At 44.0% G+C, this 1,117,834-nt stretch overlaps 1 protein-coding gene across 3 annotated transcripts; it reads right to left on the bottom strand.

Moving 5' to 3' along the window:
* Nucleotides 1-144,839: 144,839 nt before the first annotated feature.
* Nucleotides 144,840-933,934, bottom strand: AUH (AU RNA binding methylglutaconyl-CoA hydratase). 3 transcript variants are annotated; one of them, XM_078675624.1, is made up of 10 exons: nt 933,796-933,934; nt 791,337-791,404; nt 791,154-791,241; nt 649,204-649,290; nt 560,765-560,857; nt 541,078-541,134; nt 231,260-231,447; nt 186,875-186,925; nt 181,651-181,698; nt 144,840-145,326 (listed from the first exon to the last, which is right to left on the bottom strand). In XM_078675624.1, the coding sequence occupies exons 3-10, from the start codon at nt 791,239-791,241 to the stop codon at nt 145,249-145,251; spliced, it is 690 nt and encodes a 229-aa protein (XP_078531750.1). In that variant the 5' UTR covers nt 791,337-791,404; nt 933,796-933,934; the 3' UTR covers nt 144,840-145,248. The 3 variants fall into 3 exon arrangements, with proteins under 3 accessions (XP_078531750.1, XP_078531748.1, XP_078531749.1); XM_078675622.1 differs by lacking the exon at nt 933,796-933,934 and adding an exon at nt 924,854-925,151; XM_078675623.1 differs by lacking the exons at nt 649,204-649,290; nt 933,796-933,934 and adding an exon at nt 924,854-925,149.
* Nucleotides 933,935-1,117,834: the final 183,900 nt, after the last annotated feature.

Below are 1,117,834 nucleotides of genomic sequence, written 5' to 3'. Positions count from 1 at the left end.
ATATCTAAGGGCCATATACTTTCCTGAATTGCATGCCAGAAATGATATTCAAATATGAAATTTCTTGCCATCAGCATATTCAGCCCAAGAGGAAAGGAGATAATAGAGATACAGTTTTATGCACCAGTGAAGAAGCCTGTGTTAATTGCTGACCTGCAGAATTTCTGTGAATCACTGCATTATTTTGCAATATTTGCGAGTTAAGATAGCTCCAATATTTCCAATTAAAATAGCATTATATTTCAAATATTATATCCTATACAAACGGCTAATGTATGCTTTCGTATGTTGCATTTGAGCAGTGGAACTGCTCTGGGATGGTATTGTGCTCATAGAGAACACTACCAGATATTGTTTTCATTTATTTCCTCATCAGCAAGCTCTGTTTTTTGACACAATGTGAAGATATGTTATTGTTGGTAGTTGCATGGATTTTTCTCATTTTACAGCTTCAAATATAACTCTTGGTCTTTTTTAAATTGTTGTTTTTATCAAAGACCAAACATAATGATCTTTCATGGACTAACATCTCTAGCATAGCATCATGGTTCATACCACAATCTTGGCACAAACTACCAGATTTGAATCTCTTACATTGTACCCTAATTTTCCACATTTTAACACTATGTTGAATTATGATTATTTCTGCATTATTATTGCACTACTTCAGAATAATACATTTCTTAACATTAAGATACAAGTATCTATTCTCGATCTATCATGCCTTACTCGATTACCTTATCTAAACCACCTCTGGGTTAGAGTGGGCTAGATTGACAATTTGACATGCTCAAACACTCCGGAATATAAAGAGTACAATGAAACTAGGCTTCCTGATGAACATGCCAAATTGCATTCTGGCAAAATTACACATTTCAAGTCCAATATATTTTTATAGTAGACTAGAAATTTACATTGATAAAACGACACATTTTTTTAACCTCCTCTCATTTTAGTACCTTTTCAAGAATTTACCATAATGTAAAAAGGGACTACTTTATCACTGTCATTCATGAAGTTGAAATCACATTCTGGAATCTAACATATGTTTGATGATTGAAATCAAGACCAATGGGCCTAAGGGGTATCTTTATCAAATTAAAGACATTTATAATAAAGGGAATCATCACAGTGTTGGAACGCATTCACCATATGTAACTATGTAGATATAAAGAGAATTCCAGAGTGATTAAGGGTGACTTTTCTTACAAGTGAACTTAGATGCATAACATGTGGTAAAGTAAAGTAAAGTAAGTTTACAAAATATAATTTCTGATAAGATGTGTCTCTTATTTGAGCAGGCTGTCTTTCAAACACCTGAAGATACTGAAAGAGCTTGAGTTTGTTAAAAATAAATTGGAGTTCAGAATATAGTTAGAGTCACCAATAAAAAAATATGCAGTTTGACTGATGTGTAAAACATATATTGAGTTCTTACATGATGAAAAAGTTTGTGTTTCCAGTCGTACCTATTCCTAAGTGCACAGATATAAAGACCACTAAAGGGAAGACATATAGTCCATACTTAATCAAATGCAGATTCCAGCACCATTGCTAGTAAAACAGCTAAAGAATTAACATTCAGGAATACCTTTTTAGTTTGAACTATTTTTATTAGTATTATTAGCTGTTTCATTGTACATACTTATGAGGTTCTTACATGTATTGCCTTATAAACCAGGACACTTAAGAAAAATGCTGGTGATTGCTGCTCTTGAATGTCTCGTTTTTCCTTGCTATGGGGCTCTTGGCCTGTGAGTCTGTGCTTCAATGGGATACAAACCAACTCAAGAAGGTGAAAACTCCCCTCTTTTATCTGTGAACAATGACCCCCCCATTACCTCCCCAGGAATACATTTTTAAACAAATTGAAACATATATCTTATAGCAGTATGTTCTCCAATTTGTAAGAATAGCCTCTTGAATCATGACCACAATGTAGAGTACTGTCCACCGACTCAAGTGGCAGAGGCGGAATCCAAGAGTAAGACCCAGAGCGTTCCTCTATTCCCAAACCCGAAACAGATATGTCAGGAAGGAACTCAAACTCATATCTGACTGAAACAGGTCTTTATATGCATACTGGCAGAGTAACCTTGTAGGCCCTCCGGTGGGATCGTTAAGAACCAGACACCAAGGACAATTTCAGCTTCCATGGCAAGGTCACCCACGTGCAACTAGAGGGCAGAAAGTTGACCTCCGGCACTTACCTCTTTGCTACCCTAAGAAATATGGATCCTGTCTTTCAGACACAGTAGGGGGTGATAAACACAACAGCTCCCATCAGGAGTGAAGTTGAATTTCCTTTCAAAATGCAGTGCCCCAGTGAAGATGGATGATGGGGAGGTGCAATAGGGTGAAGCCCTCACTCCAAGGCATCAAGCCAGAGAATATGAATTGGGGTGAGAGTATGGCACCTCACTTTCAAGTCTCTACATACAGAGAGCATAGAACTGGGTGCCAAACAGGTCTGGAGCTGCCTTCTTCTTTACTCAGGCATGTAACAAGAAACACTCCACAGATTATCACACTGAAGCAACCAGCCTATTAGGCAAAAGTGAAAATTATGAGAGGGTACTTTATCACTTCTTCTTATGAACCAAATGTAATAAATGACTGCACAAATCCCTTCATCTCTAAGTGCTTTGAGAAGATGCATTGAGTAACCTCAAAACGTAATTTTCTGATGCTCTTTTTGTTTCGTTCTTGCCAACATTTCGTAACTCAGCACCCCTTCCCTCTTGCAAATATATAATTTGACAAATAGGCCAATTGACGGAAAAGATTGATAATCACATTGATCATTATGTGGATCCCATTGAGACAGCCTCCTCGTCCTACATACAGCACACCAAAGATCAGTTGAAACTGATTGACAGTATTCATTGGAATATTAGACATGTTTTAGTCACTATGTAGGTGTGCAATTTGCCCACATTGAATAGTAAAAATAAGTGACTCATGAAAATAGCGAAACATTTAAATACATACTTAGCCTGTTCCCTGAGATATTCTTTAGTGATTCGCTGAATGTTTTTATTTATTTATTCTCCAAAGTTTCCTGTAACAAAATAATTTTTTTTAACAGAAACAGTGTACCATCATAGGTTCCAGATTTGCTTCCTCTTATGCTAACCTATACATGAGGACACTTGAGTGGGTGTGAGCCTTGAGAGACAATGATAAGGTATAGTATCATGATATAGTTCTATTTTGCCACTAAATAAATGCAACTTTACTGATACAGCAGGGTTCCAATGACAAACTCAAACAGTAACTCATTGATAGTGACATGTATATATCTCTTACATTGGAGTATAATATTGCTAACATATATGGATATTGAGCTTTACATTAGAGAGAACACATTACCTACAAAGTTAGTGGAAGCAGTGAAATGCACGTTGCATGAGAAATCAGGATATCCACATGTGCAAAAGAATAATATTTGATTTGGAGAAACATGAAGGGACAAGCACCTTTGTGGGCAACAGATAGCTACAATACAAAAAAGATGAATCAGAAAGGGGCCTTTTCTGACTAGAGGTTACACAACTATAATGGACACAGCTATAAAAAACAGGGAAGTACTGATATATAGACAAAACAAAGAAAATGAATAGATCTGCACTGCTTAAAGTGGAACCGGGTAACATACTCTCATATACATTACTTATTATGGAATTACTTCTATCCAGGAGGAGTGAGTGTGCATGATAGCACTACTAAGATTTGCAGCAGATATAAGGAAATCAATACCTTGGAGTTTGTATATTGTCCAGCTTTATTTTAGAAAAGCCACATAACACAAAAAACATCCTTGATTACAATAAACCCTCTGGTATAGGAACTGCACATTTGGTTTCTATTCAATTTAAATGTTTTAAGAAAAAATTCCGGTTACATAGAATTATAAATAATTAATCAGTCCTTCAAATGCAGGGGTTGATTTTCTGGGACCCTCCTTAAGTGCTGGTCTCCTACATCAGGACCAACGTAAATGTGGCTAGGAAAAGTGGATAGTGGAAAATCTCAAGATCTATATTGTTCCAGTTATCGGCGTTGTATACAAATGCACATTCTTTATGGCAAACGTCGATGCCTACTCTTGAAGGATTGATTTATTATTGACATTCCCATATAGTCTGACTTTTGTTCTTCAAAAATTGAAGAAAGGCTCTAGGAACCTATAGAATGTGCAGGACCTATACCATGGGTGTCATGCTCTTCAAGAGATCTGGTATGTGGCTTAAAAAAATATCTGATTCGAGCAATTCAATCCATCTATGAGGTAGCTGCATGCATATTTCATAATGTTTTAATTCTGATAATTTACTAATATCTGCTGCAAATCATAGCAGTACTATCATGCCACTCACCCTTCCTGGTTATGAGTAGCCCCTTGGATGAATTTAGATTAAAAAAAGAAAAGGTAAAAAAAGAAATTTCAAGTGTTTCAACTGACCTGGTTCAAAACAAACCCTGAAGACAAAATACAGCTACTCAAGAATAATCTACAATGCAAAATGCCCAATAAGGATTGAACATTCCTAGGCAAACTTATAGACAGAGCAGCCTTAGCCGAAATGTCACAATTCATTGAAGAACACTCCCTATTTTCTGGCATCCAAACAGGATTCCGTCCACAAAGAGACACTGAATTAGCCGTAATCTCCAACTGAGAGGAACTTAAAACATAGTACACCATAAAGTGGTTTTGTACTACTTCTCTTGGACATTGTGGCTGCCTTTAGCACAGCGGATCATGCCACACTAATCCTAAACCTCACGGAAGCCAGCATTAGGGATACTACTCTCACTTGGATCTCATTTTACCTAGACAATAGAACAATTGTGATCCACTCCTCCTTTCTCATCAAAATCCTACAGCATAAAAGAAGTCCCTCAAGTCTCTATGATCGAACCCCTGCTTTTTTAACCTACAAGAAATCCTTACCAAAACTGATCAATGTTATTGAGTTCACCTGCTATGACTATGCAGATGACACACATATTCTTCTTAAATTGGAAAGCTCCAAAGACATTGGAAACTCCAAAATCTTCAGTTGCCTCCATAGAGTGCTCTGATTGGCCCAGGGGGCTTTTCCTCTTGGACTGATTCAATCCCAGAGGAGACACACTCCAGCAGGAGTGAGCACTCTTGCTGCTTGCAACATGAAGAAACAATTTGCAGGCAGCCATTACTGGACTCAGGGACTTAACCCCTGTCCTGAGTTAAAAAAAACATAAGGGTGCAAGGTAGGAATGCCCTGCCTCCCTAGCCCTTGTGGGTAGTCCCAAAGACCCAGGGCCAAAATAAATCTATAAAAAACAAAGGAAATTCCACCGGAATTTTCATTGTAAAACAGTGACCTCCAGGGTGGGTCTGGGGGTCTTTGCTATTAATATTACGGGCAGGAGGCATCATTGGAGCCCCACTACCCAAGCCAGTCTGGGCACCGGGGACCCCATCACCTGGGGCTGATTTGTAATTAAAGGGGATGAGTGCGCCCAGCCCTCCTCCCAAACCTGAAAAGGACCCAGGGACCTCATACCCTGGGGCCCAATGATAAAAAAGGGGTGGAAATGTGGCCCCTTCTCCTTGAGCCTCAGTTAGGCTCCGGTGACCCTCTGCCCAGGGCTGAATTAAAATTAAAGGAGAGTGGGTGCACAGACCCCCTCCCTAAATTATAATAGGCTCCGGGGACTCCATTACACGGGGATGGGGGCTCCCTGGGACACTTACTGTGTCCCGGGGAGCCCTCACCAAGGACCCAGTAGTTTTCCTACCCACAAAAGTGCAGGCAGAGAAATATACGTGTGGTCCCACACCGGCAGTACATGAAAAACAGAAAAAGATGGGATGGGACGCTGCTTGCAATAAGTCTAGCCACTAGTTTAGTTTAGTTTAGGGCATTTGTAAAGCGCCTGGTGACGCCAGAAGGCGTGTCCCCGCGCTATGATAAGTGAGCAGTTGCCATCCCCCCCTCCCTCAGGAGCTACCTGCTAAAAAGGTGAGTTTTCAGTTTTTTCCTGAACAGGATTTCTGATGGTTCAAGACGCAGGTCTGGAGGCAAGACATTCCAGCATTTGGGAGCAAGATATCTGAAAGATCTCCCCCCCATCCGTGCCTTCCTAACTCTGGGAACCACCAGTAGCCCCGTCTGAGAGGACCGTAAATTGCGGGTAGGCTCATAGTGGGACACCAGACTCTGGAGTGGCACAGGGGCTTTGCCGCTCAGAATGCGGTGGCACGTTGAGAGGGCCTTAAACTCAACTCTCTTCTCCATCGGGAGCCAATGGAGGGCGGGTTTAGAAGGTGACCTCCTCGGGAGTCTAAGCACGAGCCGTGCTGCGGCATTTTGAAGCACCTGGAGGCGACCCATGACCCTGCCTGAGGCCCCCAGATAGAGCAGATTCCCATAGTCTAAGCGCGAGGTGACCAGGGCGTGCACCGGGGTCCTACGAGCCGAGATGGGAGGCAGATCCAGCAGACTAGCAATAGCCCATCCTTCTTTTGCGACGATGCAATCTCAATTTGGACCCAGCCATATGCATATCAGTCTTAACCCTGTTCCTCATGGGAACTGTCTAGCCCGAACTGCCAAGCCAGGTCCTCCCTGAACCGGCACACATGAAACTCAGGACTGGTTTTGCCCTAGTTATGGGCTCATCAGCCAGGAACTGCTTGGTTCCAGTGACACAGTGAGCATGGGACCAACGTCTGAGCATACCCATGCCACTTAGGGCAGTACATGAAACACTCAAAAGATGATGGGAGGCTTCTTGCAATAAGCCTGAACACATTTGTAAAACATGGAAGGCATGTCTACTCCCACTCTGCAGGAGCTTTAAAAATGCTCCATGTCGTTAGGAGTAGACTTTTGTTTCAATGCCCACTCCCTATGGATAGGGAATCATACATTGCTCCTGCCCCGCGGGAGCAAATAAAACAGCTGCTCCCACTGAGTGGGACCAATACCAGCTCCCGCTGCACCCAGGATAGGTGAGTTGGGGAGTAGGCTGAGCCCGTAGGGATTGGGGCTCCCCTGCGGCCTCCAAGGTATTGTTTCGTAGGTGCAGGGGTGGGCACTCGGGCACCTACCCACAAGGTCAACAGGCTACGGGAGATGGGTTACCTGGGGCAATAATGGCCCAGGGAGGGGGAGACATGCATCCCTGTCCCCTTCATTTTAAAAAAAGGCCCCATGCATGGGGTCCAAGGATCCCCCTCGATTTATTAGAAACAAGGCTCCAAATATTTGGGCACCTTGGGCCGTTAGTGCCTCTGGGAGTGGAACTGCGGGTCCCCTCCCCTTAATAAATATTCCTCGGGATGGGGTTCCCAGGGCTCTAAGTCGCTCAGGGAGGGGGATGCTTGCCCACTCCATTTAATAGAAACACAAAGGCCCTTGGGCGGGGTCTTCAGAGCCTGAAGTGGCTTTGGCAGGGGGCTGCATCAATGGGTTGAGTGCAGGGCCTGGCCGCAAGCAGGGAGTTGACTGCCCATGGGTGTCCGTGAAGGCAGTGTACAGCGGGGGTTGGCTGCCTGGAGGGGGTTGGCCCACCTTCTTACCAAACCCCACCTCACAGCCGAAAGCTGTTGGGTTTACGTATGGTAATAAAATATTACTTTTCATAAAAAAAAACCTCAAAAAACAAAATATTTTTATTTTAAAAAAACACCGGTTAAATTGACGTTATAGTTGGGTGAAAATGTCAGTGACAACATAGTGTTTTAAACCAAAACAAATACTGAAATTCACCAGTTCTAGTTATCTCTCGTAACTATAACTCATGCCCTAAGGTAACTACATCTCACGCCCTGGCCATGCACAGCTAATTTCTCCTCATATTACATCAATCATGACATGTTCTATAACTTATTTAAACACGACTGCAGCATTTGAAATAACATCATTAATGAGAAGACCGTGGATGGCAGGGGCACAGTACAACAAATTCTACAAGGAAAAGGAATAGCTCATTACAAATCTACAGGCTATTTACCTATAAACCTGGGTTCTGGAGCAAAGTGCATCAATGCCTCGACATGGGAAATAAGCACTTTATAAATACAATTTAGAATTACAATAATACTAAAGACAAAACGAAAGAAGTTTCCATCGCTAACGATTTTTGGCAAGATTCATGTGTTTGTTAACTGCCGTATAAATTGATAAAATGTAAATTGATACTTGTATAGTGCACTACTCACCCGCAAGGGTCTCAAGGCGCTTGTACGAATACCGCTGTGGAACCCATCCTGGCTTTCCCTGTGAGGTGTCCACTCCTGGCACCCCCAAGGTGGAGGCCAGGCGTGGGGGCCGTTGTGAAGATTAAGCAAGCTATTGCCCAGAGTTGCAGAGTGGGACTCCATGATTGGAATAGGCACCGAGGCGAGAATTATCAGGTCCGTGGAATTTTTGAGCCCAAGACCCACAGAGGCGGGGAATTGAACCCTGGTCCCGGGCTAGACCTCTGCATCAGGGTCTGCCGCTCTAACCATTGAGCTAAATCACATATTTGCACGTTCTACACTGTATGTAGGTTCCACTAAACAGAGCCTTAAAGAAGTTGAAAGGAACAATGAAGAGCTGAAAACATATGGAAGATAAATATTCAATGACAATATATTTCTGTCAAGGAAGCCAGCATGTCACTAATTCTATTACTAAAATATATTTTTTGGGCATCATGTGCTTCCACCCAATAGGAGAGTTTAAATAGATAAATTCAGTGAAAGATTCTAAATGAATTTCTTACAAACTGTAATGACAGTATTAAAAAAAAATAATACATTGTAGATTTTTCTGGGAAATCTATTTGTGGTTTGTGTGAACCGCGAAAGCTCAAATTATTTCAATTAAAATAACATTATGTTCCTGGCATTCATTTTGTCTTTACCAGGCCAAAAGCAATGCGTACTAATTAGCTAACTTGTGTGCTAACATATTTTCCATTTTGGCCAATAGAGCACCTCTGGGGATTGTATTGAGCTCCTGGAAAACAGTGGCATTTTTTTTCACATGTTCTTTTGCTACAAGTATCTATGTTTCAACATAGTATGAAGATTCATTATGGTTTATAGTTGTATGGGATTCTCATCATATACCAAATTTCAATTCTTACACTCTTTTGTTTTATCAAACAATCCAACAAGTTAATACCAAATAGTTTACAGTACGGGCTCCCACAATTTGGTTTTAGAAATAGAAGAAGACAGGGGTTCACCTCCCACTCCTTGTTTCGCAAACATGTTCTTACTGCAAATGTCCACATTTTAAAACACTGTGTAGTCTTGATTCATCACTGCACTATTAAAGACTTTCAGAGAAACACTGTGGGCCTGATTACGATGTCAGTCGGAGTTGCTTTCGACCGACACCGTTTCGTTGAAGGAACCGAGCGACCATAGGTCAGAGGTTTATGACTGCGCAATTAAGATGCGACCGCACATGGTGTGGTCGCAAACTTCCCTTTTTTCAATGGTAGCTTGAGCGGCGGTACATGACCATCCGCAGCACAAGCTCCCATTGAAAAAGGGAAGTTTTTAAACATCATTGCACCGATGTTTAGGGGGTGCCATAGGTGCCCCCAGGGCCAATTGCAGAGGGCCAAGGGGGAGGAGGCCCTGCGAGGGGCCCCTAAAGTCACTTTCCGACTGTTGGAAACCAAAGTCATAATCCTGACGGTGGAAACTCCGTCCCTAAGGGACTATGAGTGCATTCCGACTGGCAGATGGGCTCTTTGAGCCTGTTAGTACCTCGTCGGATTCCCTGGCCAGTTTAAACTCTGACCACCGTCATCATAATATGGCAGTCAAACTTTAAACCTACCATGTCAGTTGGAGGCTTTCCGACCGACATTGCAATCAGGCCCTATGTGATAGCGCCCAACCCATCTCCTTACTTACTATGGGGCCATGACATCCGTTCTCTTGTCATGACAAGCGGGGAAAGTGGAAAAACCTAGAAAGGAATGAAGGACCATTACTAAAAGGGAGGGCAGAAACCACTAATACATCGAAAGTAACAAAGGACTTGTCCCAGCAGGGAATGAGGGGCAGGACAGATAGCCTCTTAAGACCAGCCAATTGGACTGGAGGGAGGAGAGCAAGTGACGCAGAGCTAGAAGAAGGAGGAGGAAAAAACACTGATATTGCGGAGAGTTGCAAGGACGCCGGTGAAGAGGAGAAACTGGCAGATGAGTGGTTTGATGCTGCCAGGGGGAAAACCACCAAAGACAGTGCAGCAGCCCGCCTCAGCTTTCCTGAGGTAGTGCGGTGAGTGCGAGAAGCTGGGTGGAGAAACCAAATGCCTAAATTGAAAAAGAATGGGGTGGGGGAGCACTAGAGAGACCAGCTTTTGGAAAAGAAAAACGATCCACCAAACTGGAGGGTTATAAAGAAACCCCATTTCCACCCCAGAAACACAGTTGAGAGAAGAGTTATTTATTTTCTTTTTTTCCCTTTTTCCTTTCAATTTTGATTCCTTCATTTATTAATTTATTTTATTTTACTTACCTGAACACTCAAAGTATGAGCTGAGCACCTACTCCATCTCGACGTCACTATAGCAAAAAAGAAACATAGAGAAAGTAAGTCTCACACACACCTCAGGAGACCTGGTGATGGAGAACTAGTTAGAGAGAAAGAACATTGTTCTTCTTACCGTACTCTTTGTATTTTCTTTTGAGGGCTCTGGCGGTAAATCTCACACCTTAGAATGCTGTGAAAAAGGAAGAGACAAAAATAAATTAATCCTGCGCCTGTCAAGAGAAGTAATGCCACACTAGGCCCACCTGGAATCGGACTATCTTGATGAAAGTTTGACCGCCTTGTATTTAATTATTATATTAATATTCAATAAAAAGGCACATTTCACCATACTACCAAGCCTCCATAGTCATATTTACGGCCGTTTGACACACACACTATTAGAATGAAGGTGTAAATCAGTAACTGGGAATACAGTGTGATATATTTTGTGTAACCTCATACTACAAATTGTTAAGCCACCTCTAATAGTGTGTTTTGCTATAGCAAAAGTGATTGCAGTGAGAAGCACCCTGCAAAGATGCTACCAGCACTACCTGAGCTTCAGCCGAATATATGCTTCATCTATTCTCTCCATTTTCCCTGAACTACTGTTCCTCGTAGTACTGTTATAGTCCGCCAGAGATGGGGAGCTGAGGTGGTGTGTCTTCTCATCAAGGCCACCTCCAGGGTGCATTGTGAGCTTGACACACAGTGGTCCGATAACATGTATTGTTGTTTGTGTGTCTGGAGAAATGAGCCTTCAGACTTCTATGCTTGGTCTCACATTTCATTATGGTGATGCTTGGCCACTGTCTTGCAAGTTATGTTTGGACTGTGATGTCAGAGACCAGATCATTCCATATATAATGTTGTTGGTGCTGTGTTTTTGTAGGAATGTGTGATATGTTCATTCTCAGGTGTATTGTTGGCTTTGCAATGATTTACCATTTGCTTTTTAAATTCACATGGGTGGCCTTTGTTTACTACCTGCTAATAATTTCAGGCATGTCTGTGGTGCATTACTCTGAACTCCCAATAAATGCACTGCTCCTGAGCTCGGCATCTCCTCCCTGGCCTTGCCTCAATGAGTGCTGTCAGGAATCAGTGCTGTTTATGTGCAGGGCTTGAGCAGACATCCAAGGCTTTTCTGTGGATGCTTCATCTTCTTGATCTCTCACATCATTCAGTTCTACTGCATAAATTGCCGGGTTGTGCTGAGTGCAGTATGTGCATTTCCCTTGCCGAGAGGGGCTGCCCAGTACTGCACTGCTGCTGCCTTGGTTTTAACTTGTTTATGTGATGGGAGCTACCTAACTACTGAACCGTTATATTTGGGAGGGAGGGCGAGGGGGGGGTTAAAGCAGACCAGAAACTGAAGTGTGGAAAAGGCCGCTTTATTAGGAACAGGTGCACATTACAAATCATAAACCTCGGCAACGCCTTCCAAAACTAGACCTCACTAAATAAATAAATAAACCTGACCCCCGCTGCCACCCCCTCCCCTAAAATCTTTATGTCCCCACCCCCACCCCTGCAATACAACATTTCAAACATTATAACAACATTATAAAATATTACATCATCATTAATAAACATAACGTCATCATATCAATCCCGAACTTAATCATACCAGGCCCATCCTCAACCAATCACCTGCCTGCCCCTTCATCTCTGTCAAACCCTCAAAACATATGATCATCCAACCAATGACCAACTTCTCCATTCCCTGTCGCTAACACAAACCTGAACAGCAATCAACCAAAATCTGACACCAACTGCCCAGAAACAACTAGACCCCGCACTGCACCTGCTCCCAGCGACAAATTACAATTATAAAAACCCCCTGCACCCCTGTTCCAAACAAAAACGCCTCGAGAAAAAGCTAATAAAGAAAAAGAATGGAAACTATACCAACAAGATAATAGGGAGGGAGGGAGGGACAAAAACTAATCTAAGCCTCCAGCCACCAGGTCACCAAACCTAAAATGGTGCTGGAGGGGAGGAGTCAGGGAGTCTTATATGTTGGGCTACCAGAAACCTACTAAAAAGCAGCCCAACAGAAACTTATAGAAGTCTCTGGAAAGGAAGGGAACCCCCACCCCCCCCGAAGCCCTCCCAAACAGCCCGGGGGGGAGACCTCCCAGTGGTCGGCACCCCCCTAAGCCCCCCTTGGGAGGGAGGGCGAGGGGGGGGGGTTAAAGCAGACCAGAAACTGAAGTGTGGAAAAGGCCGCTTTATTAGGAACAGGTGCACATTACAAATCATAAACCTCGGCAACGCCTTCCAAAACTAGACCTCACTAAATAAATAAATAAACCTGACACCCGCTGCCACCCCCTCCCCTAAAATCGTTATGTCCCCACCCCCACCCCTGCAATACAACATTTCAAACATTATAACAACATTATAAAATATTACATCATCATTAATAAACATAACGTCATCATATCAATCCCGAACTTAATCATACCAGGCCCCTCCTCAACCAATCACCTGCCTGCCCCTTCATCTCTGTCAAACCCTCAAAACATATGATCATCCAACCAATGACCAACTTATCCATTCCCTGTCGCTAATACAAACCTGAACAGCAATCAACCAAAATCTGACACCAACTGCCCAGAAACAACTAGACCCCGCCACCCAGGAAGGAGGGGGGGGGGCAAAACCAGCCACCCCCCCTTTCTGCCCCCCAACAGGAAACAAAGGGAATATGAAACCAAAAAACTTTCAACGCTGAAAAGACAAGGCCCTTGCCAAAACCTCTCGCAATTCTAACAAATACAAGTCCATGCCTATTCTGGAAAGATGGACACCATCATCCCTAAAAAACTCTACCGACTCAAAACCAATCTCTCTGTGGGAAAGTCTCCGAAAACCCATCTGACGGCAAAAACGAGAAACCTCGGTATTCACCTTCTTTCTCGCCCTGTCAACTGCTCTCGGATTCACCGCACCACGCCAAATCCTGCGGGGTATCAGTTCAGTCCAAAAAACATGGCAACCAGCCCAACGATCCTTAATGAAACTTAAATCCCTCTTCATGGCCCTCAACAGAACAACCCCTTTTGTCGCACAAAGATAATTTTCGCCTAAGTGGATTACTAAAATATCTGGACAACAATTTCCAACCAAACTTTTGTTAAGACATGTAATTAATTCATTCCAAAGCATCCCCCCTTTACCCTTCCAAACAACATTAAACATTTTATTATTAAATCCCAACAATTCTCCAAAATAACTTTGGGCAGCCTGAACCCGGGCCTACTTGACGAACGAATGGCCCACAATCCACACCGTCACCGCTTGGGATCGAGGCCCAGCCACAGAACCTGTAAAAGAGAAAACAATGAATGCTCAAGAAAAAGAGGATGACGCATGCGCCTCCCCCGCATCTCCCCGCACATAACGCTGAAAGCACTTAGATGACCAGCGGCCCAATTTCATGATGTCCCCTTCGGACCATCCCCTGTTATGCGCTTCTGTTGCCGCACCAATACGAAATGAGTGCGTCCCGAATCGGTCCCCATCCAGACCAATGTGCTGCAGCGCTTTACGCAGAACCATGCGCAGTTGGTATGCTGTAACCGGAGCTTTGGTAATGTGCTGGAAAACAAGATCACCGCCAGAACCCCTAGATAAATTGCGCCAGCGGCGAGCCAACCGCAACGGACATGTAATCTTAGGGGAACGAGCTTCCAACCACAACCCTTTTCCCAATTTCCTTTGATCAGTCTTGGAACAAGAAAGCCACACATGAACTTTCTCTTCAGAGCAAAAAACATCTCTCCAACATATACCAACCTTAGCCTTAGACCTCAACAATTCTGAAACCCGGAAAGCCCCAAAGAACATAAAGGCCATTAACATGGAAAACAAACAAGCTTCGAAATCATCACTACAAACAGAAGGCAGGACAGCTAATACCCGAGCCAATGTCTGCCAAGATAAAGCGGCCCTAGACATTGTGGAACCTCCCCGTTCCCTGGCCCAACCCTCCAGCATTCTCTTGCCAATCTCACCAGCTGAAGGAGAATATCCCCAAAAAAGTTTACCCATGAAGGATATCCCTGCCAACTTGCCTGCGATGGTGACTCTAGACAAACCTTTATCCATGAGGTGTAAAATAAAGTGGATCACATCCTCCGAACGGCGCCAAACCTCTTCACGCCTGGCCGCCCCTGATTCCAGGTACTCCTTCCAAGCTAAAGAATAAGCTGAACGCGTGTACATAGACAAAGAACCTACCACCAGTTGTAATACCCGCTGTTGCCTACGTGCCACAGATGAATCGGCATTGAGGTCGGTGATCTGTCCGCCTCCCTGGCCAGTCCACGGAATCTCCCCCACTGCGAACGAGACAAAGCATCCGCTATGTCATTGTCCACACAAGGAATGTGTAAGGCTCGAAATGCAATATCATGCTTCAAACAACCCAACACAAGGACTCTCATTAGCTTCAGAACCTGCTCGTCTCTGGCTGACTGCCGGTTGACAATTTCGACCACTGCCATGTTGTCCACACGAAAAAGTACTTTTTTGTGTGCCAAGTCCTCACCCCACAGAGTCAAAGCCACCAGCAAAGAAAAAAGCTCAAGAAATGTTATACTCCTTCCCCCATTCAACCAGTCTTCCGGCCATCTCTTTGCACACAATCTCCCATTCCAATACAGGCCAAAACCCTCACTGCCCGCAGCATCAGAAAACATCTGCACATCCCACTGAAAATCTAGGTCTCTAACCAAAGGCACACCATGAAAAGAAGTAAGGAAAAATCTCCACATCCTCAGATCTTCCTTGACCCCTGCCGACAGACGCACACGATGGTGCGGCAAGTGTCGTCCAGCTAGAGCCCTGCCCAACCGCCGACAAAAAGTCCTCCCCGCTCTCACCACTCTGCACGCAAAATTAAGGTGCCCCAACAACACTTGAATCTCTTTCACCTGCACCTTCTGTTTCAACAACATACCACTCAATAGTTCCAGCATTTTCGTCTTCTTATCCTCCGGCAGGCGAGCCTGCATCATCACAGAATCAATTTCAATGCCTAAAAATGATAAAATTGTGGCAGGACCCATAGTCTTCTCAGGAGCCAGAGGCACGCCTAATTCCTCCATGAGCCCATGAAACGTGTCCAGAGCTGCCTGGCACTCCCCGGAGCCCGGGGAACCCACAAAGAAGAAATCATCTAAGTAGTGCATAACCAGGGAGTGACCAGAATGGTGTGTGAAATGCCACTGCAAAAAAGTGCTGAAACATTCAAAAAGAGCACAGGACATGGAACAACCCATCGGCAATGCTTTGTCCACGTACCATTTTCCTTCAAAATGGATACCCAGAAGACACCAATCATCTGGATGGACTGGAAGCAGCCGGAATGCAGACTTAATGTCACACCTAGCCATCTCAGCAGCTGCGCCCGCGGTCACAACAAGTGACATGGCCACGTCAACTGAGGAATATGACACCGAAGCAGCCTCCTCATCAATGAAATCATTCACAGAAGACCCCTCTGGCCATGATAAATGCTGAATAAGTCTGAACTGTCCCTGCTCCTTTTTAGGGACCACACCACTTGGTGACACAATCAAATTCTGGATCGGCCAGTCATGAAAAGGGCCTGCCATCCGACCTTCACGCACTTCTTTAATTAATTTGTCTCGCACCACTGCCTTATGCTCGAAAGCTGACTTTAAATTGTCTGCCCATCGCCTCTCCCTTGGCCCCAAGTAGCCCAAACGAAAACCAAATTGAAAGCCCTCCAATAAATTCTGTTTAACAGCTGTGTTCTCATATTCCTGAAGGGCCCGTTGTAACTGAGGCAGCTTAACTGGTGTATGAGCCCTTTGGCCCAGGACCCTGCGCACCCCTACCTCCCCGGCCCCCTCTAAACTGCTGCAATGATCCTGCTGCACCTGAGCTTGTCTGATTCCCCTGAAGTGCACCTCCCGGCTTGGGCCCCCAGCATTTAGACAAGGGGTGACGTCTTCCACAGCCCGAGCACTCATGCCTATATTTGCAGTACTCTCTGGTGCACAACCCCTTATTGAAATCCCAGCAAGCACCATTTCCTGAGTGTGAACCTGAACCACTCCCCCCCCCCCCCGGGTGGGCTTCCCCTGAAAGGGCTGATAAATTAAAGGAAGACCACTGGCCGTAAAAATGGTCCTGCCCCCAGAGGCGGCCCCCATCGTATGTTGCCATAAATCAGTGTCCAACTCTCCCCACTTTGCTTCCGAGTCCCATGCCATCCTTGCCCTGAATTCCTCATCATACTGGGCCCAAGCGTATCCCCCACCAGTAAGATGCGCTTTCCGAATCACATCCATGTATTTAAATATCGAAACGCTGCGCTCTGGGAATTTCTCACAATAAACACTTGCATAAATGAGAAAAGCCGCTGTCCAATTCTCAATCGTTAGTGGTACCTTTGGGCGTTTTGCCAGCTCATACTCCTCCTCCTTTGAGCCCTCCTTAGACCTAACTTCACGGTGGAGGAGCTTCAATATCTCCACATACTCACCCTTCCAAATGCGCTCTTTCGTTGCCAACATAAGATGAGCGCCCAAAGGTTTAGTGACTCCCATATATGGCAGTTTTTTAATTTTCAACTCTTTACTGTGTAGTGAGTCGATTTCGATTTCAAAACTTCATTCGAATTTTTTGCAAATTCATAAAAGGAATACAGACAATCCCAAATAAAATACCATTATTACAATAGTTAAAAACAACAATATAAGAACAATTACAAATATAATTCTCAGATTTACTAGGGGTTCTCCATTGTTTTACGAACATGGGTAATAACTCTTAGAAAAGTGCTAGTGCGGAATATCAGCTCTTCATTATTCAAAGTCAATAACATCAAATTGGATTCCACTAAAGAAAGTGGTCTGTGCTTTTTAAAATATGGTGCTAAAATCCATTTAAAATATTTTTGATAAAATTTACAAAAGAAAAAGAAATGTAAGTCAGTTTGTGGGCTGGTATCATCACATGGGCACAAGTTATTACCAGATTTAAAAAAAGTATAGCCTAGTGGAAAATATAATAAAAATCTTACAGTACCTGCCCTAAGGCGAAAAAGCAAAGATCTTTCCCACTTAGACATTGGAAGCGTGAGGTACAGAGGAATTGGTTGTATATACAGATCTTTACTCACATAGGCCTGGATTGTCGGTTTAGTGAGCTCCCTAGCCAATCTTTCTTCTCTGTAAAGTGCGTATAATGCAGATTTTAAATCACTTTTATCCTTGAGTGTGATTTTGCTAGGATCATAGAAAAGATGGCCTTTACATACGCTGCTTAATTTTTTAAACACTCCAGAGAGCCAGGGGATTAACATCCCTTTATCACAATTAAGACAATCTCTTATGATATCCTGGGTTAGACCAGCCTTGTCATTTTGCCATATAGCAAGCCAGAACATTGCCGGTCTGGAGGCGATAAAATCTGATATATAATACAAATTTAATTCACAGTGGCAAATGTATTCTGAGGAGGAAATAGGTGCTCCGAGAATTTTTCTACAGAAGCGGTTTTCCTCTGTCTGGATGCTTGGAGTTTTTCCCAGGACCCAAATCTCTGCCCCATAAGTAGCTACAGGTACACATTGTGATTTAAAAATGTTTAAAATAGCTTTTATAGCGTCCACTTTCTTGGGCCGTGGGAGACTGAGAATGGAGTTAATGGATTTTGAGAGCTTGCTCGTGGCGTGGGCTAAATGTCCACTCCACGAGCCGCTCGCAGCAAAAACCATTCCTAAGTAGGGAAAGGTGTTGGTGCAATAAAGTTTATCGACACCCACTGAAATAGCACTCAATTGTCTCTTACCCGGGCCACAGGACATAATGAAAGATTTTTTTAAATTTACTTTAAGATCAAGTTTTTCCATGTATTGCACAAATTCTTTTACCAGGCTACGTAGGGCATTCGGGGTGAGACCCAGGAGCACCGCATCATCTGCATAAAGCAGAGTCAGTAACAATCTCCCCCCTATTTTCGGGACATCTGGGGTTGTTGATTTTATGGATTTATTTAGTCCATTTATGTAGATAATAAATAACAGGGGTGCTAAAACACACCCCTGCCTGACTCCTCTCTCTACTTTTATGGGGTCTGACAATTCCCCCCCCATCCCGATCTTTATTTGTGCCCTTGTGTCAGTGTGCAAATATGCAAGAAAATAAACAAGTGATTCATCCAGACCATATTCTAAAAGAATCGCCCACAATTTAGACCTATTTACTAGGTCAAACGCGGACGATAAATCCATAAAAGCTAAATAGATTGGTACAGACCGTGCAATTGTATATTTACCAATTACTAGATTTAAGTTCAAACACTGCTCGGTTGTTCCAACCCCGCTCCTGAACCCCATTTGGCAGGAATCTACGATCCCTATTTCATCTGCCCACTCATTAATTCTGTTATATAATACTCTTCCCAAAATTTTAAGAGTATTATCTAGGAGAGAGATCGGTCTGTAATTCTTTGGATCTGTTCTCTCTCCTTTTTTATATATAGGCACTATTATGCTTGTAGACCATGTATCAGGTATGGGCGCTAAAGGTAGGCTATTGAATACATTTGTCAGAATGGGTGCCCACAATTCTGGTTTCCATTTAATGATATCAATTGGGAGGCCGTCCGGCCCTGGGGCTTTATTGCCGAGGCTTTGTTTAATTCCGGCAATGACCTCTCCCAGGCTAATCTCTAAAGGGCGCAAATCGCCTAATACAAAATTGTTGTTAACATTTAATGGTGTTGCATATACTTTAGAGAAATGATTTTCCCACTGATTGCTGGAGATGGTGCAACTTATTGCTGACATTTGTCTACCTAAATTCCGCAAATTTTTTACTTCGGCCCAGAAAATGGTGCCCTTCTTTTCAGAGGCTGAGTCTGATAGCTCCTCCCAACGTTCAGACAAAATAATTGCCTTACGTTTCCTTATTTCGGCTTTATAACATTTCCTTAACTCCCTAACCTGAGTTTGACATCTAGGCTTAGCATTCAATGCATTACGTAGGGCCCTATTTGCAGCAGAGCAATTGTTATCGAACCACTTAGGGTCCGTATGAGTTTTGCCATTAGGGGCGGTTAAAATTGTTTTTATGACTAAGCATAAATTAGTAAAATCTGAGATCACTCTATCGTGGTTCCCATCGACGATAATACAAGAATCTATTAGTTTTTGATGTTTGGTAGTAAGTTGGTTAGTTATATTACCGTAATCCACTTTCCTCCATTTCAATCTTAAATTATTTGTAGTGGGCGTTATATCTCTTGCCCCCGCAGTGGTTTTAAATACTGGCGTGGGCCCTAGTCTTATATTCGCAACCAGTGCATTGTGATCCCCGAATGCAGTCTCAATGGTCTTAGCCATCGTTAGACAGTCAATAAGTTCGGGTGACATAAAAATAAAATCTATAGTTGAGGAGTAATCTCTACCTCTAAATGTGGGGACATAATTATCATTAGGAGTTGGGCTTGCATCCATGATGTTAACTAACAGGTGTTCACGGGTAAGCAAGTCCAATTCTTGCCCCCTTTTGTCTACTTGATCATTACGAGTATTGGCCCCTAGTCCATCTAGATTAGGTATTTTGGCGCTAAAACCCCCAGCTAGAATAATCCTTTTTCTTGTAGCATTTTCTACGGGTTCAGTTAGACTTCTCAAGATTTTGGCTAATTCAGTAAGATTAATATTTGGGATTGAACAAAAATCATTTTTATAAAAATTAATAATATAAAAGGGGACCTTTCTTTTGTATTCAATAATCTGAATATTAGGGCTTTTAGTTGGTATTACCTTAATATTCCCACCTGCAGTAATCCTAATGCCAATTAACAGTCCGCCCACCGGTCTACCAAAGTCAGGTTTGCCCGCAGTTACACTATTGCAGTGAAAGCCCTCTATGTGCAGGTTAGTAGTGGCCCATGTTTCCTGGAACATAATTATGTCTATGTTAGAGAAAATCTCTAACCAATTTGGATCAGACAATCTTGGCTCCAAGCCGGCCACATTCCAACTAAGGATCGCTAGGTCAGAGTTGGGCTTAAGTTTATTGGTACTAGCATCTGTGGTGCTTTCAACGATTGCGAGTCTTTCAGGCGGAATTTCCCTGGCGGGTGACATGCTATCTATATCCTCACTCTTGCTTGGCATTGTTATTTCCTTTTTTTCATTGCTAATCTTCCTAAGGGTGGGGCTATAGGTCTGGTCAACATTAAGCAGCTGATCGTTACTGCTGTAGTTTATGTTGTGGCCACCCTGTTCCTCATTTGGGTTGATAGTTGGTGTCAGTCAATCCACCATCTCTAAACAGCTATATCTGTTGTAAGTAGGAAGCCCCATGAAATTATCCATAGGGCCGGCATCTCTCCCTGTATTCCATCCCCAGTTACCCAGATTCCCTCCCCAGCTTCCCCATTCTTCACCCCAGTCTTGGTCTTGGTAGCCTGATCTGCTCCAGTTTCTATCATTACTCGGCCACGTACGACCCCTGGGAGGATAGAAAAAAGAGAGTCGCTTTGTTTCTATGTGTTTGTAGGAGCCCTGTGTATTCCATGAACATATATAGTCTACAGTGCGTGGATCCTCAAAATTAATAATAACACAGTCACCCTGGGTAGTTTTACGCTCTTTTCCAATCCAAGGTACTCTACGGACTGTTAGAATCCTACTAGTGTAGTGTTGGGGTAGCGGTCGGTTGGCATTAAGCCAATATTGTACTTTGTTTTTTAGAGACCAAGTAGTTTCAGTAATGTGATCAGCTACCTCCGGGACCCCAGTCATTACTACTACCAATGAGCTTGCCTCTGGAGGCAGGTGAACTGTACGTCTATACTCTTTTTCTCCCTTCTTGTGGTCCTTTTCCAAGGGCGGGGGTATTGACTTTGTTTGACTCTCTACTTGTTTAGTAGGTTGGGGAGGTGCAGAATCATTTGTTAATTTCGCTTGGTTTTTGTCTACTTGGGCTATTGGAGTCCTAGTTGTTGTTGCAGTAGTGCTCAACACTTGTGCTATGGTCTTCTTGGGCCCTGTACCTGCGGTGTTCTTGTTATTTCCATTTTTGGTCCCACCTGCTAAAGAGGGCTCCAGATTAGGTGTGTTTATTGCAATCATAGGGGTAGTTTGTGGTGGAGCGTGCAACCCAGCTAGTTGTTTTTCAATAGATAAAAGTCTGGTCTCTATTGGGGCAAAATGAGATCTAAAAAGTTCCCCAATTTTTGCTAGGAGGGTGCCAGTTGCCTCACAACAATTGTGTGTATCCTTCCCTACTACAAGTGTCACCATACTTCCTAATTCCAGGTCCTCGGCGGTCTCAACAGTGGTTATTCTGCTATCCATGTTTGATATTTGGCAATTTTTTACTTTGCTACTTTTTTTGGATGGTGCATTTGTCTCCTTAACCAATGCCACTTTATCTGGATTCTTTTGCTTTGATATTGCACCCTCTCTATTGCCACGTGACTGTGTGTTCCCTACTTCGTCTGGCGTATGATTAATAAGTACATTCGGTGATTTTTCTAAAGCCAGACTCAGTTGGGAGTCTGATAAGAGTTGGGATGCGGACAAGTCAACTATATTTGGCAAACTGTACCTTTCTATTCTAACGTCATTTGAGGCACCCAAATCCTGGGATTGTACTGGGGTTCTTGCTAGTGCGAGGGGTCCCAAGGATGAGCGCCTAGCTATTTCTAGGTCATGGGATACTCTACGTTCAAGGAGAACTATGCTCTGGTCTATAGTTTCATTCACCCTTGTTATAAAGGTATCCAATGGTCCAATTTTCTGACCCCCCCCCCCCGCCGCAGTTTTACTTCTGCTTCCCCTTGTTGACATGTTATCAACTAGGTCCTTCTAAGTACAATAATAATAGCGTACAGGCGTCAAATCTCAGGGGGTGAAAAACAGTGCAAACAAACAAGCAAATAAGCAAATACCGGAAAACCAAGGGAGGGGGCCCGGTCCGGTCTCAATCGGTCTCAAACGGGCCCGCCCTTGGCCCGGGCTTCGCCTGGCGCTCCCGCGCAGCGTGGAAATGAGTTCCTGATATAGATGGGAGAGAGCGACCAGGAGGCGGGGCAGTCAGGGTGCGCAGACCAATGTCAAAGGACAGGCAGGGACTCCTGGGAATGGGAGTCCCTGCAGCGCTCCACCCCTGATTGCTCACGCCTCTCTCCCCTCAAGCAGTGCTGCAATTAGCAAGGCGATGGCCCCGGGCGGCGTCACACGCCGAGCAGCGGCACCCGCGAAGCGGGTGCGGCAAGATGTGGCGAAGGGGCTCCTGCCCGGAAAACAGAAAACAGCAGCGTCCAGGTACAGTCCCCCACAGAAGAATACAGGCGTCCAGGCGTCCAAGGTTCAAAAGTTCCCGCCGGTGCGTGGGGAGCCGATTTGTTTTAAAGGGGGTTTGCCGTCCAAGAGGCGGGGCAGTCAGGGTGCACAGACCAGATGTCAAAGGTCAGGCAGGGACTCCTGGGAATGCGCGTCCCTGCAGCGCTCCACCCCTGATTGCCTCACGCCTCTCTCCCCTCAAACAGTGCTGCAATTAGCAAGGCGATGGCCCCGGGCGGTGTCACACGCCGCGAAGCGGGTGCGGCAAGATGTTGCGAAGGGGCTCCCGCCCGGAAAACAGAAAACAGCAGCGTCCAGGTACAGTCCCCCACAGAAGAATACAGGCGTCCAGGCGTCCAAGGTTCAAAAGTCTTTAACTCCCTCTACAGCATCCGTATTTGTACCACTTTCTGTCTTACCGTCAACTGCACCAAAACTGGCCTCCGTACCCACACCTGTATCCTTAACATATCTTCCTTTCCACAATCTCCCTTCCCCAACCCCCCCAACCCCTTCCACTCCCGTCCCCACAGACACCATGTTTGGTTTGGCCTGTGTAAGTGCTCTCTCACCTGGCTCTAAAGGAATTGTCTTTGCCGCCTCCTTCCGTGGCGCACAAAAACTTAACATGGTCCTTCCTCGAGGAGCCCTACTGGCTGTGCCATGCTCTCGCCTCTTTTCGGCAACTGACGACACCTGGAAAACACTATGGGACACATGAGAGGACTCCCCCTCCGCCCCTTCACACAATTCTCCTTCCTCAGGAGTGTCATTATCATAGTCCAAAACCACTGGCTCCATCTCCAGAAGCCCTACATTTTCATGTGCCATAACACCTCGGGTCTTACCCAACCCGTCATTAGAAACATTAGGCTTAGACTGAATAGCACTTTCTTCTGTAGGGGGAGCAGACTGTACACGCCTGTACCTTCCCCCGCGCTGACTCTGTAGCTCCATAGCCGACGGCAAGGTCGGCCACCTATACCTGCTATTCGTTGGGGCCAGCGAGGTTGCGCAATCCCTTCGTGTGCTGACCGTGACGGGATCCCTCGGTGGAATAGAGATCGCCGCGCTAGGCTCTCTCCTCACTTCACCTCGGCGAAATTGGACTGGACCGCGCCCTACTGAGTCTGGACCGCCGAAACGATCTACAACCTGAAAAGAGAAAGTTTGGACTGGTGTGCTGGGGCCCCTCATAACAAAACCTGTGCCAGCCCTAGGCTGCTGCAATACATCTGGATTAACCGACCTCGCCTGTAACCTATCAAGAGACAAAACCCTACCAGCACTCCTCAAAGGTACCCCCCTCACCGGAGAAGCACCCACCACATCCTCATCGTCACTAGAAACCCCCACAGAAGGCGCGACCACCGCCGGCACCCTCCCACACCTCCTCTGAGCTAACTTCTGGACCCCCCCCCTCTCTGTGTAGGCCACCCCTATCAATGCCCACCTTCTCAAAACACTCCCCCCCAGAAGGTAGATACTCAAAATGAGAAACATCCCTGCCCTCTGCAAAACCAGCCACAGCATCTGAAACCCCACAGACTGACACATGACCCCCTCGACCAAAATCCCTACCATATTGAGAGAATGTAGAAGGAACCAAAGTGCCAAAACCAACATCTGAAACATTGTGCCTGGACTGGGAAATATTCCCTAGTGCCGACCCCCCAGCACGTACGGAAGCCACCTCCACCCCGGGGAAACCGGATGCAGCAGCAAACCTATCACCCACAAAGACTACATCGCCCCCAACCCGTGTACCCACAAACCCCCCAACAGGTAAAACATCACTGGTCCCAAAATTACTGCCAACACGAGAATAAGGTACACCCTGCGCCGCCCCACCCTCCAACTCTTGTAATAAAACATTTTGAGAAAAACCTACAACTCGAACATCAGCCCTTGACCTGGTAGCCCCCCATCCAGAGTTACAGCACTGACGCCCCCCTCTCCAACCTGAGCCCACTCTCCCTCACCTCTAGAGCTTCCCAATACCGACAAAGACTCCTAATGTTCCGAAGGCGGATTCGAAAATAACAAAGGGCTATGCGCCAAACCTGCCCCCTCATCTACCCCCTCCTTCTGTGTAATAACCATATCCAAAGAAGCCTGGCCTACATCGACATTAGGCACCTCATAGACTGCCATATTCACAGCCTCAACCAATTGCTGGTCAAACTGAACCCGACCAGGAGCTGCGTGAGCAAAAGAAAAAACTTCCCTGCCCTCCACCAAAACACCCCTCCCTTCACCCAACGCAATGGACCCTCTACACGCACCGCGCTGAGGAGCACCGGCTCCCAACCCCTCCTGCCGCTCCAGCCTCGACAATGATGAGGAGCGCTTCGCGCTCATTTCACCGCCTCCACGGCCATGAACGGCCGCCGATGAAGCCTCCAGATGGACAACACTCGCATCGCCACAGGCGCCTTCTAAAGCGCGCCCGGTCACCTGCGTCACACGCGCGACCTCCGCTCCTGCACACGGAGGGTCGCGCGAAACACCCGACACCTCCGCTTTCCCCGCACGCGCCTTTGAAGGCGGGGCCGCCTTCCGAGTACGTGAGCGGCCCCGCTCACTTACCGCCTGAGACCGGCGCTTCTTCGGCGACGAGCAGGCCGCCTCCACCGCCGCTACGCCAGGAGATGCCTGGCGCGGAGGACGCGCTGGGCCTCCCCCAATCACCAAGTCCATCCGACCGGCTTCGGACAGCAAGCGCAGAGCCTCCAACACACGGTGATCTTCCATCGCCGCAATAAAACAAGAGTAGAATATACTAGCCCTAAATTTTATTCGAAATGTAAAAAGATTAAGTCACCAAATCCCTGACACAAAAACTAATCTAAGCCTCCAGCCACCAGGTCACCAAACCTAAAAAGGTGCCGGAGGGGAGGAGTCAGGGAGTCTTATATGTTGGGCTACCAGAAACCTACTAAAAAGCAGCCCAACAGAAACTTCTAGAAGTCTCTGGAAAGGAAGGGAACCCCCCCCCCCCCCCCCCGAAGCCCTCCCAAACAGCCCGGGGGGAGACCTCCCGGTGGTCGGCACCCCCCAAGCCCCCCTTGGAGAAAACGTGCATTGCTAGTGCTTGTTCTGTATCAGCTCTATAATCTAGATATATATGAGAGAAGCTGCTTTATTGCCACACCTGCTGTCCTATTCTTTGAGGGGGTACTGCTGCTGCCTTGTTAGAACAGCTTAGTAAAAATCGAATCATTCTTTTAAAAAAACACAGCAGTCTGAATGCTTGTTTAAAGATGGTACGAAGGTAATTATTGGTAACGGACATTCTGACGTCAGACCGGGTCTATTTTATTTTACAGCACTTGACAAGGTACAGAGAGTACGTTTTCCGTGTTATAACAATCTAATGATGACTAGACTATTTGCTGAGTTTTTTTATGACATGGCTGTTAATTATGTTTAACAGATTGCCTGTGAAAGAACAAACCTCTTCTTCAAACAGAAGATTTCCAAGGACCTTTCTTTTGTATTCAATAATCTGAATATTAGGGCTTTTAGTTGGTATTACCTTAATATTCCCACCTGCAGTAATCCTAATGCCAATTAACAGTCCGCCCACCGGTCTACCAAAGTCAGGTTTGCCCGCAGTTACACTATTGCAGTGAAAGCCCTCTATGTGCAGGTTAGTAGTGGCCCATGTTTCCTGGAACATAATTATGTCTATGTTAGAGAAAATCTCTAACCAATTTGGATCAGACAATCTTGGCTCCAAGCCGGCCACATTCCAACTAAGGATCGCTGGGTCAGAGTTGGGCTTAAGTGTATTGGTACTAGCATCTGTGGTGCTTTCAACGATTGCGAGTCTTTCAGGCGGAATTTCCCTGGCGGGTGACATGCTATCTATATCCTCACTCTTGCTTGGCATTGTTTTTTTCTTTTTTTCATTGCTAATCTTCCTAAGGGTGGGGCTATAGGTCTGGTCAACATTAAGCAGCTGATCGTTACTGCTGTAGTTTATGTTGTGGCCACCCTGTTCCTCATTTGGGTTGATAGTTGGTGTCAGTCAATCCACCATCTCTAAACAGCTATATCTGTTGTAAGTAGGAAGCCCCATGAAATTATCCATAGGGCCGGCATCTCTCCCTGTATTCCATCCCCAGTTACCCAGATTCCCTCCCCAGCTTCCCCATTCTTCACCCCAGTCTTGGTCTTGGTAGCCTGATCTGCTCCAGTTTCTATCATTACTCGGCCACGTACGACCCCTGGGAGGATAGAAAAAAGAGAGTCGCTTTGTTTCTATGTGTTTGTAGGAGCCCTGTGTATTCCATGAACATATATAGTCTACAGTGCGTGGATCCTCAAAATTAATTATAACACAGTCACCCTGGGTAGTTTTACGCTCTTTTCCAATCCAAGGTACTCTACGGACTGTTAGAATCCTACTAGTGTAGTGTTGGGGTAGCGGTCGGTTGGCATTAAGCCAATATTGTACTTTGTTTTTTAGAGACCAAGTAGTTTCAGTAATGTGATCAGCTACCTCCGGGACCGCAGTCATTACTACTACCAATGAGCTTGCCTCTGGAGGCAGGTGAACTGTACGTCTATACTCTTTTTCTCCCTTCTTGTGGTCCTTTTCCAAGGGCGGGGGTATTGACTTTGTTTGACTCTCTACTTGTTTAGTAGGTTGGGGAGGTGCAGAATCATTTGTTAATTTCGCTTGGTTTTTGTCTACTTGGGCTATTGGAGTCCTAGTTGTTGTTGCAGTAGTGCTCAACACTTGTGCTATGGTCTTCTTGGGCCCTGTACCTGCGGTGTTCTTGTTATTTCCATTTTTGGTCCCACCTGCTAAAGAGGGCTCCAGATTAGGTGTGTTCATTGCAATCATAGGGGTAGTTTGTGGTGGAGCGTGCAACCCAGCTAGTTGTTTTTCAATAGATAAAAGTCTGGTCTCTATTGGGGCAAAATGAGATCTAAAAAGTTCCCCAATTTTTGCTAGGAGGGTGCCAGTTGCCTCACAACAATTGTGTGTATCCTTCCCTACTACAAGTGTCACCATACTTCCTAATTCCAGGTCCTCGGCGGTCTCAACAGTGGTTATTCTGCTATCCATGTTTGATATTTGGCAATTTTTTACTTTGCTACTTTTTTTGGATGGTGCATTTGTCTCCTTAACCAATGCCACTTTATCTGGATTCTTTTGCTTTGATATTGCACCCTCTCTATTGCCACGTGACTGTGTGTTCCCTACTTCGTCTGGCGTATGATTAATAAGTAAATTCGGTGATTTTTCTAAAGCCAGACTCAGTTGGGAGTCTGATAAGAGTTGGGATGCGGACAAGTCAACTATATTTGGCAAACTGTACCTTTCTATTCTAACGTCATTTGAGGCACCCAAATCCTGGGATTGTACTGGGGTTCTTGCTAGTGCGAGGGGTCCCAAGGATGAGCGCCTAGCTATTTCTAGGTCATGGGATACTCTACGTTCAAGGAGAACTATGCTCTGGTCTATAGTTTCATTCACCCTTGTTATAAAGGTATCCAATGGTCCAATTTTCTGACCCCCCCCCCCCGCCGCAGTTTTACTTCTGCTTCCCCTTGTTGACATGTTATCAACTAGGTCCTTCTAAGTACAATAATAATAGCGTACAGGCGTCAAATCTCAGGGGGTGAAAAACAGTGCAAACAAACAAGCAAATAAGCAAATACCGGAAAACCAAGGGAGGGGGCCCGGTCCGGTCTCAATCGGTCTCAAACGGGCCCGCCCTTGGCACGGGCTTCGCCCAGCGCTCCCGCGCAGCGTGGAAATGAGTTCCTGATATAGATGGGAGAGAGCGACCAGGAGGCGGGGCAGTCAGGGTGCGCAGACCAATGTCAAAGGTCAGGCAGGGACTCCTGGGAATGGGAGTCCCTGCAGCGCTCCACCCCTGATTGCTCACGCCTCTCTCCCCTCAAGCAGTGCTGCAATTAGCAAGGCGATGGCCCCGGGCGGCGTCACACGCCGAGCAGCGGCACCCGCGAAGCGGGTGCGGCAAGATGTGGCGAAGGGGCTCCTGCCCGGAAAACAGAAAACAGCAGCGTCCAGGTACAGTCCCCCACAGAAGAATACAGGCGTCCAGGCGTCCAAGGTTCAAAAGTTCCCACCGGTGCGTGGGGAGCCGATTTGTTTTAAAGGGGGTTTGCCGTCCAAGAGGCGGGGCAGTCAGGGTGCACAGACCAGATGTCAAAGGTCAGGCAGGGACTCCTGGGAATGCGAGTCCCTGCAGCGCTCCACCCCTGATTGCCTCACGCCTCTCTCCCCTCAAGCAGTGCTGCAATTAGCAAGGCGATGGCCCCGGGCGGCGTCACACGCCGCGAAGCGGGTGCGGCAAGATGTTGCGAAGGGGCTCCCGCCCGGAAAACAGAAAACAGCAGCGTCCAGGTACAGTCCCCCACAGAAGAATACAGGCGTCCAGGCGTCCAAGGTTCAAAAGTCTTTAACTCCCTCTACAGCATCCGTATTTGTACCACTTTCTGTCTTACCGTCAACTGCACCAAAACTGGCCTCCGTACCCACACCTGTATCCTTAACATATCTTCCTTTCCACAATCTCCCTTCCCCAACCCCCCCAACCCCTTCCACTCCCGTCCCCACAGACACCATGTTTGGTTTGGCCTGTGTAAGTGCTCTCTCACCTGGCTCTAAAGGAATTGTCTTTGCCGCCTCCTTCCGTGGCGCACAAAAACTTAACATGGTCCTTCCTCGAGGAGCCCTACTGGCTGTGCCATGCTCTCGCCTCTTTTCGGCAACTGACGACACCTGGAAAACACTATGGGACACATGAGAGGACTCCCCCTCCGCCCCTTCACACAATTCTCCTTCCTCAGGAGTGTCATTATCATAGTCCAAAACCACTGGCTCCATCTCCAGAAGCCCTACATTTTCATGTGCCATAACACCTCGGGTCTTACCCAACCCGTCATTAGAAACATTAGGCTTAGACTGAATAGCACTTTCTTCTGTAGGGGGAGCAGACTGTACACGCCTGTACCTTCCCCCGCGCTGACTCTGTAGCTCCATAGCCGACGGCAAGGTCGGCCACCTATACCTGCTATTCGTTGGGGCCAGCGAGGTTGCGCAATCCCTTCGTGTGCTGACCGTGACGGGATCCCTCGGTGGAATAGAGATCGCCGCGCTAGGCTCTCTCCTCACTTCACCTCGGCGAAATTGGACTGGACCGCGTCCTACTGAGTCTGGACCGCCGAAACGATCTACAACCTGAAAAGAGAAAGTTTGGACTGGTGTGCTGGGGCCCCTCATAACAAAACCTGTGCCAGCCCTAGGCTGCTGCAATACATCTGGATTAACCGACCTCGCCTGTAACCTATCAAGAGACAAAACCCTACCAGCACTCCTCAAAGGTACCCCCCTCACCGGAGAAGCACCCACCACATCCTCATCGTCACTAGAAACCCCCATAGAAGGCGCGACCACCGCCGGCACCCTCCCACACCTACTCTGAGCTAACTTCTGGACCCCCCCTCTCTGTGTAGGCCACCCCTATCAATGCCCACCTTCTCAAAACACTCCCCCCCAGAAGGTAGATACTCAAAATGAGAAACATCCCTGCCCTCTGCAAAACCAGCCACAGCATCTGAAACCCCACAGACTGACACACGACCCCCTCGACCAAAATCCCTACCATATTGAGAGAATGTAGAAGGAACCAAAGTGCCAAAACCAACATCTGAAACATTGTGCCTGGACTGGGAAATATTCCCTAGTGCCGACCCCCCAGCACGTACGGAAGCCACCTCCACCCCGGGGAAACCGGATGCAGCAGCAAACCTATCACCCACAAAGACTACATCGCCCCCAACCCGTGTACCCACAAACCCCCCAACAGGTAAAACATCACTGGTCCCAAAATTACTGCCAACACGAGAATAAGGTACACCCTGCGCCGCCCCACCCTCCAACTCTTGTAATAAAACATTTTGAGAAAAACCTACAACTCGAACATCAGCCCTTGACCTGGTAGCCCCCCATCCAGAGTTACAGCACTGACGCCCCCCTCTCCAACCTGAGCCCACTCTCCCTCACCTCTAGAGCTTCCCAATACCGACAAAGACTCCTAATGTTCCGAAGGCGGATTCGAAAATAACAAAGGGCTATGCGCCAAACCTGCCCCCTCATCTACCCCCTCCTTCTGTGTAATAACCATATCCAAAGAAGCCTGGCCTACATCGACATTAGGCACCTCATAGACTGCCATATTCACAGCCTCAACCAATTGCTGGTCAAACTGAACCCGACCAGGAGCTGCGTGAGCAAAAGAAAAAACTTCCCTGCCCTCCACCAAAACACCCCTCCCTTCACCCAACGCAATGGACCCTCTACACGCACCGCGCTGAGGAGCACCGGCTCCCAACCCCTCCTGCCGCTCCAGCCTCGACAATGATGAGGAGCGCTTCGCGCTCATTTCACCGCCTCCACGGCCATGAACGGCCGCCGATGAAGCCTCCAGATGGACAACACTCGCATCGCCACGGGCGCCTTCTAAAGCGCGCCCGGTCACCTGCGTCACACGCGCGACCTCCGCTCCTGCACACGGAGGGTCGCGCGAAACACCCGACACCTCCGCTTTCCCCGCACGCGCCTTTGAAGGCGTGGCCGCCTTCCGAGTACGTGAGCGGCCCCGCTCACTTACCGCCTGAGACCGGCGCTTCTTCGGCGACGAGCAGGCCGCCTCCACCGCCGCTACGCCAGGAGATGCCTGGCGCGGAGGACGCGCTGGGCCTCCCCCAATCACCAAGTCCATCCGACCGGCTTCGGACAGCAAGCGCAGAGCCTCCAACACACGGTGATCTTCCATCGCCGCAGTAAAACAAGAGTAGAATATACTAGCCCTAAATTTTATTCGAAATGTAAAAAGATTAAGTCACCAAATCCCTGACACAAAAACTAATCTAAGCCTCCAGCCACCAGGTCACCAAACCTAAAATGGTGCCGGAGGGGAGGAGTCAGGGAGTCTTATATGTTGGGCTACCAGAAACCTACTAAAAAGCAGCCCAACAGAAACTTCTAGAAGTCTCTGGAAAGGAAGGGAACCCCCCCCCCCCCCCCCCCGAAGCCCTCCCAAACAGCCCGGGGGGAGACCTCCCGGTGGTCGGCACCCCCCAAGCCCCCCTTGGAGAAAATGTGCAGTGCTAGTGCTTGTTCTGTATCAGCTCTATAATCTAGATATATATGAGAGAAGCTGCTTTATTGCCACACCTGCTGTCCTATTCTTTGAGGGGGTACTGCTGCTGCCTTGTTAGAACAGCTTAGTAAAAATCGAATCATTCTTTTAAAAAAACACAGCAGTCTGAATGCTTGTTTAAAGATGGTACGAAGGTAATTATTGGTAACGGACATTCTGACGTCAGACCGGGCCTATTTTATTTTACAGCACTTGACAAGGTACAGAGAGTATGTTTTCCGTGTTATAACAATCTAATGATGACTAGACTATTTGCTGAGTTTTTTTATGACATGGCTGTTAATTATGTTTAACAGATTGCCTGTGAAAGAACAAACCTCTTCTTCAAACAGAAGATTTCCAAGGAACTCAGTTGCATAACTCATTCCGCATTAGATAGAAAAAGATACGATCTTAACTCCGAAAAGAACAAACTGAGTACTCCTGCGTAAAGTAACCCTCTTAATATTCATGGGCACAATTCACATTATTTGTCCCAGGTCTTCACCTGACGCTGTATAGTAGTGATAAAGCAATAGTACATTGGCTGCTTGCGACATTTATTCTGCATAGCATACTTTACATAACAAGCAGTACAGTAAGATGTAATATGGAAGAAAAGTCAGACGCTGCTATGGAGTTAAATACATTATTTATTTGCAAGTAGAAGTACGTAGGAGCAGCACAGGACACCACAAACAACCTTTCAACCAAAAACACCTATACATCAACCACAAGTTTCTTTCATGCCTCATCTACATCCCACAGGAAAAAGCCTTTACAAAGCAGCATTTGCCACGCAATTCTTTCACCACGCATCCTTTACCACGCATCACCCTACCACACAGGTCGGTCCAAGAAAGAGTCCTCATGTTACTTGGTGTAAATCTGTTAAGTAGTTTTAAAGATATTAACCAAAATCCAAATTTGTATATCTGGGGATGCGACGGAACCGTGAACACTCCTGATCCCTGAGATCTGATTGGCTGGCAACACTTCAAACCAGGAAGTGCTGGTAGCCATCTTGTGACTCGGCTTGTGCCAAGAAACAGATTAAAACATTTTTTTTTTTAAAGGGGGCCAAGGCAGAAACACCCTGACTCCATAGGCCTTTTTGAGTGGGTGGAGGTTAGGGGATCCCACAGGATCCCAGCAGGGCCCCAACATTTTTAAAAAAAATATGTTAGACACGGTCTGTGGAACCCACCAAAAATGTTTTAAAAACCAAAGTTCCAGCTCCGACACTTCATCACTAATTGGCCCCCCTGGTGGGCAGGTCCGAAGGGCATTTTAATTATAAGGGAGGGGGTGCACAGGCCCACCCTCCTGGGGCCTATTGATGCCCCGGGGACCACCACCTCCCCGTGGTTTGTTTCCAAATATATGTGGGGGACCACCAGTTCACCGGGGCTTATTTATTTATATATGGGGGATCTCTTGGACTGCCCCCTACCTAGGGCTTTAACTGACCACCCTGTAGCCCCAGGGGCCACCACCTCCCCAGGGCTTTAATTTTAATTAATGCGGGGGGCCAAGTAGACCTCCCGCAGCCCTGGGGGCCACCACCTCAGCAGGGAAATATTGAGGAAAGGAGTGGCCCCTTCTGGAGCCGATAATGGGACCACCACCCACCAGGGCCAGCTCCTGCTATGTCCTGGGGTTCCCAGCCCCAGGGACATAGCTGTTTGCTATGGATTGGGGGAGCTTTATTACTCCTGCCAAGGCATAGCTGTAGGAGAGTAGGGTCTGCTTTCCTATGGTCACCCCATTTTTTGCTTTTTGCTTCACTGGTTTTCGACTTAATGTGGCTCTGGGCCTGCTAATCAGACCCACAGCCCGACTGTTCTCTCTCTAAATTTCACACCATGTACTTTAGGTACATCACCAATTGGGATTTGGGTCACTCTTATGAGTCCCAGTACAGTGTACTATAGGTACCCAGGGCATAGGTGCACCCAAGGCCTACCAGGGGCTGCAGCATATCTTATGCCACCCCTGGCTGGCCATCCAAACTGACACAACTGGCTGACCACTCAGCTGGGGCAAGGTCGTGTAATCACCCCTTGCTTAGGTGTAGTATTCCTATACCTACCATTATATATAGAGACATATGCACCTATAAGTCACTCCTATGGCAGGCCTTAACAATCCTGAAGGCAGAGTGCTAGGTTTTATGTGAGATGGTGCTCTAGCATGAGCTGAGCCTGACTGCAGCTTTCGGAACCATGTCCTTATAGCTGTTCTATGATATAGCCATACCATATACTCTTAAGTGCATTATGAACCTCGCGGTTAAATGCTAACTTTGGTTTGTCTTGTTTAAAACATGTCGTGTAAGGTGTCATACGCTTTGGAATACTACCCCCTCGCCAGTTCTGGCAACGGGGGTAGCATTCCGCCCTTCTAGAGGGAGAAGACATGTTGTTCCTACTAATCCCGGTTTAAGTTAACCAGAGCCTCAGCATCACAAAATGACCTCCTGCTGCTGGGAGTCCTTCCAGCGAGGGAGGCTTGGACAATAGGTTTCCTGTCTTGGGAGGTGCAAGCATCACCCCAGACAGGCTATAGTGTATTGGGGCAGGGAGGGCTGAATGAAATGAGACACTGCCTGGGGCACACAAGGTGTCCCATGCATAGTCCAGTTCAAACCGGTGCTGGGGCATTCCAGCCGCAGCTCTGGCGCGAAACTGGACAAAGGGAAAGGGGTGTAACCACCCCCTTCCTGGGTCCCACCCATAGGAGGGACCTAGCAGGTAATCCAGCCCCTAAATTTGGTATATAGGTAGGAGCTGAGTCCCAAGACTTTAGATTTATCCTGACTGAAACTCTGATACGAAACTCTGGACCTTCGACATCCTACTCGATGTAGAAGACTGAAGAATCTCCCTTGAACCAGAGCTGTGGTTCGGGCAAAGCTTAGACCCGCCCAGTTCACCGCCGTGGAAAAGCATACGGATCTTCACTCTGGGGGCCCGTTGCGGGCCCCCTGGGTGAAGAGAGGTGGGGGGTGCACATGGGGGGTACCTATGGTACCCCCCTGCATTTACATGCAGAAAGCGGCAGGCACCGCGCGGTGCCTGCCGCTTTGTGCATGTAAATGCACGGCATGTGTTTTTAACATTGCGGCGGGTGCAGCTTGAAGCCGCACCCGCCGCAAAGTTAAATATAGAGGATGTGACCGCCAGGGTGGCGGTCACATCCTAATTGCACAGGAGGGAACGCCGCAGCACATGCGGACGTTCCCTCCTACACAGGGATTGCGGAGGGACGCAAGTCCGTCCGCGATCGTAATGGGCCCCTTAGTCTTTTTGTAATAGCTAATTTCTAAGAGTTTAACCAGAGATTGGGAAACCTCCTCACCTAATAGTATTTCATAGATTGAGGGATGGATCGCTTCGTCGATAATAATATTAGGAAATATTAGTATGCCCATATATTTTAATAAAATAAGCAAATAATATAACGGAAAGTTAGGGACCCCCCAGCCGCCTTTCATTCTCGGAAGGGAGCACCATTTCATGGCTCGTCTGGTCCGATGATAACTCCATAAGAATCTCGATGCCATTCTATCCAATTGTGAAAAGTAGGATGACGGAAACAGTAAAGGAATTGTGCGAAATAAATATAAGAATTTGGGAAAGATCAACATGTTCAAAATATTAGCCCGACCATAAAGGGAGAAATGGAGGTTATTAAGCCTTTCCAGCGTAGCATTCGAGGATTTTAATATAGGCTCTATATTTAGACGTACAATATCTTCGACCTTGGGGGATATTGTAATCCCTAAATATTGTGCCTCAGATACAAACACCATGTCCTTAGGACGGTCATTTTCAGAATGAATTACCTGCGTTTTTGTAAGATTTAGTTTATAGCCTGATAGCTCACCAAATTCTTCCGCTAAATCAATTATTTTCGGCAATACACTTTTAATGTCTGAAGTAGTGATAGCGACATCGTCAGCATATGCAAATATTTTAAATTCATTTCCTCTAATCACGACCGGAACAATTCCCTCCTCAATTACTAATTTACGGAGGTAAGGTTCCACATACATAGCGAACAACAAGGGGGAGCAGGGGCAACCCTGTCTTGTTCCCCTTGTTATCCCAAAAAATTCAGAGACTGTATCAGTAATCCTAATAGCAGCTTTAGGCTGAAAATATGGTGCTCTGATTGCATCCATAAATTCGCCAGGCAGTCCCATCCAAGACATAACAGCCCAGAGAAACCCCCATGTGATCCTGTCGAACGCTTTTTCAGCGTCCAACATGGCCACAGCTACCGGGGACCCTGATGCCTGCGCCCAATCCAACAATGTTATAATTTTTTTGATATGGTCCGTAGTATCTCTTTTAGAGATAAATCCATGCTGCCTTGTAGATACAAGATGCAGCATCAGATTATTTAGTCTATTAGCTAAAATTCTAGAATTTTTTTTGCTGTCAGCTGAGATAAGAGATACGGGCCTATAAGACCCAAGCTCTTCACTGGGCTTTTCTTTCTTTTTTGAAAATAACAATAGTAGCAAACGACCATGAATCTGGAGGGGTGCCTGAGAATGCCAATTGAAACAGCTTTATCAGTTCTTTTTCTAGCTTTATCAGTTCTAGTATTCCAAGATATCAGCATACTCTTTCTTTCACATAAAGAAAACTCTGACATTCTAAAAGTATTACTTCTTGTACGTGTGCAAATTTCTGAATATTAAAACAGATATTATATACAGTATTTTATATCAGAGAGACCTGATCCAGCGGCCTATAGGAAATATGCCATAACCAACGCTACCCAACTCAATAACCTGTTACCTAAAATACTACTCTAACTTATGGACCCATTAATCAAACATGACATATTTGACCTACTGAATCAGGTGATCAAATTAAATCTATATACACCTTATTCACAACCTATATACATTTTATATACAACCACGATGAATGTTGACGTCATTTGAATAAAACCTAACTATTTAAATGACCACCATGGCAATGGCATCTAGCTAATAGTAACCTACGCTTCTGAATAACCAAGACCAGCTTGTTTCAAAAGTAAGATTTTATTAACTAATTGTAGATAAATCAAAATATAAATTTATAAATGTAATTTTATTAGCAATATAGTAAGCATGTTTGCAAAGTATCATGAGAAAATACAGTTTTAAGCAAGGAAATATAAGTTTAACATTTCTAAAACCTAAGTCCCTAACTGAGCTAAATAAATTGGAAATAAAGTAAAGTTCTTTGAGGATTCTTACGTGCTCCACGCAAAGTCCATCAGCACGACACCCTCATCGGAAAGTCAGAAAGCAGCAGCCAGCCCAACCCCAGGGCATGGACTTTTTATACCTTTCTATGCTAGCTAATCTAAGTAAAGGAAAATTTTCTGCAAATGACGAGATCTTATTGGACGGAGGGTGACAAGTGACATGTCACCTACATTTCAAAACTTCCATTCGGTCATATTCTTTGGGACCATTGTCTTTCTTGTACGAGTTCCAACACATCCTTGGTTTGCAACAAATTAGAACAAGAGTTCATACTGACTCCATTGCACTTCCGCGGATGCCAACATAGCAAAGTTCTTTTCTACCGGTTTCTGACCTTGGCCACGTCCGCCAGAATAATGACAGCACATCATCTTTGCTGAATGAATGCAACTTTGATGGAAAGCTTTTTCTTTCTCAGAGACATCTCGTGCTCCTTGCAGAATTAAATTCATCGTTTAGCAAACTCGAGCAAACTAGGCCCAAAAGCAGCCAACTTATTTTTCTAGTATAAAACAAACACAAGGAAAGTATTAATGTAAGAATTGTCATTTATTCTGTATCCACCCTTCATTTATTAATTGATTAACCCACCCAATTAGTCTAACGTTACCTAGCATCAAGCAACATATAAGCAGCATTTTATATCTACCAGTCTTCATGAATCCATGAAACCTTATGTGCACCTAGAATAGTAGAAATGACATCACATAGACAAGGAAAGCAAAATAAGCACATGCTCTTTAAAATCTGCTGCAGATTAGTATTGACAAAAACGAAAACGACAAATTATTTTATTATTCTTGCACGAACAAAAAGATGCAACGTTTATGCACGTTTATGAGCACGCATGTTACCAACCCCATGTGTATAGTTTAATCTAGGTTGTGTTAGCAAAACAAACCACAAAACGTTAATATTATTATTTATGTTATGGAAATGTGACTTCACGAGTTTAAACAGAATTCTGTTTTCTATCTCGCTCCATCAGACCCCCCTGGGGCCAAATTCTGAAACATTTTCAGGCCCACAGGAGTACAGGGGCCGCATTGACTCCCGCAAGACTCCAGCAGGATGGGAAAAATATTATAAAACAAGAATTTGCAATGCAATAGGTCACACATTTACGACGAGTTTGAGCTACTGGTATTGTAAATGACAATGCCTTTTATTTATGTGTTGACTTTTCCTTCAGGCATTTGCCAGTTGTCTGGTGCTCATTGGATGCTGGGCGGGAGGTGTGTATTCAAGCTGGTGTGCTAATAAGAAAGATAACACGGGCATCCGGGTACTGCAAGGTGTCCTGCTAATTGCACAGTGTGTGATATGGCTTCTGTCTCAGTGATCGCGGCGTGGCTATGGCTACCTGTGAGTGGGGGAACTCACTGTCCATCCTTAAAAACACTGGAGGCGGGCTGGGGCCACTGGGCGGTAAACTCCTATTCCAGTGGCCCACAGTGGTTCGTGCCCTGATCTTGCCAGTGCCTGCGGCCTCCTGGGTGGACGTGGCAGAGTCTGTATCACTGCCGCCAATGGCAATGGAGAGGCATAACCACCGCAACCGGACTCCCATATGCAGCTGAAATATGTTAAATTTACCAGCCTGTGTATCGCACCGCGCGATCAGGTGCTAGCTGGTAGTAATGCTCAGAAGGTGTAATAGGTGGCTGGACCGGCGCCGTGTGAGGTATCTAACTGCATGTTTCATGTTGTAGGGCCTCTCTGACATCGGTTCCCTCTTGGGCCGGGTCACTCACGTGACATCAGAGAGAGTCCCAGACCCTATGTTTTCCTGATTTTATGGGAAGGAGGGGCCCACGACAAAGGCTGGCAATCTGTGTTTGGCAAAGGCTGGTAGCAAAAGCCTCCAAACAACGTACAACCGAAAAAACCCAGCTCCTAGGCTAATGTACAGAGTCTTGATTTAATATATTGCAAATGAGGTTTCTGATATTGGTATGACTCCAAGTGTATGACTTAGACATGAGTAGCACGCAGTCTGGGTAAGTAGGCGCTTGGGTACCCCACATTGGGGGGGGGTGAGAGGGACTAAGTGCTATACAAATACTACAGTGCAATGCGAAATACCATATGCAAATAGCATAATTATTTTTAGAATTTAACATCTTCTGATTGCATGCTCTCAAAAGGCCTCCTCTGTATTCCTAAAACTATGCATCCCTATAGCTTTTACCGAGGGGCAGCAGTAGTACGTCACGTCCTGCTGGCTGACACTGCCAGAGCGGGTAGTTTGGTTGCGAGGAACTTAGGCCGTCCAGAATCATGCTGCAGCTCGGTCTACAATGCTACTGTTTCCACATGACCAGCCGGGCCGCCGGTGCTCTGCTCTGTTTATGATCAGCGGCATTCAATTATAATTTCTGAGCCGGCCGAGGACAACCAGCAACCTGGACCAAAGTCTAAGAACAAGGCAGATTTCCGCGGGGTGTGTGACTCGCGGCCTGAGTACACAGCTGCATTGTTGCAGTGTGACTCGCTGACGGGCCAATCTGACTAAAGATCCGTAGTAGACAGTGTTTTACCAGTTGCCAGCCCTGGGTTTTTGTCATTGTTAACACAAATGTACTGAGATGGCAGGGTCTGGAATCTGAGGTCCTTGTGCTGGTGTTGGGTCCCTTACCATCACCTTTGCCTGCAGTGTCGGCCGGATCCAACAGCAACTCCAGAGCTGAGCCGGAGGTCACTGTCAGAAGCGCCTGTAGCTCAGTGTCAGGCTGCCTGCAGCAGCTAATGTGATCTGGTGCCTGCTGCTGGGCAGGTAGGGGCACTGCTCACCGATTGGGGTCGGCCACCCAGCTCGGGGTAATGATTTTTATTGGGATTGAGGCTCCTAAACTAGTCTTTACATAATGAAATACAGCCTAACTGTTATCTGTGCGTGCCTCAGCCTCACTCTCCGTTGTAATTTCTAATATTTTAATGTTTCCCGTGTCTTCATTGCTTGATTTTCCTCACGAGAAATTGTCACTCATAGTCCTTGAAATGTCACTCATAATTGCACTGAAATTATGAAACTGTCACACATGGGAATCTTAAACCTTGGCAGCTATCCCCCTCCCGCTCCGGCCTCTCTTCCCCTGCTCGGATCCGCCGCCCTCTTCCTCTCCGAGCCTCTGTCTGACAGGCGCCTCCTCCCTTTCTCTTCAGCGTCTGTATTCATATTAATTGCAGCGCACACGGGCTGCAATTAATATGAATACTAACTCAATGGCCCACAATCAGCCCCGCATCTGTGCACTGTTAAGAAAAGAAAATCACAGTGTCAAACACCGCATGTGCTAAATCACACATCGTGTTTGAAACTCAGTTTTTCTTTTCTTAACAGTGCACCGCTGCGGGGCTGATTGAGGGCCATTGAGGTAGTATTCATATTAATTGCAGCCCGTGTGCGCTGCAATTAATATGAATACTAACTCAATGGCCCACAATCAGCCCCGCAGCGGTGCACTGGCAGGAAAGGAATAGAGCAAGTGCAGAGGCCATTTGCACGTGAACACGAACAGAAAATTACGGGTTTTCGTGCCGCTCGCATGTTAAAAGCGGCAGGGCGAACAGTCTCAGAATGCGCGCGCTAAATAATCAGCACTGCGCGCTTGGGATGCCTTCAATGCGCGCGGGCGCGCACGTTATTGGGAACAGTGGTTCTGACTTCTACATCTGCCGTATTATTAGGTTGACAATATAGAGCCTGATAAAATTCGCCGAAAGCGGCTAATATATCCTTTTTAGACATTCTGACAGTCCCTCTGAGGTCTCGAATTTTAAGAATTTCATTTGCTGTTGTTTTTTGACGTAATCTCTGAGCCAGTATTTTGCCTGTTTGTTCACTTAGCTTGTAACTTTCAGTTCTATGTTGTCTATACTGAGAAACCACTCGTTCTGCCACATGGGAATATACTTTGCTGCATTTAGTAGAAAGATCAATTTGAGATTCTTCAATATGAATATTAGATTTGATACTTTCGGCTAGCTTTCTTTCTGCCTTCAAGACCATTTCACAATCTTTTATAAATTTACCCCGTTTGTTCTTACATTGAAAGTTCGAGTACTTTAGAGTTTCTCCCCTTACTACAGATTTGAATGTGTCCCATATGATTGGGATAGATGCACTATCATTATTGATGTAAAAGAATTCATAGATAACTTTGGTCATGAATTGTATATATTCCTCGCGAGTAATAAACTCCTCTGAAATGACCAAGTTGTTTTAGGCCCTTCCCAGACTGATGGTAATTTAACATAGATTACTAATGGATTGTGATCCGATAATAATCTAGGGAGAATCTCCATTTTTACTTTATCGAAGAAAAATTGGGATACACAGAAGTAATCAAGACGAACATGCTTCCGGTGTGGGGCAGAAAGGAAACTATAGCCAAGGTCATTACTATGAAGGAAACACCAGACATCCATAAAACAGTTGTCAATTTATAAATTCCTCAGGGCTCTGAAGGTCCGAGGCTTGAGGCCTTTGTATTTATCATGTCTAATATCAAAGTTGGCTTCTAAATGAATGTTTAAATCCCCGGAAAAGATAATGGGAGAAGTACAAACAGAAAGCTCCAAATTTAGAGAGTTAAACAACTCAGCATCATCCAGATTAGGACCATAAACCGTGTATATTACAACCTTCTGTTGAGATAATATAAGCTCTGCAGAAGCCCAACTTCCCCATTTATCCGCAGTTGTTTTTATACAAGACCCAAGATTACGTCGCATGAAGATCGCCACCCCCCGCTTAATTCCCGTCTGTTTAGAGCAAACCAATAAATCTAATCCTAAATTATTAAAAAGCCCCCTTTTCTCCCATGCAATATGGGTTTCTTGCAGACATAGGATGTCTATTCGCAACAATTGTATCATTTTAGCCAAGGTCCCCTTTTGTTTGCTATCATTGAGACCATTAATATTCAAAGAGCATATTTTTATTTTTATTTTCATTTATGAATAAAGAAAGAAAAAGAGAAAAGGAAAAATCCGTTAGATTCAGGACATAATTTCTTATAGATATTTTCAAGCATCAATGTCAGAACACAGCTGCATCTACATTCCTTGTGCCATTGATTCATATGGTAATTGAGAGTGCTCATATCTAAACCAGACCACATACTGACTGTTGCTGATTTATCCCCCCACCACCAACACTACCCCACTCACCCAAGCCACAACCCCCAAAAACCACCATCACCCATCCAGCCCCTCTTCCCCCCACCCAAACCCACCTTATGAGGCACAGGGACTACCAGTCCCTAGGAACACCGAGTGCCACCCCTCCCTCCCCTCCAAGTTCTGAAGAAGAAATCCAAAATTACTTCCGACCAAAATATACTAGCATAAACACAATTAACGAATTTTAACTAGTATACAAGAGAAAAAAAAAAGAACAAAATGTGTTATACATTTTTTGCGGCTTCAACAAGGTATACCAGTATTCATATAGAGGCTAAATAATCCTTGGCAACTATTTCGGAAAAAATAAATTTTGTTTGACCTTTTGCGATAACCTTTAGTTTGGCTGGACTTTGCAAAAACACTGTAGCACCCTTCTGCTGAAATCCGGCAATCAATTGCCTAAGATGCCAGCGCTTTGATACAGTCGCCTGACAATAATCAGGTCTGACAAAGAAGCTGCAACCATTACCAGTACGTTTTTTATCTGGTCTAGCCAGATCAAAAACAGCTTCTCTGGCTAAAAAATTATTGGATTTAACCAAAATAGCTCTGGGATAGGCAAAATCTTTCTGCTTAGTTCTGATTACAAATGGGAAACGATGAGCACGTTTGATTACCACCGACCAGTCCCACATTCCTAGTTCTGGGAATGCAACAGAAATGAGCTCACAAATAAACTTCCGGACATCAGAGCCACCCATATTTTCTGGCACCCCCAAAACCCGCAAATTATTCCGGCAAGCTTGGTTTTCCAATTCCGTTAGTTTAGCACTAATGTCATCTCGTTGATCTTTCACCAAAGAGAGTTCTTTTTTCTGAGACACGACTTCATCTTCAAGTACTGATATCCTGGTCTCAGCTTCCGAGACTCTTGCAGCCATGTCAGTGCATATTTTTGTAATACGTCGAGTAGCGTTCTGTACTTTCCGAAATGTGGCTTGAGTTCGTGCAATCTCAACTTTTGTGTCAGACCTATGTGTTAGCAGAGTTTGATATATCGTCATCAATGTCACCTCCGAGTCAGAGACCGCTTCAGAATCAAATGCTGCAGCTTGTTCTCCTAGCTGACTTGAGTTTCCCAGTTCATTGCTTGAGTCTCTTACAAGCTGTGATTTCCTAATCGTCTGTTTCTTCACTGTAATATCTGACACAGGTGAGGCTTCACCCATACCCGTTTCTTCCTCTATACTGGTATCGTCAGCCGGATAATCAGCCCAGTCTTTATCCAAGCTTTCTTCAGACGTCAGGTCGGACATTGAATAAAATTGATCATTAGCGTCTTGCATTGTATCTTGACAATAGATTTCAGAAAGTACTGTTCTCAGGTTGCCTCCCGTATCAGGGATTTCATTTGTTCCATTAGTTCCTGCGTCTGGTTGACACACAGTTGATGCTGTAGCAAGGACTTAATCTCCCATAGTCCCATTCTCGTCGATCTCACGTTCAGATTCAAAGTCAGGAATCAGCACTGGTTCTGACTCTGGATTTATAGCAGATGATTCAGGCGCTTCAGATATTTTTTGCGCGTTATTATTGTCCTGAGTCTGTGCCGCTAAAGCTATATTATTTCCATTTTTGGTTAAGATAATCTGATCTTCCTGAGGAGTGGGCGTTATTGTCCCCCCACGCTGTGTTCGCGCATCTTTGGCTGATTGCTTCTCAAATAGTGCCGGTACAGTTTGTGCAGAGATATTATTCTTACAGGCACGTTCACCCCCTTTCTTGAGAATTTGAACATTCTGGTTAGTGGTTGACTCACCAATTTTTGTGGCCATTAAGTCCTCTTGTCCGTCAGCCACAGTGGATTGCTTGTTTCTTCCACTCCACGTAGAAGGCGCTTTAGGATGCGAGCTCATATTTTTAGGAGGCATACCAGCACTGTTCCTCCCAGCTGCCCGAAATGCCTGTCCGAGCCAAAACGACGAGACACGCCAAGCCCGAATAGAGTACTGGAGTGCACGGACAAGCAACAACGCCGCATACACCATTAAGGGCGGAGTCTCCTGGCCAGTTAAGCCGTTGATCCGTTTAAACCGCCGAAGGTTATACCGCTATACCACGATGACCAAAACACCAAAACGCCACATAAACTCAGAGCGGTTTTTTAGACCATATCAGCTCGTTTCGGTTATCGCCATATATTCCAACGTCTCTTCCATTCATATAGAGCATAAGAGTTGATTTCTGCCACTTTTCATCTCCTTCAGAACAGGAGTGGAGGAGCCGGCAACTCACACCGCCAGCATAGCGGTCGCCATCTTGCCCCACCAGCCTCCCTTTCCCTAACTATAAATTAAAAAAATTCACCGTAGGCCCTGCCCCCTTCCACCGCTACTCTGCAAACATGCCTCTTAGTTTGGGGATGTAAGTCCCAAACAGCGGGACTGCGATGAGGACATTGGAGGCCATGCCCTTTTTCTCCACCACTCTGCAAACATACCTCCTGGTGCGCTGCTGGTTGGGGGATGAAGTCTCCTTGGATGCTGATGGTCCATGGGGCCAACAAGTCTGCCTGTTACCTCCGGTAAGTTCCACACAGCATAATTGCTGAGATTACTTTGAAGGCCACGCCCCTTTTCTCCACCACTCTGCAAATGCGCCTCCTGGCACACTGTTGGCTGGAAGATGAATTCTCCTTGGATGCTGATGGTCCATGATGGCCAACAAGACCTCTTGTTACCTCCAGTAAGTCCCACACTGCAGGATTGCTGAGAGGTCTTTGAAGGCCACGCCTCCTTTCTCCACCACTCAGCAAACACGTCTCCTGGCACACTACTTGTCAGGGGATGAAGTCCCCTTGCCTCCTGGGGGTTCTTGAGGGCCAGAAACCCTTCCTGTTACCTCATGCAAGTCCCACACAGCGGGATTGCTGAGAGGTGGTCGGAACCCACAACTCCTTTTTCCACCACTCTGCAAATGCACCTTCTGATGCACTACTAGTTGGGGGATAATGTTCTGTTAATAGCTGAGGGTCCTCGGGGCTTAGATGCCCCTCTGTTACCTCTAGTATGTGTGACTCAGTGGAATTTGTGAGAGCTGGTCGGAGGCCCGCCCTCTTTCTCCAGCACTCTACAAATGTGACTATTGGTTAAAAAAACATAGAAATTCACTTAAAACCAAAGGTTACAGGGACGATATTTAGGCTGACATTTGAATCGTACAAAGAGAGAGAAATTCAGCAGTTATAGTTAGCTGAGCTAACTGTAACTAATGCCCCCACAATGCACTGCTTAGGACTTCACATATTACAATGCTCATGACACTGTCAGTGACACCACTTATTACATCACTGATGGTATCTCAAATGAATGAGAATCCGAAACCGGTCCCAGGATGCTTGTTTTCGGTCCAGGGAAGACATGGCTTGGCAGTTCGGGCTGGACTGTTCCCATAAGGCACAGGGTCAGACTGATTTGCATATAGCCATGTCTGAACTGGGGTGGCTGAGTGAACTAAAGAATGGTGATGGATTATACCCAGATCAGTTGACTGGGGGTGAGTGTTTGATTTATATAAACGCTCCGTCCATCATCCCCTTTTGTATCGCTCTGTTCACCCTAAGTGTTGCAGGGTATGCTCAGACGTGAGTCCCTTGTTCACTTGGCCACTGGATTCAAGATAGCCTGGCTGATGAGGATTATGAATCCGAAACCGGTCCCAGGATGCTTGTTTTTGGTCCAGGGAAGACATGGCTTGGCAGTTCGGGCTGGACTGTTCCCATAAGGCACAGGGTCAGACTGATTTGCATATAGCCATGTCTGAACTGGGGTGGCTGAGTGAACTAAAGAATGGTGATGGATTAAACCCAGATCAGTTGACTGGGGGTGAGTGTTTGATTTATACAAACGCTCCGTCCATCATCCCCTTTTGTGTCGCTTTGTTCGCCCTAAGTGTGGCAGGGTATGCTCAGACGGGAGTGCCTTGTTCACTTGGCCACTGGATTCAAGATAGCCTGACTGATGAGGATTATGAATCCGAAACCGGTCCCAGGATGCTTGTTTTCGGTCCAGGGAAGACATGGCTTGGCAGTTCGGGCTGGACTGTTCCCATAAGGCACAGGGTCAGACTGATTTGCATATAGCCATGTCTGAACTGGGGTGGCTGAGTGAACTAAAGAATGGTGATGGATTAAACCCAGATCAGTTGACTGGGGGTGAGTGTTTGATTTATACAAACGCTCCGTCCATCATCCCCTTTTGTATCGCTTTGGTATCTCAAATGACATCATTGATGACATCTCAAATGAAACCACTGATGACATTACTGATGACATCATCCACACTCACACATCTACTCACTGATTTATAGAGCCACTGACACATCAACTCACCCATACAGTCAATAACACAACCACTAACACACATTCACAGTCACTAATGCACCTACTCACTGACCAATACAGCCGCTGGCACATCCAGTTATGCAGATATACAGACACTTACACACCCACTCATACACCCATACAGCTAATATCATACTCAATCAGTCACCTACACAAATACTCACATGCCTACTCACTCACCCATACAGTTACTCACACATCCACTCACTTACTCATCGATATACTAACACATCTACTCAGCTATACAGTGACTGAGACACGTACATACTCTCCCATACAACCTCTCTCACACTCACGTACTCACCAATACAGCCACTAACACACCCATACAACTACTCACACACCCACTTACTCACCCATACACCCACTTACACACTGAATCATTCACCCATACAGTCACTTATGTATATGTACCCTGTCACTCACCCATACCGACATTTATGTACCTGCTTAGTCATCCATTCAGCCACTCATGCACACACTAATGCACCATTTACAGCCACTAACACACACACACCCTTATCCATACAGCCACTCATTCATCCTCTAATTCATCATTACAGCCACTTACACACCAACTCACTCACCCATGGAGATACTCACACAGCCACTTACTCATACACCCAGTGACACACACCCTTGCTCGCCCACACAAAATCTTACACACCCACTCACTCATGTATACAGTCTCTCACATATCTACTCACTCTTGTATATACCACTTAGACATCCACTCACTCACCATATAGGAACTCCCACAGCCACTTACCTTAGTATATATGTTTAACACTCCGTAACTTTTAAACAACACTCACAATCACTGTTGAATTAAAGTGATGTAATTAGTGATGTCAATCTCTCCAATTGGACATTGGAAAACCAGAGAGACGCGTTTCGGCAGTCACACTGCCTTTATCAATCTAAAGTGCGCTTAGAGACCTTGGGGTGATAATGCGCTATATAAATTGAAATAAATAAATAAATAAATAAATATTGGAGCTCTTCTTTAGGCATTTGAGTCCAAAGAGTGGGAAACAAAACATGTAACAATTCCAGCAATAGAGAATAATTATAGCCTGTCAGTGTTGGTAACAACAAAATACAAAATATATTTTCTAAATGAGTTTACTTCAAAACTATTTCCAGCCTGTGTGGCACTGAGTGTTATGCTTGTAATTTAAAAGTTCATCTTGTTCTAAAGTCCCATCATGCATCATAATAACATGTGTACAAACCAGACTGCATTACAGTTTGAGTCCTCAGCTGCAATAAAGGAATCCCAACAGTGTCTTTATATAAACCAAATGACACACACTCAAAATAACTTTATATATTTAGAGTTTCACATACCTGATATATATACTCACCATTTTGTTGTAAAGGCATGCGTGGAAAAGGCATATGTGTTGTAAAGATTGCATGATAAAGGCAATGTGCGATAAAGGATGTGTGTTAAAGGAATGTATGGTAAAGGCATTTGTTGTAATGTCATTCAGCTACATTCCACAAGTAACAGGCCAATATGTCACACACCCTCCCTCTTACACACCAACAACACACACAAGGAATTACACTACCCTATAGCAAAATCTTTAAACTGTTCGGAAATTGTAAGCACCCTAACATGTTTTTTTCTGGACTCACTGCCAAATCATTTGTCTGCAACACCCGCAAACTGAAGAACCTCCAGAACTCTCAACAACTTCATTCAATTCAGAATCCAAAATCACATTACCATCCCTGTTTCCTGCACCAGACTCCTTGTATCCAACCATGGCACAGATAGTCCTTACAAATATTCCACAGGCGTCCATCCCAAACTTCAGAGTCAAATTCAGAACTTCAACAACCTTTTGTTGGTCAGACCATTTGGTGCAACGCTCTCTTACAAAGTCAATTTTCTTTGAGGCACATGCATCAAAACTAAAATTTGCGATTTCCAAATAGCGATTATGACCGAATCTCAATGTTGTAATCACAAATCTCAATGCATCAAATAAATCGCACATTTTTTTGCGAATCAGTATAATTCACAATCGCTATTAGCAATTTCATATTGCGAGTCGGTCCAAGCACTAGTACTACCAAGACTGGACTACGGAAGCACCACTCTTTGCGGTCTTCCTAAATACAAACTAGCACCGCTCAAGGCATCACTTAATGTGGCGGCCAGGCTGGTCTCCGGAATAAAAAGAAATAACCACATCACCACGGCCCTTAAGGCTTTGAACTGGCTACCTTACGAGTCGAGGATACAACTAAAGATCGCCTGCATGACACATAAAGCCTTACACAGCAACACTCCCAGCTATTCAGCACAAAAGCTAGAACGGTCGGGAGGTGGCAGACAATTGCGAAGCGCAAGCTCACTTCTAAAACCTCAATCCTTCCACAAAAAGAGAACTGGATGCAGAGCTTTCTCAAGCATCACACCGAAGATCTGGAACAACCTTCCCCCAGATTTACGCAGAATCCCTTCCTTTATCACCTTCAAAAAGGAAGCGAAAATGTTTCTCATGAACAAATTGTCATCCTAAACCTTTAACTCCTAGAAGCCTACTTGCCTTTGCTTGTATTCAAACAGCAATGTCTACCTCACCTATATTGTATTATATGCGATTCCCGATTGTATGTACAACTTTTGATAATTATGTCCTGTAAAGCGCCCTGACATCCCCATGGGCTTTGTCTGCGCTTTGCCTCTGCTTTTAATAAAATAGCAATCTCTACCTCATTTGTATTGCAATATATGCGATTCACGATTGTACGTATAACTTGTGACAATCAGGTACTGTAAAGCGCTCTGATACCCCCGTGGGTCATGTCCGCGCTGTATAAAACTTTATAAATAAATAAATAAGATGCAGGATGATTATGTCACAATCAGGAAGTAAGCCATCCCATGCTGATATCTGTGTACTGAGAGGGAGAAGGAGAAGGAGGCAGACTGCAGGAGAACAGCACTAGGAAGCAAGTTGAGACAACTGAACCTGTGCAATTATCCAGCATGGCATCAGACACAACCCAGAAGGAGCACAAAAGAAAGCTGAAGTTCAGAGAATAGGAGCTGGAAATCCTCATAGAGGAAGTTGTGAGCGCTAAGAGAAACTTTTTTCAAACAGTGACTGCAAGTCACAGAGTCCGAAAAAATAAAATTATGTCTGGGAATACAATAGAAAATCAGCGCAGTGGGGGTCACTCTGCACTCTATTACGGATCTGCACAAGCGGTGGTATGACCTGTGGACCAGGGCCAAGGAAAGAGTTGCTGCAAGGCTAGCTGATGCAAAAAGAACTGGAGGAGGACAATCCACAGAAACAGCCCCCACAGCCTTAAAGGACCTGGTGGAGTCCACCCTGCAGCTTGAGGCTTTTGTTGGAGTGACGTCGAGTGATTCCTCCGCACCGCCCAGTATTTCCCAAGGTAAGATGCATGCAAATGACCATACAATGCTAGATTTACTAAACAAAATCCATAAGTCATATCCAGGTTAGTGTAGCAAATAGTACTCCAGACCATATTTTACTTGTAACACTCAAATGCATTATGGGAATAGCAGTCAGCAACTCCAATTTGAAAGGCAAGTGGGAAGCAAACTATTATAGGTGTAATCAATTGTGACAAGCAACTTCAATCTCTACTCACATTGTGTTGAGTAATTGCTAAATATGACCATGCTAAGTGCAAGATGAAATACATGTCACAGATGCACATGCGCAGGAGTCAGATGACAGTGAAGGCCATGTACTCCTGGAGAGCGAGCCACAGTCCAGAGAAGACCGATGTCACCATCACCCACAACACCTGCACCCACAAGACGCAGGATCACAGTGCCACCATTGTGTGCATTCGAAATGGAAGAGGAGAGCTAACCTGACCCTCCAACAGCACAGGCAGGGCAGACACCCACATCACGACCACGTGTTCAAGGTCGACATAATAATATCCACATCAGGAGGCGCAGGGCAGGTGCACAATTGAGAGCTGTGGTAGGTGAGAGTTCAATATCCTTTGGTGGTCTGGAGAATGCAATGTTGGGGGTACAGCACCTGCAATGCAAACACATTTGTTCAATGCAGGCACACCTTTCCTCTCTTACAAGGAACATGGGGTAGATGAGTGACAGCATTAAACAGCTCACAACAGCTGTGCAGGAAGGTTAGAGGGATACTAATCAACACTTTGGTGACATGACATTAGCACTCAAGGAGTTATGCAAAGTGATGCACGAAGACCAGGTGACCCACCGCAAAAAACACCATCAATTCCTTGGCCGCATGGATGGCTACACCAGGGCCATCAACCGCCTGAGCTCCACAACAGCACAACTGTCCCGAAGTGCTGTAGGCATGCAGGTTGAAATGACACATTGCTGTGGTGGTGTGGCCATGGGACTGATACAGGTCACCAACAATGTGGAGCGAAAGCAAACTACTAAAGTTGCTGCCAGTAGTGTCATGGGTGGAGGGGATAGTGAGGATGCCTCCAGCCTCAGTAGCAACATGGCTCCAGTGACAGAATGCATGAGGAGCAGCACAAGGAATACTCCAGCATCAGGGTGCTTAGACAGGGATATGTCAGAGCACCCTGTATGGGCAATGGGAGCACGTTGCCGCCGTAAATAGTGTGGACCTTAGCACAGGATTTCATTTGGTGAGGTAACCATAATCCAAATTTGTCTGGGCTGATGTACAAGTGTAATAGCAAAGTCATCCTATTGTGTGCAGACTTACATTTTGCACATTTTCTGCTTGGCATGTGTGCATCAAAACAGCCTGAGCTAATTATTTTTAGAATAAATCAAAATGGCAATGGAACCATGTAGTGTCTTGTTTCATCATTACCCACCTTAAAATAATGCTGTATTATTTCTGCACGTCTCTCCTCCCCTCAGCTGTGCTCGTCCTGCGTGCTGCTTGTGGTGGTTGGCCTGGCTGGTTATCTTCCTCAGGCTTTCTGACCGTTCCAGGGGTATGCCTCTCGAAGTTGCAATGATGTGTAACATGGCACAAGTGGTCACAATTTTGCAGCAGGTATCTGGTCGGTATTGCAATGCACCGCCAGTTATGTGGAGGCAGCGGAACCTACTTTTTTTAGTAGGTCAAAGGTGCCATCTATGATGTTGCGGGTGGTGATATGTGCTGCATTGTAATGCTGCTCACTTGGGGTACTTGGGTTGAGGTATGACATCAGAGTGTAAGAGTGCACAGCATATGTACAAACATTTCACAAGAAAGAAGGTCCAAGAATATAAGGGTGGAGTGCCAGGAGGTGCCGGGTGGATAGCATCTGGTCAGTCCGAGGTGTAGTAGTAATAGAATAAACACAAGGTCTCTGAAGGTGACTGCAATGCAAGAATTAGTAGAGAAATTTGCCCATTAGGAATGTTTTGGCTTCCTTTTTAAAAAGTGACAGAGACGGAATTCTTCTAATGGCGGGTGGTAATGAGTTCCATATTCTTGATGCCGCCCCAGAGAATGCACGATTATAGGTTTTTTTCTTTCGAAAGCGCGGAGGCTGGAGCAAATGCTTTCTGGAGGACTGGGAGTTTCTGGCTCCTCCGGACACCACGAGCTTCTGGGCAAGAAATGCAGGGGATTTAGTGTATAGGGCCCTGTGAGTGATACATGCCAGTTCAAGTTGGATTCTAGCTTCAAAAGGAAGCCAGTTCAGAGCTTTCAGATGTGGTGCAATGTGGTTGAATTTTTAAGAACCTTCTAGGAGTCTGGCAGCGGCGTTGGGGCAGGCTTTTTAGGGGGGCCAGGGAGATCTTGGGTAGGCCAGAATGGGTGGAGCATCCATATTTGAGTCTGGACTGCCATTTTTAGGTCCGGAGTGTCAAGGAAAGGTTTTAGTTTTCTTAGATAGCTCAGGTGAAACCTGGCAGTTTTGGCCATAGAGTTGGTGTGGTCACGCATATTCAAACTGCTGTCCAGGGTTATCCCAAGGGATTTGGCAGAGTCCACTTTGGTTGGTGGGCAGTTAGGGTTGTGATCGACTTAGTCCATTCCCGAATGTCAAGGTTGGTTTTGGGTGGTGAGATTAGAAGGAATTCTGTTTTTTGTGCATTTAGTTTGAGCTGGTTGGAGGTGAGCCATTGGACGGTCAACTTCAAGGCCTCATTCAGGGAAAAAATCTCCTCCGGAGAAGAGATTTTGTTGTAGATCTGGGTGTCATCGGCATACATGTGGTAGGAGATATTGGGGGTGCGTAGTACTTCTGCTTGCGGTTCGACGTAAAGATTGAAGAGGGTAGGGGAAAGGGTTGATCCATGGGGGACTTCGACCATAATCGGAGTGGAAGCTGATCAAGAATCTCTGGATGCGGTTCTGGAGGAAGGATCTAAACCATTCGAGCCCAGAGCCATCCAGTCCCATCCTGAGTTTGAGTCGTTCGAGAAGTTTCTCGTGGTTGACCGTATCGAAAGCAGAGGATAGATCTAAAAGGATTAGGAGACAGGTTTTGCCTTGTTCAAGGGCTTGGAGAGCATCATCCACGATATGGAGAATGCTGGCCTTCTCAGCATTAAATAAAATAAAAAAAACAGCAGCAGGAACATGATTTGCTGATAAATATTCAAGAGCCTCTGTTAAAACCTGCAAATTTTTTCCTAAATGTCACCCAGCAATAAAGCCATTCTGATGAAGGTGTATCAATTTAGAGGTTATCTCATTAACCCCTTCCGTGCGCGGCACATTCCCCCGCTGTGCTGGGGGGCGAGGGGGCGCGTACAGTGCCCCAGTGCTCATGACGAGGTCAGCTCGTCATGAGCCACGGCGCTCCGGTGCTCATGATGAGCTGAGCTCGTCATGGCCACACCTGTTCCCATGGAACACTCAGCACACAGGGGAATCAGCCCAGCTTGCGAGCGTTCCAAGGAACGGGCGCGGTCATGACGAGCTCGGCTCGTCATGAGCACCCGAGCGCCGTGGCTCATGACGAGCTGACCTCGTCATGAGCACCCAAGGGGTTAAATCTGTTTGCCAATAATGGCATAATCATTTTTATAATTCAAACTTAACAATGTTAAAGGGATATATAAATTTGGAACCTCCACATTATTCTCTTTAAAAAAAAAAAGCTAACCATATTTTCTAGTTCAAGGGAAAAAGGTATAGGCCCTCCGCCTAGAATAAAATTGGCTAACAAAAGCAGATATTCTATCAAAACATCAGAGAATGCTTTATAAAACTCTGATGGAAAACAATTGGACCGCAAACCTTGCAAATTGGAAAACTGCAAACCACCTCTTCCTTACTAAAGGGGCTAACAATCTTTTGTCTGTCTGCTTCCGAGAGTGCTGGCATGTCTACTTCTCCCAGAAACATCTCTAATGCCTCTTTGTCAACTCTCTGGCTATAGCTATATATCTGGTTGTAACATTCAAGAAAGATCTAATTTATTTTTCGTGTCCCCTTGCAACGCTACCCAATTTCAGTTACGGGGCATTTTAGAGTATTTTTGGTGCTTTTTGCTATTTTTTCTCGAGCTTTCCAGACTATAAATTTCCCAGCATCATTGCTCTTTTCATATGTTTTTTGCATACAAGCAGTGTTATTTGCATAGCTCTTAGCAGAAAAATAATCACTTAATGCATTCTTTTTCTCAAGCAACATTTTATCTGATAAAAAAAGAAATAAAACAAAATCTATCTGCTTGCACATTTAGGGGTCTATTATGATGGCTATCGTATCTGCAAATGGGACCACCCGATATGTGTGCGGCGGTCCCCCAAATCCAATTAGGATGTGCCTGGCACACTGGTGGGTGCATCCCGCATTTTTTACATTGCAGCGGGCAGTGCTTTCAGCAGCATCCGCCGCAATGTAAAAAAGGCATTTGTGCATTTGCATGCACAACATGGCAGGCACCGCGCGGTGCCTGTCACTTTGTGCATGCAAATGCAGGGGGGTACTATAGGTACCCCAGTGTGCACCCAACACCCTGGGGTCCTGCAGGTACATCACCGCCTGCATCTTGATATGGATGGCGGTGTCTTGCAGACACCGCCACCATATCAAGCCCCTTTTCCACCCGGCCACCTGTTTGACCGGTGGAAAAACGGTGGACGGTCTTTCCGTCCGCCAGGGTCTCCCCCGGCATCCTAGTATGGCGGGGGAAAATGGGAGCCGGGCGGTGAATAATGGCGGGTGGATCACCACCGCCATACGGGCAGTGGTGATCTACCCACCATTATAATAGGCCCCTAAGTCTCTTTTAAACATATTAAATAAAATACTGATGAACTTGCAATTTTAAATGACAATCTTGTTAACCGAGGCATGTCACTCCTACTACCATCTGGAGGGAACATATTCATCAGCAGTTTTTGATCCATGCAAATTACACATGTTGTACTCTGCAAGTACATCCTGAAATGCTCAGCAGCCCGTGTGCAAGCTAAACGTTCCAGCTCAATTACTGAGTAACTTTGTTCTGCAGGATGCCAAGCACAGAATCCGTTGGTTACCATTTGTTCTTCTTCCTTTAGCATAAGGGCCACCCCTAACCCATAGCTACAATCATTCACCTATAAACCACACTCCTTCCTGCCACTAAGCATTTCAAACAAGGTGATTTCACAAATCCCATTTACATTTTTCAAAACTTTCCTCCTGTTCATGCCACCTTAAGAATGTATTTTGTCTTCAACAGTCTGAGCACTCGTTCCAGTTGAATATTTATACTTGCAAAATGACAAATAAATCTGAAATAAAATTTGGTCAAGCTTAACAATGACATCAATTATTCATTGCATACAGGAGCGAGGTCCATAGTAAATACATATACATGGTTTACTTTAGGCCTACTCATCATCTGTAATTTTGTGGACTAAATATTCCACATTGCTTTGTCCAGATCTACATTTATTACATTTCATTGTTAGCCCACTTTTTTTCTGGACTAGTAAAATGTTCCTCAAATTGGTATCATATTCCTTTTTGTCTTTTTCAAACACTAAAATGTCATATTAGAACATGTGCACTATGCACTGAAGAGCAAACACAGCAATCGTTAGCCAAAATGTATCGTTTTATACTGCAAAGACCTTTGTTGACCACTGTTAATTGTCTTGATTCCTCTTCCAATTCAACTTCATAATATGCATTGGTAATATCGTTTGATGAAAAGAACTTAGCTCCTTAAACTGATGATAAAAATCTTTAAAGAGATTACCTCTGAAGATAAACAATTAGAACTTTCAAAAGGCTCAACAGTATTTGACCTATATTTGAATGGTATATACCTTACCTTTTGCCTTATAGGAAGCATGCCTTCTTCGAAAACAATGTAATGTTTAACATTTTAAGTTCTGATCCTTAAACACCGCTCCAAATTCATTTTCCATCCTTACTCCAATTGACTCTCACAGTTCACCAGAGTACCTGCTCTCAAATTCACCCTCATGCCAAAATCTTCTTTTTGAGGTCTACCCAGAATCATCTGCCCTTTCACGGCCCCCTCCTTATTCATCTGCTCTAAAAAACTGAAATAGGCAACAAAAAACTGTCAATCTCAACTTAGTGGCCTATGTAGCTCCTCGGTTCGACATCTGTCTGCAACAGTTCTTTGCACTGCCAAACTACCACTCCACCCAATATGATATAACAGCGCACAAAACATACCATCACATTCACACTTCTGCGAGCAAGTCAAACATCACATTTTGGTATTTTGTTCCTTTTATCTTAGTATCAGTCTCACCCAGACAAAATCATGATTTCCTTTTAGACTTCACCTTCCTGTTCTCCTCCAGAAAATTTACAACCTCATATTTTTCCACATCACGAAACACTCTGCCAAAATGACCATTTCTCTTGCACCGAGTACACACTTTGCCCAAATTAGGCAATTTTTAGCATTAGCCATGTGATTAAAATTCCCAAACCTGTCACAACTATCCTTCTTCTTCCCATAGTAATTAATGTGTGCTTTTTTCACTTCTTATACCTTTCTTCCTTTCCTCAACTTGTCCATTATTCACAACATTAATACTACCACTCATTTCCTTCTGGACAACTTGGATGGATGTCTCTGAAAATCAATACTTCATGTATTTACAGTGCCTTTTACATTTTGCAAATCTTTTTATTGAAGGTTATAGTCTCATACTACATTGTTAAATGTATGACAGGCAGCTGATATTGATAGTCAGGTCTTATACACATTTGGCTTACATTGAAAGCAATTATCCTCTTGTGTTGCACATCCAGAAACATACCAACTGTAGGAAAAGCTGTATCCTGCCAGAAAGGCAGTATCTATGGCAAAAAGGGGGTAGAAAACCAAGAACTGAAAGGGAAAACTAAGAGGGGGAGGGTGGTGGAAACAGGGGAAGGGGAAGGAGAGAGGGGAGAAAGAGAGAAGGGGTACAGGCTAACCGGGGAAGAACCCGCCAAAGCTTTTGCTAGGAGTCAAGGGGTGGGCATCTGGCTTTCAATGGTACCAGCTTGGGCTTTCATCTGGGTGGTTGCAACTACACTGGTTAGGGAGACATCTTCAAACAATTAGAGGAGTAAAGCAAGTGCATTCTAGTTTAAAGAAGTGCTCAAGTAGTGGTTGCCAGACACAGGTGAATTTGGGTTCCATGTGTGTCACCCGGCATGATAAGAGCTCCATCACCATGACGTGCCAGAGGTGGGTGAACCATGAAGCAATAGGTGGTGCAGAAGGCTTTTTCCAGTGAAGGACCGATAATTGCTTGGCCGCACCTAGAATTTGTGCATTGAGATGCCATTCGGCGTGGGTCACTGCGGTAAGTGTCAGGGGTCAATTGACCAATATGGCTATGGTGTGTGTGTTCAAGACAGGAAAGCTGATATTGTCTTTAATGTGGCTCAGGATTTCCTTCTAGTATAGGGTAAGTAGAGGGTAGGACCACCAGATATGAATGAAGTTGTAGATCACTGATTGACAACGCCAACAGCTTGGGGAGCAAGTGGGAAACATTTTTTGTAAACTCAGCGGAGTGTATTAACCATCTAGTCATGATTTTGTAAGTGATTTCACGTTGGAGTATGCTCCTATATATTTTGGGTTTATCACACCATAGCTGGTCCCATTGTTTTGGAGAGATTTCATGTGAAGTATCCATGTGTCAGTGCGTTTGGTAGGTGTGGGGTTGGGCAGAGGTGGAGTGTTGCAACAATTGATATGTGCGGGATATCAGACCCAGTGTGCCATCAAAGGCGCGTACCAAAGTCTCGAAAGGAGTGAGTGTTCGGGTTGCCCCTTGTGTGTTTGACGGTGCAATCAGCAAGTGTTGAGGTTGATAATTTTGTAGTCGGGAGGCTTCCATGATACGAAAGTCTCTTTTGCATTGGTTGAAAGTTTGTCCCCTCACAAAGAAGTCTAGGATCGTGTGGCACTCTTCCTCCCTCCATGCCTAGAATGATTTTGGTTGAAAAGCGGCGGGTGGAGTCAGGGTTTCAAGCCAAAGGAGTGTTAGGGAAAGGAAGGATGTGAGGCCCCTAGAGAGAGCAATCTTGTCCCAGATGTAAGGACCATTTATGTGGGGGTGGCTATGTAAGCACTACGGGGTCGGAGATGCTTCAGGAACCAAGCGAAATCCCAGAGTGGTCTGCTTGCCACCACGCAATCCATATGAAACTAGTGTTTTTCACTTTCACAAACAACCCATTCTGAGATATATCTAAGGTGCGACGCCCAGTTATATTTCAGTAGTTTGGGGCACGCCAAACTTCCCCTGTCTATAGGCAGCATGAGGAGTTTGTTAGAGAATCTTGGGCATTTCCCGCCCAGATAAAAGCAGTCACATCCCGTTGGAGGCATAGGATAAAAATAATAATAAATATTAATAATAGAGGTATAGGATAGCGGCCTGCAGGATAGGAAGAGGCAACACTTGAAAAAGGTATAGGATAGGATTTTGGGGAGGAGGGACATCTTGACTGAGTTGAGGCGGCCCAACCACGACAGTGGGAGCGATTTCCAGGTACTTAGGTCCTCTAAAATGGATTTATCACACTCCAACCAGTCAGACTAGGTCCACGTTGCCAATGAGGTAGTTAGATTCAAGACTAGGTAACACAGGGAATGTGGAGCCCATTGGAAGGGAGCAAGTGATTGTAATTCGGGTATATCTTGGACAGGAATCACCAAATTTAACACCTGAGATTTGGCCATATTATTCTTAAATTCCGAGATTCTCTCAAAAGATTGGAGAAGGGCTACTAGGGTAGGTAGGGAGGTTTTAGGGTTTGTCAAGATAAGTAGGAGGTCATCAGCAAATAAGTCAACCTTGTGATCCAGGCTGCCAAAAGGGGCGCTCTTGATATCTACAGTTTGGCTTATTGAAATTGCCAGTGGTTCTACCACCAATGCAAAAAGTTGGGGTGATAGCAGGTAGCCCTGCCTAGTGTCTCTTTGTATGTATATAGGTGGGGAGATCTGGCCATTAACCCGGATCTGGGCTATAGGGGAGGAGTAGGATGCCATGATACAGGAGATCATAGTCAGGCACAGCCCTACTTTCCGCAGGACTGCGCGCAAAAAGGTCCAGCGGATGTGGTTGAATGCTTCTTCAGCATCCAAGCAAAGCAAACATGCTGGGATGTCCCGTCCGTGGACCTTTTTCGACTAGGTAGGCTACCCGACATATGTTATCCGCGCCCTGACACTGATGTATAAATCCAACCTGGTCTGGTCCAAACAGGCCGTGTAAATAGGGTTCCAGGTGATTCACTAGGATTTTGATGTAAATCTTAGCAACTGTGTTTAGGAGGGCAAAGGAGTGGTATGATGCGTACAGGTAGGGGATGAGAGCTATTTCGGCCATGGACATAGTAGGAGTGAGACCCTCGTTGTCCGAAAATGAATTAAAAAGATGTAACAGGTGATCTTGAATCTGGGGTAGGAACGTGCGATAGGATGAAACCGGGAGGCCATCTGTGCCAGGGATTTTTCCGATTGCTACGTCTTTGAGAGACCGTTGCAACTCTGCCAGAGTAATCAAGCCTCTAAGAGTTGTGACTAATGAGTATCAAGGGGAGTCCAAGGGCAAGAGGACAGGAAAGAGTTAAAGTCCTCCTGGGAGGTATATTCCTATTTATAGAGAGTGGTATAGAAGGCCTAGAACGCATGCTGCTTATCCTGCTAGGGTGTGCCTGTTCTGTTCCATTGAAATTCTATCCAATTGTTAATGTTCTTTACATTTAATAGTTTTTATTATTATTATTATTATTGAAAGCATATAGGCACTATGTTTTGGCAGCAGCATTTTTTTGCTATTTTTCTTTTTAGTTTGGGAGTATATGCTTGCAATAAAAATAAATAAAAAATGAAGAATTATCAATCACACCAGGTAGGCAAGACCAGGCCTTTTGGTTTTGCCAGCGCTTATTTTCCTCTGTGCTGCACTCTTCTCACAATTATATTTGTAGCATGCATGTTATATTTCTATAGCCCTGTTTTGCCTATTTGAGGTAGTTCACGCTTACGGATCTATAACTTTTTGTCCATATAAGGTATAGACACCAAATGTACTCCATTTTTTCCCAACATCGTATGTATTCTAAAAGTACAGAGGGTTTGTTGATTGCCCTGGAGGGGACTAAGGAAATAGGCAAAATATAGCTAAAATTTGAGTTTTTGAGAAAAACTAAGACAAAAATGCTTTGGATAAAAGTGAAAACATACAAAAGAGCCCAATGGGCTGCGAAGAAAGAGTGGGATGAGCACCACTGGTCTGAGCTTCTCTTGGCGTGTCAATCATCTAACCAAATTAAGTTCTGGGAAATTGTAAAGTGGGGTATGAACCCTGACTCTCGAATTCCAGTTAATCATGTCTCCCCTGACGACTGGGTGGCCTTTTACTCATCTCAGTTCAGGGTTTTAAATGTAGTTTATCACACTGAGCAGAGGAAGGGAGTATACTCACCCTCTAACTCTTGCCCCACGCTTGTTTTTACCCCTTCTGATACAGAGCAGGCACTTAGAGTAGTACAATCTGGGAAAGCCCCAGGAATGGATGCAATACCGGCAGACCTTTTTAAAATTAACACTCACATCTGGGTTCCTCACATAACCATGCTTATTAATGTCATTGCTAAAGGGGCAAGGATCCCGGATTCTTGGAAAGGGGAGGAAATTTTACCAATTTTTAAAAAAGGAGACCGATCAGTCCCGGCGAATTACCGCCCGATAAGTTTAATCGACTCAATCCAAAAAATAGCCGCTAGGATGGTCCTTGCAAGAATTCAGGGGTGGATGTAACAGGAGAACGTTCTCTCCCCAATGCAAGCCGGATTTAGATCGGGCACCAGTACAATAGATCAGGTCTTTAGATTAACCATGTTGTACTGGAAGGTTGTCCTGGTAGGAGGAGGTGCAATCTATGCCGTCTTTGTGGATCTCAAGTCGGCTTTCGATCTTGTGCCCAGGGAGAAAATGTGGGATGCTTTTAGATCTATGGGCCTGCCGCCAGAACTGCTAGACATGGTGGTTAGGCTACATGAGGATAATTTTGCCAGGGTGAGATGGGGAAAACAAGGGCAGGTGACGGACAGCTTTCCAGTAACACGCGGCGTCCGTCAGGGGTGTGTGTTGGCCCCTACCCTTTTCCTTTTGTTTATTAATCAGGTAGTTAAGTTTTTTGCAGATACCCCGACGGATGCCCCAATCCTGGGTGGGACAAAGTATCCGCTGTTAATTTTTGCGGACGATACCTTGCTTCTCTCAAAAACTCGGAGGGGGCTACAGTTAGCACTCAACAGATTTGATGAGTTTTGCAGGGTAAACGATCTGCAAATTAATATTGGTAAGACTACATTTATGGTCTTCAGCTAAAACCGCCCCATTAAAAGCTCGGTTGGTTTAAACGGTGCCTGTATTGAACAAGTGGAGGTTATGACTTATTTGGGCGTGACATTAGACTACCGCCTTGGCTGGAAACCCCAGGTTGAGGCATTATATCTTAAATTTGCACGCCTCACGGGTTGTTTAATCCAGGATCACAAGAAGTCCTTCACCAAACGTATTGCCCCAGCACTTAAGATCTATGAAGCTAAAATAAATGCAACCATTCTGTATGGTGCCGACCTTTGGGGTTTTAAAGATCTAACCTCTTTGGTCAAAGCCCAAAACAAATTCTTGCGGAATTTGATAGGTCTTCCTCAGTCCTCACCTATCAAACCTCTGTTGTTAGACTTGGGTTGTAAGCCCATCAATGAGTTGGCTCGGTATCGCTTGGTGGCGCTGTGGCGACGGATCTGGACTTGTACAGAACTTAGCCTCTTTGCCAACGAACTAGCTGAGGTAAAATCATTATGGGGCACTTCAAATATTGCATGGCTGAGGGAAGTGAAATTGGTGTTGGAAGAGATGGGTCTAAACCAGCTTTGGGTCTCCCCGGGGACTTCCACATTCCCCTCCAAACAGGACCTTAAAGATCTGTATTGGGCTTCAGTCAAATACTCAGCTGTTGCTCAGTCAGATGCTATTAGTCTAACAGGTCTTTTTCTGGCCCACAAAGTGACCCCTTCCCTAGAGATCTACTGGGATGTGATCACGAAGACTCTTGACCGGAAATTATACCACCAGTTCCGAGTTGGGTCTTTACCCATTAACTCTTTTACAAAAAAGTGGTCTGCTAATTCAAATGATATTTGCCCCTTCTGTTCAGACTATTCGGAGAGTGTGGGTCATTTCCTTTTCGCCTGCCCTGCATATCATGTCCCAAGATTGAAATGGATTAGGCCTATTTGCCGTAGGCTAGAAATCAAAGGGAGCACTGAAGCCATGAAGATATTTCGCACCAATACTTCTGAGTTGGTAGTGGTTGGGGTTGCAAAATTCCTTGGGTGGGCATGGATTATTCGCACCAGGAACCCAAATGTATTTTAATATGGAAATGCTTTATGTGGTATTCTATTTATAAAGTCTTATTATATTGTTTAATATATTTTTTAGAGATGATTGTAAAGATGGTTTTTATCAAATTTTCTTCTTCCATGTCCTTGATATTTCTGTCTTTTATGATTTTATTATCGAAATAAAGACTTTTGAACTTGAACTTGGATAAAAGTGCTTGTGTTGTTTCCCTCAAAATGGCATCAACGGATGGTTTGCTGTTCTAAAGTCACCAGCTTCCCAGCTTTAAAGAACATGCAGAGCGGAATAAAAAAAAACTAAAAACTTTTTTACCACAGTTTTGGCATTATAAAAAAAAATGCCAATTTTTACTATTTTTTGTGCTCACAACCTTCTTCCAGTTTGTGGTGGAAATTAGTGTGAAACTAATAGTTAATCCAGGACAGCTATATATTTCTGAAAAGTAGATACAATTCTGAATCCAGCAAGGGGTCATATGTGTAGATCCCTCAAGGTTCTCCCCCAAAAACGAACTGTTGAAATAAAATAAATATTTAAATGAGCAGGAATAACTAGCTATTTGTGACAACATTTTCATCTGTAACTTTTTGCGACTGTGTCCAATTTACAAACAAAATGTACCATTACGTCTGCTAGACCCTGTTAGTTGCGATGATATATAAGGTTTGTAGGTTCTCCAAGAGCCCAAGGTACGCAGAGCCAACAACTGAGCTGCACTATAAAATGTAGACAAATTCATATGGTGAAATAGGAAGGGGTGGCTCCTACACTAGGGCGGAGGAGCGTCACCCCACTGTTTTCTCACAGTGCGAGAAGCAGAAATATAAAATGGTAATAACTTTCAGGTATTACCATTTTATGTTTGGTTGTGGGCGGGCGGGTGGGCGTAAGTTTAATATTTAAAAAATTATTATTAAATTAACCCCCCCCCCCCGCTCGACCTCCCCGTGTGACCCACAGCCCACCCACCCACGAGCGACTGGAAAAATGTAGAGTGAAAAATTGGAATTAAGTAAACCTATGTATATCTGAAATAGGCATAAGGTGTAGAGTTTAAGAGCAGAGTACATCTCTGAATTTGTGGGTACCCGTCCTAGCATAAGATTTAGAGGGTCATTTTAAAAATGTCTTGTTTCTTACAGACTGGCTTACATTTGGAAGGCACAAATGCAGTGAAATGCAATTGGTAATAACAAATGTTCTACTATTCTATGCTTTCACATGTCTTCCGATAAATATGGTACTTCACTTGTGTGGGTAGGCCTAGTGCCCGCGACAAGAAATGGGCCAGAAAACAACATGGATGCATCACATTGTTCCACTCAAAACTCACCTTTTTTCCAATGTGAGTAACTGCGTATTTTTTGCTCTAGCTCACCCAGCACCCAGAGAAAACTATCAAACCTGCACATTTTCTAAAGCTAGACACCAAGGGGAATCCAGGGTGGGGTGACTTGTGGCTCTCACCATTTTTTTTGTTACCCAGAAACTCTTGCAAACCTTACTAAAAAATATTTCTTCCTCACAGTTCTGTGATGGAAAGTTCTGGAATCTGTGGGGAGCAACAAATTTCCTTCTACCCAGCATTCCCACAAGTCTTCCGATAAAAATTGTACCTCACTTGTGTGGTTAGGCCTAGGACCCACGACAGAAAACATCTCAAAATACAACAAGGATTCATCACATTTAGCCAATGACACTGCACCCTTTTTCACAAGGTGGATAGCTGTGTAGTTAGGGCCCTACCTCAGTCGATGTCCAGAGAAAACAAGCAAGCCTTACCATTTTTGAAAACTGGACACCTAGGGAAATTCAGGGTGGGGAGACTAGTGTGGCTTTCACCAGGTTTTGTTATCCAGAATTCCTTTCAAACCTTAAACTTTAACTAAAAAACATATTTTCTTCACATTTCTGTGATCAAAAGTTTTAGGATCCGGAGGGAGGTGCCTGTCTCCTTCCACCTAGCATTCCACTAAGTCACCTGATAAAAATGGTACCTTATTTGTGTGGGTATGACTAGTAATTGCAAGAGGAAATGGCCCATAATGCAACATGGATACATCACATTTTCCCACTCACAACTGACCATTCCCTGTACATTTTTGAAAACTAGTTACCCAGGGTGGGGTGACTTGTGTGGCTTTCACCAGGTTTTATTACCCAGATTTCCTTGCAAACCTCAAACTTTGACTAAAAACATATTTTCCTCACATTTCTGTGATGGAAAGGCTAGAACCTGCATACAGCCACCAACTTCTTTCTACCTAGCATTCCCCTAAGTCTCCTGATAAAGATTCTACCATACTTCTTTGGTAAGGATTAGTGCAGAGCACACAACATGAATACATCACATTTTTCCACTCAAAACTGATCCTTTTCTTTCATTGTGGGTGGCTGTGTATCTTTGGCCTTCAGCTCAGTCGGAACTTAGGGAAACCTAGAACCCCTGCACCTTTTTTAAAACTAGACTGGGGATTCCAGGGTTTTATGTCTTGTTATGTAATGTTATGTTATGTTATGTTATAGAGTGTTTTGTAGCGCGCTCTATTACTCGCGAGTATCCTGGCGCGTGAAGGTATGTAAGGAGAGCAGAGGCAGAAGGCGGTGGGAGCAGTTAGGTAGTTAAGTTAAACAAATGAGTTTTTAGGCCTTTCTTGAATTGGGCAATGAACCCCACAAGGTTTTCTTACCCTTTACCCGATTCATTCATTTTCCTTACATTTCTGTGATGTAAACTTTCGGAAGCCGCAAGAATACTCAAATTTCCTACCACCTAGTGTTACCCCATTTGTGTGGCTTGGCCTACTGCCTGCAACAGGAACAGATCAAACCAAGGTCAATGGGAGCCATTGCGATGGGACTCCTAATAACCTTAGTTTGATCCATTCCTGTCATGGGCACTAGGCCCAACCACACAAGTGCACAGTGTTTTTATCCGCACAAGTGTGGTAATGCTTGGTGGTAGGAATTTTGCAGATTCCTTCCGGAAGTTTCCATCACAGAAATGTAAGAAAAATGTGTGATGCCAGGCAAAATTTGAGGTTTACAGAGTATTGTGGGTAAGAAAACCTTGTGAGATTCATGCAAGGCACACCACCCTGGAATCCCCTGGTTGTCTAGTTTTAACAATGTCTGTGGTTGGTAGGTTTACATTGGTAACTGCCAAACACAGTCTCAAATCCCACATCTACCCCTATGGCTGATCTCTCCTTGCAGCAATCTAGGGCTTTTTGTGTCAGGGTCTCTTGGTTCATGCACAGAAGTGAGGAACCATTTTTATTGGGGGCTTCGGGAGACTGCTGTGTTTTAGGAAATGTGTGGCTCTCTACAGATTCCAGAATTTGTCCTCACAGAAATGTGAGGAAAATGTGTGTTTTACTCATAGTTTGAAGGACACAACAGGTGAGAAAATAGTGTGGGATGCATGTAAAGTGCACTACCCGAGACTCTTCTAGATGTCTAGTTTTCAAAACTGTCTGGGTCTGGTAGGTTTTTCCAAGTGGCAGGCTACCCAAACTCAAAAAGTGCTGCGTTCACTACGCATATGTAACGATACCAGGAGTTAGCCTCACGCACCTGCCCCATATGAAATGCTAAATCCCCTCCCCTCCCACTCCACTGCGGGGTGCCACAGGGCTCATCCCTTAGCCCCACGTTATTTAACGTGTATATGGCACCCCTGGAGGGTGTGGTGTGTCCGTTTGGCTTTAAGACCATAAGCTATGCGGATGACACCCAGCTAGTGGTGAGTCTTACACAGCTGGAGAAACAGCCTGAGACACTCCATGCATGCCTGAGAGATGTGTTTCATTGGATGTCCAGGTCATCGCTCAAACTGAACGGGTCAAAAACTGAGCTGATGATCTTGGGCCAGTCAAGTTTTGCCCTCTCGCCAAGCAGCTGGCCCAACTGCATGGGCACCCCGCCCGACCCAAAAAAGGAGATTAAGAGCCTGGGGGTCTGGCTGGAGCCGGACTTGTCCTTTAGGACACACGCCAAGAAGATCGCGGGCGTTTGTTATGGAATGCTCTGGTCGGCCCGTAAGGTTCTCCCCCTGTTACCAGAACTCTCCCGGAAGCTGTTAGTCCAAGGCTTAATCATCTCACGCCTGGACTACAGTAACGCGCTCTTTCTTGGAGCGCCAGAGTCAACGTTTAAGATCCTGCAACAAGTGCAGAACGGAATGTTCCGGCCAGGCAGTCATCCAGGCCTGCTCTAAAAGCACTCCATTGGCTCCCTGTCAAAGAGAGAGTTACCTTCAAGGCCCTGTGTATCGCCCACAAGAGCATACAGGGGAAAGGACCAGCTATTCTGAAGGACATGATTCGCCCCTATAAGCCCACAAGAGCCTTACGCTCTGACAATAAACATTTCCTTCAGACTAAGAGAATCAGGAGAGCCCGCTCAGGGGGCAGGAGTTTTTCTATCCATACAGCGCTCGCCTGGAACTCCCTCCCATTCTCGCTGCGGTCCGAACCAAACCTTCTCAGATTCCGGAAACATCTGAAAACGTATCTTTTCCCAGAATAACTGCAGCTCCTCTGTTTCCTATTAGTAAGCCTGCTCTTGGTTTCTTTAAGCGCTGGGATGCCCTAGGGTAACCGTGCGCGGTACAAAATTCAATAATAATAATAATAATAATAATATGTAAAAACAACACCCAAAAGAACCAAATGTCCTCTCGCTTGTCATTAGAAGAGGATGCTTTAGTCTGCAGGAGAGCAGAAAGACTGTTGAGGTTTATCGGGGTGAGGGTGGGGACTGATGTTAGGATGGGGAAGACCCACCCCCTTGTTTTATTTAATAAACATATATTTCTGTCACACAGTGGCCTTTCTGCCTCACCGCAGTGGCAAATTGGGGCACATCCCATGTCTGCTGCTGAGGGGGGAAATAGACTGGTTTATCCATTTTGGGGAGGGGTGAGGCCAATGCCAGAGTGCAACACCCGCACCACATGCTTTTGCCTCAAAGGCAGAATCCCTGGTGTCGGGTGCATTTTCTACCCCACCGGGGGCAAGAGTGGGGCAACCTCCCTAATTAGGACAAGCCTTGTATCTGCCCCCATAGGGTGCAGAAATAAACTATTGACCCCATTGGTGCAGAGGTATGGCTTGATGCCAGGGTAAGCTGCCCTATCCTTTTGTTTGTTTTGGTGCCATTTTGAAATCCCGGGTGTCTAGTAGGGTTTCTGCCCCCCCAGGAGGGGGGTGGCAGATTGGGGTGAATATATCCACCACCAAGGAGGGGCAGAAATCCTATTTGGCCCTGGGGTGAGGGGGGAACACAGGGTGCGCATTTCCCCATAAAAAATATTGCATGAATTGAGTCCCTAGTGTCTAGTGGGCTTTTTGCCACCTCCCGGCGAGCAGTAATACTATTGCCACATTTAGGGGTCCATTAGAATCCCGGGCGGATCGCCACCGCCCGCATGGCGGTGGCGATCCGCCCAAGATCCGTCCCCACCCACCACCCATTTCCCCCTGCCATATTATTATGGCGGAGTGGACCGCGGCAGACGGAAAGATCCTCTGCCGCTTTTCCGCCCAGTCAACAAGTCAACGGGCAGAAAGAGTTTAATATGGTGGTGGTGTCTGTTAGACACCTGCAGCAATATTACCATGGGGACGGAAACATGCCTGGTGAAAAGTGTTTGTACTGTACCATTACAAGTAAAGGAGCCCAGGTGGGAAGAGCAGCCCTAGTAAAAAGTGCTGGTACTGTACCATTAAATCCCTGCCTAGAAGTCTGTACGGTGCCATTAAAGGATAGAAGCCCTGGCAAGAAGTGCTGGCACTGTAACATTCAAAGGCTAGTAGCCCTGATTGGAAGTGCAACCCTGGTGAAAAGTGCAACCCTGGTGAGAAGTGCTCGTACTGTACTGTTACAAGTATAGCAGACCAGGTGGTATTGCCGTTCGCTGTCCCAGTTGGGTAACAAAATTCCGACTTCATAAGCATCATTACCCTTGGCATGGATATTACAGAAAAGCACAGCGACGCATTGAACTGTATTTTGGAATCAAAGAAAAGTTAGCCCTCCATAAGTGCCAGAGTTGAAGCCCAGATGTGGTGACCAGATGGCTGTATGTCACCAGCACATCCCATTTCCATCCCCCAAGCTGTAATTCACATGTAGCTCGAGATCAGCTGCATTGGCCCCATTGGTTATATCGCAGGAAGGCAAGGTCACATCTCCCAGAATGCAATGTGTGCTTAGACGTATGCCATCGGACTGGAATAACAGCGCATAGCACCCAATCAAGTAGGTTATAGTTTGGAACTAAAGGTCGCCCTCACTATCTCGCTGAGTCGATATCCCACAACTAGTAGACGTTTCACTTTGTTTCCTTTACTTGGGCAAAAGAATCTCCTCATTGCTGTATAATATTCCAGAACTTTCTTCCTTCCACTCTTGTCTATATCCCCCCTCCCGAATCTGGCTATGAGGACTTCCTTTATGGCTCTCATCCGCGTCCTTCTACCATGGGGGTGTTCGTTGTACCCCTGCCTCAAATGCTCAACTCCGCTTCTCGCTGCTCACTCTGATCTTCCTCTTCTAATCACACGTGCCCTTTTAACCTTTGTTCTTCCTTCCCTCCCCCTCTCAACATGTCTTCCTTCCCTCGCCTGCCTCAACTTCCCCACCCCCTGCTCATTATCCCTTCCAAAATGCCACAGGCTGCCCTGACCAGCCAGCCAGGGCTCATTTGCCAAGCTCATTTTGGGGTGACAGCAGGTAGGACTTCACTTTTAAAAAGTGCTGGTCACACAGGGAGCGTGCATATTGCCCACATGAAATTGAGATGAATGGGCTGCTCACAGGGTTTAACTATATTACAGGGTTAGTTTTAAAGTTTATTTTATGTTTACAAATATTTCCGCACTCAACTATAAACTACGGTTAGTTTGGACCAATGGATGGAGGGTATTCATTTCTAAGGGGAGACCCAGCGCGATTGGTCACTAAGGACGCTGTGCTACAATCCAGTGCATTCGGAGAGTAAAAGTCCAAGGCATTACAGTTAATATAACTGACCTAAAGCACAGGAAAACATGATTTATAAAAGAACATAGTTGTCAAGTTCTTAGTTTGCTTATGTGACATTTCCCTGTTCACAGGGCTTTACTTGGGATAAAAAACTGGGTGGGGGGTCACTCAAAGGGGCGTGGTCGATATCATTAAGGGCATGGCTTAAAAACACCTAAGCTAAAAATCGGTGCCATAGCATAGTGTGCCACCCCACTGGTATTTTGCTGCTTCTATCATTGCATCTAGATATATCATACAATCAATCAATCAATCAATCATAACACTTGTATAGCGCACTACTCACCCGGAAGGATCTCAAGGCGCTTGGGGGAAGGGGTCCGCTACTGCTCGAACAGCCAGGTCTTGAGTTGTCTTCTGAAGGCGAGATGGTCCTGGGTCAGCCGAAGGTGGATGGGGAGGGAGTTCCATGTCTTGGCCGCCAGGTAGGAGAAGGATCTGCCTCCGGCGGTGGCTCTTCGGATGCGAGGTACGGTGGCGAGGGCGAGGCTAGTAGATCGTAGCTGGCGGGTGGGCGTGTAGAAGGTCAGGCGGTCGTTGAGGTACTTTGGGCCCAGGTCGTGGAGAGACTTGTGTGCGTGGGTGAGGAGCCTGAACGTGATCCTCTTGTTGACGGGGAGCCAGTGCAGGTCCCTCAGGTGGCCGGAGATGTGGCTGTGTCGGGGGATGTCCAGGATGCGTCGGGCGGAGGCGTTCTGGATGCGTTGGAGTCTTTTCTGTAGCTTGGCTGTGGTTCCTGCGTAGAGGGTGTTTCCATAGTCCAGTCGGCTGGTGGCGAGTGCCTGGGTGACCGTCTTCCTGGTTTCGGTCGGGATCCATCGGAAGATCTTGCGGAGCATGCGAAGGGTGTGAAAGCATGATGAGGAGACGGCGTTGAATTGTCTGGTCATCGAGAGGGAGGAGTCCAGGATGAAGCCCAGGTTGCGTGCGTGGTCTGTTGGCTCGGGAGCGGTGCCCAGGGCGGGGGGCCACCAGGAGTCATCCCAGGCAGATGGCGATGGTCCCAGGATGAGGACTTCCGTCTTGTTTGAGTTCAGTTTCAGGCGGCTGTTCTTCATCCACTCGGCGACGTCTTTCATCCCTTCGTGTAGGCTGGTTCTGGCGGTGTCGGGGTCTCTGGTGAGGGAGAGGATCAGCTGGGTGTCGTCGGCGTAGGAGATGATGTTGAGGTTGTGTTGGCGTGCGATGGCTGCAAGTGGTCTCATGTAGACGTTGAAGAGGGTGGGGCTGAGTGATGATCCTTGCGGTATGCCGCAGATGACTTCGGTGGCCTCGGATCGAAACGGAGGGAGGCGGACTCTCTGTGTTCTTCCGGCGAGGAACGAGATGATCCACTCCAGTGCCTTCTCTTGGATGCCGATGTTGCTGAGGCGTTGAACTAGGGTGCGGTGGCAGACAGTGTTGAACGCTGCAGAGAGGTCCAGGAGGATGAGTGCCGCTGTTTCCCCGTTGTCGAGCAGGGCTCGGATGTCGTCGGTGGCTGCGATGAGGGCGGTCTCGGTGCTGTGGTTGGCTCTGAAACCGGACTGCAACAAGTAACGTTACACATAGAACAATCCAGGACTATTGGCTTTGTCAGTGGGTATTAGTTGCATAAGATAAACAAGCATTAAAAATGCAATAGGTCTGGCCTATCATCAAATTCAAGCCATTTGCTTTGCTATACCATACCATTAGCAAAGGAAATGGCTTTAATTTAATCAAAGGCGAGACTTATTGCATTTCTATTGCTTGTTATTTTTGGCATACCCCAGTGGGGGTCAAGACCATTTAAATCAAGGGATCCATCCCTTGAAGAAGGCCTCGTTGACCAATTGGGGTTTTTGCTAGAGGCCTAATCGTTGGTTTTTGCAGCTGGGATGTAGGGCTGCTATATACACACGAAAGGCATGCGGGAATTGCTTGCGGGGGCCCGTTGCAGGCCCCCAGGGACTCTCAGGGGTGGGGGGTGCACATGGGGGGGGGTACCTATGGTACCCTCTGCAGTTCCATGCACAACATGGCAGGCACCACGCGGTGCCTGCCATGTTGTGCATAAAAGTGCACGACATGCCTTCCTGGCATTGTGGCGGGCGGTGCTGAGTGCACCGCTCGCCACAATGTCAGGAGTACAGGATGCGCCCGCCACTGTGGTGGGCGCATCCTAATGGCCCCCACGGGACCCCCGCCTTTATGGCGTGTGGTACCATTTCACGATAGGACCGCCTGCCATCCTAATGACCCCAAAGTTGGAGTGGGGGAATAACCATGCCCATGGTGTGCAGTTATCACACCTAGACACGATAGTTTTTACCCCTGAGGCGGAAAGCCGGGGGCATTCTAAGCTCTTCTCTGTCGCCCACGGGCACGTTAGAAATTATTGGAAGACCTCTTTTTAAAAATTGTATATATTTTAATTGTTGCTCTCTTACTTGTTCAACATAAATTGTATGCATTATTGGCCCCTCGGCGTGAGAATCACGTCGCTCTGAGGCCCCTCATAGGCTTCCTTGACCGGCTCAGCCGATTCAGGGCTGACGCCGGTAGACTACGAGTGGGGACGCCATCTTGGGGGGACGAAGAGGGTAGCGGTCCAGTAGTTGGACGCTTCCCGCCCGCCCAGCCTACAAAAGGAGCACTTTCATTGCCTGCAGTCAGACACGATAGTTTTTACCCCTGAGGCGGAAAGCAGGGGCATTCTAAGCTCTTCTCTGTCGCCCACGGGCACGTTAGAAATTATTGGAAGACCTCTTTTTAAAAATTGTATATATTTTAATTGTTGCTCTCTTACTTGTTCAACATAAATTGTATGCATTATTGGCCCCTCGGCACGAGAATGACGTCGCTCTGAGGCCCCTCATAGGCTTCCTTGACCGGCTCAGCCGATTCAGGGCTGACGCCGGTAGACTACGAGTGGGGACGCCATCTTGGGGGGACGAAGAGGGTAGCGGTCCAGTAGTTGGACGCTTCACGCCCTCCTCCACCCTGGATAAAAAGAAGGCGTCCTCCCGTCCGCGCAGCGGGCGGGTGCAGCGGGCGCGCCGACGGCGCGCCAAAGGCGCGCCAAAGGCAAGCCCGTCTGCGCCCGTCAGCGACAGTTCAGCGCCAAGCGCCATAACCCCTGGCCATTTTTATCCCATTCACCACCCCAGGAGGGTATATAGCCGCAACCATCTTATGAGCTTGAACCAAACGGGAGGATTAGACTGCAGATGCATATTTCCGGGCAAAAAGATGCCTGATACGCCCAAGGTGTGTTCAACATGTCATGGCCGCCCACCTGCTATTTTATGGACACCTATTAAGGATCTAAGTAGCCCCCACCAGATAAATAACGATAGAGAAAAAAACACAACTAACTGCCTTCTCATCAATGCCAGATCACTGGTTAAACACAGTACTGAATGTGCAGATCTGATCTTTGAGAAAAAAGCTAAAATCGTATTCATTACTGAGACCTGGACTGATGCGGCTTCAGGACCGGACTTAGTTATCGCCACTCCTACAGGCTACTGTTGTCGGGTCCAGGACAGACCTGGTCAAAGGGGAGGCGGGATAGCTATTATCTACCACGCCTCGATCCAAGGCACCTTTCAGATAGTGACCTCCCAATCAACGGAGGCATTAGGATTTAAGCTTACCATCTCTAACCACTGTACATTCCAAGGTTGCCTCTTATGCAGACCACCTGGTCCCAAAGCCCAATTTCTCGACGAAATCGGTACTTACCTGGAAGAAGCCCTTTGTGCCAAATCATTCACTATGCTTGGTGATTTTAACTTTCACTTAGAGGAAAACTCAGACCCTCAGACGGCAATTTTAATGGACACCATGCTGGCGGCAGGTCTAACTCAGATGGTAAGGGGTACCACACATGTAAAGGTACATACGCTAGACTGTATCTTTACAAATAACCCTGACCTTCAGTTCAACCACTCGGAGCCTTTGGCTTGGACAGATCACTCAGTGGTCCTCTTTAAAATTCATCCGCCTGAGTCAGTTAGAGCAAGGAAGGACAGGAAACCTGCCAAGCTCTATATGCCATGGAAGGAATTGGATGGTAAAGCATTGGAGGACTGTCTAGTAGCCTCTACTTTTACCCCATCGGCAGATGTAAATGAGGCTGCTGAAAGATACACTAACTGGATAAATGATGCATGCACTTCTCTAATCAAGCCCAAACTATCTCGCCCGACGCGCACAGTTCCATCAGCCCCCTGGTTCACCCGGGAACTAAGAGACTATAAGGTGTCTTGTAAAAAACTCGAACGCCAATGGCGCACTGAATATTCACAGGCAGATAAACAAAAACTTAAAGCCAGCCAAAAGATATATAAAGAAATGATCAAAAAAGCAAAAAGTGTATATTTCTCTGCCAGAATTGAGGGAGTAAAGAACTCCTCCAAAGAACTTTTTCAGACTGTGACCATTTTGTCCACTCCAAATTCAGTCACTATCCCTCCCAGTCTGGAGCTTTGCGAGACTCTCGCTAAGTTCTTCCTAAGCAAAGTGGAGCAAATCTTTACAGCCCTAGAACCTCAAGTGGGGCCCACTCTCATCGAGGGATCACATAAGACCACACAAATGAACCCACAAAATATGGAACTTGGGGAGTTCCGGCCAGTAACAATAGAAGAAATAAAAAAGCTACTACTGAGAACCAAATCTGGCTCCCCCCGGGATCCCTGCCCAGTCTCAGTGGCCCAATTGGCAGTCGCCCCTATATCCGCCATGTTGGCAGATTTATTCAATAAAATGTTTAAAGAGGGACAATACCCACTATGCTGGAAACAAGTCTCAATAGCTCCTCTGCTCAAAAAACCAAATTTAGACATCTCAGACCCTAGTAGCTATCGGCCCATAGCTAGACTTCCACTACCGGCTAAACTTATCGAGAGGGTCATGAATGCTCAGCTTTGTGACTTCCTCCGATCCTCTGGTTGTCTGGACTCTGCTCAACACGGGTTTAGGGAAGGTCATAGCACCGAGACCGCCCTCATTAAGTCCACTGAGGAAATCAGGAAAGCTATGGATGCTGGAGGACGGGCGGTCCTGGTGCTCCTGGACTTGTCCGCGGCCTTCGATACGGTCCACCATAACATTCTATTGGACCGTCTTGAGGGCAGCGGAATCCGAGGAGTTGCACTGAGCATGCTGAAATCCTTTCTATCAGACAGGATCCAGGTGGTGGCCATGGGAGACTTTGAATCTAGCCCTTTTATACTCCCAGCAGGGGTTCCTCAGGGCTCCTCCCTGAGCCCTACCCTATTCAATGTTTATGTTACCTCCCTCGCCCCGGTGATTCGTTCTTTTGGCTTTGAATTAACATCTTATGCAGATGATACTCAAATTGTGGTATCTCTGCTCCCGGGGCGAGAGGAAGGAATTGCGGCAAGATTCCAGGACTGCATGATTGCAGTAAGCTCATGGATGGCCAGGAACTGCCTCAAATTAAACTCCTCAAAAACAGAGGTTCTTCTTTTTGGGAATGTGACCATTCTCTGGACCCCCAATTGGTGGCCTCATGAAATGGGAGCCCCACCCATTCCAGCCACTACAGTAAAAAACCTGGGGGTGATTATCGACAACCAACTCTCGTTTAAAGCACAAGCTAATGCCCTATCTTCCTCCATTCACTGGATAATAAAAACCATTAGGAAAATTCTTCCTTTTCTTTCCAGTAACAGCAGGAAAATGGTGGTGACAGCACTTGTGCTGTCCCGCCTTGACTACTGCAATAGTATATATCTGCAAGCCCAGCAAGGAGTTTTGAACAAAATGCAAACGCTACAAAATGCTGCTGCCCGGCTGATTACTGGGCTACCTAAGTTTACATCGGTCACTCAGGAACTAAGAAATCTACACTGGCTTCCAATACGGAAACGTATTATGTTCAAAGCTCTCTGTATGGTATTCAAGGCAGTGAATGGAATAGGTCCGTCCTTCCTTCAAGAACACTTTCAACTGTACAAACCAGGACGACAATTAAGATCTGCTAATAAAAGCCTGGTTATGACTGACCGTATTAGGAAAGCCCGATGGGGAGGACGCAGTTTCTTCCATGGAGCATCCACCATCTGGAATGAAATGCCCCTCTCCCTAAAACAAAGCAATGACCTTATGACCTTCAGGAAAAATATCAAAACATGGCTTTTTAACCTCTAGGGATTCTTTTGCCTCTCGGAGAAAATGTATCGTTTCAGCGCCAGGACACCGCCCGGTAACAGTGCGCTTAACAAATGGTAAAAATAAATAAATAAATAAATAAATATATTTAAAAAAAAAATCCCTGGTGTCTAGTGGGATTTCTGACCTTCCCCCATGTGGGGCAGATTGGGGGTAATTAACCCATTGACCCCCTGGTGGGCAGAAAGACTGTTGACCCATTTAGTTATAGTGGGGGCATTGGCATGCACCATCAGTATTTTTTTTTTAAAAAAGCTTTCCTGGCATTTAGTGGGCTTTCTGCCTGTGGGGGTGGGGAAAGAGCAGAGAGACTGTTAAAATATGCATTTGGGATGGGGGCATTGCCATGCCCTGGTGGTCAGACCCACCCCAATATTTTTATAAACAGAAAAACATCACTGGTGTCTAGTGGGCTCTCTGTCCCCCAGTGGGGCAGATCAGAGATAATTAACACCCTAAGCCGCCCAGGGGGCAGAACAACTGACAATTTTAAGGGAGTTGGGGGAGCATAACCCCTTTCCTAAGGGGCTACTCCCCCTATACCTGGTGTCTAGTGGGTGGATCCCTGCTTTGGGATTGCTCTCCTACGGTGAATCACAAGCAGGGAACCAATGTGCAGAGGGACCATTGGAAAGGAGAGATTCTCTCCTTAAAGAATCAGAGCTCAGGGACTGAGATATGACCTCGAGCACTGATTCAGTTAAAGTGAAATGAGCCCATCTACTCATTTCACTTTTACTTACAAGAGTAATAGTGAGCTGATCGTCATTACAATGATTTCAAATACACACCCAGGCTGCTTGGTAAGCTTTTCCTGAACAGCCCGATCTGAAGAAAAAGATAAAAGCACCAGAGGGACCTTTTTAACCCTCCTCAGTGTCAGACATTGTCTGACAGCCTCATTGGAGAGGGTAAACGGCCAACAGCCATCGGCCACTGGCCAACGGACTCATTTAAGAGGTTAATAAACAAGGATGATTGTGGTCTAACTTACATCTTTGTGTATCTCATTCACTAACGTCTAATCAAATTATATCCATTTTACCTATCAAAATATTTTATTTGCTATCTCCTTAATGCAACACTGTTGAAAAGTAAGACAATAAAAATATCAAAAGTGAAAGAAACCCCATGGTTTCAATTTCAAGTAACAGCAAAAGTGGAGAGATAACACCCACACAGAGCTACAGGGAACAACCTCTATAAACAAACCAGGCCCTCTGATAAACCTTCCAATGCACCACAATTAATGTTTTTTTTTATTTAACAAGAGCAAAATGTAAGACCTTGGGGTCTGGTGTAAGAAACATTTTTGAAGTTGCCAATGGTCTAATTTGATAAATCGGACTGTTTGTGAAGGCACAAAGTAGTTTGTAGCATTACTAAAGACATTAAATTCGATATTTTAGCAAGCCGAAAGAATTTCCAAATTGCGAGTCACTGTGGTATGCTGGGTAATGGAATTACTGTGTAGTTTAGTTCAGTCATGATGTAAGTAGGAATAGAATGGGCAATACGTTTAGAATATGCAGAGCAAAAGGATCCAGTAACTTGTGCGTAGCTGGAGCTGTGGCTGGCGCACTGTGAGAAATAAACTTTATTTTTGTGTCTTCAGATTTGCCTGTTATTTCCTTTTCAATTAGTGGATTCGGAACTTTCACAATGGGGACGAGTTTAACTAAGGAGTGGTGAGTTAAATGCAGCACTTCAATACAAGCTGTTTGGCGGGCAGTTAACATTAGTGATTTTTATTTTTCCCTTGTGGTAAATCTTTCCTGTATCAAGCAGTTTCACTTAATGAACTCTGTGGTAGGACTTATTCATGGTGTTCACAAATTGGTGAATGTGATCAGGGCCGGACTGTGAACAGAAACCGGCCCTGGCAAACTACTCAGTACCCTCAGCACTCAGCACACACCCTTACCCCGGGGCAAGGGTGTGTGCAGGCGAGCAGTTTGCGAGGGCCAGTTTTGGACGATTTTGTTACTGGGGGCCGATAATGCTGACCCCCGGTACAAAAACGGCCCCCAGGGGCCCAACACTGGCCCCCACCCTAGCAGCCTACTGGGGAAACGCCCGGTGCCCCCTATGGCCAGTCGGGGCCTGAATGTGATGCGGACAGTTTGTAAATGATGGTTTAATTAAAATAAAGAGTTTTCATTGAGAGACGTATGTAAGCTACTAGTTTTTGTGGCTTAAGTATGAATCTATACTTTCCGATCAACGCAAATTGAGGTTTGTAAGAAGTGACTTCGTCATTCAACGACTACCAGTAAACCAAGACATGTACAAGTGTCTCCTGTGAATGGTTCCTAACGCGATTGATTGTCCCGTGCATTCTATTGGCCGTGCAAGGATTCTGACTCGTAATCAGACAGCATTGTGTGAACACTGCTGGTACTACGGTTTCACGTTGGGTAGAAATGAAGGGTGCAGTACAGGTGCCGTCAGCAATGCTGTAAGCCGTTCTCCTGGCGATCGAAAGAGAAATTCTTGCAAAGAAGAGATGGCATTTATTGATGAAGGACGTAACCAGGTTCAGTCTTGTTTTTTTATTACTGAGGGGTTTCTCATTTTTCATGCGTTTGACATCGCTCAGGCAGAGAACTCAAAAAAGGACTTTGTCTCCTTTTTACATGAACAGTGGAAGCACGGTATTTTTGTTGATCTATTTGTTCTTCTGCACAAGCGGTGAAATTGGAAAAGGAATTTGCTAATTCTAAGAACAGAGTATGTTAATATTTCAGTTTTTTAAATTGTACTATTATTATTTTTTTATTATTTTACACAGCTCGTATTTTAGTTTGTTGTGTAGTATAATCTTTCTTTTTTAATTCACAGGAACTCAGACATTACATAAAATGTCCTTGAAGAAGAATTAGTAACAAGGGTTATATTTTACAACTTGATTTTACAGTTTTGTTTTAGGGGCTCCTCGTACCTTGAAGGCCGGGCTAATCATCCTAAGAGTGGTAATTTGATAATATGCAAATCATACCTCTGATTTGCCTGCATTTCCTTTTCAATTAGTGAATTCTGAACTTTCACAGTCGCATTTGGTAATTTCTTATTACTGAATCTCAATATAAATACACCAAGCATTTGCTAATTTTAACTAGTCACAGAATGATCATTTTGCACCTTAAATTTCATTACAAGAACGGAGGCTACATTATAGCCTTATAGCCCGCCGTAGCCTATTAAAAGCCCGCTGCAGCGTAAAAGACCCGAGCCGAAGGCGAGGGGCTTTAACAAGGCAGCTGGACTTTAATAGCCGGTATAGCCCTGCTACGAAGGGCTAAAAGGCTATTAGAACATTCTGCCACTAGAGGGCAGAATGTTCTAAAAATTAAACAAAGCCTTCAGGGAGCGTGAAGGGATTGAAATCCCCTCAGGCTCCTTGAAGCCTTTGTTCACAGCCAGAGCTTATACCAGCCATTATAAGCTTCCAACGTTCCAATGTTCTAATTTGTATTATTCCTTTATTGCAGTCCAAGCAGCTTCTTACATCACAATATTAAAAGGTTCCAGAATAGAAAAATAGTAACACATGAAAGGCATGAGCTATCAACAATCTGCCTCTTTTCAATGCGGCTCCAAGCAGATATGTTCATTGTCCTTCATTACCATTATTCATTTTTATCTCTATTTTGAAGTTCCCTTGTGTGTAGCTTAACCCAAACCCCACTTCCTACTGCCCCTATACCGATCTCCAATTTACGGAGATCTCCCTACAACCCCTTCCCTAGTCCCATTCTTTTTTTTTTATTTCAAAATATTTTTATTGAAAGTAAATTTTACATATCCATAGAAAAGACATTCTTAATACTTGTACTGGTCTTGCAAGATTGCGGCCTGGCGGGGCCTGAGAGAGGAAAAGGAAAAGAGAAAGAAAAGAGAGAAGGGGGGGGGGGGGGGGGGGTTATCGTTCCAAGTATGCGTCGAGAGCTTCCCACATATTCTCCTTGGCCGTATGATTTGCCGCCTTTTGCTTGGCGGTGATATTGTCTGCCCCCCGGAGGAATGTTACCCAGTTGAACCAGCGCTTGAAAGTGGCTTTGCTGGTGTCCTTCCAGTTACCCAGAATCGTTTTCACTGCAGCCGTTAGAAGTACATCAACCAGGTCTCGTACTTCTTTGGACTGGAGTTCTGTTGCTAGGAAGGCGGTGGCTGCCCCGGCTAGTCCTCTTTGTATCTTACTTCCCGTTATTGTGTCTATGACGTTATAGACCTTGCCCCAGAAAGCTTTGACTTTGGTGCACTCGAATAGCATGTGAGATAGATCTCCCGTGGCCCTCTGGCAGTTCCAACATGTGCTGTTCTCACTGGCTCCAACCCTCCCTAGTTTCGCTGGTGTCCAGTGCAACCTGTGAAGTAGCCAATATTTGGTTTGTGCTAGCTGTGGTGTGATTTTGTTTTTGGACGCTGTCATCCATAGTTTGGCTCTTTCTACTTCGTTCAGCTGTCTCTGTATGGTCTCCTCCCAGAATGCCAGCGTCTTGTTGTTTAGGGTTGTGGTGCGTGGTGTGATTAGCTTGTAGATTTGTGCTGTTTGGTGGCCCGTCTTGTTTAAGTTTTGCGCGTATTGTATGATGGTGGGTGTTTGTTTCGTTAGTCCTGCTTTGGTGACAGCTGCTTTTATTTTGAGGAATTCGTAGAACTCCTTGTTAGGTAGGGAGGTTGTCTGCTGTAGTGCCGTGTAAGTGAGTGGGGTGTTCCCTGCCTCTAGTTGCGAAGGCGTAGTGATGCCTCTGCTTCGCCATACCTTGCTATCTAGTGTTTTCCCTTTGTATGTGACTTTGGTGTTATGCCACAGAGATTCCCATTTGGTGCCTTTGATACTCACTGCCATTTCTTGCGTGACTGACCAGATTAACCTGCCTTTTCTTTCAGCTTATGTACTATTTCTAATGTTTGAATATATTTAAAGATTGTTAGATGTTTAATCAAACCTTAATAATTTATTTTTTGTGTAAACGATTATTCTTTAATTTCATCCTTGTTCTACTTCCTCATGCCATAATGTGCTTACCTAATGTCTTCGTTTAACTCCCGTTTTTCACTTCTTTCCACCGATACAGGCCTCGCACTCTAACGCGGCTCTGCATCACTACCTTTTATTATTTCAGATTTAATCTTAGCAACAGCAGCTGATCGCAAGAGTGTCAGTTACTTGGCGCTAACATGATCAGCTGCTGCTCTTCGTATCACCTCAAGTAGTTATTGTTTTACAACCTTATTCATAAAAAAAATAGGAGTTTTAGCAGGAAATCCTCATTTAACATTCTATAACAACATTAATTATAATAAGAGAGGAATTATTCTCTTGACATTCCTTCATGTATAAATCTTGTCGCCATTATTAAGGAAAAATCCTCCCTAACTATCTGTCATTAAAGGGCGTTACCACTTTTTACAAGTTAACATTTCCTATATACCATGTCTGACTCTGACTCAGACGAGGCTTCTGCCCCTACTCCTAAAATAGACAACGAAGCCCTGCAAGAAGTCTTTCATAAGGAATTGAAGTCCTGCATGTTTGAGACCTTAAGTCAGATCATGTCCCCTAAAAGGTCAATCCCTGATGAGGACGAAATATCAGAAATTCCAAACCCCTACTCTGACAAGGTCACTGAATTAAGGGGCAAAAGACTTTTAGAAAAGTAAAAACATTGATAACAGCAATATAGGAGATCCAAGCACCTCATCATTTCAGGGAGGTCTTAGCATCTCAACTTTTAAGGGAGGTCCTCGCATCTCAAACTCCCAAGGTGTCCCTAGCAGCACGACTTATCTGGGTGTCCTCAGCGGCACGAAACATCTTGGTGTCCCTAGCGGATCAGTGACAGAATATCGAGGGACATAATATCGACTGCACACAATATCGACGCCAGAATATCGACAGACAAAATATAGTCTACATATCTACAAACAGGTAAGTGCCAAAATATCGATTCCAAAATATACGGGCCGATTCTGATCTCGGTCGGAAGGGCACCGAATCGGGTTTGGCATTAGCGTACCCGATTCGGAGGCTGAATTTCCGTCCGAGTCGTACACGGGTCCGGACGTCGAAGTACGATGCGAAAATCGCGAAACCGCTCCATACGACTCGGTCACAAGCAAACCGTGGCACGCAATGGAGACGTTTCACGATCGAGCTAGTGCGATGCTCGATTTGGACAGCCAGATCGAGTCGGAGCGTCTGGCTCACAATAGCTCCCGGAGTTGGACTTCGGGATCCGCGTCTGACCCCCTGTTACCTGCAGCCTTACGTCTCGGACACAGGGGGAGACCCATGGGTCTTCCCAACACAAGCATGTACGGTACGGATGGCACCAATGCGTACCCACTGTAGGGGGCGCACTTGTCCGCGACATACCCATTCAGTCAATGGGAGCCCATGTATGCGTTTTACGACCGACTCCCATTAACTTCTATGGGAGTCCGACCGAACTGAGTCCGACAGCATACGGCCGCATCGTACTTGCAGGAGTCCGGATAGGTCGGAAAACACCCCGGATCCGGCTTGGTCGGAGTGCTTTCCGACCCAGATCGGAATCAGCCCCATAGTTGTTAAAAATATAGTTTACTAAAATATTGAATTTTTAAAATGTCTTAAAATTAATATTAAATTAATTAAATGGGGAGCTACCGGAAACTGATCTTGAAGCAAGATGGATTGGTGATACTAGTATGAGACTAGTAGAGGTTCCTGTTTAAAAAGGAGGAAAGAGTTAAGCACAGTATGAAGAGATTGATCCCGTGATGGCTACCATCCCCTCCTAAAGTAGAGAGTGCGGGTATCATCTCGGTTGGGTAGTGAGAAAAATATGACAGCTAAACTCTTCTTTCTCTACTCTTATACTGATCAAGTATATGAGGATACAAAAAAAAAACATGCATTGTTTTTAAAGGAGGGAGAAGCGTGGCATATATAACATGCTATGTTTATTACTCACAGAGTACACTGTCCGTGGTATGGAAACTTAGAATGTGCTGAGGTAATGGAATAAGAATGTGGGGAGCTGTGAGGGATAGTTGATGAGAAGCTGTTGGTGAGAGATGGCTGAGATGCCTGCAAATATATATTTGTCTTACCTCAACCTTCCTCCTGTAGTCTTTGTGGAGGAAGATCACATGGAACCATTCTAATCCTAATTTTAGGAACTGCAGTGTTTTCTAAGGTGATTTTAACCTCTTAATAATACTGATCCTCTGCTTGGATTTGGAACCACGTCTGAGAGAAAACTGTATCTTTCGTGATTTTCTCATAGAGGTTATGGAAAGTGCGCTAGAAGCTACAATGAGAGCATATATTCTATATATTCATACTATATACCTATCAGTCTCACTCCTTCCACTCACAAACCGCCACCGACCCCTGCCTCCACAGACATCAACCTCAGGAGACAAGATCAGCCACAAATTCACCACCATCCTCAATGCTTTGATAACAACAGCCACCTTTCCCAATGCCTGGAAACATGCTGACCCCAGCGAGCTCCAGAAGTACCATCCTATCTCACTGCTTCCATTCCCAGCCAAAGTCCTGGAGAAAGCCATCAACCTCCAACTCACCGAACACCTGGAGAGAAACAATCTACTGGACCATTCCCAATCAGGCTACAGAACCAACCACTGCACTGAGACCGCTCTGACTGCCGCAACAGATGACATCCGCACCCTACTCGGCAGAGGAGAATAAGCATCCCTGATCCTGTTTGACTTCTCCGCCAGATTGGCATCACAGAAGATGCACTCAGATGGATGGCATCCTTTCTCATGGGATGCACCAAGAAAGTACACCTCCCTCCCTTCACATCGCAAGCCAAGCACACTATCTGCAGCATCCCCCAAAGGTTCATACCTCAGCCCCACCCTCTTCAAACTTTACATGACACCATTTGCAGACAACATCAAATCGCATAATATCAAAAGAATTTCACACCAATGACTCTCAGCTCGTCCTCGTACTCTCAGCTGATCCCACCTCATGAAGACCAACTTCCACAACTGTATGAAGAACATCTCAGCCTGGATGAAGGACAACTGCCTAAAGCTCAACACAGATAAAACTGAAGTCCTGATCTTAGGCAAACACACTCGGACCCACCCTCACGCCAAAAGACCATGCCCGCAACCTCAGCATCATCCTCAACAGCAAACTCTCCATGAAATGTCAGGTCAACACCATCTCCTCAGCCTGCTTCCACAAGTTCAACTAAATGTTCAAGTGGCTCCCCTCCAGCACCAAGAAAACGGTGTACATGCCCTTGATCCAGCGGCTCACCAGCAACAGTTACTCCAATGCCATATACTAACCTGGGCCCATAAGCACACTCACACAACCTTACAATAAACCACTGGAGTCAAAGTTTATGATTTCCTATCATTTCAAGATTAGTCACCTCTTATTCTCAACTAACCTTTCACTAATCAAAAAGTTTGTTCCTCTGGTCAATGGACCATTAGTTGATGGTGAAGTTACATAAAATAATCTTCTTCCCTTTATAAATGACCATAGACTTAGGAAGTATTTTAAATCTTTATCTAAATTAATTTCATGTGAACCACTTACAAAGTACAGTACAGTCTCCGTCACGTATAGGAAGGAAAATTCAATGAATCAATCATCAAACACATACTTTATATCTTGCAATGATGTATGCTCAGAAAGGAGAGGATAGAGAGAAAAGTACATCTGCACATTCACGGAAATTATAGTTACCTAGGATGGTGTGAAAACCAACTCCCAGGCCAAGGAGCTGGGAAGGGTCCCCCAGGAATGTTCGGGCCACAAAGGCTTCAGGACAGGACAGATGACTTCTCTAACACCGTCGCTTGCGTAGCACCCCTCTCTGACACTCTCTTCCTCCTCAGGATTCTTCTGTGATCTTCTACGTAAAGTAATTTAAAATAGATGGTTCTGCATTCGATTCTTCATCAGCATCTCTTGTCACTCCAACAGCATCCTGAGCTCTGCAGCATTCAGCAAATCTCCGACTTCCCAACTAACTAAGACTACCTCAATTACCTTTTGGTATTCATGTACCACCCATTAATGTTTCAATATCGTAAAGAAAAATTCTAATTCTGATTGGACAGGCTAGGGGGCAAGATCATCACACCAGGCTTATTTTTCAATTTAGTGCATCAGTCCCTTAATTTTTATTCATAAATCTTTATTCCCACCCATGTTCACATCAAATTAGCAACAAATGTAACATTTTCCATGCATGTCCATTCATTCAGGAGTCTGAGATTCTGGTTCCCAGGGTATGTATCTTTTGATTCCTTGGATAGCGTTCAAGAGTCTCGTCACTCTTTCGGCTCAATCTCATTAGACATGCACGGAGGTCAGGTGGTTAACAGACTCTGGACTCATACGAAAGGCCCAAATATGCACTAATAAAAGAGTCTACAAAACAAATGTTGCTTTAAAAAATAAATGGTTTCACTGTATACCACCTATCTCTACTCTAACCCCAATCATTTATTATTGCTTTCCCCGCATAAGCATGAGTAAAATAGCTTGAATTAGTATTAGCAAAGCAGATGCCAAGCATGTGAGCCTTCAAGCTGCCATTTTAATAGCGTTTGCTCATGCGCAAGAAATTCGCTCCAAGCGACAGCTCGTCATGCTGCATAGATGCAGCTGACGCATGCGTAGTAAAGACTACCCGTTAGCAGCCATTTTTGAATTTCACTCGAGTTACTTATTAATAAACACGGAGGCAAGCTTCTCAGTCTTTTATGTTCAATGTGGTGCGTATTCATTTTACATGATACGTAATTAATACACTATTACAAGTTAAATGAGAAGATTGCTTACAAGCAAGTCTCTTTTCTACGAGTCCTTGCTCCATCAATCCTCTCTCTGATGGCATTTTTGAGCCAACACAAAAATCACCCATCCCAAGTCAGATGCCAACTTTAACATATCTCATCTTCTTTCCCTTTTTAGTTCTTGTTCTCATCTTTATTCTTCAAATCTGTCATTCTTTTATATAATTTTGCCTTCAATTCTTCTAACTGTATCTCTTCATACTTTCTTTTCTTTCTCTTTCCGTTTACTTCATATCCTCTTCTTCTGAATTTATTTGTGAACACTTACACCATATTACTGTTGTTAAAACTATTATTGTTATACCAGTTAATGGAAAAATTACTTGACCTATAATACCTTTACCAAGATTAGTAAACCAATTCCCTATTGATGAAATGCTCTTTGTTAGTCTTTCCCATACATTGTCAGCCTCCAGTGGTTTAAATTTTTCTTGAAGTTTTGTAATATTCTAGTATATCCTTTAATTTGTTTAATTTTATCAGGACTTTCAACATTTTCCAGACTCCGCCTTCTTTTGCCAATAATATATCAAGCACAAGTCGATTCTACAAAACCATAGATCCAATTGCAGCCATTTCTGTATTAATCATCAAGAAACCTCCAGCAGTATCAGTCAAAAGACGATTAAGTACTGTTGACAATTGACAGATTCGATGTGAATTTAGTACGACTCCCACTGAAGGTATCAATGCACTAAATATGTCACCTCTTATTTGTGAAAAACTAGCTCTCTTTCTTTGTGTTAGTTCATTGGTGTTTTCATTGCTTCCAGTCATTTTCTTTATATGATATATCTTTGGAAGTACTATTCCAAAGTATCAACTCCCGAAAGGTAGCTTATAATAAGCTTTATATTCACACACGTAGTAAACTCTAGGCAATACTGGATCTGTTCCCCCTTTTAATCTCCAACCTCCCAAAATCAGTAAGTTACGTTCACATTCACTGGAACCAATAAATATATTGTTAGCCTCTGTCTTTAATCTATGGAGGCAGGTTTTCACTGCCTTTTCAAAGTTTAGAGACATCGCAGTATGAGCTTTGCCAGCTGTATAAATTCCCTCTTTCTCCGCCCAGGGTGGTATATGGGCTTTCTGTTCAGCAGCTTTTCTTTGCAAATCCTGTCTCCTTTCTTCAACTAAATTTAAAAACACTTTCTCTTCTTCATGTAATGAGCCGGTTAGATTAATTTTATGTGCCTTTGCTATATCTATTAACTTCATTGATAAGAAAAATTCATCCATACACTGTGCATCTGGACTACTAAGCACTGGAGTCATATTCTTTCTAATAGAAATTTCTGAAAATACTACATCTCGGTATGAATAATAATATTGAAGTTTTCCTGTTCTATGAAATAAACTTGACAATATGCTACATGAAATACCATACGTTAAAGGCAAATGTTGGTATGTGACTCCTTCTGCTTCTGAAGCTGGTAATTTCATACAAACACAACAATCACTAATCTCCATTGTCTCTACCCACTGAAACAATAATTTTGTGAATACGTTTAAAGAAGTATCTTTATCTGTTACTGTGTGATGTAAGTCTACCTCATCTGTTGCTTCTAATTCTATTCTATCTCCTCTCATAGTAGCTGTCTTTTCATTAGTGTCTGTGTCATTCTTCTTGTCTGTTATCATAAGATAAGGTACTGCTATTGTTAAAAATAGCCATACTAGAATCCCTAATAAAATACGACATATGCAAGTCCTGCAGCATTTCTTTATAGAGCTTTGTTTTGGACTTTCAGCAACTCTGTCTTTAGCCATTTTGTACTTAAGAAGATTCCTCTTCTTTTCTTTAGTTATGTATCAGAATTTTTAGTTCTTCAAGGAGGCCTCACTTCCTCTTTGTCAATCTGTTCTGCAATTACTTCTTCATCTGTCTCTTCATTTAAATCTAGATTCTCCAATTCTTCTTGTATCACATAGGTCCATTCAGGACCCTTGAACTTATTTTTCAAAACTTTCAGCCTTGAACTTCTTTGAATGCTTTTAGCAATTAACTGTTCAGACTGAGTTTGACCGGTAACCTCATTCACTTGTTCTGGGTTTTCATTGAACTTCCTCAAATGGTATTTTAGTCTTTTAACTCCACCTGGCCAATCATCACCTTTTCTGACCCTTTTAACTTCCTCTTCACTTTCACCTTCTTTATCTTTCTCAAGAGCTCTTTTATTCTCGTTATGTTGTGGCACATTCTGATTTTTCCTTTTCTCAGTAGGTCTCTCTATCTGTCCTTGTTCAGGTTTTTTTATTGTGGTTTCTTCTGCCTGAACTTGTTCTTCTTCCTCTAACTGTTCCTGTCCGGGTAGCCCTTCAGACTGTTCTTCTTCAGCCCAAACTTGTTCTTCTCCTAAATGGTCATGTTCAGGTCTTACTACAATTGTTTGTTGTGCTACCTGAACGTGTTCTTCTTTACCTATCTGTCCCTGATCAGGTCTTTTGATTGATATGCTTGCCTGAGTATGTTCTTCTGTCTCTGTCTGGTCCCGCTCAGGGTCTACCGTGGCTCTGTTCGCTTCTTCCTGAGTATGTTCTTCTACACCTATCTGGTCCTCACTAGCTTCCTGTTTTTGTAATCTTGTTCTACTTCTAGTTTTAATACCCACCTCAGGTATGTCAACCACTGGTATCCAGTCCTACTGACTTGTGCTCAGTTGATCTTTATCAGCCCCTTCAGAATCTGTCACTCTAGATTCTTCAACTGTACAACCTTCAGCAGCCTCAACTGTTCTAGTCAGTTGTGGACCCTTTTCAGCAGGACCTGAAACCCTTTTCGTGTGGCTGGCATGGATCCAATTGGGCAAACCTGCACACTTTACTGCTGTAGTAGTGACCAGTATGACTTGCCGTGGATCATCTCACCTGGGTGCTAGGCACGACTTTCTGGTGTGCTTCTTCAATACGACCCAGTCTCCAGTATTCCAATCATGCGCCTGAGTCAGCTGCCTGGCAACTGCGTCTTCTCCAACCTGGTGAGAGACAGAACACACTAGGTCAGCCAACCCTTTGCAATAGTCCAATACCAGATCATCAGATATATTCAGCAGTTTATGTCCTGGTATAAATGCTTGCCTCATTGCCCTTTCCATGATAATCTCATGGGGACTCAATCCTGTGTTTCTGTCAGGAATACTTCTGAGTCTCATCAATACAAGAGGCATTGCATCTTGCCAACTCAGTGATGTGGATGCACACACCTTTGCCAATCTTGACTTGATTGTGCTATTCAGTGGCACGACCACTCCAGAAGTCTTTTGGCGGTATGCACAGTGCAGTTTTTGTTCAATTTGGAATGCTTCACAGATCAATCTAATTATTTCATTATTAAAATGAGGTCCTCTATCTGATTCCAAAGTTACTGGAAAACCAAAACATGGTATTAACTCTATCAACAACAACTTGGCAACTGTTATACTGTCATTTCTCTTAGTGGGGTATGCCTCCACCCATCGTTAAAACAAACACAATATGACAAGGATAAACTTTATTCCCCTGCATTGTGGTAACTCTATAAAGTCAAGCTGGAATCTTATGGATGGTCCTTCTGCCTTTCCGATTTTTCCCCAACTGACCACTGTCTTCCTGCCTGGATTTATTTGTTGGCATACTAAACATCTCTGGCAAATACTCTCTGCGACTACCCTAAACCTTGGTTTATACCAATCTTGTCTAAATAGTCTGATCATAGTGTCCCTGCCTACATGAGTGTCTACATGATGCATTCTTGCCATTTAAGAGAGCAAGCAGTCTGACATGACTGCTCTTCCATCAGGGCACACCCACACGTCATATTCTGCCATTCTTTCACAACCTGATTTTATCCAGTTTTCCTTTTCACTCACTTCTCCCTCATCCTTCAACTGTCTCACCTCATCCCATGTTTCGAAAGCTGAGAATAGCGTAAGTTGGCAGCTGATTCCACTTGTTTCCATTAATTGTTTAATTACATATTATTTCCAGCACAGTATTGAGCAACCTGGCCAGCAACTCATTTACTGGTCTCTACATAGTCATCTCCTGACTGGTGAGAAGCACATTTGACCACTGCTATTTCCTTTTGCAATTGTATTGCTTCCAACTGTTCTTTCACAAATTTCCCATTTCAAATAGGAGATCCCAGATATTTTGCAAACAACATAAACTGCACTTAGTTCTCCACTTGCAAGCATTAAGCAAGAACCATTAACAAATAATTCATGGTCTGGCTCTTTCACAGGCTCTTCCTGTATGTCGGGCGTGGCTTAGTATACATTTCAGTCACATCCAAGCAATCATGTTCTACCTCATCTTTCACTTCTTCGCAACGTGAGTATGGCAATAGAGTAGCAGGGTTCACCATGGTACACCTAATCACTGTTACATTTTCTGCTCCCAAAATTATTCTTTCATACTTAGTCATTCGACTAGGAGTAAGATGCTGTGTCCGAGTTCTTGTTAAAAGAATCTCAACAGAATGTGGAACATAAACGTTCCCTGGATGTCCCATCCAAATTCATCTCACTTTGTTCTAGGCTCATACAGGTAGCAGCTACTGCTTTTAAGCAGTCAGGTAATGCTGAAACCACAGGATCCAAAGTAGCAGAAAAATATGCAACTGGACGTAGGCTTAATCCATGTCTTTGGGTTAGAACGGAGAGTGCACAACCTTTTCTTTCACAACAGAACAGTGCAAATTTCTTCGAATAATCAGGCATACCTAATGCAGGGGCCTCACATAAACAGTTTCACAATTTTACAAATGCCTGCACATTTTCATCATCCCAAAGTATTGGATCTTTCACTCTCTTCCGTGTCATCTGGATCAAGGGTTTCACTAGTAAAGTAAAACCTACAATCCATTGTGTACAATACATCACCACTCCGAGAAACATTCTGATTTCTCTTTGTGTCTGTGGTAACTGCATTTGCTTGATTATTTTAATTCTCTCTGTGGTTACTTTCCTCACTCCCCTTTCTATTTGGTGACCCAGGTATTTGACTCTTGTTCGGCAAAATTGTACTTTTTTCTGGAGACACTTTGTGTCCTCCCTCAGCCAAATGGTTCAGTAAGGCAATGGAATCAGCAACACAGTCTTCTCTGGATTTTGATGCCACAAGTAAGTCATTGATATACTGCACTAAAACAGAATCTCTGGGCATAACAACATTCTCTAAACACTTTTTCAGTATTTGATTAAAAATTGAGGGACTTTCTGTATACCCTTGAGAAACTCGGTTCCATGCCAAGATACGGTCCTCAAACTTTAGCGAAAAAAGATACTGGCTGTCTGGATGTAAGGAAATTGAGAAAAGGCCTGGCATAAATCAATTACTGTAAACCTGCCTGCATTCCAAGGAATCTTATAAAGAATCACTGCTGGATTTGGCACTACAGGACAACAAGGCACTACTATTTTATACATTTTTATCAAATCCTGTACTATCCTGTACTTTACACTAGGCTTTTTGAGTTCTATTATAGGCGAATTACATAGACTACTCATTATTTCTTTTAAAATGCCCTGTTTAATCATTAGGGTCAATTTCTGAAGCCACTCCTGCTCTCACTTCTGGACTCATTTTGTATTGTCTGGTGTTGGGGTAAACTGCACCTTCTTTCACTGTCACTTTCACTGGATCTACGTTTGCCATTAGCCCTATTTCCTTTCCCATGAAATCCCATACTTCTGGATTTACAGTTGTTTTCAGCTCCTCTTTTAAGTCATGTCTTGTCATCAAATAATACATTTCATCTATTTCTGTGCCTTGTTTAGCTAACATTATCTTATATACCATATCTTCATCAGGGGTTTGAAGAGCGACACCATCCGGTGTGTAATAAATGGTACAATTCATTTTGTACAGTAAATCTCCTCCCAATAAATTCACTGGACTAGAATCGCAGACTAGGAATCTATGCATGTCTTTAGAATTTCCAATATGCACCTCTATAGATTCTGTGATTGGGGTTCTAATCTGTTGATTTGAAACTCCTACTACTTGGATTGCTTCTCCCAAGAGTGGTAGGATTGGGATGTCTGCTGTTCTCACAGTAGAATGGGTAGCACCAGTATCCAACAGAAAAGTGATATCATTGCCTTCCACTTTCCCATCAATAAATGGACCTGACTGATCTACCGGCAAGGATGTGCCAAGAACGCACTCCTCTTACTCCCCCCTCAGGCACCGTCATTGCTCGTTTTCACTATCATTATTATTCAGCAAAAGATATTGTGAAATCACAGAATTGTTCTTACCAATTCCTCCTTGAAATCTCACACTGTACTTTGGCTGTTTCACATAATTTGGCATAGGGGCAGGTGGCACCTGACACTGCTGATTAACTACCTGCTGCAGTTGGTTCATAAGCACCTCATTCTGCATCTGTGGATTTAAATTTTGGTTTGGCCCATTATCATTCTGAATATTCTTACACTTGTTTTTCCAATGTCCACGCTTTCCGCAACTATGACATGGAAACTTCTTCTTTGCATCCTCTCTATTCATTCGTACTCTTGATTTACCACCATTCACCACATGATCACTCTCACTCTGTTCTTTCAACCTATCATCTGCCTGAGTATTTAATTTAATTTCCTGTTGTTCTGCTAATATCACTTGTGCCCATTTAATTTTCTCTTTTAACCTCTTATGCCTTGCCTCAATGTCATCCCCACAATATTTAGCATATTTTAGAATGTCGTCAATGGATTTTCCCTGCCAACACAACATGTGCTGTTGAATCATCTGACTAATTTCTGGCTTTAAACTGTACACAAATCGATACACAAAATGACCCATATCCTTATCTCCGATGTTCTTAAACACTTGCAGTATTCGCTCATAATATGCATAAACTGAATAATTTGGCTCTTGTATTGTTCTATCTATCTTTTCCCAATCTGTTTCTCTAGGAGGAATTTTTCCTTTTAAGAAAGTAATTACTTGGTGATATTTCTTCATCACGTCATCTAAGGGTGCTCCTGTTTTCGCATCCCTGGGATACTCTTCACTTGGTCAATGAACTGTGATCTTACATTCTGTCCATTAATCAGCAGGTACCACTATATCAAACAGTCCATCCAAGTCTTTCAACAAAACCTTCGAAACCTTCACAAACCTCTCAACCTTTTTGTACCATTCAACTGGTTTCTCTCTCAATTTAGGGAAATCGTATGTAAATGACAAAATATCTTGTCGACTCCATGGAACATGAACATATCCACCACCAAGTACCTCTCACATAGGACACAATCTTTCCACTTTTCCTGATTCTTTTAACATATATGCAGTAGATGCCTCCTTTGCCTGTGCTTCCTCCTTTTTCCTTGTCCACCTTACTCTCCACTTGTCAATGTCTCCCCACTTCTGCAAAATATTCATCAACTCCTTTACTTGAAACTTCTTTCCTGACACATTCATATTTTCTAAATCTTTGTCTGTAAATTCCACTCGATATGGTTTCTGTAGCACTTCTGATCTCCCTATTTCTATTTCCATCTCAGAGGCCAGTTCTGTCAATTTCTCATGGAATAATCTTGCATTCCTGGTTATAATCCTGCAAAAAAAAAAACTCTTCCTCATTATAAGTGTTTAACCTTTCTATTCCCACATTTCCAGCTATCATCTCTTCCAATTCTACTTTGTTTTCTATTCCCTGTGCCCATCTCTCCAAATCTTCTGGAGTTACTGCTGTTGCACTTCAGATTACAGAGGAGACCACTGATCTTCCTTCTTTAGTACCACCAGCTGTAGCTCTTTTTGGGGGTTCACTTACTGAGTCTCTTATCTGTAGATCCATTCATGAAATTACTGAATCAGACTCACTGGCTTGATCGTCTATTATCAAAATTTCCTTTCTGGGGTTACTTAATGGAGCTGTTACAGTTGGTGGTTTAAGGCAATTTGCTTTGTCTCCATACAATGGTACAACAGAACATATAGTTACTGGTACTGTCAATGCTTTAGGGTTCAAATTCAATTGACCTATCTTCTGTATTAATTCTTCTCTATTTTTATTTAACGCTTCCTTTTCCCTATCTTGAAGTACCGTATTAACTGTTGGATCATGTAAAATTTGTGGAATCAAAGGTGTTCCTAGTACTGGTGCACTTGGTGTGATTCTACTTTCTCCTTCTTGGTACGGTGGAGGGATTTTAGTTAAAATATCCTCTAGCCACTCATCTTCTGATTCACCATATCCTGTCGCGTTCATGTGTTTCACTTTTTCTTTACACTTACTCCCTGACTGTTCCTCAGCCACTAATACTGGGTATGAACCTTCTGATACCATTGCGTTTCTCCATTGCTTCATCTGACCTTCACATGTCTTCCGCAAGTACCTTGGAAAATAACCCATATATCTCCTCTCTGATTTTTCTCTCGCTCATATGATTCGGTTTCCCATTCTTCTAATGCCTCACAATGCTTTAACCTAGGTCTCGGACCAAAATCATTCATCCGCATGCTCAAATTCTGCAAAATTCTTCCTTCAAATGCGCAATGTTCAGGAAAAGCTAAAACACCATCATCTGTTGTGTACTTTATCCAATTCTCCATCTATACACATGTATGATATCCTCTCTCCATCATCATAAATGAAGCAGGCATTTTAGGTGGCGGAATAGGAATTCCTTCTCTAGTCAATACAGGTTTATCTTTCTTAAAGAAATTCTTTATTTTCTATATAAATGAAATTTTTCTCTTTTCTCCAAGCATACTTGACATTTGATACATGAAACAATAATCCGCAAATCCTTGAGCTTTTCTGTCCGGGCAACTCACACAAAAAGGCAAATGGGAATCAAGCATACAATTTTCGTCAACCAATCCAAAGACAGTTTTTACTCAATCATCCAATCAGATTGCGGCTTAAGCTCGTGATCTGACCAATGCTAGAGCGGCCTTTCTGATGTCAACAGTTCTGCTCCTTACTACTGACCCCTACTGTTCAATTCACATCAGTCACACGCACGTTGTTTCAACCTATCCCAGCGTGGCTCTCTGTGACATCAGTGCAACTCCGGCAACTGACCATGCCTTTACAAGGTAATACGAAAACCTTTTTTTTTTTACTTTTCTTTAACTGAATTCCGTTTGAAACAACATTAAAACATTCGCTACTCTGCCTGTAACTAAACAAAGGATAGATTTCTGATTTATTCTGCAGTCTAGGAATTGCTCCTCTTCTACTGTGAGTAAACCCTTCCGTTTACTCTTCATTCAAACTCAAGAGAACCTGTTACTCCTTCGGTGTTACCCTTTCTAGGTGATATAAGACCAAAGTTTCACCAGCGAACCTTTTGCTTTCATTCGCACTCAACTTTTATACAAAATAGTCCCTAATTTAACACTGCCAGCCCTGAGTAGCTTCTCAGTGCTATTCCAACAGACGAGTAACCTCACTCCGGTATGACTTCTATCACCTCCCCCTATTCATTCCCCCGGGGAATTTTTTCCAGACAATATAAAATGGGACACTAACTTTTTTTGTTAAACATAAATCAATATTCAAAAATCTATATTTATCACCAAACTAGTCAATAATAACCATAGCTCTGCTACCAGAAAACTGATCCAGCGGCTCACCAGCAACAGGTACTCCAATACCATATACTCACCTGGACCCATAAACACACACAACCTGGCAGTAAACCCCTGGAGTCAAAGTTTATGCTTTTCCATCATTCCAAGATTAGTCACCTCTCATTCTCAACTAATCTTTCACTGATCAAAAAGTTCTTTCCTCTGGTCAATGGACCATTAGTTGAACTAGTTGATGGTGAAATGACATAAAATAATCTTCTTACCTTTATAAATGACCACAGACTCAGGAAGTATTTTAAACCTTTATCTAAATTAATTTCATGTGAACCACTTACAAAGTACAGTACAGTCTCCGACACTCATAGGAAGGAAAATTCAATGAATCAATCATCAAACACATACTTTAGACCTTGCAGTGACTTATGCTCAGAAAGGAGAGGATAGAGAGAAAAGTACATCTGCACATTCACGGAAAATATATTTACCTAGGATGGTCTGAAAACCAACCCCCTGGCCAATAAGCTGGGAAGGGTCCCCCGGGAAAGTTCAGGTGACAAAGGCTTCTGGACAGGAATCAGGACAGGACAGATGACCTCTCTATCACCGACGCTTGCGTAGCCCCCCTCTCTGACATTCTCTTCCTCCTCTTCTGTGATCTTCTTCTAAGTAAATTAATTTAGGATAGATGGCTCTGCATTCGATTCGTCATCAGCATCTCTCATCACTCCAACAGCATCCAGAGCTCTGTAGCATTCAGCAAATCTCTGACTTCCTAACTAAGACTACCTCAATTATACCCTTTGGTATTCATGTACCACCCATTAATGTTTCAATATCGTAAAAATACTAACTCTGATTGGAGGCTAGGGGGGGAGATCATCACACCATGCTTATTTTTCAATTTAGTCTATCAGTCTATTGTTCAAGGATTGTTCAAAGATCAAACCCCTTAATTTGTATTCATAAACCTTTATTCCCACCCGTGTTTACATTATATTAGCAACAAATGTAAAATGTTCCATGCATGTCTATTTATTCAGGAGTCTGAGATTCTGGTTCCCAGGGTATGTATCTTTTGCGTCCTTGGATGGCATTCAAGAGTCTCATCACTCTTCCAGCTCAATCTCACTAGACATGCGTGGAGGTCAGGTGGTTAACAAACTCTGGACTCATATGAAAGGCCCAAATATGCACCAATAAATGAGTCAACAAAACAAATGTTACTTTAAAAAATAAATGGTTTCACTGTATACCACCTATCTCTACTCTAACCCCATTAATTTATTAATGCTTTCCCCGCATTAGCATTAGTAAAATAGCTTGAGTTAGTATTAGCAAAGCAGATGCCAAGCAAGTGAACCTTCAAGCCACCATCTTAATAGCGTTTGCTCATGCGCAAGAAATTCCCTCCAAGCGACAGCTCGTCATGCTGCGTAGATGCAGCTGACGCATGCGCAGTAAAGATTTCCCTTTAGCAGCCATTTTAGAATTTCACTCGAGTTACTTATTAATAAACACAGAGGCAAGCTTCTCGGTCTTTTATGATCAATGTGGTGCGTATTAGTTTTACACGATACGTAATTAATACACTACTAGAAGTTAAATGAGAGGATTGCTTTCGAGCAAGTCTCTTTTCTACGAGTCCTTGCTCCATCACCATCCGACTGGACTACGGAAATGCACTCTAAGCAGGCACCACCAACAAACTCATACAAAGAAGCCACACTATCCAGAAAGCAGACGCCTGACTGATCCTCAACCAGTGCAAGAGAACCCACATCACCCAGCACCTGAAGGACCTTCACTGTTTCCTGGTCCAGAAGAGATGCCATGTCAAGCTCCTGACCCACACCTACAAGGCCCTCCATGACCAAGGACCCATCTACATGAACCACCGTCTGCACTTTCACCCCCCCACCCACCAGGAACCTTCACTCCGCACACCTTGGCCTCACACAGATCCCTCGTATATGCCTGCGCCACACTGTGGGCGCACTTTCTACCATCTCACCACCAAAGCCTGGAACACCCTCCATCTCCACACTTCCCCCTTGCTGATCCACTACTGGAAGTGGCTTAAGACCTAGCTCTTCAACTAAGACCTGCGGCCAGCATCTGGATACCCTCTCAGGTAACACACCGCACTTTACTAAGTACAACATGATGGTTTGATAAAGACTGATATTCCGAGTATAACCTGCACCTTTAATTGTAACAACAGCCTGCCAATTGATTTCCAAGTGTTTTACTGCAGCCGACACAGAGTTCTAATGAGCTAGAGTCTTATGTTTTACGCATCTCAGGTTGTTTCTGCTTGAGACTGTCACCTGGCAACCAGGCTTTGTAGTGAGAGTGCTGATGGGCTGCAAATTCTGTTCTCGAGCTGAACTGTCACTTCAACAGTAGCTTGCCAGAGGCTGCTTATTTACTGAGCTTCTCAAATAAAACAAGTGTTAGCATTACATTTGTGGGGTTCCTACTTCCCAAAATAAAGCACTAATATTTCTGTACATATGACAAAACTTTGGCATACCTGTAGCCATACTGATGGAATCAAAGCTGTAAAAACTAAAGTATTTCCTTTTTAAATGAACACATTGATTGTTTTGTCATAGAAGTTGTAGTTATTGTTCTAGAATGAGGACACATTTTCTATGAATTTTCATGTATGTTTCTCATCCAGGTTAGTAAACGTTCTGACATGAAAACTGAAATGTACTTTCTCAACACCAGCAGCAGTCTGTCTGGTAACTACCCAGTTTTCTACTGCAGCTTTCCACAGTATTCTAATGCACATCTAGAGCACTAACATTATGTATTTATGAAGGAACTGTGGCACACCTAAAGCAATCCTGATAAAGCTGTAAAACAAAAGAAATATGCTTGAAAAGCATGATTTATTTTGTCATATAAATTGTGGTTAGTGGTCTACAAAGCTAAAATGAGGAAACATTTTCCATGAGTTCTCAAATATCTCCCTTATCCATTTCAGGAAATCATTGTGACATGCTGCGTCAAACATGTACTTTGAATACCAGTAACGGTCTGTCAGTTAACTCCCTAATAATCTACTGCAATGGCATCACAGAGTTCTAATAAACAACTAGAGAACTAACAGTTATATTCAAGACAAAAGTGAGTCACTACCAAACACTATTTTGTTGGAACAGGAGTTGTTAAATGAAAGGCAAGGTAAAGTAAAAGAGCAATACATCCAGAGAGGTACAAATGTGAGGGGGACCTGTGCGTTTTTAGTTATTTGATGCATAATGTAATTGTGAAGGGCAAAAGAGAAACATTGGCACAAATAAGTAAATCATATAAATACATTTTATTGTTTCAGTTTATAAATAGAAGCCATAAAATATAAAAAGGACAGTTAATAATCCATGAAATTGATACATTTAAGCCCCCCCCCAAAAAAAAATTAATAACTGCCAGTTAAAATGCAAGCGTAGTACAATCTCTTCCAAATTACATGATTTCCTTGAGTTCCTACTAAAGGGCTATGGGGCACATGCATCAATTAAGGAATTGTGATTCCTAAATAGAGATTTTTAAGGAATCGCTATTTAGGAATCGCAATTCCTCATGCATGTAGGAATCGCATAAAATTGTGTGATTCCCAGATATTACCTAATAGCGATTGGCAAACTGAGAATCGCTATTAGGTAGTGTCACTCCATTACTTCCTGAATGAATGGGAATGCATCCGCTAATTGCGATTACCACATTGGTAATCTCAAATTGCGAGGGCAATTCAAAGGCTGCCATGGGGCCTAAGGCCTCCCTGATACACCCCCCAAAAGGTAAGTGTGCACATGTGGCATGTGTGTACACCACATGTCACTTTGAAAAATGCCCTGTTATGCATTTTTCAAAGAATGCGCAAATTACCATCAACTTCAAGTTGATGGTAATTAGCGTTTCCTAAATACACAGTTTGCATTTAGGAAAGGCTTGATGCATCGTATGTAGGGAATCGCAAGTTGCAATTCCCTAAATGCATTTGCAATTTAGGTAATAGAAAAAATTGCAAGGGCAAAAATGCTTGCTGGGTGTGGCCCTAAGCGCATAAATACAGTGCTTTGATCAACAATTTATCGGATCTGATTAAAATAATTAATAGCAAAAAGCTTTGAAATAAATACGAAAATACTTACATGAAGACATTTGAAACCCACAAATGTAATAAATGTAGGATCAGCAAGATTGATACATTGAGGCTTCACTATACAATATGTCAAGGCAAGTGTACAGCATAACTGAATATATATAAATCGCTAACTGCCAGGCAAACATAGTACACTCACGTCCAGATCGTGTATGAGCTGCCCTGAGTTTCTGATAAAGTGCCAAGTGTATGAATATAGTGGTGGGATTAACAATTGATCACATCTAAATAAAATTACTGATAGCAAAAGCTTTGAAATGAATACTTACATACTAGTAAACCTTTGGCAATCTTGACCATATCAGCCTAAAGTGTGCCATATAACCGATCTGGAAATCTCAATGTCTTTTGATAATACTTCTAAAAGAGTCCCATATCAACGAGTGATATCTGCTAAAATGTTATGCACAAAATTTCCATGAGAATCACCTTCCGCACAAGGCCTCCTTTTGTCCCTCTCTTTTCCTACTTGATGTGCATACTTTATAGGACGTAGTTGATCCAGGTTGTCCGCTTTAAATAGTGCCCCTTGCTCCAACCTGCATAAATATATTCGGCTACCGACCTATAGATAGACTTGCTATCGACCTGCAGACAAATTGTCATGTCTGTTTTACAATGTCTTATGTTGTTCTTAATTCATAGCCCCCTAAGATATTACTTCTTTGCAGATAAAGATTTGGCACAAAACAACACAAAATGGAGCAGGTTTTCTTCTTGTTTGTAATCACCTTTAATTGACGCTGCCTTGTGCCTTTGCCATTTTTTGGTAATTGTTTTAACCCTTAAGATACCCATATGAAATGTAATATAGAGTGATCTTTTCATAACTGGAAATAAATTATCCATATAAAATCTGAGTAACGCAGTTTATTTAATTGTTCCAAATTGAGTAAGCAAATGGCCTCCTGAAGCTGATGTATGCCCAATCCTTATCTTTGAGTAACTGCGTTGCTGTCGGAGTAATTGTCTCTGTGCTGTTCCAATAATCGTAATATCCTAAAGTCAGAAGAGTCTTAAAAAACATGTTTGTACCAGGATAGGCAATTCACTCTATGGTACTTTTACAATTCAGGAAATGGCTTTTCGATAAGTTTTCAAATCGAAATCGGGCTTTGTCCAGATTTCCATCCAATATAAAATTGGTTTAAGAGCAGGAGTGATTTGATTGACTTCATGCCCTGTTCGAGCCTGAACTGGGCATTTGCAGAAGGACAGCATCATCTTCCTATATATTTTCACTCAGCCTAGCCATTTCATCAGTCACTTAACAGCACTCTAAGCTTTCCAAAAGCATTTATTCTTTTTTAATTTCCAGTCAGCAGAATTGGCTGGAAAATAATTCAGGTTTACCTTCCTTGTGGAGGCCTGTTTAATCAGGCTCTCTGGTGTAGGGTGTTTAGTTGGAAAGCCAGGACCACCAGCAGCAGGTCTATGTCGTCTTATCACAGGTTAACTGATCGGCAGACCTAAACATGGTTTGGCCCAGGCCATCAAGGCACGCGGAAGGGCTTCATTTACTGCAATAATGGCTTAAATGAAGAGGGCTCTGATTGTAGAATTACATTCAGAGCTTTTTCCCCATCAGCGGTTTTCAAATGCAATTATTATGCAACAGCTGCCCTCCAAACCACAACCAAAAATTAAGTGTTTTATAAGTCTGTTATGGAGATGTATTTGGTTCACAAAAAAATTTGCAGGTCTAGGTACAAAGTGAAGTGTCTAGATTGGCCACAGGCACCGCCTGTACTGGGTCAGAATCAGAGCTAAAATGAGAATAGAGCCTCTACTGGCAGCGGTGTTGAGGCAGGGGTCTCAGTCAGGCAATATGACAACCAGTTGCACTTCAGTGATTTCATAGCACAACATTGGTCTAGATCATGCCGATGTCTGCTTGAGGTTCTCTGTGAGTCAAGCAGAGAGCTCAAGTGCATAAGACAACCATGTGCAAATCCGTGACTGACATCTGCTTTCTGCAGTCTCAGCACAGCTTCAAATCGGTTTGTTTTTAACTGGAATATCATTCCCTAGCGCACTGTTGTCGAGAATTAAAATAGTATCAGAAGATCGACAAAGCTGGGGGCTAAGCTCTGGATCCACATTAGAATATGAGGAAAGAAAGGAACTGGTGTCAGGATACAGAATGATGCATATATGCAGCTCTGCTCCACAACTTCCAGTGCGGTGCAGAGTCACTGCAGTGCGGCATGACATAACCTACTCGCATGTGGGAGCACTTTTAAGGAAAAAGGCAAGATTCTGTGTAGCACCTAGGGATATTGTAAAGATGAGGAATCTTTTGTTAGAAGTATCCATAAGAAAGAAAGAAATTCAGTATACAGCCTCAATCAGGTAGTCTACATTCCCATAGCGAGGCAGAGCTGAAACGGACAATGTTAATTTTAATACACCTATCAAGGAACATCACTGCTGGAATGCTACATTCAGCAGAACCTAATAAGACCCATTAAGATTATGATAATCCTGGCATTATGTGCAAAGCACTTTGGGATTAATCGGTCCACTCACAAACCAGATGACACTTTTACATGAAACAGCAGATTACCCAGAGGTTGCACACCAAATGGCATGGTGGTTCATGACTGCTTTGGTAACTGCTAAGCTCTATATACTCCAGCTATAGAAAACACCACGTAGCGCTGACATATAAGCGTGGGTACAGGAAATGTATTAAGTTGTCACATATGAACAGGCAATCTACAGACTAAACAACCAATTAGACAGATTTGAACATAGCTGTGGCAGCTCTATTGCAGCTCTATTGCAGCTCAGTCGGATTAAGAGGGTAGGAAGGGTAGCTATGAACACATATATACCTGGACATGATATAGGAAATCTCACAAGGTATCAAGAGGAAAAAAAGATATGGTCTATACATGCTCTATATGTAAGAGATATGACAGTAATCTGTGCAGTTCTTAGTGTTACCCTTTTGTTCAAATTCATTTTTGGACACTCCTTAAGAAGACTAAACGCAGCAATGAATATTTATCTTCATGTCAGAGGGATACTTAAATCTATAAACAGCGCAACAAAGGGAGACAATGTTAAGCATACACGTTTTAAGGTCTCACTGAGCCAGTGCGCATGCGCTGTCAGCAAGACATTTAGTAAGTGGGTTTCAAAATTGCTACCCACAACAGGCTTGCAGGCGACGAGCTTGCTAGAACGCGCACACTCGAGTTCGACGTGCACACCACTTTTTCCCATTGCGCGCGCGTGTGTGTACACAACTCGCGTCACCACTTGCGTTTTTTAGGTCTCGCCTCGCTCCGCCTCTCCCCCTCATCAGCTTCATGTTAGTTTAACTTTCGCGCTGCGCGTGTCACTCCCTCTCGCCATTTCCCACTGTCTTCCTTCATCACAGCCCCTTTGTCTGTCATGTCTGTTTTTTCGATGAAAATTCCTCTCTCTAGGTCTCTTGATCCGTATTTCACCTCGCACCCGGTCTCTCCGCCGTCTTTCCCCGTCACGCTCTTTCCTTGTGCCCTCCTAGTCCCATTCGGCTTCATGTTAGTTTCACTTTCGCGCCACGCGTGTCACTCCTTCTGGCCGCGTGTCACTCCCTCTGGCCATTTCCCACTGTCTTCCTTCATCACCTTCCCAGATATGGGCAAACAAAGCCCTGTCCACAATTCCGTGCTCACTGCAGGATGTGCTAGTGATTTGGAGCGGCTTTCCTACACCTAACATGGCCGTCTATTAGATATACTTTCTAGCCAGAGAACGCATGTTGTGACGCAGGTCGCGGTCGCTGGGCAGCCGGAGCCCACAGTGAGTCTGTGTGCTACCCGTGCCTACACCAAGCCCGTGAGCTGCCCCTGACCACAGGTCTCTGCGTAGTCCCCACACAGCTCTTGCTCTCGTTGTATACGCCGGAGGAGCTGACAGCATGTTTGACAAGAGCAGGCTACCCTTTGTGCTGCTGGATGTGGTCTGTCTGGTACTGGGTGAGTATGTTCCGAACTTTTTCTAATGCACGTCATTTCCACAGCATGCTCCTTTGATAAGGCTGTACGGTTTACCTCACATGCGTCTCTTACCTTACACCGTACGCATACTGTCTCTGCTGGATGTAATTAAATGGATTACAAACTCTCCAGCCTTTAGCCCCAAACCCCTTCTCGCAGCTCCTTCCCAAACTATTTTATTGGATCTCGTCTGCCTTTTCCGCCCGCCCTTTCCTCCTGCCTTGCTTCCTCCCTTGTTTGTTTTACATTTATTTACGAGTCACTGCAAAGCACAGGTAAGTGTATGTACATGGTGTAAAGGACTTTTGTAGCATGTACTCTGTGAGTCAGTAAACTTTTTTTCTCGCATACCACTTTTGCTTCACTGTGGTAATAAACTGGAATTTGATTCTTGCATTGTAGTAATGTCCAAGTGTGTTTATTACTACAGTTTGTCTAATGATGTACGGGCATCATTTACTTTCACTGTCATGTCTCAACATTAGTTTTCACACAACACTGCTCAATCTTGCAAGTTACATTATCATACCACTTAGTCAACGAAAAACAATCAGTTCAGAGTACGAAACATTAGTTGCACAATGTTCGCACTCACAACTCAATTACTGCACCACATATTTGCCCACGGCAATTCCTACCTCAATTCAGTTTTTTGGAACGTAACTCTGCAATATCAAATACTCACACATGCATCACTCACCAGCCACTCAAAACTCCTCAGTTGTAAATACCAATATAGTTTACAATATAACTGGTCCATATAATTCCCGTTCACCCCAAGCTGTTCACACCAGACACACTCACTCAGCTGCATGCACCTGTTCAGCCACCCTCTTAAAGCACAAATTGCATAACTCACATTAATCACTCATTCACTGTATAGTCACCCCTTTTACCAGTCATTCTCTGACCACACTACTTGGTCTCGCACAACACCACTCAGCCACCTTTAAAATTAGACACTTATCACAACAAATGATAACATAACCCACAACCCTTAATTGTTTACACCATTCACTCACCATCATTCACATGCATAACTCTGTTACAATACCAAACACACAGAGCAGATGCAATAACACTCACCCATGTCATCACCCCTTCACTCGCACCCACACATTCAGCCGCATTCAACACTGGTCATCCTCTGAGCAAACCACTATTCAACACACACAAAGAGCACCACTTAAACCAACAATCGATCGTCCTCAGATTGTTAAAATAACTTTACTTATACAATATGTAGATCCTGAAATAATGGAATATTCTCATTGATATGCGTCAAATGTGAATTGTTACTAAAATACGACGTTAATGTCAAAAAGGGATGTTTATAATGGAAATTGGGATGTTTATAATGGAAATTGGAACTGGATACGATAGGACAGCTACAGATAATATGTATACCGTGTGAACCACAATGTTGGATTGGTCATTGAAATATTAATAAAGATTGTTTAAAAAAAACTTTACTTTTAATACTAATCATTCAGTCATGTCTCACCCACAGCTACATGCTACCCCTTTGCACCGGGTTTGGACAAGCTTCCCGGGGACCTGTTTAAGTACCATCCCGATATCTGGGCCCCGTACCTTCTCATTTTATTTAACGCTATACTAGGAGGTATGGCGGTTCCTTCCTCCTGGTTAGGGGCCGAAATTGTCCCAATCCATAAGAAAGGTTCCCCTCTAAATCCAACTAACTATAGGCCAATTAGTCTTATAGATGTCCCCCAAAAGCTCTTTGCGCGTCTTATTCTGAACCATCTACAAGACTGGGTAGAGGACAATGACATCTTGAGTCCTCTGCAGGCTGGCTTCAGGAAGAACACGTCGACCATGGACCAGATCTTCCGCCTCGTCCTCCTTTATTGGAAGACTGTGATCATCGAGGGGGGAAGACTGCACATGGTCTTCGTGGACCTGAGGTCAGCCTTTGACCTAGTCCCGCGCAGAAAGCTCTGGGAGGTGCTGGAAAAGCTGGGAGTTCCCCCCCAGCTACTTAACATCGTAGTCAGGCTCCATGAAAACAACTATGCGCAGGTCAGGTGTGGGAAAGATGGCAAATTGTCATCAAGGTTCCCCGTTTCTCGAGGGGTGAGGCAGGGTTGTGTCCTGGCACCAACCCTGTTCTGTTTGTATATCAACCATGTCATCTCCCACCTGGAAAATGTCAATAACAACGATGCGCCCTGCCTGGCAGGAAGGAGGGTACCGGCAATTATGTTTGCCGACGATACCCTCCTTCTTTCCAAATCCCCCATGGGGATTCAGAGGATCCTGGATGGATTTGGACTTTTTTGTGCTCAGCACGGGTTGGAGATAAACACAGAAAAGACAAAATATATGATTTTTAATCCACCCACTAAAACAAGACCTAATCCTACCCTGGGGACGGCCAGTCTCGAGAGGGTGTCCACCTTCATATATTTGGGGGTAACATTACAGGAACACTTATCTTGGGACCACCAGATAGCACGCTCAAGGGTAAAACTGTCTCAACTGTCTGGTGCAATTCTGAAGGTGGCCAATTCTTCGTCCTTTAAGCCTGTGAGCCCGGCCCTCGAAACTTACAGGTCCCAGGCCAAGGCAGCGGCCATTTATGGTTGTGAACTCTGGGGGCATAAAGCGGCGAGGGATCTGTCTACAGTTGAAAACAGTTTTTTGAGGCGTTTATTGACCCTTCCGCGTGCAACGCCACTTTTGCCCTTGAGAATGGACTTGGGGCTACCCCCTATTGCAGAGGAGCTTGTGTCCAAACCAGTGAAGTTTTGGCACAGGCTTTGGTCCACGAACGAACTGCACCATTATAGGGAGGACCTCACTCACGTCATGAGTCTTAACTGTGGTGGAAAAATTCCTTGGCTTGTCTCTGTCAAAAATGAACTGATTTCGATGAATCTTCGTGTCCTTTGGGAGGACCCAGCGCGAGGTTGCCAAGCAATCTCGCGTAAAGCACTGTCAAAAATTTTCAAGGACAGGTCACTTGCACTTTTGGTAAATGCGCAACACAGCGGCACCCTTACTCTGCAATTTTTAGAATCCAAAAATTCATACATTTTCGAACCCTTTATGGATTTTATTTTTCCCATCCTGGCCAGAAAACTTTTTGTCCAGTGGAGGCTTGGCACACTGCCTACCAAAACCTTCACATCCAAGTGGTCCAGTACGGCCGACAAAGCTTGCCCATGCTGCAAAATCCACTTGGAAGATGATCTTCATATTTTATTTGTGTGCCCCGCCTACCAAAGGCCTAGGAAACGCTGGATAGCACCACTTTGTAAAAACCTAGGGTTTAGAGAGTATGCACAGGCATATAGGATCTTGAAAACCAGCACCCTGGGTCACATCGTGTTTGCTGTCTCAAAATTTCTTATGGCTGTATGGTTGATCAGAAAAAACAAAGGATCTGCTGAACCCTCTTGAACTTTAGTGTCTTAATTATTCCCATGCCGGGATGGAGTATTTTATAATATGCAATTCTTTTAAACATGATGTGTATTTAAATGTATGTGTGTTTTCTATTGTCTCTTTTATGGTCTATATGACCGAAATAAAGAATTTTTGGATTGGATTGGCTACCCCTTTTAATCTTTTACAGCATAGCCCTGTTGCTCACTTCTCAAACTTGCTGTAGCTTTAAACACTTACCTCAGCTACTTGCGCTGTTCATTCACCACGTCAGTTACTGAAGCAGCCCACTCCAAACGAAGCACAGCAGTTTACAGCTCTAACCCAAAGCCATTTGGTAACACCTGTCCCATATATCTTCTCAAACACCTGTAATGTTCTCAATGGACAGTCGCAACACCGCTCACTCACAAAACCCTTTTCACAATACTCTTAAACACCCTCTTCTGTTTGGTAATACTTATATCACTGCCATGTACATTATCTACACCATTCACTCACACTAGCAAGAAGCACAAGCATTGCCAATAGGTCTCGCCTTTGGGACCTTATAAGTGTTTAGTTATCCAGCCCAATATCCTTGGTGCAACATCAACTGTTGCATGGCTAAACACTTATAAGGTCCCATAGGCGAGACCTATTGGCTATGCCAATGCTTGTTTCATTTGATGAGTGGATGGTAGTCCAAATCCACGGAAAGGCCTGCTTAAATGTATACTCACCTTACTGTCGATTTACCTGAATGGCAGTTTTTCTATATCGTTATGCAACTGAATATTCAATAAACAATGGGTAAAACAAAATAAAAAGACTATGAGAGTCCTGAAGGCAGAACTGGTTTACTACCAGGGACCACCTCAAATCACTGAATTTAAATATCTATTTGCTGTTACCTCCCCTTCCTTTTAAATTGCATAATTGTTTACTTTTGTTAACTTCTCTATATATTGAGTCTCGTTTCCCATGCAGCAATATAGTTAGTAGGGTCACTGATCATTTGTTTTTTCTTACTGCTGATTGTGCTCACCAGATGGAAAGCGCAATTTTGATTCTAGTCATGTCTCGTGGTATATCCACTGCCATATCCACTTACGGTCCCTAAAGTAAATGTTTAATTATTTGTGTTTATTGCTGTAAATTATTCACAATGTTACAGCATGTTCCCGGTTATTTGTATTCCCTTAATAAAAAGCACCAGCAACATAATGGTATGTACACACCCCCTATAAACGAGAGGACCCAAACAGGTCATTTTGTTGATTAGGTGCTATCAGCACTGTACCTTGCATTTGATAGAAGTGAGAAGGGCATTCTTTATTCACGCTTGCCCAGCTTTGTGCTGGGGCAAATGTAAACTTCATGTTTTTAGGGAGCAGCTGAAGAGTGCATCATCACGATTCAGAAGCTCATAATTCATTCATGTGAGGGTGCATAATCATTAAGGGTGTGGCGGTGCATCTGAAAGCACATTATTCAGTAATTTGCTGGTCCCTTCAGGGAATACAGAGATTTGCATTTCTATCCTTGGCACAGGTTTTACATGCCCACATATGCACTCGTACAACTCTGCCTCCATTTTAGTGGCGTCCATTTTTGTCTTACCTTTCACATAAAAATATGGCAACAAACGATTTTAAAACAAACCGATCCAATTTCAATCTCAATTGAGGGTATAGGTAAGCATAATTGATCAAAAAACATATTGAATTCAATGGCATTCTGGATGTTTAGTAACTGGACCGGGGGCCACAAGAAACAGTTAAAAACGTCTAGCAATCGTTTCTTTTTTTTTTTTGCACACATAGATTTGTAGTAACGTAAAAGCAGACATATCATTTTACGACAATAAAAAATGAATGTGACATCAATACCACATACGAAATCGAATGCTAAGTAAATATAATGATTTTGGGAAAATATAGTGCAAGCATCTTAAAAGAGTGCTTAAAGTTCTAGAAATGGAAAAAATCTATATATTGTGTGATGAACATGTTTAATATTTTACTATTCTGTTGACTTAATAATGAAATGAAAATTCATAAAAAGTGTTGTTCCTTATAATGCAAACTAATGTACACTAAAATGACAAGTTATGTATACATGCATAAATGAGTCTCAATTTCAATGGGGCAAATATTTATAATGAATGTAAAGCCATGTATCATTCCTTCCAGTGTAATACTCCATAGAGATCAAAAAGCTGGTGCAATATTCTTATGATCGGACTCACATGGATGAAACTTGCTGTGTAAATACTTCATATTAATAGAGTCTTAGATTTCCTAAAACAACTTCTCTAAATTATATTTTAGGAATACTTTACATGAAGGTACTTTGAAAATTGTAGCAGTAGGCCATATTGAAGGATGAATATCTCTATGCAATTACGTAATAAACTCGACTATTTGATACTAATGATTGATTTTTACTATGCTGAAGTCTAATTGCATATTCACTTATTAATTGAGATACATCGAATTATTATGTATTAAGTGAATTTTCCTTACGTTTGCATTTTTCATTTCATGGATTGATGAGAAAATAATTTGTTTGCCTCTAAAACATGTACCTATTGTGTATTTTCACATGGCATTCCTGATTTTAGGATACCTTTTAGATGCTCCAACATGGACTATGATGTGAAACCCTAAACTTCTGAACCTAGCACACTGAAAGCTACATTTATAAATCATTATTTATGGACAATCCTGTGTGCCCACAACTAACGATCGATTCACATGACTCGTTTGGGAAAATTCTCTAAAGTATCTACTTTTGCACCTTGTGAGAGGATGACACTCATGTGAAACGGACCATGGTGGGGTGATGACTGATGTCATCGCCAGACTGCCAAATCTATTTGATCACTTTCCCCCAGAAGACTGAGGGAGATGAGAGATAGAGAGGAATCTGGAGAAGAGCTGAGACAAGGCAGAACTTTGAAATACCCAATCATTCCTGCAGACTGAACGCCCTCTCAGAGTGAAGATTTCTTTAATCCTGTCGATGCCAGGCTCATGTCAGTGCGCTTGCTGACACTCCTGGTTTACCAACCCTTCCCTCCTTTCTTATCTTAAACTTTGACCAAAATCTATGCCTATGCTAAGAGAACCTTCCCTGAACTTACCCCCTGTCCTGTTTGATGGCAGGAATTCTCTTGCCTAGTGAATTTTCTGTGGGTGTGTGGGCCGAACCTTAAGATTCACAATCTCTTGTAAGATTGTCTTATCTAACTCTGCTAATGTGTGGTTTTATACAACAAGTTGTAAAGGCTTATTGAAACTCATGACTTGTTGCTTAAATGTTAATTACCGATTTGAATTCTGAATCTGTCTAATACAAATAACTAAATTCAATCTATATTCGCGGAGTCTTCTTTTAAGTTTGTATTTCTTAAAATGTTCTTTCTATTGAGTTTGTGCATACAACAATCGTCTTCTAATGCATAACGAAGATAGTCATAGATTATCCTCAGCAGATCAGATTCTCTTCTTATTGTTTTGCACAGCAATGGCAGAGTTATTATTTTGTATGATGTTTGGCCCAATTGAACTTCTTTAGGAAGTTCGGGTTTCCCACTGCTGTTCAATAATTTTATTGTATGGTATTGAGAGTAGTATATTTGAAATTGATTTCCAACCTCTGTGTAGGCTACCAATTAACTGGTCCTCACTGGGTAGACAACTGGTGTGACCCTAGTTCCTCACCCTTCAAAGCAATGAGCAAGGTCCATAGGAGGACCAATGCCTCAATGGGTTTTGGTAGACAAAGTGAATAAATAACAATAAAATATAACAGAGAAATTGGGACTAGGTGTTTCCTCTGCAATTAAACTTAGTAGCATGACGGATGGTTTTGTCCATTGAGGTGAGGATTTATGGTGCACAAGTTAGAAATTGCCCTTGCCCAGCCAAGTCTCAAAAATTCCCATGGTTAGGCCAAAGGATTGATGGAGTATCAGCAGTTGAGATGACTTGTAGCAGCAAAGTAGTGCAAGTATTAACAGGGAATGCACATTATGATTCCATTTGTATAGATTGCAGTGTTTTGAAATGGCTGTGGGATGGTATGCGAAGTTGAAAAGGTTGTGTGAATGTGGCGCTTAACATGAAGAATTTAAAGTTGTTGTTTTCGGGTCTGTAGTGGCCTCCCGGGATATACGACAAAAAGTTGGGTCTCAGTGTAGAAGACACTGAGTAAAATTGTCTACGGTGTTGTGGTGTTCGTCTTGAGATGTCCTCGCCAACATCTTATGGATAAGGAACTTTACCTCGTATGATAGTGAGAAGTGATTGGTACAGTTGATCTCGGTGCACAGGGAATACCTACAACAGTCTAAGTGAGATTCCACTGGTCGAGGTTTTACTTGTAGTGAATGGTAATGATTGGTATAGAAATAAGATTATTTCGTATTACCTTTTGAGTGAGAGAGGTATTCTTAAATTCTTTTAGGGAAGCAGACAGATTTAGTTGTTGAAATAGCTTGTATATTGTTGTGTATTTTGCTTTAGAAACATGTGCTGAGAAAATTGTAAAGGAGGGTGAACTACTGCAAGGAGTAAGAAGTAAGAGTGACTCACAGTGTAATGTGCTGGGATTGGTTGATTGGTGTACAGGTTAAATTGGTTGAACACATCATAAGAATCAGGAATTGGTTGTGATTGCGGAACACAAGATTCATTTCCTGTTTTTACGGAAGAACAATTTGGAAAAACAAAATTAAAACAAATATGAAATTCTTCAAAGCAGTGTGAGGTTTTATACAAAGAGATGTGACTATACCCATTAGGGAGGAAGAAGAACCACCTGAGGGTACGCCAGGGAACACGGTCCTGATGAACAAAGGGCTACATATGTGTATTTGGCTCAAATATTGGAACAAAATAACTGAGGCAGATGAGGCTTTAAGGTTTCCTCATTATAGGCCATTTAATGTTAAGTTTATTGAGAATTCAAGGAGGAAATTATATGAATTGAGACCACCTCCTAGAACTGCAAAATGTGAAGCACTTAATATGTGGAAATACAAAGCCCATCAGAGAGAGAAATCCAGGGAACATGCAGGACAGCTATCTGTACATATGCAGATGCTAGATGGGATGTACAACAGAAAGCTTTGAGAGCTAACATTACCGCAGGAACATGAATGTATCCAGTAAGAACAGTAGGAGAAGAAGTTAGGGGTAAATGGAAAGTGAAGAAAAAGAATTTAGAGACAGACAGACTGACACAATGACTGACGTTGAAGATAGTTACATGAATGATGATTTTCTGAATTATTTTTTTGTTGAATTGTTCACCACTATACAATGAATCACAACCCAAGGAACTGAAAAATGCTTGTTTCTCCCTTGGTAGGAGTTACAAGAATTACAGCCCCTTGCAATCGTAGTGATTTAGATGCTCCAGGTGCTTTAACTGTTCAAGTTACCATTGGTCGTGGTGTACCTCTATATCAATCTGGGTTGCAGGGTAATACTATCCATACATTGGTTGTTCCTATTTGGAATGACCAGCTGAATCACCCCTGTGGATTCAGCTGAGAGACCAATACTTCAAACTTCTATGGTACCAACTCGACAAAACACAGAGAGTATGGGAAGTAAAAATTGGTGCAATTAATGAGGGATTCATGGCAAAAAGAAAATTGGTTCCCTTATCTGGATATCTTACCAAATTACTGGTATAGACAGGATATCTTAAGACTGAGAATAGGTATAAACCCCTGGCTAGTAAATTAACAATTAAAAAGAAAAATGTTACACTGTGATGGTTAATGTAAGTGTAGTTTGGACACTAAAGGTGATATATTGCACATTTTGTTAGACTGTGTAAAACTATTAGAGCAGCGCAAACGTTATCCACGCCTGATATTTTTAAAATATGATATAAGGCAACAGATTAAGGCAGCAGAACTACTAACAGAAATGCCAAATCTTGACATAGCGATTGCAGTGGGTAACTATATGAAAGAAATTAAAAGTTTCCTTAGAGAGAATTAACCGATACGTTTAGTGATTTTAAATTATCTTAACTTTTGTACTAGGTTACCAAATTTTTTTTACAAAAGGACTTGTATTTTAAAGAACATTTTATACAGTATATAATTTTATAATGTGCTGAGTCTCCCCGAGCAGGAACTTCGAATTGTGCACCACTCATTGAAAAGTTACCAAATCTTTAACACTGAGAATGTACAAACTGTGATGTTTTAATCTGTTCAAATTGGTTTTATATCTGTTTAAAGACTAAGGTCTAAATACACATTGCTTTGACAGTAACAGTATGGAAAGTGCAAATCCTAATTTAATTCAGATGCACTTCAATGCAACTAGCAGAATGGGTCAGAGTCCACCATCATTTTACATTCCTAGAACGAGTGAACTTCAACAAGTACATACTTCAACTTCAGAAATGACAGTGCCAGTGAGAACCTCAAATTATGATGTGACATACAAAAAATACCTCCTTAGAAAGGAATAGAAATACACACAAAAGGAAATCAAATCAAATTACTCCATTGGAAAAATTGGGTTTACTCCAGGAGAACTTTAAGATTGGCTTAAGGATCTGAATACTCCAGTTGCCAGTAAAAACCCAGTGAACGCTCAAGTCTTTGATAAAGAAAAAGAACTGGACATTGCTAAATACAAATAAATAAACATCCACACCAATTGCTGTATCAGTACCAGTTAAGATAGGCTACTTTGAGAATCAACATTTATTTGTGGTGAGTCATTCAAGTCCAGTGAATCTGCTTGGACAAGATTTGTTATGTAAACTGAATTGGTTCATTTATTTTACCCCAAGAGGTATTGAGGTTCACACAAATGATGAATATGTTGTCTTTAAGCTTGCAAGACAAATATCAGATATTGGAATGTATCCTATGTTAGCAAAAGATAGTCTACCTGCAGAATTGAGCTGCACCCGTAATCCCGAACGTTTGGGATTTTTATGGGTAAAGACATTGGACTAATTAAAGGTGTAGAAACAGTCTGTATCACAGTAAAGCCGAATGCTGAATTTCAGAGAATCCCACAGTACAATTTGACTCCAGATACTGCTGCTGGAATTACTCCTATTATCGACTCAATGACTGCACAAGGGATCTTGAAGGAGACAACGGGAAGTCCATGTAACTCACCCATTATGGACTTGCAGAAGCCGAAAGGCAAGTATCATATTGTGCATGATTTGAGGAAATAGAATTCTATTGTTATCCCTTGTTGTCCTGTGGTACCGAATCCAGCTGTGATATTGTATCAGATTCCATGTAAAGCTGAATCGTTTTCAGTCATGCCTTCGGCTCCATCTCCTTGCACAAGAATAGTCAATACCTTTTCGCTTTCCATTTCAGAAGTCATGTTTTGGCATGGTGCAGAGTCCCACAAGGGTATACAAAAAGCCCCTTGATATTCAGATACTCAAAACGAATCTTCTGTCTTTGATGATGCCTTATTACTCAGTTCTAGTGCAGTATATTGACAACCTACTAGTGGTGTTGAGCACCCGAGAAGCCTGCAAAAGTGATACTATTGCGTTACTGAATCATTTGACCAGAAATAGACGTAAAGTGTCTCCAACAAAGTTACTGTTCTGCCAAACTGAATCCTGTACTTAGGTCACCACATTGAGAAAGAAGCAAGGAAAGAGTCACAGGAAAGAATTGCTACAATTCTTAACATGTGTCTGCCTACCACACAAAATGAAGTCTGCATGTTTTTGGGAATGGTGGGCTACTGTCAACAGTGGATTTCCAACTTTTCCCTGCCAGCATAACTTATTCAGAGGTTGACACACAAAGACGTGTACAGTTGCAAGTATGGTGGAAACTTTTTTGGCTTCAAGGAGTGTATTCTGTGCAAGTTGCAGAGCTGTTTGCCTTGACAAGGGCTTGCAGCACTTCAGAAAAACTCAGGGTGACAATTTTCACAGATATGCAATACGGCTTTTGAGTCATACACAAATTCGACTAATTGAGGTTGCAACTTGGGTTTATACTCCTCCAGTTCGACTAGAAGCAACTGAGAAAGTGTAAGAAGCCTTTTGCGATCTCTACAGCCTGACCAAAGTACGTTACCCATAGGCAAGGTACTGACTACGTGACAGGTGGAAATAAATATGCTGACAGGATAGCCAAGTATTGTGCATTAAATGCAAGCACATTTAATGGGGATCCACTCAACAAAACATCAGATGTCACAGACTGTAACCTATTATTGACTGCTGATGATATGTGTGAGGAAGTTCAAACACTACAGGAAGAAGTACCTGAAGCTGAACAGAAGGTTTGGATTAGAGCTGGTTGCACAAAAATAAAAGATGCTGTGTGGACTTATACTGATTGTACACCTATGTTACCGGATAGTTTATTAACACATATGGCTAGACATTACCATGGTCCCGCGCCTGTTGTGTGCGATATAATGATGCGTCTCGTCAGACAACTGTAGTTTAATCCCAAATTCAGATTGATCACTGAGAGTTTGTGCCAGAGATGTGTAATATGTCACCAGCAAAATGTTGGAAGGAAAAAGTAGTTTATAATGAGTCACATAGGAAAATTGGATGGGTTCCTTCAACCAGATGCAAATGGTATTTATTGAAATGCCCATTTGCAACGGGCTGAGATACATTTTCGTAACAATTAGCATTTCCTCAAAATGGTTGAAGCTTATTCAACTAGAAGAAATGACAATCTCACAGTGGCCAAATTAGTGTTGATTCTACGGTTTGGCTTCCCACCTTCTCTTGAGTCAGAACTAGGGACGCATTTTAACAATGAGGTCCTGAAAATGTTATGTGCAGCATTACAAGTTGAGCCAAATCTTTATTGCAGTTACCGTCCACAGACTTCTGGATTGGTGGAACAGATTACCAGTAAAATAAAAACCAGTTTGGCGAAGGAGTGCGCTTTGACATTGTTGAAGTGGCCCAATGTATTGTATTGCCTTCGGTGTTGATGAGTTTGAGAAGCACTCCAGACAGGAGAACAGAATTGTTGCCCCATGAGATAAATATGAGCAGAGTGACTTTTTTAAATGGGGTAGGGATGGACAACATGAGACCCCCCCCAAAATAATGTTGCCCAAAGTGCATGGGTTGATTATTTTAAGCCACAATACGCCGCTAATGAAGCAGGTTGTACAGAGGGAACGCGGGTCCACGTTTTCTATAATGAAGTAGTATTCACGGTAGGAGATGTGGACAGAGCATTAGATCTGGTGACCGCGGGCCGTGCACCTGGAATGGATTGTGTCCCCGCTGACTTGTTTTTACACAATATGGGAAGATGGCGGTTGTATATTATGCATTTGGCAAATGCCATCGCCCAGGGGATGGAAGTCCCACAATCATGGAAATGCGCGGAAATAGTTCCGGTATTTAAAAAAGGGGACAAGTCGTTAGCAGGCAATTACAGGCCCATCAGCCTGATCGACTCTGTCCAAAAAATCATGGGACGGCTGGTTTTGGGAAAAATCCAGACGTGGATGGATGATGATAACATCTTGAGTCACCTCCAGGCTGGGTTTCGACCCAAGACCAGCACCATAGACCAGGTCTTCCGATTCATTATTTTATTTTGGCGCACTGTGGTTTTGGATAAAGGTACTCTTTATGCCGTCTTTGTAGACTTAAGGGCGGCCTTTGACTTGGTGCCCCACAACAAATTGTGGCAAGTGCTGGAGGAACTAGGGATGCCCCCTGAGTTGCTGTGTTTGGTCATTCGGTTACATGAGGGTACGTTTGCTCGGATACGGTGGGGGGGCCAGGGAGATGTTACGGAACCCTTCCCTGTTGAACGAGGGGTGAGGCAGGGTTGCGTCATGGCGCCTACCCTGTTCTCTCTCTTTGTGAACGGGGTAGCGAGTTTTCTCTCCTTGGTCCCGACTGATGCCCCTGTGATGTGTGGTGAGCGAGTCCCGATCCTCATGTTCGCAGACGACACCTTAATAATTTCAAAAACTCCCAGTGGCCTTCAGCATGCCCTTAAGCGCTTTGAGGACTTTTGCCTAGAACGGGGCTTGGAAATAAATATAGCCACAACCAAGTATATGGTCCTTACTGACCGTAAATTTACTGGGTGTACCAAACCCTATAGAGGGAGGATATACATGAACAACTCCCCGCTTGAGCAGGTTGAAGCTTTTACCTACCTGGGGGTTACCCTTTAGAAAGATCTGGGATGGACTAGCCAACTAGAACTAGCAGTCCTTGAGCATCGCCAGCAGGCAGGTATCCTTCTTAAAAGGATTAAGTCTTCTGAATCAAAACCCATTAGCCCACTGCTAGAAATATATGGGATGAAGGTACTTAGTTCGGCTCTTTATGGAGCTGAACTATGGGGTTTTGAAAAATTGGGGAGTCTGACACTAGCAGAAAATGAATTCCTAAGAAAAGCGACTAGTGTACCGGCAAGTATCCCGCTGTTACCTTTAATGTGGGACCTTGGGAAAAAATCTGTCCAAGATCTTGCTTTCCTACGCCCGCTCTTGTACTGGCGTAGGATATGGACCACAGAAGAGCTTCAGCATTATGCAGAGGGCCTAAAAGAAATAATAGCAAAAGATTCCTCACAAAAAATACATTGGCTAAAGGCTATAAAGTCTCTGCTAATTAGCCTGGGAATGAGGGAACTTTGGGATGACCCGGTAAATGCTGTTTTTCCCTCTAAAAAAGTTCTGAAGATCAAATATTGGGAGAGGGTTACATTAAATGCAAGAATGAAGGGCCTCTCTCTGCACCTTACAGGTCGCTTCCTGGAATTCAAGGTCTACCCTAAGCTGGAATCATATTGGGATGCCATCGAAAAGCAGTTTGACCGTAAACTCTATTTTCAAATCAGAGTAGGCTCCCTTCCAACAAGGTCATTCACAGCTAATTGGGTAGGCGAAAACTATCATGACAAATGCCCTAGGTGCAGGGAAGAACAAGAGACGATAAGTCACCTCCTTTTTTTTTGTCCCCTCTATGTGGCCCCTAGAGAGATGTGGATTAAACCAATATGTAAACTAATTGGTATCCGCAGACATGAGGAGGCGTTAAGAATCTTGTGTACAGACCCCAAACCCCCAATTGCCATAGCAGTGGCAACATTTTTAAAATGGGCATGGATAATTCGGGCAAGAGCACTATGAAAATAGATTGAGAATATTATTTAACCTGTTAATTTGCACTGTAAACGTTGGGATGTAGCTGGGACATGAGCCTTGCAATATAGCACCAGACCCACATAACTGATGAGTTTTATAAATTTTAAGGATGTGTTTTTAGCTATGTGATATTCGGCAATTGTCTTTTGGAGTTTAATTCTTTTATAAAAAATATTTATTGTATAATCTTCTTAATGACCCTTTTAAATCATTGGGAAATGTTATTTTCTGGTTTACTTTTATGACTTAATTGTCGAATAAAGTTTATGAAATTTGACTGTGACATCCAGCTGTGCCTGCCAATAACCTCATGTATATGGCAGATTACCTAATGTTGGACTATTACAAATGTTTGACTAATGTGGTATGTTCTGTGTCTCACCGGGTTGTAGAGGCTGCAACTAAAAAAAGCAGTGCCATGACCTCAGCCCCAGTGTTGTGTAATGGTGAAGAAGCACATGCGGAAGTCTTGTTCGGAACCTCATTGGTGTGGGGCTCATCAGGTGATCCTAGTAACCACTACTGCTGTGAAGTGAGGAGATCTCCCAAATTGGGTACACGCTGCTAATACGTGCAGAGTCCTGGGACCCATTTACGATATAACTGCACCTGTTCCTGGTGTGCTGGTGGTAACAGTGAGATAGAGGGAGCAGGTTAGTCAAGCTGTTGGAGACCAGCAAGTAGCTGGGAGAGCAAATGTTTGGCCTGAGGGAGGTCCGAGAGAATACTGTAGGTATAGAAGGGTCGCCGCTTGCAGAGTTGACTGTGAGAGAAACTGACCATAACGAACGGGCTAGCGCAGCAAGAGGGGTAGCACCTGCAGACTGTTGCCCAAGAAGACAAGAGATACTCGTTGTCTAACAGAAATACAAGTGCCTCCAATGATTTCTGAAGTTTCCGAGCAGTCTGACCTGAGTGACTGTGATGAACGACCAGCTGTAAGGAGATCAAAAAGAGCAAGTGTACACAACCAAAAGTACTCAACTTATTTAATCTTTATTCAGCAGATCAAAAAACAGCCATAAAAGTGCATGCAGTGTCATATACAAATAGAATTAAAATAAAACAAAAGAAATTACATAAAATGCACAAATTACATGAAAATCTAAAATGTAAACAGAAGACATCCCTTGGCCACAGCTAGCACCCAATACTTTTTCTGAGATGTAGGGCCCCTCTTATATAAAGCAAAAGAGTAAACAAAACATGGAGGTCTTGAAATGCAAACAAATAGCTCAGTGCAGTTTTATGATCTCTGCTATTCTGAGCAAGGACAAATGGTTTAAGGTAAGTCACATTTTTTGTCTGTTTCAATTATTAACATTGTTACAAAACCATACACAATTCATCCTATCAATGCTTAACATATTTCTTAAAATGTCAACTTTTCAATTCATTTGTTTAATTTCATACTAATACAATCAAAAGGTTTCAAAAGTCAAACCGTTAAAAAATTGGGTTTATATATCATCCTAAAACAACAGTTAAATTTAAGGATTAAGGTAATAACTCATTAAGTACTTATAAAAATCACAGAAGATCATAAAGTGCTGGTTGCTTTGCTTAGACCGACCATCATAGGGCCAAGGAAATGAGTCCAGCAAGCATACCCTCATTTCAGGAAAGGCAACTACATGGTGTACTATGCCTGCATGTAACCTTCTGAGAACAAATCAGTGCAGAGTGTTGTTAACAAGGGACAAATAATATTGACAACATTCCTGAGGATTGATTGACATGTAAAAAGCAACAGTTGATTTCCTCGGGTCTTCACTCATCCTAGGGTCATGCCTATACTTGAAAAAGGTTGCTTTGAAAAGGTCCTTGTTAAGAGATGTAACCTTCGTTGGGTTTTGCAGTTCAGGTATATCAAATAAAGTACCAAAAGAAGTAGATATATAAGTAAGCCAAAAGTCCTCATCTCATGAATGGACTTAAGTGGCAGTCAATGACTAGTAGAGAGCCTTTTATTCCTTTTACTATAACAGTACGAGCCCATCTGAACCTCCTTGAATCGAACTATGTTTTGGAGCTGAGGTTCAAGCTAGCTGTGCCTTGACCTGAACTAATTCAGTTTTTCCTGAATATACTCTTCAACTAAGCTGATCTACAACTTTATTCCATTTGAACTGTGCCTTGGTGTCTGTGACGAAACTGTGCTCAGCTGCTCAAACTAATTGCTGCAAGTCTTTTAAAGTTAAATGGTCTGAGTTTTGAGAACTCATGGAGCCTAACAACGTAATCTCTCTTAGACGCAAACGTATGTATGAAGAAGTATTTGTATTATCATTTTAATGCTAGTTTCTTTGTTCATATTTTTTATTTTACTTCATTACATAGCTATTTTAGATTCTAAGCTTCCAAATCCTTTTAAATATTTTCTGTTTACTAGCACAAGTTTTACTGTTTTAAATGATGGGACTTTGCATTTAGAAAAGTCAACTAGTCACCAAATGTATATACTCGATTATTAAACAAATATGTAGATATAATGGATGCTAATAACTGCTACTTATATATAGGCAATTTCCTGCGTCATTAGCTGAGGGTATTACTTACTATAGCATTATTTTAATGTACTGTGTTTCTTTTTAACACATTTGTTTTATGGTACTGATCAATTTCAATATTACTATTCCAACTATGATCTGATCTTTTCTGAACTTCTATGCTAAAACGCTCAAACCTCATCCTGGAGCTTCACTAGCTGAGACAATGGACTATTTATTTAGGCCAACCCAACAATTAGAACTAAGTTATGCACCTAGAAATAATTTAACATGTATTTTAAAAGAATCAGAAAAGAAATTCATAAACGTAGTAGAAGGGAGAAGTAGCATGCAGCTAATAAAACTATTACTCATTCAAAACTAAACTCTTGGACTTTACCAGAAGAAGAATATAGAAAAGGACAAAATATGGCTGCTATAGCTTTAGACTAGCAACATAAAGAGAAACTTTGTAAATTAAGACAAATGACTACTACTAACATGAAATTTGTAGGTATTAGTGAATGTGAACATACGTTCAAAATTTATGAAATCTGGGGGCTATATTTGAAAGGTGTAGATCCTGTGTTCCCTGGAGGGTATTATATCGGTGGGAAATATGCTTTTTATAGGTTGCCTGAAGGATGGTGTGAAACCTGTAATGTGGGAGTTGTTTTTCCCAAAAAAACATCATGTAGAACGGATTGAGGAAATAATTTAAGAGCAGCCTGAGAGAATGAAGAGAAGTGTTAGTGAAAGTAAAATAGTGGAAGATATTTTTGATGCTTTAATTACATTTGTAGGAGTAGCATTATACTCTCAAAATATTAGAATACTTTCTACAGTAGTGGACAGACTAGCTACTAGTACAGCTGGATGGTTTTCTGTTACAGAAAATATATCAATAAGATCTATGCTGATGCAGAATTGACATGCCTTGGCTACCCTTCTTACGAAGGAGGGCAACGTCTGTTGATTATTAAAGGTCCAACAATGTTGCACCTACATACCTGATAAGAGTAAGGACTTAAAAGGTTACAACAAAAACATCACTGATTTAAACAAAGACCTGGAAGGGTTAAAGACTGTTGGTGCCTGGAAAACGATAGGGAAAGGATTGTCAATGGTTAGCAACTGGTTGGACAACATAGGAAGGAGGTTAGTGAAAAAACTCTTAAGAACCTGAGAGGCAATTACTTTGTGCATATTGCTGGTGTTGGTGACTCTCACATTTTGTAAGCATAAGAGACATAAACGAGGAGTTAAAGGATCAAGATCTGAAGTTGAACTAAAAGACAGAGTCAATATTATGATGAAATGAAAGTTCTGGAGAATTCCAGATGCAAGAGACAGAAAACAACCAAACTGTGATATGTGACCTTTGATTGAAAAGTTGATGTGATGGCTTGACTTACCTTCAAAGGGAGGATTGTAGCAGTGTAAAGGCGGACTATAATTTTACAAAAATACAAACTGAATGGGACAACAAAACCACACATGAAAATGAATATGCACATGGCACACGTTAAGTAAATGACAATGATTTTGAGAAAATATCGGGCAGTTACCAGAAAACAGTCCTTAGAGTTGTAAAAATAGAAAGTATATTGTGTTCTTAAAATGTCCAATATTTGACTATTCTGATGGCTTAAACAAAGTCAAAATGAAAATCCATAAAAGTGTTCTTCGCTATTATGCAAACTAATGTATACTAAAATGATAAGTTATGTATACATGCATACGAGTCTCAATTTCAATTGTGCAAATATTTATGATGAATGTAGAGCTATCTATCATTTCTTCCAATGTAATGCACCATAGAGATCAAAAAGCTGGTGTAATATTCTTATGCTTTGACTCACATGAATTAATCTTGCTATGTAGATACTTTATATTAATAGATTCTTAGATTCCCTAAAACGATTTATCTGAATTATATTGTAAGAATATTTTACATGTAGGTACTTTGAAAATCATAGAAACAGGCCATAATGAAGGATGAACATTTCAATGCAATAATCTTCAACAAACTAATTACACTCAACTATTTGATATGAATGATTAATTGATTCTGACTTTACTCAAGTCTAATTGCATATTGTCTTATTAATTGCGATACATTGCATTTTTATCCATTTAGTGACTTTTCCTTACGTTTGCATTTTTAATTTAATGTATTAATGAGAAAAGAAGATGCTTGGCTCTAATTAATGTAACTATTGTGCACTTTCACATGGCAATCCTGATGTTAAAGGATGCCTTTTAGATACTTCAACATGGACTATAATGTGAGGACTTAAACTTCTGAATCTAGCACACTGAGAGCAACATTTATGAATCGTTCTTTGTTGAATAACCCATGTGCCCAGAACCAACCATCGATTCCCATGACTCACATGGTAAACTTTTCTACAGTATTTACTTTTGCAACTTGTGGGAGATGACACTCATGTGAAACGAACCATAATGGGGTGACGACAGATGTCATTTCTGGACTGCCAAATCCATATTATCACTTTCCCCATGAGGACTGAGGGAGATCGAGAGACTAAGAGAGATCAAGATACAGAGGAATATGATGAAGAGCTGAGACATAGCAGAACTTTGATGTACCTATTCTTTACTGCAGACTGAATTCACTCTGGGAGCGAAGATTTCTTTAATCCTATTGATGGAAAGCTCATGTCAGTGGGCGTGCTGACACTCCTAGTTTGCCAGTCCCTGCCTCCTTTCGTATCCCAATCTCTGACCAAACTCTATGTCCATGTTAAGAGAACTGTTCCCCTGTCCTCCCTGGTGGCAGGAACTCTCTTGCCTAGTGAATTTTCTATGGATGTTTGGGCTGAACCTTAAGATTCCCAATCTCTCGTAAGATTGTCTTATCTGACTCTGTGAATGTGTGGTTTTATACTACATTTTGTAATGGCTTATTGCGACTCCTGTCTTGTTGCTTAAATGCTGATTATTAAGTTGAAATCTGAATCTGTCTAATACAAATAACTAAATTCATTCAGATTTGTATTTCTTAAAATGTTCTTTCTACAGAGATTGTGCAAACAATTGTGTTTTAAGGCATAATGGAGATAGTCATTGATTATTCTCATAACATCAGATTCTCTTGTTATTGTTTTGCACAGCAGCAGCAGAGTTATCAGTTGTTTATGATTTTGGCTTGACTGAACTTCTTTAGGAGGTTCTGGTATCATGCTGCTATTCGATACATTTATAGCATGGTATTGAGAGTCGGATTTTGAAACTGATTCCCAATCTGTGAGTTGGCTACCAATGAATTGGTGGTCACTGGGGAGTCAACAGGTATCCCCCTAGTTCCTTACCCCTCAATGTGATGAGCAAGATCCATGGGAGGACCAATGCCTCAATGGGTGTGGGTAGACAAAGTGAATAAATAAAAATAAAATATAAAAAACAAATTGGGCCTAGGCGTTTCAACAGCAATAAAGTGAAGATGATTTTCTTTGAATCAACATTCATCTATGGATCTAATGAACTCAATGTGGTAAATACCCGCAAGTCCTCTTGTTGGGAATGTGCCTAGAACGACTGTTTATTCCTTCAATGCCCAGGGCCCACAATCAGAACATATAAGCTATCCATCATATACATCTTTCACGTTGTGAATGGGTTTTGCCCCACTTCTTATGTTGTTAGCCAATCAATAATCACCTAATATTGATACATCGGCTTGCAATTTAGTAGGAAAGGAGGGTGCCTCTTTTTCACACTGGATCATTGTAAAGACATTTCAAGCTGCCCATCCATTTGAAAAACATAAGGTACTTGCAGTGCATTCTGACTATGGGCTTTATAGTAAAGTCTACAATTTTGTGCACAAAGGCTTTTGCAAGAGCAAAACCCTCCTCTACATGAGACCCTTAGCCTTACACCAAGGAGATGTCACAGGAGATGTCATTCTGTTCTTCCCTTGCCAGCTCTTTTTTGCTACCACCAAGCATTCCACATTCAACAGCAAGTAGAACACATCACATCTCTCTTCTTAACAATGATAACAAAATAAAATACAAAAAAACTATTGCCATAGAAAAAACAACAAAACAAAAATGCAGGAAATAACAAACATATGAAAAGACACAATGGAGGAATCTTTTTATTTAATTTTATCATATATTTTTATTGAGTATACGACAACAGAGAAATAACAGTCCAATCAGTAGTATCAGGCTATTATAAACATACATAGTAGAAACATAATATCCCATTTCCCACAAGATGAAAACTCGACAGCATCATAAGTCTACATCAGTACATTCAATTGCGGCTACACTCCCACCCGTGACAATTGAAATGGACCTCATCCCTGACTTGGAGCACAATCCACCCCTGTATTCATTCCAGTGGCCCCAAATCTTTTCCCACTTAAGGGGACAACAATGACTCTCATAGATTACCCTTTCCGCCACTATACACCAGTCCATATCTCGTTTCTAATTGTTGAGCTGTGGTGGCGATTCTGCTTCCTACAATCTCACAATGTTCCTCTTGACCACCATGAGGCTTAGGGTGACCCATATTTGCTCCATGTGGCACATATCTGTTGCCTCTCACACATTCAAAATACACCACCTTGCTAAGGGAGATGCACCACCTCCACCCACAATGTTTATACAAGAAAGCACTGAGGTCAAATAAGTCTGTATTATGGGACTGTCCCAAAGTATGTGGTAGAAGGTGCCCTCTCTCCCACACCTCCTCAATCAAGCCGACCCAAGCCTCCTTCCTATCTTTACTAATGTATTACAAGAGACATAGGTCCAGTGCAGTATCTTGAGTTGCACCAGGCGAAATCCTAATCTGATCACCACCGCTTTAGGAGAGGCTAGAGCTGAATGTCAGCCTTCATCCTCTATGTCTCCAAGATCAGTTTCCCAACATTGCCGGAGCTGAAGCAATGAGGTGCATTGTTGATCAGTTGTTTATACGTTAAGGAGATCGATTTACATACCATGTAGTCATTCAACAGTATGGCTTCTAACGGGAATGCTTTAAGGACCACTGTCATTAAGGCATGGCAGATCTGAAGGTATCTAAAGGTTTCTGAGGCAGCTAGGTCATATTCACGCTGCAAATTGGGAAACTGCAACACTGTTCCACCTCTCCAGAGATGTACATCAGTTGTGGTGTCAGTACATAATTGAGCCCCTAGAGCAATGACGTCGTTCTCTAGTTTTTCAACCACCGCCCTCATTTCCTTTTTTTGCACCACTGCCAGTGAGAGTACTTCACCCTTGATTACAGTCTTTTATGCTTCCCAAAGGGTCTGAGAGGATTCCACTGAGAGTCTGTTTTCCTTGAAATAATCATCTGAAGCCTTCTGCAGGCCTGTTCTAATGCTTGGGAACTTCAAGTACCACAGGTTTAAGGTGATGCCTTTGCTGGTCCCCTGTTGTCAACACTATATATAGCCCACATGAGGGAGAGGGTTGATATCCCTCTGGCCAAATGGTGCACCTCTCCAAAACGCACAACTCTGTGGGCCAAAGTAAGCAGGAGGTTGATAATGGGCAAGACTCCCCTTGGCCCCCTAGTGAAATGTAAAATTCTGAGCAGTGGTGTTATGTGTGCGCCATATATCTATCAGCCCCATAGCTGCACAAAAGTCCATCAATTGTGTGAGGGGTCACGTTGCATGGGGGTAAACAGTCAAACAAATCACACATGTTCATATTAAAGTTACCCCATACTAGGAGTTTACCTGTGGGTAGTTCGAGGAGGAGTCTACCCTGGTCTGGTAGAGTGACATTGTGTAAGGCCGGAGGGATATACACTAACAGGATATTAATTGTTTCTCCCTCCTATATCCCAAAGAGGGCTACATATCTACCTAGGGGGTTGGCCCAGGAGTGCTTCACTGTCAACAGCAATTGTTTATTAAGTAAAATGCCTACCACTCTAGAGCTTGTCCTGGAGCCTGCATGTAACACCATTTTGTAACCCCAGCGGTCTAGGGCTTTGAAAGTGTTACCCATCAAGTGCGTTTCATGCGGGAGTACCACCTCAGGTGAGTGTCATTTAATATATTGTAACACTACCCCACACTTTATTTTGTTGCCCAGTCCGTTCATATTCCAGAACAGGGCGTGGATATCAGAGACTATTCGCACTCTCATTCCAGGGGCTTAGTATGGTTGGTAACCACGTGGGAATGGGACCGCCTGCATCTACATTACAGAATAGGCCTTACTTTTCTAGATGTGTGAAGCTCTGTTGTCAAGAAAAATAACAAAAAATTCAACACGACCCTCTCCCTTCCATACACCCCCTCCATACTGTAAACCCCACCGCCCACCCCACCTCCCTGCACCGCGAATCCAGACTGTCCACCCCACAAACTATGCAGAGTGCCCATCACCCCACACCAACATGAAACCAGTGAAGGAACTGAGGATCACCTAATGAACTGTACCCTCAACCTAACCTATAGCTTGTACTGAAGAGCATATCCAAATCTCACAGCAGTGCGAAATATCTGACTAGAAATTGTAACAATTCTATACTCATTGCATGTATATACTTCACTCATCTCCGTAGGTTCGCCGCCACCCTTGGTAGTCTGGGATTAGCGCTTCCACCATGGTCTGCGTCGTACACAGCGCCTTATGACCGTGTGAGATGTCCCACGGTTCACAAACAGTTCAAAACAGTGTTTTGCATTCTGTTCATGGATCGTGTTCAGTGGATTCCCTTGTCTCCTCTTCATGGGTGTACTCAGTATTTTGTCCTGATGATTCCCTTGAGCGGCGGCGCCTTCATCGTCACTGTTGGTTTGGAGTTTCCTGCTTCCAATGGTTCTCCAGCTGTCCAACCACTCCCATGCCTACCCAGGGACGCGAAAAACCATGTTTTTCCCTCCACTTTCACTCGTAATTGAGCCAGGAAGAGCATTGCATATTTTAGTGCCTTACCCCTCAATGCTTTTTTAACCTCTAGGAAGCTGCAACATTATCTCTGCACCTTGAGCATAAAACCCAGAATAAATGTTATTTGGGCATTTTCATAAGTCACTGGGGTGCACTGTGAGCTGCGTGTAGTATCAGATCCCAGTCTCTAAAAATGAAAAATCGGGCTATGATAGGTCGTGGGGACAGTGCCACCTTAAAGGATTTGAAGAGGCCACGAGGCTGCAGCTTCTTGGTTACTGAAACTTCAACTAAGAGGTCTACTGTAGCAACCTCCGCGCTTTCCGGTACACCCAGTATTTGTATGTTGTTACACCACGCTCTACTTTCAAAGTCTTCCAGTCAGGGCTCCATCGCGACATTGGCCTCCCGTGGACCATGAACTTGGCTCTGGAGGGTCTTAGTGTCAAGGCCAAGAGAGGTAGTAGTGACTTCGATCTCCTTCACTAGGGGGCTCATGTTACATAAATCTGCCCTCATCAGAGACACTGGAGTCGTGACCAAATCCATTTGTGTTTCCAGTGAAGACTTGATCCTCAGGATCGCCACCATAATATCCTGTAGCATCAAGGATTCCCCTCCCGACAGAGGAGGCTTCACAGGCGACGTCTGGTCTCGGACATTACCACCTGTGTTAAGATGAAATGGCCCAGTTTCATTTGATGAGCACCTCTCTGGATCTTACCTCCCACCATAGTGTCTCCTTCAAGGTGGTGGAGAAGAGGCCCTGCACGATATTATCGGATGGGGGAGGAGGAGAGTACTCACTGCTGTCTGCCTGTGGGGCAGAAGTACACCACACGGCCTGTCGTTTTTTCCACGGTGCCGAAGATAGGCACCTACCCCCACTCATAGGTGCCTCCACTATAGGCCCAGGAGCTACTCTTGTCGATGCTCACGGTCCTCGTGGAGGTAGAGGTAGGCTGTCTGAAAGGGCCCGGGTGCAGATGCTGCATCCAAGGCCAGTGTGACAAGTTGGAGCTATCCAAGTACTTTGTCAGTAGTATGGGGCTGAGACTCCAATTGAATCAGTGTCTTGAGGGGAGAGGCACTGTGCTGCACTTACCAGTGCTTGTTGAGATCATGGCAGGCTGGTCTGGTTCCCCCGATTTGAATTTGAAAGTAATACATAAAGCGTGAAACTCAGTCTCGAGGGCGTCTTGGCGCTATAGGATCAGGGTGTAGGTGCAAATCTTTTGGAAGAAAGCTTTCTTGCAGGGAATCGAGTGCCTCTTAGTCTTGTGAAAAAAGCAAGGTCTTCAAAGACTTTCTAAAGACCAGTAAGGAGGTGATAGTTTTAGTGTCAGTGGTAGACTATTCCAGATCCTGAAAAAGCTTTTTCCACCCCAGGTGATCTTCCTAAAAAGGGAGACAGTCAAGTTCTTAGGAGAACTTGAACGGTGAATCCTCCCTAGGGCATACCATGTGAGCTTGTCCTTGAAGCAACCTGGTCCCGGTCCATATAGTGATTTGTAAGCCAAGCAGAGGGCCTTGAACTTACACCATTATCTGACTGGTAGCCAGTGGAGTTTTCAGATGGCTTCTTTAGCAGATTCATATTTTGGTATTTTGAAAAGCAAGCGTGCAGTTGCATTCTGCAGAGTCTGTAGATGTGGGACCTACTGCATGGTTAAGATAAAGGCTTTTGCAGTAGTCAATCCTCGAGAGTTCCAGGGCGATGATCACGGTTTTTAGGAGGTAAGAATTTTTTTATCTCTCTAACAATTCTCTGGGAGCAGAATGAGATAGAGGTGATTCTGTTCACCTGAACTTTAAGCTTCAACTCATTATCTAAGAGGAAACCGAGATTCTTCACTTTATTGGTGGGTTCGGGAACTGGGCCCAACTCGAGTTGCCACCAGGCTGTCGTCCAAAATGAGGGATTGTTGCCGAAAATTATGACCTCAGTCGTTATGGCATTCAGTTTAAGGAAGTTACTGTCCATCCAATTGCTCACGTTGCTCATGCAGGCAGTGCTTGTCTTCACTTCGGCTTTTGTTAGTGACACCACGATTTGGGTGTCGTCGGCGTATGATGCCAGGGAGACACCTGAATTTTAAAGTCTCTAATGGTGTAACATAATGATTATATAGTGTTGGGCTTAGGGCCAAGCCCTGACGGACTCCCAGGGCAGGAAAAACAACCTTGATGTAAAATTACCCAGCAACACATTTTGATATCTATTTACCAGAAAAGATGGAAGAAGCTCTAATGCCATAGCCTCTATCCCCAGGCTCTGCATACCGTCAACCAGAATGTCATGGTTGACCACATCAAATGCCGTGGAGAGATCCAGCAGGATCAAAGTCGCTGGTTCTCCATTATCCAACATTTCTCGGATAGCCTCCATGGCTTCTATCAGAGCAGATTCTGTACTCCAATTTTTTCTAAACCCATGCTGTGTGTCATCCAGAAGGGAATTTCCCTCAATATAGTCTGAGAGTTGTTTGTTCATCTCTTTCTCCTCCAATTTGGTGGCGAAGGGGAGTCTTGATATGGGGCTATAGTTATTTGGATCAATGCATTCAAGTTAGCGAGCGCTGAACAGATGCACGTTTCCATTGTGTAGGAAAAATTCCCTCGCTGAACATTTTGTTAAAAATTTGTCCCAGGTTTTGTACCACTTGTGCAGGCATCAGGTGCATAACTTTGGGATGCAGGGGTCTTGCTGGGCACCAGATTTAATTGATCGGAGGGATTAGGTTTATAAATTGTTCTCCCGATATGGCCTTAAATTGAGAGAATCTGGCTTCCAATGATGAAGAAATTAAGGGTTGTCTATCCTTTTGGATGCTAGTCCTGCCTATATTGAAATTGTTAAAAATTATGGTGACCTTTTCTTGAAAGAAGTTAGCCAAAGTGTCACCGAAATTTTGACTATTTACTGCAGTATCGGGGCTTGCTGGTGTCACCAATTTTTTTATTACTTGAAAAAGGGTTTTATTCGCATCATGAGCTAGTTTTATCTGCTCTGAATAATAAGAGGATTTTGCAGCGATAATAATTTTTTTATGTACTGCAAGTGTATTCTTGTAGATGATTTTCTCCTCATCTTCATATTTTTTTCTCCATTTCTGTTCTTGGCTATGGCAATCTTGTCTAGATGTCCTAAGAGTTTCGTTATGCCAGGGCTGGGAAGCTTTTCTTTTTGCTATGGTTCTTTGTTTAACAGGGGCTACAATGTCTAGTGCCGAGTTTAACCATAGCGAGTGGTTTTCAGCACTCTGTTCCAGGTTGTCAGCTGGTTGCCAGCATCCCAAAGTTAGGGTATTTTTCAGTTCAATGAGGTCCTAGGAGCGACCGGGAGCCCTGGATGGGTCAGTTCTTTGGGCCTCAGGCACAGCAAGTTGCCGCAGTCCCGCCTCGGCCTCTGAAGCCAGTAACTGTGCTTCCGCCGACTGCAGCTTTCTCAAGATCCGTAGCATAAAGGTGGAGGACATAACTCGAGAGTGCTGCTCTGCTCTGTCGAAGCCAACTCCCAATTCCTGTTACACGGTCAGGGCTGTTAGGGTAAAGACGCGACTGCTGCCATTGCACACATATTCCCTCGGCAGCCACGAGTAATGTGAGGGCGGTGTCACTCGCTACCAGCCAGGCCATGACGGCTCCAAGCCCTACGCTGCTGTCTCTTCCTGCACTGCTGGGCTCATTCAGCTCCCCTCAGCCACGTGATAAAACCACCACCATTCAATCACTTCAAGGGTACGGATCTGTGACGGATCTGTGCCGCGGGCCGGGTAAATCATCGCCGCCATCATCCACGAGCCCATAGGCCACGCCCCTTTAAAAAAATCCACAAATAGCCGCGCTGAAGACAAGCTCGCGCTAGAGGAATAGACACTCCTGAGGCAGAAGCCGGGAGAGACGCTCATTATTTTAAAAACTGTACTTTGCACTTTGTGTTTTTAACTATTTGTTGTCACCTGGCTGCTTACTTGTTTATGGTCTCCATTTACCCAGGGTCTTGTTCGACACTCCCGCGCAGCGGATCTTAGCGCTGCCGCGGGCCGGGTAAATCGTCGCCGCCATCATCCACGAGCCCATAGGCCACGCCCACTGACGTGAGGACACGCCCCTCCTCTCACCCTATATCAATGTGCATTCCTCGGAAGCGCAGCGGACGAGTGCAGCGGGCGCGCCGTCAGCGCGCCTAAGGCAAGCCCGTCTGCGCCCGTCATCACCTGTACATCGCCTCTCGCCAAGACCCCTGGTCGATGTCATTTGGGCACTATCCGCTTTGGCAGGGAGGAGCTCCTGGCATTCAACCTCGACCCTCCTTTTTGCTCAACCAACCCTCCTACTTTAGGAGACTCTCCATGGGACTGCCCTGCCTGTGGCTCCTTTACTATCCCGACCCCCACACTTCCGAAATGCGTTCATCAGTCCAAATCCCAGACACAGCTTAAAATACTACAGCTCAATGTCAGATCTTTGGCAAAACATCACGCCGAAGTTCTTGATCTTATCTCCGTAGAACGCCCTGATATATTGTTTATGTGTGAAACCTGGTTAAATGATGACCTGGTAACGGTCATCAACCTAGCTTTACCTTCTGGTTACTCCATATGCACATTAAACAGGGCCTCCAGGGGAGGTGGGATAGCGATCGTTTTTAGATCACACTATTCTTGCCTATTTAATAAAGTGCAGGTGGCAGACTGCGAAGCGGCGCATTTCCAGGTAGCTGTGAGTGCACAGTACTCACTATCAGGCCTCCTTATATACCGTCCTCCGGGAACTGCAACCACATTCAAAAACATGCTCCCCGAGGTTGCTAGTGAGCTTGCAGCAGGTTCCGCTAATTTTAGCATTTGTGGTGATCTCAATCTCCACCTGGACCAGGCTCAAGATAACGCCATCTTTGTAGCAGACCTTGCTGCTCTTGAGCTGGACCAATTAGTCCCTGGAGCTACACACTCAGCAGGACACCTGCTGGATCCATTATTTACCAACCTTCACTCTGTTACTATGGATCAACCAACTCCCATGGGTTGGACAGACCACTACCTGGTCAGATGGTCTGTCCCTCTTATTGAACCCCATAACAACGGAACCCCTCGGTCGATCTTTAAACGACCTTGGCATAAGCTGAAGCTGGACGACTTCCATCACTTTCTAAATACCAACTCTCTCGGTAACCACCAAGACTACGATCGCTTTTGCGAATGGATCCTGCGAGGTCTGGATGCCCTTATTCCAGCAAAATGGGTGAAAGGTCGTAGCTCTACCTCCAATCCTTGGTACAACAACTCTTTAACCATTCTGCGGAAAGCCTGTAAAAAAGCTGAACGCGACTGGAGGAAAGATTACCTACCAGAAAAAAAGGCATTACTTGACAAAGATAAAATCCTATCATAAAGCGGTCTGTAAAACACGTGCATCATTCTATGCTATGGAGATTAGCTCCAGTCCTAATCCCACTAAATGCATTTTTAAAATCCTTAAAGACCTCAGGACAAGAAAAGCTGGTACCTCAGTGGTAGCTTCCACGACCTTATGCGACGAATTGGCTAATTTTTTTGTCAAGAAAGTGCGCACTATTTGCTTATCTTTTCCTGCCCCTGCACCCTCAACTTATGTCAGACCCAGAGTGGTCTCCCTGACATCCATCCCGCCCCTTTCGGAGGACAAACTTACCCGGCTTAGTGGCAAAATTAAGTCAGGCTCCCCCTTGGACCCCTTACAACCATCTCAATTTAAGAACTCCCTCTCAGTCTTTAAGGGGCCCCTCTGTAACATAATTAACAGTTCCCTATCAACTGGAACTGTACCGACCTGGAAGCACGCTTGGGTGTCTCCAATTTGAAAAAAACCCAATGCAGACCCCAACAAACCTGAACATTTCCGACCAATATCCCTTTTGCCCTGGGTGGCAAAAATTACGGAGGCTCATGTTAACAATGTACTGACCCAGTTTGTGAACAAAAACTGTATTCTAGACCCTTCTCAGAATGGGTTTCGAACGTGTCATAGTACAGAAACGGCCCTTCTGGCCACTACGGAGCAGATCCGGTCTCTTGTGGACAAAGGTCAAAGTGCGGCGCTGATTTTATTAGATCTCAGTGCCGCCTTTGACACGGTGTCCCACAAGATTTTACTTCAGAGACTCGAGGAAGCAGGGATAGAAGGCTTAGCCTTGGATTGGCTTGGCTCATTCCTGACCAATAGATCATTCCGAGTCTCATTACCCCCATACACATCTCAGACCCATGCCATTGGTCAAGGGGTGCCCCAGGGCTCGGCCTTGAGCCCACTGCTCTTTAACATATACGTCCAGCCTCTAGCTGCGGTCGCCAAGCGATGGGACCTTACGATCGTCTCTTATGCTGACGATACGCAGCTAGTGGTCACCTTGGCGGACGGTACCTCACCCTCGGCCTCCAAATTCAAAGACGGCATGACGGCAGTGGCCAATTGGACGGCAGCCAATTGTCTACAGCTAAATGCCGGAAAAACGGAGGTTCTGTTGGTGGGTAAGCACGTCAATCTATGGAATGATCAGTGGTGGCCGGCAGCCCTGGGATCAATTCCCACCCCAAAAAATGAAGTGAAGAACCTGGGGGTCATGATGGATTCTTCACTTTCCTTTCAGGCCCATACCAAGCAGTTAGCCGCATCGTGTTTTGGCACCTTGCGAAGCTTAAGACCCACTCTAAAATACTTTGCCCCCTTGGTTCGTCAACTCATCGTGCAAGCTACCATCATTTCACGTCTGGACTATTCAAATTCTCTTCTCCTGGGGGCAAACAAAGCAGAGATAACAAGAATGCAACGCATTCAAAATGCGGCAGCCAGAGTCTTGGTGGGTCTGCCACGTTTCTGCTCAGCTTCCAGCACTATCCGTAAATTGCATTGGCTCCCCATTGACAGACGCATTCAATACAAAACACTTTGTATCTCTTTTAAAATTCTGAAAAGCGCTAGCCCAGCTTTGCTGAGCAACTTGATCTCGCACTATGTTCCGTCACGCCACCTTCGCTCAGCAGAGCTTCACTTAGCAACGGTGCCTAGAATTAGGCTTTCCAGGACAGGTGGTCGGGCTTTCCGATATCTTCTGATATCTTGCGCCTAAGCTATGGAATTCTCTTCCGGTTCACATCCGCGCTATTGATTGTTTGACTTCCTTCAGAAAGGCTATTAAGACCTTTTTGTTTCCATCACCTTAGTCTCTTCTGGTAATTCCTTTGGCTGGCCCATACTGTTATCGTCTCCTCATGTGGCAGCGCCGGGACGCCCCTTAGCTGGGGCAGCTGTGCGCTTTACAAAATGGATAACAATAACAATAACAATAACAATAAAGTGTGGAGATTGTGGCCTGGTGTCGGAGCCGCTCTACGAAGCGGCCATCTTCATTACTGGCTGGACACGCCCTCACAATGGAAGATTCTTAATGAACAATCTCTTACATAATCGAAAAACCGAAATGGTCTATAACTTATATATTCTTGGAGTTTTGCAGGCATGCTCATAGATTGTGCATCTTAACTCAATTAACGGTGTACGGTTAAAACCGCTCTGCCAGGGAACTTTGCAGAGTTTTAGAACTCCACACTCCGTCTGGAGTGCGAACTTTTCAAAAACTCGGCACTCGCAGTGGAGCGGAGTTTACCGGTGTCACTTAGGACTGAGAGGGGTTTAGGAGGACTTACCTCCCAAATGGTGGCTATCCACGGCGGTGCAGCCCAGCCGCTAGTCTGTCCTAGATACCACTACTTGCTTCCTGCTCCTCCTGCTGGCTGCACTCCACTTAGAAGAAGCCTGAGCCTCCGCTGCTCCATTTCAGAAGGAATTCACACTCAGCCAGATTAGTGAGTGCAGCAGCTAACCCCCAACTCAAAGGCCAGCAGGAACTGCAGTGTGCATGTGCGTGACATGCGCACTGCAATTCTTGATGGCCTTTGAGTTGGGGTTAGCTGATACACTCATACAGTCCATTTCCATTTCCTTCCTATTCGGACACCTCAGGCTCTACCTCTCAGCACCTACCCTATTTCTCCCACCATGGAATCAACTTTGACCCTGGTTTTCGACCTCTTAATAATTCTAAAGGAGAGTAACCCCCCTCTGAATTAGGTACAATTCTGTAACATAATAAAGTAGCCTGAGGATCTTTCCTCCATGATAATCCATTCTTCACTGCTAGTTGTATTGAACCTCTAACCACATGGTTAAACTTCTATAACGGTTCGTTGGTTTAGGAATAATAATTAGTGTATCTCTTGTGTTTTATGCCACTATTTATAAGATAATCCTCAAATGCCTTGTTTACAAACAGTGGCTCTCTGTCATGAACCCTTTCCTCTGGAAAACCGTTCCCTACAGAACATATATTCAAGAAAATGTATAACAGCTTCAGAATTGACATTTTCGAGTATTCTCACCTCAGACCACATGGAAAACTAATCAAACATTACTAAAGCAAATTATTCTTTTCTAGGTAAAATGTTAAAGAGGCCAAGAATGTCGATATCAGTTTTTCTCCAAGGTCCTGAAGCACATCAAATGGGATAACTGTCAGTACCACAAGGCTTTCGAGACTTATTAATGAGCGCAGATACCTTACAATTGCGTACCGAAAAATCGATTAATCAGTTCATTCCTGGCCAACAATAAAATTCCCTAATCCGTATCTAAGTAGCTGGCACACCAATGTGCCCTTGATGGCCCATATTGAAAAATAATTTCCTTAATCCAAGAAGGGGAATGAGTTTATCCCCTATTATTAATATATGTTGCCAAACATTAACTCATCCTTTCTCTTTAAGAACTCATATCCTCACTTAGCTTTCTCTTAGGTGTTCATTTCTTTCTTAAATAACCACATATATTCATAATTTCAACATCCTTATTTATTTCCGACTCCCATAACAACTTAGAAATAATGGACACTCAAAGCATTTACATCCTGTAAAGTGAACACCACTTCACAATCAACATCCATCTCATTCCCACCTGGTGTCAGTGCTTTGACCGACGGTTTATAATAATAATAATAATAATAATAATAAAGAGTTTTCTAAAGCGCGAACAGCTACCTCAACCAGGAGGTGTCCCGGCGCTACAGAGCACATTTTGACCGTGAGGACTGAAGAGAGTAAGTGACTAGCGTGGTTGAGCAAAGAGCCATGTTTTCAGCATACGTTTAAAGCAAGCCTCAGAGGGGGCCTGCTGGAGGGCTGGGGGCAGGGAGTTCCAAAGTTTAGCCGCATTGGCTGAGAACGTCCGGCCGCCTAGCCGAGCTCTTTTTGCTCGCGGGACAGCAATCTGAGCACGACTGTTAGATCGGAGGGAGCGGGCTTGACTGTATCTCGGTAGACGTGTTTTTAGATAGTTTGGACATGTGCCATACAACGCTCTGTATGCCAATGTGAGTGCCTTGAACATAATTCGGCTGGCTACCGGAAGCCAGTGAAGAAGTTGGAGATGCGGAGAGACTGATTGCTTGAAAGGAATACGCAATAACAGTCTCGCAGCCGCATTTTGGACCAATTGTAATCGCTGTACCTGGTATTTGGGAAGGCCCAGGTACAAGCCGTTGGCGTAGTCCAATCTTGATGTTACTGTGGCATGGATTACAGTTTTTCGGCAGTTTACCGGTAGGAGTCTCAGAATCTTACGTAGATTCCTCAGCTTGCATAGGCAATTGCCAGCTGTTTGCTGGATGTGGGATGTAAAAGATAGCTTGTCATCCCAGCGTGTTCCCAGGTTTTTTGCCGCCCGGCTGGGTGAGGGAGCTTCTCCCATCTCCGTCGGCCACCAAAGATCAGAAGGAGGGGGAGGGCCCTTTCCAAAGAAGATTACTTCTGTCTTATTGGCGTTAAGCTTCAGTTTGTTTGTGTTCATCCAGAAGGCTATATCTTGGAGGCACCCTTTAAAGCGCAAGAATGATGCCTCCGACACCTCTGAGTACGGGAACACCAACTGGGTGTCATCGGCATAGGACATTGCTTTGACTCCCCAGTTGGCTATCAGCGTGAATAGAGGGGCAAGATATAAGTTAAATAGCAAAGGGCTGAGAGCCGACCCCTGAGGAACGCCACAACTTAGGGGCTTTGGTGTTGAGGAGGATGTCCCCAATGCAACCTTCTGTGTTCTCTGGGTCAGATAGGATTGAAGCCAGCTCAAAGCCCGGCCCTGGATGCCCATCTCAGCCAGACGTAATAGCAATCTCTCGTGGTCGACCGTGTCGAAGGCGGCCGACAGATCCAGGAGCACCAGCATCGCTGAGCTACCTGAATCCATCGACCATCTCAACGACTCTGCCACCTCGATTAGTGCTGTTTCTGTACTAAAGCCGGGCCTGAAACCCGATTGTGTCTCATGCAGAATTTCATTCTCTTCAACAAAGTTGTTAAGTTGGCGCTGGATTGCCTTCTCCAGCATTTTGCCTGGAGCAGCCAGTAAAGAAATTGGGCGCAGATTGCTCAGATCCAGGGGATCCCCGTTAGGTTTTTTCTTTAGTGGGAGAAGGGTGGCCTGTTTCCATACATTCGGGAAGATTCCGGAGGAGATGGACGTGTTCCATATGTGCTGGATTGTGGGGGCTACAAAGACAGCTATGGTGCTCCAAATTTTTGGCGGGCACGGATCATCAGGTGAGCCTAATTTACAACGGTTTAATTCTTGCAAGACCGTGTCCAGGGTTAAGGGCTGAAATTCTGACAAGGTCCTGCAGTCTGATATTGGTATAGCTAAATCAGTTTTTTGAGTTTGCTTATCAGGCCCAAAGGACTCATAGACAAGTTTGATTTTTGAGTCAAAAAAGTCTGAGATCCTGTTACACATCATGGTTGATGGTTGAATCTCCCTTTCGATACAACGGGGTTTGAGAAAGGATTGTACTATTTTAAACGTTTCTTTACTTGAGTGTTCTGCTTTCAGAATCGAATCCGCGTAGAACAGCTTTTTTGCATTTCTGATCGCTTTCTGTAACTTTTTGGTGGCTTCCTTATATCTGGTTTTATTTAGAGGATCGTAGTTTAACCTCCAAAGCCTCTCCCGCCTTTTACATTCGGATTTCTGAGCTCTAAGGTCCTGCGAGAACCAGGGAGCCGAGGGCGAGCTACGTTTAGAAATCGCTAGTACAGCCGGCGCGATTGAGGACACCATATTCCCGACCCAGTCATTGAGCAACCGGGCATCCACGTTGGCGCTACAGGTAAGGGTGGGCGTATTCTGGGCTAGAGCTGGGCCCATGGAGGCAGGGGTTAGTTTCTTCCACTGTCTTTTCATAAAAGAGCGTTTACTAGACCCCGGTTTGTCTGTCGCTAATTTTAGTTGAAAAGGAATCAGGGAGTGGTCTGACCATATCAGTGGTAGCGGCGAGTCTGTGGTGGCCTTGTCGATGTTAGAGAAGATTAGGTCTAGCGTGTGGCCTGCTCTGTGCGTGGGGCCTGCGTTTAGGAGACATAAATTGGCTGTGCTTAAGGTTGACCTCAATATATCGGCGGGGGCACAGTCCTCCTTGTCCATATGTATATTGAAGTCTCCAACCACAAGGAATTGTGGGTGCAGGAGGGAGCTTTGGATAATAGTGTCCAGTATCGCGGTCAGATTGTGATCTTCCCTTCCTGGAGGGCGATAAATTACTAATCCCGCTAGGGATAGTTGATGGCCCACCTGGAAGCAAAAATGGAGACCCTCGAATTCCGGATTCGGGGTGGGGGCTGAGGAACTGAGTGTGAGCTGTTCTTTAAAAATAACAGCCACCCCTCCCCCTCTTTTATCGCCCATCCGGTTAGCTTGGCAGATTTTATACCCGGAGGGTACTGCCAGAGCGATAGAGGACATATTGTCCTCGTTTAGCCACGTTTCTGTTAGAAACAGTGCATCCCATTGATGCTCTTCCAGAAGCAGCCAAATTTCATCTGCGTGTTTTGCAAGAGATCTGCAGTTTAGCAGGCCTGCTCTGAAATCCCTGCTTGTCTCTGGTTCTGGATTAGTGTGGTCTTTTACTCTAGCATCATCCAACGCTCCGAGTAATGTCCCGCATACTCCACAAGTGTGAGGGAGGGTGGTGGTATCAAGGTGGATCCTATGCGTGCAGGCAGCTTTCCCCTTGTTAAGAGACCTAAGATTGTCCCGTGACCACACGATCCTTCCCCTATGTGCCTCCTTGCCGGCAGCATGACTGGCCGCGGCCGCGGTCTGGTCGCGGACGGGCGCAGACGGGCTTGCCTTAGGCGCGACTTTGGCGCGCAAACGGCGCCCCCGCTGCGCCCGTCCGCTGCGCGTCTGGTGTAAGCACATGTGAAATAGCAGGGGGGAAGGGGCGTGGCCTGCCTGGTGGTGGGCGTGGCCTGTGTGCCCCAGGGGGGTGGCGGCAACACAGGGGAGTATCCCTAGGCAGCTTTCGAACCGCTGCGCGGGAATGCCCAGGGAGAAAGAGGTAAGTTTTGTTGTCAGTCACAAAGATACACTCAAAGGTTAAAACGCAGTCTAAAAACACAATATGCAGTTATTTAAAATCACAAAAGCGACTCTCCCGGCTGCGCCTCAGGAGGTCAAAGTGTTCTGACTCGAGCAGGGCTCAGCGCGCTTATTTAACTGCTCGGTCAAAAAGGGGCGTGGCCTGCCTGGTGGTGGGCGTGGCCTGTGTGTCCCAGGGGGGTGGCGGCAACACAGGAGAGTATCCCTCGGCAGCTTTCGAACCGCTGCGCGGGAATGCCCAGGGAGAAAGAGGTAAGTTTTGTTGTCAGTCACAAAGATACACTCAAAGGTTAAAACGCAGTCTAAAAACACAACATGCAGTTATTTAAAATCACAAAAGCGACTCTCCTGGCTGCGCCTCAGGAGGTCAAAGTGTTCTGACTCGAGCAGGGCTCAGCACGCTTATTTAACTGCTCGGTCAAAAAGGGGCGTGGCCTGCCTGGTGGTGGGCGTGGCCTGGGTGTCCCAGGGGGGTGGCGGCAACACAGGGGAGTATCCCTCGGCAGCTTTCGAACCGCTGCGCGGGAATGCCCAGGGAGAAAGAGGTAAGTTTTGTTGTCAGTCACAAAGATACACTCAAAGGTAAAAACGCAGTCTAAAAACACAATATGCAGTTATTTAAAATCACAAAAGCGACTCTCCCGGCTGCGCCTCAGGAGGTCAAAGTGTTCTGACTCTAGCAGGGCTCAGCGCGCTTATTTAACTGCTCGGTCAAAAAGGGGCGTGGCCTGCCTGGTGGTGGGCGTGGCCTGTGTTTCCCCGGGGGGGTGGCGGCAACACAGGGGAGTATCCCTCGGCAGCTTTCGAACTGCTGCGCGGGAATGCCCAGGGAGAAAGAGGTAAGTTTTGTTGTCAGTCACAAAGATACACTCAAAGGTTAAAACGCAGTCTAAAAACACAATATGCAGTTATTTAAAATCACAAAAGCGACTCTCCCGGCTGCGCCTCAGGAGGTCAAAGTGTTCTGACTCGAGCAGGGCTCAGCGTGCTTATTTAACTGCTCGGTCAAAAAGGGGCGTGGCCTGCCTGGTGGTGGGTGTGGCCTGTGTGTCCCAGGGGGGTGGCGGCAACACAGGGGAGTATCCCTGGCCAGCTTTCGAACCGCTGCGCGGGAATGCCCAGGGAGAAAGAGGTAAGTTTTGTTGTCAGTCACAAAGATACACTCAAAGGTAAAAGCGCAGTCTAAAAACACAATATGCAGTTATTTAAAATCACAAAAGCGACTCTCCCGGCTGCGCCTCAGGAGGTCAAAGTGTTCTGACTCGAGCAGGGCTCAGCGCGCTTATTTAACTGCTCGGTCAAAAAGGGGCGTGGCCTGCCGGGTGGTGGGCGTGGCCTGTTTGTCCCAAGGGGGTGACGGCAACACAGGGGAGTATCCCTCGGCAGTTTATGATCAATAGGAAAAGTAAATCAGCCAACCCAAAGAAATTGTCTAAAATGATCTAAAGCCTATGAACAAGCTAGTAATTCTCTCTCTAGTACAGAGTAATTTCTTTCAGATGTGTTTAAGGCACTAGAAGCATATAACACAAATTTCTTTGTACCACAACATTACAACAATACAACTCCAAGTAACCATGTGCTTGCATCAACCGCAACTTTACACTAATCATCAATCTTAAATGATTTTTAAGGGCATTAACTAAGTCAGGCTTAGGATTCTCAAAATGTTCTGCCAGTTTCCAGGTAAATGATGCATTTCTTTCATTAGAAAAATTAAGCGATTCCACTTTTGGGGCAACATTTTCCACAAATTTAGAATAAAACTCGGTCAATCCGAGAAAATATACAAGTTGATATTTAGATTGAGTGAAGGTGCATCTAAAATGGCATCAATATGATACTGCTTAGGTTTTATGCCAATTTTGGTAATTAAATGTCCTAGATATCAGCATTTGAATATTTTTATTCACTCACTTTGAGAGTTAGACACATGCTCTCCAAATGGGATTAAACAACATTCAAATTAGCATCATGTTATACTGCATTTCCAAAAAACAAAACATCATCCTGGAGAGCAATTGTACCCTTTGCCCCATCCAACATTTCCTTCATCAAGCATTGAACGATAGATGCAGCACTTGCCAAACCAAAAGTCATGCTGCGAAATTGTAACATCCTTCAGGTGCTACAAATGCGCCCATTGTTTTGAGTCGTCTTCCATCTCTAACTCGTGATCTGCACTAGCTAAATCAAGCATGGAAAAGATTGATGCACCACCCAAAGTTGACACTAACATGTGCAAGTTGTGTAAAGAATGACTATTGATCCCAATCTCCCCATTCAGACTCCTCAAATGTACACACAATCTAAGTTCTCCTGAGCCCTTCAGTGACACTTAGGGATAATCCCAGGGAGAAGACTCAATTGGTTCAATAACATCTTTGCTACATAGAAGATTCAAAATGGAGTTTAACTAGGATCTGTTATTTAATGGTACATTATGAACCTTATGACATACAGGAGTAGCATCACGTTTCATTATGCTCCTGGGCTTGTAAGGCAATAAATCTTCCCAATTTGTCACTGAACACGTTTTAAAACTGTCCCTGCCATGTATGCTTTGTTATCACTCTCCTTATCACTGAATAAACTGGTGGTACAGCATTAGGATCAAGTCGAATTCCTAATTTCTGTAGATGTGGACACCCCGAATAGGATCACCATTTTGTGCAACATAGACCTTTCGTTTAGTTTCTCTACCAGCAAATAATATTTAGTCAAACCATAAAAATTCCCTTGCCACCCAAAAACCCATATCCACCCGTGAACCCTAAGAAAGCCCTTACCACCTTAAAACCCACACCCACCCTAGACCCTAAAAAATCCATTGCCACCCAAAAACCCATACACAAACTAAACCCTAAAAAATCTTTTGCCACACAAAAAAACATACAAATGCTAAACCCTAAAAAAATGTATTACCACCCATACCCACCTTGCACCCTAAAGGTTTCCTTGCCACCCAAAACCCATACCCACCGTAAACCATAAGAGTTCCCTAGCCCCAAAAAACCCACACCCACCCTACACCTTAACAATTCCCTTGCTACCCAAAAACCCATACACACCCTAAACCCTAAAAAATCTCTTACCACCCACATACCCACCATAAACCCTAAATGTTCCCTTGCTACCCAAAAACCCCTATCCACCCTAAACCCTAAGAAAACCCTTAACACCTAAAAAAACCACACCCACCCTAAACCCAAAAAAATCCATTGCCACCCAATAACCCATACCCACCCTAACAAATGCCTTGCCACCCAAAAACCCATACAAACGCTAAACCCTAAGAAATTCATTACCACCCAAAAACCCATACCCACTCTATACCGAAAAACGTACCTGGCCACCCTAAACCCATACCCAGCTTAAAGCCTAAAAAAACCCTGACTCCCAAAAACCCATCCTCACCGTAAATCCTACAAAATCCCTTGCCGCCAAAAGTCTTACACCGACCCTAAACGCTAAAAATTCTCTTGCCACCCATACAACTCATACCCACTCTAAACCTTTAAAAATTCATTACCATCCAAAAATCCATATACCCACCCTAAACACTAAAAATTCACTTGCCACCCAAAAAACATACTCACTCTAACCCCTAAAAAATCCCTTGCTACCCAAAACCCCTATACCCATGCTAAACCCTAAAAAATCCCTTCCCACACAAAAACCAAAACCCACCAGTTACCCTAAAAATTCCCTTGCCATCCAAAAACCCACCCTCAATCCTAAAGGTTCCCTTTGAACCCAAAATGCATATCCACCCTAAAACCTAAAAAAATCCCCTACCACCCAAAAACCTATATACATCATAAACCCTAAAAATTCCCTAGCCACCCAAATACCCATACCCACCCTAAACCCTAAAAAATTCATTACCATTCAATAACCCATGCCCACTCTAAACCCTAAAAAAATGTCTTGTCACCTAAAAACCCATTTCCACCCTAAACCCTATTATATGGCAGTCACCAGTGGGTAGTTATAGTTAGGACCAACATTTTCATAGGAGAATCATTCTTTGTTTTGCCAATAATTTTGGCACTGTTTGACGAATCTCCACCAAATTTGAAAACAAAATCATCTTTTTCGTTCAGCTGCTGTGTTGAACATCATGCGGGAATGAGGAAAAAGGGGGTCCCAAAACACATTATCCCCATTTTAATTCTAAGGGGAATTTTCATTTTTTGAAAACGACTACAGGCCAATCTCGATGAACGGTTACACCAATTTTGGAAGAAAGCTGGATGTTCATCCAGAAAGCGTGCTTTTTGTGATTTGGTGTAAATCTCTTCAGTAGTTGGAGAGATATTTAAGTTAAAAAAAAACCATATCTTGTAGCCCAAAAAACCTACTGCAATGCTACTGAAATTTGACTGGCTGACAAAACTTTAACCAAGAAGTGTTGGCAGCCATCTTGGAACTTGGTTGAACCAAGACCCACAAAAAAGGGACAGGATAGAAACATCGTGACCCCCCAGGCCTCTTGGACTGGTCCGACTGGGACCACCCCCCTAGTGCCAAAAAAAGGTTTAAAAAAAAAAAAAAGGTTTCAGGTGGGTCTGCAGATTCAAAACGAAGCATAGGCTCTCGCACTAATTTCATTATACCCTCCCGGGTAGGCCAGGTCCTGGGGGCATTTATTGTTTGATAGTGAAGGTGAAGGGGCATACAGCCCCCCTGCCCCCCCCCCCCTCTCCCCGAGGCTCAGTATTGCCCCTGGGACCACCATCTACACGGGGTTGATCCACAATGATACAACAGTACATTTCCTATTACATTTGTTTCCCTTAATCATCTTCACAGATCTCAAATTTCAACTATCTTACCAAACAGCGTTCTATGTTATTATAGGAGCCTCCTCCAAAGAGGGAAAGACAAAATAAACACAGAGAACAAGTATGCACAAAAAGTCATTTTGTACTTGGTTTAATATTCCTTTTCCTTTTGGTATACAATTGTCTTGTTAAACAGGTACATCAGACAGACATTCAACGTTCCTTTATAGGCCTTGTGTTAAAATAGATTGTTTGAGTGAAATAGAGTCGGATGCATTTCAAAAACAAATAAAAAATAAACAGCTTACAGTGAACCCGTGACCTAGCACGTACACAAAGCTCCCTTAATGACGCAGCATGGAACAATGCAACATGTATATGCAGGAGTCAGGTACATGTATGGGCACATTCCGGATGGGGTAATGCTTGTTTTCTAAGTTTGGTGATTATGAAACTGCAGGTGCTGAGGCAAACTGAAGCAGAACGTCCGGCTAACAAGCAATATCTGTCTACTGCCCGGGTTTTAACAGGCAGGCGTCCCTCCTTATTCCCCCTTGTATCTTGGAGGCCGCTTCTCTTTGAATGCAAGGAGTCCTTCAATTCTGTCTTTTGTTGGAATAACCTAGGATGGAGAAAAAAAACGCTCAGTAACGTTTACTGTAAATCAGATACTGAAAGACCTTTCCTTGGCTGTTAAGAGCAACAAGTAAACAAATGCACGCAGGGCAGAGCCTTTGATTAGATTATGGAAAGAGCTGTTACATAAAATTGATTTACAGTTACTTTAGTTGTGTTATCTCATCAACACTGACCTTCATCCATCCTTCCTTTACCCAGAATCATGTTACAGTTTTGCTTGGAGTTGGCTCAGTACAATCACAAGGACATTCGTTTTCGCCAAGAAACAAAATCAGCATATTTTATAACCAACATACAATACATAAAAATCTACAAAATGTTAAACTGTAATACTGCCCCAGGTAGGTCACTCTCACCACAGAGTACCACGACTGCAGTACTACCCTCATATGAATTATTTCAGCAACCACTTCTTAAAGCATTGGAAGTTCATGCTGAGCACAGGTCAGTTTGCACAATAGCTGAATATCATTGAGGGACAGTAGTATAGGTGTGAATGGAAGCTTCAGAAAGAGTGAAGTATATATGGGGCTGTTATGGAAAGCAGGCATTCAGACCCCCCAACCCCCATCTCCCCCAAGATATCAACAGTATCTCCGGGGGGTGGAAACACAGTCCATTTGCAAGAAGGACACTGAGGGTACATTTAAGATGGGGAATAACCAGGAATTGGATTAAAGCTTTCTGATTCCGTGTGTTATTCCCCATTCTGGGCAGGTTTTTTTGTTTGAAAATCAGCTGCTTTCGATAGCTGGAGTCCTAGGGGGAAAAGTCCCTTCCTGCATGACTACCGCCTTACTCTCAATCCCAGGGGCTATACAGCTTCTGTTGCAGGGCCTATCAGAGATTTCGAGCAATGTGAAATGAGGGCCTTAGCAGCAACACACAGAGATAGAGGAGCTTTGAGAACAACTTTCCGGCAAAATGACTGTTAAAGCAAACCACGTTTTGCCACTGAATTTGCATTTAGGCTGCGACACTTGCAGAATGTTTTCTCATTGTACCAGCATTTCTTAGACACATGCAACAGAAGATAAGGTTGAACGAGTAGACTGTTCAAAACAGGGCATTTAGTAGAGCATCTTCCATTATGTGGCGTTATGTACATAGTAATCATTTCACAGCTTTTGCTTGCAACCTTTGCAGATAAACACGTTAGTTTTAATCGCCAGTAGCAATGACATACAGACTTGCTCACATTTGTTGATTGAGCTTGGCTGCCTGCATATTTTGCAACAGGTGTTGTGTGGTATTGTAAGGTATAGCAAATAATGCAATACATGTTTCCTCATCACTACTCTAGTTTTTATACCATCTCTTCCCATACATTTTTTTATTTCTCTTGTTTCTCTCCTCAAATTGTTGGAAGTGGTCAGGAAAGTTTACATTTGAAAAAGGATTATGTGTAGATACTTAACTCTGTCAAAACTGTACCTTCTTTCAATTCTGTGGTGCCCGATATGTCTAGCTTTTTGCTACTGTATCATTGTGTGAAAACCATGCAAATCTTAATATAAATATAATAAAAAATAAACAGTATGCGTGCATATAAACAATTCCATACCGCAATCCAGCTCATGTAGGTCAATGGTGTCTAGAAGATCCGAGTTAAAATCCTCTGTGGCTAGTTGCTTTTCCTGGCATTTGTGGCCAGGGAGGCCAGAGGATCTGGGCTTTTCTACGTTATCACCATACCAAGTGGCCCATGTGGCACAGTTAGGGTTTATACTCACTACAGACCCGATTCTGCTTTTCTACATTCAGCTGTGCAGTGATTATGCACGTTGCAGCTTCTCCATTCCCGAAGGCAGGGAAGGTGAAGTATACCTACATAGAAGTTGATCCTTACATTACCTCATCTCCGAAAACCAAGAGTGACATTTATTTGGTACATTACTGTGTTTCTGGATGATGTGTCTGAAAGAATAGCTTACAAGACAGTAAGATATTTTCTGGAGGCTGGGTTTAACATGTGGGCAAAGGCGTATTGGAAATATCCCAAGCCAATCCTGAAAAACACAAACCTGGGTCTACGTCAATACAGGAGGAGCTCTATAGACTTATGTCACTTCCGATCTTTATCCTTGAATCATGTGAACCACACCAGGATGATCTTATTTCCAACATATCAGGATGATGTCTAAAATTGGGCATGCTAGACATAGATTGTTAAATACACCTGTACTGACCACTTACACAACTTTTAGATTCACCAGCTATAAATGCTTCAAAACTCTTCATTACAGGAGAATGTAATATTTTGACAGTTTCTTACATGAGGCCATTGGAGAGTCTATTTGTGGAACATATGGATGCCTACAACTTGTCATATTTACCTAATGCCCTGTCACATATAAAAGGACACAGCCTTAATCTCATCTTGGCTGGAGACTTGAAGCTTAGTATCTTAAGTTCACCCCTCTTAGGAGGTTCAACCACTTTCTTGTACAAATTAAACAAAAAACTGTGAGTAAAAGTCAGCAGGGCACATCTACCACCAGACATTAATGGAATTTTCAGAAATACAGAAGAATTGGCAAAAGCTAATGACAGCCTCCATAATTAATTCATATCTACCAAAATGTTTTAACAATTTAGTTCCCATAGGCTGAGTGGTATATAATAAAGTCGACCTAAAGTAGGCAATCAATCAATCAAACAGCATTTGTATAGCGCAGCATTGTCACCCCTACAGGTATCTGGGTGTTGTGTCTCCATCAAAGATCCAGGTTTTGAGTCTCCTTCTGAAATTTGCCAGTGAGGGGGCTGTATGAAGCTGGAGGGGAAGATCGATCCAGTTCTTGGCTGAGATGTAGGAGAAGATACAGCCACCACTGCAGCTGCAACGGATGTGGGGGGTGTGTGCGAGGGTGAATGAAGAGGAGCACAGGTGTCCAGAGGGCTGGTGGAAGTTCAGTCGATGGTTGACGTAGGCAGGTCCTAGGTCGTGGGGGGCTTTGTAGATGTGCGTGAGGATCTTGAGCTGGTATCTCTTTCGGATGGTGAGCCATTGGAGTTCTCTCAGGTGGGGGGAGATCTGGGTTCGTTTGGAGAGGACCAGGATGAGTCTGGCTGCAGCTTTCTGTATGGTCTGGAGTCTTTTGAGGAGCTGGGTGTAGCCATAATCGAGGCGGCTGGTGAGGAGGTCCTGAGTGACTGTCTTTCTGGTGTTGTTTGGAATCCATCTGAAGATTCTACAGAGCATGCAAAGTGTGTGGAAGCAGGAGGAGGCGACTGCATTGAGTTTTAGTTTCATGGCCAGTTGGTTGTCAAGGATGATTCAGAGGTTGGGTGCATGGTCGTTCGATGTGGGTGTAGGTCCAAGGTCTATAGGTCAACAGCTGTGGTCCCATGCAGAGGTGGTCTTTCAGAAGATCAGTACATCAGTTCTGTCAGAGTTGAGTTGGAGACAGTTGTAGCTCATCCATTTGGCTAGGTTGGCCATGGCGTTGCAGAAGCTGGTTTTGGCGTGGAGGGATCCTCAGTAAACAGGGTGGGGCTGAGGGATGATCTTAGTGGTACGCCACATTTTATGAGGAGCTGAAGGGAGGCAGTCGGATGGTCTGTGTGCGTCCTGTAAGGAAGGAGGCAATCTACTTGAGGGCGTTTTGCTGTATGCCTATGTTGTGGAGTCTGTTGATGAGGGTGTTGCGGGAGACGGTGTTGAACACCGCAGAGAGGTCGAGAAGGATAAGGGCCACAGGTTCTCCTTGGTTGAGGAGTGTTCTGATGTCATCTGTCGTTGCAATCAGTACGGTCTCATTGTTGGGGTTGGCGCGGATTCCTGATTGTGAGGGGCCTAGTAGGTGGTTTTATTCCAGGAATCTGGTGAGCTGCTGGTTGATGGCTTTCTCAAGTACTTTGGCCGGGTAGGTAAGCAGGGAGATCGGACGATAATTTGTGAGATTGCTGCGGTCAGCGGAGGCTTTTTTTTTTAGAAGGGGTTAGAAAGTCTTTCCCGCCTTGGTTTACCTTTATCCTTACTGATCTTGAAATGGGGGGGGGGGGGGGGGGGAATCACAAGCTGAACATTTGAAAATTAAATCAGCCTTTATTTTTCTTATTTTTTAAAGAACCATATGAGTTGAAATGCAAATTATCAACAGGAAGGACTGCCTTGCATCTTCAATCATTTATTACTCTGCCATGTATGATACATGTCCTGATTCATCAATGGGAAGGCCAGAAAAAATCAGTGCCCTTTTTAGGTCTCGGCTATAACGCGCTGAAAAGCGATTTCTCGCCAGAGAACTATTGTCGGTGTCTCAGCAGTCTGAGAACACCGAAGTGAGACAAGACCTGGCCGCGCGCAGCGTTTTCCCATAGGATAACATTGTGCGCGCGGCCATGTCTTGTCTCCACAGAATTGCATTCCAGACCGGATCGCGTCGCGCGCCTCTCTGGAATGCAGGGGGAGTCTGCAGAGGGGCGCGCGGCGCTCTTCACGAGGCGCGCGGCGCTGATAGTGCTGGCTGCAGTTAGCATAGTGTGCCGCCTGACGTGTTTGTCATTCTAACCTCCTGTTTAAATGCGCACGTCGGAATCTGATCTCGCAGTCCCGCCCCTTCTCGCCGGACCTCTGGGCCTCAGATTCGGCATCTGAAATATTAGCTTTGCCTATAATAATTCTATCTATGCACCATGTGCCATCTACTGGGCATTCACTTGCACTGCAGGCCAAGAACACCACAAGGAAGTGCGTCGCCTAGCCATGCCATGGAAGGGAGCTGTGCTGCTGCGGTAAGCAGAGGGGCGATGTCGGAGGCGCTATAAACTGACAGGAAGGCGTGAGAAGCTAATAAAGAAATATGCCCCCAACTTAAAATACAATTCGATAGAAGCATCAACATCTGCACTTATATGCAGCGTCCACGGAGAGTCCATGTGATCTTCCGTGTGGCTTAGGAGTGCAGAGGTCAGACAACAGCTACAAGCGCATCTCTTGCAGCCAGGATAAGGCTAGACCAGGCAGACTCCGCGGCGTCGCAGGTACAGCTGCTGAAACCCTCACTGTCCTGTCACATGACAGCCTCATCGCGGTGATGCAGGTGCAGACAAGCTGCACCCCTTCACTGTCCTTTCACCGCAGCCTTTTCGCGGTGATGCGGGTCAGAACCCCTCACTGTTCTGTCACATGACAGCCTCATCGCGGTGATGCAGGTGCAGAAACGTTGCACCCCTCACTGTCCTTTCACCGCAGCTTTTTCGCGGAGATGCGGGTCAGAATGTCCTGTCACATGACAGCCTCATTGCGGTGATGCAGGTACACGCGCGCTACACTCCCCACTGTCCTTTCACATAACTTCAGAATGGATCTGAATCTATAGCCGGTTCTCCCACTCTCACGGTACACAAACATCCTACTCGGCGTCACTCCCGGCATAGTGTATATAACGCCTCAGCAATGAGTCTGAAAAACTGCGATCTGTTGCAAAACAGGCCATCCCGAGACTCTGCTCCTGCGTCACGTTAAACACGTGCATGAATTGTCTACCGTGTGCAAACTATGACGCGGGCAATGGATTGTGGGTATGCAGTAGCCATGTTCTAGTGCGGTTTGCAGCGTCGGTCATCAACACATTTGCTAATATGCAATACATTTCAAGACTTTACTGGAAAAATAAGACATACAAGTGAACCCCTCTGTATTCCCTTCAATACCTATTGTTTTGGAAAGCCCACAATTCCAGGCTATCTAATAGCATGCCAATCTGCTGCTGAGGGCCATAACAGTAATTAAAGGCCCTGAACCTGAATGATAGGCTTGATAGGGAGACAGACGGTCTATGCTCTTCTTTTGTTTTTCCAAACACACAACCACACACACACACAACCACACACACACACAACCACACACACACACACAACCACACAACCACACAACAACACACACACACACACACAACCACACACACACAACCGCACACCACCACACCACCACACACCACCACACCATCAGTGCACACTTTCACCAGACACAAACACCATCCGTCGTCAGTGTACGCTTTCACCGGGCACAAACACCACCAGCCGTCAGTGCACGCTTTCACCAGACACAAACACCACCAGCCATCAGTGCATGCTTCCACCAGGCACACACCACCAGACGCCAGTGCACACTTTTACCAGTCATCAACACACCACCAGCCGTCAGTGCACGCTTTCACCAGGCACACATACACCACCAGCCGTCAGTGCATGCTTTCACCAGGCACACACACACCACCAGCTGTCAGTGCACACTTTCACCAGTCACACACACCACCAGCTGTCAGTGCACGCTTGCACCAGGCACACACACCGCCAGCCAGCAGTGCACACTTCCACCAGCCATCAGTGCACAATTTCTACAGGCACACACACCACTAGCCATCACTGCACACATCAATTGTTAACGCATCCACAATTAACTATTGCAGCAATCGCAGTATGGCACACTTTACTTTTAAACATATTCATCTAAAGTGCAGCATGCCACCATTGCTACAAAAATAAATACACATTTTTTTGGCCTACAATTTATTGACTTTTGTTGCAATTAGTGTTGCAATATTTAGCAATGCCAAAAGCTCAAACTTAATTACTGCGAGACCTATTGCATTGCAAATGCTTGTTATTTCTAAAATCAAGGACATACAGTTTTTCCTAGGAGAAAGAATGACAGGTCATAACAGAAAGAGAAAATAGTATTATTGAAAGTATACATAGATTACATTCAGCAAAACGGAATGCAGAAAATGAAAAATGCTGCCTCTTCCCTACTATGAGTACAGTGCCCTTCCAGAACTGGCAGACAATCACATGACCACCATTCTGGCTCCTTATGCCATGAAGATGGTAAACAAATCTTTGCAGTTAGGGTTGGTATCACCTAGTTGTAAAAAATGTGTATTAAATACTTCAATAAAATGACATGCTTTGATTCCAAAGTTCTGCAAAACGATTGCCCTATTTCTAAGTTACCACACATCTCCAGGGTCACAGAAAGTATTGTTGCAGCTCAGTTTGAAGTCTATTTCGAAATCCATCAGCAGCAAGTCACAAGTCTAGCTTCCACCAACATGGAAAATGAGGTTTTGGTATCACTTCTACAGGACATCCTGGTAGCATCAGATTATATAGAGTAACCATGCTTACATTACTGGATCTCTCAGTGGCATTTGACATGGTGAACCTTGGCTCTTGCTGCTTGAGGTCCAAAACCAGCATGTCAGAAATGGCAAGCAAAATTGTATCATATACCTTTCTCAGCTTGCTCATCTATTCTGAGCTAGACCTTTCAAATGTATGTCCGGGCTGTCCTTCACAAAATCAGCTATTTAGCAGCGTGAAAAAAACAATTAGCAGCAAGACAACAGTAAATCTTGCTAAATTAGAGGGTTTCCACAGGATTAAAACTCACAAAAATGCTACCACTTTTAAAAAAAAGTTCACCTTTAAATTAACCTGTCTGATATGGAGGTGCGATGAAGGTAAAATTCCGGCCTATCTTCAAGTGAACGCCACCAAATACCATTTACTGCATACCTTCAGAACAAGTAAAAAGCTCTCCTTGTTAGACTGTGGTATCTCTTCTATTGGAAACGAGTCATATGATCATACGTATAAATCTGGAACACTTGCTAGAAGATGTTTCAAACAAAATTTCACTAATGAGTTTCATGAAGTCATAAAACTGTTCTAATAAAAAACATGTGTTGATGTTGGCTCTTCTCTTCATTATCTTGGGTCTTTGCTGTATAACCGAGACAATTTAAGCTTGATATTAAGATTCTGGTTCCAAGCGGCAACTAGGTTTCTACAGTTCTTATAAATAGAGAAATAAACAAAAGAATCCTGGCCTTGGGGGATATTTCCCCAACCATTTGCTTTACCAACATATTTTCTGGATCAAGATTATAGGGGTTCTGTCACCATTACTCTTACACAGTCTTTGTCGTAGCATTTTGTTATCTCCTTGTGGCTACGTAGCTCTGCATGAAAAATCAGATAAAGGAAGGACTAATCTAGTGACAGTCTCATCTTCATAGTGTGGGAACCACAGGCAATGTTAGTTGCTACTTGTCGCTTGTATTAGGGAATATGGAAGAGGAAATATCAAGGTCACACAACATCATGACCAGAATATGTACAGACAAAAGTTTGCTGATGAGCTGGTGATTAGACGTGGAGAAAGACATGATGCTCTGGTGTGTTGCTTCAGAAATAAAAGTATTTTACAAAAATATCCCTTAACTCATTGAGCTTGGAACAAAAAGTTGTTATTAAGGGTCCTGTAGTTGCAGGCTTCCTCTACAAAGAACCCTACAACCAAAAGAATAGCAGGTGTCCAAATTAAAAAACAGTGTTTCTAACTTTGAAGCAGGCCTTCAAAAGTAATGAGAATATTAAAGACAATAGCGTGAAGACTGATGTTAGGAATACTTTTAATTGTTCTAATTGCAATATATATATTTTTTTAAATGTGTTCTCAGGACTAAATATTACTTGATTAAATAAACTGCTGCAACTAGGATGAACAATTCCAGAACTTTAAAGTTCACCCTCCTCTACTACCTGTTCACCCACAACAGTAACAGGGATCTTCAGCAGCCACACTGACCTTGCAAAAGAGAAATGTTTAAGGTCACTAGAGATAAACAAAAACTGCCAACAACAGCACAAGGCTGAACAAAAGCTTCTAGCAGAGGAATGGTAGCTACAAAGTGATTTTGTTTACTGACTTACCTTCAGTAACAATATTTCTGGTGGGTGGTATATTTTTCCACCAATTCCTCACCTTATGAATATTATATTAACGATGTACTATATTTGTGACCCACTGATGTTTGGGAAAAAGTAGTACATCGACATAGAGATCTCGAGATCTCGAGATGTAAATATGCATAAGATAAAGGTACATGATGTGATGTGATGCAATGCTATCAATAAAAACAGTTTTAAAAAACTATATACTATATAACTATTATGAATAGGAAACAGTCTGGATCTGGAAACTTTACAGCAGCAATCACTTACCTGTGTCACCATGCAGCTTTCGACATGATTAACTCTGCTTAGGAACTAACAACAAGTCCACACTTAAAGCCCCAACTTTTGTGGTGGCATCAGTCCTTGGTAGTTTTGTCTATGCCCTATCAAGGCATACAAATTAGAACTGAGAAACTCTCAATAACAGTGACAATACAGTATGTGATAAGCTTTCACACCTTGGGGTCTTATTAATAACAGTAATAACTCATCAGGAGAGGAGAGACTGTGGTGAGGAATTTGCAGTAAGATATACTATCATCCAGAAATAGCATTACTGAAGGTGTCTGTATTTTTCTTATAATGAATACTTCTTCCTGCAAATTCTTCATCATATGAAAGAGTCCCACAGTAGCAACTACTGGGGAATTATGGTTAGAGTAGTGCCCAATCCGCAAAAAAACATCTAGCACACAATCCTGTCAAAGTGTCTGCCATTGTGTGTCTGACATGTGAGGCTATAATGCTTAACAAAAGTGTGCAGGGAAGATCTTCACAAAAGTGTTTAAGGAAGACCAACTGGCAGCCGGGAAGATCTCTGAAGAGAGTTATGGAAGTATCATTAGGCTTTGTGAAGTGTGCGCAAAGGCCAGCTGAAGCATCCTTCTTAACCATGGCATAGCAGATCTATATGAATTGTGTCACCCAGTCCAAATTTTTTTTACTTGTTTTCCGCCTTGTCAATTCTTGCTCAAGCAAAGCCCAGGCACAGCTGATTTTCCACTCTGTCCTGATGCTAGTGGTCAATGTAATAAGAAATCACAAGCAAGGGATCCAATCTATGGAGTCCCTCCTCCACTTTAGTAAGATGCAGAGGTGGGAAGAAGGATGAAAGAGTGGTTTACTGGCTTATGTAAGAGGCAGATACTATTTTCATTAGGAGGGAAAGGAAGGTGGAAAGAACCTGAATGAGAGAGCTTGGACTTCCCCAACTTTATGGTCCGACAGGGAAAAAGGATTTTAGGGTCAGAAGTCGAACTGGGTACCTGCGCATTACATTGAAAGGAGAACAGTGGTGGGTCCTCAGATAAGACGGAGGAGCATCCCCCCACTGAGAAGGTCAATAAGGTAAAACTAAAATGATAATAACTCATTGTTATTAACGTTTTATTTTTACATCCTTGCTTAGCTGTGGCAGGGGTTGGCTGCCCTGCTCTAGAAGCAGGGCGGGGGAGGAGAATTTTGCCCACTCCTAGTGCGCATGACGCTCTGGCCGCCCTTTCGTACCCGTCAAACCGTCATGCGCACTTTACATGTTCTCCATGCATGCTGCATTACAGCCTTAATGGAGAACATGCCCAGCCTCCAATTCTCTGGCTGAGGGACAATCCACGGCACTCAGACGAATCACAAAGCTGCATTGCAGCATTGTGATTGGCTATCAGGAGGCTGGGAGCCAGGTGCTTCCTGCCCTGCAGGCAAAGAGGACCGAGAGGAGGGGGAGGCGGCAGCAGCAGCAGACAGGTAAGTGTATTTTATTTCATTTTTTCACTCCATAACCCCTCTGCGACACCCTCACTACTGGTAAATACCAGCCGCCACTGAAGGAGACGTTATGTGTAATCATAACACAATATTCAAATACCACTGTGGTGGCTAAATGAAATGGAATTAAACTAAAAGAGCAAATCTTTAAGAGGCAACTTAAATAAAGAAGGCTGGACAGGCAGACAAATAAAGGTGAACAGGACAGTCAAAAAAACTATTTATAGAAGCCTATGATAGACTATGCTGGTGAAGTGCAGAAAACCTAAAAGGGACTCAGGTTTCAGATTCACACCACTGAACAATGTTATTCCAGTGGCCCAAACAGGTGGATGTCGTGATGGGCTTCCTGGCAGCCAAGAATTGCCCACAATGTCTGGAGGCACGGGGAAGGTCTCTAGTTGGCACCCCTCAATCTTCAGGTGTGTATCGTAGAGGACCAGATCACCATGCTTAGACAGCAGGTCCAACCTGTGTGGAAGAGGAAGTTTGAGCTGGGTTACGAGTTACAAACAATCAGCCTGCAAAACCCTGTTTGCCATGTCAGGGGAAGCAGTTGTGCTCAGTCCTTTCATAATTCTGTAGGACCTTCGATATAAGTGAAATCAGAGAGAAGGCATAAAGCAAGCCCTAAAACCAACTGAACCTAAAAGCATCCGCCAGGAAACTATTCAGAGTTAAGTGATAGATAATACTTGTTCTGACCCGTGGTGTGAAGATCCATCTTGAGAAGATTATTTATGTTACTTCAGGGTAAAGCTAACACCCATTGTCCTCTATGGAGCAATACCTCTGAGAAATTGCTCTGACATTGAGGGTGCTTGTGAGGGGCTCCACCACTGGGAAGATGCCATGTTGCTGGGGCTACCAGTACACCCGTATTATTAATCACCCACAACAGAGGGTCAAGACCTCACATCACTTTGTCTTTTGATAAAATGGACAGTTGTGGTGGTGTCGATCAGAGCATGAATGACACTCGCTGAAACGAAAGAAACAAAAGACTTCATGGTAAGAAGGGCTGATTGCAGCAAAAGCACATTTAACCAGGTGTTGCTCTAACATGGACCATATGCCCCATACCATGATGTTACCAAGATGAGCACCCCAGCCCAAAGAGGAAGGGTCCATAACTACTGTAGTAAGTAACTATGGAGGACAGAATGATAACCCACCAGCAGACTGGAGGGGCACATGCCTAGAGCAAATTCACAGGATGGTAGCTCTGCATCTGAGCCAAGAAGCTCCCCTGATGCTGGAGCAATGGTTTCCTCTGGCACTACTTAAGGTCTCTTATTTGCCATTCAGGATGCGGCACCAACAGGATGCATGAGGCAGTCAGGCCTAACAGTTGTAGGACTAAAGAAGTGAGATCAGGTCCAGATCCAGAAATATCAAAATGATGTTCTGAATATCTAAAAACCTCTTCTTTAGTGTAAAAGTCTTCAAAAAGGTAAGGCCTAGCATCGCATCAATGATGGTCCATCTCTGTGTTGGGACTAGATTGGACCTTTGAGCATCAATCATGAAGCCCAAGTAGTTGGAACAGGTGATGATGTGCTAAAGATGTTTCATGACCAGTTGTGGAGACCCTACCTTCATCAGCCAGTCTTCCAAGTACAGAAATACATGAATTCCTGACCTCCACAGTGAAGCTGTCACCCTAGCCATCACTTAAAAATAGACGCCCTGTAGGTCAAGGGATATCAGTCAATTCATAGACTGAGGGCTGAGAGAATGAGAACCTGTTCAGGAACAGCATTTTGAATTTGTCCTGTCAAATGAACAGATTCAAGAGACACATTAAGTATGATAGGTCCAGGATGGGCCTCAGGCTCCTGCCATTCTTGAGAAATAAAAGGAGTAACATACCATGCCATTTCCTATAACTATACAACCTCTTTGACCCCAGGAAGTCAATAAATAGTCTCCACCTTCAAGACCAAGGTGAATGCTGAAGAGCATATCCTGGTAGAAGTAGGGAAGTACACAGGGGAACAAAAATAGGACAGAACCCTTGCTGATGAGATGCATGACCAAGCGATCTGTTGGGAATATCTACCAAGAAATCAGTGCAGCACATCCAAGCCTAGTGGTACAGAGTGAAAGCCATGGCCATCAATCAAGTCACTGTGTTTGCAGAATACAAGCATCACTTGAGGATCCCTTTAGAAGTGTCCAAATCATGGCTGACCAGATAAAATAAAGGGATTTTTCATGTGGTCAGGCAGATGGATAAGAGTCATTGTTGCCACAGAGCGTAAACGTACAGACAATGTGGCATTTGCATTGGGAAGGGCGAGGTTGCCAGAGGTATAAATGTTTAGTCTCGAAGAGTTCAGCCTCTTAGATTCTTGATCTGGAGGGGCAGTAAGAAACAAATTAGGTTTCAGCTTCACATAAGAGGTGTAGACTACTACCCCCTTCGGAGAAGGGTCTGATGATAAAATCTTCGGGATCACAAGTTAAAGGTCTGTTTTGTCATGTAATTTGCCTGTGGACAGCCAGAACCAAGAAGGGATTCTCTCAGGCAACCAAGATGGTTTCCAATTGTGCCTTATTAAATGGTGGCAGAAGTTCTAAGACAGCAGATGAGTGTTTCAGTATTGTAGTTACAATGTTAGATGTACTCTCCTGGATCGGAAAGGTAATTACAGTGCCACAGTTGCCTTTCCTTCCACAAAAAACAAATGAAGAAATTTCCTCAGAAGGCCCAGAATGATAAGGCATTTCCCCTTCTGGGGATGTGTCAAGGCCATGTGCATTTTGTAATTCCAGATGTAGGCCATCAACTGCATTGTAAGAGGGGACGAGGTTGTCAGCCTCAGACATATTATGCTCTATGCAGTTAGTTTACCGCCATGGCAAGAGCACCCATATCAGATTGGAAAATGCTTCCACCTGGACAAATCTTTAGGCCCAAGTTGTCAACAAAGCAAGCACTGACCTTTTCTCTTTGCCACTTGAATAATGTCTGCTGGCTTCAAGGGTGGAAGTAGTGCCGAAATCAGCTCAAAGTGGAGCGCTCGGGACAGCATCATGGGTAGAAGCTAATGCACAAGGGTGGAGGGCACATTCGTCATTAGAATCAGCACCAAAAGACGGAGCATGTGGAGGCACCATGTCAAGCGGCATCCGAGCAATGATATTGTCAAACACACTGGAGTGGGCCAAGCTACTGTGAGTGCTCCACAGTCTAAAGGGTCATCCTGAACATAACTAGCATAGCATGTCACAATGCTTCGGCCTGCGCAGGGTCAGCAGGTGGAGTCGAGAAATTCTGGCTTCATTTTTTTCAAAGTTGGAATTAGCTCCAATGATGAAAAGGAGATCGGTATCAGGCAACAGTGTAGAGACTATGAATGGTCCCATGAGCAGGCACCTTTCTTCAAGATAAAAGAGAAGTTCTCCTTCCTGTGTTTTCTTGTGCGAAGTCCTGTTGGAAGATCACTCTCAATTGGGAGACATACCTAAGAGAGCTGCTTTGTTGTATTAAGAACAAAAGACGCATGCAGAGGGGTCATGTTCAGATCTTAGATACTACATACAGATGTCAGATGCGTCCGATAAGGATTTCAACTTATGGCACTTGCAACAGAATTTGAAGCAAGAAATGTTAGGAGGAAACATTTGACATAGTCAGTGTAGAAAGCTTTGGAGTTTCAGGAGGGAAAATCTGTGAAAAGCTCCAGACCTACTTTGTTAAGGTGTGTAAAAACAAACAGACGCCAGCCTTCCAGTTAGGGCCTTATATGTCTGAATGTCATCACATCCGTGCCAGGCAATCATGGCTGAGGCGAATGGAGCCACATGCAGTGCTGGTGAACATTCATCTGGAAAACGTTTCCTGGTGCAGTCTGGCGCCTAGGAATATTCATATTTGAGAAAAATGCTCGAAGATGCACTTGTCAGAAACAGGAAGTGTCAAGGCAGCGGCTGTGAGAAGTCCAGCTGAGTTCCAAGTTCTACCATCGTGCCGCAAATCCACTAAAATGTATGTGCAACATTTAGAGAGGTAGATGATATGCTCCAGAGAGTTAAAAACAAATTTAAGTTTAAAATAAAAAAGGTTTAATTAAAACACATCATATCACTATGCAGATCTTTAAAATCATTTACAAACAAAAGAACAGGCTAAGGCTTGTAAATGCGTTGATGCGTTGGATTCTAAATAAAAAGCTGTCAAATTTTCTTCGCCACATTCTACACTTGCAAAGCCTTGTAAGCAAGGTTACAAACATTTACTGCACAATTTTCCAAAGCATTACAACCGATTCGATATTATTTGCACAATAATGACTTGTCTGTTCAGTGGCAGGAATATGCATACATCTATCAAGAACTTCCTATGTTGGTATGCACTGTGGTATAAGAGTTCGAGATTGCTTGTGGACCAAAAACATCTTCTGCGAGCTGAGATTTATCACTACTCACACTGCTCACATGAAAAGAACAGACACAGAAATTTCGCCTCCCTTTATGAGACTCTACGAATCTCTTATTCTCTGCATATAATACAGTGGACCACAAATATAAATGGGACTTTTAGAGAAATTGAAACAAAGGACGAGGATGGTGCTTCAATTGTGCCAATCATTCTTAACAAGCTGTATTAAGCAAATTAAGTTTCGATCCTTCACATCATCAATAAAATGCAGCATGTGGGGTCCTGTAGGGATCTCCGCTGCCCCCTTCTATTAAACATTTACATGAGAACATTGAAACATGTTTTCTCACAATAAAAATAATAATAATTGTTGATCACCGTCAAGTAGACATTTATCAGGCTTATCAGGCCAACCTAGAATTTCAGAGTAATAACAGGTGCATCTCTGGATGAAGGAGAAATACCTACATCTGACCGGCACGAAGATGGGAGTCCGCAGATTCAGACCTCCACAAGGATGACAAGCTAAAGTTCATGTTGCAACTGAATTAAAAGATGCTCATGCAGTAGTTCACCCTGCAGTATGAGCTACCACATCAACATGGTGATCCCAAATACCAACTTATTCCTCAATGCTGCTCCTTTGACTATCTTACCATAATAGCTTTACACAGTGGTCGAAGTGGGCGGGATCGGAAGGGCACAGCGTGCCCCAACTTTTTAAATTTAACTAAGTCCGTTCCCCTACTTCTTCATTTAAAAAATGCATCCTAGGACGGCAGGAATGCTCCGAACATAAAAAATATTACAGGACCCTTCAGCCCGGTGTGGTGCATATCGAGGAAGGCCTCTGCAGTTGCCAGGCCTTCCTCCCCCTTCCCCTCTGTATCTGTGGGCAGGGGCCTGCCCAGCAACACTGTAGGAGCAGTATTGCACTGGAGGAGCAATCAATGCGCACGGGAAAACGGCGACCTCTGATGGCCCGGCTGCTGCAGTGATTTATGACTCATTTAGTGAGTAGGCCACCTACCTTCCCCCACTGTGACCAATAGAATGGTCACATCAGGACACATTGTCAGCCCCGCCCTTGACCCCATCTGCCCATTATTTTCGGGCTCACCCAGACGGACGCTGCCACAAGGAAAGGAAGAGGACTTCATGTGTAATTCGTGGCAGACTGTGCCCAAACCTTGGCGCTTTTTTTTTTAAAATAGCTGTGGAAAATGTTCAATGTCTTATTAGCTGTTTTCCTTATTATATTTCATAAAACGTGTGCTGCTCATCTGTCTATGTTCAGGGATGTGGTCTTTATAAAAATACTGTTTACCCTTTTCTAAAGATATAACATAAAAGCAGCCCGAGGTGTCCAGTTATGTGACACCAGAGCACCTTGTGGACCCCATAAAGTGTCTGACTGTGAAAACAAATAAGCCCAGGCACGAAGGCCGGGCTGGTGTACTGGGCATAGGACGGAGGCTGGAGTGGTGGGAGGCTGGTTTTATTAGTGGAGGCTGCAAAACCAACCCGCAGTAGCATAACCTGCAGGGCTGTCCAGCACAATGACTCACTTCTCACTCTCAAAAACTCAAAATTCACTACAGAATTACTTGTAAGCCCAGCAGATTTCAGGCAACAATAAAAGAGTCCAGATTTATATCTCTGGTGGTTGATCTTCCTGTTGTAGAGAGATTGGAGTATTGTCTATTAACAGTTTTGACTCATCCATTGTAGCGGGTTAAGATGCCTGCTGCAAAGAACCTGTACCATACAGATCACAGAACTATATTTAATGGGCATAGGTCAGTGGGTTACTACTTTTAATACAGAGATCCTTTAGTTACTTGCAGTGCATAACCTACAATCGTAATAAATCAAGCACCTTGAGCTATGACCTCCATCAAAGACCTGCATGCAAACTGCATGGTGCAGGTTTGTAAGTTATGTTTTTTTCTCCATTCATTATCCTAATACTGCTAAAATTGGTTTGTATGAGTTGACATACATTCTTATTATAAAATCCAACCACTGTTTTACGTTTTGCATCCTCAGGCTGTGCTTCTCCAGATTTAAAAAAATGCCAACAAGAATTGATGGCATGTAAATCCTAACACCTAGTAGCCCCTTTTGTCTTATAAACATTTGCTAAACATTGATTTACACATGTATGATTCATTTTCTCTGTATGTGTGCATGATGTAAAGTGCTCCAAGTCCCTCACTGGTATGAGAGGCACTATAAAAAATGTTTTAATACATGTGAGAGAGGGGCTATGGAGAGATGTGGGGTAGTGTTGGAGGGTGATAGTGATGGAATCCTTGAAGGCCCCAAGAAGAATGTCGTATCCTGGTGCACCGTAAGGTCATCATTTACTGTGCTCTAAAAGCTAATACAATGGAATATATAATACAATATGTTGTAGAATGCACCATTCGTATAATTTTATTCCAGAATTTTCTTGGGAAGAGAACACCCTATCCCCGTATCCCCTTTGCAGTCGTCAGGCTTGCTTGCTGCGTTCGCTCGCTTCACACCGTGCAGGGGATAGACACAAATTTGCCTGGGCTGCTTTGGGTTCCCAGTTCGGCCCTGTCTAGCACCAAATTAAAAAGTGCCCTATTTAGCAAATGAGATATCTAAACAAGCATTGGCAAAGCCAATAGGTCTCGCCTTTGGGACCTCTTAAGTTTGTGATTTCTTTTAGTGACGCTTTACAGCATAACTAATGTACTATTGTGTCACCACAATAATTAAGTTAGATGTATCCTTCACTTCCCGAATGAAAATATAATTTTGCCTATTACTCTCAAGAGCTCTTTCAAGTTTTTTGTGGGTAGGAGAGTTAGCAAGCCATACAGTTTAAAAGGTATCGTAAGCAGGACACTTAAATCCATAAAGTTGATGTTTGAGCAGCTAGCTGGCTGACATGAATGTGGAGGAGCCCTTGTGGGGTTCTGTGAGTTACATCAGATTTTCCTGAAGAATTCCTTAACCTTCTGAGCCCTGCTTATCCCCTTCCTTGCTGTCCACGAGTACATCAAAGGCACACTTGTGTACACAAGGAGCACTGTTTTCATGTCCTAAACGTTTGAGGCAAAACACACTCATTGATTTCCAAACAAGGAGTGTAAAAGTTAAGGTAACCATGTGTTCCTTCTTATATTTTGCATGTTTTACATAATCTAGCATTGCCTATGAGTGTTTGCTTTTTCCAGGATGATGTTACTTTTTTTCAAGCAGTGCATAATTTGAATTGAAACACATTAAGGTGTTTATAAAGGGGCAACATCGGGTTGCAGCTGAAGGCAGGGCAAGTGTCTCTCAGTGGGGTAGAAAGGTGCTCAGGGGGGAGAGGATGTGGCACTATGGCCAGAGCTATCAAATCTCCTGGTGGACTGTTCATGAAGCCTGATTCCCCAGTTCCAGATTTGGTTTCTCTGGCCATAGTGCCACCCCCCCCCCGAGCACCTTTCTACCCCACTGAGAGACACTTGCACAATCCTGCATGCAATGGAGGCACCCTTGCAGCATGGTGCAAGGGTGCTTGCTTTGGCTCTACGCTGACGAAATGGCACCAGTGCACTTGGATAAATGTGTATCTATTGGCTGCATTGAATTACGTTATAAGCTGTAACTCATCAGTGAAATGCCAAACATAGTAAAAATTGGGAGGTTTTGCTCTTTCTAGCCACACCTCTGACTCCACCCACTGACCCAATCCTCATATTATTCCTGCCCCCTGATGCTCCTCCCACAGTTCCCCTACTTTTTCGCCCCACTTTGACCACTGGGTTTACACCAGAACCACACAGAAAGATATAGTGAAGCTAAGCAGATGATAAAACCACGCGGCCAGATTCTGCAGAAAAAGTTTAACTTCAGGCTGACTCTCCACCAGCCACACTAGCTTCCAGTGGCACATTTAGTCTTTGTATTGTAATCAAATATGTGCCTAAAATACTTATTTTGTAACTATATACCCAGTCACAACTTAAGAACCAACAAAAAAAACCTGATTCCGCAAGCCACATTTCAGTATCAGTCTCATGGGGTAGAGTGATCGCAGTTCTAGCCCACACCTTTGTGCCCAAACCTCTGATATCGCCAAATCTGGCAGCTTCTAAGAAAAAGGTCAAGCCAATCATCTTTACTAACGCATTCTCACTCACCTATGAAACACACCTGGTATAACCTTCACACCCCTGATGGACAGAAACCCAGTGAGAGCAGAAAATGAACATGCAATATCTGATCAAGTGGATTTTCGTATGCAAAGCACCAAACTCTGCATGTTATGAAACATTTTGTACAGCTTAATCCTGTGCATCAGATTTTATCAGGTGTGATACATATCACACTCAACAGCGGGGCACTGGTAAATGGGATTTAAAAATTCAATCCTAACCTGAAAGCATTGAGGCAGACCAATAGTTCCACTCTTTCTGGAAATGTATCCCTTGTGTTTCATCTGATTTCAGAGTCTCTCTGATCTAGGGCTCAATCACTGTACACTTTGCACAACCTACCTTGTACTGGCAGGGTAGTCAGAGAAACAAGTGAAGGATGACGTCGCATCTGCAATGACCTGTAGTGCTTTAAATTAGAGAGGTTCTTCGAGGCCTGGATACATTGCAAGGAGACTGATCACTTATGTAGTGCACTCTCAGATGAGGCTTTAAATTTGTCACCTCTAAAATAGAGACTGTACATTATTGTAAATAAAAAACATATATTCAGTGAAAGTGCAATTATCCAAAAATAACACATAGTCCACAGTAATAAAGAAATTGAAAACCCATCTGTGGTCCTATTTGGTATTCTAGACACCAGCTTGTGCTTCCTTCATTTCCGTTTAAAATTTACAAGGTTATTTTCTAGTATTGGGTCTCTGGAAGAATGCCCGAACGCTTTGATATGGTCACACTTACTGTTTTACGACCAAATGTGTACATATGAGATTTTTTATTCAGAGGAGTAACTGAATATAAAAGAAGTTTGACCATTATCTAGGTAGCTTATATTGATAATTACCCAAATCAAACAGAGGGCCTTGTGTTACTATTGATGTTCCATGGCCATTCAAGTCAACTGGCTTTTCATGGTTCACATATGGGGATTTTTACTCACACTGACAATAATGGGAATGCCTTTGGTCTATACACTTTGTAGCATGTGGGGACCTTTTTTGTGAGAATAAAATAAATGGGCAAATAGTTTTGAAATGCGGACATCACCATTGAATGAATTAGTGGTTAAAGATGATTCACTCTTAACACTGGACAGATTATACCCGAGGCATCTACCTGAAAGTGAGGCAAAATTACAGTGACCCGGGTGTGAAGGTAGGTAAAAGGATATACGAGAATCAAAGAGTGAACCAAAGTTAAGATCCAGCAAATCCGTGGCTTGTCATTGGCCTATCTGATAGTACCAGCATCTAGATAATGAGGTAATATAATTATTGTCCAAAAGAATCTCATTTGTGTCATAGTTCAGACACATACCATTCAGCCTGTTCCAGTTTTGTATTGGTATGTCAGTCTGGCATTATGGTTTCTTTCATTAGAATTACTACTTCCATCAGGTAGCAAAATGAAATTATCAAAACCTCATATGAATGGATAATGCACAACATCATGCACCACCCAAAGAGGACTCGAAGATGCACATCCACCATTGCAACACTCCTGCCAGGCTGGATTGCTTGAGAAAATATTAAAAAGACCGAATCACACACAATTATTACAAGAAACCTTTTGTTTTGCCGTTGGCTTTGTTTTGAAATGTACATGTGTCCACGCCGACACACCTTTCTAGACTCTATTGTTGTGTGCATGGGTATCTAGTTGCAAACCTTCAACTCTGGGCAGAACCCCCTTGTGCAGCTATGAGCAGCAATTTGAGAAAGGAATGTGGGCCTTAACGCTTAAAAGGCCAGACCGATGTTGTGCAGTCAGAATTAGTGCGCTTTTAAATACTTTCAGGCCACCTAAGTCAGTTAATGGGCCCCAGCACTGCAATGCCTCTCTAAGCGAGTACGGGCCGTGATTGTTACCTAGGGGGAAGGAAGACCCGCTTGGAGCTAAGAGCCCCACAAAGGTCTCCGGTCCGCAAGCTATCAGGTGCAGTGCCGGCAGGCCCGCTCTTCAGAGTTACTGCCCACAGGGCGTGGTAAGCCCACAACCCGCCCTGTACTTGAAGACCCACGGCAACTTAGCGCCCACTGCTAAGTCTTACCTGGAATTGGGGGCGAGGCTGACACCGGCGTGAAGCCCCTCTATTCCTCGGGACACTTGAGTCTTGACGCGTCTGCATTGGGGGAGCAGGAGGGCTCTCCCGGAGTCAGGCGCAGCTCCTCTCCTCGATGCAACGCTGATGCCCTGCTGGGCTGCTCGTATGTCAGCGGGGGCGCGCCTTCGGCAGAGTCCTGGTTGCTGGCTGACGCCTGGCCTCCGCACGGCTTCCTCACTGGAAACGAAAGTGTGGATGTTGACTCAGGGCCGGCGACGGTGATTTGGCGGGTGATTTTAAATCTGCCTCACATGCTCCCAGCGCTGTTTATAGAGGTAATAAAACATTGTTTCCCTTATGATTCGCACACTAAGCAGGGGAACTGTCAGCAGCAGATTGTGGAGACACTCTGGAGATGTTGCTTAAGTCTCCCAGGCAGGGCAAGATCAACAGGCAGTGGGGCAGCTCAGCAAGTTGGGGCAGCAGTTCCTGGGTGCAGTCAGCCTCAGCAGTGTGGCAATCCTCCTGGCACAACAGTCTTCACTCCAGCAGAGATCCTTCCTGGTTCAGTAGTGTAACAAGGATGTGTGGCCAGGACCCTCCCTTTCATACTCTGGAGCCCAGTCACTAGATGGGGGTAGAAGCTTCTGGAAGGGTCTATGGGTTTCTGGGGTGTTCCCTTTCTTCCCTGACCTGGCTCTTGGCTAGTGACAAAGGCAGAGTTGTTAAGCTTATTGTGGGGCAGTCGTGCCTAGCCTATTCATGTGTAAAGGTGTGAATCACCACTCCCTCCTCACAGCCCATGAAGGCTATCAGCATGCAGATGTGGGTGGGGAATCTGCAGTGCACAAACTAAGTGCAGGCAGGAAAATGTTCACTTTCTAAAAGTGGGTTTTCTAAATTAGTAGTGGCCAAACCCCATATGTCACCAGAAAGGGTTCCCCGCTACGATTCTAACTATACCAAACATGACCTACCTATTAGGTCCCAGTCTGAAGTTATCCCATAGGGGGGTTCCTAATGTTAGCCTATGGAGGGGTAGGCCTCACTGCAGTAGCAGGGGCCTGTGGCAGGTATGCCTGTGTCACCATGCTTTTAGGGGAGAGCACCTGCACCTTAGTACTGTTTAGCAATGGTAAGGTGCCCAGAGTCCTAAATCCAACACAAATATGCGGTCAAGTGGGAGGCAGAAAGGGTAAAAATGTAGCCCTAAGTCTGAAGAGTTAAATAATTGAGTAAGACCCTGGGACTACTTTGAAATAATGCAGCTAGTCTGTTCATAGTGCCAAGTGCCTTATAATTTAGCAGGCTTTCTACAGTTGAGTAAGGACCGTCAAGAGAACTAATACTGTGATAAAACATGTGACAACATCATTTTATCTTCAACAAGTGACTGCGTTTTGTAATTTATTTTCCCTTTCTGTATGGATGGTCGAAGTGCAAGCCAGGGTTAGTCCCAAGAAAACAGTTTCTACTCCTGTGACCATGGCCATCTAGGAGGCATGAGTGAAAGCCCTATTTGGCAACTATATTCTCCAGTATTCTGGAATGTTGCAGCTGAGACTGGACAAATGTGGATACCAAATTGGTATGTATGCCACAGATCTGGGCTCTGGAGTTCCCAGAACCAGATGGGGGATCCAGTGATGAAGCATGGCACATTACATAGATGAGGATTCATATTCCCATGTGACTTCACAAAAAGGTGGTATTTCCATTAGAGTGTAGGTCTTTTTAGGCGGGGTGTAAGGGGGAACAGCATAGTTTGCTTCATCATGTTGGGACCCTGTTAAGTCTGGAGTGAGAGACAGTGTAAGAGTTTCTACAACTGAATAGTATAATCAAATAGGTAGAATATAGGGGATCAGTGCTAATGATTATATGTATGAAGAGTCTTACTAGACGGCGGAATACATTTAACATATACCCAGTCAATTAGCAGCTACATTTGCATATAGAAGGAACAGGCTTAAAGCATCATGTTGGCCATAGCAGCTCTAGGAAGGCCCTATGGGGTATAAAGCTTGACTCCTAATTTTTGTCAGCACAAAAAGGTCCCTAAAAGACCCACCCCTTGGTGTGCTGTGAGGCAGGACATGGGGCTGGAAAATCCATGGAACTGAACAAAAAATGTGCAGTTTTCTTAGTAATACATGCATAGATCTATCTTTCTAGTAAAAACACGTCTCTATTCTAAAGATTGTAAATACCATGACAAAATGAATAGTCAATGGTTTACTTTATTTGCTGTTTTTGTAAATCACACCTAACCAGCCTACAGCGGCTTCAGAGCACTTTTCCTAGCATAATGTCTTTGGGAAAGTGATCAGTGAAATAGGTATACTCAACTATAATGAACAACATCTGCTACTGTGACTTAATGATTGCACTCCCCCAATTACAAACAATTACTTTAGTGACCCTTAAATGATGTATAGGCACTTCTCTTTAAACATCCTTACCACAGAGCCTGTATATTTAGCTTGTACAGGACTTCCAGCTCTATGTAAAAAAAAATCAACTTTGTTTATTTTTAAGATCCTCTCAATTCAGCAATTCAACAAAAGCCTTTGGTTTACCAGAATTAATCTGGGATGAAATCCCTTCTTCATTCAGAAATAGAATACCCTGTTAAAGTTTGGCATACACTTGTATTTCCAGGAAAATATGTGCTTTGCACTCAGATCTGCACTACAGTGAAGGGTAGCACTGTGAAAGTAGGAAAATATGACTTACTTGTAGCCTTCACTTTTCAGTTTCTTCTGTTACAGATTCACAAGCTAGTGACTCTCCTCCCATTTACTTGTGAGTCAGAAACAAAACAGCATGTGTTTTTTCAAGCTGTGCCTCAAAAGACTCACAATCCTCTAAAGTATACAATTAACTAGGAGGTGTTCCATACCTCAGATTACTGATTTTTCCTCATCATGTTGCCTGCCCTGTACCAGAAACCTCCTTTAACTTCAACTACCCTAGGGAATGCCAAAGAATAACATGTAAATCTGCAGCAGAACAGTTTGTAAACTGGTTTATACATGAACGCCAAATTTTCTGTTCGCAGTATGGGCATTGAAATGTTTTGCAAATTCTGTAAAGCACTATCCTCACCCTTTAAAAAAATGTTGTGGGTGAAGTCTGCTCAAAACTTTGACCAAGCAAAGCCTCAGTCCTGGTATGTATGACAAAATAAAGTTTTGTGAATGTGTGAGCAGCAGAGTCGGACGGGCCTATACGGTAATCAGGCAGTGCCTGATGGGCTGGTCTGAAAGTGTGTGGGCCGTTTTTTGGCTGTTTGTGGGTCTGTTTTATGGTCTGCTGGGCCATTTTTATGGCCTGGCATGACAGCACAGCTATCACCAGACAATTATGTGAGCATCACTACAGATGGGCTTTGACTGAGTTCACAAGCTCGGAGCCAGGAGAACATATTTTGATTGGGTAGAAGTTGTCTGCTTCTAAACAAAAAAAGCTTGTCCTCCATGCAGCTCTGATTATTTTGATTATTTATCTGCCTGCCTAAGCCTGAACTTTTAGGGGAATACATGTGATATTGGAATGCTATTAAAGTGTATTAGATTACTAGATAATGTATGTTGTTTTTCACTGGCAGCAGCAGCAGATAGGAGGAGGGCAGTCGTTAACCTAGATCGATTTTTAGATCTGACTTGACAGTACAATTGTCGCCTGACCTTTTACCCTACAACAATATTATTCTACAGTTCTTTCCTTCCACAACAATGCATAACTATTCCTGTTCTATTTACTTGCAATGCTTCACATTACCATACAATATTCCTTTAAAGCCAGTCCTAGTGTCACTGTCAATGCTTGTTTACTGTTCACTTCCCTGATATTAAAACAAGCATTGTTTGCAGCAAGGTCAAATCTGTGAAGACTTCCATACCTTGCAAAAAACTTATACTGCGTGTTTTTATATGATCAAAATCACCCCAATTTGAAAATATGGGCCACTTGTTTTAGCTATTTAATTCACTAATAGGGGCATAATTTATTTTGGTGCCTATTTTCTGTCCCAGTCTGACCCAGGTGAACAGGCAACTATGTAGCACCTTTACAAATGCCATCTATGGGTATGCTCCTTAACATAGTCCTTGTCGCTTCTTTCTTCTGAGCAGAATAGGAGCAGGGCAAGTATGAAGTGTTTGATTGCCCTGTATATAAAAGAATTCTCTGCACTTTACAATTTATTGCTTATGCCAGACTAAGTCATCTCATGCCCAATGCTATGGGTGAGCAAATGTGTCACGCAGTGTACTTGTTTTATGAAAGAGGTATATATAATTCATGACTAGTTTCTAACCTATAGTGTGCAGTGAAGAGGCTCTGATGTATATTGAGGGATAATCAAAAATAATGTTAAAATTGGTTCACATGGAATGACAACACAGCTTAGGTAATAAATGTATGTGTGTATATAAATGTTTGTTGTGAACTTTCTTTAATGCCTTTCTTTTTCTTCCTCTCTGAAGGGTGCAAGTACATCTGGCCAGCTTCTTTAGAATTGAGCAAGACATTTCGTATTGGTACCTGTTTTAGGCATCACCCAATTATGTATCCATCCAGTCGATGATGGTGGTGTGATTTTTGGGGAAGGCTGTTCTTATCATCCCTACTCAAAAGAAAATAAAAAAAGGTAAGGGTAGTGCAACCCAAAATCAACACGAACTAGTGTGCTGTCTTTAACACAGTCAGGCAGTGATTTGTTTTTTTCTGCACAAATATGTATTTCTCTGATGGAACTGTGTTTTTCCTCATCCACTTCTTCCTCCTCCATGTTGATCCCATGATGCAATTCTGCCCGCAATAGGAAAGTTTGCTAATCAGAGGTTTTAGGTGATGATTCCAAATACCCTATATTTCTCCCTGCTACTTGTACTTGTTATATGTCCTAATCCATCAGCTCTTCTTCTCAGAATCAAGGGGCATTTGTAATGCTGGTGACGTGGGAACCAACCAATAATTTCCATTGTAGGTAGTTATAAAGCCACCTTCCTGTTCTTAGATATTTCGAAAGTTCATTGTTTGTGCAATTTGGCCTTTTCAGTGTGAGGTTTCTGACTATTTTACTTTTTTTTGGTGCAGAAGTACCATGGATTTCAAGGATGGTAAGCTGTGACATAGCCTGTTTCTGCATTAAGGTGAGTCATTGGTTGCTGTATCTCTATGAAACTGGGCTGTCTCTTCACCTTCTCCTTAGGGCCATGCGATCAATGCCTAACTTTGGGTCTAGAGTGATCTGTTAATTGAATCTTTTGGCCTTTAAGGAATATTTCATATTTCGATGACACACAGCTCCTTCACAGAGCAGTTGCCTCTTCTCCTTTTCCAGTAGAGGCACTGAAATCTCGCTTTACTGCCATCTTGCATTGGCTGAGAGAGAACCATCTGTTATGCAATGTGGATTAAATGGAGATTCTCTTGTTTGTCCAAATAAAAAACAAATAGTTGCTTAACTGCTGATGCCAGGATCTGCCACCCCCTCAAAAGCCTGATACTTGAGTGAGGAATTTAGGAGTAAATGTAGATGACAGACTGTCTATTGTTCCACAAAAAAATTCTGATGTTGCCTCCTGCCTTTTCTTCTTTATATCACTGCAGAGCTTTCTGTATCAATTGCCATTACATCACGTAAAACTGTGGTGCACACACTGATGATGCCAAGCTTGGACTATGCCAATGGCTGTATCCCCACATTCCTGATGGGGCAAAATGCATCTGCATGCCTGCATGCCAAGGGTAGGTTGCTCCCCCTGCCTCGTGCAGCGCCACCAGTGCTCTCCGCCATCTGCCCCCAGTCTTTCACTATTTTTCTCCCCACAGATTCCCCTTCGTTTTTTTGCTATCCTTGTCTGTCTCTGTTCACTGTTTTTTCTCCCCACAGATTCCCCTTCGTTTTTTTGCCATCTTTGTCTGTCTCTGTTCACTGTTTTTTCTCCCCACAGATTCCCCTTCGTTTTTTGCCATCTTTGTCTGTCTCTGTTCACTGTTTTTTCTCCCCAGATTCCCCTTCGTTTTTTGCCATCTTTGTTTGTCTCTGTTCACTGTTTTTTCTCCCCACAGATTACCCATCGTTCTGTTTCCGTCCCTCCCGCCAGCCTTTTCCCGCCGTTTTTTTGACCGCAAATCGGTCTTTTCCCCGCCTACCCTCCCGCCGCCCATCCCCCAGCTGACCCCTCCTCCCCCAGCTACCCCATAAACGGCGGCCGTTGCAAGGCCGCGCAGTGCACGCGCGCAGCGGGCGCGCCTAAGGCAAGCCCGTCTGCGCCCGTCCGCGCCTGGACCGCGCCCAGCACCACAACCCCTGGGCCCCGTGACCCCCACCCCCCCACCGGACCTACGACACCACCATCCTCACTGCCCTCAACCGCGGACGCACACCGGGTTGCTGCCGCGCCACCCCGAAGCGAGCCCACGGACCTTTCTCCTGCCGCAACTGCCATTTCACCTGCCTACGAACACCCAACAAGAACAACTCCCCCGGAAACAAACTCGAATGCATCCTGATCAACACCCGATCCGTCCACAGGCACGCCATCGAAATATGGAACCTCATCGACTCCACAACCCCGGACATCGCTTTCCTCACCGAGACCTGGATGAACCCCTCCTCGGCACCGACACCGCCATTGCCATCCCCGACGGCTACAAAATCATCAGGAGAGACCGCACTAACCACACCAGAGGAGGCATCGCCATCGTCCACAAGAGCTCCATCCGCATAACGACCAACACCGACAACGCGCTCCCCGACGCCGAACACCTCCACTTCTCAATCCACAGCGACCCCAAGACCACCCTTAGAGGCACCCTCATCTACAGACCACCGGGACCTCGCACAAAATTCAGCGAAGACATCGCAGACTTCATCAGCCCACATGCACTCCTCTCCACCAACTACATACTCCTAGGGGACCTCAACTTCCACCTGGAGAACCACGCCGACAACAATAGCACCACCCTACTGGACAACCTCGCCAACCTCGGACTGAAACAGCTGGTCAACACCCCCACTCACTACGCCGGACACACACTCGACCCGATCTTCTCCTCCAGCAAACACATCTCCTTCAGCCACACCACCAAACTATCCTGGATGGACCACAGCTGTGTCCACTTCAGCTTAAAAAAAAACGCCGTACAGCACCACGCCCAACAACCACCAAGAAGACAATGGAACCGCGTCACCACCGAACAACTCACCACAGCCCTCTCCCAGAACCCACCCACCAGCACCGCAGACCCCAACGAAGCAGCCTCCAACCTCACGAACTGGATCTCAGACTGCGCCAACCTCCTGGCCCCCCTGAAGACCCAGGTACACAAAGACAACCACAAGAAAAACTCCTGGTTCACCCCCACCCTCAAGGACTCCAAAAAAGAATGGCGCACCCACGAAAAAACCTGGCGCCTCAACCAGACCGACGAGAACATGTCTGCTCTCAAGAACACCACCCGCAAACACCACCAACTCCTCCGCGCAGCAAGAAAATCATCCTTCAAAGACAGGCTCGAAAACAACGCCCAAAATAGCAAGGAAATATTCGGCATCGTCAGGGAACTCTCTAACCCCGATGCTGAAAACAACGCCATCCCCCACTCTCAGGATCTCTGCGACTCCCTCGCGGCTTTCTTTCACCACAAGGTCACTGATATTTACAACAGCCTCTCCACATCCAACACAAACCCACCTCCGGAATCCGACACTGACAACACCACCATCCACACCTGGAACCCAACCACCACCGAGGAAACCACCCACATCATGAACTCCATCCACTCAGGATCCCCGTCCGACCCATGCCCGCACCACATTTTCAACAAAGCCAACAACCTCATCGCACCCCACCTACGAGATGTCATCAATGCATCACTCACCACCGCCACCTTCCCCGAAAACTGGAAACACGCCGAACTCAACACCCTCCTAAAGAAAGCTACAGCAGACCCCACTGAACTCAAAAACTTCTGGCCCATCTCGCTCCTCCCATTCCCCGCCAAAGTGATTGAGAAGATCATCAACACTCAACTCACCACCGCCCTAGAATCCAACGACTCACTCGACCCCTCACAGTTCGGTTTCAGAGCTAACCACAGCACCGAGACCGCCCTGATCGCAGCCACAGACGACATCAGATCCCTGACAGACAAGGGAGAGACCGTGGCAATCATACTCCTGGACCTCTCCGCAGCCTTCGACATGGTATGCCACCATACTCTAATACGGCGCCTCAACAACGCCGGCATCCGAGGCAAGGCCCTGGAATGGATCACCTCCTTCCTCTCCGGAAGAACACAGAGAGTCCGACTCCCCCCCTTCAGATCTACAGCTACTGAAGTCATCTGCGGCGTCCCACAAGGATCCTCCCTCAGCCCCACCCTCTTCAACATTTACATGACCCCCCTGACGAACATCGCACGCAAACACGGACTCAACGTCATATCCTACGCCGACGACACTCAGCTCATCCTCTCCCTCGCCAACAACCACCCCTCAGTAAGAACCAGACTACACGAAGGCATGAAGGAAGTAGCGGACTGGATGACAGACAGCCGGCTTAAACTCAACACCGATAAGACGGAGGTCCTAATCCTCTTCCCTACTCCCACCGCCTGGGACGAATCTTGGTGGGCAGCACTCCCCAACCCACCGACCACGCCCGCAACCTCGGCTTCATCCTGGACTCGTCCCTCTCCATGAACAGACAGGTCAACGCGGTGACATCGGCATGCTCCGCAAAATCTTCCGCTGGATCCCCACCGACACCAGGAAGACCGTCACCCACGCCCTCGTCACCAGCCGCATGGACAATGGGAACACTCTGTACGCCGGCATCACTACCAAGCTACAGAAGAAACTTAAACGAATCCAGAACGCAGCCGCACGACTCATCCTGAACATCCCCCGCCACCACCACATCTCCGTACACCTGAAGAAACTTCACTGGCTCCCAGTCAGCAAGAGGATCACCTTCAGGCTCCTCACCCACGCACACAAAGCCCTTCACAACCGCGGACCAAAACTCATCAACCACCGCCTCTCCTTCTACTGTCCTCCTCGCACCCTGCGCTCGACAGGACAAGCCCTGGCAGCCGTGCCCCGCATCCGCAGGGCCACCGCCGGAGGCAGGTCCTTCTCCTACCTGGCAGCGAAGACCTGGAACTCTCTTCCCAGCCACCTGCGCGCCACACAGGACCACCTCTCCTTCAGAAGGCAGCTCAAGACCTGGCTTTTTGAGCCCCCCTCCCCCCCCCCCCCAGCGCCTTGAGACCCCCACGGGTGAGTAGCGCGCTTTACAAATGCAAATGATTGATTGATTGATTGAATCTTGGTATTCCTTCCGGATCCAATATCTCTCATCTGCTACGGGAGCTACATTTTCTCTCAATGAAGAGGATTCTGTTTAAAGCTCAGAAACATCCATTATCTGGCCTTTCATCAACAGGGCCTATGATACCTGTTTTATAGATTTAAGAACAATGTGCCTCTGAGAAACTTGCGCTATGCCTACGTTTTGCAGGTTACCATCCCCAGATTTCACTGAGTAATATTTGAAGGACTCTCTTTTATGGTGTTAGCCAGTAGTGTGAGAAATGGGCTCCCTCTTTCGCTTCATTGGATTCCACAGGAACTGTCTTTTCACAGGGCTCTTAAAACCCACCTTTTTACTTGTTAGCTGGCAGCCATCCTAGTGAGACCATTCTCCTAACCTTCTAATTCTCTGTGCCGGGACACTTTTCCGAGAAGCCATGCACATTATATCCTCCATCATTTATTCATATGCATTTTGAAGTTGATTTACACTTCGAAGCTGATACTACTTTTGAGACAGATCTTGTTATTGTACCTGATTCTCTATTACAATGCAAATCTGTTATCTCTGTCCATTTGGGAATTTTGAGAATAGAACCTTTCGAGATTGCATTTTGGTCCAACCAGCAGTCACCATGTGAGACTTGTGTTCTGTGGAGTATACATGTTTTTTCTTTTTTACTGGTTATGTCACTGAAACCTGAAGTTACCATAATGTGGATGGTTTCCAACTAGATTAGAAATTAGGCACTAATGTACAGTTTCAGGGTGGACTCAATTAAGTACACTTTGTGCGTAGATGGGTGTTCCACTGCACATAGTACCAAAGGATCAGGCCTTCTAAAGAGGGCAGATGGAGATTGATTCCGATGATTTCCTATCTTCCAAATCCTCTTGAAATGCTTTTTCAGGTGACTCAATAGAGTTGGAATGTAATACTATGTTTTTATGAGCATACAGTTGCTCTCTGAATCATTCAATCAGTTTGTTGTGCTCATAACCACTGCAAGTTATCATGATCCCTGGGAAAACAAAGTTTGCAAATGGAATGCAATTCTTTCCAATGATTACCTCTGTTACATTCAGGACATTATTTAAAATGGTTTGCCTCGAGAACTACCCACCAACGCTGGAGTCATTCTCACATGATGGCATCTGAATGTTGTTGAATACAGAAAAAAAAAATCACCTCTCAAATTAAGTGTTTCTCTTAAATTTGAGGAGGTCCTGAAGGTGTTTTCAATATTTTGGTGCCCAAGCAAACAGCTTTCTGCAATGAAACCAGACCTGATCTTGAATAAAAACAATCTGAGGTGGAATCATAGTATATTTTCAAAAGCACATTGAAAGCATGACTGACTGCAAAACAAAGAGTTTTAAAAAATACATGTTGTAATATTCTGGACCCAGCACTAGTCAGCAAGAGAATGCTCATCAATTGAATCTACAATAGATGTATCTTTGCTGCAAACCAAACATCTAGCGATCAATAGCCTATTTTAAAATGTTCCCACCAAGATAAACACCTTTGCTGGAGGCTTTATTTTGATGATAGATGTGACTAAACTACTGTAATAGTTACCCCACAATCGCAATGAAAATATTAAGTCAAAATTAGAATATGTACATTCAGTGGCACTGGGTGGATGAGAGAAAATCTGCCTCACCTTTTTTGGTATGCAACTCTATCTCATGTTAATTTTTTCCCCAGGTATTATTTGATCCAAGGAAGCATTGGTGATAAATTCAATAATGATGTATACAATGCAGACTAAGATTATGCTAGTTACATGTTTCCAAAAGGTAGAAAACCTCTCTGCACTGTTTCAAGTTAGGCGTCCAAAGCGCATTAAAGTAAACTCAATACTATTGTTCTATGGTGATATTCCCTTGTGCAGGACAGGGGTTTTGGACAGTAACCCCAGCATTTGATTCTGACCTAGGTCTAATCTCAAAACACCAGCTAAACTTTCTTCCCTCTTACATAAAATTGTATGCTTTCTTTCTATTCATTATCATGATGTCCAAAAGGCAACCTGGCAGTCTAAACCTATTTAAGGAGTAACTCATAGTCCTTTTCTCTACACCCATCATTTATCAAAGATTATACTGAGCTCTCCTGTAAGTTGTGCAGGTATTTATCTAGTCAGTCCTTTTCAAATCAGGTAATGTACGCAAATGGACACTTCATCTGTGGATTAATTATGTCACAGTGCACCTCATACTGCTTCTACAACTTTTACTGTAGGAAGCATGTTATGGGCAAGATAGCTACTCTTGGGTTAATGCAGGTAACCCACTTCAATCATCAAGTGGACCCAATACACAAAGATAACACTATACACTCTGAGGAAGTCTATCAAAATTAAATCATTCCACTTCTAAAACCAGAGTCACTTGTACAAGAGCATGAAACACATTACGCTTCTTTGGGGAGGTTTATTACACACCTATCAGAATCAAATAAAACAAAGGTGCTGGGCTTTGAAAAGACAGATTCTAAAACTGTTACTGTTCTTATTGCCAAATGCACAAATCAAAATAATAGAGCACACCTCTGCAATAAGACAAACCTAAAACAGTAGCCCATATGGTTTATTGAAAAAGATATGCTGTGGATATTTTAGTGCCTATGCTCCATGATATCAGCATGTCCTGGATATGTCTGACAGTAAGTGAAACCATTTCCATAACTGGAAGAAATAGATGGAGAATGATTATTATTGGGGCAGTAAAGGTTTCTGGTACACACAACAACTGCAGTTAGTGGGTCTACGTGCAAATGTAATAAATCTTAGATCACTTGTGGTTTTTTGCAATGATTGTGAAGAACATGTGAGCAATGGGGAAATCAGCTTACTGCACCCATGATGGAATTTCCAACCAATCATAAAGTTGAAAAATACACAAATTCATTTAAGTGAGAAAGGAAATAATATATATATTTTATTTTTTTATAAATGATTGACTGTATGAGGTTCTTGTACATGAAAAATGTAGAAATGCACGCACGTCTAGATCTAAACAGTAAGCAACAGAGACTACAGTGTTTTTCTATAACTGTGAAACCACTGCTTGATGTTAATCCATAACATGTAAAATGTACATCTTGAAAAGAAGGACTAAGGTCAGTTCCTGTACTTTTATTAGCTAAAAAGAAGATGGATGTGTTACACACTCAGTCACAATATCAAAAATACGTAGAAGGGATTATGAACAGGTACATTTCCCTTCTGAATTATAGAGAAACCAAACATTTTATCAAAACTGCATTTCTTCAACAAAATGTACGATTGGCAAAAAAATTACAACTTTACTCATTTAATGTGCAGATTGTGAGAAAATGTTTCTAAAGTCATCAGTGAGGACACCTTTCATAGATATACAATGATGGTTGCCATCATCCAAAAACACATAATATTTTCCTATAGTAGAGTAGGTATGAAAAAAATGTATTTTGAAACAAATTGTATCATCATAATAATTACTATGATTTGAAATTAAATTAGAGGAAAAATAAGAATAAGATCAGATCAGAAATGGAGCAGCATCCACATCCAAATAAAAAAAATATAATGTACAGCTGGGTCCGTTATCTAATATCAGTTGTGGTGAACAGTTGTTTATAACCAAAAAATGAGTGACCAAAGAGATTCTGGATGAAAGCAAATCAATCAATCAACGTGATGCTGGTATTGATTGGGATATAAGAATTGCTGCATTGACCAAGAGAAACAATTAGGTAAAATAATGCAGAGGAAAAAAATCTGTCAAAATGAGCTCGTCGCTAATCTATCAATGACCACTTTTTAATCAAATAAAAAGACACACTAGATCAACAATCTTGCAATTTGTTCGCTTTTGTTTTTAAAATTCTATATGTTGAGGTTTCTACTTAAACCCACTTGGAATACTGACCATTAAATTGAAGCATGAGATATATTGGACAAATATAAGGTTCTGATGAAAGCAAGAAGGCAACTAACAGTAGTGGTCACAACAACAGTGTAACAACAGTGTTTTCTTGACTACGAGAGATGATTGTTTATGACAACACTAGTGATTTATAAACCTGATTGATTTATAATCCTGATATGAGAAAAAGGAAACAAAAATGTGGGAATTTAGGCAAAATCAGAAAAACAAATTGATGCATCCGTCAACAAATATGAAAACAAGAGAATGAAAATGAGAATAAATAGAGTGCATAGTAACTCTGTAAATAGTACAAGATATATACTTAGTGGGGTCTACTCATGGCTTAAGAATAAAAGAGTTACTAGTAAATCTGCAGACCCACTGCTAGTATTAGCAAAACAACTAATAGCGATGAGCTGGAAAAAAAGGGTGGACCAAACATGAAGCCATGGTGAAGAGAGGTAATAAAATAAACTGAGTAATGAAGCATGCTACTACACATGGAAGTCAAAAAAGGGAAAAAAGGGAACAAGGACAGGCAAGAGAGAGGGACACAGTTATTTCTGAGTCTGTGAAAGATTTAGAAGAAGCAAACCAATGCTCCAGAGATTGATGACAGTGGGAATAAGCATGCAAGCTGAGGCCTGAGAAAATTAGGAAAGAAGACAACTATTAAATAGAAAGTCTGGGAATAATACATCATCCCCCATAAAGACACTAGAACCTCAGAGACAGATATAAAAAGTAAATTGAGAAAATCAACACAATTGAAGGGATTTGACCACATAGGCCACAAATACTGCTTTGATTTGTTTATTAAAAGTGGTTTTGATCTCTTCTGAGATTGTAAAGAGCAGAGCTTGTGCACCAAATTATTATGCTTAAGATAAAGGATAATTTGGGCTGCATTTTCTTATTCATTTTCACCACTCCTGATAACAGTGAGTAGTCATAGAATGTAAGGGACATTGTAATGATTTGTGTATTGTAAATAAATAAATATAAAGCAATATAAAAGGTTGCTTAAAAGAAGAGTGTTTAGGCATACAAAGTAATCACAAGTCTAAAGAAATTATGTGCATAATGGATTTAAATAAAATAAGTAGAACCATATTTTTAATAGAATACATTAGATTGATTTAGGTTAATGACAGGGGGGAATTCCACCGGTTACTTTGATTTATTGATAAAAGAAGAAAGGCTTTCATTTATGCAGATATTATTAGTCACATCTCCAAACAGGAAACTGAATTAAACAATAATCTTGACAAAAAAGGATGGACCAACAGTGCTGAAAGAGGAAACATCACATCCAACATTCTAATACTGGAAAAACTGTGAAGGATCAGCTTTTAAATCCCAATGAGTCACAGCCTCCTAGTCAGATATATATTTGCATGGATGTGATGGAGGGACTGTGTCACATGCCTGAGTTAGGACATGCTGGAACAGCCCTCAACACAGTACTCTCTATTGTTATGGCATATTACACATTACCTTGCTAAAGTCTACTTACACAGTAGCTTTTGGCTGTTGAAGATGTCTTACTCAGAAACCTTGCACACCTTCCATGCTGCAAGGTTACTGTGTTTGCCACTTATTGCTTCTGAGTCATGCTGTCAGGGTAATTTTGTGGTAACCTACTTACCTTTGGACTGACTGCGAAATAGCCTATGTTCAGCTCCTTAATGAACCGGGTCCAACTTCTATGCCTTCTGGACAGTTGGACATCATCTATTTTTCTTGGTATAATGATAATGATGGTACTAACTGCAGATACTATACCATTTAGTACACTTTTACAAAGTTCTACATAGTGTTTTGTAGAGATAGGTGCAGGTCACAAAAAAAGAGAATGAGTAAAACTGAAATAATGCTATCAAGAAAGGCGAAACCAAGTATTACATGGAGAAAATTGAGATACACACCTGACCATAGCATGCCTCTTCTATTGCTAAGCCAGTTGCTAAATCTACCTGCAAATTAAAAACAAATATATTTTTTAAAGCAGTATATAGGTCACAAATTAAGCATCTGAAATGAGGATATAACATTTTGTAAATAACCTGCATCTTCATCTTACAATGTCATTCCACAATGTCTATCCAGTGAGCTTGACAGCCATTTTAAGAGGGCGAAGATCAGAATGAATTGCTACTTTTATTTGGTTAAATTCACAAACTTCTATCTGTTTACTTTGTCGCTGTAGAAATATGTGCATTGTTTAGTGGCTCTACAAAGTGAAGTTACCTATTCAGTGTGAGCTACCTGGCAAGAACAAAGCAATGTGACCTTAAACTGGCACAGAAGTGCAGAGTCAGTATCTACTCAATTTCAAAATAATGCAAAGTTATGAAAAACAAACACTGACGACAAGTATATCATCAAATTAACCAAAAAGTTTTTTCTTGTAAATAGGCATATCTCTATTATAAGAAAAGAAACATAAGAGTACTGCAGGTGCACATGGTGAATAAGGACTAAGAAAACATATTCAACAAGAATAAAGCTATGTTTCAATTCAAGCTTCATTTGATACAAGAAACCGTACAACTCACTTCCTTTGGCACTAACTTTATACAAGTTAGGTTTCATGTAAAATATTTTTCCTTGCCAGGCTGACAGGTAGTGTTCAGTACTATGAAATACTTGCTTTGTTAGTGCACATTTATTTATTTGGTCGTTTGGGTGAAGTGTATATCAAGTTGAGAGTTGAATAATGATGTGTGACGGGGTACAAGTAAAATATTCATATAGTTATTAAACACAGAGTAGATCATATTACAATTGATTGCTGACTACTAATCCTTTTCCACCTAGAATACCAAATCCTTTTTATTGAAATTTACGATTGTTGACCTTCATCACTTATTTTCCGCAATCTATATCCTGGGCAACTTTTCATTACTTTCCGCCACAAGTTGGATATTGTATAGAGAACCAGGGTTTATGAATTACTGTGGAGCAGTTTGAGAAATAATCAAAAGGTGGCAAAACATAGTTTTGTTTGAGAGAGTGCAATATTTATAATGTGAGAGAAATCACAGAGAGTAGATACTGATTAATGCTCTCTCTGTAGTCTGGAATTTCCAGCTTTCCTATATTTATGCGCTGGTTTTGTTTTTCCCTGCAAACTGTCAATGTTTTCTTATGAACAAGTAGCTGAAAGATGGCTCGCCTTTCGAGATAACTTAATTTCTCAAAATATTTCAAAAATATTTTCAATTACCAAATTTTAACATGACCACCCACATAAGGCAAACATCACAAACTGTACCTTGTGACTACTGTATTCACTAGAATTAAAGAAATGTTATGATGAAAAATCTTTGCAACTTTCAACACCCCAGTAAAAAAAAAAATATTGAAGGGACTAACTGTTGTGAAAGAGTATGACTTCCATTAACTCAGATCAAAATAAGAATTACTATGCTAAATTTGCTTTATCATGTAGATTCAGACGCAAAAAGAAAAATATGCACCACTATTTCAAGACTTGGCTAAGCAGTGTTCAATATTTCATATTTTGGCTGTTTCTATAAGTTTGGAGTTTGTACTGAAAATATGTCAGAAAACATTTGAATGAATACACAGCACTGTATGTTTCTGAAAACTGGACAACAACTAATTAATTGTTTACATTGGTCAGTGCATCCTAAAGGAAAATCGTCAATGAATTCACAAAATAGTGAACACAAGTATGAAAATAAGAGAAATTCCTGAAAAAAGTTGCATATGTAACTTTTTGAGTAGAAGGTCGATGGATGAAAAGAGTATCCATTATGATTCCTAGACTCCTCAAATCATAGAGATAAGAACTTTCAATGTCTGTCTGACTCTGGATTACACACAATATGCTTTCGCTGTCAGGGGACTGTGAAAGACATGAAACTAAATTTAAAATATCTGGAAATTAGGTACATTGGTTGGATATATATTTTGAACTGTACGCAAGTATCTGATTTAGGGATAGCTTACAATTATACCAGCCGAAAACTTACAATATGTATAATGCCATGGTGGGAGATTTGTTAGCAAAAAATGTTTTTATTCACACTTGCGACTTGTAATTCATAAATTGTACATGCATCAAGTGATAATCACAAAGATTATATCATCCTACATTGCTACTAACCTCTCAATAAAAAGTGTCCCTCACATATGCAGATGGGCATTGGGTACAAAAATGCACGTTATAACAGTAGACTGGACAGTGAATCATTTTTAATTATTGTTTTACACAGAAACTTGGCATGTGTGAAAGTTGGATAATTAGGGAACCCTGTTAATCTCAAACATTTTTCAAAACTGGAGACCAAGAGGAATCCCCATACCTGTGACTTGGGAGCAGAGCATATTTTTTTAGTCCAAAGACACAAAACCTTCAAACAGTGTCTACAAATATTATTACCTCAAATTTGTTTTGGGCCGAGGATTTGCTGTGCAAATACTGGGTTCGCACAATTAAAACATTTCCCCAGAAATGAAGATGGGAATAATACCTGGCAGGAGACTGACACCTAAATGTGGGAATGGCAGCTGTTTTTCTGGGTTTTTCTCTTTACATAGATTAGGATATAGGGATTGCTGCAGGTTTTGGGTCATGGGTTACCCACAACAAACAAAACCTACAAACCCCATACATTTTCTGAAAACTGAAGACCTTCAAAAGTCCATGGAGGAGTGACTTGGATAGGCTTTATCATACTCATAATGCCCTGTCATGCCACACTACAGCTAAAATATAGAATATACTCATATTTATGTATTGGATAACAACATTTTTGGGCAATGGCAAATATCCTAATATGTAAATCTCTCACCATTCTGCTCATAAAAGCAGTAAATGAGTGGCTAAGTATAACATATGGCAGAGACTCAGACCAAAACTGCAACCATGGCAATGCCATTTGGAGCAACTTTTGCTGAGATGTTTGGCTTATGAATTTTACCCAGTTCTAAGGACTCCCCACCCCAGCTAGGTGAATACTCCTCACTTATCTCTTGCATTCACTAATAAAGCTTGGTCATGGGGCAAACATTATTCAATTGTCCATTAGAAATTAACACAACACTACCATTCCACAAGTGAAAATAAATAAAGAAGAAAAAAAAAGACTAAACATGGAATTAACTTAAATAAAAAGGAGAAACACACTCAAAAGTTCAAAACCACAAACAAATAAGGTAAAGTAAATCAGTCCAATATAAGATCTTACTTTGAGGTATCACCTACAAAAATTGCTTTATCATCCTTCTAAATGCAGAGTGACCCAAAGTACAAACACACAATAGTGCTTCTGAAATAATATTATAAAGATCACTAAGCAGTGTCTTGGCTTTTCGCTCATCCATTATGAGTCTACCTGGATAGTCCAGCAATTTGAAAAGGTAAAAAAGAAAAAAACATTTTAAGCCTAAGCCTCCAATAACAAATTAACAAAAGTTTCCTGGAGACAAATAGATGATCCAAAAGGGAAAGTGGCAACTAGCTAGTGAGTTCATTTTTATTCTGAAAGAACTCTTTTTTCATTAAGATTGTTCAAATTGATCTTTTCAAAGTAACTGCAAGGATTTAGAGTAACTTTCTTTGTCAAATACTCTGTAATGGTGTAAAAGTTAGGAGTTCAATTTACCCGCAGGAGGGCAAGAGCCACACTATACCTTTGGAATATCCACATGATATACGTTTACATAAAATTAAGTTAAGTGGAATGCATTTATGTAGTCAGTGATTATAGAAAGTGTCCACTATGTATGTGGACCACGTGGTTTAGTGGTGCTCACCTATTGTGTAGAATATACCCAAATAATATATTGTTTATACGACCACAAAGAATTCAAAGGTTTGTTTGGTTTCACAGTTCTGGTTAAGGCTGAAACTGAACTTTATTTAAGAACTAGCTTACCCGTCACGCGTTGCTGCGATCTCCTTAGAAAGTAAATTCAAGGTAACTCGTTATGATAACATTCAATTTACATTTTGTAATTTTTTATTGAAACGTATTCATTTTAATATGGAAAACATTTCAAAGTGTTGTTTTAATTCTATTTATTTATTCGAGTGCTTGTGGATACACAATTGTTTTTTTTCCGTCTGGTGCGTACATCAGTATTTGAAAGATTATGAGGGCCCTCGGGGGCCGATAGTTAAAAAAAGGTTATGCCAGAAACCTTTGCGGGAGTGTACTCAACAACTTCCCAAAGTTTCCTGGCAATCGGATGAATGCTGTTTTAATTCTATTTATTTATTCGAGTGCTTGTGGATACAAGATTTTTTGTTTTTACGTCTTGTGCATACATCAGTATTCGCAAGATTATGAGGTCCCTGGGGGCCGTTATTTAAAAAATTGTTATGCCAGAAACCTTCGCGGGAGTGTACTCAACAACTTCCCAAAGTTTCATGGCGATCGGATGAATGGTGTTTTAATTCTATTTATTTATTCGAGTAATTGTGGATACAGAATTTGTTGTTTTTCCGTCTGGTGCGTACATCAGTATTCGAAAGATTATGAGGGCCCTGGGGGGCCGATATTTAAAAAACAATTATGCCAGAAACCTTTGCGGGAGTGTACTCAACAATTTCCCAAAGTTTCATGGCGATCGGATGAAAGGTGTAGTAATGCATAAAGGACAAACAGACAGACAGACAGACAGACAGACAGACAGACATACATTCTTTTTTATATATATAGATGAAGACTCACTATATTAATAAAATAATTTGCAGGCCAAAAGTTTACAACTTAGGTTTAAACATGAATGCACTTGAAACCAAAGTGCTTTCATTTTTTCACAGCTGATAATCCAATCATAAAAGAAGGAATACCATGATTTGATTCCAGCGACTATTTACCTATTGAGTGAGAAGCATCTATGTTAAAAAAATATGTAAAAAACTGCATGGACAAAATTCAAATGATCTTATGGTTGAAAGTGATGTTTATTTATTAGAGGCAGTTCTCTTCATAGACATGAACCATAATGTAATTTTAAGATCATACACAATCACAACAAACTATCTTTTTCTTATCCTCAACCAATAATATATTGATGGTTTTGTACTGGACCTCAATTTCCAGTCTAAATAATAATATTTCACATTTATCTTTTTATGATTTCGATTTCATAAAGTCACATGTGGATACTTACTTCAATCCCTTGGTTGATAGCTAATTTCGCCATTCTAATAGCTACAGGCCCCTACAAAAATACAAAAAATAAGTGTAAATGGCAACAATAAAGTTATATTGGAGATATGAAAATAGTAGCAACAAACATTTATAATCCTAATGTTAAGTATTATTGGTTTTGAAGTATATTAATGGTTTAAAGAGAGCTCTCTGATCCTTTTTGTTTACACTGTGGAGTGAGGCAAGAATGTGTTTTAGCTCCATTATTGTTTCTAATTTATATTAATAAGCTTAGTGATTTTTTGTGTATTGTAACTCAAGATGTTCCCCATGTCAGCTGTGTCCCCATACCCATACTTTTATATGCTGATGCCGCTGCACTTCTTGCCTGCACTCCAAATGCCTTACGCTGTTTGATTCACGCCTTATCTGACTTTATGGCTGATTTAGACCTTTCAACCAATTTTTCTAAATCCCACACCATGGCATGTGTCCTACACATTGTATGTTGCAAACCCTTTATGTAGATCAGAATAGCTTAGGAAGTGTAAGTAGATTTCCACACCTAGGCCTTGTTTTTGATTATAATGGATCCTGGGTAGAAAACTATAGGTATAGGAACACTAAGTTCAATCAAGCTATGGGCTCACTGTTTAATGTTGGCAAAGCAGGGGTGGGCAACTGATTCCCTCTTTTAGAAATATATACCAAGCAATGTACTATGGCAGTGGAGACGGGTTATAGAAAGTGCCAAGTAGAGGGGAATCGCTTTTGTAGGCACCTCCACTCACTTGCCCAATTGACCCTCACTATTTTTGTCATGAGGAACTGGTTTTGCCTGATCTTGAAGATCTTATTATGTTGGGACCTCTTTTGTTGAGGCTGTCTGTGTGGAGTAATACGGAGGTCTTTTTTAGTCATGACATAATCAACAACTGTGTTTGTTGTGATTGGGGTTTGAGTAATCCCTGGTTTGAATATGTGAAACAAAGCTTGGTGGATTTAGGAAAATCTACTCCATTTGATAATCCTATGTTAATAAGTAAAAATAATAAGCACTTTGTGAAGCGTTTATTCATGAAGTGACGCCGTGCCGAAAGGGAAAATAAGGTCTGGTCAGAAATTATGTTATTTTAAGACCTAACCAAGGCACTGGACCATATTTATTTTATGTGTGCAATAACTGGGGAACAGCCTTGTTGTGGAGGTTTAGAGCTGGTACTATTTGCCATCTGTTATGTTTCCCACAAGGTTATTTTGGGAAGGTGGAAGGGGTTAAACGTGCCTGTGATAACACTTCATCCTCACTGCACTTTAATTTGTTTTGTGAGTTTTATGAACCTCTTAGAGCTTTGTATTTATGACCTCTTTTTAGGGCATACACTTTTAAACAATGCAGACTCCCTCTTTGTTTTCTACAATTGCTTCCCAGTATAGATATATGTTTAAGACAGAGTTGTTTTTGTAAATGAGCTGTTACTATATGAGTTTAGATTTTTAGAGTGGGAGATAATTGCATTCAATGATTATTATTGTATGATTTTGCACAGATTGTATGTGTTATGTTATCTTTTATGATTGTCTTTGACAGTAGAATAAAAAAAGGATGGGTTGAGGAATGTAAAGGAGTTGATAGACATTTATTAATCAATCAGTTAGTATGAAAATCCATGCAAAGTTTCCTATCATGTCAAATTTCCTATTGGGTGCAAACCAAAATATCTGAAGCACAACAAAAGGTGTATAAGAGAGCTGCAAGTTATTGTGTGCAGTAACATGTACCAGAAGTGCATAATTAGTTCTATTGCAATCACAGAATTTTAATAAACGTTTGTAATTTTGGCATACGTGTACATTTAGGTGTCTTGAAATAAATGAACACAGGTCTGAATTGGAGTATAATCTTTCTTTCCATCTTGCGGACTAATTCACATGGGATACTTGTAATCGTAACATTACACCTAAAACTGCAAAAAGTTGGATTTCTGTTTGGAGTTCTAAAATCCTGATTTTCAGAATATATTTTGGAAACACATTAACCCCTTAATCCTACTTATGAGTGTGTCAAATCTGCAATCATTCCTTGGATTTCTTTGTGATATATAGTTATGAACCCCAAAGAAGAGCAACTTTACTCAACTAAAGTTATTTGGCAACAGATTTACTCATTTTTGTGTTATACACCCTTTAAGATTGGTTATATTTCGGTTGTATTTTAGTGCTCAAATACTCTCTTTTTCCCATTCTTACAGTTCCCAAAAACCTATGACGGATACCATGGCAGTGCTGGTTCTCTATTGTTTGAATAGAAGAATGAAGTAAATTCAAGAAAGTATTTTTCACACTTTGTTTTAAGATGGCTACTTCATATAATTAATTCGGTAATTTGTTAGTAGTTTACATGAAAAAATTTAACAATCCCATTTCAGCAAATCCATTTAGGCTCATGTGAGCTGACATGCAACAGTCTCTTGCGCAAAGTAGTCAGCAAACAGGTGTTTTTTTTCTTCTTCCTTCTTCTTCCTTCATAAACCATTAATCACAGTTAGATCATTTCTGTATAGTTTATGGCATAGTAGAAGGTCTCATGAATCACTCTTCTAGAAAAGGTTTGTCAACGGATTTTTCTCAACCCCAAACTTCTTTATCTCCACCATTGAAGGGCTTTGTGTCCATAGGCTGTGCTCCACCGTTTCGTTTTTCAATAAACCAACTTTTGGGAATTATTCTTGAAGCTACTTCATGTTCTACTAGGCCTGTGAAAGAGGGAACCAACACTCCTGCTGCCTGTCATAGAGCGTCTCCAATGAGCTACCTACTTACTCCCCTAGGTACATCCCCTCCCAAAGACCCTTCTTTGTCTGTGGGAAAAAGAGGGAAAGATGACTCCTTTTGCCATTCCTGGAGTCCATTGTATCCTAAATGAAGAGGGCCCTTTTTAAAGAAATGGTCACAGGGTGGTCCCCTCTCCAAGGTGTTTCCAGGCTTGAAAACTCCACTACAAAATGGATATTCCACACCTCCCAATAAAACATGGATGCAATCAGTCGTGGTGCTTGTGTGTGACAGCTAGTATCACCAACCACTCTTGAACATACATTCAGATGCTGAAATGGTTGATCTCAGCTTGCAATGTCCAAACTTGCACTGGAGCTCATAACAACCACATTTAAATCTGGCATTCACCATTAAACAAACGTTGTTCTTTATTGATTCATAACATTAAAATTATTTAGTAGAAAATCCTTCCCGGCACGTGTTTCTCACCCTAGAGCGATCCTCTCTCAGGTGTTCAGTGGCTTGACTCATATAAAAACAAAAATGGGTCTTCGTAATTGAATACATCTTGTGATTCCCAATTCCATGGAAGAACAAGAAACCAGATAATAGAGGACTTCAATGAAAGTGAAGTTAAAATGATCATGCAGAGTAGACAATTTAACATAGAAGTAATTGGTTGAGGTGATATCAAAGATTCGGCACTGTTGAACCCTAAACACGTACTGTAAAGAAAGAATGTCTTTCTTAATGATTGAAACAGGAATCCATAGGAAACTCTGACCTTTTAAAAGTGTAAAGATTTTATTAAACTCTCTCAATTCCAGCAGTTGTTACGTTCTTTACTTTCTTGTAGACTACTTTCTCAATCCCAGCTGTATATTACAATCAAAAGAATGGACAATATGTATGCACTTTCAGCTCAGGGGCTGCTTCCTCCCACTTGTGGATTCTACTGCAATTTGGGACAATTACATTTAATTAGTAGTCATTGATCAAAAGCAAAACTCTGTAGAAGGTACATCTCAACAGAAGAGTGACTTTTCTATAAAAAACCTTTCCCAACACTGTCACAACATTTTGCACAAATAAGGAAGGCTTTCTAATCTGTAATTAAAGACCCAGAAGAGCACATCAGCAGTTTAGTTTCCATTGTTGAACACTGGCCAGGAGCTAAATGTAAACCAAGCTATGCCTTGGTCAAAAAGACAACACCCTTGTCCTCATGAAAGAGTATTGGTGTAGGCACTGATAAAGGAGGCCCATGAAGCTTGAAAATCTGAGCATACAATCATGGGTAGAAAATAAATTCGGATCACATAAATAAGTTGGGGTGGAGTGGGGTAGACAAGTAAGTGTCTTATTGTTCGACTAGAGGCTAGGGCACCAGGAAGGTTCATTATAAATGCTAGTTTAGTTACTCTTTCCATGAGTTATTTTTAGCTCCCATCTGCACTGCAGAACTTAAGATGCAAATCTGGTATGTGGAGAGATAATGTTCTGATCTGGGGTGTATAGTTTGAAAAGGCTGTTTGTTTTCTTTTTCAGCATTTTAAGCCAGACATTGTGGCATTTTGTGCTTTTTTTCTCTCTTGGGAAGGTTATATGTCAGGTAGTAAGTACAATGTTCAGGGTGCTACTGCTTTATAGATGATGCAACACATCTTAAAGTTGAATCAGACCTGGAGAGGAAGCCAGTGGAGGCCCACCCGAGGATGTTGACCAAACTCCAATATTCTGACTGGGTTAATATAATTTGTTTTATTTTTTGTATATTTATTTATCATTTTCGAAAAGGTACAAAATATACAAAAAACAACCCACAGTATAGGCATATTTGGTGGAACAGCAGTACATAACAAAGTTGCTGCAAAGGCCATTCAGAAAGGTAGACACATTAGCATACACATGACAGCAGGATACGGGATGCAGCCATCAGTAAAAGGGATGACAGTTGAGCTCAGCATAGGGCATTACAACTGTGGCTAATTATTAAGGGAGTCAATAAGGAATAAAAGATAGTAGAAGTAACATGTGCAGTACAATCCCGGTCAGTCTGAATCCCAGCATTCCTGTAATAAAAGATATTCATGGAGTGGTTGCCAGACATCTTTAGGCCTGGATGTGGGGGGTGGGGGAGGGGTTTGTACCATGGCATACATCTCGCTGGTGGTATCGCATTATGTCAAACTTTTCAGTCAGTAGGGACAGAAGGGCATTGTTGATACCCCAGTGCAGGGTGATCCCAAGCTTCATTAGAAGCAGTGCTATAGCTGTGAATCTACCGACCCGACGTGGTACATTTTCCACATACGTAGCAAGGCAAGAAGTGTGCCAGGTGCTAGGTCGTCCCAAACCATTAAGGAGAGTTGAGTGAAAACTGCATTCCAAAAGCATTCCACAGGACCATGACAAATGTGCGAGTTCGGCGCCAGCAGCATGACACTTTGGGCAAATGGAGGACCTTGATGGGTCTGTTAGCCACGGCACTGGGTTTGGTGTGTGCATGGCATAGGAATGTGCAATGTATGCGTCTGTGTCTTTGGTTCGGTGATTATGAGGTTGGTTTGGGTGCAGCAGTAGTACCAGATTGTATTAGCTAGCGGTCAGCCCTGTTTGTGATACCAGACCTCCCTGAACCTTGCATCTCAGGTCGACAATAATAAACGGATTATAACAAAACTATAGCAACAAGAAATATCCTTTAGAAACACTGCAGCTATTTAGAATGCAGAATATATTGTATCAATCTACCAATCACACTTTTCAGAAGATTTGATCAGATCAAGGACAAACTGTTGTGCATCAAAGAGTATCTAGCTTTTAGTTACCCCTATTTCTCATTGTGAACTATATTACCAATACCAGTAAAAAACTGTTTAGATTTCAAGCTTTGTGGCCCTGATAATCAGGGTCGCCAAAAAGGCCATGTATTTACCAAATAAAGGGGCAAACCACCAAATACCTAACTCCTAACTCCAATGCTGATCCTTGAATAGGCGCACTTAAGGGGGTAGCCTAATTTGGCCAGAGATTATAATTTCGATGTAAGTGACTTGACGTGGTTTATGCAGTACTTTCATTGTACCTAAAGTCTGTGTACTTGTCTGCATGCATTCTACAACCATAATGCAAAAAATGTGGATACACTTACAGTTATTGTTAATCAGTTAAGTATTTGTATTTCCCATAGTTCTGAGTACAGCTTGTTCTCACCTTTCACTCCTTCCATCCACTTAATGTCCTATGTTCTGGGACAATCCAGTTTGTTTGACAGCGTGACTAGAAAGGTTCCATGCAATAAGTCTGGTTGCCAAATTGCCTCCTCACTCAAGATGGCTAGTTAAAGAAACTTTTGTGACAGCATCATAGAAGGCGGCATGACTGACGTGCACACTACAAAGATAGTAATGGTTTTGAAGCAGGGATCTAGATCAAATTACCACTACTGAATAAATTCATACCTCAGCTGGCCAATGTAGAGTATGTCTAGAGCTATGAAAATAGCACATGGAAATGTGATTTTTAAAAAGAAATACACATGTGGAGAGGTATACCTGGGTGAAGGACTCTTTAGAACATGGCTACTCACAAACTTTCTCTCGGGGGCCAAATTTACAGTGTGGTTTGTGGCCGAGGGCCGCACAGGTGGAGGCGGCGTCAGTGGGGGAGGGGCTAGAAGAAAAGAAACTGTGACCATGATGTTGAACACAAGCCCCTGCAGCGGATGCCTTCGTCCACTGAGCCAACAGACTCTTTCTCTCTCTTTCTTTCTTTCTCTCTCGCTCTCTCTCTCTCTCTCTCTCTCGCTCCCTCCTTCTCTCTCTCCCCCTCCTTCTCTCTCTCTCCCTCCCCCTCTCTCTCTCCCTCCTTGTCTCTGTCTCTTTCTCTCTCCTTGTCTCTTTCTCTCTCCCTCCTTCCCTCTCTCTCTGTCTCCCTCTCTTTATCTATCTGTCTCCCTCCCGCTGTCCATCTCCCTCTGTCTCCCTCCCTCTCTCCCTCGGTCTGTCTCCCTCGGTCTGTCTCCCTCGGTCTCTCACCCTCTGTCTGTCTCCCTCCATCTGTCTCCCTCCGTCTGTCTCCCTCCGTCTGTCTCCCTCCCCCTCTCTCTTTTCGTCCCCCCTCCCTCTGTCTCCCTCCCTCCCTTTGTCTGTCTCCCCCCTCCCTCTGTCTGTCTCCCCCTCCCTCTGTCTGTCTCCCCCCTCTGTCTGTCTCCCTCCCTCTACCTGTCTCCCTCCCTCTATCTGTCTCCCTCCCTCTGCATGTCTCCCTCGGTCTGTCTCCCTCCCTCTGCATGTCTCCCTCGGTCTGTCTCCCTCCCTCTCTCCCACTGTCTGTCTCCCTCTGTCTCCCCCTCCCTCTGTCGGTCTCCCTCCCTCTGTCTGTCTCCCTCCCTCTGTCTGTCTGTCTCCCTCCCTCCCTCTGTCTGTCTCCCCCTCCCTCTGTCTGTTTCCCCCCTCCCTCTTTCTCCCTCTGTCTGTCTCCCTCCCTCTCTCCCTATGCCTGTCTCCCTCTGTCTCCCCCTCTCTCTGTCTGTCTCCCTCCCTCTGTCTGTCTCCCTCTGTCTGTCTGTCTCCATCTCTCTCTGTCTCCCCCTCTCTGTCTCGCCCTCTCTCTGTCTCCCCCTCTCTGTCTCCCTCTCTCTGTCTCCCTCTCTCTGTCTCCCTCTCTCGGTTTCCCTCTCCCTCTCTCTCTCTCTCTCTCTGTCTCCCTCCCTCTCTCCCTCTGTCTGTCTGTCTCCCGCTGTCTGTCTTCCTCCCTCTCTCCCTCTGTCGGTCTCCCTCTGTCTGTCTCCCTCTGTCTGTCTCCCTCTGTATGTCTCCCTCTGGCTGTCTCCCTCTGGCTGTCTCCCTCTGGCTGTCTCCCTCTGGCTGTCTCCCTCTCTCTCTGTCTCCCTCCCTCTGTCTGTCTCCCTCTCTCCCTCTGGCTGTCACCCTCTGTCTCTCACCCTCAGTCTCCCTTCCTCTCGCCCTCTGTCCGTCTCCCACTCCCTCTGTCCGTCTCCCCCTCCCTCTGTCTGTCTCCCTCCCTCTGTCTGTCTCCCTCTCCCTCACTCTGTCTCCCTCTGACTCCCTCTGTCTCCCTCTGTCCCTCTCCGTCTCCTTCTCTCTGTCACTCTAACTCTGTCTGTTCCTGTCCCTGCCTCTATCTGTCTGTCCCTGTCTGCCTCCCTCCGTCTGTCTCCCTCCCTCTGTCTGTTTCCCTCCCTCCCTCTGTCTGTCTCCCTCCCTCTCTCCCTGCCTCTGGCTGTCTGTCTCTCTCTGTCTGTCTCCCTCTGTCTGTCTCCTTCTGTCTGTCTCCCCCTCTCTGTCTCCCTCTCTTTCTGTCTCCCTCTCTCTCTGTCTCCCTCTCTCTCTGTCTCCCTCCCTCTGTCTCCCGCTTAGTCTCTCTGTCTCTGCCTGTCTCAGTCTGTCTCTACCTCTATATGTCCCTGTCTGTGTCTCTCTGTCTCTACCTCTATCTCTATCTCTATCTCTCTTTGTCTCTATGTCTGTCTGTCTCTGCCTCTGTATCTGTCTCAATCTGTCCCTGCCTCTATCTCTGTCTCTCTCTCTCTCTGTCTCTATCGCTGTCTGTCTCTGCCTCTATCTATCTGTCTCTGCCTCTATCTGTCTCTACCCCTATCTGTCTCTGTCTGTCCCTGTCTCTGACCCTATCTACCTCTGTCTGCCCCAGTCTCTATCTGTCTCTGTCTCTATCTGTCTCTGTCTCTATATGTCTTTATCTGTCTCTATCTCTATCTGTCTCACCTCAGCCGGCTCTCACTCCCTGCTGCCCTCCGTCACCTCACCGGGCTCTCACTCCCTGCTGCCCTCCCCCCTCACCCGGGCTCTCACTCCCTCCTGCCCTCCCCCCTCACTCGGGCTCTCACCTCCCTGCTGCCCTCCCACCTCACCCGGGCTCTCACTCCCTGCTGCCCTCCCCCTCACCCGGGCTCTCACTCCCTGCTGCCCTCCCACCTCACCCAGGCTCTCAGTCTCTACTCTGCCCTCCCACTTCACCGGGCTCTCACTCCCTGCTCTGCCCTCCCACCTCACCCAGGTTCTCAGTCCCTGCTGTCCTCTCCCACCCCCACCCCTGTGTGTGTCAGCCCGGGCTGACACAGCCTCCCGGGCACACACACAGCAGCCGCACCACAGTACTTCACAGGTGTTTAAAAGACTATTTACATGTAAATGAGGCTTTGTTCACCTCTTCTTAGACCCCTTGCAGCTCCACTCTGACTGTGGCTGGAATCGCCCGGCACCCACAGAGCAGTCTCCCCGAGTCTGCACTGCTGCTAGCAGTTGTGTTTGCTGACGCTTAAAAAAAAAAGGACACAGATATTATGTCTGTAAGGTCCGCGGGACGCCAAGGAAGCCTTGCTGGGCCGCGGCCGGCCCGCGGGCAGAACTTTGAGTACCCGTGCTTTAGAACAAGTGAGACCAAGAAAAACTATGCAAATTGTTAGGTACCTGTCCTAAAACATGAACGTAAAAGAAAAACATTCGCTTTAAACACACAGTTCCAATTAACAATCTCAACTATTTCATTAAATGAAGGCACCAAATTAAAGCAGTAGTTATCAAAACATGAAGATCCATGTTTCCATATTATCATGTACCACATTTCTAATTGGGTCTAGGTCACTGTCCACTATTCAGCAGTTGTAACTGCGGGAACCTACTAAGAGGCTATTGGGTACCTTGCCAGTTATATATATTACATATATCAAACATTTAAGTTTCTATCTTAATGTATGACAGGATGTTCTCCTTGCATTCTATTTAGCATCTCAAAATGTTGCCTGCATACCAAGAGATCTCATTCTAGTTCTCATATGCTCCCACTAATAAATACCCCTTGGTGAGTAGTAATGAGCCCTAGGAGCTATATTGGTCTCTCATCAGTCTACTTGATATTCAGTAACGATAATAAGTCTTATCAGTCCATCTGTCTATTACTTTATTATTATTTTGTTATCTCTTTATTGCATTTTGTTACTTGTATGGTTCGTTGACAACTTCTAAAACAAGAATGGTTGACTTGTCGCACAGCAAAGTTTTATCTTTAGTTCAGCATATATTAATAACAGGCTAATCTAGGTAAATGAGGTCTGCAGCCCAGGTGTCGTCTCTTGTCTAGGACGACCAGTTAAATGAAACAAAAACAAGTGCCTCCAATATCTATCAGAGGCATCCCTTGGCGCTCCACTCTCAGAACAAGTTTGAAAAAATTCCAAAATAAATCTCCAAGTAATATTTTGATTTAATGTTTTTGTATTCGCGTATTTGTTATTTCGTCAAATTTCATTCATCACAAATAAACAGTTCATTAGACGGTATCGTCATACACAAATCATAGTCCAATGCATTTCGGGCTATGTGCCCTTCATCCGGGACAATCGCTAGAAGCAAGACGAAATAAAATCTATGAGTTTCCCACATTATATAAACAAACTATATACAAAATAATCACAAATCATAGCGTCATTGGTAGTACTTGTAATACACGTGCAGTGCTCCCCTTAACAGTGTATACATGCAATGAAAAGAATAAATAAATCTCACATGTTGTGCGTGAAATCCTATCGCCAGAACATTTTTCTGTAAAAAGTTAGACAGACATGAAAGCACTATTCAGCAATTAGCAATATATCTGGCGCTGTAGTTTACTGTTTAAACTTACTTGCAATACGCAAAATGCGTTTGTATGCTGTTCGATAGAAAGTTAGCTCTCGGCTCTGGCGCGAAAAACGTTCAGAAGTGTGTAAGCCAATCACGCTAGGTTTAATATAGACCAGTCTAGATCCCATAGTGTGACTGATTTCAATACGTTCCATGCTCGTGTCACGTGCTTGCCAGCCGGCCAATCAGTGACAGGCATGGATTGTTTACAAATCTCATGGCGAAGGCATATCTTACCTGTGATGTTGCAAACCATGTGGGTTTTGAGCTTAAATATTGTAAAATCATAAATACGGAAAGCATGACCCTGGCAAATTATCCAATATGACTGAGTAACATTTCAGAGATAACATAAAAATTCAATGCGCTCGTTAAGCCCAAAGGGCTTGCTTGAGTTCAATAGGTAAATCCAGTGATTTTCTCTTTGTAGAAGAAAGCGATTGTTGTTTCTGCCTTCGATTTTTTCTACAGTTTCAAGTACCACAAATTGTAATTGAGAGATATTGTGGTTGGCCTCTATAAAGTGAGTGGCAACAGTAGACTTTAAGTTCTTAGTACGAATGCTTGATTTATGTTCGTTCAGTCTCGTTTTAATTTTACGTTCAGTTTTTCCAACGTATGTTTTGCCACATGGACACTTCAGCATGTAGATCAAATTCATACTATCACATGTAGCATTCACTTTGAGTCTGATTTTGTTTCCTTTCATGGGATGGGTTATATGATTGCCTCTTATGATGCTATTGCAATTCCCACATTGTAGACAAGGGCGGGTGCCTCTGTATTGTTTCTGATCCATTGTAGTGTGTTTCAGTATTTCGCCAAAGTTTTTATGTCTAGTAAATGCAAAGATGGGCGGATTTTGAAAAGATTGTTGGAAGTCAGGTTCTGCTTTTAGTATGTTCCAATGATTCTTAATGATCTTTTTGAACCTAAAGCTTGAAGTGGAGTATTTAGAGACGATTGTCATTCTGTCTTGCACTATTTTCTGTTTGACTGTTAGCAGGTCTTTCCTGTGCATGGTCTCCACTTTGTGTTCAGCTTGCTGTATCAAAGGTTCCGGGTAATTCCTGCTGCGAAATCTCTCTCCCATATCTTTGATGTTCACTGTGGCTTTTAACGGATCTGAAGTGATGCGTTTAGCTCGCATCATTTGTGATACAGGTAAGTTCCTTTTCAGTGATTCCTGATGAAAACTGTGATAGTGAAGGGTGTTGTTCTTGTCTGTTTTTTTCCGGTACATTTCAGTTTCAAGTTTCCCTTCATTCAAAATAATTCGGACATCCAGAAAGGTCACCGATTTGGTTGAAATCTCCCAGGTGAATTGGATTCTTTCTTCTTGTCTATTCAGATCATTCAAAGCTAGTTCTAATGATTCTGAACTGGCCTTCCATAGAATGAAAACGTCATCAATATAACGTACAAACAACTTCAGGTTGTCCTGCCATTGTGCTTTGCTCAAGATATGTTGAATTTCAAACGCTCTCATAAACAGATTCGCGTAGACCGGGGCTGCGCTGTTTCCCATGCTCGTTCCGATCAGCTGTTGATACCATGTGTTCTCATATTTAAAGTAACTGTGATAGAGCGTAAAAATAACGAGTTCCATAAGAAAAGATTGAAGTTTCAAATCATATTCAGTGGATAAGATGGCTTCTTCCATCGCCTCAATGCCTGAATTGTGCGGGATAGACGTATACAGTGATTTGACATCTGCTGTGCATAATATCAGGGATTCTTGATCATCAAGATCTAGAGCACTCAATTTGGACAAAAAGTCCGTGGTGTCCCGGATATATGTGACCATTTTTTGAACTGTAGGTTGCATTAGTCTATCAATAAACTTACCAATAGGTTCATGGAGACTTTGTCTAGTCGATACAATAGGACGTAGTGGAGGATCAAGTGGGTTCTTATGTATTTTAGGCGTCATGTAAAATGATGGACTTTTTGGATAAGTAGTTTTCAAGAATTTGCTTGTTCTGTCATTGATCGTGCCTTCATTGTGAGCTTTGTCAATTAGTTTTGTGAGTATCATCTGATATTCATTGGTGGGATTATATTCAAGTAGTGCATACGTATTAGAATCGCTGATGTGTTCCTGCACTTTTTGTTTGTACATAGATGTGTTCATAATGACTATTCCTCCTCCTTTATCAGCTTTTGTAAGCATGATGTCTTTATTCATTGACAGTTTTTTCAGAGTATTCAGATCTTTTTTGGTCACATTATTCTTTTGTTTTGTCTGACAATTAATCTTAGATAAATCTTGTCTCACTAAAGTCTCGAACAGATCAAGTGCTTTGTGGCTCGTAGGTGCCATGAAAGTACTTCTAGGTCTCAAACCTTTTAGTTGGTCTTCCTCTTCATTTGATGGTTTATTCGGTATTTGACTGAAAAAGTGTCGTAATCTTAACTTACGCATTAGTTTAAAAAAACTAATTTCCAATTCTAGAGCATTGGTTCTGGTGGTCGGAACGTAGGAACGTAGGAAGTACCCTTCTGTAGTAACTTGAGTTCGTGTTCTGTCAAGGTGTAGTCAGAGATATTTATGACTAGTTGGTTTTCGGTTGTTTCTTCTTCTCCTTTTCTTTCGTGATCGCTTTCCCCTGCTCTTTGGAGGTCACGCTTCTGGTGAGAGGTCCTTCTTTTTCCCCTCCTGAGTCTTCGAACTCTTGGTGACCTTGTTCTAAAAAAGGAACTTCCGAAACATTGGGTGTTGTTGATGTCGACGGTTCACCCTCTCTCGGGGGTTCAGTTTGGAGGTTCGGTTGTCTCTTCATGCCTTGCTTACTTGTAAAACTTGGTCTGTTAGACATATCGCTCCCTGATGAGGAAGTATCTGTGTGTGACGCATATGGACGATTTCTTCTTCGTTGGGCGTACACATCTGCCCATGTGTACACCTCTCCAAGCTTGTAGTCAAGCGTATCACGTCTGAATTTGCGAATCTTCCTTTCGTTTATCTCTTGAGTATGTCTTTCAATTTGATCTTTTACATCTTGTAGGAGAGTGTCTAACTCTTCTTTTGCGAGCATGGATGATAACTCTTCTGTAGTCTCATCTATTTCCTTTTGTAGTTCATTGAGGATCTCTGATAATTCTACTATGATTAGTAGAATTAAGTCCAGCGAGCACTTATTAAGAATAGCGTACCATTTGTCTCTAAACTTTTGAGAATTCTTGCACAAAGAAGGTTTCAAAGCAATGCGTAGTCCCCTTGGTATACGCTGAAGTCTGTGGTACTTGATCAACGTGTTGGCATGTAGTTTCTGGTTAACATGTCTCTTAGACAAATATAAAAGTTGTTTCAGATTCTGTTCTTTAGTCTTATTGGATGATGTCGGGTCAACCTGTTCACCTATGAGAGAATAGATTTTAGATGCTTCATCTTCTTTGAAGGCGAATGTTTCTGCCCTTGCTTCCATGCTTTTGGCTATTTCATCATATTGCATTGTGAGAGTTTATCAGATGTGAATTCTTCAAATGAAAAAATAGTGTGTACTTTTAATCAGTGTGGCGTGCCGACTAGTCCATGACAAGAAGGAAGGTATACCAAGAATGGTTGACTTGTCGCACAGCAAAGTTTTATCTTTAGTTCAGCATATATTAATAACAGGCTAATCTAGGTAAATGAGGTCTGCAGCCCAGGTGTCGTCTCTTGTCTAGGACGACCAGTTAAATGAAACAAAAACAAGTGCCTCCAATATCTATCAGAGGCATCCCTTGGCGCTCCACTCTCAGAACAAGTTTGAAAAAATTCCAAAATAAATCTCCAAGTAATATTTTGATTTAATGTTTTTGTATTTGCGTATTTGTTATTTCGTCAAATTTCATTCATCACAAATAAACAGTTCATTAGACGGTATCGTCATACACAAATCATAGTCCAATGCATTTCGGGCTATGTGCGCTTCATCCGGGACAATCGTTAGAAGCAAGACGAAATAAAATCTATGAGTTTCCCACATTATATAAACAAACTATATACAAAATAATCACAAATCATAGCGTCATTGGTAGTACTTGTAATACACGTGCAGTGCTCCCCTTAACAGTGTATACATGCAATGAAAAGAATAAATAAATCTCACATGTTGTGCGTGAAATCCTATCGCCAGAACATTTTTCTGTAAAAAGTTAGACAGACATGAAAGCACTATTCAGCAATTAGCAATATATCTGGCGCTGTAGTTTACTGTTTAAACTTACTTGCAATACGCAAAATGCGTTTGTATGCTGTTCGATAGAAAGTTAGCTCTCGGCTCTGGTGCGAAAAACGTTCAGAAGTGTGTAAGCCAATCACGCTAGGTTTAATATAGACCAGTCTAGATCCCATAGTGTGACTGATTTCAATACGTTCCGTGCTCGTGTCACGTGCTTGCCAGCCGGCCAATCAGTGACAGGCATGGATTGTTTAATTTTAAAGGTGAAGCAGCATCTGTGGCGATCCGCCAAAAAAGAGAATTTTATGTAACTGAGCAACCATATGAACTGGCTAGAATAATTGAAAAGTCCTATGAAGAACTAGGTAGAGACAATTTGGGTGGTAAACCAGTAAAACCCCAGCTGACTGAAATTCCTGAAAACGTCTTTATTAAAAACACTCTCACTGTTCGTAAAAAGAAGTGGGAGAGCACTAAACAACCTTCTAAAGAGAAGCGTTCTCAATCCCGAGGTAGGTCTCCTCAAAAGGAGCCCTCTGAAAGGAGGTATAACCTCAGGAATAGGGATAATTTGAAAAAACCTAATAGATATCAAGATACTGATACACGTTCGTCTCGTACCTTTCAGACTTCATCAAAGAAATCCGAAAGAAGAGGACGATCAGAACACAAAGGAGAACGCGTGAAGTCCAAAGACGATCAGCACGTTCCAAAAAATAAGAAAACCCAATTTACCAAAAAGAAGGTAGCAGGCCTAAAAATTAGACATGCTGAGGATCTTGATGACACAACTCAAGAGCAGGGAATGGGCTCAGACAATGTTGGACAGCGCAGCAGAAGTAACCGTAGCTCGCAAGATCTTGAAGGATCATCTGGAGACAGTGGACTTGAAAGAGTACATCCAAGTTGAAACTGCTGATACCAGGGTTAGTGTCCCACACAAGTTATATGAAGTAACACTCCGGATGGAGGGGGATATAACTAGAAAAATAAGAGCACTCTTTTGGGAGAAGCTCTCTAAGGGTTATGACATTCTTCTAGCTGAACAAGACTGGCCACCTGAATTTGTCAGGGAGTGCCCACATGGCGAAGACATCATTATGCCAGCCTTCTCAAACCATATTCCAATTCATAAAAAATAAACATATGCCAGGAAATGTGCATTCGCCCAGGCACTTGCATTATATAAAAATCATGTACGGATGGGATGAGAATTCTCTTCAACATAAAATCCAGTTAAAAACTCAACCAACTGCACAAAGGCAGTATCCTGTTAAGCAAGAAGCTAAAAAACAAGTCAGGGAGATCTTAGATCAACTTGAATACTAAGGGGTGATTGAAACATGCACAACATCCATGAACAATCTTTGTTTCCTATCTCCAAACCAGACAATAGATATCGTCTAGTTTTGGATTACAGACATTTAAACTCATGTTGCAAAACTTTTGCAGTACAAAATGCACACAGTGCAGCACTTACGAATAACATTGTGCGTAAAAAATATAAAACTACATTAGATATTTCTAATGGTTTCTTCTGTCAAAATATTGCACAGGAAAGCAGGTATTTGACCGCTTTCTCAATCATGGGGACACAGAGTCAATTCTGTCGTCTCCCCCAGGGATTTAATAATAGTCTAGGGTTATTTTCAGCCAGAGTAACGGAGTTACTACAAACATATGATGATGCATTATCATATGTCGATGACATCTATCTAACAGACGATGGCTTGGACAAGCACTTGAACAGGAGGAACACCATAATATTGGGCTTCGCCTCTGAGGGGTATAAATTCAATTTAAAAAAAATCACGAATTGCCCCCCTCAACGTCCTGTTTCTAGAATATGAATTATCAAGTGAAGGCAAAAGCCTGGCAGCACAATTTCTAGAGAAATCTGCGCTGCTCTAACCTCCAAAAAAGCTGAAAAACTTACAGTCGATTCTAGGTTTCCTAAATTTCAGAAGAGATTACATTCTAAATTACGCAGAAATGGTTACACCTATCTACGAGTTAATCAAACCTGATTTCAAAACAGTTAATTGGACTCAAAAACATACAGGGATTTTTACGTTCAGTACAGACAGACATGTTAACAACAACACATTTACAAACACGCGTAAACGTACGCAACCTAGTGATCCGAATCATTCCAGGAAGATGCAGATTCACGTACTTAACCTTTAATGAAGGGCAAAAAGTACCAATTGGTTATAAATCACACTTGTACACAGAAGCAGAAATGAAATTCCCTTCTACAGCGGTTCAAACTGCAGTAGCAAAAGTGAGAGCCCTCACACAGGGAAAACGCATAATGGTTGTTACTCCTGTACTTGCTTTAGAAGCAGTGACAAAAGCGAGCATTCCAAATGCAAAGGCTTTACAATCAAGGTGGAGACAATGGGTTAATTCTCTTGCTGCAACAGATGTTGAATTCGTTTTTGACCCCTATTTGAAAACACAAGAATTTCTACAATACAAACAAGAATGTCCTCTACCCACTGAGATTCTGCCTCTAGAACAATATGAATGTATAATTTATACTGACGAATCAGCTCAACCCGCAATTGGGGGTAAACAAGCTTATAGTGCTGCGTGTGCGATTGTTAAAGGTCAGCTGGCACGATGGTAAATTCCTCCCTATGGTCACAAAAACACAATCTCTTGGAGATTGTACAGCTCAGCGAGCTGAACTACAGGCATTCAAGATGGCGCTCGAAAATATAGTTCACGAATTCCCCACACTCATAGTATGGGATTCCTATTATTGCGTTCAATCTTATAATGACGACTTGCAGAACTAGATTGAAAACGGTTTCAAAGATTTGAAAGGTGGCACAATCAAGCATAAATTGCTTTGGGAACACGTAGTTCAGTTACGAAAAGAACTACAAAAAGCTCACGTGATCCATACACTTGATGGCGTTCACGTTGCAGGGAATACATTGGCTGATGAAGCCGCGAAGGCAGCTGTACAAACGGCTTCTGTAGCTGCATTCACGCGTTCAAAAGCGAAAATAGACAGCAAAATAATGCAAGCTGTCAATGCTTCAAGCAAAGACAGTGGTAAAACATTACCAAAAGTCTTTCCACTAAAATACTCGTATATAATTGATGCAAATAATGTTAAGTTTGCAAGAATCCCTGGAGTGGGCGATAGAGTAATTCCAAACACGGAACATAGATTAGGACTAATCTTAGCAGCACATGAAGGGCTCGCCTCTGCACATGCAGGTGTTTATGCCACAGTATCATTATTAAAACAGCGATACTGGGGGCCGCAAATGAGGAAACAAACCAGAAACTATGTTTTGGAATGTGAAATCTGCCAAAAGATGAAAGTCTCTACAGTGAAACGCCCGGCGAAGACGCCCCTGTTAATTTCAGATAAACCATTACCTTGCGTTTACCTGGATCACTGCAATCCCTTACAGAGGGATGGTAACTATAAATATATCATGGTCACAGTGGATTCGTACTCGAGATTCATTTGGATGTAGCCCCAGCGTTTGGCTGACGCCCGAACTGTTATAAAAGATTTGCGAGTCTTTATCGGCACATACACAGTCGGCACGCTACATTCTGACCAGGGTCCGGCGTTTAGCTCAAAAGCTTCCAAGGAGGCCATGGGCAATCTGGGCATTGCATTGCGGTATTCTAGTCCATTCCATCCTGAGGGAAATTCGGTTGTAGAGAAAATAAAACGGGACATATAACAGCTAGGGTACTAGGCTCGAGTGACGGGTGAGCCAAACATCTAATAAGTGTCCAACGTAGTCTTAATAATCCGCCAAGAAGTTCTCTAGGGGAATAACTCCATATGAAATCCTTTTTAGAACTAGAATGATTGTCCAGGACCTTGATTGTCACACTTCAGTGGTAGAACAAAAACCTTTTGATATAAAAGACCGTTTGGCTGTTTTACAGGACTTAAATGAAACAAGAAAAAGACAAAGCAACGTATTCCTGAAGCCAACGACCACTGAAGAAAAACCACCCGTCCCAGCAAGGCCTGCCTGGATTCTAAAGATTGGGGATCTAGTCAGAGAAAAGATCGAGGACAAGATGGAATTTGGGCCTACATACATGCAACCAGTACCTATTTAATCAATCCACGGATTAAGAACAGTATTACTACCGCCCCTTGCTGGAAGAAAGGAGAACAGGTTTCGTAACCATCGACCTGGTCAGACCACATCATGTGGCCCATCATAAGTAGTAGGCCAAGTGGTCTCCAAAGATGAGGCAGATGCCCAAATCTGGCTACAATACAAGCGGTTCAAACTGAGAGACTGATAACATTTGAAGACTCTACAGCACAGAACAAAGGACTATGTAACAAAGCCATGGAACTTGTGCCTCTTGAAACCCACATAACAGTTTGTTAAGAAAGACCGGTCTACAATGATATAGCATCCTAATATGACAAGTGATCAAGTGGTTCCAGCGATTTCATCAAATCCAGAAGCAATACCTACAATTGACAGAACTGCATCTGGCTATTTTATTAACTTTGACACCTTTTCAGAGGATCCAAGTGAACCTGAAACACAGCCAGCTATAAAAACCTTCAAAGAACAAATAACAGATCTCTTTCAACAACGGGAAAAGACATATATGGTTTCACCATGGGTTGAAGTATGGATCGTCTTAGGTGTACTTTTTCTCCTACTTTGGTTGACTATGGTATTTACCCTAGGAATGCTGATCAATGGGAAATTTAGTACGAAGGACACAGTGAGAAAGAACATCAACTTACTCCTCAAGCCGCATAAACCATCCCATTGTGAACAGAGAGACTTGTCAGCAGTGAACATCACAGACATTCCTATACCAGGGGGTATAGCTTGGGACAGAACTGAATATGACATTCATGGTCCGGTGGAGCTGTTGAAGATTCCACACCAATTCAAGGTTTCTTTGAGTGATTTTGTTTCACCCAGCACGTTTTCTGACGATTGGGATTTTGAGACTATTAATAATATGATGTCAGACTTAGAAATGTCTGCAAAATGTACAAATCATGAATACTTAGAAGGTTCATCTGATTATGAACAAATTTACTGTTATAATCACTATGGTCATCATTTCTTACATAGATCTGCAAACCCTAGAAATGTTTTTACTTATAACCAATGGGAACATTGTTCAACGCCACCAAAAGGTAGCTCAAAAACATTAAATGATAAATTTCCGTACTTTCAGGCTTTAACATTTCCAATCCAGAATCATTTTACTTTAAAAATGTTAACAGGACAGGAATGAAAAGTATGTTGATAAATACAAAGCCAATTTATTCTGCAGCCTTTTATGCTCAGCTGTCTACATTAGGTTTTGACTTTCGGAAAGGCACCATCGAGACAAAAACTGTCTGGGGCACAAAAGACTGGCAGGTGCAAGGCTTGAAAGCTTTATTTAGAGCCTGCACCATCCCTGAACAAATGATGTTTTTAAATTACACTGTTCAGCAGACATCATGTCTTGGATTAGCTAAGATAAAAGATTTAAACAAACCGTAAGTACCTACAACTACGCCTGACAGCAGTAACTCTTCAGAGGGAGTAATTGACTATTTTACTTAACAACAGAACAGATTCTGATTGGAAAAATTGGTTAATCTGGCCCACAGACACTAACAACTGTCAAGATAGATTCCTGAATAAAACACAAGAGTTCACATTCACTAGGCCAGATCCAAGATTTGTCCATCGACAACATCCAGGGACAACATCCAGGGATAGTAACATCATACAGTGTGGGAAAACCTTGCCTTGAGTGGCTACAAAATTCTACACTAAAGGAAACAAAACAACACTTATCTTTACTTAAAGATGCCGTTGATTTAGGGGACTTCTTGCAAGGACCTGCAAAACCGTGTCATAAACTTTCTATATACGCCGGTATCTATGCCATGTATAATGAAGCATGGAAAACGACTCAAGCAGAGACTGCAGAACAGAAAGGAGAAATTGATCTATTAATATAGAGAAATCTATCTCTGTAGTTGACAATGGGTAACGACTCTGTCATCCAGAATTTATCCTTTGGACAGCATAGTATCCTCTGCCATTGACATAATGGAACAGGACTTGGTCATGTTACAGCATGGTCGGTCACAATTGCGTTCTATAATGCTTTTGGGCTGGACGTTGCAAAACCTTCGTTCTTGCTATGTGCCATGGCGTTTAATCAACACCACGTCATTGTTTTCTGAATTTAACCTTACAGATAAACAAATCACTTTGGCACAGAGAGGAGCAGACTATACGGTGCTGAGCATTGAAAAAGTGGAAAAATTACCATTAACTGGGTCTGAAAAGCCAGCGACAGAATGGATAATACATGGGACAATCACTCTGCCTATGATGATTTTCCATTTTCAGTATTGTTTAAAACATATACCAGCGGGCGTATATGAAAGGTTGGGAAAGAATACATCAAGACATCAAGACATCCTGGGATTTACCTTATACACACAAATGTTGGAGTGGGGGAAAAGAAGTGTTTCTTAGTGGTACAAATTGTGAAAGCTCACTAAGTGGTACACTCTTATGTCAGGGTATTAGGCAGCTTTCTAATGGAAGTTACATTATGTTGAATGATCACAGCTGTTGTGGCATGTTGCCAGGAATCCCCTACCTCGTAAGCGTGTCAGCCAGGGTCACTTGCTGTATGCAAGTATTGTTTCCAAAAACTAAGACAGACGGGGAGTCGCCATTATGGCCTTCACTGAACATCTCTTCTATTCGAATTGATACTTTAAGCAGACTGAACGCCATTCTTTTGCAAAAAGCTGTACCACTGACCTCGGCCAAAGAGACGTATGATCTGCAAGTTGCAAGGACTTCTGCGGAGATACATGCGCTTTTATCGACAAACTGCCCCATACATTTCCCAGAAAAGTTAGGTCGTATCTTAAACATATCTGATACCAGTGGTATTGTACAGGTATTTAAGACTGTTTTTTCGGGGCTGTTAGCACCCTTTGAAGCAGTCCTTGGCATATTTCCAAACTTCGTGCACTCTGTGTTTGACGGCCTGCCTCTCGTTTTGGGTCTCATAGCAGGAATACTATTTTTATTCATTCTGCTCCGATATGGCAAGTCAAGTCACCAACGACACCCTGATTACCTTAGAGAACATTCTCCTGGCAATGAAATTTTGTGAGCTCATGATACAGATTCTGTGCTTGGCTCGTTTAAGAGATCTAAATACCACGTGGTTTCTATCATTCCGACCAATCTGGCAAGATTGTATCTTACCTGTTCAACGATACCTGCTATGTGGTGAAGAATGCGTGCTACACATCTGTCTGACACTCCCATCAGTCCTGCCAAAGGATGTTGATACTTTGCTCGGACCGGTAACGGCTCATGCACTGTGTTGTCCCCAGCGGCTACCAATCTTGATGACGGCATTCATTGAGATCTCACAGACGCAAACCGCAGACAGGTAGATACGTGGAGCAACAGGCACACAGGTACCATCTACTTCGAACATTGCTAATGCGGCTGGCGCTGACGGTCATGCTTCTCATCTTTGTGCAATCGATCTACTTAACGAGGTAGTCCAACTTTCACCTACAATAGTAGACAAATTCTTTACCAGCTTCGAAGATTTAATGTTTTCTCCAAACAATGAGAATTACTTTTGAAGTTAGCACACAGTGTTCTGTGGGACTCTGTATTCGACCATCACTTTCCAAAACAAACTTCTAACTTTGGAACTCTGTTTTTCTATAATTTGACTTTTTTCAAGATTGCCTTTTTTTGAGGGGCTCAAAGTAATCTGCTTAAAGTAGAAATATTCCTAGAGAACAAGAATTATTTGAATGCTTCCAAGAGCCAATATTTGACCTTGTCCACAACCACAAAAATGCTATATTATGTCATAGGAGGGTCTCGACCTTTTTCTCTGTATTTAAGAGCCATTTCATAAATGTAAATTCATGATTCATTCGGATAGCGTTTTTTAAATGTCAACTATATGCTTTGAATGAAACATTGCTTTTAAATGCGTACAGCACAAATGCTCTTTTCGTGTACAACCATTTTGAATGCATTTTTATGTATTTAGGGTGGGGGTTTTAACACATCATGTTTTAGATATGTTTTATGTGCTTAGAACTTAGTAATGTCATACATAATAAAGTGGAGTGGGTGTTGTATGGCGCTTTGGGGTCTGAAGTGAATTTTCCTGATTTATGCCCTCATATAGGTACAATTCACATTGCCCTAATATAGGCATATAAATCATTCCCTTATTTAGACATAGCCCATGCAGTCCAAATACAGGCATGGATACTTCCACACGTACCAAAACGTCACAACGATTTCTTGGAAAATCGGCTTAGGCAATCAGAGACCTTCCCCTTGCTTGACTATTGATTTGTCCAAGAACTCATGTACTTTACCAAGAACTACTATTCCCTTGGGCTTCTTTACTGACGTTATTATGCCAGACTTTACGTCAAACTAGGCACCTTTATGGTATAAAAATGCCTTCACTTGCTCTAGCAAGACACGGTGGTTCGGAGCAGTTCGACTATCTACTTGTCCGACGCAGCTCGCTACAGCAAGTACTGAAGGAAGCCGACCCTCCAGCTGACGCACTGATCGAGAGGCTGCATTTCTCTCGGCGAGAATCCAGCTCCAATGTTTCCAAGCTCCCCTTGCGGGGTGTTGGGAAATCGAGTCCCGAGACCGAGATACCAGACCTCCTTCATTCTAAACTAAGGTATGGAGCTGATTAGAACCTAGAGAAACCTTGGATAGATTCTTGGCAAAGAAAAACTAAACCTATGCACACCACACTTACTCCTTCCCGCGTACTAGACTTAGGTTAGGTACATTGGGGTAAGCGTATTTTAGAAGCACCAGTTGAGTACTTTTAGCCATTGTTATTTATGTATGTATTTATATATGGTTTAGAAACCATACAATGCTCTTACAGTATTATTTTATAATATTGTTCTCGCTGTACGCATTATACTTTGCAGTCTGCATTACGATAGTAGCAGTTCACTTTACTTGCATGAGAAAGAAGACTGTTCGATAAAACCTTTTATTGAAAACGCCCGTCTCTCTATTTCTCTGCACCTCTGTAGAAACGAAGCATGAACAATTGACTGAGTGAAATACTTATCTATTGTTTCCGCGACTCTAGAGATACATTTCTTATTCTTGGGAAACAAAGTTGTCATGTTTATGCGGTTGTCAGAAACTAATCCCTTCTTGTGAATTCGAGAAAGTTTCTAGTGACCTCTGAGCTTGCTGGCACTCACTATTAAGTTTAGCATATTCGATAGAAACCTAGTCGACCTCAGTCCTACATCTAAACTATAGGATATACTATTCCAATGCTCAGAGCCTATTGGGAATATAGGAACTACACTACATTCCAGTCCTCTTATCTTTCCATGGGCAAGTAGTGATTTTGGATAATAGGAAAACCATTTGCACTACATTTTGTTTTATTTGCTCTGCTAAGACACAGATAGAGATGGAACATTAGACACATAGAGGCAGTCAGGAGATATGACCCCTTTACATCCTGGTGAGAGAGGAAATGCAAATCAAATTAAGTCATGTTTTTAATCTACAGATCAGATTAAAAATCAGATAACAGAACAATTCACCAGTGAACTACTTCAGGGAGGGATCCACAAAGTGCATACTTATTTGGAAAATGCCATGCATATAGAAAGATTGCTTGTTGAATGATTGCCTTTCCTATGGGATGATCACTGCCGCTCCTGGCAGGACTCTGCAGAGCAAATATGGTGGCAGATTTCATAATGGTTACTCATTTGCCGCTCATGATTAAACTCTGCAGAGCACATACTATGGCTGTTGTAAAGGGCAATGTATAATGCCTATTCCTTTTGCTTGCTCACTTTCACTTCAAAGTCCACACCTTAGGGCAATTACTATGGCTAGTTGTATAATGTCTATTCTTATGGGTTGCTCCTGGCCACTCCAGAGTGGACTCAGGGTTTGCCAGTTGGTGTTTGATGTGGGCTTGTGGAAGGTGCACCCTATCCAGCCCCAGAGTATTTCCATAATTACTTTATGAGCACAGAGTTGAAAAGTCTGCTGCCGTAGGTCTTTGTTTCTGATGGTGTTTGGCCATTGCAGTTGAAGGCAGGTGCTGATGAAGGTCTGGACTTTGTTGGAGGTGGTCACAGCTGTCCTCCAAGTTTCTACTTCATACAGAAGGACCGATCTTATGTTGGTGTTAAAAAGCCTGATCCTGGTTTGCAGTGTTAGGTCCCTGGAATGTCATACCATCTTTAGTTGAATGAGCATAGCCCTTGCTCTTCTGATTCCTGCCTTGACGTTGGCGTCTGTAACGTTCTGCTGGTCTATGACGATGCCCAGGTAGGTGAATGCCTTAATCTCTTCCAGTGCATCGCCTGCAACAGAGTGACTGAAGCTGTGCTGGCCAGGTTAGCCTTCAGAATCTTGTTTTTTCCCCTGTGAATGTTGAGGCCAAGTTGTACTGATGTGGCTGCCAGCTTGTCTGTCTCCTCTTTCATCTGAAGATAGGTATGGGAGAGTAGGGTCAGGTAGTCTGTTAAGTCCTGGTCATCAAGCTGCGTCCAAGTCGCCCATTGGATCCCATTTCTTCAACTTGATGTTGATGTCTTCCTGACCCAGTCTATGGTCCACAGGAAGCAAAAAGGAGAGAGCAAATAACATGGGCAGACTCCGACACTCAACTTGAATGCTTCCGTGACCTGTACTCCATGGACTATCTTGCAGAACTCATAGTCATATACTATGGTTGTTTGTATATTTGTTGCACCTCTGCTCCAAGGTGAAACATCAGCAGATCTAATGCGGGTGTTTTTACAATAACAATTCCTCATCGGTTACTCCATACTGCTTCTGGGTAGACTCATCAGAGGATATACTATGGCTGGGTAAATAATGCCTATTTTATATGGGATGTTAATATTGAAAGGATATTAAGCATTTTGACACATGCAGTACATACCAATATCATATTTTGTTTCTATAGAGCATTAGCAGTTTCAGGTAGAATACTGTGAGGGATTGTGTGGATGGTCGTGTTGAACAATAATACAACAATACATAAAGTTATCATATTGCTTCTACGTCAAATCTGTTGAATTCATTCAACTAAGGATACAATATTGTGTACCTTTCATGGGAAGAACCCATTCCATCCGAGCAGTTTCTGATGCCACACATGCAATGTAGCTTAAATTGTAGGCTATATACCACTCCAAAGATTTTGTATCTATTCAAGCACATTTCTGAACTGCAGTCCTGCCGACACAAAGCACGATCAGATAACTATACTGTTTCATCTATTGCTTAAGCATCCTAACTTTAAGCACAATAAGAGTACCAATCTAGTACTCCAATACAACATATAGAGGTGAAATAAACATCTAAGCAATTCCATGGACCAGGATGTTACCTATCACAAATACGTTTCCACTCCTCGCCAGAGGTATGAAGCACTGCATAAATGCATTAGCCAATACAATATATTCTTCTACGAATAGTAGCAAGCAAACGTATATTGATTAAAACCAAGGGTTTCCAACCTTTTTTGTAATAGAAGCTACTTTTGTTCAAGGAAACTCATCAAGAGCTACTAATATTACAAGTATTGTAATTGTGACCACATTATACAAGATTAGAGTAGTGGCCACCATATGCAGAATTGCTACAAGCTACCAACTCAGTGCATCAGGCATGGTTGTTAGCAATAATGTAAACAAGCAAAGCCAATAGATCAGGCTCGATCTCAAATTACGTCTAAGTTGGGCCTATTTTAGACAGTGTTTAAATTTCCCAAAAGTGCTATGGAACATTTGAAAATAAATAAATAAACAAATAGCAGTGGGCTATGCAAGTAACATAATGTAGGAGAAGCGTAGGTAAAGAAACCACGAACAGCGTGAGGAGGATGGGGTGGGGAAAAACAACACAAGGCGGAGTCATAGCGGGGAGATGGACTGCAGAGACATACATGCACTCTATAAGAGGGCATGTTAAAAAGTGAAAGAGTACCCACAGGAGTCTGTGGCCAGTGGGAGGACACTGGCGATAAATAGGAAGATGTACTTCATCTATGCTCCATAGCAGGGCACACACTAAATCCGATGAGGAAGCAGTGTCAACCAGAAGGTTAAGCCACATTTAAGATTTTTTTTCCCCAGAAGAGATTTTGCAAGCACAGCCCAAGTGCGGTACAGGCGAGACCTAAAAAGGGTTTATCAAAATGGAGTGCCTCTGCATGGGTAATATTTAACAGCCACAGCTGCAATGCCTCTGGTGCCAAGGTAATAACATTTATAAAACTTCTCCCCAGGGCCACATGATTTATCACGTACATATCCGATTTATATGTATTTAGGAAATTCTGTTATTTTTCGCCAAATAACAGCTAATGAGTTCTGCAAATAAGCACATCTTGATCTCAAATATACACTCTCCATTTTAGTACTTGTAAATTAATTCATATTTATTTTAGTTTTTTTCACTTTCTCAGCAACTCTCGGGGTATGATGCGACATAGGATTTGACTTGTCCAACTGTGCATTCAGGTAGGTATTCAGATCGCCTCCCCAGAGTATTGGTGCGGTCGGCCACTCTCGCAACTTACCACTCACTCGGTCTACACATTTGGGGTCATCCGCTATTGATCCATACATGTTAACAATCGTGATCAACGAACCTCGCAACTTTCCACACACCATTGCGCACCTCCCCACCTCGTCTGTGTATGTGTGCAGCTCTTGGAAATCGACCCCTTTCCTGACCAGTATCATCACACCTCTTGCATACGACGAGAACGTGGCAGCCAGACAGAATCCCGCCCATCTTCCGAACATGCCGCGCGCAGTTAGTGGAGTCAAATGTGTTTCGTGCAGCAGGGCAAGCTGTATCTTATGCCTATTTAGGTACGCAATTACCTGTCTCACCTTCCTCGGGGAATTGAGGCCGCGCACATTCCAGGTCAACATTATACATTTATCTGCCATCAATCAGTTACGGAACCAGGCATTACTGCATACAACACCGAGCCCTGAGGGGGCGCAGCACAAGCAGCCGCGCAGCGACACAAGTGACACTAAGACATTTTGCCTTGACATGCACATATTGCCAGACTCAATACCTAGAAAAAACCGAACAAACAAAAACCTCCCAAACCCTGCCCCCCACTCCCACCTCCCACTCCAACCTCCCAATCAGGTCGAGAACAATACCCCCCATCCTCCCTCCATACTGCTACCAATTGGGTGATGCCCACTCGGGGAAGAGGAACAGCAGCGTATACACACACCGAGGTGTGGCCGCCGGAACTATTACCACCAGACCCCCATCAGGACCCGTGCCAAAAATCATTATTCTCAACAGTTTTCAATCACCCCTTGGGAACTCAGAGGAAGCATTCAGATTAGTCCAGTATTTGCCCCCCCCGACCATTCCACTCAACTACAACAGAGAAAAGAGAAAGAACATGGCGGCTGAGGCAGAGCCCTCAAGTACACATCGACTCGAGCTGCAAGCAATTAACCGTGTTGTACTGTCTCTAGTCAGTTTCTTCCAGGCCTGAGGCTGCCAGTTCGTCTTCCGCCCGCTGCCACCTTGGCTTCTGCTTGCAGATATGTTTCGCAAATTTCATTGCAGACTTCGCGTCTGTGAAGAAGTGCGGTTGCTCCTCATGGGTCACTTTTAGCTTTGCCGGTTAAAGCATGGCATATGGCACCGTCGCCTCCCTCAGCAGATTTTTCACTGGCACAAACTCGCGGCGCGCAGATTGCACAGCCGGCGTGTAGTCCGGAAAGAATGATAGAGTGTCCCCCTTGTACACCACCGGCTCCTTTGCTCTTGCCTCTCTCAGGATAGCGTCCCTGTCGGCATAATTAAGTAAGCGCGCAATTATTGGATGTGGCGCTGCTCCTGGTTTAGGTCTAGGACCCAGTGACATATGTGGCCTTTCCACGATTATGACGCTTGACAGGGCGGGTCGAAAAGCTCACGTAACATTCCGTCAATGAAGGGCTCCATTTTGGAGATCGGAGTAGTCTCCGATAGGCCAATAATTCTAACGTTGTTGCGCCTAGAGTGCGCCTCTAAATCCTCATTTTTGACACTTATCATCTCAAGGATTTTTTTCATTTGGAGTATCTGCGTGCGCGCCTCTGCCTGCGCATCATGCTCGTCAGACACCCAGTTCTCCAGTACATCTAGGCAGTGTTCATGCTTGTCCACTTTCCTCTTCACGACATCCAGCCCGGTCGCTAGTGCATCAATTTTACTGTCGATAGATTTCATACCGACTCTAAGCTCGAGCAGTATCGTTCTGGTGCCATCTGCAGCATCATCCTGACTACTCTGTGCCCCACGCTGGTCTCCATGCTCACTGGACCCGTCTGCAATACGCGTCTGCCTTTTATTCTCGAATGTCAGTTTCACCTGCTTGGGCTCCGACTGCAGATCCCCATTGCAGATCACCTTGGATGCCGTCAATCTGAACACTCCTACATTGCAGCTTGGGAAGGTTATGTGCGCCGTTGTAAACAGGGAGGGGACTCGTTTTATCAGGTGCCTTGTGATATCTGCGTTCCCGCGTCTCGTCTTCAGATGCAACGTCGCTGTCCCTGATGGTCCGTCATGCACTCAGCGGGGTGCCTCTGTGAATCAGCGAGCCACGAAACCAGCCGGCCTTCCAGTGACCAACTCCAGCGTCATCGCCCAGCAATCCAGAGGGAGAACGCCCGGTTACACGCGAGGGCGCCGCAATCGTGGCAAGGCCCCGTTCATCGCACCACTGCGAACAAGCACAGCCATGTCAGGAGAAGGGCCAGTCCAGTATTATGAGTGTCGCCACTGCCCTTTGCGACCTGTGACCTGCGGAGCCAGTCGGCGTCTGTGTCCTCGCCTGGTGTCCGGGCAGTCTGCTCGAGTCCAGGTCAGGCCGCAACGCCAGCCTCGGACGCCTCAGTGCCCACCTGCCGCCCCTCAGTCGCCCCCAGCCGACTAAGGCTCGGGAACCAACCCAGACAGCCGACAGAGATGGCCCCTCCGGCCCCCTAGAGCAGCCCTGTGCCTGGCTGGAGGATGAGGAATGCCGCCGAGGCAGTGACCCACCTAGGCCCAGCCGCACAGGCCCTGCAGGGCACCGCCACTTCCAGTGTGCGACTCACCCTGCCAGTCCCACGCCGCTCTGCCCACTGAGCCCGACCCCCCCCTCAGCGCCGCACTCACCCCTCAGCTCCATGCGTACCAGGTTCGCGCCTCTCGCCCACTCTCCAGGACCACAGATCAGGCAGCCCACTCCTTGCAGCTCTCCAGCCTGGGCGATGTCTCACTGACTCCCTCGTCGGTCGCCTCCGGCGCGCCTGCAGCAGCAGCACGACAGGCCCGCACGTAGGCAGTCCGGGCCCACCAGTGTCATCAGCACCTTCTGCATGTCTGAGCGTCGGACCTCCACTTCCCTCGCAGCCTCGCACAGCCTTGTTCAGGGGAGATGCCCACGCAGTCAGTCCGATCTCGCCCGCAGGTCCCAGCAACGCAGGGAGCCCTTGCTGGCAGCCGATATTCAGGCCGCTCGTCCGTGTCGAGTCAGAGGGGAAGCGCCGCTCTCCAGTTCCCAGCGCCGGTTGAAAACTTGCCCCGGGCCTCCTGAGTTCTGTCGAGGCGCCTATATTTCGGTCCCGTCAGGAGTAGGATGGTATTTGCCCAGTGTTTCGGTTCCGGCGTGTGGTGCTCCAGTTACAAGGCAGCCATTCCGCTACGCGCCGTTGCCACATCCCCTACTTGTAATTTAATTCAACGAAGCAAAAAGTCCTTACTTGGAGGGAGATGGAGAGCTACCAGCAGCTCATGAGCTACAAGTTGAAGACGTCTGATTTGAATGCTATAGAAAAAACCTCCCATTGCTGATAATTGACAGCAAATACTAGCATTGCAGCACAAACAGATATAGCATCTCATTGTAATACAGAAAAATGACTAAATGTGACTATTTATTAAAATATATGCATAAAACGAGCATTCTAGCCAACCGACTGCGAAAAGTAGTGGTGAGTTGGCACAATACTAGAAGGAGTTTTAGCAGGAATGTATCTGAGGGAGTTAACGCATTACTTGATCAGCACCATTGATTTAGCAACTGCACATTCCCTCCCATTAGCCATTCTTACTTTAGATGCAGCTAAGGCTTTCGACCAGGTTAATTGGGAATATCTTATGTTGGGATGCCCCCTATTTCCACGATTGTTCAATTTATATATAGAACCAGTGCCCCAAAGCCTAAGGTTGAATAAAGATATTGTTACTTTTTATGGGGGGAGGTTACAGAGAAAAAAGCTCTCTACTCAGACAGTTTGATGATATATACCTAAGACATTAATAAAGTCCTTCCACTTATGCAGGTCAGAACATAGAACCCAGTGTGGGTGGGTGGTGTTAGCAAAGAAGAAATATGCTAACTGGGGATAAACATAATCCAGGATTTGGACAGGCGTGCCAAATAAAATCTAGAGAACGTGAGCAAGGAAATAGACAGAGTGCTGAGAAGGTGGGAGACTCTGCCCTTATCTATCTACAGTAGAGTGAATCTGGCAACGATGTAATTCCAGACTCAACTCACCTAGTTATACGACAATAGCCCCCTTACTTTTGTTAATAAAACTCTAGTTAAGATTCAAGGGAGAGTAACCACTTTCATATGGCCACCAAGGGAATACGACTATCATGGAAGAAGCTCAGAAAGAGATTAGATAAGGGTGGCTTAGCTCTCCCCAAAGTCCACCTTTATTGCTGGGTGTTTTAAATGAAGAACTGGAGTATGTTGTTTTCTCGTCCAGATGAGACGTGTGTGGAGACTATATAGGAAAAAATGTTAGAAACCTCAATAAAAGAGGGTTTTCTTTATAAATTTGGGGCCCATCATTTTCTCAAAAAAGTGAGGATGAAATGTTTAGGGTGTGCTGCCAGGTTATGGTTTGAATGTAGGGTGTTATTACATACTTTAACAAAATGTCTCCAATCTGGGACTCCCCAGGAGTCCCAAAGTGTTTGAAAGACTGCTTAGCCGGCCAATGAGAGATACTGGGATGGCAAGATGGGGCAGAAAATGGAGGGGATAAGAGAATGCTTGTAAGATCCAGCATGTTAAGACCTGAATACTATCAGCTGTCCACATGGTTTAAAACCAAAGACTGGACTAACAGTGAGCCTAGCATCATAGAAATGGGGTTGCAAGATGCCCAAATAAGGTAGCAGCTAAGTGGTATTGCCACCAGCTGGAGGATAAGAAGTGAGTATGAGCCCAGCGTACCATTTGTGGGAAGGATACTTGCCCCAGGAGGATAAGGAGAAACACTGGCAAGTTTCTTAGAACATGTTATATTCTGTAGTTGAATCCACCCCATTTAGAAGGAATCATCTGTTCACTCTCCACAGAATCTACTTGACCCCTAACACGATCGCAAAGTTCAGAAAGGACAAGGACTCCAAGTGTAAAAAATGCAAGAGTCAGGAAGTGGATGACATTTATACGATTTTTAGTTGTCCATGATTGGCTCAGTATTGGCAAAAAGATGGTAGGATGATGTCTGACATTTTGCTATTGGCTGAAAAGGTAAGCCCAACTTTGGTATTTTTCGGGACGCTGGGGGAAATGGATGGGAGTAACATGTATTATCTGGAGCATGACACATTGCAGTTTTATTTGATTCTGTTGGCAGTAAGGGAAATATGCAGGAGGTGGTCACAGAGGGAGCCTTCTAAAGGGGCTGATTGGTGGAGGTCGATAAAATATGTACACGAGTTGGATAAAAAGTAAATGAGCAAAAGAGACAAATTTTTGCAGCCCTCTATATCCAAGGATTGTGCAACCACTGTTAGTGCCAGTACAATGGCTCTCCCTCCAGTAAAGAATGTACTGGTTCCTGACACTAAATGGTCAGTGAGCATGAGAGCTGGAAACAGTTACGGTCAGACTGGCCTATAAAATTAGAATTCAAAAATGACAAAGTTTTTGTGTTTTACATTTGGCAAGTGGCCTAAAGCCATTTAGACAAAATGGGTATAACAGACATCTTCATAAACAATGGGAACTGTTTCGGTAAATTGGACATAAACCCACATGTTTTTCTGCCTAATCTAGTTTGTAAATCTCCCACTTACGAGGACTGCAAAGTGGCCAGAACACCAGCCCCATGAAAATTCTCTTGAATTATACAATAAAGAATTGGATGAGCTTGGAATGATTTTTCTCATTTTTGAATTTATTTTCTGCAAGATATTGAAATTTAATGAAAGCCGCCCTTTGGAAAATAAAATGAAGGATAGATTGAAACATCAGTAAACCCCATGACTCTGGAAATTGCTGATAAGCAAACTCTTCATTTCACTTACTGCAAGCAAAATGACACTAAAGAACATTCTATACATCTTGTGGACAGAACTTTCAATAAAGTTTTGGTTGTTAGATTGCGGTCAGAAGTTGATGTTAGCCAAAAGAGTGGGAGAATTCGTTTTTTCATCTTCTGTAAGTGACTTTGGGCAGTTGCACCTGATTCTGTGTGTTTCATATACATCTGCCAAATGACAGAATGATGGTAGAATGCCCAAAGGCACAGAAGTCCTTCTTCCATGCAGGGAGGAACGCGGAAGACTTGTACTATCCAGCACTGTCAGGATCTGGACAATGTAGTAACCTTGACAGGAATTAAAATAAGTAAATTACACTGCCCGCGCCCCCTGAAAGCAGTTGTCCAGCAAAGATATTTTTAGGAACACTGGCATGGATCCATGTAATGTATTTACCATAATGCCCTTATTGTTTTAGCTAAATACACTGATCAGCACTTCACAATGATCCTAAATGCAATTAAGTTGGGCTTTAGTATTTGTTTCCACCAGTGCAACAACCCTACTTCCACTCCGCAGGGGAGGGAAAGCAGTGAATAGTATCTATTTTGAAATCTACCTGAATATTTTACCCACCCCTACCTATAAGTTTCACCTATAGACAAAGGCACTCAATGTACTAGATAGATTATTTATCATTTGGAATGATGAGGTGTACTTAAAGACAATATGTAACATTTTGAGGGCGGTCAATTTATGCTGCCTAGAAAAATATAACAATATTAGAATTACTAATTGCAAAAGTGGCTACTGTTATAGAAATATTAGAAAAACAAGAGAAATTCAATCTCAGGCTATGGAGAATAGAAGCAAGGCAATTTCAATAAAGGATGGGATCAGTGTCTAGAGCAAGATTACTGGGTGTACTTACAAACACAGACATCATGGTGAATAAAATGTCAAATAATATTTACAAAAGGATCACTTCAAATCGCCAAACTCAAAAGCTTGAATTTATTTTTTGGGGAGACTCGTTTAACTTTCAATCCCAAGAGAAGTAAGCTAATTTTTTGGACTCAACTGCAAGTCTCTCTTCAGTGCTTAATTTGTAAAAGAATGATTGGAGGTGCCCAAAGCTATATTCAGATGCTCGAGACCAAAGCAATTAAAAGATGGAGCGTCAAAGGATATTCTTCAAAACACCTCATGCCTCAATAATCCAGTACCTAACACCCTTTCCCCTTTATCCCACTCTTACAAGCTCCACTTTCCCCTTTTGTGGCATTTTCTGCCTTTTTTTCCTACTTCTTTTCCCCTTCATTGGTTTTTCCCTCGCTTGCTGTAGGGAAATTTCTGATCATGAAAAATAAGTGCAGGTCCCCAAAAATGAGTGCCGTTGGCCGCCACCAGCAACCACTGGCTCAAATTAAGCTTGGCGTCTCTGACTATTTCTATCTGGTTCTGACAACCACATAACTGTTTTAGTGACCATCCTAAATGTTGTATTGACTAAGAAATACATCTCAATTGCTGAAACAAATGCAGACTCATTATATGCTGTAGGCTAATTCCATGGTAAAAAAAGAGCTCTGTCTGGTTTCACCCTAAAATATGCCCATTAAAAAAGCTCATATATCTGTATTTTGTTAGCCTTACGGCAGGCTATGATTTAGCTAACAGCAAAAAAGTTGTGGGTGTCATTAGACATTTAGGAGACGATCTCCAACTTTACTGAATAATGATTCCACTCTTATTTAATCTCTAACTTTCCTCCTTGGTGTATCTCATCGAATCTTGGGGTGTCAAGGTAGTGTTGTTAGCCAACCACACTCAATTGCTTTTATGCCTTCTAGGATAAAACAGAGACAGCTATTTTTAAGTTTAAAGAGTGCAATGGAGGAGTTGCGGCTTGGATCGATGTGAATTGCATGAAAACGAATGCCAATAAAACCAAAGTTTTGTTTTTTAGGCATACTGATCCACTACGGCCTTACATTGGGTGGCTGTGGAACTCAATGCTCCTCCTAATCCAACCTCTTCAGCCAGAAATGTGGTTATCATCTTTGATGTCACACTTTTCTTTGCATCGCAAATTAAATATATTTTGTCGGTCTGGTTTAGGAAGATAAAAATCTTAAAGAAGTTTCTTTATCTGGTTCCTGAAGTGATGAGAAAAACAGTAATTTACTCTTTAGTCACCTCTCGCCTGGACTTTTCTAATAGTCTTTATCTTGGTCTCCCTAATTATTTGATCCGCAGACTTCAGTTAATCCAGACCACTGCGGCCACACTAGTCAGGAGAGTTCCGCCGCGCCATCATATCTCTCTACATCTAAGGCACTTACACTGGCTACTGGTAAAACACGGTACTCAGGTCCAACAACAGCGGCCTCCTTCACATCCCAATATTTAGGAAGTCTTGCCGTGGAGGTAGCTCTTTTACTGTCCTCACAGCAAAATTATGGAACAGTCTCCCACCTAAATGGCGTAGAGTTGAGTCTTTGACTTCCTTCAATAAGCAACTCAAAACTTGGTTATTTGACACTGTTAAGCCCCTTTGTTATTTCGCCCCACCATACACTGTCTGCTAGAGTGACGAGACATTTCTGGTGAAGCAGCTGCGTACTTTATCGAGTGTTATTTGATTGACTCTTAAAGAAATAAAAAGGCTTCTGTTTCCTTGGTGAGAAGGTTCACTCGTATTTCTTAAAAGTGCATTGGAAATGTTTTCTCCACATGGAATATTATTTTACATGTAGAGGGCAAAATTAAAAACTATTCTTTCAAGTGCACTTTTATAGAGGTGGAATCCTCCATATGGGGACAATTCTGCATTTTGCATACTGAAGTATTCCTGGAAATCTAGAAAAATTGCAGTTTTCCAGAATTAGCCCCGGCTTCTCTGTGATTAAACTGAACAAAAATGTAACATGTACCATCTCGTGTAGGAGTAACCCTCTTAGAGTAGATGTGCAACTTTGAAAACGCGGGATTGCTGTATTTGCCTCATTGTTGTAAATCAAAATCTTCGTCCTGGTGACTTTGCGTGCCAATGATAGCATAAACTGCAATAATTGCCAACAAGTCTGGAAAGTTTAATGAGAATATCTAGAATATTTATTATCTCGAAAACGACTGGTGATAAAAATGCCCAATCCTAACCATGACAGTACTTAATTGAAAACAGAATATGAATGGCAGTGAACACACTAAAGTGTATGCTTGGGTATTTTGTAATATGTTTAATTGTCCAGTGTATTCACAAAACAAGGATGGCCGAGGTAGTTTATGGCTAACAGGTGTCCGGTTTGCAATTTGGCAACGACAGCTATCAGCGACCTTGGTACAAAAAAATTAAAAAATAAAAATGATGCTGGCAACACCCTCCTTGTCATCTGGCTTAGCAGGGAGGCGCTGGAATGTAGGCACCAGCAGCATGACTTCTACTGCAGACTTTCACAAAAAATATTTTTGGGGGATTTTTGCTCCTAGAATGCATTACAACCGATTGTTTTTAAAATGCAAGCGAAATGCCTTTCCAATTTAAAAACCTCTCTTGATATTCAAAACGATTAATAGTTACAAACTATGGAGTTCTCCGAATTGCGGCACTGGAGCTGGCTGTAGTTTGATATATTTTATATCATTTGTTTTTAAATCTCTCTCTGTTTGCGAGCACCGATTGAGCTAAATTGAAACCGCTCTTGTTTATGTTCAGGGGCGGCTGGTGACATTTGAAAGTGGTGTGGCGTAAACTAATTTGCATATTGCACCGCAGCGAGCGAGCGAGCCCGAACCACCTTGCATCCATCCATACATTATTCATGCATCCACCCATCCATCCATCCACCCACCCATCCTGCATCCATACATCATTCATTCATGCATCCACCCATCCATCCACCCATCCATTCTGCATCCATCATTCATTCATGCATCCACCCACCCATCCATCCTGCATCCATCATTCATTCATCCACCCATCCATCCACCCATCATCCATCCTGCATCCATTCCTGCATCCATTCACCCATCCATTCATCCATCCATCCATCCTGCATCCATCATTCATTCATGCACCCATCCATCCATCCACCCACCCACCCACCCATCCTGCATCCATACATCATTCATTCATGCATCCACCCATCCATCCATCCATCCTGCATCCATCATTCATTCATTCATCCACCCATCCATCCATCCACCCATCCATCATCTATCCTGCATCCATTCCTGCATCCATTCATCCATTCACCTATCCATCCATCCACCCATCCATCCTGCATCCCTCATTCATTCATCCACCCATCCATCCATCCACCCACCCATCCTGCATCCATACATCATTCATTCATGCATCCACCCATCCATCCACCATCCATCATTCATTCATCCACCCATCCATCCTCCATCCATTCCTGCATCCATCATTCATTCATGCATCCACCCATCCATCCACCCATCCATCCTGCATCCATTATTCATTCATCCACCCATCCATCCTCCATCCTGCATCCATTCCTGCATCCATTCATCCATCACCCATCCATTCATCGATCCATCCATCCTGCATCCATCATTCATTCATGCATCCACCCATCCATCCACCCATCCATCCTGCATCCATCATTGGAACACTCATACCGTGTAGATTTTTCTGCGTGCTGAGCCAGAGCCAATGATAGTGAACCAGACACAAAATATAATTGTTGATCCGTTTTTTTTAAATTAGTTTGTATACCCATCTTGATTGAATGTAAAGCGCTCTGATATCTGCAAGATCTTGTTTACGACTTTTAGTATGCACCTGCACCTCTGCTCTGCGTGGTGCAGCATTAGCCCATTCAACCACCTTGGCCTCGAGCTTGCTTTGTCGCCCCACCTGCTTACCCCTCACTCAGATGTACGATCTCGTTCAGTGTGGAATCGTCTGGCGACAGATGCCTCTCCTCGTGGCCTGCATGACTCGTGGATACTGGGTTCGCGGGGGGGAGGCGGTGTGGGGATTAATTTAATGAATACAACAAAAAAATAAATTTACCAGGCATCTCCATTCTCCTCCAGTCCCGCGTCGCACTAACTTCTGCCCGCTCTTTTCTTTTGCAATGCTAACTGCCAAATCAGGAGACTGGATGCGCAGGGTGTCGGCTAACCCTTGTTTACTTACTCTATATCCTGCTACTTGATAGGGCACGGGGCGACTTTGCAAAAAACGCGCCACCGCCCGAGCAGGATCCTATCTCCAGACGCTTGCACCACATTAGGCATGCGGAGCATGCCTAATGGTTTGTGAATGTGAGTGAGGGGCGACGCTCCTCACTCACATGCGCAGACGGACCATCTTCTGGACTCCTCGCCTGCGTGTGCTGTGCCTTGACACATGCGCAATTTCACCCGTGACTCACAGGCCGGTCGGAAATGTAAACAGACAAATTCGTCTGCTTACATTCCTGTTGCCCAAACTGCAGTGAGCCGCTTCTTTTGTAGGGCGCTGCCCCGTTGCCCCTATGGACCAGCCGCTATAATTTACATCTTTGTATTTAAGAATTAATACAACTACCTATGACACAACCCAGGGGAAGAACATTACAATATAAAAAATAAAGACCAACTGAGAACATACATGTAATACTTACCAACTTCACCACTTCCCTTTCCCCATTTTAACTCCTACCACTATACCCACACTTCCCACCTGGGTTAAGTACCAAAGTTTGTGCGTGTTTGGTCTGTGCGAAGAGTGTGCGCGGACACATGAATCCTCCTTTATTTTGTTTCACCGCGTGCTTGGGTATCTGGGACAGGAGAGTTCTTTGAATGCAGATGTGAGGAATACCACGAAGGGCTCCCGGAGCGTGGCAACGTTGCTCGCCTCAATCGTTAATGAGAGGGCTATATTTTCCATACCCAAAATGTACCAGAGTTTGTGTAACCAATACTGTATCATTGGTCTTTCTGTTTTCCTCATTCAAGCCAAATTTGCTTGCTTGGATGCAATTAGGGTGGCCAGATATGTTTGCTTTTTAGAGAGTGCAGCCTTTTGAGTGATCATAATATTGAATGGGTAGGAAACCGGGGGATCTCTATGTGGACCATGGTGGTTGTCTATTGCATCCAGAATTTCTTTCCAGTACTCCACCCTGTTAATGCTGTGGGTGGAGTGGAAGCCTCATGCAGCAATTATTTTTGTTAACGTCTATATCCTAAATCTTGCTCCTGCAGGCTAATTTTCAGCCACTCTCCCACCACAGAAGTTCATTAATCCACGTGGCCATTAAAGCTCGACGTGCAGGGCCACTAAGGCTCAATACGACTAAGACCATTAATGCTCATTAATACCTTGGGCCATTTAGTCTCATCACAGTCTGGGACTTGTGGTGCTCTGTGGTGCTCTGAAGGCACTGAGGCTAATTACTAAATAGGGCCACTCAAGTATATTAATGTTTGGGACACTGAAGCTCATCACTGAATGGGAGTACTTTTCTTTACTACTAATAGAGACCATTGAGGCTCGTTATTGAAGCTGGTCCGTTGATGATGATCATTAATTCCTGGGGTTCTTCAGACTCTTTACCTCCTGAAACTATTGACTCTCATTGTTACCTGTAGGTATTTAGGCTCAATACTGGAAATAATAACTGCAATGTGCCTTTAATGCACCCACTTTGCCTAATCGCGTGATCTTCGGTCTACTTTATCCCGGCAACAGCTAGAGTTTGATGCACTGCAAAATGCCTGAAATAACGTCTGGGAAACCTATTCTGGTGGGCGGTTCTCCTAGTATTACTAGTGTTTTACATACTGCTAATTTACATTGACACTCATTATCTGCTGCGGGTCTCGGAAGCTCATTAACAATAGGGCACATTGATGTTCAGTGATATGTGGGAAAATTGACCCATATTACTAGTTTGGGCCATGAATTTTCATTACTGACTAGTGCCAGTGATGCTCGTTATTGCTTTCAGACACCGATGCCCCATTTGCGCTGTGGCCATTCAGGCTTCATTTTCATTATTGCCTGGGGCTACTGATGAGCTCTGAGGCAAGGGAAAATATTTCAACAAGAGACACTTCCTTACCAAATAGGCAAGTCCTAATCATGGCTTTTATATTAAACAACCCCAATCCCGGGCACTGGCCAAGGCTGGATCGTGGTATATGGATTTTAATGCCACATGCTGACTGTTACTCACTGCGCCCTCACAATGGCAACTAACGAGAAGCCCCTCATTGCAACAGCCCTTATGACTAAGCATTCTGCTGCACCCCATCACATTTTGTGTTGTTCCTAGCTAAATTGTAATCATTTTGGGCTCGAGTGAATTAGGATTTAAATAAAAAATAATCGATATACACAAAAAAACACTTTAGTGAATGTTTAGCTACGAATTAAGGGGGAACTCAAATCTTTAGAACAAAAAGCTCAAAAAGACAGAAACTAACGAGTTATGCTAGTAATGTATTAGAGTATTTGCTGGGGTGGAATGTTACCTGAATGCTAATAGGGTGCTAGCCCTGAGTGTCCTGTCCGACCCTGAGTGACTCAACTGCATGTGAAACCGGTATCATGACTTGTTCTTGGCCTGTCAATAGTGAATCCGAGGTCCAGAACCTGTTTGGTGACCTGGAGATGCACACACCCTTTCCTCACATGATACTATTGTCCCGGTCTTTGTTTGTTGACATAAAGCGGTGGTGGCAGCAGACTACTTTAAGTGGATGAATGGAGTGGCGGCTGGCACTGATCGGGGTGGGGAGGTGGAGGGTAAATAAAAAATACAATTTTACTAAACTCCTGACTGCATATTCCTTGCTGGGTCCTCCTCGTCATGCCGGCCTGAATAACAGTAGGCACCCAGGCTGAGGTTTCCCAGACCAATCACAATGCTGCATTGCAAAGTTGTGATTGGTCTGAGCGTTGACGTTTGGTACTCAGCCAGGGAATAGGGGCCTGGGCATGTTCTTCACACAGGCTGTAATGGAGCCTGCGTGGTGAACAGGGAAAGTGTGTATGAATGTTTAGATGGCCTTAGAGTGCCCGTCAAACATTCATGCGCACTTAAAGGGAGTGGAAACCACTCCTCAACTCCCCTACTCTGTCAGCAGAGCAGCCCCGCCCGCACTGCCTGGCAAAGCTGCCATGTCCACAAACAAGAAAAAATAAAATGATAACTTTCAGTTAATATTTTATTTTTCCTTACACTGCTGAAAAGCAGTGGGGCGACGCTCCTCCGCTTGAGTGGAAGAGGCGCCACTGGAGTAATGGCCCTAAACAGATTTTTTTATCCGTTTGAGGAGTAAGGTCTACCGGATGTAATCTTACTCAATAGTTCCCCTTTAATATGACATCTAGTACCTTGCGCTGATGTTCCGTGTGCAAGTTGATTGCAAGTATGTACGGTGTAGATGGTAGCAAGACTGTTTTATGGTTAGTTAGAGTCTGATTGCAGGGAAAAGTTAGATCTATTTTGGAAATAAATCTCCCTCGACGGTGAAAGCATACTGTCTGCATTCCTGAAACTGCAGGATAGAGATGTTTAAAATACATGGATCAAAGAACCCAGTGCCCATTATAGAATTCAAATACAGTGGCAGAAGGTCCCCTGCCACGAAAGAGACAGAACCTTGGGCAAACGGCCCACTAAGGCAGCAAGATAGTAATTCCTAAAATCAGGAAAAGCCTACCAGCTTCTATGTAGTGGCAGTTTCATGAATCCAATGGTCCTACATGCACGTTTATACCCCCATTTAAAGTGGTCCCAAATTGTAGCTAGTTTACTAAACAAAATATCAGTGTAACATAGAAGAGTTTTGCTCTAAACAGGTGCCAAAAATGGGGTAATATAACCTTTTTAATAAGATTACACTTGCTAGTGAGACCAAGGAGTGCTCTATTCATAATTTCCAAGATTGCTTTAGTTTTATTAACCAGAATATCATAATTAAGTGATACAGTACTCTAGGGTGCAATTCGTACTCCCAAATATGATGTTGATGATATAGATGTAATGTCATCTTGTGGATTTGGAAGGATATATATGAATTGAGTTTTACTGGAATTCATGAAATATCCAGAAACCAGTTAAAGGTCAAATGGCTTCTCTCTCAGTAATAGGCATTGTTAGATTGGGATTAAATGAAAATATTGCAATGTCATCCGCATAAATTCACTTTAAGTGACAAGGGACAAATAGCACTTTTGAAACAGTGCAGAAAGGACTTCAGAAATAACCAAATAATTGTGGGGAAAGTGGGCACCCCTGACGTGTCCCTCTGTTAATCTGTATACCCTCAGAAATTCTGACCAACATACAACCTTAGCAGACATACCTATATATAATGCTTGGATTTGAGCAAGGAATTAGGGATTACATGTTTAGAGTAAATGTTTCCCAAATATATTACCAGGAGATCCTATTGGATGCCTTCTCAGTTTCTACAAGGATCAAGCTGGCAGGGATATTTAATTTGTGAACAAAAGTGAATGGAAATATATGTCTGACTGCAGGAGAGAATTGCTATATGATATTGTTCCATGCTCTGGAACAAGGAAGTCAAATATTAATAAAGTAGGCAGCATTCCCTAATGATAAGATAATAATGATAAAGAATAGTACCTTGGATTTCCCCCGGGGTTACCCCTGACAAGGTAATCATTTAGTGAACTCGCACCTGCGCCTAAAAATGACCTAAAACCGTTTATATCTGCTAAATCACCGAAGCTATTTAGGGCATCAAGGGCCAGATGTAGGTGTCAAAATACCAGTCGGAATCGGCCGAAAATACCGATTTTCGGCCGTTTCCGACCGGTATTTTGACATTGGTATGTAGGGGCACTGAAAACTTACAGATTCGTAATTTTACCGATTCGGTAATTTTACCAAATCGGTAAAAATACAGATTCTGTAAACTTACAGAATCGGTAAATGTTACCGATTCGGTAAATTTACCGATCGGTAAAATTACCGAATCTGTATTTTCCTATGTAGGTAGCACTTCTAACAGTGCTACAGGGCCTTTAGAATTCATTATTTACCATGCAATACAATTGCATGGTAAATTACGAATTCTTGTGGACATGCACATCTGTGCATGTACACCTGTGCCATGTGGCACACAGACATGCCCTAAGGGCATGTCTGTGTGCCACATGGTGCACAAGCCAGTTACAGGGGTGCAACAGGGTGTCAAAGTGACACCCTGTCCCCCTTTGCAATTCGGTATTTGTACCGAATCGGTAAATACCGAATCGGTATTTGCTATTGAATGCTATGGGTTCAAGGCCCATAGGATTCAATAGCAAACACCGATTCGGTAATCGGTAATTACCAAATATTACCGATTCGGTATTTTTACCGATTTTTTTACCTACATAGCAATTACCGAATTGTAAATACCGAATCGGTAAAATTCGGTATTTACCATTCGGTAATTTGCTATTACCTACATCTGGGCCCTACATCGCTGTAGATGATCAGGAGCATGACTAATGCATGCAGGTGGGACTGTGGAACCCTGTAGTTGAACAATCATTAATATGTGTAGCGTTTCGTACCATTAAAATAGGGCTATGAATATTTACTGCGACATTCTATATTTTCATAATGGATTTGTGAATTTATAAAACAAACGCATAAATACGTCAGGTACTGCTACCTTTTAACGAGCATACTAGTTAACAGCCACTGTCCTCACAGCACGCTGATGGGTCTACTCAGAAAATGTTGTCAGTCTGCAACTCTTGCCGTTCTACCGCACAGTACTATTGATTTCAAAGTTGATACAACATTGTTTTGATCTAGGAATTCTTAATCAATCAGCTCGGAGGGGTGTACTCCAAAAGGACAATTCTTACAGGTTGGAGTTGAAATATATGCAGGACCACCAACAAAGTCTTTGTTCTGTAAGAGACTTTCTGACAGAGATACACAGTTACACAATGTAAATCTTTCAACCAACACTAGCAATAAAATTGGATGAAACCACGGATTAATCATGATAAAAATATGCAGGAACTCTAAATATGCTCCTAGCTGTCTCACAACTTCATTGCAGTGTGTAGAATGAGATCTACATCTCACAGAGATACATACAAATGTTTCAATCGTGTTTGAGAGCCACAGTAAGAATATACAGTGCAGCAAAAATAATAGCAATGTAGCAAAAGGGCACTTCACTCCTAAATAAATATATCTAGCATCATTAGCTGCTGTTTAGAATCTCTAACGGACAGACTACATTTACTTCAATTTTCAACAATCTGCTGCCTAGTGCAGCTAATGAAATCTCTGAATGACAACATTCCATACTGTAAAAAGTGCATACTACTGCAAATACATTTGAGAAACTGATTTTAGAGAATCTGTCATTCAAAAGTACTGAAATAAAATGTTAAAACTGTGAAGAAAGCGATCTTCAGAACCTGAGGTATGAATTCCCTTGCTAAAGATACAGCTTTTCTGTATGCAGCGTCACCAGCATCGTTTTGTTCAACAACATGGCTGACCAGTCCAACAGCCTTTGCTTCTTCCCCATCTAGTACACGCGCAGAGAAGATGAGCTCTTTTGCCAAAGCAACGCCAATGGCACGAGGCAGCCGCTGCGTACCGCCTGCAGTGAGCAGAATGTGAAACAAAAGCATTTATTACATTAGGATTCAACATTAAGTTCTACAAAGTATATACTTATGTAAGTATACTTACATATAATATACGTGTTCATATTACGAAGCAAACCTTGCCATGACGCAAGTACAAACGCATGCAAATACAGTAAATGATCACAATTTGCGAAAAATGAATGTGTTTTGTTTACAGAATCTTATGACAGACATCATTAGGATCAAATACAGATTTTCTTTTTCAGACTTTCGGACAAACAAAATACAAATCTAAATTTCCTAGTTGTGTCATTTCTGATGCCCTCCGTTGTCACACAGTTTTTCGTATAACAACAAAGGAAAGACTGAATTACGTACATGGAAGGCAACAAATGAGCTGCAGCCTTGGATACAAATTTAACCTGTAAGGCAAAATTTTTGATGTGGCTCTAGTTAGAAGACATTTAAGAGTCTTGGGTGTACATCAACGGTCTTGTAATTTGACATTAAAGTGAGGCGGGTCCTGGGATGTCTGGGGCATCTTTGAGATGCTATGGAAAAACATACCTATTGAAATTCACGATAAATCTGGTTGGTGGAACATAGAACTTGCTCCACTAACCTCAAGACTTGATTCAATGCAAGTCTTGGCGAATATGAGACAAGAGTCTGATTCACAAAGCTATTACTTTTCCACTGGCATAATGTTTATCGACGTGCCACTGTCTATGATAAAAGGTATGGAGCACCCATTCACCATCAGTGTACTTTTTGGACAATATCCAAATGAACTTTGCACTTTCACTTGTCGATCTCATTTCGACCGGCATTCTTCCTTGCAAGAAGCTAATCCTACAGGCACACGTTGGCCAGTGATCACCATCTTCCTCACAATTGACATCATTATTTTTCTGCTTACCTTAACTGATGTTACCACTTATCCTTGTGGGTTTGGTTGGAATGTCTCTGGAACTTTCTGGCATTCTTTTTTTTCTCGATGTGATGAACTTGATATTTCCTTCGCTCTGCAAACCATTACAAAATGGTTCTCTTTCCAGCAGCCTTTGAGAATTTGTCCGATGGCAGGACATTTACCTTCATGTGAGAAGGAAAATCCACAACGAAAACATAACTTCTTTTTCTTTGGAGACATTACTTTGAGGCCTTTTACCCTGGGTCTCGCTAACTTCTCACACTGAGCTCTGATTCATTTTGGGCCGTTCCAGCCTCCATTATAGTGGCTTGTCTGTCAGCTATTTCTTCCGCTCTCAGCCTTCGTCATCTGAAGGAATCAGAGAGACAACCATCGATTAATCTGAGACACATGGCTTCTTCATCGTTGTACTCATTAAATTTGCAATGCTTGATGAGCGAATCAAGCTTTCTACAAACTCATCCATCGTTTTATCAGCTTTCTGCCGTTCTTGAGTGAAAAGGTACCTTGCAGAGTTGACATTTAGCGCTGGATTGAACTTGATGCTTAACGCCTCTTTGCTTTGATGATCTGTCACTTCATCACCATGTGGTATTTTCTTTATCACTTCTTTTACTCTTTCAAGTGCCAAATTAATTTAGAGATTTAATTATATTTTTATCATTTGCCACTTCCAGTGTGTCAATGAAATAACTACATTTTCAATCCGGAAGTCCATCGGTTACCAACATACTGCTTTTTGGCGGCAGCGAAAGGAGGCGGTGGTTTTAAGAAGGCATCAGCACCATATTTGACGCTCTTTTTAGCACCCATTGAAAAGCTTCACTATTCCGACCGCCACCCACAGCCTTTCAGTCGGTCTGAGTTGATTCACCAGCCTCATAAGCACAAACCGCATGCATCTGCTTGGGTTGTGGTGCATGGTGTTGAGGTAACATGGCCCTCTTTGATATGGTTCTGGTAAGCGTATTCTCTACATATGTGGTTATCGCCGCCTTCAATATTTTTCTGCGTTTCTCTGCTTTGACTCATAGCATTCTCTTGCACCTGGCTATGACTGCTCTGTGCACTTTACATACCAAGTTGTCACAGCCCTTAGTGTTTCTTAATTTCCTCTTTTAGCACTTTTTTTAGCACTTCTCTGTACCTGGTTGTCTCTGGCTTTAGTATTGTCATACTGTATGAATGTCTGCTCTGTGTTAGACTGTGGCACAGTATCTCTTGTCAAAACTTTACCAGAAAATTTCTAGCTGACATCAAAAAGACTTTCTGTAAGGGCTTCGCTTTCTTCACAGGCCTTGCACTGGCTGGAGCAACGGTTTGACTGCACATATGCCAACCGCTGATTTTTTCACTTTAACTGAGGGGCACGTGGCATGCACGAGCAGTTTACTGAACCACGGCAAACTCTCCAAAAGAGTACTCTTGGTTCTTTGGGTTGCAGGGTTTACGCAATCCCCTATCTCGTCGCCAGTTGTAACGTCTTCAGAGCTCAGGTACATGTAAATGATTATGCCACACACGGAGCTCTGTATTACACATCTTTATTCTTCAGAGTTTAACCGTTAGCTGCCCATACTACTTCATTAATTTCCTTAACCTCACCCAACCACATACGTCACTATTCCATGGAGTCGGTCAGGGACAAAAGGAGTCCTGCTATCTATAACACACACTACACTACAACTAGCGCTTAATGATCTAGAGTAAACTGAATGTTTCTCCATCATTAAATTAACACTGTTCTCATAATGTGTGACCAGCAGACAGAGTTATTTGATACAAGTCTTCAATTTAATGGATTTCAGCATTCACCACTTACTGAATAGAGTCATATTATAGTGATACTCTTCTCCCAGTCAAAAATAATGCCTCCTTCCATACCTAATACCCTGGCAACCCAATGTTCTTAAATAATTATCTAAAGTTGGCCACATTTTCTACCATTAAATACGAGTCACCTGGAAAAAATTGAGGTGCTGCAGTACTCTACGTGATGAATAACTATTTGATTAAAAAACACCACAGTATTTTCCAGCCTCTAACCTCAACCTCAAGGAGAAGTGTGGCTCACTGGTTAGAGCGGCAGACTCTAGCAGAGATCAGGCCCGGGACCAGGGTTCAAGTCCCGATGCGGCAGGGTCTTGAGCTCAATGTCCGTGGACTCTATAATTCTCGCTTCGACGCCTACTCTAATCATGGGTCCCACGCTGCAACTCTGGGCAATAGCTTGCTTAATCTCCACAACGGCCCCTACAACACTGGGATGCCTGGCTTCACCTTGGGGGTGCCCAGGAGGGGCATCTCACAGGGAGAGCCAGGAAGGGTTCCACAGCGTTATACAGCGCCGGGACGCCCCGTTGGGGCAGCTGTGCGCTTTACAAAATACACATCATACAAGTGTTGAAACGTTATATCATGGCCTGTCTGCAGTGCCATCCCACAGAAAGTAAATTTTCATTTTAAAATGCGTACCTCTAATCGGCTGCCTAACTGCACAATTGTGCATTTGGCCTTTGCACTGACATGCTCACAAAGCCACTATGACATTAGTACTGTTTTCTTCGTGCCAAGCTACACACTCACAATAATATGATGTGAGGGATTGGTTACATGTTAGTATGTGCTATCCCAACGTTGTCTTTGGTACATACACATGCATTGAGGAGCTATTATGTGCCTGTATCTTAAACTACCATTACTCTAAATTCTCAGTTAAACTTGGTATCCAATTAATATGTTATGCCCAAACAACATTTATGTTCTCCACGCAGCTGTTCCACTTCACTACCTGTTACCTTCACTTCATGCTCCTCCCTTTTACTGGCCTCCACTCAGCAGAAACTCATTGATAATCTGTGGAGGGAGATTGTCCTCATAATGGAGAGCAGAGGTTCAATAATTCTTCTTTATTAGGCTAGAACACTAAATCAGCAAAGCAAACAACATCACCTGATCTGCTCTGCTCTTTAAAGGATAAACTCTCTATTCTTCGACCATGGCACTCTTACACTACTACCATGACAAGTACCTTTACAGAAGCCCACAGCGATATATTCCTGTGTCTTACCATGCAATGTTTACTTTCTGCAGTCGAAAGTTGAGAAAGGGGTAGCTAGAGCTGACCTGCTAAGATGTGCAGAGCTGTGTGTGTGTAGCATTTTGCATATTTATTACAAATAAGTACTTGTTCCTCGACTTGCATGTGAACCATCATTTTTTCAAAGTCCTGTATTTCTGATATTTCTGCTTTGACCGCGCCTCCGGCCTGGTTGCCCCCTCGCTCCTCCACGCTCCTGCTTCAGAGACCCATGCAGTGCCAGACCTTTCCTACGCCGAGAGCAGCGCCCCAGCCGCCGCAGGGCCGCCCGCTCCAACCGATCCCGTTTCCCGCCGCTTCCTGCCGGCGCCCTTGCCCCCTCACCACACGATTGGTGGACGCGACACCGCCTCCCAGCTGACCCGCCCTCCCGGCTCCCCTCTTATGTCGCCCCCTCAGCGACCGCGCAGCGGACGCGCGCAGCGGGAGCACCGATTGAGCGCCGAAGGTGCGCCAAAGGTAAGCCCGTCTGCGCCCGTCCGCGCCTGGCCCGCGCCCAGCGCCAGGACCCCTGGCCCCCACCGCCGGAAGCCGACCAGACGGACCTACGATGCCACCGAACTCATCGCTCTCAACACCGGCCGAACCCCGGGTTGCTACCGAGCCACACCGAGACGCACCCACGGACCCTTCATCTGCAACGCCTGCAAGTTCACCTGCAACCGGACCGGCTCCACTCCGCCAGCGCTCAAGACCTCGACGAGCAGCAACAGCAACCACCTGAAGGGCATCCTGCTCAACACCCGCTCCGTCCACAGACACGCCGTCGAGCTCTGGAACCTGCTCGACACCACAGACCCAGACGTCGCCTTCCTCACGGAAACCTGGATGAACGACTCCTCAGCGCCCGACATCGCCATCGCCATCCCGGACGGCTACAAGATCATTCCGAGGGACCGCATCAACCAGACTGGAGGAGGCATCGCCATCATCCACAGGAACACCATCCGCATCACGACCGACACCGACGACACCCTCGCACCCGCCGAACACCTGCACTTCCAGATCCACGTCAACCCCAAGACCACCCTCAGGGGCACCCTGATCTACCGTCCCCCGGGACCCCGCACACAATTCAGCGAAGACATCGCCGACTTCATCAGCCCGCACGCCCTCCCCTCCGCTGACTACATCCTCCTCGGGGACCTCAACTTCCACCTGGAGAACAACAACTATCGCAACACCACCACCCTGCTGGACAACCTCGCCAACCTCGGACTCAAGCAACTGGTGACCACCCCCACCCACTACGCCGGACACACACTCGACCCGATCTTCTCTTCCAGCAAAGACATCGCCTTCAGCCACGCCACGGAACTCAACTGGACGGACCACAGCTGCGTCCACTTCAGCTACAGAAAAACCACGCTCCACCATCACCAGCAACAGGCTCCCCGCAGAAGCTGGAACAAGATCACTGCAGACCAGCTCGCCACTTCCCTGAACAAGAACCATCCCACCAGCACAACGAACCCCAGCCAAGCGGCCACCAACCTCACGAAATGGATCAGCGACTGCGCAGACGACCTCGCCCCGCTGAAGACCCCGCCGAGTAGACCCGGAAGCAAGAAAGCCCCATGGTTCAACGACGAACTCAAGAGCTCCAAGAAGAACTGCAGAGCACTCGAGAAAACCTGGCGCAGAGACCCAACACCGGACAACATGACTGCCCTCAAGCTCGCCACCCGAAAACACGACCAGATGATCCACGCCACCAAGAAAACCGCATTCAAGGAACGTCTGGACAACAACGCACACAACAGCAAGGAACTCTTCAACATCGTGAAAGAGCTCTCCAACCCCAACGCCGGAAACAACGACATCACCCCTTCGCAAGACCTCTGCAACTCCCTCACCTCCTACTTCCACAACAAGATCGCGGACATACACAACAGCTTCAGCACTCACCCGACGCACGCCACGACCGAACCACCGCCCCCCACCACCACCCTCCGCGCCTGGACCCCGATCAGCACCGAAGACACCATCCGCACGATGAACTCCATCCACTCCGGATCTCCGACCGACCCCTGCCCCCACCACGTCTTCAACAAGGCCGACGCTGTCATCGCACCCCACCTGCGGGACATCATCAACACCTCCTTCGACACCGCTACCTTCCCGGAGAGCTGGAAGCATGCCGAACTCAGCGCTCTACTCAAGAAACCATCAGCCGACCCCACCGACCTCAAGAACTACCGCCCCATCTCGCTGCTCCCGTTCCCGGCTAAAGTCATCGAGAAGACCGTCAACAAGCAACTGGCCGCCTTCCTCGCGACAAACGGCTCCCTCGACCTCTCACAGTCTGGCTTCCGGGCCAACCACAGCACCGAGACCGCCTTGATCGCAGCTACAGATGACATCCGAGCCCTGCTTGACAACGGAGAAACAGCGGCCCTCATCCTCCTGGACCTCTCCGCGGCCTTCGACACTGTCTGCCACCGTACCCTAGTACAGCGCCTCAGCAACGTCGGAATCCAGGAGAAGGCACTGGAGTGGATCACCTCCTTCCTCGCCGGAAGGACACAGAGAGTCCGCCTCCCTCCGTTCAGATCGGAAGCCACCGAAGTCATCTGCGGCGTCCCTCAAGGCTCCTCGCTCAGCCCAACACTCTTCAACGTCTACATGAGCCCCCTGGCAGCCATCGCACGCCAGCACAACCTGAACATCATCTCCTACGCCGACGACACCCAGCTGATCCTCTCCCTCACTAACGACCCCGCCACCGCCAGAGCCAACCTGCACGAAGGGATGACAGACGTAGCCAAATGGATGTCAAACAGCCGCCTGAAACTGAACTCAGACAAGACGGAAGTCCTCATCCTGGGATCCTCACCCTCCGCCTGGGACGACTCCTGGTGGCCCCCCGCCCTGGGTAGCGCACCCAAACCAACTGACCACGCACGCAACCTGGGCTTCATCCTGGACTCCTCCCTCTCCATGACCAGACAAGTCAACGCCGTCTCCTCGTCGTGCTTCAACATCCTGCGCATGCTACGCAAGATCTTCCGATGGATCCCCACCGAGACCAGGAAGACGGTCACCCAGGCCCTCCTCACCAGCCGACTGGACTACGGCAACTCCCTCTACGCCGGAACCACCGCCAAACTCCAGAAAAGACTCCAGCGGATCCAGAACACCTCAGCACGACTCATCCTGGACATCCCCCGCCGCAGCCACATCTCCGGACACCTGAGAGACCTGCACTGGCTCCCGGTCAACAAGAGAATCACCTTCCGGCTCCTCACCCACGCACACAAAGCCCTACACAACCAAGGACCAGGATACCTCAACAGCCGCCTCAACTTCTATGCTCCCAAACGCCAGCTTTGATCGACCAGCCACGCCCTCGCCACCGTCCCCCGCATCCGAAGAGCCACCACTGGAGGAAGGTCCTTCTCCTACCTGGCCGCCAAGACTTGGAACTCCCTTCCGATCCACCTCCGCCTGACCCAGGACCACCTCGCCTTCAGGAAACAGCTCAAGACCTGGCTGTTCGAGCAGTAGCGGACCCCCTCCCCCCAGCGCCTTGAGACCCTCCGGGTGAGTAGTGCGCTATACAAATGCGGTGATTGATTGATTGATTGAAGAAAGAAAGGGCTCAGAAAAAGGAACCAATCAATGAATGCAATATCTCTGTTCGCATATCTGAAAATCCTACAAGCTTTGAACACGAATGTTTGTATTTTCGTCTACTTCTATTTATGCAATTTTGAAATTTGTTCTAAGCCAAATCTTGGCATAGTAATAAAATGATATGGGTTCTGCCAAGTAATCCCTTTTGAGATTTTAACATAACATAGAGCAATACTATTTGACACAGCGAAAAGTAGATCTTAGAGATAATGTTTGCTATTGCAAATGTGCTCAATCACATTTTTGATAAATGGATGAATGGAAGTGCTAAGCTTAAAACAAGCATTGGCAAAACCAATAGCTCTCACTTATGTGAGAGCTATTGGCTTTGGAAATATGTTTAACACCTTCCGCGCTCATGACGAGCTCAGCTCGTCATGAGGCACGGTTGGCTGTGCTCATGACGAGCTGAGCTTGTCAAAACCGCCGCAACGCTCGTACGCGGGGATCATTTCCCTGCTGTGCTGCTGATCGCTCGAAAACGGGCTCCGCTCGTCATGAGCACAGCGCCACCGTGCAGCGTGATGAGCCGAGCTCGCCACAAACAAGGTGGCGTCGCGCGCAGCCCCCCCCAGCACTGCAGGGGAATTAGCCCCGCAGCGAAGGGGTTAAGCCATGTTGTACACCAGTGTGGCTGCAATTCAGCATGACTAAAAGTTAGTGGTATGGGGTAGATTGGGGTAAATCCAAGTGGGGTAGAATGGGGTAGATTGGAGTAGAGTGGAGAGGCGTAGATTGGGGCAGAGTGGAGTAGGGTAGATTGGGATAAAGTGGGCTAGAAATGGTAGATTTTAGTGGGTTAGAGTGGAGCAGACCGAAGTGGGGTAGATTGTAGTGGAGCAGAGGTAGATTGTACTGGAGTAGAGTGGGGTACATTGGAGAGCAGTGGAGTGGAGCAGAGTTGGATGGAGTGAAGTGAGTGACTTTGGGGTTGAGTGGTGTGGGGTAGATTGAAGCGGGAGGGGTAGATTGGGTTGGAGAGGGTCAATTGGGGTAGATTGGAGTGGGGTCGATAGGGGTTGGGTAAATAGGACTGGAGTAGATCGATGTAGAGTAGAGTGGGGTCAACTGGAGTGGAGTGGGGCAGATTAGAGTAGAGTGGGGTAGATTGGATTGGAGTAAAGTGGATTGGAGTGCGGTGGATTGGAGAAGAGTGGGGTAAATTGGAGTGAAGTGGGGATGATTGAAGTGGAGTAGATTGGAGTGGAATTGGGTAGATTGAAGTGGATAGATTGGAGTGGAGAGGGGAATAGTGGGGCAGATTGGAGTGGGGTAGATTGGGTGGTTTGGGGTGGTGTATATTAGGTGGTTTGGAGTGGGGTAGATTGGTTGAGTTGGAGTGGGGTAGATTGGTGAGTTGGAGTGGAATAGATTGGTGTGGAGTGGGGCATATTGTGGTAGATTGGAGTGGAAGACTGGGATAGAGTGCAGTGGGATAGATAGGAGCGGAATGCAGACTGGAGTGGAGAGGGGAAGATTGGACTGGGGTTGTTTGGAGTGGGGTACATTAGAGTGGATTGTGGAAGATTGGAGTGAAGTGAGGCTGACTGGAGTGGGGTAGGTTGGGTGGGTTAGAGTGGGTAGATTGGAGTGGAGTGGGGTACATTGGAGAGGAGTAGAATGGGGAAGGGTCGTTTGGAGTGGGGCAGACTGGAGAGGAGAGGGGTAGATTGGGGTGAGGTTGATAAGAGTGGAGTAAATCAGGGTAGATTAGGGTAGAGTAGAGAGGAGTATATTGTGGTAAACTGGGGTAGATTAGGGAAGAGTTGAATGTGGTGGATTGGGGTAGATTGTAGTGGAGTAGAGTAAATTGGAATAGAGTGGGGTAGATTGGAATGGGGTAGACTTGGTGGATTAGAGTAGGGTAGATTGGAATGGAGTGGGTAGATTGGGGTAAATTGGAGTAGGTTAGTTTGGAGCAGGCAAGTTTGGGGTTTGAGTGGAGTGGGGTATAGAGTGAGGTAGAGTAGAATAAATTGTGGAAGAGTCGGGTAGGGTAGATTGTGGTGGGGTACATTAGAGTACGGTGGAGTGGGGTAGATTGAGTAGGGTGGAGTGGGGTAGATTGGGTGGTCTGGAATGGGGTAGATTTTGTGGGTCTAGGGCGGAGCAGCGTCACGCCACTGCTTTCTCGCACTGAGAGAAGCAGAAACATAAAATGGTAATACATTTCCGTTATTACCATTTTATGTTTAGTTGCGGGCAAGCAGGTGGACGAGACTGCTCTGCGAGCAGGGGAGAAGTGGTGTGCCCACTCCTGAGAGCGCAATGACTGTTTGGTCAACCTTCTGGGGCCACCCAAACCAGTCATGCGCACTCTGCCCTTTCTACATGCAGGCTGCAATGCAACCTACATGGAGAACATGGCCTTCCCGTAAGCTCCTGGCTGGGCGGCGTCTCCACCAATCACAATGGTGCCATTGCAGCTTTCTGATTGACTTAGGGGAGGGGAGGGAGGCTGCCTGCTTCCTGTTCCTGTCTGAGGGAGGAGAGCAGGAGCCAAGAAAACACAGGACCCGGCCGGTGGGTAGGTATGCTTTTTATTTAATATTAAATTGACCACCACACCCCACACGATCCTCCGCCCCCCACCCACGATTAATTGCGCGACTGGTGGTTAGAAGTGGGGTAGATTAGGGTAGAGTGGGGTAGATTGGACTGGGGTAGATTAGAGGGGATTGGGGTACATTAGAGTGGAGTGGGGTAGATTGGAGTGAAGTGAGGTAGATTGAAGTGGGGTAGGTTGGGAGGGTTAGAGTAGGGTAGATTTGGGTAAATTGGGGTGTAGTTGGGTAGACTGGAGTTGAGTGGGGTAGATTGGAAGGGTGTGGGGTAGACTGGGGGAGTGCTGTAGATTGGAGTGGACAGATTGGATTAGGGTAGATTGGAGTGGGTGTAGATTGGGGTAGGGTAGTTTGGAAGGGGGGAGATAGGAGTTGAGTGGGATAGATCGGAGTGGGATCGAGTGGATTGGGGTAGAATAGAGTGGGGTAGATTGGGGCGGGGTAGAGTGGGGTGGGGCTGATTGCGGTAGACTGAAATTGAGTGGGGTAGAGTGGCATAAAATAGATTGGAGTGAAATGGGGTAGATTGGAGTGAAGTACGGTAGACTGGAGTGGTGTGGGTTAAGTGGCGTGGAGTGGAGCAGCCTGACATATCATAGAGTGTCTTAGACTGGAGTGTTGTAGAATTGCGAGCCATGGCGTTAAGTGGAAGGGCATAGAGTGAAGCAGAGTGTTGGAGTGGAGTAGTGTAAATTGGAGTGTCGCAGTGTGGAGTATGCATGGTCCAGTAGTGCACTGCCATTACAGACAACACATTTCCAATTGAAATGACCATTACGTTTGCAGACATACAGTTTTACTGTGCACAAACAATAATGTGCGGAAATGTCATCACCTAGTGCATTGATATGTTTTGATTGTATTCAAATACTTGCTTCCACCACTGTGAGAAAATGGAGTTCTGTTGCCTGGCTTTTGATGCAACTTTGACTGTAGAGTACTCGGTCCCTGCTGTTCAGGTTCCCAGTACCAGTGTTCTTTCCCAAAAAACATGTCCACAATTGGCACTTCTGCCCCCCTGTAAGCCCCTAGTAAGTGGTACGGTGGGGGCCTAGGGCTCGAGGCTGAAGAGTGTTCCCTAGAACCCTCTCACTAGAACCAAGCCAATGCCCCTGCAGCTAGCATGCCCCTGTGAGGTGAATGAATGACCAACATGACATGGCACACTGCTTGTATGCCATACCAGCTAGCACTGCCTAAGATATAGGTAAGTCACCCCACTAGCAAGCCTTACCAGTCCTAAGGCACCATATCCCAGGTGTGGGCATATCTGCCTGAGAAGATATGCCCCTACAGTATTAGGGTATTCCCCAAATATTGTAAGTGCCATGAAAGCCATAGAGAGTACATGGTTTGGGAACTTGGCAACTTGAGTCCCACAGCACCATGATAGCTTCACTCAACCCAGGAGTATTTGGTATCAAACAGCTCCTTGTAATAAATCCACACTGATACCAGTGTGAGATTTATTAAAACACGTACTCAGAGGGCACCTCAGAGATGCCCCAGAAAACCAGCCAACTCTGCTGTGGACACTAACTGGCTTTAGGCATCCTGCCACCCACAGACATGTTTCTGGACCCCTGGGTGGAGAGGCTCTGTTCTCTGGGACGAGAAAGAATGTATACCCTGGGCAGAGATATCATGCCTCCTCCTCCAGGATGGGCCAATTTTACAGTAACACCGGCATTCTCCCCTGCCAAAAGCAGGGTGGCCAAGAAGACAGTTTTGAGGGCCAAACCTGTACAGCATGGATTATGGGAGGAATCAGGCAGCTGTGGCTATTTTACTAGGAGAAGAAAAGAGGAAGGATTCCCCCAACATTAAACGTTCTGTGAACAACGGCCTACTTTATAGCAGCCATAATCACATTTATAGACACCAAATCACAAAATACCAGTTAGACGTTGTCGCTCTGTCTGTCAGCAGGAGAGTCTCCAGTGTGAGGCCCTTCTTTATGCTTCTTCCCCCCACCATGTTTCACAAATTGCAATGCGGATTTTCCGTCCGTGAAAAAATGTGCAGTACTGACGTGCGTTACCTTGAGCTTTGCGGGATACAACAGAGAATAGGGAATCTGGGCTTGAAGCAGAATTTGTTTCACAGGCAGGAATTCCCTGCGTGCCGCCTGCACCGCCGGCTTGAAATCAGGGTAAAAGGAGATTGAGTTCCCTTTATGCGTTATGGTCCCACACTCACGGGCAAGTCGAAGGATGAGGTCTCGATCCTGGTAATTTAAAATTATAGCCAAGATGGGCCTGGTTGTAGCCCCCACCGGAGGTTTAGGGCCCAGGGCACCGTGAGCACGCTCAACCACGAACACGATAGATAGATAAGGGTCAAACAGTTTGCGTAGCAGGTCGGTTAAGTAGACCTTTATCTTAGTGATGGCTGTCGTCTCCGGAATCCCCATGATCCTCATATTGTTGCGGCAGGACCTGGCTTCCAAGTCCTCATTCTTTGCCCTGATCAGGTCCAACACTCTGTCCATGTATAATAGCTGCTCCTTAGTTTCAACCTGAAAATCATGGAAGTCTGAGTTGTGATTCTCGAGCACATCCAGCCGTATCTCGTGTTTCCCCACCTGCTTTTTAACTGCTTCAAGCTGGGTAGTTAGCACATCCAACTTAGTATCTATAGTGCGAAGACTGGATCTCATCTCCAACATTAAGGTGTGTAGATCCTCTCCTCACTCCTCCATATGAGAATTGGGCAGTTGTTCAGAGCTGGCCTCCGAGTTAGGCTCGGTGAATCTTGTGGTGCGCCTGCTGTCGAAGTTCAACTGCAGCTGTTTAGCATCTTGTTTACCCATGGCGGCTGGGCTGCATAAATTCAAATTAGCCACCAAGGCTCCCTTTCAGAGCAACAGCACACACATACCGCACCGGTGCACACTCAGCAGTAAGTATATTGTAATGGTGCCACAGTTCCTCATATACTGCGAGTGGGGGGGGGGGTTAATGAGCGCCTGGTAGACGTAAACCTTTTACAATCTACTGCGGAGCATGTAGCCTTGTTGCTAAGTGACTATGCCAACCTGTACAGTGACAGAAGCAACTGCCCCTTTTAAACTCGCTCCTCCAGGTAGGCCTCCAGAGATGTAAGCAACGGGAAATACATCGGGTCTCACAGCCGCCTGGTCCGGGTCGCCGTTACTCGCTCTGCTGAGATGCTCGTCGTCCCTCCACAGGCAAATACATCAAAATGCAGCAGCAGGCAGTGGGGCAACACATTCCTATAGTCCCTGAGGGACCACATAGCACCACCAGATCGGTGCACAGGCCCTCCGACCACTGGGGCCTGAGGCGCCTGACCTAAAAATGGCGGCTCGCCCTTTGCACTGCGGGCCCTCCGCCGCGCCTCTTTAGAGTGTCCTGTGCCCAGTGAGTCCCAGTGGGAGCCCAGCGATCCCCGTGCAGTGCAGACGCACCCCAGCAGCACCACAGGAACTCAGACCATGTCACCCGGGCTTCACAGGTGAGCGCAAGGAGCATCTGGGGCGGGCCAATTTAGCCGGCTACCACAGGCCTCTAACACTGTACCGCACTGCCCAGCACGGCATTCTTTTTCCTTCTCGCCGGGGCACCACCACAAGCACACCCAGGGGGAGCGGAGCAACCCCACCAGCTCACAATACCTTCCAGGCGGCCGATTCAGAGGATTATGACAATCTGGGTAGCTCCGCAGCAGCGATCCATTCAGGGATGCCCAGTGCGCACAGATAGGCCACTTTAGATAGGCGCTGTCTGTCTGTGTCCGCCGCTCACCGCAGGGGCGGCTGACAGCCACAGCGGTCGTCCCCCCTCGATGCGTATCTGTCCAGGCAGTGTTTAGAGGCACCTCATATGCGGCGATGACCCTCCTGTTATGCGGATAATTCAAGGATCAGTTCTTGGCCGGCAGAGCATGCTCAGCAAGCGGCCATTTTGCAGCGCGGCAGACCACGCACCCCTAGGATGGGTCATTTTTGAAGAGGGAAACTGCAAAGGGCTGCAACGTTAGTAATGCGACCGCCCCAGCCTCTGCTGCTAGCTGCAGATGGCAGCCCCCTGTCTGTCTACACCCCCACTTTGGGTGGGAAAATTCAAAAAGGTAGGATGTGTGCCCACCTCTGCCAACCCCACCCCTAAGGAGGGAGGCAGCAATGGGAAACACCACTTTCAGTCCCTGCCATCTTGAAAAAGGAAGCCTGTACCCTCCTGCTAGTGGCTCTGCCGGTCGCCTCCTGCACGCCAACCCGATCGCGGTCCCCCTTCTGAATTACAGCCATCGACCGCGACAGTAACTGTGTTGGCTGCCTGATGAAACCTATCCCGCTCCTTGCCTCCGCCGACCGCGAGGGCAAAGAACATTGCAGATGTCGACCACCTCAGTGAAGGTACTGAGATCCGCACCGTACAGGTGCCCTAGTCCCACACAACTGACCTTGCACACCGTATGCGCCTGCCCACCTGAGGACTAGAACTGTAAGTTGTATATTCACTCAATACACCCGTCAAATGATCCCCTCCACATGAATCTTGAACTATTTATTATTGCACTGTTGATTTTTGACCATGAAAATTAGTTTTACTTGAAACGTACTTATCTTATCACGAAGTCTAGGTCTTAAAAAAATAAAATAGAAACAAAGTATAATTTTATAAAATTGATCTGGATATCGTTCTTCAGTTGTGTGTTCATTATTGATCATCCTGGGCCGAGCTGTCATGACTCCTCCCCCAGGATGGGTCAGTGTTCACAGAGGGAAGTTTCAACGGCTTGACGCCTTTGTAAGGTGACCCACCAGCCTCTGCTGCTAGCAGCTGATGGCAGCACCTGCTTTATACCTCCAATTTGGGCGGGAAAGCTGGCAGGAAAATTCTAAAATGTAGGAGGTGTGCCCACCTCTGCCAATCCCAACCCTGAGCTGGGAGGAAGCGAGGTGAAGCACAAGTTTCAGTTCCCGCCATCTTGAAAATGGGGGACCCCTCCAATCAATGGAGGGTGACATAATAGGGGGTGGAGCCTCCTCAGGTCAGACACTCATTGGCCCTACCTGCTACTCCCCTAAAACGCCTCCTAAATTTAGTATTTAGGGGGCACCCCCAGACCTGACCCTCAGATCTGCGATGACCTATGAAGCAAGAAGACGACTAATGCCTTGGCCTCAGCCCTACTGGCCTGTCTCTAGCTTCGATGGAACCTGTGACCTGTCTTGCAGCACAACCTCCAAAACCCTTGGGAGGACTGTTGCCATTAATAAAGACTTCAAACTCCCGAGAACAGCGAACCTGTCCATGAAAACCCAAACTCCAAGAACCGCCACAGGGAGGACCATCCCTTTTCAACGCGACTCCCTGCTACACAAAAGCCCCCAAAACTGCCACAGTTGAGGACCAACACTAGTTTCAAAGTGACACACTGGGACAATCGATCTCCTAAAGCACACAGTTGTAGAGAACCGGCACTTGTGTCGACGCGACTCTGCACTGCCCACAGAATGCCCACAGTAGCACTGGACAATCTCCACAACCTTGAGGTATCCTCGTGGCCCCATGACCCGAGCTGCCCACAGCTTCGGGACCGAGAGCCTGTACCCTCCTGCTAGTGGCTCTGCTGGTCTCCTCCTGCACCACTGACCTGACCAGGATCTCTCTTAGATGATCCAATGACGGCAGACCCTCATCTGAACTACAGCCATAGACCACCAGCTACAGTAACTGTGTTTGCCGCCTGCTTAAACCTATCCCGCTCCTTGCCTCCACCGACCACGAGGGCAAAGAACATTGCTGGTATCAACTGCCTCGGGAAAGGTACTGAAATCTGCACTGTATGTGTGTCCTAGTCTCCCACAGCTGCCCCTGCACACTGTGTGGGTCTGACCACCTGAGGACTTGCACAATACACCCCTCAATTGATTCCCTCCACAGTAATCTTGAACTATTTGAATATTGCACTGTTGATTTTTTAACGTGAAAACTAGTTTTACTTGAAACATACTTACCTTATTACGAAGTCTTGGTCTTAAAAAATAAAATAGAAACGAAGTATATTTTTAGAAAATGTATCTGGCTCTCCTTCTTGATTCATGTGTCCATTATCGATCATGTGTGTGCAATAAATGTCTTACACTCCTCTGTGTTAGTCCTAAGGCGGCTCGCCCACACTACCAATAATAGAGCACTGTGGGTTTTACATTGAACCCTGTACACTTCGGGGGAATCCCTGGCTTCTGTGCATGGTTTTACCACCTAGTGATAATATTACATACAGCCCAGGCTTCCTGCAACCACATTTCAGACTGTAAATCTAATGTATTCTGGAATATCAGCTAATTTTTGTGTGTGCTAGAAAAAATAGCATCCTAGATCCTGTTCTCTCACATGGGTACTCAGCAGGATGAATTGTCACATAAATCCTCTCACTCTGAAGTCAGCGAAAGAAAAATTAACATTAAGCCCCTTTGAAACAAAGAGCTTGATATTTGACCTTTGTCTTTGATTGCACAGCAAGTGTGACAAGATAAGAAAAAGATGTAAAGGCCTGTTTGCTGAAAAAGAGTACTTGGAAGGATACAGTAGGGGGTGTGGTCAAGAGGCAGATGGGAACGGACGCGTGAGCATGGAGCTCCGCACCGACCTCGACCCTGATCCTGATCCTGTAGAGGTACTGTACGAGAAGCCCCCCAATGACTGCTGGAGAGTGGTGAAGGTGCCTGGAAACTCTGGCACTGAAAATTTGGCGGCTGCAGGACGGGCCACGGAACGGACCCAGGATGATGGCATGAGGGCTTCAAGCTCCAGGTGGTTGTAGGAGCTGTGCGGCCCGTGACGCTTCGTGGGGAGCGTAGCGCTGCGGGGCTCGCCTAGCGCTGACGAGGATCGTGCCTGACAGCGGGAGTGAGGAGGCACGAAGGACCCGGCGTCCAGACGGCTCTGGCGGCCACCTACACATAAAATGGCGGCAGCACCGACTAGATTGAAGTTTACAGCGGCTAAGACCTGAGGCAGACAGAGGGGCTGGAGGACTCACCTACCGCTGAGGCGCCCGGGCGGTTGGCAGGAAGATTGCGTGGGTTGAGCGATTGTGGAGGTGAGAGGAGCTAAGCAGTGGGCGTCCCCCCTTCCCCCTTACTATACGCACTGAGAACGGCAGTGGAGGTCCTAAGAGAGTCCGGGAGGCGCCGTGGGCGCGACCGGGTGCTGCCAGTGCACACAAGGGGGCAGGGATCAGCGCGGATCAAGTCATGGATCCCCCGAGGACGCTGCCTGCATTGCGGGGGGCCCTCCAGAGTAGAGGACGTTAGTGGCCATTGGGGGAACTGCCGGGAGCTGAACCCTGGGGCCTGCGGCGGTGCTGGATAGCCGCAGGCATTGTGGAGACCCCCTGCTCGCAGGGACACAGAGCAGCCAGGAGAAGGCAGAGCACGGGAGGCAGCTGAGCTGGAGCTGGGAGCGCCTGGTGCCACCCCTGTAGAGTTGGGGGCCTGGGAAGGTGCATACCTGCGGAATCAACAGGGTGCTTAGGCCGCAGCAAGCAGAACCTGGGTGCGGACTTGGCGCTAGGACTCAAGAGTGGCGCCAACCCTGAGTGCGGGGGGGACTAATGGGCTGCATGTGATGAAGCCTGCTCACTGGACAATGGGACTCTAGAGGGCACCTCAGCCACAGCGGGAATTTTGAGAAATGCAGTGACTGGAGAGCTGGGCGAAGTTGGCTGCTACTGCTGGAATGTGCCCGTGCCCTCCCCATCTTGGAGCCTTACCAGATAGCAGCCTTGAGCAGGGCGAGAGGAGGAAGTGAAGGTATTTGGCGAGTCGGCGGGGCACTGCGGAAGGGCGCAGCGGACCTATAGCCTGGAGAAGATGAGAGGGCGACCATCAGTGAGGTACCTTGGCGGGGAGTGGACCAAGTGGCGCCGCAGAAGGGGACATGGGCTGGAGCAGGCAGTGAAAGGAACGGCTCGGGGGATCACACAGGTGCGGGGTGATGCTGCATCTCTGGCAAGCGGGTATGACGCACGAGGAAAGAGCCCGACCACTGCTGATTTATGAGGCGGAGCCTCGCGGGACCCCACCACGAAGGGGAAGCAGTGGCCATGGACGGCAGGCCTTGAGTGAGCCGCACTTCTGGGCAGAGCCCTTGGAGGCCCGGCAGGAAACCGGCTTGAGCTGAGAGCTGGATCGGGGGCAGTGACGTAGACCGGCAGAGAGTAGAGTGCGACTCTGACTGGGGTGTGAATGCAAGTGCAACCGGAGGGGATGCTCCAGCAGCAGGTCGATCAAATACTAAAGGCCATAATGGATACCAGGGAGGCACTGCAGTTGGACATTATGCATGTGACGCAGGGATTGGGGCTGCTTCGGGAGGACCATGCCAAACTGGCAGACAGGGTAAAACAAATGGAGGCGGTCGTGGAAAACCTCGGGCCTGCTCAGAAGTCGATGGATGCGCAGATGACGGACTTTTAGACCCGGCTGCAGACGCTGAAGAGGCGGGCAAAGGACGCAGAAGGACAGAACTGAAGAAACAATATTCGTGTGGTGGGGCTGCCTTAAGGAGCAAAGGGAACCAACATGGTGGACTTCCTAAAGGAGTGGCTAAGGAGAACTGTTGCGCCGGAGGGTCTGTCATCTTTCTTTACATTAGAGAGGGCCCACACAGTGCCGGCCAAGCCCTTGTCCCCCGGGAGAGCGCCGAGGCCGGTGGTGGCCAGACTGCTCCATTATAAGGACAGGGATCTCCTTCTGAACAGAGCAAGGATGGCGGGCCACTACACTTTGGACAACAGCAAGGTGACACTGTTCCCTGACTACACGCTCGAAGTTCAGTGCCGGAGGGTGTCCTTTGTGGCACTTAAGAGAGCGTTGCGGGATGAAGGTATTCAATACTCTCTGATGCATCTGGCCCGTTTGAAGATAATGGTGGATGGCAAGATGTCCTTTCATGACAGCCCGGAGGGAGCCTGGGACTGGCTGGAGTTGTACAAGATGGGTATCGGAGAACCAGGAAGCGGCGTGGGAGCGGGGAAGAAAGGACCTCGTCCTCGCAGACTGCGGCTCAACCAGAGACGTCAGCCAGCAGCCCAGAGGCCGACAGAGACACAAACGGAGAGGGAGAGGGTGGCGGCGCTGCATGCTGAACTCTGCCCCTACACACCATGCTGGTCATTTATTAGATCCCATCTTGTCAAATATGCAGTTGGTCTGTTCTCAGAAAGCACGTCCAATAGAATGGTCTGACCACTTTGCTGTTCCTTTTTCATTAGATACTACCAGGATAGTATCACAGATCGGAAAGGGTACAGATAAACGGACACGCAGTTGGGGGAAAATTAATATGCCAGAACTTAATAAACAATTATTGAGGACACTTCCTAACACTGACCTACCTCTCTCTTCACTAAACTGCGCAGTTGGCCAGTGGTTAAATAATGCTGTTGATCTTACGCTTCCTTTGACATCTAAGAAAACTATGCCTCATCACCCTCCTGCACCATGGTTTTCCGACAAGCTTAAGTGCCTTCGCACTCAATGTAAGACTCTAGAAAGAAAGTGGAGGTATAATTATTCCCCTACTCGCAAAGTAGCATATAGAGAAGCTCTGAAGGGCTATCATAAAAGCTGCAAAACAGCCAGAGCAGACTTTACTAAAAAAATAGTTGCAGATGCACAAAACTGCCCTAAGGTGCTCTTCTCAGTTGTAAAAAAAACTGACAGGAGCAGACTCTATTCCTGCGCCCCCCGCGCTTGACGCGGTTCAATGTCAATCCTGACTTTTTCATCAAGAAAGTCGACATGATTTATGATCTTTTCACCCCGTCACCGGTGGTAACATCTTCTGCATCTGGCTCTGTTCAGTCATCTGCTAGTGTCGATGACGGCGCCAAACTCTCTGTATGGCAGCCACTAGACAATGTTTCTTTTTCTTCTTGTCTAAATAGTGTGCGCTCTGGTTCTCCGTGGATGCACTTCCAGTGAAAATACTGAAACAACTAGATTCCTCCATCCATCAGATCTTTGTTAAATTGTTAAATACCTCACTTACTGAGGCATATGTCCCCCAGCCATGGAAACACGCTATGGTAGTGCCCCTGTTAAAAAAGACTGGTGCTGATATTTTGAATCCTGCTAACTTTCGCCCCATATCCTTGTTACCCATCTTTTCTAAAGTGTTCGAGAGACACATTAATACCCAGCTTACTGAACTGGTGGAAAGTTCTGGCTTCTTACACTCATCCCAGTCGGGTTTCCGGTCCCGCCACTCGACCGAGACTGCCCTTCTTGGGGTAACAGAGAGTCTCCGACACGGTGTCGATCAGGGTGAAACTATGGCGCTCATCCTGTTGGATTTGAGCGCAGCTTTCGACACCGTGTCACATTCCATCCTTCTCGACTCTCTGCGGTCTCTTGGTGTGACTGGTATGGCCTTAGCCTGGGTGGCCTCCTTCCTTGGTGAGCGAACCTTTCAAGTGTTCTCCCCTAAGGCTGCATCAGCGGTCTGTCCATCAGCACGGGGTGTCCCCCAAGGGTCAATACTCAGCCCCCTATTGTTCAATCTTTATGTAAAACCCTTGGCTAACATCGTAGAGCAGGCGGGGCTGACTCTGTTCTCTTACGCGGATGACACCCAGATCGTCTTTTCCCTATCAGGGCGAGACGAGAATAACCCCTCTGCACTAAAGTCGGGCCTCACTCTTGTGGCTGACTGGATGCAGAGGAACTGTCTCAAACTGAATGGGGAGAAGACAGAGGTGGTCATTCTGGGTAACAATAAGAACCTCTGGGGCCCTCAGCACTGGCCAAATGAGATGGGTTCACTTCCTGTACCCACACATGCTGTACGTAATTTGGGCGTCCAAATTGACGACAAGCTAACAATGAAGCAGCAAGCCACTAAGGTCGCAGCAACCTGTTTTTCTACTCTTAGGTGGCTACAAAAGATCTTATGGATGCTTCCCATTCCCTCCCGTAGAACGGTTGTCCAGGCATTGATAACATCTCGCCTGGACTATGGCAATATACTATATTTGGGCGCTGATGTAGCCACTGTTAAAGTATTGCAGGTTGTACAAAATGCAGCCGCGCGACTTCTAAAGAATGTTCCTAGAAGAACTTCGGCATTATCTGCCTTGCATGATCTTCATTGGCTTAAGATCTCTAGCAGCATAAAGTTTAAGACATTGTGCTACATGTTTAGAATCAAGCAAGGCATTGCACCTACATACCTACAAAAGCTGGTGCAACCTTACAGGCCCAAACGTACCTTAAGATCTTCGGAAATTGGGAATTTCACCATACCAAGATTTAAGCTGGTAAGGATGGGGGGACGTTCTTTTTCCTACCTTGGTCCCAAATATTGGAATGCCCTGCCCACAGCCATTAAATTAGAGACCAGTCTTCTTCGCTTTCGTAGAGCATTGAAAACGCTGTTGTTCACATAAGTAGCTGGTACCAGTATGCTGGCTTATTTGAAATCTTCTTCTCCAGTCTATCCCTAGCGCCGGGAAACCCACTGTGGGTAGCTGTGCGCGGTAAAAGTTCAAATAAATAAATAAATAAAATAAAATGCTGTCATGGCTATCTCACAGATGGAAGGGGGTACACCCCCAGCAAGGTCAGAGTCAGACGGAGGGTCTCTGGAAGAGGACGAGGAGCATTCGAGGCTGGGAGCCTGAAGTTGCCACAAGTGACTGCTGGGACGGCGGATGAGATGGGTGATGTAGACTCTGCTGGACATGGGAAGGGTTCCGGCTGGGGGGGAGGGGCAGTGACGGGGGCCAGTAAGGGGAAGAGGTTGGTTCGGACTGATTTGATGGTGTCGGGGGCATTTTGGGGGGAGGTGGAAGCTGTGCTGTAAAGGACTAAAAGTTGTGAGGTGCCGGAGGGGGCCAGCATATTATACTGGGGGTTGAGCACGGGTTGGAGGTCTATTGGGCGTCCGAACCAATCAAACATTCACACCCAGTCAACAGATCTGGGTTTAAACCGGTCCTCGGAAGCTTGTTTCCGGTCCAGGGAAGGCATGGCTTGGCAGTTCGGGCTGGACTGTTCCCATGAGGCACAGGGTCAGACTGATTTGCATATGGCCATGTCTGAACTGGGGTGGCAGAGTGGGCTAAAGAACGGTGATGGATTAAACCCAGATATGTTGACTGGGTGTGAGTGTTTGATTGGTTCAGATGCTCCGTCCATCACCACCCCCGTTTGTACCACTTTGTTCACCATAAGTTGGCAGGGTATGCTCAGACGTGAGTCCCTTGCTCACTTTGCCACTGGATTCAAGCAAGTCGGGCTGAAGACGGCTGAAATGCCAGAAACCGGTCCTCGGAAGCTTGTTTCCGGTCCAGGGAAGTCATGGCTTGGCAGTTCGGGCTGGACTGTTCCCATGAGGCACAGGGTCAGACTGATTTGCATATGGCCATGTCTGAACTGGGGTGGCAGAGTGGGCTAAAGAACGGTGATGGATCAAACCCAGATCTGTTGACTGGGTGTGAGTGTTTGATTGGTTCAGATGCTCCGTCCATCACCACCCCCTTTTGTACCACTCCCCCAAGAAACACATATCAGCCGTTCCAAGGCGGCAGCACTAAGGAAGAGATGGAGAGGGCAGGTATGTTGTACGACTTATTCGGCAAATGCTAGGGTTGTCATGGTGTGGGTTAGAGCGGGGATTCAGTTTCAAACAACGCAGCAACTGATTGACCCAGAGGGGAGGTTTGTAGCGGTGATGGGGAGGCTAAATGGATTGGATTTGACATTGTGCAGTGTGTATGCCCCGAATGTTGACCAGCCGTCCTTGTTTGAGAAATGATCAGGGAGCTGGCGCCCTATTTAACCGGGGTGACTATACTGGGGGGTATTTTTAACTCCATAGCAGATGTGGACAAAGACAGGTCTCACCCTCGGCCCACAGGTGCCCCGGTACATTGGAACTCGAAGGCGAGAAGGACGTGGCAAACGAATTGGGGACTAATCGACACTTGGGGGGTGCAGCACTTGCAGCAGAGTGGCTACTCTTAATATTCTACATCCACGACCTGCATGTGCGACTGGACGCCATATTGTGCACCCCTGATGTCCATGCCAAGGTGACAGATAGTGAGTACTTAGCGAGAACAATTTCTGACCATAATCAGCTGTTAGTGCGGCTACGAGGAATCCGAGAGCGGTCACTTATACCGACCTGGCAGCTCCACCCAGAGGCGTTGGAAGATCCGGTCTTTAGTGAAGAGTTGGGGGCCGGCATTGCCCAATACTATGAGGAGAACGAGGGGACGGCGACATCGGCAGCAATAGAATGGAATTCATTTGAGGTCAGGGACATTTACAGTAGCAAGGTGGCGGGGTAAGGAAAACGCTGCTAGCGGATCTGGAAACAGCGGAGGGCAGACTGAGGGGAGCGGAAAGGGACCGACCGGGGAGACCCAGGGCAGGCACCGCGGTGCTGGAAGCCAAGGAAGCGGTTGAGGTGCAGATGGAGAGATTGCGCACATTCGACTATAAGAATTATAGAGCACGGATACACGCAAAGGGGGACAAATCGGGCACACTGTTGGCGTGGCTGGCCAACCCGCTACCAAGAGCCGAACCGATCTTAGGCTTGAGGAAGGCCACAGGGGAATTGATACATACGCAGATAGGGATTAATGGGCGGTTCCTAGAGTACTATGCAGATCTATACCGCACATAGCAGGCTGTGGATGCAGGGGACATAGAGGATTATCTGGAAGGGTTTGCAATGCCGAGCTTGAGCAAGGAGCAAGGAGATTCACTGGGTGGTGAGGTCACAGTAGGTGAGATTAGATGCAGGATTAAGACACCTGGGGTGGATGGCCTACCTATTTAATTTTATTCCTAGTACGCGGACTCTCTGGCTCGGAGACTGCAAGTAGTCTATAAGGAGGAATACGCAGCAGGGAGGCTACCTGGGATCACTAGGGAGGCTATTATCACCCCCCTCCTGAAGCCAGGTAGGGAAGCATCGGATGTGAAGGCCTACCGCCCACTCTCAATGTTGGCGACCGATTACAAAATCCTGAGTAGGATCCTGGTGACAAGCCTACTCCCGCACATGACGCAGTTAGTGCACCGGGACCAATTGGGTTTTATCCCTAAATGCAGCACGGCTATCAATATAAGGCGCTTATTGCGAATCCTGGAAGACTGCCGGGAGCCGACACTAAAAGCCTTGATCTTATCGGTGGATATAGAGAAGGCATTTGATATCCTGGAATGGCCATATCTTTTTCAGGTAATGCGCAAAGTGGCATTGGGTGAAACGTTTGTGAGGTGGACCCGCATATTGTATGACTCGGCGACGGCCCAGGTGCGGACGGGGAGGATGGTGTCGGGCCCTGTTCAGTGGGACGAGGGACGCGGCAGGGCTGCCGCTATCCCCGCTCCTGTTTGCATTGGCAATTGAACAACTGGCGATACAGCCAGATCGGGGAAGCACTATGCTGGGATAGAGGTCCGTGGGGAAGTACACTATATATGGCTTTATGAGGATGACCTGATGATGTTTCTGGCCGACCCTAATGAGGTAGATACGGGGGCGACACAGCTGTTGCGGATGTTGGAGAAGTGTCAGGGTTAGGTGTGAACTGGGAGAAGACTTGCCTTTTCCCGGCGTGCAGGGCAATGGCAGCTCCCGCAGGACTGGAGAGGCTGATGTGGGAGCCATGTTGCTTACAATACTTGGGAACTAAAATATACCATGAACAGGCGGATCTCTTGGAGGGCAATGTGAACAGGGCAATGCGAGGGATCAAAGGGAGTATGGCATTTTGGGGCACTCTGTCACTCTCGGTTGCGGGTAGAGTGGCACTGCTGAAGATGGTAGCACTGCCTAGACTTTTATATTACTTCAGGACGCTGCCGGTCGGGATTCCAGGCTCGGTGTTCAAGGCACTGCGGTCCATGGTGGGGGGGCTATCTGTGGGGAAATGGTAGGCGGCGGGTGGCTCTGACCACGATGATGAGGCCTAGGGGCGCAGGTGGATGGGCAGTCCAGGACTTTGAAGGGTATTATTTGGCGGCCCAGTTGCAGTGGCTTACGCAAGCAGTAGCTAGGGAATTTAGGGGGCCGGATGGGCTAGAGGACAGGTGGCTGCCGAGGCATATTCTCTCATTTGTGGTACTTGGACAGCAACTGCGACTCGGCTCTTTGACAAGTGAGGAGAAAACGCTCAGGGTAAGCTAGGACGGACACAAGCGTAGGAGTGGTGTTCCACGCCTGTATGTGCCGGAGAATCCCCTGGGCATGTGCACGGCCTTCCCGCACGGGGGGGGGGACTGGTCTGCGTTGGCAGAGTGGGAAGATTTAGGACTGCAGATGACTGGGGACTTATATGAGGGGGGGCCCTCCTGTCTTTCCAGGCACTCCAGGACAGATATGGCCTGCCTAGAGGTGGCTATTTGATGCATGCAGCACTGGTGGCTGCGATTTAGAAGTACTGGGGGGCGGGGCTATTGGAACCCCAGAGGTCCTTGACGTGTCAATAAGTTGTAATTGCAGCGGGGACAGTGAAAGCAGTGACATGCCTTTACAGGCGAATGGTGGAGGAGGGACTGCAGCCACTAACACAGCTGCACGAAAAATGGGAAGTGGACTTGGCCAGGGATATTCCTGAGACGGCAAGGACCAAAATAGTGGAAAGGGCATGGAAAGGTACACGGAATGCCAGGTTTCAGCTCATTCATTTCTATATTGTACATAGGGCCTACCTAACCCCTGAGCGGATAGCTAAATACTTCCACGTAGAGACGGCGTGCTGCCCCAGGTGCAGCACACGAGCAGCAGATTTCCAGCATATGCTGTGGAGCTGCCCGCAGCTCGGAACGTATTGGGAGGAGGTATTGGAGGTCCTGGGCGGGGTGAAGGACAGACAGATAGAACCTGGGGGCGTGCATACTGCACTGGTTTCCACACACGAAGCGCACCAAGATCACCAGCAAACTCGTGGACTTGGGGTTGTTGGTGGCTAAGCGAGAATTGACAAGGCAGTGGAAATCCAGGCCGGGCCCTAGTGTAGAACGATGGAGGGTGGAGTTTGCTAAACGGGCATCCAGTGAGAGCATGGTTAGAATTCAGCAGGCAAGGAAAGTGAATAACGACTTAGCGATGGAAACCGCACAGGATGGGGGGCATTGGTGGAGCTGTTGACGTGCCCGGAGGTGGATTCAGATGCCGGCTCACTGGACGGTTCTCAGGAAACAGTTGGACCACAACACACGTAGTTAGGTTTAAGTAGTCCATGGGAAAATGGGAGCGGGGGCAGAACCTACAGAACTGGGAGTATGACTGAAGTGAGATCAGGGACCTACATTCCCTAGCACGGAAAGATATTGGATTATGCTTGTTTATGTTGTTGGAGCACATTGGTGGGGGGAGTTAGGGGTTGGGGAAGGGCAGGGCAGGAACATGCGGGAGGCATTAAGTTGAGGGATCATTGCGCCGTGAGATGACAACAAAATTGTATATTGGAGAAGACGTTGATTAGAAACGTGAACGCAATGTAATATAGGATGATATGGACTAATGATACTGATGTTGTCTCAACTGTGGATGCTGAATACTCATGCAATGTATTTCAAGCTGTGCTTTCCATTGAAAATATGCCATGTAAAAGTGGGTTGTGTGTGTTAAAAAATCAATAAAAAATATTGGAAGGATACAGTAAACAAAGGACTCACGGAAGGGACAAACTCAAGCTGGACAGCCTAAAACAAAATAAAGCTTGCAAACAGAACGCAAGAAAATGTCAGTTACAGACCACAAAGCCAATGGTAATCAATGGGTGCAATGCATTTCCAGGGAAGCTTTCAGAATGCCCACAGTAAATCGTGAGAAAACCTGGTAGGCTTCGACCTAAAACGAGACAGCTTCAACCTTCAGCCTTTGGTGCTCACAGAAATATTGGTTATGACTCCAAACTAATTTGCCCATGCCTTCTCTATGAAAGAGGTGTGAACGGTGACGTCAATAAGAAGCAGGCTCATTCAGAAGCACAGAATCACAGAAGAAGGACATGCAATGAACTTGTATTTTAGATTGTGCTGTAAGTCTTTACATCTTCATTTACATACTTCTAGTCCGAAGGTTTCTAAATTGCCACTGTTTTGTTGGAAGGTGCATCAATAAAAACACAATGGTGACATGTTGTTTTCTATAGTAGTCAGTGTCAGGAATTACTTGCAAGATTAGCTATTTTCTTTCATTTATTTGCCCTATTCTAAAATAGGGAAAAGGCAATTTTTTGTATTTTCCCTATACTGCTACATTGTGACAGTCAGAAAAAAACAGAATAGTGGATGGCTTTGTAATAACTTGTTGAAAGTTCCAGTGTCCAAATGTGTCCTGAAGAAGGCTGCCACCAAAATCTACCACTGACGGGGCCCATTTCCATCCCTTGTGCAGTACCCTCAACCACTGCCTGTGTTTTAAGTGATCGTCTTGAGTCAAGCAGTGAGGGGCAGGGCGGCTCATCCGCTATGGCGAAGCGATGCCCGCTGCTTTGCAGTGAGAAACTTAAAATGACAAACGCCTTAAAACGTCTCTGTCTATCCATGTAAATATCGCGGGATGAAATACCATACCATAAAAACGAATGTCGTTTGGCTTAAGCAGAAATGTATTTCCCTCCAAATCTCCTCCTCCCCTTGTATATTTCATGCTGAGGTGTGTAATGATGTAGGCAGGCACCAATGACTACTCTGAGACCTTGCTGTAGTTAACTCTTCTTTATTGGTTATAACTCCAACAACCCCAAAGAGCGCCGAGCCTCCGCTCCAGCGCCCGCTCTTCCCGCTGTGGTTTCGCGCTCTCCGCGCTCAGCCACGCCCCCAACACCCGCAGCCAATCCTGGCCGCCTGCACGTCACGTCCGCCGACGTGCCGTGCAACATCTAGAGCGTCTCTACAAGGTGTCCAATCTTCGGGCCTTACCTAGAGTTTAGCAGTGGGACATCCACCAAGTAGTGCGGGACGTCCTTTCCGACGTATTTAGAGAGCTGCTCAGATCAATGCACTTATTATGCACCCATATGTACACAAGGCCTCTGTCTAGAAGGTAAAATAGCTCTATCAGGCGCATTCAGAACCGACGCCTGATTGCATCAGTATGTGGCTAGCTCTACCTGGAATGCAGTAATCACACGGGCAGCACGCAATGTACCTTTCAAGTATGGGATATCTTTCATGTTTTAGTTTTTAAACATTTTCTCTGCATGATCTACAGATCTTAAAATCCCGTTTTTAATTTGCTCATATTTTAACTTTGTTTTTTCCTTCACTTAATTATGCAACTCACGTTCCCCGAAATGCAAGACTTATTGTAATCTTATTATAATTAATTGCACTTGTTCCGGTAAACTGCGAAAAACGGCAATTCTGAAATAGCTGGCGCAGTGTTTCTTTAGTAACAAATACTGAACCATGTTAGCAGTGCCCATTCAAAGAATAAACCCCCCTCATTATTCTGCCATAGCATACTTACTCTGTTAGGTTAACACAGCCACACAGAGGTCCAGAACAGTAACGTACAAATAATACCTGCTCCGCAACCACATAATGTCATGTAACATATCTAGCTCTTCAACTCCTTTGCTGAATCATAACCCTCAGAGATTTAAAAAAAAATCAGCAACAAAGGTGGCTCAATTAGCCACCTTTTTAGAAACCACCCACATCTTGTCTGCCCAAACATGTATAGCGTCGCAGGGGGATACCTACGTTTTTTGGCATCCTCATTTTCTTTTTTCACGAGTAAATCAAGGGCCACCCTCAACACCTAGCACTTCCAACTGTTATATCCACACGGCTTTTACCTTCGTTTCTTCCATGCTATTCCTTTTCTATTTTCAGAGCTCTCCCATCTTCGTTCTTTTTCCTCTTCTCTTGTTTTCTCCAAGGTACTCTTCTTTTTCTGCTTGCCTCTCATCCTTTCCAACCTTATCTGCCTCTTATGTCCTCTACTCCCTACTCTAATCGGCCCACCTCTAAAAGGATCCCTGCGCTTTATTTGTTATCCTTTCCTTGCCATTTAATCTATCAGTACCCTTCCTTTTGTCCTTTCACCACCCTCTATTCTACTTTCACCTCTGTCTTCCCTTATTTCTCTACTTATCTCTTCCTTCCCATTCTCTCACCTTCCTCGGTATATTCCATGCCGTACTATTCATCCTCTTTTTTATCCCACCACTCCTACACCCTCCTTCTATTCCCCACCTTCTCTCCCAATTTCATTCCACTATCGTTCATGCAACCTCCCTCTCAACACCTTTAATCTGCCTCTTTTCCCTATGTCCCCTCTCTTCTATCGAGTCATTCTCTCTCGACCGTTCATCTTTTCTCCCCCACTTTCTCTCTATCCACTCTTTCGCATCCTCACCTTTCTCCCCCAGTCTATCAATTTACTACTACTTTTTAGGTCGAGCCTGAGCAGTCATGCGCTGCTCTGAGAGGCATGCTGTATTCAGGTAAGGAATTGAAGCTCCGCCCACTCTCCACCCATAATTTTCATTGGCTTTTGTCATTATCCTTTGTAAACTGTGACTTTTCATTGCTCTTTATGCCTAATAGTTTCCTTCTTAGTAATGCCTTGTCTCTAATTGTAACTTCTTATAAGGGCTCGCCCTCTTACTGGTGTTGTTACTCAGTAGGCTTTAATTACAGCTTCCGAGCACTATTTCTTTAAATGTTTTTCACCTGACTGCTGTTGCAGGCAAGACACGCTCTCTCCTAATGCTTTATTATATAAAAAAAATTATTAGCACGGCATGCCACAGTGGGGGCTGCACATTTGTTTTATTTGCGGCAAAGAACTCAGCCGCATGTTTTGTTTTTCTATTTATTCACTTTTTTTTGTTTTGTTTAGAAGCACCCCATGCCACGCTTTCACGTGAATGGAGGCCGTGCCCTTTTCTTTAGATGAGCCGGGCTAAAGGAAGGCCCACAGCAGCTATTAAAGTAAATCTGTAGCATGGGGCGTTTTTACAAAAAGAAGCATTTGTTTGTCGACATGACAAACAAATGCTTTTTTGTGTAAAAGCACCACATACCGCACTTTCACTTTAATGACAGCCATAGACCTTTCTTTAGACGTGGCTCATCTAAAAGAGGGGCGTGGCCTCCATTAATGTGAAAGCAAGGCACAGGACACTTTTACAAAAAAGGTATTTGCAATGCAATAGGTCTTTGCGAGAGGTTAAGCTGTAGTCATGTACAATGTCAACAGGTCAAACTTTCGTAAATGTGTGATTCCATTGCCAATGCCTGTTCTGGACAGAGGTCAGTGAGATGGGGCCAGGGGAGCGACACTGAGGGCGAATTGAAAGATATAAATACAAAATCTAATCAAAATGTCATATTGTCTAAAGACTCACATATAAAACCTACACAAAAGTAGGGTTAGGGGATCTCAGACTCTGTATCTAATACTCAACAGATAGAGCTAAGGTGTGAAATATAGAGACAAGTCACTAAGTAGCTTGAGGTCCGAACACTTCTTCCCTTATTCAATGTTTGGGTCCTGCCAGCTTGATCAGTGCTGCATAACTTGGACACTCAAGTGTGCGATATTTATTTGGAATGCCTGCATCAGCTTGCTTCTATGTCAGCTTTCTACAGGTTCTCAGCCCATAGTCCGTTCTGAGACCAATGCCCTCATTTTAGAAAAGCTGGCTTGGTCACCAGAGTTTGTATTGCCTTTTCTCTTTTCTTGTTTTACTGAATGGTAGTTCACAACCTGACCCAGCAGTAAGTGGAAGCACAGAAGTTGGTAGAGCGGGCTGATCAGAAGAGTTGTTGGGGGGGGGCATGGTTACGGCACCACGCAAGATGGCGGCTTGAGAGTGCATCTCCGCCGAGCCGAACCTTCTGGTGGCGATTTCTGTCTTCTTCACCGAATGCCCTCAACTCCAACATCGTTTATTCCTAATTGGAATGTGACCGCTGCAGGGTGAGCTGTTAATTTTCACCTGCTGCGCAATGCTTTGGCGGTTCCGGAGCTGCCGCGTCTGTCAGCTGTGCCGTCCGCCATTTTCTTGCTGCACCAAAGCACATTTCAGTAAAAAAAAAAAAATGCAGGTAATGGACAAATGAACACCGTCTTGAAATGAGAGCAAAGATAACATCCTGAGGTTCATTGACTCTGACACAAACACCCACCACAAAACTCCACACAGAAGTAGTTATTTCCATGAAATCAATCAAAAATTGCCAATATTAACATATCTAAATATCATTACTGTATCCACAAGACAGATTAGCACCTGCCACAGTAATAATGGTTGACAAAAAACATAAGGGATGTGCAGCAGTGAGTGGGCAGTCTGATGGGGTGCTGGTGCGCCACCATGCAAGCAATGGGGTGCTCTGTATGAAGATTTGGTAAGTTAATTTCTTCTTGATGTAGATGTAATTGAGGAAGAGAAAATTAAACTTAATCAGATCTTCAAGTTGCTTTAGCTACTGAGAGTTCTTGGTCTACCTTTCATGACTTTGAATTACTATTGCAAATGTATCTTTCCATGCTCGTGAACTCTAAACCACTACCTCAATCACCTTGTGATCAACTTTGCTGTTATAATGGAAAAAAATAATTTGCACATTGTTGGGATAATTCTAATATTCATCTATGGTATGGGTTGTGGTTCTGCTAAACATTTTCAACTGCCCTACTTGTCCAACCTCCTATGATAAGCTATGGCTCTCAGGTGTAAAAATACACTACAGACTACTTTCTCTTTGACTGATTCCCTAATAATTTTAGGATAGAAATCGATGATGAAAGTGCACTGATCTTGCTAAACTTGTTGGTTGTCTATGACAAACCTATTCTACTCATTGACCACCTTTCACGGTGTGTCATCCAAAATACTGTACTAACTATTTTAGTGAGCGCTTCCTCTCTTAATGTACAGAGATTGTGGTACTACATTTATTTAAGTCTACGGAAGCGGGGTTCCTGGAACCCCCTTACCCTGCTTACAAGAGGCCCCCATGGGTGGGAGGTGCTTCACCGATTCCTACACCAATGCCATGTGTCTGTAATCCTGCATGGGCGCTATGGCAATGGTTCTTTATTTGCATGGGGCCCACTCCCTTATAAATGAGGGAAGGCTCCGCCCACTCCTGATCATGCTTGTGCATAATTTGGGCTGGCACGATCTAGATTACAGAAGGCGCCACATAAGCGTCTTCTGTAAACTAAAAATGCTCCAGGAGGCAAACAACTGGCATATACACACGTTTTGTTCCTTGGGCAATCTCCATAATACAGCCTCCGGAGACTGCTTGAAAATTCCTTATGGGAACGAAACAGGGTTTAGGAGTACAATAGTAGCAACATTCAGAATTATTGTGTTTAACATTTTATATGATCTGCCAATAGAAAGTCAAGGTATTTGAGGCCATTAGAGTCTCCTTCATAAATGTACATGCACAGACACCCATAATGACAAGTAGACCCTTATCCTAATACTTTTAATTTAAATATATTCTATTATTTACATATAAATCCAAGGTTTTCTAAATTATGCAACTGAATGGGTATCCACAATTCTTAACTATCAAACAGGTGCAACCAACAAAACTATTCTACTCATTGACCACGGTTAGCCATGATACACTCCTGGATCGACTTGCAAAGGTCGGTGTATACCCGGATGCAAGAAAACTGTTGGCATCATATTTGCTCAATAGGACCTTCACAACAGAGCTGGGGGAAGCAAAATCCAAACCTTTCAGCTCCCCCTGTGGGGTGCCACAGGAATCATCGCTAAGTCCAACTCTTTTTAATTTGTATGTAGCGCCTTTGGCAGGAATTATTAGGACATGTGGTTTCCTTCCAGTATCGTTCGCAGATGACACACAAATCGTGATTTAAATCACAAACGACATCTCAGATACAGCAGATAAGTTCAAGAACTGTATGCTGCAGGTTAGCCAATGGATGCAGAGAAACTGCATGAAAATAAATGGTGACAAAAGTGAAGTCATGATACTTGGAGCAAGTGATGAAGTCTGGTCTCCTGAATGGTGGCCTGCTAATCTCAGCAACTGCCCATCCCCTGTCAACAAAGTGAAAAATCTGGGTATGACGCTGGACAACAGACTAACGTTGGACGCCCAAACTAATAAACTAGTATCCACCATGTGGTACATCCTGAAAATGATCCCTATTGACTCCCGCAAAACTGTGGTCACGACGCTGGCCCTGTCGAGACTGGATTACGGGAATGCCTTATATGCTGGAATGCAAGCCCAGCACCTAGCCAAACTACAACGCCTGTAAAACTCAGCAGCATGGCTAATACTGGATATCCCCAGGTCTGAACACATTTCGCATCACTTGGACACCTTACATTGGCTTCCAATAAATTAAATTCAAATCTGTATGTCTAGCCAACAAAGCCCTTCAGGGCTCTGGGTCGCTGTTCCAGAGAACACGTCTCAAGTTATACGAGCCACCAAGGGAGCTGCGCACCAGTCAGGCGAAACTGATCCAGATCCCCCGCTTCAAACAGGCTAGGTGGGGAGGAAGAAGCTTCCTGCTACATGCATCTAAAGACTGGAACCGGCTCCAAATTGCAATCAAAAACAGCACATCCCTGTTTTCTTTCAGGAAATCGGTAAAAACATGACTGTTCAGCACCGGGTAGCAGGTCTTCTCATCGCCGCACCAGTCTTCTGTATCTCCAGTGCCAAGACGCCTACGGGCATACGCGCGCTTTACAAAACCACAAATCAAATGAACAAATGCCACTGGTTATGATAAAAACAGCCACCAGAACTTATGGCCTTCACAAAGCAAAGATGGTCCTTCACCTGATTTGTTCTCAAAAAACGTTCCTCGTGGTGCTGCACTACAAATAATAATGCAGCCTTTGCTATAGGTCTATCTATCTACGATCTCTGTTATCTATGCGTCAACATTCATCACAACACAGTATATGAAACCATCTATAAAACAGGTGTAACAGGACTAAACAAGCATTTGCAATCAATCAGTCTTGCCTTTGGGATCTTTTATGTATTTAGATATGCAGCCCATTAGCCTGGGTGCTGAAACATCTACTGTTCTTAAACATGGAGGGAAAGTAAGCACCAAACTGCGTGATAGGCCAGTTATGAGAACACAAGGAGAAAAATATTGCCTTTCAGCTGGAAATGGTATAGTCCAAATCTCGGTTTGTAATAAAAAATCAGGGGCTTCGGTGGTCATATCACTTAAAATACAAGATTTGAAAAAAATATTAATGTCTACGGGTGCTCATGGAAGACGATTTCTATGGACTGGAATCTAGAGAAAGCTAAAGTGGTCGTTTTCTATCAAGAAAGTTAAATAGAGGCAGTTGACAAAAAAATTTATAAAAGAAAGTCCCTCAGTAGAAAGCAATTCTGGTATTTTACTGACCTCTACTGGTCGTTTTCTATCAAGACAGTTAAATAGAGGCAGTTGAACAAGCAGAAAGCAATTATGGTAATTTACTGACGTCTACTGATCATTTTCTATCTAGACAGTTAAATAGAGGCAGTTGACCAGAAAAAAAAGTCCCTACGCGGAAGCAGGCACGTCATAGGGCTGCTCTCCAGAGCCCACAAAGTACATACACATACAAGTATATACTAAAGTATATACACGAGGTCTTGAATCGACCTAAAAAAGAAGTTTTGTATATTAAGAATGCCCTCGTAAGACAGTCCTGACTTCAATGGAAAGATGTGCAGGAGTTTGGGAGCCAGAAATGAGTGTGCCCCAATGTCAGCTGCAACACCCCAGGCTAAGCCATCCATGTGCAGCTCAGACTATAACCACAGAAGGTCTAAAAGCAAGAAGTTCAGCATTATATCATAGTGAACCTTCCAAGTGGAGTCGTTCTGATCTATTTGACATATCAAAACACAGCACTTAAAATCAACAGCAAGCTATGCACATCTAACAAATGCTAAACTATTCCTGGCTTGTCTAAGTGATACTGCGCCAGCGGCTCGTGACGGCATCACCTCAAGTGATGGACCTGCTTGTATTCTACTTTATGCCACTGGACTGTTCATCTTCAACATCATCTCTCCAGCTTGATTCTGATGCCTGCTACCAGGAACCGACCCCAACAAAGAACAACGACGGAGTAGTCAACACAATACTATTTTGAGGACAGACAATACAAAGACAGAACTTAAGAGCTGACAGTCTTGAACCATCAATGTTCACGAATGGAAGCACTACTCTGAACCTCGTGTAGTATACTGTACTATACTCTCTCCTCGTAGGCCACAGTGCACCCAGACACTTCCTCCAGGGCCTGAATGCTGTGGCGGGCAAACAGAACATTATAAGGCCAAACAAGTAGCAAGTGCAACACAAGGTAAAGTTACAATTACATTTTTTACTGTCGATATAAAAAAAGAAATGCTGCACTCTGTGTTAACAATAACTTATCTTCCTATGGTTACAGTTTACTGTCAGCACTTAAAGCTACAATAACAAAATAGTTTCACAAAAGATTTGCTTCATACATCATACCAAGATGAAGCAATCAAATCTGACTGGAAAACGAATCCTTATTCTGGTAAAACTGTTTTTCTCATTAGAACTAGGAACTCAGTGCGTGCCAAGATTACTGCGAAAATAACTTAAGAAGGCCATTTCCAGCGAAGAATGTTACCCAATGACGAATTCTTTCATACAGATGGAATAAGCAACACTGTAAACACACTATATTTCTGAACCTCGTCATTCAGGCAGCAGCCAAACACCCAGGACAAAAGTATGCTACTGTTGTTGTGCTTGATGTTGTAAACTACTTTTGTAGGATTCTATTTAGTTAACAGTCTCCCAGCTTATCATACGGTTCAGAGTATAGAAATAAGAAATATTTGTATTCGAATATATCTGCATGTCTACATTTGTGAAACACTGAAATATTTTAAATGAGATGCAACCTGTGAGTAAATCCACAGTCATAAGCAAGTGCACTCCTCACAAGCCTTCCTGTCTGTATTGTGCTACAGATTTGAAAATTACTTAACAAACAAAAACATTTACCATGCATATAAGCAATTGGTGCGTTAACTGACACGGAGTGGCAAAAAGTAGAACATTTCATTTTGAAACCAATTTGTAACGTGTGTCCATCTCTCTTCAGGATTTTGAGATAGTTTATGATTCTCTAAAGTTGCCCCATGACCAGGAGCCATCAGGGATATCGATGCCAGAGCTGATGACTAGCAGTTTGTAAAAGAGTAGCTACCATTGCACCACAAAATAGAGGTAGGAGTTAGAAAGGACGCCTAGGATTGGGCACAGCATTGCAGACACGACTAAAGTAATCAGAGGCTTTTTGTTCCACCGGGCATTTCCCCGGTGGGCTGGAGCACTTGGAGGCTAGTATTGCCCCTCGTGCTGCCCCTGACACTTTCTCACGAGATTACCAGCAGGCAGGGGTCTTAGAGAGGGAGAAGGAAGGGTTGAAAAGGCGATAGGAGAGGGAGGAAAGAGAGAGAGAGAGAGAGAGAGAGAGAGGGAGGAAAGAGAGAGAGAGAGAGAGAGAGGGAGGAAAGAGAGAGAGAGAGAGGGAGGAAAGAGAGAGAGAGAGAGAGAGAGAGAGGGAGGAAAGAGAGAGAGAGAGAGAGGGAGGAAAGAGAGAGAGAGAGAGAGAGAGAGAGAGAGGGAGGAAAGAGAGAGAGAGAGAGAGGGAGGAAAGAGAGAGAGAGAGAGAGAGAGAGAGAGAGAGAGAGAGAGAGAGAGAGAGAGAGAGAGAGTGCACTAGGAGGAATGAAGCTGGGCTGGTTTGAACATTTTTGTCATGGCTACTTTTGGTTTCTCAGTCTGGCCATGGCAGTAATGGGCAGGTTATGCTTCCTACAATATCTCTCTTACAAATGTAGTGGCGCCTATTGCCCAACAAAATCATTTACAGACATGGTAAAGGGAAAGTAAGTAGGAGTTGCTGCAAGAGTTAAAATAAAAAAAATAATTGCGAGTTAAATTCCACTTAAGGTATAAATGAAAGCAATGCAGGCTGTGAAGAGGTGTAGGCTTTCAAATCAAAGAGAAAGGGGGTAAACCCACCATGGACAAGTGCCCACGTGTGAATAATTGGTTTTAAAAATGGGACTATAAAGAGAAAGGAAGAATACAAAAATGTTACAGACTAATCTTTCCTATAGTTAACTGCTCTAGAAAATAACAGTTTCTTTAATCAAAGTCTTGTTCTCAACAATCATTGCTCTATGTAACGCGTTACTGTAATACGGGGCAGCCGCGGCCCATGCAGGTAAGAGTGATGGGGCAAGGTAGGGGGATATTTCGCCGTACGATGACAAGAGAAATTTAAATAAAAATTACTTTTCCTTCTGCATCGTCCGTCGAAATTCCCTCCCCCCCCCCCCCGCCGCCACCCGGCACCACCGCCCTTACCTGCACGGGCTGCGGCTGATACAGGGTCCAACCCGAATTGTCGATTGTTAATACACCACCCTATTTTCTCTTGCCACTTGAGACAAGAGGAACCAGGGCCTTTCACTCATCATACTTCATATTTCCAAATGTTCTTAGTGGGATCTACAGACATTGGATGTGGAGCAGAACTTCTGACTGTGACTCTTCCACCACCTTACATAGAGTTTCCTGATGTCTTCAAAGAAAAAGAATCAGAACAATTATACCCACATCAGATTTATGATTGTGTGAACCAACAGATGCCAAGGGGGGAAATATCGCCTAGTCAGACATATGCACTGACCAAAAAGATGATGCCAAATTCAAAAAATAAATCTAAAAAACACTTACCTAAGTATTTCCCCTATTTCACCTCCCGTATTATTGATCTGATCGTTGCTGTGCATAGCAGCATGCAGACCTTGCACAGAGTACATCACAGATCACACCTACTATACATTATGCTTCAATTCAGCACCATGAATCAATTCAGTACTGCTATATGGTTTACAGAGTTAGCTCTCAGGGAAGCCTATCATCTTGTTCTCAAAAGAGACGGAGAAGAGTAGAAAAATGAAATTCAACATGAAGTAATCGTAATGTCCATATTGGTTGTGCCTTTCGGCTTGTGCAATGCCTCTGTGGCTTCTCAGCACTGTATAAATGACATCATGCATGACATATGACCAATGACATCATAATAGATTCTGTTACACCACAGGAACAACATTCATATGCTTGCAAAGTGCTACTAAGGCTCAGGCACAATTGTAAATATGTAAAGCTAGAATGTCTCTTGAAATACTGGAGCAAAGTGGAAATAATTCTCAATTTGCTTCTTGGGACGGAAAAATCCTCTGCATGGTAGTGGACGTGTACCCTGAGTGTCCAATTGTACTGTTGACTGAATCCTGAGTGCCGATTTTTGTTGCCAGAGGCAAACACGGACCATGCGTGTTTGCCATGGCATAGGTCTGTTTCACAAACTGCAGTGTTGTTGGACGGGGGGGCACCCACAGGGATACCCACAGGGCTACCCTCATAGTGGGGGAAGGTTACTACCTTCACCAGGAGTTAAGCAGCACAAGTGCGGTGGTGGCAGCATATTGTTTAGCAGTAGGAGTGAACAGACCATTTTAACCTGTGTCACTTGAGTGAGGCCTAGAGGTGACGCTGCAATAGTTGTAGGTGTGCCTGGGAAGGGTGCAGTACAGGGGTAGAGCAGTGCTTTGGAGTGCATGCATGATGAGCACATGTACTGGGTGTATGCGTGCTTGCAATGGGTAAAGTAAATGAAGGACGTAGTGCTGTGCTGTGTATGCATGGTGCATGTATTGGGTGTATGTGTATTTGTGAGGCGTATGAATGAATGAATGAATCTACATTTCTAAAGCACATGGCTACCAGAAGGCCTCCCAGTGCTAGGAGCAGAGTCATCATAAAACTACAGACGGTCCTAAAGAAACAGAAAAGTTTTAAGAAGTTTTCGAAAAGACAAATAGTTATCCTCAAGACGAATATGATTCAGTAGCTGGTTACACAATTTCGAAGCATTGTAGGAGAACAGGCATCCACCACCGCCTTTTTATCCTGGAACTACTGCAAGATGCTTAATCCCAGAGCGCAGGGACCTATTGGGACAGTAGGGAAAGATAGTAGACCGGAAAATAGGTGGACCCTTGGAAGACATAGTCTTATGGACGATACACAATGCTTTAACCGGAACTCTTTCCGCGACCGGGAGCCAATGGAGGGTGGCGATAGACGGCCATGCAGATTCTCGATTGGGGGCCTGCATAAGGAGGCATGCTGCACAGTTTGGTACAGTCTGCAATTTTTTGATCATTGAACACTGAGATCCTAGATAAAGAACAGTGGCGTAGTCAAGTAGAGAAAGAATCACCACTTGAGTACAGTGTAGTGTAGTGAAGTGCGCACACATGGTGAATGTGCTTGATGGCTGTATGTGTGCCTGCAAATGGCTACACAGAAAGTCTAGAGGAGTGAACAGTGCTTGCAGAGTGAATGTGTGCCGAGTGAATGTATGTCTGTGGTGGCACAATACACGAAGATAACAGCACTAGCCCTTGTATGTGCTCTGCACATACACTGAGTGCAAGAGTGCCTGTAATGGTACATTACATAGGGGAACCTGAGCTTCATTTTGGGAGGCCCAGACCTGGATGGTGAAGACATGAGGGGGTAGATGAATCCTCTCAGAAGGAGTTTTGTATTGTTGCATTTCTGTGAGCTGGGTGGGACAGACTGGAGAGGGATAGCGAGGCTCCCCCTGTACACTTCAAATGGCGGGCTATGATTCAGTCAGAGATCACAAAGAAGGGACCTGGACACATCTCAGGAAGAAGATGAGGCTGACAGGGGAATCATAAATGTGGGTCTGGAAGCCCAGGGATAACCTTTTGATGCATATATCATTGTAGGTGACAACGAGGTGTAAACTCTGGTCACTCCCATGAACTATGTTGTGGGACTATCCGCTTCAGAGCATCTCGTGCCATGACAAGCATCTTTGCAAGAGGAAGAGTGAGAAGAAAATTGGGCACTTCTAAGGAAGCAGATCCCAACATAAAACTTTAGAGACCCAGACCCTAAAATCACACTTGATGTCTGGAAATGGACTATAAAAAAGCGAGGATGAGAACCCAAAACATTGTCATGTGCCAAACAGCCAGATGGGCTGTGTCAGGAGGGGGAGCTCTGGAAGACTTCTGCCTGTGGCCAGGACTGGAGGCCAAGCTGGGTGATGGGACATAACCCAGGAAAACCAAGACCACCTGCTCTGGAGCCTGGTATGAGTGCTGCAGAAGGCGCTTGCATGCATCCAACTCACCTGAGCAGGACCAGAGCTGTTAAGAGTACCCACATATGGGGCACCCTTTAAGATCCTACATGCTTCCTCTCTGCTGTAGCTGGTAAAACTTTTTATGGGCGTACAAAGCACTGCGATGCTAAGACTCAGACTCTTGATGCGTCCACTAGTGAATAGGAAATAATCCCAATCCCATTACGTGGAGTGGATGGGACAGGGACTTTCCAATGAAACACTAGAACTCCAACTTGATCTAAATTTCCTTTGAATGAGGAGAGTTAGAAATAAAATACTTCTTTTGTTATAAAAGTAGGTATTTGAATGGACATTGATCTACTGCTTCTGCAGCATGCTCTTTGAGTTATGAACCGTGTTCATTAACCTGTATTTAACACCCCCTCCCTCCTGGCTGAGGGAGCCTTAGGCTATTAGTTTGCGTCTACAACTGAGAACAAAGTGCAAAGGGGGTACTTGACTAAGTTATACAGAATTCACGTAAGATCGGGCCCGGGACATTAAAAGTAACAGGCCTTAAAAATGCAATAGGTCTCGCCTTTTATTAAGTTAAAGCCATTTGCTTTGCTATACAATACCATTAGCAAAGCAAATGGCTTTAACTTAATCAAAGGCGAGACCTATTGCATTTTCAAAGTAAACAGAGACATAGACCGTTGGTGAAACTGCGAAACCTAACATCAAAAAAATACAAACAGTTATAGAGAGAACATTTAGGAAACAAACACAAAGAGGGTACATCGTAAAATCACAGGCAGAGTACAGAGGCAGAGGAGTCCACCTAATAAACAGAGGACAATGTCAGAGAAAGATGATGAAAAAAACAACCATTAAAAAATCTGAGAAATAGGCAAACACAAGAGACTTGTTATAGAAAATGAACACATGAGAGAAACAGTCAATCATTGGCACACAGCCTCTAACAGGTTCCAGGGTTACAGAGAGGATTAGCAGGAGGCTGAGTGTGATCTGCCGGAGATTAAGCCTGTGGAGGGTGAAAGGGGATCTGAGGCCAAGTGGTTCTGTAAGTACTCATTTCTGTGAGCCATGCGGCTGCAGCTATATATAACAACCCAGAGACCAAGGCTGCATTTGGAGCGTTTGACAGTGTAACTGTTATGCTGAACACTGTCCTGTCACTCTCCAAGGCACTGTTGGCTTTGCCGACGGCGAGCAGCACCACCAGCACCTCCCACCAGCCCGGGTCAGCTTTCCTGGAGGTTTGCTGCTGGTCACCGTTCCCAACCTCGCGTGTTTCTGCTTCCTGGGGCACGTTCACCCACAGACACCAGTCTCGATGTTGAGAAACAGGGTCATAGCACTGCCTGAGAGAGGTGTCTTGAGAAGCAGAAAGAGGGTGTTTTTAATAAGAGAATAGCGCCGCAAAAATAAAAAAAGTAAAGCGACATAAGCTCATATTAAACTTACGGCGTGGCTAACTTTGTCCTCCATCAAAAGCAAACTTTTGATCCACAATAAACGTGCTTTTGTTTTTCAGTACAGAGACTGTGGTTTTCTGGTGACAAGCACATAAACGTGCACACAGAGTGTCTCCAGAAAAAACATCACAGTGCGACGGAGCCAGAAATGAAGGAAGCTGGAGTGTTTAAAGTTAAAAAAACAAGCACATGAGAAGGGAATGCGACGGAAGTGTGAGTGTAGGATTAAAACGAGCACGGCCGCGAAACCGACGCGCACTCTTGTGGAGGTGGGGTGGAGGGGACGCGCCTTGAAATGAAAGCTGCAAGGTCGGAAACCTGACCCAAAACAAATGTCCCATGCAGGCCGCTGCTCGCTCACAACAGCAAAACGTTCTGGAAAGCATACCCTCAGACGTCAGAGGAACAAAGTTGCGTCGGGCTGTCTACATGGGCCGTCCTAAAAGTGAAAAAGGCAGTAACCCAAAAGCCCGATTTCCAATCGCGCGCTATCGTTTAACATAAACGATGACGCGTTCCAATTGGAAACAAGGGAGGGGCTTAAAGTCCATTCAGAAACTGTGTTGATTACAAAAGGCCCTCGCATGGTGAGAGCAGCGCATGCGTGCTGCTAACGCCAGCGAGACCTAAAAAGTCCTCAGCACCCAAGATTGTACCCAATAGCCAATGGAATGCTCATACCCCTCTGAAGGGGTTCTGATATATCTTCACCGTCACCCCTGATATTTTTCCTATTTTGGACTTTCATTTGGCTATATTAGGACTGTATGCACTGGAACACTGCTAACCTGGGTCAAAATGTGTGTGCTCCGCCCCTAAAATGGTATTGTTAAAACTAGTTTCACACAATTAGTCTATTTAACTTTTTTGTGCTTTGGCTGGACTATAGTTTGGCATTATTGTGTATGTATGTGTGTTTGTAGACGTCTGCAGTAATCTGTCTGCAAAGGGATGGAGCAGTAGATTGGCACATTGACAGGGTGTAGACTAAGAAGAGGTGGCGTGGGACAAGCATGTAAAATCTGAACAGGAAGGAGGAGAATGAATGGGGAATGTAAAATGTAGGAGGTCGATGTCAGCACCAAAGGAAAGATACGGCTCAGCAGGGACTGGTAGGCATACTGTGGGTAGTGGAAGTAGGAAGGTGCAGGGGATGGAAAGATGCCAGTGTTGGATTGACTGGCGTGGAGTAGGTACACGTCAGTGACCTATTGCATAAGGAGCTGTTTATTGAGCTTTTTGCTGAAGTGGTGATATTGCTGGGCAGAATTTGGCTGGTATATTTTTCCACATCCAAAATCATTCAGTCAGACATTAGCATACTCTGAGTTAAGAGCTGGTCTGTATTTGCTGTAGATTCCAAGATGTAAACTCTTCTAGTGGTGTTTTATTCTTTGGCTTTCTCCAATTTAAGAGGGCATTCACCAGACATTGGTGTGCATGTACCTTGTAAATGAGGACTTTTACTTTCTGTTTGGTACCGTTCTTCCTTAATATTGCAATGGTTGGCAGATTGTGAGTAACCAAATCTACAGCTATGTCAAATGAGACATCACAGGAAAAATTCCACTGGCAGAGTCACTGAGAAATGTAGTCATTTGATTGCTGTAAAGCATCCACCGCAATGGAGAAATTGGATAAAATGGAGTATGATGGTTTTTAATGAAGATAATTTGAGAACGTCTGGTTTCTATAGGAATAGAGAGGAGAGAGAGGCTTTAGAGTGAGCTTTTGCAGAGAGGATGTCTATTGCCACCTTTCATCCCAAAAGTCTTCTGAGAGTCTGTCTTGACATAAAAATAAATGTCACATGACTTTAAAACATCATATTGCTTGAGAATGTAGTGTGGGTACTTTGAGTACAAGCACAGGATATTATGAACGGACTAAGCAATAACAAGTTAGGACTTTGATTTTTTAAACTCCTGGTTGACCAGCTTCAGAAAGTTAAAGACCACTGGTGATGCAAATTTATCTTTTACAAATAAAAGCTAATTCAACTGAAAAATGCGAAAGCATATGAAAATAAAACATACATTTGAATGCAAATTTGTAGTAAGCAATAATTTGAGCATAAAAGATATAATAATGTACTGACTTAAGTTAGCTTAACTACTGATGCCATAGTAACTGAAAATAATGCACGGGCATTGAAAGGCCAGTTTTCCTCATTGAGTTGTTGATTGCACAAAATGTTTTTTCTATTTTGCTGCAAATGTTGTAACTTTCCAAAAGTCTTTTGTTAGCTAGTGAATAGGCATTTGTTTTGTATTAGACAACTGAAAGTGAGGTTCTCATCACGAGGAGAGGAGTCAACAGGAAGGATGATTTATGGAAAAAACGACCCGAACTGCAAAATGTGGATGAAATATCAGCAGACGTGAGGAATTGGAGAGTTTACCTATTGCCAAGAGTTTCTTAAAATCCTATTGAATGCGGCAGAAGAGAAAAGAAACATATAACCATCTATTACATTGTGTTTATATTAGTGTGCATTTCTAGAAAGGGCTTGCTCTCCTTTTTCCTTTGAGGCTTTTTCTCTTAGGGAACCTCATTCACTCGCGTTTGCTGAGATCCTTTTTTGAGTTTCTCTCTTCCTGGGAGTTTGCTAAGTTCTGATTTATGTTGTTTAGTTTGCTAGCCGAGAATACTTTCCAGCTTGAGCCTTCTTTTTTTGATGTGGGAAGTCTTTATGTCTATGCATTTATTTTTTCTCATCAGAATTCTCTATTGGGTATCTGAACTGAAACCGTATTCTATTATATTCCAATCTCATTCAGATTAGGAAACTTCCTTTATGGAACACGCTTGCTGTATTATTACAATACGGATGTATGTCGTTACTACACATGCTTTTAGAACGCATGCCTTTACCGCGCAAATTTTACAACGCAAGTTGTTACAACGACTTGCATTGGGGGCGGTGGATAGAGAATAGTTTAATTTACTATTCCAACTCCAGTCCCCGTGGATAGTAGGGAAGGTTTTGGATAGTAAATTAAACTATTCCCTATCCTACAGCGCCCCCCAGCGCAAGTCGTTGTAACGACTTGCGTTGTAAAAGTTGCATGGTAAAGGTAGTGCGTGGTAAAAGTTGCGTTGTAAACGCTGTTTACCTTACAATATTGTCGTTTTAACAAATATTGTATTATTTTTTACATTGAAATATAGACTATTGGGTTATATTCATTTTTATTGATGATGCTTAAAAAACTAGTATATATTGAATAATTAAACTACAGAATTGAAAATAAAACTTTTAAACTCACCCAAAATTCTCTCTATTGACTGTACTAAAGACATTAATATATTATCATGTTATTGGGTTGATGTATATGCTCCTTTTTACTTTTTGTTGACGATGAACAACGTCCATACCAGTGGTAGGGGTTATTCAATGTTTATACTTGAAGATTAAGATACTGAAAACCCCACTCCGTCACCACTAAAGGAAGAAGACCATGTTGCCGATATGAAGAACATACCTATAAGTACAAAAAACTGGGGTGGCATAGCGAGCAAAAGAGCAATGGGTTGAACCCAGATGTCTTGACTGGGGGGGAGGGGTTGAAAAGTTTCAGCACTCTGTCCATCATCTTCTTGTGTTTGCTATCTTCGCCCTAAGTGGTCAAGGGTATGCCCAGATGTGGGTCCCTTGCTCGCTATGCTATTGGATTCAAGAAAGCCTGGCTGATGAGGGGTGATGCCCCTAAGCTGATCGCAGGATGCTTGTTCCCGTTCCAGGAAGGACCTGGCCTGGCAGTTCCAGCTGGACTGTTACCACGAGGAACCGGGTCAAGACTGGTTTGCATATGGCTGGGTCCAAACTGGGGTGGCATAGTGAGCAAAAGAACGATGGATTTAACCCAGATCTCTTGACTGGGGGTGAGTGGTTGAAAAGTTTCAGCATTAAGTCCATTATCTTGTTGTATTTGCTATGTTTTTCCTAAGTGGCCATGGGTCTGCCCAGATGTGGGTCCCTTGCTGGCTGTGCTACTGAATTCAAGCTAGCCTGGCTAATGAGGGGTGATGCCATTAAACAGTTCCCAGGATGATTGTTTCTGGTCTAGCCAGGACCTGTCCTGGCAGCTCGGGCTGCACTTTTCCCATGAGGAGCAGGGTCAAGACTGATTTGCATATGGCTGGGTCCAAACTGGGGTAGCTTAGGGAGCAAAAGAATGATGGACTTAACCCAGATCTCTTGACTGAGAGTGAGTGGTTGAAAAGTCTCAGCACTCCATCCACCATCTTGTTGTGTTTGGTATGTTTGCCTTAAGTGGCCAAAGGTATGCCCAGATGTGGGTCCCTTGCTCGCTGTGCCACTGGATTAAAAATAGCCTGGCTGATGAGGAGTGATGCCAGTTACCAGGATGCTTGTTTCAGGTTCAGGGAGGATCTGGCCTGGCATTTCGAGCTGGACTGTTCCCATGAGGAGCAGGGTCAGACTGATTTTCATTTGGTTGGGTCCAAACTGGTGTGGCAAAGTGAGCAAGAGAACAATGGATTAGACCTTGACTGGGGGTGAGTGCTTGAAAGGTTTCAGCACTTCGTCCATCATCTTGTTATGTTTGCATGCCTATAAGTAGCCAAACCAATGTCTTTAATTTTCCTATCGGTAAGGACATGCTCTACTACTTTAAGGTGGGCACCTCCTCAATTAACCTCTCAGGACAGTTACGTCTGATTTCACATTGTACACCTTTATTTTGCTTATTTCTAATTGCTGTTTTTTTTTTACCATATACAGAGGCCAGGTGGCAAGAAACAAAACTGAAATGGAGATGAGCACCAATCATGCTCCATGCAGGAGGTCCACTATTATACAGACATTTTAAAATAGTTCCACAAAATTATGAAATATTGTAAGAAAACAATTAAAGGAAGTAATGGGGTGGGAGTAGGGCACACACAGCAATCGACTAAGCATATTTGGGGATGCACCGCCTATCGCTTCGCAACCATATTGCAGAATATAAACAACAATTGGGAGGACCAAGATGTAACTGACATTGGCTTGCCCACCAGTAATCTTAAACATCTCATTACATCATCTTCTACCTGAGCTAATTTCCTAAATTCTGTTTTCAAGTCTGTATGGGTAAGCATGATTTCCATTTCATCGCAATTGCACACTTTGCTAATAAAAATGGCAAATCAATAAAAGTATTATTAGCTTTATCTGTTTTTGGGCGGGGCATTTGCCCCTGAAGCAATGTCCTGGTGAGAATGTGTGTTGTTCACTTGTTAGCTGTGAGCTCAACTTGCAATTTTTCTGCCAGACAGGCTGTAACACAAGTCAGTGCCACACCTGATGAATTTCTGGAAACTATTTTTCAAGAGTCTATGTAGTGGAGTGAGGTATGTCTGGTGTATGTAATTAAAGTGCAAAAGCTTGTGTTTCTAGACAACCTACGTATGTCATAGAAGATAGCAGCCCAGTCGGAGTCAGATAATTCAATTTGCGAATCTTAACTCCATTTAAGTAGGAGAGCTGTCAAGGGTTGGTCTAGCCCTTTTCTGACTACACGCTATATGTTTGTAACTCTATGATGAGAAGCTCTCCACATTAACAGTGTTTGCAGTGTTACGTCAGTCTCCAACTCTGCATATGACACCACCATGTGTCAACTAATGCACTTGTGAGGGCCGTATGAGCCAAAAACTGATCAACTGTCAGTGTATAGGTCTCATGCAAGTCTGCAAATGTGAGCAATAAGACTGATTCATATACCTGACCAGTGTATGCTAGTGACATGCTTGTCCACTGCGCTTAGTTAGCTGACAGTCCTGCAGTGGAGAATCTGGGCAGGCATCACCATGGCATGTCCGACAAACAGACGCCCTTGCAAGACTTCTCTGAAGATGACGGAGTCAACAGTAGCAGGCTATCTGGAAGAGGTGGGGCATCCTAGTACTGCGAGGGCATTACACAAATATATGCATTAGACTGTTCGAACTGCCTACATAGTGTGCCAAGTAACTATTCTCTGTGGGGGATGTGGTGAAATTTATGTCATAATACACTGAAGCTGCATGGCTAAATACTACAATTTGGAATTGAGCGCAGGTTAGCCACCAGACTTCAGCAGAAAAAAATATTTATCAAGAGCTACTCTACGTCACACTAACTCAGTGAGCTAGAAATGTAGTTCACAAAACACCGGTCGGCAAACATCAGTGGCAAATTTGCTAATAAATATAACAGGACTGGCAGTGCCACCATCTTCGCCAGTCCCACACGACCCAGCGGGTTTAGCAAGAGCCATCTCCAAATGGACATGTTAGTCAACCTATTTGCATGCTTTTGGAAGCTACTTCCTGAAATGCCTGAGTGTTCTGGAAGTAAAAGTATTTTAGCACAAAGGAAGATATTGACCTATGAATTATTCTCACGCAACTTTAAGTACTGTGAATAATGTGTGAACCTATATCATTTATCAAATGAGAATTATTTGCACCTTGGATGCTGGGCCCTGGAATGGTAATTATTTGCTGAGATTTTGAAGTACTCTGAGATTTGGAAGTACCATAGAAATTAAGGTGGCCTGTAAAAGAAAAATCCAATTGCCTATGTAAGGAATCACAATTAACTTGTGTGCTCAGAGGATACTGTGGAGTTGGTTCTAGAAGACAGCACCACTGCAAAAGCTGTCATTTGTTTTTGTATAAAGAGCTGTTTTTATGTGGCACTGCCTTTACCTTTTTGATCATTTGAACCTGAATATTTTAGCCAGGATGAAAACCTGAGGGGGAGGGAATGAGCAAAAAACAAAATCAAGGATGTCCAGCTTCAAACGCGTAATTAGATAAGGCCTTCTGGTTCCACTCATTAGGTAGAATGGAGCTACAGAAAAGTCAAAGTAGGATTGTAAAATGTTTGACCAAGATGATTTCCATCTTCTGACCCGGTCATGGGTGATTATCAAAAAACACAGAGAAACCTCTCCTAGAACATTATAAATCTGTAGGTAATATATCCATTAATTTATATATATCATCATTGTCCCACACAAACAAAGTTATTTAGAAAAACATATCATTCTGTGACGGCCTTTTTGTGGACAGACGTGTTGCCGCTTCGGGACCTTGTACATCTATTACTGCCCCCGTTTGCTCTGGAGGTAGCTTTCGTTTCTTTGACCGTTTTGGGACCTGCTTAAGTACTTCGGAGGGTTTACGTATTTCTTCTTGCCCCCTGTGATTTTTTTTAACAGCACCATGGTCTCTGCTAATTCCCCCGCAGTCCTTATTGAATAGAACCTTATCGAAATTGGCGTCCCCTGTGTTCTTCTGAGAGAGTTTATTTGAAGGCACTTTTCCCCTGGATTTCAGGCAGCGATTGGCTACACTGATTAGAGGCGGGTTTGATGTACATCTTTTGAAAGTTTATATGCTTGTTATCACCAGCCTCAAGAAATAGCCCTTGTGATTTTGGCATCTCCTATTAAGGACAGATTTATTGAAGGTTGAAGAAATCCACGCCTTGGAAGAAATTGGACATATTATAAGTTTTTCCTTGCGCCCTGACGAAGGAACTGTGGATATTTGTCCTTTCCGAAACGGGCGTCGGCGCCTTTTTGCTTGAACTATTTTGTTCTTTTTCCCAGTACTTTTGTTTTGTTACATATGTACTGTTTCTGTGTATGGTGTTGTGGTTACTTGAGAGGATGCCTGGATGTGTGAGAATGATTGGGGGCTATATGATGTGCTTATTTGACTGACCTTCATTATATATATATATATATATAGATATATATATATATATATATATTCACTGAAAAAACCATAGGTTATAGACCATATATAGTTAGGAATTAGCATTTACAAAACCTTGAAAATTCACTGAAAAAACCATAGGTTATAGACCATATATAGTTAGGAATTAGCATTTAAAAAACCTTATTTTACTCACACAAAACCATTGAAATTCCATATATAGTTAGTTGCACTAACTATATATCGCGCACCCGCAATCCACTGCTGATCATGTCACATATTACATCATTCATGACATGGTCAGTGACATCACTGATGACATCACTGATGACATCTCAAATGACATCACTGATGACATCACTGATGACAACATCCAGTGACTGTATGTTTCTGTAAAGTTAAAATATGTCTTAAATATTGAAGAATGAGTGGATGTATAAGTGTCTGGATGAAGGATTTAGTAGGTGCGTGACTGACTGTATGAGTGAGTGATTAAATGTGTCTCACTGAATGCATGGGTTAGTGACTAAACTGTCTTAATTTGTGCATCATTATGTCTGTTGTGATGTAAACTGCTGCATGTGTTGATCATTAGCTATACGAGAGGCTATATGTGTTATTAATTGGTTGCCCAAGTATTTCTATGGGAGATTGAGTTTGTGTGGGGGTGGCTGGAAGGTGTGTGACTCTGTGCATAGATGTGTGAGCAGTTTATTCACTAGGTGTATGAGTTCAAGAGTGCATGTGGAAACAGCTACATGGGCAGTTGACTGTGTGCATGAGTGTATTGATGAGTGAATGGATATCTCAATGCTACATGTCATAGTAAGTACATATGTAAAACACAGTACATGTGAGAGTTGGCATATATAAATAACTGTGCATGAGAGCCACTGAATGAGTGAGTGGTTGTATCGATCATTGTGAACTTGTATCAGGGATTGTATAAGAGAGTAAATATGTGTTAGTATATGTTTCAATAAGTAAGGTGTGTATAACTGTATAGTTGAAGAAATGGAGGTGAGATTGTTTCTTTGCATGACTGACTGGGTGTGTGAGTAACTCCATGGATGAGTGGCAGTGTGTGAGTGTCTGTATACACTGAGTGTATCTAAGGTTATATTAGAGTCTGAAGAGGTTTATCGTATTAGCACAAGAATGATGTCAAATGAGACGTCATCAGTGATGTCATCAGTGATGTCATTTGAGATGTCATCAGTGATGTCACTGACCATGTCATGAATGATGTAATATGTGACATGATCAGCAGTGGATTGCGGGTGCGCGATATATAGTTAGTGCAACTAACTATATATGGAATTTCAATGGTTTTGTGTGAGTAAAATAAGGTTTTTTAAATGCTAATTCCTAACTATATATGGTCTATAACCTATGGTTTTTTCAGTGAATTTTCAAGGTTTTGTAAATGCTAATTCCTAACTATATATGGTCTATAACCTATGGTTTTTTCAGTGAATTTCAATGGTTTTTTAATAGCAAATATCATAAGCTGTCGAATGTCAAGTACGTGGTAAGTAAAAACATTTTCGTGTTTATGCACACTGATCTGCTTTGAATGCTGCCCCCCCACCCCTCATTTCTATTAGGAGTACTCTCTCTTTGCAGATAGTGAAGGGTAGTTAACGCAGGCCTTTGCCCCCGTTGTAATCCGTTGTGCCTGCTTCTCTCTCCATTTGATTGATTGTTCTCTTTGGTTCATTCTCTATTTACAAACAAGCACAGAGTCGCAATACTCTGTTTAGTCTTTGCAGATAGCGAAAAATTGTGTAAAAAAACAAAAGGAATCGAGCAAAATCAGTAGGCCACTAATGGGATCTCTTTTTGACCTCCCTAAAATAGAAACATTAGGAACAACCTGTTGATAATACCAATGTGTATGTACATAAGCGGCGTTCATTTGTGTTCACAGTACCCCTTGTTGATTGTTTGAATCGACCATTGAATTGTTCGAAGTTGGTTCTCTTAAGAATCTTCTCTGCCTGCAAACGAGGAAGAATAGGAATATTCTCTCTCCCTTTGCAGATAGTGAAGGGTAGGTAACGCAAACCTTTAACACGTCGTGCCTATTTCGTTCCTCATTAATTGATTGTTTCCCCAAACATTGACTGTTTGGGAATTGGTTCTTTTTGGAGGTATTCCCTGTTTGCAAATATACGTAGGAAAATCTTTGCAAATAGTGAAAGGGTACGTAATGCGGACCTTTCTCCCCCGTTGTAATCTGTCATGCCTATCTACTCCCCACTGATTGATGCACCTGTTTCACCCGGACCATTTACTAGAGATACGTCATCTGGCCCGACCAGAGAGCACCCCTAGTGAAAAGGACATATGCAATAATAACGAAGTGATCACTGTATCCTGTTAACAGAAACTTTAGCATGAAACAACCTGGAAAGAAAAGAATAGGAAAACGAAAATCAGTAGGCCACTGATGAACATGAACTTTTATTAAACAACGAACAAAGAAACGATAACATAACGTAATGATAAAACCTATTAATGTCCTAGAAACAAGAAAACGTTAAAATATGCCAGTGGTGAGAGACCAGAAAAACAGTAAGAGAAACCAAATCACCCCTCGCTGTCCCACCGCCTGCCACGCCAAAAAAATCGATAGACTAGGGAAAATGCAAGTCAGTAGAACATCCGCCCCCACTCTGGAAACTTCCAAGGTGGGGCAGGGTTGCGGCTACGCCCAGCCGGGAGCAGCCCATATAAGGCGGGTCCTGCTGCCACGCCTCGGAAAGGAGATCCTAACGTAGGGTATAGTCGGAGGAGAGGCCGAGGCCAGCGGGACCCGGCCAGGGGATTGCCTTTACAACGCTGAACAGTTGCAGGGGGGGGGGAATGTCTCCTCGACCCTCCCCTCTCTCTCCCAGTCCGGCCGCGGTGGCCCTTGACAGTTTCAGGTAGTCCCGCCACATGCTCTTCCGGTCCGGCCACCAACGGTCGGGGGGCCGAGGCCGACGGGATCCGGCTGCAGCCGATAAACCAAGAAACCCGTTCATGGGGCCAGAGCCAGGGGCGTCCGGCCGACATCTACCGGAAGCCCGGCCCGAAGACGGACGGGACACTTCTTCTTTCTTGAATAATGGCTGCGACAACACTGGGGGGGGGATGTCTTGCACATGCCTCCGACCCCCCCCCCCTCGTCCTCATCGCCTGGTCCGGCCATAACAAATCTCAAGCGAGACGCCGTGGGGTGCACTGGGAGGGAGAGACGGTGCGAACAGGCCTCTCCCGCCTCCCCAGGTGGAGGCTTCCCAGCTGCACCCTCAGCGCTCCAGGCGCCCGGGAAAAGGTTTCTTCTACTGTGGCCATGCTGCAACGTCTCGCCCGGCAGGGTGGAGCCCGTCCGCTCATTTGACCCCGCAATCGCCAGTAGCTACCGAACTCTCAAAATGGCGGTCGACCTGGCAAGAGCGGGCCCAGCATAAAGAAATGGCCCGGTCACTGGTTGACTCCACCACCGTAGTCCTCCACGACCTTGAAGATTCTAGAGGAGCCGCAGGAGTCTCCGACCCCCGATGGGGAATGACTGCCATGATCGCCCGTGGAGTGACGAAACTGTATCCGCGGGTAGTCGGCGATCCCATGCTGGCGCCAGCCTCACTTTGAATTACTAGAATCCTGCAGACCTCATTTCCGGTGAAAGCACAGTGTGACCCGGTAGGAAAAATTGTTGCACCCCCTCCTCTTTTTGACTGATAGTTCAAACCACCGATCCTTTCCTTTGCCCTTTTAACTGAACTTTGGACTGCCTCCCCCTCTTTTACATTTTCTAGAGAAAACAAAACATTAACCACTACATTAGCATAGCAGTTGACACCAGAACTGTATTCAAATTGAAAACCAACAACATCTTCAACAGAATCCTTTTTGTTTCTGCTGTGACCCTGCTACAGCACAGGCATTGTCCCCAGCAGTAATTCTGCAATGCCGGTAAGAATAGCTGTGGTGCCTACTGGACTCACTCACCCCCGCGGCGCCCCACGCCGTTATTTGCTGGGCGGCAACTTACTAGACATCACTTTCGTGCCATCTAGATTTCAGCGCGTTCTGCTGCCTTGGAACTATTCGCACAACAGACTGCTACTGACGACCCACCCCCAGGCAACATCTTCTGAATTTTCATAATTTGAAAGAACTAGTAACATGTCCTCATCAGGAATTCAAAAGAAATTGCCACGGTCTCGTCGTTGTTTAAATGTTTTTACTGTTTTTGTTTTGTTGTATATATTTATATGTTATTAAAGTTTTATATTCCTACTACTTTGTTGGAGTGCTATATATTTTTAATGTGACACATAATTGTAAAAACTTTGATGTACAAAGAGTCATTCCTGGAATCTTCCGCTTCAGGCTCGGTCCCCTCCCCAATCACAATACAGGATGGTTTTCAGATAGTAGGAACACGTGTGGTGTGACGGATCTCATCGGGTGTGGGCCTTGATCTACTATAACTCCTTTGAAGAGGGGTGATTCTTTACAGCTGGGGCCATAAACTACATCTGCAGGGCTAGGTGATAGCCTGGACAATCGGACACAGAGGAAGAGGAGTGTCAGAGGGTGCGGTAGTGAATAGGGCGAAAGGGAGGTGTCGGGCGGGCACAGAGTGTGATTTTCAGGGAAGAGCAGCGCAGATGGGGGGAGGTTTATTGCCGATGCATAAGACAGAGAGCGGGGGTGACCAGTGCCTGGGGAAGATGCTTGCGAGGGTGGGGAGCCATGCTACGAATCGACAGCGTGCAGAGAGTGGGTCTGGTCAAGGCATCTAAAAAGGCTGCCGTGCACGACAAAAGTGTGGCATTTCAAAAAAGGCAAGATGGCGCAGACAATGTTTTTCAACACTTCCTCATTTCCTTCGAATCGAACGTTAACAGACGTTGGTGCATATTACCAAAGTTAAGCGATATTTATCCCTAACGATGCTTAGCAACGAATTTTTTACCGCTAAGCATCGTCAGAAATTATCGAAGATAAACCTTGCTATTATCAAGGTTTATCGCAAATGCGATAATAAACGGCCGCAATGCATGAATATCGCTAAAAAGTCAGCGATATTCATGCATTACCGAGCTAATGCTCTTAGCCATGTTATCCACCTCCCATTGGATAACATGGCTAAGAACTGCTCAGGGCAGGTGTTACTTTTTGGAGATATTCGCGCTTAAATATCTCAAAGTTGGTAATAGGAGATAGATATCTTGCATGTTGTAATGCAAATTATTGTGGTATATGGAACTCATACCATAATCTCTCAGGAAAGCAGAAACTGATCCTTTTGGGACCGCCTAAAAAGGCCTAGGGGGTGAGGGGTACTCTACTTTGCCCCCTTTTCACGTTCCGAACTATTTTATTTTACTCTCTTCTGTAATTACACAAAATAGCAGCGATAAGATGCATCGGAGACACACAGTGAGAGAAAGGAGGCCGGAGATGAAGAAGAGATGTCAAATACACATTGGAGATAATATAGTGGCAGAAGGGAAGTAAATATGAGTAAACTTACCATGTAACATAAAAATGTTGCACTCTATACTATAAGTCTCATTTTATACTACAATCACTTCGCTACAACCTCATAAATTAAAAATAAAAATGAATAATGTCTCAAACAATTTTTGATTTCTAAATATAAATTTATTCTTCAGAATTTTCTAAATTTGAAAGAACTAGTAACATGTCCTCATCAGCAATTTCCTCATGAAAAGTCTGCAATGATGATTCTTGTAACTCTATGGTCTCCAAACATTCGATAAATTCGCCATCAACAGATTGATCAAAAAAATCATTCAAGTCATCTCCTCCTTGTGACAATATTTCATTATTGGTGCTGTCAATTTCAATCAATGTAGTGGAATCATTCAAGTCATCTCCTCGTGACAATATTTCATTATTGGTGCTCTCAATTTCAATCAATGTAGTGGAATCATTCAAGTCATCTCCTCCTTGTGACAATATTTCATTATTGGTGCTGTCCATTTCAATCAATCTAATGGAATCATACAAGCCATCTCCTCCTTGTGACAATATTTCATTATTGGTGCTCTCAATTTCAATCAATGTAGTGGAATCATTCAAGTCATCTCCTTGTGACAATATTTCATTATTGGTGCTGTCCATTTCAATCAATCTAATGGAATCATACAAGTCATCTCCTCCTTGTGACAATATTTCATTATTGGTGCTCTCAATTTCAATCAATGTAGTGGACAATTCAAAAGAAATTGCCACGGTCTCTTCATTGTGAGCCATTTTATTTTGAAATTGCTTGCTGTAAATTGCAGAAAAAAATAATCACTTTCATTTATCGTTTTTAGTAATACATAATATAAAACTAACTTTATCAAGTATTTAGTATAACAGAAGGACTGCAAATAAATAACAGAATTTTTTTTTCAAATTATCTTCAAGTGTACAACATAGTTCCCCTTACAAATTAACAACTCACCTTTTTAAAAGTAGAAGTGTTAGTACTGTGTAAATCAAACACCAGAAATTCACCACCAAAAATTCCTCACAAATGTACCTCAGACAGTAGTATCACAAAATGGCTGTGGTTTCCTCTCATTTGACATATATAAATAACCAATTAACTTTCATCACACACAAATACAAAACCAAAGTAACATTTTAATTGGTTCTAAATTTCAACACTTTCAAATGTGTTTTCCCCATGCAATTTTCCATAGGACATTTACATACGTCTACAGCCTGAATGGCTGAACGGAATTACACCAAACTTGGCAAAATGGTACATCAAACCTAAGAGGTCAGGAAGGATCTACTATGCCCCCTTATGGTCATTTCCCCCTTCGCTTTGGCCTCCTCTTGTCTCTCAATCCTACCGAGAGACAAGATGGCGGCCGCTACGGACTGTTTGTAATGTTGACAGACGCCGGAGAACCAATCAGCTTCGCAAAGCTCCGTAACGCGAAAAGTACGCGAAGCGGAGCGCTGTTACAGATATATATCTTTTTTTGAACGTTAATTTCTCAAAATCCACTGGAGCACACATATTGAGACCTAGCAAAGGCACATCGGGCTACCAGTCCCTAATATTTTACCAAGTTTCGTGCAAATCCATTCAGCCGTTCGATTATTATTATTATTTTTTTTTTTTGCCCCGCGGGGCCCTTTTAAAACCTCCACATCAAACCTAGGGGGTCAGCGAGGATCTACTATGCCCCCTTATGGTCATTTGCCCCTTCGCTTTGGCCTCCTCTTGTCTCTCGATCCTACCGAGAGACAAGATGGCGGCCGCTACGGACTGTTTGGAATGTTTACAGACGCCGGAGAACCAATCAGCTTCGCTTCACAAAGCTCCGTTGCGCGAAAAGTACGCGTACTGGAGCGCTGCCCGGTCCGCTGTTACAGATATATATCTTTTTTTAAACGTTAATTTCTCAAAATCCACTGTAGCACATATATTGAGACCTACAAAAGGCACATCGGGCTACCAGTCCCTACAATTTTGCCAAGTTTCGTGCAAATCCATTCAGCCGTTCGGGCTAAAAGTGAGGCCAACCGCCCTATGGAAAACTCAATGTTAAAAACATGTTTTGGGACCCCCTTTTTTCTCGACCCCCCCTGGACGAACCCCCCCCCAATTTTCAGGGGCTGCTCAGAAACAAAATGTGCCATTTTCCTGAAAATTTCAGCCAATTCCGTCCACAAACGCCAAAGTTATTTGACATAGAATTTTCAAAAATCCCATAGAGAAAAAATCCTAACTATATATACCTACTGGCGACCGCCAGTAGGTAATATATATATATATATATATATATATATATATATATATATATATATATATATATATATATATATATATATATATATATATATATATATATATATATATTCACTGAAAAAACCATAGGTTATAGACCATATATAGTTAGGAATTAGCATTTAAAAAACCTTATTTTACTCACACAAAACCATTGAAATTCCATATATAGTTAGTTGCACTAACTATATATCGCGCACCCGCAATCCACTGCTGATGATGTCACATATTACATCATTCATGACATGGTCAGTGACATCACTGATGACATCACTGATAACAACATCCAGTGATTTTTTGTTTCTATAACGTTTAAATATGTCTTACATATTGAAGAATGAGTGGATGTGTAAGTGTCTGGACGAAGGATTTAGTAGGTGCATGACTGACTGTATGAGTGAGTGATTAAATGTGTCTCACTGAGTGCATGGGTTAGTGACTAAACTGTCTTAATTTGTGCATCATTATGTCTGTTGTTCTGTAAACTGCTGCATGTGTTGATCAGTAGCTATATGAGTAACTATATGGGTTATTGATTGATTGCCCAAGTATTTGTATGGGAGACTGAGTGTGTGTGTGGCTAGCTGGGAGGTGTGTGACTCTGTGCAGATCAATCTGTACTTGTATCAATGATTGTATAAGAAGGTAAGTATGTGTTAGTATATGTTTGAAAATGTAAGGTGCTCTATGTTTAACTGTATAGACAAGAAAATGGAAGTCTCATTGATTCTTTACAGGACTGACTAGGTGTGTGAGTAACTCCATGGATGAGTGGCAGACTGTGAGTGTCTGTATAGGTGTATGAGTGCATATGATAGTGTTGTAAAGATAAGTGATTGTATGTATGAATGATTGTATGGGTGAATGAGTGAAGGTGTGTGTAGACGTAGCAATCAGTGAGTGCGTATGTAGTAACTAGTATTGGTGTGTCAATGGTTTCAAAAATTATACTCTTTTTAACACTGGGTGAAACAGAGGTTATATTAAAATGTGAGGAGATGCATTGTATTGTCACATGAATGATATCATCAGTGATGTGGTCATTGATGTCAAATGAGATGTCATCAGTGATGTCATCAGTGATGTCATTTGAGATGTCATCTGAGATGTCATCAGTGATGTCATCAGTGATGTCACTGACCATGTCATGAATGATGTAATATGTGACATCATCAGCAGTGGATTGCGGGTGCGCGATATATAGTTAGTGCAACTAACTATATATGGAATTTCAATGGTTTTGTGTGAGTAAAATAAGGTTTTTTAAATGCTAATTCCTAACTATATATGGTCTATAACCTATGGTTTTTTCAGTGAATTTCAATGGTTTTTTAATAGCAAATATCATAAGCTGTTGAATGTCAAGTACGTGGTAAGTAAAAACATTTTCGTGTTTATGCACACTGATCTGCTTTGAATGCTGCCCCCCACCCCTCATTTCTATTAGGAGTACTCTCTCTTTGCAGATAGTGAAGGGTAGTTAACGCAGCCCTTTGCCCCCTTTGTAATCCGTCGTGCCTGCTTCTCTCTCCATTTGATTGATTGTTCTCTTTGGTTCATTCTCTATTTACAAACAAGCACAGAGTCGCAATACTCTGTTTAGTCTTTGCAGATAGCGAAAAATCGTGTAAAAAAACAAAAGGAATCGAGCAAAATCAGTAGGCCACTAATGGGATCTCTTTTTGACCTCGCTAAAATAGAAACATTAGGAACAACCTGTTGAAAATAGCAATGCGTATGTACATAAGCTGCGTTCATTTGTGTTCACAGTACCCCTTGTTGATTGTTTGAATCGAGCATTGAATTGTTCGAAGTTAATTCTCTTAAGGATCTTCTCTGCCTGCAAACGAGGAAGAATAGGAATATTCTCTCTCCCTTTGCAGATAGTGAAGGGTAGGTAACGCAAGCCTTTAACACGTCGTACCTATTTCATTCCTCATTGATTGATTGATTGTCCTAACATTGACTGTTTGGGAATTAGTTCTTTTCGGAGGTATTCCCTGTTTGCAAATAAACGTAGGAAAATCTTTGCAAGTAGTGAAAGGGTACGTAATGCGGACCTTTCTCCCCCGTTGTAATCTGTCATGCCTATCTACTCCCCACTGATTGATGCACCTGTTTCATCCGGACCATTTACTAGAGATACGTCATCTGGCCCGACCAGAGAGCACCCCTAGTGAAAAGGACATATGCAATAATAACGAAGTGATCACTGTATCCTGTTAACAGAAACTTTAGCATGAAACGACCTGGAAAGAAAAGAATAGGAAAACGAAAATCAGTAGCCCACTGATGAACATGAACTTTTATTAAACAACGAACAAAGAAACGATAACATAACGTAATGATAAAACCTATTAATGTCCTAGAAACAAGAAAACGTTAAAATATGCCAGTGGTGAGAGACCAGAAAAACAGTAAGAGAAACCAAATCACCCCTCGCTGTCCCACCGCCTGCCACGCCAAAAAAATCGATAGACTAGGGAAAATGCAAGTCAGTAGAACATCCGCCCCCACTCTGGAAACTTCCAAGGTGGGGCAGGGTTCCGACTACGCCCAGCCGGGAGCAGCCCATATAAGGCAGGTCCTGCTGCCACGCCTCGGCCAGGAGATCCTAACGTAGGGTGTAGCCGGAGGAGAGGCCGAGGCCAGCGGGACCCGGCCAGGGGATTGCCTTTACAACGCTGAACAGTTGCAGGGGGGGGGAATGTCTCCTCGACCCTCCCCTCTCTCTCCCAGTCCGGCCGCGGTGGCCCTTGAGAGTTGCAGGTAGTCCCGCCACATGCTCTTCCGGTCCGGCCACCAACGGTCGGGGGGCCGAGGCCGACGGGATCCGGCTGCAGCCGATAAACCAAGAAACCCGTTCATGGGGCCAGAGCCAGGGGCGTCCGGCCGACATCTACCGGAAGCCCGGCCCGAAGACGGACGGGACACTTCTTCTTTCTTGAATAATGGCTGCGACAACACTGGGGGGGGATGTCTTGCACATGCCTCCGACCCCCCCCCCCTCGTCCTCATCGCCTGGTCCGGCCATAACAAATCTCAAGCGAGACGCCGTGGGGTGCACTGGGAGGGAGAGACGGTGCGAACAGGCCTCTCCCGCCTCCCCAGGTGGAGGCTTCCCAGCTGCACCCTCAGCGCTCCAGGCGCCCGGAAAAGGGTTCTTCCACTGTGGCCATGCTGCAACGTCTCGCCCGGCAGGGTGAAGCCCGTCCGCTCATGTGACCCCGCGATCGCCGGTAGCTGCCGAACTCTCAAAATGGCGGTCGACCTGGCAAGAGCGGGCCCAGCATAAAGAAATGGCCCGGTCACTGGTTGACTCCACCACCGTAGTCCTCCACGACCTTGAAGATTCTAGAGGAGCCGCGGGAGTCTCCGACCCCCGATGGGGAATGACTGCCATGATCGCCCGTGGAGTGACGAAACTGTATCCGCGGGACGTCGGCGCTCCCATGCTGGCGCCAGCCTCACTTTGAATTACTAGAATCCTGCAGACCTCACTTCCGGTGAAAGCACAGTGTGACCCGGTAGGAAAAATTATTGCACCCCCTCCCCTTTTTGACTGATAGTTCAAACCACCGATCCTTTCCTTTGCCCTTTTAACGGAACTTTGGACTGCCTCCCCCTCTTTTACATTTTCTAGAGAAAACAAAACATTAACCACTACATTAGCATAGCAGTTGACACCAGAACTGTTTTCAAATTGAAAACCAACAACATCTTCAACAGAATCCTTTTTGTTTCTGCTGTGACCCTGCTACAGCACAGGCATTGTCCCCAGCAGTAATTCTGCAATGCCGGTAAGAATAGCTGTGGTGCCTACTGGACTCACTCACCCCCGCGGCGCCCCACGCCGTTATTTGCTGGGCGGCAACTTACTAGACATCACCTTCGTGCCATCTAGATTTCAGCGCGTTCTGCTGCCTTGGAACTATTCGCACAACAGACCGCTACTGACAAGAATATTTCATTATTGGTGCTGTCAATTTCAATAAATCTATTGGATAATTCAAAAGAAATTGCCACGGTCTCTTCGTTGTTTAAATGTTTTTACTGTTTTTGTTTTGTTGTATATATTTATATGTTATTAAAGTTTTATATTCCTACTACTTTGTTGGAGTGCTATATATTTTTAATGTGACACATAATTGTAAAAACTTTGATGTACAAAGAGTCATTCCTGGAATCTTCCGCTTCAGGCTCGGTCCCCTCCCCAACCACAATACAGGATGGTTTTCAGATAGTAGGAACACGTGTGGTGTGACGGATCTCATCGGGTGTGGGCCTTGATCTACTATAACTCCTTTGAAGAGGGGTGATTCTTTACAGCTGGGGCCATAAACTACATCTGTAGGGCTAGCTGATAGCCTGGACAATCGGACACAGAGGAAGAGGAGTGTCAGAGGGTGCGGTAGTGAATAGGGCGAAAGGGAGGTGTCGGGTGGGCACAGAGTGTGATTCTCAGGGAAGAGCAGCGCAGATGGGGGGAGGTTTATTGCCCATGCATAAGACAGAGAGCGGTGGTGACCAGTGCCTGGGGAAGATGCTTGCGTGGGTGAGGAGCCATGCTACGAATCGACAGCGTGCAGAGAGTGGGTCTGGTCAAGACATCTAAAATGGCTGCCGTGCACGACAAAAGTGTGGCATTTCAAAAAAGGCAAGATGGCGCAGACAATGTTTTTCAACACTTCCTCATTTCCTTCGAATCGAACGTTAACAGACGTTGGGGCATATTACCAAAGTTAAGCGATATTTATCGCTAACGATGCTTACCAACGAATTTTTTACCACTAAGCATCGTCAGAAATTATCGAAGATAAACCTTGCTATTATCAAGGTTTATCGCAAATGCGATAATAAACGGCCGCAATGCATGAATATCGCTAAAAACTCAGCGATATTCATGCATTACCGAGCTAATGCTCTTAGCCATGTTATCCACCTCCCATTGGATAACATGGCTAAGAACTGCTCAGGGCAGGTGTTACTTTTTGGAGATATTCGCGCTTAGCGCGAATATCTCCAAAAGTTGGTAATAGGAGATAGATATCTTGCATGTTGTAATGCAAGTTATTGTGGTATATGGAACTCATACCATAATCTCTCAGGAAAACAGAAACTGATCCTTTTGGGACCGCCTAAAAAGGCCTAGGGGGTGAGGAGTACTCTACTTTGCCCCCTTTTCACGTTCCGAACTATTTTATTTTACTCTCTTCTGTAATTACACAAAATAGCAGCGATAAGATGCATCAGAGACACACAGTGAGAGAAAGGAGGCCGGAGATGAAGAAGACATGTCAAATACACATTGGAGATAATATAGTGGCAGAAGGGAAGTAAATATGAGTAAACTTACCATGTAACATAAAAATGTTGCACTCTATACTATAAGTCTCATTTTATACTACAATCACTTCGCTACAACCTCATAAATTAAAAATAAAAATGAATAATGTCTCAAACAATTTTTGATTTCTAAATATAAATTTATTCTTCAGAATTTTCTAAATTTGAAAGAACTAGTAACATGTCCTCATCAGCAATGTCCTCATGAAAAGTCTCCAATGATGATTCTTGTAACTCTATGGTCTCCAAACACTCGATAAATTCGCCATCAAGAGATTGATCAAAAAAATCATTCAAGTCATCTCCTCCTTGTGACAATATTTCATTATTGGTGCTGTCAATTTCAATCAATGTAGTTGAATCATTCAAGTCATCTCCTCGTGACAATATTTCATTATTGGTGCTCTCAATTTCAATCAATGTAGTGGAATCATTCAAGTCATCTCCTCCTTGTGACAATATTTCATTATTGGTGCTGTCCATTTCAATCAATCTAATGGAATCATACAAGTCATCTCCTCCTTGTGACAATATTTCATTATTGGTGCTCTCAATTTCAATCAATGTAGTGGAATCATTCAAGTCATCTCCTTGTGACAATATTTCATTCTTGGTGCTGTCCATTTCAATCAATCTAATGGAATCATACAAGTCATGTCCTCCTTGTGACAATATTTCATTATTGGTGCTCTCAATTTCAATCAATGTAGTGGACAATTCAAAAGAAATTGCCATGGTCTCTTCATTGTGAGCCATTTTATTTTGAAATTGCTTGCTGTAAATTGCAGAAAAAAATAATCACTTTCATTTATCGTTTTTAGTAATACATAATATAAAACTAACTTTATCAAGTATTTAGTATAACAGAAGGACTGCAAATAAATAACAGAAAACATTTTTCAAATTATCTTCAAGTGTACAACATAGTTCCCCTTACAAATTAACAACTCACCTTTTTAAAAGTAGGAGAAGTGTTAGTACTGTGTAAATCAAACACCAGAAATTCACCACCAAAAATTCCTCACAAATGTACCTCAGACAGTAGTATCACAAAATGGCTGTGGTTTCCTCTCATTTGAAATATATACATAACCAATTAACTTTCATCACACACAAATACAAAACCAAAGTAACATTTTAATTGGTTCTAAATTTCAACACTTTCAAATGTGTTTTCCCCATGCAATTTTCCATAGGACATTTACATACGTCTACAGCCTGAATGGCTGAACGGAATTACACCAAACTTGGCAAAATGGTACATCAAACCTAAGAGGTCAGGAAGGATCTACTATGCCCCCTTTTGGTCATTTCCCCCTTCGCTTTGGCCTCCTCTTGTCTCTCAATCCTACCGAGAGACAAGATGGCGGACGCTACGGACTGTTTGGAATGTTGACAGACGCCGGAGAACCAATCAGCTTCGCAAAGCTCCGTAACGCAAAAAGTACGCGAAGCGGAGCGCTGTTACAGATATATATCTTTTTTTGAACGTTAATTTCTCAAAATCCACTGGAGCACATATATTGAGACCTAGCAAAGGCACATCGGGCTACCAGTCCCTAATATTTTGCCAAGTTTCGTGCAAATCCATTCAGCCGTTCGATTATTATTATTATTATTTTTTTTGCCCCGCGGGGCCCTTTTAAAACCTCCACATCAAACCTAGGGGGTCAGCGAGGATCTACTATGCCCCCTTATGGTTATTTCCCCCTTCGTTTTGGCCTCCTCTTGTCTCTCGATCCTACCGAGAGACAAGATGGCGGCCGCTACGGACTTTTTGGAATGTTGACAGACGCCAGAGAACCAATCAGCTTCGCTTCACAAAGCTCCGTTGCGCGAAAAGTACGCGTCCTGGGACGCTTCCCGGTCCGCTGTTACAGATATATATCTTTTTTTAAACGTTAATTTCTCAAAATCCACTGGAGCACATATATTGAGACCTACAAAAGGCACATCGGGCTACCAGTCCCTACAATTTTGCCAAGTTTCGTGCAAATCCATTCAGCCGTTCGGGCTAAAAGTGAGGCCAACCGCCCTATGGAAAACTCAATGTTAAAAACACGTTTTGGGACCCCCCTTTTTTCTCAGCCCCCCCTTGACGAACCCCCCCCCAATTTTCAAGGGCTGCTCAGAAACAAAATGTGCCATTTTCCTGAAAATTTCAGCCAATTCCGTCCACAAACGCCAAAGTTATTAGACATAGAATTTTCAAAAAACCCATAGAGAAAAAATCCTAACTATATATACCTACTGGCGACCGCCAGTAGGTAATATATATATATATATATATATATATATATATATATATATATATATATATATATATATATATATATATATATATATATATATATATATGTTTTTTATGAATCATGGATGGATTTCAAATAATAAAATTATATGTTTTTCTAAATAACTTTGTTTGTGTGGGACAAAGATGATATATATAAATTAATGGATATATTACCTACAGATTTATAATGTTCTCGGAGAGGTTTCTCTGTGTTTTTAGATAGTCATTCCCTGCCTCCTTCTCCTAGCATTGTTTAATTCATGGACCCTCGCTTGTTTTGGACCGGTCATGGGTGATGTCTTGTGACGTCATGTTGCAACCTGGTTCTACTTGGAATTTATTATACCAGAGGTCCAAAATTTACCAAAGGCTCCCACAACTCAGTTCAAATACTCAGAAGGATTAGTGGCTAGATACAGCCACTAAGACGGTCTTGTTTATATGTTTCTTAAACCAGAACTACTTCTTCTTCCAAACATGGAAGGCCTGACTGAGGGTATGGCAAATTTTAGGTCAGCTTTGTTAACGAGGATTTCCACAGGTTGTGTTTTTAACTACTTGTAACCCTGTTAAACTGCATTTGACAGAAAAAAAATTCTCAATAAAACCAAATGCAGAATCGTAATGTAGGGCATTCCATTTGTCTGCTTTGTTAACCACTTGGCGATTGAGGGTGGTGTGAAGGAGACTTGGAAACATTTTACTTACACATACAGTTCTAACGAAACAGCTTAAGCCATTTTTCAGTTTATGGTATTTTTTCCTTTCCTATAATCTTTAACCCTTTCTCTTAAATTTTGCAACATTCCTCTTCGTAAATATTTATCTTTTTACCTGAACTTTCTCTGAATGTTTATATTATTTCTTTCTGAACTGTATTATTGTTTGGGAATCTTGGGCGAAGCTCGGACCAAGGGCGGGCCCGTTTTAGCCCGTTAGAGACCGAACGAGGCCGGGCCGGGCCCACCCTCTGAGACTGCTCATCTCATAAGGTTAGTCCTCGTCAGCATACTGGTGTTAATTAGTGGAGTACACAGAGGAAGTTTGCTGTGTTCTTTGCTATAATTCTACTCCCCATTCCATCTAAATTTTCACCCAAGGATAAACCTGCAAGAGGGTAAGGGGAGATTTAGGCCTCCCCTAAGAAGTGTGGTGGGGACTTTGGACCAGTTCTTAATTAGAGCCAGCTCGGTCCTTGCCCATGAGATAGCGCTGACCGAGCGTCGTCTATATCTTGATCCCCAACTGTCTAAACGATAATCTTTGGCCGTTATAGCGTCTGCACATACTCCTGATCGTTCTTTGGTTGTAGACGCTGACTCCCCTGATAAGGCAAGTGATGCTGGTCAGATATCTAATGGGCCATTGGAAACCTCTGCACCACTGGTCATTGATAATATATCCCATCATGCTGAGTCGGTCCAGATGGATGCGGTACCCACACAAAGCAGCCCACCTCTACGTATTGCTACAAGGTCAGCACCCCAACGTAAAAACAATGTTCCTGCTCCAATCCCAGATCCACCGCTTAAAAGAAAGTGGGGAGGGGGGCCTCAAAGACAGAAACCGGCGAATACCCAAAGGACAAACACTAATGGTGGAAGTACTGCTCCATTAACGGTAGCAACAGGGCATTCGGCCTTCAGTATGTATGGATTCCTGACCTCAGAGATTACGGGTGGCTCCTCTGCTGAAGCAAATGAGGCTATGTGGAACATATTGGGGGATTTAATTGCAACATCCTTAACTTCCATTATCCACAGATTGACTGAGATCGAGGAGAGACTAAATACCTTTGAACAGAAGGTCATGACAAATTACAGTACTATAGAGGGTTTACTGACTCAAGCCAACCGATTATCTACATCTTCAGAGCTGAGAAATGCGTTAGTAACCAATTCCAAATCGTTAAATGTACAGACAACTAGGTGGATGTAATTGCCGTTGGGGAACAATGGTACTGTGCTCTTTAACCATGAAGCTGGGGTAACGAATGTGGGAAGTGAAGTGGGTGAAATAGGGAATGTGCTAAGTGGTTTTGGTCTAGCTAACCAGGGTCCTCGGAGAGGGGAGGAAAGTAGACCATGTATAGGGCTAGCAGGTGAAATTGTACAACAGCCAATTACCCATGCACCAGTAAATCGGGCTAGCTCTATACCAGGGCCACATGGCCGAGAGTACCCCCGGACGCACGAGGGACTAGACAGTATCCCAGCCTTAGAGAGCTCTAGAGTCTTACACCTTCCCCCGGCCACAGCCCGGTGGTGGTTTTGAGGAATGTCCCAGTATTACAGGATGGCCAGATCAAAACCACTGATCAGCTGATGGCTAAAACCATGCACTGGCTTACAACACAATTGAAGGAGGCTGGGCTACTTAGAGGTCCCCTGATCTTACCACCTATTTCAACTGTGTGCTAGCCGGATAAAGACAGCTGGAAAAGCAAATTCATGGTGCTAGTAAGTGACCTTGTGTCTGCTGACTTATAAGATTTCTCCTGTTGTTAGACATCTGTCACCTATCTGTACCCTCAAGTGATCGGCTCCTTTTGACTTGACGTCCATTCATCCGAAGTCATTAGGACCCACAGGTCACGAGGTATCCTACTTTTTAATGTACTGGCACAGTAGATTAGTATATTTTTTGGTACTAAAGCACTTGACTGTGAACAGTAAAACACGTGATACCATTGTGCTACAATCTTGTTTTCCTCTCCAGCGTGTTGCATCATTCTACTCAGTGACGTGAAGTGATAAGCTTCTGGTGTTTGTGAGCAGCTAACAACTGTGACCAGTGTTTAAAGAGCCGCCATGTTTTTGTATAACTATTGCTACCCTCGGTGTGTGCCTTTGTTTCAGAAAAGAACAGTGTTCGCAATCAGTTCGTGATCACTAACAGTTTATATACTATATGTGACTTGGGTTTCTAGTGTTCAAATGCTATTTCATTGTGTTTTTGTAGTGTTTTATTCTGTTTTTGTGAATTGTATTAGTTGTTGCTCTTCTTACTGGGCATATATTGATATAGGTTAAGGTATAATTAAAGCATTGTTCTTTACAGAAAGTAAAACTCTGGCTGGTAAGTCCATCTTTTTCGGTAATTGTAACAATTATGTTCACTTTACCTCAACTGAGACTTTACAACCACTTGTTTGAGCTAGGCTTTGAGCGTTCAACTAAGCTACTTACGGAGACAAGGAGGTTTGGGAGGCCAAATTTCCATCACAGAACAAAAATACCCAATGTCCTAGGTAGTGAGGAATGAACTGCAATCTTACTTTTGATTTTACTAGGTGGTCCCTGCACCTGCAAGAATCAGGGGGAAAAATGACATTCCCCACGAGACGCATATTTTAAAACAGAAACCTATACTGATAAGAAAAAAAGCTGACAAACAGCAGTTATCTTGTTCTATGCAAAACACTTCAATGGAATTTCTCCATCTTAATGTAAGCAGCATACCCCTCAAGGTTGATTTTTGGAAGACTGAAGAACGCACAGGTCAAGCACATTAGTCAAAGGAACGAATTTCACTTGTCTGTATTTGCAGTTTTACAGACAACAGCAGACATATCCTAAACTCAAGTAGACATCTATTGAAATGGGATTCTGTCTGGGGCACCATTTGGCATAGTCTCATGATTCTGCCAAAGGTAAAATAAATACTGCTGTACTTTGACAGGAGAAAATATTAAACTCAGTGAAACTAATGATTAACACAAGCTACCTAAGAGGAAATATGTTTTGGTCCTGGAGGAAGTTTCTTGCTGATTGACAATAAAAGGCCACAGGAAGATCAGCATTCAACTTTTTATTGCGTTGATGTGATCAGGGCTACTTGCTCACTACTAATGAGAACACTCACCTGAACACCATAAACCATTAGAGACCTCTTAATTGTGCAGCTTAAAGAAGTCTGACATTGGAGGTCAGGTCGGCTATAACGAGGTAGAAGTTTAAATTAATTATCACTAAAGAAGAATGGATGACGGTTTTCCTTTCTTTTAGCTAACTCTGTAACAGGGATGACTGAATTCCTTTGATTTCCTAATACGTCTGTCAAGCTCTTTGCCTTCTAGCCCACATCACTGACTGAACACAAATTAATTCTCAAAGCTGTTAACTGATCACGCACACCATCTGACCCCTTCAAACCTCCAATTATCAACCCCATAGCTCTCGCTTATCAGGTCTTCTCTTGCCTAACTACTCTTTTTAATCACTCTCTTAGCAAAGGCACCTACTGACCTTGCTTCATAATTGCATTAATCATATCCAATAAAGTTGTTAAGTTCGTGCTACTTTTGCAGGTTTTGCCAGTGGGCCAGTTTGGAAAGAGTGCAGGGTTGCAATGAAACTTTGATTAGTGATTTATATTCCCCTTTATTTTCATTGATCTGCAGCCAGAAAGTCAGAAAAACATTTCTATAGAATACTATGGCACAATTAAGGCATGGAAGGTGAAGTTTGCCAAAGGAGATAGGTAACGTGGTGGAAACACAGAAAGACAACATTCAAAATGGGATAAATGAAGTGAAGCAAAGAAAAAACTGAAAAAACTGAAACAAGAGAAAAATGGAACAAAGGCAGGGTGGTAAAAAGCAAGTGAAAGAAGAAGGTAGAAAGAGGAATGAAAGGAAGGAAAATGAAATACGAGAAAGATTGTTAGATTGCAAAAGAATGAAAGAAGTGTGGAAAGAAAGGAGGAGATAACAAGGTGGGAAGGAAAGATAAATAAAATATGTGCAAACTGGGCGATTGTAAGAGTTTTCTAGAAAGCCACCACTCAACGTATTTACCGTTGTAGACAAGGTACTCCGCTTTGCCACAATGACCCTTGATTTGTTTTCCCAAACACACTCCTACAGCCCACTACCATCACCAAGTTGGACAAATGTCATCCATGATGCCTCCTCCACCAATTATCTCTACTCAGTTCTGAGCACATATTTTCTAACGACCTAGGCTAAACTTCTGGTCACTGCCAAACCTGCATTTGCAACTTCCAGATGTTGGCCTTTCCTTTTGCTTGGATCTCTGTACTAGAACACACTCTCTGCTCACTTCTTCTAGATTACTCCTAAGAATCAACCCAGAATCCAATTTAATCACCAAGATCAGCGTCACTAAATCAAGCAGTACAGCAAATGTGCATATCTGAACTATTTGTTTGTAATGCCTGCCTATATGAAACGTTCACCGCCCATCAATTCTTCACCCTCCTCTACATGTACTCATCAACTATGAACCGTATCTACCCCGAAAGAACTGTGTAGCTAATTTACTAAAACTTTCCAGGCATAAGTAAAACTTGCACATGTAAAAAAAAAAAAAAATTAGACAGAAATACTTTAAATGTGATTGCTTCAGTGTGAAACACACACAAATGTATGCATAGGAGTGAATTCTAGGTTCACATGATATACACACTCACGCACCCACAACATAGGGGGCCACATCTTGCACAGAAAACGTCACTTTTGGAAGGAGGGCACACATGCTTCATACACTGGTCTCTCTTACGTGTCTGGTGACCTGACATTTTGCTTTTTGCATCCGTCTAAACCGAAGATCACAGAGAGTGAGATGGACATTGGGTTGTTTTGTTTGGAGAAAATAGGGCCTAAGGAGAACTAGTACAAGAGTCAAGGAGGCGAGTTATATATCTACTCACTAGAACCTCAAGTGCCCCTATCCTAAGTAGTCATAGGTATATTAAAAAAAGAAATGTAAGGAGAAATGGTTATGTTATTAACACCCACAGTCTATCCAAAACGATTCTTCTACAGAGTTATCCAAGCTGGTCACATTCTTACAAGATGACATAACATAATGTGTATTTTTAAAGTGGACATGTTATGGAACACACTACCAATACATACTGCGAATAACCCTGGGCGGTGAACTCCGCTCCGCTAGTGGAGTTTGTGGAGTTTCCCGCACTCCGTGTTACGCGAGCTCGCGAAGTTCCGAAAAACTCCGCTAAGCATAGAGGAGTTTCTTTCCTCGTTCGCGATCGTCAAAACGTCAAGTTGGTGACCTCGAGCGAGGAAAATCAACCTTCCGGCAAGATATTTTCTCTTTTGCGAGCGTCAACATCAAGTTGGCGAGCGCGAGAGTGGAAAATAAACATCCCGCCAGATTTCTCAAAGCGGGGTGGTCAGGTTTCTCGTTGCGAGTGGCCGCGTATGCTCGCGACCGCTGGTGATGGGAAACTGCTTGTTCGCGTTGAGATAGCTGCCGCGCGTGTAAAAGTCTACTCGAGCGGTCAAAAAGGGAAAGAAGGGACCGCTTGCGCTATGCAAGGTGCCGTTCGCGATGATTGCACATTGCGGACAAGCATCCACACTGTGCAATCACCACGAAAGGCATTTTTCTATGGAACTCCTCCGCTTGGGGAGGGCTACGTAGCGCTGCAGAGTTTTTTTGCCACTTCGCGGAGTTCCGCGTAGCACAACTCCACGAACTCCGCCCAGGCTTAACTGCGAACCTGCATTCCTACTCTATGTTTCGCAAGCATATTAAAACTTGGCTATTACCTCAACCTGAATGAAGCTCTTGCAGTCTCACCCTAGTTGTTCCTGATGTCATCAGTGATGTCACTGACCATATCATGAGGGATGTAATATGTGAGGTCATAAGCAGTCCATTGCAGGGGCGTAAGTTATAGTTAGCTTAGGTTACTATAACTGCTGAATTTCTATGAATTTGTGTATGTGAAATCCGAGCCTAATTATAACGTCCCTGTAACCTTTTTGAGTAACTATCAAAGTTTTTTTTATGTTATTTCCTAATTATAACCCCCTGTAACCTTTGTTCTTTTTTGTTAAGTTCTAAGGTTTTGTTTTGTAACTTTAACCTGTAACCACTGAGAGTGGGTGTGTGAGTGGCTGTATTTTACACGAGGACTGCACTGAGCATCGTGGCGGATTCACAGACACTCGTGCATGGTAAAAAACGTTTTGGGGTATTTTCTAACCCATCAGGTGGTCACTCACAGATCCCTAAATTGCACCCATTGGGTCAAGGTACCTCCACCCTGACCCCTTGTACTTCATTACATCTGAATCTTTCCATCCAGAGACAGTTCCCTGGTATCTAAAATGGCAGACTCAATTTTCTACTCTGGTTGTGACCAGCCAATCACAGCGTTGTGGGTGGTGAATGGCTTCCACAGAGAGTCTGCGTCCCTAGACAACTATATCTCTTTTATCTTTAATATCTCAAAAACTACTAAATGGATTTACACAAAATCACAAAAAAGCATGCTTTCTGGACCAAGATCCAGCTTTGTGCCAAATTTTGTGCTATTCCATTTGGTGGTTCGGGTTCTAGTCATTCCTAAAATCCCTATTGGAAACTGCATGGGGAAAACGTGTTTTGGGACCACTCCTTTTTCTCAGCCCCCGATTAACGGATCACCCCGAAAAGTTCCAGACAGCAGCTGCTGTTATTGGCGTACTAGCTTGAAAATTTCATCAAGCTCTGTCAAACAGCATCAAAGTTATTAGCAAAACAAAAAACACTTTGTCTATTGAAACTGGGTCCTAACTATAACTACCTACTGGCAACCACCAGTAGGTGATATATATATATATATATATACACAGACGCAAACACAATGTGCATCAGAATAAATACCATGATATCAGCATATATATATAATTTCTGGTAAACAACTTGTGCTTGGAAACTTCTTTGTTTCACTGTGACAGATGATTTAAAACACAGTGTGGAAACTGCTGTTCAAATGATGAAAGTCAGGCATGCAAAAGGAAAAGAGTTATTGCAGATAATATTTCAGGAAAATGACATGCTCTTTTGTAATATTTGGCTCACAGAATTCTCCAGAGCTGCAGTGGTTATGTGACACACTCTAGGAAGGAATATTTCATAAATCATTGTGTCACAGCTAATTGAAAGCTAACTATCCCAAGCAGCTGTTTCAAAAACAGGTTATACAACAGTCCAATGCCAGTATTGTGTTTCTGCCTAAGCTTAGCAAACTACAACAATAACACAGCAGGTCTGTGTGCTAGAGAGTACTCTATGTACATAACCTGATTGACCAACTATACAGCTTAATACAATGATGGATTGTCAATGACAATATATTGTTTTAGGAGCAACATACATAACTGAGTCACAAAAACACATTACAAAGACCTTCTGTGCATGACAGCAGCAACATCACTTTCTACGAGTACAGCTCGCTTATGTTTATATAGAAAGAGACTGCTCACTAAAACAAAAATGTACCGGTTTTGTCCAAGCTGCCCTTAGTTTCACACAGGGTCGATATAATGTGACTTTGTCTATTAATTCATGACCTAACCGAAAGTATGTGAGCTTGTTTGTAGCAAGTAACACATTGGAACAAAAAAAATTGTTCTGAAATGATGGGTGCCAAGAGAAGTTTTATACCCTGAGAAGATTCAATTTGATGTGGCTTCTTTTGCAGTTTCATTGATCTGGCTTGTAAGAAAAGTCAGGAGCTAAATCAAAGCTGTGAATTTGACATGAGAGAAGTGAAGTGAACTTGACACCCTGGTGGGTCAATGAGGCAGACTGTTTTAGAGTGAAGTTCTTTTTGTTAGGATTAATTTTAGAGAAAATGTTCAAAGGCTTCCAATATGATTTTGAAAATGAAATGCCATCTCAAGGGCAAACCTAAGGTGAAGCTGGGGAGTTAGACGAGTCTTTATATCAAACTGAAGTGAAGGGGTTATCCAGAGGACTCTATTCGCAGAAACTGTGATCTTTAAGGGATAAGCAAAACTAGCTTAGAATCACACCCACTCACTCCAAATTGTGCAATCAGGCGTATCAGGAGAATCTTATGCACATAGTGCCAAGAGTTGTTAAGATATACTGATGAGAGAGTAAACAAGCATCCCAGACTTGCAGGATATGTTAGAAACAGGTCTGAGAAAGTTTGATCTGAAGGCTCCAGAACAGCTGTCTTTAGAAGTGATAAAATGATTTGAGGGATATATATATATATATATTCACTAAAAAAACAAAAGTTTAAGTAATGTTATTGTGAAGTGTAATAAAAAGACTTGCTTTTGCTTAAAAGAATCCTTAGAAATTCACTGAAAAAAACAAAGGTTATAGTAATGTTACAGTTAGGGGGACTTCTCAGTGACAACATTAATGTTTTGAACCAAGACAAACACAGAAATACAACAGTTCTAGTTAGCAGCACCAACCATAACTTGCACCCCGCCATGCAGTGCTTACGACCTCACATATGACGTCTCATGACATGTTCTATGACATGATTTATGACATCAATAATAACATCTCAAATGACATCACTGATAACATCATCCAATGAGTGTGCTAGTTTGTTTTATAGTTAACCCAATAGCAGGTAAATCCCATATTACTTGTCAACCTAATTTTGCACAGTATGGGTCCATATAATGGCGGTAGGTGTTTACAAAACACATCTGATCCTAATGCACCATAGGTGTGTTGAGGTATTGAACATGGTATAAATCTTTGCATTCAAGAGTAAGTCTGTGTGCAGGTGACAGTTGACAACGTGTGTTCATTATGTTCCATGCAAGTGTTTTGGTACTGCAGAAAATGCTGTAAACAGGAGTAAGATTCTATGTAGTAGATACTAACTTTTGAAAGCAGCTTTAAGTTATTAGACAGAACAATGTCAGCATGACAATTTCTACCTAACTTAGAAGACTGTGTGCACTTGGTTGTAACCTATATACATGTGCTTGTTTTGCTTGAGAAGATGGGCTATCTAAAAAGGTTTTATGACAGTACAACGGGTGCAAGTAGTATGATTTTCAACACCTTCAGATCTTGGTTATTTTTCGCAAATAGTGTATTTTTTGACAACTGTTGCATAAAGAGTACACTGTTCTTAGTAGACACTTTTTCATACTCTGTGGTATGTTTCTTATGAACGTTTCAGTTTCCAAACAGTGTGGTATAAAGTAAACTCTACTCATAGAGTAAGCACTGTGTACATTACCCAGTACTCTACTCATATCAACTTCATTTCTCAGTGTAGGTTCGATGAGTTTCAGGTGTTTGATTCAGATAAAAACTGTCCGTAGTAAGTCATTTGTTTTGGAACTGCAATTCACTATTTTTAGGAAGTCGGTTTTCTCTGAACAGTTCTACACAGATTGAAAGTGTATGGTATAGGGCAGTGGTTCCCATACTTTTTTGACCTGTGGCTCCCTTGACCTAATCGGCAGTTGGCGTGGCTCCCCACCATTTTTTTACGGGTGGGTGGGTGGGGGGTATGTACTTCCTGTTGTCCTCCTTAAAGTAATTGGGACGCAATGAAGGTATTATAATGGTTGGAATGCTTGAATTATTAATCTCATCTTTCACTTCACTCATCAATCCATCCTTTTGTCCATCTACCCCCTTTCACTCACTCATCAATCCTTAAATCCACCCTTTCACTCACCCATCCATTCACCATTTCACATATCAATTCATCCATCCATCCATTCACTTGCCCGCCATCTACCCTTTCATTCATCCATTCATCCATCCTTTCACACACCCATCCACCAATTTACTCGCCCATCAGCTGCCCTTTCACTCATCCATCCATCCTTTCACACACCCATCCATCCTTTTACCCATCCATCCACCCTTCCACCCATACATCTATCTATTTACCTTTTCTCTCATCCATACTTCCACTCATTCACTCATCCATCCATCCATCCTTTCTTTCATTATCTATCCATTCACCCCTTTCATTCATCCATTCATCCTTTCGGTAATCCATCTAGCCATTCAGACATTCCTTCATTTATTTACTCACCCACCTTTTCACATTATGAGCTAAGCCTTTGTCTGCAGAGTCGCAGACAGAAGAGGCCTATCAAGAACGAACTACAGCAAGGGGTGGGGTGGTGGAGAGTTCACTATGCCCCTGCACATAGGCAGACTGAAAACGTAGAAGTCGTGAGTCACACATGATGCACAGTACCAGGCCGTGAGGTGACTGTGACATGGTGTTGTTTCCAGGGCTTTAAGTGGTGTCAAAAAACTGGGGGGTCTCTTCAAATGAGGTGTTGGATGTAATTAAGAGTGTAGTTTAAAACACCTAGGCTAAAAATCTGCTCTTAGCATAGTGTTGCGCCCGACTGGTATTATGTTATTTCTGTCATTGCATCCAGATATATAATACAGCAAGTATCATTACACCAACAACAAACCAGGACTATTGGCTTTGTCAATGGTTGCTAGTTCCTTAAAATAAAAAAGCAGCGACCATGGCTTTGTTGAATATAATATTGAAAATGCTTCTGTTCTAAAATGACGAGACAGAAAAAGAACGATAACCCGTTCTTTTTAACTTGTTTTACAGGCTTCTTTAAATGAAGTGTTCTCTAACGTTGCAGCTTGGGCGTTTTACTATTTATCTAACTGAATTCCCTTCTGTACACTGAGGCAGGTGGAGCCCGCTGCCACATGCTATCACACCCCAGACTGCCCCATTGTCATTCTGTGTGTGGCAATCAGCCCCACACAGAATGATAATGGGCGGGGTGGGGCTGCTCTTGTGCTCTAGGATGAGTACGAGGCGGCTCTATCAGCGAGGGTAAGGCCTCTCACAGGGGAGCAGTGCTGCTCCCTGTGATGGCCAAAATTACAGACAAAAGGCATACAGACGGTTGGTCACCCTAGACTGCGCGCGGCGCCCCTGGCACCTCATTACGGCGCACCGGGGTGCCGCGGCGCACAGTTTGGGAACCACTGGTATAGGGTAAAGTTTGCACATAATGCATGCTTTCTACACCTAAGAGAGTTGCGTCTGTGATGGTGCTAATGATGGCCAATATTCTCCTCGGCTATTTTGTTCTTACTGTCATCCCTCTAATGTCATAATAATTTATACCCCCGCCGTGAGCCCACAGAAGCGGGATATAACACGTCTACAAGTAAGACTTTCATGAGCAATCACAATATGTTTTTCCATACAAAGGTGGCCGCTCCATTTCTGGTTGAGGCAAACACTCCACGGAGTGTTTAGGAGCAAGCACTGTTTAACCACATCAAACTAGTAGGCAGGCCCATAATTTTGAGAAGCACTGCCCTAGCGAACCTAACGATTGAGAGAGCGCAAACTGACTTAAATGTATGAGTACATCACACTTACTTGTAGTAAGCACAAATCATGAAGAGAAATGCCATGAGTGCTAATAGTATCTGCAAATATATCAAAAATGTATAGCTAATGTAGAGATTTAATAGAAGTGGAACTAATACAGAAATGTGTGACATTATATGACTTTATTAGACGTGATTATTTTTGAATCCATGTCGTGAAGCTGCTAAAACATAAGATGGTATGTGGTTAAAAGCAGAACGTGGTAGGCCTCAGAGCCAGAGCTGGAGCTGAAAGAGAAGATGGTTCTTTTCACGACACAGATTATATTAAGGTTTTTGGTCATTGCATTTAATAGACCAGGATTTATAAAATGTTTACTGAATAATAGAATAAGAGTATTAACATGCTTTAATTAAATGAAGAAGTTGAATGTTATAATCATAATGAGAAATATTGTAGGCCTGAAATGTTTTAACGTTGATTTACACGTACATGTCTGGGCTGAGAAATGTTGCAAGCCTTTTTAGAAGTATATGAGAGTTGGGTTCTTGGCGGCAGATATCTGTCTGCAACAGGAAAGGGGGGATCCAATTATAAATGAATGAATAGAGGTCTGTTCAGTAGACGGCCCAGACATGGAGGAGGGTTTTGGAATGTTTAAGGGGTATCAGCGGGCCGGAGAAGAGCCTGAGAAGCAAGGTCAACTCTAACGCATGAGGCCCAAGACAAAGCATCATGGAAAAAGCTAGAAGTTGCACCACGTGAGGGGCGTTCCGCAAGGGGCGTCTCAAATGTTGTTGACTGTTTTGTATTAGGGACAGCACCCCTGGGTGGAGTTAGAGCAGAGACCTGAGGACCCTTTAGAGAGCGGATGGGTAGGCAGTGAGGGGTCATGACTGGAGAACTTTAGGTTTTCACCAAGAGACTTAGAGTGAGTGACTTCCCTTGGGGGTCATTCACTGCTGACACCTTCGTTAGGTTGGGATTTGGTTAAGTAGGGATACCATCTAGAACAGGGTAGGGACGCCTAACCTGTGTTTGTTTTCCTCCAACCTAAATGAAGGAGAGATATGCGTCTATGCTGATAGCTTTATTATTCCTAGAACTTGTGTTAGTGATTTCTGTTGCTCGTCTGAGGGCTTTTCGAGAGCACATGTATGTAATTGGACCTGTGTATCTCGTGAATCTCATTCTGAGATGCCTGTATTTGCAGCTTATCATATCTTTACAATAAACTTTTGAAAGCTAGAAGTTGTTTGTGATCTTTGGGAGCAGAGTCCCTTCTTGGGTGAACTAGCTTGGAAATAGGTGCACTTTCTTTCCTTACAGACAGGCAACAAAGGTTCAGTCGACCAGATCGAGGTTTGGATCAATAGATATAAGGTATCGATCAAAATCTCGCCCTTTCAGTTGGTAGCTATAGAGGATGGTTGCCTTCTTGAGGACGGTGACCTAGGCCAGGTTAGCTTACCCCAAGGCCCCTAGAGATCGATGATCGGAAGAACAGCCCGCTGGAGAAGATCCGGATGACGTGAGACAGAAAAAGCAGCAGTATCGGTCGAGAGTGAGTATAAAGGGTTATGCGTGTTAGATTGCGGTGTTTTTGTATTGTATCTATGTTGTAATGTCTGGCGGAGTTGAATGTCTGTAGAGTGACTGTGGAACAGGTTGTGAGCGCGCGCAACCGGTGGAAATCTTAAGTTCAAGGAGAGCTTAAGTGGTTCGGGTGTATCGGACACCCAGAGTAATTGTCAACTAGAGTGAAGGGGGTCATGAGGTACCATTGATCACCCGAGAGACCGAGATAGGGGGAACGTAAGAGTGAGTGCGTGAGTAACGGACGCTGGTCGGAAGTTACTGTGTGTGTAAGCAACCTATCAGAAAGACGATAGACATCTCGTCAGTTGTGTTGACAATTACAGATAGACTGTGGACGTACAGTCGAGAGAAGTGACCGCTTGGTCGGAAGTAGTCATTTTTCGGTGTATGAATGGGACGCATGCATAACCGGGAGACGAGTTGAGAAAGGAGGGGTGCTGCTGCGAAGCGGAGAAAAGTGACGTCAGGTGGTGTCGCGCAGTGATTGGCCGACAGGAGAAAGACCGCGCTGTGATAGGCCAAGCTAGCAAAGCCGCGACAGGATTGGTGGATTGTCATCAGGAAGTAAACAGAGTAGCGAGGCTGGATTTTGTGCGCATAATTATGAAGTGTTTTAAGTGGCTGAAAGCGGTGTTTAAGAAAGAGAAGCGGGGATCGTATGAAGGGGAAGAAGCCCCGCCGGAGGGTACGCCAGCTCGTTATATGGCAGTGAATGTTGGGCTGCATACGATCCTTTGGATATCAGAGTGGAGTAAGATTACTGAAGGAAATGAGGAACTGACGTTCCCGAAGTACGGGACGTTCAGATTAGAGGTGTTACATCGATTGAAATCAGTCATGACCTCAAAGAGACCCTTGCCTAGACCAACCCAGTTTGAAGCTCTTGAAGCATGGATTAGGGCAGCGCATGAAAAGAATATGAACAGACGACAAGAAAGGGTGAAACGCTCGGTAAGGGCAGTGCAGGATGCCAGGTGGGATGCGGATGCTAAAAGATGGAGAGTGCATAACCTGGAAGTGAATAAACTGTACCCAGTGTTAGAGGCGCCAGTAAATAAAAGTCCCCTGGAAGAAGATGATGAGAGCGAAACAGAGGACAGCCTGATAAACAGATTATTGACAGACAGGCCACCCCGTATAATAGAGCAGGGGGAGAGGTCGAGAAGAGTGAAGGAGAAAAGGGGGGCAATGCAGGAGAGCACAGACCGCTTCCCAGTTCAGAGTGGGATCCTGAGCCAAAGAAAGAGTTGTTCCAGCCTAGTCAGGTGCAACAGGTAGTCGGTAGGTTTGTGGTACAAAGAGCGCCGGAAACGGAAAGCGCCACATCCTACCCATTACCAGATGCACTACAGGTACCTGTTACCATAGGTCCTATAATATCGATATATGACCAAGAGAGAGCAAAAGGGGAAGAACGGAAACGGAAAGACAGAGAAAGAGCAGAGGAGGCAAGGAGGAACGATACCACTAATTCCCCAAGACAGATGCCGATACCCAGAGAGTGGAGCACCCCGATGCACACAGCAGGGGACCCAGGAGGAGATCCTGGGGGTCCTAGATGGCCAATGGATTTGAGGGGATCTGGACGAAAATCCTTTCAAGAGCTAAATGAGTACATGAAACAGTGGGATGAGGCAGTGAAGGCTCAAAAGTGCATCAATGTTGCGGAAGCTGAAAGGGAAAGTCAGGACAGCAGAGCACGGACTCACTGCGGGGCTGGGGAGAGTAGCCCGGAGTGGGACTGTAGAGGGAGTAGGGGAGTCACCCATTGGGCCCGGAGTGGAGGTAGAATAGACCTGGAAAACGGGGGCCCCGGGAGTGGAGGGGTGGCGCGCCCAATACTCAGTGAAGAGGAGAGGAGAGCACAAGAGTACAGAAACAGCTTTAAGTGTCCACACTGTGTACCTGGCACCAGAGAACTGAATGGGAGTTGTGAGAGGACGCACCATAATCCCTGTGATGACAGAAATGAGCGCAGCCCAGGGAATATGGGGAACCAGGAAGGATCGTATCGGATACTGAGCGATACGAGGCAAAGGGAGAGTAGCGACCAGAGGGAAAATAACAGAGAGGGGTGCGGTGAGAGGAGAGAAGAAGAAGAGAATGGGCAGAGCCAGAATAGGGGTAACAGGCCCGTGTTCCATCACCTTCCAAGATCGGATGGCCGAGCATGGGACCTGGAGAGATGGGAGCAAGGGAGGCCACCCATTAACTCTCCTGAGCCCAAACGCAGAGCTCGAAGTTGGGATGGTAGGGAGACCAGCGAGCCCCCTTCGAAAGACATATTGCGAGCTGAGATAAAAGCCAAGAGACTTGATGTCTCCAGCTTAAGGTCAGATCTGGATGACATGGTAGATGGTACCCTGCCTTTAGAAAGAATGGAAATGTATGAACAGGATGAAATACTGTATATGGCAAAGGACATCACTCGAAAGGCGAGAGCAGTCCATGAGAAGTTAGTCGAACTAGCAGGCAAATATATGGTGGACTTGTCAAGAACCAAAGCATTACAGGGTAACCACAGGCTACATTACTCAGATCGAGACCTAGATGAGAGGAGAACGATTGGGCTGAAAACACACATAAGGGAACTGATTACTGGAATAAGGACATGGAGGGCACTAGATAAGTGGGAAGAGAGGTGGTCCAAGAAAGGGACCGGCAGAAGAAGCATGATTGGTATGACACCAGGACAGCAGGGAATAGAAGCTTACCCTTTGCGGGAAGTTGCAAATGGGAACTATGTACATGTCCCTTGGAGTAGGGGAGATTTAGCTGCTTTTACCACCTCTTTCCCCAAGTTACGAGAGAACCCTGTGGAGTGGTACAAGCAAGTGGAGAGATTTGTGAAAATCTCAAAAGTCCTATGGATAGATCTGAACACGCTGTTTGACATTGTAGTACCAGGCGATCTGTGGACAGCATGCAAGGTTAGCGCTGAGTGGCCCACAACGGAGCCAGAAAGAGATGCAAAGACTAATGGACCGTCTGAGATTGTGATGGCAAAATTCGAGAGAGTGATGACTTGGCTGAAAGAAAAGGTGCCAATGCAAGACATAGATTGGGTCAGAATAGACCGAACGAGACAGGAACCCAAAGAGACAGTCCACGAATATTACGAGAGATTGCTGAAGGCGTTTAAACAGTATAGCGGCTTGGATGTAATGGATCCAAAAGACATAGGGCAATTTGTGTCCAAGTTCGTTCTGGGACTGAGACCGGATATTAGTTTAATGATTCAGCAACACTCGATTTGTTGGCAAACTAAACCCCTAGACGAAATACTGAGATATGCCAGGTACTGCTGTGATGAGATAGATTCCAAGGCTAAGAAACTAAAGGAAAAGTTGATGGTGGTACAGATGCAGGCAGCGGGGAAGGGGGGACAACAGCAACAGCAGCAAGGAACAGGTACAGGAGGAAAGAAGCAGTACAGTCAGAACAAGGGCAATGAGGAGAGTTCCACCTTTAGACCCAGAATAGACATAGCTGCCTTGAAGAAAACGACTAGGTGCCACCAGTGTAACGAGCTGGGGCATTGGAAACGCGAGTGCCCCTACAATGTAGAGATAGGAGAACAAGAGATAGAGGAGGAGGAGGTCCAGAGCGCGCCTACAAGAGGGGTAACGCCATACCAAGGAAAGGTGCTCAAAGGGGGGGGGGCTCCTCCCCGAGCCCAGTTCCCGCAACCTCCTCGAGTAGGGAGTATGGGTAAGACCTATAGACAAATGCCCCTGTTTGTGGAAGGGGAAGAGTGCTATTATGTGGACCCATTAACCGGACAGAGAGTGGAAAGAGAAGACTGCACCCTCGGGGCAGCCTTAGAGGTAGATCAGAGGGGACCCTATGTGGAAGCAGAAGTAGCAGGGTGCCCTACGACATTTCTGGTGGACACCGGAGCCACTAGATCCACAATCAGATCAGCTGCAGTTCCAGACCTGCCCATGTCTGGAGAGACCATACAGGTGGTAGGGGTCGCAAACAGGAGAATAACCAGCCAATTGACAGAACCGGTGCAGGTGAAAATAGGGAAGTACAGTGATGAGCACCAGTTTGTGGTTTGCGATTCAAGCCCTGTGTGTCTGCTAGGAAGAGACCTGTTATGTAAATTGAATTGTACTATATACTGTACACCTCAGGGAGTGGAGGTATTGACCAATGATGATGATGCAGATTTCAAAGTTGCAAACTCTAGAATATGCGTGGAACTGTACCCTACTTTAACAGTAGAGGAGCTCCCCTGGGACTTGAGAGAGGCAGTGGCATCAGAAGTATGGGATTTCACTGGGGAAGAGATTGGATTGGTCAAAGGGGTGGACCCAGTGAAAATTGTAGTGAAACCGCATGCTGAGTTCCCAAGAACACCCCAATATAAATTGACTCCAGAAACGATTGCAGGCATAAAACCCGTGATCGAGTCCATGATTAAACAGGGAATACTGAAAGAAATCGTGGGTAGTCCATGTAACTCCCCGATTATGGGTCTGCAGAAACCAAATGGGAAATTTCGGATAGTGCAGGACCTTCGAAAGATTAATAACATAGTCGTTTCGTGTTGTCCAGTGGTACCGAATCCATCAGTGATACTGTTTCAGATTCCATTCCAAGCTGAGTGGTTCACTGTGATCGATCTTTGTCAGGCTTTCTTTTCGATCCCTCTGGACGAAGAAAGCCATTTTCTTTTCGCATTTAAGCTGGAAAATCGCGTCCTAACATGGTGTCGTATCCCTCAGGGGTATACAGAGAGCCCATCGATCTTTAATCAGCTTTTGAAGAGAAATCTTGAAAGTCTAGTGCTGCCCCAGAAGTCAGTTCTGGTCCAGTACATAGACGACCTCCTTGTGGCGTCAGAAACGGAAGAAGCTTGCAGGGAAGACTCCATTGCTTTGTTAAATCACCTAGCTGCCAATGGGCACAAGGTGTCCCCGGGAAAATTGCAGTACTGCCTGACAGAAGTGCAGTATTTGGGACACAGAATTGAGAAAGGCAAACGAAAAGTGTCACCAGACAGGATAGAGGCGATCATGAAAATGAATGCGCCTAAGACACAGAGAGAGGTCAGGATGTTTCTAGGGATGGTGGGTTATTGCCGACAGTGGATCGTGAACTTTTCACTGAAAGCAAAGCCCTTGCAAAAACTGACGCACAAGGAGGTGAGTGATCCGGTACCATGGGACAAAGACTGTTTGATGGCGTTCCTACAGCTGCGAGAGGACCTGTGTCGTGCTCCGGCATTGGGAATGCCGGATTACAATAAACAATTTTTTCTTTACTGTTGTGAGAGAGAAGGTTGTGCGTTGTCTGTGTTGGTCCAAATCCATGGGAATGCCCGTAGACCAGTTGCTTATTTTTCGGCTACTTTAGACCCAGTAGCCGCAGCGTTGCCCGGATGTCTCAAATCCGTTGCTGCAACGGGTGTCAGCATTGAGAGATGTGAAAATATCGTCATGGGGCACCCGTTAGAGGTGTGCGTGCCACATTCTGTTGAACTATTAATGACCAGGACCAAAACACAGCATCTGACCAATAGTAGGCTCACGCGCTATGAGCAAGTTATTCTTGCTGCAGAGAACGTGACCCTCAAGAGATGCTCTGTTTTGAACCCTGCTACATTGATGCCACTTCCAAATGATATTGAGGATGATGATGAGTATACAGACCATGACTGTCTCGATGTGACTGAACTATGCACCAAACCCAGACCCGACATCGTAGATGAGCCACTGACCGACCCAGACGAAGTTTTCTTTGTCGATGGCTCATGTGTAAGAGACGAAGTTGGGCAGTTGAGAGCAGCTTATGCTGTTTGTACAATTGAAGGAGTTGTGGAAGCTGGGTGCCTGGAAGGAGTACACTCCGCTCAGGTAGCCGAGATTATTGCCCTGACACGTGCTTGCTTGGCAAGCAATCAAATTCGAGTCACCATATACACCGACAGCCAATACGGGTTTGGGGTAGTTCATGATTACGGGCAGTTATGGTCTCAAAGAGGGTTCATGACTTCTTCAGGCTCTCCCATTCGCAATGGAGAGTTTGTGCGCCTGTTGTTAGAAGTATTGCAATGTCCAGCAAGTATCGCAGTTGTAAAGTGCACCGCACATACCAGAAATGAGGACTTTGTTTCGAAAGGCAATAGATATGCTGATGAAGTTGCGCGGTATTGCGCGGAACAGGGGTACTCTTTCACAGAGGTGGATGTGGGTGGAATAAATGTAAGAACTGAATTAGCCATGATACTGGAAACTGTTGATACTTGGGATGAACTGTCAACCATGCAAGAAAATGCTCCTGATTCTGAAAAGGAAACATGGGAGAGGGCAGGATGTGTAATGGGTGAGACCCATTTTTGGGTCTCACCAGACGGCAGAGCAGTGTTGCCCAATGAGATGGTGAGTCCAATGGCTAGGCTCATACATGGTCCCGTACACTTAGGGAGAGATGCTATGCTGAGAGTGTTTAGACAGACTTGGTACAATCCTAAGTTTAGAATAGCAGCAGAAGCAGTGTGCCAGCGTTGTGTGACCTGCCAGCAGCTGAACGTAGGGAAAAGAACACCAGTTGCACTAAGTCACATAGGAAGGTCTGGAGGTCCATTCAATAGAATGCAGATAGATTTCATTGAAATGCCAAGGTGCAATCGCCTCCGCTATGTCTTGGTGGTTGTCTGTGTGTTCTCCAGATGGGTTGAGGCATACCCTACACGTAGGTGCGACACCCTCACAGTGGCCAAGTTACTGCTTAGAGAACTCATTCCTCGCTTCGGGGTGCCGGCCTTTTTGGAATCAGATAGGGGAACACATTTTAACAGCGAGCTTGTGAAGATGATCTGTGTAGCGCTAAATATTGACCAAAAGCTGCATTGCAGTTACCGACCAGAAGCCTCAGGAATTGTGGAACAGATCAATGGAACGATCAAGTGCAGGATAGCAAAAGTTTGTTCCTCAACGACCCTGAGTTGGCCTGATGCCCTGCCATTAGTTCTCATGAGCCTTCGTAGTACCCCAGACAGAAGAACAGGGTTGTCACCACATGAGGTGTTAATGGGGAGAGCAATGAGGCTGCCATCTATTCCAGCTACTGCACTGTTAAATATCACAGATGATATGATCCTGGACTATTGTAAGGGGCTGTCTGACGCAATGCGTTCTGTGTCTCTTCAGGTACAGGCTGCCGAGGTTCCAGCGTGCCAGGGCCCTTGCCATGACCTGTATCCTGGGGACTGGGTCCTGGTGAAGAAACATGTGAGAAGAAGCTGTCTGGATATTCGTTGGCGTGGGCCCTTCCAGGTCATCCTGATCACAAACACAGCTGTAAAGGTGGGAGGCCTGCCCAATTGGATCCACGCGTCACATACGAAAAGGGTCCCAGCACCTCTGGAAACAGCTCCTCTCTCGGATAGACGTCCAGCAGAGGACCGAGAAGCCATAGAGGGGACTAGCCAAGCTGTAGAGGTGCCAGCGGAAGCAGGGAACGAGTCTGACCAAGCTGAGGACGGTCAGTACAACAGCGAAACAGAAGACGCTACAGAAGGAGAAAGCAGCTGGGAGTATGAGTCTGACCCTGACAGGTCTGAAAGAGAGCGAGAACAGACCAGAAGGAGAAGGAGTAGAAGGGCACGTGGAGAAGCTAATTGGCCACAAAGAAGGAGCTCTAGCCTGAGGTCAACTCCAGAAGCAACCCTTCCTCCGATAACAGAAGACTCAGACCCAGAAGAAGGTGCTCAGGGCGCTGAAGCACCGGATCGAAGAAGGTCAAGAAGAGTGCGTGTGCCTAACAGAAGATACTCCACACCTGAGTGGACATATCTGGCGACAAATGTCTGTGAAACCGGAGACAGGGAGGATCCGAGCGGTGGTGGTGTCCAGTTCTGAGCCCATTATCACCGTGGAAATACGACTGTTGGTACCCGGTGTCGAACAAGAAGGGTCACTAACATTCATGCTCCCCAGACCTCCCCGCCTCAGCAAGTTAAAACACATGTTTCTTACAGAATTGCAATTCCCCGACTTTGGTACAACGATAACAGCACATGAAGAGCACAATCTTCGTTTGGAAATACTGAACTATGCTATTGAAGCTGCAACCACAAATCTGATAGTAGATTGTTAAAGGACTTTGTAAATAAAGCAAGCAGAAAAAGAAGATTACCTAGCGCCCAGGAAGCGGAGAATTTTAGGGAACTTCCCTTGAGTTGATGGAGAAGGGCTAGGGTTGTCTTTTTGAACTGTTAAGGACTTTTGCGAAGAAGGTTGTCAGCCTCCAGTTGTGTGGATTCTAAAGACAAAAGGATTGAAAAGAGACTGTAAAGGAACGAGAGGAAAAGAACTTTTTGCAAAGATAAAGAGAGAGCTAGATTGTCTGACGAAATGGAGGCCGGCACCCCGAACCGCAGAGCTAAATGTATAATAGGTACACTAATAGTAGGAGTGATAATATTAATAGCTTTAGTGGTGACAATTTCTTATGTAAAGGGAAATGAAGAAGAGGTAAAGGTAACTGATGCGAATTCTGTAGTAACGCTTACACCTATTGTTGCTGGTGAGAAAAAGGAAAACACTCAAGAGAAAGCGTTATTAGCTGCAGAAGCCCGCAGGTTACATGTAGACGAGTCCCAAGGAGACTTTAGGTCAAATGCTTATGCTAAACTCTTGTATGAATACGTGGATGCCATGGAGGTTAAGGATTGCTACGTCTGCATGCAGTTGCCTGCGTCTGTAGATGAAGGAATTCGCTATCATCACCTCCCTCTGACATATGGCATTACATGTAGCTTATTGCTTAGTATATTTTATGAGAGAGATAGTTTTGAATACTATTTCTCTAACTATGATTCAGTGTTGCCAGAAGTCCCAAATTATAAGCAGATGAATAAATGGGATTACTGGAAGAGTGAAGACAGATTGGCCAAATTCTTCATTCCTTGGATTACCTTAGATACTTCACATGCCCGTAGAAATAACCTGACATGCAAGGTGTCAGAAGTCGAGAAGAAGTTCATAGGGCAGGTGGATGATCGTTACAGGAGACAAAAGATTTTGAAAAAATCAGGACAAGGGAAAATAGATTGGACCGAGGAAGAGAAGTCACATAAGAGAAAGGGTAGTAGTGGTCCAATAGCTTTAGATAAAGCGCAGAGAGGAAAGTTATGTCTTCACCGAGCCAAAACGTATTATGAAAATGTATACGTGGGTGAAGTTGACTGTGAGCATGCTTTTAATTTAGAGTACTACACTAAGGATTTCCTAAAGGGAATGCAAGTGATTCCAAATGTGTATTTTGTATGTGGAAGAAATGCTTACGTGAGGCTACCTGACAACTGGTATGGATCATGTTACTTGGCAATTGTCTTCCCCAAAATATATCATGCACAAGATTTAGTGATCATTGAGGGTCAGACATCATCGAGAGGAAGGAGAGATGTAGGTGATGCCGAAATGGTTGGAGATGTCTTTGGAGCTATGTTTCCTCTTTTGGGAATAATCCTTAATGATGTTAAAATTAGACGACTGGCAACAGTTGTCGACAGGTTGTCTGCCAGCACTGCTCAGTCCTTAATGCTGGTAGAAGGAGAGATGCAATCGATAAGGGCTATGGTTCTTCAAAATCGTCTTGCATTAGATGTCCTACTAGCAAAAGAGGGCGGAGTCTGTAAGGCTTTGAAGGTCCAGGAATGTTGCACTTACATTCCAGACAATTCGAAGCCCCTTGAGAAAGTTATTAAGAACATAACTAGTATTCACAAGGAGATCGAAGACTTGAGTAGAGAAAATGTCTGGGAAAAGGTGGGCCACGGAATGAGTACAGTTGGAGGGTGGTTTTCCGCCTTAGGCAAAAGCTTTGTATGGTATATCCTAAAACCTATCATCATAATATTGATCTGTGGGATAATATTGTGGGGATTGGTGAGGGTATTCAAATGGTACAGAGCAAGAAGGTCAGAAAGGGCCCAAAGAGAACAGCTGCAGAGATTAGCTGCCATACAAGATAATCAGTACAGGAGCCTGAGAGCTCTGGAAGCGCAGAGAATGCCAGCAATAACTGCAGTTTAAATGTTAATGATGACCCCGAGAGGTCATCAAAGGGGGGAACTGAGAGAGCGCAAACTGACTTAAATGTATGAGTACATCACACTTACTTGTAGTAAGCACAAATCATGAAGAGAAATGCCATGAGTGCTAATAGTATCTGCAAATATATCAAAAATGTATAGCTAATGTAGAGATTTAATAGAAGTGGAACTAATACAGAAATGTGTGACATTATATGACTTTATTAGACGTGATTATTTTTGAATCCATGTCGTGAAGCTGCTAAAACATAAGATGGTATGTGGTTAAAAGCAGAACGTGGTAGGCCTCAGAGCCAGAGCTGGAGCTGAAAGAGAAGATGGTTCTTTTCACGACACAGATTATATTAAGGTTTTTGGTCATTGCATTTAATAGACCAGGATTTATAAAATGTTTACTGAATAATAGAATAAGAGTATTAACATGCTTTAATTAAATGAAGAAGTTGAATGTTATAATCATAATGAGAAATATTGTAGGCCTGAAATGTTTTAACGTTGATTTACACGTACATGTCTGGGCTGAGAAATGTTGCAAGCCTTTTTAGAAGTATATGAGAGTTGGGTTCTTGGCGGCAGATATCTGTCTGCAACAGGAAAGGGGGGATCCAATTATAAATGAATGAATAGAGGTCTGTTCAGTAGACGGCCCAGACATGGAGGAGGGTTTTGGAATGTTTAAGGGGTATCAGCGGGCCGGAGAAGAGCCTGAGAAGCAAGGTCAACTCTAACGCATGAGGCCCAAGACAAAGCATCATGGAAAAAGCTAGAAGTTGCACCACGTGAGGGGCGTTCCGCAAGGGGCGTCTCAAATGTTGTTGACTGTTTTGTATTAGGGACAGCACCCCTGGGTGGAGTTAGAGCAGAGACCTGAGGACCCTTTAGAGAGCGGATGGGTAGGCAGTGAGGGGTCATGACTGGAGAACTTTAGGTTTTCACCAAGAGACTTAGAGTGAGTGACTTCCCTTGGGGGTCATTCACTGCTGACACCTTCGTTAGGTTGGGATTTGGTTAAGTAGGGATACCATCTAGAACAGGGTAGGGACGCCTAACCTGTGTTTGTTTTCCTCCAACCTAAATGAAGGAGAGATATGCGTCTATGCTGATAGCTTTATTATTCCTAGAACTTGTGTTAGTGATTTCTGTTGCTCGTCTGAGGGCTTTTCGAGAGCACATGTATGTAATTGGACCTGTGTATCTCGTGAATCTCATTCTGAGATGCCTGTATTTGCAGCTTATCATATCTTTACAATAAACTTTTGAAAGCTAGAAGTTGTTTGTGATCTTTGGGAGCAGAGTCCCTTCTTGGGTGAACTAGCTTGGAAATAGGTGCACTTTCTTTCCTTACAGACAGGCAACAAAGGTTCAGTCGACCAGATCGAGGTTTGGATCAATAGATATAAGGTATCGATCAAAATCTCGCCCTTTCACGATGATTGGAACTAGTGTCATGTTGAATGCATGCTTAAGAAACAATCATGCATGCTACACTGCGCAATTGTTATAACTCACTACTGCGCCACATTTTAAAATACATTTAATTCACGTTACTATAATAGGGCACATTATGGAGTCTCTACGGCGGAGGATGGTTGATTCAGAACCCACGATTGCAAGAGTAAGCATGTGCTTGCATTTATTGCGTGAATAGCAATGGATTAACAATGATGTTGCTATGCGCCGCATTTCTTCTTTTTATTTCTTCACAGGGTATTGGATGCTGGAAAAATCCAGGATTGTCCGCAAAACCGTGAGTTTGTTTCAACAGCAAATTCAACCCTGAGGTCAGGATACACCTTAGCGTGTGTATACCGCCCGGGATCTTTTCTGGTCTTATGAAAGCTCGGCTGAGCAAGCCATTTTGAGCAGAAACATGTCGACCATAATTTTTTACACTAAGGACACTATTGGTTCAAGTTTGTGACCTTTTGGTGTCAGCTTCACCTGTTTTTAACGAACGCAAGCTGGTCTCTTAATAAAAAGTCTTTTTAAGACACAGTCTGCTTTCTTATAACATCACCACATTTTGCACTATTCACAACACAAAAACCAGCTCCGCTGTAACATCAGGCGTAGAAGCACACCGGGCAGACATTCGGTATACCCGGTGGGAACCCTATGATAAAGCATTTCACTGACCAGGTTGGTGAGGGAGGGTTCTTCATACTAAACAATAATTGTCCCCTCACTAACCCGTTCCCACCCTTTTTCCTTTTTCTGGGGAGTGTAACCTTCAATCTGTTTTGGATATACACCCATGATCACTCTTTTGTTGTTCAAATATAATTAGAAGGGGTTGAAGAGTAATACTGTACCCTATCTCTCTCTTTGTTTATGCATAATAACTTATAGAACAATATGCGGGACAACAAACCTTGGATGATGTCATCAATTATGTTATTTGAGAGGTCATCAGGGAAGTCATAAATATAATAGAACATGTCATGAGTGATGTCACATGTGTGGTCATAAGCTTTGCATGGCGCAGGGTGCAAGGTAACTATAACTGCTGAACTTCTGTCATTTTTCTAGTTCAAAAGGTTACTGTTGTCACTGAGAAATTCAGCTAACTATAACGTTAATTTAACCTTTGGGTTTTTTCAGTTAGTGTCTACTATATTTTAAATTTATTTTACAAAAATAAATCTTTTTATTACACCTACCTATAACGTTACTTTAACCTTTGTTTTTTTCCAGTTAATTTCTAGTTTTTTTTTTACAGTAAAGTAATATTTAATAACCATACGTTAATGCAACCTACTGCCACTCAAAGCCTTTGGCTGTGCGTGGCTATGGGTTGGCTGCAGGGCCTGGCCTGCGGCTAGATCCTGCAGCCAACCCTCCACATGCAGACACCTCTGTAATGGATGAGAGGAGTGCATAGTAGGGTGTAAGCAAGGACTGGCCCTTCTGCTAAAACCGGTCTCTGCATGACAGAAGTGAGTAGTAGGTTTTGATGAGGGATTTGACCTCTCTGCTCAGACCTCTCTTGGGATGACAGATACTCATAGTAGGGTGTGTGGATAGACTGGCCTCGACTATGAAACCACTCTCTCAGATGACAGGTGTGAGTAATAGGGTGTATGGGGAGCGACTGGCTTCTTCTCTAGGACCTCTCTCTCTCTCTCAAATGACGGGTGTGCATAGTAGTACATGGGAAAGGACTGGCTTCTAGTTTGAGCCCTCTCTCAAAGATGACAGGTGTGCGTAGCAGGGTGTGTGGATGGATTAGCCTCTCCTTCAACACCTCTCCCTCAGATGACGATTGTGCATAGTAGGGTGTGAGAAAGGATGGTCTCTCCTATCAGACCTCTCTCTCAGATGAAGGGCGTGCGCAGCAGGGTATGTGGATGGAGTGGCCACTTCTTTTAGACCTCTCTCTCTAATGATGTGTGTTTGTGGTAGACTGTGTTTATGGAGTGGTCTCTACTTTCAGGCCTCTCTCTGAAATCTCGTGTGTGCATAGTAGGGTGTGTGGATGGACTGGTTTCTCCTTGGAAACCTCTCTCTCAAATGACAGGTGTGCATAGTAGAGTGTGCCGATGGACTGACCTCTCCTGTGAGATCCTTCTCTCAGATGACAGATGTGCATTGTAGTGTCTGGAGAGGGACTTGCTTCTCTGTTGAGACCTTTCTTTAGGATGATGGGTGTCCTTAGTAGAGAATGTGGAGGAACTGGCCTCTCCGCGGAGACCCCTCTATTGGATGATGCGTGTGCATAGTAGGGTGTGGTAAGAGCCTTAACTCTACTCACAACTCTCCCCAAGCTGAAGGCCGTAAATATTGGACTCTGATAAATACCATGTCCACTAAGACTCCTTCCTACAGTAACAAGTATGTATACCAGAGTGTATTAACCAAATTACCTACTCCTTCCTATTTTTCACAATGCCGTAAAAGTCTAGTAAGATCGTAACTTTTTTTTATTTTTTAAATGAACCTTCTACTCATCACAGTACTTATGTCTTACACACTTCCTCTAAATAATAAGGGCCACAATATGCATTTATACTACTAGAATGTATTGAGAACTCACCTACTTCATTTTACTATTTGCGATCCTGCGAGAGTTCTGCAAGAATGTAATTGTTTTTAAAAACAAAATTTATCCCAGCAGTTTTGCCTTAAAAACCTCCTCCCAAAATCTAAGGGGACCCCTAGTACAGCTTTTTTACTTCATTTCCACTACACCTGCAATTTTGCACAGTAAAGATAATGGAGACCATTTCATTTCTAAAACTCTTAAAGCCAGCAAATCAGAGCGCTCGCTATTGTAATACTCGCGGGAGCCTTCACGCTCCTACAAGAGCATCAAGGCTCACAGAAAAAACAAGCCTTTTGCCTAATCGCAGGGCTCCAATTTCTAATTTGCGGTCTCCGGGAAGCTCTTGAGATACTCGTAAGCCCAACCACCAAATATCTATATTTTTTTTATACTTAACTCAAAAACTACTCAACAGATTTACACTAACAGCACATTCTGCGGACCAAGATCTAGCTTCTTGCCAAAGTTGGTGTCATTCTGTTCAGTAGTTTTTGCTATAGCCCGCCTTAAAGAAGTCTATGGAAAATGCATGAGGATTTTGCGTTTTGGGACCCTCTTTGTCGGCCCGCTGGACAGAGAAACCCAAAACTTTCCAGGAAGGAGGTAAGGTGGAGGAACTTTAAAAAAAAAGGTTTTGTATATCTGTAGGGTTGGGCTCGAGGGTCCATTATAGTCCCTTAAACCCAATTTTAAAAAAACAGAGCATTATGGGACCTGCCCTATGTCCCCCAACATAATGTTTGTTGGGTGCCCCAGGAGAACATAGGGGCACCCTCAAAGAAATTAACAAGGCCCTAGAGATGGGTGGCCATGCATCCCCCTGGCATTCGGTACTGGGGATGGGGTCCCCTGTGCATATTAATGCTTGGGGAGGGAGGGAGGTTGCATGTCTTCCTCCCCTTATAAATTGGATTTGGCCCTGGAAGACTAGGTCCTCAGAACCTATTAAGGCTGGGGGATGGGGCAGCACGTTTCCTTCTCCTCTTTTGGCATTCAGCCTCAGGGGATGCGGTCCCACGGGCCTCTCAAGGCACAGGGAGGGGGTCACAAGCCCTTCCCCTATAATTCAAGTATGGCCCTGGGGTATGGGATTGCCAGTGTCCATTCGTGATCGGGGAGGACCGCCACGCGGCCTTCTCATCTAATATTAATGTGTTTGGCCTTGGGGGATGGGGTCCCCTGGGCCTCTTAAGGCTCAGGGAGGGGTGCCATGGACCCACAATGGCCCTGGGGTTAGGGTCCCATTTAGGCCCAGGGAGGGGGACCATGTGCCCCTTTTCTCTAATAATAATGTATTTGGTCCGAGTGTATGGGGTCCCTTGGCCTTTTAGGGCTCAGGAGGAAGGCTACATGCCCTCCACCCTTTTATTAAAAAGAAGAAGGTTGGGTTCAGGGCTGCATGAACCCCCTCCCATTTTTAAAAAGAAAAGGATCTGGAAATTGGGTTTCCCAGGGTCAATAGTGTCTTGGGAAAGGGGATCACGTAAAGCCTCCTATCCCCCGATGGGGGGTTGACAGCCTGCAGGGGGTTGGATGACTGCAAGGGATTGGCTGCAAGGCAGGCCCTTCGCCCAATACCACTGTGCACGGCCTTCGGGATTGACTTTACGTACGGTAGTAAAAGATCACTTTACATTAAACAAAACCCTAGACATTCAGTGAAAAGACCAAAGCTTTGAGTGACGTTATAGCTAGGAATTGTAATTAGATCAGACTTTACCTTAAAAAAGATTTTAGCTGAGGCCCCCTGCGTGCGACCAGGGACCTCTTCTCTCATGCTTGGTTGTGGCCTCTTGGGGGCCGCTGCTCTGGCGCAGGTCGGCGGTCTTTCTGCCCTCTGTTGCCACCCTGTGAATAGCAGCAAAGATCGCCTTGCCCTGAAACCTGCACCCTGACTGGCCTGGGACTTGTGACACGGAGCATTTTGGGCCCTTGCCCTACCTCTGGTGAGGATAGGGGCTGGCTCCCATTGATCAGGACTCCTGATTAAGTATGAGCGCAAAATCCGTTATGCTCGCGGATTTTGCGAATTTTCGGTAAATTCGCGATCCGTGAACTCTTGCGAATTTACCGCGAATTCGCAAATCCGCGAGCGGTGGATTCCGGGGGCAAAAGTTCAAGCCTTGCTGGCCTGTTGTAACTAATTTACGATGGCGCCGGCAAGCTGCCAGCGCCATCCTAAAATAGTTACTAAATTAGCTTCAACAGGAAGCTCTAATAGATAAAATAAAGCAGGTGCTCGAGCGCCTGCTTTATTTTATCTATTAGAGCTTCCTGTTGAAGCTAATTTAGTAACTATTTTAGGATGGCGCTGGCAGCTTAACGGCGCCATCGTAAAATAGTTACAACAGGCACAAAACGGTGGCGTCTTCTTGAATAAATATGAAGGGCAGGGTTCATTCTGGCACGACGGTCCTGGCACAAAAATTAAACCTCAACCGCAAGCACTTACAGATATCAATTAAGCATGTGCCCTAGTTGAAGCTTAAATTCAGTGACTCATTCATCGGCCCAAAAAACAATCGTGAGCGTTGTCAAGGCTGGGCAGATGTGCCTTCTTCCCAAATATACCATCGAAAATCAGCTGTGATGCTGGACAGAGGCCTTTGCATCCTTGACTTTCACGAGCGCAATCCTCGTGCTGTTCCTGTGGCCAGGAGCTTCTGTATCTTCATCTGCTGCTCTGATCGGTCTCTGACCTTTTATACACACAAGAGGCATGTGCACTCGCATGGAAGCCCCGTCCGTTTGGCCCCGCCCACACACTCGTGGTGTGCACCGTCATCCCGCCATTTACCCACTATGATAGCTCACTCAAGGGACCCCTGCGCCCTTCGGCGCGATTGCATAGTAACACACACCTGGTCGCTGTAGACAACTCTCTGGCACTTTAGGTAGCTGTAGTGTAGTAAAAGCACTATACATTTACCCAACGAGGTAGCACTTACTGATTATCCAGTAGAAAGTACTCCAGTTGAGTAGAGGTATGGCACAAAACGGTGGCGTCCTCTTGAATAAATATGAAGGGCAGGGTTCATTCTGGCACGATGGTCCTGGCATGGAAGCCCCGCCCCAAATCCGCCGATCCGCAAAATCCGCGGATTTTGCGGATCCACGATCCGTGAATACGAAAATCTGTGAATCGTGGATCCACAAAATCCGCCCATGCTTACTCCTGATGCAGACTGCCCCCTACTGCTGACCCCTATTCTCCTGGGCCTTGTAGAGTATTTTCACTGATTGGAGTGCTGGGAAAACAGGGGACCCTGGTGGCCTAGCCTCTGCAAGACTGCGCCTACTGGACCACAAGGACCCTTCTGCACTAAAACGGGGTCCCTTTGTTGGAGTTTGGTCTACTCGCCAGGGGAACGGTGTTGTGCTGCCTCCTCTTTCTGACTCTTTGTACATTGCCAAGCTCCCTGTGGGCCCACCCTCCTGGTACAGGGCAGAGCTCTGGGCAATTTGGGGGGCATCTGGGTCTTAGATCCTCCTTGGGTCCCGCACCGGGAGCCCTGCTGAGTACCCTCAGTCACCTGCACTTCCCCCTGCACCACAGGTGCCCGTCATGCCACAATGCAAGTTGGCGTAGGACATCCCCATGGGGCCCGTGAGAGACAATCCTGTGACTTCAATCTGGAATAGAATGCGTCCCCCGGACGGCAAAGCGGTCTCTCCTTGGTTTCTGGAGTTGACGAGGGCGTGACGCCGGTGCACATCTCTCAAGCTTACATGGACCACTTTCCACCGGAGATTCGCAGGGAAATTGGATCCCATATGATGAGTTTCAAGTCATGTCTGAAAGATATTCGTCAAGGTGACAGATCTGGGAGGCCAAGTAGATGACTGGGAGTGCACAGTGGATACTCGCTCTGAAGATCAAGAAATGCTCCGGCAGAGAGTGGCAATGCTGGGAGAACAAAATATAAAGCTCCAAATGAAGCAGGAGGACCTTGAAAATAGGAGCCGATAGACCAACATATCCAACAGGGGGGTACTGAAGAGGGCAGAGGACAGCTAGGTAATGGCCTTTTCAATGGAGCTTCTCACAATCCATGAAGACAATAATGCTTACCCCCTCCACCGGCTCTGGATGGAGCACACAGTGTGGCCCCTCCCCAGGGACACTCAGATTCATCCCAGACATCCTGACGCGTGTTTATTTTTTAACTGAGAAGCAAGCCCTCCTAAAGGCGGCATGGAGCAAATCGGAACTTCTGTGATTACAATATTCAACTATTCCAGGATCTCTCCTCTGTCACCCTACAATGATGCAGGGATTTCCGCCCAGTCACAGATAAACTGCGAGAACTCAATATTCAATACAAATAGGGCCACCCCTTCATCATCATGTTTACGTGGGAGGGCAGAGGACAGTCGATGACCGAAGCCAAGCACCTTCTTGGACTTCGAGTGGACCTGGCCAAGGACACAACTTTGCCTCCCCCGAGAGAATCATTGTGCCCCATCTGGTCCCAGTGGCCTTCCAAGCATGTGGAAAAGGCTTATATGCCGGCTATGGCCCGGGATACAAAAATAGACATCATTCAATGCCTTCGTTGTATGGAAGGCGCCGCACCCCAGGCTCCCTCAACCACGGGCTAGTTGTGACTCTGCACTGCTGGCTGCACCGGCACTGAGGAAGGATACGGCCTAGAAATTCTCAGAAAGGAGAGTCCCCAGCTACAGGATCTTCTAGCAGGGTGACAGCAACTCATTTAAGTGGAGCACTCAACTGGGCCTCCAGCCGGTGGCGGGGTCCTGGTTCGGAGGGTGCATCCTCCTGACCTGCTCTGTCCCCCCTGGCCACGTGGGCCATGACTATCCGGCTCATTTGCGCAGTCTTTCACAAAATATGGTTCAAGACCTGTAGGCTTTGAGATCCCAGAGCCTGTGGATGTCTCTATGGTTGTGTCGACTCACCTGCCCCGGGGAGAGTCGTCCCTCTTTTGCCCTGATGGTGACACCCTGTTGCTGGCCACCCCACCTCGATTCATGCCTTCGGAGAACGACCTCTTCGCTGTGACTGGCGCGCATGAGTGCTGATCAGGGCTGGACTTGAATGGAGCTGTTAGGATCCCATGACCTTGAATTGCTTGTAATCCTTCTACCACTTTTTTCAGTTGCAGGTCGTTCAGTATACAATAGAGAGCCTCTGCACTTCCTAAGTACCCGCCCACTAGCTGTCTAACAGTATTTGCCCTTCCTGTTCTCTTCATTTCCCTGAATCTACGACTCAGCCTCGCTTAAGGGCTCTACCCCCAACCCGGGCACACATTTTTGCAGGATGGTCTACTATGCTGGGCAGTGACTGCTTTCCCTCGACATTCCCACTCACATGGGGCTGCTGTCACCACCTCCGCTCCCCCGAGCAATGGCCATCCACCGACACACTAGGTTACTCTCAATTAATGTGAGGGTCTTGATGTCCCCTAACAAGAGGAAACAAATATAGTGACATCTCCTCCTACAGGACCCCTACATCATTTTCCTACAGGAGACTCATCTTCTGAAAGTGGATAGTACACGCAAGTATCATCGAAAATACCCTCACCACACTATAGCGTGCATGCACCCACTAGATCATCAGGAGTTTCTAACCTATGTAAGGCGGGATTCGGCACCCAAATAGTAAAGACAGCATGAGATATTAATTGTCGTTTTGTGCGACGCACCTTGCAAAGGGGCACTCGCCTTCTCACTCTATTAAATATTTATGTTCCGAACCAGGCGCAAGACCTGTTCCTCAGGGACCTACTGTAAGAACAGCTAGCCTCCATGGAAGGAGATATTATTATGGGTGGCGACTTAAACTTGGTGTAGGATCCCCAGATGGACCACACCCCCACTTCCTTTCAGGGCACGGGCGCGATGTTGGCATGTTTGAAAACGTTATCTCAGAGAATGGGGTTGGTGGATGCTTGAAGATACAGGCAGCGAACCTGATGCTCACGAATACTTGTTCTACTTGCATGTGCACACATCTTACACTAGATTTGACCTCCTCTTTCTCACCCACTCCCTGTTGCGCACACTGGACAAAGTCACCATCTCAGGCATTTCCATTTCGGATCATGTGCATGTGGAGATCGTTTGGAGCTGGGATGGCCCCTTGCGGCAGTCACAGCTGCGCTAGAGATTCCCCCACATCACCTTAGGGACCTGGTAGACATAGAGGAAATCCGAAAGGGAATCACTAACTACTTTAAACTCAACAAACTCCCAGAGATCTCAGGTCACACACTTTGGGATGGCTTCAAGGTCACCAACAGGGGAGTGTTCCCGTCTATAGCAATTGCCAGCACAAGTGAATCTCGGCTGGTAGACACTGGCCTGACCACAAAGGTTAAATCCCTCAAACGTCTTGGGGAAGAGGGGGGTAAAGTGGGAGCACTTTTGGTGCACAAACTGTATCAACAGGCCTGGCCCATATTACCAAGATCAGAAACAATAATAGAGACTGGGCTAATACTGAATAGGTAAAACAGCAGGACTTCTATGTTTTTTACTGGGCTCTTTACTCAGTGGATGGGGTTCCTCAAGACTACACTGATTCCCACCTCGAAGCTTGTTCTTAAGACTCACTGGACCCGGCTCCTGTACGGCTCCTGGAGGCCCCCATTACGTTTGAGGAATTACAGTGGGCTCTAAAGGACCTCCCTTCAGGCAAAATGTCTGGCCCCGATGGGCTTACAGTCGCTTTCAACAGAGCCTTCTACCCTCTCCTCCAGGACAGTTAATAGGGGCTCTTTAACTCTGACACCGGCCTCACCCTAACGATGGCAGTGGCAGAGCCTGCCTATATACCCAATCCCTGCAAGGATCCCTCCCAGTGCACGTACTATCGTAGCATTGCGCTTTTCAAAATAGAGATGTCAAGCTGTACACTAAGATCCTGGCTAACCGTCTGGAGCTGTATCTCCCCGGCGTGATTGACACCGATCAGGTTAGCTTCCTCTGGAATCGACAGGGCGTTGGCGAACATCCGGCGGGTTGCACACTTTTTTTTTATTACCTCTACTTTCAGTTTGAACAAAATTGCAGCAATTATACATTGACAGAAGTCTAAGGCAAGTGATCAGTTCTAGCGGATAATGCTTTTACAATAGGAACCGAGCAGTAAATCACAGTGAATTTGATCATAAGGATAAATACATGTCTCACACTTTTCAAGTTTCATTCCCCCTTCCCTTCAGTCCTCCCCCTGCTAGAGTCTGACTCATGCAGGTCACTCTCATTCTGTTCTGAGTTTAAGAAGGCATTACACAACTCTTGCCATTCACTAAGATCTTCTTGAAGATTGTCATCTTTACGGCGTAACTTCATTTGAGCTTCTTCCACCAGTGTCCATTCACGTACATCCCAATCCCATGCATCTACATCCGGGACATGCAGACCCATCCATGATATTGCCACTCTACGCCTCGCAGCACCAACAATAACTGCAACAGCTTGTAAGCTATTTTGCTTTTCTTGGGTTTGATGTAGACCAATAAACAGTATAGTGACACTTCAATATGTCAGCCTGTGCCCCTTCGCACAGTCCCCAACACATAGGACCAGAACAGGCTCAACCCAGGACATCTTCATGCTAAGTGTATCAAATCATCCCCTGCCTCCCCACACCATGGACAAGCATCTGAATGGGTCAGGTTAATGCAGTGAAGTTTCACTTGTGTCATGTAGTGCATTGTAAGAAGCTGTAATGTACCAGTTTTAAACATGCATTTCAAGATACTGTATGGGTAAGCCCACTTAAGGCTGATCATGTCTTGTCACCCAAGGGCTCGGCTAAGTCAGCGTCCCATGCCACCCTTGCACTGGGAGGGAGGCCAGTTGAATCCCTCCTCATTGCATTGTATAGGAGGGTGTTAAAAATGGGGGTCTCTAGTTGGCAGTGGCTGGCCACAGTCCAAGTAGGGACCCTTCTTCAGAGTAAGGGGGCTACACCCTTGGATAACCCCTGCTCAACCCTGTGGTAACGTAGCACGAGCAGTTAGGCTTAACTCAGAGGCAGTGTGTAAAGCATTTATGAGCAAACACAGTAACACAGTGAAGGACACTACAAAGAGACACCACACAAGTTGTTATAAAAAATATGTATCTTTATATATAGGCTTAACACAAGACCAATAACGGTAAAAAGCCACAATACTGAAAAAAAGGGGGGTACACTTGAAAAGCTGGAAAAAGAGTTGAAAGTGTTCAAATAGGGGTTCAGTTCAAAGCAGGGGTTTCTGTGACCGTTTACTTACAAAGTACCTGGATTTCGTAGCAAAACAAGCAAAATGTTGCAAACGAGCTGTAGCGATGATTTTCCCCACGCTAGGCCGGCAATGCGTTGAATCCTTCCCACAAGGGAGGATGATGCGCCGGGCTGTGGGTGCGTGCGGGACAAAGTGACAGACTTTTTCACGCTAGGCCAGTGATGCGTTGAATCTTTGCCGCGAGGGAGGATGATGCGCTGATCCTGTTGCATGTGCGATCTTGTTGCGACGAAAGAAAATGGCGCCCCACGAGGGAGCGACGATCCGGGTGCGATGCGAGGAAAATGGCGGACACACGACGCCCGCTCTGTGATGATCTCGATGCGATGATGCGAGGTTAGTGAGCCTTCGACAAGCCCGCAAAAGTGCGATGCGATACCCTGCAAAAAGAGCCATTTCCAACACAGGGAAATCAGTCTGCACCCAGAGCCACAGGAGAGAAATATATCTAGAGTGTGGGTTGTCTGAGGGATTTCAGGGTGACCTCTCTCCCATCGGCTGGTACAGCACTGACAGCCTTTGAGCGGGTCTCAGGCTTTAAAGTTAAGACATCCAAGTCCCAGGCCTTAAAACTTACAATATCCAAGCAGGATCTCTCGGCTATACAAGCCATGGCCCCCTTTCAGGGGGCCCCACATGACATTTGCTCTATAGGGCTCAAATTGACTCCTACCTTCTCGACCTGGACAAGGGCTAACTGAGCGCACTATCAAGAAAACTATTTCGGATGATTTTTGGCGGTAAGGCCCCTGCATGTATCTTGACTCGGACCGCTCAACACCTTAAAAATGTCCATCCTCCCCAGGGTACTATATTTGTTCCAGACACTTCTTACCCCCAAGCCACGCAAGGACATACTATAGTTGCAGCAAGACGCCTGTGCATTTATAGGGGGAGGGAAGCGGCCAGGTTCTCGAACTCAGTTCTGATGCTTCCCGGGACCAGGGTGGCTTGGCGACTCCTAACCTTTTGGAGTATTACTGGGCGTCACATCTGCATTTCATATCCGAATGGGTTGTGAAGGGAAAGCAAGAAGAACTGGTTCCATATGAGCAGGGCTGTCGCCTGTAGGCCTTTGTGGGATTTGGCCTGGCTTTCTAGACCTGCATGGCCGCGGAGTGCCTACCTCTCGACTCACACTAGGACCATCCTTGAGATTTGGGACAGGATGACACTTGCACATGAACCCACCACATTCCCCTTTCCTAACACTCCCTTGATGCACAATCCTGAGTTCACCTCGGCTCTGGAGGCTCATTCATTTCACTATCAGAGGTCGGGGATTGTCGCACACTATGCAACCTGTTCGCTGGGTCCTCCATCAAGACATTTTATCATTGTAAAAAGGAGTTCCATCTGCTGGAAAAGTCGCGACTACAGTATTGCCAACTGTGATGTGGGCCCTACACCCACTTAACACTCGGGGAGCCACCAGACTATTCACCCCATTTTAAGCACTGGTCAGGGCTTATGATGGCACGAGGGGGTTGATCTCTTGCACCTACCAGAGGCTCTAACACTCAACCGCAACACGTCTGCATACCTACCAAGCACAATGGCAAACTGATACCACAGAGGGCATCTCACAGAAAAGGAGTTCCACCTGCTGGAAAAGTCGCGACTACAGTATTGCCAACTGTGATGTGGGCCCTACACCCACTTAACACTCGGGGAGCCACCAGACTATTCACCCCATTTTAAGCACTGGTCAGGGCTTATGATGGCACGAGGGGGTTGATCTCTTGCACCTACCAGAGGCTCTAACACTCAACCACAACACGTCTGCATACCTACCAAGCACAATGGCAAACTGATACCACTGAGGGCATCTCACAGAAAAGTGGGAGACGCTCTGGAGGAACATACCCAAAATACACTGCAGCACACAACAGCTGGAGATGGCGTATAAAATAATGACACAGTGGTACTATACACCATCCGGCCAGGCGATTTCCAACACATATGGCGGTCAAGTTCTGTTACCTCTACATATTGGAAAGAAAATCTGAGCCACATCAAGATTGACTTAGGCTTTTCCCTCCCTTCCTCCTACATCCCTACTATCCTGGGGATTCGGCCTCAGGTATACCTGCCACATGTTGGGCGCAGCTAAACAGCTTGTAGCACTTCACTGGAGCAGACCCCAACCCCCCTCCCCCCCCCCCCGTGGCTCTGTGGTTCACCCGGCTATGACATGTCATGGCCATGGAGCTCTTGACAAAGAATTACGCACACAAACTCAAAGTTTGCCCATACCTGGCAACCCTTGATTAATTACTTCACGCGCCTGGAATATACTTGCTTTAAACCCCCCCCCCCACCCCATCACCCCCCGAAACTCAAGGCGCTACAACTTTTCAATTGAAATGCCCTGCAGGACACAACAAGAAGTTGATAGGTGGGACCCGTCCCCTGGCATATTCCCCCTACCCTGTCCCAAGTACCTATCCTACGAACCCTTACCCTCTTATGCGGGCGCAAGGCCTCCCAGGAATGGATAATCACAATTTGACTTACTCAATAGTTGTTATGCCATTGTTTGAGTTTTAAGATCTTGCTTTGTTGGCAATTCTAAGATGGATTACTGACCTGCTCCGATACTTGATGTTTTCCTGCTGTACTACCTACTGGGTATATATTTTTAAGTACTTTTTGGCATAATAAGGGATTTCTCCCCCTTTGTAAGTAAATCCACAATGCAAGTGATCCCACTTGATCTGTATGGAGCTAATGTTTCGGCCGTTTGTTGCTCCGTGGAAAAATAATTTTTCAATAAAAAGATTTTGAGTAAAAAATAAAAATTAAAAAAAAGACCTTTGAAATTCACTGTAAAAAACAACAAAGGTTAAAGTTCAGTTATAGAAAGCAATTGTAATTACATTTTACTTTACATAAAAATTAAAAAAATTGAAAGTCACTGAAAAAACCAAAGTTTAAAGTGACATTATTGTAAGGTAAGAATGCCAGTGACAACATAACATTCCGACTAAAAATAAAAGAAATAAATTCACCAGTTATGGGTATCAGAGCTAACTAGAACTTGCGCACCTGCCATGCAGTGCCTATGACATCACATATTACATCACTCATAACATGCTCTTTACCATCCCCTGGGGCCAAATACAAGGAAAAAGTGGAGGGAGGCCGTATGGTTTCCCTTCCAAGCCTTATTAGGCCCGGGAAGCCCCTTCCCTGGGGCCAAAAATAATGAAAAAGGGGAGAGTGCCCCCTTCCCTGAGCCTGATTAGGCCCTGGGGACCCCATCCCCCAAGCTGCTTGTTACTATAAAGGGGAGGGGGGCCATACAGCCCCGCCCCAGCCTTTATAGGCTTCGGGGACCCCATTCACTGGCGCCAAATACAATAAAAAAGGGGAGAATCGGCAAGTGGCTCCCCTCCTCAAGCCTTGTTAGGCCCTAGGGACCCCATCCCCTGGGCCAAATATGATAAAAAAGAGGGGAGGTGACAACATGACCTCCCCCCTCCCGCCTGAGCCTTATTAGGCCCCAGAGACCACATCCTCGAGGCTGTGCGTTTTTCTCTCCGAGCCTTCTCAGGCCCCGGGTGAAACGTTATCAATAATCACACAAAGCAGATAGTCCTTGGTTCAGGTTTATTGATAAGCACCTTAACCATCAGCTGTCAGGCTGCAACTGACTCAAATAGAATCACACCACAAGAACATTCTAAGGCCATAGAATGCACAATTAATAAACATGGAGATAATACTACACATCCTCTTTCTTATAAATAAGACAAAATTCAAATTTGAGAATAATAGATAAAAATATAGGAATTGCACATAAAGATAAAGTACAGCATATAACACAATGACATTTTCACAGATAAAACATTTAGAATCCTTAACTTGTATAATCCTTAAGATATGATGGAACCCTCTTGATTCGTGAGCTAAACCTTTGTTGAGTTACCTTTCCTTCATCACAATTAACAGAATCCTTCACATTAGATTAATCAGAAACTGTATAGTCTTTTACAAGAGCAACTCGATTTAAATTCCATATCTTACCATTTTCCAATTTAACTGAGTTATTAAAACATTTTATAACATGTAATGGAGCAGAGTATTTTGACCAAGCCAAAGCTCCCAAAGGAGCTCTGACTCTAACTAAATCACCAACTTTAAATGTACCTTCCTTCACTCTTTTCCTTTCATCATAACAAATCTTATTCCTCAACTGAACCTTCTCCTCTCTAGCCCTCCAATCACCAATCTCATTGTTTATTTTACCTTTACCCCAACACATCCAAGCAGGGCTCAAACACGTATTCGGAATTCTCCCTTTAAATAATTCAAAAGGAGTTCTTTTAGTTGTCATCTGTGGAGAAAATCTATGTGCTAAGATACATTTTTGCAATTCCTCCCTCCAATCCAATGAATTTACCCTAGAAAGTTGTACATTCTCTTTAATCACCCGGTTAAATCTTTCCACAGTTCCATTGGTTTCTGGATGATATACAGATGATCTTTTATGTTTCACACCACAGGAGATAAAAAATTCAGACATCATGCTCGAACAAAACTGTGGACCATTATCTGATAAAAGAGATTTCGGAAAACCTTCCCTTCTAAAAATTTCTTTTAGAAAAGATATAACACAAGAAGAAGTCACCTCAGAAACAGAAGACACTTCCACCCACCTAGAATAAAGATCAATCAAAACTATCAGATATGGGGTACGATGCTCACCAGCACGGGGACCCACAATATCTATGGCAATATCTTCCCAAGGACCTGATAGAAGATTACGACAAACCATGGGAGTGGTGCGTGATATTAAAATTTTATCACTCACCCTACATTGCAAACACTCCCTGACCTCTCTTTCAATTTCTTGATCCATTCCTGGCCACCAAAATGAACACCTAATTCTCTCCTTAGTCTTAACAATCCTTAAATGACCCTGATGCGCTTCTTCAACCAATCTTTTCCTCAAAGAACTTGGAGGAATTAACTTAGTACCCCTCAAAAGGATACCATTCTCCACTGAAAGTTCACTTTCAACCAAATGCCATACTTTACCAAATGAACTATCCCAATTAACATTACCTTTGACTTTGGCAATTACACCTAAAATTTCAGTATTCTTACCAATTTCCTCTAACCACTCCTCTTCAAGTATGGCACCCGAGGTAATCTCACATACATTAACCTCATTATCACATATTTCATCCTCAAAATCAACTCCCTGAACCTCATCCACCAATCTCGACAAACAATCAGCAAACACATTTTCAACTCCAGGTATATACACAACACCAAAATTAAACTCCTGAAGACCAATTACCCATTTACGAATCCTAGATGAAACACAGTCCAAACCTTTCAACATAAAAATCTCTCTCAATGGCTTATGATCAGTGCAGACCATGAATTTCATACCCCATAGAAAATTCTTAAACTTTCTCAACGCCCAATAAATAGCTAGTGCCTCTTTCTCTATGACAGAGTAGTTCAATTCTGCACCCCTCAGACTCCTAGAAGCACAAGCAATGAGTTTCTCTTCTCCATTCCTCTTTTGTTTCAAAACAGCACCCACACCCTTAGAACTAGCATCAGTCACAACAAAAGTCTCTTCAAAGGGTACAAATGCTTGTAAATCCGGAGCATGAAACAAATCTTTCTTAATATCACAAAATTCATTTTCACATTCATCAGTCCACTTGAACTCCTTATTCTTTCCTAACAGATTCCTCAAATTACCACTTTTCTCTGCCAAATTGTTTATAAACTTTCCATAGTATTCAACCATTCCAAGAAACGAAACCACCTCTTCCTTACTTTTCGGAGATGACAACTTCTCAATAGTGTCAACCAAATCTCTTTTAGGAGTAATACCATCAGATGAGATATGATGTCCCAAATAATTCACCTCATTTACCGAGAACCTACATTTTTCATATTTCAAAGTTAAACCAGCATTTTCCAACCTTTTCAGAACCATCCTTAGAGTCCTGTCATGTTCCAGTTGATTTACACCATATATCAATAAATCATCTTGATAACATTTTACAGATTTTATCCCTTTCAGAATTGAATGCATGACTCGTTGAAAGACTGACGCAGCCGACACAAGTCCAAATGGCATACGTTTATATTTGAATGCACCCATAGGTGTTATAAAAGCTGTTAGATCTTGTGATTCCTGCGTCAATTCTATTTGGTGATACGCTTGTGTTAGATCAAGAGTTGTAAACACTTTAGAATCACCTAAAGATGCCAACAGTTCATCAATATTAGGCAGGGGAAATGTATCCACTACTACTTCCTTGTTCAATGATCTTAAATCACAGCAGAGTCTTATCTCACCATTGGGTTTGTTAGCGACAACTACGGGCACCAACCATTCAGTTGCCTCTACTGCAGTAATAATATCCTGTTCTTGCAATTTTTTAAGTTCTTGTTCCACTTTTCCTTGAATAGCTATAGGAATTTGTTGTAATTTACCTTCCAAGTGGTATGTCCCATCCACCCCTCCCCACCTTACCCTGTTGGTATGCCCCACCCTGAAGCTTGCCATGGAATGTTGTGACACTCTCCAGTGAGGAGAGTGGATGGTCAATAAACAGACTTTCCTTTATCTTACCTGGGCTCTGTATATTTCCTACTTTACAACACTGGCGACGGACTGCGCAGGGGGCAGAAGTTGACCATTTCCCCTTTGAGTACTCTCTCCACACACTCAATCCAGTGGGAACATGCTGGAGTAAGCTGTGTCAAGAACGCTTTGGTAGCGGAAGTGATCCAGAGAACCTTGCAGGACGATTGGAGCGTGGATTTAGATGCTGTGCGGTCGGAATAGTGACAGAGAAATAACATAAGGGAGGTGAGAGCTACCTTACTTCTCTCGTGTGGTGCTTCTACCCCACCTGTCATCCGTCCCTGCGTGTATCTCTGTATGCTGTGGGTGATCTAACGTTGAACCGAATCTGGTCAGCAAAGTGACTGGACTACCCCACCTGTCATCCGTTTCTGCGTGAAGCTCCTCAGGCTGTGAGTGAGATAATGAAGAACTGACGGCCATCAGCAAAGTGTCTACCCTGCGGCTGGTTGTGCGTTGTTACAAGTATTCGCTCTGCAGTTATTACGTGAAGTTTTGAACGGAAAATAAGTCTCCCCTGCGTATTAACACACGTTGGCTGCCTGTCGGGGTCGGCGTGTGCAAAGCTGAAAGAGTGCTCCTTTGGTCATGAGGGAGTAATTAGAGCCTACCTGTGTTCTGTGCCGCTCGTCATACTCCGGCACGGCATCCTCGCCTGAGGGAACTTTTTACCTTGTTGCCTCGGAGTGCCTGTGGTTGCTGGTGTCCTTGTGGTCGGAGCAGATCGTATCGTCAAGTAGACGTGTGTGGCTGCCACGGCTCGAGAGGCTCGCTGTGGTGTTATCCGGATAGCCTGCTTTTGCTGTGCTGTGTGAAGAGCAAGGGGGGGGGCGGTAAAAAGAGGATTCCTGTCAGCGCCTGTTACCTTCCTTCACCGGACGTCGGAGACGCTTCCCCGGCGCACCAGCAGCTGGGGGCCGGTAGTGTTTAGGAAACATTAACTCTTTAAGGACAAGGAACTCTTTCTCCTGCCTGGTACCGCTACTTTACGGGCACATTCCATCTACGATTTTTAGGTACTGATTTTGCCCCTTGCCACATCCTATGCTTTACGTCCAAATAGGAAAAGGAAACCAGTTTTCCCAGGTTTACCGTATTTACAAGGAATTTCTCCTGCTATTTACTTTGGTTGCTATTCTTGTAACATTGAGTGTCATTGGTTAATATTGTGTGCTGCAGGTGTCCCATCTAGGACTATTAGTTTAATTAACCTATTTACTAGAAACTGTACTTACCAATTTATTTCATTTGCTATTCTTGTATACCTGTGTTCTTGTGGTTAAATCTGTGTCCTGCAGGTGTGCCATCTAGGATTATCAATTTAACATGGCAGCAGCAAGTATGAGCCAGCCCCCGCCCTTTTTGAATGAGATAGGGGAACCAGAAATCAGCTGGAAGGAGTGGGTGAAACTCTTTGAATCGTATTTGATAGCGGTGGGTGGTGAAAAGTACAAGCCAGAAAGGAAGAAACATATCCTATTGCATAATTTAGGTAGGCAGGTGCGTAAAGTATATGAATCCCTCCCTATGTTAGAACAGGAGGGTGAGGATGAAACTGGTGTAGATGTATATGAGCAAACTATGGAGAAATTAGAAAAACATTTTGGAGACAAGATAAATGTTGTTTTGGAACGCCATAAGTTTTTCAAAAGGTGTCAGGGTAAGCAAGAATCCGTCCAGAATTTCATTGCTGCTTTGTGGGGTTTAACACAGTTGTGCGAGTTCGGTAACTTAACAGATTCCCTTATAAGGGATCAACTCGTAAGGTGTACCAATAACCCACACATTCAAGAAAAGTTGCTAGCTAAAAATCCAGGATTAAGAGAAGCTATAGAAATAGCTAAATCTGTAGAGCACACAGCTAGATGTATCAAGGAGATGAGGACCAATGGAGAAGAAGTAGCCTCTGTAAAAGATGAAGAGGATTCCATTGAAGTGTGTAAGGTCAGGTCAAAAGATAATTACGGTGTGAGAGAAGATCCTAAAGAGAAGGGTCCCAAGTGCTACAGGTGTGGCAGCAATAACCATTTTGCGACTTTCTACCAGTGCCCTGCCAGGTTTGTCACATGTAAAAAATGTAATAGGAGAGGGCATTTCGCGAGAGTATGTAGAGATGGCGAACAACATACAAGAATGGATAGTAGGAGTGCAGGAAAAAATACAGCCAGGGAAGTGAAATGCATAGAACCTAGGAGAGAGAGAATAATATTGCAGGTAAAAGACATTGATAGTACCATAAATGCTATTTACCCAAAATGTGATGTCTTCCTTGATGGCCAATGCGTAGAAATGTATGCAGATTCATGTTCGCCTTACACCTTACTGAACCGTGTTGATTTTGTGTCCATGAAAAATTGTAATGTGAAACAATTAAAAATGCCTGATATTTCTCCCACAGGGTATAACAAGGGTAAAATACCGTTAGTGGGCATGAAAAATGTACATCTACAATTCAAAGACAGGGAGACTTTTGGTCCAGTGTATGTAGTAGAATCAGGGTCCAACTTATTAGGATGGGTTCATCAAAAAGAGTTGGGTATCATCCTTGATCCTAATAGTGCTGAGCAAGTGTTACTCACTGACAGGTCCCGGGAAAGTGGTAATATTTGTGATGAATTTGGACAACTATTCAGAGACAAGCTTGGTTGCCTTCACATGTTCCAACACAGAATCAAATTGAAACATAACGCAAGACCAGTAGTACATAGACTACGCCCCGTACCCCTCAAGTTGAAAGCACCACTAGAAGAGGAGTTGCGCAAACTTTGCGAATTGGATATAATTCAACCTGTAACCAGCACAGAGTGGTTGGCCCCGATTGTCATAGCAGCCAAGGCCAGTGGGGAAGGTATTCACCTCTGTGTGGACCTGCGCAGCTTGAATGATAATATATGGGTCGAGAGATACCCTTTGCCTATAATCAACGAAATGCTGAGCACCATGGGTCCAGCTAAATACTTCAGCGTGATAGACCTGTCCATGGCATATCACCAGATTGAACTCCATCCCGAATCAAGGCCCCTCACAGCGTTCATCACCCCATCAGGAGCCTTCATGTTCAAACGGATGCCTTTTGGCCTAGCATCTGCCGCTGCCATTTTCCAGAAGGCTATGCAGAAAATCTTGGAAGGAGTAAAGAACACCTTATGTTTCCAAGCTGACATCCTCGTTTATGGGCAAACCGAGGAAGAACATGATGGGGTCGCGAGACAGGTGTTCAGCAGACTTATGGGAGCCGGCCTGACTGTGAAGAAGGAGAAATGTAAAATAAAAGTGAAAGAAGTAGAGTACTTAGGCCACAAGATCACAGAGGATGGTTTCAGACCGAAGGGCAGTCTAATCCAAGCTGTGGTGGAAGCACCTAGTCCTAAGAACAAGGAAGAACTAAGGTCCTTCTTAGGACTTTTAGAGTATATGTCAAAATTCGTGGAGAACTTTGCGGCCAAGTGTGAGCCCATGAGAGAACTAATGAAGAAGAATAAGGAATTCCAATGGAACGAAGAGCATGATGCCGTGGTTAAGTTACTAAAAGAGGAATTGGTAGCCTCCCCAGCATTAGGAACATTTGATTCATCCAAAAAAACCATCCTAACCACGGATGCATCCAATAAGGGTCTGGGTGCAACACTCATACAAAAAAACGGTAGTGAGGAAAAAATCATTGCATTCGCATCTCGGAGTCTCACAAACCCAGAACGGAACTACTCCGTTATTGAAAGAGAAGCCGTAGCCTGTTTCTGGGCGGTCAGACATTTTAAGTTTTTCTTGTGGGGCTTAAGGTTCTCTATCCGTACTGATCATAAGCCCCTCACCTTCATCTTTTCTGTGAAGGGATTGGAAAATTGTACACCGCGAATCAGCAGGTGGATCTTAGGGCTGGAACACTATAATTTCAATGTGGAGTATGTACCAGGAAACGAAAACAAGATTGCGGATTTCCTGTCGAGGGCACCATTACCGGAGATGGAAGAAAAAGAAGAAGCTCTCGACAGTCCCATCCTAATGACAGAAACACCTGCTATCACAGAAGAGGAATGGGAAAAAGAAGCTAAGAAGGACGAAGAAATAAATGTGCTGAAGGAGTACATGGAAAAAGGCTGGCCTAACAAAAAAAATGAACTTGAAACTAGTGTTGCAGAGTTTTGGGAAGTGAGAAACGAATTAAGTTTCATGAAAGGCAGAATTTACCGTAGTCACAGAGTGGTTCCTCCCAAAGGCCTCAGGAAGAAAGTCATCGACCTGGCACATGAAGGTCATCTAGGGCGCAGTCTCACTAAAGCCAGAGTCCGATCTAGTTTCTGGTTTCCCAGAATGGATGCCATGGCTGAACAAGCCGTTAAGGATTGTGGGGCGTGCGCCAAAAGCGACAAGTCTAGAGCTGTGCAAAAAGCACCATTGTCTCCAGTGGAAGTACCAACAAAACCATGGAGCAAGCTGGCCTTGGACATTATCGGGCCTATGCAAGAACTGGGAGAGAGGAGAAGATTCATGCTGGTATTAATCGATTATACAACCCATTGGATCAAACAGAGGTTTGTCAACTCCGTCACAACAAAGACTGTGATTGAGTTCTTAAATGGAGTATTTGTGAAAGAAGGCATTCCAGTGACCTTGATAACAGATAACGGAGTGCAATTTTGCTCGGAAGAGATGCGTGCATTTCTCGAGAGCCTGGACATCAAACATGAAACCACTGCCCTGTATTGCCCCAAGGCCAATGGGTTAGTTGAAAGAGCTAACAGAATCATAAAGGAACATATTCAATTAGCAGCAACCAACGGACATGATATAGAGGAGTCCCTTAGAAGGTGCCTGTGGGCTTATCACACCTCCCCTAACAAAGTCACAGGAATCTCACCCTTTGTAGCATTGCGTGGCCGTGAACATTGCACCAAGCTGAATCCCAGTTGGTTGAGCGGGGGAGAGCCGAGAGTAGTGGACCAGGGGACAAGATCAGAGAAAGTTCAACTCCACCAAGATAGGTACAAACAGTGGTATGACACGAAGCACGGGGTGAAGGATTCAAAGTGGGAGGTGGGAGATAGAGTACAGGTCAGGAAGAACACCAAAGTGGGAGCTACCCAAAGTAAATATTACATGCCGTGTAAAATTGTTAAAGTGCTTAAAAATGTTGTTCAACTTGAGAATGGCCAATGGTGGAGCTTTGACAAGATTGTAAATGCACCTGAATAATGTTCTGTATTTCTTTTCTTTCTTTTCTTACGGCGCTACGGCACCGCCCTGCCCTTTGCGGATATCCTGTTCTTTGCTCTGCATCACCCTATGGAAGGAAGATGTGTTGTAATTTACCTTCCAAGTGTTATGTCCCATCCACCCCTCCCCACCTTACCCTGTTGGTATGCCCCACCCTGAAGCTTGCCATGGAATGTTGTGACACTCTCCAGTGAGGAGAGTGGATGGTCAATAAACAGACTTTCCTTTATCTTACCTGGGCTCTGTATATTTCCTACTTTACAACAGAATTCTCCTAACCTTAGCAATCACAGGTACAGCTTCCTTTTTTAATTTTATAGAATGCTTATAACCTTTCAGACATCCTAATTCAGAACGAAAAAGTTTAGGGAATTCTTCCATAAATGCATTTGCTTTTGATTCCACCTCTTGAATCTGTACTTGAGGATCAGAGTTTGGATTCAAAACCACCCCCAAAGCACGCTGAGGAGGCCAACCTATCAAAGAATCCCCAACCTTAGATACATAGATCTTACCCACAGTTATTCTCTTCCCAAATTCAATGGAAGCATCAAAATAACCCATCATAGTAATGGGAGCACCTCCATATCCACCTGGACACACATCCATTCTCCTCAGTTTGTTTTTATTTTAAAAATATTTCTCATAAATTTCCCTTGAAATAATAGTAATGCGAGCACAAGAGTCAAACTTCACTTCTATTTCTATGTCATCTATCTTTATCACACCAGTAGGATGATCTCACTCATCTTTAACTTTAATCTGACAGATAACCTCCTTAATTTCCTTGCTAACCACCTTCCTATCCTTTATTTTACAAAATTTAACAAAATGTCCCTTTTTACCACAGCCATGACAAACAAAATTCATAGCTGGACAAAACTTAGAATTAGCCTTATGACCTAACTTTCCACATCTATAACAGGTAAAACCAGCTACATTAGTTTCCTCTTTACCCATCTCCTTTACGACAGGTTTCACTTCTTTAATTTGAGCAACATCAACTTTAACCTCTTCCACTTTCTCTTCAACCTTACCTTTATCATTTTTTAATTCATTCACACATTTCAACATATGTTCCACCCTTTTTGCTATCCCAATTGCCTCTTCTAAAGAAGGTTCATCTTTGAGCCACAACTCTTCCCTGATCTTATCCTCCCTACACTTCAAAACAAATTGCTCCCTTATGCGTTCCTCATTCACAGCACCATACTTGCAAGTAGAAGACAATTTCCTTAAAGCAGTAATATACTCTTCTACAGATTCATCTTTTCCCTGCTCACGTTTCCCAAAATGATATCTCTCCATAATGGTACTCATGCGCGGTAAATAATGTTTATCTAATTGTAGTAAACACACTTCATATTCATCTAAACCCCTTTGTTCTTGTAGAGACAACTCTGGCCAATTTTCAAGCACTTCCTGCCCCTCCCCACCTAGACAATGTAACAGTAAGGAATGCTTACGTTCCGCACTTAAATTAGTACCACATACTTTAGCGTAATGCGCAAATATCTTCTTCCACTTACTCCATTTTACCCTTGGTTCCCCAGGATCACTCAAATAAAATGGAGGCGTGGTGACATTCTGCATTATTAATACTTATGTTTACAACCTCACTATGTACTGAATTAAATAAAACAAAAAAAATAACTAATTCCTTTTTTTTTTTTTTTAAAACAATATCCTTTGTTGTAAATAAGGAGTAATACAGAATTATAATTCTAATTTTTTTTAAAACAACCTTTTATGCATCAGTTTGAAATTAGACTAAAAGTCACTAAGTGGTCTACGATTTGCACACGACAAACCCTTCAAATAAATCTACTCTTCTTCCGAACTTTCCAAAACAAACTTAAATACCCTTTCAAGTGAAAACAACGTAAATCAGAAACAATTTCAACAAATTTCGCTTTCCTTTAGTACACAAAGACGTTTCTTAATAACACGACCTCTGCCGGTAATCCGTGTTGTTGCGCAGTCATGCAACGTCTTTGTCAAAGCGTGAGCAGGCTGTTATGTCACACGCACGAACTCGTTGCTATGGGAGACTTCCGCCGAATCCCAGAGGCTGATTCACCCACGTCATCAGTTGACAAAATAACTTGAACAGAAAGGATCTCCTCGTCGCAGAAAAAAACGGTAACTGACAAATCTTTTCTCTTCCAGAATCAAAACGCTTCGCCTCCGCTTCGTTGCAGTTTAAAAACACAAATACTTCCAAGCTTTTCCTGTAACCCTCGAGCAGTTTTAACTGTTGAATACGATCAGTTAAAAAAAAGTTAAGAATTCCTTCCCTTAATTATATTTAAATTTGCTGCCGCTGGGGAATTACACAAACTCCCTTTTTAAACACACCGCCGCTGGGGAAGTATAAATCGAGTTAGAAGAACACTCTGTTCTATATAAGAACAGAAGTTTATTTCTTTTCTCTTTCAGCATAAAGTAATATTTTTTCCGAAGGGTTTTCCGTTTAAATTACACCAAAGTACTTAGCTTGACATTAAGGTGCTTCTTTCATCTTCTTTCATCCCGTCCTCGTCGCCAATGAAAAGTTATTAATAATCACACAAAGCAGATAGTCCTTGGTTCAGGTTTATTGATAAGCACCTTAACCATCAGCTGTCAGGCGGCAACTGACTCAAATAGAATCACACCACAAGAACATTCTAAGGCCATAGAATGCACAATTAATAAACATGGAGATAATACTACACCGGGGACCCCTTCCTCTGGGGCCTTTCATTTTGTGAAAGGAGAGTGGGGCTATGCAGCCCCCTCTACGAGATCAGTTTTAGCCCCCAGGACCCCATCCCCCTGGCCTCCATTAAAAATAGGTGGCCCGATGCCCAACCAGGACACCCACCAAGCACGATGTTGGGGGCCACAGGGGGAGCCGAAGTGCCTCAAGCAAGCATTGCTCCCACCCAGAGGAAGCAGCTGTTTTTTCCCATGCTCCCTATGGGCGGGAGCAATATGTGTTTCGTTTCCCTGTCCGAATCAGTATGGGTTAGGAAACAGAACACAAGTCTGCTCCCAGCCGGCGGGAGTGTTTGTAAAGTTCCCGCCGGCTAAGAACAGCCTTGTATGTTTGCTCAACTTTGGGGGGGAGGAAGATGTAAAAATGCTCCCACCAGATGGGAGCAAACCTATGTTTCCCTCTTCTGGGGCCTAATTAGGCTCCGGGTGGGGAGGGGAGGGCTGCACGCCCCTCTCCCTTTTTTAACATCGACCCAGGGGGATGGAATCCCTGGGACACTTAGAGGCTCGGGAAGAGGAGGGCATGCGCCCCCTCCCCAAAAAATAAACTACCTCTGCCCCGGGGGGGGGGGGGTTAAAAAAAAAACATTTTTTCTTTTTTTTTATTAGCTGCAGATCCTCTGCGTTTTTTGCAACAAAAGAAAAAAAACATTTTTGGCCATAGGAGTTGTCACTCTGGGAACCCACCACAAGGCCTTGGGTGTCAGGGTATTCTATTCTGCACCCATGTCATTTTTTGGGGGGGGGCGGGTGTTTGCCCCGAGTCCTAAGATGGCTGCCACTACTTACTGGCTGATGTGGTGCAACCAATCCAAGGATGCTCCATGGATCCTCCACGGCATTAAATATACAATTTGAGCATTAATAGCTCAAAAACTACATAACGGATTTACACCACAAATGCACTCTTTCTGGAACAAGATCTAGCTTTCTGCAAAATTTGATATAAATTCATTCAGCAGTTTGGGCTGTAGCTTTGTTTAAAGGTTCGATGGAAAAAGGAATGGGGAAAACACTTTTTGGGACCCTCCTTATTGCCGGGCCCCCATTTGACAGTCCACCCCAAAACCCCAGGACAGTTGGCACACAGGGCCTCGTTTACAGTTTTGCAGAACTACTGCTACTCATAAACGTGGCGGATATCCCGTTTCAGTACTGCAGTTGCCAATGGCTAGAAATCCACTAGTAATACAGAAGACACCTAATATTCGCCACCTTTGAGAAGGGGTATTCCACTATCCAAATTCTAAATAAGGCCCATAGTTTTTAAATGGCATGAATTAACGTTGGTTCATGAGTAGATTGCCATCTACTAATCCATGTATGTCATACAGAAATGAGAACCTGTAAATTTGGGGGTATGATTAGATGTACACTGTAAATTCTATCAGTGTACGTGCTATCTGTATTTTAGAGGCTTGAATCATTGTATTTATTGTATCAGGCATTTTATTGTCATGATTTTATATTGTGTGTGATGAATGTGTTTTTCATTGTATATTTATGTGATGTTTCTCCAGTTGAATTGTTTTTATGGCTGTAAAAACAGCTATCACAATATCATACACCTGCATAATATCCGATCATTAGCACACGCCATTAAAAACAACAGCAGCAACCACCAAACGCTAGCTCCAATTTTACTCTAGAAACAGAAATGCTTTGGCCATCTAACTGCTGCAAGGATCGTACGCCTTTTATACTTTTATACTTGACAATAAATTGAGAGCAACCACTTGTAGTAAATGTATTACTTCGTCACGTTTCTAATGGTATATGTATGTATGTTTGCCAACTTCCTGGAATGAGGCGCTCACTCACCAGTAAAAGGAATACTTCTAAAACTCAGACCTCCAAATAAGACAAGACCACAGAACTACAAATCATCCTAAATAGATGACATACAAACACAGCAACCTCTCTTTTCCCTGAAGTGACACGATTTCTGGGAAACTAGGAAATGCTAATAGTTGTGGTTTCATAGGACAGATTGTGGGTTATAACAAAAACGCTTCCCCGAAAAATGTGGTGTTCATTTGGTTGATTGCTTGCATTTTCAAGAAATAGAGAAGAAAATTCCATGTGCCAAAATGTAAGCGTGCCTGGATCAAAGTGCTTTGGGCACAGAAGTCACTGCGTACTGACAGCAACATGATGAGGATCTTTGCTCCATGCAGTTCGTAGTTGAAAAATACTATTTTCTGCAATTCTAAGGGGCAGCTACTATGAATTGCCGCTTGGACAACGGTGCAGCTGGAATCTGTTATGCACAAGACATTCTGTGTTGAATGTGTTTATTTGTTTTCTTGACAAGCTAAACTTAAAAGAAGCTACTGTTCACAAAATGCTATTACTTTAATATTTATTAGGCACTCAAGATTAGAGCCCCAGGTATAAAACGAATTCCCTTTTAAGAGAGACTTCCATTCATCACTACCACACATGTGACCTAGACCAGACTCTCAAACCAGAAAAGTAGGGATTGCATGCACATTCTCACACACTCTGCGGACGATGCATAACTTCCACAGTCTTATCTTAGAAAAGGATGTGGATGTTTCCGGTGGTCTCGTAAATACAATACTTAGTTAATCAACCACTCAGATGTAACTCTGTGCTCATTCACAAATACTTATGTTGCATTTCCCACGCTTATCAGAACATATAACCTTACAGTGAATCATCTTGGGGTCTGTGTTGCAGAAGAAATCGCGAGGAAATACAATCACATTTTCATAGAGGGAGTGAAGAAATACAAAAACACTAAATGGAGAAAAAAATGTTGCCCATGATTATTAAAACGGATTTTAATATATAGTTTTGAAATCCCCATATCCTACACGTAAGAAATCTATACAATGTGGAGACGTGGTTAGTAAAACAAGTGACGCCCAGGAACAAAAGTAACCAGTGACTTTCTCGTGGGTATGTCTGAAAGTGTAGTGAATCAAGCAGTCTTTGATTCGTATCGATTGTTTCAGCTGGTGGGCACCAGTACTCATATTTGTTGACACAGAATTATTTTTACTCGTCTAATTCCGACTAAGATAAAAAAGAAAGAAAGGCAGGAAAGCGAGAATGCAGCAGTGAGTGAAACAGCAAAATGGTGAGAAAGGGAGAAAGCAAGGACTAAAAGGAGCCTGCAAGAGTGAGACAGAGACAGCGTGTGTGGGTTGGGGGATAAAGAAGAGTGAGGTGAAATCAAGACTGGGAATCTGACTCCGCTGCCCCTCAGAAAAACCTTGAACACAGAACTTTAAAAAACAAACCTAAGTAAGCACTTGAATCAAGTAACCAATCACAAATCTCTGCAAAGTCTCCAAGTATGATTTGCTTCTCAAAACAGGAAGTACTGAATTCCGATGCAGGCAGTAAAAGTATGCTATTTTAAGCGACACAATGAGTTCTCAAATATGTCATTTGTGGAGATATTTTTCAGCTCAACAATGCAATGCAAAGCGTTTTGTATGACATCCAAGAATAACAGTTACAAAATGTATTATTTTCTCAAAGGTAGAAGTAGTAGGGCCTAATTCAGATCAATACTTACACATCGCAGAATTGAGTAGTTTGTACTAATTTGTATTCTGTTGTCACCCATCTTTGAAAGTGCTATTCCCTGCAACCCTCAGAAAAATTAAATGGACTGCTTTGCACCATATTTATTATATTTGTATATTTTATATGGACCATCCACAAAGGCAGTGGAGCGCTTAACAAAATACAAGGGAATACTTGGTACAGTTAACAGTAACTGTCATCTGAGGAACAATAACACTATGATATCACAGAATGTCCAAGGTAAAGGGGATATATAGTTAGTTGGAGAGGTAAAGTCTGAAAAGATGTGTTTTAGGTCTCTTCCGAATTTCTGAAGGTTTGAGTTTAACCTGATTTGGTCCTGGAATATGTTCCACCATCTGGGAGTCAGGCATAAGAATGCTTGATAGAAGAAGTCAGGGAATCATGCCTTTGATTGGCCTTAGCCTTCCTGTAGTATGCAGTTTATCTTTTATGTAAGAAGGAAGATCCTTAAAGTGAGCTCTATGTCTACAGGAAACTATTATAAATGTACCTCCAGCTTTTACAGAGAGCCAGTGCAGGTTTTCTACGATACAAATAACTGACTAACCTATCCACCACTTAAAATGTACTTGCATGTTTCACTATACTAATTCAACACTAATCCTTTATGTGTCCTGGTTTAGCATGCTACCCGCCGAAAAAGCGCTTTGATGCCTCGTATGGGGTAGTAAGCACTATATAAATGCAATTACAATACAATACTATACAGTAGTCACCATTTTATAGACTATGGCTCCTATTACGACTTGTCCAGAGCTGTAATTTTAATGGTCATGTTTCCGACTCCAAAATCGAAACACCAGACCGATTTTATCAAATGAGGACCTGCACCTGGTAAGATCATTAGAGGAGAGGAGCAGGAGCTATAGGTAGAGGTGGAACCGCAAACCCCATCTGCCTCATCTAGCATCCTGGGGAGGGGGGGGCAACAATACACCTCTCAAGAGATTTCACAGCCTCCCCATCCCAAAGATATTGTCACTGCCCAACACCCTACTTCCCCGAGCGTTCCCCCTTTGCAGATCTTTACCATATGCTAAATGCACAGCTGAGGAAAACCTGTGTTACAGGACCTGATGAGCAAAGTCCAGCTGGTTATTTCCCATTCCAAGCAGTATAACTCATTATATCTTTGTATGCATGGAGAGATACTACCAGGAAGTATTTCTTCAGACCATGTTTCTCCCTGAGGAGTTATCAAGGAACTATATATGAGGAGGGCAACAGTATTGATGTGCACATTTCAATTACCACAATAGGAAACTCTGTAATGAATAAAAAATGTAACGACTCATTACAGATCCTCAACCCACAGAAAATTTGCCATTGAAATTGTTAATTGAATGAACATTTCATATATTCATTCACAAACTATACAGTGCTAAGTTCTTTGACCTCTCTTAATATGATGATTCTGTTGCAGGTCCAACACCATTTGGTGGCTCTTTTCTATACTTCATTGTTGCGATTGAGTTTTTTGGATCACCCGGTTTTGGACTTTTTGCAGTGGATGATGTGAGTCACTACGTCTCTCCCCCAAAGTAATCACATGGCAAATGGTCTGTGTGTGTTACCTGCCAGTGTCTGACTTCTAAGATAAGGCCACTGAGATTCAGCAAGGGCAAGTGGCACTTTCGCAGGTTGCATGTGAACAAATGTGCGGGCTACGAGTGGGAGACTACTGTTGTGGGCAGCGTGGTAACTGTGCATAGGTAGCCTGGCACAGGTGACTCTGCATGATTAGATATAAACCTGGGGTAGGCCTTATAATGTGTACACCAATAGACGCAGCCAGTGTTATTTACAGTTTGGGCTGTAGTGACTCTATATGATACACAGAGGGAGAAAACTGCCTTTAGAGTGGCATTTCACTTCCCTTAGGCCTACAGAGACCAGCAACATATCGAATTGGGGTGTAACCTGTGTGGTGATACAATAAATTCTGCAAGATCCAAAAAGATATATTTACAAATTATGGGTCACCCAGGATTATCATGAGTCCAGGCCTTTTGTTATTCTGCTGTGCCAGGTTGATTACATTTCTCTCAAGCAGCTTGAACAATGGCCTCCCCACACAAAGGGGGCAGTTAACAGTGCTTCACCCAGCTATTGAGGAGGAAAGGAGTGGGGCTGCAGGATCTGCATCAATCAGTTAGCTGCTGTCACACTATATCAGGGATTGGAAATCCAAGAAGGGGCTCCCCTTTGTATATCTAGTGAGGAAGGCCCTACAGTGATGTCAGCAAGGGGTGGATCTGCGGCTTCCAGAGAAGATGTGACTATAGACTCCTGGAGGATGCAATTTTGAGCTGTCCAAGCATACTGTGCAGGAGGTTTGGCACAGGGGTGGAGTGGTGACGTGGCACTCTAGAATTATCAAGGGGTGCCTGACTTCTGTAATCTTCCTCTCCCTTTTAAAAACTCTTGCACAAGGGGGTGACTCTCTCTTGCCTGATGATTTGTCTGCGCTTTGCTGCTGGAACCTAGGGCCGCGATGGAGAATTGAAAGGAAGAACCCACTGATACCCAGAAAAGACTAAGGACTCTGCCCAGTTGACCCCGCAACTAGTGGGTCTCCCAATTACATTCCCTGATCACCAGTTGGGGGAGAGCCCAGGACTTCTGCGCCCGAGACAAAGACCAGGAGGAAGGCTCACACAGGGAGCCAGGAGTCTCCCTGAGGACTGCACTGCTTGGAGGTGAGGACGTCTGCTACAACTATCCCTGGTAGCTACAGCTCGCAGCTGGTAGTAAAAGAAGCCGAAGATCATCAAAATTGGTCCAACGTGGCCAGAGTTATAGCATTTAAAAATGTGGCAATGTTTGACTTTTGCCAGTGATGAAGCACGTGGGGCTACGCTGCGGTTATTAATTTACCTTGGGGTCGTTGCAGGATATCTTTATTTTATTTTACCGGGGAAGTGTTGTGCTTGGAGTCCCCTCCCTGTCTTCACTTTTGCCCCTAGGGGCCCCCATATTCCTGGGGGCCTGGTGCAGCAGTATCAGGGGTGCGCATGAGCGCCCCCAAAATAGTTGTGACCCTGCCACCACTCCCGTACCGGTGTCTGGGTGGGAGTAGGGTGGTCATTGCATCACACACTCCCTGTCTGGACAACAGAGCTGCCGGCTCCTGCGGCAGCAGGAAGGAAGGCTGCCACACAGGAGCCAGCAGGGCAGCCAGGGGGAGGGCTCACATGACTGTCCCCAATGTTGGGAGCACATGGGGTTCCTGGGTGAAACTGAACACCCCACAAAAAAAGAAAAAAAAGGAGGCGTGCAACAAGAGGCCGTGTTCCACAAAAACTAAAGGCACAGCCGCTACCAAAATATTCACCACTCCCGAAGGAGAGTCCCATAATGTCATGTGGGGCTCTTTAGCACTTGTGTTTCTCCTCTTTTGGAGGCCCCAAAACAGCAGGGGTCCCCTCCAACATTTAAAAGAAGGCATGGGAGCTGCAGGAGCACAGAAGATTCCCCCTAGGAATCTTTAAAAATGTAATGAACCTATATTTACAGGGTCATAGACCCAAGGATCCTCCAGAAAGTTATCAATGTTTCCAAGCACTCCTAAGGATGGAGTTTTGCGTTACATCTAGGAGTGCTGTTTCCTCTAGAAACTGATGCTGTGGTTGAAATTATCATGGCCTAAAGATGGTTTAAAGAAGGCCTATATGGTAATGAAGTGCCCCCTAGTAGCTAAGTCTATGGCCGCCTGTTAATGTAGTCAAATTGTGATACCCTCTAGGGGGGTGTTATTATGATTGCATTTATATGGTTTAAAATACTACACAAGCACACAATCACTTGTTTTGCGCATTTTAAGATGCTTTATTGACATAATAGTACTGACATTGGACATTGATCACAGTGAATATGCTGTATATTAACAGTAATAAGGGTAGTTACACATGATTATTATTGATGATTGCATTTGAGTACGAAATAATATTTTAGCACATGGTTTGTTCAGAAGAGAGGGTACTCGTTTGCACACTTTTTTCCAAAATTATAGAATTCACTTCTTCTAGTGCTCAGGGAGAAAGACAATTTATTCAGTTTCAGCAAACTGCTTAAAGCATAGTTGTTTTTGTAATTTTTATGTCCTAGGAGTCTGGCAGACCTGTTAGCGCTGATAAGCCCGTCAGGTAGCCATGCCCTTAAGAAATGCTTTGAATTGAATCTTGAACCTTTGGCTAAGCCAATGGACCTATCTTATATGTTTGCATGACCACTTTAGGAGGTTGAAGGTCATTATGTAATGCCTTTGTTGGCATTTTCCTTCTACCAATGTATATACTTGTAAATGACTGCGTAGTATTTAGTTTTGTGTGTGTGTGTGTATGTTTGTGCTTATGTGATCAATGCAGTTCTCCTTTTTCTAAAGAAAAAGTACTGACTGGACAATCATTTATTGAGTGTTATTATTGCGTGCTAGAGAACAGTGATTACTAGCCAACATTACCTCCCCTTAGTAGGCCTTGGTCTGGTCTGCCTCGCTATCCTGAGACAGTCAAGCACTACAATGGGGTGCTTACTTCCCAGTAAGGACAATTGTGGACGTATTACTGGTGCAGGCCACACAACTAATAACCCACTTTTCTAGCTGCACCTTGTCAGTCTTTGTTGTTTCCGAGATGTGGGTTCCGTACATTTTCAGAATGCCTCAAATAACACCTCAAACTTTTCACATTATTTCCAAACATTCACTCAAACCTCTCTACTGTGTGTTCCACAGCCATTATCCCATTGTATACTCCTCCCAGCGATGATCTGTCTGCAATGATAAATTCTGCACTTAGGTACTTTAAGTCTTAAGACCTTTTTCACCAAATTTGCAGTTTGAACACCTTATTTAAATGTCGATAAAGCACCACGCTTAAAGTTGCTGAAATAGGCCTCGCCATTGGAAAACTGTGATCCATGGACCATTCGCAACAGGGCTCTTGTTCAATGTATTGCAGAAATCTTGCCTCATTTATGGTAGTAATTACAACACAATTTTCCTGTTGGGGCCCTCATGGAAAGCCTGGTAAACTCGAACAGGCAACTACAGATATTACCTGTAACCTCTAGGAGAAAACTCCCACCACCTCGGGGTCACTTGTTGCTGCTCTTCCAGATGCAGTCCCCTCTTGGGGGATTGTTTCTGAAACACAGCAAACAAAAAACATTAAACCCAACCTGCACACTGCAATGCCTTTGTGAAACCACAGAATAAGCAGATGACAAAGAGATCCTCACTAAGCAGGTGGGGTTCTTATAATAGGGCGAGTGGTCCTCCACTAGGAGAGATGAGGCCGGGGCCTGATATGACCTGGCAGGTTGGAAAGCATGCCAGGGTCTAAATGACCCTTCAAGTGGTTTCTAAAACCATTCAGTTTGCCATGCTTCATTGGATAGCAAATATTCTGCAGATGTTGGTGGCATTTGTGATGAGACACCTTTCACTTTAGAACATCTACAATGTCTTTGATAATGCCTTTGAAGCCTATGGGGCTGATTTATTTTTAGGCGAATGGCTGGTGGGATCACCATGAGGACAGAGTATTTTACTCTGCCCCCATGGTGCAGAGGCTGCCCACCAAATTTATAAATAACCATCAAGCAGGCGGTCAATTTTAAAGGCATTGGCAGGGACTGCCATCACGGCAGATCCTGTCATCACGGCAGATCCTGTCAATGCATTTAACTGTTTGCTTCAGGACTACGTCAGTATTCTTTTTTTCTTTTAAAAAAAAAACGAAAACTGGATTTTCTTTTTGAAAAGGAAAAAAAATGTAATGCCCCCCCCATTCAGCATGGGAGGCTTCTTCCATGGCAGGGAGAGGATTATATTGTTTATACTGCACATTACCGCCAGACTTTACCTGGCAGTACAGAACAGTAAACATGACTACATGTCCGCTCATCTAAATTGGGTGGGTAGACACGTAGCCATTTCTCCAACATCCCTTACTCGTCAGGGCTGTCTGAGATGTTTGGCCATGACGGAGACAGAGTAGCCCCCAAAGTATCCAAACCGAAGGTCTGCTCGCATTCAAATCGGACAGACCTTTATATTGGTGGTATGTATACTCTGTTGCGACAGAGTATACATTCCGCCAATATATAAATCTGGCCCTATGTGCCCTAGTACTGATTACAGTGGAACTTCATTGAGTGGCACAGTCCCTGAGAGAAGTATTAGCAAGTTCCTTATCAAATTCAACATCCTGGCTGGAGTTCAATGAAAGAACTTTGATTCAATATGATGCTTCTGTCATCAGTGGAGGAGGCGCCTGTACTGCCACGGCCATAGGGCAAAAGACCTGCCACACTCTTTACAGCCAACTCATTGTGTTTGAAAATTACCTGCCATTGTCTTGCTAGGAAAACATGCAAGATTCTGAATCAAATGTTTCATCGACCTGCCTGAGAGCTTACTGCTTAAAAAAAAGCTTTCACCAAATTCCAGGCTAATGTGTGGGAATACATGTGCATTTTCAGAGTTAGACTGGACAATGAAGCATTCCTATTTTGTATATTTACACAAAATCTAACGCTGTTAAACAACTCATGTAGTTGTCAGTATCAAAGCTCGATTTGGCTAAAGAAAAGCTTTTCAAGCATTGCATGGATAAGCGGACTGTGTAACAATCTCAAAAATAAAACTTTACAATAATTATATTTGTACTGGCATATTGCAAAATTACTGGACTCCAGTACAGAAAATGCCACTCTATAAAGACAGGTTATGCATATAAAGCAGCAGTGTCGAAAGGAAGCAACAGAAAGAGATTACGGAAAGTAATCACTCTCGGCCAGAAGAAGCAGAAAAAAGGGTCTACTGGGACAGTTTTCACACCTTACAGCAAGAAGATATCTTATGAAGAACCAGAATAGGCTACACAAATGGGCCCTGGAACTGACACTCAGTGCCTTACCTCTCTTAAACAGCAGATGCAGGCGAGGCTTTACATATCAGAGGATGCCCAAAGACACAAGACCCTATTTCAGTAACTGGGCATAGGATTACAGTACAGGGAGAGGATGAAAGCATATCTACTTCTCATCGGAAAAGCCCACACACAAACTATTGGTGGAAGTGGTGAGGCTAAAGCAGTGCTGACTAATATTAGTGTCTTGCCTTGATTTCCCTGGCTTTTCGGTATTAGAGGTAGAAGGGCAAGAAGATTATGTTACAATAAGTGTTCTCTAGCTCTTTTGAGAATCTTTGCTTTTGGACTATTCGTTTTGGACTTTTAGTATGAGTGAGACTCACCAACTGATTCTTACTGTAACTTCTGTGAAAACAAATTGACTGCTAACCACCAGTGTCCGTCTCTTAAGATAAGGTCCACTATTGTGCATAGGGGAAGAGGCTCTGGGCTGGTTACACATGAACGCACACATATGTGCAAGTGTTGGGGTTGAACATGTGAGACTATGGTATAGTTCAGTCAAGTATCTGTACACAAGTAGTCTATCGCAGAAGGGTTATTTCAGGGATTGATGTGGACCTGGTGTATTCCTTATAAGTGAGTGGGCATTCATAGTGTAGGTCTTTAGTGCATAATTGAAAAGACTGGGTGCTTTACTGAATTACAAATCATGGCCGTGCTGCACAGTCCCAAGTATTTAGATTTCATGCGAGATCTCGTAAAAGATAGGAATGATAGTGCTAGCAACAACCTGCTAGATATCTTTTGGCCACACCTTAACACGATTTGTATGGCAGAGAATAGTGGACATGTTGCACGAGTCTAAATGCGCAGGACTAAATGTACTTGCGTTTACTTTTTGTCACCTTCATTTCTCACATTACACATTGTCGCTTTTACTCACTGAAAGGTTATCTATTTGCGTTGAGATCTAAGCACAGGGAGCATGTAACTTCGCCCTGATGACTCGCCGCTTCACAACATGGGACAGTCTGCTCCTATCATTCCTATCTTTGACGAGATCTCACACTAAATCTAAATACTTGGGACTCCACAGCACTCTGTGGCACTCTGTTCATATAATCTCTATCTTTTACGAGGTCTCTGAAGTATGCCCGAACACAGCACCTTAATCCCTTTTTAAATCTTTCTCGTAAATTAAATGATACTAGTAGGCATGCAGCATTGATTGTGCCACCCATTAAGTAGCCCCTTAAACGCCTCAGGTGTGCCACTGCAGCCTGTGCGTGCAGTTTAAACTTATTTTTGACCTGGCAAAATAAACCTTTTGCCAGAGCCAAACCTTCATTTTCAATACAAATAATAAGAAACCTCTAGAGTAGACCCTGAATACCCTATAGGGCATGGTGCAATTGACTTAAAAAGTAGGACATGTCAATGTGATTTCAACCTGCTGACTATTTCTGCATTGAATAGAAATGCAAAGAGATTCCTGAAAATCCCACCCCACTGTATGATGAGGTATACCCTTTATTAGAGGTAATACAAAAACAGTATGATTTATTCTAGCTTAATTTATTCAGCCACCAAAATAGAATTGTATAGAGTCAAAGATTACAGACACATTGGCTGATCCAACAGACACAACAATGACACAATGTAATACACTTCATGGTTGGTACAGTCAGCGCAAAATTCCACTCAACAAAAACAGGGTCCATGTACAAGTCTTAGCCCTTTGATTAGCCATTGAGTGAAGTTTGATATGAAGAGGTACAAGTGGTCTTGTTGAAGTCCTGTATAGGATCTTACATAGAGTATGCCTCCTAAGAGAGTGATTTTGATAAACTGGGATTAATCCAGAGTTATATACTTTCATTTCTAACAGTGGTTGCATTCTTGTGATATCAACTGTGAATGAAGGTATAATATTTCTCTAATTTACTCCTTGAGATTTAATTCTTTGTTTAGGTTTTTATATGCCCTGCCTCCTGGATTATTCACTACATTACTTCTGCAGTAAGGTGCTTTGAAGAACCACATTACCACTTGTGGAATACTTGTCCAGATGATCTATGGAATAGCAAGAAAAATAAAATACCCTCCACTTTGAAGCCAGAATGGCACCTAGAAAGAGAGTGAGACAAGCCAGCCTGACACACTTCAGTTGCTTCCCAGATGGGAATTCTGAAATCATTACTGACAAATGGTGCCTTGTACACATCATTTTTCAATTCATTTGGTCATCCGTCCTTCTTTCCATTCCTCCTTATTATCTTCAAACAACAATCCTCTTCTCCATTCACCCTTCTTTTCTCCATCCATCCATTTTTATTTAATGTATGTTTGTCATTTCATTTAGCACAAATTAGACCAGGAAATATTAGAGAACTTTACGTGAGAACCATTTTCAATGAGTGCCAGTAGTGTCATTGATATTATGAATAATGGCAACCTAATTTCAATCAAGTGAAGAATATTTAGGGGCCTATTACGATGTTGGTCTGAAAGGCTATGAACATCATTCGGTTTGTCGAAAACCGATTCAGAACCCGTGTTTCCAATAGACTAAGAAACAAATCCGACTGACCGATTATGATAGTCGGAAACCGTTCAGACGTTCCGACTAGGTTCCGATTGGCATGCGGAGAAACTGAGTCGGTCAGAGCCAAATCGTACAAGTCTATGGACCGTGTTTCCGACTCACGAATTACGATGTCAGATTCTGACAGCCTTTCTGAATTGGTTTGTCCAACACGGATTGTCTGGCAGAATCCGAATTTGGCCCGTAGTAGGGCCCCTTCACCCATAGACCCCCAGTTGGGGCGTGTCGGGGTACCCATGGTTCCCTCTTTCCACCCATACATGGTGTGTCAGGCACCAAGGGGTGCCCGCCACAGGATGCAAGGTTTTCCATGACCATCCCTTTTTTCAATGGGAGCCTGTGTTGTCTGTCGGAACACAGGCTCCCATTGAAGTCAATGGGAGTCCGACTGAGCACTGTTCAGAAACATTGGAATCGATCGGTCGGACTCGCTGAATCCGAGTTGGTCGGAATGCTTTCTGACCGAGATCGTAATGAGGCCCTTAGTTGTAACTAGGACTGTCTCATTGAACTTTCTATGGGCCAGATATACTCCGAAAGCATACACATATCTCCAATATAGCTGATCAGATTGTGATGTTAAAGGTGATAAAGAGCAGTCTAAATGAAGTTAAGAGTCCCTCTGTGAATAATGGCCGCCTTCTGTTCTGTGAGAAGACACATAGTTTCCTTATTTCCTCCTGTTCACTTAACAAAATGCTTCTAAGGCTTCCCCTGACAAGCAGGACTTCCTTGGAGGAGCTTTACGAGAAGCATCCATCCTTCCTTGCTCCACACAACCTTACAACGCTCCATTTATCCATTCATTTTTCTGATTGATCGATTCACTGATGCAATCATTGAGCTATCCCTTTGTCCACCCATTCGCCCATCACTCCAATCACTTATCCTTCTCCCCACTGAGCCAACCTTTTCCTTATCCTTATCTCCACCACTCCTTTCTCTTCCTTACATGCTCCTTTCAGTCTCCCAACCTCAAAGCACCATCATATTATTGTCTTGCAGTGATATTTATGATCTAAGGTTTGAAGGCCTCTGATCAAAATCAAAGGAACACAATACAACATTTTACATGTTTTATGGCACCCATACACTTCCAATTGGCAAAAACCTCTCCAACCCAACTCAAACTGCAAAAGTGGGGTTTCATATTGTAGACAATGAAGCTTATAAAGATGAATGTATTGCAATATGCAGCACTCTATCCACTGTCTTTTCCAATCAGCTGTAAACATTATACCTCACACAGGTATAATGTGGTGCAGGGCTTTACAAGGTGACGCATCTATCTAGATGCGTCACCATGTAAATATGGTGTAACGTGGTGCTTTGATTACGCCACGGCTGCGTCACGAAAAGTGACGCAACGGTGGCGCAAGAGTGTTGCAAGGCCTTCAGAACTAAGGCTCGCAGGTTGTAAACGTTAATCACAGTAAGCTTGCCTTTGCTAAATGAACATTGTAGCATCTTTCATGGGGATGCAGAGTCCAGGGAAGTAGAGAAGGATGTACAAATCTCCTGTCTAAGTTTGCTTTAGCTACACTAGGGTCTCTAAATATATAAAGTAAGGGAGCAAATTTCACCCGAGTGAATACTGCCTAAATAAAGCTAACACAGAAAAGTCAAGAATCAGCAGAAAATAAACTGCTCTCAGATGACTGACATCTACGAGGCAAAGTAAGTTCAACAGGACAGAAGTTTTTTTTAAAACAGGCTTTTTTTGCACGGTGTGGTCCTAAAGGCCATTTCTAGGCACGGGTAACATAACAGTCTTATATATAGTGCTCTATGCTCAGGGTGACATTCTGAAGCCCAATGAAGAGGTTTATTTATTTATTTATGTATTTTTGACATTTATAAAGCGCGAACAAATGCTAATGGGCATCTCGGCGCTGTAGATTCCATGCAAGATTCCAGAAGGAGTTTACTGATTGAACAGCCAAGTTTTTATCAGTTTGCGAAACTGGAACAAGGATTGGCATGCTCGAATCTGTAGTGGTAGAGCATTCCAAATTCTGGCTGCTGTCACCACGAATCGTCTGTCTCCCCAAGAGACAGTCTTGGTGCGTGGTACCACTAGTTGATGAGCTGTCAAGGTTCTCAGTTGTCTGGTGGGGCAATAGGCAATAAGCTGTTTTATAAGAAATTGAGGGCCTTGTTTGGGTACCGCTTTGTAGGAAAGGCAGAGAGCTTTGAATTTTATGCGATTCTTGATCGCCAGCCAATGAAAGTTTCGAATCACCTGCGAAATCGGTTTAAATTTGGGGGTCCTTGAGAGCATTCTTGCCGCGGCATTTTGGACCGTCTGCATTTTATTGATGACCCTACATTGTGCGTTAGCAAACAGTCCATTACAATAGTCCAGTGATGACATTACCAGTGTGCTGACCAATGTTTTTCCTGCACTTTCTAGTATATATGGGATAATTTTTTTTAATCAATCTAAGCTTGTAAAAGGCTGTTGATACAACTTGATTGGCATGGGAAACGAAATTCAGGTTATCGTCAAAAACGATTCCCAGATTCCTGACCCTTGAAACAGGGATAGGCAATGATCCCAGTGATGGTGGCCACCAGGAACTTGACCAGACCGGAGATAGTTTCCCAAAAATAACAACCTCCGTCTTCTCAGAGTTAAGTTTAAGGCAGTTACTGGCCATCCAGTCCTTGATGGCCAGCATGCCTTCTTGGAAATGTTCCGCCACCTTCTTTCCATCGTTGTTTATGGCTAAAACCAACCGTGTGTCGTCAGCATAGGAGGTAAGGCTCATCCTATGAGTTTTTATAACTCTAGCTAAGTCCGACACATAGATGTTAAAGAGTGTCGGACTTAGGGATGAGCCCTTGGGGACTCCACACAGAGGGGTTATTTTGGCCGAATGAAAGGGCCCTAAGGTGACTGCCTGTGTTCTTCCGGACAGGAAGGAGGCGAGCAGGTTTTTGGCTCTATGTTGAATGCCCATATACGAGACACGGTCGATCAAAATGGAATGATCGACCGTGTCGAAGGCTGCTGATAAATCCAGCAGTATAAGCTCCGCTGTACCTCCCCGGTCTCTGATAAGTCTTCGGTGGCTTTAATGAGGGCAGTTTCGGTCCCGTGAAGCCTACGGAACCCGAACTGCGTGTCATCCAACAGGTGATGTTCCTCGATAAATTCGGAGAGCTGAGTGTTCATTGCTCTCCCTGCCACCTTGGCCAGGAAGGGTAGGCTGGCTATGGGTCTGTAATTCTTCAGTTCGTCCATATCCAGGTGTGGTTTTTTTTAGAAGCGGTTTGAGGAGAGTATTTTTAAGTGTATCTGGGTAGATCCCGGCCTCAAACATGACATTGCAGATTTGAGTAATCACCGGCGTTATTGAGTCAATTACAGGGGAAAACACTTTAGGGAGACAGGGGTCTAAAGCTGATCCTGATTTTATCAATTTGATAATATCAGCTATTTGCTGTTCGTTAACTTCTCTGAATTGCAATAGGCTATGGTCGGAGGGTTTGATACTAGCTGACAGGGTGTTAAGATTAACCTTGGTGGAGAATTCAGGGTAAATGTTGTTTACTTTTTCATAAAAATAGTGAGCCAGGGCATCCCAGAGAGCCTGTGAGGGGGAGGAGCATCATCCGGTGCTTTCCCTGGTAGTTGCTTCACTACTAAATAGAGTAGTTTATTAGAGTTCTTAGCGGTTTCAATTTGTTCACTATAGAATTTTCTTTTTTCCTCGATGATCATCTTTTTATATTTAGCTAGTTCCTCCTTGTAGCGCATTTTATTTTCCGTGGCATAGGTTTTACGCCAATGTCTTTCAAGATTCCTGCATTTTTGTTTCTGTTCTCTGAGGGAGGTCGAGAACCAAGGTGCAGAGGGGGAGGACCGATTTTTAGAAATGGTCTTTTTAGGCACCAATAGGTTCATGGCATTACTTATCCAACCAATATATTGATCAGTGGCAGTATTTGGATCAGTGGAGATGGCTGGACAAGTACTGTTCAAGAGTGTTCTAAGTTGTGTATTATTTATGTCTTTCCAGACCTTAAGAGGCCCCTGACTAATTTCGGCCACCTTCTTTGTTGGAACACAATTAGTTGATATTGTAAATATGATGGCATGATGATCGGACCATGAAAGCGGAAGGATATCATGAATGTGAATGTCCTTTAAGTTGGAAAATATGCCATCAAGCATGTGGCCAGCCTCATGCATAGGTGAGGTGACCAGCTGGGTGAGCCCCAGAGTTACCATATCAGTTCGTAAGGCTTGTGTTTTATTGTTATCAATATTTTCCCAATGGAAATTAAAATTGCCTAGAACTGTAAAAGAGTCTTCTATCACTAAGGATTCTAGTATAGTATTAAAGGTTGACAGGAATTCTGAGCGAGCTCCTGGGGGTCTATAGAGGAGTACTCCTTTAAAATTATGTGAGGGATTTAGCATAATTGAGAAATTAACAGCTTCGCATGTAGGGGAAGGGACTTGAGAGGTTCTTACAATGAAAATGTTACGGGAAATTATCGCCAGACAACCGCCTTTCTTTCCCGGTCTGTCCTGTCGTTGAACCCTGTAGCCTTCGGGTACAGCAACCGCTAGATCAGGATCGGACGCATTGTCCGTCCATGTCTCTGTGACAAATAATAGGTCAATATTTCTGTCGATAATCAAGTCTGCTATGTCCTGTCTATGTTTAACCAAAGAACGGGCATTAATAGGTGCTATTACTATATTTAAGTTTTTATTGTTATTAGCGTTGCCGGAGTTAACAGTATAGTTGAAAAAAGACAAAACAGACTTACAATGTGGGCAGCTTATTATAGTGTTCCTCGGTATGTTTTCTGGGTCTACCCAATTGCTACATGGGGCAGGACGATGCTGAAATAGTTCACTTCTAGAGTAGTGGATAGGGGCTCTTTTCCTCCTGGGGCCAGGGGTCAAGGCCCTAGGCCCGGTCCCGGCGCGGACGGGCACAGACGGGCTTGCCTTCGGCATGCCCACTGCGCCCGTCCGCGCAGTGATCATTTTGTAGAGGGGCGAGGAGGGTGGGAGGCAGCCAACAGCTGTACCGCAACCGTTTAAGTCCACCCAATATGGAGGCTACCCCGCTCTCCTACCGCGTCAGCACCTAGTCGGCTGCGCGGGGAGCAGGGTTCGAGATGCGGCGTGGGGAAGGTGGGTGCAGTAATTCGAGCAAGTTTTAAAAAGTTACAAAGCAAAATAAAATGCACACATTTAAAATTAGGTTTGCGAGCCTACACCCCCGGCTTTCCGCCTCAGGGGTGTCGTGTCGTCATGCCTGACTGTCCAGTGAGACAGGTCAGGCAATGAGGAGGAGTAAAGAGAGACAGGAAAAGGAGGAGCATTTAGGTTGTAAGCCAGTAACTTCCTGGCAGGGAATAAAGAAGGTTGCCCCTGTCAGAGCTCCGTGTCCTGTGATTATTTGGGCGGGCTAAGGCGCGACAATGGCGACGAGGGTGGGATGATCCAAGCCCCACACAACGTCGCGCAGCCCAGCCGAGTACCGGCCCCAACGACCAGCCTGCAGCGCCAGAAAGAGCGTGCAGAAAAGCGACGCCTGCGGCGGAACGGAGCATGCAAGAGCACGCGAAGGTGTACCTGCGTGTCAGCGCCTAACTGCGGAGAAGTAAAGAATCTGCCAAGCGGCGCTGAGGTGCTGCGCTAGTACCTGCCCCCGTGAGGACTGTGGACCGCAAGAAGTGGAGAGCCAGTCGAGCAGCGCCAAGGTGAGCGCGATGTCCCTGCACCCCTGCGAGGCTTGAAGACGGCGAGGGTGAGTCCCCAGCACACGCGACCGCTAGACAAGCCAGAGCGGGTTCGCACGTGTGCCTGAGATTGCCGAGAGCCGGGGAACATGGCGGCCATGTTGGAGTCAGGCGCCGGCCCTCAATAGACCCACGCGTCTCACACGGCGGCCATTTTAAAGTCAGGCAAGTCTTCAATAGACTCATGTGTCCCACACGGCGGCCATCTTAAGGTCAGGCAAGTGACTCGAACACCTAAAAAGGCGGGAACACAGCCAAATACCTCACGCAGGAGCGGCAGAAGACGATTATAAGCTGAAACACTCATAAACACTACTAAAGAATACAAGAACAATAGAATACTGCTGACAAGAAGTGCAAATACCTAACATACAGAACCACCATGTCTGATACTGATGCTCAAAGTACGTCCTCGACCGGAGGTGCACCCACGCAACCCACCACGACGGCGGTGCCTCAAGTAGCGTCCATAGGAGCACCTTTCATGCGACAGCCACAGCCGCTGGAGTTGACGCCTGGCAACACTATGGGCCCTGCGTGGAAAACCTGGAGCGAGGACTTTGAAGATTACATGGAAGGGTCTCTTGTACAAGACTCTAAGCGCAAGCTGGTTGCGTTACGAAATCTTGCTGGCCAAGAAATAGCACAAATAATCAAAGAAATGCCCAATGTTGCTACAGCCACTTATGACGAAGTGAAGGCTGCCCTTGATCGGCGGTTCCTGCACAAGCGCAACGTCGATTACGAACGCTATGTATTCAACCTAGCGTCTCAAGAGAAAGGAGAGTGCATGGGTGATTTCATCACACGCATCAAAAGGATGACGCGTCACTGTGACTTCGAAAACTTCAAGACGGAAGATGCATTACGGCTCCGAATCATCGATGGTTGCCGCTCAGAATCGCTGCGAAGACGTCTCCTAAAGAAGTCCTATACACTGGAACAAATCGAAGAACTTACAAGGATTAACGACCAAGCAGAAGACCATGCTAAGAGGATGGAAACACACAAGCCTGAACACAAAGACAAAGACCACAAAGAGCAGGTTTTCCGAATACAGTCGCGCACAAACATCCGCCCAGGGTCGAGTGCGCATAGGACAAGCAAGCATCACCGCAGCTCTCGGAAAGCATCACCCCGCCGAGACTCACGACATACCAAACACACCAAACCTGCACCTGCCTGTTACCGATGCGGTCAGGACTACCCCCACTCAGGGCAGTGTTCCGCCATCGGCCAACGATGTCACAGATGCGGAAAAGACAATCACTTTGAGATAGCCTGTCAGGCCAGACAATCTGCCCGAAGGTCACCCACTCCACGATCTGACACCCGGCACCATGCCCGTGCTGTAACGAGAAGAGAGAGCCGCTCGTCAGACTCATCAGGTTCTAGCACCCGCTCGACATATTCTCACCAACGCCACAGCCGATCCACAAGTGCGCCTCGTTCCCGTCATCACTCCACGAGGTCACGGGCTCACCGCTCTTCATCCAACAGCTCATCGGCACTCACCACAGTGTCACAAGACAGTGACGAATATGTCTGTAGAGTATTTGACTCGTCAGCGACAATGCAGGACAGTGACAAATACATATGCATGGTGGCTGACCCAGATCGGCTCAAACGATACCCAAAACTGGACATTCTGATAGGAGACCATCCAGCGAAATTTGTCCTGGACTCAGGTGCTTCGTTGAACTACATATGTGCGCTAGAATACCAGAAAATGAAGAACCGACCCAAACTGGAGCCAGCGGCAGTCCGCATCTTCACATGGATGTGCCGGAAGCCACTGCCATGTCTTGGCCGGTTTCACACCACACTGACTTTCAAAAACAGAAAAATTCCTGCATACGTCCACGTTGTAGAAGGACCCGACTTCGCCGACTGCTTGCTCAGTCTGCCAACAGCGGAACGACTGAAGCTGGTGGAGCTGCTATACATGACGGAAGATGCCCCTGACATCGTGGCCAAATTCCCTAAACTTTTCAAAGGTCTAGGTAAACTGAACCATTTCAAAGTAAAACTCCACATCAACGAAAACATCACACCTGTTGCACAGCATCACAGGAAGGTGCCCTTCCACTTGCAACAAGCTGTTGATGACGAGCTACAAGACCTTCTACAATCCGACATCATAGAACGCACTTCCGGACCCACTCCCTGGGTATCACCGGTCGTGGTGGTCCCGAAGAAAGGACAAGACAACAAAGTCCGGCTATGCGTGGACATGAGAGCGCCCAACACCGCCATCGAACGGGAGCGACACCCAGGGCCTCATATCAGTGATATGATCACGAAACTGAATGGTGCTACCATTTTCTCCAAACTTGACCTGAACAAAGGTTACCACCAACTGGAGCTCCACGAACAATCACGCTATATCACGACATTTACCACGCATCAAGGCTTATTCCGATATAAGCGCCTGAACTTCGGCATTTCATCAGCCGCCGAAATCTTCCAGGAAACAATCCGAAAGGTCATACAAGGGATCCCGAACTCCTTCAACTACAGCGACGACCTGCTGGTCTTCGGCAAAGATCAAGTTGAACATGACACCGCACTGGATAGAGTGTGCCACGCGCTACTACAAGCAAATCTGACACTGAATGCCGAGAAGTGCGAATTCCACAAAAGCACCCTCAAGTTCTATGGACATACCTTTTCAAGTGAAGGCATGACACCAGATCCCGACAAGGTAGCCGCACTAGCTGACACTCCGACACCCCATGATGTAAGTGACCTCCGTTCCTTCCTGGGAATGGCGAGCTACTGCGCGCGATACATCCGCGACTACGCTACCATCAGCTACCCGCTCCGAGAACTGACACGTCAAGGACAACCCTTTGAGTGGTCACGAGCGTGTGCCAAAGCCTTCACAGAAATAAAACAAGCGGTTGGGTCTGCCACTAACCTAGCATACTTTGACACAAATAAAAGGACAGAAATCACTGTTGACGCCAGTCCGGTGGGCCTGGGGGCCATTCTCGCCCAATACCGTGACCATTCTGATCAACGGCACATCATTGCCTACGCGAGTCGCAGCCTCACGGACACGGAAAGAGCATACTCCCAACCGGAGAAGGAAAGCTTGGCTGTGGTGTGGGCGTGCGAACACTTTCACCTGTTTGTATACGGAAAGCATTTCACCATCATTACGGATCATCAAGCCCTCCTCACAATCTTTGGCAATCCCAACGCCAAGATGCCACCTCGCATCGAACGCTGGGGTTTGAGACTCCAAGACTATGTGTACACGATTGTTCACAAACCAGGCAAAGCTGAAAACCCTGCGGACTATATGTCCCGCCACCCGTTGCCGAGTGCCACGAAACCTGAATCGCTGGCAGACGATTACATCCATTTCGTCATTGACGCTGCGTGTCCTCCTGCAGTTCCTCTGGAAACTATCCAAAATGCATCTGCTTCTGATCCGCTGATTCAAACTGTCATGACCCACGTGCGCAACAACTCCTGGCGCTACGCACTGAACACCGCGCCTGGATCGGATCCTCCCCTGCACGACCTCACAGCGTTCCACCGCGTTCGTGAGGAATTGTCCATCAGTGATAACGGCCTTCTTTTGCGAGGGGGAAGGATCGTGATCCCTCACAACCTGCGCCAAGGCATCATTAATCTAGCCCACGCAGGACACAGAGGCCTGAACGCCACAAAGAAGACTTTGAGAGAACGGGTCTGGTTCCCCTCTCTCGACTCCATGGTAGAGACAACTCTAAGAGACTGCATGACGTGCCAACTAGTGAGTCGTGAGGAATCACCAGCACCTCTTCAAATGTCCGAACTGCCAGATGAGGTGTGGAAGCAAGTAGCGGTCGACTTCTTTGGACCGCTTCAGTCTGGACAGTATATCATGGTTGTCATGGATGAATATTCAAGATTTCCCTTCGCACACATGATAGCATCCACCAGAGCAACTGCTGTCATTCCCGTACTGGACGACATCTTTGCAGCATGGGGCGTCCCCGCCAGAGTCAAGTCCGACAACGGGCCTCCGTTCAATGGCCATGAGTTCGCGGAATTTGCGAAGCATCTCGACTTCAAACATCACAAAATAACTCCACTGTGGCCGCAAGCAAATGGCATGGTGGAGAGATTTATGGGTACTTTAAAGAAAGCCATCCAGCAAGCTGAGATAACACGCCGAGATGTCCAACAGACTTTGAACGAAGTACTAAGGGCCTATTGGACCACTCCCCACAACACCACGAATCAGTGTCCAGCCACAATAATGTTGGGAAGGACACCGAGAACAAGAGTGCCCATGGTAAACACCACACCTCAATCAAGGACCGTCACTGTAGACCATGAAACACTAGTCGACATTGACAGGAAAAGGAAACAGAAAATGAAGACCTATGCAGACAGTCGCCGGCACGCCAAAGAAGCTGATATCCGCGAAGGCGACTGGGTCATAGTGAGAGGAGACCGGCGAACGAAAGCAGACAGCCGATACCTGAACCTTCCCTTACAAGTCCACAAGAGGAAAGGAACCATGATTACAGCCAAAGCTGATCACAAGCAAATAACGAGAAATATATCTCACTTCAAAAGACACTATCCAGTGAGCAGGCATGAACCATCCTCAGGCCACACGTCCAGTGACTCTACCAGTCAAAACGACAACACTGAGATTCACCATTATCAACAGCCGAGATCGGCCAACAGTCCTGAGCGACGCCAACACACGCCAGAGAGAGAGACTCGCCCCAAACGCCTGGTGAGGAAACCACGGCGACTCGTCGAAGAAATGTAGCACCACTTCTTTGAACAAAAGGGGGAGATGTCGTGTCGTCATGCCTGACTGTCCAGTGAGACAGGTCAGGCAATGAGGAGGAGTAAAGAGAGACAGGAAAAGGAGGAGCATTTAGGTTGTAAGCCAGTAACTTCCTGGCAGGGAATAAAGAAGGTTGCCCCTGTCAGAGCTCCGTGTCCTGTGATTATTTGGGCGGGCTAAGGCGCGACAAGGGGAACATCAAGCAATGAATCAGCGCGCGGGCGCTCAAGCGCAGTTTAAATATCCGGGAGGGCGGGAGGCAGCCAACAGCTGGACCGCAACCCTTTCCGTCCACCCAATATGGTGGCTACCCCTCTCTCCTACCGCGTCAGCACCTAGTCGGCTGCGCGGGGAGCAGGGTTCGAGATGCGGCGTGGGGAAGGTGCAGTAATTCGAGCAAGTTTAAAAAAGTTACAAAGCAAAATAAAACGCACACATTTAAAATTAGGTTTGCGAGCCTAGACCCCCGGCTTTCCGCCTCAGGAGACAATCAAGCAATGAATCAAGCAATGAATCAAGCAATGTTTAGAGCTATTGGTTGCTAAGAACCTTTAGCGAGGTCCACAAGGTTTGCCTTGCTTGGCAAGTAAAATAACATTAGAGAGCCCAGGAGGTATCTGCTGCACATTGGTGTCAGGGTATCATCATGAAAACCGCGGCCTCTGAAATGTAATCAGAGCATGCATTTATTTGCATATAAGATTCCATAGGACGCTTCGGCTATCTACATTTTCACCTGATGTACATTTTAGGAAATGAACATGAACAAAATGAGAAATTTATGGGTTTTTCTGAAAATAGTGCTGGACATACTTGCGAACATCTGCTTCATGAGTACCTGTGAAAATATATCACTGAAGCACTTAACTTTGCGTCAGAGTTGATGAAGAAATGTTGTAGTCCTGCAACACCAGATTATGAAAATATGCCTCCTAATAAAAATACGCTGATTGATTTTATATATATATATATTTTTGTGTGCGTGTATTTACCTTTTTTAAACTCAATAGTTTAAGCATTTAAACAGTTGCATTACGATCATAGAAAAATAACACCATTATTGTTTTGACAATCACGATTTCGCAGACGCTATATATAAATTGTTTTTCGTACTGCGTTATCAGATTGTCATATCTATGCTGAAATATGTTAGCACTACAGCTGTCTAAGTTCCTTGTTTATCAGCTATATATGCACGCACTATTTAAGCGTATATTTGCAATCAGGTAGGTAACAAACACATCTATATATACATATTCACTGAAAAAAAGCTTTTGTGAGGTTATGTTTCGTACTTACTCAAATCCCTCAAACTACTAAAACAGGCAAGTTACTGTTTCTAGCACTACCTTCATCCTATTGAACCTCAAAGGCAAGGTTCTTTCCACGAAATTGTGACTTTAGGACTGTTGTGGTTCTAGTGATGCTCAGAATCATTAGGGGGCAATGTCAGTGGTAATTAGAGTTTTCGAAGATCACAATGACTCTTAACGTAAGCTTTGTCAGTGAATATTTGGGGGTTTAAAATCATATGTAGCGTCCGCGTGCTTCATATGAAGTCCACAGATTAATGAGATTGTGATTACCAGATGGTCAATAGATGTCACTGTACACAAAATGTATAGTTCGGGGAAATCTGTGTCCAGTGTTTGAGGTAAAGTGGCCAGCTTTCATCTTTCAAATGTGTGCCCTCAGTCAAGCGAGGGGTCATTTGTGGATGAAGTTACTCCATAGAACCTTAGTCAAAAGGTTTTAATAGGAGCTTCAGCAGTCCTGCAAGGACCACAGATCAAATTCGGGGCAGAAGACAGAAAAGCTTCAATGATCATGGACAATCAGAATTGGACAGCTCTGCATAAACAGAGAGCGTGTGAGAGAATGAATGAATGAAAAACAAAAAGAGAATGAGTGTGTGTGTGTGTTGCAAATTATGCCATCCAATCAGGCATACTAAATATTTTAAACACCTGTCAGTGACTATTATTGTTGCATTAAATTAATGCTTCTGTATGTGGACTGATGAGTTTTTTATTAGCTAATAAATCTCTAACTACTTTACATTCTGCCACCAAACCCCAAGAAGCAGGCACTCTGACAAATTCTCTTAGCTCATTTTTCAAAAACATAAAAGTACAGGCAGAGATTTACATTTGTGAATGAACTTACTTTTATATTTGTTTTGTTTACAGTTCACAGACATTCCCAGAAGTTCAATTCAACATAGAATAGCATGTACTTAACAGTAGCGGCCGCTGCCTATCTTGAGTGGTAGGGCGGCCGTGGGTGGAGGGTAGAGGTTTGGGGAGGGGGTTAAAATAATATAAAAGATTTACCTGCAGCTCCGCTGATGGCGGCCTCGCTGGTCCTTCCGTCGCCATCGGGTCGGAAGAGGATGAGCCCTCGGGGCTCAGGCCCCACACCCAATCTAGATGCTGCTCTCACATGAGAACAGCATCAGGATTGGTCTGAGTGGCCTCGTTTGATGCTCAGAGGGTGCAATGGAGCCTGTGCCTTTTCTCCAACCTGGCTGTGTAACACAGACGGGTTGGAGAAACGTAAGTGAGGATGTGTGCTTGGCTCACCTACGACAGCCTGCCAAGCATAAATGTGCATATATGAGTCACTGGGGAGCCGCTTCAGACCGCTGCAGGGGGACTCCAAGCCCCACAATGTCTGGTACCGCGCCTCAAGGCGCTGACGTTGCTTGTGCGCCTGGAGGCGCTATACATCACATCGTGGCACCCACTTCGCGGGAGTCACTTCAGAACGCTGCAGGGGGACTCCAAGTCCCACAATGCCTGGTACCGTGCCTGGAGGCGCTGACATTGCTTATGCGCCCAGACGCGCTATAAATCACATCGCTGCACCCGCTTCGCGGGAGCCGCTTCAGAACACCACAGGGTGACTTCAAGTCCCACAATGCCTGGTACCGTGCCTGGAGGAGCTAATGTTGCTTGTGCGCCCGGAGACACTATAAATCACATCGCGGAACCCGCTTTGCTGCAAGGTTCTAAGGTTCTGAGCCAAAGAAGGGTAGCCCTTCGACCATGGCCAAGCTTAAGGATTCCCGTGCATGACCAGGGGGTATTGTGGGAACTTTGGACACTTTTCAAACCAGGGCTGAGTCGGTTTTGACTCATGAAATCCAACTGACTGAAAGGTGATTGTCCATGCATACCCTCGTTAACCAGAAGCGCTGATCTATGGGCCATTTCTGTTTGGTTATTTCTCCAGCACTCCCCCTTCCACAAGTCACCTGCACATTATTCTTAATAAATCGAATGGGGTTAGGGCGTTATTAGAAATGGGCTCTGCGCAAGTTGCTGCTGACTTTGTTGACTCTGCTGATTTTGTTACTAATGGAGATTCGACTGGCCCTAATATCGTCCTCACGTATGGAGGCGCAAAGCAGGGGATACCTCCCCCCCCCTCGCTGCCGGATGTGCGGAACACAATTTTTCCTGATTCTTCGCTGTCGCTAAACTTGTGCAACCCCGGCGCCAACGAGGTTTCAACTAGGTCCAAAACCTCTTTGAGGGGAAACCAATCAAGGCTAACTCCTATTGCTAACTCCATTTCCCCGGCAAAGAGGAAGAGGGGTGGATCAGCCTCAAAGTCCAAGCCTAATCCCTCGCAGCAAGCTACTAAGCGTAAACATCCAGAAGCCACAGCTATAAATACCGTACCATTGTCAAACTCGCATGCTGTGGACAATAGCAGCAATACCTCTTCTTTATTTGACTTGGGGAATAATTCTGGCTATGAAGCAGATCAATGGAAAAGACTAGAGACTCTGGTTAATGTACTTCTATACCAAATAATGAACAAATTACTGTTAATAGACAAGAAATTGTTGCACTTTGAAGGCTACAAAGGCAAAGGCTTACAGCCCAAAAAAGGGGCATGTTCTTGTAAATGTAAATGTTTATCTTCTGATGTTGATACATCCTCACACGAGCAAGGTGTACCCATAGCCAAAAGTCCCTTGTAATTAGTTCATTCGACTGTAGGCCCAGGTCCCCGCTTAGGAAATGTACCCCCAAAGGCTTTCCACGAAGGTAACCCAAAACTAAACTCTAACCTTTGCTCTTCTGTCACTGCAGTCACTGCTATTCGACAGGTTCCCAATATAGCTATTCGACAGGTTCCCAATATGGGTTCATTATCACAAACGGCTGAGAGGGAGGCTGGCGTTGAGCAGTTAGGTGAAGATTCTTGTCGACCACCTACTGCACAACATACTTTACACCTCTCCAAAGCCTCGTCTACACTGGTTCTGATTTTGGGAAATGTTCCTCCCTTGAGGGAGATCAACGTGAATCCACAGCCCAAGTTCTGAGCAAATCATTGCATTGGCTGACTTACCAACTTAACATCAGAGGGATTAGCGAGCCCCTCTTAGCAAACCAACTAAAAATGGCCAGAAGAGTGGGGTGGTTAGGATCGGCTCAGAAAACTATGAAGGAGGATTGTGTATTTCTAAATCTTAATAACTTTTTTATGCCAAGATACCTTGTGGAACAACTTCTTTGGGATCCATGTAGTCATACCCAAATCAGAGTATTACCCTATGTACACTTTTTCGGGGACACCGGAGTTAATACATCTGCGGGAAGAGGGAACCCTCCACATAGAGAGCAGTGCACTTCGGGTAGCAGGGGCTTAATTTTTGAGAATAGATTTGCCCCCATAAGTGGATTAGACCAATGTGATAGACTAATACCCCCAGAGGAACAAACATTGTTGGGTAGCAATGAACCAAGTATGACACAAGCAACTAATTTATGTAATGACAGAGTGCCAAATTTACTGGTAGAAGAAACCGGGGGCCCGGAGTGCTAAATCTAGGCACCCCTGCAACAACAGCTATAGTTTCCTGGAACATAGCGGGGCTTCAAACCAAGCTGAAATCTAGGGGTGGGTTGGAATTTATTGATCATTATGATGTGTGTATCTTCCATTAGACCTTTATAACGTTTGGGATATCTCAATTTATTCAAACCAGCAACACAAGGGCAGAAGGGAAGACCAATAGGGGGGCTTGTAATTTGGGTTAGGCAAAATTTAAACCTCTGTATACGTGTAATCTCTATCGATAGCCCCAACATTATGGCCATTTGCTTACAAGCTAACCCCAACGCTTTGTTAACAGTTGGTACTGTTTATGCTAGGGGTTTACCAGGTGGAAGGCAGTCTGGTACAGTCGAAACCCTGGAGAGTTTTCTGGGGGGACTGAGAGATGATTCCGGTCTAATTATCGCAGGGGACTTTAATTCCACCTTTGAGCCCCTTGACATGGACAATTTCAAACTGACTGAGGAAGAAGATGTGTTGTGGAATGTTCCTCCCTTGGAGCTCCCACCGATCAAGAGATGGTCTGAGGCAACTCTTCAGTTAAAGGCACTGTGCATGGAGAAGGGCCTTAGGGCAGTAAATGGTCGCACACTCTCCGATAAGTAGGGGACTAACACTTTTAATGATGGGAAAAGCCCAAGTCGAATAGACTATATATTAATAAATCTAGAATATTGGTCCTCGTTATGGATATGGAGATTAGGGAGAGGGCTGAAAGCGACCATAATCCCCTGCTATTAAAGATGGTTACTGAGGGTCTGACACAGTCATTAATTCACCCCATGTCATGTTCCACAAGCGAAGGATAGTGAATAATGAACTTGTACTGACTGAAATAAGGACCACAGTTTCCAACACCCTGAGTGACTTACAAGCCACTGCGCCGCAGCCTGGTTTAAATAAAAGAATTACGTAGGCTCATGAGGACCTGTTTGGCAATATACAATCCTTTTTTTTAAAACCAGTTAAAACCCTGAACAAACAAAGGGTTAATGATGCTAGATGGTTTAACAAGTACTGTAGGGTAGCCTACAAATTGCTGGCGGCTGCCATAAAACTGAATGTTCGGGCAACTGTTAAGTTAGCTCGCCAGATTTACAAACTCCCACTTCATTAGGCTAAAAAGGACTGGGACGAGCAGAGATGGGTGGATCTCCATCTAGCCAGTCAGGAGAGGAACCTCCAGTCCTTCTGGAAGCAGGTTAAATGGGGGAAGGGGGACAAGCTCCAGCGCCTCATTACCATGTATCTCAGGAAATGTGGGTTTCCTACTTCTCTAACCAATTTGCAGTGGAGATAGAGAGCACTGAGGAGGAACCCTACACAATCCCGCAATGTGATACTGTGCTAAGCTTTGACACAGGGGAAGTCGCAAAAGCATTGGGTGCAGTCACCAGTGGCCGTGCGCGCGGCCCTGATGGCGTTCCGGCTGACCTATTTCTTTATGACAGGGTTACCTGGCAGGATTATATACTCATGTTAGCAAACACTATTGCAAGCGGAGCACCCATCCCCGATACCTGGAAGGGGGCAGAGATTTTGCCCATTTACAAAAAAGGAGATCGCTCACTTCCAGGTAACTATAGACTGATCAGTCTTAAAGATGCCACCCGGGAAAATTATAGCCAGAATGGCACTAAATAGGATACAAGACTGGATTATTGAAAAGGGTATATGGACTTCATTACAGGCAGGGTTTGGTATTAATGTGAGCACGATAGACCAGGTTTTCCGGTTTATTTTGATATATTGGAGGTTGTTGTGTTGGGAGGAGGCACTATTTATGCTGCTTTTGTAGACTTGAAGTCTGCCTTCGATCTAGCGACTCGCACAAAACTTTGGAGGGTGCTCAATAAACTTTTATCTTTAGTAGTGCGTCTCCATATAGAGAATTATGCCCAAGTTCGCTGGAGCTCGCAGGCCATTAAATTCGCTGTAGAAAATGGGGTTCGACAAAGGTGCGTTTTAGCCCCAACCTTGTTCTCATTGTTCATTAATGGGGTAGTTTGTTATTTTTCTACGCTCCCAACGGTCGCACCAACACTTGCAGGAGTAAAAATCCCTATACTCATGTTTGCAGACAACACCCTCATAATTTCAAAAACGCAGAGGGCACTAATGAGATTTGAAGGATTCTGCAATTATCATAGCCTGGTAATTAATGCAGATAGAATAAAGTTCATGGTTCTCCATAGACGTCGGGCCATTAAGGGAAGGGTATTTTTTAACAATGTGGTACTTGATCAAACTGACGTCTTTAACTATTTAGGGATAACACTAGGGAGCTAACTTAACTGGAAGCCGCAGATAGAAACCTTGGCACCGAAGCATTGCCACTTGGCCGGAGCCTTGCTGAAAGAGTTCAAGTCATCGAAGACCCAGCGCATACTTCCATTGCTAAAAATGTACAACTCTAAAGTTATAGCTTGCGTTACCTATGGTGCAGAGCTTTGGGGCTTTGATAACTTCACTCCACTAACCCTAGCTCAAAATAAGTTTCTGAGAAACGTCATTGGTGTACCACAGAGTACCCCCATAAAGCCAGTCTACTATGATCTAGGGTATAGGGGACTGGATGACATCGCTAGGTTTCGCCACATAGCGTATTGGCGTAGACTGTGGACTACCCCAGAGCTGCAGCACTATGCCTCTGCTTTAAAAGATGTATGGGCATTTGATACATCTTGTAAAATAAAATGGCTGCAAAATATTAAAGTCACTCCGATATATATGGGTGTGCGACATTTATGGGAAGACCCAGAGTGCCAGCAGTTTCCTTCCAAAAAAGATTTGAAGGAACTCTACTGGTCCATGGTGGCGAGGAGGAACATAACTGCCTCTGATTCTTCATCACTGACAGGGAAATTTCTGGAGCACAAGCCCTGTTCCCATTATGAGTCATACTGGGACGTTATCACCAAACCCAGGGACGGATGCCTTTACCTACAATTTCGGGTGGGTAGGCTACCTATAAACTCATTCACATGTAAATGGCACAACTCAAATTATATCAAATGTAAGTTGTGTATGAGGCAGGAGGAGACCTACTCTCACATTTTATTTGTCTGTCAGGCCTATCAGGCGCCACAACGCAAATGGCAGAAACCACTATGTAAGAACTTGGGAGTTAAAAGTAGTGCTGTCGCACAGAGAATATTGATGACCAACACAAATGTTCCAACTGTCATAGCCATTGATCGGTTCCTGAGCTGGACGTGACTTATCCGGGAAAAGATTACAAGATCGCCAATCTTAGTGAACCCTCCGACAAGTAAATGAATAAGTAAAACACTGGACTGGGTGGGTCAGCCCTTTGTTAGTAATATAATCTAGAACTTAGGTGGTGCTCTATTGATCTCTTTAATAACCGAAAATAGCGGTTGCAAATTGTTAGCTTTCCATTGTACAGTGTGTGGAAAGCTCTGATGTTTGTATCATGTTTTTATAACTTTTTAGTTTTTATTGACATTTTAGTCCTAATATTTTTCAATATTTACATGATAAACTGTTACGCAAATCTTTTTATTATCTTTTAATATGTGGAAAGTAATAGTTTTAACGCTTAAACTTTAATGTTATATGTTTTTCTTTTTTAACTGTTGCGTGTATTGTTTCTCGTCTTTTGTGATCTTGGGTGATCAAAATAAAGACTATTGAATTGAGTGCACTCTACTTCTCCCTGACATGCCCGGCCCTACTCTGCCCTATATTCATTGCGGGGCTCTGACTGACAGCATAAATAAAATGATAATAACTGTGTAATTGTCATTTTATTTATTGTCTGCTGTTGCAGGCTGTGGGGCGACGCTCCTCCGGCATTATGGAGGAGCCGCACCTGTATATTTAAGCACAGGTGAAATGGATTCCACTGTGCAAATGAAAGTGTTTCTTTTTCTCAAGGAAAGTATTTTTTCCCACCAAGAAAGGCCTTCTCCTACACCCCCACACCGAAGATATGACGTTATTCCGCAAACTATCACACCGCATACCAACACTCCGCATTCTTTACAACGCAGGTGCAATTACTCCGCAATACCACCACTCCGCACATTTTACCCCGCACATGACTTTACCACGCATGCCATTATAACGCAAATGCAAGCGTGGTGAAGGCATAAACTTAGTAAAAGAACTTACCCTATATTTTATTTAAATATATCTAACTTATTTATTTTTAAAAATATGTATTATATTTATAAATGTATACAAATATATATATTTTATATATGTATATTTTTTTAATTACACTTTGCATCTTAAAAACGGAACCCACCCTGATCCCTTAAAATACACCTGCACCCCAAAATTCTAAACCACCCTTACCCCTAAAAAATACTCCTGTACCCCAATACCCAAACAAACCCTGAACCCTTAAAATACCCCTGCTCCACAAAACCTAAACCCACTCCGACCCCTAAAAATACCCCAGCACCCCAAAACCTACCCTAAACCCTAAAAATGGCCCTGTACCCCAAAACCTAAATACCCATAAACCCAAAAAATACCTCTTGCACTCAAAAACCCAAACCCAACCTAAACCCTAAAAATGCCCCTGTACCCCAAAACCAAAATACCCCCTGAACCCAAAACATACCTTGTGCACCCCAAAACACAAGCCCAAACTAAAAATGCCCCTGTACCCCAAAACCTAAATACCCCCAAACCATAAAAATACCCCAGCACCCCAAAACCCAAACCCACCCATAACTCTAAAAAATTCCCTTCACCCCAAAACTTAAACCCACCCTGAACCTAAAATTATCTCCTGCACCCAAAACCCACCCTAAAGCCTAAAAATGCCCCTGTACCCCAAAACCCAAACTCACCCTTAACCCTAAAAATACCCCCTTCGCCCCAAAACCAAAAACTCACCTTGAACCATAAAAATACCCCAGCACCCCAAAACCCAAACACACCCTAAACCCTAAAAAAGCCTCTGTACCCCAAAACCCAAACCCAACCTTAACTCTAAAAATACCCCCTGCACCACAAAATAAAAACTCACCCTGAACCCTAAAATTATCTCCTGCACCCAAAAACCTAAATAACCCCTTAACCCTAAAAATACCCAAGCACCCCAAAACCAACCCTATACTCTAAAAATACCATACTCTAAAAATACCCTGTGCACCCCATAACCCAAACCCACCCACAACCCTTAAAATACCCCTGAACCCCAAAACATATACACCTACACCCCCAAACTAAAACATATACTTACCTTAAACTTAAATATTAAAACATATGCTTTTACCATTCATGCTTTTACAACAAATTTCTTTGTAAAAGCATGTGTGGTAAAAGCACATAAAATGTAATGCCATGCATTATTATAATATTGCGGAGTAATGGTACTTCCGTTATAATGGTATGGGAAGTGAAGGTATGCGGAATGAAAGTTTCGTTGTAAAGGTGTTTTACCCCCCACAACATCTGGGAATGATCCATTCCCCTTCTGAAAGGGGAGACACTCCTGCCCATGTCTGGAGTAAACTATCAATCATTGCCAGGATGAGAAGGCATCAGATCAGAGGATATGAATATCCAAAAACGGACATATAACGCCTTCTTCACTCCCTTGCATGGGATTCACTACTGTAGAGTTATCCAAACGTGAGGTGGAGCAATCCACAGCCGTAAAATCCTTTATGACTGCCAGGAATCCTTTTATATATTGCTGGAAGGTGTATAGAGGTATTTACAGTAAATAAATGCATTTGTGAATCAGGCCCTCTAGGGCCTGGTCCTCTTTGCAGGGTCACCTCCCCCCCAAATATTTTGCTTGCCTTTCTCCTCCTATTTTTCAGTTGAATTTGTTTTTGTTGGCCTTAGGACTCAGTACACTTTACCACTGCCATGCAGCACTAAAGTGATTGTGCTCACTCCCCTAAACAGGGTTTGCTTGGCATACACTTAATTGGCATATTTAATTTAATTCTAAGTCCCTTGTAGAGAAGTATACTATATGTCCAGGGCCTGAAAATTAAACGCTACTGGTGGGCCTGCAGCACTAACTGTGCCACTCACTTAAGTAACACCCTAAAACATGCCCCAATCCTGCCACTGCAGCCTGAATGCAGTTTCAAACTGTCATGTTGACTTGGCATTCACAGACCCTTGTCCAGCCTTAAACTCTGTATATGTATATATTACATATAAGACACCCCTAAGGTAGAGCCTAGGCAGTCCATAGGCCAGGGTGCTGTGCAATTAAATAATTGGACATGTATTTTTCAGTTTTATGTGAAAAACTCCCACATTTGTTTTTCACTACTGTGATACCTACCTCCTACATTGGATACTATTGGGGATTCCATATTACATTTAATAAGTGTAATTTTAAATTGGAGGCCGGTAAATCTATCATGTTTGGTACCTTCGAAAAAACACTCTTTAATGGTGTAGTCAGATTTTTCATTACAATTTTGATAATGCCACTTTTACAAAGATGGTGTGTTCCTTCCCTTGGCCTTTTGTGCCTGCAGCCTGTCTTGGGTCACATGACTGGTCGTAGCTGAAAGACCTAGTGAATACCTCCCAGACAGTCACACAATAGAGGCATCAGGTGTGCCTCAATGGGCCATCAAGTCACACAATGGAGGGGTGGAGCTGGGCACAGCCCCACTTACGCCTGAATGGCCTAAGCCGGCACCTTTATACAAAGGGTTACCGGCCCTGCATTGTCACAGCAGCCAGCTTGGGGCAGGGGCAGGGGAGTAAGGAAATTCCAGGTACTTTAAACAACCTTGCCAGAAACTTCTCCCACCTTCCAGAAGCAGGGCACCATGGTATAAAAATAGGACCACTCTTCAGTTCACTACTGGAACTGTTGAAGGACTCTCAGAGGACTGCCTACTGCTGCAACCTGCTGTGCACTCTGCCAGACTGCTGCTGTACCTGGAAGGACTGCTTTGTTGTCTGGAGCCTACCTTAAACGCTCTGAGGCCAGCCCCGCTGTTGAGTCCTGTATCTTAACCTGTACCCAGGACTATCAGATGTGATTCCAAAGGCTAGTTTGCTGGCTTCATGTTCAGAGCCACAGTGACATAAAAGGCTCCCACCTTCTTAAACCTGCATGTAGACTTAGCCTGAGTGAGTCCTTAACACCCCCAAGGGGTGTCCCACCAGTCCTGGACCCTTGGTTGTGGTGCTAAAGAAGCCCAGATGGCCAATTTTCAAAATTGAGGACTTAGAGAAAATTTGGCCAAAAGGTGCTCTGAGAACCGGGAGAAGAATAGGACTAACCTGCTTGCCTATCCGTCCGAGGTACATCACTGTTCGGACTGACTTTGCGGCTTCTCCTGTTATGTTATGTTATTCTCCGCAACAGCACATTTTCAGCTGCACTTCGCCAACGGGGTATCTGAACTCGGGGAACTGTCTTTGGCTACATCCCTCTGCCTCATCCTACTGGCGATTTTAGACTTACATTTTGATGACTAAGTCAGAATATAAAAATCTTTACCGCAGCTTCATTCCAAGGTCATCCCATGATGAAGCTCCCTCCTCGGACACTCCTGTAGGCTTGCCATGCTGAACTTCTATCTTCTCAGCCATTTTTCCTTAAGAATTCATTTAAGTCTGAAGGTAAGTGCTGGCCCGGCCCAATCAACTTCTTGTATCCGAACCGACCGTGCTCCATCTAGTAGATGTCCGCAGTTGGTGAAAGTTATGTGCTAATTTTTACTACAAATTTTAAATATTCATACCTCTGGTTTTTCTGTTTGGATTAGTGTTCTTTTGATGTAAAATAATTTATTTAAATGTATTCTAAATTGGTTTGGTGTTTTTCTTACGTTATGTTTTGACTTTATTACTGTTTGTGTGCTGCATAAATACTTTACACAATGCCACTAAGTACAGCCTGACTGCTTTTTTGTGACAAACTAGGGTAATTGAGTGACTTGCTGTGGTTCACCCTGCAAGGGACTGTGTCTGTTCCCTGACCAAAGCTCAAGCACCAGTCCACCAAACCCAATTTCTTGCTGGTCCTCGGTCTTCATCCTAAGTCTGGTGTAAACAGTTGCATCAACAAAAGTGTTTTTTGCATTAGTTTTTGCCTGCCTTGACTAATCTCTGACAAATTCCGAAAAAAAGCACTAGAATTCCTTATAGCAGGCACCTGCACAATTTGGTGCATATTCGGTAAACAATTCCAGCGTTATCAATAAAAACAAAAATGGTATTTCAATATCTCAATTTGAGTATGGCAAGACAGATTTCCATTGATATTAATAGTTACATTTCAGGTCAGAAAGTGTTGGGTAAATGTGAATGGACCGCTGCATAGCAATAACGTGCAACACACAACAGGGCAAAGTAATCATGCACACTACTCCTGGCAGGCCACATTTGCAATACGAGCACTCCCATACTTCAAAAGTTTGAAAAGTCCACCTAATTGTGAATTTGTTCCTATTTGTGCACTATTATACGCCTCTTGCGGTGGAATAGCTGACACTGGGAGGGAGTAAGGAGGTACTGACAAAAAAGGTAAGCAGGGTCAGCTGTGTGAAAAAACACATTTGTGTACAGGATGGACACATTTCATTCATCTCTTAATCTGAGTGAACAAAAATTAAAATGATAGCGATCACACTTGTGTATAGGTTACATCATAGGTGCCAAGTGACTTCAGGTCAACCTACTTTTTTACGTTCACTCTTTGAAGGAGACAGTGCTGTGCATGTTGGAAGTTGAAGATCAATTCTCAAAGTTAGAATGAATATTCAATTCTTAAAAAACAACTTGTTATTCTCTAAAAATACAAGAATGGCTGGGAGCATCATGCATCACAACATGCCACTTTGTAGCTACACTATCTGAGTGAGCCACCTAGTGCTGTTAGTGCGATCATGTGCTATGAACAGGTAAATATACTGTTTTTTCCCCACTGAAATCAATTATCCATATGTCACATTCATCACCATCTTGAAGCTGTGTCAGAGCCGTGCCCACTAGAAAATGAAGCTATCATGTTGCACATCTTAATTGACATACAATTACAATGATGTTTTTACTGGCAAATTGAATGACGTGTACATTAATGTTTTGCCCCCGGAAGCCACATAAAAATATATGTTTCTAGGGCCTTGGATGGCCGAAGTCTGAAATGTTACCATTGAAGCCCAGTGCACCATGTACATGTGGGAACAGTACAACGCCGTCAAGCTGCTGTCGCATACTACCTGCCCTGCAGAGACTTTGACATAGTGATGGATTGCTACATGTGGGTAATGATACAATGCAACCAGTGGTGCGAGCATCTGGACTCACTAGCCCACAACATATACACTGATTCTTCAGATGGGGAGGAATCCATTTGGTGATTTAAACTCACTCCCTTGATGATGTTCTTCATCACTTATGGTGGCAAACAATACTTCCTCCCACTTCGTAATCTTTTCTGACTAATCAAGAGATCCATTGTTATGATGCTTGGCAAAATACTTCACGTTTGGCTACAGACAGCTTGTTGACCTCATATAGTCAAGTCAAGTGAAATGAGAAGTCCAGCTATGGAACAACTGTTTCAGTCATTGGATTTCATGTGTTTTTATGGTTTTGCACTGATTGGATGGGCTGAGCCATGGCATTTTGTGTACATTTATTTACATTGTTCCATTTATGGTCTTGTTAGGTTTTGGTTAGGGAGCATCAAGTAACCCATTTGATAGACTGTAGATGGGAAATGATGCATAGCTTGTAAGAGAGTCAGTGTTTCTTCTTTGATATATTTAAGTTGCAAACAACAAGAGTGGGGAGTGGACTCTCAGTTTTTTTTAACCCCTTCCCTGCGGAGGGTTTTCTCCTCCTTTGCGGGGGGAGGGGGGCCACGCGCTGCGCCGCCGTGCTGGTGACGAGCTCAGCTCGTCATGAGGCACAGTAGAGCTGCACTCATGACGAGGTGAGCACGTCACGGCCGCATCAGTTTTTCGAATGTTCAGCACAGCGGGGTAATCAGCCCCGCGTGCGACCGTTCCAACGGGCGTGACGAGCTCAGCTCGTCATGAGTGCAGCTCAACCGTGCCTCATGACGAGCTGAGCTCGTCATTAGCACGCAACGGGTTAAAGAACCCTCACTAAAAGAACCTAACTGGTGGCATGCTTCATCATTGGGTTCCCACCCTGGAAGCCGAGTGCCTTCAAGGTGTGCTTCAACACCTGAATACAGTGGAGCTGGTTGTTTTTGAGTAATGTGAAAAAAAGGTGCAAGTGAGTTAAAATTGACTCAAGGTCACCTACCAGAAAGGTATTTTAATACTGGTGACCTTGGGCAAGTTTTAAAATCAGTGTTGGATGCTTTTGAGATATCAAGGGACTCATGTTCCCCTTATCATGGTCAAACTTTTTCAGCCATTTATGCTAACTGCCCTAGTGGGTCAATATGGCTTTCATCAGGACCATGGCAAATTATGCATGCGCACGACGACAATAGTAAATGAGCCTGAATTCAAACTCACTGTTCTTAGAATCACCTTTTGCGATAAGTATCTATAAGACAATATCAATGAGAGGGACATTGTAATTAGGTAAACACAACATTTGGAACACAGGCAAAAGCCAAGCGAATTTTGTTACAAGGAGTGTTACGGTTATCATTTTATGAACTGCAATATTTATCATTGTATGAAGTTACAGTGAATTGGTAGATTTATCATGAGCACTAAAACTGTTCTATAAATTGAACAAAAATATGGATGAATTGTTCTGCTCTTGCTTTACATTCACAGTTTCCTTAGTATATGCATTAGCTTAAATGAGAAATAGAGTGACGGGACACAGCACAAAGTGTAACAAATCATTCCTCTCTCTGTAACTTTGAGGTCTTATCCACAAAAATGAAGTGTCAGCCAAAATTGTAATGATTTAGATTCCTGTGTGCCTTAACTTCCATTACCAGGGCATAAAAACTTTTTATGTGAGCCGTTTGCCATTGATTATTACTATTTTGATGGCGGTGCCTATAAACCTTGGATATTAGAGGGAGATTAGACATCTCAATGACATTAAAGGATTTATCTGTACAGAGACCAAAACGGTGCATGTGTAGATCATTTTACATTTTTATGTGAATAAATTCCTCTTTAATGCTGCATGTGCCTAAAAAGTCAGCAGTTTTTGATCTACATAAAAGAGAAAAGCTGCAGACTACAGAACTTTACAATTAATCTCACTTTCTACCACCGCTCTGCCATAAATATACATTTCCAAGTGGTAAAATCTAAGATGAACATTTGCTCATTTTAGACTTTCTGCGTAGAAAATAAAAGAAAAATGAAGACCTACTTTATGCTATGAAAAGCTTCTAACATACACGCCTTGTCAATACAAGTGAAAGGCAGGAAGTCAGAGGTAGAACTAATGACCTATAATTAATGTAAAAAAAAGGTGCAATTGAAGAGTCGTTAAATTAAAGTGAGAAATGATTATTCTCTTCGAACTCGAGAGAAAAAAGAGGTCTGTGGTTTTGTGATTTAGTGTGCCTTCCATAGTTCACTGCTCTCATAATGCCTATTTTGTATGGTGATGTAGGTCAGTATAAATATGAGAAGAACATCGAATTATATCCCGAATGTATTGGAATGGAAACAGTGAATGTTTCATTTGCTGAGTCAAGGACAACATTGGTGCTGGTTTTGACACACCTTTTTTCAATTTAGTGCCAAAACCACCAACATCGACCCTAAAACACTACTGGCAACAAACACCAACACTATAAACACAATTCAAATTGGAATCATAACCGGCTATTTAAGACTAACCACAACACAACACGAAGAATAGGAACCCAAACATGTGTTTACATAATACCAATGTTTCACATGTTTTCAGAGCACTTTGACATGCTATAAACACATAGAATGACAAAAGAAATGCAGAAGTCGTAGTTAACCAGTTTCTGCAAAGAGTGCACGCATTATGAACCACAGCGGTCAGTAGTCCAGCACATAACATGGATTCCTAAGAGGATACATTAAGAGGCAAATGACTGAGCAAAGAAAATAGGACCGAAAAATGACAGAGGACATAAAATGAGAAACAGCAGCTGTTACTGAGCAGGTTTGGAACTAGGAAGACCTTGAACACAACAACTATTTCAGCACTGGGTATCATTCTAACAACAAGAGGGGGTGCAGTTTCCTGCAATGTGAATATTAACAACATTAATAACATTCACAGTTCTGAGGAGAAAGTCAGAAATTGAAAGTAAATAGCACACTAGCAGTATATATTAACTTGATGTTTGGGCACACCATTTTGAAAAATGACAAAGACAACAGATGGCCTGAGTAAATGTACACAGTGAGGGAATAATATGAAGATAAGCAACTTAATTCTGAAATAGGAACATAGAGGGGTCAAAAGGAACTGAATCAACCAGAAACCCTATTTCTTACAGTGACCTATTGATGTTGGTGGGAAAAAAGTATCCAATGAGCATCACTCTGCACTAATGTTGAAATGGGTACAGCCCTAAGATGTACAGAACATTTCAAGGACTTGCAGCTTGTGCATCTAGAGTAGAACTAGAGTAATGCCAAAACCACATTATCCATCAAGGAGGCTGTTAACTCCTTAACGGATGAAGATAGTTTACTATTACCAATTGATAGCTATTAAACCCACGCAGGTGCTGCGTTATTGAGAAGTGACAAATCAAAAGGAGACATGGGTACAGAACATGGCATGATATTGGGTGGGAAATGCATAGCAGGTTGGTTGAAGTAGGCATGAGTATGCCAACGGGATGACCACTGACAAACTGACAGGTGCCTGAGGAAATGCATTAATCTACATTCCATAGGGCAGCGCATTTATTTGGCAGCTTATAGGGCAGTAACATCACCTAGGACATTCATGACAGTGCAAAGTTCTCTGCATCAATGCCTATATCATCCATGACAGCAAAATGTTAGTTGCAACACTTAGATACCATGGTTTGAAATTGCAGACAGTTATTCTCTGACCAGGACGCTTCCAAGAAGGGCTGATGCCCTATAGTAACTACTAATAAATATACAAAGAAAACCAACATTGGAATGTATGTGTTACTTTAACTTAACAACGAGTGATCCAGCGCTCTCACCAAAATATTTCACAAATGACACTATCTACTACCACAAAACTTACACTACAACACTAGGCCCATAACAACAATAGAGCGCTTGAATCATGAGGCGATAAGATCTAAATATAGTTGTTTAAACCATCTGCAATAATCAAGACCAGCTTGTCATTTTAGAAAGTTTATTTTAACACATCTAGAAAAACTTAGGTTTTGGTATTTTATTAAACAAGCATTAGAAAATGTCATAAAGAAAGATTTATTCAGTATTAATAAAAAGAGCATAAATCAAGAATTATTATTCATTAGCAGGAATAAGTAAAATTAAGCATTTCCAAAATCCTAACTATATCTCTGTCTCTACCCTCATCACCTAGTAATAAAGTAATTAATAAAAACTCCTGTCCTCACGTGTAAAGTCCATCAGCATAACATCGTCCTCCAGAATTCTCGAGCGTAAGCCAACTATGTGTTCTCTGAACCTATTCTTATACCCTAATTTTAGCTGAGCTAACTATTTTTCACATTTCAGCAGACAAATTCTAGTTCTCCATTGGCTGAGCCACCTCGTACCACAGTAAACTGTGACACCTCCTTCTTACATGCCCGGGCAAATTCACTAGTCCATTGTTCATTTAGAAGTCTTGGCAGTTCTTCCTTAGGCTGCTACATTTTGTAGCGACAGCTTCCTTTTTAACCTTGAGCTTAGTCAGCTCTGAACTCCCGTGGCACGTTAGCAAACGTTAGCAGATTTCTCCAAAAAGTCATCTTTTTAGCAGTTCAATCCAAAACCTTTCAAAATAAAAGTTCAGAGGCCTTTTCCATCCTTCTTGGAATTATTTTCACTTGAGCCATTTTCATCATTAGGCCTCTTTTCAAAGAGCGTCAATTTTCTGCGCCACCTTCCTGCGTCACTTTTAAAAGGGTACTATTTTCCTGCAGCCATCTCTAAGCTTCACTTGTAAAACTATTATATAAACAAACACAAAGAATAATTAATGAAAGAAATACAGTTTGTTCTGTTGCCTCCCATCATTGCTAATTATTAACCCATTAGTCTAAATTACCTAGCAGTAAAGCACAAATAAAGCAGCATTTTATATCTACCTGTCTTCATAATCCATAAAGCCTTATGTGCACCTAGAATAGTAGAAATGACATCACATAGACAAGGGAAGCAAAATAAGCACATGCCTTATTTCAAAAACAGCTGCTATTAGTTATGACATGACAATAGACAAGATTAATTTATTATTTTCCACATACATAAGAATGCAACATAATGCACATTTATGAGCACACATGTTAGTTTCCCGCGTGTTCTGTGAAAATGCATCTTTAAACTAGGTTGAATTAGCACACACAGCACAAATTGTTAGCATTATTAATTTATTTATGGAAGTGTGACTTCACGGGTTTAAACAGAATTCTGTTTTCTATCCCGCTCCATCAACTCCCTCATCTGGTGATTAACAAATCACCACACCAGCACTCAAAATTTTAGCAAAAATTTTATCTAAGATGAACATCATTCAATTTCACTTGTGTTAGTATTTCTAAAGACTTATCTCATCAGTTTATCTACAATTCTCATATTGAGTTTTAAGAAACCCCTCTAGTTCTATTTCTTTCTCTTGTGTAACATGCAACTAAGCTTCAACAAAAGTGTTGCAAAAACTATAACTAATATAATGTCAGTATCTTGCTTGTCATATTGACCTTAAACTTCTCCTTGTAAATTTCAAAAAGAACAATAACCTAAATTAACCAAAGCAGAATTATATTTTCATTAAGCTTGCAAAGAAAAATAAAACAAAAATTTTAAAAAATGTTACCTAAATTTTCTAAAAATTTCTAACACCCCCCTTTTTCAATTTTTTTTTTTTTTTTAAACCTTCTAACAGTTTTTCTTCGACCTAATGTCACAAATTAATTTTTCAGCTAACAGTATTTCTTCGACCTTGTGTCATCTAACAAGATTTCTTCAGCCTTATGCCAAAAACAGAAAACCTAAAAATTCAACAGGTATGTACTTCAATCATTGTCACCTTTGTTTTCAATCTCTTCCTGACTGCAATCCATTACAGGTATCACTTCCATTCTCTTTCCTGTCTCACTTTTCTTTACAGAATCTCTTTGACTTGATTTTTCATCAATCTGTTTCTTTGATCTGTATCTCAATTTGAATTTTAGGCCTTCATTTTCTTCTTGCCAGTTATCACTTTTTCTTAGTAATTTCTTCTTTTGCTTGGTCACATTACATTCTGTTCTCCAAGCTCCTTTTCTGAATTTTCTTATTTCAGAATCTTCATCACTTTCATCAGTTTCAGTGTCAGAAATTTCAACTTCAGACTCAGGTACTTCTTTACTCGGCAGCTTCACTCCGTTAGGAACGCCATCTTTGTAGCTGGTACTTGGCAATTCATCTTCTTCTTCAATTACCTTCAACTTCCCAGTTTCAGAATTCCTGTTCCTGCTTTCAGAGCTACTTTTCTGCTTTTCAATACTCTCCTGGTCTTGAATCACAATCTGATCACATTCTTCTTCTGCTTCTTTTTCTGGCAGATTTCCATCATTTTCTGAGTCTTCAGTCACAATTTTCAAGTCTTCTTCAATCAAGGCTTGTTTTCTTTTTATGTTCTCCAGATGTCGACCAACTTGTCGATCTTCAAGATCTGGATTCTCTTCAGGTTCTTCTTCAGAATCTGAATCATCAATTGTGACACTATCCTCATCAGGATTTTCAGGTGTAGATACACGAAAAGTATGGCCAGTGTCAATCCACCTCTTCAGTCTTTTGCACTTCTCTGCATTTGTCGTGACAAGACTGACTAGCCTCCTTTTCTGCCACCTTGGCACTAGAGAATTTCCTTTTAGACGAACCTTTTTCCTGATCCTTTTACCTGGTAACAAATCAAGTACTTGCTCTTTTTCTCTTGTTTGTACTTCAGTTTCATCTTCATCAAACACAGAAATCATTTCATCTGATAAATTCCTGCAGTTCTCTAAATTGATGCTATCATTGATAGGCATCATTCTTTTCTCTGGTATGAATGTCTGTCTCATGACCTTGTCCATCATAATCTCACGTGGACTTAAATCTGTCTTTTTATCAGTAGTGTTTCTCAGAAACATCAAAACAAGTGGAAGAACATCTGTCCACTTTGTACCTGCAGCTAGGCACATTTCTGCATCTCTGTCCTTTATAATACGGTTCTCATGCTCCTCAACATCTGAAATTTCTGTTCTATCTGTACAATGGAGCAATCTGTTTTCAATATGTCTTTTGTTATCTGATAACTTTGCAACAGTAATTTCATCATCATGTCGCATCTGAAATTTTTCAACCCATTTTGTAATCAAACAAAAAATCACAAAAATGTAGCATAGTTTATCATGCAGTGATATTTCACAGTAATCTATTTGTAATCTGTTCAATGAACCACTCTCCTGTAATTCTGTTTCTATTCCCACAATTGTTCTCTTAATTGTGTTTACTTGCTGATAAGTCAGACACCTCTGGTAAAGAAATTCTGCAATTTTATGGTACATTCTGTCCATATCAGTAATCATGCTATTTAGCAAAACTACTCTGTCATCTTTGTATATCCAAATCTCATCCTCATCTCGCTGTCTAAAATTTGCTCTTAACCATGTGTTTCTCAACCATGTGTTTTTCTCCTCATGAGTTGCATCATTTAGTAAGTCTTTGACTACCTGCCATGTTTCAACTACAGATGTTAGTATTAGTGAACTCAAAGCATGTTCATCATTCATTTTGTATGCTGCACATATCACGCCAGCAAACTTTTCTGCCAATTGAATATCATCAATCAATCTTTTAATTAAATTTGCATTTCTGAAAAGTGAACCTGCAGAAGTCAATGTTTCAATCTGTTGATCAATTGCATCCTTTACTTTGATGTCTTCACTCAAAAGAACATTATTTTTATTCCAACATTCTGGAAGTACATTTAATCCTTTTGGACTGTTTTCCTGTTCTTTATTTAATCCTGTATCTGTTTTCTCTATCTGTTCATTAACAAAGATTTGTAATGGCAATGAAGCCATGTCATTCTGCTGAACCATTACCTGTCGCTGTATTTGTAGCTCTTGTGTCGATTCAATTAGATCAATGTCAGACTTCTCACTTACCAGAACTGAAGTCATCTCTGTTTCTTGCTGAATTTTGATCCCTACTAGTTCAATCTCAAGTACAATAGAATAAACCTTTTCAGTTAATGGGACCTTTAAAACTGCAGAATTAATTTCATCTTTTCTAAGTACAGGAACTATCTCTGTTTCCATAATTTTCATGGACTCCTTCAAATCATTTGATGAATTTACATGATCAGGAATATTAATTCCAGATGTATCAGACATTTCATCAGGATTTTCTATCGCATCAATTTTAATAAAATTATGAACTGGCACTTTATCAGTTTGATCTGACACTTTTGGCGTTACATTAATCTGTTCTGGGGTTTTTCTTGAATTTCTGTTCTGATCCATATTTACAACATCAATTGTACACTGATCTATATTTTCTACTCTGACACCTTTATTATTTATTTTCGCTAATTTGGGAATCTTTAATTTATTTTCGCATTTGGCAACAACCTTTTTCATTTTCTTGTATAAGGAAGACATTTTCTTAAAATAATTTGGTAATTGTACTCTCTAAATTTGCCTTGCAGCGTTTGTTGATCAATTAATTAATTAATTTAATTTTAACACTATCAGGTGTAGAAAACCTTATAATTTGGTCAATTTAATATTTCTCCTAATTTACCTGTATCACTAATTATAATTAACCTGTAAAGAAAAATTATCAATTTGCAAAAACAATAGCAACGTAATATATTTATTTATAACAATGCCAACATATAATCACATGTGTTTTAATTGTACTTATTTTTTCACTTACACACCTTCTGCAACATATACCTGTGGAAAAAGAAAACCTAATCTGTTTGCCTTTAATTTACATATAATTTCTTGCTGCAAAAACCTTTAAACTTCTTTAACAATAATTTTAAATTGTACTCTGTTATTAATATTGAATTATTATTCTGCAGTTTCTAGTTCTCTGTGTTCAGCCCTTCCTTTGTAAAATATGTCCAAAACACAGCGTGCAACATTCATGATCTCTATCACACCATCAATTGTGATATATAGCACCACTATAGCAAGGAAAGCAACCAGGGTCAAATGTACACAAACTCACTAGGCATTAGTAATGCACCTTCAGCCAAACACTACACAATATATACTTCACTCTTAGTTATCAACATAGAATTCCAACACTCCCTCTAGCACCTGTCGATCACCCTCATGCAAAATACCTTCATTAAAATTCACACACAGAAGGCCTCACACTCACAGCTGTTTAGGTAACTCTGCAAGTCCACAGAAATGCAGAAATAATGTCTTACCCCTCACACCCAACCGAACAGGCTAAAGACAAACAACTAAAAAGACAATATATTTCCCTTTACGCCTGGCCAAACAAGTTTACTAAGCTGCAGACTCTATTACACATCAGTTGTGACACTCCCTTTTCTGTCACAAACACTGCTATTGTAGTCTCTTTTTCATACTCCAAATAGCAGTCTCTCCTGTATTAATAATTCAACGCAGGATGCTCATCATACAAATCAGCTGTGACACACCTTCATTCTAACTATTGCACGACAGAGGGAAACCCAAACAAGGGATTAATTCTATGCTCAACTATTTTTCTGCTATGTACCAGCGATCAGCCCAAGCAAACAGCCGATCCACTAGGACACTTTTCTTAATATCGTAACTTTGGGACACTTACAAATACACTCGCAAATATTTCAAAGGGGCAACCCACCTCAGCCAATCACAGCGCTGTTGGCGATATTTCAACCAACCACAGTACTGCTTACGCCACTACAGCCAATTACAGCGCGACGACGCATTGGCCAATCACAGCACAGCGGCAGAAAATGCTTCAGCCAATCAAAACGCGGCTTTGACAACACTCGTCCAAGCTCAGCGCGGCTGTTACTGTGGCCATATACCGCTGCTGCTACTGTCCCGCTCGCCTCGCGCTCAAGCCTCTGTGTTTGGGAATATAATTTGAACACAGCGCGTAGTCGCATTTAATATATTTTATTTATGCAAAATTTATTTAGCGTGCACTCGCTCATTCACTTTACCCACAACACGCTTTTCTTTTAATTCATTAAAGCGTTGAGGAAAAGGGCTAACGCAGGGTTTTAAATTTTATTCAATAACAAGATACCTATAACCAATTACAGAGCCTCGCCCAATAGGAGCGCGGCTCTGTCTATGACGCGACGGCGTCTAGACCAATCAAGGGGCGGCCCTGCTATGACGCTGCGCGTCAATATCCAATGGGTGCGCTACTTGCCGGGACCTGAACCAATCACAGCGCTAGATCGCTGTGACACCTCAGCACCTTCATACAATCAGGGAGCGGCCTCGACAAGATGCTGCAGCTTCCTAACTAATGGGAGCGCAGTGTTAATCATGACACGACGGCCGCCTGATGAACGGGAGCGCTGCAGCTTTCAATTACACGGTCGCTGCTGTTCTAGCTCTCTCCCTTAGCTGTTATGTATAATTTTTATTTCATTGAGCAATTACTTTTATTTTATGTGTAGTTTGTTTAACGCGTCAAAAAAAATGCCAAAACGATGATTTATATTCTTTTTCAAGCATCTACACGTATTTCATAGAGCCTCGCTCAATCAGAGCGGGGCTCACCGAGCCTTAACCAATAGGGTCGCGGCCCTGGTATGACGCTGCGCGTCAATAGCCAATGGGTGCGCGGCCTTTTCTATGACGCGCCGGAACTTTAACGAATCACAGCGCGGCCCCTTCGTGTCGATCAAGGACAATTCTAAATCAACAATACAATGCGCACGTAATCCTTCTCTGCCCTTTACACTCCAAGCAACCCTTTCTTTACATGCGCTCTTAATATATCACGCAAACGTTCAAACAATCACCACATCAATCAGTATTCACACGCTTCTCTTTCAGGCAACATCACAATTATAACGAGGGAAATCAAAGTGGGATTTTATTTTTATATTCGAATGTCTGAAATAAAATATCACGGGCAATTCCTTTTAAACAATATAACACTATTACCCAATCACCGCGCTGCCTCACACAATTCCTTAACCTATCAGAGCGCACCTTTGCTGTGACGCTCCGAACACATTAACTAATCAGAGCGAGGCCCTGCTTTAACTCTGCAGTACTCCAACCAATGAGAGCGCAGCAGCCCCCCCTCCTTTACAAAATGCTCCTTAACACACTTCTCCTTTCAACAACAGCGCATCCAACAAGGAAACTAAACGGGGACTTATTACTAAATTTGAGTGTGTACTATAAACTTGGGGACACTTGTAAAATGTAAATAAAATGTTCGGCAGGCAACCACTATAAACACAGAAGCGCTGACAGCGAATCACAACGCAGCCTTTCACTTTGCCTCAACCAATAAGAGCACAGCTTTGTTTTATCATTCCAGACATATTAACTAATCAGAGCGCGGCAGGGCGATGACGTATGCAGCAGCTGCAGCTGCAGTCTCTCCCCACACGCTCTCACTCGCAAAACCAGCCCCTCCCTTACAATTTTCGATCGGGGCACTTTTTAATGGTTTTAAACTACGGAGAACAATTTATTATTATAATTAAAGCGAGGAATGTTTATAAAATCAATACTAATCGCTTTTTACTTATTTTAACGAGTTTAATAACGTGGAATACCTTAATTATTGCCTAATTAACACAAAACATTCTAAAATGCTCCTGAATGTTTTAAATTAGCACAGTTTACCTTTTTATACTTTTCAACTATGCTGAATACTTTTCAATTGAATTTTATTAGCGTGCAGAGCTTTTAAATGTATTTAAACACTGCACAATACTTTTAGAAAGTCTTAGAATGGTATAGACTTTATCCTGAACTTTCCTAAGTACCTTAAAATTACTTTTGGTACATTTTAGTCAATATATAAAAACGAAACACATCTGTCTGCTTCTCTAATTAGGATAGTTTACATACATTCAAGTATCCACACTTCGGAATAGACGTCGCTATTCACACTAAGGATAATTTCCATTTGCCAGTAGAGCAACTCTTACTCTACCCTTCTAACACGTAAGAATATGAACTCATTTTCCTCTGAACGCACCGCGAAGTGACAGTATCTAAGAGTTCCACTTGAACATACCTTACAAAACAATCACGCACTTTCACACTGAAAATTCCCTAACTTCAGTCACACATGAAATCCGTACAGGACTCTCACCTGTTTATAGAAATCATGCACCGTTAGCAAAATAACACCGTTATCCGTACAGGACTCTCACCTGTTTATAGATATAAAACATGTACCCGTACAGGACTCTCACCTGTTTATAGATAATCATGCACCGACATTACCCTGCCCTTCACTCAAGCTCGAATATAACTAATACTCTTATCACAGTGAGTTTTATGGAAGGCGCTTTGTCCCTATTCTCATGCTGCTCTAATTTCTTAGAAAACCCTCACTATTACAAGATTCACACCTAGCCCTAAAACTGTGTTGCACGGCGACAACACTGTATTGCACGGCGACAATACTTCTGGTACACGGCGATACCAACAGTGATACTCGGCGATATCACAGAAACAGATCAGATATTCTGCATGACTACTTTCTCATCACACAGTTTTTGTACCGGTACACACATAGCACAAAATAAACAAACTCAACATGTGTTAAAACTTAATCCTATGAATTTACCAACATATATGTATCATGCATGTAACATGTATGTCAAAAACAACATATATAAACCGTCCGATGGCTACCAGAAATTGATCCAGCGCTCTCACCAAAATATTTCACAAATGACACTATCTACTACCACAAAACTTACACTACAACACTAGGCCCATAACAACAATAGAGCGCTTGAATCATGAGGCGATAAGATCTAAATATAGTTGTTTAAACCATCTGCAATAATCAAGACCAGCTTGTCATTTTAGAAAGTTTATTTTAACACATCTAGAAAAACTTAGGTTTTGGTATTTTATTAAACAAGCATTAGAAAATGTCATAAAGAAAGATTTATTCAGTATTAATAAAAAGAGCATAAATCAAGAATTATTATTCATTAGCAGGAATAAGTAAAATTAAGCATTTCCAAAATCCTAACTATATCTCTGTCTCTACCCTCATCACCTAGTAATAAAGTAATTAATAAAAACTCCTGTCCTCACGTGTAAAGTCCATCAGCATAACATCGTCCTCCAGAATTCTCGAGCGTAAGCCAACTATGTGTTCTCTGAACCTATTCTTATACCCTAATTTTAGCTGAGCTAACTATTTTTCACATTTCAGCAGACAAATTCTAGTTCTCCATTGGCTGAGCCACCTCGTACCACAGTAAACTGTGACACCTCCTTCTTACATGCCCGGGCAAATTCACTAGTCCATTGTTCATTTAGAAGTCTTGGCAGTTCTTCCTTAGGCTGCTACATTTTGTAGCGACAGCTTCCTTTTTAACCTTGAGCTTAGTCAGCTCTGAACTCCCGTGGCACGTTAGCAAACGTTAGCAGATTTCTCCAAAAAGTCATCTTTTTAGCAGTTCAATCCAAAACCTTTCAAAATAAAAGTTCAGAGGCCTTTTCCATCCTTCTTGGAATTATTTTCACTTGAGCCATTTTCATCATTAGGCCTCTTTTCAAAGAGCGTCAATTTTCTGCGCCACCTTCCTGCGTCACTTTTAAAAGGGTACTATTTTCCTGCAGCCATCTCTAAGCTTCACTTGTAAAACTATTATATAAACAAACACAAAGAATAATTAATGAAAGAAATACAGTTTGTTCTGTTGCCTCCCATCATTGCTAATTATTAACCCATTAGTCTAAATTACCTAGCAGTAAAGCACAAATAAAGCAGCATTTTATATCTACCTGTCTTCATAATCCATAAAGCCTTATGTGCACCTAGAATAGTAGAAATGACATCACATAGACAAGGGAAGCAAAATAAGCACATGCCTTATTTCAAAAACAGCTGCTATTAGTTATGACATGACAATAGACAAGATTAATTTATTATTTTCCACATACATAAGAATGCAACATAATGCACATTTATGAGCACACATGTTAGTTTCCCGCGTGTTCTGTGAAAATGCATCTTTAAACTAGGTTGAATTAGCACACACAGCACAAATTGTTAGCATTATTAATTTATTTATGGAAGTGTGACTTCACGGGTTTAAACAGAATTCTGTTTTCTATCCCGCTCCATCACGAGCAATACAGTTCGTAACTTTTTGAAGCTTTGCATTTTGCTCACTGATAGACTGCAGTAATATTTTAAGCAGACGACCAACAAGTTCAACTGCTACACTGTTGAGTTATGTATCAAAATTATTTTTGAATACACTAAACTGTATTAATCTGTAGAATCAAAACCTTTTTTAGTCGTTGCACTGTTGTATTCTCTGACAAGCGCCTTTAATGTTTTTCATCTGGCAACTTAGACCTCCATTCAGAATAAAATAATAACATAACCTTTGTTTTTATATTGGCGGCAATCAAACTGGTCACCCAAAATTAAAAGATGTTCAAGGGTGTTACATAAGTGAACTGTGAAGGTCTACTGAATGGAAGGATTCTGAGAACAAGAGGAGATGGTCCTTGCACAAGTACAATGAACAGAATACATAAAATGTACCGGAAGCAAGCTGCAGAAGGATCAACTGGGGATCCAGAAATAGCAGAAAAGTAAATCTCACTATAGATTTACTTATAATATTTCCACAGGATTTAGAAGAGAGTGAAGGAAGTGAGAAGGACCACATTAGAAGCAGTAATGGTGGCTAAGGGAAGAGGCAACAAAAAGTAGAATACTTTTTAATTCCCTGCTATAGAGGCCAGACTAATGACATGAGAGGAATGAAAGGAGAACTACATTTCGGTAATAAGGAACTAGTTAAAGTACATGAAAACGTTAATACGGAGTGAAAAAGTTATGTTAAATTAGGTCTGACTAGAGTCATCTGTAGCGGTATGGAAGATATCATGTCATCAATGATTTAAATAAATACAACAAGAAGAATTACTGAGAGACAGGGAGAGGGCTTTTGGTCAGCCCCCTTTAGTTATTGGCTTTGATGTGTTTTTTTATGTTTTGCCATTGCTTGAAAGGGCTGACATCAAGTCCATTGCATGTTGTGGATGGTCATTGCCCCTTTTGTGCTCACATTAGGTTTTGAGGTGGGGCATCAAGTACTCCTTTTGTAAGCTGCAGATGCAACATGTGCCTTGTAATTCAGAACCATAATTTGTTCTTTCATGTATTTACTTAGTTCACACAGCAATGTTTTAATTGCTCATTCAGGTTTTATTTTTTAGTCAGAAGAGTGATTTCCCACTGGATGTCTGACAAAGGCAGTGCTTTTGAATAACATTCCTTGTCGGTTCATTTGCTTTATGCTCCTGTTATGTTGTTTGATTTCTGGTGCTTTTCACAAATTAAAGATGTGTGCACACCTAGGCTTTCTTGACGATGCACAAAAATACTGCCCTTTTTCAAAAATGTCAACTTTTTAATATTTGGCATGCCTTTAAGTTCACCACTTACAACACAAACCTGATCTTCAGACTCCTTTCATAACAATCGTTACAGCTGGGGGCGTGGCTTGCGCGCCGATGCGAGATGGCGGGTCGCGCTTGAGCTCCAGGGAGACAGCGGCTGTCGGGACGATTTGAGGATCCCGCTCGAGGCGGTTTTCTTCACAAACCCAGTATGAGGTGTCGGAAGGTGCCGTGAGTGTTTTCCTTTCAGCTGCAATAGCGGACGACAACAGGAACTGTCCTTCTTCTTGTCTGGAACCTCGGTACCGGCATTTCTGTGAGCGGCCGCCATTTTGTTTTTGCGGTGGCGTCGCTCGTTTCTTTGACACCGGAGCAATATTCTAGAGCGCAGCGAGTACGACAGGATGACCTGAGGTGACAATTGTTATTTTTATATATTGGTGGTCCTCTGGAGTCCTTTTCCTGCATACAGACGCAATATGTCATTACTGCCTTATGTTGCTCTCTGACTACCAGTGTTCACCTCCCTCTACTAGCTCATGGGACTTCTTTGCTTCACCTGAGGTTTTGTGCTGAGTTACCTGATTTCTAGGTTACTTCATATTCGGAAAGGTGTTTTTTCCGCGCTCTGGGGGTGTTTTCATGGCTTCTTCTTTCCCCTCAATTGCTCCTGTTCGCCATTTTGTGAGCTGACGTCATGGGCTTACTTTGAACTTCAGGAGCTTCATATCAGTGGCATTTGGTGAGGTATTCTTTTCTTGGCATTTTTTCGCTCCTTACTATATATTTCACGTCACATATTTATTGTGGTAACTTTTTGGAGCGGTCTATTGTGCTTTGCTCTTATGGCGGACAACATGGGGCCTTCTCCCACTGCTAAAGACTCTAAAGGGACCTTGAAAAGATCTAAACAACAGTCCCCCATTCCTGAGTCTTCTCAGAAAGATACTAATACCACTTTGGAGGCTATTCTGGCGCGCTTAAATGTTGTTCATGATATTGCGCAGTCTACTAAGACTAATACCGACCTCTTGCAAGTGGAGGTGGCTGCTATCAGAAATGACTTTAAAGCCTTATCTGTCAGGGTTACGAATGCTGAATCCCATATCAGTGGGGTCGAGGATACTACACACCAGCACTCGAAATCTCTTCAACAGATGGAACGTTCGATGGTGGCTTTGCGCAGAGACCTTACCGAGCAGGAGGACCGTAATCGGAGGAGTAACCTGCGTATTTTTGGTCTTCCTGATGATGCAGAGAAGTCAGCCTCCTCAATGATTGACTTCCTATCTATGTGGCTTCCTTCTACCCTACAAATCTCCTTTCAGAGAGATTTTGAAATTGAGAGAGCTCATCGAGTACCTACGTTCAAACCAAAATCCTCCACCTATCCGAGGGCAGTCATCTTTAAACCGTTGCGTCATCAGCATTCGGAACAGATTTTGGCTCACATGAGGAAAGTTAAGTCGGTGTCCTGGGAAGGTCATCGGATTGCTATCTCCCAGGATTTTGCCAGAGACACTGTCATCCAAAGGAAAGGATTTCTCAATTTGCGAAAACGTCTGTTAGACATGAATATCCCCTTTTCCTTTGCTGGTCCTTCCAAGTTTCGCATAACTTTCAAGGGACGTTACCGGATTTTTGATGAACCTGCTGACCTTTCCTTTTTCCTGGATAACCAATCTGGATCACAGATGGATTCTTCTCCAGCTCCTGGGCCCTCTGGGTCTTGACTTTCTGTCTTGTTGACTCACGTGGTTTAGAGCGTCTTGCTGTTTGACATGTGTTGCTGTTTTTTCGCTTCATATGTTGCTCGTTGATTGATATTCGTTTTCCAGTTGATTTGTCCGTAACTTGTCAGCTGTCATGTTGACTCGTTCCTGTTATTTATCCGCCTGGTTTCTTCTTTTGGAACAACTTATGTTCTTGATGTCTGACGTATCCGCTGTTTGTACGTTTTCTTTTGACTTTTTTGGTAACCTTCCTTGATGTTGGTGGTTTCTGGTTCCTTGTTTCTGCCTCTCATATTATCCGATACAGCTGGATTCTTCTCCAGCTCCTGGGCCCTCTGGGTCTTGACTTTCTGTCTTTGTTGACTCACGTGGTTTAATGCATCTTGGTGTTTGACATGTGTCGCTGTTTTTTCGCTTCATATGTTGTTCGTCGATTCGATATTCGTTTTCCAGCTGAGTTGTCCGTAACTTGTCAGCTGTCATGTTGACTCGTGATTGTTATTCTCCGATTGGTTTCCTCTTTTGGAACAACTTGTGTTCTTTGTTTGACGTATCCGCTGTTTGTACGTCTTATTTCATCTTGTTTCGTAATCTTCCTTGTTGTTGGTGGTCTCTGGCTTCCTGTTTCTGCCTCTCATATTCTCCGATATTTGTTTCTTCCTTTTATGGTGTATGCTTCTTTGTTTGTTTTTGTCAGCCGATCGTTCCGCTCTTGTCAGATTTATCTCTTTGTGCTCACTCCTTTCGTTTGCCTCTATTATATTTGGTTGTATTCATACTACTTTATGGCTCCTTTCTTAGTGATTTCTTCCTGTCAATTGGTTCTCTTCTGTTTCTATTTCCGTATTGTTTTTCTTTTTTAAAGTTGCAGATTTTATTCTTGCTCATATATGTTATTGCCTGTTAATATATTAGCCGCTTATTGCATTTTTCACAATTATTGCTAGCATGGTTTACCATGTATTCCATCCCCTCCTTTTTATATTTGCTAGCTTGTGGTTCTCAACACTTTATGCATTTCATGCTTATTTCTCTGTTCTTTATATAGATTTTGTATTTATCTCCATTGGTTTATTTGACTCTTAGATAAGTTTCTTCTAGTTCATTTTAATTTCTATTTATCAGCTTGTTCTTTGATATGCCTTATATTGTATGCCTAATTTTCTCGCTTTTGGATGCCTTGCTTGTTTCTTCCTCTTCTTCAGTCTGGGATCTACAATTTTATCGACTGATCTTCCTGACGGTCCTATGTTTTCCCTTCCCATGTTCCCCCTGGTATGAGTTTGGTCCCTTATGGACCTACCCTAGTGAGTCTCTTCTTTTTTTATTTTCCTCTATGCTTTTCTTTCTCTTTTCCAATACTTCTTTCACTTTTCTCCTTTTTCTCTTCTTTCTTCTCTTCACGAATTTCTTGTTGGGGTTCTCCTTATGTGTTGTTTGTGATACGGCGTTGGTGGTCTTTTCTTGTTGTTCGTTTCTCTTTTCTGTTATCTACGTGTTATGATTTATCTTTTCTGGTAGGAATATGCCGGGCTTGAATGTGTTGTCCCTTAATGTTAGAGGATTGAATCATCCGGTGAAAAGATAAAAAATTCTAGATTACTGTAAATCCTTATCTTCAGATTTGGTACTCTTGCAAGAAACGAAAGTATCCTCCAAGGAGGCCTTGTTTTTGAAGAAGGATTGGGTTCTTGACGTTGCTTGCTCAGAGGCCTTGGGCAAAAAGAATGGTGTGATAACGTTAATTTCTAAGAATTCTGGTCTATCTGTGATCTCTACTGAACATGATTCGGAGGGCAGATGGTTAATATCCAAGTTTTCTAATGGTACGGATGATCTATATGTTATGAATATCTATGCTCCAAACATTGATGACCCCTCATTTTGGCGAACAATTACCAAAACATTAGCTGATACTCCGCATAAGGGTAATCTAATTGTGGGTGGAGATTTTAATTTACCATTGGATCCCCTGTTAGATAGAAGTTCTGCATTTAACTTCCGTCCCCCTAAAGCTCATAAGCAAATGCCGAATATGTGTTCCTTGACTCATCTCCAAGATATTTGGCGTCTTCATAATCCTACAGGTAGTGACTTTTCCTTTTTTTCCTCTCCCCATTCTATTTTCTCTCGTATTGATTATCTTTTGGTCCATTCGTCTCTTGTGCAGTCTTCCTCTTCCCCGTACATTCATCCTATTCTTGTCTCTGATCACGCGGCTGTTTCCTTTACTCTTCTGTCCTTTGCTTCTAAATTGCGTCCTCGCTGTTGGAAATTAAATACTGAGCTTTTGCATGATGAATCTCAAATTCTGGCCATTTCCAAAGAAATTGATACTTTTTTTACTGATAATGACGGGTCTGTTTCTTCTCCAATAGTCTTGTGGGATGCTTTTAAATGCACTATTCGTGGTCACATTATTAAGCGTATGGCGAGCAAAAATGCTGCCATCAAAAAGGAACTTGCTGATTTAGCGGATGAAATCAAAAAGCAAGAATCTCTTTATCGCAATTCTAAGGACAACAAATGCTTACAGACCATTAAGAATTTGAAGTATTCCTACAACACTATTGTTACCAAAAGAGCTCATATAGGGGTACAAGCTCAGAAATCCAAACGCCTACTTTTAAAACAAGCATTGGAAATGCAATAGGTCTCGCAGCATTAGAGTTTGTGCTTTTAGAATTGTTTATGGTTTTTTTTTTAAAATCTTTAGCATTTTTGTTTCCTGTAGGCAATGCTAAAGAATTACAAAGAAAAAAAGCCATAAACAAATCTAAAAGCTCTAACTCAAATGCTCCGAGACCTATTGCACTGTGTGAGGGTGAGGGGTTGAGGGTGAATGCAATAGGTCTCGCATTAGGAAAGTTTGACCTGTTGGTATTGTAAATGACACATTTTGTATTTATGTGTTGGTTTTGAAAATAGCAAAATTAATAGCTTTGTCATTTACAATGCCAATAGTTTTAACTTTCGCAAATGTGACACCTATAGCATTTGTAATGCAATATGTGTTGTATTTACGTGACTTAGATGTATTGATATTACAAATAACAATGGCTTTTAATTTTTTAAATAATTAATACTTAAATAAAAGGTATTGTAATTTATAATGGCAATAGCTTAAACTTTTGTAAATAACTTTTGTGAAGATTATGTTCAGTGTATTTTATTGTGACAAAAATCCAAGAACAGAAGTGAAAAAATGTAACATCTTTTTATGACATTTTGTAATAAAGCTTGAAACATTGACAGAACATATTTGAACCAGTTGTTGTTGAATGGTTGCACAGATTGATGCTGTGGTGGCGCTGAGTGATGTTGTGGTGGCAACGAGTGAGGGCGGTAGAGTGAGGGTGGTAGAGTGAGGGCGGTAGAGTGAGGGTGTGAGGGCGGTAGAGTGAGGGCTGTAGCATGAGGGTGGTAGAGTGGTAGAGTGAGGGCGGTAAAGTGGTAGAGTGAGGGTGGTAGAGTGAGGGCGGTAGAGTGGTAGAAGTACAGGCTTACCTGACTCTTCGCATGCACCCATTCAGTTGTTGGCCTCTCAGCTGAGTCTGCCAACTAGACAACAAAGTGGAGGTGGGGCGGTTAACTAATGAGGCAGTAAAAAAAAAAGTGCGTTCTGAATTAGTGAGACCGTGGCAGAAGTGCAGGCTACCTGACTCTTCGCATGCACCCATTCAGTTGTTGGCCTCTCAGCTGAGTCTGCCAACTAGACAAAAAAGTGGAGGTGGAGCGGTTAACTAATGAGGCAGTAAAAAAAAATGCGTTCTGAATTAGTGAGACCGTGGCAGAAGTGCAGGCTACCTGACTCTGAACTATCCCACAAAGTGGGTCATCACACTGCCCTCCAAAAACTAACAAAGGGAGCTAAGCATGAATGCCGAGAGGCGAGTGAGATACTAGCGCTGCCTGCTCTGTAAGCATTAGAAACAAAAGTGCGTGGCAGAAGTACAGGCTACCGGACTCTTCGCACGCACCCATTCAGTTGTTGGCCTCTCAGCTGAGTCTGCCAACTAGACAAAAAATCTCAATTTACTAAACTACCCATAAAACGGTAATGGGATCCATGCCTCGTGCGGCGGGGATTATTCAAGCAGAGTCCCGCTCGCGGGCAGATGTCAGAGGGGGCGGGGGTGGGATGCGCGCGCTCTGGATGAAGTCGGCCGAGCTCTTCCTGAGCCCTCGGGTCCCGCTCGTGCAATCAGGACATGCCGTGGATCACATAACATGAGCAAGACCAGCAAGTAGCACAAATTGATGCGGAGACCACAAGACGCAGCCGAGGGCCTGAGTGCATTTCTTCTTAGAGGGTGGATTTTAAGTGAAGCACGTAGGAGGTTACCATGGGTAACATGAGGGAATGAGGTAGCATGAAATGGAGGAAATCAAGCAGAGTCCCGCTCGTGGGCAGATGTCAGAGGGGGCGGGGGTGGGATGCGCGCGCTCTGGATGAAGTCGGCCGAGCTCTTCCTGAGCCCTCGGGTCCCGCTCGTGCAATCAGGACATGCCGTGGATCACATAACATGAGCAAGACCAGCAAGTAGCACAAATTGATGCGGAGACCACAAGACGCAGCCGAGGGCCTGAGTGCATTTCTTCTTAGAGGGTGGATTTTAAGTGAAGCACGTAGGAGGTTACCATGGGTAACATGAGGGAATGAGGTAGCATGAAATGGAGGAAATCTAGAAGGTTATTAACGGAAGCCGAGCTGCAGGTTACTTTGGCAGTGAGGCAAATGCTGTTTAAATAAGAGTGTCCGGAAATATAAACTCACTCTAAAGAAATAGGTAGAGGCTGCAATTCTCAGAGTAATGAGCTCAGAATGCAAAACAAGACGGAGGGAAGAGAGGGGAGGGGGGAGGAGAAATGCGACACGGCGGGAAGGGGAGGGGGCGGAGCGGGTAAAACAAGACGCACGTGCAGGCAGGATGACTCAGGGGAGGGGGCGGAGCGGGGCAGAGCGGCATGTGGGTGTGAAGAAGCCGGGCCTTTGAAGTGAAGCTAAGCTTCACTTCAAAGGTGTCGGAGGAATGCGGGCGGCTGTGCACGCGCTTTTAAGCTCAATGCACATGCGCATTGAGCTTAAAAGTCACGGGCACTGCAAGGAATCGCCACGATTCCTTGCAAGTTAGATAAAGAGTCGATGAGCCCCTATAGTCTCGCTTGCTCGATGCGCATGCGCATCGACAGGCGAGACCTAAAAACCGAGCAGGTAAAATTTTGGCGGCTACGTTGAAGTTTCAGGAATCTTCTTTTCAATCATCTCAGATCTCCTTTATCAATGATAGCTCTGGTATCAAAAAATTTCAAACCACAGAGATTCTCGATGTATTCCGAGATTTTTACAGTAAGCTCTATACTCCCACTAATCATGCATCTTTTTCCCAATGTCAAGACTTTTTGAAGACAATTCCTATACAATCTGTCTCGGTGGAGGATAGTAGCAAATTGGGCGGCTCAATTACTTCTGAGGAAATGATTGCTGCAATTAAAGCTACCCGGTCTGGGAAAGCTCCCGGTCCTGACGGTTTCCCCATTTTGTTTTATAAGACCTTTCTTCCTTCTGTTGTTCCTTGCCTTAAGTCAGTTTTTGAGGCCTTTATTCAAGGGGGGTCGGTTTCGGGTTCGGCAGCTGACGCCACTATTGTGGTGATTCCAAAAGTGGGTAAGGATCATTCTGATCCCAATAATTTCCGTCCTATTTCCCTTCTTAATATGGAGGCTAAGATTTTTGCCAAGATTTTGGCCAGACGCTTGGAGTCTTATATCCCTAAGCTTGTTCACCCATCTCAGACGAGGTTTGTCAAGGGTAGACTTGCCAGGGACAACATTCGTACCTTCTGCCATATTCTGGGTTCGGCTAAACGTTCTACTCTTCCGGCTGCAGCTTTGGCCCTTGATGCCGAAAAGGCCTTTGACAAGGTTTCTTGGCCTTTTCTACGTGCTGTTCTGCCGGCGCATAACCTTGGGGATTCTTTGGTTCATATGGTTATGTCCCTTTATACTCAACCTAGAGCCAACATTAGAGTAAATGGGGCTACGTCGTCTTTTTTTACCCTTTGCCAAGGCACCAGACAAGGTTGTCCTTTATCCCCGCTTTTGTTTTTACTGTCTATCGATCCGCTCCTCCGATTGATTGATCTCCACCCAGACATTAAAGGTTTTAAATTTGGTTCCCATTGTATGAAGACAGCTGCATATGCGGACGATGTTCTTATCTTCTCTGAAGATATAGTTTTGGCCATTCCCGCCATTACTGATAACATCTCTCTCTTTTCTAAGGTTTCTGGTTATACCCTTAATAGAGACAAAACAGAGTTGTTCCCCTTGAATGCTTATTGTTTCCCAGCGCATATGGGTTCTGCAGGTTTTAAGTGGCAATCTAAACAGCTTAAATATTTAGGGATTTGGTTTTGTGGCACCCTTTATGATACTGTCCCGTATAATGAAGCCCAGACTATAAGCAAAGTACGTCGTCTTTTAGACACCTGGTCTCCGAAACATATTTCTTGGTGGGGTCGGTTACAAACTTTGAAAATGATGATAACACCTATCATTAATTTTGTATCATCTATGCTCCCGGTGAAATTATCCTCTTCTTTTTTCATGAGATGGATGTCATTACCTCCAAATTTCTCTGGAATGACAAGAGAGCTAGAATTGCTTACAAGTTTTTGAGAAAGCCTTACGATATGGGGGGTTGTAATTTTCCTGATTCGGAGAAATACCAAGCTGCTTTCTTAGGTTCTCAAGGAGCACTTTGGTTTTCTTTGGTTCCTGCTCATATGCCTTCCTGGATGTTAATTGAACAGAAGCTCTCTGCCCCTTTGCCACCCTCTTCGTTTTTAACCACTTCTACTCTATCTATTCCGTTTTCTCGTTCGATTATCTTAGATACCATTGCTGCAGTCCGGCTAGTAGATAAGAGAGTCGCTATTCCTCTTCACAAATCACGTTGGTCCTCAATCTGGCGTAATTCTAAGATTAAAATTGTCATTGATCACAAGTTGATGTCTTATTGGGCTGATAAAGGGATTTCGCTTGTACGACATCTTTATGACTCAAATAATGATCCGTTACCCTTCTCCTCCTTAGCTCAACAATTTTCTCTCACTAACTTAGACGTTTACACATTTCTCAAAATTAAAGTTGCTCTTGCTAAATTACGATTGGTTCCCAATTCTCCTACTGTTACCCTATTTCACTTTTGGCTTAGAACTGGTCATGTAGCTTCTAAAATTTATAAATTTCTCTCTTCCGCCACTTCTGTACAGCATACTGTTACCCAACAAAAATGGTTGCGTCATTTTGCTCATGATCTTACACAACATATTTCACCAGACTCCTGGCAGTTAATTGGGAAGTTATCTCTGCGTAATAAAATTGCCCCTTCTTTAATTCAGTCTAAGTTCTTTTCTATCAATCTTCTTCATTGGACTCCAGTTCGCTTGCATTCCCTGTCTCTGAAGGAGACTGACCTCTGCTGGAGTTGTGGCTTAACAGCTGGTAATTTTCCACATATGTTTTTTGAATATTCTCTTTTACAATCCTTTTGGGATATGGTGCATAAACATCTTATGTTAATCTTTGATGTTCAATTCCAGCTCTCCTTTCCCATGATTATGCTGGGTCCTTTGGCCTCTCCAATCCCGTTGCCTCTAGATTCCTTAGATTTACAATTACTAGATCTTCTATTAACTGTTGCTGTCAAAGTGATTCTTATGGAATGGAAGTCTTTTTCCTCAGTCTCATACCATACCTGGTGGGCATGGGTTTCTTTTTTGAGAAGTGCACACACCTCGGTTGATAAGGCCCATCTCTCTCCTTCGATTTCTAGTGGTGTTTGGAGAGCTTTGGATGCATATATGGATTTAGCCTCGAAAGGTTTGGTTGCTCAATATCCCTTTGTGTCACCTGATTAAGTGTGTCTTGTGTGTCTGTTTGTAGAGCCCCACAGGAGGAGTTCGTTTCTCTATCTTCTCTTCCCTCTCTCTTCCGTCCCCGCTTCCTTCCTCTTTTCCTTTATCTTTTCTTTCTCTTTTTTCTCCTTTCTCTTGCTATTTCTCATTTTTTTTTCTTCTAATTGCATAGTGATACTGTTGATGCATTTTATTATCCAGATCACTATTTCTTTTTTTTTTTTTTTTTTTTACAATAATTATATGCAACTTCTCTGATGAATTTTTTGTAACCTGGTCCCCATTGTTATATTACTCTTTATCGATACTCATCACCTGTATCACTTTTTATTATGCTTTACTATTTATTTACTGCCTTAAAATCTAATAAAACGTTTTGAACTTTAAAAAAAAATAACAATCGTTACAGCTTTATTTTTCTAATGCAGTCTGTTCGAGAAGGCTCTCTCTTCCCAGCTTCCCTACTGCTGTAGCCCAAGATGTTGCTTCTTTATGGAATTTCTTTTCTAGTGCAGCTGAAGGCAACACATAGAAAGTTGCCTGACCATTACCAAACACTTCCCTCATAAAATCCAAACGTATTGGTTTTGCCAATGCTTTTTTTAAAATTAATTGCCACAATATAATGATTTAAGGAGCATCTTTACAAAAGCCTCTGCTCTTCTAGTGGAAGCTTTCATCCCATAGTAGGCGGTCTACTAGTGAAAGTTGTGGCCACCTTTCCAAATGACATTCCCCAAGCTAATTTTGCTCTGTACCTTTGCAAGTGTAGCTTAATATAGTAAATGAATATTTCTGAACCAGTGCTGTCATATACTGTTCACATTTAGAACTGTGTTTTGTTGAACTTAATATTAAAGTATGTGTTGGAGCTAAGAGCAGTTCTCAAGGTAGAACTGTCCACTCCACTGGTCAGGGTTTTTCTATAGAGGCCAGGAAAGAAAGGGGGAAACCCTATCTTAAGGAGATATGCAGAAGTGCGGGGTTGTCGCTGACATTTCCAGCCAGAGTAGGTAAAGGCAATCACTCCTCTTTCCCTATTGGGAACCCTTTGCAGACCCCCTATGCTAGGCACTATTTCTGTGAACCAACAGGGTGTAATAATTGAACATGGTCCACAGAGACTCCTTTACCATTCATCCACTTTACCATGGTTTCACTAATAGAGAGACAAACCTCTATTTTTCTGAAAGATATGCAAGAATAATCTTTTTATTTTTTATTTTATATGAATATATCCCTTTAATTGACCTGGGAAAATTGTAATGGTGCCAGACTAAGTTAAAATTCAAGAGTACATAAAAGAAAGACCAAGGAGGAAAAATATTTGCATGTACTAATAATTTACAAAAGGCTTTACTGAATCCTGGAAAATTGGAGTTAAACATACAATGTGAATGTATGTAAACACAAATTATTCAGTCTTGAGACCTCATGTATCTCTAATCTCTGCTGCTGGGAGATCCTGGTTGAAAAAAGAGCATCAAGATGATGAATAGAATCCTGAAAGTAGCTGATCAAAGATAGCTGTCCTGTCTGAGAAAACATATGACTGGTCAAATTTGGGAGAGAAAAATAAAGATGAGAGTACCGCCTACAGAAAAGGGAGGATGAAATTTACAAATGAAGAAAAAGATACCACAACTATCAGTGAAGAAAGCGAGACTAAGGCAACTGGATCACCTACATGGGACAGAAAGGCCCAGTAGACCAAGTTCAGAATGGAAAAAGTAAGAGTTCTGTTCTACTGCAAACCAGCACAGTTGTGTAAGCCTCAAGCAGAATCATATGAAGAAAGGAAGAGCACACCCTTCACCTCACTGTCACTATAGCTCAAGTTCTAATCCTGAAGGACTACGCCCACCTTTTTTTATATACAAAAACCTGTATTTGAGAAAATATTTTCCTGATTGGATGATTGGATTCCAAGGAAAGCATGAGAATAGAATAAGGATGAATTGGATTTAGAGAGGGTCTCCAACATGACATACTGTCTAATAGCAATTGAATAGTGGAAAGGATACTTATAGAGTAGAACAACTATTTTTGCAAAAAGGTGCCATAGCTAAATAAGGACTATACAATAACCAAGGCACAAGCCTACATGGAGACTTTAGAGAATCCCACAAGGAAGGTTGATCTTGATACCAATGAGAATAGAGGTCCTACTTAAGTGACGTCAATACGCATGGCCTCTTCAGCATATGACTAAATGATGCTCTTGCGTGACATTGCTCCTGCCAGTCACCATTGCCCGCCTGCTCGTCACAGATTATATTCTGACCTCCTCCTCCTCTCAGCTATCCACTTTAGTACGTCTGTCCTGGTCTTCTATTCCTTCCTATTCTTTACCCACTCTCCATGTTGCCACTTTTTAGTCCATCCACTCATTCCTACACTCTCTTGTAACTCCTGTTTCTCATATGCCAATAATACACAAATGCAAAAGGACTGGTTGAGAAAGTGTGAACCACAACCCTTCCTTTGTGTTAGCTCAAGACCAATTTGGTTTTGTTGGGACAGTACAATAAACATTCCAAGCCAATCAAATACCAAATGTTAGAATTTTATGAGGAAAAAAAGATGCTACCAGATCCTGGATATCAGGAGCTCAACAATTGAATGCATGTTCCAATGAACTTGGTTATGAATAATACTGCTAAGTCCCAAGTCTCAAAAGACTCGTAAATCTAAACAATGTGGTGTATTGGCTTCAGTAGGGCCTCGAAAATTCAATTAACACCACCAACACTTAAAACATGTTCCTGATTATAACACTGGGGCTATTTCATCATTTAATATGGTAAATCCTCCATAATCTTTTAAACTAGGAAATGGAATGTTAATGGGATCCGAAATCCAGGAACAAGACTGATTGATAGAAAACAATTGGTATTCCAGGTTCAAGAAAAGAACAATATTGGCTAAGTCCACCTTGATAGAAATTAACTAAACATCATGGACGAACTGTGGGTGGTTTAATCATAAATAATCCTGTTTAGTGAAAATAAATAGGGAAGGGTACTCCAGTGTGCAAAGTATTTCTTGATTTATTTTTCTTTATAAAGTTTAATATAGCGCAAACATGACCCACGAGGGTATCAGAGCGCTTTACAGTACACTATAGACATTGGTGTTTGGATATAATTGGTGGCAAATAGTAATCAGAGAGTTAAAGTTTTAGGATGTTAATTTGTTCATTAGAAACATTTTCGCTTCTTTTTTGAAGGCGGTAATGAGTAGGAGTATGAGTATGAGTTAGAGAATACCCATGGGTAGGTGTGACAGTCTTGGAATATCTTAAGTGTTTATTTACCTCAGCTACGGAAGTCAAAACCAAGTTTGACCTGGAAAGAACTTTTGCTATCTTCATGCAAATTGATACTCCATTACCACAGGAACAGTTTACAGTGATCCGAAAGCAAAAAGGGTTGCTATTGCTGAGGAAGAGAACAAACATGCGAACAAAATAACAGTATGGGTATTTCTAAGCATGTTTTCCCAGAAATAGACAAAAGGAGAATATTTCCATTGTCTCTTAAGGAAAAGAATAAATACATTTTTACGTACAACTTCTTTGGAGTTTCTCCAAGGTTAATGTAAACTAACCACCTAATCCATAAGTAATCTATAATTCTATGAAGGCAAGAGATGCGTAGATGAAAAAAAGGGGAATTTAAAGGAAAAAATGGGTATGCATTCATAATGATGGAAAATTAATAAGATTCAATAACTCCCATAGCTGTTTCTCCAACACTAGGATGAGTATTGGAGAACGAGAGAGCATGCAGTATGTTACGTTAATGCAATTTGTTATAGCACACGTCTCACACCTGAAGGTGTATCTCGGCACTTTGCAAACAGAAATGGGAAGTGCAAGTTTAACAGTTAAAACAACCACGTTCTTCGAAGTTTTTTTAATTTTGAAAAGTCTAGAATGTCCTGATTTGCAAAGGGAGTTGTTCGAATTAAATGGGGCAAGATATGAAAAATATCTGCCACCCAATCTGGAGACACTGTTTTGATGGATTTTTAATAGAGCCTGATTTGATGATCTGAGCAGTCGCGAAGGCTGGTATTGACCGAGTCTAACGAGCAAGTACAAAAAAAAGCCATTAGTTAGTGCCTTATGGATCAAACAGCACAGTTTAAAAATAACACGTTTCCTGATAGGTAGCCAACGAAGAGCTTGCAAAATGGGAGCAGAGGCTGAGCGAGAGGGGAGGTTACAAATGAATTGAGCTGCTGTATTCTGCAACACTTTGGGCTTAGCAAACACAGTCATTTTCTGCTAATAAGAGATCATTCCCATAGGCCTGGCGACTCGTAATCAATGTCTGGAATAGAGTTTTTCTGGATGAAGAAGGGAACCATGTAAATGTTTTCCTAAGTAAACGTAAAGTGGCAAAACAAGTGCCACAGATTGTGCTGACTAGGTCCTTCATACAAAGTGCCTGATTCAACTTGATGCCAAGTCTCTGTAAAAAAGCAAATGTCAGAAGATAGAGTAGTAATGAGATCTCAAAATTTCAGTGGCATGGTGGGGAGAGGATGACAGAGTCAGGAACTAAAAGGCAAATTCCTTGGTGCAGCCAAGAGAGCATTCCCGGGTCTTCCATAACTTGCCTCCACTGGTTCAAAAGCATGATCCTCTAACCTCCTACTTTTGTCGGTGTTAAGTTATGAATAAATTAAACCTGAACCGATGTGATGAGTCAAATCAGTCATTCAGTATGAGGGAGGAGAGGAAGTAGTGGTTGAAAGTTGAAGAAATGGAGCTCTTATACTGGAATGGGGTTTCCCCCTCTTACCAATGGAGGAGTGACTAACTTTGCCCTTGTTTTGACAAAATGGCATCTCTGAAATAATAGATGAAGCACATTCCTGGAATTCCTTAGGAAACAGCATTCTGGAAATAAAAGAAAGCAACTTGGCCAAGAGCTTGATTATCTTGTACCGAGTGAGCATGTCAGCCATGAAAGAGTAAAAAAACAACTTCTATTAAAAAGTAGACCTACTCACTATTATGAACTTCGAGCGTAAAATGGGTGGATTTCAGCCTGCCTTAGTACCTGACTATAATGACCAGGGACATGCACTTGTCAGATACTTCCTCTGCCCATCTGATATGCCAAGCACTGCCTTTCGTTGAATCTCTGCAAAAATACTTCAATCATAGAAGATACATACACTCTCCTTCACAAGTGTGCATCATTTGTTTCTAATAGGTTTTTGGTACCACCAATATCTAAGAAAGGCTTTTAGCACAAATATGGTCGTAGAGACCGGCCTGCATTTCATTAAACGAGATACTCTATTCTCTACATATGCGAAACAATGGGTGAAACTTCCCCGGCAATTTTAGGACAAAGTTCCTGGCTCTTTGAAGCTGCAATATATTCACTTTATATTGCTTTCCTGTTCCAAAAGGCTGACAAATATGAATAAACGCACAAGGCATTCGCTTCATGCTTTACCATTATTAGCACTCCCAGAGCACTGCAATTGCAAACGAGGCATAAGAAGATGAAGTGAACTGCTAAAACCACAATGATTTCAATCACATCATTTGTCGTGGTTTCAGAACCTCTCTCTAACTCAAAAATGAAATCTCACTGCCTAACTTTTAACCCGGGCATCTTTTCAGTTTCCTCTGCTTCTTTACAGACTGTGTATTTTATGCCACAAATATGCTGCTGTGCCCACATGTACTCTTTTCCATTCTGTTGCTTAGCTATTTTGAATTCCAATATCTTTTGACCTTTCACCCACTTCATGCTGACCCTTGGCTAGTGTGTTGTTTTTATTAAACTGAATTTATTTCTACTGCTATCATTGTTTTCCCTTTTCTTTGTTTCCTGCAGTTTGCCCTATTCTATCCTACTATTAGTGTTTCTAACTGATGTATTAATTATCCTGCTCCATCTACCTAGTTACCTAATAGGTACCATTGGGCTATTTGAAACTGATTTGGTACAGCATACTTGTTTTTTTAGTACACTACACAGCTTCAATGACTTTGCGGACATTTTTCTTTCTTCTTATGCACACATATTCACAAGCCTGTGTGACGCTCTCATTCCTTGTACCGCTGCATTCTCTCCAAGACTTTAAGTAGGATGCAAAAGGTGGGGGGTCTAAAAGAAGCGTGGCCTCCGAAATTAAGGGTGTGGCTTTAACACATAAACTAAATTTTTCTGATACACATATTGTGACCACGCTCCCCCCCCACCCCCACCGGTATTTTGGTACGAGATTAAGTATAAAATGTGAAATATAAACCAGAACTAAGTCACTGACATACACTACCTTCATGTTTTTTACATTACTTGATTTTAAAACGGATCAGTGTTATTTGTCAGTAGCATTAAAAGAATTCATTTAGGGCCTGATAGAGGCACCCGTTTCAATGTCCAATTTGAATTACTAACGGGTCGGGTCAGAGACCCGTAAGTACCCGGGCCACTTAAAACCCTGATTCATTTCATCGCAAATCTAAATCTTTCAAAACACATTAATACCTGGGTGGAAATTAACAAGAAATAGATCTGGAACTAATGTCAAAAGAGACATTAATATTGCTTCCTGAATAGCACACAGACGTAACAGAAAGTTTGCCCTAGGTCAGCACGCTTAACACAGAGACATTGAAAGTGCTGAAAGGACTCGAAAGTGGTGGAAGGACTCGAAAGTGGTGGAAGGACTCGAAAGTGGTGGAAGGGATCGAAAGTTTGTTGTTGTTACTTTTACTGTTGACAAACACACTTTGAGAATCACTCAGAGCCTGGTGAATGGCCCACCAAGCCAATGAGCTGCCAGGTGCCCCGTCTCTTACCTCCTATGCAATCCATCTATATATATTATCTAATATATTCCATCCATTTCTTTCTGCGACAAGGCAAGAACAGGTTCGGAGATTGTCGTGGCTTACGATGGACTAGCAACCATTCTTTTGTTTTCTAAAGATAATAAGTAGGGTGATTTAAATATATTTTATATATATATTGTACCCAACATGTTGCAGGTTCCCCTGGCTATGCAAAGCAGTACTAAACAGTAAAACAAAGCACTAGACATGCCGCCTGATAGGGGCAGGCCTTCCAATGTCACGTACCCTGTGGTTTAGCAGTGGCTGCAGTGAGAAGGTGTTCCTTAGGGAGGAGCTAGCTGAGGCTTGTCCATGTCTCTAAAGGAGGTAGGGGAACAGACAAGACTGTGGGTAGGCCAGCTACAAATTTCTGCGAGACACCTTCTTATTGTCCACTGCTAAATGGGGTCCACAATCTTCACCTTCGACAACATCTGCTACCTTTTTTACGACAATTTGATTCCTGATTCTTTGCACCAAACCAAGAGTTCAATAACCATGACAGTGGGCAGTATAAAGAGGATATGCATACTTTGAAAAGCGCCCCTTGCCAAAACAACTAATAGGATGTTAAACACTAATCCTCATCTGGTTACAGCCAGCAGGAAAAAGGAAATGAAAAAGCCAATGCCGAGCAATGCACGACTTTTCAAACCAACTTCACTTCAAGCCAACGTGTGTAATTGAGGAAGCCTTCTTGATTGCTAACTTATGTCTTGTGGAAAAACAGATCTCCAAACAACGCATGGCCTTCTGCTGCGAACACGCTGGTTAAAAGGGACTTTCCAGTTTCTAATCTATAAAAACACATCGCTGCCGTTAACGAAATGTGAGGTCATGATCTTTTACATTTTTGTGGGAGTTTGCTTTGGTGACACATTTTGCTGAGGAAGTGCCTAGGATTCCACACGAATGAGCAACAGGTACAATATACCCGTAGTAAAAAAAATCAAAAGCTTTACAATAAAATGTACCATTGATACAAAACAGCATTTTAATGTTATGCACATATTTGAGTCAGAATTTAAGAGAGTTTTACTGTGTGTGGGAAATTGGGATGTCCATATGGCATAGTTAGACGTTTTGCTGTGTGCCACGAAGAAGCTAGCCTTTCTTAAGCACCACGTGCATGATGCTGGAGGGCATAGGGTGGTGATCTTGATGACTCAATCAATTATAAACACAATTTATTAGAAATAAGTTGCTTTTTTTTTAGAACATTATACATATTTGCCTTAAGATGATCAAATAACTAACATGACATTATTTAAGCTAAACATATTAAAAATAATGTAAATTACACCTGATATTACATTGATAAAAAATATGTCCATCATTAACGTACGCTAAATTCACAGACAGCCCTACTCAAATAGTTGTTTCTAGTAATAGAGCTCCACCGCATATAGAATTACTCTGTGAAAATCACAGCCCAGAGAGCTATACAGACTTCTCATGCATCATAAACTATAATGAGGAAATGTGCCACTAAAAAAAAATGTCTCTTCTCATACACAAGTACGCACACACAGTGTGTACTTGTGCATGCAAGGGGTCAACACACTTGCCTGCAGAGAAGAATTAACTTGCCTCTGTGGTGTACAGTTGGCCACTTCAATAATAGATGGGGTCGAGTGGATGCACCCTCATTGAAGCCTAATAGCCACCAATAAGGGCCAGAGTGTACAGTATCCCATCTGCAAATACCAACAGCTGCCCCACGGCTAATACAATATCGATAGCATCTGTGCACCCCCCAGCCTGCATTTGGAACAAGTACTAACCTGAATCACAAGTATGGTGGTCTCCACAAGCAGTGAATAGCTGTCATTCATCATTCTCTGAGATGTTCCACTTAATTGGGTATCAGACCCAGAAATCCATAAAGACCTTAATGTCACATTGTAAGTCATTTTGAGTCACATTATTGGTTGGGAGCAGGGTTTCTGATCTCAGGGCAAGGGTAGGGGTAGTTTTAGGGGCTGGGTGGGGTTTGGGGAGTAGTTTTTAGGGATCAGATCAGATTTAGGGCTCTGGGCAGGGGGGTCGGGATTGTTTATTTAATGGGGGCAGTGTTTTAGGTCTCAGGGCAGTGGTAGGGGTAGTTTTAAGTACAATGCAGGGGTAGGTTTTAGGGCTCAGGCCAGAAAAGCTGGGGTGGTTTTTGGTAGGGGGCAGGGTTTTAGTCCTCAAAGTGAGGGGAAGGGATAGTTTTAGGGGCAGTGTGGGGTAGGTTTTGGGTCTCAGGGCAAAGGAGAAGGATATGATTTTAGGGCATAGGAAGTGGAGGGGACATTGGGGTAGTGGTAATCTTTACCATGCATATCCCTTTACCAAACATGCCTTTACCACAAATTGCGTGGAAAAGGCATGCATGGTAAAGGCTTGCATGTCAAAGGCATACGTGGTGAATGAATGCAAGGTTTAGACGCATTCATAATTAGGATGGCGTTTTAGAGGCACACTTGGTTCAGCCTTGCGTGTCTTTGTCATACAACCCTTTAATCTCGCTCCCTTTTTTAAACATACATATGCTGCATTTATCATTCATACCTCTATTTCATGTAATATATCACTCATATGCAAGGGACTCAAGCTTTACATTCTTCAACGAAGGTCTTCGATGAACTTCTTCAGTCAAGCCATGAGCTAAATCCATTGCTATTTTTCCCTTTCATAGAAAGATCTCCTGTGTTACAGCTCCAAATTGTTTCATAGGTCAGGTGGTACCGTATTACTCATTGCTAACTTTATACTTTTATTTAAATTGCCTCTGTAACTCCTCTGCCTAAACATAACTTCTTTGGAGTTAGACACTTTTAGGTAACCTAGTCCACCTGTAAAGCTCCCTCTTCAACACCATCAGAGAAGAGTACTGCAACCTTGGCTTGAAAATTCTGAAAATACACCATTTTGACAAATGAAATTCGCAGCTCTTCCTCCTAAAAATTAAGTATAAATGGGATCACTTCCTAAATTGGCACACTCACTCATTAAATTAATACCAATTTAAACATAAGATCAGAAATTCCTTTAACATTCCCATGAATGTAACGGATAATAGGAACCAAAAACATCCCTTATTAACACTGTTTTCTGTACTGGAGTGTTAGCTACAGCTAATAGAATAACAGTGTATACATCTATAAACTGTACAATATGATTAAGAAATTAAGCAACACTATTCATTTTCCACAAATTAGTTATATATTTGAGTTCAATAGCACAAGGATTACGTCTTAATTTTTTTGCAGCAATGTGGATTCAATTACATCAAATGAAGTTATGTTATTAAGTTTTTTCAATAAAAATATTAAAGTATCATTAGGATCTATTTTTGCAAATTTCAAGAATACTTGTTTATGAAAATTTATTATTTGAGAGAAGTAGCAAGGCCACATCCAAACAAAGCACAGACTTTTCACTGGATTACGTTATTGCACCACTATTAAATGAGTTCAAATATACAAAAAATTGTGTTGGGTCTTTCAAGAAATTGGAAACAACTCTGTTGTATTCTAATACTTTTAAATGGCAAGTTTTGCCGAAGGTAGTGGTTTCAAAGCTTGTTTTTCAGATATTTAACGATCATAATTCTCATAATTTACAAAAATATATGTTTAGATACTAAAGAATACTGTTAAGACATGCAGATTTTCATAACTGACATGTATTTTAACCTTTAACTCAATCCTATGTACAATGTAGGTACGCAATTGTAGGTTCTAGTCCAAATTCCAAACTTCAAAACTTCCATTCTCATTCTGCCCTCCATGATGTTTTTGTCTCCGTGGAGCTTTGTTGAGCTACAAAACAAAAGTACAAAAAACGTTGCAACAGCCTGGCCAAACTCACGATTCTCCAATCATAGGCGCTTACAATCATGTGGCATTCACTGGCACCTGCAAATAGGGCAGAGCAGGACTACTGGCACGCCATACCCCAAACAAGCATTTACAATGCAATGGTCTCGGCATTATTAAAGGTAGAGCTATTGGCATTGCTTCTGGCTTTAAAAAAAACATTTTTAAATCATAAATAAATGTCATTGTCATTTACATTGCCAATAGCTTAATCGTTAAATAAATGGCATTGTCATTTACAATGCCAATAGCTTAATCGCTCGCAAATGCATGACCTATTGCATTTACAACCACAAAGAGCCACACACACAAAGCCACCAACACACACATACAGAACCACCCACACAGAGTCATTCACATAGAGCCACCCTCACAAAGACAGAGCAACCCACACATAGAACCACCTACACAAAAAGCTATTCACACAGAGCCACACACACACACAGAGCCATACAGCCACACACACACACAGAGCCCCACACACAGAGCCCCCCACACACACAGAGGCCCACACACACAGAGCCCCCACACACACAGAGAGCCCCACACACACACACAGAGCCCCACACACACACACAGACCCCCCCACACACAGAGGGCTTGGACCTGGGAATGTACTAAGTTCTTGAACTGCTGTCTCTCAAGCACAGAAGGGCGCTCGGTGTGTGAGCAGGGAGAGGCCATGCGGGTTCTGCGTCATTAGTGTGTACATGAGACAGGAATGTTGGACAACAGTGCATGCTGCGTGTATGTGTCCTAAACCCAGCTACAGGCGCTGCCCCCATAACAGGAGTAACTGCCTGGCTCTCACTCTGGTGCTAACTGTCCCTTCGCATTCCAGCAGAGGCTGTGAATCCTGAGGCGTGCGTGCTCGGTGGCGGAGCCATCCACTGTGCAACAGGTGCACTCGCACCGGGGCCCAGTAAACCACAATTGTGGCTGTATTTACCAGCAGGGGCTGCTTGCACTAGGGTCCGAGGTACGCCACCGGGTGTGCTCAAATTCACCTACAGTCCAGAGCAGGTTTGCCTTTTGTTCCACGTGTCCTGCTTTGCTTTGACCATCTCATCCACCCCATGAACCAAGGAAAAGTACATATTTGCGCAGAGCAATAAAAAGGGAATAACTGAAAAACAACAAACAAACTTCTAAACTTCGTCTTCGAGACATGATAAGCGTGAATGATGAGTTCGGAGCAAAGACAATATAGTGATGAGGGAGAATTTATTTTTCATCTCAGTAAGCCTATTGCATTTCGCAGACAAACACACAGTATCAATGCAAGTGTGAATACCGTTCAGTAAAAGCCACAAATTCAAATATTTGCTGCTTTTGAATTCATCATCCCTAACAATTTAACAGCATGAGCTTCATTTTGCTTTCTGCCTCCCGGTTTCCAGATGCAATCCATAATAGAATATTGTACCGACACGGCCATATTATCCATACAAACAGGAAGAGCTTCCCTCTTGGCACTTGTCTTCCGTTTGTAGGATAGCAACGTGTTTGTATAGCGTGTCATGCCCCATGTGTCACTTCTAAGCGCTGTAAGTACCGGAAGTTACGATGAGTCAATGTATGGCACTCTATACTTCTGTGTCCGCGTTTCAATACATCTATGCAGCTGCACGAGGTCCTTTCTTCACACAAGACTGTCTTAATGTCCGGTGAGTGTTTCTAAGTACCGACGCGCTAATCCTTAATTGCCCACACAAAGCACTCTCTGATGGCTTCTAGGAGCTACGGTGAGCTGTGCACTTGTGTTAGCAGTGGCAAATATGTTATTTTAATCAGATATTGTAATCAGAGTGTGCATTTGGTGTTATTCCCAACTATACACTGAAGCCGATCTGCACTTTTCCATACAAAAGCCCCTCTGCATTATCGGCAGAATCTCTCCCCACCTATCTATGCAGCTCCAGCACACACCCCACTGCTAGTGCCCCGGTCCAGACAAGATATCGGCTACCATTTCCTCTGCAGTGCCCACTGGCATACCCCCGAATCCCTCCGCCCCCCCTCATCCCTCTCACCATATAGCCATGCGGCCCTTGGATAGTCCAGGCGCTCCAGCGCCCCCAGCTGGTAGGGCAGGGTGTGCAGCAGGGCAGGCAGCCCCCCAGGCACAGGGTGAGGAGCAGCAGCAGCCGGGGGGCTCCGGGGGCCAATGCGCTGGGACGGAGGGAAGCCGGCAGGTGTGTGTGAGGCCGAGCGGAGCTCAGAGCCGAGACCTCGGGGCGGGGAGGAGCCGTCCGTGTGCAGTAACCTGATAGCCCCCCTCCATCCCAGACTGAGCACCGGTGAGAGGGAGGCAGGCCTCACTATGCCGTCACGGCCAAACGCAGCATACATCTTGTACTCCCACCGCACTTCCCTGCGGGCTCCTGGGGGAACAAAAACACAGTCAAGTCGGTTTGGATTCCACAGCTGAGACCAAAGCCACGGCTCCCAGCAGCAAGCAGGCCATTCCATGAAAAGCTTCCTACCAAAGAACACGGGGGCAGGAAAAGAAGAGGCTGCTGTACTGAGGCAAGAGATACTATTTGGGATGGGTGACGCAGGGTGCCCCCTTCCTGGAAACACTTATTGAAACAAGCACTCACTGTAAGACTCGGCGGCGGCCGTGCAACAATGGCGGCCGCAAACATCCAAAAATGTCAGATTCGGGGGCGTGTTTTTGGCGTTCTGAGTGACGGATGACGTCACAGTCGAAAGAACGCAAAATAACACGCCCCCGAATCCGAAAGAGACGGGGATTCATTGGAGTGACTCCCCAATCCTCCAATGGCTGGCCTCCATTTAGGAAGCCAGCCAATGGAGGAGAGAGGAGGAGAGAGGCGGGTTCAAGCCCCCATACTCCAAATCATTAAATCTCCTCCCGGAGACTGCGCAAGCGCAGCCTTCAGTCCTCGACCTAATAAATCTCCTCCCGGAGACTGCGCAAGCGCAACCTTCGGTCCTCGACCTAAAAACTACCAATGTAACCTTGCCTTCAAATAATTTGCATAGAATGGCAGTTGCAATAGAAAAATGCTCGCCCTGGTTTCCTTCCCACACTAGAGTGGCCTTCAACCTCTCCAAACCTGCCTCACATACATTTTTAGCCATGCAGTCTAGCATTACGAAGTAACCAAAAGGTGTTGTACAAAACGTACCAACCTACTGAAAACATAACTAAGATCCATAAACAACTGCTAGATTCCTTCTTCCAGCACATGAATGTCCAAATCAGACACCCACAGCTCAATGAATGAACCTAGGAAATGACCACAACACAAACCCTTAACACACCATCATAATCTGCATCAGGCTCGGATCCACCAGGGTAACCCAAGAACCAGGGGGAAGGTCAAACACCTCAAGGCAATTTTTGAAGAACGTGCAGTATACAAATGTTTGTAACAACATATCAAGCATCGATTATTGAGCATTTTGCTAGAAGTATTAATCATTTGCCGCTGATAAAACTTCCACTCCTTGAAAGTGGGCATGCAAACATGACAATGTCTTTTGCTTCGCAATCAACAGGACATTTACTGTTTAATGCTTTGGGAATTACAAATTGAAAGAAGAGCACAGCACTACGAAAAAGTTGGCTGCAAATATTCACATGTAAATTCACTGTTACTGAGAAGTATTACAAATGTGTTTTCATTACGGCAGAGTACAATTGTATTTTTTATCTTCTAACTATTTTTAATTAAAATTATTAACCCCTTCCATTGAGCTTTGTCCACTTTTATTTCTATAAAATGGTAGGACTATCATCAGCCTTTTGTTAAAATGAAAACCAAGAAACACAAAGATGTAAAAAGCTTCCATATGTTTGGTTAAAAACGGCACCCTTTTAGGAGGAGTATGAGCTACCAGTGGGACACTTCTGAGCATATGGCAGGCAGTTAGCAGAACTGAGACGGTTGTGGGGAATCACGGACTCAGAACCAGCGCAATACTCGCTTGTGCATACCCTTCATATTATGGGTAATGGTCGTAGGACCATTACCTGGTTTGCACAGGCATTACTACACACCACACTTGACCCTCTACAGGTGACTAGTCAATGCTGGGAGAGGGATATAGGCTGAGACTTCAAACCCTAAGAATGAGGAAAGGCCTTAAACCATTGGAGGAAAGTGTCCTGGAATTCTAAAGTTCAGTATATACAACACAATATTTTTCACAGGTCTGCCTAACACCTGCGAGGGTGCACACAATGTTAGGGTCTTCTCCACTCTGCCCCCAGTACCGCACACCCCATGCTGATATAGAGCCATGTTTTGGAGCTGTCCGGCAGCCATGAACCTCTGGCATGGAGTTTCTGGGGCAATGTTGGAAGTAACAGGCCGTGAGCAGTTTCTCACCATGCTAGGGGTGTTATTGGGTACATTCAAATGCAAAAAAGCACATGTGGCAACTAACCAATTTCGTTACTTGGCCCATTTTCAAAGCACGGTTTTCCATAGCAATTAACTGGAAGGCACACACCCTCCCGACCATATCTCACTGGTGAGCAGCGATGATTAAGTGGAGGAAGGCTGAAGCGGTTGCACTCAGGAGGGCAGAAGTCCGGGGGCTGCATAAGGTCCACATAGCCACCTTTTCGTATGATCTACTGCACGAGCTCCAGACATTCAAAGATTCCCTGGTAGATTAGGCAGGGAACATCTCTCATCTTCCCTCCTTCATTCAGGACTGCTCACTGTGCTGCCTATCCCTCACTTGGTTGGTCTATGGGTCGCCCTTCCACAGACCCGGGTTCTATCCACTAGAAAGTACTACCAAGTTAACTACTGTCATGTGTGGTGGGGGGGGGGTGAAACGCAGAAAACAGCACACCATCCACTATGCTAATCATCAAGGAGTGCTGTGGAGTTTACTAGCTAAATGGCCCAAATCAATGTGGCGTGACTCTCATTGTTGTGGTCTGAAGGTTGACAATGCTATTGTTCTCACATTTACAAATGAAACCTCTTCCTAACCCACATACTGTTTATGTAAAAACGTCCTATGCATATGAGTATTGTCACCAAATACAGTATTGTAAGTTATGTATAGCAAATGAAAATGAATACATTTGCAAAAACGTGCACCCTTCTTCTCTAAACCAAAGTTGATTCAGTGATTATATCAACACAAAGCCGTGCTTTAGCTTTCAGCACAAATGGCTAAGATGCAAAACATAACTGCTTCACTTAGTTCCAATAAGTATACACCTAGACAGCAGCATCCACTGAAGATACAGCACCATAGGACACTAAGTGACACCGTAACGGACACATGAATATACCAACTTTGTTACATTTGTAAAGATGGTACAAAATACTTTGTATACGGATTACACAACTTCGACAAGTTTAACAGTTTTGTCCACAGAACCTCACCAAATTAACTACAACCAGGGTGACAGGCCAATACTTGGTCCCGGTTCGATGAATACAAACCGTTTCCAACCATTAACACACCCAGAAAAAAAAAATCCGTGATATTGCTAGTGAAGTGCCTCTTCAGTGTACACGGAAGTCACCTTTCTATGAAATGCATAGGAGTTATTAATATATATTTTTTTATTGTTTTTATTGGCATTTCAGATAAGAATATCCACACAATACATACCAGCATGTTATGGATAATGACACTTGTAAGATGATGAGACCAGGCATATAATCAAAACAACTTCTAACAACAGAAACAAGTCAGGTCCTAGTTAGACATATAGTCGGAGCGAACTACACAGAACGTCGGGCAGGTACATCCATCTACAATGCATAATGATAAGTGATATTAGGTGATAACAGAGGCCCTGTACGTACCATAACGGAATGTACATGATATTCTATCTACATATACAGTCGGGGACATGAAGTAAGTGTGGCATACAATAAATCAATACATTTTTGCAGGGTGGCGTCCTCCAATCGCCCTCTGCACATTAGAAACAAAATGATCATATCTACAGTCTGAGCGCCCCAGCCGATGCATCCTTAAGTCTCCTCATCCGTGTCCTCTGGCCCAGGAGACCTCACCCGGGTGCGAGTCCAATTGAGAAATGGTTCCCAAATATCTCGTGGTCTGGAGACCACTGGCATCAACTCCCAAAATATCCCCAATTGTGTGTGCCATAACTTACATCTACCAGCCATGCCTTAAATGTGGGAACCTGTTTCCTACCCCATCTGATGGCAATTTGACGTCGGGCATACAATAGAAGTAATGCATGAAGTTTACGTTTTTGGGGTACAGTGTCTCGCACCAGTCCCAGCAGACCCTGGTGTGGTGTAATGGAGTCAGTGATATCTAGTATTTGATTTGTCACCCTGAAAATATCCCCCCAGAATTCCTCAATGTGCGGACAGGTCCAGGCCATATGAAGAAAAAATGCTGGCTCAAACCCACATCTCCAACATTTAGCATCTTCTCTTAATCCCATACGGTGCAAACTAATGGGGGTTCTGTAATACCTGTGTAAAAACTTAAAGTGAATAAGGCGTAGTTTGTAATTTGGGGATAGTTCAAGCAGTTGCTTACAACAAAAGACCCATTGTTCCTCGTCTAGTGGGGGATCTAAGTCATCATTCCAGAGTCTCATTGATGGGGGCTGGACCACCTGAGATTGGTCTTGCATGGAGGTGTATAGTCTAGTCACGAGTTTACGTGGCGATGCGCGCGCCAGTATATTTTGTAAAGCCTGGAGGGTGGGTGGGGCCTCCGGGAATCCATCCCATAAAGTCTGACATGCCGCCTTTAGTTTGTAATATGTGAATTGTTCCCTGAAGGGTACTACGCCTCCATCTATGCCGACAGGAGGGGGTTGGAACGTCCCATCTGGGTATAAATCTGCAAACGTTACCAGCCGCATGCCATCCAGTTCAATCGCACCCGGCCGTCTGAAATGCACAGGAGTTGAATGTGGAATAACCTTAGTTATGTATTTTTATGTTTTTTTCTCTTATTCTTATTTGTTCATTGGACAGAATGGCCGGTTTGCTCTGTAGGTTGTCTGTAATTGTGTTTCCACACAGTTCTGAACTATAGAAAATGCACCTCTCTGCAGTGCTTTAAGTCGGTTAAAAAGGGGTAGGGGTGTGGCCAAAGAATCATAACTAGAAATCTTTTCTAAGGGGTGGTCTACCCAATTAAATATCTGACTTAAAACATCTAAACTAAAAATTTGTGCTTCACAAAACATGCCACCTGAACAGTATTTGAGTGCCTCTCGTGAATTTTTGTGTTAATACATCCAATTATAGAAAACTGCCAATGCTTGTTAGGAGTATCACACACATGAATTACAACGATTTTTGTGACTAATTTAAATGCAAAAGGATTCAATTTTGAAAAGATGAGAGTGGAATTAACCATGTTTTTTTTAAAATCTAAACACATCCCTGAGCAATGTTCCTTTAAAGGTATTTGAATGTGAAATCCACTGCAAGTGCTTGCTATCACTAGCAGTAGCGGCTGGTGTGCAGTCGGTATGGCAGGGGGATGGGGACGGGGGGGAGGGGGGCAAGAAAACTGTAAAAACAAAAAAAAGTTACCTGTCCCAATGTGCCGACTGAAACAAGGCTCTTCTGCTTCTTCCTCGCTGCAGGCAGAGCTACAAGCCTCCCTTGAGGTCAACCCTGATGCTGCTCTCATGCATGAGAGCAGCGTCAGGATTGGCCTGAGCACCGAGGATTTGCGCTCCAAGGGAGACTGAGAGCCAGTGCAGCTGGGTTGGAGAGAGCTGAGTGTGCATGTGGGTTTGGTCAGCCCGAGACGGCAAGCGAAACCCACATGCGCACTGAAGGCAGTGCTCCCCACTCCCTCTCCTTCTTTGCCCTGTGATGGCCGTGGCCACAAATCTCATTAAATGGAACAAAAAGAAAGCAATAATAAACACGTTTTACTATCGTTTTTTTTTTCTTCAAAATTTGAGGCTGGCGGGCGGTCAATGCTCTTCCGCCATAGCGGTGAACCGCCACTGATCACAGTTACATATGATGAACGAGACATATGTAACTCATTCAGCCTTAGCGTTCCTGGCTAGGTCACCCTAGTTGATGCTTTTTAGCTCAGTTGAAGGGCCTGATTATGAGTTGAGGAATTATTTATCACCCCTGATAAAGGACAATACCACGGTGTTCAAAATCTATCGGATGGATAAGTAACACCTATGAGTATATCGGGGCTAAAATGCGTATTTTGGAATTCAACACACCACAATCTGCATGATACAGTAAATACTGTATGTTTTCTCCTGTTAAATTCTGGCAGGTTTGACCTGCAGGTACTTAACAAATGTTGGGTTATTTAACACATCCAATAATTATTGGATGTGTTAAATAAAACCAAACTTAGAATTCTGGCATGTGCATAAACAGAGGTTTACACACAGTACAGCATTTAATTAGCCACGCATAATTAGGCCCTCAGTGTCTGATACTTCCCCCTGTCAGATACATAGGGCCACATTTGGAGTTTGATACGTGTATTTGATACCAGGTTTTCTGTCTTTTTTGCCAAAAGGGCTACCAACAACATGGTGGTTAATGATTCAAGGAAAAAACTGTGAAAGCAAATCCTTGATGTCACATCAAATAGCGGACCTGACGGCACTTCTGAAATCTCTAGAGAGAGGTTGATCTCCAGGAATCACAGAATCAAGGTAGCTCATGTTCATGTGCTTGACTTTTTCTCCTAGTGCATGAGGATGTTGCAGGACTTTTTCTGTCAAGGACCACTTGTGGTTTACAAGTCACACTCTCAGAAAGACACAGTGAACATGGCATTTGAGTTCCAAGTCTAAAAAGGGTGTCTCCTATAGCGTAGCTTCTATTAGTTTCTGGTGATGCTTGTTCCTAAGTCCTTCCAGCAAATTTTCAATACACCATTTAGACACAAATTCACAGTTTTTCAAAACGTTTCTTTTGGCAACAGTTATGCCTCTTGCGAGCATGGTCATTGCATATCGATTTAGAAAAACAGAATCTACGAAGATTCCATTAGTTGTCAACATATTAGAAAAATTTATTTGGTCTTCAGCGCAGCCTGCTGTAAATTGATGCAAAAAAAAACGATTTCAGATTAGCCAGTAGTTGTTGGTAATTCCAATATGCATCACTATCCTGGCCATCAGATGCAATCATTTTTAGAGTTCATAACATAAGTAGTACATTCTTATGCTGTATTGTTGCCAAACACAAGTCTAACGAAGTATATTTCATAGTTCATACTCTTGCTATGTAGGTATCCTCTTTATCCAAAGACCCCAAATTAACTTTTTTGGGTGTCAAATAAAAGGCACCAAATTTAAAAACCAAATTGAAATAGAAATTAATTAATATTATATATTTTGAAGCCGACTTGAAATTCAAGGTGCTAACATGCCTACCAAAACAATGGTCAGGTAACCGTAACTACAAAATCTCACATTTACTTATGTTTTTGTAGACTGACAGACTACTACATTATTAAATAACAGCCATCAGATCAGGCAGTGATGCATACAAATCAATTAAAATTCATAAAATATTGTTAGCATTAATGACTTGTATACCATTTGATTTGAATTTTGATACCAACAGCAATCTCAGACAAGAGGTAAGCAACAGACAGTAAAGGGGTCAACAAGCAAACCAGCTTAGTTTCCCATCACATGTAGTGGATATTAAGCCATTTGTAAGCTCACAGGATTCAATCTTATTATAGGATGGATAGATGGATGGATAGGCAGACAGACAGATAGCTAGATAAATAGCTGTTTCTAAAGAACCCAAATTGTCTCAAATGATGCAAAGGCCATTTTTAGGTCTCGCTACCAATGCAGCGCCATGCGCTGAATGCGTAAGAGAGACTTATTTTCGCTGGATAGCTTAGCGAAGTGGGACAGGAGAGGTGAACAAGCTTGCCAAACACATTGGAGACAACGGCTGTGACCGCGCGCTTTAGGAGAAATGAGCTGTGAACGCGTGCGTATCTTCTTGCGCTGCCCCACGCTTTAACTTTCGCGAGTAAGGGCGCCTGGACAGCCCATGTGCACGCTCATGGCGTCTTGTTTATTAAGTGACTGAGTTAACTTTCCCGTTTATATTGTTTTCAACAGACTTTTTTCCTATTTTATCTTGCAACAGGATTTTTGAAAGATGTATTTTAGGGAAGGACACAATTTTTGCGTGCATTGAAGCAAATGATGTTCTTCTGACGGTGCGTGCTTTGTTTAAAGTTTTCCAATAATATGTTCCTTGTTGATCGCTTTGAAACACAGCATTTTTGTTAGCACTATGTTTTAGTGCAGTTTCTCACTTTCACTTCAGCGCTCCTAAGCTAACATTTAACTACATTTTTTAATGCTTCAGTAGAGTGAATTATATTATCTGATCACAAACACCAGATGCCGATGCTATGTTGCTATCCTCTTAAAACACATTACAGTGTTGGAGGTTTCTGTTTTGCTTGTGGGCTTTAAAAACTGCTTTCACGCTCCGCACTGTGTGTATTTGTGCTATTTCCTCACTTTCACTTCAGGACTCTCCAGCTTAGATTGTTGGCTTGAAAACACGCCATTGGCAATCGCACTGTGTGCTGTTGTGCAATTTCTCATGTAAACTGACCTGGTGAATTTTGCTTTTTGTTTCAGTACAGGAAGATTATATGCCTTGATCCCATTCAGAAAATGCCAATACAATGCTGCTCCACGCTTGGAGCACCATCCAGTGGTCTAGATTTATTTTTTGCTTGTGGGCTTTAAACATAGGTACCCTCACTTTCACTACAGAGCACCAAAGCTTAGATTGTCGGCTTGAAAACATGGCATTTGCACTCGCACTGTGTGTTTTTGTGCAATTTGCTCACATTCCCTTCAGAGCTTCAAAGTTTAGATTGTCAATTTAGCTTTTTATTTCAATACGGAGAGATTAACAAGGTTTATCATTTCTTAATGTCATTGTTATGACATTTCTTACCGTCTGAAAGTGTCACCTCCATTTTGCAGTTTTCTTTGCGGTTCAGGTGCACTTCATACAGCCAGGTGAATGCAGACAGGTGCGGGATGAGAAGCGAACACGAAGGGAACCAAGACATAGGGCATTACTAGAAATCCGCACGTTAAGTTGGCACCGATCAGAGCCTTGGTATCACTAATAATCTGCATACATTGTAGTCCAAATTATACCTTAGCAGTAAATTGGCTGTCGGAACACAGGTACACCTGGCGGGGACGTCACTCTGTAAGTATTCCTGGTGTTTGCATCTTCTCAGGTATTGCCCGAGGCTGTCTCATTCCCACGCACAGCCGATGTCGCCTGTCGCCTATGCCCCGTATCCTGGCAGGCTGGCACAGCACGGCAGGTGGTACTCCATGGGATGTGAGGGTTAGTTTGCGCTCTATCGAGAGCCAAGCCTCTCCTGGCCAGCACCAGGCCCAGGGTTACACTCTGTGCTGCAGGGCGGGGAGCACCTCTCATCACAGCACCGGTGGGACCTGCTCGTCGCCTCTCATACTTACACCCTCCTCCCAGCCCGGCAGGTGGCACTCCATGGGATGTGAGGGTTAGCCCGTGCCCACTTGAGAGCCAAGCCTCTCCTGGCCAGCAACAGGCCCAGGGTCACACGCTGTGCTGCAGGGCTGAGAGCGACTCTCATCACAGCACCGATGGGACCTGCTTTGCGCCTCTCATTCTTACACCTTCCTCCCGGGCCAGGGTACTTGAACCATGACAAACATGTTTAATTACTCCTGTAATGTTCGGTCCTCCGGCCAAGCGGACACGCCCTCGGTTTCCACCTAAGCATCCTTTCACTCACCATTGATTGAACCATTGAGTGATTGAGTGATAGAAGCGTGGCTCCGTGGTTAGAGGCGGCAGACCCGGAAGCTGAGATCGGCCGTGGACCAGGGTTTGATTCCCCGCCTCGGCGGGTCTCGAGCTCAAAATTCCACGGACTCGACAATTCTCGCTCCGGTGCCTACTCGACTCACGGGGTCACACTCTGCGACTCTGGGCAATAGCTTGCTTAATCTCCACTACGGCCCCTCGCGGCGGGATGCCTGGCTTTCACCTTGTGGATACCCTGCCGGGGTATCTCACCGGGGAATACCAGGACGGGTTCCCTAAGCAAGCGCCTTGAGACCCCTGGGTGATTCGTGCGCTATATAAATCGAAATACATTTACATTTACATTGATTGTGCGCAAAGGGCCTGGTGGACACTTGTGAAAAGGCCAGAGGATGCTTCAGGGTCATGGATGCTGCGCACACCCTCCCGTCAACTCAGCACACCCCCTGGGCACTCAGGGATGCACGAGACACACAGGCTGGGGTGACATTTCACAGATACATGAATGCATATAGTATAATTTGCCAGCAAGCCTGGCCAATCTGGCTAAAAGACCCCCCCGAGAAAGCCTGCCCAAGCAGCCTGTGACCAGCCCTAGCCACAGACCTTGACCCCCCCAGGGGGGCCCCCCGGAGTGCTCCAGGGCCCCAGTGTCTCCCTTTCTTCTGCTCTGGGTCCAGAGTCATGGAAGCGGATGGGGTCAAACCACTTGTTAAAAGAGCCGACTGCAGTACCAGAACTCCAAGCCCGTTTTAGACCCCTCTCTCGTCCTCGTGCCCCTAATATGCATATTTGGTCTACCTCTTGTACCTATGTTGTGCATATGTTTTCGAGACAGTAGCGTTACCAAATGGTGTTGGGCACGAATTATTGGGAATCACTCTTTGGTATGTATACCTTGCCTGTTGACTTGAATCAAATTTGAATGTTCAGAGGGATGTGATTTTTGATAAGGAGTTATCACAGAGTGAAAGTTGTGACACTCGACTAGGTTTATGCTGTTGAGCCAGGATAGCAGGAGGTGTATATTGGTTAGATTACATCTACAATTGTTTGTAAAAATAGAATTGAATTGAATATTCATTCGTTGAAGCTCAGTTTAATGTGTTCCCAAAAAGAGTCACTCAGTGTACAAAAGGTTTCACCGCACTGCAATATGCCCTAATGTGAACTACGAATTAAACAGCAATGCACATGAAACTGCATGTACTTTCACAAAAAATGGAAACTGGAGGAAACAAGTGCAACTGGGATGAAAACTAGAGGGGCTTATTAACAAGCCCATTGCGCCGCCGATAAGTCACTTTTTTCCATGTAAAAATAAAGTGACGCACCGGCGGCGCAAGGCTCATGTAAATAAGCCCCGTAGTCTGTTCTTTTACCCATAAACCGTACACATATATTATAGCTCTTTAATTGCGAATTAGCGTTGTGTTTGCATAGCGCCGTATACCTTGCACTCAAATATATTTCCTTGTGCCTTCTAAAGCACACAGTGTAAGCAAAGAGCCCTTGGTAATGCACCATACCCGTCAACATTTGGGAGTGGAACAGATGCAGGTTATGAAAAATAAATCGGGGGAAATTATTTTGCTCCATTGACTTGCATTGGAGTGGAGGCAATCTTAGGCGGCTAAAAGACAAACAGCCACTTTTTAAATCTTTAAAAATTGAGTTTCACGCCCAAATCGAGTATCTTGGCATGTGTGATTACAGACTCACATATATTTATTTATTGCACGATTACTTAAAATCATTACAATATAAAACCCTTACATATTAAGAACAACTACAATAAAAACAAGCATTTACAATGCAATAGATCTCGCAGTAACTGGCGTTTAAGCTATTGGCATTGTAAACTACAATGCCTTTTATTTATGTTTTTAAAAACAAAACAAAAGTAAAATCCATTGTTATTTCCAATGGCGGACTTTATTTCTACAATACAGACGTTTATTCATTACATTATTAAAACCCAGTTACTAAAGCAACGTGCCGTTTTCTGTAACAGCTGTTACTTTTAGCAATGCGACGTCGAAAACATTGGAACATAGTGCTACATAATAGTAGAATAAATAATGCACCACGGACGCTTTTAAAAATAGATACAAAACAATGCCATTTACAATACCAATAACTTTAAACTTTGCTAATGCGAGACCTATTGCATTGCAAATGCTTGTTTTTATTTTCTACACTGTTGGGAGCTTTTCTGTATCTAACTTTATAGTGACTGTAGGGGTTGCTTAAAGCCAGGCACCAGGATGACTGCACTTAAGTGAGGCTCCAGGAGGGCGGATAGTAAAATCTGTCAAAATCACACTACTGCAGAACTGAAAATAAACAGCGTCAGTTCCCAAGAGCTAGACAACAGCAACTACGGAATGGAAACATGAATGGCCGGAATACAATACCCTACCTCACAACTGAGAAACAAGTAGTGCAGCCTGACTCGGCGAGATGCGTTGTGGGGTTGGGATGGAGCATGCGGATTGCCGGGGCCTGAAGAAACTAGCCGTGTTGGGGAGACCAGCTTCAGTCACAAGAAATATTAAGCAAGGTCTTCCTTCTTTTCACTTTTGCTGCCCCACCTGAAACCTTCCTACTCTGCAGCACAGCGGCCGGGCTTGGCTCCGCCAGAACTCGCGGGTGAAACCGACCGGCCGGGCTTGGCTCCGCCGGCCGGACTACAGCCCCCAGCATCCCTTGGGGGGATGCGACGTGAACAAACAGCGCGCCAGGCGGCGCATCATAAGAAGCCTGCAGGGGCCGAGTTCCCCGTCTTCCTTCTTTTCATTTTTGCTGCCCCACCTGAAACCTTCCTACTCTGCATCACAGCGGCCGGGCTTGGCTCCGCCAGAACTCGCGGGTGAAACCGACCGGCCGGGCTTGGCTCCGCCGGCCGGACTACAGCCCCCAGCATCCCTTGGGGGGCTGCGACGTGAACAAACAGCGCGCCAGGCGGCGCATCATAAGAAGCCTGCAGGGGCAGAGTTCCCCGTCTTCCTTCTTTTCACTTTTGCTGCCCCACCTGAAACCTTCCTACTCTGCAGCACAGCGGCCGGGCTTGGCTACGCCAGAACTCGCGGGTGAAAACGGCCGGCCGGGCTTGGCTCCGCCGGCCGGAATACAGCCCCCAGCATCCCTTGGGGGGCTGCGACGTGAACAAACAGCGCGCCAGGAGGCGCATCATAAGAAGCCTGCAGGGGCCGAGTTCCCCGTCTTCCTTCTTTTCATTTTTGCTGCCCCACCTGAAACCTTCCTAATCTGCAGCACAGCGGCCGGGCTTGGCTCCACCAGAACTCGCGGGTGAAACCGACCGGCCGGCCTTGGCTCCGCCGGCCGGACTACAGCCCCCAGCATCCCTTGGGGGGCTGCGACGTGAACAAACAGCGCGCCAGGCGGCGCATCATAAGAAGCCTGCAGGGGCCGAGTTCCCCGTCTTCCTTCTTTTCATTTTTGCTGCCCCACCTGAAACCTTCCTACTCTGCAGCACAGCAGCCGGGCTTGGCTCTGCCAGAACTCGCGGGTGAAACCGACCGGCCGGGCTTGGCTCCGCCGGCCGGACTACAGCCCCCAGCATCCCTTGGGGGGCTGCGACGTGAACAAACAGCGCGCCAGGCGGCGCATCATAAGAAGCCAGCAGGTCCCTCGTCCCGCGAGGACGCGCGCGGGACGCGCCGCACGAAGCCCGGACTAAGGGCGGACAGTCTGCGACAGTCCGAGACTGTCAGAGACTGGACTGGGCCAGTTATTCTGCCCGTAACTCTAAAGGTTAGGTGAGACTTTCTCATTGTTAAAGGTCGCCTCTGGACACCCTTTTCCCTAACTGTGTACGATAAGAGGCTAAGTTGCCGGTGGGTTATTGGTATTGGGTCACGTTGGGTTTCAGTCTGCGCATAGCTCCTAAACGATTACTGTATTATTGCGCTATGCCCAGTAGAAAGCTATCTCCGATTATGAATACAATGGACAACTATCTAGTCCAGGTGGTTGCTAAAATTAATAGTGAGAGGAGATCCTCACTTGGGGTGGGTTCACCTTCTAAATTACCCTCACCTATTGTCCTAGCACCAGACCCAGCCCAATCTCCTGACACAGATATTGGTAATTGCTCTACTGTACTAATTGACCCTGATGGTAACACTACTGTGGACCAAACAAACCGTGTAATGGAAGTTAGTGACAGTGAAGAAGAGATAGAAATACATATACAAGAAGAAAAGTCCCCTTCTCCAGCGCCTGTACCACGAGTTACTAGAGGAGTTAAAGGGGCTAGGAGGGGCCAACCAAAGCGTGGCGGGCTCCGATCAAGTCGGAAGAAGCCTGCCTCTCCAGTCAGTAACACTGTGGTTGAGGAAGCTGGGTCAATAGATGATGCTTCCATGTCTTTAACCAACGAGCAATTTGAGAAATTGGTGGGTTTGATAGATATTAAGATCAAGGGAATTGTAAAGCCGTTGGTTAGCAGGATTGATAAGCTTACTAACGAGGTTAATCGACTAGGAGGCCTTTTGAGCAAAACTCTGGAAAAATTAGAGAAACTGCCTGAAGAGGTTGTGAACAGGGCTGAATTAAAGATGGTAATCCCTAGATCCGAGGATGGTGGAGGTGTAGGTACGTTGACTAATCATCTTGAGGCACCACAGTTAGTTGAGGTAGAAGGTGGTCATGGGGCTGTACTCCCTCCAGTTGTCCCCCGGGCACAAGGATCTGAGCAACAATCAGTTGAGCTTATTGTTGAGGCTTCTCCCCTAATCCTTGTTTTGGCTAATGTCCCTAAATTGGCCTCTGGTCAGGACGAATCCTCTACATCATTAATGTCCAAGGCCCTACACTGGCTAACTAATAATATGGTGATCACTCCCAGGGGTAGGCAACAGCTAGCAAAGGAATTAGTCACGGCCAGGCGGGTGGAGTGGATTGGAAGCAGTCCAAAAAAATTTAGCGGTGATTGTGTTATCTTGAACCTTTCAGACCCTGAGGTCTTAATTAACATACTGCCCAACCTCCTACCACCACAACGAAGATCCGCCGACATTATTCCACTTACCCTAGACTTCTTCTATTACCGGAGAGGGAAGGGGCCCAATCGGTGCACATTAAGAACTAAATGGAATGTGGTTTCTGTTAAGGGGAGTTGTGCTGTCAAACCCACTGAATGGGGTCTAGACCTTGAGAACAGGTACGCGGCCCTCTCCAATCTGGATGCCTGTGATTGACTCCCTGGGGGTGAAAGTCCTTTGCTACTACCGGAAATAGACCAGAACCTATATGCCTTGCCTGTCTATGGTAATGTGAATGATGATGATCAATCGATCCTTACAAGTGCTGCAGACCAGATAAACCCAGCAGCCCATACAGCGGATCAGTGCCCGTCAGGGGTGGGAAATTTAATTTCTTGGAATTTGGCTGGGCTGAGCTCTAAATTAGATTGTGGGGTCTGGCTTGGCTTTGTCAATTTATATGATGTCTGTTTATTCCAAGAGACTTGGGCCTGTGAACCTGTTTTTATGCAAGGTTATTTAAACTTCTCTGTACCAGCAATAAAGGGGTCAAAAGGTAGACCAATGGGGGGTCTTACAATCTGGGTTCGACAGACCCTTAAACTTACCATTAAAACTATAGAGACTAGCCATAACGATATCCAGCTGATCAGGGTAACTGGTGCTACAGTGGGGGCACTTGATATATACAATGTATATGTTAGAAGTGCTAAAGGTGGTCGATCTGATGTATAACTGCCTTGTCCAACTTCCTTGATAAATTTTCCATTCGTAATAAAATTGTGATAGCAGGCGACCTTAACAGGACTTTTGAGCCTTTGGTTAGGTGTGAGTTATCTGTTGGTTCAGAAGAGGACTCCGAATGGGGTATTCCGGTGTTAGATCTGAAGCCAGTAACACGCTGGTCTGAAGACATCATAGATCTAAATGCTATGTGCCTAGAAAAAGGTCTAAGAGCCTTGAATGGCCGGACGGCCTCGGATAAAACCGGCTCTATGACCTTGACAATGGAAGACACAGGAGTAGGATAGATTATGCTATTTGTAGCCTATTTTTGTGGCCATCTATTTGTGATATGGAGGTTGTCACGAGACCTGAGAGCGATCATAACCCCCTATGCGTAGAGCACAAATGGTGGTCAGGGGGGTCAGATCTAATTTGTTCAAACGCTCTTGTTCCACCACTGGTTATCCCTGAAAATAACATGCGTAGGCTAAAATGGGCTAGTGTATTATCTAACCAACAGGCTATTGATACCATCAACTATGAAACTGACCAAGCTATATTAGCCATGGAAACAATTAGTGCTTCCCCCTCTGGTTTGGGTAAGGTGGTTGACATACATGAAACCCTTTTTGCTAAAATCAAAACATTCTTTCTGAAACCAGTAAGGAGTAATGTAGTTGGAGTTAAAAAAGCTGCAAAATGGTTCAGTGCAGAATGTAGGGCAGCACGTATATCATTGGGCCAGGCCATCAAAAAGAGGGAGGTTGAAACTATTCGTATAGCCAGAAAGAGCTACAAAGCCAGCATTGTGAAAGCGAAAAGAGCGTGGGATGAGGCTCACTGGTGTAAATTGAAGAAAGCCAGCGATAGGAAGGATTCCAAAGCGTTTTGGAATATTGTTAAATGGGGCTGCGAAAGAGTTGAGGAATCGCCAAACAATAATGTGCCCCAGGAGGCTTGGGTAAAATTTTTTAGCTCGCAGTATGCTTCTAATATTCAGATTGCTGGTGAGGACAGTTTTACTATGTCTTTTCCACAGGGTAATCTTTTTAATGATAAAGAAATTATGATTGCTATAAAAGCTGTGAATAGAGGACGTGCCCCTGGTTCAGATGGCGTCCCTGCAGACATTTTTTTAAACGATGAGGAGCGGTGGGGTAAATATATCTACCTACTCATTAATTCCATTGCTAAGGGTGCTGAGGTCCCGGTTTCCTGGAGAGGAGCAGTGATCATTCCGGTGTACAAAAAGGGCGATCGAGCTCAGCCGAGCAACTATAGGCCAATAAGCCTGATCGACACCGTACAAAAAATAATCGGACGAGTGGTGGTAAATAGGCTCCTTGATTGGGCAGAAGAAAATAATATTTTATCACCCTTTCAAGCGGGATTTAGAAGGGCAACAAGCACGGTGGACCAAGTCTTTAGATTGCAATTGCTCCAATGGAAGACTGTGGTCCTGGGAGGAGGCAGCCTTTACGCGACATTTGTCGATTTGAGGGCTGCATTCGACCTCGTGCCTCGGGCAAAATTGTGGCAAGTTCTGCATTATCTGGGGGTCCCTGAGGATCTACTGACTATGGTAATGCGACTGCATGAGTCCACTTTTGCTAAAATACAGTGGGACGGTTACAATAAGGTCACAGAGGAATTTCCTGTTGAAAGAGGGGTGCGACAGGGATGTTCAATGGCTCCATCCCGGTTTACTTTATACATAAATGGTGTAGTCCCACCTATGTTAGCAGCCCAAGTAGACGCTCCATCCCTTGCAGGTTTAAAAATCCCCATACTAATGTTTGCGGACGATACGTTAATCTTGTCCAAAACTCCTAGTGGTTTACAACATGCCTTGACCATCTTTGAGTCCTTTTGCGGGGACCATGGGTTGGAGGTGAACGCCACTAAAACTAAGCTTATGACCTTTAAGCCTCATTCAAGCTTTAAATCTAAGATTCTAATGAGTGGACGACCCCTTGAGGTGGTCAACTCATTTACATACTTGGGAATTCTTATTGCAGACAATAGTAAGTGGAGTCAGCATATAAATATTGCTACTCTCCGACACAAGCAAATATCGGGTGCAAATAATTTGGAACATATGAAGTCTTTGACCAAACCCGTTAAGCCTGCTCTGCTGGTATATGAAGCTAAGGCTATAGGGTCTGCACTATATGGAGCTGAGATGTGGGGTAATGAAAATTTGAACTCGTTACAAGGGTCGGAGAACAAATTTCTAAGGTTACTTACTGGTACCCCGAAAAGTACCCCACTTCTACCATTAAGATATGAGCTCGGTAGGAAACAAATTAAGGATATAGCCAGATTACGACCAATCTTATATTGGCGTAGACTCTGGACTACCCCTGAGCTCGCGCATTATGCTGAAGGCTTTATTGATGTCATCAAAGAAGACTGCTTCCACAAAATTAGCTGGCTGAAGTCATTAAAGACTACATTGTTCGAGCTTGGGTTAAGTTCCCTATGGTCTGACCCTCTAGGTGCATTATTTCCCTCTAAAACAGTTCTTAAAAATATATTTTGGGAATACATTGCGAACAGTAGCCTATGTAATGTAACCAATGGGTCTATGTCTGAGGGTTTCCTTGAGGTAAAAATGTACCCGGTTTTGGAGTTATACTGGGATGTTATCCCTAAACCGGGTGCTAGGAAGCTCTTATTTCAATTAAGAGCTGGAGCCCTTCCCTTAAGAACATTGACAGCCAAATGGGGCTCTGGGGGGTGTGATATCTGCCCCTCATGTGGAATAGGGAAGGAAACTCTTGGTCATTTTTTGTTTTCCTGCAAAGCATACTGCGCCCCAAGACGGGTATGGTTAGCACCTATGTGTAGGAATCTAGGAACTACTTGCAGTTTGGTTGCATTGCGCATTATCAGCTCAAGCCCTCTTTTATGGATAATGATAGCCACAGCAAAATATACTTCTTGGGCTTGGATGATACGGCAGAGACTGCTAGATAATTGACTATTCTCTCTATGTAAAATCTGTTTTTATGAAATTGTTCTCTAATAAGTCTGGAAATTATACAGGGACTGCTAGTTAGTTAACTATTCCCTGTATATAGTTTTTGTTCTTGTGCATTTGATACCATCACAGAGACTGCTAGTCATTTGATTATTCTCTGTTTGTAAAATTGGCTCTTATTACCCTGCTTTTATCATTTTTAGTCTAAATGAGAAACCTGGTATTTTTATAGAGACTGCTAGTTTATTGACTATTCTCTGTATGTAATCTTTTGTATCACGGAAAATTATATTGCAGCTTTTCTGAATTGTAATTATCTTTTTTAATATATTAACTAAATCCCCTTTCTCTAAAAATATTTTATCATACTGTGAGAATTCTTTTACTTGAACAAATTTCTATGGTTCAAATTGGTGCTTTGGTATTGTTTGTAAATTTAATTCTATCTTAATTCTGTAATAACTGTGTGTGTCATGCTTTTATGAGTAATTACTCGAATAAAGCACTTTTTGAATTTGAATTTGCAACCATTGACTGCTGTAAAAACAAAATGCGAGAGCCACCTGCAGAGATCACAGTGAACTAAGTGCTGGGCTCTGCAGTCACAGGGCAAGCGGACAGGCTCGGGGCCACAAGAGAGAACAAGACTCAGCATTGGAGGCACAGATTGAGTCAGGGTATTATTAACCGCTGGGCATCACCCATATTTGCTGTATCATATTGTATGCCCAGGGGATCCTATTTGAACAAGGGATGTGTTAAAAGGTACACTGGTCACATTAATGAATGTATATGGACTTAACGTAGATGACCCAGACTTTTACTAAAATGTTTGGTGCAGAGTGCTACAACTCTGCCTTTGCACACCTATATGGGGTGGAGACTTAACTACTGTACAAACTATAGCCTAGACAGTTCAGAGGTGAGGAGTCGGGCTTACAGGGCAACCTCTTCAATGCTGCAGGGCCTGATGAAAGGCACATGACTTGGTTGATGTCTGGAGGGAAATACCCAGATGCAAGGGAGTGCACCTGCACATCCTCAGAGCACATATTGTCTATACTTGACCATGGACTGACTACCAAAGATGTGCATGTCTGGGTGCCCTAAATACAGAACAATCTCATATCATGCTCCCGTGCTGATGAGCATGGCATGGCCCACTGTAGCCAGTAGAACATTCACATGGAGGCAAAGACAGGGGACTCTACTTTTTGTAGTGATGTCAAGGATTCAAATATGGAATGTTTTCAACATAATAGTTGCTCGGTGGAGAAGGCAGCTATACTATGGGAGGCATTGAAGGTTGTGATCAGTGGAGCTTTTATCGCCAAGAAAAGTGGCATGCTGAAAAGCATGCACAGGCAGATGACTTTACTCAAAAACGAGATATGCGAACTTGAGAACAGATACTATATTTCCACAGACCCTGCTCTACTTTCAGATATTAACAGTAGATCATTGAATATAATGAATTAGCTGAGGGGGAGGTCAAACACCTTGATAAAGAAAGGAAGGCCAGTAGATATGGGAGTGGCAAAAGACCAGGTAAGACCCTAGCTGGTATTCGCTTCCTTATAAGCCAACATATATGTCTCTAAAAGCAAGCCACTGATAATATGAATGTTACTAAAAAGATCCTCAAGAACATTCATTCATCCATAATTAGGGGGTATATAAAGTTTGGATATTTATCAAGGTTCCATATTAACTCAGTGATTTTCCCACCTCCCCCAGCTACAGACATATGACCTATTAAACTGAAATGAGCAAATGATACAGTAGGGTATCTATCGATAGGTGAGGGAAGACTTGAATAATGTGGGACAACTATGGGGCGGTGATCTCCTAACTGGAGACGCAGAGTAAACGCCAGATTGTTCTCTCCCTGTTACTGGCCGTGCGCATGGCACTAATGCAAATGATTGTGCTGCCCAAGCTTCTGTACTTTTTCAATAACATACCAATAACAATAACAATAGTCACTTTCCTCAAGCTAGGCTCCCTAGTGATAATTATAGCATGGGAGAGTAAAAGCCCTAGGTTAAAGCTCCCATGAGCTCCATTACCTTTGCACACAGGCGCAACATGTGCATCACTGGAACCACCCAATTGCATGATTTCCGTACATGGCAGTCGAGATAAACACAGATCTTATACTGCTGCAAGCTGTAATCTATCAAAGCACACTGATTACACAGAGATAGATAGAGATGGCAGAATGCACATCAACAGCATGGGGTAGACTGGCCAGAATGGCTGTAATAGAGATACTCTCCTCATCCAACATGTCACGTACACATCACTCGAAAATGCCACTAACTAGCAAGAGGAAGTCACTAGACATCCAGTGCACCCTGGTCCTGAAAATGTTCAGACGTATATTCCCAAATGGGCATTGTATTAGCTCATAAAACATGAGGCGTTAGAATGCATGGAGGTTAATGGCACACAAGCCGGTAAAGGTAGTATCAGGGGAATGTATTACCACTGACGATTACCTATAATCAGGGATCGTATAAACAAGTTTGCGCCGCTTGGCCCACAAAAGTCATAGACTTGAACATGTGGACTATGGACATAGTTACAATGTAAGATCCATTACTTACTGTAAGCTATGTGTACTTACTGTGTTTATTAAAATCAATAATAATTTTTTTAAAGAAAAATAGTATTGCTAACTGTGCCTTTGTTTTGGCTGCAGATATCATTCATTCATTGTTAGTTTATTTTGGAAAAATGTTTATCTTAAAAACACATTCCCCCCCAAAAAACAAAATTACATAATATAATTTCAGATAGCATTAAAACATATTTACAATTTCAATGCAATGTAGATTACAACACCTCCGGTAACCATGTTTCATTATAAATTATAACAATATATCAAATTAGTCTATAAAAAAGATTATACATATTCCAGTAACTTCCCATAAAATACAGAATTAGGCACCCTCAACACTGGCTAATACTTTTCTCACTACTACTTTTGATCAGTCAAACAAGCATCAAAAATTGCGAGACAAAGTGAACAACAAGGGAGCTTGTGTCCCTACTAAGTTTTCTGAGTGCCTCCATAAATCTTCTTGTAACAATCCTTTTGCATATTGGAACTATCCACTGCATCATACAGGCCCTACAAAAGATAATATGTGGGCTATTTAGTCTTCTTTTTCACAGCAGACCAAATTGCAGAGGTATCTCCCAGCTTCGACCATTTTTTGCAGAATACTTTTGTGTTGTGGGTGCGTACCTTATCAGTAAGAAGAGGTTTTTTGGGGGAGCGGGAAGGGGTGTGGGGGAGTGGAGGGTGGGCGAGCCTGAATCCATAATCTCCTCAAATGAGGAAAAAGGATTAACTCCAAGAAACATTTCGACCAAGCCCTCTGCTTGCATGATCGAAATATCATCTCCATCTCATAGTTCTGAAGGACTTCTTTGACAACATGTGTTTGAATGAAGATTAAGTCCCCAGGCTGATATCAAAATCTTTCAAGGCCCAGTGCTTAAAGAAAAGATTTTTATGAAAAACAGCCAAGGAATCTTTAGGCATTCTGGAAGCTTTAAAGTTTCTTGGATCCCCACTCCATATGAAAAAAGTTCTTTACTAGCTCATAATCGGCGACAGTTTGAATAGAGGTTGGCTACATATTTTCAGGACTATCTGCCTATAAACTAATTCTAAGCAGACGGGGCTTAAACGAGTGCTCTGTGGTAATGAAAGGTTGTGCTATATAAAACTCTAAAAAAGAAAAAAGAAAGGAGGGCTTGATGTTGTAGATTCTTGAATGATGGAGAACTGAAATTATTACTTTGCTGCCGCCACATACCCTTTTGCGAACTTAGAAGGGAGAGGATTCTACGTACCTACGCATCCCGAGGCCACCAACACCGCTACCGGTCCTTCCTCGCCGCCGCAGCCTTCCATCCAGTGCGAGGCCGCTGTGGGGGGGGGGACCGAGGGGAGCTGGGAACTACATCACCCAAGCTCTCTTGCGGCCCTGCTGAGAGGAAAGACGTGCCAGGAGGCGCTATAAATTGCACGTCACCCCCGGTGGAGCGGGGGAACTGAAATTATTACTTTGCTGCCGCCACATACCCTTTTGCGAACTTAGAAGGGAGAGGATTCCACTTACCTACGCATCCCGAGGCCACCAACACCGCTACCAGTCCTTCCCCGCCGCCTTCCATCCAGTGCACGGCCGCTGTGGGGTGGGACCGAGGGGAGCTGGGAACTACATCACCCAAGCTCCCTTGCGGCCCTGCTGAGGGGAAAGACGCGCCAGGAGGCGCTATAAATTGCACGTCACCCCCCCGCGTCGCTGGAGCGCGCGGGAGCGCCGGGCGAAGACCGGGCAAAGGGCCGGCCCTCTACGGCCCTCAGAGGCCAGAGGAGGCCGGGCTCGGCTACCCCCCTAACTCTTTGCCAACGGACCCCTGGGAGGACAACACACTTATGGCAAGTCATCATTGATTCTTTTATGATACATTTTGCGCCTCTACACGTTTTTTGGAGACATTGTTGGCCTTTTAAAATTTTTTTTTTTTTTTTTAAATATAAAAAGATACTCTCTCTAGTGGGCTAGAAAATTACTTACATCAGACAAGCACTGTTTATTAAACAATGAGAAAGGTGGCCAAAATTGTTAAGATGCCTACGCTTCGCTCTAATACCAAACAGAAGACCGCCATTCCACAGCCCCTACCCACACTTACAGCAATAGATAAGATGCTGCAACAAACTATAGGGGTAGTAGCCACGGCAATTGTTAACACAGAAAGAAGGCTTTCCCTACCACCAACTATAACTATTCAAGATGTAGGAGAGGATCTCTCAACCGTTGTTACAGATGCCCCGGACATAAGTTTTTGTTTTACCTCTTCTTATGTTGACCTCCCCTGCGCACAGGTACCCACAGGATCTCCTAGAGTGGCAGAGGACATTCTGGCAGATTTAAATCCCCCGCCCACTACGGAAAAGTTGAGACCAAACAATAGAGGTCCGAGTAGGCCTAAAGAAACCCCAGCAAACAACAAAAAAATCATATTGTAAATCATAACCTGGTGACACCAATACCTAATACCACACCAGGTATACCCTGTTGGGTAGCAAATATGGTAGCCGATTTAAAGGCAGGACTGGAAGAAACCATCATTACCCACATCAAACCCCTGATGTCAAAGATCGACAGACTAACCTCCATAATAAACAACAGGGGGGTAGGAATGTCAAAGCCGGCGGTCCCAGTGGGAACTTCAGTCTCGGCCGAGCAGGAAAGGGCTACACTAACTAATACACATAAGGATAAGGTAGCTCCAGCTGCAAATCCCTCTATAAAAAATACTAAGATGGGTACACAAATCACTACCGCAAAAAGTATCAGAGCTCCCCTACCCCCTTGCCCCAGTACTACCCCTCAGGCTCCTAATAACCAGGGAGTGGGAAACCCTACAGCTGTAAATGGCAAAATAGGTCCTAACCCGAAGGAGAGTATCACTGCGACCAAAAATATCTTGCCTAAAAATGTATTAGAGAAAAAAGGCCCAGCTCGCTTCCATACTATAAATCTCCCCCCAGAAGCCCTGCCCTTTGTGGTCGTACTAACGGGGGTTCCTCCCCTAAAGGAAGGGAAAACAGAAAATCATTTTGAGCTAAAAAATAAGTGTGTGCAATGGCTAAGGGCAAATAGGCCGTTGCCACCAAACATCTCTGGGGAAATACTTGCCGTCAGAAGAGGGGAGTGGATTGGGAAAGGAGTAAAAACGATAGCAGGTGATATTATAACAATAAACTTTAGGGACACCTCTGCAGTGAACTACATATGCAATGTCCCTTCTAACAGTACAAACACCCAAATACTCCCAATACACCTATCCTATTTCTATTCGACGACATCCCAGAGACCAGTGTATACAAATAGAGTTCATTCTAGTAGGGTTTATCATCATGACCCCCAGAATAGAGTGCAACAGTGGCAAGCACCTTGGCAGGGGATACCGGCATACGATCCTACTTTTCCACTGTACGCCCATTGGAATAGGTTCTGCCTACTGGACGAGGTGGATTGACTCGTCTGCGACGCAACTAGTACACCACAATTTGATAGGGGATTAGTTGGTGAAGGGTTCACAGGGTTGGGAAATTAACATCTACCACCTTAGAAGAAACCAGCAGAAGGGGAGTCAGTAAGAAGGATGTCCCAGAGCAACAAGGGGGGGTCACAGCGCACAGAGCTTAAGGCATGTAGAAAAGCTAAGAGGGTTATATCACTCACGGAGTCGACAGCTAGGCCAAATGTAGAAAATATAGTTGCCCCAATACTAGCTGGGGTGGATAGGGAAACTCACTCAGCAGGGGACGGAGCAAATATATTGACCAGTCAGGATGGTCTCAGAGTCATATCCTGGAACATAGCGGGTTTGGCGGCCAAATATGACTGCCAGGAATGGAGACAGTACATTACCAGCTTCCACATCATATGTTTGCAGAAGACTTGGGTGATTGATCCAAATCAGTACTTTATAGAGGGATTTAAATGCTTTCCAGTTCCTGCTGTAAGGTCCACATCAGGGAGAGCGATTGGAGGACTACTAATATATGTAGACCTCCGCATACAAGGGGTATGGTTTAACTACAACTCGAACTCAAAAAACATGCAGGCAATAGGCTCCCACTCGAAAGGGACCAATATCTTATTGGTAAATTGGTATAATGCGGTAGGCACAAATAGTAGAGGAAACGTAATAAAAGAATTGGATTCCCGCCTAGATGCGCAGTTATCATCAACCAAGGTAGCAGGCGCCCCACATGTCATCCTCACAGGGGATTTCAACTGTCACCTCTGTGAGAATTGGAGACCAATAAATAAGGATTGGTCACGGTGTTCAGTGGTAAAAGGACCACATTTTGTACATTCCGCAGAGGGGGGGGAAATAGACAAAGTTATAAAAAGGCACAATCTGGTGCACACAATGGACCTAATCGAACTAGGTAGTGGTGGGGAACCTAACCCAACTTTTAAGGGCAGAGGCTGCCACTCATATATAGATTTTATTATGGTTTCTCCCATACTTAGAAACTGGATCAGCAGTATGGTAATTGAAATTAGCATTTTTAGTGATCACAACCCCTTGGTTGTGGAACTAAAATGTCTAAACTGTAAGAAATCATTGACCAAAGTAGATGCAATAGAAAAGGTGGTAGATGAGGGGAGGAGACTTAGGTGGGCAAAGGTAGACGGAGACAAATTTTATAAGAGTCTTGTAATAGTAGGGCTAACTGCTATAAATGTATGCCTGGATCAAAACAACGAGGGAGTGGTGGTGGTCAGCGCATTTGAATAAATAGAACGCCTTGTTGACGGTCTATTAAAGACCACTAAAAGAAGTAATGGAGCCACCACATCTCGTTGGTTTGACCAAGATTGCATCAAGGCACATAAAGATCTTAAATATAGTCTAGAACAGCGCCCTAGGGATAACATCAGAATAGCCCATTGTAGATTGAAATATAAAAAGGCCCTGAAATCCCGTAAAGAAAGCCTTCAAATACAAGCCTGGGAGGACCTAAGGGAGGTGGCAGAAAGAGGAGATATGTCTGGGTTCTGGAAAGTCATAAACAAACCGTGCTTCCAGGACCCAAGCGCACCACAAATTCTGAATACCATCTTACCAGAACAATGGTATACCCACTTCCAGAGCTTGTACAACCACACAGGGGAAACAATTCACGATGAAGGGCAGAGGCCAAATCCAACAGCACGGCTAGATTTCTCAATGGCAGAAGTGGAACTGGCTATCTTAGGGTTAACCAAAAATAAAGCACCCGGACCTGACGGTATACCCCCTGACCTTTATCTGAGCAATATTGAGCTGTGGGCTCCCATTCTCACGAGAGTCTTGAACGAGGCAGTTGTGGCAGGGCTGCCCCGCTCATGGTCTTCGGCGACAATTGTACCAATCTATAAAAAAAGGAATCGGGATGACCCCCAATGTTATCGTCCCATATCATTAATTGACGTGACGGCGAAGGTGTTGGGCCGTGCCATCTTAAACCGCCTACATGAATGGGCAGAGGATAACCAAATACTTACAGATATACAATATGGGTTCAGGGAGGGAAGATCAACTACCGATCAGTGTCTGAACTTATACCTCTTGACGGCCAAGTACACTATTGCCAGCAAGGGGGCTATCTACCTGGGGTTTATGGACCTTTCCGCGGCCTTCGACCGCGTAAACAGAAAAAAATTATGGGCATTGATGATTAGCATGGGAGTGGAACAAGAGCTAGTTGATTCCCTGAAGGCCCTACACTGGAACACATCTGCTACGGTCCGCTACAACCAAGATGGAAGTAAGACAGAACCATTCCTATGTACGAGCGGAGTGCGGCAGGGCTGCATATTAGCGCCATTTTTATTTTCCTTATACATTAATAACCTGGACAAGGAACTAGCCAAACTGAACGTGGATTCCTCTCAAATAGGCCATCACTCAGTGCCCGTCCTGCTCTATGCGGACGATGCGGTGCTGTTAGCCCGAACACCGCTGGGGCTCCAGAAGCTGATCGATGGATTCGTCAACTTCATGGCTACACTCGATCTGTCAGCTAACCTAGAAAAATCTTACGTTATGTCAGTTGGGGCAAGACCAAAAAGGAAATTTGTATATAGGATAGGCTCTCACAAAATAGGCCAGGTCCAGTCTTTTTCCTACTTGGGCGTTTTATTTGATGAACAATTAGATTTTAAATCTCTGTCTGAAACACACGCGGCAAAACTGGTGGCATCATCAGGGGCAATAATGGGTTACGGGAGAAGACTAGGCAGATGGTCGCCTGAACAAGTACTTAACTTGTACAAGTCAATATGCTGCGCTAAAGCAGCCTATGGGTCAGAAGTGTGGGGCTTCACAAATAAGTATCTGCACCAGATTCAGGTGGAGGAAAATACGTTTTTTAAAAAGATACTGAAAGTGCCAAAAAGTACTCCATCTTATATCCTACATCAAGAACTGGGGGAGCCCTACATTGAAGACCGAATAAAGATCAGACCGCTCCTGGCTTGGATCAAAATTTGGACAAATTCAGTGGCTGGCCTCAGCAGGCAAATCATTAAAGATTGCCTGAATCGTGACAGAGGGGGCCATATTCCCTGGATAAAGTACGTAAAGGTTTCATTGGAGGTAATCGGTTGCAAAAACTTTTTTACCGTACCCGAAACCCTAGAGGCCCAGAACAAGACGCTGGTTAAAAAACTGTTCTGTGAATGGACATCTACGAGAAGGGCTGTCACGGAAAAATTTAAATCTACAGTTCTGTCCTACAGCTTATTGAAAAAGGAACATGGAATGGAACCATATCTAGCTGTGATGTACAACGCACAGGACAGATTTTATATGACTCGTTTCAGACTTAATATGCTACACCATCTACTCTCTGTCCCCTCTGGATTTACACCATCACTGGAGTTGAAGGGTACCTGCGGCTGCGACAGTAGGTCTCCGCAGGATACCCTTCACTTTGTACTTTTATGCTCATTCTACTCAGCCCCCAGACGTAAGTTTCTAGTGGGGATTCTTAAAAAAGCTAAATTTAGACAGGCAAAAGCAGCTTTACTGTTCTTACAGGAAGCCTCAGATGCCCACACTTTGCTTTGTATAATAAGTTTTATCAAGGTGGCTATGAGGTTACCCTGTAATTAGAGACTGATAGCAGAAAATCTTTGGATATGAATTTAAAGCCTCTCGTTTTAATAATTTTAACGTGGTTTTTTAATGCATTTTAAATGTACCTTTTTATGTATGTACTTATATGGTATCTTTTTAAGTGCCGAATAAAGACATTTGATGATGATGATGAATGATGGGGATATGGCTCTAATCTGTGTGACACAAATAATGTATGCAATCAGGGCCGGACTGGCTACCGGGCATTTTAGCATTCTGCAGAGCTGGGGGCCGATTTTGTTGATGGGGACCTGCGTGTGCAAAACGAAATTCGTTTTGCATTGTTGATTTCGAAGCACACGCAGGTCTCCCTCTACGAAATTAGCCCCCACCGCAGTGACATCAGAACCCAGCTCTGCAGAATGCTAAAATGCCCAGTAGCCAGTCCGGCCCTGTATGCAATACTGGGAAAGCCAAGATAAACCATTGGAAAGCTTAATACCCAGATACCCAAAGTTTCTCACCTGTTCAATTTCTTCCTCACACACACTCAATTTAACTCTGGGGGTCTTTGCTGTATTAAAGATCATGAATTTAGTTTTGGAGCTATTAAGTTCCATTCCCTTCTCTTGGCAGAGTAGATGAAACTCCCTTAGCAATTACTGCAAGCCTTTACAGGACTTTGATAACAAGAGGGTTTTATCCACGAACAGGTTTACATATCATAAATCAAAGCCATATAGAAATTGAAGCAACTACCTAAAAAACTCCAATAACTGATTATAAACAAGAGCTGACAGTGTATCAATGGATGGAAAATCATATATTTCCAGCATAAGCGTCATAAATAGTTGTTATATGAAATCCATTCAAAGTGTAATAGTGTATGCGATTAACTTTCAAAATCTGAAAGTTTCGCTCTTCCAGGCCGCGTTTATGGACTTGAATTACCACACAGGCTTGGGTTTTGTCCTAGCTTTAATTTTTAATTCTAGCACCGTTTCTTCCAAATGTGATAAAACCTCATATTCGTTCATAAATTCAGCAACAAGTAGAACATGATGTTTTCATCCGAACAACCACATTCTTAGCCCAAAAAAGGTTTAGAGCTTTGTTATTTAAGAAGACTCGTTTTAGTGAATTATTTTGTAGTTCACTTCTGTTAAATCGTTAATCGCATTACTCTTATGCCACAGGTCAGCCCACTTCATTGCAATCAATCAAATGGCTTTCACAGAGAAGGTGCTGGTTTCCATCACATAAAAACAGATCCTAATGCATTAAGCATCAAATTAGTATGTATTAATTATACAACGAGTGTGCAAAGAGAGGTAAGACTGACATTCACTGTTATTGGCAAGACATCACATCGAAGAAATGAAACAAGTGAATAAGAAAGAAAACAGATGTATGACTTCGAAGTTAGGACATATAAGCAATTTAAATATTAAAACTTGTAAAAATGCCCCCTTGTTAGTAAAAATGAAAGTCCTTGTCATGTGGAAGTCTTCAGCTTGAAGGCAGGCTGACTTTTAATTGTGTTGGTTCTTGGAAAAGATTCTCCTCCTACACACATCCTCAAGATATTGTTTTTCATTAAGGAAATGACTATCGCTGGCCACAACCAACACATTTATTTTGATGCTTATGAGTCTCAGCTATCAGATTAATCTGCTTAGTAGGATAGATGTGCATTACATATTTGTATTTTATTGATGAACTGCACGATTACTTAAAATCTTTACAGTATAAAAACTTGATGAACATCCCTCCCCCCCCCCCGACGTGCCCCATCCACACATAAAAAGTAAATACCACTTTGGGTTAAAATGCTGACAGTTAAAACTGCTTAGTTGTCCAGAACAGAGTTCTTTTAAAAGGAGGAGAGTATTGGTTACTCCATTGTTCCACAACAGAAGAAGAGAGGCACGTGAAAGTTCGATAGAATTAGTTCATGCGCCAAAGCCGGTTGACGATAGATGGATACCTCGTTGGGCCCTTAAACCAACCCAGATTAGATGACTGGGGGCGATGAATTCCAGTTGCTTTGCTGGCACTCTAAAGTAACTGTGGGCTAGCATCACTGGGGCCACAGGTAGAGCGCAGACCCAATACTTAGAACCCTAGGGATTAATGGCCATTAAGTGGGTCATCATCAGGTAAAAATGGCACTCGACTCCCACTTAATGGCCACTAATCCCAACGAGATATCCATCTATCGTCAACCGGCTTTGGCGCATGAACTGATTCTATTGAAATTTCACGTGCCTCTCTTCTTCTGTTGTGGAACAATGGAGTAACCAATACTCTCCTCCTTTTAAAAGAACTCTGTTCTGGACAACTAAGCAGTTTCAACTGTCAGCATTTTAACCCAAAGTGGTATTTACTTTTTATGTGTGGATGGGGCACGTCGGGGGGGGGGGAGGGGGGGTTCGATGTTCATCAAGTTTTTATACTGTAAAGATTTTAAGTAATCGTGCAGTTCATCAATAAAATACAAAATACAAAATGTGCATTACAGCCCGGGCAGCACTGCACACATCCATTCAAACAAGATCAGCAGGTCTATCAGAAGAATATAGAGAGTGGTTTGCACCAGGCGCATATAATGGTTCTTCACCCACTACCTGTTAGAATGACGTTCCCTTCTGCTTAAAATCAGTTGTATACTAACACCAATTGCAAAAGCATATAGTGCATCACGTTAAAAAATCAGTAAAAAAATAAAAGTGAATTATTCAGTAAATATATTTGAAAGCATTTCGCTGTATGCAAATGTACCTTGGAAGAGTTTTCGATTTTATTTAATTAGTTGTCAACACTATTCTGGCACTATACTGGTATCCAATACGAAGAATCACATACAAAGCATTGAAATGCTGAGAGCAGGCACTGTCCAAAACTGCACATCTAGGACTGCTTTGGGATCCCACAGGATTCAGTTAATTTCAAATAGTAGTGAAAACGACAGAAGGATCTGTGGCGAGAGGAAGGGTAGGACAGGAATAGGCATGGAGCAGGAGACACTGTGGGAATAGTCACATGGTCAGACAAATATTTAATTTTGAGCCAGTTAACAACCCACATTTTTTTTGCTTCTAATGCACCCTAGTTTGTGGCTTGGATACAGAAGTCTAGTGAATTAAAAGTTACTCAGTATACAGAACACTGCATTACTAATCCTTAGCTACCTTCTTCCATACCAACAGGCAGCACAAGAGAGGTCTAGAAAACATTCCTGCAGTCACAGGCTGACTCTTTAAGAATAGTCAACCCCGGCACACATGCAGCCAAGCTCCTGCCCAACCTTCCACTTCCCCCGTTGCCACAATGTATGCATACTTCCAGAGCTTCAGTCTTTATGGTGTAAATCTTTTACTGTCATCTAAATTTCACATACTCTTACCTATAACCACTGGCCGGTGGGGAGAGTAATATGGGGAAATCAGACTTAATTTGTAAAACTGTGTAACAAACAAACTCAAATTGATCTCCCTCCTCCCTCCCTCCATTCCGGTACTCGTGGCAAGTGCAAGGTTTTGGTGCAGTGGGGTGCAGTATAACATGGGGACATATTCGAAACTTCAGAGCTTCTTCCCGGCACGTAGTTAGGGAACACTTGTGTGGAACTCAAATATCTTGGATACGGGAGTGCTCTTAGTTTGTGCAATAAAAAGGTGATAAGGCTCCCATTTTTTCTCAAATCGAGTCCCCCTTTCTTCTAAAGTGCAGGAAAGTTTCTCCATGCAGAGAAGTTTGAACAGTTTGTTGAGCCATGCTCCATATTCTTAGACCATCTCTATCCTGAAAAGGCAGTAATCGCTTGATAAACAGCACATGGGGTAGGGTAATTGATTTGACTCTTGCTTATCGCAGCAGGTAACATTAGTTGTAACTTCAATCTTTACCAATGCATCTATAAAAAAAGACAGTGGCATGAATAAAGATGGTAAAAATGTCACACTCAGGGAGTAGTGTAGTACAGTAAAAGACCAGTACTCACTGCCGTGATATGTACTTAAGTATACTTTCCCACCTTTTTCCTTTAGACTTTGGAAGACTTGCAAGTATTCATGAAGCAAGTGGGCATAGCCAACATAATGAACAGACCGAGAAATTAGAAAAACATGTTTTCGGTAGGGCTATGCCAAATGAAATGTTTGATTGAGAGCGTATGTCAAACAAGAAAGGCTTTTAATAGGCATGTGAAGCAGCCACATGTTTGAGTGCTGTATTTAGGAGGCAGATGATTCTTGACAGAACAGCTTTCAAGAGTGCGGAACATCATTCAGGGAGCCATGAATGCTTTAGTAGCACTCTTACTAGTTGACAGCCAACCGAATTTCGTAAAAAGGCTTTTTGTGAAATAAATGTCCCTGATGCACTCCAAAAATCACAAAATGCCCTGTGCAGATCCGGATTGTGGATGATTCTATCAGCATCTTTTATATAAGGGAATAATATCTAGAGACAGATCTAGTAGAATAGGGCTATTAGGCCGGTGTAAAAACTGTATAGTGGCCTGAGGCATAACATAGCAGCAGATCACCAAGTCTGAATGCCAATGTCACTAATATCTGAAAAAGACATCGTACAAAAGGCAATATTTACATTTCTGAACAGAATAGGCTCAAAAGGTTTTTGACCCAATACTGTAAACAAAAAGAGATCCAGTGTCATCTCCTTCGCTAAGGCGGAGGAGCGTCGCCCCACTGCTCAAAGGAAAAATTAAATGATAATAAAATGTTATTATTTTATATTTCCTATAGCAGTCAGGGGCGGGGCTGGGCTTGCCAGAGCAGAGGTGGAGTGGTTTGCATTCCCTCAGTGCGCATGAACGGATTGGCCAGCTGGACCGGCCAGACAGTTCATGCGCACTTTGCATGTTCCCCACTAGGTTGCATTACACAGCCTGGTGAGGAACATGCACAGGCTCCCTGTCCGTCTGCCGAACCACGGCACTCAGACCAGTCACAACCCTGCATTGTAGATTTGTGATTGGCTCAGGGGAGCCTGTGTGCCCAGGTACTTCCTGCTGCCAGCCGGAACTGCAGGAAGATGGAAGATGAAGAGGATGGAGGCGAGGCGGCGGCCGACCTTTAAAGGTAAGTTCTTTATTCTTTTTATTTTAATTACTCACCACCCTCGTCCGGTAGCAGCTGTTACTGTAGAGATCACATACTGGATGAGGTTTATGAACATGAAGAAACCGATATAACAGCTCATTCAGGTGACTGAGACCTATGCAGCTCTAAAGACGAAAAACAAATAAACATACGTAAAGGTGCCTGCTGTTGCTGGAAAGGCCTTGCAAAACTCACTGTGGGTATCAGAATTAGCCAAGATACTTGGGAGAGGCTTAAACCCAACACTCCTGCAGTGTTACTTCATGCGAAACCCTGTGCTATTTGTGAATCATCTTGGATGTGATGCAGGGAAGAAAAGTCCAACAGCATAGAACATCCCTCTTCATCACAAAAGCATTGTCAGGAAAGGCTTGACACATGCCTATCAATGAAGTAAACGTGAGATATTACCCTTTCTGGAAAAGCCAAAAAAGTTAACCAATTATTTTCCCTATCTATAGGCAGTGGGAGGCTCAAACAGTCTATCAGAGTTGAGTGGAACAGTCTATTCAGAAAAACTGCTTGGGTGTTTTGTGACTCTAGCCATATAAGCTAGAAAAAGACAAATGGCTTCAACAGTAGCCCAGACCACTTAGAGGGTGTAGAAAAGAACTACTCAAAGGAGTTCTGTACTTCTGTAGAATGAACTGAAATTTTGAACAATAAAGGCATCACTTTCAAAACAGTTACCACACCAAATCTCTGGACATCATCCTCCATTCCGAACTTTGAATACAAGCAGTTGCTAAAGACACCTCTAAAGCCATTAAAGGCAATTTCTCCATTCAAATTAGGCAGTGCCCCCATGACTTTGAAACGGAGCAAAATGTACACCTGTGTCATAGGTATTACAGGATGAGCTGCACAAGCTCCTTTGGATCGTTCTTTGATATGTCATTGCCCTTGGGGTGGATGAAGTGGGCACAAAGGCCATCTGTACCCAGGTTTTGCTCAGAAAACCCTGGCCAGTGTTATTCAATTTTGTGGGTGCCAAATACCAAGGATGTACAGTCGTGATTCCACCTCATACCTCTTTCATCCAGCCCCAGGGACTCCCTGCCACTTTATCTCACTCTTGCATGTTCTTTTTTACCCCTGCTCCCTTTGTCACTGTTTTTCCATCTTTCTCTCCAACCTTCTATCCATCTTTTGTGTTTTTTTATCTCTTGCTGTGGGTCAAAACAAAGCCTGAAGAGGAAAAATAAGTGCAGGTTTCCTTAAAAGGCGATGGGACCACCTGCAATCACAGGCTCAAACGGGCTCACTGTTAACCAATGACCTCCTGTTCAATGATCTTTTGCCACAAAAGTGGACATAAACTACAATTACTAGCATACTTAAACTTAATAAGAGGATAGATAGTTGTTAATCCTATAGACTCTGACTCATCTCCTGCTGAAGAATGAATCAGGACTGCAAGCCAGTGTCAAAGGTCATCGGCCAGCGAATTAACAACAACAATCTTGAATGCAGGTAAAGATCAGGGAAGTGGCATAAAGAAACTTGAGTGGGCCCCTCTATAAAATACATGAACGGGCCCCCCATGCTGCGGATCCAGTCAGGAGATCTCAGGCTAGGGGTCTGCCACCCATGCACAGTGTTAGAGGGGCCCCCATGTGGTCAGGGCCTCCCACACAGCAGGGGCTGCGGTGCTATTGTTATGCCACTGGATCATGGGCTTCGTCTGTTCGGGAAGGCTGAATTACCAATTATTTCAATCAATATTACACAGTCATTTCTACTCCCCTTGTATGTTATTCAATTGAATACCAGGAAAGCTTTTGATAAGATGAGCTGGAAGTGATGATAGGCCTTGGTTTGGGATTGGAGACCAATAATTTTAGAAATCCTTTTGTTTATAACCTGAAAATTCAAGGATGGTCACTTGTACCCTTCGGGATATATTTGGAATTATAACAAAGACGGTAAGACAAAGTAACAATATCATTCAGTTTAACATCCACACATTTGCAGAAAATATTTTTACACATGCAGATATTCTGATTCTAGCGAATGCCTAGCACAATGTAAAATTAAAGAAGTTACTAAACAGCATGTTAGATTCGGAGGGTGAAGGCTAAATCAAGAAAAAAACAGTAATGATGTCCTATGTTGAAGATAAGATAATAAGTGTTATGTTGAACGCTAGGTACCTCACATAATCGTTACAGAGAGATAGAAGTATATCTGGAGATTACTTTAAGGACTGGCGTAGCCTGAGAATTAAACCAATTGGAAAATCAGCATTATTAAATTGATTGCTCGCCCATAGTTCAATTCTTTCTTCAATTCCATACCCTGCTAGATTCCAAAGAAAGGGATAACTAGAGCTCAAATTCAGATTCTTGACTTTATCTGAGGCTACAAATGGCGTGGATTGCACAGTAAAGAGTACAAGGCATCTGTTTTAGATATTTGGTACTGTGAATATCATCATGCTTTGAAATATAATTGCATATCATGCCCATCATTCACCCTACACTAGATTCTTGGGAGATACCTCAACAGTGAGGGATGTGAAATCCGTAAAGATTCGTATATTTAAAGTATTATATTTGCTTTGACGCAAAAGAGCAGGGGCGTGCAATAGCCGGGAGCAAGCTTTACAGTTCATGGATGTCCTTGCTGGACTCAAGGTCTTTATACATTTTGGGGGCCCTTGACTTTTCTCTATTTTAGCATTATTACTGCCTGCTGACAAATAAAATAAAAATCTTAGTATACATTGCATGAGTTTCCTGAGTGGGACCATGTGCCTTAAGTAAAGAGTACACAAGAGAACAAAAACGATAAAACTCCGACTATTTTCAAGACCCCTATCGAAGTGAGCAAAATAAAATGTATATTTTAAAAGCAGACAGTGGTTAGCAATCAGCAGAATCTGTAATACACACTGCTACTAGTCTTCGTGATTCCGTAAACTCCAGGCTGGTGTAAAACTAAACAAATGGCTGCACCAATAAAAAATAGTAAAACACTTGCATAAAAATAACAATAAAGGGAGACCTTTACATGTCACCAGGATCAGTGTCATGGACGCTGCATTAGATATAAAGGTCTCCGCTGCCAATAAAGTAGGTCATCGCAGTTACATATTTTTAGCTCTATTGACCTAAAACAGTTTTATAACCAGGATGGAAACTTTCCAGCTCTTACTGACATGGAAACGTTTGATACAATGAACGATTTAAAAAAAAGTGTCCTATGAGGTATTCGCTGTAGAATGATGGTTGTGCACACAAAAGCTTCCAAGAAAAGTGATTCATTATTTACTGTCAGTATAAAAGAACACTCAATTTGAAAACAAGTCCATGGGTAGGTGATTAACCGGCTTACCTATTTCACCAGCATGTAGAGTGACTGTACACAGATGTGCTACGTGCACATCTGCATAGTAACAAGTTCTAGAAATGCCAATAAGTATGGCTAATTAACGAAAGTGTCTTTTACGTCATTGAGACGTTTATGCATTCAATAAGTCATCATATATGCATTCTGTCACTCATCTTTGCACTCATGCATCCACTCATTCATCCAAAGAAGTATTCTTGCATTCACACTCTAACACAACTGCAATAAAACACACAAATTTTCAATAAAGAATACAAGATAGATACAAAGGATACAATTGGAACAAGCATTAGCCAAATCAAAGGGTCTCTACTTTCAAGGCATCACCCTAACTTTTCGGCTTTGGCAATGCTTTTTGAAGATGCTCTTCTGCAATAAGAAATGCCTGTCTACTGGAGCAGAACAGCATCAGCAAAACCAAAATAGGAAGCACAGGGTGATGACTTATACGTACTCTTACTGTACCACATATATACACACGCAGGAGTCGTGACACATTGACTAATTATTAAATTACATTTAAGTCACTGTACCAATTACCTCTATCCTCATCATGCTACAAAGGCTGCCCTCTGAAGGGAGTAGACTCTGAAAAATGGCATGTTTTACCCACAAAGCTATTCATTCAAGCTCACCAACTTAGCTGACACGGATACTGACGATATGTGTAGCCATTTGTCCAAGCACAGTAGAGTCCCTTCTTTAGACATTTATCTTCAAAAGCAGTGTAATTTAGAGCAGTCCTTTTTGGAAAAGAAGATAAGGTTTGGAATTACTGTTCACTCACCCTGAAGATGTTTTCATCCCAGAATACCTTCAAATAAGAACTAAAAGCTGTACGGATACACAGTGGTGTCTGATACAAGTAATAAGTGGTGGGGAGGAGGGGTTAGGGGATGTGAGAGGGGGCGTGGGAGAGGGTGTGAGGGGACACGCAGTGGAGAGGGCATGGAGGGTTAATACTAAATAAAAAAATAGACCTACCTTACGAAGCCAGCAGCCTCTGTGCTCTTCTGCTCCAGGCACAAGCTCCCAGAGTCCCCACCAAATCCTGACGCAGCTCTCATGCTATGTATACCAAGCATGAAAGCAGCGTGGGGATTGGCCTGAGCAGGCTGCTTTGATGATGGGACAGGGAGCCTGGGCCTTTTCTCCACCTGGCGGTGCAGCATAGCTTGGGTGGAGAAGCCTAAGTGCGCATGCCAGTGTGGCCGGCCTAGAACGGTCGACCAAACAGACATGCACACCAAGTGCACCTATCACTCCTCATCCTATCCCCAGCCCTGTTAACCTGGCCCTGCCCTGCTCTTTGCTTATGTCAGCTGCCAGACAGCAAAACATAAAATGATAATAAAGTTGTTTTGTTATCATTTTCATTCTCTGGGTTTTTGCGGGGGTGCAAAGCTCCTCCGCTGCTGCGGATACAGCATCATCTTCAGTCGTAACAACGTACAGTTATTCAGGGCTCTTCCCATTGCCCATTCTCTAAAAAACAACAGTCTAAATGTACCAAAGACATTCCTTTGTGGACCAGAACTGTTTTAAATGCATTGACAAACAGAATGAAAATTCGAGGTTTACTGAAGCTTGAACACTGTGCACTTTATCCCCTTGCAATGTTTGATTTTGATTCACTCATTTCGAGTCTGGTCTGGTGGTTTAGTGAACTAATGCGTCCACTGTAGGGGCCTGTGTTTGACCTCATGGTCACAGGTTCAAATCACGGCGGGTCCACTCAGCCTTTCATCCTTCTGAGATCAATGAAATGAGAACAACTGAGTTGGGTAACAATACACATTTGTTCTTCAGCTCCAAGATGCTACGGGTTAATGGGTGCGTTACAAATTCACATGTTATGCTGTGTTATTTATCGCAGTTATACTCAGATTTTTATTGATATAATTTGTCAATATGTCTCCTTAATCTGATATCCCCTTCTGACCTACTCATGCATAGAATACTCATGTTATCTTTCTCTTGTGGATGACTTCGCACCAGGTTGTTCTGATTTTCACTTATGTTTTAAAATTGTACATTCTTTTAGGTTCTACATCTTTGAATCACAATAGGTGTACCATTACTATGTAAAGTGCTCTAACACCTAGGGTAGTGTATATAAATAGAATATCAGTTCAATAAATTGAAATTAATTCACCCGCACTCCCCTAAATATGACATTGAGTAGGAAATTAAATGTCAGAAATATATTTTTTAATAATAAGTCATACTAAGTACTGTAGTTCTAGAGCGGAAATGAGGTAATTATTGCAAAATCCTGGACAGAGCAGATGAAGTGAAATAAAAAATGAAGGTAAAATAAAATATTGCCTTTTTTTTTTTTTAAATAACGTATATGAATCTTTAAGAAAAAAAATGCATTCAAAAAGCATATATAAGTTTCAGCATAGGCTTTGGTAAAAAAAAACAGGAAATAAAGCTGGACCATATGTAAATAGAAAGACCAAATGAAGAATCTGTGGACCACTAATGAAGTTATAGGACTTTTGGACAAAAAGCGGACATGGAAAACACAGTACAGTCAAGGAGGGAACATTGAACAAAGTAAAGCACCATGAGAATGGGGCAAGTTCTAAAAGCAACACTGTGAATTTGAGGCAAATTAACATAAACAGATGGAAGAAAAGATGACTGATCAATTCCTTCATCTAGCAGGCTTGCCAACAAGAGGAGGTGAAAACAAGGATGACAAGAAGAGACATCCTACCGTGAAATGACAAAATGGTTGGTAGAAATTGCGTCTCTGATTGGTAGAGGTTTGCACCATGTCCAAGTAGGGACCACAATCATAGTAAGTTAGATACACAATTTAAATTAACCTGTGCTCCCCTCTGGTAGCTTGGCACAGAGCAGGCAGGCTTAACTTAAGAGTCAATGTGCATATATGTGTGCCACACAGACACACATAGCAACATAATTAAAACACCACAAAAAGATTCCACACAGGTTTAGAAAAATAGAAAATATGTATTTGAATAAAACAAGACCAAAACAACAAAAATCCAATCACCTGAAGACGAGATATGAATTGTTAAAGAATAAATGCAAAAATAGTGCTTAGAAGTCACTAGCAGTCAAAAGGTTACTTGAGGTCACGAGGGAAAGGTACAAATCGAAAATGTAGGCCAAACGCGAAGGAGGCCAGGTCGGTCCCACTGAAAAAGTACCTTTATTGGAGCAGGCATCAACGCGAGAGCACGATCTTTCCGTTCCGATTCAAGCAGTGGGGCCTGCGTTGTCGTTGAGTTCCATAGAGATGAAGGCATTTTGTCGTCGTCAAGCAGGACAGAGTGTTGTTGTCAGGCTGTGAAACCGCTGTTGTCAAATAGCCTCAGCGTCATCATCAGAAGGCGGTGCATTGATTCTGAACGGCGGCACAGTGGTGACGATGCATCGTTTTTTTTAGAAACCAGCTGAGTAACTCACTTTCTCGACTCACAGGTCTTAATAAAAGATTTCTGTTGACTGACCTTCAGACTACGATTGCCCATGAATTAATTAAAAAGATCAAGTAAAACCTTCAGACCATGGCAGTGTGCGCTATAAGGATCGCGTCGTCCATGTACAGTAAAACAAGAACTAGGAGATTACCAACCTTAGGTAAATCCTTCTCTTTGATACAAGCACTGACTCTAAAGAATTCACATAAAATAGAAATAAAAAAGGGGCAAGGATACATCCCTGTCTCACTCTGCAGTTAGATCTGAAAAAGGGAGTACATTCCCCATTCTGTCCAGACCTAACTTGGATGATCGTACCCCATTGCATGCGCTCAAGGAGGTCAATCAAGGGAAGCTCGATGATCGCCGCTCCCATCAAAGTCCAAAGCCTCCACTAGCCATCAAATCAAAAGCGCTTGAGAGGTCCATTAATGCCATTTAGAGCAAACCTCTCCTATCTTTATTTCCCCTCAAGCAGGGTTAGGTTCAATGATTGTTCAACAGTGCCCACATCGGGACAAAAACCAAATTGCGCGTCTGGGACAAAAAAAAAAAGCTTACAATTTTTTTAGATTTATCCTCCGATGTATCTTTACAGATGAATCCAGGACGGAAATGGGTCTATAACCAAATGGTTGATTTCTGTCCCCCTTTTTAAATATTGGCACAATAATATGATCTATTTTACCCCATTTAAAACAGACTCCCTTGTTGGGACAGTACTGCAGATCGGAAATTGGTTCTGACTTATGAACATGCTTGTGAGGTCAATTTAAAAAAATTGAAACAGGGTTATGATCACTAATATTAGACGAAATATTATTACAATCCTTTATTAGCGGTACAAAAGAGACAGAAAGTAAAATGCAAATGATTGTACTTCCCCAGCCTCTGCCTACAAAAGTGGGCAGTTGAAAGATGCGCTCTTTGAAGAAGTCAGATGAGAAAAGCAGATTTTCTTTGACAATGATTTGATTTAGTGCGTTCCCATAACAAGTATGAATAAAGTGGGTAATACTTTCCCCTTGCCAGTCTGTAAGACCGCAAACACAAACACTACAGTACCGGCAAAGTCGGATGTTGAAATTACCCAGCCATAAAATAGCCACCTGGCTCAGTACTTATAATGAACAAAGGCTGGTGAAGTAAGAGAGACCTGGTCAAGATTACCCAGGCACAGGCAACCAAAATTCAAGCTGTTGCGAGGCTGTGATTGCAACAATTCCTGTCTCGAAAGCACTTGGTGGGAAACAACTCAAGAGCATTCAACAAGCAGTCAAGGGTCATCTCAGATTGACAATGTAAATAATTTGTTACTTACACAAAGGCAACCTGGTACAGACATTGTTCCTGAACAATCTAATGATTGCTTTACATCCCATAACATCAGAGCTGTACATAATACCACTTTGCCTTCTAAATGTAAGGATTACTTTATGTCTTCCCAAAACATAATAGATGTAGAGATGTAAATATTGTGTTGTTATTCTTTGTTTTTTCAAAAAGGGGAAGGTGTAGTACCATAAGACATTGCAGCAATGTATGGAGTGCGCAAAACCTTAAAGAACCTGTAATGAGAGAGCGAGCTCCTGCTTTGCGAAGCGAGCTCACTTATCACAAGTAAATGCATTCTGGTTGCTATGTTTCCTTTTTAAGTTACTTCTTTATGGCCCGCGTTGCTGTCCTGCATTGGTTGCTCAGTCTTTTTTAGGCATCTGATGCATAAGGACAGGCTGCGTGTGGGCTACTTTTTTATCACTTTGTTTTTCACAAAATAATTACTCCACTTATCTCTGCTTGGCACCAGAAGTCTCTATGTAACATAGACACAGTTGAATTGATGTCTTTATGTGGCAAAGAATTTGTCAGCTCCTGCCTTACTACTCTTGTGGCTGTGACAAAGGGACAGGCAAGAAGTGAGGGAAGATTAACAATGAATCAGATTATTACTACAAGGGACCATTATATGCTCGGCATATGATACTAAGGGAATGGAGTTCAGAACACTCATTTGTCTTGAAGATGGGCAGTTTCTATGCTGTCAGTACTGCAATTCATTTTTTTGTCATCAGGCTGTTCATATTTCAGGTTCTTTCATTTCACTCTTTTAATGGTTTGTTTCATTATCTCCAAAGAAGAACTGAACATAGAAGCAGTATGTGATGTGTTTGGTTGTTTTAATTTATAAGTAGGAAACTACTCATTGAATTGGTGTTTCATGTGGTCTGCGTAGGTTTTATAAGCTGTGTGGCCAGTAGAGAAGTGAATATGTTGGTTGAATGGTGTTGCAGATGGGCTGTAAAATACATTGGCTCAAATTTAGGGGGTGAATTTGTTAAAAGCTGAAATGACTAAAGACCAGTTCTGTGAAAATGGATTCAATATTAGTCAGACCATATAGAGTCATGTATAGGTGGTGGAAATCTTGAGTTCCTTTGGGGAAAATTACAATTGAAGGTCTGTGCAAGGCTATGTGCGAGTGCCTAAACCAATTGTGAAAAGCCTGCATTCCCATGTGAAAAATCTACATCTCCCAAAACAATTGCAAGTTTAGAAACCATTATAAAACTGGCTCAATGGAGAAAGGTTAATACCCCTGAGGTAGACGAGGATAAGGAATACATGGACATGAATTACTTGCAAAACTGGTGCAAAGTCATTTACTACAAGACTGCCTTCTTCAAGACAGTTTATTCAGCAGAATTTCATATGTGAGGTGCCATGTGTTTGACTTGTTTCTGCCTGTGCCAACTTCCATCCCTAAAAGATTAGAATTTTTTTGTTTAAACATTATACAACTGAGGATGTCATTCTCATCCATTCTCTTTCGACAGCCCCACAGATACAGTGCTCGCTTGCAGCCTCAGAAATCAACATCAACTCTAGTGGCTTTATCACTTGACACACTCAAAGAAATGGATATGCCTTCATCCTTTTAGATGCTACTTTGAGACCTCTGTTTAACAATCATGCTTTGGAATTAAAGCAACCTACTAATGACTGCCAAATAGCTGGGCTGCCAGTACAAATACTGAGAGGAAAAAAGTAAAGTGAAAAAAGTTGTGTTATTAAGTTGTCTACTGAAAGAACGGGATGAATAGTTGGGGCTATAAAAGAAATGTTAAAATGTTGTGCCTTACAGGGCAAAGATAAGTGGACTGGGAGCAGGACCCATGGGGCATTCTGCTGCTAACGTAGAGAGGAGCCTTTACAGTGAGGTGAGAAAGAAGGTGAGGAACTAGTAAGGAGTTTTTAGGATTCAGGGAAGGGTAGAGTCGATGGGTAAAAGGAGGTTGGTAGGAATCAAGTCAAGGAGGAGTAACGGTTATTTGGGTTCAGGAAAGGGCAGCATTAAGAAATGGTTTGGGGTTTTTAGAGCTCAGAGATGAGTAGAGTAAAGGGTAGTAAGTTGTTTTAGGGTTCATTGAAGAGTAGTGCAAAGGTGTAGTAAGGGTTTTTTAGGGTTCATGGAAGGATAGTGAAAAGAGAAACTAAGGGGTTTTTAGGTTCAAGAAAGAGTGTTGTTAAGGGATAATAAGAGGTTTTCAGGGTTTAGGGACAGGTAGTGTAAAAGGGTAGTAAAGGGTTTGCAGGGTTCAGGAAGGGGTAGTATTAAGGGGAAGAAATTATTTTTAGGGTGCAAGAAAGGGTAGCAATAACCAGAAGTAAGGTGTTGTTAGGTTCAAGGAAGGGTAGCATTAAAGGGTAGTAAGGGGTTTCGGAGTTCAGAGAAGAGTAGTAAGGTTTTTTTTTAGAGTTGAGTGAAAGGGTAGCATTATGAGTTAGTATGGGGGTTTAAGATTTCAGGGATGGAAAGAATTAAGGGGTTTTTAGGGGCTCTTAGGGTACAATTAGATACAGTAAAGAATACAGGCTATAACAAAATTTACATTTTTGGAACTGTCATAGGTAATAATGAAGTGCACGACATTTTTACCACAACAATTTCAACTCATTTTTTAATGTAGTTGACATTTCAAAAGTGGACTTTATTACATACGACTGGCAATGCTAGCCACTGCCATTAAATAGGTGATCAAAGGAACGTTTTCTGGTCAAAATGCAGGAGCAAAGCTGCTCTACGTGGTGCACCACATATGCATCATTTCTTCAATGTGCTGAATGTCTCTAAAAATAAATGTTGTGGTTTCAGTCATTTTTGAGAGACAGGGTAGAGAGCGTACCTCTCACACAAGAGTAAGGTAAACTACAGCGTTCCTCAAGGCTTCACTTGGTGACTAGATGTATATATTATTTACATTAAAAAACATTGCTAAAGCAGATAGCTAGTTTTGAGTTGCCATTTCAAGTGCATGCTGATGATTATCACGTAGGTCTTTCTCAGTACTTACAGCAGAAAAAAGCTTGCATAGGATTTAAAAGTAAGCACAGGTCATTCGGTTCAAATGAATCTTCCAAGAAATGGTGGCAATTCTCAGTGGGTCTATTCATCTAAGGAACGCCTATCACTTTATCCTCCCACTGCCAGAAATATTTCCACTGCCAGTCAGCTCAACAGACTTTTAGTAATTCAAGGGTGATTATAAATTATATTTTGTCACAACACAAAGTATTACTATTGAGAAACATATGTTCTTTTGCATTATTAGATCATGAACTCTGATACGTAATTTACGGCATACAAAGTCAAAACCGTGGTGGATTTATGCGTTTGAAATCATATTGCATTTACATACTCCATTTACTTCTTTCAAAAAACTATTATTTCAAACAAAGGAGGTGCACAGTGCTTGTCCCAGCCCTATTGTGATGCTAAAGCAAGGAGACTACTGAAGCATATGTAGACTAAACAGGCTGACAGTAGTGGCCAAGGTCTCGTTGATGCTGTGTCTATACCCACAAGAGACCTCAGATGACTCATAAACCCGCTGCTTGACGGAAATCAGTCCAACTCTCTAATAAGGCTGATTTTGGGAATGCGTCCCTTGATGGTACCCATTTCCAATGGGAGAAAACTTCAAGTCAATCATTGCAGCTCAGCATGATGACCAGTAGGTCTCTGTTCTGCTCTGTCAGTGTACAGTACCAACTGTACGTCCAGTGGTTAGAGACCGGTTGTACTACTTAGGTTGCTACTAATCTATCTATCAGCCATACTTATGCTACGTAAAAATAGACAAATATGACTTCACAGTCTTTAACATTTAGACTACTAAAGAAGTGCCCAAGGCATGATCATTTAGTAGTTTAAATAATCAAAGTAAGACATCCACAAACCTAAAACATTACTAATGTAATTAACTTTTGGATTCCGCAAGACGTAAAGCAGAAGTACAAAGGAGATTTTAAATATTATAACAACAAGAAAATCAAGCATTAGCAAAATCAATAGGTCTCACCTTTGGGACATATTTGTTTGCCAATGCTTTTTGGCGATGCTGTCCAACATTACTAAAAAAGCAAAATGCCTTTTGCCAATGCTCTGCACCACTGGCAAAAAATAAATAAATGAAGAAACACGAAAAAAAAGAGTGCTATAGGATACAATATACATAATAGCACATAGGTGTCATGATGCTACGTACTAGCACGTGTCATTCAGTGATGCATGCATGATGATGTAATCATGCGCTACCATAATCACAAATGCGCTGGACTCTTGTATCACATGGAATCCACTTTTTTTCTCGTTTTACTGATACAAGATGCCGAACACCACGTGGCATGTTAAATAAAAAAAATCTTTTTCAATTGCACTAAAGATCATTTGTGCAAGCAGAGTGGCCCAATAGCAAACGGGAGCTGCTGAGTCTTCCAAGAAAGGAAAAAAATATATATAAATATTAAAAGGCCTAGATGGTGTGGGAAAGCAACAGTGGAGCAGGTGAGAGGACGTGACAAGGAGTATGCAGATGGATAAAATAAAATAAAGATTAGGCCATGATGATAAAGAGATAAAGAAAGAGGAGGAAAAGCAGCCCCCGAGGCAGAGCTATATGGAGTGTGCACAGGGGGGAATTTGGTGGGGAGAAACACAGAAGAGAGATAGAGAGTAGCGCATGAGCGAGAGCGCAACAATGAAGGCGGGTGGGGTGGAAATTTGGCGGAGGAGAAGCACACAGAGGAGAGAGCTGGGAAACACATGCACTATCATGGAATTTTTAATGAAAAAGAAACACGTAGCTCCATAAATGTGAGCTGTTGAAGGATAAAGGTCAGCAAATCAAATACATGGTACTGAAGCTATGCTCTAGGGGAGGGACGAACACAATAAAAGAAAGGAAAGACATTGAATAAGAAGCATGGAAATAATAATGATAATGCAGCCAGCCAATGGAAGCAAGGGGCAGGCTCTAAGACCACTGTACGACAAAAGGTCACTGCAACCTAAACCTGTCTGGTAGGAGAAACTCAAAAACCAAACCATTGTTGACTCATAAATCTAGTTAGAACACTCTGCAGCCCAAAGTCAGCAATAGCAAAGTTTGCACTTTTTGGCACCCACCTGGACTCTGATGTCTGTTAGTCTCTTTTTTTATATTAACAGCAAAGTGAAAGATGCAAACGAGGAGACGGCAAACAGATTAATCGTCTAAATTAGCAAGCAACGTATTTTTGGAAGGTTTTCGAAGGCGTACCAGTTCAGTGCTGAGCTTGGTCTGGCAGATTTTTATCACTCCTAGGACACACAATTTAGCACCACTGAGTTGCTATATTAATTGAAACGATTGTCTTTTTGTTTAAAGGCAATCCAGTTTGTGTTTTACGCAACACAAAAATGTACCATTCACAAGCAATTAAAAGCAGATCACCCAAGTACTCTTTCCTAGACTGCATTAAAAAACTAGGGCATGTCAACAATGTATTTTTCGAGCAAATTCAGGAAGTTGCGGTTATGAATCGTAGCCTTTGTAGCGTCCTAGCAGGGACACGTTCTAGTGTTCAGGAGTGTTGTATCACACTTTACACCCACCCACCACAGACGTCATGGTGTCACATGACGCTGCCAATAAAAGGGGCCGAGCGCACGTGCTCGTGGCCATTCCCACTACCCCTAACTGGTGTCCGTGTGCACGTCATTGCTGCTGTCCACCATGCGGGCCTAGGGCCCCTCGCAATTCTACAATGGCGACCAGGCCGGTAGTGCAGCCCATGCGTGCCACTACCCACAGCTCAAAACCAACAGAAAGGGGAAGAGAGCTGCCCGCCTGAAGGGCATCCCCTGCAGCGAGGCGCAACGCGCCTAGAAGCCGGTGGGCACGTCGGAGCCCCGCAGCGACCGGGAGCCCAACAGCAAGCCGACCGGAGCCCACCCGCGTCGACCGCCACCCACGAGTGCCACCAAGAACGAGCGGACCGCCCAGTGCCCACCTGCGACGGCCGCGAGGCTGAAACCTCCACCGGAGAGGTGCACGGGCCGGGCGGAGCCCACCCGCCATGACCGCGACAGAGCATCTGGCCCGCCGGCCGAAGGTGAGCCCGGGAGCGGGAAGTGACTCCCAGAAGACTGTGCACCCAAGCGGAGCCCACTCGCTATAGACACTAACATGCCCAACTATCAGCAGGACCAGCGGAGCTCACCCGCGGCCTGCCCGAGTCGTCCCCTGCCCCCGCCGCGTGTGTGCCTAGAAGCGGTGGGGCACAGAGACTAAAGACGGCGTGGGGAAGTGCGGCCGGACCCGCCACAACCATAAACAACGAGGGGGAGGGAGCGGAGTAGCTAACCGCCTCCCGACCCCCCTCGCAACGTGATCCGGGCCAGCGGAGCCCACCCGCGGCCCGCCGGTAGCGCCTCCCCAAGGGAAGACTCAGCAGCGCCTGCGGAGCCCACCCGCGGGCTGCCGGTAGCGCCCCCCCCCCAAAGAAAGAACAAGCAGTGCCAGCGGAGCCCACCCGCGGCCTGCGAAGTCCATGGCAGGTCTCCGCCGCGCAGCGTGTGCAAAGTGAAGCTGCTGCGGCGGGAGACCGAAGAGTGGAGCCTCATCACTGAGCGCCCCCGCCCAGGGAAGAGTGACAGGAGCGACACGCTCCCCCGCCTGAGGGAAGCATCAAACCCCCCCCCCCCGCCCGCGTGAGGACTGCCGAGGCTACCGCGGGCCGGGAGGGGAAAGCAGAAGAGCATGAAGCGCCTGCATGCGGCCAGCGCCGCTGGGAACTAAGGTGCATCCACCTCGTGGGCTCCATGTGAGGAGCAAAGTGCCTGTAAGCGGCCAGCGCCGCCAAAGTTAAGCTCCAACGGGGCAAGACACTGAGCCGTTTTCCCTGCACATCACCTACCCAGCAGGACACCGAACGCCTCCCACCCCCCTCCCTGCGCAAACAAACCAAAACTGGGAAGGGACTCACCTGGAAGGCAGCATAAGGCCAGGTGACCAGCAGCATCTTCAGCCCCTGGCGTCCAGTCCCTGGGGCCGATTCACAGCAGCAGCTCAAGCCCCCTGTGCACTGAGACAGTAGAGTGCACATCAGGGGAAGACAAGAGCCACAAGACAGGCTGCTACCAAATCCAGCATCACTGCCACCCAGTGGCCAAAAGCAAAAGTACACCTGCATCCATAAGAAAACAACAAGCATTGCACAAACCCACGATGGGTCAACAGTAGCAAGGGGCAACAGACTGAGTAGCGCCCCCCCAGGGAAAGCATCTAAACTCCCGCAGCAAGTAAGTGCGCAACAGCGCAGAAGACACCCACACGCACCAGCAAGGAGTCGGCAGTCGCCACTTCCAACGCGACGTGGGAAGAGGCGCGAACGCCTCACTAGGCATCCAAGCACTGACAGGACGTCTGGAGGAAACGACTGCCAAGCACTGGAAGAACGTCCAGGGAAAAGACTGCCGTGATCAAAGGACAGAGAGAGCAGCGACGCCTTGTGGCCACAGGCGCTCACCGCAGCATCAACTACTCCCGCCAACGGTCCAAAGCAGCAAGCACCTGACGACAGCCAAAGCAGCAAGTACCCAACGTCACGCAACAGGCGTCCCAGAACCCTGAACAGTAAGTGCGCAAACAACGCGCCACGTGGCGACGCACAGCCACCGCAAGCAGAAAGAAGAGCGCAAGCAGCGCCACCGCGCAGAACAATTATCGCGAACGACCACACAACGTGGCGTCTCCCAGGAGCCGATCCGCAGCATGATCGCCCATCAAGTGCTGACCCACGACGGGTCCCCAAAACTGTTGTAGCGCAAAGTCCGACAGGACGACCGAAGGCAACCTGCCAGGCATTGGCAGAAGTGGACCGCCAAACGGTCCAGGACGTTCAACCATGAAAAGGTCTACGGACGTGGACCCACGAACGTCGCCAACAAGCATCAAGAAAAGAAAGCATCAAGAAAAGAAAGTTCGCGACACCAACTCTGGCTGCTGAGGAAGAAGGAGAAAGTGTTCCCGACGGGGACAAGACCAGGGGTACACATGCAGAGTGCGCGCACCGCATGGAGGACCCAGGTCAGGAGAGAAGACACAAGATCGGTCCAAGTGATGTCGCGATGCAGGAGGAAGAAAAGGAGAGATCCGAGTGGCACGTCTGCCACCGCGAAAAGGGAGGAAGAAAAGGAGAGATCCGAGTGGCACGTCTGCCACCGCGAAAAGGAAGGAAGAAAAGGAGAGATCCGAGTGGCACGTCTGCCACCGCGAAAAGGGAGGAAGAAAAGGAGAGATCCGAGTGGCACGTCTGCCACCGCGAAAAGGAAGGAAGAAAAGGAGAGATCCGAGTGGCACGTCTGCCACCGCGAAAAGGAAGGAAGAAAAGAAGAGGTCTGAGTGGCATGTCTGCCACTGTGAAAAGGAAGGAAGAAAAGAAGAGATCTGAGTGGCATGTCTGCCACTGTGAAAAGGAAGGAAGAAAAGGAGAGATCTGAGTGGCACGTTTGCCACCGTGAAAAGGAAGGAAGTATATCCATGTGGCCTGTTGCCACAGTTAAGAGTGGAAGGAGAAGTCAGTGTGAAGCAACGTCCCCACAGTGAACCAACCAAGGAAAGAGAGAGGAGTGCAGGAAGACCACTCACACTCCCGAAGAGAAGGAAGGCGACAAGTGCCAGGACAACGGTGCGAGGAACACGAGGCCGGAAGTGGCAAAGAAGACCAGCTGATCGACGATGTTTCCGCACACCCAGGATCTGCGGAGAGGAGCAAGCGAGACCGTTTGTGACATCCACCTTTGGGGTCACACGGACACTGGACAAATGCCAGCCGTGGTGACTCAGGGGCAGAGGCCTCCGGGACGCAAGTCCCCGCGACGAGAGACGGTCCTCCGACGCCCATCCGAAAGGTCCGGGGAGGGCGAAGACATCGCAAGCAAAGACAGAAACCAACAGCTACCTCGGGACAAGGCTGCGGAATCTGAGGTGAGGCACATCGTCTCCTCCATACCCCCACTGACGGCGGCGTAGGAACAACCTGATGTGGCACATCCAGCCCAGCGCAAATCCGAGAAAGAGGACCTCAAGGATATCCCGTGGCAGGGGAACACCGACGAGAGGGGTCATCCTGGTGAGAGGGATGCCTTGCAACGGATCTGCCTTTTGCCAAGTAGGACACAGACTACTAATGAAGCTAAGGCCGAGACCGGAAATCGTGCATCATTCCCCGGCGGACAACAAGAACTCTAACTGCACCCGTCGCCATGGGAGTTAGCAAAAGAAGGACTGTGAGGACAATTTTGTCGCAGAGTCGTCAATAGACTGGTTCCATCGAGCAACCCAAACTGGTGCCACTGTGAACTGATGTTCCCCGCAGCAGATTGAACATCATCTGTGATTCCAAGCAGCGGCGGATAAAAGGACTCAGCGGAAGTTGAACACTTTACTGCATCCTGATACAGTTTGTTTTTCCCACAGGTTGATTTCTGTACGTGGGTTTTTGCGATAAAAAAATGGGAGGGATGTAGCGTCCTAGCAGGGACACGTTCTAGTGTTCAGGAGTGTTGTATCACACTTTACACCCACCCACCACAGACGTCATGGTGTCACATGACGCTGCCAATAAAAGGGGCCGAGCGCACGTGCTCGTGGCCATTCCCACTACCCCTAACTGGTGTCCGTGTGCACGTCATTGCTGCTGTCCACCATGCGGGCCTAGGGCCCCTCGCAATTCTACAGCCTTCTCCTTTACTTCATGCCACTTCACCCTTCAGTACCATCATCAGAGTGTTTAAAGTGTCGCCAAAGCCTGCCTTCTACGTGGCTAATTGAAGGAAAGTTGACATATTGTTATCTTTGTAAACAGATGAATGCCATTTCCTCTAAGCGGAAATAATTACTTTCACCCTGTTTGCAAGAAGCATATTTTCTTTAATTAGCATGAACAACAGGTGGGCGTAGGAGCAGCTGTTTTCACGATTGTTTGTCATTTGTTACCGATGACTATTTACTTAACTGGATGATACATTAAAAATACCAAAATATTCCAAATGTAATCTCGGTAACAGCTGAGCTTTCTCTTTTATTACCCCGCAAACAACCTAAATATGCCAGGCCAATAAGTCATGTAAATACCAATGAATGAGTTCACCACTGAGGCACACATTAACCGTTGGACTTGGCACTCTGAAGGGTCACCCCCAAACGATTTGCCTTCACCCCTCCTGTTTTCTGAACCTGTTTTGTTGGTTTTTTGACTGTGTACATTGCCACTGTTAACCAGTGCTAAAGTGCTTGTGCTCACTCCCTAAAACATAGTAAAAGTGGTTTACACCTAAATGGCTCATTTAATTTACTTGTAAGACCCTAATAAAGTAGTATACCATACACCCAGGGCTACTTATAGTGCCACCCACTTAAGTATCCCCTTAATTCCTGCCATTGCATTTTGGGTGGATGCCAAAACGACCTGTCAAACAAACTCCCTTGCTAGGCCTAAAACTCATTTTTAATTGCCAATACATCACCCCTAAGGTAGGCTCTAAACAGCCTATAGGGCAACCTGCATTGTATTTAAAAAATAAGACATGCACTTTCAAGTTTTGCATGTCCTGGTAATGAGAATGCCTGCAGTCTGTTCTTGGTTCACATGACTAGGTATAGTTAGCAGTTTGTCTTTGTGTACTCCTCCCAGACTGCCACACAATACAGGGACTGGGTGTTGGCAGGATGGACCATGGACCATCTTGGCAGGATCAGGGGCGGAGCTCACATACAAAGTACTTCATGTTAGCCTTTTGGACTCCAAACATTATGGGACCAAGGCAGAAAGGCAAAAATGTCCAGACACTTCTGTGATGGGAAAGCTCCTGAAGGGTATTCCACTTCAAAGCTTACACCAGGTATAAAATTAGGACATTAGGACCCACTCTTCAGTTCGCCTCTGGACCTGCAGAGGTCTCTTAGAGGGGTGCCTTGTTGCCTATGGCCTGCTGCGTACTTCAGACGACTGTCCTTCTGCACCAAGGGGACTGCCCTGCTGCTTGAAGCCTGCCTTTCAGCCACAACCGTTGAGGATTCCATTCACTTTGCATTCATATGGGCAGTGGAATTAAGTTGGACAATCATTAATCTATCCATGTTAGATGGTTTGAAACCCGATTGTCAGTACCAATAGGGCCAGGCTATCTTTGAGCTGCCAGGAGATAACCCACTCAGTTTAGAAACACTGGACTGGTTTGAGCAAATGTTGTGTTTCTCTATGCACTGAATTTTCGGGACTTACAGCATTGGTATGGTAACACCATTATTAATCTGTTTTTTAATTTTCTGTCATCTATTTTGTGGTACCATTTGATTTGTTTTGTGTTTAAGAAGAGCATGTTTTTGTTTTCCTGATTTGTTAAAAATGCATTAACTGTATCTATCCAATTGTGATATGAAGACATAGGTCCAGTTTATTTATTAACTAGTCCTCCAGTAAAATGCTTTGAATCAAAACCAACCACCTTATTTCCAGTTGTTTGTGCTTTGATTGAGGCCCATGGTGGTTGTTGTTAAGGGCCCACCCCCCTAGCGTTTCACTTTTAGAAAGGTGGAATTTTCTTACTTTAAACATTCTGTGCCACTGCCTGTCTTTGAAAATATGTCTGAGTCAGGATGACAGTGGGGCTGTTTGTGCATTCACTCTAGATAGTCACACAAAGCGAGCTGAGAAGTTCCCTGCATATCCTGATGGCCCATCGGTAGCCTTCCTTAGCTAGTGGGATTGGAGGAGTTGACACTGACACCTGAATGGGGCTCTGTCTGCCCTCACACAAATAAGTCTCCATTCCCTGTAGTGTGTCTTGAGCCAGGGCAGGGAAAAGCAGGGTCTTGTGCACTACAAAGACTTTCCTTTGAAGTTTGCCTACTTCAAAGGCTGAAATGGGTAAAACTACCGGACGTCTGACACCATATACTCCGAACGCATCAGGGTTGAGGACATTCTGCCAGGAAGAAGAGCTGGATTGTAGTCAGGAGGGACTGCCACTTTGCGGTTTGCTTTTCTGTGTTGGCCAGCTGCTTCTTTCCTGGGAGTGAAAGGACTTGACTTTCCTTTCTACATCCTGCTTCCAAGGGTCTCCAAGGGCTTGAGGTCAGCTTGCCACCTGTTAAGAAGTCTCAGTGCCAACGAAGTCTTCACCTACCAGTATCTGGGCTCTTCTGCTGAGAATCCTGACTTTCCAAGTGTTCCACATCCAGTTCCTAGGACCTTTGTAGTGAAATCTGGTAATTTTAAGGAGAAAATCCACACGTCAACTCAGTGTAAAAATCGATGCATCACTGCTGCCTGCTCCGTAGAGTGGATCCCGGTTGATGCATTGACCACAGCTTTTACTGCAGGCCTCAGCTTATGTTGCAGCTCGTCAGAAAAATCTCCACTACGTAAGTTCCAAGCACTGAATTACTGACATCCCTGATGCCCGCTCACCTCCAAAGCAGCACCTGCTTCGCCGATCTGGGGTCGACCCAGCGCCTGCCTCGCTGCTATTGAATCAATGCAGCGCATCTGGATTTTTGACACATCGTCTAAGTAGGACATACCAGAATTTAAAAGTTTCATTTCATAGATGAAGCTCAATGTTATATGATGGAACACCAGATAGCTAACAGAGTAGGCTTGCACAAGGTTCCCATGAGAACCTCCATAGATGTAACTTTTTGTAATATGTTGTAGCCATGTCTAACTGACTTCATGCTGAATCAAGGACAAAGACGGCGGGGTATTGAAAGATCTCTCATCACTGGATGACGATGATACGTTCATCTATTTTTGCCTAATGTTTAGCTGTTTTCTATATAGTATGTGTTCCTAGCTAGTGAGACACCCCTTCTCATTTTGAGGCATTCAATGCATCCTTACTCTGCCATGCCTCTTGGCACTTTGCTGTGCTCTCTCGAATTGCCCTATGCTACTGCTTACTGTGATTTATTTGTTTGTCTTATGCTTTGTGAGGAGATTTTCTTTTTTATGCTGATCGAAGCTACTACTGTGATTCTCTACTTCTCACTGGAATTGTTACGGCAATTATCTGGAGAACTCGGCTGACTTCCCAGAAACACCCTTTATGGGTGTTTTGATCTTTTCCTTAGTTGTCTGACTTTGCTCCAAAATCTACTAGCTCTTTTCCAGAAGGAACTATTTATGGATTATTTTTAGGATAGGTCCTTTAGGTTAGAATAGAGATTATACTCTGCATGGAACACACAGCATTTTATTTCTCTATGCTTTTTCTAACCAATATTATTTCTTTAATTAATTAAAAGAACAAAAGTACTGACTAATCTGCTATAAGAGAAAGTAAACTTTTAAAACTTCACCAACCCTCTCTTTATTGACTAAACATCACATGCAATTATTATTGTCATTGTTGTGTTAGGCTCTATTCTACAACGGGAGACAATGGTCCCTTGAAAACAGTTGTTCTGAATATAAAAATCAGTTCCAAAACAGATTAAATGGTCAGAGTTTTCTCAATTTTATTACTACAAATCGATTTTTTTTTTATTTAAGCCAGCCGGAATAATTTCAAAAATGAAAGATCAAGAGAGCAAAAAGACAATGAACTGAAACAAACAATGAGCAAAAAACAATAATCCTTTGCACATTACTGTAGGGTCAGCATGACACAAATGCGTTTTCATTTGAGACCACGTCTCTGTTAAGGCATTGATTCCCACTTGGGGTTTACTCTTGCATCGTATTGAAAACGCTTGTTAATAGAAGCAGCACTAAAATTAATCATACCGTGCTATGGGTGTATATTTGGATTTCTCCCAACTCCACCGCAATTTTTGGATCCAACGGTGCACTACCTTTGTGCTTCATCTTCATATGATACTCATGAACAGGCACTAATTTTGTTGAAAAAGCCTGTTGGTTGCTTAATTATAAACAGGCACTAATTGTGTTGAAAAAGCTTGATGTTTGCTTAGTTACAGATTGTTGAAAAATCAGTTGCTTCATGTAATATATCAATTGATAACATTCCAGGCAACTGATCCTCAGTCCTGATGATGATCCCATATTTTTAAGGGGTCGAAAGATCATTGACAAACACTTTGGCCCATAACACTATGCTTTGTAGTATTTTTGTTTTGGGTGCAGTGGTGTTTTTCTTTTAATAAGAAGTGACCTGAAGGTGTTATATTAATGGTGGTCACTGTTTGCTTGCGTGTTTTTTTTGTCAGTTTTCAACACCTGTTTTTCTGTGCATTATTGTTTTTTTGCTCATTTTTTTTGTCCTCTCTTGATCTTTGTTTTTTTTTATTATTCTGTCTGCGACAATTAACATTTTTGTTCAAATTGTAGTAAAAAAATTGAAAACTCTGATCACTGAATCTGTTTATGGAACTGATTTTTGTATCCAGAAAGACAGTATTAAATTTTGTGTTAAAGGGCCATTGTCTCCAGAATTACTCGAGTACTCTTGGTCCCTTTACGATCTTTGGGTTTTCCTTGTGTACATATACTATTCTAAAATGGTGGCAAAGATTCATCAACCTAGCAAAACCATGGAATTTCCAGGTTCTCAAAGTATGTTTTAAGGGGACATCATTTGTGGAAATTTGTATAAGATGTCGGTGCTTGCAACTCTGGTACCAGAGAATAGATTATACACCCTGAATGGAGCTATAAAATAGTACCCAGAGGATAATTATAAAAATTCCTGACTCCTGAATCCAATGTCCAGAACTTGAAGATCCGGCAAAGTGCTACTCAAAGATGGTTGCGGTTTGAAAGTGTGAGTATAAATAGGGCAAATGTGTTGTTGCTGCGATACTGTACTTTCTCTGGTTTGGATGCGTGTCTATTAGAATGAGTGGGTGAGGAAAAATAGTCTGGCAAGTGGTTAAAAAAGGTGTTCAAAGATTCCAGACTCGTTGTAGTTGAAAGATCCCATGTTAAAATAATAATTGAAAACTTTGTTTGCAGAGATTTTGAGGTGTGTTGTGTGAAGTACCATCACCTACACCCGTAACATAGGATTATTAAGTTGTTGTGGTTGATTATTATTGATCAGTGTTAGTTGAACCCAATTGTGGTGATTTTACGCTGGTCGAGAATCCACTGGCGAATGTTGAAGAGATTCTTGTATGAATGCAAAACTTTATTTCTTTAGTAAGAGCAAATAAAGTGTTTTAAGAGTTGACAAAAACTACTTGTGTAGGTACGAAGAAATTGTAAGGGAGGGTGAAGCACTGCAAAGAGTGCGTCACAGTGATTCAAACTGGGATTGGTTGGTTGATGTGCTTTCTCGTTGTGATTGATTGGTGATGTAGCCATGTCACACTAGGATTGGAACACTAAAAGAAAATCTTCAATTTGGATTTGTTATCGAAAGACTGTGGAAATAAAAATTTAATTGCGTTAGCAGAAATTTGACATATACATTAACAAAATGAGTGGTAAAAATACAAGAGGTGGAGTAGCAGGGCAGCGAATAATTACACAAATGCCTAATGGGATGAACAATAGGGTAGATGGAGGAAAGCCATCATAGAAGGGGCTAGATTATAATCAGTCCTTACTTCAAAGAATGCTAGGAGAGGACAGTACAAAGATTCCAGTATGAAGGAAGGGGATGAGTCAGATACTGATTCAGGACATGAAATACAAGTACAGATGAGGACTTTGAGACCTCCACCACACATGACCCCAGCAGAGCACAGTGGCTCAGGCACTCGTGCCAGTTCTATAATGCCAACCACTCCAGTACAGTTGTGTGCGTCCCAAATTGAATAACCCCTTTAGATGTTGCTAATCACCTCACCAGTGGTAGCTCAACCATAAGTTGCTTTTCCAATGGTGGCTTCTACAGCCATAGTGCCCAGTCTCGCTCCAGTACCTGCTATTAGTAATCCATCTGTAACTCTGGTAATAGGCAGTGCTCCTCTGCTTATAGAAGTAAGACCGGAGACCCTGTCACCAGGCAGGTCGCTGCCCACGCCACCACACAGTCCTCCTGTATGCCCTGAGCCACTGCTGCTGCTCATACTGGTTTGTTTCATTTTTCTGTGCTCTCTGTACTTATGCCCCTCTGTGCCTCACTTTGCCTGTGTACCCCCCACTCTGTGCCCCCACCTGCTCAATTAGCATTGTTGTTTTGCGCCCATCTGTGCCCACTTTTGCCTTCTGTATCCCGCTGTGTGCCCGCTCGCCCCCATCCACACTCTTTCCCGCTGCTGAGTTCCCTGCAGCCCGGCCCCCTCTGCTTCCATTCGTTCCTCGCCCCTGCCTCCCAGCTGCTCCTCCCTCCCACTCCCCCTCATATGGAGATCGCGCGGTGGTGAGGAGAGCGACCTTTGACCCTGTCACCAGGAAGGTCGCTCCCCCACGCCACCACACAGCCCTCCTGTGTGCCCTGAGCCACTGCTGCCGCTCATACTTTTTTGTGCCTGCTTGTTTCATTTTCTGTGCTCTCTGTACTTGTGCCCCTCTGTGCCTCACTTTGCCTGTGTACCCCCGCTCTGTGTCCCCCACCTGCTCAATTAGCATTGTTGTTTTGTGCCCACTTTTGCATTCAGTATCCTGCTGCGTCCCCGCCCCCCTCTGCTCCCATTCGCTGAGCCGCTCCCGCCTCCCAGCTGCTCCTCCCTCCCACTCCCCCTCATATGGAGGCTGCGGAGGCTGCAGCGAGCGCGCGCAGTGGGCGTGCTGCTGGCGTGCCTAAGGAGAACCTAAGGTGCGCCAGTCTGAGCCTGGAGCTTGCCCAACGCCAGGACCCCTGGCCCCCGCACTCACCACGACACACACCACCACTACACCTCCAGCACCCTCCACTCACTCAACGCCGGACGGTCACGCACCTGCTGCCTCGCCACCCCGAAGTACACACAAGGGCCCTTCCCCTACCAGAGTTGCAGCTTCACCAGCATCCGGCCTGCCAACCCACCCACCGAAGAACCCAACTTCCTCAGATGTATCCTGCTCAACACCCGCTCCGCCCGCAAACACGCCGTCGAACTCTGGGATCTACTCGACACCAACGGCCCAGACGTCGCCTTCCTGACGAAGACCTGGCTGATCCCCACCTTGGCGCCCGACATCGCATAGCCATCCCAGAAGGCTACAAGATCACCTGCAAGGATAGCACCAACGGAGTAGGTGGAAGAATGGCCATTTTCAATAGAAACACCCTCGAAATCTCGACAGACGCCGACGACACCCTCAGCACCGCTGAACACCTGCACTTCAAGATCCACACCGACCCCAACACCACCCTCAGAGACACCATCGTCTACAGACCCCCTGAACCCCGCCCTCAGTTCAGTGACTCCATCGTCGACTTCATCAGCACACATGCCCTCGCCTCCACGGACTACATCCTCCACGGGGACCTGAACTTCCACCTCGAGAACAACAACGACTCCAACACCTCCACCCTGCTTGACAACCTTGGCCTCAGACAACTCATGACAACACCCACTCACTCCGCCGGCCACATGCTTGACCCCATCTTCTCAGAAAGCACCCACGTCTCCTTCGACCGCACCACCGAACTCCACTGGACCGACCACCACTGCATCCACTTCACCTTCCGGAAACCCACCACCCACACTGCACCCAGCGGATACCTTGCTGCAGCTGGGGCAAGATCACTGAGGACCAGCTAACCACCACCCTCGCCCAGAGCCCACCCGCAGACCCCACTGACCCCGACACCGCCGCCTGCAACCTCAGACAGTGGATCGACGACTGCGCCAACACCCTCGCCCCACTCAAGAAACCCCCCCCCAACACCCAGACCAGCAAGAGAGCCAGCTGGTTCACTGAAGACCTCCAGGTCTCCAAGCGAACCTGCCGAAAACTGGAAAAAAACTGGACCCGCGAAAGAACACTGGAAAGCTACACAGCCCACAGGAACGCCACCCGCCGACACCAACAACTCATCAGATCCGCCAAAAAGACCGCCTTCAGAGACCGCATAGACAACAATGCACACAACAGCAAAGAGCTCTTCAGCATCGTGAAGGAACACCCCAACCTCAATTCCAACACCAATGACATCCCACCATCACAACACCTGTGCGACTCTCTGTCCACCTTCTTCCATCGCAAGGTCGCAGACATCCACAACAGCTTTGACGCCGTCAGCACCCTGGCAACCACCGGCACCCCCGCACCCACGGCCACCACCCGCACCAACCGCCTGCTCGCAAGGACCACCATCAACGACGACGACACCATCAAGATCATGAACACTGTCCACTCCAGATCCCCAGAAGACCCCTGCCTACACCACATCTTCAACAAAGCCAGCAGCACCATCGCACCCCATCTCCGGAAAACCAAGAACTTCCAACCAATCTCCCTGCTCCCGTTTCCGGCGAAGGTCATCGAAAAGGCTGTCAACAAACAACTTACCAGCTTCCTCGAAGAGAACAGCATCCTGGACCAGTCCCAATCCGGATTCCGTAGCAACCACAGCACCGAAACTGCCCTCATCGCCGCCACCGCCGCCATCAGGATCCTGCTCGACAACGGAGAAACCACGGCCCTCATCCTCCTGGACCTGTCAGCCGCTTTCGACTCAGTCTGCCACCACACACTAAAAACACGCCTCCACGACACCGGAATCCAAGAAAAGGCCCTCGATTGGACCACCTCCTTCCTCACCGGGAGAACCCAGAGCGTCCGCCTACCCCCTTCCGCTCCAAAGCCACCGAGATCATCTGCGGCGTACCCCAAGGTTCATCCCTCAGCCCAACGTTGTTCAACGTATACATGGCACCGCTCGCCCACGTCGCCCGATGGCATGACACAAACATCATCTCCTACGCTGACGACACCCTGCTGATCCTCTTGCTCACCAAGGACCCCCACACCGCCAAAACCAACCTTCACGGAGGAATGAAGGCCGTCGCAGACTGGAGGAGGAACAGCCATCTGAAGCTGAACTCGGGCAAGATGGAGGTCCTCATCCTCGGTTCCGCCCCCTCAGCCTGGGATGACTGCTGGTGGCAGACGACACTAGGAGCACCCCCTACACCCACCGACCTCACACGAAACCTGGGGGTCATCCTCGACTCCACACTCTCCATGACAAAGTAGGTCAACGCCGTCTCCTCCTCCTGCTTTAACACCCTCCGCATGCTTCGCCTGGATCTTCAAGTGGATCTCCACCACAACTAGAAGGACGGTCACGCAGGCCCTCGTGAGCAGTGGACTGGACTACGGCAACGCACTCTACGCAGAAGCCCTGGCCAAACTCCTGAAACGGCTCCAACACATCCAGAACGCCTCCGCACGCCTGATCCTCGACGTCCTGCGCCGCAGCCACATCACACCCCACCTGGGAGACCTGCACTGGCTCCCCATCAACAAGAGGATTACCTTCAAGCTACTAACCCACACACACAAGGCACTCCACGACATCGGACCAGCGTACCTCAACAGCCGACTCAGCCTCTAAACCCCACCCCGCCAGCTCCGCTCTGCAGAGCGCGCCCTCGCCACCGTCCCCCGCATCCGAAGAGTGACCGCTGGCGGCAGATAATTCTTCCACCTCGCCGCCAAGATGTGGAACACCCTCCCCATCCGCTTACGGCAGACCTAAGACCTCTTAACCTTCAGGAGACTCCTCAAGACCTGGCTCTTCGAACAGTAGTGCGCTTTACAAATGCTATTATTGATTGATTGATTGAGACTCAAATAGTTACCGGAATATATACTTCACGATTTGTCCCAACTTCCCATAAGTCACAGATAGTTGCTTGGAAGCCACCATTAACGGTGCAAGTCCGTATAGATGGGGGAATGATTGTACTTACAACCCCAATCTTACTAGAAGAAATAGTTGTCACTGAGGAGGGATATATACAGTTTGGGTTGACGGAAACAGCAAGTTCTAGTAAGACAAAGAATGTGGGGCCACCTGAGAGATCAGAGATGGAAGAAGAAAAGCCTATAAATATCTCACAACTGAAAGTCGAATTGGAAGAAACAATAAGGGTGTGTGTAGAGTTTGAACATCTAGATTAGTATTAGAAGAATTAATGTTCCTGTGCAGGGAAGTTACAAGGAGAGCTGCTTTAACTCATGACAAATTAACTGAACTTGCTCATTAATATAAGGAAGATCTTACAAAAAATGTTCATATACACAGAAGCTATAGGGTCCAATCAGATGATCAGGCATTTGAGAATATGTGGTTAACAGGACTGTGATTGCACATTATAGAATTGGTTACGTGCATTCGCAGAGTGGGTGAGTTTGAAAAATTTGAAATCAAATGGGCCAAGATACATGAGAAAAAAAAGCACGCAGCTATTGCTGGGAAGCAAGATGAAGAAAGTGGGGGAGAAGCAACAGCTTACCCACTTAGAGACATAGCAGGAGAAACATATGTCCATTTCCCAAATTGAGAGACAAGCCAGTGCAGTGGCATGCACAAGTGGAAAGATTCATAAAGATTTCAAAGGTACTGTGGGTGGATTTGAATATGTTTTTTGACATTGTAGTGCTTGCCGATTTAGGGGCTTAATATGAAACTGCTGTGCAGTCGCCTATCAAGGAATCAGCAAGAGTTTCTGGGACAAATACGCTATCTCCTTTAGTGAAGGAGAAGTATGAAGCAGTTATTACCGTTTTGCAAAAAATAATGCTTCCGAAAGATGTAGATTGGCTCAAAATTAAAAGAGCTACCCAGGAGCCAAAGGACACTGTAAATGAATATTATGAGAGAATGTTGCCGGTATTCGAGCAGCATAGTGGATGTGAATATCCTGAGGAAAACGATATGGGTGTTTGTATGTCCCAGTTTGTATTAGGGCAGAAGCCAGAGATCAACTCACACAAAACCCAAAGCGTGATCTGTTGCCAAAATAAGTCATTCGACAAAAGGCTTTCAAGGAGAAATGCGCATGTCACAGAGGCAGAGGTATTCCTGTGGTTACAGGAGCTGGATCAGATATTGCCGCTATGAAAAAGATTACCACTTGTCACATCTGTCATAAAATTGGCCATTAGAAGAGGGAATGTTGATATAAGCCTGAAAATCATGGAGGAAATATGCAAAAGCCACAAGGTATTCAGATGCAAAATGTGCCCGGTCAGGGAATGCAAATGTCAGCACAAGGATAAGTCCCAATGATGCCAATTGCACCTGCACAGATGGGAAATCCTACTTTTAATTTAAATCAGATGCCAAAATGAATACAAATCAATTTAGAATGCCATGCCACAATTCTATAACAACAACTAGAATACCTTGCAACAATTCCCGTTCTTCAAAAATGATGGTTCAGAAAATTCTCAATGATGGTACCTGAGAGAGGAAGTAGATTGCGTACTTGACGCAGTCTTAGAGGTAGACCAGAGTGGCCTATATGTAGATGCAGAGGTTCACAGCCACCCCGTATCATTTCTCATTGATACTAGTGCTACCCGGTACACTGTTAGAACAGTGGAAGTCCCAGACTTACTTACCTCTGAAAGGGAAATCAATCCAAGTTGTAGGAGTAACTAATAAACAAATTCACAATCCAGTTTATAAAAAGGTACTAGCAAAAATAGGGTCCTTTGAAGAGGAGCACCAGTTTGTTGTTTGTGATTCAAGTCCTGTGAATCTGTTAGGGAGAGACTTGTTGTGCATGTTAAATTGCCCAATTTACTGTACACAGGATGGTGTAGCATTCCAAGCACATGATAAGAATGTGGATTTTAAATTCATGAGACAGCAAACCGAGGCAGGACTATTTCCTTTGTTAACTATTGATTAATTGCCTGAAGATCTGAGAGAAACGTTAAATGGCAAAGTTTGGAATTTTACAGGGAAATACATCGGACCAATTAAAGGTGTAGAACTAGTCCAAATTAAGGTGAAACCAAATATTACATATCTTAGAACACCGCCAAACCATTTGACCCCGGACACTATTGCAGGAATACAACCAGTGATAGATGACATGTTACAGAAACGGGTCCTGAAAGAACTGATTGAAAGTCAATGTAACTCTGCAGTTATGGATTTACAGAAACCTATGTTAAATATAGGATAGTTGAGGATTTAAGGAAAATAAATGAACTTATAGTACCCTGTTGTCCTATGATACTGAATCCAGCCGGCACACTGTTTCAGATTCCATGTACTGCAGAATGGTTTACTGTAACTGATCTATGTCATGCTTTCTTTTCATTGCCACCACATGAAGAGAGACAATTTCTATTTTATTTTGTCTTCCAGCAGAACACATTAACATGATGTGTCCCAGAGAGTCCATCTATCATTGACCAGATTTTAAAAATGAATTTAGAGACCCTGGTAATGCCACACAGATCCAATCTTATTCAATATATAGATGAATTAGTTAGAGGCCTCAGAAATGCAGAATGCATGTAAAAATGGCACCACTACACTTGTGATTCACCTGGCTAAGAATGGACACAAAGTTTCTCCAGGAGACAAACTGCAGAACTGTCAAAAGAAGTTCAATATTTGGGACACAATATTGTGAAAGGAGCTAGAAAAGTGTCACCAGAAAGAGTGGAAGCCGTTGTACAGATAAATCCACCACAAACTCAGAAAGAGATCAGAATGTTTTTGGGAATGGTTGGCTACTGCAGGCAGTGGATACCAAACTGTTCCTTGGTGGCAAAGTCTCTATTGAGACTGACACACTGAGATGTGTATGATCCGATTCCATGGGAAAATGAATGAAAATGAAAATGAATTCCTAGAGTTAAAGGAGAAATTGTGTTGCGCCCGACACTAGGAATGCCAGATTATACAAAAGAGTTTACATTATTTTGCAGTGAGAGAGATGGGTGCGCTCTCGCAGTTTTGAGACAAACACATGGCAGATCTGTAAAACCTGTTGAATATTATTCTACTGCCCTTGACCCTGGATCAGGACTTCCCAGTTGCCGTAAAGCAGTGGCCATGGTTAAGTACTAGTCCGGAAAAGAGGGAAAATATAGTGAGGAGATACACAGTAACTGTCTTGGTCCCTTAATCTGTGGAGCTGTTGCTAGGCAGAACAAAGACTCAATATGTGATCCAAAATAGGCTGACGAAATATGAACAGAATGATTTATCCTCTGAAAAGATTGTTTTAAAATGTTGCGCAGCGTTGAACCCTTCAACATTATTGCCTTCAAATGATGAGAATTGTGATGAAAGTAAACATGACTGTCTTAGATGTCACGGAATTGTGCACCGAACCCCACCTTCATATTCAGGCTGAACCATTGATTGAGCCCGTTCATGTGTTATTCATAAATGGCTCATGCTTGAGAGGTAATGATCAAGGAACAACCAAGGGCCTTGACTCTACTCAGTAAGGCTGAGTCAATATAGAGCAAACCAAAACAAGTGCCAGTACTGAACACTATTTGCCACTTACTAAATTACTGGTACCAATGCAAGTCTGTCACAGGTTTCATGGAAAATCAATTTCAGCAAAACTTTTTATTTTGAATCTTTAACCTATTTTTCAATAAATATATACACATACAAATGAATGATCAATGAAACAGACACAACAAATACAAAAAAAACTTTACTTCACAATTGCGCAACTTATCAAAAGACACCACAACCACTCAATTTTCTCTTTCATCCATTCAACATTCATTCCTGACACATAACCAACTCCACACACTCACCGAGTTCACCAGAGGGTTAAGCAAAATTCATTCACAGTTTTTTAGAAAGGCAAAACCCAAGGGGAACACTACGCACGTAGCCAAACAACAAACTTTACTACCCTGTTGAGTAAAGCACTGCACCAAAACAATCCACAGAGCTATCAAAGAATAAAGTGCATTACAAACAACAACGTAACTTTAGATATGTTTGTTTGACTAGACAATGCGTTAGGTCGACACGTTTCGTACCCTTTGGAATAGCAGGGTTCTCCTCAGGACCATCACAATCTAAAAAAGAAAAAGAGAGACACATACTCTTACTACTCTGATCATGAAATGTACAACAACGGATGCATGCCCGCACCCAGCGGTGCAGTAGTTGCTTACCTTACTCATCAGTGAGAGACTGTTCTAATTGTTAGTCAATCCTTAGTGTGTCTGAAAATCAAATTAATCAAAATTAACTCATAAGGCTAATTAATGAACCTACAACCCGTCAGATCTACGTTAGAGTATGCAAGCCAACAAATGAATGGAAGGAGGGCTTACATTGTGGTATAATCCATATTCCTTGCGGCTTCAGCGTAAATCTTGAGGTAAATCCAATGTGAATTACGATGAGATCCATCAATCTAAGGGGCAAGCAGGTTGAATCTGTATTACCCAGACCTTTATGACTACTCCAAATTTGAATATCACTAAACGTACCCGTTAGGTCTCCAATATATGGCATCCAGTTGTTTGGAGGGCACCTCAAAAAGTTCCCCAGCTAATGGCATCAATCTGGAACAATAAAGAAGACTGTGGTCAAAGGATCATCCAACGTGCAGTCCTCTCATGTTTTAACATGATAGACCCGCCCGATTCAATCCCTTATTACGTGATAACTAACGACCGCTCACCTAAGCCTGAATAGAAGCGTTACACACACTGCTGCACTGAATTAGTGACAAGCACATCTCGGCTCTTCCCCAGCTTATGGAATCAAGGACTGACAATAAAGATAACTGCAAAAACAGGAACACCCCGCAAAGGGCTCACTCGCCTGTATTACGAGGTTGGTGACAAACCTTACTATACCAACACCAATGGCCGCTCGTTTAAGCCTCAGTCGAAAGTTTACCCGAATTGAAACACTAACCCAAACGCTTGAAAAAAAACCACAAAAGAGCTACACGAACACTAACCTCGTAGAAGTGAGGGAGTCAACTTCACATGTCTCCGTTCGGCGTATGGAATTCCTAGCCAAACTCGCCCGCAGCACCACGTCCCGCAAAGGATTGTGGGTAAGTTTAAATCATGGGAAAGGATGTTTTTATCCCTTCAGGCAAAACTTTATTGACCAGCCTTGAATCTTATATGCTCGTGAGTAGGAGCGCCCTTGTACCACTGTGTTGTCATTATCAAAGCTGTATGTCAGTAGCAAAGATATTCTGCAGCGTAAAAACTTAAAGTGAAGGCAAGGGTCTGCGAAATGTCCAGATTTTGTAGAATCCCGGTCTTCATTAGCCACGGTTCGGGGGGGCCGCAAAGGGTTGTGGGACAGGTGGGCGTCCTTGCAATAGGCTTATATCACCTATCTCGGCGTGTGTAACAAAGTAGCGCACTTTATTAGACCGCAATCCATCAACCTGTGAGCAGCAGTATTACCAATGGGAATACCTAGTGTCCAAATCCAAGATACTTCACACCATATGTATTGTACTAAAACAGTCAGTAATAGGCTGGCTACAGGGAATCCATGCCTGTGAATCTCACTGTTGTTTGGAAAGAGCAAAATGTATCACCTTACCAGCCGGGTGCATATGCCTGCTATGTGGACTAATGGCCATCAAAACGATGTGCACAGCACTCCAAACGGGACTACTTGGTCCAGCAACTCATACAGTGCGCGATTTGAGCAGAGGTCGACATACAGCGGCAGCAAAGGCGTACGCCAAAGGCAGTTCAACAATGACACAGCTAAAGCATGGGCCCGTAAAGCTATGTTCGCACTACGCCCCTGCAGATTTACAGTTTGAATATTTCAGAAATCTCATTTAGCCCATTCACTGCTGTAATGAATTTCAGAATAAGCATTGCCTCACGTTGGGACAGACGTAAATCACTGTCACCTCCCCGTGGATCAGCTTCAATCTTTGATTTCACGGTCCATTTAAGGTCACCTAATATGTGTTCCTTAGCCTTCCAGTGGTTGACCAGCGGGGCGTTTGACATTTCTCTTAATCCTCGATTTATGCTGTGTCACTCTCTGGTGGATTTCCTGGCTTGTTTTTCCCACATACAATTTGGGGCATGGGCATAGGATTCCATATACCACATATTTAGATTTACAATTGGTGAATGTTTCATGTTTCCAATGGACACCCTCATGGGAAAACACTGATCCTTCCAACGTTTGATCACAACAGGTGCAGGACCCACATTTATGATAACCAATCACTGGTGCCAGTGCGGCATAACCTCTCAGTAGGTAAATCAGCCCGAACAATGTGATTCGCAATGCTTTTCTCCTTTTTGAATGTGAAAAGCGGAACCTGCGCCAACGCTTTATCAAGATCTTTCCGTAAATGCCAATTTTGATTGATAATTTTTTTCAGTTGATTGGAATTAGGGCAGAACGTGGAAACACACACGAGTCTGTCCATAAGTGGTTTAGCTCTTTTTTCAAGGAGTGTCTCCCGTGGTATCCACCATGCATGTTTCGTGGCATTTTTCAGCAGTTTTTTAGGGGGCCTCTTTCCATTAAACGGTTCACTAACCTGTTGGCATGCAGCCAATACTCGTCCTTGAATGAACAATTGCGTTGAATTCTTAGAAATTACCCAAAGGGCAGGTTTTGTTTTAGACACCTGGGATGGTTGCTGTTGAAGCGCAAGGCCTTATTTCTATCCGTCGGCTTTCTAAATAAAGTAGTAGCCAGTTTCCTTTCAGAGGGGTATACTTCCACATCCAGGAAAGTAATTTGATGCCAGGAGGAGTTGGGGCTGAATTTGATATCCTCTGACCTGGTATTCAGCCATCCATGAAAGTCATTTAGCTGCTCTTGGGTTCCTGACCACACTAGAAAAACATCATCTATATAGCACATCCAATTGGAGATGCACTCTTGGAATGGATACAGCTAGTTCTGGTGCAAATGGACAGCTCAAGGCTACTCCCTTTATTTGGAAGAAAAAGTCACCGCCGAAGCTGAAATAGTTTTGTTGCAGGGCAAATTTAGCCAATTGGATGATATACCTCGTTGGGACCCTGGTTGGATTGGTCCTTGTTTCCAAGAATTGCATCAGCACCTCTATTGCCTCATCCTGAGGGATCTGAATGTACAAAGGCACTACATCAAGGGTGGCCATGATATCACGGGATTCATCAAACTCAACTGATGAAAGCTGCAGTATCTTTTAGATGGGCCGGGATGTTGTTAACAAACAGTTTCAAGAAGTGATTTATGTACTTCGAAATGGGCTTGATTAAAGAATCGCAGCCAGAGACTATTAGTCTCCCTGGTGGACTTGTTTCATTTTTATGGACTTTAGGGAGGACGTAAAAAACAGGCACCCTTGGACATTTATTTAGGTTAAAAGCATATTGCTTTCGTCCCAGAAAGCCTTGTTAGAAGCCATTTTTAAGACCTCAAACAGTTGCCCCTGAAGTTCACAAGTAGGATTTTTTGCAATTTTTTTATACCAATTTACATCATCCAATTGTCTCAAGACTTCCGTCGTATATTCTGCAGTACCCCAAAGCACTACTGAGCCACCTTGGTCCGCTTGTTTGATAACTACAGATGTATAATTTTTCAAACAAGTGATTGCTTCCTTCTGTGCCTTTGAGATGTTATATTTAACATATTGTCTACGTTTTTCCATCTCAGTGATAGCCTACAGAACCATCCTCTCAAAGGTTAGAACCTCTTTCGGGACTTCATTAGATGGAGGGCAAAATACAGATTTTTTCCGGAACCCTGTGACTTCAAGATTATTTGAGGGTAATTAGTCGGTAAAGAATGTTTTAAGGCAAATTTTACAACAGAACTCCAGAGTCTCTATTTTCATTTTTACAAAGTCTTTTAATCTTGAGGGGACAAAGGAGAGGCCCTTTTCAAGTACAGATTTTTCGACATCGGTCAACACACCGTCAGACAAGTTGAAAATAGGGGACAGTCTTAGTTCTTGTAGCACTATCTCCTGGTGGTCATTTCACATGGTTGGTTGTTGTACCGATTCCGGCCCCTTTGGCTTTGTTGGCCTCTTACTAAAAAATAGAGGGGGATTTTGCTGCTGATGTTGATAACCTCTCCTATTTGTATTACCATGTTGTTCACTCGTGTCTGTTTCGCCCTCAGATGATGAAGAGGTGTCAAAAAATGTGAGGAATTTATTTCTTGACCTACCCTGAAAATCCGTAAGGAACATTCGGGAGGCAGTCCGAGTCTGGTTGTAAAAATGGTTAGACGTTTCCCAAGAGGTAATGAAGGCACACTCAGAGCAGCATATGCCATGTGCACCAGACATTATGTGGTCGAAGCTTCATGGCTTCAAACAGTGTTCTCTGCCAAGTTGCTGAATTGATTGCTTTTACTAGGCCCTGCAGGTTAGCTGCTCAATTGAGAGTCACCATATTTACTCACCGTCAGCATGGGTTTGGTGTTGTCCATGCTTTTGGACACTTGTGGTCACAGCAAGGTTTTCTTGCATCCTCAGGAAATCCCGTCAAAAATGGAATGCATGTCAAGAACCTACTGCAAGCACTACAGTTGCCAGGAGAAATTGCTATGGATAAAGTGCTTAGCACATCAAGTAGGAAGCGGATACATTGCCATGGGCAACCAATAAGCTGACTCAGCAGCCAGATACTGTGTTCGGTTACCGTGTTCATTTAATGGAGGTTTTAAAGAGGAGAATTATTTTGCCATGTTGATTAAAGTCACTGGTACATGGGATGAGCTCAAGAGGGGTCTGGAAAATGTGTCAGAAAGAAGCAGGACAGAACAGTTAGATAAAAGCAGGGTGTGAGAAAATAGCAAATGATATTGGTTGTCAGAAGATGGGAGACCGGTACTACCAGAAAGTTTGTTGTTTCCAATGACACAATATTACCATGGATAAACATATTTGGGGAGAGACGCAATGGCGAGACCTTTCAGACAGAATTGGTACAACCCCAGATTCTGGATGCTGGCAGAAGGTTTGCCATAGGTGTACAACTTGTCGACAGCTAAACGTAGGGAAATGGGCAAAGGTCACACTGACACACCTAGGGAGAGCAGGTGGCCCGTTAACAGGATGCAGATGGATTTTATTGAGATGCCTGTTCATAATAGGCTCAGATATATCATGGTGATAGTGTGCGTCTTCTCAAGATGGTCGGAATCCTATCCAACTAGAAGATGTGATAGCCTCACTGTAGCAACATTGTTATTACGTGAATTGATCCCCAGGTTTGGCACACCAATTTCTCTTGAGTCAAATAGAAGAACACATTTCAACAATGAAGTTATGAAGATAATCTGCACAGCCTTACACATGGAACAACCATTACACAGCAGTTACAAACCAGAAGCCTCTGGTATTGTTGAGCAGATAAACAGTACCATCAAGTCTAGCTTGGCAAAGTCTGTGAATCCTCCTCTCTAAAATGGCCAGATGCTTTACCATTGGTGATGATTAATAATCAGAGTACACGTGACAGGAAGACAGGATTATCTCCTCACAAAATATTGATGGGCAGGGCAATCAGATTACCTGCTGTTACTGCAAATGCGCTCTTGAACATTACTGATGACATTATCTTGGACTGTTAGAAGGAACTGGCTGACATAGTCCATTGTGTCTCTCATCAGGTCTCAGCTGCCACACAAGATCTATATCAAGACCAATGCCTTCACCTCAATCCTGGTGACTCGGTTGTGATTAAGAAGCACATTTGGAAGACTTGCTTTGAACTCAGATGGAAAGGACCCTTTCAGGTGATCCTTACTACATGCACAGCTTTTAAGTGTGCAGGAGTCTCAAACTAGATTCATGCATAGCACACCAAAAGAGTGAGCAATTCAGAAGAAGTGCCTTTGGTCTTTGATCCTGAGTGAAGAGCATTGGTGGTTGCACCACCAGTTGAGAGACCACCGAGTCCAGCAGTACCGTTTTCAGTTCAGCAAGACAGGGACAAAACAGGAAAAGAACAGTGGACAGAAAATCAAGTGGAAATGCCAGAAATAACCCAGAGTGATGTGGAGCTCTCTAATGAAAGAGAAGCTGAGATTGAGTCACCAAGAGGAAGTGCTTTAAATGTGACATTGAGAGATGACGATCCAGGGGAAGGAACTAGCACTGGAATAAGGAGAATCAATCAACAAGCACAATAGCCACAAGGCTATGAAAACAGACATCCAAGGAGACATGCCTCTAAAGCTCAAATATCAGAAACAATACCTGAATAGATTAAGTCTGATAATGAGAGCAACCTAGAGCCAAATCAGCAAAACCTAAGAAGATCAAAAAGAGCTTGGGTGCCTTGTCGTAGTTTTACAGCACCTGCATGTCATTCTGTGTGAATATTGCCTTGGATGTTACATTACGATACATATGTGCCGCATAAATCCGGAACTATTTTAACCTCCCTGAAATGAAAACAAAATTAAAAGAGGGCACAAATTATTGAGAATTAATCTGAGACTGAACAGAAGATGAAAGAGATTGAACTGAGTCCATTAGATATTTGTTATTTTAGCACGCTATTTTACAGAAGCCTAACCTAGGTCAAAGTTGAAAGTTACAGAAGCACAGGGATAACATTTTAGAGGAACACAGAGTGGGGCTAAGGATTATATGGTTAGGAGTTTAAATGATGAAAAGTAAAAAGAATAACCACATCAAAAGAAATTATTCACTTGGTCACCAGCTATTAAACCACGTACTTTGAACTGGCTCAATGAATGTGTTGCATTTGAAATATATGCAAAATTATTATGAATTCAATTATTGTAATAACAATAATAATGCTCACTATAGTGCTACTAGGATTTTATTAAGCACCAGAACCAGAGCTTAAATAAAAGAATGTTACTAAATAGCATTTTTGCAACACTAGGAAAGATCCCTTTAATTACTCATTTGTACTCTCGCAGCAAAAGGTAAACACGGTATTGAAAAAATGTCCACACTTTCGCAAATCGACGCGCTTGGGCTCCCTCCGAATCGTGCTGCAGTTCTGATTCGGAGGGAGCCCAAACACAAGTATCATGATATAAGAGCCATTGATAATTGAGTTTTCAAACAGCCACATTTAACGAGTATACAACTCCTCAGAACCCAAGATTTGCCGAGAGGGTCTGTCAAGTTACTGAAGGCTTCACTAAAATGTCGATTTGCGTGAGTGTGGAAATTTGTTCCATACCGTGTTCACCTTTTGCTGCGAGAGTTTCTTGCTGAAATCCAGAAAAAAATACAACCTGGTTATAACAAGTTTTGTGAAGGAGTCCATTAAGAGATTATTTTGGATTATCATCAACTTTCTGTCCTGAAGATGGTCTGACGGTCTTACTGCCATCACAGACCGAAACGTCGACCACGGCATCTTTTTCTCCATGCATTTGTTGTTTTGAATTAATGAAAAGATGTCAGCATAGTTGTTGTATAGGTTAATTGTTGTTACCTTACAAACTATGTATGGCTGCTTCTAATCCTTTTTATTCCATGATTGACTATATAATAAATATATGTATATTTTGAAGTTTTTTGCCCTCTGTGTCACTTTATAATTGTTTTTTGAGATTTGATTTCTTTCCTTAAATATTACATTTATTGCAGTTGATTAAATCACCACTACTAAGGGTGTAACCTTGATGAATATCTTTGAGATAATATCTCTATAAATATCAGATTAATTAAATCCATTGTAGGCAAACCTCTTCTTTTTTCAAATCTATAGAAGACCGACACTTAAAAGAACCAGACGTAGGAATATAGTAGCTGTGAGCAAACTTTCAAGCTCAATTCAAATAATCTTTATATCGATTATTCAAAAATCCATAAAAGCATACAAACAACAATGGTCATCGAATAAAAGCAATGGTGTAAAATTACTATAAAGGGCAAATGCAGACATTCAGTGCAATTTAACAATATATGTCAATGTTATAATGTCTTAATATAAAAAAACAAATGTGCAAGAAAAAATGCTCACGGTTGATATTTCATATACATCCAAATACTATTAAGATAAACCAATAAAAGCAATTAATCAGTCACAGAAATTCATCTAAACACAATTATAAGTTCTGCACAACTCGAGGAGGCTCATATTCCTATAATTCGTACCTAATAAATTCATTTTATCATTTTATTCCCGGGTCTAATCTGTTTCATAGCACAACCTTTCTAAATGACCAAATGCCTTCCAGCTGCTAATTACAGACTTCATAAAAGTGAGAATGATATAACTACAAAGGCCTTCTTCCAATTTACATAAAAATGTAATGGCCTCCTGATAATGGACCAGCCACATTCAAGCTGATGGGTGGACCTTGGAAAATCTTTCAGGGAATCGAGAATGCTATTTCAGGGCTTTATTATATATGTAGATAGAATACTTACTTTCTATTGCCCACTGACTTGGGAAGGGGTCTGCTATTTAGGCATAATAATTTAAAAAATGTATCATGTAAAAAGTATAGATGTACTAACACCTGCACATAGGCAGAAATGCAGTATAGAAATAGGAGATGGATTAGTAGGAGATATATTTGGAGCGGTCATTCAACCTGTAGGAGCCATTTTAAATGGTGAAAAGATTAAAAAACTGTCAACTGTTGTCGACAAAATGGTAAACAATACATCTGGAGCTTAGCTTGTAATAAATATCGAACTAATAGCGATACAATTGATGATTTTACAAGACCGTCTAGCATTAGACATTTTGAGTTGCAGAAAAGGTGGTGTCTGCTGGATGCTTAAATTAACTCACTGTTACACATACATACCTGATGACAGTAGGAAATAGAAAGCTTTACAAAGAACATTTCAAGTTTGGAACCTGAATTGCGTGAATTGGAAACACCAAGTTTGTTTGATAAGTTTGGGAAAGGGATCACCCCAACTGGCAGAAAGGTTATTTTGAAGGCTATATTAATGCCAATAATAACAGTTGGACTTTGCTTATATGTCTTTATGCACTATTCCTTGGCTGTGAATATATGCTTCACAAAAGAAAAGAAAAGTTTGAAAGATAATGGTATAGGAAGGATTTAGGTTTCAGGAGTAAAATGAATGATGACTACATGAACTCACTAAAATTTCGGGGTTTAAAAAGAAAAAGACGAGATTCAACTGACAATGAAAGGGCACTCTGAAATTGACTCACATGAGAAACCTAAATTTATGACGATTTTACAAATCAGCAGATGGGGGAATTGAGGAAGCTGAAAATGTTACCAAATATTTCACCACACAATAATATAGAAAAATGCTGAATATCAATATGAAAAAAGCATAATCTTTTAAACTGTAGAAAATGTGCCTTTATTCAAGTGCAAACGTGAGAAGATGTTTATTTTCTGCATTTCTATTGATCTCCACTTAATAGGCCGCACTATTCTTTTATTCTACTTTATTCCTTCAAGAAAATAAATGCATTCATAAAATAGTGATTTAACATTACAATCGAACTCTAGGGCTCGACATTTGTAAAATGGGCTGGTTCATGAAAAATGTATTCTTTATTTCCTCACACCTTATGACTTCACTGTATTTAGACTGTATTCTCTGTCACATAAACATAATGAATGATCAAGTGCATTAATGAAAAGAAAATGCTTGCTGCAACTTATGTTTTGTGATCTTACCTGGACATACCAGAATTTAAATGTCTCATTTCATAGAATGCACCTCAATTTTTTACGATGGGACACCAGACCGCTAACAGAGTAGGATTGCAAAAGGTTACCATGCGAAACTTCGTAGATGTAACTTTTTGTAACACGTTCATCTCTAACTGGCTTCTTGCTGCATGAACGTTTACCATGGGAATCGAGGATGAAGACAATGGACCATCAAGAGATCTCTCACCATTGGACGCCAACTACATATTCTTATGTTTTTGCAACATGTTCAGCTGTTTTCTATATAATACATGTTCCTAGCTAGAGAGACACCTCTTCTCATCTTGAGGCATTCAATGCATCCCTACCCTGCCATGTCCTTGGCACTTTGCTGTGCTCATCCGACTTGCCACAAACTACTACTACTTATGGTGATTTCTTTGTTTTTCCATACGCTTTGTGAGGAGATTTTCTGTTTTATGCTGATCAGAGCTTCTGCTGTGATTCTTTCCTTCTCACCTGAATAGACGGTTACTACTGCAATTGTCCGGGGAACTCATCTGAGTCTCCAGAACCACCCTTTATGGGGATTTTGATCTTTTCCTTAGTTGTTTGACTTTGTTTCAAATCTACTTGCTCTTTTCCAGAACAAACTTTTTATGGGTTCTTGTTAGGATAGGATAGGTTCTTTAGTTTAGAATAGGGATTATACTTTGAATGGAACACGCTGTTTTTACTTCTCCATGCTTGTTCTAACCAATCTTATTTAATCTTATTAAATAAACTTTTAAAACTTCACCAACCCTCTCTATATTGACTGAACGTCAAATGCAATTATTAACCATTGTTGTGTAAGGATCTATCCTAAAATGGTGGCAAAGATTCATCAACCTAGTAAAAGCACGGAATTTCCAGGTTCTCTAAGTAAGTTTTAAGGTGACATAATTTTATATGATTTCCACACTCACAAATTTCAGGTACTATGTCCTAAACAAGTGCAACCATTGATTTCTATGGACTAAATTTGCTTCATCATTTAAAAGTAATATCTTGACTTGTGTATGTTGTATTTTTGTCATTTTGGTCCTGTTTTATTGAGATAAATGTTGGCAATTTTTTCGAAACTGGTGTGGACTTCCTTTGTAGTGTTTTCACTGTGTTACTATGTATATGTGTGTACAAATACTTTACACATTGCCTCTGGGATAAGCCTGACTGCTCTTGCCAAGCTATCAACAGGGTGAGCAGTGGGATTATTTTAGCTGTGTGACTCCCTTGCCCCGACTTGAGAGAGGATCCCTACTTGGATAGGGTGCAAACCACTGCCAACTGGAGACCACTTTTCTAACATTGACATGCACTTTTTTCTGTTTCAGTTATCCATCACCAAACATTCAGTTATAGATGTTAAAAAGAAAACTGGTCCAGTTGCCGAGTGTTTACACGGGCGGGCAATTTACAAAGAGATTCAAAAGTATCACAGACTTAAATTCAATATGTTTTAAATTTAAAAACAAGCCATTGTAGACAGACTGAAATTATTTTGTAGAAATTATTAAAGATGAATGTGTGGATCAAAAATATTCAGACAAATTGTACCTCCAAGCAAATCTCATGACTGTTTCAAAGTACACTTTGCATCTCTCATGGCTGCTGACACCATTTCTTGGTATCATAAGATGATACACAGTAAGTGCAATATTCATCAAAAAAGTGGCCTCTTTTCAATATTCCACATTATGCCCAAAAATGCAGGCACACTGTGTAGCTACTGATACCCTTTGACGCACACAATGACTGGGACTAAATAAGGAATAAATACTAATAATAAACATAATAATAAATAATACTGTCTAATAAGGGCTAGTCGTGTATGCAGTCGTGGGCCACTGAATCCCCTTAATAAGCCTTTTGATGCAAGCTTCACATTGTTACTTAGATCACTAGTAAAGGTTCTCTTTTATGTCACTGACAACTTCTTCAATGTCCATTCATATAATAGGTCCATAGAATCACTGCACATGTTGTTAGCCCCATTAGGTGAATGCATTTTATGCAGTCAATGTTATTAAGTTATTAATAAAGACCCAGTCACTGACATGCCTTACAAGGTTGAATCGTCAATGCCCTCTCCGGAAGGGGGGAGGGGCGCGATGCACACTGATGTCCTTTACAATGTGTGAGGCCACTCCACTGTCACTCATTACCAGACATATTAATGTACAGTGTGTGTGTGGGCTGGACTGGGGGAGGCAGGCATCAGGGTTTCCCAGGGAGGCTGGAAGGGTCAAATTTGCAGCAGAGGGAGACATTTTTTGGGTCGAGCCTGGGCAGCATGCATGCGTTGCTCTGCGAGCCATGCAGTATTGAGTTAGGGATGTGAAGCTCCACCCACTCTCTGCCAATATTTTTAATTGGTTTGTGTTGTTCTTTTGATTTCTTCATCACCTTGATAGTCCCTCCGTAGTACCACCTTGTCTTCATTTAAATCCTCCTACTGGCCCTTTTACTTCTGTTGTTACACGGCATGTCCTATTTAGTCTGTAAGCACCATTTTTTAGGTCGACCTCTGCCAATGCGCTTGCGCACTGCAGATGGTCGATCTATAGTGGCCAAAACAGGAGCTGAACCAGGCGGCCGGATTTCGGTAAGTGCACGTGCTCATGCACGAGCTTGCCATTTGCTCCCCAGCCGCATTTCAAAGGAGCTCTCCCCCGCCTCCTCTCCCCGCCCTCCTCTGCGCAATGCCTTCAAAGGGATCACCTCCCCAGCCCCCTGTCGGCAGGCTTCCCTCTCACTCGCTCACTCCCCTGCTCCTTTTGGCTCCTATGCAAATACCAGCTCACAGAAAGTCTTTACTAAAAGAAATGCTACTTGCGGAGTGCTCTTTTAAAAGAGTTTTTTACGAAAGATGGCAACATTTGGAAAGGTCAAGCTCCAAAATCACACAAACTTTGGCATGGTGCCAGTCAGCATTTGTGTATGAACACGCATTTAAGATAATGTTACACTGTCACAGTTTTCAGGAAATACGTTTTGTCTTTGAATTGCAATATAATTCCTTTTGTAGGACATCTCCTTAACAGTTCTACCAACGCAAGTTGCGCCTTTTTACATGAGTGAAAGGATGGTGAAGGGATACAGCTCTGATAACCTTTATCGTTCGATGCACGGCATTCCCTGTATGCTATGCTTTTGTCGGGGTGAGTGTGTTTATTGAAACTGCAGACTGCAGTTCCCTTGGAGACACCTAGGCGAGGGGCTGGAAGTGACTCGGCTGGAGCTGGGAGTGTCAAGGTCTAGGTCCGTTATCATGCAGAATTGCCTGGGCAATCGCCAATTCACACATGTTCCTCGTACGCCTGCAAGACAAAAGAAGCCCTGCCTTGCATATCTGCGCGAGGGGGGACGGGCGCCACTGGGGATGGGGCACCTTCTGAAAAGTGCTCAGGTTTGCAGCCACGGGGAAAGGGGGCTTCGACTCTCAGACGGAATAGGAGCATTTCAGCACACTACATGCTCATTCTAAAAATAGACACTATTATTTTGTGGGAAATAATACCAAGCCCATCCATAGAAAAAATGCAAAATGTCACATTTTGAAATCTGTGAAAGGTAAATAATACCATCTCTGCACCTGCATTAGCCACTGGGTATTTATGAAAAAGTTGATATTTAAGCTTTTAGCATGTGCTTTACATTTATTTACTTACAATACTTTTTTTTTAAATTTGAAATTGCCCAAACTTGTTTCTACTTTTTTATGTAAACATGCTCACATTCTCATTCACATTTTAAAAATCACTTTATAGACAAACATCACTCTGGGGCAACACTCATGGCCAACACCGCATTACTTAGGGACACCCTAACCTCACTCATGGACACCAGCACACTACTTACGGACACCCCCACGCATCAATAAGGGACATCACCGCATCACTCAGGGACACCACCACATCACTCAGGGACACCACCACATCACTCAGGGACACCACCACATCACTCAGGGACACCACCACATCACTCAGGGACACCACCACTCATCACTCGGGACACCACCACTCATCACTCGGGGACACCACCACATCACTCAGGGACACCACCACATCACTCAGGGACACCACCGCATCACTCAGGGACACCACCGCATCACTCAGGAACACCACCATATCAATCATGGACACCACCACATCACTCAGGGACACCACCGCATCACTCAGGGACACCACCGCATCACTCAGGGACACCACCACACCACTCAGGGACACCACCACACCACTCAGGGACACCACCACACCACTCAGGGACACCACCACATCACTCAGGGACACCACCACAATACACTGAACATAAAATTCACAAAAGTTTTTTGAGTAAAGTTTGAGTTATTGCCATTATAAATTAAAATTACTTTTATTTAAGTATTAAATATTATTTTAGAAAAAACAATTGTTAATTGTTATATCAATACATCTAAGTCACGTTAATACTAAACATGTTGCATTACAAATGTGATAACACTCTACCCTCTCAATCAATCAATCAATCAATCATAACATTTGTATAGCGCACTACTCACCCGGAAGGGTCTCAAGGCGCTTGGGGGAAGGGGTCCGCTATTGCTCAAACAGCCAGGTCTTGAGTAGTCTCCTGAAGGCGAGATGGTCCTGGGTCAGCCGAAGGTGGGTGGGGAGGGAGTTTCATGTCTTGGCCGCCAGGTAGGAGAAGGATCTTCCTCTGGCGGTGGCTCTTCGGATACGTGGTACGGTGGCGAGGGCGAGGCTTGTAGAGCGAAGCTGGCGGGTGGGCGTGTAGAAGGTCAGGCGGTCGTTGAGGTACTTGGGGCCCAGGTCATGGAGAGACTTGTGTGCGTGGGTGAGGAGTCTGAATGTGATTCTCTTGCTGACGGGGAGCCAGTGCAGGTCTCTCAGGTGGCCGGAGATGTGGCTGCGTCGGGGGATGTCCAGGATGAGTCGGGCGGAGGCGTTCTGGATGCGTTGTAGAGGGTGTTCCCGTAGTCCAGTCGGCTTGTGATGAGTGCCTGGGTGACCGTCTTCCTGGTTTCGGTCGGGATCCATCGGAAGATCTTGCGGAGCATGCGTAGGGTGTTGAAGGATGATGAGGAGACGGCATTGACTTGTCTGGTCATCGAGAGGGAGGAGTCCAGGATGAAGCCCGGGTTGTGTGCGTGGTCTGTTGGCTTGGGAGTGGTGCCGAGGGCGGGGGGCCACCAGGAGATATCCCAGGCGGAGGGCGATGGTCCCAGGATGAGGACTTCCGTCTTGTCTGAGTTCAGTTTCAGGCGGCTGTTCTTCATCCACTCAGCGACGTCTTTCATCCCTTTGTGTAGGCTAGTTCTGGCGGTGGCGGGGTCTCTGGTGAGGGAGAGGATCAGTTGGGTGTCGTCGGCGTAGGAGATGATGTTGAGGTTGTGTTGGCGTGCGATGGCTGCAAGGGGTCTCATGTAGACGTTGAAGAGGGTGAGGCTGAGTGATGATCCTTGCGGTACGCCGCAGATGACTTCGGTGGCCTCGGATCGAAACAGGGGGAGGCGGACTCTCTGTGTTCTTCCGGCGAGGAACGAGATGATCCACACCAGGGCCTTCGATTGGATACCGGTGTTGCTGAGGCTTTGAACTAGGGTGCGGTGGCAGACAGTGTCGAACGCTGCAGAGAGGTCCAGGAGGATGAGAGCCGCTGTTTCCCCGTTGTCGAGCAGGGTTCTGATGTCGTCGGTGGCTGCAATGAGGGCGGTCTCGGTGCTGTGGTTGGCTCGGAAACCGGACTGCGAGGGGTCGAGGGGTACGTTTGTCTCGAGGAAGGCGGCAAGCTGTCTGTTGACGGTCTTCTCGATGACTTTGGCAGGAAAAGGGAGGAGCGAGATGGGGCAGAAGTTCTTGAGGTCGGTGGGGTCCGCTGTTGGTTTCTTCAGCAGGGCGCTGAGCTCGGCATGCTTCCAGCTCTCCGGGAAGGTGGCGGTGTTGAGGGAGATATCGATGATGTCCCGGAGTTGGGGTGCGATGATGGAGTCGGCCTTGTTGAAGACGTGGTGGGGGCAGGGGTCGGTTGGAGATCCGGAGTGGATGGTATTCATCGTGGGGGCTGTGTCTTCGGTGGTCACCGTGGTCCAGGTGCGGAGGGTGGCGTTTGGGTGCGCTGGTTCGGTGGTTGGGTGCGTGGATGGTGCGCCGAAGCTGTTGTGGATGTCGGCGATCTTGCGGTGGAAGAACGAGGCGAGAGAGTTGCAGAGGTCTAGTGAAGGAGTGATGTCGTTGTTGCCGGTGCTGGGGTTGGAGAACTCCTTGACGATGCTGAAGAGTTCCTTGCTGTCGGGGGCGTTGTTGTCCAGTCGTTCCTTCAGTGATTTCTTCTTGGTGGCGCGGATAAGCTGGTGGTGCTTGCGGGTGGCTTGTTTGAGGGTGGTCATGTTGCCTGTGGTCTGGTCGAGGAGCCAGGCTTTCTCGAGGGTGAGGCAGTTCTTCTTGGAGTCCTTGAGTTCGTCGGTGAACCAGGTGGCTTTCTTGCTTCTGGGTCTGCTGGGAGGGTTCTTCAGTGGCGCGAGGTCGTCTGCGCAGGCGGTCAGCCACTGTGTGAAGTTGCGGGCTGCTTCGTTGGGGTCCGTTGTGCTGGCGGGTGGGTTCTGGCTGAGGGAGGTGGTGAGCTGCTCGGCGGTGATCTTGCTCCAGCTCCTGTGAGGAACCTGTTGCGGGTGGTGGTGGGTCGTGGTTCTTCTAAAGCTGAAGTGGACGCAGCTGTGGTCGGTCCAGTGAAGTCCGGTGGAGTGGCTGAAGGTGATGTGCTTGCTGGATGAGAAGACAGGATCAAGCGTGTGGCCGGCGTAGTGGGTGGGGGTGTTGACCAGTTGCTTGAGTCCGAGGTTGGCGAGGTTGTCCAGCAGGGCAGCGGTGTTGCGGTCCTTGTTGTTCTCCAGGTGGAAGTTGAGGTCCCCTAGGAGGATGTAGTCAGCGGAGGGGAGGGCGTGCGGGCTGATGAAGTCCGTGATGTCTTCGCTGAATTGTGTGCGTCGTCCCGGGGGTCTGTAGATGAGGGTGCCTCTGAGGGTCGTCTTTGGGTCGGTGTGTATCTGGAAGTGGAGGTGCTCGGCTGCGGAGAAGGTGTCGTTGGAGTCGGTCGTGATGCGGATGGTGTTCTTGTGTACGATGGCGATGCCTCCTCCAGTCTGGTTGACGCAGTCCCTCCGGGTGATCTTGTATCCGTCTGGGATGGCGATGGCGATGTCGGGTGCAGAGGAGGCGTTCATCCAGGTTTCTGTGAGGAAGGCGACGTCTGGTGAAGTTGTGTCGAGCAGGTTCCAAAGTTCGATGGCATGTCTGTGGACGGAGCGGGTGTTGAGCAGGATGCACTTGAGGTGGCTGTTGTTGGTGCTCGGCTTGGTGGGTGCGGTGCAGGTCTGGAGGCAGGTGAATTTGCAGGCTTGGCAGGTGAAGGGTCCGTGGGTGCATTTTGGGGTGGCTTGGTAGCAGGCGGGGGTTCGGCCGGCGTTGAGTGCGTGGAGGGAGGCGGCGTCGTAGGTCCATCGTGTGGTCTGGCGTCGTCGGGGGCCAGGGGTCCTGGCGCTGGGCACGGTCCAGGCACGGACGGGCGCAGACGGGCTTGCCTTTGGCGCGCCTTCGGCACACAGTCGGCGCGCTCGCTGCACGTACGCATGCACTCTGCCATAAAAATGAGAGTGGGGGGGGCGGGGCGAGGGAGGGGCAGCTGGGAGGCGGGAGCGGGGTGGCGAGTGGGGGGGAGCGGTGAGGAGATGCGGAGGGAGCGTGGGTGGGGCCGCGGGGGAGCAGCAGCAGGGAGCGGGGTGGGTCAGGGGAACAGGGCAAGTACAGCGAGCAAGACAAAATACAATAGGAACATGGCAAGTACAGCAACAAAGTTAAGGCACAAAATACAAAAGGCGGAGCAAAATTACAAGGGGCAGGGGAGCGACGGAACAAACAGCAACACGAGCAGGACACGAATCAAGACGGCAAACCTTAGCGGCACGAGAGAGCGGGCAAGGACAGGGGGCCACTCCACACAGGGGCAGAGACTCGGCCTGGCTGCGGCCGCGGGAGGAGCGATCGGGTCTGACCAGGTCAGGTCCACTCTTTCCCCTTTACACTATCACTACTCTCCCCATTCGCTACTCTCCCCATTCACCACTCTCCCCTCTCACCACTCTCCCCTCTCACCGCCCTCCCGTCGCCCCTCTCATCCCTCGCAATGCCTTTTAATATTATAAAAGGAATTGCCATTAACAATGCCAATAGCTCAAAATCTCGCTAGTGGGAGACCTATTGCATTGTAAATGCTTGTTTAATGGGTTTTGGCCTAGTGCAGGCAGGATGTGCGTTCCTCAAATTCAGTGCGCCATGCGCGCTTTCACTTTCCCGAGACCTATTGCATTGCAAGTATTTTAATGATTTGATTTATGCCACTGCACGCCTAAAATGGAAATGCTCCCTCCCTGCTTCAATGCGGCTGCAGCCCTTTCTTTTTTTTATTTCCGTAATTTTTTATTGTAAAAAAATATATGTTTACATGGAGCATAACATATACATGGGTGAGAAAAGAAAGAGAAAAGAAAGGAAGAAGGGAAAACGCCCGCGGGAGGGGGGGAGGTGGGTGGGGGGAGGGTGGAGGTGGACTTGTTCGTTCCCTGCTTCCAGTCTTATTGGAGTTAGTCCAAATCCTGTCATTCGAGCTCGGCTTGTCCTTCGGTTCCCCGTCCCCAGGTAGCGTTGATTGTCCTTCTCAGTCCCACACCCCCGCCTCAAGCGGAAGAGATAGATAGAGGAGATAGAAGAAGAAAAAGGAGGAGCGTCGCGCTTTCCTGGTGTGTGCCTTATCTGGAGGTCTGCTGCACGGCTGCTGTTAGTGGGTGGCTGACTTTGCTGCCTATGGTGATTTGTGTGATGAGAGGTAGTTGTCTAGGGACTCCCACATGCTTGACTGCCTTTGTGTTTTGGGTGAGTGTTTCGCTGTGATGGTGTCCGCCCCCCTTAGGAAAGTGACCCAGTTGAGCCATGCTTTAGGTGTGGCTTTCCCTGTGTCTTTCCAATTGTACAGAACTGTTTTAACTGCAGCTGTCAGCAGAAGATCTGAGGTCGCCGGCCGCAGCCCTTTCATCGCACTGCATTGGATCCACGAGAGCAATGTGAGTGTGCAGTACCTTAGAGAATTGTAACTTTTTTTTTTACTTTAATGGTTGTCACTTTTAAATATGCTCCTTCTCCCTTGGCACGGACGGCGTGTGAAGCCGTGGCCATGTTAATTATGCTCCTTCCCCCTCTGCATGGACAGCGAGCGTGTTAATTTAAAAAAACTGCGGATACCATTGTTATCCCTCCCACATCTACCTCAACTCTGGTTGTAGCCCAACTTCCGTCTTCGCCGCTTGCAGTCGCAGCTTCGCCATGGACGAGTGGGAGGAGTAAAGATCCTTGTACCTTTCCAAGGCTCGGAGAGCACGCTCAGCTGCTGCATGGAAGGTTGATTCCACGCAGGCCCATGACAGCTCCATAAGGGCGTCTGTCATAGAACCTGCCCATCCCCGGCTACGGCAGGCGACGTGGGGGTCGGAGAGCGGGTATTGGTAAATCTCATTCAGTCCAATGGGGTTTGCGCACCTGAGTAGCATATATGTAGCGCTTTCTGCTCTCAAGATTGGCTAAAGCGCTTAGTTACAAGACGCCAATGGTGAGTAATGTCCAGTTTTCCTACTTAGGGGCTACTTAGTACAGTGACTTCGCTAAACTTTCATTCAATAGTGTGATGTTTTCTGGGGGCTGCGGTCTTGCGTTGCATCAACTGAAATAATTGAATTAAAGTACTAGTTTACAGCCCTGTGCAAAACCTAAAATCGTTTTCCAAACAATATGAAAATTCAATGGGCAAATGCAATCCCTCCCTTCCAGAATTCAACGCTCCATCTCCTCCTGTGTTATCTTTTCTTGTCATAGAGCTGTTGCCTACAATACAGTAACTACGGTGGACTTTGGGTCAGCCCTGTGCTCATGATTTATTGACTGTTCCTTATTGAATGACTTTCCGCCCATTTCTTGTTTATCCACCCCTCAAGCATTACAGCTTTACCATGCCAATGATTGGATGAGCTGTATACTTCCACTGCTGTAAATTTGGTTTATGTATTCCAATTAGACGTTTTTCAAGTTTCCTAACCATACTGCCCACTTGGTCATGATCATTTTGGCTGCATGAAGCTTGTTCTATTTTTACCTTCATGCCACACCATTATTCTAGCGCTCTTTCGAATTAAGGCAGTTACGTGAATATCATTTAGTGGTGCAATTGACATTCTGTTAGTCCTCTTTTTATTTCCAGTAAGATCCTGTACAGATTAAAACCCCAGTTACAGCAATTAGCTAGGTGTAATGCGCATGCGTGATTTTTCCACACCTAATTCGCCCAAGTGTACTTCGGGGCTTGCCTATGTTGAACAGATCATAAGGCAGTCCTGCCATTTATCAAACTTAAAAAAACCAATATGGACAATATTTGGTCCTAAAACTATTTACACTTTTTTTCACACCCAGTGTGTAGTAATTGTATAGCTCTTCAATCCCTGGCGGCACAGCACAGAGGATAATAAGCTGCTCGGCTAAACCCTTTTGAGGTCCAAATGGAGAGGCCTATTGACTATGCCAATGCTTGTGTTACTGGGGGACAGTTTTGCAGCGGTGCTGCTATATCGGCCCCCAGTAACAAAATCAGCGGGGCTGGTCCGTCAAAATTGCCAGGGCTGCACTGGATTCCCAATCCGGCCCTGTTGAAGAATTTTACAAAGACCATTCATAAATGCACTGTGAAGGGACCTCTGACACCCGTTGCTTTTTACCATTGATGCATTATTTTTGTATGGTCAGTGTTTCTCGGTACATTGGTGAAGGGTCACTGAGGGGCCACTGACATTCCTTACAAGGCCGATTCATGCATGTACGCTGTGGGATGAATAACGTCCTTACTTGGCCCACTAATGCACACATACACTGTATGGGGCCACTTGTATTTGTATTTGTATTTTATTTTTATAAAGCGCAGCTTACACTCCAGGGAGCATCTTGGCGCTGATACATTCGAATCACAAAGAGATGGACAACAGTGAGCAAGAGGATCTAAGTTAAGGAAAATCCTATATGCCAGAAAGGGAGTTTAAATTAGGGAAAGACAAAAGGTGTCAGTGTTTTTAAAGATCCATGTTTTGAGCGCTTTTCGAAAAAGATTCTCCGACGGGATCTGACGCAGCTGAAGTGGAAGTTTGTTCCAGGCTCTTGCTCCTAGTACTCCAAGGGATTTCCCCCCTTTTGTAGTGAGTCTGAATTTGGGAGTCACTAATAGGTTAAGGTTGGAGGATCGAAGTGCACGAGGGGGCACGTATCTCCCAAACCTTTTGGACAGATAGGTGGGACCCAGCTGGTGGTAGGCCCTAAAAGTAATCACTAGGATTTTGAATAGTACCCTCTTGTGGATGGGTAGCCAGTGCAGTATCTTGAGTGCTGCTGATGCAGAAGATTTTCTAGGCCATCTCAGCACAAGACGGGCGGTGGCGTTCTGGACAATCTGTAATTTATGCAGTGTAGCTTTGCTGGAGCCTGCATAAAGACTGTTACAGTAGTCCAGACGAGATGTGATAAGCGCCACCGCTACCGTTTTTCTGGCTGTTAGGGGGAGAAGGTCGAAAAACCTTCTTAGGCCTTTGATTACATTAAAACAGGATCCTGCCACAGTACCTGCTTGTTGTCTGAAAGATAGAGCCTCATCAAACCGTATCCCAAGGTTACGGGCAGTTGAGATGGTGTTGGGGGGGGCCTCCGCATCCTGAGGCCACCAATCTTTAGGAGAAAAAAGATTTTTTTGGCCAAAAGGGAGAATTTCAGTCTTGCCTGAATTGCATTTGAGATGGTGGTTTCTCATCCATTCAAAAGTTGCGGACAGACAGTCTCTCAGGTTTTCCTCTGCCTTAGTTGTGTTGTTATCCAGGATGAGGATAAGCTGAGTGTCGTCAGCATAGGACACTGTGCTGATGTGGAAAGATGAAATCAGCTCTATCAAAGGGGTCATATAAAGATTAAAAAGTATTGGACTTAGGCTGGAGCCTTGTGGTACCCCTGTTGTTAGTGCTTTTTCATCTTAGCAGTGGCTTCCTAATATTGTAACTTGCTTCCTATGGCTGAGGAAATTTGTCAGCCATTCGAGAGCAGTTCCTGCTATTCCTGATTCTGCTAGGCGGCCAATTAGCACGGGATGTGAAACCGTATCAAAGGCCGCCGATAAATCCAGCAGAACCAGGACAGCCTTTTTTGCTTGATCCATTGCAGTTTTAAGTGTTTCTACCGTATGAAGCAGTGCTGACTCTGTAGAGTGTCTAGCTCTAAAACCTGCTTGATTGGGATGTAGGATGTCGTTATCCTCCAAGTACCTTGTCAGTTGTTTGTTTACTGCTGCTTCCGTAAGTTTGAAGAGGAAAGGGAGCAGTGAGATAGGGCGGAGGTTAGAAAGTGTGGTGGGATCAGCTAAGGTTTTTTTTTGTAGAGGTTTTACCGCGGCTAATTTCCATGTAGATGGAATGACTGCAGTGGCCAAGGAGGAATTGATGATAGCATTAATGTTTGGATTTACAGTGTCCACTAAAGCCTGTAACATCAGAGGGGGGCAGGGATCGAAAGGGGAGCCTGACTTGCTGGCGAGAATAGCCTGGCGGGTTTCTTCCAGACTAACTGGAGAGAAAGAGTTTAATTTAATTTTATTATTCGTTGGGTTCATGTTTTCAACAGAAACAGACTTTGGAGGGTCAGGGAAGTCTTTGGTAAGGTTAAGTATTTTCTGCTCGAAATAGTTTGCTATTGAATTGCATAGCGGAAGTGATGGAGGAATCTCTTGTCTGAGGAGTCTGGGGTTCATGAAGTCATTGACTATTTTAAAAATATCTTTCTGTTTGTTATTTGAGAGGTTGATGGCTTCTAAGAAATACTTTTTTTTTGCGTCTTTTATCATTGTATGATATTGCCTCCTAGACGTTTTGTAAGTGGTGAGTTCATCAGTTTGATAAGTACGTCGCCATTTCTTTTCCAAGGCTCTCACCTCGTTATGTTTTTCTTTTAGAGAAAGAGAGAACCAGGGGGCAGAATTTTTGTTCCGCTTTTTACTTATTTTTTCCATGTCCGCTGGTCCACAAAAATCTGTGACCCAATTACAGAAAGTATTGTAGTCCGTTTCAGTGTTACCGGTCAGAGATGGTTTAGTTTCTTCGGCAATAATGGACAAATTAGGGGAGTTTTTTATTTTATTCCAGTCTCTCTTTATCTGGATGTCAATTTTCCTATTTACTCTTTTGGCCCTTCTCTTGTTAGTGGTCAGATTAAAAGGTACCAGCCAATGGTCCGTCCAGGTTTGAATCCGAGGGGATTCGACTGTCAGCGTTTTATTATTAGTGCAGATACAGTCTAGAATATGACCAGCTTTATGTGTGGGTTCGTTGGTCATTATTGTGAGTCCCAGGATGTTGGTTAGGTCTCTGAGCCAGATTGTATTAGGGTCATTAATTTTGTCGAGATGAAAATTTAGATCGCCTAGTACTGTAAAATTAGCAAATTTAAGAGTTAGATTGCTGAGTATTTCCTCAAAGCTTTCTAAAAAGTCTTTCTGAGGCCCAGGTGGTCGATAAATTAGGACACCAGCGAATGTGGTTTCCTCATTTATTTGAATACAGAACCCCATACTTTCTGCCCCCTTTAAATCTGCAAGTTCAAATATAGTGCACTTGATGGAATCTCGGTGAATAATGGCCAGACCACCTCCTCTTTGTTCCTGCCTGTCAACCCTCTGTATGAGATATCCTTCAGGGACAGTTTGGGCTATTACTGGGTTGCACCAGGCTTTAAGCCAAGTTTCTGTTATGAAGAGTAAGTCGAGGTCTGTCTCCGTCACTAGGTCGTAAATATGTGCCCCGTTCTTGCACACTGACCTGGCGTTGATCAGGCCTCCTCGCAGGGGGGTCTCCCGTTCCCTGTTTGGTGGCCATTTCTCCGGATTAAGTTGAATTCTGCATGTATAGCAGCATATTTGCCCTAACCACTTGTCGACGGCGATGCGTTGATGGCAGTTTGTAGTCTTATGGTTAAGGGAAAGAATCTTTTCCCTAGTAAGAGTGGATGTTTGAGTATTACCTGCCGTGGTTTGGGCATTATAACTGGCCCCGGGCCCGGCCGCGGCACGGACGGGCACAGACGGGCTTGCCTTAGGCGCGCCTTTGGCGCGCAAACGGCGCGCCCGCTGCGCCCGTCCGCTACGCGTCCGGAAGAAGCACATGATTTATGAAAATCCCGCGGCGTCTTGAGGGGGCGTGTCCGTGTTTCGTGGCGGTGATGACAGGGACTGCTTTAGCGTTTGTTTTGCCCGGGCCAGCGATAAGATCCGCTGCGCGGGAGTTTCCAAAAGCTTCAGAAAGGTAAGAATGAATCAAAGTTTTTAAAAGCAATCAGGGTAAATAGTGACACTCAAATTTTTTAAATCGCTATGCTAGCTCCCGGCTTCCGCCTCAGGAGACACGAATGATACTAGCGTCGCTTGTGATCAGCGGCGCCTAAATAGTATGCTGAGGGGGCGTGGCCTCGTCAAGGGGGCGTGTCCGTGTTTCGTGGCAGTGATGACAGGGACTGCTTTAGCGTTTGTTTTGCCCGGGCCAGCGATAAGATCCGCTGCGCAGGAGTTTCCAAAAGCTTCAGAAAGGTAAGAATGAATCAAAGTTTTTAAAAGCAATCAGGGTAAATAGTGACACTCAAATTTTTAAAATCGCTATGCTAGCTCCCGGCTTCCGCCTCAGGAGACACGAATGATACTAGCGTCGCTTGTGATCAGCGGCGCCTAAATAGTATGCTGAGGGGGCGTGGCCTCGTCAAGGGGGCGTGTCCGTGTTTCGTGGCGGTGATGACAGGGACTGCTTTAGCGTTTGTTTTGCCCCGGCCAGCGATAAGATCCGCTGCGCAGGAGTTTCCAAAAGCTTCAGAAAGGTAAGAATGAATCAAAGTTTTTAAAAGCAATCAGGGTAAATAGTGACACTCAAATTTTTAAAATCGCTATGCTAGCTCCCGGCTACCGCCTCAGGAGACACGAATGATACTAGCGTCGCTTGTGATCAGCGGCGCCTAAATAATATGCTGAGGGGGCGTGGCCTTGTCAAGGGGGCGTGTCCGTGTTTCGTGGCGGTGATGACAGGGACTGCTTTAGCGTTTGTTTTGCCCGGGCCAGCGATAAGATCCGCTGCGCGGGAGTTTCCAAAAGCTTCAGAAAGGTAAGAATGAATCAAAGTTTTTAAAAGCAATCAGGGTAAATAGTGACACTCAAATTTTTAAAATCGCTATGCTAGCTCCCGGCTTCCGCCTCAGAAGACACGAATGATACTAGCGTCGCTTGTGATCAGCGGCGCCTAAATAGTATGCTGAGGGGGCGTGGCCTTGTCAAGGGGGCGTGTCCGTGTTTCGTGGCGGTGATGACAGGGACTGCTTTAGCGTTTGTTTTGCCCGGGCCAGCGATAAGATCCGCTGCGCGGGAGTTTCCAAAAGCTTCAGAAAGGTAAGAATGAATCAAAGTTTTTAAAAGCAATCAGGGTAAATAGTGACACTCAAATTTTTAAAATCGCTATGCTAGCTCCCGGCTTCCGCCTCAGGAGACACGAATGATACTGTCTCGATACTTGCAATCATTATAATGCATGATGCAGGCATTAGGGAAGGTACTGGCAACAACTGTCATTACTGAGCGTACAGTACATAAAACACACATTAAGTAAGCTAGGTAAAATTCGCTTTGTAAAAGCGTGTATTCAGCAGTTTGAAAAGATGACTATCACGTGGGAGAGGATTTTCGTGCAGCAGTACTGATAAGCATATTCAAAAGTACGCTTTGTCTCTCAAAAATAATTTAACAACAGTTTCAAATTAAATTTCGAAATGTATGTTGATGCCATTTAAAGCAACAAGAACAATTCCGTTTATGCTCGTACATTTAAGCATCCAGCGAAATATTTATTTATAATTATTATTCATCAACAAATACAAACAAAATGAAGTATAATTAATTACTCGAGCAAATTAACAAATATTGCAAATGTCTTCTAGCAGCAGACAGAGACGTAAAACAAAATGACGTCCCTCCTCCTGAATAAAGTGTTGAGGGGACACCGAGACTCCCTTATTTTGCACAATTCATAGGCCTTGGGCTGAATTGGGGCCCCGTGAAGGGCGGAGTTCCCCTACACTGCAGGGGCCTCTGTTAACCCTCTGGCGCCAGAGAAGATCTGTGACCCTATAGTAGCAACCCTGGTAAATACGTGAATAGGTGCACAGCGTGTGGAACACAAAGTACTACTGTCAGTAGGATTTTGTTCGCCTGTAAGACTGGATTTTCAAGATAACCATTTTGTTTGATAGCACAAAATAATTACTGAGGTAAGAAACGTGTCTGATCAGACACTTGTCTTAAGTGTTTGGAGAATATTACACATTATTTGCTGGGTCAGCCCTGCAGCTAAGAACACACCATCTTTTGTTTTGGAAAGTAAACATGTGCTCACTTGAAGATTACGTTTTCCTCCGTTTCCAGTAACTGGCTATGATACATTCTAAATGTATGATACGAGACAAGAGGGCGATGTCAAGGCCAAATATTATTCATTCATACTTCATCGGCGGATTAGCTTTTGGTCTGTGTAGACATTCTTGTTTTTTTCTGCGTTCAGGCCAGGTTTAACTCATCACTAATACAAAACCGACACCTGTAGCACGAGTAAGTGAGATTCTGAATTCAAATGCACTATAAAACATCTGCAGTTTTACTTCCAAGAAAAGGTGCCAGACCCTGGATTGTTTGGATCGGGCTGCGCACAGAAATGTGGTCTGGCATGAGTGATAGGGTTAATCTTTCAGCGTGATATTGAAGGTAGCAGATTAATTCCGAGATGACAACATCAGACGGCCGTCTGGCTGGTAATATCAGTAGTAGCCAAATTCAACTCATCACTAAGAATTAACTATTTCACAACCCTCCCAAGTGCTGTCATCGAAAATTCCCTATTACGCGATCACTAGGGAGGCTCAGTGACAAGTGCTCGTGGCAATGAACAGTTAAGAAGAAAATAAAACCACTCGACAATGTCTACTCTTTAAATTAGTATACGTTTCGTAGAGATTCATAAGCATATATCAACCCAAATTACAGCATTTCAGCATTTCATTGACCAACTTAATATTTTGTTTTTACAACAAATATGTTACCTTTTACCTGAGATGCTGCGATGGCGACTGGGCAATGGAATAGAAGATGGAAGTAGACGACGTGAGAATTCCGGCTGTTTTGGAAACATTGTGTCACAGAAAGTCCAGTCTGGGGCGAAGGTAAAGGGGGACCTACTGCAGACTACCATTCATTGGTGCGCGATTTACACAGTTGTGAGGCTACAAGCGCTGCTGCACCGTCAGTTAACATAACACAGATATATTTCTAAAGTGCACCTTTCCTCAGAAACGTATGGTATCACTGAGTAACAGATGTACATTGTGTTTAACTCAATGGTACACAATTTAAAAATCTCAGAAAGATGAAAGGCAGAGTGGGCCTGATTTTCCAGCAACTCAGGCTAGCGTCTAATTTATTCTTTTCCCAAGAATTTCGAAAAATAATTAACATATAGCTCAACAATGTGTAAACAAATGACATTTGCTTCACCATTAACATTGGAAAAGTGGCACGGCCCAGGCATACACTGGTAGAAATAGCCTGACATTGGAAATGATGGGTATCCTGAAGTAAAAATAACCCTTTGGACTGACCCTAGCACCTCTTTCCTTCTGGAAAGCACACCTAACACTTTATATGCAGTCTCTCCGCCCCCCCCCTCCCCACCCCCTCTTGACGTGTTAGGCCTGTGTAGGATTTGTGACCTGGTGCTGGGGCAGTGAATATAAAGAAGTTGCTGTATAGTTGCCTTCAATTACAGCTAAGGCGATGGTACTGTAAACATTCTCTGAACTGATGGTGGAGAGCTTCACTATTTTCTTTTGCTTCCCTCTTCACAAGAGCAATTGGGGTAAAACACTTAGGCCCTAATTATGAGTTTGGCGGTCCGTGGACTACCAAACTCACGGGGTCGTGGCGGTGGTGGTCCAGCTACTGCAGCACCTGCGGTTCAACCGCCCTATTACAACTTTAGCAGTCAGACTGCCATTTGACTGCTGAAACCGCCAGGAAATTGCGTTCCAGGACAGAGGCGAGGAGGTCAGCACCAACATGCATTTTACGAGTTTCCTGACCGCCAGCGGGCGCATGGAGGTTCTTATTCCATGCAGCTGGTGACGGTCAGGAAATAAAGGGGGCATGACACACCTGCTCTTGCCCCATGCATGTTGGTGCATTCAACATGTTGTGCTCCCCTGTGTGCTTGCTCTCCCAGTTTCAGAACGGCATGTACTACACAGTCCATCATGCGCTGTGGCAGTCCCACAGTGCTGCCTTTCAAAGGCTCCCAAAGGACCACCAAATTGCCACCCACCAGACCACAAATTACCTTGTAATCTGGCCGGCAAGCCTGTTTGACAGTCCTGGAGTGGTGCGGCGGTGTAGCAGCACACTCCAGGATCGCCAAACTTGTAATCGGGCCCTTAAACATCTGCAAATGAGGTACTATGCTGCATGCAGCTCAGAGAGTGATTCATACAGTTGAAGGATCCCTGTCAATTCTTATCTTTCCTGACTATTTAAAAATGTATAATAATAACAATCATTCGATACATTCAAGAAAATCTCAGTCACAAAGGATAATAAAACTGCTACTGAACAAGAGAATTCACTTATTGAAAACAATGTCTGATCATTTTCATGGGAGACACTTGCAAGGAATTAGACAACTGTGTCATATATTTTTGAAGATGACATTAAAAAATGGCTGTATACATATTGCTACACTTTAAAAAATTAGTGAACTTAGAAAGCTGTGTTTCAAAATGTCTACAAAAGGGGGGCGTGGCCAGCAAGGGAATGGAGATGATGTCAGGCTGTGAGTGCCTCTCCTTCCTGAAACTTATCAATAATCATCAGCACCCCACATTGATCCCAGATGGGTCTGGGGGGGGAAACGCAATGTAAATCATCATATTGCAAGAGAAACCTCACAAGGTTGAGTGGAGGCAAACTGCAGGCTTTTGCAGGATTCATCTCCAGATGAGTGAAGGGCTGCCAGCTTGACGGTGTGCTTGGTAGCCATCTACCTCCCAAATCTCAGCAGCTGGAGGCCCGGTGTGTATCAAAGGTAGATCCCGGTGGTCCTCATGGCCTCATGGACCAGGGGCGGGGAAAGCCAGCTTGGAGGACTTTAGAGCAACGCAACAGTGGTAGAATACTGCTTTCCATAGAAGAAGTTTGTGTACCACATTGAGGGTGGGAACTGGTCCATCGGTTTAACCCGCTACATGAAAACCTAGAAGGAGCAGCCCGCTCGGTGGCCCATAAGGTAACTGAGGATCTTGGAGGAGGAATTGTGCCCGAGGAGGGAGGGGACCCTTCTTTTGATTTAATTGAAGCAGTTGTGTGTGGAGGGACTCAAGACCTCATGAAGAACTGACTTCAAGCCCACGCACGCTCTCTTAGGGCCCACTGGTCCACCTTGCATTTGGGCCTTGGCATAGATGGTGGATGCAGTGTGAAGCGGTTTCCCAGGTGAGGCATGGCACACTTGTGGACGCCCAAGCTGGGGAAAGCCCCTCTGAAGAGCGGTCCATGTGGGTCTTATAAATCCGAGTGAGTGACACATGACTCCAAGATTGGCTCTCCAATAGTAGGTGTACACAGGAGAATCCATAGAGTCCCTGAGATCAAAGAGGGTCCACCACATACACTGTTGGATCTTTCCTTGAACACAAAAGATTGGGCTGGTCCCCTGAAGGAAGAAGTTGAGGATCAAGTGTTGGAGGAGCTGCTCCTGGTCATTAACGCCACCCAGGGACCAGCCTAGATGCCCCACAAGAGACTCTGCTCCACAAAAGAAGCATGCCCACAAGAAGGTTAAACATTCTAGGAGGGGATGCCTGTGCTCCCTCAATACAGCACTGCTTCTGGAAGTTCTTGCTATGTGGTGACTTAGTCCACAGGGACATCCCTAAGATGTACTAAAACAGTCAATAGAGAAACAAACCCTATAGATGGTTTCACAGTCCGACAGGTCATACATACCATCTACAATATGGCAGCCAGTAGAAGCCTCAGAGATCCCTATTTTAATGACAAGTTGCCTGGAGAATATACAAGCAGGAAGAACTAGGGTTTCAGCTTGAGCCTCACCAGACTCCCAGACCCATCTGCATAGATTAACATAACCCAAGACTTTTTGCACCAGTTCTTGAAGGAAAATAAGGTGAAGGTGACCACAACCAGGGGTAATTAAAAGGTCTATATAATGGAGATGCAGTGTTATATAAATAAGCTAGAGATTTAAGTTAAAGACCTGGAAGGCACGTTGGCCAACCAACCAGAAGAGATTCACCACATGGGACCTGCCATCGTGATACTAAAGGTACACAACAATGAATTAGCCCTAAACAAAGGAGGTCGCAAAAAAAGGTAGAGGCGAAACAACATTACAATCAGGGGTCTCATGATGGGGCAGAAGGCTCGGACAATCAAACCTTCCTGCAGCACCCACTCATCACATTTGAAACCACTTGGACAACCCTCAATACACCTCAACTGCACACGCAGAACAGAGTTGGGGGCCACAGAAAAGTAGCTCCACTAGACATCATGACTCGGGTCCCCTTCTTCCAAACAAAGGAGGAAATTATGTCTCTAGTCAGGTTTCTGGATATGGTTTGAAATTAAGCTCATAAACTTCTCCTCTATAACAAACTGGCTGCTATAATGCATTAAAGATATAGAAGAGATCATAGCCCTTATCTGTAAACACAACACAATGTACCAGTGGGAGCAACTCTTCAGTATGATTTTATGTGGAATGACCAAAGACATATTGTCAACACAGTGGCAGAGGGACAACAGGTCCTAGATCTGAAAGAGGAGTCACAACAAGATAAGGAGTCACAACAAGATGATGAGGCTAGCCGCAAATCCTCACAACAGAGCTCACGTACGCAATGGAAGACAATCAGAAAGTGAAAAAAGGGCTTCTCTTCACCAGAGAGAGCCATTGGAAAAGCCATGAAAGATACTTTTAGAAAGGTAGAGCAACTTCATCTGTGGGCCCAGCAAAAATCAAAGATACAAAGAATGATCAGGCCCTCCTCGACAGCAGATGGCCTGGAGACTGTTGTCTAAAAAGTGGGTATGCTTGCAGAAAAGAGCATGATGGAGGGCTCAGGGCTTTCATAGGATCAGTGGGATGAGTCAATCAGAGGCCTGGGTGGTCCTAGGGTAAGATAACCAAGAGCACCTTGAAGGGATCCAAGGCACATAAACTCAGAGAGGTAAGTATCATGCTGATATGTTATAGGGCATGTTTGGTAGGAGGTGCCTTAGGGATGGGAGTATGTAACATGCGGGGGCCTCAAGGAAATGAAATAAGGGCCTCCCAGGCAAGGCCTTCCACCAACACAAAGATTGTGGAGTTTAATGTTTGGGGGTGTGGGGGAGACTGGATGGCACAATCACATCATGAACCACAAAGGTACTCAAGGAACTACATCGCAATGGGGTAGGCCAATATGATGAAACATGGAAAAGCATTCACATTGCAAAGATTTACACAGCACCACCACTATAAATATAATAGTCAGAAATCAAGGCTAAGGGTTTGAACTCGCTAGTTTAAGAGTTTAGTCGTCCTCTATGTTTTAAAATAATATGCCAATGAATTCTTACTCAAAGACACTGCCCTGACACAGAGTGGCTGACCCAGAATGAAATAAAAAAAAATGCCCCTACTAGTTTTTTGCTTCCTCTCATAAAAAGCAAACTGGTGTTGGAATACAATGTAGCAATGTCGTTGAAGCCTGGTGCAGTTAGTTTACCAGACAAAGCAGGAAACATGCTGGCAGTCTTTCTATATGTGGTCACAAGTATTTATACAATGACAAAGGTTGATGTGCTAAATACTAGATAAGAAGCCATCCCTAAAATGATCATAAAAATGGCAATAGAATAGGCAAAAGAGGGTTATCATTGCGGGGACTTGCATTTATTTATGGACAATGACAAAAATCATTTCCATCACAAAGTTGGAGGGAGTAGGGTGGCATCTCCATGAAACAAACTCTGGATAAAGGAGATAGACATATTAGATGTTTTGAGAGGCATCCATCTTGATTTTGTGGACTACACTTTTTCCTCTCGCCCCACAAACCTGTAGTAATTTGATCCAATTCCTTTTACATAAACATACAATATCTTTATTTCAAAAGTAAAAACAAGGAATGTAAGAAGGCATCTACCCTAACCAATCAACAGCTAACTGCTTTAGTTCGGAACCTGATTAACTCAGCAGATTTAATTTCACATCCACGGATGTCACCTAATTTCAAGCAGGTCTCACATTATAACACATCTCCTCCCCATCTCTTTTACAAAATTAAACAATAATAACAATACACATGCATTATGTGAACAAGAACTTGCACAGAATAAAAATTAAGGATATGAACCATAACTCGAATAACAATAACCAATGGTGAAATATGTGCATGTCACTATATGATTAAATTGAAATGTTAAAAGTAACACAGCAAATCATTGCTTTAACTGTTACAGTACCAACTAATAATAGTTCTTTGTCCTCTTTACCTCACTCTATGCAGATGAGCTCCTTTTAAATCTCCACTGCTTTCCACAGACACTCCATCTGATACGCTTGACTCATTTCCTGCACCCTCTCTGGCTCTATCCACTCATGACCTATTGGTAATTTCGGCATCAGTAATCAAAATGTGCACATGCCGATCTTCTTCGACCCCTTCAGGACATACTGTTCATTTGTTTAAAAAAAAATCACACACTGCTGCTCTCTACAATGCTACTCTCCTTCTATTCCACTTCTGCCCATTTGACAACTTGATAGCTATTTGTCACCTCATTGACTTTGAATTTTGACATTCCCATAGTCATTCTGCCTGCTTTCACTTTGGCCCAGACCCCAACTTCCATCACGTTCTTTCCAGTTCAAGGCTATATATGCCCACTTTTGTCATGTACCGAACTATTTTTCTACCATCCCGGCACTAATTTAGTTTGTCCTTCCCGACTCTTATCATAGTGAAAGGATTGAATCCAGTGTACCTGTTGACACATGCCATGCACCCAAACCATCTCCAGCACTGTTTTCTCTACATCGAATTAACTCTTAACAGTTGGTTAGTGAATGCGCCCCTTTACTAACTGATTTACCCTTTCAACAATTCTATTTCCCTGTGGGTCATTAAGTGACATTCTCAAATACTTGATATTGCGTTGTATTAAGAATCTCCTCATTTCATAAGTAAGTTGCGTAGCATTGTCAGTAACTAACAGTGTGGGAATACCTTCATATGTAAAGAGGTACCTCAATACTTTGATCGTCTTGACCATGGTGATTTCATTAATAAACTCTAACACAAAACACCTTGTGGTAAAATCTATCAACACCATTGCAAAGCTCATGTTGCTTGATAATGAATTAGGTGGTCCAATAAAAATTAGATAACCCTAACCGTGCCTGCCGCGAGCAGAGAACCACACTCCCATGGGGAAGTTTTAGAGTAAATAAATGCCAAGTGAGTCACTCGAGTTCTCTTTCATGGCAACACACTGTTAGAATTTTCTTGCATATCTTGTTTTGGTCATCAGCTTGTACATCTGTCTTCACGATGTGTTGTCATAATTTTGTACCATGTGTACTGCACTGAATGTGGAAGCGGTTTGGTTAAAACAAATATTAATAAAAAGATTCCCCCCAAAAATAAATAATCAAGACAAACTTTAAACCAGCACACCCGTCTTGTATATGCTGTTGTTCACCTTCTCCAATTTTCCATTTTTTTCTCCTTCAAACACCCATTTAATGATCTCTTCCTACATCATGGTTCATGCAAAATCTTTCCTCGGTCATTAAATATTGACCACAATGTCCCTCATTTACACGCCCACCCTCTTTCTTATAATAGAAGGTGGGATGAAGAGTTTTCCTTGCATCAATAAACAATCACCCTCGACAGATATTTAATTTACATGTTTCTCATAAGGTCTAGCTCAAACAACTCTCCCTGACATCACCTTTCTAGGCAAATCTTCCTTACTTCATCCAATAATCCAAAACCTTGTTTCTATTCATTGGATTTAATCATTCTCTATATTTTCTTCTTCTGTACCTCTGGGCAATGGCAGTTAGCTTTGTTTATTATTTCAACCAGGAACATATTCAATCATATATCATTACACATGTCATTTGGCAGCAAGCCTAGACCTTACTTGTACCACCAGGTTGCAATACCTTGAGCAAAGGTTTGTGATGTGTACACTATGTTACAATTATTTCCAACACATACGTTTTGAAATGTTTCATAGCCCATACAGCAACCAATGCCTTCTATGAATGAATATTTCCTCTCAGAGTCAGTTTCAGAATGCAAGCCAAATGTCACTGTTTTTTTCTGACCCATTATGGACACAGGCAAGTAATTCCTATGCCACTGGCATCCACTGTGATAATGGTCTAGTGCCTGCTGTCAAAAGGTATTAATATAATGGCATTTGTCATATCTGTTCCCAAACACCAGATCCTGATCACTAGACCAGATAAAATGAAGTCCTATTCTCAACAATGTCCTTAATGGCTCTGTTTTATCAGCCACATTTCTCACAGATTAGGTGTAATACTCTACCAATCAAATAATAACCAAATTAATTGTTATCTTTTTGCGCTTCCTAGATGGCCTTCACTAAGTCATTCTTTGGTTTGGGTCTTTGGTTTAAGCCCTTGGGCTCAGATAGTATACACCAAATACTCTATCTCTTCTTGAAGACTGCATTTCTCTTTTTCAAGTGTCATGCTTGCTTTTCCCAATTTATCCAAAACTTGTTTGAAAACCAATTGTGCTCGTCCAGGGTTTCCCAAAATATTGTTCTGGAAGAACACAACTTGACTCAGATCTTTAAATATGTGAGACATCCTACTCTGGAAAATACTTGCAGCAGAGGAATGGCCAAAAAAATGCCTGTTAAATTAAAGCAACCCTTCAGGTATTGTGAAGGCAAGTAAATCTTTTAACCCATGATGCATTTTAATTTGATTTTATGCATTCCTGAGGTCAATTTTCAAGAAATACTTTGCTTCCTTCAACATTAACAACATATCCCCGATGTTTGGGAGAATGAAGATATAAATTACAATATTGTGGTTGATGCTTCTAAGATCCACACAAAACCTTAATATACCATCTACCTTTTTTCGTGACCACCACAGGAGAAACCCATTGCACAGATTCAAGAGGCTGAATGATGCCCTCCCACACCATTTTTTTCATCACCACTCTTACGCCTTCTCTGAACGCTATGGGTATTCTCTGAACTTTGTGTCTTACTCGTTAGGCCCCTTCTTTAAGAGCAATACAATGGATATACCCTTTAAGTGTTACTAACTTTGCTCTGAACACATTGGTGGCATTATAGATAAATTCACTCATATCTGTTTCCTCATGATTCTCAGCCCTTTGATGTACAATAATATGTAAATCAAAATGGTGAACCCACTATAGTATTGGAGGGCCCACTTTGGCAATATAAACCTTTCAATGTACTTGCCTTTCTCTAAAAATCATCTCTGCTTATAAGTATCCCAATGCATCTATGGCACTTACAAGATATTAGTGCGATTATGCGCCCTTCCCCACATTCTTTCCTATACATCTTTTGGTTTACTGGTGAACATAAACTCTGAGTCTAGCATGAGAATTACGTCTTCATCACTTATAAGGTGGTTTGCTTTTGGCCTTCATTTTCATCTTCCATCATCCTCTTCTGACCCTATACTTACTACAATCTCATGCAGACAACATAGTCCTAATGAGCCATACAAGAGTAGGGCTGCAACACCTTGTGGATGCTACACAGAGATATTCAGCAACAAACCAACTGACAATAAATCTGGAGAAAACTCAGACAATGTCAATTAACAAGAAAAGGAAAAACTCCCATACTTGGTTTTGGAACCATATCCGAATTGAGGATACACCATTGTACAAATACCTCGGAGTCAAAATTGACAATGGCGGCCATTTCACAATTCAGAAAGCTTGCATCAGAGGAAAAGGCATAGCTGTAGCAATTTCTTTAAAAGCACTTAACTGGAAACTTACTGGCCCTTCCCTCTTGCCCTTGTCACAAGTAATACAAGCTAAGCTCTTGCCAACAATTACTTATGGGAGTGAAGTACAGAGAGGCAGAGATGCAATTACTTTGGACAATACTGTTACAGCTGCATACAGGATTATTTTCAGCCTGCCGAAATACACCTCCCTGGCTCTTATCAGGCTGGAGTTTGGTGTCCAGAAACAGCTTCTGGCAAGACAGGGAGTGTACATAACTGTTTGGGACAAAGTCCAAAAAGCCAAAAAGGGTACCTTAAATGATTATCTATGGTCGGAATTAGAGCGAAATCCAACCGCACCATCCTCTGAGTATCTGAAAGACAGCCTGGCGAACCTCGGCTTGCAACAGCTTTGGAATACCCCTACTAACCATTAACGATAAAAAAATTAGTAAAGAGAACAATTCAATATCTCTCATGGATTGATGACAAAGCAACTCTTGCGAAAAGGCCTTACGGATTGATGATCTTAAACTCATATTCTGCACAAGCACAACAGAGCTATCTGGACTTGGGCTACTCAAAAACAACGAAGTTGAGATTTTTAAAGTACAGATTGGGCCTGCTACCCTGCATCTGCCATTTTCCACACTGGCTAAAGGAAAAGGCGGGATCCCTCTGTCGCTTATGTGGCACAGCGTCTGAGGATATGTCGCATCTGTTGTGTTCCTGCGACAAATTGCAGGAGGAACGGAAATGCCTGCTAAAATTTTAATTTAACCAGCGAGGAATACGCTCACGAAGACAAGCAGTCCTTGCCTGCTTTTCACCCTATGACCCGCAGTTGAATTGTAGCTTTGTGAAGTTTATGAAGGCGGTGGAAAAGAAATTATCAAAATATGACTCTTAATAACACTAAACCTCAAGTTATACCTTATTTTAATAATGATTATAAAATTTGTTGCTATTTTACTGATTTTAAAAGGGAAAAATGTAATAGAATATATATCATTTTATGTATAGAGATGACATTTTAAATGTCTGCAGTGATATGTGTTTGGTTACAGACAGAATTTTAAAGGTTGCATTGCAATGGTTTTAATTAACTATGCAAATAAAAATTACTTACTTACTTACTTACTACAATCTCATAGTTCCAACAGACTCTGGCAAGGTAACTTTTCGTTCCACATTTCCTGCACTTTTTGTCTAGTCTGATGGAGTTCTGTTTCATTACCATTACAACCCATGATATTGTTTCTTAATCACTTTTACCTCCACACCTCTTATTCACGATGTTAATGTTTTCTAGTGTCTCACCAATTTCTGATTCATTGATACAGGGTGCAACCACACCTTCATCTCTCCCATTGTTTTAACACTGCATTTCCTTAATACAGGCACTCAATTCCTCAATTATATTGGTTATTTTGCAATATTCTTTCAATTTTGAGTACTTTGTGGCCCACAGCCTCTCCTGCATCTTGTTGATATGACACTGTGCTATGATTTGATCCTAAATCATCTCTCATTTCTCTAAATGGACATTTAATAGCCATCTCTATAAGATGTGCCACAAATTACTTCGCTGACTTATTTGATTTTTGTTGTTGGGTGTAACATTTATGAAGTGTCATGAGAATGTTAACTGATTTGGCAAATCCTATTTCCAACCTTTGCCTGGCTTCTTTATACACATCCTGAATGACATCTCCCAAATGACCTAATGCCATGGATACATGTTTAAATATATATTTATCTTCTCTACCAAGAACACTATTCAATAATGTTTTTTTCTTTTCAGGATTAAAGTTTTGCCCATTTGTAATGTAATAATATTTTGTTTCTCTAGGTAGCAGTATGCTCAAGTCTCCTCAATGTGTCAAACTCTCTTTTGTGGTCTTCTTTCTGGTTCTAGTTTTATTTCCCAAAGAGGCTGTCTACAGAGACGCAGAATATGAGGTAATTCCCATTTCCTGGCAGAGGTTGTCCTCAGAGACACAGAGTAGGAAGCAGTGAGCGATGCCACTATTATTTCACTACTATTTGGAATGTTGACTATTGCACAAAGTCAGGTCTGTGAGTGGTAACCTATAGGTTGTGCAGGCCATGCTCCTAGTCTTTATTGCACTGAGCATTGGATGAGCAGATGGACTCATGCTGACTCTGCTCTTTCATTCCATGAGCCGACTTTTGCTCCTTAATCCCGCAGGCTGGTCATTTTTCTTTTGTGCTAAGTAACACAGCTGAGGCTGCAATGATTGTAGCTGGGCTAGTAGTTAATGATTTGATGATAGTGGTTTTAATACAAAACATAACATGGTGGACACAGCGCAATAAACAAAATTACAGGTGCTGTTCAGTTTAAAAATGGGCTTGACGCAGTTCTGCTACTCACTGAGTATTGTCACCCACCTCTGTAGGATCAGGTTCTTGTTTCCATAACATTTGTCAAGTATCTGGGTCATTTGCCTTCTTCTTCACAATGGTCTCTAAGTGGCGCCTGTCCCCAAAATTGTAGTGAATCATTCAACTCCAGTTTGCAAGTCCCCCAACATGTTTATTTCAAAAGTAAGACCACGAAAGGTGAGAAGACCTCCTTACTCACCAACTAATAGTAACTGCTCTGGTTCAGAGTCCGATCAACTCAGCAGAATTAATTTCACATTTCACTAATGTAACCTAATACCGAACAGGCCTCACATTAAAATGAACACCTATACACATTTGATTTATTTCATACTAGCACTAGACTGATGCCCGAGAACTGTGAAATCACCATAAAACACATAGGGCCATATGTATGAACATATTTTCTCATAGACACAGAAAGGGTAAAACCATTTGATACATCTGGCCCATAGGTCTCTATGACCATGTGCTACTCACTGTTAACATTTGCTGCAATTGATACCAGATCGCACAGATGAAGGTACAATCAGAGTCTTCTACATGACCCTGTCATCCACTTAGAGATAAGAGAGCAAATATCAAGATTTTTGGGTGACAATGCAGGATATTTCCACTTCAACCATTGGGGCAACCGGTAAATCTTACATGAGAAGCACACTACTACAATCAGCATTGCATATGAAATTACTGAAAATCAAGGCGGGAGCTTTATTAGAGTCTCAGTTGGACAATCCGGTGGGGCAACACAAGAGAGACTTGGGATAAGACACAAACACTTCGAGCCCAAGTCAAAGCAATAGCTCAGGACAACAGCTCCACTGTAGAAACCTTTCAATGGCTTTTACTAAAACCTATTTGACAAAGATGTTGTTTCATCAGTAGAGGAATAAGCTTATTTAGATAGCCACCTTACTGGTGCGATCCCAGAAGCCAACATCTTGGATGAACCCATAACTAAGGAGAAATTATTAAGAGGCATCAGTAAGCACCAAACTAACCCTGGTCCTCAATATATTTTAGACATTGGTGAGATAGAGACATTGCTGATATTCAGGCAGTAGGCAGTGGTCATTTCAAAGCCAGGCAACAACCGCTTATACAGGCCAACAGCCTTCTTGAACGTCGATGTTAAACTAATGGCAGTCAAGCTGGGAACTCAGTGGGGGCTCCTCTGCTAAGGCGGAGGAGTGTCTCCCAACTAAGCAGGTCAAAGAGAAAGAGATAAATGAGTGGTTTTCCCACTTCAAGTGCCTAGGATGCTTTGGCAGGTTGTCTATGGCAGGTCAAACCGTCAAGTGCACTCTGCAAGTTCTCCATTACAGCCTGCAAGGAGAACATGCCCAGCCTCCCATTTTCAAGCTGAGCGCCGATCCACAGCACTCAGACCAATCACAATGCTGCATTGCAGCATTCTGATTCTGTGTAGGGAGGCTGGGAGGCGGGTGCTTCCTACTTCCTGCCCTGGATGCGGGCGAAGAGGGAGAGGAGATGGCGGCAGAAAGCAGACAGGTAAGTGTTTATTTTATTTTTTTCTTCATTTGTACCCCCCGGCCCCATGACCCACTCACCTACCACCGTTAAAAATACCAGCCACCACTGTGGGAATGCTTTTCCAAGAGATGATCAATGCTGATCAATCCAGGTTCATTTTAGGGCAGCCAGGTGAGGATAAGACCAAGAAGCTCCTACATATTATGGTTTACTCCCAACAAAGGAACAACAGAGCACCTTTCTGCTTTTGTTGGATGGGGAAAAATATTTGACAAGGTAGATTGGTCCTTTATATGTCACAGTTCCTGGAGAAACTGAGATTACGCCAGGAGTTTCTTAGGTGGACCCTCGCAAGTTAGAGAGTGATTCTATGTAAGGGTTAATATTATCACCATGAAGTCTATAGCTATTGAATGGGATACTAGATAAGGGTGTCCTCTCTCCCCACTTATTTTCGCTCTGACAGCGGCACATCTTTGCAGTGCTATTAGGGGTAGACCAGATATAGCAGGGGTACAAATAGGGCAGGAACTTTTTAAGCTTACTATAGTCACAGATAACATAACTGTCTTGTTAACGGATCTTCTACTCTGTATCACCTTTTTGGAGGAGTTAAGGATCTACTAAGTGGTATTTAACTATCCAGATCTCAAGCACTTCTGCTCCATCTGCCCCCCCCCCAGAGCAAGTGAATGCTCTGCACACTCTTACATTTAAACAATGGAACTTTGATTCTATTATATATTCTATTATATACCTGTGCATATAGATCAATCACACCACAGCACAGATGGTCTCACAACACTACTCCCACCTAACAAAACTTCCAGACCAGAAATCCAAAGCTCCCACACAAACAACTTCTAAAGTGTGGAAAGATTAGACTGAGGCTATGCTGACAATACTTACTAAAATTTGATACTTTTTTCTGACAGTACCATTCTCTACACCACCACTACTTTTGGGACAGCTTCAGTAGCTTAGTAGGAATAACCACCAAGGATAGCCAGCAATATACTACTATACATACTTGTATCTCACAGTGCCCTAGTGGTGCTGCATCCTTGTATCATATTTCTAGGCATCTTAACTTACAAACTTGATAAAATGGGGGAAATCGGTTACAAATCAATAATAGTGTTTTATTGACCAACTAATTGCGGGCATGTCTCTTTAGCAAGTACCATGAGACATTTGTGGCAAGGTTGAGGGGTCTACTCCTCTCCAGTCACTAGGGTCACATTATAAAATCCATAAAGTGAAAAGGCAAGGAACGAAGTGGTATCTAAATCAGAGTTGATAGTAAGAGGGATGAGGGACTCTTCATCCCCCAACAGGTAAATAAAGAAATTCATTGCAGAATTAAGAATTGGCTTTGGATGGTAGTAAGGAGAAGCAGCTTAATGGAGGTTTGGGGGTTTTCCACAGGGAAAATATAATAGACTCCAACCACGTAAAAGGATAGTAAAAAAGGAAAGCCACAGTATGAAAAAAAAGGAATCAAACTATAAAGAAATGCACATTTTGGGATGACATAAATCAGGAAAGACAGATTATACACAGACCTTTTACATAACTACATTTTTGACTATACATTTCTGTAGTTAACATTAATGCCTCGGGTATTATTACTATTAAGGCAACAGTGGTCCCTTACAAATAATAATGCTTAATCAATAAATATAGACAAAGTCGTTGCTATATTTGAAAGCGACATGCCCAGCGGGGCAGAGGTCTTGATATTTACTTTTCAGTCAATGTAAAACATGAATAACACACAATATACAAGACAGGGCACAAGCCTGTACCCAGTCAATCACACAAGAAATATGAGGACAGGGAACAATTAAATGGAACAAACAAAAGGGCTTAGGCAAGAGCTTAACATTCTGTAAACTTGTTAATCGCACAGTTTTGATTATAAAACAGAACAATATTGACACCTTCACACTTTTAAAGGGCAAATAAATCATTCCATGTGTGTAAGGTGCTCATAGTTGTCGACGGCGTTTCGATCCGTTTAACACATTCTACGGATCTCATCAGGACATTTAATGTATGCCTAATAGTAAAGCAGCCTCATTTGCCTAAAGGGAGGAAGGGAAGGAAAATACCAAAAGACATCCGTAAGGACAATTCGGAAAGGACGCATGTATACATTGCGTGAATTTTGTGGGCATGCACTCTGTGGGAGGAAGGTTGGAGTGCGACAGGCTGATATCAAGTACTGAACAAAGGATACCTAAACACATGCAAGAGAACGAAATTGAGGTCGGTGCATGTGCATGATGTGAAAATTACATTTGGCGCAAGGAGTGAAATAATTACATTCGGCGCAAGTGCTGAGGCTGGTTAAAAAGGTTAAAAAGGGGGGAAAAAGAGGTGACGACGCGTTCATGCTAGTGAAGATGACATTGGAGAGAGTCAATATCTACAGGAGAAGGCTAAAGCTCACTAAGAGGGAAGCCAAGGGATTCAAGGCTTATTGTGTACCTAATCACAGGAATTTCCTGCAAAAACCAATGAGTAGGTTACAGTACATTGCGGGTGAGGTGTCAGATAAGGTGGTGGGTGGGACGGGTAAAGGGAGGCTTACTGGGCGGGCTGTTGCTGTGACCTGTTGGGGTCAGCTTGGATTCGATTCCGGTAACAATGTGCTTGTGTAAGACTGAAGAAGGGCCTGAAAGAACGAATAGGAGTGTCAAAGTGAGACCAGCAGTGAACTAGGATCGGGGGCGACACAGGAGAATTGTCGCAATGGCGCTTACCAAGGTTTGGTTAGTCAAAGAACGTCAGGTGGACCACAATCGGGAATATAGGGACGTTCAAGATAGTCCGGTACGATAACCTGGGTGGGGAAGCAAAGGGTTGGCGGGAATTAGATGGTAGACCCGGCAGCCCCAGGGGGGAACCAGCATAGAGCGTGGTGGTCAGGCAAAACCTCTTGGTAAGGACTTACCGGTAGTAGGGAAGCAGTACTGCTCAATCGCGGTGCCGGTAGGAGTGGCGAGTCATGCATGGAGTTTATATGTGGGAGGAAAGTGCATTTGATTGGTCAGATGCTCCCATGTGATTATTAGACATAGAAGAGGTGACAAGCGGTAGTGTCGACTGTGTCGGCCATTTTGAAGGGTTGAATATAGATAGGAGAGAAGGAGACAAGGAGGGCCACATTTTTAGAACAATTTTAAATTTAGCAGATAAGGTAATTAGAACAAAACATTTGTAGAAGGCAAACTATCCTACTGCGGAAAATGGACAGCCGTTTGTAACCAGAGAAAGGACATGGAGGAATGCATGGAACTTGGGCTAAAATGTTCATATCAATGTGTTCCAGTCCTCCTGTAGGTTTAATCCTTTGTTGAGACTATCAGTCTTTAAAATCCATTTCAACTCCTCCTTATTGAGGATGCGTGTGAGATCCCCTCATCTCGGGGGAAGTTTCACAGTGGTGATAACGTCCACCGAATGTCATTTTCTGTGTGTCCCTTCTCAAGAAAGTGATCCACGAGCGACGCATTCGCTGACTTGCATCAAATTCTGCTGCAATGTTGCGAGATGCGTAGCCGGATCTTTTGCTTTGTTTGGCCCACATAAATCATTTCACAAGGACAAAAAATGGCATATATCACGTTACAAGTATTACAATTAGTCACGGATTTTAAGACATTTTTCACATCCTTAAAAACAAACTCCTTTGTCTCTATGGTAAACTCGCACACTATACAATTACCACATTTAATATGTCCTTTCGGGGGGGCTAAGGACCAAAGGTCATTCAGTGTGGGGTTGGAGTTCCGGATGGAGGGCAATGCAGCTCGAACCAGGTGGTCTTTCACATTCTTACTTCTTTTAAATGCGAACATAGGTGGGTCTATGTTGAGTGAGCCCGCATTGAGAATTGGCCAATTCTTCCTGATGGTTTTGCGAACTATGCTAGAAACTGCGGAGAATGTTGTGACGCAGACAAGGAGTTCTGCCACTGGTTTGGGTTCGAGTAAAGTGTCTCGGGGCAGTACCACGCTCTCTTTGATGCGTTACGCACTAGGCGGCGGGGATAGCCTTGGGTAATGAGTTTGGAGGAAAGTATTTGTGCTAAGGTAGACTGTCCCTCAGGGCCCTGGGGTGACAGCTTTTATAGCTGAGCAGAGTGTTGTGCTCAGTTGGTTTGCAAAAAAGCAATGTGAAGAGAGTACTGTCTTGATGCTGGACAGTGATATCGAGGAACAGAATACTGTCTTTGTTGTGTGTCAAGGTGAATGTGAGACCATTGCAGTTGTCATTAAGCCAGTGAAGGAAGGCATTAAGAAGTTCTATGTCTCCTGACCAGATAAGGAAGATATCGTCTATATATCGTTTCCATTTTATAATGCATGTGTGGAACGGGTTGCTAGAGGGAAGAATAGTGTTGCATTCAAGCCAGTCCATATAGAGAATGGCTAGCGTAGGGGCAAAAATAGCCCCCATTGATGTCCCCCGGACCTGCTGGTAAAACTGGTCTTTGAATGTGGTAAAATTCCTTGTAAGGCATATCTCAAGTAATTGTAAGATAAAGAGTGTGGGGACTGTATGGGGACGTGGTCTTTTGTTTAAGTATGGATTCCATGACAATGAGTGAGTCTCTCTGTGGGATATTAGTGTAGAGAGATTCTATGTCCAATGTGCATAAAGTCTCAGTGGTGGGATCAAATGGATGGTTTTCAATTAAATTAATCATGGCCATGCTGTCTTTGATGTAACACTCAGTGATAGGTACAAAATCCTTCAAAAAGAAATTTACATAGTGGCCTAGTGGCTCGAGAATCGAGCCACAGCCTGACATAATCGGGTGGCCAGGGGGATTCATAAGTCTTTTATGGACCTTAGGTAGTGTATAAATGACAGGGGTATGCGGGCTGGTGACATTGAGGAAGCTGAATTCGTGCTTACTCAGGAAACCCTCATCAAGACCTACCGTAGTAAACTGTCAGATAAGCGACTGTAGATCTTTGGTAGGGTTAGTCGGGAGTCTGAGATAGTGATCAGTATTAGAAAGTTGGCGTTGAATCTCACATTTGTATGTGTCGATGTTTTGTAGCACTATCCCGCCCCCCTTGTCCGCAGGTTTAATCACTACGTTGGTATTGTCACACAAGTTGTAGATTGCTGATTTCTCCTGTAGGGTGATATTGTGTGGAATTGGCCAGCTTGAATGTTTCTTTTAGGATAATCTTTTCGAAAGTGATTATTTCACTTGGTACCATATTGGATGATGGTAGAAAGGTTGAAGGTGGTCTGAACGGTGTGTTTGTAATTTTAAGAGGGCTTGCGTTGCTTTCAAAAAATGCCCGGAGCCGTATTTTCCTAAAAAAGCCAAGAAGCTCAGCTTGTAGGTCCAGAAAATTGGGGTATGAAGTGGGGACGAAAGATAGACCTTTACTAAGGATAGAGATTTCATCACTAGATAGCGAGTGTGTTGATAAATTAAAAATGGGACTGACCATATTGCTGTCAGAGACTGGTGTATTGGTTAAGTCTTCCATTGGTAAATTTTGTGTCGGGTTTGTCTTTCGCCCGGAGGGTTGTACCATCGGGGTTGTTGTTTCACTCGGCACCTTTTGGGGGGTTCCGACTGGCCACGGCCTAAAAAAATTAGGGTTACGAGTGGATTATTACAACAACTTATTCCAATACAATGAACACTGTCATAACGGAGTAATGTAAAAGGTCACTGATGTAGGCACTATGGCGACATTACATAAGGTAAAATTGCTCATTTTTGTGGAATGATTTATGTGCCATTAGCAAGAAGCTCTCTCAGCTCTTTCTTATTGAAGGGGTTCTTTCACTGTGCTAGCCATGACAACTGACTATTGTTGAAGGACACAATAAAATAACAAGCATTTGCAATGCAATAAATCTCGCATTTGGGAAAGTTTTTTTCCTTTTGTTTTTTTTGTATGCAGTGGAGTGATGATATTTACATATTTTTATTGCCATTTGTATGACCTTGCAGCATCGGAGCACCAGAAAATGGGAAATAGGTTATGAGGGAGAGGAGACAAGAGTAATAGGCTGGCTGGAAAAAAGCCACATTAAACCATTCTAATTCCCTGTAGGAAGCAGTGACTTCACGTACATCATTCATTGAATGAATACTCAATAGAACATTTTCAAAAATAACTCTAGTTTAACCATTAAATACCCTGGGGTACAAAAAATTACTATCTTACTGGTTCCAGAATACATGGATTTTCGTTCAGTTGTTACTCACACTAAGGTCATAAGCCAAGAGAGCCTCTGCATCTCTGGTGTACCTTAAGAAGTTTGACCCTAAAGTTTTAAGCATTTTTAAAAGCAAGAAACTATTTTAATCTATACGAAATTGTGATGTATAGCCACGTGGCCATATCATCCCATCATCAGCTGAAAAACCCATTGAAAAGCTTTGAAAGCCATCACCTGATATTTATGAGTCTGTTACAATAAACTTTCTAATACCCTTTTATACTTTGAAGAACCTCATATTACAGTTGGCCCACTGACTGCTTGGACATTTGTCATGAAAGCAGTGACTTACCGAATAATGTCGGCCAAAAGTCTTGGAAAAGGTAATGCTGCGAGTTGTGTACTGTGGCACTATTCCAGATATAGGAAGTAGATGGCATCTTGATTATGTTACAACATGCTATGTGCAATCTATTTGTGTACTTGTCTCTGGAAGTGTAGGTGCTAGGCAATTTCAATATATCTCTTGTTCCTGAAAATATACATTTTAAAGATGTATATTTTGTCATATGTTATACCTCGAGAAATGCACCACACAAACTCCCAAAGTTATACCTTCACTTATCGACCACAGCTACCACTCCAAATTCAGGCAAACTAAGTAAATGTTGGCTATTCACCTTAGTCCTAAAAGTGATTACCCATGGCCAGTAGCTGCAAGTAACTCTATATCTGTCCAAAAGATTGGAAAAGAAGCATGATACACCACACGTACCCAGTGCTAACCAAAATAACTTCCTTCATCTCACACACAACTAGTTGACATTAACATAGACTCACATTCATCAAACACACAATAAAACCAACTCACAATAAATCTCAAGGCGGTTATCAAACAACTATCAGTGCACAAGTACATTAAAATAACTTCATACTCATTAAGCATCAACCTCACTCATTATGGCGGCTGCACAGGGAAAATGACTGCCAACTCAGTCAAATCTCAAGTGAAGCTTATCTACTCCCAAATGAAAGTCACATACCTCAAACCTGAAACAAAAACAATGCACTCCGAATAGATTCAGTAGCAAACCCCACCACAGACATACATGCTTTAGATACTCATCACAGTTCGTGTGAACCAAATACTCACAATGCAGCACAGTGAACGAACCTCAAAATAAAGATACCCATCAAATTCCAAACATACACAGGAATTCAACCAATGCACACTAAAATAGTGATATATTCCTCCAACTCACAATAAAGTTGACGTACCCACCTTTGCTAAAAAAATACACACAGCAAAATACCTACAAACTCATTTTATACCCAACTCATTGAACCCATAAAAATGAATTCACACTCCTTGTACTAACCAACATAGATAATTTATGCAATAGAAAACCCACAGTCTCACCAGAGAGATTCCACTGAAAAATAACACTCATTTTCCTCGACAACCCCTATGCAAACCAAAATTACCTCATGCTCGTCAGTCTACCAACACAGTCAAAAAACATAATAAATAACTGCAGGAGCCCAAAGTTTTCCTAGGAGCATGTTGCAGCACTACTGAATGTGAGGGTTGCAGAGTACTAAGGCTGAATAACCTTGTATCCACCTCATGCACCTTTCGTCTACCGCTCAACACTTACTGTCTTTATACCACTCTTGCAAGTTCTTTTTTTTATGTGTTTATTGGCATTTTCTTAATTACAGTACAGAAACAGTATGGCTGTCCAGAGAACATGATTGTCTTTGACATTATGTCAACAGCATCGTTCAACAGCAGTAATACACATGTCATCAATAAATGGACTGTCTTAATTGAGAGCACGTGCCTCCCTCCTCCCTCCCCTCCTCGGCCACCACCCCGCCTTGGGTATAACTGTGAGTCTTCGATCAAGAGATCGTAGTGCGTTATCCACGGCTTTCATATTTTCTGGAACTTTTTAGGGCAGCCCCGTGCTATATACGTCGTCTTCTCCCCTGACATATACATGTCCATACCCTTCCTCCATTCTTCCAAGGATGGATTCAGTGTGGCCCCCCATGTTCGTGCCAGTTGGCGTTTAACCACCACTAGTCCTAAATTAAGAAGTAATAACTTTGGTCTGGGGAGGTCAACCTCCATGTGTATGCCCAACAAAACAAACCGGGGATCCAAGGGTATCACCGCCCCTAAAATATCTTCTAACTCTTTCAACAAAGTCACCCAGTACGTCTGAATGCGGGGCATTCCCATACCGAGTGAAGTATGTACCCTCCACCCTGTTGCATCGCAAGCAGCAAGGCTTGTCAGCCCTCCCCATATGGTGCAATCGGGCTCTATCATATTATTCTCTGTGCAGGCAATTGAACTGAATCAGTCTTAGGCGGTACCTGATGGCCACCTCTCAGGATGCATAAGCGCTATTTCCCAATCCGGGTTGTCATTCTCGCCTATGTCTGCCTCCCTCTTCGCCCTCAATTTCAGCAGGAAAACCGGTTTGTTGTTGATAATGGTTCTGTATGTCCTGGAAACTGCCTTTTTTCCCAATCTCACCCATCAGGAGCCGTCCTTCTAACGGGGCATATTCGAGGAGGTCACCTGTGTCGATAAGTTGCGCCTTCCACGCAGGTGCTAGTTGCAAGTATTTATAGCATTGTGTCTGGAGCATGTCATACTCGAGCTAAAGGTGGGAAAATGTAACCAGCCCTTTACGGAATATTATATCTTTAATTTGTGAGATGCCCAGCAGGTCCCACTTCCCGAATCCTCTCAGCTTTGCGATTTCTTTAAGCCGCCCCCCCCCCACCCAAAGTGGAGTTTCCCTGGTCACTCGCTTGTCCCACTTCATTAGCTGTTCTGCCTTTTTCCATGCCGCAATCACGATATGTGTGGCTGTTAGGAGATGTGCAGAGCCTTTCCCACCATAAAGGTAGTGTGTGTGTTTGGGCATTTGAAAAACTGTGTGTGTTCCAGGGCGTATGTGGGGTGGTCTCTTGCCACATGTTCCCATTCATTTACTACCGTTAGGTGAGCCGCCCAGTAGTATGCTCTAATATCAGGCAGGGAAATACTGCCATTGTATTGCAAGTTCTTTTTTGATTTTGCTTTGTTCCTTTGTCACTGTTCTCCTATTTTCTCTTTATTACTTTTGGGCCTTTCTCTCATTTGTGCTGGATGAAAGCCTTATGATAAAATATAATTCCAAGTCCACGAACATGGATGCCATTGCCTGCAGACACTCCATAAGCTAGGCACTGATGAAACCACCATGCCTCATCAGTGCACTTTAAGAACCCCAATTTTTTGTTTGAATATGTTTTATTGGTTTTACAAAAACATGAACAAAACATCATTGATCGACTCAAGTCATAACAAAGCATTTTATCTGTACAAGTTTACATACCAATCACATTGCATCTTTGTACTTTGGATGTTGTCGGTGTTATACCTTGTGGAAAAGGGGGTAAATTGGCATGATGTCGGTCACTGTGTTCTAGTGGCGTGTCAAATGATATGGACTAGGCTCCCTATGTTCAGTGTCATTCGGTAGCTCTCGGGAGAGTCCATTTCGTATCTTGTGACACTACCCCGGTGCCCCGGCCGATCAGTGCACTTTAAGAACCCCAATAATCCTAAAACTCTTTACAGTCCAGTAAACCAAAATAACCCTACATTCTTCACACACCCAACACACACATTACATGCCAAAAACTGATAGCAAACCTTAAACCTGCTAACTGGAAAGCTTGAAGTATTCTGAGACACCACTAATTGCAAAGCACTGCATTCTGGTCCATCACTTTCTACTCACTGTGCCACTGTAGGCAAGGATCAACCATAGGCATCCCAGTCTTGGTTCTGCTCCAAGAAGAACATACCAATTGGAACTTCTTTCTAGGCATAGTGGACTATGAATGGGAACAACAGCAACCCCAAGCTAATTTTGGCCTTACTGGGCCTTATTTTGAAGTGTGACTTGAGTCATATTGCACAATAAACGACAGAAGCCATGTCTGGGCAAACCCCATCCCACAGGACAAAACAAAACTTGTATTCACATTAAGAGGGTATGTGTTCAGCAGTTCAAGATGAACTGCTGCTATTGGAGCAGTACCAAGGCTGATTTGCATGTGGGTGGCCTCTGTAGCAAAACCAAGTAAAACAAATGATGGACTGGAATGTGGCCAATAAGAATTACCTGTGGCTCTGGTTAATGCTTGCTTTTCACTCCCCACAAATGTTCCTGGAACAATCGAAACCTATCTTAGGACTCCGCGGTTGGCTTCTGGAGGGACGACAATGTTGCAGCACGCAACGCTAGCTCATACTCAAAAACATTGCCAAAGATTTAGAAATCTGTGCACACACACGCCATGAACACATACTAAGATGCACACGTGTAAACGTATACACAGGTGGCAAAACATCGCCAACAAGTCTAATCAACTTCTCTACATCCCTTTTTACCACCTTTAAAAAATGAATGTAGGAGATTGCTAGCCCATAGCACAATTAATCTTTTGATCTGTTACTCTTGGACTCTGTGAGGATCAATATATAGTGTAAAATATTTATGAACGTCGTTAATCAGTAAGTCATTTATCATTTTTACAGTTTTGAATGGTGGCATTAGGTTGGGAAATTATGTCAAAAGAATTGTGAAGCCCTGGGAGCCGAAGGTCGAAACCGACCCGGAAAGGGAAAGGATCGCCTGGCTCAGCGACAGAATAGAGTCACACAGTAAAAGATTCACCCTAACACATATCAGATCCGTTCATGGACAAGCACCAAACAGACCTACACAGTAGAACCGAGTCTCCCTGTAGTGATCTTCCCTACATACAGAGGGGCCCATAATGTCGATGGAAATTAAATGACAGCAAGGTGGAAAGGAGGATTTTCAGGCAGGACCCAAAACACATTGGGAAAGAACTGACCCAAACACCGATGGAACCAAGCCACGCTAGGTAGAGCCACACTGCACACTGTGGAGATCATGTTGTAGAAGGAAGTGCACAGGCTGCACGGTTGGAGTACTGTCAGGCAGGGCCCAATCTGCACTGATAAAGAACTGACACAAATAATGATGTAATCGAGCTGGTGCAGCTCTTCAGACTGAGAAGACTATCTTGTAGAAGGTAAGGCAGAGGTGGGCGGGAGGACTGGCAGGCAGGCGCCAATCTAAACTGATAAAAGAACTGGTCCATACAGCTACAAAACCAAGCTGTGCTGTGGTAGGGCCACCATGCACACCAAGGGAGCCTTGTAGAAGAAAAACCTCACGCTCCACAGTGGAAGGGAGGATTGGCAGGTAGGGCCCAATTCGCAAAGGGAAATAACTGATCTGAAGAGGGAGCAACAGATCGAGGCTGGCTTTCACGTGGAAAGAGCCCAGGAAAAGATTAGCCCGCAAATAAACAGTCATCGTACACAGAGGTAGCACTGATTGCATAGAGAACCATTGCAGAGATCACAAGGGAGGGTGTGTGCAGGATATGCATTAAGTCCCTCCAGGAACACGTCTGACAATGCAGCAATAACTTGCAGCTCTAAAGCACGGAGGCCACTTGTGCATGGAGCAAGGACTGACGGGCTCTGCAAAGGCAGCATGGGAAAGGCTGGGGCTGGATAGGAGGGCTGCTAGGAGTCTCCGTTCATCACCATAGCTACCTTCGTATTAAACATGAAATGGGGTGTCAAAATCCATTAACAATACCAAGCAGGAAATACCAGCGTATATTGTGTATTTCCTACTCTGTTGCTGAGCAGTCATATAAACAATGAATCCCCAAACAAGCAAAAAAGCCCCTACAGTGTAAGTAAACTGTACATTTCCTACTCCCCCACTGAGCATGAATTAAAAGAAGTAGTTCCCACATTAGCTTACAAGCCCCTATAGTATAAAGAAACAGCTGTTGGCAGTTGCTCAAGAGTGATAAAAGGAAATGATGAATTGGGAGCACCAACCAATGAGCAGTCAGTAAAGCACACTGACACACGAGTGAACTTATGTAAGAAGCAGGCAGAATTGACATGCCTATAGTGAAAACAACAGGTCTTGCAGACAGTGCATGCATGCTGATGCTCAACCTAAAAAATAAGTTCAAATGCATTAGCACGGGTCAGTGTGTTATAAGGGCATGTTCAAGGTCCATGGTAAGGTATATGAAGCACACTGGATATTCAGAGAGTTGCAGATATTGACGAATACAATTAATGCATGTTGTTAATTCACTAAAGTTGTTTGTTTGTCAGCGAGTCTACCGGTTTCAATAAACGTTTCATTCTTATGTTATGGCTGAGGTCGTATTCTCCACATTTTGCTTGAAAAACTGTGATTTGAGCTAACTGATTTGATGGCACTTGCCTGAGACATACTACTTCCAGAAAGGACGAGCTTCCAGATACGGACTGCAAGTGTGATCATCTAAAAAACCTCTGGATTTATTTTCTTAAAAATATTTTAAAAAGTCCCAGAGAAGACCAGTGCTATGCACAGAGAGACCACCTCTGCAGCAACGTGAAACCATTCTGGTCATATTCCTAGGTTGTACTGGTAGAGCAGAGATCAGGCATACAGTGCTTGCCAAACAAGGGAAATCGCATCTGCTCTCTTTATAAACCTGGAAAATTGTGTTTAATACTTAGCAGACATTTACTTCAGCGACAAAGAATTCCTGTAGTTATATAATCCATTAATCAAATATCAGTGATCTCTGCTTCCAACGCTGCGCTCCTACATTTACTTAAAAGTGAGAGCCATACGCTCAGCGTGCTAAGGCAAATGAAACTGCACCTTTCGCTTTGCCCCATCAAAAATGCAAGCCTACTTGAAACATCAGTGATCCTTTTGTAATTTTCTTTACACTTTACAAGTTTCTATGCAGTCAGTACAGGTGTGTCTCTCACTATTTCTACAGCTTAGACTCAAGGAATCAAGGTCATCTAATTACATCAAGGAATATAAACAAACCTGCACCAGGGATGATTGCCAATTTTGTTTCCACCAGCCCCATCTTAGCAGAAGATGCTAAAAGAAGAAACACAATATATCAGAATCGTGTTATAGTCTATCATACAATCTTTATAAGCAGTGACTAAATATAACATGATTAATAAAAATTCACTGAGTTTGCATTTTTCACGGACTGCAGCAGTAAGACACAACAACTAACATTTCTTCACACAGATTTGTTTCCAAGAAATATGAATTCGCACAAAACATTTCGCCTAAAAATGTTTCTCTGGATTGGAATTGGCACTTCAAGTATTATGTAGATCCGTCAAGGGGAGGGGTAGGGTGAACATAAAGTAGGGATCAAAAAATACCTTTCCCATTTCAACTACCTTTGGAATCTCAATCCTCCAGTGAACGAAAATACTGCAGAAGAGAAACACACCGTACGTGGCAATAAACTAGAACTTTAGTCAGGAAAGTCCCTTTGCTTGCTTTGGTGAAAATTGGTTCAGCGGTTTTATATATTAGCATTATATGAATACGTCTAGTGGATGCCTTGATATATTTAAAACTACCCCCTGCACGTGGTCCCCTTCTTTCTCAATGAACTAAGCAATGTCAGGGAAGTTGCAGGCATGATTACAAAAGGTGGTAAGTCCAGAATGTTCCCACTTTGCAAATTGCATGGCGTTAGAACTGGGGTCTCTAGTTGGCAGTGGCTAGCACCCTGTCCAAATAAGGGCTCTTCCTTCTAGTCAGGGTAAGGGGGTTATACAACCAAGATAACCCCTGCTCACCCCTTGGTAGCTTGACATGAGCAGTCAGGCTTATCTTAGAGGCAATGTGTAAAGTATTTTTACATAGACACACAGTAACACAGTTAAAACACTACAAATGGACACCACACCAGTTTAGGAAAATAACCACTCTTTATATAGACCAAAACAACAACATTCCAATGTGCACAATTCAAGATATCACTTTTAAAAGGTTTAAAATAATCAGTCCATATTAAACTATGGATGTGTCACTTTTAGCACAAAGTACCTGGGATGAGTCAAAACAAAAGACTAAAACACACGCAGGGAATGGGATAAGTTGGTTCCTTTCATAGAGAGGTGATGCAACGGTTTCCTACTGCATGGGGAGGTAATGCATCTGTTTCTTACTGTGCGGCCTAGGTTCCTTACTGAAGCCCAGCGTCGATGCAGACTTGGTGCACAGATGCAACGCGTGGAAAATCCTAGTGCAACAGTGGTGAAACAGACGCTGTGTCATTTCTCCCAACCGTGAACCAGTGCTGCATCGATGCTTTGGCCGCAGCATGATGGTGCAATGGTTTTTCAGCTGTACAACCGGGCCTGCGTCACAGTCGGAGTGGGCGTCTCTGTGTGGGAGATAGGTGGAAATAGAAGCTAGAAAGGCTTGATATGTTTCTCAATTTTTGTATATTTATTATCGGAGTTGAGTGGACATATGGAAAAAAACTTTGTGTTCTGGACTCCAGTTTTCTATGCTTGGGTTACTTCCTTTTTATTCTTTCTTTCAGATCAGTCTTCTCCAGGCGGTGGTTCCCAAGAGTCTCCGAATATATAACAGGGTTCAACTATCTCAATGATTAGCACAACTCGGTTTGTTTAGAAGACTTTCTATTGCCTTATCATTGACCTTTAGCATGTTTTTAGACTCATATCCCTGTGCTCATTTACCAATGTACCAATAAAGCGAGAAACAAAACAAAAGAGATATAAAAATGCCCCAAGTTCCACACCATTAGTATAAGCCCTTCTGGTTGTGACCCACACATCAATCAGGGAGATCAATGCGGTTTGAAAGCAAAAGAAAACAGCTCTCAGCGTCTCTCTGTCCCATAGGGTTCGGACTTGAATGTTTAATATTCCTGCTCATCCTTTCCCTGATTTGGGTCACTCACCACCAGTGCTGTTGCAGTGGCAATTGAGCATCTCCTGGGGGAGTCCACCAGTCCTCGCTCCAGTCCTCGAGTGTCGCCACTCCATCCTCAGTGTCTTCCTTTGGTCTCCCGTCTCCTTCGGTTGGTGTTCCTCTTGGGTTTTCTTTTGTGGTGCCCTCCAGCTCTCTCCAGCTCTACCCCTCGACTCCAGGTTGCTCCTGTCTTCCGGATGTGACATCCTTTTCTCCCTCGGGCTAGGCTCCGGATTGGTTTCTCTGTGGGGTGGATCCACCTTCTTCCTGTATGAGAGAGTCTAGGAGGAATTGTTTAACCCTTTCCACCTTTTTTTCTTTCCAGGCCCGAGATTGTTTCGACGCTTTCTCGCAGGAAAATGGGAAGACACAAGTTAAGTAGTTATGTTCCGGGGTATCAATGTTGGACTGTTCCTCACGCTCGGAAGTCAGAGACAAGGTGCTCGTGACTCGGGCTGTGGCGTACTAGGAGCCACGTGAACTGGCATGGCATTGATTCTCCCAGCCGTGAACAGGCAATGCATCGATCCTTTGGCGTCAGCGCGATGATGCGTTGGTTTATCAACCGCATGGCAAGTTTGCAGCGTGAAAAACAGGCACAGATCTTCGCTGCATGGATTTTCTTCTTTTTGCAGCAAAGCCACCTCCAAGGGACCAGAACTGGAATTGGCACCACTTTCTATGTCAGAACTCCCAGCATAGGAGTCCAGGGGCTGCAGGTGAAGCCCTGAATGGCCCAGAGACTTCAAACAGGAGTTGAGCACACAAAAGCCCTTGGAGAATCTTCTCAAGCAGGATACAAAGCAAAGTCCAGTCTTTTCCTCTCCAAGACAGAAGCAGCAACTGCATGCCAACTCAGCAAAGCAACACGGAAAAGGAGCAGTACTGCTTCGGACAGCTTGACCCAGGAATGTTCCAAAAATGTTTGTTTATAGGTCGAATACTCATACCCCTTATGGCCTTAGAAGTAGGATAGTCTTTGTAGTGCACAGGTCCTGTCTTGCCGTTGTCCTGGCTACAGACACACTACAGGGGGTGAAGGCAGCATGTGCAGGGCACACATCAGCCTTCTTTGTATGACTGTATGGAGCGATTGCACAAACAACCCAACAGACAGTCTACACCAGACGTGGATTCCACAAGCAGGCTGAGGCACAGAATGATAAAGAAAGAAAATGCCCACTTTCTAAAAGTGGCATGTTAGACCTGGCCCTTTTTGCAGGTTTATCTCCAAACCTTTTCCCTTCTGCCTCCTATTATTCTGAACCTGTTATTGTTGGCTTTATAGGACTCTAGGCACTTAACCACTGCTCATCAGTGCTAAAGTGCATATGCTCCCATTATACATTGCGATTATGATTGGTTATCCATGAATAGTGTATTTGATTTACTGGTAAGTCCCTAGTACAGTGTACTGAGTGTACCAGGGCCTGTAAATCAAATGCTAATAGATGGGCCTGTAGCACTGGTTGTGCCACCCACATGAGTAGCCCTGTAAATGTGTCTCAGACCTGCCACTGCAGTGTCTGCGTGTGCAGTTTTAATCTGCCATGTCGACCTGGCAAGTGCACCCACTTGCCAGGCCCTTACCTTCCCTTTTCTTACATGTAAGGCACCCCTCAGGTAGGCCTAAGGTCACCCCAAGGGCAGGGTACAGTGTATGTGAAAGATAGGACATGTACTGGTGTGTGTTACATGTCCTGATAGTGAATTAGTGTGCATTTCATTTTTCCTTGTTGAAAGCGTGTCTGTCCCTTAGGCTAACATAGAGGCTGCCTGCTAACATCCTACAAGCGTAACTTTCCATTGGGACAAGATAGAGAAATGGAGTTTAGACTCTCTGAACTCAGAATATAATAACACACCTTTCAGTAAAGGTGGTTTTTAAATTGTGCCTTTGAAAATGGCACTTAAAGTGTTTAACCTGAGGGAGTTAGGTCCTTAAGCGGGACGGGGGGTAGGCTGGACCCTTGTAAATATCAGAAACACAAAAATAATGCCCATACCCTCCTTATTAATTATAACTCTGTTATTTCAGTTGGAGCCAAATAATACTTGATTACGTTTGGTCAGGTACTTTTATTTATACCAATCATTTTTTGTTTTTTAGCAAAATTTAATCTATTTTTTAGGCAGAAAAGTGATACATATTAACAAACACTTACATCACTTTTTACACATATATAGACATATTATACAACACAAATATATTCACAAATCAAAACAAAAAACATCCAAATAACGTCAGACATTAGACATTTCAATTATCCTTTTCTATACAAAAGCTCTACTTCAAGATTATGCAAGACTACGTCAAATGACATGAACATTTGGATTTGTGCCTATTTCCAATGTATACTTAATATATTGGTTTGTTCCTGTTGATGTGCCGACGCGTTTCAAGTTTGGGGAACAAGTTCCCAAACTCTCATCAGGGCCTTGTAAATAATCTGTATAGGATGCAAGAAAACAATAAAGTTTCATTGAAAACCAGTAAGCCTTTTGTCTACCCTTATTCTTGATTCAATAGATACCCCTTGTACGTGTAGTTTGTAAGTCAAGAAGGGAAAATTTTCGCAATCCTTTTTAAGGGAATGCAGCGTTATTGCTTTTCATCTGCACCGAGCGATGTGGGGAGGGCTTGTCAACAACTGTTGTTCCTATATTTAAAATTGAAACAGACTGTCACTGCCAAATGGAGATATCTTAGTGTGATGTCCAAATAACATCGATTGTCACGTACCTCGTCTCTTTTATCAGAATGTATGGACGTGACGCTTTCAACGTTCGAAATTTTCATTTATATATGGACACACCTGGCCAAAAAATTTGAATTGTTATAGAGTCCATATTTTCACACAGAGTTACATTATTCAATTCCTGCGTTAAAGTCCTACATTTTAATATATTAAGAAAGAGCATAGTACCTGTTTTTTATTTACACTCAGCGTGTATCTTTTCTCCTTATTCAAATAAATGCCTAGTTTTTGCTCAGGCAAGTTGCCTCATTTTCGTCCGTGCGGAGCGACCGCTTATGGTAACACCAAGCAGTTTCTGTAAGGATGTAACGAGTGCAAAAAGCGATGTTTTAGTCTCGCTCATTTTTAGACTCTAATTGGAAAACTGGCAAGTTCTATCGCTTACCTGAAGGTACGGACTCAATGCTCAGTAACCTTCTTCCACATAACGCCGGAAGCCGTCTGACCGGCCCGCGTTGTTGTGGCATCCATTTTGATTTGCATTGTGGGACCAGACTGTGCGCATGGGAATTGTGGGAAACGTAGTTTTCCATGTTAATACCCCGATTTGAATGTGTGTGTTCGTTTTATTAATTGTATAAACAATAAATATCGATCTATGACATTTATTTGGCAACAGTGTTTCAAACATGACGAAGTTGGCAATACCGGCAACATGTTGGTTCTATGAACAGCTTATTCATTAGAGAACAGTTGACATCATACTCTAGATAATTCAGACATACTGTTAAGGCCAGTCAATGTGCTGTGAAACTTCAAGATGAGGTATGCTTCCTTTTGCAGCAACACCTTTTCGACATCAGCAGGGCGCTGTGTGTTACTTATGGTAAACAGTACGGACCATTTGAAATCGTTTTCACTGTGGGACTTTTCAATGAAGTGCTCGACCATAGGAGCAGTTAGCACTTTCTTTTTTTATACGTGATTTGTGTTGACTTATATGTAAGTTAACCTGTTGGTTAGTCTTCCCGATGTAAATCTTGTGGCACGGACAAAGTATTACGTAAATTACATTTTTTGTCCTGCAGTTTGAGAAGCTCAAATGTTTCCATTTCACATCCATATGTTGAAATTCATTGCCCTCGATGGTGTTGGGGCATGCAACACAGTTGCCGCACCTGTGGTGGCCTTCCAATGGTTTCATGTTCCAGAGTGAAAGGAGATCATGTTTTGGTTTTGGCTTTGTGATATCATCTCTGACTATTTGTTGCTCTAAACTTTTGTTCTTTTTATAGGCAAAAATCGGGGGGGGAAGGGGCATTCCAATCCATCAAAAAGGTGCCAATTCTTCAGCACTGCTTGTCTCATCTTATGAGTGTCTGGACCGAATGTGGTCACACATACTAAGCGATCCAACTCTTTCTTCTCTCTAGTATGTAAGAGACACTACCGTGGCGTGAAGCGGGCCCTTTTATTTGAATGTTTTAAAAGTTTTTTCGGATATCCCCTGTATTTCATCTCCTCGCAAAAAGTCTGTGCATGATTGTCATAATCACTTATTTCGGTGCAATTTCTACTAATCCGTAGTAGCTGCCCATAGGGCAAATTTGTTTTAAGATTTCTTGGATGATGGCTTCTGTGGTGCAGGATTGTATTTTTGTCAGTAGCCTTTTTGTACAGTGAGGCTTTTAAACAACCTTCGGCACAACTCAATTCAACATCCAAAAATGTCATTCGAGTAGTGCTTGCTTCCATTGAGAATTTTATGTCTCTGTGTCTCTCATTAATCCAGCCATGAAACGCCAATAGGTCGGCCTGGCTACCCTGCCACAGGAGCCAGACGTCATCTATATAACACAGCCATTGGACGATGTTATCGGCAAAGGGGTTGTTTCTTTCTACAAAGTTTGTTTCATATTGCGCCATGTAGAGCACCGCCATCTCTGGGGCATAAGGGCATCCCATCGCGGTGCCCTTTACATGCATATAGAACTGATCGTTAAATAAGAAATAGTTCCTCTTTAAGGCTATCTCTGCCAATCTCAAAATGAAGGATGTGGGCACCCTGTGTTGCCTTGGCCTGCTCTCTAGATATCACTCGATGACCTCCAGGGCCTCATCCTGAGGGATCTGTGTGTAAAGGGACGTTACGTCCATTGTGACCAATCTTTGTATTGATGGATCAAAAGGTATACCCTAAACCTTTATCAAAAAATCGGTGGTATCTTTTAAATATGATCTAACATTTTTCAAAAATGGTTTCAAAAAGAAATCGACATATTTTGATATTGACTCCAAGCAGGAATCACAACCCGATACTATGGGTCGGCCCGGTGGTTCATTAAGACTTTTATGGATTTTGGGTAATAGGTATAATACCGGAATCCTGGGGAATTTTTTATTTAAAAAATCATATTCTTTAATGCCCAGAAACCCTTCCTCATTACTCAGCTCAAGGACATCAACAATCAATCCTTGAATCTCTTTTCTTGGATCTTCTGGTAAAGTCCCGTACCATGTGTCATTTTCAACTTGTTTTAGTCCTTCTGTTACATACATCTCGCGGGGCCAAATGACCACCGCGCCCCCTTTGTCTGCCTGCTTTATAACTAATGAAGAGTCCTCTTTCAGACTCTGTATTGCCTTATATTGTCCTTGGGTCAAATTCTGATTATATATAACAACAAGGGCACCCATTCGAGTCAGTACGGGACCTCGGGGAACATATTTAAACAAACAACAATGGTCCCAAGCACACGAAAGATAGTAGCATGCAATGAATATAGACACAATGGAACTATATTGAAAAATGACTTGTCCAGCCGGACAGAGGTCCAATTTTACTATGAACAGTGAATATTCTGAAGGAATACCTTCAACATTTCATAGAGAGGGGCACAAGCCTGTACCCAAACATGTACAATTTGACGTAACAGGAAAATAGTCAGAGAGTAGAACAGAATTCGTAGGCAAAAGCTGTTATTTTCTGTAAATATCTCAATGACAGAAATTCCATTAAACACCATTATTGCCAGACATGGCATTCCATACATTTTTACAGTATATGGTGTTTTTGAAGTCAACGGCGTTTCGATCTCATTTCACAACTTTCTGAGAGACCTCATCGTCCGAATCATCTGATTCAGACACAAGAGGCAATAATTCCAGGAAACAGGTTGCTTTTTTAGAAAGGGGCCAACAAACAGAAGCCAGATACAAGGCGCCATGGGAGATGAAGACACGCAACCGGTTTTACAAGTCATAAAACCCAGTGCGGTCGTCAATTTGTCTCAACGGACTCTAACGGACGATGAAGAGTCTGTATTAAATCTTGGCTTAAAATTTGTGCCATGTAGGCAAACTGACTTCACAAAATTGAAGATAGAGACTTTGGAATTTTGTAGAAAATTAAGATTAAAGGCATTCTTTATCAACCAGCCAGTAATTACTAATAACGAAACAACTGGCCTTAGAAATAAATCCAAATGTATACCCCATCAAAATATTCCTAACAGATACAAGCATTTGAGCAAGTCCTGCTCTCGTCCATTAATAAAATGGAAAAAACTAAGAAATATGTGCCTCAGAATTTGACCCAAGGACAACGTAAGGCAATACAGAGTCTTGAAGAGGACTCTTCATTAGTTATAAAGCAGGCAGACAAAGGGGGCGCGGTGGTCATTTGGCCCCGCGAGATGTATGTAACAGAAGGACTAAAACAAGTTGAAAATGACACATGGTACCGGACTTTACCAGAAGATCCAACAAAAGAGATTCAAGAATTGATTGTTGATGTCCTTGAGCTGGGTAAAGAGGAAGGGTTTCTGGGCATTAAAAAATATGATTTTTTAAATAAAAAATTCCCCAGGATTCCGGTATTATACCTTTTACCCAAAACCCATAAAAGTCTTAATGAACCACCGGGCCGACCCATAGTATCGGGTTGTGATTCCTGCTTGGAGTCGAAATCAAAATATGTCGATTTCTTTTTTAAACCATTTTTGAAAGATGTTAGATCATATTTAAAAGATACCCCCGATTTTTTGATAAAGGTTGAGGGTATACCTTTTGATCCATCAATACAAATAATGGTCACAATGGACGTAACATCCCTTTACACACAGATCCCTCAGGACGAGGCCCTGGAGGTCATCGAGTGGTATCTAGAGAGCAGGCCAAGACCACACAGGGTGCCCACATCCTTCATTTTGAGATTGGCAGAGATAGCCTTAAAGAAGAACTATTTCTTATTTAACGATCAGTTCTATATGCAAATAAAGGGCACCGCGATGGGATGCCCTTATGCCCCAGATATGGCAGGGGGTCTACATGGCGCAATATAAAACAAAGTTTGTAGAAAGAAACAACCCCTTTGCCGATAACATCGTCCAATGGCTGCGTTATATAGATGACGTCTGCCTCCTGTGGCAGGGTAGCCAGGCCAACCTATTGGCGTTTCATGGCTGGATTAATGAGAGACACAGAGACATAAAATTCTCAATGGAAGCGAGCACTACTCGAATGACATTTTTGGATGTTGAATTGAGTTGTGCCGAAGGTTGTTTAAAAGCCTCACTGTACAAAAAGGCTACTGACCAAAATACTATCCTGAACCACAGAAGCCATCATCCAAGAAATCTTAAAACAAATTTGCCCTATGGGCAGCTACTACGGATTCGTAGAAATTGCACCGAAATAAGTGATTATGACAATTATGCACAGACTTTTTGCGAGGAGATGAAATACAGGGGATATCCGAAAAAACTCTTAAAACATTCATATAAAAGGGCCCGCTTCACGCCACGGGAGTGTCTCTTACAAACTAGAGAGAAGAAAGAATTGGATCGCTTAGTATGTGTGACCACATTCGGTCCAGACACTCATAAGATGAGACAAGCAGTGCTGAAGAATTGGCACCTTTTGGATGGATTGGAATGCCCCTTCCCCCGCCCGATTTTTGCCTATAAAAAGAACAAAAGTTTAGGGCAACAAATAGTCAGAGCTGATATCACAAAGCCAAAACCAAAACATGATCTCCTTTCACTCTGGAACATGAAACCATTGGAAGGCCACCACAGGTGCGGCAACTGTGTTGCATGCCCCAACACCATCGAGGGTAATGAATTTCAACATATGGATGTGAAATGGAAACATTTGAGCTTCTCAAACTGCAGGACAAAAAATGTAATTTACGTAATACTTTGTCCGTGCCACAAGATTTACATCGGGAAGACTGATCAACAGGTAATTTACGTATAAGTCAACACAAATCATGTATAAAAAAGAAAGTGCTAACTGCTCCTATGGGCGAGCACTTCACTGAAAAGTCCCACAGTGAAAACGATTTCAAATGGTCCGTACTGTTTACCATGAGGGCCTCAAGGTGCTGGGGTTGCTAGCTGCTGCATAGTGATAGGTTCATTCAAACAGCCAGGTCTTGAGTCCTTTCCTGAATTGCTGGGGCAATAGGGAGGTCCTTAAGTGCAGGGGAAGGTTGTTCCACGCTATGACCTGGAGTAATCATCTCTTGCTGCCTCAAATCAATGGCAGATCATTCAGAAGAGTTTTACACAGATAACTGTGTGGTGCAGTATTTTAATATTCTCCATTGTATGCAGTATTTCCAAACTGGACAGGGCTCAGGCAAGAGTGACACAAAGACGACTCTATGACGTGGGTGACCAGGCTAATAAAATTATAGCATGGTTGGAGAAATGGGATAGGGAAAGAAGCTGTGTACAAGAGATTTGTACATCCCAGGGAATGGTTCATAAACCAGGGATAGAGATCGCAGCTGGATTTACTGACAATTATGAAACATTGCACACATCCACCCCCATTAGAACAGAAACTGACTGTACTGAGCTCCTGAGAGACATCCGCCTCCCTACACTATCGATTGAAGCATGCAGTGATCTGGAGAAGGATTTAAGAGTCGAAGAAATAACACATTCAATTAGAGACCTGCAAACTGGTAAAGCTCCTGGCCCTAAAGCATGCAGGCCAAAATGTATATTGGTTTGGCTGCTACAGTGGCACAACACATGCTCAATATGTTCCAGGAAGCAAGGACAGTTGGGAGACTTTCTGAGGACCAGTGGCTGACAGTGGACATTCCCAAGAAAGGCAAGCCCTCTGAACACTGCTACTCAGACTGGCCAATCTTGTTAAATAGCAGCTAAGGTGCTGGCGAAGGCCATTGCCAACAGGCTTAGGAGAGTGATTACCTCATAGCGTACTCTGATAAATCAGGCTTTATGCCACCATAGAAGTACCAGATTGAACTGGAGGTGCCTGTACATATTTTTGCATGTAACTGCTGACGAGCTGGAAGAAGACACTGTATTGTTGTCATTAGATGCTAAGATGGCCTTTGACAGCACTGAATGGCATTAACTGTTCTCAGTAATGGCGAGGTTCGGATTTGTCCCATGGTATTCTGCTTGGATAGAGCTCCTTTACGCAGAACGTCTAGCGAGGGTGCAAGTAAATGAGACAGTGTCCGGCCCTTTTGCCCTACACAAAGGCATGAGACAGGGATGCCCACTATCTCCTGTGCTCTTAGAACTGGCGCTGGAGCTTCTGGCTGCCTGGATCCGACATGACTCGCTGGTGGCGGGCATAATGGGCAAGGGAGGCTGGGAGGAAAAAAATCTCATTATATGCCGACAACATATCGCCGTATGCCACACGACCCATATTTACCGTGGGCAGGCTGCTCCATATATTCTAACTGTCTGGCAGCTATTCTGGTTACCAGATCAACTGGGACTAATCCGTGTTATTCGTCCTTATGGGGGTTGTCCCGACCTTACAGCTAGCGAACAATACCTTCTAGTAAAGGAAAAGTTTAAATACCTTGGTGTGGCGGCCTTTCCTCACCTTACTTATAACTGAATTTCGAGAACTAACATACCCCGATACCTCACACTTCTTTGCCTTGTGGATACACAAATCCCGGAAGATCTATGCGACCACGCTGACTCCCAGAGTATTCATCCCCTTTTCCTACCCTTTCTTTTTCATTGACGAGGGGTGGTGGTGGTGGTAATGTTGGCTCTTAGTTGTTTGTTCTGTTTCTCCCGCCCTCTCTTATTGTTTACTCCCAAGTACCCGCTCAGCTTATATTACCTTGGTAATGCTATTATTTGCGACACTTGTTGTCTTTATTGCACTGTCCCCAGGGAGCTGGGGGTCTTGTTCCTTCTCCTGTTTGAAAATTACCTTGGTGTATTGATATCCAGGAAGAGTAATGAGTTCATGGCAGATTATCCACTCCTGTAACTGGACAGGTTGCGCAGAGATGTTGCATACAAGAGATGACTGCCAGTATCCCTAATGAGAAGGGGTGTCACGTTTATTATATGTCCTGCAGAACACTCCTTACAAAATACTGATTGATTTTTTCCATAAAGTACATAGCGAACTACAAAAGCTTTTATGGGATGGAGGCAGCTCCCGGATAGCTCTCCATAAATTGCAGAGAGGGGTATTTGATGGGGGCCTGGCGGTCCCTGATATTAGAAAGTAATATTGGGCAGCCCAGTTGGTCACCATTAATGATTGAGTGTTTACAGGACAGAAAGAACCAGCATATAGGGTGGATCGCCACTCGATGGGACGACGGAGATGCCGCAAACAGCTAGAACAACAATTGTCGTAGCACACACAGTACCCCGTGTTTGGTGGGAGGCCACAAAATTCCTTAGATGGAGAGACAAGATAATGGGGAAGACTCCATTATGAGATAGGGATCTCCTAAGGGAGGTGGGGAATCTGATTCTGGATTCAGTAAATGGGGCCTGCTAGGGAAAGACTACCTTGGAGACGTCTGGATGCGTCAGGCCATAATCTCCTTTGAGGACTTACAAGTGGAATATCAGGTTTCCACGTCTGAAAAGTTCAGTTATCTCCAATTTGGGCATGCACTTACGGCCCACATACTTGAAGGTGACCACCTCCCAGAATACAAACTCCTAGAAGACAGACTGTTGCTAGACCCAATGCCTGATTAAGCCACCTCCTTGATAATTTATCAAAAGATTAGGAATAATGCACCTGATCCATTGGGCACCTAACGAGAGGCATGGGAGACATAGGTGATAATACTGGAGGACAATGATTGTCTGAAGGACCTCCAGAGCCCGAGAGAAGTGGCCATAAGGGTAGGTTTCCACCTAATACAACTTAGTATCCTTCACAGATCATACTCCTCTAGAACCCTCATACACTGACTATGCCACTGCGACACAGACCAATGCGTCAGTGGGCATGTCCAAAAATCCAGCAGTACTGGGAGGGATTACGCGATTATGTCTGAAGTAGTGGGCAAGGTAATTCCACTGGAAGCTAGATGGAACATATTGAGCATAACTGAGGAAGAAATCTGGCATATCTATCTTGAAAAATGCTTGATTGTTGCAACAGTGGTAGCAAAAAGGAACATATCCAGGACCTGGGGGGGCAGAGCGGCCCCTGTGGGTGGTGGATTGAGAGTCAGACCTTGATTGGTGCTGTGCAGCCGAAAACGTGGTATTCCAAAGACGGGGTTGCCCAGGTAAATGGGAAAAAGTCTGGGGTAGGTGGGTGGCATACAGGGGACACTAAGAGCTCTCTTCCAATTAGGTCTGGGTGGGTGGGCTCAGAACTTGGGATTAGTAATCTTGGATAAGGATACTGATGTCAAAGTGCTGATGCTGTTCATATCCATACATACAGACTTGAGCGCAAATGTAGTAATGGGATTTTCTATATTCAGAGTCGTCTAATAATGATGTATGATCGTTTCTGTGCTGCTGAACAACTGATTAATACAAAGATTAAAAAGTATATATAAAAGTGCTCCCTCCCAATCCCACTGTCACTTTCCGTAAGGCGTATTCAATGCGCAATGATCTGGTTAAAAAGTGCAGAAACAATCAAATCCACCAATTGGATAATGCCAAAAAGGGGTTCACGAGATGCAGCTCATGCAGAGCCGGCAGATTTGGTATGAACATCTCCACGTATAAGACACCTTTTTCTGATTTTGAACATCCATTCAGAGATCACTATACATGCAGAACTGACCACGCTGTTTACATACTTAGGTGCAGCTGCAATTTGTGTTATGTAGGAAGCACCAAGTTATCGGTGCACATACGCATACTGCAGCACCTCCGTGCTATCGTGAATTTTGATCCAGCTTACCCAGTTGCAAGACACTTCAGAGCTGTTCATGAGAACAATTTAAAGTGTCTGAAATATTATGTAATTGATGCAGTACCCCCTAATACGAAAGGTGGGATCCAAGAGAAATTACTGCGCCAATTGGAGTCCAAATATATTATAGAGCTGGATACCAAGTTCCTATCTGGATTAAACCCAGGGGAGGATTTCCACAATTTCCCGTTGAAGGGTGGCGACTGTTTACTCTACCTATGTCACTCCCCCTGTAGGATGAGCCCTCTCTGTTTTTACTAACTTCAGTGCCCCTTGGCGGAGGGAGATTGTACAACATGATGTTTCTGTTTTGCTTTCTAGCTGCTTGTCTATTTATTGAATTGTGGAGTAAGTTCCATTCAAATTACCTGTTTTTATTTTGGGATTCTATATGGTGTTGAGTTCATCTGGGGCGGTACTGTTAGTGCACATAAGAGGTCAATAGTTGTATAACAATATATAGGAATGCGCGCAACATGACAGTCTGACTCCAGATGTATATGTCATCTGCCGCCCAACCCACTTTTGGGCTATGGGTTATTGTTAGTTTTATTTATTGTTTAAGCACAGTTTTGCACTTTACACCCTGAGCACGTAAGCTCTTTTCCTGACTAACGTGATGGCGGGACAGTTTAGTTAGTTTCTTATGGGGCCATCATTATGCAATCTTGCGTATTTGCACATTTATATGATCGGGATTGGTCATGTCCAATTTTCCTAGGGATTTTTTACATCAGCGTATTTGCACATATATACTTTGCTGCTATAGTCTGCTCAGGCATTGACTTCGGTCTGGTACCAATGATTAGGTGAACATTACTACCTCCATTTTGCGTATTTGCAGTTTGATTATGAAATCGCCCTGTCATTTTATCATATTATATTTATGCGTATCTGCACACTGTTCACCAATATGACCTGATTATTCCATTATTTTCTGGGAATGTATACATCAGCGTATTTGCACCTGAATATAGCATTGCCCCATTTGATTATACAACATGCATCAGGTTTCTATAATCTGTGAAATAGGTTCAAATAGCATAATTTGCACAATTTGTAAAAATGTGTGTCTTTTAGTGTATTTTGCACTTTCTTGACAGATGTTATTTCTCTGAGTACTGTTATGTCTTATTCCTGGCCCTTATAGCGATGCCTATATAGCTCCACTATAATATATTTAGGACATGAAGCTGGATGTAATCTATCTCTACATGTGGAGTCATTTATTTATATATATATATATATATATATATATATATATATATATATATATATATATATATATGTCATTTATTCGCAAAATACAATTATGTATTTATATTCTCGTTTTCAACAGAGGTTGTACATTGAAGGTCTTTCTTTGCATGTAGTTATTGTATGCGAAGTAACTTGTCTCTGTCTATCTATGTGCCGATCACGTGAACCGGAAGTGCTTGGTGGTTTAAATTTCCTGGTTTTGTAATGTGTCTCCAAGTAAACATGGACACCGTTTGTGTCCGAAACGCGTCTGGAGACTGCACCTTCATTGATTTAAATAAAGCACTCCGCATTGGCGACTTGGGCATTTATATATATATGACCTAAAGTACTTTATCATCGATGCTGTACCCAAAAACATCAGGGGGGGTAACAGGGAGAGAGCCCTAAGGCAACTGGAAAGTAAATACATCTTACTTTTAGACACCAGGATTCCGAATGGATTAAATACGGGGGAAGATCTGCATTGTTTTTTATAATTGTGTATATTTACAGCAGTATGGAGGCTCTCCCGTATTTTCAGTTTTCAGCTTGTTTTTTATTCAGATGCAGATTGTATCATTGTATCATCTTATCCGGATGGTTCGGTTGCTGTTAACTAATGTCCATTTACATAGGGCTCCGGAGACCCCCTGCAGGGTGTTTGCACATTATTTGGGGTTTTTCTCCTTGGTGGTCCCTCCGTTATAATAACCAGTTTTTGTATAGGTAGGGCGGGTAAAGGGTTAACCACTGGCCTCTACCTACAGTTTTTCTCCAATTGAAATTGGGCACTATGCCATAATGTTGCTTTGTCTCAAGAGCATACTGTGTTTATACTAGTTTTCAGAATCAATATGTTATTCTGACAGACATTTGAATTTTGGCGTCATGTAACTCTTCATAAATTGAGGTTTGTTAACGTGCCGTTACAAATGCATTCCCTTATACATATGTTATGTTATGTTATTTATTTTTTATATAGCGCTCAGATGCCGCAGCTAAGAGGCGTCCCGGCGCTTTCCAAAGATGGTAAACACAACACAGTCAGGATTAAAAGGAGCAGAAAAATTTAGACTGAGGAGAATAAAAAGGTTTTTAAAGCTTTCCTAAAAGGAAGCAGATCAGGAATGTCACGGAGAGTGATAGGCAGAGAATTCCAAAGAGCTGCCGCCAGCACTGAAAAAGAGCGACCGCCCATTCTAGCTCTTTTAAAGCGGGGCACAATGGCAAGATTTGAGCCAGAGGATCGAAGAGTTCTGGACGGAGCATAGTGTTGAATAGTCTGCGATAAAATAGGGGGAGAAGCAAATTTTAAAATTTTAAAAGTTAAGCACAGTGCTTTAAACTTAATTCTTTGCCCTACAGGCAGCCAGTGTAGATCTCGGATAGTACGCCGGGCGGAGACAAACTTTGGAAGGCCGACAAGCATCCTGGCCGCCGCATTTTGTACCCTCTGAAGGCGGGTCAATTCGGCTTGATTCAAACCCAAAAACAGAGAGCTGGCATAATCCAGTCTGGTAAGAACCAGAGCTTGGACTATTAATCTGTCTGGTGTCCGCATCGAAAAATTTAAAGATGGGTCGAAGACAATGCAGAGCACCAAAACAGGTGCCAGCTACGCGTTTTGTGTGGGCAGAAAAAGAGAGTTTGTCATCCAGCCACACCCCGAGGTTTCTGACTTCGATAACAGGGGTGGGGACAGGGCCCAATTCAGATGGCCACCATTGGTCTCCCCATAGTCCACCTTCCCTACCAAAGATGATAACCTCGGTCTTAGAGGCATTGAGCTGTAATCGATTGTTCGCCATCCAGTCCGCCACCGCTTTGAGGGCGGATTGAAAGGTAGGGGCATCCATATTGGAGTCACCATTAAGTGCCACCGCCAGCTGCGTATCATCGGCGTACGACACCATGGTGAGACCAAAACTATGGGCTACCTCCGCCAGAGGCTGAACATATAAATTAAAAAGGGTAGGACTAAGGGCCGATCCCTGCGGGACACCCTGATGAATAAAACGTGGGGCCGAGGCAAACGGAGGTGTAGACACTTTGAATGTTCGATCCGAAAGAAAGGATCGAAACCACTCAAGTGCCTTCTCTCCGACTCCAGCCTCCATAAGACGGTGCAAGAGGATCTGATGGGAGACCGTATCAAAGGCGGCACTTAAATCCAATAGGATCAGTGCCGCCGTCTGACCCTGGTCCAGCATCTCCCTAATGTGTTCCACCACAGCCAAGAGCGCAGTCTCAGTGCTGTGGCCCGTGCGGAACCCATTCTGGGAGTTATCCAGAATATTGGACTCCTGTAGGTGAGAGGATAGAATCTGATTAGCATGAGACTCTGCTAATTTAGCTAGCCAGGGGAGAAGAGAAATAGGCCGGTAGTGTTCAGATTTAGTGGGGTCAAGGGCAGGTTTTTTAAGAATAGGGATAACAGTTGCCTGCTTCCAGGCCCTGGGAACCGTACCGGTGGTAAATGACAGATCCAGCAGGCTATGCATTGCGGGATAGCAACACTGGGCAAATTCCTGGAATTGCAGGGGTCTCATGGGATCATCTGGGGAGCCAGATTTAACCTTTATCGTTAAAGCTTTAAACTCCTCCAAAGTAGGGCTAGGAATAGAAAGCAATGGTTTAAAAACAACAGGGGCAGTGGTATTGTCCCTGTAGGGGGCTTGAGAGAAGGACCTGTAGATGGCTTCAACCTTTTCCACAAAGAACGAGGCCAGATCCTCACAGTGGGCCACCGAGACTTCGAGAGTGGTGGTGTTGATCTTTTTGCTGGTTAGGTCATTACAAACTTTGAATATGACCTTCGTGGGGTTGGTACTGTTCCTAATCTCCTGAGAATAAAAAGCAGCCCTAGCTGCACAGATAGCCCGATGGTAGACTCTAGTGCAGGCCCTATAAGCCGACTTAAGGTCAGCGTCGTAATTTTTGCGCCAGGCACGTTCAGCTTTTTTGCAAGAGGATTTAAGCTGTTTAAGGGATTCGTCATACCAAGGGCTGGAGGGACTAGATCTGGCCTTACTCCATCTGACTGGTATGAGAGAATCCAGAGATTTGTTTATCCACTCGCAAAAATTGTCGTACCCACGGGAGACTTCTATGGGGGGTTGAGGATGATCTTTCATCAGGAGTAGATGAAAGTGCTCTGGATCTAAATTACGCCAAGGACGTTTAAGAGTGTCAGGAAGATTATTTCTGAGGGGAGGATTAGGAATCAAGATATGGGCCTCGATCAAATAGTGGTCGGTCCAGGCCATAGGTTTGGGTTGAAGCACTGAAATATTGGTGGTCAGATTTGTCAGAAACGGGTCTAGCAAGTGACCACCTATATGAGTCGATGACTGTATCAGTTGATTAAGTTGGAATGCTTCAAGATCTGCCAACAGGCAATGGACCGAGTTATTCACTGGAGCTTCCATATGTAGATTCAAGTCACCAATAATCGTGAAATTCACAGTTTTCATGGCTAAAGAGGCGACTACTTCCGGAAGGCTAAGCCGGAAGGCGCCATCAGGGCCAGGAGTCCTATAAATTAGTAGTCCAGAAATATGAATCTAATTCCCCCTTTTTTAAGGTTTAACAGAATTTGCACATTGCACAATTTAGCACTTTATTATGTTATGCACTTGCACTTTTTCGGATTGTTAAACTAGTTCAGCTTTTGGATCAGCATCATATATATGAATTGTGTAATATGACACACAACGTTTTTTGGATGGATTAGACAGGATAGAACATGTATATTGAAACTAGAATAGTTGTTCTTGAATTATAAATATTTTAAGATATTGTGTAAATATTTTGTTTGTATTGAATTCACCTGGTCCACATCAATATGTGCAAAAAACGGATGATGTTTTTGTAGTATATCTTTTATGTCTATTCATTGCTGACGTCTTTACAATCTGAGAGTACACAGTATATAAGCACACTTATTGGTTCCTATGGTCATGTGATCAAGGCTACCGTGACGTAGCCGAAACGCGTCATGCTGGTGACAAGGGAGCAATAAACCACCTTTGAAGATGTCTTGAGCGCTGTTTTGTGGTCTGTACCTACGTTTGTCGGATCGGTATTCAGAGCCGATCAGTAGGAGTGTGGAACGGATATATATATATATATATATATATATATGATCAAGACCACGGACGTAATCGAAATGCGTCGTTTTTTCTGCCAAAAATAAAAAACGTACTTGCTGCAACTGCTGTGGGCTCGTCTGAATTCTAAGTATATTAAGCTAAGCATTCTGTGAAGGGAAAGGTTTCTTTCATGATGGATCATATTAAAGTACGATCCTACATCCTACTTCAGTTTGTCATGTGATTATGACTCAATCTGATTTAACAGGAAAGCAACCACTTAATTACACATTCTATCTAATGAAACCACCAATCTACACAGAGAAATTCGTATCAATTAATATGCTAGCTGGTTTTCAAAGCAGGTAATGCACCAATTCAGTTTCACTGTCCATGTAGTTACACAATCTTATATCGTTCAGCTATTACCAATACTACAAACTATATCTTGGCTATATTCATGTTATTTAAATAATAGTGCCGTCAATGAATTTTTGTTTGGTAGTAAATCATACAGTGATATACCTGCCACAATGATGTCACAAGCTAATGCCATTTCCAGGCCACCACCCAATGCGATTCCATCGAGGACTGCAATAGTTGGCATTGGAAGATCAGCTGGAAAAAGAAAGAATCATTACATTCTAGAACAAACATTATTGATTTATATAAATGAATATCAAACTCATTAATATGCAATCCAAAAGATAGTAATGAAAAAAATAAAATATGATGGATTACTAATAATAATTGTGCATTCATAACTGTGGTTGTTTGAATTGTCTTTACTACTAAGCTCTGCCCCTTTAGGTATGCTGTTATGCTATGTTGTATGGTTGAAGACATAGCAATAGTATGTTTAAAAAGAAACACTGTAATTTAGACTGTATTAAGTTTATTATTTTTTTTCTCAGGGGTGTAGGTCATTTACTCAGGGGGTGTAAATAGGCCTAGTCATAAAAGTGGAGCTGAGCTCTGTGCACAGCTAATTGATATGGATAAGTGTTGGTAAACAAAATGCATTCAATAAAACGGAGTACCTCATGAATTTCCTGAAATATATTATAAAAAGGTAGCACGCATGCAAATAGATATCATAACTAAGTACTGAAGCAGCATTCACACATGCAGACCGATTTTTAAAAACCTGTTATATTGTGTTTCAAATAACAATGCATCTCCCTACCTCGAGACCTTAGGTCTCGACCCCTACGCACAATTGCTGCGAGGATTTACCAATAATTTACCATCAACATTATATACATTGAAACCAAAAATAATTTGCTTGAGTTTGAACATTTATTTCGACACCATAAATATTCATTCGTTTGAATTATTTAGTAGATCATGAAACACAAATTGAGTAATATACATTTCAAAATGTCATTTGTACATGAAAAAGATTTCATTCAGACAATTTCTTCTGTGCTTTCTTGGAGATGCTCTATGCATTTCGGGTCACATCGGACCCTTCATCAGGAGCAAGTACCATCTAAAAAACAATATCACACAGCAATGAGCATTATATACCAACTGGAGCATATAATGTATCTGCATTTTCCAATAGAACAACATGCTTTAGTGAATTTAAAATGACTCTGTGATGTGTGCTCATCGTGAAAATACCCTTCACCTCAGTGCTCAAAGCAAACCAAAATTCCTAGTAAATGCTTACTTAATCCATCCTAGATAGTACGCTCGTAATCTGTAAAAAAAGAACCATTCAATAAAACGAACCTGCATCGTGAAGGTGCATCAAGCTTAGTGATACTAAAAAATGTATCTGTGACCTTGCCTTCAGGACTTACCGAAGGACTTCAATAATCTAATGCCTGCTGCAGAACTTCTCAAGGAAACATACGTCTTCAACAACGCCCAAGAAGGGGACAACAATCGTGAACCCTAAAACGACAATTCCGAACAGACTGTTGTCAAACCTCCGCTTTCAAAAAAACAACACAAACGCACAAAGCATCTGCTGTCTTTAAAATTTACCGGATCTTCCACCTGCCAACTTTGCAACTCCGCTTGCTCGTACCTCCGTGAAATACAACTCCATGACCTCTGCCTGTGCGTAGGAACTAATACCGTATCTCGAGCAATTAACAGAAAAGACGGACTACTCTTCCGGCTCTCCCCCGGCCGCCATTAGTAAATGGTGTTAGATAGTGTTAAGGATGCTGCAAACAGTACAATAACAATGCAGCCTTAAAAGATATATTTGGTATAGCAAAGATAATTTCTGTTGCGTAAGACGTGTAACAAATTGAGTGCTTGTGAACGTAGACATTGAGAAGTGTGTGAACAGTCTGGACAGCTTATATGCATTTTGAACATTTTAAAGAATGAGAGACTCCTTTGGAGGAGCTGTTTATAAGGAGGCGGTGCCACCAAGCCACATTGCCTATATTTGATCCAGAAAGTGCGCAGGACATGGTAATAGGCAGTGAAGGAACCCTTAAAGAGACTGCCACTTGCCCAGTAATGGTTTTTCGACCCTTTAAATGTATAGGGCAAGATATAGGTTGATGACACAGTGGTGGAGAGAGGGGAGTGTAACCGTCAGGACCTTTACTCTAATGGAACGTTTCTTAAATTTTTGGAGGTAAAGGATGGCTGTGGTCGTAGTCAGATGTTGAGATATGCAAATTTGGACAGAATGGTTTGAGAGATATAGAGGGATTTTTTCAGATGCTCCAAAGGAAACAGAGATTATGAATGCTAATCTGAAGGTGGCACAGGCCAGACAGTTGGTATCTAACTAATAGACAGCTCTGAAGACAGATAAGATAGTAGAACAATTAAAGGTAACAACGCAATGGGAGGAGGACTGGAAGCATGTCAATACGGATTGGAAGAGTGCATGTTTATATGTAAGGAAAGTGTCTAATAACGCCAGATATAAAGACGCATAATTTATTAGCATACATAGGATTTATCTGACTCATACAAAGTTGGGTAAAAGATATCTGGGCAGAACAAAGTGATCCCAGGTGTAAGCACCTAGATGAGTTTTTATATATTTGGTGTGAAATTGCAGAATAATATTGAAATATTGGGGGAAACTGATGTAAGGCTGAATTATATTTAATCATGGGCCATCTGCCCACGTTGACTGTGAAATAATTGCAGGGATTCTGCTTAGAAACAGAACTATGCCTAGGACCACATAACATCAGCATGTAGGAACTGATTCACCATACCAAATCAGTACCTATTGGGTCAAATCCAGACTAGCTCCTAGTACCTTACTTGCTCTCCTCACCTTTCCAGAGAAAGAAGTAAATTGGCACCCGAGAACACAACACTCGAGACCCTCTCAGGGATCGAGGTAGCAAGCCATCACCTTTTGTTCTCACATGCATAATAAAGAGAAAAGAGTGACGAAAAAAGATTACAATATTTATTGAAACTATTGTGCTTTATGTTGTAATAATTGCGCTTCAATAAAAAGAGATATAGAGGTAAAAAATGTGATTACCATAATCAACAGACTGTACACAATGAAAAGCCTTGTCATATTTAAAGACAGATCGGCCTAAACTTACCCTCACTGTAGAAACACAGTGTTATGTTATAAATCACTGGGATTAGTGGGGCAACCCATATCTTGCATACATAGATAGTTGTTCTACATCTCAGGCAGAAAAGCATTCTCTCATCTCGGGACCTTTTCCCTGCTTTCAAAACAACAAGTCCCCACTTATAAGGTAAGAATTGCATGTTCAAAGCAGCAGCTGGATTTTCTATTATGTCTAGGTGTTAGTGTCCGACCATAGGGAAAACAGAGTACAGTGTTTTTCAACCTTGTATGAAATGATCAGTTTAAATCCCAGCAGAAGAACTCAATAACAAAACATGTGCAGCCTATTTGAAAAGTAAATATGCAACACAAAACAAGTGTGTTCTTTTATAACGTGGGCAAAGCAAATGCTCACTATTCCGTGCAGTTAGGCAAACATAATGGAGAAAACACAATGGGCTTCTTGAAAATCTGCGTCAAAAAATGTTTGTTGGGAGATGTGCTAACCTGCACAAGGGTAAATTGGGGCATACATTTGTGGCTATACTTGCTAAATGTTGTCAAGCTTTAGACTGGAAGATATCTCATGGACCAAGGCTCAATGAATGGCTGAGGGATATGACGGAATGGGCAGTGGTGGAAAGTGTTTTATGAAAAAGGCAACTTGAGATGACAAATTATCCGACAATATGCTAGAATGACCTATAGCTATAGGACATCCTCCCTCTGAAGAAGTAATTCCAGGTGCAGCCACGCCAAGCAGTCTTTTGGAGTACACAGCAGGCAACAGCAGCAGGAAGTCCTCTAAAAGTCCTTCTGCGGGTCCAGAAAGTAAACTGAATAGTGACTCTGAAGGTTCTATTTTTATACCTGGTGAAATTTCTAGAGAATTCCTTTTGAAGTGCATGAAGTTTCCTGCTTCCATTGACCCGGCTCCTGGCTATCTCTATGAACAAGAAACCACCGCAATGGAGCGCACACCGCTAGCCCCTCCTCCGGATCGCCCCTCGGGATTCTGGTACTTGTAGTTCAATAGTGGATCACCCAGGTGGGTGCAAGTCGGTACTTGTTGGACTGATGAATCTCTAGACCCGATACATGTCCCGGGTTTTTGGGTATCGCCCGAGACATGGCTCGGGTTTCGAGATAACTTCCCTCATCAGTAGAGAAATGGTTAGGGGTGGAGGAGAAGGCCGCCAAACAACCGTCAATGGCCTCGATGCCCGAACCGGCCCGCAGGGCAGCATCCAGGAGCCCGTCGGCTCAAAGCTCAAGGGAGCCAATTAATAGAAACCACCGCAATGGAGCGCACACCGCTAGCCCCTCCTCCGGATCGCCCCTCGGGATTCTGGTACTTGTAGTTCAATAGTGGATCACCCAGGTGGGTGCAAGTCGGTACTTGTTGGACTGATGAATCTCTAGACCCGATACATGTCCCGGGTTTTTGGGTATCGCCCGAGACATGGCTCGGGTTTGGGATAACTTCCCTCATCAGTAGAGAAATGGTTAGGGGTGGAGGAGAAGGCCGCCAAACAACCGTCAATGGCCTCGATGCCCGAACCGGCACGCAGGGCAGCATCCAGGAGCCCGTCGGCTCAAAGCTCAAGGGAGCCAATTAATAGAAACCACCGCAATGGAGCGCACACCGCTAGCCCCTCCTCCGGATCGCCCCTCGGGATTCTGGTACTTGTAGTTCAATAGTGGATCACCCAGGTGGGTGCAAGTCGGTACTTGTTGGACTGATGAATCTCTAGACCCGATACATGTCCCGGGTTTTTGGGTATCACCCGAGACATGGCTCGGGTTTCGGGATAACTTCCCTCATCAGTAGAGAAATGGTTAGGGGTGGAGGAGAAGGCCGCCAAACAACCGTCAATGGCCTCGATGCCCGAACCGGCACGCAGGGCAGCATCCAGGAGCCCGTTGGCTCAAAGCTCAAGGGAGCCAATTAATAGAAACCACCGCAATGGAGCGCACACCGCTAGCCCCTCCTCCGGATCGCCCCTCGGGATTCTGGTACTTGTAGTTCAATAGTGGATCACCCAGGTGGGTGCAAGTCAGATTGGCATTCAGTCTGCAATTTCCGACCTGGGACATGTTTAACGGGCTACTTAAATAGGTGGAACAATAAACGTTGCAGGTACACTAGTAGCATTTAATTTATAGGTCCTGGGTGTATGGTATTCCACTTTACTAGGGCTGTATACGTAAATTAAATATACCAAAAAGGTGTAAGCCCCTTTTACCATCTTTTAGGGGGTGAGTACAAGCACTTTACCACTGGTTAGCAGTGGTAAAGTGCACAGACTCCTAAGGCCAACAAAAACAAATACAGAAAAAATTGGAGGGTGGAGGCAAAAGGTTTGGGGATGACCGAGGAGACGGGGCAAAGTCCAACTATTTTTATGATTAATTTGATTGAATGAATTATATTTTTCATGCCTTTGGCAAATAGTAGATACTTGAATAATTTAACAATATGTAATAACCTTGAGAAGTCCTTGTGACCGTATGTCTAGTGGACAAAGCAAGTTGGCTGATGTTGTGCCTAATGATGTGAATACAAATATTGTAAGAGTATATATTAAAAGTAAAGGAACCATGCATAGAAATCAATGTATTTGTTCGAAAAGAGGAGCAGTGAATTGTAATACTTACCACTTGCCGGTGTGTACAACCTATTTGTACTATACATTCTATACATTTAATTTATGATTTTGCTTCCATTTGCGACTTAAACAGTCATATAATTCACTTAAGTCATATAATCATCATGCATCATTTGACATTTGGGCCACATACCTGTGAGGGACTAAACATTGTTGATATTCCACAGAATGCTACAAGCTTCATCACAAGATTTCGGATTGTCTGACTCAATAGTGATCACACAACACAGCCGTTCACCCGAAGTGCCTTAGCAGCATGTTTGCTTCAGTGAGGCATGAGATTCTCTCTGTGTTGTCTTGACCTCTATATATATCCAACGCAGTTATATTTAACATTCATGTCATCACTCAAGACCACCTTTGTCAAGTGAAAATGGACCCCATTCTGCTACCAATGTTTGCAAAGGGAACAATGGCAGCCCCTGTTCTTTTTAACATGCATGTGAACTTTTTTTTTAAACATTGGCTTCTCTTATCACTCGAATGTTAATAACATGCAGATTTACACACAAATTGCTTACATCACAAAATCTATATCTGCAATAAAAAAAGTATGATGAATTGGCAAATAATGAAACCACAGCAAAATATACTTTTAATAGCCATGGTCAAACCACCAGCAGTGCAGTGAAATGGCAGTAAAAACCTAAAAGAAAAAAGAATTGCCTCAAAATACAATCCAAAAAGGTACGTTTCTAATGTTGCTATTAGTCAGCAAACAGTCTACATTCCTCACCCATTAATGCTATGATGAAAGGTACCACCTCCGAACTAAAGCTTCTAAAGTAAATCAGGAAATGCATTCCCTCCAGGGTCTCTAAACTTTTCTGTAATAAGAGCTACTTATGGTTAAAAGAAAATCGTCCTGAGCTTCTATTAATATTGGTGTGGTAACAGTGACCACGTCAGCCAAGATTACCAGCAGCGATCACTTCAATGCTTCAGGCAGAGTTGACAGCATTAATGGGGAAAAAACTTTATGGGTTTTGAATGCCTCCCTATGGCTAATACATGACAGGCGTAGCAACAATGTAATAACATTTGTGATCATTCTTCCCAAATATTCATGATTGATTAATCAAATATCACATTTTCTATTTTGGATATATACATCAATTTAGCCAAGCAAAATATTCTAATTGAGTAGGATGGGCTGCACACTTGATGGCTACTTACACGTAGCTGGAGAGCTACTAGAAGCTAAGGGGCTACTCGTTGGAGAAGCCTCTGAGGCAAATTATTAAAGCTCTTGCTTTATCCCAACACAGACTTGTTTGTCACTCTGCAATTCAGATAAACCCACTTGAATGCAATACTCAAAGCAGCTGCCAGAATGATAAAGCACAGAAAAGGTTAGATCGTTTGTGCGTGTCCTAATCCAGCTCAAATGACTGCTCTTCCAACTTGCTGAACATTCAGATCTCCCTGTACCCTTTTCAAAGCTTTAAAACAGGCACAAACAACACATTTTGAAAAGAAAAAACGTTCTATTGTACAAAAAAAAAATGTAACGATTCATCTCCACCGGGAACCCCAAAGATACAAGATTGCAACATTATTCATTCTTTCTCGGACTCTGCTGTAAAAACCTTAAATTTTCATTGAGATAAGGCAGGACCCAACTTTTTTCCATTCAAATCCATCCTGAAAAGATCACTTCAATCATAACCACATTTAACTCCCGTTGCAAGTGCATTATCAGTTCAGGAAGGCATATTACAAGAACTTAAAAAAAACCTTTGTTCACCATCAGTATTAATTGCTTCCTTCCCAAATGTTTCCTTTCCAATCATTCCTCCACTCCTCCTGTGAACCAACTTATCTCTAGAAATGATTGACACCTGTCCTCTTGCACTTCCTTTCCTTCCTCTATTGCTGTGTACTTATCCTGATCTCTCTGATTCTGACCTCTTTCCTCCCACTGAAACTGTGTTAATCCCTTAAACTTTGAGGCGTCTTTCCCCCGCCCCACCACCTTCCATGCTGAACCCTTTTTTTTGGATGGGGGGGCCAGTTTATATCAGCCTTCATATCTTTATTTCCACAAGACGTATCCAGTACATTTTTCTGTCCTTTTTCCTCTACAGATTCTTGGATTCAAAGGTACACATAATTTGTGGCTCACCCTTGAGAGAACAAGAAAATAGACAAAATAGTGCAAAGTTTTTATTTTTTTTTACAAAATGGGAAGGAATTTGCTGCTCAATAAAGCATGTGTTCTTTTCCAACAAAAGCATCTACAGTTCGTAAAGTCATAGAGGTAGGTAGAGAGAGGAGTAAAGCCAGAGGTGAAGTAAGGAAGACAAGACAGAAAGATGATTCTTATTGTAATTGCCACCAATTGCTGGAGAGGAAGGATGAAGATGGGTGAGGATTAAAATATGACAAGAGGGGCATAATGAGCCGTCAAATTTTTTAAAGAATGTGCACAACATTATCAATTATCAGGGGGGCCTCAGAAGGTGGGCACCCTGAGAAACTCTTCACTTCAAATTTGCCCTAGTCTACAAAAGTATTTGTTAATGCAATAAATGTATCAAAACTTAAAGTAGTTGAATATTTAGCTAGAACGTAGTACCACACAAAATTCACTAAGCCCTACACACATCCCACATCCCTAGAAGGGTTCTTAATAGCACAACGATCTTGCAATTCTCGACATTGAAAAGGTATTTAGCACGGTAGGATTGAAGAATATCTTTGGGGTGCTGAGGAGAATAGAGTTCAGGGCTGCAAGACAACAGCAAAAGTGTGAACAGGATAGCTAATATCCAAAAGCTTGGAAAATGAAAAGCGGGAACAGGCAGAGATGCCTGGTATCACGTTAATACTGGCTTTGGCGATCTAGTCCCAAGATATTCAGTTACAAAACAGGCTTCATGACTTTGGAATAGTGGTGGGTGAAACTAGCCCTGTAGTATCAATGTACAGGAAAAGGTATTAGTCTGTCTGAGCCTGCAGGCAGTTTCTGTGCATGCACTGCTTACAGAGTTGGACCTCTTTAGGAAGGTATCTGGGTTATTATTAATAAGGAGATTAATGAAATTTACCCACTGGGTGAGAAAATGGCAGAGACCTATGAGGAATACATCTTAGTGGGGCTAAAGGGGAGACAAAGCTTTGTAGATACTTGGGTATACAGGTCACACTCACAAGACGGATAATATGTTCAATACAGGTAGAGCGATGGAGGGGTTAAAAATGTTTTGTGTTTGGAACATCCTGCCATTATCAGTCATGTGACGAGTAGCAATTGCTAATATGAGTTTCTTCGTAAGGTGTCTTTATGTGATGCAGAACTGTGTGCATGTGGTACCAAAATCGATCACAGAATTTAATGGATTTCTGATATCACTGGTATGGGCAGGCAAAAGAAGCAGAGTGAAGCTGAACACACTGAAGAAGAGTTGGGAGACGGGGACTTGGACTACCTTATGTAAACGTCTACTACTTAGCACTGCAGCCACAACATGTGGTAAGGTGGCTAAAGGAGAGGACCAACTGTGAGAAACAGCTACTTGAGGGAATGCATGGAGAGACTCCACAGGAGGAGCTGCTTATGATGAGGAGATACCACCATTCCAAACTTTATATATTTGATCCACCAAGTGGGCAGGGCATGGAAACAGGTGTTGAAAAACCTTTAAATAGACCAACACTTGGCGCATAAATGTTGTTTTCAATCCTTTAAACATATAGGACAAGATATATGTTGTGCCACAGTAGAGGAGAGAGGGGTGTGAGACTGGTGCAACCTTTACTCTAATTGAAAATGTCTTACAGTTTTGGAGGCACAGGATGGCTTTGGTCAAGGTCAAGTCTTGAAATATGCACATTTGGCCAGAATGGTTTGAGAGAAATGGAGGCACTTTCCAGATACTCCGAAGGTGACTGAGACTATGGCTGCTAATCTGAGGATGGCACAGGCCAGACAGTAATCTAACTTCTTTAGAGCCCTGAAGGCAGATAAGGTAGTAGAACAACTAAGGGTCACAACACAATGGGAGTAGATATGAGGGCATCTAGAAAATGTAGATTGGAAGAGTGTCTTGTAAACATAAATATAAACTAGTGCAATTTAATATCATAATAAAATTTACCTGACTCATACGAAGTTGGGTACAAAATCGCTGGGCTAAACAATGGTGTGACCCAGGTGTGGTAAACACGAAATTGCAGAATAATATTGAAATATTGGGGTGAAGTGATGGGATGGGATGGGTAAATTACATCCAATCACAGGCAGTCTATCCAGGTTGACTGTGAAACAGTGTTTATTTGGAGCTGTGCTAAATCACAGAAGGGTAAACTGAGGCATGCATTTGTGGCTATGATTGCTAAATGGCATATAGCCATACACTGGAAGAGACCTCAGGGGCCAAGGCTAAAAGATTGGCTGAGGGATGTGACCGAATGGGCAGTGCTGGAACAGTGTTTTAAGAAAAGGCAACAAAAGATTGTCTGAATATATACTAGAATGGATGGCAATGCTTCAGAGACAGCCAGATCTGCCTGACGCTATACCTCCCTAATTTATAGGACAGGAGGGAAAGGAGTAACATTGAAGACTGAGAATGTGTGGAAAGCAGCTGGCCTATAGCTACAGTGTATCCCACAGTGAACTTATATGACTGGAGAACATTATAATAAACTCAGAGGAATGAGATGGGATATCTCCTTTTTCTGGGACATCTGGGATTATGTTCTGCTGAATGTGAAGACTTCACCTGAAGGGCTGCAACTGAGGTAAGGGGGTTCAGAGCTGTCAGGTCCTATATGCTGTAGGTTCTACGGACACTGGCAATTGATGTGTTACTGAACTGTGTCTTTCCAATGTTATGAAACATTAATAAATAAGAGTTCAGTAAATCTTGAGCGCAAATGCCCCTTTATCTCTGGAGACACTGGGCAGGAGCATAAAGGTATATTTTGTATTTCTGACCACCTACACTACTCTTTCAGACACATTATCCCCACTGAGGGTATCTGAACGCAAGCCAAAGATCTGAGCTACCCCCCAAATTCTAAACTTCGGTCTGCCCATAAATACTTATCCCCCTCACTCAAAACATTGTTATAGTGAATGGGAGCACATCTAAATAATTTACTGGGGAAGATACAATCCCCACTCCTCGCATATTTTTTATTATTTAAATCACAAGCTTTATTAAGTAGGAACAAGGAGTAGAAAGTTGGAATCTTGAAAAGATTCAAGGAGGTCTTTGTTTTCTGTTAACAACGGGATTGATCACAACATTCTGTCATTTGTTGGATTGCACAGTTATTTGGACATCATGAAAGTTGTCTTTGCAGTCATAAGGATTTGCTCTGAGATGTTAGTCTTATGTGGTCAAATCTAGGTTCACACATTCTAATGACATGTTTAAACTGAGTCAAGGGATGGCTGCGCATCTGAAAATTGGTTTTAATTGTAGTTACATGGTTGTTTTTTAAGGATATGCAAATTTCCCATTTAAAATGCTCTGATTAGCCTTGCTAGAATCTTTTGCCGAAATTGATATTCTAAGGACACATTCTTTAGTGCAAAATAAGGTTCTTTTGATAAACTTTGCCAGCTGAAACTTGAGAAATGAAACTTTTCCAGATTTTCTAGAGGCAGTCTGTGGTCATTGCTCATTTGGCTTAAGCCACCAGCAAACAATGACCAGTCTTATTCCAGCTCCTTTAACAACAGTGCTGCCTCCTAACTAAAAGTACAAGTGACTCACTCAAGTGATACCTTTGTTTGTAGTCTGATGTATCACAATGTATACGTATGACAGACAAAGTAGTTAATTGATGCAAACTTTAACATATTCAGGAATGTACCAATTTCAAAACAGAGAAATGTTAGTCCTCTACTTAATATAACTGAAACCATATATATATTGATAGATGAGCTTCATGAAATAAAAGGCTTTCATACATGTCCATATTAGCTCATATTCCAAAAATTCTTTATTTCGGCCACATGGGCCATAAAAGATACAATAAAATACAATACAAATATTTAAAAGACTATACAATATTTACATATAAAAGATCTACTGGACCTGCATGGGGTGAGGAATACAAGGTAGTACAAGTTCAAGAAGACATTTTCTTCCTTATTATCCATGCTGCCATCAAAAATTTTGACACCGCAAAGACAATGTGGCCCAGAGTGTTGGTCTTCATGACCCTGTAAGCCTGAAGGTACTTCCTGAAGCCTAGGTTCCGACACAACGGTGCTATCCAACGCCTCCTCACGCTTCGGTAAGCGTGGCAGCCAAACATTATGTGTAAGTCATCTTCATCATGGGCTTTACAGCATGGGCAGAGTTTGTCACCCCCTGTGGACCATTTGTAAATGAATACTCTGGTGGGGAGTGTACCAAACCTCCATTGCAGGAACAGTTTCCTCGCCAAAAGAGGAAAAATAAAATCCATAAAAGGTTCGAACACATAAGAATTTTTGGATTCCATAAAACGTCCCGTCAAGGTGCCACTATTATGAACATTATCCATGTCAACGAGGTTTTTGTTTTTGTACAGCTGGGCAAGAGTTTTACGCGTAATCCTTTGACAGCCCTGAGCTGGGTCATCCCATAAGTCTTGCAAATTCAGAGTGAGCAGTTCCGACTTGATAAAGGCCAACCAGGGAATTTTGCAGTTGGCATCCAACCTCATAACATGAATTAGGTCCTGTCTATAATGATGCAGTTCCTCAGTGGTCCAAATCCGGTGCCAAAACTTCACAGGTTTTGACAGGAGATCCTCAGCAATAGAGGGAAGGCCCAAGTCTAGTCTTAGGGGAAGGAGTGGCGTACCTTGTGGGAGAGCAAGTAGACGTCTCAAGAAGCTGTTTTCCACACCTGCCAGAACCTTCCCTGCTTTATGTCCCCACAACTCACTACCATACATGGCAGCTGCCTTCGCTTGGGACCTGTATGTTTCCAGGGCCGGGCTAACGGGCTTAAAAGTGGACTTGTTAGCCACCTTCAAGAGTGCGCCCGATAGCTGGGAAAGTTTCAGCCTAGATCTCGCTATTTGGCAGTCCCATGATAAATTTTCTTGAAGTGATACCCCCAAGTAAATAAAGGTCGAAACCCTCTCAAGGCTAATTTCCCCCAGTTTAGGATTGGGTCTGGTTTTGGTAGGAGGGTTGAAGATCATAAACTTTGTTTTGTCCGTGTTGACCTCCAGTCCATGTTGACGACAAAAGAGGCCAAAACCATTCACAATCCTCTGGATCCCCATGGGGGATTTGGAAAGCAGGAGGGTATCGTCAGCAAACATTATTGCCGGGACCCTCCTGCCTGCCAAAAGCGGGGCGTCATTGTCCTCCACAGCGTCAAGATGTTGAATGACGCTGTTAATGAAAAGACAGAACAGGGTCGGGGCCAAGACACAGCCCTGTCTGACGCCTCGACGGACCGGGAATTTGCCCGAGAGCTTACCATCCCTCCCACACCTTACTTGTGCATAGTTGTTCTCATGCAACCTAATGATGATACTAAGGAGGTGGGGGGGCACTCCTAGCTTCTGCAAAACCTCCCATAGTTTCCCTCTGGGGACTAGGTCAAAGGCTGACCTCAGGTCCACGAAGACCATGTACAATCTTCCTCCCTCTAGCGTTACCGTCTTCCAATATAGGAGAAGGAGGCGGAAGATTTGGTCCATGGTCGACGTGTTCTTCCTGAAGCCAGCCTGGAGGGGGCTCAAGATGTCATTGTCCTCCACCCAGTCTAAGAGATGGTTAAGAATAAGGCGTGCAAAAAGCTTTTGGGGTACATCTATTAGGCTAATAGGCCTGTAATTGGCGGGGAGCAGAGTGGATCCCTTCTTGTGGATTGGAACAATCTCTGCCCCCAGCCAGGACCCTGGGATTGCCATACCTCCTAAAATGGCATTGAAAAGGATAAGAAGGTATGGACCCCATATATCCGGGTGATGCCTGAAGAGATCCCCGGGTAGCCTATCCAGGCCTGGCGCCTTCCCCATCGGTAAATGTTCCAGGGCCGCCTCCACTTCCCCCAGTGATATTAGCTCATATTGCCTTTCTCAGACCCTCAAATTTAGGCATTATCTCTTGTTGCAATCATTTAACATATGCCTCCTATCTAAATGCTGAGAGAATCTCGACACTGTCCAGTGACTCACTAGCACTAAGTTGTTTAAAGCAGTATCTGCAAATATTAAAATTGTTCCTTTGTTGAATGCTAAGCAGACTGAGGCCGCATCTCTTCCATGCAAACTCTAGAAATATGCTGCAGTATCTTACACCAAAATGAAAACAAAAATGCAAATACATAAATGAATCAAATATAAATACATGGAAACATGAATTACTATACTGACATATACTGCAACATAAATGAACTGCTTATGAGAGAAATTATTCAAACAAAGTGGATGATAATGTCATTGTACATTTACAAAAAATATATATACACAGAAAAATATTTGCATTTTTGATGTTCGAATTCGAAAGAAATAGCCAGTGGAATACATTCCTCATTGAATCATGAACACTAAACACATTAGAGTCCTCTTGAAGGTTGTTTTCAGAGGCTCATGATTCATCAAATCTATAAGGTAGCAAGAGACTAGCGTTTTAAGCAAAATCCGTCAGCAGACAAAATAATTAGAAAATGTGCTGTAGCCTCTTTCACTGTTACATTAGTGAACAAGAAATAGCCTATAGACACTCAAAGAACTTTTTCACTTGCACGAAGTAGAAGGAATGGATTAGATGCGAAAAAGTAGGAAATCAAAGGCGAAACAGATTAATCAAAAATGGTGAAAGCAAACCTAAACTCTGACGGTACACTGCCAAACACCTCATCAACTAAGCTTGTGTCTGTGAACGCAATAAATGAAAAATGTAAGGAAAACACTCTAAAAAGGGAATGGTCCCAGGGCAATAGCATCAAACATACTTTAACAGATCCATTAAGTTTCCAATTATCACCCCCGGAAAACATAAGGGGCAAAGGGAAAGATTTCTTGGGTTTTAAATTGAAGATCTGACACTCAAAATTCACGATGCTCTTCAGAACGGATAAGCTTAGCTACAAATCCGAAGGGCACATTATAAGTCCATATATATATATATCAAAAGTAAATTGCCTTTGCTGGGAGTATCCAGCTGTAAGTGAAATAGATGGATTTTGATTCAGAAATACCAAATGTGCAAGTGTTATCCTTCTTATCAGCACTGCCCTGCTTAGTAAACTAGAATACACTTCATCGCATTTGATTCACTTATTTAATAATTTCATAAATACCTTTGTTGAAAATAGGGGCAACCATATCAATACAATGTCACTTGACCATGATCCCAAATAGGCAAGTTGAGTAAATTCAGAAGATATCCCTCACATGGCTGGTTTAACATGCCACAGAGCAGTAGTGAATGTTTTGATTTTATACCTAGGTATTGTGTAAAGCATCAACACTTTGCTTTACCAGAAGAAACTCAGTTTCACTATTTTGTGAAATACTTTTATTATCTTCATACAAAAAAAAACGATTATAGCTTCTGATGCCGAAATCGGATATAGGAGCTTTACAGAAATCTGCTGTTAGAAAAGTTTTTATATGAAAGTGAAAAATAATTGGGTCAAAAAAAGTCCGGTCTTGTACAAAACTCAGTCACCATAGTCTTAAAGAGTCAGGAGTTTAAAACGCCAGATGACTAGGTTTTGGTACAACCCCTGGACAGCATCACTAAACCATTAACCTATATGACAAAAGTACAATAGTACCAATGGACCCTGCTAAAAACGTTCTCAGAATCAAAATAGATAAAGTCTAAGGGTTTGTACTTCATGTTATACAAATAATTGATTAAAAATATGTAGCCTCAGCCATTAGCATGTTAATCTATATGTAGCAGTGATGGTGTAACTAAAGACAGCCTATTATTTAAAATTCTAGGCATAGATGTTAGAGTTTACATTGATCATAACTATAGGTCAATAAGACTGAGACACGTTGAGGGTTTTACTTTATTTTTTAGGAAATACTGAAATTGTAGGAATCCCTCTGTCCATGGAAGGGAACCATTTTTAAAAAATGGACACCAAAAACAACATAGAAATCAGAACTAACAGCAGAGAAAAAAATGAATATTTCTGTAGCTCATGAATGTTAAGTGAGGCCGTTTCCACAACAGTAATGGCTCTTAATATATCGCCTTCTGATCCTGCCATCCTCAGGACGCCTGATAGGTTAAATATGATGATATACTCTTGCTATTAATGAATAATCAACAGTACAGGGTTTGCCAACCACAACTGTGTGCAAAAAGTGACTGTAACTTTCTAACAATATCACGTTCCCCCCAACACTGAACTTGATCACAGCTACCCTTCCTTTTGCCAAGAACACCATGTTCATAATTTGTGCAAATTGCATATATACCCTGACAAAGTCCTTAAGGTCCGACTCTTACATAGGCCCCAGCTCCATCTTGGTTAATGTAAGCCACCATCTTCCCCCTTCAAACAATGGAAGTTGCCATCTTTTCTGCTTTATATCATGTCTGCTGTTAGATGCCTGACCTTTGGTTTGGTGACACACATACAACCATCAAAGTGACATTGGTCTGGATCAAATGTCTACCCTCCACCATGGCCGTGTTAATTAAGAACACATACATACATATAACCAAAATGGTGCAGTCTGAATAGTCTGAATCAACGACTTTTTACCTTATATGCCCAGAACGAAACGTCTGGGACACATACCTTGAAGAACATAACATAACATCATTAAAAGTATGCCGGAAATTCCATTTTTCTATAGGATTTAGTATATAAAGACTACCACATGATGACTTGTCAGTAGAGGACCATCGCACAGATTGTCAACCGAGATGGTCTCACCTACTTCCAGCACACTTTGCACTTGGCAAATGCTACAAATCACCAGAAGCCTGAAACTGATAACGCTAGGTCCCATGGAAAAGAGGGACTGACTTTACTGCACTGTGTGTTTGCCTTTCAAGCGGAACATTGCCTTTGCATTTCCACTGACCGCATTAGCTGTCAACAAGGTATGTACTGCGTCTCTTCTCCCTAAGGAACTCTAGACTGCAAATTGCGCTGCCTTCCATGTTCTTAGTATAGTGCACAGAAGTAGACGTTAGCGTGTTAGGTTTTAGATGCCATTTTTACTGACATTTTAACAATATTAATTAGTCAGTCAGTGAGTCAAAACATATGTTTATTTAGACCTTGGTCTTTACACAGTGAACCGTTTCACATAACATTTCATAGGGCATTAAAACCATTCCAATTTAAAACCATGTCTATATCCACAATAGATAACTTAAAAATCCACCAAATACATACTTCAATAAATACTTCACTTAAACTTCGTTCAGAGACAATAAAAAACATCCCAAGGCACAAGATACATCTAAGAACCGCATGGCCCCAAAACATTTTTTTTTTATGTTTGTTGCTTTTCTCTGATACCATACTTTAGTAAAATGGCTCTCAATACAGATTTTTGTTGTGCTAAAAACAGACAAACCAGAAAAATGTACATTAGATCATGTTACATGTTAAGACAGCATTTACATATTCTGTCCATGTCCAAAAAGGAGCCCTGAGCGTGAGAGGTTAAAACCTGATTAACATTGCACCTGAATTTCAAAAAGACTCAATCTTAGGCATGCATTTGGTAATCTATCAAGGTAGGGGAAAGTTTCCACCTCCAGCCAGGAGGTCATCAGAAGCGATACTGATTTCTTATTCCTTAAACATCTCAAATCATCATTCCTAGCCAATGCTCTTGTCAGCTTTCGAAACTCAGCTTTACTAACTTTTATTAGATTTGTTGTACCACCTTTTATTGTCAGTTTCTTACATAGATCATCAATCCTAGCCCTGGTGAGTCTTTTCCAAAGTAATTTACTATTCATAATTTCGATTTTGCAAAGAGTGGATATTTTTGAGATTCAACCCTATCTATTCTAGAACAAACTTTTAGTGTGTCTGCGAAAGCTAAATAGCTCCATGTGGTTAGGCCTATTTCTGTCCTAACAGTCGGGCCAAAAATGCTAGAAATGTTCGTTTTATTCTCTTCATTCATAACGTGCCTTCTTGCTGTTTTTATAATATTCTGTGTAGGTGTTTTAGAGAAAAAGATTGTTTCTGTAGTAATAAATACCGTTAACTTAAAAGTGTTCATTCTTCTTAGTACAGTGTGTGTGATGTGGTGAATAATGAAAACAGGTTTGCTGCTGTTTCCACGTTGCCCCTGATCCTATTATGGGCATACTCAACGTTGGCCTTCACATCACATTGCACGCCCCTCATTGACAATATCGTCGACGATGATGCAGGACTCCGCCTCGAAGCCTTCGCAGCTTCCTCAGAACTCCCAGTGCACAATGCATCTTTGAGGCATGACTTTGCATTGCAAGCCCATTGTTGTGAGATCTCCCAACACTCCGCAACCAGGATTTAAGGTCTAAATTGGTCTGTATATATGACCCACGCTCCACCACGATCAGCCTGCACTTGTGATTTTGTCCCAGTTCTCATGACTAGTGAACCACAGTTGGCGGTTTGTGCTTCTAGGTATACTAATTGTACTTAAAACTTTGAAATTGTATATTTCTAGGTTTAATTATTGGATTTTTGGTGTTTGGTCTCAAATAATTTATTACATTTTTATCTATTTTTCTAAATTGGTGTGGGATTTTTCCTAAGTTGGGTTTCCACTTTATTACTGTTTGAAGTGTTGCATAAATGCTTCACACATTGCATCCAAGTTATGCTAGGCTGTTTTATGACAAGCTACCACATGGTTAAGTGCAAGTTAATCTGTGATTTGTTTGTTTTTCACCCTGGCAGAGATTGTGGTTGCTGCTTGAGTGGGGTTTAACCCTTCCCCTCAAACAGTAACCCAATTTCCTACAGTTATTGAATGCCCATATATGCCTGATGTAAAATAGTCAACGCCAAAACGAAACCAAGGTGCCTCACAACCATATGCAAGTGACTGCCAAGAATGCCCCTGGTGTCCAGTATTTCCTAATGATTGTCATATAGTGCCATATGAAACACACAAATACCAATGAATGCCACAGGTTTCCTTAGGAGACCTCCCATATGCAAGTCCAGGATCCAAAAACACTTACTGTCAATGGGAAATTTAAACACATCTGATTTTTCACACCATTACCTCAGTTACAAACCTGAAAGGGAAACCAACATGTCTGCATAACAATGTGTCAGGAAGCCACAAGTAGAAGTAACGTTCCATGTCAAAACTGTAAAAATCCCCACAATCCATTACCTAATTATGATGACAGTGTTACTCAGTTCAGTATGCATCAGCATGTATTTCCACACCTAAAAGACGTCATAATGACGCACAACGCTAAACAAAAGTCGTGTTTATTTTGTTCACTACCAAGTTAATTCCAAAGCAGAAGTTCAAATAAACAAGTGTTAAAAAAATCTCGAGCCTTGCTCCTGGAATCAAACTAAATACATATGTGACAGGACTATTTCACACAGTTCATTGTATATTTCTCAAGTGAAGGCAGCACAAACACATGTAGCTAGATTACTTTACAGAACACAGTGGCAGATTCTTTGCACATGCATTGTGCAACCTAACATCACTGCCCAAGTAAATCCATCATAAACGCGTATCTAAAACTTCAACTGAATACGAACAACCAGTATCAAGAAAAGGACATGCTTAGCAGCTAGGCCGAGCAGTGCTGCGAAACACCACGCATCTCGGGTTAGACTAACATGGTTTCAGTACATATGGCATACCCACCCACAACGTCCGTCACTTATCAAGCAAATCAGCTGAACATCTCAGCTCATAGCATGAACTTTAACAAAAGCAGTATTAGCTCTCTATTGTACTAGACCTCCACTGAGCATGGGCTGCATAGAACTGAGGGGCAAAGATGTCTAGTCTGAAGGGGCAAAGATGTCTAGTCTCAAGTGGCAAAGATGTCTAGTCTCAAAGGGCAAATATGTCTAGTCTCAAAGGGCAAAGTTGTCTAGTTTCAAGGCACAAAGAGGTCTAGTCTCATGGGGCAAAGATGTCTAGTCTTGAGGGCCAAAGATGTCTAGTCTCAGGCAGGAAAGATGTCTAGTCTCAAAGGGCAAAGATGTCAAGTCTTAAGCGGCAAAGATGTCTAGTCTCAAAGGGCAAAGATGTCTAGTCTCAAGGGGCAAAGATGTCTAGTCTCAAGGGGCAAAGATGTCTAGTCTCAAGGGGCACAGATGTCTAGTCTCAAGGGGCAAAGATGTCTAGTCTCAAGGGGCAAAGATGTCTAGTCTCAAAGGGCAAAGATGTCTAGTCTCAAGGGGCAAAGATGTCTAGTCTCAAGGGGCAAAGATGTCTAGTCTCAAGGGGCACAGATGTCTAGTCTCGAGGACCAAAGATGTCTAGTCTCAAAGGGCAAAGATGTCTAGTCTCGAAGGGCAAAGATGTCTAGTCTCGAAGGGCAAAGATGTCTAGTCTCGAAGGGCAAAGATGTCTAGTCTCGAAGGGCAAAGATGTCTAGTTTCAAGGAGCAAAGATGTCTAGTCTCAAAGGGGCAAAGATGTTAAGTCTCAAGGGGCAAAGATGTTTAAATTGCATTTATATAATGCTTACTACCCCTTAGGAGGCCTAGTCTGAAGGGACACGGATGTCTAGTCTCAGTGCTTTGTCATTATTGCTTACGTGCTTCTACCTTTGGCAGTCACGGTCTCTTTCGCTGAAGCTGCCAGTTACAGTACAGTGACCCAGCTGGCAGAGACCTCACAATGTCTGCGGCATATTTAGTTTATGCAGGCACTTCCTTTAAGTTCTGGGGTGTTTGGGGCTACACTGTTCTCTATATGCCCAACACTCTCCTCATATGATGAGCCCACTGAATCCCCGCTTTTCAATAGGAGATAGGCTCCTGTTTCTCAAGACCTGTTTACAGATCTCTGTACCTCATGCTCCACTGCTTACATGGCCTGTGGCCTGAACCTGTGGTACTGTATGGCTGCAGAGGGCACCGAAGGCCAGGGTCGGACTGGCTTACATAGCAATCAGGCAGTACCCGCCCGGTGGTCTGACAAGTCAGTTTGTGGGCCACTTCATTCAATTAGATGATAACCATAAAAGCAGAAATAAAACAAGTACAGTTAATAAATACAATATACAAAAAAATTTAAAAGACTACTTTTCATAAAATGGATAAGATACATAGCTAGCGAAAATTGGGCCAGCAACACAAGAGAAACAAATCACACGGCTGGTCATGTAATAAAAAAAGGGACGAGAACAATTACACTATAGCTCAGGACTTGAAATCTCTTGCTCTTGTAGCAGCACTAAGAAAATGACACACATTAAAAATAACATGAGGATCGGACTAAAGTTGCAAAAACAACAAGGCCCTGTTTAAAATTCAGAAATCTCAAAGGTTTAATAGGCATGTTCCTCGGGCCTGTAAAATACCGACAGAATAAAGTAAAGTGAAGGATGTCCTGAGGAGGCAGAGTCGCAGCCACAGCGACCCAAAGTCCCTGGAGGGCTCCAGTCCTTTGAACAGGCCAGAAGATGGTGTATCATATTGATTCTAAATCTGGGCAATAAAAATCTGTCCCAGTCATTCTGCAAAGTGTATAAATATGGTTCCAAACCAGGTACAGTTTTAAGCAACAGAAAGCCCCATACCATACGTATCAAGATGTCCATTTGCTCTCTCAAGTGCCCTTCATTGAAAAAAAGTGTGCTTAACTGAATTTTTATTCAGCGTAACTCATGGATTCTGGGCACAAAAATAAGAACTCTCTCCCCAGGCTGCTCAGAACGCCCTTAATGTACCCAATCCATAGGATCTTCGGAGCATGCGCCATAGACAGACATTCTCTCAAAATCGCCTTATTTAACTGAAATTCACTGGCTGACCATAATTTAATCCAACAGATTAGTGCCCTCAATGCAATCTTATTGACTAGATACTACCAGTTCCTCATGTACTGTAAATGCTGGGGTGTTTTGGGGAACCTGCAGTACCCATCTCAAAAACGAGAGTCTGGAAAAAGCTGCCAATAGGGCTAGGCATTAGGTAGAAATGCGGGAAATTGATTTGATGCCAAATTGGTGAACTTTGATATTTGAGATAGATGGGGATGTGGAAGTATGAATTCTGTAAATCCAGAGTGGTTATGTGGTCCAATCATTCCCAGCCATGATGCACACGCTTTGTACTCATTTGTTCAGTTTCCTGGCGCAGACCCGCAACAGATACATGTAATGTATCAAATCAAGGACTGCGCGGGCCAGCTGGCTCGGGGTCACCATAGCAACGAGTGAGATGAGTTCTTCCACCAACCAGGCCCAGCTTGCAGGCAATCATGATGTTTCTGCAGGTAGAGCTTCAGCACATCAGTGCAATCAAGCGCTGCTCACACTGCCGATGATTTTATGTTGCCAGAGGGCTAGACAAGGCTAACAAACATCCAGGGGTCGCAAGCAAGGTGTCAGGGGTTGTAACGGGTGACTGGTGTGGCCCAGTGCAACCCCTAATTGATGTCCATGGGTGAGGGGCTGCTTGTATTACTCAGTTGCTTTTGAGGCAGTGCAGCAGTTTTAAAAGCACTACAGTTATTTTGTCTATCCAACACTTTTAACGCAAGAATAACACTGCAAAGATAACTCTGGTGATTAATGTACCTGCTGATTGGAGATTTGTCAAGTTGCAGTTTTGACTCATCTAAGGTAGCACAGAGGGTTAATATACCTGCAGCAAAGAGCCTTTACTATGCAGATCTCAGAACAGTAATTTATGTGTATAGCTCAGTGGGTTACTGCTTTTGTCACAGAGATCCTTTTGTTATTGTGATTTTCATAAGTTACAAAGTTATGTTTTTTCCCAGTTTTTCATTATCCTAATTTAGCTAAAAAGGGCTTGTATGCGTATAAATAATTTCTTAATAGGAAAGTCAACTCTAACCACTGTGTTAAGTTCTGAATCCTGATTTTGTGGTTCCCCAGACCAAGTACTCTTAAAAAATGCCTGCCAGTATAGATGATGTGTGAATCCTCACATTGTAGTCCCCTTTGTCTTATGTTACATTTTCTATACACTGATTTACACACGTATAGGTCTCTGTATTTATGTGATGTAAAATGCTCCACCATCTTACACTAGCATGAGAGGTGCTATATAACAAATGAAATACATGTGAGCGAGGGGCTATGAAGAGATGAGAGCCACTGTTGGAGGGTGATGGTGAGGAAATAATTGAAGAGCCCCAATAAAGATTGCTGTATCCTGGTGCACTGTTAGGGCATCATTTACTATGCTTTGAAAACAGATATAATTGAATATATAAGAGTGCATAATTTTTTGCCACTTTTTCCAAATGTTCTTGGTGGGAGAACCTCCTAACCCCTATTGTAATAGTCAGGGTCACTTGCTGCACTCGCTATACACCGAATGTGGTTGGTCTGACAAAATTTGCTTAGCCTGCTCTGGGTTGCCAGTCTGGCCCTACCCAGCAGCCCCCGTTTACCATGATCCGACAATAATATTTAAAGTGGGATTAAGCACTCAATTAAGGATACATAACTATACGATATCAACTAAATTATATTAAAACTGGCAAGATTATTTAAATGAATTATGATGACAGTATTTATGATAAGGTTAGCTAATACTGATAAGGTAAAACTAATGTTTTAACAAAAGTTTGCATTAGCCTTAGGTTTGGAATAAATTAAATATACATCAAAATATAAATGTCTAAAATTACAGTAAGGAAAAAACAATCGGATACCAAAATAACAAGCATGAATTGAAGAGAGTGGCTAAAGATGAAGTAGTGATATAGTGGAAAGGTTACTGGTAAAATGATTTAAAAAACTTACCTGTTTGTTGTAGAGGTGAAACAGTTGTAACAGTAGGTCAATATAGTGGTGGTCAATCAAGTAATATAGAACTAGCACTTCACTATAACGTAATCCAGAAATCAAGAAGCAACACAACATTCTCAAAACGAACGGAATGCCAGTTTAATACCCGTATGAAAGCAGCAACGTGAGAAGGATACAAGAGGGGAGTTACTCGATCAGAAAAGAAAAACTTCATACTGATTTCAAATGGGTCAGAGTCATCCCTGCACTCATAAGGAGCAAAATCACACACACCAACATCACAGAGATGAACTCGCTGTTCAAAGAAGCCATGAAACCAGGTCATTATAGAATATGTCAGAATCGAATTCAGGAAAATAACATAGCATGTAAGAAATAATCACTTTTATTAGCAACAGGGAACCGTAGTGTGGAAGGATAATGGGTTTATCTTCTTAATAGCAAATGAACATTTTCAGGAAAGGAACAGCAGGTGATGATTGCATTTCACAGTTCTTATCATGAAGATTCCTGCCCCTAGCACGGCTATTAATTAAATATATAGTATTGTGTTTAAATGTCTACTGTAGACAATCATTAACCTAATAATCACATGTTCAATGTTTTCTAGTTGATGCATATATTCAAATCACTATTTCTAGCATGCTCAGTATTTATTAATAACACTAGCCCAGCTAAAGTCATCAATGATGTGTTTCTGCTTACAAATATTTTACTGTACGCCGCATATATGGAGTCTTCTAGTGTCATGAGTTCAATATATACTGTGTATGTTCACTTCCCCTTTTTGACGAGGAACATAACATTATTAATAAAAACACACAAGCATTCACAACGTCACTAGATTTTAGCGATACCTATTTGCATTAGCAACAATATTTTATTGACATTGGCAGCGAACGCATGACCAGATGTCATGGCATGGGTTTCTATTAAAGAAAACACAGCTCAATCGGACTTTGGGGGACAGCACACAGAAGGGAGGTCTGTTTCCCGGGGGTATTGAGGGAAGAAAAGACGCAGTCTAGATGACTAGGAACTTTGGGCTACATCTGGTAAAAAGAATTAGCCCAAGGGATACACAGTCCTCCATTTTGGGCTGCCACCTGCCATTTTACTGTAGGTCTACACGGTGGCTGCGCATTTTAGATTAGTACCAATTTTCTAATTAGTGATAGCGTACCGTTTGTAGGTACGTGTCACTTTGGGTCTGCATTGGTTTGCTGAACCGTTTCGTGAAACAATATCCTCTTGTTGCCACAATGGAGGACGAGCACGTGCGTGAAGTGCTCCAACTGCTCTCTGAGGCCGGACGCCTTAAATCTGCTGCCTGACTGCAATGCGGCTGCACAAACAGCGTGGCCGGCAAGGTCGTCGTCTAACTGAGTGGGGGCTGCCATTCTGGCTTGCTCGTCTATGCGGGGACTAGAATCGGCCCAGGTGAGTTTAGGAGCCCGCAATGAGATCACAGTGTAGGCTAATTGATGTGCAGAGCGTGGGGCAGGGTGATGGAGGGGTTGTGGGGCATACGTGGATTGGGGAGGAGGCTGCATTAGAGGTGGCAGCCGAGCAGAAAAAGGGCCCTGGGGGCCAGGGCAGGAAGCTCCATGTGGAAAATCCCATGATAGTGGGAAGGAGGGGGGAGCCCTCTGAGTCCAATGGCCAGTTACTGGAGTTTCTTCCTGAAGGGGGGAATGCGCAGGGCCATTGGGGCATTGATCCACTGATGGAGCAAAGGTGGATTGGGGGTCTTTCCCCCTAATGCCTCGCAAGGTGTATGTTAGGCAGGATAGAGGGGACAAAAAGGGCCATAAGAGTGACAGGGCAGTGCAGTTTCAAGGGAAGGGAGGAGACCAGGAGCAGTCCGCATTTTTGTCAGGGCGTTGCACATCGGGCCTACTTTCTTCATTTTAGGTGCAAAGTGGACAGCAGGTTCCAAACCAGGGAGAGTACAGTGTGGTATGAACACCCTATGGGGAAGAGACTGCGTCATGGGACCCAGCTGCATATGGCACACAAAGGTCTGGAAGGCTTCGCCCTGGCACAAGCAGGAGAGGGAAGGGGCATCTCTGCATTGGGAGCAGCACAAGCCCGACAGCTTCATTGGTGGAACTCCCGAGTGGCTTTGGTACGGCATCTCAGGGATTGGAGGCGTTTAGCCCTGTATTTGGGTGCATTAGCCACAAGGTATGGCTGCAAGTGCAAGCGAGCCTCTGGGTCAGACATGGCAAGAGGAAGTTTTGTATTATGGTTTTATGTATGCTTTTTATTATCCATGTTATTACCATCTTATTGTTATTGTTATTGTCACCGTGTTATTGTTGCTTTATCCATGTTATTACCATGTTATTGACTTTTATACTGTTCCCAGTATCTCTGTTGACTCCTACTGCCCCTACACTGTCTTTGTGAAGCGCTCTGATATCTGTAAGGATCCTGTTCGCGCTATATAAAACTTTGAATAAATAAAATAAATAAAATGGAGAAAAAAGTCTCAAAGAAGGAGAGATTGTGGATACAGAAGAGCAAGGCATCCCGGCACCACCAATGGAGCAGGTGGGAACTATGTGGCAGGTGGGTCCCTCTTATCACACATCTAATGTTGTTTTTCAGGTTCCTTTCTGGGATCAGGGACGCCCAAGGACAATTTAAAGGTGGGACAGACGCATTCACTGGCAAGGCAGCAAGCTTTGTAGCGGGCACCCTCCTTATGTCAAGGAAAGAATGTCAGGTGGTACTGGGTCCACTAGTGGTGTCAACAGGGTGGATGTGGGGTGTGAGTGGGAGGTCAGGTTGAGAAAAGGTAAGTATGTTAAGGGCACAGTTGTAGGTACAGAGGTAGACACAAAGCTCAGGCACACCTCAGGAGACGAGTCTAGAGGTGGCAAAGTGTAAGGAAGCATCCACAAACACAGAAGAGGATGAAAAGCAGGGGAACAAAAGGAAAGCAGAGGACACCGTAAGGAAAGAGAGTAAGGAGCTCAAGATACGAAAGCTCCCATACTTAGGGTCACAAGCCGCTGGGGACACACCTGATGTTGTCTACTAAGACAAAAACAATAGTTGATGGACAGAATGCAGAACAATGTCATACATTCACCCCAGTACAGAGATCTGGGCCTAAATCCATCGTTTTTTTGCACTCCACACCACCCCAGTTCAGACATGACCATATGCAAATCAGCCTTCACCCTGTGCCTCATGGGAACAGTCCAGCCCGAACTGCCAAGCCATGTCTTTCCTGGACCGGAATCAAGCATCCTAGGACCGGTTTCTGGCTATCAGCCGTCTTCAGCCAGGATAGCTTGACTCCAGTGGTGTGGAGAGCATGGGACTCACGTCTGAGCATACCCATCCCACTTGGGATAACAAATGCAAAAACAACAGTTGATGGACAGAATGCAGAACAATGTCATACATTCACCCCAGTACAGAGATCTGGGCCTAAATCCATCGTTTTTTCGCACTCCACATCACCCCAGTTCAGACATGACCATATGCAAATAAGCCTTGACCCTGCGCCTCATGGGAACAGTCCAGCCCGAACTGCCAAGCCATGTATTTCCTTGACCGGAATCAAGCATCCTAAGACCGGTTTCTGACTATCAGCCGTCTTCAGCCAGGATAGCTTGACTCCAGTGGTGTGGAGAGCATGGGACTCATGTCTGAGCATACCCATCCCACTCGGGGTGGCAAATGCAAAAACAACAGTTGATGGACAGAATGCAGAACAATGTCATACATTCACCCCAGTACAGAGATCTGGGCCTAAATCCATCGTTTTTTTGCACTCCACACCACCCCAGTTCAGACATGACCATATGCAAATCAGCCTTGACCCTGTGCCTCATGGGAACAGTCCAGCCCGAACTGCCAAGCCATGTCTTTCCTGGACCTGAATCAAGCCTCCCAGGACCGGTTTCTGGCGATCAGCCGTCTTCAGCCAGGATAGTTTGAATCCAGTGGTGTGGAGAACATTGGACTCACGTCTGAGCATACCCATCCCACTCTGGGTGACAAATGCAAAAACAACAGTTGATGGACAGAATGCAAAACAATGTCATACATTCACCCCAGTACAGAGATCTGGGCCTAAATCCATCGTTTTTTTGCACTCCACACCACCCCAGTTCAGACATGACCATATGCAAATCAGCCTTGACGACCCTGTGCCTCATGGGAACAGTCCAGCCCAAACTGTCAAGCCATATCTTTCCTGGACCGGATTCAAGCATCCTAGGACCGGTTCCTGGCTATCAGCCGTCTTCAGCCAGGATAGCTTGACTCCAGTGGTGTGGAGAGCATGGGACTCACGTCTGAGCATACCCATCCCATTTGGGGTGACAAATGCAAAAACAACAGTTGATGGACAGAATACAGAACAATGTCATACATTCACCCCAGTACAGAGATCTGGGCCTAAATCCATCATTTTTATACACTCCAAACCACCCCAGTTCAGACATGACCATATGCAAATCTGCCTTGACCCTGTGCCTCATGGGAACAGTCCAGCCCAAACTGCCAAGCCATGTCTGAACTGGACCGGAATCAAGCATCCTAGGACCGGTTTCGGGCTATCAGACGTCTTCAGCCAGGATAGCTTGACTCCAGTGGTGTGGAGAGCATGGGACTCACATCTGAGCATACCCATCCCACTCGGGGTGACAAATGCAAAAACAACAGTTGGTGAACAGAATGCAGAACAATGTAATACATTCACCCCAGTACAGAGATCTGGGCCTAAATCCATCGTTTTTTTGCACTCCACACCACCCCAGTTCAGACATGACCATATGCAAATCAGCCTTGACCCTGTGCCTCATGGGAACAGTCCAGCCCGAACTGCCAAGCCATGTCTAAACGATGGATTTAGGCCCAGATCTCTGTACTGGGGTGAATGTATGACATTGTTCTGCATTCTGTCCATCAACTGTTGTTTTGCATTTGTCACCCGAGTGGGATGGGTATGCTCAGATGTGAGTCCCATGCTCTCCACACCACTGGAGTCCAGCTATCCTGGCTGAAGACGGCTGATAGCCAGAAACCGGTCCTAGGATGCTTGATTCCGGTCCAGGAAAGACATGGCTTGGCAGTTCGGGCTGGACTGTTCCCATGACGCACAGGGTCAAGGCTGATTTGCATATGGCCATGTCTGAACTGGGGTGGTGTGGAGTGCAAAAAAATTATGGATTTAGGCCCAGATCTCTGTACTGGGGTGAATGTATGACATTGTTCTGCATTCTGTCCATCAACTGTTGTTTTGCAGTTGTCTACTAAGAAGCACATTTGGAGGGGCAAATATGTTGATACGTTTAAATGCCTACATAGAGAGCTCAGGGCAAAGGAAAGCTCAAAGAGGCGGAGTACAGGCGGGCCGAGGGTGCCCACGGCTGTTGAAAACTGGACTGCAGTGTTCCTCATATACGCCAGTCTGTACTGCTAGAAATATCTAGAAAGGAATGTAGCATTATTCAAATATATGGATGTCATACACAGGGCACAAACATCCTTTGGCAATAACGCATGAGTGCATTATGATGAGAAGTTTAGGGCACACGTGGCATGGGAACCCAAAGCCCAATGGGGGAGTTGCTCACAGACCTATGGCAGCAGATGATGGGATCTACTAAATTTGGGAAGACCATATATACGGCCAAACGTTTACCACCGCTCTCAGGCCCATCTCACCTGTGGTGGGGTGGATAATTCCAGTGAAAGCCAGGGAGGAACACAAGGGGCATTTTGAGATTTTAATAAGGACATGTGCACACAGGAGTAGTGTAGATGCTGGCACAAATACTTCAAGTGCTCAGGGAGACACCCCCGCTTCAATTGCGGCGGGAACACCGGTGTATGTCAGGATTTCAGCAGGGATGCCAGAATGGAAAGCGAATCTGAGGTCAGTTAAAAAACATTCACAAGTGGTGAGTGAAAATGTAAAAATGTCGGAATTTGTAAAGCGCACAGCTACCTCCACCGGAGGTGTCCCGGCGCTGTCCGTATACCGCTTAGGAACCCTTCCTGGCTTTCCTGTGAAATGTCCACTCCTGGGCACCCCCAGGTGCAGCCAGGCATCCCAGCGCTTTTGGGGCCGTTGTGGAGACTAAGCAAGCTATTGCCCAGAGTTGCAGCGTGGGACCCATGATCAGAACAGGCACTGAGGCGAGAATATCCAGTCAGGGGAATTAATGAGTCGGAGACTCGCCGAGGCGGGAATCAAACCCTGGTCCCTGGCCAAAGCTCTGCATCAAGGTCTGCCTGCTCTAACCATTGAGCCACACTTCTCCACCTAAAAAAAGCTAGCGGAAGAAGTATGGGGAGGGAGGCTGGCAGTCCTTTTGACATATGGCCCTTGGAAAATTGATGGTTTCCCTGATATGGGTCGTGGCCAAGAAGTATGTGGGGACATTCTGGCTCATCCAGCACTTGCCATGGCCTGACGGCCAATCAGTTATGATTTCATTGGGAAAGATATGGCATTGGTGTCCTACTCATATGTGGACATGGCAATGGCCATGGTTAAACCAGCTGGGCTGGAAGCCTTTATGACAAAATGTGACATAAAATCAGCATTACGCTTACTATCGGTACACCCGGATGATTTTTCAAGTGCTGCGTATGCAATTTGAGGTGTCCTGGTATATGGATAAAGCCCTCAAGATGTGATGTTCAATTTTGTGTGCCCTGTTTTAAAGCTTCAGCATGTTCCTGCAATGGCTTTTTGTGCAGGGAACAGGTCACAAGATGGTGACACACTAGCTCGATGACTTTTTCCTGATCACGGACTCTGATTGCCAGTGGCTGAAGACTAGTTTTTAGGAGCTCATTCAGGACATTGGGGTCCCTCTGGCCCCTGAGAAAACACAGTGGGACCAATAAATGCCATTTTCTTTCTAGGAATCAAATTGGATAGAGTGGCAATGATAGAAGACCTTAAACAAGAAAAAGGGTTGGGCATGCAGGTACTATTGGACACAATGTTGGCAAAACCCTAAGTCACAGTCAAGGAGGTCCAAGTGCTCTTGGGACACCTAAACGTTGCATGTGGAGTGGTGAAGGCAGGTAGGACCTTCTGCAGAAGGCTGTGCTTAGCACTAATGAGCTGTCACTACCACACTATCATGTTAGGTTGCCCGCAGGGCTTTTTAGGCAGATCTGCAAATGTGGAAGTTTTCTTGGACTCATTTCATGGGATTACGATGCGCACACTGCAGGAGCTTGACTGGGCTTTGCAAATTTCTTCAGATGCCCCAGGTGGCATAGGCTTTGTTTATATTGGAAGGGACACTGATGTGCAGAGGAATGGCCTGACAGCTGGAAGAATGAAGAGGTATCATTGCATTTGTAGAGTGTTTCCCATTAGTGGTAGCTGTCACACTCCGGGGCCTGTTTACAACACAGAAAGGTATTTTTTTAGGTTTAAAGTATTTTTATTAAAGCAGTTTATGAATGAAGCACAGCGGTACAGCAGTGAAAAAATAGAAAAGAAACCAGGCATTAAAAGGCAGTGTATAGCGTGAGAATTGAATGCTGTCCCCTAAGCACCCCGCCACCTGTAAAGTTCAACAGTCCCGGCCAGGCGAGAACCGCCGTAGGCGGTTTCCTCGAGCATTGAGTCTGAACGTGGATCAGAAAGCAAATAACAACCCCGCTGTACTGCACATTCAACTTAACAAACTACCCCAACAGCCACCCACGCCCGCCCCCCATCCCACCCCCCCGCCCCCTGTCCGGTGTTGCGCGAAGATTATCTCAGAAACGCTCAAATCCCATCCTGCTCACTCTACCCCTAATGCGTATAGGGTGCCTCCTTCTTCCTGAAGGACATTCAAGTGATCGGTGGTGTAAGCCTAAGGAGCCTCAGGTATCTGGGGCACGTAAGCTCCCTGAATTCAGTAGCCAGTAATGCATGGAATGGTTGCCACAGCTCCGTGAATTGATCGACCTCCCCAGCCAGTGTAAGCGAAATTTTTTCCATACCCAGTACATGCCACAGCCGGTGTAGCCAACCTGTGATTGAGGGAATAGTGGAGGTGCGCCAGTGTATTAGAATGTTCTGCACAGCCGAGCCCAAAGCGATGGCGATGTGTCTCCCTCTCCGGGATTTCAACGGGTACATTAAGGCGTTAGGGAGGCCCAGCAGGGTATAGGCCGGGAAGCGGGGTAACTCTATGTCAAAACATTTATCTATTTCATCGATCACCTCCTTCCAGTAATCCCGTATCAGCGGGCAGTCCCATAAGATGTGTGTCAGCGTCCCAGTGTGCCCGCAAGCGCGCCAACATGCAGTGTCTATGAGTCTATTCATCTCGTGCAGGCGCTCGGGAGTGTGGTACCAGTACGTTGACACCTTGGTGAAGGTTTCAGTCAGCCCCGCATGATAGGCCGAATGTCGCGCTCGGTATGAGATGTGCTCCCATTCCTTGTGGCTAAGTGTTCTCCCCAGTTCCCTGTTCCATCTTTCCCTACCAGGATTATAGATATGTGTGGGCGGCGGCTGAAGCATTTTATACAAATCAGATATGAGTTTCGCGTCCGAAGTACGCGTCGCCATCCATCTTTCAAAAGGGAGCAGGTTCCTGTCCGCAGCCTCCCGCACCTGTGGTTGTAGCGCCCAATGTCTGACTTGCCAGTATCTCATCCTATCCGCCTCGGCCAGGTGGTAGCTCCCTTTAAGGTCCTCAAAGGAGAGGACCCCATCCCCACCGTACACATGAAAAAGTGCCCTGCACCCATTCTCTCGCCAGTGCGGAAAGGCTCCCGGTTCTGTCCCAGGTGTGAAGTCTGGGTTGTCCACGATAGGCGTGAAAGGAGAGGGGAACGAGGTGAGTTCGAAGCGGACACTAGTAGCATCCCATACCCTCAGCGGCACCCTCGTAACACAGGAAGCGTAGAGATTCGGGGGCCTGTGTTGTCTACGCAGGAACGGTATTTCCAGCAAGGGCCGACCCGCCACTGCCTGGTCCTGGAAGAGCCAATGCTTATCCGACTCCCACCTGCTCCATTCCACCAGGTACCTCAACTGCGACGCCTGGAAATATTTGTGAAGGTCAGGGACACCCAGTCCCCCCGCCTCCGGCGCTAAAGTCGTCAATGCTCTCTTCATTCGGGGTTTACGGCCCTGCCAGACGAATTGGGACAGTGCAGTCTGCATCATCCGGATCCAGCCTTTGGGGGGCTGCAGCGGAAGTGCCCGGAAGAGATACAGAATCTGTGGAAGCACCGTCATCTTCAGCGCCGCTATCCTGCCTAGCCACGATATCGTCCCCTTGCTCCACCTCCCCAGCTCCTCCTTCACCTTCCCGCCCAGCGTCTCGTAATTGACCGCCACCATCGCCGATAGCGTGGGAGCCAGCAGGATACCTAAATACGGCACATGGTTCCTCGACCACTTGAGCGGGAACCGCCTCTGCAACTCACTTCTCGTCCCAGGCGTCAGGGAAACATCCAACGCCGTGGATTTCCCCATGTTCATCTTAAACCCAGCCGCTCCCGCGAAAGCCTCGAGCTCTGCCATACACGCGGGTAAAGCCCGCTGCGGATCCTCCAGTGTAAAAATAACATCGTCCGCGTATAGGCTGACCGTATGGGTATATCCCCCCATCCGCACCCCAAGGGCATCTGGGTTTTGTCTCACTCTCTGGGCAAAAGGCTCCATGTAGAGGGCAAAAAGGAGAGGGGATAGTGGGCATCCCTGTCGCGTGCCGCGCTCAATGTAGAAGCGCTCTGATCCACAGCCATTGACACGCACCGTAGCCGACGGGAACTTATAACAATTAAAGACCATGCATCTGAATTTCTCCCCTACGCCCATTCGAGTCATCACCCGTTCAAGGTACGGCCAGTGCACCCGGTCAAACGCTTTTTCGGCGTCGACCGAAAGGAGCATCCTTTCCCCGGGGATTCGCGAAGCCTTTTCCAGTATGTGTACCAACCGCTTGGTATTATCCACCGTTTGCCTGCCAGGGACAAAGCCGGACTGGTCTGGGTCAATCAGTCCGGGGAGATATTGCGCCAATCTCGCCGCAAGGATCCCCGTGTAGATTTTAAGATCCACGTTTAGGAGGGAAATCGGTCTATACGAGCCACACTGGGCCCTGTCCTTCCCTGGTTTAGGTATCACCGACACAGTGGCTTGCAAGAGATCCGGTGGGATAGCACCCGGGCAGTCGAAAGAGTTAAACAGCTTGGTCAAAATAGGAGCCAGAGTGGTGCAAAAGGTCCTATAGAAAAGGGTGGTGTAGCCATCTGGTCCCGGGGCTTTCCCGAGTTTTAGCCTAGCGATCCCTGCAATAACCTCTTCTATCCTAATCTCTCGGTCCAAGTGATCGGTTTGTATTTGAGCTAGGGATGGGAGAGTCACTGAATCAAGATATTCATCAGGGCCCCCAGTCGTCGTGCCGTCCTCCGCATAGAGCTCAGAGTAGAACTGTCGAAAAGCCTCAGCTATGTCGACATCTTCTGTAACCGTGCGCCCTCCTAGTACCGTGAGTTCCTTGACTCGACGGCATTGATGTGCGATTCTGAGCTTAGCCGCTAGTAACCGGCCACAACGATCCCCTCCCGTATAATACGCGTGCTTCAAACGGAGAGTCGCATATTCAGCTCTGTCTAGGTCCAGAGACGACAAGAGTTTTCTTGCAGCCTTCAGTTGTTTCCAAATTCTAGGAGCCCCCGTCCGCCGATGTACCTGTTCTAATTCCCTGACCTTTTGTGTGAGTTCTTCCCGTTTAACCTTCCTCTCTCTATTTTCGGTCGCCGATATCTTTATGAATTCTCCCCGTAGAACCGCCTTAAGCGCCCCCCATTGAGTCGCCAACGTAGTGTCGGGGTTAGAGTTATGCAATTGAAAATCAGCTACCGCCTCGGTGATACGTTGCACCACAACTTTTTTGTGTAAAAGAGTGTCTCGAAGACGCCAAACCCCACGCCGAACTGAGGTCAACGGGGGCAAGAAGGTCCCCGAGACCGGTGCGTGATCTGATAGGGAGATGACCCCTACCTCAGAGGCAGTGGCCATGTCCCGCACCGGGCCAGAGACCAACAGGTAGTCCAGTCGAGCATATGTTTTGTGTGCGTGCGAGAAATAGGAGTAGTCCCTATCTGTGGGGTGTAATCCCCTCCAAAGATCGTGCATATCTAATTCAGCTAATTGTGTTTTCATAGCCTGTGACAGTTCCCCGGTCTGTGGAAAGCGCTGCGCTGATCTGTCTAACGAGGAATCAAACACCAGGTTCAGGTCCCCTCCCAGAATGAGATGCCTGTCAGGAGATGCTGTGACATCTATCAGTGTGGCATGGAGGAAGTGGTCCTGACGCTCATTTGGGCAGTAAACCGACCCCACCGTGAATAACAGAGGCCCCAACTTAAATCTGTATGCCAGCATCCGCCCTTTTTGCTCTGCCAATTTGTGTATCACTTCACCTTTAAAGGATTTAGAGACCAAGATCGCCACTCCTGCTGTTTTAGTGGTATTGGATGAGAAGAACTGTGTAGGGAAGGAGCGGGACCGTAACCTATGACAGTCACCAACCAGCAAGTGCGTTTCTTGCAGCAGGCAGATGTCCGCCTGTGTGGCCTCCAACAAGGAAAGAATAGCCCTACGTTTCGTGGGATTGTTTAGCCCTTTCACATTCAAAGTTACTACTTTCAAACCCGCCATACCAGATTAACGTGACCCTCCAGCAACTGTCGATCAAAAGCAGTAAGTGGCAAGCCTACCCCCGGATCTATCTGCGAGCCCTGGCCAATCTGAGTGAGCATGACAGAAACACCGGACAGAGCCTCCCCGAACTCCCCCCTCCCGGATCCCCAGAACTCCAACCCCCAACTCCCCAACCCCCCCCCCCCCCCTCCCTCCCCCCTCACCCCAACTCGAATCCCAAACAGACCCTCCCAACCCATTCCTCTCCCTCTCTCGTAGTCCAACAAGTCCCAGGCCTGCCCTCACCGGACAAGTCTGTGGTGAAATACCTTCGTGGGCGACTTACCACAAGTACTCCTCCCTCGCCCACCCGCGCCCGCCCCTCCCCTCAAAAGCCAGCTCCATCAGTAATGCATTGTCATTCTCCCCCCGGAGCCACATTATGCGGTTAAAGCAACGTCTTCCCCAACCACCGAAGTCTCGGTCGCTGTTCTGAGTGCGTCCGCCATCCCAGCTCTGACCGTGGGCGAACTCGGTCTCTGTGAGGAACTCTGTGTCCTGTGTCTCGAGATCCTCCGCCAACCTCCATTAGTCGAGTTCCTTCTCCGCGGCGTGGACGATTCTTCCTCCTCTGCTGTGATTCCTAACACTTCACAGACGTCTTGAAGAGACCGCAGTTGGTGCTGTACTCCATTCCATCGGAATATGAGGCGAAAAGGATGCCCCCATGAGTAGGGAGTGTCGTGTTGTCTCAGGAAGTCTGTTGCAATCTTGAATGCTCTGCGCTTTTGGAGCGTGGTCGCAGCCAGGTCCTGATACAGCGCCACTTGGTGACCTTTAAATGTTATTGTCTGTGTCTTCCGCGCCTCGTACATTATCCGCTCCTTCAGCGAAAAATCGGGAAGGAAAGCCAATACATCCGGTGGAGGCCCTGTCGCACGCCGTTGCGGGCCCACTCTGTGAGCCCTATCTATCTTAATGGGGAAATCCGCAGGTTCGCTAATGACGGTGCGGAACAGCTCCTGCAGATAAGCCACTATGCCGGAGGTCTCTTCTGTGGACGGCACTCCCCGGACCCTAATGTTGTTCCGCCTTGACCTGTTTTCCAGATCCTCATTATGCTGTTGAAGATCTATGTGTTGGTCCCTGAGGCGAAGCACCTCTTGCTGTAAGTGCGTAATCTCTTCGTCCTGTCTTTGCGTGGAGCTCTCAACTGCTTCCACCCTCTCCCCGATTCCATCCACCTCTCTGCGTAGTTCCCGTATTTCACCGGCCACTTCCTTTTTTAACTCTTGAAAGTCTTCCCGCAGTGTCCCGAAAAGTGATTCCAAAAAGGATCTGGTGACCGGGGGCTCTCCGCTGCCTCCCTCATGAGACCCGCTTGCGCCACCTGACTGCGGTGAGGCCTTGTCTCCTTTACCAGGCGGTTTGTTGAGCATTTCGGGGAGCGTGCGGTTATTTCCTTTGCCGCCCCTCTGCCCGGCCATCTTGCTTACAGCACCGCCGGTCGTGTGTTATCCACAGCCTGCCCTAGCCAATGCGCCACTCTTCCAGGCCCGGACCTCCGGCGCGAGTCTTCGGGAGTCTCCGGTGTGTGGCCCTGTCCCAGATGGTCACCACGACACAAGGCCAAACCCACAAATGGCCCAGGCCGGCCACGTGTCAGGTGGAAGTCGATCTCAACCGCGCGCTCTTCGTCGCCACTCAGAGCATGCGGGACACCCCTGTCGCAGGCGCCTCAAGGCCTCAATCGATCAGGACCAGCACACCACAGTCTCAATATGCGTAACACCATTCGAGGGGACCCCCCCTCACCTCCAATGTCTGCGCACCCAGGGGGAGCTCTGCGCCACTCAGTCACTGCTCCCAATCTGCTTCCCTTCCCGGTCAATGTACCCGGTGCTGCTGCGTTGCTCAATCCACCCCGGTGTAATATATCGCAAGCCTCTCTCCGCTCCGGGCAAGTCGGAACCCCTCCGGGGGCTCCGCAGCCAAATCCACACACCCAGCCCGCACCTCACCTCCTCTGCTGAAGTCGTGGGGGATGGGGAAAGGCGCTGTCCGGGGCCCAGCCCAGGCCGTCCGTCCCCAACGTTCCGGCCGACACCACTCCGACCCCCAAGTGCGATCCGCAGGGCGCCAAGGATCCTCACTTGTGCGACTGGCCTCTCAAGGGGAGTCCTTCCCGGTCCCTCCCCCGCTCTTAGGGGCTGTGTCCCCCACCTGACTCCGCTTCGAAGGCCCAGCGCCGCCGCTGTGCCAGTCCCACTCTGGTGTTGTGCTCCGTAAACTCCTACCCTTCACGAGGGCAGTCCGCAATGCCCCAGGGCGCCCCGCTCTTTCTTCGTCACCCCAAGGCGCTCCTCACCGCCTCTGCCGGGTCGCGGGGGGATGTGTGCCCAGGGCCCGGACCCTCCACACTCCGGTCTTGACCAGTGCCGCTTCAGCTCCTGGGTGCTCTCAACCCGGCAGGACTCGCCACCCCACTGGCGCCGCCACTCTGGCGCTCTCAGCCTTCGGCACTGTACAGGTAGGCCGCAGCCGCGGCCTCGCGTAGTCCCCGGGCCGGGGCTGAGCTCCCCTCTCCACCGGGAACCGGCCCACGGTCCTCCGGGCCAGGCTCACTGTGCCGGCGGGCCTCCAACGCGCCTCCGCACCTCTCTGGACCTTCCGCTATTGCCCGGAACTGCACCAGGGCAGCCTCGTCCGCGGTCCCGGCCCGTGTCTTCTCCCGGCCCGGCCGCAGCCGTGGCCTCGATCAGTCTCGGGGGCGGACCCGGGCTCACCGCTATGGTCACGGTCCGATCAGCTCCCTCTGGTCCGCGACCGTCGGCACCGCAGGTTCAGCTACTGGCGGTTGCTGCTCAATGGATCTTCCCTCGCACCCCCCGGAGTCCGCGCTATCGACAGCCGGGCCTCCGGTCGGCTGAGCTCCACCCCACCGCTCGGGGTTCCTGCCGCCAGGCTCACCACGCCCGACACTGCGATCAGCGGGGGAACCGGAGCGCAACTCTGCTGCGTCCCTATGCTCTCCTAATCACACCCGGTCCTCCGGGCCGATTGGGGGGGAGAAAAGCGTAAAGTCAGGGCTCAGGGCCTAGGCGGGCGCAGGAGCTTGGGGAGAACACGTCCGTTCACTCCGCCATCTTGGCCACGCCCCCTCGAAAGGTATTTTTTTAGAGTAGACAATATGACTGTGGTTCAGGCAGTTAACAGTCAGCAAGAGATGCTCAAGTTGCTAAGGGTGATCATGCTTGAATGTTTGAGATAGGATATTTCTGTTTAGAGCTCAATACGCACTAGGTGTGGCAATGACAATGCAGACATTTTGTTTCATTCACAGTGGGAGAGGTTTCATGGATTGGCCACAGAGGCGGACAGGGACAGACCTCGGCTGCCACTGGTGTTATGGACCATGGGAGACAGAGGATGTGCCAACTGGTAGTGAGGTGCCTGGAAGAGTCTACAAGTAGGGCATATTTGACCTCAGGAGCTCGTCGCCGCCAAAGGTAATGGCAGAGTTGACAATATAGTGCAGTTTATACTGCGACTGACAGAGAAAGGTTTATCCAGAGTTATGATTTCAGGGAAGCTGGCAGGCATTGCCCTTATGGAGAAAATAATCTGGGGTAATGCAGCCCGGCGAGCTGTTAGAGGGTTGGGCTGGGGAGCAGGGTAGTTCTGAACAGTGTAGGAACATTTTCCTAAAGGTTTGCCAGGCATTTGTCATTTATAAGTAGAAACTGTTTTGTTCTCCACACCAATGTTGTTGATATTTTTTGGGGCCTTTCGGGTATCAGACTTATTGAGGGGATGGGGGATGCAAGGTTTAAAATGAAAAGAAGTGAACTTTAGTCAGGACGGTCTGGAAATTCGATTGCTCAGGTCTAAGACAGACCAGCAGCTGCCAGGAACCATGGTACTATTGCAGGTTCAGGAGGGAGAGGTTTGCCCAGTAGCATAGGGCAGGCAAGGGGACAGGAGGGTTTAATATTTACCGACCCACATGGGGAGCAAATGACTTCCTTGCAGCTATTGGCAGTCTTGAGGAAAGCTTTGATGGTGTTGTGTCTGGAAGCTGTGGACTTTGGTATTCATTCCTTTGGTATTAGGGCACAGACAGAGGCAGGAAGAAGAGGGTGGGCTAGGGAGCAAATAATGGGGGCTAGGCAGGTGGTCATCAGAATGTTACTGGAGGTATGTTAGAGCTGAGGTCGGGAAAGGGGTGTACCTTTTTCACAATGATGTGTTTACACTGTTTTCTTTTTACAGGTTCGGTTCCAGGCCCCTTGGCTGCTGGTTTGTCAGTGTGGATTGTTGGACATTCCTTCATAAAGTGGGCAGAACAGATGGTGAGAAAAAGAGCGTGGAGTATGAACCTGGGTTTTCACTAATAGCTCTTTTTACTTTGAGTGGTTTGAGTGAGGGGACATGCGGTGGCAGGAGTTGTTGCCCAAGCTCCACAAGTTGATGAGGAAGGATGCTTGTCCGGATGTTCTTATGATCCGTCTGGGAGAAAATTACATGGTAGTTGAGAAGGGCATACTATGTTATGTTATGTTATGTTAAAATACATTTATAAAGCGCACGTACACCGGGGAGATTTCATGGCGCTACTTTGAATGATACCCAAGTTCTAATGCATGTTAAAAGGCTTGACGAAAGAGCCAGGTCTTAAGAAGACCTCTGAAACTGAGCAGATTGGTACAAAGGCGTATTTCAGAGGGAAGAGAATTCCAGATCATGGTAGCCAAAATGGCAAACCTGGCACCTCCAGTGCGCTTCAGTTTAAAAGAGGGTGTGGACAAAAGTGAATTGTGTGCTGAACGAAGATTGCGTGAGGGAACGTTCTTATTATTCAGATTGTTCACAAATTTGGGACTTTTCCCGTTGAGTTAGTTAAAAATAAGGCACCCAACCTTGAAGGCACAACGCTGGACTACCGGAAGCCAGTGAAGTTTCTTGTTATGTTATGTTATGTTAAACTAAATTTATTAAGCGCATTATAACCGTTTGGTTTCATGGCGCTATAGAAAAGACAGGGAGCGGGATCCAGAAGGTTTTAATTATGTGCTTAAGTTAATGATATGCTTGTTTATAGAGCCAGGTCTTGAGTGCTCTTCTGAATTTCATGAGGTCCGGGCACATCCGGATCTCGAGAGGAAAGGAATTCCACAAACGAGGGGCCAGTGTCGCAAACCGGCAGCCACCAGTGCGCTTCCGTTTGAAAGAGGGTGTATACAGGAGGCCAAGATGGGCTGACCGCAAGTTGCGGGAGGGGGTGTGCCTCATTATAAGTTTGTCAATGAATTTAGGACTTTTGCAGTGTAAGGATTTGAAAATCGTGCAACCTGTTTTAAAGGTGCAACGCTGGGCCATGGGGAGCCAATGAAGTTTCATAAGCAACGGGGTGGCAGGTTGCCATCTAGGTTGGCTCACAATCAGTCTGGCTGCATAGTTTTGCACCATCTGGAGTCGCTTCAGCAAGTAGAGAGGTATGCCAAGATAGATAGAATTAGCATAGTCCAGGTGGGACAGCACCGTAGCTATCACCACCTGGGTAATGGCCTCCGATGTAAGGAGGCGCCGAACCTTCAAAATTTTTCTGGGTTGGAAAAAGCACTTGGAGACCACCTGGCCCACTTGTGTTTTCAGTGAGAGATCACTATTTAAGGTGACTCCAAGTGTCTTTGCTGATGAGGAGGGAGTCAGAGCTGGGCCCATATCAAGCGGCCAGTAATGCGGGACCCAGTATTTGGCACTGTCCCCTGTGAGTACCAGCTCAGTCTTACCCGGGTTCAGTTTCAGATGATTTTGGTCCAGCCAGGCTTGGATGAACCTCATGGTCGACTGAAAACTGGAGATGGAAATTTCAGAGTTATCTATCGTAAAAAGCAGTTGCAAGTCATCTGCATAATTGAAAAACGTCACTTGTCTTTCTCTAAGAGACCGATTTAAGGGGGATATGTAGAGATTAAACAAGTGGGGGGACAGGGAGGAGCCCTGTGGAACACCGCAGGTGATGGTCTGTTTATGGGCAACCAGATCTCCAAGACGGACTGCCTGAGATCTGTTCCCCAGAAAAGATTTTAACCAGTTGATCGCTGTGCCCTGGATACCGGCCTGGATGACACGGTCGATCAGAATGGTATGATTGATCATGTCAAACGCGGCCGAAAGATCCAGAAGCACCAGGGCCTGGGGGGAGCGGTTGTCTGCACAGTCACGGAGAGTATCCAGAACCGTAAGTACCACCGCCTCCGTCGAATGGGCGGGCCGGAACCCTGCCTGATGGGTCTCAAGGTAATTGGATTCCTCCACGAAGTTGGACAGACATCTGGCTACGTGGGCCTCCATCACCTTTGCTAGAAAAGGGAGCAGGGAAATAGGACGGTAATTTGCCTTGCATGTTGGATCGGCCCCAGGTTTCTTCAGGAGCGGTACTACCGTCACTTCCTTGAATGCAAGTGGCACCTGTCCCGACATTAAAGAGTCGTTCAGGAGGGTGCAGGCAGTTTCAGGGAGAGCAGAAAAGCAGTCTTTTAGAATATGAGGGGGGCAGCTATCTGAGGGGGCAGTGACATGAAGGTGCCTAGGTTTGTCAGCAAGCAAGTGAGCCGCCTGATTTTGAACCAACTGTAGGCGTTTGGATAGATAGAGGGAAATGCCGAAGTAGAGTGAGTTGGCATAGTTAATATGGGACATGACCATGGTGATAATCACCTGAGTCCGGGCTTCGTATGTAAGAAATCTGCAAATCTTTTTTTATTTTCCTGAGATGATGAAAACAGGTAGAGATCACTGACCCTATCTGTGGCTTCATTGTGAGATCCTGACTGATGATTACCCCAAGGCTCTTGGCCGAGTTAGAAGGAGAAGGGGGCTGACCCAACTCCCTGGGCCAAATGTCAGGGCCCCAAGGATTTTTGGTAATACCACCAGTCAGAACCTGCTCTGTCTTGTCCGGATTAAGCTTAAGATGATTGCTGTTCATCCACTGACTGATGATTTAGAAACAGATATTTAGATAGGGGTCCCCTGCTTCCTTAATCATCCACTGACTGATGAACAGCATGGTGGATTGAAAGGTGTGGACCGACTCTGGAGAGTTGCTAATAGGGAAGATGAGTTGAAAGTCGTCAGCATAGTTAAATGTGCATACTATGATCCATGAAACTGGATTTGAGAGAAATAAGAGCACATTCGTCAGATTGTTTTGTAGTCTGGACAGAGTTTATTCCTAAAGGTGTTGGAGAGTTTCAGTTATGCTATCATCCATAGATGGGGCCAGGAGAAAGGTGAAGAGGGACATGAGACGTGTTTGTAAGGACAAAGGTTTAGGACGGTTGCAACATTTGGACCTACAATATGAAGAGGTTACGTTTTTCAGGAATGACAGTGTCCATCTTTTAGAGTATGGGATGAGGTTATGCTTGTTGGAGTTGACAGAATTTTTAGTTAGGACCTTTGGAGGTAGGTATGAGTTGTCAATATAGGGGGAGTGGGCAGAAAATGTCAGCTGATGCCTTTCTCCAGTTGAGCACAGGTTAATTAGTTCACTGATAGGCAGAAGGGGAAGTTTAAAGTGAGACAATAAGTACAATAGGCCAAGATATCAAAGTTTCTAGGGTATGTATATGGGGGTTTGGGGTTATGGGAAGGGGTTTGGAATGTAGGTTATTGACTGTATCAAGAGGTTTTAGATCTCTAAGGCCTTAGGCCAAGGATGTTTATGTTATACATACCTGCTTCAATAAAGTGGCCTCTTCCACACAAGAATCAGTGGTCTGAAAATGCCCCATTTCATTGAAATGGACTTGAGGGATTGCAGACCGAAGGGAGGTCTGACTCCCGGGGGCACTTGGGGAAGGAAAGGCACAGTCTAGTTGACTGGACACTTTGGCCTACATCTGGTAAAAGATGTAGCCCAAGGGATATATAGTCCTTTCTTTTGGGCTGCCACCCATCATTTTGTTGTAGGTGTACATGGAGGTAGCCCATTTTAGATTAGTGCCAATTTTCTACCGCCTACACAACCCTTGGGGGTTCGTTTTTTGAGAAACAAGTAGGTTTATGTGTTGGTAACTATGGCAGGCTAGTTGCAACAGGCACACAGGGGCAAGCATTGTATTAGTTGTTGCTGTAAGGCAGTTCGCTGATACACAGAAGGGGAAGTTTAAAGTGAGACAATAAGAGAAATACAATATGTCAGGATGTTAAAGTTAGGGGGATGTATGTGAGAGTGGGGTTAGTGGAGGGGGTTTGGAATGTAAGTTATTGAATGCATAGTGAGGTTTTAGTTCTGTAAGGCCTAAGGCCAAGGATGTTTATCTGATATGCCCTTGTTTCAATAAAGCGGCCTTTTCCATGCAACGAATGTTGCCCGTGGACCAGTAACAAGATAAACCGCCCAGCTTCACACAATGTGTGATGATCGTAATCAGACAAACATTCAGAAATTATTCAATTTGATGTTATTCAAGCTCCTCAATATGGGTTTATTTTAAGGGAAAAACAGGAATTTCAAATTAAATCTTCTTATTGTCTGAAGCATTGTGTGCTTCAAGACCAAAAACAAGCACAAGAACATATTGCCAAAGACGCTGAAAAAGATATTGAGCTACCAGTACAGTATTCTGATTACGCAGATGTGTTTAGTGAAATAAAAGCAGCAAAAGTATTGACACAAAGGACCTATGATTTTCACATAGACTTGTTACTTGGATCTAGTGTCCCAAATTGGCGAATCTATGCATTATCAGAGACAGAAAACCAACATTTGTGACAATACCTTGAGCAATATTTAGACAACGGTTTTGTACGTCCTTCACGATCTCCTGCAACATCTCCTCTTTTCTTTCCTCCCAATGGCCAATGAGGAGTTAAGAATGTGTATTGATCACATAGCATTAAAAAAGATTGCCGGGAAAATAAGTACTCCTTGCCTCTTGGTCCAGTTCTTTTGGACCAAGTAAAGACTGTAGTAATTTACACCAAGTAAGATCTTCGAGAAGCACGCCACTTGATTTGGATAGTAGAAGGGGGCGAGTGGAAGACCCCTTTTAAGACAATGTATGATCTTTTTGAATACTTGGTGATGCACTTTGGTCTCTGCAGCGCTCCTGCTGCATAGTTTTTTTGGGGGGAATGATGTTTTATGAGAATATTTAGATATGTTCGTCATAGTGTACATTGACAATAGATTGATATATTCTGAGACAGTAACCATAGAAGAAGTCCATGTTAACAAGGTGTTAAACATTTTACGGGTACATCAACTTTTATGTAAATTTCATGTCACTGAAGTGAAATTTTTGGGAGTGATTTTAACCCCATCTGCAATTAAAATGGTAGAGCGAAAGATTCAAGCAGTAGCAGATTGGCCAACACATCAATCAGTAAAAGATGTGCAGTTTTTTGGGTTTCGCCAATTTCTACCGGCAATTTATTGATCACTTTTCATTAGTAGTGGCTCCCATTACCAAATTATTCTGAAAAATATTACATTTGAGTGATCCACAGAAGCTGATCATGCCTTTCAGCAAGAAAAAGATGCATTTACTGCAGCTCCCACCTTAGTACATCCTGACCTTAACAAACCATTCATTGTCGAAGCTGATGCTTCTAAAGTTGTCCTAGGAGCCGTCCTTTCCCAAAGACATCAAGACTCTGGTCAATTACACCCAGTCCCTTATATGTCTTGTAAATTGAACAGTGCAGAACAAAATTATATGATAGCTGAAAAGGAATTATTAGACATCTGTGATGATTTTAAAGAATGGCATCACTATCTTTTAGGAGCTAAGTATACAGTAACAGTGTATACCATGGGTACTCACAAACATTTTCCTGGGGGCCACAAAATTTGGTCTCTGGCGTGACCGAGGGACGCACAGATAACAGAAGCATGTGGCCGGTTGCATGTGGTGGAGGTGGGTGTGAGGGGAAGTGAAGCATATACATCTACTGGCTGAAATGAATAGCACAATATGGAAACATCCAGGAACAATCCTGGCTTTCCCACTTGACCAAATTGTGTGGTCCTGGGCAATTTATTTTACTTTCCCTCCATTTTCACATACAAGAGGACCTTGAAAGACAGGACTTCAGAATGTGCGCTGTACAAAAACTTCTCCTTTGTTTCATTTGAGAAACTATAATGTTCATGTATGTTAGCAACCCCAGCACCCACAATAAAGTTAGGCAGTTCAAGACACCCACTTAAATTACACTTTTAACTGTAATTAACATATAAATTAATACTTGCCTGTTTATTTAACATATTTTCTTGTTAGAACCTTGTTGAGTAAACAGCAGCCCATGACTGTGCTTGGGAGAGGGGAGTACTGTCAGAGCACAGGCGGTGCATGGTCTAGGGCCCACCCCATGCATCTCTATAGTGCATACCTGCATGTTTCTCCCAGTGTGCCAAGTCGTGGTGTGGTAAAGCGCATGTAGCGGCTCTTTCCACCCGTTGGTTGTCTCAGTGTTCCTATTTGCGTTAGTACAGGCTTATCTCTTATGAGTGCAATGCTCAGGTGTTATATTGTTTATGATATTGTTTTTATGCCCTACATGCATTACTGTGAGTAATTCAGTCTCTGTTCTCTGTTTAATTCCATTGTTGTAGTCAATAAACTACATTGCCCATGTTTCCTGGTGGAAGCCATGTTGGGTGGGTATATTTGGCCGGCTACACTCTGGCTTCAGCACTCACTATTCAGGTGAAGCACTTCAAGTTTGTAGTGCCTTTCCTGTACTGAATCGGGTGTTTGGACGGCGGCTCCTGCGGCTCTTCCCCAGCAGTGGGCGTGGTCCTCTGTGGCAGGCTGTGTTCTTCTTTCATGCCTGCCGGCTCCTGCAGGTCTCCGGTGGCTTCTATCATTGCAGGGAGGCTGCCTGCGCCCGCACGCCTACGTTGATTAATCCAGTTCCAGTGAAGCAGCTGGCTCCCACAATCCTCAGTTAAAGCAGCCGGGTCCTGCAATCTTTAGAGAAAGTAGCCAACTCCCGCAATCGTCGGATTAAGAAGCTGGTTCCCACAGTCTTCCGGGAATGCAGTCGCTCCTCCAGCTCTCAGCCAAGTTGGACTGTCAATATATAAAGACAGAAAACCTAGTTCCACTTGGGGCTACATCTCCCTAACTGTGAAGTAGGAGCTCTGGGATGTTTTTATTGTGTATCCTGAGAAGGTAAGGATGCTAAAATCCCATATGTGAGTATTAGATGTGGTGAGGGTGCAGTGCTGGATGTAATTGAAAAGATAAATGCGATTCTAAAACTACCTAGTGACGCCAAAAAATTATTTATTGGCTTGTCCAAACTGGCAGGGTTAAGAAGCAGTGCAAAGCAGTGTGAATCATACTGCTAAGATGATATAATTGGTCGACATGTTTCAGCCTATCTGGTCTTTACAAGTGTCCAGGCTTTCATCAGGACCATAGAAAATAAACAATGCAGCTGCATATGTGAAAAAAGTATAGAAAATTATGAAAAAGTATAAAGAAACCAAACCAGTAATTCAATGTTAAATACGGTACTATTGGAACTTACGTAAACGCGTATGTATATAAATATATAACGTTTTAACCATAACACTTGGCACCATATGCTGACTTTAGATGGGGGGCCATGAAGTGTATGAAAGTCTAACCAATCTGTTAGAGTCGTTCTTGCAACAGATGTCGCTCACGGTAGACGCACATTGTATTATATAATGCTTCATCTACGAGGTTTGACCGTATAAATTAACAGTGAATAGCTTAGACATTTCTGCATGCTGGGCGCTATGAGTCTTCTTTTGAAAGCACAGCGCTTTACTGTACCATAGTTATTGGTGTCATATTTTCAGGGCACTTTACACTGGACTTCAGTTTCACTGCAAGATGCTTCTAATAAAAACTGATTATGACCGATGTCAACTGAATTGATACGAGTATTGTTGAATACCGTATAATAATATACACACGGTCAAGCATTTTCTGGGATTACTTTGGGCACCATGAACCAATATCTCTATGTGGAGTTTCCCCATGTTATCCGTCACTCGGCTATTATGAGAGTTGCTTGGGGCGATTTTACATCAGACTGGGGCTTACTCCTACATGTGATATGTTTGTGTGAGCATACATAATATGCATACTGGATGTAGGCGGTAAACAACAACAGGGCACTTTTATGTGGATTCACAGTGTGTCCCATGCCTGTGGCGCGATCCATGCCCCTTTCCCAGCTGTTTATGATACTATGCTGACTTTGACTTGACAATTAGAGAAAACGCAACAGCTTCGTAGTGCTAACATTATCAAAGATAAGCACTATCAAACATTACAAGGCATACCTTATAGCGTTATATTAACATATTGCACAATTTATGAGTTAGACACCAGAGCCATCCTGTTACATTGTTGTTTTTTCTAGAGGTTCCACACCGACACTTAGAGTTCTCTTTTATAGCCATGTGTTCACACCACACAAGAGGAATGAGTGACACATGCTGTTTTTTTTTTTTTGCATAGGTCCCCCCTACCCTGAGTTGTTGCCAGGTAGAGGTGTTTCTACTTATCCACCAAATTGGGTAAGTAGAGTTGTAGCGGATACCACAATAGTACTCAATGGACATGTTTTTTCCATGTCTACCAAACGTTGACAATAAGAGAACCGTATTGCAATGTTGAATGACTTATTGCATTTTGTTTTATTGTGTCTCACATCATACAGATAAGTTCCAGTAGTACCAAATTTAACATTGGATTACTGGTTTGGTTTCTTTATACTTTTTTATAATGTTCTATACTTTTTTCACATATGCAGCAGCGTTGTTTATTTTCTATGGTCCTGATGAAAGCCTGGACGCTTGTAAAGACCAGATAGGCTGAAACATGTTGGCCAGCCTTATAATCTTAGCAGTATAATTAACACTGCTTTGCGCAAGCCAATAAATAATTTTTTGTCGTCACTAGGTAGTTTTAGAATCACATTAATCTTTTCAATTGCATCCAGTGCTGCACCCACACCACATCTAATACTCACATAGGGGATTTTAGCATCCTTACCTTCTCAGGATACACAATAAAAACATCCCAGAGCTCCCACCTCACAGTGAGGGAGTTGTAGTCCTCAGTGGGACTAGGTTTCCCACTGGGAGAAGCCCATATGATGAAGCATGCCACCTATGGTGGGTGAGGGTATTCGTCCTAAAAGGGATTGCTCTCAGAGGGGCGTTATTGAGAGACACATGTCTTCGTCACTCCTTTTTAGACCCGAGAAGTACTGTGATTTGATTATTGTACATGGGGAATCACTTCTGCGCAGGTCTTTAAACTTATCTATAGTACCCTCCCTTCACTTCTTTTGTGTGTTGAATATATAAAGACGCTCAGTCAGAGTAGGTCTTTGCTCTCTACAGTAAGAACAGTCTAAATTTCGACTTGCGGCTGTAAGTTGATATGCTTTTTTTTGTTGGTAATCATAGTTCAGGGTACGTGTGAACTTTCTGAATGTTCTGGATGCAAGAATTACAAATTAGCAATACAGATGTTGCGGTTCATGCTCATGAGGTAATTAGCAGTCTTTACCTAAATATATATATATATATATATATATATATATATATATATATATATATATATATATATATATATATATATATATATATATTTATATACACACACGCACACACACACACATACACACACACTTTGTTTTCTATGAGAGAATACTTGCATATCCATAAGGTGGTGACAAATGATAATGTTTTATGGTACATAAAACATACAATGCTTTCTATCATCAGATATCCTCTGGTCCTTTAGCACATACCAGAGCTTACAGATATTCTTGCTTTTTTGTGTCTTGTTTGGTTTACTATTCTCTTTAAGAGGTCTCCTTTCCAGCTGATCCTTTCCCCCCACTTGGCCGCTCTAATACTCTGTGCAATAATAGTATACGGAGTTGGAGGTGCCACGTGCTGGGTCCTTGTATCATTGCGTGCAGATCCTGAGGAAGAACGGCCACTCTGACAACAAGAACCTAAAAGGTATGATTATAGGCCTTTGAAGCAGAAGTGTGATATCCTCTTAGCATGTCTACTCTTTGCACACAAATGCTGCAAATTGCAAAAAACAACGTTTGCGATTAAAAACTCGCAATTTCAGATGTATGAGGCACAATCGCATTGCAAAATAAGAAATCGCAAAAATATCGATTTCTTACGTTGCGAAAAAATGAAATCTGTGAATAATCTTGCAATTTCCTATTTTGCTACTTTCTCTGTTAACAAAAGTCACAAGGAAATGTAACAAATATTCGCAAATTGCAATTTGGACAAAACCGCAAATTAAGAAATCGCAATTACCACCAAGTGCATGCAGGTGGTAACCAGGTGCAAGTTATTTAAAGCAGCCCACAATGCAACTGAAACTTCCACAATGGCAGCACTATATGTGATAGCCAGGAGGCTTCGTATTCATGCCCATGCATAGAGAAGAATGAGACAGGAACGTATTTTCAGGCTGCGTATTACGCTGTTTCAGCAAACAGAAGAGGACATCCATGAGAAGTACAGGCTGCACCCACAAACCATCTTGGACCTGATTGAGGTGCTGAAACCCTTTTTGGAACACCCAACAAGCAGGACCTAAACAATTCCCACCCATGTGCAGGTCTTGTGCTCACTGCACCTTCTGGCCTCAGGGAGTTTCCAACGAGTCACAGCAGAGGTTGGCGGGGTTTCACAGAGTGCCCTATCTCGCTTTTTCCATGCCTTTCTGGATGCAATGCTACCGAGGCTATCACATCATATATACTTCCCCAGCGCCCAACAGGCATTACAGCAAACCAAACTTGACTTTTACCAGATTGCACATTTCCCCCATGTCATTGGCTGCATTGATGAGACCCAAGTGGCCCTCATACCCCCAGCAGCAACTGAATATGTGTACAGGAACCGCAAATGCTACCATTCCCTGAATGTACAGATTGTGTGCAATGCTAAGTACATTATCAATGACATTGTACCAAAATACCCTGGCAGCACACACAACTCTTTCATATTTAGACATGGTGGGATACACAGACATCTGAGTGCTGGAGAGTTTGGAGAGGGATACCTGCTAGGTAAATCAATGGCACACATACATACATCCACTACATCTCTTGGGGGGGACATTGACTTACCTATTATTTTTATCCCTGCAGGTGATAGTGTCTATGCAGTGCGAGACTTCATCCTGACCCCGTATCTGGATCCACCAAATGCAAGGGAGAGGCGGTACAACAGGGCACACAGATTTACACGCAGCGTCATAGAGCGTACATTTGGAATCCTAAAGAGCTGTTTCAGATGCCTGCATAAAAGTGGAGGGGCACTGCCCGGTTCACCTCAGATCCTGCGCCCACTACACACTCTTCCGTAAGGCTCTAAAAACCTTTCTCTTTACACAAGCCTTCTCTTCATAAACTGCTTCACTCTATTCTCCCTTTTCTTCCTGCCCTTCTGGGTCCAGTACTTTATAGCGCCATGAAACCGCCAGGTGTACGCGCGCTTTAGAAATATTTTAAACTCAAATATTTTAAACTCAAACTGCAATACAGCCCATAGACATGCTGTAAAATCGTGGCAAGCTGTGTTCCATAACATGGCTATGAGGAAAGGCACCACAATTGATGTGAGCGACACAGACACATCAGATGACGATTGCCCACCTCCCCCTGGCAGGGCAGCAGCAGGAGTAGGGGCAGCTGTAGGACGTCAGAGACGGACTGAGATCACACAAAACTACTTCTAGGTAAGAAATTAAGCTGATGAGCCAAAATGATTTTTTACATATGTGGTGTGTTTATTCACACTTTACAAACATTAACTGTTGCTGTACCCAGCACATGTTATGTACACAGTGCAGGTACTCCACAAGAATTTGCACAATCTGTTTTGGTGGGTTGCTTCACCCCTTGCCACAAATGTGTCAATGTGCAGTTCACCTCCTCCGGTGACTGATTGGTGCTGGTCTGTGCCCAGCCTGAGTGCCCTCCGTTGTGTGCCTAGGTGCTGCACCTTGTCTTCCACTGCGACGTCGTGCATCAGGCAATGTAGGAGTGTTGCTATGTAGGGTCTCTTCGCTCTCCCCAGAGGTCAAGAGTGTGCTGCCACCAGAGTTGGCATTTTGCATTTGTTCCACTGCACTAGTGACCTGTTCCAGCCCTCTTGCAATGTCCTGGCAGCAGTGTGAAATTTTGCAGCTGCATTGTAATGCTGCAACGGGTGAAGTTGCTGGTGGGTCCATGGAGTTGAGGAGATGCCCGACCAGCTGGGCCTCTGGTTCTCGCACGACAGCTCCCTACCAATGGTCACTGCTAGGCCGCACACCGGGGGCTCGATTAGTGCCCCCCGAGTTCACAGACCTGTCACCGCTCCGGGGCCCTGGGACCCGCCCCTCGACCACACGGCCTCGTATTGCTTCTGTCATTTGGTGGGGGCAGCCGCAGGGTCACAAGGTCCACCCAGAGTGTGGGCAGGAAGCTCCCGAGGCCCGGGAGCTCACTCCGTGTGGCCCTCCCGGCAGTGCGTCTGGGGCCTTGCAATCCAGGCCGTGTGAGGATCCTCGCCGGGGGCCCGAATCCCTGCCCCCGAGCGCTCAACTGCAAACGCCTAAGCCCCGGCTCCTCACCTCCGTGTAGTCGGCTGCTCAGGTCCGCCGGCGGGTGTTGCTTTGTCCTCCGGGTGCTGCACAGGCCCAGACCGGGGCCTAGATTAGCACCCCTGCAGCCAGACCCGGCCCTCCGTGCGGTAGGCCGCGCCGCAGTCGGCCCAGAGCAGTCCCGCCGCACCGCTCCGCTTTGTCTTTCGGCCAGGGGCGGAGTGCAGCTATGTGGGGGCGACTTCTCCGCGCGATCCCGGCCCGGCCGGTGTTGCTCGGTGGGCTCTCCCGCCGCGCTCTTTCCTCGGCTCCAAAATGGCGCCCGCCTCTGCCTGGGGTCCCGGACTCCGCTCGAGAGCTCAGGCAGACACTCCGAGGGATTTCGCCGGGCAGCAGCTGGCCACAGGTAGTGCGATTTGGGGGTGATTTGAGATAATGTAAGGCAGTGTTAGGGGTTTGGGACGAGGAGCCTCTGTAATGCCCGTCCTCTCAGGCCGCCATCTTGGCTATGCCCCCTAGTCATACCTTTTAGTTCAATTGTATGTATTTGTATTTATGTATTTATTTACTTGATTAAGCGCAACTGCCACCCAGAGGGTATCCTGGCGCTGAGACTGCGTCCGTGTTTACAACCGATCTGTCCTTACATTTTCCTTGGGAACAAAAACGTTTTCAGGTCTTTTTTAAAGGAAGGGAGATCCTGTCTGCTCCTCAGTGTCAACGGGAGTGAGTTCCAAAGTGTAGCGGCCGTGAAGCCGAACGCCCGGCCGCCCATCCTCGCTCTGTTTATCCTTGGGACCGTCACTAGGAACGCAGAGGAGGATCTTAATGATCTAGTGGCACAGTACCAAGAGAAAAGTTTTTGGATCGGCATTGGCCCCTGTCCATGCAGGGCCTTAAAAACAAGACAAGCTGCCTTGAACAATATTCTCTGCTGGACAGGTAGCCAGTGAAGATCAGCCAGTGCTCCGGTGGAAGAGGCCGATCGAGGACGCGCTAGGGCCAGTTTGGCCGCCATATTTTGTATCCTCTGTAGTTTTAAGATTAGGAGTTTAGGGGCCCCCAGAAGTAGTGCATTGCAGTAATCTAACCGGCTAAGGATAGAACTGCGCACTACTTCCGTTCTAGCATTTTCAGGGAGAAGAGGTAAAATCTTGCGTAAGGCCCGAAGTAGGCCCATACAAGTCGCTACGGTTCTGTTTACTGACGCATCCAGCTGCAGGTTGGGTTCAAACAGAACTCCTAGATTCCGAACCGACTCTGCTGCCTCTACCGTGCCAGGAATAGATGCAGGCCAAAAATCGACCGGGAGCGGGCGCGGTGTACGATCCAAGGAGCAGTGGACCACTTCCATTTTTAAGCTGTTAAATTGTAGCGAGTTCGCACCCAGCCACTCGGCCGTAGCCGACATACAGCGATGAAATGTGTCCATTGATACTGCCATGGCGCCCTCGAATGAAAAAATCAACTGAGTGTCATCGGCATAGTTGATGACCGATATGCCGAATGACTTTATCAAGGCGACCAGAGGTTGGAGGTACAAGTTGAATAAAATAGGGCTGATCGCCGAGCCCTGAGGGACGCCTTGTTCCACACGATGAGTGGCAGATTGATAAGGTGGTAAAGCCACTGCCTGATGTCTGTCACTAAGATAAGATGTGATCCAGCTCAAGCCCAGGCCAGTGACTCCTGCCATCTGTAGACGGCTCAGCAATACTGCATGGTCCACCGTGTCGAACGTGGCTATACAGCTGCACTTTCAAGTTGTGTTCATACGTAAGGAGCAGCTACTATTGTGGGTTGATGGGTTTTCAGGGCAAGGAAAGCCAAACTGCTTCGCCAGATCTGCAGCGATCATCCTCCAGTGATAAGCGGAGCCTCTAGCGGCCTCAGGAGCTCTGTTGCCAAAGCGCACGTAGCTCATCAGTCAGTGGTGGTACAGGCAGATGAAACAGCATTGACCAGTACTGCTGTGTGCCAAAGACGCTACATGACCTCTGGTCAGCAGAGTAGCAGAGTTCCACTTCCTCGTTGCCACTGCTTACACTCAGACGCTCCTCATTTATTTATAACTACACTGTCATCATGTTGGGAACAAATCAAAAGGTGCCAAATGGAGGGAAGCCAGCAGGTTGCTCCCACTCAGACCAATACAACAAGAATCAGATTGCATTTTCATAAGCTTGGCATGTAGCATGAAAAAGCTCTCCTGTGGAGGCGGTTCCTTCTCCCTCAATGTTCTCACCAAGGCTGATAATGGTTTGAGACAGAGCAAGAACCAGGTGAACTTCAACAATGTGAACCTGCTGAGCGATCTCAGCTTGTGCTGCATGAGCAGAGCTCAAACAGCAGTGAAACTATGATGGGAACATGCCCTCACAAGGGACCCCAGATAGCTATGCAATTATTATTTCATCAGGGGACTAATTAGTTGTGATGGGGAAAGGACAAGGCCTTATTCATTGTTTATGTTACGGACTCTGCAATGAGAGTTCTATTTAATTATTATAACCCTATTAAAAACCAACTGCCCTCCCCCTTCTGGAGCCCAAACTCATAACCCTAAGGGTAAGGTTTACTTTACCGGCAACTGTGCTATCCTACTCCAGGAGACAATTTAATTTTATAAAGTGACAGCACCGGATGGAGACGTTAGAGCATATGAAAAATGTAATATATAATGATTGTGACTAATGCAGTTCAAAGCATGCAGTGAAGTATTTCTTCTATTTTACTACAGGCATATTTGGAGGTTTGGAAATACACAAGAGCATGCAATAAAACTATTCACACAACCTATTGGCCAACGTGTTATGTTACCACTTATTGGTGTATTGAGCTGTTAATGTGTTTGTCAACAAAGTGTGTATTTACGCCTTAAGCGAGACATGGGGTACTCTCATTTTAAACACAGTAAAAGCATTAAAGTAAAACCTTTATATTGTTCTTAAGTACCTAGGTGGTCTCAGTCTGTGCTGCACGAACTGAGTTTAGTCTCTGTGAGCCAATCGTCTGAACCCGTCTCTAAGGACTCCAATTAGTTATGCAAATAGTAATTTATCTGCTGATTGATTAGCTGCGCTTGGACAGAGTTTATTCATATTTTGTGTTAGGAAGTTTCCAATTAAAGCTCAATCCCAGATTTTTGTTTTCCCTATCTAATGAAAAAGTTCATTAATAAATACGTTTTTGGGACAAATGTCCAAAAAAACATAACCAAACAATAGAACATAATAAAAAAAAGGGCTAACACACCCCCTTAAAAATTCCACCCATATTTGATTAAAATGCAACTTGATTGTCTTGGCCATTGTTCGTGGAAGGAGCATAGAACCCCCGTGTCCCGCCGCCGGATTTTTGGAGCCCTGTTGATATCTATTGGACAGGGAGTTATTTTAAAATCATCTGAATCAACCGCCTCTGAGCGCAACCAAAAAGGCAATCATCACAATTAACTATCCCCACATCAGGAGGATCATACCTTTCCAGTTTCACATAAATACGCATTACTGCGGCCACTACTTTTTAACTCCGGGCGGCGGGTCTAAATGAACCCCTACTCCTTAATTAAGGAAATATAGAAATTTAAATCAACATTCGAGACCAACGAATCACATCAATGTTTATGGAATATCCATCTGCAAACCTCAATTAAAATAGAATATCTACATAACATAAACAAAAGAAAGGGTACTCGTTGGACGTACAGACCAGATTGCGTCATCGAATTACAGCAATATATTTCGTGTTTTTAAAATACTATCGTGGCTGCTCCAGAAGAAGGCGCTGGTTCGCCGAAACGCGCGTAGAGATTAATTTAGCCACATTTTTCTCTTAAAAATTGTGTTCATTTTATGTAACTTCCATCTCGTTGAATTATTTGCTTCTTTTTAACAGTGTTGTTGTGTATTCTCAATTCATTGAGTTACATGTGTTTAATGTAAATTGTAAATGTGTATTATTATTTCAATGTGTTTTAATAATTTGTGAATAAAATTGAACTCCCCTTTTTTACAAAAAACCAATGTTTTAGCTCAGTTCATTTCGACCTCTCGTTACGCTCTATTGCCTAGATTGATACATATCAAATTATTTGCTTTTCCCTGGTCTAGGAACTCTATTTCCATGCACTCAGGGGGTCCTTGATAAATATTGACGCAACTTGATTGTCTTATTTCACTCCTTTTCATTTTTGATAAAGAGTAAAAAAAGTGCAAGGCCTACAGCTACATCTGAAAGTTCATATATTCAAGAGTGCTATCCCTTCTTGTATATTACCATACCAGATAGTTAATAAATAAGGGTTTCAAAAACTTAATTTGCAGAGAAATACAAACAGTTATCATGATATGGCAAACAGACCACTTCTTCTTTAGGTATTACTGACACACCCCACTAAATGGTATGTCCATGAAAAACGCTGTGAATCCATGATTTGCAAGTTCTCACCCTGATCACATATGAAATCTAGTTTAATTTCATGGAAATGTACTTCCCCCAGCTGGGTTAGCCCATGAAAGCATAGTGTGGGATCATATATTCAGGGATGTGTAATTTCTATAGCCCAACGCCCAGGACATATTGTTTGGGGTCAAGGGCTACAAGTTTTCATGTATATTTTGTCTTTGTGATAAGTAGGCCCAACCCCCTGCAGCACAAACCCTTTGCCTGTCAGTTTGCAGTACCACATTATGGTTAAAGGAAGGGCACTGTCTGCATTTAAGGTAATACTTTTCTCCATATGATAATGCTGTTCAAACTTGTATTTATGGTTCATTAATTGACAGCCTTTATTATTAGGGTGAGCGCTTTATGTAAATGTTGTAAGCTCTGACTGCACTACTGACAGTCCAGTATAAGAATGTGCACACACATTTTCAAAGCTTAGCAATATTAGGCTATGTATAATGCTACCAGAATGCTCTCTGATTTAATGCAAATATTTGCATACGCTTGAAAGTAAGATGATTATTCTTTGCTTTTAAAATAAAATGTTAATGAAAGCAGGAAAAAAACATTTTGCTAAACCACTGTAAACCTTTAGGTATCCTTTCTATGCAGCATCATTTAGTAATGTGTTGATGCATGCTAGTATTTCCCCAAAAATATTCATAATGGAAAATCAGTGTAACCAGTTTCATTAGGGTTATAGGAAACAAAAAATATAAACAAGCATTGGCAAAGCCAGTAGGTCTGAAATTGGTGAACAGCTTTTTAGTTTTGTTAATGTCGGACTTCTTTTGGCATGGTTTTTGTAAAACCTTATTGGTGTGGGAGGTGCCGGGCCCTCACCATTATAATATACATTGCCAAAAGCAAAAGTTGTTTTTGGTCTCAAAACGCACACACTACCACAGTAGTTACTGGCACTGAACAAAACTACTTTGTGTGCCGATATGCACCTTGTGAAAGAGCAGAATGCTGTCACTCACAGTGAATCTAGACGATACAGAGAGAGAGAGACAGAATTGTAATAAACTCAAAAGGTCACGGTCAACGCCAGACCAAATTTGGGGCCCAATTATTAAAGTAAGTCTCAAAAGGGCACCCATGGTATATGTAGCTGCATTAAGTGCAGCTATACGGTTTTCGTGAATTCCCAAGAATGTACAGAAGTGCGACAGGAAATAGTACTCCTAGAAAATATTTGTGAACTGCATTTTAGTATGAGCAAAAAAACATTTGTAAATTTGCTCATGCAAAAATCTGAGTGTTTGCAAGTTCACTTTCCCTCCAACCACTTTTTTCCTAACTCTGAAAGAAGGTTTATGTCTGGTTTGTCAGGAGTAAATTGCCAACATTTCTCGGTATGGGAACAGATTAGAGAAGAGTTGTTGAAACCCCTCAAAACATGTAAGTTAGTAGGTATGCACCGACTAAAAATGACATTCTAACCCTGGAACTATTGCTTACCACCACCTTCAGCCCCCGGATATAGATCTGCGGAAATATGGCAACATAAGGGGATTGAAAGTATTCAAATTCTACTATGGTATGAGCCCTGGCATAATCAGAGAGGCTATATCAGAGCTCTTATATAATGAGATTGCTGCCATAATTTGTCGCCAAACTACATGGCACCAAAGGGACAATTGGATTTTGTTACAGGAGAAGTAGAGTTATGAAGGAACCTGCCGCATGGACAAGTTGATATTTTATAAAATGTCACGCCCCTGTTATATTTGAGGTGATTTGCCTAGTTTAATCTTCAATGTGCAAAGTGAAATGTCCAAGAACAATTATGTTTTGATAGTGTAGGATGGACTGGACAACAATAACATCTTTTAATGACTAGGTATTGCCTTTGAGTGTTTGGTAGATTAACAAAACACATATAGATTATTCTGGCAAGAGTGCAAGTCTATATAGTAATGATTCTACATTCTTCTCTGCAATGGAGTATAGCAGTGTAAATCATAAACATTACTGATGAATCACTATTACTCATCAACCGCTGCTTTTAGAATGCTCAATGCTCAAAATGTATTTCAAAACCTCCTGGCATGGCATTTGCAAAATCATATTTGAAAACTTCGCTGAGCAAGGTTCCAAATAAGCAAAACCATTTTTAATATTTTTTGCAGTAAAAATTTAAAGAGTTTAGAGGAGTGAGGAGGCAGGGAAAGCAATTTAGAAGTTGTTAAAAATGTACCACTTACTTGGCAACAACCTAACATCTTATCATTGATACTGTAAGGCAGTAAAAGAGGTGACTATTCAACAAGCTTTTTAAAAAAAAAAAATAGAAATATTGCTAATATTGACCATAGGAGCAGCATGGATTACCTCAAAGCCTGTTTATGCTTATGATGGAGCCTACAGGTTCCTTTAGGAAACATCTGAAAGCGCACCTGTACTAATGTTGCTGTCCTACTATTTGTCTCCTCCGGTTGTGACTGAGAAAAAGCGCTGAGATGCCCCCCGGTGATTCGTGCGCTATACAAGATGTTATAACATAACATAACATAACAAAACCTGCAGCCTTCCATAGCAGAGATGCAAATGCGGTATGGACGGGGCTAGACTTTGGTGCATGTCTGGTGCTTCGACTGCATGGTCATGCAATATCCCTGATTAAATAGAGAGTTATGTGCTTTCACATGCTCAATGTGGCCACAACAACTAGCATGACAACTCTTTAAAATGGCAGGTCTGCATCTCACCAAGGCATATAATCAGAGGCATTGGGTCCCTCTGAAACACCACCAAGAGAAAACGGTGACTGTAACTCTGAGATGAGTAAAAGATTAGCAAGGAACTTGCAACTCTAGTCAATACAGTGAGCAACCAATATAAAATGTGCAGAATCATATAATCTTAAATTTAGAATGGTATTAAGAAAAATCAACAAGCTGGAGATTTGAAGAGAAAGCTTGCAGAATATTCACAAACCTCAGGCACATACACAATACATGCAGCATAGGTGACCACAGACTTAAAATAGATAATTGTCAGGCAATCCAACCAGAAAGCCTTAGAAACTAGTCTGGAAGAAGCAGAGATTGAGGGACGCTTTCTCTTAGACAAACCTACATGCGAATATATTTATGGGGCTCATGTCCCCAAATTTTTCAAAGAAAATTACAACTTTATGAATTGAAAGAAAGGGGCACAACTATCCTAACTTTTGGGAAAATACAAAAAACAACAGAAATTGTATGAAAAGATGTCAAAACGTGTTACCAGAAGAAACAAGAAGTTAGAAAAAGCATCACTTCATAGTAAACAATCTGAAAAGGCAATGTTCAAACTGTATTAGCACAAGAAACCACAGGACTGATCATGTACATCCATTGTATCTTTACCTTTTTTTTCCTATTTCTATGGCTAAATCCTTTATGGACTGCTGTCATTGATATATATGTCAGAATACTAATAACAGAAAAACAATAAAAAAATTATTGTGGTCTAAATGTCTTTTAAAATATTGCCCGTTGGGTGTAGATTGTCTGTTATTGAGTTCCATGGGGCAACATTTTTGTAAATGGTAACTGAGAAAATATTTTTCTCATATGATTTTTAGATCACCATTTTCTGGCACAGTGGTGGTAAAACAGTGACCAACCATTCCCACATATACTATATCTACAATTCAGTTGTACACAGCTTCTATTTGCTGTCCAAACTCTGTGACGAACTAGGACAAGTAGGATAGAGTTATTGGCAAAACCTTTTAAATATAAACCACAATTTTACATAGACTAATTTCTCATCCCAAGCACATGTGTAGAAGAAAATACCCAATGCACTTTCACCTCCACTAGCATATTCATTCAAAATAACACTGAGAAGGTCTTTTTAATGTGTATGTGAAGTGTGTGGCGGAGATATCAATATCATGAGGAGTTGAGGTGTTGTGGGTGACAGGCTGCCATAGTTCACTTGGACGGATTGTTCAATCTATGCAAATCCTTAATTGTGGGACATCTGTGTTCTTGTCCTATGAGCCTTGCCATTCATTTGGTGCGGGGCAACCGTTGCCCACTTTCAGGGAGTATGCTAACCCACTATGTGTTTTGAGTCTGGTCTACAAGTGATTATATGGCATGGAACTCATTGTTAAACCTAAAGAAACTGCTTCCACCTGGTGTTGGTGGGATTGTGTCCTCCTTTCAGGAGAGTGTAGAACCTGTTGCATGCGGACCTGCTCTGTGTTTTGGATATATTCCAAAGATTATACATAAAATAAATAAATATGGAAGAATGGTGCCTTTAAACAAGGTAGGCATTCTCCCTTTATAACATGCCTGTTCCTAACCTTTTGTCTTCTGTGGACCCCCACTTTATTTCTGGGATCCAGGGATGTTTCACTAAGTCTTTACTGGTGAGGGACCTCAGCTTAAGCATATACACAAATTATGAAGCACACATGAAGGAAAAAAAAATCAAATTTCAATTTAATTCGAAAATCTATTGAGGCCATACATCATCCATACTATAATTCCTTTTTCTGTTTCTATGTAAACATTTTATGAAAGGCTGTCTTGTTTGATGGAGACCTACAACAAACTTTTACAACATTGATAGGACTGTAGTGATGGTGGTTCCTGCCAATGTTAAGACATCTCCACATAGGCAGGAGGACATCTCTAGATTGTGGGGATGGGACTCTATCACCCTGATGGAGACATTACTTCATCCTCCAAACTTCAAATTAGGCCCAAAGTCATGACAGGCTTGAGAGGCGTGTGGCTTGATGTGCCATGATGGCGGTCAATCGCAGATAGAGCGCTGCTCAATCAGCCCAGCTGGCACTCCTAACCCTCTAGATGGGCTCAGCTGTGGCAGCCACCTGGCCTCCAACTGCCTACCAGGACTGGGGGACTTAACGACACCAACAACAGCTGCGGCCTGCTCCGAGGTCCCGCACACTGCAACATCAGCTGCTGGAGCTCCCAGCAGATCTATGAAGGGTCTCCCAATGAGGCGCTGGCAATCCGACAAGTGAGGAAAACTGCTTCTGGTTGCCTGACTATCAGCTGGGCCCGGGCCAGCACACAACGTCCTCAACGGGTACCAGGGGCAGGCCAAGGGCCAGTAGGCCCTGAGGTGTGGTTGAAGCCTTCGGAGGACCGTGGAGTTGGCAGCGAGTGGAGCCTGCCTCCTTGATTCCTCCCTCCGAGCTGTCTATCAGCACCCCAGCATGCTCCAAGCATAAGGTGAGTCGTGGAGCCTTAGCAAGAGGCTGCCAGCGGCAGGTTTCCCCTTACCCAGCAGCTCACACTGACACAGTGGGGGTGGTCCGGAGATAAGATGACAACAGCTTCTGCGGCTGGGAATGATACAACACTGTTTGGGGTGACCCAGCAGCAGACCCCTAGTGGAGGTTAGTGCAAATTGGCCGTAGGGAGGGGCACATAGACTGAAGGGAGTACCCAACGGACATTCCAGGCTCCTGAGGCAAATCATACCAAATCGGACACAAGGGGAGTCCAGTACTGCCTGTTATTCTAGGTCCGCCGCAAAGTTGTCCTGGACGGGGACTCAGTCTTCTTCTCTAACCTCAGGGAAGCCTGGGACTAGTCCGTCAGATATCAAACTGAAATGCTACCATGTAAACAGAAAGGCTCCCACGCCAAGACACGCAAGAAGGAATTGTCCTCCCCGACCTTCCCACTTACAAGACCTCAGCCTTAGAAACATCTCTTCGAACAGAGAGGCAAGCTTCTCCAGGTGGCAGCGTCCCTCGGTGATGGAGCCGGGACCAATGATGGAGAGGGGGGCTGCATATCTTCACCACTGACGAGGGCTTCTACACGTTGTATTGCTCGAATCAGGGGCCCCAGACTCCTTGCTGATGACACCACAGACTGTGGACAACCTGATATAGCCTCATCAATAGCAGTTGGACACAGGCAGTGACAGCGCCTAGATGTCACAGACCATGTCATGAATGATGTAATATGTGACATCCTCAGCAGTGCATTGCAGGGGGCACGTGTTATAGTTAGCTGAACTAACTATAACGGGGGAATTTCTATGGTTTTGTACGAGTGAAATGTTCAACTAACTATCACGTCCCTGAAACCTATGGTTTTTTCAGTGAATTTAAAAGGTTTTTTTAAATGCTAATTTCCAACTATAATGTGCCTGAAACCTATGGTTTTTTCAGTGAATTTCAATGTTTTTTTTTTTTTATGCATTGCTAATTTCTAACTATAACGTGCCTGAAACCTATGGTTTTTTTCAATGAATTTCAATTGTTTTTTAAATGCTAATTTCTAACTATGCCTACAAAGTTAAGACATGTGAAGAAAGAGGAAGAAAAGCACAGCAAAAAGCAAGACAAATGCAGAAACAGGCAACAGAAGTCCAGAAAGACAAAGTAAAGTGCAGGAAGAAGCAAGAGATGTGCAGAAAGAACCAACAAAGGAACAGAAAGTCCTCCAGTGCCCCCCTATTTTTTAGTGACGGGGACTGGTGGTAACTGACTCTGACTAACCAGGACTGGAGTCAGTGCTATGCTAAAAGACACTTAGAATACAGTGAAAACACCTATATACACTAGGGAACACTATGCATAGGGGTACGCCTGTAATTAGCATGACCTCCTCTGTATTTGTATGAATTAGTGCCTGTGTCATTCCATGAGTACATTGGTAGTGACTGGTTGATTAGAGTGCTGCAAGGACATGCATGGTGATTTTACAACTGCTTGGGTTTTGGCGGAGTGATTGAATAAGTACATGATGCTGGATGGCTGATTTGAGGAGTGCATGGGGAGTGACAGAGGGATTTCTTAGAGTGCATGGGTACAACCTGGGTAACTGAAGAGTGGATCAGTACTGTGTAGCTGGTTAGAGGTCTGCATGGGTAGTGCACAGGGGATTGTAGCAGTGCATGTGTTAGTGCCTGGGGCACTCCATGAATACATGGGTACTGACTGGAAGATTAGAGTACTGCAAGGAGAGTGCATGGTGAATTTATAAGTGCCTGAGTTTTGGGGGAGTAATTGGATGAGTACATGGTGATCGCTGGGTTGTTGTAGGAGTGCATGGGTAGTGACAGGGCAATGACTGGACTGCATGGGTACTGCTCAGGGTATTGTAGAAGTTCATGAGTTAGTGCATGGATAATTGCATGAGTGCATGGTTAGTGACTGGATGATTAGAGTGCTGCAAGGAGAGTGCATGGTGAATTTACAAGTGCTTGGGTTTTGGTGGAGTGATTGCTTAAGTACACACATGGCACATCAGGCCCCTCCCCTCCCTTCACCACTGTGCAAACATGCTCCCTGGCGGGTTTTTAATTTGGGGGATTAATTACCCTTGAATCATGAGGGTCCCTGGGGGTCAACTAGCCCACCATGTACCTACAATCAGCACAACAGAGCTGCGTTGCAGAGAGGTGGTCAGAGGCCACGCCCCTTTTTACACCTCTCTGCAGCGCAACTCTGTGGTGCTTACTGGAGGTACCTGGTGGGCTAGTTGGCCCCCAGGAATCCTCAGGATTCAAGGGGAATCAGGAAGGGCTCCAGAACTGCTGAACGGAATTACACCAAATGTGGCAAAAAGGTAGAGTTTAGTTCGCAGATCACACTTTTTGTTAAATGGTGTAAATCCGTTCAGTAGTTCCTGAGAAAATCAAAAGTAAAATCATAGATATATCTATGGATGAAGCAGGGTACGCGTATCCCCCAGAGAATGAGCTTTATGCTAATTGGCTGTCAACACTCCAAACCAGGAAGTGTTGGCAGCCATCTTGTGCCTCGGTTCTCCCGAGGCACAAGAAAATAGAAAAAGAAATGCGAAAAACAAGAAAAGGGGCAGGGTAGAACCACCCTGACCCCGTAGGCCTACTTAGGGGGTCCCACAAGGACCCCCCCAAGGCCAAACATCTTTTTTCTTTTTTTTTTTTTTTAAATTGCGTGATGCGCGTAGGATACGCATATCCTGCCGATCCCCCCCAAAAAATGAAGCGCGAGCACGCGCTTTAATTGTAATTAGCCCCCGGGTGGCCAAGTCCCGGGGGAAATGTGTTCTAAAATATTGGGGGGCCCAGAGGGGCCCTCCAGCCCCGGGGACCGCCACCGCCCAGGGCTTTCACATTACGTATGTGGGGGGCTCATGGCCCCGCCGCAGTCCCCGAGATCGCCGCCCCCGGGGCTTCTTTGCTTGTATAATAAAGGGGGCCCCGGGCTTAACCATTATGTATGCAGAGGGGCTCACGACCCCCCGCAGCCCAGGGGAGCGCCACCCCCCGGGGCTGCTATTTTTTTTAAATAAAAAAAAAACCTGAGCGGGGGGTCAAGCCCCCCCACACGCCCCGGGGACTACCACCTCCCCGGGGCACAAAATTTTGAAATTGGGGAGGTCCGTGACAGGACTACCACCTCCCGGGGCTTTTAAATGTTGGGAGGGGGGCCACGGGTCTCCCGTCCCGGAGCCTTGTGGTGGACCCGGGGACCGCTACCCCCCAGGGCCGGCTCCTGCAGTGTCCCGGGGTGACTACCCCCGGGACAATGTAGTTTGCTATGGTAGGGCAGGAGCCGCATAGCAAACTGCTTTGGTTTTTGGAAGAGAGAGCAGGAAACCTGCTCTCTTTTCCAAAAACCAAAGATGATTGCTTTTCTACATGGGGAGCAGCATGTTAGCTGCTCCCCATGTAGAAAAGCAATACTGGATCCCGCAGGACACGGGGAGCCGGCAGGGACCGTGGGGTGATTGAGGACCCCCCGACGGTCCCCAACGCAGAGGGCCAGCCCCGGGGGATGGGGTCCCCGGGGCTAGAATTGGCCCGGGAGGGGGACCACGCGGCCCCCATCCCCAAGTAATTTTTTTTAAAAAGGAAGCAGGCCGGCTCCAGGGGAAGGGGTCCCCGGGGCCTTAAGTGGCCTGAGGAGGGGGGCTATGCAGCCCCCTCCTTAAAAATATTTTTAAAATGTGGCCATGCCTACGGGGATGGGGTCCCTGGGGCCCGGAATTGGCCACAGGAGGGGACCTCGTGGCCCCCTTCCCGTAAATATTTTTCAAAAGTTGAATTTGGGGGTGAGGCGCTGGGGGACGGGGTCCCCAGGGCCCCAAAAAAGAAAAAGGAAGGGGTGCTACACAGCCCCCTTCACAAAATAAAATAAAAAACGGGATCGGGCGGGAGGCCACTCCCTCTTATTGCACCACTCTGCAAACGCGCCCCCTGGCGCGTTTGCAGAGGGGGAACAAATTCCCCTTGAATACTGGGGGTCTCTGGGGGCCAACTAGCCCACCAAGTACCTCCCATATGCGCCAGGGTGCTGCGTTGCAGAGTGGTGTTCTGAGGCCACGCCCCTTGTTACACCTCTCTGAAATGCAGCTCTGTGGCGCTTACTGGAGGTAGCTTGTGGGCTAGTTACACCCCAGGGACCTTCAGTATCCAAGGGGAGTTAATCCCCCAACTTAAAATGCGCCACGGGGCGCGTTTGCACCGTGGTGAAGGGAGGGGGCGGGGCCTGAGTTCACATGTGTGCAAACTATTAATATTAAAAATATGTAATGTAATTTAAAAAATAAAATATCTAAAAATAAATAGTTTACAAGAATGTAGTAAATCAGTATAAAAAAATATAATACATTTAAAAATGATCATTTACAAAACATTTGAAATTCACTGAAAAAACCATAGGTTTCAGCCATGTTATAGTTAGGAATTAGCATGTTTTTTTCAGTGAATTTCTAAGGTTTTTTAAATGCTAATTCCCAACTATTTCGTGGCTGAAACCTATGGTTTTTTCAGTGAAAAAAAAAAAATATATATATATACACACACACAAGCTAGTTAACTTCACCCCAATATTCAATTCAATATTCAATTAAAATCAATATTTGCTCTCAGGACCAGAATGACAGCCGATGCACTCAGGGAACGGGAAGCGGCGGCGGCCGACCTGTTCGATGACAGTAACGCACCCAAAATGGACTCAATATCCCACAATGCACTAGTGGGCCCACGGAATCCCAGTCTAAGTAAAAAATTAGGCAATTAGAAAAACTCATGAGACTGAACAGAATAAATGGTAGTAAGCTTGATTCCTCCAGCATTACCTGGATGTCGGTAGAGGGCTGCTGGGGCTTAGGATATTGATAGCCCCAAGCTATGAGAACCCGGACAGGGAAATGATGAAAGAGTGGGCAGAAACGAATTTGGAGGCAACTGATTATCCTTGTGAAATATGCAGAAAAAGATCAAGCCGCACTACTTGAACAGATCGAGGTGCACAATACTGAACTTAGTACCATGGGGCAGGTTGATTAACTAACAAAATTAAAATATGAAATGACCAAACGACCGAAGAAAGAAGAAGAAAAAATGTGTGATGCGGGGAGGGGCGAAGGTTGTTTGCATAGGTGGTGCGGAGCAGATGGTTACCTTGTTAAGTAGCAGCACATATAATGTAGCGGGGGACAGTTGGACTGGGACTACAGCCAGGTGCGCTGGGTGAATGGGTGCGAATTTGTGCAGTTAAAGCTCGAGCCAGGACCATTCAGCACCATGCATTGAGGACGGGAACACCCCACCCTCCCCCCTATGTTTTTCTGGCAGCAGGATTGGCAATGGGCGAAATGATGTGTGATGGGGAGGGGGGTTACACAGGGTAGTCACGATCGGGTGGCTTTAAAGGGCGGTAGTATCACTGCAAAACTGGCATGCACATATCCTGGGAATTGGCAGAGTGGTGAATTCTGGAAACATCGTGCAGAAAGCATGGCCAGCACCATTAAACAGTTCACTCATTGTGGCGCCGCAGCGCTGGGGCTGGGAGAGGTGTCCCCCGCGGCGTCCGCATCTGCATCATGGTTTTCACAATCAAAGGACTGCATCTGTGCACATATTTACTACACAGGCAAATAGATATTTAAATATGTGTGGAGTCTGTACCTGTCTTGAAAGACCCAGAAATCAGCTCAAAGATGCAATGCAGAGCCAGCTCTGGCCTAGTGCAGTCCGGTGGCGTGCAAGTGCCACCACTTTCACAGTCGGATAGTGCAGACGTGCAGTGCAGAAACAGCACTTACAGGAAGGTGACAAGGCGCGGACAGCTCAGGGCCAGTACAGTCTGTCTCAGAAGTGAACGTTAGTCTGCCACGCTGGGAAGTTAATATTGAGTGAGTGATCCGCTTGAGCGCCCGATGGTCTCAGAGCGTAGCTGCAAGTGAGTTTTTCACATTTTCATCTTTTCACTTTTTAATTCAGCATTGATCTAACGTTTTTCAATGTAAGCTTTATTTCACTCCCGAGTGGTTCACACAGCAGCTTTGAATTTAAGAACGTCTTGTGCTTGCACGCGTCCGGCCGAGCACAACATCACGCACACCAGGGTAGTAAGAGGTTAGACATTTCGTCGCAGTTGCCATGTTAAATATTTTCCATTAACATTCCATGAATACACGGACCGCACTGCAAGCATTGGGATCTCCTGCCTTTATGGGCCATGTGTTTAAACACATGGCCCCATAAAGATAAGAAACCTTTCACGGCAGAAGGAAGGCAGACAAGCCCGTCCAAGTGGGTCGTCTGTAAAAGAGAAAAGCCCACGTCACAAAAAGCTCTTTCCCAATGGATGGCCACCGTTTAGCATAAATGATGACGCCGGCCAATGGGAAAGAGGGGCGGACTTTAAGCCCTTTACTTAAAGCCCTCTAAATCATTAAATCTCGCCAGCGAGACTGCGCATGTGCACAGCCCACGCCAGCCAAGACCTAAAAATTTGTGAAAGGAAGGCATTTAAATTTCACCAAGACCTAAACGACTACGGAAGTGGGTGTATTTTTACTTTTGCGAATAGTATGAGGGAGGACAAGCTGCCGAGCAAACCTTCACAGCTGACAGACCGAGACCAGAGGCATCATCAAACTCCAAACTCAGCTCAGCCCCTGAAAGTGAAACAGAGGCAGAGACGCGCAGAAAAACACTTAAACGGATACCGGCAAGAATTCAGTTTGGCAGAGGAGGTAGTTTTTAAGGCCTCGAGCGCAGACAAACCCTGAGCCCCAGAAAACAGCCAAACAAACAACACAAGACCAGAACAACAAATCGCCGGGAAAGGAGATGGGCCAGATGACGCGGAATCCAACAATACAAGACAACAGAAAAGACAGCCGAGGAGAAATTGGAGACGGCAACCCAGTTAGAGCAAACCATAAATTATCCAACTGTGATCAACATAACCGATGTCATTTTAAACAGGGCAGAAGAACAACTTTCATTAGGTCTCTCTTACTGCCCGAGAGCTCTTTCAACTATGCGGCGAGAAGAATGGATATTTATGAAGGCGTAAGAAAGCATAAATTGAAAAAATACTTCATACACCAAAACACAACACAAAACAATGCACGATCGGAAAAAGCAAACAACCAAGAAGTGCAACAGCCCAATAGTCCTTCCCAGCTCAATTTAACAGCTTTGGATATGTTGGTGCTCCAAGGTATGCAGGATTTAATAAATGAGAATAGACCTCTAAGTCAAAGTCTTGATGAGGATGAAAGCATGAGCAGGACGAACATACAACAAACACCAAAGAAGCCATTCAGGCCCCGCTCCACGTTCAATCCTATAATGCTGAAAGATATCATCAATATGTTTCATGCACAAGTTGTGACAGGCATTAATACAACACCATCAAGTGCAAGCCAAATAAACAAGAAATACAATACCATTTATTAATGTCCAAATGAAAAATGAAAAATTAAATTGTCATCCGCAATGCCGATAAAGGGGGCAATTTGGTTCTGTGGAATAAAGTTGATCATGTCAAAGAGGCTATGAGCCAACCGAGGGACACAGAATGCTACCGCAGAAGAGATCAACTTACTTTGAGGAAGGTATACAATAACTACAAAACTAAACTGGTAGCATGGAAAAATGCCTGACCACTAACACTTGATGAATAAAAATGTATGAAAAATGATAATCCAGTAACGCCAATTCTATATTTTATCCCCAAAATACATAGGAATGCCCATCAACCCCCCTGCAGACCAATCATTTCAGACCGCAACAGTCTACTCGAGAATACATAGCGATGCATAGATTTCTCTCTGCAAAGACATGTACAACAGCTTGCCTCATATATCAGAGACACAAGTGACTTTTTATCTAAAATGTTGAACTTTACTTGGCAAGATGACTTTATTTTAATCACCCTAGATGTGACTTCCTTATATCCGTCTATAAACCATCAAGACGGACCACGTTTATTACAGTACTTTTTAGCTCAAAGAGGACCACAATATGCACAACATAACCTCATTCTGATGAATATGGTAGAATTCTGCCTTTGTAATAACATACTCATGTTTCAGAATAACTTGTATCAACAGCTATGAGGTGTTGCTATGGGGGGCAGCTTCTCCCCCAGCTATGTCTGCTTACATATAGGGTGGTGGGAGGAGCTGGTCCTGCTCAAAGAGCACGCAACATTTGTAAAAAATAACATCAAAGTTTGGTGGAGGTTCTAAGTTGTTAACTGTTGAAACGAAAAATAACAAAATTCTTATCCTTTTCTACTGTATAGCACCACTGATACCGCAGCTTTAATATCTTGTTTACATGCATGTAACTGTAATATGAATGTGCTATTTACTACTGACCAAGCTTTAATAAAAACATTTTAAAAAAAATAAAAAAATTAAAAGTTTGGTGGAGGTTCATCGATGATCTCTTCCTAGTTTGGCAGGGAACAAAAACTGATGCAGACAAATTCATTGCAGGGCTTAACGTTAATCAATTGAACCTGAATGTTACTGCATCAGTTAGAACGGAAAGTGTAACCTTCTTAGATGTACAGGTTTTCATCAAAAATGGCCATCTAGAAACCAAACTCCACAGCAAACCTACAGCAGGAAATGCAGTGTTGCATGCTGGAAGTTCACATGCCCAACATTTAATTCGGAGCATCTATATGGGGAGATGCTCCGATTAAGAAGCATCTGCAGTTGTGAAGAGGATCTTAAGATAACCCAAGCCAACAGCAAAGCAGATTCCTAGAAAGGGGCTATACGTCACACTTCATAGATGCAGCCATCAAGAAAAGCAGCTCTAGCCCCAGTGAGACTCTCCTCAATAAATATGCTGAAGTAGAAGAAAGAGAAAAAGAAATGGACACCTTCAGATTCATTTTCGGATATAGCAAACAAGAAAAGTTCATTAGAAAGAGCATAAAAAGAACCTGGCCTCTAGTGCTAGGAGACCCAATCATTGACCACTTGTTTCTAAAGAGGCCTGCCATCTCCTACAGCAGGGCAACCTCGATGAAAGATACCTTGGTCCAAAATGATCCCTGGAGCCAACCCAGAGGTACACGGCTCACCCAAAGGAAAGGGTTTTTTAAATGTGAGGTGTGCAAGGCATGTCAGTTTGGAACAAACAAAACCTCCAATAAAACACTATTTGGAGAACAAGAGAGACAGATAAACAAAGTCCTCACATGCAAATCTGACTATGTAGTCTATGTGATGGAGTGCCCATGTGGCCTACGTTACATAGGCAGTACTATACTGTAAGGGCACAAGAGAGTACTCCAGCACATAAGGGCAATAAGGAACAAGGATCAATCATACTCGGTGGCCAGACATTTTAGTGAAGTTCACATTGCGGATTCCAAAGAGTTGAAATATTTTCTGATTGATTCTATTTCCCCCAACAAGAGAGGAGGTGACATGGAAAAGGCCCTTAGACAATAGGAATCATGTCATATTTTAAACCTTGATACAAAACACCTGAGAGGCTTAAACGCAACAGAGGAATTATACACATGTCTATAGAGAAGATGAGTAGGGGTGAACAATACAAGGACAGCATCAGTCATCATGATATTGAAAAAACACAGGGGGTTTTCTAAATTGTAGCCACCACTGCATTCCCATATTTTAAAATATGCACGGGTTAGATAGGTTTTTTAACACTTTTTTTATTAGAATTTAATGTAAAAGCATTAAAAAGAAAAATTCAACTTGCACTGGTCACCTTTTGCCTTAAGGTTTACATATGATCTGTTTACATGATTTGTACTGTATATGCATTTGCACTTTGGCCAACTTATTAAAAGTTTTAGATTGTGCACAGGGAAATTGGGATATTTAGATATGGATGTATATGAAAACCTACCCAAAAACATTTAAAAACAAATAAGTGATGACATGGATCTGGAGGCACTTTGTTCTGATAACACACCACCAAATCAGAATCAACAATCCAACTGAAGAATGCTTTCAGACACTTATCTCATCAAAGAGAACAAATGATGGTCGCGATTGCAGCATTATGCAGGAATGGCAGTATTACACCAAAGACAAAGTTATCCTTGATCACCAGATACTTGTACATGGTTCTAGAATCCTGGCCCCTTCACATCTCCATGTAATACTAAAATGTCCCATACATCAATGCAATGTCCCATGCAAGTATTCAATTCAAGGATGTTCCTTACAAATTCCCCAAAAGATAGCAGAACTGGAAGTGGAAAGAAAGTCTTGTATCCAACCACAGCAATTGACATTTTTAAATTTTCTGACTTCTGATAAAAAGAAAATTTGCTTAAAAGCCTATTGTTCAGTAGAATTGATTGAACATTTCTATAGAAGAGGGAGGTCATCAAAGAAACTTCATAGTCCAGAAGCAATACATCACTCATCAGAAATTGTAAAGAGCTGAAGGGGGTGGGGTTGCAACCATCCTTGTGATCTGATGAAAATACAGTGAACCAGATTCAATTTAAACAAATAGGCTGTAACATGGTCAAACTCTAAAGGAAAATGTTGGGTGAAAGAGAAGATGATCTCTAAATTAGACTCATCACAGACAATATTGCCCACAAGAATGATATTGTTCTGATCTTTGCCACTTTGTTTAAAAAACAAAAATTGCAAAAATTAGCCAACTCGACTCATGGAGTGCATTAGAAGGAGGGATTGGAAGTGAACATGGCTAAGAAGTGGTAGCTAAAGGACTATGGTTGAAGGAGGTATTGGATGAATAACTGTTCCATACCATTCACCTTATGGGAATTACCTACTGCACTACACAATACTGGCAGTTAGATAGCAGGCACCAAACAGTAACAAAGGGCAGTTTGACCAAAGCAAACACTTAACCCCAAAATCGCACCCAGACAGCAAATGCTCAAAGAATGCATATGGCACAACATAATATGTGGCTGTGCTGCTGATGTTGCCTTATCAATCGTGGAATAAGGTGGCCGAGGAGGGACAACTTTTAGACCCTGTAGCAACGAGAGACAAATGAAAATGTTTCAGGCCCATAACATGAGTTAGGAGATAAATTATGATCCCTGCACAAAAAAATCTGTTTGTGCTAGGATCAGAATTCAGAGATGTGTGATCATTATCAACCTGCAGAAATGTATTTCCTCTTCCCATCCAAAACTGGGAATAGGAGGTATTTACTGCACCTGGTAAATACCACCCCCTATTCTGAGGTATTCAGAATCAGGGTGTCGGAAGAAATTACATTTGATTTTGTCTTTCTTGTGTGTTAACAATCTAGTTGGCAGACACATTCCATTATAAAGCTCAATCTCCCTGATACCTTCGAGCCTTGATGTACAATGTAAGAGCCCTTCTCCTGTTCCCATTGTTTAACATTTATTCATTCAAACTACAATAAAGCTATTGGTGGATTTACAGAGGTAAAACTTATAAATAATGTGGATATCTAGATGGCTTCTGGAATAAAAACGTCTCAGCTCAGTAACATCTATCACTGAAAAGCTGAAATGTCCTGACGAAGACTGATTAATGTGAAAGTAATCGCACCCAATATAAAGCTTATCTTTCAATTCATGGTAAAAACAAGAAAGCACAGGCTTACTTACATGTTCCAGAGCAATGTTTAACATATCAGATTTGAGAGACCAGTCTAAGACTAAAACGTTTTGTTTAACATCTACAGAGAAATACTCCCTCCATGGAGCCTTGCCCTCTAATCAGGATGCGAATCCTGGTCGAATATTATTGTGATTGAAGTCAAATCCTGCTCTAAATGAAAGAAAGGATATCAGCGATTGAAGTCCACAGGAGGACTGTTAGATTCAGACCCCAATTTTAAATGTAATATGATGAAGTATTAAAAGTATTCCGGTCTGCAAATTTCTAAATAAACTGTTAATAGGAGGATTCCGCTGACGAGACTACACTCCCACATTGCAAAGCATGCAAGAAGAATAGATGAAGTTGTTCCAAGCTTCTTGTTTAGTTACAAAAAAAAAGATCGTTCATCCATCAACCAGATCCAGGGGTGTCTACACCAAGGAAAAGCTCTACTCTTCATTATGGGCGTGCATGTTTTGTTTTGTTCTCACATTCCCTCCACTCATATCTAAAGTTTGCCAACACTGGTGCCCATGATGGTGCTCTGAGTGCTTTAGGAGAAACAAACTGCCACCTGTTTGGTATTGAGGTCCGATGCTCCATGCCTTTAACAGTACTGTCCGTCTGATGGGATGCGCTTTGTTCCCAATGTATGTTCCATACTTATGTTCCCTGACTTTTATTTGAGTAGAGTATTAGGCAGGCACAGCAATCTAGTAGTGAGACATGAAGGGGTCAGTAGGAGTTGCTTTCAAACACGAGTTCAACATGCCATGTGTGGAACATTATGGTTGCCAATGTACGAACTAAAAGCCAGGCCAGAAATCAAATGAATGCTAAGAACTCCCCCCCTCGCCCCACCCTCCCTCGGTATGCTGGAACAGGCATTGGGCTGACGTAGAGTTCCAGGCCATGTTCTAATATGTGCACTAACTTGTGTGCAGTGATACATCCCTTAGACATCACAAATATTCACTCCTGGGTCTACCTGTGGGGGACCTCACTGCACAAGAGAGGGGCTTAGCGTGGTGTCCTTCACAGCAAGCAGTAGGTTCACCTTTTAAAGGAATTATATATATTTCCTGCAGGTGGAACAACAGTCACTGGACAAGAGGGGAATCAATTTACAAATTCTACTCATTCTTCCTTCCAGATGGAGACAGGCCACCAAACTCAAACTTCTGCAAGACATTTTGACAACACCCTCCTAGAGTGGTTCTCAATTTGGGCCATGAATTCAGAGATTGAGATAGCTTCCAGGCTAAGGAAGTGGCTAGGAGAGGGGAGGGAGGAGAGAGATGCAAAAAGAAAGACAGATCAAGAGCTTTGCACAAGGGAAAACAAAGAAAATTCCCCAATGATCACCCTCTCAGGATATCAGTTTCAGAAAAGAGACCAGAGTGAAATCGAAGCAGCAATGGTGAATCCTCCCTTTTAATATATCGACCATTGGGCCACTAACTCCACCAGACTCTTAGATGAGTGAAAACTTACAAAAACAAGATCTTGAAAGGGGAACCTTACAAAAACAAGTTCTTCCAAGGGGGCCTTTGAAAGAAAATGTAAGTACTTCAACCACAAGCCCTCTAAGACATGTACATGAAGGAGAAATACAAGTCGAAGGAGATAGACAGATTGACAAAGTGGAGAATTATATGCAGCAAAAAACAACGAGAATGTGAAGGGCCTCCTCAGTTTCCTTTCCAGGAAAGAGCAAACATGCAAGTTTTTCATTTATTCATGAATGATGGATACACAATCCTCTCTTTCCTCTATTTCTTCTGCTGAACCAAAAACTCTCACTGTGAAGCCTGTTCATCTCATGAACAGACACAGGATTATTTACAGCCAGCGAGTTAGCTTTGCAATCAAGTTTATCTATGGAAAGACGAGACTCGAATCAAAAGTTAGCCACTTGGATCAGACAACAACCTAGAGGCATCATCTCTTGAATCAGCTCCCCTATCAAGCCATGGTTAATCCTTACAGATTATATACTCCAGATTTTCCATGCCATGCATCATGTTCACATAAAGTCATCCGAGCCAACGGCCCTGAATAATGGAGTGAATTGCAACATGCGCATCTTCTTACAACATCCTTCCTTTCCCACTGGGAAATCTAAACAAAAAAATTCCAGGGCCAACTTCAGAAAATCTATCTAGCTGTCTAAAGAAAAAAAGAACAATTACTTTTGGGCTCCTTTTCTATTGTGAGCAATAAAAAGGATGCCAAACAATTCTGGTGAATTGTCAACCAAACGCTAACCAAACGCTAACTGGAGGCAAGAAGGGCACCAATGCAGACATTTTTGAAATTGCATGGATTTAATTTTTGTCATCATACTTCTTAATCTACAATAAATCCATGGCTTTGCTACCTCCTCATCCATTGACAAGTGATCACCCTGTTGCTTTAGAAGTCAAAAAGATTCCTGCAACTGACCTGTCACTCAAAGTCTCTGTGAATTAAATCCCCCAAATACCTCGCAATCAGTTTGATAGAGGAACGCTGCAGACTTAAACCTGTGAAAATGCAGAAAGACGGGGCACCTGACTCAAACAGGCCCCCAACAGCCCTTTTCACATCTGACGCCTCATGGCATTGTAGCCACTGTCCAGATTCTGACTGGCATCAAATCGCATCCCAGACTCCTGCAGAGGATTGATTATTCAGCCGATCTTCAAAGGAAGTCGAAATCTAAACTTGGTCAATATCGCATTCTAGTGCTTATCGACAACAATGCCAAGCTCTCGCTAGCCTTCTGCTTCATGACATAACAGCTTGGGCAGATGAAACTCAGATCATTCCCAGAAATCAGTGCGGCTACAGAGACAACTGCGGCACTACAACAAATCTGATGGCACTGGCCCTAATGCACGACAAAACCCTCAGAAGGATTGGCACTCTACTCCTGTTTCATTGACTTCAAAGTCGCCTTTGACAGCATCCCCAGAGGATCCCTGTGGTGCAAATTGCAGGACTCGGATCTTCCAGCTGAATTACTGTGACCAATTGGCCAGCTGTATTCAAACACTAGGATGCAAGTCAAACTAGGGGACAGCTCACGCATCTCAAGAAAGATCCCCACGAACTCAGGGCTGAAGCCAGGCTGCATACTTGCCCCCCTGCTTTTCAATCTATACATTGCTGAGCTGTCGGAGGCCCTAGACAAAGTTAGCCACACAACCAAATTGGGAGGTCAAAGCATGACACATAAGCTCTACGCGGACGACCTTGTACTGCTAAGCCAAAATAAAACTGGCCTTCAGCATCAACTCCCCACCCTATACTCCTATTCTGTCAACAGCAACCTCGAAATAAATAAACCTTCTCAAAACCATGACAGTGACCTCCGGAAAGAAAAAAGCGGGTAGTGGCAGGTGGCACCTTAATGGAGAATGGCTCCAGTATAGTATCGAGTACAAATATCTAGGCACTTACCAAGACAATTAAGGCACATTTAAATCTCAACTGCTTTCCCTGAAATATAAAGGCACTAGCCTCATGCTCGCCCTCACAACCCTTGCCAAGAAAACACGGGGAGCGAGCCTAGAACTCTTACTTCAGGTGGTGAAAGTAAAGGTCATACCCACACTGTGTTAAGAGAGTGAAATCACCCTGGGTATGGAGGCTACTTTGCTGGATAATTCTATCACACCAACCTATAAAGGCCAAAGAGCATCACTGGCACAAATGAGGTTCGAGTTCAACATAATGCAGCAGTCCTGGGCCAGATGTACCTCAATCGTAAATTGTTGTCATAGGCTCAGACTTACCTTGTATAACACTGCAATTGTCCTATTTTTGGAAGTAACAGCACCTCTCTCCAACAGAATAGACCTCTGAAAAAATGTTTGCAAAGTATAGCCTATCAGACAAAAAAGAGGAGACAAGCAGGACCCTATTTGGCTTTGCTAAGGAAGTGCCAGAGAACACGTGAAGCTCTAAAAGTAGCAGCTCCTCCTTTTCTATCAGTATAACTACCCATTGCTAATTATAAAAGCACACAATTCTTAGGCCGCTCTTATGGATGGTCAATTTATGTTTTTCCATTTGCAATACAGAAAAGCCATTTAAGAGTGAATCTGCATTTTCAGGATATATGCTTCTGTGTACCACATAGTGCAAAAAAACGTTAACAGCCCACCGTATCATGCAAGAATTCGAGAACAGAACTGCCTGATGGGCAGCACACAAGAAATATTTAAGCACTTTGGCAAAGGCTACTCTGTTTGAATAACAGCAGACAATCAAAACCTGCCTAAAATCTGAACCTCAAAATATTTTTTGACAGGAAGGCCCATCATATAGCAATCTCATTAGACCCGCTATTAACCAATCAGGACGGGTACCTATGTTTGGTCCACTTCGCCCATTGGAATTGGTATGGGTAGCTTACACCTCCCTGGACCACCTTTTGTGGCCAAGAGTGGACAACGTCAGTCTAAACACAGTTGGTGTTCACCATTCAGGGATGATTATGTGGGGAAGTGTGGCTCAATGGTTAGAGCGGCAGACCCTGATTCAGAGGTCTAGCCCGGGACCAGGGTTCAATTCCCCCCTCGGCAGGGTCTTGTGCTCAATTTCCTCAGACCTGATATTTCTCGCCTCGGTGCCTATTCTAATCATGGGTCCCACTCTGCAACTCTGGGCAATAGCTTGCTTAATCTCCACAACGGCCCCAACAACGCAAGGATGCCTGGCTTCACCTTGGGTGTGCCCAGGAGTGGGCACTTCACATGGAAAAGCCAGGAATAGTTCCACAGCGGTATGCGTACAAGCGCCTGAGATACCCCTTCGGGGGTTGATTCGGGTGCTATACAAGTACTACTACATTTACATTTACATTATGCCATTTTTTAAACCAAATTCCTCTCCACAAGTGGATAATAAAAGGCAGATTATGCCAGTTAGTGTACCTTTTACAAGATGAGATTCTTCTGTTTATATTTTACTATACCAGCAAATGGCCAAATTATTTTTTGTCTAAACAAATAATGCAAGCCATATATTGATCAGTCACAGAGGCTTGTATGGAGCAGCATGAATACAAATTAGCATCTTGAGGTTCTGTGATTCTCGAACCGGACTCCATTTTGTTTGAGTTGTTTGTGACGCCATTTTGTGTTGCCCTCACGTAGGCCTATGGAGGTAACCGAACAAACAAAGTTGCATGGGCTTCGTTGTTCATGTACGTATTAACTAGGCCTTTTCTGACTTGTGAGTGAACTGCAGGACGCTGACCCCGTCACCTGAAACTGACCTTTTGCGAAGCCAATTTCCCTGGCTGATCGTTGTCTGGGATTGCCAATCAATGTTCAGGATATCGTTAACTTTAGTGCTCTTGTACATATTTTATCCTATTCAGCATCTGAACTATTTCCTTTTCTTATGACTTTTCATTACATGGATAGTGCTTTCAATTATGTGTTTGTCCGGCTTGCAGAAATTGAATTTGGGACATTCCCAATAATTAACTTGTGGGTTGGTACAATGTAAATCGAGCTTTTATGATGTGATAATGCGTGGGAAAATGTATTTCATTCGTCAGTATTTGTCGCAGTGGGTGTGCATTTGTAATGAGCAAATTGTAGATAAAAAGTGATGTCTTGCTCTACGAAAATTGAGCAGTTTCCTGAGTTGTACACCGTGTTGTATTGCTGGGATTACTGTTACTAACTGCAGCTAATAAATGTGATCTCTGACGCCACCCTGAAGTATTCCGTGTCTATGTATACCAAGACAGGAGAACCCGAAGACGTTGGGCGTGTCCCTGGCGCAGCTGGGTTCTAAAAACCCGGTTCTTCAGTTGGCGCCCAGCGGTGGGGCGACTTCAGCAGTACCGGTCCAAGCCGGAGGATCGTGAGGAGTCACGTGAGAAAATTCTGGAGGAAGGCCAACCACTTCATCGACCCCTGTATGTCGACGTGGACCGAAGGTTTTTGCTGCGAGGCTTCCCGCTTTCCGACGGCTATGAAGGACTGCTGCCCTGACTGTCGCCCTGTCTTGGACCCTTGATTGATCCTTTGTAAAGCGAGATGATAGACGGTCTTCTGGTGGCGTGACAGATACTTTGGTTAAGTATAAGTGGGTCGCTCCCACGACCTTTGTTTTGGTTCTTGGTTTTGATTCGGTTATTGCAATAGTCGAAGCCGAGGGGCTCGTATATTTACGAGTGTATCGATAGTTGATAACTCCTTGAAGTTTGAAGCTAGACTAGTGAGCTATAAGATGACTGGTAGTGAGCTATAAGATGACTGGTCTTAGCAAATTTGGGAAATGGTTTAGTTGTGGTTGCAACAGGGATTCCCGATTGGAGGATTCGTGTCCGATACCTCCGGTTGGAACTCCGACTTATGAGCTCTATTCAAAACACCGAGTGGGTCCTATCACTTATAATGAAGTGTGGGTTTGCTATACAAAGAAAGATGGTGTTTTACGATGGCCCCAACATGGTAGTTTCGAATTGAAAATTTTAGATAATTTGGAAGATGCGCTATTTAAGAAGAAAGCCCGGCCGGCAATGTTTGACTCTTTCCGCCTTTGGCGTAAGGAAGCCAAACAGCGAGAAATTAAGCAAGCAAAGAGAGATAGGAAAGATAAGAATATGTCAGTACTACAAGCTGCTAGGCAGTTTAAGACAGATGAAGAAGATCGAATGAGTGAAGTCTCAGATAGACAACGTTGCATGGCCATCGACAAGTGTTATCCGGCCTTGCCGCCTTCCCTTTCAAAAGTGACTGAAGACTCTGAAAAAGATCCTTTGATGTCTCATTTACTGAGATTACCACCCCCTTATGTGCAAGGTGCTACTGCGCCTCCATTACCCCCAGTTGTTCCACCCTTTGTTGTTCAGCCCCCTGCTGTTGTTCAGCCACCCGTTGCACAGATGGTTCTCCCTCCTACGGTGCAGCCCCCTCCAGGGTCGCCAGCTTTGCTATCAGCTTTGCCTCAAGCTCTTGTACCTCACATTCCTGTATCTCCGATCCCTGCTACTTCTGTCCCTATGCTTTCGTCACCTCAAAACACTCTTTCTCCTGTCCTTATGGTAACTTCTTCTCCTTCTGTTCGACAAAGAATGACTGAGACTGTTGCTGGTCTTTTGTCTCCACTTTTTGGGTCACTGAATATGACCCCTATTTTGGAACGTAAGCACGGTCGTAGTCAGTTTCCTGGTCCCGAAGAGCGGGCAGTGTTGGATCTCTTGGCTCGTAGATGGATTTTAAATGCTTCTAGGTATAATTTACAAGCGGTTATGGATGTTTTCTTACAGTGGGAGCCGCCTAAGCAAAGGTATGTTTTTGATATAATGTGTACGTTTCTCCGTCAGGAATGGGAAGATAATGAGTTGGGTCCGATTCCGCAGGAAGTGCTTGATGTTCAGTTCGAATTTGCTAAAGGGACGATAGTGGAGTCTGATGTTGAGGAAGCCGTAGAGACGATACTTGTTTTTAGGTCTAGACTACCGCCCCAGACATTGTACGAACCTGATTCTTCTGTTAGGAGGAAAGTGAAGCAGTATCCTATGAGAGAAGTTCCCCCTGTATGGAGAGAGGCAGTTGTTGCTAATGTTAATCAGGGTATTCAGGCTGAGCCGGCTCATTTTCAGCGAGTATGGGTACATGTCCCTTGGAAAAGAGCAGAGGTCTTGGCTCTTAAGCAGACCTTACCTGACCCCCGTAGGAATCCTGCTGGTTATTACAAGGAGTTGTCTCAGACAGTTGATGCGTGTATTATGAATTTAGCTGACATAGATATGTTGATGGGTAATGTAGTCCCTCAACCTTTGTGGGCGAAGATTCGTCATGAGAATCATGCGCAAGAATTAGGAGATACGTGGGCTAATATTGTTGCTGCAGATGGTCGGCAAGTAGGAGGTGCCAAACCTGAACCCTTAGTTGCAGAATTACCTGGTAGAATTATTAATTTGATGAAAACGATGATGCCTCCTTTACGAGTGAATTGGGACAAGTTAGCAGCATGTAAACAAAAGAAAGAAAAGAGTGTGTCTGATTTCTTCACGAGGTTTGAAGAAACGTTTATCGATCATAGTGGTCAGGACATGAGCACTGAAGGTGGTCAAAGGTTGTTCGTGGACAAATTTGTCTTTAATTTGCTTCCCGAACTTTGTAATAAATTAAAGGACTCTGAGAGTTCATGGGCTGTTTCTTCGTCAGTTCAGATATTGGCTACTGCACAATATTATGAGAATAGGGATAAAGATGAGAAGGATAAAGTAGAGAAGAAGACTAAAGAATTAAAGACGGAAGTTCTTTTGCAGCAAGCTTATCCGCCTCGTTCGAATCAGCCTCAGTTTCAGCAACCTCCACAGTTTCAGAGATTATTACAGAAACCTGGGTTTTTTGCTCCGCGATTGCCGCTAGGACCTAATCAGTGTGCTTATTGCAGAGAAGAAGGTCACTTCAAGAGTAGTTGTCCGATTCTGTTGCAGCGTGCGAATGGTGTATCTGGTCAGAGAGGTCGTGGTGGTTTCCAACAAGTTCCTAGGGGTAGGGGACGTGGTGTGTTTCCCCAGAATGAGCGTTCCTTTCCCCCTCAGAATCCTACGAATTGTTTTGACGGACAGAATGTTCCGACTGTTCAGTCTGCACAGTACTACGTTGATGATTATTATGTCGAGAGTGAGAGTGCTGGTTATAATGATAGTTAGGACAGTCATGGACAAAGAGAGGGAGTAGTATCAGTTCCAGTAGACCAGAGTGGACCTTATGTTGAAGTGATTATATTAGGTGTGACAGAACCTTTTCTTTTGGATACTGGTGTGATGAAGAGTTCTATTATGCACTCTAAACTTCCTGGCGCACCTTATTCTGGCTTGACCAATGTTTCAGTAGGATTTTCTGGCGCCCCAGTTCGTAATCCGGTTTCTAGTCCTTTGCCCCTTTCTATTGGTCCTTGTGAATTGGAAGCTCCTCTTATTTTGACGACTGGTTGTGGTGAGAATCTGTTGGGTTTGGACTTGCTGAAAAGACTGCATGCGACATTACATTGTTCTCCTTCAGGAGTACATCCTACGATGGGTAAGAAAGTGACTTCCCCGATGTATTTGTCTAAAGATTGTCTTCCACTGGAATTGCGTTCTCTTCCTGATACACTTTGGGCTACAGGTCCCAATGATGTTGGTCTTTTGCAGATTCCACCCTATGTTGTTACCCTTAAGTTGAATGCTAGGCTACCTCGTATTCCGCAATATAAAATCTCTAGTGAGGCGAGAGAGCTCTTTTGGCGATTATCTATGATTTGGTTGAGAAGGGTGTGGTTGAAGAAACGAGAGGTAATGTGTGTAACAGTCCTGTTTTGCCTTTCCTTAAGCGTACTGATGCTTCTCAGCCACCTGTGTACCGGTTTGTGATCGATCTTCGAGAAGTGAATAAGATTGTGGTGCCACAGTGTCCTGTTGTCCCGGATATCACTGCTTTGTTGACTCTGATCCCTGCTTCAGCTGCTTGGTTTTCAGTTATCGATCTGAAGAATGCTTTCTTTAGCATTCCGATCGCTGAGGAAAGCAGAGATATTTTCGGCTTCTCTTTCAGAGGCTGCAGCTTCCGGTTTAAGAGAGCTCCTCAAGGTTATTGTGAAAGTCCCTCCTTCTATATTCAAGCGTTGAAAACTCAGCTTGATAATTTTGTGTTGCCTTCTGGTGCTACTCTTATCCACTATGTTGATGATCTGCTGGTCGCTGCTGATGACGAAGAGATTTGTAAAGAAGCCACTCTTTCTTTGTTACAACATTTGCCTGACCTTCATCATAAAGTGTCACCTTCAAAGTTACAGTATTGCCGACAAGAAGTAACCTACTTAGGTCATCTCTTGTCGAAGGAGGGAAGACGATTGACTCCAGAACGAATTCAAGCGATTGCCCAAATGACTGTACAATCCACACAGAGAGAAGTGCGTGCTTTCTTAGGTATCACCTCGTATTGTAGGCAATGGATCCCCAATTTTTCCTTGCTAGCAAAACCTCTGTTGGCATTGACTCTTAAAGATACTACGCATCCTCTCCCCTGGTCTGACGCATGTCAGAAAAGTTTTTCTGAATTACGTGATGCATTGTGTTCTGCTCCGGTGTTGGGTACTCCGGACTACAGTAAACCTTTTACATTGTATGTACACGAGAGAGAAGGTTGTGCATTGTCAGTGTTGACACAACGATTTGGAGACAAGCAACGCCCATGTGCGTATTTTTCAGCTACGTTGGATCCAGTAGCTAGAGCGTTGCCGAGTTGTCTGAGAGCTACAGCGGCAGCGGCCGTGTCTATCCAACATTCTGCTGGTTTGGTATTGGATAATACGTTGATTGTGATGGTCCCACATGCAGTGGATACCTTATTGAATAGGACTAAGACACAGCACCTTACTAGTGCACGTCTGTCAAGTTATGAGCTGACTCTTTTGGCTAGCCATGTTCACATTAAGAGATGTAATGTGTTGAATCCAGCTACGTTGTTGCCGATTTCTGTAGAGACAGATGTTCAGGAACCGCATGATTGTGTTCTCTGGACAGAGGAGGAAACAAAGGCTAGAGTTGATTTAAAAGATACTCCTCTTTGGAATGTTGATGGTACCTTATGGGTAGATGGTTCATGTTTTAAGCTTTCGAATGGAGAGACGACTGCAGCATATGCTGTCACAACTTTACATACAGTTGTTGAAACAGCACGTATAGCACAGAATTCAGCGCAAGCAGCAGAGTTAATGGCAGTGACTAGAGCGTGTGTATTGTCAGAAGGAAAGCGAGTGAATGTTTATACTGATAGCCAGTATGCATTTGGTGTGGCCCATAATTTCGGCCGTTTGTGGAGAGAGAGAGGATTTCTTACTTCCCATGGTACGAAAATTCAGCATGGACAATTGGTGAATGAACTTCTTGAATTACTGATTCTGCCAAAGCAGATTGCAATTGTGAAGTGTAGTGCGCATAAGAAGGTTACGGATGATGTGGGTCGAGGGAATGCGTTTGCGGATGAAGTTGCGAAGGAAACAGCGAAGGATGTGACGAGTCGAATATGTTGCGGGTCCTGCAAGATGGGTTGTGGAAAGAGGAATGTGTGAAGACACAATAGAAAGCGTGAAGTTGATTCAGGCTGAAGCTACGGAAAAAGAAGTGAGCGTGTGGAGAGAAACTACGGGTATGTTGGATTCGACAGGTTGTTGGGTTGAGTTGTCGGAGCACCAGCGATGGTTGTTGCCTGATGCGTATGTGCTCCCAGTGGTTACTATGGCTCACATTAGTTCGAAAGGGACATTCAAGTTGTTGGCTCCAGTATGGCAGAATGCTGGAATTCCTAAATGTGCTGAGAATTTGGTGAAGCATTGTATGATTTGCTTGATGCATAATCCTGGCAAGGGAACCCCAACTCCAGCTGGTCATTTTGCTCCCCCAACGTATCCGTTTAAAGTGATAGAGCTAGATTACATTCACATGGAAAGATGCAATAACTTAAAGTATGTCCTTGTGGTCGTTTGTGCCTTTTCCAGATGGATAGAGGCCTACCCCCTAAAGGATAATACTGCCTTGTCTACAGGCAAGGTTTTGCTCAAAGATTACTTCCCTAGGTATGGTTTGCCGAGAATTGTATGGAGTGACAATGGGAGTGAATTCGTGGGCCAGATCATGAAGAAAGTGTGTGCGGGTTTGGGTATTAATCAGAAATTTCATGCTGCGAATCACCCCCAGTCCGCTGGACTTGTTGAATGCTATAATGGCACTCTGAATTTGAAATTAGCTAAGATACAAGCAAGCTCTGGTCTTACATGGCCAGATGCTTTGCCATTGGCCCTTTTGTCAACAAGGACGACAGTACATTCTCGTGTGGGACTTAGCCCATATGAAATTGTGTTTGGTCATCCGGCCAATGTTTGGGCTGTCCCAAGGCCTAAAAAGTACAGCGACATTGAGTACCCTATGTTGGTGGATTACTTACATGACTTGACTGCTAAATTACGTGTTCTCCACCAACAGGTCTATGACAGTTTACCGACAGCAACTGCGGATCCAGGCCACACAATTCAACCTGGAGAATACGTCCTTACGAAGAACTTCCAACGAACTAAGAACTAGGAGCCAAGGTGGACTGGACCGCATTTAGTCTTGCTAGTGACTCGGACTGCAGTTAGGGTAGCTGGTAAAAAAAATTGGGTGCATGCCACCCATTGTAAGAAGGTTCCGTTGCCCTTACCGTATGACAAGTGGGTAAGGGGAGGTATAGCCGATTCTGAATGTGAAAGAATTCCTAGATTCGTACCTTTTAGTGATGCACATTTGGAATGGACTCAGTCAGAACGTGCGGACGATGATATTCTCCAAGCGTCTGTGCCTCTACACCTGAGACTTGATACAACGGATCCGGAAACACTTTTTCAAGAGCAAACTGTGCCTGGTAGAGAGCGCTACAACCTAAGGCCGAGAAAGGACAAATGAATGGACAAATAAAATTCGAATTTTTGTTGTGAGTTACACCGTTTTCAGACAAGAGACTATTTTTCTTTTTCGAGTCACCAATCCGGACTCAGCTGCAGGATCGCGTTACAGCCTTAAGGGGTGAGCCACGAATTGACGAAAGGTCTGTGGTTCTTGGTCGTTAGTACGATCTTGACGCACACTTAAGTGAAGAAGGTAATAGCCGTGAGCAGCACGTTAGAGGATGGAGTCTTTTGTATCTGAGAAAAGTGTTGAGAGAATTGATTTTAAAATGAAAATGTGTACATTGGTTCGTAGCAAATGTTTTTTAATATTGTGTTTCTTGATGCTTTTGAATATTACATTGGCTTCTGTGGGTTGGATTGTCTATATTGCACAACAGACGCTTGTACCTACGTCCCAACCTACTCTTTCTTTTCCTAAAGTTCCTTCGTTTGAGTTTCACACTTTGACTGAACATCAGCAGACACGAAGATCAGAATTTGTTAACAATTCGTTTATACAGTTGTTGCATCAGCCTCAGCTAGTAGTAAATACTACGAATTGCTGGGTATGTGGTCCTATGCCACATACGACAGACAAGGGAAAGCCATATTTGGTTTTGCCTTTTTCGCCTAATGGGTCAGTGTGGGCACTCCAAGCGATGTTTATTTATGCGAATGAAGCATCTCCTTTACGTTCCGTCAAAGATAATGCGAGTAATAATGCCTTGATACAGGGAATAGTAGATTTGATCAGAGATATCGATGCGTATAATGCTATCCCTAAGGATGAAGTACGAGCATATACTGGTTGGAACAAGACTGGATATAGCATTAGTCTGACAGAGAAGGAGAGACGAAAAAGGTCTCCGCCTATTTGGATTGTACCCCACCGAGGTCACCTTTGTCTGCAAGGTAATGGTCAGAATCCGAGAGCTCAGCTTGGTAAGAGTGCGTGTGTTCACACCTATGTCTATACATCCCAGAGTTCTCCACCGTTTGTGCCAGCTAAAGGCACGTATTTTGTTTGTCACGATAGAGCCTATACATGGTTGCCACCTGATTTTTCAGGTACATGTTATGTGGCGTTTTTGCTTCCCCCTACATACACTCCTGTTTTCAATTACCATAAGACAAGATATGGTAGAGGTGTCATCGATGCGAAAGATACTGTTACACAAGAAGCTGGAGACTTCTTTAAGGGCTTCGTGCACTTTTGGGGTCCTATGGCCAATAGTAGGAATATTCCACAGCTTACGAGAGTGGTTGAGGCCACAATAAATGAAACTGCAGGTGCTCTTAGCAATATTACAGCCGAGCTTCAGGCGGATCGTCTTATGACGTTACAAAACCGTATGGTTTTAGATATTATATTAGCAGATAGAGGTGGGGTATGTAAATTGATCAGGTCTAGTTGCTGTGTTTTCATACCAGATAATGCCCCGACAGTGTACCAAGCCATCATGAAGTTAAATAAGTCTGCTGAGTCTATACATGTAGACGAAGGGAACTGGTCATTGACTGGATGGATTTGGGGACTGTTGTCTAAAAGGGGATGGAAGATTCTGATGTTCCTTGGTATGGCTTTAGCTATCCTTTTCTCGTGTTGTTTATGCATCCAGTGTGGTCCCGCCATTTGTAGTGTTTGTGCTACAATCTGTGTGAGAGGACCTGTCCCGAGAGAAGTGAAGGATAATAAGATGATGCTACAGCAACACCTTGATGACCTGATGAGAATAGATATAGACCTGGATTCAGATTGACATGAGTTTAGGTTATTGCCTACATAATGGCAAAAGGAGGGGCTGAGGTTCTGTGATTCTCGAACCGGACTCCATATTGTTGGAGTTGTTGAGTTGTTCGTGACGCCATTTTGTGTTGCCCTCACGTAGGTCTATGGAGGTAACCGAACAAACATAGTGCTTTCAATTATGGGTTTGTCCGGCTTTTAGAAAGTGAATTTAGGACATTCCTAATAATTAACTTGTGGGTTGGTACAATGTAAATCGAGCTTTTATGATGTGATAATGCGTGGGAAAATGTATTTCATTCGTCAGTATTTGTCGCAGTGGGTGTGCATTTGTAATGAGCAAATTGTAGATAAAAAGTGATGTCTTGCTCTACGAAAATTGAGCAGTTTCCTGAGTTGTACACCGTGTTGTATTGCTGGGATTACTGTTACTAGCTGCAGCTAATAAATTTGATCTCTGACACCACCCAGAAGTATTCCGTGTCTCTGTATACCAAGACAGCAGAACCCGAAGACTTTGGCGTGCCCCTGGCGCTGCTGGGTTCTAAAAACCCGGTTCTTCAATCTGGCTGCAGTACTAAAAGCCATACACTATATATCAGTTAGTAAGTAAAGGGAAAAGTATTCCTACATCGTCTTCCCAGAAAGGATGGAGATATGAGGAAGATGTTGGTTACAGGTAGAACTGTTGAGCATTACTACCTTTCTGCTAAATAGGAGCAGGAAAGAAACACATGTCAGAGTATTTAGGTAAAAACCCACGAAAGAAGAATGACATGTACTGACAGCAGGCTACTAAATACGAAAAATGCTTTGCACAACTATATGGGTGTACAGTGAACCGTATCTTGAGAACTAACTTGAACGGCAGTAAACATACTACTAAGTCACTAGGAAACAATAAGTCTACCCTTTGCCCCAAACATTTTGTGTGATGCAACAGAAATATAGTGAAATAAAGATGAAGTTGCCTGTTGTTTTTTTTTAATTATACTATACAAAAAACATTTTTCCCAAAGTAGGTTTTTAAATATCTAATTAGTCTGATAATACTGTTTCTTTGTCTGGATCAGCTTCACCTGCTTGCTGAGTAGGCGCGTAGCAATAGATGTCATAGATTTACTTACCAAGGTCATTCATTACAGCCCTTGCTTTACCGACAAATGGTCCAACTTCACTTGGATGCATTTTCGCTCTTTCTTTTAGGTCTGCACCTACAAAGTAAGACGATATGGAAGCATTAGTCATGTTAACTTAAAAATGTCAGCAAAAATGTCTATGCCTTGCACTCGTGTGTTCTCTGGAGTGTGCTCCTTGCTGCTCAAGCTGTGAAGCATTTTGTCATTAATGGTGTCTGTTGGTACAACTTCTCACAAACTGGATGTAATGCATTTTAATCCGAACGGCCACTTTCAAACAACTATTTTGTACTTTCAGTACACAACTGAACTGAAAAATATGCAACTGGTTGTAAAGCGAAGTTAATAACAACGATTTTCACTCAGCTTCTTTTGTTGTGAAACAGGATGTACTTTGCAGTGGAAATGTCATTGCCCAAGCTAAAGTGCTCCTGAAATTAATCTTTAACATACTTTTATTTTATTTAAGTTCAAAAGTTTTTTATTAGGAGCTTAAGAGATATACAGCTGAACAAAAGTTAATAACAGAATAAAGAGTACATACGTAAGGGGTACCCAAAACAGTAATAAAAAGTAAACCAAACAGTAATAAAAAGTTGGCATATGGAGAATACACGTGAGTTGTGTCATTATTATTTACAGTAAATTAAATAAAACATAAGTTATACAGTGCATTAAACATACAAGTATACACAGGAGAGTTGCATCAATTATTACACAGCAGTAGGCATACAAAGTCATAGATTGATATCATTACCACCACAGCAGGCTAGTTAGGAAGGTAAAGATACGGGATGGTCGCGAGGTTAAGATGTATCAAGGAGGCTTGTGTATATCAAAGTATTCATCTAGCGAGGACCAGAGTCTCCTGAGTGGCAGACGCCACGGGGTTGAGGCGAGGGCTATGTTGTCAGCCCCTCTTAAGTTGGTGACCCAATTAAGCCAATGGGGCAAAGAAGCCTTGTTTGTGCTTTTCCAATTATTGAGTATGATTTTAACTGCAGCCGTCAGCAATAGGTCAAGTAGGGCTTTGTCATTATCATTGAGCGTGGCGGCTTTGGCAAATCCGAAGACGAGTGTTTTGAATTCCCTCGGGAGGGTGATATGTAGGACCTTTGATATGAGATCAAAGATTCTGTCCCAATAGGAGGAGACGCACGGGCACCTGAAAATTAAGTGTTCAAGGTCCCCTCCCCCACCATTGCAGTTCCAGCATGTGTCATCGTCTTTGAGTTTGTGCAGAAAGAGCCTCCTAGGTGTCCAGAAGGCCTTATGAAGTAACCAGAACTTTGTTTGTGAGAGTGTAGTGGTTATTTTGTGGCGAGTGGTGGACTCCCAGGTTCTGGCCCAGTCTGCCTCCGAGGTAGGTGTGGATGAGAACGAGTCCCAATAGAGCTGGAGTGGTTTGGTTAGGGAGGACGATTGTGGGCGAATAAGTTTATATATTCTGGAGACTTGGTGTCCAAGTTTGTTTAGTGAGGTGAGGAAGCCGAGGAGGGAGGGGGTGACATCATTCAGGTCCGCTTTAGCTAGCGCTACTTTGATGTGTAAAAAGTTAAAGAATTCTATGTGGTGTAGGAGGAATCTGTTCTGTAGTTCACTAAAGGTCAGTGGTAGCGAGTTTTCGGTGAGTTGGTGGGGGAATAGTATACCACTTTCTATCCAAGAGGAGTAGTTTAGAGTTTTCCCTTTGTATGTTAAGGCAGCATTGTGCCAAAGCGACTCCCAATTTGAATGCCGGAATTGATGTGGTAAGTGTTTGCTAACTTGGAGAAGAGCCAATTTGGTGTTTTTGTAGCTAGGGCCTGAGCCTAAGTTGGGACGGAGTTTAATGGTGAGCAGGGCGCAGGGGTTGAGACCTTGTAATATGGACCTTTCTACAGAGAGCCACACCGGGGTATACACCGTCTGTGAGGTTAGCCAGTACGATCCTTGTTTTGCCAAAAAGGCAATTTGATATAGTTTGAAGTCCGCCAGGTTGACTCCCCCCAAGTTTTTACCTAATCGTAATTTCTTCAAACTAATTCTGGCTTTCTTACCCTGCCATAGAAAGGAAGAGATCAGTTTGTCCAATTTACTATGAAACTCTTTGGAAAGCATAAGTGGAAGCATTGTGATAAGGTAGTTGACTAAGGGGGATATCATCATTTTTATGGTTTCAATACGACCCCACCAAGTGATGAACCGGGGGGACCAACCGTCAAGCAGTCGTTTGATTTTGGCCAGGGTCGTGGATTCATTATGTTTAAGGGTACTTAGGAGGTCATCGGTAAATTCTATCCCTAAGTATTTAATCACGTTAGTCTGCCAAGTTAGGCCAGAGTCGCCTAACACTTCTCTGGATGTGTGGACATTTAGAGGTTTTACCTCGGATTTATCTCGATTTAACTTGTATCCGGATAGGGAGGAGTATTTGTCAATTGAGGACATAAGCCCAGCAATGGAGTTAGTCGGGTCTTCCGTTGTTATTAGGATGTCGTCTGCATACGCTGCTAACTTAACTCGTGTGTCCCCGAAGGAAACACTCGCAATGTCTCTATTATTTTTGATGTCTGTAAGGAGGGGTTTAAGGGCTAGGAGAAAAAGGGCTGGGGAGAGAGGGCAGCCTTGTCTGGTTCCCTGGTGAAGTCGGAACGGGTCGGATAAGGTCCCGTTTATAGCTATCCTGGCAGATGGGGCGGAATATAGGGCCATCACCATCTTGTCAAAGGAGTCGCCAATATTGAAGGAGTGCATGCATTGCCGGAGGAAGGACCACGAGACCTTGTCAAAGGCCTTTTCCGCGTCCAAGGTTATTGCTACCATTGGGGCGGAAGCGGTCTTTGCTTTCTCTAGAAGGTGACACAGTAGTCTTGTGTTGTCGTTTGACATCCGGTGTTTTAGGAAGCCAACTTGCGCGGGGCTAATTAGTTTATGGAGGACGGAGTTTAGTCTGGTCGCCAATACTTTTGCATATATTTTGCAATCAAGGTTAATTAAAGAGATGGGGCGGTAGTTTTTAGTGAGGAGGGGGTCTTTCCCTTCTTTGGGTATCACTATGATCGTCGCTTCGCTCATTGATGGGGAAACACTGCCGCTGGACGCAGTGGAGTTAAAAAGGTTAAGGAGCGGGGGGCTAAGTTGATCTGTAAATGCCTTATAGAAGGACGCCGTGAAGCCGTCCGGTCCGGGGGCCTTATTATTCTTCAGTGTGGTAATTGCTGTCCTGATCTCCGCGTTAGTGACTGGGGAACCTAGCTGGGTCCTATCCGTTTCGGAGAGTTTGGGGAGGTGAAGTGATTCAAGGTAGTCATTGCAGGCTGATTCATCTAGTGGTTTGTCATTTTTGTATAGGTCTTCGTAGAATGATTTGAACGTGTCGAGGATGTTAGATTGCTCAGTATGTGTGTTGTTTCTAGAATCTTTAATAGACGATATGGTGGACAGTTTCTGTTTATGTTTGAGATAGGAGGCTAGTAGTTTCCCTGCTTTGTTGCCCTCGCAGAGTTTTAGGGCCTTGAAACGGTTGATCTATACCCCCGCCCGTTTGCTGGTAATGGTGTTGTATTCGTACTTTTTTTTGGTTCGTGTTTCTAATATTTTAGTGTCCAGAGGGTTGGACTTATGTTGGGATTCTAGTGTTCCAATCTGTTGTCCCAAAGATTCTAGCTCTTTATTTAGCGTCTTGTTCGTCTTGGCTCTGATGTTGATTATGACCCCCCGGATTGTGGCTTTCAGAGCATGTAAATGTATTGCGACTTATATAGCGCACGTATCACCCGAAGGTATCAAGGCGCTTGCTTAGGGAACCCGTCCTGGTATTCCCCTGTGAGATACCCCGGCAGGGTATCCACAAGGTGAAAGCCAGGCATCCCGCCGCGAGGGGCCGTAGTGGAGATTAAGCAAGCTATTGCCCAGAGTCGCAGAGTGTGACCCCATGAGTCGAGTAGGCACCGGAGCGAGAATTGTCGAGTCCGTGGAATTATTTTGAGCCCGAGACCCGCCGAGGCGGGGAATCGAACCCTGGTCCACGGCCGATCTCAGCTTCCGGGTCTGCCGCCTCTAACCACTGAGCCACGCTTCTCCACAGCGTCCCACAGGGTGTTGGGTGTAGTGCCGTTGGTGTCATTTAAGGTTAGGTATTCATCAATGGCATTACCTATTATTAATTTGTTTGCGGGATCTGAAAGTGTTTCATCATTGAAGCGCCATATCCTGGGTGGGAGAATCGATTTGGAGCCAGCCAGCTTGGTACGAATACAGGCGTGGTCGGAGACCAATTTAGGGGCTATTTCAGTTTCCTCTATTAGGTGTGTGAAGGGACTTGAAATCAGGATGAAGTCGATGCGTGAATAGGATTGGTGTGGGGCGGAGTAAAACGTGTAATCCCTACTGTCTGGGTTTTGGAGGCACCAGGAATCTTTCAGACAGTATCTGTCACAGAGGCGAAAGAGGGCGTCATGCGAGCGAGATGGGTGAAAGGAACATTTGGATTGTCTGTCTAGAATCGGGTCAAGGGGGAGATTGAAATCACCTCCCACTATCAACAGGTCATCTGGAGGGATGGGTTCTAGTGAGCGGGAGACCGAGTCCCAGAAATCCGGGTCGTCAGCATTTGGGCCATAGATGTTTATTACATGAATGGGGTCTTCCTCCCTCAGCAGGTGTGTAACGGAAAGTCTTCCTACTTCGTCATGAGAGTGCGAGACTAGTGTTAGGTTAGCTTTTTTCGCTAGTAAGGTGATCACCCCTCCTTTTTTACGAGTCGCTGGTGAGTTCAATATGTGTGACGCCCAATGGACATTCAGGAACCGTAGGTCATCCTCAGATAATTTGGTTTCCTGGAGTAATATAATGTCGCCCCTTGATCTGGTGAGATATTCGAGGACTTTCCTCCTTTTTACCGGATGATTGAGGCCCTTAACATTAACAGAGATTATCGTGAGATCATCGGCTAGTGATTTTGTATTAGCCATCGGAGTGGGGTATCATCGCTGAGAGGCTGCGTGGTAATCTAAAGATACCTGTATGTAGTGCCGTGTGTTGGAGACAGTGTGGGTCAGTGTGTGGAGATACAACTCTAAGGATAGGGCATAAGGTACAGCATTGTAATAGGGTTTTGGAATGCACCGAGAGACGTGTGCCATATCTGTAGTAATTGAACGTAAGCAAAAGACAGTACAAAACAGAAAGAAAAATTGAGATTCTTTGAACTCTTTTAGCTCCATTTTCACCCTTCCCCGACCCAACTACCCACCATCCCCCCCCTCCCACCCTCCCCTCCCCTCTCATACGTACATAGGGAGTGCGACGGCAGTACTGTGCTAGGTGGAAGCAGGAGTACTAAGCTAGTAGCTAATAAATTCCCTAGACAATGAAAATATCATCGTATCAATAAACCTGAAACTTGTTATACACGTCAAGCCGATTTTGCGGCTGAGAAAGTACTGTGAAATATAGCAGTAAACATTGGTAGTGGCGTGAGAGCATAAGCAGTTCACGCTAAGGCAAAGTGAGTTAACTCTTAGCAATAGTAAATAACAGTATTGAAGAACTTTAGTGAATAACAGTAGTGTGACATTGTATTGAGGCACGCGGCCTGCTTGCATAGAAGCGGTATAGACATGCAGTCGCAGTGAATCCAACTGTATGGGAAAGCAATGACATAGTTATAAGAACAAAAAACTCACGATACAGGTGAGTGAACATATGAGCTGAAGAGCTTCAATGTTGAGCGCAGACGTTATCCGATTACAGAAATTGGTGCTAGAGCCATAACAAGCCTGTTAAATACCAGGCAGAGGCGTGTTGGCAAAGAGAACCAGCAAACAATATGGTGACTTAAGAGTGGAGGAGTTCAAGTTTTCCTTTTGTTCGAGAGGCCGGACGATAGATCCATTTCTTGTTTGCGGCGATCTACTAGTAGGTCAGCAAGGGCTCTGGGGTCCGTGAAGAATCTTGGATGACCATTCATTACAATTCTGAATTTCGCCGGACCGGCAAAGGAGAATGAAATATTTTTGGATCTGAGCTTGTCTCTGAGTTCCAGGAAACCTTTACGGATCGCCACCGTGTCTTTTGAGAAGTCTTGCGTAAAGATGATTCTATGACCTTCCCATGTGATGGAGTGGGTTTTCCTTGCGAATTGAAGGATCGTCTCTACATGCTGAAATCTGAGTGGTTTACATATCAACGGTCTGGGGCCCTTGGAATTCCTGGCAGCGAAGGTGGGGATCCTGTGTGCCCTGTCCAGTTCAAGGCCATGCAGGAATTCTATGTTGGTGATCATGGGTATCCATGATTCAAGGAAAGCCACGCAGGAGTCTGCATCCTTTTCGGAGTTCTCTGGAACGCCAAAAATTCTGATGTTCCCTCTTCTATTCCTATCTTCCAACTCCGCGTTATGGCGTTTAAGTTCGTCTGTGGCGTTTACGAGACGTTGGATCTTGGTAGCTGATTGTCTTGCCAGGTCCTCCACGTCGCTAATACGTTGCTCGGCCGCTCCCAAACCTGTGCTTATTGCATTCATATCGGCTCAGATCGCAGTAAGTTCCAGTTGCATAGAGTCGGTATTAGACTTGGTAGATTTTGGAATTTCGTGGAGGTCTGCCAGTTTCTTGAGAATCATATCCATCGTGGCTGCCATGTCCGCTTTGCTTTTAATGGAGGAGTCCGAGATAAGTGGGTCCCGTTTCACCTTTTTGGGGTTGTTTCTGTCTTCTCTGTTCGCCATTGTAGCGTGTTGTGGGTTAGCTGCTACAGGAAGCAGGGTGGGCTGTGTAGAACCGGTAAGAAGACACTGTGGACTGCTGGGACTGGGCACCCACGGAAGTAGGACCGGCTGTTGATCGTCCGCTGTGTTTTGGGGTCTCGTAAATGGTACCGACACAGGAAACAAGGGTGGAAGGACAGTGGCTACAGACTTATGGAAGCATAGATAGGTGCGGAAGCGCAGTAGCTGTGAGCGCTACAGCAGTAGACGGACTCCGCAGCACAATAGGCTAGGTCTGTGTGTCTCCGACCATGAGGAGACACTCGGTAGTGAGGCAGATCCTGGTGGCCATGTGGTAGGTAGCACTGGGCAGCAGCAGAGCACTGGGCAAGAGCGGTCGCTTCTGGTCTTGGTAAGGCAAGGTTGAGCCACTCAGGTTAATTATAATCCCACTGGGGCGGTGAAATCGGGCATTGAATAGGAATACAGAGCTCACCGTGTGGCCATGCAGTGTGTTTTCGCGGGGATCGCCGCCGCCATTTTGGGGTCAGGCACGATGTGCCGGTTGACAGCTGTCGGGTCGTCTCTTTGGCATCTCTCGTCTAGAGATTTCCTAGGGGTCGATTTTAGGTACCTGTGTCGCTTTCCCGACATGTGGTGGGCGGCTGTCGGTGGTAGGAGCGTTGCTTTAGCGCTCGGAGTCAGGCGTTGGAGCCGCGACCGGGCGCCGCCATTTTGAGCTCAGCCCGGGTCGGAGAGCGCTCGGCAGATAAAGTTCCAAAAAGGACCGCAATTGTCGGCTGCAGGCGGATTTCAGCGCACCGGAGGGTACTTCATGCTATTAGGTGCCGGGTCATTGACTTTGGGACGTGTTCAGGTTTTGAAAGCAGGGATGGCCGGGGGTTTCGCTCTCCCGATCCACGGAGCTCCCAGTTCAGGCGGCCATTCCTCCTGCCGTCCAAGCCACGCCCCCACTTTCATTTTATTTAGAAAACTTTCTAAGTTTGTCACATTAATTTGATTGTATCTCGCAAACCTATAAATGCATACTCAGATGAAGAAAAGTAAAAAAGGAAAATAAATGGGAACAAATGTCTTAAAGATTAATTTGTATTATATATATTTGAGAGGTAGATGAAAGGGCTATCGGCCAGCACTTGGAAAATAAAATTACTGCCAGCTAAGGTAAATGCTGAAGTATACAAATTTATTCTGGTCCCAGCAATTAGTCAAAGGAAGCTAAAGAAATGGATATTGCAGTGTCAGGGTGTAACAGATTTAAACAACATTAGGTGTAACATTACTTCAAAAAGATAGTTATTTGCTCGACGTTGAAAGTCTAGCATTAATTGCCAGTATAGCGGAGCAAACCTCTCTGTGGGAAAGCAGAAATAATTGAAAAATAGTGATTTTAAAGGAATTTTCAATCTGCTTAACTATGAAACATTTTTAAAAGATAGGGAGTGTAAATTGCTATATGCTCCATACACAATAAATTCTACAGGCTGGCAATCCTTTCAGGCAAGATACTATATATAATTGTTTGTAAATCTGTACCAAACACTAGGCCAATGATCCCTGTATTCTCCTAAAATAGATTACTGCTCTTAGTATTGTGACTAATGAGGGAGAACCAGGCTTCCTCTAAATTGGTAGCCAATGCTCCTGAATTAAAAAGAAATGGCAAACTAATAAGGTGTCCCATAAGACTTATTGCCTTTGTCAATGCCTTTTGGCACTGTTGTACAGTATTTGCAAAAAGCACACGTGGGAGCCATCTTTCCCTATGTCATCAAGATTTTTTTTAATGTTTTTTAAATTACTGCAGGGAGAGAGAGAACAGAGAACCGGGTAGGAAAATAAAACAAAAAGAGGAGGAGAAGCATATGAGAGAAAGAGCAACCAGGGGTAAGGGAGAAAGCACATAAGGGAGAGCATAATATGGAGTGTGGGAGCAGGAGGAAGCATAGAAGAGAGAGTAGTACACAAACAGGAGAGCAACACAAAGAACGGAGGAGGGAGGGAAGCCCACGAGAGACAGAGATGGAAGAGTGACAATAAAGCCAACCAATGGTAAACAACTGTCGGGCTCTGAGCACACTGTACGTTCTTGGTATGTCCACAATAGGTCTTTTACACCAGACTGCTTGTGCTGTTTCGTAGGCAAGACCTAAACAATTGGCAACTGATTTAAATGAATGCAACAGTAAATGGTTTGGGCTCACCTTCGTTAGTGCAACCGGAGCTGTGAGTGTTTTCACCTTAGAGACAAGTAAGAGGAGGGGGGGATTTGTTGCTGCTCTTTCTTGCATATTTCTATTATTAATAGATAATTGTAGGACACACTTATGTTGATTTCCCAATTCGTGATTGGGGAGGGGGGGCATAAAACAGGGCGGTCATTGTTAAAGTGTATTACTGTGTATGAGCCCTGTTTCCATCCCAAGGAAAATACATATGGTACGTAGTGTAGAAAGATATTGGGATGTGTATATAGTTTCAACATTGTGTATAGTTTCATAATTATTATTATGCTGTACTCATGGGATAGAAGTCCAAGGGATCTCTACATTCAGGCCGTGGATATGACTGGTTAGCCTTAAAACCCATTTCTGTTCCATGACAAACAATAACTTGGAGACATTCAAGTTTGAGGGAGATATATATGGCTTGCAAAAAGTCCATCTCTTGTCGTCTGCTAAGTGATCCTTCGCAAAGAAGTGATTCGTCATCCTGGTTTTTGTCTCTTGCATTTTACAGTGCTCTTATGCTTTATGATATGAATCCTGATTTTACGAGTCATCATCCCCACATACTTGAGGCACAGGGACATGTGATTAAATAGATCAAATTGTCACTATTGCAGTTTGTGTGCTGCCTCTGCTCCAAGGGTGTGTTTAAGCCAATGTCTAACTCAACGGATTGTGAGGTCTGGGCACACACTACACACGAACTACAGGAGAAGTGTCAATGCACTGGTGGTAACCCCAAAATAGTGTCTTGGCCAGCCTTCACTGGTCTGGTATGTACCAGTTTATCGTTGAGGTTGCTACTCCTTTTAAATGCAAACAAGGGGTGCGGAATGAACATGGTCCCTTTATTCAACATATGCCTGTTCTTGTATATTGATTTCTTTATTAGACCAGAGATACTGCTGAAAGTGTTCATGCGCACCAACCTACCGGTTGGAGGTTTCGGTGGAATGATGTTGAGAAGGGCATCTCAGTTATTTTTCTGGCTCTTTTGGCTGATCAACATAAGAGAGGAGAAGGAGACGTCTGTCTAGTAAGTGGCCTGAAAGAGTATTAACATGATTTCCGAATTTCTTAACAGAGGAACAGTTGGGTCGGACACACAAAAATAGACCAAAGGATAGATTATCTCTAAGCACCTTTGGATGGTAGTTCTCATAGAACAACAAGGCATTACGTGTCATTTGCTTCTTATATAATTCTGTTTCAAGCAAGCCCACCTTAGGGAGTATGAGTAGGTCAGGGTGAGATAATCTTTCCTTATTGCATACACATGCGAATCACAGAAAAGGGTTCAGAGAGTTTACCCACTGGTGGGAAGAAATGATGGAGGAAGCATCCCCATGCCAGATAACAAGAATGTTGTCTATGCACCGCTTACATAGGCCCAAATGGGAGTGGGATGGATTATCAGGATTATGGATGTGCTCTGTTTCAAAAGAATGGATATACAGATTTCCCAGGCTAAGAGCAAATGTGCTTCCCATGGAAGTACCTGAAGTCTTCAAGTACAGGCAGTCCTCAAACTGAATCTCATCGCCAAATTGGCACATTTCATGAAGAATGGCACAGGTGTGAAAACGTCAGGATTCTTTGCTAGAAGCAGGTATTCTACAGTTGCCAGAGTCTGTTCTTGTGGGATGCAGGTGTATTAAGGACTCGACATCCAATGATACCAGGTAGTCAGTTTCTGTATTTAATTCCACGTCTGTCAAAAGACAGAAGACATCCTTAGTGTCCTGCAAATATGTAGGTATCTCACGTACCAATGGTCTCAAAAAGAAATCCACAAATTGGGACAGATGTTCCAAAAGAGATTATAGGTCTGCCCGGGGGCAGCCTTTGGGGTTTATGGATTTTGGGAAGGAAGTAAAAGTAGGGGTGACCGTATCAGTGGCTACGAAAAAACTCAGCCTTTTTATTCTTCACCCACCCATTGTCCTTGGCTTGCTCAGCTATTGATTTTATAATGGCAAGCAGTCTTTCTGTGGGATCAAATTTGAGTGGCTGGTAAGAAGTTCTAACATTGAATTGTCTGAGGCATTCAAATTTGTATGTGGTTGTGTCTGGGATAAGCGTAGCTACACTCTTGCTAAGGTTCACAACCAACTTGTGTTATTGGTCATGCTCGATTGTGGGGTGGTCTTTGTCATGCTCCGTTTGTGTTGTGGCGATGGTGGGGGCTTCAATGCATATGGGTCTGTTTTTGCTTTCTTCTCCTGCCTCTCAATCATCCTCAGCCCTGTTCTAAAAAAGTTGAGTTGTAGAAAGAAGGCGGGGGAGGTTGAAATTAGAGTACAGGGTAGCTCCATGGTGAAGGAGGCCGCCACTGTTGTTATGGTAGTCTGGGATACTGCCCCCACCATCTGCCTCTGACAAGCAGGTGGGTGTTGACCAGTCTATCCAAAGTCCGAATCATTCGACCAGTCATCTGTGTCAGAAGAGCAATAGTTCAAGACGTATCTACAAAACACGCGAATGTACACTTGCCTATCTTTTCACTAACATTTAACATGACCTTAGTATGGAATAATAGTCACTGGGAGTAAATCTGTTTTCTTGGGTGTAGGAGGGGCATGGCTATTTCAGGAACTGTTGTGTGTTCAATTGTGCTGGGAGCAGTCAGAGATTTACTCAAGTCAAAATAGGGGTAAAACCAATCCAAGGACAAAAATGGAATGGCACATCTTCAAAATTGTTGGGGATGTAGAGGAAGAAGATTCCTAATGAACAAAATTAGTTTCCTGGGTATCAAAAAAGAGGTTAGCCAGTATCAATGCTCTTCTGGTAAGAATTATCACATTTAGTTTGGTGTACTTGCACACGTTTGACAACTTATGACTATTTAGTCATGGAATATTGTGACAGCTACAGTTTTCCAGGAATACTCCAAGAAGTCCAAGAATTTCTGAAATCTGAGGTCATTATTTGGATTTTATCAAATGTAGAGGCCTGACTAAGTAACATAATGCCAAGAGCAGAATTATAGTGAAAGAATCATGGGATTATCTTTAAAAGGGAACTATCAGTATTTTGGATAATATCAGAACCATATTTTCTTTTTCACCAGTTCTGAGCAATATCAAGAGCATTTTTGTTGTTATCAGGGACAGAGAAATAATTGAGTCTCGGCTTTCAGAACACATTTTCTTAGTGAATCTGGGTATCAGGAACATAGCTCTGAGTGAATGTGTGGCATGCACGCAGTATTTAAAATGGATACACAAAGCTCTGATGGGTCTGTGAGAGAAATGATGCTGTTCCTAGCAAAGGCGGACTTGATGGGGCAGTGTGGAGTTACTCACTTACTTTGTGCAACAGCCATGAACTGACTTGATCCCTGCATTCCCTTTCTCTCAGGATTCTCTTGTCACGGACAGGATGGAAGGCACTGCAGGTGAGGGAAGTTCACATCAAGTGGATACAATACCACAGTCCCTGCCTGTCAAGATGAAGGATTGGCCCCTAAAATGGAGACTGACTTGAACCAAATGGGGCATGTGGAGGTGCTGGGACTGTGGGGAGAGATCAAAGAGAATACAGAGAATTTTCCAGCTGGAACCTCAAAGAGAGGAAAAGAGGAGCTTGTGGACAAGCAGTAGAGAGGAGGAGAACATATCATGCTCAATGGAAAGACAACAAGTTAGTTACGTTCTGATGGATACTGTATTTAACCACAGATTCCTCACCTTAAAATACTCCCCAAGAGCTAGATTGGATCCAGGAACTTTTTCATAGAAGTGCTTCCAGGCATCGGTAGGGGACGTTCTGCGACTCCATGCTGACTGCACTTCGCCCCAGAAGTTAAAAGAGCTACTGCTGCATGCTAATGACAGTTTCTTCTCTTCTACCCATTAAGATTTCAGGGAGCCTGCTAGGTAGTTCACAATCAAGAAAAAAATCCCCTAGATCTTCAACCACCTTCAATGGCTGAGTCTCTTCTGACACAAGACTGAGAACACTACTCCACCCAGCTTGTTACAGTACCACATTACGGTGGTGTTGTCTGAAAACCTACACCAGCCTCCCCTTTATGGACACTAGAAAGGTCTTCAGAGCCAGGTGATTGGCCCTTAGCTCCGGCATAATGGTTTGTTGCTGGCCTTCCACTGGAGACCAGAGTATTCTGAACTCCACCTCTGCCAGATGACCTCCTCAACTCAGCAGGAATGTGCCTCTCACCACAAGAGTCCTGGGTGGGGAAAGGAGATGGGGCTGCTCCTGGACAATCTTGTTTGAGCAGCCACCAATGCAAATCTTGTGCCGTCTTCTCCAAGACTTGGGTGGCGTCTAACAGATTGCCTGGACATTAAGTTCTATTGTAAAGTATGCATGTGCCATCTGGCATAGTTAACAAGGAGGATGCTGGAGGATAATTGACCAAGAAGTCTCAGAGTTTATCTCACCATGATCCAGGATCACGCTAATGAATAGAAGCCTCTACAAAGAAATTGTTGATGGTAAATATCACTGATATCAAGAGGTCTGCCGTCATCTGGAGATGGTCCACGACTGCCTGTGTCAGTCATTGATGAAAGGGTATACGGATATCCACATCCTCCAAAGATTAGCAGCAACCAACACCATTGCAGGTCCAAGGATTCTATCCCGTCATCTGGATACAGAGCAGGCTGAATCTGAGGGTTCAGAATAGGCCTGCGGCCCCCATCCTTCCTCAAACAAGGAAATAGCAAGAGGAGCAACCCACTCCTTTTTAGGTCTCGCCTGAACCAGTGCATGCGCTGCTCTGGGGAGACTTTTAGTAAGTGGGCTTCAAAAATCCGACCACCCGCTTTTTGTGTGGTCTAAAGCGTGCGGTTCCGCGCACAGGTGCCATCTGGCTTTCCACCTTTACACTCGCGGGACACTGCAGCTGCTTTCACTTTTGCCACCAAGCGCGCTCACCACTCATGTGCTTTTTTTAAGTTTCCTTTTAGCGCACGCACACACAACTCCCGGGTTTGTTCTTACAGCTCAGCTGCCATCCTCTCCTGTCTTTCCCTCCACTGTGATTTATCTTCCCAGGTATTTCACCTTCCCTTGTCAACAGACCCATGATTGCCAACTCATCTATGCTTCACACTTTCCTAGAGTACTTTCTCTTGTCCCACGCGCTCTTTCGTCTAGACTTAATTTTGTTCCTTTATCACCCACTTGTTTCTCCAACAGCCCGCTTTCTCTTGCGCACTGTAAAAAACCGGTTTTGTTCCCACCAGTATGCTCAGACTCACACGTGAAGCTTGCTTCTCTGTCTCCTCTTAGATTTTATCTTCGCCTCAGTTTCCTGACTGTCCCCACTTCTTGTTTTTATTTCCTTTTAGGGCGTGCGCACACAGCTCCAGGGCTTATTCTTACACCTCAGATACCATCCTCTACTGTTTTTCCCTCCATTGTTGATTTATCTTCCCAGGTATTTCGCCTTCCCTTTTCAACAGACCCACGATTGCCAACTCTTCTATGCTTCACGCTTTCCTAGAGTACGTTCTCTTTTTCTAAGAGCAAATTGCAGGTACCCACGTTACAGGCCTCTCCGCAGGAATCTGTGTGGTATGCCTCTGACTTCTTTTTTTAAATAAAAGGCACTCAGAACAGTAAGGGGCTTGGAAACGGCGAATAAACAGGGAACCAACAGGTCTTTTGACTAGCAGCGTGACGGCTCACAGTGGTTAGGAATGGATAGTCATGCTGAATTAGTGGAGTAATTAGTCTTTGTTAGTAAACTGGAGCACGCTATAATGCTTCCACTCGTGTGGTGTGCAGAGGCAGAGTATTTCTGTTCCCATAGGTAGGACGGCGGGAGGCCATGGCTCCAGGCGACAAGCGTTCCACTTAAATCTACCAGGGTCCCCGCTGGTTTCAGGTGCGCCCAAGTAGGACGTGCTGCTGTAGAGCGTCAACGCGAGCCTCGGAAAGCGCCTCCTTCCCCCCTCACTTAGAAAAAGTTAATGTTCAAACATCTGCACGTGTGCGATCTCTATGATTGCTAGTCTGTAACCAAGTGCCATATTATGGGGCCAATCCAGTCTTCTACCACATTTCCGATTTTTTTATATTTCGACCTTTAATAAATATTGAATGTTGAATATCAATGAGCGCTCTATCGTTAAAGCGAGTCTATATAGGTAAGGACAGGATCTAATTGGTAACACATTTAGGGCCGGCCACCGAATGAACAAGTATTGGCATAGCCAAATAGGTCTCACCTTTGGGACCTTAGAAGTGCTTAGCCATGCAACAGTTGATGTTGTACACCAAGGATATTGTGCTGCATAACTAAACACTTATAAAGCCCCAAAGGTGAGACCAATTGGCTATGCCAATGCTTGTTCTGAGTGGGCATGCGTCACTAAGGACTACCCGATTGGAGATCTCTATTGTCCAATGGGGCCTTAAGGCATGTCAGAAAAACAAGCTGAAAATTTGCAGCACATTCTGCTTAAAGCCCTTTAACTGCTGTGGGCTCGACGATGGCCTGGAAAATTCAGGACGTGTCAGGACACACTGACGAATCAGTTCTGTGGCCAGAGACTTCAAAGGAGTGGGATTGACATTGTGACACCTCGTGCCTCCTCTTTTAAAGTCAGAGTCGGCGCTCACTTTGCTTTCCTATGCTTGCTCTTGGACTTACCAGAGGACTTTGAACATGAAGTTGAACTGTCGAGGGAGCGGCTTCAGGACCAAGACCGAGATCGCAACTTGGAGTGTGAGTGATACTTGCGCGAAGGCCATGATTTTCTCTTTTGATTGCCAACATATAACTTCACCTCTCGAATTGTCTTCAGGTGTTTGAGGGTGCATAAGAGTCTTGACACCATAAACACACTTGTACGGCTCAATAACCAACATATGCTTCCTGCACTTAGAGAATGGCTGGGAACCTGTAACGTTCAGCACGAGCATTGCTTCCTAGCACACCCTGCTTCTAAGATTGTTAGAAGTCTTGGGAAAACTGACAAATGTGGGAGTAGAGCTCTGGATCTGTATCGGAAAGTATTTGAAGAAAGAAGCTGGCATAAGCGTGCAGGGATGGCGTTCATATTCAGATCAACTCCATCATTTCCGGAATGGTGTGGAGCTGCATGATGCCACGTAGCAGTGCACAGAAGGACTAGTATGAGACCATTTCCAGTTTGGCTCTAGAGAAGTATTTTAAGATAAGGAATCTGCAGTGAAATATGCAAAATGAACATTGCAGTGACCTCATCAGAAAACTCTGTTCGGCTCAATAAATCAATCAATTAATCAATCAGGCGTTTGTTCAGCGCGCTACTCACCCGTGAGGGTCTCAAGGCTCTAGGAGTTGTGGGGGGTGTAGGTTTCCGTCCATCAGAGGGGGGTTTGTCGAAGAGCCAGGTTTTGGGGTGTCTTGCGAAGATGGGAAGCCAATTGTCTGTCTAAGGTGGAGCGGAAGGGCGTTCCAGGCTTTGGCTGCGAGGAAGGAGAAGGAGCGGCCTCCTGATCTGGTTTTTCTAAAGCGTGGAACCACGGTGTAGGAGAGCTGGGCTGATCGAAGGGTCCTTTGGGGTGCGTGGAAATTGAGTCTCCTGTTCAGGTATGCTGGTGCAGTGTCGTGGAGGGCCTTGTGTGCGTGGGTGAGCATCTTGAAGGTGACTCTTGCCTCGACTGGGAGCCAGTGTAGTGTGCACAGGTGCTGGGAGATGTGACAGTGTCTTTGCCGGTTGAGGATCAGTCTTGCGTCGGCGTTCTGGATGTTCTGTAGATTGTGGGTGAGGTTTTTGTTTATCCCGGTGTAGAGTGCGTTGCCGTAGTCAAGTCTGCTGGTGATCAGGGCATGAGTGACAGTCTTTCTGTGTTCGAGGGGATCCATTTGAAGGTCTCCTGCTTCCACACCCTCCATCTCCTACGTGATGGAGGGTGTGGAAGCAGGAGGATGAGACGCCGTTGATCTGGCAGTCCATTTTGAGCTCGGAGTCCATGATGATTCCCAGGTTGCGTGTGGTCCATGGGGGTGGGCGGGTTGCTGAGGGTGGGGGGCCACCAGGTGTTGTTCCAGGCGTTGGGGGTTGAGCCCAAGATGAGTACTTCTGACTTGGTGTTTAGTTGTAGACAGCTGTTTTTCATCCATTTGGCGACGGCTTCCATGACTTCTCGAAAGTTGTGACTTGCGGTGTTGGGTTTGTTGGATCGGGAGAGGATGAGTTGATTGTGTCGTCTGCGTATGACACAATGTTGAGTCCGTAGGTTATGACGATGGGGGCGAGCGGACGTTGAAGAGCGTAGGGCTGAGGGAGGCCCCCTGAGGGACTCTGCAGGTGGTTGGTGTAGGGTCCGAGATGAAAGAGGTTCTGCCAGAGAGGAAGGAGTGTATCCAGTCCAGGGCTTTGTCCTGGATCCCTGCATCATGGAGTCTGTGTATTAGGGTGCGGTGGGAGACTTTGTCGAATGCCGCAGAGAGGTCGCAGAGGATGAGGGCTACTGTTTCTCCTTTGTCCAGTAGGGTGCGGATGTCATCTGTTGGGGCCAAGAGGGCAGTTTCCGTACCTTATTTTATTCTGATTGGGAGGAGTCGAGGATGTTGTGCTCTTCGATGAATGTGGTGAGTTGGCTGTTGACGGCTTTCTCGAGAACTTTCGCTGGAAACTGTAGCAAATGAGATAGGTCTGTAGTTTTTGAGGTTGGTGGGGTCAGCCAAGGGTTTCTTTAGGAGGTGGCTGACCTCGACGTGTTTCTAGTCTTCGGGGAACGAGGCTGTCGCCAGGGAGCGGTTGATGATATGGTGGAGCATGGGTGCGATGGTGTTGGCGGCTCTGTTGAAGATGTGGTTGGAGCAGGGGTCCATGGGGGCCCCGGAGTGGATTGACTTCATCGTCTTCAGTGTGTCTTTGGTGGTGAGAGTTGTCCAGTTGTCAATTGCTAGTTTCTGTTTGTCGGGGTGGTAGGTGGGGGTTCCGTGTGTTGGTTGTCTTCGAAGTTGTTTTTGATTTTGTGGTGAAAAAAGGTGCTGAGTTTTTCGCAGAGGTCTTGTGAGGGAGGAATGTCAGCCGACTCGCTGGTGGGTTGGGCGAACTCCTTGATGATGTTTAAGAGTTCTTTGCTGTTGTGTGCGTGTGTGGAGATTCTGTCTTCTATCGCTTTTTTTCTCATTTTTCTGATGAGTTGGTGATGAGCGTTGGTAGCGGCTTTAAAGTTGTTGTGCATTTCCGTGGATTTGGTGATCCTCCAGGTCTTTTCGAGGCGGCGGCAAGTGCGTCTGGACTCTAAAAGTTCAGTGATGGCCCACCTGGCTTTCTTGGCATGGGTGTTGTTGTTTTTTTTGAGGGGGGCTATGGTGTTGGCGCTGTCGGAGATCCATCTGTGCAGGGTTTGGGCTGCGGTGTTAGGGTCGTCATTTTCTGCGCTGGTTGGGGTGGAGCTGTTGAGTGAGGAGGTGAGCTGGTCGTCAGTGATTCTGGACCAGTTTCTACGTGGGAGCAGGTGCTGGTGTCTGTGGATGGTGGGTGTTCTTAAGGACGCATCGGTGGTCAGTCCAAGGGAGTTCGGTGGTGTGGCTGAAGGTAATGGAGTTTCCTTGTGTTAGTGGGGGGTTGAGGGTATGTCCTGGTGAGTGCATGGGTATGGTCACGATTTGGCAGAGTCCAATGTGGTTGTCGAGGAGGAATGTGGTGTTGGGGTCCAGTTGGTTGTCGAGGTGGAAGTTGAGGTCTCCCAGCAGGGTGTAGTTGGTGGATGCGATAACGTACGGGGAGATGATGTCCGTGATGGAGTTGGTGAATGGTCCACGGGGTCAACGGGATCGGTAGAGGAGGGTTCCTCGGAGGGTGGTCGAAGGGCTGGCTTGTATTTTGAAGAGCAGGTGTTCCATCAGGTCTGTGGGTTCGTCGGGGAAGGTGCTCAGTCAGGGGGTGGATTTGTGGACGATGGCGATTCCTCCTCCTGTGAGGATGTGGCGATCCTTCCTGGTCATCTTGTACCCTTGGGGAATGGCGATGGTGATGACTGAGCCCGAGGTGGTGTTGGTTCAGGTTTCAGTGAAGAACGCTTCATCTGGGGTGGTACTTTCGAGGAGGTCCCAGATGTAGGTGGCGTGTTTTTGGAGGGATCGGATGTTGAGGAGGATGCATTGCAGGGTCTTTGGTTTGGATGAGTTGGGTTATGCTGGGGCCGTGTTCCTTGCGGTGCTGTAGGTTTGTCGGCAGCGGTGACAGCTGAAAGGGTCTGTGAGTGTCGGCCGGTGAAGCTATCTTGCAGTTGTTCTTGCGTTCTGGGTTGAGTTTGTGGAGTGCTTCTGGGTCGTATCGATGGAGGTTGGAGGTCCAAAGTCCCTGGCCACGGGATGAGACAGGCTTGCCTTAGGCATATCTTTGGCGAGCCAGCGGTCAGCATTTTATGGCGGATGTGGGAGGGAGGTGCTTCTGGGAGCAGGAGCAGTAACCAGCTGAGGGAAGGGGCCGCGGGGGCAGCAGCAGCGGGTGGGGGTGCAGAAAAACCAGGCAGAACACGGCACAAATGGAAAAGAATGAGGGTGAAAACAAACAAAGTGGGCAAAATCGAGGGAAAGTACAACACAAGCTAAAACAGACAAAGTGGGCAAATAGCAAAGAAAAGTAACAGCACAGGGCAAAACAGACTATGTGGGCAGAAGACAATGAAATACAACACAAGGCAAAACAAGCAAATGTGGGCAAAAAATGAAGAAGGTACGACAGGGGGCAAACCTAGGCTCGAACCCCAACCAGCATTCGACAGATCCCAGCTTCAGGCACATGGTACAGTAGGAAACACAATGATCTAAACTGCAATGGAATAGATGTGAATTGACAATGGGGGTGTACTGTGGTTAGCTATATTTCCTAGTATCCTATTGGTCATGATGCTATTGCTTAACTGTACTAATCTTTTGCACGGCCAAACAATTTTGGCCACTGTTTAAGAGAAGGGTGCAGCTTCAATTTCTTGTGGTGCAGATTCTATAAGGGGTGGCCTCTTTAGTACTCAGGCCATATGATTCTGGAGTCTCAAGTACCTCAAAGGATAAAACAATACTAAGAAATTGTGGGAACTAGAATTATGAAATCCAAAGTAGTGAGAATCTAAGCATTTATTGGCCCACCATTAACTTTCAATCCTTCAAAACAATTCCTTAACTTTTAAATGCAACGATAAAAACATGGTGAAAAGATCAAATTGAGTAGAAATTGAAGTAACACATTAATTTCATATCTACGTTTTCAAACAGCCATTGATGACTTTCAAGGCAAAATAAAAATACAATATTTCGCCAGTTTTCAGTCTGGTCTGTCATAACTCGCTGAGACCAACACATGCATTCCAGAGAAATGGCACAAAATGCTCCTGATTTGTCTCATCTGTATTACTTACTGGTTATTTTCATGTATTCCATCCACAAGAAGCTACATTGATATTTTTGCAGGGGCTATATTATTGCTGCATAGTTTTAGTGACTGGAAGTTATATTCCATAAGGAAAAATGTACATACTGAGGAGTGAAAAATAAAATCACTAAGATACATATTGCAGGCTACCTAAAATGTATTATCAAAATTTAATTTGTGCATGCCACCTCTATTTTTTATAATAAATCTGATCATAAAAAATACCAGTTAATGTCTTTTAATCCTCGTTAAACCTCTCAAGCGAGTCCATGCTTCAAATATAAATAATTTAAAGTGTATTTTAAGTTCATTATTAATGACATTCTGGTCTAGTTGCGCAACATGACTCAATAACAGTAACAAATTAAAGTCTTGTTTCACCTACAACTAAATTTATGCAAAACCTTAAAAATTTTGGTTTCATGTTACATTGGCGAAATTTCTGGCATACAATATAATGGCTGACCGATTATCCATGTCCACTGTTAGAATAAATGGAAGGCCAAGGAGCTATAAAACCATTCTGGTGTGCAAGAATTTCTATGGATTTTACACTGTATTACCAGTATACAGTATAGCAGTGCCTGCAACCAGGTTAACTCCCATTGGCGTGGCATCCCAAAGGACTGGGGAGACATAGTACTTTCATGCTATATGATACCCTGCACAATTCTGTCAAGGCTAAATCAATATTTAGATGCTAATTCACTTATCATCCCTAGTGTACCCATACAATAAAAAAAGATGGCACTGCCATAAATGCCTTGTTACCATTCTATAAGGAGCAGTCCAGCAAAAAGCATTGAAATTTGATGAAGACTGGGTAATGATTGAGGAAAGGCAATAATCCACATCTCACAGTCACCGCAAGTATATGAAAGAAAGTAGAGTGAGTAAGCCCGAGATTTGCAAGATGACTAGGAAAAGGAAGATGGCGGATGGACTCTGCTCTAGGAGGATGCCTACCACTACCCTCTCCCTGGAGCCTGGGTGAGTCGCCGCTATTCCCGTTTTCCGCAGTCACTAATGATCCTGCGAGAAATGACGAGGCTGTAGCACTCAGAGAAGTCGACAAAATCAATCTCTATAGCAATCCTTAAAGCAGGGGAAAAAGGAAGCCAACGTCTGCAGTGCATTTGGCCGCTTTTGGTGTGCTGGATGTGCCAGATCGGAGAATCAAGTGCAACGGTGTACGGGGTACGAGCAGCGATATGGTTTTCAACTCAATTACTATCGCTGCCGTTACCACCCTAACAACTGCACCGCTGAGTGCTGGCTTTAACAGGTGCAACAGGTGGACGTGAAGCAGCTTCTGGGGAGCACTCACGCAGTTAAGTTTGGAGAGAGGAATGGCTCCGCCATGAACTACCCGACGAGGACGAGCGGAGGTCTTGATAGAAGCTGGTGATGCCGCAGAAGAGATGAATGCCCCGGAGGCACAAGAGGGCGACTTAGTACCACAGGGAGAAGTGCCGGTGAGCGAGACATTACTTTGGGCGCTTGTAATTTAGGTAATTCAGGCTCTGGCAATGCAGCGGGCCCCCAGGTGGGGAAGACAATTCTGAAACTCTTGCACTCTGGGAGGGCAACAGCACTTCTCTGCTCCTGCGATTCAGAGACTGCCATCCCGGGTCTTCAAATGGCCAAAGTACTGAATGCTGCTGTACTTGAGGGCTGGGGGAGTGTGGAAGATCCTGCTATGTCTACAATGCCTGCTGTCTCTCTTAATCAAAATGTTGGCAGTACCTCAGCCAAAGTCCCAGAGTTAACTGCTGCAGAACTTATTTTTGAGAAAGCGCTTGATCCCGCTCCCTGCCTTGTTGATACTGTTAATGGTTAATATAGTTCAGATTTCAGAGCCCAATGGATCAACTACAAGAGACTCTATGGCAGAGTTGAAGCAGTTGAACGTCAACTCACTGAGCACCGGCATCGGTATGTTGGGGGAGAATGGCGAGAATTGCAAGAATGGCATTTACAAGGAACTGACTGGTTTTCTAAATGGCAATGGGGTCAATAGTGCTTTAAAAACTGGACAGACATAATGCTCAGATCATTCCTTCAATGTTGCTGCACAGGGGCATAATTTGTCTAGTTCCAGCAGCGAAGTAGAGGCACCTAATAGGCCAAACAACAGTATACCAAAGGAGGGGAGAGCTGCCAAATGAAAAGGCCCCAAAACAGTCCAGGCAGGCAAAGGTGGTAAAGGTCGGGGCGCTGGAGCCAAGACACAGCTGACAGAGGTGCTGGGACGCCTTAAGAAAACAGCGAGTTCTGCAAAGGCCGGTTCAGGGATGAGCCCACTGCGAAAAAACGTTCCTTTAAAAGGGGAAGTAAAATCCATTATTTCTAGGCTATCTAATCTGGGGAATCCTGATAATATTCTATCTGTTACAACAGACAAAGAACGCCTAGAACCGGCAGCAAATATTTCTGAAGCTCTTTTAGCTACTTGTATGGGCATTGAGGACCTGGATGGACAGGGCAGCTTGCAAAACGGGTTTAACGATGGGGGTCAAGGTTCTTCTCAAATGTCAACAGTTACGGAGACAGTACAAGCTACGGAGATCATCTCTCATATCTTACAACCTTTCCTACACTCTCTCCCCCATACCTTTGACAGTACTTCCCTCATCAACGTCTATTAAAGAAACAGGAAGTGCAAGCAATGCCAAGCATACCCAGCCTGCTGCTAGAGATCAGGAGGATAAGGAACCTTCACTTTCCAGGATTATGCAGGCGCTCGTCATTCAGAGAGCTGAAGCTCAAGATTATTATCAGCAGGCTAAGGCTGACAGCACTGAGATTAAGAAAGCTCTGTCAGAAGTGACCATCAAGGTCTCCCAGCTATTATCTGAGGTTTCTGATCTTCAATAACGAGTGGCAGCCGTAGAGGTGATCAATACTCTAACTGTGCATGGTAAAATCACAAGACTCCCAGATGTCTACCATGCAACCAAGACAAAGATCTTGAAAACCGACTTCAGTGTCAGAATCTGAGTATTTTTGGAATTCCAGAAGGCAGGGAAGGCTCTGATCCATGGGCATTCATCATAAATCTTCTACAGAAAGCTTTCCCTGATTTAGCAGACTAGTATATGGACACAGAGGTTCAGCGAGCGCATAGATTGCCTTTATTTCTCTCACAAAATAGCCAAACCAGATCTAATTTTGCAAGGCCTATACTTGTGTTTTTGGGAAACTTCCTCCTGTGTCAAGCAATTTATTTTACGGCTCGTCCATTGGCTCCTGTCAAAGTGGACATGTAAGATCTCCATAATGTCAATTAAGAGACGATGAGAAAGCCATTAAGTAGAACATAAATCCAGGTTTATTCCATTTGAAGAGGAACTCATCCAAGTACCAACTCAAACAGGTGAATGCAACAGCTTCATTTCAAACATCACCTTCTAATCAGGAGTAAGTCAGAATCAGAACATGTATGAAGATTCTACGTATCTAAGGTAACAGAAGGAAAGCATAAAATGAGTTGCAAGAGAATATCACATATCTTCCCCCAAAATAACAAAACAAAAGATCAAGATACATAATCATTCAAATACATGGTTTTTTTAGAGTTCTAGAGGATGTGCGCAAAGTACCTAAAACAGCATTATTACTCTTCTTCGAAACAGTAGGTAAATCTAAATTCATGGGACCCGAAAACACAGAAACCCTATTAAGGTTCCACATCCTATGATCTTGGGTTCTCACAGCCTTTTTGAACACTTTAATAACTTTTTTGGATCCGAAAATGTAACTTTAGAACCAGGAAGTTTGATAACTACAAAATCACCAACTCTCACCACTGTATTCTTTGTTGACTTCCTGCAATCAAAAGATGTTTTTCTCTTTTGACACTCATGCTTCTCTTTTATACACCAATCTGGCTCTTGTGAAGAAGACTTAGAGAGAGAGACACCCACATCTCTCACCCAAGAAGGCTCAACAAGGGTACTAGAATCTCTACCTTTGAAAAGATAGAAAGGAGACTTTCCAGTAGATGTGTGTGGAGTCAGTCTGTAAGTCTCAATCTTTTTAAGAACTTCTTGCTTCCAATTAAGACCAGAAGACTTAGCCCATGTGATTGTTTCCTTTAACACTCTATTAAACCTTTCTATCATTCCATTGGTTTCTGGATGATAGAGCGAGCATTTCTTATAACAAATACCTCTATTCTTCTAGAAACACTCCAATCCTTTTGAGACTAGTTGTACTCCATTGTCTGTGAGATATGAGTCTGGATATCCCTCTCTAGCTATGAGAGACTCTAAGAATTGTATAACTTGAGAGGTCTCAATATTGGAAGTGAAATGAATCTCAGGCCATCATGAGTACAAGTCTAAGAGAACAAATATAAAAGTTTGCTGACCTTCATGATGAACAGGACCCACAATTTTGAAAGCAACTTCACTCCAAGGTTTCTTAGGAAGCTCTCTGATCACCATAGGCTGAACCCTCACAACTTTAGATTTTTCACTGTGGACACACACCAAACATTCCCTGACAACTCTCTCAACTAGTATATCCATTCCTGGCCACCAGTAACAAGCACGTAGTTTCTCTTTGGTTTTAGGTATTCCAGAGTGTTACTTATGTGCAAAGCCAATCAATTTTCCACGAAGCTCAGAAGGAGGCCCAACCCTGGTACCACGTAACATACCATCACAAATCGCTAATTCATCCTTGACACTCCATATCTTGGAACCCTCACAATAGCATTTTCTTTTACTCTGCCAACCCTTGTGAATTAGAAATAATCTTTGATAAAACAGAATCTGAAGCCAATAAGACCTTCCATTGCTCTTGACTAATAATCTCTTCATCAACAAGGCAAACATGAACCTCAGGATCATCCCACTCATCCAAGGCGACCTCATCATGACAATCATTTACCTACTTAAGAGTGTGTGTCTGCGACATTGTTGTCGACACCAGGGATGTACCTAATTTCAGAATCAAACTCTTGCAAAGCAAAGACCCATTTGGTAATCCTGCTTGAGATTAGATCAATACCCTTCTTTGAAAATGTCTCGCACAAAGGCTTGTGGTCAGTTTTTACTATGAATTTAGTACCCCACAGAAATGTCTTAAACTTTCTAATGGCCCAAAAAACAGCCAGAGCCTCATGCTCAATAACAGAGTACCGGGACTCAGGATCTCTTAGACCACGTGATGCCAACATAATGGTAGTCCTACCATTCTCACCTTCTTGTTGGAGTACAGCCCCCAACCCTTTTAGACTTGCATCTGTGGTAACAACAGAAGTTCTGCAATGGTCGAAACTTGTTAACACAGGTGGTAATTTTAGTTTTTCCTTGATGAAAATAAATTATTTATCACAATCAGTATTCCACTTGAACTCACAACCCTTCTTTAACAAACTTCTCATATTAGAAGATAACTCTGCAAACCCTTTAACAAACTTGTTGAAGTATTCAACCATACCAAAAAACTTGGCTAGTTAATTTTTGCAAGTTGGAGGTGGCATCCGAGTTATAGTATCAATAAGACTTGACTTTGGAGTGATACCATATTGTGAGACAGTGTGGCCTAAATAATGAAATGACGAGGTACCAAATTTGCATTTTTCAGACTTGATAGTGAGATTGGCATTACCCAGCTTACCCAATACATCATCAAGGTACCTTTCATGTTCTTCGTGATTTTTGGCAAAGAACAGAATATCATCCTGGTAAACACAACAGCCCATACAACCCTCCAAGGTCTTTTCCATTATGCGTTGAAAAACAGTTGCTGCTGATACGAGTCCAAAAGGCATGCAAACAAACCTAAAGGATCCAAACGGGGTAATGAATGAAGTGAAATCCCTAGAGGCTTCATCCAACTTTGATGATAGGCTGAGGTTAAGTCAATGGTGCTAAACATCTTAGCCCCATCCAACAATGTTAGTAATTCAGAGATATTGGGTAAAGGATATCCGTCCACAACCACACACTTATTTAACTGCCTCAAGTCCAGGCATAGACGAAAAGACCCATCAGCCTTGCGGGCAGCTGCAACTGGAGAAAGCCAATCAGTTGCTGTTACCTCCTCAATTATGTCTCCATCTTTTAGTTTACACAGTTCTTTTTTCATTTCCTCCCTCACTGCTAGAGGAACATTTCTTGCCTTACAAGAAAATGGTTGCGAGTTGGATCGAAGTGGTATTTTTAGCTTAAAATCTTCAAGACATCCTAAATTATTCCTGAAAACATGAGGAAAATTCTCTTTAACTTTATGCTCTAATGAATTATGTTAACAGTTTGAACGATCTCTTTCAATTTAATGGGACAATCACTACTAGGATCCAACATTAAACCTAAATCACCCTGGTGGTACCAGCTTATTATGCCGTCACCTTTTAAAGAAATATAAATTTTTCCTGAAACATAGCGTCCCTTATATTCAATGAGCCAAATGAAGTAACCTTTTACGGGAATTATTTCTCCACCATATGCTAAGGGACAAATGTCTGCTTATGAAGAACGATCTTGTGAGACAGTTTAAATTCAAAGAAACTTCTAGAAATAATAGTGATTTTTGCCCCTGAGTCGAATAAAACTTTTGTTGACTCACCTTCAACCAGAATTAAATCAAAGGGACAAGACTTGACTTCTCCACGAGACACAACCTGAACCACAATTTGTCCACAGACAAAATCTTCCTCCACAATTTATGTTTCAACAGATTTCACATTAGAAGAACTATTCAACGTTTTGCATACAACAGAAAGATGACCTTTCCTTTTACATTTGGAGCAAATCACATTCAAAGCAGGGCATTTAATGTCATTGGCTAAATGACCTACTTTGTAACATCTAAAACATTTTGGGACAAAAGTTTTTTTTTTAGTTTTTACAGAAGAATATGACTTAGGAGTAGGTTTCTCAGGTTCTTTAACAACTTGAACTGAAACTTATTTATCCTTTTTTAAAGTGTCTACACACCTGAGCGAATGCTCAACTCTTTTAGCAACTTGAAGAACTTCATCTAACGAGGGTTTGACTCTCAACCAAAGTTCTTCTCTTACCTTTTCGATGTTACACCCAAACATAAATTGATATCTTATCCTCTCATCACATAAACTCCCAAACTTACAAGAAGAAGCAAGTTTCCTTAACTGATTGACATACCCCTCAACAGTTTCCCCTTCATCTTGCATCTTTTTAGCAAATTGGTACCTTTCTAGTATTGTGCTGATTTTTGGTAAGTAGTATTTATCAAGCTGTTTAATACAAATTTCATCTCCATTAAAGACCAGAACTCTCCTCATCACTGAGTTGGGGCAAATGGTCAAAAACATCTTGACCCTCTGATCCAAGACAGTGAAGAAGAAGAGAAGTTCTGCGTTCAGCAGAGAGACCATCGCCACAAACCCTAGCTTAAAGTTCAAAAAGTTTTCTCCATTTCTTCCATTTAATTGCTGGTTCACCAGAAAACATTAGGAAAAATGGAGGAGCTGTGATGTTTTTCATTGTGAAGAGAAATAAACAAAATATATAGCTTGTATACCAATCTCTAAAATATTTGAACTGTAAATGTGTACATGTAGCCCTATAATATTAAGCAAAAAGAGTCATTACAGTTGTGAAAGGGAAACACAAATGACCATTATATAGGGCAGTTGAAGGAAATAAAGCTGAAAATATTCAAACGTAGATAAAGTCACCTTTGTAACAAATATAAGAACATGTAGAAATACTTCTGCTCTTGTTTAATTGTAACCGGGTAGTGTTCCTGCAATGACGAGATAAGGAGCAGCCAAAAATAACAAATCATGAGATGTGCGCGAAACCACTTCCTTTTGTGTAGATTGATGGTCCAATCAGAGTTCGAGGATGGAGCGTGATTGATGGTGCAATCACAATGAGACTGGAACGTGAAGACCAATGAAAAGATATGCAGAGACGCTATGACGTTGTGCGCTTAACCCATGGAAGAAAGAATGCGAACGTGAGGAAGGAGCGAAGACATCAAAAACAAAGTAAGTTCACCGTTGATGATTCGGTTGGTAATTAGTAAGTAAACAAAGTTCTGCAAGCTAACAAGTTGTAAGCTCACATTCACAGAGTATGAGACACCAAAAATGACTAACAGGAGAGTCCACGTTGAATACAATACACGGAGAAAAAACTCCCAGCCTGTACAACTGACAAACAAGCGTAGCGCTCCTAGCTGAGGCCCGAGTTCCGATAAGAGCCACCAGCTAACCGTGAAACTTTTCACAAGACTTGTCAAATCTTAAGTCAGCTTGCAGTATGACTAATATAGAGTCTAAACCATTGGTAGGAATCACGCTCCAAACACTACCAATCTTTGCTCCATGCACAACAGCAATGGCATAGAGGGGCGAGCCTGCAACGAACCCAGATCTTCGGCGAAAGCTCCCAACCCCTCAACTAAGAAGAGCGATGTAATTGTAAATTGGTGAGCCCACAGCGAACCTAGATCTGCGTTGGAAGCTCTCAAACCCTCAATTTACGAAACCGAAATAATAAGAAATGGGCGAGCCCACTACAAATTTAAAACTGTGGCGAACGCAGCCCTTCTGGCTCCCAGACCTTCATTTATGAAACAGCATAAGGTTAGAAATGGGCGAGCCAGCAACAAATTAAATCTGCGGCAAAAGCTCACAGCCCGTACTACCCAGAAACCAAATGAATGAAAGTGCAGTACCTTGTTTGTTGGGTAGTAAGAATTGAAGAAAGACAAGTTGAGTTCCTCAGATGGAAAACTGTCGACTATGCCAGTGTAAGATCTCCTTAATGTCAATTAAGAGACGATGAGAAAGCCATTAAGTAGAACATTAATCCAGGTTTATTCCATTTGAAGAGGAACCCTTCCAAGTACCAACTCAAACAGGTGAATGCAACAGCTTAATTTCAAACCATCACATTCTAATCAGGAGTAAGTCAGAATCAGAACATGTATGAAGATTCTACATATCTAAGGTAACAGAAGGAAAGCATAAAATGAGTTGCAAGAGAATATCACAGGACACTAGGTCTATTTTTGTGCATTCAGACCTGTGCAAATATACTATGGACAAGCGATGGCAGCTACGTCAACTTATGGATCCTTTGAAAGCGGTGTGCTCACAGGTTTTTTTACAGGAGCCGGCATGCCTAAAATAAATTAAGGACGGTTGTACACATTTTTTTTCAACGAGCAGGAGGCTAAACAGGTACTCTTTAAGTGGCAGCCTTCCACCAAAGATTAACTTGATGTTTAATATTGGTAAAAACTTTCATGGTATAATTGACAAATAACTCCAAACTATGTATGTTTAAGCTTTCTCGCGTTTTGCTCCTTGTAGTATTGTTAATCTTTGTGGTTATCTTGGCTCTTTTTGTTTCTCAATTGGTTTTTGTTTTTTTTGCTCATTTGGGGGTGGCGTGGCTGGGATGTGGTGGGCTCACGAGGGTTTCTGGGGGTGGGGGGGTTAGGGTGGCGTCTTCAGGACAGCAAGGAAGCAGGAGATTCCTTTTCTTAGACACGGGGTGGGGGTTGGTAGGGTAAGGGATGAGGGGAAACTGTTACATGGGCAGTCATGGTCAATTTTCCGGCTCAGTAGGTGGGGGGGTTGCCAGGGAGGGAGGGGGATAAATAATCAAAGCACAGTAAAAAACGCACAGATAGAGCACAGGAGTGAGGAACTTTTATTTTGGGGGATGGAGACGGGTCTGAACTCATTTTGAATAATACCGTGTGTTAAATTTTTGTGCTGGAATGTATCTGGGCTCAACCAGGCTAGTGAAAGACAATTGGTTGCAGAAGAACTTAAGGTATTTAAGCCTCAAATAGTTGGCCTTGCTGAAACACATTTGGCTTTTAAGGACAGAACCCTCTATAAACAACTTGGTTATGACTTACTAGTGTGCACCTCACAATCAGTATCTATTCGAGGGGTGGCCTTATTGAAATTTAAACAATTCACAGTCACATTCTTACGTACTATGGCCAACTCTAATGGGAGATGGACTTTTGATTTTTAGGCATAAGGTTATGATATCTATGGTCTATGGTCCTAATATTGACTGCCCGGAGGTCATCACTTTTTTGTGCTCTGAATTATTGGAATGGGCAGGGGAACTTACAGTTATGGGAGACTTTAACTGTATCCTAGACCAAAAAATTGACACCACGAATACTGTAGCACAAGTTCGAATGGCTACAGACGAGGGCAGCTATATTTGATATGCTTCATATACATCAATTGGAGGATGCCTGGAGCAAATTATTTCCTACAATACCAGGCTTCACTTTTTTTTCCAATCCGCACAAACAATATTCTAGAATCATTATGATTTTTACTAATAAAGCTGTGTTAGAAAATGTTTCCATGGAGGGCTGCCTGAAAGTTACATCGGATAATAACCCTATTATGCTGACAGTTCAGCTTCAGCTTGGGGGAAAAGAGCCAGCAAAGGAATTCTCATTCCCTTAGCACCTCCTCACTAACCTTGACTATGTAACTTACATGAAAGGAACGCTGAGGGAATACATAGAGAATAATCAACATACTGCATCGTGTGCTACAATTTGGGACTGTTTGAAGGGGTTGTATGTCAATACAACGCGGGCTTTTACCCCGCATGCCATTACAACGCGGGGATTACAACGAAAGTCGTTACAACGACTTTCGCTGGAGGGCGCTGGATAGTGGAATAGTTTGATTTTCTATTCCAACTCATGCCCACGTTGACAGTAGGGAAGGTGTTGGATAGAAAATTAAACTATTCCCTATCCAACAGCGCCCTCCAGCGAAAGTCATTGTAACGACTTTCGTTGTAATCCCCGCGTTGTAATGGCAGTGCGGGGTAATCCCCGCGTTGTTATGGCTGTTCTCCATTTGAAGGCATATGTGAGAGGGGCAACATTACAATATATTATTCTACAGAATCGGACAAATGCAAGCATGGTAGAAAATGAGCACAGGCAGTATTTAGAATTAGAGCAGCTACATGCTAGAGCTATTGCCTTGAGGGATACTGGGGAATCATTGATTTATTATCAGCTTATCGAACTGAGAGCGAAGCTCAGGAGAAGACTAGGGGACAGAGTAGCTAACAGCTTTCATAAGTTTAAAACCAGACAATATGAATACGGAGAAAAGGTTGGACGTGTTTTGTCTGATCAGTTAGCCTCTCAGAGGGCCAAATCACATATTAAGCAAATCAAAGGAGCAGGTGGTTTATTGTATACTAAATCCCAAGATATACTAGAACAATTTATGTTATTCTATGCTAAGCTCTATAGCATTTTAGCATGTTTTAATCAGCAAATAGCTATGGATTACATAGAAAAAAGTGCAATGCCTGTTTTGGATCCATCTAAATTCGAGCAATCGCACAAAAATGTTGATCTAACAGAAATAAGAGCAGCAATAAGTGCACTATCCTCAGGCAAAGCGGTAGATGAGGATACTATTCCTCTATTGTTTTATAAAACTTTTAAGGATATATTGGTCACGGGCCTGATTGAGCTGGTTAATAAAATAATTCCAGGTGGGGATGCACCCACCTCCTGGAATATAACTAATATTATTGTTTTTCCTAAAAAGGGGATAACCAGTAGAGGATAGGAGCTCATATCGTCCAATATCTTTAATCAATGCGGACGCTAAAACTTTTTCAAAAATTCTCACCTCCCGTCTAGCCCCTATGATCCATTTTTTAGTGTCTGAACACAACATGGTTTTGTCCCGGGTCATGACACAGCCGCGCATGTAAACACCGCTATTGCTGCATTTGATGTCTCTGGCCATTTGAACCAGAAGATCGGGATGATGATGCTGGCTGCCGAGAAAGCCTTCGACCGAGTGGCTTGGGGGACCTTATGGTACACAATGTCATCTTTAGGTCTCGGTCGGAGGTTTATCTCGGGGGTACAGAAACTATACTATAAACCAACTGCCACTATTAGGCTTAATGGCCTATCCTTTCTTTAGCATCCAGAGGGGTACGAACCAGGGCTGCCCGGTATCCCCACTATCATTTGCTCTCTACATTGAGCCCTTTATTAAGCATCTGCTCCATAATGCTCTCATCTCTCCAGAGTCCCTCAATGGTATGGTTTTAAAAGTAACTGCAGACGATATCGCTGTATACACTATGAGACCAGTGGAAACTATAGCTGCGATAACGCAAGAAACTCAGTGTTTCAGTTCTTGCTCAGGCTATAAATTAAACGTAAATAAGACACAGTCAATTTAAAAGTTTCAACTTGATTCAGCCCCACTCTCTTTGGGAATTACCAGAACCGCTACATATCTTGGAGTCTGTTTTAGTTGTCAAACTGATGCTGTTATTTCTTTAAATTATGAGCCACTGCTCAAAAATGTTGTTGCAAATGTGCATAGCTGGCATAAGTTACCATTTAGCAATTTTGGGAGGTGTAATGCATTAAAAATTAACATTCTTCCGAAGTTCCTGTACTTGTTCCACACCATTCCATTGAGGGTACCCTTGTCTTTTTTCTAAGCAGCTTGAGATTGCTGTAGGCAGTTTTATATGGGTTTATAGGAGGGCAAGGAGAGCTCTCAGGTATATCAAGTTAACATACGAACAAGGTGGTTTCAAACTCCCAGACTTTAAAGCTTACTTCTGGGCTACTTTTGTAGGTCGGATTCATAGCCTACTTAAGGAGCCTGGTTCAGGTAGGATTTATTTTTCTTACCAGCTGGCCTGTGGCCCAAATAAGGGTTTTTAATGTGCAAGACGACCGACCCTAATTATTACAAGAGGGTTCGATTCAAGGTAGTCAGACATATTGCCCGGATCTGGCAAGGCCTATACATTACCTGAATTGCAGGAATACACAACTCTTTGGGGAAATCCAAGACTGTCCGAAATATTTATCGACTCTGTGGGGAGAGGGTGGCAATGCTGTGGTATAACACAGCTTGGGCAGCTATATGATGAGCAAGGTTTTAGATCATATGCATCACTGAAAGAAGAATTTGGGGTTTCGCATAATTTGTTTTTTAAGTACATACAGGTTAGGGATTATTTTATTCATGGAGAAGGCTTATTAGCTCTACCTAGTTCTACTGAGGTTTTATTTGCAATTTTTCAGATTTCAGGCCGGGCCTGTATAGGAAAAATGTATCAGAAATTTTTAGCGGCCGCTAGCGACGATGGTATACAGATAGTGGCTAAATTGAACTGGATTTTTTTAAATTAATATTACAAATGAGGAAATGTACGAATCGTCGGCACAATAAATACTGCAGTTACCTCAGTTAACTTGAAGTTACATCAACATCAGATTATGTTTATGTTGTACTATACCCCAGAGGTCATTTCAAAGTACGACCCACGCTTCTGGAAAGTCACGCTGCCCTCAGTGCCAAGAATATGCCGCTGATCTTCGTCATATGTGTGTTACAGGTCCAAAGCTAAATACGTTCTGGGTTTATGTAACCCGCGAGTTGGCTGAATTATCAGGCTATGATATTCAACTATCTGAGAAAGAAATTTTATTGGGGGTAGAATCAAATCCGGGTAACTTAACAAAATCTTTGGTTTCGATTTTTATAGTTTGTGCTCGTTTAGGCATTGCCAGGGCATGGATTCAAATACTGAGTCCGAATATTACTGAATTTTGGGTATTACTGAGGGAAATCTATGAAATGGAGTTGGCCTTAGCTAAAGCTAGAGGTCCACGCCCAAGGGCAAAATTTGAAAGGGTGTGGTCAAGCCTTCAGTGGGACTAGAAGATGCATTGTTTATGATATTTAATTTTACGTCACCGTCTGCAATCATTCAAAACTTTTTTTTATTGTTAATGCATTTGTATTTCTTTGTGCTCTTTTCTTTTTCTGTGCTATATATGTTTAAGGAACTAAACTGATGGCTAATAAAATACAATAAAAAAAAAAAAAGATCTGCAATGTGACTTGGGTGTTGTTCTAGTACGAGTTCCTGTTCACACATTAGCTAGGTCCCAAACATAGGACATCCTATCCCGCATGTTCAAAACCTACCATCAGACAAAATACCATGCTGAATCAACTGACAAAATCATTAATTCCATCAATAAAATGGCATTGCCTGATATGTAATACAGAACAATGCCTTAAAACACTATGTTCCTTAATGGGGCTATTACTTGCTCATGGTAGGGTTTTCCGGAAAAATAAGACTCAAATATTTCTGCCATGTTGTATTGCTGTTTAGAAATTGATACTGAAGTCAATGGGCCCAATTCACAAAGGGCCTCCACAGGCATGGCAGAGGCTACACAGTCGTGGGGGAGGTGCCCTCACTCGTGGCGGGACCTCCGCAATGAGGAACTGCAGTTCAATGGTCCCCCCCCATGAATGTGGGCTCCCTGCCACAACTGCAGGACATCCGCCACAAATGTGGAGGCCCTTTATGAAATCGGGCCCAATGTCTGTCTCCATAGTCCATACCAGTGGTTAATTTGTGACAAGTATAAGTGCTGGGGCTCTCGTCAGGAGGCAGCTTGCACCAGCCTATTTATCTTGTTTGCGCCACCTAAAACAGAATCAACCACTAACCATGAAAATTGGATGCAGATGTGGCATAATGGCCAGAACTGCTACTTCAGAGGTGAAGAACCAGGTTCAAGTCTAGGCATCGGCTCAACAGCCTGTGAATTTGGGCAAATCCCTTAATTCACCCGTAAATTAATGTGTTCTTAACTAGTGCTCATGAAAAGCGCAGGTGTTGATTATTAAGTGCCGGTGCTGAGCACCGGAAACCACCGGCTCAAATTAAGCACCAGACTCCAAACAGTACAAGCTGAAGAATTAGCCGAGTAATGCACCGTCGATGAGTCAAATGTTAACTTCTCAAGTCCACTAAGAATGAATAGTGAATGGTTTGTTTAGGATGATAGGATGACAGCAGGACAGAGAGTCTCAATATTGTGGAAAAACCATCAACATGAGAGTCTGGCAAAGCAATTACTCTTATTATTACTTTTGTGTACTTTAGAGTACAATACCTAGAACCTCTAGAGCATTAAAACCGAATGTGGAAAAAGCAATGAACAATTCATGGAAATACCTACATTTCCCAAATGTCCTCATCAGGTGGTATAACCGTGAAGCCTTTTTGTTTTTAAATCCACTTATATATCTCCCATGCTGCATAGCTGCCAAGTAACAAAAAGAATCAGAAGAAGGGACAACGTTGCACTGTACTTCTTAAGCAGAGTCCAAGAGGAAAACATTGGAAACGGAAATACAACAGAGGAAGGAGCTGATCAAATTGACTGCCAACAGACAAGTGAACATAATAGATTAGCAACCCAAAAGGAAAATGAAAACAATAGTGTGGTTTAATAGTGCTATAAAGAAGAAAACTAAGCTCATGAATACATAATGCAAAGAGAAAGTACAATAATAACCTGGTGTCATGGTAATGATATTATGCTATTGTTAGAAATGGGGTTTCTGGTTGTCAAAGTATGCACCATGTACAAGCAGGAACCACCACTCTAGTCAGGGTGAGTCTAGTATGCTCTAAAAGTTTACCTGTGCTCACCATCTAGTAGCTTGGCACAGAGCAGTCGGGTTATACTAGAGTCAATGTGTAAAGATTTTGTGCACACATTAACACGGTGAAAATACCACAAACGTATTCCACACCAGTTTAAACAAATAACCAAAACCACAAAAATCCACATACACTGGTCAAGATATGAACTTTTAAAGACTAAATAGAGAAAATCAAGAGCTCCAACAGGGCTATTTGGTCGCACTTGACATCGATTACTCCAAAAAGTCAGTTCAACCTCGATGGAGCGAGGACCGAAGTCGGGAGTCACAGTAGAGTACCTTACAGGCGTTAGAGTAAAAATGATGCAAAATGCAGGGGGGGTGAGGCATTGGGGAAGCAGGTGCAATGTTGGTTCCTTTCTGCTATGCAGGTTGCTGGCACGTCGACACTCATGGACTGTGCATGGCATGAAGGAGGTTAGGCATCACTGAAGCAAGTGAGGCGTCAGTACCTAGCGGTGGAACAGAGTCATTGAGTCGCTGACACCCGGGGACATTGCGAGACGCGGGAAGGTGATGGTGATGCAGCGGTTGCCGAGATGACCCTTGGTTCCTTACTGCTGGGCCGAGTCAATGATGTGTTGCAGCTCAAGCCGCAAGGCTTCGGTTTCAGGGAATGGACTTTGAACCACTGGGACACAGCTGCGGCATCAGAGTCAGACCAGTGCCTCACAGACATTGGTGGCGCAGTGCTCAGGACTCCCGTAGTGGTGGTTCTCCAGAGTGACAGCTGCATCATCAGAGCATGTGTTGCAAGTCGCAGTTGTTGTGTTAAGCGACGACCATGGCTTCGGTGCAGGCAGTAGCAGGGCATCACAGTTGTGGACAGTGCCGGTTCAAGAGCCACTCAGGGTCGGTTTCTTCTTGTACCACTGAAACTCACTTCCTAGGGCCCAGGAACTGTATTTGGCACCACTTGGCACGTAGGGCTCTCTGCAGAGGGGCCAACATACTACTGGTAAAGTCTTTGATGGCCCTGAGACTTCCACCAGGAAGCAAGATCAACTCAATCTCTTGTTAGAAAGCAGGATGTAGAGAGCAAAGTCAGGTCCTCTCACACCCAGAACAGAATCTGCAGGCCAACACAACAAAGCAAACAGCAAAAAGGTAGCCCCTCCTGGCAGCAAAACAGCTCTTCTCCCCGGCAGAATGTCCTCAGTCCAGAAGTGTTCCGAGTATATGGTATCAGAGGTCCGGTACTTAAACCCATTTTGGCCTTTAAAGTGTGTTCGTTACGTTAGGGTAGGCCCAGACGTGGGTTCCTTGCACGTTGTGCCACTGGATACAAGTTAGCCTGGTTGGTGAGGGGGTAATACCCCTAAACCAGTCCCAGAACGATTGTTTCCAGTCCAGGGAGGACGAGGTCTGTACTGTTCCCATGAGGAACAGGGTCAAGACTGATTTTCATATGGGTGGCTCCAAACTGTGGTGGCATAGTGAGCAAAAGAACGATGGATTAAACCCAGATCTGTGACTGGGGGTGAGTAGTTGAAAGGCTTCAGCACTCTGGCCATCATCTTGTTATGTTTTCTATGTTCGCCCTAAGTGGCCAAGAGTATGTCCAGACGTGGGTCCCTTGTTCGCTGTGCCACTGGATACAACCTAGCCTGCCTGATGAGGGTTAATACCCCGAAACAGGTCCCAGGATGCTTTTTCCCGGTCCAGGGTGGACCTTGCCTGGCAGTTTGGGCTGGACCGTTCCCATGAGGAGCAGGGTTAAGTCAAGACTGATTTGCATATTCCAAACTGGGGTGGCATAGGGATTAAACCCAGATCTGTGACTCGGGGTGAGTGGTTGGAAAGTTTAAGAACTGCGTCCATCATCTTGTTCTGTTTACTGGATTCAAGCTAGCCTGGTTGATGTGATATCTTGAAACCGGTTCCAGGATACTTGTTTCTGGTCCAGGGAAGACCTGGCTTGGCAGCTCGGGCTGGACTGGTCCCATGAGGAGCAGGGTCATAACTGATTTGCAAATAGCTGGGTCTAAACTGGGGTGGCATGGTGAGCAAAAAGAACAATTAATTTAACCCAGATCTCTTGACTGGGGGTGAACGTTTGATTTGTTCTGCATTCCATTCATCATTTGTGTGTCTTTTACTTTCTCACCCTAAGTGCACCAGCTATGCCCAGACATGCGTTCCAGTCTCACTGTGCCAAGCAAGCCTGGATGATAAGGGGTGATCCCCAAAACCATTCCCAGGATGCTTGTTTCTCACCCAGGGACAACCTGGCTTGGCAGTTCAGGTAGGACTGTTCTCATGAGGAGCAGGGTCAAGACGGATTTGGATATGGCTGGGTATAAACTGGGGTGACATGGTGGGCAAAAGAACTATGGAATTAACCCAAACCTCTTGACTGGAGGTGAATGTTTGATTTGTTCTGCATTCCGTCCATCATTTGTGTTTCTTTAACTTTATTAAATTTGCATATTTAGACCAGCAATTTAAAAACCAAGTTTATTAAAAGATGGGTTTTTAAATTGCGAGTCCAGAGACACCAAACTCCAATATTCTATCTACTCCCAATTGAAAGATACACTTGCAAAATGTTACAAGGCAGCACCAATGCTAACGTACGGGAAAGATAGGCCTTGCTGTAGTGAAAAACGAGTACCAGTAGATTAAAAACTCACAAGCACATGCCCTACCTTTTAAATGCACTGCACCCTGCCCTTAGGGTTGTCTTAGATGTAATAAAAGGGAAGGTTTGGGCCTGACAAGTAGGTGAAATTGCGAAGTCGAAACAGAAGTTTAAAACTGCTCACCCAGGCTCTGAAGTGACAAGTCTTAGATGAGGTTGAAGGGTTACTCGTGTGGGTGATACAATCAGTGCTGCAGGCCCACTAGTAGCATTTGATTTACAGGCCCTTGGCAAGCAGTCCACTGTACAAGGGACTAGTAAACCAAATATGCCAATCATGGAAAAAACAAATTTCATTACAATTTAGGCACAGAGCACATGCATTTTAGCACCGGCCATCAGGGGTAAAGTGTCCAGAGTCCTTAAACCAGCAGAAACAAAGTTCAGCACAAAGTCAAAAACAAGAAGTCAGAAGCAAAAAGACTGGGGAAATCACGCCGAAAGTTGCCAGGTCTAGCAGATATTAAGGTCAATATTTATTTCTACAAAGAAAAACAGCATCTAGTCACATACAAGCACACTACTCTTTGATATCCCAAGCAAGCAAGGCAATGATATTGCTGGAAATGCCACACATCATTATGACTGGCTTTTATACTATTCATTATTTTGTGCAGTTTACTACAATAGATCAGAGAAAAATATAAATACACTAATGAACAAATTGTTGTCTATGCATGCAACAATTATCCATGTCTTCAGGGCACAGGTTAGTTAGCATCTAATTTGTACATTTGAACTACCTCGTTGTAGGCCAGAGTGCCAGACAAAACTGTGGAAAGGCAATTCTTCATTCTTTCAGCACATACGTTAGAAAAAAATTATTAGATGGTCAGTTTCATTCTCCTTCAGGTTTTGAATGTCAGTGAAATACTGTTCGAAGTGCGGAGAGTCAGCAGGTGATTAAATAGCATGTGAAATGGGAGCTCTGTCCATGTCTAGCTTGTTCCCCAATGCCCTTGCATCAATGCCCCTTTATACCCCTCATCCAAAAGTCGTGCAGGAGGTTTTAGTTGATCGGCAAGCTTTTACATACGTCCTTAGCCATTCAGTGCTGCCAGAACTGTCTATGTCCAGTACCAAAATTGGAAGAAGCAATATTACTGCAATGGAAGGAACTGGGCTGTATCACTACAGCCTCATACTCCAAGACAATAAATTTGTGAATGTGCATCGAGCAGCCAGATTCAGATCGTGGCAGCCAGATTCAGATCGTGGCAGGGAAATATTATGATTGGGCTTGGACTTTGCTGTCAAGAATTGGAACATCGGGGCGTGGCCAAGCACGGGCTGAAGATGGCCGTGCTGTAAGGGGGCTCCGCCAACCGTCCAAGCGCTCAGCTATCCTGTATATTTATCCGTTTTGCCCTTTGCTAGTCAGAGGGACCGGAACACTAACGGAGCCCATCCCGCTGGCTCCAGTGTCTGCAGCCTGCACCACCAAAGAGAGATTGGTCCCGGAAGCTTCAGCCTGCGCCTGGGCCTGAAGCCGGGACCCACAGTGAAGAGCCCGGCCCCCTGGCGCATACTGGAGGTTCCTGGTGTGCTAGTTGGCCCCCCGGGACCCCCAGTATTCAAGGGGAATTAGTTCCCTTCTCTGCAAACGCGCCAGGGGGCTGCGTTGCAGAGAGGTGTAATGAGGCCATGCCCCTTTTTACACCTCTCAGCAACACAGCCCCCAGGCGCATACTGGAGGTTCCTAGTGAACTAGCTGGACCCAAGGGACCCCCAGTATGCAAGGGGACTTAATCCCCCAACTAAGAACGCACTACGGGGCGTGTTTGCACAGTGGTGAAGGTAGGGGGTGGGGCTTGAGGTGATATGTGTGCAAACATGCCCTGTGGCACGTTTTAAGTTGGGGAATTAATTCCTCTTCAATCCAGAGGTCCCCTAAGGGCCAACTAGCCCACCAGGTACCTCCAGTAAGCGCCACGGAGCTGCATTGCAGAGTGTTGTAAAAAGGGGGTGTTGCCTCTGAACACCTCTCTGCAACGCAGCTCCCTGGCGCATACCAGAGGTACCTGGTGTGCTAGTTGGCCCAAGGGGACCTCAGGATTGAAGAGGAATGAATTCCCCAACTTAAAACGCGCCACAGGGCATGTTTGCACACATGTCACCTCAGGCCTGCCCCCTTCCTTCACTATTGAGCAAAATATTCCTCTAAAATCAGGCGAACTACGAATTCCAATTTACTCACCTGTTATCAGGAGAGACCTCAGTGCTGCATCTTTCAGCCCACTACTGATCCTGAAAAGTAATTCTAACCGTACTTACAGTAACTTGAATTTCCTTCCATCAGCTAACATTGACTGGTTTCACTTGTAAATTCTTCTAAGAGTGGAGTTTTAGAACTTTAAATAATTCCTCAAAAATCAGCCGAACTACGAATTCCGATTTACTCACCTGTTGTCAGGAGAGACCTCAGAGCTGCATCTTTCAGCCCACTACTGATCCTGAAAAGTAATTCTAACCGTACTTACAGTAACTTAGATTTCCTTCCATAAGCTAACATTGACTGGTTTCACTTGTAAATTCTTCTAAGAGTGGAGTTTTGGAACTTTAAATAATTCCTCAAAAATCAGCCGAACTACGAATTCCGATTTACTCACCTGTTGTCAGGAGAGACCTCAGTGCTGCATCTTTCAGCCCTGTACTGATCCTGAAAAGTAATTTTAACCGTACTTACCAGTAACTTGAATTTCCTTCCATAGGATATCATTGCCTGCTATATAAAATATATATCAATTAAAAAATATATAAAATAAAAAAATATATATTACAATTTTAATATCTTTAAACACATTTTTATCCAATTTATATTAAAAATATGTAATGTAATTAACAAAAATATCTAAAAATAAATAGTTTAAAACAATGTAGTAAATCAGTATAAAAAAAATATAACAATACATTTAAAAATTATCATTTACAAAACCTTTTGAAATTCACTGAAAAAACCATAGGTTTCAGCCTTGTTATAGTTTGGAATTAGCATTTAAAAAACCTTAGAAATTCACAGAAAAAACCATAGGTTTCACCCATGTTATAGTTAGGAATTAGCATTTAAAAACCCTTTGAAATTCATTGAAAAAACCATAGGTTTCATACATGTTATAGATAGCTGGGCATTTCACTCATACAAAACCATTGAAATTCCCCCGTTATAGTTAGTTCAGCTAACTATAAGTTGCGCGCCCGAAATGCACTGCAGTTGACGTCACATATTACATCACTCATGACATGGTCAGTGACATCACTCATGACATCACTCATGACATCTCAAATGACATCACTGATGTCGTTTGCGTTAGCAGACGCTTTTCATTGCGTCTGCTAACGCAACTGCTGCGCATTGGGAACTGAGGTTAAGGCATATATATATTACCTACTGGCCAGTAGGTATATATAGTTAGGACCTAGTTACCATAGGAAATTGCGAACATTCTATTGGGAATAACTTTGGCGCCGATTGAGGGGTCTGCCTGTAATTTTCCTCAAATTTGCCTCGCTGCGCTCCGCACTATCCCTGAAAGTTTCGGGGGGATTCGTCAAGCGGGGGCCGAGAAAAAAGGGGGGTCCCAAAACGTGTTTTCTCCATGTTCATTTCCATACGGACATTCTGACAAGGCTACAGCTCGAACGGCTGAACGAATTACACCAGATTTGGCAAAATGGTAGGGACTGGTATGCAGCAGTGCCTTTTGTATGTTTGGTGTAAATCCCTCCAGTAGTTTTTGAGAAAATTGAATGTGAAATTGAGTCCAATGCAATTTTCCATAGGACCTTTAGACACAGCTACAGCCCGAACAGCTGAACGGAATTACTGCAAACTTGGCAAAATGGTAGAGCCTGGCATGCAGAAGTGCCTTTTGTATATTTGGTGAAAATCCCTTCAGTAATTGTTGAGAAAATCTACTTTTTTCAAATTATATATCTATAGGCGGGACACGGTGCGCTCACGGGCTTGCACCGTCCTTGCACTGTCCTTGCACGTGCGCGGACCTTAGCGTGCGCGCGCGAAATTCTGATTGGCTGTTGGACGTCTGTCAACATTCCATTCAGTCAAAATGAGGAAGTGTTGTCCGCCATCTTGTTTTTGTGGCAGATGATAGTGGTTGTAAACAGAAGTGTAATAGTTGACAAGGAGGCAGGGTAGAGATTCCTGAGCCCCCAAGGTTTTGTCATGGTGTCTGTAAAGGACCCCGAAGGTTGAAAAAAATGTAAAACATTTTTTTTTAAATCGCGGGGTCCGCGCACCATGCGCGGACCGCGGCTCAAAAAGACAAAAAAGAAATACATTAAAATAACAAGTTTCAGTGTTTAGATGTTGGTTGAGTGCAACATTGAGTGATGACTCTTTCACCTTTGGGTTTAGGTAGGTGATTTGTGGCGAGTTAGTATGGTAATTGGTAGAGAGCATTGGGGGTAGGTTGAAGATTATGTGAGTTTGAATGTGTTGATAATTTGAACCAATTAAAATGTTACTTTGGTTTTGATTTTGTGTGTGATGAAATGTGATTAGCTGGGTATTTGAATATGTATGAAAAATGAGAGGGAAACACAGCCATTTTGAGATTTTAGTGTTTGAGGTATACTTCTGAGGTGTGAGATTGAGACAGAATTTACTGTACAACAGTTTTCTAGAAGGTGAGTTGTTAATTTGTAAGGAGAACTATGTTGTTCACTTTAAGTTAATAGGAAAAATGTTTTCTGTTAGTTATTTAATGTTTTTCTGTTATACTTATGGATTGAGTAGGGCAACATCAGATGCAGTGCTTTATATTTCTAATTCTTGCTTGATACTATACATTGTCCAGGGAAACACAGCCATTTTGTGACTATAGAGTCTGAGGTACTTTTGTGTGGACATTTTGGTGTTCAATTTCTGGTGTGAGATTTACACAGTAGTAACTCTTCTTATAGAATTTAATAGTTTTTCTCTTCCCTATCTCATTCTTACCCTGCAACATCTCACTGTCTTTCTCTTTCTTTTAATAGTACACTTACATCAATAATGGTTGAAAATGAAGAGTCATTTGACATCGTTATAGACATTTTTGTGACTGTTATTGAGGATGTTCCTGTTGATGAGAGTAATCCTGAAGGAGAGCTTTATGATGGAGGAGATGGCATGGACGATTTCTATGATGAATCCTTGGATTCAGATTTAATGGAAGCTTTGGAGTTCATTGAGTTTGAGGATTCTTTTTGGGAGATTTTCAATATTGACATTGCTGATGAAGCAATCTTAGACGATCATTTAAATTTTGGAAATTCCCAACAATAAATTTAAATTTAGTAAATAAATATTGTATGAGAATTTATACTTAACTAAATGTATTTTATGAGGTAGTAGCAAACTGATAATTTTTTGTGTTACATAGTAAGTTTACTCATTAATACTTCAATTCTTCCCCAAAATGTTCTTAAATGTGTATTTGACATCTCTTCTTCACGTCCTGCATCCTTTCTCTCACTGTCTGTCTCTGATGCAGAAGATTGCAACATAAGTAAGTTTAAAGAACAGCAAGTGTGTCTCACCAGAGCAGGACATCATGCAGTAGGCGCTGTTTCTCTTTCTTTTAATAGTACACTAACATAAAATGATGAATGAAAATGAGGAGCCTACCAACATCTTCTTTGAAATAACAGCAACGTTTATTGAGGCAACTTATTCTGAGGTGTATATTGATCCTATAGATGAAACAAATCATGAAGAACATGAAGGAGATACCATGGCAGATTTTTTTGATGAAACACTAGATATGGAATTAATGGAATGTGTAGACGTTGTCGAGTTTGACGAATCATTTTCAGACACTTGATGGATGAAATTTCTGATGAAGAAATCCTACAAGTTCTTTTAGATTTTGAAAATTCTGATAAATAAATTTTAATTTAGTAAAGAAAAATTGTTTTGAAAATTATACTTATTTAAATGTAATTTATGAGGTAGTAGCAAAGTGATACAATTTTGTGTTCTTCATGTCCTGTATCCTTTGTCACTGACTGTCTCTGATGCACTAGTTTACAACATAAGTAAGTATATAGAACAGCAAGTGTGTTTCACCAGAGTAGGAACTCATGACCCCCTACGCCAATTCTGACCACACATTGAGAAAGGAAGGAATCATGTGAACAAATCTGTTTCTGCTTTCCTGAAAGACTATAGTATGGATTCAATATACCACAATAACTTGCATTACAACATACAAGGTATCTACAGAGGAGACGATGTCCATTTCCATTTAGTTTTATTTAAAAAAAAAAAAATTCCAATAGGACCGCGCACCGTGAGTGCTCGGTCAATGCACGGTGCGCGAACCCTATCGCCGCCATTTTGTGGTTTCAGAAGAGAGTGAAAAATATAACTTAAAAACGTGGGAAGGGTGTAGGGTAGAGTATCCCTGACCCCTTATGCCTTCTCAGGGGGTAGTTCAAGTACTCCTAAGGTTAAAAATAATGTTTTTTTAAAAAAAATAACAGAAAACACGATAGGTCCGCGCACGGGGAGTGCTCGGTGAGTGCTCGGTGCGCGGACCTCGGTAAAAAGTAATACAAAAAATAAAGTTAAAAATTATATTTGAGTGTTTACATGTTAGTTGGCTCTAAAAAGAGCCGTTGTGTTCATTGTGTTTTTTTTTGGTACCTACAAGTAAGTACCAATGCAGAGTCTGATGTTACAGAGATAGACTCTGTTCCCTTCATCAGTGAAATGTACACCATCTGTCCTATAGATGCCTTGCATGCTGTAACGCCAGTTGTTGTGGTATATACAACCCATTCCATAGTCTCTCATGTATGCAGAAACAGATTTATTTACATGTTTCCTTGCTTTCTCAATCTGTGGACAAAATTGATTGGACCAATTCCATTTTTGTCTTTGGCATATATTGGAATAGACAAAGGCAGTTTGAGGAAAAAGTGACATCAATTGTCCAAAGATGTCCTTCAATAGCATTTCCAGCCCAACCCCAGTCAAAGTGCATAAGTCATTTCCACCACAGTGCACAATTATAAGGTCAGGATGTGGGAGATGCATGAAGGATTTCACCAATGGTATCAATTGGCGACATCTCAATCCTCTCTGGCCAATCCATAAAATATCCACATTTGGTAAATCAAGGTTTGTTGCATACCTTTTAGACCAGAATACAAAACTGTGTCCTACAAACCATACTGAAGGCATCTTCAAGGCAGGTCTGGTTGTACTCAGGTGAGGGCTGTAAATGAAATGGCAGTTGGAAAGCTTGCATTGTAGAAAAAAAAGAGGAGGACATTCACTGCACTTGAAGCTTAAGAAACGATTGGTGCTTTCTGAAAATGGAAAAGAGCATTTTAGGGTGCATAGTTTTGTTTTTTAAAAGAAGCAATTCTATTAGTTCAGAAAAGGTCATTGAAAGGAACATTGCACATGATTAGCTGTTATTTTGAAAGCTCTAACAACCTTGGTGGATTCATTTGCAACAAAGTATAATGAACTTTTAAACTCTGTTCTTCCTTAGGTGGGAGTTACCATGGTGACAGGTTGAATGATCACTAGGGGGATGGGTGAATATTATGTGAGTTTGAAATTGTGGGAATGTAGAACCAATTGAAATGTTAGTTTAGTTTTTAAATAGTGTGGGAAGAGATTTCATTGGTTAAGACCTGAAATATGTGTGAAGAATGAGTGGGAAAGTGTCCCATTTCTGGTTTCAGTGTCTGAGGTGCATTTCAGAGATTCTGCTTAAGAAAATCTGCTGTGTGTTTGACACTGTTCTTTATTTTCAAAAGCGATTTTAAAGGTGGGTAATATAGAGAGAGTGGTGTTTGCAGTATTGGGAAGCATAACAAGCATATTGGGCTTCATTCCTGTTGTATTTTGAAAATGAGTCAGGTTTCTGCATTGTAGTGTAGTGTTCATTTAAATGGGTTGTGCTCTGTGTGTAAAATGATTTACCATGCTAAATGTTTTTTGATAACATGTGTGGCTTAAAGATTTTTGACAAGGATCACAGTGAGTGTCTGTGTGAATTAAGGAATAATTTTTTTTTACCTTTTTCCATAATGTTAGCTGTGTGTGCTTACAGTTTGTATTTTTTAGTTTATAAGGTAGACTTTTAAAAAAAAATAGTTTTTTATGCTTGGATTCAATGCTGGTATAGAGATAGTGTAATGGTTTCATTGGACTTGCAAATATGCTCCTTTTTTAGAAGCGCGTTGTGCAACCTTTAACATGGGTGGAAGCAGTGAATGTATGGAGAAGGATAGGAATGGCAGATAGAAAACCATATGAAATGGTGTGCGAGATGCATAAAGAATTTCACAAATGGCATCAATTGAGATGGAATATAAGATAAAGAGGGGCATATTTACAAGCCGCTTGCGCAATGTTTGACATTAATGCTGGTATAGAGATAGTGTAATGGTTTCATTGGCATATTTAGAAGCCGCTTGCGCAATGTTTGATATTAATGCTGGTATAGGGATAGTGTAATGGTTTCAATGGCATATTTACAAGCTGCTTGCGCAATGTTTGACATTAATGCTGGTATAGAGATAGTGCAATGGTTTCATTGGCATATTTACAAGCCCCTTGGGCAATGTTTGACATTAATGCTGGTATAGAGATAGTGTAATGTTTTCATTGGCATATTTACAAGCCCCTTGTGCAATGTTTGACATTAATGCTGGTATAGAGATAGTGTAATGGTTTCATTGGCATATTTACAAACCTCTTGTGCAATGTTTGACATTAATGCTGGTATAGAGATTGTGTAATGGTTTCATTGGCATATTTACAAGCTGCTTGCGCAATGTTTAACATTAATGCTGGTATAGAGATAGTGTAATGGTTTAATTGGCATATTTACAAGCCGCTTGCGCAATGTTTGACATTAATGCTGGTATAGAGATTGTGTAATGGTTTCATTGGCATATTTACAAGCCGCTTGCGCAATGTTTGACATTAATGCTGGTATAGAGATAGTGTAATGGTTTCATTGGCATATTTACAAGCCGTTTGCGCAATGTTTGACATTAATGCTGGTATAGAGATAGTGTAATGGTTTCATTGGCATATTTACAAGCCGCTTGCGCAATGTTTGACATTAACGCTGGTATAGAGATAGTGTAATGGTTTCATTGGCATATTTACAAGCCCCTTGCGTAATGCATATTCTTGTCTGTGTGCCAATTGTATTACTCTGCATGCATTTTCTGCTTGCACCCATGTCAAACATTGCGCAAGGGGCTTGTAAATATGCCTCTCTTTTTTGTATATTCCATCTCAATTTATGCCATTAGTAAAATCCTTTACGCATCTCTCAAGGCATTTCATATTCTTGTCTGTGTGCCAATTTTATCACTCTGCATGCATTTACTGCTTGTACCCATGTTAAACATTGTGCAAGGGGCTTGTAAATATACCCCTCTTTATCTTATATTCCATCTCAATTGATGCCATTAGTGAAATCCTTTATGCATCTTCCACACCATTTCATATTGTTTTCTATCTGCTATTCCTATCCCTCTCCATATATTCACTGCTTGCACCCATGTTAAAGGTTGCGCAAGGCGCTTGTAAAAAAGGAGCATATTTACAAGCCAAATTAAACTATTAGCACTATCTCTGTACCAGCATTGAATTCAAGCATGAGAAACACTTTAAAAAGAAGTGTACCCTGTAAGCAGCTAAAAGATACAAATTGTGAGCACACACAGCTAACATTATGGAAAAAGATGAAAATATAATTCCTTAGTTCACATACACACTCAGTGTGTTCCTTGTCAAAAAACTTAAAGCCAGACATTTCAACAAAAAACATTTAGTATGGTAAATCGTTTTATACACAGAAAGTGAGGTGAGACACACACACAAACAGACAGATGGTGTAGGCAGAGATTGAGATGACACACACATACAAACAGAGAGATGGTGGAAGGAGAGAGTGAGATGAGGCATGCAAAGAGGGAGATGGTGCAGGCAGAGAGTGATATGAGACACACAAAGAGAGATGTGAACTAGTGTTTATATTGTTTAGTTAATGTAATTGCTATGTGCTATGTTGGTAGTGGTCTATAATATGTCATATTTTTCATTTCAACAGATTGTAAATATCTACAGAGTCATAATAGATTATGCCTACCAAGAACCGCAAACAAAGACTCTATAAGCAAGGTTTATCAATCAAGAGGACTCAATTAGAAGATTCATCCAGAAGACAATCTTCAGAGAAAAGAAAAAATGCTCCTGGTAATGCACCTGTGCTTCCTGTTGCTTCAGAAGAAGTGCTGGGAGTAGAGCCCTCCTCCTCTGATGATCTTTTTATTACAGCTTTACTCCATTTGTTTGGGTGTATATTCCGGACATGGCATTCCATGCTATAAGTTCCAAAGCTGTACTGTTTCTGTGGATTCCCTCTTGAAAGTACTGTGTGACAAAAGGCGCATTTACCTTTTTTCTCTGGGTTTTTTTAAAAATTTCCGTACTATGGACTCTCTCTGTGTTCTAGGGGTTTTAGGAACAAACTCTTCTGAAGATGAAGTAGAAGAATCCTCAAGTTCCTTGTGTTCAGAATGCTCTTGTCCAAAGGCTATTAGTTTCTGGCAACGAATGCATTACATCATCAAATTGTTAAGTTCAGGTTGGATATTTGCAACCATTTATGCTTGCATTGGTGGTGCTGTTGCTTCAGAAGAAGTGCTTGGAGAAGAGCCCTGCTCCTCTGATCTTTTCATTACAGCTTTACTCCAATTGTTTGTTTGTATATTTCGGACATGGTGTTCCATGCTATAAGTTCCAAAGCTGTACTTCTTCTGTGGATCCCCTCTTGAAAGTACTGAGTCACAGATTTTACATGTGACAAAAGGCACATTTACCTTTTTCTATTTTTCTGGGTATTTAAAAATTTTCCTTACTATGGACTCTCTCTCTGTTCTAGGGGTTTCTCAGGTTCCTGCTGTTCAGTCATTTCAGTAGATTTTTCAAGAGCAAAGTGCTGATGAAAAAAGGTGTTGCTTCCTCGAAAGCCAAAGAAGAATGATGAAGATGGGAGGGGTCTTTCAAGAATTAGAGTAGGAAGTATTATAAACCAATAAAATCTTTTGTTATAAGGTCACATGGTAGGACGTAAGCTTACGGAGTGTTTACGGAGCATTTACGGAGTGCTCACGTAAGCTTATGTTGCGTTTACGTTTTATTTACGGAGCGCTTACGTCATCTTATGATGTGCTTACGTGGTACGCACCCTTGTGACATTTATAATTGTTTAAATAAAGTTATATATGTTGTTTAAAAGTTTAAAATAAACATGTTCTTTATTATCTCAGTTAAAATGTTCCTTTATATTGTATAAGGAATATGTAGATATAATGATTTAGCACCCTCGTGATTTTTATAATTGTTTAAATAAAGTTATATATGTTGTTTAAAAGTTTAAAATAAACATGTTCTTTATTTTCCCAGGTAATGTGTTCCTTTATATTGTTCAATGAATACGTAGATATAACGATTTAAAGTTTATAAAACTTTCAGAGGTAAATAATGAATTCCTGTGTACATGCATATCTGTGCATGTACATTTGTGCCATGTGGCACATATACATGTCGTAAGACCATGTATGTGTGTGACATGGCACACAAGTCAGAATCAGGGGTGCAACAGGCTGTCAAAGTGACAACCTGTCCCCCTTGTCAATTCGGTAATTTTACCGATTCGGTATTTACTGATTCGGTAATTGCCATTGATTCATATTGGCCTAGAGGCCCATAGGATTCAATGGCAATTACCGAATTGGTAAATACCGATTCGGTAAAATGACTGAATTAAACAGATTCAGTAATTTCAAAACAGAAATTACCTACATCCTATTTACCTACTCTTAAATATTGAAGTGGTATGATTTGGGACGCGATGTAGGTAGGCATTTACTGGTCGGTAACGGCTAAATTTGGCCGTTACCGACTAGTAAATGCCCTTTCCTATGTAGGAGGCATTTATTTACAGATTTGGTATTTTTACCGATTCTGTATTTACCGAATCGGTAAAATTACCGATCCCATCATGCACTGGGACAGGAACAGACTAATTTGCATATAGCCAAGTTCTGAGCTGGGATGGTGCAGTGAGCTAAAAAACGGTGATGGATCAAGCCCTGATCTTTGGACTGGGTAAGAGTGGTCTGCTTAATTCAGGCACTCTGTTCATCACCACCCCCTTTTCTGAATCATTTTGGCCACCTTAAGCGTGGAAGGGTATACTCAGATGTGAGTCCCTTGCTCATTGCACCATCAGGATTCAAGCAAGCCGGGCCGAAGACGCCTGAAATGGCAGAAACCGGTCCCCGGAAGCTTGTTTCCTTCCCAGTACAAGAATTGGCTTGGTAGTTTGGTTTGCCCTGTTCCCATCATGCACTGGGACAGGAACAGACTAATTTGCATATAGCCAAGTTCTGAGCTGGGATGGTGCAGTGAGCTACAAAACGGTGATGGATCAAGCCCTGATCTTTGGACTGGGTAAGAGTGGTCTGCTTAATTCAGGCACTCTGTTCATCACCACCCCCTTTTCTGAATCATTTTGGCCACCTTAAGCGTGGAAGGGTATACTCAGATGTGAGTCCCTTGCTCATTGCACCATCAGGATTCAAGCAAGCCGGGCCGAAGACGCCTGAAATGGCAGAAACCGGTCCCCGGAAGCTTGTTTCCTTCCCAGTACAAGAATTGGCTTGGTAGTTTGGTTTGCCCTGTTCCCATCATGCACTGGGACAGGAACAGACTAATTTGCATATAGCCAAGTTCTGAGCTGGGATGGTGCAGTGAGCTAAAAAACGGTGATGGATCAAGCCCTGATCTTTGGACTGGGTAAGAGTGGTCTGCTTAATTCAGGCACTCTGTTCATCACCACCCCCTTTTCTGAATCATTTTGGCCACCTTAAGCGTGGAAGGGTATACTCAGATGTGAGTCCCTTGCTCATTGCACCATCAGGATTCAAGCAAGCCGGGCCGAAGACGCCTGAAATGGCAGAAACCGGTCCCCGGAAGCTTGTTTCCTTCCCAGTACAAGAATTGGCTTGGTAGTTTGGTTTGCCCTGTTCCCATCATGCACTGGGACAGGAACAGACTAATTTGCATATAGCCAAGTTCTGAGCTGGGATGGTGCAGTGAGCTAAAAAACGGTGATGGATCAAGCCCTGATCTTTGGACTGGGTAAGAGTGGTCTGCTTAATTCAGGCACTCTGTTCATCACCACCCCCTTTTCTGAATAATTTTGGCCACCTTAAGCGTGGAAGGGTATACTCAGATGTGAGTCCCTTGCTCATTGCACCATCAGGATTCAAGCAAGCCGGGCCGAAGACGCCTGAAATGGCAGAAACCGGTCCCCGGAAGCTTGTTTCCTTCCCAGTACAAGAATTGGCTTGGTAGTTTGGTTTGCCCTGTTCCCATCATGCACTGGGACAGGAACAGACTAATTTGCATATAGCCAAGTTCTGAGCTGGGATGGTGCAGTGAGCTAAAAAACGGTGATGGATCAAGCCCTGATCTTTGGACTGGGTAAGAGTGGTCTGCTTAATTCAGGCACTCTGTTCATCACCACCCCCTTTTCTGAATCTTCTAGAGAAACAGACATTCATTGGCTGTTTTTGTAAATTTGCTACACTGATGTGGTAGCTGGCACCTAATCCAACCCAATGCACAATTCCTAACTGACTGTTCCCAAACTAAACACTGCTAACCGGAACCCCCTCCCCTCTGGATAGGAAAATATTTAACAATCAGTCCTCTTATCTTGCACTCTCATAATGTATGATTCAATCTAATAAAAATAATGTTTCATTTACATTTACAGGGTGTTCAAAAGCCTCATATATATGGCCGAGGACACCTATGCCAAGTACTTGTTTTAAAAGCATTCTTATCCGCAGCGACTGACCACATGAGAAGAACTGCACGATGGCTGCCGTCCCAGAAATGATACATGAAAAGTATCTCTCCTCTGCCTGTTTCCGGCCAACAAATAAGTTCTGCATCTCAGTGGAAGGGCATTCAGGTGGGCTTTGCAATATACTTTCTCATTAAAATAGATTTTATCAAAGCCAAATAGGCTTGGGCATTGCTAGTCGTGCTATAGAAAACTCTAAAAATAAAATAAAATACATTTTAAATTGAAAACGCCTCATGTATCCTGGTAAATGATTAATTTTGTCTCTATATTCATTTTAACGTGTTGATCTAATAATATTTTGTATGGCCAGCTTATAGAAATGAACGCACCATGCAATACAAAGCGGGAGGGCGGAATTCTGAAAATTGATGGACTTAATAACCGATTACTCTAAATTCACTGTTGTAAAAAGCTCTGCGCAACTTGAACATATTTTGTTAGAATGAATATATATAACTAGGCCCAGAGTATACCTCAAGAGTAACAATAAATAAAGTACACTAAGAGATTTCTTGCGGTGGACTATACAGCAGCCTAGAGCATAAGGCTTTTGTTGTAATGAACTTCAGACATGAAGCAGAACTTATTGCACAGTGTGGAATTTATTCAAGAGGTGGCAAATTCCACTTATTTAAGATGTATCAGTTTGGTAGTAGGTTGAAATGTTTGCACTGGGGAGTTTAGCCTCATTCTGGTGCATAAAAGTGACAAAGTTCGTGGGCACTGACAAGAGGCAGATTAGTGCATCAATTTATTTCATTTATGTTGGGTATAGTGTGCACATAGCCTCAAGGAACAGTACAGCGCTTTATAGAGATACCGTTTTCCAAAGATAAAGTCTGTTATACAGTGATTGCAACAATTCATAACACAAAATATATTCTGCAAATTCACATCAAACTTTAAAACCATTTAAAAACATGTTTTCATTGTATTGCAGCTCAGATACGATGTGCCATACTGGGGGGAAAGGGAAGTTTGAACAGGATTTTAAACAAGCATTTGCAATGCAATAGGAAAGTTTGAGATATTGGTATTGTAAATGAATTTTTTTTTATTTATGTGTTGGTTTTGAAAATAGTGAATTTAATAGCTTTGTCATTTACAATGCCAATACTTTTAACTTTTGCAAATGTGACACGTATAGCATTTGTAATGCAATATGTGTTGTATTTACGCGACTTAGATGTATTGATATTACAAATAGCAATAGCTTTAAAAAAAAAAAAATTAATACTTAAATAAAAGTTATTGTAATTTATAATGACAATAGCTTAAACTTTTGTAGATAATTTTTGTGAAGATTCTGTTAATTGTATTTTATTGTGACGAAAATCCAGGAACAGAAGTGAAATATTAACATCTTTTTGTGACATTTGTAATAAAGCTTGAAACATTGAGAGAACATATTTGAACCAGTTGTTGTTGAATGGTTGCACAGATTGATGCTGTGGTGGCGCTGAGTGATGTTGTGGTGGCGACGAGTGATGATGTGGCGTTCAGTGATGCGGTGGTAGCGCATAGTGATGTTGTTCTGCCCCTAAGTGATGCTGTGGTGGTGCTGAGTGATGCTGTGGTGATGCAATAGATAGAGTGAGTGCGATAGATAGATAGAGGGAGGGTCATAGATAGAGGGAGGGCGATAGAGTGAGGGCAATAGATAGATAGAGGCAGGGCGATAGATAGATAGAGGGAGGGCAATAGACAGAGTGAGGGAGGGCAAGAGATAGAGTGAGGAAGGGCGAATGATAGAGTGATGGCGATAGAGTGAGCGCGATAGATAGATAGATAGACAGATAGAGTGTATTTATGTTGCACTGAGTAGAGTGTCAGTATGAGGTGTGTAATTATATGGCACTGAGTGGTATTATGTGGAGTGTATTTATATTGCATTGAGAAGAGTGTAATTATGTGGCACTGAGTGGTAATATGGGGAGTGTATGTTGTATTCAGTAGAGTGTAATTATGTGGCATGTAATTATGTGGCCCTGAGTGGTATTTGGAGTGTATGTTGCATTGAGTGCAGTGTAATTATGTAGCATTTAATTATATGGCCCTGAGTGGTATTGTTTGGAGTGTATGTTGCATTGAGTGCAGTGTAATTATGTAGCATATAATTATGTGGCACTGAGTGGTATTGTGTGGAGTGTGTGTTACATTCAGTAGAGTGTAATTGTGTGGCGTGTAATTATGTGGCGCTGAGTGGTATTTGGTAGTATATGTTGCATTGAGTGCAGTGTAATTATTTGGCGTGTAATTATTTGACACTGAGTGGTATTTGGAGTGTATGTTGCATTGAGTGCAGTGTAATTAAGTGGCGTGTAATTATGTGGCACTGAGTGGTATTTGGAGTGTATGTTACATTGAGTGCAGTGTAAATATGTGGCGTGTAAATATGTGGCACTCAGTGGTATTTGGAGTGTATGTTGCATTGAGTGCAGTGTAATTATGTGTCGTGTAATTATGTCGCAGTGAGTGGTATTTGGAGTGTATGTTGCGTTGAGCACAGTGTAATTATGCAGCATATAATTATGTGTCAGAGTGGTATTGTGTGGAGTGTATGTTGTATTCAGTAGAGTGTAATTGTGTGTCATGTAATTATGTGGCACTGAGTAGTATTTGGAGTGTATGTTGCGTTGAGCACAGTGTAATTATGTAGCATATAATTGTGGCAGAGTGGTATTGTGTGGAGTGTATGTTGGATTCAGTAGAGTGTAATTGTGTGGCATGTAATTATGTGGCAGTGAGTGGTATTTGGAAACTATGTTGCATTGAGTGCAGTGGAATTATGTGGCATGTAATTATGTGGAACTGAGTGGTATTCGGAGTGTATGTTGCATTCAGTGCAGTGTAATCATGTGGCGTGTAATTATGTGGCACTGAGTGGTATTTGGATTGTATGTTGCATTGAGTGCTGTGTAATTATGTGGCGTGTAATTATGTGGCACTGAGTGGGATTTGGAGTGTATGTTGCATTGAGTGCAGTGTAATTATGTGGTGTGTAATTATGTGGCACTCTGTGGTATTTGGAGTCTATGTTGTATTGAGTGCAGTGTAATTATGTAGCATATAATTATGTGGCACTGAGTGGTATTGTGTGGAGTGTATGTTGTATTCAGTAGAGTGTAATTGTGTGGTGTGTAATTTTGTGGCACTGAGTGGTATTAGAAGTGTATGTTGCATTGAGTGCAGTGTAATTATGTGGAGTGTAATTATGTGGCACTGAGTGGTATTTGGAGTGTATGTTGCAAGGAGTGCAGTGTAAATATATGGCGTGTAATTATGTGGCACTGAGTGGTATTTGGAGTGTATGTTGCTTTGAGTGCAATGTAATTATGTGGGGTTGTGTGTGTGTGTGGGGGGCGTGGAGAAGTGTGGCTCACTGGTTAGAGGAGGCAGACCCGGACGCTGAGATCAGACCCGGGACCAGGGTTCAATTCCCGACACGGCAGGGTCTTGTGCCCAAACTGTCCACGGACTCGGTAATTCTCGCTTCGGTGCCTACTCCAATCACAGGTTCACACTCTGCAACTCTGGGCAATAGCTTGCTTAATCTCCACTACGGCCCCCTGCGGCGGGATGCCTGGCTTTCACCTTGGGGATACCCAGTAGGGGCTATCTCACAGGGAAAAACCAGGACGGGTTCCCAATGCAAAGCGCTTTGAGACCTGGCGGTGATATTGCGCTATATAAAAACCTATCCATCCATCCATGGGTGTGTGTGTGTGTGTGGGGGGGGGGGGTGAGGTGTGTGTGTGGGGGTTGTGGTGGGGTGTGGGGTGTGGGGTGTGTCTGTGTGTGGGTGTGGGGGAGGGTTGTCTGTGTGTGTGGGTCATTCTCTCAAAAAAAACAGATGTTAAGTGAATGTGTGAACATTAGTCGAAACAACAGTAAACAACACTGCAAAAAATAGAAGCATGAAAAATGTGGAATCCATGAAGTTGCATAAAAAAACGAGATAGCTACATTCCCTAAATGTGTAGTACTCGTGGCTGCTAGCAGATGAGGTCTGCTGACGGATGGATTGCCTCCTGTTACTTCCCCTTATGATGAGCAGGTGTGGCGAGCAACGTGCAGCAGAGCAGGCCAGAGGTTGGGGAGAAGAATTTTTGAAAAAACTAAAGAAAGCCAAGGACGAAGAAGCACTGGGCAGGAGGAAGGAGCAACAGAGAGCAGGTCTGGGCGAGTTGAATTAAATGCAGCCCACGAAGAAGAGAGAGCAAATGGGGTGAGGGGAGCAACATGGAGCGCTCAAGGCGAGGGGTGCAGCACTTTATTGGAAAGAAAGCTGCACACGAGCCCTCGTGTTTAGCGAACATGAAAAACTCCCTAAACACGAAACATTAAAGCACCTTTTTTTTAAAACTGTATTCATTTGTTTTTTTATTAATATATTTATTTAATGGCAGCATCTTCTTTACGGAGCCGTCTAAACAGCAGCCCGGGCTGCATTTACCCATGGAACTTCAGGAAAGCGGAGCATCACTATGAGGGTAGACAGCCCATGCTGTAAACTGTCGGTAATGGAAAACAAGCTGCCTTTGAAGAAGGACAGGCAGCGCTGGGAGGAGGGCTGATTCTGCAGAGCGCGTGAAGTGGCTGGTGAGAAATGTCTTGCTTTGTGGGAGGGCTAGGGGGAGTGGGGGGCGCATGAAGAAGCGGACATCAAAGGAAGGGTGGGAGGGAACAAGCATATGGGGTGTGAGCGATAACGAAAGTGAGAGGGGGGGCAGACCTGACAGCCAAATGTGGATTTGTATTATCCAATATTAAAGGGCAGTCCTTTCCCGGTGTCCAAGGAGGCAAAGAGCTTTTAAATACGGATAATTTTTTTAAATTGATTTATTTATTTTATTCAACTGAACAGTCAGCGCAAAATGGTGTGTACATGATGTAATAATAAAAAGTGAACAGTTACACATATAATGAGTATCAGCAAGCCCCCCCCCCCCCCATTGATCCTTATAAAACAGGATATGCCATTGGTAACATTTGTCATGGTTATATGGTTTCGTCATGAACCAGAAAACGATTTCTGGTAAGTTAACTGGGCAGTCCTTAGGGCGTTATGTTCTCGGGCCTCTGAGATGCGGTTTATTTTTGACAGTCCTTTTTTGTTGTCTTCTATATCTCTGTAATAGTATAGGAAAACAATATACATCATTCTTCTGTGGCCAAAGCTCAGAATAAACATTGATTGTGGTAGTGATTTTACAAATATATTCAGTATTTATTTATTTAAATAAATGTCCAAGTTAGCATCTTATTCGGAGTTTCGTTCACCAAGAGGACTTAGAAGGATCCCATATCTTCATACATAATGCTGATCACGTAAAATCAGTTAATATCCATATCACAATGCATTTCAGAGATACCAGATTTCCTCTTCTTTAGGTTTACATGATCTATAGACATGTGAGTTATCAATATATTTATACATTGATAGTGTGCAGTAACTATATTGTGTTTTGTGTGAATTCTTAAAAATATAAAAAGTAGCAAGTAATGAAAAGAACACGTGAGAGGAGAGAAAGAGTTGAGGAAGGAGAGTGGAGGGAGACAGCATGATGGGGGAGGGAAAGAAAGAGGTGAGAGTAACAGAAAGAGGAGAAGCGGAGAGGGACAGAAAGTGAGAAGAACGGAGAGAGAAAAGGGGAACGATAGCAAGCAATTAAAGTAACAGAGAGAGAAAGAGTAGGAGACAAGGAGGGGGTTAAAGTGCGCAGACGCCTCTCCTGACCCACGCAGGGAAGGAAGCTTCTGGGTGCCATGTTAAGAGGCTGCGCTCCCGGCTGTGAAGGCAGGCGAGAGGTGGGGGAGGGATGAGTCATATTTGATCGGGGGAGGGAGGGTGCGCAATTAGCAGGGGGATTGTGAAAGCATGCAATGAGCCCCTATTTATGATCACATTCCTGAGCAGTGTAGTCTGTACACAAAAACACAAGTAGAAGCATACTAGGGCACATGTCACACTACAAACACACGCACAGAACATCTCACACGTTATCACTGCTCCTGCACACACAGGCTGGAGGACACTGAACTCTACCAACAAGTACGACAGGCACCGACAGATAGAATCAATCTCTCTTTGTCTCACACACACACGGACAAACCCATGAACAGTTAATCACCACTGTGACACACACAGACTGAGGTACGTTTCTCAGACACACTGAACCCCAAAAGCTGCCTCACACAGCCGGACACAACGGATAGCTGGCAGATGTGATCCCCTGCATGGAAGCATTCAGTCAAATAACTTTATTTCGATTCCACAAAGGAATCATAAAAGTATACACCAATATAAAATACATAAATTGTCATAAAATCCACGATACATATTTACATATTTAGGATTTACAATACATTAAAAATAACCGTGATCATAGATATGGACATGACATAAAGTGCTAAGTTAATTTCATCAACAGGCCGACAGGAAAAACGTTTTATGGAGATTTCCACCCACAGCTTAATATACATAAGAATCATAAAAGCAGCATTCATTATATACACATTATTAAAAACCATTTCATTACAATAGTTGAAGATGAGTTTAAGACATAATTAAATCAATTCAAACAAATTACTAATCACAGAATACCACTACTAAAAAAACAGCTTATGAGAAATAATTTGGGATGGGGATGTTAAAGCCATTCTGTACATATACACTCCGATCCGGCCGATAATTAATCTCTAAATTAGTTATTTCTGGAAAGTGGTGTTTTCTCTCTAGTCTTGTCTTTAAGGGCCAAGGGTGGCGGGACCTAGGGTAGAAATCATGGAGTCCCCAGACAGAGATCGGGCCATCATCTAATTGTGGAAACCAAGTTTGTAAATAAGGTACCACCCGATCGCTCCAGAATCTAACTAACACGAGGTCACCTGGGAGGTCCTTTGGAAGGGGGCCGAGCCATCCCACCCTTCTAACACTTCGAATGGCACCATCAATATTCGCTGGAAAGGGTCGATTCCTAGACAGCCAATAGATGACCTTGTGTTTTAGATCCTCTGGTCTCTCGGTTTTTCCCTTTGTAATTGGTAAAACACCAGTGAGGACACAAACAAAGGGGGAACAAGGAGATAGATGGGCGGTTCTGTGGGACCGTTGGTCTGTTAAAAGGGATGCTACTTCTTTGAGGAGCTAACTTGGAAACCACGATAGCGGATAAAGACTGTGGTTGGCTCAATCCTGCCAGGTTCTTGTTAGGTTGAGTCGGTGCCCTAGATAAGGTCTCTATGTCCCTTAACCTATCCCCTATGGAGTTGATTCTAGCAATCAAAGGGGATAGTAGAGAGGTGACCGAGCGTTCAATCAGGGCCAGAAGGGCTGCCTGGTGGGGGGGTGCAAAGAATTCGATATTATTGCGGGCCTGGAAAACTGAAAGTGGGGTGCTGACGGACGTTAAGGAACTTGTGCAAGGGTTAAGCAGATTAGCTTCCCTCCCCGTGCTGTTATCCCCGGGGCGCTTTCTTATGACCATAGGAGTTTTAGGGTGCCCTAGTTGTTTAGTGTCTACTTTTACTAACGGGGATAAGAGTGGGGCAACCAGAATATTATCATTTACATTCAATAATGAGTTAGACAGCAGATGTACGGGAAGTATTGGACTGGATAGGACTTGAGGAGGGTCTGCTATGGTCTCAACTGGTGCATATCGAACGTGACATAGGGCGTTCAAATCCTCCAACCAGGACAAACTAGATGCTGTGTCGACTAGCTGCACCTCAGGATGTTTACAGGCTACGCTATTAGCAGGCAAACAAGTTTCTAAGTCTTCCAAATCATGAATGACGGGTAATAAAGCCCTGTCTATCCTGTCTACATAGCAATCTAATCTCCCCCTACTAGAATCACTTGGGAGAGTACTGGAATTGAAAGCCCCCTTAATAGACATGGCGACAGTGCAGCAAACAAAGCCGCGCAAAAATGTCAATGGAAGTCCTGGTGTCTTTGCAGTGTAAGCAGAGATGTAGGTAAGAGTCTCACTATACCCTGTTCAGTAGGAGCCAAGGGGGGTGGCCCGGCCCGTCCTTCTCGGGCCTCTGAGGGCCACAGAGGGCCCGCCCTTTGCCCAGGCTTAGCCCGGCGCGGCCCGCGCGCGTCCCGCGGGGTGTTAGTGGGTTGTTCCTTAATAGGAAGTGACGAAAAAGGGGGGCGGAGCCTCCTCAGCGGTGTTGGCCCTGCGTTCTCCTGGGCCTCAGTGCTCACCCAGCGTTGCACCCTTCCTCGCGGGCGAAGCGTCTCCCGCGAAGCGGGAGGCGCGAGCAGTTTTAGAATTCCCTGGTCAAAAGGGGGCGGAGCCTCCTCAGCGGTGTTGGCCCTGCGTTCTCCTGGGCCTCAGTGCTCACCCAGCGTTGCGCCCTTCCTCGCGGGCGAAGCGTCTCCCGTGAAGCGGGAGGCGCGAGCAGTTTTAGAATTCCCCGGTCAAAAGGGGGCGGAGCCTCCTCAGCGGTGTTGGCCCTGCGTTCTCCTGGGCCTCAGTGCTCACCCAGCGTTGCGCCCCTACTCGCGGGCGAAGCGTCTCCCGCGAAGCGGGAGGCGCGAACAGTTTTAGAATTCCCCGGTCAAAAGGGGGCGGAGCCTCCTCAGCGGTGTTGGCCCTGCGTTCTCCTGGGCCTCAGTGCTCACCCAGCGTTGCGCCCTTCCTCGCGGGCGAAGCGTCTCCCGCGAAGCGGGAGGCGCGAGCAGTTTTAGAATTCCCCGGTCAAAAGGGGGCGGAGCCTCCTCAGCGGTGTTGGCCCTGCGTTCTCCTGGGCCTCAATGCTCACCCAGCGTTGCGCCCTTCCTCGCGGGCGAAGCGTCTCCCGCGAAGCGGGAGGCGCGAGCAGTTTTAGAATTCCCCGGTCAAAAGGGGGCGGAGCCTCCTCAGCGGTGTTGGCCCTGCGTTCTCCTGGGCCTCAGTGCTCACCCAGCGTTGCGCCCTTCCTCGCGGGCGAAGCTTCTCCCGCAAAGCGGGAGGCGCGAGAAGTTTTAGAATTCCCCGGTCAAAAGGGGGCGGAGCCTCCTCAGCGGTGTTGGCCCTGCGTTCTCCTGGGCCTCAGTGCTCACCCAGCGTTGCGCCCTTCCTCGCGGGCGAAGCGTCTCCCGCGAAGCGGGAGGCGCGAGCAGTTTTAGAATTCCCCGGTCAAAAGGGGGCGGAGCCTCCTCAGCGGTGTTGGCCCTGCGTTCTCCTGGGCCTCAGTGCTCACCCAGCGTTGCGCCCTTCCTCGCGGGCGAAGCGTCTCCCGCGAAGCGGGAGGCGCAAGCAGTTTTAGAATTCCCCGGTCAAAAGGGGGCGGAGCCTCCTCAGCGGTGTTGGCCCTGCGTTCTCCTGGGCCTCAGTGCTCACCCAGCGTTGCGCCCTTCCTCGCGGGCGAAGCATTCAAGTGACTGTACGTTTTCAGTGCCTCCTCTCCACAAATGCGGTCTGACAGCACGGAGTGACTTCTGCAGCTCAGAGGAGGACACGCTTGCAGTGGCGTGAGAGGGCCCCAGCGTTTACTTCCCCCAAAAGTGGGAGAGGCGTCTAGGGCAGGAATGACAACAAACTGATCCAAAGTCCGGGGGCGACTCAAGGAGCTGGGTGCGTTTACTTATAGGAAGATTCAGTTCCGAACATGGCTGTCCCCCAGATGCTGTTATGCGGAGGAGGGTGAGTGAGGTGAAACGAGGCTGCTAAGCAGCAGGGGTTGTGAAGCCAGGACCCTGCAATGACCGGCTGCTGTGCACCAGCGGAGGGCAGCCATTGAATTGGGAATGCCTTTGTTACAAAATGTATAGGGCGGCAAGCTGGACGTGCAAATCCCTCCCCGGGTATAAGAAGCACTGGCGCAGGGGCACCGGTGTAAAATAAATACATAAATGGAGCGCGGTGTCCCTAAAGTGGGCGCCGCGCTCCGATGTAAAGTAAAAAAAAAAAATGTAGTGCTCGTAAATAAAAACAAGGGGTGGGGAGTGAGCAGCGCCATGCAGGCTCCACGAAGAAAAGAGACCATAAGCAGAAGGGAGGTGGGGGCATCTGCAGCCCGAGAAGGAGCGAAGAGCAGCTGTTTAGAACGAGCAGGGACCAGAGGTTAAACAAGTAGTCCCTAAATGAGTACATAACAGCCAGCAACGGAGCTATACTGTAGTTGGTCGGTGCTGCTTCCTGCAAAACGGGATCAAAAGCCAACCATAAGCCAGATGTTGTATCTGAAATGAAGAATTCCAAGGAAATCCAAGTAAAGTTGATATAAGTTTTAATCATATAAGAAGAAACAACATCATAGATCCAATAGGTGTCTCTCTTGGTCAGCCTCCCATCAATAACTGAACACAGAGACTTCCAAGACACCAAGTCTCAAACATAATGTCCATCCCGGGCCACCAATAGTTTAATCGTAGTCTCTTCTTAGTACTGGTGATGCCTGTATGACCTTTATGAGCTAATTAAACTAATTTGTTCCTGACACTAGTAGGTGGAATCAGAAAAGAACCTCTCAAAATAAAATCGCCTTCAATGCTCAACTCATCTTTTACTTTAGAATAAGGGACGAGATTTTTATCAATTTGATTTTCTCTTGTCCAGCCACTTGAAATAAACTTCTTAAGCATCATTTGACAAGAATCAGAGGCAGTAGCTTGTAACCAATCTTGTTTGGAAATGGTATCACTAACAACCATTAAAGCGTCAACTAAATTAACAACAATTTCCTTGTCATCTAACAAAGATTCAGTATCGTGAATGGGACATCTTCATTAAAAATCAGTCTTAAAATTTTTCCCACCTGGAATATTTTTCATGGATATGTTATAATCATCAAATTTAGAAAACAGCCGAACAAGTCTAGGACTTCCATTTCTCAACCCTCTGTCATGCCATATAGTGATTCGAGGTTTGTGATCGGAGATTAAAAAAATTCCCTACCCCAAACAGAAGTCGAAAAATGTTTAGTACCCCAAACACAAGCTAGGGCTTCCTTCTCTATAGTGCTATCATTTTTTTCTGACGATGAGAGACCCCTTGAAGCAAACGCAATTATGTTCTCTACATTTGGCTAAGCACAGCACCCAATCCAGAATTACTAGCATCCACTGTAATATATGACAACAGATCTTCATTGAATGGTTTGAGTGCAGGAGCGTCAATTATCAATTGTTTTAAACTTTCAAACGCAGTCTGTTGTTCTCTACCCCACATGAATTTCACATTACTTTTAGTCAAAATTCTCAGAGGCTCACTAATGTGAGCGAAATTTTGTACAAATTGAGAATAGTACTCACTCAATCCCAAGAATGACCTTAATTGGTCTTTATCAGATGGTTGGGCACATTCTGGAATTGCCTTCAACAAATCTTATTAGGTGATATTTCAGAGTCAGAAATCACATGACCTAAATACTCTACTTTGTTAAGAAACAATTTGCATTTTTGTTTCTTAACTGTCATTCCAAACATGCTAAGAATTCCTAAAACTTCATTTAGTTTTTCCAAATGTTCATGAGCAGTATTGGTGGAGATCAAGATATCATCTTGGTAAGCTAAAACATGTTTCATTTCCCCAAAAAGTTGAAACATCAACTTTTGAAAAACTGAGGCTGCAGAAGAGAGTCCAAAGGGAATTCTTAGATACCTGTAAGCGCCAAAGGGTGTGTTAAAAGTAGTAAGATCTTTGGACTCCTCATGCAACTCAATTTGGTGGTAAGCTGCCCTTAAGTCGATGGTAGAGAAGAATTTCGTACCTTTTAATTGGGCTAACATATCTTGTATACGTGGAAGCGGAAAGCAATCAACCTGTATGTTTCTGTTCTAAGATCTTAAATCTACACACAGCCTGATTTCATCACTATTCTTTTTAAGAGCCACGACTATGGGAGAAACCCAAAGAGCTGAATCAACTTGCTCAATAACTCCATCAGCACATAATTGAGAGAGGTGTGATTTTAACTTATCTCTGATACTCAACGGGACATGACGAACCTTATGAATAACTGGAACTGCATCAGGTTTCAGTATGATCCTATGCTGAAAACCTTTAACAGAACCTAAGTTATCACTAAAAACATCTTAGTGTTTATCAAAAATAGTCTCTAAAGAAAATTCTTTAGTAGACAAGGAATTACCATTGGTATCATAGTCTAGAGAAATGGGATTATCTGTTCCTGGTCTCAGAACCATGCGGAATTTAGCTTGGTCTCGCCACCCCAATATATTATAACCTTTCTTTGCCACATACATTTTAGAATTGATGACTCTCTCCTGGAAATTGAGATCATGTGTGAAATATCCCATCATATCAATTTCTTGACCCCCAACAGGCCACAGTACGAATGTCCGGAGGAAGTAGTTTTATGTTTTTCCATTCTTTAAAGAAGAACTAATCAGACAGGGTAGTTACCGGCGAACCTGAATCAACCGTAACTTTAGTGTGAATATCACCTATTTTAACATCACAAACTGGATCACCTGTGTTTACATCATCATTTAAGTTTAACATATCTACAGACAATAAAATCTTATTGACTGTAGAATTATGCAAACAGGACATTTCAGGTTCTCCAGAGTCCACACACATTACTTTGGATTTAAACTTACACACAGATGTGAGGTGTCTTGTCTTCTCGCAATTAGAACATTGTTTGTTAATAGCAGGACATCTAGGTGAATTCGCTAAATGCGATTTAGACCCACACCTGAAACATTGTAATGGTTTATCAGATTTCTTCCAGTCATTTCTGGTATGTGAAAGTTTAACACGTTGAGAAACTTGAGAAGGTTGAGTGGAAATTTTGTTGACAGATTCCGTAGTAGTTTTTTTTACATAGCCTAACTCCTTAGAAGCAGATACAGATCTGTAGGATTTCTGCAACATAAAATCCTCTCTTGTACTTTGTTACTAAAACAATTCACAACTATTTGGTCTCTCAAATATTGTTCAATAGGTCCTTCAAATTCACACGATGAAGCAAGCACTCTGAGTTCAGCTAAAAAATTATCAATAGACTCATGTTCATGTTGTTTACGTGTATAAAATTTGTGCCTCTCCACAATTATGCTTGGTTCGTCTTTAAAATGTTTTTCAAGACGTGCAACAGCTTCAGTAAACTCATTCCAATCGTCCGAGGGTGAACGAATAATAGGAGGTAGATGACCAAATATTCTTTGGCCTTCACTGCCAAGAGCACTATACAGCATTGCATTTTTTCTTACTGGAGAAAATTTTACCCATCAATAGCAATAACGTAACTATTAAATGCTTTATACCAATGGGACCATTTGAGTTTAGGAGTGCCAGGTTCAGGCAGAAAAGGAGAAGGAAGTCCAGCTGTTTGAGCAGCCATATTAAACAAAAAAACGGTAACAATCAAAATAAATGGATATACCTATACATAAATTAATGATACAAATAAATGCTTAATGAAAAACAGTACAAAATATGCAATATAAATAGTGCCAAAATGTTAAAATGGTTAAAATAAGAACTGCATAATCATATAAACTCTTCATAATAGAATACATTTCATGTAATGTAAAATTGGTAAATGGTAAATTTACCATAAATGAGTGAATTAATTAATCGCTTACATACTGTATAATAAATACCTGAGCAGCTCTAATGACAAATACGTAGAAAATGATTAACCTTAATGCAAAAGTGTGCGTGTCACTGATGTATGTGTCAGTAAACACGCCAAAAATTGAAGCACAGAACGAACTGGACCTAAATGTAAAAGTGTGCGTGTCACTGATGTTTGTACCTGGAAACACGCATAATTCAAGCGCAAAATGAAGAAAATGGTAGTTTGGTAGTTCGGCAGAATAAATGCTGGGAAAGATGGCTGAAAAATGAGATAGGACGTCGAAACGTGCAACGCCACTGAGCTACGGAGGAGTAGTTGGTACAAACAAGATGAAGCACGGAGTTTTTCAAACTAGAGAATGTTCCGTGTAGATCTCCGCTGTTCGCCGAAGAATGCCGGTTAAGATGTCTCCGTCATAGCTGATCTCTCCAAGACTCGAAGAGCTGGCTCGAGGTAATTTTTAAAAGATGCAGTGTATGCAAGGAATGCTTAAACGATATATATCCAAATAGAAATAACATCCAATGTTGTAAATGAAATGTTTGATGAATAAGCAATCACTCGATCTAGGTTGGAAAGTCAGCTAAAATATCAACAGTTGACAGTATTGAGAGGGCGTAAAAGATAATTAGATGAAACCAAACCAGAGATCTTTAGTGAAAAATAAAAATAGTCATTAGATTAGCATCACTCGATCTGGGCAAAAATCAAATTTATCAATAAAATTAAGTTCCATAAATGAGAAAGTAGAAGACTTGTAAATCAGTCAGTGAGAAAGGTAGGTGACTTGTAAATCAGTCAGAGCCCAAATCTTCAATGATGAAATAAGAATTAATTCCTTAAATTTTTGAGAGATTTAAAGTAGAAAATCTTCAAGGGAAGAAATGATTCTACATACCCATTGTAGAGGAAATCAAGGCGAGATGACACAAAGTTCTGAAGGATCAAAATGTAAAATATAAAGATTGGTGAGTTCGTGAGGTGCTGTCTTCTCCACCTCGTCGTCAAATTTATGTTGTATCCGAAATGAAGAATTCCAAGGAAATCCAAGTAAAGTTGATAGTTTTAATCATATAAGAAGAAACAACACCATAGATCCAACAGGTGTCTCTCTTGGTCAGCCTCCCATCAATAACTGAACACAGAGACTTCTGAGAGACCAAGATTCCACGTTGCTAGGTGATGACCAGAATGAAAAGATGCACACTTATGTTTACACTTGATATACATTAAAATAACATAGAATTAAGTAAATAAGAAATACAACACCAGATAAGAAGACTTATGCCAGAATCAACCAATGGCGAGCAACATGAGAAATTACCCTCCATATTTAGGTTTTGCCTCGCCAAAAAGATGCGCTCTGCGCATCTTTTTCGCGCAGGCGAAAACCTGATGAGAATTGTAGTGTGCTTTGGGTCGGCCCTCCTCATTCATTGGCTGGCTCCGTAAATGGAGCCTTGCCATTGGACGAGGGGCCTGTCCGTCAATGCCGGACCAGACACGGGGGCGTTCCCGACATTCTTTGGCTTTTGCCGACGTCACGCGACGCCGGGAACGCCCCCGAGTCTGGTCCGGCATTGCCGGCACTGTAGGGAACGGGACGGACATGGAGCTCTCGGCTGTTGGGGAGGGAGTGTTTGCAGCGGAGGCACTGCTCAAGCGTCGGGTGCGGAAGGTGAGCGAAATGTTTGCCGGTTCCCTTTTAAAAGCCATTGGTGTGTGCGCCACACACGCGCGCATCCTGCTTTCATCATTGTACGGTGAACGGGAGTGGGCGCCCCCGCCTCTTCCCGCCCTCCCTCCCCGCAGGAGCTGCTGCCGGGGATGAGCCGGCCATGGCAGCCAGCCACACGGGAGGTCACACGCTGCTGCTCTTAATATTTTCCAGGCGCCTCGCCCTCCTCCCTTCTGCCGCCGCCGCGGGCACATCAGCCCCTTCATCGCGCACAGATCCGCGGCTTCCGATCCCGGCCGCGCCATCTTAGAGGCAGCTGGAGAGGGGGTGGTGCAGCACGGGAGCGGGGCAGACGATTCACGGCAAACTTCTCTGGGCAAGGTCACTGCGTGCTTTCTCTGCCGTTCCACAACCGACACAAAACATACCGTCACACAAGTTTACCCTTCTGCAGATCCCATCAATGAAACCCGTAAGCCTCGGGTGGCACCGAATGTTATTATTCTTTGTCAAATTAGGCACCGAGTAACCTACAGAGCAGAATTAAACGTTGCTTGTATAGAGCGAGGTAAAAGCAGGCGACAATACAATCTTTTATTTAAAGACAGGGCGTTCGGGGTAGACGTGTCTAAAGACGAAAAGGAGGACACTTTAGGGCATTTTTAGAAAATGGAGAAAGAAAGAGCTGGGTTATCAGGGTTGTTGGTGCATTCAAATGTGGGTCAGGTTCTCGGCGCCATCACCAGTCAAGACGTCTCGCACACAGAATTAAAACTGAATGCGAAGAGAGCTCGCCAAGACTGCGGGAAACACTCGTGCGCTTTCCGAAAACAAAGCAACAAGCTCCCGGCGCAGCCTTTTCCGCGCCAGCCCCCTCCCCGCCCCTTTCTCATTTCACTGACAGGAAACTTCAAGTTGAAAAGAAAACCCCACACACGCTGCCCGGAGGCGGAAAAGAATCCACCAGCCTGTGTGCGCGAGCTGCCGGGCGGGCGGCGCTGCCTGCAGCCCACAGAGCCAGGGTCAGAGGCGGAGAAGCACCAGCGCCGGGAGTCAGGCACTGGCCCTCGTGGGCCGGCTTTAGGGCATTGCCACTGGTGCGGTCACACTGTGCGATGTCCTGTGGAGGGGGCGCCGACCTCAGGGCTGGGCGCTGCGTTTAGCAGAAATGTATGATTGGAGAGATATGGGGCAGTTGTGCCCGGTCGTTGTGAGAGAATCTGAGGAGGCATTCATGTGGTGTGGGGGCCCCATTTAGGTGGTCGGACTCACTCCCAAGTCCGATATACTGGTTGAACTCTAGCTCCATGACACACACAAGGTTTTTTGTGCTAAAAGACGTTTGTGGGCTGGAAGTCCCCTTGGCCCAGTAGAAACAAAGTAAGGCCACAACTTTCATTAAGGGGGTGGGTGTTTCGGTATTAACGGAACGCCAGGCCCACATGTTTGTGGCGTGCGCCCCTTCACTGTGCTTTGCGCAGGGGTGGCGTTAGCCCGACTCTGGATTTGAAATGGCTTGCTACCTAACATTTTCAGAACAAAGAAAGGGGTGTGGCAGTTATTTTGATGAGGAGAAAAGATCATGGGCCAGAAGGTGGGTGTGTGGGGGGGCTCTGTGTGGGTGTGTGTGGGGGGCTTTGTGTGGCTGTGTGTGGGGGGGCTCTGTGTGGGTGTGTGTGTGGGGGGGGGGTTTGTGTGTGTTGGGGGGGCTCTCTGTGGGTGTTGGTGTGTGTCATTTGCGAGAGATAAAGCTAGTGGCATTGTAAATGACAATGCCATTTATTTATGTTAAAAAAAAACATAAATAAAAATAATGTCAAGAGCAATGCCAATCGCTCTAACTTTAACAAAGGCAAAACCATTGCATTGTAAATGCTTGTTGTGTTTACTATAGGTTTTGCGAGACCTAAAAAGCAAGATTTGAGGGGTAGGAGAAAAGGGACATATAACTGCCCACTTTATAAGCAATTTCATCCTTTTCATGGCTACATTTTACAAGTGAGCAGTTTGTCTAGGATCACACGATTACTGGCCAGGTGCACTATTTGATGTTTTTCTATGTTAGCCTCTTAGCCCGAACCATCCGGCTGCTTATGTTCCTAATATTTTCGACCAAGCAAATATTATGCAGAAGACCGACAGAACATAGTTAGATGTATAAAAGAAAGCATAATATAAATAAATAGTACAGATAGGAGGAAAACCGAAACCTCGTAAATGCATTTTTCCTCAGGCGCAGAATTTTTTTTTTTTTTTAATGGCAGATTTTTGTTCTATACACAGATCAAAAAATGGAGGGAAAAAAATCTAAACGGGTTTGCTGACACACTGCATCGGCTCGGCGAGGCGCTCTATAACCCTGGCTGTCGAAAACCATTTGCAGCAGAATGCATCTTATGTTATGAGCTATCTTTTGACAGAGAATTTAGCATTTAGAATTGCTATGACTGATTGCATTTGTTTGGCTAGCAGCAGCACCCAGCACAGTTTCTTTTTACCTTGGAATCCAAAGAGCTGACGTGCTATTTGCACTGAGTGAAATCTTGGGAAGGGAAATGTTGCATAACTCACAGCACCACTGGCTGCAGCAAGGTGGAGTGAGTTTATACACTGTCCCTACGTGATTTTGATTTGTTCAATTCTAAAGAATGGAACTACAAAAAGACATGTATATCCACAATTCTGGAATCGATTTCTGAAGACAGCAGATACATCTGATCCAGGAAGAGTCCATGAAAATAGGGAGCCACGATATTCATGATAATAACTATGCTGCACCAATGGATTACTACGGTCACCCATCTACACATTGATGTAGACATGTTCTAAGGTTCATAAATCACTAAAGGATTATGTACATAATTATATGAAAATAATCAATTTTGAGGCTGCTAATCCCCATGTATACTTCACTAGCTTCATAGTGGACAATCCACTAAAGAAAAACAACGGCAATGTCAAAGTGATCATTTTTGTTATTCGTTTTTTTTTTCTACATAGGCAAATAACATTTTCTCTTGGAGAAACACTTTCTTTGACACCACCAGGAAAGAAAATATACAGCTCAATTCCTTAATATTAGGGCTCAGAGGCTAAGCCACTGACAACATCCACACCTGTCCCAGCCTCATAGAGGCGCTTTGCCAACTTGACACCACTTGGTTAGCAGGGTATGCTGCACCTCTTCAGTGGTAGACAGGCACTGGTAGGCTGCCAGGCAGCAGTGGTTGGCCAGAGAGTGACACTGAGCACTGGAGACCTTTGCCTTTCTAGGTTGTTCATGGGGAGTTTCCAGAAGTTCAAAGAAAGAAAACATCAGTTGAGATGGAGCTGGAACACACAGAAGCAGTGATGTGATTAAAGTCTATAAAGGGAAAGCCCCAGCCCCTTGAAGAGAACTGTCTCTTCATTCCACTCGCCACACTAACCAGATGAGGTAAAACATGAGTTATAAGGGGCATATGCAGCAGCAAGGGAATGTGCTATATAAGTGGTTGGAGAAGAGAACCAAGGTATCACTGAAATATCTTGGACAGCCAATAAGCGCTAGTTTTGAGACCTAAGCTCACTGCACTATTGATATTGGAATTTAGTAAACTCTTTCCAGTCCCCGTACATTTTTTTTTACCGTGGCTCGTTTCATTCCTGACCTTCATTCTATGTAGTGATGGACCATAACCCTTATCCTACATATACTTTCTTGTGATAACATCTTTGCTTTCCGGCGTCTGGAAGTTGCATCTGGGGATACAGAATTCAAGCAATATTGACCACCAGTAAGGCAGTGTCTGTGCCTAGGGAGTAATGGTGGGGAAGGCTCAGCCAACTTCTAACATAGGAAGGGCTACAAAAAAGCATCAGTTCAGATTCCATACATCACTATTGACTGCTTCCTTAACACATTAAAATGATTCCCTTTGGCCTGATTAATATTCTAATGTGTTTGACCACTCCTCATAGAAAAAGGGAGGCACTGTCTTCGGTTCACTTCTGAAGGTACCAAGGTCTCGTAGTGACACCTTAACAACTGAATGACGTGGAATAATATAAATGCATTGAATATCTCCAAATGAAACTGACACAGCAACGGAAGAGAGGTGAGGTGGGCAAATATGTTATTTATTTATATACGTGTGCACACACACACACAAACATATATATATATATATATATATATATATATATATATATATATATATATATATTTGTGTGTGTGTGCACACGTATATATATATATGTATATACGTATATGTATATATATATATATATATATATATATATATATGTTTGTGTGTGTGTGTGCACACATATATAAATAAATAACATATTTGCCCACCTCACCTCTCTTCCGTTGCTGTGTCAGTTTCATTTGGAGATATTCAATGCATTTATATTATTCCACGTCATTCAATTGTTAAGCCCTTTGAGTACATTATGGAGTAGGTTGAGAAATATATATATATATATATATATATAATTTATTTTTATTTTTATTTTTTTACATACCAGGCAACAGTATACTATGGAACAACAACACGAAACCTCTCCTTAACTTAATTCTTAAATGTGCGGTACCTAGACCATCAAAAAATACATTGTCCCACAAGGCAAGGGTTTATATTATTCTTACTTTTTTTTATTTATCAAAAATATTTTTATATATTAATTTTTTCATGTGTGGTACATCTACTTGGTTAAATATAAGAGCCCCAAGAGTAAATACACTAATAAATTCAAAACATGCACTCAAGCATCATCAAACACACAACTCTTATCATACCATACACCATCATGCTTTCAAACATAACTAAACAATTCAATACATTTATACGACTTGAATACATAAATGATGCATGAGTGCACGTTTTGAATTTTTGCTCACTAGAATCACGCGGTAGTCACCAGAAGAGTTTAGCTGTTATTCCTATGAGTTTGGTTCCACCACACCCATCTGTGTTTTACTGTATGGTAGATGCACCATAGTGTTCTTTATACCATGGTTCAAATAGAAATGTTTCTAACATTACAAACATGCATTTATTTGGTAGGATGTTTTTCTATTTGTGATTATTTTGTTTCTATTACAATCAAAGTGACTGACCTAGTCCTGTATTTTCCTTTTGCAGACGCCTGAAGAAGGGTTGTTTTTTGTGACCCGAAATGCATTGGGTGTTGTAGTAATACACAAAATTAGAAGAATTATGTTATAAATAAATAATGGATTGCATATAATCATGAAAGGATGAATTCGAACAAATAAAAAAGTAAACTGACTCGCACTAAGAACGTTTGAATTCGATTTTTTTAAGCTAAAGATAAAAGATGTGAAGAAACAATTTTAGTTTTAAGTAAAACATACGCAAGTCTTTGTGATTGGAGTCTCCTATCACATTCAAGGTTGAAAGTCTTGGGATTTCACATGTTGTTTTGCACGTTAATTGTCATATGTCCCGATGTTCCATTGTAGTGATGCCCCTCACGATTGGTTCTGTGTCATGGAACAGGAAGCACCTCTCACACGACAGATACGCCCCAGGTCTTTATATTCGTTTCCACTGGTGGAGATCGCTGGGCACCTCCAATGGGCAATAAGCAGGTGGACCTATACTTCGCTGGCTATAGGGGGGCCCCGGGGACACACTCTTTTTTCCTCTTGACATTTTTTAGTCCATAGCACACAGTTCACCCCCCTAGACATAGATTATACAATGGTTACATATGTGGTTTGGACGATTGCCTGTTGCATATTCGCCCTTCTGCTATTTTTTTCAGTTTGAGTGGCTGCGAGTTGCGTGGTAGCCCATGTGATTTTGTTTTTTTGTTTAATTTTGATGCTGATTGTTGTATTGCTCTGAATGCCAAATTCTACATTTTGAAACGGGACACCTCTGACACTGCTCCACACTGGGGAGGGGCCTCTAGACTTACACTCACGTGCATTACCCTGCCCGCCTCGCCCTCAGGCCTACCTGGCCCAAATATGCCCCTAACTTTCCAACGACATGGCACCCATCAAGATTGGCACCTGGAATGTGAGGGCATCCATAGTCCATCGCGTCGCTACCTTATTTATTCCCATTTGAAACGCCACCATGTCCAAATTGCACTCTTGCAAGAAACACATTTACAGAAGTCGGAAGTAGCCCGGCTGCATAGGCGCTGGAGGGGTCAACTGTATGCGACAGGTTACTCAGCATATGCGCGCGGAGTGCTTGCCTGGCACAGCTACACATGCGGCTGTGAAAGCACTGAATCAGTGGGCCACACATTGGCGTTTTTTGACGCATGGCGCCACTATCACCCACAAGACAGGGTATATTCTTATTATTCGGGAGCGCATGGTCTTCATGTACGTTTGGATCGCATTATGATATCCACTGACCTGATTTTGAGCATATCTGGTTCCTACTATATGGGGCGCACACACTCGGATCATAATCCGCACATGGTAGAATTGCAATAGGATGATACGGTGCCGCCGATACCTACGTGGTGCCTACAACCAGATGTCTTACTCGATGCACCCTTCCGTGACCTCCTGGCCACGACCGTGGCACAGTACTTTGAAGAGAATGCCGGCACGGCTTCCTCGCCCCTGCTTGAGTGGGATGCCCTTAAGGTAGTAGTCCGCGGTCACTGTTTGGGCGAGCAGGCGGGCATTAGAGTGCAGCTAGAGAAATAACTCACCACTTTAGAGAGAAAACTATCGACCGCAGAGCAGGTTGTGCTAGGGGGACCCCAGGGCCAGCTTGATGGCTATAGAGAGGAGCATGCCAGGTTACTAGAACGGTTACGATGTCTCAATTATGCTGCAAATTCGGCGCGCACGCATCACATTGGGGACAAGATTGTGAAATTACTCACATGGCTTATATGTCAGGATGCAGTGCAGTCTCCTGTGACGTCGGTGCGCACGGCGGCTGGGGGCCTCGTTTACACGCAGCAGGACATACACAATACATTTGTGGCTCATTATCAGAGACTGTATGTGTCTCGCACACAGGCTACGATCTAGGAGTTACAGCTTTATTTAGATGGGTTAGATCTACCGACACCCATACGCACACAACGGGAGGTCTTGAACGGTCCTCTTCTTGCAGAGGAGATACGGGACAGCAACTTCTCCTTGGCAAATGGGAAGTTGCCAGGACCAGACGGCCTGCCGACTGAATTCTATAAAGCTTATGCACATATATTGGTACCGCAACTGCTGCAAGTATATGAGTCGGCATTGGAAGAATCCATGCTCACTGACACACAAAATGAGGCCCTGCTAGCGTCCCTCCTCAAGCCTGACAAGGACCCTGAACTGCTGGGGTCCTACCGTCCGCTGGCACTGCTAAACACAGACTACAAAATGTTTGCGTCTCTTCTAGCTAAGCGTCTTTCGCCTTTGGTGCGCTCATTGGTGCACCCAGATCAGAACGGTTTTGCATCCACTAGGAACACCTCACTAAACCTCCGTAGATTTTTAGAATACAGCAGTATGCGACACAAATATGGGCCCGCTGTGGAAGCCTGGTATTAGACCTGGAGAAGGCCTTCGACTCTTTGGAATGGCCCTATCTAGCAGGAGTATTGCACAAATATGAACTAGGTGATCTTTTTTTCAACATGGTACACCTCTTGTATCAACGCCCCACTGTCCGCGTCCGCTCTGATAGGATTGTGTCTGCTTCTATTAGAGTACCCACTGTTCCCGCTACTTTTCTCTCTCGCCATGGAGCCTGTGGCGATGCTACTCCGCAGAGGAGGTGAGGAGTGGGGCATACAACTTGGGGATGGGGCGCATGATGTGTCTCTGTATGCTGATAACCTACTACTGTGTGTGTGTGATGTCACTGACATACCCACGTCCATAGCAGATGTGCTGAGGATGTTTGAGGAACTGTCGTGACTCCGGGTCAATTGGGCCAAGTCTGGAGTATATCCCTTCAGTGCGGCCACAACAGAAACTGATGTGTTCATTAACGGTTCGCGGCTCCCATGGTATCCTCCCACCTTTCGATACTTAGGGATCCATATATATCGAACCCCAGATGATTTACTGGAGGGTAATTTGACAAGGGCAATTTCGGCGGTATGAGCACAGGTGCACTTCTGGAGGACACTTCCGTTGACCGTCATGAGTTGTGTTATCTTGCTGACAATGATAGTTCTTCCCAAACTATTGTATTATTTTTCAAACCTCCCGGTTTATGTCCCAACTAAGACCCTCCGTGAATTGGAGTGTATGTCCCCAGACCTCATATGGAACAAAGGCAGGCCCAGAGTCGCGTTGTGGAAACTATACGCCCCCACCTCTCAGGGAGGGCTGGCCGTTCCTAACCTGGAGTTGTATTACTTAGCGGCTCAGCCGCAGTGGGTAACAAAGTGGCTCAATGACACTAATCTGGAGGACACTGTGACTTTGCAGCAACTGTGGACTCGCATTCAAATATTTTACTTATTCCATCCGGCTGCCCAGACCCCACGTCCGCTCCAACTCCATCTGGGCCTCGCCCATCGATGCTATAAAAGGGGCTCATACCTTACCCATGCAACACTCTCGTACGCCCCGATACTAACCCTCTTGGGGACGCCTAGAGGGGACATGGGTACCTCTGAAGCTGCCCTCTGGCATTGGCACACAGTGGGAATAGACACTCTAGGTGACTTTTACAGAGATGGCACACTCTTAACATTTGAGGAGCTAGCAGAGGATACTGACTTACCGGCTGGCCAATTTCTTCTACATACCTCTCTCATAAGAGCCCTTTCGGCCCTTCTGGGGGACTTAACGTCCGAACCGCCGACACACCTGTTGTTGCAATATCTACACGTCATGGGGGCGGGCTCCCACATAGTGCACTGGCTTGTGACGGCCTTACTCATGCACACGCTGAGGCCAATGCTGACGCTTTGCGCCCGCTGGGAGGCTGACAGAGGCCGGCCCTGGACAGACAAGGAATGGACCACTATCCTGGCTGGTGCTACATATATACCACTGATTTCTAAATTCAAGTTAACACAAACATACATTATACAGAGGGTGTATCTCTCTCCCGACAACATTAACAGATATTTCAACATTGCTACATCTGAGTGTCCGCGTTGTCATCATCTCGACGCAGATTTACTCCACATGCTGTGGTCCTAGCCCTCCCTTCGACTTTATTGGCGGAGCGTTGCTGCAGCGTTGGCGCTCTGCACTAGCACCTCCCTGCCGCCCACGTGGAAACTCTGCATATTAGGAGTCTATGTTAGGTCCAAGAAGAATAGAGTTACATCACAATTCAGAGATTTAGGACTAATAACTGCCAAGCACTTAATTACGAAACGATTGAAAAAGCTGGACAAACTCACTTAAGATATGGGCACAGGCAGAAAGCCTCACACTTCACAGGGAAGAGACGGCGGGGCTCCGTAAATATCCCATAGCGTAACAATTGGACACCATACTGTCGGCTTTTAACACTGCGGGTACCGGGGAGGGCAATGACACCTAGCCAGCTATTCCATACGGCACATGCCAAAGTTACTGGGGACGGGAACATGGCGACACACACTCACACACCACTGGATGTCGCCTTACAGAGTACGCTTGGTGTAGCGTGGTCCTCACTCCCTCTTGTCCCGGTGCTTGCACTCAATGAGGCTAGCTCCCAGCACCGACACGAGTTTGACTATTACCCCAGTGTGCTGTCCTGTCATACCTCCCACATTCTATAGTCCCATGCTCTGTAATGTAATGGCTTTCTTAATGGTTTCTAGATGGCAGCCCTTTAATTATGTTGTTAATAGCTATTATATTGTAAATGTTACTTTATTGGTGTATTTGCTTTTATCCTCCTTCTTTTTCCTTTGGAAAAATCCCATTGTCAGCCTATCGCACCGGCCACATAAGACTGTTTTCAACTTTTACTAATATCAGAGCGATCACATCTGGGTGGCTTTAATGTTATAGGCGATGTCATCATGTGGTATTGGGCACCATTTTCTCTCTCCTTTTTCTTTCTGGTTGCATGCCTCTTTCTCCACAGGCGATTGAGTAATGTGCAGAGGATCACGAAGACGCTATGAGAGACTGCCTCTTGATGATAAGTTGATGCGTTGTAACGCATCGAAATGCGATCTGCTGTTACATGAGTAGTTAATCCACAACAGTAGTGTTGCAAAAATGTAATATGTAATTGAAAATATTGTTTATCTTCGACATTCTGCTATGTCATGTACCTTGACAAAATGGAAAAATATGAAAAGACCAATAAAGATATATATATTTTTTTAAACTCTTTTTATTTGCAAAGTAAATAAAAACAATCTGGGCAGTACATTTGTATGCTCAAGTCAGTTACGGCACCAGAAAAATACATAAATTATGAGTTACACAGTATTAGACAAATCGGCATTTGGAGAACATCAGTTTCAATCTACAGTCTCTATGCCGGAACGGTGGGTCTGAGGAGGCTCACAGATGTTACCTCTGAAGTCGTTCCAGCGCAACCACACCTCCCCCCATTTGCGTGGGCACCCTCGCGCCATGTATACAGTCTTTTGTTCCAGCATGCACCAGTCCATGTCCTTTTTCCATTCAGTTAGTGTTGGCGGGGCAGGAGCGCCCCATAATCGAGCGATGTTTCTTTTTGCCACCATTTGCCCCAGCGTGAACCTGCGCTTCCCTTTTGTAGGCAAGTCTGTGGGCTCCCAGATGTTTAAGAGGCATCTCTTAGCCTCTGGTCGCAATTTTACCTCCCACACCTCTTGCATGCAGCACACCACACGTCTCCAGTACCTTTGCAGCATTGGGCAATCCCATAGTATATGGAAGAAAGAGCCCGTTTCACCACAGCCCCTCCTGCAAAGCCCCTCCCCTCCTCTACCCATTAACTGTAGACTAGTGCAGGAGAGATAAACTCTGTGTAATATTTTAAGTTGAATGAGCCGAAGTCTAGACGAAATTGCCACTTCCTTAGGGGAGGCCAACGTGCTCATCCACTCCTCATCGTCGATCTCAAGCCCATCCGCTTCCCACCTCCCCTTTAGGGAAAGGAGTGTGTCAGGGGAATTGTTTATCAGTTTTTTATATGTGAGGGAGATGGCGTGTTCTGGCATGTGCCCATCCAGCAGCCTGTCTTCGAGTGGAGAAGCTTGTGGGGGGGTTGGTTCCCGGCGGTATGTTAGTCTGGAGGGAGTGTCTGACTTGCATATATCTAAAGTACTCAGTTTGGGCCAATTCATAAGTTTCTTGCAAGTAGGTGAAGGATCTGACTCCTTGGGGCCCCCATAAGTCTTTAATGTGGGAGATACCGATAAGGTCTCAGTTACGGGAACGCTTTGTTTTTCCCAAGTTGCCTAATTTTTCGGACGACCATAGTGGAGTGGCCATGATATGAACATTGGACCAGCCAAGTTTCCGCTGTGCCATGTGCCATATTTGCACCGAGTGTTTTGTTGGGCCTGTGAGCAGGTATTTACCAGGTCTAGAATAGAGTGCGGTTTCATAGTTCCCTCCGGGGAGTAGCCATCTGTCAATCCCATACCCTGGGTCGTTTCCGTCGCTACTTATGGATATCAGGGAGAGCTATCCCTCCGTCGTACCAACCCAGTGTAAGTTTATGTAGCTCTATTCTAGGTGTACCGGACCAGAGGAGGTCTCGCTGCGCCGCTTCCACCGCTACAAAGTAAGAGTTTGGTACCGGGTCCGGGTAGTTCTGGAGAGCGTATAGAAACCTCGGCAGGGCCATCATTTTAAAAAGGGCTCTGCGGCCCAGCAGGGATAGTGGTAGTTTTTGCCAAGTGTTAGAGTCGCGTTGGAGCCGCCTGAGAGGCGGTAGTAGGTTTCTTTCGTACATCTTAGTCTTGTCTGTGGAGACAAAGATTCCCAGGTATTTGAAACAGTCTTCCGCAAGAGTGATCGGGCAAGTATTTGGAAGCCCAGGGGGGTGGACATGAAGGACGTAAAGAAGAGACTTGCTCCAGTTGATCTGGAACCCCGGTGTTCTTCCCGAAATTCGTAAATATGTCAAGTGCCGCCATGATGGACCTCCGGGGTCTCGTTAGGTAGAGGAGGATGTCATCAGCGTATAGGGAGATCTTGTCCTCCCAGCCATCCACCCATCGTACCCCTTTGAGGTATACGTCTTGTCTAATCCATGCAGCAAGCGGTTCAAGGGAGAGTGTAAACAGGAGGGGGGGAGAGCGGGCAGCCCTGTCTGGTCCCCCTCTCCAGGGCAAAGACCTCAGAGACCTTGCTGTTAACTACCACTTGGGCTAGCGACTCTGTGTAGAGGAGACGGACCCATGCTATGAAGTGTGGGCCGAAGCCCAGTTAGCGGAGCACCGCCATCATGTAGGGCCATTCTAGGGTGTCAAATGCCATGGTGGCATCAAGAGAAACCACCACCGCATCTTCTTGCTGGGTGTTACACCTCCCTAGTACCCCATTGAGGCGACGAAGGTTGAGCGCCATATTGCAATGGGGCATGAAACCCGATTGGTCTGGGTGGACTAGAGTGGCTAAGACCGACTGAAGCCTATTGGCGAGAGTTTTGGCTAATATTTTAGGTTCTGCGTTAAGCAGTGAAATAGGTCTATACGATGCGCAGGACTCTCCCGGTTTTCCTTCCTTCGGTATGGCTTCAATAGTGGCCAGGCGTTGGTCTCGCGGCAAGGAACCCGCCGCCTTGCTTTATTCAAACATGTGGTTAAGGTGTGAACTGAGGGCGTCGGGTTTTAGCTTGTAAAGCTCGATTGGGAGACCGTTAGGTCCAAAAGCTTTACCTGGGCGGAGGTCTGTGATTGCACGTTCCAGCTCGGCAATGCCGAGTGGAAGCTCCAGGGCTTCTCGGTCAACATCTGACAGGCATGGCATCCGAATGTCTGCCAACAAAGCTACAGAGTCTTCTTCCGGGCGATCCGACCCCTTACTATAGACCTGCTGGAAGGTCGAGAGCGAGTGAAGGAACGAGGCAGAAGCACGACCACAACGTTATTCTGAACATATCCAGTTCTGTAGTAGACCAGCGACATTGCATGCCCGTTCAAAGAACGTTTTAAAACTATATGAGATACATGAAAATCGGGAAAACGCCTGATAACCTCAAAGAAAGAAACCCCAAGACAAGGAGCTCCTAGTTCAGGAGAGAGAAGGCTTGAAGAACATTATTTGCAGAAGCAAAGTGAGATTTTAAACAGACCCCATCCTGGAACGTCTCCCACACGACTCTAAGGATACGGTGTAACCATCCGTTCCTTGAAACCCCAGAAAAGAGAAGTCCTGAGGAAGGTGCCACAAAATCAACTGTACAGCACCGAAACGCGTCGACGCACTGTTTTTTGTTTAAAAGAATCCAATCAGGGCCGGGTAAAATTTTAGATGGGTATTTCATTTTTCCACTAAAGCTTCATAGCAACAGAATTGGTTCAGGCCATTGGATCTGGTTAAATACAGTGGCATAGATATCTGGTGGGCCACATATGCATTAGGGGTTTTTGTGACTATATGTAGTTTGCCGTCTATTTACTGTGAATATGCTTTAAATTGTGTCCCTATTTTTCGTGTACCGTAATATTGTGTTCGTGTAACATTGTTGAATATTTAATTTTTATCCCTCCAAGGCATCTTTCCCTTGGATTTTAACTGTATTGCAAAAATTGTATGAATTTGCTTTGCTTTTTATTGTTTGATTGACTGTAATTTTAATAAATATAGATTGTTAACGATTCTATTTCTTTGTGGAAACCTATTCTTATATCCATTTATATACCCACCGCACTCTGTGACCTTTTCTTCTTAAATAGGAAAGGCCAATAGTTAACGGTCGACCAGTCGACTCCAGGGATTCCCCCTTTAGACTAACTGACCTGCTGGAAGTGCCTTGCGAATTCCGCAGCAATCTCACGGTGCTCCGTAACCACAGCCCCAGAAGCTGTATGTATTTCTGGCACGACCGTATTCGCCTGTTGCTTTTTATCAAGCCACGCTATAAGTTTACCAGCTTTGTCGCCTTGATCGTAGATCCTGCCTGTCCTATCTCTAGCCACAGTTTTGGCCGCCTCTGTAACCAACTCCTTATATTCCGCCGTTTTAAGGTGTAGCTGGTGTTGCGTCCCTGGGTTCCGATCTGAGCGTGCAGCCTTCTCCAGCGTCCTTAGGTCTGTTTCAATAGACTTAATCTGCGCCTCTTTGTTTTTGCGGCGGCCAGCAATCGCCGACAGGGCCTCTCCCCTAAGCACAGTTTTAAATGCCTCCCACAGTGTTACAAAGGAGCTCACCGACCCAACATTATGTTCGAAGTATCTAGTGATAGAGAGGGTCAGCATTTTCCTGAGCTCTTCATTTTTAAGGTACCAGGCATTTATCGGTGTTATGCAGCCCTCTCGTCTAGTCCCGACCGTAATGTGTGCCCAAACTGGTGAGTGGTCGGAGATACCCAGAGCTAGGTGTGTGGCGTCTTGTATGACAGTGTCCTGTTGAAGTGGAGTTAGTATGTAGTCCAATCGGGAGAATGAGTGGTGTGGGCCAGAGAAGAAGGTGACATGAGTATCAATGGGGTGCATCAGTCGCCACACGTCTGTCAACCCAAAGGCCTCTAGAAAGTCAGCCAGCCTTTTTTGCCCTTGGGGCGTGTCCCTGGGTGGGTGTCTATCTAAGGTTTATTTATTTATTTATTTATTTGAAAGTTTTATATAGCGCGAACAAGATATTTGCAGATAACACAGCGCTTTACAAAGGCAAGGGGTAAGTGAGTGGTAGGGTGGGTACACGAGGGAGCATAGTTAGGAAGGTAGGTCATCAATGCAAGTAGTACAAATAAGAGGGAGCATGAACAATCAGGTAGGTCGATAATACAAGTGAAACATATGTGCAAAGGGATCAAACAAGTAGTACAGATCGACGCAGAGTCTTAAAAGATCAAAAGTAGTAGTTCAAGTGTATTTAGCCATGAGGATAGCTTTAACTTCTTTCTTAAAAAGAAGAGTGGAGGAGATGAGCCTGGTTTCAGGAGGGAGGGAGTTCCAGATCCTAGGCGCCATTCCTGAGAAGGAGTGTTTGTAAGTTTTTTCCTTCCGGAATCTTCGAGGCTTCAGCAGAAGATTGTTTGTACTTCTGGTGGTTCTGGACCCGCCGGAAATTGTCAACTTCTGTGTGAGGTAGCCGGGTGATTTCAGGTGTATAGCCTTGTGCGTCATGCAGGCAATTTTCAGATGTATTCTGGCTTCAAAAGGCAGCCAGTTCAGGGATTTAAAGTCAGGGGAGATATGAGAGTGTTTTTTAGATCCAGTGATGAGTCTCGCTGCCGCGTTTAGTGAAGCTCTTAGGGGTGCAGTTGTAGTTAGGGGGAGACCGCCGAGGGCGATGCTGCCGTAGTCTATGCGAGGGATGACTAGTGCTTGTTTGGAAGTCTTTGGCTGGGAGGAAGGGTTTAAGTTTCCTCAAGGTATTTATTTGGAAGTTCGCTCCCTTAGTTGCCTTGCTGATATGCTGCTGCATGTTGAGATTGACGTCAAGTGTTATGCCTAAAGATTTTGCTGAATCCACGATAGTCGGTTGGACATAGAGTGCAGTTAGGTGCTTAAGCCAGGTTTGAGTGGTAGAGATTTTCGCGGGAGGTGAGATCAGAAGGAACTCAGTTTTCATAGCATTGAGTTTGAGGTGGTTATCGGCCAGCCAGGATTGGGTGCTTCTGATCGTTGAGTTCAGACGCATAATGTCTTTGGGGGATTGTAGTTTGAGATATAGTTGAGTGTCATCGGCGTACATGTGAAAGTGTACATTGGAGGCTTGTAGCAAGGTGGTGAGAGGTTCCATAACTAGGTTGAACAAAGTAGGGGATAGGCAGGATCCTTGTGGGACAACTAACGATACAGGTATTAGCGAGGACATCAAGTTGTTGCTCTTGAATTTCTGAGACCGGTTGTGTAGAAAGGAGGTGAACCACTGAAGAACAGTCCCTGAGAGACCCATTCTTGTGTTTAAGAGTTCGAGTAAGTTCTCATGTTTCACAGTGTTGAATGCTGAAGAGAGATCAAGAAGGATGAGGAGGCAGGTATCATTTTGATCTAAAATTTGGAGGGCATCGTCAATTATGTGAGTCATAGCAGTTTCTGTACTGTGCCCTGCTCGGAAGCCTGATTGATGAGGGTTGAGGAGATCAAACTGTTCTATGTGCTTTGTCAATTGTAGTTGAACGCATTTTTCCAACAGTTTGGCGAGAGTGGGAATGTTGGTAATCGGACGGTAGTTGTTTAGATCAGTGGGGTCGGCTGTTGGTTTCTTTAGTAAAGGTGTAACTTGTCCAACTTTGAGGGAGTCAGGGATGGTTCCTTGTTGAAGTGAGCTATTGATAATTGATAGGTTCCTGAGACTACTGCATTGAAGTCCCCCCTGATGATCAGTTGACCGTCCGGAAGGGAGACTAAGAGTTTGCCCAGGTCTGCGTAGGACTGGGTTTGAAGACCAGGTGGGATATAGGTGGAAAGCAGATTTAACCTGCGACCCTCCCATCTTCTTGACAATGCTGCAAAGCGGCCCTGCGGGTCTGTTTCTGTGTGGTCAATGAGGAGGGGCAGGGAATGGCGCAGAAGGATTCCCACACCTCTGGAGCCAGAAGTGGAGCCGGAGTGAACCGCCAGAGTGTATCCCCATCTATTGAGGGCTTGGCACGCATTACCCAGCAGGTGAGTTTCTTGCAGTAGTACTGCATCTGGGAGGTGGCGTTTAATGAATTGTAGGACGATAGTCCGCTTAAGCCTATCACCCAGCCCCTTCACATTCCAGCTAAGGACCTTAAGACTCTTGTCCCACCTCTTAGCCATATCCGTTACTGTGTGAGAAAATCTGACTATGCATTCTGGTGTGTCCCTCGACTCTGCTCAATGTAGCAATACCTGACCGGAAAAACCTCCCGTCCCCCACCCCTTCCCCCCCCCAACAATTCAAAACAGTGCAAGGAGAGATAGGTACACATTTCAATGGGCCCATAACCCTCTTACTTCCTAGCCCCAACGGTCGCACATTCCATCCCCTCAGAACAAACCCCCCCACCCTGCCCCCTGCTCTGTAGGATTTAAACTACCCACTTCCCCAATTAGCAGAGCGCCTTTCGCCCAACCCCAACCCCGAGAGAGGGAACCTCCCCCCCCCCCGAGGAAACTCTGTTAGAGAGAACGTGGGCCGGCCCCAACTCCAGCCGCCATACCTGTGCTGCCCCCAGATCAGAAGTCCCTTGTTTCTGTGGGGCACTCTAGGATAAGTCGCATAGTCTCGGAATCAATTGACGGACGGGGTAGTTGCCCATCCAAGTAACACAACGCAATTCCCCCAAATATGAATTATACATTACAAAAATCGGCAAGGCGGGGTTCCGCATTCCGAGTCCTCATCTTGCTGCTGTGTCACGGAGTGAGTCCCAGCGGGGACTATTCGATCTAGAGCGCCATGACCTTTGGGTGCGCTCATCTCCCTCCGATCTCCCCGCTGCATATCCGGGGAAGGGGCCCTGGTCTCCCTCCAGTCGTCGCGATCTTGTCGCGCCTGTGCCTCCGGTGCTGCCGTGTCGAGCCACTCCTGGACCGCCGCTGGTGAGGTGAAGAATAGGGACTTTCCCCCCGCAATAATTTTGAGTTTGGCAGGGAAGAACATCATATATTTGATGCCTCGTTCTCGGAGCGCCGCTTTAACTCCCAGGAAGGAGCGCCGTTCCCGCTGTACCTGCAGTGTAAAGTCGGGAAAAAAATCGGATGGTAGCTCCCTCGTATTGCAGATCTCCCTGTTGTCTTGCCGCTTGGAGGATGGCATCGCGGTCCCTATAGTTTAATATTTTGGCGATGATGGTTCTCGTCGGAGCCCCCGGCTTGGGTTTAGGGACCGGGGCATGGTGAGCTCGTTCAATTGTAAAGATCTTGGAGAGTCTCTTTGATTCAGGTGGTGGAGAATGAGATCCTCCAGAAACAGTTCCACACTTTGCTCCTCCGTTCCCTCCGGCACACCTACCACGCGGATGTTACTCCTTCGGGCCCTCCGTTTCTGGTCCTCCAGTCGCAGGGCCATTTGGCGGTGTTGGTGGACGAGCTCGTTAATCCGACCTTCAAGCCGTTTTTCCAAGGCCTGCAATGTCTTAATGTCCGTCTCGTTAGTTTTAGACCTATCCATGGTCTTGCCTAGGTCTGTGCGTAGCAGGTTTACCTCAATGGAGATCTTGTCCATTTTTGTCTCGAGGTTAGTGCCCAGCGTCTGGATAGCCGCCATTATGGAGGTCAGGGAGGGCTCCGCTTGGGCCGTAGTGCCTTCTGCTGTAGCTCCGGGCTGCACCTGTCCCATTGGCACCGCATACTTGTCGAGTTTATTGGTCTGAGTCGACGTTCCCCCCTTGGGTCGCATGTTGGATATCACCGCCCTCACCGCCAAATCTCTGGGCCTCCGGCCTGTGGGACGTTGGTTGTGGTTTTCTGCGCTATCACCTCTCCTTCGCCAGGTCAATGTGGCCAATCCGCATGTCAGGGCAGCTCCGTCACCACTCGTCGTTATGTGCCGCGCCGCTCTGGGACGTTGGTTGTGGTTTTCTGCGGTATCACCTCTCCTTTGCCAGGTCAATGTGGCCAATCCGCATGTCAGGGCAGCTCCGCCACCACTCGTCGTTATGTGCCGCGCCGCTCAAGGCCTCAGTCTGCGAACCGCATCCAGGGGCGCCCTTATTCGGTGCAAAACGGCCCAGTCCGCCAGAGCCAGCAAGACGACCAGGGCGTCTCCCCCCCCCGGGGGCAGGCCCTAAAGAGCACCAACGCACTCCTCCACCACCGGGCGTAGGCAGCTCGCCTGCCTATAGTCGCGTGCTGCGCAGGCCCCAATAGCTCGCTTGGCGACACCAACCCCGGGCCCGGGGCTCACGCATCCCGCCCTCGTCTCAGGGCCCTTGCCTGTCCAGGCCTATGGCGTGACGATCCGCTTTTCTGGCCACTGCACCGCCAACACCATCAGCTTACATGCCTTGGGCCCCCCCCCCCGGTGGTAGGGCTGTCCTCGCGGCCGAATGTCGCTGATCTCCTCCTCCCGCCTAGATATCTGCGGCACACACGGGGCCGGTGGAGCTTGGGTGGTGCCCCTCCAGACTCCTGTGCCCCTCCTCCGGTTGGGAACTGGGCCCACACCAGATCGTAGTCCGCGGCGCGGTCCGGCGCCGATTCGGGCCCCGCCCCCAGGAGAGATGGCCCAACTCTGGCTCAGTCCTTGGGGATAGGCCGCAAGCCGGGGCCTCTATTTCGGCTACTACCGGCTCATGGGCTCCAGGCCGTGTCTTCGGGCCCGCCGCCACACAGGAGATCGCGGCGATTTGCCCCCGCTGGGTCCTAAGAGTCCGCTCAAAGCACGGAGCGGTAGCGCCGCACGTCAGGGGGCCGGAGCGCCGATGGAAATGCGCCCCAGCCAGGATTTCATGCCGGATTTAGAGGGGGATAGCAGAAGTCTCAACGGGGCCTTGGTATTAGGCGGCCATCGTAATCTGTGCCTGGCCACGCCCCCCCCAATAAAGATATTTAAACAAAAAAATGAGGCAAAACAACCAACCAGCACAGCGTACAGTAAGAGAGAAATAAAATGGGACCACCTGACAAAAGAGCTTTAATCTCACATATGAATTTCCTTAACTACTTAAGTGCTAAGAATGAGATGGTCTCGTCCTCAACGCACAGAAAAAGAAATTGGAAAAAGGAGGAAAAAATAACAGAGTATTTGACCAATAGGGGACTGTTGATTCTCCTATTTTAGTGGCCTTAGTCCACTATTACTACTGTTCATTTCAAAAACCATCACCATACACAGAGGACGTGACTACATATTTTATTTACTGTAATCACCAACCGGTTATTTTTCCGTAAATTCTTTGTTTTTCTTTATCAAATTTTTACACTATACACAATTATACATACCTGTATACACAACTATATACAACAATATAGATACAAAACCACACCACAATTTATACACAAAACAATTCACAAAGATTTCCTTTTTCACCCAACAAATAATACTGTTTCAGTGTCCTCCTATTCAGTCTAGAAGATACACCTGGAGGTAGTCCTCAACGCAGCCACCCCAAATAGAGGTGAGGACGAGATCATCTCAACCTTAGCAATCAACAGGTTAAACAGGCAAAAAGATCTGAAATATGCACTAGAAGAGAAACACAGTTTTGGCTAATAGCACACAGAAGCTATGGGAGCCCAAGTTTGTTTTGTCAAAGTTAAGTATAGACAAGAATTTAGCTGAGGAAGAGTGCAAGGCAATTGAAGATTGGTATTGCTTGATGTGTTTCACATGAACAAAAAAGAGAGTGACCAAACAGCACCCTATGGACAATACTAGAAGTTTTAAGCAAGATGCATTATATTAATGTAAGATAATGTGTGAGCCTACGGCTCCCCTGAAAGTTATTCAAAGACACTCAGGGCCTGATTTAGAGTTTGATAGATGGGATTTACTCCATCAGGGTGACTGAGTAAAGTACTCAGTCGACCTGATGGAGTACCTGCCCATTGAATTTAGAGATGTTTGCCAGCGCAGCGTACATCTCTTGAATTGGACGGAACTGCTGTCACAGCAGTTCCTGACAATGCATTGGAATTTTGACGGAGGGATACAGCAAACTTTTTATTTTCAATTTCAAAAACAAAGTGGGGTTTTGTTATTGGAAATATAAAAGCAGTGACCCCTTCGCCATGGGGGTTCTCTTCCAAGGTGTGGTGGCCATTTGGAGTTTTACTGCCCCTTACCTTCCGAATTTACCTGGCTGTGATGGACAGTGAAAACGTACCATTTGTTCACCCACTCTAAATAGAGTGGGCGGACAATTGGCAAAAACTTCAACTTCCCTTACTCTGTCAGAGGTATATGTCAGCAGCAGAGACAGAGTTGTTTTCCCCGTCAACATACTGAAGGCCTGCCTGACTTTAAATGAGGCGGGTGGATCATCTTATTTTGCAGAGAGGGTGAACCATCGCATTTGCGATGGAAAACCTCTCCACCAAACTTTAAATCTGTCTCTCAGTTGTGAGGTTATTTCACTGATTACCACCCGTCCAACTGTAGTGGAAGTATGCATTTTGATATAAAATGTTCAAAGATATTTTACTAAATAGTTCCAATTTAACTGGAGTGCACATCCACTTTAAGTGCATTTAGAATAACTTTTTATGTCACTACACCAAAGAAGGAATGGTGTTAACTGTGTACATTTATGATTTGCAGTGCAAACTATCTACTGGAATCCTTGCGAGATAACTCCAAGAAAGAAATGCTTGATTCTGACATATTTGCTACCTGTGGGCCGAAAGATCAAATCCTGGCAGGGCCAACTTAACTTTTCCCAGCACTTAGCATTAATCCTATTTTGAAATATCCCAATATTAAGCTTAAAATTACTTTCAGGTGCAAATATTAATTGATGTTTTCTTAGGCCCAAAAATGCATCTCTGTAGAAGCCAACCTAACAGCAATGGAAGAAAGTATAAAAGATCTTGCGAGACCAGGGACAGAATCAGGCTCATGAACCAATCAAGAACCAATACATTATCATCTGGTAATTTTTTTAATCAACAAAGAAAATAAATGTTCCATGTGGGGAAAAAATGGGGCAGAAAACAGAGTAATTGCGAGGCTTTACCTAACCTCAATAAGGGTCATTTGAATGGTAGAAAAGTTGCGTGGCTGAGATTTAAGGCATACTCTGGCTTTAGGCATGGACGACGATTCATCAAAATGCAATAGGTAGTGTATGTGACATCACATGCAATGGGACCCCCGCCTGATGTCAAGCTATCCTGGCTGAAGACGGCTGATAGCCAGAAACCGGTCCTAGGATGCTTGATTCCGGTCCAGGGAAGATATGGCTTGGCAGTTCGGTCTGGACTCTTCCCATGAGGCACAGGGTCAAGACTGATTTGCATATGGCCATGTCTGAACTGGGGTGGCTTGGTGAGCAAAATAACGATGGATTAAACCCAGATCTGTGACTGGGGGTGAATGTTTTGCCATTGTGCAACATTCCGTCCATCATCTTGTGTTTTGCTGTTCACCCTATGTGGGAAGGGTATGACCAGACGTGGGTCCCGTGCTCACTACGCCACTGCAGTCAAGCTATGCTGGCTGAAGACGGCTGATAGCCAGAAACCGGTCCTACGATGCTTGATTCCGGTCCAGGGGAGACATGGCTTGGCAGTTCGGTCTGGACTGGTCCCATGAGGCACAGGGTCAAGACTGATTTGCATATGGCCATGTCAGAACTGGGGTGGCTTGGTGAGCAAAGTAACGATGGATTAAACCCAGATCTGTGACTGGGGGTGAATGTTTTGCCATTGTGCAACATTCCATCCATCATCTTGTGCTTTACCCCCGCCTGATGTCACAGGAAGTGACATCACACAGCTGAAATCATATGAAGTGACGTAATCTGTCCTTTGACACATTCGACGATCTCACAGGAAGTGACATCGCAAGGCATTTGACCTGATGAGATCGCAAGTAGTGGCAACACGTGACCCCATGAAATGAAAAGAAGCAACATTGCATGACCTTTGGCTTGGTGCTATCACAGGAAGTCATGCATCTATACTTTCGGTTACTTAAATCACATACACAAGCTGGAAAATCTCAACAGATACAAAAGAAGTACCCCATAAGCAGACATTACTTCAAATATTTTTGAAAATGCAGCTACTTACATTGTTTCAGGTAGTATCTTCAGATATACAATTAGGATAATTTAGCATTGCTTAAGAACCGATCAAATAGTGTACAAAATTGGTACATAGGCTAGTCAAGTTGAAATCAGCCATTATCAATATCAAATAACTTGTAAAATGGGAAGGTTGAACGCATTTTTTACAACGCAGGATCCTTTATAACGAATGCCTTTACAACGCATGATATTACATCGCAGATGCCTTTACAACGCATACCATTACAACGCAAGTATAGGTAAGTATATAATTATAATAAAAATTGTATTTTATTAATTATATAATTATAATAAAAAATTTATTTTATTAATTTTAAAAAAAAATAATTACATATTAATTTTTTAATGTATATAAAAAAATAACATTTATAAAAAATATTAATTTAAGTAATTTGTGGTTTGGACGTTAGTGGTAGTTAGTGCTCTAGAATCGGAGCGAATGGGCGGGGCTGGGAGGTATTACAGACTTAAGGGGACTTCCTGCCCGGATGAGGAATGGCTTGGTGAGAACGTTTTCTGTGACTGTTGGTGTCAGGGAAATTTTTAGGGTTTTAGGGCTCAGGGCGGGAGGTCAGTGTACTTTATAGGGCAGGGAGGCTGGTTTTAGTGTTCGCGGCGAGGGGTTGGTAGTTTGCAGGGCTGTGTTCTAGGAATTCAGGGCAGGATGTGGGGTACTGTTTAGGGATGCGGATGATTTCAGGGCTCAGGGCGGGGGGCTGGGGTGTTTTTTAGGGCTGGGTTCCAGGATTTATGGCTCAGGGATGTGGATTGTGGTCGATTTCAAGGCTGGGGGCAGTTTTTAGGGGTGGGGTTTGCTTCGTACTCTGGGCAGGGGGCTGGGTTTTAGACTCAGGATGGGGGCTAGGGTGTAAACTTAACCACCTATATACCTTTACCAACTATGCCATTACAACTACATTCGTTGTAAAGGCATAGGTGATAAAGGTATTAGTGGTTAGGATCACGTTGTTCAGGCATGTGTGGTTGGAGATTGTGTGGTTAAATGGATGTATGACGTTACGACGCATACTTTTACAACGACTTCCTTTACAACGCATTTTTTACAACGCAGGATCCTTTATAACGAATGCCTTTGGAGCCATTGAACATTTCCAGGTTTACTATCATTATTTTCCTCTACAGAAAACATGCACATCACTGGTACAGTACTTGTGTTGATCAATATTATGCTTGTTTTGCATTAGCCTACCTTACCAACAACAAACACCTTATCTAACAGCAAGAATGCTCAAAGGCATGAATACTTGCTTTACAAATGCAGATGTCACAGTCCACGTTTGAAAATGACTCCATTAATCACTGCTCCTAAAACAAAACTTTCCACATTTTCAAAATCCATCACACACACATATGGAGACAATGAATCATATGTTTGTAAATCAGTGTAGCAAAATGTTACAAAAGGCAAAGGAGACTGCATGGTGTGCGATTCCCATGTCATCCATACTGGTAAGCACTTTTTAATGAGTACTTGGTATGGAGCAACACAAACTCAGGATTCAGAACTTAACAGAGTGGTTAGGTTTGACTTTAATAATATGAATTTATTTATACCCTAACAAACCTTTCTTAGCAACATCAGGATAGAAAGGCAGGCATAGCATTCTAACCTAATCCATCCAGTTTGCATGAAGCTCGTAGGTGGAAGTTCATAGCTCACTGTGCTCGATTATGAATGTAACTTATGACCTGCACAGTAACAACAGAATCTGTGTGATACAAGCAGTAACCCACTGAGCTATTCACATAAAATGATGTTCTTTGATATATATATGCTAAACGTACTTTGCAGCACACATATTAACCGTCTGAGCTACATTAGATAAATGAAAACTGCCACTAGACAAAACTCCACATCTCTCTCCAGTAGGTATAGTCATAAATCACCAGATTTAACTTGACATTTTATTGTTGCCCAAAACCTGCTACAAGGAACTTTGCAGTGCTTTTGAAACTGCTGCACAGCTACAAAACTGGTTCACCAGTACTCACTGACCAGCTTGTGCATGCTGTAGCTATACAGATGCAGTGTTCGACATAAAACAATGGCAATTAATGTGCTATTCACATTACCTAAACGATGGCTAGACCACTAGAAGAGTTGAACCTGAAATGTGTGCTCTTTAACAATCATTTCTGAAGTTTTGCAGGGCATTTGAAAATCTTGTGTCAACTCCAAAATCAGATAATCGTATCTTAATTTACTTGCTGCTTCTGTTAGAGGTTTGCCCACGGTCCGCAGCTCACAGAAGTCACAATAACCGGCACCACCATAAGGGGAGTTGGAGGGTCACGACTCTAGTCGAGTCGATGTGATGACTCAGTCTCACTCTCACACGCCCTCCTCACCTGCCTCCATGCCTGCCTGAGGTTGGATCATCCGACTCAGAGAGTGACAATTAGGTGATGCAATTCACTCACGGCCTGGTCTTGAACTGGAGTTGATTTCTAGTCAGTCATTCTAGAGTCTTTACACCCAACAACCAAACAGCAGGGACGAGTTTGACTTGACTCCGTTGCCACATTAGAGTGACTTTTACTGCAGCGCAGGGGCTGGCCAATAATTTTTGCCATGGTCATCATCATTAGTAGCAATTTCACGCGCTACCCGATTGATGGTCGTGGGACCCAGTTTGTGGTCCCCAAACACGGTGGTACACATACTGCACCAGGCACCATGTCCTCAGCTAGAGTAGGGTGCAGCGGGTGTGTACTTGCACTTACACACATGTGCTGATAGCTGCAGCACATGTGGTTAGTCACTGTCCAATCATGCCAGCCATGCTACAGGCGCTTTGTGCTCATTCACTCAGCTTCCTAGCCTAGGCCTGCAGCAGATACATACAATGTTTCAAATCAAGGACAGCGCCGGCTGGCCTAACCAACGGTCACAATAGCAACGAGTGAGAAGAGTTCTTTCCCCCACCTAGGCCCAGCTTGCAGGCCATCATGATGTCTATGGGGGGAGAGCTACAGCACAGCAGTGCAATCAAGAGCTGCTCACACTGCAGCTGATAGATTTTATGCTCTGGTGGCATAAAATCTATCAGCTGCAGTGTGACTTGCCAAGGCTGACAGACAGCCAGAGGTCGCAAGGAAGGTGGCAGGCGTCTCAACGGGTGGCTTAGGGGTCGCAGTTGCAACCCCTGGCGACCCCTAATTCACGTCTATGGCCTTAGGGTTTTTTTGACAGGATCTACTCTTTAAAAGGTCTTGCCACTCAGAAAATCCTGAATGAAAAATAGACTTATGACCTTATTCAGAGTTTGGCTGGTGGGATTCTTTGTCGAAATACACTTATTATACAGTGGACAGGGCGGTTGTGAGGCAGTATACCATCTGCCAAACTCTAAATAAGGCCATTAGTTCTACTCATGTCGATATACAATCTTTCTGAGAGAAGGGCCCATGGTTCAATATTCTAAAATGGAATCTAGGCAGCGGCCTATGTGACAACACCATACTTCTCTTTTAGACTTCATTAAAGAAACAAAGACTGAACGGGTGCCAATTGATGACTAATTAGAAGTGTAATTCATTCCCATGAGTCACTTTGAAACGGTTCTCCTGGAGACTACCTGAATTTTGAAGTACAAGCTTTGTTTTTATAAGGCCTTATGCTTATTCTTGTGTAAATGGCCCTAAGCCATGCACATATTATCTAGATGAACGCACAACTAGCTGAGGCTTTAAGGGCTGCAATCACAGGGGTTCATAACACCCCCCCAGGTTTGTTTGCTGTGAGCACATTTAGGAATAGAATAATAACTCTGATTTGCTTTACTCAGTCTCAAGGAAAAAAGCTGCTTCCACATCATCAATCATCCTCAAGCCATTCAAACGCTGCCGTACAGGAAACAGAATAATGTAACTTTACTGCTGAGGCAGTCCTTTAGGTAAAGATTGCATCGGCTATCGTGCTTCCCACCAGATCTGCTCTTGGCAGTCAAAAATTGCGAAAGAGTCTAAATCATAGCAAGCTCTCTAATGCGCGGATTGCTCTTTGGAAGATGAAAGCAGAATTATGAGGTAAAGAAAGACATCAAAATCAGAAAAAAGCAGCTGATGCTGGCTGACACCTTTACAGGTCTGTTGGTTAAAATGCAGCGTTCAGAAGGGATAATCAACATTTTTGCTGTTTAAGAACTTTCTGCTTCATGATAAATATGTCCCTGTATGTATATGGTTCAGCAAATGAAGAACTAAACAAGTTCCAGTATTCAACTCTTGAATAGACCTCTTGTGTATTCCCCTCATAACTCAAAATACCAACTACATAGAAAAGTATGGAGTGTTAAACATACAATGAAAACAAAGAATTCAAAAAAACAGTGTTTGTTATTTTTTTTTTAAATTGAACAATTTATTACAAATCATTAAAATGGATGTTAGATAACATCAGTACAGTGCCATACATTAAAAATCGTGTATATTTAAAAATGTGCCAATACACATGCAGAAAATTTAAAATTACAAAAGATGATGATATAATTTGTGATGAGGAATATAGATTTTTACTTAATACTAACCCCACAGTGCCAGCACTGTACGGACTACCAAAAGTCCACAAAAATCCCACAGATCCACCTATGAGACCCATAGTGTCAAGCTTAGGATCATTAACAGAGCCCTTGAGTAAATATGCTGACATTTTCCTGCAATCGTATGTAATCAAGCAGAAGGCGTATATTAAAGATACAGCCGCTATCATTAAAAAAGTAGAGAATTTACCCATTAATACAGAAACACAATATTTGGTAACATTAGATATTGAGGCGTTATACACGAACATACCTCAAGACAGTACCATAGATACCATAGTATATGGTTAAAACTCTTCTCTGCCAAAGTGATAATGACCCGACCCCTCACGAATCATTTATTATAGACTGTGTAACCACTGTTTTGAAAAATAATATTTTTTTATTTAATAAAGAATTTTTTAAACAAACTAAAGGTACTAGCATGGGAGCCAACTATTGCCCCTTTTTTGAAAACATTTCAGTTTGGTCCCGGTATATAGACGACGTTTTTTTTATTTGACTGGACCAGTAGACACTTTAGAAGATTTTATCTCTTGGTTACACTTAGGTGATGAGAATCTTAAATTCACAAGTCATTATGATCAATATATATGTGAATTTTTAGACATAATAATCAAACACGATGAAGGCATCCTACAGGTAGAATTGTTTACCAAAAAACGGACAGAAATACGATGCTCCATTACAAGAGCCACCACCCGCCCTGTCAGAAAAACAATATTCCTTTTGGACAGTTTTTAAGACTAAAATGGAATTGCTCTCAGAACAGTGATTTCTTAAAACATGCAGACGTTTTAACTACAAAACTGGTAAATAGAGGATATCCAAAACGCATGGTGAAACAAGCTTTTAAAAGAGCAAAGTATTTCAATAGAGAGAATCTCTTTCAAGAGAAAGTTAAAGAAAACCAAATGGATAAACGGCTAGTATTTGTGAGTAATTACAGTGGAATAAGTAACAAGATAAAAAGCATAATAAATCGTAATTGGAATTTAGTGACAAAAAAGAACAAAGAAAAAGTTCCAAAACCAATGTTTGCTTTCAGACGCAACCGTACCATCAGAAATAGTCTAGTCCATACCTATAGGGAAGATAATAAGAGGACTCAATTGACCATCGACAAGAACCCACTCCCTGTCGGGACGTTTCCTTGCAGTAATTGCTCAAATTGTACAAATATAATAAAAGGTGACTGTGTGGAACACAAGAAAACAAAACATAGAGTGAAATCATTCATGAATTGTAGATCAAAGAACATGGTGTATTTGATAAAATGCCCTTGTGATTATGTATATATAGGAGAAACATCCTGCGAAATCAGGCTGAGAATTAATGAGCACAAATCTGCCATTCGTTGCAATAAAACAGGTGCACCACTAACAGACCACTGGAAAACAGCAAGGCACAGTATTGATGACTTACGCTGGTGTGGTTCAGAACTGACGACGCACAATATTAGAGGAGGTAATACCGACACTAAACGGAAAAAACTTGAGCAATTTTTCATGTCTAGATTTAACTCAGTAAGAGAAGGACTAAATACCAGAGAAGACTGGGAACGCATCCTATAACATGAAGGACGATGTCAAATCTACTAAACACTAGACTAGATACATGCCCCATGGGAGTATCAAGTCGGAAAATAGATTAGGGCCCAAGATTTAATTCTATTCAGCAAGATCAATGATGAATAAAATAGTATTTCAGTGTAGACACCATATCACTTAGTACATTATCTGAGTAAAAACATATTAATAATATTTAAGTGTAGATATCGTGTCACTTAGTACTATATATACGAGGAAATAACACTGATCATTAGAGACCATCTATATCATCATATAATCCGCAAGCACATTACTTATAATGTTAACACCGGGGATTTGATGATGCCCCGAACATCAAACATCAAGCAGCGATAGATTTAAAAGAGCTGCTTTACGTATCCATAGGCGGTCCATTAATGGTACCCATAGCGCGAGACACAATACACAAATATATCCTAAGTGGTGTCTTTAATACATAGGTTTATCTAAACACGAAATGGTGATTCATTAATAAACGCTCGTGCTTGTGGTGGCATGTTTATTTTGGTCCTGCGCTGTGAGAACTTGTAGGCGGCATATACCATTAAAACTACAATTGTAGTTCTAGTGGCGTGCGTCGCATATCATTGACGCCACATAAACGCGGTTTTCTCGCGAGAACACGCTTTAAAACTACCGCGATAATTCCTTTAAATAAGCAACAACCAAACGTGAGTTAAAAAAAAAAATTCGCATCGACATTTCGAGGAGCCGTGAGGGGTGCAGGGAGGCCGATTTAAGACATTCAGGTAAGAACTGTCCCCCCGCTGCTGATTTCCATAATCTAGGACATCCGACACGCTAATAAAGCGATTTCGTTGATGTTTCAAAAATGCGTAAAAAACATGATTATACGAGGTTACGCAGAGAGACAACTAAACCAATAGTGTTTATGATTAAAAATGTAAAAGACCATGTAACACTAGATGGGGAATTGCTAGTGATATCTAAATTAAAGCTTGTATACTAGCATTGATACGTCCCCCTTTTTTAGTAACGGTAAGATACTTTCTCGTCCATTGGAGATATTAAACCATGCAATCGAGGTACCAATGTGTTAATATTAAATAAAAGGAGCAAATCGATAAAAGTAATGTCGCTCCTAATAAGATCTATTTAATAGAATTAAGCATAGAGCCATAACATAATATCTACTACTGCGTGATAACACCCGAACAATGCACATTCAGCATTGAGAATTAGGTAGGGTGGGCATATAAATTAAAAAGATACTTATATTGTAATTCATTACAGGTCAAATTGAATGAGACACTACAAATGAAAATTCAGCACTGGTAGAAGTAAAAAGAATCCAGTCACGCTGATGTGAGGGCTGCATAACCCTGTTTTCAGGGTAAGTACTATGTCTTGAATAATGAACTATGAGTAGACCATATAGGGTTCTTCTCAAAGAAATTTTCTCTCTTTCAAAAAAAAAAAATAACACTAAAAACATCAGTAATTTTATGAGATATTACATATAATCGCGTTTTGTAAATCACGAACGACCCACTGAAAGATCCTAATGTATAATGTGCTTCCTTGTAGTGATATATTCTCTAAAATACGGTGGCCCCCCTCCGGTCCTATCCTCACTACAGAGTTACCGAAATTTACAGGTAATACCATATGAGAGAGCCAGTGATAAACGTGGGCCCCCTATAGTAAAGTGAAAAGCTGCAATAAATAACCGGCCACTTAATCAATAGCTGTTTTGTCATTTATGTCCTTTTCAGAAAGGAATCTCATACATTTATCGTCAGAAGAGGCTTTATCCTTTGTGGCATCATGTATAAACAACCTCCAATTAAAACGAGAGGGAGAATAAACTACCGTAGGTATGCACAATGGTTTATTTTTTTTTAAAAACTACTTGGCAGTGACTCAATGTCACTTGTTTTCTGAGCCCAAATGTATAGCCCAACGTAACTCAACTACCATGACTACAAATAATAGGAATGTATATTTATGTAGAAAACAAAGTGCGATAATTTGTGAAAAGACGACTGTGCCTTAGAAAATGGAAAATAAATGTTTTTAAAAAAAAGATTTATGGTTGTGTCTAATTATATGTTTTCTTTGAATAGAATTTTTGTCCTGATGAAGGTGATATTGCAATAACACCGAAACGCTGCGTCGACAACTTTGAGCTTTGTAATTTTAAATGTTCTGCATGTGTATTGGCACATTTTTAAATATACACGATTTTTAATGTATGGCACTGTACTGATGTTATCTAACATCCATTTTAATGATTTGTAATAAATTGTTCAATTTTTAAAAAAATAACAAACACTGTTTTTTTTAATTCTTTGTTTTCATTGTATGTTTAACACTGCATACTTTTCTATGTAGTTGGTATTTTGAGTTATGAGGGGAATACACAAGAGGTCTATTCAAGAGTTGAATACTGGGACTTGTTTAGTTCTTCATTTCTATCCTCCTTGTCCCTAAGTGGATTAATAAGGAGACCTCCCTTCTGTTATATGGTTCAGCAAATACATTCACTATCAGCGTTGTATTTCTACTTTCACTTTTAACTGCAGATGATGTGTGGAGGGCTGCTCGGGTGCCTAAAGCCCTTTCTCTTACAGCTCTCCTGGTATTCAACAAATAAATGGCTGTATGATCTCAATATCCTTTTCAGAGCTTGAACTGGCGCAGATGGGATCTTCCTATAGTTAGAAAAAATGCTTAAAATGAATATTTAATTAGGGGTTCATTTAGAGCTTGTCTGGGTGTGAGACATCCAAAATGAGGCAGATTTTCTGCCCTCCAAACTTGTGGTTTTCCCATTCTGTTTAGAGTCGCTGGTCACCAGCGGCTGGTAGAAACCTGCCATTGGTCCGTCAGTCAAGGTACAGCAGACCATCCATGCTATATAGGGCAGAAATTCCAAGCACATTTTCCTGTTCATGGGATTGCACGAGGTCCCGAGAAGGAAGCCACAGGAAAAATGACCCTTGCTGGGAGAAAACTCTCAGTGCATCAGGGCTATTTATTTATAGTTTTGCAATAACAAAATCCCACTTTGGAACTTTATTTCGGAAAAACAAGAATCTTCTTTACAGAGTGTACGCATTAAACATGGTACCTACTCGACAATGCTTCAGTGCTTTCGGCCAAGCCAGAGGAATCTTACATTGTGGTCGACGGTCTTACAGCAGTGGAGCAGGGGACATTCTTCCGGTCAAATGCTAGGCCGCTGGGCCAAATGCAAAACACTAAATAAGAGCATAGTTTTGCAAAAATGCCCTCTGGGTGCAGAAGAGTAAATGTGCACAGTTCCCCTAAAATACAATCTGATATTGTTCGTATTTAGTGTTGATGTGTGGTGAAAAAGGGAATTAGGTGTATAAAATGGATGCCTCTTAGGTTTGGACACGTGTGGATTGCTACTTACTTTCACGTCTTATCACTCAGTTTACTTGGTGGGTGGGAAAGTTCTTTTAATTTCAACAAGTTTTTATTGTTTTTACAAGCGACAGGTGTATGTTTTTTGCCTGACTTTTAGATGCCACCCAAGCATAGGCATGTGGCCCTTTTGTTCTGTTATGTGCAAGTTTGAACACCTATCACTGGCAGGAAGGCTCAGCGAGTTGAAAGTTCACCACTGAAACATTAGGTGATATTTAGATTACAAGTCTGAATTCCATCAAAAGTGAGTGAGTCTGCCATCATTCTGAGGGTGGCGTACTGAGTGCTAATAAGTGATATAATACACCACTTATAAGGAAACTGTAGCATGAAGAGGTACCTAAACATATTATCATTACTGTACTGCGTATTTGTTACAGACGTTAAACTCTGGACTGCATTGAAGCGCCAAGGTCGGAGCCCTTTATCTACAGTTTCTGAAGCCCTCATCTCTTCCTACTTCTTGCGGAACCCGCTCCGCGGGTCCCGCTGCGTGAGGGGTGAACCTACCGGCATCAGAAGATCTTTCCATCGGGAGTAACTGCAGGCGAGTGACAGGCGGGGCTGCGAGCGAGTGCAGGCGCTGCGCAGGGACTACGGTTCCCAGGAGCGCCTGCCAGACCCAATTGCGAACACCTGGGCCGCTCTCCCTGTCTGCTCCTCCCCCTCCCCTATAGATAGATAAAGTGACACTGCTATATCCGCTGCGCGGTAGCGCGCGGGAGCGCCGGGAGAAGCCCGGGACAAGGGCGGGACCGTCTGTGGCCGTCCGGGGCCGCAGGAGGCCGGGCAGGGCCACCTTTCTAACACTTTCCTTCCTATTTTTGGCTTTTAATCTGGTTTTTATTTTTTTAATAGTTATTTATTATAATTGTTGGTTACCTAACCAAAGACTAAGAGGCGGTTGAGTTCTTATATTTGGAAGTATATATTATGCACATTTGTTGATTGTCTATTGAGATTGGTGATATTTTAGTTTCTTGTACTCCCCTTGAAATATGACCTTAAGGTCGGGTAAAGAAAGACATGTTCAGGTCTCCACTTCTAATGGCACTTTTACTGGGACTATCGATCAATTTTTTACACGTTCAACTGCCATTTTGGAAAAGGAGATTGCCTTAGTCGAAAAACGCCTCTCGCTTGATATTATCACTGGCAAGCGTTCCTCTCTTGGCAAAATTAGTGCGGTTGTCTCCCCCGTCCCACTTACATTGTTGACTACAAACAGTGATGATGCTAATGTGGAGTCATTGTTGTTAACCGCTCCCGAGAATCATCCTGTGGAGGTAGCGGGGACAAACCAAGAAAGTGTATTTAATACTGTACAGGATAACTTATCAAATGGTGGGATTATTGATCTAGATCTGGTTAGTGAGAAATCTGGCCTCTCAGATTCGCCAAATTTTAATGTCAGCACTGAACATATGGACTCCCCTTCCAACTCACAACATACATCTTTCCATAACCGTGGGAAGCGTAAAAGGGTAGACTCACCTGACGTAGAGGTCCAAACCGAGGGTGCGGGAAATCTTATTTTATCCCCCCCGCAGCCACCTAATACTAATTTGGTTGTCCACCCTGAGGAATGTAATCCTACAATTAGCATTTCAGAAGAAATTTTCCTGGCCAGGACAGAGTTACTACTTAAATCGCTTCTTTTACCACTTTTCGAAAGGACTAGACTATTAAACACTAAAATGGATGCCTTAGATAAGTTGGTGAAAGATAATATAGCGTCATCTAATAGAATTCTTGCTAGTTTAGTGCCAAAAGGATTGATCCCCCCTGCCCTTCCCACTAAGTTGCCTACTTCTATGGTTAACAATATAGGGGGTCATAACAATAACGATAATAATAGTAAAAATACCTCTAAAGCGGGACTATCCATTCCCAAACCCGCACAACATATAACAGTACCTGTTCCCAAGAAAGTAACCACTTTGGAGAATTCCTCTGGGCCCAAGCCTGCTAAAAATTCTCAGGATCAGAAAAACCCAATTTCCACAAAGAGTCAGGATTTAAGTTACCAGCCCAAATCTATTCCAAGGAAGCATTGTGTGAATCTCCCTCCAGAGTCAGTGCCTTATACTATCATTTTAACCGGCGTGGCTCCCCTCAGTAGCGGTACGAGAGAAACACACAAGGATCTTTATAATAAGGTCATATTTTGGCTTAATAAAAATCGTCCGCTTCCCCCCGACCTAAAACCCGAAATCCTTAATGTAAGGAGGGTGGACTGGGTAGGCTTTGGAAAAAAAGACCTTGAGGGTGATTGTGTGGTTATTAGTTTTAGAGAGCCATGGGTAGCTGAACTTATTAGTAGGGAACCAAGATTTGGAAGAGTTGGAGATGTGCAAACATTATCATTGCATTATTTTTACCCTGCTTTACACGCAACTAGACCCCAAACTTCATTCCACCACACAAGAAGAGATAGGTCTAGAGGTAGATTCCAACCTGAAACCCCGATCTACCCAATGTTTTATCCTCGCCTTGCAAACCGGTTTGCACCGTTGTCAGGTTTGGAAGGAGTAGATTGACAAGATGTAGAACCTTTAGGTATTGGGTTGCTTGAAGCTGTAGTAAATCACTCCCTAAATAACCTGAGAATCCCTGGAAAAGAGATTGCCCCAGGGTCTACTGATGTAGTACAGAGGGTGACAGATAGGGATACACACTCAAATTGCACACCCAGACCTTTGAATACAGTAGAAACTGAGAACTCAACTGTTCTTATGGGAGAGAAATCACCTCACATTCTGACAGTCTTGTCATGGAATATAGCGGGACTGAGGGGGAAAATGTCAGAGGCTGAATGGGGTTCCTTTATAGACTTACACGATATAATTGTTTTGCAGGAAAGTTGGTCAACAGAGCCCATCTATCGAGTTGGCTATCTTAACTACCATAAACTAGCCTGTAAAGGATTGAAGGGACGTCCCTCGGGCGGTCTGGTCATCTGGATAAAACAATCTCTAGCTCTTACAATAACAGACCTCCCCACCCCAAGCAATGATATTCTGGCCCTGAAACTATGTGGTAAAAGCAATCAGGTTTTTTTCCTGATGAATATTTATGCAAGAGGGCTACCAGGAGGGAAGCCCGCGAGAGTGGTAGCTGAATTAGAATCTTTATTGAACTGTATTAGCAGAGATAATTGTGTTATGGTGGCAGGAGATTTTAATTGTTCTTTTGAACCGTTTCCCAACCTTGTTGATGGGGGTTATGGGGAGATTGATCAGTTATGGAATATTCCTCATTTATCTATTCCACCAGTTAAAAAAGTCACTGAGGCTGCTATGCAGTGGCTAGGTCTTTGCCTTGAATGGAATTTGCGCGCAGCAAATGGTAGGACTAAATCAGATACGATGGGAATGGTTACATTTGACAATTCCCTGCATTCGAGTCGCATTGACTATTTCTTGATAAGGTTAGAGTACTGGAAACTATTGGAGGATATGGTGGTGGTCACCAGACCTGAAAGTGATCATAACCCCCTGGTAATAAAACTATTATTGCAGGAGGGCTTGTATTTGGATCCTGCAACCAGCATCGTCACAGCAGATGCTGGTCTTACGAATGATTGCAGAAGGGTAAGATGGGCTAGGTTCCTAGACAACCCCTCCATTATTAATAAAGTTGCTAATGAGGTCACAGCTGCTACAAACTTGATAGTACCCTTATTTGATGAAGGAACTTCACTTGATCAAATTGGGATGATTCACGAGTCTCTTTTTAATAAAATTAAATCTTTTTTTATTGAACCTGTCAAAGGAAGGATAAAAGTGCAAACTAAGTCTAAGTGGTACGACAAATCCTGTCGCATTGCCCATAGCTCTTTGTTATCTGCTATTAAATCTAAAATAGCTATGGACATAAGGTTGGCTAGGGTAAATTACAAGAAAGTACTTAAAGAGGCAAAAACCAAATGGGATGACCAGCGTTGGTTGGACTTATATCAGGCAAGCACCTCATCCAATCAACAAAAATTCTGGGAGGTTGTAAAATGGGGTGGGACTGGTGATATGCATGTTCCTGTTAACTATGTCCCAGTTGAGCAATGGGTCAAGCATTTTGAGGTGCAGTTTAGTGTCACAGAACGGATCTCCCATAACAATAGGGAAGATGCCAGTGTACAGTCTGCTGTGCCACTTTATGATTACATTGTCTTTACTAAATCAGAAACGATCACTGCCCTTAATCAAGTGCAGAATGGCAAAGCCCCAGGCATGGACTGCATCCCTGCGGACCTTTTTAAGTATGACCAATTGCATTGGGTCCCGTATATAACAGTTTTGGCGAATGCAATAGCCAGAGGGACTGAAATTCCCATTTCGTGGAAAGGGGCTGAGATCCTGCCCGTGTATAAAAAAGGGGATAGAACTGATGCAGGGAACTACAGACCCATCAGTCTTATTGATGCCCTTCAAAAGGTTATAGCTCGAATGTTGTTAGGAAAAATCCACTCATGGATGACCGAAGTTGATATTCTGTCTCCGATGCAGGCGGGTTTTAGGGAATATACAAGCACAGTTGATCAGATATTAAGACTTGTCATGATCTTTTGGAAAACTGTATTCCTGAGAGGTGGCACGATATTTGCTGCATTTGTGGACCTCAAATCAGCATTTGATTTGGTCCCCAGAGCGAAGATGTGGGCAGCCTTGAGCAGGATGGGTGTGCCTGCTGCACTCCTCGATCTTACCATTAGGATGCATGAGGGAAATTTTGCCAGAGTTAGATGGGGGCGGCAGGGTCAGGTCACAGACTCCTTCCCCGTGACTCGCGGAGTGAGGCAGGGCTGCGTCCTGGCTCCTACCCTGTTTATACTCTTCATTAACCAAGTGGTGAAGTTCCTCACAGATATTCCTACTGATGCTCCTTCACTGGGTGGGACTAAATTTCCCCTTTTAATATTTGCAGACGATACTCTTATACTGGCCAAAACACAGAAGGGCCTACAGGTTGCTATAAACAAATTTGTGGACTTCTGTAATGAGAATGATCTGGAAATTAACATCAATAAAACCAAGTTCATGGTCCTGACAAAAAATAAACCAAAGAGGGGTCATGTTACCATGAATGGGTCTAGTTTGGAGCAGGTTGAAGCAATGACATACCTTGGTGTTACAATAGACTATAGATTAAGATGGAAAGAACAAGTGGTGGCGCTTGGTTTGAAATTTGCTCGCTTGTCCGGTTGTCTAGTAAAAGAGCAGCGATGTTCTCTTACCAAAAGAGTTTTGCCGGCTCTTAAAATCTATAGTGCCAAAATTAGCTCAGCTATTTTATACGGGGCTGATATTTGGGGCTGTGTGGATTTGGCTGCCCTAGATAGGATACAGAACAAATTTCTTCGAAACCTAGTCAGCCTCCCTCCTTCTACACCAGTCCTACCATTGTTGATGGATATGGGCTTGCATTCTATTAAACATCAAGCCCTCTACAGGATGGTGGCCCTGTGGAGGCGCATCTGGTCTACCCCAGAACTCGCCATGTTTGCCCGAGAACTACAGGATGTGAGAATGCAGCAGGGGGCAGGTGACATACCGTGGTTTAAGCAAATCAAGATTACTTTGATTAAAATGGGCCTTCCATTGCTCTGGTCTGAGCCGGGTTCTCATACTTTCCCTACAAAAAAAGATTTCAAATTACTTTTCTGGACCACGGTAAAAGTAGAACATGTTGCTCTTTCGGAGAAACAGAACTTGACAGGTCAGTTTCTGCTCCACAAAACAGTCCCTCACATAGAGACCTATTGGGATGTTATTCTTAAAACATTAGACAGGAAACTATACCATCAGTTTCGTGTAGGCACACTGCCACTGAGGGTTTTTACTAATGGTTGGCAGAAGACAGAATCATCCCTTTGCCCCTGTTGTACTGATTGTAGAGAAACACTAGGTCACTTTTTATTTGTATGTACTGCTTATAGTGAACCAAGATGTAAATGGTTGAAACCTGTATGTTCCAGACTTAATACCCGAGTGAGTAGCGAAGCTTTGTACATTCTGAGAACAAATACTGCTGAATGGTTATCCATTGGAATGGCTAAATTCCTTGGATGGGCTTGGCTAATTAGGATCAAGTCAGTTCGAAACTTATCGTCTTGAATAACTTTGAATAGAATGCAATTGTACTACACTATGGTCTGACCAGAATTGACGTCCAGTTTTCCTTTTTATACAAATGTATACTTGTATCTAATTTTTGTTATTTCTTTTTTGTCTGTTAGTATTGATTTGAAACTTTATGACTTTGTTAAATTAATTGCACTGTTTGTATTTTTTATTATCTTTATGTGTGTCTTTTATGAATAACAATTCGAAATAAAGACGTTAAAAACTGAAAAAAACTGTTACAGACTACTGACAGAACAAGATACTTATCTTCGGTAATGATCTTTCCAGATACTCTCAGCAGATTCCTCATCTTTATAATAGCCTGGCAATTATTTGTGCGCACTGACTGGTGGTACCAGGTGGCCTGGTGGCGATCACGTACCACCTAAGAAGTGACGGCGCAGGGCCACATAGAGGCTCTATCCCTGCACGCTGACATCAGTTTTTAAATATTTTTCCTTCTGCACCCTTAGCCGTGGATCATTGTAAACAAGTGCAGATGGCATTGTGCCAAAATCTAACCTGGGACTATATTACGCTGTACAAATATCCACTCTACAGAACAGGGAGAAGGGAGGACACAGAGTGTTACCAAAGGTAAGCAAGTAAACCATCTTATCTATACTTTGAATTGAAGATTCTTCACCTTTAGATTGGATACTATACCAGTGCCTCCTAAAGGAGAAGTGTCCGAGGAGTGGAATGTATGAACTGATGTCCACGTTGCAGCCCAGAAGATGTTCAGAACAGGCACTTCTCTTACCAGCAATTGTTGCAGCTTTGGCCCTGGTGTATTAGGGCCCTAGGCCTTCATGGAGCTCTTTTATAGACAATGGCTAACATATCTTTATACAAAGAACTATCCACTTTAACAGAGTTCTCTTCTGCATCACTCTGCATTTTTGGCCCTAGCGAAATAAACAAAGAGCTGGTCATTCAAACAGTGGTCCCTTGTAAGGTCAATTTAAAAGCTCAGGACTCTCCTAGGGTCAAACCGATGAAACCTTGCCTCCTCTTCCGATGGAGTGAAGAATGCTGGTAAGGTAATTAACTCCCAACAGGAAAGGGGACACCTCTTTCAGAAGGAAGGATGCCAGACTCCTCAGCACCAATTTGTCAGAAAGAAATGGGTGTAGGCAGGCTGCACCAACAACAATTGCTGTTCATTCATGTGGTGCGCAGAAGATATCACAATGAGAAAGATAGTTTTGGCTCTCAGAAGAAGGAGGAGGAAACAATTACGCATCAGCTCAAATGGTGTTCACATGAGGAATTTAAGGACCAAATAGAGGGCCTACAGTGGCATGAGAAAAGGTGTTGGAGGAAACCTGTCATTCAAACATTTCTAAAAGGGCATCAAAACAGGTACTTGAAAAGGGAAGGCCGATCTGCCAAAAATAAAAAAGCTGAAATGGCAGGCAAGCAAAACTTAACTGTGCCCATCTCAAGACCTTGATAGACCAACTACAAAGCAAACAATACATCAGAAGTTTTGGCCTGTAGAGATCAATATGACATGACCCACACCAGACCACAAACTTCTTACAGCATCCTCCATAAATGAATTTGTTGAAAGACATCTGGCTGCAAGGATGATATGCACAACCTCAGATGCCAGTTCAAAGGGACTTAGCTGTCACCGCTTAATAGGAATACATAGCGGTGCAGACTGTGGAGATTTGGGTGCAAGATCGTTCCCTGTTCCATAGAGAAGTCGTCCCAATAAGGTAGAGGGATCAGAAAGCTAATGATCAGGCTCAAAAGTACGATAGTTTAGTGGCCTAATCCAGCACTATCAAGATGACTTTGGCGTGGTCTGTCCTAGATCAACAACAAGTTAAAGGGTTTTATCACAAAAATAAAAAAATGAGCAGCACAAATTCAATGCATCTAAGGCTCTCAGATGAAATGTCATACAGCATCTGTAAAATTCAGAGAACAGTCTACATCCCAATAGGCAGCAAAATCAGTAAAGAAACTAGCAGAATCTCATATATACTTCAAACTCTCTCCATCACCCCCAAAATCAAAGTTTTTTTTTAACACAATTCTTGCATAAAAAATTAGAAATACTGCAGACTCATCGTGGTGTGAGTAAAAGTATAATTTTCTTAGCAAATCATAACACAAGAAAATAAACGTAATTTCCTGAACAAACAAGCATTATAGTCTTTATTAAATATTCAATACCCTCTAAGCTAATGTCATCTGGAGATATTATAACAAATATGAAACTTTTGACAATACGTCGATCTCTGAATGAATAGGACTAGTGAACAGAAGACTAAGCAACATGTATCAATATTACACCCACACCATGGAGTGAGCAGGTCAACAGCAGCAGTATAAATAAACTATTATGACATCAACTCTACTGTATTCTGTTGAGCCTGTGGGGAGAGGATGTGCACAGGAGTGAACCATGAGTGGGTGCCAGATATGACTTCCATCGTGTTCAAAATGGAGTTTTACACAGAAATGCGGCTTAACTAAAACACATTAATTAATTAATTTCTATACATCTATACATCATAACAAATTTGTTTCAATTGTAATTATGTTAATTCAGTCTACATATGTAGAACAGTGTGGCAATGCAAAGTATGTAAAGTAATTGTCAATATTGATGCATAATAATTTAAATTAGAAAAGGATCAAACAGCTATTAAATTAAGCATTCTACATTTACGGTTTATGGTATGCTGGCTAACTTTGCAAAAGTTAACATTCACCATTTCATTGAAAAAAGTTGGAGGTGGTCGACTGTGGCTTCATATTGTTGATTAAATAGATTAGAGATGTTTCGAGCAGCTAGCAGATCTCCAAAATGTAAATAATAAAATAATGGAATTGTGCAGGATCCTATTTACCACTTCCGAATTATTAATCTGGGGATGGGGGACGAGCCAAGCTGGCGACCGAGATGGCTGCGTAGACGCTCGGCTCCGTGAGCCTTCTCACCCCGCGCATACATCCTGGCAACTATCCTGAGCCATAACAGCATATTTAAATAGGCGAAGGACACCTTTCACTGACCGTTTGCTCCTGAGGCTTTTCCGTGCGGCAGGCCCGTGGAAATGTCCCCGACTGTTTTGCGGCCTTCACGGAGCTGAGACCAGGGTGTCGAGTGAGGAAAGTGGCCGACCGGGACTGCGACAACAGCAGCCTCTGGTGGGGGCGAGGAGCCGGCCGGAGGGCGCCGGAGATCTGATGGGCCGATGGCATCAGTGCTGACCCAGTCCATCTTGTGGAGTGCCTTGTGGGATGTGCGGTGAAGCAGGATCGAGGGGAGTGCACGATACTTGGCCCCCTCTCCAGTGTTGTATCCGGGCATGACCACTGATTTCTCCCGTAATCGGCGGGCGGCTCCCAGGGAGCGGCGGAGATTTTGTTTAACCTTTTGGTGACCCTTCGCTGGGAAGCCTGCCTTGACTTTCGTGACCCTCGTGGTGACTCCTGTTGCGCCCTGGTGTGGGGCCCGGTCCCGAGGTGAAGTGGAGAAAGACGAGGCCGGATCAGCTAAGATGGCGGACGGCGCCCTCCTACGCAGACCACATCCAGGCAGAGAAGCTGCTGTGCGGGAGATTCCTGGGGCCTGGCGATACGAGAAAGAACCCACGTTCAGAGATATATTGGCTGCGTTAACAACCCTGCATACGACCCTGATCCGGGACGCCCGGGAACTGGGAAGAAGGATGGCCGCCATTGTTGTCCCACCGTTCCACACGGGCATAGTTCGATCTCATGGAAGCGCCGATGGGCCCGCCTCTGTGTCAGTGATGAGTGCTCCAGCTATGCCTAAGTTCGTTGAGACGCTGCGAGACCCGGTTCATGAGATTCTTTTGGACAGATCTGTTGTACATGTGAGTGCCTCAACGGGGCACTTCTCTGTTCGGCGGCAGGGGAAACAACGTCGATCTATAGTTTGGGCTGCCCTGGTGGCGTTTCGGCGCTTGCCGGATGGTGTGACTCTCTTTCCCTGGCTGGTGAGACTGTGTCCAGACTGGAGGATGCTTCCGGAGTCGATACTGACATTGACGGATTTCCGCCATACATACTCGGCTGGGTTCAGGTGGCTGAAGTCCCATGGAATAACAGCGCTGCCCGATCCGCCCGGATCGTTTGGACCCTCCACTCTGCTCTGTATGCTGATTGATAAGTGGACGTATGTTGGTACTACTGATAGGAAGGGCCAGGGGTGAGATCGTCTAGTTCATAGTGGAACTTATTGTTGGCTGACTGTGATTTGGGGGGCACTCGGCGGGCATGTTCTTGCTTGTGCTATCGGTGATTAATGTTTTCCGTGTCTATTCTGATCTTGCTGTTGGGACGTTTATTGTGCGCGGTGGTGGGGGGGGGGGGCGGGTGGCCAGATCGATGGCCCTTCCCCACGTTTTTCCTCTTTTTCTTCTTTTTCCCTTTTTCTATATTTCGGGTCTCTTATTTAGGGCGACAGGCACGCTGCTGGGGGGGGTAGGCCATGGCCTTCTGCAGGGGTGCTGGGTGGGGGGGTAGGGCGATGGGGTCTGTTAATTTGTCTTTTCTTTGTTTCTATGGCCCTTTGTCTTTCTTCCTTTTTGATGTCGTTGTTTTTCGTGTCTCCTACAGTATGTTTCGTCTTGAGGGGTGGTGTGCAGCTTTGCTACGTAACGTGTCTATTTTTACATCTATCCTGACTCGGGTGCCTTACCCCCAATATTTCAACGTATTAGTACTATTTGGGGATTTCCTGTTTCATGCTTGCTAATGTAGGACCATGTATGACCGTATGGCATTGATTCTGAGTTTTTCTTTCTTGTAAAATGAACCTTCTCACATCCTGAATCTCGCACAGTACGCTTGAATACAAGTTCTCTCCTGGACACTTTTTAGACCCTCATTTTAGGGCTGCTGTATTTTTTTACATTGATTTGCTGTACTTACGACTTGACTAGCGGCCGGCCGAGGTGGTTGTAGGCCCATATTTGTATTTACTTAAAGTGACAATAAAGGTTCTAAAAAAAAAAATAATAATAATCTGGGGATGTCCAGTAACCTTAAGAATAATATTTTCATTAAAGTTAATACATATACCACAGCATTTTTATTCCACTGATTCAAATTCAACACGTTTTATGTGGGAGCACAAAATCAGCCAAAATTGCATACCGCTAACCAAAAAACGAAGTTTTTAAAATAGGAAAAAAAAATTATGTCCATCTATGAAATATAGTAATTTTACATTCGTTTACAACTGCACACTAGGCAGTCAATAAAAAAGCCGAACAGGTAAAGTGAAGATTTTGTTGCGACAAGATGCCTGAAAACAAGTGACTAAGGTAAAACATAAGTTAACGAGTTATCAGCACACAACGTGAGATGGTGGCTACCTGGTTTCATTAAGTTACTAAAGTAATGAAGATAATATGATACACTTAAACAGGGCCGGACGGTGAACCCCAACCAGCCCGGCAAATTGCTCGGCCGGCCCCCCTCCCCACTCGCAAAATCGTCCCTGTAACAAAACTGGCCCCCAGGGTCCCAAAACCGGCCCCCACCTGTGCGGCGCACCAGGGGATTGCCCGGTGTCCGCTATGGCCAGTCCGGCCCTGCTCTTAAACTTCTTGTTTCATCAAATCAAAGTCCTGTGCACTGTAATTCCTGTACCCGCCGCTGTTTGGTACTGCTGCGTGGCAGAAAGATAATAATACTCAGTATGGAATGGTGCACTCAGAGAGTCTTTATAAATATTCAAAGTGTTGAACATCGTCAGGGCCCATATATATCGCATTTAAAGAATGTTTCAAAATGTACTCCAATAATCGGTGTGTAAATTGATACATCGATATTCCTCCTCCTTGAAATGGATCAAATAAATTCCATAAGCTTTTCAAAAGAGCATGGGGCTAGATGTAGGTAAATCTATTTTACCACTTCTTAAATACCGAATTTTACCGATTCGGTATTTAAGAAGTGGTAAAATAGAGGGGGGGAGATGTAGGTAATTCCAGATGTGGAATTAACGAATCGGTAAAATTCGGTATTTACCGATTCGGTAAATACCGAATCGGTATTTCCCATTGATTCCTATGGGCTTCACAGCCCATAGGAATCAATGGGAAATACCGATTCGGTAATACCGAATTCTGCAAGGGTGCAGGGGGTGTCACTTTGACACCCTCTGGCACCCCAGAAATTGACATGTGCGCCATGTGGCACACAGACATGCCCTAAGGGCATGTCTGTCGGTCACATGGCATAGGTGTGCATGCACACATGTGCATGCACACCTGAATTCAGGATTTTAACACCCAATTGGATTGGGTGGTAAAATACCGAATTTGTAGGGCCATTGGGAATCCCACCTACATCTGAGATTTACCGAATCGGTAAAAATATCGATTCAGTATTTTACAGAATTCTGTAAAAATGTGCCCCTACATCCCAAAAACCCATTTACCGGTCGGTAACGGCCGAAATCGTCCGTTACCGGTCGGTAAATGGCTCCTACATCTGGTCCTTAGTCTGTTAGTACGGAAGCGGGATTATTTGCCCTTCATTATTACCCTACAGTTTTGCGCCTGCAGCAGCTGCAAGGGAGGTTGTGTTCATCCGCCTGGCTGTGCGAAGGTGAGCCTCTGACGGGCAAATAATCGCAATTTACCACCATTTATAGAAATGTTGGTAACCCATTCGCAAATGGGAATGGGTCCCCAAGGGACCACTTCCCCTTTGAGAATTGTAGGTACAACATTTTTTAAGAGCAGGCAGTGGTCCGTCCAAGTTTCATTTTCTCCTTTTTAAATACATTCTTTTTGCCTTTGAGGAAACAGCTGTTTTCCTTTGAGGAAAACGTGCTGCATTATAAAAGAAAAATTATTGTTTTATTTACAAGCAATCACATACATGGTGGTCTGCTGACCCCAGAAGGCAACTATCTCTGTGATGGCTGCAATCCCTAATGGGTCACCAATTGCGACTCACCTCATTAATATTCATAAGATAGGTCTATTTGTGACCCACTAGGAATCAGTAATGGAAGTCAAAAGAGTTTGATACATTAGAAATAGTGATTTCCAAATTGGGGATTCGCAGGAAATAGCAATTATGAAATCTCTATTCATCACTTTCGTAAATCTAGCAATTAGTGTCTACATTTTTACATTTGTAAAGGGAAATCGACCAACACTTTAAGAAGACTACTTAATAACTCTTTCCAAACTGTATTTAGTCATTCATCTGAAATGTACGCGTTGTGCGTTTTTAAAATGTTCAGAGCAGGTTGTACAATTGTACAAATCCACAGCAAACCTAATCGCTCAATGAAGGTGAAAAATACAGATAGGCTGTCAGTTAATTGACCTCTAAACAGTGCTAGTACAACAACTAGGAATTCTAACATTAACAGATTTAGTTATGTCCTTATGCCCTTGACACAAAGAAAGTCTGTTCTCCCCATGTGAAAAAGTTATGATAAAGTTTTTTTATTAGATATCTTTTAATCACTTGCACTTAAAATAAGCTGGAGGTTTCATTGTCGAGAGGAGATTCAAAATTACCGCACACTCAATAGTGAATTGGTAGCAAAATAGAAAGAACTCTTGGCTGCAACTCTGACCACCCATTCCTACATGTATAAAATATGGCATTGTTCAATGTCACCCGATGTTTTAAACCTGATATCAAGATTATTGGACCACTGCAGACTGCGACCGCTGTAGCTCATCATTCAGTAAGTTACAGAACTCTTTTTATGCCTCGTGTTATGTATCTTGAGCTAAGAATGACTCATTTCAAAGGTTTTTCAGACACATCATTTCTCAACTACCACTAACAATTATCATGTTTACCCTTATCAGATTACAGAGCCTTGTCAGGATATTATTTATTTACTCTAATAAACTGAAGTCGAGAACTCCACTGGCTTTAAACATCACATGACACTGAACTTAAGCTTTTAAAACAAGCCTAATCGGAGGAGGAGCCACGCGTTGAGCCAAGATGGCCGCTTGAGACCTCGGCTCCGTGTTACCCGTCCTCCGGCTCCATCATCCTGCCTATTATCCAGACCTCAGAGTCCACCGCCTGGCAGGGGAAGTGCGGCTGAGCTCCCGACGGTGACTCTGGCCCCTCTACGGCATCGGGGGCCGGAGATACGCCCTCTGACAGCTGCGGCCTAGTGGTCGGCCGAGACCGGAGGCTCGCGTGAGCCGAGTGGCCAAGGAGAAAGTGATCAACAACGGGGCCGTAAACCGGAAGTTGCCAGTTCGGCCCTGTCAGCGATAGACGGCTGTGTTGCGGCCCCGGGGGAGGGCAGAAGGAGGCGCTACGGACTGGCGGGGGTGCCTTGGTGGTGGCCCCGCCCCCTCGAGTGTTTCTCCTGGACGGCGCTGGAGCCACCCAGTGCTGCGAGACCCTGAGGCGGCGGCGGCTGGCGGTAAGATTGCAGCGGAGGTGGTGGGGGGCATCGGGGCCTCGGGGTGTGTGGACTGCTCTGGCCTCCCCCCCGCCTGTAGACCTTTGAACTGGCCTGGGAGGACTCGCATATGGAGGTGCTGCAGCACATATTGTATTGCTATTGACCCTGGGATGCTGTGGTGGTGACCCTGGGTACTGGAGCAGCAGCTGCGGTACTGCCCGCAGTGGCGTTCGTGCCAGGGGGCCGACATAGCTGCATATGCGGTGCTTCAGTGTGGAAGCATGAAGAGGAGCGGCCGTGTCAGTGTGGAAGCCTGAAGAGGCGCGGCCGTGGCTGTGGGACCGCGTGAGTGACTTGGGGAGAGGAGGCTCTGATAGGAGCGCAACCGTGCCATAGCCTTGCTGTTGGTCCGGCCATGGGCCTGTGTGGTGGCTGTCCCGCTCTGTGGATGGTGTGGGCGCTGTAGGCCGTCCACATCGTGGCCGCGATGGCTTAAACATCTTTGCAGCGCGGTTCCCCTGCGGGACACCTCCTGGTCTGCTCTCCCATTGGGGCGCCACTACTGCCATACAGTATACCACCACTAAAGCTGACCTGTGGACGCGCTTCCTTGTCAGTGTCTTGACTTCCCGTGTGGCGTCCATCTGGGCCTCCGGACTTACGGCCCTTTGGGGCTGGCTGTGGGTGCTGCGTGGGCCCTGGGTCACCTGACTTATCACAGATGTAGGCTGGCAGGCAGTGATCCGAACTCGCACCCTCGGCACGGTCTCTCCCAGCTCTGAGATCACATGTTGTCACAGCACCTGGGTCACATTGTATCTTTGGCCCGACCCGATTGGCAGTATCGTGCAGCGGAGAGGCAGACATAGCAAACGGGTGTGGGTGGCTCGGACTGGGTCCTCACATATGTACACGTGCCGGGGCGCGGGCACGCCCGTTGAGAGGCGTTTCTGATGGCGACCAAACCGGAAGTCGATAAGCATCAGCCCAGATCCTCTAGAAGGACGAAACAGATCCAAACCAACAAGCTGGACTGCTACACCATGCCTAAAGGCTCGCCTATAGACCCGAAACAGGCTCAGTCGGTGGGAGGAGACTCTTCAGGCCCGCCAACGGAGCTGACACTGCTGGACGTGATGGCAGCCATAGAGGGTGTCCAGTCGTCGCTGGGACAGAAAATTGAGTCCCTGGACAATAAACTAGACACAGTCACGATTGAGGTCAATCTCATCCGGGCGGATCTCACGAAAGCGAGCGAAAAGGTAAAATCGCTAGACATAAAGAATGCCAGCTTGATCGACGATATGGCACTGCTCCAGCAGGAAGTGCGAGACCTCAAGGCCTCCCGGTCCCTAACCGATATGAAGCTGGATGACTTCGAGGGGAGAGCCCAACGCAATAATATACGTATCCTTGGAGTTCCGGAGAACATGAGAGCCCGGCCCTGGATCTGTTCGTAGAGGATATCGTCCTTAACTACCTCAAGCCCAAGGGACTGGGCAACTTCTTTACAATCGAGCGTGCCCACAGGGTGCCAGGGGGTCGGCCCATGCCTGGGTCGCCACCTCGCCTGATGATCCCGAAGGTCTTGAATTTCAGGGACAGAGATGTTATTCTGCAGGCGGCCCGCTCGGGGGGCCCCCTGCGGTACGAGAATGCCACCCTCTCTTTCTTCCCTGATTTCACGCAAACAGTTCAGAAACAACGTCAAAGCTTCCTCGCAGTGAAGAAGAAACTCAGGGACAAAGGATTGAAGTATGCAATGATGTTCCCGGCGAGATTAAGAGTGGAAGCCGAGGGGAGGGCCGGGTTTTTTGATAATCGGAGGTGGTCTCGGACTGGATCGACAGCCGTCCCCCGGTTGGGCCGGAGGGGCGTGATAATGCAGGTGGTGGCGAACAGCAGGCGCAGGAATGAAGGAGGCCGATGGCACTATGGGACTATTGAGAACTGTCAGGTAGTGGGACTAGACCCACGGATGTCTCTTTTTCTGTTTAGCATATGGTCAGTGTGATAATATGGGCTGCTCTGGGTTCGGTGGGAATACCTGCCCGGGAGCCGGGGGGGGGGGACATTGGCTCTCCTCCTCGTTACTACCTTTAGTTAGTTCGTAGAGTTAGAGTGTGGGGCGACAGGCACACTGCCAGTTGGGGATGGGCGGAAGCCACGAGAAGGGGTGCAGAGAGGAGGGGTGGGGTTTGGAGTTGGCGGGGCTACCGGCTTTTAGGGTCACGCTGTCTGTGGGTGTGTTTGGTTTTTGTTTCATGTTTGTAACATCAGGAGACAGTGCAGCAAATGTGATGCTTCTATACCAGCCCAATGTCAAATGGTAGGAGTGGATCGGGGATCAAAGTGCTTAGCTGGAATGTGAACGGGTTGGGTTGGGTGATAAAATTAAAAGGGGGATGGTTAGTCAGTTCATTAGACGTCACTCCCCAGATGTGGTGCTGTTGAAGGAGACACATCATATCAGGAATAAGTGCATGGCCCTACATAGGGGGGCTACAAGCTGGTAGCACATGTGGGGTTCACGTCTGGGTCAAGGGGGGTCGGCATACTGCTCACAAATAATTTTCCCCTGACTATTCAAGCCACTTGGTCCGATCAGCGGGGTAGGTACGTTGGCATTTCGGGCCAATGGGAGGGGAAGACGGCTACTTTTGTTTCCATCTATGTCCCACCAGGTCTACAGACGGATACATTTAGAGATTTGGGCGTTATTTTTCTAACTCTGCCTTTGGGCACCCTGGTCATGGGCGGCGATTTTAATGCTGTGGTTGACGGTGAAACGGATTAACACCCAGCCAGAAAGCGGCGACCGCCGCAGAGGTGGCTCCCTGACTACTTGGATACAACGGGGTTAGTGGATAGTTGGCAGATGCATAACCAAAGCGGCGTGCAGTATACGCATGTGTGGCTCGCACAGACTACATTTTAGTCCCGGCCGCCCAGGAGTATGCTGTCCGGGAGGTGCGGCACCTGGGGAGGGGCATTTCGGACCACTCCCCGGTCTGACTACAGCTGGCATTTGCCCAGGTCACTGCCGGCAAGATTGCCCCTATCAACCCTTGGCACCTGAGGGACCCCATCGTTAAGAAAGATATAGTCAGAGCTATGGACAGGTATTTCCAGGAAAACCAGGGCATGGTGGACTCGGCGCAAACCTTGTGGGAGGTGTTTAAAACTGTTATCCGGGGAGAGGTCCTATCCCTGATCGTAAAGAAAAAGAGGGAGCAACAGGCCGAGTTGGAGAAAGCGGAGGAGGCAGTGATAACACTGGAAAGGGAAATATCCCAGACAGTAACCCCAGAAGGTCTCCACCGTCTTAAATTACGGCAAGATGAGTTTGGTAGTCCTGTGAAGGAGGGGGCCAGGGCGCAGTGCGGCGAAACCCAAAGTAGGGTATATGAACACGGAGGCAAAGCGGGAAAGTTGACTGCATGGCTGAAGAGGAGAGGAGAGGAGAGAATGGGCTTCGTGGTTAGTGCCTGAATTACAGAGGGAGGACTCTGGATTGATCACTGAACCGCAGGCCATCGCCGATAGGTTTGCAGACTACTACAGTGAGGTGTATTGTTCGGAGGGGGTGTACACGGAGGAGGATAATAAGGGGATAATTAGGGACATCCAACGGCCCACCCTCTCCAACGATGACCGTAAATATCTGGATTCCCCGCTCACAAATGACGAGGTAGCGAAGGCTATCAGAGGAGTACACTCCGGCAAGGCCTCGGGACCGAATGGCATTCCCGTAGAAATCTACAAATTGAGTTCCAATAGAATCGCTCCATTCCTTCGCTCTATGTTTAATGAAAGTAAAGATAAGGGGCAACTTCCGTATGACCAACATATTGCCAACATAGCGGTCATCCACAAGGAGGGTAAGCCCAGGGCGTACTGTTCGTAGTATAGGTCTATCTGGCTTTTAAACGTGGAACCTAAGGTCCTGGCGAAGTTGCTGGATACGAGGTTAACCAAGGTCATCACCACTTTGGTACACCCGGACCAGTCGGGCGTTATGCCGCACTGGAATACTGCCCTCAACTTGCACCAACTTCACGGGGTCCTGGGTCGGACCCCAACGATCCAGGAACCGGCGTTGCTGGTGTCATTGGATGCTACTATGGCATTCAACAGAGTTGAATGGCCCTACCTTTTTGATGTGCTGGAGAAACTAGGCTTCAGCCCGGAATTTATTGGCTGGGTGCGCCTTTTGTACTCTGCCCCACTGGCCCGGGTGGTGGTAAATAACCGCAAGTCCCCCGATTTCTACCTGAGCAGAGAAACCAGACAGGGTTGCCCCCTGCCCCCACTCCTATTCGCTCTGGCCTTGGAGCCACTGGCGGCATGGGTCCGGCAGGACCCTTCAATACGCGGGATGTGATGGACTCTGGAGTGGGAGGATAAAATCTCACTCTATGCTGATGATATCTTGCTTTACCTCACCAACCCGAGGTGGTCCCTGAGCTGTTTTTGGACGTCCTGGCTATTTTTGGGCGATACTCAGGCTTCGCTAATAATTGGTCCAAGTTGGTTCTCTTCGTACTCAAGGGAGACCCACTAATCGTTCCCAATGCTTGCCCGATACAAATCAACTCATTGGGCTTTAGGTACCATGGTATCTATATCCCATTAGATCCTAAGATCCGTTACACTAATAATCTGTCCCCCCCCACTGGCGCGATTTAGAGGCGATGTGGCGAGCTGGAAGGCGCTCCCACTCTCCCTTTTAGGTAGAGCGGTACTCTTCAAAATGTTGGCCGTGCCCCGGTTCCTATGTGCCCTTCAGAATGCTATGGACCCAGTTCCCGCGTCCTATTTTAAGGAAATAGAGTCCCTCCAGAGACAGTTACTTTGGGACGGTCAACCCCACACAGCGTTTTCTAAGCTTACCCTTCCCTGGTTTGATGGGGGCATAGGTCTGCCAGACCTCAAGAAATATTATTTGGCCTCTCAGTTAGCGGCAGTAAACCACAGGATATATGGTGCCCCGAATGATCCCGGCTACCCCATGGACCGCTGGCAACTGCCAGGGGGAGACTACACCAGAGCCCTCTATGCTGGGCCCCGCAGATTTCCCCTCACAGGACCCACGGCACATGCCTTCCAGATATGGCATGTGACCAACAGGCACCTTAAGTGGGAAGGGACACTCACACTTGCCACTCGGAGTTCGGAGAAGTTGGGAAGTTTATGGAAGTCGAAAGATGAAATAATGTAATAATCTTAATGGAGTCAAGGTGTAGTTTCAAATTAGTATTTATTGTAATTGAAGTTACAGATGGTATAGATGAACTATGATGGTAGTTAAATGGTTAAATAAGCAGTTAAGTAAGCCCCACCAGGAGCTGTCTTCCTGGTAGCTCAGCCTTCCATCATCAAGTGAAGTCTCATCTCTTAGCAAGTATTCTATGACATACATAACATTCTGAATACAGACAAGCTGGAAAGCATGAGAAGACAGATGACAGATAAGGAGATTAAGATACACTTTACAACAAAAGGCTTTGACAAATGGGACCTCATTGGTATCACGCGCATAAAGGATGTTTGGGGGGATGGTACGATTCATTCATTTGACTCCCTTAAGCTACAATATCACATGAGTGACGGTGTATATTTCCGTTATCTTCAGATGCGGCATGCACTGCTTATGCATATCCCCAGGGGCACGACACTTCCTGACGCCTCTCCTCTAGAAGATAAGAGTGCTAGATGGACATCTTCCCGAGAAAACTATTTCTTTACTATATAAGAAGCTTATAAACAATATGGAAGACCCACTAGAACTTCTTAGACGGCAATGGCAGGAGGGTGGGTTGGAGCTGGATGACGAGGACTGGCAGGAAGCGGTGTCATCCCCGCGGGTTGTGGCAATTCCAGTGAGGCTCAGATTGGTGCAGCTAAAGATCTTGCATAGGTTGTATGTCACGGGGCTTCGATTGGTCCGTATGGGCCGCTCAGAGAGCGGGGAATGCAGGAGGGGGTGCGGGGAACTGGGGACATTCACACATATCTTGTGGCATTGCACGAGAGTACAAGGGTTTTGGGTGAGGGTCCACAGCACATTGCGAGCAGTCCTGGGTACAGAAATGCAGCTGGAAGCCCGCAGGTGTATTCTGAATATCTGGGAGCCAACCGACCTTAACGCATACAAAAAGCAATGGGCAACATTGGCATTTATGAAAGCAAAGCGCAATATTGCCCAATTGTGGGGAGCCAGTCAGCCGCCCCATGTGGAGAAATGGAGGGAGGACCTGGACAGGTGTATGTTTAGGGAAAAATCGGTTTATTCCGCCAGGGGATGTCCGGGGCAGTGGGGTAAGATCTGGGAGGCCTGGAATCATTATAGAGGGGACATCTGTACTACCCTCCCCCCCCCCCCCCGACAGGTCCAGAGGAGGCTGATGAGCACACGTCCCCTTGATCCACCAACTGTGGTAACTGCACAATCTTTTGAAGGTATGGAATGTTATCAACTGATCTGTATTATTTGTAATGTGTCACCTGATGTTTTTCTTTGTTGATTTTTGTTTCAATAAAAAGAAATTAAAAAAACAATCTTAATCAATTTAAATTTTCTTTTTTGGTTAGGGGCACAAACGTTTGCAGGTTTCCTTAGGAAAATGATTCTACTAGCCAATAAATATTTGAAAGTCCTATTGTAATAACTAAAACTAACACAAAACTGATGAGATCTGGGTACCGTTTGGTGAAGTCGGGAACTTAAAGTGCAAAGTAGGTTTTATTTGTTTACACCAGTGTTTCCCAAACTGTGGTCCGCGGACCCCCAGGGGTCCGTGACACATTCCCAGGGGGTCCGCAGGCAACAGTTTTAAAAGCACAGAAAAGTTTCTTGTATAATTAGCAGCTTTCCAGCTGCAATAAAAGTGTCAAGATAAAGCCAGTGATTAATGTACCTGCTGGAGCGTGAAGAGAGTTTTGTTTAGTGGCAGCTTTGACTTAACTAATGTAGCACAGAGGGTTAATGTGCCTACTGCAAAGAACGTGTAACATGAATTTTAAAAAGCAGCATTTTATGTGCATAGGTTTGTGGTTACTGCTTTTGTCACAAAGATTCTTTTGTTACTGTGCACTTCATAAGTGACAATCGTAATGTAGCAGAGGGACCTATAAACTGTCATCAAAGAGCTGCTTGCAAACTGCATGGTACCAGTTAGTAACTTTTGTTTTTTCCCAGTTATTCATTATCCTGATGCTGCTAAAAAGATTTATTTGGGTGGAAATACATTTTTAATGTTAAAGTCAGTGCTAGCCACTGTGTTATGTTCTGAATCCTGAGTTTGTGCTTTTCCAGACCAAGAACTCTTTAAACATTTTATGTACACACTCATGTACGAGTCAATGTCTCTATATGTGTGTGACGTAAAGTGCTCTGACATCCTACAATGGTATGAGAGATGCTATCAAACAAATGAAATACATGTGACAGAGGGGCTATTACTTCAATATAAAATACTAAGGGCCAGATGTACGATCCGTTTTTATATGCGCAAACTGGTTCGTGAACCCGCTTTCACATGCAAAAACGTATTGGGCCATGTACATTGCCTATTTCGCGAGTCGCAATTTGTTTGCGACTCGCTAAATAGGTTTTGCAACTTGCTATTTGGAAGGGGCATTCCCTTCCAAATAGCGAGTCTTAAAACCATGTACAAATGTTTTGCGGTCGCAAAACACTCGCAATTACCACTTACTTCAAGTAGATGGTAATGCATTCGCAAAAAGGAAGGGGTCCCTAGGGGACCCCTTCCCCTTTGCAAATGCATGCAAAATTATTTTTTAAGGGCAGGCAGTGGTTCCAGGGACCTCTGCCTGCCCTTAGAAAATGAAAGGAAAACGTTTCATTTTCTTTTTTTTTTTTTAAATGCATGGAAAACGAGCTGCATTTTTAAAAAGAAACCTGCTTTATTTAAAAGCAGTCCCAGCATGGTGGCCTGCAGAGCCCAGCAGGCACCATACCAAGGAGGGCTGGCATTCCCAATAGGCTCGCAAATTGCGAGAGGCTCATTAATATTAATGAACCTCGCAATTTGCGACCCCATTGGGAATCCGAAACAGTGTTAAACACACTGTTGTACATTTCATTTAGCGACTCGCAATTTGCCACTCGCAATGTGTCGCCAATTGCGAGGCGCTAAATGAAATGGTCGTACATCTGGCCCCAAAATCCTTAGGGGCAGATTTACAAGCCCCTTGCTCCTCTTTTATGCTACCGTTGCGTCACTTTCGTGATGCAGCGGCGACGCAAAAGATGCGCCATGGTGCAGGGTATTTGCAATGTGACGCATCTGAGAGATGCGCCACGTTGTAAAGTCCTGCGCCCGAACGCCTCCTAAAAGTGGCTGAGTGAAATCTACAAGATTTCACTCAGTCACTTTGGGGCCCATGCTGCGTCAAAACCCTGCGCCTGCTTGAAGCAGGCGTAAGGATTGATGCAGCATTAACAAGATTCGGCCCCCCAGAGCATTGCTGGAGCTGTGTCATGCTTGCGACGCAACTCCAGCAATGCGCCACCTTTATGGCACAGATGCGTCATGCACCTGTGCTTTTTTTGCCCCATGAGGCGCAGCATTGTGAATGCGGCGCATGCATGGATGCGTCACTTATTGTAAATCTTCCCCTAAGTACTTTGAGTATTTGTTTTGTGTGCACACCTGTGTATTTTTTTCCAATTACTCTTTTAATATTTGAAATTTAACTCATACAAATTGCTTGGGGGTCCCCGACTTCCAGTGGTGACTCAATGGGGGTCCTCAGGAGTCAAAAGTTTGGGAACCACTGGTTTACACCATTTAGGGGAGGTAAAGCCCCAGAGGCCTATCATGGCAGATAATAGCCAATATGTTTGCTCTTTGGGGAAAGGCAGAACACCTTCGAAACAGTTTAGCATGTCCCTTTCACTGCTACCAACACATCCAAATATATGCTTCTTCCAGGAAACAAGTAGAACTTCAAAACTGTAGTCTAATTGCTAGTTCTTTTAAGGCTGGGCTGAGACATCTACCTACTGATGGACAATCGTAGAATCCATTTGGATCCTTTAGAAGTACTCTCCCTGCCACAGTTTGGCTAGTATACAGCTCCAGGAGGTGACCAACCCTTATTGCTCGAAACGGGATCACCATAGTCATATATGCCTCATGCTTATTCAAGATGGCCTTTCGAGTCCATTTTCCCTTCCATAGGATAGATACAGTAGACTACCAATACTCAAATTAGTCATCTCAGGGGACACTCGCTCACTTCAAAACACCGATTCCCTCTGTCTCATAACTCCATCCTTCAAGCAAGCAAGGACTTTAAAACAAACATTATCATTGCAGGCTCCGAAAATGTGGAACTCCAACATCTAGGAAGCCTACTCTTTCAGTGTCACCCTTGCAAAAGGATGTTAAGACTTTGTGCCAGACAAATATCTATATTGTCTCATCTGGCAAGATCTATTGGCTTTACCCGTCACTAGGGACACGGAGATCTATTAACAATTTCTCCTCAAGCCTCTCCTAATCACACAGCTTTGATGGGCCATTAACTTCTCTTACACGAATCATTCCCATCTTGAAATACATGTTACATGCTTTCATCATTTATAATTCATTCACTGTTTTCATTATGTAAGTATTATCCTAAACACAAGCTACTATATAACATGTTCTCCAACCTTGATGAGTCCGGTGCATGCTATTTAAAGCTGTAAATAAATAAATAACATTATGTCTAATAGTGGATTTGTCACGTCTAAAATAGACATCCACAGGTCACCTGGTCACATAAACATTATATGAAGGCAGTTATGTTTGTAGTGGGACTGCTATAGGCCTAAATGTATTTCTACCATATCTATGAACGGGAAGAGAACCACTATTCTGCTGTGTATGCTCATGTATCTCTATACAACATAAAAAATTAATCCTGCACTGAGATGTGAGGAGCAAGCATTCTCTATAGAGGATTAAAAAAAAAAGTGGTCCATGTGAACGTCGCACACCAAACACAGAAAAGGTTCAGGTGCGTGAGCAAAGGTAGAATGAGAAAGACTGAGCAAATAAGTATGACACAACAAATTCCTTCATTTCTTCTTTAAGTCCCACCACAGTCATTATGATTATACCAATTTTAGAAAGAGCAAGGTTGTTTATAATACAACTTTATGATGCAAAATTTACTTTCTGAGTTGCATTCTGAAAACAATTGAACTATTAAAGGATGTTTTTTCATAAGATCAGTATTCAAATTGTTAAAACCAACAACCTCTGCTTCTAAAGATACAGGATGATAAATAAATTATCTTTGATGTCAATTCTGAAAGTTTGATTAAAAAACACATGCTATACATTTCTAAAAGAGGCACATCAGTAGAAGCATTTAATTAATCATGAATCCCGTTTAATATATGTCCAAAGGCAACAATAAATACATATATAATCATACCTGTGAGACAGTACAGTGCCAAACAAAAAAGGAAAAAGCAGTTGCCGCTTTGTGTGGTAGATGTTGCTTTTAGGGGAAATGAAATAGTTTATTTGATTCAGTTCTCTTGCGAGAACAACAAATTTTAGCAATTAAAATTACAATTTTGGTTTTAAGATTATCTGTCTAAAACAATTTTAAAAATTATTTTAAAAAGTTATACACGTTAATACACACAAATTCATTGGGTGGAGCATTGCAAAGGTTAATCAAATTCTGAACAGAATTTATATTACATTTAATTTTGATCGGTGTTATGTATCTGTTCCTGGCAGCAACAATAGATGGATTTGGACAGGCAAAGAGGACGTGTTCCAGATCTTGCACCCCACCTTTACATAGGTCACAGAGGTTAGACCCTCCTCCTTTTGGCAACCATTTAATTGTGTATGATTTCAGGGGTAGTATCCCAAGTCGTAGTAGAATAACACTTCGCCTAACTCCATGATTTAAATAAAAAAAATATATTGTTGCGTTTTTTTTTTTTAAATGATTGTATCCGCGTACTGTTTGTACGTTGTGAAATCAGAGCAATGTTGCTTGTCGAGGGTCATGCTTAACCGCAGGGTAAGATGCTTTAGGCATAGTTTCAGTTGGGCTGGTGACCAAGATTTTAATATATCCAAAGTCACAAATGATAATTTGAAAGCTCTGCATAAGTTTTTAAAAAACACATACTGCGGAGAGTCGGGATCAAGTGTTTCGATTTTTAACAGAGCTCGTAATGTTCCTTGATCAGCATGGACCAGGTTATATGCCCATCTAATTATATTTGTGATCCCTCTGGCAAAAGAGCTGACTAACAATAGTTCTAGCCGGAGAGCTTGAACCGGCACAGCTTGCGGCATCCTGGTTAGTTTCCGTAGGATTTTCCCTTCTTTGATATCAATTTGTTTCCATTCGTTGATTGGAATATGTTCTATTGCATATGATAGGACGGCAGGGATTTTGGAGCTATACACCTGTAACAAAAAAGAGAGGTGTCTTTGACCGGTGGAGGAATATAATCTTCGGAGGGCCCCTAGGTGAACGTCTGCTTTTCGACCCATTTTTTGCAAGTGAGGCAGGTTGTGCAGGGTCTGAGTGAAAATTCTCCCGAGATGTATATATTCTTTTACAATTTGCAATGGTTTTTCCCCTAGTGTCCAGTTATATTTGACATGATTCTTCTTTCCTGTAAATGGTACTATTTTTGTTTTGGTGACATTTGGGATTAAATGATTTTCTTCAGTATATTTAGTAAGTGCCAGCAGATTTCTTTAGAGCCCAAATGGGGTCAGGTCTAGAATTACTACATCACCTGAGTACATCAAACAATGGATTTTAAAATCTGAAATCTTAGGTGGAAAATTATTTACCTGATTAAGGTTGTCCGGTAGGTCGCTCAGATATAAAGAAAACAACAATGGAGCTAAAAGGCATCCTTGACGCAGACCATTTAGAGTTGGTATTGAACAAGTAAGGCCCTTCTCTCTCCCCATTTGGACTTGGCACCATGTCCCAGAGTACAGTGAGGTTATTAGGTGAAGAAGATTTTGAGGGATTCCCAATTGCTGCAGTTTTTTCCAAAGTTTGTCTCAGTCAACCCTATCGAAAGCGGTCGTAAAATCTACGAAGACTGCGTAAACTGCCTGTGACTTTCTGATCACATATTTTTCTAGTAGTGTTTGGAGTACTGCGATGTTATCTGTCACCGAGTGTTTGGATCCAAACCCGGCTTGCTTAAGTGGAATGGAGACGGTAGAGCAAGCCCACTCTTTTAGATGGTCTAGAACAGCAGCTGCAAAAATCTTCCCGGTTGCGTCCAGAAGAGCAATCTGGCGATAATTACTTGGGAGCAGCCTGGAGCCTTTCTTGTGTATTGGAATTACAATTCTCCCTTTCCAGGACTTTGGGGTTTTTCCTGTTCTGTATATGTGTTTAAAGAGGCATTCTAAAAGCTGACTCCATTCCTTTGGGTTGTTTTTTAGGACCGTAATTGGAATTTGGTCTGGACCCATTGCAGCCGATGGTCTTGCCCTTTTTATGTAGTTTTCTATTTGGGATGGTAATGGAGCCACGATGTGTAAGCTTTTTTCCTGTCCTCTATTAGTTTGCAATAGTAAGTCGCAATTGGAGATTTGATTTGTTTTGTATAGGTTGGTTATGTATATTTCCCATTCTGAGGGTGGTACAGGGTTTGCTATTAGCTGTTTTTTTGTTCCCGTTTCTAGCGCTATTATAGTCCAATAGGAACGTTTGTCCTTTTGTGTAGCTGCTATCTGTAAATCTACCCATTTTTTGTCTTGGATCTTTTGTTTTTCTTTTGTTTTTTTTCTTCTACAAAAGTTTTTTTGCTTGTTAATTTCAAGTTTTCTTGTCTCAGAGAAAGGAAGGAATTGTTCCCTGATTAATTTCTTTAGTTCCTTTGTCCTGGGTTCAGTATTCCATCTTTTAATACTTTGTTTTTTTGTTGATCGTTGTTTTACGCTTTCCTGTAGCATATGGACCAGTTTCTTAAGCACTGCCTCAAAGTTTATCATTGGGTCTGTAGAGTGGATTGTTGTTAGTAGATTTAACTTCTCGGTTAGTTGAATGGTTTTATCAAAGGATCTAGAGTTCCACGTTACCCGACCTTGAGCAGGATTTACCAGTGCCATTCTCTGCAATTCCATTATGTGCACTGGAGAAGTTCGTTTCAATATTAAACTGGTTGTTAGTTGTAGAATTGCATGATCGCTTCCTTTCTCGAACTTTATGTTAAGTTGGTGGGCAGATCCAAAGAGGCCTAACCTACAGATCATGTAATCAAGAATTGATGCTTTCAGGCCGCCTTTTCTTGTGTAGGAAGCCGGGATATCTCCTTCGACGTTACCGTTTAGTATTACTCCATTCAAGTTTGCGAGTATTGATAGAATGATTTTCCCTCTCTTATTTGATTTGCTTCCTGAGGAAAATTGTGGTATAGGTATTGCCAGTGCTTGTTCCTTTTCTCCCGATTCCCGTTTTTCCAAAAGATCGTTAAGAGATTTGCCCGTTTAAGTCACCTGTTAGGAATGTTAACGGGTAATCCTGTTCTTCTACCACCTTTTTTTTGGCCTCTAGAATGTTTAACCCTAGTACGTCCATTTTTGCTACCGGGGGTATATAGATGTTAAAAATGAGCATTTTGTTTGAGCGTTTGGTCTTATCTGCCCCAATTTTGATCATTAAACATTGGAAGTTCTTAGAGTATGTGGGTATGATTTCCTGGGCCCAATAGTATTCTTCGGATAGAGGAATTGCTATCCCTCCTTTTGCGTGCCCGTGGGTAACTGGTTCAGCTGGAATATCATAACAAAATAATCAGGATGATCGAAATTTGTAGTAGCCCATGTTTCTTGTAATGCCACTATCCCTGGACGTTCTTGCATGATTGTTGTTAATTTCTCTTGGGTTTTCCCTGCGATGTTCCAGGAATAGATGGATAGACCATTGCTAAAAGGGGCGCTTAATTACATGACCATGTTTTTTATAGTTGAGATTCTCTGCAATCCATGCCCATGTGTTATCGTTGGGTAATTTATCCTGCTTCAGAGGACTCTTGGTCCAGCTTCGCCTAATTCCGTTGGTTATTGATACTGAGATGGCTTCTTTATGCGGATTAGTCAAGTTGTTATTGCCTTGTTGGATTGCTACTACTTGGTGGAATCTAGTTGATAGACTTTCCGTTGTTTCCCGTTTGTTTCCTTTTTCTGGGGCCACATCGAATCCACATTTGTGGAGAGTCTCTATTTCTTTGAGTATTATTGCAGGGATGATTGATGACCAGAATTCGACTATCGCTGTTGTTGTTTTCGTCTCATCTGGAAAACGTACTAGTTTGATGTCATTGCTTACTAGAACTTGTAATGGTTGTATCCTTTGCAGCAGGTTTATTATTCTGACTCGGTTTAGGGGGTCTTCGCCGAAAGGAAATAGATCAGAGAATTCCAGTCTGCATGCGGAATTTTTCTGCTCTTGAATAGACATCTTCCTAATCAGTATAGCTTGTTGTTGGGTTTCCTTTTGTATGCACGATTCACTTTCTGAGGATCTAGGAACAAAATTTGGGGTGGTAGGATTTAAGGTTGATAGATTTACCAATTGGGTCTTTGAGGTTGAAGGCTGATCACTTTCTTTCATAGTATTATTAGTTACTTTTCTTTCCTTCTTTTCTGAGGTCATTTGAATAGGTGGAGGTTTTCCTGGAAATCTTGTTTTTCGGGCCTTCTGGTTTGCAATCCTTCTGTTTTCTCTTTTCTTTGTTCGCTTCCGGCTATTAATATTTGTTCTCCTCTTCTTAACTGTTGTTTGACGAGGAGAAGAGCCCAGTGACATGTTTATTGAGGTTTCTTTTGTTTTTTGTTTGGTCATGTTCAACCCCTTTGATGGGCTTTTTGACTTTAATTTATTGAAGATTGGATAGTATGATATGGTCTGTATTTTTGTGTCGGACTCTTTTGGGTCCTTGAAAAGTTTCCTTAATGAGTAGATTTGATTTCTTGTATTATTTTCGTTTTTCCCTTTTTGTTTGCAGCAACCAGTTTGAGTGGCCATGTCGACCTTTGTCGGGAGATCTACTGTTGGTGGTGGTAGTTGCGTTGCGGCAAATTTGCCCTCGAATGGTCTTTCTTCGGGTTCTCCGGGTTGTGGAAATTCTAATAGCTGTTTTCTCCTTTTTTTCTCGACCATATGTTTTAACATTCCTATTTGTGTGTCCAGCATCTGGTCAGAGTTTTCCAAGATGTTCCCTAATTGAGAAAGAACAGATTCCAAAATTCTTTCCAATGTAACTAGGGCTTTGGACACCGGCGTTTTTTCTTGGGAAGGATCAATAGATTTTAAGAATAGAAAATCTGGGGTTTGTGAGAAAGAATCTTGTGGGTCAAATTGTTTTAACGGAGTGCTGTTCTGGATTTTGGATTGCTCCTTTTGTTGAGGTATATTAAAAACAGATCTTTCAGGTTTATGTCGGGGCAAGTGATATCGTATTCCGAGTTTTCCTTCCTCTGTTGGTCTTCTTCTTTTTGAGATGCTGTTGTTACGATTTTGATGTTTGGATACTCCGAGCTTTTGTTGTTTAATAATTCTTCTTGCCCTGTGCTGTTGGTGACCTCCGGTATTTCTTTGTTTTTTTCTTCTTTTGTTTGATTTTGTTGAGATTGCTCCGGGGCCTTGGTTTTTTGTTTTAAAAAATATTTCGTTATTCCAGTCGGTGATTCAGAATTTTGAAGGCTAATCATCTTTCCGGCACTCCTTATCGCTTGCTCGGTCCCTAGTCTTTTCATATATATTGTGCGTGTTCTCAATTTTTTGTATTCCATACTGCGAGAGATGGACTTATTACGACTCTCTCGCACAGTGCTGGAGATAGATGGCGTTTAGTGTGGGGGCAGATCGTGGTCTGCTTTCAAAGCTCTCACTCCTTTGCTTGACCTCTCACAGCCTTAGGCTAACAATCTCTGGATTTACAATATTCCGATCTGTTGGTATAGAATCGCACCGTGCAAGAATAGAAGGCTATAGTGACCAGCTTGTACCTTGAGTTGGGGCAAGTTGGCTGTTTGTACTGTTATGCAGCTTCGAAAAGCGGTCCTGGCGGCTCCAGCCGCAGCGTACTACTCCGCGGCACCAGCCTCACCAGGCGGAGAGATAGAAGACGACTCCGATCTCACAATAGGTTCCCCCAGAGACTCCAGTTGCACCAGCGTACTACTCCGCGGCACCAGCTTCACCAGGCGGAGAGATAGAAGATGACTCCGGCCTCACAATAGGTTTCCCCAGAGACTCCAGTCACAGCAGGGTACTCCGTGGCACAAGCCCCACCGGGCGGAATGGGAGAGGGCAGCTCCGGTTGCACCAGAGGCTCTCCAACGGCTCTAGCCCCGGCAGTCTGCACCGCAGTACCCTCCCTGCCGAGCGGAGAGGCAGAGGCGGCTCTGTCCACACCGTAGGCTCCTCAGCTGCTCTATCCAGGCAGGGTGCTCTGCAGCACCAGCCCTACTGGGTGGTAAGGCAGGGCGGCTCTGGCTGCACCACCGGGTGGAAAGGAAGGGGCGGCTCTGGCTGCTGCGAAGGCTCTCCAGTGGTTCTAGCCGCGACAGGCTGTTCCACGGTACCCGCCCCCCCGGGCGGTATAGAAGAGTCGGCTGTGGTAGCACCGCAGGCTCCCCAGCGGCTCCAGCCGCGGCAAGGTGCTCGGCCGAACGTGAGGGTAGAGGCGGCTCTGGTCACACCTCCGGGTGGAGAAGTAGAGGGGGCCGCGGCCGCACCGCAAGCTCCCCGGCGGCTCCAGCCGCAGCAAAGTGCTCCACCAGGCGAAAGGGTAGAGGCGGCTCTGGCCGCACCTCCGGGCGGAAAGGTAGGGGGCTGCTCCGGCCGCAACAAAGGCTCCCTGGCGGCTGGAGCCGCAGCAGGCTGCTCCATGCAAAGATAGCTCTGGCTGCGTCAAAGGCTCCTGAGGCTACCGAGGCTCCAGCCGCAACGGACAGCTCAGCAGCTCCGGCCTCCGTAGCGTGTGCGACAGAGAGCGGCACACAGAGAGAGGCGGAATGCACACTCTCGGCGTTCTCGACCTGCTCGCGTCTGCTCTCTCGTCAGCTAGGGGATGTCTTTTATACCAAAGCACTTAATCTTGGATAATCTTTCACTGATACAAAAACTTCAGCAACATACCGGAGGAGTAAATGCTTAAGTCATACTCTGCCTTGACATGGATGAAATTTCAGGAATGCAATTTTCAAAGCCCTTTCCAGCTGACACCAGTTTGTTCACAAAGGCACAGTGAGAAAAGATCCCTGTCACCTGAGGAGTGCTCATGGTTCCATATTGTATCCTGTAATCTTCCGCATTTACACAATAGCATTTTGTGTCTTCTTCTCACAGATAACAGCATCAAGAGTTATCAATATGATACATCTACTGCATCAATCTCAGCATCTGAGGCTCAGGAGTTTCATCAAGGTACCTTCTCTGCTGTCAGAAGACAGGGACTCTCTGGAAGGAGATCCCACTGATAAAGAAATCCAATTGGCCATTTGAGATATCCGTTCGGGCAAGGCTATGGGACCCAACAGAATCCCAATTGAGTTTTTTTTAAATCGACGGCCTCTAAACTATCTCCCCATAGTTGCCAAATGTATATAGAGAGTTATGATATAGAGAGTTATGAGAAAGGGGCTTGACCAGAGGAGATCCAACTTGCCACAATAGTGGTTATCCACAAACTGGGTAAACCACCGGCTGATTGCAAGGCATATCGACACATTTGTCTTCTCATTACAGAAGCTAAAATACTCGCATAATTACTGGCCAACAGACTTCTCCCCCTGCTCACTGGACTGATCTATCCGGATCAATCAGGCTTAATGCCAGGCCACAATACCGCTCTGAACCTCCATCGTCTACATGGTGTATTGGGAAGACAGCAGACGATTGGAGAAGATGTGGCCCTGCTGTCTCTGGATGCCCAAATGGCCTTCGATGTCATTGAATGGAACAATTTATTTACGGTCCTAGAAAAAATGGATTTTGGGCCCCAAATTCGTTTAAGCTGTTGTATACCGGTCCTACCGCCCAAGTGGTGGTGAACCAACACACCTCCAGGAAGTGTCAACTGAGCAGGGGAACCCAACAGGGAAGCCCCATTTCCTTTGCTTTGATGCTTGAGCCCCTGGTGGTCAGGGTGAGGGGTGACCCCCTGGTCCATGGGCTCAAGTGGACCAAAGATCACGAAAACAGAATTTCATTAAATGCAGATGATATACTGTTACTTATGGACTCTGCGACATCTACCCTACATCGTATCCTCCGTATCTTCGACAACAACTCGGGATATAATTAACTGGTCCAAGTCGCAATTGTATCTATTATATGGTCCGCCACCACGAATACCGAAAGGATAACAGATCCCGATAACACAAGAGGGCTTTCGCTACCTAGGCATTTATATCATAACAGATTCCTCCCGTTTTTATCAAATTAATCTGCAGGGTCCCTTGACGCGTTTCCATTCCGATGTTAAACACTGGCGCACCCTTCCTCTTACTCTTCTGGGACGTGCTGCCTTTTTTTAAATGTTGGTATTGCCTTGTTTCCTCTATGTGTTACAGAACACACCCGGTAGGATCCCTGACTCCTATTTTTTCTAATATAGACGGCGCTCTGTGCACTTTGCTGTGGGATGGGTGAGCTCCGCGCATAGCGATACACAAGCTATCGGCTGGGTGGTATGACAGGGGAATTGCACGACCGAACCTCCAGTTACATTATCAGGCATCTCAATTGGTGGTGAGCAATCGTTGGGCGCATGGAGATAGGGGAGATCCGAGTTTCCGCACTGACTGTTTTTAATATAGCACTCTACACAAATCCCAATAAACTACGCCTAACTGGACCGACAGCACGCTTGATTCAAACCTGGCATAGGGTCAATAAAAAATTGGGCTGGCACAATATAATCACATGTGCAACCTCCCTGTGGGAAACTGAACAACTGGGATACTTAAGTGCCTGCCCCGATTTTGGCAAATGGGATCTCATTGGAATCTCTAGGGTTGGGGACCTGTGGAACTCTAATGGACTGATCACTTTTGCCACTCTACAGAATGAGTATGACCTTGCGCAAACCAAAACATTTCCATATCGGGGGGCAACACACCTCCTGAAGCCTCCGCACTTGAAGATGGGTTACTACTGAACCCGACTCACATAAAAAAACGGATTAATAATCGACCGGACCCCCTGGTGCATCTGCGGCAACAGTGGGAGACAGATTTGGGAGAGCTAGAAGATGATGATTAGCGAGGCGCCCAAGCTTCGCCGAAAGAGGTGGGTATCGCAATGAGGCTGAGATTGGTCCAGCTTAAAATCTTGCACCGCACCTATTTTGTGGCTGGGGTGTTGGTCAAGATGGGAAGAAAAAACGATTCATCCTGTCTCAGACAATGTCTCCAGGAAGGGACCTTCTTCCACTTAATTTGGGAATGTCTGGTGGCTCAAGCATACTGGAAAGCCATCACCGCACAATTTCATACCGCAGGGGTAAGACTCTGGGGACATCCCGAAGCTCTGCTTGTTGAATATTTGGGATGCCCCTGACCTCACTCAGAGCGAGAAGTTGTGGGTTTCGCTGGGGTGGGCAATTGGTAAACGTAATATTGCACAGAGGTGGGGGGTGGGGAAGATGCAGTGTGTTAGAAATTGGGCTGCTGACATGGCCAGAGCAATGGTTGCAGAGAAAGACGTCTTTAAACACAGAGGATGCCCCCATATGTTGGACCGTAAGTGGGCTGCATTGAAAACCCACAAAGGGGATATCTGTTTATCTCCAATGGTGGAATTGCGCCGCAGAGAATCTAGATTAAATGATTTGTTGGCTGATGTCGTAGATGTACCAGACTGACGTGCGTTAGGGGGATATATACAAAATATATGTATACTTAGTACCTGAATTTGGTGCCTTTTCCTTTTTGAATGAAATGCATTGCTGTGCTTGTTGTTATGTTTCAACAAAAAGTTCATTAAAAAAAAGAGTTATCAATATGCTGATGATACACAACTCTACTTGAAAGTCTTCTCTGTTCCAGCGAGCCAATGCCTCAAACACTGCTTGCACATTAGCCACACCTGCATGTCCAGTGTCTTCCTGAAGTTAAACTCAACTAAGCCAGGATTCCTGTTATTTCTCATGAACAACAATAAAGATACAGTATAATCTGGCTTAATGGAACTTCTCGGCCCAACTTACAACCAATGTCATGTCACTTGGATTCACCCTGGATGCCAACTTCCATAATCAAGAAACACATTGAAAAAAAACCAAGATAATCTTGTACCTGCTCTCTCTACTAAAGATAATCAAGCTGTTTCTCCCAGAAAGCATCTCCAGAACTGTTGTTCAAGCCCTCTTCTTTCACATCTGAATGGAGGTAATGCTCTACTCCATGGCCTCCCAGACTCCACACATGCACCCTTCAGGGACAAACTTAATGCCACAGCACATCCCATCCAGGCTCTGAAGAAATATGGGAAAATCGCCAGCATATTCATTCAGCTCTCCTTATCCAGCCCCTACTATCATCAAAACCACCTGTATCATTTACAGTGCCATCACAACCAGCACCACTGCTTATCTTACAAACAGGCTCACCATCACTGGTGGCTCTTAGCACACCTGAGGTCAAGACACCATCAGACAGTAGACTAAGAGATGTAAAAAAGGAAAACCAAAACAGCAATCATTTTCATTAACGCATCCAGGACCTGGGACAACATCCCTGTGTCCATTAGGACAGCCCCAATGCTCCTCCAATTAAAGAATACTACATCACAATGTATTATCTGTCCACAACCCAGCTTACTCTCTTTTTACACATTGACTTTTAGGGCTTGTATTTGACCATGTACAGAACTCCATTGCCTTTTGGCTATATTTGCGCTATTGATTAAAGCTATCCAGGCTGATGAGGGGTGAAACCCTAAAACCGGTTCTAGGATGCTTGTTTTTGGTCCAGGGAGGGCCTGGCTTGGCAGTTCGGGCTGGACTGTTCCCATGAGGCACAGGGTCAAGACTGATTTGCCTATGGCCAGGTCTAAACTGGGGTGGCATGGTGAGCAAAATAATGTTGGATTTAACATAGATCTCTTGACTGGAGGTGAATGTTTTTGATTTGTTCTGCATTCCAACTAGCAATTGAGTGTTGTTTGCTTCCTCACCCTAAGCGTGCCGGGTATGCCCAGACATGGGTCCTGGGCTCTCTGTGCCACTAGATTCAAGAATGCTTGTTTCCGGTCCAGGAAGGACCTGGCTTTGCAGTTCAGGCTGGACTTTTCCCATTAGACACAGGGTCAAGACTGATTTGCATATAGCCAGGTCTCAACTGGGGTGGCATGGTGAGCAAAAGAATGATGGATTTAACCCATATGTCTTGACTGGGGGTGAATGTTTTGATTTATTCTGCATTCTGTCCATCAATAGTGTGTCTTTTGCCTCGAATTTAGGAAAGCACAGGAAGAATCACATCTTTAAAGAACACTACATCACAATGTATCAACTGTCAACAACCCAGCTTACTCTCCTATTACACGCTGACTTTTAATGCTTGTATTTGACCATGTACAGCACTTCACTGCCTTTTGGTAACGTTTGCGCTATAGAAAGCTTTATAAATATATACATGGCCAGAATATAAGCATTTCCGATTATAAAAATAGCATTGCTGCTCAATCTACCGGTTTCACGTGGAATTCTTTACACGTAACATGAGCATGACCAAGGGTTCCTCTTCTGAACCTGATCCAAAAGGGCATTTAGTAAAAGACAGAAGTGTGCTCACATAGGTTTCCTCCTACGTTTGAAGCAGATTACAGATTGTAAAAAGAATTGTAGGCTTACACATAAAAGTAGATTATTGTATAGAACCTATGTCGCACTTTTGTCAAAGAGCTTTACTATAAGAACAGATAGATTGTAATGAGATACAAATATAAACCATGAAAACAAGCAACAATGAACATTCACACACAGCAGTTGTAAATTAAATTTAAAATAAGTGACAAGTCTCAGGTCTCACAAGTATTCCTGAAAATAAAGCGTAGAAAGAAAAAATGACACAGATGGAAACGCTGGTCAAGTGTTCTGGTGTCTCACTGTCCAGGAATCCACCAAAAGTTAGATTCAACCACCAGCAACGATGTATAGCCAGGCACAGTCAACCACAAAAGGGAAGCCTTCGATGACAAAAACTCAGACTTTCCAGGAAGCTGGAAACCAGAAGACAAAGGTAGAAGAATACATATTTGCTCCTCAATGTTCTGAAACAACGATGAGTCCAAACCCTTAAGTCATCATCACGCCTTAACAATGGAACAATCAATAGAAAGGTAAAGACAAGACAGCTGGGGCTTGATATTTGATCATTTTACTAATTAAAAAATAAGGCAGTGGGGATTCAAGCCTTATATGACTATATACCATGATCTGCAGTAGCAACAAAAGTCTGTAGGCATAGACATAAGTTTTAGATGTAAAATTGCCTCCTAGTTAAACTGAAAACAGCCACAAGAGGTCCAGCTCTGCATACTGCACAACATTGCACTTTGGTGCATGCACAGTTGGGGCTCAAACATGGACAGTCATGGATTTCAGAAAGTACGTCAATTCAGATATACTGATCATGAGGAACGTCCTGCAAGTGCCAAGTTCTGCATGAGTGAAAGGTCTGAAATCTTGCATTTTAACATGTTATTTTCTTTAATATTTTCTCCATAGTTTCCCCATGGGGCAATCTTGCCTATGGAATATGTGAGTATCCCTTCACTTAAACACATGCAAAAGGTTTGTAATTCCTGGCTTTTACATGGAACAGATAAGTGTGTTTTCGGAATGGATTTTTTTTTTAACTTCAATTTGCAGTTTCGTCCCATGCACCATGGAAGCTCAGCACTCCTGTCCTTGAATTTAACAATATGTAAATTCCACCAAGTTGGTGGTTGTTCCAAATTAATCACCTGGACAGGACTTTTTAAGGAAGCCAGATACCTGTTCAAATCTCTTTGCTTCGTTCATAGGTCCTTACATAGTGGGACATCGAATTACCTAGCTAAGAATCAACAGTCTCTAGGGGCTCTCATGTGCTCAGAAGCTGAGATCTGCTTTGCCTGGAAACACCTCTCTTTAAAATACAAGAGTGCTGAAGCTGGCTTTCTCTGAAAAATACCCCAAAATCCAGCCCTCTGGCTACCAGTTGGAGCACCACTTACAAATGTGACTTGTCTTAAGCCTGCCTTGGGTACCAAGATCTAGGAGGATCTTAAGACATTTGGATCCAAAATATTTAATTCATTGCGAATGCTATAATGATATTGATCAATTTGGCTGCTTTGTACTGTACTCCTTGCACTTCGCCTTTGTCACGTAACTCCAGTCTGGAAGATGGCCTACAACAATCTTCTAACCTGTTACTCCATTGTAGGTTATGAACAGACTTTCAGTATGTACACGTCTCACACTGAAGTCCATCTGGTGTAGCCAATGCATACCACAGGTACGTTTGTAAAGTGCTATGCTACCCTGGGGGACCTGGTTTGCGCTACACAAAACTCCAAATAAATTAATGCAATTTACGAGATTTAATTTTCTGCCAATCATGATTCTATGCATCAGAGTTTGGAATTTACTCCCACAATTCACCTTTTTCTCATCTAAATGAAACTTAGTGTATATAAGCTGTTGCCTTCAGTAGCGGAGGAGCTTCGCCCGACTGCTTTTCGCAGTGTAAAAAAATGAAAAATTAAATGATCGTAGCTGGTCATTATTATCATTTTATTTGTTCCTGCTGCAGTGTCTTGGTGGGGTGTGGCAGACTGCTCTGCTCTCAGAGAAGGGGAGGAGTGGTGGACACTATATAAGTACACATGAATGTTTGGCCACATTCATGCGCACTTTGCATGTTCTCCACCCAGATTGCAAGAACATGCCCAGGCTCCCATTCCCTGGCTGAGCACTGAACCATGGTGCTCATACCAATCACAACGCTGCATTGCAGAGTTGTGATTGGCTATGGGGAGCCTGGGTGCTTCCTGTTTGCACAGTAAAAACATGGAAGAGTACGAAGAGGATGGAGGAGAGGAAGCAGGTAAGCGATTTCTTTTACCCCCCTCCTCCCCATCGTCCCTCCTCCCCATCTTCCCCCTCCCTACTGCTGCTTACCAGGAGCAGCCGCTACTGGTTGCCTTCACACTTTTTGAGATGGGCTTCGGTAGTATTTCTCCTGTACACAGAGTCTGGAACTATGATTATTTATTTCGTGCTCAATACAATACTTTATATTTTGCCAATTCAAAGTGTTTAGGACTTTTCAGCAACTTGGGCATACAAAGGGAGTCGACTTTTCTGTTTCACATAATTAATGCAACACTGTAAGCAGCCATTTGGTTTCACTGCACTGACAAAAAGTTTTTTAAGCACCTACCCAAATCCTAGCATTATACTTGTTATGCAGTCACTAGGTGAAAAATTCTCCAAACCTATCTAGCGTGTCAGATGTTCAACTCAAGAGTCTCGATAACCAAAAACTGTGGAAAGCACTGAAAAATGTACTGTTGCATGTTGAGCACCCATATCTATTCTAAACCATACATCCTGGAGTCCAGATTCATAAACATTTTTAAAAGAGTGAGAATTGTTCAGACAGAATACCACGGCTCTGTCTTTCATACTTGTACCATATTCATAAACAATTGTAATGGTACATATGCATCAGGAAAGGTACGTCAAGTACAGTATTCAAAGGCAGACTATTGCACCTTTCCTGTGACTCTTTTGTGGGCTGCCTATACCACCTTGTGATGAATTGTACACAGTGTACAATTCCACACATTCGAAGCAGTCAAATGCGCAAATACATACATTATATATATATATATAAAAATATATATATATACATATACATATATATATATATATATATATATATATATATATATATATATATATATATATATATATATATATATATACTGAAAGAGAGACTAATGTGTTCTCTTAAACGCAGCACTTACTTATGCCAGAAAATATATATACATGTAGAAGAGAACATTGAAATCAAAAACTAGAAACCTTCAATTCATATGCTATAAATCTCAAATAGATGCACCCTCTTTTGGAGACGAGAGACACTCACTCTAGACTGGCTCATTCCCCCAAAGATTGAGTGGAAGGTGACACACAGGTGTTGCACCAATAAAGGTTCAATGTTGCCAAGCAAAGACATTTGTTTTTTTAAGGCATGCGTACACTTTTGATGAATTCTATCTCCATGAACGTGTGACATATCAGTGACAGCTACTCCACGAGGTTTGCAACAAGCTTCACAAGGTAGCCTGACCAAATTTAGCATCAAAATCACTTAGGTGGCAATTATGATGCCTGTCAGATGCGCGTCTCACAGGCATCGTAGCAGAAGCGGCACCACCCAACAAGGAGTCGGAGGTTCCACTTCCAAGATTACGATCTGACTGCCGTGTTGACGGTCGGATCCTGTATTTTTTCCATTGCAGCTAGTGCTGCCACTTGCAGCACAAGCCACCATGGAAAAAATGCAGAGTTTAAAAGCTGAGTAATTTGACTGCTGGCATTTAGTACTTATGGCATAATACCTGGATTTAAACATCCTGGCTGGAGCCGTTCACCCATCAGGTCTGGATTTGGCCCCTGACTAGCAGGTGCAAAAACATCCTCAGTTTGGCAGCCGAAAGGTGGCAATCTGCCTGTCTTAAGCAATTCCCCGAGGCAAACTTGCTTGCACCATAAGAGTGAAACTGACCAAGCTGGAGGTATATTTGCTCATTGTTAGACAGCCTGCTCTCCTATTTACCTCTCTTGGCTTGATATACCACATCAATTTCTCATGCACAACTCAACACACGAAAATACCTCTCTAACACGGATGGAAGAAGTCTCAAACATTGCCTATGCAGCAGGGCCAAACCTTGCCTTAAATTGCATCAGGCCCCTCAATCATCTAATAAATTGGAGCTCAAGCACCAGGTTTAGAGGTGGGAGGGGGGTGGATTGGCTTCATCAGTTTGCCTGGCAGTGAATCTGCCCTCCATTGCATGTGAAATACAATGTAATGTTGTTAATCTGATATAATGAGTCATCCCAACATGGTTTAAATCTTGCCTTTCTGTTTGCATTTATTTCGTTGGTAACATGCAAACAATTCCAGAAACAGTCAAGCTTCAAGCGCCACAACAACAATATGATATAACACCAGTGGTGGCTCCTCCACTGAGGCGAAGGAGCGGCGCCCCACTGCTTTGAGCAGTGGAAATGATGGAAAAATGAAATTATAATAAATGTAAATTTTTATCACTTTATTTGCTCCTGCATCTTTGTGGAGTAGTGGCAATCTGTAAAGGGCACATGAATGCTTGACTGGACATTTAGGGCCGGCCAAACTGTCAAGCACAGTTTATATTCTCCACATGCCGACGCCCCCATTCCTCATTTGAGCACCAAACCATGGTGCTCTGACCAATCATAATGCTGCAACGCTGCACAGTAGTGTTATGATTGGTATGGGGAGCCTGGCAGCTTCCTCTTCCGGCTAGAGTGAGGGACGACGACAAGGGACGACGCAGAGATACATGAAGAGGTAAGCTTTCTTTCTTTCTACCGCCCCACCAACCCCGATCCATGCCAGACACTACTGTATAACAGAAAATAGATATAAAAAGAGGCATATTGGATTAAAATGAAGATTTAAGTATTCAGCCAACAGAACACAACAGATATAATTTCAAATTATTCTTGAAATGTTTAAACACAGTAAGATGTCAAGATTAAAGGGCAATCACTTCCACAGCTTAGCCACCGCAACATTAAGCAGCTTACCACCACATTTGGTACACGACAATTTTGGATAATCAACTTATTGTCACTGCTGCTCTGTAGCTAAACTGAAAACACTTGGGAGTCTATTACGATCTCGGTTGTAAAGCCTCCAACCTTATTAATGCCAGCCATGGGCTTCTGAGCAAAGCATTAGACCCCAGCACTTATTTTTTTTTACAGATTAAGCACTGCTTGCAAGGCTACTTTATTAAACTAATGACATATTGACATGCATAGGACAGTTCCAGCAAAATCACTGCTCTGCTGAATAGGTTTCCCTTTTATATGGCTTCATTGCAACAGCATATTTTATATCCAATGATGCTTGCTGCATAGTTTCGCAAGACAGGATGACTGATCAGCCTTACTTAGCTTTACACAAATGTTGTTCAGAATGTGACAAGCATTGCTGTCTACTTGTATCTACAGCAAAAGTCTTGACAGTTCAACCATAACCACTGATATGTCCTATGTGGGTGTCCAGACGAAAGTGCTCTGAAGCATTTAGGAAACGAAATGTCTACACAAAATGAATAAACTTTTTTGCCAGATCCTGATTCTCTTTACATTTGGAATAGGCCATAGCGTATCGAATATATATCACAAGATAAACTTCCCTACCGGCACAAAATATTCCAGGCACTTCGCTTCGCAGAATGACGGTCCGTACTTTCTTATCCGATTTCAATGAATCTAAAGTTTTCAGCATCTGCACAAAAATACAAATGAGCCACTGTTTAAAATACATTTCTCAAGTCTCACATTCAGAGGAAACAAATCAGCGTTGTTCAAATGCAAACTTACAGTTTTCAAAAGACTTTTGCTGATTGCATTTTTGGAATGCGGTCGGTTTAATCCTAGTACGAGTATTCCTGTAAAAAAAAAAAAAAACACTACAGTGAGATTATTACAATAAACATTTGAATGTCAGTAACATGATAACTTGCCATGAGCTGTAGATTTGGGTCCTCGCCTCTCTGAGGAACTCACTGCCCAGCACCACAACTACCCTCCAGCTGTCCAGTCTCCCATCTTCCCTTACTGAGCAGCAATTTTGAAGGAAAAATGGTTATGAAAATCGCTTTATTTCCTTCAAATCCTCCAAATGGAACAGATGGAATATGGGGATGACCTCTGACTGGAACAGCAGGAATAGTCTTCTTAAAAAAGAATTTTAAAAATCAATCTAAGGATTTACCCAGACATTTGGATTTTAATATAACCACTCAATCAGAGAGCACCACCTTCATTCGGTCTCCACCGGCAAAACCCCAACAAACCTTGTCATCCTACCATGGTCTTATAATATATTCCAGGGCTGGAATACCAACTCAAAACACATGTAACACCCCCTCCTTTTCAGAATATTGGCTGCCTTCAGAAGTAAGATGGACTGAGGGCTCTGCAGCCCATCCTGACCCAAAAGCTTCCAAGAAGGAGCATCACACCGTTTTTCTTTTAAGCAGAATTGTGCATTGCTTTTGCAGGCAAGTACATTTTACCGGTACTGCATCCATCTCTGAAATATTGGAATACAGCACGCATTCAATTTTAGACCCGCCTGTAAAACCATTTTTAGCCAATAAATTGGAAAAATTGTGATGTAAAATGAATGGTCTAACTAAACGACTGTTCAAAAAGCATATGGGGTTTCCCTTTAGCCCCCACCAGACACCGGAGAGGGTCTTTCTTGCTTGCAGCACTCCGTCTCTCATTTTCCGAAGGGAGCTCTAAGTTCTCAAATTGGCTTCGATCTCATCATTACATTCTCTGTTTTGATGACATTTCCTTCCAAACCCAACATGAACACAATTCCAAAGATTTGGTGAGTGAGCTGAACAGCTACCTTATATAGAAAACAAAATAATTATATTGCCTAATGATATTCCAAGGCTAGCCCTTCGAATGCCTCAATAAATTATCAGGACCAAAAGCATATTAGCTTTTGTTCAGCAACTGCCCAGTGAGCCAGCAACATTTTTTAGACGAAGGACCCAAATGATTCCTGCTTTCTCTCATTGTCTATATTAATCTTTTTTATTCTCATTCATACCTCCAAAATTAGTCATTAGAAATATAGTGGGTGTACGCTACTAACATTTTACTCTTCTGCCTTTGAAAACCTTTGGCTTTTTCTGAAGAACAACTTAAAAATCTGTTATCAAGAAGAAAATAGCGAGGTTCCTCACTAGATTTCTGTTGCCTCTTTAACCTGCACATGTCCACTGTCCATTCAGCCTCCCAGTTCTCCAAGTTCTTATTAAAAGTCTCCCCTACCTCCATCACCTATGACATTGTTGCTACCAACGGTTAGCCACCTTTATTGTCGAACCCGTTACCCCCTTACCAACCTTTTGCATGTCAGAGGATGACAATCAGATTCTGCTACCTGTTGAATCTCTTTGCAACACCGCTGCTATTTTGTCATCAAGAAGCAGGAAAATTGAAGTACTTCAGGTGACTACATGGAACTTCCTATATGACCAAAGAACTGATTTTTAATGTTAACCGCGATATGTGGAATCTCTAATTCTACACTTACATAAACACATTTTGCCATACATTCTATTTCCTTAGAAGTGGTGTGTTGGGAGACGAGCCAAGCTAGCGACCAAGATGGTCGTGTAGTGACTCGGGTCCGCCGATCACCGCGCCTGATAAGACTATCCTGTATATTATCCTGATTGCACATACCACCCCCCGCAATCGGAAGAGGAGCGACGCATTTACCTGCTTTCCTGATTCCTCTCCATGCCCGGAGTGCTGAGCTGCGTCGACTGGAAGTTCGGGGCCTGGTTGGTACCAGAAGCCGGGACCCCGCGTAGCTGCAGAGGCCGACGACAAGTTGAACAACATCAGGGCTGCCGGGAGAGCGGTCCCAGTTCGCAGTGCGAAGCTGCTGACCTGTTGTTAAAATCGCTCCAAAACGCCCCCTGCCTTAGGGGCTGTGTTATAGTACGCTGTACACGGATGGCCCGGATCATTCACCCGCCCCAGGGATAAAATACGGAACTTTGGTGGATTCCGACCTGCTGCCTTCGCCGGGAACGTGCAGCGGCTGGCAGAGAGGCGCAGTCGGAGGAACTCCTTTTCCTGCGCCTGGGGGAGACTGCGATATCGCGGTACGCTGCTCCCCACGCCTGCCGCCTGTTGAGGTGGGCGGCGGGGCGGGGGCACACGGGAGGCAAGAATTTAGTACCGGATCCCCCCCCCGAAAATCGGGGGTAGGAGGGTGGGACATCAAGACCGTCTTGGGCCGTACATACCGGTGAAGTGTGGGACTGGAATCCTCGCCCCCCCCCCACCCCCGGGTGCCGGGCTGGAGCCGCATTGCATAGCCCCATAGAAGGCTGTGAGTCTGGGCTGGACTGTATCACCCTGGGGCGCCAGGGATGCTGCTAATAACGTGCTGGTGGCTGAGGTGCTGAGGGCAGAGTCATTACAGGGATTGCTGCGGACCTGCTGGATGCCGCTTTCAATTGAATTATATAGGGCAATTGTTTTGTGCGATATCTGGCGACGGCGCTGCGCCCACACATCGGAGACAAGGGAGAAAAAAGCCCTTAAGTGCTGTAGACGGTGGACATTGCAGGTACGGAGTGGCTGTGGACCCCGAAGTGGGAGTATCTGCTTTTGATTGGGTATACTCATAGGTGGTAACATGGCTGCACGACTGGCATCGGATAAGCCCCCGTCGCGCTCTCCCAAGGGATCCAGAACAATGCAAGTAAATAACCTTGATCGTTACACTATCCCTAAAGGGTCCCCGGGGGAGGTCAAGAAGATGCCATTGATGGGGGAAGTAGCACTGACATATCCTGCTGAACCTACACTAACGGATCTTATTGCGGCTATTAATGGGGTGTAGATGTCATTGGGCCAGAAGATGGAAGCACTGGATGCCAAATTAGACACTGTTACAATCGAGATGGGGTTAATCCGAACGGACCTAGGGAAGACCAATGAGAAGGTCAAATCACATGAACTTAAGACTAATGGCCTAATTGACAATGTGAATCAATTGCAGCTTGAGGTGCAGGACCTCAAGAAATCGAGAATTCTCATGGATCGTAAGCTAGACGAATATGAAGGAAGAGTCTGACGTAATAACATCCGCATTCTTGGGATTCCAGAGAAATCAGAGGGTCGGACACCGGATCTGTTTGTCGAAACTCTTGTCCTTAATCATCTCAAACCTAAAGGCCTCAGTAACTTGTCACGGTTGAGCATGCGCATAGGGTCCCGGGAGGAAGGCCAAGACTGGGAGCACCCCCTCGTCCTATGATCGCAAGAGTCCTGAATTTTCGAGACAGATGTAATTTTGCAAGCTGCTCGGAACGGTCCTCCACTGCCTTATGAGAATGTGACCCTGTCCTTTTTCCCAGACTTTACCCAGTCGGTTCAGAAACAAGGGCAGAGTTTCCTTTCAGTAAAGAAAAGACTGAGGGACAAGGGACTAAAATATGCGATGATGTTTCCGGCTCAGCTCCGAGTTGAACTAAACGGAAAGACCTGGTTCTTTGATAACCCTGAGGTGGCGGCAGACTGGTTGGACAGTGTGATTGCTTCCGAGAAAGAACGCCAGGACTGGGGCGAGATGGGAGTTCCAGAATAATGTAGAATGGTTATGTTGGGCCTAAATGATGTTGGTTAGGGGGCAGGGCGGAAAGGGGTTATGAATAATTCTTTATTGATTTGCTATGCTTATATAAGTGCTGTGATATTTAGATCTGATAACGGAGTGGATGTGATGGAGTAGGGAGCGGGGTGAGGTAGCGGACGTCTATAGGCACTCCCTCTGTTTTCTACCTCTATTTAGTTGTAGATTAGTATTTGTTTGCTGGGGGCGACAGGCACACTGCTACTTGGGGATGCGTGTAAGCGAAATGCAGGGGTGCAGCGTGGGGCAGGAAGGGCTGAAGAGTATTGTTTGACACAATATCAGTATTTGGATTTAGGTTGGTTATGTGTAGTTTTTTCGATGGCATCAGTGTGTCGGTTTTGATCAGTAAGCGACAGACACTGGATGAACAAGTTGCGCTTGTCTATGACGATGGGGTTAGGGAGCTCAAGGTTATAAGTTGGAATGTAAATGGGTTGGGGGACAAAATCAAGCGCAGTGTGGTCTTTCAATATTTAAGGCGACATGCGCCAGATGTGGTCATGCTTCAGGAAACGCACTTAGTTGGGAATCCATGCTTGACTAGGCACAGAATGGGATATAAGTTGGTCGCTCATGCGGGGTTTACGTCTGGGTCCAGAGGGACGGGTATCCTGATTAGAAAGGCACTTCCCTTAGTGATAGACTCCATGTGGACGGATGATGGGGGGCGGTACGCTGGGATCTCGGGCAGATGGGAGGGACATGCTTTAACTCTTTTATCGGTTTATGTTCCCCCGGGTTTGCAATCTACTACTTTTTTTTACTTGGGGAAATTGTTGCTTGAGCTACCGGAGGGATTTTTGATAATGGGTGGTGATTTTAATGCTGTAGCTTCTGGATTATTGGATAGATACCCCCCACGAGACATGAGGCCTTCCCAACGATTGTTGCCTGATTTTATGGAAGCGGTGGGTTTGGAGACTGTTTCACCCAGACGCGAAGCAATACACCTTCCACTCGGGGGTGCACGGTAGTCTCTCCCAATTGGAATATTGCCTTGTCCCGGCAGATCAGGCATCCCACATCAGTGAGGCGTTTCATTTAGCTAGGGGCATCTCTGATCATTCTCCATTTTGGTTTAGGTTCCGAATTGCTTCGCACTCTGCAGGTACAATAGCCCCTATTAACCCGTGGTATTTTCGAAATCCCAAGACTTGCAGGGACCTCATAAAGGTTCTGGATGATTATTTTGTGGGGAACGATAGATCGGTATCCTCTACGGTGTCCTATTGGGAGGCGTTTAAAACGGTTATCAGGGGTCAAACTTTGTCATTAATAGCCAGAATTAAAAAGGAAAAGAATAAAGAAATTGTCGAGGCAGAAACTGAGATTCAAAGTATGGAAGAGGAACTGGAGCAGAGAGTGACACAAGTTGGTTTACATATCTTGAGCCTTAAACAGCATGAGTATAACTTGTTGGTCATGGATAGAGCCAGAGCTCTTGACAGGGAACAGAAGGGTAGACTTTATGATCTGGGAGATAAGGCAGGGAAGCTAATTGCATGGCTGGACCAAAAAGAAAGAGCTGGGCGTGTTGTGCCAGAGCTGATTACAGATGGAGGTGAGTTGCTTACAGACCCGCAGAGTACAGTGGATAGCTTCGCGAAGTATTTCCAAACAGTTTACGCCTCGGTTTCAGATTTACCAGAGGAAGACTCTCACTTATTACTTCGGGATATATGGCTTCCTAGTTTATCTAAGGAGGACTGCGATTTTATGGATAGTCCTCTAACCGTTGATGAAATAGCTATAGCGGTCCGATCGTTGAACTCAGGCAAGGCGTTGGGACCCAACGGACTCCCAATTGAATTGTACAAACTCAGACCAGATAGATTAGCTCATTACCTTAAGGGTATGTTTGTTGAGGCCCGGGAGGGGGGATGCCTGCCCAAAGAACAGAGATTGGCATCGGTGGTGGTGATCCATAAGGAAGGTAAGCCCAAAAATAAATGTACCTCGTATAGACCTATTTCGTTATTGAATGCGGAGTCTAAAATATTGGCCAAGATCCTTTCAAATAGGTTAATAAAAGTGATTCGTGGGTTAACTCACCCAGACCAATCAGGGTTTATCGCCCATAGAAATACTGCTTTGAACTTAAGAAGATTGCATGGCGTAATTGCCAGAGCTCATACTCTGCGAGAACAGGCTGTTGTCGCTTTGCTCAATGCTACTATGGCTTTTGATACTGTTGAGTGGTCTTATTTGTGGGCGGTTGTGGCTAAATTTGGATTTGGGCCTGAATTTATTTGTTGGGTACAGTTATTATACACGGAACCGCTCGCCCAGGTAGTGGTTAATGGACGGGTATCGGCACCCTTTCAGTTGGGGCGGGGAATGCGGCAGGGCTGCCCTCTTTCTCCTCTCCTTTTCTCCCTAGCCTTGGAACCCCTGGCGGCATGGATCCGCTGGGAACCGTCAATTCGTGGAATTCGATGGTCTCCTGAGTGGGAGGATCACATTTCATTACATGCGGATGACATTCTGCTTTATTTGACCTCCCCTCGGAAGTCCCTCATGGTTTTGTGCTACGTCCTGGTCTCTTTCGGAAGGAATTACGGACTTTCCATTAATTGGGGGAAGTCATTGCTATATGTCCTTCAGGGAGAGATCCTGATCCCTCCACGAAATTGTCCCATCCAGATTGCTGGGAGTGGATTTAAATATCTTGGTATTTTTATCTCCTTGGACCCAATGACTAGATATGCTGAAAATCTTCTTCCCCCTCTACGTCGGCTTAGGAGTGACTCAGCATATTGGCGACGGCTTCCGATTTCTTTGTTAGGCCGAGCAGGCTTATTCCAGATACGGTCTTTGCTGCGCTTTCTATATGCCCTTCAGAATACACTGGACGCTGTACCCGCGAGTTATTTCTGCGAGGTTGAGGGGCTACAACGTAGTTTGTTGTGGGAGGGGAGGCCTCAGGTTGCTTTGACCAAGCTCACACTCCCATGGTACGATGGTGGTAGTGCTCTCCCAGATATCAAGCGCTATTATTGGGCCTCTCATCTGGCTGCTATCAATCATGGAACATATGGGCCCGGTGACGATCCCGGATATGCTATGGACAAATGGCTCCTCCCGGGGAACAGTTATGATAGGGCACTGTATTCTAAACCATTGAGATTTAACCTTACGGGACCAACAAAACACGCAGTAAAAATCTGGCACGATGCCGTAGGTTCGTTGGGGTGGAAAAATATATTGACAATGGCGACCCCGCTTTTCGCTTCGGAAAGACTGGGTAGGCTGTGGAATACTAAAGGATTTGATAAGTGGGAATTGATAGGGATATCAACTATTAAGGATGTTTGGGGCAAAGGGCAGATAAAATCATTCAAAGAAATGCAAGCAGAGTTAGAGCTTTCAGACTCTGAATGTTTCCGTTACATGCAAGTCCGACACTCACTATTGGCTGCTCTGCCCATAGATGAAGAGATACCGGAGGCCTCACCTCTTGAGGACAGGATCTTAGATGGACATATCCCCGAAAAAACAATCTCCCTAATTTATAAGAAACCTATCAATAATAGGGCTGACTTACTTAAAGAGTTTAGGATTAAGTGGACACGAGATGGAGCAGAACTAGATGATGAAGACTGGCAATTAGCTGTGTCCTCCCCAAAAGTGGTCGCTATCCCTGCGAGACTGCGTCTGGTACAGCTAAAAATATTACATAGAGTTTATGTCACTGGCCCCCGCTTGGTGCAGATGGGGCTGTTGAAGGGTGGATTATGTAGACGTAAGTGTGGATTGGTTGGTACCTTTTTACATATCTGTTGGGAGTGCCACTATATGACCGAGTATTGGGGTAGGATTCATGATACTATTCAAGAGGTTACTGGTATCTCTGTGTTGCCGGAAGCACGGAGATGCCTTCTCAATATATGGGAGCCTACTGATTTTAACAATGCACAGATACGGTAGATTACGCTGTGCTATATGATTACAAAAAGAAATATCGCCCAACAGTGGGGTGCTGAACTCCCTCCCACCCTTGAGAACTGGAAAACGGATTTGGACTGGAGTATGTTCCGAGAAAAAACTGTGTATAGTGCGATGGGGCGCCCCCGAAAATGGGCTTCAATTTGGACTCAATGGAATCAATATAGAGGAGAAATTTGTACACCACCCAGAGATTCTTTGTTTGAGATTCCCCCTTCCACATGATGCCTCTAATGTGAGTATTTTGGGTTCTGCTCCCCTCCCTCATCTCCCTTTCGTTCATATTTCTAATGTATTGCAGATTTTAAGGTGATTTGTCTGTAATGTGTCTTTTTGTTTGATGCCTTGACTTAATAAAAAGAATCAACAAAAAAAAAAGAAGTGGTGTGTTAAGCTAAAGATGTGCTTGTTTGGGACTAATTAGTGGCACAGGGCAATTTCTATGCAAAGTTATATTTTATCTTGAAGTCATAGTTATGGTCCTTGTGTTTATTACTAAAAAAAAGGAGATGACTTTAGACAAATTGATGGTATTTTAAAATGCACCGGTGGGATGAGGAGTAGGACACTGCAATTACCTATCTTTAGAAGTGTGGTGCGCCTGATGATGTTACTTTGTTGTACTAAATGAAAGAAGCGTGGAATGTCTATGGCTTTTCTTAGTACTGGGTGATTTGAGGACATAATCTTTGTAGATAAATGACATTTTTGGACAAAAATAACTCTAAGATGTAAAACTTCCCAAATGGGATGGAGTGGCATTACAGTGATGGTGTCAGTTAAATTAAGGTTTCCGATTTGCTTGTATACTGAATAGAAGAGATTTTGTGCTAATGAGAGTTAGAGTCTTAAGATTTGTCGAAAACTGAATGTGAATCAAGCAAACAGACTTTTTCTGAGCTGTTTCTTAAAAGATGGAGTTGGGAATCATAAGCTTACATTTGGGAAGAGATGTTAAAGGAGTGTATAACTTCCACCAAGCAGAGAATTGTATGTATTTAAGAACATTAAGGGGAGGGTTGTGTGACAATGCTTCCGATTTTGCTAATGGAGAGTCTGCAATTGTTAAGATCTATTTGATAGAAATGAACGCATTCGTTTTTAAGATGAACTTCAGATGCCCACCTTGTCTGGTAAATTAAGTAGTAATAGAATGTTTGAGAGGGTCAAAGCCCATACTTAAGTCCAGTAATAAAAGAAGTGCTAACAAGCTAGGGTCTAGTGATAATAGCTGCTCTTTACAAACATATGACTGGGTGTTTTAATACTGTGAAAAGCGTAGAAGATACATTTTCCTAATATGTTAGGTGTAACAGATTATTAAATTGAAATAAGCTTGACGTTGTTTAACAGGTTTTGGGTCCGATATTTTTCAATATGCACTGGATGTTGTCTAAGGTGCAGTAGTTTAAAAAGTCACTGGGATCAGCCTTTTTTTTTTTTTGCACAATTGTTAATTTAGCAGAATCGATAACCAGATTAAGAGATTGTTTCATGATCAATGTATTCAGGATTTAAAGCAGACCTGGAAGCACAGCACTTGGGCCAAAATAACCAGGGCATGTGTCACTCTAATTCTCATATACTATTTTCAGCCATTTATGATTAGTAAGAGTAATGGAAAAAGAAGTTCAAAGCTAGACTCAAATTAGTTTTGATTATGGGATCATAATTAAGGAAGCTTTGATACTAGCTATTTTGTCACCCTTAGATGAAAAAGGATCAACTATTTTAAAGCAGAGAAGCAAAGCAGAGAAAAGAATCTTACAACTAGATTTAGTAGAGGATAGAGATTTGAAGATTTGGAAAAGGGCAAAAGCTTTATTTTCGGCCTCTCTGACTTTAGATGTATAGTAAGATTTCCTCTGGCGCAGGACAATCTCCATGGTATCCTGAAGCATGGATTCAATTGCCCTTCGTCCTTGTTAGTTCTTTAAGTGCTGCTGAAGATCCTTTATTGTAGTAGAATTTGTTATTTTTTGAATTGTGTGTGCAACACTTTAGGACATGGTTAAGAGTCATCAGAGAAAAGAAAATCTCAGGTGTCTGGTGGAGTGTTATTGTCTGTTAGGTGTTGGGGTTAGGTGATAAAGCTCTTGTTTAAGAGATTGGTGGGGGTATTGTACATAGTCTGTTACAATTTAAGAAAGAAGTGACAGTTGTGTGAATGTGGTATATTTTGGGAGATTATATCAACCACAGTAAAAGTAAGAAAATATTGATTAATACACCCTAATTTAGATGCAACAGCGCATAGTGCAGGTGGAAACATCCATTTTCCAGTGGGAGCTGGTGCAGCGGACTGAAAACACCCACAGCACAAGCTCCCATTGGAAAATGGAAGTTTGAAGACATCCTTGCACCGTGTGACAGGCACCTTGCGGTGCCTGCCGGACGGTGCAGGGATGATGAGGGGCAAACCATAGATACCCCCCAAGACCATATGCGGAGGGCCAGGAAAAAGGGGGCCCTGCTAGGGGCCCCCAAAGTCGCTTTCTAACAGCCAATCCATGTCGGAAAGGCCAACATGGATTGGCTGTCGAACACTGACATTGTAATCCATCAGCTCTGCCATCATTGAAGGGATTACCATTTTGTTCCTGTTCCGATGAACTCACAGAGCCGATCAGAAGAGGAGTGAAATCGCCTTACGGTTTTCCCTCGGACCGTCGTAATCAAAATACGGTTGTCGGAAGGAACATCAAGATGTTAGGAGGAGAGCCTTCGACCCTTGGTCGGAGGCTCTTCACCTGACATCTAAATTGGGCGTCTATATTCAAGGTCCCCAAATTCAGGACGCCACCTGCCCTAAATCAATCCTTAAGTGCGGTTTTGAAGGTCTTCGACACCCTATCCCCTGGCATTTGGAAGTAACACTTCTTTCTCAAATTCAGAAAGTACCTAAAAACTCACATTTTCCAGGTATTTCTTATTCAGATTCTAAATTTAATTCTCGTTAGAGCTAAGCTCTGTGTTACCAAGGATGCAGTGTTACAGTGTTCCACTGGCTATGTTACTGCTTGGATACAGTTGATGCAAGTTGTCTTGTAGATTTTATCACTGTTAGAAGTAGGGATTTCTGGTTGGCTAAGGCTTGCGCCAAAGCCAGGCAGAAACCACCACTCTAGTCAGGGCAAGGGAGTTACACGCCAAAGATAAGCCCTGCACATGTTCACCAGGAGGGACCGAGTCAACCAGACCGGAGGAGGAATCGCCATCATCCACAAGAACACCATCGGCATCACATCCAACACCGACGACACCCTCACCGCCGCCGAACACCTGCACTTCCAGATACACACCGACCCCAAGACCACCCTCAGAGGCACCCCCATCTACAGACCCCCGGGACCTCGCACACAATTCATCGAAGACCTCGCCGACTTCATCAGCCAGCACGCCCTCCCCTCCGCCGACTACATCCTACTAGGGGACCTCAACTTCCACCTGGAGAACTACAACGACCGCAACACCACCACCCTGCTGGACAACCTCGCCAACCTCGGACTCAAGTAACTGGTGACCACCCCCACCCACTACGCCGGCCACACGCTCGATCCCGTCTTCTCCTCCAGCAAAGACGTCTCCTTCAGCCACGCCACCGGACTCCACTGGACAGACCACAGCTGCGTCCACTTCAGCTTCAGAAGGACCACGCTCCACCACCACCCACAACAGGTTCCCCGCAGAAGCTGGAACAAGATCACAGCCGACCAGCTCACCACATCCCTGAGCCAGCACCCTCCCGCCAGCTCTACGAACCCCAACCAAGCCGCCAACAACCTCACAAGGTAGATCAGCAACTGCGCAGACGACCTCGCTCCACTGAAGACCCCCCCCGTCAGAACCGGCAACAAGAGAGCACCCTGGTTCACCGACGAACTCAAGAGCTCCAAGAAGAACTGCCGGGCCCTCGAGAAAGCCTGGCGCAGAGACCCGACTACAGACAACATGACCACCCTCAAGCTCGCCACTCGAAAACACCACCAGCTGATTCACACCACCAAGAAAACCGCTTTCAAGGAACGACTAGACAACAACACCCACAACAGCAAGGAATTCTTCAACATCGTCAAAGAGCTCTCCAACCCAAGCGCCGAAACAACAACAACACTCCCTCACAAGACCTCTGTGACTCACTCGCCTTGTTCTTCCACAGCAAGATCGCAGACATACACAACAGTTGCAACGCACAGCCGACGCACCTGACGACCACACCAACGCCCCCCACCACCACCCTCCGCGCCTGGACCCCGATCAACACCGAAGACACCAGCCGCACAATGAACTCCATCCACTCTGGATCACCGACCGACCCCTGCCCTCACCACGTCTTCAACAAGGCAGACGCCATCATCGCACCCCATCTCCAGGACATAATCAACACCTCCTTCAACACCGCCACCTTCCCAGAGACCTGGAAGCACGCCGAACTCAGTGCCCTACTGAAGAAACCATCAGCGGACTCCACCGACCTCAAAAATTACCGTCCCATCTCGCTCCTTCCTTTTCCTGCCAAAGTCATTGAGAAGACCGTCAACAGACAGCTGGCCGCCTTCCTCGAGACGAATGGCTCCCTCGACCACTCGCAGTCCGGTTTCAGAGCCAACCACAGCACCGAGACCGCCCTCATCGCAGCCACAGACGACATCCGAGCCCTGCTCGACAACGGGGAAACAGCGGCACTCATCCTCCTGGACCTCTCTGCAGCGTTCAACACTGACTGCCACCGCACCCTAGTGCAGCGCCTCTTCGACATCGGAATCCAGGAGAAGGCACTGGAGTGGATCATCTCCTTCCTCGCCGGAAGAACACAGAGAGTCCGCCTCCCCCCGTTCAGAACCGAGGCCACCAAAGTCATCTGCGGCGTACCACAAGGATCATCGCTCAGCCCCACCCTCTTCAACGTCTACATGAGCCCCCTCGCGGTCATCGCACGCCAACACAACCTCAACATCATCTCCTACGCCGACGACACTCAGCTCATCCTCTCCCTCAGCAACGACCCCGCCACCGCCAGAACCAGCCTACACAAAGGGATGAAAGACGTAGCCGAGTGGATGACGAAGAGCCGCCTGAAACTGAATTCAGACAAAATGGAAGTCCTCATCCTGGGATCATCACCCTCCGCCTGGGACGACTCCTGGTGGCCCCCTGCCCTGGGCAGCGCACCCAAACCGTCGGACCACGCACGCAACCTGGGCTTCATCCTCGACTCCTCCCTCTCGATGACCAGACAAGTCAACGCCGTCTTCTCGTCATGCTTCAACATCCTTCGCATGCTACGGAAGATCTTCCGGTGGATCCCCACCGAAACCAGGAAGACGGTCACCCAGGCCCTCGTCACCAGCCGTCTGGATTACGGTAACACCCTCTACGCCGGAACCACTACCAAACTTCAGAAAAGGCTCCAGCGCATTCAGAACGCCTCAGCACGACTCATCCTGGACATCCCCCGGCACAGGCACATCTCCGGACACCTGAAAGACCTGCACTGGCTCCCCGTCAGCAAGAGAATCACATTCCGACTCCTCACCCACGCACACAAAGCTCTCCACAACCAAGGCCCCAGATACCTCAACGACCGCCTGACCTTCTACGCTCCCGCCCACCAACTACGTTCCACCAGCCACGCCCTTGCTGCCGTTCCCCGCATCCGAAGAGCCACCGTGGGAGGTAGGTCCTCCTCCTACCTGGCTGCCAAGACGTGGAACTCCCTGCCCATCCACCTCCACCTGACCCAAGACCACCTCGCCTTCAGGAAGCAACTCAAGACCTGGCTGTTCGAGCAGTAGCGGACCCCCCTCTCCCAAGCGCCTTGAGACCCTCCGGGTGAGTAGCGCGCTATATAAATGCCCTGATTGATTGATTGATTGATTGATTGATTGATTGATTGCTCACCCCCTTGGAAGCTTGGCACGAGCAGGCAGGCTTATCCCGAAGGCAATGTGTAAAGCATTAGCGCACGCACACAGCAACAACATCCCAGACACACTACAAAAGGAACTCCACACAAGGTTATATAAAAATAGCCTTGTATTCGCATAACGCATTAGAATAGTAAACAGATAACATACACTGTGCCAACTGGTATGGGCAATATTCACAAGGGATTATTTACACAGGACAGGGCCACGCGGGCCACTGTCAGGATCAACACTTAGCAGAAATTGCCACAAGTAAAAATAGATAATAAACCTACAACCAGTAACTACTGGTAATCACTGTACTCCACCTCAACCTGTAACATAAACTACATTATGTACAGTCACATCAGGCGCGAATTACATCCTGCGCCAACCTCACCTACATAAACACATTATGCAATCTTCTCACTAGTCTAAACATGTTTAGACCCTACCTCCTAAGTATAACTCACATTTAGGGGCGTAAATCACAGTGAAGTACAATCTCGCTAACACAAACCTTCATAGGTAAAACCATCTCTAGAGGTATCAAACACAGAGTGCGTAAAACATACTAAATGTATTACATTTCCTAGCACCACATTTAAAGCACATCAATCACTTTAGGGCCTTGCGCCCTATACATCGACCAGCCCCCATGGCCAACTGGCCATCCAAGAAGGGGCTCAAAGGCTCTGTGTCCAGAATGTCAGGGCGCGCTGCCAATGCAGCGCCAGTCAGGGGTGCGCCATCTGCGCAAACCTAAACGTTGCAACTGCCCACTACTTGCTGGGCAGCTGAGAACAATAACAGGGCCTAAACGCTGCAACTGGCACTAAGTGCTGCGCAGCAGTGGAAGGCCTTGCACCTCTGTGCCACTTCTGTCCCTCTGAGGGACTCTCAAATTGAGCTTAAACGGTGCAGCTGCCCACTACTTGCAACTGGTTCTTGGGCACTTTGTTTTACTCAGCCCCTCTGCCTATTCACAGGGTGGGTCAGGGACATCAGACACACCACAGGGGGTGGAGCCAGCATTGTGGAGGGAAGGCCCAGCCCTACTCAGGTCCCAGGTGCACTCCTCCCTTCTATCAGCATGCAGATCTCTCCATTCACCACCGGGGCAGACCCATCCTGACTCCTGGAGCCAGGCACACCAGCCAGCTCCAGCCAATCACAAGCCAGACAGTCAATTCACTTTTACTGCACAGACATGCCAACTTCTAGAAGTGGCACTTCCACACTAGACACAATAAATCCACGCACATCATCGCGCAGCATTTAATCACACGAGTTCGCACATACCAAACTCAACCCAGCACTCCCCACAACTCAGGAACTACCATGGACACACATATTCCCCATGCATTCCTTTGGGAGGGCAGGCCAGTCTCACCACACATACACAGAGAGCGCACACACTTTACACTTGACCATAGTGAAAAAGTGCGCAGAGGCCTAAAATCCCCAACACCAGGTTACAGAAACAGGCTAGGAAAATGCAAAAAGTTCCAGGGGGAACGTGCCAAAAGGGCCAAGTCCAACAATCACGTTTTATGAGGAGCACCTTCTTAATGTATAGTCTATGTGCACTATATACTTGCATTAAATATATAAATAAATAGATGAAGTAAGTTCTGTTTGTATCATAGTGTTTTATCCATTTCATTGAAACACTCATGCATATTAGGCCTTGTGTGCATGAATTACAAAATATGTTATACTCAACTAATATACACTAATCCTAATGAAACACAACAAAAATAGAAAAGCAACACTGCTTTATAAAATGGAAGGAAGGCCAAGTGAAGAAATTCTCTATTGAGTTTTGAGGAGCCTACTTAGCTTAAATGTACAGTCTGTATACATGCAGTCTTGGTTAGACAACAGATGTGTGACATGAAATGTAGGAGCTTTAGATGGGAAAGTAGCCGTTACGATTTTGCAGTCTGTTCATTTTCTCATTAACTGACATATTTGCTATAAAGTCTCTGGAATGTTTCAATTTCCACATCTAACAAGGATGCAGTCATAATTTACTTCCCAGAGTGAGACCTGTATTCCTAATACCTAAACATATTTTTGTAACAGAATGCCTTGCATGACCTTGTCCTTAAGCATGGCCAGTATCTATATCAATTGGACATTGAGTTAGTGGCTGAGGGGGAGCCCTACTCAAGCAGCAACTACAATTCCTGTCAGAGTGAAGTCACAAGCAAACCCGCAACTAACCTGTGTTTTCAACTTGCTGTGGACAGGGACACTAAAATTGATTCTACAACTGGATTGCCCTTTGTTCACTTGGTCAGTTTTTTTACCAGAAGAGGACTGCTTAATCATTATTATCATTATGATTATTATTATTATTAAGGGTTTGTATGGTGCATTGCTACCCAACAGGGTTCCCAGCGCTTCAGGTGTGGGTACGTAGGTCAGTCTGAGGGCTAGAAAAGCAGGGTGTTTAATGCTTTGCAAAAGCTAAAAAGGGAGGTGCAGCATCTCAAGGATTCAGAAAGAAAGTCCCATAGTCTAGGTCCAAGGAAGGAGAAGGATTTTCCTCCCATTGGGGCTCGATTCACTCTTGGGACTACAAATAGTAGTTGGTATAGTATGGTTCCAGGGATATTCAACTGAAATTTGAACTATCTTTCCAGCACCTCCTAAAGGTAAGCAAAGCTTTGTGTGCATCTGTAAGGCTTAAATGTCAGCATTTCAAGGACCACTGCAAGAAGTGTTTTTCCTGGTGACACAGTTAGATGCAGGTTTAGGCAAATACTTGCTGTTGGTATTTTCTTTAAAACATAATGTTGAGACAGTACAGTGTACCTCCATCTGCAAGAGGTTGTGCTAGTCATGGCCTACACTACTGAGCACATATTTTCAGTTGAATCAACAACATTGAGATTAATTCACTTGGGCGTGATTGTGGTGAAATGTTGTCCATGGATTTAAATCAGGCTGATAAGCTGTATATTTGAATCATGTATATATATAATGATGTAATGGTGATCATTGCCTCATCAATAAGTATTAATATGGTATTGCCTGCCATTTCTAAGGTATAATGAACCTTCCAAAATGGATGCCATTTTGCACTATGATGCTGATGTTCTAGTAGTCCTACTAGCAAACGTTATTTGACTCGTGACCGAGGAGCAGCTGCTCCAAAACGTGTCGGGCGTTTTCGCTGTATGAAATAAAATACATCCAGGTCGAAAGGAATAGGGCCCGGCGTTGGTTTTTGCACAAAGAAACGGAGGAGTTTATATTTTCAGTAATGTAGGAAAGCAAAATTCTGTCAAGGGACTTTGACCTTTCTTCCTCCCAGTTCCCAGCCTTTTTCTTTGCCTTTGTCTTTGTCTTTAGTTCCTCTCAAGGAGTGAATGAATACGAAGGTGGTTAGCTTGAGTACTAAATATCCACGTCTTAAACCACATGATGGATGACATTTCAATTGAGCAATACATGTGCTAATTTAAGACCGTCTCCGTCACAGTTTTTGACTGAAATGTATCTCAAATCACTGAAGAGCTAAGGCAACACCTTGAACAGCGGTAAATATTTACTTGTCAATGAAACTTTAGATGCATCTCTGCTTTAACTGACATATCTAAAGTAAACAACATAACATAACAAAATGCAATACACAAAGCAACATAACACGAATATTAAACACTTACAGGGTAAACATAACAGTGCACGACAAATCAGTCAAAATAGAACGTAGTAGAACAACCATGTTACAACACAGTATTACATTGCCATAATGCAGCACAAAAACACAGCAGTAAAAAAACAAAAGATAATATCCCTACCACAATAAAAAGGCACACAGCACATATGGCGAAATATTTTTATTGGAAACCTTCAGCTCCAGAAACTTGCATTCAAAATAGGGTGGTCAAAGGCAACTCTTTAAACACCAAGGACATGAAATAGCTCCAGTCGAAAATCTTTTGTGATCCAGTCTAGTTGTCAGGCCAGTCGGATTTTTATCGTTGTTTTCTATTTTCAGAGTAGTGTCTACATCCACATCCTGAGTGCTAATTTCTCAACTGCAAATTCACACATGAATGTGTGCACTCTGTTCGAAGTACCAGCTCAAATAAATGTATTCTTGGTTTCCGGGTATTGCGAAGGTCATTGGGTCAATTGTCAGCTTTTTGTGGTCAGAAACCAGTCAGTTTGCAAAAGCACTTTCCCTTTCCAATGAAACAATAAAACTGACAAGAACACATAGTCCGCTGGAACACATAATCCTGGCTGAAAGGACTGCAGCAGCAGCAACACTATCAGACACAGATGGGCATGAAACTGAAACAATTATGGAGGTCGTACAAAAAATAAACTCCTGCTACTTTGGAGGTTATTATATTTCATAATAGGGCTGCGGTTTCTGCTCGATATGCCCGAAAAATAGACAGCTTGTTAGGAGGTGAGGAGTGCTAAAGAGTTATCCTTCACATGAATATAAAGCTGTTGTTTGTTCACAGTGGGAGACTGAGCTTTATACCTTGCCATACAGCAAGTGAAACAGCCATTAAACTTGATCAGGATACTTTGAACCTCTGTCAGTGATTACCTTAATTTGGGAAGCTGTATTTGCAGTGCTGCCCAATATCATAAAGGCTTTGACCTACCCTCTAGTTCAGTGGGTCTTTTGCAACAGCTGATCCCATTCCTTATCAACCTGCTGGATTCATATTGTGAGGCCATCCCACATAGGAAATCAGAATAACGTCCCACAAGAGACCACTATTGATACATGGCGACAAGAGGGGTTTAACTCGACCACCTGTGCACACATCCAACAAAAAGAGCATCCCAAGGAAACACCTGGTGCGAGTATTATGCACTGTGTTGTGCTTATTTTCCTTGAAACAACACTCACCATGTCCACATAGCAAACTTCAACTGCCTCATGTGACTCAAAGGGCCCTTTACCATCAGATCAAGAGAAATTACAGGAGGTTGCAAAAAAATGTTTCCATAGATTGGGTGGATAAATGTGCACTCTATTCCCTGGAAAGAGCAAGCACACATGGAAACATTACCTACTGCCGACCCAACTTTTCCAAAGAAGCAGAGAGATCTAAACATAATTCAGGCCGAATGACATTCATCCCAGTGCCAAGAAGATTAAAATAATTAATTGGCATTATCTGTAAGCCGAATAGTAGGTGATAATGACAAACTGGGCACAAAAGCAGTTGCAGCTACTTTGCCCTCCACACAATATTAAAGCGTTATTTTATCAGAAGATAATGAGAAGTATGATTTGGAGAAACAATGGAAATACTGAAACTTGATTTTAAGTCAAAGTTGAGTGACTTCACATGGTATCGAATGGAGTGTTTAAAGGGCTGCTGTCCAAATATTTCAATAATTAGATGTGTCCCACCGGGTGATGTCACATATCCAATTGCTCCGGCATCCCATGAGAAATCCCACCATATGTACCTATGAAACAGGCACATCCACAGAGGCTTTATACAGCGTAGAACATGAATGAAAAAAAAAAAACAAGCAAAAATTTAGAGGATAGTAATAAGACTCTACGTAAAGTAGCAAAGGCAGGCTTCTATATGATCTTGGACTTACAAAAGGTATTACCATACACAGAAAATACAATAGCAACGGCAGACACAACCATGAATAATTCCACTAACAATGCCTGAAATACCCATAATGGGCCTTTAAATGCGTACCATTTCTAATCATATCACAGTTATGCTACCGGATCTAAGGCTAATAGGACCAACAACAGTCCCACCTCATACCCACATACACAGTGCAAAAACTCAACTCGTTAAGAACATATAAGGGAATAATGCAAAAAAGAATTCGGTTTTCAACTTCTGCCAAACCAAAAGAAAGACCCAGGTGTAATAACCAGTACCAGTCATCAATGGCTGCAGAGGAAGTGCCAGGCGAGCTCCGTTAATAAATTACAGCAGCAGGTATGTGGATTGGGGGCTGTACGAGCTGATGTTTTTAACCCCGGGGATTATGAAGACTCATGTTCCTAGACACCCCAGAGTGAATGCTGGTGCTGGCAGACTGAGATAGTGACACACCGCTCTTGCCAGCAGTGTTAAACAACAAGCCCGTTAGCAGGAGATCAGTCGGGTCAAGCACAAATAAAGGACACCATACAGGGGGGTGGAGTCACATTCTTACTAGATACTTGTGCAGCAATGACAGCGGTAACACTCCATCATGCACAACAATAAATAAGATACACCATGATGTTAGAAGACATATTTATCCCACAGCATGAATCATCATCAAAACCCTAACAGTTATATTAGGAACCAAATTACACGTTAGTCCCAATACAACCAAATAGTGACAGTGGGGACACAAATTTTCAAAGGGCAAAAAAATATGAGGTGCCGCAATCCGGCTGTTGAAATAGCCAATATGTTCCAACGACACTGCCGGTTTACTGTATTCCGTAATAGGATTAACGTTTCAGCTCCACATATCATGGACAGATAGATAGACTTATTAGATGGTAGGGAGTGATAGGGTGTTGTCTTTCACAGTAATATAAATTTGTTGTTTGTGAAAAGACGGAGAGATCCTAAACACTTGCCATACAGCTAGTGACGCTCACATTAAACCTGATCTGGTTACTTTGAACGTCAGGGAGTACTTATCTTCATTTGGTAAGCTGTGTTTGCTGTGCTATACATTATCATAAGCAAAAGAAACAATTGAAGGACGGAATGCTAGACAATGCAAACATTCACCCCCAGTCTCGAGGATCTGGGTTTAATCACTCATTCTTCTGCTCATCACACCACCCGGGTTTGGACCCAGCCTTATGCAAATCAGTCTTGACCCTGTTCCTTATGGGATCAGTCCAGCCCGAACTGCCAAGTCAGGTCCTCCCTGGACCGGAAACAAGCATCCTGAGACTGGTTTCAGGGCATCACCCTTGAGCACAGGACCCACGTCTGGGCATACCCTTCCCACTTATGGTGACATATGCAACAGAAAGAATGGATGGACCGAATGCTGAACAATGTAAACATTCACCGCCAGTCACAAGGATCTGGGTTTAATCCATCATTCTTTTGCTCACCACACCACCCCAGTTTGGACCCAGCCATATGCAAATCAGTCTTGACCCGGTTTCTTATGGGAACAGTCCAGCCTGAACTGCCAAAGCAGGTCCTCCTGGACTGGAAACAAGCATCCTGGGCTAGCTTGAATCCAGTGGCGTAGTGAGCACGGGACCCACGTCTGGGCATACCCATCCCACTTAGGTGACATATGCAAAAGAAACAATTGAGGGACGGAATGCTGGACAATGCAAACATTCACCCCCAGTCACAAGGATCTGGGTTTCAAAGGGCAAAGAAATATGAGGTGCCACAATCTGGCTGTACAAATGGCCAATATGTTCCTACGACACTGCAGGTTTACTGTATTCCCTAATAGGGTTAAGGTTTCAGCTCCACATATAATGGACAGATAGATAGACTTATTCAATGGTAGGGAGTGATAGGCGGCTTTCTTTCACCTTAATATAAAGTTGTTGTTTGTGCAAAGACGGAGGGATCCTAAATACCTACCATACAGCTAGTGACGGTCACATCAAACCTGATCTGGATACTTTGAACGCAGGGAGTACTTGTCTACATTTGGGAAGCTTGTGTTTGCTGTGCTATACATTATCATAAGGCGCTGGCTCCAGTGGGAGCTTCGTGACAGCTGAACCCACTCCTCTTCAACCTGCTGGGTTCATATTTTGAGCACATCTGATGTACAGAATCCAAACAATGTCTCACAAGAGACCAGAGTTAATAAGTACATGGGCTCTACATGGGAAAAAAGCAGAATTAACATACTTAGACAGATGAGTAGCTGAGCAGACTTATTAAAGCACCATTAGAAAGATAAGCACCAAAGAAGATGTGTTCTGGTAGTTGATATAATACATAGTGATTAAATAGAAATGTAGCAGAGCCCATGTGCTGCAGTCTAGATAATTTTGGATAGACCTAGTTTTGGGGGATTATTGATGTTTCTGTGCAGAAAGAAGTGAACATCGCAAAAAAATAAGATAATGCATTTCCACATATATATTCTTGGCCCAAGCGTGTTGAACTGTGTGTGTGGTTTCGTCACTGGAGGAGGAGGTACCTTTTTTTCCAAACATCCTTACACTAGCATTAAGGAAATATGTCAGCGTGGCCTACAACTCAGTTCAAAGAGAAGCTTCTAAGAGGATGTAATATAAGGGGGTTGGGGGTTACTAGTAACGTGGATTTGGTGAGGAATACAAAATGTGCAAAGGGGAGATATATGAGAAAGGAAAGGAGGTGAGGTTAAAAGCTGCCTATTGGTGGTATAAAAAGTTACCGTTGACCCCATAGGGAAGAGTTAAAAGGCAACAGAGAGTAACAGCTCACCCGAAGATAGTGGTCCACATGTTTCTGCCTGAACTGTACCATCAAGAGGCGCTAGCTTGGATGATACATAAATATGGGTAGTTTTGATGATACAACACCACATGAATTTGTTCTGGTAAGGTTCCACAGGATTTCTCTCTACAAATATATGAGATATGATAGTTATTTAAAGAGTACGTAAAACATCATAGTGATCAAGGTGCAATACATCTGTGCCTTGTGATTTCACACCGCACGTATATGTTCTACTAAGTAGGACTCAGGCTTACCCTCCTTACAATGAGAAAATAATACTCTCACTTAATTTGATAATGCTCAATGAATATCATATATTCAGAGTTGTGTATATCACAAAGCCGAGGTTAGGAGGAAAAGCTATCTTGGTCCAAAAGTATTTCTGTCAAGCTGGGTCTTGTCCTTAATATAGAGAGGGAACAGGCCACACTCTATCTGGAGTGCCTACCACATCTTCCAAATATTAGAGCCTGTTCTGCTGTCTGTGACAGGCAAGGAAACAGTTTTGCTGGCGGTTCACATTTTTTCATGGCCCAGTTCGGAAAGGGAAGGCTATGTATGGTTGGTGTGCTTCCAGAGATGCATGCTAAAAACCAATATTTGTGGTTTAAAAAAACATACCTTATTGTGAAGCACCAGCATCTCAAACATTATTGTCAACTGGAACGGATATTAAGCTATGTATAGATAGAACAAAACTGTAGAGATAGAAAAAAAAGCACAATTGAAAGAAAAAAGATCAATAATAAGCATTTTTTTTTAAATACCTATACTATATAAGGTAGTCTTTGTCAAACAGAATGGAGGGGTGGAGGATTGTGGGAAGAAGATTCATACTGAATTTTTTAAATTATTTTTGAGGGCACAATGTATGCTGGGAGTGTTGCTAAATGCACTGGCACAGCGCATACTCATGTGGTGGCAAGAGCTATATTCATAGAACTAGCTCAGTGCTTGTTTTTATGTGACTTCATTGTATCCAGAAATATCTGTCCCCCAATTTGATGAGGATGTGTTTTTTTCCAAAAATGACTAGTCCATTTTGTAGTGGCTCATCTACACCTGATGTTACTGTGGTGCTCAAAAATATTTGGGAGGTCATTGCCACATAGCAAAGCCCATAAGAGCAGGTGATAAGGTAAACAACATCTTCAGTGTTGCAGTTTATGAGCTTTCTCAACAGATTGGTACATTTACAGATACCACATATAAAATGGCCTATTCCCTTGGGTGAATGCCAGAGGGAGGTTTGCTCGTCTGAGGAGTAGCATCTCTTGGGTCTTGTGTGTACTAGTAAATCTTTGAGATTTTTGCTACATTTGAACTCAAACATGGGTCAAGTAGGTGTTATTTCCTAAATTTAAAATATGTCAGCAGAATAATTTTCTTGATGTTATAAGCATAACTCAAAAAAGTGTTAAGACACACCACTTGACGTGATGTATTCTTGGAGTGTGTGTGAAGTAATGATAAGCATTTGTTACTTGTGCCATGTTTCTTGGCCTTCTAGACTAATCTACATGAGTACGCTCTTTGTAGTAGCAGGTCACTTAGATGGGGTGCTTCAACACTGAAGGTGTCTATATGAGCGTAGTTTCTCATAGCATGCAGGAACTGACCAACAGGTATGTTATCCTTCAGTGCTTGCAGATGGAAGATGTTTTGCAGCAGAACTGAATTTCTTTTAGTCATTTTCCATTATAACCGTGACACCAATCTCTCTTCAGTGGTGCATATAAAGATTTGCCATTCTGGGTGTGAATGTACTGCTCGTAGAAGTTTCCATTACTTCTAGTAATAATTTAACAGGATAGCAAATCAGATAAAGTCAGTATTATAATGGTTTTTTGACTCCTTACAAGTGTTTGTAAAACTTAATGGTAATAATATTCTATGTTACTTAGGATAGAAAGGATATCATCAGGAATGGTGTACTAGACGTGTTGTAATGATTTCAAGGGCTGAGGAATGACCATACGAGTTAGTCTTTACCACTTCATTCCTTTTCAAATCTCCTGCTTTAAAAGATTCAAATGATTTGCATTACTAATGATATTCAAAGCAGACAGTTACAGAGTTAGGCTGTGCATCAGACACACTTTCTGGTCAAAGTGTGTCAGAACAGCAGTCATTAACAAGCAACTATATTGTTTGAACATACAGCCGATAAGAACGACAAGCAAGGGTCATGTTCCATGATCTCTCACATCTCTCAAAGTTGTTGTTAGGGTTCACCCACATAAAAATCATTGGGCAGTCAACACACAGAATAAGATTTTTCAAAGTGGTTTTGGTTCACTATCCATGGTATATATGGTGCCTCGTAGTTTGACCATGGTTTTGGCCCGTCAATACTTTCATGACTTGTTCTCAGACCCAGATTACTTCATGTGCTCTATTAACTTTTGCATAGATGAGTTCTGCAAGGTGTAGGAAGCAGAATTTTATTCAGACAATCCTTTTTTCCCGTAAATTTCTTTTAGTATGGTTGGATTGACCATTTGTAGGTTTGTTTATATGATTGAGAGCCACAACTGGTGTTGCTTGATTCCAAGAGTCACTGAACTGGATATTTGCATTTCCTGTGTCTCACCTTTTAATGATTTTACATTTTTGTTTTGTGGTTGTGTCAGTGGAGAAGTGAGCTTGATTTGACAACTCTAAGTGGTTGCGCACCTAAAAGGTGTGAGATTGATTCACTGCTTTACTCAAATCAAATCAAAACAAGCGTTATTCGATTTTGAGTATTAAAATCATAAAAGCAAGCATAAATACAAACATTCATTATCATATGTTACATGAAAAGAGAATTAATTTATACAAAGTTAGCACTTGAGAAGTTCTAATAAATACATAATAAGATTGTAAACATATACACTACCTTAATGAAAACATTCTAATATGCATTTTCCCAGGATTCAGTTGTTCATTGCTTTAGAAAGCCCATCATTGACCAAATACAGTAATAGTTATCCAGCATCTGTAGGTATACAAATGCAGGGCAACATTGCCTCCATCCTCCCCGCTTTAATATTGGTTTTAACCACCGTAACCTCTCACTAGTACAAAACTTGCAGAATAAGACAACATGTATAGTGCTTCGTCGTGAAACTTTGTCGGCAGAGTTCCTTTGACCAATAGTTTATTGTTGGGTACGTAATTAAATGGCGGTCCCAAATCTAAATCTGGTCAACAAGTATCTGTCGTATCTGCCCCAAACATGTTGCAGATATGGCTGGATATTAAGCGTGGTAATGGTCAGCTGATGGTAGATCACCATGGGTTTGTTCAGCTCATGAGTTAGCCTATTTTCTTCTAGGTGAGCCATAACGATTTCTTTGAACTCTTTTCGCTTAATGTGATACATGGTATCGGGAAGGGTAAAATATTCTGGGTAACCAACGTCCTGCATAAAATTTGCCACAAATTTAAGCCATAAAATGTTATGGGCATTATCTAATTTCATTGCATCCTTCAGTATTTCCCTATTTAGGCCAGCGCACTCCGTGGTCCAGATTCTGTGCCATAGCAATACTGGCTGGGCCTTAATCAAGTCAATCAATCAATCAATCAGCGAATTTGTATAGCGCGCTACTCACCCGTTAGGGTCTCAAGGCGCTGGGGGGAGGGGGAGGGGCTACTGCTTGAACAGCCAGGTCTTGAGTTGTTTCCTGAAGGAGAGATGGTCCTTGGTCCGCCGTAGATGGGTGGGGAGGGAGTTCCATGTCTTGGCCGCCAGGTAGGAGAAGGATCTTCCTCCGGCGGTTGTTCTGGAAATCCGTGGGACGGTGGCGAGGGCGAGGCTGGCGGAGCGGAGCTGGCGGGTGGGTGAGTAGAATGTCAGGCGGCTGTTGAGGTATCTAGGGCCCATGTCGTGCAGAGCCTTGTGTGCGTGGGTGAGGAGTCTGAACGTGATGCTCTTGCTGACGGGGAGCCAGTGCAGGTCTCTCAGATGGGCAGAGATGTGGCTGTGATGGGGGATGTCCAGGATGAGTCGTGCAGAAGTGTTCTGTATCCGTTGGAGTCTTTTCTGGAGTTTGGCTGTGGTGCCAGCGTAGAGGGTGTTCCCGTAGTCCAGTCGGCTGGTGACGAGGGCCTGGGTGACCATCTTCCTGGTTTCGGTGGGGATCCACCGGAAGATCTTTCGGAGCATGCGCAGGGTGTTGAAGCAGGATGATGAGACGGCGTTGACTTGCTTGGTCATCGTGAGGGAGAAGTCCAGGATGAAGCCCAGGTTGCGTGCATGGTCCGTTGGCTTGGGGGCGGTGCACAGGGCAAGGGGCCACCAGGAGTCGTCCCAGGCCGAGGGGGATGGACCCAGGATGAGGACTTCCGTCTTGTCCGAGTTCAGTTTTAGGCGGCTAAGCTTCATCCATTCCGCGACGTCTTTCATTCCTTCCTGGAGGCTGGCTCTGGCGGTGGCGGGGTCGTTGGTGAGGGAGAGGATCAGCTGGGTGTTGTTGGCGTAGGAAATTATGTTTAGGTTGTGTTTGCGTGCGATGGCTGCGAGAGGGCTCATGTAGACGCTGAAGAGGGTGGGGCTGAGCGAGGAACCTTGCGGAACGCCGCACATGACTTCGGTGGCCGCGGATCGGAACGGAGGGAGGCGGACTCTCTGGGTCTTTTCCCGTGAAGAACGAGATGATCCACTCATGGGCCGTTCCTTTGATTCCGGTGTTGCTGAGGCGCTGTATTAGGGTGCGGTGGCATACGGTGTCGAAGGCTGCTGAGAGGTCCAGGAGGATGAGGGCAGCTGTTTCCCAGTTGTCGAGCAGGGACCTGATGTCGTCGGTGGCTGCGATGAGGGCGGTCTCGGTGCTGTGGTTTGCTCGGAAACCGGACTGCAAGGGGTCGAGGGATCCGTTTGTCTCGAGGAAGGCGGAGAGTTGTTGTCAGAAATGTATGGGACTCCGAGCTCAGCATGGCAATTATAAACAGGTGCACTAGCTTGAATGCTTAAAAGGGACCTCAAAAAGATATTTTCTGTGCGCTGAATTAAGGTGCAATCTTGGAATCCCCAGATCTCCGCCCCATAAATTGCAATATTCAACATTTGGCCTGGTATATCCTTAATAACATTTCTGGTGGCCTTTTCCCCAATTTTTTAGAAAAATTAAAGAGGGCTGCAATGGATTTCATAAAAAGTAGTGATCTAGCCTTAAACGCTGGGGCCCAAGAGTCAGATCTATCGAAAAGCACACCTAGGTAGCTAAATGAGGCGGTGGTTTCAGCCTGTCTTCCCCCCGCCTGATAGCTGATATTCTTATCATGCTTTTTGCCACATGCCATCACAAAACTTTTCTTGGCATTCAATTTTAAGCCGATCCGATCCATAAAAGCAGTATAAAAAGAGAGAGCTCTTTGTAAGCCTACTTGGGTTCGGGCCATAAGTACAGCATTGTCGGCGTAAAGGAGAGATGCGATTGAATGGGTATTTACAAGGGGCGGGTCCCTGGTATGTGTCACCAACTCCTGTTCCAGCGCAATTGTATATAGCGAGAACAGGAGTGGCGCCAATATGCACCCCTGCCTTACGCCTTGTTCTATATTAAATGAGGTGGTACACTCACCCTTGATGCCATAGCAAACCTTTGCTGTGGCTCCCATATACAGCTGTCTTAAAAACTGGATTAAAACAGGGTCGGCTTGTAGTTCATTAAGAAGACCACACAATCAAAAGCCGCGGATGAGTCTACGAATGCCAGATAGAGCTTCCCTGCTTTAGCCTTGGAGTATTTACCAATTAAGTTTAAGTTTAAGTTTAAGTTTAAAATATTTATTAAGCGCAACATACACCTGGGCGGTTTCTTGGCGCTAAAGTAAAAGGCAATCAACTGAGCGAGAACAGTAACTAAGACGGCAGCTGGAAAAGTAGTCAGATAACTAGGGATGAGCCTGAGGAAATAAGAAAGTCTTCAGGGCTTTGCGGAAGGCGGAATAATCAGTGAGGGACCTAAGAGAAAAAGGGAGAGAGTTCCAGAACATGGGGGCAAGAGTGGAAAATTTTGTGCCACCCTGTTTCTTTTTCCGGTAGCGGGGCACAGCTAGAAGAAGTTGTGCCAAAGAGCGGAGGTCTCTGCCAGGGACATAGGCCTTGATGGCCGAAGATATAAATAGAGGGGCCAGGCCAGTCCTGGCCTGGAACGCCATGCAGCCTAGTTTAAATAGGGCACGTTCCCGCACCGGAAGCCAATGAAGGGTCTTCAGGAGGGGAGAGGTGTGGTGGAATTTAGGAAGACCGAAGGCAAGGCGGGCAGCCTGGTTTTGCACTAATTGCAATTTCCGGAGGCTGTACTGAGGGATGCCATTGTACAGAATGTTCCCGTAGTCCAGGCGGGACAGGACCAGTGCGGACAGAATGAGCTTAAGTGCAGGGAAAGAAAAGAAACGGGAGATAGAACGAATGATACGAAGAGTAAGAAAGCAAGAAGAAACCACAGAGCCAATCTGGGAGTGCATAGTGAGTTGGTTGTTTAACTTGATACCCAGAGTCTTAACAGAGGAAACAGGGGTGGGAGGAGAACCAAAAGAAGGGGGCCAGAAAAGAGAGTTCCAGGGACTGGAGCCACCACCCGTCACCACAAGCTCCGTTTTATCGGGATTGAGTTTCAGGTGGTTGAAGTTCATCCAGTCCCTGATGAAAGATAGAGTAGATTGGAAATTTGAGATAGAGTCAGGAGTAGGAGAAAGATTAAAGATGAGCTGGAGGTCATCGGCATAGTTATATACCGAGACCTCCAGTTGCTGTAGAGCAAAGATGAGCGGAGCGATATAAAGATTAAAGAGTAAAGGAGAGAGAGAAGAACCCTGGGGAACACCGCACTGGACCTGGCAGGGGGTAGATGAAAACTCCCCAAGATGGACCGCCTGGGTCCGGTCCCTCAGAAAGGACGAGAGCCAGATGAGGGCTGATCCTCCTATGCCCGCCGCCTTGACACGGGAAAGCAAGATGGAGTGATCCACCGTGTCAAAAGCGGCGGACAAATCAAGAAGGACCAGCGCCTGAGATCTACCGGCGTCCATACCCTCTCTGAGGGTGTCTGATACTGACACCACCACTGACTCTGTCGAGTGCCTAGGCCGAAATTCCGCCTGACATGGAGCCAACCTCCCATTCTCCTCGGCAAAGGAGCTGAGTGCAGATGTAACGTGCCGCTCCAGCACCTTCGCCAGAAAAGGGAGAAGGGAGATGGGGCGATAGTTAGCCATCACAGAGGGGTCGGCTCCCGGCTTCTTCAGTATAGGGACGATAGAAGCGGCTTTTAGCGGTGGAGTGACAACCCCTCGCGCCAGTGAATCATTAAGAAAGCCCAGAGGGGGCGCCGGGCAGGCAGTATAAATCTGCCGCAAGATGTGAGCCGGGCATATATCGACTGGGGAGCCGGACTTGATTTTAGAGAGGAGGGACAAAAAGAGTTCTTCAGAAAGAAGAGGAAAAGAATTAAAGGTAGCTGGGGGCAGGTAAGGGGGGGAGTCGACAAAAGAAGGAGAAGAGGGGGGAATATTAGATTTAATTGTCGTGATTTTATCAACAAAATAGAGATTCAATGAATCGCAGAGTATCTGGGAGGGAGGGGGCTTGAGTGTAGTCCGGTCGGAGAACGCCAAATCATGGGTAATGGTGAAGATCTCCTTAGGTTGATTCACGGCAGCTAGAATTTTCGCCGAGAAGTATGCTTTCTTGGCCTCCGTAATTAAAATGCTTAAGTTCAAAATCTGCTCTATGGTTCCTAAACCAGCTCTAAAACCATACTGAACATTGCTTAAAATTCCTTTTTCTTCGGTCCATCCCTGTAAGCGATATAGAACTATCCTGCCTGCCACCTTCATCAGTGAATCCAACAAAGATATTGGGCGGGACAGGCAGGGTTCTCACAGTCACCCTTTTTGTTATTTTTAAACTAATTTTTATTAAAACAATTTGCATAGTCTTCGGGAGACGGGGGTTCACATATGCCACCCCGGTACGTGTTCCATCCTCCCCATACCCGCTCTAATTTTTTCGGACAGCCCCGATATATGTACACCGATTTTTCTGCAACCATCGCCAGGTCCATATCCCTAAACCACTGAGTAAGTGTGGGGGTTACCCTAGATCCCGAGCACTGCGCAATGTTGCGTTTCGCGACCGTCATGCCCAGGGTTACCCAGTCCTGGGTAATCGCATTCAGGTCTGTTGGTTCCCATATATAGAGAAGGCAGCATCTCGGGTCCGGCAATACGGTGACCCGTGTGACCTGAGAGAGTGTCCTCATCACTGCCATCCGTTTGTATGACGTTACAACGCATACTTTTACAACGCCTACCTTTACATCGCAAGTTTTACAACGCATACCATTACAATGCATAGTGCTTTTGGGCGCTGGATAGTGAATAGTTTAATTTACTATTCCAACTCCAGTCCCCGTGGATAGTAGGGAAGGTGTTGGATAGTACATTAAACCTATTCCCTATCCTAGAGCGCCCCCCAGCGCAATGCGTTGTAATGGTTTGCGTTGTAAAAGTTGCGTCGTAAAGGCACTGCGTGGTAAAAGTTGCATTGTAAAGGATGTTTAACCTGCCATCCAGTACCCCACGAGTTTGGGGCAGCTCTAGATGGTATGGTAAAAAGTCCCTGTCTCCCCGCATTGTCTGAAACAGAGGGGTGTGTCGGCCCGCCGTATCATATGCAGGAGTGCCGTAGTGCAGTATGTGCAATGTAGAATTCTTAATTACACTAGCCTGAGCCTTGATGGAATGTCAGCTTCTCTGGGGGAAGCCAGCACCTCCCACCAATCTGCCTCGCCAATGTCTCCCACCTCACGCTCCCATTTGGCCTTTAGGGTCTGTGTGGGGTCTGACTTATTATTTTCTGATAGAGGTCAGCGAGATTGCCTTTTTCTGAAGGTGATCTGTCAGGAGTCTATCCTCCAATGGAGAGGAATCCTCAGGATTTGCATCTGGTGGTAGCAGTGATTGTAATGCATGTCTAACCTGCATGTAGCGGAACCGTTCTGTTGTTGCTAGGCCATAAGCGTCCTGCAGATGTGCAAAGGTAACCACTCCTCCTTTCTGTCGTAAATCCCCCACTGTCGAGATTCCTATTGAGTTCCAGTTGCGGAACCCCTTAGTGTTGCCCAGCATCCCAAGTTTTTTGTCTGTCCCATAACGGCATTGCCTTCTTAATTAACCCGTCCCATCCAAGTGTTCGCTGCTCCTCAAACCATATACGTATTGTGTGCATCGTTGACCCTGTAATATTGTGTTTCTTCTTTTTATTGTACAAAGCGCTCATGATCCCAGATGGTGCTAGGAGATGCCTATCTAGCGGGTATGCTGGGTCATCTTGGGGAACAGGCAGCCAGAGGTTGATCCAGATGAGCTGGGAAGCCCAGTAGTATGTTTTGATGTCGGGAAGAGCAATCCCGCCATCATAGCAGCGTCTGGTAAGTTTTTGTAGTGCTATGCGGGGTGATTTCCCTTTCCAAAGCAGCGTCATTACCTCGGCATTGATTGCTACAAAATATGCCGGGGGGACAGGAAACGGGGTGTTCTGTAGCGCGTACAGAAACCTAGGGAGCATCCTAATTTTAAAGAGTTCAACCCGTCCTAAGAGTGTTAACGTCAACGTGCGCCAGTTTTTGACATATTTTTTAAATCGTGCCAAGGGTTGGGTCAAGTTAATTTCTGTGAATCAGGCATGATCATGTGTTACTAATACCCCCAGGTACTTGAACCCGTCCGTAACTATTTGGAGTGTGCATCCCCTTGGTAGCCGTGGTGGACGGCCCTGCAGGATATAAAACAGTGACTTGTCCTAGTTGATGGTATAACTGGATACCCGTCCATAAGCAGCACATATATCTAAGAGGCAGTTTATGGAGCGCGTCGGGGATGTTAGATATAGCAAAATATCATCAGCATATAGCGAAATACGGTCCTCCTAGCCAACCGCCCATCTCATTCCCTGTATTGTGAGGTCCTGCCTAATCTACGCCGCTAGAAGCTCCAGCACTATTGCGAAAAGCAGGGGCGACAGCGGCCAACCCTGTCGTGTCCCCCTTCCCAGCGAGAATTTTTTCGACAGATGTCCATTGACCACCACAGGCGCCATTGGCTGTGTGTATAGCAGACTGATCCATGCACAGAACTTTGGCCCAAAGCCCATACGTTGGAGGACAGCAAAAAGGAAAGGCCATTCCACCAAGTTGAATGCCATTCGGGCATCCCGCGAAAGTATGACCGCATCTTCTGCTATAGTTGATCTACGCTCTATCACTCTGAACAGTCTTCTCAGATTGAGGGCCGTATTGTGGTTGGGCATAAACCTTGACTGGTCGGGTGGATTATCTCCGACAGATGTGGCTGTAATCTAGTGGCTAGAGTTTTTGCGAGTATTTTTGCCTCCGCATCGAGGAGGGAGATAGGTCTATATGATGTGCATTCCTACGCCGGCTTTCCGGGCTTATGTATGGCCACTATTGTGGCAAGGCGTTGGTCTGTGGGCAGAATACCATTTTCTAAACTCTCCTTGTACATGGCTAAAAGGTGTGGCACTAGATGTGGGGTGCCTTGCTTATACAATTCGATTGGGATCCCGTTGGGCCCCATCGCCTTCCCGGTATGAAGTGCCCCGATCTCCTGTGCAAGCTCCTCCGGTGTGATGTCCTCCTCTAGAGTAGTCTGTGTCAAGTGTGGGCATCTGTATATCACGGATGAACGCAAGGTAATCTTCTACTGTTGCAGTGGCGACTGGCGTGTATATTACCTCGAAATGTTGCGCTCGTGCTTCGGTACGGTGAAGTTACTAAATCTCCGTCTCCGGACCTTATCTGCGCTATCCAGTTGCTAGCCCTTTCTTTCTTACCCAACCAAGCCAGTAACCTGCCTGCTTTGTCACCCTGACCATATATCGTGTGTTGCGTATTGGTCAGTCTACTAGATGCCTCCTCTCTTGCGTGTTCCCTGTACTCCTGTTGTGCTAAATGTAGCCTATGTTTCGTCTCTTCCGTGGTGCTGACAGCATGCGCCGCTTCTGCCTGTGCCAAGGCTAATTCTAGGTCATCAGTATGTTTCCGGTGTTCTCTCTTCCTACCCATGATTAAGGAAATGGCATGCCCACGGAATACTGTCTTATAGGCCTCACATAGGGTTGTCGGAGAAGGAACTGAGTGCTGATTTTCCTTAAAATAACATTCCATTACCTTAATGAGTGTTTTCCGTAATTTACGATCCTGAAAATACCCTGGCCTGATGGGAAATAGCCTACGAGTTTGCGGGGCAAATGGTGCATATGTAATGAGGACAGGGGAGTGATCTGAAATGCCCCTGTGCAAATGCCTAATGTCTGTCATGCCTAGCATCCCTGTTGTTAACGTGAAGATGTAATCAAGTCTGGAGAGAATATTATGCACCCCGGAGCGAAATGTGAGCTGTCTTTCAACCGGATGTCTGGTCCGCCATACATCTAACAACCCAAGCGCTTCCACAAATTCTTGTAGCCTATGAGTTGACCCACTTGCGACCTCTGGGGGCTGTCTATCAATCGCTGCATCCATGGTAGCATTAAAATCTCCCGCAACAATCAGTTCACCACATGGGAGTGTAAGCAGAAATTTCCCATGGTAAGACAACGCAGTTTGGTGTAGCGTCGGTGGGATATATACTGATACTATATTTTATAGCCTGCAGTCCCATTGCCCTTTGATTGTCGCAAACCGTCCCTGGTCGCCGCAATACGTCTTGGTTGCCATCATGGGGAAGCTCTTATTGAGGAGGATCCCAACCCCTCTAGACACGAAGGTAAATTCTGAGTGCACCGCCATTTGGAATCCCCATCTATTTAAGGCTTAACAGTCGTCCCCTGTAAGTGTGACTCCTGAATTAGTGCCACCGCCGGATTGTGTTGTTTCAGGTACTGTAATACCAGCACTCGTTTAATTTTGTCCCCCAACCCATTCACATTCCACGAGATCACAGACAACAGGGGCCCCTGTCGCTGGGCACTGTGCGTATGTGAGACATTGACCTTATCACCCTGGCTTGTGTCCGGCATAGTGATACTTAGTGTATAATCTATCCAGGGCTGCTCCAAATCTTTTTGCCATGCAATTAGCTACACTGATCCTTACTGTAACAACATCAAAAGGGGGTTCAAACCAAACAAAAAAAACGCCCTTGAACCGACCCCGCACCTCCACCCTCCACCCTGCTCCCCTGCCTAGCGGATTTAAAACTACCCGCATCCCCAACTCAGCAGAGTGCTTAAGTCCCATAACAGTGTACGTGCGTGAAAGGGGGGGAAGGAGTCCCTCCATGTCTCACCACTGGCCCCGGAAATCGTCCGTTCAGTCTGCAATGGCGCTGTATGCGTCCAGTGTCCATCTCCCCAGAGGGGCCGCATACATGTACATCTGGTGAGGTCAATCGCCATCCTCATCACACTATTCAATGCAGGACCCTATGTGCCACCGTTTTCCTGATCGCACCTAATGGCATCACAATAGTCCTTTCTCAATATCATTCTATGTCACTCCCGTTTCTTGTCTCGTCGGTCAGCTCTCGCGTTTCTCTTTGCTTCTCGCCTTGGGCCGTTTGCGAGGGCCGCCGCCATTGTCTCGCCGTTTGCCTGCGACACCCTTTTGCCGGTCGCAATCCCTCCAGCCAGTCCTGCGCCTCTCCTGGCGATACGAAGAACCAGGTTTTCCCTTCTGCCTCGACTCTCAGTTTGGCTGGATAGAGCATTGCGTATTTAAGTTCCCTGTTGCGGAGCTCCCGCTTAACCTTCGTGAAATTGCGTTGTTGTGCAGCGACGGTAGTCGTATAGTCCGGGAAAAGGGTTACTATGTTATTATCAATGCGGAGTGGCGGACCCATCCTAGCCGCCTGCAGGATCGCATCTCTATCTCAGAAATTAAATATCCGTACCAGGATAGGCCGTGAGAGTCCACGAGGGCATAGGTGTGTGTGAATCAGTTCTTCCACATAAAGGTCCAAGGCCGGCCCCTTGACACTCTCCGGAACATCCACCAGGCGTATGTTGTTCCGGCGATAGCGCCCTTCCTGATCGTCCAGTTTCTCCGCCATTTTCTTGAGCTCAAGCTCCAGCTGTCGCACCTGCCGCTGCAAGGTTGCAGTATCTGCCGTGAGGGCAGTCGTCGAGGTTTCTATCTCCGTCACCCTCGAGTTCATCTTGGAGAGATCCGCCCTAAGGAGCGTGACGTCAGTAGTAGTAGCCTATGGAGGTTTGCATTTGCAACAGAGTGGTCATCACATCCTGCAGGGTAACCTCCTTCGGCTGTTCTTGTTGCTGTCCATTTGTGGCACTCAGCGCCGTGGCGGGCCCACCCTACTGGTCTATTGCGATGGCATACTTGTCGATTTGCTTGTTTTGCACCGACTGGGGCCCTCTTGTACCTGTTGTGTCTGTGGCGCTGGGCCCGCATCACTTGTCACCCACCTGCAAGTACAGGCCAAGACTTAGGTGGGGGCCTGGGGGCCCACAGGCACACTTCACAAAGATCCGGAGCCAGCTGCAACATATGCGGTCCTGCGTTGCTGCCGTGCAATGTATCGTCGCACCCTCCCAGGGTGCTGTGCAGTTTATATGCTCTCGTGGGGTCCGCTTATCGCATGCGGGCTGGCGCGTTCTCCCAACTGCTCCTCAGCGCCTCTATGTCATTGACCAACTACCATCTCCCACAGACGCTGCTATCATCCACTGCCAATGATCTCCCTCTGTGGGTCACCAAAAGTGGCACCTTGCTCGCAGTCACCGCATATCTCACACCTCCCTTTTACATACAGTGTCTCCCAGGCGTCCTTTTTGCGTGGGACGCACGGGATGGTAGGCCTCTGCACCTCACCAGCCCCCGCTTTTCACCTCGGGCCTATATCTTGCATCCCAGCGAATGCTGCCCGATGTCGTTCTGCACCGCCTGATTTCCCGCGGTGCCGCCGCCGTCTGGGTTTGTGTCCATGCCACAGTTGCCCGCCTCGGCACCTCCGCAGAGCTGCCCCTTGGTAGCGGCAGTGGCTGTGATCCGCCCCTGCCGACGTAGACACTGCGTGCGGTAGCGGGCAGTATTACAGATCCCTGCTCCACTGCTGGGTCCAGACCGCGACTCCTCCCCTTGGGTTGCCGCAATTCCGATGGCGTGTTTTGGACCCAGACTTCACCCGCTGCCGTCGGAGGTGTTGTGGTCTTCCTCTCCGTCTATTCCTGCTCAGTAGACTGCAGGATTATTGACAGGATTGCTGGGGCATGTTTGGTGGTCCCCGGAGCTCCTCTAGGCTGCGGCCATTTTCTCCGGTCGCTAGCCACACCCCCCACGGTCACCCTTTGTAAAGATGGGGACTATAATAGATTCGGACATGGTATTGATAAAACCTCTTTGACAGCATGCCCTAGTTAAAATGGGTCCCCATACGTCTAAATTTGACATGTAGAAGTCAATTGGTACCCCATCTGGGCCCTCAGCCTTGCCACTCTTACTAGCTATAACTGCGGCATTGACAACCTGGAAAGAGATATCGAGTTTAATAGGCATGAATGACTGAGCTGCATATATTGTGTCTTTGGGGAGCTCCCTCGTCGGGCTTCTGGGTAGTATATACTTTGGAAAAGAAGTCGACCCAGGTTTGTTCTGCTATGGCCTGCTCAATGGTTGGTTCGTCTATTTTGTTAGTTGAAAAAGGTGCACTTACTGCTGCCCAAAACTTCAAGGTATCTTTTGACTCAGCGGCCTCAACAAGATCCTTCCAGGTCTTATCTTTCATCTCAGATAACCTTCTTTTCCTGGCTTCCTGATACAATTTTCTGCATACCCTTATCTCATTCGGGTCTCTTACCTCTCTATGTAAGGCATTCTTTAGGTTTGAATAATTTTTAGTGCAGTTTTTATCAAACCATCCTTTCTTTGTATTACGCGGGCTTTTGTGAACTTTAAAAAGACTATTTCTAATGATTTCAGTGATATCATGAAAGGCGATCAAAACATCCTCATGTGTCGGACAATCGCTCAAACACTTTAAAATATGAGCTTGTCCATTTAGGAATATTTCTGTGCTTAATTCCGGTGGGTATCTACTTCCCCAGCGGATGGTATACCCATTTCTCCTTCCCAGTTCGATATCCTGAACCCATGCTATTTTATTACAAGTTCTATTCATCATCGAACTATGTACTTCTATGTTCACACTGATAGGCAGATGGTCGCTCATAAAATTATGGTGGATGTCATATGCTTTCATATGACTAGCATAGCAGTTGGGTATTAAAATAAAATCTATAATTGATCTAGCCCCCCTCCCAATGAATGTGTATCCAACTCCACTGTAGGTGTACAGAGGCGGTTTGAGAAGTCCAGATCATGTTTAAACATCATTTCATTAAGCAACTCACCTTTTATAGTGTGTTGGAAATGGAATGGAGGATCATCACTATCCAAAGTTTGACAACACTTTCCCGATCCCGCCACAGGACACAGACTAGTGTTAAAATCCCCGCCCCAAATAGGTATAAATTCGATGTTAGCACTTGATACTGAATTAGCAATATCTCTACTGAGCTTCTCAGTGCACCCAAATGGCCTGTTTCGATATTGTTATAAAAATTCACAAAGAGCAGTGCATTTTTAAGATCCACCTGTACTAAAACCATTTGGTAATAAATGTCAGAACTGACCATTAGACTCTTATATGTGGGCAACAAATTCGAAATGTAAATACATAATCCTCCTTTTGGTCTGCCACTCCTTGACTGGATTGCAGGGGTATGATATGTGTTATACCCGTTTATATGTATACCTTCAATAGCCCAAGTCTCCTGCAAACACAATACATCATAGTTATTGATAAAGGTCAGCCAGGTTGGGTCGTTAACCTTATTTCTTAAAAAAGCCATGTTCCAGAATAGGATTCTGCACAACCCCCTTTGGTTGTCAATTTGATTTATAAAGCCATCTCCCGATACATTTGTGCTACTAAAAGTACTTTCTAGCACAGGCCCTTGTTCTTTAGGCGCTGGATGCTGCAGGGATATGACTTCAGAATTCTCAGTATGTGGGGTAACCTCGTAATCCTGCTGGCCCCTATCAGTTGGCTGTCAATCATTCTCGTCTAAGGGGGTGAGAGGACCAAATCTATTTGTCACAGCCACTTCATAACGTGGTCCTTCTTGTCTCCAGCCTTGATTGCCGTGATTAATTGAAAGTTTTATAGTAGGTGGAGGACAGAAGAAACCTAGGGGGCGCGCTTGAATGTTGGTTTTTGATGTGTTTAATTTATACCTTCTAGTCAAGACTTCACTGACTAAGGTTGGTGAGCCTAATGAGAGAACTATGTAGTCTCCTTCATATAGTTCATTACATTGACTTACCTAGGCCACCCTCCTCACCATCTTAAATTCCTTGAAAAGAGCATCGGTTAGACTTGTCCAATTGCCCAACCAATTAGTGGTCTTATTTCTTAAGGCAGGCCAGTTTTCCACAGTTCCTGATGCAAGTTGGGGAACATCAACTAGAATAATAGTATATGGTGTTGCGGCCGGTGGGAGGTTAAGTGTTTGGTTTGTACATTTTGCCTATCATCTGGGTCATAGTTAACCCCTTTCTTGATATTTATTCCAACATTTTGTTCTATCCTTGATCTTCTAATTTCCCCTCCTGTAGTTTTAGGTCTAGTTTCCTCTTTTTCTAATATGTGACTGTTATCGTGGAATGTGGATACGTTCTCTCGGTCGCCTTGGCACTTGCTCTGCTTACTGGCAGCTAAATTTTCTTATTTGCCGCTTTACTCATTTTTTGCAGGACTGGAATAAACAGCCAAGCTCTTTCGATTTTCAACTATCAGCTTGAAAAATCATATTTCCATGGATAAAAAATACTAATTTCAACCCTCGAGCAATAAATGTGTTTTAATGTGGAATTTAAACCCTTTGAGAATCCTACTCTTCTACAGCTAAGACATTCACAAAATGTAAAGTGCTATTCTTGGGAATTTGAGGTGGAGAACAGGAGGGCAATTTTTATGGGCCATAATTCGTGCTATAAATGTGATCTGCCTATGTGATTCCTGTATTCTTGAAGTTTCAGTGACTTTTATCAGTTTACCGTCTCTGCTCTCTTCATTTAAACAAATGCAAATCCTAACATTTAGATTAACCTAAATTTTGCTTTCTTCTGGTAATCCCATATGCATCTGCCTGGTTACTTTTTATAGGTCGTTTGGCCACTTATAATTACTGATCTTGTGAGGGTTACTGGCTTAGACTAACCTCCTGTCTTGTGACCGTGGTAGCCCACAAGGTTTTCCCACTCTCCCTGATACTTGAGCGCCCTCTCAAATACATCTTTAGTTAAATCGTCTCCTTTCAGGCTTTTGCATTCTTCCATTTTCCTTTTCTAATGTACAATTTTCTATCCTTTTCTTACTTCCTGCTTTTTTCTCTTTATGTTCCCTTAATTCACTCTTACTTTTCTTTCAATAGTCACTTTTATATTGCTCATCATATCCCAGCAGCTTATCATCTGTCTAGTCTTAGTTATCAGCTCTAAACCATACTCAGTTCTTAACTTTAGCCAATGGTTGATGGTAGTGGACCACAGTGCTCATTTTGGGGTACTGGGGCTTGTTTCTCATAACTAGACTTTTAAACCAGAGTTTGTGAAGGAAAGGAAGAAAGAGACATTTAAGAAAACAGCAATATAGGGTGAAATCAGGGAGGAAAAGGAACTCCATGAGTGTGATAAAGACAGAGGGAGTGCAAGGTGGTGGAAAAAAGAGGCATGGAATCCAAGCTAGGCAGTTTTTAGGTTTCGCCTGGAGAACAGCTGCGCAGCAGCGTTTCGCGCAGGCGAAATCTTATGTTAACAGTATGTGTGTGTTGTCCCGCCTGCTCTTCCATTGGCTAGCTCCATAAATGGAGGCTAGCCATTGGAAGAGCGATCTGTCCGTCATTGTGCGAGGCGATTCGTGGGCGTTCCGGCGATTTTTTCCCTCTCCGCCCCTTTGCGAGCGTCATGCGGCGGTGGGCGGTGTTTTTTTTGTTTTTTTTAAGGGTTTGTTTTGGGCATTTTTTTGAAGATGGCGCCCGGTTGAGAGAGTGATTTCAGCCCCTGCTCTGTATCCCGCAGGAGAGTGAGCTCTGCCCGTAATGCTTGCTTTTATGGCTTCTGTTAACCCGTTTCCTGCCGCAGCCAAACCCGGTCAAGGACAAATCCCAGGGACAGATGCCTTCCACTGGTAGGCATACTCCTAAAAGAGCCTGATTTCTAATTTAGAGTTCCACATTGCTGATTAATCAGTCGTATAAGTCTCCTCAGTCTTAAGGTAGCGCCTGCTGGCAAATACACCACCCATGTTTTCCCTGACTGTGGGAACACCGTGCCTGCCATGCGAGCGATCGACAACGCACCGGCTGTTCGCGACCTGTGACGGGGGTGGCGGGGATTGGTGGCAGAAGCCCAACCAATGCTGGAAACTCGAAGTACCAGCCATAATACCACGCTACGCTTCTCTTTCCCCCTAGCGTGTTAGCGACCCGGCTAGGGGCCCGAGCACAGATAAGGATGTGGGGCGCTCACCCTTGGTTTACTGTCGAGTAACTTGAATTGTTGCTCAGGGTGCAGGAGCGTCCTTATTGGCTCACTCGACCGCCCCACGTGGCTCGGCATGAGCTCACACCTTGGGACCCTAATATCTGCCACCTACTCGGCAACAGGCACACGTTCCCTACCCCGCAATTAAAATGTGCCCCGGGTGTTCGTATTGCTCCCCGGTCCAGAGGGCGGCATGGTAGCTGTAAGGGGTGACCGGGGCCTAATACTTGGCTCCCCGTGACTCACGGGCGGTGAGATCACATCCAGGCGGAGCTGGCGAAGAGGGTGGGAGGCGGCACTGTTCCTCTGCCTGCAGTTCGTCTTGCAAACCTTCAACGCCACCCTCAATGCGGTGAACCCCATCCGCACCATATGCTGGCCCCAGGCGACCGGAGCCGCCTCCCCCCCCTCTCTCCCCCCAGAGCGACAGCCATTGTGCGAGCCCCAAGCTACTTTCTAGCTCTGATCGTTTTACGTGTGACTGGTGGCAAAGCAGCTAAATTGTGCATACAAAATCCACAGCAGGTGACTCACACTGCTCCTCATCATAGACCAAAAATAAAATATCCATATTGATTAACATGCATCTATTTACATTTTGTAGCAAATGTTTTAAATGCGAAAATAGCATACTGGAAACCTTCTCTGTATACCTGGGCCCACATCCGTGTTTGCCTGCTTAGAAACCACACTTCTGTGTTGAGTTAATTAGCACGGTGCGCCGGGAAACAAGATAACCGGGTATCACACTTCAGCTGCTGCCTCTTTTGAATAGACTGTTTGCATGATTTATGTCAACATTTATCGCAGTTAGCTTTTGCTCTGGGTGGGTGTGTGTGGCTCTGGGTGGGTGTGTGTGGCTCTGGGTGCGTGTGTGTGTGTGTGTGTGGCTCTGGGTGTATGTGGCTCTGGGTGTGTGGCTCTGGGTGTGTGGCTCTGGGTGTGTGTGTGGCTCTGGGTGTGTGTGTGGCTCTGGGTGTGTGTGTGGCTCTGGGTGTGTGTGTGGCTCTGGGTGTGTGTGTGGCTTTGGGTGTGTGTGTGGCTCTGGGGGTGTGTGTGTGTGTGGTTCTGGGTGTGTGTGTGGCTCTGGGTGTGTGTGTGGCTCTGGGTGTGTGTGTATGGCTCTGGATGTGTGTGTGTGTGTGTGGCTCTGGGTGTGTGTGTGTGTGGCTCTGGGTGGGTGTGTGTGTGGCTCTAGGTGGGTGTGTGTGTGGCTCTGAGTGGGTGTGTGTGTGTGTGGCTCTGGGTGGGTGTGTGTGTGTGTGTGGCTCTGGGTGGGTGTGAGTGGCTGGCTCTGGGTGTGTGTGTGGCTCTGGGTGTGTGTGTGTGTGTGTGGCTGGCTCTGGGTGTGTGTGTGTGTGGCTCTGGGTGTGTGTGGCTCTGGGTGTGTGTGTGTGTGTGTGTGGCTCTGAGTGTGTGTGTGTGTGTGTGGCTCTGGGTGGGTGTGTGTGTGTGTGGCTCTGGGTGGGTGTGTGTGTGTGGCTCTGTGTGTGTGTGTGTGTGTGTGGCTCTGGGTGTGTGTGTGTGTGGCTGGCTCTGGGTGTGTGTGTGTGTGGCTGGCTCTGGGTGTGTGTGGCTGGCTCTGGGTGTGTGTGTGTGTGGCTCTGGGTGTGTGTGTGTGGTAGTAATTGCTGTCTGCTGAGCTCGTCCGTAGGGTACAATAGGTCTCACATTTGTGAGAGATTAAGCTAATGGCAATGTAAATGACAATGCCATTTATTTATCTGTTTTCAAAACCAACACATAAATACAAATTTTGTCATTTACAATGCCAATAGCTCTAACGTTTCCAAAGGCGAAACCATTGCATTGTAAATGCTTGTTGTATTTGCCATTCAATCTCAGCATTCAACAGTTCTGGCAACTTTGGGCCCCTGAACTACGTTTTTATCACAAATTTAGACGTGACCATACCACAACATAGCAAAACAACGTAACATAGCATACTGAAAGCAAGCTCGACTTTACTAAGTTAAATTAATTGGAAGTTTCAAATTACGTTTCTTATTGCTATGTTAGTAAAGTGATACTAACCTGGGCAGAGATACATTTAGGTGTATTATCTTTATTCAAAGCATTTGCTCTTTGTTTTGAATGTTTTTGGATTTTGACTAAACGCTTTTCTACAGCCAATTGTTTCTACTACGTTTCCATTTCAAAATCTTAAAAAAAGAGCTACAAGCACACACGAGATTGAATAATAGACATATATACTATTCTAGGTGCATTGAGAACCGAGAACCAAGTTAGCTGTCAGGCCCTAAAATTCTGAATAGATATGGTTAAGAGATAACTTAGGTTCAAGAGGAGAGTGCTTCAAGATTCACATGATTGCCTTCTTGGAACTTGCCAGTAAACTGAAAGAAACAAATTTTGATGTTGACCATTTCTGGAGCATGTCTTCAAGACCTACAGAAGTCCGTGCATCATTAAGAGTCTCGCTGAGGAAGAACAACCCTTTCACTGCATTTCATTGATTCCACCTATCTTGTTTCTTTCGCTACTCCCATTTTACAAACTTTAATTTCATATCAAATGGTAAAATGTTTCCTATAGATGCATTCCAGAATCAAGCCACAATGATGCTTAAAACAAGAAGCTGGAGCGGCAAATACTCTCTCCCTAGTCACACAAGAACAAGAGCCTTGCAGAAAAGAATAAGCACCAACAACAATATGTCATGTGTTTCTGCTGTCATTATTTTTGTGTTTAGGATGATGGGGACATTAAACAAAAGTAACTACAATGGTTTGCATAGATAATTTGTATCAGTGTAGTCTACACCTAACATGTCATATGGTACTAGTGAACGCGTTTGAAAAAAGTTGTATAAAATGCCTTTGGTGAGTGAGGCATGCTGAGGTACATCAGGTATGATATACACTGGGTGTAAAGGCAACAGTGTGTAATTCATACTGCACATGTCTCAGAGCCGAGCAGAAAGGCGGACTGGGGACCAGGATATCACTCCAAGCAAGACAAGGCTACACTGTAGTGAGACCAAGTCAGGGCATAGACTGACAAAGGACTGGCTGACGGTTCCATGGAAACAAGAATAAGGGTGCAAGCAGTTTTGAATTTTGGCAGAGAATTAATGGAGAAGGGCCTGCCAAAATAGCAAAACTCTGCAAAAAAGAAATAGAGGCTAGTGAACTAAATTGGGCGTCCCAAGCTAGAACCAGGCTAGATAAGTTGTGTGTCAAACTATCCTCAGAACCAGACCAATAGAGGTTGAGGCAGCAGATTCCCAAGTCGGCATTGCATGCTACTCGAAGGCCTGAGAGGAAGATTTGGGTTATTTGAGGAGTAAATCGTCCTCCCGATTCTTGATAAACGGGTGGACCAACGACAAAATATTCCCCTCTATCGAGGCTATGCCGAATCCAAAACTTAAAAATATAATCTTGAAATTTAGAGTGGGCCTGAACCCATGCAACACGGATCGGATGATAGAATCTGCTATGACGAATAAACAAGGTCTGTGCACATGTGGATTGCAAGTAAAATTCAATGGCCCACATATTTTGTTGGACTGCTTCTGGTTCTTAGAAGAACGGAAAACATTTTTGAAACCCCTTTTTACTGCCTATGAAATTTTTAGTAGGGATCAAGCTCTTAGCTTGCTGATAAATATGAGATTTTTAAATGTGACATGAGCAATGGGAAGAATTTTAATTGCCATACAGGAGTCATTGAAGGAACTATTTATATAATTTATAAGGAGTGGGGCAGAAACGTGACGCTACCTATGCTTGGGGATACCCCGGCCCCTGTTTTTTATGGAGGATGTACAAATGTATACCTAATATAAGTGATCCCTTCCCCTCGCTGATGATGAATTAGGTACTACCTACGATTAGCTAGAGATTCTTTGTACAATTTTATCAGGATTTTATTTTGTTTTATACTGTTATAACGTTATAGGGCTTGTACAAATTAGATTTTAATTGTATGCATTGTAGCTCTTTCTTTTTATGGCTTTATCTGCCAAATAAAAATATAATAAAACGAAATGAACGAATAGACCGATGGAGAGGCAGGAACTATCCAAGCACCGAAGGAGAGCCACTAACTGTGCATCAGCAATAGTTAACACACTAACGCTGGGACAGACAATACACTCACACTGAAATAGAGAAACAAAGGACTGGGCAGTGACTACACACATGCAGGGAGATAATATAGTGACATGGGGAAAAGGAATAGGGTGAAACCCAAGCATGATCAACGAATCCATGGACACCAGGACAGGGATTTCCCTAGTGGACTGGGAATATGGGGATAATGGAAAAAAGAAATATGGTGAGAATAGAACAGAGTATACAATGATGCAGGCATAGAAAGACAGACTATACAGGAAATACACCGATTCTGGAACAGTGAGCACGCTAGAAACCAGAGGCACGCACAATGGGGTAGGGAATATTAAGACACTGGAAATGGAAGACGCAGTCACTGAAACAAGGAACACACTGGTGCTCAGTGACTACACTGATGAAGACAGGGAACACTACAGCACTAATTCGGAGAATAAACCAACACGTGCACAGTGAGACACGAACATGCACAGGCATGTGCACTGGACACTGAAAACAAAAAAGTGTGGGCCGAAAGCTTACAACAAATTTTAGGAAAAACAATGGTCTGGAATACAAGTTACTAAGATTATTTCAAGCCTTCCACCCATCTCTGTGTTTCAAAGGCACAAAAGCACAGTGCTCAGCAGATTGAGCATTTGAAACTCTCATCAAGGGCTTTACGCAGCAGGGCCCTTCTAAAGTAACAGACTAAAGGATAACTCCGCGAATGAGGCACACAAGCATGGTATAAACGTGCATGTGTGTGAGTAATCCCACAGTGGCATTCTAACTCAACAAGCCCTTGTTAGTATTTGACCTACTTCCCAACACCTATACAAATCAGCAACTGTATCACTGTAAAAAGGTTGAAGGCCCAAAAAGGTTTAAAAATAATATCCTAAATGATCTTGGTCCTCTCTAGACAATATGGTACCAGATATCACGGCTTCTGTCACTCAGTACACATTTCAGGCACCTATGGCTGTGTTGGACACTTAACTTGTCTTTGAGAATTCCATTTACTGGTATGCCCTATTCTACTTACATTTGGCTCTAGAAAGCGCATTGGGTGTGATGCGATACCACTGAAGAATAAGTGATCGGTTGAGAAGCTACTAAAGAGATCCAAGAGTGGCAATTGGAAGAGGTACGGTGCCAGAAAATCACTGTGGTGGTGGTCTTGGTGATGGTGACATCTGTGGATCTCTCATATAACACTGCACTTTTATGTTTTATTATGTTGCATTGCATTTCTTACACTTTACTCCACTTTAGCTTTGTGGCACTTAAACAATAACTACTCACTGTAAGAAGAGCATATCACTTGAAGGAGAAAAGATTAAGGTAAATTGAAAGTCTTTTTAAACAGCCAGGTTCAAGAGGCATTGAGCAACAGATTAAATTTGAGTGGATTGCAATTACATTGTTGTGATGTGCAGGAGACCATGATCTCAGGCCATGGCACACCAAAGATCTTTAAAACACACAAGGTGATGGACGGAATGTTGCACATTGACAAAACATTCACCCCCAGTCACAGATCTGGGTTTAATCCATCGTTATTTTGCTCACCACGCCACCCTAGTTCAGACATGGCCATATGCAAATCAGTCTTGACCCTGTGCCTCATGGGTACAGTCCAGACCGAACTGCCAAGCCATGTCTTCTCTGGACCAGAATCAAGCATCCTAGGACCGGTGTCTGGCTATCAGCCGTCTTCAGCCAGGATAGCTTGACTCCAGTGGCGTAGTGAGCACGGGACCCACGTCTGGGTATACCCTTCCCACATAGGGTGAACAGCAAAACACACAAGGTGATGGATGGAATGATGCACATTGGCAAAACATTCACCCCCAGTCACAGATCTGGGTTTAATCCATTGTTATTTTGCTCACCACCCACCCCAGTTCAGACATGGCCATATGCAAATCACTCTTGACCCTGTGCCTCATGGGAACAGTCCAGACCGAACTGCCAAGCCATGTCTTCCCTGGACCAGAATGAAGCATCCTAGGACCGGTATCTGGCTATCAGCCGTCTTCAGCCAGGATAGCTTGACTCCAGTGGTGTAATGAGCACGGGACCCACGTCTGGGCATACCCTTCCCACATAGGGTGAACAGCAAAACACACAAGGTGATGGACGGAATGTTGCCCATTGGCAAAACATTCACCCCCAGTCACAGATCTGGGTTTAATCCATCGTTATTTTGCTCACCACGCCACCCCAGTTCAGACATGGCCGTATGCAAATCAGTCTTGACCCTGTGCCTCATAGGAACAGTCCAGACCGAACTGCCAAGCCATGTCTTCCCTGGACCAGAATCAAGCATCCTAGGACCGGTTTCTGGCTATCAGCCGTCTTCAGCCAGGATAGCTTGACTCTAGTGGCGTAGTGAGCACGGGACCCACGTCTGGGCATACCCTCCCCACATAGGGTGAACAGCAAAACACACAAGGTGTTGGACGGAATGTTGCACATTGGGAAAACATTCACCCCCAGTCATAGATCTGGGTTTATTCCATCGTTATTTGGCTCACCACGCCACCCCAGTTCAGACATGGCCATATGCAAATCAGTCTTGACCCTGTGCCTCATGGGAACAGTCCAGACCGAACTGCCAAACCATGTCTTCCCTGGACCTGAATCAAGCATCCTAGGACCGGTATCTGGCTATCAGCCGTCTTTAGCCAGGATAGCTTGACTCCAGTGGCGTAGTGAGCACGGGACCCACGTCTGGGCATAACCTTCCCACATAGGGTGAACAGCAAAACACACAAGGTGATGGACGGAACGTTGCACATTGGCAAAACATTCACCCCCAGTCACAGATCTTGGTTTAATCCATCGTTATTTTGCTCACCACGCCACCCCAGTTCAGACATGGCCATATGCAAATCAGTCTTGACCCTGTGCCTCATGGGAACAGTCCAGATCGCACTGCCAAGCCATGTCTTCCCTGGACCAGCATCAATCATCCTAGGACCGGTTTCTGGCTATCAGCCGTCTTCAGCCAGGATAGCTTGACTCCAGTGGCGTAGTGACGGGACCCACGTCTGGGCATACCCTTCCCACATAGGGTGAACAGCAAAACACACAAGGTGTTGGACGGAATGTTGCACATTGCCAAAACATTCACCCCCAGTCACAGATCTGGGTTTAATCCATTGGTATTTTGATCATCACGCCACCCCAGTTCAGACATGGCCATATGCAAATCAGTCTTGACCCTGTGCATCATGGGAACAGTCTTTGCCTACATAAAAGTAATAATTTTGGTGTAGAGCTCTGACAAGGTTGACAATGGGAAACTGCTCCTGGTGCATAGGTCGTTTGCCTGTTCCTGTCTTCCATAAACAAATACGGTTATTTAGCAAATGCATTGCATTGACCATGTTTTACAATATGGCTCTAATTATATATTTTTCCAATCGGTCTATTATCTGTTTACCTTTACTGATTCATTACAATATGCTATGGTATTCTCTCCCATGAAAAAGCTCTCCTTTGATACATATTTATCTGAAAATTACATCCTAACTCTCTGCTCCTTCCCTCCTGCAGGCCATCTGGGCCACACTGACATATTCAGGCCTACACCCTGCAGCTTGATTCCCTTCTAGGTCCTTATGTCACTTTCCCCCTGAGTCTGACTTTTAACTCATGATAACTACTTGTAATGTGTAGGGTTGTGGGTTTTATGCCATTCTCTTCTTAATAGAACAGCTGCAGTCACTACTGCTACAGTACATTCAGGACTCACCACTGGGAGACTTTGTCTTTTATCCCCCTCCTACCCGAGAGCTTCTCAATTCTTTAATCAGAAGTAACAATTCTCCTAGCAGAATCGACTATATTTCAAGCATATCTTTCATCACTAATTTTCTGTGCCCTGAAGAAGCCCATGTTTGGGTGATATGCGTTGGCTGGTTTCATCATCAGCATACTTTGCACAGCTGAAAATAAAAGACGAATAACAGCACTTGAATATGTAGTCTCATTGAATGTTTACACGTTGCTCTGTTCTTATATGTTGCCTCTCATCTAACTAGTTAACAAATGTAACATCCCTGTGTCTAAAAAACATGAATATGAGCTTGTGTGATGTAACTAGTGCTCACGCAAAGCAAGCCAATACCTTTAGGTCGCGTTTGCACTATATAAAACTGCAAAAACAAAAATCTTACAATATATCACTTCGAGTTCGGGGTGCCGCTCGCATAGAGGTTTTGTCCTGACTGTATCCTGACCGTCGCTACAGGAGTAGCCAGCCTGCAATCTTGCCCTTTCCAAAGTCCTGCGTGTGGAGGAGTCGAGCAGCGAGGCCGCAGCGGAGGTGAGAGGCGCGGCCCCGGGACTGCGAGGACCAGCAATCAACAGCACCAGCTGTGTCCTCTTCCCGCGTGAGCCGTGCCCCCTCCCAGTGCCCCGCCCCCTCCAAAGCGCTCTTCACCTCTCGCGGCCCCCGCTTCGCGGGGGCCGCTCGCATAGAGGTTTTGTCCTGACTGTATCCTGACCGTCGCTACAGGAGTAGCCAGCCTGCAATCTTGCCCTTTCCAAAGTCCTGCGTGTGGAGGAGTCGAGCAGCGAGGCCGCAGCGGAGGTGAGAGGCGCGGCCCCGGGACTGCGAGGACCAGCAATCAACAGCACCAGCTGTGTCCTCTTCCCGCGTGAGCCGCGCCCCCTCCCAGTGCCCCGCCCCCTCCAAAGCGCTCTTCACCTCTCGCGGCCCCCGCTTCGCGGGAGCCGCTCGCATAGAGGTTTTGTCCTGACTGTATCCTGACCGTCGCTACAGGAGTAGCCAGCCTGCAATCTTGCCCTTTCCAAAGTCCTGCGTGTGGAGGAGTCGAGCAGCGAGGCCGCAGCGGAGGTGAGAGGCGCGGCCCCGGGACTGCGAGGACCAGCAATCAACAGCACCAGCTGTGTCCTCTTCCCGTGTGAGCCGCGCCCCCTCCCAGTGCCCCGCCCCTTTTCACCTAACAGGAATATTAGTGACTCCAGCAACGCGCATCGCGGGACGCGCGCGGGTCGCAGCCCGGGCCAAGGGCGGGCCCGTTTAAGCCCGTTCAAGGCCGATTGGGGCCGGGCTGGGCCACCCCTCTAACCCCTGGCTCATAAAACGACTACACAACTCCTCCAATTTTTCAGGTATGTCTCCCAGAGGATCCAGAAGTAAGACTGCAGCAAAAAAAGGGAAATTAACCTGCCCTTTGGACAGTTTTATTACGAAAGCAAATTCTTTTATAGATCAGAGCATCAACCTTATTGAACGAAGGGTATCCCAAGATCTCCTGGAGGCTAGAAGATCCTCAATGGGTCATCTGGCTACAGCTAGAACGCCTGTTCCTCAAAAGGAACAAAGACTGAGCGAGGGTGGGAATAATAAAAGAAAGAGTCTTCCAAACATAGTGGATTTATCGGTCTCGAAATTGTCCCAACTATCAGAATCCCAATTAGCATCTGACTCTGACCTGGAAAAAACCCCGGACTTAGTCCCACACCCCACCCCTGAAGAGGTAAGACAGGCAAGAGGGAGGAGAGAGGGAGCTATAAGGAAGAGGAATCATCCAGTGATAAGCAAAGTACCACCGACTCAGCCAAACCCAGCCACAACAGAAGAAATAGGGAATACACTTAGCCCTCCTTTGCTGGAAAATCCGAACAGGCACACGGCGGTGATACATCATGTACATGATGCCTCACTTCTTACAAGCCTAGTGTTAACATCAGAGGATTCCCCAACAAAGGAACCTGAACATAACTTTAGTACAGACTTATTAGTTAAAATCGGAGACCTCTTACAGAAAACCCTTGCACCGATTCAAGTCACTTTGACAAATTTAGAAAAAGCTGTAGTCGAACTCTCAGCCCTGGTGAAAGTAAAGCATATCCCCAACCATTCTCAAGAGCAACTAAAAGTCCAGAAGCCCAGAGTGGCTAAGCCGTCAAACCCAATCCCTGTGGCCCAAGCTAAAAGCTCGACCCCCGTGCCCACTATAGCACCGAAACCTACAATCATAACAGCATCTAACAATAAAAAAAAACCAGAAGAGATTTTACCTGTAAATACCCCATCTGGAAAAAACAGCACTCCTTGTAACACCGCCATCACAGATATGAAAAACAAACAACCTCAACCTAGACAACCTCAAACACACCGAGAGAGGGAGAGACAACAACAGGGCGATACACGACCAGTAACTCTTCCACCAGAAGCGAGTCCATTTGTTGTTATTATGACCGGTGTCCCAGAACTAATGGACCAAAAATTTGAACCAAACTGGTCCTTAAAAAACAAAATACAGCATTGGCTTACTATAAACCGCCCACCACCCGCCTATTGCTCCACCAGAATCCTAATGGTCAGAAGAGCCCCCTGGGTTGGCCACGGTAAAAAAAACTATACAGGGCGATTGCATTTTAATTACCTTTGAGGACCCTAGAATAGTAGAATATATCTGCTCAAAGGAGGATTTAAACCTAAATGGGGGGATAGGCATAAAGCGCCTTTCTTTCTTTTATCCACCTAGATTTCTGAATGGTCCCCCACAAAATGATGGACCCTGGTATACAGTGGGTCCTCGTTATCAAGGAAGAGAAAGGGAAGAGTGGAGAGGGCAAGAGCAGTGGAGAAATTACAGAGAACCATCACGTTGGGAGGGTTGGAACAGAATTCCACTAACAAACATGTATAGTGGCTTAGAATGCGTGGACTGACCATCACAGCCAGACGAACATGATCACAAATTTCCAGTCGATCCCTCAACCCTAGATAATCCTCCAACTCTTGGTGACCCCGTTATTCTTGGCAACTCACAGAGCGAAAATAGCCCTGATAACGAACTTCCATATTTGTCCATGATTTCTTGGAACATCGCAGGGCTACGACCAAAAGTTGAGGATGGGAGTATCATGCATCCTGTGGACAGACACCAAATAGTCTGCTTACAGGAGACATGGTCGCCAACAGAACTCCACCTGTTGGGGTACAAGACGTATTTCTCTCCAGCACTAGTGGGACAAAAGGGTAGGCCAAAGGGAGGACTAATCATCTATATAGCCAATACCATTCAAAATATAAAAATAAACATTATTGAGCTGGAACATAATTACCAGATCATCTGTCTTTCCTTACCCAAAAATGAATCTGTTGTCCTCGTTAATTTTTACAACAACCTCGAGGAATCACAGCTACAGAAAGTTTTGGTGCACTTGCATGAGAAATTAACCACGCTAAGGCAGAAACAAGGAGCAAAGGGCTTAGTATCTATAAAATGGGCAGGGGATTTCAACCTCCATCACTGTACCCAACGAGAGCAAAAATGTGCAGGAATGATGACAGAGGAAGGTAACCCCATTACTCACTTTCTCCACAATAATATCGGAGGAATAATAAATGACATTCTATCAGATCTGGATCTCCAAGTGGCAAATACTCCAGACGATAAAACTAATTCTTTAGAACCGACATATGTAGGAAGGGGATTTAGCACTACAGTCGACTATATTATAATATCGGCTAGCTTACAAACTAGAGTCAGTCAGTTTGAAGTTCTGCCCAACACCTTGAGTGATCATTCCATCCTTAAATTGGAAATGCTCCTAAACCATCAACATTCACTATCTCTGACGTTAGCTAGTGCATTGACCCAGGAAAATATAAATCTGGGCCAAATAAATGGGTATACAATAAAGTGGGGAAAAATTAACCCAGGAGAACTCACCAAAGATCTGATAAAACTGGCATATCCCCAAATCAAGAAGTGTCTAGACTTACAGACAGAAGATGAGGAACTTCTTACCAACTTTGCCCAAATCATGGAAGAAATTAAATCTCTACTCACAGCAAAACATAAACCAGGCCCTCGACAAATCAAAGGATGGTTTAATCATGAATGCACCCAGGCTCACTCAAATCTCAAAATAGCATTAAATAAAGATGAAAGGGACCCCCACGTTATATCCGCACTAAGAAAGGAATGCCTTGTCACTAGGAAAAAGAGAAAGGCAGAGTTAAAGCAAGCTTTGTGGGATGAACTTCACTCTAGTGCCCAGGAAAAAAACAGCCAGGCATTTTGGAGAGTAGTGAGAGCCCCATTTCTAGCTGATGATAAAATCCCAAAAATTGAAGTTGCTATTGACGAGTTAGAATGGGTATCACACTTCTCAAAAATTTTCCAAAAACAACTAACAGAACAAGAAAATGAAGACAGAAATTTAGTAGTTCCATCCTACCCTATCCAAATAGACTTTGAAATCTCCGAGGTCCTTCTGGCCCTGAAATTAAGCAAAAACGGAAAAGCTCCAGGACCGGATGGAGTTCCGGTAGATTTTTTTAAATATGACACAGATCTCTGGGCTCCTATCATCACCAGGGTATGCACGGCTGCGGCAAAGAAAGGCATTATGGAGTCCTGGACAAGGTCCGTGATGGTACCGATTTTCAAGAAGGGCAATCGCCAGGACCCCGCCTGCTACCGCCCAATATCTTTACTGGATTCATTGGGAAAGATAGCAGGCAGGGTGATCCTGGAGCGACTTCAAAAATGGGTGGAGCTGAGAGGCATCCTGTCCGAGCTGCAATTTGGCTTCCGGGAGGGGTTCGGTACTGTGGAACAAGCCCTAAACCTCTCGATTATCATCGGTAAATACGTACATGCAAAGAAGGACAAACTATATATGATCTACGTGGACTTGTCCTCTGCGTTTGACTGCGTTTCTCATGCCAAATTGTGGTCCCTCCTGTCACAAATGGGAGTTGATTTACCACTTCTGAACTTTTTGAGAGAAATGTACTCCAAACCTTCTGCCAGAGTCCGCTACGGTATGAACGGTGAGCTGTCAGCGCCCCTTAGAGTGGAGCGTGGAGTCAGACAAGGATGTGTCCTGGCCCCTTTCCTCTTCTCCCTCTATACTAACAACTTGGAGGTCGAGCTTTTGAAGGGTGCCCAGGACCTCCCACAGGCAAAACTACGCCTGATTCCCGCTCTACTCTATGCGGACGATGCTGTCCTGCTGGCGCGGACTCAGAGGATACTCAACAGATATTCTCATTTCATGGGTACTCTAGACCTTCACATAAATGTGAAAAAAACCTTTGTGATGACGGCAGGGGCCGGGTGAAAACACCCTAAAGACATAACCCTCAAGAATCAAAAAATAGAGTTTGCAACCGAATATTGTTACTTGGGTATTACAATAGACAACAAACTGTCCTGGAAAATGGCAGTGGAAGCAAGGAAACATTGCTTTAAGAGAGCGATAGCAGCCTTGGTGTCTTTTTCGCAAAAATTGGGAAAAGGACCGCCCCTAGAATTACTAGCCATTTACAGAGCTAAGTGCCAATCAACAGCACTATATGGAGCTAGCGTATGGGGTCATATGGATGTTTCCTCCCTTCAAGTGGCAGAAAATAATTTTCTGAGGTTCCTCTTAATGGCCCCAAAGCGATCCTCTACGTATGCATGTCATGTTGAACTAGGCGTCCCGTACATTGAGGACTTGGCAAGAATACAACCGCTACTCCTATGGCGCCGTATTTGGACTTCAGAAAAAAACGCCCTCACAAAGACAATAGTGGCAGATGCCATGACACTAGACCATGCCCTAAAAATAAAATGGCTAGCTTACATCAGGAACTTTTTTATTGATCTTGGAACCGAAAAATACTATTCTACTCCTGAAAAAATCAGTGAACTCTCAAAAAAAGAACTACAAACACTAGCCCTGGGACACTTTGCAAAATCTGAGACTACAAATCGAAGCGGGCAAACCGTCTGTCCAACATGCTGTAATGGTTCAATCCACTTTCTCTATTCAGCCTTACTTGAATCTTGAAATCAGTTCTTTCGATCGTTTTCTTTTGGTTAGATTCAGATTAAACCTATTTTCACAGGCTAGTAGCATTCCCAGTAGCAAATGCATGGGACACGACTCTACCCCTGTGTCCCTGCGATGAAAAGTCATTACAAACTACTTTACATACAGTCCTGTTTTGTAAATTTTACCATGAACATCGCAAACTCTGGTTATTGACGCTGCTCTTTCTTTTTATGGCTTTATCTGCCAAATAAAAATATAATAAAACGAAATGAACGAATAGACCGATGGAGAGGCAGGAACTATCCAAGCACCGAAGGAGAGCCACTAACTGTGCATCAGCAATAGTTAACACACTAACGCTGGGACAGACAATACACTCACACTGAAATAGAGAAACAAAGGACTGGGCAGTGACTACACACATGCAGGGAGATAATATAGTGACATGGGGAAAAGGAATAGGGTGAAACCCAAGCATGATCAACGAATCCATGGACACCAGGACAGGGATTTCCCTAGTGGACTGGGAATATGGGGATAATGGAAAAAAGAAATATGGTGAGAATAGAACAGAGTATACAATGATGCAGGCATAGAAAGACAGACTATACAGGAAATACACCGATTCTGGAACAGTGAGCACGCTAGAAACCAGAGGCACGCACAATGGGGTAGGGAATATTAAGACACTGGAAATGGAAGACGCAGTCACTGAAACAAGGAACACACTGGTGCTCAGTGACTACACTGATGAAGACAGGGAACACTACAGCACTAATTCGGAGAATAAACCAACACGTGCACAGTGAGACACGAACATGCACAGGCATGTGCACTGGACACTGAAAACAAAAAAGTGTGGGCCGAAAGCTTACAACAAATTTTAGGAAAAACAATGGTCTGGAATACAAGTTACTAAGATTATTTCAAGCCTTCCACCCATCTCTGTGTTTCAAAGGCACAAAAGCACAGTGCTCAGCAGATTGAGCATTTGAAACTCTCATCAAGGGCTTTACGCAGCAGGGCCCTTCTAAAGTAACAGACTAAAGGATAACTCCGCGAATGAGGCACACAAGCATGGTATAAACGTGCATGTGTGTGAGTAATCCCACAGTGGCATTCTAACTCAACAAGCCCTTGTTAGTATTTGACCTACTTCCCAACACCTATACAAATCAGCAACTGTATCACTGTAAAAAGGTTGAAGGCCCAAAAAGGTTTAAAAATAATATCCTAAATGATCTTGGTCCTCTCTAGACAATATGGTACCAGATATCACGGCTTCTGTCACTCAGTACACATTTCAGGCACCTATGGCTGTGTTGGACACTTAACTTGTCTTTGAGAATTCCATTTACTGGTATGCCCTATTCTACTTACATTTGGCTCTAGAAAGCGCATTGGGTGTGATGCGATACCACTGAAGAATAAGTGATCGGTTGAGAAGCTACTAAAGAGATCCAAGAGTGGCAATTGGAAGAGGTACGGTGCCAGAAAATCACTGTGGTGGTGGTCTTGGTGATGGTGACATCTGTGGATCTCTCATATAACACTGCACTTTTATGTTTTATTATGTTGCATTGCATTTCTTACACTTTACTCCACTTTAGCTTTGTGGCACTTAAACAATAACTACTCACTGTAAGAAGAGCATATCACTTGAAGGAGAAAAGATTAAGGTAAATTGAAAGTCTTTTTAAACAGCCAGGTTCAAGAGGCATTGAGCAACAGATTAAATTTGAGTGGATTGCAATTACATTGTTGTGATGTGCAGGAGACCATGATCTCAGGCCATGGCACACCAAAGATCTTTAAAACACACAAGGTGATGGACGGAATGTTGCACATTGACAAAACATTCACCCCCAGTCACAGATCTGGGTTTAATCCATCGTTATTTTGCTCACCACGCCACCCTAGTTCAGACATGGCCATATGCAAATCAGTCTTGACCCTGTGCCTCATGGGTACAGTCCAGACCGAACTGCCAAGCCATGTCTTCTCTGGACCAGAATCAAGCATCCTAGGACCGGTGTCTGGCTATCAGCCGTCTTCAGCCAGGATAGCTTGACTCCAGTGGCGTAGTGAGCACGGGACCCACGTCTGGGTATACCCTTCCCACATAGGGTGAACAGCAAAACACACAAGGTGATGGATGGAATGATGCACATTGGCAAAACATTCACCCCCAGTCACAGATCTGGGTTTAATCCATTGTTATTTTGCTCACCACCCACCCCAGTTCAGACATGGCCATATGCAAATCACTCTTGACCCTGTGCCTCATGGGAACAGTCCAGACCGAACTGCCAAGCCATGTCTTCCCTGGACCAGAATGAAGCATCCTAGGACCGGTATCTGGCTATCAGCCGTCTTCAGCCAGGATAGCTTGACTCCAGTGGTGTAATGAGCACGGGACCCACGTCTGGGCATACCCTTCCCACATAGGGTGAACAGCAAAACACACAAGGTGATGGACGGAATGTTGCCCATTGGCAAAACATTCACCCCCAGTCACAGATCTGGGTTTAATCCATCGTTATTTTGCTCACCACGCCACCCCAGTTCAGACATGGCCGTATGCAAATCAGTCTTGACCCTGTGCCTCATAGGAACAGTCCAGACCGAACTGCCAAGCCATGTCTTCCCTGGACCAGAATCAAGCATCCTAGGACCGGTTTCTGGCTATCAGCCGTCTTCAGCCAGGATAGCTTGACTCTAGTGGCGTAGTGAGCACGGGACCCACGTCTGGGCATACCCTCCCCACATAGGGTGAACAGCAAAACACACAAGGTGTTGGACGGAATGTTGCACATTGGGAAAACATTCACCCCCAGTCATAGATCTGGGTTTATTCCATCGTTATTTGGCTCACCACGCCACCCCAGTTCAGACATGGCCATATGCAAATCAGTCTTGACCCTGTGCCTCATGGGAACAGTCCAGACCGAACTGCCAAACCATGTCTTCCCTGGACCTGAATCAAGCATCCTAGGACCGGTATCTGGCTATCAGCCGTCTTTAGCCAGGATAGCTTGACTCCAGTGGCGTAGTGAGCACGGGACCCACGTCTGGGCATAACCTTCCCACATAGGGTGAACAGCAAAACACACAAGGTGATGGACGGAACGTTGCACATTGGCAAAACATTCACCCCCAGTCACAGATCTTGGTTTAATCCATCGTTATTTTGCTCACCACGCCACCCCAGTTCAGACATGGCCATATGCAAATCAGTCTTGACCCTGTGCCTCATGGGAACAGTCCAGATCGCACTGCCAAGCCATGTCTTCCCTGGACCAGCATCAATCATCCTAGGACCGGTTTCTGGCTATCAGCCGTCTTCAGCCAGGATAGCTTGACTCCAGTGGCGTAGTGACGGGACCCACGTCTGGGCATACCCTTCCCACATAGGGTGAACAGCAAAACACACAAGGTGTTGGACGGAATGTTGCACATTGCCAAAACATTCACCCCCAGTCACAGATCTGGGTTTAATCCATTGGTATTTTGATCATCACGCCACCCCAGTTCAGACATGGCCATATGCAAATCAGTCTTGACCCTGTGCATCATGGGAACAGTCTTTGCCTACATAAAAGTAATAATTTTGGTGTAGAGCTCTGACAAGGTTGACAATGGGAAACTGCTCCTGGTGCATAGGTCGTTTGCCTGTTCCTGTCTTCCATAAACAAATACGGTTATTTAGCAAATGCATTGCATTGACCATGTTTTACAATATGGCTCTAATTATATATTTTTCCAATCGGTCTATTATCTGTTTACCTTTACTGATTCATTACAATATGCTATGGTATTCTCTCCCATGAAAAAGCTCTCCTTTGATACATATTTATCTGAAAATTACATCCTAACTCTCTGCTCCTTCCCTCCTGCAGGCCATCTGGGCCACACTGACATATTCAGGCCTACACCCTGCAGCTTGATTCCCTTCTAGGTCCTTATGTCACTTTCCCCCTGAGTCTGACTTTTAACTCATGATAACTACTTGTAATGTGTAGGGTTGTGGGTTTTATGCCATTCTCTTCTTAATAGAACAGCTGCAGTCACTACTGCTACAGTACATTCAGGACTCACCACTGGGAGACTTTGTCTTTTATCCCCCTCCTACCCGAGAGCTTCTCAATTCTTTAATCAGAAGTAACAATTCTCCTAGCAGAATCGACTATATTTCAAGCATATCTTTCATCACTAATTTTCTGTGCCCTGAAGAAGCCCATGTTTGGGTGATATGCGTTGGCTGGTTTCATCATCAGCATACTTTGCACAGCTGAAAATAAAAGACGAATAACAGCACTTGAATATGTAGTCTCATTGAATGTTTACACGTTGCTCTGTTCTTATATGTTGCCTCTCATCTAACTAGTTAACAAATGTAACATCCCTGTGTCTAAAAAACATGAATATGAGCTTGTGTGATGTAACTAGTGCTCACGCAAAGCAAGCCAATACCTTTAGGTCGCGTTTGCACTATATAAAACTGCAAAAACAAAAATCTTACAATATATCACTTCGAGTTCGGGGTGCCGCTCGCATAGAGGTTTTGTCCTGACTGTATCCTGACCGTCGCTACAGGAGTAGCCAGCCTGCAATCTTGCCCTTTCCAAAGTCCTGCGTGTGGAGGAGTCGAGCAGCGAGGCCGCAGCGGAGGTGAGAGGCGCGGCCCCGGGACTGCGAGGACCAGCAATCAACAGCACCAGCTGTGTCCTCTTCCCGCGTGAGCCGTGCCCCCTCCCAGTGCCCCGCCCCCTCCAAAGCGCTCTTCACCTCTCGCGGCCCCCGCTTCGCGGGGGCCGCTCGCATAGAGGTTTTGTCCTGACTGTATCCTGACCGTCGCTACAGGAGTAGCCAGCCTGCAATCTTGCCCTTTCCAAAGTCCTGCGTGTGGAGGAGTCGAGCAGCGAGGCCGCAGCGGAGGTGAGAGGCGCGGCCCCGGGACTGCGAGGACCAGCAATCAACAGCACCAGCTGTGTCCTCTTCCCGCGTGAGCCGCGCCCCCTCCCAGTGCCCCGCCCCCTCCAAAGCGCTCTTCACCTCTCGCGGCCCCCGCTTCGCGGGAGCCGCTCGCATAGAGGTTTTGTCCTGACTGTATCCTGACCGTCGCTACAGGAGTAGCCAGCCTGCAATCTTGCCCTTTCCAAAGTCCTGCGTGTGGAGGAGTCGAGCAGCGAGGCCGCAGCGGAGGTGAGAGGCGCGGCCCCGGGACTGCGAGGACCAGCAATCAACAGCACCAGCTGTGTCCTCTTCCCGTGTGAGCCGCGCCCCCTCCCAGTGCCCCGCCCCTTTTCACCTAACAGGAATATTAGTGACTCCAGCAACGCGCATCGCGGGACGCGCGCGGGTCGCAGCCCGGGCCAAGGGCGGGCCCGTTTAAGCCCGTTCAAGGCCGATTGGGGCCGGGCTGGGCCACCCCTCTAACCCCTGGCTCATAAAACGACTACACAACTCCTCCAATTTTTCAGGTATGTCTCCCAGAGGATCCAGAAGTAAGACTGCAGCAAAAAAAGGGAAATTAACCTGCCCTTTGGACAGTTTTATTACGAAAGCAAATTCTTTTATAGATCAGAGCATCAACCTTATTGAACGAAGGGTATCCCAAGATCTCCTGGAGGCTAGAAGATCCTCAATGGGTCATCTGGCTACAGCTAGAACGCCTGTTCCTCAAAAGGAACAAAGACTGAGCGAGGGTGGGAATAATAAAAGAAAGAGTCTTCCAAACATAGTGGATTTATCGGTCTCGAAATTGTCCCAACTATCAGAATCCCAATTAGCATCTGACTCTGACCTGGAAAAAACCCCGGACTTAGTCCCACACCCCACCCCTGAAGAGGTAAGACAGGCAAGAGGGAGGAGAGAGGGAGCTATAAGGAAGAGGAATCATCCAGTGATAAGCAAAGTACCACCGACTCAGCCAAACCCAGCCACAACAGAAGAAATAGGGAATACACTTAGCCCTCCTTTGCTGGAAAATCCGAACAGGCACACGGCGGTGATACATCATGTACATGATGCCTCACTTCTTACAAGCCTAGTGTTAACATCAGAGGATTCCCCAACAAAGGAACCTGAACATAACTTTAGTACAGACTTATTAGTTAAAATCGGAGACCTCTTACAGAAAACCCTTGCACCGATTCAAGTCACTTTGACAAATTTAGAAAAAGCTGTAGTCGAACTCTCAGCCCTGGTGAAAGTAAAGCATATCCCCAACCATTCTCAAGAGCAACTAAAAGTCCAGAAGCCCAGAGTGGCTAAGCCGTCAAACCCAATCCCTGTGGCCCAAGCTAAAAGCTCGACCCCCGTGCCCACTATAGCACCGAAACCTACAATCATAACAGCATCTAACAATAAAAAAAAACCAGAAGAGATTTTACCTGTAAATACCCCATCTGGAAAAAACAGCACTCCTTGTAACACCGCCATCACAGATATGAAAAACAAACAACCTCAACCTAGACAACCTCAAACACACCGAGAGAGGGAGAGACAACAACAGGGCGATACACGACCAGTAACTCTTCCACCAGAAGCGAGTCCATTTGTTGTTATTATGACCGGTGTCCCAGAACTAATGGACCAAAAATTTGAACCAAACTGGTCCTTAAAAAACAAAATACAGCATTGGCTTACTATAAACCGCCCACCACCCGCCTATTGCTCCACCAGAATCCTAATGGTCAGAAGAGCCCCCTGGGTTGGCCACGGTAAAAAAAACTATACAGGGCGATTGCATTTTAATTACCTTTGAGGACCCTAGAATAGTAGAATATATCTGCTCAAAGGAGGATTTAAACCTAAATGGGGGGATAGGCATAAAGCGCCTTTCTTTCTTTTATCCACCTAGATTTCTGAATGGTCCCCCACAAAATGATGGACCCTGGTATACAGTGGGTCCTCGTTATCAAGGAAGAGAAAGGGAAGAGTGGAGAGGGCAAGAGCAGTGGAGAAATTACAGAGAACCATCACGTTGGGAGGGTTGGAACAGAATTCCACTAACAAACATGTATAGTGGCTTAGAATGCGTGGACTGACCATCACAGCCAGACGAACATGATCACAAATTTCCAGTCGATCCCTCAACCCTAGATAATCCTCCAACTCTTGGTGACCCCGTTATTCTTGGCAACTCACAGAGCGAAAATAGCCCTGATAACGAACTTCCATATTTGTCCATGATTTCTTGGAACATCGCAGGGCTACGACCAAAAGTTGAGGATGGGAGTATCATGCATCCTGTGGACAGACACCAAATAGTCTGCTTACAGGAGACATGGTCGCCAACAGAACTCCACCTGTTGGGGTACAAGACGTATTTCTCTCCAGCACTAGTGGGACAAAAGGGTAGGCCAAAGGGAGGACTAATCATCTATATAGCCAATACCATTCAAAATATAAAAATAAACATTATTGAGCTGGAACATAATTACCAGATCATCTGTCTTTCCTTACCCAAAAATGAATCTGTTGTCCTCGTTAATTTTTACAACAACCTCGAGGAATCACAGCTACAGAAAGTTTTGGTGCACTTGCATGAGAAATTAACCACGCTAAGGCAGAAACAAGGAGCAAAGGGCTTAGTATCTATAAAATGGGCAGGGGATTTCAACCTCCATCACTGTACCCAACGAGAGCAAAAATGTGCAGGAATGATGACAGAGGAAGGTAACCCCATTACTCACTTTCTCCACAATAATATCGGAGGAATAATAAATGACATTCTATCAGATCTGGATCTCCAAGTGGCAAATACTCCAGACGATAAAACTAATTCTTTAGAACCGACATATGTAGGAAGGGGATTTAGCACTACAGTCGACTATATTATAATATCGGCTAGCTTACAAACTAGAGTCAGTCAGTTTGAAGTTCTGCCCAACACCTTGAGTGATCATTCCATCCTTAAATTGGAAATGCTCCTAAACCATCAACATTCACTATCTCTGACGTTAGCTAGTGCATTGACCCAGGAAAATATAAATCTGGGCCAAATAAATGGGTATACAATAAAGTGGGGAAAAATTAACCCAGGAGAACTCACCAAAGATCTGATAAAACTGGCATATCCCCAAATCAAGAAGTGTCTAGACTTACAGACAGAAGATGAGGAACTTCTTACCAACTTTGCCCAAATCATGGAAGAAATTAAATCTCTACTCACAGCAAAACATAAACCAGGCCCTCGACAAATCAAAGGATGGTTTAATCATGAATGCACCCAGGCTCACTCAAATCTCAAAATAGCATTAAATAAAGATGAAAGGGACCCCCACGTTATATCCGCACTAAGAAAGGAATGCCTTGTCACTAGGAAAAAGAGAAAGGCAGAGTTAAAGCAAGCTTTGTGGGATGAACTTCACTCTAGTGCCCAGGAAAAAAACAGCCAGGCATTTTGGAGAGTAGTGAGAGCCCCATTTCTAGCTGATGATAAAATCCCAAAAATTGAAGTTGCTATTGACGAGTTAGAATGGGTATCACACTTCTCAAAAATTTTCCAAAAACAACTAACAGAACAAGAAAATGAAGACAGAAATTTAGTAGTTCCATCCTACCCTATCCAAATAGACTTTGAAATCTCCGAGGTCCTTCTGGCCCTGAAATTAAGCAAAAACGGAAAAGCTCCAGGACCGGATGGAGTTCCGGTAGATTTTTTTAAATATGACACAGATCTCTGGGCTCCTATCATCACCAGGGTATGCACGGCTGCGGCAAAGAAAGGCATTATGGAGTCCTGGACAAGGTCCGTGATGGTACCGATTTTCAAGAAGGGCAATCGCCAGGACCCCGCCTGCTACCGCCCAATATCTTTACTGGATTCATTGGGAAAGATAGCAGGCAGGGTGATCCTGGAGCGACTTCAAAAATGGGTGGAGCTGAGAGGCATCCTGTCCGAGCTGCAATTTGGCTTCCGGGAGGGGTTCGGTACTGTGGAACAAGCCCTAAACCTCTCGATTATCATCGGTAAATACGTACATGCAAAGAAGGACAAACTATATATGATCTACGTGGACTTGTCCTCTGCGTTTGACTGCGTTTCTCATGCCAAATTGTGGTCCCTCCTGTCACAAATGGGAGTTGATTTACCACTTCTGAACTTTTTGAGAGAAATGTACTCCAAACCTTCTGCCAGAGTCCGCTACGGTATGAACGGTGAGCTGTCAGCGCCCCTTAGAGTGGAGCGTGGAGTCAGACAAGGATGTGTCCTGGCCCCTTTCCTCTTCTCCCTCTATACTAACAACTTGGAGGTCGAGCTTTTGAAGGGTGCCCAGGACCTCCCACAGGCAAAACTACGCCTGATTCCCGCTCTACTCTATGCGGACGATGCTGTCCTGCTGGCGCGGACTCAGAGGATACTCAACAGATATTCTCATTTCATGGGTACTCTAGACCTTCACATAAATGTGAAAAAAACCTTTGTGATGACGGCAGGGGCCGGGTGAAAACACCCTAAAGACATAACCCTCAAGAATCAAAAAATAGAGTTTGCAACCGAATATTGTTACTTGGGTATTACAATAGACAACAAACTGTCCTGGAAAATGGCAGTGGAAGCAAGGAAACATTGCTTTAAGAGAGCGATAGCAGCCTTGGTGTCTTTTTCGCAAAAATTGGGAAAAGGACCGCCCCTAGAATTACTAGCCATTTACAGAGCTAAGTGCCAATCAACAGCACTATATGGAGCTAGCGTATGGGGTCATATGGATGTTTCCTCCCTTCAAGTGGCAGAAAATAATTTTCTGAGGTTCCTCTTAATGGCCCCAAAGCGATCCTCTACGTATGCATGTCATGTTGAACTAGGCGTCCCGTACATTGAGGACTTGGCAAGAATACAACCGCTACTCCTATGGCGCCGTATTTGGACTTCAGAAAAAAACGCCCTCACAAAGACAATAGTGGCAGATGCCATGACACTAGACCATGCCCTAAAAATAAAATGGCTAGCTTACATCAGGAACTTTTTTATTGATCTTGGAACCGAAAAATACTATTCTACTCCTGAAAAAATCAGTGAACTCTCAAAAAAAGAACTACAAACACTAGCCCTGGGACACTTGCAAAATCTGAGACTACAAATCGAAGCGGGCAAACCGTCTGTCCAACATGCTGTAATGGTTCAATCCACTTTCTCTATTCAGCCTTACTTGAATCTTGAAATCAGTTCTTTCGATCGTTTTCTTTTGGTTAGATTCAGATTAAACCTATTTCACAGGCTAGTAGCATTCCCAGTAGCAAATGCATGGGACACGACTCTACCCCTGTGTCCCTGCGATGAAAAGTCATTACAAACTACTTTACATACAGTCCTGTTTTGTAAATTTTACCATGAACATCGCAAACTCTGGTTATTGACGCTGCTAAAATCTTGGGGGTTCAGGCAGTGTCGTCCTGCTATGTTGAGCTTACAACTTTTGAATACTGAAACCACCTGTTACCATGTTCTAAATTTTTTAAAATGCATATATAGACACAGAAAAAATCTGTAAAGCAAGTTTCTTTTAACTCACAGTATTTGCAAATAGTTTTATGAAAACTGAGCAATATCTATGAAATTAATTTGCATTTTAAATTTATGTCTTTTTATTTTTTATTGTGTATTGATACTGCTTTTATGGATTTCTAATACTGAAATTCCGAATAAAAATTTATATATATACACTTCGAGTTGCTTGGTAGGCATGACTAGAGATCAGCAAGCCATAAGTCAGAAAAACTGAGAATTGGGGGAGGCAACACAAAGGGGCCAGTGCTAAGTGTGAGGGTCATTGTTCCTTGTTTACATACCAGACTTGTCAAATCCCTTAAATTCTGTTTAAAGGTCTGATCTTTAGGCTCGGTGGCAAGTCCAGCTCATCTCACCCAGCCAGCGCCTATTGATGGACTAATCTTCACTGTCCACCAGGGAGTGTGCATGTTAAAAAAGTAATTTATTAATTACATTCTCCACTGCTACTATTTCTAAAAAAAACTACAATTGCGTTACTTTTTTGTTTCAAAATATAGTTATTGGATAGCACAATTTATAATGACTGCCAAACTTTGTATGCGATATCAACTGATCGTCTTAACAACATAGATGTTGGATAAAAGAGCATTAGTTAGATTACAATACCTGTATGAGAAAGTTTGGAACAATAATATTCATCTAATGAATTAGTTACTTTAGAGTCAATTTCAAACAATATGCTGAGAATAAGGGGAATCTGTTGCAGACATATTCTTCCACTAATTTTAGTGTTTTGGATGGAGAAGAAATAAAGTGTTACAACACAAATAAAATCTGCTAAAGTTATAATAATGTCTACTATAAACTGCTAGTAGTTACCAGTGGATGTGTAGAGTGAACTCATGAGATGTAATAAGATGCTGACATGAGCCGTGTAAATACTGTAGAATAAAATGTACTTTTGTTTAATATATTGTAGGTATAACTATGAATCTAGATTTATGTAAGATTTACACGTTTGGGTAGAAAATGTATATCTGAGTACCGAAGGGGGTACAGCCAAATATTAAAATGATACAACAAATGGGTTTTCTTCAGTAATTAATGATGCAAAAAAGTTTTACATTTAATTTCTAATGACAGATCAATGTTTATTTTAGTGGTATTGGTATAATTGTCAGACCCTGAAGAAGCGTATGGTTTGAGAAACGCATGCTGGCCAGAATATTTCTTTTAAAAAAAGAAGTGCAATAAAGATGTACTATACTTGGAAAGTTGCCCCTCAAGCTTGTTATTTACATTTCGATACATATCAATTTGGGCAAGCTTATATAACACAAATTAGCACCTTGCTGGTCTAAAAAATGTGTATACTTGCTTGGGAGGACATCTTGAAACCATTCTGCAGTGGTGCAGCCTTTTGCCCGCCCCTGCACCCACCAACCCATGCACCCAACATGCATTGATTTTTTTAAAAAACTTTTCTTTATTATTAAAATGTTCCAATTTCGTGAACATCTCACATTTGTAAGTTCACAAATTTTCCGAAAATCACTAATTTGGAGGAATGGTTCCTGTTTTTTAATACAAAAATAGCAGTCACGCCAAGGCATATTCAGTCAAAGTGGCAATTTTACCATAGGAAATTTGTTATGTTTTTCAACTTTTTACTCCAGTTGTACATACCTGTGAGTTCCCCTTGCTCTCTCCAGTCATCAGGGATTCTTTATAGTGTCTCCCATTTATATGGATTTTTTCTCACTACAGTAAATTCACAAAGTTGTTCTAATTTGTGATATTCAAGAATGCAGCAAAACATTTTTGGACCCTTTCACCAGCCAATCACATTCTGAAAAATGTGCCCGAATTTACAAATGTGGACAACTTCTTAATTTTATCCATACCAATCCACAATTTTATCAAATATAAACAAAAATATACACCATTTAAATTTCACCTGCACTTTTTTCTAACCTTTTTTCAAATCTACTGGACAGATTTATGCCAAACCAAAAATGTTTTTTAGTAAATTTGTACATTCAAGCCACGTTTACCATAATCCATTGACAAATTTGGCTATAGTGGTTCACATAATCTGTTATGGGAGCTAAAATCGAAAACACAGTGATTACTGTCTTTGCTACTTAAGGACAGTTAGAATGCGACCTCAACGAAATATTTAATAGTCAATATTTATTACTTCCTTCTGCCTCTGCTTAATAGCTTGCATTGCACTAAAAGAGGCTGCTTATATAAATGACAAAACGTTGTAACCATGCGTCCACCTTCTTTCTATGGCAGCCATAATGTACCAGTTCAAAGAAAATGCCCACAAATCAAGCTTTGTTTTACTGTTTGACTTGTTCTTGAATAGGTCAAATGAAACTTTTACAAGCTGGCATGGAAGCAAATTGGAAGTGCATACTCCGGGGGCTCCTGGACTAAAAACACACATAATGCTTTCGTTTTTTCCTCACAACACTGGCTCCACAAATCTGTGACCAGGGCGGCCCAGAACATTTAGATAACCTGCAATTGAACGCTGCGGGGATGTGTTTCTGAATGATATTCACACTTCTTCTAATCAATTCAAAGATACAAATGATATATGCCTACTACACATGGTGTATAAGGATGCCTATAAAATTAATCACCCAGAAGCTTCCAACATAACACTCAACATCACTTCTAGTGTTTGCAGGAAAGGGGTGTATCAAACTGCATAGTGTGAAAGGGCTGTTGTTGCCCGAAATGCTAGTGATGGTGGGTTCCTAGTCTGGATAAAGGCATTATAGATCACTATGGGCTAAGGATTATCAGTCAACTGAGTGTATCACAATGATTTAGAGACAAGAAGCTAAGTGGTCAAAGTAAACAGTAGGGTTTTGGTTAAACAGTTTTAAAGTAAAAAGGCATTTGAAAGTGAAATATCTACTGCAAAATCATATAAGATAAAAATTGAAAGAAGTAATTTGCATATATGAATATATTTTAAATATTCATATTCAATGGTAATCTGTTTTTTCATATTATTGACGAATATTTCCTAAGGACTGGGTCTGAAACGTTGTAATGAGAAAATGTCTTTATAAAATACATTAAGAACAAGGTGTTAAGATAGATGATTAGAAAATGTGGCAAGGGAGGTGGTGTAGACAGAGATGAAGGGGCCAGGACCAGCTTTGTGGGGCACTGTAGTGGGGTCTGTGGGGTCTCAGCCTTCTGGACAATCAGGACGTGTGCTACCTTGCTTAGTTTTGTGGCATATTATGATGCCTGGGAAGCACAAGAGGCCTGTAGCTGCTGGTTGCGAGTTTTACTCAAACTGGGGTTGCCTTCTCTCATGCTCCTGGACTCCTAGTTGCTGTACCTCGCCTCTCCAGCTTCAAAATGACAATCACCTCTATGAAAATGTACAACTGTCTTTAAAAGGTCATCTGGAGCTAGTCCAGTACAGGCTTTTATTCTATTTTCTTTTACTTTTCCATCATGGTTATCTTTTTCTTCGATTCTTCATGATTTTTCAAATCCATTTTGGTTCTGCCATGTGATGTTGGATGCCACTTGCTTTTCCTGTTTGTTATATAAAGGCTTCCCCCTGGTTGGATTGTGCATCCCAACAGAGATGTGATCCTTTGGTTGGTTACTTTCTCCCTTCACTTGCTGCCCCACACTGTTTGCTTCAGAAGAATTCCACTGTTTGGTTCCTGATTGCTGGTTTTCTTCAGTACTTTGAAGTCTTCATTCAGCAAGAAATATTTTTACAGCTTTGAATTGTTCCTCCTGAGATAGTGGTAGCCTCTTGAAGGCACTTGCTTAACACATATTTTATTGTGTGGTGACATAATGGCTTCAGAACAGAGCCCCCCTTACCTCGGACAGTGGAAGAGCCGGATCCGAGATTGTGGGTAAGCACTCCAACCTGTACAGACATCTGCTGGTGGTGTCATCAGCAAAGGTAGTGAAAAGAATCAAGAAACAGAGAAGGAGCAGTTAAGAGACCTGGGGAGGCACCTCTTGGAGATCAGGAACTCACTCAAGCACAGGCAGCAGGATTCAGGTAGGTCCAGTGCAGCATGTCAGCTGGGCAGTTGCAGGGAGACGTCTAGAGCTTGTTGTGTCTCTGTAGATCAAAACAGGAGGTAAGCAACCTGACCGTTGGAGTTACTCTGGTAGTCCCTGAATCAAGCAGCCAGGCAGGCCTCAATCAGCAGGGGAGTACTTGCAGGCCCAAGCAACAAGGCAGTCCTCTGTAATACAAGACATTCCTTCTGGGGTCTTCCACAGGTCCAGTAATGAACTGAAGAGTTGGTAATAGGTAGGAAAAAGTATTTAAAGTATTCTATATATTGTAAAACAAATGTAGAGTATCCCAATACTTCCTAGTAAATACTGTGGTACTTAAAAGAAAACTTATAACAAATTGAAAATACACTGTACTACACAATAATTAACTAATATAGTGTACTAGAGTGTATTTTCGATGTTTACATATATAATTGTTTACAAAAGAAAGTCTACAGAGGATTGCAGTAATACCTGCAAATGACCTCACTACTTAATTATCTTTTCAATACATTTGTTAAAAAATTATAAATAAACAGTACTACACTATATTTCAGTAATAGTGTACTAGTGTACTACAGTGTATTATATATATATATATATATATATATATATATATATATATATATATATATATATATATATATATATATCACCTACTGGCGGTCGCCAGTAGGTAGTTATAGTTAGGACCTAGTTAAAGTGTTTTTGATTTTGCCAATATCTTTGATGCGGCTTGACGAATCTTCATGAAATTTTCAAAACTAATGCCCTACTCCGGACTTGAAAGTTTCGGAGTGATTCGTCAAGTGGGGGCCGAGAAAAAAGGGGGGTCCCACAACGCATTTTCTCCATGTTAATTTCAATAGGACACTTTAGACAAAGCTACAGCTCGACCTGCTGAGCGGAATGACACCAAATTTGACAAAAAGGAAGCTCTTGGTTCGGAAAGCAAGCTTTCTTTTTAAGATGGTATAAATCCACTCAGTGGTTCCTGAGAAATTCAAAAATCAAAAATATTGATATCTGTTGACAGCAGTGGATCCGCAAACCCTCCTGAGCACAAGCTTTATTCTGATTGGCTGCCAACACTTCAAACCAGGAAGTGTTGGCAGCCATCTTGTGACTTAGTAGAACTGAGTCACAAGAAAAAAGGTAACAAACAAGATAAGGGGGCAGAATAGAAACACCCTGCCCCCCTAGGTCTGGTCAAGGGGTCCCACAGGGACCACCAGGGCCAAAAAAGCATTTTAGTTAAAAAGGATTTAGTGGTATTCGCGAATCCCACTGGAAAAATAAACAAAGCGTGGTATACCTGCGCTTCATTTTAATAAGGCCCCGGGTGGGCCAGGTCTCGGGGGCATTGTGACAAATATATGCGGGGCAGCGCGGGCCTTCGCAGCCCCGGGGACCGCCACTTTCCCGGGGCGTTTCTTAATTATGGACGGAAGCTCGTGGGCCCCCCCAAGGCCCGGGGACAGCCACGTCCCCAGGGCTAATATTAACAGTAATTGTGGGGAGGGCTCGAGACCCCCCACACTACTCCGGGGACCACCACCTCCCCTGGGCTATATTCACATAAGGATGGGGGCCATGCGACCCCTCTCTAGGAGCCCTCCTTGGCCCTGTGGACCGCTGCCCCCTAGGACCGGCTCCAACAATGTCTCGGGGTGCCTACCCGCGGTACATTGCAGTTTGCAATGACAGGGCAGAAGCACGGCTCCCGCCCTATCATTGCAAACTTGTGCTTCAATTCATGAAAGTGAGAGCAGAAAATTGCTCTTGCTTCCATGAAACGAAGCAAATTGCTTTTGGGCAAGGGAAGCTGCATGTCAGCAGCTCCTCTTGTCCACAAGTAATGGCAGCTCCTGTAGGAGGCAGGGAGCTGGCTGGGACTGCGGGGACATTGGGGTTCCCCGCGGTCTCCAACGTTGAGGTCAGGCCCTGGGGATGGGGTCCCCGGGCCGAAAGTGGCCCAGGGAAGGGGGAGCATGCGGCCCCATCCCTTAATAAAATTCATTTTAAAAAAAATTGAAAAGAGGCAAAACCCCGGGGGATGGGGTCCCCAGGGCTGAAATCTGTCTCAGAGGGGGGCCCACACAGCCCCCTTCCCGTTTCTTAACAAAAAACTAAAAAATGGTCTCCGGCCAAGTGGGATGGGGTCCCCAGGGACCAAAAATATTAAGAGAAGGAGGGCCACACAACCCTCCCTTCTAACAATAAAAAAAAGAAAAGAGAAAGTGGAGAGGAGTTGGCCTAACGGCTAAGGCGCTCGACCTCGGACCTGGGGATCTGGGTTCGAGTCTCGGTAACGACGCTAAAAAAAAAACTCCTGTGATTCTGGGCAAATCACTTAATCTCCCCGTGCCTCGGTTCGGGTCTAGTTCGCGCTATATAAAACTCTGCAAAAGAAAAAAAGAAACCGGCAACTTGCCGGAGGTCCCACCTCCTCCCTGCACCACTCTGCAAACGCGCTTCCTGGCGCGTATTGGGTTGGGGTATTAAGTCCCCTTAATTCCTAAGAGTCCTTACAGCCCAACTAGCCCACCAGGTACCTCCAGAAAGCCACACACAGTGGGATTCCTAAGTGTTGTCCTAGGCCTCGCTTCTTTTCACACCACTTTCCAAACGCGTCTCTTGGCGCACTGCTGGGGGGGCGATGAGGTTCTCTTGTGTCCTGAGGATCTCAGGACTAAAGTGGACTTCATCTCCCAAGCAGCAATGCACCAGGAGGCGCGTTTGCAGAGTGGTGTAAAAAGGGGGTGCGTCCTCAGATCACTCTTAGCAATCCAGCTGTGTGGGGCTTACTAGAGATAACAGGTGGGCTAGTTGGTCCCCAGGGACCCTCAGTAGGCAAGGGGACTTCATCCCCCAACCAAGATGTGCGTTTGCCGAGTGGTGGAGAAAGGGGGCGTGGCCTGTGTCCACCTCTCAGCAATCCCACTATCTGGGGTATACTGGAGGTATCAGGTAAGCTAGTTGGCCCCGAGCACTTCCAGCAGTGAAGGGGACTTTAATCCCCATCCAACAGCATACAAGGGAGCATGTTTGCAGCGTTGTGGACAAAGGAGGCGTGGCCTATGAGAACTTACCAATCCTGCTGTGTGGGACTTACTGGAGGTAATAGGAGGGTTAGTTGGCCCACAAGGTTGTCTTTGGGGGCCAACAACCCCATCTATTACCTGTAGTAAGCCCCACACAGTGGGATTGCTAAGAGATGTTTAGAGGCCACGCTCACCTTTCTCCAGCACCATGCAAACGCACCTCCTGGCACAGTACTGGTTGAGGGATCAAGTCCATTTACTCGTGGGGGACTTTGGGGGCCACTCTGCTAACGTGACTACTACAATATAGTTCGAAATTAGCATTTAAAAAACCTTAGAAATTCACTGGAAAAACCATAGGTTTCAGGGACATTATAGTTAGAAATTAGCATTTAAAAAACCTTACAAATTCACTGAAAAAAACACCGGTTTCAGGGACGTTATAGTTAGTTGGACATTTCACTGGTATGAAACCAGAGAAATTCGGCCATTACTGTTACTAGAGCTAACTATAACTCGAGCCCCCGCAATGCACTGCTGATGACGTCACATATTGCATCACTCATGGCATGGTCAGTGACATCATTGATGACATCTCAAATTACATCATTGATGACATCATCTACTTTTTATCTGATGCACCTCCTCACACCCTAATATAACGTTTCATACACCTACTCAAAAATACAGACTAACATTCTCGAAACCATAGTCACACCAATACTAGTTAGTACATACCCACTCACTGATTCATAGATCTACACACACATCCATGTTATGTTATGCTATGTTAAAAGGATTTATACAGCGGATGGCTGCCCCGGCGACGGGGCGTCCCAGCGCTACCAAGGTACAAGTTGCTGAAGATAAGCAGAGGGAGAGAGGTTAGACTGGAAATAACCAGGTTTTTATGGCCTTTCGGAAGGTTAGATGATTCTGAATACCCCTAATGGACAAGGGGAGTGAGTTCCAGAGTCCAGACGCCAAAGCCTTAAAGGAGCGTCCCCTGGCTCTAGCTCATGGGACTAGGGGGGTACAGGCTAAAAACTGATTGGCTGAACGCAAGTTACGTCTTGGAGAGCATGGTGCTGGCATATTTGTTAGGACAGAAGGCGCCTGCTGTGTCAAAATTTTGTGAGCAAAGCACATTGTTTTGAACTGAATTATTTTTTTATCTATAGGCAACCAGTGTAGCTTAGGTAAAAGCTTTGGCACATAGCAAAATTTAGGGAGACCAAAAAGAGTGTGTGCTGCCATGCTTTGTACCCTTTGAAGGCGCTGAATACCAGATTTATTAGCGCCTAGGTATAGGGAGTTACCAAAGTCCAGCCTGGATAGGATCGTGGCCTGGACAATAGTCTGACGAGTTTATTTGTCATAGAAACCAAGAAGGGGCTTTAATCCTCGTAAAAGCCCAAAACAGATTCCCACGCCCATCTTTGTTGGGTTTCAAAGGATTGCCGTCTGTCAATTCAAATTCCAGATTTTTCTCTGCCTCCTTAGGCAGGGGTGCAGGTTTCAGCTCTTATGACCACAAATTATTGTCTCTCCCAAATAGTAGTGTTTCAGACTTGCTGGCATTCATCTGCAAAAACAACAATTGATGGACAGAATGCAGAACAATGTCATACATTCACCCCACTAAAGATATGGGCCTAAATCCATTGTTTTTTGCTCACCATGCCATTCCAGGTTCGACCCATACATATGCAAACCAGTCTTGGCCCTGCACCCAATGGGAATAGTCCAGCCCGATCTGCCAGGCCAGGTCCTCCCTGGACTGGAATCAAGCATCCTAGGACCGGTTTCGGGCTTTCAGCCCTCATCAGCCGGGATAGCATGGCTCCAGTGGCATGGAGAGCACGGGACCCACATCTGGGCATACCGTTTCCACTCGGGGTGAGAAATGCAAAAACAAAAATTGATGGACAGAATGCAGAACAATGTCATACATTCAACCCAGTACAGAGATCTGGGCCTAAATCCATCGTTTTTTTGCTCACCGTTCCAGCTTGGACCCAGCCATATGCAAATTAGTCTTGACCCAGCGCCCAATGGCAACAGTCCAGTCCAGACTACCAGGCCAGGTCCTCCCTGGACTGGAAACAAGCATCCTAGGACAGGTTTCGGGCTTTCAGCCCTCATCAGCCAGGATAGCTTGACTACAGTGGCATGGAGAGCAAGGGACCCACATCTGGGCATACCCCTCCCACTCGGGGTGAGAAATGCAAAAACAACAATTGATGGACAGAATGCAGAACAATGTCATACATTCACCTCAGTACAGAGATCTGGGCCTAAATCCCACGTTTTTTTGCTCACCATGCCATTCTAGTTGGGACCCAGCCCTATGCAAATCAGTCTTGACCCTCCGTCCAATGGCAGCAGTCCAGCCCGAACAGCCAGGCCAGGTCCTCCCTGGACTGGAAACAAGCATCCTAGGACCGGTTTCGGCTTTCAGCCCTCATCAGCCAAGGATAGCTTGATTCCAGTGGCATGGAGAGCACGGGACCCACGTCTGGGCATAACTGTCCCACTCGGGGTGACAAATGCAAAAACAACAATTGATGGACAGAATGCAGAACAATGTCATACGTTCACCCCAGTACAGAGATCTGGGCCTAAATCCATCGTTTTTTTGCTTACCATGCCATTCCAGTTTGGGGTGGCATGGTGAGCAAAAGAATGATGGATTTAACCCAGATCTCTTGACTGGGGTGAATGTTTTGATTTGTTCGGCATTACATCCATCAATTGTGTGTCTTTTGCTTTCTCGCCCTAAGTGCGCCAGGTATGCCCAGACGTAGGCCCTGGGCTCACTGTGCCACTGGGATCAAGCTATCCTGGCTGAAGAGGGGTGAAACCCCGAAACCGGTCCTAGGATGCTTGTTTCCGGTCCAGGGAGGACCTGGCTTGGCAGTTCGGGCTGGACTGTTCCCATGAGGCACTGGGTCATGACTGATTCACATATGGCCAGGTCTAAACTGGGGTGGCATATTAAGCAAAATAATGATGGATGTAACCCAGATCTCTTGACTGGGGGTGAGTGTTTTGATTTGTTCTGCATTCCATCCATCAATTCTGTGTCTTTTGCTTTCTCGCCCTAAGTGCGCCAGGTATGCCCAGACGTGGGTTCTGGGCTCACTGCGCCACTGGAATCAAGCTATCCTGGCTGAAGAGGGGTGAAACCCTAAAACCGGTCCTAGGATGCTTGTTTTCGGTCCAGGGAGGACCTGGCATGGCAGTTCGGGCTGGATTGTTCCCATGAGGCACAGGGTCAAGACTGATTTGCATATGGCCAGGTCTAAATTGGGGTGGCATGGTGAGCAAAAGAATGATGGATTTAACCCAGATCTCTTGACTGGGGTCGAATGTTTTGATTTGTTCTGCATTCCATCCATCAATTGTGTGTCTTTGGCATTTAACTGCAAGCAGTTGGCTGTCATCCAGTCAGCAATGGCCAGCAGGTCCTCCTTGAATTTAACAAGGTTGTTTTTGCATTTCTCGGAAAAAGAGCAAACTAATTGGGTGTCATCAGCGTAAGACTGATGACAGCCCTTTGTTTTTGCTATCGCCGCAAGGGGTTGCAGGTAAATATTAAAGAGCGTCAGGCTTAGTATTGATCCCTGTCGTACTCCGTAATGGATAGCATACTCCTGCGAGCAGTGGGGTGGTACAGTGACCTGAAAAGATCTACCATCCAGAAAAGATCTGAACCAGGCCAAGGCCACACCCCGATCCCTATCTCCTGCAAGCGTCGCAATAGGATCTCATGGAATACCGAATCAAAAGCGGCGCTTAGGCCAAGAAGAAATAGGGCCGTGGAGTTTCCTTTATCCAAACTGCTTCAAATTTACTCCATCACTGCAAACTGAGTGGATTCGGTACTGTGGGGTGATCCGTTTTGTGAGGGGTCCAGTATCTTGTTGTGCTCTACAAATTTTGTGAGGCAGCGTTCACATGAGCTTTAGTAGCTTTGGCCAGGAAAGGGAGCCGAGATATAGGGAAATAATTTTCCGGCTTGGATGGCTCCAGAGATGTTTTCTTTAATAGTGGAGTTACTTTAGCATGCTTCCATGCAAGTGGTACATACGCCGAAGTCAGGGATAGATTTATCAACTCCCTGCATACTGGTAGAATATGTTTTTGGAATTTACGGAGTAAATCTGGTTTCATGGGATCGGCCGGGGAGCCATAATACAGAAAGACTACCTCGGTGAGGGATAGTAGTGGGAAGGAGAAGAGTGTTCTTCCATCCTTGTTTCCGCTATCCCTTTGCCCTCCCTTACAGTCCATGTTGGCATTTACATCTGAAAAATTACTGTCGATTTTCTCCACCTTGTTCACAAAATATCCGGCCAACTCGTCACACTAGTTGATCGAGATGATGGGTGATTCTGTTTTTGAATTTACACTAATCATAACCTTGAGAGAGGAAAGCAATATGGTGGCAGGCTAGGCTAGGCACTAGCTCAATGGCGTAATCCAGAGACCCCCATTGGTGGAATATGAGCATCCACCTTTCACAGCCCTGGAGATGATGATCGGATTTACAGAGAATCTTTTCTTGGATAACAGAGCGGAGAGGATCAACTACTGCAAAATAGCTTTGGAGGCTACATCAGAAGCAGTGGCTCTTATCTGCTGGTGGATCTGGTGCACCCTATCCCCCGGGTGCAGTGCAAGCCACGAGCAAAGAGGATCATCGGGCGCTGGGGTACTGGAGAGGCAGTAAACGGATTGCGAGACAATGGCGGCGAAGGCCCGGACCAAAGCAGGAGTCAAGGGCTCAGCAAACGATGCCTCTCCTCTGGAAAAGGTAAATGGCATACCAGCGAGACCCGCCTGAAGGCAGGAGGATGGTGCCGCTGCTGTCGGAGGCGGGACGACGAGGCCACCCGGACAATGTGGGCAACATTCGACCCAGAAGGACTTCCCGGGAAGAGTAACGCCCCAGTAGCTACCGGCCGGTCCCAGTGTAATGGAGCTGCTAACAAAGAGCCAAGAGAGACAGAACAAACATGGGAACCTTGGTGAAAAGGAAAAGACTGGCGATGGGGAGCAGGAAGGGCTGGACACGGCGAAAAATGGCCCTTCTAGTCAGGACCCTACACCTGAGTGCCCGGATCAGGTAACTGATACAACAGAGTAGGTGTTGGTAGGGGGGATGCCTTGGTTATACCGGGTACTCCTCTAGCCTGTACAATAATGAATGGTGTCGAAGAGGCCAGGGTGGAGGACAACTTGGAGACTGCTGGGGCCCGGGGTGAACAAAATGAGGAGGTAGCTGAAATAAACACTATTGATGATTTGGTGGGAACATTCGTTTGAGGAGGCAGGGCAAGATGGGGGTGACCAGGCACCACAACTGCAGCAGGCAAAAGGCAGGCAGGGCAAGGGGGGCCATGGAGCTGGGAAGCCTAATCAGATAACCCTGACGCACTTGACCAAAGGTGATATAAGACCAGCCCAACCGTTTGGTAAGGAAGCAAACTCGAGCCTCCCCATGCTAGAGAGGAAAACAGAGCCAACAGCAAAAATAAAGAATGATCCATCACAAGTGCGATCTAAACATTTTGCGCTGAAAATTCATCAGGGGAAAGAAACAGACATTGAGACAACAGACTATTACTGCTCACTCTCTGAGGACACAGAGTCATTGGTGGGGTCAGCTCAATCAACAAGCGGTAGTGGCAGTGAAGTGGAAGAAGATAGCGAAAGCCCACATGACACCAGCGGTAGAGATTCCGCTACAATGCGACGGAGGTCAGCTAAAGCTTTGACAGTCACTACTTGAACAAAAGGGGGAACGCAAGATCTAAACTGGGATTATTCAACCACTAGCTATCTGGTGGGAGACAAACCCGGAATACACCCCATTGCGGAATCAGTGACCACAGCAACCTTGGATGCAATACTACAGTAGGTTATGGCACACAAGGATGAATCTAAACAAGATAATAGGCAATCCCAGGCTGCTATTCAGAGGAGCCAAGGATCGGTGCGCAAAATAGCCAAAGTATGCACGGAAATCTCGAACCACTTAACGGATCTCGAAACAAGAACGGGTAATATTGAGACTGAGATGATGGCAACACAGCAACAGACCACTTCTCATGAGGCCAGACTTGTAGATATACAGTGGAAACTTGAAGACCAGGAAAACCGCAAACAAAGAAATAATCTGCGCTTTCTGGGTATTCCTGAAGACAACGTTGGGGCGGATATCCGACCCTATATGGTTGACCTGTTAGCCAAGTCATTCCCTGAGATTGAAGGATGGAACTGGGATCAGGAAGTCCAACGTGCACATTGGGTCCTAACAGCTCAGAAACAACACACAGATGCCGTTGCAAGACCTCGGGCTGTGTTAGTCTTATCGGAAACTATCTTCTACCTCAGAATATTTTTGAAAAAGCTAGACCAGGTCGTAAAAGACGGGTGGAGGATGTTGAATTTTTTACCAGACCGGACTTCTACCACGTGACTGTCGAGAGACGATGGAAGTTACGGCAGATGAATAATCCTTTTCAAGAAAAACTAGCTCAGGCATTCTTCCTGAAGCCTGCAAAACGAAAAATTATAATTGGTGACAGGGTCCGATTTTTCACTTTAGAAATAAAAGCCAAAGAATTGTTGGATGAACTAAGTAGAAAAAGCTAGGGTGGGTAGATTAGATTGAGCTACTATGTATTAACCAGGGTATGAGGGTAAGCACAGTGGTATGTTGTGGTATGAAGAATGTATAAATTAAGAGGTGGGTAAAAGGTGGGTAAGAAAAGATTTTTTTTTTCTCTTTGATTCATGACGAGGTTTTTTTTTTAGGATCCTTTTCTTGTCCTTTGGGATGAGTTGCTTAATTGATAGCGTAGAAATTGGGGGAGACACTAGGATCACGTCAAGAGCTGCAACATCACTTCTAGACCAAGGTCTAGAATCTTTCATGGGTGGGTTGAGGGTTGGGTGGGATGGGAGGGGTGGGATGGGAGGGGTGGGATGGGAGGGGTGGGGTGGGAGGGGTGGACGGGAGACAGGGAGGGTGGGGGAGGTCTGGGGGGGAGAAAGGCCATATCAGGTACATAGAATTGAACAGAACTAGACCCACTGAAAAGGAAGGAATGAACAAAAGATGGAGTATTGAATTATTGAAGTGGTATAATTTCACAGTAAAATATGGATAAACTACAGATCTGTTCAGTTAATGTTGCAGGCTTGAACGATAAAACAAATAGAGCAAAAGTCTTTGGAAATTTTACGATTTATAGCACCGGAAATTATTTGTCTACAGGAGACTCGTATCCTGTGGAATAATCGGGGTGTCATTCAAATAATAGGATATGATTTGGAAGTATGCTCTTCACAGACCTCTATGATCAAAGGAGTAGCAATTTTTGTTAAACATCAAGCAGGCAGCATTAAAATGACTTTTGGAAGATAAATGGGGTAGATGGGCCATTATAACACTAAGAATTGGTGTAAATATAGTGGTTGTTTATGCATCAAATCAAGATGGTCCAGAGATCTGGGAAGAAAGAGCTAGAATTGGAGCTGGCTACATGGCCAACCCCATAAATAGTGTGTGGTGATTTTAATATTCACTCTGAAAGCTTAAATGTGGTGGGGCAGAAATATAAGGGAAGAATGCCACGGGTCCATCAGGCAATAAAGAATTTCAAGTCTAGTCATGGCCTGGTAGATGTATGGGCAGCTAAGAAGGAGACAGACCCAGGTTATACTTATTTTTCATACCTGCATCAAAAATATTTTCATTTAGATTACTTTTTGATCTCTGCCAACCTACTGGGGGAAGCAGAGATTAATAAACTGCCACAGATTGTCTCTGATCATAATCCACTTATGCTTAATATAATGGGCCAGGGTCTGGAAAACAAACCCCGTTCTTGGTCGTTCGATAGGAAATTGCTGACAGACGATAAATTTATAACGTATATTAAAAAGTGGACTTGAGGATTTTTTTTAAATAAACCGTTATAGTGCCTCACGAATAACTGTGTGGGATACATACAAAGGATGCCTAAGGGGAGAAATAATAAGCTATATGAGTCAACAGCGGAGAAATCAGGTTACCTCCCTAATGAGCAGGTTAGCACAGTTAGAAACAGAACATATCATACCAAACTTCTATCTCAGGGGGAAGGCAATAGGTCAAGGACAGTCAAGAACCAGAGAATAATTGGCAAAGCAGAAATAAATAACTTGTTCCAAACGCAAATAGCCCAGGCATACTAAGCATACCGAAAAGAGATGTATAAATATGGAGAAAAGACGGGTAGACATTTGACCCGCAGTACTAGACAAAAGGCTAGTAGAAATAATATAACATCAATTAAAAATTCTGAGGGGAAAATGGAAACGTCTTCTGCTAAGATACTGGAGGTTTTTAAGCAATATTATAGCAAGCTATACCAACAGGATCCCTGTGATCATCAAACATTTACAGAAGGGGAATACATACAGATTAGAAAATTAGACCCAGATATATGCTTGGAATTAGAAGAAGAGATTACGCTGGAGGATACGGTTTTAGATTTAAATTCACTCGCCTCAGGGAAGGCCGCTGGCCCAGATAAAATCCCACTAGAGCTATATAAAATACTTCAAGGCGATCTGGCCGCACTCCTTCAGGATCTTTTCTTGGACGTCCAATACCGTGGGATCCCGCCTAATTTATGGAAGGAAACAGATATAATCATATTCCATAAAAAGGGGAAACCTCCATCAGTACCTGGTTCATATCGGCCCATCTCACTGATAAACTCTGATGCGAAGATATACTCCAAAATCTTAGCAACTCTGCTCCAGAGAATCATAGCCAGTTTGGTCTCACCCTGGCACATGTCTTTGTGCCAGGAAGGGGAACAACGGATCATATTAGACGAGTATTTTCTCTCCTAGATATACCTGCAGCAAGGGTGGATGGACTGACTGTGGTACTCTTGGATGCAGAGAAGGCCTTCGACAGAGTGGTATGGCAGTATCTGTGGGGGGCTCTAGCGGAGCGAGTGATAGGCCCCAAAATGATAACAGCAATCCAGGCGATGTATCATAAACTGTATGCTAGACTGCAAATGATGGGATTGGCATCAGGCCCGATAGAGGTGGCATGGGGCACTCTGCAGGGATGGCCATGCTCCCCAATTCTCTTTGCCATATATCTGGATCCATTTATCAATCAGATAATTGAGAACTCTGTGATTGAACCATATAAAACTAATAGATATGAGACAAAAATACTGGCATATGCTGACGACATCGCTGTAATTACATCAAACCCAGCAACAGCAATAGCAGAAGTCGAGAGAATGGCAGAGAAATTCGGGAGCAGGTCAGGTTATGGTCTGTATAAAGGGAAGACACAGATAATTTGTACTAGACAAGGAATTCTGCAAGATCAGCGTCAGACGGATACTGCAACTTATCTCGGGGATTGGTCCTGATATGGATACATTATGGGCAAATAATATTGACCCAGTATTGGAGGAAATATCCTCCGAACTCCGACGGTTGGATAACTTGCATTTAACGATAGTGGGCAGAGTCAATGTCCTATAAAGGAAGATCTTTCCTAAAATACTATATTTATTTCGAGCAATCCCCTTAGGATTACCGGCTAATACATTCCAGAAAATGTACTCAATTTTCTCCCACTTCATTTGGAGCTATCAAAAAACAAGACGGGCAATGAGGACATTGACTTTGTCACAAGAGAGAGGGGGTTGGGCTGCTCCAAATCTATATTATTATTACTTGGCAACCTTTTTGCAGGAAATGGGAGATCTACTGGGAGCAGATAGCTGTGCGAGTGAGGATGGCTTACCCTCTATATATCAACTAGCTGTGGGGAAAGAAGCAGCAGGGCTCCTCCTCAGAAAGCTAGAACCTAGTTAATATAAAAGAGCTCACTCCAAGTGCTTGAAAGCAGCTAGAATAGTATGGAACAAAAGAAGCAAAATTATAAAAATCACAAAATGTAACAGATATACCCCACTGTGGGGAACCTCGATTTTCCCAGCTGAACTTTCAGATAACATGGCTAGAAAGTGGACACAGGCTGGTAACAGCGTGTTGGGAATCTACTTAATGATAATTTGGACATGCTGCCATTCTCAAAATTGGTTCAGAAATTTGAGATTAATGAAAGGTCATACTTTAAATATATTCAAATAAGGGGGTGTATAAAGAACCTAGCTGGAAAACAGGAAAACTTCTGAGTATTACCGCTAATTGTTAAGGTATATCGGAGAGATAGGAGGATTGGGGAATTTTATAAAATATTAATGGAAACAGTACCTTATGATGTGGAAAAAAACGCGTCAACATGGGCAGCAAAACTAGGGGATGATGACATAGATATAGATATGTCACTAAAATTGGCCGAGAATATATTTCTGGCTGCAAACCTACAAGCCCAACACTATAAAACCCTCTTCACCCTATATTACACTCCAGCAAAACATTTTTGGGTGGGGTAAACGAGATAATGATCAGTGCCCCAGATGTCATCATAGTCCTGCGGATATTACGGACATGTTTTATGCGTGTAAATCCCTGACTCCTTTAAAAAAGGGTATAGAAAAATTCTGGCAAGAATCAATTAATTGTACAATCGAGATTAGCGCTTCGCTGATGCTATTAGGATATGATAGCCAAAGTGGGCTAATATCAGCACATAGGGATTTCGTTTTTGGTTCAATAGCGGTCGTAATGCTACTAATAGCTACAGCTTGGAAAGACTCGGAACCACCGGTATACACTCTGTGGGTTCATTGCCTATTGAATATATTTAATATGGAAATAGCTCTTTATAAAAACAAGGGCCACCGAGCTAGCAAGAAAGGGGATAAGATCTGGGCTCCTCTGTCAAATTGCTGGGAAAAAGTCATGGCGAGCTAGGGAACAGAATAGGAATAGGGTAAAACAAGATAATCAATGCAGAGTGGGGTATAAAAGGGAAGATATGTATTATGAATGTTTTTTTACTTTTTCACAATTTTATGTTTTCTCTTTCTGCTTTCTCTACAATCTATGCATGGATTATAGCAATGTGTATATTCTTTTATCCCTTTTTTCCTCTTTTTTTATTATTAGTTATTTGTCTGTATAATCTGTTTGTCTGTTTAATAATGTACCTGATGGCATACAATAAAAAAAATGTAAAAATAACCTTGAGATGGGTGAAGATCGTTTTTTAAGGGATTATTACTCTCTTTAATATTCGCAGCAAGGTACTCTGCCCTGGCTTTCCGGGCCAGTTTGTGTTAGACCTTGATGGATGCGCGATACTGGTCTTTCGCTTCTAGGTCATAAGAGCATCTCCAAGCATGCTCAAGTTGCTTGCAATTTTTTTTGCGTTGGTCAAATACTCATTGAACCAGGGGTTAGACTGCGCTCTTTTTTTTATAGCTTAGTTTAGCAGGAATGCAGCTGTCCAGGGCATGTGTCAGCCAATCCTGAAATAGGTTATTTGCTGCATTTATGTTCAAGTGTAACTGAGGCTTATGACTTCTATCTGTGCCATCAATTCTACAACACTCCAGTCTACACCTGCCACTGTAAGCCACTCCAGTCTACTTGATTCCACCTTACGCAACTCAACGCTACTACAATCTATGCTATTCTACTCTAATCCACTAAGTACGCCAGCCGCAAGCACCACTAACTCATTCGAACCACCAAAAGGACCTCCTTCAAGGAACACATCGACAACAATGCACACAACAGCAAAGAGTTCTTCAACATTTTGAAGGAACTCGCCAACCCCAGTTCCAACGAGATCCTGCCAACACAAGACCTCTGTGACTCTCTAGCCACCTTCTCCCACCGCAAGATCATAGACATCCACGACAGGTTCAACATTCAGCTCAGAGAGACCTGCACTGGCTCCCCGTCAACAAGAGGATCATCTTCAAGCTCCTCACCCATGCTCACAAAGCACTCCACGATGCCGGACCAACATGCCTCCACAAACGACTCACCTTCTACATTCCCAACCGCCAGCTTCGCTCCGCTGACCTCGCCCTATCCACCGTTCCACGCATCCACCGAACGACCACCGGCAACAGATCCTTCTCTAACCTCACCACCAAGACATGGAACACCTTCCCCATCCACCTGCGACAGAACCAGGACCTGTTGACCTTCAGAAGACTTCTCAGGACCTGGTTGTTCGAACAGTTTTGCTCCCCTCCCCCCCTCAGCGCCTTGAAACCCTCACGGATGAGTAGCGCGCTCTACAAAGACTGATTGATCCACTCCACTCTGCGCCACTCCACTTAACGCCACTGCACTTTACGCCACTGCACTGTAGCTATTCCACCGTACAGCACTTCACTCTATGGCACTCATGTCTACGGCACTCCACCTACGCCACTCCACTGTATACAAATCCACCATACGCCAATCCACTCTACACTATTCCACTTCATTCTATGCTATTCCACTGTACGAAACACCACACTATGCCACTCCCATCTACGCCACTCCAGTGTTCGTAGCTATTTAACTATACAGCACTCCACTATATGAATTAAACTCTACTCTAAGCTACTCCACTGTATGTCACTACACTGTATGCTATCCTCTGTATGCCACTACTCTCTACGCCACTTTACTCGATGCTATTCCACTGTATGCCATTACACTCAACATTATTTCACTCTACAGTAATCCACTGAATGCCACTAAACTCTACGATATTCCACTCTATCCTACACCACTCTACACAATTATACTGTATGTTACTCTACTGTATGTTACTCCACTCTACCCCACTCCACTCTACCTCACCCCACTCCACTGTATGTTATTCCACTGTACACCATTCCGCTTTACACTATTCCACTGTAAGCCTATCCACTGTACACACTACACTCAATGTTATTTCACTCTACACTGCTCAACCCTACTCCACTGTATGACACTAAACTCAATGCTGTTCCACGCTATGCCACACTACTCTACACCATTACACTGTATGCCACTACACTCTACCCCACTCTGTACTCTTCCACTCTATACTACTGCACACTACGCCACTCCACCCTTCACCACTCTACTCTTCACCACTCTACTTTAATGTGCGCTATTCCATTGTACGCCACTCCTCTCTATACCATTCCACTGTATGCTACTCCACTGTACGCCACTCCATTGTATGCCACTACACGCAATCCTATTCGACTCTATACCAGTCTACTTTACGCTACTCTACTGTCCCACAGCACTCCACTCTACGTCACTACCCTCTATGCTATTCAACCCTAAGACACTCCATTCAATGGCACTCACTTTACGCTTCTCCACTGTACACTATTCTACTGTACGCAACTCCAGTCTATGCCAGCCCTCTCAACTGTATTCCACTATATGCCACTGTACACCATTCCACTGTATGCTTCTTCAGTGTATGCTATTTTACTCTATGCCACTCCACTGTATGCCAATCCATTCTACGCCACTCTACGCTATTCCACTCTACACCACTAGACTGTACCTCACTCCACTCTATGCCACGGTATTTCAGTCCACGCCACTCCACATCACTCCAATGTCCGCTATTCCACTGTATGCTACTCCACTGTACCACACCCCACTCTACATCACTCCACTGTATGCTATGCCACTGTATGCCACTGCACTGTATCACACTCAACTCTACGCTGCTCTACTTCACTACACTGTATGCCGCTCTACTGCACTACACTGTATGCCACTCTCCTCCACTCTACAACACTAAACGTTAGGATTTTAAATACATTTTTATGACAAAAAAATATTCAAATTCAATGAGAAAACTTAAAGGTTAAACCTTTGTTATAATTAGAAAAACGTTATGCTTTCTATACAAACCAAACTTAAAAATGCACAACCATTAAAAATAGCAAAGTGATAGGTGTACCTTAAATTTATAATTTATACACCACCTTTAAATTACTAGAACTTTATTTATTCTTTCTATACAATACAAACTTAAACTACACAAAAATTAGATATACTTAAAGTTATACTTCTAACTTTAATTTATAACTTATTCAAACATCTTCAATATATTATAACTGGCACACCTCCATACACAGTGTATTGAACTCGGTAGCCACACTACATTAAGTATAACTCACCACTCTAACATGCATTCTGTTCTCACAAATGATGTGATTTGCAATGACATAATTGCTGTTGTAAATGCTATTATTTTAGATGGTATGGGTAATATAAAATGGTCAATTATAAATTAAAGGTATAAATATAACTTTAGGATTTCTAATGTTTGTATAGTTTATGCTTGGTGTGTACACAAAGAATAAATAGAGTTCTAGAAATTTAATGGCGGTGTGTAAATGTTTATTTTAAGGTATAGCTGTAACTTTTGAATTTGTAATCCCTGGAATTAATCAATAACACGCTAGCACAGTAAATGGCATTCTGCTCCCACCGACTAGGCAGATAAGTACTTTATGTATTGTCCAACAAAAGCATAACTAAAACATGATTGTATCTCAAACACATTGAGCTATTTTAGAAAAGGCAAGAAAAAAAATATATCATCAGCCCTGCTAAAATAAAACAAGCACTTGCATAGCCAATAGGTCTCGCTTTTGGGACCTTATAAGTATTTAGTTATGCAGCACATTATCCTTTGTGCAACAACATCAACTGTTGCATGGCTAAACACTTATAAGGTCCCAAAGGCGAGACCTATTGGCTATGCCAATGCTTGTGATTCACAGTGTGCGGTATGCAAACGTCATTAAATAAATACAAAAGCCTAATCTAACGTACTGGCCTGCTAACTTGAAATATGCAGTCCACAATGCAGTAAACTAGTAATATTGTTATCTAAACAACCTCAAATTAGGTCTATTTACAAAATCCAGTGATAACACAAATGAGAAAACTATGATCTTTAGAAACCCGGAAGCGTGCGTGGAAGGCTGTCCGTTTCCGTTTGGTTGAACCCATGGTCAGGGAAAGGATGAGGTTAATGTCAATGCTCGCATGCAAGCTTTTAAAGCGGCAAGATCCTAGGATATGGATGATGATTCTCAGATCAGTGCCACATCGATAACCCCTTTGTGCTCTCCCTGGCGCTGCTATCTGAACCAGGGCACATACCAGGGAGCGCGTTGGGCTGCTCACTTCCGCTTCCATTAAGTAAATGAGGCCATGAGCCGAGCCCCGAGGGACAGCGAGGACGAAGGGAGTGGGCTGGCCTGCGGGCAGCATCAACGCTCTGTCAGTGGTACATAAGAGAGCTGGCTGTGGCTGCTTGGAAGTCATGGTGAAGGAGGCTCTGCTGTGGAGGAAGCGAATGTCGGTCGTCTACGCGGGAGGGGACTCAATCCATCAAGAAATTTGTAGAGCGCGCTACTCACCCGCTAGGGTCTCAAGGCGCTGGGGGGAGGGGGAGTCGCTACTGCTCGAACAGCCAGGTCTTGAGTTGTTTCCTGAAGGAGAGATGATCCTGGGTCAACCGTAGGTGGGTGGGGAGGGAGTTCCATGTCTTGGCCGCCAGGTAGGAGAAGGATCTTCCTCCGGTGGTGGATCTGCGAATACGTGGGACGGTGGCGAAGGCGAGGCTGGCGGAACGGAGCTGGCGAGTGGGTGTGTAGAATGCGAGGCGGCTGTTGAGGTCTTGAGTCCCATGTCGTGGAGAGCCTTGTGTGCGTGGGTGAGGAGTTGGAACGTGAGCCTCTTGTTGACGGGGAGCCAGTGCAGGTCTCTCAGATGGGCAGAGATGTGGCTGTGACGAGGGATGTCCAGGATGAGTCCTGCCAAAATGTTCTGTATGCGCTGGAGTCTTTTCTGGAGTTTGGCTGTGGTTCCGGCATAGAGGGCGTTCCCATAATCCAGTCGGCTGGTGACGAGGGCCTGGGTGACCGCCTTCCTGGTTTCGGTGGGGATTCACCGGAAGATCTTTCGGAGCATGCGCAGGGTGTTAAAGCAGGATGACGAGACGACGTTGACTTGCTTGGACATCGTGAGGGAGGAGTCCAGGATGAAGCCCAGGTTGCGAGCATGGTCCGTTGGCTTGGGGGCGGTGCCCAGGGTAGGGGGCCACCAGGAGTCGTCCCAGGCAGAGGGAGAAGATCCCAGGATGAGGACTTCCGTCTTCTCGGAGTTCAGTTTCAGTCGGCTGAGCTTCATCCATTCCGCGACGTCCTTCATTCCTTCCTGGAGGTTGGCTCTAGCGGTGCCAGGGTCGTTGGTGAGGGAGAGGATCAGCTGGGTGTCGTCGGCGTAGGAGATGATGTTTAGGTTGTGTTGGCGTGCGATGGCTGCGAGGGGGCTCATGTAGACGTTGAAGAGGGTGGGGCTGAGCGAGGATCCTTGCGGAACGCCGCAGATGACTTTGGTGGCCGTGGATCGGAACGGGGAGGCGGACTCTCTGGGTTCTTCCGCCGAGAAACGAGATGATCCACTCCAAGGCCGTTCCTTGGATTCCGGTGTTGCTGAGGCGTTGTATCAGGGTGCGGTGACATACGGTGTCGAAGGCTGCTGAGAGGTCCAGGAGGAAGAGTGCCGCTGTTTCCCCACTGTCGAGCAGGGACCTGATGTCGTCAGTAGCTGCGATGAGGGCGGTCTCGGTGCTGTGGTTTGCTGGGAACCCGGACTGCGAGGGGTCGAGGGATCCGTTTGTCTCGAGGAAGGCGGAGAGTTGTTTGTTGACGGTCTTCTCGATGACTTTGGCAGGAAAAGGGAGGAGCGAGATGGGTCTGGGTTGTGGCGAGTTGCTTCGGCTACAAATACCTAAAGGATCACTGGTGGACAAAGAAGGCGATTCCCGTTACAGGTGAGAGTCCAACAGACAACACTGTGAAAGAAGAGCAGCGCAAGCACAAGTTGGACATGAAGTGTTGATACAGGAATGAGACACATGATGTAAGATTGAAAGAAGAGGCAGCGCAAGCGCAAGTTGGACAAGAAGTGTCTATACGCCGCAAAACTGAAAGTGGGTGACCAGAACTCTAAAGCAAACAAGCATTGGCCACTTAAACATATGCACAGCAGCATTACATCGCGGCGCCGCGAAAGTGAAAGTAATCGCGGTGCCGCAAAAGTAAAAGTAATCGCGGCTGGTGACGTGTTGCTGTGCACGTCGCACGCGCTTAGGCGCGTTCTAGCAAGCTGGTTTCCGGCAGGTAGCACTTTTTAAGCAGCTACTAAATGTCTCGCCAGACCTAATCAATCATTTTTTTTCATGCAAATAGGTAATTACTTAGTAAAATAAATGGTAGCACTACCCTTCATTTATGAGGCTAGTTATTAGTAAACAAACATTTTTCCACGTTTACACTTACATATTGTAAAGTTTTGTGTATCAGATACAAGTAAATTTTTCTCTATGCTCCCTACAAAATTTTAAGATTCCAAAACACCAGGCAGTTAAAAACTCTACGTTTGTATGAGGCATGAGAGATAAGTGGGGAATGGGAAGGAAGGCACCACCAACCTAGAGGTAGTGACATGGCAATAGTATGGTGAGAGGCACTCTACTGAAACTGGCACAATGAGAACTATCCTTTTGTCAACATCACAGGGAGTATCACATAAGTAGCACTGACATGAGTACCAACTGCCATGTAACTGATATAATGATGATGGCCCAATCAAATATGGTAGGATGAGAAGCACATGCTATGCATCTAGCACTAGAGGATTGCCCAAATAGTTCTCTCACAGAGAGAGAGAGAGAGAGTACCAGCCTGCCTTTAATTGCACACTGAAAACTACCCTCGCTCTACTGGCACTCTGAGAATCAATTAATATCACTGACATGAGGAAAAACACCATATTGTTGGACCAGTGTAGGAACGTTCCTAATTTTAATGGCACATGGACAGCAGTATTAATGGCACTAGTACTATGAAAATCATTACAACCTCCCTCTACTAACACAGTGATAGCCACCCTGATGGCCCTGTAAAATGGATAATGAGCCAACTGCACTGCCATAGTAAAAACTGCCATGGGATTAATGGCAAAATGAGAATACTATTTACAGTTCTAGTAGATTGAGTCTAAGGAATGCGCTAAAGGGCACTCTTATCAAATAAACCACTGAGCTTTTTTACATCGACAGTTACGCTTGAACTTTTACCTCTATCATGAGGAGTGATTTTGGCAATAAAAGCACAAGGGAGAGATGAATACATATGAGAAAGGTACAAGAAATATTAGACCCTTGTTTTTTTTTTTTATTCCACACATTTAATTACCCCACAGTGAACACCACAAGGAAAACAAACAACAATAAAGCCAATATTTCAGTTTTTTTTGTTCAGGGACTATTTGATAATAGCTGGGCAACTCACTCTGTGTTGGTTGCCCCCAGAAGTCCTAGAAAGAAAATCCCATAATGTAGCAACATCTTGGACTTCAACTATAGGGAAGCTGGTAGAAGCACCCCTGGGCTCCTTTGCATAGTAAACCATTACACTCATAGAAGGGTTTTATGACTGTTGTGCTGTAAGTGTTGAAGATAAAAAGGCATAAGATACTTCAGTCACCAGGATACTACTTACCTTGCATCTGTAAGAAAACTTATGTGTACACACGTCTTTACTTGGGGAACAAAAAAGCTATAAATGCTATATGTCATAATGACAGCAAATTAAAACAATACATGAATGAAAGTCGTAGGCTTTGCAGGAAGGCTGAGAGGGCCTGGCATCAAAACTATGATGGGCTATTGAAGGAAGCCTATAGGGAGAGCACAAAGGTCTATCATAAAAATATTACTCGGGAGAAAAAATCTTATTTTGCCAGGAGAATTGAAGCTGCCGCTAATACCAGCAAGGAAATCTTTGCGATAGTGAAGGAATTTACATCGCCTTCATCCATAACATCAAGATGCTCCCATTCGGAACCGTGGGTTTTAACTAGCAGATTTCTTTGCCAGTAAAATTAAAAACATTTAGGCATCTTTTTTGCCATCTGCTCCGGTTGCGGCCTTCAACTCTATTCTCCTCTCACCTTCTTCCACCTCCGGGCGGCCTTCATTTTCGAACTTTCCGGTCCTCTCCCCAGACGCCTCGCTGGATATTTTATCCAAACTAAAATCGGGCTCTCCTATGGATCCCTGTCATGCCAATTTCCTTGCTAAAACTGCACAAGCTATTAATCCCATAATTAACCCGATTCTAAATCAATCCCTTGACACTGGAGTGGTTCCTCATGCCTGGAAGCAGGCTCGTATCCTTCCTCTCCTCAAAAAACCTAACCTTGACCCCAGCATTCATGCCAACTACAGACCCATTTCCCTTCTCCCGGCACTGGCCAAGGATGTGGAAAAGCATGTGCATTCCTCCTTCTCTAATTTTTTAGAGACTCATGATGTCCTCCACCATCATATTAGCACGGAACCCAGTCCGGGTTCCGTGCTAATATGAGCACGGAAACAGCTCTGTTGGAGGTCACGGAATCCATTAAGGAGGTCTTGGATGATGGTGGAAAGGCGATGCTGGTGATGTTAGATCTTTCGGCGGCTTTTGATACCGTCCCCCACAACCGTCTCTTTGCAAGACTTCATGAGATTGGTTTGAGGGGGACGGTCTTCAGTTGGTTTGAGTCTTTTCTATCTGACCGCCAACAAACAATCTGGGCCCCTCCGTACTCAGCCTTTGTGCCGCCACTGGAGGTGGGAGTCGCTCAGGGGTCAATCCTGAGCCCCACTCTCTTTAATATCTACATGTCCCCTTTGGCGGCACTGGCGGAGTCCTATGGCGCCCGGATTGTTTCATACGCCGACGACACAGCTCCTCTTTACATGTGAAGAGAACACTGACTTTAATGGAGACAGTATTAAGAACTGTTTAGGGGGCATTTTCTCTTGGTTCCAACTGAATCATCTTAAATGTAACTCGGACAAATCTGAGGTCCTCTTTTTTGGCTGCCCACCGGATCCTTGCTGGAAGTCTTGGTGGCCGGAGGCTATGTTTCCTCCTTCCGCTGCCACTAGGGCGGCCAAGAATCTAGGAGTAAAGATGGATAATGGTCTTACTTTTAAACCTCAGATTCTGGGTCTAGTGGGACAGTGTTTTGGTCTTTTAAAGATGCTGAGGAAATTTCTTCCACTTCTGTCCCTTGCCCACAGGAGGACCACGGTTCAGGCCCTGATAGGTTCTCGGCTGTATTACGCTAACGTGCTATATCTGGGCCTGCCTGAATATCTTCTTTCACGTCTGCAAACGGTGCAAAACTTGGCTGCACGTGCAATTTTCGGCCTCGGCCGGAGATCCAACACTGCAGCGCTTCTTAAATCTCTCCATTGGCTACCTTTGCGTAAATGTATTTCCTTTAAAACTTTAACCATGGCATTCAAGGCCCTCTTCGGTACTGGTGCTCGCTACCTTAGGAAAAGAATAGGCTTCCACCTCCCTTCTAGATCACTACGTTCTGCATCGTTAGCGCTGGCCACGGTTCCGACAATTAGGCGATCCCGCATCGGGGGTCGCTCTTTCAGACATCTGGCGCCCCAACTCTGGAATGCACTGCCTTTCTCTTTGCGGAAGACAGATAGCCTTCTTGCTTTCAGGAAAAATCTCAAAACTTGGCTGTTTGGCCAATAATTTCATCGAGTCTGCTTGTTGTGTGCCTGCATGGTCTGATAGTGCCGGGACACTCTGCCTGAGTAGCTGATCGCTTTATAAAACCTCTCGTAACATAACATAACATAACATAACATGCAAGCATCAATAGGAACTAGCACTTAGTATTTATGACAGGATAAAGCATACACACAGCTTGCATTCCCTGAACAAAAAAATCCATTAACCAGCTACTAAAATGTTACACCAGTAAGGAAAATATATTAAAGACCACATAGTATCTGTAGAATAACAAAGGAATATGTGATGTCTCACATATCCATACAGAGAGACACCTGTTTTCTACGGCTGCCGTATATATCGTTCTCTCATCACTGCAGTCAATCTAAGTGAGGAGGTAGGAATCCCAATCAGTTAATTGATTACCGTATAGGAGCGAGTTCCCTTGCAAAAAAATATTTAGCTATTTGACATTTTCAACCCTGGCGAAATATATTAAAATGCGTATACCTTTTACTTCGTTACAGGGACTTTAGCCTGGGTTCCAGTCTTAACGACCCAAATGAGTGTATGTTATCCGCCTGCGACTATTTTCTGCTGAATTTGTGAGATATTCTATCAGGTAATTTAACAACCTCAATAGGGAGCATGCCCACTACAAAATAGGTGTCCATTTTGCCGATTCAAGATCACGGCAAAATCTAATAATATGCGCTTATTTACAATCTAATTACAGAAATCCACATCTTGGCCCCATCGTATTTTCACGGATGGGCGTCGATAACCAGCCGGAGGTTCGGTAAATTTGTTACACAGGGTGTAACGGACATCACGCTCACCAATAGAGTATACCATGTAGGGAGTTATAACCTGGTGCTGGTATGGTCAGGTATCGACAACTAGAGTAGAACTTTCGGTAATTCACTGCATGGAATTAGTTTGATGTATCATAGATGTTTGAGCAAAAGAAAGAAAGCTTCCCCAACCTATAATAAACATCTGGAGATGTAAAGGAAACAAGATGATTTGTGGTGACCTGGAGATTAAGATAGGTGACCCACCATGAAGATAACAAAGTCGTTTTTTTTTTTTAAACCATTTTTATTATTTTCTCAAAGTAACCATAGGGCATATAGTAATCTTACAATGTATAGGCAGTGATCAGCATTAGAGACATGTGAATTGAGAATAAAGCTGATAAGTATACATACAACCATGATAGCAGAATCACCCAGAACAGTATTATGGCTCCATCTGTTCCTGTCACCCTCACTCTGAGTCATCCTCACTCTCCAGCACCGGCGGTTCGCACAAATTACCCCTATATTCGTTCCCTGCACCCACAGTCGGACCCACTTCCGTGGACATCTCCGATTCAGGTACACCGCCCTCTCCGCACACATTGCGTAGTCTAAATCGCTGCACCAATCTTTGATCGCAGGCACCGTAGGGGATCCCCAGAGTTTGGCAAGGTTCCTTTTAGCATACATTATGCCCAGTGTCATCCAATCCTGTGTGGAGTACGTTAAATCATTCGGTTCCAAGATGTTCAATAAACAGCACTTAGGTCCTGGAGTCACCGATGCCTTTACCACCTGTGATATAGTCCTCATGACCTTGGCCAAATATTCGGCCACTAAGGGGCAATCCCAGATAGTGTGGAAGAATGACCCCTCCTCCCCACATCCCCTTAGACAATACTTGTGTGTGGCTCTTCCAATCGCGTGTAAATTAACCCTAGTGTAATAGACACGGTGCAATATCTTCAGTTGTACGAGCCTTAGTCTGGAGGGCATAGCCACTTCTCGGGGAGAGGAAAGCGCGGTCTGCCAATCTGCCTCATCTAACTCTCCCACCTCTTTGGCCCACGAGTCTTTTAATTTTAAGGTAGGGTCAGGTAAATTATTAATTATCTTGCAGTATACAAAGGAGGTCGCTTTTTTGGGCATGTTTTCCGTGAGAAGCCTATCCTCAAGTGGAGTGGACTCGGGCAAATCATCACCAGGCCGGAGAAGTGACCCCAAGGCGTGGCGTATTTGCAGGTATCGAAATCGCTCCGTGGGAGCTAAGTCATACTGGGCCTGAAGTTGCTCAAATGTTAGAATGTTGCCCCGTATCCATAGATCCCCAACAGTGGAGATCCCAATCAGGTCCCATGCCCCAAAACCTTTAGTAGTGCACAGGTTACCCAGCCGACGAGATGACCAAAGCGGCATCATTTGAGTAATTATGTCCGTACATTTAAGACGGGCCTGAGCCACGTACCAGAGTTTGACTGTGTGAGCCATTTGGTCCGATCAGGGCTGAGGCGCCTTTTCTATCATAGAGTGCGCCAAGCAGATTCGCCTCCCCCAAATCATATCTATCCGCTTGAAATGCCGGTTCTCCCTGAGGGGCGTGCAGCCACTGATTGATACGTTTTTGTTGGGCCGCCCAATAGTATAACTGGATATCCGGGAGGGCAATCCCTCCATCATACCAACTCCTGACCAGTTTTTGACGAGATATACGTGCCGGTTTGTAGACCCAGAGGAGGCCCGAGATTAGTGCTTCTATTGACTTAAAATATTTCGGTGCGACCAAATAAGGGGTGTTCTCGAGGACGTACAGGAAGCGAGGCAATGTCATCATTTTATACAAAGCCGCTTTACCCAGAAGGGTCAGGGACAGAGAATGCCAATGTTTAACGTCTGCCCAAAAGCGATCAAGCAGAGGTTCCATATTATGACGGAAGAAGGCGTTTTGATCAGGCGTTATCCAGATCCCTAGATACTTAAAGGGTTCGTCAGTAATTTTCAAGGGACAGTCCATCGGAAGCCGAGGCGGAGGGTCCTTAAGGACAAACAGGACCGAATATGACCAATTGATATTGTATCCCGAAACCCGCCCGAAAATTTCAAAAGTATTAAGGAGCACAATAATGGAGCGCCTGGGGAGAGTCAAATACAAAAGGATATCATCCGCATATAGTGATATGCGGTCTTCCCATGTTGCTGTCCAGCTGCGGCCCCTAACCATGGGGTCCCATCGGATCCAAGCAGCCTATGGCTCCAAAACCAGCGCAAAGAGCAAGGGCGACAACGGGCACCCCTGGCGTGTGCCACGACTCAGTGAAAAATTCCTGGAAATGTGCCCGTTGGCTACCACGTGCGCCAATGGCTTAGTATAGAGAAGCTCCCCCCACGCACAGAACCAAGGCCCAAAGCCAAGGTGCCGGAGGACCGCGAAGAGATACGGCCATTCCACCATATCAAACGCCATCCGAGCGTCCAATGACAAAACAACTGCGGGTTCTGGGAGACTCGGTATTTGCGCCATCACTGCGTGTATCCGACGCAAATTAAGAGCGGTACTTCTGTTGGGCATGAACCCAGATTGATCCGGGTGTATTAGTGTCTCAAGATGAGGAGTAAGTCGATTTGCAATCATTTTGGCCAGAATCTTGGCCTCTGCGTTGAGTAGGGATATCGGACGATATGACGTACATTCGTCCGGCGGTTTGCCCGGTTTCGGTATTGTAATTATAGTAGCTATTCTTTGATCAAGTGGCAGCTCTCCCCTACTCAGACTGTCCTGGAACATTGCTTGGAGATATAGAACAGTGAGATCAGAGGCGGGTTTATAGAATTCAATAGGGATCCCATTAGGTCCCATGGCCTTACCCGATTGTAGTGAATTGACTGCCGCCAGCACTTCGTCCTTTGTAAAATCGGCTTCCAGAAGCAATGCTTCCTCATCCGAAAAGGCAGTCATTTTTATGTCTTTAATGTAAGTCTGGGCCTCCTCCGTTGTTATGTGTGCGGTAGATGTGTAGACCTTTTCGTAGTAGTCAGCTAAAGTGTCTGTAATGTCTGACGGAGACGTGACTATTTCGTCTGATGAGGTACGGAGTTGCGCAATCGTCCTTTGTGCCATTTCTTTCTTATCTAGCCATGCCAGCAGTCTGCCAGTCTTATCACCCTGTTCATAAATAGTGTGCCTAGTAGTTTGAAGTCGCAACTTGACTTGCGTCTTTTGTAGTTCAGTTAGCTCACATTGTTTGAGGCGTAGATTCTGTACTGTCTCTACAGTTGGGTCAGTCTCATGCAGCTTCTGAAGCTCCATTAGATGCGCCTCAAAAGCCTCTAAGGTCGCCCTTCTGCGCCCGCCTGTACCCCGAAATGGAAGAAATTGCTGGCCCTCGCAGTACCGTCTTGAAGGCCTCCCACAGTACGCTGGGGGACTGCACTGAACCCGAATTGTCCTGAAAGTATTGCTTTGTGACCGTAACAACCTCTTTTCTAATTGCAGAGATCTGTAAATAACCCGGTGAAATGGGAAAATTTCGCTTACGCACTTTTATGTGAGAGGTATAGGTTAGACTAACCGGCGAGTGATCTGAGATACCCCTTGGCCGTATCTCCGTGCCAGTCAGATAGGGGAGACTGTCCGCAGAGACAAAGAAATAGTCAATGCGTGTAAGACTACCATGTACCCCCGACTGAAAAGTATAGCCACGTTCCCCGGGGTGTTTGTATCTCCATCCATCAGTAAGCCCCAATGCATTCAGGAACCCATTCATACGTGTGTTACCCGCCCCTACCGTTCTGCTTTGGTGGCGATCAATTTCTCCATTCACTACCGAATTGAAGTCCCCCCCCCACAATGAGTTCACCTTCTGGTAAATCCAATAAAAATGAGCTACGAGACGGAAAGGTCACGGAGTGGAGGGCAGGAGGAGCGTACACTGAGACAATATCGAACCGTCTTCCCTCCCATTGACACACGAAGGCAGCAAATCTCCCAAGGGTTAACGTCCATACCTGATGCACAATTAGGGGGAATCGTTTCCGTACTAAGATACCGACCCCTCTGTAACCCGTGGAAAATTCTGAATGCGCTACCATTTTATATCCCCATTGGTCTAGTGCCTTACAGGTCGGTCCCACCAGGTGCGTTTCTTGAAGCAATGCTATCGCCGGTGCAGCGCATCATAAATATTGCAATACCAATCCCCGTTTAATCTTATCTCCCAGCCCATGTACATTCCAAGTAATTACGGTCATAGGGGACAACGGGGCCATGGAGGGGGCGCTAACAGAGTCATCAGTGAACATCAATTCCGGGTTTTCCACCACCAGTACCGCAATTTTCTAAACCATTCTCACCATCACACATCTCGCCAATCTTAGCCAGCAATCGCAGCCACAAACTGAAACTCGAAACAAAACTCAAAAAAAACCTACATTCCCGCCCCACAATACTCAAACCTACTAAACACCTTACCCGCAACTCCCGAAGGACCCCCCCCCACTCCCACTCACCCCCCTCCCTGCTCCCCTGCCTGTGGATGTAGAACGACCCACCCCCTGAAATGGCAGAGTGCCTTTACCCCCCCCCCCCAACCATGCTTAATCGCAGAGGAGACCGGGTCCCCCATCCATTGGCATTTTAAACTGTCAACAGTAAATCACAGCCCAAAAAACTAAGAGACGCCCTTATTAAGCATCATAACATGTCTAGACATTCAATAAATCAAACACATTACACCCCGTTAGTACCACAAAGCTAACCCCCGCCTAGGGATCCTGTATAAGTAAATTCCTTCACTTCCTCCCCCTCCCACTCTACTTGCGTAAGGGCAGACTGCCATGTCCTGCAATCAATTGGGGAGCCGTTTCACTCTTGTTCGTCTAGGCCACTCAGTTCTGTTGCAGCTCCCTCCGCCATCATGTCGGGGTCACCACAGTTCCGTCGTCCCCCTCTGTCACGACGATTACCCCTCCGGTCCTCAACAGTAGTCCAGCCCTCCGGCCATTCCCAGGCCGCTTCCGGTGAATCGAAGAACCAGGGTTTGCCATCCCGCTCCACTCTCAGCTTGGCCGGAAAGACCATTGCATACTTCATGTCTCTACTTCGCAACTCCCGCTTGACTGCTTGGAAACTCCTTTGCGCCTGGACTCTGGCCGTGAAGTCGGGGAAAAACGACACCTCGTAGTTATCAATTTTTAGCGGCGGCCCAGATCTGGAACATTGCAAAATACTGTCCCTATCTCTGAAATTAAAGACCCTAGCGATGATCGGCCGTGGTGGGGCCCCAGGCTTGGGCCGGCCGCCTGGCACCCTGTGTGCCCGCTCTATGGAAAAGTAGCTAGATAGCGCCTTGGGCTTTAGGTGTTTAGTGACTAGGTCCTCGACATAGAGGTCAGCCGCGGGCTCCTCCGTTTTCTCCGGAACGCCCAAGATCTGGATGTTGTTCCGGCGGGCCCTCCCTTCATAATCGTCCAGCTGTTGCGCCATTCTGACCTGCCGCTTCTCCATTTCCTCCATTTGATGTTGAAGCTCCGAATTGTCATCTCGAAATGCCGTTGTCGCTATCTTGAGTTCCTGTACTTTCTTGTTCATCTGTTTGAAGTCCGCTTGGAGCAGGGACAGTTCTACTGTGACTGAGTCCACGGAGGTGCGCATTCCACCGATAGCCGCCAAGACGTCGTGAAGCGTCGGTTCCTGCTCGACTGTCCGGGTCTCCTCCGGCGCACCCTTGTCCGACCTTGGGGAGTTACCTTTGTCTCCACCCTTGGTCCACGCAAATTTCGACAGCTGCTTCTGGGCATTGCTTCTAGAGCCCCTTCCCCCTGTCGCCATTCTCTAGGCCGCCGGGTGCCAACGCACTGTCCTATAAAATATAGACGCAATATATAAACCACTGCTCTCCAGTACTCCGCAGCAATGGAAGGGATCTTCACGGGAGGAGGGGTACCATCAGGGCAGTACCAAGTCTCGCCAGGCCTCTTATCAAGTCCCACAATTAATTCAACGCAGGCGGCAATCCACCGCGTGGTCCACAAAGTCCGGCCGCTCCCTCTCTGCCCCCAAGCCGAGGACGCCGCTAAGGTCTTGAGCGGACAGGGGAGGGGCAAAACAGCACACCCCACAATCAACTGCTGCACACTGGGGGGGTAGCAATCCGGAGAGGCCCTTCCCAGGGGCCCCTCAAAGTGGTGCCGAGCCCCACAGGTGTCGGCTAGGCAATGAAAACAGGGGGGCCAAACCCAGCCTCCGCAGCGTCACTCCGCAGGGTTCCCAGACTCACTCAGTGTGCCCAGCCCCAGAGCACACCGTTACAAAATCAGGGAAGTGTTTAGGGGGGGGGGGCCCAGGCCACATCCTCGTCACCATCGAAGCCCCTTCACCTCCCCGGGAAGCAAGGGCAACAAGTCGAGTCAGTCAATAACAGTGGGGGGCCTCCTCTCACCGTTACCTTCACAGCGGGGGCATTGATGAAGTCGCGGAGCTACCGCCGCATTCACATTGCACTCGGGGGGCGGGGGGGCCGCCCACCGCCAGCAGGCCCAGAAGCCTGGGCCTGGTGTTTAAAGGCGCCCCGGTTCAGAGCACCGCGCCCAATCTCACGTCAACGGGTGGGGGGGAGGGGGGTCGCCTCCGCCGGTCGCGGCACTTCTTCCACCGCCGCCGCTCCTTACTGGCTACGTTGTCACCCTCTCACAGAGCGCTGCAGAACTGTAGCGTGACAGCGGGCCCGCTCACACCCTCAGCCCGCACTTCAGGCCAGCGCCGCCATCTCAGAATCGCGATCTCGTGAGCCGCCGCCTCACAGCTCCGCCGCCACAAGAGCAGGATCAGCTGCTGTCGGATTGCGCTGAAGCAGGGGGTACTCGGGCAGCTTCCCTTCCACTATTACATCTATTCCTCCAAATTTGAGGGCTGTGGCATGGCTTTAGTGCCTTGGGTAGGGGAGAGCTCGGTCAGGCAGCACCCATTACTCTCGACTGCTAGCCACGCCCCCCGAAGTAGTTTTTTGATAAATAATGAGCCTGTATGTGACACCATTTTGGACATTCTTCGTTTTGATTTTGTGCCTTTGGTGTCTTTCTGTGATTCTCATAAATAGAGCATGAGAGAACATAAAAGTCCTTTAGTTCATGTATGAGATGTAAATTTACCCCAATTTCGAATTATGAAGATATGACGATCAATAGGACAGCCTAAGGTGTGTTCTATTAAGTGAGTACTGAACTATTTTGTCGATTCAAAATCTATAAAAAACAGTAAAATTTTATTCCAGCACAATTATATCATCCCAATGCACTGTTTTTTTAGGTCACCCTTTGTATCTTCCTACTCTTTTAAACATCAAAAAAGCTGTTTTACTCCAATCTAGTATTCTATATTTAAGTAAGTACCAGTACCCCTCGATCAGGAAGGTTATGAGTTTGAAATTCATTATTTTCCCTTCAGATGGGTATGGATACTCAAACTGTGACCACAATATTATATCCAAATTAATATGGATTCTATCTTCAATATATATACCCAACTAATCAGTTTCAGGGTTATAGATAATATGAGAAAGAACTAAAAGACTATGCCTATCGGTTTACCTTATGAAAGAAAGGCAAATACAATTACAATCTCTCAAAGGGGAATAGGTGCCCTGCCAATATAATGTCTGGCCCTTAGACTGCATTGCTACTAATAATGCCATTACTTATGTTATACAGCAGCTTTAAAAATCAAGGTATACTTATAATTGTGAGGGTTATATATCTAAAGTGCTTTTTGTGTATATATAGGTTTTCTTTTCTCACTGATACTTATCATTGTGAGGGTTATATATCTAAAGTATTTTCTGTGTATATATAGGTTTTCTTTTCTCATCTTGAAACTGTGATGTTGTATATAATTGCTTCACTTATTCATTTTTTGTTTCCTATTCATCTTTTTTCTTTTTGGTGTTGCATGACGCTCCCTTTAAATGAATTTACCCCTATAGATGTACTGTGCAAATAGTGATTTTCCCCCAATATAGATGGACCAGTTTATAAATCAATAATGAAATTGTAATGTTGAAAGTTCATCTGTACATTGAAAACATGGGGACGAGGCAAGATGGCGGCCGTGGCGTGGGCTGTGTAAGCAGCTCTGACCTCTCGCTCCGGACTCCTTGAGGGGATGACCTGCTGTTATTTAGTCTGACGGACTCGTTCGATTTGCAGCCTGTGCGGTCCGTACTACCTATCTTCGGTCCTTTGTGTGCGGGAGCAGTGGGCACGTTTGGGTCGACGGACGGGCGGGCCACCTGGCCCGGACGGCGGAGTGTGCTGGTCCGTCCCGCTAGCCGACTGGCCTCGGTGCACCCACCCGGAGAAAGGAACTGGCAGGCAACGGCAAGCGGCAGTGGAGCAGCAAACGTGAAGGGGGCTATAAGGATTGCTTTGGAGACCGTGTGAAGGACTGCGACCGCTACGGAGCTCACTCACCTGTGTAGCTTTTTAGAAGCTGCGGTCTCGCCCTGTTCTGCGAATGCTGGTGAATCTGTTTTGTATACAGCGGCGAGCCCCGCTCTGGCGTTTTTCAGCATTTCACTTTCCCTTTTGGAGCTTAGTGGTTCGGGGCCGCGGCGGGTCCCGTAAAAAGAAGATGCCGGCGAAAAACTCGACACAGACTGTTGCAGCTGTTACTCGAAGTAACAAACCTAAAGGCAATCAAGATTTAGAAGGTGAGAGTCTCCCTAAAAGCACTGTCCCCACTAAAGCTGTTATCGCTGCTCAGAAGGAGAGCTCTCTCCAGGCGCCAGCACCGGTATCAGTACCAATCGTATCCACTGTATCAGCATCGGGCAACAGCAGCAAACAACTTCTGGACTCTCTAACTGTCCCGGTAATGTTCAAAAAACAATCCCAGAAAAAAGGAGCTGAACTGCAACGTCTCAATATGTCCAGCAATACAATATCGGCCCCAGCAGGCAATGAGCAATGCACTGTGGGAAACGTAGTTTCTGAGGTCCCTGAGGTGTTACAGGGAAGCCTGTCTACTAATGCTGATTTTGAACATTCTACCCAAGAGCTGAGTGGGTTGGGAGCATTAGGGGTTACCACTGAAGCAGCATCAGGGCCCCAGGAAATGGTGGAGATTTTTTTTTCCTTGTCTGACCCTTCGTCTGATGAAAGCACGAATGTCAGCAGAGATTGGGCTGAATTTACCGATGAAAGCAGTCCTGTAGAAGCTACACAAGAGCGAAGCCCCAACCAAGACTCTTCAAATGCAACTGTATCCACTGTGAGAAGACGTAAGAAAAGGGGTTCTAAGCGCTCTTCTGCTAGGGGCTCCACCTTCAAAGCAGACAGCCCTCAGTCTGAGGGGTACATCATGCCAAGATCTCAGGGAAGGGATATACAGACAGATGGTACTGAGTCTACATCTCACATGCACGATACGTCTAGTACGAACGAGATAACACTAACTACGATTTACAACACCATGATGTCGCATCGAGCGGAGATAAAAGCAGAGAATTTACGTACCCAGGCTACCTGCTCGAAGGTTAAGAACGCTGTTCGACGGGCTATTAAACTTTGTACTGAAACAGCTGACAGAGTGACCGAAACCGAGGCAAGGATTTCTGCCTTAGAGGATGAGAATGTTACTCAGAAGCAAGAACTTGATAATATTAAATCTCACAAAGACGATCTTACGTATAAACTGGCGGGCCTGGAGAATCAGGCCTCCAGGAGTAACCTACGTTTTCTTGGCATACCAGAGAAAAAAGAAGGGGGGGATGCTAGGAGATTTATTATTGAGCTACTCAAAGAAGCCTTTCCCGATTTAACTACTTGGGATTGGTCTAAAGAAGTGCAAAGGGCCCACCGATTTCCATTTATCATAAGGAAACCACGTCAGGGAGCCGAGGAATATCCTAGAGCTATACTGGTATCCTTTAACAATTTTCTTGCAAGGGAAGACATTTTTACGTTAGCCAGGCCCGATAAGAAAGCAGTGGCTAGAGACTGCGAGTTTTTTTGTTAGGCCAGATTTCTGTCAGGCGACAGTTACTCAGCGTTGGCATCTTCGTCAGCTTATACCCGATTTTCAAAAGAAAGGTGCTACTGTATTTTTGCAGAACCCAGCCAAGCTGAAAATAGTTATGAATAGACAAACAAAATATTTTCTCTAGAGTCTCTATGAACTTGTCCGTAATTATCTACACGAAGATGCAGAATATTATTGTCTAAATATCTTTTTTTTCCCATTTAGTAGTTGGTTATCTCTCCAGGATGTTCTAGGGCAGGAGGACACGGCATTCCATATTTATCAGGAACTGAGTGTTCCTGGGCCTCATATGTTGGGGAGGGGGTGGGGTTTCCTTTTTGGGTGTGGGGGTTGGGGTGGTGGTGGGGTTGTAAGGCAGTGGCGATTGCTAGTGCACACATAATAAATCTGGCTAATGTACTACGATTTGTATTATGCTTCTGGATATGTTTAGTGAGAAAGCTGACCCTGATATTTTCAGATTTAAAATTGTATAATAATGGATAGAAAACTCAAAATATGTTCTTTGAATATTAACGGCCTTAATGATTTCAAAAAGATAGGGGTTTTACGTAAATTAATTCAGTCCTTAAATATCGATATTCTTTGTCTTCAGGAGACTCATATTTCCTGGGATAAACGCAATATGCTGAGGAATCTGGGTCTTGAACTCCTAATTAGCTCAAAACAAACTGGGGTTAAGAGGGGAGTAGCAATTTGTATGAAAAAAAATGTTGGAAAATGCCTCAGAACAGCATCTGATAAATGGGGCCGTTGGGGGTTGGCTGAATTTAGTGTTAATGGGAATAGATTTACGGTTTGTTGTTTATATGGTCCCAACCTGGATGACAGTGAGGTGTTTAACATAGTCAATACAGAATTGGCGGCATGGTGTCAGCCTTTAATCGTATGTGGAGATATGAATGTTCATATTGAAGCCAGCTGCAATATCCGAACCTCGGGGAACTACAACGGCCGTAAGATGAGGACCTATAGAGCTTTAAGGGAATTAGTTGTTAGCAACGGGTTGTACGATGTTTGGAATAAATATAAACCTACTGATCCTGGTTTTACTTTTTTCTCAGTCCCGCATAAAAAGTTTGTTCGTTTAGACTACTTTTTTTACCTCTTCTTTTTTTCTGGATAACTTAGTTATAGAGATCCTACCACAACTTGTCTCAGATCACAATCCTTTAATACTAGAAATATCATTACCTTTAAATAACCACAATTTCAATCGCCATTGGTCATTTCAAAGGATCCTTCTTCTTGATGATAATTATCTTAGACATATGGCTAAAATTATTAAGGATTTCTTTGTTCGTAATAATGATACCGCCTCAGTCCAAGTTGTCTGGGATACTTTTAAATCGATTGTTAGAGGGGAAACAATCTGTTATTCAAATTATTCTCGTAAGAAGGCAAAACTAGAGTTTAGGAACAAACTTGATAAAGTTAGGGAGGCAGAGTTAAAATTAGTTGCACACATTAAGAATGGTAGCGATGCTGATATTGATGAAGCCCAACGACTTCTAACTATTGAACGAGCTGCCTCATACTCCTTTCTAGCAGACCAAGTAGCAGTGTAATATAAACAACACAAAGCTGAGTGCTATGAGCTGAATGAACAAACAGGGAGAATATTAGCTCAAAGGATTAGACAAAAAGCTATGCTAAATGATATAACTAAAATTATTATTTTAGATGGAGTATCTCAAGAATCTAAGGCTGGAATCCCAAAGGCTTTTAATGGCTTATACAAACTCTTATATAATAAACTTGGGGATGAGACCGATGAGGTCGATGAAGGAAAGGATCCATTCGAGTATCTTAGAGAAATCGGTAACGTACCTATTGCTGAGGGGGATTCGGTGCTCCTCGCTGCCCCTATCACTTGGGAGGAGATTGAAACAGCTACCCTTAGCTTAGCTCCTGGGAAAGCTATGGGGCCTGACCAAATCCCCCTCAAATTTTACCGGACTTTTAGGAACATGTTAAAACCCGAGCTACTTAAGATTTTTCAGTTAGCATTCCAAGGGCATCCACCTGCTTCATGGTCTCTTGCCACGATTATAGTATTTAAAAAAAAAAGACAAGGATGGCACTGAACTAGGGTCGTATCGGCCTATATCCCTTATCACATCTGATAGTAAAATCTTTTCTAAAATACTTGCCAACAGACTTTATGATATGATGCCTATGCTGGTTTCTAAGATTCAGCACGGATTTATTAAAAAGAGGGACACTACAGATCATGTTAGACGCATCATTACTCTATTAGATTGGGCGCAGGCCACGGGATCCCCAGTCGGCGTCATCCTGTTGGACGCGGAAAAAGCGTTTGACAGGGTCGACTGGGGGTTCCTATGGTCTGTCCTAGTATGGAAGGGATTCCCTAATGAGTATATTTTGGCCATTCAGGCGCTATATCATGATTCGAAAGCAGCAATCCGGATAGGTACGGAAATATCCTGTCCGTTTCCGATCACCAGGGGGACAAGACAGGGTTGTCCCTGCTCTCCTCTGCTGTTCGCTTTATACATCGATCCTTACCTGAACAAAATTGCAATGGAAGAGGGAATTCCTCCAGTGATACTACATCAAATAAAACATAATATTTTTGCATACGCTGATGACGTTGCAGTCGTAACCCCGGATGTATGCATATCTCTCCCTAAGATTATAGAACTTGCTCAGGAATTCGGCAAGATGTCGGGATATAAGCTTAATATATCTAAGACCCGGTTAATTCATTCATCTGTTGGCAGACCCGAGGGTGTTGTATTTACTCCTACCGCGTCATATCTTGGTGTTACGATTTCCTCAACTGTCGATGATATCGTAGGGCTCAACACAGATTCTTTATTATCATCCACCAATAGGAGTTTAGAGAGAATAAACAATGTGCACCTATCTCTATGTGGCCGTACTAACGTAGTTAAAATGCTTATATTACCGAAATGTCTTTATTTATTTCGTACTATTCCTCTTTTGTTTTCTTCATTTTTTTTCAATAAATTAGATCGAAGTATTTCTAGGTTCCTATGGGGCTATCGGAGATCCAGAAGATCTCTCAAATGGTGTATCCTCCCAAAACTAAGGGGCGGTTTAGGGATCCCAAGTTTCCGAATATACTCTTGGGCAGTTACATTAAGACTAATGGGTCCCTTAATGTTTCAAGACTTTAGCCTAGAAGATGCCATGAAACCATCAATCTACGAAATGCTACTTGGAGCGGAAGCTCGACAATGTTTGTTTAGGATAATAGAACCTAGCTATTATAAAAAAACTAAATTTAAAATTATGATGGCTGCATTTCAGACCTGGAAACAAATCAATAAGAAATTCCATCTCCTGTCTAATTTGAATTTTTATACACCTTTCTTAAGGAATCCCCTACTGCCCGAGATTTTTAATGATCACGTTATATACAGATGGATCAATTCTAAAATAAGTTCACTTGGTATACTATACCGTGACGGGCAACTCATTTCATATTATGATTTGCAGAGGGAATTCGGCCTTTATAGAGGTGATTTCTTCAAATATTTACAGATTCGTAGCTTTTTAGAGACAAAGAACCTAACCGATACTGAAGCTATGAATAAAATAGATTTATTGGAAAGCTGTCGTAAAAAAAATAAAATTGGTGTAATCTATCAAATGATGTTAGAAAGAATCCAAGACAATCTAGATATATATACAGATAAATGGCAAAGATGTTTTGGTGTTGAAAGTATCGACTTATCCAGATCTCTAGAAGTCTGCAGCATTGTGATTTTTAACGGATCACTCAAAAGCCAACATTTTATGTCCACATTCGACTTATATTACACTCCATCCAAACTAATGAAATGGAATACACAAAAGGGTACCAGTTGTAGTCGTTGTGGACTTTATGCGGCTGATTCAAGTCATATGTTTTTCCGTTGTCCGAAATTAATTCAATTTGTCACACAAGTGCAAGGTTTTTAGGTCTCGCCTGTCGATGCGCATGCGCATCGAGCAAGGCGAGAGTATTGCGAGTTATCCACTCTTTATCCACACTGCAAGGAATCGTGGCGATTCCTTGCAGTGCCCGTGACTTTTAAGGTCAATGCGCATGCGCATTAAGCTTATGCGCATGCGCATTGACCTTAAAAGTCACGGGCGCGTGCATGTCCGTCTTTGTTTACCCGCTCCGCCCCCTCCCGCCGTGTCGCCTTGCCTACTCTCTTCCACAGCCTCCCCCAGCTCCGCCCCCTCACTACTTGATTGCACGGCCGCTAGGCCGTGCCTCCCCTACTCTCCTCCCCCCTCCTCCTCTCCTCCCCTGCCTGCCTGCCGCTAGCCTTGCCTACTCTCTCTCGCACCCTCCCCCAGCTCCGCCCCCTCACTACTTGATTGCACGGCCGCTAGGCCGTGCCTCCCCTACTCTCCTCCCCCCTCCTCCTCTCCTCCCCTGCCTGCCTGCCGCTAGAAAGCAAACAAAATGTTAGCGGTAGCAAGCAGCAGTTATGGTAGAACACATTTAAACAAAAACATTTAAAAACAACTATAACTCGGGGCTCCTTGCTCTAATAAATAATGCTTTATAGGCTAATGAAAATATGGGACCCCTAACGATCCATCTTATTTTCAGTAGCGCCCCAGGGATACTGTGCTGCCTTAACTATTTGCTATGGCCATGTTAAAATCAGAGCCAAGTCGTAAATATACATTTTTCCACACCACTGTTTTTTCGATAAAAACGTGCTTATTCACAGTTTACGCTGCTAATCCGTGACCAAACAGACAATATGAAGCTCTGAGTCTATTCTCTTCCTAGCGTGCTGTGACTGCCTCCCCCGCTGTATCCCCTCACCCCTGGTCTCTCCCCACGTCTCTCCGTTGCTCTCCCCTCTGCTGTCGCTCTCTCTCTCGCTCACTCCCCGGCTCTCTTCTTGCCTTGCTGCTGCTCTGCCTCTTTGTGTCTGATCCCAGGCTCACATGTCGGAGCTGGCAGCCCCCGCGGCTAGTTCCTATCTGTGCGACAGCATTTTTAATTTAACACAACCGCCTTTGATGTTTTCAAATATTTATAGCCAGCTTCAGAGCACTGCAGAAGTGTTTCCATTCAGATGGAACGGCTCGGCTCGCTCTCCTCGTGCAGGCCCTCTTAAACTCGGATCCCGCGGGATTTAGTTCACGCGAAATTCTCTCCGTGTCTCGTGCTTTTCTGTCTCTTTAACTTTTACTTTCCTTTCACAGCCTGTCATATGTTGTTGGACTCTCCCAGAAATAGCTAATGGATCGAAATATCAGAATATACAGAAAATCGAAAACTGCGACCAAGAAAAGCTCGTGCTGAGAAGTAAATCTTTAAATCTAAGAAGGACTTTGCGTGCTTTACAAGTGTTTACAGGGGAACAGCGTAGAACTGCACAGTTAATTTGATAGTACAAGCACATGCAATGGATGCACTTATTTCATATCTGTTTAATCCGTTCATTTTAATTCCTTTGGTCGCTTTAGTTCTAGTCATTATTTCTTTGCCTCTCCGATTGCGCTCTTCAATTACCCTCCACGCCCACAATTTATTTTTCTCATCCTCTGTAGTACTCTGCCAATTCTCACAATGTCTACCATTTTTCGAACCCCGCCTCCCCCCTCCCTCCCAGCCTCCACAGTTTCCGCTCTTCCAATATTCACCCCATCCCTTTTTTAGGTTGAACCTAGTGGCAGTGCGCATGCGCTGCACACTCTGCAAGGCATGCTGTGTTAGTGTTTGCACTAGCAGCCCCGCTCACTCTCCGTCCATATTGGTCATTGGCTTTAATTTATTTTTTAGTGTGATGTTAAGCGTGGTGCCTGTTTCAGGGACAACACGCCTGTTTCAGGGACAACACGCCTGGTTTAATTATTTATTTACTTTAGCAATTAGCACGGACCCCACTTCAGGGACACTATGCTCTTTTTTTAACTTTAATAATGAATGCAACGCCCTCTACACAGACACAGCGTTCTGCAATACAATAGGTATTGCTTTTGCAAAAGATTGAACTATTGGTATTGTAAATGAAAATACCTATCATTTTTTTTTTTATGAAAGGCATTGCCATTTACAATGCCAATAGCTCAAAGGACCAATAACAGATTGGACAACAAGAAATCAGTCCAGGTGCACACAAAGCTGTCAAGTAACCTTTAGTTCACCATCTTAAAAAACATATTAATGTATAGCTTGGGTTGCAGATTTTGCAATGGAAGCTAGTTAGCAACAGTGAAGCAAACAAACACCTTTATAGCCAGGTGGCATTGGTAACCTCCAATTCCCTAAATATGATTTTATATTTGGCATAGTCCCTACTTGAAAGCAAAGTGAAGCACAAGGACAAAACCACTTGCTCAAGGTCAGTCACAATTTGTCCAGGGGGCCTAACCCCAGCAACGTTGCTGCTAACATCTCCAAGCGATCTGTATTTGTAACCTACAGCTTTCAGTGATCAATTCATAAATTATAACTTTCGGAAATTCACAGGGCAATAGCTACAAAGGCCATTTTTAGTTTACATTTATGAGGGGCAGGTGCTTCCCTGTTGATACTCAAGTTCTGCAAAACAAACACCAATCCCAAAAGGGTGCACTGGCAATACTGCCCACCAAAAAAACATTCCCCTAGACTAGAGTTCCAATAACAAGTTTTGTAAGACTTTCTTCACAGGCTCATGATGGTAGCCTCTAGACTAGCCGTGATTTCTCTATGCCCAGTGTCTTCTCTTTTTCGACTTTTTCATCAAGTTTCCGTCTCACCCTCACTCACCCTCAACCCCTCACTCACCCTCACTCTCACTCATCCTCACTCACCCTCAACCCCTCACCCTCACTCACCCTCAACCCCTCACCCTAACTCACCCTCACCCTCACTCACCCTCAACCCCTCACTCACCCTCTCACCCTCAACCCCTCAACATCAACCCCTCACCCTCACTCACCCTCACCCTCACTCACCCTCACTCACCCTCACCCACCCTCACCCTCACTCACCCTCACTCACCCTCACCCTCACTCACCCTCACTCTCACTCACCCTCACTCTCACTCACCCTCAACCCCTCACCCTCACTCACCCTCAACCCCTCACTCACCCTCACTCACCCTCACCCACCCTCACCCTCACTCACCCTCACTCACCCTCAACCCCTCACCCTCACACAGTGCAATAGGTCTCGGAGCATTTGAGTTAGAGCTTTTAGAAATGTTTATGGCTTTTTTTTTTTATTCTTTAGCATTGGCTACAGGAAACAAAAATGCTAAAGATTTACACAAAAACCCATAAACAATTCTAAAAGCACTAACTCTAATGCTGCGAGACCTATTGCATTTCCAATGCTTGTTTAAATAACATTCTGGATTCAACTGTCACTTTAACAGCCGAATTAGTGATACTTGGAATTCAATCTGACCAAATTGGCGTTAAGACAACTGCAGAAGAAGGTTTCTTATTTATTGCTATGTCATCTTATCGAAACTGTATAACCTCTCGCTGGCTAGATACTGATCCACCGGTATTCCATCAATGGTTATCTAAATTGTTAAGCATATATCAACTGGAAAATGCTATTTACAAAGTTAAGGGTCGGAAAAAAAAGGCATTCGGCCAAAAACTATGGCTACCAATCACTAATTGGATATAATAGGTTTCTATTTCCTTTTTTCCTACCATATTTGTCTTTTCGTCTTTCCGATGTATCACGGCACTGTATTATTTGCAATTATTTTTTCTGATATTTCATGTGTTACTGTGCAATCTTCCACTGCCAATAAAACAATAAAAAAAAAAGAAAAAAAAAGAAAACATGTATCAAAATAATGGTAGGGTAGGGGGACTGTGAGAGCGTCTCCCCGACCCGCTGACACCCAGGTATCTTGATACTGACATCGGCAGCAAATGATTTTAAAATTTGAATGTCACTGATATTGTGTTTTAAATGCACGGATTTTACTAGCGTTGCATTTTATAATTAATTTCTCTGTCAGCAGTAAAAGCGCTACTCGCTATTGTGGTAAAACGATTAAAAGTTACTTGCATAGCCTGGGCTCGATTTCCCGTCCTGCCCGCCCCGGTCCGACTCGGCAACCAGTGCCGTTGAGCGGAGGGCGGGTCAGGCAGAGCCAGGTCACTTCCGCACTTCCGCATTGACAGAGCGGTCAGCGCTCTAGTTGCTGTACCTGAGGGTATTTAGGCAGCGAGGAGCAGGCGGTGCACTGCGGTAGGGGGACTGTGAGAGCGTCTCCCCGACCCGCTGACACCCAGGTATCCTGATACTGACATCGGCAGCAAATGATTTTAAAATTTGAATGTCACTGATATTGTGTTTTAAATGCACGGATTTTACTAGCGTTGCATTTTATAATTAATTTCTCTGTCAGCAGTAAAAGCGCTACTCGCTATTGTGGTAAAACGATTAAAAGTTACTTGCATAGCCTGGGCTCGATTTCCCGTCCTGCCCGCCCCGGTCCGACTCGGCAACCAGTGCCGTTGAGCGGAGGGCGGGTCAGGCAGAGCCAGGTCACTTCCGCACTTCCGCATTGACAGAGCGGTCAGCGCTCTAGTTGCTGTACCTGAGGGTATTTAGGCAGCGAGGAGCAGGCGGTGCACTGCGGTAGGGGGACTGTGAGAGCGTCTCCCCGACCCGCTGACACCCAGGTATCCTGATACTGACATCGGCAGCAAATGATTTTAAAATTTGAATGTCACTGATATTGTGTTTTAAATGCACGGATTTTACTAGCGTTGCATTTTATAATTAATTTCTCTGTCAGCAGTAAAAGCGCTACTCGCTATTGTGGTAAAACGATTAAAAGTTACTTGCATAGCCTGGGCTCGATTTCCCGTCCTGCCCGCCCCGGTCCGACTCGGCAACCAGTGCCGTTGAGCGGAGGGCGGGTCAGGCAGAGCCAGGTCACTTCCGCACTTCCGCATTGACAGAGCGGTCAGCGCTCTAGTTGCTGTACCTGAGGGTATTTAGCCCCCTCGTCACAGTAAGCGCGCAGCGGTCGCGCGCAGCGAAGCGCCTGAGACGCGCCAGAGAGAAGCCCGTCTGCGCCCATCCGCGACAGGACGTGGCTAGGGGCTATGGACGTTCCATATAAGTCTACTAAGGTATATAGACGGTCTTACTCTTCCCAAGCCTTACTGCGCCTACGCCCTACTGTGTTAACTCCTGACTGTAAGCTACCATCTTTCTGTTTTCCCGAGGGGCCTTTTTCATGTAGATCATGCTATACACAATTTCAGACAGTTAAACATTCCTTCGAACTGCGTCCCTGTAATACTCCCAAAGTATCGATACAGGAGGGAAGGATTCTGTTGTGTAATGTTAGATCTTTGGTTAAACACTCCTTCGAGGTCTGGGACCTAATCTCTTCCCAACAAGCAGATCTCTGCTTTTTAACAGAAACATGGCTGAAGCCCCATACCACCCCCGCTATTACCCTTGGAATACCCGAGGGTTACAAAATTATCAGATTAGATCGACCCAAAAAAATCGGTGGGGGAATAGCAATTGTTTTTAAAAATGAGATTTCTGTTTCGGTCATTGATCAGTGCTGTAATTCAGACTTAGAAATGATGATTTTTAGGATTGGCTCCTCCACTAAATATAGTAGGAAAGGAGCCTTGGTTTATCGCCCACCGGGCCCTTTAAAAAATGTGTCCAAACAGCTAATGGAAGCACTAGCCCCCCATGTGTGTCAAGATAAAGATTTCCTGTTGCTCGGGGACTTTAATATTCATAGTGAAGAAGAGGCCAACAGTGATGCACAATCTTTTCTAACTGACATGTCTCTTCTAGGATTAAAGCAATGTAACCATGGACCTACACATCAGGCGGGACACACCCTGGACCTGATTATATCCAACGTCCCTGGTATTAAATGTTGTGTACCCAAACAATATCCTTGGACAGACCACTTTGTACTTGAGTTCTCTATGCCGATAAATGACTACCGACCTATCTCCCACATACAAATTCCTCCTAAACGCAGACAGTGGCACAAAATAACTAACACTGATTTTGCGCAGAAATATCTTTCTCCCCCTATTCTCTGTACAGATGACATTAATATTGCCCTCTCTACTTGGGATTCTGCAGTCACTGCCGTGGTACAACAAATTGCCCCGATGAAGACTTTTAAAATTAGTCTAGACAGGAAGCAAGAGGTCTGGTACTCGGAGGAACTGCGTAATCTCAAACGCTTAGTTAGAAAGGCGGAGAAAACTTGGAGAAAAACCTCCTTGGAGGAAGACAAAATCAAATACAAAACTAATCTTAGTACCTATCACAAAGCCATAAGATCTGCACGGAAAAACCATGTCACTGCCCAGTTAGAAGCAGCCGGCAATGACTCAAAAACTCTCTATCAGATTGTCACATCATTTCTGAAACCCAAAGCGTGTAAAAATGCAGACATGGCCTCACAACAGCTTTGCGACAGCATCTCCTGCTTCTTCACAGACAAAATCGATGCCATCTACAATAAAATAGAGGCATATAGTTCTGGCATAAGTAGCCAGGATAACCCTACTCTGGTACAGACTGCATCTACTAACATCTATTCTTTCAATGATTTCCCTGAGATATCGTTAGCAGAGGTTGAGAGACTGTTTACGGACATCAAAAGTGGAAGTCCCGCGGACCTGCTTCCAGCCAGACTTATGGGCCCTCTAGGGAGTACACTAGGCCCTGATATTCAGAAACTGGTTAACCTCTCACTTACATCTGGAGTTGTCCCACAGTGCTGGAAAAAAGCCCTAGTTAGACCCATCAGGAAGAATTCATCTGTTCCTTGGACCAACATGTCTAACCTGAGGCCTATCTCCCTCCTACCATTCTTAGGGAAAATTATTGAAAAACATACCAATAAGCACCTATCCACCTACTTGGAACAGTCGGGTAGCCTCGACCGATCTCAGTCAGGCTTTAGGCCAAAATTCAGTACAGAAACGGCCTTGCTGTCGGTAACGGACGATCTGCGGCTGTACCAGGACAGGGGCTACTCTGTTGTCCTGGTGCTGCTAGATTTATCGGCAGCGTTCGATACGATTTCCCACACCATTCTGATCGAACGACTGTCCAGGAGTGGAATCGGCGGCAGGGCACTGGATTGGATCAAGAGCTTCCTCTCCAACCGCACCCAATCTGTCAGCATGGGTGAGTTTAGGTCGGAAGAGGTTAACATCACCAAGGGAGTACCACAGGGCTCTTGCTTGAGCCCGACTTTATTTAACACCTATGTGGCTCCCCTGGCAGATGTTACCAGAGCTTTTGGGTTCTATCCAGTGTCCTACGCTGACGACACGCAGCTGCTCTTCCCTTTTAAACACCTTTCCCCGGAAATAATACAATCTTTTTCCGATGGGATGAAGGCAGTTGCTAGGTGGATGTCCTCCAACCTCCTTCAATGTAACGTTGGAAAGACGGAGGTGATGCTCTTCGGGGAAGCTAGGATTCAATGGTCCCCCGACTGGTGGCCTTCAGACTTGGGCCCAGTTCCTGAGCCCAAAACAGTAATCAAGAATTTGGGAGTCACATTGGAGCCGGAGCTGACCATGAAGCATAATGTTAACATCACTGTGGGATCCTGTTTCCATGCGATTGGTCTGCTCCGTAGGATTTTTCCTTTTCTACCGGACTCCCATAGGAAAACCTTAGTTCAAGCTCTGGTCATAAGCAGACTTGATTATTGTAACGGTCTTCTGGCAGGTGCAAATGAGGAGGTTCTAGACCGTCTACAGGTGGTACAAAATACCGCAGCTAGGCTGGTGTTAAATGTACCTCCTAGATCCCCCTCCAAACCATTACTTCAAAAACTACATTGGCTACCAATACGCCAACGTGTGAAGTTCAAGACCTGCTGCGTTATCCATAAGGGACTTAATCAATTGGGACCAGAGTATCTAGCCAGCAAGTTTGTTCCTTATGCCCCTACTCGATCCCTCAGATCCAGTGACCAGCTGTTACTGAATGTTCCTAGAATAACTAAATCCAGACTAGGTGGTAGGGCCTTGTCTGTAGTAGGTCCTAATCTTTGGAACTCCCTCCCACTTTCACTAAGACAGTGTCATAACCACCTCCAATTCAGAAAATGTCTGAAAACCTTTCTGTTTGGCTCAGTTTAGTTGTTTATTCTCTGGACTCGGAACCTCACAATACTCTCTTTTAATTGAAATGCTCCTTTGTCAGTTGTGTTACTGGTTGCCAACAGCGCGGAGATACTCCTTCGGGAGTCTATTCACAGCGCTATAAAAACTCGCAAATAAAATAAATAAATAAATGGTGATATACACGAGATAAATGTCATAATTATGGATGTAGTACTCTATCAGCAACTGAGAATGATGTTTGCCGGGTTTATGGTAATTGTAAATATTTATATAAAACATGTTTTGAAATATAGATGTATATTATAGTCATTCTAGGTGTGGAAATAAAGTCTGTTTGTATATATATCTTTCTTTATTTAGTGTATGTGCAGAGACGGTGTTCCTGAGGAAGGCAGCAGTGCCGAAACGCACATAGTTTTCAATTCTGCTGCTTGCCATCATCAAATCATCAATTCTTTGATATGTCAATATACACTAGTTGATATTATTGCGTACTAGGATTGTAAAGCCATACAACTATCTCTGCTATTAGTTATAAATGTTTATATGTATGTAAATATCTGCGTTTGTTTATCCCAAAAACATATGAAGAAAGATAAAAAAGCATCATATGAATGATCAATTAATCTATGAATTATCTTAAAAAGCACAGTTAATAAAATGAAAATATTTTTCTACAATTGTACTAGGCGATTTGCACATATTTTATAAATAGTTTGTAATCACACCTAGAATTCATCCATTTTTTCTGTACTTAATAGCTTGCTATAGTCTTCTTTACACAAATGTCTCATTATGACAACACAAATGGGACCATGCACAAGTCCGTGAAATGTAATAGCAAAACATCAAAATACAAGAGGCCAAAGGCAGTCGGAGACTGACCAGCCAACTTTAATTTATTTTAACTTTTTCAAAAGAATTGATGGCATGGGTATCTTCCAAAAGCTTCTCTCACCAGTTCTGAAGTGCATTCTGATTTCGAGATACATTACATAAAATTACATCACAGATCAAAACACAAGCGTCCATGTGCAAAGGGAACATTCTATTGCTAGGTATTCCCCTTGATAATGCATCGTAGCACACAAGTCAACTGTTCTCAGCTTAACATTTGAAGAAGTAACTATCTGCTCTCTTTCTCCTGGCTCCATGCCCATGGGTGTCTGACACCATTAGTGATCTAGCCCTCTTGTGCGTGCCGTCCTTTCATGCAGTGAGAAATAGGATTTATTATATTGTAGAGTAGCATTTATGTAGAGCTTCATACCCCTGACTTTGTCACAAAGTAATCCTGTGGTGACTCCTTGTTTGTTTATTCATAGATTTAATAGTTAATACAGATAATCGGATATTTAGTTAAAAAGGAACTGTCTTTGCTTTAGCTAAGGAGTTGCAGCACCGCTTTATTAAGGGAGAGAGAAACAGTTTGTTTATTGTGGTCATTATGGTTATATTGATGTCTTGCACTTAACCGTTTTAATAACTTTTACTAATCCAAAAAGTAATTTAACTTTGACCTGTGAGCTTGAGCACTGGTACACACTGTAGGAGTCCTAGAAGTGTGAGAACTACTAATAATGCAGAAAACCCTTTGCCAAATTGCGAAAGACGCTAAGTCTGACACTGGCATCAGTCTGCCATTTTGAGATCGATGCCAATGTTACTTGCTGCCCTCTGGAAATTACAGCTGTGTTGTAAACCAATGTGATGGCATTTAAAGCATAAAAGGAATATGAACGATCCTAATGACACTGCCAGTTCTTGGACATGATGTCCTGTAACTTGATGGTACTGTATGATTCTTGATATCTGGAAACATGAAAAGGATGTAACTTCGAGTAAACAGAGTCATTTCAGCACTTCAGCTAACGTGCTGGGATGGCACTTATCCTAATAAACTTTGCATCCATGCCACATTTTAACTGCTCGTGTGGAATATAGCCTTATAGCTCACTGTAGAGGGCTGTACCAGTTGTTAAAGGCCCTGAACCCAAATTATAGCCTTGAGCCACAGGCAAGGGCTTATAATCGAGTGTGAGGGCTTTTATTTACAACAGGTATAGCCAGAGGAAGAAGGGCTATAAGGATATTAGAAGCATTCCACCCAACAAGGATAGCAAGTTCTAAATTAAAAAGTGATAAATATGAAGACAAACATTAGAAAGTTGGAGCTCTGGGCTTATACCAGCCATTATAAGCCTGGAGCTACTACAGTGTCTTCAATGGAGATCTCAACAATCCAATGTTCTTATAAAGCCTTAGAGCACACCATAGCTGGCTCTATAGGCCCATAAAGGGCTGTGCCAGCGTTAAAGGCCTGAGCCAAAGGCAAGGGCCTTTAACAAGGAAGTTGGCCTTTAATGGTCGATAGATTCCGCTACGGAGGGCTCTAAGGCTATTAGAAAATTCCACCCCTAGAGGGCAGAATGTTTGAATTTGTAAAATAGAGGCCTCACAGAGCCTCTGGGGGTTCAAACCTCCTCAGGCTCCGGTCATGTTGATGCTTCGGGCTTTTACCAGTCATTGTCTTCAATAGAGCGCTCAACATTCCAATGTGCTAATACATGGTAGAGGAAAGAAATATACCACAAAGCACCAAAGTAGGGCTACAGACTTTTTGGGTGTTTTTTTTAACTGTAATGCATTAATTGTCTGAAAATGCAACCAAGAGGGGGCTTGGCTTGGACGGCAGAGCCGATGGCTGCCTGATCCCGTCTCTCTCTGTCGAATATGGAGTCTACATGCTTGGATTCCGGAGTTCCTGTGACCGACTACACATCAGAACACCAGGCTTTGGTTCCTGATGGAGCGCTGCTCCTGTGGGTGTCATCGTTCAGCAACATAATGTGCTGGTTTGAGCAAATTTATTGACCGTAACTCCGCCTATTGTAGAAATGCGACGGATCAAAATGGCGGATGACGAGCAACAATAAAACGGCTATTTTCAGAGGAACAGTAACAACACTGATTGCCCTATCGAGCACCCGCTCCTTGGAGATCTGACCGGACCCATCTTCTGTTAAGGTATTATCACCTTTAGAGCTATGATTTGAACTTTGCAGTGATCATTGATTAACAAGGCCTGACCCTAAAATGGCGGCTATGTGAGGAGTACAAGGAGCATCATACCTCCTCCGGTGGGCTGCGTGGTGAAGTCTAGGCGTTTTATTCAATTGTTGTTGATGCAGTGACTGCTGAATTTGAGGGGATCTTCAGTGCGGGACCTATTTCGTTTCCACTGCGATCTTTGTGTGAACAGAGCCTGACCCTAAGATGGCACCGGGATCTCAGTTTTCGGCACTTTTGATTTGTCATATTGCCGTCTGAATCTGCTGTAAGGTAGAGTTCGATTTGACCCCTTTCTGTCACACCAAGCTGGGGCGCTTCACTGTTATTATCGGTTTCACATCTGTTTATCCTGCAATGTGATGGTACCCTCTACAATCTTCATAGAGGTCAGCCTTTTGAGGTGTCATTCCCCATCTTTGAAAACATCAACTAACATCTGACAGACATCCAAATATCTGTGGGACTGCAGTTTTTATCATTGGGGTAAAAACAATATTATATGCTATACAGCTGATCTGCATGTGAATATTCCAACAACCAGGCTTGCTTGTCCTGACTACCGGAACTGGATAGGAAGTGATTCCTGTGTTTAGAGGGGTTTATGTACACATTGTGCACAATAGAGCAGTCAGCTAACCAAAGAGGATTTCTCAGATAGCCATACACCTTTGTTCATTAACAGGGAACAACTCGTACACCCAAAAGGTCAGCTAATTCCTTGCGCAATAACGTACGATACATTCTACGAACTATCTTAATGCTAGCAACTGATTCAGGACGTGTACCACCATTTCTCTATCCGGTACAGGCCAAGTGTGCTGGTATACAGCTATAAGTTTTGTTCACTAACAAAGTTCAACTCCTAACACTAACACTAGCGCTAGCATTACCAACACAATAAGGATTTCATCCCATCATTACAAGACCTTCACTATGGCAGAAAAGGAGTCCAAAATTCAAAAAAAAGAAACAAAGGTAATCCCTCACTGTCCGACTCTCCCATCAAGGCCAAAGCGGATATAAACAGCACAATGGAAATTATTCCCAAAAAGCTAGCCGATGTTCAGGATCTAGCTAAATCCACCAAACAAAATGCAGACGCTATGCAGCTAGAACTAAAGGCCATAGGGGCTGACATGAACACAATCAACTCTAAAATAGAAGCTGCAGAACAAAGAATCAGCGATGTAGAGGCCGCTTCCCTTCAAGCCAGCAAAGAGATAACATCTCTTAGGGATATGACCACCAATCTAAAGAAACAAGTAGCTGAACTTGAAGATAGATACAGGAGAGGCAACATTAGAATGTTTGGTGTTCCTGAAGGCTCAGAAGACTCTGAAGAATCATGCATAGCCTTCCTGGAGAACTGGATACCTCAGATCAAGGACATGAAATTTGCTAATAACCTAGAGTTGGACCGAGCACACAAAATTCTGGCTTATAATTCTTCTTCACAGCAAACAACCCGTCCTATCATCTGCACACCATTGAGATACCAACATACAGAAGCCAATCTCAACTTTGCCCGTAAAAACTGACAGATTACTTGGAACTGTCAAAAAAAATTCACACAGGACTACTCTAAACCTACAGTAGATACTAGAAAATGCTTCCTTATCCTACCAGACAAATTAAGAGATAAAAATATTCTGTTTTCTTTAGCTGGTCCTGCCAAATTTAGAATCATAGAAAATAGGAGACATTGCTATTTTATGGATCATAAAGACTTATCAAATTTTCTAGATGGCCCGTCCACTCAGGACATGGACCTCACTGGAGTGGAGTAGTGTGGCTCACTGGTTAGAGGCGGCAGGCCTGAGAGCAGAAGTCAGCCTGGGACCAGGGTTCAATCCCCGACGCGGCAGGGTCGTGGATCTTGGTCAGCGGACTCGATAATTCTCGCTTCGCTGCTTACTCTAATCAGGGGTTCCACTCGGCAACTCTGGGCATTAGCTTGCCTAATCTCCACAACGGCCCCACCAATTCCGGGGATGCCTGGCTCCACCTTGGGGACTCCCAGCAAGGGACCATCCCACAGGGAAAGCCAGGACGGGTTCCCCAGAGTTATACAGCGCCGGGACGCCCCGTTGCTGGGGCAGCTGTGCGCTTTACAAGTATACTACATTTACATTTACTTATTCCTTTTCCAATAAAAGGAAGTCATGATATCCTTTGCATATACCATTTAGGCCTTTTGCCTCATATGCATGTTCATGTAATCTTTATATCTCTTCATCTCCTCTTATTCATAAAGCTTGCAAACTATTGTTGCTCACTCAGAGCTTAATGAGTAAATTGTCGTACTTGATGGTTATCACTTAAATACCCATGTGTGCATTATGTCGCTTATAATGTGGTCGTTATCCATATACATTATTACGCATTCACATAGTCAATTATGTATTAGTAGGGGCTAATAAGATCAATTTTTCAAACACAGATCGGTCTCTCTAGCATAAAGGTCGCCTACTGTCAGTATATATTTTTTTCTAATGTGTTTAAATAATTGGCATCGCATTTTTCCCTCAGTTTTATTCGTTTTTCATGTCTTGTATGAGCAATTATGTTTATGCTTTTTTCCTAGCATTTACACGTGCTAAATTACTATAGTGCATAGTTTTGCCCTATAACATAAAACCTGCTTTTTTAATATGATACACACTGAATGGGTTAACCATATTAGGAAAAGTATTTCACCGATTGACAGTTTGACGCTCCTACCATCGCAGCTCTGACATTCAAGGTATGCAGGGGAGGGTGGGGGGAGTGGTGAGGGCTTTTGGGGATCCCCAAGCTTTGCGGAATGAGAATGGGTGTTCTTGGATTGTACCTTGGGTATTCTCAGTTGTCTATTGTCTTTATTTTTTCTCTTTCTATCTTTTTCTTCCTTTTCATTTTTGCTTTTGACATGCTTCTCATTGCACTTCTCACTACATAGTTTGTGTATAAGAGTTCCTATGTACTGATTATTTCATCAATGCTGTCAGAGCAATTATAATGTTTGCATTCAATACAAGTAATCTTTATGCATCTAATGTTTACTTAGAGACAATCTACCTGTTATGCTGCTATTCAATATACCATATACAACCCACGTGAGACTAAATCATTTTACCTTCACTTACATATGTAATGGCTCAAACCAAGACATATAATATTACAGAAGATCTCAACATTGTCTCTTTAAATGTGAAAGGGCTTAACCATCCAATCAAATGGCAAAATGTTTTTGACTACTTAGCCAAATCTAAAGGGGATATTATACTATTACAAGAAACAAAGTTATCTGGGGACGATGTTACTTTTATTAAGCATAAATGGATATCACAAGTTTCATGTTCGCCAGCGGATCATGATAAGAATGGAATAATCACCCTACTAGCAAGGAAAGCCAATAGATCCCTGGAATCACAATCACATGACAATTAAGGTAGATTATTGATCACACACCTGAAGAAAGGGAAAGACCCCATACATGTCGTAAATATATATGGCTCTAATATGGACGATCCCGAATTTTGGGGGGATATTTCAAGCACTATAAAAAATCTGCCCCAGGACGATCTCATCATAGTTGGCAGAGATTTCAACATCCTGTTATATCCAGTAATTGATTGCCAATCTACATGTAAATATCATGTTACAAGATCGAATAACATAGTTAAAAAAATATGTATTAAGTGTAACCTTAAAGATGCTTGGCGCCTTCAACACATACACACACACACACTCTAGGGATGACACATTTTACTCTGCCTCACATAACTCGTACACTAGAATATACCACATACTTATTTCCGGATCATTCACACACCTAATTGATCAAACTGACATCTTGCCCAAGTTAGTGTCCGATCATTCATGTATCAGAGCTAAATTAGCTGGTAGTCATAATGAACCCTCAACCAAAAGGTGGCGTTTTAATAACGATATCCTAGTAGACCCTGAAGACAAAAAGAAAATTGAAGAGGCAATTACAGATTAGCTTAAGCATAATGATCTTCCTGAGACTAACGTAAACACCCTCTGGGATGCACTGAAGGCAAACATTAGGGGATTCATCATCGAAATTAAAACAAGAATCAATAAAAACCTTAATACTGAATTAGTTAAGGTAGAACATGAAATTAAATGCCTGGAGTCCTCCAATACCAATTCGCTAAATGATAATAATATTCTTAACCTCCTAACACAAAAGATATGAATACAATAAAATTCTGAGTAGACGTGCAGGAGTCTGGATAAACAAATGTAAGGCCCTTAAAGTCTGCGAAGCCAACAGAGCAGGTAAAATGTTAGCTTCCTATCTTAAGCACAAACAGAACCAAAACGTTATCTCGTCTATCATGGATACCAATAATCAATCACATAGGAAACAAAAGGACACCTTTAAATCCTTCTATGAAGACCTATATAAAAACAATCAAGAATTTAAATTAGATTAATGCATTCCATACAAACTGAACTTGCCTCAATTGAAAGAAACAGATAAATTAGCTTTAGGGAAACCAATAAGCGCAATGGAAGTGACAAATTCTATTAAATCCCTGAAAGACAATAAAGCTCCGGGACCTGACGGTTTCACAGCCGATTTTTATAAGACATTTTCAGACTTATTACAAACGACTATGTTAAAAGTATTTGATAATATAGCAAATAAAGGATTTACAACAGACTCCATGACAGAGGCTAAGATAATTGTTATCCCTAAAGAAGGGAAGGATCCCCTATTACCCAAAAGTTATAGACCAATATCTCTCATCAAAGTTGACTGTAACATTTATGCGAAAATTTTAACAACAAGACTCAACACAATTCTCCCACATTTGATAAGTAACTCACAACTCCGGCTTTCTAAAAATCGTATGTTGAATGACAATACTCGCTTGTTATGTCATGTCCTTGATAATGCAGCTATTAAACTAGATCCCACAATAGTGATAACTTTGTATGCTGAGAAGGCGTTTGACACCAATTGTTTTCTCCCAGGGAGGGTTAACAGAAAATGGGTCTTTTTTTATTGACTCATTCCTTTTTCCATTAGTTAGGACCTTACCTGCGTATATCAAAGACTCACAGGATTTCTTGATGCATATTGAGAAACAACAATGAGCTCCTGGGTACAAACTCATTGCGTTGGACATCACTAGTCTATACACAAAGATCAGGCATGAACATGGCTTGGAAGCTGTGGCACTCTTCTTGAAGAAAAAACCATTGAAATTTACAGAACACAATTTAATGATTCTCCAATTCACTGAATTTTGTTTACCATCAGGTGTCTGGTACAGCGATGGGAACCTGCATCGCCCCCAGTTACGCAAACTTGTTCGAGGGCTGGTCGGAGGAATAGGTGTCCAAAGCCCCACGAGTCATTGATATAAGCAAGGTTATCTCCTGGTACCGGAACATAGACGACCTTTGTATAATTTGGGATGGGTCGCTTGAATCAGCTACTGACTTTATTAACAGTCTAAACTGAAATGTTGTGAATTTGGAGTTTAGTGGTAATATTAGCTCTGACACAGTAAATTTCTTAGATCAAAAGGTTAGTGTGAATGATAATCAAGTGAATGTATCCCTTTACCGTAAACCTACGGCTGGCAATTCTATATTGCATGCGGCCAGTAATCACCTCCCTGGATTGGATAGAAATATCTCTTATGGGGAATTTCTAAGATTGAAATGTAACAGCACCAGAAAGACTGATTTTGAGATAGCAGCCAAAGAAAGTGTAAACAGATTCGCCGTCAGAGGTTACAACAGGGAATTCCTGGATATGACCCTTAACAAGGTGAGGAATATATTGAGAGGTACCTTGCTAAACAAATAAAAAAAGAACAAACAGAGGAATGAGACAGGAAAGAATAAATTCAGGATGGGGACTACTTTTTCAAGTGATGGCAATTAACTGAGGAAGATCAAGAGTAGGAATTGGCATATGTTGAAAACGGACAATGTTATTGGTTCAGATATCCCCTGTGCCCCACTGATCACTTTTAGGAAAGCCAGGTCACTAAGGGATAGCTTGGTACAAAGCCATTTACACACAGAAGTAGAAACAAATAGGAACCCTAAGGGAGCTTAGGGGTTTCTTTCCTTGTGAAAAATGCAAGGCCTGTGTGGGTAGTAGGAGAACACTCTCCTTTTTAGGTCGAGCGACCTATCTCAATGCGCATGCGCATTGAGCGGGAGCGAGATATATAGGGGCTTATCGAGAGTTTACCTAACTGGCGATTTCACTGGCGATTTGATGCTGTGCCCGTGCGCTTTTAGGTCAATGCATGCGCGTGCACATCATCAAATCGCCAGTCAATCACCAGCAGCACTCCTCCCACACCTTTGAAGTGAAGCTTAGCTTCACTTCAAAGGCCCCTGCTGCTTCACACCCTCATGCCGCTCTCCCCGCTCCGCCCCTCCCCTGCCCACAGTGTCGCATTTCTCCTCCCCAAGATATCGGAGCGCTTTACATGAGCGCCAGTTGCATTATGGAGGGACACATTCATGTGTTTTTTAGGCACGGGTAGAATAAGTGGTTTGCCCAGAATCACACTGATGTTGAGCCTCTAGCCAGACTCGAACCTGGATCCTCAGCTTCAAAGACGGTCGATATGGCCATTAAGCCACACCATCTTGAGGCATAGCCGGGCCACTCCTAGTAGTTGAGCACCGTATATTCAGCCCTTGTATTTTTGCACGCCAGTGACCTTTTTACTCTAGCTGCATGGGTTCGAATCCCACCTCAGCCACTTATTATCTTTTTTTGTTGTTGCAGTTTTTATACTGCTTGAACTGAACCCCAAGATATCGGAGCGCTTTACATGAGCGCCAGTTGCATTATGGAAAGACACATTCATGTGTTTTTTAGGCACGGGTAGAATAAGTGGTTTGCCCAGAATCACACTGATGTTGAGCCTCTAGCCAGACTCGAACCTGGATCCGCAGCTTCAAAGTCGGCTGATCTGGCCGTTAAGCCACACCCTCTTGAGGCATAGCCGGGCCACTCCTAGTAGTTGAGCACCGTATATTCAGCCCTTGTATTTTTGCACGCCAGTGACCTTTTTACTCTAGCTGCATGGGTTCGAATCCCACGTCAGCCACTTATTATCTTTTTTTGTTTTTGCAGTTTTTATACTGCTTGAACTCGACCCCAAGATATCGGAGCGCATTACATGAGCGCCAGTTGCATTATGGAAAGACACATTCATGTGTTTTTTAGGCACGGGTAGAGTATTTTGTGGTCGCCTTTACATAGTGCATTACACAGTGAGTTACAGCCCTCAGTTCACGACAGGCGACACTGTTTCAAGCTGTTTTCAAGCTTTCAAGCTTTATTACAAATCACAAAAAAGATGTTAATATTTCACTTCTGTTCTTGGATATTCGTCACAATAAAAAACACTGAATATAATCTTCACAAAAGTTATTTACAAAAGTTTAAGCTATTTCCATTACAAATTAAATAAATTATTTAACAATTAATTTAACAAAAAAAATAAAAGCCATTGTTATTTGTAATATTAATACATCTAAGTCACGTAAATAAAAAACATGTTGCATTACAAATGCTATAGGTGTCACATTTGCGAAAGTTATAACTATTGGCATTGTAAATGACAGAGCTATTAATTTAGCTATTTTAACAAACACATAAATAAATAAATAAATAATTTATAAGACCAATAGCTCAAACTTTCCTAATGCGAGACCTATTGCATTTCCAATGCTTGTTGGTGATTGGTCTTGTTAAACCTAAATCAATAAACAAGTTTCTCACATGCAACACCAGTTATGTGGTGTATTGCTTGCAATGCCCATGTGGCTTGCGCTACATCGGTAGCACTATCCGTCTAGTAAAGATAAGAATTTTGGAACACACGCGGGTTATAGCGAAGGGAGATGTCACCTACCCCGTCACAAGACATTTTTCTGAGAAACACAACAGTAATAGCGAGCTATTACATTATTATGGTTTGGACCATGTCCCTATGAGTGTGAGGGTATGTGACAGAATCAGAAAACTCTGTAGGCTGGAATCAAGGTACATTATTTATCTGGGAACAAAGGCTCCCAATGGTATGAATATAGGTGAAGAGTTGGCAGTTCATCTTGGGGACTGAAGGCTAAGGGGAATTCAGTTTAAGTGAATATAATTTGCGATATCTGTAATGTGCATGTAAATGTGGATCAATTGACTATAGTAACAGTATGGCATTATCCGAAACTTTTGGCCGATACACGGCGCAATATGAGGTCTTAGGAGGAGGCATCGGGCAATGGCGATACACGGCGCAATGTTTTGTGATGTTCCGATTTTGTCTTTTTTACTTTCTCGACATGGGGAAATGGATGACACGTTGTGATGTATAAATATAATCCACACTTGTGCAAAGGAGACTGGATAAAGTTACAAAGCAAACATTACAATATGGCGCCTAATACCATAACTGAATAGTCCTTTGTTGATTTTGATGTATCAACTGGTCATGTGGTTCACGTTACGTAATTTAAAGTTTGCTGCTTTTCGGCACGTATTATGAAAACATTTGAATAGGGCATTGCCGAAACGCGTCATGTTTTTCATGTTTCCCGTACATGAATTAAAGTATTTTGAAAATTGCAGAAGTCCCCATGAGTGCTTTTCCGAGACCGGAATGGAGGAGGAGCGAGCGCGCAATATATATATATATATATATATATATATATATATATATATATATATATATATATATATATATATATATATGCACACACACACACACACACACACACATAGGCACACAACTGACTTACACCTAAATCCAACTGGGCCTATTAGCTTTTTAATGGCTGTTAACTGTTTAACCTCTTCCGTGCTCATGCGGCCCCGGCCGTCATGAGTCACGGTGGGCGTGTGCGTACGACGGCCGGGGGCCGCCCAAGCCACGCCTGCGAATGGAATGTCCCAGTACTACTGCGGAATTTGCGCCGCAGTGAAGAGGTTAAGAAACATGATTAACAACAATTTTGTTGTAAATAGTATTGAAAATGTGTCAATTTTGATATTGAGATGGCGAATTAAACATTAGTGAGAGCTATGGAAGAGGTAATGGTCTAAGTATTGTATTGTATTTTGCTTTTGTATAGCGCATGCTGTCACCCTACGGGTATCCTGGCGCTTTTGATTTAAACCATCAACCTCGGATGAAAAGGAGGTGAGCACAGAGATACACTAGCAGGATGGAAAGAGCCAGGTTATCAGACTACCTCTGAAGCTCATGAGGGACTCGCTCCGTCTGATACTCAGCGGAAGTTCATTCCAGAGGCGGCCGCGACCACCCGGAAGGCCCTGCCCCCCAGCCTGGACCTCTTATATCTTGGAACTTCCAGCAGGCCAGCTCCCGCCGAGCGGAGATGTCTCTGTGGCCGGTACCAGGAGAAAAAGCCCTGCAGTGGGACTGGGCCCAAGCCGTGTATCGCTTTGAATACCAGGCACAAAGATTTAAACTGTACCCTCTCTTTGACCGGCAGCCAGCGCAGGTCCCGTAAGGCCTGGGCTGATGAGGCACTACGATTCCTCTTTAGGGCCAGTTTGACCGCAGCCGACTGTACTCTCTGCAGCCTGTCAATAACAAACTGGGGAGCCCCCAAATACAGGGAGTTACAATAGTCAAGCCTGCTCAGCACAATGCTTTTCACCACCAGTGAGCGTTTATCATCTGGAAGGATCGGGAGAAGTTGACGCAGCATCCGTAACAGACCGAAGCACAGGCCGGCTGTCTTGTTGGCCTGTGACTCCATTTGTAGGTTTCTGTCGAGCAGAACCCCTAGATTTCTTAATGTGTCAGACGGGGTCACTGACTCCTCCTCCGGAGTGAGCCTGAACTCCATCGGTAGGTGCTTCGTTAGCCCTACTGGAGCGCAGTACAGCACCTCTGTTTTTTCCCCGTTGAACTGCAGTGAGTTCTTCCGGAGCCAGCTGGCTGTATGTCGCATGCATTCTTGGAATGTGTCCATCGAGACTGCATTTTTCCCTTCCAGGGAAAAAGCCAGCTGTGTATCATCTGCATAGTTAACCACCTCTACCCCAAATGATTTAATGAGGGGGAGGAGAGGCTGCAGATATACATTGAACAGAATGGGGCTGATGGCTGACCCCTGTGGGACCCCATGAGCTACTGGCGTCTTGAGGGCGGAATAGGGTGCCAGTGTAACCACCTGCTGTCGCCCTGTAAGATAGGACCACAGTCACTGTAGTGCGCATCCCCGCGCCCTCATTATCTCCAGTCTTCCTAGCAGGATGGTGTGGTTTACCGTGTCGAATGCTGACGACATATCGAGAAGCACCAAAACCGTGACATTCCCGTTGTCGGCCCGCATTATCAGTTTGTCCAGCATCAGAGTCAGTGCCGACTCCGTCCCGTGTGCTGGGCGGAATCCAAACTGATCTCTAGCCAGCAACTGGTATTCCTCCAGGAAGCCGGATAGTACCCCACCCACTGCCCGTTCCAGGATCTTGATCGGGAAGGGCAGGAAGGAGATGGGTCTGAAACTTTCCGCTTTGGCGGGGTCCAGGGAGGTTTTTTTTAACAGGGGTGTCACCACCGCCTGCTTCCAGCCATCTGGGACCGATCCCTCCTCGAAGGACTGGTTGCAGATGCGTTGCAGCCAGGGAAGGGTTGGAAGACCATATGTCTTCCAGATTTTTACCGGCAAGGGGTCTTCCGGTGAACCTGAGGAGACACTATGCATCAGATTGTTAAAAGTGCAATCCTTAAGGTCTGGGAACCTTTCCAGGGTAGCTGGCTGGTATAGATCCCCTTCCGCCTTTTGTGGTGAGAGGACGTGGTCACTAAGCTCGTGACCTTGGAGTCTGTCAACAATCTTTGCCACTTTTTCTGTAAAGTGGCAAGCTATTTTGTTGCACAGATCCTGTGACGCTATTATCTTGTTGCCAAGACAGTCTGGGGGGGGACAGCTCCCTGACTCTTTTCAAACAACGCTTTCGTGCTGTTGGGGGCTTATAGGATGGAGTTGGCGTAGAACTCTGCTTTACACTCCAGTGACGATACTAAGTCACTGCCATTGTGTTAGTTCTGTTAGACATGTACAACCTTTTTCTCTCTGCATCTCATTTATATGCATCTCTTACACTTCCTCTCTTTCCTCCTCAGAACCTAAACTCTGGGGGTGGGCAGTGATCTCCGCTCCGCCAGCGGAAATTGCAGAGTTTTGCTCACTCTGCTTTGAACGCGGAGGTCAGCAAAAACTCTGCCATCCACCACATAAAGGAGTTCACTGCTCACCCCTCTCTCTCCTCCTGAACTTGTGGCTGTGCGGCGAGCCGTACTTTACTAAAACATTAAGCAACTTCCTGCCCAGTGATAACAGAGATGTAGAGATGTGGCTGGTTGCTGTCAGCAGTTGTTTTTTCAGATGTTTCTATTTGTCTGGTCTCTGAAAGTGAGTGCATGAATCCAGTGTTGATCATTGTCAGGCCCCTGCAGCAGGTGAGGAGGTTGCACTGATGCAGTGAGAGCATGTGTGTGTGTAACATAACTTTACTCGGTAGAACTCACTCAATCTGCCCATGATTCATTGGATCACTTGGACACAGACTGGAGAGTGTGATATATTCCTCGCATTGCACAACCGAGACCCTCCAGAACACAACCCCAGCACCAGCAGAAGGGGGTGAGAAGAGGGGCCATATGAGGAGGAAGACCATATAAGTGTTGTCTCCGGTGACTGATCTGCTCCACCCCAGCATGCACCATTGGAACATTGCTTTGGCGCCCAGGCCTAATCCAAACCACGGGCAGCTGGTAAGTAGCTGGAAACTACATAAATTATATAGCGCTTACTACCGGTGAGTTTAAATATAGAGCTGCAGTCCCGATGAGAAGCACTTCGATCGGAATAGCAGGACAGGTGAGTAGTGCTTGCGCTACCACTTTAAACATACAGCAGCAGCCCACTGACAAGTGCTGCTGAGACTGCCTAGTGTCCAGATGTATTGTATAGCATTAGCAACAATGACTGCTGAGAAAGTACAGCAGCAGTCCTTCAGAGCAGTGCTTGGGCTGTCCTGTGCGTTTTGCGACCCTCGAATTCATTGTGTCCTGCAGCCATGTTGAGAATTCATTGAGTCCTGCAGCCATGTTGAGTGCTGCGGTTATCAGACTTGCCCTTGAAATGTATTGAAGTAGTGGCAGGAGGACACCTCAACTTTGAACTTGCACTGCCGCTGTATTTGGTAGCGAGCAGCGTTTATTATTGCACTGTTTGTTTTGTTGACATGTAGATGGAACAATGTTTAGCTAACCTCGTGTAATTCTGTTCCCAATATCACCCCCTTCCCCACAACTGCATACCATTTTTGTGCGTCACGAGCTACATTCTGGCAGAGAAACAACCACAGCAAATTCTAAATAAGCATGCAGTGCACACTGCACCTGCTTGCAGAACTCTGCGGAATCTTTCTGAGTTTTTCAGTAACTCCACAAGCTGCGTCCAGGCCTGCTAAACACACAATGCACCCACTTGCTTGTAATCACTGCATTTTCTTTTGCCTTGACAATATTTTGACAACTGAGTACCTTTGTAGAAGTGAGATATCTTATCTGTCTTACTGGTGCAGAGCCACCCTTTGTCTACGAGTTCACTAAATGAGGATCGACACTGGAGTGGAACAAAACACAGGTTTATTACATCTCATGAGATGAGTCTCATCACTCACACACCGCAGGTGCCGGAACAAGGGGGCTAACAAGTACAAGTTCAAACATGGCATTTATACTTTTCGGTGCCTCCTGAAACACATTGAAACCACTTCGTCATTGTTACATAATGCTTACACATCGCCTTACACAACCCCTTTGTATAATGCTTACATGCTGAACTGTTGAATCCTGATAAACCCCTACACATGTCATCTTAGTAGATAGGCAAGGGAGGTTACAGGCATTGGTGGGCTTATAGATAAAACATCTGTGTGCTCTGGCCTTTCGGCAGGGCAAGGCCACTACTCTGGCACGCAAGCATTATCAGCACAACCAGCTTTTCAGTGAACACGTAACTCCTAACTTTGCAAAAGTCCTAGCAGAAACACAAAATGGGGGCTGGTAGACAAAATGGAAGAGGAGTAGAGGCTAACTAAACAGAATGCATGTTTTATCGTTCAACACCTTCTTCACACACATTTGCACAGAATCACAATTGCAACTCAAATACGTGACCGATGAGCACTCAGCACAGAAGCCAAGGCTTTGATGACCAAGAACTCTGAACACACTAACAGGCACTGTGAGAAACTCACACTGCTTTCAGCCACAAATCCAGAGCTCTAAATTGTAGCCAGTTATAAACACTTAGAGGCGACTCAGTTCAAAGTATGCATTTTACACAAGTAATATGCTACACGAAAAATACAGAAACATATCATCTTGGAGACAGCTCCATTCCCTAAGAATGTAAAACTTGTGAATTATAAAGAGGAAATGAATCTATAACCTTGATAACTGCTATTGTTCAGAAATCCATCATGGTTATTGCTAGTAAAGTTAAGGAATAGGGCCCGTTCAATGTCTGTTTTTAATTACTACCGGGTCTGGGCTCAAGAGGCACCGGGCCCACTTAAAGCCCTGGTACAATGTATTATTTGATCCTAACTCTGACATCAGCAGCATCCTGTACTATTTCAACAACATCTAGCTAAATGTTAAAATGCATATAGCAGTACTTTTATTATAACACAAAGAATTTGATTAGCATAGGAACATTAATGTGCATTATGCGACCCGGTATACTATTTAAAACGGCCATAGTTCGCACAGACATACGATATATAAATAGCATTTTAAGGATGGGAGCACGTATCAGGCATTACTTTAGTGATGTGGCACAAAAAAATGTTGCTGTGCCTTCAGTGGTTCTTTTGTGTAGATTTAGAATGGGACCATACATTGTTTTTTTGCTGTTGATAAATGATGTGCCTGAGCAATAATGAGGCAGATCCTTAAGTGTCGGGCTATTTGCTAAGCCCCCTACCAAAACTAAGTGCAGAATGCACAGCTTTGTGGAAGACGTATTTGAAAATTCTGGCTATAACACCCTCCAATTGGCTTAATTTCTTAAAAAGAAACGTTTTCATGGTAGTGAAACGTCACCAGTTTGTGTCTCACACCACAAAAAGTTATGTTCTGTAAAAGCATTGACCCTTGGTAAAAACTTTACGTTTTTAGACCTGTGGACCTGCACCTCGGTGACTTGACAAAAAATTCAACCAAAGAGATTTTGACAAGAACACGAGGGAGATTTCCATCCCATATCACAAACTCTCACGGAATTTAAAAACATGTTTTAATTGGAGAGTTCGCAGAAAATAAGCGTGTAATTACTTTGAAAGAGCGACCGTCAAAAGCAACAGGAAATCCACGAAATTAGAAATACCGGCACAACTAAGTTGCTAAAACAACTTGCAACATGTTTCAAGTGATACCTATTTTGTATACACTGTTACAAACGCTTTTAGAAAGCGGAAGACCAGCTGACAGTGACATCTCTTTACAGAGGCACGATATCCTTGCTAAAAGACTACAGCTCCCAGAGGAGCAGTGACACTTCCTCAGTTGACCTTTCCCTATGACGTAAGGCCAGGCGGAGACTACACAACCCTGCCTGGGGTTCGCTGTGAAAGAGGAGTGCAGTGACCTCGGGTTGCGAGTTAGTGTGCATACTTAAAGGGTGAGGTGGGGTGCGTGTGGTTACCTTGATCCTCCCCCTCCAGGTAGCGGACGTGTAGCTCTTCGTCACCTTTCGCTTCCGTGCTGTAGAAGCGCTTGCCAAGCAAAGACGTTGCCATTGTGCTGGATGTCCAGCGACAGTCTGCGGAGGGGGGAGGAAAGGAGCGAGTCTGCGTGCCCCCGGGTGGCAGACATCGTATTATTGGCGCTCCAGCTGTGAACCTAACAACATTGCAGTGCAATGCCTGCAGGAGCCGAGCCAGTGCAGCCATGTTGGGTGATGCAGAAAAGGCGCTGCAGCTCTGAATTGCTGCTGAGCGTACGCCACGTGACTTTCACGTTACGTCACTGCTCACCCTAGAGGGCGATAGAAGACACCTTGCTAGCGGTGTACGCGACCTGTGTTGTAGGAAAACCGTGGTGCATTTGAGGCCAGCAAGACCATTTATTTTATTTTATTTTATATTATTTAATGCATTTTTATAAAGCGCGGACTTTACCCGAAGGTGTCTGAGCACTGTACAATAGAACCAGTTACGTTACATGAGAGAACTGTTACAATAATGGAACAAACAAAAATAGCAGGCCATAGAATCAAAACAACGCAGGCAAAAGGAACACAATACCAAACACAGCAAGCACAGAATGTACAAACAAAAATATAAATATATATGAGAAATTTACAATGACTAAAAAACTTCCTGGTGAAAAATAGCAGGTCATCGAATCAAAACAACGCAGGCAAAAGGAACACAATATCAAATACAACAAGCACAGAATGTGCAAAAAAAATATATATATATATAAGACACATTTACAAAGACTAAAGAACTTCCTGGCGGGGTCTGAGAAGGAGGGAATTAGTTCTGAAAGTGTCTTTGGAATAGAAGAGATTTGAGGTCCGCTTTGAAGATCTGGATGGAGGTGATGACACGGAGCAAAGGAGAAAGCCCCATAGCTGCATTTAAATCAGAGTATCTCGACCTGTTAACCTCGATTCAAACATATCACATGCAGAGATTACAAAGTTTAGTAGAGTCGGGGCATTTGGAACTACATTTTGAACCATATTTACTTTGTAAATATGTATTTTACCCCTGTTTCAACCTAACGGTGACACCTTTCATATTTTTTTAATAAAAGTGTGCAACATGTTAGCGTTTTTACTGCATATATGTAACTTGTTAGTGTGATCAGCGTGTTTTGTTTACCTGTAACTTGCTAATGTTTTGTCTATTTGTGTACCTTTTGTAATTTACCTGGCACTCACGAGGCCAATTTTGTAAATATGTATTTTACTCCTGTTTTAACATAACGCCGGCACCTTTTATATTTTTTACAATATAAATATGCAACTTGTTAGTGTTGGAACTGCATATATGTAACTTGTTAGCGTGATCAGCCTGTATTGTTTCCCCGGAACTATATATGTGGCTTGCTAGTGTTTTGTCTATTTGTCTTCCTTTTGTAATTTACCTGGCACTCTCATCAGGTCAACTTTGTAAATATGTATTTTACTCCTGTTCTAACCTAACGCCGACACATTTTATATTTTTACAATATAAATATGCATCTTGTTACCGTTGTAATTGCTTATATGTAACTTTCTAGCATGATCAGCGTATCTTATGTAAATGTTACTGTATATATGTAACTTGTTAACGTGTTTAGTCTATATTGTGTAACTTTTGTTACTTACCTGGTTCTTTTGTAAAGCGCTCTGATACCTTTGGGTAAAGGTTGCACAATAGAAAACTGCATTAAATCAATCAATACATAACAGAGCAGTCTGAAGGACTTGGGGGCCGTGGGCACAGACCCATTTTATGGCCAATTTCTGAGACTTTACTCTGCTATTTCAAGTGCCCCAGGCGAGGGTAAGACATTTACAGCATCGGGTAAAGTCTGATAATCTGGGATGTAAAAACTACTAGGTGCAGTGAATTACACTTTTTACAAATTCCCCACTCAAAAATGGGGCATTACTTTCTAATTTCATTAGTTTCTTATTAAGTAGAAATCCAGGTAATCCAAGTTGTATTGATTAGAAGTTGAAACAGCGGTGCTTCAGAGAATACACCTTGACTCGGTAATTCCACTCCAGCAACTCCACCAAAGTTCTGATGGAAAAAATCTAGAACACAGGTGAAGCAGCTATTGGAATGGAAGAGGCCTTACAAAAACAAACATATGTGCAGTAAGTTACACAGAATAAATATAAAACAATAATAACACAGCACATCTTCCCCTCTAAAACAAAAACAGAATTCTAAGATGTACTTGTGTCGCACAGAAAATCAGACATCCATTTGGGTCTGGCAGGTACCCTCCTATTGCGACGTTCCACTTCCTTCCCTTTCTTTTTCAAACCATGATCGGAACTCTCGTTGCCAGAAATATCACCATCACTGACAGGTGCATTCCTTGAATCCAGTCCAATTATTTCTCCCTCAGTCATATCCTTCACTGCCTCCTCATTCTCACTGTCTACTTCCTTGTTCCTAGTAATTTCCATCTCATTAACTGAATCAGAAAATGTCTTTTGACCCAAACTCCCAAAACGTTCTTGATACTCAGCATGCTCCCCTTCAAGAACAGCAATTCTTCTGAGGTTCTATACTCTATCGAAACTCTCATTGCCCGAAATATCACAATCACTGACAGGTGCATTCCTTGAATCAAATCCAATTCTGTTTCTCCCTTAGTCATATCCTCCACTGCCTCCCCATTCTCACTGTCTACTTCCTTGTTCCTGGTAATCTCCATCTCATTGAACGAATCAGAAAATGACTTTTGATTCAAACTCCCAAAACTTTCTTTATACACACCATGCTGCCCTTTAGGAACAGCAATTTTTCTGAGGTTTCATACTCATCCAACACTGAGGCAGACAGCATTGCATTAAACATCTGTCACTTGCAGAGGACCAGAAAATTGGTTTTCACCTTTTTTTTCCTTCCATGTCCCCCTTATTAGTTTCCCATTCCCCGAACCCCTCTTGCAGTCAAATGCTTTCTTACTTACACCTACTATGCTTATTGACCTCTCTCCTTTTCACTTCTTCCACAGGCACATTCATATCAGAATTCTTTAATAACCACTCAGGGTTAGACTTGGTTCTGGCACATATACCTCTGATAACTTCAAAAGGAGACACCTTCAAAGCCTCAAGAATGATGGTCCTATAAGTCCATACAGTTTTGCAATCCACACCATTCTTAGTTGCCATTTGTATGGCAGCTTTCAAGACCCTGTTGAACCTCTCGATCATACCATCTCCAATGGGTTTATATAGCAAGGTAGTCCTAAGCCTCCCATCCAACTTTTCAAAATAATTATTAGCCGTAGTTGACATGAATTGTACAATATAATCACTGATTATCTGGACAGGTAATCCTTCGTCCACAAAAGTTTTGTCAATAAACGTAAACACTTCCACTGAGTCTGTCTTCACCACTTTGACTACTGGTCACCTTGAGAACAAATCCATCACGGCGATGATATTCTTGGAAAGTGACCAATGGGGCCCATGATATTGACTGCAACAGTATGCCAAGGATTCTTTAGTATAATAGATTCACACCTGTTGGGGTTTAGCATCCATAACGAATTGTCTGAATTATCACACCACGTACGGTTTCTCACTAATCTTTCTGCACACAAATCCATCCCTGGCAACCAGTACCACTTCTTGACTCTCTGAGAACTGTACCATGACTCACTGATAATTAATTCCTGATTTCCCAAATGTTTCATAATTCTTTATCCACAATAGATTTCTGAGGTCAACCATGCACAACTCATTCAATGAGTTGTTGCAGTTTATTATCCTTACAATATTCATTATTCCATACTTCCACCTTAAGTCTAAAGGCACCTTGATCATGAATAAGTGTGATGTGCAAATCCTCCCATTCATTTGTATCACACTCCTGCATCTCTGTAGGCATGTGAAATAGACAACCTGCTAAAACTTTGTTTATCCCTGGTACATATTCCACCTTGTAAATAACATTTTGCAAATACATTGACATTCTTGCTATTCTTGCAGATGTGTTAAAAGACCTTCCATAGTTAACAATTTTACAAGAGGTTTGTGGTCACTATGCATTTAGCACTATTTGCCCCAAACAAAAGATTGGAAGTGTTCCGAAGCCCACACACAGGAGAGAGTTTCTTTCGCAATAACTGAAAGTTTCTCTTCTACTGGGGATAATGCAGGTGAGCTGTATGCACTTATACGTTCCTTACCTTCCCCATCCATCTGTGATAAAACACCTCCCAACTTCTTGTTACTGGCATTCACTGTGACCACATTCTCAAGTTCTGAGTCAAAACCTTTAAACAATGGCGCTTCAGAAATGGCTTTCTTTATATCTGCAAATTCCGCCTTGCAATTTCCAGACCACACAAACTTCACTTTGTTCTTCAATAATTGTTTGATATGGTATACTCTGTTTGCGAACCCTTAATACATTTAGCATAGAATTCAACAAGGCCCAAAAATGACATATGTTCTTCCTCATTAGATGGACCTGGTGCATTTTGGATCACTTTTACCAACTTGGGTTTGGTAGCTACCCCATAACCACACAGAACATGACCCAAATAAGTTACAGAACGCACAGCAAATTTACACTTTGAGTGTTCCACAGTCAACCATCTCTCTTCTAGGTGTCGGAGGTTGGCAGTGGCTGCTCCATGCCCTGCTGCTCACGTCTGCAGATTCACCTATCCTGGCCCTGCCCCCTTTCTCCGGCAGACCCTGGTGTTCTGCCTCTCACGCAGAGCTCCAGTGGTGTGGAAGGCGCATTCGTAATGATATGATGAATCCGAAAAGCTGAGCCGGTGGTACTGCCAAAAGACCTCGGGAGCTGCTTTCTAGTTCTGCGGAGGTTCGGCTGTGCGTTAATGGGGTAGAAAGGCAAAAGAGCTTTATATAGGTTCAGAGGATAACATTCTGGTAAATAAATAAGAGGCTGGTGTAGTTAAGATCAGGCATGGGACTAGACAGGGCTGCCTGCTGTCCCCTCTTTTATTCTTGCTTTTTATAGAACTTTTGGCAATAAAAATTCATAATAATCTCCAGATAGTGCCTCCTTTAACAGTCATGCCTAAGATTACATTATTTTCTGAGGATATCATTCTTTACTTATCAGCAGAGTCATCTAATATCCATAATGCATTTGATGAAATAACAGCTTTCACATGAATAGGTGGGTACAGGGTAAATCAAGCAAAGACTGAGGTGCTCTGGTTTTATGCTCCTTCGGTATCGCTTCCATTTCTTCCTCAACTAGCAGTTTGAAAACCTTTTAGATATATAAGTGTATTCTTGACTAACCATTATGATCAATGGTTAGTCCTTGATATTCTCCATCCAGTAGATTTCAGACCATTTCCTCTGTAATGATCTCTCTTTAACTTTATATTTGCAACTTTTAACTAGACATCTTAAAAAAGAAACACAATAATTGCACAAATCATTATAATTATTATTAGTGTCCCCCTCCCCCCTAGTGCCCTGAGACCCTCTCCGGTGAGTAGTTGCTCTCCACAAACCTATGATTGATTGATTGATTATAAGGCATAGAGTCCCCCTCCCAAACTATCAATCCATTCACCAACTTTAATAAAACCCTTTCCTATCTCACTAACTGATGATCCTACAGCTTCCTGTATGCCATGCTCTACAAAAGATTGAAGCTTGAGAGAGATATTAGCTAGATTCATTATTGAAGAGTTATTGACAGGACTGTACTCAGGAATGAAAGTATAACACCTTTTATACTTTAGTAGTTTGCCAACACTGCCTTCCTTTACAAGGATATCTAATGCTACGCGGTTCTGAAAAACCCTACCCATGAGTTCAGAAATTATTTGAGTTAGTGCTTCCGCTGTCCTCAAATCATGTCTATCCACCAATGTACTTAAACGTCTAATTTTCAAATCATTCTTTGAGACACCTATAGCAGCAAAGTGAAAAATTCTTTATTGTACAGTTAATTAAAACCATTACAATATTCCAAAGCATAAAGTATATTTCCTTCATGTACTTTGTTAGATATAAACAATTAATACCACATTTAAAATGGGAATTCAGTTTACATAATATGCACCTATAGCAGTATAAATAGCTCCTAATACATCCAAAACTACTTGTAGAAAACCTTGTTTCTCTCTCTATAAACCAACTACATCATCCATTTCACTCATATGATAGACTCAAGGAAACACCAGAGCAAGATAACAAGGCTCAGTCCTATTTTGCAACAAATTAAAATAAACAGTCTTAAGTAGTATAAGAATGATAGCTTTCATCACCATTCATTTTTTGACAGGTGGGAACGCCCCCCGGAAGTGACGTAGGAGCCGGAAGTCCTGCCCTGGAAGTCCCACCCGGAAGTCTGGTGCCGGAAGTCCAGGGTCAGAAGTCCAGGGTCGGAAGTCCATGGCCGGAAGTCCAGCACCTGTGGGGCAATCCAGGAAGTGGGGGCAGGGGTAATGTGTGTGAGTGCCCTTCACACGGGAATTAATGGATGTGTATGTGTGTCAATGGTGTAGAGTGGTGGTGCGGGCATGGCTAGGGCTAGCGGCAAGGCAGGCAGTAGGGCTTATAGGGGTGTTTAGGGTTGTGGGATGGATGAGCAGAGACTTACCTGTGTGCGCCATGTTTGTTGGGCAAGGAGGGACATGTCTGGGCATGCAGAGACATGTCTGGGCATGTTCAGCGGGTAGGTGCGACGGGAGGCTGGTGTTGCATGAGCAGCGTCGATGTCCATCCGTGGAATGGGATCCCTAGAGTGTTGCAGGGTCTTTTTTGGGAGATAGGCCAGCCCCATAGGAGGCGTTCCTGATGGCGATGGCGTTCCTGAGTGGTGGCCTGAGGCGTGGGGGCGTGCCATAGTCAGCAGAGGGCCGGAAAGCCATTGGTCCTAAAAGAGGCGGGAAGCTAGACCATTGGTTTGCTGCGGCAGTAATTTTGCCGCCTAATTTTAAAAAGTCTGGACTGTGAAATGAGAGCCGTTATGAAAATGAAATAAAAATAAATGAAGACAGGTGTTATACAATTATGGTTTCTTTTTACATGAGGGTGTCGTAATGGGAATGATAAACATGGCCATCTTGTAAATCAGCAGCATGGGGTGGTCAACATGTCCATGCATTGTTCTGTAACATGGAGGCCGGTCCTCCATCAGTCCAAGACTGCTAGGCTGCCAGTGCAATATTTTGCACAACCTAACTTTTAAAGTGTCTGGTGTAAAATGACACCAATTATGAAAAGAAAAATAAATAAATATTTTAAGGTCTCTGATATAAAATGATGCCAGTTCTGAAAAGGAAAATAAAATGAAATAAAAAATAAAGACAAGTGTTGTCCAATTGTCATTTCTTTCTATGAGCTAGTAATGTGCTGGGGATAATAAACAGGGGGGCCAGGATGTAATGCAGCTGTGGGCTGTGTAACAGACCACTGCATGGTTCTGTAGCCTCTGTAATATGTTGTCACAAACCTAAACTGCAAGGTTGCTGGTGCAACATCATGCACAGCCAAAGTTGAAAGTCTCTGATGTAAGTGCCATTAATTATGAAAGAAAAGTAAATAAATATTTTGAAGGCTCTGATCTAAAAGTATGCCTGTTATGAAAAGGAAAATAAAATAAACACATACATAACGACAACTGTTGTTCAATTGTGGCTTCTTTCTAAGTGAGAGTAAGGTGTTAGGGCTGGTAAACATGGGTCAGTATGTGGGGCAGCTGGGGGCTGTTTAACAAGCCCCTGCTGGGTCCTTTAACATTGTAAGGGGTTGTCACAAACCTAGACTGTAAGGGCCCTGTTGCAACATTATGTACAGCCTATTTGAATGTCTCTGATGTAAATGAAACTACGTAAAGTAAAGACGTGTTATGCAAAGAGGCTTTGCTCTACGCGTGAGTGTGCCGGGCATGACTGATGAACATGGTATTCTTGTACAACATCCACAGGATTCAGCAGCACTGCTAGCCATATTTTTAACTGCAAAATAGGCAACCACAGCCCAGAAAGGGCTGGATTGTGCAAATTCCACAAAAGGTGGCAAGCCAGTCATGGAGTTGTAACCTGGTGAAGAAAAAATGCTTTTGCAGCCAGAAAGAGCGGGACGGACCAGAGTTTCATAAGAGCGGCAAAACTAAAATGTAAGTTTCCTGATGTAACATTTTCAGCGCCTAAAGACTGTAAAGACCCGAAGAGGCTTCTACGTGGGAGACAGCTGGCATGGACTGATAAGCACTACAGGTTTGTAATAGAGTGGCGCGAAATGTGTACATGGGACTCTTAGGCGGGGCAGTGTATGACATTTTAAAGCGCCATTTTTTTTTTTTTACATCTAAGTGGGTGCAGCGAAAAAATTGAAATGCAACACGTAAACTCTATTTCCATGAGTTTACCGCCTGTCTAGGACACGACGAGGCTTCTACGTGGGGAGAGAGGTGGCATGGACTGATAAGCATGGGAGTCTTGTAAAAAGTGGCGCTGAGGGTCTGGAAATATGCACAGTCATGATGTTCTTAGACAGGGAGAGATCGGTGAAAGTATGACATATTTTAAGGCGCGCTTTACACCTTGGGAGTGTGAAGAGAAAAAATTGAAATAGGGACGTAATAACACTTGCACTCTGAAATTTGTTGGAGCACCTAATTGTATCTTTTCGGCTAAACAGGCTTTGGCAGAAGACTACAGAGTTAACATGGCGCGGAGGGGAAAGAGCCACGCTTATGTAACACACTCTATACTTAATGTAAGTAGCTATGTATTTTGTTTTAATTCTATAAGGCAGTCCTGGTATTTGTTAAAAACATTAGACATGGAATAAATATAAAATAAGCATGCATATAGGTATTATTGTAGTACTATGTCATAGAGACCTAACAGCTTTAAGAGGGTAAAAATTACAAAATAAAACAATACCTTTTATACACATACCTTAAGTGTTGGTGGTCTCCGGCGTCTGCTGTATTACAAGGGGCCAGTTGTGGTAGGGGCACTGGCTGCTACTCTGCGCACATGTTCTACCCCAGATACTACATTTTATTGACTGCTTGCCTACCCCTGCTGCATCTTCTGGGAGCACACTCCTCAGCATACTGATACACGATCTTTACTTAACACAGCTAGCATTCCAGTACTTGTAGTGCTGGCTATTCTCAGTCTCATACTGTGTAGGGGCAGTACAGTAATGTTATTGGGAAATTGACAATGACAATACTTCCTATCAACATTCTATGCATGTTCACATTCATTTGAGAAGATTATTGATGTTTTCAGGGTGAGTGTGCCATGATGCTGTTAGTCTAGTACATTTGTATTTACAGCAGCCAGGATATAAAGTGCGCATCAGAGGGCTCAGACAACAATATTGCATTTAACAATTACAGACGTGGCATTACATTCCTCAGCACACTGCCATTGTATCCAACGCTGATAGCCTCCTCGTGATTGTCTTCTGTTCAGTCGACGGCTGTATTGACAACACTGTTTTATTGTAGATTTACTGCTTTGATTACATGTTTCATGGATACACAGGTTTTGCTCTTTTGATCTCAGTTGCAAAAATATTCCTCTGTAGACCATTCTTCGCAGTGGTTAATTTGTAAAAAATAAGTGCTGGGGCTCTTGTCAGGAGGCAGCTTGCACCAGCCCATTTCTCCTGTTAGCACCGCCTAAAACAGAACCAACTACCAACCATGAAAGTGAGGACAGGGTGTGGCGTAATGGCCAGAGTGATCAAAGAAAGTTTTTCCTTTCTGGATTTTTTTGATTTATTGTACTATTTTTATCAGCATTCTATACTAAACCATATGATTTATGGTACAAGTTTTATCAGCATTCTATAATCAACCATTAGTAATCTAGTTTCATAAAAAAAACATATGTGAAGCCTTTCAATCTGTGACATTTTCAAACAGCATTAGCTGTGTGCTCAAAAGCAGTGAAAGATCAACGGAAATTAAGGAGAGCCCAGAGAACAAAGGTATGTCACTCTTGTGAGTGAGTGATATCAGATTACAAGAACGATGCACATGCAATGCACTAATGTAAACAATACTTCCTGTTTAAAGTTTGCCAACATCGCAAACAAGAATCATTTGAGTCTTTTAATTGGGAAATGTGGAGACAGACGTGTTAAAGTAGGGTGCGAAAACAAACCAATCCACAAATTATTTTACCCTTGCGTGCATACATGGCTAAAACCACTCTGATGTATTAATGGTCTCTTCTAAGTAACTTATTTCTTTAATATTTTTTTTTAAATAAATTGACACAATGTATTCACATGTTTCATAATATCGCACCATAATGCAAACTGAACCACATTTTCACTAAAAAGGTCTCAGACTATCACTCACCCGCTTCCATCCATTCAGCTCCCCACTCAAAACTTTTTGTCATGCTCATTTGATACACTTGATTGTTCATTAACAGCGTGATGCTCTTAGAACACCTACAGTTTTAGCATGCTGAAGCCCCTGGCCAGCATCCTGAAACAGAAATGTGTTGTAGCATCACTGATGGCTTTTCAGAGCTCATGTGACATCATTCACCAGATTACCCCTTTCAAGCTCCCTGGGAAGCAGATCCTAGGTTGGTTCAAGTCGTAGAGCACTTCTCCGGATGAGTCTAGACCATCCATATTCTAGATGACAGAAGATTTTTGTTTTCCAAATCCTCGTGCAATTAAAAGTGTATTAGACCAAGGTAGACATTCCTCCATCACCATAACGACCTTTAAAATCTACATACTTAGTGTGTCAAAATAGGACTTTCTGTGGTGTATTGAGCTGAAGAAGAAAATTGGCTTGGATGTCCAGAAAGCGAGGAAGTAAACCTGCTACTGTGTTAGTAGCAACCACGCAAATAGGAATTTTTTATGTTATGGTAGGTGTTTTTATTTAGCCACCCTATACTGTTTACATGGTCTGTAAACCCCCTTAAGTGTTATGGCAGTTTGCACTCCAACAGAAGGTTAATTTATTGGGGAAATCAGACTTGTGTATTCCTGATTTATTGTCAGTGTGTTTGTGGTGGCTTTGCTCAATTTGCACTGTGGTGGTGTGTCTCTATCCCTGAGCCTCAAGTCTATTGTTTGTCCATTTGTGGATGTAAACAAGCAGATGCCTCTGGGTGAGGGCTGTGTGGTTTGCATTATATTTGTATATTATACTACAGCTCTGTTTGGCCCAGCAGTCTGAGGTTCTGCTGGAAGAATTTTGCCATAATAGATAGATGGTTTATACTAGATGTTGAAATCCCTCATTTTCTGTGTAAGACATGTGTCTTGCTGAAACGTGTGTAAAGAAGCAAGTTGGTATGGTTTAGACTGATGTGGTGTTGCGGTGGGTGGTGTAGGGTGGTGTGGGGAGTCAAGTGTGGTTTTGGCTATTGTACTACAATGAGTTGTGTAGTAATTACATTGCAATTTAGTGTGGTTAGGTAAGGTATGGTGTTATTTGACATTTGGTGTTGTGGTACACAGACCTTTAAGGTGAGATGTAATCATATCGTGTGCCAAAGTCTGAGAAAGTGTGGCATGGTGTGGTATAGAGTGTGTTGAAAGTGGTGGGGTACTGAGAGATGTGTTGTTAAAAATTGGTGATGTCACATGATGGCATATGTTGTGTATGAGCTGTGGTGAGGTAGACTGAAGTGGAGTGGTGCAATATGAGATGGTCTTGTGTGGTATGTTCGCTGGTGCAGGGTAGTGATATGTACTAAGTGAACTTTGTTGTTGTATAGTTCTGCTGTGCTGTGATGTGCAATGGCTCTTATATGGATAGTTGCGGTATTGAAGGGCACGTTTACTGCATGGTGTGGTGTAGTCTGATGTGCAACCATAGGGAACTATGGGAGAGGTTGATAGATGGGTGGCGTGCAATATGATAGCCTGTGATGTTGCTTGGTATAAAGTATGGGATGTTGTAATCTGGTATAAGTATACTTGTATCCAGTGGTGCAATGTGTAGGATGTTGAGTTTTGGTGTGGTGTAGATTGGTGTGGTGTACATTAGTGTGGTGTTAGATTTTGTGGTGCTATGTGGCATATGTGGTATGGTGAATGGGAAGGTGTGTTGGGGTACAGTAGGGAGTGTTGTATACCATAGAATGTATGGTCCTGTGTGGAGGTATTAAGTCAAGGAGGATGCTGTGAAGTGCGGTAGCGTGACAGGAAGAGTGTTGCCATAATAGATAGATGGTTTATACTAGTTGTTGAAAAAACTCATTTTCTGTGTCAGACTTGTGTCTTGCTGTAACTTGTGTAAAGAAGCAGGTTGGTATGGTTTAGACTGGTGTGGTGTTGCAGTGGGTGGTGTAGGGTGGTGTGGGGAGTCAAGTGTGGTTTTGGCTATTGTACTACATTGGGTTGTATAGTAATTACATTGCAATTTAGTGTGGTAAGGTGAGGTATTGTGTTATGTGGCATTTGGTGATGTGGTACACAGACCTTTAAGGTGAGACGTAATGATATGGTTTGCCAAAGTCTGAGAAAGTGTGGCATGGTGTGATATTGTGTGTGTTGAGAGTGGTGTGGTACTGAGAGATGTGGTGTTGAAAATTGATGATGTGACATGATGGAATATATTGGTGTATGATATAATGTGCTGAAGTGAGGTAGATTCAAGTGGAGTGGTGCAATATGAGATTGTCTTGTGTGGTATGTTGGTGTGTTCGGTGGTGCAGTGTGGTGATATGTACTAAGTGAACTTTGTTGTTGTATAGTTCTGCTGTGCTGTGATGTGCAATGTAATTGCTCTTATGTGGATAGTTGTGGTATTGAATGGCGTGTATACTGCATGGTGTGGTGTAGTCTGATGTGGAACCATAGGGAACTATGGGAGGGGTTGATGGATGGGTGTGGGGCAATATGATAGCATGTGATGTGGCTTGGTATAAAGTGTTGGATGTTGTAATCTGGTATAACTATACTTGTATCCGTTGGTGCAACGTGTAGGATGTTGCGTTTTGGTGTGGTGTAGATTGGTGTGGTGTACATTAGTGTGGTGTTAGATTTTGTGTTGCTATGTGGCATGCGTGGTACGGTGAACAGGGAGGGGTGTTGGGGTACAGTAGGGTATGTTGTGTTGTACACCATAGAATGTATGGTCCTGTGTGGAGTTATGAAGTCAACAAGGGTGCTGTGAGGTGTGGCAAAGTGACGGGACGAGTTTTGCCATAATAGATAGATGGTTTATACTAGATGTTGAACACCCTCATTTTCTGTGACAGACGTGTGTCTTGCAGTAACTTATGTAAAGAAGCATGTTGGTATGGTTTAGACTAATGTGGTGTTGCAGTGGGTGGTATAGGGTGGTGTGGGCAGTCAAGTGTGGTCTTGGCTATTGTACTACATTGGGTTGTATATCAATTACATTCCAATTTAGTGTGCTAAGGTGAGGTATGGTGTTATGTGGCAGTTGGTGATGTGGTACACAGACCTTTAAGGTGAGACGTAATGATAGGGTGTGCCAAAGTTTGAGAAAGTGTGGCATGGTGTCGTATTGTGTGTGTGTTGAGAGTGGTATGGTACTGAGAGATGTGGTCTTGAAAATTAATGATGTGACATGATTGAATATGTTGGTGTATGATATAATGTGTTGTAGTGAGATAGACTGAAGTGGAGTAGTGTAATATGAGATTGTCTTGTGTGGTATGTTGGTGTGTTTGGTGGTGCAGTTTGGTGATATGTACTAAGTGAGCTTTGTTGTTGTATAGCCCTGCTGTGCTGTGATGTTGCATGTAATTGCTCTTATTTGGATAGTTGTGGTATTAAATGGCCTTTATACGGCATGGTGTGGTGTAGTCTGATGTGGAACTATGGGAGCGGTTGATGGGTGCGGGGGTGCAATATGATAGCATGTGGTGCAATATGAGAGCATGTGGTGTGGCTTGGTATAAAGTGTGGGATGTTATAATTGGTATAAGTATACCTGTATCCGGTGGTGCAATTTATAGGATGTTGCGATTTTTGTGTGGCGTAGATCGGTGTGGTGTACATTAGTGTGGTGTTAGGTTTTGTGTTACTATGTGGCATATGTGGTATGGTGAACAGGGAGGTGTGTTGTGGTACAGTAGGGTGTGTTGTGTTGTATACCATAGAATGTATGGTCCTGTGTGGAGGTATGAAGTCAACAGGGTGCTGTGAGGTACGGCAACGTGACGGGGTATATGAGGTTCCAAGGAAGTACTCTACTTATTTATTCATTCATTTTGAAGGTGTGGCTAAGAATGCAGCCTCTTAGGCACTATTGTGAGGCCAGTATAGCTCCTTTATCAGCAGAAGTCCTAGCCGCAAGTAAGGCCGCTAATCCTGTGCGTGCTACACCTTATGAAGAACTTAAATAAGCCATTTTAGAGAAAATTAAGCTTAATAAAGAGAATTACTGAGTTGTGCTCATAGAGAAATGTGGGCTTATAAGGAAATCCCTAGGCATTATTCTGTGGAGTCAAAGACTGAGGAGACATATGGTACAGATGAGTTTGGCTAGTGAAGGTTATAGATAACATATATATGGAGTCATTCATAGATATTTTACCTTCTAGTACTGTAGGATGAGCAAAGCATCATACCAGGGTAGGCTTACAGAAAGCCATTAATATAGCTTGCACCAATCCTTGTGCTCAAGATTGGAAATTGGGAAATATTTGAAGTTCACACCCACTCCTAATGTCTGTAAAGGCCCACTCATTTCTCCAAGAATATATTTGTTTCTAATGGCTCAATATTTCCATAATGGAGCAGCGAAGAACACCTCCAAAAATAGGTCACCTTTAATGTTAATCTCTCAAGGACCAAAATGCCTTTGATTGTGGTGAATGGGTCATCTTGGTTGAGTGAGTCCTAGGAAAAGACTAGCATAAACAGTCAAACATGTTTTTCAGGAAGCATTGTGTTGTTTGCAGAAGCACAAGCTCTTCCTTTCAAGCAGGCTTTAGATCTATCAGGAGACAAGTCCAAGCGCTAGTAGATATGGGTGATAAACAAACTGTCACCTTATAGTGGCTACACCCAACAAAGAACTGAACCTTTGCAAGCAGGAAGGCACACCAAGGAAGCTTTGGGAGGGGTAATAGATAAATTACTTGAGGAACATATATTGGGTACCAACAATCCCCAATTCAGCTGCAAAGTGCAATGTCTTTTCTCATTTAGGATGAAGGAATGGTGTGGTTTTCCTAATGGCTAAGACATTGCACTTTGCAACTGAATTGGGGATTGTTGGTACCCAATATATGTCCCTCAAGTAATTTATCTATTACCCCTCCCAAAGCTTCCTTGGTGTGCCTTCCTGCTTGCAAAGGTTCAGTTCTTTGTTGGGTGTAGCCACTATAAGGTGACAGTTTGTTTATCACCTATATCTACTAGCGCTTGGACTTGTCTCCTGATAGATCTAAAGCCTGCTTGAAAGGAAGAGCTTGTGCTTCTGCAAACAACACAATGCTTCCTGAAAAACATGTTTGAATGTTTATGATAGTCTTTTCCTAGGACTCACTCAACCAAGATGACCCATTCACCACAATCAAAAGCATTGTGGTCCTTGAGAGATTAACATTAAAGGTGACCTATTTTTGGAGGTGTTCTTCGCTGCTCCATTATGGAAATATTGAGCCATTAGAAACAAATCTATTCTTGGAGAAATGAGTGGGCCTTTACAGACATTAGGAGTGGGTGTGAACTTCAAATATGTCCCAATTTCCAATCTTGAGCACAAGGATTGGTGCAAGCTATATTAATGGCTTCCTGTAAGCCTACCCTGGTATGATGCTTTGCTCATCCTACAGTACTAGACGGCAAAATATCTATGAATGACTCCATATATATGTTATTTATTACCTTCACTAGCCAAACCCATCTGTACCATATGTCTCCTCAGTCTTTGACTCTACAGAATAATGCCTAGGGATTTCCTTATAAGCCCACATTTCTCTATGAGCACAACTCAGTAATTCTCTTTATTAGGCCCAATTTTCGCTAAAATGGCTTATTTAAGTTCTTCATAAGGTGTAGCAGGCACAGGATTAGCGGCCTTACTTGCGGCTAGGACTTCTGCTGATAAAGGAGCTATACTGGCCTCACAATAGTGCCTAAGAGGCTGCATTCTTAGCCACACCTTCAAAATGAATGAATAAATAAGTAGAGTACTTCCTTGGAAACTCATATACCCCGTCACGCTGCCGTACCTCACAGCACCCTGTTGACTTCATACCTCCACACAGGACCATACATTCTATGGTATACAAAACAACACACCCTACTGTACCACAACACACCTCCCTGTTCACCATACCACATATGCCACATAGTAACACAAAACCTAACACCACACTAATGTACACCACACTGATCTACGCCACACAAAAATCACAACATCCTATATATTGCACCACCGGATACAGGTATACTTATACCAATTATAACATCCCACACTTTATACCAAGCCACACCACATGCTCTCATATTGCCCCACATGCTATCATATTGCACCCCCGCACTCATCAACCGCTCCCATAGTTCCACATCAGACTACACCACACCATGCCGTATACAGGCCATTCAATACCACAACTATCCAAATAAGAGCAATTATATGCAACATCACAGCACAGCATGGCTATACAACAACAAAGCTCACTTAGTACATATCACCACACCGCACCACCAAACACACCAACATACCACACAAGACAATCTCATATTACACTACTCCACTTCAGTCTATCTCACTACAACACATTATATCATACACCAACATATTCAATTGTGTCACATCATTAATTTTCAAGACCACATCTCTCAGTACCATACCACTCTCAACACACACACAATACGACACCATGCCACACTTTCTCAAACTTTGGCACACCCTATCATTACGTCTCACCTTAAAGGTCTGTGTACCACATCACCAACTGCCACATAACACCATACCTCACCTTGCCACACTAAATTGGAATGTAATTGATATACAACCCAATGTAGTACAATAGCCAAGACCACACTTGACTGCCCACAGTACCCTATACCACCCACTGCAACACCACATTAGTCTAAACCATACCAACATGCTTCTTTACATAAGTTACAGCAAGACACAAGTCTGTCACAGAAAATGAGGGTGTTCAACATCTAGTATAAAACATCTATCTATTATGGCAAAACTCTTCCCGTCACTTTGCCACACCTCACAGCACCCTCGTTGACTTCATAACTCCACACAGGACCATACATTCAATGGTGTACAACACAACACACCCTACTGTACCCCAACACCCCTCCCTGTTCACCATACCACACATGCCACATAGCAACACAAAATCTAACATCACACTAATGTACACCACACCAATCTACACCACACCAAAACGCAACATCCTACACATTGCACTACCGGATACAAGTATAGTTATACCAGATTACAACATCCAACACTTTATACCAAGCCACATCACATGCTATCATATTGCCCCACACCCATCCATCAACCCCTCCCATAGTTCCCTATGGTTCCACATCAGACTACACCACACCATGCAGTATACACGCCATTCAATACCACAACTATCCATATAAGAGCAATTACATTGCACATCACAGCACAGCAGAACTATACAACAACAAAGTTCACTTAGTACATATCACCACACTGCACCACCGAACACACCAACATACCACACAAGACAATCTCATATTGCACCACTCCACTTGAGCCTACCTCACTTCAGCACATTATATCATACACCAATATATTCCATCATGTCACATCATCAATTTTCAACACCAAATCTCTCAGTACCACACCACTCTCAACACACACAATATCACACCATGCCACACTTTCTCAGACTTTGGCACATCATATCATTACATCTCACCTTAAAGGTCTGTGTACCACATCACCAAATGCCACATAACACAATACCTCACCTTACCACACTAAATTGCAATGTAATTACTATACAACCCAATGTAGTACAATAGCCAAAACCACACTTGACTCCCTACACCACCCTACACCACCCACTGCAACACCATACCAGTCTAAACCATACCAACCTGCTTCTTTACACAAGTTACAGCAAGACACAAGTCTGACACAGAAAATGAGGTTTTCAACAACTTGTATAAACCATCTATCTATTATGGCAACACTCTTCCTGTCATGCTACCGCACCTCACAGCATCCTCCTTGACTTAATACCTCCACACAGGACCATACATTCTATGGTATACAACACTCCCTACTGTACCCCAACACACCTCCCCATTCACCATACCACATTTGCCACATAGCACCACAAAATCTAACACCACACTAATGTACACCACACCAATCTACACCACACCAAAACGCAACATCCTACACATTGCACCACTGAATACAAGTATACTTATACCAGAATACAACGTCACATACTTTATACCAAGCAACATCAGAGGCTATCATATTGCACTCCACCCATCTATCAACCTCTCCCATAGTTCCCTATGGTTGCACATCAGACTACACCACACCATGCAGTAAATGTGCCCTTCAATACTGCAACTATCCATATAAGAGCCATTACATTGCACATCACAGCACAGCAGAACTATACAACAACAAAGTTCACTTAGTACATATCACCGCCCTGCACCAGCTAACATACCACACAAGACAATCTAATATTGCACCACTCCACTTCAGTCTACCTCACCACAGCTCATACACTAACATATGCCATCATGTCACAGCACCAATTTTAACACCACATCTCTCAGCACCACACCACTTTCAACACACTCTATACCACACCGTGCCACTCTTTCTCAGACTTTGGCACACCATATGATTACATCTCACCTTAAAGGTCTGTGTACCACGACACCAAATGTCACATAATCCCATACCTTACCTTACCACACTAAATTGAAATGTAATTACTACACAACTCATTGTAGTACAATAGCCAAAACCACACTTGACTCCCCACACCACCCAACACCACCCACCGCAACACCACATCGGTCTAAACCATACCAACCTGCTTCTTTACACACGTTACAGCAAGACACAAGTCTGACACAGAAAATGAGTTTTTTCAACAACTAGTATAAACCATCTATCTATTATGGCAACACTCTTCCTGTCACGCTACCGCACCTCACAGCATCCTCCTTGACTTAATACCTCCACACAGGACCATACATTCTATGGTATACAACACTCCCTACTGTACCCCAACACACCTACCCATTCACCATACCACATATGCCACATAGCACCACAAAATCTAACACCACACTAATGTACACCACACCAATCTACACCACACCAAAACTCAACATCCTACACATTGCACCACTGGATACAAGTATACTTATACCAGATTACAACATCCCATACTTTATACCAAGCAACATCACAGGCTATCATATTGCACGCCACCCATCTATCAACCTCTCCCATAGTTCCCTATGGTTGCACATCAGACTACACCACACCATGCAGTAAACGTGCCCTTCAATACCGCAACTATCCATATAAGAGCCATTGCACATCACAGCACAGCAGAACTATACAACAACAAAGTTCACTTAGTACATATCACTACCCTGCACCAGCGAACATACCACACAAGACCATCTCATATTGCACCACTCCACTTCAGTCTACCTCACCACAGCTCATACACTAACATATGCCATCATGTCACATCACCAATTTTTAACACCACATCTCTCAGTACCCCACCACTTTCAACACACTTTATACCACAACATGCCACACTTTCTCAGACTTTGGCACACCATATGATTACATCTCACCTTAAAGGTCTGTGTACCACAACACCAAATGTCACATAACACCATACCTTACCTTACCACACTAAATTGCAATGTAATTACTACACAACTCATTGTAGTACAATAGCCAAAACCACACTTGACTCCCCACATCACCCTACACCACCCACCGCAACACCACATCAGTCTAAACCATACCAACCTGCTTCTTTACACACGTTACAGCAAGAAACAAGTCTTACACAGAAAATTAGGGATTTCAACATCTAGTATAAACCATTTATCTATTATGGCAAAACTCTTCCAGCAGAACCTCAGACTGCTGGGCCAAACAGAGCTGTAGTATAATATACAAATATAATGCAAACCACACAGCCCTCACCCAGAGGCATCTGCTTGTTTACATCCACAAATGGACAAACAATAGACTTGAGGCTCAGAGATAGAGACACACCACCACAGTGCAAATTGAGCAAAGCCACCACAAACACACTGACAATAAATCAGGAATACACAAGTCTGATTACCCCAATAAATGAACCTTCTGTTGGAGTGCAAACTGCCATAACACTTAAGGGGGTTTACAGACCATGTAATCAGTATAGGGTGGCTAAATAAAAACACCTACCATAACATAACAAAGAGTTCTTTCCTATGTGCGTGGTTGCTACTAACACAGTAGCAGGTTTACTTCCTCGCTTACTGGACATCCAAGCCAATTTTCTTCTTGAGCTCAATACACCACAGATAGTCCTATTTTGACACACTAAGTATGTAGATTTTAAAGGTCGTTATGGTGATGGAGGAATGTCTACCTTGGTCTAAGACACTTTTAATTGCACGAGGATTTGGAAAACAAAAATCTTCTGTCATCTAGAATATGGAAGGTCTAGACTCATCCGGAGAAGTGCTCTACGGCTTGAACCAACCTAAAATCTGCTTCCCAGGGAGCTTGAAAGGGGTAATCTGGTGAATGATGTCACATGAGCTCTGAAAAGCCATCAGTGATGCTACAACACATTTCTGTTTCAGGATGCTGGCGAGGGGCTTCAGCATGCTAAAACTGTAGGTGTTCTAAGAGCATCATGCTCTTAATGAACAATCAAGTGTATCAAATGAGCATGACAAAAAGTTTTGAGTGGGGAGCTGAAGGGATGGAAGCAGGTGAATGATAGTCTGAGACCTTTTTTAGTGAAAATGTGGTTCAGTTTGCATTATGGTGCGATATTATGAAACATGTGAATACATTGTGTCAATTTATTTTAAAAAGAAATATTAAAGAAATTAGTTACTTAGAAGAGACCATTAATACATCAGAGTGGTTTTAGCCATGTATGCACGCAAGGGTAAAATAATTTGTGGATTGGTTTGTTTTCGCACCCTACTTTAACACGTCTGTCTCCACATTTCCCAATTAAAACACTCAAATGATTCTTGTTTGCGATGTTGGCAAACTTTAAACAGGAGGTATTGGTTACATTAGTGCCTTTCATGTGCCTCGTTCTTGTAATCTGATATCACCCACTCACAAGAGTGACATACCTTTGTTCTCTGGGCTCTCCTTAATTTCCGTTGATCTTTCACTGCTTTTGAGCACACAGCTAATGCTGTTTGAAAATGTCACAGATTGAAAGGCTTCACATATGTTTTTTTATGAAACTAGATTACTAATGGTTGATTATAGAATGCTGATAAAACTTGTACCATAAATCATATGGTTTAGTATAGAATGCTGATAAAAATAGTACAATAAATCAAAAAAATCCAGAAAGGAAAAACTTTCTTTGATCACTCTGGCCATTACGCCACATCCTCTCCTCACTTTCGTGGTTGGTAGTTGGTTCTGTTTTAGGCGGTGCTAACAGGAGAAATGGGCTGGTGCAAGCTGCCTCCTGACAAGAGCCCCAGCACTTATTTTTTACAAATTAACCGCTGCGAAGAATGGTCTACAGAGGAATATTTTTGCAACTGAGATCAAAAGAGCAAAACCTGTGTATCCATGAGACATGTAATCAAAGCAGTAAATCTACAATAAAACAGTGTTGTCAATACAGCCGTCGACTGAACAGAAGACAATCACGAGGAGGCTATCAGTGTTGCCAAATAAGGGGATACAATGGCAGTGTGCTGAGGAATGTAATGCCACGTCTGTAATTGTTAAATGCAATGTTGTTGTCTGAGCCCTCTGATGCGCACTTTATATCCTGGCTGCTGTAAATACAAATGTACTAGACTAACAGCATCATGGCACACTCACCCTGAAAACATCAATAATCTTCTCAAATGAATGTGAACATGCATAGAATGTTGATAGGAAGTATTGTCATTGTCAATTTCCCAATAACATTACTGTACTGCCCCTAAACAGTATGAGACTGAGAATAGCCAGCACAACAAGTACTGGAATGCTAGCTGTGTTAAGTAAAGATTGTGTATCAGTATGCTGAGGAGTGTGCTCCCAGAAGATGCAGCAGGGGTAGGCAAGCAGTCAATAAAATGTAGTATCTGGGGTAGAACATGTGCGCAGAGCAGCAGCAAGTGCCCCTACCACAACTGGCCCCTTGTAATACAGCAGACGCCGGAGACCACCAACACTTAAGGTATGTGTATAAAAGGTATTGTTTTATTTTGAAATTTTTACCCTCTTAAAGCTGTTAGGTCTCTATGACATAGTACTACAATAATACCTATATGCATGCTTATTTTACAGTTATTCTATGTCTAATGTTTTTAACAAATACCAGGACTGCCTTATAGAATAAAAACAAAATACATAGCTACTTACATTAAGTATGGAGTGTGTTTCATCAGCGTGGCTCTTTCCCCTCTGCGCCATGTTAACTCTGTAGTCTTCTGCCAAAGCCTGTTTAGCCGAAAAGATACAATTAGGTGCTCCATCAAATTTCAGAGTGCAAGTGTAGTTACGTCCCTATTTCAATTTTTTCTCTGCACACTCCCAAGGTGTAAAGCGCGCCTTAAAAAATGTCATACTTTCACCGATCTCTCCCTGTCTAAGAACATCATGACTGCATATTTCCAGACCCTCAGCGCCACTTTTTACAAGACTCCCATGCTTATCAGTCCATGCCACCTCTCTCCCCACGTAGAAGCCTCGTTGTGTCCTAGACAGGCGGGAAACTCATGGAAATAGAGTTTACGTGTTGCATTTCAAGTTTTTTCGCTGCACCCACTCAGATGTAAAAAAAAAAAAAAAACTGGCGCTTTAAAATGTCATACACTGCCCCGCCTAAGAGTCCCATGTACACATTTCGCGCCACTCTATTACAAACCTGTAGTGCTTATCAGTCCATGCCAGCTGTCTCCCACGTAGAAGCCTCTTCGGGTCTTTACGGTCTTTAGGCGCTGAAAATGTTACATCAGCAAACTTACATTTTAGTTTTGCCGCTCTTATGAAACTCTGGTCCGTCCCGCTCTTTCTGGCTGCAAAAGCAACTCCATGACAGGCTTGCCGCCTTTTGTGGAATTTGCACAATCCAGACCTTTCTGGGCTGTGGTAGCCTATTTTGCAGTTAAAAAATATGCCTAGCAGTGCTGCTGAATCCTGTGCATGTTGTACAAGAATACCATGTTTATCAGTCATGCCCCGCACACTCACGCGTAGAGCAAAGCCTCTTTGCATAACACATCTTTACTTTACGTAGTGTCATTTACATCAGAGTCTTTCAAATAGGCTGTACATAATGTTGCAACAGGGCCCTTACAGTCTAGGTTTGTGACAACCCCTTACAATGTTAAAGGACCCAGCAGGTGCTTGTTAAACAGCCCCCAGCTGCCCCACATACTGACCCATGTTTACCAGCCCTAACACCTTACTCTCACTTAGAAAGAAGCCACAATTGAACAACAGTTGTCTTTATGAATGTGTTTATTGTATTTTCCTTTTCCTAACAGGCATGCTTTTAGATCAGAGCCTTCAAAATATTTATTTACTTTTCTTTCATAATTAATGGCACTTACATCAGAGACTTTCAACTTTGGCTGTGCATGATGTTGCACCAGCAACCTTGCAGTTTAGGTTTGTGACTACACATTACAGAGGCTAAAGAACCACGCAGTGGTATGTTACACAGCCCCCAGCTGCATTACATCCTGACCCCCCTGTTTATTATCCCCAGCACATTACTAGCTCATAGAAAGAAATGACAATTGGACAACACTTGTCTTTATTTTTTATTTCATTTTATTTTCCTTTTCACAACTGGCATCATTTTATATCAGAGACCTTAAAATATGTATTTTTTTTTCTTTTCATAATTGGTGTCATTTTACACCAGACACTTTAAAAGTTAGGTTGTGCAAAATATTGCACTGGCAGCCTAGCAGTCTGTGGCTGATGCAGGACCGGACTCCATGTTACAGAACAATGCATGGACATGTTGCCAGCCCCATGCTGCTGATTTACAAGATGGCCATGTTTATCATTCCCATTACGGCACCCTCATGTAAAAAGAAACCACAATTGTATAACACCTGTCTTCATTTATTTTTATTTATTTTCATAACGGCTCTCATTTCACAGTCCAGACTTTTTAAAATTAGGTGGCAAAATTACTGCCGCAGCAAACCAATGGTCTAGCTTCCCGCCTCTTTTAGGACCAATGGCTTTCTGGCCCTCTGCTGACTATGGCACGCCCCCACGCCTCAGGCCAACACTCAGGAACGCCATCGCCATCAGGAACGCCTCCTATGGGGCTGGCCTATCTCCCAAAAAAGACCCTGCAACACTCTAGGGATCCCATTCCACAGATGGACATCGACGCTGCTCATGCAACACCAGCCTCCCGTTGCACCTACCCGCTGAACATGCCCAGACATGTCTCTGCATGCCCATACATGTCCCTCCTTGCCCAAAAAACATGGCGCACACAGGTAAGTCTCTGCTCATCCATCCCACAACCCTAAACACCCCTCTAGGCACTACTGCCTGCCTTGCCGCTAGCCCTAGCCACACCCGCACCACCACTCTACACCATTGACACACATACACATCCATTAATTCCCATGTGAAGGGCACTCACACACATTACCCCTGCCCCCACTTCCTGGATTGCCCCACAGGTGCTGGACTTCCGGCCATGGACTTCCGACCCTGGACTTCCGGCTCCGGACTTCCGGCCCCGGACTTCCGGGGAGGGACTTCCGGCCCCGGACTTCCGGGGAGGGACTTCCGGCCCGGACTTCCGGGGCGGGACTTCCGGGGCGTGACTTCCGGCTCCTACGTCACTTCCGGGGGGCATTCCCACCTGTCAAAAAATGAATGGTGACGAAAGCTATCATTCTTCTACTACTGTCTTACCACACATATTATAAATACCTTTCCGAATTGGCTTGCCTCCAGTCAAATAATCGCACCTATAATATAACTCCCTTTACACACATACTCTAACCCACAAATTCAACCTTGCCACGCTGAAGGGGTTCCAGGCGTACCTGTCTCACACTCCAGTCTCCCACAATCTTCAATCGTGTTTCGTTTAATTCCCTAATAAATGCATGTTCTTCTTCGAACAAACTAAACTCATATTCCCATTTAGTAGTTGTATTTTCATACTTGTTCAGTCATTCTGAAAAATGTAAAATATTTAATTCCATTGCCAGGTTCCTCATTCTCCGAAATATGCAAATCTTCTAGCGGCAAGTTAAAATCTGGCCAATATGGAAACAAAAATTCATTATTACTAAGTATGATAACAAACGCTGTACAGGTTAAACCATAAAAAATTGAACGCTGTGAGTAGATGAAAGATGAAACAATTCCCAACCTTCATTATGTCAGAGTACTCTGCCATATTTTTTGTATAAATGTTATCCTGAAATCCACAACTAAACTTTCCCTTTGTTCAATTATATTATGTTCCATTTCATTATTTACTGTAATTAATTCAACTCTTTTTTAGGCATGGCCCACCGGAGATAGTAAGCACAACTAAGATCAGTAATGTTATTAATAACGCTATTAATCCAATTATTACAGCATTTGCTGTACTCCATTTTCTACTAGTCAAAGTATGTTTGTGAGCCTCAGAAACTCAAAAGATTGACTAACATTTTCTTTAAAACAATAATATGTCTTTCTTTCAGTTTAAAAACAAAAAACACATTCAAAAACCTTTAAATGTATGCTCTCAACAAGCTTTCTTTCATTTGAATTCTTGGGCAAAAGAATTATGTCTTTAAACGCTTCAATGCGTTTCATATTCTCATTCACTTTAAAACTCATTTTCAGGAGAACATGGCAACTGCTAGCTGAGCAGCCGCTTGCACCCGGAATGCCTGTCTCCCATCCTGTGTAACCTTTCTTGCCTTTTCATCTTACCATTGGGCCGTGTGAGCTGCTGACGATATATTGTTTCGAAGAAGTTTGCTGAGCCTTTGTGGTGCGCTGGTTGGGGATGTGTGCGGGAACTCCCACGACCTACGCTTCGTCTTGCCCACCGCGCTGCTTCGAGACCGCCCTGGAGTTGAGGAGGGGCTGCAGAGCAGCCGCTCACGGGCTCTTTCGGGTCAGGGGAGGCAGCATCAGTACTAGCTGCTCCCTGGATTCTACGAGGCATGAAGGGGCTAAGCAGGAGCCGACCGCGGGACCCATAGTTCCCTCGTACTGGGGAGGCCGTCGCTGGAGATTCCCTCCGGTGGATCACAGGGGGTGAGTCAGTGGTTCTGGGAGCAAGCCAGGGAGCACAGGCGGCTCAGGTTTGCCCGTTGACACAGGTGAGAGCAGCTTCTACCGGGGTGATAAGGGGCAGCAGCAAAAAGAGTAAGAAGCGTGGGGGGTCACCCCGAGACTTTGGAAAGTAAATGTGAGTAAACAACTCGTCGAGGAGAAGTCCAATTACCAGGCTTTAGGAAGCTCACCAAATGCAGCCATAACTATCAATAACTCTGCCTTTCAAACATATCAGATTAAAGGCAGAAGGATTAAGCCGGGGAGGGCCAAAAGCAACCCCTTGAACACCAAAATCAGTGTCAACCCTTCTTTACATTCATATTTCAGGGTATTACTTGAGGTTTTAGACATCACAAAGAAAAGTGAGGCTTCGAGTACTGCTTCTACGGGGCAACTTGCTACAAACTTGGTCACTATCAGTATGGAGCCCGTAAGTGGTTTACCCCCCCCCCCGGCAGGCCTATCAAGTACCATAAGTGAGAATAACAGTGAAAGTACGCCTGTGGCGGTATTGGACAAAGTGAGCGCTAATGGGTTACCCTCCCTAGCAGGTCAGTCAAGTATAGCCAGTGAGAGTACGGTCTTACATAAAACGATTGATCTAGTTGTTCAGAGTCACGAGGCGAATGCTGGTCAAAATAGAAGGAAAGTTGATAAAAGCCCTAGGGCTCAATAATCTAGTGGACCCTCAGTAGCCTCATTGGAAACTCTATTCTCCACACTATCAGAGGATATAAAGAAGGGCTTTAGAGTGCCTGCGGCTAATCAAGGGGAAATAAGACATTTTTGCGAATCACTAGAGAGGAAGGTGGACCTCTTAAACACCAGGACCTAGACCCTACAGAGCACTATTGGGGAGTTAAAAGAGAACCTGGTGCCGCTAAAGATGACATTAAGATGTTAAAAAGAGAGAAAGTGGCCCTCCGTGACAGGATGGAGAGTTTAAGAATAATCTTCACCTTTTGAATACCCCAGAAGAGAGCGAAGGGTCTATCCTTAAATTTTACATTATTACACTGCTTAAAGACTCTTTACAGCTTGACGAGTCAGAGGCTATCCTGAGAAATAATATTCAGATTGTTCACAGGGACCCATTTAGCAGAAACCCTAATAGAACCAAACCAAGGAAAATTCTTGGCAACTTTCTTACTTATCACTAAAGGAGAAGATCCTCAATTTGGCGCTAAAGGCGAAGTCATTAAGGGCCAGAGACTTCTCCTTTGAAATTCGGTCTGATCTTTCTGGAGCAACCCTTGAAAGGCAGTGGGAACTAGGCAGGAAGATTAATGACTTTAAGAAACTCGGTGCTGTTGTTCAGTTGAAATTTCCTGCCTTCCTAAAAATTATGCATAATAATAAAATGCATAACATAAGGACAGCTCAGGAGGCAGATGAGTTGCTGAAGAATATCAGTCCTGTAGCCTTCCATGGGGAATGGGGAGGAATAGTATGGTTTCCTATCTCTGAAGTTTTAATCTTCCTCTCTTTCACCTCTAATTGAAATTAGTATTACTGGTATAGAGGAGGACCAAAATACCACATGTTTATGAGTTGTATTTAATTTTTTCTAGGGAGTTCTAACTTTATTTTCCTCTTTTCACTTGATATAAATGATCCTATATTTATAAGGATGGGTCAGAGACAGGGGGTTCCGGGATGCAACACCTGGACTATACATGTCCAGATCAATGGGGGAAGGGTTCTCCAGGGGGGACAGGGGTAGGTGGGGGCTTGGGGAGCACAGGGGAAAAAGCATAACAAATACCACATTTGCTTCAACCCAGAAAGTAGTATATAGATATTGTTGGACTGGGTGTTGGCTGCTTCCTGGTTCTGAGTGGATCTGGGTCCTCAAATTTCGACCACCATGGAAATAATTCAGATATTATCCTGGAATGTTAATGGCCTGCGAGTGAGATCTAGAAGAGCTAAGATCCTGCAATATTCAAAAGACTCGCCTGCCCAGGTCATTGTCCTCCTAGGGAAGAGACTAGTGAGATTTAAAAAAAAAAACAAATGGGTGGATTCCTTTATATGGATAAACCAGACTGCCAACATAAGAGGGCTTCTTAACCTCTTTAAAAAACATGCAAAAGCCCAGCTTTTACACCATTTGGAAGACCCATGTGGCAGATGGGTAATAATGAAGGTCACTTTAATGGGCTTCCTGTTCACTTTGATCGGTTATTATGGCCCTAATTAAGATGACCCCTCCTTTCTTAAAACCATTTTTTCACATCTTCTTGATCTCCTAGATCCGGATATTATGGCTGGTGATTATAACATAGTTCTGAACCCAATTTTTGATAAATCTGTAAGTAGTAGAGCAGCTATCCCTTCTAAATCTAGGACTTATTTGGTGCAAACTGGCCTTTATGATGGGTGGAGAGAAAGATCATTTCAGCAGCTGGGTGTCTCGTACTGTAACACCAAGTATCAACACAAATCAAGAATTGATTCTATTTTGGTCAGCCATCTTTTAAGGAGCAAAGTCAAAGACATAAAATATTTGACATTACATTTTCTGGCCATTCAAGTATATTATTAGACCTGGATTGGGGGCAGAGCCAGCAGCCCAGAGTCAAGTTGTTTGATCGAACGTTACTTCTTGAGGAGGAAGAGCTGTATTTCTTAACCCAGGAAACTGAATACTTCCTGAAGGTTAATTTAGGCTCAGCCATGATTACTGTGGTCTGGGAATACCCTAAAGCATTTCTAAGGGGCCTCATCACTAATCGTATGAGTCTCAGGAACAAAAGGTCTAGAGGGGTGATTGCATCTTTAGAGGCAGAAAGGAAGATTGTAGAGATGGAACTTAATGGTCAGGTTGAGTTGGGTAGGCAGCAAGAAACGCTGGGTAAACTTATTAAATTAAAGGAGCAGTTGGAGAGTATTCTTCAAACAAGGCTCATGCACAAATGGGAGGCAAGTAAGATCGTCCATTTTGAGTACGGGGAAGGGGCAAGAAAACTTCTGGCATGGAAGGCAAAAATGGATAGGCTTCGTAATCATATTAAGGAAATCACCGTAGATAACGGGGGACCGGCCTTATCCTCTGATGAGGAAATCGGCAAGGCCTTCTTTAAATTTTTTCAAGAGCTTTATCAAGAAGATCATGATTTAGACAGGCCCAAAGCTAAAGATTGTCTGGATAGGACCACAGTGACATCCTTTAGTCCTAAACAACAGGAAGAACTAGAACAGGTATCACACAGGAAGAAGTAAAGGAAGGCAATAACAGCCTGTAAGAGAGGGAAGGCCGCAGGGCCCGATGGGCTTCCAGCTGAACTATATAGGTCCTTGGGCGAGGTGATAATTCCGGTCCTGACTCACATTTTTAACAAGATCTTATCATATGGCCTTAAGCCCCCGGAGTCTTGGACCGATGCTACAGTCATTCTAATCCTGAAACCTGGTAAAAATCCAGTGAATTGTGGGTCACATCGGCCCATTTCGCTGTTCAACACTGATTATAAAATCTTAACCACGATTTTGGCGACCAGGTTGGGGTCAGTGGTGTTTGACATTCTTCACACTGATCAGAAGGGGTTTGTTAAAGGCAGACATCTGTCAGATCTTACTTATGATCTTATCGGAGCGATAGATATCACCACCACTTATTCACTTCCTCTTGCGGCCTTGACACTTTTGATTGGGTATACCTGTCGGAAGCCTTGGGGAAGTTTAACTTGGGCAGGAAGTTCTGTCGGACTATCCGGCTAATATATCAAGATCCATCAGCCAGGCTGCTGGTCAATGACAATCTAACCAAACCTATCAAGATCACTAGGGGAACCAGGCAGGGCTGCCCCTTTCCCCCCTCTCCTTTTTGATCTTTATATTGAGCCTTTTGCTCAGAGGCTCAGGGAAGATCCTAGTATCATGCCCTTTAAATATGGAGAGTGGGAGAGAAAGGTGGCCCTGTATGCAGATTACATCTTGGTTCTCTCTTAAAACTTGGGTGCGACTTTCCCGGCGGTGATCAGATTGGCACAGGAATTTTGGCAGGTTTCTGGGTATGAAGTAAACACCAGGAAGATTGAGGTCATGATGTGGAATCTGAAGGGGAGTCAGCCACAGTTCAGCCTCAGTATGTGATTTTTGGGTGTTATAATTGTCCAGGACATTGGTAAAATCTCAGAAGTGAATTTAGCACAATGTCAAGGGAGTGTCAGAGACAGATGAAATCCTGGTCACATCTCCCTTTAACCATTCTTGGGAGGGTGAATTTGGTTAAAATTGTAGTTCTCCCTAAGATAACCTTTCTATTTAATTCAATCCCCCTATATTTTGAGAAATCAGCTATTGACAAACTGCAGCAGGCCATAAATGATTTTGTCTGTGTATATAGAACTACCAGAATAGCCTGGAAAAAGCTGAGGCGTAGAAGAGAGAAGGATGGGCTTGCTCTTCCTGATTTACAATATTATGCCTGGGCCTTCCAGCTAACACACTCTCGGATGTTGTTAAAAATGCCAGAAAGTACTGGGAGTGGAGGTATGTTCCTGGCCATGTTAAGAGGAGCTGACCTACCTGAAGTGAACTTTATGTTTAAATTCGGGGAACCCGAATTCTTCAAGGAGGTTAGACTTGAAGTCCTCCAGGCAATGGTTAGAACATAGGCCGGTTCAAAGCATCTTGTCCGCCTTAGTTACTTCTCAAGTTCAGCCCCACTCTGGGATTCACCGGGTGTACCTGAATGTTTGAGGGACAGACTTGCTTTACGTCTTAGAGAAGCTGGTTTGATGGTTTGGGGAGACCTAGCCTATGAGGGTGCACTTATCTCAGGGGAGCAACTTAGAGAAAGAGTAGGTGAGGGCCTTCAAAGTATATTCAGCTGCAGAGCTGGGCCCAAACACAACAGAACCAGAAGAATCCCATTGGCTGAGGTAATACCCTGGAACATCAGGTAATAGCCAGGCCACTGGGGAGAAGGGAGTTCTCTTTTTTGTGGGCCTATCTCTCTCCGCTGAGATTAAATAAATTTGTGAGGGGGACTCCTGCCAGCTGTGAGAAATGTGGGTTGGTTAAAGCCTCGGATATTCACATGTTCAAGGATTGTCCTGCAATCGCAGTTTTTCGGGTTGAAGTTGAGAAGTCTTTGGCGGATATTTTGGGCTTCCCAATTCATAAAGAGCTGGCTTTGATCATTTTTGGCCTCACCGAACAGGTCATAGGACCAGCTAGATCCTTATTATTTTATGCTATTTTGTTATCAAGAAGACAAATATGCAAGCGTTGGATTGAATCCTCCCCTTCTTTGAATTCAGAGTCATTGACTTCGCTATTTGAAACATCCAAGATGGAAATGTGTAGAGCCTGTAGCAGGAAAAAGATAGCAAGTTCAAGTTTCAATACTTTATTCGACAGCATTGTCATAAAAGCATTTTTTCCCTATTCTAAACAGAAATAAATACTACACTAAGTTTAAGATCGACATAAAATACACATTAAATTCAATCAAATACGATAAATGCTGGCGAATTTTTCCGCTTAAAAAAAGGTTCATACGTAAAAAAATCAGAGTCACAGTACCTAATTCATAATAAGTGGGATTGATCTTAAAATTAGATATTTTTCCGTCATGTATAATCAATTGCAGTTAAGGTACGCATGCAAATTATCCAGGCCCATCCTAGGTATTTGGCTGAGGCGATTGCAAGACTGGGAGCACAATTTGATCTTAATATTCTTAGTGCTTCTAGGTATTTCCTTATACCCAAATTCCTGCAAACCGGTTTTAGCCATCTGCTTCTTGGGGCAGCGTATAATGGGCAAATAAACAAAAAGTGTGGGATGTCCTCAACGTGTGTCTTGCAGTAACAACATGTATTTACATTGCCTAGAGACCATTTAAAAGTAAAAGCATTTAAAGGTAGGGAGCCAACTCTGAACTGGAAATATAGTTTTCTATCCAGGGGTCTTGTGATCAAATCCCAGTACTGTTCAAATTTAGGGATTATTTTAGACTCCAAGTACTGGGATGCCAACATAGACGGTTGATTGGAAATTAAAACAGAATCATATACCATGTCCCAATACATTTTTTTCAGTGACGCCTTAGATGGAAAGGTGGAAAAAGATAGCATTCTGGGACCTGATGCTAAGGTGGAGAAGAGCCTAATTTAAATGAAAGGCTCATCTTCGTTTTTTAATCATTCTGGGGTCCTATGATTATGTCTCCTGGATACTCTTTGGACTATGTTGGGCACCCCCACATATCCCGATCACCAACGAAGAGGTCCATAAGACTCTTATAGGGCCTAGAAAAAGAGTTACCCCTGCCCCTTTCCGGGGTTAGTGACATTTAGGTTTGTTAATGTACCTTAAGGCGGGCTTCGTTTACGAGATCCCAATCTAAAGCCAACCTTTCTCAGAACCATTGAGTATTGATTTGCTCATTGGGGGGTTGAGGCAAATGAGGACAAAAACAAAAAAAACATTTTCAAAACTGTATTGGAAACGATATGTTAAGTGTAAATTTATGACTCTTATCTGACATTGTAGCTAAGTATACCCATTCATGCAACACATACGTTTTATTTTGTGTTCTCTTTCTCAAAGTTTGTTTAGCACCAGGTGATTCAATTACACGATTTTCTCAGTCTAGTTCAATTACTTCAGGACTTTCAGTGATTGTCTTTAGTCTCTGGTTCCTCAGGTTGACAGTGTTCTCTTTTTTAGGTTTTGTAGGTTCTTTTCAGTGCCTTATTTTTCATCTGCTTTTTCTCTTTAACTTGCTTTTTCACTAAATGATGGAAGTGATCAGTCTCAACTCCACAACTCACTGTGAGCTGTTTCTTCCTCTGAGGGTTCTTCCGACTCAATTGCAATTTTACGTTGTTTGGATCAGCGACCACTTCTTCTTGCTTCCACTCATGCCCTTGACCTTGACACTGCAGCAGCTCTTTACTGTGGCCCCTGCTTTGAAGCGGGACTGTATCACCACTGGTAGATGTACTAGCTTCTTCACCAGAACTCTCACTTTCGGTGCTCTGGGCTTTTATGACTTCATTCACCAGTTTCAAAATTCTCACCACTCTCTGGATCTACACTATGAACTTGAGCTTGATTCTGAAAGCCAGTGGTTGTTTTAACCACCTGTTTATTTAGTGCCTTGTTGCCTTCACTCTTTTCGTATAAGCAACATGGATCTATTGCAGGATTCCTGCATACTTTATTGTAGTGTTTGTCATTAGGATCACCTGATAGGGTCCATGTAAGAGGTCGTCAAGAGAACCATTTCTGACATTTTTCTGGACCACTATTCTATCTCCTGTGTTCAAACTGTGGCACAGCATGTCTTTTGTTGAATCTGTTGCCGTAATCTCCTGGTGAGACACATATTTCACAATAGATGATCGAGTGCACTCCTTATTTAAACAATAAACCTTGTTATAAGACATGCCCCTCCAGGCCGTACTTTGTGGTGTTTTTTTTTGCACTATGATTTGGTGGTGGTTTTGATGGAATTACTTTATGGTCAATATATTGTGCTTTGGCCAGTGGTGCATTCATGTTTATGCTCATGCCAATTCGAGTTGCTGATGTACTTCTTTTACAATACAGTTACCCCTGACCAAGGGCTTTGTGCCCGAAATGCATTGAGTGTATGAATGACTGTACGGATCCCAGGATGTAAAGTGAAATTCATTGTGTTGCAGGATAAGGCCTGTATTGGCATGTCTTCAACATTAAATGTTTGAAATCATGTTGCCTCCCTGTGAACTTTGGAGTATTTGGGATTAAAAGAATTACTGTGGATTACTTGGAGAAAAATTGGATTCCTTAGTTACCTATTGTCGGCTTTTGCCCACAAAGCAGTGCAACTTGAATGTGGTACATGATAGCCTACTGACTAATAATACATTCAATGGGCGTGCCATTGCGGCAGAGCATGCATCAAGTTTGCACACTGATATTTTGCTACTGAGCATTTCACCAACAAGGTTGATTGTTTAAATACGGGGTGCACTCAATCATCTATTGTGATATAATATAGTTCTGCCCCCCCCCCCTCTCATCGATTGGACCCATATTGAGGATCGAACACATGGAACTATCATCATTCCAGAGGCTACCTGGGAGAACCAAATCACATGAAGTTCATCAGTGGACATCATCTTCATTGCATTAAAGAACATTATCTAAATTAATATGCTAATTCAGAATCAAACTCATTTTCTTTTTTTCTTTTTATATCAGGCAGGTGCATTGCTGTATTTTTATTGTTATATTTATTTTCATTGTATTTCTGACAAGAATATTATTTGAGTACTATGATTGAGCATGGTGAGCAACACATGTTAAAATGCTGGAGTTAACGTATTTCTTTTATGTTCATTTAGCAGATCGGTTCTTAAGATCACATGATTTTTGTTTAAACCATACGGCATGCTAAAAGAGAGGGGTTTCACCTAGGTCATTTATAACGGGTCACCACAGACTCGCTTTTCTAGTGCACAGCTCTATTGGTAGCATGGACCTTAGATAAAGATGTCACTCAGCCGGTCATGGTGCAGAGATATTGAAAAATCCTTGTTTTATATGAAGCACTGTGAGTTGAATGTTTGATTGTTGTTTGGTTTGTCACAAAGGGATAACACACAAGTCACAGTTTGTCACAGGGTTTATGTTAGACATGGTGTTTTAGCATATTAATTTATCACTGATCATTTTTCTGTTTCTATACACAAAAATGCTGGTTTAAAGTGAGCAAGTATTTGAAGGTGTAATGAGTTGCACTGCGATTTGGTGGAGGTTTTGATGGAATTAGTGTATGGTCAGTATATTGTGCTTTGGCCAAAGGTGCATTTCTGTTTATACTCATGTTAATTTGAGTTGCAGATGTGCTTTTTTTACAAAACAGTTACCCCCGATGAAGGGCTTTTTGCCCAAAATGCATTGGGCGTATGAATGACTGTAATGATATCCCGGATGTAAAGTGAAATTCAAAGTGGTGCAGGATTAGGCCTTGAGGGGCATGTGTTCCACATAAAGGACCTTATTACTATGTTGGACGGACTTGACTGTTGCATATTGGAAACCGCCTGATCAGAGGTTGGCCATTTCGACCACAATATTTGGATGAAACCACCCAAAGGGTGGTCGGAAACATCAATGTATCAAGGGTTGCTGGTATGGTGAGCGGAAAAGGCCCACAGCACAAGCTTTCATTGAAAATGTATGTTTTCAAACATCCCTGCACTGTGTGGCAGGAACCTCATGGTGCCTTCCACATGGTGCAGTATGGTTAGGTGCCTCCCAAGGCCCCAGAGTGGAGGACCAGGAGAGAAGGGGACTATTCAAGGGGCCCCCAATGTTGCTGTCTGACAGCTTTTTTATGTCGGAGTCGGTAAGGCTGACATGGAATGGCTGTCGGGAACCAACATCATAATTCTGAAAGTGGAACCTCTGTCATTAAGTGATTTTGAAGGGTTTCCAATGCACATCAGAAAGTGTCAGACGGTCCCTCTGCCTGCTGCCTCCAACCGCACACATTGTGCTGCGTCTGTAGGACTGCAGCAGTAGATGGGGGTTAGACCACAACCGACGAGACGTCGGTTGGGGTACGACCACCATCTTAATTGGGCCCTAAATGTTTGAAATCACACTGCTTCTTTGTGAACTTTGGAGTATTGGGATTAAAAGGATTACTTTGTATTAAGTGGAGAAAAATATGGTTCTTTGATTAACTATTTTCGGCTTTTGCCCACTAAGCAGTGCAACTTGAATCTGGTACTCAATGGCATACTGGCTAATAATATGACACACAGATTTCACCATATCACCCAGAAATTTGCAGTAATTTAGTACAATGTTGCAGAACATTGGATTACTGGTTGAGGCAGGTGAACCCCTACTCAAGCAGCAACTGCAATTCTTGTCAGGGTGTAACAGAAGCAAACCACAAATTAACCTGCGCTCAACCCTCTGGTAACTTGACACGAAAGCAGTCAGGTTTAACATACAGGCAATGTGTAAAGTATTTATGAAGCACTTAGTCAGTAATAAAGTAAAAACACAACACAAGAAAAATCCTACACCAATTCAGAAAAATAGATTGAAATGTAATAAATTAATTGACACTAAAACAATAAAAATCCAATTAATAGAACCAGAGATATGCAGTTTTAAAAGTGGTGTGAAAATCAATCGCCAAGAGGCAAAAAGTCCCAAGTTCAGGCCAGCAGCGAGGAGCTGTGATGTGGGGTCCAGTGTTGAAAAGTGTCACACAGCAGTGGAGGTGCGATGTAAGGTCCTGTGTCATACTCTAGGAAGCCAGGGGGGGTTGCGGAGACTTGAACTGAGATGCGTCCACACAAGGAGGTGATGCTTTGCACTGGACTTGTGTTAGACTGCGTTGGCATTGCAGAAACTGCCAGGGCCTGCGAGAACTTTCAGTGATATGCGTCAAGGATGAGCTGTGTCGCATTGGGCCAAAGTCGGTGGCCGGCTGCATCACGCTGCATTGAGTTGCACCAATGTCGAAGAAGTCTATTATGTTCCTGTCGCTTGAACAGGGGGTCAGCCTACTGACCCTTAGAGATTCCTTGGAGTCCTAGGTCTATAGAGGCATGCTGGATTCAGCAAGGCACGTCACAGCAACAGAAGGGTGCTGGTGCAGCAACAGCAGGCCTTGGGCAGCAACGTAGCTTGCCTGGGAGCACAAAAGACTAGTGTGAAACCCTTCGAGAGTGTGATGCGGCAGCCTTTGTGACGTGCAAGTGTGGTAGGTAACAGCTTCTCCCCCTCATCCTGACAATGATGGTCCATCCTGGCAGCACTCATTCCTCCTTTGACTTACTATCTGGGAGTAATAAACAGAGACCTGCTGCCATCTACACCTAGATATGTGACCAGAATACAGGCTACAAGCATGAAATGGTTAGAATAAGAAAATGCCAGCTTTCTAAAAAGGGTATTTTAAGATTTTTGACTTAAAATCCAACTTTGGGTTTAAATTATAATTTGTTAGAGACGACCCCTACCTGCTCCCAAATTGAAAATTATCAAATGTAATGAGGTAAACCAATATTAACCTATGGGAAATGCAGTCCTGGCAGTAGTAAAAAACACATTTGAGAGTTTTTCACTACCATGAAATGTAAACACACTGAACCTTGTCCAATTGGCTGTTTAGGGTCTACCCTAAGGGCAACTTATATGTAATAATAAAAAGGAAGGTTTAGGCCTGGCAAAAGGTTTATTTTGCCAGGCCGAAATGGCAGTTTAAAACTGCACACACAGGCTCCAAAGGTAGGCCTGAGATATGTTTAAAGTGCTACTTAAATGTTAGCACAATGAGTATTGCAGGCCCCATAGTAACATTTAATTTACAGGTCGTAGGTACATCTAGTACCACTTTACTAGGGACTTACAAATAAATTAAATGTGCTAATTGGTTAAAGGCAATGTTACAATGTTTTGTGGAGAGAGCACAAGCACTTTTGCACTGGTTAGCATTGGTCAATTTCACAGAGTCCTAAGCGTAGCAAAAACAGGAGGATTAAAGGCAAACCGTTTGGGAAAACCACACCAAGGATGTCAGGTACAACAAATGGCATCATTTATTGACACCACTGCAGCTGAAGAAGTAAAAGCCTATCTCATTGCTCTGCCCATGCTCACATCATGAGGTGATATTTATTTATTTATTTATTTTTATATAGCGCTGGCTAGACCCGAAGGTATCAGAGCGCTTTACATGAGAATCAACAAAGTAACAGAAAAAGATCAACAATTACACAATACATCAAAAAAATTGGCAATACATTAGGAGAGGAGAGAGAGGAGAGAGAAAAGTAGTGGAGGGGGTAGGGTAGGTGAGAAAGGGAGGATAAGGGGGGAGACAACAAGGAGAGATGAACAGAAGCCTGTCTAAAGATGTATGGTAGGTGACGACCAAAGGAGGCAATCCACTGCCCATCTCCGCTATAGCTAAACCAGGTAGCTCCATTGGGCATCAGACAAAATAGTTCAGTCTCAATACCTTGAGAGAGGAGAGAAAGACAGATAAAAATAGAGGGAGGATGTGGCAAGGGACGACAGGAGGGACGAAAGGAAGTCTGTCTAAAGACGGACTGGGTAGGTGACGTCCAAGGAGGGAATCCCCGCGTGTCTCCCCTATAGCTAAACCAGGTAGCTCCATTGGGCATCAGACAAAATAGCTAGATCTCAATTGATGAGGGAAAATTCACAGATAAACAGGGTGGGGACTAAGGGCCAGGACAGGTGAGGGCAAAGGTCAGTAGCAGGAAAGTGGAGAAGAGTAGAGCGGAGAGGGGTAGGGGGTAGCGGGAGGAGGGAGATAAGGTCAGGGGCGTCATCATAGATTCCATCCAGGGAGCTTCCGGCCAGGTCTCCTCACCAGTCGGCCATCTTGGATTCATCAAGTAATAGGATAGGCGAGCCAGGCTGGTGTCCATTCATATGTGGATCAGCTGCAATGCATACAATGCCATTTATATCCCAGTGAGAAACAATGGAATCTACTACATGCTTGGGTGACTGTCAAGTGTCTGGCTCAATGCATTCTAAAAAGTGGGAACTGAGACCTAAAAGGATGAGCTCCATGAAAGATGCAAAGGGCACCGGCACAATGCTGGAAAATCTGGTGCCAGGCTGTTAGTATTACCAGAATTCCCCTTGATTTGGTGTGACAAGGAAGAGTTAAAAGAAGCTCTGCATTGGTTGCAGCAATTACAGACGGCTGTTTTGCTGATTGATTTTTCCTACACCTAACTCACGGGTGCCATCTTAAGGTCAGGCCCCGTTCTGAGGAAGATCATCACGCTGTTGAAATCAGATTTGAGGGGAAACATTCCTTATAGCCAGCGCGCACAGCTTTAGTAATATTTAATTGTCCACAATTACAGTATTTGGCATTGCAGCTCCACAGGAGAAGGTAAAACGCTTCTCGAACACTTCAGACAGCCGCCATCTTAGGGTCAGGCCACTTTCTTTAATAAAAACACTGCAAAGTAAAAGTCGCCTAATATGGCAACAGAGGCAACTGTACCCCATCAAAAAGGTGAGGTCATTCAAATTCACATGAAACAATGTGCTCAAGAGGGCAATCCAGTTAAAAAAGGCCTCTCCGCTCGCCATTTTGAAAAGCGCTGAATTGCCCATACCTGCCAAATGAGTTGCACAAAGAAATTGAACCACTAGAGGTTGGTGGTGTTCTTGAAAGAGTTGGTAAAAGTTTTTCAGCAGTTAAACATTGGTTACATGAAATAGGTAGTTCTATTATAGGTAAGATATTTTTTCCAGTGATAATAATAATAATAGTGATTTTAATATTAAGATTATGTTGCATGATTAGAAAGAGAAGATCAATAAAGAAAATGATTCAAGAAAAACGAGACAGAGAATGCGAAAAAGGTGATATAGAAATGGAAGAAATTCAAGAGAAACTTTATCAAGATAGTAGAAAAATAGAAGATACTAGAGTTTAATTCATACTAATCGGAAGAACTTGAAACATGTTAAGATAAAAATTTGCTACATTTTGGGAGGTATTTGGTGATGAATCACCAAAGGAGGGAGTTGATGGAGCGAGGTGAGAAACAAAAATGTTGTATACCCCTTGTGAAGTCACTTTCTCATAACAGTAACATGAACTAATTGTGTGGTTTGGAAAGCGAATCAACATAAGATCAGCCTTTTTGCCAGGTGTTCATTAAAACAAGAGGAAGGGCATTGGGACACTTTAAACTAACTGAAGAACAAATTTTAGCCAATGTATTCTTGAGAGTTCCATTTATCATTTCTCCTACACAGAAGACCGAGGACAATAGCTACAATGAAATCTCTGATTGCTTTGAAAAGCAGTGCAGATTAATTGCAAAACCTTGTTTCTAAAATGCGAGACATGATTTTTCTCAATAGGAGTTGGTAGGTCAAATTTAGGAATTCCCTTGACAAATGTTATGTTATGTTATGTTAATGGCATTTGTGATGCGCGCAGCTGCTCCAGCGAAGGAGCGTCCCGGCGCCCGACAAGGTAGCCACACAACATAACTAAGAAACAGAATATTTTTAACCTTAACGTTTAACAGTGCTGGAGAAACAAGAGGGTCTTAACGGCCTTGCGAAAGGAAAGCAGATCTGCAAGGGTCCGAATTTTCAAAGGGAGTGCGTTCCATAGTGCGGCTGCCCGCACCCTAAAGGAGCGACCCCCAGCTCGACTGAGTTTGAATCGTGGAGCTGCTGCTAATTCCTGATCCGAGGAACGAAGGGAACGGCCAGGGATGTAGGGGCACAGAAGTTGGTGCAGTAGCGGAGCCGACGGGTCCTTTAGGATCTTAAAGGACTTGCACAGCACTTTGAAATGGATCCGCTGCCTGACAGGCAGCCAGTGTAAAGCGCGCAAAATGTGGGCGACCGAGCAAAACCTTGGCAGGCCCGCAATTGCTCTGGCCGCTGTGTTTTGCACTCTTTGGAGACGGGTGAGCTCGGCCTGGTTTAACCCTATAGAAAGGGAACGGGCATAATCTAGCCGAGTCAAAACCATCACCTGTACCACAAGTTGACGTGTTGCGGCATCAAAGTACTTAAGTGCAGGTCTCAGATTACGCAGGATGCCAAAACAGCATGCCGCCGTCCTTTTGGTGTGGCCAACAAAGTTGAGTGAAGGGTCCAGCCATACCCCCAGATTTTTAATCTCCGAGACCGGAGTGGGGGTGGGGCCCAGCTCAAAGACCATAACCTCTGTTTTTTTGGCATTCAGTTGGAGACAGTTGGACGTCATCCAACTGGCCACCGCCCGGAGTCCTTCTCTGAATCTTGGGGCATCCACCCCGGAGTCCCCGCTGATCGTGACCGCTAGCTGGGTGTCATCTGCGTACGACACCATGGTCATACCGCAGAGCTTCACAACCTCAGCCAGCGGTCTCACGTAAAGGTTAAACAGCGTGGGGCTCAGCGAGGAACCCTGCGGGACCCCAAGAGACAGAGGATGTAATTTGGACTGGTAGGGCGGGGCAGCCACACAGAAGGAACGATTCGCGAGAAACGAACGGAACCACTGGTGTGCAGTACCGGTCACACCTATCTCCTCAAGACGCCGCAGGAGGATCTCGTGCGAGACCGTGTCAAAGGCGGCGCTCAGATCTAACAAGATAAGCGCCGCCGTTTGACCTGCATCCAGAACTGCCCGCAGATGCTCGACCATGAATAACAGTGCTGTCTCCGTACTGTTCAGCAACCTTAAGGCTATCTGATCTCCGAATGGAGTATGCCTGAATCCATTACGAAAACAAGGAGACAATGACCAAGATAGATTTCGAGCGAAAAGAAACTGGCATCTCTGTAAAGTCTGCATGGAGACTTGTAAATGGGCCGTCTGATTTGCCAGTATGATTAATCACATTCAATGTGTTATTTCCTTGATTGTTGAGCTGACATGTCAGATACCTAGAGCACACATCGTAAACTGCATTTCTGCAATTTGCATTTTCCCAAAACTTTTTAATGTACTAATTATGCTGTCTTGTGTTGAATGTGGTTGGTTGTGGAAATACCTCACAATAGGATATAGCATTGCATCAGGAAGAATACATTTATGTTTCAGGAGTCACATATACCTTTTGAGGATTTTTCTTATAACCTAGTTTCTCCCATGTTGTTTTCTCATCTTCTGTAACCTTCTCCTGTACCTCTGTTATGCTATGTGAATTTGTAAAGCATGGCTAATCACCTGTGAGGGTATCCAGGCGCTAAATAGAGCAGGCCTGAGGGGGAAAGGAGGGGGGGTCATGCCTGTTTCGTCTGTAAAAACCATGTCTTGGGGTTCCTTCAGAAGTCTTTGAGAGAGGGGGTGGTTCTGAGGTGTTTTGGGAGGTCCTTATAGGACTTGGCTGCGAGAAGGAGCATTCTCCACTTCTGGTCTTCTTGATGTGAGGGAGGTGTGCTCGTGCCTGGGACACAGATCGAAGATGTCTGGTGGGTGGGTAGAAGTTGAGGCAGTTGCTGAGGTATGCTGGACCGGTGGTGTGGAGAGCTTTGCTGGTGTGGGTGAGAAGCTTGAACTTATATCTTTCCTGGACTGGGAGCCCGTGGACATTGTTGAGGCATGCAGAAATGTATTTATTTCACGGGATCTTGAGGATGAGTGTGGGGGCAGCATTGTGGGTGGTATGGAGTCATATATGACATGGACTGTGAGGAAAGTCAGAAAAATGGTCAGGCGATTTAGTCAATGTTTCTTAAGTAATTTTGCCCGGCGTTAAACACCTCTAATACCATACGAAGTTTATCAAATAAAGAGGCAGGCGCTGGAGACAGGAAGACAGGAAACAAGTTTTATTCCGACGGAGCAGAACACATCAGATCGGACAACAAGGTATCGTCTCGAGGTGCTCTCTAACAGCCTCTCTGAGGCCTGGCCTTTTATACACTGGTTTACGACATGTGACCGCTCTTTATTACAATAAAGACATTGTGAAGTATTGAAAAAAAAAAAACATCCCCGGTACCCCCCAGTTCCGGCTCATTCCAACACGTGGCTACAGTAGAGGTCCTCACCCCCCATACAATAGGAGGGGGCTATCACGCAGCTGAGTGTTCCGCCGATTCCTTTTGGAATGTGTGCGCCTGATCGAATCTCAGGGGGTGGGGAGGTCATGATCAATAGTAGCTCCTTTGAAGAGGGGCGAGTGCATACAGTAGTGGGCAATAAACTGTATCCTCAGGCCAAGGGATGACCAGCGGTCCGTGCAGACAATCGGGCTCAGAGGAAGGGGTCATAAAAGGAGAGATATTCATGAAAGGAAGGATCGGTGTGGACAATCGAGCGTAGAGGAAGGGTTTATCAAAAGAGGGTATTCATGGAAGGAAAGGAGGTGTTGGTCAGGCGCGGGGTGTGATTCCCAGAGACAGAGTCATGCGGAAGGGGAGGGTTCATGACTTGTGCATGTGAGAGCGGGGGCAGCCAGGGTGCATGGGGGATGCTTGCAGGGTCAGGGAAGTGCGCTGATGATCGATCGTGAACAGGGAGACCATGGTACCTTAAATGGCTGTCGTGTATGTTCATACGTGAGTCTGAGGAATGGGTAAGATGGCGCAGATGATGTTCAGTTCACGAACTAAAATTCCACAGTCCTCCCTTTTAACATGTCTCACCAGCTTGTCAATTCGGATCTATCCCCATAAGACCACGTATTTCTATCTCATAGAGGGGACTCATGTGCTCAGTTCTAAAGTCCAAAGTCTTAGGGCACATACAGTTAGAAATGAGTGAACACAAAGGTGGCAAACATTGAATACCTAAGCAACACCCACACAGTACCACGACTGGTATCAGTATAAATGTAAACAACCTCCATCCCCAGTCCTTCAAAGTGTCCCAAAACCAGCTTCCAAGCGACCATCCTTCTTGCTCCTGGTGAACCTCTGAGGATAGTCTGTGGAGGTGTTCGATTGCTTTGTAGACTGAAGGCGAGTTATCTGGCACGTAGGTGCAACAGCTGGAGCCGATGATGCGGCATGCTCCTCCACGGTCGGCCAGAACCACATCTAGAACAAGGCGGTTTTGAAGAGCCACCAGGCGGACTGCCTGAAGCTCAGCCGTGTTGTTAGCGAGGATGCCAGCCGTGATGTTAATGGTTGTTTCTACTGCCTGAGTCAGGCGTCGGATAGCGCGGCTATTTGCCATTGGGCCCCACAGAGGAACAAGTCCCTTCACCGCATCCAGGAACTGTGCTCCGGTGGAGTCGGCTTGTCCAATGTCTCCGGCGCGCTTTTGCCGGTGATGGTAGGCTGGGGCCACATACGTGGGGGGGAGAATGAAGGCGATGTAGCACGTACCCCTCCAACCTTTCGGGAGCCAAGTGTAAGCTTTGATGCCACAAACAAAGTACATATTCGGAGAAGCAACAAAGGAGGGGGGATCAACTGAGACCAATGTTCTGGTGATGTGGCAGGAACTGTGACCCACCAGCTGTGTTCCCTGGCCTTCAAGGCCACGAGACCTGTGACATTGATGACAGACAGGGCCACAGTCAGAGTGGCAGCCGTTCGCTTCCGCAGGTAGGAGAAGGTGGGTCTAGCTGGATTGTGGAGCACTTGCATTTCAACTCGTTCTTTGGCAGGGATGTTCATATGGAAGGCGGAACCTGAGGTCACAGGACAAAAGGGGGCAGACGTCCTTCCTGTTTTGTTCAGCCAGAACCCATAGTAGAAGTGTGACACTGTTTGACCAGAAGCGGCGTTGTCCTTGTGGCTTTCCTGCAAGAGGATCAACCAGGCGAGGCAGGAGCCGTGAACTGAGAAAGGAGAAGGGATGAAGGGGATGGAGTGTCCAGTGGCATGCGGGAGCAACCCGCAGACCCATCAGTTCGTGGCATTTGCAGCAAGGTTGTGCTGGTGCAATAGTTGCACGAAGGAATTGTTCCAGAACTCTTTACGCCTTTCTCTGAGCTGAGGCGAAAGGGAGATCAGGTGATGCTCTTTCATGGTGGTTGGCTGTGCAGTGGTCGGCAATATCTGATGAGCGGGTGTGCTTTCCTCCAAGATCCAGAAGGAAGTCATGAGGAGGAGGCAAAGGAGGAAGAGAATGAAGAAGGCGATTGTCTTTGATTTGTGCAAATTGTCAGCCTTTGGGTTCCTGTAGTGGGTATTTCCGGTTGCTTCCATCATCTTCTTATCTGGCGCTTCCATCATCTTCTTATCTGGTGCTTCCATCATCTTCAAGGTGCTCGGTAATGGGCAGAACCACAGACTTTGTTTAGCTTCTCTCCGGGTAACCCTTGGTTGTTTTAGGCCACCGTTCTGAGATTTTAACTTAGTCCGTGGTCTACTTACCCGAAGCTCCCTCCTTTTTGACGCAGGAAATACCCTTCCCGGGATGGCACAGTGGGATCAGAGAATTTTGCAAGTTTAAGTGCCTCGGTATCAGGATAGCAGTTCAGTGATGGCCGGTCTTTGTTCAGGAGCTCTTCTTGGGTGTCGACGTTTTCTGTCGTGGCCAGGGTCGAGGAGACCTTCTTGCAGTGGTGTGCGTGCAGCCAGTGCCTTTTCCCCTCTACTCGAAGAGCCGTCCGAGTGGTGATCAGTACTTGCCAGGGGCCCGTCCACCGGGGTTCCAGACTCTTTGCCCGTTGAAAATTCCGGACTAAAACATAATCTCCCGGTTGGATATCGTGACCGGGACCCCTGGAAGCATCGGGGATGGCCTGCTACACCTGTTGATGAATGACAGACAACGTTTTAGTTAATTTGTATAAATAATCTGACAGCAGGACGTCGGGGACGTCGTGAATGGAGGTCGGTTTGGGGGCAGTCCAGAGGTTCATTGGTCGCCCAAACACAACCTCGTAGGGGGTCAAGTGGTGCTTAGTGGGAGTGGAGCGCATCGATAGCAATGCCAGTGGGAGGGCATCTGGCCACTTAAGTCCTGTGGTGGCCACTATTTTTGACAGTTTCAGTTTCAGTGTAGCATTGTGTCGCTCAACTAGGCCAGCGGATTGGGGATGGAAGACCGCATGAAACCTCTGCTTTACCCCCAGCCCCTTCAAGATTAGTTGGATAACTTCAGCTATGAAGTGGGGGCCATTGTCGCTCCATAAAATTCGACAAAGGCCGTAGCGAAGGAAAAACTCTTTCAGTAGTACTTTGGCAGTAGTCATGGCAGTGTTATCACGGGTTGGATAGGCTTCCACCCACTTGCTGAAGGCGCATACAATGACTAATACGTACTTCAAGCCTTGGCATCTCTCCAGCTGGATGTAATCCATCTGGAGGACCTCAAAGGGGTGGTCGGGGATCCCAAACCCTCCCCGGGGTACCACAGTTCCTTTCCCGGGGTTGTGTTGTAGGCAGATAAGGCACTGCTGGACCAGGCGTTTGGCTGAGTCGGGGATTTTGTTGTTGTGCCAGACTTTGGAAATGAGTTCAATCATGGGGGCAGAACCTATGTGTGCAGGGGAGTGTGCCATAGTCAGTATGGGAATCAAGTATGAGTCAGGCAGCAACCATTTGTTTGTGTCTTTTGTCCGCCAGCAGCCTTCATCGTCCTTTAGACCCACCCGTGCCCACTCAGTCAGTTCGTGGGGTGTGCTGGCCGACTGGATGTCCCTAATCTTTCCCTAGCGTCAGTCCATTTTTCTGCTTGTGACCTGGTCACATATATGCGTGTCGTCGTCCTATTCTCAGCTGTGGTTCGGGCAGGGATGTCGGCCAGTGCGTTTCCCTGTCCAACTAAGTCGGTCACCTTCTTGTGTGCCTGGCATTTGATCACTGCTAATCGTTTGGGGAGGAGAACTGCTTCAATCAGGGCGGAGACTAGATCTCCGTGAAGGATGGGCGTGCCGTGGGATGTCAGGAATCCCCTTTCCCTCCACAAGAGCCCAAAATGATGAACCACCCCGAAGGCATACTGGCTGTCCGTGTAAATGTTCGCCGTGGTTCCTGCTGCTATGATACATGCTCGTGTGAGGGCAATTAGCTCTGCCGCCTGTGCGGATCGTTGCGTGATGCGGGCTGTTTCAACTACTGTTCGGGCTGTCGTCACTGCATAGGGAGCTGAGGTGGTGCCGTCTGGGAGTTTGATACAAGAGCCGTCTACCCATAATTCTCCATCAGGGTCTGTAAAAGCAATGTCTCAGAGGTCAATTCTACTCCTGGTCTGTTCGTCCGTGAGGGTCACACAGTCGTGTATAGGGGACACATCGGGGTCATTTTCAGGCAAGGGCAACAGTGTAGCAGGATTCAAAGTTGTGCATCTCTTCAGAGTGATGTGGGGTGCAAGTAGAGTCAATTCGTACCCCGTCAGTCGTGCACTAGTCAGGTGTTGAGTCTTGGTCTGGTTCAAAAGGGTGTCAACTGCGTGGGGTACTAACACCGTGAGAGAGTTCAAAAGTACAATTCCCTCACTCTGACGGATAGAGACAGCAGCGGCGGCTACTGCTTGAAGGCAGGCAGGTAAAGCTCTGGCGACTGGGTCAAGAGTGGCAGAGAAGTAGGCACAAGGGCGTTGTTTGGAGCCGATGGGCTGAGTTAGAACAGACAATGCGCATCCCTCCCTTTCGTGAGTGAAGAGGGGGAAGGGCTTGGAGTAATCTGGTGTTCCTAGGACGGGTGCCGAGCAAAGGGCATCCCGCAACTCCTTAAAGGACGCTTGGCATTCGGGGGTCCAAGGGAGTGGGAAGGGAACATCTTTGGCCAACAGGGAAAGTAGGGGCTTTATAATGAGACTGAAATTTGGTAACCATTGTCGGCAAAAAGAGGTAAGGCCCACCAATCAACGGACTTGCTTCTGTGTTTTTGGGATGGGGGTGTCTAGGATGGTTTGGATTCGGTCGGGCGTAAGTTTCCTCCCTTCTTTGGACAGGAGATGGCCTAGGTATGTCACTTGAGGCTGGCAGAACTGCAGTTTCTTTTTGGAGACTTTGTGGCCATTCTACGCAAGAAAGTGCAAGAGTTGGATAGTGGCCGTGATTGCAAGTGGAGTGGTGTCGGCCGCCAAAAGGATATCATCGACATATTGGATCAACACCACTCCATCTGGTAGCTGGACGGCGTCCAGCTGTCTTTTGAGGGCCTGGCTGTAAATGCTGGGACTTTCAGTGTAGCCCTGGGGAGCTCTACAAAATCGGTACGAACGTTTTTTTAAGGTGAAGCCGAAGAGATAACGGCTGTCTGGATGGATGGGGATAGAGAAAAATGCATTCTTGAGATCAATAACGGTGAAGGTGGTGGCAGTGGACGGGATGAGGGTCAGAATGGTGGTGATGTCTGAGACTACGGGGTACTGTGGCACCACCGCTTTGTTGACTTCTCGCAGGTCGATGATGAAGCGGTACGCTTTCTCATCTCCCTCACCTTGCTTCTTAACAATGGGTAAGATAGGGCTGTTGCAGACATTACTAACCACTTCCTCTACCACTCCTGCATCTACCAGGGACTGAATAATCGCTACCAATGCCTTCTCGCCTTCGGGCGATATCCGGTACTGTGGGAGTTTCGGGAGTATTGTGTCTGGTCGAACAGTTATGTGCACAGGGTCGATCATCATTCGTCCTACATCCGAGTCGTTTCTGGCCCATAGGTACAGGGGTAGGGTGTCGAGCAAGGATGGGTCAGCATCAGTTATAGAGTACATATGTCGTGCGGGGCGGGATCTGGACATGCTCGGGTTGTCGTACAGGATGACTCGGACTCCATCTGGGGAACACCTAATAGTAGCTCGGAAATGTTTTAGTAAATCAATACCCATAATGGCGTCAGGGGAGTTGGAGGAGAGCAGAAATGTTGTGTCAGTGGGGTTGTTTCCTAGGTCAAAGGAGATAGGTACAGACAGGGGATTAGTGGAGGGCGTTCCATCGAAACCTATCGATGTAATGTGTGAGCCAGACAAGGGTGCCCTTGGAATCAGTCGCTTTGATAATACACTACGTGTCGCTCCAGTGTCTACCAAGAATGGAGACTTTGTACCCAGGACCTTAGCGGTGACGTAAGGACCTTGCTGGTCAACACAGAGCTCGACTGGATCCCTCCCTTGCCCCTGGCAGTCCTATGCGAAGTCGGGAGTGTTCTCACTGTCAGATAGTTGGTACTGGTTCTGTCGGGGATGGTCAAATGTGTTCGATCTTCCTGGTCTGTCGCTGTTGGTGTCGTTTGTGTACCCCCGACCCTGCCCTCTAGTCCTGGGGCCATTCGTCATGTCTCTCGTTTCTTTATTTTTAATTAGTTCCAGAAGAACCGGACATTGAGACTTCCAATGCCCGAATCCTTTGCAAAATGCACACTGATTATCTTCTATGTCCCTACGTCCAGAGTAGGGAGTGGGTGTGCGGTCCTTTGGGGGTGGATTTCTAGGGGCGATTGATTGGTAGCTCCCCCTGTGTAGTTCTTTCCCGACTGCCACCCCTTGTATCTGGGCTATCATCACCCTTTCTTTCAAATCTTTCTTCTTTCTCTCGATTGCCCTATCATTCTCATTCTTTTGGTGTTCGTAGTACTGAGCCATTTGGAGGATAGCGGCGGGTTTGGAGGCCCCCCAACTACTCTCGCTCGTTTGTAACTTTTGGGAAACCTCTCGTGACAGACCCTTTACGTAGTTTTGCACAAATAGGTGTTGTCCGGTTGCGGTGGTCATGTCTTGGCCACTGTAGTCGGAGAACACCGTTTCAAATCGGGAGAAGTATTCTGATACGTCTTCCTGGGGTTTCTGACGGCAAGCCGTGACTATTGACCAATCTACCTTTTTCTCTGGGATCAAGGTTTTTAGCTTCTGGACTATTTTGTCCGGAAGTTCCAGTATGTCCTTTATCGGTTTCCTTCCGGGCTCTCGTCGTCTATCTAGCTCACTGAGTTGATTCCAGGTATGTCCGAACAGATCTGTGTGATCGGCTTTCCGGATTTGCTTCCACACGTCAGCCGGCAGACATAACCCGAAAAACAAATCAATGTCTGCTAGAGTCATTATCGTTGAGCCCAAGGCTGTGCCTAATTCGGTGTAAAATGCTGTCGGGTTCTTCCTTAAATCAGGCAGGGTTTGCCTAAAGGTTAAAATATCTTGTCGATCCCATGGTTGGTAAACCCAATTGTACACAACCCTCCCTTTTGCATCTGCGTGGTTGATATCGTCGTTTGTTCCCTGACCTCTTGGGGGAACCCAGTAGGGGGCGGCTTCTCTGATAGGCATCATAGTGTTGGCTACTTCTAATGGGGACTCAGCCGTTTCAGGGACTGTGATCTTAACCTCTGGTTTCTGTTCCGTGAGGTGGCGGAAGACTTCAAGCGTTTGCATGAAGAGGTCCGTCACATCGCGCTCAGTCCCATCTCCAACATCGACCTTTCTATATAGAGCCGTCAGCTTAGCAGGACCCTTATTTTGATACCTATCCTCATATGCGTTCAGGGTGTGGTAGCTGAACCGTAAAATGAAATGCCGTCTGTGGCTACCGGCATGTGAATTGTGCATATCCATCGTATATTCTTCGCTCTCCTTCCGTTCTCCCAGTGTCTTTGCTATCTTGTCAATCCCATCCCGCTCGTCTGTGCTCAACCTATTTGGTCTGGCTGTTGGCTGCTTGCTAGTCTCGAGTTCATCTGATGTTGTTACCAATGTGGCCGGTGCGAAGGCCGTAAGAGCCGGGGCACTAGCGCTAGGGTCACCCTCGCCCGCACTCAGAACTGGTAGGTGCTGTGCTAGAGGCTGGCAGGGGGCATAAGGAGGGGGCATGTAGATAATCGGAGGACCTAGCAGTAACTCGTCGTTTGCCCGTTGTTTGGAGGACATCTCCGGGTAGAGCGTAGAGGGGGTCCTAACAGGGCATTGGCCTGCCGACCCTGATTCTTGCATTTGTCTAACTTCCTCTCTCCTTCTTATTTCTTCATCTAGTTCCTTAGCGGCCAGGTGGGCTGCCTTTCGTAACTCTTTCCCTATTTTTGCTTCTTCTCTTTTCCTTCGTTGCTCTGCTTCTTTGCGCCACATGCCGATACTATCGAGCATGGTGGGCGTTGCCTTATTTGTTCTAACAGCTGCTTCTAACGTTTTTATTTTATGATCATCAAAGGAACCTATCAGTGGCCACTGACTTTCGGGGTCCTTTTTTGTATATTTATGCCATAACTTACTATAAGCTATAGCGACTAGTCCTTGTTTAGTGAACATGTCCTTATTAGGGGTGCCTTCCAATGGAGCTGGATGGTTCATCTCTAATAAGCGGTCCGGGTTGTACCAACTACCAATCAGTGGGGAGAAGACAGGCATGACAGATTACAACGGGGGACAAAGGTCCGCACTACCTATCTTTCACTATTTGCAAAGACTAGACAGAATATTGCTATTCTACGTTATTTGCAAGCAGAGAACCTCAAAAGAACTATACTCCAAACAATCTATGTTCGGACAATCAATCAGTGGGGAGAAAAATAGGTACGGCAGATTACAATGGGGGACAAAAGTCTGCGTTACCTACCCTTCACTATCCGCAAAGGGAGATAGAATATTCCTATTCCTCCCCGTTTGCAGGCAGCGAATATCTCAAAGAGCGACAAAGCAAATACTAGTATTTCAATCAATCAAACAATTAATCAATTCGCAATTCGTCGTGTGTCACGACCTTACCCGGACCGCATGGACAGTTTCTCGTCTTCCGCTTCCAGCGCCCGATCGTCCTCTACTCTCTGTTGCTACCGCGGCACTCCTGATGGTTCCCAGTCAGGACCGTAGATCACTCGGGAGAGGTCTGCTCGGAACCAGTGAAGTTCGGATGATCGGCTGTCAGACGAGGGTCTATCGGACAGGAGCTCTCCCGATCGTTGCAGTCGTTCACTCTGTCGTCGGGACCTCTCCCACTGGATCCACGTGTCGCTGATGGGCCCCACGCTTGGGACGCCAATTGAGGAAAGTCAGAAAAATGGTCAGGCGATTTAGTCGATGTTTCTTAAGTAATTTTGCCCGGCGTTAAACGCCTCTAATACCATACGAAGTTTATCAAATAAAGAGGCAGGCGCTGGAGACAGGAAGACAGGAAACAAGTTTTATTCCGACGGAGCAGAACACATCAGATCGGACAACAAGGTATCGTCTCGAGGTGCTCTCTAACAGCCTCTCTGAGGCCTGGCCTTTTATACACTGGTTTACGACATGTGACCGCTCTTTATTACAATAAAGACATTGTGAAGTAATGAAAAAAAAAAAGACATCCCCGGTACCCCCCAGTTCCGGCTCATTCCAACACGTGGCTACAGTAGAGGTCCTCACCCCCCATACAATAGGAGGGGGCTATCACGCAGCTGAGTGTTCCGCCGATTCCTTTTGGAATGTGTGCGCCTGATCGAATCTCAGGGGGTGGGGAGGTCATGATCAATAGTAGCTCCTTTGAAGAGGGGCGAGTGCATACAGTAGTGGGCAATAAACTGTATCCTCAGGCCAAGGGATGACCAGCGGTCCGTGCAGACAATCGGGCTCAGAGGAAGGGGTCATCAAAGGAGAGATATTCATGAAAGGAAGGATCGGTGTGGACAATCGAGCGTAGAGGAAGGGTTTATCAAAAGAGGGTATTCATGGAAGGAAAGGAGGTGTTGGTCAGGCGCGGGGTGTGATTCCCAGAGACAGAGTCATGCGGAAGGGGAGGGTTCATGACTTGTGCATGTGAGAGCGGGGGCAGCCAGGGTGCATGGGGGATGCTTGCAGGGTCAGGGAAGTGCGCTGATGATCGATCGTGAACAGGGAGACCATGGTACCTAAAATGGCTGTCGTGTATGTTCATACGTGAGTCTGAGGAATGGGCAAGATGGCGCAGATGATGTTCAGTTCACGAACTAAAATTCCACAACTGTGATTCCGATGTAGAGGGTGTTTTTTTAATCAAGTCTACATGTGATATGAGCCTGGGTGAACATTTGTCTGGTGTTCAGTGGGATCCACTTGAAAACCTTTGCTTAGCATTTGCAGGATGTGGAAGCATCACATGAAGACTGCATTGATCTGTCTGCTCATAGAGAGGTTGGTTTACAGAATGATCCTGAGGTTCTTGACTTGTTACGCAGGGGAGGGAGGGGGGCCGTGATTGGGGGTGCCACCAAGAGGTGTCCCAGGGGGAGTGGTTGTGTCGAACATGTGGACTTTAGTTTTGTCTGTGTTGAGCTGGAGGCAGGTGCTTTTCATCCAAGCAGTGATGTTACTTATGTATTTGGTGAAGTTTGCTTTGGTGATGCTGGTTGAGTCAGTAAGGGAGAGAATGAGCTGTGTGTCATTGGCGTAGGATACTATGTTGATGCTGTGGGCTCTGACGATGTCCGTGAGGTTCGTCATGTAGATTTTGGGTAGTTTTGGACTGGGTGATGATCCTTGAGGGACTCTGCAGATACGTTTCTTGGGTTTTGAGGTGTAGGGGGGAAGTCTAACTCATTGAGTTCTGTCTGAGAGGAAGGAGGATATCCACTTGAGGGCCAGTCTGCAGATACCCAAGTGCTGAAGTTTTCTGATGAGTGACTTGTAGGAGACCTTGTCGAAAGCTATAGAGAGGTAGAGTGCACCTGTTTCTCCTCAGTTGAGGATGCTTCTGATGTCATTAGTGGCCACAGTGAGGCCTGTCTCTGTGCTGTGGTTGGTGTAAAGCCTAATTGAGCTCTGTCTACGAGTTGATGGAGTTCTAGGTGGTCTGCGACCTCTCAACTCACTAAAAGAACCTGGATCAAATTTAAAAAGAACAATTCACATTTTCTGCATTATGTAATGTGTTTATTCTTGATTTATCATTCTCAGCTTCCTGAACCATTATTTCATCCTCAAGTGCACAATATCTGGCTAACAACATAATTATTTCTAAGAGTAACCAAAGCTTTTCCAGCCTTAAGGGCAGCACACCTAACCATAGAAATCTAATTTCACTGCTGGATTGCCTTTAGGAGATTGAGTTCATAGAGACTGTTCTCTATGGGTGCTCCAGAAGATGTCATGAAACCTTCTGAGACCACAGTTTACCAAAACCATGCACCACACCAAAACCATACTGGCTGTCTACATACATTGGCACATTAAGATTTTATGACAGGAAACAAGCTCTTGACAATGCACTCAATTCTGTCACTTGAGCTGAAGTTACAATTGGCAAATAGGATACTTCAAGAATTTCAGAAATATAACATGCTGCTTAGGCAGCCTTCAATGCTCCATATTGGTCTCACAAACAAGAAACATCCTTAAATAGAGTCAGATCAGCCATTTCCAAAGTTGTCTCTTTTATATACGGTCTTGGTTTGGCACATAATTTGGTAACTGTGATACAGTCATGTTCACTTTCACTGTCTTCATCCTCATTTCCATCACTGCCCAATGTTTGTCTGAGATCACAAGCAGGGTTGCTGGGTTGAGTAAATTGCACTTTTTAAATAAATGTTTTCTACTGCAAGAATGACTTGCTCATATCTAGTTAGTCTACTGGTTGTCATGTGCTGAGTCCTTGTTCGAGTTAATAGGATCACAACAGAATATAGGACATATACTATTAAAGTATGGGCCATCACTATTCCTTCACTTTGTTCAATGGCAGTACAAACAGCTGCAACCAATTTTAAACAACCAGGAAGACTTCCAACTTCTGAATTCAATACAGCTGAAAAGTAGGCCAGTGGCCTCATCAGACTATGTCTCTGCAAAAGAATCGAGAATGCACATCCACCATTCTCATTATAGTACAAAAAGAAAGTAAAATTATAGTCAGGCATTTCAAGGGTAGGTGCATTGCATAAACTCTCTCTTAATATGTTGAATGCCTCTGAACAATCTTTGTCAAATGGCACCAGATCTTTTATGCCACTGTGGGTCAACGTTATTAGAGGTTTTAAATTCAAGGAAATGTTTGGGATCTACTGACGACAGTAGCCAACAATTCCTATGAACAGCCTCACCTTCCTCTGGGTGGTAGGAGTATTCATTTTCAGAGTTTCAGATACACGTTCTTTCGAGACTTTCCTTGCATCTTTCTCAATATGGTGACCAAGAAAGATTACTTCTTTTATTCAATACTGCAGTCTTTGTTGGGGAAACTTTATGACCAATGTTAGTTAAAAGATTGAACAAACCAATTTTGTCAAGTTTGCAATCCTCTTTTGTCTTAGATGTGGCCTACATATCATTGATATAATATGTAGTTCTGAGTTACCGGACAATCTCAGATTTTCCAGATCTTTCTTCAGAATTTGACTTGTGGGATTCTACACCTCACAAGAAATGCATTTTGAAATTGAAATGCAGAGTGGAACTGGCTGTCCTCATGGAGAGGAATTAAGAAGAAAGCATGGCATAAGTCAATTACTATGTCTCATTCTGGATCTGAAGGAATTTGGAACGAAATCTCTGCTGGATTCGGTACCTCTGGACAACATATTAATTATTTAAAAATCCTGCGCAATGTGCCATTTCCCACTGGATTTCTTTATTTCACAGTAAAATTGCAAGGGCTGCCAAGCACCTCCAGAAGGGTTTCTTCCTCAATAATTGTCTCAATGGCAAGCATTACCCTCTTCTGCTTAGCTTGACAGTTTAATTCTTGGGAAAATTGCATCCGTTTTATTTTACTTTTAGATGGCTCTGCACTTTTCTATCATTCTCATCTCTTTTCCAGAGAAAACATGCACCTCTACTTTGGCAGCATATTATTAGACCCTCTAATCTTGTGATGTGATTTTGAACACTGAATCCTCATCCTGTGTTTCAATTGCAGCACACCCAGTGTGCAGTGAATCACACACATAATTATGCATAGCAAATCTCTGCCCAATGAATTCACAGGACTTGAATCACATAAAATAAACTGATGCATATTCTCCATTTGTTCTAATTTGACTGGCATATTTGCTGTATTCTGATTAACCGTTTGTTTAATACTGATCCATACAACTTGGGCTTCTTTTCCCGAGAAGGGTAGGTTTGGGACTTCCTTACTGTAGAACAGCTAACCCCCGTATTGATTAAAAATGAAACAGGGTGGCCGACTTCACCATCAATGTTTAGGCTACTCTGGGCTACCTCTAAGACTGCTCCAAGTAGGTAATCTTACCCCCTTTCAGGTACCATCATTGTAAATTATTCCCTGAAGAAAACTGGGAAGAATCATTACTCAAAACCAATGGAATTTGCTGGTACCCTGCATTTAGTGGTATTTTTCTCTTAATATTTTACTGCATTAATGGGGCTGAAGGCATTGTCTGAGTTCTGATCATGCACACCCTGCACAGGATTCTGTTGAATCAAGAACATTGGAAATGTATTTTTCTGCAACTAAACAGTATTCACATGAGGTAGTTTCCCGCCCAGCTGTAATCTACCTTAGCTAATGCAGATCGAAAGCGATGTAATCATAACAGTGTAAATAAACAAATACACACCAGTGGAGCCTGTTGGAAGAAGATGTATTTTGGGAGGAAAGCAGGAGTGAATGACAGAGATGCCGTCTATCATGTCTAACATGGCCTCTAAGAGGAAATTGTAGCTTAACTAAAACACATTATTAATCACTCTTTTATTCATCATAAGAAATTTGTTTAAACTGCAATCATGGTAATCCAGCAAGTGTATGCAGGGTATGTAGACTCAAATATGAAAAGGCCTATTAACCACCATTTTTAATGCACAAAATATAAACCCCAAAAAACAATCTAACATAATAATTATATATATCTATATATAGGCATGAAGGGAGGGTTTCAGTGAGAGGAGTGTAGCAGATTGCACTAAGTGAGAATTGGATTGTAATAGCATTGCATTGTAATAGGAGCGTGTGTGAGACAAAAGGGAGGAATGTGGGTGTGAAAAAAAGGTATAATAGAAGAAGACTTGCTAACTTGGTAACTATTTACCCATTATCAAATCAGTGGTTCAAGTCTAACAATGCAAAAATAAATTTGGTGTAGATGTACTTCTCATGCAAAAGCCTGTGAAACTTGACAGCCCTGAGATGTGTTAGAGGATAATGAGAAGACAGGAAAAGATAGTGTGTATAGTTAACTAGAGGAAAGGGAGAGGGAGGTGTACAAAGCAGGTTGCCAGAGGATAGAGAGAAATGGGACAAGACGCTGAAATGCAACAAATAGAAGGATAAGAGAGACAGGTGTGTGAGATGAATCGCAGAAGAAGGGCTGACGAAAGAGATTGTGTTAAGAGCTCACACTTAAGATGCTTAGTGGGAATAATAATAGAAAAGAGACCAAGAGATGATTTTTGAGAAAGGACCAAGTGAGACAAAGGAGAGAGGGTGTGAGAGAGTGTGGAATATTAGATGAGTGTAACAGAGTATGTGTGAGAGTGTAGGTTGAGAGAGAAGAGGGAAAGAGAGGCATGGGTGAGAAACGAGTGCAAGGGAGAGGAAGGTAAGAAAAGTGAAAATATAAATGAATGTGGAAAAGAGCACCATTAGCATATTCATTCATTTATCATCCACCCATGGAGTTGTCTGAGTGGGTTAAAGCCATGCTCCAACCAAAGGCCTGTGGGTAACCTTCATGCCACTGATATCATACATCTACATGTTCTGTGAGCAATGGACGCTTGCACTACTGCTGCTGTGCTGAATCTGTTTTGCATGGAAAGAAAACTTCCTAAACATATGTCTTTTGTGTGAGATTTAAGCTTGTTTTGGTTTTTTGATTCAGTACCTGTTCAAAGATTAAGTGAAGCTTGAACTGCTGTTTCCCAGCTTGGACCTGTCATTTTAGGTGGGAAGCTTGCACTGTTCATTCCTTGCTAAGATAGGAAGCTTGTACTTATGTTACCCAAGTGGTATATTTGTTGTGTGTTTGTGAAGCTTTGTATAAAATCTTTCACTATAGAAAAGCCAAAATGACTGACATTGTCAATGCATGTTTTATTACATTATATGAAGAGTGAACCTTCATAAAATATGTGAGCCAAGCCTACTATTCAATCAATCAATCATGAAGCGTGGCTAATCACCTGTGAGGTTCTCAAGGCGCTGGATTTGCTAGCTGCTGTGTGGTGATCTGTTCATCCAAACAGCCAGGTCTTTAGTCCTTTCCTGAATTGCTGGAGCAATGAGGCATTCCTGAGGTGCAGGAGAAGGTTGTTCCAAGCTTTGGCTGCCAGGTGTGAGAAAGAGCCTCCTCTGCTGTTGGCTCGGCGGATCCGGGGGGGGGGGGGAGGAGGGTCTGGAAGGAAGATAGAGGCAGATTGTAGGTGTCTGATCAGTTGGTGGGATATCATGCATTTGTTGATGTATGTTGGCCATTCGTTTTGCAGGGCTTTGTATGCATGGGTTAGCATCTTGAACTGGCATCTCTTCTGGATCAGGAGCATGTGTAGCTTCTTGGTGTTGGATGTGATGTGGGTCCATCTGTGGATCAAAATGAGTCTTGCCACTGAGTTTTGTATTGTCTGTAGTCTCTTCAGGAGGCGTGCGGTGATTCCTACATAGAGTGTGTTTTGATAGTTCAGCCTGCTGGTTACGAGGGTCTGCGTGACGGTCCTTCTAGTCTGGTGTTGATATGGAGCCACTTGAAGATCTTGCAGAGCATGTGTAGAGTGTGGAAGCAGGCAAATAGATATTTATTTTCTTTTCATGCCAATCAAGCACAGTTTTTGAAACTGACTAAATGATTTTGTAAAATGTTAACACAGAAGTCAAGTAACCCAAAATCATCTATGACTCTTTCAGTCAATTGTTGCCTTTTAGACCCCATTAATGCACAGCCAGATTTTTGAGTTCAAAATGACAATGTTAAAATCCAAACTACAAGCAGAACAATGCAACATGCTGTTGAGTGAAAAGCATAGACTTGCTTTTGATATCACTTGTCATGGAGCCATTTGGCAACTTTGTGAAAAGCAAAAGAAAGTTATTTTCTGCCTTTATCTGTATAAGAAAAAAAGGGCTACACTGGTCTTTGGTGGAGGAGATGGGGATGATCTTTCACGTGCTATTGGAAGACATCCCACGGCTAATGGACAAACATTAACTCACCTTTAAGAACAGTCATCCTAAAACAACTCAGTCACCCAAAACAACAAGAGCACTGCATGGAGCTTGGTTACTCTGAGATAGCACCACCTGAAACTCCCACGCCTGTTGAGTTGAATTCCCACTCACACCAAGACCAATGCCACACCCGGTGTGAATTTTTACTCATGCCAAGGGCAATGCTACACTTGATGTGAAAGGCAGAATATAACCTTCATATATGGCTTTTTTATTCCATAGCATTTCATACTGCACTTCGAAAATTTGTAAACGTTTTAATGACAGGTGTTAGTATTGTACAATTTTAATATATACAGACCTTGGCAGGACGGATGGTCGAGTCAGTCTTGATGGAAACTCGCTAAGCTTGCTGTAAAGTTCTGTAATTTGCTTAGGTGGTTCTGTGGCCAGCCAGGCAGTGGCATATTGTTGCTTGGAGGAGAACAAGAAAGAGTTTGGGAACACATTTGAGTAGAGAGTTGCCATAGTCTGGCCACAACAGCATGAGGAATTTGATCCAACATACAAGTTTTGATTCCATATAGGAGTCTACACTGAATTTTGTCCACGTCGTCATTGCATTGATGCATGCTTGCAGATTAATGTTTTATCCAAGCTGAAGGCAAGGCCTTTGCTGGACATTGTGGTTAAAGGATGACAGCTTAATACCACAAGCTAAGTTATGTTTCAATTGGAGCTGAGTAGGTAGGATGGGATAGCAGAAGCAATAGTCTTTTGAGCAGTTTAGGCTTTAGGTGACAACCAGGCTTGAATGTCCTCAAGACTCCTCATGAACATTGTTCATATATCTGAAGATTCTCTGCATACTAGATAATATTGCCTTTTGTTTCTGCATCTTTCACATAATAGCCATCTTAGACAAAGCGAACCATAACAGTCTCCTGAAAATCTTCAAGGATAGAATGAGAATGAATGGCGCTATGATCAATTTGTTTACATTATACGTGCCTAAACCGCTCTCAATACATATTAATAGTCAACCCCTTCTGTATTTTGCTCTGATCCACAGAAGTGTACCCCAAGGTTCTATTCTCTCTTCCACATTCTTAACCCTTTACATTGATATTCCAGCCTCAACTCTTAGTCATTGTATTATCTCAAACCATTTCTATGTAAATGACACTAAGCTACAGCTTAAAAATCAAAGAGCTTAAATGTAGTAGGTCATTTTACTCCATGAAGTGTTCAATCTAGATCTCCATGCAGTTTCGTGGGACTCTTGCTGGGTAAGTAAGATTTAAGACCAGTCAAAAGTTATTCAGGTCAATGGGGTGAAACCTCCTCTACTTTTTAAACAGCCTTGGCCTATTGCTTGAGATAAAGAAGCATTACTAAGGACGCTCAATGCATAGTAATAGACAGACTGATTTCCTTGACAGTATGTATCCTGTGTTTAGGAAATGACCAACGTTTGCGTGATGTACCCCCCAGATTTTTGCCTTAAATGTGTTTTGCTGACTGTAACATTCTATGCACTTTAGCCTAATAAGCAGTAGTAAAGTGCTTTTACTCCTTCTTTCAATATGAAGAAATTGGTATACTCCTATTTGGCATGCTTAGCTTACATATATGTCCCTAGTTTATGGTTCAAAGTATAACCAGGGCATGTAAGTTATATGTCTCAAGTACACTGCAGCACCTACTTTGCCATCCCCTTTAGCGACAATGTAAAACATCACTTCAGGTCTACCAGTGTATCTGTTGTAGTGTAAAAACTGAAATTCAACTGTCAAAAAAGTCCTTCTGACATGTCAAAATCTCCCTTTTAAATATTAATAAGTCACCACTATATATACTTTATATGGCACAAGGCAGGGTGCTTGGTATTTAAAAGTAGGAAATGTTGAAACAGAATTTTAACATGTCCATACAGTGACTTACACTCAAGAGCTATTTTTCACTGTCACAGGCTAAGCTGTCCTATGTAGAAAACCAGAATGCAGATTAAAATCTTAATACTGTATTGCAGGAATGGAACTAACTAGAAAAATATTTAAACAACAAATATTAATAGTTAATAAAAATCAAAGTCGGGGGCAAAGTCATGATGATGGTCTGAGCGGACGTTCACCCAGCTCGCTTTGCACTCACCCCCAACATTAAGCTCCCTCTGGGCTCTGGTATGCCTATTTTGGGCCTGGAGCTAGGGAAAAAGGCTGCTGACAAGACTGTCCAGCCCAATCATGATGGAGGTGGCGCTGCAGTTAGAAGCTTCGAACACTTGACAGCTACAGCTATGGCGGGAGTGCTGAGCTAAGGCAGGGACCATTGTACTCATTGCCAGCCGCCTACACCATTGATGTGGAGTCAGCCTAGGAGTGTGGAAGACTGCTGCCTCAGGTAGACACACCTGCCATGGCCCTTGATTAAAGGTATGAGTCCTTTGGCGGGAGAGAGGTGCTTTGAGAATCCAGGTGCCTTGGAATGTTTGAAGAGCTTCCCGTGCCTGAAGGCAGCCCAGTGGAGGAGGCAGGCCTGGAGGCCTTGTGTCTTATGGCCTTACTGCAAAGAGGGCTTGTTGAGTGTTGGACTTGGTGTAGACTCCCAATGAAATGACGATGGCGAAACTGTAGAGTTTCCCCATGCCTTCCCTCATGGTGGAACAGTGTGACAAATGGGCACCCTGACTGGAGGCTGAAATGACATGGGCCATGGCCTGTCATGCTGGGAAGCCCCAGAGGCCAACAAGTGACTGGTCAATGTAAGCCCCCTTCAAACACACTTAGGTTGATCAAAACCATGTGCAGCTCACCATTATAATGCCAGAGTTCTAGATATACGTATATCTCATAAATAATCCACTCATAGAGATCTGAGAACCTTCTTGGTGCCTGCAACTCGCCGAGCAACCTCCCAGGGCCTGACTGAATCCCCCAATTATGCACAATGGCACTAACTAAAGCAGATCTTTTTGATAGCCTGGCGGGATTACGGAGTGACCTGAACACATATTTGAAAGCGGAGCTGGACAAGGGTCTTCAAACACTATGCAACAAACAGGCTCTGAAGCTGGATGCATTGCGGACTGACCTGGAATTACTAGACACTAGAACAGTGAAACTAGAATCTAAACTGGAAGCCCAAGAACTAGCACCCAGAAACATACACAGATCCCGGAACGTCTATCTCATGTGGCAACACTAGCTTTAACTAAATTGGAAAATTCTTCACGTCGATATAAACATATGCATACTTTGACTACTGTAAGATGAGGAACGCCCCGACCTTGAGGCCTTTGTCGTGGGAAAGTTCCCTTTCTTTATGTGCAACAAGGTACCTCCACATCCAAATTGACAGGGTTCACAGTGTGGGCCTGTGACAACTGGTTACAGATAGAAGAGCCAGAGATGTCCTGGCAAAACTACACCACTTTCCAATCAAGAAAGAAATAATGTGCAAAGCCATCAAGGGGGGCATTACCTTTCAGGATAATGAATGCCAACTCTATCACAGTATCTCTGCTGAAACTCTACAACGTCAATAGTCGTTTCGGCCAATCCTCACAGACTTAAAGCAGTCAAGAGCAAGTTCAGATGGACCTTTCCTTTTTAGCATACATTTTTAAAAAGAAGAAGCATTCTACAACTTCACTAACAGAGAATACGAGAGGGCACCTTGGGATTACACAATCACACAGCCAGGCTGTGGTGCCCTTGGTGGCGGCCTGATCGCCATCAGCCTCGCCTTTGAGTGAAGCAGGCCCACAGTGGAATAAAACCAAGGCACAAATGCACCACAAGTCCAGACAGTGAGATGAAATGAAAACCTGATCATCTTCTTCAAGAGGAGATATAATATGAACTAGTAACGCTCCAACACCTATCTTCATGGAGTGTTTACACACCTACAGTGGCCGGGTGCACACCAGACACTTGACCTCCTTACACAAAAAGGCAATTGGCAGTGGAGAGAACTTGCAAACTGAATGTACTCCTCTTTTTGAGCTACAACGCCACATATCAATTTCAAATTGCTAAGCAGGGTCCGGCGATGGATGAGACTTTTGCAGTAAGATGGCAGTTCTTGAGTGGGTCGGCTGGGGGGCTGAAGGTTTTGTCAGTTTCCTGCCCTTGGTGTTCCAATGAGTGGGGTAATCGCACTTACTATCCCACTTGAGGTTTGACTTTTCCCCTGTCTCATAGTTACTGCACCTTTGTGGCTTCAGGTGAGACCACACAATGTTAGTCCAGTTGTTTAACGCATGTTTATGGTAAAAGTTGAAACCCTCCAATTCACAGACTGCTGGGCAGCCAGATTCAGTGGAAGGTTGACGACCTCTTGAACGTCTATCACTGACTGACACAAGCCATTTCTAGACCACAATACGTAAAGACACACATTCCCTTTCTTCCACCATGGCTACGATAATATCATAAAATGTTAAAGGGCTTCACAGCCCACATAAAGAATGTCAGTATGGAGAACACTGCTGCAGGCTTCTCCTTCCATTATCTGCATGTAAGAAACGCATTTACCGAGAGCAGACCAACATATACTCAAACACAAACTGTACCCCAACATATGTACCTCCATATCCACTATAAAACATAATGAAGTAGCCCCACCTTCTTCATGAAAACACACCCTTTCTAGTAGCTGACTACATGAAAGACAAAGAGGGACGTTATATTGTGCTCAGGGGCAAATGGGAGACCATAGTGCCAGCAGTTAAGATCAGGGTAATTCCTGATCAGATTTTTCGCACACCTGGCGGGTTTTGCCACAGGAGAGATAATTGTCACGAGGACTTCAACATGGTGTGGGACAGCATGAAAGAGAGATCTGAGGCCTTTCGAAGCTACACTGGTGCTGCATATTCAAAGTAACTCAAGACCAACCTAGATTCTATGGATCTCCGAGAGGCATGGCGTGAAAAAGACAGAAAGGCGAACACGACTATACATTTTTCTCACATGTACATGGCACACACTTCAGGATAGTCTATGTACCTTTGAGAAATGCCATGCTTCCATTGATTACGGATTGCGAGATTGAACATATTTTGATTTCAGAACATGCTCCTCTCATGCTCCACATACACATGGGCCCTAAGATCCAGTTTGCCAGGAGATGGCCCCTCCACCCATGCTGCATGACCCAGTCCTCAGACAGTGAATAGGCGAATCCATTTACAAAAATTCTTTGCGACCAATGACAACACAGAGGTCTTCCTGATTACCTTATGGGACACCTTTAATGCTACTCTGAGGAAACTTATTTCCATTGTGCCAAACATTAAAATACATTTTTTAGCTTTAACCCAGACATTGGAATTGGAAATAGGCTGGACAGCGCAGCAATATGAACATATTCCTACACGCTCCCTTATGAGACAACTGACATCACTGAGGGATCAACTAAGAACTAACACAACCAATAAGGCAGAACTCACCCTCCTTCACTTGAAATAACATTCACATGAGGCTCACAATAAGATAAGACTTTCTGTCACTAGACTCCTCAGAGAAAAAATAGAAAACCCCAATGTTAAGGAGATAATATCAGTGGACGGGATACTCATACAAACAGAATCCAACAAGCTGAATGAATTTCAGAACTTCTCTGACCGCCTATGTACAGCCATATGATGCTCCCCCGTAGCCCAACATGAATATATAAGCCAAGCCCACGTTAGTAAAATCCCCACTTTATACGCTGACCAATGGAAGGATGAAGTGAAAGTAGCTATTAAACAACTAAAAGCAGGGAATGCACCGGGCCCAGATGTTTACACCCGTACCTGTTACAAAACCTTCCTACGCAAACTACTCCCACAAATAATCTCACTGTTTAAAACATTCACCTCGGGGGGGCTCTGTAACGCCTTCTATGAGGAAGAAGTATCCCTTATTCCAAAACCCAGTAAACATCCCAAGAATTGTAGTTAGTATAGAATGATTGTCTTGCTGAACATACATGTTAAACTGTACACCAAAATCCTAGCCAATAGATTAAATTACCTACTCCTGGACATTATACACTCAGACTAGCCAGGCTTTGTCAGAGCCAGACAAATCCATAATAATATTCGTCATTTTACCAAAAAAGTTGCTAAGAAAAATATTCCAACCCTCTTCGTCACACTGGATGTGGAAAAGGCCTTTGACTTTGTGGAGTGGAATTTTATGAGACAAGTCTTGCAGGAACGGGCATGGGACCTTATTTTAGCTCAGTGATAATGGCCAATTAGCCCTGTTCGCAGATGACCTTGAACTCACCTTAACAAACCCTGCTAGCTCCCTATAAAATACACTCCATCATCTCCAAACCAACGAGTCTCTTGCAGGATACAAATTAAATGTATCCTGATCTGAAGCCATAATATCAACCTTCCCAAAGAATTAGAAGGAAACTTAAAAGCAAATTGTCCACTAAATGGACCTCCTTGCAGATCAGATACCAAGTGATTCATCTGGAGCCCAGGGTCCAGGATTTGAATAGGGCCAATTGCCCCCTACTGCTGAACGAAATCAAACATGATTCATGTAAATGTACAACTCCCTTTCTATCTTGGCTGGGCAGAATTAATATTATCAAAAATAATATTTTGCCCAGAGTCCTGTATTTATTCAAGGCTCTCCTGAGCCTGGTTGTGGACTCCTTCACCTCCCTACAAACTGCTATAAGTAGGTTCATATGAAGGAACTTGAAACCAAGGCTCCCTCTGAAATAACTGCAGCAAAGCAAGCAGTGTGGGGCACTAGCTTTACCGTATTTTAAATTATATTATTGTGCAACGCTGCTCTGCACGATAGTGGAGTTGTCTAATACAGATATAGAGAAATCATGGCCTCATACAGAAAGAACAGTCATGCCATGCCCACTTTGAGAGGTGATCTGGCTCTGTAAACCCCACAGACCTTGTAATTCATGTTTAAACACACCTTGGGGCATGAACCTTTGGATCTTAGACATGGTTAATAAACAAGAAACTCTAACAACATATCCATCTCATATACACCAATATACACACGCCCAGATTTTACTCCAGCACTGGAGAGTCGGCCTGTGCATGATGGCACTGTCACCAGCGTCTCTTGTTAATAAATAACGATGCACTAAAATATGTATCCCACTGAATTGATTTAATTGTTTTGTATACACAACATGGTTATATTCTTTACTCAGTCTCTGTTCTTTCCTCCTGCTTGGGTGTTATCTTCTTTTGGCGTTGTGGGCATCACTGTTTTACTTAGATCGTAACGTTTCTTCTTTTCCAGAGGTAAGACTAGGTCATCTTTGATCACTGATCGTCAGCACCCTGAATCTTACGAAGCAGTCACTCACTTCTGATTGATTGGTAAACTCACATAATAACTGGGTCCCATCTCTCGAGTTAAGTCAATGGAGCGGGGTGCAAAATGTATTTTAATGGGTTCTTTGTCAGGCTTCTTACTCCTACAAAATAGTGAAAAATGGCCACATCCCACAATTCCACGTCACAATCCCTCTTGTTGCTACTTCGTTCCCTTCTCTTTCTCTTCTCCTGGTCCTTACTCTCTTTTTGTAGTCTCTTCCTCTTTCTGTAAAACAAAAAGTCCTTACTTTGTTTCTTTCATTTTTTCTCTTCCTTGTCCGTACCATTCCTTTTTTTAATTGTTTTGTTTTCTTGTTTTGCAGAGCTCAAGAGTGGCATGGACCAGTTCGGGAGTTCATGTAAGTCCCCTCAGTCCCCTCGCCTACAAGGTCCCACTTGTGACAGGCACCTTGCGAGCTGTAGATACCTTCTGGATCTGTTCGACCAGGGCAAAATAAAATCCTTTTCAGAATGCAAAACTTCAGCTGCCCGAAACAGAAAGGCTAATATATAACACTGCGTAATGCACCCGACTAATAAGAGTGCAGCAACACGAGACAACACAACATTCTAAAAATTTCTGCTCATGCTAGTTACACAGAGAGGGCTCATATCTGAACTATATACCACACTGAGGAATAAGTGGGCTTACCAGACTTAGTGTACCAGGCTACTACATGGAACAATTACAGATAAGGAATGGGATAGTTTGTGGTCAGACCTACACAGATGTTGGATCTCCATCAAAACTGAAGAGATACACTACAAATTGCTCTACAATTAGCATATCTACCTCCCGAAACTCCATAAAATGTTTCTACGGTCTAGCCTCATGTACTGGAGGATGTGTCGTCAGATAGGCACATTTGAACATATTTGGTGGCACTGGCCACATATTCAACCTTACTGAAAAGACATATTCAAAACCTTGGGGGAGATCATAGACTTCCAATTAACCTTCACACCAGCCTTATTTCTACTGGGGCTGATACCCCCAGAGGTTAATGTTCACTGACAAAACGAGACAATGGAGCTGTCTAGGAGCAGTAAAAGTATCCATAGGACAGTGGTGGAAAAAATTAGATCATCTGTCAATTTGTCAATGGCATGTGAGGCTCTGCGACCTAGTAGCGATGGAACACCTAATTAGCAACATTAAAAAAAATGCTTTGCATTTGAGCCCCGCTGGGCTCCAATGGTCAACTATCTCTTGAAAGGCATTCCCAACATGGTATACCCACCACTAATGAGAGCTTTGAACATTTTCCACAGACTGTCAGGCGAGACGGACGGATATGACTATTTGCACTAATCCCGCAAAATCTGGTATAAATTGACACCTGCGGGGGGTCGTTTTTTCCCTTTTCCCATATCTGTTATATAAAATATGGAAACGTACTAGTGATAGCATTTGTAAGCACATGCTGTGTATCATCACTAGCTACCTGTATATGTACCTTGGTGAATGACAATACAATCTTGTTTTAAAAAAGAATCAAATTTGATGGTCAAGTTGGATTTTTAATAAACATTATGGAAAAGTGACTTTAAGAAAGTTTCTATTTACCTCACTGAAGCTCCTGGAGGCACATTTGCATTTGTTCCCTAACTTCTCTCAGCCAAGGATTAGCATTTGAATAGTTGCCCCCTTCTAGGAGCTAAACAATATGTCACTGTGATTGACAGGTCAACCTGAATGGCAAGGGATTACTCATTTGAGCTCAGCAGAAGAGTGGGGGATGTGAGTATCCTTTTTGACATTAGAGTGTCAAATCGTGCTTGAGTGTCACATCCTGCTTGAAAGGTCTGCTAGGTGTGCATATTACACTTGGGCTGAACTTGAAAGCAAGGAAACAAAATGTAAGACAATATTTGTGTATCACTGCCTGCTTGCTGTCAACCCCTGCTTTTGTTCTACCAGACTTCTGCCTCTGGGTTTATTAAGTGGTACAGTGGCTAGTTCAAACTGGATTTTGGCATTAGATGTGGGAAGGCACTAGGATTACCATAGTACCTTTCAGCTGCTGAAATCTGCAGGTAGAATAACAGAAATGAGGAATAACTAGTGAAATAGGATAGCACAATTGCTGAGTCTCCCAGAAATTCTTCATTTCTGGGGAGGGGGGCTCTAGGTTCTCCTCATAATCATATTAACTCTGTCCCCCAGAGTTACCAATTTTATTTTAATTTGATTTGATTTTGGGTTTTATAAAGCACTCTTATGACCTGAGGCGTGTTGGTGTTGATCTGAGCAAGAAAGGATGCAGAAATAACAGCAAGGTGGGAGATATATCAATTGCAGTAAAGCAAACATTTTAATTTTTTCCTAAAGATAAGGAGAGTGGGGGCAGATTTTATATCAAGACAAAGTTCATTCCAAAGGAGTGCAGTGTTTTTCACAAAGCCTCTGCCACCCCAAGTAGTCAGTCTGTGTCGAGGCACAAAAGCTGTTTTTGCGACGCTGAAGCGGAGGGGTCTATTGGGAATATACTAGCAAAAAGTATTGTTTAAGTAACCAGGACCTGTACTGGCCAATGCCTTATAAGCAATCATAAAGATTTAAAAGCAGCTCACTTTCTCACTGAAAGCTAGTGGAGCTCATTCAACACTGGGGTAGTGGATTGGAATTTAGACAGATTTTTAAGCACCATGGGCTCTAGTATTGGTAACACCTGGGTACAAACAAAGCAGAGTTAAAGGGGCACTCATAATGAGGCCCACAGAGCTTATCCCTCAGGCGGATTTTGGTTCCATCAGTGATAGTCCATTGATGTCCAAACATATGTGATCGAAGAATGGCTTTGTGACAGCAGAAGAGGAGTACAGTATTAAACTGCATTTGGTACGGTGGCATTGGCCAGGCTTTTCATGGCTCTCTCTGATGCTCTGGTGTTTACAGCTTTTCAAAGCACATTTTGAAAGATAGAATGGGTAGAGAACCGAGAACTAATTAGATTCAGATTCGTAGAATTTATTGGCACAAGAGAATATCTCACTTGGTGGCATAATGACGTTAACCAGTGAGTTTTTTCTGTCTAAAAAAGGTCTCTTTTTTAATCAATGGATGGTATGACACATTTGAGTAAGAGGGGTTTGTTGGTGGTAGGGAGCCTTTCAGTAGGGAATGTTACCAGTGTAGTCTGGGCATTCCTCAGTGGGGATGTGTCGCTTTCACAGAGAAGGTTCAGCTCCTCTTAGCATGATCTCAGCAGGGGGAAAGAACCAGGTTACTGCAGAGCTGGTCATATTGGCAACAGAGAAAATAAAGGTTCAATTGATCCAATTGTATTAACCTCCAAATGCATCTTTCTACTCTCAAACATGCTTGAGTGGTAAAGCTCTTGCCTCCCAATGCCACCTTTATCCCCTGATCATCTCCATTGGAGGTTCATTGATCATGCCTAACGCTCCCGGAATGCCAGTCAGTGGCTTGGGAAAGATGTGGAAAAGAGTCCAGTGGTCCTCTGATGAAGCAGTCTGTGCCCGACACTTCAGCGTTTCTATGCTTATGAGTTAATGGACTCGCAGTGACCTTGGCGTCCACAATGTCAGATGTACCAACTTCACTGACAGATCTGCGACCAGCTGGACATGTGGTCTAAGTTACTGTGGGCTTCCCAATAGTGCCTCACCCGTCTCCACATACCTCTAGACTCTGGTGGTAAATTTGGAACTATTCCAGTTCCTGTTTGCTGCAATCTTTACGCGGTTTTAACAAAACCATGAAAGAATATTCATAAAATGCATGTCATTCTTGGCAAATACATTCTCAAATATACAATTGTCTCGATTAAAATCATTCCATGCCCCTTCATAGTAACAGATTAAGTCAGAAGAAAAAAAACAGAGCAGTACAGTTAACTTAAAAGTTTATCTAAAAATAATTTACAGATGATTCTGTACATAAAGTGACTGGGTGCATAGAAATACTACAAAACAATCCATGAATAGTATCAAAGACATAAAAAAACAATTCCATAACATGTAATAAAGTAGTAACAAGCATATTAGTTGCTTGGTAAACACAGTGCTACAAGCGCTTCGCATTACGCTGCTTGACTAATGCAGTGATAATTCTGTAGATTGTGTGACAAGCTACATCAGTTTGCAGCAGCTGGAGATACTCCAGCGCCGCCTTGCACTCTCTGATGTTAAGGTTCCTCAGTAAAGGTCTTAAAATGTGTGTTCTCAGATCTTTGTATAGATTACAAAAGAAAAACAGGTGCAACTGGGACTGCGAAGTTATTGAGTTGCATGGGCAGGGTATCAAATCTCTATTAACATAAGTATTTGAAGGGGAAAATACCAGGAAACGGGCCATACCAAGTCTACATTTTGTCTGCAAGAACCTCTGGTGCCGCGGCACCTTAGCTAGGTACTATTCTACATTAGCAGTTGTAATAAATGGGAGATGCGCGTAAACTGACTTTTTCCTCATTGCTATTTCGTCTCTTTTCTCAGCTATTAGGTCCATTACTTTTTTGGTTGACTGGTAAATGCTCTGCTGGCTTTTGCACAGATCTAGCCTTCCAATCGCCCGCAGATCTTCTTTCATATGTGTCAGCCATTTGATATTTGGGGCTTTTGTCAGTTTTAAGCAATAGGCAATCACCATTTGGCTAAGGACGACTTCATGCCTGGACCAAACAGAAAGCCACAACATGGTTGGTGCTAATCTTATAAAATCTATTAGCTATTGAACCCTAATTCCTCATGGTTTATTAGGGCCAGGGCACTTTTAGGAAGCAATTGCTGTCTGAGCAAGAATTTATTTTCGCTGACCTGGAGTTCTGAAGAGTCGCTATAACCCCATACACCCGCACCATTAGAGGCAATCGATAAGGTTCAGGCCTTGTACATTTTGCTTACAGCTTCTAAGGCATGGAACCTAGTTTAGCAGCAAATATGTACAGGGAAGTGACAGCCTGCTCAAATATAATTTTCCACACACTCAACAGGTGCTTCTTTGAGCTTGTGTTGTCGAAAGGGACCCCCAATTAGTAAAGGTGGATACACACTGGAGTATAGTACCACCAATGTGAAAAGGAATACCCTTGCTCAAGGGGTGACCGCATACCATAGAGGAATGACTTTGCTTTATTGGTTGATAGGCCCAAGTCAGACATGAATGAGGCAAATCTATCTAGCAGCCTCTGAAGTCCCGTGAAGTGTGGCACTGTGATTGTCTTTCCTGGTTCCATAGCCTTTCAAGTAAGAATGTACCATAGTGCAGGAATACGCAGGTAGTTTACAGTAGATGTTCAAGTAGATTACAGTTATTTTCACAAGTCATGAGTGGGGAAGGGCTCCTTGTAGAGCAACCTCGTTGACATCCAACACTATGTTGTGCCCTGGTAGTTGTATACCTTCTGATGATAATTGCAACTGCCTTTTGAATAAATGTGCTAGCCTGTATAACAAAGTAGAATGGCACTAAAAGCACCTCAAATTTGCATCACTTATAGCATCGTAGATATATACCTGCAACCTGTTTCCAGAGACACACCTAACTAGCTCACTCAGTGAGAAACCACACATTTACCTTTCCAGCATTGCTGTCAACTAGAGATTAAAGTGTGCTGACAGGACACGTATACTTTCTAGTAATTTCTGGTTTGACTAGCAAAGTAATTACACCATAGTCAGCATCGCGTTCTCTTTTCTCTTGCAGCAGAGAATCATCTTCCCTTTGTTGATGGTACCTGTTTTTTAGATCTTAAGATTGAATCCACGTTACACAATATCTGATGATCTGTGTGGAGGGGACAGGTATAGAAGCCTGCTATCATGTAAATGTAAATGTGTTGTATTTGTATAGCGCGAACAGTAACCCGGAGGCATCCCGGCGCTTGTACTCCTACCACAAGGGAACCCCTCCTGGCTTTTCCTTGTGAGGTGTCCACTCCTGGGCATCCCATGGTGAAACCAGGCATCCCTTGTGCATCGGGGGCCGTTGTGGAGACTAAGCAAGCTATTGCCCAGAGTTGCAGCGTGGGGCCCATGCTTAGATTCGGCACTGAGGCGAGAATATCCGGCCAGAGGAATTTAAGCCCGATCCCGCCGAGGCAGGAATCGAACCCTGGTCCCTGGCCAGCGTTCTGCATCAAGGTCTGCCGCTCTAACCATTGAGCCACACTTCTCCACTAAGAGAAGTATTAGAAATAGAATTAGAATTAGAGAACTAATGCAGTAACTTGATAAGAAGACAAAAAGCTAAATTGTTTCACATTCCAGATCATCGGTGATGCTAGAATGTGATATCTTGAAAGTGATTGGCGAGTAGAGAGGCAGCGGAAGTGGAAGCTGTCTCTATAGACGGGGGATAATGGCGAGGACTAAGACCAGCAGGCACGATGAAAAAGCCGAACCAAGGCAAACATGTTAGAAGGTAAAGGAACTGAAGCACCTAGGAAAATACTTGCACAGTGTACTTACAAGACATGCCTTTTTTCTAGGAATTCGTTTTTCTTTTTTGTTTGAAAAGCAAAGCACTGAAACAACAGGTGCTGCTAGATGTTTGTATTCCACTACGGCACAGTGATTCCAATTCTGGGCCTTGGTTCATTTCATTTGAACAAAAAAGACGAATATATCCGATTACAGAGATTAAAGTGTTGCGCAAAAGCAATTCCTGGACTGGAAACATGGCATTCCTCGTGACGATGTGACACCTGGTAATGTAACTGATTTGGGAATCAGTCCACAACGAGCATTACATTTGGAGCTCAAGAGCTAGTGCATTGTTCAAGGGAATTGGTGAGAGAGATTTAGAGGCAATGCAGGTGAATTTGTGAGATACTTGGTTGGAGAGATTGAGTGTGTGTTTATAAGCCAGCTAGGTAGTCAAGAAACTCTAGCATGACTAGAAGGCCACTCTGGTTGAGTTTCAGCTTTTTCAAAAAGTGTCTGTGATAAAGTCAGTGGAACCCCAGCAGGACCAATGGTGTGGGCTCTATGAGGTAAAGGAGTGGAAGGGGGAGTTCACTTACCTGGTAGATCTCAAGACCCCAGGAACCCCTCAAGGGTTCTGCATGTCAACTGCCTCAAGCCCCACTTTAAGAGGTCCGAGATAACCATGTTCCTGGTGACGGACGATGAGTTGGAAGAGGAGAGTGAGCCTCTCCCCTACCTCTTTCAAGAAACAGGATGGGTCAGTGGAAGGAGTTGTCCTCACACCTACCCTGACCCCTTAGCAGCATAGAGACTGTAGCCACTTGCTGGGGCAGTTTGCCTCACTCTTCTCATTTACCCCACAGCTCATCACTTGGGGCATCAATGACATTTACCCCGGGGACAACATGCTTGTCTAAACAAAATGTACAGGCTGCCTGACAAAGTGAGAGCCAGGATCAAGAAGGAAGTCTCCAAGATGCTGGATTTTGGGGTGATTGGGCACTGCAACAGTACTTGGTCAAGTTCAGTGGTTCTGGTGCCCAAGGCTTCCCCACCAGGTGCCACCCAAGAACTCTGTTGACTATAGGGGCCTTTATTCAGTGACAAAGACTGATGTTGACCCCATCCCCTGAGCTGATGAGCTGATTGATCTGTTGGAAGCTGCCAAGTTCCTGAGCACATTTGACCTAATGTCTGGATCCTGACAGATCGCCTTAATTGAGGGAGCAAATGAGAGGTCTGCATTCTCCATCCCAAAATGCAACTTCCGGGCAGTGTCATGCCGTTTGGGTTGAAGAATTCCTGTGCCACCCTCCAGAAGTTGGTCAACTGGGTCCTAGCTGTGATAGAGAGCTTAAAATGACATTGTGGTCTTCAGCTCCATCTGGGAGGACCACCCGTTTCACCTCTAGGAAGTGCTCCAGGCTTTGCAGAAGGCAAGCCATGACTATCAAGGCCAGTAAATGCCAGATAGAGCAGGGATCTGTGGGTTACGTGGGTCACCAAGTTGGTGGGGGGGAGGTACAGCCCCGCCAGGCTAGGATTTAGACCATCATAGCTTGGGAACCCCACCAACACCAAGACTGAGGTGTGAGCCTTCTTAGGTTTCATACGTTACTACAGGAGATTTGTCCAGGGTATGGCACCATTGTTGCTCCCTTGACAGAGCTGATCTCTAAGAAGTAGCCCAAAAAGATAATCTGGATGGGGTTGTGCCAGAACGCTTTTGACATGTAGAAGGAGGCCATGTGCACAGCATCCATGATCAAGGCCACTGACTTCTCTATGGAATTCATTATACAGAGAGATGCCTTAGAGGCTGTGCTCTCACAGCTGAACTTAACATAACATGTGTATTTGTAAAGCGCACATACATCAAAGGGTATCTTGTTGCTGAATAACAGATTTTTTTATTGTTACCCAACTCAATGGTACTTATTTTATCAACCTAAGAAGGATGAAAGGCTGAGTGGACCCGCTGGGATTCGAGTCTATGAACGTGAGGTCAAACACAGGCCCCTACAGGGGATGCATTAGTCCACTAAGCCACCAGAAACTGATCAAACAGGGCTGGATCTACCGGTAGCCTTCATCAGCCCAGAGGTTTCTTCCCTTGAAACAGAGGTACAGTGCAATTGAAAGGGAAGCCTGTGCAGTGGTCTAGCCATTGAAGAAGTTGAGAAAATACCTGAATGGGACTCACTACCGGGTTTAGACAGATCACAGACCCCTTGGATGGCTAATGCAGATGAGGGTTGACAAATCCAAATTGTTGAGGTGGTCATCTCCCCACAGGGAATGGATTTTATGGTGGAACATCAGTCTGGAACTGACCACACAATGCTGATGGTCTTTCAAGGTTCTTCCACCTTAGTAATGAGAACTCCCATGAGGCTAGGTAGTTCTCCCGGCTTTCAGCCTGGGGGGCACACGTGTTAGACCTGACATCCTTGGTGTGATATTCCCCGAAACATTTTGCCTTCACCCCTCCTGTTTTTCTTTCTGTTGGCTTTAGGACTATGTGCACTATACCACTGCTAGCAAGCACTAAAGTGCTTGTGCTCTCTCCTTAGAACAAGGTAATATTTGCTTTCGCATGATTGGCACATTTAATTTTATTGTAAGTTTCTAATAAATGGTACTATCCGTACACAGGGCTTGTTTGTTAAATGCTACTAGTGGGCTTAAGCCCTCATTGTGCCTCCCACTAAAGTAACATTTTAAAAGATTTCTCAGGCCTTCCACTGCAGCTTATAGTGCCCTTTTAAACTACCATTTCGACCAGACAAAATAAATCTCTTGCGATGCCTAAACCTTACTTTTTAAAACTTGTTAGCCACTCCTAAGGTTGGCCCTAATGACCTAGAGGGCAGGGTGCATTGTATTTAAAAGGCAGGACGTGGGGGTTTAAGTTTTACATGTCCTGGCAGTGAAAAACTCAGTTATTTTTCACTGTTGTAAGGCCTATCTCTCCCATTGAATAACACTGGAATGCCTTATTACATTTAGAAAGTGCTAACTTTGATTGCAAATGAATAGAAGTATTCTGTATAGACTCAGATTAGTTGTAATTTAAAATCTTCTTTGATGGTAAAGCCAGCTTTTAAGTCACAATTTTGAAACTGTTTCCTGTAGAAAGTTGGCATTTTCTTGTCCCAATCATTTGTGCCTTCTGCCACTGTCCTTGGTCACATGACTATGAATGGCTCTGCTGTTGGGGTTTGTTAATTCCTTCGAGACAATGACACAAATGGGGCTTATGTGGGGACAGAGTGGGCCATACTTGCAGTATGACTGGGAGGGGCTGTACCCAGTCCCACTTTCACTTCAATGGGCTTTGCCTCCTGCACACACAGAGGAATCGGACACCAGGCCTGCCTGCCTTTTGTTACCCCCATACTGTCTGGAGCCTTGACAGGGGAAGAACCTTTCAGAACCAGATGTGGGGGTAAGACAGAGTGTCTCCCCACACAAAGTCTGGCACCAGGTATAAAGATTGGACCTCCAGAGTCACTCTTCAGAACACTCTTGTTCATGAGGAAGTTACAGAAGGACTGCCCAGCTGCCAGAGGACTGTCTTGCTGCTTTGAAGGACTGTCTTGCTGCCTGAGAAGAAAGACTGTATCTGCTTACCTGCATCCGAGGCTAACCAAAGTGACTCAAAGGGTCAGTTGGCTGACATCCTCTGTGAGCTACAGGGACACAACAAGCGTCAGAGGCTTTGTTGCAACTGCCCTCCTGATCCGCTGCAACTGAACCTGCCGGAGCCCTGCAGATCTCTGGTGGAGTAAGTCCCTAATCCCCAAGAGGTGTGTTCCCAAGTCCTGGACCCTTGGCTGGCATCAGAGTGTACTGCTCCCAAAGACAAGGAAAATCCTAAGGTTTGGGCTCCTTGTGACCATGAACGGACCCTTTCTCATGCAGTCTCTTCTACCCGCACCTACCACCAACACAGATTTCCAGAGAAACCTGCTCTTCCTGAGTCTCTTTGAGACTAAGTGAGTACGATTGACTGAGCGAAACGTACTGTACTGCTTCCATGATTCCTGACGATCAAGGGTTGTCATTTCGATGGTTGCCAGAAACTATTCACTCCTTGGTAAGGTTAGGGGGCTTATGGTGGCACTGTGAGCAAGCTAGTCTAAAGGTTAAAATATCGTTTAAGAGTGTCCGAAATCAGTCCAGACACCAATCCCTTAGTTTATGTTGTCTAAACGTGCAGCTCCTATGTATTATTAGGAGTTACACGACTGCCAGCCATGACCAGCAATGCAAAAGCTGCACTTCATACTACCGCAATGACAGCCCACTACGACCACCAAAGTGAAGTTACAACAATGACTATCTGTAACACCTGCCTGACTCTTCACGCTACAGCAACAACATTCTGCAAAATCCAACCTGCTCTTCTTGCTAGAGTAATGACCTTCCCCAACGCTCAGCCTGCTCCTCATGCCCTCCTCCACTGCGAATAAAACATTTTACACCAGACTTTAATGGTAACTTTTCAGCGGGACTAACCAGGTCCCTAAATTGTACCCGCGCTTCATTGCAGTTGGCCTGAATTTGTGACTTTCCAACAATCTACCATGAGCAGATGACCACAAGTGGTGCTTTCTGCATGTAGGCTCTATTTTCACTGAAAACTTTAACATTGCATATCTCCGGTTTTACTGCTTGGGGTTTTGTTGTTCTGATATCATTTTATTTATTAAATTGTATTCTAATGTTCTAAATTGGTTTGGGATTTTACCTGTGCTGTGTTTTCACTCTCTTACTGTTTGTGTGCTGCATACATACTTTGCACAGTGCCTCTAAGTTAAGCCTGATTTCTTATGTGCCCATGCTACCAGAGAGTTAAGCACAGGTTAATTTAGTGAATTTTTTGGTTCACCCTGACAATTGTGGTTGTTGCCTAGGTGGGGTTTCCACCCCCCTCAGCCAATAAACCAATTGTTTTCAGGGAAATGTAGTGATACAACATCTGGAGGGGTCCTCAGAGCTGAAGGGGTTGGGTTTCTAACCTTCTGATGCAAGGACTCAGTTCAATGAACCAACACTGAATTACAAAGCCAGTTGGACTGCAGCCCTAGCATTAGCCCACTGAGCAATTTTGCACAGGCAGTTTCTTCTGGTTACTCTGGGTCTCATTAGCTAAGTTCAGGGAGACAATGGCAATCAAAACAATTTTCTGACTATGAATACACACTGAAAGATAGCATTAAAAAATTGGGGGGGGGCATGTAATTTTAAATATTTAATAATGTTTCCCAGGGCGTAGTGGCCATTCCCGGTTTCTTGCACTTGCTCCCCCTTGAGTCACGTTTCCAGCGCCAGGATGCCTGCTAGGTGACAGCGCGCTTTACAAATTGAATAAATAAACAAATAAATAAATAAATACATAATATCCCCAGTATAGTACATAAACAATTTACAGTAGTCAACTTCAATGCAAAAACTAACAGTAGTTAGTCATGTAATGGTCAGCGAAAACAAGATGAACGTTTTGTAACATTTTACCAAAGCTTTGAACAGGCCCCTGTCTTTCAAGCTTCTTAGGATGGATCGGACATCATACCTTTGAATAGCCATCTCCAACTATTCTTCATCAGCACTCTGCTAAGGAAACAAAATATGTGCTCTCAGTGAAGACCATCTTCTGCGCTGCTTCTGAAATCTACTCTCTAAAAGAGAGTAGTTTGCTCCACAATCTGGCATGACCTTTGACGATAATTCTAGCATAAAGACGTCTCCTATTCAATGGTCAAAACCTTGGGTTTATATAATGTTTGACCACTGATCTTATCTTGCTTTCAAAATAAAACAGGGTTTGGAGATACTAAGACTACTGCAAGAGCAAACTAAAATGGCACTAAATGTACAGCTCTATCTGCAAATTATCATTAAGCCTCCAGCTATGTAAACAATAAAGTTACACTGTAAGAGGCGATATTGTAATGGCTGCATCTATTAACATAAACAATAACATGCTAGCCTACAGAGTGGTTAGTTGTGAAACTGTGCACCAGAATGAGAGTACAAAAGGACTGTGTGGTATACAGAAAGAGAACACCAAGGAAAACCCATATTAAAAAAACGATACTCGGTATTGTGACGACTGAATATTTGCGCACCAATGCGGCCCTCAAGATCTGAAAGTAAGAAACGAACCTTTCATCTTTCAACATGACAAAACCTTCAAAAAGGACTGGTCACTCTTTTCCTGGCATTGTACTAGGGACTGGCTAATCCTAATTATAAAAACTGCTACATGCCTTTCCCAAGAATTAAAATTGGAAATCTAGACTATAGAAGTGCGCCTCAAAAGTAACCAATCCAACAGTTCCCTCAAGAAACGTCTCGAAGAACTCAATAAAACACTGAATGAGTTTGCAGCTTCATTAAAACTGAGCAAATTGTATAAACTGAAGAAAGACCTTAGTAGATTTAGCCACTTACGGGTGTACCCATACATCAGGGAGGACTATGTCACCTCAGGAAGGAATGCCATGTACAACACAGACAGTGATCAATCAGATACTAGCTCAGACAGCTCAGGCTCCAATATGGGAACCGGAGGTTCCTACAGAGGAAAGCATAAAAATAGAAGGGGATACGGTTATGGACAAGGCAGCAATTGGGGACAGAATCAGGGTCCCCACCATATCTTGGACCATTCTTTTATGGCCCAGTACCACCACACATGCAACAACTCCCCCTCCAAATCCCTGGGACACAACCTGTGCTTTTTAGGAACTATCCCCAGAGTCACTATGAGCCTTTTTAGGATGAGACCAGGGACGACAGAGAGGGTGAATGAGAAAGAGAACTCAGATCCAGTGGGCCCTTGAACAGGACTAAACTTGGGTTTTAACCAGGAACATGCTGACCTCGAACAGAAATCCACCCCGTCCATGCAACCAACCAGGCTGATTGTAAACCTAACCAACCTTACTCTCACCCATCCCCAGGTCGAAGTCCTTGAGAAAGGTCTGAGTCTTGTCCCTACAGCTAACCTGGACAAATTTACTTTAAGCTGTGAAGTCAATGAATTCATAAGGAAACTGACACTAAAAATAATTTGTCTGACAAACCAAGTGATGGGGATTCACAAGGAGACATAGGCCTGAGAGTTAAATCATCTTTCACCCCCCCCCGCATCACGGCCATCCCAGTAGAGATTTTGGTCTTCGAGAAAGCTGTTCTGAAATACATAGGAGAAATCAATCCTTAGACAATAAATACCTGTCACAACACAACCAGAGAACAGAAGCTGGCAATCAGACAGCTATCTGAGAATAAGGACATGGTGATAAAACAAGCAGATACAGGTGGGGCCTTGGTCATCCAGATCACAGAGGCATACCGACGGAATGCCTCCGTCTACTTAATGGCATTGAGAACTATGAACCCCTAACTTGAGACATCACTGAATCACTCAGAATACACATAGTGAGCATGACCAAGGAAGCTCTAGCACATGACTGGATATCCAGAAAAGAATGTGAGTTTCTGGTCAACAGTAATCCGGTCACCCCCTATTTCTACACTATTCCAAATGTATACAAGAGCTTGGAGAATACTCCAGGACGACCTATCGTGTCTGGGATAGGCTCAATTCTAGAACCCTTATCCCAGTTTGCAGATGCCTTCCTAAGACCCATTATACAAAGCTCAGATACATACCTTAAAGACATCAAGGATGTGCTGGGACACAGGATATAACTTTTGACCCTGACAAACAACTACTAATAGGACTGGATATCAAGAGTTTATATACCAGCCTCCCACACATCGGGCCTCTCAACATTATCGAGGACGTACTTTTTGACATAGACTCAGAGTAGCAAACTCCGCACGATGTAGCCATGGAATGCTGCACTTGGGCACTAACTAAGAATTTCTTTAAATTTGAGGATACTTTGTATTTACAGAAACAGAGGACAAGCATGGGCAGTACATTTGCACCCGGCGTACCAGGTCTCTACATACACCACCTTGAGAGACACAAGATCCTGTGCACCCACAACCCATATATCACACCTAGGAAAAGGTATATTGATTACCTTTTGGTTATATGGCAGGGTGATGTAAAAATGGTTAATGAATTTCTGCTTTGGCTTAACAGACAAAACGAATCACTGAAATTCATACACAGAGTGTCAAAAACTGATTTCGTTTTCCTTGATTTAAACATTTTCCCAGAGGAAGGGTCTCTAAAAACTACAACACATTTCAAACTTACAGCAGAAAACTGTTTACTCCCTTTTGACAGTTTTCACCTCAGGAAAACCCCTCCCCTTCAGTCAACTCTTGAGACTTAGACTTACTGTTCTAAACTGAGTGACCACAAAAGGCAGGCAGAAGGCCTGGCCTCTAAGCTAAAAGCGCGAAACTACCCTCATAAAATTGTTTCTAAAGCAATAAAAATGAGCCAGAAACAACCACATGGAGGCATTACTTGAAATCCCCCCACCAAAAGACAAGGAAGTCCGACCCATATGCATCACCAAATACAGCATTTCTTCCAATTAAGTAAGCAAAATTGTCAATAAACATTGGCGTATACTGAATAGCAGAACCACCATCTTTCCTAAACCCATGTTCTCGCACAGGAGTCACAGCCTAAGAGACGTTGGTACATACATGACCACGTGCAGACAATGAAACAAGATCCAAACAATGCTTTATCACCCTGATAAAAGAACACCACTCTTGCAGTAACTGCAGCATCTGCCACTTGACTAAGGCAGAATGTTCGCATTCAATAACAATATGACATGGGAGCTGCAACATTTCACCAATTACAACACCCAATCAGTGATATACATGATATACATGATCACATGCCCTTGTAACCTACATTACATAGGGATGACCACATGTAAAGTGAAAACTAGAATCTGTGAACACCGCAGCAGTCTGCCATGCGGTTGCGTTACCACAAAGATGACTGCTCACTACATTGAGCCTAAACATACTACCAGTGACCTAAAACGGGTGTTTATTGAACAATCGAGCCAAAAATAGGAGCTGTTTGAGAAAGAGCACTGATGGGTCTTTAGGCTTAAGACACACGGAAGAGGTCTGAAAGAAAATATTCCCTGGGGACAATTTACATGATTTTTTACTATCTGTACCCTATACTGTGTTCTGTGACCACCACTAGACATGGCATTCTACATAAGCATCATCCATTTTACCATGCTTTATGTCCAGATCAAACGTTCTAATTATGTACCTACCTAACCAGATCCCTGAACTGCCCATTTTTTTCATAACTTTTTATTATTAGGCACACTGGATTTTTTCGGCTCCTTATTATCTTTTATATTATGCTCCAAAGTTGCCCAAATGCGTAAGAAGCACTCGAACCATTGTGGTAGCTAATAGCTTTTAATGGTATAGACATCTCATGCAAGGATTCAATCAACAATTGTCCGTTCTGCCTGACGTGTTTCATAGATACTTTCTCAGAGCCTCAGCGGACTTCTATCGTGCAGGTGCGGTAACTCCCAGCAATTTAATAGATCTCCCCCAAATGGGCGGTCCTGTATGGCACTGTGCTGAGGCATCTTGGGAGTTTTAGTCCCAATCAATTCACTATGAAAGCATTATATTGAAATTGTTCGCAAAAGGTGTCCTCATTCCAACACTTTGGCCCCACATATGCGGCTTGATGAATATCTCACCTCGTGGCCCCCTTGGAATAGCGGGGTGGTGCACTCTTGGCGGCTGGGCCGCCGCCCATAGATTATGCTCCAAAGTTGCCCAAAGCGTAAGAAGCACTCTGACCATTGTGGTAGCTAATAGCTTTTAATGGTATAGACACCTCGTGCAAGGATATAAACAGCGATTGTCTGTTCTGCCTTACCCGTTTCGTAGATACTTCCTCAAAGGCTCAGCTGGCTTCTAACTTGCAGGTGCGGTAACTCCCAGCAATTTAATAGCACTCCCTCAAATGGGCGGTACTGTATGGCACTGTGCTGAGGCATTTTGGGAGTTATAGTCTCAATCTATTCACAATGAACGCACTATATTGAAACTGTTCGCAAATGGTGTCCGCATTCCAACACTTTGGCCCCACATAGGCGGCTTGATGAATATCTCACCTCGTGGCCCCCTTGGAATAGTGGGGTGGTGCACTCTTGGTGGCTGGGCCGCCGCCTATCCATTATGGTCCAAACTTGCCCAAAAGCGTAAGAAACCCTCGGACCATCGTGGTAGCTAATAACTTTTAATGGTACAGACACCTAGTGCAAGTATTCAAACAGCGATTGTCCGTTCTGACTGACGCGTTTCGTGGATACTTCATCAGAGGCTCAGCGGACTTCTAACGTGCAGGTGCGGTAACTCCCAGCACTTTAATAGCACTCCTTCAAATGGGCGGTCCTGTATGGCACTGTGCTGAGGCATCTTGGGCGTTATAGTCCCAATCAATTTACCAAGAAATGCGCGGGCGTGCACGCATGCGCAGTTTCCTTAATCTGTATGGACGCAGAGGAAACAAACGAGGAGGACAGCCCGGGAATGGCGTGCTTAAGGTAAGTGTATTAAATTTTGTATTAACTACAGTAAACTTTTAAAGTAATAGGGGGATGTAGGCGGGTGATGGGCCAACTCCACTCCGTTGCGGAGTGTGCAGAGTTGTGCCTACTCCACGTTCTCCGCGGAAAGCGGAGTAGGCACAACTCCGCACACTCCGCAGGCGGAGCGGACTTCTCCGCTTGCCCTTATTCAAAATATCGATTTTCTTATTAGTTTTATGTATTTTAGTTTATATTTTAAATGTATGTGATGTATGTTTTTTGTATAAGTATTGTTTATGTTTTTAATATATGTGTTAACTTTTAGTAGTTATACATTTTATTTTAATTACATTTTCCGTTTTTTAGTTCCATTGCAGGATGTGGGTTTATAGGGGAATAGCATCAGAAGTAATTTAATTATAATATATTTTTTATTTATGAATATTTATTTAATTGAGATTTTATAGTGTAAGTTGTGGGAAGTAATTTATTTGTAATGAATTATTAATTCGTTGTTAATTAATATTAATGAATTGGTAATTAATTATGGTAAGTGTGTAATTAGTTTTAGGTGTGGGTTGTGGAGTTTATAGGGGTAACGGGTGAGAAGTAATTTATTTATAATTAATTATTAATTAATTGTTAATTAATTAATTGGTAATTAATTATGGTAATTGTGCAATTTGTTTTGGTTGTGGGTGGTGGGGTTAATAGGGGTAAAGGGTGGGAAATACAGTTTGATTCATTAATAATTAGCTATTAATTTATATAATTTAATTGATTGAAATTAATTATGAAATTGTGTAATTAATTTTAGGTGCCGGTTTTGGGGTTTATAGCGGTAAAGGGTGGGAAGTAATTTATGTTTAATTAATTAATAGTTGTTAATTAAGATTAATTAATTAATTAATTGAAAATTAAATTTGGAAATTGTGCAATTAATATTAGGTCTGGGTTGTAGGGTGTATAGGGATAAAGGGCTGGAAGTAATTTATGTTTAATTAATTAATAATAAGTTGATCATTAATATTATTTAATTAATTGATTTTTAATTAGGGTATTTGTTTATATATGTTTGTGTGTGGGTCTTACTTTTATAGGGGTACAGTGTGGGGAGTAAATTCATTTTACTCACTTTAAAATTAGTTGTTAAATACTATTAGTTTTTTAATTGAAAGTAAGTTTTAATTGTGTAATTAATGTTTTTACATCTTAATGTTAGATGTGGGTTGTGGGGATTATAGGGGTAAAGTGTGGGAAGGTAATGCATTTTTATGAGTTTAAATCTATTTTTTAATTAATAATATGTTTTAAATTGGCAATTAATTATGTTAAATAATGAAGTACATTTTTTTCAACTTAGATGTGGGTTGTGAATTGTGTGATGCTATAGGGCAGAAAAAAAAGAATATTGATGTATTAATTAATGTTTTTGTTTCTAAATAATTTCGATTTAAAAATATTTATTTGTTTGAAAACTATTTTTATTGTGTTTAATATAATATTTGTAGGTATTTATCATGTATTTAACATTATAATATGTTTTCTAATGTTTTAATATTAAACATATTTGTATTTTAATTTGTAACATTTTAAATATTTTTTAATTTATTTGGTTTTTTAAATATTTTTCTTGTTGTTAATATTTTTTTTTAATTTGGAGCTGACTGGAGTGCGAATATTAATTGTTACCCCTCTGCAATCCAACACTTTCCCTACTGTTGCACTCCCTGGAGTGGGAATAGTAATTTTTACACCTCCGCTTTCCAAAACTTTCCCTACTGTTGCACTCATTGGAGTGGGAATAGTAATTTTTACCCCTCCGCTATCCAACACTTTCCCTACTGTTACAAATATTGGGGCGAGAATAGTAAGTTTTACCCCTCCGCTATCCAACAATTTCCCTAATGTTGCACTGACTAGTGTGGGAATAGTAATTTTCACCCCTCCGCTATCCAACACTTTCCCTACTGTTGCACTGATTGGAGTGAGATTAGTACATTTTATCTTGCCACTGCCCAACACTTTCCCTACTGTTGAACTCACTAGAGTGGGAATGGTAATTTTTATACCTCCGCTATCCAACACTTTCCTCACTGTTGCACTCAGTGGAGTGGGAATAGTAATTTTCCCCCCTCTGCTACCCAACACTTTCCCTACTGTTGCACTCAGTGGAGTGGGAATGGTAATTTGTACCCCTTGGTTATTCAACACTTTCCCTACTGTTGCACTCACTGGAGTGGGAATAGTAATTTCTACCACTCCGCTATCCAACACTTCCCCTACTGTTACACTCACTGGAGTGGGATTAGTGATTTTTGCCCCTCATCTATCCAACACTTTCCCTACTGTTGCACTCATTGGAGTGAGAATAGTAATTTGTACCCTTTCGCTATCCACCACTTTCCCTACTGTTGCACTCACTGGAGTGGGAATAGTAATTTTTATCACTCCGCTATCCAACACTTTCCCTACTGTTGCACTAACTAGAGTGGGAAATGTAAGTTTGACTATTTCTAAAGTTTTACTTTACAATAGAATGCATTTTTTAATTAGATTTTATGTGATTGGTACACACACACACAAACACACATATATATATAAATATATATTACCTACTGGCGATAGCCAGTAGGTATATATAGTTAGGATTTTTTTCCTATGGGATTTTTGAAAATTCTATGTCGAATAACTTTAGCGTTTGAGGACAGAATTGGCTGAAATTTTCAGGAAAATGGAACATTTTGTTTCTGAGCAGCCCCTGAAAATTTGGGGGGGTTTCGTCAAGGGGGGGCCGAGAAAAAAGGGGGGTCCCAAAACGTGTTTTTCCCATGCAATTTTCCATAGGGCGGTTGGCCTCACTTTTAGCCTGAACGGCTGAATGGATTTACACCAAACTTGGCAAAATTGTAGGGACTGGTAGCCCGATGTGCCTTTGCTATGTCTCAAGATATAGGCTCCAGTGGTTTTTACGAAAATTAACTTTGAAAAATATATATTGGGCTACATTGGGCTATATATATGTTGGAGCCCAAATGTAGCCCAATGTAGCCCAATGTAGCCCAAAGATGGCCACCAGAGACAAAAAAAACCAAATGTAGCCCAAATATCAGCCAGATGTAGCCCAACTATAGCCCAATGACAGAATGTCCCAGAGTGTTCTAAAGAACAACTAGAGTGCTAACAGTCCTACTTATTACAAAGGTATGGCACACCTGAAGCCATCTTGATTGGAATAAAGTGGTAACTCTTAAAACATTTAATTTAAAAAGGAACAAAATGAGGGGGTTCATTTTGCCATAGAAAGTATGATTAGCGAATATATGACGAAATCCCGCATACCATCAGTCCGCAAAAAAATCCCGCATGTACTATTAGGCCGCAAATTAAAATAACGAAAACTTTTAGAACGAATATGCCTTTAGCATACACTAAACTACTAAACTACCCTAAACCCTAAAACACTACCCCCAGCATGACCCTACACTACACAAACAGTACAACACTACCCTAAACCCTAAAACACTACCCCCAGCATGACCCTACACTACGCAAACACTACAACACTACCCAAAACCCTAAAACACTACACCCCAGCATGACCCTACACTACGCAAACACTACAACACTACCCTAAACCCTAAAACACTACCTCCAGCATGACCCTACACTACACAAACACTACAACACAACCCTAAACCCTAAAACACTACCCCCAGCATGACCCTACACTACGCAAACACTACAACACAACCCTAAACCCTAAAACACTACCCTCAGCATGACCCTACACTACGCAAACACTACAACACTACCCTAAACCCTAAAACACTACCCCCAGCATGACCCTACACTACGCAAACACTACAACACTACCCAAAACCCTAAAACACTACACCCCAGCATGACCCTACACTACGCAAACACTACAACACTACCCTAAACCCTAAAACACTACCCCCAGCATGACCCTACACTACGCAAACACTACAACACTACCCAAAACCCTAAAACACTACACCCCAGCATGACCCTACACTACGCAAACACTACAACACTACCCTAAACCCTAAAACACTACCCCCAGCATGACCCTACACTACGCAAACAATACAACACTACCCTAAACCCTAAAACACTACTCCCAGCATGACCCTACACTACGCAAACACTACAACACTACCCTAAACCCTAAAACACTACCCCCAGCATGACCCTACACTACGCAAACACTACCCAAAACCCTAAAACACTACCCCCAGCATGACCCTACACTACGCAAACACTACAACACTACCCAAAACCCTAAAACACTACCCCCCAGCATGACCCTACACTACGCAAACACTACAACACTACCCAAAACCCTAAAACACTACCCCCAGCATGACCCTACACTACGCAAACACTACAACACTACCCAAAACCCTAAAACACTACCCCCAGCATGACCCTACACTACGCAAACACTACAACACTACCCAAAACCCTAAAACACTACACCCCAGCATGACCCTACACTACGCAAACACTACAACACTATCCAAAACCCTAAAACACTACACTCCAGCATGACCCTACACTACGCAAACACTACAACACTACCCTAAACCCTAAAACACTACCCCCAGCATGACCCTACACTACACAAACACTACAACACAACCCTAAACCCTAAAACACTACCCCCAGCATGACCCTACACTACGCAAACACTACAACACAACCCTAAACCCTAAAACACTACCCTCAGCATGACCCTACACTACGCAAACACTACAACACTACCCTAAACCCTAAAACACTACCCCCAGCATGACCCTACACTACGCAAACACTACAACACTACCCAAAACCCTAAAACACTACACCCCAGCATGACCCTACACTACGCAAACACTACAACACTACCCTAAACCCTAAAACACTACCCCCAGCATGACCCTACACTACGCAAACACTACAACACTACCCAAAACCCTAAAACACTACACCCCAGCATGACCCTACACTACGCAAACACTACAACACTACCCTAAACCCTAAAACACTACCACCAGCATGACCCTACACTACGCAAACACTACAACACTACCCTAAACCCTAAAACACTACCCCCAGCATGACCCTACACTACGCAAACACTACAACACTACCCTAAACCCTAAAACACTACCCCCAGCATGACCCTACACTACGCAAACACTACAACACTACCCTAAACCCTAAAACACTACCCCCAGCATGACCCTACACTACGCAAACACTACAACACTACCCAAAACCCTAAAACACTACCCCCAGCATAACCCTACACTACGCAAACACTACAACACTACCCAAAACCCTAAAACACTACCCCCCAGCATGACCCTACACTACGCAAACACTACAACACTACCCAAAACCCTAAAACACTACCCCCAGCATGACCCTACACTACGCAAACACTACAACACTACCCAAAACCCTAAAACACTACCCCCAGCATGACCCTACACTACGCAAACACTACAACACTACCCAAAACCCTAAAACACTACACCCCAGCATGACCCTACACTACGCAAACACTACAACACTACCCAAAACCCTAAAACACTACACCCCAGCATGACCCTACACTACGCAAACACTACAACACTACCCAAAACCCTAAAACACTACCCCCAGCATGACCCTACACTACGCAAACACTACAACACTACCCAAAACCCTAAAACACTACCCCCAGCATGACCCTACACTACGCAAACACTACAACACTACCCTAAACCCTAAAATACTACACCCCAGCATGACCCTACACTACGCAAACACTACAACACTACCCAAAACCCTAAAACACTACCCCCAGCATGACCCTACACTACGCAAACACTACAACACTATCCTAAACCCTAAAACACTACGCCCAGCATGACCCTACACTACGCAAACACTACAACACTACCCTAAACCCTAAAACACTACCCCCAGCATGACCCTACACTACGCAAACACTACAACACTACCCTAAACCCTAAAACACTACCCCCCAGCATGACCCTACACTACGCAAACACTACAACACAACCCTAAACCCTAAAACACTACCCCAGCATGATCCTACACTAAACAACCACCACAACTCTACACTACACTAACACAACACTACACTACACAACACTACACTACACTACACAATCACTAACCCACGAAAAAATTAACACAAACCCACTTACCTCTCTCGTCATCGTGGTTTTCACAACGCAAATGCATTTACCATACATGCCTTTAAAACGTAATTCTTTGTAAAGGCATACGCGATAAATGCACATGCGTTTTGAAAAAATGCGGGATAATGGTATGCGAGGTCAATGACCTTGCGGGATAATGGTATGCGGAATGAAATTCTGCGGGATAAAAAATGCGGGAAAATGGCTGCAAACCATGATTAGCTGCAGACTTCCCTGGTGAGCACTAGCTTTACTACAGTGATCTAATGAGCAACTAGAGTGCTAACATTCAGAATTTATGGCAAATGTGTGACACATCTGAATGCCTTCTTGATAGAACCAAAGTAAACAAGCATTGAAAATGCAATAGATCTCGCCCTCGTTTAAGTTAAAGCCATTCTGTTTGTAATGAGGTGGCTTTTTAGCTTTGCTTTTATTAGTGTTTTTAAAACTTTCTTGTAAATAACATGCATATGTATGCATATATGTATATGTATGCATGCATTTATATTTATATAGATATGCAGATTATATATGTTTATATATGTATATTACCTACTGGCGATAGCCAGTGGGTATATATAGTTAGGATTTTTTCTCTATGGGATTTCTGAAAATTCTATGTCTAATAACTTTGGCGTTTGTGGACGGAATTGGCTGAAATTTTCAGGAAAATGGCACATTTAGTTTCTGAGCAGCCCCTAAAAATTTGGGGGGGTTTCGTCAAGGGGGGGCCGAGAAAAAAGGGGGGTCCCAAAACGCGTTTTTCCCATTCATTTTTCCATAGGGCGGTTGGACTCACTTTTAGCTCGAACGGCTGAATAGATTTACATGAAACTTGGCAAAATTGTAGATATGGTTTGCCCGACGTGCCTTTGCTATGTCTCAATATATGTGCTCCAGTGGATTTTGAGAAATTAACGTTTAAAAAAATATATATATCTGTGACAGCGCTCCGGTTAGCGCCCCGGTTCGCTTACCTGACGCGTAACGGAACTTCGCGAAGCGAAGCTGATTGGCTCTCCGGTGTCTGTCAACATTCTAAACAGTCCGGAGCGGCCGCCATCTTGTCTCTCGGTACGATCGAGAGACAAGATGTGGTGAAAAACGAAGGGGGAAATGAAGGAAAGGGGGCAAGGTAAACCCCTCCTGACCCCCTATGATTGATGAGGGGGATATTAAAGTCCCCCGCGATTTTTCGCGGTAGAGGCGCTTCCCGGTACGCGAACCGGGCAGCTAACCGGCAGCGTAACGGGAGTCCGCCATCTTGTGTTTTTGGAGCGTCCGGTTCGCGTACCGGGTAGCGTCCCGGTAAGCGTAACAAGGGGAAAACCAAGAGAAACAGTAAAAAAAAGAATTAAGGGAATAGATTTCCAGCAAACTTGGCAAAATTGTAGGGACTGTTTGTTTGATGTGCCTTTGCAAGGCCTCAAGATATGTGCACGTGTGGATTTTGTCTAATTAAGGTTAAAAAAAATATATATATCTGTAAGCGTGCTCCGGCACGCTTACGTTACGGGTTTTGTTTGCGCTGCAGAGCCGATACGTCACGGTTATGCGACGCGTCATGAGGCGTCTCACGTGGCTACGTGATACGTCACGTAATAAAGAATATATTTTACAGCTATAGATATTAGCTTTTAAAAAACCAATGAAATTCACTGAAAAAACCATAGGTTATAGACCATATATAGTTAGGAATTTGCATTTACAAAACCTTGAAAATTCACTGAAAAAACCATAGGTTAGAGACCATATATAGTTAGCTGGACATTTTATTGACATAAAACCAATGAAATTCCATATATAGTTAGTTGCACTAACTATATATCGCGCACCCGCAATCCACTGCTGATGATGTCACATATTACATCATTCATGACATGGTCAGTGACATCACTGATGACATCACTGATGACATCTCAAATGACATCACTGATGACATCACTGATGACATCTCAAATGACATCACTGATGACATCATGACACACCAATACCAGTTACTACATACGCACTCACTGATTCCTACGTCTACACACACATTCACTCATTCACCCATACAATCACTCATACATACAGTCACTCATTATTACAACACTATCATATGCACTCATACACCTATGCAGACACTCACACACTGCCACTCATCCATGGAGTTACTCACACACCTAGTCAGTCCTGTAAAGAATCAATCACACTTCCTTTTCCTCATCTATACAGTTAAACACAGAACACCATACTTCAGTGACATCACTGATGACATCACTGATGACATCTCAAATGACATCACTGATGACATCTCAAATGACATCACTGATGACATCATGACACACCAATACCAGTTACTACATACGCACTCACTGATTCCTACGTCTACACACACATTCACTCATTCACCCATACAATCACTCATACATACAGTCACTCATTATTACAACACTATCATATGCACTCATACACCTAGTCAGTCCTGTGAAGAATCAATCACACTTCGATTTCCTCATCTATACCGTTAAACACAGAACACCATACTTTTCACACATATACTAACACATACTTACTCTCTTATACAATCACTGATACAAGTACACATTGATATGCACAGAGTCACACACCTCCCAGCCAGCCACACACACACTCAGTCTTCCATACATCCACTCATTCTTCAATATGTAAAACATATTTAAACTTTACAAAAACACACAGACACTAGATGATGTCATCAGTGATGTCATTTGAGATGTCATCAGTGATGTCATCAGTGATGTCATTTGAGATGTCATCAGTGATGTCATCAGTGATGTCACTGACCATGTCATGAATGATGTAATATGTGACATCATCAGCAGTGGATTGCGGGTGCGCGATATATAGTTAGTGCAACTAACTATATATGGAATTTCATTGGTTTTATGTCAATAAAATGTCCAGCTAACTATATATGGTCTCTAACCTATGGTTTTTTCAGTGAATTTTCAAGGTTTTGTAAATGCAAATTCCTAACTATATATGGTCTATAACCTATGGTTTTTTCAGTGAATATATAATATATATATATATATATATATATATATATATATATATATATATATATATATATATATATATCCCAACCATAGCAGAACCCAATTGGAAAAGAAGCCTCACGAAGGTAACTTTGACATCCCTCTTTAATAAAAGTAACAGCCTGCCAGCAGGATTGTTCATGCAACCTTCATAAAAAAGATTAAAACGCCAGACGCGTTTCAGGGAATCGTGTTCCCCTCTTTAGTGGCGTGGAAGGCAAGTGTCAGCTGCGGGCGCTTACTGAAGAGCACTCAGTGTAACATCCCCTGCTTAAGTAGGCGTGGCCGAAGGCCCTCTGGGTGATGTAGTCCTCTTCGAGTCGTACCACTGTGGGCGCGCCTGCACGCCAACACATAGTAAAGCCAGTCATTGAAAGGTAAAAATGAAGCCGCCTGCTCGGCTTTACGTGTTGTTACTTGGGGCTGGAGCTGGAATCCTCTGCTAGACCCTTCGCTCCCGTTCCTTGGGATCATATGGACAGCAGAGCAGGGGTCAAGTTTGTCAGCAAACCTACTAAGAGACTTTTAATTGAAAGGAGGTATGGAAAGCCAAATCATCATTTGTTTTTGCTCAAGTTTAAATAAAGTGCATTAACATTACTATTACATCACTTCCTGTTATCTACACAATTCCCAGTAGATAATTGAAAATGTATGGCAATAAACAAGAAAGTATCGTTCGCTAAAGTGAAAACTACATGGCCCAGAATTCCTGTGTAGACAACAGGAAGTGAAGTAATAGTAATGTTAATGCACTTTATTTAAACTTGAGCAAAAACAAATGATGATTTGGCTTTCCTGTGAGCAAGGTCTCCGTAGAGACTGAAACGCGTAAGGTGTTGCTGGCTTGCTGTTAAAACTATGAAATAAACGGAACAAGTCTTCATAAAGCGTGTGTTTTAATTGAGAAACCTGAGAGTGCACTAAGGAAAACTTCCCGATGGGAAAATGGAATTGATTTAAAACGCAGCTGGGTCCTGTCGCGCTTCGCGTGCACCGCTTAGGAGCGCCCGGGAGCCTGGATTGTGGATCAAAATGGAGGTGATTTGGAAAGAGGCTCGGGTGAACGTCGACAAGAATATCGAAAAATGAGCGCTGGGAAAGTAATCGAGGGAAACTAGCCGACACAGGTGGAAACGGGAGGCAGAGTTTCCGAAGGGAGCGTGTTAACCGGAGTACCCTGGAGTTGGTAAGCGACCACGATTTACTCTTTCCTTTCAAAACAGTGCAATATTTCGAAGGTGCATTGGGCGCAAATGTCGGTTGGTCTCCACTAATGTGTCATTAAATCCGAAATTGCGAGTGAATGAAAAACTCGGAGAACTCTGTCCCAGATTATTGGAATACGGAAAGGAACCCTTCCGGTTCATTTCGACACATTTGGAGTCGGGTGTCAACACACAGCACATAAATTCTCAGTCAATAGAGGAGAGAAAAAAAGAAAAAAGTGTATGTTCAACAATTGATACAGCATAAAACAAGCAAGTGCCAGCTCATCATGGATAAAAGGGAGGCAACAAGAAGTGCTCTTATTCAGACATGCTTTGGGGAGGAAATAATAGCTACTGGAGCAAGTGGTGGCGTTCGAAAAACTGACTTAAAAAATAAATTACGCACGTGGGAAAAATTATCCAACAAAGAAATCAACAAATGGTGGGAGGTAGCATCCCTAAAGAAATATTTGGAGGTCAAACGAGTACCCCGAGGCTTACGCATCAGTCTGATGCCCAGTCAGCAAGATACAAGCCATGAATTATTGAGTGAATGGGGCGAATTTATCCTGAACTCATCTTTAGGCTTAATGGAGATTCTAGTGAGACACATAGAAATTGCCTTGGAAAAAACTACAAAACAGCTGAAGGAAATGGAAAAAGAATTGGCCACATTGGATTTAAACCCAGAAATGAAAAAGTTCAAGGAGGATCTTGAGCAATACATTGGAAAACATGAGGAAAGTGTATGCCTGAGGAAACAATCTAAGTTCCACAGAGATAAAGAGGATTACGAGGAGGGCCGTATCTTCACATATGCCAGGAAATATGAGAAATTTAGACAAAATGAACCTGGGAGTATAATGACTACTGGGAGCATGTCCTCATTAGCCTCGCTTACATCAACAGAGCCAAATGTCAGTGGAGGAGAAGAAGAATGAAGAGAAGCTAGAGCCAGATGCTCTTTTTTAGACGAGATGAAACTAGCATTTCACCAAAAGAATTGGGAAAAATCAATGGTACCCCCAAAAATCAGCAACAGAGGACGGGGAAGAGGACGTGGAAATGTGCGTCAAAACAAACCAGAAGAGGCAAGCGGAAGTACGGAACAAACTACTGACGCAAACCGCATAGGAACCATGACAAGAAACATGCGGAAGAAATGGAATTATTGAATCAAGATTCATTGTCGGATGAAGCAATTGAAAATCAAGAATTGCAAGTAATCAATTTATCTTCAAAAAATCTAAGTGACCTGGAACTTAACCTACTAAAACGAGGCATGAATTTTTTTCCTACGAGTGGAATGAATCTGGCAGAAACACGCGTAGATCTATATAAATTTGTCAGAAAGATAACACTAGCGAAACTTTTTGTAGATAAACCAAATATGGCCAATTACAGAAGGAACATACCCCAACCAACAATGGAAATACCAATGCATGATGCGGAACATTTTGTTAATCTAATGGAACTAAGTCAAGATCCTCAACACAGCGGCAGGGAAGTACAAGCTTACTGTGTACAATTGGGAGCAGGAATCTCCCAAATGAAACCACAGTCGGAATTCTACCCGCAACTCCCACCAGGAAATAAAATAGACTTTTTTCACGAATGTGTAATAAAGGATCTTTATCAACTTAAAGTTCCATACAAAAAGGACAACCTAACAAGAGAAGAACGCCAAGCTCTGAACGATCTAAAAAAAGACGACACCATTGAAATCAAAATGGCGGACAAAGGTGGAAATGTGATTGTTCTAGATAAGGAATCTTATATGCGAGAAGCACATTCCCAACTTCGAAATAAGGAATACTATGAAAAATTGAAAACTAATCCTCTGCCAAAACTGAAAGAAGAATTGGATCAAAAACTGGACAATTGGTTTAAACAGAAGTTAATTGACATTGATGAATATAAATACTTACAAACATCCCACCCAAAAATGGCAACAATATATTTCCTCCCTAAAATCCATAAACACCCCACGAAACCACCAGGGAAGCCAATAATTTCGGCCAAGGGAGCCCTATTAGAACCAATGGCAAACTACCTAGATATTTTTTTGCTTCCTTATGTAAAAGGACTTACATCATACATCAAAGACACTGGAGATCTGTTGAGAAGATTGCAAGATACTCCATGGCAATCTTCCTACAAGTTAGTCACTATGGATGTCATATCTCTGTATTCGAACATTCAAAATAAAATTGGTTTGGAAGCATGTAAATCCTTCCTAATGGACAGAAATATCCAATTTGCAGATCACAACGATATGCTTCTAGAGATGATTACAATGTGTTTGGAGCAAAATGTATTTATGTTTGGCAAAGAAATCTACCGCCAATCAAAAGGCACAGCGATGGGCTTTTCTTTTAGTTCATCATAAGCATGTCTCACGATGGGACTATGGGAGAAAACCTGGGCTTGGAAATCGGAAAATGATGAGGCTGTATCAAAAACCATAGCATGGTTGAGATACATAGACGATGCTACTAATTTGGGATGGAACAAATGAAGAATTTGATGCTTACTTCAAAATACTGAACAATTCCAATTTTGGTTTGAAATTCACATATGCAATCAGTGAGTCAAGAGTGATTTTTCTGGGTACTGAAATCTTTATTGAAAACAACTTAATACAAACAACATTGCACCGTAAAAGTACCGCGACCAACGCGGTTCTACATGCTCAAAGTTTTCACCAATCCAGTCTAATTCACAATATTCCATACGGGGAATTCTTAAGAATAAAAAGAATTTGCTCGAAAGAAGAAGATTGGAATATAAACAAAAAACAAGCCAGTATAAGATTTGAAAAACGAAAATACAATCCAGCGACTATTCAAATGGCTCTAAATCGTTCCTCAACTGTAAAAAGAATCGACTTATTGATGGAAAAACAAAAAACTAACACTGTGGACCAAAAGATCCGATTCATCACAACTCACTCAACGGCCAATCAATCCATAATTAAAATTCTAAGAAAAAACTGCCACATTCTGCACATGGATCCCAAAATAGCAGAAATTGTAGGAGACCATCCAAATGTTACCTACCGAAGGGCCAAAAACTTAAAGGATAAACTGATTCATAGTCACTTTCAAGAACAGAAAAAACCTGAAGCGTGGTACAAACTGAAAGGATTTTACAAATGTTCTGGCTGTAAAGTGTGTTGTATTGCCAAAAACATCAAAGAACTTGACATGGCAAACAAAAAGACATGGAAAATCCAACAACTGATCAATTGTAAAAACCAATTTGTTATCTATGTTTTGGAGTGCCCGTGTTCTTTAAAATATATTGGCAGCACAAAAAAAGAACTAAAGGTACGAATATTGGAGCATGTTCGGGCCACAATCAACATGGACAGAAGTAATGCAATGGCCAAACATATGGAAAAGGAACACAATGGAAACTGGAAGGATCTAAATTTTTATGGGATTGAAAGTGTTGGACCGTACCAAAGAGGGGGTGATCGTGAAAAAGTAATGAGACAGAAGGAATTGAAGCACATTATGAGCTTTAGAACTATGAGCCCGCTGGACTTAACCAGGACGAAGAATTACATTGCCACCTTTAGATAATTCGAAATGAAAATGTCCTGCTTAACTGAACAAACAAAGAGCACGGAATATGACCTCTCAATGTATGATTTTAAACCCTGCACGGTTACATGAAAAATTCACTGCACTATTATGATTTACACTGCTGTTTGTTTTTTTTTCATTACATCATAGGGTACACAAATAGGGCAGTATATATGGAATCAGTGCATCTAAAAGTATGATATTCTAACATTGCAAAATGAGGGAATGTGCCCTTTAAAACTTTATCAAAATAAGCCCACCGGAGGGCATCAATGAAAGTAATTCAATGTTGAAATAATTGGGAATATTTTATTTATTGTTGAAATGAGACAGATAAAGAGGTCAGAAAGTATGACTTTAAAATTTAAAATATGTAATCCCACTGGAGGGTAGAATTATAAAAAGACACAATTCCCAGTAGATAATTGGAAATGTATGGCAATAAACGAGAAAGTATCGTTCGCTAAAGTGAAAACTACATGGCCCAGAATTCCTGTGTAGACAACAGGAAGTGATGTAATAGTAATGTTTTTTATTGGTTCAGTTCAAAACCGATATCATATCATATTCATAATACAGTTATACACTTCCAAAAGACAGGGAGAAACAATAAAGGCTGTATAAAAAGAAAAAAAACAGTACAATAAGTGAGCATTATAAAATATAAAACAATATTGGTATTACGCTACAGTGTGGACCTTCATTGGTCTCGATACTTACAAACATCATTCCTCAACCCCCATATGATCAATCATCGCCTGCCAAACCTTGATCCCCCTTTGCTTTTTCTTAATTGACTTAGTACAGTATAGGTTGTATTCCAAGTAGAACACATTGTAAAATTTTGCTCTCCACATCTCATAAGTTGGAGCTTCCGGTTTCAACCACATTGAGGCAATGCATAGGCAAGCAACTGCCATCACCATAAATAGCAAGTATCTGTACTTGCGGTACGATAAGAACACATCCAGGTCACTAGATAAACCAAAGATAATCATTTCCCTGGAGATTATGATATCAGCTTTTAAAACATTTGAGAGAAATTGTACAATGGATGCAAAAAATTGATTTAGCGCCCTACAATCAGCAAATATATGAACAATGTCAGCCATGTTAGTTTGGCATCTAAAACATTTCCCATTATAGCTGTTGCCCCACTTTGCCATTTTTGCAGGAGTATGGTAAAGATTAAATACAGTTTTGTAGTGCTGAGAACGTAAATTCGCCGATAGAATAATGTCATCCGCGGTATTAATAGAATCTTGTAAGGGTACAGAGCTAGTAGCTAGCCTTATCGACCATTTGGACTCCTGCAGCACAAGGTCATCCTGATGTAATTCGAGTAGATAGTTATATATTATACCGATCCGTATTGGTTTATTAAATATTGCCAATAGCCCATTAGGCAGGATAGGTATTGAATTTAAATGTTTGAAAATAAAATCTCGTAACTGTAAATACTTAAAAAAATCGTTCTGTTGGATTGCATAGGTATCTTTAAGCTCTTGAAAGGATGACATTATACCGTCTTTAAACAACGAACCAACCATTTTTAAGCCTTTTTCACCCCAAATATGCATTCTATAGTCCCAAAATACAGATGGTAGCAGTTCCGGGGAGTCGCAAGGAGTATGATAGTTAATGCGACGCAAATGCATAATTTTGCTAATCATACGCCAGCCCTTAAAAGCAGTGAGCACTAACTTAAATTTGGTTCTCTTGTAGTAGCTAGGTTCGTAAAAACGAAGAAGCATCTGTCGTGCTTGTGGGCCAAGTAATAAATAAAAAATATCAGGGTCCTCAAATTGAGGTGGGTCATTCCCATTTACAGCAAACTTAATATTCTGTAGCAAATAGGCCAAATAATATAATACAAAGTTTGGGACGCCCCAACCTCCCCTCAACATAGGAAGTGTCATAAATTTAGATGCCCGACGTGGGGATTTCCATCCCCATATGAATCTTTCAACCGTTGTTTGAAGTTTCCGCACTTCTAGGGGTGGTACCTCAAGTGGTACAGACCTGAAAAAATAGAGTACTTTAGGGAGTATGGACATTTTAAGCACATTACGTCGTCCCACCATAGATAAATGTAAACATTCGAGTTTCTCTTGTTGTTGTTTTATTGATCGTATAGTATCTGTCCAATTAACCATAACCAGATCATGAAGGGATAGTCTGATTTTAATACCGAGGTACTTGGCTTCTGGAGTCGCTCGGCTATCATTAGGGCATAGTCCTGACGTGCATACAATTTGTGTTTTTGAGATATTGAGTTTGTACCCTGCTACCCGACCAAACTCTTTAGTTATAGCTTCAATCTCGGGAACTGCAGCTTCCGGGTCTGATGTTACAACTGCAATGTCATCTGCATATGCTAGCACACGGACGCTGCCCCCCGGAAGCATCATAGATGGTATGTGCGGTGATGTAGTTAACGCCTGTCGCAGTGGATCAATGTAGATAGCGAATAAAAGTGGTGAACAGGGACAACCCTGACGTGTACCCCGACTAATATTTACATACCCTGAGAGTTGCCCTGACATAAAGATCTGTGCCCTTGGATGCCTATACATAACCTGGATGGCCCGCAAATATCGAGGTCCGAACCCCAACTTAGTCATGACAGCCCATAAATACGGCCATGAGACGCGATCAAACGCCTTTTCTGCGTCTAAAAATACTAAACCTATATTCTTATGCGTCGTCTCGGCGTAATCCAGGGCTGTAATGACTCGGCGAATATGATTAGTTGTATCCCGCCCAGGTAGGAATCCATGCTGTTGATTAGAAACCACTCCAGGAGCCACACAGATCAGCCGGTTCGCAAGAATTTTCGAATAGATTTTGACATCGACATTAATAAGCGATATAGGCCGATATGAACCAGGCAGATATGAGGGCTTATCTTTTTTCTTAAAGACCGCTATAGTAGCGTCGTCCCATGATGGCGGTGGATGTCCTGACTGGGCAGCTATAAATGTCTCTAACATATCATTTTTAATGATTGGAAACAGTTTAAGATATAACTCTAGTGGCAGTTTATCAGGGCCCGAAGCTTTGCCCCAAGCTAAGCTTTTAATAGCTGTCTCGAGTTCTAGCATCGTGATTGGAGCTTCCAATTACTCTCTTTGAATATCCTCCACACAATGTCCCGTATAGCAACAAACTGCTCTATTAACTCTGGGGAGGCATTGTCTTGAGTGTAAAGCTCGGTATAGAATTCTTGGAAAACTCTCATGATGCCTTCAGGTGACTCTATCCTCAAACCATGTCTATTTTCAATAGAAGATATATATTGCATCGTCTGTCGTTGTCGCATTCTTTGAGCAAGACACCTCCCCACCATCTCACCATACTCATACCTTTCGGCCTTATACAATTTATATTGAGATGCAATTTTCTGACTCCAAACCCCCGTAATTTTCGCTTTGCATTTCGCCACCTTATCTTGAGTATTACAGCAGTCCTGTCCTCTCCTTATATCCTCTATCAAATCACATTCTGCGTTGGCCAGGTCTTGCAGTAGCTGTTTCATTACTTCCTTTTCCTTACGTTGCATTGCCCAGCCGTAGCTGCATGTCTCACCACGTAACCCCGCTTTAAAACAGTCCCATACCATCGCACTAGTTGAGGATCCTCTATTAATATCGAAAAACTGTTGGGACCATTCTAACATTTGAGATACATACAGCGTATCTACCAAAAGTTTCTTATTAAATGTGAAAGGTCTTTGCATGCGAGGTATACTAGATATTAACATATCCAACACTACGGGTGCGTGGTCTGATGTGATGCGTGGCCTTAAGGACATCCAAGCACCTACTATCAAGTCTCGTGTTGAAAAAATATAGTCAAGCCGGACAAATTTTTTATGTGGGGAAGAAAAAAAAGTATAACCAGGATCTAGTGGATTTGAAAGTGGCCAACAGTCTACCAAACCATGTTGCAGCAATAGTTGTTTTAGCCCCCTGAATACCTTCGGTTTTCGACCCCTATAGTCTTGAAATGTTGGATCCCAAGTATTTATATCCCCATGGATGTTGAAATCTCCCATTACTAACACGGGGGTGCGCCAAAGTGCTAATTCAACATTCAAAAAATCAATTATAGCGGAGTCATCACTGTTTGAGCCGTATACAGTACATATTGTCACAGGGATATTCCCTATCACACATTCACAAATTGCCCAGCGGCCCATGTTGTCAGCTTTAACTCTTGTGGTTGCAGTAATTGATTGGCGCCCCAAAATAGCAACACCCCGGTTCATAGTAGCCTGTTGTGATACGACTAGAACAGTATATCCCAATTCGTTCAGCACTTTACGATTTCCCCATGATATGTGTGTCTCCTGGAGACAAATAATGTCTGGTTGTATCAAACGTATTTCGTGCATCACTTTCCTATGTTTTACCACATTATTCAACCCACAAACATTAAAGGAACATATTCGAAAATTTGTACCAGCCATTTTTTTTTTTTTTTTTTTTTTTTTACTTAAAGCAATAAATGATAGCCATCCCTTGAGACCAGAGCCTTTCATCTCAATATCTCTCACATCTTGTCGGTCTTGAACTGAGTTTTCCCCCTTTTCTACCCCCCTCCACCGTGCACCCTCCCCCCGCCCAACACTCCCCAAAGTGCCCCCTCCCCCACCTCAGTGACCCTCCCCCACCAGTGAGGCAGTAGGGCCTATTGCCCCTTGATGTGTGTGAGAGTACCTCCAGTGGCTGTGGAGATCCTTATTGAAAATAGAAACAAAAGACGCTGAGATTCCAAAATATAGAATAGAATAGTCACATAATAATCAAGTCTATGTCATCTCAGGGTAATGAGTTCAGATATTCTTTGGCTGAATCTTCCGTTGTAAAGAATCGATTTTGCCCTTTATAAATCGTTTTCAAAGTAGCAGGTTGCAAAAGGAACACTTGCACCTCCTTTGCCTGAAATGCAGGAATTAGTTGGCGAAGTCGCCACCGGTTCTCAACAGTAGCATGACAATAATCAGGGCGGACGAAAAATTCCACCCCCAAACCTGATCTCTTTTTGTCTGGTCGTGCAAGATCGTAAAGTAGCTGTCTAGCCAAGAAGTTGTTTAAGGAAATTAAAATAGCCCGTGGATATCGAGCGCTTTGGTTCGCTCGTGCTGGTTGTGACCGAAATGGGAAACGGTGAGCCCGTTGGATTTCTTGCGCCCATTGCCACTCCTTAACTTCAGGAAATGCATCACTAAATAAATCTATAATGAACTGACGCACATCTTGGCCTTCACGGCCCTCGGGGACACCCAAAATGCGTAAGTTATTACGCCGTAGCCTATTTTCTAAGTCAGTCAACTTTGAATTAACATCGAACTTTTGAACCTTGATTTCCTTAATATCACTTTGGTTTTGAACCATTTGATCTTCGAGTACAGAGATGCGTCCTTCTGCTTCAGTCATTCTGTCCGTAAAGTCATTACAGGATTTTGCTAATCGGCGGACAGTATTCTGTAGCTTTTTACAGGCATTATGAGTTTTTTGATGGTCCGCTTTAGCCTCTACACGTTGATCAGAAATGGCCTTCAATACTACATCCAATGCCTCCTGCGCCGTTGCGCCCATATTGTACACCGCCCCACCAGGTTGATCAGCATTGGGATTGTTCTCGATTAATGCCCATTCGGGAATTTCCATAGATCCAGGATGACCACCATTATTGTTAACCTTGTTGCCAGCGGTCAAGTCTGCCCAATTTGCGTTCCCTTGCTCGACGGCAGTAAGATTGAGAGGTAGTTTCCCAGTATTTTCGCCATCGTCCTCCAGGTCTCCCTCCTCTTCCTCCTCCTCTTCCTCCTCTTCTATATCCTCCGAGGCGTAGGAGTGCTCTGAATGTTCAGATAATGAGTAATATTCACTATCCTTGCTACCAATCAGATCCCCCTCTCCAGAGTCCGCTATATTTACTGTGGTGGAGGTCAGTGTAGGGGTAGATATTAAAATGGTAGTATGGGTGGAAGCAGGTTGTATGGGCCTAGGGGAGACCGCCAAATCTGATAATGCCTCAGTCAGGGTAGTATCTACCACATTCTCGATATTCTCAATGTTCTCAATATTCTCTTTGAGTTCTATGCCTTCGATACTCTCCTTTGGAGACTTGGTCTTATTTTCTGTATCCAATGTGGCCTCTTTTGTCTCTAAACTTACAAAAATATCACTCTCCGGGTGAACTAGTGATTCAACGGCAAGAATTGTAGAGGCCGATGCTGCGGTCGTTATTTTTGATGTTGTCGTTTTGCCCTAAGTTGAAACATTTGTGTGATCTTTGGAGTACCAGCTTGAAATCCATCAGCCTCTGTAACATTACTGGGGTCCTGCTTGCCTTTAGCTGCTAATGCTGCACGTGTACCAATCTGCATCTCTCCAGTCGCTCTGGTTTTCCCGCCACGTGCAGTGAGTTTTTGGTGCCATGGTGGAACCGTATTTAAATCTTTACCTTTATCACGGGGAGTCTATCTATTTCCTCTTAAAGGCAGTCTATGTAGCTAATTGCATTGCCCAGATAGATGAAAATATGAGAAATGTACCTGGTACCTGGTGAATGTCTCTTACGTTGTATATGCTGCTACACGATGCACAAACGTCCAGGCACACATCAGCTTAAGTCAGCAGGGCTCACTCCAGCCCCCCTTCAATTAGCCACAAGTCCAGACACCGCAGGAAGGGGGCAAAAGTCGATGTATCCAAATATTCCCTCGGGTATAGCCTACAGGCTCCACCAAACGCCGCTATTCCATTACTGCATTACTACAATGCTCCGTCGCTCCGCGGCTCCGTATCTCCATGAGTCCATGGCTCCATGACTCAGTGACTCCGCCCGCAGCCTCAGCTCAACACGCACCTTGGTCGGCGTGGCTCCGCCTATGCCTCCGCTCAAGCTCCAGCCCGAGCTCCGGCTCCGGTCCCGTCAACCCAGAAAGCTTTTCATCGAGACGGTAAGTTTGACCATTTTACATCACCCCCGCCGATTTCTTAAAGATGAAAACGCGAAGATTTCGCACTTCAAACGCCGATACAGCCAGAGCCAGTTCGATCTCCCAGCCGCAGTGGGAGCTCTCACACTCGCGTCTGACCAGTAGACGCCATCTTGCCTCAGTAATGTTAATGCACTTTATTTAAACTTGAGCAAAAACAAATGATGATTTGGCTTTCCTGTGAGCAAGGTCTCCGTAGAGACCGAAACGCGTAAGGTGTTGCTGGCTTGCTGTTAAAACTATGAAATAAACGGAACAAGTCTTCATAAAGCGTGTGTTTTAATTGAGAAACCTGAGAGTGCACGAAGGAAAACTTCCCGATGGGAAAATGGAATTGATTTAAAACGCGGCTGGGTCCTGTCGCGCTTCGTGTGCACCGCTTCAGAGCGCCCAGGAGCCTGGATTGTGGATCAAAACGGAGGTGATATATATATATATATATATATATATATATATATATATATATATATATATATATATATATATATATATATATATATCCAACACAACAGGAACCAAATTTCGAACTGAGACCACAGGAAGCTTGTAGATTAATGCTCTTTATTCCAAACGGCATCTTGCCAGCAGGCGCACGCCGTGCAAACATGTCCCAAAAACATCAAACGCCGGACGCGTTTCGAGAATGTCATCTCTTCCTCAGCGGCGTGCATTTCTGAAGGAAACAAAAGCACTCTTCCTTACGCACTCATATAATGCCTGTCCCTCGCTCTGGTAGGCGTGGCCACACTGTGGCCTTCTGGAACATGCAGTGCCAGGACGTCTTTCACAGTGGATGTGCTTTCATCTTCATGCAAAGTAAAACAAAAGTCGAAAACTGCATCTACAAAGCCTAGCTGATGCTCGTCGTGACTACATGCCAGCCCACTGGCGTTTGATGTTTTTGGGACATGTTTGCACGGCGTGCGCCTGCTGGCAAGATGCCGTTTGGAATAAAGAGCATTAATCTAAAAGCTTCCTGTGGTCTCAGTTCGAAATTTGGTTCCTGTTGTGTTGGATATATATATATATATATATATATATATATATATATATATATATATATATATATATATATATATATATATATAGATATATATATATATATATATAGATATATAGATATATATATATAGATATATATATATATATAGTGAATCTCTCCGGGCAATCCAAAAAGAAAACAGCGGCACACCAAAGGACAGCACAAAATGTTCATTGTGCCCACAAACAACTCGTTTCAGCGAGGCCTTTTTCAAGTATGTGACCTGTGCGCAATCCCCCATAGAAATACAGGCAATTGTAAAAATACTGCGCTCATAATCGTCTTGCTGTGAATGCAATACAGTTTTAAAACATATGCATCTTAATCATTGGATCTGAGTATAAATGCATGGCAAATATTTAAGAATCACATATAAAATTTCTACTTACTTATAGTGTCATAAATATATGATTGCTGCGATGACGGATAATTACTGCATTCGCATCTGAACAGGATGTCCTGAAATCTATACCCCATAATCACAGGTAATGTACCCCAAATAATTAATGATACAAAATAAACAAAATTTGTTGGATTTTATGAAATCTAGGTTAATGTACCCGAAATTCTACTGAATAGAGTCCCTATCAGGAACATGCATAGTCCGTGAAACAGCATATAGCAATCATAATTTGACAATCCTGGGTAATGTACCCTCTTTAGTATGATCCATACAATATACCACTTTCTTTAGTTTTGATAATACATTTTATCTCCTCTGTATATGCACCACACTAGCCATGAATAAAAAGTCCTACTGTGAGTTGGGGGAGTCAGGTACAGAACAAGATGTGGTGTGACATAAAGTACAAAAAGTACAAAATAAATGAATAAATGATCAGGCGGTAGTAGGTTATTGATACATGGGAAAATATATCACATTATAATTAATGTGATAACTAAACATAGTGGAATGCATTACCAATATAATTCATACAACAACATGCTACTGGTCATTTGCTGGTAGTCGTATGACAATGATTCTTACAAGTAAACACATCCTATGTGTCCCCTTAATAAAAATTTAAAGTGATTAAAAACAGAAATGTTAGTGACATCACATCTTAAGACTGAAAGATGGCATATATACAAAATGAAATCACCCATGTCCTATACGGGTTGCTACCTCTTCTCCGCTGTTGAGCCCATATGGAATTATAGTGTAGAGCTCAATTATATATTTGGATTCAGTAATGTGTAACAGTTTTTTCTCTGTCCCCACCTCTGGGATGTTGTAAAATTCTATCCACCCCGAAGAAAACAATTAGATTACTGTTACTTGGATGTTTCTCCTGAAAGTGTCTAGCGACGGGATAGCTAAGATCTACATTAGACACTGACCTCATGTGTTGCAGGATTCTGGTCTTCAGCTGCATATTTGTACTGCTGATATATCTGAGGCCGCAAGGGCACTCTAAGGCATAAATGACAAAGTTGCTGGTGCAAGTTACAAACTTTGTAAATTGTTTGGTCTTACCTTGACCAGTACTGTATTTGTTCCGGCTACTGATGTGCCTGCAGGCTTTACATGTATTGCACTTTAGTCGTTCCTAGCCAAGTGTTGGCAATGGGTTTGCTTTGATAACTGCATACTAGGTGATACTAAGGGATTTTGATTTCCTGTAGGTTATTTGTGGTGTTTTACCAAAGCAGTTGCCAATTACAGGGTTTGTTTCTAACAGGCCCCAGTGGCATTTCATTGTGTGCCTTATGATATTAGACCTGATTTTATACGTGGTAATCATTCTGGGAACTTGGTTGTCACTTATTTTATCTCTTTTCGGGGAGAAAAGCGCCTCATGGCGTGTTACTCCTTTGACTGTCCTAATGGCTGCAGATATAATTTTGCCATTATAACCACATTGGGCAAATCTCTTCTCCATGGTCTGTTGTTCAATCCTGAAGCCTTCTTCGGTGCTGCAGTTACTACAGGCCCGAAGAAACTCCCTGTATGGAATGCTGTTACGTAAGGGCGTAGGATGGTTGCTATTTGCACGAAGCAAAGTATTTCCAGCCGTGTCTTTTCTCAACAGAGTTGTCACTATTTGTTTATTCTCAACCTTGATGGCTACATCAAGGAATTCGCAGTATGTGGGGGCTGATTTTGTGTGTGAAGCTCAGAGTGAGTTGATTCTTGCCCAATTTATTGATGAATTCCAGTCCTAGACTTTTGGGACCATCCCATATCAGGAACAGGTCAGCAATATACCTGATCCAAATAGGGATGTGTTCTGCGCACCCACAACATTTGTTCCTCCCACCAGCCCAGAAAAAGATTAGCCAGGCTGGGGCCTAACCAAGTACCCATTGCTGCGCCTGACTTTTGACGATAAGAGTGTCTTGTCAAAAATGAAAATGTTCCTATTGATGCAATATGACATCATACGCTCTAGCATAATAGTGTGTTCCCAGAGTGATATGTGACATTCTCTGAAAAAGAACATACACACTTCCACCCCGTTTCTGATCTATACAGGTGTATAAAGAACATACATCTAATGCTATCATAAGATAGCTGTCCTCCCATCTGGTGTCATGGATGCAATGTAAAAAATCTGTGCTGTCTCTATAATAAGACCTTAGATTGGTTACAAATTGTGACAAGAACAGGTCTAGAAAAATAGAAGTATTCCCGGGAAGCCCCCCTTTAAGGATACTATGGTCTTCCTGGTGGTCAAGTGGGATGCTTATGGATCTTGGGTAACAAATAAAAACATGGAACTCGTGGGTTATCTGTTTTCAAAAATGTATATTCCTCCTTATCAAATAAGCCCACATCCCACCACCCATTCGACGGAGCCACGGGCAGGCTATAGGTGTTCCTCCCCTCCTGAAGCTTATGGGGTCCGATTAGGCAACCTAATAAATTGTTAATTAGGAAACTCAAATTCCTTCTGTTAAGAAAAATTACCAAGTAGGTAAAGAATGAATGTATTGCATAGTGTTTACATATTAGTTCAGAACACCTAATAGGCTAAAAGGCAGTAGGCTATAGTCAGAGTGGTAATAGGGATCAACATAATAGGTCCTGAAGGGAAGCTTAGGGGTAGGCTTCGAAACATGTCGACCAGCGAGAGTACTGCTCATTAAAGCACTTTTCCTCCTTACTCTCCATTCTTAATAATACCAGCTAGAGGGAGCATTAACGTTTAGTTTCTCCACATAGCCAGACATTTTTTTATTCACTCACTTCTGACCCTTCCACTCTTGCTTCAAACACATAACGTCACTTCACTTAATAGTGCTTGGACATATCCGTCGGTCGTAGCATGCCCCCCCTAACTGTCTTCATGGTAGCAGAGGTTACGATGGTGATGATGGCGAGTGATGAGGTCAGGGTTTGTTCTTCCTCGTGATGGTAAGTTAAGTGATGATGGTGATGGGGTCCGGTTGAGGGTCGAAGTTGCCGTATTTGGAGGGTTTTTTTTACAGAAGAATTCCAAGAGCTTCTTGCATAGGTCTTGTGAGAGGACTAAGTTGCAGGAAGCAGCCGGAGATGTGGTGAAATCTTTGGCAATGGCGAAGATTTCCTTGCTGTTGTTTGTGCCATTGTCAATGTGGTCTGCTAGAGCTGTGCATTTGTTTTTCTGTATCTGCTTGTGGTAACGTCCTAGGGTGGATTTGAAGATGTCTTTATCCAATGTGTCTTGACTTGTTCTCCATTGGAGTTCCAGTTGCTTGCAGTGGTGTTTAGTCAGCCTGAGTTCTTCTGTGTAGCAAATGGCACACAGTCAGGCCCCTGCCACTGGGTTGCACCTCAGGGGAGCCAGGGTGTCGGTGCATGAAGTGCACAAGCTGTTGAGGTCTTGATGACTTTTAGTAAGCTGTTGGTATGCTCAGGCCAGTGGGTGGAGAGGACGGAAGCCCAGTACTCTTTTGTGATGCTTTTCCAGCTGTGGCAGGAACATCTGGAGTGTGCCACCAGAGCCTTGAGAGCATACCTGGATTATTAACTCAATAGAAAACAAATAAATTGTTCATACACCCATATAACCAGCAAAAATGAATGTCAGATGGCAAAATTTTAACAATTGGTAAAATATATTAATTTCACTCCTTGAAGCCGAAACACCACTTGTTCCCTAATACTTATATATGAATTGCTGGTTTTATATAGTGCAGACTATTACCACTTTAAGCAATATACATTTGGTGTAAGTAAGAGCATTGGTAAAGGTCGAGTTAGCTCCCAGAAGGTTTAAAGAAACATACACGTCATTAGAGGTTCAGCAGTTTTATGTGTTTTGGCGTGGATAGATAGGTAGGGGGTCTGTTTGCAATTTGTTCCATCATTTCACTCAATCGCTCTTTGATTGCCCGTGTTCCATGTTAATATTCAAGTAACTGTTGAACTTCACACTGTCATACATTTAACAAGAAAACCTTATTTACACATTTAAGTTCAATTGCATTGCACCAAGCTGGCTAAAATATGTCAATTTGGCCTGCTAAGCCAGGAACTGCCTCATATTACAAAGGTCCCTTTTCAGTTCAAGCTGTTTGACTATTATACGGTTCAGCTAGGAAACAAGTTAATAGAACTATCGCTATGCATCTCATCAGCAGGCATCTCACTGTGGTTCTACTTGTAATAGTTTCAAAGCAAAGGTACACAATAAACCATCAGAACACCAGTAAGATAAAACACCCACTAGGTTGTAACTGCCACGAATCAGTTAAGGCAGTAACTTGTTTGTTCTCTTCACAAAACTAGACTCATCAGTCATGACTGTGAGCACCTGAAAGGGGATGTATGACATTACAACGCATGCTTTTACCACGCATGCCTTTACAACGCGGTATTTACAACGCATGCCTTTACAACGCATAGTGCTTTGGGGCGCTGGATAGTGAATTGTTTAATTTACTATTCCAACTCCAGTCCCCGTGGATAGTAGGGAAGGTGTTGGATAGTAAATTAAACCTATTCCCTATCCTAGAGCGCTCCCCAGCGCAATGCGTTGTAATGGTTTGCGTTGTAAAAGTTGCGTCGTAAAGGCACTGCGTGGTAAAAGTTGCGTTGTAAAGGATGTTTCCCCCCGAAAGGATCTCTTCGTTTAGTCCACCATGTTCTTGAGTCCAACATTACTCTTTTCATGAGCTACAGTGCACGGTGTGTCCTCTATATCCAACAAGGACTATAATCATCTTCAAAGGTACGAGCATCCGTGCGAACATTTGTAATTTGTAAAGGAATTTATAAAGTGCCGGAATCATCCCCGAAGGGGTATCTCCGCACTGCAGAGAAGACAAAGTACAGGTTAAGCCCAGATGAGTCCCGCAATAATTCAGCCTTCAAGAGTTTCCTCAATTGGAGAAGACTGGGGCATTTGCATAGGTCCTCGAACAGAGCTCCACAACGATCTGGTACCATTCAGGAACTGACACCATTTTGAACCACTTCTGCAGGCATTCTGTCTGAACAATGATAGCTGTAGTGAGGCATAAAACTCTAGCATACTTTGCTTTTACATGAGAGATCATGCATCTGGGGTCGCCAGTGTCATGATGGAGCAGTAGTAAACCCTGATTGCTCCCGGGACTACCGTCCAATATCCTGCGCAATTTGCCCTGCTGATGAGCCGAACCAACATCTTTATTACATTTGAGGTCTGCAGACATATTTCCCAATTGGGTGGCAAGTTATCAGGACTGTAGTCATGTCGCAGAGGCCAGACTGAGAGCAGGCTCGACCTGTGACAAGTCAGCCTGTGAGGCCCTCGATGTGGTGTGGTGACTGAGCCCAACGACAGGGGCCATCCCTCAGTGATCAACGCTCATATTTGAGAGTGACCGCAGTGTGGGCAGGTATGGGTGGAACCAGCAGGCAAAACAATGTGGAGCAGCTGGGTCACCCAGTAGATCGTGCAGCAGGAGGCAAGCTTTGCACCCTCTGGCCTCCCCAGGGGACATCTCTCAGACAAGTACACACCTTCACTGGGAGGGTGAATACCTTAGATACCTATTGAGACAGGCACCCTGGGCACAGGCTAAAGGACTCCTTTTGAAGTACACACCCAACTTGCGGCCTCAGACCTCTTTCCTTGGGAGGCGCAGGATGCAGATGATTCAAGGTGAGCTTGCTGAAGCAGGTGTTATCCCTGAGGGTGCGTTTCTCTATTACTGCACCGCATGCAAAACTGTAGACTGCGATTGCAGTATTGGTTGGAGCATGTCAATTGAGGCTCTGATTGGGGTGTAATGGTGGATTCTTACTGATGGGAACAGCAACTGCCCAAAGGCTCCTAAAAGACTAGAGTAGATTGGAACATAAAGGCTCCTGATCCAGGTATACACACAGCACAAGGTCCTCCCTTCCTACCCCTTCATCAGGACCTATTATATGTTGAGACACAGGACTACAAACACCACATGTGGTGTTCTGATGCTGAAACCTTGTCGTGTAGTTCCTGTAACTCTATATATGATCTGCACATTTAGACAACATAAACTGTGGGATTGGTCTCCAGACTGATTCCAGACACTCCCACCGGATATGTTCGCCTATATACCAGCCTATATACCAGCTAGCTCACATTGCCACTGTACACTCTTCTTACCAAGGAGAGAATATTTCCTGGCACCTATCGAACATGACAACTCTGTCCCATCAGGGATCGTGGAAACAGTACAATACTTTTTGCTCAGTCACTCGTGCTATCTTTGTCTTAGAGAGATCGACAGAATAAATGGTGGGGATATTATCAATAAGTGTTTATTGAGCCAGCGTATAAAAGAGGTGTGCTGAAACAACCATGAGACACAAAACAGCTAAAAACAATTATAAGCACCAACAGAGTAAAGGGATGGTAGATTTCTACCATAGTGCTAAAACAATGAATATATGCAAGCATAAAAACACATGACAGTAATAATGCGTACTCCTATGATGCAACTTTAAGTGTACCTAAGTGTACCTTGCATGTATGAAGGTGTAGAGCCAAGAATCCTCCTAGGATGAGGCCAACCCCATTACCTGGTGCAAGAGAATGGGGGACCCTGTCTTGGTCTGGAGATGGACATCCCGCAAGGCTAGTTTTCAGGGAAAACCACCCAACATTTATGCAGCGTTTAACTAGGTAAAAGGTCAATACCAAAAACCGTTATGTAGCACAATGGTACAGTAAATGTAGGTGAGGGTTCAGGTGACTACTCAAGCCTATATTGGGGTACCCTACGAAACATAACTTGAAGTGAGTCCTCTTTCTTCGCAAGGGGTATCTGTGCTGTTGTGTTGTTTCCGTGTCTACATCCCGTTTGGCCCTGCTCCCGACTTGCCAAGAGTAAAGCGAACGTGCTCCGCAGCGGTGTGGACATGAAGCCTTCTCCTGCGTTCCCCTGGCAGGGTTCCAGTTTAGAATTTTTAAATGTTGTTCTCCATGACAGAAGGTCATGATGAACAAAATAAGCTAGATAGCATCCTCATGGTCATTAACGTCTCCCGCGAAGCACATGAACTTAAAATGGACAAAGTTCATTAATCAGATTAATCGCTGCTACATGCAGACCAACATACATTACCTGACAGGGTCCAAGACACAGAAATGACACTGTCCTTGATGCTTTTAAATTACAGGTTACAGATATGATGGAATGTGTTTGTTTTTTGGAATACAAAGCAGAGGACTCAAAAGGAAGGTCAAGAATGAATAACCTTAGAACTATTGAACATACAGGGTGTTGGAAACTGCCCTTTTGCAGGGTTATCGCAAAACTTATTTGCTTCTTCTTCCTATTTTGCTGGCTTTAGGATTCTGGTTACTTTACCGCTGCTGATCAGTGCTAAAGTGCATATGCAGTCTGTGTAAATTATGATAATAATTTCCATATTTGATTTACTGGTAAGTCCCTAGTACACTAAATATGCCAGGGCCTGTAAATCAAATGCTACTCGTGGACTTGCAGCACTGATTGTGCCACCCACCTGAGTAGCCCTGTACTCAGACCAGGCACTGCAGTGTCTGTGCGCAGTTTTAAAACTGCCATATCGACCTTCCCTTTTCTTACATATAAGGCACCCCTCAGGTCGGGCCAAGTTACCCCCATGGGCAGGGTGCAATGTAGGTAAAAGGTAGGACATGTGCTGGTGTGTTTTGCATGTCCTGATAGTGAAATACTGCAATTTCTTTTTTGACTATTGAAAGGCTAACTGTCGCATAGGCGAACATGGAAGTTAGTATGTAATATCTTACAAGTATAACTTTCCATTGGGACAAGATAGAGAAACAGAGTTTAGGTTCTCTGAACCCAGAATTTAGTAGCACATCTTTTTAGGGAGATGGTTTTTAAATTGTGTATTTGAAAATTCCACTTTTAGAAAGTAGGCATTTTCTTATTTAACCATTCTGTGTGCCTCTGCTGGTTTGTGTACTGACTGTCTGGTTTTGGAGTGACAGGGGTTGGGGATGTGCATTCACTATAGACAGCCACCGGGGGGGTGGAGGTGTGTCCTGCATTTCCTGGTTGACTCTTAGCTGAGCTGGATAGTCCATGGCTGCCTTTAGAGTGGTAGGAGGAGATTCACTTGCACCTTAATAGGCTGTGTCTCATTTGCACAATGCTGTTTCTACTTCTTGTGGTCATGCTGCTCCATAGAGGACAGAACTGGTTTGGACTGGGCTCAGACACCCTTGCCACAAAGAGAACAAAGATAAAATGGGGTATAAGTATTGGACCATAAACCCCTAAGAATTAGATTACTTCTGAAATCAAGAGGGGCCTCTGTCAAGGAGAAGAGCTGGAGAGATGTGAGGAGAAGTTTAGTCCCTTTCCTGGTTGACCTGCAGTTGTTGTTTATGCCAAGGAGAGGACAATGGACTGGTCTTTTCTGTGTATCCTGCTTGTGAAGTATCTCCAAGGGCTTGTGTGTGCTTGCCTCCTGTTAAGAAGTGTCAGGAACACAAACAACTTCCTGCACCTCTGCTGGTGTTGCTGGACTCTGCCATCTGTGAGTCCTAACCCTGCATGAAGTGCCTCCTTCCGGTTATAGGGCCTCAGAGGGGGTTTTGCTCCAGTCTCTGCTAGAACCATTACAAAGCCGCTCAAAGCCTCTCGGAACCAAAACTGGACAACACAAAGGCTTGATGAGTTCCGGCGGGTGACTCAAAGCCTCGCCAGGCAGCCCTCAGCATCGACTCCAGATAGAGTGAAGCCTTGCAAAGTGATGTATCACCCCCTGTGTATCACATATCATACCCGTGCACCCAGTTTTTTCACACATCACCCGCAACCCAATACAGTTTTGGATTTCGACACCTCACTTCCCCCTACAGTCCGGATTCGATGCATCACTTCTTCTATGTGGAGCAGAACTGTTGCCTCGCTGCCCCATGGTCTCAGGAACTGATGCATTGCTGTGTTTTTCAACACTTCCCTACTGCAGTTGTTTGGCCTTGTGAACTTTAACACATTTACAGGTACTTTGGGGTAAAATCATGCATTCATAGTTTTCTATGGACCAAGTTGCTCCAAACCTTTTAAAGTAATATTTTGAATTGTGTATGTTGGATTTGTGTCATTTTGGTCTTGTTTGGTTTAGATAAAGATACTTTATTTTTCTTAACTGGTTTGGCGTCCATGTGTGGTGTTTTCACTGCGTTACTGTGTGTTTTGGCACAAATACTTTACACATTGTCTTTGGGATAAGCCTGTCTGCTCATGCCAAGCTACCAAGGGAATGAGAAGGGGTTATCTAAAGTGTGTAATCCCCTTACCCTGACTAGTAGGAAGGGTCCCTACCTGGACAAAGGTGCATACCTCTGCCAACTAGAGACCCCCAGTTCTAAAATTAATTGATTTGGTGGCTACTGATTTATTGCTTCTACGTGCAGACCAACATAAATTGTCTGACAGGATCCAAGACACAGAAATGACACTTTCCTTGATGCTTTTAAATTACAGGTCACAGATATGATGGAACATGTCTGTTTTTTTTAATACGAAGCAGAGTACTCAAAGGGTAGGTTAAGATGGAATAACCTTAGAATGATTGAATATACAAGGCCTCTCATGGACCTATTCTCAGAGGACTGGCTGCTATCCAGGGAGGCCTAAGGGAAACTGTCTACCCTTTTCTCTATTGAACATGCACATCAGATCTAAATGTGGCTGCCATCTCAGGAGCTCCCCAAGATTTGTGGTGGTAAAACATCTTAACTATCGAGACCGGGATGCCATTCTTCAACTTGTGAGGAGGAATATTCTATACAAGTTCCACAACAGCACACTATTCCTATTACCTTACTACACGGCGGCTGTCTGACAGAAATAAAACTGGTTTAGGAGTGTAAAACAGGCTTTAAGAGTCTTAAACCTAATGTGTGTGCTGATGTTCCCTGCAAAACTTTATTTCCTAGATGGACATGACTCCCTAATTTTCATCGATCCAGTAGAAGCAAGGCACTCGATAGGCAAGCTTGCAGCAGAAGGAAACATCCAACCCATGTGGGTTCACACATTTCGACCCCAACGTCTCAGGAAAAAAACAGAACCTTTTGCCCTTTTGAAATCCATCCCAGAGTAAGCTTACACAGAATGACAGGAGGCCCTCAACTGATCTTATTCATATTGTTACTGGAACATGGTCAAACGACATAGGATCTATTTATATCTTTGCAGACAAGGCATTGACACTGCATGTATATCTCAGGGGGTGAAGAAGTTAGGCTACCTAAAATTGGAGAGGTCAGGTCTACTGCACCTCCTTTTCATTTTAGTCATGCAGCACACTGATGTGGGTCAGACTGGGCATCCTCTATGATGTACACCAGATTGACGTAGATGGGAGGGCAGATACATGATCATAAGAGGTGCTCTAAATCAGGGGTCTTCAAACTGTGGGGCGCGACCCCTAGGGGGGCCGTGGAGTGATACAAAGGGGTCGCGTATTCCCACTTCTGCCCAGGCCCAAGGGTTTCAGCCCACTCCTCCCCCGTGTCTCTCAGCCCGGGCTGCTACAGTGCAATTTGAGCTGCTGGGGTCTTGGCAAGGCAGTGTCTGGAGTCTTATCTCCATAAGGCCTGAGTGGTACACAGGTCTTTAAAGACCATTTGTATATTTACCTTTGTAAACTGGTTACAGAGGCTTTGTTTTTTTCTGGTTCCAGTACCCTCCGGGCCCCCATTCTGCCTATTTCTTACGTTTGTATTTTACATTTACTGCTGTAGTTCGAGAATGCATTTCATGAAAAGGAACATAAAGTAGGGTTGCTAAAAGTGTGTGTTTTTTAAAGAACCTGCAAAGACCTCCTCTTGACACTAAATAGGGTTATAAATAAAAAAGTATGTATTTATTTGTATTGTGTCTTTTCTGTCTTTGTTCACTTTAATTATCAGTCATGGATCATTTAGGCAGCCCTAGAACACAATTAAAAGTGCTTTCTATTTATATTTGCTGTTCGAAGTATGCACAGATAAGTGCTGCAAATATGCTTTAGGTGACTGTTCATTTTCGTACTGTCTGGGACATCAAAATAATGAGCTGGCAACCCTAAGCATAGGATTGGAAGTTTGTTGCAGGATCAGCACATTATTGATATCCTCCACCCTTGATCCCTGATTAATGCCATAATAGCAATAGTTTAACTTATATATCTGAAAGCCTACGCCGACGTCAAAAACATGCTGAGTTATTTCAAGTGTCTGGGAATGCACCCTTCATTCAGATAACTCACTCCTCATTCTCGCCCTTCACTTTCACGCTCACCCTGCATTCACAGCAATCACAATGCACTCACACTGATCACATGACTCACACCATTCATCCACTCACCCTGCACTCACAGTGATCACTCTGCACTCACAATGCACTCGTGCTGTTCACCCTATACTTCACCCTGCAGTTACACTAGCACATTACTCACCCTGCACTCATGTGACACTTCACTCACCTGTCCCCCTCACTCCTCAATCTGCAATCTCACTCAAACAAGCCCATCACTAATCATACATTCATTTGTGTCATTCTGAGCTTACATCCGCACCTAAATTCATACGACCACCTCACCTTGCAGTCACTCCTCTTAGCCTACTCTCACACGGTTGCATCGCTTACTGTGTACTCACATGGGCACTCTTGACACCCACAGAGTGCAGAGGGTTGATGTGCCTGCTACAAAAAATATGTACCATGCAGATCACAGAAAATGAGTGTGAATAAACTATGAGTAGTGCTATAAAAAATTAAATGTTTGTCAGAAAGGTGCTATAGAGAGATGAGGTGCATTGTTGGTGAGTGGTAGTGAGGGAATTCATGGAGAAGGAGGAAACGGGGGTGGGGCACCAAAAAGACTGTTGCACTGTGTGTGACCAGTGCTAGGGCCAGCCTGGCTGGGAGTGTTAGACCCCCCCTGTTACCCTCCGAAGTTCTGGTCTAGTGGCTCCCCTGCTTTTGCCTATTATTATTATTTACATTTGTAGTGCCCTACTGCTACCAAAAGATGTCCTGGGGCTAATAACCATCTGCTGCCCGAAGGCAAATGAGAAACACACAGAAGGAGAAGGAGAACCAGCCAAATGGGGTAACCTACAGAGAGTAGAGAAAGGTTATTATATATTCCTAAAGGATAATAGATTCTTGGTGGAGCAAAGGAGGGTGCAAGTTCCATAACTGCGAGGTCTGCACCAAAACAGCGAGACAGACAACTCATGCCTTCTTGAACTAGGGAACAATAAGCAGTGTGGCACAGGCCGAGAGGAGCATATGGGTCCTGTATGCTTGGTGAGGAGAAATAAGGGGATGAGAGAGGACAGGAAGGGAGTGAGAGAATTCAGTTGCAGAGGTCAGGGATGAGGAGAAATGTGAAGTGCCGAAGAGAAGTGTGGACACTCACAAAGTGAGTGTGAGTCACAGGTGAGGGCTTCTGTTAGAACAAAGGGGAGATTTGAAAGTTGCATGGGGGACTGGAGAGGTATAAGATACAAATAGATAGAAATTTGAATGGAGAGACTAGAGGTGAATGAGAAGTGCTGAGGGGCACGGGAGGTGACGGGCCAGAGAGGCCATGAGATAAATGCGAGAGACTGTTCGAAATTAGGGCAGTGAAAAGACAAAATGGCAAGAGGTGATTAAAGGTGAAGTGAGAGATTGAATGGGGAGAGTTCAGAAGTTGTAAAAAGGGGTGAAAAAAAATGGCCTGCAAAGTGAGAGAGGGGTCTGGGGTTGGGAGAGGAGAGAAGAGAGGGATGGAAGGGAGGGGTGAGAGGAAAGTGGTATGGGTAAACTGCTTAGCTCTGCACAAGACTGCCAGGTTTTTAAGGGACCCCTGCTGCTCTCGGCCAGGGCCAGGTTAGCTTTTAATGTGGCAGCACGCATTCCTGCGGCGTGGAAGGCACTTCACAAAGGTTGACTTGACATCTTTCTGATGTTAATTGCTGTATTTTGGTTATAAACTGGCACTGATGGGGTGAAATCTTTCCTCAGTGTTACTGAGTGTAAAAAATGTCAAAATAATGAAGCAATGCTATCCCACAATAAGCAGCATCACATAACATTATTTACATATTCTTCCCATACAATTTAGTGAAGACTGTCGCGTAATTTGATCCTCACCTGCCTCATAAGTCCAGTAGCCCTGCCTACAGTTTTAGAACTTTTTGTCAAGAGGGGGTCCTTACGCCTCAAAATGTTGACAGGATGGGTCTCGGCATCCAAAAGTTTGGGGACCTCTGCTCTAGATGGTAGGTCCTTAACACGAGCCTCCATGTATGCCCATACATTTGCCAAACTATAGTTTCTTGGTAGGTTGTCTTCTTTTATCATAGAACATACTGATATTCATTTCTTTTAGGCTAGGTATTTCAACTGTCTTCGCTCTTTGGATCTGGAGAGATCCTGCAACCCAATTCTAGGAGTACAGGTCATTTGGGGGGTCCGAAGTGTTTGAATCTTAGATGCATCAATGGGGGGCTCCCCAATATGTATGGCGGGAACACCACAAACTGGAAAGGAAATCTACACATTATATCCCCAGTCATTACATACATTCACACTTGAACATGTTTCTCTGTTCCACCTGCTTTCTATCGGTGACACACTATAGTGAACATTTTTGTCTCACAACTGTAGTGGGGTAACTCACTCCCTGTATACCCACCGGGCGACTTCAACCGAGAGCCCTATTAGATGCACCATACCGAAAATAAATTGGAACCCAGAATATGAAAAGAATACTGGAATGCCTGGATCTTTTGGCATGAAAGGGGAAGCCTTCGTGGTTTTTTATGTGGGGTATGTATCAACACTACTTACAGTGTTCGTAAGACCCTGAATGAAAATTGTGAATAGGTTGATTTACTGCCTGACTACACTTATTCCTCATTTTATTATCCTAGGCATGAGAGGAATCACTTCTAAATAATATTGTACATGTTTGTATCCTTTCCTTGTATTGGGATTGCTGCTTGTGCCCCTTGGCACTGATGCGCTCCATAATCTGCTACTCGATTGTTGAAGGTGTATCTCGATGTGCACAGGCTTTTGTTATAATTAAAATCAATAAAAATATTTACAAAAAAGGACCCTAACTAAAGACATCCAACTACTCAAATCTTAAATCCAACAAATAACTTGTGCTTACTCACACCCTGCCAGACCGCTATTAGTGAAGGCCAGGAGTATATACCTAGATACTGTTGACCATCTGTCCTATTATGACTCTCAACAATATATAGCTCTATGGCATTCTGAATCTGGCAATGCTGGATGCTTGTTGGTGTGTCTGTTCCGAAACAAACATTTCTGCTGTCCAAATATGGCCATTCGTCAAACATGTGGGGCTATTGTGAATACTCAGGTACAAATTAATGTCATACTACACGAGTACAACAGGGACCTATATGTGATGTGGCTGTGGCCTCTGCATAGGAAGTAACGTTTTCATTCTGCTTACTCTTCAGCAAGCACAGTCTATTAATGACCCAATCACATTGGCTAAACTACCTAGAGCAATTAACAAGCGTACCTCTAACAAAGTACCTTTTATAGACAGCTTTTTGGCTGAGTTGTATATGACATATGGGTCTTTGTTGGTACTTTACGTGCTTGCTGTATATAAGGGGGCCTGTGAGCATGACAAGCCTCTTGCTACCCCCACGGTTCGGTAGGCAGTCCTGGTACCCATGCTCAAACACAACTTGAGGAAATGGAAATGTCCTCTTACCGCCCATTATCGATACCCATTACTGATTATGAGATACTTGGTAAGGTCCTTACAGATCTCCTTCTTCCTGACTTCAGATTTTGTTCCACCTTGATCAATCTGGGTTTGTTTCCCACAAGATCACAGCATTAAATATTGAGAGACTGTTTCAGGCACTAGCAGATCCTGGGTTTTGAGGACGGCACCCCAGTGATGGTATCCACTTACATGCAAAAAAGCCTTTATTTATCTTGAGTGGGCTTATATGTTTGCAGAACTGACCTGAATGGGAAATAGGCCCCTGGCTGATAAAATGAATTCATCTACTTTATACAAACCCCTTAGCTAGGGTTAGAACTGGACATTATATTTCCAGGCAACTTGCAGTGGGACGAGGCACACAACAAGGGTGTCCTCCCTCCCCCATTATTTTTTCTTTCAGAATAGAAGCCCTAACTGCTGCCTTTAGGTAGACCTCAGAGAGATTGGGTGTGCTATACACACTATTTCATTATATACGGATGACATCCCCCTTTATCTTTGTGACGTGAGAGCCTTTTTGCTGGGAGCACTACAGATAACACAGATGTTTGGTGCCCTTCCTGGACATCATATTAATAACACCAGGTCATGTGTTTTCCCCCTTACGGATATGGACCAAATACCCTCATTTTCACTAATATGGGAGTTAGCCTCCTTTAAGTGTCTTGGGGCAAGACTTTTTCACATCTATGTGGATGTGATTGATGACAACAGATCTGGATAGATTGGGGCAGGATCCCCTCTAGGAGGTGGAAAGTTACTGCTAGGACAGAACACTTCGTAAAACCACCACACAGGGTACGTTTTCACCCAATTTCTCAATGTGGTGAGTACCGCAGCTAAGGTGAATTTTCTCAGTCTCACATAAACAAGCCTGAAGGGAGCTCGGTATCTCAATCATAGGCAATTTATTCACAGACAATGGTTACTACAGATTTGAGACACTAAGTTAGGACTTTCCAATTCACATTGGGACAGATTATGCTTTCCATTACAGTAATCAATACACTTAAAACGACTTGGAACCCTGACAACATTAGGTATTAGAAAAGCCATTACGAGACCATACATAGCATTCACAGGCATGACAGGTTTTGATTTCTTTACCCTAAGGGTTATGTGGGAACGTGATTTACACTGTATGATATCTGGAAAACAGTGGGCTTAAATATTTGCTTACCCTAAGACAGTCTGTAAGAATGCTCATTTTACGGTCATCTCACCCACTGTATATATTTGACCTCTAAGCGCTTGAACAGGATGTTCCTCCCATCTGGACAACTGTACAAGAGGCCTTTCCCCCGAGGCAGATCTTCTTCACATGTTCTGGAGATGTATGACACTGAGTGGGTTTTGGAGGCATTTTAGCTCCATTACCACCAGGATCACTGGCATTTGCCTAGCCGACAACCCTAGCCTATTGAATCTGGGCATGATGCACACCCGCACATGTATCAACATCAGATTATTGTTCTGGTCTTGATTCTGGGTAAGCACCCTATAGCTCAGCATTGGAAATCATCAACCATGGAGTATATCATTTTAGCTGGTTCAATTTTGCAATTCCAAAGTGTGTATAATCTATAAGAACTGCATTGGTTGCATATGTACTGGTTATTAATATATTGCATAATCTGAAATATCTATAAAAAAAGAAAATGAATCAATCATATTGTTGTTACTCGTCTGGCTCCTCAAATAATTTTCCATATTCACGTTGATATATTTTTTTCATGAAACACTAATCTTCCGCTTCCTCCAGAAGATGCGCAGTGGGAAGGTTGCCTTTTTGAAGAGCACAAAAGGTAGACTGAACAAAAGAGTCAGCTGGGCTCTCGAACCTAACACTGGTGAATGTCTGGTTCCCACAAACGACAGGCAAGCAGTTTTACAGTAAGTACCCACGGGGCATCATAGGTGTGTCTACTTGCCTTTTGCACTCCTGGTGAACTTTGATGTTAAAGAAAGGGCCGCAGACGCTTGCATGGCGCCACTTCTGTCATACAGATTGAGTCAGTATAAATGTGTGCTGGCACTATCCCAAGGGTGCTTTCCCTCATTTGCATGTAAATGAGAAAATATGATGCCTTCGCTTGCATGATGTATTACAAACGTAGGAGCAGAGGCAAAGAGATCATCAAGAGTCACACTGACTGTGTGCCACATGGAGGTGGTGCGCAATAAGTGCAGCCCCTGTCCCTGAGCGTGCCCATTAAAATGGAGGAAAGGGGGTCCCAGGATCTCCACTGTCATACTCGTGCAGGTGCATTCCATCACTCACTGTACCTACCCTCAGAGAGATATCTGCCCCAATTGAAATACAGACGGCATTGCCACCTTCAATGAAAGGCAGACCAGCAGCTTCGAATTCACAATTCACAAATGCATTGTTCCCAGTTCAAAGTTAGGGTAAAAGGTCAACAAGGGAATCTTTTACTATAAAAAAGTAATCAATTTAGTATGTTCCATGCCTGATAGGTGGCATTAGGATTCAATCATATGGTGCATACCAATAAACCAAAGTATTGTAAACAACAGAGCTGATCAAAAAAGGAAATGAAACAGGCATACAAAAAACCTATATATTATATATTCTAAATAAAGTTACTTAGCAATGTAAGTCAGATTACAAAATAGAACATGGGCTGCATAATTTGCAAAACAATCATACATTATCCATATCTGAAGAAAGTCAATTAAAGAGATCATAGATCATGAAGCAATGCATGATCAGTCCAATCTTATCTAAGGTATCAGCTTTTAGATGAAGCAAAAGATACTAGGACTTGGGCCCACATGCATCAATATCGGCTTTTGCGAGTTCTAAATTGCGAAAAATAACGATTCGCAATTTAGAATTTGCAAAAGCCTATGCATGAATTTTTTCTTATTTTTTTTGCAAATCGGTAAAAATCGCTATTTTTACCGAAATGCATAAAAAATGCGAATTTTAAATTGCGAATTCACAATTCCCATTCATTCCTATGGGCCAAAATGCCCATAGGAATGAATGGGAATTGCGAATTCGCAATGTGCAATTGCAATTCATCAATGCATTTCAAGGGTGGAGAGGGGGGTCAAAATGACCCCCCCCTGCACCCATGAAATGTACTTTTCAGCATAAGTTACATACACACATGTCCTAAGGACATGTGTGTGTGTAACTTTACAGTTTAAAAAATGCATTTTTGTGCATTTTTAATCAATTTCGCAATTTACCACGAAGTTGAACTTCGTGGTAATTTGCACTTCCAATTTTAAAAAACGCATATTTTTCTGTAATGATGCATAGCATTTAAGAAATCGCACAATTGCGATTTCTTAAATGCTAACGCAATTTTAGAAATCGTAAAAAAGATGCGACTTCTAAAATGGCATGATGCATCCCAACAAGCACTTTTGCATTCGCAAACGGCCGATTTTAAGGAATCGCACCGTTTGCGACTACAAAAATGCTTGATGCATGTGGGCCTTAGTTCCTCAAATCACATTATAGAGAAGAAATGGATGTACCATCAACGTTTCGGTCTCTGATGTTTGGAGCCCGCAAGACCAACCTCAGCACAGTTTTAGTTAAAAGAAGTGAGTTGGTGACTCCTAGTGATTTATAATTAATAGAGACATAATAATAAAAGTATATATTTAGGTAAAAAGTGAATTAAGTGGTTGGGACACAGTTACAGTGAGAGAAAAAAAGTATTATCCACTACACACAAATTGTAAGTATGGGCGAAATTTGTGAATTCGCGGTACGTGAATTCACGCGTAAGCGAATTCGCGGTCTGCAAAATCCGTGAATTTGTGAATTTTTGCGTGTTCGCGGGGTTTTTTTTTCAGCGCGGCTACAGCGAAGTTACCCATGCGGTCGTACATGGGCGCGGCCATCTTGTTCGCGTTGTGTATTTCCGTTTCCGGGCGCTAGTTGCATGCTCGCGTTGTGCATTTCCTACGTGTGGGGCGCAATTGCGTGTTCGCGTCCGTTTTTGCGTGCTCGCAGGGGGAAATATCGCGCAAACTTACCTACGTGGTCGCAATGGGCGCGGCCATCTTGTTTTTCATTCATTGCTATGGTTCTGGGCATGCTTTTTCAATCCTCCTTTAATCTTTGTAATCCTTTGTTTATTTGAACTTTAAAAAAAATCTTTTTTACTCATCATCTATCTCTTTATTTTTGTACATCTATATTTTGTGTTTTTTTCTACTTTTGGTTACTTCAAAACTACTTTTTTTTAACTCTCTTTTCTTTTACTTACTTTCCCTATTCTTTCTTTCCTATTTTATTTTCCTTTAACTGTCCAGGACCATGGCAAAGGGAGCCGGCAAAAATCTGAAGGGGAAGGGTCCCAGTAGCCGGCTCCCTTGAGGGTGCTTAAGGGGGGAGGCAGTAACTGCCCGGGAGATCTTCAGCGCGGTGGAGGTGGCCGCACTGGTTTTCTTTGTCCAGCGCCACTTTCCTAAGACCGTCGCGGCAGGCGGCATGCCCGGTACCGGGTACGGGCTCCGGGAGCGTCGCCAGCTATGGGGAAGGTGTGCCGGGCCATGTCTCGGGAGTCTGGGGTCCGGCACACCTACAACCAGGCGACGCACCAGTGGTCCAACATCCTGGACCGGGAACAAGACCTGCTCGACCTGCTTGGCGTCAAGATCCCTGGGCTTGGTGAGTAGTTGTAGCTATGTAATCACTACTTTGTTTTCTCCTGCTCTGTGTTATGATATTGCAAATATTTGTTTTTTCCGAAGAGCAAAAATGCTGCCGATTACATTGCAGGTAAATTATGTTTCAAAAGCTTCTGTGATTGCAGGTGCTGGCCTGCTCACTGGCGGTGCTACTATGCTTACTTGTTTTCAATTGTGTGCTCATTTGGCCTGAGTGATTATATATAAGTGTACTTTACAGAACTGCGCAATGCTAGACACTAGAGACTCAAGTCCAGTCCTTCCTTTGTACTCCTGCCACTAAGAAGAGATAGTGGTGGTGGTGGATTGATAGTTTGAGTATATTATAACTGGTTATTTAGTAGGAAACTTTTTAGTGGTCTGCAATCATGAAGGACTGTGTCTGTTACTTCGCGTGCTGCGGAGTGCTGCCTGCCAGTCCAAGTAGAACCTTTTTGTAGTTGGTTTAGTGAGTTACATAACTTTCCAAGTAGACGGTCCGCGAATCCAGCAATACTAATATGCTAGTAGACCACATCAGATAGGTAAATAAATTTAGTGCAATTGTGTCTATTTACCCGAAATAATTTGTTATTGTTTTTTTAAAATGTTTGATTTGGTTGACAACAATCATCCATGTTTGTATCTTTCTTTCATGTTGTACATCAGCTCCCCCCAGGGGCAAGAGGACAGAGGAGGAGGTAGCGACGCCGGCGGAGCAGGAACAGGAAGGCCAGGATAGGTCCGCCGATGGCTCCTCTGCTGGCCCCAGTAAGTTTTCCTGTTAATATTATTAATTATACTTTCCTATCTTTTACAGCACCTATTTATTCTAAACGTTCCTCATAATTCTATTTTTTTCCTAAATCGTCTTTGATCTTCTTGTAGACTGTTTCTAAATTCTAATCCTGCCTCTACTATGACTCTCTGTGCTACTACTATATTATTATTAGTCTGTCTGTGTAGCTAGCTAAGCTTGCACAGTTGGCAAAAGGTGTTAAACAAAACTCCTATTCAGCAACAGCTCTAGGCACTGAGTGCAGTCCTCTGGGTTGTCCATAATGTCTATTGAAGTCTTCTAAATGTTTCTGCTTTGAAAATTCCCAACAATAAAATGTCAATGGCCACCAAGAATAAGATACTAGTTTACGTTTTGATTTGGATAGGAGGACATACTGTACTACTGTTGCAGGGACTATTCTGCACATACAGAACTATGGACATGAAATAGGGCATTGGTGATAATAGACGCAGTTAGACTTTCCACATACCTCAGTCATAACAGAAGTTGAACCCCCAATCTCCTTACTGACTAGCTAGTGTGTCAGAGTCATTATTTAGCTCCCAAATGCAGCAATGATCCCCAATGATTATACAACCCAGAACATAAGACTACGGAGTCAGAGTCCCGACCTCTCAGAGTCACGGACTCATTCTTGCAAATTGCAAACCCTTTCGCTCACTCACTCATGACCAAAAACCACATAGTCTATGTAAGTTTTAAAGCTTTATTAAAAGTAAAACAACTAGCTCTGTGTGTACTCTGAAAAAATGTAAATTGTGCATTGTATAAAAACATTTATTGAAATCGACTTCATAATATAAGATAAACGGTGAACAATAGAAAAGTGGCTGATTTCACACAGTAATTGTGGGAGAGCCCTCACCTGGTTGGAACTTAACCCCCTGCGGCACATTCAGATCGCGGGCGTGGTCATGACGGCTCCCGGACGTCATCAGCACACGCCCACCGTAACTGATGACGACTGGGAGCCGTCATCAGAACCGAAGGGGTTAAAGTCTTGGTGGGGATGAATCATTGACGACTCCGACTAACATTCATATGATCTTGCTCTTGTTCATAGAAGGGATGCTTCTGTGTGTGTGTGTTAAAAAGCAAGCATTCATCAGTTGTGCCAAAAAGTGTAGCATCACATGTTATGGCTACGCATGAATAAAAAACACCCTTCCCTGAAGAAAGGGACATTTTTAGTTTAGACTAGAGAGTCACAAATTATTAAATTTGTTTATGTAGTACTAGTAAAATAATTTCATTCCTAGACAAAATAGGGAGTGGTGTATATGGCATCTAAAAATATTAAATGTATTTTCTAGGCGTAACACCATCAGCACAGCCAACCACCAGTGCCGGGGCCAGCGCGGAGGTGGTCACTCCAGGGGCGGATGCGGTGCCACAGCCAGCAGGAACTTCTGTGGGGGATGCCACGGTAGTGGTGGGCAGTGGTAAGCTATTATATTCCTTACTTATTGAGATTGCAGAGTGGGCTCCCTACAGGGGTGTATATGTTGTCATGTACAAGTACACTTTACTGTTAAGAAGACTTACAAATTTAGAACTAAGTTTTTGTCAACCAGGTAAAAGACAGTCACCTTTGACTTCTCATTAGCAATAGCATTAGTGGCGGGCGTTGACGAGTAACCAATGGCCTCCTCTAAATTTGACTTCAACTCAGCTGTGAAAGTTTTATCGAGAAGCCAAGTCAGATCAGAGATGAACTTGATGGATGGGATGAACGAAAAGGGAAAGAAGGGTGTAAGGAAGGACGAGCGAGTTAAAACTAATGACTGGCAAAGAATGATATGTGTTTTTGAATACTGCCCGAGGTGGCTGGGAATCTGATGCATGGCCGGTTGAAGGCTGAAGCAAGGATGGGTGGAAGGAGAAAGAAAAGAGGACTGCCTGGGTGGGTGAAACATAAACTGTATGTGTGCGCAATATATCCATTGGTTCAAATTCAAATGCAAGTCAAGTATGGATGCATGGCTGGCGGTTTACAAAATAAAATAAAAAGGTTGTTTTTCGGTGAGAAAAAGTAAGGTTTGTCCAGTTGAGAGTCAGACATTAAGAAGAATGATTGACATTTACTTTGAATGGATGGATGCCTGGATGGTATCTTCCTCATAGATAGCATAGGTGTATGTAGACAGAGTAGACGGTCACTGGATGAAGAGTGTTACTTTGAAGAGCATGTAACATCGCACGTCCGTGCCAGAGTGGCAAAACCGAGGAAAGAAGTTGTAATTTTTCAGAATACTACCATGACTAGTAACAGTAGTTTGCAAGCACAGCATATATCCGGCGATTACGGGGATCACTCACTACCTCTGTAAATAAGTTTTTTTACAACTCTGTCATTCATGTGTGGCCTATCGGTGTTCACTCAATCAAAAACAAAGCACCTAAAGTCATCCTATATGTAAGCAAATATCCTGTGAAGAGATAGATGATAATATTATTTATCTTGTTGATTTTCCTTTTGTAGTAGTCAGGGGCAGGGCAGGGTTAAAGTTAAATTAATTAAGCAGTAGCCCTTGTAACAGAGTATGGCCTGTGCCACCGGTAATAGAAAAGTAAGAGCTTCACCCCCTGCATGTACTGGACTGGTAACAGTAACGCAAGTCTGTGTCATCATGGCTTGCGTCTGTTTTTATCGGGTGCAAGTTGACTGCGCTGGCATTATGCTGGCTTCCACAAGTTTACATACCAATTTAGCTAAACAAGAGAGAAGAAGAAGACTGGTTTGCTGTCTGAGTCTACTGTAGTGAGTCCATATAGTGCAAGTAGAATTCCTGAAACTCCCATTAATGTTAGAGCAGAGGCCGACAAAGTGGGAGGTTAGATAGATACATGCCACAAATGTTATGTACTGTGCTTGCAAGTTGCTAGTGCTACTGTGACACAACTTTCTGCTGAATTATTTTGTGTTAATCTTAAAGAGCATTGGTTACAGTATGTTTTTCTTTCTTCATATAGATACTCCTTCTAAACTAACAAGGAATTAGTTGGCTAGACGGGCCCGGCAACGGAAGCTGGAGGCAATTGTCGCCGAATATCGGCGGCTGGTGGCCCAGGAGGAGGAGGATGACTCGCAGTCGCAGTCAACAACATCCATGACAGCTGCATCCTCCTCCGCTGCCCCTGGGTCATACAGTCAGCGCAAACCTCCAGCAGTACGGAGCCATGGTCCAGCAGCCACCCGCCGCCGCCGAGCAGCAAAAACAACAGCTGCCCCCCACAGTACCTGCAAGTGCAAGGCTCGTGTGCACCGAGGGACCCTGCGAGTGTCCAACCTTGAGCAGGAGGTGGCGAGGCTAAAAGCCCTGCTCAAGGACCTCCGGAGAGAGCAGCGTGACCACCTGGCCAAAGGACACCGCCGGCAGAAGTAGAGAGACTGTCCCTTGTGCCTTTTTTAAAGACTTTTGGGGGCTGTGGGAATTGGGCGTTGGGGTTTTTGGACTGGTGACATTGATTTCATGGACATTGGTTGGGGTTAGGGAGGGCGGTGGGTCGGGTCTTCTTGTGGGATAGTTTATTTTTGTTAGGGCTCAAATAATTATTTATTTTAACTTAAACATAGCATCTGTGTTACTGTTTTGTGGGGGAGGCAGGGGGGTTAACTGTACGTTTGTTTTCCTGAAACTTAACTCGCTGGTTGATTCAAATTGTCTAATCGCCCAAATTTGTACAAAAGTGCCACTGACAGATTTAGTGAATTCAATTGTCCTACTACTTTACTAGTACTACCGTCAGTCTCTCCTCTCCTCCTACTCCATTATTCTTCCTCCCCCAAAATGCTTATCTTACCTGTGATTCGTGTTTGAGAATAGGGCTAGGCACAGGGATGGCTGCATGGCAAATGGCCATTGAGGTTGGCTATGGAATCCTGGATGGATGAAATGTCATTGTTGTGGTGGTAGTAGTAGTGGTACACACTGGCAGTAGCAGCATATGAAAAAAAGGAAATGAAACATTGAGTGGCCTAAGCGGAGCATTAGAACATTACGATAGATAGTACAGTACACAAGAACAGTGCCATAAATTGTAGCCTAAGCAATGCTAAAGTATTCAAAATATAAGTACTAGTTGCGTGGAGTATGGCTACTACAAGAAATAGTACTGAAGGTGAAGGACACAGCAGCGTAAGCATTCGTCACGTGTAGGAGGAGAATATTGTTGATGATCAATCCACTTGATGGCGCACATGAAATTCTGATTTGATTTGCAAATACTCATGGGTGTGTGTCAAGCAGAATAAGAATAAGAATATATCCTCGGATTCCTTCACCAGCCTTGAAAGTGATTTTCTGTTGCTTTGACCTTATTCTCCCCAGCAAGTGTGTGGAATTATTGTTGTCATTTAGTCACACCTCAATGAAAACCACACAGCCCGGGGGAAGAGGGTTAGGGTTTTTGGGAAAGTTTTGTGGAGAGAGGAAAAAAAACACAGCCTGGACAAACAACAAATGAAGGAAAACAAATCTTTGGATGCAAAGATATCCATAAATCTTTAAAGGGACATAAAGAAAGTACACTGCATGCATGAAGTTGTTTGCTAAATGGATGGTTAGGTTACTGAAAAGTAATACTTACTACAACTTACTAACTATTAAGAAACAATTTGACAGTACAGGGCTGCAGTAATTACGCAATTTCACTTGCCTATCTGCCTCAGAGAGAATAAACACTTATTAGTACATTAAATTAGTTTTAAAAGTAGCAAAGGAACGTATTAAATAGCTGTAGGGATGAATCTGAAGCAGAGAGCAAACGCACAGAGTCGCACTCATAGAAGTTCACAACAATAACATTATTTAAAAGATAAGGAGAAGTGAAGAGGATACTGTAACTGTATGTTGTAGTTGTCCTGTTCAATTTGGGAAGTTGCATGCATCCAGCCATTCCTCTTATTTGCGCTACTCCTCCATTCCATCTGACACTCCGTCGATCAATCTTGGTGACCAGAGACACTGTCCACTGCCTGCCTGGTGGATGCGGAATTGCGGATTGCTAATGGTAAGCCTGAGTTAATGTTTTTCCTATCGCACATGGTAAAAGCCGGCCTGTAATTGTTGATGGAAAAACAGGAAGGGATATTAAAACAGCACAGAGAAAAAATATAAGGTACGGTGTGTAGTGCAAAAATAACACTTTCACTTTCAGAGACGAAAGTATTGCATACAGGCATCATTTCTAAAGTGCATACTCTGAGTCTCCTTTTCAAGGATAGTAATTAGCCCACAGCAGGCAAGGGCCATGCAGACGGTCAAGGCGGGCACCACTGAGTGAACCAACCTGATGTAGCATACCTCTTTGACACAGACAGACAAAGCATATGTAATTTTCTGCAGCAAGCCACATAGCCGCAATTTAATTTACATGAACTGCTGTCTGCACTCTGGCATAACAACAATACACTGGCTCGACCACTCCATACCACGACTAGACAGACATGTAGTTCTGCTGTGGTTGTTGTTGACTTGTTTACCTGTTTGCCACTCACGAAATGGCCATAGTTCTTCTGTAAACCTACGATGATGATCCACCCATCCCAGTGAGTGACTGTAAAGAATAAAGTTATTAAGTAACTTTGATCATCAAGACTCATCATCATCATGGTATATTGGCAAACTCAATGTTGTTCATGCAGTCACAGTCTACACAGTGAGTCCAAGGACATTTTCCATATTAAAAAATGCAACGTAGTGGCCCCTGCAGTAGAAATACAATTTGAATTAAGCAAGGTAAAAACAGAGTAGACTTGAGTTGCATTTAGTGTGTAAAAAATTAAATAATAACAGAACAGATATGATTCATTTCATGCACAACAAACAAACAGCAATTGCTTTTGTAGTGTAGTTCCTATATTCCCAATAGGCTCTGCGCATTGGAATAACATAAACGATAGTTTAGACGTAGGACTGAGGTCGACTAGGTCTCTATTGAATATGTTAGACTTAATTATGAATGCCAGCTAGCTCAGAGGTCACTAGAAACGTTCTCGAGTAAAGAGGAAGGAGTTACCTTTCCTGTATAGACAAGAAGGGATTAGCTTCTGACAACCGCATAAACATGACAACTTTGCTCCCGCCAGAATAAGGAGTATATCTCCAGAGTCGTGTGAAAACAATAGACAGCTATTTCACTCAGTCAATCGTGCATGCTTAGTTTCACCAGAGTGCAGAGAAATAGAGAGACGGGCGTTTTCAATAAAAGGTGTTATTTATTGAGCAGTCCTCTTTCTCGTGCACGAGAAGTGAATTGCCACAATTGCAATACTTGTTATGAAGTAAAGTGCGTACAGTGAAAGGAGTATTATGAAATAATACTGTAAAAGCATTTATATGGTTTCTGAGCCATATGATACTTAAAACGGATAAAATATATACATACATAAAATCATTGACTAAACGTACTCAACTGGTGCTTCTAAGATACGCCTACCCCGGTGTACCTAACCTAAGCCTAGTACGTGGGAAGGAGTAAGTCAGCTGCAGTTTAAGTTAAGTTAGTTTTTGCCAAGAATCTGAATCAAGAATTCTCTAAGGATCTAATCAGCTCCGTACCTTGGTTATAGAATGAAGGAGGTCTTGTATCTCATTCTCAGGACTCGATCTACCAGAAACCCGCAAGGGTGACTGGAAACACTGGAGCTGGATTTCTCGGCAGGAGAAAAGACAGGGTGTCTCTCAGTGCGTCAATGGGAGGGTCGGGTTCCTTCGGCTCTCGCATCATCTGGGCTTCGGGCAAGTAGATAGCCGCTCTGCTCCAAACCACCGTGTGTTTGCTTAGGGCAACGTTGGTATATTTATACCTGGATGGTGCCGAGTTTGACGTAAGGTTGGACATAAGACATCACTAAGAACTTACAGTTCTTTCTGGACTCCAAGAGTTCTTATTCAAATACAAAAAAGCAGGGGGATTTCCCGGGCTGCTGGAGGCTTGGTTTGTTATTGGAACACGTTGTGCTTTCTAGGAGTCTATGGGAGTAGCCTTGCCGTATTTGGACTGCATTGGTATGACTAAATATGGATATGATTCTTATGCCTTTATAAGGATATTATTTGTTATAACCACATAAGGGCATGAATCGGGAATATTTGATTAGGGTCCTAGTATGTTTACAACACCCACTCCACGTATTATGTCAATCATTACTAAAATACTAAAGCAATATTAAACATATAACGATGCATGTGTTTTCCAACCCAACCCAAAATACATAAAATGCATTTGAAATGGTATATACATGAAAATATTGGCTAAATGAATTGTGAAAATTACATTTAAGAAATGGCTATAAATACAGAAAAGAAGATAGAGACCATTTCATCACATATTTATAAAATACTGTACATGTGCTAGAGGCTGAATCAAAATTTTGTCTCTAGAGTTTCAAAAAAGAAGTTCTGTTCTCTAAGAATAGTTCTACTTTAAGCAGAGTACCGTGTGCCAGAAAAAAGGTAAATATTTTCGGAAATGGAAACATAATTTCGCTTTCAGGGGAAAAAATAGTTCCAATTGTTTTCAGTATTCTTGTTTATAAAAACTGAAGGCCAAATTCAGAGTTCAGGGAACGCTGTGTGCTCGTTGTTTTTAAAAGTTATTCTCGTTGTTAGGAGAGAACATCAAATCAGACAGGCTTGCGAAGAATTGGTCTACAACAGTAGGTGAAAGTTCGACCAAGTTCGAAAAAGCTGAAATAGTGCATATTTGAGAATCATTGCTATCATCCATGTCTGGATCAGCAATGCTCACTGAAGGTTGTATCTGTGTGCCGCTTTCATCTCGTTCCTCACCGCCACCTAATCATAATGGTGAAGTCTCAACGAATGCCGTCATCAGAATAGGTAGCTGCTGGGGACAGCACGTTGCATGAGCCGTTACCGAACCAAGCAAAGTATCGATATCCATAGGTACTACTGATGGTAGTGTAAGACAGACGTCCAACACGCATTCTTCTCCACATATCAGGCATCGAAGCACAGGTAAGATGCAATCTTGCTAGATTGGTCTGAACAAAAGAAACCAGGTAGTACTCAGATCTCTTAAGCCGAGCCGAGGACTTTAGTGATCCGTTCTCGGTATCGTATAGCCAGGATTGTTTCTTCCATTGTAGCCTGAGTTTTGTCTGTGGCTTGACTTGCCATATCGGAGCATAAGGAACAAAAATAAAATTCCTGCTATGAGTCCCAAAAGAAGAGGCAGTCTGCCAAATACAGAATGCACAAAATTCGGGAAGATGCCCAGAACTGTTTCAAAGGGTGCTAACAGTCCCGAAAAAATGGTCTTAAATACATGTGCGATGCCACTGGTATCAGACATGTTTAAAATTTGACCTAACATTTCTACGAAATGTACGGGCAATTTGTCGATAATAGGGAATGTATCTCTGCCGCTGTTCTTGCAACTTGCAGATCATACGTCTCTTTGGATGGGGTTAAAGGCACAGTTGTCTGTAAAAGAATAGACTTCATTCTGCTTAAAGTATCAATTCGAATAGAAGAGATATTCAGAGAAGGCCATATTGCTGCCTCCTTGTCTGGTTTGCTGTTTGGATACAATACTTGCATACAGCAAATAACCCTGGAAGTAACGCTCACAAGATAGGCTAAACCTGGCACCATGCCACAACAGCTGCGGTCATTTATTACAATGTAGCTGCCGTTGGAAAGCTGTCTGACAAAAAGGCTCTATCTGTGTTGCAGGAGTGCCATGCATGTGACATGAAAGGTTATTTGATGAACCTTCGCAGGCTCCATGCAAGTTAATACCTTGACACAGAAGTGTACCGCTTAGTGAAATTTTACAGTTGTTACCACTAAGAAATACCTCTTTTTTCCCTTCAATATAACATCTCTGTGTACAAGGTAATTTCCAGGTTGACTTGATGTATCCTTTACCCAACCTTTCATATAGGCCTGCTGGCATATACTTTTGGCAATATTGAAACTGAAAAGTTGTTATCGGAATTGTAATTGTACCATGTATTATCCATTCAATGACAGGTCTCTCTGACATTGTCAATGCTAATCTCTCAAGTTTTTCAATGCTCAAAATCGTATAGTCTGCTCCTTTTTGTGCCAAACTGATTTGTTTATCAGTAAGGTTAAAGATAGTAAATAATGACGTTTTGTTGATTAGACGCCATGGCACGTGACCTGAACGCAGATTTTGTAACGTCCAGCCTAGCTGTACAATAGAACGTAATTGCGACTGGCCATGTTGTAACATTAGCAAGTCCTGCTCTATTATATCAATAGCAGATGTTACAATGCTGTCCAGTGAATAAATTCTGGAGGACAGAGTCGTTAACCCATTGTCCACTACAGACAGTGATTTTTCCAAATTAATACAATCAATTTCTCGTATTTTTTCTGCAGTTTCAATTCAATTTGCATTACTTCCCAAGCCTCATTGTAAGCTGCGTATATACCGGCGTATATGAAACATTTTTTACGCTGTTTGCGAGGTCCCAATATGATATCTCGCAAGTCAGCACCTTCTTTAAGTAAAGTTAAGTGTTGCTTAATTTCAGGCAGTGTGGATTTCTGTAGCCACTCAAGGCATAGTTTTCCTACACTATATTTTGTAACTATCCCTGGATGTTGTCTCTGGGAATATCTTGGGTCTGGCCTGGTGTGTTTGAAACAAATCAATGAGGCAAAAAACTCGGTAGGGCAACTATTTCAGGTAGTCACTCACCTCTCCAACCCCCCGATTCCACGCCTAGAAGGATCACAAGCTCTCTCGGACTCCCTGGCCAAATTTTTCGAGGACAAGGTCAATTCCATCTTTCTGAACTTTCGTCATTCCATCAATCCTCCAATCCCTACGCCTACTACGACCCCTTCGATTAATAACAATTCCCCGATCTTTACTTGTTTTGAACCAACCACACAGCAGCAAGTTCAACAGCTGGTGGCTGGTACTAAATCGGGTTCCCCTCTTGACCCTTGCCCTGCTGCAATCTTTAATCATATACCGGAAGCCATCTCGCCTGCTTTATCTACTATCTGCAATGCAATGTTTGCAACAGGCATCTATCCTTCTGTCTGGAAGAAGGCTATAATCAAGCCTCTTCTAAAGAAGCCCACTCTTGACCCTCTCCTCCCGGCCAGCTACAGGCCTATCGCATGTCTCCCCTTCCCAGCCAAAATATTCGAGAGGATAATGAACATCCAACTCTCGAAATTCATCAATGATAATGAACTTCTTGATGATACTCAGTTCGGTTTCCGACAAGGCCACGGAACGGAGACAGCACTACTTAAGGCAGCAGACGAAATAAGAGCCACGATGGACAAGGGAGGCTCTGCTGTCCTTGTACTTTTGGATCTCTCCGCCGCCTTTGACACGGTCGATCATCTTACACTGATCGACCGTGTCTCGGCTGCGGGAATAAGAGGCAAAGCTAAGGACCTCCTCGCCTCATTCCTGGCTAACCGTCCACAGACTGTGAAGTTGGGCAACTACACCTCCCCAACCTTTTCTCTCTCGTGTGGAGTGCCACAGGGTTCCTCGCTAAGTCCGATGCTCTTCAATATCTACGTATCGGACTTGGCGAGGGTAATAAAATCCTATGGAATCGCACTCACAACATACGCTGATGACACTCAGTTAGTGTTATCGGTACACAACGATGGCATTGCAGTCGCGGCAAACTTCCAGGAGGGAATGAGGGCAATAAGTTCCTGGATGTCATCAAACTGTCTCAAACTAAACTCCAACAAAACGGAGGTGATGACATTCGGGAACTTGCAACCCACCTGGTCCCCTCAGTGGTGGCCTTCCCAGCTGGGGAACCCTCCTCAACCTGTAGTCAAGGTGCGCAATCTGGGAGTAATCTTTGACACCAAGCTGACCTTCTCTCATCATGCCAATGCGGTGGTATCCTCTTCCTTTTATATCTTAAAAAGAATTAAAAAACTATTGCCATACCTGCCGCCTTCTGCGGGCAAAACCCTGATTAGCTCCCTGGTGTTCTCAAGAACAGATTATTGCAATGCCCTCCTTCTAAATGCCCAAGAAAAGGTCCTTCAAAAACTACAGACGGTACAAAATGCCGCAGCCAGGATCCTTTTGGCTATTCCCAAATTCACTCCCACTTCCCCCTATATCAGAAAGCTACATTGGCTCCCCATACGGAGTCGAATCAAATTTAAGGCGTTATGCATAGCCTATAAAGCTATTAATTGCCCCGGCCCGCAGTTTCTAAAAACAGCTCTCCGTCCCGTGGAGCATGCAAGAACCTTGCGATCATCCTCTGCACATTTACTGAGGGTTCCACGGACAAGGAGGACCAACTGGGGAGACAGATGTTTTTTCATAGGAACTGCCAAACTGTGGAACACATTACCATCTCACATTAAAACTGCCCCTTCACTACTACACTTCAGAAAGAACCTTAAAACCTGGCTGTTTTCATCCTAAACTATTTCCTGCCTCTAGAGTGAGTTCAGTAGTACTAGCGCCGAGACACCCTCACGGGCATTTGCGCGCTCTAAAAATCGCATAAAATAAATAAATAAATAAATAACCCCTGTGTTTTGTTCAGGAATCTATCTTGACAGTTATTAGTGTCTGTGGGCCAGATCAACCATTTTCTCCAATCAGGATTTGTTCTGTTTTGGTGTAAAATATGGGATACGTCTATCTCCATATCTGTAGTGCTATTACTATCAGGTATGGGCTTTGGAATAGACGGTTTATTTAAATCTTTAATCTTGGCTAGGCCAAGACAGGTTGTTTGTTGAATGGTGTCATTCAGGAACATTATTTGTTCTGGGATCATGCAGGCTCTAAATAATGATTCTAGACCTTGTACCTGCCAATCTTTTGTACCCCAGATGGTTTTTGTCTCAATGTTGTTTTTCCAAAATTCAAAACCAAATGTAGAAGTTTTTTCATAAAATTCTTCAGAATAAATTAATTTAGTATTTGTCAACATGTTTTTCATTCCTGTCTTATTTAACATTTTAAAATAAAACGTTTCTGGATCAGTTGTATTAAACCCTGAGAAATATGGGAATTTCTCATAAAATGTTCTCGAGCTGCCTTTTGGCGGTGTTGGACAATGTTCCCATTGATTATAACTAAAAACATTTCTAGGATTAGCAGATTTATGTAAATAGTGACTTTGAGGTCTTGCTGTTTGGCGTTTCGAGTGTTGGCATCCCTTCCCTGCTTGGAGTCCCGGTCCCCCTGCCTGCCTCCCGCCATCCCGCTGGTGCTGTCATCTGGCCGGCGCGACCGCCGAGCGGAGGCCGGGCCAGGGACTACATCTAACGGCAACCTTTGCGGCCCCTTGCATCTTCCAACAGCACCCAGGAGGCGCATAAAAGTGCTGTAAGCCCCTGCCGAGCGGGGTAACTTTGAGGTCTTGCTGTTTGGCGTTTCGAGTGTTGGCATCCCTTCCCTGCTTGGAGTCCCGGTCCCCCTGCCTGCATCCCGCCGTCCCGCTGGTGCTGTCATCTGGCCGGCGCGACCGCGGAGCGGAGGCCGGGCCGGGGACTACATCTACCGGCAACCTTTGCGGCCCCTTGCATCTCCCAACAGCGCCAGGAGGCGCATAAAAGTGCTGTAAGCCCCGTCTCGCGGGACGCCGGGCTAAGCCCGGGCAAAGGGCGGGCCCTCTGTGGCCCTCAGAGGCCTGAGGAGACTGGACTGGGCCATAGCCCCTGGCCGCCAACTGTTCGTTATCCATCTGAACTGTAAGCCCGCTTTGGCTATATTATTGTCCCTACGGTAGCTTCTGTATGCGACCCCCATTGTTGTTTTCTACTAACGCAGTAGAGTATGTAAAGTGGGTCCTGTCCTTGTTGATTTTTAGCGTTACCCTTCTCTGCACCTTGCATAGTTAATGGAGTGCCGCGAAACTAGAAGTATGGCTGCGGCGGGCGTTAAAAAATTGACTGGAACTCTTGATGATTTTATTGTTCGCACTAATTCCCTAATAGATCAACGAATCGTACTAATGTAAAGAAGGGTTTCCCAAGATCTTGCAGCAGCAAAAAGGTCATCTTTGGGCCATATTGGTTTTGTGCGTACACCCGACACCTCTTTACGCACTATTAACTCTGTGCTGACTCAAGCAGAGCTTCATAATGTTACCTGTAGTCAGCCAGCAGCACCAGACCCTAAATCTACCGATGCCCAGCCCCAAACCCAATCTGACTCTAGTTCAATAGCTACCCTGGCCGATTCTAAAGCCGAGAAATCCATTACTCGAAAGAGGGGGAAGCGGGAGGGGGCTATTCCCAAGCGTAGGCAGCCCAATACAACCACCCCTAATGCCAAGAGTGCCAGTGTAGTAAAACCCAGAAGCACCATTATTAACACTAGTGAGAGGGACAGTATAGAAGAGGCGAGGGATTTTAGCAGTGACTCTGCTGGGAGTAACACAGGGATGGAAGAGGCTCGACCTGAGACTTTACGATTACCCTTGAGCATTCTTGATGACACCATTTTGGATAACACCCTGGCTGGTATCCTCGAAGATAGCCCTATAGTTGATTGGTCCGGAGCCTGTAGTCTAGGAGGTTTAGCTGGTGGGGATGAACCCTTAGTCCACGCCCTGACAAATGTTATCAAAACCTTACTTGCTCCCCTAGAAGATAGGCTCCATGGAATAGAAAAAAAGCTCCAGGAACTACATAAGGACCTAAGACCGCAGGAAAATCAAGTTGCTAATAGGGCAACACACGCAACTGCCCCAGCTAGTAACTCCCAGCAAATGAACAAACGTTTAGCAGTGGCAAAAAATAATACACCCAAGATCCCACTGCCGAACCGCCCCACCCCTGAGTGCAAAAAAGGGAGTGTTCAGCCCCACGCATTAGCTGAGTCTACTAACCAAACAAAGCCGATTAGACTCGCTGCCCTGTGGAAAAGTAAATTTTGCCATGTTCTGTGTCCCTACGTGTCATCCATCATATGTTATGTGTGCATGATAAATATGCATATGTTATTCCCCATGTCTGATTAAAGACGCAATTACAGTTGTGTCCACCTCTAGTATGCCAGTTTCCAGTCCTCGTGAATACTACGAATATCAGGCCTATGTAAAGCTACGTTGCCACGTTTCTCAGTGTGCACGTTATTCCATTATAAAGTCCCCGTTTCTAGGCCTCAAAAGGGCCCGGACACCAGATTCAGCTCCTGTCTCCTGAAGCCTCGCTGAGGAGGGATACAGCCCCCACCTGTATCCTCGACCCTTCACTTACTTCCTGCCACTCAGTGCCCGGTGCAGCCTGGCTCTGCCTCTGAGTCTGCCAAGAGTAAGTTATGAGTCCAGTTATCAGTTCAGCCCTCCTTCCCTGCATTCCTAAAACTACTGAATCGCATCAATAGTTTCCGTCATTGTCTAGCCTTCACGTCTCCACGTTAGAGAAATACTGCATTTAATGGTCATTTCATATTCTTCATATTCTTCATCACGCACTACATGTAGAATAATGCATGGTCCAGTCTTAGAATCAAGTTAGCCTTTCCCCTCCTAACTTCTAGTTCATATCAACATGTTCTCTAAACATCAGATACTAGATAGGGTTTAGGTACATGTCGCTCCGACCCTCCAGACTTCAGTCTCTGCTCCTAGCACAGAGTTCATAGCCCCCAGCTTCTCCTAGTGATATGTCATTGCCAGTTTGCGCGCACCATCAGGTTAGAGGTCCCGGCTCCTCAGGTAGCCCCCTCCATGGTTTCCGCCCCATTCATGACATATCCTGTTACGTCTGCACCACATGTCTATGTATACGCCCAGTTACACCTACTTTTGCCCTTATCTTTCGCGACTGCTACGCGTCACACCTATTGCTCCACCCACTGCTACGCCTACTGCAATGTAATGCTATGTGTTTGCGTTATGTATATATGCTCATGTATTGTTATTAAAAGCCAGCGCGCTCATCCCAGATCCAGCCCCAGCAGCTGCTGGGCCCTGTCATCCTATTCCTATGCAGGTTGTCCTGTTCCTGTCCTTATGCTGTATTAAACCTGCAAAACTCCTACTACCTCGAATCTTGACTCTTATTTATTGAGCTATCTGTTATGATATATGTCTAGTCAAAAATAGGGTATTATTTATTTATTTACCACATAATGGCGCCCGAATAGGGACTTGCCCTTTCCCCACGCGTCGGTGAAGCCACGCCGACCCCCTGACCCTCTGCAGTCGTGACGGAACTCTTCTGCGCAGTGGCAGATATTTCTGCTCAAGTATCCCTCAGGCCCACGGAGGAGACGGAGGAGGCGGTCCAGCATCCAGACGAGACGGTGGAGGAACGCGGCGAGTCCCGACCAGAGCCCAAGCCAAGAGTCCAAGGTCCGAGGTATCCGGAGGTCCACCCGTAACTGAAGTCCGAAGTCTGAAGTTCGTCGTCCGTCGTCGTAGCAGTCCAGTCCAGTCTGAGGCCTTCCGTTCTTGCTGCCCGGTGAGTACCGTTACTGGGGTGGTATCTAGACAGGGTCAATTTAATTGACTCTGGTCTGTGGGTTGGTGGTACACAGTCCCACAAACGAAGTGTCCACTTCGGTGGATGCGGGTCCTGACGTGTCTCTTTATGAGACCGGTAAGTTTCGTACTGTTTCAGCAGTGCATCTAGTTTCTGTTCTAGTCAGTTTCTGTTCTCGAGAAAATTTATGTGTTCTGTTCTCAGTATTTCCAGGTAGTATTCTGTTCGAACTGATTATTTTAAATGTTTTTCATGTATTTTAATGTCGTGGTATGAATGGGGAATAAGTATCGTGTTCATTGTGTATTGTATTGTGTCTAGATTACAGTTCAGTCATGCCCATATTTTCCAAGTTACGTCAGTTAAAAACTAGAAAGGGTCTGCTGGAAGCAGCAGTTCCCGTCCCGCCCAGGGACAGTCCAGGTCACTTTATGTATCAGAAACATGGCATAAGTGCCATATTGTATCTAGACTTATGGGTAGAGTATACCAAACAGTTAGAAGAAAAGTATAGATGGCCCGTATCAGGTACATGGGATGCCGAATGCATCATGCGAGTAGAAGAAGCATTATGGAAAAAGAAAGCCAGACAGTCACAGAAAGATGCCATTGAGTTATGGCGCAAAGAAGCTCATAAAAGAACTGAAAAAGAAATCAGAAAGTCAGAATTAAGTAGAGAATCCTTAGAGCGAGCCCAAGAAAAAGAATTAATCGAGATAGGTGAACAAGTCAAAACTGAACAGAGAGACAGACAGAGGAATGCCCTTATTAAGGGTATGTATCCTCTTCTTGCCGAGGGCTTGCCAAAAGCGACCCCGGAGGCATCCAGTAATTTCCCGCCACCATTAGTTCCGACCAAGCTACGTCACAAACCGACCGCAGCTGATATTTTTATTTCGTCCTATCTGGACGACACAGTCCCTGAATATGCAGATCCTGTTCGCGCTCCGCCAGTCCCTGTAAATCAGGCACATCCTGTTCCTCCAGACACCGGGGCACCCCATGCAGTACCTGCTACGGTACCCCCGGTCCAGCCAGCATTTCAATTTCCCGCTCCGCCACGAAGAATATCAGTCGACGATTCTAGTCTAGGGGCCGCAGGAGGAGGTCCTCCTCAAACCCCGCCGCCACGCAAGCGTTTATCAGCACTCGAATTACATGCTCAAGCATCACAGCGTACTCCCAAGAGTAATAAGTCTGTTGCAGAAATCAGGCAAGCCCTTGGCGAATGTGCCTATGACCCAGTCCCAGGCGAGAATAATATGGTTTTATATTCAGTACGCGTAAGGAGGGTGACCGAGTATCTAGTCACCCTACCCAATATGAAAGAAGATCTAGACAGAATATATTGTTTCATCCGTACAGGGGATGATCCAGAAAGTATTAGTGATGCCATGTCTCAAAGGAAAGCTGAGATCCAGCGTATGATATTAAAGTTTTTAATTAACTGTCTAATAAGAGAACAAGATTACCCGTCTAAAGATCCGGCCGAAATGAAAACCCTGACAAAGTGGAGTGATAATATAGCCGAGGGTAAGCACAATACCATTAGTGCCATGGAGAGTATGTACAAGAAAATCCGTAGAGAAATAATAAAGATACACGAACAACGTAAAGCAGCACAAGTAAGCGAGAAAGAAAGTAACTCTGATACTGAAGAGGTAGAGGACGAGAATCCTGCCAGAATAGCGTATGTAGGAAAATCTAGATTTCCAGATCGCCATTTACGCCTAGAACACAAGTCAATTTTCCATCATTCAGCACCAGAACAAGGTTCCCTAGAACAAGTGTTCCAAGCTACCGATCACATTCTAAAATCACGAATCGGTTACAGTGAGTTAAGTACCATGCATGAACAGGAACTAGCCCGATCAGCAGTCCGATGGATTACTGATTCTACCACTTTTCCAGACGAAATAGTGGCACAGATGTTTCTGAAATTGCCCCCAGCCGAGCAGCGACTGGTGGGTATGTATATGATCCAGCACCTCATTACTTTGTATGAGGGTCAGCATTCTGATCCAGGTCCGTTACACGATATCCTGAACGAGTTACTCCAGTATAGATGGAGAGGTCTAGGTACCGATTTAATTAGTGTCATTCTAGAACAGCGTCACAAATATAGAACGTTTCTGAACCCGCATTTTGTTCATGTCTCACCCCCAGAAAGTAAACCATTTTACATGGAAAGACAGAACCCGTTACGAGAAGTGCATCCAGTTAAGACAGAGGACGGTGAAATGCAACGAGTGTTTGTTTACACCCCGATTACAAAGATGGAACTCCTCGAAATGAAGAAATTAATTCCCTGTCATGACAAAGATCCAGCAGGGTTCCATAGAGAATTAAAAGACATGCTCCGTATGGGAGAATACACATATCCAGACATAATTAAAATGTTAAAGGTTCTGCTGCCCGCAGGGGTGTATGAAAAGCTCAAGGAAAAAGAATGGGAGGTGGGAGAGAAAAAGATCGATTGGGCAGTTCTAGAAGCTGAAGATAAGTCACGTGTACCAGGTACTGGTCTTGGGGATAAATGTAAAGAATTACCAGAATTATTGATTCAAGTTTTACCCAGATTATTGACAACTAGTAAAGAAGACTGGGATGCAATCTCAGCCTGTAAACAGAAACAAGAGGAAGATATTAGTGATTTCTATTCTAGGTTTGAAAAATGTTTTAGCATCAATAGTGGCCTCAAGACAAGTAGTGAGTCATACCCTCACCTTTTTGTTACTAAATTAGTCGAGAATTCAAGCCCACAAATTAAAAATCGAGTTTTGAAAGTCGAAAGTACCTGGCAAGCTAATACCCCGTCCCAGATGTTGCAGATGCTTCAGTACCACCAGAATAGAATCAGGGAAGAGCAAGAACACGAGAGAAAACGTATGAAAGACACGAAAATGAAAGTACTAGTTGCACAATCTGTTCCTCAAGACAGTCAGAAGAGGGGTCCGAATCAAGTCAGTCATCCTGCAGCTCCCGTTAAAGGGAATTGCAACTATTGTAAACAGCCAGGTCATTTTATAAATGAGTGTGCAGTTCTGAAACACAACATAGCTACTGGTAAGACTAAAGAAAGACCACGTCCGCCTAGACAAGAGCAAGTTTCACAGACTCCTCAGCCACAGAATGCACAACAGACAGTTACAGCACCGCAGCCCATTACTGCAACACAGCATGTTACATCGCAGATGTACCAGTATGCACAGTCTGAGTATCCAGAGTACCAGCAGTATTCATGAAACAGCCTAGAGAGGGAGGTAGGCTTGCCTCTCATCGAGATACCTGTAGATCAAGAAGGTCCCTATGTTCACAGTCAAGTATTAGGGAAAGACAGAAAGTTTTTGATTGATACAGGGGCAAGTAGGACCACAATTAGTCATGCCGAAGTTCCAGGGGCTCCGCTCTCAGGCTCAAAAAATGTTTCCCTTGGATTTTCAGGAAAACCTATCGTAAATGAGATTTCAAAGCCAGTTACTCTAGAAGTAGGTCCATTGTCCCGCACTACTGATCTGTTACTTACTAAGTCATGTCCAGAAAACCTATTAGGCATTAAGACACTGAAAGAGTTAGGTGCAGTTATATGCTGTTCCCCAGAGGGAATACGATTGTTCCTACGTGACTTTAAGGGTCACTATGTATTACGAGATTTTGATTCAAGACTGTCTAATGTTCCACAGCATTTATGGGCGCAAGGTCCAACTGATGTAGGTTATATGCAAATCACACCTTATCGTGTGACTCTCAAACCAGGTGTAGTGTTACCACGAATCAGACAGTACAGATTGCCACCCGAGGCTGTAGCAGCCTTATCCAAAATTATTGACGAGCTCATCGCTCAAGGAGTGGTTGTAGAAACTGACTCCAACGTATGCAATTCTCCGATCATTCCAGTTATGAAACGTACTGATCCAAATGCACCCCCAGTATATCGATTAGTGATCGACCTACGAGAGCTTAATAAATGTATTATTCCGCAGTACCCAGTTGTCCCAGACATCTCTTCCCTATTGACAGCCATTGATTCCGAAGCCACGTTCTTCACTGTCATAGACCTCAAGAACGCATTTTTCAGTGTTCCTATTCATCCAGACAGCCAGTTCCTTTTCGGATTCTGTTTAAATGGAAGGAGCTATATGTTCACACGCGCTCCTCAAGGTTTCACAGAAAGTCCTAGTATTTACAGTCAAGCACTTAAGAGACAACTAGACAACATTCACATGCCAACTGACACTGCGCTGCTCCAGTATGTCGATGATCTACTGATCACAGCCCGTTCTGAACGTGCTTGCGAGCGAGCATCCCTTACAGTCTTGTATTTCCTAGCCGAGATGGGGCACAAGGTGTCCCCTTCTAAGCTTCAATTCTGTGTCCAGCAAGTGGTATACTTAGGACACTTACTGTCCAAGAGGGGTAGGCAGTTGACACCAGACCGTATCCAGTTAATAGCGAGTCTTCCTCAGCCCAAGACCCAGAAGGAGGTACGTGCTTTTATCGGCCTTACTTCTTATTGCAGACAATGGATTCCTCAGTATGCATTTCTAGCCAAACCACTGATACAGTTAACGACACAGGAGGCAGCCGTATCGACTGTTCTCCCTTGGACATCTGAACATACACTTAGTTTCAACGAGTTAAAGAAAGCTTTATGCCAAGCTCCAGTTCTAGCGACACCGAACTACAGTAAGCCTTTTACACTTTTCGTTACTGAACGTGAAGGTACAGCATTATCTGTTCTCACACAAGATCAAGCAGGACAATACAAGCCCTGTGCTTATTTTTCTAGCACACTAGATCCAGTCGCCCAGGCTTTGCCTGCGTGCCTCAAGTCAGTTGCAGCCACAGCACTAGCTATCAGACAAAGTGATTCCATAGTTTTAGGACACTCTCTGACAGTACAAGTTCCACATTCTGTGGAAGTTCTTCTGAACCGAACACAAACTCAGCACTTGACAATTGCACGTTTAACAGGTTATGAATTGACACTGTTCCAGCCACACATAGAAATCAGACGCTGCAACATTTTAAATCCTGCTACACTGTTACCATCAGTTAATTCAAATTCTGCCACACATGACTGTGTGGAAGTAGTTAACATTACGACAAAGCCAAGACAAGATCTGACAGATACTCCGTTACCAGACCCCGACCTGACACTTTATGTGGATGGTTCATGTATGAGAACTAGTACAGGAGAACTAGTAGCCGCGTATGCAGTGACTACTGACACCGAAGTTATTGAGACACACCGTATTGATACTCTGTCCGCTCAAGCAGCAGAGCTAGTTGCTCTGACACAAGCCTGCATACACGCCAAGAACCTGAAAGTTAATGTTTATACAGATTCACGCTACGCATTTGGAGTTGTACACGACTTCGGAGTGCTCTGGCAGGAGAGAGGTTTCATGACTTCTCATGGAACCAAGATTCAGCATGGTCTCCTTATTCAAGCTCTGTTAGATGCAATACATTTACCGACATCCATTGCTATCATGAAATGCAAAGCACACACGAAAGTCACTGACATTATTTCCCAGGGTAACGATCTAGCAGATCGCACAGCCAAGCTTACAGCACAGACTCCAGACATTCCAGTTAACATGACACACACTCCAGATCCGACTACATGTATGACAGTTAAGGACCCTACACAAGATGTCATAGACATACAGTTACATGCTACTCCCGAAGAAATCAAGAAATGGTCCGAACAAGGAGGGGTCCAGACAGATCAGGGATGGGTAACGAAGGGTAAAGCCACATGGTTTCTCCCCGACTCTATGGTTCAAGTCATTATTAATACCGCACATAGTCCAGCACATTTAGGAGAAAAAGCTATGTTAGATAGTATCCAGAACATTTGGTTCAACAAGCATTTACGAGCTGCAGCCAAGCAGAAAGTCCGTACCTGTATGATATGTTGTCAGTTTAATCCAGGTAAAAGTGTCCCGGTGGAACAAGGTGGATTCCAGCCCCCTGACCACCCTTTTGAAGTCCTCCAGATGGATTATATTCAGATGGAGCGATGTCGAGGTTTCAAGTATGTCCTTGTAGTTGTATGCGCTTTGTCCAGGTGGACAGAAGCATATCCAGTCCCAGATTACACAGCCGCGACCACTGCCAAGCAGTTGGTTCGTGAGTTCTTCCCCCGTTATGGACTCCCTAGAGTCGTATATTCTGACAACGGCCAGCCATTCTCATCTGAACTCATGAAGCATGTTTCCCTTTTGCTAGGGTACCAGTGGAAGTTCCATTGTGTACGCCATCCTGAAGCAGCCGGTCTCGTTGAGAGACATAACCAGACTCTGAAAATCCGTATTGCAAAAGTGTGTAAAGAAAAAGGTGTGGACTGGCTAGTAGCCCTGCCAGTCGCTTTATTTTATATGCGCATGGTCGCACATTCCAGATCAGGTCTGTCCCCGTATGAGGTCGTTTTCGGCCGCCCCCCTAATATGTGGGGTACTCCTAGACCCCGAAGTATTACCGATGTTTCAAGTAATATGCTGACAGATTACCTAGCTTCCTTGATGTCTGCCCTCAACTCATGTCGTTCACAGGTTGCCGCCGCATTTCCAGACAATACCGAGGTGGCACCGCATGAAATCGTTCCAGGATCCATGGTGATGGTCCGCAACTTTGACAGATCAAGTCCGCTGGAGCCTCGATGGAAAGAGCCCCGACAGGTCCTCCTCACTACCCGTACAGCCGTGAAGTTGGAAGGACGCAAAGGCTGGGTACACCTTTCTCATGTCAAACTTTTTAATGGACTGAAACCCGTCTTAAAGAACATTTCCCAGGATTCAAAGGATTGCCAGAATATTGTTCTCAAGGACTGTCCCGCAAAAGACATTGCTACAACCCCTCCCCTGTTAGAGAAAACTCCGCAGCAGGAGTATAAACAGAAATTAAGGTCTAGTAAAATGAGTCAGTCAGTTTGATTGTCTAAGTCCTCCCCTAGGTGAAACGGTTAGACTGTTTCTGACATGTATAAAATAGACCCCCATAGTGAGAGAGTTAGTCAAAACTCAATCCGATGTATCGTTTTTCTATGTTTCATATTGTTTTCCAGCCTTATGATTTCCTGCACCAGTTATGCATTTTACCTATGTTTCCCAGTTTCACATGTAAATAAGTCTGCTAATGCTACAGTAGAACACACGTTTAGTGATCTGCCCCCTCATGAACTGTCCTACCGCCTCGCTATGCGTAATAACTCATTTATCCGCATGTTACATTACTCACACCAGACCAGCAATGCCACTAATTGTTGGGTGTGTGGTCGACTCCCCCCTTTCCAGACACCGAAGGGAGTTCTGCCACTCTTTCCTTATCCTTTTTCACATAATGGTTCGTGTGGAGCATGGTCCACGTTAACGTCATCCTCAACAGATATGTTTTTTTCTTAACAGTACATGTTTCCCAGACAAGCAAGGTCTCCCTCACCGAACAGGTTTAGATCTAGAAAATGAAGTGTATAATTTAGGTAATTATTCGTCGAATTTCATGGTCCTGAATGTTCAGTCTGATACTACTCCAGACTTACCTGCTATTTCAGTACTACCAGTCAAAGGCGAATTATGTGTCCGAAATAATGGTTCCGTACATGTAGGACATAGTGATTGTACTACTATTGTCAAGTATAGTGACAGTGGGAAATCTATTTTCAAAGCTTCACGTCATTCATATTTTATTTGTGGTCAAACCGCATATGTTCGTCTGCCCCTCGATTGGGAGGGAACCTGTTACATTGCCTTCCTACTGCCACCAGTTTTCCTAGCCCCACCTGATTATCATAGAAATACACATCTAGTACACATTAGACATAGAAGGGAGTCCCCAATTGTCGATTATACTGAAACTGCTCTAGAACAGTATACAGATTTCAACAGAGGTTTCTTTTTCTTTATAGGACCTATCCAGAATAGTAAACTAATCCGTAGGTTAACCAGAACCCTTGAAGCTGTAATAAATGAGACTGCCTCTGCTCTAGGTAACTTAACTGAAGAGCAATCTGCTATGAGATTTGTCGTTTTGCAAAATCGTCTCGTCCTTGACGTCATACTGGCCGATAGGGGCGGGGCCTGTAGAGTCATCGGATCTAGTTGCTGCATTTTCATTCCAAATAACGCGCCGTCTGTTTATTCGGCTATAACCAGACTCCATAAAATTGCCCATCTGATACACCAAGATCCAGGCACCTGGACATGGTCCGGTTGGTTCTGGAATATAATTTCCGCATGGGGATGGAAAATATTGTCCTTTCTAGGTATTGCAGTAGCGATTATATTCAGCTGCTGCCTCTGTATACAATGTGGCCCTGCGATTTGCGGCATTTGTGCTACCTCTTGTATCCCTAGTCCCAAGCCCAGTTCTAAATCCCGTTCCAGGATAATTCGAGACGAGCAAATGATACTGTATGAAATGATAGATGGTATCATGAATATTGATGTTTCCTGATGGAAACGTAGTGACAAGGAGGGTATGTGGAAAAGTAAATTTTGCCATGTTCTGTGTCCCTACGTGTCATCCATCATATGTTATGTGTGCATGATAAATATGCATATGTTATTCCCCATGTCTGATTAAAGACGCAATTACAGTTGTGTCCACCTCTAGTATGCCAGTTTCCAGTCCTCGTGAATACTACGAATATCAGGCCTATGTAAAGCTACGTTGCCACGTTTCTCAGTGTGCACGTTATTCCATTATAAAGTCCCCGTTTCTAGGCCTCAAAAGGGCCCGGACACCAGATTCAGCTCCTGTCTCCTGAAGCCTCGCTGAGGAGGGATACAGCCCCCACCTGTATCCTCGACCCTTCACTTACTTCCTGCCTCTCAGTGCCCGGTGCAGCCTGGCTCTGCCTCTGAGTCTGCCAAGAGTAAGTTATGAGTCCAGTTATCAGTTCAGCCCTCCTTCCCTGCATTCCTAAAACTACTGAATCGCATCAATAGTTTCCGTCATTGTCTAGCCTTCACGTCTCCACGTTAGAGAAATACTGCATTTAATGGTCATTTCATATTCTTCATATTCTTCATCACGCACTACATGTAGAATAATGCATGGTCCAGTCTTAGAATCAAGTTAGCCTTTCCCCTCCTAACTTCTAGTTCATATCAACATGTTCTCTAAACATCAGATACTAGATAGGGTTTAGGTACATGTCGCTCCGACCCTCCAGACTTCAGTCTCTGCTCCTAGCACAGAGTTCATAGCCCACAGCTTCTCCTAGTGATATGTCATTGCCAGTTTGCGCGCACCATCAGGTTAGAGGTCCCGGCTCCTCAGGTAGCCCCCTCCATGGTTTCCGCCCCATTCATGACATATCCTGTTACGTCTGCACCACATGTCTATGTATACGCCCAGTTACACCTACTTTTGCCCTTATCTTTCGCGACTGCTACGCGTCACACCTATTGCTCCACCCACTGCTACGCCTACTGCAATGTAATGCTATGTGTTTGCGTTATGTATATATGCTCATGTATTGTTATTAAAAGCCAGCGCGCTCATCCCAGATCCAGCCCCAGCAGCTGCTGGGCCCTGTCATCCTATTCCTATGCAGGTTGTCCTGTTCCTGTCCTTATGCTGTATTAAACCTGCAAAACTCCTACTACCTCGAATCTTGACTCTTATTTATTGAGCTATCTGTTATGATATATGTCTAGTCAAAAATAGGGTATTATTTATTTATTTACCACAGCCCCCACCCCAAACAAGGATCTAACTCACCCTGCAAAGAGCCAGAAACGTCGAAATATTAACCTACCGCCAGATGCCTGTCGCTATGTGATCGTTTTGACAGGGGTACCGGAATTGGCCCCGTCATCCTTAGAACCTTTCCGGGCGCTTAACAACAAGGTATGTCAATGGCTAGCTAATAACCATCCACTACCACCTAACACCTGTAGTAACATTTTAATGGTCGAGAGAGCACCTTGGGTGGGTCTCAATAGAAAAGCACTGCAGGGGGATTGTGTTGTAGTGACATTTGAGGATCCCCGAACTGTGGAGTACATTTGCATGGGGAAACCTGGAACTAACGGCACTTCGGTGGTGGCTAGACCATTGTCCTATTTTTACATGCCCGAGGAGCAGCTGGATAATGGTTGGAGTTGGATGAGGGACACCACTTATGTCCGGGGAGGGAGGAGGCATGAGGTGCGTAGGGACTTGAATTGCTTTATCCAAGGTGGTGGTGGAGCGGAAGGATGGAACTTGATACAGCGCAGAGGAGGGAGGCCTAAGCACGGTGGTAACCAGTGTAGTGGTGAATGGTATGGCCCCCAATTTATCCCACCCCTTATCCCCTGTTATAATCGGTACAGTGCACTGGAGGATGTCGATTGACTCCTGGAATCCCCAGGAGTCTCCCGGCCTTCTATAGTTCTAACCCCGATTACGGAAATCATAGCCAGAAGTCCACATAGGTTAAATGTGGACTGTGGTAACCCACCACCAGTGCCCTCTTTTTTGGTAAGTGGGGATGATAATCCCAATGCCAAGGATATTGGTATAAGGTAATGGATTTCTCGGCTTTAGAATCGGCCAGGGTAGCTATTGAACTAGAGTCAGATTGGGTTTGGGGCTGGGCATCGGTAGATGTGAGAACTGAGGTGGACCACTCTGCCCCGCTAGATACAAGCAATTTTGGGCACAAGGAATTTATAGCTTTTGTTAATCCCAGCTCTCCGACTCCCATCGATGGTCATGGCAATGAACCTGTTACACCATTTACCAACGGCCAGAGTAGCCATCTGAGCGTCATCTCTTGGAATGTCACAGGTCTTGGGAATAAAACAGCACTTCCCGACTGGAACAAACTTATTGGAAGGTATGACCAGTGTATCTTCCAAGAAACATGGTGTCTGGAACCGGTGTATAAGCCTGGCTATTCTACTTTCTATGTCTCAGCTATTTCCTCCGGACGGGGTCGCCCGTCTGGCGGCTTTATCGTCTGGGTTAAAATCTCTTTAAACTGTAAGATCACATACTCTCCCAATACCTCCAAAGATATGATGAGGTTAACGATCCGGGTTCCCCAAGCCCCAGTGACTTTAGAAGTCTTTAATATATATGCTAGAGGTATACCAGGGGGCGGTAAATTCCCAACTATTGCCCTACTTGCAGACTCACTTTGTAACTGTTCCCCAGATACTTTACCGTTAATTGCTGGCGACTTCAATTGCACCTTCGAACCGTTGGCCGCTGACGGTGCGATAGGTTTATCTGAGGAAGATGCGAGATGGGGAATCCCGCAATTGACGACTGTGCCAATTAAAAAATGGCAAAACAGTGTGTTACGTGATACGTAGACACATCCCTGTATCCGGGCACACTTGTGTAGTTCAGCGTAGCTGATTCAAATGAGGTTCAAACGAGAAGGTTTTCAAAGTTTGTGTATATTTGGTAAATGTTCACAAGTTCATTGTACAATGGCGTTACATCACGCCATGAAATCAATTGAATGTAATCCAATGGTGTATTCAAAGTATGCTCCAATGCATTTCGGACTCGTGTAGTCCTTTATCAAGGAGCGCTGCAGGAAGGATACAACAACAGCAATTTAGATCAACGGAACCAGGCAGCTGTAAAGTAGTGCACATGCGGTGAGGGGGGTGTGTATAAGATTTGTCAGCTGTGATTAAGGTGACATCAAAGTGAGTACATGCGGCTAAAAAGAAGGTGTGGCATTAGCATGCAGTCATTAAACTGGAAGTTATAACTGAAAACGAGTGGTTCTGTGACCATACGTGCATTGCGGTAAAAAAGTGCGTTGAAATCAAACGGCGTGTGTCATAGTTGGTTTAAACGGCAGTGACTTGTAATATTAGCGCGAACAGGAGGTGGAGTAAAACGGGGTTAGTGGTACAATGTGAAAGTATCTTACGCTTCCACATTGGTGTACAGCTCACATCAGTGCTGCAAAAAACAATGACAGGATCATGAAAAGTTATCAACGAACAAAGCGCTCGTGTAAAAGACGGCTCACCGCCATGCGGTCGCGGTGACTTACTGTGGAGGTTTCAAGGAGGTGGACTACGTGTCTCGAGCTTCGCGGAGATACTGCGGAGTTCGGAGGGAAAGTGTAGAATGATAGAAATAGAGAAAAGACACCCAGATTGAAGGGAAAATCACAGCGGCCATCTTGTAACGGTGAAGGTGAAAGACCAGAATGTACTACAGTGAAATTACAACACACTGGTAAATGTAACAAATAAAAATGCAGAATAAGAGTACAACATATCAAACGACCTTGTTACAGGTGGCAACTCAGTTCAGTCCGATCATTAAGCCCAAAAGGCTTCAAAGATTGGAGTTTATAAATCCACGATGTCTCACGTTGTAAGAGGGTTTTGTTGTTGTCTTTGCCCTCACAGTGGGTGACCATTTCCAATACCAAGTACTTCAACTGGGCTACACTGTGGTGCGCCTCGTTGAAATGCGTTGCCAGATTAGATTTGGTGTTCTTGGTACGGATATTTGATTTATGTTCATTAAGTCTGGTTTTAATTTTTCTGCTGGTTTTACCTACGTAGATCTTTCCACACGGGCATTTAAGTAGGTAAATCAGATTGGCTGAATCGCAAGTGGCATCTACTTTTAAGGTGATCTCAAATCCTTTCATAGGGTGATGTATGATGTTACCACCAATTACGTTGTTGCAATTGTTGCAATGATGACAGGGACGTGTACCTGTGTATTTCCTCGGCGTATCAGTGGGTGTAGATAAAATTTCTCTGATGTTCATTGGTCGGTTATAAGCAAAGATCGGGGGATCTTTGAAGAGGTCCCCAAAGTCTGGTTCCGACGACAAAATACGCCAGTGTCTTAATATGATTTTCTTGTAGATTTTGCTCACAGTGGAGAATTTGGAGACCAATGTCATTCTAGGATTAGGATCCTTTTTTCTGCTTTTCAAAGCTTCCGTTCTAGAGATAGTGAGTACTCTATCATGTGCCTCTTTAATGATGTTTTCAGGGTAACCTCGGGTGGAGAACCTAGAGGCCATTGTTTGAATTTGGAAATCTCTTCTGTTGTCGTCTGATACTATCCGGGTGACTCTCAGCATCTGGCTGAATGGGAGGTGTCTTTTCAGGGAGTCTTGATGGAAACTACTATATAACAGGGTGTTATTGCGGTCTGTTTCCTTGCGGTACAAATCAGTTTCGATGCCATCTGTGGTGATTCTCACTAGTACATCCAAAAATGTAATTTCTGTAGCTGAAATATTCCAGGTGAACTCAATTCGGTCATCTCTAGTATTCAACATAGATAAGGCTGATTCCAGGTGCTCCCGGGAATCTTTCCAAATAAAGAAAAGGTCGTCTATGTATCGTGCGTAAAGTTTGAGGTTGTCATTCCAATCCGCATTTGTCAAAATATGGTTGAGTTCAAAGTTGCCCATATAGATATTTGCGTATGTCGGCGCGGCGCAATTGCCCATTGCCATCCCAGACATTTGTAAGTACCAATGATCCTCAAAACAAAAATAACTATGGTACAAAGTGAAAATCATAAGTTCTAGAATGAAGGTTTTCAAAGGGTCTGCAATTTTCGATTCTAATAGAGCTAATTCAATAGCTTCAATTCCCCCAGCATGGGGAATGGAGGTGTATAGGCTCTTGACATCAGCAGTGCATAATAGTATTTGTTCATCTTTCTTGATTTCAACGGAATTTAATTTGTTGATGAAGTCAGTGGTATCACGAGTGTAACTTTTTAAGCTGGTTACCATAGGTTGTAAGTGGCGATCAATAAATTTTCCGGTGGGTTCGTGGATTGACCCCCGTGTGGACACGATGGGGCGAAAAGGTGGATCCATCAAGTTTTTATGTATTTTGGGCAGCATGGTAAGAGTAGGACTTTTTGGGTGATCAACGATCAAATATCGCTTGGTTCTGTCGTCGATGATGTCATTCTCTCTGGCTTTATCAATGATGTTGAGTAACATCGCTTTGTACTCCTTAGTGGGGTTACCTTCAAGTGGCAGATAGGTTTCAACGTCAAAGACGTGTTCTCTGGCTCTACGGGTGTAAAGGTCCGCATTGAGGATGACTAAGGCACCACCCTTGTCAGCTTTCAAACAATTGATTGTTTTGTTGTTGGCGATATTCTTCAAGGTGTCATGGTCTTTGTTGGTGATGTTCCTGCGTTTAGGTTTCTTGTAATTGATCTTGGCGATGTCCTGACGGACTAGGGTTTCAAAATTATCAATACTCTTATGACTGCTTGGGGGCATATAGTTACTTGTAGGTCGTAGGTCAAGTAGCTGATCCGGTTTGGTTTCCACAACAGGTTCCAAAACTTTTTCAAAAAAATGTTTAAGACGTAATTTTCTGGTGAGCTTAAAGGTGCTGACTTCTAGTTCAAGAAGATTGGTGTTGCTGGTTGGGATGAATGACATACCCTTTTGTAATGTTTTAATTTCATAAGGTGTAAGGTTGGTGTCAGAAATGTTTATGACTAACGATGCTTCCTCGTTTTGGGTTTGTTTTGAGGTTGGCTCCTTCCGTTGTTTTTTGTTTGTTCCTTTGCCCCGTCTGGGTCGTCGGTTCTGTCTGGGCCTGACTCTAAAAAAGGCTCCGTGGTGGTTGTGGATGAGGTAGATGCTTGTGCTGGTCGGTCTTTAGAGGTTGTGGATGAGGTAGATGCTTGTGCTGGTCGGTCTTTAGAGGTTGTGCGTTCCGTTGGTTGGTGTCTTGGAGGACGGTTGGTGTTATCGCTGTCGGAAGATGAAGTGTCAGTGTTCTGGGAATACGGTTTGTTTCTTCGTCGCTGAGCGTAAACTTCCGCCCAAGTATAAACTTCGCCAAGCTTATAGTCTAAGGTGTCACGCCCAAATTTGCGTAACTTTCGTTCGTTAATCTCCCTAGTGTGGCGGTCGATCTGTCTGTTGATGTCTTCCAACGTTGTGCCTAGTTCCTCAGGGGTCATGAGATCTTTGAGTTCACTTTCTGCGGTGGTTATTTCCAAAGACAATTCTTGGAGAATTCCTGACAATTCCTCAATGATTAATAAAATTAAGTCCAGACTGCACTTGTTTAGGATTGCGTACCATCTATCAAGGAAAGCTTTAGAGTTCTTACATAGAGAAGGCTTTAGCGCAATGAGAAGGCCGCGGGGAATACGAAGTGATTTATGGTACTTAATCAGCGTGTTCGCGTGAAGTTTTTGGTTTACACGACGTTTCGACAAATAGAGTAATTGTTTGATACATTGTTCCTTCGTTCTGCTGGAAGGTGTTTGAGTTAGATCGTCGTTGATCAATGCATAGATCCTTTCCGTTGCATCAGAATCAAATGCCAATGTTTCGGCATGTGCTTCAGTGGATTTGGAGATGTCTTCATATTGCATCTTAGAAGATGATCCGGGGGGCGTGCTGCCAGCCTACCAGGCAGTGGAAAGTAGATATAGAACCAAGAAACGAGGCTTAGGCGCACAGCGAATATGGAATGAACACAAAGTTTTTAGAAACGGTAGATGGGTTGAAAAAAGATGAAGGTGCTACAACAGGTGACGTAACTAGCCAAAATACTTCAATAATTATAGCAAAACAGTGTGTTACGTGATACGTAGACACATCCCTGTATCCGGGCACACTTGTGTAGTTCAGCGTAGCTGATTCAAATGAGGTTCAAACGAGAAGGTTTTCAAAGTTTGTGTATATTTGGTAAATGTTCACAAGTTCATTGTACAATGGCGTTACATCACGCCATGAAATCAATTGAATGTAATCCAATGGTGTATTCAAAGTATGCTCCAATGCATTTCGGACTCGTGTAGTCCTTTATCAAGGAGCGCTGCAGGAAGGATACAACAACAGCAATTTAGATCAACGGAACCAGGCAGCTGTAAAGTAGTGCACATGCGGTGAGGGGGGTGTGTATAAGATTTGTCAGCTGTGATTAAGGTGACATCAAAGTGAGTACATGCGGCTAAAAAGAAGGTGTGGCATTAGCATGCAGTCATTAAACTGGAAGTTATAACTGAAAACGAGTGGTTCTGTGACCATATGTGCATTGCGGTAAAAAAGTGCGTTGAAATCAAACGGCGTGTGTCATAGTTGGTTTAAACGGCAGTGACTTGTAATATTAGCGCGAACAGGAGGTGGAGTAAAACGGGGTTAGTGGTACAATGTGAAAGTATCTTACGCTTCCACATTGGTGTACAGCTCACATCAGTGCTGCAAAAAACAATGACAGGATCATGAAAAGTTATCAACGAACAAAGCGCTCGTGTAAAAGACGGCTCACCGCCATGCGGTCGCGGTGACTTACTGTGGAGGTTTCAAGGAGGTGGACTACGTGTCTCGAGCTTCGCGGAGATACTGCGGAGTTCGGAGGGAAAGTGTAGAATGATAGAAATAGAGAAAAGACACCCAGATTGAAGGGAAAATCACAGCGGCCATCTTGTAACGGTGAAGGTGAAAGACCAGAATGTACTACAGTGAAATTACAACACACTGGTAAATGTAACAAATAAAAATGCAGAATAAGAGTACAACATATCAAACGACCTTGTTACAGGTAGCAACTCAGTTCAGTCCGATCATTAAGCCCAAAAGGCTTCAAAGATTGGAGTTTATAAATCCACGATGTCTCACGTTGTAAGAGGGTTTTGTTGTTGTCTTTGCCCTCACAGTGGGTGACCATTTCCAATACCAAGTACTTCAACTGGGCTACACTGTGGTGCGCCTCGTTGAAATGCGTTGCCAGATTAGATTTGGTGTTCTTGGTACGGATATTTGATTTATGTTCATTAAGTCTGGTTTTAATTTTTCTGCTGGTTTTACCTACGTAGATCTTTCCACACGGGCATTTAAGTAGGTAAATCAGAAATGGACACCTGTCATTATCCAAATGAACGCCCTGGTGTTGAAGCACGCTCTGGTAGCAGTGAATGGGCGCACGCCTTCTGATTTTTCTGGTGCTTGTACCTATAATAGGATTAGTTGCCCCAGTAGAATAGACTACATTTTGGTTGATAAGAGACTGTGGAGATATGTGTCAGATATGGCAGTTATTCCATCTATCCATAGTGACCATAACCCACTATCCCTTAGCTTGTGCAACCTGAGAACTGCGGGGAATTCCCTGGTTAAGAATAGATTAACAATGGCGACTAGAGAATTAGTACCCTCGAATTGTAAAAGATTCATTAAATGGCATAAATTTGCCATTAACGGGCAAAAGACTAATGCCCTGGGGAAGATCGTAGGAGATCAGACCGAGAAGCTTTTTGCACTCTGTACTGATGATCCAGGTTCTGTCCAGGTTACACGGTCTACGTGGAGACATTTGACAGGATGGCCGCTCTCTTACTTGACGGACGGTGGGGCAAGTCAATTGAAGCGTAGGAAGCCCACAGCTAGGTGGTATAACCATGAATGCAGAGGGGCTAAGTCCAAACTGATTTGTGCCATCAAAACCCGAGATCCAACCGAGGTTCGTTTAGCCTGAGCTGTGTATAGGCGCGCACTACTAGTGGCAAAGAGGGCTTGGGATGATTCCCATTGGGAAGAGCTAAAACTGGCTAGCCAGAACAGGAACGGTGAACGATTCTGGGCTTTAGTAAGAAAAACCAATGATGATGGCCCAGATCTATTACCTAACCATATCACGGACAGGGAATGGTTCGACCACTTTAGGAGACTGTACGCCGGGGTAGGGGCTCCCGAGAATAGCGAACTGATAGCAGAATGTATATATTTTTTTTGATTTCTGTATTTCTTTATTGTGTATAAAAAATATATATTTACATGGAGCACGGAATATACATGAGTGGAGGAAGAAGGGAAGAGGAAAAAAAAAGGAAAAGGAAGGAAGAAAGAAAAAAGGGGATGCGGGGGGGGAGGGGGGGAAGTGATCCACTGGTCTTCCGTGTCTTTGAGGTGGTTCGATAGTTCGACAGGCAAGTTCGAATAGTTCGGATGTCTGCTTCCCAAGCCTTGCTTGTCGTTGTATCCTGCTGCCCCCCTTCTCGATGCTAAGCTGGTTTCCTGTCATGCCCCGGACCATAGAGGGAACAGAGAAGGATAGAAGTCAGAAGTGAAAGAGGTGAAGCGCCTTGCAAGCTGGTTCACTTTCTGTTAGCGCGTGGATCTGCCGAGTGTGCCCCTCGTCGTTGTCTGAGTTCTGCGTCTATGGTGGTTTGTGCGATGATAGGAAGAGGTCTAGGGGTCCCCACATGTTTGAATGTATATTACCCCTGTACGATACAACCTTATTTACTGATCCTATAGGGCAGACCGAGGTTGAGTCTGCGATCAGCAAAATTGTCCCAGGCAAGGCACCGGGCCAGGATGGCATTCCTGGCGATCTGTTCCGCGCCAGCCCTAAGCAATGGGCCAAGTTCTTTTCCCTCTTGACTAATGTCCTCCTCCTTGGGTCTCCAGTCCCAAGCTCATGGAAGGGGGCTGAAGTGATACCTATTTACAAGAAGGGGCCAAGAGGCGACCCTGCCAACTATCGTCCGATCAGCTTGATCGATGCTGGTCAGAAGGTGGTTGGCAGAGTCCTTCTGGAAAGGATCCTCTCTTGGGCAGAGGAGAACAACATTATCTCCCCCTTCTAGGCAGGTTTTAGGGCTTGTACAAGCACTGTAGAGCAGGCTTTCAGGCTGTTATTACTCCATTGGAAGACAGTCTCGATCAGTAAGGGCAGCTTGTACTTGGCCTTTATCGATTTGAAGACCGCGTTCGACCTGGTCCCTCGAGAGCGCCTGTGGGCGGTTCTTCATGATATGGGGTTTCCTCTGCCCATTCTGAACCTGTTGGCCCACATGCACGATGATGGTGGGGCACGCAGGAGCAGAAAACTGCAAAAATCACGGTGAATAGAGGTGTCCGCCAAGGATGCGTCTTGGCGCCGACCCTCTTCTCTTTATTTGTTAATGGGGTGGTTTCTTTTTTATCTGATATTGATGCTGATGCCCCTAGCTTGGCCGGTGTGAAAGTTCCAGCCATGCTTTTTGCTGATGATACGCTACTAGTCTCCAAAACGCCCATGGGGCTCCAAAAATTGCTGGATCGGTTCTGTGTTTTTTGTAACTTAAGGGGCTTGGTTATTAACACCTCTAAAACCAAGCTCCTTTATTTTATTCTCAGTAGGAAAGCCAATCGCCCGCTCACACTTAATGAAGAGCAATTGGAGCGGGTTAAAATGTTTGACTACCTTGGGATTAGGATATCCGACCAACTTAAATGGAACTCTCACATTGAAAAAATGGCTTTAAACCACAAACGGGTTGTGGGCGTCATAGTCAGGGAGCATAGATCCTCAGTATCAAGACCCATAGCTCCCGCTTTGGAGATTTATTCTGCAAAAGCAGTAGGCAGTGCACTGTACGGAGCAGAGCTCTGGGGCTTCAATAATGTTGATTCCCTCGTAATGGCCGAGAATAAATTTTATAAGGAGCTTTTGTCTGTCCCTAAGAGTACCCCAAAAAACCCATCCAATACGATCTTGGACGCAGATCTATCAAAGATCTTATAATTCTGTGTCCGCTTCTTTATTGGGCCCGCCTGTGGCGCACACCAGAGCTAAAGAGCTACGCAGACGGCATTAAAGAAGTTATGAACTTGCAGAGGTCTCACAAAATTGCTTGGCTTTCCAAAGTCAAGGAGCTCCTAATGGCCATTGGCCTGTGGGTTATATGGGAATCCGGTGCTTCAATACCTATACTGGAGGTTAAGCGGGCATACTGGTTGTGGGTCGATGCCCAAGAATCTAGAGTGGATAATCTAGGTAGACTCACAGACGAGTTTCGTCTGCACAAGACAGTACCCTTGCTTGAACCCTATATGGACTTCATTCGAAAACCTAAAGATAGGGCCTTATATATCCAGTTTAGAATGGGAACTCTACCAGTCCGTGAACGCACTTCTAAATGGAAACCCCCCCCCATCAGACACCTTGCCCACACTGCAGCGCTGAACTGGAAACCATCGCACATGTCTTTTTTGTCTGCAGTGCCTATAACAAGCCTAGATCCAAATGGCTAAAACCAGTCTGTCGCCTACTCGAGACTAGAGGCTATGCCCCAGCGTTAAGAATCTTACAATCTGATCCTAATACAGTACTGGTCTCTGGGGCAGCTAAATTTCTTAGCTGGGCGTGGGTGATCAGACTCAAAGCTATGTGATTAATTTTTCTCTGGCGATCCCCTGTCATTTTTTTCCCCTAATTATCCCAAAGCTGTAAATTGTTTAATGCTGTTTTATTTTCTCTTTTTAATTATTTATTAAGTGTTTTAATTAATAACATGAATTATATTTTTATTGTTCTGTGCTTTTAAGATATTTCTATATCGAATAAAGCTTTGATGATAAGTAAATAGTGATGACCATAGTGGTTAAAACAGTACATTTCTTCATAGTTCATTGAACCCTGCAAATAGTCACGTTCTCTGAATTTTGCTGACATCTCTAAATCTGACATCATATTATTAATATTTTCAAAGTCCCAATCATCAGAGAAAGTACTTGGTGTCACAAAGTCACTTAAGGAAACCTTGAACTGATGTGGATATTTCACGAGTTCCACCGGGCCATAGATTTTGTAATCCGTTTTGTCCCATGCTACACCCCCAGGTATAGGATTGGCTGTGATGTTCACTGATGGCAGTCTCTTTTCAATGTGAGAAGATCTGTGAGGTTTTAGGGCCAAGTTGATGTTCTGGCTTGCTGTGTCCATTGTACTATACTTTCCATCAATAAATCTACCCAAACATAAAATCATGATGAGCCAAAGTAGAAGGAAAAGTACACTTAACACAATCCATAATTCAATCCATGGTGAAATCAGATATGTTTCTTTGAGTTGATGAAATAGTTCAGTCAATTTTTCTTTCAAAGTTTTTGTTGCTGGCGTTTCTTCATGGTCACGTGGATCATCCAAAAAGTCATAGAAATTGATGAAGTAGCCAGATGCAGTTCTGTCAATTGTTGGAATTGCTTCCAGATTTTCATTAATCTTTGGATATGTATGTTCAGAGGCTACATCATTGTAGATTGGTGTTTCTTGACAAACTGTTGCAATTTGGCTTTGTTGCATAGTCCTTTTTTATTCACTGCAGGTTTATCAAATGTGATTAGTCTCTCAGTTTGAACCTCTTGGATTGTAGCAAGGTTTGGTCTTCTGCTACTTCTTGGGAGTCCACTGGGCCTACTACTTATTATTGGCCACATGATTGTGGTTTTACCAAGTCGATTGATACAACTCTGTTCTCCTGGTTTACCAGCAAGGGGTGGTAGTACTACTGATCTTGTTCCGCTGATAGCTAAGACAGGTACTGCTTTTCTGTAAGAAGGCCCAAATTCCTTCTTCACCGCGATCTTTTCTCTGACCAGATCCCCAATCTTTGGAATCCAGACAGGTCTTGCTGGGACAGGTGGTTTTTCTTCAGTGGCTGTTGGCTTTAGCTTTGTGTTACTTAGACTTCTTCTTGTTTCATTTAAGTCCTGTAAAACAGCCAAACGATCTTTGATATCAAATGTTTTTTGTTCCACCACTGAAGTGTGACGATCAAGGTCATGAATGATCATTCTGGTACCAAACAAAAGTTTGTATGGAGTGATACCTCCTAGACAATTTCTTGGCAGATTATTAAGACTACGTTGGACACTTGTTAGATGTTTGACCCACTCGTCACCCGAACCTAATACCCTCGCTGTTATAGATTGCTTTATGTCCCGTTTTTTTCTCTCCACTACCGCATTTCTCTCCGGATGGAATGGACTAGAGTACCGCAATGCAATGCCCATGCTGGCCATGGCCTCCTTGTAAGCTCGAGAGCTAAACGCAGGACCCTGGTCAGAATGTAGAATGCCAATCGCGTGTGTGCCGATAAAGACTCGCGAATCTTTTATAACAGTTCTGGCATCAGCCAAGCGCTGGGGCCACATCCAAATGAATCTCTTCTTAATAATTATGGGATCGCCTTTTTCCATCTGGATTTTTGCGTATAGATAGCCTAATGCTTTCTAATAGAGGTGCCCGAGCTGGTGTCTGGTCCGGTTCGCAACTGCGATCTCTGTTGCAGTCCTGACAATTCGTTGCAAAGTTGTAAATTTGCACGTTCATCCCCGGCCACCAGTATTGTGATTGTAATTCTATTAGAGATTTCAAGATCTCTTGGTGCCTCAGACCCATTCCCATGTGTGCTTCTTGAATCAAGTAAGCCCTACGGTTCGTTTTTGGAATTACTCTATCCCCCACTCCAGGGATTCGAGCAAACGGAACGGAGTTCGCCTCAATTATGTAGATATTTCCGAGTGGATAATTTAGAGGTAACGCCGCATAGTTGCCTTATTATTATTTTTATTATTATTATTATTATTATTTATTTTTGTAGAGCGCGTAGTCACCCTGAGGTATCCCAGCGCTAGGAACCCTATCTCTTCAGTTCAGCGGGCCGAGGCCAAGCAAAAAGGGGGGGGACAGAAGATCAGTGTTAAGAGTAAGCATGAATCATTGGGGAAAAAGATGAGTCTTGAGCCGCTTCCTGAAGCGAAGGTATTGTGGTTCGAGTCGCAGGTCGCGGGGGAGCGAGTTCCAAAGGCGTGCAGTTTGGACTGAGAAACGTCTTCCACCCGAGCGGGCTTTCTTGAATCTGGAGGTGGTGATGAAGTTTTCTGTGTCCGAACGGAGGGATCTTGTGGATTTATAGGGTGTGATGAGTTTACTGAGAACAGGGGGGCCTTGATTTTGTAGTAATTTGTGGGCTAGGCACAAGGCCTTGAATTTGACCCGCTCCCTTATGGGAAGCCAGTGGAGGAGTTTTAGAGCAGGTTTAGCGGAAGTTCTGGCAGGGGTATTTGTGATAATCCGGGCCGCAGTATTCTGGATTCTCTGAAGCTTGTTAAGGGTCGCTTCAGGGGCGCCTAGATAGATCACATTGCTATAATCGAGCCTCGAAAGTATTAGGACTTGAATTAGCAATTTTTGGGAGTTAAAGGGCAGGAGGGGCAGGACTTTCCTCAGCGATTTCAGGAGCCCGAAGCAGGTCCCGGCTACTTTCTTTGCCTGCACAGTGAATGAGAGGTCAGTGTCGAGCCACACACCCAGACTTTTTACCTCTTCTTTTGGATCAGGGGGTGGGCCCATACAAGCTGGCCAGATGTTCGGGGAGAGTGTGAGCCCTTTCGGGCCGAGGAGCAGAACTTCAGTTTTCGTCCCGTTTAGTTTTAGGGCTGAATTGTTCATCCAGCAGTGGACCTGCGTAAGGAAGTTAAATAGGTCTGCTGATTGTTGTCTGGGGTGAGATAGAGACACCACTAGTTGTGTGTCGTCAGCATAGCTGACGACGCTCACTCCGAATGGGGTGATAACCTCCTCCAATGTGGACATATAGATATTAAATAGAGTGGGGCTCAGGGAGGAGCCCTGAGGCACACCACATTGGAGGGGAATTTCGGAGGAGCGGGCGTTCTTCTCCCAGATCTGATAGGTCCGTTGAGCTAAGAAGGATGAGAGCCAGGAAAGGGCCGAGCCTTCCACACCAACTCTCTTAAGTCTATTGATGAGAAGTTGGTGGTTGACGGTATCGAATGCCGCACTTAGGTCGAGGAGGATCACTGCCACTGATCCTCCTCCGTCCAGTAGTGCTCTGGCTTCCTCTACCGCTGCCAGGAGGGCGATGTCAGTGCCCTGCCCTGGACGAAAGCCCGTCTGGGAACTTTTTAGCTTATTGTTGCTCTCCAAGAACTGAGAGAGTTTCCTATTAACCAATTTTTCAGCAATCTTGCTGACTCCCGGGAGTAGGGAGATGGGCCTGTAATTAGCCAGATTTTCGGGGTCGAGGCAAGGTTTCTTTAGTAGAGCTTTTACGACGGCCGTCTTCCAGCTCGGGGGTACAACTCCCTGTTGAAGTGAGGCGTTGATCAGATATGTCAGAGGGGGAATGATCGTGGGGGCTACCTCCTTGAGGATCCGGAGTGGGGCGGGGTCCCTGGGAGATCCGCTCTTTATGGATTTCAGCGTGTTTCCTACTTCTTCAGTTGTAACTTGACCCCAAGAAGAGAGACAAGTAGGTGTTGAGGAGTACGGAGGATCGTTTTCTTCACACGGATTCGCGAGGGGGATTGAATCAAGAATTGTTTGGATTTTATCATGGAAGAAATTAGCCAATTGTTGGCATTTTTCCTGATCGGCTTTAGGATCCGTGGGGTATCTCGGTCCCTGTTCTGGGGTTTTCAGAAGCTCTTTAAGGATGGCGTAGGATTCCTTACTGGAGCATCCCGCTTTCTCTATTCTCTCCTGGAAAAAAGCGCTTTTAGTTTTTCGAATAGCGGTTTTATAGATTAAAAGGGAGGTAGAATAGATGTCTTTGTTAGTTTCCGATTTGTTTTTTCTCCAAGAGCGTTCCGTTCTATTGCACTCTTGGCGCAGGGCTTTAAGCTCTGGGGTGTACCATAGAGCAGGGAATAGTCTTTTGGGATGTTTGAAGGTCGCAGTTTTGGGGAGAAGTGTATCTAGAGAAGAGGTAATCCACTCATTAAACTGCTTGTCAACCGTGGCAGGATCGGTGGAGAGCTCGGGGATGGAGACTGCAAGGACGGCGGCCCATTCCCCGGGTGTGAGTTTATGCCACCGTCTGTCGGTTACCTGAATTTTAGTGGTTAGGGGGTTCGTGGTGGATATTTCCCAGGAGATAGGGACCAGAAAATGGTCCGTCCATGGGAGGGTCACGGGTGGTCTGGTGGTGATAGTTGCTACATTAGTGAGGATGGGATCCAGTAGGTGTCCCTTCTCATGGGTAGGGTCGTTGTTGACCAGTCGGATATTGAGTGACATTAGGTCTTGCCGGAGGTCAGAGGCTATCCGGTCCGTAGGGTCCATGAAGTGGAGGTTTAGGTCACCTAGCATAAGGAAGTTGGAGGTAGAAGATGCTAGTTGTGACACTGATTCGATGACGGCATTAATGAAATTGCCAGGAGCACCTGGGGGGCGGTAGATCAGTAGCCCTGACAGGGAGTGAGCTGGGGAGGTTTGGATGGAGAATTGACAGCTTTCGCAATCCTCGATATGGGCGTTGGAGGTTCTACAGGTAAATTGATCCCTGAAGATTATGGCTACCCCCCCTCCCCTCCCTTTGGGTCTATGTAAGGCTTGACAGAGGTACCCTGTGGGAAGGGCCATGACGATGTCCGAGTCGGAGCTATCTGATAGCCATGTTTCCGTTAAAAACAGTAGATCGAAATCCTGATCTTGGATTAACAGGTTGGTTTCGAGAGCATGTTTAGGAAGGGAGCGGCAGTTAAGAAGTCCTATCTTCAATCCGGGTTTTGTCGAGCTCAAGGGAGTCGGATTGCAGCGCATACAATTAGAGAAGGGTTTACCATCAATATGCGTGTGGTAGCAGGCAAGGACATTCTTAGGTTGGAGTGCGCGGCGCGCGTCTCCAGTATACACCACACGGTCATGAGGGCCATCTGGCAGAGTCACTGGGCCTGGGTCCGTCTGGGCCCAGACGAGCCCAGACGGGCTTGCCTTTGGCGCGCCTTCGGCGCGCTGACGGCGCGCCCGCTGCGCCCGTCCGCTGCGCTCCCTGAACTGACACATTATTTATGGGCGAAAAAGAGGAGTTGGCAAGAAGTGGGCGTGTCCACCCGGAGGGGGCGAGTCCTAGTCTCCTTGCAGCCGGTGATGGCGGCGTGCGAGTGGGTCCTGTGTCACACAGCGTTCAGATCAGCTGTTTCAAGTGATACAGGTCAGTGCAGGGAGAATGGCGCAAAGTGGGTTAAAAACACAGGTTTCACACAATTTTTTAAAATACAAATTCAATTTCAGTGCTAAGCGTCGCTCCCGGCTTTCCGCCTCAGGAGATTAGGGTAAAGTGCAGCTCTAGTGGTCAGAGCGCGCTTTTATATGATTTGGCAAGAAGTGGGCGTGGCCACCCGGAGGGGGCGTGTCCTAGTCTCCTCGCGGCCGGTGATGGCGGCGTGCGAGTGGGTCCTGTGTCACACAGCATTCAGATCAGCTGTTTCAAGTGATACAGGTCAGTGCAGGGGGAATGGCGCAAAGTGGGTTAAAAACACAGGTTTCACACAATTTTTTAAAATACAAATTCAATTTCAGGGCTAAGCGTCGCTCCCGGCTTTCCGCCTCAGGAGATTAGGGTAAAGTGCAGCTCTAGTGGTCAGAGCGCGCTTTTATATGATTTGGCAAGAAGTGGGCGTGGCCACCCGGAGGGGGCGTGTCCTAGTCTCCTCGCGGCCGGTGATGGCGACGTGCGAGTGGGTCCTGTGTCACACAGCGTTCAGATCAGCTGTTTCAAGTGATACAGGTCAGTGCAGGGGGAATGGCGCAAAGTGGGTTAAAAACACAGGTTTCACACAATATTTTAAAATACAAATTCAATTTCAGTGCTAAGCGTCACTCCCGGCTTTCCGCCTCAGGAGATTAGGGTAAAGTGCAGCTCTAGTGGTCAGAGCGCGCTTTTATATGATTTGGCAAGAAGTGGGCGTGGCCACCCGGAGGGGGCGTGTCCTAGTCTCCTCGCGGCCGGTGATGGCGGCGTGCGAGTGGGTCCTGTGTCACACAGCGTTCAGATCAGCTGTTTCAAGTGATACAGGTCAGTGCAGGGGGAATGGCGCAAAGTGGGTTAAAAACACAGGTTTCACACAATTTTTTTAAATACAAATTCAATTTCAGTGCTACGCGTCGCTCCCGGCTTTCCGCCTCAGGAGATTAGGGTAAAGTGCAGCTCTAGTGGTCAGAGCGCGCTTTTATATGATTTGGCAAGAAGTGGGCGTGGCCACCCGGAGGGGGCGTGTCCTAGTCTCCTCGCGGCCGGTGATGGCGGCGTGCGAGTGGGTCCTGTGTCACACAGCGTTCAGATCAGCCGTTTCAAGTGATACAGGTCAGTGCAGGGGGGATGGCGCAAAGTGGGTTAAAAACACAGGTTTCACACAATTTTTTAAAATACAAATTCAATTTCAGTGCTAAGCGTCGCTCCCGGCTTTCCGCCTCAGGAGATTAGGGTAAAGTGCAGCTCTAGTGGTCAGAGCGCGCTTTTATATGATTTGGCAAGAAGTGGGCGTGGCCACCCGGAGGGGGCGTGTCCTAGTCTCCTCGCGGCCGGTGATGGCGGCGTGCGAGTGGGTCCTGTGTCACACAGCGTTCAGATCAGCTGTTTCAAGTGATACAGGTCAGTGCAGGGGGAATGGCGCAAAGTGGGTTAAAAACACAGGTTTCACACAATTTTTTAAAATACAAATTCAATTTCAGTGCTAAGCGTCGCTCCCGGCTTTCCGCCTCAGGAGATTAGGGTAAAGTGCAGCTCTAGTGGTCAGAGCGCGCTTTTATATGATGTGGCAAGAAGTGGGCGTGGCCACCCGGAGGGGGCGTGTCCTAGTCTCCTCGCGGCCGGTGATGGCGGCGTGCGAGTGGGTCCTGTGTCACACAGCGTTCAGATCAGCTGTTTCAAGTGATACAGGTCAGTGCAGGGGGAATGGCGCAAAGTGGGTTAAAAACACAGGTTTCACACAATTTTTTAAAATACAAATTCCATTTCAGTGCTAAGCGTCGCTCCCGGCTTTCCGCCTCAGGAGATTAGGGTAAAGTGCAGCTCTAGTGGTCAGAGCGCGCTTTTATATGATTTGGCAAGAAGTGGGCGTGGCCACCCGGAGGGGGCGTGTCCTAGTCTCCTCGCGGCCGGTGATGGCGGCGTGCGAGTGGGTCCTGTGTCACACAGCGTTCAGATCAGCTGTTTCAAGTGATACAGGTCAGTGCAGGGGGAATGGCGCAAAGTGGGTTAAAAACACAGGTTTCACACAATTTTTTAAAATACAAATTCAATTTCAGTGCTAAGCGTCGCTCCCGGCTTTCCGCCTCAGGAGATTAGGGTAAAGTGAGGCTTTTACTGCTAGTAGCGTTTCACCGTCTATCTGTTTTTAGTACGCTTTTTTGTAGCTACGGAAGCCGGTTTGACAGCTGTCGCTGTGGCTCTGTTAGCCAATGAATTCCCTGCAACGTGAACGCCATCACGTTGATGACTCAGTGTATGTATCACGTGAGTCTTTTGTAGTTCTTTCTGCACAAGAACTATTTGTTCCCAAAGTTTTTTACGCTTTATTGTGGCACCAGTCTCATCTTTGTAACCGTTTTTGATCCATGTCTGCATGTCATTATTGTAAGACTGGACGCAGTAATGCGAATCGCACACTACTAGTGTGGGGAATTCGCGATCGGCATTTTCAAGCGCCATCTTTAAAGATCTTATTTCAGCTCGCTGAGCTGTACAGTTTCTGATTGATTCCGTTTTGGTGACCATCGGTCTGAATTTACCTAAGCGCCAGCGACCTCTACCAATCGCGCATGCTGCATTGTAAACTTGTTTTTTCACAACGTAGTGTTGTGCAAATCTGTCCATGTAGATTACACAGGTGTATTGTTCGAGAGGCAGAATTTCGATTGACAGAGGACATTCACTTTCGTATTCTAGATCTTCTAGTCTTTTCATTTTTGGATCAAAAGCGTGTTTCACGTCTTCTGCAGCAAGAGAACTTTCCCATTGTATCCATTTTGTATCTAATGCCACTGAATTTGGAATGCGTGGTCTCCTTACTGCCTCAAGGGCTGATACTGCTGTTACAACAGATATGCTTTTGCCTTGAGCTTGGGATTATTCTTTTGCTACAGCAGTTTGAACCGCAGTCAGAATTTTTTCAGTAGAACTGAATTTCATTTCAGCTTGTGTGTACAAGTGTGAATTATAAGCTATTGGTACCATGTATCCGCATCTTCCTGGGATGACTCGGATTACAAGGTTGCGTTCATTTGCGCGTGTTTACAATTTTGTTTTACTTAACATGTCTGTTTGTAATGTTCGTAAAATTTCTGTGTGTTTCTGAGTCCAATTAATTGGTTTGAAATCAGGTTTTATTAATTCATAGAGAGGTTTAACCCTCTCTGCATAATTTAGAATGTATGTTCCTCCGAAATTCAGGAAACCTAGAATTGATTGTAAGTTCTTCAGCGTTTTTGGAGCTTGGAGTACTGCACATTTCTCTAAGAAATTGTCTGCTAGGCTTTTGCCTTCACTTGATAATTCATATCCTAAAAACAGGACAGTTAGATGGGCAATTCGTGACTTTTTAAAGTTGAATATTTACCCTTCAGCTGCGAACCCAAGTATAATGGTGTTCACTCTTTTCAAGTGTGTCTCCAGGTCGTTGTCTGTAAGATAGATGTCAACGACATAGGATAATGCCTCATCATCATACATTTGTAGTAACTCTGTTACCCTAGCTGAGAATAATCCTGGGCTGTTCTTGAATCCCTGTGGGAGTCAACAGAATTGTTTTTGTGCCTCCATACAGGAGAAAGCGGTCAAATACCTGCTTTCAGGTGCAATGTTTTGACAAAAGAAACCATTTGAGATATCTAATGTTGTTTTATATTTTTTGCGCACGATGGTATTCATTAGTGCTGCACTGTGTGAGTTTTGTACTGCAAATGTTTTGCAGCAAGAGTTTAGGTTTCTGTAGTCCAAAACTAGACAATATGAATCGTCTGGCTTGGAGACAGGAAACAAAGGATTGTTCATTTGTGAGGTGCATGTTTCAATCACCCCCTGATATTCAAGTTGATCTAAGATCTCCCTGACTTGTTTTTTAGCTTCTTGCTTAACAGGATACTGCCTCTGTGCAGTTGGTTGATTTTTTAACTGAATTTTATGGTGAGGAGAATCCTCATCCCATCCTACATGATTTTTATATAATGCAGGGGCTTGGGCCACTGCCCATTTTCTAGCAAATGTGTATTTTTTATGAATTGGAATGTGATTTGAGAAGGCAGGCATAATCATTTCTTCGCCATGTGGGCACTCCCTGACAAACTCTGGTGGCCAGTCTTTCTCTGCTAGAAGGATATCATAGCCTTTTGATAGGTTCTCCCAAAAGAGACCTCTTATTTTCCTAGTTTTGTCCCCCTCTATACGTAATGTTATTTCATATAATTTATGGGGTACACTAACTCTGGTGTCTGCATTTTCCACCTGAATGTATTCATTCGTGTCCACTGTCTCCAGAAGATTCATCAGGATCTTGCGAGCTATGGTCACTTCTGCTGCGCTGTCTAGCATTGTCTGGGCCCATTCTCAGTTTTTCAGTTGTGTCCTCAGAATCCTCGGCATGTTTTATTTTAATACTAGCTACCTTCTTTTTTGGAAATTGTAATTTTTTACTTTGGTGAGCAGGTTCCTTGTCTTTGGACTTGACGTGCTCTTCCTTGTGTTCTGACCGTCCTCTTCTTTCCGATTTCTGTGAGGAAGTCTGAAAAGATCGAGAGGGACGTGTATCAATATCTTGATATCTATCAGGTTTTCTTAATTTATCCCTATCTCTAACGTTGTATCTTTTCTCAGAGGGCTCCCGTTGTGGAGACCTGCCTCCCCGTTCTGGAGATCTATTTCTCCGATTGGGTGACTTTCCTCTGGACTGGAACTGTTTTTCTCTGGGAGTGGTTTGTTTGTTACCCTCCCACTTCATTTTTGGAGTAATAAGATAATTTTTAATAAAGGGTTTTTCAGGATTTCCAGTTAGTTGGAGTTTTAGTGGTTCCCACCCAAACTATCTCTACCTAATTCTTCGTCGGATTTTTCTATGATTCTGGCAAGTTCAAAAGGTTGTTCTGCTATATCTGTTTCTTTCACTTTTTGGCGGATCGCCACAGATGCTGCTTCTCCTTTTATGTTAGCTAGTAATATAGCTGAGACCTGCTTAAAGTCTTTCAGTAATTTCATACCTGAAGTTAAAGCAGGTTCTGGACCGTATTCATTTTGAATCTGTCTTAGTACGTCTGGTATAACCGCCATAGACGGAACACCATGTGTTTTTGTGTAAATTGAAGCAAAGACTGTGCCCCAAGTGTCACAGTCTTCCACATGTGGTGCGATCCCCATTGGAAGGCAGATAGTCAGAATTCTGTGTTTCTCATTAGGTGTAGTATCAGGAAATACTGCCTCTATTTGAGTTATTTTTTGAGCTAACCAGAATGGAATTTGTTCCCGTTTTGCGCGTATTTTGCCAATGGCTGATTGTATATTCTGTGGTGTGATTTTATTTGTGTTCCCCTGTTAAACGGGTGTTGTGGAATTCTTATTGCTGGTTGGACTGTTGAAGTCCGCATGACATATTGGACCAATTGTCTATGTATTTTAATTAGTTGTTTTAGCTGAGCTAAAAGTTCTCGGTCTGGCATTTTTTCAATGTCAGGATGTGGTGTATAGCTGGCTAGAACCGACCATGTGGATCCTGGTCTACCTAGTGGACCGAGCCTGGTAATGTGATTTTGATGTTTTAGGGCGCCATTAAACCAGAGCTGGTGCTCTTGGTATGTTAGTGGAATTTCAATGTCCTCGAAAGGAGCGTATTCATCTGGAGATTCCTCTATTTTGTAATAGTGGAAATCTTGTGTCGCAGCGTGTGCTGCTGGAAAATGTATCCATGAATAGAATACCTCTGTCTTCCGATATTCATGGGCCTCTACCACAAATATGACTGTACCACCTCTTGGTGATAGTCCATTTCTATAAGTTTAAGAGTTATAGTTCTTCTTACGTTTACCGGAATGATTATAACATTCGGGTCATCATTTTGGAGACTTGTGTCATCCACTAAAAGTTGAGCTGCTATTCTAGCTTTCTCCCTTTCATCGTCACTTTCCACCATTTTTACTGACAGAAAGTTTTTGTTGCAGAGCAAGTTTCAAGGAAACAAAGATTAGGTGCACAATATTTTGGAACACTGTATCCTTCAACGTTGACTAAACCAAAAACTAATACATAGGATTCTCATTCTACTAAGTTCTGGCGGATATTAACCTTTTACCCACTCCAGACGTCTATTGGAGTTTTTACGGGAAAAAGGGGTCTGCGTGAAAAGAACGACTGAGTTACTCTAGTATCTTGCGTTAGATTATCGCCTTACCAAACGTTGGGCGCCATGTAGTGTAGTTCCTCTATTCCCAATAGGCTCTGCGCATTGGAATAACATAAACGATAGTTTAGACGTAGGACTGAGGTCGACTAGGTCTCTATTGAATATGTTAGACTTAATTATGAATGCCCGCTAGCTCAGAGGTCACTAGAAACTTTCTCGAGTAAACAGGAAGGAGTTAACTTTCCTGAATAGACAAGAAGGGATTAGCTTCTGACAACTGCATAAACATGACAACTTTGCTCCCTCCAGAATAAGGAGTATATCTCCAGAGTGGTGTGAAAACAATAGACAGCTATTTCACTCAGTCAATCGTGCATGCTTAGTTTCACCAGAGTGCAGAGAAATAGAGAGACGGGCGTTTTCAATAAAAGGTGTTATTTATTGAGCAGTCCTCTTTCTCGTGCAAGAGAAGTGAATTGCCACAATTGCAATACTTGTTATAAAGTAAAGTGCGTACAGTAAAAGGAGTATTATGAAATAATACTGTAAAAGCATTTATATGGTTTCTGAGCCGTATGATACTTAAAACAGATAAAATAAATACATACATAAAATCATTGACTAAACGTACTCAACTGGTGCTTCTAAGATACGCCTACCCCTGTGTACCTAACCTAAGCCTAGTACGTGGGAAGGAGTAAGTGAGCTGCAGTTTAAGTTAAGTTAGTTTTTGCCAAGAATCTAAATCAAGATTCTCTAAGGATCTAATCAGCTCCGTACCTTGGTTATAGAATGAAGGAGGTCTTGTATCTCGTTCTCAGGACTCGATCTCCCAGAAACCTGCAAGGGTGACTGGAAACACTGGAGCTGGATTTCTCGGCAGGAGAAAAGACAGCGTCTCTCTCAGTGCGTCAATGGGAGGGTCGGCTTCCTTCGGCTCTCGTATCAGCTGGGCTTCGGGCAAGTAGAGAGCGCCTCTGCTCCAAACCACCGTGTGTTTGCTTAAGGCAACATTGGTATACTTATACCTGGAAGGTGCCGAGTTTGACGTAAGGTTGGACATAAGACGTCACTAAGAACTTACAGTTCTTTCTGGACTCCAGGAGTTCTTATTCAAATCAAAACAAAAGCAGGGGGATTTCCCGGGCTGCTGGAGGCTTGGTTTGTTTAAAGAACACGTTGTGCTTTCTAGGAGTCTATGGGAGTAGCCTTGCCGTATTGATTCTTATGCCTTTATAAGGATATTATTTGTTATAACCACATAAGGGCATGAATCGGGAATATTTGATTAGGGTCCTAGATACGTTTACAACACTTTCATCAGAGCCAGACAGACAGTTTTGTCCACTGCATGCCATCTCATTATTCATTACATGTTCCTTCTTAAAGTGAAGGCCCACAGGGCAGCCTCTCGTGTCAATTTCAGAAGTAACAGTCAGCAGTCAGCATATAGTCAGTAATTCCAGTCCCACTTCTTTGAGGGGACTCGTCTACGAAGCGACAGTTTCTTGATTCTGCGTAATCCAGCCATCTGTCTTGAGGGAAATGGATAGGGGGAGTCTGGAGGAGGAGGATAGAGGAGAATGACTGAGTTGTGAACTTGTGAACTTCAGGAATGCAGACAGCGGCACCTTCAATAAGTAAATAAGACGAAGACAGTGCTTCTGATGGATTTGTTGTGATTAGAGATTTGTTGTGGTAAAAGTTGCAAAACAAAGAAAGACACACAGGAATAAAAGTGAATAAGGCCGAAAAAAAAGGAAGTCAGTATTCCAGGCCTAGGTGTCAGGGAAGTAGAGCTCGTCCTAATACTCTGTGAATTAAAACGGGAGTAGATCAGCTAACAGAGAAGAACTTCCGTCACCTAAGTCGGTGTCCTCTTCTTCTTGCGTGGATTGACGTATTTTGTAATCTGGTGGTATGAAGTGCTGATTCATCTTGATCATTGTTAACATTGCCACATTTTTGGGTGAGAGGCAGGCCCTTTTTGAAGTTACAATGGCACCAGCAGCACTATAAACACGTTCAGAAGACACGCTTGCGAGTGGGCAAGACAAATAATTTAGAGCCAGCTTGGTGATCAGTGGCCATTGACCCCTTTTCCCATACTAATACAGCAATGGGTTGTGATCAATGAAGACCTCTGTTGGGTCATCCAGATAGGCCTGCACCATCCACTCAAGGTCATCCAGGGGTGCTCAACTTTGCGTACCATCTGTGGCCTTTGCATCAACACTGGAACGAGCAAACCCTTGATGAGTTATCCAATCCGCTTCCGACAATATTATGGCTGGGCCTGGTGCAGGTGAGGATGATGATGATACGGTAGCTGGTGTCGGTAACGGCTGTGAGGGAAAGTGACTGCCTTCGGCCACAGAAGTGGACCTTGACGCCAGATGGCCTGCTGATTCAGTGGTACTTGTGGCGGTTCCTTCAATTTCCTGCCGCTCTTTTTCAAACCGAGTGGCTGACAGAGCTAGCCAATGTTTGTACTTTGAAACATCTGCTTCATTAAAAGGAATTCATGTATTGCTGGCTAATGCCTTTTTGTACCGTGGATCCAGAATAGTGGCACAAATGTAATGTTGTTCACAATGTATTCCTTTAAGCCTTGCATTGTCAAGTAAGCGGGTTAATAAGCTCTCCGCCAACTGATATGTGTCTTGCTTGTCAGTATCATCTTTGAACATTGAAGACACTGTCTTCAGTTGGTGCTCTAGCATGCGCAACAATGGGATAGCTTTGCCCAATGTACAGTCCTCCCTGCTGACTTCAAGCGTGAAGACCTCAAACGGACGAAGAATGTCTGTCAGGCTTTTAACTAGGTCCCATTTCTCCACCGCTAGCCTCATGTCTTTCATAGAAGAACCCAGTGCGTAAAAGACATACTCATTGATTACCAAGCACTGCTCAAACAGACGCTCAAGCATGTAGAAGGTTGAGTTCCAACGTGTTGCCACCTCCTGGATGAGTCCTCTGACTGGCACTCTAAGGACACATTGAATGATCCTCCGCTGCTTCCGGGCCTTAAAAGAATGGCTGAAATGTGTGCAGATTCTTCGGCAGGTGGTCAGTAACTTGCTGACTTTGTTTTCTTTTTTCAAGAAATCTTGAACAACAATGTTAATACTGTGCGCGATCTGCACGGCACTCTGAAATAGCCACCATCACTCATGGCCCTAACTATATTACTGCCATTATCCGTGGAAACATAACCAATCATGCGCTTTCTTGGATGCAGCCATTTAAAGACCTTACTGTTAAACTCCTCCAAAATGTTTACTGCAGTATGAGACTTCTCCATGGCAAACATGGCTACTGTAGCATGTTTCCGACTAGCTTAAAAAATTGTGGCACTGTCAACATCTGCAGATATCTTGTCTCTAACCCCCGCAAAAGAGACCCAGTGTGCAGTGATGCACATGTAATCAACGGCTTGGCAACTGGTCCACATGTCTCTTGTCAGGTGTATAGTGTGAACAGCATTCTTCTGCAAAGCTGCCCCAATCAACTCCAGCACATCTTGATGTAGTGCTGGAACCGCAACTCTTGCAAAATAGGACCGGCTAGGAACCTTCCATTTAGGGCAGACTGTTACCACAAATTCTAGAAAACCCACCCCTTCCACGAAAGAAAAAGGGAGAAGGTCCAGCGCTAACATTTTAGCCAGCATTTCATTATAAAGACGTGCCGTTGGGTGGTTGCGTTCAAATGGCGCCTCCGACCAAAACATGCTTTTAATGATGGGCTGGACCGTTTTCATATGTGATGAGGAGGATCCAGACCTCTTCAACCCAGTTAGGCTCATTGATGTACTTTTCCACATTGGTAGACTACTGTGCATCCTTGATGTTGCTGGGGTAGAGGATGGTGTGGGCACTACCACTGCAGTGCTGCTGCCAGGGGTACTGTGTGTACCAGAAAAATGTCTCTCAGTTGTTCACCTCCCCCCTGCACGATCAGCTCCTCCTCATCATCAGATGCAATATCAATGTCTACATTTGGATTTGTACTTTTCACTTTCCGGATGTTACTTAGGTGCGCTAATGTGGTGTTTTTGTAGATGACCTCTCTGGCCTCCGGTACCATAGTTGGTACCAAGCTTACCCCGACTAACTACTTGTTTACAAATCGAACAAATGACTAGGTTTTCTGCCTTTTTGCTAATACTAAAGAAGTCCCAAATTGGGGACTGAAGATTTCTGGTGGTGGTCGAGGTGCTACTTTCAATGCCAAATGAAGTGGAGGATGGGCGTGCCTGAATTTGACTCTGTTGTGAACTTACAGCACCACTACTTGAGGTAATGGAGGTCAAGCTGGATGGAGGTCCCTGCCGGCCCTTCTGACGAGAAAATATGGAAGCTGTAGGTCATGTTGGTGTAGTAGTTACCTCTGTTGGTGGTGGTACCAGTGCCACGCTGCCCACATCCTGCACAGCAGCATTTTGGGATAGGGTAAAAATGTCTGTCTGCTGCATGCCCGCTGGGGCTGGAGTGACGACTGTGATGACTGGGTCATCATCGTCAGACTGTTCATCAGCAGCAGAATACATCACTTCTACTTCTTGTTCATCTTCATCCATAAGTGAAAGCCTTGCGGGAACCTTCCTTTTAGCTACCTTTGTCGGCTCATGGCGTGCCTCCCTCTCAGACTGCATTGGTGGGTTCCAATCAAGATCTAGATCATCAGAAGGAAGGGGGCTTGAAGAAGAACTTGTACTAGCCCTCCTTGACCTTTTTCTTGCTGGGGATCTGGAAGACAATGGATCATCAGGAGGAGTGGCTTGCTCGGATGATACCTCCGCTTGAATCTCGATTTCCTGATGTGCCGCTACTTCTGGAGGAACAAGCATTGTGGGCAGTTGTGCCTCTCCATGTGCCTCTACTTGCGCCACTCCTTGCGCCACTCCTTGCGCCTCTCCTAGAGCCACTCCTTGCGCCTCTCCTAGTGCCACTTCTTGCGCCTCCCCTTGCGCATCTCCTTGCGCCACCTATGGTTGTCGTTGCAGCTGTGGTTGAACACTCGTGAGATGAGTTACACCCTGCGTTGATTGGATGCTACTTTGAGATGAGTCAAAGCCAACATCACTGGTCGATGGTGAAAGAGCAATTAGAGAGGCTGCCTCTGCGGCACTCATGGACTTGGGCCTAACTTTGCGTGGTGGCACTGAGACCAATGACGTGGAGGTGCTGCTCCCCGCTTGGTCCCCGGCGGACACCGCTGCTGCAGGCGTAGTTTTTTTCCCCCCAAAAAAGTGTCTGTTGGCACACCAGTCTCCTTGGAAGTGGTGCCACTTGCTTCTTCTGCTCCTTCTTACTGGCAGAGGCACTGGCAACTTTCTTGGTAGAGGAGCTACGGCCACCTTTCTTTGGGCCCATCTTCTTCAGATGTCAGAACAGCAGGACGCAGTTGCACGAGTTGCAGAGTTGTCTGTGGCCACCACATGTGACGTCACGTGACGTTGTGCACACACCACAGCAGGACTTCTTCCTGGCACTATAACAAGTGATGATGATGAGGATGATTCCTGGTTGTCAGTCTTTGTGCACCTAAAGCAAAGGAAGCCAGAGGAACATCAGTTAAATAAATGTTGCATATGTCGTGCTTCAATTAATATTTGCAACTAGGCATTTATTGTTATTAACACAACACACCCAAAAACGGAAAGACCCAAAATAAAAACTGCCATTCTAATCCAAAATGGATGTTTAAATTAATAGAAGAGAGAGCGACCACACAGAGAAAGTTGTTTCATGCACCACTGACTACCCCTGGGCATAATGGATGAAAGCAAAGCAGACTGGTTGCAGGCCTATTGCACAAAGCACACTGCCTGGCTTCAAAATGGCGCCTAGACCCCACCCACATGGCCAGGCCCTGGACCAGGCCTCAAAATGGCCCCCACCCGCATGGCCAGGCCCTGGACCAGGCCCCAACAACACCCCAAAAATCGAAATACACACAAAAATCACCTCAATCCAATGGCATCCATGCCCTAAATGATGTTTAAAATCAAGAGAACACACAGAAAGACTTGGCCCATGCACCACTGACACAAAGAGTAATCCTTCCAGCTCCAGATCCAAATGAAGAGTGACCAGGACATTGACAAAGCACTGGGAGGAGCCTGCTGGACAGGAACAGGAAGTTGGAGACTCTGTGGCACTTCTTTCTTCCAAACATTAAAAATGTAAATGTAAATTGATACTTGTATAGCGCACTACTCACCCGCAAGGGTCTCAAGGCGCTTGTACGAATACCGCTGTGGAACCCATCCTGGCTTTCCCTGTGAGGGCACCCCCAGGGTGGAGGCCAGGCATCCTTAGCGTTGTGGGGGCCGTTGTGGAGATTAAGCAAGCTATTGCCCAGAGTTGCAGAGTGGGACTCCATGATTAGAATAGGCGCCGAGGCGAGAATTATCAGGTCCGTGAATTTTTTTAGCCCAAGACCCGCCGAGGCGGGGAATTGAACCCTGGTCCCGGGCTAGACCTCTGCATCTGGGTCTGCCGCTCTAACCATTGAGCCACACTTCTCCTACCTAAAAAATGCACTCCTTGCACAAAAAAGTGCAGCCAAATGTTAATCTGAGGAGTTATTCTGATCCAAATCATCAATTTCAGAAGGTTTATGCTGCCAGTGATAGATTTCTTGTGCAGAATTGCAATTTTTGCTATTTCGGGAAAGCGAGAAGTTCAAATCTCCCGCCGGAAGTCAGCTGCGCAGCGCATCTACGCGTTCACAATTGTTTACTCCTGCGATGTGGGATTGCGGGCCCTTAATAATATATTCGCGTTCTGAGCGTCTCGCAGTGCAAGATGGCGGGACTCTATAACGTACTCGCGGTCGGAAAGTCTTGCGCGATCACGCAATGACGTACTCGCGGTCGAAAAGTCTCGCGCGATCATGCAGCAAGATCGAAAATGGCGCAGGGCACGCAAACCGGGAGGAAAACAACTCGGCGAACTCAGAATCACGGTGAGTCAACGCTGCACGCGCAAGATTGTATTTTTGAAGCGCGACCATGCAAAAAAAATCCGCTAACTCGCGAATTGCGGACCGCTATATTGCCAAAAATTCGCAAATTCCGCGAGCGTTACGGATTTTCAGCCCATACTTAACAAATTGTGATTTAAGATATTGGTGCCTAAAAGGGTGAAATATAATCAAAAGTAAAAACCGAGATGTCTATACATACCGATAAAAAGATTTTGTTAGCGTCAACAATTATTTAAGCTATGAAAATGAAATGCATCCATTACTAACAAGCAGGCATCAAAGTCTTGAATAGAGAGTTGCTTGAATGAACTAGCAGAAAGCTTGTGACTGGCAACAAGGGTATAAAGGTACACGGCAAGGAAGCTCGTTACCAGCAGCAGAAAAAATTACATTGCTGCTCGTCTTAAAAAAAAAAAAAGCAGGTCACTCGTGCTGGCTGTGAAACTTAGATCTGTATGCTCATCGGCCATATTGGAAGTATGCTAAAGTGGCAGCCATTTTTAAGAACAGGAAAATGAGTAAGGATGTGACAAAAAAGCAATCAGTTACAAAAGAGGACATTGCCTGGAATGCATTATCTGTACTCATAATTGAAACGTAATTGATTGATTAGAAAAGGAACCAATCGAATGAAAACCATAGGTCTCTGGTACTTATTATGAACATTAGACATTCAGGTTCAGCCGCTGTGTTGGAAGTATGTAAACATAAAGTGAAAAAATGGCTCAAATGCTAAAATGGTACAAAATGTATAACAAAATCTATAACAAAACAATAACAAAAAGCACAGTCGGGTACAGATGATAATCAGAAAATGTAATTCATATGAAGCGAAGACTGCACCGTAGCCACACCTTTGACTTGTTGAAAAAAATTATTTTCAAAAATGAAGTAATTCCTACTGTGTGCTAAATTTGCACAGTCAACAGTGAATGAGGTAGGAACTTGATGGGAATGGCTCCTAGTTTCAAGTAGATTGCGAATTGGTTGTAACACTTCTGTTTGGGGTATATTTGTATGCAAACTCTCAATGCCCATCATGACCAAGATGTCTGAGTTGATCTCAAAAGGAAAAGCCTCAATAAGATGAATTACTACAGTAGTGTCACATACAAACAAATGGTACAGATTGACAAAAGGTTTGATAAAGAAGTACACATATTGAGCCAGAGGTCTGAAAATGGAGTTACAACCAGAGACAATCGGGCACCCTGGTGGTCTTACTGGATCTTTCATCTTGGGCAAGATGTAAATTTGAGGGACCATGGGTTGGTTTTATTCAAGAAAGAGAATCCATCCCAGAATACACAGATAAAATCGCACTTTAGGCAGACGATGCACTATTCTTCTCTGTCCCCGGGGTCACGGGAATGAGGGTGTTAGAGATTCTACGGGTGTTTGGCAAAACGACGGGGCTTCGTGCCAACCCGTTTAAGTCGACGTTTTTTCCGATATGTGGGGAGTAGGGGTGTCTAGACTGGGCCTCACAGCTCGTCATAGCAAACAACGGATTTAAATACCTCGGTGTCCATATTGCCAGGGATCCCACCTCGGCGTGGTCGCTTAACATTGCCCCTCTGCTTCCTTTGGTCCGGGAGGAGACAATGGTATGGTCCCATCTTCCCCTGTCTCTATATGGCAGGTCTACGATTTTTAAAATGGTGTCCTTGCCGCGCCTATTATACAGATTGCAAATCTACCATTATCCCATCCCTCCCTCCTGGTTTTGTCAAGTGAATGCTGTCCTGAACAGTTTCCTATGGGATGGCCGGGCGGTCCGGGTGGCTCTGGCGACCTGTGTCCAATCTACTTACTGTGGGGGTATCGCGGCGGCAGACGTACGATCTTATTACTGGGCGTCCCAGCTCCTGGTCATCAATGAATGGTGGTGTAATCCGCAGGGCGATCCGGCTTATGTGGTGAAGCGGCTCTTCCTAGAGGTGTATCCACTGCTGGATCTCCTGTATAGTAACTCTACCCTGGAGGCTCTCCCCCTAGCCTGTCGCACATTGATCCAGATATGGAGAAGTGTTTCGAGGTCCATGGGTTGGTGGGGTATGCTGATGTGCGAGACGCCCCTCTGGCGGGGTATGTGCCTCCGATCGGTCACGGCTTTGCCTGGGTTCCGTCGGTGGGACACAATAGGGATCTCGACACTGGGTGATGTGATGTGCGGTCCCACGCTTAAATCCTTCCAAAGACTGCAGGAGGAGTTTGACCTACAAAAATCCCAATTCCATAAATATCTCCAGCTTCGCCACGCTCTGTCTCCCTTGATTAAAAACCTTACGACGTTTCCAGAATTTCATCCCCTGTAGGGTAGACTGTTGGGTGATCTGGGGGAACACAAAATCCGCCAGCTCTATCAGCGATTAACCACACATACTAAGACGAACCTGCACCGGACGCGGGCAGTGTGGGAGGCAGATATACCGACCCTTTATGATGACGACTGGACCGAGGATCTTGCCAGTCCTAGGGGGTCAGCAGTGTCATCTAGATATAGACTGATCTAGTTTAAATACCTGCATCGGGTGTACTACACCCGCCTCCGTCTCTGGAAGATGGGGGCTATTCCATCCCCCACATGCCTCAGATGCCAGAAGGATGACAGACCCTTTTTATACACAGTCTGGGGCAGCAAGGCGTTACAACATTGTTGGTCGGGAGTACTCTCCTGCCTGGGGTGGGTACTGGGGTGGGACCTCCCAGCTGATCCTCGCCTAACCCTCCTTCACAGTACTGATGACATAGGAGGGAACATATACAAAAGACAACTACTTTTTCTGGGACTTACACTGGCCAAGCGCGACATAGCCTAACAATGTAAGTCCTCTTCTCCCCACGGGGTGGCGGCCTGAAAGTACGCATTGGATAAATGAATATCTGCAGAAGTGGAGGTGTTTCAGGCCAGGGGTTGCCCGCAGAAGCACAGGAAGATCTGGGCTGCATGGACCAAGAACCGTGGCATTGACCTTTCTATCTTTCCCACATCCACGAATCAAGATCTCATAGACAGACCTGCCATTACATGACTTTCCACTCTAATTCGTGGATTAGCCGGTACGGTGATGCGATCATATATGTATATGCCTGTTTAATGTTTCAAGCGGGTAGGGCGGTGCAGGGGTAGGGGGTGGCGGGGTGCAGGGGTTGTTGGTTTGGATGTTTTATAGACCCTCAAAGGACACCCTCGGCAGCAACTTGTATACTTATGATCATTGCTTGAATACTGCTTGTTGGGGGCACACCCCATTAGATGTCAATATTCAATAAAATTTGTTGGCAAAAAAAGAAAGAGAATTCATTAGCACTTATCCAACCACCATCACTTCCAACTTTACTTAGGACAGCAATGGATTTCTTAAGGGCAGGCAAGGGATTACTAGGAAGTCACCTGCAATAATTATTATTGTTCAGTTGTTTAAATATTTCTTCATTACCATTTTAAGATAGGCGCCATTGTTTCACTTTATATTTACATACTTCCAACATGGCGGCCGAACCAGCATCTCTAATGTTTATCATAAGTACCAGTGTTTGGAGAGATCAGGTCAACGACAGCTTGAAACGGAGTGATGGACTGACGCCAGAGGAGGAACCAGTGAGAAACGAGGAGCGGAGCCGGTCGGTGACCGCACCCACTGCACACCCATGTCTACAGAGTAGGCCGACCCCTTGCAGCGGTGACACCAAGCCAGGCCACACTAAGCCCTCAGGTCCGGATTGGTTGGACTGCCCCCCCCCCCCTCCTGTGTGCGCTCACAGATTGAGCTCAGCCCATATAAAGCCATCAACCCTCAACCAGCCAGCCACAAGCCGGCCACCACCCCCTCCCCTCCCTGCAGTGCATGAGTGCAGGAGCCGTAGTTGGCTCCCGCTGAGAGTGAGCCCCAGGTAGCCCACAGAGGTGGCCCAGCTAGGCCCTAGTGCTGCCTGTGGCCCACCTGGTGTGCCCCACACACGCAAGGGCACGAGATGTAGCGAGGATGCAAGGGGGCAGAGTAGGAGGGCTCCATGAACAGCGGTAGTTAACAGCAATTAATGGCAAATTGAGCCCACTTCCACCTGCCTGCTGCTCGTCTTCCACCCGCTCCATAGCCCATCAGCCTGCATGCTAATTGGACTACTCTAGGATCTGAGAACCCGGACTTTCCAGCTTTTACAGCAGCATAACTGGGCAGAGGCAGAGAAGTCAGAGGAGAGTTGATTTCTCCTCCCTACTGTCAACCACATGCCAGTATTGGCACCAGCAAAAGAGATGGGGTAAGAGGAGTGGCGTGCTGGCGCTGGTCGGCGCAGATGGATGTGTTGAACGAGCAGCAGCACAAGTGCAGAGCTAAGGTAAAGCACAAGGGGGCCGCGGTTCATTGCTAACAGGCACGGAGGTGGCCAGCAATAGGCCAGTGCGACTTGTGTCTTTGTAGCGTGCAACCGCTTACCAGCTGCATTCCTCCATTATACCTCCATCCAGCAGCGCTGTACCACGAATCTTTGCCTAGTCACAACTGTTCTTAGATTTTAACCTTTTCTGGCTCTGCTTCACTACCATTATCACTTCTCTCAGTCCCTTAGCATACCAGCCTATTTTTCTGCCGTCGTTTTCTCACCTGGGCCAGTATACAGCTTTGGGATCATTCAAATCACTACTTTATACAGTATAATAAAGCTTTCAAATTGCACAGACTACTAGACATTCATCTCTTTCCAGTTTCACACAACACCACTTACAAGTGTAGCATGCTGAAATACATTGTGTTGCATTGCACAAATCAACCAATATAACCTGTTTATGATTAATTACATTCCAGAATATAAATATAAAATACATTGAAATTATTACTGCTGTGTTTGACCTTAAAAACACATAAGTGTTCGGCTTAGAGAGCAGTGCAACCGTGGGACCATGCGATCCAGCCGCTTGCGTGGAGCAGCGCTTCAACAGGATACAAAGCAACGAAAAAAGACATTGGGAAAAGTAAATTCTGAGACAATTTGTGGACGGTCAGGCAAACTTATTAGAGAGAGGACAAATTCACTAATACCAATTGTGGCCTGCCCTCTAGATGGTCGTCACTCAAATACTAGTGAAGAGAATCTTCCCAAAAATCATAATGAGGCTCTCCAGCCAACCATCGCTGTTTATTTTAAATCTTCGGGGAAGACTAAGGAAAGTAAAATGGACCCCGGAGCGCAAATAAATATGGACAAAGTCACAACACTGGCAGAATTAAGCTGTATAAAATCAGCCAAAATAACACCTATTAGAAATAAGCATTGGGGGAAGTCTCGGCGAAAAAGTATACAGCAGCTGGCACAAACTCACAAAAGCCATCTGTAGTAAGCAACGCATCCTCCACGCAGGTACCGGGCTATCACTCCCTGCTCATAAAAACCCAAGTTCATGCTTCCTGTACCTCAACTATAGCGATTAGGTCTAGAAATATAAACAGTGGGACCAGGAACTGGATAGTAGCAGTCACTAATGATAGCAACAGATCAGTGAAAAGGACTGCAACTGATAAGGAGGGCGCAATCTCAAATAGAGTGGAATTGGACTTTAGTGCAAATGAAATGACATGGTGATTAATATCTCATCAGGTACCGAGCCAACCACAATTGATGATGTATTTCTGCCCTCCCTCACATTGTCACCAAGAAAACCAGTTTTATACAACTACAATAGGGACACGAACTACCAAAATATGAGACCAGAAGCCTTCTCAACCACTAATAATGTGAAAATTGGAATTAAAATAAAGCCCTTTGGTCGATCATTCACAACAGGAAGATCAAACCTTGACCTGAAACCAGCTTTGATCCCTGAGGTAATAGAAATTGGATGTGCTCACATGCCATATAAACCAGAGCATGCCAACTCTATGAATCCTCTTAATTCTGCTCATCTACTATTATTAGCTAAATATGACACAAACCTTTCTGTGGTAACAAGACAAGCAGAGGACTCAACAAAGTCTCAATCGGGAATTTGGGACAGTTTGCTTAAAATCATGGACACTATAACCAACCCCTGAACTATCATTTGAATAAATTGAATATTCAGGTGGATCTATTGAACACTCTGGCCCTTTATGTAGCAGGGAAAGATTTGAAATTACTAAACTTAACAAATTTAGTGGTAAGGACTCAATACGATAGAGATATTCATAGGATCACCTATACCTGTGCTCACATCATAGATAAAATATCAAATTTACTGAATATAGTCAGTTCTCTAGTAGATGAAGTCAAACTAATGTCAGTACAGAATAAAATGGAGCTATGTTGGATTGCCCTAGACAATATTTGTTCTTTTACACTTACGTCTGCAAAATTTAGCACAATAGTTCGCGGAAGAGTAGAGTTCGCAAATGGTCGGGCAGGGACCCGATGGGCTCTAGTGATAGTGAGATCTCCTTTATATTCTGGTATCACCCCCTGTTGGAGAAAAGAGGTCACCCATGCCAACATATCTGATCCCTCGATTCCCTCAGGGACTCCTACGATACGTTATTTGGACCTCCTATTATAATTCTCCAACTCATCTAATTTTAACTCAAGAGCCTTTGTAGTTTTTGTAATAACTTTGGAGTCTTTTTTAACTTCGACCATTTGGTCCTCCAAGGTTGATATCCGCTCTTCTGCTTCCACTAAGCGAGCTGGAAAGGTAGACACTAATTCCTCAATTTTGTCCATTTGGTCCAATCTCTGGTGGATTGCCATAAGTTCCGCATTTTGCGACCTCTTTACTTCTCTGACCTCATCTAGAATCAAGTTAAGCATGTCTTTCACGGACATCCGCATCTCTCCTTCTGTTTCTGTGCTCATCTCTAACAAGGGCCCAGGGGGGTCTGCCACTCCCCCACCTGACCCCCCGTCAGTGACTTGAGGTGGTACCACTACTGCATTTACTAAGTCTTTCTTTTTGGCATCCAAAGTATCTAATGTCCGCTTTAAGCCACATGCGGAACTAGTAAATGGTGCCAAACTCGAGGGAGTAATAACAACTGTGGTCGAATCATTTGTACCAATTGTGCCATTCAATTGATTCTGTGCCGATCCCAGATTCAGAGAGTTTTTTGAGGGAACAAAATTAGGTGTAAGAGGCAATGCTTTTTTTGCAAACAGGGGGAACTGCTTGGCCGATGAAGAAAGAGGCGGGGGCGGCAAAGTTGGATGAGATGACTTAAGAGTATGGGATAAATCATCGAGGCGTGGTTCGTTCAAGTTATCTCCCATTTGCGACTGAACCAGATTATCTGTCAACAAGTCCTCAGCCTCAGACCTTTCAGATGAGTGTACAGAGTCATCATCCTTCAGCGAACCTTCCTCTGTTAATTTAGCTGCAGCCTCCTTTGCCTGCTGTCGCCGTTGTTTGGCCTTAAGACGGGCATTAAGTAGCTTCCCCATTATGCCCAGACTAGTGGCCTTCTATGATAATCTGCAACCGAGTCTTTAATTAGTTAGATAAATTGTTTAAAAACAGATGAGAATGAAAGAATGCAAAAATAAAGCTAACAAAACAACAAAAAAAAACACTCTGCTTCCCCAATCTGCTCGAAACAGCCCTGCAAGTTCGTATCTCTCACAGCTAGTGGCAACACTGTAGCGAAGAAAGAAAGAAGAGAGAGAGAGCCCGAGCTGACTATTTTATATGTCCGAACTCGGCTGAATCGTGAAGCAAGGGGGGCTCAATTCTTACCACCTCCAAGCACCTCTAAGCATACGGGTTAGTTTTCCTCTCGTTTTCCTCTCTAAGCGGTGAATGCGCTGGGCTCCTCCAACTTGCTTTACTGGGAAAAGAAACACGGACCCATTCGGAGGGTAAGTCAAAGTCCAGCTATCAGTTAATAGCAGAGAGCAGCAGCCGACCACGTTTTCAACAGCACATCGGGCTCCCAAAATGGTTCCAGCAATCTCGGCAAGAGTGAACTTTCAGCCGAATGGAAAAGATATTTTCAAACACTTAAGGCAGAAAGTGACACCAGTAGCAGCGCTCCGCCATTCTTGCCGATCCTTTCCATTCGATTCTCAGACCGCAGAAATAAAGGAAAAGCTTCAATGCAGGGAAATGCAAACGCCGGTCAGAAAGAAACTCAAGCAGCAAACTCCTTGCGACCGCCGCCATCGTCAGCCTCGTGGGGGGGAGGGGCAACAGCACGGCTCTCAGGTGCTACGTGGAGGCGTGGAACTCCACCGTAGTGCAGCCCTCCAAATCAACGCAGCCCTCGGAATGACAAAGACAATTCCCTGTAAATGCAACGGTGAAATGCCGAATATTCTCAGGTATGTCTGCTATTGCGGCCAGACGTAGGAAAGAGTTTGTAAAGATGCTTCAGCTATTTAAGGCCCAAGGTGCTCAGGCGATGATAGCACAACAATCTAAACTTAGAGTCTTAATTAAAGGCAAATTCTATCTGCTATCCGACATTGAGGAAGCACAGGAACTGCTTCAAGAAATACAAAATGTATAAATAGTGATAGACTGGACTATCTTTTGATTATCTTTTGATGCAATAATTTGTGGTATTCACATACGTGCTTTTCTTAGCGCCATCACTGATATTGTTTGTGGTTTTGGGAGGGGAGGGATGAGCACGGGTCTGGGTGCTGGGGGTGTTCAACCACTACACCCCAAGGTTAAGGGAATGGTTGCTGTGACAAGCGTGGGTGAGGAGGATAGAGATAGTAGGGTGTCACAGACAGGGGGGGGTAGGTGGGGGGAGTAAAATAAAAATGTGTTCTTGGCGAATACCTCTTTGTTATTTTGTTTACGGCTGATGATTAATATGTTTTTCGATCAGGGAGCAGATGGTTCTAAGAAGTTTGGGGAAATAAGGGAAGAACAATTGTGACATTGGCTCTAATTATATGTTTGAATTATGTCTAAGTTTGGTCTGAAAATTATTTCTTTTAATGTCAATGGCCTTAATAACAGGAAAGAAATGCGGGCAATAGATGCATGGCTTTTGACGGAGAACCCTGCAATTATTATGATACAAGAAACTCATATCGCAATCTCTAAAGCGGATAAATGTTCTATGTTTAAAGGATGGTCTGCCTATCGAGGGTTTTCCTTTTTTTCCGAAGTCGCAGCGGGGGGTTGCACTCTAGAGGCGGAAATAATTCAAACTGAAGCAGATAATCAGGGTCGTTGGTGTTAGGCTAAATGTAAAATTAAGAACAGACTTTCACCTATTACCTTTGTGAGTTTTTATGCTCCTATTAATGATAGCCCTGTAATCTATGAAGAAATGTTCCAGTCTTTTCTCATGGTTGACGGAGATTTGGTTATTGGGGGGGTCTTTAACTGCTTCAGTGCTACCGCGTTTTCCCGCTGTGCGCTGGATGTTCATAAATCCCATTATTCATGACAAAGCCAGCTCGTCATGAGTCCACCATAGGTAAAGCCCATGACGAGCTGGCTTTCTCATTAACGTGCAAGTGGTTAATATCTTGATGAAGCCGCATCTTGATTCAACCCTGAGTGGGAAAAAGCAGGCTAAACCCAAATCTTTTCAGACAATATTGAACAATATTCGGACTTTTGATCTAGCAGAGTGTTGGCGTTTAATAAACCCTCATAAAAGGGAATACACGTGTTGGTCGGGGAGGCACAAGTCATTTTCTCGTATAGATTTTTTTTCTTATTTCCTCAATTCTTAAAAGTCGGGACCATCGGTTTTTACATAATGGCTTCTCCGATCATGCGATGCTTGTCTTTGAAGTTATGCTAGATGAAAAGATAAATGTAGTGAAACGTTGGGTTTTTAACAAGTCTTATTTGTCTGATGAACCTTGGGTTATGTCTGTCCAGGCTGAGATCAAGGAGTTTTTAAAACGAAATATGGGGACAGCCCCAGTCCATATTATATGGGACTCTCTAAAAGCATTTATCCGGGGCCTCGCCATAAGTAGGGATGCTAAGGAAGCAGCTATATTTCGAGATACAAAAAATCAACTACAGCAAAAAATACAGGCTTTAGTCTATCAAAAATATCACAATTTGGAGGAGGAGCTTAGCGCGCACCCAAGATGGTCGCGTGAGCTCAGGGCTCCCGGACCTTCGCCACCTCCACCGACTATCCTGTACCCTATCCTGACTTAGAGGACGGGTTATTACTGGCACGGCCCTGCTGATCGTTTATCCATTTTTGGACTTCGATTCGGACCTCGGGAGCCGAAGATATGGACTCTTGAACTTTTCCGGCCTGCTCCATGGTACTGCCCCGGGCCCGGTTTCTCTGCCAGCCGGACAGTAATTGAACAACAACGGATCATGCGAGCCTCCCTTGCCCGGTCGTCTACTTTCAGTTTCGTTTCTCGCGCTTAGACCTATTTGACTTTGTCTCGATCGCCCTGGCTTGCTGCTTTCAACCTAACCACGATTCAACAACTGGCGACTCGGCCTCCTGCTACTCATCACCTGGTGATAGGTCCCCATCCTATTTTCCAAATTGCAGCGGGCGCATCGAGTTTAGCCATTTTTACTAGGTCTCCGACTACCCTTCAGGGCGCACGAACTAAGATGGCCGCCAAGCCTGAGGGAGAGAAACGCAAGACCAGACCGGCAATGCGAGGAGGCTCCATGCAATCAAATGTCATGGACAGGTACACCCTCGCCAAGGGCTCTCCGGGCGGGTCGGCTAAATCCCCGGCCAATGTTGGAGAAGAATCCCCGATGGATGAAGATCTGTCGTTGAGGGACGTCATGGGCGGGATGAAGGCCGCACTGGGTCAACAGTATGATGCCCTGGCCCACAAGTTGGATATGGTCGCTATCGATGTTACCCTGATCAGGGCTGACCTTGCGAAAACCAATGAAAAGGTCAAATCCCTCGATCTAAAGACATCTAGTCTTGTTACTGACGTCTCCAATTTACAGGCGGAGGTCGGTAACCTGCGAGCCGCCCGTGACTATCTCACTCGACGCCTGGACGATTTTGAGGGCCGTGCACGACGGAACAACGTCCGTCTGGTCGGTGTCCCGGAAACATCGGAAGCATCCTCGGTGGACCTGCTGGTGGAAGATCTGGTCCTGAATCATCTAGCACCCAAGGGCCTTAGCAAGTTTTTAGCTGTAGAACGTGCACACAGGATCCCGGGTGGCCCGATTAAGCAGGGGGCCACTCCGCGACCCATCATTGCTCGGATCTTTAGCTTTCGGGACAGGGATGCGATCCTGCAAGCATCACGCCTATCTGGTCCAACGGCTTATGAGAACACTACAGTCAGCTTCTACCCGGACTTCACCCAGCAGGTTCAGAAACAGCGACTTGGATTCCAGGGGGTGAAAAAGAGACTAAGGAAAAGAGACATGAAATATGCTATGCTTTTCCCGGCCCGGCTACTTGTGGTGTACAATGAACGAACATTTTTCTTTGATCATCCAGGGGCGGCAAATGACTGGCTGGACACGCTGCCTCCAGGACCAGATCATTCTGAACACTCTGGACACTCCGGTGGAGCAGAGGAAGGCCCGGTGGAGCAGGAATAGGGGGCGGAATCGGCCTCCGGTCCATCGTATTGACTTTCGGCTGTGGTTTGGTGCTACACCACTATTGCTTGCTAACATGCTATCTTATTGGGGTGTGGGCGGGGGGGTGGGTGAGTCTTCCTCCTCTGGGGTTCTTTTCGTAGAATAGTTGTATGATAGGGCGACTGGCACACTGCAAGTTGGGGTGGCTTTTGAGTCTTACGCAGGGGTGCGGGGTGGGGGGTGTGTTGTACGGGGTCTTTTGGAGGGTTGGGGGTTGCAGTTCACGTTTCATTGTTTTCTTCAAGGCATAGTATCGATGATCTCCTGCTGTATAGTGTCGCATCCGGTGTGGGGTGGGGATGGGGTTGATCTTTGGGATGGGGGGTAGGGGACTTAATTTACTGTGTTGGAACGTTAATGGGTTGGGGGATAGGATTAAGCGGGGCGTGGTGTTGCAGCTGTTGCGACGTTTGTCCCCTGATGTGGTTCTGCTTCAGGAGACGCACTTGCTTGGCAATATGTGCCATGCCATGAATAGGCGTGGCTATCGTCTCTTGGCGCACTCAGGTTTCACTTCTGGCTCCAGGGGGGTGGGCATTCTGGTTCGGAGCTCCCTCCCTCTTGCTGTTGACGAAATCATCCTTGATGATAGGGGATGGTACGCCGCCATTGTGGGGCGCTGGGAGGGGAGGGTTATTACCCTGCTCTCCGTATATGTACCGCCGGGTCTCCAGACTACCACTTATGCGGATCTGGGAAGAGTGATCTTGGGAGTCCCCGAGGGTCTGCTTGTAGTGGGCGGGGATTTCAACTCTGTAGTGTCGGGGATGTGTGATCGCTACCCTCCCCGGGAAATTGCGAAGTCACAATCCTGGTTGGGGGACTTCGTGGAGGCTCTAGGGCTCACCGACTGCTGGCGCCTGCTTCATCCTGGCCAATTGCAATATACCTTTCACTTTGGGGCCCACGGCAGTCTTTCGAGACTTGATTATGTGCTGATGCCGTCCTCCCAGGCCTCCTCCGTAAGGGAGGTGAAACATCTAGCTAGGGGCATCTCGGACCATTCCCCACTTTGGTTGGTAGTGGACGCTCACTTGGGGTCGGAGGGTAGAGTGGCCCCGATAAACCCCTGGTATCTCCGCGATCCCAAGGTCAGGGCGGAACTAATTAAAGCGATTGATCAATACTTTGCTGAAAATGTGGGTACTGTGTCCTCCTCTGTCACGTTATGGGAA

This window comes from Lissotriton helveticus, chromosome 2_1 (assembly GCF_964261635.1).
Source record: "Lissotriton helveticus chromosome 2_1, aLisHel1.1, whole genome shotgun sequence".
Lineage (NCBI taxonomy): Eukaryota > Metazoa > Chordata > Amphibia > Caudata > Salamandridae > Lissotriton > Lissotriton helveticus.
Note: the sequence above shows the minus strand (reverse complement) of the source record. Positions and strands in the feature narration are given on the sequence as shown.

Coding starts and splice junctions, on each gene's coding strand:
- AUH (XM_078675622.1), bottom strand. CDS start 925,100: ATGGCTGCACTGGCTCGGCTCCTGCAGGCATTGCACTGCAATGTTGTT. Junction 791,405..924,853: donor CCTGGAGGGGGAGGATCAAG/GTAACCACACGC, acceptor TTTTTTTTACAG/GAATACTCGTACTAGGATTA. Junction 231,448..541,077: donor GGCAATCATCCCTGGTGCAG/GTTTGTTTATAT, acceptor TGCTCACTGCAG/GCGGTACGCAGCGGCTGCCT.